Genomic DNA, 869,116 nt, shown 5'->3' with positions numbered 1-869,116 from the left:
GGAAGAGTGACGTCTACTCAAGAATGAGGAAGGATGTGGTCTTCTTCCCCTTCCCACTTCTCCTTTGATTATAAAACTGTAGCCCTCTAAGTTCTCGGGCACGTCACCCTCTTGCCCGCCCACTTGTAAGACTCACAAGCGTCCTATACTAATAAATCCCTTTTTAGCTCTCATTTTGCCTCTCGCTGAATTCTTTCTGTGCTGAGAACCAGAGTTCCTCAGAGCCCCTGGAGACACATTTCTGTGGTTCCATGAGCAGATAGGAGGATATTGTCTCCATTTCTCTGTGGCAGAGGGTATGTGTTCATCTGAGGGTGATTTCATATCATTAGAAAGGCAGTAACACAGAAAGGAGTGGAAGCTAACCTTGTTTTCTGTCACTGATGATTATTACCTGGTATCAGAAGCCTAATCTTGCCAATCCTTACTTTTGCAATGGCAGTAAAATTTGTGGTCTGTATTAGCACAAAAAAATAACACCCCTTTCCTGGTATGAGAGCCAAAAGAAAGCTGTCAAAAATTGCATTATCTTATGTTGTTCTTTTCACATTTCTCTAAAAATTGATAGAAAATGTAACAGTGACTAATAGGGCCTAGTTAATCTTAAAAAATTCTTGTTTCTCAAATAAAATATTGAACGGTTAAACCCAAACCTAAAGGTTTTTTTTTTTTGTAAAGCAAGTTAGCATAATAATCTGAAGAAATGTTAGGCCAAAATAATGGGCCATTAGTGTTGAGGGGATTATACATTAATGAATCCCAGTAACTGCTCTTTTCTCTTTGTCCTTGAAATGTTATCCCAGAAATGAGCCTCTTCCTCCCTACCGCAAATTCTCTTCCTTGTTGCATGCAGTCTGAAATTGTGATGATATTAAAGAAAGAAAGGGGGAAAAAAAAACCTTCTGGAGCCCTTCCTCTAGGTCTGGTCCTTGCCTGTGTCTGTGAATGAAACTCCTAAGACGTTCCCACTCTAACCCTTGCTCCCAAAACCTTCTGTAACTGATGCCAACCTCCTTCCTGTTCAGTGGTCCTGACCTCTGTTACATCTTGGGGATAATTTAAGGGAAACTGAAAGGATCTTAAGGGCCAGATAACATCAGACACTGCAACAGCTCAGGTCCACCTGAAAGAAGGAAACTTTCACAAAGATTTTACAGACAGCAGCCTTGTCCACATTATAATAGTACCCGCGGTTCCCTCTCAATCCATATCTTCTGGCCAAGAGCACATCTCTTTCCCAGTTACAGAGTGGGGGCCATTGTCAACAGAGGCAGAAGATGGGACTTCGATATTCATTTCAGCTCTCCCCTTGGGGTCCCCATCATCCACTCGTGGGCCCTTGCCATCTGGAGATCAGGACCACCACCCAGCAGAACTAAAGGTGCCACTCCTGCTGGGCACTGCTGACACCTCGGAGCTCAGTGTGCCCTTCAAGCTCATGCCTGCTCTTCCCTGACATGCAGGAACCACTCGTCACCATGAAAAAGCAGTGTGTCCATGTTACCTGCACCCTACCCAGCGGGTCATGGGAAAGGAGCCACCGTCTCGCTCTGCCCTGATCATACGTGAAGTCAATAAACAGGTCATGCCAAGGGTGTCAGAGAGCTCCCTGCTTAGATAAGGATAACTCAGGATGTGAGAGAAGTTGTACCCCATCGTGGGAGATTTTCCATTCTGTCTTTTATGAATAAATGTGACATAGAAAAGATTTTTTTTATCATAAAGGCTTGCACTCAGAGACTAGGAGGAAGAGAGGAGACCCCAGCCAGCGCTGGCTTTGAAATCACCTGCACCACGAGCTGGATGCCCGGTGTAGCTCCTCTCACTGCAGTTTAGTTCCAGGCCCACACCTGACCGTCCTCGAATGTGCGCTGCTCTCTCATGCTGCTGGGTCTCCGCGTCTGCGATGCCCTCTACTCAGAATGCTCTTCTCCCCCTGGCCGAATCCTACACCCTTGAAGGATTCAACTCTCCTGGGAGTCTTCTCTGCTCCTCCAGATTGGGACAGACATCCCTGTTCTTTTTCTCATCGTACTTAGTGGTTCTTTCCATCAGCTCTGTTCAGGCAGGTCATTGACCCTGGTCCCCAACAGTCTGGCATACAGGAAGGAGGCACTGAAGGGATGAAAGGAAAAGGGGGGAGGGAGGGGAGAGGGAGGGGGAGGGAGGGAGAGGGGAGGGGAAGGGGAGGGGAGGGAGGGAGGGAAAAAATGAAAGGCGAGAAGGAAAACATAAAGAGGGGGAAAGAAGGAAGGGCATGCTGGACACTAAGACTTGTTGTCTCTAAAGAGGTTTAATTTTGAATTCCAGCTCTAAAGAATGTCACCCAGGTGAACAGCCGGTGGGGAACGTTAATGGATGCATCTGTCCAGCAAACCCGTCTTCTTCGTGCGCGGTTCGTGGAGGTAAGCAATAACAGTCCCCTATTCAACCACTGTTCCTTTCTCTATCAAATACAGCCCTTCATTAAGACAGCATCGCGTTAAGCAGTAACTGCTATCTCGTTTAACTAACAACACTTAAAGAAAGACGCAGCTGAGAATTAGTTTCGTGCAAGGTAAATACCGTTTGGATTCTCAAGGCTGTGAAAGGGCAAAGCATTTAGACTTGACATGAATTGCTGTGGGCCTCTGCTTCCGCGCTGCCCAGCTCTGCTTCCACCAGCCCTCCCCAGCCCTCACCCGTTCTGACCATGGCATCAGAAGCTAGTGTGTCAACACAGGCATAGAAAACAAACTTATGGGGACTTCCCTGGTGGCACAGTGGTTAAGATTATCTGCTTGCCAATGCAGGGGACACGGGTTCTGGCCCTCGTCCGGGAAGATTCCACATGCCGCTGAGCAGCTAAGCCCGTGCGCCACAACTACGGAGCCTGCGCTCTAGAGCCCACGAGCCACAACTACTGAGCCTGCGTGCCACAACTACTGACTCCCGCGTGCCTAGAGCCTGTGCTCCGCAACAAGAGAAGCCACCGCAATGAGAAGCCCGCGCACTGCAACGAAGAGTAGCCCCCGCTTGCCGCAGCTAGAGAAAGACTGCGCGCAGCAGTGAAGACACAACGCAGCCAGAAATAAATAAATAAATAAGTAAGTAAATTTACTGAAAAAAGAACACAAACTTATGGTTACCAAAGGGGAAACGTGGGGGGGATTTGGTAAATTAGTAACTTGGGATTAACACATACGCACTACCATATATAAAATAGGTAACCAACAAGGACCTACTGTATAGCACAGGGAACGCTACTCAATATCTTGTAATAACCTATAAGGGAAAAGAATCTGACAAAGAATATATATATGTATACATATGTGTGTATAACTGAATCACTCTGCTGTACACATGAAACTAACACAACATTGTAAATCAACTGTACTTCAATAAAAAAACAAATATGCAGCAGCATAAGAACATCAATTTCCAAACGAAAACAATAATGTTGCCAAAAACAAAACAAAACAAAAGGGAGTGGCTTGAGACCCTGAGCCCGGGACCTGGTATCCGTCTCTAGGACCCAGAAATGAGCCTTGGGCCCACGTGTACCTGGTTTCTGATGCAGGTGAATCTCACTGTAACCTGTTTCGCTGAGGTTCTCAACAGTTTGCCTAATTCTTGCCAGCCTCCCGGCTCAGGCGTCTTAGTTCCGTTCCCTTAACCCAGGGCCACCAGCTGCCGTCCTGCTGTCATCAGATTTCTCTCTCAGAACCCTAAGAGTGCCGCCTGCCTGGCATGGCGAGCCATCCTTGCCCCGTGTGCTGCCCGGATCCTCCCTCTATCTTGAACCGCCTTAAATGCGGAGCCAGTCTAAGCAAGCCCAAATGCCCGTGCTTCAGGCACCGAGATCAGACTGACTCTGGGCTCAGGGACAAGGCCCGTGGCTGGATTGACTCTGCCATCAAGGCTGTGTCCTGGTGCTGTCTCCCTCCGTGTCTCTACCCACTCAGGTCTTTGAGGTCTCACCCTGACGTACAGCCAAGTTTGCCCAAGCTACGAAAATATCGTAGAAAATGGCGCAAGCGGGTATTACGCAATTTGTCAACATTTATGAAATAACACGTCCACACCATAGCAACGTCCCTCCCATTCATTCAGAAATAAGATGAGAAGAGTGAGCAGCTGGGGAGGGCTCTCTCTGCTTGGTTAAAAACTGAAACAGAATAAAATGGAATGAGAAGTGTAGGCAGAATGTTGTCAAGCGCAGAAGGCAGTAATCAAGGATTTAGCAAGATAATAGAGTATTCAGAACCTCCTCTCATTTTATATATCTGCAGCTATGTCTATAATTTGTTTCTCATAATGCTTAGCGTTAAAATGCTCAATGTGAAATACATTAAAATCAGCTTGATGTAGTCCTTGGTGCTGTGAGTGGAATATACATGCTAAAAGAACACAGATGCGCGGCTAAGGTTCAAAGTCACCCCACCCTCCCCCCTGATGTTCACTCCAGTGTGCCAGATTCCCACTGTCAACCTGCCCAGAGCCTTCTGCTCTGTCCCACGCTCTTAGCACTATCCTGCTTTAGAAGACCCCTTGGGCAGAGCTTTGCCTCCTGGTCTTGAGTTCTGCAGCCCACTGGGCACTCCCGTTGGCATTCCGTCCAGGGCAGAGCAGGAGAGCTTCCTCCGAGCTCCCCTCCCTCCCGACATCCTCAGACCCCGTGGAGGCTCAGCTCCCCTGAGACTGAGGCATCTCAGCTGGGAGCCTCCCACCTGCTTTATGGAGGCTTCATGGACACTGTCCAGCCAGATGCGGAAGGGACAGTTTGTTTTCTGTTAACACAGGTTGTTTCAGGAGGACAAGCCCTTTCCTCTGAACACTTTCAAACACGTTTGAACAAACACAACCGTTTTTAAACAAAGTTAGAGGAGGTCTCCTCACACCTTGGAAAAGCTGTTTGGCCTCGGGGTGACTCATTCAGCCCTCTGTGAAGTGGGGAGGTTTTAATGAACAGCACCTGCCTCCCGAGGCCCTGAGCGGCTGGGCTGGCTCTCCCACTGTTTCTGTTGCCATAGCATATGTGTATTCCACGCTTCAGTAAAGGGCAGATCTGCAAGTCTGAGTCACCCGTGTGCGTGCGTGTGCACGCTGATAAAATTATATGCAAACCACGTCTTCCCAGCTTGGCAGTTAGCTAATTCATTGAGAGCCAGGGTAAGCAGTTGAGACTAATGTCTAAACTGCCTTAATTACTGTTTATAGAACTCCATGGAAAGCCGACAGGGCAAGGTCGTTATTATTACTGTCCGGCTTCAGTTGTAGGGGGGCGTGGCAGGGAGGGCTCTGGAAGTTCACTCAGGGTTCCTGGGTTCCTGGCTCTGCCAGGCACCCATTTTGGTATTTTAAAGGAAGTCACTTTGTTTGTAAATCTAATCCAACGTGAAAAGTCATTAAAATACTTAAGAGTCTTTGAAACTGGATAGATGGGTAACTAGAAGCTAAAAGGGCATGAATAAGCCAGCGATGGGGTAACAGCACTCGTGGTATACAGATCGGCACGGTTTGCAACAAACATCCCGTAAATCAGGGTTCAGTCCAGGGCTGGCCCTTATAGCAATCACTCTGGAAGGCTTTGGTGATATCAGTTCAATCCGAGAAGTATTTATTGAACACTAACTGTGCTGGCCATTATGGGAATAAAATGATGAAAAAAATACCCATTTGCAGGGAGGCTGTGATCTCACCGTGGAGCTGAGACATGAACACAGACAACGAAGGTCCTGGGATTGCACTGGAAAGGGCTGGCAAGTTCGGAAAAGACACTAAGGTGGCCAAGGAAGGAGGTTAGTTACAAGTTTGCCTGGGACATCAGGGAAGGTTCGTGAAAGAGCCGTCATTTGATAAAAGCTTTGAAGGACAGTCATACTGGGGGGTTTTTTTGAGGTGGGGAAGTGGGCAGAGAGGTAACGGGAGGAGATGGAAAATGCATCTGAAACAGAGGAAACGGTAGATGCCAAAAAGGTCTGTCGGGGACCCTGGAAGCTTGTCCCCACTTCTCTTCCTCCCCCACATTCCCATCCATCCAAATCTTCCCCACTTTTGAAGGGATGACTAGAGCCCCACCACTCCCTTTGGCTGAAGACTAGGCTTATCCAGGGTGTAGACGGCAACGAAGGCAGGCAGGGCAGGTAGTTGGAGGGACTGAAAAGACTGACTTGTAGGAGGGTTTGGCAGAAGGTACAAGTGTCAGCAGGCAAAGGGTCGAGTCTGCACAAATTGATCCACTTATTTTTGTCATTCAACAGACATGTGTCTACCACGTTGTTGTGTTTTGTTTTTCTCCCATGTTTCTGGCATTGCGCTAGCTCTTGGGAATATAAGGAAACGGAATGAATGCTCCCTGACCTCAAAAAGCTGAGATAGGCAAAAGCAGGACATGGACACAAGCATGTGACAGCAGGCAACTGTAGGTTCTCTGAGGTGACACAAGCGAGTCACCACAGGGCCACACTGGACGGAGGCCAGAGATACGTGGGTGTCAGACGGGCAGGCCCGAGGGCTTTAAGTGGGGGGCAGGAATGGGCCGGCAGGATGGAGTTGGGCTCTGTAGCTCTGCCAGAGGTGGAGTTTCCTACTTGCAGGTGTGAACGGTGCTGAGACGTCAACCAGGGCATGTGGTTTGGAGCATGACGTTCTTAAAAGTCACGTTCAACATTCATGAGTGGGAAACAGGAAGAAACTCATTTTCCCTTAGTAAACATTTTTAGGGAATTCCCTGGCAGTCCGGTGTTTAGGACTCCACACTTCCACTGCAAGGGGCACGGGTTCAGTCCCTGGTCTGGGAACTAAGACCCCGCAAGCCACGTGCTGTGGCCAAAAAAAAAAAAAGAAAAAACATTTATGTAGAAACATGTTAGTTTAATCAATACTCTTTGAGTGCCCCAACCGAGTCAGCAATCTCAAAATGGCTGTCTTTTCCCACTTTTCTGAAAAATCTTTTCTCAGATTTCTTTTGATCTGAGTACTTTTGGGGAGACACAATGAATGAATGACTGAACATATAGACAGTCATTCCCCGTGACAGTACCAATGCCTGTTACATGGTTTCAGGGTTTCAGCTCACTGCGGAACTTAAGCTGATTTGTCCTGAATTCATCTCAAAATTCTTAGTAGCCATGGTAGCATCGGTAAGAGCTGTTTTAAAATTTTTCTTCCCTAAGGTTCTGTCAGACTTCAATTAGAAAGGACCAACTTCCATTTCACCAGCTAGAGAAGAAGCTGTGCAGAGAAACCCAAGTTAATAAGCACCGTCGTTTAAATTTATCTCAGTGATGCGCTCTCTCTCTTCCGATTTGCCCCTGGGGAGCTGCCCGGCTGGCCCGCCCTTTCACCTGGCCCTGCTTAAGAAGAATCCCTATCTCAGAAGAAAGCAGAAACAGAGATGCGAGGGCTGTCTGCCGCTTCACCCCTGGGTAACGGACGTGGAGTCCTTGGAGAGCTGGAGGTCTCTGAGACCTCACAGCACGTGGTCTGCCCACACCCTCCCCTTGGCCTGGAGAAAGCACCCTGGGGTCCCTCAGGGGTGTTGAGGCAGGAAAGTCACAGTTTTGGCCTCCCTCACACTTGCAGTTGGACAGAGCCCAAAGACAATAAGGACCTTAGGTACGAAGACTTCTTTCTTTTGAGACAGACACGCCCAAAATTTATATATCCAGACAAATACTGGGTCTCCCGAAAGAGTCACCTTGAGGAGTTCTCCAGTTAATCTCAAAATGCTGACCTTTTTCAAAACATAATTTGAAACTCCTCATGTGGAATGGCCATTAAAATCCATGTCACCTTATTTTGACCATTTATAATGGAGTTAGACTCTGACCCTAGGTTAATGAGTGGCAAAGTAACGTCGCTAGTAAACACAGTCCCTAGTGCTTATCTAGCCTGGGACACCTGAGTTACAGAAAGAAGAGCTACGACACTGCAGTAAGCGCCAAAACTCCCGAACGTGCTATAATCGAAGGTTAAAAGGAACTGAGATGGCACAGAAGGAGGTTGGTAATTAAGTCTGGCCAAAGGCATCAGAGATATTTTTAGGAAAAAGTTTCCCTTTGAAAAACGCTTTGAATGTTGGCAATGACTTTTACTTTGAGGAAGTGAGTTTTGCAAAGCAAAAATGAGGTTCTTGGGCACATGAAGATGGGAAGAAAATAGTTGGGGAGAAAATCCAGGAGGGTAAGTGCTTTCTTCCCTTTTCTTTCAGTAGTGGGGGAAAAACTTACCAAACAGAGCAGGTGGCTGTCTCAGTGTCATGAGGAAAATCATTTCTGCGGTTCTAGGGACATGCATCAATGTCAAAGGCACCCAGGGATGGAGCCTCGGTGTGGCCAGCAGGCTGCTCTCAAAGGTGAGGTTAGTTCTGAGCGAAAGCTGCAACCCCATAGATCCCAGACCTCTGCCCCAGAGCCTTCTTTTCTTCTACCTCAGCCCAACTCCACAGCTTTTCCTTTAAGAACTCACCTCAGGTCTAAGCTTGGAGATCAGTGGCCAAACTGAGTTGCCCTTTCTCCTGTCGTAGCAAGTCACAAATCGTTTTTGGTCGGTGTCCTTTCAGCCCAGACACAGCTGTAAGTGTCTCTCACTACCTGTGCGTCTAATAAGCATCAGTGCTATCTGCCTAGGGTACCACTCTCCATGGCGGACTTCGGGGATCAATGAATCTAGTGGGTCTTGGCATCTGTAGGCTGCCTAGAAGCTACGTTTGGAGAATATCCAGTCCTATGGACCCTCCTAAGGAAGATCATAAAAGCTCACCTGCTTCTTTGAAGCTAAGGTGTAGGTGTGACACCTATTCTTCACCCATCAGACCCACTTGTGTGAGACTTTATTGGACACCAGAGAAAGGATGCACTGTGGAGCCGTTTTATTAGTGTGTATGGAGGCAGAGACATCAGTTTTCAAAGTGAAATTATCTGTGAGATGGTGGCCCTCGTCAGAGTAGCATAGTGGGAAACAACGGTAATGTCCTCTAGCGTTCAGTGGGGTGGAAGCAGTAACGACTTCTCATCAAGCCTGTCCTGTAGCATAATTGTGGCCATTGTCCCTGGAATTTTAGCCAAGTCAGGTTGTCTGGCCTTCCCAGCAATTTTGTGAGAATCCTCTTATTAAACCCCTTTTGTTCTTGATCCGTGTGAGTTACCATCTGTTACCTGCAACCAACAATCCTGTCTGATACCTATATATGGAGCCAGTATTAACATAAGATCTCAATCTGAGAAACAAAAGCTTTGTGACAACCAAGATTTTATAAACCAATTCAATTCATTACTGAAGTTTCGCACCAAATATTAAAGGAAATTTCATTTGTTTTACTCAGGAAAACATCTAGCCATCTCCTTTCACCATCTCTCTCTATTTCTCACACAGACGGTAATGCCAACCAAAATCTCTCTGTCGTCTCTCACATTCCTCCCCAAATTCGCTGTCCACCCATCCAGTTTGCCCTGACTTTCTTCCTGCTCCCATCACCCTCCATTCAACTCTATCCAACTCTCTTCCACCGTAACCCTTTGACATTTTCAGTGTGTGTCACATCAAATCAGTCTGGATTCCTTTCATTCTCCCCTAACTTATTAGCTCCATTCTGCTGAGAAAAAGCCCCAGAAAAATGTCCTGTATAATTTTAGACAGACCATGAATCCAAGTTAAAAATATCTTATCTAATCCAACCGAGGTCGGTAAATTGCCCAAAGTTATGGTGAGGGGGTCAGAGACTGGACCAGAATCCAGGGGTGCAGATGGCAGTGGAGAGCATCTTCCACCAGGCCACCCTGCTCTGCAAGAACCCCAGGTGGCCGGAGCATCTTGTAGTTCTCCGAGCAAGCCTAAACCAGACCAACATGTGCTCAACTTCTAGGGACAGATCAGGTTGAAAACACTCAGGATGATGTGGTCATGCATATAGGAAATATTCAGAAAGAATAGAAGATAAGCTCCATGTTTTTCTCACTGATAGATTCCAAGTGTCTAGAACAGGACCGGGCACATAGGAGGTATTTAATATATATCTATTGAAGAATGGGGACTTCTCTGGCAGTCCAGTTGTTAGGACTCTGAGCTTGCACTGCAGGGAGAACAGTTCGATCCCTGGTTGGGGAACTAAAATCACGCATGCTGCGAGATGCGGCCACAAAAAAAAAAAAAAAAAAAAAATTCCAGAATGAAAGGATGGGCCGGGCTGATTGTGAAAAAGGTTAATTGGAAGGCTGGGGCAACTGCAAGCTGTATAAAAATATATAGGGAAAGGATACAGTTTCATATGTGTATGTCTGGTTGGCCTTGCCTCAAAGGAGATTCAACTTTACTTAGGAAGCTTTAATAGTTTGTTTTTGTTGTTTTTTTAAAGCCCAGAGAAGTGAGAAGGCAGTCTGTTCACCTATTCACTCATCTGCTCATTCATTCATTCAATTTTTTTTTTAGTGTTAGCTACAGAAATGGTACTAAATATTACGGCTCTTCATTTGAAAAAATAGGGTTAAGCACTATACTGGGAGAAGAGAAAGCCACTCAAAAATCTTTAAAATAATTGGCAAAAGTAGCTTCTGGGGCATAGGTAACTCTTTAGTTACATAACTAAACTTTAGTCACATAACCCTTTGCATACCAGATTCGGTGACTTTGGTGAAAGGGATTAAAGACCTAGGAGTTAATGTCATCCCTCAGCTGTCCAGTGAGAATCCACATCAGATATGACCAAATTAATGACGTCCATGTTTTTAAAAGTTTGTTACCTAAAGTTCTGTCTTTTGCTGTTAAGAGACCCTCATACAAAAAAGTATTTGTCCAGTTATTCATCAAAGAATATTGATCAAATGTCTGTTATGTGCTGATACCTGGAGGAGAAAAGGGGCTAAGGCACAGTCCTTGTCCGCAGGGGGCTCCCTGTGTGGGAGGGCACGGCACACGCACACATCTTTGTCAGTGTAAAAACCAGTGAAGGGCTTCCCTGGTGGCGCAGTGGTTGAGAGTCTGCCTGCCGATGCAGGGGACACGGGTTCGTGCCCCGGTCCGGAAAGATCCCACATGCCGCGAAGCGGCTTGGCCCGTGAGCCGTGGCCGCTGAGCCTGCGCGTCCGGAGCCTGTGCTCTACAACGGGAGAGGCCACAAGAGTGAGAGGCACGCGTACCGCAAGAAAAAAAAAAAAAAAAAAAAAAGCCAGTGAAGGAGATAGAGTGCCGTATCTCTTTCAGAGATTCGGAGCTGGGAAAAAGGTTTGCTTCTACTAATTCTAAGACTTGTTTCCAGTTGGGCAAACTGGATAGCTCCCCGCAAAAGAATGAAATTGGACCCTAATCTTACATCATACACAAATATCAACTCAAAATGGATTAAAGACTTAAACGTAAGAACTGAAACTATGAAACTCTTAGATGAAAACAGGGAAAAAAACGTTGGTCTTGACGTTGGTCTTGGCAATGATTTCATGAATATGACGCCAGAAGCGCAGACCACAAAACCAGTGATAAACAAGTGGAACTGCATTGAACTAAAAAGCTTCCACACAGCAAAGGAAATGATCAACAGATTGAAAAGGCAACGTAAGGAATGGGAGAGAACATTTGCAGATTATGTATCTGAGTAGGGGTTAATATCCAAAAAAATAAGAAGCCCCCACAATTCAATAGTAAAAATCTAATAAGCGAATTTAAAAGTGGGCTAAGGACTTGAATAGGCATGTCTCCAAAGAAGACATGCAAATGGCCAACAGGTATATGAAAAAAAGCTTCAACATCACTAATCCTCAGGGAAATGCAAATCAAAACCACAATGAGATATGACCTCACACCTGTCAGGATGGATATTATCAACAAAAGAAAAGACAGTAAATGTTGGTGAGAATGTGAAGAAATTGAAACCCGTGTACACTGTTGGTGGAATGCAAAATGGCGCAGTCACTATGGAAAATAGTACTGAAGTTCTTCAAAATATTAAAAATAGAACTGCCGTATGATCCAGCAATGCCACTTCTGGGTATTTATCCAAAAGAATTGCAATCAGGATATCAAAGAGATATCTTTACTCCATGTTCATTGCAGCACAACATAAATGTCTATTGACAGATAAATGGATAAAGAAAATGTGGTAAATACATACAATGGAATACTGTCAGACTTAAAAAAGAAGAAAACTCAGCAACACATGACAGCATGAATGAATCTTGAGGACCTTATGCTAAGTGAAATAAGCCAGTCTTAGAAAGACAAACCCTGCATGATTCCACTTGTGTGAGGTATTTAAATAGTCAAAATCATGGAATCAAAGAGGAAACTGATGATTGCCAGGGGCTGGAAGGAGGGGAAAACGTGGAGTTACTGATCAATGGGCATAAAGCTTCAGTTAAGTGAGATGAATAAGCTCTACAGATCTGCTGTACAACATAGTACCCGAGGTCAGCAATAATGGACTATGCATTAAAAAATTTGTTAGGAGGTGGAATACTACTCAGCCATAAAAAAGAATGAGATAATGCCATTTACAGCAACATGGATGGACGTAGAGATGATCATACTAAGTGAAGTAAGTCAGACAGAGAAAGACAGATACCATATGAGATCACTTATATGTGGAATCTAAAATAGGACACAAATGAGCTTATCTACCAAACAGAAACAGACTCACAGACGTAGAGAACAGACTTGTGGTTGCCAAGGGGGAGGGGGAGAGGGAGAGGGATGGAGTGGGAGGTTGGGATTAGCAGATGCAAACTATTATCTATAGGATAGGTAAACAACAAGGTCCGACTGTAGAGCACAGGGAACTCTATTCAGTATCCTGTGATAAACCACAATGGAAAAGAATTTTAAAAAGAATGTATATATGTATAACTGATTCACTTTGCTGTACAGCAGAAATTCACACAACATTGTAAATCAACTATACTTCAATAAAATACATTTAAAAAATTAGGAGGGTAGACCTCATGTTAAGCGTTCTTACCACAATAAAATTTTTTTAAATTAGTTAATTTTTAAAAAGCTCCTTTGTCTTATTTTTCTCTTGGCTGCCAGGAAGTTTGGAGTTAAGGTCTCTGCTCAATAGTTTTCTCTTAGTTCTCGATTTCTGGGATTCCCGTGCTCCCTACTCCATTACTCAGAGCTTAATCTACACATATCATTTAAAGCGTTTTATTGTACTTGGGCTTTTAACATTTTGGGAAGTTAGGCAGGGTATCAATGGATAACAAACGAGTGCTTCTCAAAGGCACAAGAGTGATGCCGGCGTTAGAACCCAGGCTGCCTATTTATCAAATTTGTGGCTCTCTTTGAACACTCTTGCAGGAAACTGAACTGCTCAGGACTTTAAAAAGTCATAGCTTTATTTCGGAGACTTCTAATGGTATTCACTTCAGGAATTGAAACTGGAGGTGGCGTTGGGCAGGTGGAAAATGCCAGGCATCTCCATGGTGCCACTGCGACCAAGGGCAGTGTGCAGAGAGGAAGCACGGGGAACACCGGGCCTCCTCTGGAAACCTCCCTGCCTCTCTTCCCTGCCCTGGACTTGACGCACTCCTCCGCTGGCCCCCAGCATCCTGTCTTGTGGGCCAGGAGCACACCTTTGATACCTGTAACCCTAGCACCTAACGCAGCGCTTGAGTCATAAGAGACACAGACAATTGAAAGGACAGACATGACACATTCCTTCTGAGCTCTGGCCCTGAGTCTCTAAAAGCATGGTGTCGGTGTTAGTTAAAACAGGGAAGGGACTTCCCTGGTGGTCCAGTGGTTAAGACTCCGCACTCCCAATGAAGGGGGCCCGGGTTCGATCCCTGGTCAGGGAACCAGATCCCACATGCATGCTGTAACTAAGAGTTTACATGCTGCACTAAGACCTGGGGCAGTCAAATAAATAAATAAATATTAAACAAACAAACACACAGGGAAACTTAGAGGAAGAGCAGGGGCGGGGGCAATGGTGAATTCAGCTTGTTGAGTGTGAGGGGCAGGCCCTCCAGGTAGTGACGTTTACCAGCACTTAGACATTTCACATGAGATCTGTGTGCCTCAGTGTTCTCATCCATACAATGGGGATAATCACGGATCCTGTCCCAGGGGGCTCTTGGGAAGGCCAGATAAGATGGGGTAAGTAAGGTGTCACGGCACTTGGTTCATTGCAAGCGCTCATGAGCATAACTGAAAGAAATAACTACCAGGCTAGATGTGGTCCCTTTCTCCCCTATATTTCCTCCTCACTCAGGAAGTATGAATTCTGAATTCTCCGTAATACATCTGACTTTGGCTGCTTCTTCGCTTGTCTCTCCTCTTTCCTCGAATCAGTCCCTCTTTCAGAAGAGTTCTCCCAGCCTCTCCACCTCCCTCAGACCCAGTGCCGCCAGGTGGCCTTCCTAGACCGCACGGTGACACCCACCACCCTGCCCCTACACTCACAACCCTCCGCAGCTTCCACCGATTGCTGGAGGAAGGCAAAAACAACCTGGTGCTCTCGGCCTAGCCTCATCTGCTTTTCCAACCGGATATTCTAATGCCCGTGATCTCTACCCTACCCCAAACGAGATGCGATGCTAGACTGGACCAGCAGCAGGTGCAGACCGGCAGGAAACAGTCTGTTCGGTCACCCAGGGCTCGCTCATTCATTTTCTCAGGGTATTTTCACTGACTCCCTTACTCACGGTGTGTGGAGCCCATCCCCAGCTCTGGGGCTTCACAGCTCTGCCTGACTCTGTGCAGGCGGCTAAGCCCCTCTGGCCTCAGCATTCTTAACTTTGATGTTCACATAAATAAGCGAAGCGAAGAAGGAGTCTGGCACATAGAAGGGGCTCAGTGAGCCTGTAAGGGGCTTCTTCATCTCCTAAGGAGCCGGCCCTCACCTGTCTGAAGCCTGCTGGGAACCCACAAGTCTCTCTTCATATAGGGAGAGGGCAGGGTCCTATCCAGACAGCTGAGATGACAGGAAACTTCAGTGTCGTCCCAGAGGGCTGGCATTAGAGGGAATGAAAAGGCCGTGTTGGCAGTAGACTCCCCAAGGGGCACGGGTAGGTCTCAAGAGATTAGAAGATCTGAAGTAGATCACCTAGCCCAGTCCCCTTATTTTGAAAAAGGAAAAAGCTGGGTCCTAATACCTGTAGTTTATCCTGGTCGCAGAGTGAATAATACCATGCTTCTCATTTTCTAAATGCAGCCCTGGTCATTATCATCAAATACCTTCCTCATTTTACTTTATTTCATTTTTAAAAAATTTTATTTTTGGCTGCGTTGGGACTTCGTTGCTGTGTGCGGGCTTTCTCTAGTTGCGGCGAGCGGGGGCTACTCTTCGTTGTGGTGCGCGGGCTTCTCATTGCAGTGGCTTCTCTTGTTGTGGAGCACGGGCTCTAGAGCTCAGGCTCAGTAGTTGTGGCTCGTGGGCTCAGTAGTTGTGGCTTGTGGGCTCTAGAGGCAGGCTCAGCAGTTGTGGCGCACGGGCTTAGTTGCTTCACAGCATGTGGGAATCTTCCTAGACCAGGGATCAAACCCATGTCCCCTGGATTGGCAGGCAGATTCTTAACTATTGCGCCACCAGGGAAGCCCACCTTCTTCATTTTAAAGGCTTTGGTCCCTTTTAATTTTTTAATTTTATTTGTTTATTTTTGGGGGCAGCGCCGTGTGGCATGTGGGATCCTCGTTTCGCGACCAGGGATTGAACCCGCACCCCCCTGTGTTGGAAGGGCGGAGTCTTAGCCACTGGACCACCAAGGAAGTCCGCTCCCTTTTTAAACTATACAGATGTAAGCTGTTTCAAGACAGACTATGTTCTATTTATCTTTGAGTTCTTACCACCCAGAACAGTGCCTGGCACACAGTAGGCACTTGCTAAATGTTTGTTGAGTGAATGAAGGAAGGAATTGGACACACCCGTTTCCGGGGAATTGGCTCTCCATGGGATTTCCAGGGCCCCCTCTAAGGAATTCCCCGACGTACTGGTAATAATGCCTAGAAGGTCTCCATCAGGTCCATGACCTGGAATCAACAGGTGAATGTGCATACAAGAGCTTCTAATCCATACGAGGTCATCAGGGCGCTGCTGAACACCAGGCATGGGAACACCAGGCCACTATGCCCCCAGATAGGACACCTGGTAAGCATTCATAAGAAAGAATTTGACTGACTTGGAAAACGGCTCTTTACATGAGACGTTCCAAAAGGGAGAGCTGTTTCTTGGGAGAGACATTACTCTAACTGCAGGGGACACCTAGTCACAGTGGGCATTTTCAAGATCCCAGAGTGGCAGCCAGATGTCCCTGCCCCATGCTGACTTTCCTGCCCTTCTTTCATTAACAAACTTTGGGGAAACCAAGTGTCCGTGTGGCCTGGTTGCAAGTCTTTTTGATGATCCTGTCTCTTGGTTACGCCATGACTGAAACACATTTCTAAGTAGGATGCAAACCCTCAGAAAAGCTGACCCCAGAGACCCAGCACACTTCTCCTGGCTGGCAGGCGGAGTGCTGAGTCTGGGGCCCCGTGTTCTCCTCTAAGCCTGACTTCCTTCCTCAAGAAGCCCCATGTGGCCCTTCCCAGGGAGCATCTCAGAACCGGGGCGGGCCGAGGCTGTACGTGAGCCCTGAAACACACACTCGGTAAAAGTCATCCGCACTCAGAGCAAAGAGGAAACTCACTTTCCAGGCCTCCCTGGGGGCCACGTGTCCCCGTCAGCTGCACGCTCCTTTTGAGTTAGGCTGGGACCTGGGACCCTTTGCCAGCAGCGCTTGCACCTGGACAAACGTCTCCTCCGGCAACAAAATACAAAGAAACTACAAGGGACTAAAAATAACTGCGTGCGTGCGTGGGCAGATTCTGGACAAACGATACAAAGAGACCAAAAAAACCCAACTGCCACTTCTGAAGAGCCCAGCGCAAAACCTGGGTGTCGGGAGCAAAAGCAGGGCACTGCGCACGCCCCCTGCACGCAACACCACCTAAGGGCTGGGCAAAACACCTAAGCCACGTCTCCGGCCCAACCCCTGGACGCACCGCGACCCTCACCCCCTGTAAGGAACAAGCTCGCGCCACGCCCCCTCAGAGGGAGCAAGGGACGCTTACTTGTTCTCACTCCCCCCTGTAGCAAATAAAGCTTTGGCTGAATTTCTTGTCTTCTGAATTTCTGAGGGGAGGGGGGAAGGCCAAGAACCCTGGTCCGTATCACCTTCAGGGCTGGGACTCAGCTCAGCAGTGGCCACAGTGGCTCAAAGGCAGCATTAGCTAAACTCATCATCACTTCCTCCCCGCCCTCCGAGCCTGTGGGCAGAGGCCCTGGCACGTGGCGCCTGTATGCGAGTGCTGGGGGCAGCAGACCTGTCCTGAGGCTTGCAGGGCTCCCACCGGCCAATGGGAAGGGCTCTCACCCCGTCAGATCTCTCCTACCCCAAAGTCACGTTCCTAAAGTCCCTTTATTATAATTCATCCTTTGAATTCTTCCTGCTGTCTTTCCAGACCAAATGCTGGTAGGAGGCTCTCCTATGTTGTGACATTGTTCACGTCTTTTCTACTTGGAGAGATGAGACCTGGGACAGACTGGGCTGGTCCTTCAAGGCCTCTGGCACCCTGGGGCAGGGTGAGGGAGGAAGGAATCCTTCTTAATTTCCCTCGGGACCCACCCTTCTTACCCTGAATAACGGCATTCGCTTTAACAAAATGACTCAGAGTCCAGGTGTGAAGGTCATTCTGGGGCCCCTGAAGGCAGCTTCTGACGCAGGCTCATTTGGGAGAGGGATTTGGCGTCGTCTGGCCAAGAGCTGGAGAGGTCTGAGAGGCTCATTCCCTCAACAGAGGCTGGGTCTGCTCTGTAATTGCACTATTTTCTCTTAGAGGAACATGCAGGTTTTTTCCAGAGCAGAGGAGGACACAGCCCAAGAGGTCACTCCTTGAGCCCTTCGCCCTGGTACTTCCCCAGGGGTGCCTGGAAGGTGCCTTAGAGAGACAGAGAGGGAAGAGCAGCCAGTTCCTTAGAGTCAAGACCAAGCCAGGAGCCCAGCTCATCCATCAGAATCATGCCAGAGGCTGCCTTCTCCTTCTCTTGTCTCTTCAACGCTACCCCAGCACCCCACGTGCTTGTCTCCTGTACCTCCTGGGTCTTAAGCCGTTTGTAACTTGGGATTCACTTCCAAGCTTTCCAAGTGTGCTCCCTCCCCCACTAGCTCTGAACTCCCAGTTAGATGCCTGGGAATGGACACGGCAGCCGCCTTTGTCTCAGGCTGGTTTGGTCAGTCTCCAGCGGTGTCCGGGTGCTAACCGCAGGACACACTCGTTTTCTGATTCCTGTACCCTCTGGAGGGCTGCCAAGCCAGCATCCTCTTCTTTCACATCTTAAAATCCTCCCCGGCTTCCGAGAGAAACACGAGGTCCACGTGTGACCTAGCGCCTCCCTCCTCCAGACCGGGGAGTGGTTTGTTTCTGTGACGTCACTCAGCCCTGCTTCTGCATAGTTACCTCGAGGTGTGGATCTCATTGAGAGCAAACGTTACGGGCTTCTTTTCCTCCAGTGGCTTCTCCTGTGTATGGGATCTGACTGCTGAGTCTGGGCAGCGTAATCCACTGAGCAGGAAAGTGAGAAACACACTCTGGTTTTCTCTTGTTTTATTATGGCTAGCTCAAAGAGAAAAAACTCTTACTTTCAGTGGAATGAGAATCCGATGTAGTAAGCTTAAAATCCCAGCTCTTGCTAATGGCCAGGATATTTAGGTCTTACTTTTCTCAGCCTGGAGTAGAGCATGTGTGTGAGTGTGTGTGTGTGTGCATGCACACTCGCGCGCATGCATGCCCGTGTATGTGTTTGCTCATTGTTTCCCACTATATAACGGTGATCTGAGAACATTTATATCTTTGGGCAGCGTCATTCCAATGAATATCATCTTGGAGTCTTACAGGACTCTACACTCCTCTGTTCAATCAGGATATACATTACCCTGCCTTTCTCCTTTTGGATTGAAATGAATGTTAATCAGTATAAAGGAAATCACTGCCTTTTGGGTTTCAAGATGTCTGTCATATGTCTCTACAGGCTGAAATCGTCCACAAAGAAAAATTACCGCTCAGTTGATAACTGCCAGGTTCACTCTCCCCATCCACAGGCCAAAACAACGAGTTGTTTCTATTTTATTTTATATACCTTATATAGTTTATATATTTATTTTATATCTCTTCCATGCAGAAATGATGTTGGTTTTATATCCCCTTAGCTCCAGCAAGTGGTGGTTAATTTGGTTAGAATTAGTGATGGGCTTTTGTCTCCCAAAGATTCTAGAAAGCTAGCAAATTTATTATTTTAAAGAGCTGACCATGCATTAACCGTCAGTAGACTGATGAATGACTTTTGTGCAATATTTCCCAACATGTGTTGTTATGTGAAAATTATTTTCAGAGAAAAAGCCTGCTGTCAAATAAATTTAGGAGATGCTAAGTATTGACTTCTCACCCTTGAAAAATCATAATGAAAAATATTAAATGTATATATTAAATTTATATAAAAGATTGAAACTTCCCAAGGAAAAGAAACTGAGTTGCGTTTGTTTAATCTGGTGCGTTTCCAAGTTTGATTAGCACAGATAATGTACTTTCATCTCAGGGAACCAGTTCGTCTTAAGCACATCTGTTGTGGGAAGTGTTGCCTTAGTGAATATCCTCTTGGAAGTTTGCACAACTCCACACCTCTCTCTTCAGTAGGCAAGGCGTGTCTATTACTACAATATAAGATAATAGCTCCTGACAGATAAGCCTCCTAAGAGCAGACAAATCGATTGGTTCATATTTGGGCTTTTTCTCAACTTCAAGAGGCCCAAGCCGTAAGCAGCGGCACTTACCCAATCTGCTTCCAATTTGCACATTCTAAACACGATCTGGCTTTCAGGTAAAGGCATGATAAAAAAAAAATCTTTTTTTCCGTAGAAATCTGCCTTTTATAAATGTCTTTAATTTTCTGGCTCCACATAAATCAGAACTATCCCAAGAATAACTGTCTTTTGAGTATTTTGGGTTTTTCACCATAGTCTCCAAGAAAATATCATACGATTTGACTCCCAAGTTGACAGAGATTCAAGTTGGCTGAATCCCATCTATTCAGTCCTAATTCCAGCCTGGGAAAGGAGAGTTACGGAGAATTGAGGTATTCTGCATCACATCTGGGCAGCAAAAGGAGACAGCAGAGGCAGGATTTAACCACGCCATCAAGGAATTTCTGTTACGGGCCTCGAAAGAGTAAGTCGTGCTTTGGGTCGTGCCTACTGGGCAGACTGGGCTGGGTCGGGGACTGGGGGTGGTACTGGCCGGCCCTCCTCTTAGCAGCAAAACGGTCAAGTAGAAGGAGCTTATCTGCAGCTTGCGTTTTCTTCTGACAACCCTTTACATCCTGTACCTTAACACTCCTCCTGTGATATCACCCCATCCAATGGCCAGCATCCTCTCACACTTGACGTCTCACCTGTAGAATGGATGGACAACAAGGCCTTACTGTGTAGCGCAGGGAACTATATTCAATGTCCTGGGATAAACCATAATGGACAACAATATAAAAAAGAATATATATATGTATAACTGAGTCATTTTGCTGTACAGCAGAAACTAACACAACACTGTAAATCAACTGTACTTCAATTAAAAAAAAAAAACAAAATACAAAAAGTCCAGCTGTCAGGACAAGTTCTTCCCAACCAACGTACAAAGCCGAGAATGTTATCCTTCCCAGGAGTCTTTGAATGCGAAGAAGTGTAAAACGTCTCCTGAAATTTCGTGGCTGACCCAGGCCTACCCCCATCTCAGCTGTTTCCAGTGAGAATCCAGCCTCTCCCCTGAAATGATACCTTCTAGTAAGAATGACCACGCATCACTTTTCTTTCTCTGTGGCAGGCACTACATTGAGTGCGTTCTGTTCCTTAATTCTCTCAACATGAGGTCAAATAGTTGCTCCATTTTAGAAATAATGAGGAAAACAGCGTGAGGAGTGGTTAACTCCCAACGGCTGGATGGCAGAGCTGCTTTGACAGAAGCTGAGAGCGTGTGCTTTTCGTGACTCCGCATGCTTTCTGCCGGGAGCCCAGCCTGGCTGGGTAGCAGCGGTTCTCCCCCGGCAGCTGGAGCAGGTGGGTGTTGCAGGAGCCCCTCTCAGCTGCCCACAGGGGTGAGCGCCTCTGACCCTCTTCTTCCAGGACCCTCTAAAAACACAGGATCGGTGTCAGCCCTCGCCATGTGTCTCTGGAATCTGGGGCGAGATTTAATGGCTTCGTTCTCCACGCGGAATTCCGTCCTTCCTGCTCTTCTTCCCAGCACGATGTCTCTGCTCCTGGGCACCCGTCTCCTGCCCCTTTACATCAGCCTCTCTTCCTCATAAGAACCACCCCTTGGCTACAGGGACGTAATAGGAAAATATATTTTTCTTAGAGGTTGTCTCGGTATTTCCTCAAAATCACATTATACATGTGTATATATCTGAATATATATATATGCACATAAATCTCTGCACACACACACAAATCTAAATAATACATATGCCACCTCGTGGTTAATGAGTAGAACTGTCCTCGTCATTTAAATGCCCTGACCAGGTGTTGCTTCCTGGAGAATGAGGAAATGTTGGCTGACATTAACATGACGATGTTCGCATGATTCTGTTTTATTTTTAGTTTTAATTTTTTTTAATTTTTATTTAAGTATAGTTTATTTACAATATTGTGTTAGTTTCAGGTATACAGCACAGTGATTCAGTTATATACATATGTATATATATATACCTATTCTTTTTCAGATTCTTTTCCATTACAGGTTATTACAAGATATTGAATATAGTTCCCTGTGCTATATAGTGCAGGTCCTTGTTGGTTATCTATTTTATGTATAGAAGTGTGTATCTGTTAATCCCAAACTCCTAATTTACCCCCCCCTCCCCTTTGGTAACTATAAGTTTGTTTTCTACATCTGTGACTCTACTTCTTTTTTTTTTTTTTTTTTGCGGTACGCGGGCCTCTCAGTGTTGTGGCCTCTCCCATTGCGGAGCACAGGCTCCGGACGCACAGGCTCAGCGGCCGTGGCTCACGGGCCCAGCCACTCCGCGGCATGTGGGATCTTCCCGGACCCAGGCACGAACCCGTGTCCCCTGCATCGGCAGGCGGACTCTCAACCACTGCACCACCAGGGAAGCCCTCTACTTCTATTTTGTAAATAGGTTCATTTGTACCATTTTTTTAGATTCCACAGTTAAGCGATATCATATGATATTTGTCCTTCTCTGTCTGACTTACTTCACTCAGTATGACAATTTCTAGGTCCATCCATGTGGCTGCAAATGGCATTATTTCATTCTTTTTTATGGCTGAGTAGTATTCCACTGTATATATGTACCACATCTTCTTTATCCATTCATCTGTCAATGAATATTTATTTTGCTTCCATGTCTTGGCTATTGTGAATAGTGCTGCTATGAACATTGGGGTGCATGTATATTCTCAAATTGTAGTTTTCTCCAGTTATATGCCCAGGAGTGGGCTCACAGGATCGTACGGTAGTTCTATTTTTAGATTTTTAAGGAACCTCCATACTGTTCTCCATAGTGGCTGTACCAATTTAGATTCCCACCAACAGTGTAGGAGGGTTCCCTTTTCTCCACACCCTCTCCAGCATTTGTTATTTGTAGACTTTTTTTTTAATTTATTATTTTTTTTGGCTGCATTGGGTCTTCGTTGCTGCACGTAAGCTTTCTTTAGCTGTGGAGAGCGGGGGCTACTCTTTGTTGTGATGCGCGGGCTTCTCATTGTGGTGGCTCCTCTTATTGTGGAGCACGGGCTCTACGTGTGTGGGCTTCAGAATTTGTGGTGTGTGGGCTCAGTAGTTGTGACGCACGGGCTTAGTTGGTCTGTGGCATGTGGGATCTTCCCAGACCAGGGATCAAACCCATGTCCCCTGCATTGGCAGGTGGGTTCTTCACCATTGCGCCACCAGGGAAGTCCCTGTAGACTATTTAATGATGGCCATTCTGACTGGCGTGAGGTGGTATCTGACTGTAGTTCTGATTTTCATTTCTCTAATAATTAGTGATATTAAACATCTTTTCAGGTGCCTACTGGCCATCCATATGTCTTCTTTGGAGAAATGTGTCACATGATTCTCTTTTATTAACAATGTGCAACAGACTTCTGAATCATCAGGTAACTGAATAGTGAAACTGACTGTCCCATGGCAGTCAATGTGAAGAAGGTGGACCCGCCACTTTAGCCCTCAACAAATTTAGCATCCGGTAGAACACCTCACAGTAACAGGCACCGTGATGAGCCCTGGGGATGTAAAATTGAAAAGATCTGGTTCCTAATCTCATAGAGAGAATCTTCAGACGAGACAGAGGAGCTAAGCCTTGCAGGGTAAGAGGAACATCGCCACCGTGGTCTTAGGGCAGCAAAAAGGGCAGTTGCCGCAGAGAAGATGGCCCACTTCCTTATGAGTTGAAATTGGTTCTGCATTTTTGTCTTTTTTAAATTTGTAAATGTTTGCTGTCTCAAGCTACATTTGAAGCCCTGGAATGGAAAAAATCTAGCCTGTGTTCTCTCGTGCCCCATGTTGGCATTGAGCAGAGTCATCTGCTTGCAGCCGAGCTGTAAGTCCAAAGGCAGGCTGCTTCTGTGCGCATAGGAGTGTTATGGAGAGACCCTGGAGGTGCTCTGGGGATGAGCTAACAGCAATGAGGCCAAAGCGTTGCGTAGGTAAAAAGAGATGGTAAGAGAGATGCAGGAATTCCTCATCACAACCTAATGAAGGAGAAAATTACAAGAGAGGGCCAGGCTTCCAGAATAGCTTTCAGATCCCAGTAGCACTCCAGGAAGGGGCTGAGAAAATATGAAAATCCACCATGTGACACTGACCACATCCAACAGTGGCCAGGGAGCCATGGGGTGGACACGGGGGAAAGCAGGGTGCAGGGTGATGCCCTGCCCTGGCCAGAGGCCCATGGGGCTCTGGTGCTCATGCAGGTGTTTTGGAGAACACACTGCCTGGCCAGGGATCACCTCGTTCCCAGCAGGCAAACGTGGACTCAAATATATGACCATCCCTAGTATTCAGCGTGCAAATGGAAATGACAGGAGAGTGGGGCTCGCATATCAGACAAAGCAGGCTTTAAAACAAAGACCATAAAGAAAGTAAAGAAGGACACGATATGATGATAAAAGGATCAATAAGAGAAGAGAATATTACACTTGTCAATCAACATATATGCACCTGATATAGGAGCACCCAAATATACAAAACAAATACTTACGGACATAAAGGGAGAAATTGATGGGAGTACAATAGTAGGAGATCTAACACCCCACTCGCATCAGTGGACAGATCTTCTAGACAGAAAAGCAATAAGGCAACAGAGGTCCTAAATGATACAGTAGAACAATTAGACTTAATTGATCTTTTCAGGCCATTACATCCCAAACACCAGAAGATGCATTCTTTTCAAGTGCACGTGGAACATTCTCTAGGATTGACCACAGAGTGGTTGGGATGTGTGTGGCCAGTCATCTTCCTCCCCCAGTTAAGGTTCCACTTCTGCTAAAATCCCCACTCAAGCTTCCTGCATGTTGTTACAGAGCCTTGGTCGGAGATGCCTGGGTGGGGCGGGATTGTTGAGCGTTGAGCAAATGGGAGGTGATGTCACAAGTAAGAAGCAGAGCACAACTCTGAACCTCAAACATGTGTTCTAGCATCTGCTTTTAAAACCTTGTTTTTATGAATATCTTAATAAATACATAAGTAATAATCCATGAAAAATAGATACCTTCAGGGATTCTTTAAACATTCTATGAGGGCTTCCCTGGTGGCGCAGTGGTTGAGAGTCCGCCTGCCGATGCAGGCGACACGGGTTCGTGTCCCGGTCCGGGAAGATCCCCCATGCCGCGGAGTGGCTGGGCCCGTGAGCCATGGCCACTGAGCCTGCGCGTCCGGAGCCTGTGCTCCGCAGTGGGAGAGGCCACAGCAGTGAGAGGCCCGCGTACCACAAAAAAAAAAAAAAAAAAGAAAGAAAAAAAAATTCTATGGATTCTTTGCCTCGGAACTTTTTAAATTATAAAAATGGGTTGTGTCATTTCCGACATCTCACAATTGCTGTGCTGTGGTCGATTGCCCATCATTTGGTTCTTATCTCGCTATGTTGTGATTTTCTATCCACCTTTCTCAATCGTCCATGAGAGTTCATTTCCTGGCAGGCCCCTGTTCTCAGCTTGGCACACATAAGTCAGTGCTAAAGTTTTGATTGAATGAATGAATAAATGGACACCATGTTTGGTATGGTAGTGACAGGGTCCTGGGCTTGTAATAAGGTTCTCAGCTAAGCCAAGTTGGTCTTAATCATTTTTCACCCAAGGGAGTCCATACCCTTCTAAGTTGTGTTCATAGTCACTGAACTTCTGTTCCCACCCTCAGAAATGCCCAGTATGCATGGCTGCTTTCATATTCTGGACAATTAATTTACAAACTGATGTAAATTCTCATCTTCTCTCATTTCCAAAGGATAGGGACAGGCTTAGTCCTGTTTTGCAGAATGAGATGCAAAAAACCAAGCTTTTTCCCCTTCTCCCTGTGCCATCAGCTCTGGGCTGAGTTCAGTGCCACCCACCTGGGTCCCGAGCTTCCAGCTTCCTCTGCCGGGATCAAGAGTGATCTAGGCTGCAGACTCTATTAGAAACTCAGCTGAGGAGGCTCAAGGCTTCTGAGAATCCTGCACACGTGCTAAATTATTTTCAGTTAAGTCCTGGCTCTCCAAACTGGCACACCAACAAACAGGGCTTCTGCTCCCTGTGGCACAAGAACACTTTAGAGAGTAGAATGCCAAGCATGTAAATGACGAGCCCCCAGATCTGGGAAATCAGAGGCTAGGGGATCCTAGGAACCGTGGCAAAGATAAAGAGATGAGAGGAGGTGCAAATGTCCTGGTCTCTGTGAAGCAGGTGGTGAGAATCAGGGAACGCTGGCTGGGTTGCAGGTGGCTGGAGAGAAGGCGTGCAATGTGATGTGACTTTTTCCAATGTCCTGCGACCTGACAGCCCAGGGAATCTGAGTAGAAGAGCACAGGAGGAAAAGAGAAAAGATGAGGAAAGCTTGTAGTTGAGTTACACATTGCCTTGAAGAGACTGCATATCATTTGAGCAAAATTTACTTCTAGTTAAATCAGATCCTCCTTTCCCAGCCACTCCCGGGAAGTTTCCAAACATGACCCAGCATTGGTGTTCAGGATTGCTTTTAGCCTGAGCAAAGAAAGAAGACATTCTCTGAGTGAATTCTTTAAATTCAGAAGACTTTCTGACCTAGAATCTTAACTCCCAAAAGAAAAGAAAGAAGCAAGATCTCAAGGGGGCCGGGAAGGCATATTGGAGGGCGGGTATCCATTTCCCCTGGACAGATGAGCAGTCCTCTTGGAGGCAGGGTAGAACCAGGAGAGATTTGGGAATGGGGAAGGAAGGGAGCACACACCCAAGCCAGCCCCATCCTTCTTGGGATAAGTTGGGGTGACCGATGCCATCGTTGGGAGCATGACAATGATGTCTCACTTGTGTCTTTACAATCTGCAAAGCACTTGTGTGCACAGCTCATTCCATGCCCTCGTCACACACCAGGGAGGTGAGACAGGTCGGAATCAGGCATCATCACCCCACAGTGAATGGTTTCCCCACCTCTACCTCCAAAGCACTGACCAGATAGCGTTCTGGCTACTTTCCCCAAAGCGCTCATGTGGTGTTGGGGCGTTTTTTTTTTTTAAGAGTGCAGATGTTAATTCCAAACTCCTAATTTATCTACCCCTCTGCCCCGCCCCGCCCTGCACTACCCGCTTTGGTGACCATAAGCTTGTTCTCTATGCCTGTGAGTCTATTTCTGTTTTGTAAATAAGTTCATTGGTATCATTTTTTTTAATTCCACATATAAGTGATATCATATGGGGTGTGTCTTTCTTTGTCTCACTGACTTAGCTTAGTATGATAATGTCTGGGTCCATCTATGTCACTACAAATGGTATTATTTCACTCTTTTCTGTGACTAATATTCCATTGTGTATAGGTACCACATCTTCTCTATCCATTCCCCTGTTGATGGACATTTAAGTGCTTCCATGTCTTCGCTATTGTAAATAGCGCTGCTCTGAACATCGGGGTGCATGCATCTTTTAGGATTAGAGTTTTCTCCAGATATATGCCCAGGAATGGGATCACAGGATCGTATGGTAGTTCTATTTTGAGTTTTATTAAGGAACCTCCATACTGTTCTCCATAGTGGCTGTACCGGTTTACATTCCCATCAGCAGCGTAGGAGGGTTCCCTTTTCTCCACACCCTCTCCAGCATTTATTACTTCCAGACTTTTAATGATGGTGGGCATTGTTGATACTTGGCTAGAGGACTCAGGAATACCTAAATTTGATCCGCCAAGCAAATCCCTTCCTCCCTCCTGACCCCCTCAGGGAGATGTACAGATAAGGGATAAGGGATGAGAGACCCCAGGCCTGCGCTATTTTTAGCTGGGCTTCTTTGGGGCTTCAACACAAGGATGAACCTCCAGGTCATGGTGGGGACTTCTCCCACTCCCCAAGCATAAATCCAGCCTTCAACTCCAAGCAAAAGCCCATCGATTTGTGAAGAAGAGAAAAGAGCAAGAGACTCCGTCCCAGCGGGGCGGGCTCTGCCTTTCTCTCTCTAGCCAGGAGAGCAGCAGGGTGGAGGGAGCCAGGAGCAGGAATAATCAGAGGATGGCCCAAATGGGACTTCTTAAAACCTGGTGGCCTCACCCACTGGCAAAGGAGACCCAGTCAGTGTCCTGGAAACCAGCTCTCTGGGATTAGAACTGGGGAGAGGGAGAAGGGGAGGTGTCTTCTCCTCTGTATTTGTACACTAACCCATGAGGGTGTTGAGGGTAGCCTCCAGCCTTAACCGTCCTTAAAGCTCTGTTTCCATCCTGATCGCTGTGTGTCACACAGTATGCTCAGAAGAGATTTCTCCTTTCTAAAAGGACGTGGGGCTCCGATTTCACGGCTAGTAAGTGGCAGTTCTGGAACTTGGACTCAGGGTTTTGAATTAGGTGTGATTTGCTTTACATGAAGCCACTCTCCCATGTGACATCTTTCTAGGACAGGGAGAAACGTGACACTTGGGTTCAGGAGTGCGTGAGTCTCCTGAAGATGAACGCACACTTTTTGTGTGTGCATTTGCTGGGGAAAAGCTCCCTGGGTTTCAAACGGGTCTCCTTCCCCCTTTTCTGAATGGATAGAATCCTCAAGACCGCCTTGTGTTCACATTTTCCCCTTTGGAAGGTGTCCAGCCTGTAGTTTCAAATCAGGAGAATTGACTCACATAGGAATGTATTTTTTCTAACTTGAAAAAAATAAAGCAAATAACTTTTCAGACCTAAAATATCTCTGTCAAGTGAGAATGACATGGGAATGTCATGAAGACGATTGAAAGACAGATGCTTTTGGACACTAATCCCCACCAGTAACTATATTACCTTAGAGGATCACCTAAATAGTTGCTTTAAAGGCTCAATACATTACCGAATCTGAGCTGGAAAACAAATAAAAGAACTAGTAATATTAGAATTATGCCCAAAAGGGTTTTTTCAGATTTTTTTTCAATTGCTTGTGGTAGTGGTTAGCGGAGAATTTGGAGATATGGGAGGAAGAGAAGAAAGCCTTCAGTGATTTAGTGAATTTTTCATATTTGTTACTTAACATGAGTATTTATCAGGATAAGGTTGATTGTGCTGCTGTAATGAATCATCCCCACATCGCAGGGGTTTAAAGCCACAAAAGTTTATTTCTGCTTATACTACAGTCGCCACGGGCTAGCAGGGACGTCTGCTCTTCAGAATTGCTAAGGGACCCAGGCCGACGGGGGCTCCCTCATTCTAGGACGCCACCAGCTTCACACAAGATTTCAGAGTTGACTGCAGCAAGGTCATTTCTGCTCATGGTCTTTTACCTACAGCAAGTCACATGGCCAAGCCCAGCATCAAGAGAGGCGGGGATGTGCACCCAGAAGTGAGCCCTGGGTGGTATTTAATCCCCAAATCCTGTCTCAGGCATCCTTTTCTATGGTGAGCTGACTTCCCAATTGCCATGTGGCATAGAAAAGAACAAACACAAGGGTTTATGCCCCTCATCTAAATAACCATTTTTTATCTGACCTGAAGTTGAACAACCATATTTACACTACAGACTTAAAACTTCCTCTACAAAGGATACAGGTCTAAAATCTGTGGAAAGAAAATGTTTGTTTGGGAAGAATTTATCTGTTTATTTATCGTATAGTTGATTTACAATGTCAGGTTAATTTCAGGCGTACAGCTCAGTGATTCAGTTATACATATATAACTGAATGTTATAACTTCAGTTATAACATATATAACTTCAGATTCTTTTCCCTTTTAGGTTATTACAAATTAGAGTAGAGTTCCCTGTGCTCTACAGTAGGTCCTTCTTGGTTATCTATTTTATATACAGTAGTGTGTATCGGTTAATCCCAAACTCCTGATTAATCCGCACCCCCCCTTACCCCTTTGGTAACCATAAGTTTGTTTTCTATGCCTGTGAGTCTGTTTCTGTTTTGTAAATAAGTTCATTCGTATCATTTTTTTAGATCCACATAAAAGTGATATGGTGGTATTGGCCTTTCTCTGTCTGGCTTACTTAGTATGATAATCTCTAGGTCCATCCATGTTGCTGCAAATGACATTATTTTGTTTGGGAAGAATTTATTAACCAGTGCCTCCAACTAGTTCAGGAATCTAATCTGTGAGAAAGCACATTGGTGGCAGCCCACCTCAAGAGGTTGAGTGAAAATTAAAATGTTCAAGCTACAGTTGTCTCTTAAAATGTGTGTCCACAGATTTCACAGTGCTGAGTTTCTGAAGAAGTGCATTACGTTTAAAGTGTAGATACTCTGTAAGGTGCTTTAACACACGTTGGTCACTTTCAGACCATCAATGAACCCCTTTAAAACACCATGGTGCTGCACTGGCTTGGGCAGCGGGGGATAATTGAAAAGGATGTGGAGAAAATTGGCTTTGCCCCTGCTCAAGAGTGACACCCAAACTTGAGAAGCGTTCCGTATTTTGGGGAGAAGATGAATAAAGTTTCGTGAACGGATGGTGACGATGGCTGCCCAACAATGAATGTACTTAATGCCACTGAATTGTACGCCTAGTGGTTAAAATGGTAAATGTTATGTGTATTTTACCATGATAAAAAATATCATGTTAAACTGATAATATTTTGGATATATTCAGTTAAATAAAATATATTATTAGTATTTAAAAAAAAAGTTGGTTAAACACAGCTGGGGCAGACGACTGCCTTGCAGTAACAGATTGTGCTATAAAAAGGCAGAGGATGACTGCCCAACAATTATAACACTTTATTTTGAGCACTTTATTTTGAGTAATGCATGACAAGTATGGGCCCACTCACTGCAGACGTAGTAACTCACTTGCCCCTTACAAGAACGCTGATGGAGTTATTATTCTTGCCATTGGACAGATGAAGAAACAGAACCTTAAAGAGGTTGACTCTGGTCCAAGGTCACATGGCTGCTAAGAGACGGGTGAGGATCAAAGCCAGGTCGGCTGGCTCCCAAGCTCTTGGCTTTGCCCAGCCCCAGTGCGCAAAGTTGAGGATGCCCATGAAAATGGCCAGTAGCAGCCACGAATCCAGGATGGTGTCGAGGCTAGCGTGGTGGCCTGGGTCGGCCAGGCAGGTAACAAAATCAAGGGTCATTAGACCTGCATCGCTGTGAGCCCTGCTTGGTTCCCAGGGCACGCATCTCAGCCGCGTCCTCGGGAATGGAGGTGGGTATAAAGTTCAGAGAAATGATCGGGCTCAGACCAAGGATAGAGGGACCCTCTTTTGTGGTGGGTTTACTTCTTTACTGGTGGAAGTCTACCGTCCACAGGATCCGTGAACACGTGCAGTGCTCTCACGTGAGTTCTGAGCAAGCCCATCCCTGGGGGCTGTAGGTTTCACTCTTCACACTGGCAGGAGGAGTCGGGAAGCAGCAGGTCAGTGCAGCCCACCATTGACTGGGCAGTGTGTCTGTGCGGGGCACAAGAGCCATTGGACTGGTCCATTGGGAGTTGCTCACCCAATGGACCAGGGCTACACCCTGACCCTCTGCTGATATCAGAGGTGAAAACAAAAGCTTTGGTGAGCAACCCAAGTCCCACTGGGAGGGCTGGGGTTAAGAGAACTCACGCCCACCTGCACTCCCCCACCGACCTGCTCCCTCCCATGCCCACCTGTACTCCCCAAGTCCCTGAGGCTGGAGTTCAGAGCCAGCCCAGGGGCGAGTGGACACCATCTGACCAATACCCATCCTTCCTCAGACAGCCACCACTTCCCTGTGTGCAGACACCCCCCCCCCCCCGCATGTTTCCTCATTTTATCCTCGCAGAGTTCCCGAGTCAGTGATGATGACACAACTATGCAAGTGTGAGTCTGAGGTCACAGTGTAAAATCCAGAGTTGTAGCTGTGACGGAAGGGATAGAAAGCATTTAAACACAAATTGCTATTTCTTTTCACAGCACGAGCACAACTTCTTTCTGTTATTATAGCTTCTCATTTAAAAGCTTTCAAGGAATTCCTGAAGGCTTCAGATGATAAAGAGGAACTAGGCTGGGTTTATCCTCCTGTGGAAATTGTCTGTCCTCTTGTCTGTCAGCCCAGCTGGACTGCAAGTCTTGTGAAAGCTGAGGCTGTGGCTTTTTCCTTTGATTTTCATTGCCTGTTCCCTGAGTTCCACAGCATTGCTCCTCCTGGAAACGTTCCCCAAGGAATACGCCCCCACCCCCTCACCACACTCAGGTCTTAGCCTTTTCAAAGATGCCTTTCCTAACCTCTGAGTTCACTATTGTTCTCCTATCCCCAGCCTCCTCCCCTATCTCTATCATTCCTATGTTTTGTTCTGACATACATTTTAACCATGTGTTTGTTTGTTGTCCTTCTCTCCCTACTAGAATATCAGCTCCACGAGGGCAGGGATTTTTTTTAATAGATTTATTTATTTTATTTATTTTTGGCTGTGTTGGGTGTTCGTTGCTGCACGCGGGCTTTCTCTAGTTGAGGTGAGCGGGGGCTTCTCATTGCGGTGGCTTCCCTTGTTGCAGAGCGTGGGCTCTAGGCACGCGGGCTTCAGTAGTTGCGGCACACGGGCTCAGTAGTTGTGGCTTGCGGGCTCTAGAGTGCAGGCTCAGCAGTTGTGGTGCACGGGCTTAGTTGCTCCATGGCATGTGGGATCTTCCCGGACCAGGGCTCAAACCCATGTCCCCTGCATTGGCAGGCGGATTCTCAACGACTGGGTCACCAGGGAAGCCCAAGGGCAGGGGTTTTTGTTTGTTTGGTTCACTGCTGTAATCCCAGTGCCTAGGACAGGGACGTTGAACGAATGAATGAATGAATGAATGATTATATAAATGTGTGTAGCACAGCTCTTGGCCCCAAACAATCTATGTACTGAGACGTTTCCATTTCTGATTTTTCCACTGAGCTGCAAACATACAGTAGCTTCAGTTGCCAATCTAACAGTCCCACTTGGCTGTCTAAGAAGAGTGACCAAACAACACGGCCTTAGAAACACTGACTGCCACCCACCGGTCTCCCCACACCGTCCTGACTCTGTCTTCCCCATCTCAGGTACAGGTACCATCATCCACCCAGATGCTCAAACAAAAATATCCTTAACACCTTCCCTTCCCCTACGCTCACGTCCAATCCATCAGCACAACCTGGTGGCTTTACGTCCAAGATGAATCCCCGCTGTGTTAAGTTCTCTCCATCCAGGCTACCGTTCTAGTCCAAGCCAAGCTACTAGAACTTCTTGCCTTGATTATACACAGTCTCCTAGCTATTCTCTTTGTACTCGTGTCCTTCTATAACCTCTACCTTCTAAAGCAGATAGAATGATCTTTGGAAAATGCAGATTGAATTACATCACTTCCCTGCAGAAAATTCTTCCCATGGCTCAGTCTATCACAGCAGGTAGACTGACCCCAGCTCCTTGCCAGGGCCTCCAAGGCCCCTCACTGCAGGCCCTGCCTCTACCCCACCTGCTGTCACACACCCTGTCCCATCCTCCCTGTCTCACCCCGTTCCCTGCACTCCACCCACAAGTTTCTGGAGCACGACAGCTCCTTCCCGCCTAAGGACCATCGTTCTTACTCTTCCCTCTGCCTCCAGACCTTCACAAAGCTGGCTTCTTTCCATGCTGTCTCACGGTAATGCTATCCACCCCCCCCAAAGTGGGACCTTCCCTGACCCCCCATCTAGATCACATCACCTTCAGCCCTGTCGCTCTCTCATATCACCCTCTGCTGCATTTCTTTGTTTCTTAGCACTTACCACTGTCTAAAATTATCATGTAAGTTTATTTATTTGCGTGTGTATTTCCTGTCTCTCCCCCCCCCGCCCTCCCCCCAAGACAACATGTAAATTCATTTCCATGCAAGTGTGAGCTTTGTCTGTAAAATGCCGAGAACAATGGCAGGCTCATCATAGGTGATGGAGAGGATGCATACGCAGCCAATCAGTGGCAGAGGGACTGGAGTTCATGGGCAGGAAGCCCAGTAGCTGGGAGACCCTGGTACCTGGGTCTTACACTAACATGTAAGACTGAGCTGGATGTTAGAAGAACCCATCAGTAAGGACCTGGGGTTTAGACAGGTGCTCAGTCCCTTACAGGCTGGAGCTTCGAGACCCAGACAGGGCAACCAGACATTTGGGGAGGGGGGTACCAAGGTAGGGGCAGAACTGGCCAGAAATCTAACTGACAGCGAAGCCCCACCACAGGGGAAGGTACAGATCAAGTAAACGTTGGTCCCCAGAGTGGGGATCCCAGGTTAGCGCTTCACGCTTTTAAAAGGCAGGGTCGCGATTTGTACTTCCCTGGCTGGCTTTGTGACTCTCTTTTCTTCTCCCTAACTGAAAGATGTCCTGTTCTGATCCTACCAGGCCATTTGTGATCAGCTAATTTACCAACTGCCATGGCCACCTATGTCTTGGCATGACCCTCAAAAGAGTCGATATGCACTAAAATAGCCCCGTTAGTAAATAGCTTCCTGTTTCAGGGGCCAAACGAAATCAAAACTAACTAGTATCAACTGTCTGCTTAGCACACGCATGTAACCGTATAATCTCACACGATGCTCAAACAGGGAGAGAGCGAAAGAAACATCAATCTACAGGAGTCTTGTTTGACTGTCCGTGGTGACCAACAGCTTCCTGGGTATAAACACTCATGTTGCTGGGTTCACGTCTCCAAAACAGTCAGCAGGCAGACGGTCTTGTCTGTTGAATAACAGTCCTGGGTCTGTCAGTTTGGCTGCCAACCTGGTTTGTAAATTCTCTCCTCTGAAGATTGCACAATTGTCCTCACTTTGTGACGATGTGGGCTGGCTCACGGCTGCTAATGGGTCGGCCTCTCGCTCAGTGACTCAGCACTGCTCCAGTAGCAGGGCAGACTTCCTCCTCCCTGAATCTGCTGGAGGAAAATGATGCCTTTCTCTGTGAGCTTGTCCCTTCTGGTGCCTGCTGAGAACTCGTGACCTCATGCACTGTGTAAAGCCTTCCATCTTCAAAGAACCCACTCCTGCTTTTTGCAACAGCACGGAGGGGTCTTGAGGATGTTGGGCTAAGTGAGATAAGTCAGACAGAAAAAGACAAATACTGTATGATCTCACTTGTATGTGGAAGCTACAAAAGCTGAACTTAAGGTGTAGGGAGAAGGATGGTGGTTGCCAGGGTCTTGGCAGGTGGGGGAAATGGGGAGAGGTTGGTTCATCTTCCAGCTAGAAGATGAATAAGCTCTGGGGACTTAATGGACAACATAGTGACTATAATTAACTGTATCCTATACTTTAAAGTTGTTAACAGAATAGATGTTAAATGTAATCACCACACACAAAAAATAACAATTACGTGAGGGATTGGTGGTGTTAACTAACATTATTTTGGTGATCATCTCACAATAAATATGTGTCTCAAATCCAGGGCTTCAAAATCATCCCTGGTGTCATTAGATGTCTTTCCATTATGATATATATACCACTTACGAGTAGGGATTGTGGCTTATGCCATTAACTAATTATGTTACTAATTACTTATTTATTAAATAATTTATTACCCCCAATTGATAAAAGATTTGCGGTAGCTCACACAAATGAATATAATCTAAGAAGATAAGATTAACAGTTGAAGTAGCTCAAGTGAAAGAGGAAGCAAGAAAAGCAGAGGTATTTTCTCATCCCTAACACCCCTGATGGTGTCTCACCGTAGACACTCATAGGTACTCTGATTCTGCTAATAGTCTATGGAGGACAAGACACTGTAAAGATATGGTTCCTTCCATCTGTATATCATTTTATAATGTTAAAGGTATCCACATGTATTACATCATGGGGACTAATGCATTCACAGGAATATATTTTTGATCTTTATTTTATAGATAAGGAAATCAAGACTCAGAGACGTGAAGTGACTTGGCCAGGTACACTGGCTGTAAGTGGGAAGCTGGCGCTTAAAATCCAACTTTCTTGATTCAAAATTGGGTGCCCCATCTGCTGGAAGAGCAAGGTTTATATGAAAAGGAAGAGACATGGAGAATGAGAACATTCCTGGAAACTGAGGTAAGGGTACCAACAAGCCAGGAAAAGAGGAAAGAATCAGTTATGGGTGAGGAACTAACACAGTAACCTCAAGTCCTTCCAAAAGAAGATGTCTACATAAGAGTGGAATGACCCCTACCGGGGATGGAACAGAATAAAAGAACCTGAGCTATGCTGAGGGGCTGCTGATGGTACCGGGGTGGGGGGGGGGAGCTGGAAAGCACTGCAACCTAGGGCCATCACAGATTTACGACGTTGATTATCACAAGTCTGTAGCCAATTGGCACTATTGGTACTTGCCTTCAATCAGACTGTGATTTGACAGTTCTAGAGCATGAAAAAGCAATGAAAATTCTGTTGATGGTCTAATTCCTCACACGTCTGCTCTGAATGATGCAAGTGGGAGGCAGAAAAGGTGAGCTGGATCGATGATCCATCCGCATGATGTCCTGTTGAAAGAATTATTAGTAGCACCATGATAAAGAAAAGCTTCCACTGGCATCTAAAAGGAAGTATTGCCAATATTTGGGACAAAGTTTTCACAGTTCGATTGAAACCTCTACTCTTTTCTGGGCATTCTCTCCCCCAGAGTCCTCTAGGTGAAGGGGGGTATCTACTAACCAGGCCAACTGTCAGGCAGAGCTTCCTCGGGGGCTCTTTCACTCCTGGTACCCTGGGAACGTTGTGAAGCTGGAGGTGTTGCACTCAGCACGCCAACCAGCACCGTGCCCCACCAGCATCCTCACATCTTGTCTGCTCGCAGAGAAACGGACCCCAGCGCCTTCTATGAGACCGCGGTCATCCTTCTTTCCTCAGAAAGCCCACCCGCATCTTGAATAGGATAAACATTTTTTAAATCGTTAATAAATTTACTCAAAATTAGAGTAATAATGGAATTTATTTAAATTTAGAGTAGCAGAGCAATGAGGATCATAATTAAAATCCAAATATGGAAACATCAATTGCACATGTTTTCACTCAGTATTGAGCTAGGCACTGCAGCGTACACCCAAGTAGAGTCTAGTGTCAGGGGACGGGTGGTCCTTGCCCTTGAGGGGATTAGAGTTCAGCTAGACAGTCACTCGTCCCCAGCCTGCTCCTGCTTTGGGACTTGGACCAGCTAATGCCTCAGACTACACGACTGCATTTAACTTAGGTTCTGGTTATGTCCTCAGACTCTGCCCTCCTTGACCCCCCGCCCCGGGGAAGGATGCGATAACCAAACTCGAACAAGGGAGAAAGCAGAGACAGCAGAGCACTGGAAGCTGCATCGGGTAGCGTGAGCCATAACTGTCTAGTAATTCAGAGGACCAAGGGATGATGCAGATGGAATCAGCGGGAAAGGTGGCTTAAAGGAGGAGCAGAGGCAGAGAGACCCGTGCTAGAATTCCAGCCCCTTTCCTTACTGTGTGTGTGACCTTGGAAACATCACTCGACCTTTTATGACTCAGTTTCTCCATTAAACACAAGTCAAGTTGTGATGGCAGCTTTAAAAGAGATGGCAGAGGGTTTCATATATAGAAAGCATTACAAGACAGGAAATTAAAACCAAGCTGGGGATTCGCTCCTTGTGACAACTCTGCACTGGGGAAGCATTTATTTTTAGACTTTCTAAACCTTTGCAATTTATGTCAGAGGATTCGGGGAAAGAGCATAGACTTTCCCTTTGGGATGAAATGAGCTCCAAAGCGTGAGTCATCCCTTGACCTGTGCGATCTGCTTCGTATGTTCGGATCAATGTTCCACAGGGCATTTCCCTGCTTCCTGGCCAAATTCACAGCTGGGGGAGTGGGAGAAACACTAGGGACCTCTTCCAGGAAGACCGCTGAGTAATTGTGACCAGGTGCATCCTGGGGTGATGGCGGCCCTGGGAGGAGCGGCCGCCTTAGTGCATCAGCTAAACCGTGAGGATGGGGGCGGTCAGATCAGGGGATGGGGCAGGGGGAGGAAGTAAGCAGACTGTCCTGGGCACAGAACAAGGAGTCTGGGGAATTGAGAGATGATTCTCAATCCTCTCCCTATTCTCAGGTCATCAGAGATTGGTACTCTGGGCTCTTCATGGAGTTTTGCACCCCCGGTCTAACTGTGTGACTGATTTCTCTGGGGCTAAAATGCAATCTGCTGGTCTAGCCTGATATGACATCCAGTGCCCACCCAGCTGCCCTAAGCGATGAGCCCACAAAACTGAACAGGTTCTTGTTAACCCATCAGGGCTTTACACATAGTCGTAAAACGATGGTTCAGACCAGGTTCACAGCAGCCCTACACTCCTCTTCACAGGGACTTAGACCCTGTTAGTATGAATTTGGTGTTGACTCCAATGACATATTTTTGTTCCTAGATTCTCTATACTACAGAGAAAAGCCAAAGTGCTACAACAGAAAAACAAAACAAAAACAATATTACAAAGCACTTCCCCAGTACTGCTTTTTCTTACTTAGATCACCGCTGCTTTATTTGTCCTGACTGCAAAGCTCATTGTTTTTCTTCATTCATTTCTGACTAGTCCCCTTTGGATAAACTGGTGGCCACTGTGGCCATATCTTTCAAAAGCTCTGTAATTTTAGTTATCCGTAAGAGACGTGCGTCCTATGATATTTAGATGTTTGAAGTTATCTAAATTTCTTTCTTGAAGTTTCTGTATTCCTGGATTGTATTATTGTCGCTTCATAAAGTCTTTAGCTAAGGAATTGTCAGATGCCTTTTTCTAATCTACATTACAAATGTCCTGGTATTTCAAACACATTTTACGTTCCTGGAGCCACATTCTGTGACCCTTTTTTGAGCCATCTGGCTACCCTGGCAATCTCTCTCACCCCCAAACCAGGACAGCTCTTGGGCAAACAAGTATTTTCCCAAGTTCTCAAGGCCTTCCAACACTACTTCCTCCCCACCCTGCTGTGCGGTTACATTTTTTTTTCCTTTTTAAAGTTTGCCATCTTGATTTATCAGTTATCAACCTTTCATTTTTTATCTCCAAATGTTACGGGGTTTTTTGTTTTTGTTTTTTTTGCGGTACGCAGGCCTCTCACTGTTGTGGCCTCTCCTGTTGCGGAGCACAGGCTCCAGACGCACAGGCTCAGCGGCCATGGCTCACGGGATCCTCCCGGACCGGGGCACGATCCCGTGTCCCATTGCGCCACCAGGGAAGCCCAAATGTTACGGTTTTAATGGTCTTTTCTGCTTTGCTGAAAGCCACATTTAACTCAACTTTTTAGTTAAGTAAAAAGCAGTGAAAAGATGTTTTCCAAGAATAACTCAAATATTAATGAAGATCCAGAATAAGATATCTACGGCAACAAACTACAAAAGTAACATCATAATGGGCAAGCATCCGTTTACAGCCTGTTTATCTTCAGCAAAAAGTCGGTACGTGAAAATCTCAAGGTACGGATAGACCACCCCGGCAGCTGTCCGTCGTGCCAGGACTTGATTTATGTCCCATTGCTTTGTGATGTTTGTGAAATTAAATATCAACACCCACAGACATGGTGATCCAGCCCCTCCATCCACTTACTTCCTAAAACTGGATCTGTGACTTGTAACCGTTGGTTTACCAACCTCAGGTTCCAGGGTTCTTATTCCTCTCTTAAAGTTCTCTCTCTGATTCCCCTTCCTCTTCTGTTGTTTAGTCGTTGGCTTTCTCCCTCCTTCCTTCCACGCAGACAGTTCTGTTTGACTTTACAGGATGTATTTTCATCCTTTCCCATTGTCTTTTCCTTGAGACCTACACATTAGGAATGTAAAAAGCAACACCATGTACATACCATCCTTTTTCAAAATGTATGAGAGTATCAGGTCAAACCAAGCTGCCCCAGAGACCCTGCCTGAGTGACTTGATATACTGACTGTTACATGTTACTTCATTTCCATGTGCTCATGTCATCCCCAGCAGATGGTTAAGTGACTTGAGAATGGGTACATTCATCTTCATAAGCACCTCCCCACCCAAAGTCCAGCACAGTGTTTTATACTTAGTTACCCCTTACGTTTTTATTGAATGAATAACTATCCCATTTAGCTACAACAGTTCTCTTCAAATCTGGGTGGAAAATTTCCAGTTTCAAACCCATACTCTGTATACGCTTTGCTCCACAGCCTTTGCCAATTTATCTCCTCATAAAATAGTGATAAATCAATGTTTCCTCAGCCAATATTTCTTTGGAACACAGGACATGCGTAACGGCTGGCTAGTCCCTGCGTGGGTGTGGAACACGGCAGAGTTGCCTAGCTGTTCTTTTTCAAGACCTAGTTCATCACTCTCCCGGAATATGTCACATATTACTTCACTGTTAAGGCTTATTTTATTTTCTTCATTCTAAAAGTTGGAAGCAATTTGGATAGATCTTTTAGGAGTATAACTATGATTCCTTATCGGCAATCCCACAATTTCATCTAATTGTAATTAAATTTTAATTTTTTATCAGAGTAACCCAGAAACAGCTTAGCAAGTCAACCAGTACCATAAGGCTTATCATAAAAGAGCAGTCCCCTCACCACACTTTTCTCTTTCCTAGTTACCGCTCCCCAGGTGGACTCAGTTTTAACTCTCTCAGCGGCTGCTTCTGGTTTATGCCTCGCTATTTCAAAATAGCATCCTGTAAGAAAAAGGTTTTTATTTTCAAATTTAGATATTGTCTATTAACCTTCTATAATAAAAAGGGGATTTGGGTCTCTCCCATGCCCCCCAAACACACACACACACACACACACACATACATACACACACACATACATACACACACACGAACACACACTCTACTGTCTCTGTACCCAATTATATTCTTACTTTGTTCAAATCAAGATAGAAGGTTTACATTCAGATGGCTAACATCCGATTACATCTTCATTATTTACAGCTGAATCTTGTAAAACGCTATTATGTCACTTCCTTTTTGAAGTGAAAGAAATTAATTTAATTAATTAATTAACTAAATTAATTTTTTTAAATTATTTTTCTATATTATACTAAATCATCCCCACATTTTCCCACAAATTTACATTTCCTCTCAAGGTATTCAAGCCATCAGATAATCTTTTCTCCTTCTGATATGTCAATTCATGATTATTACTGTTATTGTTTGACTACATCTCCCCCTGAGCGGTCTCTCGGTTCCTATCTGTCCTGCTCTTGTGCTAGGCCTGGTGGCTCATCTGATCTCCAGGGACTTTCCTTATCAACCATCGCATGAATTCCCTTTGCCCCTTCCTCTCCTGTGTTGGATCCCTGATTCCTAAACCACAAATCTCCTTCTTTCTTTGGTTTACTCCCTCAGTTTGGTGGAACTAATTTCTAGCTTCTTGGGCAATAATAGGAACAAATGGAGATAACTTTTCTTGAGAGCTTGAATGTTGAAAGATATTTGTGTTGTGTCCTAACACTTGATTGGTGGTTTGGCTAGGTACAGAATTATAGATTAGAAGGTATTTTCTCTTAGGATTTTGGAGGCATTACCAATTGTCTTCAAGTTCCCTGTGTTCTTTTTGAGAAACGATGCCATTCTGATTCTCAATAATTTATATACGACCTGGTTTTGATGCTTTGTTTTGTTCTGGAAGATTTTAGGATCTCTTTTATCACTAAATTCTAGCTGGTATGCCCTGGAGTAGTCCTTTGAAATTCCACTCATTATCCTGTATAATCAGCTTTCCATCGAGAAGCTCATTGCTCCCATTTGAGAACTTGAGTTATTTCTAAGATACTTCCTTCTCCTCCAGTTTCCATGTATTCTCTTTCTGGAATGTCTACTAGTTAGGTATGAGATCTCCTGGAGAAAGCCTGTGCTTTGCTTATCTTTTTTCTCTTCCTTTTTTCATGTTTTTGTCTTTTAGTTCTACTTTATGAGAGAATTCTTTACTTTTTCCTCTAATCTTTCTATTAATTGTTTTAAAAACACCATTAACGTAATTTTATTTTTCAAAAGCCAGTCTTGCTCTTAGAACAGAACGTCCTTTCTTGTTCGATGATTATGGTACGTTTTCTGTGTTCTCTGAGGGTTACAAATGTGTAAAAGGCTTCTTTTCTTTGAGTTTCTTTGTTTCCTATTATTCTGCTTGTTTTTGTCTTTCACAGTAAAGACTTCTCTCAAACGCCCAGTGAGCCTGGCCACCTTTTTATGGCTAAGAAGAAGGAATTAAAAGGCTAAAAGCAAGCTCTGTGTGTGTGGGGGGTGTCTGTTGACAGCTAGGTTTTACTATCAGATGAGAAAGCACCTATTGTTTTTTTGATATTTTAAATTCTTTCTGGCCTTCTTGTGGATTAATAAATTATATGTTACGATTCCATGATGATTACTCCACTATTGTCTCATTAGGTATGTTTTTTGTTTTACTTTTCTTAAGTTACTCTAGGTTTTGCAATATACATCTTTAATTTATTGTAGTCTATCTTCAAATAGTATTAAGCCTCTCTCTAAGCAGGAGCAGAATTGAATTCTGTTCTGAATTCTGAATTCTGTTCTGAATTCTGTGACACTTCTACTACTTCTGTTCTGTTCTTATCTTTAATAATATTTTCCTTTTCATTCTCTGTGTTTGTACTGGTATTCTTTTATGAAATTCCTGAGTTGAAGGTTGGCTTCACTTGCTTTTATTATTTTATTCCGATAAATGTATTAAAACTATAAAATTCTCCTCAAGTTCTCTCTAGGTATGTTTTCATTACATCCTCTTAGTTTTAACAAGTAAGTACCTTACAGTCATTCAGTTCTAAGTATTATGGCATTTTTTAAATGATTTATCTTTATCTCAGGAGATTTTGGTAGTATTTTATTTAGTTTGTATAATTTAGGTATTTAATTTAATTAACTTATTAGTTAAGTCATTTAGCTTTATTTAATTCCTTTTCATGTAGTTAGAATGTTCATTTAGTTTGTTAGTGTAGTTTAATTATTACTTCTTCGTTGGTTACTAATTATTTTTTATTTTATTCAGTTTTTTAATTATTTAGATTTTGTAATTATTTAGTGTAACTTTCAGTACTTTACTTAGATTTTAGATATTCTTTTGTATTTATTTATGATTTTTTTTTTTTTAGGAAACATCATCTATTTCTTTGAAATATTTCTTTGAAACTTTCATTATGACTTAACACATGCTCAGTTTTCGTGACTATTCCATTTTCACTCTCTATTCTATATCTGTTGGGTATGGATAGGTACACAGAGTAAGCTATATACACAGTACTTCAATCTTATAAATTGTGTTATTTGGATTCATTTATTTGTTGATTATTTCAGTGAATATTTATTCAACACCTATTATTTGCTGGACACTCTTCTAAGCATCAGAGATACAGTGCTAAACAAAAAAAAATCCCTCCCTTTCATGGAGCTTATATTCTAGTGGGGCTAATAATAAATACATAAACAATAACCACATATTATATGTTACACACATAGTAGTGATAAAAGCTTTGGAGAAAAATAAAGCAGAATAAGGGTGATAGAGAATTTAGGGTCTACATGGCAAGAGTTACTTCATAAAGAGTGGGTCAGGAAGACCTTTCTGAGAGAGTGGTATTTAAACATATCTTTAAACATTTGTTTATTTTTCTTTGTTTGATCTATTAGTTTGAAATGGGTATGTTAAAAGCCACCCAATACAACTGTTTTTCTTTTCACAAGTACGTGATGTCCCTTTTTGGTTAGTATGATATTATTTGTCTTGAATTCTGTTTTGTCAGATGTTAAAATTTGAACATCTGTTTTCTTTCAATCCATATTTGCGTAACTTTCTTGATCTTGTTCTACCACTGGGTTTGAATCCCAGCTGTGACACTGCTACTTCTTTCATCCTGGATCGATGATTTAACCTCTATGCTTTAATGTCCTCATCCATTAGGTGAGGATATTAATAGTAACTACCTCATCATATCATTATGAGGGCTAAATGAGTTAATTCTTGTAATGTGCATAGCACAGTGCCTGGCACAGAGTAAGTGCTTATAAAAGTAAGAAGCTGTAGAAAAAAATAAAGCTTTGTTTCAAATATTCATTTGCTTTTATTTCAAGTTTGTCCATTGCTAACAACATATTGGGTTTTTCCTTTATTTTTTAAAATCCAGGGTCAATTTTAATGGGTGTTTTAGATCCATTTACATTCACTCTAAGCATTTTAATTATATTAGAACATATTCCTGCCACCTTATTTAGCATTTTTCCATTTACTATACCTTTTTTTTAGTTTTTTAAAGATTTGTTTTGATGGGGACCATTTTTAAAGTCTTTACGGAATTTGCTACACCACTGCTTCCATTGTTTGTGCTTTGGTCTTTTGGCCTCGAGGCATGTGGGATCCCAGCTCCCTGACCAGGGATCAAACCCACTCCCCAACTTCCTTCCCCCCGCCCCCCCTCACATTGGAAGTCAAAGTCCCAACCACTGGACTGCCAGGGAAGTCCCGACTATACCTTTTATTTTTTCCCTTCATTTCCTATTTTACATTTGCTATATGGCATTTTCTCCCAACTAAAAATATAAACAGTGAATTGCACTGAACTTCTTATGAAACCATGTCCTTTTCTTTTTCCAATATTTCCACTATTTGTTCTTCATTCCCTTTTATACATATTTTGTATTATTGCTCATGAATGGTTATGTAGGTTTTGATTCCCACTCTGTAGTTTCCATATCACATACCCTCTTTTTTCATCTTCTGATATCATCTCTACTTCTACATGGTACCACCAACTTCACAGTTGCCCAGACCGGACTCTCTTCTTTCCTTCTTCCCCTACTTCCAATATAACGTCATGTCCTGTCAATTCTTCTTCCTAAATGTACCTTGAATGTCTGTGTTGTTTTCTTTCATCTGTGTCTGGATTATTGTACGCTCTTTCTACGTCTGGTCTTCTCCTCCATGCCCACCCTAGTACACTCTTCTACCCTATAACCTGTGATCTTCATATAATGAAAATCTGCTGATGTCACTACCTACTTAAAACTCTTTGGTGACATTTTACTGCCCTTTGGATTGAATGCTAATTCCTTATGGCTCGCAAGTCCACGCGTGATCTGATTCCTGCTGACTCGTAGCTCTTCCCTCCCAAACTCCTTGAGGAATTTCTTCGAGCTCCTCAAACACATCAGTTGTTCTCTTACCTTCACACATTTTCTCAAGTTGTTTCTTCTTCCTAGAACGTGTTTTCCTTCCTCTTGGCCTGGTTTAACTTTACTCAACATTCAGACCTCAGTTTAGATGTTTCCTCTGAGAAGTCTGCCTTGTTCAGGAAGCCCACAATCTCTTACGGTCCTCTGTGTTTCTTCCTCAGTATGGTGTTCTGTGAATGTTTGGGTTTTTATCTTCAATTTCAATATGCTCAGCAAAGACAGGGGCTGTTCTCGTGTCATGTGTCTAGGATGTGCCTGATGTAGGGAAAGTCCTCGGTGAAATGTACTGACTTGAGTTGCATGTCCTTGCCGTACTTCCTGTCCCTTGGGTTCTTTTAATTCTATAAATTTCTTTCAAATTCCATTGGCTTCTTAGAGACATCCTAAACATCCCCAACTCTTTACACTTTACTAACTTATATCTTACACTAAAATAATCCTAAATTGTTCACAACGTAATTTTCCATGGACTATCTCATTTAACTCTCTATGTTCCTGGGATATAAGTAGGAATAAATTAGGCTTCCCATTCTACAGTGAAGCAACTAAGTTCTGAAGAGGTTAGTGATATGCACAGTAAGACCAGAGTCATGACATCTATTTAGGTCTTTCGATTCAATTGGGTACCTTTTTAAGTTGTGGTAAAATATACATGACATAACATTTATCATTTTAACTGGTTTTTTTTTTTTTTTTGCGGTACGCGTGCCTCTCACTGTTGTGGCCTCTCCCGCTGCGTAGCACAGGCTCCGGACGCGCACGCTCAGCGGCCATGGCTCACGGGCCCAGCCGCTCCACGGCATGTGGGATCTTCCTGGACCGGGGCACGAACCCGTGTCCCCTGCATCGGCAGGCGGACTCTCAACCACTGTGCCACCAGGGAAGCCCCATTTTAACTGTTTTTTAAGTGTCAGTTCAGTTGCCTTAAGTACATTCACATTGTTGTGCAACCTACCCCCAGAACTCTTTTCACCTTACAAAACTGAAACTCTATACCAATTAAATGACTCTTCATTCCCTCTGTCCCCCAGCCCCTCACAACCACCATTCTACTTCCCATCTTAATGAACTCGACTACTCCAGGTATCTCATAAAAGTGGAATCAGGGGCTTCTCTGGTGGCGCAGTGGTTGAGAGTCTGCCTGCCAATGCAGGGAACATGGGTTCGAGCCCTGGTCTGGGAAGGTCCCACATGCCGCGGAGCAACTAGGCCCGTGAGCCACAACTACTGAGCCTGCGCGTCTGGAGCCTGTGCTCCGCAACAAGAGAGGCCGCGATAGTGAGAGGCCTGCGCATCGCGATGAAGAGTGGCCCCCGCTTGCCGCAACTAGAGAAAGCCCTCGCACAGAAACCAAGACCCAACACAGCAAAAATAAATTAATTAATTAATAAACTCCTACCCCTAACATCTTAAAAAAAAAAAGTGGAATCAGATGATTTTTTCTTCTTGCGACTTATTTCACTTAGCATAATGTCTTCAAGGTTCATCTATGTTGTAACATATGTCAGAATTTCCTTGCCTTTTAACGCTTCCCATTTGGTGTGTACATATTCAATCATATGTACATATTATTGATACAATCATATGTATATACCACATGTTGTTTATCCATTCATCTGTTGATGGACACTTGGGTTGCTTCCACTGTTTAGCTATTGTGAATAATAGTGCTGCTATGAACATGGGTATACAAATATCTCTGAGTCCCTGCTTTCAATTGTTTTGGGTACATACCCAGAAGTGGAACTGCTGAATCATATGGTGATTCTGCTTTCGATTTTGCAAAGAGCCCCCATATTTTTTCCACAGCAGCGTTACCATCTTACATTCCCAGCAACAGTGCACAAGGGTTCTAATTTCTCCATATCCTCATGAACACTTCTTATTTTCTGTGTCTTTGATAGTAGCCATCCCCATGGGTGTGAGTTAGAACTTCACTTAGTTTTGGTTTGCATTTCCCTAATGATTAGTAATATTAAACATCTTTTCATGTGCTTATCAGCCATTTTCATATCTTTTTTGGTTTTGTTTTCTGCTTGTTTTGTTGTTTTGGCCGTGCTACACTGCTTGCAGAATCTTAGTTCCCAGGCCAGGGATCGATCCTGGGGCCCAGAAGTGAAAGCGCTGAGCCCTAACCACTGGACCACCAGGGAATTCCCTATATCTGCCTTGGAGAAGTGTTTATCCAAGTCTTTGCCCACTTTCTAGTTGATTGTTTGCTTTTTGTTGTGAGGTTATATCCTCTGTATATTAACCTCTTAACAGATATATGATTTGCAAATATTTTCTCCCATTCCATAGGTTGCCTTTTCACTCTATTAATTGTGTCTTATGAGGCAATCAAGTATTCCTGACGTTAGTTTACATCGTCTTTTTAGAGGATTATTTACAGAAGTGGCACAAAGCATAGGTGGAGTCATGGCAACGGGACTGGAGCCCAGTTATCAGAGCAGACACACGAGGTCAAGAATTGTATCAAGGGGTGAATGCTGAGCGTCAGGGTATGGGAATGTTTTGGGAATGGAGGCACTCAATGTTCTCCTGCCTAAAGATTTGTCATAGAGACTGAGGTAGGCCTAGGCCAATAGATGGGGCCAAATGCTCCCAGGAGTGGTAGAAGAAGGGATGCCAGGGCTGAGACTTCTTTAAGCCCCTGGCCTTTTATTGAGTCATATATAGAAGACTAGAGATTAATGTCCTTTCATCTCTAAGAGGTTTGAACCACTATTTGAGTGGTAAGAAGTACCTGGGAGAGTCCCACTGGCTATTTGAGGAGGCACCTAAGAACGAGACAACTAAATACAGGTCTTGGAAGAACCAGGAACCCAGGTTAAGTTTATTATCTATCAATGAAACTCTTGCCTCTTAGTAAAGGAGGATCTGGAACCTCAGGCTAGATATCACCAACTCAGTTGAGGTTAGGATTTATTATTTGTCCACAAGAATGAAATCAGGAATTGTATGTAGCAATGTCAGGTTATCAGTGGCAAAGTCAGATTATCAGTAGCAGATTGGTGCCTTTCAGATAAAGGCTAAAGGTAAGTTGGGAATAAGACCCAGGTTACCAATGAGCCAGGACTGGCCGACCAAAGGTGGTTTAAAAGAGGCTTTAGGGGTGAACTGGTTTGTCATCTGAAATCCAGAGCTGTCATTTTCCCTCTATTTGTATGAAAAGGATCTGATTCCCAGAGGGACCAGATAGCCATATATAACATTACTATCCCCTTTAGCTATATGAGTGAATACAGAATCACCTCTCTTTACAACTTTTTTTTCTTTTTCTTTTTTCAGTACGCGGGCCTCTCACTGTTGTGGCCTCTTCCGTTGCGGAGCACAGGCTCCGGACGCACAGGCTCAGCGGCCATGGCTCACAGGCCCAGCCGCTCCATGGCATCTGGGATCTTCCCGGACCGGGGCACGAACCTGCATCCCCTGCATCGGCAGACGGACTCCCAACCACTGCGCCACCAGGGAAGCCCTCTTTACAAGTTTTTAACCAGTAAATTTCTACAGACGTAAGCAAAGCTTTCATCCAGAGCAAATTGTTTCAGGTCCCACTGCCACCAACAAATGACATTAGTGGTCTGCAAACTCATTTTAGACTCAGACACCACAAAGTTCAATAGTCTGTTTCTTATTGAGCTGTCTTAAGAACATCATTAAACCCATAATATCTTTAAAGCATTGCTGAGAAAATATCAAAAGGGTTCATAACAGAGGCTTACAATTACAAGGAAAACAGAGGAAGCGACTTTTAAAAATGGAAAGTGGGGCTTCTCTGGTGGCACAGTGGTTGGGAGCCCGCCTGCCGATGCAGGGGACACGGGTTCGTGCCCCGGTCCGGGAGGATCCCACATGCCGCGGAGCGGCTGGGCCCATGAGCAATGGCCGCTGAGCCTGCGCGTCCGGGGACTGTGCTCCGCAACGAGAGCGGCCACAGCAGTGAGAGGCCCGCGTACCGCAAAAAAAAAAAAAAAAAAACGGACTACCTCCCCGTGAATTTATGAGCAAATGGCTTTGCAAAATGCCTTTTACAACTGCATTGGTACATAGGAAGAGGAACTTCTGTGCATCTATTGAATTTGTTTTCCATTTTGTTCTATATCGGCTGCGAACTTGGATATAAATGCTTTCTCTGTCTTCATAAATATCATTGGTAAGATATCTTAGACATGACCGAGGACAATGCCTAAGGATGTGCAACTAGAAGAACATTTCCCAGAGTGTGCTTCATGGGCTCGGTAGGAAAAAACAAAAAGATTCCATCATCACATAGATTTGGAAAATAATAAAACAGTTAATAAAAGTTGAATGTATTTCTTAAAACCGAGTGTTGTTAGAATACCCCTAGCTGACCTCCAACTACAGAGAGCATAACTGACCGCGAATCCCCGCTGCCGCCTTCCAAAACCATGTTCACATTTGTGGGGAGGCCAGCTTTCCCTGAAGCTGCTCGCAGGTAAGGACCATGACCGAGAGAAAGGGTTCTAAAGTAGGCCCAGTACTGGAAGACACAAGACTCCCTGACCGACGACTTTGGCTCAGGGGTTTCCTGGCAGGCTTGCTGAGCTGATAACTCATTAGACTTGAGGGCAGTCTAAAGCTTCCTTCAGTCTCTCCTGTACTCAGGGTCAGACTTGCATGGTCTGATGCCCCTTCCGGCCTTTCCCAGCTCCCTTCCATTTTCTCTCACAGGCTTTCCCCTAATAGAATTCTTCCATATTTAATCCTATCTTGGCGTCTGCTTCTCAGATAACCCAGACAAGCTATTACAAAGTTTATAATAACTCATAAACCTCTGTGCACACACACAAAACTAGCAGCTAACTCTATGAAGCAAGACCTATTAGAAATAGAAGAGGAATTACATACACAGGTAACATTCATCAGAGATTTTAATACAACCCTTTTAAAATCAGTCATACGTAACAGACAAAAATTGAAAACATAAAGAAACTTATGAACCCATAACCCTCATATAGATAGTAAAAATTAGCTTCTAAGTTGATGGAACAAAGAAAGATTTGAAAATCCATATTTCTTATTATTCAATAGTGTTAGAATAAATAATACAAAATGATAAAATGAGTACCTAGAAATTAAGAAATATAGCCTTATACAAATTCTGGAACAACGAGGCAATCGACACTGAAAGGCAGCATAAGTTGTACTCAGAGGAAAATTTAGAAACTGAAATGTTTTATTTAAGAAAGAAAGATTACTAATAATGAAACTTTGTATTATAGAAAATTAGAAAAACCACAATAAAATCAACCAAAAGAAAATATGAAGAGGTTATTAGTAAAGATAAAAGTGGGAAAATAATAATAATAAACAAAAATTGGAATAACTAAATAATTAAAGAATAACTAAATCCGAAGGCTAGTTTTGTGAAAATATCAAACCCTTATGAATTTAATTATGATAACATTTTTTAAATGTTGAAATAAAAATGGGCAAAAGATATGCTTGATTAGGAATAAGGAAAAACACAACCACAGACAGAGAAGAAATTAAAAAAACAACAACCTTGCAATATCTCATACAACTTCTTGGTAACAAATTTGAAAATCTAGAGGAAATACTTTCTACGTACTATACATTACCAAAACTGACCCAAGATAAAGTAGAGAACAGCCACAGAGGAATGGACACAGAGGCTTGGAGAGGTGTTTGAAGAGCTATTGTTACTAACCTTTAGTAACATCATGTCCAGATGGTTTTACTCTTCCTTAAACTCTCAACTCGAAACCATAAGAAAAGATAGAAAGGCCCCCATGACTAAAGTTATGAAGCTGGCATGATTTTAGTACCAAATTCTGGTAAAGATAATTATTTTTAAATACACCAACTAATCTTTTAAAAATTTCATGCAATATTATGTATGACTATAGAAACAAAATTATAAACATAAAATATAGCAAATATACTTCAATATTTTTCATGTTTCCAAACATTAATACACTATGGCCAATTTGGATTTATACATGCATTGCATGGGTGCTTCAATACTACAAAATCTGTCAACATAATTCATAACATCAATAAATTAAGGGAAAATATGTTCATATCAATAAATCCTAAAAAGGCATTTAGGAAACCTAATAGTCATTCTTAATAAAACTATGAATAAATTAATAATAAGTGGTGACCACTTGATGATGATTTGAAAAATTGACCTATCAAAAACCAACAGAAAATATTTCAAATGATGAAACAAAATCATTTCAGTTAAAATCATAAATATCATAGAATTCCTTCTATCTGTGTTATTAACCAATATGATGTTGTAGATTCTAGTAAATGCAGTAACAAGGCAATAAAATAATTCACAAGAACATTGGAAAAGAAACAATAATAACATCTATATTCACTGAAAATGTAATTTTACACCTAGAAAACCCCAAAAGATTCTCTTTAAAAAGCAGTTTTGGGCTTCCCTGGTGGCGCAGTGGTTGAGAGTCCGCCTGCCGATGCAGGGGACACGGGTTCGTGCCCTGGTCTGGGAGGATCCCACATGCCACGGAGCGGCTGGGCCCGTGAGCCATGGCCGCTGGGCCTGCGCGTCCGGAGGCTGTGCTCCGCAACGGGAGAGGCCACAGCAGTGAGAGGCCCACGTACTGGAAAAAAAAAAAAAAAAAGCAGCTTTAATGAAAAAGAAAAATTGGACACATGTTAAAAATACAAAATTCAACAGTTTTTCTTTATATTAGCAATAAAGACCCACAAATGAAAATAGAAAAAAAAAGATTATTTTGTTTACAATATTTCCAAAAAATGAGCGAGAGCTGGGAATAAATGTGAAATGAAAGGTGGAGGTCTAAATAAAGGAAGTGGTAAAGTCATATCGAAGAAGGTAAAACAAATGCTGAATAATGAGACGGCATAAGCTTTTTGAATTAGAAAAATTTAATTTCATAAAATGTATATCTTTGCAACTTTATGTTACCGCTATACTGCATGGTTAATGCAATTCCAGTTAGAATCCCGTGGTAGAGAAGGATTCATCCTCCAGGGTCCATTCTCCTTCCTTTCTTAGTGAGAACCCGGGGCTGTTTGTAGTAACACTGTATTTTCCAGTGTTCTGGAAAAACCCACAGTTCTCCTCCTCTTTCTCCTTTACTTTCATATGGAACACTGCACTTCTGACACTTCTGGTCACCAAATGTGCAGGAAGTTTTCCCACACTAAGCAATTCTCGTGACACCAGCTGGGTGTGCTACAGTTTAAGTCAATTATGACACCATTTACCTGGAGATGGCGTCAGATCCTGCAGGTTAAGGACTCAGTCTCACGAGAGACTGCCCCCCACTTCCGAAGTCACCGCAAGTAGTAGATTCCCAGGTTACCCACAACTTCTGTGCAACCTGCTACAAATCAGAGGTTCCCATTCCTTCCTCCCCCTTGGATTTGATTATCTGCTAGAGCAGCTCACGGAACTCAGAAACACATTTACCAATTTACTAAAGGATACGCTGAAGGATACAGAGGACGGCCAGATAAAGAGCTACCTAGGGTGAGATCTGGGAGGATCCAGAGCACAGGGGCTTCTGTCCCCATGGAGTTGGGGTGCATCATCCTCCTGGTTAACGGCTGCGTTCACCCACCTGCAAGCTCCCCAAACCCCATACTGTTGGGATTTGTGAAGGCTTCCTCACGTAGTCATGAGCAATTATTAACTCCATTTCTAGTCCCTCTTCTCTCTCTAGAGAATTGGGGGCGGGGTTGAAAATTCCAGGCTTCTAATCATGGCTTGGTCTTGCTGTTGACCAGTCCCCAGTCAGGAGCCACCAGGAGCCCACCCAGGGTCACCTCAATAGAACAGAAGATGCTCCTGTCACTCTTATCACTTGGGAATTTACAAGGGTTTTAGAAGCCTTGTGTCAGGGATGGGGTCAAGGACCAAATGTATATTTCTTATCACAGATCACAGTATCACAGTATCCTTTGCTTCCCTTGCAATGGGGTGCAGTCATATGATCAAGTTCAGGCCAGTGAGATGCAGATAGAAGTTGAGCAGTAGTCCTCCCTTATCTGCGGTTTCACCTTCCGTGGTTTCAGTTACCCACAGTCAACCACGGTCTGAAAATAAATGGAAAGTTCCAGAAATAAACAAGTCATAAGTTTTAAATTTCTCATCGTTCTGGGCAGTGTGATGAAACCTCAAGCTATCCCACCTGGATGTGAACCATCCCTTTGTCCAGTGTACCTTGCCCATTAGTCTCTTAGTAGCCACCTGGTTGATCCAATCAACTGTCACCCTTATCGGAGTACTTGTGTTCAAGTGACCCTTACTTTACTTAATAGTAAGTAGGCCCCAAAACACAAGCATAGTCATGCTGGCGATTTGTATATGCCAAAGAGAAGCTATGAGGTGCTTCCTTTAAGTGAAAAGGGGCAAGTTCTTGACTTAATAAGGAATGAAAAAAATCATGTGCTGAGGTTGCTAAGATCTACAGTAAGAACAAATCTTCTATCCGTGAAATTGTGAAAAAGGAAGAAGACATTTGTGCTAATTTCTTTTTTTTTTTCTTTTGGCCGCACTGTGGCATGCAGGATCTTAGTTCCCCGACCAGGGATCGAACCCGAGCCCCCCTGCAGTGGAAGCTCGAAGTCTTAACCACTGGACTGCCAAGGAAGTCCCGAAAAATTTGTGCTAGTTTTGCTGTCACACCTCAAACCACAGAAGTTACGGTCACGGTGCATGATAAGTGCTTAGTTAAATGGAAAAGGCATTAAGTTGGTACAGTAAGATACTTTGAGACCACATTCACATACCTGTTATTATAGTATAGTGTTGTAATTCTATTTTATTATTAGTTATTGTTGTTAATCTCTTACAGTGCCTAATTTATGAATTAAATTTATCATAGGTATGTATGTATAGGAACAAGCATAGTATATTTAGGGTTTGGTACTATCCACAGTTTCAGGCATCCACTGGAGGTCTCGGAACGTACCCCCTCTGGATAACGGGGAACTGCTGTATGTGCAATTTCCATTCTTAAAAGGAGGTGGGGATGGGGTTGACCTCTCCTGGCCCATTTTCCCTTTTCTACTGGAATGTAGGTGAGTAGCACACCAACCTGTAGTATGCAAATGGTAAAAATGGAAGATGGAAAAAACCTTGGTCTCTTACGCTTAAATCTGACACACCGACCCTAGACTGCTTATATTTGGCATTTTTGGCAAGAAAAGTACAAACAAAACCAAAACTCCTGTCTTGTTCAAGTCACAGTTACTTTGGCTCTTACTTACAGCACCTGAAACTATATCCTAAGCGATGCAAATCCCAACAGTGTTTTTTAAAGTTATTACATAAAATCATATAAAAGTTTAAAGGGGAAAATAAATACCAATAGAAAAGTAGAAAAGTTTTTTGGTTTGTTTTGCTTTGCTTTTTAAAGAAGGGAAGGAACTACATAACTCTATAAGGCATCCAATCAAATAAATATGGCAATGGTTTGGGGATAGAAACATAGATCAGTGAAACAATGTCGTTAGTTAAGCTAGAAAAGCGCCCAAGTATATACAAGATGGTTTGGGGATAGAAACATAGATCAGTTAGTTAAGCTAGAAAAGCACCCAAGTATATACAAGAATGTAAGATAAACAAATGTGATTTTTTAATTCTGTGGGAAAATGGTCATCTAGACAATGTGCTATCACAGCTGCCCACCTGTATGAAAGAAAGTAAAATTGTGCCCCCATCTCAAATCACATGGACATCTAAATTCCAGATGGACCGAAGACTGAAATGTAAACATAGCCATTTCCTCTGGGAAAATAAATCTAAGAGATCACGTGCAAAATTAAGAGTACCTTCCTAACCAAACTTTAAAACTTTTATGTAGGAGACAATATAGGTAAATAGAAATTATATTTGAAATCTGATGGCAAAATAAAATTATACTATACAAAGAGCTCTTACAAATTGACAAAAAAAAAGACCTACAACTCAACAGAAAAGTGGGCAAAGGGTATGAACAAGCAATTCACAGGAAAGCGACTCCAAATATTTGACATATATAACGAAAGGACATTCAAATTCACGAGTAGTGTGAAAATTGCAAGTTAAATTAACAGTGACAAAATGACTTACATCCATAATGCCAGGTTTAAGGAAGAGCCTTAAAAAAAAAGGAAAAGCATTTTGCTGCAGGCATGAAGAAAAGAGCATGCTCTCTAATTTGCTGGTGGAAATGTGAATATTTATAGCCTTTTGGGGAAAGCAATGTGGCAATACCTATTAAAAATAAAATAAATTGCAATCCCTCCCATGAAAATATTTTCCACAGAAAAAGAGTATCAACATATCATAAGGCCAGATGTATAAAATGTTTATATAAGGTGTTATTTGTAGAGTTAAAAAATTCATAAACATTGTATACAACTATGAATAATGAAATTGTTCAATAATTTATGAGACATCCACTCCATGGAGTTTTAGAAAACCATCACAAACAACGAATTAGAGCTGTACTGAGCAGGAAAAAAAGATGCAAAGTAACATTCCAGTTTTGTAAAACAAAACCAGAGGACTATGTGTGTGTATGATTATATTTTATGAGCTTGGAGGAAAGCAGGGAAGAACTCACATGACGTTGGTAAGAAAGCTAAATTTGGGGCTAGTTCCTGGGTCAGCAGTTTGACAAGGACAGGAAAAGGAGGAGGGAAAAAGAGAAAGGAAAAGTAAGCTTCCAGAACACCCAACATGCGTGGCATTGTCCCATGATAGCAGAATGATATGGGAGTATACACAGGTGAATGTAAATGATATTAGAATTAAGAAATGACTATGAGGGACTTCCCTGGTGGTCCAGTGGCTAAGACTCCACGATCCTAATGCAGGGGGCCCGGGTGTGATCCCTGGTCAGGGACTAGATCCAGCATGCCATAACTAAGAGTTTGCATGCCGCATCTAAGAGCTGGCACAGACAAATAAACAAATAAATAGATAGATAGATAAATTTTTTTAAAAAACAGAAAGGACTATGAGGCAATATAGGACTTATAATTTGTTGTAATATTAAGTAAACAATAAATGATTACAAGGTCAGGCATAGCCTATGGTTGTGTCTAAATAAAATATGTGGAGAGGCAGACAAAGGTTGGAAATTGTAGAGCATGGCCAGTGGGGTTTTAGATTATTTCCCATCTTCTTTTCTTTTTTTAAAATTTTTATTTATTTTTTAATTTAATTTTTTTTTTTTTTTTTTTTTTTTTTTTTTTTTTTTTTGCGGTACGCGGGCCTCTCACTGTTGTGGCCTCTCCCGTTGCGGCGGAGCACAGGCCCCGGACGTGCAGGTTCAGCGGCCATGGCTCACGGGCCCAGCTGCTCCGCGGCATGTGGGATCTTCCCAGACCGGGGCACGAACCCGTGTCCCATGCATCAGCAGGCGGACTCTCAACCACTGCGCCACCAGGGAAACGCTAATTTTTATTTTATATGTGTGTATAGTTGATTTACAATGTTGTGTTAGTTTCAGGTGTACAGCAAAGTGATTCAGTTATACATATATCCATTCTTTTATTTTTTTTTGAATTTTTGAATTTTATTTAATTTATTTATTTATACAGCAGGTTCTTATTAGTTATCCATTTTATACATATTCGTGTATACATGTCAGTCCCAATCTCCCAGTTCATCCCACCACCACCTCCCACTCCCCGCCACTTTCCTCCCTTGATGTCCATACGTTGGTTCTCTACTTCAGTGTCTCTACTTCTGCCCTGAAAACCAGTTAATCTGTACCATTTTTCTAGGTTCCACATATATGCGTTAATATATGATATTTGTTTTTCTCTTTCTGACTTACTTCACTGTGTACAACAGTCTCCAGATCCATCCACATCTCTACAAATGACCCAATTTTGTTCCTTTTTACAGCTGAGTAATATTCCATTGTATATATGTGCCACATCTTCTTTATCCATTCACCTGTCAATGGGCATTTAGGTTGCTTCCATGACCTGGCTATTGTAAATAGTGCTGAAATGAACTTTGGGGTGCATGTGTCTTTTTGAATTATAGTTTTCTCTGGGTATATGCCCAGTAGTGGGATTGCTGGATCATATCATAGTTCTATTTTTAGTTCTTTAAGGAACCTCCATACTGTTCTCCATAGTGGCTGTATCAATTTACATTCCCACCAACAGTGAAAGAGGGCTCCCTTTTCTCTGCACCCCCTCCAGCATTTGTTGATTGTAGATTTTCTGATGATGCCCATTCTAACTGGTGTGAGGTGATACCTCATTGTAGTTTTGATTTGCATTTTTCTAATAATTAGTGATGTTCAGCAGATTTTCATGTGCTTCTTGGCCATCTGTATGTCTTCTTTAGAGAAATGTCTATTTAGGTCTTCTGCCCATGTTTTGATGTGGTTGTTTGTTTTTTTTAATATTGAGCTGCATGAGCAGGTTATATATTTTTGAAAATTAATCCTTTGTCCATTGATTCATTTGCAAATATTTTCTCCCATTCTGAGGGTTGTCTTTTAGGCTTGTTTGTAGTTGCCTTTCCTTTGCAAAAGCTTTTAAGTTTCATTAGGTCCCATTTGTTTAATTTTGTTTTTATTTCCATTACACTAGGAGGTGGATCAAAAACAATCTCACTGTGATTTATGTCAAAGAGTGTTCTTCCTATGTTTTCCTCTAAGAATTTTATACTGTCCAGTCTTACATTTAGGTCTCTAATCCATTTTGAGCTTATTTTTATGTATGGTGTTAGGAAGTGTTCTAATTTCATTCTTTTTTCATGTAGCTGTCCAGTTTTCCCTGCACCACTTATTGAAGAGACTATCTTTTCTCTATTGTATATCCTTGGTCATAGATTAGTTGACCATAGGTGCATGGGTTTATCTCTGGGCTTTCTATCCTGTTCCATTGATCTATATTTCTGTTTTTGTGCCAGTACCATATTGTCTTCATTACTGTAGCTTTGTAGTATAGTCGGAAGTCAGGGAGTCTGATTCCTCTACCTCCGTTTTTTTCCCTCAAGACTATTTTGGCTATTGGGGGTCTTTTTTGTCTCCATACAAATTTTAAAAATTTTTGTTCTAGTTCTGTAAAACATGCCATTGGTAATTTGATAGGAACTGCATTGAATCTGTAGATTGTTTTTGGTATTATAGTCATTTTCACAATATTGATTCTTCCAATCCAAGAACATGGTATATCTCTCCATCTGTCTGTATCATCTTTAATTTCTTTCATCAGTGTCTTATAGTTTTCTGCATACAGGGCTTTGTCTCCCTAGGTAGGTTTATTCCTAGATATTTTATTCTTTTTGTTGCAGTGGTAAATGGGAATGTTTCCTTAATATCTCTTTCAGATTTTTCATCAATAGTGTATAGGAATGCAAGAGATTTCTGTGCATTAATTTTGTATCCTGCAACTTTACCAAATTCATTGATTAACGCTAGTAGTTTTCTGGTAGCATCTTTAGGATTCTCTATGCATGGTATCAGGTCATCTGCAAACAGTGACAGTTGTACTTCTTCTTTGCCAATTTGTATTCCTTTCATTTCTTTTCTTCTCTGATTGCCGTGGCTAGGACTTCCAAAACTATGTTGAATAATAGTGGTGAGAGTGGACATCTTTGTCTTATTCCTGATCTTAGAGGAAATACTTTCAGTTTTTCACCACTGAGAATGATGTTTGCTGTGGGTTTGTCGTATATGGCCTTTATTATGTTGAAGTAGGTTCCCTCTATGCCCACTTTCTGGAGCGTTTTTATCATAAATTGGTGTTGAATTTTGTCAAAAGCTTTTTCTGCATCTATTGAGATGATCATCTGGTTTTTATTCTTCAGTTTGTTAATATGGTGTATCACATTGATTGATTTGCCTATATTGAGGAATCGTTGCCTCCCTGGGATAAATCCCACTTGATCATGGTGTAGGATCCTTTTAATGTGTCGTGGGATTCTGTTTGCTAGTATTTTGTTGAGGATTTTTGCATCTATATTCATTAGTGATATTGGTGTGTAATTTTCTTTTTTTGTAGTATCTTTGTCTGGTTTTGGTATCAGGGTGATGGTAGCCTCATAGAATGAGTTTGGGAGTGTTCCTTGCTCTGCAATTTTTTGGAAGAGTTTGAGAAGGATGGCTCTTCTCTAAATGTTTGATAGAATTCACTTGTGAAGCTATCTGGTCCTGAATTTTTGTTTGTTGGAAGATTTTTAATCACAGTTTCATTACTTGTGATTGGTCTGTTCATATTTTCTGTTTCTTCCTGGTTCAGTCCTGGAAGGTTATACCTTTCTAAGAATTTGTCCATTTCTTCCAGGTTGTCCATTTTATTGGTGTAAAGTTGCTTGTAGTAGTCTCTTAGGATGCTTTGTATTTCTGCCATGTCTGTTGTAATTTCTCCTTTTTCAATCCTAATTTTATTGATTTGAGTCCTCTCCCGCTTTTTCTTGATGAGTCTGGCTAATGGTTTATCAATTTTGTTTATATTCTCAAAGAACCACCTTTTAGTTTTATTGATCTTTGCTATTGTTTTCTTTGTTTCAATTTCATTTATTTCTGCTCTGGTCTTTATGATATCTTTCCTTCTACTAACTTTGGGTTTTGTATGTTCTTCTTTCTCTAGTTCCTTTAGGTGTAATGTTAGATTGTTTATTTGAGATTTTTCTTGTTTCTTGAGGTAGGCTTGTATTGCTACAAACTTTCCTCTTAGAACTGCTTTTACTGCATCCCATAGGTTTTGGATCATTGGTTTTCATTGTCATTTCTCCCTAGGAAGTTTTTGATTTCCTCAGCAGTCTCTTGGTTATTTAGTAACGTACTGTTTAGCTTCCATATGTTTGTGTTTTTTACGTTTTTTCCCCCTGTAATTGATTTCTAATCTCATAGCGTTGTGGTCAGAAAAAGATGCTTGATATGATTCCAATTTTCTAAAATTTACTGAGGCTTGATTTGTGACCCAAGATGTGATCTACCCTGGAGACTGTTCCATGTGCACTTGAGAAGAAAGTGTAATCTGCTGGTTTTGGGTGGAATGTCCTATAAATATCAATTAAATCTATCTGGTCTATTGTGTCATTTAAAGCTTGTGTTTCCTTATTAATTTTCTGTTTGGATGATCTGTCCATTGGTGTACGTGAGGTGTTAAAGTCCCACACTATTACTGTGTTACCATTGATATCCTCTTTTATAGCTGTTAGCAGTTGCCTAATGTATTGTGGTGCTCCTATGTTGGGTGCGTATATATTTGTAATTGTTATATCTTCTTCTTGGATTGATCCCTTGATCATTATGTAGTGTCTTCCTTGTATCTTGTAACATCCTTTATTTTAAAGTCTATTTTATCTGATATGAGTGTTGCTACTCCAGCTTTCTTTTGATTTCCGTTTGCATGGAATATCTTTTACCATCTGCTCACTTTCAGTCTGTATGTGTCCTTAGGTCTGAAGTGGGTCTCTTATAGACAGCATCTATATGGGTCTTCTTTTTGTATCCATTCAGCAAGACTGTGTCTTTTGGTTGAAGCATTTAATCCATTCACCTTTAAGGTAATTATCGATATGTATGTTCCTATTACAATTTTCTTAATTGTTTTGGGTTTATTTTTGTAGGTCCTTTTCTTGTCTTGTGTTTCCCACTTAGAGAAGTTCCTTTAGCATTTGTTGGAGAGTTGGTTTGGTGGTGCTGAATTCTCTTAGCTTTTGCTTGTCTGTAAAGCTTTTGATTTTTCCATGGAATCTGAACAAGATCCTTGCTGGGTAGAGTAATCTTGGCTGTAGGTTCTTTCCTTTCATCACTTTAAGTATATCATGCCACTCCCTTCTGGCTTGTAGAGTTTCTGCTGAGAAATCAGCTGTTAACATTATGGAAGTTCCCTTGTATATTATTTGTCATTTTTCCCTTGTTGCTTTCAGTAATTTTTCTTTGGCTTTAATTTTTGTCATTTTGATTACTATGTGTCTCAGCATGTTTCTCCTTGGGTTTATCCTGCGTGGGACTGTTGGTGCTTGGGTGTCTATTTCCTTTCCCATGTTAGGGAAGTTTTCGACTATAATCTCTTCAAATATATTCTTGGGTTCTTTCTCTCTCTCTTCTCCTTCTGGGACCCCTATAATGTGAATGTTGTTGTATTTAATGCTGTCCCAGAGGTCTCTTAGGCTGTCTTCATTTCTTTTCATTCTTTTTTCTTTATTCTGTTCCTCGGCAGTGAATTCCACCATTCTGTCTTCCAGGTCAATTATCCATTCTTCTGCCTCAGTTATTCTGCTATTGATTCCTTCTAGTGTATTTTTTGTTTCAGTTATTGTATTGCTCATCTCTGTTTGTTTGTTCTTTAATTCTTCTATGTGTTTGTTCTTTCATTCTTCTAGGTCTTTGTTAAACATTTCTTGCATCTTCTTGATCTTTGCCTCCATTCTTTTTCTGAGGTCCTGGATCATCTTTACTATCTTTATTTTGAATTCTTCTTCTGGAAGGTTGCCTATCTCCACTTCTTTTAGTTGTTTTTCTCTTCTTCCTTCATCTGGTATATAGCCCTCTGCCTTTACATCTTGTCTATCTTTCTGTGAATGTGGTTTTTGTTCCACAACCTGCAGGATTGTTGTTCTTCTTGGTTCTGCTGTCTGCACTCTGGTGGATGAGGCTATCTAGGAAGCTTGTGGAAGTTTCCTGACGGGAGGGACTGGTGGTGAGTATATATGGGTGTTAATGTGGTGGACAGAGCTTAGTAAAACTTTAATCTGCTTGTCTGCTGATGGGTGGGGCTGGGTTCCCTCCCTGTTGGTTGTTTGGCCTGAGGTGACCCAACACTGGAGCCTACCCGGCTCTTCGGTGGGGCTAATGGTGGACTCTGGGAGGGCTCACTCCAAGGATCACTTCCCAGAACTTCTGCTGCCAGTTTCCTTATCCTCATGGTGAGCCACAGCCACCCCCGCCTCTGCAGGAGACCCTTCAACACTGGCAAGTAGGTCTGGTTCCGTCTCCTATGGAGTCACTGCTCCTTTCCCTGGGTCCCGATGCGCACACTTCTTTTTGTGTTCTCTCCAAGAGTGAAGTCTCTGTTTCCCCCAGTCCTGTCTAAGTCCTGCAATCAAATAGCGCTAGCCTTCAAAGTCTGATTCTCTAGGAATTCCTCCTCCCATTGCCAGACCCCCAGGTTGGGAAGCCTGACGTGGGGCTCAGAACCTTCACTCCAGTGGGTGGACCTCCGTGGCATAAGTGTTCCCGTTTGTGAGTCACCCACCCAGCATTTATGGGATTTGATATTATTGTGATTGCGCCCCTCCTCTCATCTCGCTGAAGCTTCTCCCCTGTCCTTGGATGTGGGGTATCTTTTTTGGTGAGTTCCAGTGTCTTCCTGTTGATGATTGTTCAGCAGTTAGTTGTGATTCCAGTGCTCTCACAAGAGGGAGTCAATATATCCATTCTTTTTCAGGTTCTTTTCCATATAGGTTATTACAGAATATTGAGTAGAGTCCCCTGTGCTATACAGTAGGTCCTTGTTGATTATCTATTTATCTCATATTATTACATTGTCTTTAAAAAATATTTTAAAAAGTAAATAAAAATAATGATTAGTGATGAAAGACCACGTGTCATGCATTTCTTGAAATTATAGACCCTGTAATGATGTCAAAATATAATATGAACTGGGCAAATACTAGCAAGGTGAAGGTGGAGAATTCTGGTATCCTCCGTTTTCTCTCATTTTATGGTCATTTTTCCATTTTCTACCTTATGTCACTGGGCAAAAATGAGATCTTAAGATGATGTACTGATCTGCAAGAATAAACTTTACAAATGCTTAAAATAAATGTGTGTATTCAGTGAAATCCTCTTAAGAACCAGAGAGAACCTTGGATGACTTCTGAAGAAATCAGCAATTCCGTAACTTTTTTCACTCTCCCTTCTTCCGCTCAGCCAGCCCTGCTCACAGCTGACTGACTCTGACAACGGGTCAGGGAAGCCAGGTGTTGTGAGATGGTTGCAGGATATCCACAACAGTGTTGGGGACATGAAGACAGCCCCTTGGGGTGAGGGGGGTTGGGAAGCGGATTAAATGACCATCTAGGCAGCAAAGTGGAAAGGCAGCCAGGGAATCAAGTTCACCCGAGTCTGCAAGGTTCCCATTGTGTGCGTTTCCCTGAGGTCATTGGTCCTTTGAAGCCCATTATCAAAATGTTTGTGACACAGGGAGATCAGCTTGATTCTTTGTGACCACCTAGAGGGGTGGGATAGGGATGATGGGAGGGAGACACAAGAGGGAGGAGATATGGGGATATATGTATATGTATAGCTGATTCACTTAGTTATAAAGCAGAAACTAACACACCATTGTAAAGCAATTATACTCCAATAAAGATGTTTAAAAAAAAGTGTTTGTGACAAGCGTGCTTTGCCCTCCTGTTGAGGCTTCCCATTGTAATGGCTCAAGATGGCTCTCCATGGAACTATCTCAAGGGACAGTGGATGATCTTGGTCTCTGCCTTCCTCCAACCTTGAGCATTAGTTTTCTCCAATGTCAAAATAGCAGGGCTATAAAGAGCTGAGGCTGGTGGGAGAGGCAGCAGGTTAGCTATGTCCACAGGCCTCCTCGTGACCACTCAGGTGGTCTCACTGGACCACCAACTGCCCCTGCACTTGGCACGATGCCTCGTAGACACTCAACGTTGCTCCATTGAATGTGTGCGTGAACTTTATACAAATCTTGAGGAAGAACTAACGACAACTTGTTTTTTGTTGTTTTTTGTGATACGCGGGCCTCTCATTGTCGTGGCCTCTCCCGTTGCAGAGCACGGGCTCCAGATGCGCAGGCCCAGCGGCCATGGCTCATGGGCCCAGCCGCTCCACAGCATGTGGGATCTTCCCGGACTGGGGCACGAACCCGCGTCCCCTGCATCAGCAGGCAGACTCTCAACCACTGTGTCACCAGGGAAGCCCGTAAGACAACTTGTTTTGCTGGGGACACAGTAAAAATTCTCTGCTGTTTCTCCCTCACTGAGACCACAGTGGTTCCACAAAATGGTCATAAGCTCTCTTATCATTACGCCTTCCTTTCTCAGCTGCTGAAAGGAAGGCCTGAACTGTCACTAGCTCCCAGATTTGTACGAAGCGTGGGATCCACGTTAGCAGGTAACCTGGCTGTCTTTATTCTCACACTCACATGCTCATTGTTCTTGCCTCTAAACGTCTCCGGTCCTTAAGGGGAATCATACACACTCTGTGGGCCAACTTCCTAGCCTGGGGACACCATCCTCCAAGGGAGACAGTGTTCTACCTGGAAGCATTCCTAGGAAGGGGACGCTTGAGAACTCAGGTCCTGCACATCTCACTGCACATCACTTGGGGAAGCTCTTGCCTTGTAATTTGCAGGTGTGTGTTTGTAATTGCTCCCTGGGCAGCTCTAAATGACAAAGCATGTGTGTTGGCAGCACCCTCTGCTTCTCACCTGCTCCTCCAGGCCCCGGGTGAACACACTTCACAGGAACAACCCAGTTCCAGAATCACAGACCTGGCTCATTTTCTCAGGAAGGAGTCTCAACAGAGCAGTAAAAGAAAATGAAGCTTGGTTTTTTTCTGTTCGTTTCAACAACCCCAGCATTGCCTGTTGAACCCTACACTTTCAACCCTATTCTCTCCTGCTACTTATCCTGTCTCCAAAGCCGTGAATGGATTCCTCACATAATGTCTTCCTAACTTCCCTGGCCAAGAGGAGGAAGGGCTATTTTCAGTGTGCGTTTAGCCTGAAGGACTGGGCATAAGAAAGATGCTCCAGATGCATTTCACTAATAAATCAGAGTGAACAAAGGTCTTCCTGCATTCGTTTTACTCGTAGAGGCCAAACTGTGTGATCGTGTTGCATCCGTGCCGTAGATGCCACACACAAGCCGACTTCTCATTGCCCAGGGAAGTTAAGCTCGGAATCCCATTTCCAGTTGGGCCTGAGTTTCCATTCTCTCAGTTATCAAAGGCAGTGTGAACTATATTAAAAAATTAACTAGCTATCTTAAAGTGAAAGTTATCCTGTCTTGCATTTTATACTTGCATGACCCATGCTGCTTTGCGAAAATCCAGGTGATGTGTGCTATAGTACTGCAGGGTCCAAGGACTGAGGAACTGCAGAGAATGTGCACACTATCTGTAAATAGCTTGAACCTTTCTGGAATGCTCCTTCCTTGGGAAATGCGCAGAGGAAGTAGCGAGCAGGTTTACCTAGAATGTCAATCAGAAAGTCTGAAATGGTTTAACCATTCTTATGAGGCCATTCTTATTTCATTGGACCGTCTGTGAAAGGCTTTCGGAACTGATCCTTAGAAAGAGTTCACTTTCCTCTCTTTGGCATGAGGCTGCCAGTTTCCTGGCTTCACTTGGTGGGAAGGAAATACAATTCTGTTTCTCTTCTGTAAAAGTAGGCTTCGAGCTCCCTCCTGCAGCGTCTCGATAAAAGCCTCCTTTCTTCTGAACTGCATCCTCCTTCACTTGGGCTTGTATTTTGTATCTTGGTTCATTCCTATATGCTCAAGTCTGTCCTTCTGACTGCCAAGCCCAGCACATGACCATGGGCAGAAAACCACCATAATCCTTTACAGCTTCACTTTGGACTTTGCCAGCAGCATTTCCTAGGTCCCTGCAGCCTGTGTGCCGGGGGGTCTTGGCAAGTGCATCACTCAGGGCAAATTCTCAGATGGAGAGTGGTCCTATCGGAAACAAGAGAATTTACACAAAACCAGAGCCTGGATCCCTGCCGAGTGGGTACCCTCCTTATATCCAGCTGATGCTCAGCAACTGTGTAAGCAGCACCTGGCAGCTCACCTACTCTTCACACTCTTCCTTCTTTGCTCCTGGGGACCTTGAGGTTTTTAGTACAGGAAAAAGAAGGTGAGTTTGCTTCCTTCCCTACTATCTCCACCTGGGTGGATACATGTTGATTACTCTCTCCTGATGATCTTTGAGCTCCTGGAACAGCTCCATATGAGCAACCCTTCCTGGGATCCCATCCACGTTCAGGATATCCTGGAAGGTGATGCATGAAAGACGCTGTTTACCCTTAGACGGCCTCTTTCGCTAAAGCCCATCTTATATTACTTCCTGGACCCAAAAGTCTTGGTCAGGAATCCACTGATATTCCCCAATAGATGCATGAATAGCAGGGATTCTTCAAACTCCTGAAAATCGTATGTGAATTGTTCTGTATGTGGTTTTCATTTTCCACCGTGTCCATTATGTATTCAAAGAGTTCTGCAATACTAAAGAGATTAAAAGCAGATGTTTACTTGGACCACTTTTCTCATCCTGAAATTTTATGAGACTCTGATCATGTTTTTTCAGCTTTACCACCAAACCCAAACCTAAAAAAAATACTTACCCGGGAGTGTGACAGTGTCACAGTGGAATTTCTGGGCTACCTCAGCACATGCTGAAGAAAACACTAACAGTTCTGGAGAGGGTATGACACCCACCACCTTGATATGATTATGAGTTCCAGTAACTTTTGAGGCTTATTGGATGGTATCACAGATCATTTTCTACTTTTCACAATGATAAGAGTCCTCCTAGAGAAAGAGAAAATATTTGTTTTGTTCCTGGAGACTACCCAAAGACCTTACTAAACTCTGCGCCAATCCTGACCTTCTCCTGGCCCAGCCTTGTCTTGAAAGGTCAGGACCTTACAGGAAAAGCGAGATACATGTTAGACTCTTTTTCCAATTTTTAAAACACTGTTGGTTTCCTAGCATCTCTCAGCAGCAACCAATGGTGGTTTTTCTTTTCGGTATCATTTTGAATTCATGAATGAAAAGATATTTGATACCCTTACATTCTTTAAAATGATTATTCATTCTGAAAAGCAAACTGTCGCATCTTTAGTGCATGGGGATGGATCTTAAGCCCTGTAGACACAACCTCTGTGGTCGTAGATTCTCTTATTTTCTGGCGAGATAAGTTGTTCCAGGCTCATCTTGTCTATTTCGCGGACCAGATCTGAAGCAGCCATTTCTCCAAAGAGCCTCGTAACAGGAAAACTTAGAGATCACAACCAGCTCGTTGCTCCTGGGTGCATTTCTTTGGCTCTTTCAATAGACAGAGCTAGAAAATAAGTATTTTTTTTTTTTTTGAAAATAAGTATTTTTAAAGAAAAAAAATGTACCCCATGAGCATAATGATATAGCCATTGATATAGAAGTTAGGGAGTTTTTACTTCTTGATTTTATGTTTGTAACTCTGATCACTTACGATGAAAAATTTCGGTCCTAATAACGTTAATATAATTACTTATTTGTTCATCTTACGTGTTATCAGTTTCAGAAAAACAATGCTAAAGTTATTAGTAACAAAATAAGTACTCAATAGTTAACAATTTCTTTGGGGTTTCTTTTCACCATTAGTATATATCTAGCTAGGGATAGTCAGTCAAATTACTATATTTTAAAATCACTTGAAATAATTTACCTTCATATGGTTGAGTAGCTACTTATTTTTAACACTCCAAAAAGAAAAAAATTTTTTTATTTACATAGTCCTATGGTTTCAAATAACTACAAGAGTTTTTCATGAGCCTGACAGTAGTAACATTCCAAGAGTGTAAAGATGGGGGAAAAAGTAACATCCTTTTGTGTTTATAATGAAAAAAAGTATACTTAAGTGGGATGCTGTGTTGGATTAGACAGTAGAGATGGATCGTGATAACAGAGTAAGGCCCTTATGTTTGACTTCACTTCATTGGTCTGGTCAGCCTCCCAGCAGTGACTATAGCATACCCAGTGGCCGCAACTGTGGGAGATTATCAATGCACTAGCACTGATTTTTCTACCAAAATTCCCTGATGTACTAAAAAGTGGGTAACCGTTTTCCGCTGGCTTCCCTTCTAAATAGTCAACAAACATTGATCTTCTACCAGCCCACAGAATAACTTCATCCTTTTGCTCAAACTTTATTTTGTATATATGGTTAATACTGTCTTTATTTTACGACAGAGTTTGGTCATCGGATTTCATGATTTTGTCTGTAGGATGCATTTGCTCCATACCTTTTGGGAATCGTAAATGAGGTGTGCTATCCTTCTAGTGAAGTGGGGAGCATTCCACCTAATAGAGGTGCCTCTGCTTCTGTGTCTTCTAAGAGATGGCAACTGTAATTCATTGTTTTATATAGGGATCTCCAGAATATCATTTATGTAGCTTTTATACTCAAATGTTTTCTCAAGAGACAAACGAATGCAGTAAGCCATTTAGATACTAAACACTAGGAATATATATATTTTTAAGTACCTAGGCAGTGCTCTGCCCAACTTGATTTGTGTGTGTGTGTCAAATCTTCCCTTTCCATCTCTCAGCAATAAAAACGTACAATAATTGTACAGGGGCCGTGAGGGTAGGGACTCTGTACACATAGTCTCTGCATTTTAGTAGCATCACTCATGAAGTTGGCAATGTCATCTGGAGAGCTCCAGGCCCCCTAGGAGCTGCAGCATGACTCAATTAAATGATCAAAGTCTTTGAAATCACGGGGCTGAGAAGGCTTATCTTAGCTCTATGGCTAACTCATTGGGTTGTTTTGGGGAAAACACTTACCCTCTCTATGCTGACCCGACCATTCTACCTCCCGACCATTCTACCTGCTACGTAGCCTATAGGGGTGCTGTAAGCAGGTGTCCATAGCACTCTCCAGGGGAAATGATTACAGACATTCAGAGAGAAATACGCATGTTCCTCATTATACCTGCAGATCAAGTCTGCTTTCTCGGTCTATTTACTTTTTTTTTTAATGTTTATTTTTTATTTAATTATTTTTTTCTTATTAGTCATCCATTTTACATGCATCAGTAGACATGTCAATCCCAGTCGCCCAGCTCATCACACCACCTCCCCCTCGCCACTTTCCCCTCTTGGTGTCCATACGTTTTCTCTCTACTTGTGTGTTTCAATTTCTGCTCTGCAAACCGGTTCGTCTGTACCGTTTTCTAAGTTCCACATATATGTGTTAATATACGATATTTGTGTTTCTCTTTCTGACTTACTTCACTCTGAACGACAGTCTCTACATCCATCCACTTCTCTAAAAATGACCCAATTTTGTTCCTTTTTATGGCTGAGTAATCTTCCATTGTATATATGTGCCACATCTTCTTTATCCATTCACCTGTCAATGGACATTTAGGTTGCTTCCATGACCTGGCTATTGTAAATAGTGCTGAAATGAACTTTGGGGTGCATGTGTCTTTTTGAATTATAGTTTTCTCTGGGTATATGCCCAGTAGTCGGATTGCTGGATCATATCATAGTTCTATTTTTAGTTCTTTAAGGAACCTCCATACTGTTCTTCATAGTGGCTGTATCAATTTACATTCCCACCAACAGTGCAAGAGGGTTCCCTATTCTCCACACCCTCTCCAGCATTTGTTGTTTTTAGATTTTCTGATGATGCCCATTCTAACTGGTGTGAGGTGATACCTCATTGTAGTTTTGATTTGCATTTCTCTAATGATTAGTGATGTTGAGCAGCTTTTCATGTGCTTCTTGGCCATTTGTATGTCTTCTTTAGAGAAATGTCTATTTAGGTCTTCTGCCCATGTTTTGATTGGGTTGTTTGCTTTTTTAATATTGAGCTGCATATATATTTTGGAGATTAATCCTTTGTCAGTTGCTTCATTTGCAAATGTTTTCTCCCATTCTGAGGGTTATCCTTTAGGCTTGTTTATGGTTTCCTTTGCTGTGCAAAAGCTTTTAAGTTTCATTAGGTCCCATTTGTTTATTTTTGGTTTTATTTCCATTACTCTAGGAGGTGTACCATAAAAGTTCTTGCTGTGATTTATGTCAAAGAGTGTTCTTCCTATGTTTTCCTCTAAGAGTTTTGTAGTGCCTGGCATTACATTTAGGTCTCTAATCCATTTTGAGTTTATTTTTGTGTATGGTGTTAGGGAGTGCTCTAACTTCATTCTTTTCCATGTAGCTGTCCAGTTTTCCCTGCACCACTTTTGAAGAGACTGTCTTTTCTCCATTGTATATCTTTGACTCCTTTGTCATAGATTAGTTGACCATAGGTGCGTGGGCTTATCTCTGGGTTTTCTATCCTGTTCCATTGATCTATATTTCTGTTTTTGTGCCAGTACCATATTGTCTTCACTACTGTAGCTTTGTAGTATAGTTGGAAGTCAGGGAGTCTGATTCCTCCAGCTCTGTATTTTTCCCTCAAGACTGCTTTGGACATTCGGGGTCTTTTTTGTCTCCATACAAATTTAAAAATTTTTGTTCTAGTTCCGTAAAAAATGCCATTGGTAGTTTGATAGGGATTGCATTGAATCTGTAGATTGCTTCGGGTAGTATAGTTATTTTCACAATGTTGATTCTTCCAATCCAAGAACATGGTATATCTCTCCATCTGTCTGTATCATCTTTAATTTCTTTCATCAGTGTCTTATAGTTTTCTGCATACAGGTCTTTTGTCTCCTTAGGTAGGTTTATTCCTAGATATTTTATTCTTTCTGTTGCAATGGTAAATGGGAGTGTTTCCTTAATTTCTCTTTCAGATTTTTCATCATTAATGTATAGGAATGCAAGAGATTTCTGTGCATTAATTTTGTATCCTGCAACTTTACCAAATTCATTGATGAGCTCTAGTAGTTTTCTGGTGGCATCTTTAGGATTCCCTATGCATGGTATCATGTCACCTGCAAACAGTGACAGTGGTACTTCTTCTTTTCCAATTTGTATTCCTTTTATTTCTGTTCCTTCTCTGATTGCCAAGGCTAGAACTTCCAAAACTATGTTGAATAATAGTGGTGAGAGTGGACATCCTTGTCTTGCTCCTGATCTTATAGGAAATGCTTTCAGTTTTTCACTATTGAGAATGATGTTTGCTGAGGGTTTGTCATATATGGCCTTTATTATGTTGAAGTAGGTTCCCTCTATGCCCACTTTCTGGAGCGTTTTTATCATAAATCGATGTTGAATTTTGTCAAAAGCTTTTTCTGCATCTATTGAGATGATCATATGGTTTTTCTTCTTCAGTTTGTTAATATGATGTATCACATTGATTTGTGTATATTGAAGAATCCTTGCATCTCTGGGATAAATACCATTTGATCACAGTGTATGATCCTTTTAATGTGTTTTGGGATTCTGTTTGCTACTATTTTGTTGAGGATTTTTGCATCTATATGCATCAGTGATATTGGTCTGTAATTTTCTTTTTTTGTAGTATCTTTGTCTGGTTTTGGTGTCAGGGTGATGGTGGCCTCATAGAATGAGTTTGGGAGTGTTCCTTGCTCTGCAATTTTTTGGAAGAGTTTGAGAAGGATGGGTGTTAGCTCTTCTCTAAATGTTTGACAGAATTCACATGTGAAGCCATCTGGTCCTGGACTTTTGTTTGTTGGAAGATTTTTAATCACAGTTTCAGTTTCATTACTTGTGATTGGTCTGTTCATATTTTCTATTTTCTTCCTGGTTCAGTCTTGGAAGGTTATACCTTTTTAAGAATTTGTCCATTTCTTCCAGGTTGTCCATTTTATTGGCATAGAGTTGCTTGTAGTAGTCTTTTAGGATGTGTTTTATTTCTGCGGTGTCTGTTGTAACTTCTCCTTTTTCATTTCTAATTTTATTGATTTGAGTCCTCTCCCTCTTTTTCTTGATGAGTCTGGCTAATGGTTTATCAATTTTGTTTATCTTTTCAAAGAACCAGCTTTTAGTTTTATTGATCTTTGTTATTGTTTTCTTTGTTTCAATTTCATTTATTTCTTCTCTGATCTTTATGATTTCTTTCCTTCTACTAACTTTGGGTTTTGTTTGTTCTTCTTTCTCTAGTTCCTTTAGGTGAAACTTTAGGTTGTTTATTTGGGATTTTTCTTGTTTCTTGAGGTAGGCTTGTATAGCTATAAACATCCCTCTTGGAACTGCTTTTGCTGCATCCCATAGGTTTTGGATCATCATGTTTTCATTGTCATTTCTCTCTAGGTATTTTTTTCATTTCTGCTTTGATTTATTCAGTGATCTCTTGGTTATTTAGTAACGTACTGTTTAGCCTCCATGTGTTTGTGTTTTTTATGGTTTTTTTCCCCATAATTGATTTCTAATTTCATTGCATTGTGGTCAGAAAAATGCTTGATATGATTTCAGTTTTCTAAAATTTACTGAGGCTTGATTTGTGACCCAAAATGTGATCTATCCTGGAGAACATTCCGTGTGCACTTGAGAAGAAAGTGTAATCTGCTCTTTTCAGATGGAATGTCCTATAGATATCAATTAAATCTATCTGGTCTACTGTGTCATTTAAAGCTGTGCTTCCTTATTAATTTTCCGTTTGGATGATCTGTTCATTGATGTACGTGAGGTGTTAAAGTCCCCCACTATTATCGTATTATTGTCAGTTTCATATTTTATAGCTGTTAGCAGTTGCCTAATGTATTGTGGTGCTCCTATGTTGGGTGCATATATATTTGTAATTGTTATATCTTCTTCTTGGATTGATCCCTTGATCATTATGTAGTGTACTTCCTTGTGTCTTGTAACATTCTTTATTTTAAAGTCTATTTTCTCTGATATGAGCATGGCTACTCCAGCTTTCTTTTGATTTCCATTTGCTTGGAATATCTTTTTCCATCCCCTCACTTTCAGTCTGTATGTGTCCCTGGGTCTGAAGTGGGTCTCTTGTAGACAGCATATATATGGGTCTTGTTTTTGTATCCATTCAGCAAGACTGTGTCTTTTGGTTGAAGCATTTAATCCATTCACGTTTAAGGTAATTATCAATATGTATGTTCCTATTACCATTTTCTTAATTGTTTTGGGTTTATTTTTGTAGGTCCTTTTCTTGTCTTGTGTTTCCCACTTAGAGAAGTTCCTTTAGCATTTGTTGTAGAGCTGGTTAGATGGTGCTGAATTCTCTTAGCTTTTGCTTGTCTGTAAAGCTTTTGATTTCTCCATCGAATCTGAACGAGATCCTTGCTGGGTAGAGTAACCTTTCATCACTTTAAGTGTATCATGCCACTCCCTTCTGGCTTGTAGAGTTTCTGCTGAGAAATCAGCTGTTAACGTTATGGGAGTTCCTTGTATGTTATTTGTCATTTTTCCCTTGTTGCTTTCAGTAATTTTTCTTTGGCTTTAATTTTTGTCATTTTGATTACTATGTGTCTCAGCATGTTTCTCCTTGGGTTTATCCTGCGTGGGACTGTTGGTGCTTGGGTGTCTATTTCCTTTCCCATGTTGGGGAAGTTTTCGACTATAATCTCTTCAAATATTTTCTTGGGTTCTTTCTCTCTCTCTTCTCCTTCTGGGACCCCTATAATGTGAATGTTGTTGCATTTAATGTTGTCCCAGAGGTCTCTTAGGCTGTCTTCATTTCTTTTCATTCTTTTTTCTTTATTCTGTTCCACAGCAGTGAATTCCACCATTCTGTCTTCCAGGTCAATTATCCATTCTTCTGCCTCAGTTATTCTGCTATTGATTCCTTCTAGTGTATTTTTTGTTTCAGTTATTGTATTGTTCATCTCTGTTTGTTCTTTAATTCTTCTATGTGTTTGTTCTTTCATTCTTCTAGGTCCTTGTTAAACATTTCTTGCATCTTCCCGATCTTTGCCTCCATTCTTTTTCCGAGGTCCTGGATCATCTTCACTATCGTTATTCTGAATTATTTTTCTGGGAGGTTGCCTATGTCCATTTCATTTAGTTGTTTTTCTGGGGTTTTATCTTGTTCCTTTATCTTGTACATAGCCCTCTACCTTTTCATGTTGTCCATCTTTCTGTGAATGTGGTTTTTGTTCCACAGGCTGCAGGATTGTTGTTCTTCTTGCTTCTGCTGCCTGTCCTCTGGTGGATGAGGCTATCTAAGAGGCTTGTGCAAGCTTCCTGATGGGAAGGACTGGTGGTGGGTAGAGCTGGCTGTTGCTCTGGTGGGCAGAGCTCAGTAGAACTCTAATCTGCTTGTCTGCTGATGGGTGGGGTTGGGTTCCCTCCCTGTTGGTTGTTTGGCCTGCGGCAACCCAACACTGGAGCCTACCCGGGCTCTTTGGTGGGGCTAATGGCAGACTCGTGGTGGGCTCATGCCAAGGAGTACTTCCCAGAACTTCTGCTGCCAGTTTCCTTGTCTCTTGGTGAGCCACAGCTGCCCCCCACCTCTGCAGGAGACCCTCGCACACTAGCAGGTAGGTCTGGTTTAGTCTCCTATGGGGTCACATCTCCTTCCCCTGCGTCCCAATGTGCACACTGCTTTGTTTGTGCCCTCCAAGAGTGGAGTCTCTGTTTCCCCCAGTCTTGTCAGAGTCCTGCAATCAAGTCCCGCTAGCCTTCAAAGTCTGATTCTCTAGGAATTCCTCCTCCCGTTGCCAGACCCCCAAGTTGGGAAACCTGACTTGTGGCTCAGAATCTTCACTCCAGTGGGTGGACTTCTGTGGTATAAGTGTTCTCCCTCTCTCCATTTATAGTCGTTGTATTTGCAACTAATATTTATTTATTCTCTTCCTCTTAGATTCCTGATTTTTTGAAGGTTCTGTTCAAGAATCTATTCCTGACACTCTGTTCCTGAAGGCCTCTACCAGTCCAGATTGTCATTTTCCCCCTTCTCTTACTTTACAAATAAGCAATACAGGCGTAGAGATTTTTCTCACACTTGGAGGCCATCTGTGTGTCCTGCTGTGTTCTGTGCCAGGCAGACTGTTTCAAGCTGTGATGAGCATCATTTCCACGTGAGCCTGTAAGGTGTTTCAAGGCCTCTTTGCAAGTTTCCATGTTTTACTTTTTTTTCATTGTTCTTTGAATACGGTTCTGCTGAATTTATTCGACCCTCTCAAGCTTTCACAACAGAATACCATATTTGTGATAACCTGTAACCCTCCCTTCAATCAGTAAGGTCAAAACCCATTAGATGTAACGATTGTGAATTTACTAAGATCCCACACATGTCAAAACCTTCCTCCTGACCCCTAGTATTTGCTAAGGCCATATTAGTTAGTCAGTGGTGTAATTTCTTACATTTGATTTCTATACTAATTTTAAACACTGGAAAGCCAAGACCACAGAGTGGTTCTTTGTTTGTTTGTTTGTTTTTTACTTTAAAATCAATACCTTTATTTATGTTTTTTTATTATGTTTGTTTCAAGTGTACAGCACAGTGATTCAGTTATACATATATATGTGTATATGTATATACATATATATATCCTTCAGATTCTCTTGCATAATGTTGTTTTTGATGAATGATTTCATGTAATGCTCTCTTTTTTATTAGCAGCCAAAATATATATATATATTGGTTAAAGATTTTGCCCATCATCATTTATGCAAGGACTGCATAATTTGGTGAATTTTGTCTTCCAAGAAGTGTTTTGTCCCTGCAAATGAAATCCATTTCTATGCATGCTTTTATCATAAATTTTTAAATTTTATATATAAATATAAGTATGTATGTTATATCATATATAAATATAGATATGTATATACATATATATATATATTTTTTTTATACAAAAGAAAACTTTATCTCAAATTCACTACCAAATACTGTTTCCTTTAAAGAATGATGGAGGGCTTCCCTGGTGGCGCAGTGGTTGAGAGTCCGCCTGCCGATGCAGGGGACACGGGTTCGTGCCCCGGTCCGGGAAGATCCCACATGCTGTGGAGCGGCTAGGCCTGTGAGCCATGGCCTCTGGGCCTGCACGTCTGGAGCCTGTGCTCCACAACGGGAGAGGCCACAACAGTGAGAGGCCCGTGTACCACAAAAAAAAAAGAAAAAAGAATGATGGAAATTTTTATTTTAAGCATCGTAATTTGTTTTAATTCATAAGTGTTTCAAATCCTTTTGGAAGCAATCACAGCACAAATACTGATTTAATTTTTATTACAGAACATGAGGTCAGGGGAGTCACAGAGAGGTCATGATATAAACACCACCCTAGCACACTACTCTCTTCCTTCTTGGTTTTGGTAGATTTTACCTGAGTTCAACTTCTCTCTCTCTCTCTCTCTCTCTTTAAATTTTTTGTAGGTTTTCAGCCCTAACTTTCCTCTCTATTTCTTTATAATAATGTCTAATTCCATTGTTTCAATTCCTTTTCATAATAATCATGAAAGCTAAATAGGACAAGATTTTTTTTAATCCTTTTTTGTCTAAAATCCAAATGTCCAATTTGTCCAAAATCCAATCTATGCCAATTTTCTTGACTGCAAGTCATTTGGCCCATGTTTTTCATCATTAAACCACAGTGCATTTTAATTTTGCCTTTGTGTTTAGATTTTTTTCTCTCTAAGCAATCTAAGCAATCCTACTTTTAGGGTGAAGTGGTTCAGTATTTGATGCCCTTTATTTCCAGACATGGCTGGAGAGCAGAACTTCTGCCCCTCATGCTAGCCTAAGGTGAGAGCCCCTTTCAGTGTCAGTTTTTGTCTTTTACTCAGATCTATTGCCCACTCTGCCCCTGAAAACTACAATTTTGCAGCTGCCATGTCAACAGGCTTCTGACTTAGGTTCAGAGAAAGAGAGGCACTGGCCTGGCCGCTGGCCACAGGTGGATGGGAGGAAGGCGGACATCAGGGTATCTCTACTCCTCTTCCCCTGACCCCCAACTGCCAGCAAGGGCCCTCCCTCCAAGGTCCTGGCCTCTGCCTGGGGCCCTTCCTGGATCTATCCCCACCAGCTGGCTCTGCATTTGAGTTCTGAGCACAACTTTTGTATTAATTTCTTAAAGTTTTGCTAACATAACACCACACAACTGGGTGACTTAAAACAACAGAAATGCATTGTTTCACAGTTCTGAAGATTAGACATCTGAGATCAAGGTGTTGGTCATTAGAGCCACGCTCCCTCTGAGACTCTGCATAGAACCATTTTTTCCTAGCTTCTGGTGCTAGCCATAATCCTTGGCCTTCCTTTGTTTGCTGTGGCATCATTCCAATTTCTGTCACTGTCAGCATATGGCCTCTTCCTTCTGGGTGTGTCTCTGTGTCTCTCCTCCTCATCTTATAGGAACTCCAGATCCCTCCTCCAATATGACCTCATCTTAACTAATCACATCTGCAATAACCCTGTTTGCAAATAAAATCCCATTCTGAAGCACTGTGGGTTAGGGCTTCAACATATGGTTTTGAGGGGGACACAATTGAATCCATAACACCCTTCTTCCTTTGTGGTGGTAGCCAACTGCTGTTGCTAATTCTGTGTTCTTTTACTGCCCCTTGTTGGCCATTTCAGCTCTTCCAGCCCCTTCCTAACTATTTCCCTGTATTAAATTCTTTCCATTGAGCTCCCTGGGTTGGACACTGTGTTCCTGACTAGATCTTGATAGAAGAGGCATGCCTCCTTGTTTGTTCTTTTTTTTTTTTATATACTCCTATTCTTTGTAGATACTGATTTAAAGAGAAAAAGAAGGTGGTGTCAAGCCTTTCCAGCTGAAGAGTCAGAACAGGTGTCCCCCCATCCCAAACGAGAACTGCTAAAGGACATCCATTCACTTCAGAAAAATCCTTGGGCAGACTGATGTGGGGCAATAATCATTGTTAACTCTTCTTTTAAAATTCTAAGTGGGTAAGGTATCCACCTCAAGTCATAAAAAAGTGTTTAAAAGATACCAATCACTTGGCCTCATCAGATGAGAAATACATAAACAAACCAAAAGAGCAACTTGGACAATTTCTAATTTTCTCTTACATCTCCTACATACTATTATTTTTTTCAATGAATTGCTTTTATTTTCACTCAGCACAAATCTTTATTTTCTTACAGTAAAGTTCATGCCTGTGAAAGACAGAGACCCACAGAAGTCAAAACCACTTATGTGGCCACTGAAAGGCCGTGGCCTGGAAACATTGACCTCAGTCTCTCTAGGCATGATAGAGGTGTTCTCTCTGTGGGGTCACTCCACTGTTTTGGCTCCCAGTGGTCAATCAGTGGACTATGCAAACCTTTTTAATATAATGGAGGTAAAAACTTACTCTGACTACATTCATATAACAGTAAAGTCATGGGGGTGAAAAAGGGCTCTAGGTTTATCATTATGAAAGGTGTGCTGACATCAAAAGATAGGACCAAATGTGCAATGTGATCTGTTCATTCATTAAGTTGGTCATTTATTCATTCATTCATTCAGCAATAGTTACCCAGTGCCTGGTATGTGTCAGGCCAGCTTCTAAATGACTGTATAGCAGAAAACAAGAGAGTCAGAATGTTTGCTCTTACAGAGCTTAAACTCTAGTAAGAGAAAGACAGTTACTAAGTAACAAAGAAAATGACAGGGTGTGACTGCTTTAATAAAATTAAAACAGAGCCGTGTTACGGAGAGAGCTTAGGTTGTTGACTGGGAATTATCCTTGATTTCTCTCTTTGTCCTCGAGCAGGACAAGACTCTTCAATGAGGCCCCATTTGAGTTGGAGCAGAACGACCAGAGGCCAGCTTTGCAAACACCCAGGGAAAGAACATTTCAGGCAGAGAAAACATTAAGTGCAAATTCCACGAAGAGTAAACTCAAGAAGTTTGAGGAACATCAGAGGCCTGGACACCTGAGTGTGTCGAGCAGAGGAACATGAGATGAAATCGAAGCAGTAAGCAGGCCAGGTCAAGTAGCGTCTTGTTGGAAATTCAATTTTATTCAGTCATCGGTGGGAGTTTTTGGAGGGTTTTGTAGCATGGAAGAGAAATTATATAACCTTTTCTGTGTGTGGAATAGAATTTAGGGAGGAAAGCATGAAACCAAGGGGACCAGAGGACAGTCCAAGTGAGAGATGTTCCCTGGGCCTGGCGTGGTGGCCATGGCAATGGAGAGAGATGTGGAGCAAAGCAAGGGGCATTTTGGAGGTAGAGTTCACAAGATTGAGCAATAAACTGGGTGATGGGTGTGGTGGACAGACATTAGGATGGCTCCCAGTTACCCCTGCCTCCTGGTGTTCGCGCTGTTGTGTATTTGAGCCCTCCCCTTGAGCGTGGGCAGGGCCTGTGACTTGCTTCTAACCAACAGAACATGGCAACAGTAATGGGATGTCACTTCGAGGATTACTTTACTGCTTCAGTCTTGGTAGCAGACCCTCTAGTGGCTCTCACCCTGGCTGGTTTTGAGAAGGTGAGCCGCCACGTGGAGAGGCCCATGTGGCCAGGAATAACGTCTGGCAGATGGCCAGTAAGGAGCCAAGGCCCTCAGTCCAATAACCCACAGGGAACCGAATCCTGCCAATAACCACAGGAGAGGGACCTTCCCAGTTGAGCCTCAGATGAGACCCTGGCTGGGCTGACACCTTGAACGCAGCCTGTGCAAGACCCTGAAGCAGAGAAAGCTGCGCCTGCATTCCTGACCCACGGGAGCTCTGAGATAACAAGCGTCCTTCAGTCCACTCAGTTTGTCGTAATATTGTTACACAGTAATGGATAACAAATACATGGGTGGAGGGAAAGAGAGGGGTCAAGTAAGACTTCTAGGCTTAAACGATTGGATGGAAGGTGGAATGGTTTACTTAAACGGGGATGTTGGGGGAAGAACAGATTCAAGGAGAAATTAGAGTGGAGATTTCAAGGAAGTGGTTGGATGGGTGATTATGGAGTCTAGCAGAGCGTGGTAGTCATCAACCTATAAATGGTGTTTAATCTATCAGTGCGTGTGAAATCAACAGGATAACTACCAGATCTTCCTTTTTCAAGGGAGATCTGGGTTCCTCTCCTCTACTCCTCCCCACTTTGCTGGACTTTATTCTCTTACACAAAGGTTTGGGGCCTCTACTGTCATTGTGCTATTCTTTCCTTTGCCTTGCGTATCCCCGTGTGTGGGTCCTGCCTACTCAGAGTCCCTTACCAAGATTTGTCCCTTGCATTGGACACTTTCATCCTCTCCTCATTTTCTAGCCCAATCAAAATGTACATTCCTATGTCCATGCCCCCCAGAACACTCCTGTCTAATAGCAAACACAGTCTGAGAGACGATGCTCTCTAAGGAAAATGGGTTTGGAGACAGATGTGAATGTACTACTTACTGGCTGTATGAGACACAGAACGCCTTCATTTTCTCCTCTGTCAAGGATGATAATAATGCCTACATGCCCTCCTCCTAGCGTGGTGGTGAGGTGAAAGGAATAGAAATGGAAAATGCTGAGTACAGTGCACGACACGTAGCAGGTACAGTAAACGGTACCTATTATTACAATTAACTGACTGCTGCTAAGGTGAAAAAAATCTACTACTGAGCTAACACGACACCTATAGCTCTTGAATTCACGAATTTAAAAGGACCTTCAGGAACTTCTTAACTTCATGACTCCTGTTGAGGTCTGAGTCCTCACATCCAGCAGGCTCAAGTAAGGGTGTTTCTGTAATTGCGCTCATCGACCACACACACACACACACACACACACACACACACACACACACACTCCAACCCTGCAAGTTCACTCTACATCCGCACCTGGAACCTAGATCTCTCCTCTATCTAAGTTGAGTCTTTCCCCCATGCTCTGGATCTTCTCTTGACTATTTCCTCAACGATATCTTTACATCAATCGTCCCCCTCTTTTGCATGCTGCATTTCTCTCAGTAATCTGGTCTACTTTTATGAGTACTTAAATATGTTCCAGGCACACTTGTCTTAAAAAAAATTCAATCGCTTCACCCTCCTCGCGAGACACCCTCGTACCTCTCCCATGACCTTCACAATCATGCAGAGTTGTCTGCCCCCTGTCACCTTCGCTTCACCTCATGGACACTGCTGTACTCTGTCTTCTGTACCCACCAGGGCGCTGTTAGAGTTTTGTTTCCAACGTCACCGAAGACCTTGTTGGAATTCAGCCCAATACAGCCTTAGGTGTGTGATTGCATCAGTTCCAGCCTATCGATAGTGATGCTATCGGCTAGCAATGCCTGGGGCATTGTCGCTTGGCACTGTCCCCCAAGGAGACTAACAGTTGAGCCAAATCTCCTGCACGAGATGCCTTCCACTTTGAGTGAAGGGGGCAGTATTTTGTCCTTACTTTCATCTGTATCCCAGGTATGGGCCAGGCTTCCCTGCCTGCCCTGCTTTTTCCAGTACCATTAACTGAGGGTTACAGAGTCATTTCCCAACATGGGAATCTCAAGTAACATCACCTGGTACCCAAGGACCCACTTCACATTGAAGGAGGTTTGACAATGGGCACATCACCATGGGTTCCACCGGTTCTATCAAAACTCTATTACCCCAGAAGTTGTCTGCCTGATGGAATATTGGAATGGGCTCTGAGAGGCTCAGCTAAGGCACCAGCTGGGATGACCTTGGATGGGGTTGGGGCCCCCTCCTCCAAGATGTGGTATACTTTGAACCAACAGCAATCATAAGGTGCCGTGTCCCCAACAGCAAGAATCCTCAGTCCAGAAATCAAGGAGGATGGGGTCCTATCATCACTCTCAGGAACTCACTTGCAGACTTTGTGCATCTGCTCCCACAATTTTAAGGTCTATTGTATTAGAAATTGTGGCCCCCATAGATGGAATGCTTCCACCAGGCGAAACAGTTAGGGTCCCACTGAACCCAAAGCCATGCTGTGGCCTGATTAATTTGGACCTTTGTGCTAATAGACCAGAAGAAAAGAAAGCACTTACTTTCTGGTGTGAGTAACTGACTGTGGTTATCATGAAAAGCTAGAGATGCTGACAGATAAAGAAACAGGATGAGTGTGTCTGGAGCACAAGAGGTACACTGGGGTACTTCTTGGGGTTTCCATGTCTGCTGATAACAGTGGCAACGAGAATCTGACACAGGAGCAAGGTAACTGGGGGCTCAGACTCCGCAGGGATCAGGTCTGCGTCCCACTGGACAAGCCAACTTAGACCAGCAAAAGTCTGGAGGGTGAGAAGAATTCAACAGATGGGTGGGAGAAAAGGGGTTGATAAATATTAATTATGACTTCAAGCCCAACCGCTGCCTCGGGCCATTGGCTCATCCCATTAATCTTCTGTTGTAAGTCTTTTTGGGATTGCAACTGGCCACCAATTTGAAGAACCAGGGACAGAAGAGAATGGAATTATGATGGGATACGAGTGGCTCTGAGAGATGCATGGGTGGATTGTAACAGATACCAGTGCCCTTGTTATATGCTTCCATTCTGGCTACAGCGTCTGCTCTGTGCACATACAGAGAAGGCCTGGAATGATGGAGAATTGACCAGGAATGACACTCAACCAATAAGGAGTAGGAATTAGGGATAAATATCCCAGTTGTCCCTCTGCTCAGTAGGGGAGATTTTGAAGCATGACCCACAGAGTCTCTCAGGGTCCCCAGAAGACTGAGAACCAACAGCCTACAGCACAGTCATCTTCCAGTACATCCTTTATTGGCTTTCTCCTCTTCTCGCCCTGTTTCCCGCTCCCCCGCAGTGGCTCCTACTGTCACCTCCCAAATAATGCTTGCCTTCACAGCCTTGTCTCAGGGTCAGCTTCTGGGGAAACCCAAACTGGATTAGTTTCCAAAGGCTGATGTAACAAAAACCACAACCTGGGGGCTTAAAACAACAGAAAGCTCTTCCCTCTTGGTTCTGGAGAGTTTGAAATCAGTATGCCTGGGCTGAAATCAAGATGCCAGCAGGGTCATACTCCCTCCAGAGGCTCTCGGGGAGAATCTGTTTCTTGGCTTTTCCCGGTGGGGGCTGCTGGCGTTTGTCTCTTAGCTGCGTTACCCCACCCTCTCCATATCACCCTCTCCTCTGTGTCTGTGTGTCATCTCCCTCTGCTGCTCTCTTATAAGGATACCTGCGATGTCCTTTAGGGCCCACTCTAATAATACAGGACAATGTCCTCATTTTAAAATCCTTAATGAAATTACATGTGCAAAGATGCTTTTCCCACATAAAGTCCACATACATTTATAAGTTCCAGGGATTAGATCTGATATCTTTGGAGGGCTATTATTCTGCCTAACACAAAAACAGAAGGACAGAGGTAGATATAAAAGTTACACATGGTAGGACTTCCCTGGTGGCGCAGGTGTTAAGAATCCACCTGCCAACGCAGGAGACACAGGTTCGAGCCCTGGTCCAGGAAGATCCCACATGCTGCAGAGCAACTAAGGCCATGCACCACAACTACTGAGCCTGCGCTCTAGAGCCCGTAAGCCACAACTACTGAGCCCACGAGCCACAACTACTGAGCCTGTGTGCCACAACTACTGAAGCCCACGTGCCTAGAGCCCGTGCTCCACAACAAGAGAAGCCACCTCAATGAGAAGCCCACGCACTGCAAGGAAGAGTAGCCCCCGCTCGCCACAACTAGAGAAAGCCCGTGCGCAGCAACGAAGATCCAACGCAACAAAAAAAAATAAATAAATGTATTAAAAAATCCCCAAAAGTTATGCACGGTAGCGTGGCAGTAGCGAGTTTATATTGGGAGTGGTGGTAGATACATGGGTGCCAGAGCGAATAGGCCTTGTATGTCAGGTCAGGAAGATTGCACTGTATGCTTTGGACACGAGGTCACAGACTGGAGTGTACTGCAGTGATTTTTATTCTCCGAGATTTGTACTTGAGAAAATAGGTTAAAAGAGGTTAAGTACCGTGTCAAAGTTTACCAAATTCACATGTGATGGGGTTGAAGTCTAAACCAGGGTTAATTTGATTCCAAAGCAGTGCCCTATCTATTTTACACACTGCCTACCACAGTGGGCTTCAAGGGGACGAACACTCAAGATGCTACTTATTAACATGAGTCTGGCTCTAGAACACAGGAAGGATTAGAAGAGAGAAAAATTAGAGGCAGGAAACATACTGAATTGGACCCTTGCTGGGCATCACCTCCACCTGTCTGGCTGCCCCTAGGAAATGTCTCTGAGCGGTGGGGAAAGGATGGATTGGGAGTTTGGGATTAGCAGATGCAAACTAGTATATACAGGATGGATAAACAACAAGGTCCCACCGTATAGCACAGGGAACTAGATTCAGTATCCTGTGATAAATCATAACGGAAAAGAATATGGCAAAGAATGTATATATATGTATAACTGATCACTTTGCTGTATAGCAGAAACTAACACAACATTATAAATCAACTACACTTTAATAAAATAAAAAATTTTAAAACGTGTCTCTGGGGCTTCCCTGGTGGCGCAGTGGTTGAGAGTCCGCCTGCCGATGCAGGGGACACGGGTTCGTGCCCCGGTCCGGGAAGATCCCACATGCCGCGGAGCGGCTGGGCCCGTGAGCCATGGCTGCTGAGCCTGCGCGTCCGGAGCCTGTGCTCCGCAACGGGAGAGGCCATAACAGGGAGAGGCCCGCGTACCGCAAAAAAAAAAAAAAAGAAAACGCGTCTCTGAAAGAGAATCGATGTGCATATGCACACTGCTACACTTGTTATAAATGATTCTTATATAGATTCTATTAAAGGTAGTTAATCTGTAAAAAGAGACAAAACACAACATTAGGAGCACCTTCAAAAATTTTTATTAACATTATGCTTTAATGCTGGATGTTTAATGTTCCAGTCACTCATTCACACTTTATAAGTAGAGATTTAAGAGATTTCCACTAAATATGTAGAAAATAATTTTTTTTCTCTGCAGGTGGTTGCTTTAGCAAGAAGCAAGCTACTTTTTTTTGTTTGTGAGAGGATATGTATGTGTTTTTATATGATATATAGTATATATTATGTAAAATGTATTCAATATGTTACATAATATATAAAGTATGATCTTGTATATAGTTGACAATATTGTATATGTAAATATATGATACATAATTATTTGTGATATATACATAGAATACATACAGTGATAACTCTTTTTCTTCAATGACAAACCTATTTGCACAGAAATATCCCTGTTTGTAAAAGTCAGACTTCTAGTAAACACTTATCTACTGGGTGAAAAATCCTGGGTCTAGAAGTAAGCGAAAAGTTACTGCATGTCTGAAATCGTTTACAAAAAGCCACATTCTCTTTTCTTTAGCCCTCAGTCTCAACGGCCATGATCTACAGTATATGCTTTTGTACGATGCTTAGCTATGTGGTTTCCCATCCTGCAGAAAATTAGGAGTGGAGAGTTCAAAGAGAACAAAGGGTGCTGGCGGTTGTAAACAAAGAGCAGAAAACTGCTTGATGTGACCAAAGGAACCAAGGAATGAAAAGCGCCTAGGCCATTATTACCACCCAGAAAGTAGGATATGTTATCACGATGCTCTGTGTAAACACGTGGTTGGTTACGTGGAGGGTCCCCCATTTACCAAACCAGAGAAAGGAATGTGTGTTTGAGTGCAATTTACATCAATACAGTTAAATCATTAAAGCTTTTATTTTTGGATAACAAGGTTTAATTAGTTATAAAATTCTTTGATGGGAAATAGCTTATTTCATAAAACTGAAGAATAAAAGAGCTTACTCCATATAATGTTTTTTATCTGCGATGGTAGTGGAGTGGGTGAAAAGGGTTAGCTGCCCACACGTGTCCACCACCCCACACCTCTCCCCCACCAAATCCTTTTAAGTGACAGGATAAAGAAGTCTTTTAAAGACTGAATCCGTGACAGCACTGAGAGACCTAGGGGGTGACACGGCAGGGTCCTGAAATTGCGGGGAATTCCTAAAAGATAGAAAGCAGATGGATTAAATTGTCTAGAATTGAGGAAACCACAGCCCAACATATGCATAGAAAAAAAAAAAACTACTAGGAAGATAAGAGCAGATGTTGAGAAACCCCAAGCTCAGTGTCAACAATTAGAGCAGAGGGTCCTTCTACAATTGTCAGGGTAATTAAAGAACTACCTTCCGGTCAGTTACAGCTAAGTCCTCCTCTGCGGAAAAGCAAACACAGGCCAGCTACCCCAGGGCACTGATTCATCTAGTTCTTACTCACTGGGTATAAATGGACAAGAAAGAACACCAGACACTGGGGAAAACCATTAAAATAAAAAACAAGGAAGAGACAGAACCTTGACCCCAGAGAAAGTTCATGAAAGGGAAATAAACTTCTGAGCATTAAAATTAACGTGGTCAGAGAGATTCTGATGTTGCACAATTAACAAGAATATGCTTCTAGGAAAAAGAAGCAAAGAACAAGTAAGAGTTCTTGGGATTCTTAAATTACAAAAGCAAAAGATTTAATGGAAGGAGCAAATGGAAGAATGAACACAAAAATTAATGATCTAAAACAGAGGTTGGCAAACTTCTGTACACGGTCAGACTGAGAAAAGAGTTAAGAGTTAAAAGTTGAGTTAAAAGAGTTAAAAAAAAGTTTAAAAGAGTTAAAAGTTAAGAGTTGAAAGAGTTTTAAAAAGTTGAAACTCATTTCAAGAGTTCCAACATATCTGGGACATCCCTGGTGGTGCAGTGGTTAAGACTCCGTGCTCCCAATGCAGGGGGCTCAGGTTGGATCCTGGTCTGGGAACTAGATCCCACATGCATGCTGCAACTAAGAGTTCTCATGCCACAACTAAGACCCAACGCAACCAAATAAATAAATAAAATTTTTTTAAAAAAAGAGTTCCAACATATCTAATAAGAATTCCATAAACATAGAAGATTGGAGGAAAATATAAAGAAAAATAAATGAAAATTTATCATAGCTGAAGAAAGACAGATTTTCACATAGGAAGGGCCACTCGTACCATGTAGGAGAAATGTAACTTGACAAGATATATCTTGATATGTATTTATGAAGCCTCAGAGCTATAGAATAGAAATTGCTAAAAGCTTGTAGACATGCAAGCACTCAGAAACAAACCTGCTCTAGAGTTAAGATTTGTTCAAGTATGATTTACAGCAAAATGAAAATTCAACCTAAGTAAGAACCTATGTAAAATACAGGCTAAAGAGAAGTAAGAAAAGATCCCAGTAAAACGTATAACGTGAAATATATAGTAATTAATAAAGTTTACAAATCTAAAACTAAATTCTTAAGTGATATGACATACAAAATAATGAGAGAGAAGGGAGAAATAATAGTATGCTAAGATTTTGCCCTTTTGGTAAAGAAGGAGATAAAAATTAATTTAGAAGTTTATAGATTAATACATGTTTAAATGGGCATGCTAAAAATGTAAGAATAGTCACAAACCCAATGGAAAATAGACGGAATAACTTCTGAACCTACTACAGGAAAAAAAGAAAAAGGGACCGAAATTTAACTGTCTAACAAAAGAAGGAAAAGGGAAATAAAATAAATAAGAAATCATGGTACAAAGACTAATATAAAATAAGATGACATATTAAAAATTACAATAATTGTAAATAGGTTAAATGTCAAACATTTTCAAATTGTGTATGTGTGTTAAGCATTGAAAATTTCTGAGAAGATTGAATGGACTATTTTATAGAGATTACCTTTGGAGGTCAGAGGGCACAGGAATGAAAGGTAGGGGTTAAAAGTTGACAGGGACTTTTGATTGTTTTAGCTTTACACATGGGGACCTTGGTCATCAATTTTATAAATTTTTTTTAAATTGAGGAATGTTAGAATATATACGTTGGATAGGTTTATAAACAGCTTATTTCTCTCCACCCCTCTCTACCTCCACCCCCCATCTCCTGCATATTCCTTTAGCCTAGGCAAACGTAGAGTTCTTTCTGCTTCATCTCTAGTCAATTTACCATTTTCACTCATAAATTGAAGTTAGTATTATAACTGCTTGAAGTATGTTTTAAACATAATTTTTTAAATTATCAATTACTGCTATCACAAATATACTCACATTAATTGTGGTATATTATTATTAATATAATATTTATTATAATTTTATTTAATAGTTATTTAATAATACTATTTAAATATTATTTACTAAAAATATCTAAAATTTAAAATGAAAACATTTTAAGTGACAGGAATATAATTTTAAAGTTAAAATATGTTAAAATATTATTTACTTAATATTTTATAATCAATAATATTAATTAAATATTTATTTAATAATAATGAATATTTATTTCATTTTATTTAATATTTTTAATTAAAAATATTAAAATAAAAATATTTTTTGAAAGGGAAAAGAAACCCTCTCTAATTTCACCATCCAGAAATAACCAAAATAGAAAATTCTTCTTTTTTTTTTTTTTTAAAGTATGCTGAAATTCTAATTACAAAGACTAGGTAGCAACATTGGAGAACAGTTTTAGCACAGAAAAATAATGAAAGTGTGTATAATTAGAATTATTGCTATGTTAAAATATGTATAAGCATGAATAAAAACTAGAAGAGAAGACAGAGAAAAAAAGACATGATAGATTAGTGGGAATATGGAAGAATATTTCTTTCTCTGTTAATTCAATATTTAATGCAAAATAGAAAATTTTTAAATTGACATTTGAAAAGCCAGTTATGGTACTACCTGAAGAAATTTCCACCCTAGCACCTAAATCTGCCTCTCTCTAGCCCTGGCCACACCAAGGTGACCTGGGAGTGACCTTGGCTGGAATAAGTAAGGTTGGATGCCTGGGGCAGGCTGATAGTGGTTCCCAAAGCTATGTCCACATCCTAATCCCTGAACAGGTAAATGTTATCTTAGTTGGGGAAAGGGTCCGTGAAGACGTGATTAAGCTAAGGATCTAGAGACAAGGGAGATCATGGAAATTATCCGTATGAGAGAGTGGAGATTAGACACAGAAAGATTAGCCTGATAAGAAAGAGGGAGATTGGACCCTGAGAGACGCACGGAAGAGGCAGTGGCGTGAGGACGGAGGCAGAGGATGAAGAACACAGAGGAAGCCCAGGAACCGCGACCCCCAGAAGCTGGGAGAAGCAAGAGAGGGTCCTCCCCCAGGGCCCTGGAGGGAGCGTGGCCCGGAGGGCACCTCCATCTCAGACTTCTGACCTGCAGAACTACAAAAGAATACGTTTCTGTTTAAGCTACCAAGTTTATGGTAATTTGTTAAAGCAGACGCAGGAGTCTGATACAGTATCCCTTTACACCTACCATAGATGAAAACGCGCTGCATAAACACACGTAACTCCCTATGTCTGTGGCTGTGGTTCTCAGATTCTGGATTATACCTGAGTGAAATTTCAAAAAATAATCTGACAACGACCATTGGGTTGTTCAATTTTTATTCCCAAAATAACATGAAAGGAAGAGAAACTTGTCATCTATTATCATCATGAGCTCATAAAAAAGGACTTTTTAACACAAAAGTTATGGAAGAAGGACAGTGCTTTAACTCAAAAACATTTAAATGTATTAAAAACTCTCAGTAATATCCTTATTCTCATTTTGCAATGGTGCTGAGGGAATTTCACTACAGGTGGCATCTTGTCCATAGACGGGAATTTGGGACCCAAATCTATGTTATCTTAAACCACAATTTACCTGTTTACTTATCCATATTTACCCCCATTCAATTCACCATCCCAGCCGGTTCCTGAAGAAATTTTGTGGATATTCAAGAACTCTTCTCTTTTCATTTCCCTCTATGAATCAGATTCAGATCATGGACACTGCAGTCAAGGAGTGTCACTGTACGTGTTGGTTAGCAAGAAAATCAATGAGTATCCAAAAGAATAACTTCCGAATTTTTTAAATTGAAAAAAGACTTTCCATTAACTTTTAAAAGTATAACATTCACAAGTTTTAAAGACTTATTAATGAAGAGAGAGAAAAACAAATACATAGCATCAAGAATGAAAATTTTGATAAAAGAAATTTAAGAAGAAATAACACATTATGAAGAGGCTAAAAGATGGAGATGATCACACGGGATTTTCTTTGTTGCGATTTTCTTCTTGTCTCTGCCTGCCGATCCAGTAGCAGAGGCAAATATAGCTGAGAACAAAGAAATCATTCAAATATCTAAATAGATGCCATTTATATCAGCAACCTATAGAAGACCTAAATAGTCTTAGGAAATATGAAGGATCTACGTGGAGAAAACCACAAAACTTGACCAAGGCACATAACGTACAAACAAATCAGGCTCATTCCCTCCTGGTATCATCCATCTCAGATCAAATAACTCTGCTATTCCTAGGCTCCCAGTCTGGAACTGACCTCCTCATTTTGCCGGCAGAGATGAGATTAAAAAGCTAAATTATTAACTCCCTGAATAACTCCAGGCTAGAAGTCTATTCTCCTGAAGCCATCGGGTAGATTCAAAACTAACCCTCAACTGTAAGACTAAGTTCCCTGACAAAATTTTCCCTCGTTTCTTCTCTATAGGCTGTAGTGCCTCTTCTTGTTTTGCCAAGAAGCCAACAAGATATTTCTAGGAAAAAAATTTTAAAGCATTTACTCAGCTGCTCAAGTGAGAGTGATTTCTTAAACCACCATCTCCTAAGGTGAGGTCATTCTCAGCACAGCCTCTTTTTACCCCATGCTCCTTTAAAATCTCTTAGCTGATCCTGAAATCACAGGTTAGAACCTCTGCTCCTGAATCAAAGAGCAAAGTAGTCAAGTAAGGTGTGATTTGAGAAAGGAGAATTTAGGATGAGGAACTGGTTTCTGTCTGAGAACCTGCCTGTTTGCTTCTCCATCATTGTTTTTAAAGACAGTGCTTGGAGAAATTTACAAAAAGGACCGGAAAGGATTTAGATTGCCTCATCTAATTAATCCCTGTGAGGTTTTTTAAGATGGAAAAATTGCATTTCAGAGAGGCTATTTGCGTTATCAATAGACACAGAGCCAGTTAGAGGGGAAGCAGGGTCTTCAGAATCACAGACCTCTTTTCACATCGTGCTGTCCCTCCCCCATCTGTATTTTTCTGTTCTAGGAAGTTGGAAGGCAGAAGTTCAAGAACAGGGGAAGAACCTCTAACACTAACACTTTATATTGTTGCATAATTTAAGAAAAAAAAGTATTAAATTGGGGCTTCCCTGGTGGCCTGCCGATGCAGGGGACACGGGTTCGTGCCCCGGTCCGGGAGGATCCCACATGCCGCAGAGCGGCTGGGCCCGTGAGCCATGGCCGCTGAGCCTGCGCGTCCGGAGCCTGTGCTCCGCAACAGGAGAGGCCACAAGAGTGAGAGGCCCGCGTACCGCAAAAAAAAAAAAAAGCATTAAATTGCATTGTCATTTAATCTGCCTACCTTGTCCATTACTGTAAATGTCTAGTTCCCTTCTCCATACAGGCAAAGATAGAGTTACACCCCCAGACTGTCCTCTCTCTATTAGGTAATGAAGTATTTAACAATTATCCAGACTGTTCTTTGGTGAGCTGACTATTAAACATGTATTGCCAGTCTGCCAAATACCATCCTTGTATGTTTTTGCAACAATGTCAACCAAAACCAGGTAGAAAGTGTCTTTGTTAAAAGCTTGGCTTACCCTCACCAATCTTGCTTTTGAAAAAATTCTGGGGAGAATTGCCAGTTTGGGATGGGAACCGAGTACGGGGAAGTGTGTGTGTTCAGGGTTCTTCTTTGAGGTTTCTTTCTGCTTTTTAATTCTCCAGCAAAGGCAACTGGACATTGTTGACTTTGGGGCTTAGTCTGGCAATATCTGGGTGCAGAGTTCTTGTTCAACTTCCGTTTTATTAATTGTGGGTTTCCCAGTCTTCCCTCCAGCCCTCTTGGTAGTTGGAAGCCCTGAGACTGGGTTATTAGGATTGGAGCTTTCCCATCAGGCGCGAACCTCATGAACCTAGAGCATTTTTGTGGTGGGATGTTCTTCAGTCCTACTAGTTTCATAATTGGGAACATGTTGCTACAGTTAAAGTTAATGATCTAAAACCAACAGAAGGCACTTTGACAGACAAATGGGTTATCGTAATTGTTGCAGCGATGCCATATTGCCAGTTGGTGTTCATTCTGCCTTCACATCACCCAGCCTCAGCATCACCCACTGTGCCTTTCTGGGAGAAGCAATGCTGAAGCAGAAAGCATGAAACCCACAGTGCTTCCAATAGCTCCAAGATTGGGCATTTCCCCAGTGTGCAATTTAGACTCCCAGAAGTAAACTGACCTTTTGGGAAGCAGGACCTCCTCTTTCAGTTCTCTTAGTGGGCATTAATTTTCTGTCTTTTTCTTTTTTTTGGAGTATTAATTGGAGCTTTACAATGTTGTGTTAGTTTCTACTTTACAGCAAAGTGAATCAATTGTATGTATACATATATCCCCTCTTTTTTGGATTTCCTTTTCATTTAGGTCGCCACAGAGCACTGAGTAGAGTTTCCTGTGCTGTACAATAGGTTCTCATTAGTTATCTATTTTATACATAGTATCAATAGTGTATATATATCAATCCCCATCTCCCAATTCATCCCAGCCCCACCTTTCCCCCTTGGTATCATACGTTTATTCTCTACGTCTGTGTCTCTATTTCTGCTTTGTAAATAAGATCGTCTATAGCAATTTTTTCAGATTCCACATAGATGTGTTAATATACAATATTTGTGTTTCTCTTTCTGACTTACTTCACTCCGTATGACGATCTCTAGGTCTGTCCATGTTGCTGCAAATGGCATTATTTCATTCCTTTTTATGGCTGAGTAATATTCCATTGTATATATGTACCACATCTTCTTTATCCATTCCTCTGTCCATGGCCATTTAGGTTGCTTCCATGTCCTGGTTATTGTAAATAGTGCTGCAGTGAACATTGAGGTGCATGTGTCTTTTTTTTTTTTTTTTTTTGGTGGTACGCGGGCCTCTCACCGCTGTGGCCTCTCCCGTTGCAGAGCACAGGCTCCGGACGCGCAGGCTCAGCGGCCATGGCTCACGGGCCCAGCCGCTCCGCGGCATGTGGGATCCTCCCGGACCGGGGCACAAACCTGTGTCCCCTGCATCGGCAGGTGGACTCCCAACCACCACGCCACCAGGGAAGCCCCGCATGTGTCTTTTTGAATTATGGTTTTCTCTGGGTATATGCCCAGTAGTGGGATTGCTGGGGCATATGGTAGTTCTATTTTTAGTTTTCTAATGACTTAACTATTAACCTGCAGCAAATTAACTCATGCAAACAGGACGTTTTGACCTCAGCCACTGTGCAGCATTTGCAAGTAAGACATTAACTTAATGCTCCTAATGAATCACTAGAGCGACCTTCAGCCGGGGGAAGCACGCGGCAAATCTCATGCTGAAATTGGACTTTTTAGAGGCGTGTTTTCTCCCCACTAAGAGAGAATGAGAAGGATTTTCTCTAGAGTGCATTTCCTGTTTTCGAAAGCAATCAGGTTGCCAGGATGCCATTAAGTACTCTTAAGTAACTCACTAACAGGCACCCTGAAGTCTGGAAGAGCTCCTGTCCCTTTCACATAGAGCTGGAGGCCACCTTCTTACCTCTGTGACATTGGTAAACAGCAGATTTTACTAGTCCACTTCCTAGATGGGAAACTACACCCCGGATATAAAAAGTGGTCCAATCTACACCCTGAATCACAGATTATAATAAAATAGAACCTTGTTTTCATGAAGCGTCACTTCCAGAAACAAACAATAAGTGGGAGGAAGGGCCCAGAGGAGTGAGTCCGGGTGGAAGCAAATCTCAGGCTCCAGTCATAGCTTGAAGTCCCTTTTCCTTTTTTTTTTTTTTTGGTGATTTTTCACCCACTCCTTCCTATACAGATCTGTTCTGTCTTCTTGTTTGTGCCAAGTTCTTTTGTATTTACTGTTTGATGTGAAGTGATTTGAATGAAAAGGGCCTGTACTGGGGTCAATGTGGAAAAGGACTCTTGAGTTTTCTGGGGCTTCGTCATTTATAAGACATGGTGCCGGGCTTCCCTGGTGGCGCAGTGGTTGAGAGTCCGCCTGCCGATGCAGGGGACACGGGCTCGTGCCCCGGTCCAGGAAGATCCCACGTACCGCGGAGCGGCTGGGCCCGTGAGCCATGGCCGCTGGGCCTGCGCGTCCGGAGCCTGTGCTCCGCAACGGGAGAGGCCACAACAGTGAGAAGCCCGTGTATTGCAAAAAAAAAAAAAGACATGGTGCCAATGTTTCCTTTTTTTTTTTTTTTTGGCCACATAGCTTGCAGGGTCTTCGTTCCCAGACCAGGGATTGAACCCGGGCCCTGGAAGCGAAAACCCAGAATCCTAACCACTAGGCCACCAGGGAACTCCCATGGTGCTGATGTTTTTAAACAACATGAGTTTCTGGTTCATGTTTCCACTTTGAGTCCTAGAGTGTTATTGGACCGAAATCAGCACTCTCCTGTGTGGTTCGACTGGTGATCACGGCCTTTGGTGGGCACATCGCCCCCCATGGGGCAGGTGGCAGGTGTCTGGAAACGCACCTGTGACATTCCTCTGGGCTTGTCCCCCATCCTCCTCACCTGCTCTCAGCAGTAAGTCAACATCTAGTGGAGCTGTTGCTGCGGGAACCACACATATAACTTACCCAGGAAAGAAAACATACCCTGGCTCTTAAGCTGCAATAAATCTTCTAAACAAGAGAAAACAAAACATCCTCTGGGCAAATGGGGCCCCTGCTAGTGTGAGATCCTTTGTTTTTATTATTTTTTTAATTTAATTTAATTTATTTATTTTTGACTATGTTGGATCTTCATTGCTGCACGTGGGCTTTCTCTAGTTGCGGCGAGCGGGAGCTACTCTTCATTGTGGTGCACGGGCTTCTCATTGCGGTGGCTTCTCTTGTTGCAGAGCACAGGCTGTAGGCGCACAGGCTTCAGTAGTTGTGGCACACAGGCTCAGTAGTTGTGGCGCACGGGCTTAGTTGCTCCGTGGCGCGTGAGATCTTCCCGGACCGGGGCTCAAACCCATGTCCCCTGCATTGGTAGGCAGATTCTTAACCACTGCGCCACCAGGGAAGTCCCAGATGCTTTGTTTGTCATTTTGCTTTTCCCCAATAGTTTATTTTAAGGCCATCCACAAGAAGAATATCACAGGCATATTAATTTGCATAACAAATATTTCATGGTGCACTGGGAAACTGAGAAGGTACAAAATGAATCAAACAGAATCCAGACCAGAGCCTTAAGGAGTGAATCGTCTCCAAGGGAAGTTATGACAAACACTAATTCTAAAGCAAGACAGAAAGATCCAGCTAGAAAGCTGCTGGAATTCAAAGGACCAGTCAGGACTTCTAACTGGGAGAGCTGGGGATGGGGTGGCTGCCCAGCAAGTCTGGAAGGCCAGTCAGATTTGTGTGTGTCAAGGTGGGGAAGAGGGCAGAGGACCCAGACAGAGAAGCCAGAGGGGACAGAAAAGGAAGGTCCAGAGGGGTTTCATTTCCTCAGTGAGTAACACAGGTATTAGAAGGCAAAACAGTGGTCACAGCCAATGGGTCTGCAGTAGAGGTATCACTGTATCTTTTTCCTGACACATTTACTGAAGTTAGATTCTAGTCTTCTTTCCCAAAAGCTTCTGAAAAGTTCCCATACCTGTATCTGTAAAGAGGTCTACTGAAATTAAAGAAGCTTTTTGACTCTCTTATTCTTTGTTCAGTTTATTGTATGGTTTAAAGGGCTAATGGATAAGCAGACTGCAATAGCTGTTTGCAAAGCACCCTCAGCCCCAGGGCAAGAGGTGCAAGGTCCTGGGGATCTGTCCCTTTATAAAGGCGGATCTGTGGGGAGCAGTACCAACAGCAGGAAGTAAGAACACCCCAGGCCCGGCCCTAAGTCATAAGTCTTAAGAGACTTAGAAAGCTGTGAGCCGTAAGAAGTGTGCAGCAGGCTTTGGGGCAGAGGCTGGGGAGAACTTTCCAAAATCAGAAGCAAGAAAGCCGGATTTGAAGGGGAAAACCATCCGTAATTGCATTTAAGTTTAACATGCATCTTTTTTAAGAAAATGCCCATCCCACCTGAGGTTAGTAACCTTGCTTAAAGCACTGTTTATGTTTAACATGCAGAGTGTACATAGACTGAAATGTGCTCCCACCAGCATTTCTGGCACCAGATTGTCAATATTCGTCCACAGCCATAATGAGATGGGCTCTTCAGATTGGACTGGGCTCTTAGTATCTTTTCTTCAAATTCCTCTGATGGAGGGGAGCCTGGTTTTCTTCAGCCCCTTGGGTCTATATTTCTCCCAGGATGCTTTTCTCTTGAGTTTGGTTCTAATTGTCCTTTCTCCACAAAATCAGCCACAGATAACGAGGCAATGCGATCAAGAGCTGCTGTTTGTTAAGTGAACTTCGTCCCAGGTTGTATTCATTCTTCCGCAAAATATCACAGCTGCATAAGGTCAAAGGTGACCCTCAGAACGATTTGCTCCCTCCTCCATTGTGATGGGCAGTTATGTACTCTATGAGAAATCCCTCATCACATTTGGAATTGCATTTTGCTGTTGTCATGGCCAAGAATTTCTTCTTAATGCTTAACGTTGATGTTCTCTGCTGTAGTGAATCCCATAACTCCTTTCCCTATACTTACATGTGAATGGAGACCCACTGCTTGTGTAATTAACATCTTGTCTGTAAAGCTGGAATCCAGCGTCTGAAGAGCACGTACATCTGTCTCTGTTCCAGAGTCAGAGATCCTATCCCTCCACCTTATGGTAGGTGTAGAGTCATACAAGGTCCAGCTTGAAAGCATGTATATGAATTTGCACAAAACCATCATTGTGTTAATGTTTCTAACTAAACATCAAGTTAATAATCAAAATTACAGGTTTCATTATCAGTAATATTTGTTTGTGGAAATTATTAGACATCTTTTAAAACATTCTCTTTTCTAGATTAGATATCCCAAAGACTTTCAGCTTTGCTGCTTAGAATCAGCTTTCAATTTCTTTAGTCAGTTTTTGCCTCTCCCCTGGTTCACCTTTAAGTAGTTCCCTAAAACCCATAAGGGCTAAGGTTTAATTCCCCTCATCAGTACTTTTAGGGGACTGGCCAAAGTTACTTTCTTGGTCTCCCATTGTGGTGACCATATTTTTCTGAATCTCACATCAGGGAAAAAGGTTAAACAAGGAATTTGAGTACCATATTTGTATGTAAGAGGCAGCCTAAAGCAAACAGTCTAGATGCTGTTGTATTAGAATTTCTTGGACATTCTAAGAACTGGTGAGACCTCAGTATCCAAAACTGTAGTTGGAAACAGGACTTGCCTGGAAATTCTGTGACATATGCTACTCCAACTGTGTTTCTGTGGATCTTATTGCTACACTTTGTTATGTTGCATTTTGTTTTGAATCTTACTACCTAAGACAGAAAGAGGATTTTTTTTCAATGTACAGCTAAATAAGATCTTCCAAAGTCACACGGATAATCTTCAATTCAGAAAATATTTAGAAGCAAAACGCATTTTCTAAGTTGATTCCATTCTACTTCAGTTCTTTCGTTAGCAGATGAAAATAGTCTTAAGATTTAGGAATCCAGTTACCCAGACACGCAGGGGATTTACTGAACCTGAATACCACCCAGGAGCTATAATGGGACTTCCCAACCTCAGCACTCCATGGGTCAATTGGCAAACCAACTTTTTCCAGTGACTAAGGCACCACTACCTGCTGTTTTCAATTACTTTTTGCTTGATAAATACAGTGGAAGCTACTTGTGTAGTTTCTGTAAACTCTAAGAAGTGCGGAACGAAATCTACAGATGTCTCCCCACTGTGGTGAGACTTTCAAAAGTGTGCGTCATCACTGTAGGGGAGGGACGTTGGAGGATTCTGAGTGTTAATAAAGAGGTCTTACAAGGGGACCTGCGCTTAGGGCCCCCGACTCTCTTCAGAGTGGTTTCTATTTTTGGTTTTTCACTATTCTTTGTTAGAACCAAGAAAACCTACATCAAGGAACTCTGATAGGAAATTCATGCTTCCGAAAGCTTCTGCACCCTTGAAGGAAGGTAGTTTACTGGCCTCTTAGAAGTGTTTGTAAAAGTTGTTTGTTATTCTTGTATGTTTTTGTTTGTTTGTCTTGACTCCTTGTGTCTTAAATAGTGTGATCAAACATCTGTATTGCTCCTTCTGAGAAGGGACTGCTAAGTGGATAGAGAGTAAAATAAAAACTGAATCAAATGTCAAAGATATTGGCATTCTCCTGTATACACCGTCTTTTTTTTCTTTAGAGTCTGGAAACTTCTATGAGAGGATAAATATTCAATCTTGGTTACATGGTATCAAGCTTCATTTTAAAACATGTATATTATATATGTGTGTACACGTACACACACACATAGAAAGCTTGGGGGCACTCCACTCCTCTCCCACAGACTCTGAAGCCCCTGTCCTCTGCCAGGCAGAAGTGACACCAAGTGGCCTCACCGTATCCCCAGATGGAGCGGGCCTGACTCAGCACACCCCACGACGCCTCCTGAGTCTGCAGACAGCAAATACACAGTGAGTTTCCCCATTTAGAACCACAGAACCCCAGAGCTGGAAAGATACTTAGAGATCACATAAGGTAACCCTCTTGTTTTTTTTAATAAATCAGGAGCTGGTCCCAAGGAGATGAAGTCATTTGTCCAAGGATATCACCCGATTATTGGATGAGTTAAAGGTGGAGGTCAGACTTCCCTACCTTCAGTCTGGAAGCTTTCCCCTCACTGCAGGATGCTGCTTCTTTGTATTCCGGAGGAGCATGGGGACCCAAGTCCTGGCTTGGTCGTAGAGGGGAGTGCTAGGAAAGACAGGAAAATGAAATCAGCTGCTATCCCCACTGCCTACATCTCTAGGACTTCCTGGGCTGCCACAGGGACTAGACAGGGCCTCGATGAACCCACCTTCGAAATATGTCTTACCACCCTTCCTCCTGAATCTATTACCCCTGGCCCCTAGGAAACGAGATTGCTACACGGAGAGGAGAACCAGAACCGTCATCGATAAATGGTAATCAATTGGGAGATTGGGATTGACATATTCACACTACCATATATAAAATAGATAACTAATAAGGACCTACTGTACAGCACAGGGAACTCTACTCAATACTCTGTAATGACCTGTATGGGAAAAGAATCTAAAGAAGAGGGGATATATGTATAACTGATTCACTTTACTGTACAGCGGAAACTAACACAACATTGCAGGTCAACTATCCTCCAATAAAAATTAATTTTAAAAACTGGCAATAAACATTGTATTCATACTAACGGTGAAACAGTATTGGGTATTTGGAATGCATTTTGCACTGGGCCAATCACACACATTGTCTAATTTAACTTTCATAACAACGCCATGAAATGAATCCTTTTATTATTCCAATTTCAGATGAGGAAAATGAGATTCACAGAGATGAACACGCCTAAGCTTACACAGCTCGGCAGTGGCAGCCCAGGGATTTGAATAAAGACCATCGAGCTCCAAAACTAGCATCTTCTTAATTTTTACCCTATGAGACGGACAGAGAGAAGGTAGGTGAGACTTTCAGGTAGAAGAAACTGTGCGCGCAGAGACATACAGGATAGCAGAGCAAATCCTGTTTGAGGAGCTACAAGTATTCCATGAGCACACAACTAGTCCAGGTGAATTAAGTGTGGGCAACGTGACCGGCAAGAAGGGTGGAGGTGGATCACGAAGACTTGAATAGACAGCAGGCTCGGGAGTTTGATTTGACCTTGGGTACGAGAACTGGGGCAAAGAGAAAAGGACAAATACTGGGGAAATAAAAAATAAGTAAGACCTAGTGATTTCCTTTCTCTCCATCTAAATTGCCTTCCCAAGTGACATGATGAAGTTAATCTATCCCTTGTACACATTGAATATCTTTCTTTTACAAGATACCACAGTGGGCTTCCCTGGTGGCGCAGCGGTTGAGAGTCCGCCTGCCGATGCGGGGGACACGGGTTCGTGCCCCAGTCTGGGAAGATCCCACATGCCGCGGAGCGGCTGGGCCCGTGAGCCATGGCCGATGAGCCTGCGCGTCCGGAGCCTGTGCTCCGCAATGGGAGAGGCCACAATAGTGAGAGGCCCGCGTACCACAAAAAAAAAAAAAAAAAAAAAAAGATACCACAGTAAAAATTATCAATAAAGACAAATGAACTTATTTACAAAACAGAAGAAGACTCACAGACATAGAAAACAAACTTATGGTTACCAAAGGGGAAAGCGGCGGGGGGGGGAGGAAGGGAGATAAATTAGGAGTTTGGGAGTAACAGATACACACGACTATATATAAAATAGATAAACGACAGGGACCTACTGTATAGCATAGGGAACTATATTCAATATATTGTAATCACCTATAATGGGAAAGGATCTGAAAAAGAATAGATATATGTACAAATGAATCACTTTGCTGTACCCCTGAAACTAACACAACATTGTGAATTGACTATACTTCAATTAAAAAAAAATGTTCAAAAATAAAAGGAACTCTAGTTGATCCAAAGGGAAAAAAATGTTCAAAATGTTAAAAAAAATTATCAGTAAAGATATGTAACTATAGGAAATACAGAGAAATAATTTCTCAGTTTGTTTCTGTTTCGATCTTAGTCATATTATTCTACTTCAAACTTAACAAATCTTATTATGCGTTGTTCAATTAAAGTCATGTTTCACTTTAACATTGATTAGATTATGGGGGAGGAATTGTCTAAATAGAAAAACCAATGAGGCAGAGACAGTAAACTGTAGTAGTAAACTTCTAAACCCTGGAGCAGAAATACTGTGCCATCCAAGAGGTGTTTCATTCTAACAGGGAGATGGCATTTCCCATATTTTTCTTGGTTATTTTCTCTGCAGGATGGGCAAGAGCAATCAAAAGGGAAGCTGGAATTAGCATATTGAGGGCTGTTTATTATTCATGAGATGGAAATCAAACTCCTATATAACCAAACTCATTAAGGCTCACGTAAAGCTTTTCCCATCTTCTTCCACAGGCGCTGTTTCTGTAACAAGTAAATTGCACTGTCCCGAGCACATTCCAGTCTGAAATCTGAGTTTATTATCCAGGACTAGGTTGCTCTATTCTAACCCCAAACCTCTCTCCTCCCAACAGTCCTGGCCTGCAAACCTCCTCCAGGAAGCACGCGCATCTGAAGCTGGGCCCCGCCTACCACAAACTGTCTGTGCGCGCACAGTACAGACTCAACAGTCAGCGTCCACCCTTTCCTTGGCTCCCACCTGTCCCATTTTGCACGCTTCCCACTGTGTCCCCTGTTTTCCAATTCCCTCTGCCACCCTGCCTGTCGTGAACTGCCCCCTCGGCAGCCTCGAGGGACAAAGTCCACAAGATGTCCTCTACCCTCATCTGTAACGTGCCGAGGTTGAATCAGGGGGCATCCCTACTGCGTTCGCAGGGCACACGGCAGGCCCTGGGCTCGGCCATCCACGGCCTGTCAATCCCACATCGACCTGGGTTTGTTTTGTTGACCTTCATGTCCCCAGTACCTAGAACAGGGCCCGGAACATAATCAATGCTCAATAAGTATTTGTTACATGAGAAAAGCAGATGCACTGGTGTATGAAGTTTATACCAACAACAAGATTTACATTTAAAAATAATTACATCGATTACATAGTTGATTAGTAATATTAATCAAGAAATTCAAGAAAATGTATCCTTATTTCATCTACAAAAATAAAGAATTTTAATAATTAAATAAATAAATAAAATAATTACATCTATTCATCTTTTTCCCTAGGGTGTCTGCTTTGGTGTTATGATTATAAATTCATTATTAACTCCAAATTTATGAGGATATTTTCATAAATGCATATGTCTATTTGGAAATATTTACAGAATACATACATATTCATATGTCATGTATATAGTATATATATGCATGTGTGTAAAAAGAGAGATAATTAAATCTTACCAAATAAGTTCTATATGCCAGACACTGTTAAATATTTTGTGTACTTTCTCTTTTCATCTTTGCAACAAGGCTTTGTGGTAAATATTATTACCCTCGTTTTTTTCCAGATTAGGGAACCAAGGCTGGAGGTTTGGTACCTTATCTCCTTATTCACACACAGGCTATTCTTACGTTTAATTTTTAGATTTAAAGTTTCAATGCATCTGGAATTTATATTGGCATCTGATAGGGGTTCTTTTCAAGTTCATAGCTCCTTGGCTCTAAAATCCATCAGAACTGCATAGAACTGTGCATATATATACAACTATTTGTATATATGTGTGTGTGTTTGTGGTGTGTGTGTGTGTGAAAAGGATCAATGTCTCTCATCAGATTCTTTAAGTTGTTCATGAACTGAAAATGATTACGAATCATTGGTCTAAGAGTTAATTTTACTCTAAAGGAAATGCCAGTCTTCCTAACACTGTGCATTGAAAACCCACCCTTTTCTGTAGTAATGTAAAATGTTAACTTACCAACAGCGAGGGTTCTGATGTTAGAAAGACGTGGATTTGAATCACAATTCAACTATCCACTAGCTCTGTGATTTCAGGCAAGTTACTTAATCTCTCTGAGCCTATATGCACATCAGTAAAATGGGATACTATAGTAGTGTCTCATAGCCTGCTTTCAGAATTAGGTAATACGTGTAGAGTACATAGCAATAATCCTGGTTCATAGTAGACCTTCAATAAAAGTTAGCATTTATTAACATAATTCTCATGCATGGTTCTAGTTTTGAATTCTCTATATCATCCACTGATACAGATATGTTTGCCTATTCCTTCAAGGTATGAATATTTTAAGGGTCTTGGTTACATTGCTAAATTGCTTTCAAGGCAGTGTATCAGAGTGTCACATCTCACATTCACAAATAAACAGCATTATTATGTTAAAGAACCTTGGCTTACTTGATGCATGTTATCTCCTGTAAGTTTTAGTTTGTGCTTCTTTGGTTGGTAATGAGGCTCTCTGCTTTCCCCCATGCTTACTGACAAGGTGTATCCCTCCGTAGTGAATGCAGAGATTGCTGTTCTCCCCTGTCATCGGAACAGTGATGCTGGGCGCAAGGCCACACAGCTCAGCGCTGCAATTCCCCGTCTCCCTTGCTGAGTGTGCCGTTGTATCTAAATTCTCAGTGATACAATGTGTGCAACTCTCACCTCACAGGCAGAGGAGGAGATGTCCTTCTCTTCCTGCTCGCTAAACCGATACATCCACAGCCCCTCCAGCCACGCAGACTGGGAAAATGCCTCGTGATTGGGGAGGGACAGCAATCTGGAAGTAACCTTGGTCTCAGAGCCTCAACCTGCTGGACGACTAACTTCAGGGCTGTTATTCAAGAAAGAAACTTCTATTGTCTTTAAACTATTCTATTTTTGGATTTTTATATTAATAATACATATCCTTTTTCCAGCTACGTTTTGGAATATTAACACGTTTTTAATTGATTTCTGGGGCTTCTTGGCTCTGTTTGAGGCAAACATTTTCATGTAGTCAATTTCATTATGGTTTTTTCTTGGGTGGTGTCTTCCTTTGTCTTAGCTAATAAAAAACACTCCCTATACTATAGACATTATATTTTCTCCCTTTTATATGATTTTTACATTTCTCATTTAACTCATCGATCTAGCTCTTCTTATTTCAGTGAATGAATGGACAATAAAATATTTCAAAATTATTTTGCCAAATAATTCATTTTTCTTGCTTCTTAGGACCATTCATAAAACAATTCCTCCTTTTCCTGATGATTAGTGTTACTACCATCATCCTATTCTATACACTGGTTCCCTATTCTAGGATCTGTTTCAGAATTTTATATTTTTGTAACAGGGAAGAGCCAAACCTGACTCCATGTTGGATCTGTTTCTGTTACTTTAAGCTTTGCTTTCTGCTGCTTTGGTTCAGTAAAAGGATCCTGTCTGTACACAATGGCCCGCCTCAGGGAACCCTGCCCCTCTGCCTGAAGGTTAAACCAAAGTGCCTTTGTTCAGGGCAACCTCCGGCCCCTGTCCACCTGTGCATGGCTGCAAGAAAGAAGAAATGAACACACCCCCTGCCCGAGGCTGGCCATTCCAGGGGATATTGGCAAAACTTACGGCCTTTTTACTTTACTTCCTCACCCCCTCCCCCTCTCTGTGCTATAAAAGAAACTGGCATCCAGACCCCGATAAGCTGGTTTATCAGAGACACTAGTCCGCCGTCTTCTCGGTCTGCCAGCTGTCCGAATAAAGTCATATTCCCTACCTCAACGCCTCGTCTCCAATTCATCGGCCTGTTGTGCGGCGAGCAGAGCGAGCTTGGACTTGGTAACATTTTGATCCAGTCATCCGTCTATTCTAGCGCCCATCCGATATTGTTTTTAATAACTGTAGCCTTAAATTAGGGACGTCTCCTTTTATTACGGTGGCAAGGTGAGTGAGGGAAATTGCCACAATGTTGTGAAATTTAAGGAACAGGCTTTATGGGGGACCGTACAAGCCAAGGCTCAGTGGGGGGCCGCACGCGGCTCCCAGTGATGTCAGCACCCCAGAGATGTGCCCAGGGCACCGCTGGTCGCACAGCGAGGCTTTGACCTGAAAGGGGTCCTGCCTCCTCTTCCTTTAGCTTTTTAGAATACAAGCATGACGTCTGCTTTATACATGAATGTGCAGTTTTACTTCTCTACCCTTATATCATCAGGAAAAGAAAATCGTGTAACACAGAATCAACTTAATGTACCTTTTTTAAAAAGCAATCAAAAATTTAAACTTTCTTTTATTTAAAGAAAATTCTTTAACAAACGAATGGATAGTTTCTGGACACAGAATATTTTAAAACACTTTCCAGTCTCATACTTACCTGCTAAAATACATAACAAATAAAAGGAAAAGCTTGAGCATACCAGTTCCAATTAGAAACAAAACACTGCTACTCTTCTTCCCCATTATCCTCTAAGGTTGTTCTGGAATTTCTAGTCCATGCAATAAAACCTGATATAAAAATAAGAGCTATTGGAATGGTAGTGACAAAATAACATCAATATTTTCAGACTGTACTTAGCATTTTCCAAATATAAAACTAGGTTGTACAAAAAAAAAAACTAGGTTGTTTGAAGTTTATTGGGAAAGATAAACAGGTAAACATAGGTAGGTGATTCTGGAAAAGGAAAGTAATTCTGAGAAACGAGTAGGATTATCCATGAATGATGGCTGAAAGTTCAGGTTGTCTAGCTGGGAGCGCACCAGGACTGGAGATGTCTCTGCCACAGAGGGAGGGGCAGGGGCAGAACTCAAGTTCCCAAGGTCTGGGTGCTCTCTCCCCATGGCCTTAAACCGTAAAGTTCCAACAGTTGACGATTCCCAGAAGAGCTGGCGTCAAAACTTGGATAGATAGTTTGGTGCCTACCTCTGATGGTAAACATGCCCCTGTACAAGGCCATACGGGGCTGCTACTGTAAAAAGAGTAGTGGGTGGAGAGAGGGTGTCCTCGGTTTGTCATTTAGCTCCTTAGACGCGCAGCCTCGGTGTGGAATGCAGAACTTGTACAATCCTCGGGAGTCCTCCAACAAAGCCTGTCCCTAACAGTGATACTTCATGACATTTTGGTGTTTGCTCTCGCCCACACTTTCACCAGCTGGCACTGAGAACTAAAATACCGCCTGCCGTATCACTACACAAAGGATGCTGCAACCATTAAGCCATCACATCACAGCCTCCGAGGCTGAGTCCTGAGGGAATTCAGGATGGAAACAGGATGCCCACCACCAAGCCCTCAGCCGCTGCAGCCGCCCTGAGGGTGCACCTGAGGAGACTCGGGATGGTAAAGCACAGGATGCTGGCCCCAGATAGCTGAGGTGCATATCAAAGGCATGATTTCAGTGAGCCCAGACTCTGGCATCTTCCCCTACCTCGAAAAGCACCAAATTCCTTAACCTGAGATACTTGGTTTTCTTTTATTAACAGTAATCTGTTGATGTTCTGACTACCTGGTGTTTTGTTGCAAAAATTCCTATATATCCTGGCTCCCCTGCTTCCTCTTCTGAACGCTTTTCTCAGTGTTATCTGAGGTGCTGTGTTCTGGGCTTGAAGTCCTCAGAAAGTCTGCTGAATAAAACATAACTTTCAACTTTTAGGTTGTGCATTCTATTTTCAGTCGATAGCACCAAGTAGGCTCATCTCAGTTAAGGTTTTTGAATTGTCCCAGCGTCAGATAGGAGATAAGCCCTTGGGACAGGGGCAGTCACCTGGCTAAGTGTGACTGCTGGTGATTTTGTAGTTGTGGGACCTACATTCACACAAACAGGAGACTGAGAGAAATAAGGCTCCCGGGATTCAACCCCTTAGCACCTCTTTGTGAGCTACTAGTTGTTTTAAGAGTCAAGAGTGAACAAGGACCTACTGTATAGCACAGGGAACTCTGCTCAATATTATGTAACAACCTAAGTAGGAAAATAATTTGAAAAAGAATAAATACATGTATACGCATAAATGAATCACTTTGCTGTACACCTGAAATTATCACCATATTATTAATCAATTGTTAACCAATATAAAATAAAAATTTTTTAAAAAAAAGTGAAGGATGAGAGAAAGTCCCCAAATCACACTTCCATCCTTTCCCAACCCCCATGGGAGTCAATAGTATTCAATTTAGGACTCTTACACCTGTATTCATAAGTAAACTTGGTCCATGGTTTTCTTTTTTTTTTTTTTTTTTTTTTGGTACTGTGTCAAGTTTGTGTAACTGAGATCATTTAATTTAATAAAATTAATTCGAGAGATTTTCATCTGTCTAGGCTCCAGAAGTGCTGATGGAGAAGGGGTAATCAATGCTTTTAGTGTGGAAACTCGCCGATAAAATGCCTACAGCTCCCCTTTGGAAGTAATTATTTGGTAATTTTAACTATATTTTGCCATTATAAGTCTATTAATACTTCCTATTTCTTCTTGGGTCAATTTGAGCAATTCATATATTTCCAGAAAATATTTATTTAATGGAAAGTTTTGACAATGGTTTAGAGATGCATACATTGTTATGGTTTTAAGATCCCCTTCTCTGAGATGTATTGTTTTTCTAACATAAACTTTTTTTTTCTAACATAAACTTCTATTTTCTTTCCTCCAAATTAGGTTTATCAGAGATAAATCTAATATATTGAAAAAACAAAACAAAAAACTCTTGTGTATATTTATCAAGCTAATTTTTTCCTCATTATTAATTTCTCTACATTATTTTCTCTCTATTGGTTGCGTTTAAGTTTTCAGTTCTTCTTTTATCTTTTTTTTCCTAATTTTATGCAAGTATTTTATTTATTTGTGAATTAGTTAACTTAAACCAATAAAATCTTCCATGATTATGAATTTACCTAAGTATAGGTTTGAATTCATAGGTTTTTACAGAAAGTATTCGAATTTTTTTAACCCCTAAGTGACCAGTTATCTTTTTAAATCAAGTTATTATTGAGATGAATTTTTCTGCTTGTAAGTGCTGGACTCTTAAAGTTTAAATCTTGGCTAATTTGTCATTTTAACATAGAGTCGTTACAAAATGAAGCTCAGGGTTGTGAATGTGTATGTGTGTTATGTATGCATGTGTGTAAACTCTGAGATAATCAACTCTTGTAAATCTTCATACAGTTTTTTACAGGAATATTCTGTGTGTATAGAGCACATAATTCTGATTGTTCAGGGATGCTAATCCTCCCTGTGACACAGTGTGCATGGCTTTGTGTTGTGTCAGCTCAGCTGTATGAAGTATGTTTCCAGCACTTCCCAGTCCTGCATGGTCTAGCTCAGCACTGGCCACAGAAGAAATCAGCACAGGATTTGGAAGGCGGAAGTGAAACAGCAGCCGTGTGACACTCAGAAGGTTGATGTAAAGTTGGTACAAGGCTGGCTCGCATGCATTGCCGTGATTGGCTGACTCGCCTTACTGGTGTGGGGCAGCAGGTGTGCTCAGAGCTCCTGCAGCCCCCAGAAGACCTCCTCTGCCTCCTGAATCCTTGGTCAGGTTGGTGTACCTCTCCAGGGTGAAGCGTACTGATTTTATAGCCAGTAGACCTGCATCATTGAAATTGGAGCTGAGCGTGGTGAGAAGCCAACGTGGGTTCCAGCTCATCCTTCCTGGTTCCTGTTCCTCCTTCACTTTATGTCTATCTCCCCTTCCCAACTGTCTGTCTTTCCCTATAATAGAGCCTTTATTTTCTATATGGTCCATATTTTGTTTTTTCTAATTGAACTGTGACTGATACGTCCTTTGGTATTGAGTAGTTCCAAAACAATAGAACCTTAAGGATGAGTTCTCTGGTTTAATGGAACTAATTCTGGGTCCTGTTGAATTCATTTTCTGATCTGATTTAAAGTCATTAATGACCCTAGTTCCAGTGGTAAGGGGACTCTGAGAGCCATGGCATGCAGTGCCACAACATTTATGTGCGTTATTGACTCTTAGACACCGGCAATCAAGTGCCTAGAAAACACAAGACTCCAAGGGACCGAGTAATTGTTGCCGTAGAGCAGTTTGGTGAAAACAGGAGTAAAATGGCCTTGCTTGGTTGTTCCAAAGTATTCTGGAGAACTTAGGCAAAGGAAATAATAATGTCAGGGCTTTAAAGAGACCTTGAGGTCTCTGTGGGGAACCTGCAAGCTTTCACAACTGCCCTAAAGGAAACCCTTATTCTGTAGCCAGTGGGCTAAAATTTTGAAAACCACACCCGAAGTCTGATCTATCAGGTGGCTGAATTACAACACACACTGATTTCCTAATCTAGCAGGATCTCTTATTTTCAAGTTAGAGCATTGGTTGGGAAGATGTGGTACCCTGAATATTGGTTTGGGAGCATATGAACAATTTAATGAAGCTGGCGACCTTGAACCTAGGGCCATGCTGAGCCATTTTGGAGTCTGAACCAAAGGATAAAGTCAGTAATATTGATTCTGTCTTTATTAAAAATTTTGATATTTTGTTCATTATAGATTTTTTTGCGTGAACTTTGATTTTTTAAATATTACATTAAAATGTTATTTATTTTGATTACAGAATTTTTGGCGCCCTCTCAAATTTTGCACGCAAGGCAGGTGCTACACTCTAGTCACCACCCTTCTTGAACCCCTAAATTCTGCCAGGTCTCCTTGATGAATAAAAGCAGGAGGTTACACTCATCCTTTATAAAGAATTGAGTCTCTCCTTCCCTGAAGAACCCATAATGACCTCCTTTGAGGCAGGTGCCTTGACGAGAGGAGTGGTAATCTTCCTAAGGACGCTACCACCTTTCACTGTTTCTAGACCTATAACCAGACTCAAATCAGAACTCTGATTGACACACCTAGTGAGGATGTCCTGGCCAGCATTATTCTGATTGGACAGGCTTGTGTCCTGATTAGTCAATGTTCATCAGTCATTAAGTATTTGGGCTATCACTCCAAACATATAATGTCATATTAATATGTTAAAATATTCAACATCCTGTTTTTAAAAATCTACTTGATATCATTGATATGATGAATTCTTCCACAATAACTGTATTTCTATTTCTGCTTTAATTTGTGGCAGTCTGGGCTCCAGATAGATAGATAGAAGATGGAGGGGCGGGATTGGTTTTGTTTTTTGTGTTTTTATGAAATTCAGCTCAGATAATTTACAATAATCTCTTCAATGTCAACTACAGTTTTTTGTGTTTGGAAATAAACTGTCTATAAAACTGTCTGGGCCTGGTGATCGTAGAAAACATGGAAATAGGGAGCAGTAGACAAGGAAAAAGTAAAAATTCCCTATAATTCCACACCTGGAGATAGCTCTTATGAAAACTGTGTTGTATATTTTAAGAAAAGTAAGGTTACAAAGCATAGGTTATTTGGGGGCTTCCCTGGTGGTACAGTGGTTAAGAATCTCCTGCCAATGCAGGGGACACGGGTTCAAGCCCTGGTCCTGAAAGATCCCACATGCCATGGAGCAACTAAGCCCATGTGCCACAACTACTGAGCCTGCACTCTAGAGCCCGCGAGGCACAAATACTGAAGCCCGTGTGCCACAACTACTGAAGCCCGCGTGCCTAGAGCCCATGCCCCACAACAGGAGAAGCCACCGCAATGAGAAGCCTGTGCACTGCAACCAAGAGTAGCCCTGGCTTACCGCAACTAGAGAAAGCCCACGTGCAGCAGCGAAAACAGATGGATCAGAGGTGAGTTTGAAGGGACACTTTCTACCTGATTTTGCACCCTTCTGTCAAATTTTTACTTTTAGGATGTGTATATATTTCTTCTCAAATAACAAAAAAATGATAATACATTTTTAAGAAATGAAGAAAGATTTGAATATTAATTAAAAAGTCACAAGTCAAACATGGAGAAAAGTCTGGGTATGAAGATTTTGGACTTCAGGGTTCCCCATTTTTGCATTAATATATGACACTTTGGAATGTATCCCAGGAGCAAGTCCATGAATACTTCTTTTACTTTATTTACAAATTCATTCATTTTATTTTTAGTAACACGGTATCTAACTATAAAAGCCATACATATAATTGTAGAAAATGGGAAATACAGAGAAGTGTACAGAGAAAAGTAAAAATCCCCTGTAAACCCACATCTGGAGCCAGAACGTAGTAGCATTTTATTGCATATTTTATCAACACTAAGGTTACAAAGCATATATCACTTTGGATCACCCTTTTTCACTTTATAACAAATTGGGAACATTTTCCCAGTGTTCTCAATTATTCTTCTGCACTATCATTTGTCAGTGCCTTCCTAGTCATCCATTATTGGATGGGCCGTAATTCCTTTAAGGAAGCCCCTGTTTTGGTGGTCGTTTGTTGTTACAGCAGGCTCCTGAGATTCATGGTTTGGATTTGTACACTTACTACTGGTGCATTCTTGGCTCACTCACCTAACCTCTAAAACTAAGTGTTCTCCTGTCAAATGGAAATGATACAGAGTGCCTCATGAGGCTTTTACAAGGCTCAAATGAGACGATATGTATAAAGTTTACGGCACATGGTAAGCACTGAATGAACGGTAGCTAATTTTTTGAAATATTGGTATGAACGTACGTGTAGATAAATTTTTGTATGCATTTATGATGTGCTGGTTAAGTCAGAATTTTAGAGATGAAGTAGCTGAATCAAAGGTATATTCATAAAATTTTTGATAGGTATTTCCATAAGCTTTCATCAGGGGATATTAATGATATAGCAAAGACTCTTTTGCCTGAGGTATATGAGATGATTTTCATACCTTTCTTTACCAGCTTTGGATAATTCAGAGCTTTTTTAAATTGGTCATTTATATAGGCAAATATGGCAACATGTTTTAATTTTTATTTCTTTAATTACTAATGAGATTGAACATTTTCATATTTCATAAAATATCGCTTATTATTACTTCTTTGAGGAATTCTTTGTTTTGTATTTTGTCCATTTTCCCAATGGGCTTGTCAGAACATTAAGAAAAACGGCAAAATTCTTACGTAGTCAAACACGAGTACTTTTATGGCTTCACATTTAATCCATCTACAGTTTATTGGGTGTTTGGTGTAAGTCAACGTTTATTGGGTGTTTGGTGTAAGTCAACTTTATTTTTCTAAGTAGTCTGTTGTACGAGGGCTTCTTGCCATGTGGATAAAGGTACATATGCGAGTCTAGAGCACCAGGATTTTCAATTCAAGTTTAAAAGTTTTATAAGTGCAGGAAGTAGTAGAATTAAATCAGTTGCCAGAATTTATCAAAAACACAAAAGAGATGAATATATTTCCCTAAGCCTGGGCTTAACTAAAACCACAGGGGCAAACGTTTTATCACTTGGAAGCCATTTTCTCAAAATACTGACCCCAGGAAGGTCAGACATACGAAGAAGTTCTGGGTTTTAGTCTTTCACATGAGAAAGCATTTATCAAATATAATGCTGTTTTTTAATTTCAGTATCAACAGCTTCATCTAAAAGTTATCACATTTCTTATAAGCTACAAAATCATGAACTAAGTCAGTTTTTACTGGGGAGACCCATGATTGGGTGTGGACCATAAAGTAACCTCAGTTATGTAGTACATGATTTTCTTATGACCATAGAAACCCTGGTTTTCTTGCTAATTAAAAGAGTAGAATATATAAACGTATTTTATAAATATAATATATATAAATGACTATGTGTGTGTGTATTTCTTCCAAATATTAAGGACCCTAATGCAACACCTTTAATTTATGAAGGAAGAAACTGAGGCTAGAAGTATAGTCTCTAAATATTTTTTATTTCACAATCTTAATAAAAAGGGGTATTTATGTATATATATATTTCTGAATCATATTCGTGTACTATTTATTAAAGTTTAATGTACTTTGTAAAACACAACACACATACTAAACTTTTAAACGATGCGACGAAGATAGATGTAACTAGAGATTCTGATATCGTCCTTCCTCACCCCAATGGGTCACATCCCAAGGACATATTCCACCCCCTCATTTTGAAATAACCAACTTAAGAGTTTAAGTGACTTGTCCGCAGTTGTGTGTAGCAGAAGAGAACTATAATTGCGGTTTTCTAACTTCAAGATGCATTTATTGCTAGTTCATTGACCTTTTCCTTCCAAATATATCCTCAAGTTAGAACTGGGCCAGGATCGACTGGGTTAATAGCTTCCACTCCTGTAAACTCTATACTTAGAAATAGCTTATTTCCACAAATAACTGAACTTTAGATTCCAGGCTAATACTAAAGGCACACTGGTAATAGCTTAGAATCCCCCTAAATTGACTTGAAGGTTATATCAGAGGGAAAGCTTCAAATTATTAATTTCCTGCCAGTCTTGTCCAACCCTGGCTTAGAACTGTGGTATATTCTTGGAAAGCACTTCCCACCCCACCACAAGGCACTGAACCAACTCTTAACATCCTAACATTATAACACAGACATTTCTTTAGGAACATAACTTTGTCTTCTTGCCCTTGAAAAAAAAAAAAAAAAGATGTGTTTTCCTAAACCACATCTCCCCACAGCTGCAAATAACTTTACAATCTCATAAACTGAATTTCTGAAATCTATCTAGCTTGATACGACCAGAAGTCTCCTAAACCAAATGTTGTAAAGTAGGAGCGTTTATACTTTAGAAAGAGCTAAGAAAAAATTAAACAGCTACAAGGTGTAAGTTCACGGACAATTATTATCTTGACATTTGGGTGAGTGTCACTCAGTGTCTCCATCAGAACACCAGGCACAGCGTGTTCTGTTTCAGAATTTCTCAAACCAGGCATGTAGGGCTCTGAGCTCTCTAAGGATTTTGTGTGAACACGTATACGTGGATGTGTGCGCGTGCTTTCACGGGATGGTAATCTGAGTCATATTTGTGTGCGATGCATGTTCTGGACCATATGAAGGGTCATCTTAAACTTAAGTGTCACCACGCAACGTCCGTGCTTGGATTTCTCCTTGGGTTTATGACTGCAGCTAAGTAGAGGCGCTCGAGTTACTGTGGACTGACTCAGTCCATTCCATTGCCCATGTGGAAAACCCATTTCAAACCTGGCAGCCTTGTAAAAGAGATGTGGACACCATGGACCCCTACACCACAAGTCCCATGTCCATGTGGTTAACTGTGGACAGCCTTTCAAGTCAGAAGTAACAGAATCTACACAATCGCCCGAGCTCTCATCCCACCAAGAGACGTGCCTGGGTCAGGCAGTGCTGGACTTCTTAAAGCATGAGGTGTCCCACTAGGGAGGTGCCCCATTCCTATACTGCTCGACATCTTTATAAGGGGAGAGGCAGGGCACATCTATGTGGCTATGAAAACAGTGGAAGCTTCCTGCTCGGGAAACTGCAATTGTCAGGAAAGGAGAACCTTTGGGTCCCAGAGGCTAGTGTCAGCCTGTTCTTCTGTTAAGCCTACTCAGATCTTCAACGCCAGCTCTCTGCTAAGCTACTGACATGGCGTAAGAAATGAACCTCCAAGGCTACCTGGATTTGTCTGTTCTCACTAGTTTAAGCTAAAAGGCACTTTGTTGGCTCCCCTAACTTGGAAGGCCGCAGGTGGAGCTCACTCCAGAGACCTAATCCATGTCACGGAGATTGTCTGCCTCTCAGTTCTGTTGCTTGTTGTGTGAGGACCTCACTGAGAACAGACTTTCTCCAGCAAAGATGGGGGTAGGTCAAGGGAGAGGTGTGGTGATGATGGCCACATAAGAGCAGAAGGCTTAATAAGCACGTGAAAAGATGCTCAACATCACTAATCATTAGAGAAATGCAAATCTAAGCTACAATGAGCTATCACCTCACACCAGTCAAGAATGGCTATCATTAAAAAGTCTACAGATAACAAAAGCTGGACAGGGTGTGGAGAAAAGGGAACCCTCCTACACTGTTGGTGAGAATGTAAATTGGTGCAGCCACTATGGAAAACAGTATGGAGTTTCCTTAAAAAACTAAAAATAGAGTTACCATATGATCCAGCAATCCCACTCCTGGGCATATATCTGAACAAAACTATAATTCAAAAAGATCCATGCACCCCAATGTTCATAGCAGCACTACTTACAATAGCCAAGACATGGAAACAACTTAAGTGTCCATTGACAGATGAATGGACAAAGAAGATGTGATATATATATATGTGTGTGTGTGTGTATATATATATATATATGTATACACACACACAATGGAATATTACTCAGCCATAAAAATGACATTTGCAGCAACACGGATGGACCTAGAGATGACCATACTAAGTGAAGTAAGTCAGGAAGAGAAAGACAAATACCACAGATACCACTTATATGTGAATCTAAAATATGAAACAAATGAACCTATCTATGAAACAAAAACAGACTCACAGACATAGAGAACTGACTTGTGGTTGCCAAGGTGGAGGGGCGTGGGGGAGGGATGGATTGGGAGTTTGGGATTAGCGGATGCAAACTATTATCTATAAGATGGATAAACAACAAGGTCCTACTGTAGAGCGCAGGGAACTATATTCAATAGCCTGTGATAAAACTTAATGGAAAAGAATATGAAAAAGAATGTATATATATGTATAATGGAGTCACTTTACTGTACAGCTGAAACTAAACACAACATTGTAAATCAACTACACTTCAATAAAACTTAAAAGAAAAAGAGCAGAAGGCTTATCACAGCCACATGAAGCCACCCCAGAAGAAGAAAGAGCCCCGTCCTTGTAGTATCCATGTATAAAATACCAGGGTAGGGCTCTTACCTGCTTGGGTCATTTGTCCATCCATAGGGCCAGAGAGATGGATACTAGGATCCAAATCCAGGTCACATGGGCACTCCTTTGAAGGGTGGGTTAGTAAGCTTTGCTGCTTATCATCATGCAGGAGGTAGGGAAGGACGGTTACGTAAGAGAAGGGACATTAGGAAGAAGAGAATCAACTGACGCTCTGTACATAGGCAAAGGAGAACAGAGCAGACCAATCAGAAGTGATGCATTTGAGCTAAATGAATGCCCGATGGCATTGCAGCATGGCCTGTAATTAAAGGTTTCCCAGTAGTTTGAATAAAAAGAAGTGGTGGTAAAATTACGATCTCATGGCACCTGGTAGCACGCCAACTTTAAAAACGACAGCTTTACAGCATCAGTATCATGTTCACACTGCTAATGTGATTTAATAGTTCCACTAAAACTCTATCGGCACCACGTTAATGTTTGTTTGTTCATTTGTTTTCTACTGGATATTTCTGTATTTAATCAGTATATATTTTGTTTTATATTTGTTAGGTAATTGCACACCTGGCTTATGTATTTCGCTAACATTATAGTAAAAACAATGTTAGTCAATACTGTTTGACTCCTTCCTTTCTAAGAGATCCATGCTATACTTAACTCTGAGAAGCCTTGCTGGCATGTCCATTTCATCTGAGATCCACTCTTTCTTTTTCGAGGCTAAACACTAGAACTCCCTCAATCTTGTTTCATATGATTAGAGTTTTGAGTTCCTTTGGACTAAGGATTCCCGAATGAAGGGCGGTGTTCTTTGGGGGGGGGCGTATATTAGAATCATCTGACGGGCCCTGTCAAGCCCTGCAGGCACCCCTAGCACTCTGAAATGGTCCTTTAGGAGATGCAGTCTCTGTCGCTGAGAACCACTGCCACAGTAATCCGCTTTCACAATGGACTATCTGATGGGCCTCAAGAGTACCGTGGTGGATAACAGGGCAAAAATCATGGCTTTTGAATGCCAACCCCTTTAAGTATAGCACCCAGAACTAAACACAACAGTCTACATATGGTCTAGTTGCTAAAATGCAGAGAGAAGAACTTGAGTTGAATCTACAATTCTATTCATTGCATTCCTGGCTCTCAATTCCACCTCTCCGTTTACTTTGAATCTCCTGATACTAACCGTGGTAGACAGGGAGTGGGCGGCCCAGATCTTCCTCCAAGAAAGAACTTGCTGCCCAGCTGCCTGCTTCTGCAGGGTCTGCTTCGGTCACAGAGCCTGTCTGGCCTGAGGTCCATGGCTTTCCTGGAATATCCTGCCCCTGGTGACCATTTTGGCCAGCCAGGGACACTCTGAGGACCGATCCGTGATTTGGAACTCCCTGGCAAGTCAGCCCAGGGTTCCCTGGGACTGCATCACAGTTCACACCTTCTTCTGCTCATGCCTGCTTCCTCCTTATTAGGGACTGTGTGTCGCCCCCAAATTCATATGTTGAAGCCTAATCCCCAGAGTGATGGTCTTTGGAGGTGGGCCTTTGGGAGGTGATTGGGTCATGAGCGTAAAGCCCACAGGAATGGGATTCATGCTCTTATAAAAGAGACCCCGGAGAGCTCCCACACCTCTTCCACCACGTGAGGACGCAGGGAGAAGACGGCCATACATGAACCAGCCAGTGGGCTCTCATCAGACACCAAATCTGTCGGCGCCTTGACCTTGGACTTCCAGCCTCTAGAACTATGAGAAATGAATATTGTTTATAAGCCGCCCAGTCTGTGGTGTTCTGTTTTAGCAACTGTAAGGGACTAAAGCATACCCCCTTCCTCTCACATGTTTGATCTCTCATAAACACCTTGCACCCCTAACTCCACCTCAGCACCTGCGCCTGGAGACTGACTATGCTCTCCTGGCTGCCCTACTGTGTGCTAATCCTCCCAACACCTTGACATTCCTCCTACATCCTTCACAGCCAGATGTACTTCATTGTGACACTCTGCTCAAGGATTCCCAAATGCAGATCTCTGGGATACAGAGAGAGCAAAAAGCAGTTTTGCTCTATAAGTAGACTTATAAGCATTGTTTTTATCCTGAAAAATTCATAATACTCAGCATTGATGGAACCAGTGCTTATTATATGTCAGGCACTCTTTTAAAGCACTTTATGTGAATTAATTCATAACAACCCTATTGTTGATACAGTTATTACTCCAGTTATCTAGGTGAGGAAACCAGGGCATAGAACATAATCCAGGCAGTGAGTTGGCAGAGCTAGGGTTTATGTTTAGGCAGCCTCACTGCAGAGCCCACCACGCCAGTGGTCCTCAGCTTTGGGGTGCACCAGTATCACCTGGAGGACTGGCCCCCCTCCTGAATTTTCGGTGCAGCAGATCTTAGGTGGAAACAGAATATCTGCATCTCCAACAAGTTTCCAGGTGACGCTGATAATGCTGTTCAGGGACCACATCTGGCAACCACTGTGCTTCACGATACGGCCTCTTAAGTGAAGTAACAACTGCCGTCACTGGGGATGCAGTACATTTTTCCACATGATAAATAAGGGTTTCCAAATACAATAAGTTTGTGGAACACCAGCTAGATAATCTTGTCAAGGCTTCTCCAATATCATGCATTTCTCGTCTTCTGGGTGCCGGGCCTCACTCTGTTACTCATGAGTGGCTGAGTACCTATGGCAACAGCATCTTGATTACAAAACCCCGTGTTGCTTTCCTTGGGTATTGATAGGAGCCTAGAATTGATGCATAAAGGCTAATATGCTGAAGCGTGCATATTACTTAGATTTTTTAAAAAGTGAGAATGGTTATTTTTTTAACATCTTTATTGGAGTGTAATTGCTTTACAATGGTGTGTTAGTTTCTGCTTTATAACAAAGTGAATCAGCTATACATATACATATATCCCCATATCTCCTCCCTCTTGCATCTCCCTCCCACCCTCCCTATCCCACCCCTCTAGGTGGGCACAAAGCACCAAGCTCATCTCCTAGTGCTGTGCGGCTGCTTCCCACTAGCTATCTACCTTACGTTTGGTAGTGTATATATGTCCATGCCACTCTCTCTCTTCGTCCCAGCTTACCCTTCCCCCTCCCCGTGTCCTCAAGTCCATTCTCTACGTCTGCATCTTTATTCCTGTCCTGCCCCTAGGTTCATCAGAACCCTTTTTTCTTAGAGTCCATATATATGTGTTAGCATATGGTATTTGTTTTTCTCTTTCTGACTTACTTCACTCTGTATGACAGACTCTAGGTCCATCCACCTCACTACAAATAACTCAAATTAGTTTCTTTTTATGGCTGAGTAATATTCCATTGTATATATGTGCCACATCTTCTTTATCCATTCATCTGTCGATGGACATTTAGGTTGTTTTCATGTCCTGGCTATTGTAAATAGAGCTGCAGTGAACATTGTGGTACATGTCTCTTTTTGAATTATGGTTTTCTCAGGGTATATGCCCAGTAGTGGGATTGCTGGGTCGTATGGTAGTTCTGATTTTAGTTTTTTAAGGAATCTCCATACTGTTCTCCATAGTGGCTGTATGGGTCGTATGGTAGTTCTGATTTTAGTTTTTTAAGGAATCTCCATACTGTTCTCCATAGTGGCTGTATCAATTTACATTCCTACCAACAGTGCAAGAGGGTTCCCTTTTCTCCACACACTCTCCAGTATTTATTGTTTGTAGATTTTTTTTTTTTTTTTTTTTTTTTTTTTTTTTTTGTGGTACGCGGGCCTCTAACTGTTGTGGCCTCTCCCATTGCGGGCCACAGGCTCCGGACGCGCAGGCTCAGCGGCCATGGCTCACGGGCCCAGCTGCTCCGCGGCATGTGGGATCCTCCCAGACCGGGGCACGAACCCATGTCCCCTGCATCGGCAGGCGGACTCTCAACCACTGCACCACCAGGGAAGCCCCTGTTTGTAGATTTTTTGATGATGGCCATGCTGACTGGTGTGAGGTGATACCTCACTGTAGTTTTGATTTGCATTTCTCTAATGATTAGTGATGTTGAGCATCCTTTCATGTGTTTGTTGGCAATCTGTATATCTTCTTTGGAGAAATGTCTATTTAGGTCTTCTGCCCATTTTTGGATTGTGTTGTTTGGTTTTTTTTATATTGAACTGCATGAGTTGCTTGTAAATTTTGGAGATTAATCCTTTGTCAGTTGCTTCGTTTGCAAATAGTTTCTCCCATTCTGAGGGTTGTCTTCTCGTCTTGTTTATGGTTTCCTTTGCTGTGCAAAAGTTTTTAGTTTCATTAGGTCCCATTTGTTTATTTTTGTTTTTATTTCCACTTCTCTAGGAGGTGGGTCATAAAGGATCTTGCTGTGATTTATGTCACAGAGTGTTCTGCTTATGTTTTCCTCTAAGAGTTTTGTATAGTGTCTGGTCTTACATTTAATCTTTAATCCATTTTGAGTTTATTTTTGTATATGGTGTTAGGGACTGTTCTAATTTCATTCTTTTACATGTAGCTGGCCAGTTTTCCCAGCACCACTTATTGAAGAGGCTGTCTTTTCTCCATTGTATATTCTTGCCTCCTTTATCAAAAATAAGGTGACCATATGTGAATGGGATTATCTCTGAGATGTCTATCCTGTTCCATTGATCTGTATTTCTGTTTTTGTGCCAGTACCATATTGTCTTGATTACTGTAGCTTTGTATTATAGTCTGAAGTCAGGGAGCCTGATTCTTCCAGCTCCGTTTTTCTTTCTCAAGATTGCTCTGGCTATCCAGGGTCTTTTTTGTTCCCATACACGTTGTGAAACTCTTTGTTCTAGTTCTGTGAGAAATGCCATTGTTGGTTTGATAGGGATTGCATTGAATCTGTAGATTGCTTTGGGTAGTATAGTCATTTTCACAATGTTGATTCTTCCAACCCAAGAAGGTGGTATATCTCTCCACCTCTTTGTATCATCTTTAATTTCTTTCATCAGTGTCTTATAGTTTTCTGCATTCAGGTCTTTTGTCTCCTTACGTAGGTTTATTCCTAGGTGTTTTATTCTTTTTGTTGCAATGGTGTTTCCTTAATATCTCTTTCAGATTTTTCATCATTAGTGTATAGGAATGCAAGAGATTACTGTGCATTAATTTTGTATCCTGCTACTTTACCCTATTCATTGATTAGCTCTAGTAGTTTTCTGGTAGCATCTTCAGGATTCTCTATGTATAGTATCTATGTATAATACTATACTATAGTATAGTCATCTGCAAACAGTGAGAGCTTTACTTCTTCTTTTCCAATTTGGATTCCTTTCATTTCTTTTCCTTCTCTGATTGCTGTGGCTAAAACTTCCAAAACTATGTTGAATAACAGTGGTGAGAGTGGACAACTTTGTCTTGTTCCTGATCTTAGAGGAAATGGTTGCAGTTTTTCACCATTGAGAACGATGTTGGCTGTGGCTTTGTCATATATGGCCTTTATTATGTTGAGGTAGGTTCCCTCTATGCCTACTTCCTGGAGGGTTTTTATCATAAATGGGTGTTGAATTTTGTCAGAAGCTTTCTCTGCATCTATTGATATGATCACATGGTTTTTCTCCTTCAATTTGTTAATATGGTTTATCACATTGATTGATTTGCATATATTGAAGAATCCTTGCATTCCTGGGATAAACCCCACTTGATCATGGTGTATAATGTTCTGTTGGATTCTGTTTGCCAGCATTTTGTTGAGGATTTTTGCATCTATGTTCATCAATGATATTGGCCTGTAGTTTTCTTTCTTTGTGACATCTTTGTCTGGTTTTCATATGTGGGTGATGGTGGCCTCGTAAAATTAGTTTGGGAGTGTTCCTCCCACTGCTATATTTTGGAAGAATTTGAGAGGGATAGGTGTTAACTCTTCTCTAAATGTTTGATAGAATTCGCCTGTGAAGTCATCTGCTCCTGGGCTTCTGTTTGTTGGAAGATTTTTAATCAGAGTCTCAATTTCAGTGCTTGTGATTGATCTCTTTATATTTTCTATTTTTCCTGGTTCAGTCTCAGAACGTTGTGTTTTTCTAAGAATTTGTTCATTTCTTCCGGGTTGTCCATTTTATTGGCATATAGTTTTTTGTAGTAATCTCTCATGATCCTTTGAATTTCTGCAGTGTCAGTTGTTACTTCTCCTTTTTTATTTCTAATTTTATTGATTTGAGTCTTCACCCTTTTTTTCTTGATGAGTCTGACTAATGATTTGTCAATTTCGTTTATCTTCTCAAAGAACCAACTTTTAGTGTTATTGATCTTTGTTATTGTTTCCTTCCATTCTTTTTAATTTATTTCTGATCTGGTTTTTATGATTTCTTTCCTCCTGCTAACTTTGGGGGTTTTTTTGTTCTTCTTTCTCTAATTGCTCTAGGTGCGAGGTTAGGCTGTGTATTTGAGATGTTTCTTGTTTCTCAAGGTAGGATTGTATTGCTCTAAATGTCCCTCTTAGAACTGCTTTTGCTGCATCCCATAGTTTTTGGGTTCTCGTGTTTTCATTGCCATTTGTTTCTAGGTAGTTTTTGATTTCCTATTTGATTTCTTCAGTAAGCTCTTGGTTATTTCGCAGTGTATTGTTTAGCCTCCATGTGTTTGTATTTTTTACAGACTTTTTCCTGTAATTGATATCTAGTCTCATAGCCTTGTGGTCGGAAACTTGATTTGATTTCAATTTTCTTAAATTTACCAAGGCTTGATCTGTGACCCAAGATATGATCTATCCTGAAGAATGTTCAATGAGCACTTGAGAAGAAAGTATATTCTGTTGTTTTTGGATGGAATGTCCTATAAATATCAATTATGCCCATCTTGTTTAATGTGTCATTTAAAGCTTGGAAAAGAGCATGGCAGTGTTATATGGACTGACCTGTGTCCTCACAAAATTCATATGTGGCAGCCCTAACCCCCAAAGTCACTGCTTGGAGGTAGGGCTTTTAAGGGGTAATTAATGTTAAATGATGTCATTAAGGTAGAGCCAGAATCCAATAAGACTGCTGTCCTTATGAGAAAAAGAAGAGACACCAGGAGCGTGCACACACAGACAAAAGGCCATATGAGGACACTGAGAAGGTGGCCGTCTACAAGCCAAAGAGAGAGGCCTCACCAGAAACCAGTCCTGCCTGGACCTTGATCTTGAACTTCCAGCCTCCAGAACTGTGAGAAAATAAATGTCTGTTATTTAAGCTGCCCAGTCTTGGTATTTTGTTATGGCAGCCCTAGCTGACTGATACAAGTAGTTCCTCAAAAATTAAAATTAGAACTGCTTTATGATTTATCAATCCCACTTCTGGGCATATATTCAAAAGAATTGAAAGCAGATTATATATAATAAACAGAATCTATATCAAGAATTTTTGCATACCACAAAAAAAGTATTTATAATAGAAACAAATAGATAGGGTGTCTAGAAATAAATCTGAGAAAAGCTGTGTAAGACATTTGTGGAGAATTATTGAGACATTAAAGAAAGCCTACATAAATGGAGAGATATAGCATGTTATTATATGGAAAGATTCAATAATGTTGAGATGTCATGACTTCTTCCCAAACTGATGCAGATATTCCAACAAAAATCTCAACAGTGCTTTTCCAGGGATTTAAACCAACTCTGAAATACGTACCCAAGAGAAAAGCCCAAGATTAAAGAAGGCATTTCTAAGAAGAAGAAGAAAATGGGATTTTCCCTACTGGATAGGAAGTTTTTTTTTTTTTTTTTTTTGCGGTACACGGGCCTCTCACCATTGTGGCCTCTCCCGTTGCGGAGAACAGGCTCCAGACGCGCAGGCTCAGCGGCCATGGCTCACAGGCCCAGCCGCTCTGCGGCATGTGGGATCTTCCCGGACTGGGGCACAAGCCCGTGTACCCTGCATCAGCAGGCGGACTCTCAACCACTGCGCCACCAGGGAAGCCGAAGATTTTTTTTAAGGAAATTATAGTAATTAAGGCAGTATTGGTATTGACACAAGGACAGATAAAAATAAATTATGAATCAGAGTAGAAAATTAAGAAACAGAACTTTGAGTGCAATAAAATGATATATGACAGGGACAGCATTTACAGATTATCAGGGGAAAGAATGGACTTTTATTTTTACATTTCTTTTTTTGGGGGGCTGCGTTGGGTCTTCGTTGCTGCATGCAGGCTTTCTCTAGTTGCAGCGAGTGGGGGCTACTCTTTGTTGCGGGGCATGGGTTCTCCTTGCAGTGGCTTCTCTTGTTGCGGAGCATGGGCCCTAGGCACACGGGCTTCAGTAGTTGCAGCGTGTGGACTCAGTAGTTGCAGCATGCAGGCTTAGTTGCTCTGCAGCATGTGGGATCTTCCCCAACCAGGAATCGATCCCGTGTCCCCTGCATTGGCAGGCAGATTCTTACACTAGATACAAAAAAATCACTTCTAAGTATAATCATGTGTAAAAGGCAAAACATTTTAAAAGAAAATACACAAGACACAGAAATCACTAATAAAAACATAAGGAACGATAAAAGTGACTACACTTTAATTAAGAACAGCTGTCCATAAAAGTTTACTATAAAGAAAGTGAAGACATAATCCACAAACTGGAAATATTAAACACACACACACACACACACACACACACATACACATAAACACATATATGTTTGTAAAAAGCTCCTATAAATTAATAGGAAAAAGAAAACGATCCACGGGAAGAGAGTCAAAAGGATAGTGAGAGATAATAAATGTACTACAAGCTGTTAATTTCATTAAGTAATCAGAAAAATGCAAATTAGAAACAAATGAGATACCATTTTTTACCTACAACACTAACAAAAAAATAAAAATATTGACACTACCTGAAGCTGGTGAGAGTGTAAATTGATATGGTTCTTCTGGATACTAATTTTGGCGTATTTCTCAAAAAATGATACAAATGAACTTATTTACAAAACAGAAACAGACTCACAGACATAGCAAACAAATTTATGGTTACCAAAAGGAAAAGGTAGGGGAGGGATAAATTAGGAGTTTGGGATTAAGCGATACACACTACTGTATATAAAATAGACAAAGAGCAAGGTCCTACCGTATAGTTCCACAGGGAACTATATTCAATATGACCTGTTATGAAAATGAATCTGAAAAAGAACATATATGTATATACGTGTAACTGAATCACTTTGCTGTACACCTGAAACTAACACAGCATTGTAAATCAACTATACTTCAATAATTTTTTTTTAATTTTTTAAAGAAATTAAAATTTTTTGTTGTATTGTTATCAAAACTAAATATGTAAGTACCCTTTGACCCAGGTATTCTATTACTCAGAATCTATCCCACATATGTACAAAAACAAACTATTGTTATTAATTCTAACACTTCTACAAAATGATGATGGAAGCTCACCTCATTTCAGAATAAAAAATGGTCAAACTAGTGTCACTGGCTCTTATGTTGCACAGATCAGAAACCCACAGATTCTGATCAAAGGAAGATAATAGGAGGGACTTCCCTGGCGGTCCAGTGGTTAAGACTTCGCCTTCCAATGCAGGGGGTGCGGGTTTGATCCCTGGTCGGGAGCTAAAATCCCACATGCCTCCCCACCAAAAAACCAAAAACATACAACAGCAGCAATATTGTAACAAATTCAATAAAGACTTTTTAAAAAGTGGTCCACATCAAAAAAATCTTAAAAAACAAACAAACAGAAGATGATAGGAAAGGAACTGGGAATTTCAGATAAAGGAGAACAATTCAATTATAAAATGTGAGGTTCTTAACATGTTTACAACCCCCGAGTTTTGCAAATGTGTTCACTTTAGATTTTACCAGGGTGTCTTTTCAAAATACTAAATACTTGTTTTGCTTAATTTGCAGTGAATGCCAAGTTAAATGATTTTTGCTTTGATTGCCATTTATGTATGAAAACCTAATAGAGATACTATTTGGGGAAAGTCTTTGAGACAATTCCGTCTATCAATATACACTGAATTTTTGAGGGAAACAACAGTATGAAAGGACTCAGGCTTCCTGGTTTTTATACAAGTAAGCATGCATCAATAAAAACCCAGACTTTGTGATTTGTATTCAACTAAGCACTTGTTAGTTGAGTTGGTAATATTTAGGAAGAAAAATATCCCAGATTATACCTTTCCCCCTTTCCTCTAAGTATACATTAAGTTAGTGCTTTTTAGGTCATCAGGCTTTAGGAGTTAGTTGTGACGTAAATCTAAAATCATGAGAAATCTAAATTGCAATACAAATTTCGAGCAGATGTTTTCATGATGACATATATACAACAGACACCCACAAGATGGAGCATAAAGTGTTCCTTAGGAAAAATCATGAAATCATAAATCAAAGCAAAAGCGGCTAGATTGAGATTCATCCATGTTGTAGCAGGTGCCAGAATTTCCTTCCTTTTTAAGGCTGAATAATATTCCATTGTATGGATAGACCACCTTTTGTTCATCCATTCAACTATTGATGGATATTTGGGTTGATTCTACCTTTTGGTTATTGCGAATAGTGCTGCTATGAACACAGGTGTGCAAATATCTTTTCAAGACCCTGCTTTCAATTCTTTTGAATATATGCCCAGAAGTGGGATTGATAAATCATAAAGCAGCTCTAGTTTTAATTTTTGAGGAACTACTTGTATCAGTCAGCTAGGGCTGCCATAACAAAATACCAAGACTGGGCAGCTTAAATAACAGACATTTATTTTCTCACAGTTCTGGAGGCCGGAAGTTCAAGATCAAGGTCCAGGCAGGACTGGTTTCTGGTGAGGCCTCTCTCTTTGGCTTGTAGACGGCCACCTTCTCAGTGTCCTCATGTGGCCTTTTGTCTGTGTGTGCACGCTCCTGGTGTCTCTTCTTTTTCTCATAAGGACAGCAGTCTTATTGGATTCTGGCTCTACCTTAATGACATCATTTGACATTAATTACCCCTTAAAAGCCCTACCTCCAAGCAGTGACTTTGGGGGTTAGGGCTGCCACATATGAATTTTGTGAGGACACAGGTCAGTCCATATAACACTGCCATGCTCTCTTCCATAGCGGTTGCACCTTTTACAATCCCACCCACAGTGCACAGGGTTCTAATTTCTCCACATCCTGGCCAATACATGTTCTTTTCTTTTTTTTTTTTTGTGACAGTAGCCATGGGTGTGAAGTGTGATCTTTATGTGGGGCCTGGGCAACATGAGTTGAGTAGCCACCCTTATATATTGAATTCTTTGTCTTTATGGCAAGTAGTATTGCCCCAATAGGCCAGGCTTTGCAGGTGGGGAATGGAGAAACAAAGGAGAAGACTGACATTTCCAAGAAAGGGAGGAACGATTTAAGAAAATCTGAGTTAAGTGAACACAGAGTCTGTTTTTAGCTGGGCTGGATTACAGTTTCCTTCGGACATTGCATACATTAAGAGTAATCATTTCAAAGACAGCAGAGCTCACAATTGCCTGGTATCATTTACAGCCTCCGCTGTGGCAGCAGCAGGGGTCCTGGCCCTCTTACTCTCGGGTGGGCACCAACCAGTCTTCAGAGAATGTTCACACCCGGTGCCTCGACAGAAAGGAAACCTGCAGAGAAGCCCTCGTATCATAAAATTGGCATGAAGAGAAGAGCACTTTATCCTGTTTACTTTCGTCTAATACCTAGGGCCTTGGACTCAGTCAACGATGACTTCAAAATCTAAGGCAAACTGAATGCAGTAGGGTCTCTTTGAAAAGGCCCACACATTCTGTGAGGTTATCCTTGGTTTCTAGAAAACACTATTGTTTTTTTTGTTTTGCTTTGTTTTTTTGCAGTACGCGGGCCTCTCAGTGTTGTGGCCTCTCCCGTTGCGCAGCACAGGCTCCGGACGTGCAGGCTCAGCGGCCATGGCTCACGGGCCCAGCCACTCCGCGGCATGTGGGAGCTTCCCGGACCGGGGCACGAACCCACGTCCCCTGCATCGGCAGGCAGACTCTCAACCACTGCGCCACCAGGGAAGCCCTAGGAAACACTATTACACACAAAGAAGAACGCTGCAAATTGAGAGGAATCAGAGCTTTCCTTTAATTATTTGCTTTTTAAGTTTTTAGCTCAGGATATTTTCCAAACGTTGTGCTCTGCACAAGCAAGTCATATAAGGGATTATAGTCTTCACTTAGAAATATGTCAAATATATCCAAGTCCAATGTACAGAAATAGGGCTCTACTGAAAGAAAAAACATTATCAAGGAGCTTATGGGGAACGAGGGGCAGTAACTCATGTGTGTAAGAAGAATACTCCAAGACAGAAAAAGAGTTCGCAAAAGAGATTCAGCGCTTTGGGAAAAGAAAGATCACTTCCAGCCAGGACCACCAGAAAAGAATTTCAAAAAGGACATGGTCTTTGAGTTAGACTTTACAGACAGCTCAAGTTTGAGGCCTGTGGAGAAGGAGAGAGAGTATTCTAGGCAGAGGGAAAGCAGACCATAAATCTGGCACTGAGAATAGGAAACTATGTGTATAAAAGAGGAAAAGTAAACGGTTCAGTTTGGACGACAGAAATAAAGGCGAGCATGCAAAATGGTAGAGCCACTTTGGAAGACAGTTTGGCAACTTCTCACGAAACTAAATATACTCTTACCATACGATTCAGTGACCATGGTCCCCGGTATTTATCCAAACAAGGTGAAACTTATATACTCACAAAAATTTACACATAGATAATTATAGTGGCTTTATTCATAATTGCCAACGCCTGGAAGCAACCCAGACAGTCTTCAGTAGGTGAATGGCTAAATAAACTGTGGTCCATCCAGACAGTGGAAAATTATTCAGCACTAAGAAGAAATGAGCAATCAAACCATGAAAAGTCATGGAGGAAACTTACCTACATATTGCTAAGTGAAAGAAGCCAATCTGAAAAGGCTACACACCCTATAATTCCAACCTTATATTTTGGAAAAGGCACAACTGTGGTGACAGTAAAAAAGATCAGTGGTTGTCAAGGGTTAGGGGAGGTGGGGAAGGGAGGCATTCATAGGTGAAGAACATAGGAAAACAAGAAAATGAGTCACACTTATACCAAATTAAGGATGTTCAGTTATGTTAGTAATACATGCAACTTTAATTTTAACACTCTCTGCCAAAGTAAACTATATTCCCTATAACTTAAAACTTATATTTTAAGTTATATATATATAGTATATATATTAACTATATATAGTTAATTCCACTGTTTTGGCTGCAATAAAATTGATTTTGAAATTAAAGAATAAACAGAAATAAAGGTGAGAAAGTTGGTTGAGATCTGGTCTTAGAGGTTCCCGTGTTGCTATTTAAAATTTGGAAACGTCACTGTGTATTTAACATTTTATGATTGATACATAGACACCTACCTACAGAGCCAAATTTCCCTTTGAAAGTTCCAGTTCAAGACATGATAAACACACGCATATTTTCAGGAAAAATAAACTTTTAAATGTAAATTGTGCCTGTTATCTTAAAATAGCTGGTGGAAAGTTAAAGCAGTAATTAAGAGATAACATATACATACACAGGAAAGGCGGAGAGGGGGTTTCTCGCTGTAGATATGCAGCTGGCGTTGAGAAATGAGGCAAGGTCAGAAGGAATTCCAAACATGCTTGCCCTTTTAAGATCTATAAATAGGAGACCTGCTATTTATATGTAACCTACTTACAAATACTCCTTATTTTAAGTGGCTACTTGGGACAGCCATCAGAACTTAATTCTGAGCAGTCCAGAAGCTCACAACTCCAGCAAGGAAAAGAAGTTCCCCCCCAGAAACATCCTTATAGATCGTGGTTAATTTCTACAGTACTGAAGACCCAGAACTACACAGTTGTAAGTTCACAGATCACAGGGCTGATCTGACAAGAAACCTGGGAAACAAAACTCACTAATATTTTTTTTTTATTACAAATGGTTCAAAACATACATAAAAGTAGAGAAAATAACATAATGAACTCACACATACCCATCACATAGATTCAATAATTATCAAGATTGGCACATTTGCTTTACTTATTCCATTTTTTAGAAGAATCCTGAGGCATTATAAAGTGTTCCAGGCATTGTCCCTTCATTCCTACACTTCAGCGAGCATCTCTCATACACAGGAATATTTTCTTAAATAATCTTAACGAGATTCACACACTTAACGTTAACAATAACTCTTTTGTATCATCTAAAATGATAGGCATTTACATTCAAATGGCCCCATTGTCTCAAACATGCTGTTTCTTAGATACTTTGCATAAGAATCCAAAGAAGGTCCACACTTGACTTCGGTGGTTCTGTCTCTCACAGCTCAACTTGGAACAGCCTCCTTCTCTTCTTCCTCTTTCTCTGTGCCCTTGACTTGTTTAAACTGGGTCAGTTATCTCATAGAACATACCACACCCTGCATTTTCCTCTTAGCTTCCTTGTGGTATTATTTAACTGTTTCTCCGTATCAAAATACATTTCTGAATTGGACATTGTCAATTTTCTATATATTGATACTCCCTTTGAGCAGAGATGAATAAGCTAAGGGAATTTATTGGGATGAACGTAAGTTTTTTTTTCCCTCAGATAGGCAGAACTGAATTTTAATGCCAGCTTCTCCACTTACTTGTTGCGTAAATTCATACTTGTATACATTTTTTAACTTCTCCAAGTTAGTTTTATTATCAATAATTTCATGGGGTTGCTCTGAAGGTTAAATAGAGATAACTTGTAAAGGATCTAATCTAGTGGCAAGCACACAGAAGAAGCACTACAAAAATGGAAGTTTCTAGAGAGTTATTTTAGTGTACATCCAGCTTGTTTATGGTCAAAATCTCCTGGAGGACCTGTCTGCTTGATGAAGTTATCAAGACTTGGTTTATTTCCCAGATTTTAAAAGATAAATATCTTACTAATTATAGAAACAACAGCTGGTTATCTTTTGGTGGAGTCTAAATTATGTGGGTTGCCATTTAAAATAAACCCAATTTAAAACCCCATTCCATTAAAGAGAGCATCTACTTACGTTAGTCTTGACAAGATGGTCTAGGCCAAAAGGCCCAACAGTGTTGATTTGCATGGGAAAGAAAGAATTCGTAAGTTAAATTATATCTTTCAGCCCTCCCCCATAACTGAAGGCAGAAGGGTATCCAGGCCAAGGAACCTATAGGCAGTCTCCCCTGAACCAGGACAATGGCCTTGGTGTCTTGGCTGGCAGGATTCAGTCTATTGAGGGGGTTTCTTTTTTTTCTTTTTTTTTTTTTGCGGTACGCGGGCCTCTCACCGCTGTGGCCTCTATCGTTGCGGAGCCTAGGCTCCAGACGCGCAGGCTCAGCAGCCATGGCTCACGGGCCCAGCCGCTCCGCGGCATGTGGGATCTTCCCGGACTGGGGCACGAACCCGTGTCCCCTGCATCGGCAGGCGGACTCTCAACCACTGCGCCACCAGAGAAGCCCCTGGCCCATTTCTTATAGTTGGGTTGTTTGTTTTCTTACTGTTGCCTTTTAAGAGTTCTTCTTATATTTTGGATAACAGTTTTTGTATAAATATGACTTTTGCAAATATTTTCTCCCAGTCTGTGGCTTGTCTTTTCACTCTCTTGACAGTATCTTTCACTAAACAAAACTGTTTAATTTTAATAAAATCCAGCTTATCAATTCTTTCTTTCATAGATCACGCCTTTGGTGTTGTATTTAAAAAGTCATCACTAAAACCCAGGATCATCTAGATTTTTTCTTATTACCTTCTAGGAGTTTTATAGTTCTGTGTTTTGCATTTAGGTCTGTAATCCATTTGGAATTAACTTTTGTCACGGGTGTAAAGCCTTTGTCTTAATTTTTTTCCTTTTCTTTTTTTGCATGTGGATGTACAGTTGTTCCAGGACCATTTGTCAAAAAGACTATTTTTGCCCCATTGTGTTGCCTTCACTCCTTTGTCAAAGATCAGTTAACAGTAGGTATGTGGATCCATTTCTGGGCTCTTTATCTTGTTCCACTGATCTGTTTGCCTATTCTTTCGCAAATACCATACTGTCTTGATTACCATAGCTGTATAGTAAGTCTTGAAGTCCTGGAGTGTCAGTCCTCCAACTTTGTTCTTCAATGTTGTGTTGTCTATTCTGGGTCTTTTACCTCTCCATATAAACTGTAGAATCAGTTAGTTGATATCTGCAAAATAACTTGCCAGACTTTTGATTGTCATTGCATTAAATCTATAGATCAAGTTGGGAAGAAGTGACGTCTTGACAATATTGAATCTTCCTATCCATAAACACGGACTATCTCTCCATTTATTTAGTTTTTCTGGGATTTCCTTGGTTAAGAGTTTTCTAGTTTTCCTCATACAGATCTTGTACATATTTTGTTAGATTTATACCTAAGTATTTTATTTTGGGGGCTAATGTAAAGATACTATGTTTTTAATTTCAAATTCCACTTGTTAATTGCTGCTACATAGAAAAGCTATTGACTTTTGTATATTAAGCTGATATCCTGCAACCTTGCTATAGTCGTTGATTAATACTAAGAGTTTGTCAATTCTTCCAGATTTTCTACATAAGACAATCATGTCATCTGCAAAAACAATTTTATTCTTTCTTTCTCAATCTGTAGACCTTTTATTTCCTTCTCTTTTCTAATTGTGTTATTGCTAGGACTTCCAGCTCGATGTTGAAAAGAAGTGGTGAAAGGGGACATCCTTGCCTGGTTCCTCATCTTAGTGAGAAAGCTTCTATTTTCTTACCATTAAGTCTGCTGTTAGCTGTAAGCTTTTTGTAGGTTCTGTTCTTTTAGATGGGGAAAAGGAAGCACTGGTGTAAAGAATTTTACATATATATATATATATATATATATATATATGCACAGACACACACACACACAATTGGATATTACTCAGCCATGAAAAAGAATGAAATAATGCTGTTTGCAGCAACCTGGATGGACCTAAAGATTATCATTCTAAGTGAAGACAGAGAAAGACAAATATCATATGACATCACTTATATATGGAATCTAAAAAAAATGATACAAATCATTTACAAAACAGAAGTAACAGCCATAGAAAACAAACTTATGGTTACCAAAGGGATACAGGGTGAGGAGGATAAATTTGGAATTTGGGATTAACAGATACAGACTACTATATATAAAATAGATAAACAACAAGGACTTACTGTATAGCACAGGGAACTATGTTCAATATCTTGTAATAACCTATAATGGAAAAGAATCTGAAAGAGAATATGTATATATATATGTATAACTGAATCACTGTGCTGTACACCTGAAACTAACACAACATTGTGAATCAACTACACTTCAATTAAAAAAGTGTCTGCTATTCGGCAAATAATAAATAAAATAACATTTATTTTAACAAGTATTTACTATGTGCCAGGCACTTTTCTAAGAATTTTGTGACTATTAATTCACTTAATACTTATATTTATGAAGTTTATACTATAACTACCTCATTTTTTTGGATGAGGAAACAATTCACAAACTGTTGAGAAACTAGTATGTGGTCACAGAGCCAGGATTTGAACCAGGTAGTTTGCCTACAAAATTGAGGCTCTCATCCACTACTCTGTGCTATTTTTCCATGTTTTGCCTATGAACATAGAAAATTTTTAATTGTCATAGCTAAACATTTACTCACTACATTTAACATTATTTACAGTTATAAAATCTTATTCATGTACTGTAATACCAGTGATGTAGAGTGTCTGGGCAGAGAAATTATTAGCCCTGTAGAAACCTTATATATTATAGAAGTAATGTCCTTATAGAGGAGGTACATTGGTTTCCCTGTCCACATACAAAGTGCTAATATTCCACATTATTAACCTTACTCAAAACACTTACTGCAGGATGTCTTCAGTGAGGAATTTTACCTAGTGTGTTTGTCTGCACACATGGACTCAATACCTCATTGCTTTTTACTTGTAAACATGCTGTAATTTATTGCTCTATGTCATCCATCTATTAAGCATGTCACTTGATAGGTTTCCTCTGCAAGTAGATAGTAAGATTCTGAAGGCCAAAGGCAGTGTCTTCTACTTACATACTGCAATGAAAGCTCCCTCACGAGTTCACTCTAAAGCACCAAGCCCTTCCAATTGTGAATTTGCTTTTGAGCTTCTCAGTGCTGTTTTTGCATTCAATGTAATATAATTTAACTATAAATTATAAAGCTGCCTAAAGTGGAACATATTCACATAATGTCCCCCGGGCATCTCAAACTCTACATATCCCCAAAACCCAAAGCAACTTTGAAAAATCCAATCTATGCCTCCTCAATTTTTTCTCCCACAGAAGCAGAAAATTTTCACCCATAACTTCTCTCTCAGGGTCACCAAGCTCTAAACGCTGCTATCACAAATACCTCTTATATCCATCACTTCTTTTTCAACTCCACTGGCCCTAACCACGTTCAGGCCACAGTTCTCTCTCCTTAGACCACTGCAACAGCCTCCCAAAAAGACTGCTCTGAATTCAATTTCTTATTAGCAGAATCCTCCTTTGTATCTGTACTGCTACATTTCCGAACATAGGTATAATAACATTTAGTCACTCAAAACAACTTATATAGAATAAAGTCCAAATTCCTTGCTATGATATTCAAGGCCACTTATCAACCTTGGTTTCAACCTAGCTAGCTTATTGAGGGTAGAAGTATGTCTCCTTGAAAATCTGGGATAGGGCTGTAAGATCTCCTCCACCCCCGTGTTTATGTAAATATATTAGTTTTGTTGAATGGGAATCATTGACATCACTCTCCTACACGGTGATGGCTCGGTTGGAAATGTGGCCACTGTGCGTGTCCAGTGCCACCACGCTCAGACAAAGCTCCCAAGCCGCTTCAGAGCCATGTCCGCATCTTTTGAGTAGACCAGCAGCAGAGAAGGCCAGCTGCGGGCAGTTAGCTGGCTTTCTTTAGCCTGGAGATTGGAAAGGGAGCCCTGATTTGCTTTTAATATTCTTCTGATAGACCTGAACTGGCTCCAAACTTGCAGGCGACCTGCAGTGATAAAACGTGACCCAAACCAAAAAATAAGCCTTTTTTTTTTTTTTTTTCCATTCGTAGCCTCAGTATTATCATAAGTACTGTTTTAACACCAGTCTGGAAAGCAAAGACGCACTGAGCAGCGAAAATTCCCACGACTGCCGCAGCTCAGACTTGCCCTGGGGCCCTAGCAAGTCTCGCGAGAGAACAAAACAAGCGCCAGGCTCTCCCTGTTTCTCGCGAGAACCATGGACTTCCAGCCTCCAGCTCACAGCGTTCCCGGGGCAACAGAGATGGCGGCTTCGCTGTCCGAGCGGCTCTTCTTGCTGGACCTGATCGTAGACTGGGTGCGTCTTGAAGCCGGGCTGCCGCCGCCGCCCGTGGTCGCGGCGGCGGCGGCGGCGGCGCAGGAGGAGGAGTCGCCGCCGCGCGACCTGTGCCCCGCCGTGGCCTTCCGCCTGCTGGACTTCCCCACGCTGCTGGTTTACCCTCCCGGCGGCCCCGCTGCCCCCGCCCCGGAACTTCGGCCCGGCCTGGTCAACTTCGGTCGCGGCAAGTCCTGTCTCTTCCGCCTGCAGCCCGCCAGCCTGCACCGCCTGTTACTTCGGAGCCCGCTTTACACCTTGCTGCTGCAGCTGCCCCCCGGGCGCCCGACTCCTGCCCCGCAGCTCCTGGGGGCCTGCAGCATCTCTTTGGCCGCCGCGGCCCACAGGGTCCTGGGGCCTGCCGCCTCCGGCTGCTCCCAGGGTCATCGGGGAAGTTTCCCTCTGCAAAACCAAGAGGGGGAGCGGATTGGGCACATTGCCCTGGGCTACCGCCTGACTGACCTGGGAAGCAGCTTGCTGGGCCATCTGGAGAGGCCAGTGGCTTCCACAGGAGGTGGAGTGGAGGGTGTGGAAGTCAGTCCCCCAACCTTGCAGGAAAGCCAGCAGCTGCGGCAGCCAGACTCAGAGCCAAGCACAAGAGATGCAGATAAGCCTCTGGTGGATGTAAAAGTCTCAACAGCAGGGAAGGATTTGAAGGAGGGAGTCTGCCACAGCAGGGCCAACTCTGATTACACGGCTTCCGTGGAGAATGGCAAAACCAACTCCGTTATTTGTTCAAAGGGTAGCAGTGAGAGGAATGTTAGCCCCCCACATCGGGAAGTCACAGAGTTAGACATTGAAACCAACATAATTTGCCCTCCTCCTATGTATTACACTCATGTGACCCAAGAAAAGACACCTCCTAAACAGGGTGAAATCACTGTTGAGCCTCAAATGAATGCACCTGAGGAATCGGATGGTACTTTTCTGGAAGAAAAACTTGTAAATCCCCCAACACAAACGAATCCTCCACAACATACAAATTTTGCAACACATGAGAGGCCTCCAGTGCTTACACACCCTGCACATATTCAGGATGTAGGAGCAAGTAACCAAACTACCTACCATCCTCAAACTGAACAAAATAGGATCAATACCGTAAGGCAGCTGCCTTTGTTAAGTGCTTTGTTGGTTGAGTTGTCCTTGTTATACAACCAACCCATGGCAAGCCCTACTCATATACATCCTCATTTAGCCTGGTTATATAGAACTGAGGACAAGAAGTCACCAGAACCTTCTGCCAATTCCACATGTAAATCTGAATCTAAGGATACACTTTCTCGGGGGGAAAAGGAAAAATCAGTGAGTCTTCAGTATAAAAAGAACCAAACTGAAAATCTTAAGAAAGGTAAATATTTTGAAAAGAAAGGTGGTGTCCCCCCCAAAAGAGTTCCGAGGGGGAAGCTACTTTATGGCTTAACAAACACACTTAAGCTACGTTTAAAGCAAACAAATCCTGATATGTTGGTAGTACACGAAAAGAGAGAAGAGTACAGAAAATCGCAAGCACAAATGTTAGGTGCAAAACTCAGAATTCCATCATCCAAAGTTAAGATACTAAGTTTTGCAGAACAACATCAGAAGCCACATCAACTGCCTAAAGATGAGTTTTTAGACTCAGATGCATCTTTTGCTGAAAATAGCAATACCTCAAATTAGTGTGGTTTTTGATGACCCCAGCACAACTAAAGAAACTAAACTGAAATGTGCAACTGAAAAGACACTTGATGATTTACCGGAAGAAGTGGTGAGTCCTGCAAATTCCATTGTCTCAGAAAGGTTTATTCATACAAATATTTTGGGTGGAAGAGTGGAAGTGAAAGTCCAAAGTCCAGGTGATTTCCAACGGGTCACAGTAGTTGACAGAATTGTAGTAGAGAAAGAAATAGACGATAAACGGGTCAAAATCACTTCTAACGACATTCTTACTGCTGATATGAATGAAAATAATCCAAGTACAAGTAGTTGCTCTGAAAGCATCTCAGAACTAAAGTATTCAGATGACTTCACCAGTCCTTGCTGTTCTGAAGACACCAGCAGAAGTTTACAAGCTCGTGATAGCAGTCCGGGGACAGAAAATCCAAAACATAGTCAACAGACAAGTAAGTCCAGTGAAACAAGGTTGTCCATAAGGAAAAATAGCAGTGAATAGAGTTCTATTCTTAGCCCACCTTTTTCAGCTGGATCCCCAGTACTCTCATGTAAAAGATTTCATATTTCAAAGGCTCAAGATAAAAGTTTGGAGGAAGCGTCTAATATCTCTGCCAGTGATTTCTCTTCATCACGCTGGACTGAGGGAAAAGAAAACCAGAGAGACCCAAATAGTCTGCATAATTCTAAAGTTCTAAAGAGGAATCAAGACATCCCTACTAAACTTAAAACAAGAACAGGTTGCAAGTCCTCAGAAAAAAGCCAGTCACCTCGGACATCTCAAGTGAGTTCTCATCTGCCTTCTAATTTGTCAGAACTAGAACTTAATGTCCTGGATAGCAGTACATTAGATCACTTTGAAGAAGTCAGTGATGACCTTGGTTCACTAAACATTTCCAAGCAATGCAGAGTTATTTGCAAATTAGTAATAAATAAACTTCCAGGATATACAGTGTAAAAATATGTGCTTTTACATAACATTTAATTTGTTTTATAACCTGTGTGTAAGTGAAACAATTTTTAATAGCTGTACATTATTTTTAGTACATAAATTTATGTATATAATTTTTCAGAATATAAGTGTGTGTCATTCCTTTGCTGTTTAAATAGGATTCTACCATTAAATCTGACAAGATTGATCATGGGATCACCTTAAAACCCAGGTAAGAGTTCAGTTGTTTAATCTTCTAAGAATAAAAGTATCTTCCTAAACTGTCTCTATTGAAGTATCCTAAAGCTGACTTCATGCACACCATTGAAAAGGCTAGTTAATAAAGATAGCTTCAAGTTTTAATGGCAATAAATTGTTTACCGAATATAGAAGACTTACTGTATGAGATGCAGAAAGATACAAAAGAATTTAGGATATAGCGCCAGCAGTTATAAGAGCTTACTGTTCTATATAGATAGGAATTCTTCAGGGAAATCTTCTTGGACGCATACACATTCCATATCTCCAATAGGTGAAGACCTTTTTATACGCTGTCACAGTGCTCTATATGCTTTCTTTAAAACCACAATTTGTGTGTGTGATTACTTGGTTAATGTTTATCTTATGATAGGTTTAAGTTCTGTGGTGGAAGGGACTGTATCTGTTTTGCGCACCAGTGTGGTCTTAGTATCTGGCACAGTCTCTGGCATGTGGCTGGGATTCAAAAAGCATTTGTTGGACAAATAAATGATGGCCATGCATTGAAAATACCTAACGGGAGGATTAGAATTGAGCAGTAAAAACAAGCAGAAACCCTAAGAATATCCTTATTGGAGACGTGGTTATTTGACTATAGTATTTTTGTTTTGCTGGAACACCCTTAGGTGTTCTCTGAAGTATTTGGAGAAGGGAACTAAAAAAGTGTCTTCCTATGCAGTTTCTTGTATAGAAATTCAGTTTACTGTCATTTCAGCTTGTTCAAGTTATTTTTAATATAGGACAGTTTGTTTCTATGAAGTCTAGTGATCATTTCTTTATAATTTATTCCATTGATTTTATACTTAGACCTTATTTTGTGTTCAGATATTTACATATGTGTTCTTCTATGTAAATATTGTTATATTTTAATTTTTACCCTTAATTTTTTAATATAGCGAATATTTTTGGATGTATGAAGTGAGGCCCTAATTTTCCTTCCTTTGTAAGTAATTAAATAATTATGTAGGTGTTATCTTTTGAATGATCATAAAAGTAGAATTTCGATAGATGGTAAGAGATGAAGATGCTATATTTTGAGGAACAATATGAATAAAGAATGATGATGAGAATGAGCATGATGTATTCATGAGACTATGAAAATATTATCTTGATTAGAGCAGTAGAGTCATACTACAGAGGGGTCGAAAGAAAATTTGTTGAGTAAGAAAAGTCCCAGATTGTAGGGAGCTTCAAATGTCAAGCACAGTCATAGAAACAGTAGAGTATTTTAATTTATAAATGAGCGCCAGTAAGTAGTCATGACATTCTGAATATTTTAAATTACTGAAATAATTTCTTAGAGGTACAGAAATTATTACCAGTGGAAGTTTTGAAATATGTTTAATGGCTAATGGTTTATGGTCTTAATTTTTTGGTAAATACAAAGCATATAGTGTATCATCTCACAAAATTAAAATAATTTACTGGTGGGTGCTGTAGCTAGATAGCCAAATGATACCAATTTGGTCTGTAAATTGTCAGCAAGTTTTCATTATTATGGAGGAGACAAAATATAAGCAATATCAGAATCATGAGAGAAATAATTCTTTAAAAACTGTTTCATTTGATTGAGAGTAAGTCGTTGTCTATGATGAGAATAGGTGAGGGAAATGAATTCAGTGTGTTTAAGGTACAACAAAGACTAAAGAACTAATGTACTTTAAATTACAAATAGAGTAGTTGAATAAGCTTCTCTTTGAGTTATTCCATGAATACTTATTTCTAGAATTGTGGTGGTGGATTTTCTAGCTTAATTCTAGTGAAAATACCTGTTCTCGTGTATTTAGTACTTCCTCTTTGCGTCCTGTCTTCAAATTGTACTTCATGTTTTAATTCTAAAACCTGTAAACTTAGTTCTTTAAGAATACTATAATAGATACTACTTCTGAAGCCTTATTTATCTGCTTAATGCCTTAAAATCATTGAAACATGAAATAGTATTTCAGGGTCATAAATAAGGGAGACTGTCGTTTAGTTGTTGGTAAAACTAAGCTCCTGCAATCCAGCCTTTCTGAGCATCTTAGGTATCTAAACTGCTGTGGGCAGAGCTGAATGGGGGTGAGCCACAGAAATAAGGGTAGGGCCTACCCTGCAGCTTAGGAGGCAGCAGCCAGTGAGGACAAGTCCTTTGAACTGTTACTATAAGCAGATTTGAAGGGGCCTGTGCAGATGCGTACATCCAATGTGTTGTTTTTTTCTCCAGTCGTGTGCATGCTGTTGAGGATATCTTTAGATACAAAGACAATGGTACTGAACTCTCAAGCCCTTGTGGCTTTCTGGTGAGAGCCACCCGTTCACATCTCAGTTTAATTTTTTTGCCTGTACAAGCAGTGCATTTATTATGGAGACTTAGAAACCAGACTTTTATTTGTTGCAAACATATAGGTCAAGACTATAAATTTTAAAAAGTTTTAAATTATCACATTGTATTGTTGGCAAGGCAAAGAAATTTCATAACAAAGCAACATCTAAATAAGATAAATGTATTTATATGTCTATTAGATAAATAGTATTTATATTTGCCTACTCATAAACTGTCCTTGGGCCTAGATATATAGCCATCCTTCAGTCTATTTGTGTTTTAATTTGGGTTAAAGTATCTAGAGAGTTGTACAGAATGACAGTTTGTGAGCCAAGACTTGCTGGATTCTCCTCTTCTCATTTTTAACCTAAAACAGTACCAGGATAATTTACTTGGTTAAGGACCAAGGCATTTTTAATGTTTTTCTCCAGAGACCTAACTGTCATGCCAGGAAATAATAGACTTCAGGATGAACATTATTCGGTTGCAGTGCCAAGCCATAGTAGTAGAAATATTTCCTTATTTTCCAAATATTACTTATATCTCTGTTATACAAATAATATATGTAAATTCTAGAAAAAAATAGAAAATTCAGATAAGAATTTTGTTTTTGCTTTAAAATTGTGTATTAAGGGAAAGTTATGGTCCTTTCCTTTCAAAATCCCACTGAAATGAGAGAAGAGATGTAAAAATAAGAATGAACCCTCAGTAGCCCCAGAGATCTGGAAGATACAAAGCAGATGGGATTAGGTTGGCCAAAAATGGACTAGAAATCTACTCTTCAACATCGCCCAGTGAGGTGCTGCTGGAGAGATGAGAAGATGGTGTTTTTTAACAGAGCCCGAGATAAACGTCAAATTCAGTCAGCAGGCCTTGGGAAGGAGTAGGTCATGGGACACCAGCGGTAGAAACTGAACCCTGAGCGTGATGGAGAGGCTGGGCCTGGGCTAAAGGTTATCTACTAGAAAAGGCGCTGGGGCCACAGAGGAAAACGAATATTTTCGCTTTGGACAGCAAAACATGTTAACAGGGCCTTTCTGAATTTTATTGGAGAGACGACTAACCCTAGTGGCAAATTAAAGCGTTACAACCCTGGTCTTTGGAGGCAGATGGATGGTGTTTGCGTCTTTGATCATGTGTTATATGATTTTCTGAGATTATTTCTTCATTACAGGATTAGGTTGGGGATTGAATCAAATACCATTTATCTAGCATATATGACAGTGAATGTGCCTGGGAGTGTTGGTGTATTTAATAGTACAGAGAATGCACCACGGTATCTGTGTGCCTGCCCTAGGGGGATATATCTTCAATAAAACCTCAGTCAGGAAATCAACTCTTCCTTCCAAATGGTTAAAACAAACGTTCCATTTGACATTGTAACTGAGTGGGAGAACCCCTGGAAGCAGGAATCCTTGGAAAGGTTTGGGTTTTAATAAAGAATGTGTTTGTCCAGGAGCAGGCCAGGATGGGAGATTAGATAAGCTCCCAAGTAATGGTACAAGATAACAGCTGAAGGTCATAAGGTGAAAGAAAGCATGTGGAATGGAACAGGTCCATGAGTCAGTATATGAGTCACTTATTACAGGTTCAGAAACCTATACTTGCAAGCTTGACTATTTAGGATACCTTGTTTTATTCGTTTATTTTCTGTTTTCTTCTTGGTTTTAATATAGTTCTTTTTGAAGGATCTTATAGTTGAGCTGTGAGAGCAATTGGAAATGGATTTAATGTGACTCATAATTGAGCTGAAATCCTAAAGGAGGAGCAGTAAACCCCCAGGGTCTACATAGTGAAAGACTGAGAAAAAAAGACAACCCCTTTTCTACCCAGAGATTTCTCCTTCAGCTTTTATCTCCTAGAAACCTTGGAGGGTTTTGCTTTTTGTCTCATTAAGGGAAGCTGCTCAATTACAGAGAGTTTCACACCCAACAACTGCCTGGAGGAATGTATTTCATAACTTGTGATTTTGGTGTCAACGCTGTGGAGAGAATTGGGATGGAATTCTGGACTCAGAATGACATAAAAAAATAATGGATTGCTTTAGATGCGGAGGAACCTATTGTCAGAAGAGTTGGTCTGAAAATGATTGCTTGCATATCCAGAATTCTTGAGAGTATTTCCAAGTGCTTTGGGACAGTATTTGTTAACCTGGGGGAAGAGATCTTTTTAATCGTCTGGAAAAGTTCCAAGTGTGAATGCTGGCATCTTGTCAGCAAAGTTCTCCATATCCCTGACTCCCTCTGTAGTAGTCAGAAACCAGATATTTAGGGAGGCACATTTTTTTATTTTCAGATGGCACTGTCTTGCATTTAGAGCTCTAACTCAATTGTTTTTACTAAACCAAAGGTATGCTCTCCTGCATCAACAAAGAAATACCCGTCTCTATGCTGAGAATATGATTATACTGAATCCCAGTGTGGTATTAAAAAGCAGCTGAAATTTTTAGACAATTACAGTCAGAAAAGAAAGCTTGAATTCATAGGAATTTGGAGCTAGAAGATACTTTGGAAATCATTTAGTTCAGCTCCTTCATTTTATAAATAAGGAATGTGGCCCCAAATAATGAAGTTTGCTACTCTCTTGCTCCCCTCTTTCCATTAGAAGGTGCCACTTCATGTGTCAGACTGGGGTCACAGCAAACCCAAACTGTGTGTCTGGCAGACTTTCTATAACATTCATAGTGAAAACACTAACCAAAAAATGAACTGACTTAGAGATGTGGGAATTTATCCTCTGTGCCACAGGGAAGGCATCTGTGTTTGGTGTCAGGCAGACCTGTTAAGAGTCCTGGCTCCTCCACTCACCTGTTAATCTTAGGCAAGTCTCTCTGGGACTCAGTTTTCACACCTATAAAATGGAGAAATCAATCATCATGCCGAAAGTGCAGCAATAGTGACATCATCCAATATGACTTTCTTAATAATGTTCAGTATCAATGCAGCATCAGTGCAGGTCAAGTCCAGGTAGGGGATGTGTACCAGAAGATGTTCTCCTGATGGTGAGACACAATAATAGCAGCACTTCTGACACATGGGTACCACCCGTACTTGCCGGAAACCAGACGACTTGACACATGAGTCCTTCTAACTAAAGGACATCATGAACCCAGTGGCCTCCTGAATTTAACTGCCAATCTCCGTGTCAGTTCAGTGCTATACTTACCTCTCCTTGATGAACTTTGCCATTGAAACCCCACCTTTTGGACTTCCCTGGTGGTGCAGTGGTTAAGAATCCGACTGCCAATGCAGGGGACATGGGTTCAAGCCCTGGTCCGGGCAGATCCCACATACTGCGGAGCAACTAAGCCCGTGAGCCACAACTACTGAGCCTGCGCTCTAGAGCCCGTGAGCCGCAACTACTGAAGCCTGTGCACCTAGAGCCCGTGCTCCTCAACAAGAGAAGCCACTGCAGTGAGAAGCCTGCTCACCACAACAAAGAGTAGCCCCCGCTCGCCGCAGCCAGAGAAAGCCCGCGTGCAGCAACGAAGACCCAATCCAGCCAAAAATAAATAAATAAATTTATTTAAAAAAAGAAAAAGAAGCCCCACTTTCCATCCCATGCCCTATTGCCTGATCCTCAGCTAGAAGTGAGGAACCTGCTTATGTTATAGAAAAGAAGATAGATTCTCGACAACTGTGAAGGCAGCAACAGGTATGGCTCATCAGAAGTAGGGTAGGTCAGAGGAGCTGCCTCGTGAACTTCCACACTCTTAGACACGTACACGGATAGCCATGGATTAGCCTTCCTGGGGGGCAACCTAAAGAATGACCCAGCTGTACTTGATGTCCCCTTAAAAAGGAGGGGCTCAGAAACACGTTAGTAGGGCTGGTTTCACGGGAATGCAGCCTATGCAGTTGCATAAACCCTGCACTCAGAGGAGCCTCACACTGGGTTTAATGCTCTGCTGTTGTCATCTTGAAATTCTTAATAGTTTTCTCTTTGTGCTTGTGTTTTTGAGTGAAGTCTAATGAGACAGCAGTGCATCCACATCAGCAGGCGAGATGTGCACCATGTGTGTGTCCACCCCTGTTGCTTCCCACCCCACTCATAGATAGCTGTATGGCTTCTGTAGACAATTACCTTCTACTCAGAAGGGTACTGCATGTGGTTTAAGGTCCTGCTATCACTGTCTTGAAATTCTTAACAATTTTCTCTTTGTGTTGTGTAAACATAGAAATTCAAGTCTGATGGGACAGTGGCACATGTGCCAGAGTAAAGAGGCACAGCCTGTATTTGCTGCCCTGTTTGCATATAGTGTTCGTGGAACCCCGAAAGCACAAAATTCCATGGGACTCACTGCATGTGGGAGCTCAGTGAGACTTAACACAAATTAGGTGAGCGCATTCCATCTACAACTGGGCAGCCCCGGGAGGCAGGATCTCTGCGTGAGCCAGAGCTGGCTTCAAGCTCAGAAAGAAGGCAGTGATGTGCCAAGAAGCATGAATGACCAAGGAACCCCATCATATCTTTTCTCGCTCGTGTTACTTCCCTGTGTTAGCCGACCACTGATGTTGAAAATGATGACACAGAAGGACAGAGAAAGATAGAGCGACCCAGAGTTCCTTGTCCTTCCAGCTCTTCCTTAGTCATCAGAAAGCCAGTGGTGGAGGGTGTTGGTAGGATGTGCAGGTATCAAGACGTGAAATAGAATACTTGAGTTAGTTTAGTTGGGGCAGCATTTCCACTGTCTGTGTGCACGTCAACATTACAAGATGCCAATTGTGTAATTTTGATGATTCCACATACAAGTAAATGTCCTATTCATATTTAAAGCTGATGTTGCACAATATAAAGATGAACAGTAGAAGTTATGTTAATTGTGTAAGATTTTAATTTTTCTTTACTTTGAAAGACATTAAACAGGCAGAGTTCTAAAATGACCCCCCAGTGACCTATGCCCTTGTACAATCCCTCCCTGTGCATGTCGGCAGGACCTGTAGTTTGCTTCTAACTAATAGAATATGGCAGAGGTGAAAGAGTTTGGCACATGTAATGAAAGCCCCTAATCACACAGGGAGATCAGCTTGGTGCTTTGTGTCCACCTAGAGGGGTGGGAAGGAGACACAAGAGGGAGGGGATATGGGGATGTATGTATACATATAGCTGATTCACTTTGTTATACAGCAGAAACTAACACACCATTGTAAAGCAATTATACTCCAATAAAGATGTAAAAAAATAAAGACATGGAAAATTTTAAAAAGCCCCTCATCAGATAACTTTAAAGTAAATCAAAAATAAATAAATAAAATTAAAAAATAAAGTAAATCAAAGTGAGATTACCCTAGGTGGGCCATACCTAATCAGGCATACCCTTTAAAAGCAGTTAGAAGCGAGACACTCTTTCTTCTGCTGGCCTTGAAGAAACAGGCACCATGAGTCCTGCAGCTGAAAAAACAAAATACTTTGTGCCAACAACAGCATGAGCTTGAAAGAGGAGGACGCAAACCTCAGATGAGACTCCAGCCCTGGGCAACACCTAGACTGAAGCCTGTGAGACCCTGGGCAGAGGACACAGCTATACATGCCTGGACTCCTGACCCACAGATTCCATGGGGTAGTACACAGGTGTTGTTTGAAGTTGCTAAGTTTGGGGTAATTTGTCGTGCAGCCATAGAAAAATTAATGCAAATAGCCAATAGAAACACTGTGAAAAGTTGAGAGGGAGACCTTGGAAGAAAGGGAAAAGCTTTATATTTTAGGCACTCCCTGTTTTTTGAACAAGTCCTGCATCTTTACTTTTCACTGAGCCCCCCAGATTCTGCAGCTGGCCCTGGCTGTTACTCCAGGCTGGTAGCGGCACAGCCAATGGCCTACAGGCTTTCTGCTTGACTCTGCAGTGCACATAGGCTTTAGCACAGCCTTTCTGCACACGGCTGGTGGGTAGCATACTTGGGACTACCTTGTGGGGGCTATACATATTTCCTCTGTAGGATCTGAATATCGTCTTTAAATTTTGAAATTTACAGTCTGAACGAGAATGCGTACATTTCACGCTAGTGATAAACTTGGCTTCTGAAACTTTTATATGTAACTGCTCGTAGCAGTTCTTTGGAGGTAGAACTAATGTAATTCTGCATACAATATTTTTAGTGCATAACAAAAATGGTTGAACAATGCATAACCATTTATGAACTGTTTCCTATTTATTCTTGTCAGTTAAGATAATTTCTACGGCTTTTTTAAAGGACTGGCTCTCTCCATAATGTTTCTTTAGCGCCAGTTGCAAACTTCTGCAGTCGTGCCATTTCCTCAATATGGTTCGTTCTGCAGATGATCTGGGGGTATGTGTGTGTAACCACTATGGCCCACAGCTCTAGTTTGGAAAACAAATACAATGATTCTCCTATTATATTCCAGTAGACTGTGCCAGCTCCACATATTTATGTTAGCAGGAAATCCAGCATCAAACTTTTATGAACTCTGCCATCCCAAAGGCTCGGGGTCCTGAGATGCTTACTTGGTCTTATTTAAGTGGCCTCTCCCGCTTACAAATGCCAGGCCAACCTGCTAACTAGTTGGCCTCGGTTGTCAGCTGCCATGGTTCCTACTGCGGCGACAAAGTGTGGCATCCGAAGACCAGATGCTTCCGTGGTCCTGATTCCACCACAGTTTGCGAGGGTGCAAGTTACTTTGGTTTTTGCGCACAGGTTCGCATTCACAGAGTGGCTGGATCTGGAGTTGTCTTAAAGCCCTTCCCCCGATGATCTAGACACTCTGTGCAGAGCAAGGGCCACTAGGACAGGTTAAGAACCTTTTCTTGTTTGCTGTGGGGTCTTCAGGGTCCTTTCCTGCCAGGGAACTTTGACTGAACCAATCCTAAAACATCAGAGTTCCTAATTATTTCAGACATCTAAAGGGAAGGAGTCATGGGCTGGATTCTGTTCTTTGAAACCTACTGAACCCCGTGAAAATCTACTTCTTTTCTCTCAGTTTCCACCGAATCAAAAAACGGATCTGATTCTTAAGGCCTGTGGATGTGTATACTTATGTTTACATAACAGAGACCTCTGTAGTGTTGTGAGAAGAGTCCAAGAACTTTTCTGGAGAATGTTCTATGTCCCGTTACGGAAAAGCAATCGGCAGCCCTGGCTTAAAATAATTAATAAATAAAACTGACTTTCCCTGTGCCAGGCACCTTCTACATGTGTATGTGTTGAGAATGTCTTACTCAGTTTTGTTTTCCTCCCTCATACCCAGCGAGGAGCCTACTGCAGCCCCTTTCGTAAAGTATATGTTTAATGGATGTTGGTGGAATTGAATAGAAACAGTAATTAAAACTTGCATCTGTTCATAGTTTACAAATCAGGGTCTTGTATACTTTGTCTGCCTCACCACTTAGCTAAGAGTTCTGCCACCCGGAAATTTGGGGGCTGGGGCCCTGGGAACAGTGACCCATGAAACTAACTTACTTCATCCCCTGTGATCCTAAGTAATAAATCAGGATCAAAGCTTTTGGTTGATTCCTGCAACCAGTTCATTCGGCTGATAATCCTTAGGTCCGCCTTGGTTAAGAATGAGCTGACCACAGGCCAGGAAGATACCCTGCTCATCCTTGCTGTCAACCTTGTTCTCCAGTTTACTCTCAGATCGGTTATGCAAGCCGACTCCCCAGAGTCCGGGTGCATTTGTGTAGCGGATGCTTTTCTGGCTGACAGCTATTCCAACATATGGCGCCTCCTAAGAAGCACCAGAAGATTGAAGTATTCTGATCTCCGTGCTTCGACTGCATTTCTCGAAATAGCTTGGTTATAAAACTCACAACAAATAACACTTCCTTTGACACTCAAAGTGTTAGGAAGAGCTAGACTATGGTGTGTATCTAGACCACTTCGTACCTGAATTTAAATTTTTAACATTCTCTTTAGGGGCAGCCAGTTTCACCGTGTGCATTTTAAAGAACAAGAATGTGTTTGAATGAATGTGTCTGGTCTCCAATCTGTGGGCCCATTCACTTGTTTTTATTGTGTAATATTTTAAACATTGAGAAGAGTAAGTAATACAACCAGGTCCTGTGTACACATCACCCAGATTTAACCCCGTGCTGGCGTTGTGCCACGCTTGCTTGCCTGCACTGCGCTCTCGCGCGCTCTCTCTCTCTCTCTGTCTCTCTCTCTGTCTCTCTCTCTCTCGTAAACAAAACATACAGCTACCAATGAAAGCCCCTTTGCTTCCTCTCCATTTCTTTGCCCTCCTTTCCAAGGGGTACCCGTTACTCTGGGTTACTGTATACCCTTCCCATTCCCATGGGAGGGGGCATGTAGGTTGTTTCCAAATTTTTCTTATTACCAACAATGCTGCAATTAACATTCTTGTCCCTCTGTGCACATGTGCTCAAATTTCCTTAGGATTTTATACCTGGAATTGGAATTTCCAGGTTCTGTGGTGTACACGTCTTCAGCACTGCCAGATCACTCTCCAGGGTAGTGGAACCAGTGTACTGTGCCGCCACCAGCATGTGAGGACACCTCTTTCTTCATATTCTATCACGAAACTTGGTAAAGAGCAGACATTTTCATTTTCACTGCTATGTTTAACTGTTGTAACTTTACCATAGCTACTGAAATCTAGAAAGGCAAGTCCACTCCCTTCTTCTTTTTTTATGTCGTCTAAGCCAAGCAGTTCTAAACTTCTTGAAGCCTATAAACTCTCAGAAATGCTTGAGTACTCCAAAGAGCTTTTGTTTATGGGGATTATTTCTATCAACATTTCCTGGAAATTGAAAGTGTGAAGGTTTAAAATGTGTAGTGAATTCATTCAAAAGCAACATTAGTAAACCCGTTACATGTGAGCATGAACAACACTTTTTAAAAATTTTATTTATTTTTATACAGCATGTTCGTATTCCCTATTTTACACATATTAGTGTATACATGTCAATCCCAATCTCCCAATTCATCCCCCCACACCCCCACCCCCCCTCTTCCCACCTTGGTGTCCATACATTTGTTCTCTACTTCTGTGTGTCTGTTTCTGCCTTGCAAACTGGTTCATCTGCAGCATTTTTCTAGAATCTACATATATGCATCAATATATGATATTTATTTTTCTCTTTCTGACTTACTTCACTCTGTATGACAGTGTTTAGGTCCGTCCACGTCTTGACAAATGACCCAATTTCATTCCTTATTATGGCTAAGTAATATTCCATTGTATATATATACCACATCTTTATCCATTCATCTGTTGATGGGCATTTAGGTTGCTTCCATATCCTGGCTGTTGTAAATAGTGCTGCAATGAACACTGGGGTGCATGTGTCTTTTTGAATTATAGTTTTCTCTGGACATATACCCAGTAGTGGGATTGCTGGGTCGTATGGTAATTCTATTTTTAGTTTTCTAAGGAACCTCCATACTGTTCTCCATAGTGGCTGTATCAATTTACATTCTCACCAACAGTGCAAGAGGGTTCCCTTTTCTCCACACCCTCTCCAGCATTTGTTGTTTGTAGATTTTCTGATGATGCCCATTCTGACTGCTGTGAGGTGATACCTCATTGTAGTTGTGATTTGCATTTCTCTAATAATTAGTGATGTTGAGCAGCTTTTCATGTGCCTCTTGGTCATCTGTATGTCTTCTTTGGAGAGATGTCTATTCTGCCTATTTTTTGATTGGTTTGTTTGTTTTTTTGATATAGAGCTGCATAAGCCGTTTATATATTTTGGAGTTTAATCCTTTGTCCGTTGATTTGTTTGCAAATATTTTCTCCCATTCTGAGGGTTTTCGTATTGATTAGAGTTTCCTTTGTTTTTCAAAAGCTAAGTTTCATTGGGTTCCATTTGTTTATTTTTCTTTTTATTTCCATTACTCTAGGAGAAGGGTCAAAAAAGATCTTGCTCTGATTTATGTTGAAGAGTGTTCTTCCTATGTTTTCCTCTAAGAGTTTTATAGTGTCCAGTCTTACATTTAGGTCTTTAATCCACTTTGAGTTTATTTTTATGTGTGTTGTTAGGGAGTGTTCTAATTTCATTCTTTTCCATGTAGCTGTCCAGTTTTCCCAGCACCACTTACTGAAGAGACTGTCTTTTCTCCACTGTATATCCTCACCTCCTTCGTCATAGATTAGTTGACGCTAGGTGCATGGGTTTTCTCTGGACTTTCTATCCTGTTCCATTGATGTATTTGTTTTTGTGCAAGTACCATATTCTCTTGATTACTGTAGCTTCGTAGTGTAGTCTGAAGTCAGGGAATCTGATTCCTCCGGCTCTGTTTTTTTCCCTCAAGACTGCTTTGGCTATTCGGGGTCTTTTGTGTCTCCATACAAATTTTAAGATTTTTTGTTCATGTTCTGTAAAAAATGCCATTGGTAATTCGATAGGGATTGCACTGAATCTGTAGATTGCTTTGGGTAGTATAGTCATTTTCACAATATGGATTCTTCCAATCCAAGAACATGGTATATCTCTCCATCTGTTTGTGTCATCTTTGATTTCTTTCATCAGTGTCTTATAGTTTTCTGAGTACAGACCTTTTACCTCCTGAGGTAGGTTTATTCCTAGGTATTTTATTCTTTTTGTTGCAATGGTGAGTGGGATTGTTTCCTTCATTTCTCTTTCTGATCTTTCGTTGTTAGTGTATAGGAATGCAAGAGATTTTTGTGCATTAATTTTGAATCCTGCAACTTAATCAAATTCATTGATTAGCTCTAGTCATTTTCTGGTGGCATCTTTAGGATTATCTGTGTATAGTATCATGTCATCTGCAAACAGTGACAGTTTTACTTCTTTCACAATTTGGATTCCTTTTATTTCTTTTTCTTCTCCGATTGCCATGGCTAGGACTTCCAAAACTATGTTGAAGAATAATGGTGAAGGTGGACATCCTTGTCTTGTTCCTGATCTTAGAGGAAATGCTTTCAGTTTTTCACCATTGAGGATGATGTTGGCTGTGGGTTTTTGGTATATGGCCTTTATTATGTTGAGGTAGGTTCCCTCTGCCCTCTTTCTGGAGAATTTTTGTCATAAATGGATGTTGAATTTTGTCAGAAGCTTTTTCTGCATCAATTGAGATGATCATTTGATTTTTATTTCTCAATTTGTTAATATGGTGTATCACATTGATTGATTTGCATATATTGAAGAATCCTTACTTCCCTGGGATAAATCCCACTTGATCGTGGTGTATGATCCTTTTAATGTATTGTTGGATTCTGTTTCCTAGTATTTTGTTGATGATTTTTGCATCTATATTCATCAGTGATATTGGTCTGTAATTTTATTTTTTTTGTAGTATCTCTGTCTCGTTTTGGTATCAGGATGATCATGGCCTTGTAGAATGAGTTTGGGAGTGTTCCTTCCTCTGCAAAATTTTGGAAGAGTTTGAGAAAGATGGGTGTTAGCTCTTCTCTAAATGTTTGATAGAATTCTCCTGTGAAGCCATCTCATCCTGGATTTTTGTGTGTTGGAAGATTTTTTATCCCAGTTTCAATTTCATTACTTGTGATTGGTCTGATCATATTTTCTATTTCTTCCTGGTTCAGTCTTGGATGGTTATACCTTTCTAAGAATTTGTCCATTTCTTCCAGGTTGTCCATTTTATTGGCATAGAGTTGCTTGTAGTAGTCTCTTAGGATGCTTTGTATTTCTGTTGTGTCTGTTGTAACTTCTCCTTTTTCATTTCTAATTTTATTGATTTGAGTCCTCTCCCTCTTTTTCTTGATGAGTCTGGCTAATGGTTTATCAATTTTGTTTATCTCCTCAAAGAGCCAGCTTTTAGTTTTATTGATCTTTGCTATTGTTTTCTTTGTTTCTATTTCATTTATTTCTGTTCTGATCTTTATGATTTGTTTCCTTCTACTACCTTTGGGTTTTGTTTGTTCTTCTTTCTCTAATTCCTTTGGGTGTAGGGTAAGATTGTTTATTTGAGATTTTTCTTTCTTGAGGTATGATTGTACTGCTATAAACTTCCCTCTTAGAACTGCTTTTGCTGCATCCCACAGGTTTTGGATTGCCGTGTTTTCATTGTCATTTGTCTCTAGGTGTTTTTTGATTTCCTCTTTGATTTTTTCAGTGATCTCTTGGTTATTTAGTAATGTATTGTTTAGGCTCCATGTGTTCGTGTTTTTTACATTTTTTTCCCCTGTAATTTATTTCTAATCTCATAACATTGTGGTTGGAAAAGATGTTTGATATGATTTCAATTTTCTTAAATTTACCGAGGCTTGATTTGTGACCCAAGATATGATCTATCCTGGAGAATGTTCTGTGTGCACTTGAGAAGAAAGTGTAATCTGCTGTTTTCGGATGGAATGTTCTGTAAATATCAATTAAATCTATCTGGTCTATTGTGTCATTTAAAGCTTGTGTTTCCTTATTAATTTTCTGTCTGGATGATCTGTCCCCTGGTGTAAGTGAGGTGTTAAAATCCCCCACTATTATTTAGTTACTGTCGATTTCCTCTTTTGTAGCTGTTAGCATTTGCCTTACGTATGGAGGTGCTCTTATTTTGGGTGCATATAGATTTGTAATTGTTATATCTTCTTCTTGGATTGATCCCTTGATCATTGTGTAGTGTCCTTCTTTGTGTCTTGTAACATTCTTTATTCTAAAGTCTATTTTATCTGATATGAGTATTGCTACTCCAGCTTTATTTTGATTTCCATTTGCATGGAATATCTTTTTCCATCCCCTCACTTTCAGTCTGTATGTGTCCCTGGGTCTGAAGTGGGTCTCTTGTAGACAGCATATATATGGGTCTTGGTTTTGTATCCATTCAGCAAGCCTGTGTCTTTTGGTTGAAGCATTTAATCCTTTCATGTTGAAGGTAATTATCAATATGTATGTTCGTATTACCATTTTCTTAATTGTTTTGGGTTTATTTTTGTAGGTTCTTTTCTTGTCTTGTGTTTCCCACTTAGAAAAGTTCCTTTAGCATTTGTTGTAGAGCTGGTTTGGTGGTGCTGAATTCTCTTAGCTTTTTCTTGTCTGTAAAGCTTTTGATTTCTCCATCAAATCTGAATGAGATGTTTGCCTGGTAGAGTAATCTTGGTTGTAGGTTTTTGCTTTTCACCATTTTGAGTATATCATGCTACTCCCTTCTGGCTTGTAGAGTTTCTGCTGAGAAATCGGCTGTTAACCTAATGGGAGTTCTCTTGTATGTTATTTGTTGTTTTTCCCTTGTTGCTTTTAATAATTTTTCTTTGTCTTTAGTTTTTGTCAATTTGATTACTGTGTGTTCAGCGTGTTTCTCCTTGGGTTTATCCTGGCTGGGACTCTGTGCTTCCTGGACTTCGGTGACCATTTCCTTTCCCATGTTAGGGAAGTTTTCAACTATAATCTCTTCAAATATTTTCTCAGGTCCTTTCTCTCTCTCTTCTCCTTCTGGGACCCCTATAATGTGAATGTTGTTGCATTTAATGTTGTCCCAGAGGTCTCTTAGGCTGTCTTCATTCCTTTTCGTTCTTTTTTCTTTATTATGTTCCGTGGCAGTGAATTCCACCATTCTGTCTTCCAGGTCACTTATCCACTCTTCTGCCTCAGTTATTCTGGTATTGATTCCTTCTAGTGTATTTTTCATTTCAGGTATTGTATTTTTCATCTCTGTTTGTTTGTTCTTTAATTCTTCTAGGTCTTTGTTAAACATTTCTTGCATCTTCTCAATCTTTGCCTCCATTCTTGTTCCAAGGTCCTGGATTATCTTCACTATCATTATTCTGAATTCTTTCTCTGGAAGGTTTCCTATCTCCACTTCATTTAGTTGTTTTTCTGGGGTTTTATCTTGTTCCTTCATCTGGTACGTAGTCCTCTGCCTTTTCATTTTGTCTATCTTTCTGTGAATGTGGTTTTCGTTCCACAGGCTGCAGAATTGTAGTTCTTGTTTCTGCTGTCTGCCCTCTGGTGGATGAGGCTATCTAAGAGGCTTGGGCAAGCTTCCTGATGGGAGGGACTGGTGGTGGGTAGAGCTGGGTGTTGTTTTGGTGGGTAGAGCTCAGTAAAACATTAATCCACTTGTCTGCTGATGGGTGGGGCTGGGTTCCCTCCCTGTTGGTTGTTTGGCCTGAGGTGACCCAGCACTGGAGCCTACCTGGCTCTTTGGTGGGGCTAATGGACTCCGGGAGGGCTCACAGCAAGGAGTACTTCTTAGAACTTCTGCTGCCAGTGTCCTTGTCCCCATAGTGAGCTACAGCCACCCCCCGCTGCTGCATGAGACCCTCCAACACTAGTAGGTAGGTCTGGTTCCGTCTCCTGTGGGGTCCCTGATCCTTCCCCTGGGTCCTGCTGTGCACACTACTTTGTGTGTGCCCTCCAAGAATGGAGTCTCTGTTTCCCCCAGTCCTTTTGAAGTCCTGCAGTCACATCCCACTAGCCTTCAAAGTCTGATTCTCTAGGAATTCCTCCTCCTGTTGCTGAACCCCCAGGTTGGGAAGCCTAACGTGGGGCTTAGAACCTTCACTCCAGTGGGTGGACTTCTGTGGTATAATTTTTCTCCAGTTTGTGAGTCGCCCACCCACTGATTATGGGATTTGGTTTTATTGTGATTGTGCCCCTCCTCCCATCTCGTTGAAGCTTCTCCCCTGTCCTTGGATGTGGGGTATCTTTTTTGTTGAGTTCCAGTGTCTTCCTGTTGATGATTGTTCAGCAGTTAGTTGTGATTCCGGTGCTCTCGCAAGAGGGAGTGAGCGCACATCCTTCTACTCTGCCATCTTGAATGTGAATTTCATTCTTTTTTTTATCAAATAACACTTCCAAAACTACCTAGCTGGTGATGACATCCGGTCCCAGCCTCAGAAGAGTATCCCCAGCTTAACAGGTGCAAACCGTGACCTGACTCCTATCCCCCGACATAGTCCCAGGTTAGCTTTCTGTGTTGAACCTTCTATGTTTGCACCTTCACACACACTCCACCTCTCTCCTCTGGGTCTGCTGCCTTTGCGGACAAACCGGATTCGGCTCCTGTTTGGGGTCAGTCAGTGGCGGCACCGCAGCAGGTGTGAGAGCGGGAGGAAGAGGAAAGTTGCCACGCTGCCAGGTTCCCTGACTCTCTCTGGGCCAGCCTTTGGCAGGGGCGGTGGAGGCTGCGTTCCCGTGTAGAAAGGTCACGGTTTCCACGGGACATTCCTCTGCAGCCGTGGCTACCACTCTACGGTCTCTGAGTCCCAGGAACTGACCGCTCTGCTTGCCCTTTCCAGCCTACAGATGCTGATGGCTCCTCTGTTGTGTTGCAGGGTCCCTCACCATTGCTGTGGTCCCCCTGAAGCCGGCCACACCTTCCTAAGTAGCTCCTTCATTCAGCTTTCCTCACTCACCCTGTTCGAGTGCCCGGCCCCTGACTGATGGGACCGTCCAGCCTCAATCGCCACCGCCTCTCACCTCTCGGGGGGCTCCAGGCAGAAACCCACAGCATCCTCCCATCTGTCCCCCTTCCGCCCCCATCCACCCTGTGGATGCTGCTTCCTACACACATCCTGAAATGAGCCATTTCTCCCCTCCCCAGGACTAGGTAGCAGCCTCTTCCCTGGTCTCCCCAATTTTCTCTCACCTCTTTCAATCTATTCACTGCACAGATCTTTTAAAAACATAAGTCACGTCATATCTCTTCACAGCTTAAACCTCACTAACGGCGTTTTCTTAGATTTTGAGTAAAATACAAGTTTCTTGTCACGGGCCTAGAAGGCCTTGTGCGATTGGACCTCTGTCTCCCTCTCGGAATCCATCGCGCAGTGGCCCCAGCTTGCACACTGATGCTCCAGGCACACTGTCCTCCCGTTGTTCCATGAACACGGTGAACTCGTCCACACCTCAGGACCTTTGCTCATCCTTTTCGCTTTGGAAAGATCTCATGATCCCCTCTGTAGAACACGATTAGTCTACTCTGCACCCGTGCCTTCTTATCCTTCAGATTTCAGCTGACAGATCACTTCCTCAGAGAGGCCTTGTGACAGTCCCACCAAGTTAGCTTTCCCATCCCACATCGCCCACGCCCCATTGTTTCCCATCATTGCCCCCTGTTGATGCCTTTATTACAAGGTGTAAGTATGTAGGGTAGCAGTCTTTTCTGTTTGTCTAGGTTCTTTGCTTATTTATTTTCTGTCTTCTTCGCTCAACTGTAAACTTTGTGTGACAGACTTACGATTGTTTTGTTCACCACTATATACCTAGTTTTTAATACAGCCCTTTGTATTCTGGCACACAATTTCATTTGAGAAATATTTGTTCAATGAGTAGATATTTAAATATTCAAATGGGAAAAAAAAAGTAGTGTTTCCTTAAGAGGTTCATGATAAACGGCAATGGAAACCAAAGAGATAATTTTCTTAAAAAAGAAACAAAAAAAAAAAACAAAATGAGAGTGAGAGAGAGAGAGAGAGAGACTTTGTATATATATATTCCCCTTTTTCCCCCTGAGAGAATGATCAGCACTTAGATGTTCTTAGCCTATTGAGCATCCAGAAAAACCACTTAGCTGCAGAGGAAATGTCACGTACACAATGGAGATTAACGTTTCAGCACTTGGGGATAATCGCAAAGATGTTTTCTGTTACATATGCTCAAGAAAAAAGAAAAAAAAGGAAAGAAAGACATGAAAACCCAATGGAAAAGCATTTCAAATGGTAATCGAATTATTACTTTCATTGCAATCCTAGAAAAATTATTTCAAAGCCTCAGATCGTGAGTCTAAAGCCTGAAGACTAATCACTTAATAATGTGGTCAAAAAGTCAAGAATCAAAAAAAAAAAAACTTGGATTGGGCAAGAATATTTTATACCATCATGCTGTTACTAGAACTGTGAGATGAAGGGATGACATCTGGATAACTATCTAAACATGCAGCAATGTCTCCTCCTCTGAGACACATTTGTTATTCGTAAAACTAACTCACCACTGAGTATGGTCAGTCTTTAATTGCAATTATTTTTTCAAGTGTCTGTGGTTTATTCCTCACTGCCTTTGTGGTAACTTTTGTGGCTAAGGATGTGTTTTAAACTTCTTTTTATTGTCTAAATAATCTTCCAGAGGGCTATAGTGAACATCTATGAATCTCACTACCCAGAATCATTCACTTTTCTTCAGATAAAATATTTACCGCAATTTTCCTCTGGGGCAGCCCCTCAACCCCTGCTCTTGAGCAATGTGATTTGATGAGGTCAATCCCACTGCTAGTTTAAAACAAGCATATTTCCTCTCCCAGGCAACAATAATCGGATGGGCATACGATTCCACATCAGGAAATGTTTTAAAACTGTTCTGGGAGAAACACTCTCTTTTTCCCACTGGGTCTGAATGATGAAGTGTGTTGTAAGCCATCTTGGAAGCAATCAGGAGAGAGTCTTCCTAGAGATGGAGCCAGCACTCAGATAGAGAAATAAGGAATCTGGGTCCTGCTCACACATCTGCAAATAGTTAATTCAGGGACTCTTACAATACATAAGCAAGTAAATTCACTTCTAAAAAATCAGGACAGCTTTGAATTAGTAAGTCTGTCCATTGCAACCAAAACAACTCTTATACACTGTAGGTACTTTATTATTGCTTTTGATTAATTTTTTACCAGTTCCCTCTTCATTTCCAGGCCTCGTACAAAGATCTAAAAAAGTCCTCTCAATTTGATTAAGATGGAAAACTAAGTCTCTGCCGTGATGGGTGTTCTTTAGTTATGCTGGGGCAAACACCTCTGCCTGAAAACCAGAGACTTTCCAGGACAGTCCTGGTGTCTGAAAAACTGTCCCTCTGATACTTCTGGAAAAAAAAAAAAAGGTAAATCTCTGAATTTTATACCTGTTTACACTTAGGAGGTATTTATTAATTTTGAAGAATCTTTCAGAAAATTAGAAATACATTTCTTTGTTTTTGTCAACAACTGTGTTTGTAATCAGTCAGGTCAATGTAGTTTGATACTGTGCCTTATAAAAGTGTCTAAAGCTATTTAAAACTAGAATGAATTTTTCAGAATTGAAAAGCAATACATACTTTTGTTTAACAATAAGTGATTTAAATGTGTAAATGGAAAATGAAAAATCTCTTGTAATCCCATCCCCAGAGAGGATCACTGATATTTTGACATATATCTTTCTAGACAGTTTCTACATGTAGAGATTTTTTGTTAAATGAGAAAAATGAAGTCATCCCATTTATATTCTTTTTTCATTTAATAATAAAAATGTGATGGTATTTCCATGTCAACATATATAAATATTATAATTTTGAATGACTACTTAGTATTCATTGTATGGATAGACCATAATATATTTTTAAAACTCCCCCCTTGTTAAAGAACATCCCAATTGATTCCCTAACTTTAATATTATAAATGAGGTTGACAAATCATCACACATGTATGTAATTTTTTAAGAGTAAAATTTAAGAAGTGTAATAGCTGGCACATTTGAAAATCTGATCCGTATTGCCAAATCACCTTCCCCAAAGGTTGCATGATTCAGCTCTCTATATAAACAAATTTTACTTTGAAAAATATTCAGATTTTTTTCTCATTGTGAAGGGTAGTTTTATTTCTCTATTTCTTGGATTAGTAAAAGCATGAGTTTAATGTCTTCTATTAGCTGTATCCTTTTTCTGCCCTAACAGCTCTCATTTCAGATTAATTGAAGTGCAGGTTATCCAAATCAGTTTTTGCCTAGCTCACTAAAATCAATCCATTAGCTCTGAATGTCTTCCTATACACATTTTGAAAGTTAGAATTACTGAAGAAAAGTATTTTTTTTCCATTCAAATGTACTTTGCTTATTATTTTCTAAGTTCTGATAACAGTAGATATACTGCCCAGTGGGAAAAAGTTTCTCCTTCGATTGAATTTTCCTGGCACTATGTCTAGGAAATTTCCTTTAAAATTTTTCCCTGAACATTTTTCTAGTGCTGAGATCCTTGAGTTTAGAGTATTTTTATTTCATAGAGGTATGCCATGCTTAGTAAAGAGTCATTCAGAAAGAAAGAAAAAAAAACCCTAGATGTGAAAAATCCAAATATCCTATTTTGAATATGGGGACTCTTCTCATTGAAAGGACAATTTGAAGAGATACATAGTCACATGAATAAGCTACAAATTTTTTAGCTATCCTGATGTTTAAGCAACGTAGGGTAAATTGTGAGTTTTAAAATACTCCAGCTATCTCTAGGCAAGGTACCTACTCTCAGTACTGCTCATCATCACTAATTTGTTCAACAAATATAGAGTGTTTCCCACATATCAGATGCAGTGAAAGGCACTAGGGATACACAGGAAGCCAGTCAGACACCGTCCCTGCTTTCATGCGGTTTATATTCACTGTAAGATACAGGTAATTAAGCAAGCGATTAGAATAATATGCTCAGAGTATCCTTCACTGAAACTCAGCTTCTAGTGTTGGCTACTTTTGTAACATTAGAAAGTAACTACAGGGCTTCCCTCGTGGCGCAGTGGTTAAGAATCTGCCTGCCAATGCAGGGGACACAGGTTCCAGCCCTGTTCTGGGAGGATCCCACATGCTGCAGAGCAGCTAAGCCCATGCACCACAGCTACTGAGCCTGTGCTCTAGAGCCTGTGAGCCACAACTACTGAGCCCACATGCCATAACTACTGGGCCTGAGCTCTAGAGCCCGTGCTCTGCAACAAGAGAAGCCACCGCAATGGGAAGCCCGTGTACCATAACGAAGAGTAGCCCCCGCTCACCGCAATTAGAGAAAACCCATGCACAGGAACGAAGACCCAACGTAGCCAATAATTAATTAATTAATTTTTTAAAAAAGTAACTACAAGAAAGCATCTCAAGTTAGAAGAAGATATTTCTTTTAAGTCACTATTATTTTTTTGCCTAACTTTGGGGGAGTGTAGAGAGTGAAACATAATTTCACTTATAGGTAGTACGTGTCTGTGTTGCTCCATCGGGATCAGAGCGTTCTCTGGTGTGCAGGACCCACCTCGTTTATAAACACTGCGGCCTTCCTCCTGTGTCATGAGTGCTCGATTTTAATCTTGCAAAACCCTTACCAGGATAGAATGAATTAAGGGTCAACATGACCTTCTATCTTGTTTAATAGTTTGAAAAATCCATTTCAAGAAGCTAAGCACAAAACGGCCTTCCTCAAAGAGAGTTTTCTGTATTAGGGGGTTTAAATACATATTTTCTGAGAAGACAGTAAGTTTCTCTGAGTTCCATCTTCTAAAAGCTTAAATCATTTAATTTAATAGTTTAAAAATAAAACAACAACCTGCCTGAAGTCCTGTGGCCTACCTTTCCTAGATGCCGATTAATATGAAAGAAAGCTAATGTATACTATTCTTGTTCTAGGGGTTCTAGATGAAAGCCAGGTATACAATATTCTGTACAGCATTTGGTGGTATGATGCCCCAGCTACCAACTCTTATTTTTTGGAGGCAGGCATTGCAAGAATTCTTATCTTTTACCTTAGTTTTATTATTATTTTTTTAATCTTAGCTTTTAAAATTGAATTTTGCTCTGCCCTTTGGTTTCAAGCACCATGTGCTACTGGGTGCCCGGTATTCAACAACTGCAAATTCAGAATTGATTAATTTAGGTATGCAAAGGCGGACTTCGAGTTTAGAAATGAAAACAAATTATTTTAACCCAATTGGGAAACCAAGAAAACTAGTAAGGGAAATAAGTGAAAATTTATAATAAATCATTCAACAAAATCCAGACAATGTCGCCCGTACGTTTAGAGTCTAAATTCCTGAAGGGAAGAGTTGGGTGAGTGGGTATAAACAATCCTTGTGTTTGTCTGTGCTTCGTCAAATCCCCCTGTCGCGTGTCTCAGCGACGGCTCACCCTGTACCACAAGTGGTCCAATCCCATCACCCAATCACTGCTCAGCCTCTTTCCTCCCCCAGTACCAGCCAGGCCTCTGCAGGCGGTATTTGAAGTGAGATGTGGAAGGGCTTGTCTCTTTCACTCTGCCCTGCTCCTTCTCTTGGTTCTAACGCTTCTGGGTTGGGGTGGAGTGGGTGTATGGGAAAGCACAGCGTCCCTTATGTAGTTGCCGCCGCTGTAGTCCTCCTTCGGCTGTCCCTGCTTTCCTAGCCAGAGCTAGGTGGCCGCCAGGGCCCGTGCATAGTAGGTGTGCAAAGTTAGCTCCCCTTTGCGGGGCCTCATTGGATGAAGGGGACCTTCCCAGTGCGTACATCCCTGAGGTCAGTTCACCTTTCTCCAGGTACCCCCTACAGTCAGACACCCCACCTGCTCTTGCCAGAGGACAGACCCCTTGCCTTGGACCAGGATGGCTTCAAGCTCCACAGCCTTCCATCGTTCCACCTGGTCCGTGGGAAATGCTCCCATCCTTACCAGGCCAGGAAGTGACTCCTTGGCTGTACCTGTCAACCCTCTGCCATTTCCCTCGACTCCTCCTTTCCTCTGTTTAGACAGCGGCTTCAGCGGGCGTCCAACCTGAGTGGCGCCAGTCTCCCCTTTCCCAGCACCCGTACCCTCTGTAAGTAACTATCCTGGAGCAGGGGTCGGCAGCCTTCTTCTGTAAAGGGCCGGATGGTAAACACTTCAGCTTTGTGAGCCATCTAGTTTGTGCTTTGACTCTGCCGTTGTAGTGAGAAAGCCGCCATCAAAGATGTGAAAACGAGCGAGCATTGCTGTGTTCCAACAAGACTCCACCTACAACGAGTACGTGGAGTGGGCTGCACTTGGCCGTGGGCTGTGGTTTGCTGACCCCTGCCCCAGAGCATCCCCCGTTTGGTTTGCTGTGCCAACGTCCCACGCAGAGGAGAGCGGAAAGCCCATCTCCCTGCACCAAGTGGTGGACTCAGGACCAGACGCTCTTCTCTCTCCTGACACCACCCTCCCCGCTCATCCCACCCCAGGGTTTCTGCTTATATGACTGCAGAGGAGCAGAGAAGGAGGGAGTTTCAGTGAGGGGAGCAGAGCCGATGGAAGACCTCTCAGCAAGCCCTAGCACACGTGTCCAGAGCCCCCTGCTGGCAGTTCTCTTGAGAATGCAGCGCAGTCGAGGCTTCTCTGTCTCACTTTTACATCTGAGTCTTGAGAATGACGAGAGCCCCACTCAACCTCCCGTGACCCTCTCTATTTACCACCATGTTTTATTCTGTGGGCCGATGATTTTAAGAATGAAGACGATTCAGGAATGAAGAAATGCAGTTGTAGCTCATCAAGGACAATTGATTTAGTCCTAGTCTCAGCCTGTAACATTCTTGACAAAATCCTAGTATTTCCCACATCCTAGAGTACATTCTAGTGTTGCCCAAAATACTGATTTTTTAAAAATGTAGTTGAAGCTTCTCTTGCTTTTCTAGGATAGAGGGATTTTGGTTCTTGTTGTCTTTCGTTGACCTCAGCTTTGGCCCAGGGAGGTCAGTGTGGCCAATACCCAGAGCGACATTCTTGACCTTCCTCTCCTCTTACCCCCTCTCATCCTTAACGAGTAAACCTCTCTCTTAATCCTGTTCCATGTCAAATAATTTCCCTTTGTGGCCTCCCTAATAAGTCTTATTAGACTTTCTTTTGTGGTTTTACTTTGGCTAAATGCATATTTTCTCCTCAGCCTAAGAATAACATCTGTTGGAAATGAGCTTTTCCCATTTCCACAGCATGTCTTCTATCTCGTGTCCTCCTCTTCTGCCCCACGTCCCTGACTTGGCATCCCACGTGCTGCCCTGGTAGCTCTGATGAAATAAATTTAATAGGTCTTCAGCTCCTCCTCTGGGCCACACAGTTCTACACACAGGAGATACAATCATGAAGACCTAATTCCTGCCTTCAAGAAGCTCACAGTCCAGAGAAGCAAGAGGACAGACATCTAAACAGGACACTGATGCTGGGAACAATTGGTTCTCTTCTTGGCGGACTGTAGGCACCAGTGTCCATGAACTGGGCACACTCCAGGCTGGATGGGAGGGGTAGGCTGTGGTGAATTCTTGTACTCCAGGACGAGAACAGAAACAGGGGGCATAGCCACGGTCCATGAGCTGGTGACTCGGGGTACAGCCCACTTGCATCACGCTCATCAGATGTGCTCACCCCACCCCAGCCAGGAGAGCCAGGCCAGTGCCCCCGCCCTTTTACATTTCCCAGCACAGGCCCTGGAGGAAGTTTGGGGGCTCTTCTAGCCTTGTGCCCACTAAGATGTTGAATGGAAATGGAATTTTGATAGATATTGCAAGATAGTTTCCAATTGCTTCCTAAAAAGATTTAGACTCCGCACCCCCAGGAGTGTATAAGGGACCCATCTCACAGAAACTTAAACAGCATTAATAATTTTTTTTTTAATTCTCTGACATTGGTGAAAATACCTAACTTTTTCTTTGCACTTCCTTGACTACTAGTGAAGTAAACATTTTACCATACGTTTATTAGTCATTTTTGTATTCTCTTTACCTACCAGCTGTTTCTTTCAGTGTTTTTCTTTAAGGACCCTCCATAGATGAGTTAAAAAACAGCAAAACGATAACACCTAAACTGATATGCTGTGTGATTTTGTAACATTACACTGATCAGAGTTGAAAGGTATGGTTCTTAGGACAGATTGAGAAAGTGATGTTCAGTAAGATAGGAAAAATGATGGCCCCTCTGAGAAGACACAGTTCTGTAATAGGAGTGGGCTAGACGTCTACTAGAAACACAGTGAGGGGTACGAGCGTCAGCACACTGCCTGAGGTATGTTTGCATAATTATCCCCAAATATAGTCAAAACCCTTGATGTACAAAGGGGATTTTACTTTATAAGTTAATTTTAAGGACTAGCAGTATCAACAAAGTGCATTCTAGTATGAAGTGATACAAATTTGGTAAAACTCATCCTTACTCACCATCATTTAGTAAAGCTCATCTCAATTTGGGAAAAAAAATTTGGTATTATTGTTTTAGCTTCATAACACACCAACACTGGGTATATAGCTTTATAAACCTAGGTTTCTGCCAAATCTTAAAACAAGCCTAAATAATAGTGAAAGTTAATTTCTGCATATTTAGATTTTCCCATTCAAGACCTACAGATATTAGAAATTTTCACTTTTAATTTTATAAAAGTAAAGGAGAAAGATGTGGTGTTTGATCATCAGATTCCTGACACTTTTGTTTGCTTCTGTTGATTACTGAGCTATTTTTGTATACGTTTCAGTTCTTTTTTTTTCTAAAAGATGTTGCAGGTAGGAGTTTATTAATGAATTTATTTTTGCTGTGTTACGTCTTCGTTTCTGTACGAGGGTTTTCTCTAGTTGTGGCTAGTGGGGGCCACTCTTCATCGCGGTGCGCGGGCCTCTCACTATGGCGGCCTCTCTTGTTGCGGAGCACAGGCTCCAGACGCGCAGGCTCAGTAGTTGTGGCTCACGAGCCCAGCCGCTCCGTGGCATGTGGGATCCTCCCAGACCAGGGCTCGAACCCGTGTCCCCTGCATTAGCAGGCAGATTCTCAACCACTGCGCCACCAGGGAAGCCCACATTTCGGTTCTTTAAAGAGCATAGCTCGATGCATAAAAACTTGTCACAGTTCTGTTTTTTCTTTATTAATGCTTATTTTTTCTTTTCAATTTTTAAAATTGTAGCAGAATACACATAACATAAAAGTTACCATCTCAACCATTTTTGAGTGTACAGCTCAATGGTATTAAATACATTCATAATGTTGTACAACTATGTCCACTGTCTGTCTCAAGAACTCATTTCATCTTGTAAAACTCTATACCAATCAAGCAATAACTCCCCATTCTCCCCTCCTGCAGGCCCTGCAACCATTCTACTTTCTGTGTCTACAACGTTCACTCTTCTAAACACCTCAAATAAGCAGAATCATGCAGTATTTGTCCTTTTGTGGTTGGCTCATTTCACTTAGCCTAACGTCCTCAAGGTTCATCCATGTTGTAGCATATTGCACAATTTCCTTTCCTCTTAAAGCTGACTACCATACCCTTGTTTGTATACATACACCACATTTTACTTATCCGTTCATCCATGGATGGACACTTGGGTTGTTTCCGCATTTTAGCTGATGTGAATAATGCTCCTATGAACATAGGTATATAGATATCTCTTTAAGACCTTGCTTTCAACTCTTTTGGGTATATACCGAACATGGGAACTGCAGACGCCTATGGTAATTCTATTTTTGATTTTTTGAGGAACACCGTACTGTATTTCACAGCAGCAGTACCATTTTACCTTCTTCCCAAGCATGCATAAACTTCTAATTCTCTTTATACTCGTCAACACATTATTTTCTGTGTTTTGATAGTAGTCCTCCTAGTGGGCGTGAGATGGTATCTCATTGTGGTTTTGATTTGCATTTCCCTAAATAATCAGTGAGGTTGAGCATCGTTTCATGTGCTTATTGGCTATCTGTATATCTTCTTTCTTTCTGATTTGGATGCCTTTTATTTCGTTTTCTTGACTAATTGCTATGACTAGAACTTTCAGTACTATGTTTTGATTAGAAGTGCTGAAAGCAGCCATTCTTGCCTTTTTTTCTGATCTTGGAGGAAAACGTTTCAGTCTTTCACCACTGAGTATGATGCTACTGCAGGCTTTTCATATATGGCCTTTATTATGTTGTTGGGCAGTGAGTTTAGTTGCTTGGAGCAGGGGGGTCAGCTTACTCTTTTCCAGGCTTGTTTTTAATGCCTTGTTATTGTAATTCTAGCATAGTCCTTATTCTAGGAGTAGATTTGTCGTGCTACTAAGGTACGACCCGCTGGGTCTCTATTCAGTGCTCTAGTTTTCCAAGATCTCTTCACTGAGGCTGAGTGAAACTTACATTGCCACAGCATGAGAAGGTGCAGAACTGCGCTTCATTGCCATGTTCTTGGCATAATTTGGGGTAGAATGGGGGAATTTTTAGACTGGGTAATTTGTTTCTACATTTGGGGCTCTTCCAGAGCCCCACATGTCCTGCTAGCCTACACGGTTATCTAAGGCTCACGTGATTTCTCCTTGTCCTCCAAAACATTTTTATCTATGGCGGGCCTGCTTCTCTGTCTGCCACCCTCCGCAAAGGATGCTGCTCCAGCTTTTTGTCCTGCTGGCTATAAAGGGCTTGGTTTTCTTTGGAATTCCATTCATCCAGTATTACCCGTGTCCAACACTCTTTGTTACAGGGTGTTAGACAAGTATTATTTTTGCTTTTCTGGGGTTTTCTTGTCATCATGGGCCAAAGTTACATGATTTGCTACATCCTAATTAAACAGAGGTCTTCAAAATTCTCCTTGTAGGTTTTCACTTTAGTAATGGGTTTTAATCCCTGTTGTAGCTGAAAAAATTACTGCATGAATACAGATACATCCAAATGGAGGTAATGCCTTGTGGGCTATACTTAGAACATTATAATATTTTTAAATTATTTTTTATCCTACCTACCAATTTGTGTACAGTATTTGTCTTATAATTTAATCTATGCCCTCTGATATGAATCAGTTATGTTATAGACTGATCTGAAAGAGAGAGAGAGAGAAGTTTATATATGTTTTTGTATGTGTGTATTTCTTATTCAGTATGTGTGTAAACACATATATACATGCACAAGTGCACATATGCACACAAAGCTGTGTTTAAAACCCATTGCAATTCTTCAAATGGAACATCCTTAAATATGTTAGAAAATTTTATACCCAAAGAGAGTTGTTACAGGTGACACACTTTCTGTAATAAAATTACACAGCAATGGAAACATTTCAGAACATCGATTTTCAAGATGCTCTTCCCATGGAACAAATTTCTTTTGAAAAGAAGCAGTTACTTTCTCTTTTTTAAAAAATAACTTTTTTCCCCCGAAGGGTAGATTATGTGAGTTTTTTTCTTTATAAAATATTATCTTGCCTGCAGTACGGCAACAGTCTTTGAATTGATCCTGCTTGTATAAAACTCTCTCCAGTCTGCTCTCTATATGGCTTTCACAATGGCTTACCTAAAATAACCTGGACGAGCCCCCACTCTGTCTCCCTTAAAAAAAACTTCCACTGATTCGCAGTTGGCTTCAGAAGGGATGATAACCTCCTTAGCATGTGTCAAATCCTTCACAGAGGGGACTTCCCTGGTGGTCCAGTGGTTAAGACTCCACACTCCCAATGGAGGGGGCCCGGGTTCCATCCCTGGTCAGGGAACTAGATCCCGCATGCCGCAGCTAAAAGATCCTGCATGCCACAACTAAGACCCCGTGCAGCCAAATACATAAATATTTTTTAAAAAATCCTTCACAGGGCTTCCCTGGTGGCGCAGTGGTTGAGAGTCCGCCTGCCGATGCAGGGGATACTGGTTCGTGCCCCGGTCCGGGAAGATCCCACATGCTGTGGAGTAGCTGGGCCCGTGAGCCATGGCCGTTGAGCCTGCGCGTCCGGAGCCTGTGCTCCGCAAACGGGAGAGGCCACAACAGTGAGAGGCCCGCGTACCGCAAAAAAAAAAAAAAAAAAAAATCCTTCATAGATACTCAAGGTCATTTCCAAATGTACCTAGTTATGGACAGTAGGTTCCAGCCTTCTTTTTCACTACTCCCCGGGTATGGCGCAACTTTCAGGTCTCTTGCGCATTTGCATATGCTGTACTCCTTTGTCTGGAATATTCTTCTTCCTCTTTCTATCTAAGAAGTTTCTACTCATCCCTTCAAGACCCAGTGTGAATATCAACTTTCCTGGGAAAACTGTCATGACTGTCATAACTAGAGCTGATTTTTTCCCACCACCGCAACCATTCTTCTGATCCCATTTGAAGCTGTGTAATACAGGGCTGTAATGATCTGCTGGCCAGACAAATCTGTTTCCCCGATTAGACAGTGAGCAGCTTGAGTGCTCTAACTCAGCTTTGATCCCCTGCATTTGATAAAGGGCCTGGGACCAGGTAGAAACTCAATAAGTGTTACCAGATACAGAAAGGAAGCAGGCAGATGATGACATACAAATTAAAGACATCACAGCAAATTTTTAAATGTTTCACTTACATGTTTTTATTTCCTTTTATGATAAAGTGAGAAGGAAATCAAATGAGGCCCGGTCATCAAAGATTGTATAGTCCATTTTCATTCCTGGATTCTTCCAGAAAGAGAAAGATGACAGTTCTCATGTTAGACTGCAGCTGCTTTTAGCTTGAGTTGCCCTGTTTTCAGGATTATGTGTGATGATGAACTGCTAGAATTCAATAATGAGCAATGAAATTAACTGATGACTGAGGATTAATTTAAACACAGTCTTAAGTGAAGAAAAGAGATTTTATTTTTTAAAATTTTTTGTAAACTTAAAAAAAAATTATTTTTAATTTATTTATTTTGGGCTGCTGCACGCGGGCTTCCTCTAGCTGCGGCGAGCTGGAGCTACTCTTCGTTGCGGTGCACGGGCTTCTCGTTGTGATGGCTTCTCTTGTTATGGACCACGGGCTCTAGGCACGTGGGCTTCAGTAGTTGTGGCACGCAGGCTCAGTAGTTGTGACTCACGGGCTGTAGAGCGCAGGCTCAGTAGTTGTGGCACACGGGCTTAGTTGCTCCGCAGCATGTGGGATCTTCCCAGAACAGGGTTAGAACCCATGTCCCCTGCATTGGCAGGTGGATTCTCAACCACTGCACCACCAGGGGAGCCCACGAAAAGAGATTTTATTTTGCCAAAATCTGAAGTATTATTGATGGTGTCGTCGGTGGTATAACTAGGAATAATAGATTAAAATTTTAAAAAGACCAATTTCCAGAGGAAGATAAGAAAAATTCTCTATACTGTGAGACCTACTAGACTGTGAAATAGGCTTTCAAGTCAAGTGATAGAAACACAGTCCCCAGAGACATTCTAAATAAAGCGACAATGGACTCGAAAGTACTTTGCAGAGAAGAATTCTGCACTGACAGCTGGAGTAGGAAGGGGGTGGGAATTGGGATGATGACCAGATGTGGCCCATAGAGAGGCTGTGTGCTCGGAAGGGAGGAAGGTCCTGAAGAGGATTTGCTTAGGAGGAGAGAAGCAAAGACAGTGTCAGTGATGGAGGAGGAACACAAGAGTCAGAATTCACATGGTGTGCAGACAGGTATTTTCAGGTTTGTAGACAAGGTGAGCTCTCACCAGCATTGACAGTGGAAAAGAAGTTTGGATGGAGAGTGTAAATCTAGATCACAGAGGAGCCTGATAGATGAGAAGAGTTTAGTCTTGGTCTAAAAGGGAACGGGGAACGAGGGCCGATCCCTGCACTGGGAATTAGCCCTGATGCTCTGGCTGCAGTCTCCTTGGAAGGAAGTGGGGATGGAACAGTTGTGACTTGTTTCTGGTAGCCCAGGGTCTGGCAGAGAATGAATACTTGCTGAACATCTGCTGAATGAAGCAATGAATGAATGGATAAGAACTGCATAATCAACACATAGTTGTAAAGAAGATAAGTTTGACAGTAGGGTGCAGGACAAGTTAGGAGAGAGAAGCTAGAGTGATGGCAACCATCGAGAAGCCTTGCAGAGCACAACACAGAGCCCCAGCTTGGAGACACTTTTGTGTCCAGTGAGAAATATGTGCTATGCTGTGACTCAGCGTACACTCACACATACTCACACGCACACGTGTGCCACAAAGCAAGATACTAGATAACAGTAAGTATGATATGGTTTGAAATTACTGTTTGCAGTATTCTATTTCATTTTTTTTCAGTGCTGGCGGGGACTCACTAAACTGATTTCATGATTGGCCGATACTAATGGGTCACCGCCTGTAGTTTGAAAAGCACCAATCTGGAGATAAATAATCAATTAACTATAATCAAATGAGAAAAAATAAGCAGGATACATTCTAGAAGAACATAGTGAAGTACAGCTTTTCTTAAAGTGGGAAATTTCCAGCAGCTCACCAAATGGTCACACATAGAAATGCAATACATATGGAGGAAAGGTATTGTTACTTCAGACAAACTGTGAAAATGGTCCATTTAAACCTGCCAGGGCATTTGTGGTACTCATATATCAAAACACAGAACTCTGAACATTTTTTAGGAAATTTACTAGGGACTCTAGGTGTGGGAATCAGTTAAATATTATTTTGATAACTCAAAATAATGCCAGCATACTGCAGAAATCTCAAAAGAGTTTTTATTTTTGGCAGAAAGTATATTATGGGCCTTCTAATCTAGGACAGGGTTGAATTGAATTTGAGGGTAAACATTAATCACACCGAGCTTTTCATATTTCAGTTTTTTTTTTTTTTTTTGGATGGCAGTCTCTTCTTCCAATCTTTTACAGTTCCTTGCAGTCCAAATCTCTTGGATAAACATGTTTATAAATTGTTCTAGTTTTCTGTTGGTCTTCCCACTGGCAGACAACAAACCATTTTGCTGTCTTAGCTTCCAAATGGGCCCGTGGATCTAATTCTCCCTTTATTTCTTAATAGGTTTAGAATGATCCTCTCTGGCATTGGTTTCTCTCCTGGCACAAGAGTAAAAGGGCATCTTATTTCCCTTTATCCCTCTGGCTGGCAGCAATATCTCCTTTTCCTTTCTTGTCCTTAATTGATGTTGTTTATACTCCTAGGGACCCTTTATCCCTCTTCCTTCCTGGTAGTTTTATAAGAAAACCACCTATGTTCACACCTCATTTGTCTCAGGGCAGTTCCTTGGGAAGCCTTGCTGGCAGTCACTCCATCCTTTGGAAGCTTTTCTTCATTCTTGGCTTCCCTTTTGGGTCTTAATTATGTGTTTCCAAAAATCCTTCAGCTTTCTCGTAGACATATGGATAGCGGTGCAGTGGGGATGCAATTAATGGATCCTTTAGGAGAGAAGATGTTTATAATCCACTATGTTTGCATTTTTAAAAAGGCAAAACAAAATAATTGTTATAAGCTCTGGAAAGCAGTGTTGGTTTGCTTCACAGGCTCAGTGGGGAAAGGTTGCCCTTTACCACCTCTTTAAGAAGCGCATAGTGAAAGTGTTGCATCCTTGCGTGGTAGAACTGAAAGAGCATGGGTGTAGAGACGGACCCACTTGCATTTCCACACTACATCTGCCACTTATTCGCTCTGTGACTTTGTGCTGGCTACGTAGTCACTCTGAGCCTCAGTTTCTTTATCTGTAAAATAAGTGTAACACTATTTACTTTAGTAGAATAAAGGATTAAATGAGACCATGTTTATTAAGTGCCTAGCACAGTGGTTCTCAAACTTGATGTGTGTCATAATCACCTACAAATTAGTAAAGAATACAGAAGCCCATGTGCACTGAGGTAGGAGAAGACTCTTTGTCTTATTACCAAGAGTCCCATGTGATTCTGATACTCAACAAAGCTTGAGAACCATTGGTCTAGCATATGGTAGACATTCAATATACATTAGCCCTTTGCCCCATATTTACACTCAGAATAGCTGAAAACTAATCATAAACAATTTAAAGGAAATTGATTTTAACTTAACCTTGAGTTTCAAGGGCCAGAGATCTGGAGAGGAAAGAAGTTATTTATGAATATAAATCTATTTCATGTCTCCTAATCCATAGCCCTAGAACTGAGTTTGGGGCAGATGGCAGAGTAGAAGGACGTGGGCTCACTCCCTCTTGCGGGAGCAGTGGAATCACAATTAACTGCTGAACAGTCATGGACAGGATGACACTGGAACTCACCAAAAAAAGATGCCCCACATCCAAGGACAGGGGAGAAGCTTCAATGAGACGTTAGGAGGGGCGCAATCACAATAAAATCAAATCCCATGGCCGCTGGGGGAGTGACTCACAAACTGGAGAACACTTATACCACAGAGGTCCACCCACAATGGTGAAGCTTCTGAGCCCCATGTCAGGCTTCCCAACCTGGGGATCTGGAAACGGGAGGAGGAATTCCCAGAGAATCAGACTTTGAAGGCTGGCAGGATTTGATTGTGGGACTTCGGAAGGACAAGGGGAAGCGGAGACTCCACTATTGGAGGACACACACAAAGTAGTGTGCATATCAGGAACCAGGGGAGGGAGCGGTGAACCCATGGGAGACTGAACTGGACCTACCTGATAGTGTTGGAGGGTCTCCTGCAGAGGCAGGGTGCAGCTGTGGCTCACCATGGGGACAAGGACACTGGCAGCAGAAGTTCTGGGAAGCAGTCCTGGGTGTGAGCCCTCCCAGAGTCCACCATTACCCCACCAAAGAGCTGGGTAGGCTCCAATGCTGGGTGGCCTCAGGCCAAACAACCAACAGGGAGGGAACCCAGCCCCACCCATCAGCAAACAAGAGGATTAAAGTTTTGCTGAGCTCTGCCCACCAGAGCAACACCCAGCTCTACCCAGCACCAGTCCCTCCCACCAGGAAGCTTGCACAACCTTATTAGATAGCCTCATCCACCAGAGAGCAGACAGCAGAAGCAAGAAGAACTACAATTCTGCCACCTGTGGAACGAAAACCACATTCACAGAAGGACAGACAAAATGAAAAGACAGAGGACTATGTACCAGACAAAAGAACAAGATAAAACCCCATAAAAACAACTAAATGAAGTGGAGATAGGCAACCTTCCAGAAAAATAATTCAGAATAATGATAATGAAGATGATCCAGGACCTAGAAAAATAATGGAGGCAAAGATCGAGAAGATGCAAGAAATGTTTAACAAAGACCTAGAAGAATTAAAGAACAAACACCTAGAAGAAATAAAGAACAAACAAACAGAGATGAGCAATACAGTATCTGAAATGAAAAATACACTAGAAGGAATCAGTAGCAGAATAACTGAGGCAGAAGAACGGATAAGTGACCTGGAAGACAGAATGGTGGAATTCACTGCTGTGGAACAGAATAAAGAAAAAAGAATGAAAAGAAATGAAGACAGCCTAAGAGACCTCTGGGACAACATTAAATGCAACAACATTTACATTATGGGGGTCCCAGAAGGAGAAGAGAGAGAAAGGACCCGAGAAAATATTTGAACAGATTAGAGACAAAAACTTCCCTAATATGGGAAAGGAAATAGCCACCGAAGTCCAGGAAGTGCAGACAGTCCCAGGCAGGATAAACCCAAGGAGAAACACACTGAAACACATAGCAATCAAATTGACAAAAAGACAAAGAAAAATTATTAAAAGCAACAAGGGAAAAATGACAACATACAAGGAACTCCCATAAGGTTAACAGCTGATTTTTCAGCAGAAATTCTACAAGTCAGAAAGGAGTGGCATGATATATTTAAAGTGATGAGAGGGAAGAACCTACAACCAAGATTACCCAGCAAGGATCTCATTCAGATTCGACAGAGAAATCAGAACTTACAGACAAGCAAAAGGTAAGAAAATTCAGCACCACCAAACCAGCTCTACAACAAATGCTAAAGGAACTTCTCTAAGTGGGAAACACAAGAAAGAAAAGGACCTACAAAAACAAACCCAAAACAATTAAGAAAATGGTAATAGGAACACACATGTTCATAATCACCTTAAATGTGAATGGATTCGATGCTCCAACCAAAAGACACAGGCTCACTAATGGATTCAAAAACAGGACCCATATACTGTCTACAGGACACCCACTTCAGACTTAGGGACACATACAGACTGAAAGTGAGGGGATGGAAAAAGATATTCCATGCAAATGGAAGTCAAAAGAAGGCTGGAGTAGCAATACTCATATCAGATAAAATAGACTTTAAAATAAACACTGTTACAAAAGGAAAGGAAGGACACTACATAATGATCAAGGGATCAATCCAAGAAGAAGATATAACAGTTATAAATATATATACACCCAACATAGGAGCACCTCAATACATAAGGCAAATGCTAAGAGCTACGAAAGAGGAAATCAACAGTAACACAGTAATAGTGGGGGACTTTAACGCCTCACTTACACCAGTGGAGAGATCATCCAGACAGAAAATTAATAAGGAAACACAAGCTTTAAATGACACAATAGACCAGACAGATTTAATTGATTTTTATAGGACATTCCATCCAAAAACAGTAGATTACATTTTCTTCTCAAGTGCTCCTGGAACATTCTCCAGGATAGATCACATCTTGAGTCACAAATCAAGCCTCAGTAAATTTAAGAAAATTGAAATCGTGTCAAGCATCTTTTCCAACCATGTTATGAGATTAGAAATAAATTACAGGGAAAAAAACCTAAGAATCAAAGAGGAAATCAAAAAATACCTAGAGACAAATGACAATGAAAACACGATGATCCAAAGCCTATGGGTATGCAGCAAAAGCAGTTCTAAGAGGCACATTTATACCAATACAATTCTACCTCAAGACACTAGAAAAATCTCAAATAAACAATCTAACCTTGCACCTAAAGGAAGTAGTGAAAGAAGAACAAACAAAACCCAAAGTTAGTAGAAGGAAACAAATCATAAAGATCAGAACAGAAATAAATGAAATGGAAACAAGAAAGATAGTAGCAAAGATCAATACAACTAAAAGCTGGTTCTTTGAGGAGATAAACAAAATTGATAAACCTTTAGCCACACTCATCAAGAAAAAGAGGGAGAGGACTCAAATCAATAAAATTAGAAATGAAAAAGGAGAAGTTACAACAGACACCACAGAAATACAAAGCATCCTAAGAGACTACTACAAGCAACTCTATGCCAATAAAATGGACAACCTGGAAGAAATGGACAAATTCTTAGAAAGGTATAACCTTCCAAGACTGAACCAGGAAGAAGTAGAAAATATGAACAGACAAATCACAAGTAATGAAATTGAAACTGTGATTAAAAATCTTCCAGCAAACAAAAGTCCAGGCTTCACAGGTGAATTCTATTTAGAGAAGAGCTAACACGCATCCTTCTCAAACTCTTCTCAAAAAATTGTACAGAAAGGAACACTCCCAAACTCATTCTATGGGGCCCTGATACCAAAACCAGACAGAAATACCCCAAAAAAAGAAAGTTACAGAACAATATCGCTGATGAATGTAGATGCAAAAATCCTCAACAAAACACTAGCAAACAGAATCCAACAACACATTAAAAGAATCATACACCATGATCAAGTGGGATTTATCCCAGGGATGCTAGGATTCTTCAATATACGCAAATCAATCAATGTGATACAGCATATTAACAAATTGAAGAATAAAAACCATATGATCATCTCAAAAGATGCAGAAAAAGCTTTTGACAAAATTCAACAGCCATTTATGATAAAAACTCTCCTGAAAGTGGGCATAGAGGGAAACTACCTCAACATAATAAAGGCCATATATGACAAACTCACAGCAAACATCATTCTCAATGGTGAAAAACTGAAAGCATTTCCCCTAAGATCAGGAACAAGACAAGGATGTCCACCTTCACCAATATTCTTCAACATAGTTTTGGAAGTCTTAGCCACAGCAATCAAAGAAGAAAAAGAAATAAAAGAATCCAAATTGGAAAAGAAGAAGTAAAAATGTCACTGTTGAATAAAGACACAGACCTACTGGAGAACGGACTTGAGGATATGGGGAGGGGGAAGGGTGAGCTGTGACAGGGCGAGAGAGAGTCATGGACATATACACACTAACAAACGTAAGATAGATAGCTAGTGGGAAGCAGCCGCATGGCACAGGGATATCGGCTCGGTGCTTTGTGACTGCCTGGAGGGGTGGGATAGGGAGGGTGGGAGGGAGGGAGACGCAAGAGGGAAGAGATATGGGAACATATGTATGTGTATAACTGATTCACTTTGTTATAAAGCAGAAACTAACACACCATTGTAAAGCAATTATACCCCAATAAAGATGTTAAAAAAAATAATAAATTTCAAAAACAAAACACACACACGCACACAAAAAAAATGTCACTGTTTGCAGATGACATAATACTATACATAGATAATCCTAAAAATGCCACCAGAAAACTACTAGAGCTAACCAATGAATTTGGTAAAGTTGCAGGATACAGAATTAATGCACAGAAATCTCTTGGATTCCTATACACTAACAACAAAAGATCAGAAAGAGAAATGAAGGAAACAATCCCACTCACCACTGCAACAAAAAGAATAAAATACCTAGGAATAAACCTACCTCAGGAGGTAAAAGACCTGTACTCAGAAAACTATAAGACACTGATGAAAGAAACCAAAGATGACACAAACAGATGGAGAGATATACCATGTTCTTGGATTGGAAGAATCCATATTGTGAAAATGACTATACTACCCAAAGCAATCTACAGATTCAATGCAATCCCTATCAAATTACCAATGTCATTTTTTACAGAACCTGAACAAAAAATCTTAAAATTTGTATGGACACAAAAGAGCCCGAATAGCCAAAGCAATCTTGAGGGAAAAAAAACATGGAGCTGGGGAAATCAGATTCCCTGACTTCAGACTATACTATGAAGGTACAGTAATCAAGACAATATGGTACTGGCACAAAACAGAAATATAGATCAATGGAACGGGATAGAAAACCCAGAGATAAACCACACACCTATGGTCAACTAATCTATGACAAAGGAGGCAAGGATATACAGTGGAGAAACGACAGTCTCTTCAATAAGTGGTGCTGGGAAATCTGGACAGCTACATGGAAAAGAATGAAATTAGAATACTCCCTAACACCATACGCAAAAATAAACTCAAAATGGATTAGAGACCTAAATGTAAGACTGGGCACTATAAAACTCTTAGAGGAAAACATAGGAAGAACACTCTTCGACATTAATCACAGCAAGATCTTTTTTGACCCATCTTCTAGAGTAATGGAAATAAAAACAAAAATAAATAAGTGGGACCCAATGAAACTTAGCTTTTGCACAACGACGGAAACTATAAACAAGATGAAACCCCTCAGAATGGGAGAAAGTATTTGCAAACAAATCAATGGGCAAAGGATTAATCTCCAAAATATATAAACAGCTCATGCAGCTCAATATTAAAAAAACAAACAACCCAATCAAAAAATAGGCAGAAAAGACATCTCTCCAAGGAAGACATACAGATGACCAAGAGGCACATGAAAAGCTGCTCAACATCACTATTAGAGAAATGCAAATCAAAACTACAATGAGGTATCACCTCACACCAGTTAGAATGGGTATCATCAGAAAATCTACAAACAACAAATGCTGGAGAGGGTGTGGAGAAAAGGGAGCCCTCCTACACTGTTGGTGGTAATATAAATTGATACAGCCACTATGGAGAACAGTATGAACGTTTCTTAAAAAAAACAGAAATAGAACTACCATATGACCCAGCAATCCCACTACTGGGCATATACCCAGAGAAAACCATAATTCAAAAAGACACATGCACCCCAGTGTTCATTGCAGCACTATTTACAACAGCCAGGTCATGGAAGCAACCTAAATGCCAGTCGACAGATGAATGGATAAAGAAGATGTGGTACATATATACAATGGAATACTACCCAGCCATAAAAAGGAATGAAATTGGGTCATTTGTAGAGACATGGATGGACCTAGAGACTGTCATACAGAGTGAAGTAAGTCAGAAAGAGGAAAGTAAATATCGTATATTAACCCATATATGTGGAATCTAGAAAAATGATACAGAAGAACCAGTTTGCAAGGCAGAAATAGAGACACAGATGTAGAGAACAAACCTATGGACACCCAGTGGGGCAAGCGTAGAGGGGGTGGGGGGGTGGTGTGATGAATTGGGAGATTGGGATTGACATATATGCACTAATATGTATAAAGTGGATAACTAATAAGAACCTGCTGCATAAAAAAATAAATAAAATAAGATTTTTTTAAAAAAGCAAATTTCAGAAATAAAAGAGTTAACAGAGATGAAGAATACCTTGGATGGACTCATCTGTAAATCAACACACAGAAGGAAATCATCTGTGTATTGAAGGGCAAGCCAGTAGGAGCCACACCAACCAAAGGAGAAAAGAGGTTTAAAAAATGGTACATCCAAGGCCTGTAGGACAATATCAGACAATCTAATATATACATAACTAGAATCTCAGGAATAGAATAGAGAGAAGAAGAAGATACATTTGAAGAGACAGTAGGTGAGAATTTTCCAAATCAAATGAAAGATAAATACTAAATCCAAAAAGCTTAGAAAAGTCAAGCCTTATAAATACAGCGCGCACACACACACACACACACACACACACACACACACACAAACTAGAAATGACATATTCAAATTGCCAAAAAACAAAACTAAAGAGAAAATTGTGAAAGCAGCCAAAGAAAACAAAGACGTATTAATTACATACAGAAGAACAAAGACAAGAATTACCATAAATGTCTCATAAGAAACTGTAAAACAGAAGGCAATGGAATGATATTTTTAAAGTACTGAGAGGAACACTTGTCAACAAAGAAATAATGTATCCGGTAGAAAATACATTTTTTTTTTCATAAGCAAACCTGTTTTATTTTATTTTATTTTTTTTAACATCTTTATTGGTGTACAATTGCTTTACAATGGTGTGTTAGTTTCTGCTTTATAACAAAGTGAATCAGTTACACACACACGTATGTCCCCATATCTCTTCCCTCTTGCGTCTCCCTCCCTCCCACCCTCTCTATCCCACCCCTTCAGGCTGTCACAAAGCACCAAGCCAATATCCCTGTGCCATGCGGCTGCTTCCCACTAGCTATCTACCTTACTATGTTTGTTCGTGTGTATATGTCCATGACTCTCTCTCGCCCTGTCACGGCTCACCCTTCCCCCTCCCCATAACCTCAAGTCCGTTCTCTAGGAGGTCTGCGTCTTTATTCCTGCCTTACCCCTAGGTTCTTCATGACATTTTTTTTTTCTTAAATTCCATATATATGTGTTAGCATACGGTATTTGTCTTTTTCTTTCTGACTTACTTCACTCTGTATGACAGACTCTAGGTCTATCCACCTCATTACAAATAGCTCAATTTCGTTTCTTTTTATGACTGAGTAATATTCCATTGTATATATGTGCCACATCTTCTTTATCCATTCATCCGATGATGGGCACTTAGGTTGTTTCCATCTCCGGGCTATTGTAAATAGAGCTGCAATGAACATTTTGGTACATGACTCTTTTTGAATTTTGGTTTTCTCAGGGTATATGCCCAGTAGTGGGATTGCTGGGTCATATGGTAGTTCTATTTGTAGTTTTTTAAGGAAGAAAATACATATTAAAAATTAAGAAAAAATAGAGACGTGTTCAGACAAAACTTGAAAAAACTCATTAGGATCTCACCTTCCTTACATGAAATATTAAAGGAATTTCTTCAGGCAAAAGAAATATGGTACTATGCAGACACTTTGAGCTACACAAAGAAATGGGGAGAGCTGGAACTAATGAAAATGAAGACATAAGATTTATTTCTTTCTAGTTTAAATCACCCTAAAATATAGTTCACTGTATAAAGGAAAAATAGTGGCAGTGTCTTGTGTGTTTATAGCATACAGAAGATAAAAAGTATGACCACAATAGCAGAAAAGATAGAAGAGAGGAACTGAAGCTATATAGTTGTGAGGCATTAATACTGCATGGGAAAAGTACAAAATGCTTAAAGGTGGAGTGTAATTAATTAATGATGTGTATTGGAACCCTAAGGCAACCACTGAGAAGTATTTAAATAGTAAGAAAAAATTGAATAAAAAATGATTATCTTGGGACTTCCTTGGTGGCACAGTGGTTGAGAATCTGCCTTCCAATGCAGGGGACATGGGTTTGAGCCGTGGTCCAGGAAGATCCCACATGCCGCAGAGCAACTAAGCCTGTGCACAACAACTACTGAGCCTGCGTGCCACAACTACTGAAGCCCATACGCCTAGAGCCCATGCTCCGCAACAAGAGAAGCCACTGCAATGAGAAGCCCATGCACTGCAACAAAGAGTAGCCCCTGCTCACCGCAACTAGAGAAAGCCCACGCGCAGCAACGAAGACCCAACGCAGCCAAAAATAAAAATTAAATTAAATTAAAAAAAGATTATCTTTCTACTTCAAAAGCATGCAGAAAGAGGAAAAAGAGAAAAAAGAACAGATACAACAAAAAAGATACTAAGATAGTAGATTGTCAGTTTTCAAAACACAGCTTTTTCATTTACTTTATTGTTTCCCTGTTTTCATTAATTCATTTCTGATCTTACTTTCTTCTTTTGCTTGCTTCAGATTAAATTTTTTCTCCATTCTCTACTTTCTAATTTAGATTTAATCATTTAGATTAATGATTTAGAGGCTTAAATCATTGATCGTAGACTTTCCTGCTTTTCTAAAATAAGCATTGCTGCTATAAATTTCCCTAGAAGTCCTACTATAGCTACATCCCGAAAATTTGATACAGTGTGTTTTCACTCTTTTTCATTTCAAAATATTTTCTCATTTCCATTGTGACTTCCTTTTTGGCCATGAGAAGTGTGTTGTTTAATCCAGTTTTTCTCTTATATTCTTTCAACTGGACACAGACAAATGAAAATTGTCCTCAGAAATTTTATTTTGTAGTTATTGGTTTTGGTGGTTTTAAAATCATGGCAGCTAAAATGATTTATGAGAATTTTTGGTTTGTTTGCTTTTATTTTTTCTCACTATTATCCATTCTCTGCACAATAACCCCAGTGAACTGTTGAAAATGTAAATAAAGAGGTAGAACAGAGGCTAAAGAATATTTGTTAAGTGAATACGCAAATGAATGAATAAATCATTTTGCTTCCTAAAACTTTTCATTGACTTCACTACACTTAAAATAAAATCTAGACTTTTTATTTGGGCCTTTAAGTTTCTGCAGAATCTGTCCTTTTCTGATGGCATCTGTGCCCCTCCCCTTTCCAGCATCCTCTTACCCCTGCCCCACTTTGCTCACTCCTCCAGCAAAGGTTCTCGTGCCTTGGCACATGTAGACCCATAATATTTGTAGGGCATAGAGGGGTAAATAGAGTGTATTTACTTTAGCCCAGGCGTGTCCTCCAGCTCTTCAAATGGATATATGTCATCTTAATACTTCATGTCTCAACTTAAATGCGATCTCCTCAGAGAGGCCATCTATGGCCGTGTTATATAAGACACCTTTCCTATTCTCTATTATCTATCTTGTTGATTTCTCCCTAAATGATGAACAAAGGCAATAATTCTTTTACTTTCTGTGTTTACTTGTTTATTCTGTTCCCCCATACCAAAATGTTAACTCCAACAGAGCATGGGTCATGTCTTTCCTGCTGTGTAGGATTAAGTCGGTAATTTGGAACAGAAAGATTTATTATTATTGTTTTCTTTTCTTTTTTAACTTTATATTATGGAAATTCCAAACGTTCATGAAAATGGAGAACAATATAATTATTCTCCACACCCATTACCCAGCTTCAACATAATTGATATATGGCCCTTCATTATCAGTACCAACCTTCCCTTTCTCTCAAGTGAATAACTTTAAGGCAAATCCCAGACATCATATTATTTTACCTATAAATACATCAATACATAATGCTAGAGATAAGAACACATTTTTTAACATGACCATAATACCATTATAACACCTAAAAAATTAATAAAAAATTTCTTAATATCATGTCATTTTCTGTAATTAATAGTTGGTTTGCTCGAATAAAGATCAAAGTCCACCACTGCATTTGGGTAACAAATGACTGTTTCCCCTCCCCTTGTTGTTTTTTAACTGCTGTTCATTTGTCAGGAAAAAAAAAAAAAAACCCTGATCATCTATTTGATATACTTTTCTATGTACTGGATTTGAATGGCTGTATCATTTTAATTCCACATATTTTTAAAACTTGAAACATAATTCATATGTCATAAAATTCACACTTCCAGGGTATATAACTGAGTTTTAGTATATCCACTAAATTGTGTAAATGTCAACATTATCTAACTGCAAAACTTTTTAGAAAACCCAAATTGGGGCGTTCCCTGGTGTCTAGCGGATTTGGCGCTTTCACTACCATGGCCTGGGTTCAATCCCGGGTCGGGAAACTGAGATCCCGCAAGCTGCACGTAGCCTGGCCAAAAAAACAAAAACAAAACCAAAAAACTTTCCATCACCTCTCTCCCCAGTCGTGGGAACCACTAGCCTACTTTCTGCCTCTGTATTACATGTTCTGGACATTCATGTAAAAGAAATCATACAGTATGTTGTTCTTTGGGACGGACTTCTTTCACTGAACATAATTTTTCAAGATTTAGCTATGTTGCAGTACGTATCAGTACTTAATTCCTTGTTATAGCTGAATAATAATTAATTATAATTATATTTTTTAAAAATAAAACAATAGTTTCATTGTGTTATAATTCTTGGTAACTGTCAAGCCATTCCCTCATTTATTCATTTATTTATTTAGCAAATATTTATTGAATACTTACTCTGTGCCAGGCATTATGCTAAGTGCTGGGGACGTAGTGGTGACCAAGACAAGCACAGTCTCCTTCCCTCTTGGGAAGTAAAGGACAACTCACATCCAAGCAGGAAATGAAAAGGGAACCACCAGAGCACTCCATTCACAACCATTCTGGACAAGTAGAGGTGCACTGCAGTAATGTCTCTAGAATATCTTCTGCGGACAGCGAGCTCTTATGCGAGGTGGAAAATATTTCCAAATAATTTCCCTGTGTTTCTCTGCTTTTTCTTGGTCACTTGGTGCCTCATTTCTCTGAGAATTCCAGAGTGGACTTTCAGGACCTTCTGTAGACCCTTTTCACTTGTCCCACCTTTTCTGTTTACTCTGTTCTTCCCCTTTTCCTCCAAGAAGAGCATGATGGGTGTTTCCTTATTTAAGCGGTTTGTTTCTTGAATGTGGACAGCAGGGTAAGATGGAGGAATACATAAAGAAAGCCACCAAGGGGGTGTGGTACAATTTGGGAGACTCTGGGACTTCCCTTACTCATCAATTTCCGATATTTCGTACTTAGAGAGTCTTGTCTCGGAAAGGTGTGTACTCTGGCTAGAGTGTAAATACCCCTGGGGAAATCATTGTTTTGAGTCTTATAAGTCCTTTCTATATAGGGGTGAGTGAGTTTATTTAATTCTTTTCTGAGAATAAGTTTTGGGTGCGAAAGATAGAAAAACTGTGAGCAGGAGGTAACTGCAGTTATTGGGAGAGGAGGTAGAGAAGGGAGATGGATGTCACTGCCGTTACAAAGGAGAAAAAGTCAGCCTTTCAAGCTGAACTAAATTTACTTTACTTTCAGACTATATTGCTAAGTTCCTTTAAAACACCCTCTAAACATGACATTAACAATTAAAATTAGCCTAATCATAAGTACTCAAATTCCACTGACTATAACACTTGGGATAGGATGACACTGGGGTTACATGAAAATATTTGGAATTCCTCTGTGCATATTCAGGGCCCCTTATGTATTCCTTCCTGCAGACCCCTTTCCATCCCAATCTTAAGGGTGAGAATTCCTGGCATTCTGGATACAGAGTACTAAAGTCAGCAGACCCAAAATCAATATTTAAGAAGAACATAAAAAGATTTTGGAATGATCAAAGGAGAATTAAAATTTAGCGACAGATTACTTGTTAAAATATGATACACTCGGCATATACTCGGCCCTTCTGTGTCAATTCTGGCCTCACACACACGAACCTAGATGTCTCTGTACAGATATTCTCACTGTGCTCAATAATACAGCTCAGGTTTGAATCATTCATTATTATTTACTTTCAGTAGGACAGTTTTAATCATTTTTGTCAATTTCAACAGATTCATTTCAATGATAGATTTTACACTCATATTAAACAGTAAGGTTTTTAATATGAAAGAAATGCCTTAAATGAACCCAGCCTTTAAATGAATAGCAGTTGTGTGAAATTGTGTGTGATGCCATCCTATGTAAAATATGTGGACATAACAAGTACAGACCATCTGTTAAACTGGCATCTTGCTTGTACAGGAATGAAATTTCAATTAAGTTTTATTATGAGGAAGTGTAAATGACAGATCCCATACGGAAGTCCATAGCCAGTAAACTGTCTAAATAAAGAGTGGGATGTCATATAGTTAATGAGTTGGATCAGGTTCCCTGATTACAGACTTTGTAAATAATGTGTTTGTCCACCAGGTCTTGGAAACGAGCACTGCTGGTAACCATGGCCATTGTTTTTAAAGTGATACCCATATGGAGGGTAAATTAGAATGGCTGTGCGACACAGTCCAGAGCTGTCTGATGAATGTTGATTCACCACTTTAGCTGGAGAGACTGAATTAAATCATGCATTTGATAAAAGGATGATTTGCAAGGGGGGGAACACAAATCATATCTCAACAGCCTCTAATAAATTTTGATTTGCTGGGAGTCATGTATCCATTTCCTGAAGACCAGTTCACAGCTCTGAGGAAGTGATGTCATGATCCAACAGTGGTTTGACTGTGGTTGAATCGTTCCAGGAGGGCGAACATTGGACACTGTCAGCAAGTCTCAGGACCAGGGTCTGGATTATGAATGGGAGAGCAAATGGGCTTGTGGTTTTTAGTAATGAAATGTGTCTCATCACTCAACAAGCAAGGTCCTCATTTCCTAATCTGTCACCATTATTAATGTCTATTACTGTTGCAGATAGTCAAGAAAAAAGAAATCACACCAAAATTCTACTTGTTCAAGTAGTAACTTGGAGAGTTGTCAAAAAGAAGTCTAATTTTCATTCCCATAAAATAAGCTAAAAATAATCTCAAGCCATTTCTTTTCCATGCACTTCTGAAAAACATATAATTAAGTAGAGCGGTAATTCATCATAGAAGGCATAACCTACAGCTGGGACCCTTGGAAAGTTATTCGAACTCTTCCCGGACCTTTGTTGAGTAATGTCTGTGTGATTCAGTAGCCAGAATCCAGCGCTGGATGGGACATACCAGAGGCATCTGCAGCCTGGGTGACCTGTCCCCTCCGGGCCTAGGTTCCTCCACATTTCAAGGTTACTGAATGGATATCATATCCCAGAAAGTAAAGTCTCCACTGACTTTTACTGTTAATTCAGCTTTTCTAGCTCTTAATGAAGAGTGGCTTTTTCTTTTCTGTTTTGGTATTGCCTTTTAAAAAAGAGGCTTCTTGGTGGCGCAGTGGTTGAGAGTCTGCCTGCCTATGCAGGGGACACGGGTTTGTGTCCCGGTCCGGGAAGATCCCACATGCCGTGGAGCAGCTAGGCCCGTGAGCCATGGCCGTGGAGCAGCTAGGCCCGTGAGCCATGGCCGCTGAGCCTGCGCGTCCGGAGCCTGTGCTCTGCAACAGGAGAGGCCACAATGGTGAGAGGCCCGCGTAAGAATGGGCAGATGACAAGAACAAGGAAAGTAAACTTTTACTTGGATGGAGACTAAGTCTACATTTTTTTGGAGGTGAGGTAGAAAAAATAGTACACTATGTACATGGCCCTAAGGCCATGACTAGTATTGGGGTGCACCAGAGGCAGGTGTCAAGATTGCAGATGAGTTTTGACTAATTTTTAAGAATTTTTTTATGGTGATGTACTTTACAAAGAGTGAAATACACATATCTTAAGTCTACAGTTCAGTCATTTTTGACAAGTGATACCTCCATGTAATTCACACCCCTGTCAATATAGAGAATATTTCTATCACACCAGGACTTCTTGTGCCCTTTTCCAGTCACTCCCTCTGCTGCCCCCTCCCAGGCAACCACTGATCTGATTTTGACCAATGCAGATTCATTTTTCCTATTGTAGAATGTCATGTAAATGAAATCATACAGCTGTACTCTCTTGTGTGAGGCTTCTTCTTGAAGAAGGCTTTCCTTCTATGGAAGAGGTTTTAGGGGTTAATCCATGTTGCATGTAGCACGTAACAGTCATTCTCTCCTTTCTGTGGATGAGGAATATATTCTGCTCTGTGAAAATAAACCGATAGAGAGTTCATCTATTTTTCTATTAATGGACACTTGCTGTTTCTAGTTTGGAGCTATTATGAGTATAGAAGCTATGAGTAGCCTTTTATAAGATTTTTATGGATGTTTTATTTCTGCTGGATTAATATCTAGGAGTGGGATTACTGGGTTATGGGGTAGATGTATGTTTAACTTTCTAAGAAGTTTCCAGTGTTCAAATTGATTGTACCGTTTTACATACGCACAGTTTCTCCATATCCTCACCGTTTGATGTTTTTATTGTAGTCTCTCAAATGAGGAGGTAGACGTTGAGTTACTTTCAATGCACTAAACAACAGGGACAACTCAAGAGGTCTAAGGTCTAGAGACTGAAAATAAAGAACCTAGATTTGAAGTTTGCACCAGTCCTTTAGGAGTCAAGCCCTTGAAGGCCACCGCTGTGAAACAGTAAGACTTGGTTCATGAGAAGAGGTCTAGAGTGTCCAGCCACATAAGTCAGATGCCCAGAAGTCATCTCATACCCCTTTTCTTCACTTCCCTCTCCCGGCATCTCTCTGGACCCCAAGTCCTGTTAACTCTTCCTCCTTCGTGTCTCCATCTTCAGTTTCCAGTGATCCCTTCCCGGCTTTCGTGCGTTATTCTGGTTTCCTCATCACCTGACCTATGCCCTGAGAGTGAACTTTCTAAAAATGCACATCTCCTCATGACACTTTCCTGTTTGAAGTCCTTCGATGGCTTCTCATTTCCTTTAAGATTAGAATAACAACTGATACGTAATAAGGGATCATGATGTGCCAGGCACTGTATTTTTAATCTTTTATCATTTTACATTGCTGTGATAACTCTTTGAAACAAGGATTCATATTAGTCCTACGTACATATGATTAAACTAATGCTTAGAGAATGTAAGTATCTTTCCAGAGCCATGCATCAAATCCATGATGGGAATCCAAACCAGATGCGTTGGACTCCCAAGCCTGAGACCGTAACCCATGTGGCATATGATGAAATAAAACTTCCAGGCAGGGACTTCTGCTTCTGGAGGGCAGTGTGAGGAGCTCTATGGGCCCACCCCCCAGGGAAACAAGCCAAACTGGTGAACATCATTTTTTTAAAAAACCAAGCCATTTAAAGTTTCTGAAAACTTTCCTAAGAGCATACAGCAAGTAAACATTTATTCAAGAAAATCTACTAAAACTCGGTGAGAACAGCAAGAGTGTTCTCTTGTGGTGTTTGAACAACAGCCCACTTTTTCCCTCTCCCTCACCCGCACTCAGCTCAGTCTGATAGAATCTCCTCTCCAAGTAGCTCCAAGCAGCTCCCTCTCCCCTCAGCTCCCAGTCAAGGGTGACCTGCCACTGGGAGGGGCAGACTATGGTCATTCATCATCTCCTCCAACTGCATGTTGAAGAGGTTAAATTCCTGGTGAGTGTGGCTGAGAAGTTGGGGCTTACCTTCCTCCACTGAGGGTCCACACTCAGAGAATGGACGCTCTACCATAGGCAGGGCCGGCTGAAAATCCTGGGGCCCTGACTGTCTCACCCCACCTTGATAATAAAGATTCTGCATCAGGAGGGGAAAGTCAGGAAGACCAGAGAGCTCTCGCAGCCAGCATGCAGAGTAGTGGCTTAGATGTTTTGTCCATGGGGAGAAGCAAGCAGTAAGAAGAGAACTTTAAAGCCCTCCAAAGGAACTGACTTCATTTGTGGGGAGTTCACACCTGAGGGAGGTGTTGAAAACAATAATAGCTCCTCTTGATTAAGGGCAGCAAGCTAGGTCAGGCCGGCTGGTTCAGCAGAGCTGGCCTGAAATAAAATTTGCTTCAAGGTCTTGGGATGGGTTGTGGAGGTTAGGTTGGCCAGAATGGCAATGATTTCACCCCTCTCAAATCTCAGATTACCAAAAGAACAGAGTCTGACTGCCCTGGCCTAGTTTGTGTTCTATCCTTGGTCAGAATAGAGCAGAAATCCTTGGTCAACAGGACTGCATACAATGGCGTGGGTATTCTCTAGAGGAAAATCAGAAAGGAAAGGGACAGTGCATGGGAAAATCCAATACGTTCTCAAAGGATCTAAGTTGAAGTGACCGGGTTAAGAAAGGGGCAACCCTTGGAAGGATGTCTTTGAGCATCTAGAGGGTGGATTGGAAGAAATAGTGACGGTAAGATATAATCAGTTTTTTTTTCATTCAGAAACACTGAATATCTTTTATGTGCTATGCACTGGCTTGAAAATGTGAGTGTAGAATGATAGCCATTTCTGTTTTGAATTTACGCTCGTGTGGCAAAGACTGTGTGTAATGTGCTGGAATTTTAGCTTTTGGCTAATTCGTTGGAAGACCCATTACTTTTCTTAGTGAAACTGGTAGAGGTTTTTAATGTTTCAGATAAGGGACATTGATAATTCTAGGTGCCTCAACCCAAACACATTTCTGGAGAATGCTAAAATTCTAGGGATGGAATATAAGAAGTCATTAAAAACTGCATTTTATTTTTATTGTTTATTATTCATTTTCAGGTTTTGCTAAATAAATTTCTTTCCTCCTTCCTTTCCTTCCTTTCTTTATCCCTTTCTTTCTCTTTTTCTTTCTTTCTTTCTTTCTTCCTTTCTTTCTTTCTTCTTCCCTTCCTTCCTTCCTTCCTTTTCTTTCTCCTTCCTTCCTTCCTTCCTTCCTTTTCCTTCCAATATTTCCCCCATATTTGGTAAACAAAAACAGTATTATGCAGCAGTCAACTGCCCAGAAATCCTTCAGCCTCAGAAGCAGAAAGGAGTGGAGACATGTGCAGTGGATAGGACTGGGAACTTATTACTTGAATAATTGTATATAGAGGGGAGAAAGTCGTCCCTAATCATGGTTGGCAAGGAGACTCGAGGGAACAGCTGGGTTGAGAGCAGGTTATCTCCAGGAATTTTCTCCGCCTCTCTTTATGGGCAGGCAGAAGAATATTTCCGTAAGTGTTTGAGGCTGTTGAAAGTTATAAAAGAGCCCTGTGTGAAGAGAAGTGCTCCGTGGGTTAGATGAAGAGGTCAACGAGCCTGGGAAATCATGAATTAATTTTGGTGAACCAATTTGAAGAGCAATATTTTTAAATGGCAGAAAGTGAGCGAGACTGAAATAGAAAATAATATAGTACAATAGAGAACTGTGAATTGAGCTATAAAGATTTAATTTTAATATATAATTAGATACAATTTAGAATGTAATGATTACTATAGGATTAGGTATCTTATTTTCCGTTCTGTTTTGACAACGCAAGCTCAGTCTTGAATTGCAAGCGCAGATATGGAGTTTAGTCAATACCAAAAACTTGAACAAGTGTACCCAGATTGCACAGGATTTTACTGAAAAATGCTAAAGGATTGTAGTTCTATCATTTTCTGCTTTTGTTCTGTTGGGACGGATTTGAGGGTGTTTGCCAATATCATCAGAAATCACTTGTAATGGCATCGTGGGGGGAGTGATCGTGCTCAAATGGGAATGTGCCGGCTGTAACGTGCTGGATCAGCAGGCTGCCCCGACACCTTGACTGCAGGTGCACCTGGGAATCCTCATTCTGGAAAGATGACTTAAGGCAGGGTTTCCACATTCCACTGCATGTTGCAATCACCTGGGGAGCCTTTACACCTATCAGTGCCCGGGGCCCATTCTACACCAATTACATAGCATCTTTGGGGACCAGGCGTATCTCTTTTCTCAAACGTCTCTAGGTTATTGCGGCTTACAGAAAGAGTTCAGAACCATGGCCTTGGGAGAAGCAGGACAGCAAATAAAATTGCCTGTAGAACTGACAGTGACAAAAGAACAGAGATGAGACTGGTGGAAAAGGTGGCCAGAGAAAATCAACACAAGGGAGGACATGATGGGTTTCAGACTGAATAGCCAAAGATTGCTCACATTTTGTCCAAAGTGGGAAAGAGAGCTAGAACATTCCTTTTTCCAACACCCTGAAGCCCAGAGACACAACAAAGGAGCTGGAATATGGTTGGAATTCCTTGAGCAGAGGGGATTCCTAAGAAACGTCAAACCACAGTGGACAATGGTTCCTTCAGACAACGATCTTGAGAATCTTGTTAATTTCAAAGAGAACAAACAAATCCAAAAACAAGATAAGTTTTGAAGAACAAAGATTTCTTCCCCAGGGTAGCAATGGCTAACAGGCAGGCAGACCATGTTCTTCCTGCAGGAGGTTACGAGGAGGCCGGTGGAGAGGAGGCCGGTGGAGCCGAGTTCAACAAGAAAACGTTAGTAACAGGAGAGACTCCAGTGGTTGCCATCTTCAAAAGGCATTTATGAACTCAACCTGGCATTCCAACTATGGCTGCCAGATCAATAACCAGACACCCAGATAAATGTGGACTCTGCGTAAACGGTGAAGAACTTTTTAGAATCGCATAGGGCATATTTATACTAAAACTGTATGCATTGTTTGCCTGAAATTCAAATTTAACTGGGCCTCCTCTAATTTTATTTGCTAAATCTGGCAACTCTTATTCCCAGTGACTTTCTAGTAATATTTTCTAAAGTGCTAGTCTTGGAGGTGGGAAATGGCTGAGTAATGGAACCAGACTCGGCAGGGTGCCCAGATGAATGGAAGCAGCTGAGTATATGGTGGTCTGATGGGAAAGACAGACTGTCCACTAGGTACAGCCATCAGTGTCCACTGTGAGCACAAGGTTCAAATGGTTTCCAACAGAGATGCCAGTCTCCTAATAAGAAGTGCTCACGGGGGCGGAGTCAAGATGGCGTACGAGGAGGACACGGAATTCGTGTCTCCGCACAACTAGGGCACCTACCCAGCACTGGTGGGGGACCACGGACACCTAAGGGGACGGGAGGAACGCCCAGCGACCGGGTAGGACGCGGGGTGCAGAGAGAGTGAAGGGGGAAGAGAAGTGGAGGTGGGATGGGACTGGCACCCCTGAGGGGCAGCTGGGAGAAGAGAAAGGATCCCACTCCCGAAGGGGGAAATTGGGGGACCATTGGGAGGGCAGAGGATCAAAAGGGAGCGTGGCTAGGTTTCCCCTGCCCACTTGGGCCCCCAGGAACCTGCTGAGATGCCCGGGCCTGATCCTCTGCCCACCGAGGCCCCCTCCAGCCGCGCGGGTCCTGAGGGAGTGGGATGGACGGAAGGAAGGGGGAGCAACAGTAAAGACTGGATCTCCCGGACCGGCACCCATGAGGGGCAGCTGAGGGAGGGGAGGAGTTCCTACACCCAGCGGGACCCACCCACGCTTAGGGGTCCAGTGGCGACGGGGGAGGCCCTGGGGGAGAAGGTGGGGGAGGGGCGCAAAGGAACGGAGGGGAACGGGGCCAGCGCTTTCCCTGTCCACTTAGGCACCAGGGAACGTGTTGGGCCCCAGGGCCTAATCCTCTGCCCTCGGAGCCTCCCTCCTGCCGTGCAGAGCCCAAGCCCCACCCCATCCCCCCACCCAGGGCCCCACCTCTACACGCGGAGACCCCCGCTGAGACCCCCTCCAACGAGCTGGGCCTAAACCCCACCCACACACCCTCACCCAGGGCCCTGCCTCCAAACTCTGAAACTCCACACTCTGGAGGCCGTCCTTCCACGCGCTGCCTCTCCCCTTGCGCAGGTCCTAAGCAGAGGCCCCGCCCCACACTTGAACGTCGCCCCGCCTAGGCCCCGCCCCACGCTGAAACGTCACGCCCCCCACCCGCCTAGGTCCTGCTGCACCCTAAACCCCGCCCCTGCCTAAGTTCCACCCCTTGCCTAAACCCCACCCCTATAGCCAAGGCTTTTTTTTCTTTTTTCTTTTTTCCTCTTTTAGATTGGGGTTCTGTTTTACCTTGTTGATTCATTATTGTTGATTCTTTTTTATTTTTCCTAAGAAATCTTTTGTTTTTCTAATTTTATTTTATTCTTTATATTTTGTTAGTGATCTCTCCTTTTGGCTTGTTCACCCACCCCCTTTTTTTTTCTTTTTTCTGTTGTGGTTTTATTCTACCTTGTTGCAGTTGTTTCAATTATAGTTTTATTTTTCCTAATATATTTTTTATCTTTCTAATTTTATTTTGTTTTTAATTCTTTGATACTTTACTGCTCCTTTTTTCTTCCTTTCTTCCTTTTTATTTTTTTACCCTGCCACGAAGCTTGCAGGATCTTTGTGCCCAAGCCAGAGGTCGGGCCCGAGCTCCTGTGTTGGGAGTTCCGAGTCCAAACTGCTGGACTAACAGAGAACCTCAGACCCCAGGGAATATCAATCGGAGTGAGGCCACCCAGAGGTCCTCATCTCAGCACCAAAACCCAGCTCTGTCCAACTGCCTGCAAACTCCAGTGCTGGACGTCTCGGGCCAAACAACCGGTAAGACAGAATACAGCACCACACATCAAAAAAAATTAAACGACAAAAAAATATGTTACAGACCAAGGAGCAAGGTAAAAACCTACAAGACCAAACAAATGAAGACAAAATAGGCAACCTACCTGAAAAACAATTCAGAGTACTGATAGTAAAGATGATCCAAACCTCAGAAACAGAATGGAGAAAATACAAGAAACATTTAACAAGGATCTATGAGAACTAAAGAGCAAACAACCAGTGATGAACAACACAGTTACTGAAATTAAGAATACTCTAGGGCTTCCCTGGTGGTGCAGTGGTTGGGAGTCCGCCTGCCGATGCAGGGGACGCGGGTTCATGCCCTGGTCCGGGAAGATCCCACATGCCACAGAGCAGCTGGGCCCGTGAGCCATGGCCGCGGACCCTGTGCTCCGCAACGGGAGAGGTCACAACAGTGAGAGGCCCACGTACCGCCAAAAAAAAAGATCATACACCATGATCAAGTGGGGTTTATCCCAGGAATGCAAGGATTCTTCAATATATGCAAATCAATCACTGTGATACACCATATTAACAAACTGAAAGATAAAAACCATATGATAATCTCAATAGATGCAGAAAAAAGATTTTGACAAAATTCGACACCCATTTATGATAAAAACTTTCCAGATGGTAGGCATAGAGGGAACCTACCTCAATCTAATAAAGGCCATATATGACAAACCCATAGCGGACATCGTTCTCAATGGTTAAAAACTGAAACCATTTCCTCTAAGACCAGGAACAAGACAAGGTTGCTCCTCTCACCACTGTTGTTCAAAATAGTTTAGGAAGTTTTAGCCACAGCAATCACAGAAGAAAAAGAAATAAAAGGAATCCAAATCAGAAAAGAAGAAGCAAAACTGTCACTGTTTGCAGATGACATGATACTATACATAGAGAATCCTAAAGATGCTACCAGAAAACTACTAGAGCTAATCAATGAATTTGGTAGAGTAGCAGGATACAAAATTAATGCACAGAAATCTCTTGTATTCCTATACACTAAGGATGAAAAATCTGAAAGAGAAATTAAGGAAACACTCCCATTTACCATTGCAACAAAAAGAATAAAACACCTAGGAATAAACCTACCTAAGCAGACAAAAGACCTGAATGCAGAAAACTATATGACACTGATGAAAGAAATTAAAGATGATACAAACAGATGGAGAGATATACTGTGTTCTTGGATTGGAAGAATCAACATTGTGAAAATGACTATACTACCCAAAGCAATCTACAGATTCAGTGCAATCCCTATCAAACTGCCTATGGCATTTTTCACAGAACTAGAACAAAAAATTGCATAATTTGTATGGAAACACAAAAGACCCCGAATAGCCAAAACAATCTTGAGAAAGAAAAACAGAGCTGGAGGAATCAGGCTCCCAGACTTCAGACTATGCTACAAAGCTACAGTAATCAAGACAGTATGGTACTGGCACAAAAACAGAAATATAGATCAATGGAACAGGATAGAAAGCCCAGAGATAAACCCACACACATATGGTCACCTTATCTTTGATAAAGGAGGCAAGAGTATACAATGGAGAAAAGACAGCCTCTTCAATAAGTGGTGCTGGGAAAATTGGAGAGCTACATGTAAAAGAATGAAATTAGAACACTTCCTAACACCATACACAAAAATAAACTCAAAATGGATTAAAGACCTAAATGTAAGGCCAGACACTATATAAAACTCTTAGAGGAAAACATAGGCAGAACACTCTATGACATAAATCACAGCAACATCCTTTTTGACCCACCTCCTAGAGAAATGGAAATAAAAACAAAAATAAACAAATGGGACCTAATGAAACTTAAAAGGTTTTGCACAGCAAAGGAAACCATAAACAAGACGAGAAGACAACCCTCAGAATGGGAGAAAATATTTTCAAACGAAGCAACTGATCCAACAAAGGATTAGTCTCCAAAATATACAAGCAGCTCATGCAGCTCAATATTAAAAAAACAAACAACCCAATCCAAAATGTGCGGAAAACATAAATAGACATTTCTCCAAAGAAGATATACAGATTGCCAACAAAAACATGAAAAGATGCTCAACGTCACTTATCATTAGAGAAATGCAAATCAAAACTACAATGAGGTATCACCTCACACAAGTCAGAATGGCCATCATCAAAAAATCTACAAACAATAAATGCTGGAGAGGGTGTGGAGAAAACGGAACCCTCTTGCACTCTTGGTAGGAATGTAAGTTGGTACAGCCACTATGGAGAACAGTATAGAGGTTCCTTACAAAACTAAAAATAGAACTACCATATGACCCAGCAATCCCACTATTGGGCATATACCCTGAGAAAACCATAATTCAAAAAGAGACACGTACCACAATGTTCGTTGCAGCACTATTTACAATAGCCAGGACATGGAAGCAACCTAAGTTTCCATCAACAGATGAATGGATAAAGATGGTGTGGCACATATATACAATGGAATATTATTCAGCAATAAAAAAAATGAAATTGAGTTATTTGTAGTGAGGTGGATGGACCTAGAGTCTGTCATACAGAGTGAAGTAAGTCAGAAAGAGAAAAATACCATACACTAACACATATATATGGAATCTAAAAAAAAAAAAAAGCTTCTGATGAACCTAGGGGCAGGACAGGAATAAAGACACAGACGTAGAGAATGGACTTGAGGACACGGGAGGGGGAAGGGTAAGCTGGGATGAAGTGAGAGAGTAGCATTGACATATATACACTACCAAATGTAAAATAGATAGCTAGTGGGAAGCAGCTGCACAAGGAGATCAGCTTGGTGCTTTCCAACTACCTAGAAGGATGGGATAAGGAGTGTGAGAGGGAGACACAATAGGGATGGGATATGGGGTTATACGTATGCATATAGCTGGTTCACTTTGTTATACAGCAGAAACTAACACAGCACTGTAAAACAATTATACTCCAATAAAGATGTTAAAAAAAAAAAGTGCTCATGAAAGGAAGGTGCTCTGGTGTGCAATACTGGAAGTTTCCTGGTCAGTAGTCAGTACATAGGACAGTCAGCAGGCTGCAAGCTCTGGTCCTTGGAGAAGGCCTAATGAGATCCAAGTAGAGACCCAGAACTAGCAGGGCCCTGAGATCCTAGACGGGCACCTTAAAGTAAGGCTAAGAGAGAAGCTTGCTTAGTGTACCTGGGGTACCACAGCATCAGGGCAAACTAGCAGCAAGCAGCAAAATGTACGTACACACATATCCTCACCTTTCTACCTATGTCTGTCTGTCTATCTATCCATCTACCTATCTGTCCATCTGCCTTTCTATCTATCTACCTATCTATCCATCTACCTTTCTATCTATCTATCTTTCCATCTATCTGTCTATCTATCCATCATCTATCATTCATCTGGTATCTATCATCTATCCATCTACCTATCTATCTCTCCATCTACCTTTCTATCTATCTACCTATCTATCCATCTATCTATCCATCTATCTACCTATCTATCCATCATTATTGTTCATATGGTATCTGTCTATCTATCATCTATCTATCTATCCATCATCTGTCATTCATCTGGTATCTATCTATCATCTGTCTCTCTACCTATCTATCTATGTAGAACATCACCTTAGGAAACTGGCCTAATGCTTCCTACCTCACACTAAAATTGATTCTGAGGACGGAGCACATTGCTAAACCTGCTGGTGAGGATGGCCTGGCTCCAGCCATGAGGGGGAAGGAATAATTGCGGAGTCATGGGGTGGAGATCCAGGAGTAAGCTGGCAGTGTCTCTATAGGGTTTGCAGATATCTTCACCAAGCAGGCTGGATAAAATGTCACGACTCTTACTTGGCAGTTTATACAGCGGCAAATCAACGTTTTGTTTCTCCCGTCTATGCCTTGAAAGTGCAAAAGTGCCCAGTGGCAGAAAAACGTCTGAAATCCCTGACTACTAAGCCTCATTCTAGCAGTGACTGGTGAACCACTGGCCAGAGCTGGTGTCTGTGCACGATGGTGCATGGTTGATTTCACTCAAAGAAGCCAGAGAATATACTCAAATGTCCAATCAGAAAGTGTTCTATTAAGGAATGCCATTCTTCCAAAATCCTAATCCTCATTTAATTTATAGTTGTTTATTATGTAAGATTTCCAGTAGCCTGCGAATTCTATGTTCCCCTCATCGAATGCAGATTCTAGTCAGGCGCCACCTGTAGAGGTGTTGGAGGTTTGACCCTCAGAAATGCTGGAAAGTGGATTCTAGTAACTGTGTATAATCTTTTTAACTTCCAAACGCAGATATTTAAGCAGTAACTTCCTTCTTGGCTCTATGCAGCTAGGACGGAACCAAGGGTTCATGATTTGCTAAGTTCTGTATAAAATAAAGCAGGGTCATGATTATTTGGGAATCAACCCTGGATTCTCCAAAATCTCTCATACCCATTGATGGTTTTTAAGTTGTGCCAGCGTCACTCTCTGAAACTGGTCATTTCAATGCAGATGATCCTTTTGAAGGGCCAGCTAAGTCAATGGCTTGATACAAAGGTAGAATCAATGTAGTGATTAACGTTTTCTACTCAATGGAATGTATTGCAGAGGGCATTTGGCTTCCATCTAGGATTAACCGTTGAAATGGAATATAATAGTATTGATCACATTAGACCTCATCAGCAACCTTTGATACCTTGGACCTCTGATTAGATAGTTAAACATAAGAGGTCCACTGGAGGTATGCTCTAGAAGTGGACAGATTTGTTCTAAAGCAGTTCTTATCTTTAACAATGACACAGTTCTGTTCTTTTAATAATTAATAAGAATTAAATGATTGGTTTCTGAAGTTGAATGCTGGGTACAGCACCACTTCCTCGAGTAAGAGTAGCAGGAAGGCTGGGCAGCAAAAGGCAGATGAAAGGGTGACTTGTAATCAGGGCAAAGCTGACCTCAGAATTATGCGAGGACCTTTGAGTTCCCTTATTCTTTCTCTCCCTTTATAGTACACACCCAAAGACAAAGCTACAGAATATGTGTACCTCTTTTATAATTGAAGTACCAGAAAAGCAAGTTCTGGCAACACCAGAAAACCCCTTGTTAGTTTATTGTGAGTATCCATCATTGTATAAACCAATTTAATGGGGTACTATGGTTGCCAAGTTGTCTGATGTCCAGATTTTCTCAGCATTTCCCATCTGCTCACACAATAGCCAGAAGATGTTTGCTTTCCTGGATATAGAATAATGCTTTAAAACTGCATGAAGGAATCTACTCACCCAAGCTGTTTTAATAAGTTTAAATATATAAAATATTCACCTCACAGGATATATGCCCATATGCTATCAGATGATTAGTCACAAACACGGACGGTTAATTATCCTGGTCACTAAGCCCATCTTAGTGGGCTAAATGGCTAAATACGAGGGGCTCCATGAATCAGCCTGTCTTATTTGTCTCTGACAACATTTTTCACCGAGCGCACAGGGCTTTCTCCACGTTGTCATGACATTTTATTTGCCTATCCATCGTGTAAATGGTTATTCCTGGTTGTCAGCCATTGCAGCATATTTGGAGGCAGATGGCCTCCTGGCATTCTACGTAATACCCCGAACCATCTCCTTTGAGGCTCTCATATGTTCTTAAACACTCCTAGTGAACATTGAAATTCTGTTCTGTCTTCAGAGAGAGCCAGGAAGGAAGTTCCTGGAATAAAAATACCATAAACTGTTGATTGGAAGCCTACTTTCCACTATTTCTAGACTCAAAAATTCTAGCCCTACTACAGTCTGGCCAGTAAGAAGAAACCACATTCTATAAGGGGGAAAAAAGAACCCTTGGGCTACAGAAAGGACACATAGTAATTTTTCTCTGTTCTCTCCCTATTGAAAATCATTACTCAGATTTGGCACTTAATGGAGAGATAATAGGCGAACGTATCATTGAGGTTACATTTTCCCAAAAAGAATAGATATATGTATGTGTGGAACTGAATCACTTCGCTGTACACCTGAAACTAACACAACACTGTAAATCAACTGTACTCCAATATAAAATAAAAAATTTTTTAAAAGATTACATTTTCCCAGAGAAAGAATTTTTTGTACTTCCTGTTCAGTGTATTTTTAAGTCAGGATACATATCAAATAGTACATGTATAATTAGATTGCAGATATTATCATATACCAGTTTAGATACTATATTTCTATTTATACGTATGTATATCAGAGGATACCTACTTAATGTTAAAAGTAATTCTCTCTAGGTGGTATAATTATCGGTGAGTTTTACTTCATCCTGTTTTCTTTTTGATAGTTTAAAATTTTTATCCCAGAACAGGCTTTACTTGTGTAGTAATTTTAGAAATGTTAAAACAACTCTTTCTAAACTGAACGTGGGATCTGTATGTGAGTATAAATCATGCATGCCTACCCCAGTTATACAAGCTATGGGAATCGAAAGATAGCCTCGTGTCTGTCTCTCCCATGGGCGTACAGCTGAGCTGCGTCATGTGTCTGTTTTACCCGTCCCCACTGCCGCTGCCGCAGAGCCCTGGCAGGCACGGAGGAAGGGGTGCTCTGGGGATCGGACGAAGCCATCGCCATCTTACACTTTGATTTCCTGGGAAAATAGCGGTGGGCAGGAATGTACTATCAAAAAAAGAGAATAGGGCTTCCCTGGTGGCGCAGTGGTTCAGAGTCCGCCTGCCGATGCAGGGGACACGGGTTCGTGCCCCGGTCCGGGAAGATCCCACATGCCGCGGAGCGGCCGGGCCCGTGAGCCATGGCCGCTGAGCCTGCGCGTCCGGAGCCTGTGCTCCGCAACGGGAAAGGCCACAACAGTGAGAGACCCGCGTACCGCCAAAAAAAAAAAAAAAAAAGAGAATAGAGAGAAACTAATGTTTAGTAAGTGTCTCTTGATGGCTTGGGTAGTTGATGTGTGCACTGTCTCATTTTTCCTTCATTATCTAGTATCATTCCTATTTTGCAGATAAGGAAAGTGACAGGGAGTCTCTCATGGTGACTCACTGACCTATGACAGAGCCCGGGTTTGAACTGATCCTAAAAATTGCAGCTCTTTCCACTCTACCCCACTGCATTGTTTCCCAATTTCTAGAGAAAACTGGCAGACTGATGTGACACAGACAACCTGTCAGTCACCCGTAACTACTGTTTCTCTAGTGCTTTCCTATCATGATTTCTCTTGACATTGGGAAGTAAATGCCCTCCAAACTCTTTACAGGACTATCTTTGCGTTATCCTTTTAGTTGCAAACCCACCCAATTAATAAATTATTTTGGACCTTTGATTTAAAAAATCTCATATATAATATTCAGATTCTAACTTATACCATAGTACCGTATATGTTAACTAGCTTACCATCAGAGTGACAAGAACCGTCTGAGGCAAGTCAACAGACCTTGACGTGGAATGGATAAGTATGGGGTGACCTGCTTTCCAATCCAGTCTGTGACCAGCTTTCCAATCAGCCAGCTTATTTTGACTTGATTCACAGTGATGTGAAGATTGACTTGGAAGGTACCTTCCAAACCAGGCTTGTCCACCTCCCATGAAACAGCCTTGACAGGCCATCGCCATAGGAGCCCCGTTAGTGATGGGGATGGAGGCAAGGGTGGGAAGTTGCCGTAGGTTTGGAAATGCTTCCTTTTATGGACTTGCAACCTACTGTCCTGCAACCATACTCAAAGTGGACAGAAGATTCATCAGATGTTAGAAAACTGTGATTGGGTCTCTCTCTAATGTTCTCTCTCCTCCAGGTTAAAATTGTAGTTGCTTTGAACCAATTTAAATGAATCTTTATTGAGTGCTTACTATGTGTTCTCCTTGGGTTGTCTCTTTTCATTCTCACACATCCTTATGGGGAAAGTATAATGGTCTCCAGACCCCTCTCCACCCTTGTCACTGGTTTTCAATCATATTAAAAATATTTTTTAAACATCTTTATTGGAGTATAATTGCTTTACAGTGTTGTGTTAGTTTCTGCTGTATAACAAAGTGAATCTGCTATATGCATACATACATCCCCATATCCCCTCCCTCTTGCACCTCCCTCCCACCCTCCCTATCCCACCCCTCTAGGTGGTCACAAAGCACTGAGCTGATCTCCCTGTGCTATGCGGCTGCTTCCCACTAGCTATCTATTTCACATTTGGTAGTGTATATATGTCCATGCCACTCTCTCACTTCATCCCAGCTTACACTTTCCCCTCAGTGTGTCCTCAAGTCCATTCTCTACGTCTGTGTCTTTATTCCTATCCTGCCCCTATGTTCATCAGAACCTTTTTTTTTTTTTTTTAGATTCCATATATATGTGTTAGTGTATGGTATTTGTTTTTCTCTTTCTGACTTACTTCACTCTGTATGACAGACTCTAAGTCCATCCACCTCACTACAAATAACTCAATTTCATTTTTTTTATTGCTGAATAATATTCCATTGTATATATGTGCCACATCTTCTTTATCCATTCATATATTGATGGAAACTTAGGTTGCTTCCATGTCCTGGCTATTGTAAATAGTGCTGCAACGAACATTGTGGTACATGTCTCTTTTTGAATTGTGGTTTTCTCAGGGTATATGCCCAATAGTGGGATTGCTGGGTCATATGGTAGTTCTATTTTTAGTTTTGTAAGGAACCTCTGTACTGTTCTCCATAGTGGCTGTACCAACTTACATTCCCACCAACTCTGCAAGAGGGTTCCGTTTTCTCCACACCCTCTCCAGCATTTATTGTTTGTAGATTTTTTGATGATGGCCATTCTGACTTGTGTGAGGTGATACCTCATTGTAGTTTTGATTTGCATTTCTCTAATGATTAGTGATGTTGAGCATCCTTTCATGTGTTTGTTGGCAATCTATATATCTTCTTTGGAGAAATATCTATTTAGGTCTTCTGTCCATTTTTGGATTGGGTTGTTTGTTTTTTTGATACTGAGCTGCATGGGCTGCTTGTATATTTTGGAGATTAATCCTTTGTCAGTTGCTTTGTTTGAAAATACTTTCTCCCATTCTAACTTCAGACTATACTACAAAGCTACAGTAATCAAGACAGTATGGTACTGGCACAAAAACAGAAATATAGATCAATGGAACAGGATAGAAAGCCCAGAGATAAGCCCACGCACATATGGTCACCTTATCTTTGATAAAGGAGGCAAGAGTATACAATGGAGAAAAGACAGCCTCTTCAATAAGTGGTGCTGGGAATAACTGGACAGCTACATGTAAAAGAATGAATTTAGAACACTTCCTAACACCATACACAAAAATAAACTCAAAATGGATTAAAGACCTAAATGTAAGGCCAGACACTATAATACTCTTCGAGGAAAACATAGGCAGAATATTCTATGACATAAATCACAGTAAGATCCTCACCTCCTAGAGAAATGGAAATAAAAACAAAAATAAACAAATGCGACCTAATGAAACTTAAAAGCTTTTGCCCAGCAAAGGAAACCATAAACAAAGTGAAAAGACAACGCTCATATTAAAATTTGACAAGTCTCTTCATGCATGATGCCTAGAATCTAAAGCTAACCAAGAAGAAGGTTACTAATCTCATCTGTTTCTCCTTCAGTCTTATCTGAAGGTGCCACTTCGGAGTGCATGCTTTCATGACTCTATGTAAATCTCTCTCTCTGTCTCTGCTTCTCTCTCTTTGATGATTATAAAGTCTCCCGTCACACACAAGGTAAACCTCCCAGTTCCTTTTGGTTTTTGTTTTGCGTCTTTCAATAAGATTGTATAGCTTGCTTTCATGGGTCCTGTCCCTTTGCTGCCAAATGTTAAATTATCTTTAAAATTAGACACAGTCTTCCAGGATTATATTCAGTTCTAACATTCTCGACTGTCTATTCTTTAAACTAGTACTTCTCAAACCATCTTCATCTGAATCAAATGGTAAAATGCTTGTAAATGCAGATTCCAGGACTTCCCTGGCGGTCCAGTGGTTAAGCCTTCGCCTTCCAATGCAGGGGGTGCAGGTTCGATCCCTGGTCTGGGAGCTAAGATCCCACAGGACTCGTGGCCAAAACACCAAAAACATAAAGCAGAAGCAACATTGTAGCAAATTAAATAATGACTTTAAAAATGGTACACATCAAAAAAAAAGAACTTAAAAAAGAATGCAGAGTCCTGTGTCCCCCAAAACCGGATTCAGAATCTCTGAGGGTGCAGCAAAAATCCACATGTCAATGAATTCCTAGAGGTGGTGCCTGTATACACTATAAGGCTGACGACACTGCTTTGTACATTTGCTTAAATAGGACCAAACATGTAATCCCCCCCGGCTCCTCTGATTCAGGTGGAACAGGTCAGCTCCAGCACCTTCCCCCAACCTGTATTCTTCATCAAGCCCACACCACGGTCTCAGACCATGAGCAGTGACATGTGTAGGCCAGCATCTTTGAAGATCAATGAGCCGATAGGGCTAAGCCCCTCACTGTTTACTCTGCAAGGCTGAAAACAGCAACCAATATGTTGCCCTTCGTGTGGCTGCTTGCAGCGTTCCAGCTGTTGCTTCACCCAGAGAGAGTGCCAGGCCTAAGGGTAAACAGACACTTCATTAGGCTAGAGTGAGCTCCAAAAACTTGCAAGTGGGCAAACCAATAATGCCGCCATGCTTTCTCACCAAGGGTACTCCAAAGTGTGCTAAGAAATAATTATCCTGAGCTGGGAGAGCTGTGGTTTCTCCCCGCCTCTCCCTGTTTTGAGTGTTTTGTTTGAACTCTATGACCTGATAGAGGATTTAATCACGAGGAATGCAGTGGTACCATTTCCCTTCAACCTCGCCGCAGGAGTGGGTGTGTCCAAGGCCCGGGCATCCAGAGTTGGTCTTTGGATTCACGTTTCAGCAACAGACAAGTTTCAACAACCCTTGGTATCAACAGCAGGGGCCGATTAGCAGAAGAATAACACTCCATCCCTGGCCTGGCACAAAACTGAAGACAGACATGCTCCAACCAGGAAGAGATGCAGTTTGCTGAGAAAAATTCATGCTTGGTAGATCTCACCGTGCCCAGTGGAGCCGTTGTGGACATTTTCAATATGTTTCACTATATAGTTTATGACTGTTATTGTACAAAATGACAACCGTCTGCTCCCCGTCGGCAAGGATCCCAGATGGTCGAGCTGGAGTTCAGTGAGCCTGTTGCCTTCTGAGTGTGGCCAACACTGTGGCGCTTCCATCCCTCACGTCCGCCCGACCGAGGGGCCCCTGTTCCTTTAAGGACCAGAGGAAACTAGATCACAAACGGGACACGTCAGTGCGTACGCGCATCCACTTTAGACGCCGTTCATTTTGGTAGGCCCGTGGCCTTGAGCTATTTCCTGTCTTGTTTTGGGTGTTCATATTTTGTTTTCTGTTTTGTTAGACTATGGTCTTATGCTGGTTTTGTGGCGTGTCTGCTTGACCGGGCTAAATTACACACCCCAGAATTTCCTTTCAAGTTCGTGAGAAACTGGGCTGAAAGAGACTGTCTCCTGAGAGGGGGGAAGGGGAGCTGCAGGCTTTCTGTAGCGCACACACCCCTTCTCCCAGATGTTCATCAAACACACATCTAGGGCCGTGAAGGGATGAAGACTTCAGCTGGAACTGAAGTCTTCAATCATCTGACTGTTACGTTAGGGAAATTATCCTAGGTAGGCCTTAGGCAATCAGCTGGAGAGATCCCTCCCTTTGGACAACGGGTTCAGCCCGTGCCCGACGGCTCCCAGCTACTCCTGACCTTGCCATCCTGATGACCTGCCTTAACAGACTTCGGATCTGCTTCACTAGTCCCAACAATTGCATAAGCCAATTCCTTATAGTAGATCATGGATCCCTCTATCTGTCTGTCTGACCAATATCCATCATCTATCTGCCTACCTATCTATCTATCCATCCTACCGGTTCTGCCTCTGGTTAAACCCTGGCTGACACAGCCGCCAACTCCTTAAGGTCAAGAGCGATGCTTTTTGTTTGTTTGTTTTTGTTTTTGAATTCACCGTAGCACAGAGCACAGCGCTCTGTAAATAGCTGGCACGTTAAAGAATGGCTCTTGGGTTTTTTAATGAAGTGCAGTTACTGTGTGATTCAGTCATCAGATACATAACTGCTTGATAACTCTCGGAGATCCGTTCAATGTATCTGTATTTACTCAGCATCTGATAAAGGGAATAGTAGAGTGTGTGTGTGTGTGTGTGTGTGTGTGTGTGTGTGTGGTGTGTACATACATGCACACAAGATGAGAGAGAAAACCAGATTCAGCTTCGGGACCTATTCCAGACTAAAGGAGACCCCATGACTTCCTGGCTCTCTCTCTAGCTGCATTTCGTGAAGGTGACAGTAACACAGAATTGAGGTTGCTTGACCTGGTTTATTGTTATTCGTCTGATGTTAAATTTATCATTCACTCAATTTTCCAGTCATTGTGGCATAAAATGCAAACCTATCCATGCAGAAATATCCATTGAATTCAAATAAATCTTAAAATATTTGACCCACTCAGGCTATCACCTATCATTAGTCCAAACGATACATTAGGCTATTTGCAAGTGAGGGAATTATATCACATATTTAAAAATACCAAGAGAAGATCTTGTCTGTCAGGAATGCATTTGAAGTAGTAACAGAAAGAGGCTGATGTGTTCAAAGGAGATTGCAGGAGGAAGCCTAAATTTAAGGGGAAGGCTGACAAAATGGCCAAGTAGTCGTCCAATCTGATCTTGGGAGTTTGGGCACCGTGCCTGGAATGGCAGTCTGCAGGACTGAGTGGCCTTCAACCCTACAAGAAAATACCTGGGCTGCTGGACATGCCTGCTGGACCGGGACGCTGGGGGGAAAGTCTCTGGGTCTCGTTTCCCTACATACATCAAGGGAGGGCTGGCTTCAGTGACAGCTGACCGCACACAGGGACATTTTTCCTAGACCAGTAAGAGGATTTTGGCAGAAAGTTTTAGCCTCTTATGAACAAAGACAGTGCGCAGATCTGAGCATGGGTTAACAACCATGGGAGGTTGATCCTTGCTTTTTAGATCCGATTTGACTAACTCATTAAATATCATGACGTAACTACTGGCTCCCCGTTATAAGACGCAGATCCCAGTTAACACAGCATAATAAGCTAATTTCCTGTTATGATGTGATGTTTGAAATGAGTTTTTAATGATTATTTTTACAAAGCAGCCACGGATGTTTAGCCCATTACATTGGCCCATGAGCCAAGCAATCCCAGACTGGGATGATGATGGTGACGATAAGTACCATTTTGCTAGAGGACATAGTTCCTTCTGCCCCAGCCAGAGATCATTTCCACAAGAAACTCTCTTGACTGCATTTAAGTGCAAAGTCTCCTTTTTGCTCCCTTCTACCTTAAGCTAGAATATCCAGAGAAGATTGTCTCCTCCATGCCACCTTCCTAGCTGTATCCTCAAATCATTTCTCTCCAGACTGTTGAGCTGCTTACCCTGGAGGCATGACCCTCCCTGTTCAGTTGGAGGTGGGTGCTCTCACCGAGGAGCTGACGTCAGTTCTGCCGCATCTCTGCAGATAGTAGGGAGGGGGAGATGACTGGTGATGGGAACACCCCCATGAGATAAGACGGATCATTCATTTCTCATCCTTTTGTTCCTTTGATGACTCTTGAAGGAATGAATGGAGGGTCGAAAGAGCAGGTGTGCCCTGAGGCTGTGGGTGCATCCTCGGCTGTCCCTGGGGAAGGACAGCACAGTGGGAGAGCCCACGGTAGAGTGAGGGCTGAGGCTTTGCCTTCCGGGGCCATTGCAGTGACCATTTCTGAAAACTAGCAGATGTCTGCAAACAAGACTAAAACGTCAAGGTGCTAATGATGTCACAATCCAGGGATTGGGGAGAGAGGAAAATTGCAATAACTGCTCGGGGAGTTTAATCCATAGTGTGAAAACGGATAGCCTGTGGGCTAGACGTGACCCGTGGACGTGTTTTGGTTTCCCCCAACAAAGTTGGGTCACGCTGTGTTTTTAAAAATATCCAATTGTGCGTCCCTATTTCAAAACAGATTTCACGTAACATTTGCAAATTCCAGCTTCTCTTGAAGAATCGAGAAGCCTGGTCCCCCAGAACTGCCATTCCCACGTGCAGTAACCCACAGGCACCCCTTTCCACAGGGGCGTGCTTCAATCCCACTGTTCTCGGGTGTCTTCCCAACATGGAGCCCAAGGGCGATCCCGTGCGCCATGATACATGTTTAATATGCAGACAGTGCTGAAAGCACACAACTTAAGGAGCTTTTGTGAAACAAATTGGACATTTCTACCCCTGATAGCTAGTATAAATGATGATAAATGATGTACATGTCCCATTTGTATTATCTCCCTGACCTTGTTGGTATTGGCGTCGGTGAACCATACCTTTAATTAGTTTGAGGGACTCCTTGAGCTGCGAGGGGAAGGGCAAGTCTCTGGGCTCACAAAACAAAGGACTTCTGGAATAAAGGAGGAGGAGGTAGGGTGACCAACTGTCCCCGTTTCCCCAGATCTGAGGAGTTTCCTGAGATGTGAAACTTTCAGTACTAAAACCAGGGAAGTTCCAGGTCAACTGGAAGGTCAGTCACTCTAGAAAGAGGCTCAGCAGAGGTGGTCCAGGGATCACCAAATAAGCCCCACCTTCCTCACAGCCTCGCCAGAGACAACGCTGGGTGGCCGCCCCTGTCACTGTCTGCTGGCTCCCCGGGGGCCCCGCGATCTCACTGGGGACTGTACACAAGGGATACGGGTGGGCCTCCTTACCTCTGTGTTCCTGGAACAGACGTAGCTGTGGGGTTCCTTTGAGAAACTCCCAAATTGCCAGTCGATGTAGTCTGCCTTGAGCTGAGAGCCTCACCGCAGCCTCTCTCTGAGATGAAGAAAGAAGGGCTGAGAGCCATCTGATGGGCACCTAGGGGCCTGGAGAGGACAGCAGCGACACAAAAGAAAGTTGTTCGGCCTGGTATTCATCTGGTTTCCAGTTTAGATCACTCTGCTAGATTATCTCCTGAAGTCATCTCTAAGAGAAAATTACTAGTTCTCCCTGCCAGAAGGGGGCCTGTAACATTGCCTCTTTCGGGCCCTTTTCCTCCACAGGCTGGGTGTCCCCCAGCTTCCTCCTAACAATCCCTGACCTCCCCCATCTCAGCTCGGCACAGCACGCTCCTCCCTTGAGGAGCTCTCTTCTCGTCCAGCTCCCCCTGACTTGGTCACCACCGTGAGTTCTGCGTCCCCTGGGGCCCCTGCGTCCCCGTGACCCAGCTCTGTGTGTGCCTGTGATTCAGATTTCACTGGTTTGGAATTCCTAATAATTCCATCTGGGCCGAGCTGAGTTTTACTGTGGCTTCTATTTTATGAGGAAAAGTTTTCACAAAACAAATGAATACTGACAACAAAATTACAAGGATGTTTAGTTTAATAAAGAGATCGACTTGCCAAAATGCTATCCCTGCTTTGGGGTCTGGTTCCAGCCCCTTGACAGATGGAGTGTCTGGCCCACAAGTTATGCTGGGCCGCTTCCGTCTCCTCCTCTTAAAACCTTCCCTCGCCATCCCCAGGGCTCACCCCCTGCCCCCTCCCTCCTCTGATCCTCACGGCAGTTCTGTGCCTCCTTTACCCCACATCCATCACTTCTCTAGCAAATTCTCTTTAGAGAGCTCTGTGAGTCGCACAGCTCTTACATCCGACGTTTTGACCTCAGCCTCCTCTGGGGCCTCTGGCCACTGTTCTGACCAGTCACCAGGAGACACAGCACTGCACACGCCCTGACCAACTCCACGTGGTACAGTCCTCCGTGCCTCGCCTGTGCCCATGGCCTGCGTCCCTTTCAGTGCTGCTGCATGAGATGCTACATGACCCACCGGGTGCCCACACCTGCTCAGCCCAAAGTGTGGGAGGGTTAACACCTGTGGGGAAAGTTATGTCCCACAGGACCAGAGCCGAAGGATAATTCTTCTCCTCTGGAGCGGCTGCTCTGAAACGTGTTTATATTCACAGCCCCAGGGAGCATGGTCCCATGTGACAAGCGCTCAGTGGAGGTTGACGGGCCATGCATCCTGGTGTGGCTCTCCATCCTTCCCTGCCTCTCTTTCCTGCTCCCCTGGGAGTATAGTGCCTAATGAAACAGTGACCTATTAGCTTTGGCCTCAGGAGGTGTTTTCTGACGAACCCAGGCTAAGACACCGTATATCCGTCGTATTGCCCTCCCTGTCAGTTCCTACCTCCCCTGCCTTTGAGTGTCTTGGAGCCAAGCCAAGACGGAGACTTGGAGATAAGTCCCAGGGACCAGTCAGTGGGCAACAGGTAGGGTCCGGTGGCCCTTAGTTCAGGAGGAGAAATCATGAGAGCAGGGTAGAGAGCTCCAGAGCTGACTGTGGTGTTAGCGGTCTCTTCCAGAGGGTACTTGTTTTTGTTTTCTTTGTTGATGTTGAATGATTATCATTTTACATTGTATTGCATTGTTTTACATTGATGCCTCATGGTGTACATTTTTCATTGCTGCTGAGTAAATAGCGCACATAAATTTTATTTCCCAACGTGTGCATGGTTCATGCAGTTTTCCTTTTTCTGTAAGAGCTTAAAAAATGGCAAAGCGTAGGGTCGTGGGAGCATCAGCTGAGCGCCCGTCTCAAGAGGCAACTCCAGCCCGCCTTACCATCCAGCTTCCGAGTTACATGAGAAAACACACCGTCTTTTCTTTTCCTTAAGCCGAGAGGGCTCGTGGTTTTCTAGCACCTGCAGCAGAGAGTCCTAAGCGCTGCACAGAATCTGGGGCAGCGACTTGCTAGTAGTCAGTAAACTCAAAAGTAATAAAATGCTTCCCTTAAAATGCTTCCCCAAATTTAAAAATTTTGATTGTTCAAATAGGATATACCCCAACTAGTCTAAAAAAGGTTTTGTATTATTACTTTAAAAACTAGGAATAGAGTTACCATATGATCCAGCAATCCCACTCCTGGGCATATATCTGGAAAAGATGAAAGCTCTAATTCGAAAAGATACACGCACCCCAATGTTCATAGTAGCACTATTTGCAATAGCTAAGACATGGAAGCAACCTAAGTGTCCATGGACAGAAGAATGGATAAAGAAGATGTGGTACAATCTTCAATGTACAATGGACTATTACTCAGCCATAAAAAAGAATGAAATAATGCCATTTACAGCAACATGGATGGACCTAGAGATGATCATAGTGAGCAAATCAGACAGAGAAAGACAAATATCATATGATATCGCTTATATGTGAAATCTAAAATATGCTACAATTGAACATATTTACAAACTAGAGAAAGATTCACAGATGTGGAAAACAAACTTATGATTACCAAAGGCGGGAGGAGAGGAGGTGTAAATTAGGAGTTTGGGAGTAACATATACACACTACTATATATAAAATAGATAAACGACAAGGACCTACTGTGTAGCACAGGGAACTGTATTTAATACCTTGTAATAACTACAATGGAAAAGAGTCTAAGAAAAGAATATATATGTATAACTGAATCATTTTTCTGTACACCTGAAACATTGTAAATCAACTATACTTCAATAAAAAATTCCATTAAAAAAGGTTTTGTATTTTTTAGTACTTCTGGAGAATGATTTGTATGGTGTGCCATGTCCGGTTGCATGTAGCAGGTCTGTAGTTTAGGGACATGAGTTGTCAGCAGGCAGGGCTTGTCCCCCTCTGCCCAGGAAGCCCCCAAGCCTCAGTCTCCAGCTCTGTGTCCTGATCACGCAGGAGGCACTGCTGGCTTCTCGTGGGGAGACTTTAAAACGGGTCTAGGACAGTTGGGGTTCTAGACACGGGGTTCTACCTGCCACCTCTGGGTGTTGGGGGCTTACCAATCGAATGACAGCTAGAAACAGATGTTGATTTAATCCCAGGGAACCTTCTCCAAATCCAGCACAGAATTTGAGAAAAGCAATAGCAGAAGCAAGAGAAGGAACAGGGGGGGAAGGCTGACATTCTTTCCACATGTTACATGTGAGTGTAGTCTTCCCTCACATTCCTGGTAAATGTTTTATTTATATTTTATTTTATTCTATTTTTTTGTAAATGTTTTTAATGCCACTGAATTGTACACTTTAAAATGCGGAATTTTATGTTATGTGAATTCCACCTCAATAAAAAATAATTTCCGTAATATAAAATTCATCATTTAAACAATCTTAAAGTGTACAGTTCGGAAGCATATTCACGGTGTTGTACAACCATCACCACTATCTATTTGCAGAACGATTTCATCACCTTCTGAAAAAACCCTTGCCCATTAAAAGTAGTCATTTCCCATTTTTCCCTCCCCCAGCCTGCGGCAACCGATTTTAAAAAAAGAGAGAGAGAGAGAGAAGGAAGAGGGGCGATGGTGCCCTGTTTGTGTCGGTCTGAGCCTGGCCCCAGGCGTGGGCTGCACGGGGTGCATCACCTCTAGGTGGCGCTCGCCCCTCCTGCCCGGGTGCGGGTCCGCTGACAGCGCGGAGGACCCTCGCGCCCCTGCAGCCGGGCGGTGGGAAGCTTGAGAGGAGGCGGGCCCAGGGGTCATCTGTTTCAGTTCTGAAAATGTCACTGGAGGGGAGCTCTCAAGTGACATTGGAGTCGTCACTCCCTTATACTCTTCGCCAGCTCCCGTCCGCGGGTTTTGTTTTATTGGGGTAAAATAGAAATAACATACAATTTCCCATCCTCAGGTAATGTAGAGTTCCGCGGTATTCAGTACATTCACGTCGTTGGGCGACCGTCCTCAGCACCCTCCATCCCCAGAACCTTGTCATCTCCCCAGACTGAGATTGTCCCAAAGAAACAACCTCCCAGCCCCTGGCAACCACCCTCTTCTTCCTGTCTCTATGAAGTTGGCTCCTTTAGGGACCTAACCCAGGCGAGAATCATACAGTATTTGTCCTTTTGTGATTGGCTTATTTCACGGAGAGTAAGGGCTTCAAGCTTCATCCATGCTGTAGCAAGTAACCGAATTTCCATCCTTTTTAAGGCTGAATAAATCACAGAATACTGAAGCTCAAAATTCTAAAAATGTTGCTCCTTTTGCTAAGAGGAAAACCAGCTGAAAACCAGTGGGTTGTCAGCTGCGCTAAGGGCCGACCTAGACCCTCAGCAGCCGCTGCCGGGTGACCACAGGGGGTCGCGGGGGCAGGGGGCGGGGAGGAAGCAGAATCCTGTTACCTCACCCGGGGCAGCAGCCTTCATCAATCCTGTACTGCGCTTCTGTGCAAGCTTCACTGGGGGAAGGGAATTCTGCTGCTCAAAATAGCTTGAAAACCCCTGGAGTCACCCGTTGTTAATCCTCTTCCCTTCTCCCACATTCCTGCCCCCAACATTTCACTCCCCATCTAATCCTTCCTGAGTAGGTATCAAGGTTTCCACCTTATCCTGGCTCTATGAGAAGAGGCCAAGAATCCACTCCCTCCCTCCAGGTTCGCTGGCCCCAGGAGGGATTGAGTTCAGCTCTGAGCACACATTACCACTAAAGAAATTACTGTGGGATCTGTTATTATGAGATCTGTTCACTGGACTTGAAAACTAACTTCACAGGCTGAAATGCAACTTACTCCAGGCTTTTCCCTCCCCCTCCCTATCTGGATCACTCCCACACCGGGAAGAAAGCCAGAGGTTGTAATACTGATAAATAGAAAGGCCACACCCTGCATTCCAAGCTCTGTGAATCGTATCCAGACTCCTGTCTTCCTTCACAGACTTTGTGGCAACAGGACAAGGCTCCTTCCATTCTTCCAAACACACCCTAAGCCTCCCCACTTTTGTTCATTTGCTAAACACCTTTTCTCCAGCTGGAAAGGGCTTCATCTCTCAGCATCCACCTGCCGCCGCCTGCCTATTCTACCCATTCTGGGGTTTGCTGGTTTCCATACTGGCCTTTTGGTGCAGACTCATGGGAACTAGAACCCCTCCAACCCCCGTAGGAATGTGTGTCCTACCTGCTTTGAAACTGATGACGAGGGAAATGGAGGGTTTGGCCCCAACACCTAGATTCTGTTTGTAACTTTCCTTTATAGTCTAATTCTGACAAAACTTACTGCTGACAACTCCACCCTACTGTTCTGGGAAGTCACTGCCAGAAACTTTAATTAAAGGTCTGCAGTGTCTCCTATACTGAGGCTAAAGGTCTAGTGGAAGGTGACTCATCTGCCATCTTGGACCCGTTTGGTTCTAATCAGTTTATGTCGTGTCCTCAGCCTATGTCATTCTTTTAAAGGTTGTGCCCTGCCCCGTCCCCTCCTGTTTCACAATGATCTAGGTCATCAATAAACTTTCATCGTCTAACTTAATTTAGCAAAACTTTAAAGTTTTAAGTTACTAAAAATCTGGGGCAACTATTTTGAAGTAGACATGCCGTGAAACATAATTACTCCTAAAGAGTTCACCTAAAAAATCTCATTTATATTTAATTTACTTATAAAAATTTCATCATACCAATTTCATTTTCTTGCTGACAAATTTTGTAACAGAGATAGGCTCTTATTTGACTTCCAGTAAACCTAGGTACAATAAAAGTATTCTACTTAATGCTGATGACTCTAAAGACATGTCTGTATAAACTAATAAACTTAAACTAACTTTAATACCAAAAAAAAAAAAAAAAGTCTGCCTGTCTCAAGACCATTGTGCGATCTCAATTCCAAAGACGTAATTAACCAAGATGGTTCAGTTTGTCAATGTTTGTTTTTAAATGAAGTAATATGGGAGGCCTCAACTGCAGTCAAGATGGAAAACCCCCTTCATCAGGGAAGTACTCCAACCCCTGGACTGGCAGGGGACTCCAGCCAGTACTTTTGTGCCCAGGGTCTGATGACCCAAAACGAATATACCGAGTGAACAGGGAGTCACAAGGCGTCACAGCATTTCCCTGCATGGAAACCTGACGGCAGCCACAGCCCATGCGCATTTCACTGCAGACTCTCTAATCTCTAATACAGTTACCTGGGACTCCGTTTGTCAGTGCTTCCCTTGGCCACGTCGCCTGGTAATTGCAAGCAATACCTGCATGTTTGATCTCCAGGCTGCTTAGGTAGATCTGCAGGCCATCTTTGCTGGGTGCGTTGGCGAATGGCAGGCTGCAAGGAAGCTTCCTAATCATGCCCTAAGAAACCACCTGCCTTACCTCGCAGTTAGCCTCAGTCAGCCTCAGTCCAAGCCTCCCAGGTCCCCCACTGACACCTAGACTTACCTCACACTGCCCTCTTCAATCCCCCAGACCTCTCCCCTGGGCCCTGGGGAACTCAGGTGCGTCCTCAGTCAAGTCGTCTATATTTGTGACTGCTTCAGTGAAAGCGGTCTCCCTTCTTGCTTCAACGGATACATGGCTGCCCTCGGAAGACACGGCTTCCCCTGTAGGCCTCCTAAGTGATGCCTCTTAGTTTTTCCCACCTCCCATGTACTTGGGCCTTGGAGTATCATAAAAGCCCTCCTGGGTCTTCATTGCCACTTCCAGAGCATTGCTTCTCTGTCCTCCCAAACCAAAGCAAAGCAAACCAAACAAAAAAACAATCCAGCTCCTTCAGAGAACGTGCTATCTGGTTATTCCGTCGGCCACTGCTCCTCCTTTGTGCAGCCGACTTGTGGCCGTGCACCCTTATTCATGAATGATTTTACACCCGGCCCACTGATTCCCGTCTGCTTCTTAGCAAATTCAACATGCACGTTGGTAACTCCCCCATCCACCACCACCCTTCACCCACTCTGATCCGCCATCTCCTACTCCCACCCCAGACTCCCACCTCAAGGTCACGCTCTATCTCGTCATCACCAAAACGGCATCAGCTCTGAATTCTTGCTTTCCACCATCCGATTCTCTGATCACAGCCTCTCATCTTTGGGGCTCACCTGCCCTAGCTTCGCTCTCCAACACTTCTTTGCTAGGACCTTTGACGGAGCCCACCACTGTCCCCTTCTCCGTCCTTCCTTTCCCCTAATATCCTCACTTCCTTCCTACTTAACTTAGATTCTATGACCTGTTATTATTACCGCAGCTCCCTTACCATTCTCTTCCCCTATCCCACTGACCAGGAGAAACCCCAAATGTAGTTAAACCCAGCTCTCCACCTACCGCACACCTGTGTCTGAGCAGCTGAATATAGATACAGAGAAAAGACCCAGCCATGCCGAGGGGTCTTTCTTTGATATTATCACCACAGAGCTCGAGTGGGCCCTCAGCACGACCCCTGATCCTACAACACCCCACCGGCAGCGCGACCCCTCCTCTCACTGCAGCTCTATGTCATTGGGAAAGCAGAAGCTCACAGGAGATGTCTTCATCCACCCATCAGCAAATCCATCTGTATCCTCTGATCCCATCCTGTATCCTTTGGTCCCGTCTTCTCTCTTCCTCCTGTTACAACGGATCATAATGGTCAGAGGACAGAGAACTAACATTTATTGAGTGCTTACTATTCCAAGCACAGTTCTAAGTGCTTTACACCGTTGACTCACTTAACCCTCATCACAGTCGTGTGTGATGAATACATGATCATTTTTATTTCACAGATAAGGAAACAGAGGCACAGGAAGGGCAAACTGTATGCGTTTTTTTCTTTTTCTTTCTTTTTTCTTTTTTTTGGCCATGCCGTGTGGCTTGCGGGATCTCAGTTCCCCGACCAGGGATTGAAACCAGGCCACGGCACTGAAAGCCTGGGATCCTAACCACCAGGCCACCAGGGAACTCCGAGCACTCTGTGTGTGCTTTCATTTAAGAGACCATTTGTCCCCTAAATTTATGTACTCTCACCTCCTCAAGGACAATGCTCCTAACCCCAACCCTAACCCTTAACTCTTCCCTTCCCATCGCTTCCTCTCTGCTAGATTATTCCCATTAGCAGGCAAACCTGCTGAAGTACCCTACGTCTTAAGTAAACATATGCCCCTGTCTTGCAGTTATTGGTACGTTTCTCTGCTCCCTTGGATGGCTAGCTTCCTTTAGAAGTCCTCTTCTCTCCTGAACCTTCTCCAGTCAGACCTCCATACCCATCACGGAAGGAAACCCTCCCATCAAGACTGCCAATGACCAACATCGCCAAATCCTGTCTTTCTCACGTCTCAGCAGCCATTCCCTTCTAGCACCTTTAAGCCACGGGGACCGCTTTCTCTTGGTTCTCCCGCTTCTCTGGCTGCTACTTCTCAGACCCCTTTGTAAGCTCCTTCTCATCTCCCTGACCTAGAAATATTGGAGCGTCTTACAGCTTTCTGTCTTTTCTCGCTACACTCACCCACTAGATAATCTCTGTACTGTGTTTTCCTAACAGCACCCAAAGCAGCTTCACTGTCTTTCTCAAAGATGGCTAACCAGTGCCCTTCTGCTTTCAGCTCCCTCTGTGTTGAGGAGTCACCCTGCATTTTGCTGTTTCTTCCTGAGCTGCATCCACCCGCAACTTTGCCCAGTGGCAGCCTCACCAGTGTGATAACAATGATCAAAATGAAGCAAACCTTGGACCTCCCTGGTGGCGCAGTGGTCAAGAATCCACCTGCCAGTTCAGGGGCACGGGTTCGAGCCCTGTTCTGGGAAGATCCCACATGCCACAGAACAACTAAGCCCGTGCACCACAACTACTGAAGCCCGCGTGCCACAACTACTGAAGCCCGCGTGCCTAGAGCCCGTGCTCCACAACAAGAGAATCCACCGCAGTGAGAAGCCTACGCACCGCAACGAAGAGTAGCCCCTGCTCACCGCAACTAGAGAAAGCCCATACACAGCAACCAAGCCTCAACACGGCCAAAAATAAATAAATAAATACATAAATTTATTTCTGTAAAAAATGAAGCAAACCTTGAAGTCTGAGTCGTTCTAGAAGGCTCAGATGTCCAGGTCAACACGGAGCTCACGTTGCCTCACCAGGGGCTACATCTTGACCTCCTCCTGTCGACCTCACCTAGTTTTTGGAGAACTGTCCCTAAATAACCAATCATTCTGGTGCTAAGACCCTGGCTTGGATTTTGGTCTCACTTTAAAAAACTGCTTCTACATCTAGTTAGATGGTCAGCAAATGGCCCCTTTGTAGCTCTAGATCTTCACTCTAAAGCTCTGTATGGTCATTAAATCTGCTCTTCTGGCTCGACCAAGGACCCCCACAGTCCTCCACGTGAGCCCCCCATCTCTCCCTGTCTCTGCCCATCCTCCCTGGCCTGGCACCTGGCTGTGAGTAGGCACACTGTTCCTGGAGTCATGCCTTGTGCGTAGTAAACACTCAAGAAACGCCAGTTAAATTGAATTAACTAGAAGGATGTTTCAGTCACCATCCATAATTGCTGGGGGAAAAAACAACAGCAGCCCACTCCAAAGCAACAGTTGACCATTCCTCATGACTGTGGGTTGACCGGGCAGTTCTGCGTGATTCTGTACTCCTGCCGGAGTGCTGGGATGGCTGTCTGGGCAGGGCCACACCTGCACATTAACGTCTTGGGAGGCAAGCATGACCAGGGGCTATGGTTTTCCTCCACGTGGGCCTCTCCCCATGACTGCTGGGCTTCCTCATGCAGAATGGCTGAGTTCAGACTCTGCTTCCCTCAGGCTATCTGAGGTCCCATGGGCCAACGCTAGTCACTCAGCTAAGTCCAGAGTCTGTGCTGAGGAGACTCCACAAGATAAGTGGGAGGTCTGTACACTGGGGGCCCCCAAAATGGTGCCCCTCTAATCCCTGGGGAGGCTCTCCTCCTCCAACACGTCCCTCAGTCCAGGTCACTCGGCAGAGCGGTTATCAGGTTGCAGACACAATTCCTGTCAGCACACAGCTTGGCCCAGGCACTGCCCTCCGTCATAAACAGCATCGTGCGGGTGGCGCACACAGCCTCCATCCCTTTTTACCTCAGTAGCCACGACCCTTCACATTTCCATGGTCCTCTGAGGATCCCCAGGTCTCCACCTCCTTGCCTTCATTGTTTTTATGCCCATGGAGGTCACGAAGGAGGTGGTAACTCGCCCTGTTTTACAGGTGGGGCTTAGACCGTTGCCAGGGGTGATCTCTATTCTGTTAGGCAAAGAAGAGTTGTCATCTTCCTTAGACTCTCTTAGTATATGGACTGTAGGTTACTGGCAAACTGTCAGTAACAGTGGCAGTGTAAACTTAGAGGAAAAATCTAAAAGCCCATTGACGAGGAAGAGTACTTTGCAATTAAAAACATACAATCTAACATGAGCTGGGTCACCCAGCCAGGATGGCAGGTAGATGGCGTGCCATTTCACCTAACGTCTTCTTACTTAGCACTGAAGCCAGGTGCAGAAAAGACTCACGTGCTCTTTAGCCCTAATAATGCTGGGTTTTTATTTCACAAGGGGCAAGTTCCCATCCATGACAATGACAGAGATGTTCTTTTCCCAGAGCAAAACTAGACTGTGCTCTCTCCCAGAAAGGATGAATGCTGGCCTCTGTGTGCTTCTCCTTAGATTTGGGAGGAAAGTGGCCCCAGTCTTGCTGGTCAGGAAGCAGATGCAGAAGTGGTACCTTCCCTCCAGCTTCTGGGACTCCGTTGAGCCCTCTTCCTCGCCCCTTTCCCACTGCAGGATGCACTAGGGGAAAAGGGACTCGTTGGCATCAAACCAGAGGCTCGAGGAGGGTACTTCAGAATCTCCTCCTCCGGGAAAGAGAGGAATTTCCTGAGGGCAGGGAGGAGGACACCAGGCTGAGGGATGGAAGGACGGAGCTGTAGAAAAAGAAAGCGGTGTTGCAGAGAGAGAGACCTGAGAGGTACCCTCTTTTCCAAACCTGCAGGGTGTGGGTCCCTGCTCTCCTGGGGTGCAAGGGGATGACTACGTTGGACCAGGTTATAACATCAGCTTGGAGATCCGACCATCTCTTGAGTAGAGAACGTTGAGTTCCCACCACTCTGGTGGCCGGGTATGGAGATGGGGGTGTATTGGGGAAAACAGGACTGTACCTGGGAGATTGGGAAAGCCAGAGGCACCTGGGAAAAGAGGGGCAAAATCGTATTCCTCTCCCAGATAAGATTCCAGGGCGCTGGGGGCTACTTCATTCCAGGGCCATATAAATGCCATCATGCAAATTTAGAAAAAGATGCCCAAAACAGGGAGGTGACAGGCATCTGGGCTGACGACGCAGCTCTAGGAGTGGAGGGGGCGGCGGGAGCCTAACTCTTCCCCCTCAGTAAGCAATTTGCCATTTGTGTAACCGCCGCCTCCTGATTGCTCCCCATAAGTGACCAGGTAACCGCTAGAGTCAGAATATGAGGGACCCCGTCACATCCTGGATGTAAGAACCTTCATTACATTTTTGAGAGCTTCCTGCAGGCCGCGCACTGAGCTAGAACTTTCCTTTCACCGCCTCCTTCAGCCCCCCCCAGAAGCTGCTGTTCACAACACCTGCTCCTCTGCGAAGGAGGCTTCGGAGTCTTCTTGAGTTGAGTGGTCTGTCCCAGGACCCACAGCTAGTAGCCAGCTGAGCCCCGGGTCACCAGCTTCTCCCTCCGTCTCTACTCATGTTTGGAAGGCTGGCTCCTCTGACCGAATTGGTGCAAGAGGTTTTACCTGTTTTCCGTTCTTTTTATTTTATTTCACCGGTTCTCATCAAACTACCCGCAGATTCAGGTTAGGTCAGAGTCCTAGGAGGTGGTGGATCCGAAAAGGTCTGCCTTCCAAGCCCGGGTTCCCCCCACGGCATCACCCCCCCACCCCCAGTGCTGGGTTTGTCTCCTGCCCAAGTCTGATGACCTTAGCGAGCACCACCCATCTGCTGTGGCCCGGGGGACAGAGCATCTCTCTTCCCCAAGATGCCTCATGTCAGCTGTCCACTCAGGGCATCGTGGCTCCAGGGTCACTGCAGACAGACCCCATCAGCTTTTCTGCTTCTCAGTCTGAGTGGGAACTTGTGGTGACCGATCTCAAGCACAGCTGCTCCTTCCGTATCCTCCCCAGTGAAGAAATAGTCACTGAGCCCTTTCGTTTTGCAGTCTCTCATCTTCACCCTTAAGAATCCTCTGCGGGAGCTGTATATGTTTGGCTTCTTCAAGTTCTTGTTATTCATCTGTCTGTGGAATGGACCATCTCAGAAGGATGAAATACGTATGCAGATGGGTCTGTTGAGATATATGTGTGTAGCTTTTTATTCACAAATATTAGCAAATTGTTGACTGTTTATGTTCATGCCACTCTTAATGAATAGTTTATATAGACAGTAAATTGGTAAAAATAATGTTATGTCTCAATAATTCCTTCCCACTGAGGAAGCAAACTGCTGAGTCTGTCTTTCACGCGCCTGTCGAGACAGAAGTTAGGGACACGAGGGGCCCCTAGCAGGCGGTTCTCTCTTCCCATCTTGAGACTGTGCAGTCCGCTGCATCCTGGGCTATGTACAAACAGTCTTGGTGGTCGCCCAGGGTAGAGCAGAGAGCTGCTGGGTGAACCCTGTGACACAGCACAGCCACCAAGGGGAAGGGCACTGGGACAGAGATACCCTGTTCTTTAAAAGCTCAGATGCGTCTACATATGTGTGCTTTCAGATTCAGATTATTGACAAAAGAAACCAAAACAACAAATGATAAACAACAAATACTCTCTCGGTCTGAGTGTGTCCCAAGTATTTGGATCGTACTAATACTAAAAAACAAATTTACCCTCTATCGGAAATTCAGATTTAAGTTGATATATTTTGTCTAGCAACCCTACCAGGAAGGGCCTTCCCCCACCATCCCCTCACTCGCCCGCCCCCGCCCCGCCCCATCCTCCAGCCTATAATTGAGAGATTAAGAGACACAAGATTAGAAAGAGGTGAATAAGGAAGGAATGCAGGGAACTTGACGTCTGCTTCCTGGACAGCAGAAGGTAAGGAGTCAAAGAGGCTTTGACGTTAAAGCTCCCTTAGATAAAAATAAGACTCGGAACTGAGTCAAGCTGAGTCCAGTGGACTTTCCAGCATAAAATGTGGTTCTGATTAAATTGAAGGCTGCGTCCTTAAGATGATACCAGAATTCCATTAAATGGTGATCGGAAGCCATTACATTTAGGTGAGATGTTGCCCAGTTCCCTAAGTCCTCCCTTCTTCCCGCCCTGCCTCTCTCCCTCTTCCTTCCCTGCTCTTTGTTTCCTTTGTTCTCTCTTTCTTTCCTTTTCCCACTTTCTTTCATTGAATACATATGTATTTGTGACCAACTCTGCAAAGCAAGCCCTCAAAATGTTCATATTTTCACTCTTATCCAATTGCATCTTTCTTTGAATCCTTAAAAAAGAGAGGATAAATAAACTTCTGTGCATCCCATGGAACCAGGGGAAGAAGCGACTAGAAACAAAGAGGCCAGTTTTGTTGACTCGTGCCAACCTGGATCAAGCTATAAGCTACTGCTCGTGCAACAACCCACTGGCATTGCCAACCCAGAAAAGAGCAGATGCAATTAGCTTTAAAAGTAGAACTCCCACATGGGCTAAGCTGGAAACACCTCAACACAAATGAAAAGTGACAACTTGGGTCACAGAAGAGGCAAAACCCCAAAGACAGGGAAATATAGGTTGTCTCTCTAATTAATTCTGCTGATACACCTTCAGAGTTTCCAGTCAACTCCCTATCAGCGTTAACCATAAAAGAATTAGAAGGTGACGTGTAGAAGGAAGACCGTAAAATCTGCTTTGTTTCTCTATATTTCAAAATCTTGCTCCGAATATTGGGCAGGTCGCTTCCGATACCAGGACCTTCCCATGGGACACCCAGTGACAACCCAAAAGGGCTGATGCAATACATGGTCTGCAAATATTTCTCAGCTAGCATTTAATGGGCATCTCTATCAATAAAGAGCTCTGAATTCCCAAACTATTTAAGTCCCACGTTTATGACAACCTCCTCTGTAACTGTGGGTATCAGACACAGATTCTTCTTTCCATGAAGTTTGAGTTTGCTGGCTCTCCCATTAGTCCTTACACAAACGAACGTCGGCCGCCCTCCCTGGGCCCATCCTTCCTGCCCTTCCTGTTCTGTCACAGAGCTGTCACCGTGGGCAGCCTCTAATTCACAGCCCGTCTCTCTCGGCTGTTTCTGAGCTGGATCTGCCTAAGCTTTGTACTTGAGCCCATCACTCTGCATGAGAGGATGTTCCTGAGAGAGGGTACATTGTCACCTTCATCCCTTTCTTCAAATGGAAATGAGTTCTGTTATGCAATCATTGGCTGACGTATAATTTGTTCTTGCTGTGATCTGGTTGACAATTGTACATTAAAAGAAAGCCTTGAAGCCAACAGCACCCAAGCTGAAATCCTCCTGCTATTTCCCAAAGAGAAGGACAAAAAGCAAAATGTAGCAGAAAATACTGGAGACAAATGGAAGATTTTCATTAGTGTTGGATGGCCACCTCCAGACTGCTGGAATTCCAAGGGCTATAATTCAGCCAGTTGTATTAAATGCTTTCCTTTTGGTCCATTTTCGTGGCCAGAGTGACTGCCACCTCTGTGTTTTTTGTGAAACTTCTCTTCAAACCAGATGTCTGCCATTTTGTTCTAGTTCATGGTGCCTTTTGGCTTGAAGATACATTGTGTGTCCAAAGGAGACATTCAAAATGATGTGGTTGAATGACAGTTATGTTGTTTTCACGGTCCTGAGGTCAGTACTGGACATGATAACTTTGCATTCTTTTACACATACCTTTGGTGAAAATCCTATTTATTTCCTGGATTAGTCATACTTACCAATAGTCAGGAAATAGTCAGGAAAATTCCGGGCCTCAGCGCCTGAGAGGAAGAAGGGATTCTTAAAACAAGGGCATGGTTTGTCCAGTGTGGTAGGCAAAATAATGACCTCCAAAGCTGTCCATGTCTTGGAATCTGTGAATACATTAGGTTACATGGCAAAGGAGGATTAAGGTTGCAGACGGAGCTAAATTTACGAATCAGATGACCTTGCGATGGAGAGATTATTCTGGATTATTGGGGTGAGCCCCGTGAAGTCACAAGGGTTCTTATAAGTAGAAGAGGGAGGCAGAAGAGGAGAGTCAGATGTGATGCTGGAAGCAAGGTTGGAGTGAGGTTATGTGGGGACTCAATTTGCCACTGCTGGCTTTAAAGATGGAGGAAGACGCTGTGATCTAAGGAATGCGAGTAGCTTCTAGAGGCTGGAAAAGGCAGGGAAATGCATTCTCCCTCAGAGCTCCCAGAAGGAACACAGCCCTACTGAAACCTTGATTTTTTTAGGACTTAGGACCTCCAGACTGTAAGATAATAAATTTGTGCTTTTTGAAGCTCTAAGCTGTGGTATCAATAATTTGTTACAGCTGTAATAGGAAACTAATACATCCATAAACTCTAAAGACCAGAAGGCAGTGGGATGATGTATTCAAAGTGCTATAAACAAAACTAAACAAAACAAAACTGTCAACCAAGAATCCTACATCTGGTGAAATTATTCCTCAAGAGTGAGTGAGAAACTACGATGTCTCCAGATAAACAAAAGCTGAAGGAGTTCATTATCACTTTAGCTGACTTGTAGGAAACGTCTGAGGAGGTTCTAAAGGGTGAAGTAACGGACATGAGAGAGCAACTCAAAGCCATATAAAGAAATAAAGAACTCAGTCAAGGCAAATTCAAGTAAAAAATGCTAATATTGGGCTTCCCTGGTGGCACAGTGGTTGAGAGTCCGCCTGCCGATGCAGGGGACACAGGTTCGAGCCCTGATCCGGGAAGATCCCACGTGCCGCGGAGCAGCTGGGCCCGTGAGCCATGGCCGCTGAGCCTGCGCGTCCGGAGCCTGTGCTCCACAACGGGAGAGGCCACAACAGTGAGAGGCCTGTGTACTGAAAAAAAAAAAAATGCTAGTATTATTGTAACATTGGTTTGTAAAGGCACATTTTGTTTTCTACATGATTTAAAAGATTAATATAGTTAAAGAAAAATAATTATTAATCTAAAAGCTAGGATTATTATAACTTTGGTTTATAACTCCAAATCTTGTTTTCTACAGAATTTAAGAAACGAATAAATTTAGAAGAATTTTTAGTTTATGTTTGTGGCACACAGTGTATAATGATGTAATTTTGTTACATCAACAACCAAAGGGAGTGGGACAGAGCTGTAAAGGAGCAGAGTTTGTGTATGTCATTAAAGTTAACCTGATATTAATTCAAATTAGAGTGTTATAACCTTAGGATGTTAAATGTATAATCTCCATGGTAACCACAAAGAAAATAGCTATAGAATATACACAGAAGGACGTGAGAGAGGAGTTTAAATGTTCACTACAAAAAAATCAACTAAAACACAGAAAGAAGACAATAATGCAGGACGTGAAGGACAAAAATGCTACAATACATATAAAAAACAAACAGCACAATACAGAACTAAGTCCCTCCTCAGTAATTACTTTACGTGTAAATAGATTGACTGCTCCAATCAAAAGACAAAGATTGGCAGAATGGATAAAAACACATGATTCAACTATATGCTATCTAAAAGAGACTCACACAAATAGTTTGAAAGTGAAAGGATGGAAAAAAGATATTTCATGCAAATAGCAACCAAAAGAGAGCAGGAGTGGTTACACTAATATCACACAAAATAGACTTTAAGTAAAAAAAATTTACAAGAGACCAAGAACATTATATACTAATAAAAGGTTCAATACAGTAAGAAGATATAATGATTATAAACATTTATGCACCCAGTAGACCATCAAAATAATTGAAGCAGAAGATGACAGAATTGAAGGGAGAAATAGACTGTTCTACAATACTAGCTGTTGGCTTCAATACTCCACCCCACTCTCAATAATGGATAGAACAAGCAGACGGAGAAAAGCAAGGAAATAGAGGACTTAAACAACAATAAACCAGCTAGATTTCACAGACATATACCAAACGCCCTACCCAACAACAAAAGCATACACATTAATCTCAGGTGCACATGGGACAGGTTCCAGGATAGACCATATGTTAGTCCACAAATTGAGTCTCAATAGATTAAAAAAAGATAGATATTCTACAAAGTATCTCCTCCAACCACAAGGGGATAAAGTTAGAAATCCGTAACAAAAGGAAAACTGTATTAAAAATTAAACAACACATTCTTAAGAAGCCAACAGATAGAAAAAGAAATCACAAGGGAAATTAGAAAGTACTTGGAGACAATAAAAACAAAAATACATTATACCAGAACTTGTGGGACACAACTTTTATTAATAGCTATAAATGCTTACATTAAAAAAGAAGAAAGATCTCAAATCAATAATCTAACTTTACAACTTAAGGAACTGAAAAAGAAGAACCAAGTAAACCCAAAGCTAGAAGAAGGAAAGAAATAATAAAGATTCAAGCAGAGATAAACAAAATACAGAAGAGAAAAAGAATAGAGATGATCAACAAAACTCAAAACTGCATCTTAGAAAAGATCAACAAATTGACAAACTGTTATGTAGGACTAAGATAAAAAGAGAAGACTCAAATTACTAAAATCAGAATAAAAGTGGGGACATTACTACCAATTCTACACAAATAAAAAGGATTATAAGAGAGTACTATGAAAAACTATACACTATCAAATTGGAAAACCTGGGTGAAATGACGAACTTTTAGAAACATAAAACCTATCTAGACTAAATTATGAAGAAATATAAAATCTAAGTAAGCTTGAGAGATTGTATCAGTAACCAAAAATCTCCCAGCAAAGAAAAGCCATGAAACTGAGCTTCACTTGTGAATTCTACCAAACACTTAAAAAAATAGCACCAATTTTTCTCAGATTTTTACCAAAAATTGAAGAGGACAGAACACTTCCTAATTCATTCCATAGGCCAGCATTACTCTGATACAAAAGGCAAAGACACTACAAGAAAAGAAAGCTACAGACCAATATCCATATCCATTATGGACACTGATGAAAAAAAATCTCAATAAAATATGAGCAACTAAATTCAGCAGCATATTAAAAGGATTATACACCATGACCAAGTGAGTTTTATTCCTGGAATGCAAGGATGGTTCAGCATACAAATATCACTCAATATAATACACCACATTAGGGCTTCCCTGGTGGCGCAGTGGTTGAGAGTCCGCCTGCTGATGCAGGGGACACAGGTTCGTGCCCTGGTCTGGGAGGATCCCGCATGCCGCGGAGCGGCTGGGCCCGTGAGCCATGGCCACTGAGCCTGCGCATCCGGAGCCTGTGCTCCACAACAGGAGAGGCCACAACAGTGAGAGGCCCGCGTACCACACACACACACACAAAATACACCACATTAATAGAATGAAAGGGGAATAAACATATGATAATCTCGATGCCAAAGAAAGTATCTGACAAAATTCTACACCCATTCATTATAAAACCAATCAACAAACCAGGAGTAGAAGGAAACTACCTCAAAATAATCAAGGCCATATATGGAAAACTCACAGTGAACATCATTCTAATGGTGAAAGACTGACACTTTTCCTCCAAGATCAGGAAAAAGGTAAGGATGCCTGTTTTTGCCACTTCCATTCAACATAGTCCTGAAAGTCCTAGCCAGAGCAATTAGGCAAGAAAACGAAATAAAAGGCATCCAAATTGGAAAGGAAGAAATAAAATTATCTAAGTTCACAGATGTTATTATCTTATATGTAGAAAGCCCTAAAGATTACACATACACACACACACACACACACACACACACACACACACGAACAGAACTAATAAATGAACTCAGCAAAGTAGCAGGATGCAAAGTCAACATATAAAATCAGTCGCATTTCAATAGACTAACAATAAACAATCTGAAAAGGAAATCACAAAAACAATTCCATTTACAATACCATCAAAAAGAATAAAATACTTAGGAATTAACTAAGGAGGTGAAAACTTGTACAGTAAAGTCTACAAAACATTGCTGAAAGAAGTTTCGGAAGACATAAATAGATAGAAAATATCCATGTTCATGGACCGGAAGAATTAATATTGTTAGGATATCAAATTTACCAAAAGTGTTCTACAGATTCGAAGCAGTCTGTATCGAAACTCCAAATATGTTTTATTTTCAGAAATAGAAAACCCATCCTAAAATCCATATGACATGTCAAGAGACCCCAGATAGCGAAAACAATCTTTAAAAGGAAGATCAAAGCTGGAGGACTCACACTTCTTGATTTTAAAACTTATTACAAAGCTATAATAATCAAGACAGTATCAAAATAGACATATAGACCAATGGATTAGAATTGAAAGCCCAGAAATGAACCCTTGATTTTTGACAAGTGTGACAAGAACATTCATTGGGAGAAAAAACAGTCTTTTCAACAAACGGTGCTGGGAAAACTGGACATCCACATGAAAAAGAGTAAGCTGGGCCCTTATCTAATACCATATACAAACATTAGCTCAAAATGGGTTAAAAACCTAAATGTAAGACCTAAAACTATAAAACTCTTAAAAGAAAACATAGAACACAAGTTTCATGACATTGTATTTGGCAATGTTTTCTTGGATAGGATACCAAAGGACAGGGAACAAAAGAAATAACAGACAAACTGAATTTCATTAAAATGTAATCAAAAGACACCATCAAGGAAGTAAAAAGGCAACCCACAGAATGGAAAGAAATATTTGTAAATCACATATCTGATAAAACATATCTGATCAAAAAAAAAAAAGGATTACTATCCAGAATATATAGGGAACTCCTAAAACTCAACAACAGAAAAAGAAACAACCCAATTCAAAATGGAAAAAGAACTTGAATAACCATTTCTCAAAAGAATACATGCAAGTGGCCAATAAGCACATAAAAAGCTGCCCAGCATCATTAGGGAAATGCAAATCAAAACTACAATGAGGGGCTTCCCTGGTGGCGCAGTGGTTGAGAGTCCGCCTGCCGATGCAGGGGATACGGGTTCGTGCCCCGGTCCGGGATGATCCCACATACCGCGGAGCGGCTGGGCCCGTGAGCCATGGCCGCTGAGCCTGCGCATCCGGAGCCTGTGCTCCGCAATGGGAGAGGCCACAACAGTGAGAGGCCCGCGTACCGCAAAAAAAAAAAAACAAAAAAAAACTACAATGAGATACCACCTTACACCCATTAGAATGACTACTATCAAAACACACGCACACACACACACACAAGAAATAACAAGTGTTAGTGATGTGGAAAAATTAGAATTCTTGTACACTGTTGGTGGGAATGTAAAATGGTACATCTGATGTGGCAAATAGTATGGCATTTCCTCAAAAAATTAAAAACAGAATTACCATATGATCTAGCAGTTCCATTTCTGGGTATATACCCAGAGAAGTGAAAGCAGGTCTCAAAGAGATACTTGTACACTCATGTTCCTAGCAGCATTATTCACAATAGCTAAAACGTGGAAGCAACCCAAGGGTCCGTTTACAATGAATAGGTAAGCAGAATGTGGTATATACACACAATGGAACCTTAAAACCCTTAAAAAGGTTGCTACAACATGGATGAACCCAAAGACGGATACTGTATAATTCCACTTATAGGAGGTACAGTGTGCCCTCCTATCTGTGGGTTCCACATCCACGGATTCAACCAACTGCAGATCAAAAATATTTTTTAAAAAATTCAGAAAGTTCGAAAAAGCAAAACTTAAATTTGCTGCACACTGGCAACTATTTATATAGTGTTTGCATTATATTTACAACTGTTTACAGCACAGTTACATTGAATTAGGTACTATAAGTAATCTAGAGGCGATTTAAAGTATACGGGAGGATGTGTATAAAATACTACACCATTTTACATAAGGGACTTCAACATCCTTGGACTTTGTTATCCACAGGGCATCCTGGAACCCATCCCCCCTGGATACTGAGGGATGGCTGTACTTAAGTGTATTCAAAATCATGGAGACTAACGGTATAATGGTAGTTACCAGGGGCTGAGGGGAGGAGGGGTTGGAGAGTTATTAATAGGTATAGAATTTCAGTTTTATAGGATGAAAAGAATTCTAGAGATAGATAGTGGTGATGGCTGCACAACATTACGAATGTATTTAATACCATTGAACTGTACACTTAAAAATGGTTAAGATGGTAAATTTTATGTGTATTTTATCACAATATAAAAATGGAAAGAAAAAAAAAAACTCTTCTGAACCATTGTGCTATCAGATGAGCCTCTGATGACAAAGAGAAGAGATGCAATGATTTCAATCATGTTTTTAAATTACTCCTTTGTGCCAGACTCCAGACTAGACACTTTATATGCTTCAGTGAAGAGAGCCAGGGCATCCTTTAGCATGGGGTTAAAGAATTGATGCCGCAATTTTCTTTTCCAGGTGAGAGGGCTGCCAATTTGGGCTGGGTTCAGCTGGCTGGTTCTTCTCTGCTGGACTTGGCTGGGCTCACTCACATGTCTGTGGTCCATCCACTCCCATGCAGCTCGTAGTTTCCGTGCTGGGGCGGGAGGCGGGGGCTATTTAAGCTGGGCAATAGGAATGAAAGGTCGTATGTCCTATGTCTGTGACGTCCCTCATCATCCAGCAGGCCTCCTTGGGCTTACTCACTTGGGGCAGAAGGGTTCCAAGTACAGCGGCAGGGCAAGTGCTTTTCAAGTCTCTGATTGCATCACACTTGCTACTGTCCAAAGAAGGCTATGTGGTCAACCCAAACATGGGAGAAAGGAAGACCCCAGCTCTTTTTTTTTTTTTAAAACATCTTTATTGGGGGTATAATTGCTTTACAATGGTGTGTTAGTTTCTGCTTTATAACAAAGTGAGACCCCAGCTCTTGATGGAAGGAATTATGAAACCACATGCCAGGGTGTGAATTATAGGGGTTGGGGGCGAGGAAGACCTCATGACCATTCGTGCAATCTAGCCCAATTTTAAAAGTGAAACAGCCATGGCCCAAAGACAAGGACGTGTTCCTTGGCAATATTTGACATTGACGGTGAGTTTGATCAGTCTAACATGCAAAGAGCATCTTAAAATACTATCCAAAGCGTTCATGCTTAAATAACCCACCCCATGAAAGAGAGACACAGAATTCCTACAGTATCGTTTCACTGAAAGATACGTGGTCCCTTTTACAATGGAAAGCTGAGATGCTCTTGAAATAAAACAATGGATGATGGTGACTGGATCGAGACGTCTGTTCTTATTTCTCCCCTCTTTTTAGATCCACTTCTTAAAAGCCTAGGGTCTCAACCATACATTTTGAAGCCCACTTCGATGGCAGGGCTGGTTGGGGCAGGGCATGATTCCACGGGCCTCTCCTGGGCTCCGGCTGCCACCATCCTACTTGGCAAGACCCCTGACTCCATTTCTAATCCCCGAGCCCCAGTGGCTGGAGTTGCCAGGTGTCAGAGAGGCACTCCGCTGATAAGAGCAAGAATGCTTTACCCACGCACCGACTGCCAAGCTCTGAATGTTTAGGTGAGGCTGAATGAGAAAAACAATTGCCTGTCAGAACACTTCATTGCCTTGGAGAAACCTCGTGTCCATCTTTCTTTTTGACGGGTGCCCTCAGATTTCTTTTCCGAGATCCAGGACTCTCAGCCGATGCTGGCTTCCGTCTGCGTGAGCGAGGGAAAAGCTGTCACTGTCCGTCAGATTTTGGAAGGTGCCTAGGGACTCTCCTAGTTTTGAGGAAAGCTGGCGATGAAAAAGGAGCATCTGAGCTACAGTAGCAGCCAGTGAGGTCCTGGGGTGAGTGGCATTTTACTTTTGTACACACCGTGCTCCCAAAAGGGGGTTTCAGGTGGCCTCCAAAAATATAGGTATATCAGAATGTGAAGAGTAAATCAGAGTGAAGGGAAAAATAAGGGCAAAAAGAATTAGTGAAACACTAATTGGACACACTTTTAGGCAAGTCGCTCAGAAAAATACAACCAATTATATGAGTCCCAGTGTTCACGAAATAGAATTCAGTTCGTTCCTCAGGAGAAGAGCATTTCTTTCTACTCTTATGCTTTGAAACCCATTTCCCCCAAGGGTCCTTACAGCGAGGATGCCCTGCAATGCTGTGAACAGGGTCCTCGCCGACTTCCTGATACAAATACTGTGATGGCCAGCGTCATCGGGCTGCAAGGCAGGAACCCCTGAGGTCTGGTGTGACACCGATGGGCGTCCTCAGCCCAAATGCCTGAGACGGCCGAACAGGCAGACCTGGCTCGGTGGGTTTGAATATGCCAGTCTATTTCAAGGGCATAGAGAAACCATCAGCGAGGGTTCTAACCTGTGGACCCCTGCGGGATTTTTGACAAAGTACCAACAGTTCTTCAGAGGTCCCCCCAAACTGGGTTCCTCTCCTTAGAAAAGAGACACTTAACTAACTGACGGGAGAGATTTGTCCCACCAGTTCTGGGAAGGTTCTGGACCACATCTCGGTAGGGGGGTGGCAGGGAGAGCAGGGAAGCTAAAGCCACAGGACTACGTAGGGAACAGGGAGGGAAACGGTGAGGCTGTCGCAGAAAGGTCCCAAGCCCTGCATGACTCCAGATCCCTAGCTCGTAAGGAGGAAAGAGTACACTGGTCCAGCACAGGCGCTGGAGTTGGGCACACCTGGACCCAGCATCATCACTGGTGGCACTGGGCAGGGGACAATCTCTCGGACCCCAGACTCCTTCGGTGAAAATGACTTAACGTATTTGCTACTACTTAGCTGCAGCAAACAGAAAACTCAATTAATCCAACTTAAGCAGGACGGGTATTGTTCATCTCACACAGCTAGAAGGCCCAGGTGTGCAGTCCAGGGCTGGTATGCTCAGACGTGTCACCAGGGACTCAGGCTCTTTCTTTTGTTTAAATAATACTTGTTTATTGAGTAAATGATTATGATATACATATAACATGGAAAATCCTATTCATGTTTGCCCAGTGTCCAATAAAAAAGGTGGGTTTTTTCCCTTTTAAAAAAATTTTTTATTTTATATAGGAGTACAGTTGATTTACAAGGTTGTGTTAGTTTCTGCTGCACAGCAAAGTGAAATAGTTATACGTATACATATATTCACTCTTTTTTAGATTCTTTTCCCATATAGGCCATTAGAGTATTGAGCAGAGTTCCCTGTGCTCTACAGCAGGTCCTTGTTTGTTATCTATTTTGGGCTATTTCTCTTCCACCATCTTTGATTTGTAACTTTCATCCTCCTGAGGCCCGTCTAGGCTTCCTGTCTGTCCTGTCCTCCAACCGGGAGGAAGACAGACAATACAAAGCCTGCTGCTCTGAAGCTTTGTTATTTTCTCCAGAGGAGGAGAAATCTCAGCTTATCTCCCATTAGTCAAAAGTGTGTCACGTGGTCATCCCTAGCTGCAAGGAAGTCTGGGAAGATTGCTGTTGGCTGCCCTCCTTTAAATTACAGAAAGACAAGGGAAGGGTCCTACTTGGCATGCTGGTGCCATTTCACGTCACTTGTCCCCAGCCAGTAATGTGTTTCTGTCTTGAAAGCATTTCACCCACTGCCTGGAACTCGGAAAGCACACAGTAAATGTTACTGTTACTCACATGCCACAGAGCACAGTCCCCCCAAAACTCCGCCTTGTCTGGCTGGACCCAAGGGATTGTCAACCAAGTGTCCCAGGTTTTCCAGATCAGTCACAGTTTAAATTGTTTGTGGTCTAAACATGCATTAGATAACCATTTGGGATGCAGAAAATATGATCCCCATACCATGAAGAAGTTCTGGTGACAGGGGTTGAAGTAAAAATTAATTGATACGGTTTTCAGAGAATCAACAGATAAGCCCGGGGAATGGTAGAAATATATCCCTGAGGTATTTCTATATAGAAATATAGCCACGCAATCGCTGTGCTCTGAAAAATCAGAGACTTTAAATCTCTTAGGAAAATCTAAGCTGTAAGGAAAGAGTAGGGTGATTTTCTTCACCCCGTGAAAATTATGAAGGGGAAAAGGATTTTCTTATGGAACTTAATGCCAGTTTACCAGAGCAAGGAGTCAGAGCTCTGACCTTCAGCCCGCTTCCCAAGGAGACTGGATATAAGCCCTCGGGCTATACGTACTGAGGAGTCGCTTACAATGCAGGCCCTGAGGGGACAGGGTGGTGACCACGATTAGCCCCGGGGCCCTGATCTTTCTGCAGTTCCCTCCCCGGGGTCTAGTGGGACCCTGGAGGGAGCTCGACCCTCCCCACTCCGCCACTCTGTGGTTGGGAAGCTAGAAGGAATACAGGGATAGGGATGTTTCGATCACCCACATACAAGTAGTGGGAGCTGCCAGCTGTGCTCTCTGCGGTGCGTGAGCGTCTAATGAGGGACGACAGGCAGCTGAGTGTGGCACAGAGGTGCGGTGCTCCGGGCATCTCTAAGAAGGCGGGGTCGCTGTTGAACCTGGAAACATGATCTATTTCCTTGTTGGTGTGTAAGTGTTCTTTCCAGCTCTATATGGAATTCCAGGTTTGCCCTGCTAACTCTCCAAGGCAAGGGCATCCCTATAGTGTATGTATAAGGTGCACATGCTAATTAAAGAACAAAGTCACAAGAAATTGAGGGATGTTTGGTTGTTGGTTTGAACCAGCCCCTGTCACCATCCCACTATGGGGAGGAGATGGGACAGAACAGAGAGGGAAGGCGGGAGACCATTTCCTGGTCATAAGCAACTCAAGCTTTCACTTTAGAGCAAATCCTTGGGAGGAAAGCAAACCTTAAATGCCAAGCTTGCATCTCTAATACTTGACGCTGCTAATTTAGGAAGAGAAGTCACCAGACTCTGCCCTTTCTGGGGCCTCCAAGCCAGCTTAACCCTTCCAGGCACGACAACCTGCGTGCCTCTGACAGTGAGGCGAGGGCTGGAAAATGTCGCTTTAAAAAACGCCACACTCCTCTCTCTCTTGAAAATACTGGGAAATGTCATTCCAGGGCCCATGGCCATGGACACTGTTCCCCAGAGGATGCAGAGGAGAACCGCTGAGATACAGAACCAGGATGAGGAGAAATAGGAATGTGGAGGAGCCGGACTGCACTTTGTCACATCTTCCTAGAGGCCCCAGTGATTCCTTGTGAGAAGGGCAGGCAGAGCCTGCGAGCTGTCCCCTCTTCCTTTACTAATAGAGCCCCGGACTTTATGCTAGCCCATGTGGCTACCCAGAGTGAAAGATCACAGCCTCCAGCGTCCTTTGCTGCTCAGTGTGGCTATATGACTAAATTCTGGCTGATGGAAACTTCTGGAAAGGGTGCTTAAAATGCCGAGACATGCCCTTATTGTTCCCTTCCATGCTCCCGCTGTCTGGAATGAGTTTGTGATGTGATGGCTGGACCTCAAGCAGCCACAGTGGACCATGAAACCACTCTGGGATTGAGGACCACATTTGATAAAATGGCAAAATAGAAGGAATCTCGGTCACTTGGGTATTTTATGAAGTGGAGGAAACTTGCCGGATTTGGACCACCTACTTTCAGACTGAATGTGAGAGAGAAATAAGCTTCTACCTTATTTCAGTTATTCTTACTGGGGACTTTGCCATGCTTGCTGTTGAATCTGTTCTTAACTAGCATAGAAGGGAATAAGCTTTAGACCAAAATCTCATTGTATCTTATTTGTAGTATGGGTACTTATAGCTACCTATAGATATTTAACTAAGAATGCTTGAGAAGCTTCTTTAACTTAAACTTCGATAAACACAATACAATGAGTGACTGAACGCACCGTAGACGGTCTTATACCCTCACGTATGCACGTTGGCGTTAAGACTACAGAAAACTGCATTGGACCGGCAGGTTTGGATCACTTCAGGGCTCTGGGTGTAGGGACTTCCCTAGGTGTCTGGCATCTGGTCCTGGGTGACTAGGGCGGGGGAGGGGAGTGAGCACCCCATAGAGGAGGTGGTGGGGTGCCCGCTCTAGATGGGTTGGTTGGCAGGTGGAAGGTGAGCTCCCAGTTGCGTTGTTTACTGTCTGTAGGAACTGGCTGGCTCTGGGAGGGGCAGTCCCCTCTCAGGCCCCGGAGGCCAAAGCATCACATCTAGAAACCAGGAGATGTGGTTATCCAGAAGGGCACGATGTCATTCTCGAGCACCCGTGCTTGTCGAGGAGCCGCCGACAGCACCCGTCCTTACTCAGATCTCGCCTCGTCCGCTGGCCCTGTCAGAACCTCTCCTCCACCGCGCCTGTGTCTCCCAGGAAGCCCGTATCACCCTTGGTTTGTGGTCACGTATATACGTGGTGATCTTGCCATCTACTCCGGGAGCCCCTGAGAAACAGGGAGGTGTCAGTCAGCTCCATATTACCTCCCAACGTCCTCCCCAGGCCTGGCACAAAGCTGGCCCCGCAGGTGCGTGTGGAATTGATGAAAACCCAGTGCCGAGCGCAGGAGGTCTGTGGATGTACACTGACCTGTGTGTGATGCTTTCCCCGAGGGAGTGAATTCCCCAGTCACTTCTTACTAAGGCAGTGATGCGGAGGTGGGCAGAGCTACTCTGTTTCCTGTGTTTATTCCTCAAATGCCGTGCGCTCTTAGGGGAAGGCAATTTCACTAGATAATTTGGGGACCAGGATTACTCCTTCTTTCTTAACGTTGAGTTATTTGCATGACAGGAATCCGCATTTACAACGATGAAAACCACAACTGAATTTGGAATAAATCTGGGTGGGAGCAGCACGCTCGTAAAAAATCAGCAGGTTTGGGATAGAGGGAAGCAGAATCATTCCGTGGAAAATTTCAGCGCAAATTGAATTTTCTTTTTTCGAGTGCTTTAATTTGCTCCTTCCGTGCTTTTGTTACTTGACTTAAAAAAGCAACTTTACATAGTGCTCATAGTACCTACGAGTTAAATATTTCCTTTCTGCATACGTGATGGCAACCGCAGTGTAGCTATTTCATTACTAAATTAAATGATTTCTAATTATTCATGATGAGTCCACTTTCCAACAGCTATTTTATCATCTCCATATTTTTTCTCTGCATCTCTTCTAAACAGATTTTGCCCCTAATCAAACAGATCAACTTGTATTTTTTCCTTTCTCTCTCTCTCTCTTCATTACTCAAAAGAAACATTCTCAAGTGCCTTTAACTTCAGGTCTCAGTAATGAACAAAAGGATACATTATCAAGGATAGCCTTTTCCAAAACTGTAATTTTAAAACTGTTTCATGCTTTTGGATGGCAGCAGGCAGTTGTAAGTAGGTACAAAGCAACGTAAATCCAGTCCCCACTGTCTACTTTTTTTTTTTTGGTTGCATTGGGTCTTAGTTGTGGCTTGCCGGCTCCTTAGTTGTGGCACATGGGCTCCTTAGTTGCAGCTCAGGAGCTCCTTAGTTGCAGTTCGCTGGCTCCTTAGTTGTGTCATGCCAACTCTTAGTTGTGGCATGCATGTGGGATCTATTTCCCTGACCAAGGGTCGAACCAGGGCCCCCTGTATTGGGAGAGCGGAGCATTAACCACTGCACCACCAGGAAAGTCCCCACTGTCTACTTTTTTAAAGGGTGCTTTTTAAGTCTCTGACAAAATTTGTCATTGGGGCTTTAATATAGAGAGCAAATTGAATCTTTATTTCTCTTTAAGACAAAGTGAACAACCTGCTGTATAAAAAGATAAATAAAATAAAATTCAAAAAATAAAAAGAAAGACAAAGTGAAGTCCCGTACCCTCCAAAATAACCAGCCAGGAACAAAATGAGGAGAAGTCACCTAAGCTTATTTTCTTTCTTTCTTTCTCTTTTTCCCTCTGAGGCAAATGGCCCTCCAAATACAATGGGGAACTGCCATGACTGTTCCTATAGTCCAGGTGATCTGGGCCGGTGTTGGTTGAGCAGTAAAGTGCAGTAAAGAGCAGCAGTGACAGCTACTGCCATCAGGAGGCATTTAATTGTGTTACATAAAAGCCAGTGATGGCACTGTCCATGGGGACCAGCCGTAGCTCGGACACCTGGCTGGAAGTACGTGGCACACGGCACTCTCCCGAGAGAGGCTAAATTGAGTTGTTGTATTGAGTTGATTTTTCCTCTAAACAGGATTGAAAATATCATTCCCATCACAACAGCACAGAAAGAAATGGAGATCTGCCCACGAAAAATCCCATTAACTCATTAAATAGCAGCGTTTTCAAGAGTATATTAGAGAAGAAAATGGAAGTATCAGAAGAGAACTTCCACACAGCTCGCCATGCAGTCCTCCGCTTTGCCTGCCTTTGTCCCTACCCTGCACAGCCTGGATGTGATACCCAAGCCCTCCGTTTCCATCAGGCCCCTCTCCTGTCGTTCATTTCTCCCTCTATCGTGTAAACACGCCGTGCCAGCTCCCATCTCAATAATGGTAACCACAGCACTGCGATTCCAAGGAAACCCCCTGGATCCCACGTCCTTCCCCCAGGCTGCGTCTTTTCTTTGCTTCCCTTTCCAGCGACGTTCCTAAGAGTTAGTTCCAACGCCTGCCTCTTCCTCTTCCCCTTCTCCCATTGTCTCATGAACCTACCCTGGCCAGGCCTTCATTCCTCCCGTTCCTCGAGCTCTGCGCTCGTCCAGGTGACCTGTGTGTCGCTGAATCCAGCGGTCAGTGTCTCCGTCCTTTGATGACTCCTGCCTTCTCCATAGACTTCCTCCCTGGGGCTCTAGGACACCTCTTTTGTGGCCCCTATTCCTTCTCAGCCCCAGTCTCACCAGCAGTTTCTCCTCCTCTTCTCTACTTCCAAGAACTGGCTTTCCCCGGAATCCAGAGTTCTTTGTCGTTTGTTAAAGAGTCCTTTAAAATATGTCTTTTGTCCTTTCTCTGCTCACTCCCTGCTGCCCCACAGCTTTAAAGATATATATAGGAGGAAGATTTGCCTACTTATTTCTCCATCTTGGACCTGTCTTCTGAATTCCACACTCACATACTTGACATCTCCCCTGAGGTTCTATAAGCTTGTCAAATTTGACATGTGCAAAGCCGAACTATTTCTATCCAGAAACATGCCCCCCATAGTCCTTTCCCATCACAGTAAGTGGCAAATTCATTCTTTAAGTTTCTCAGGTAAAAAATTCTTGAATCTTCATCTCCCATACTCCACATCTGAACCATCAGCAAGTCCTGTCCACTCTGCTGCAAAGTGCACCCAGCATCTGATCTCTCCCACTACCTGTGCTCTCCTTTGCTGTGGCCTATTGCAGTAGCTCTCTAACTAGTCTCCCTGATCCTATCCTTGAACCTAACCCATCCCCCCAAAGCATGGCATTTGTTCTCAGCCAATGCCAGCCAGAGTCGAGATACCTTACAGCTAGATTTAATGAGAGTGACATATAGGAAAATTGAAAGGACACCAGCCCAGCTACTTCCTGGGGAAAAAAAGTCAACTTTTTGTTAACTTCAGAGTAATTGCATTTAGGAGCCCTTCTAATTATTCTTAAAATGACCACCTGAGCCATGAGTCCGCTCTGTGACCATGTCTGTTGTGATTCCAAGTCCCAGTAAGAACAAAACCAGGTGGGCAGCAGAGCTTGAAAAATATTGCTTTAACAAGATTTATTTCTATCAGGGTCTGCTACAGATGGTCAGGCCCAGTACTAATAAAAGTACATGGTTTCTGGTCCTCTGGGACAGACCTTTCCCAGCTTTCTGGAGGTTGCAACATCCTCTTGTTTATTTAATTCCCTAACTTCTTTTCCACTTCTCTCCACCCAAGTTAGGCATGTTTTATTTATGTAAAATTTAATGGATGGAAATTTAAATTGTTACTGTTCTGAACATTTTTAGAGACTTTGACATCATGGGAGTTATTACATAGCTGAGAATCACAGCTTCAAGGCAATATTTGAAAGAACGAATGGGACCCAAAGAGCCAAGAGAGGAAAAAATAAATCAACAGAGAAGGACATAGAGTTAGGAGGAGGAAGAATCAACAGAGAACTGAATCAATAAAAGACAATGGAACCCCTGAATGTTGCCCTCCACACGTCGGGGGAGGCAGTTATGTTTATGTGATTGCTACGGGGACTAAGTGCACTCAGTTCATTAATTCAAAAAGAAATATCTCTGAGCACTTGCTTGGTTATGGGCAATTTTGTAGGCATCAAAGAAAAAATAAAGATGAATAAAATAATATTTATTCCCTTGAGGAAGTCCAAACCTATAAGGGAAAATGAATGGTAACCTGAGTCAGAGAACAATTAACAGCTGTGTTCATTAAGACAGGGCCAGAAATGCAAGAGATTTCTGGGTATTAATTCTGTATCCTGCAATTCTACCAAATTCATTGATGAGCTATAAGAGTTTTCTGGTAGCATTTTCAGAATTCTCTATGTATAGTATCATGCCATCTGCAAACAGTGACAGTTTTACTTCCTTTCCAATTTGGATTCCTTTTATTTCTTTTTCTTCTCTGATTGCCGTGGCTAGGACTTCCAGAACCATGTTGAATAAAAGTGGCAAGAGTGGACATCCTTGTCTGAGAGGAAATGCTTTTTGCTTTTCACCGTTGAGTGTGATGTTAGCGCACGAAAAGATGCTCAACATCGCTAATTATTAGAGAAACGCAAATCAAAACTACAATGAAGTATCACCGCACACCGCTCAGAATGGCCATCATCAAAAAGTCTACAAACAATAAATGCTGGAGAGGGTGTGGAGAAAAGGGAACCCTCTTGCACTGTTGGTGGGAATGTAAATTGGTACAACCACTATGGAGAACAGTATGGAGGTTCCCTAAAAAACTAAACATAAAACTACCATATGACCCAGCAATCCCACTACTGGGCATATATCCTGAGAAAACCATAATTCAAAAGGACACATGCACCCCACTGTTCATTGCAACACTATTTACAATAGCCAAGGCATGGAAGCAACCTAAGTGTCCATCGACAGATGAATAGATAAAGAAGATGTGGTACATAGATACAGTGGAATATTACTCAGCCATAAAAGAGAACAAAATAATGCCATTTGCAGCAACGTGGATGGACCTTGAGATGATCATACTAAGTGAAGTAAGTCAGACAGAGAAACACAAACATCATATGATATCACCCGTATGTGCAATCTAAAAAGATGATACAAATGAACTTATTTACAAAACAGAAAGAGACTCACAGACATAGAAAACAAACATGGTTACCAAAGGGGAAAGGGGGGGGGATAAATCAGGAGTTTGGGATTAACATATACACACTACTCTACATAAAATAGGTCAACAACAAGGACCTACTGTATAGCACAGGGAACTCTGCTCATTACTCTGTAGTGACCTACATGGGAAAAGAATGTGAAAAAGAATGGATCTACGTATATGTATAACTGAATCACTTTACTGTACACCTGAAACTAACACAACATTGTAAATCAACTATACTCCAATAAATAATAAAAATTAAAAAAAAAAAAAAAGACAGGACCAGGACCAGAAACCAGACCCCCGTCTCACCTTCCGTCTCCTCTCTTGTTATCAATGTTCTTGGGTGACAGAAAGAACAACTGCTCTGTTAATTTACCTTGTCATACCAAACAGCTTGGGAATTGCTCGTGAAATACAGTCCTTCAAGGGATTAACAAAGAACACCCAGGGGAGGCCTGTTGATGTATCCACTTTCACCCGGGGCTCAACAATGTTGTGAGCCGGGACAGCTGCCTGGATGGGTGAGCGATGGGTGAGCCTGAGGGACTTGTGCTAGTTAGTTCACATGTGGGTTAGCAAGTGGATAGGCCACCTTCCCAGGAAGGGTTCTGTAGCCCGAGTCCTCCAGTGCCTACTGCAGTCGGGGCATACTGCCAGACAAGGTAAAGATTCCGTCAAAGAAAAGACCCTAACCTGACGCTCTCATGTGGACTCTCCTACCTGTGTCTTCAGCTTCTTGCTCCTTGTTGAGTCCATCGTTTTTAGCGATTCCTTCTGATAGAAAAGACCACTTCTGTCCTTTATGTGTATTCAAGCTTCCGCCCACTGGTGAGCAGAGTGGGTCCAGGCTTCCTCCCATCCCAGCTGCCTGTGTCTTTCTTGCTACAGCTTCTCCTGTAAGACTAAAGCAAAGCAACCTTCCCCAGCAGTCTCTCCAGGCTAGCACAGCCACGGACACTTTTGCGTATCCTCTTCCAGAGGCAAATGACTTACCTAAGTGCAATACAGTGCCTAGCTGCCTGTACCCAGCTGTTTGGCTTTTATAGGTTATAGGCTCCTGGCTTAGAATGTCAAATAGGTCTGTTACCGAATCCGGCCCAGCTGCTCACTGCTCAAAAATTAATACAAGAAAGCGACAGAGAGAGAGAGAGAGAGGGAGAAATGTTGGTAGAAAGGAAAGTTGCTTTTAATCAGAAGGCCAGCAATCTGGGGAGATGGTGGACTCAGTGTCTCCTAAAAACCGTCTCCGAAGATTCTGCTCAGCCATGAAAGCCTTTAAAAAGGGAAACAGGGAGGTCATCTCAGTGAATCATTGAGGTAGGGGGTCAGAGTCCTCGCCATACCCCACCGCGTGCAGGCGTGTGTGCAGGCTTGTTGATTCGTCGTGATCTCTCTTTAGATGCCGTCTTGTTCACACAGTTTGTTCACGGGATTACTGAAGGGGAAGCTGGGGTAGAGATCTGGTCATCTGTTAATTACTTATTCTTCATTGCTACTTCTTTGATCTGTGGAAAGAACCAACAGGTTAGGCAAGGTACCGTGTGGTCACAAGATGTGAAAGGTGTTCTAGGGCCGGAGGTGAGTAGAGCATGACGGGCACCTGGTGTAAGGGTAGTGACAAGACAAAGGGGGCCGCTGTAGAGAGCTCTTTCCTGCCGAAAGCTGCTTACAGTTCTGCAAAAGAAAACCAGAAGTCGTCTACTTTGCCCCTCCCCTCTCCAATTTTCACATCCTCCACGCAGCCATTGTAACCCTTTAGCTGGTGTTACACTGCCATTTCTTGATATTTTAATATCTTAGAAATGATCGCCATTTGCCATTTTGAAAGTCAGGGTCTCACTCTCTTCCCACACAACTCACACCTTTTCCCTCCCACACTTATATTCCCTTCCACTCAATTAAGTTACATAATAATTTTTAGATTTAGCATTTTCATTATGCCCCTGTAAACAGCAGCTTAGCTCTTTATTAAGCTCTGATCATACTTCCTTTCTTGAACAAATGATGGTTTCCCTGGACTTAGTAAATGACTCTGCTGGAGGTATAAGCCTGCCTCAATACTGTAACAGAGGTTGTCTGTCAGTTTCCTTCTTTTTCACGGAGCCCTTCCTCCTGGACCCCTCTGCCCTCCTGTCGAACGTGCAGATCATCTTATGGCCTCTCTTCGGCATCTCCTGGGGACCGCTTCCCTTCTCTCTTGTTGGATCCCTGGTTCCTGGAGCCGATATCTTTCTCTTTCTAGATGAATTTCTTTGTTTTCAAAGAGTACATACGTAGCTTCATAAGAAAGCGTGCCTGAGAGGCGTTTTTGTTTTGTTTCTGTCTTGTCTTTGTTTTTTGAGGTCTTGCATGTCTAAAAATGTCTTGACTGCCGCAGCTGGACCTCAGGGTCTGTGCCATCATGGAGACTCTCCACCCACGCTGGACCCACTCAGAGTTGTGGGAAGATGAGCTGGACTCAGAAGAAGTTTATCAAACTGGAGGAGCCCCGAGGGGTGCAGGACTTGGGGAAGGGGGCTCATGGCCTGTGCTGTGGCCCTGCTGGTGAGAGAGAAAGTACAAGGGGAGACCACTCAGAAGACAGGAGGTGTGGAGACATGAGGAAACTGAAGAACAGGGGCACAGAAGAGATCAATGAAGAGGAAGACCCCCTTTGAGCACGTCGCTCGTGCAGAAACCAACCAAAGGCATGAGGTCGCACACACGATGGAGAACTTTGAGACAGAGCTGCAGAAGAGGAAAGAGATGCAGAACACGAAAGCAGAAAGTCAAGCTGTAGAATGCGGTCTCTGTGAACCTGCAGCGAGCATCCTCAGCAAAGACCGTGGAGATGTCTCCCAACCAGACGCTGAGCGGCATCCCCAAGGTGGACCTCCAGCGTGATGCTGAAATAAAAAATATTTCCATGGAGGATGCTAACATCTGTTGGCAGGGCAGCAGAACAAGAAGAAAGACAATGAAACATCCTCTGTGTTCACCAGCAGTGTGTAGATTATGAGCAGCCCACTGATCTTATCACGAGGCGCTCAATGCCCCCAAATGGAGAACAAGGAAGAGCCCAACACTTGCCCTTTGAGAAGGGGTCCCCCCCCATCCCTAACCACAAGAGTCCTGCTAAGAACAATGCCACCAATTTCTATCACTATGAGAAGTTCAAGAAAAAAGAAGTGAGGGTGGTTGAAGGGGAGAAGGGCAGGGTGGGATGTAAACAGAACCTTCCTTCAAGCCCCCTCATAAGAAAAGGCTTCCTGGACAGAGACCTGCTTGTCTGCTGGCAGACAGCTCCGGAAACAGACTTTGCTAGTCCTGTTGCTTCCCTGCTGCATTTCTCAAGCACTGAATTTGTAACAAAACAATACACAGTTTTCCTATTTGGGAGCAAACTCTAGCCTAACTAGCCAAACTCTAGTGAGCATTCTGAAATCTTGTTTAAGGAATTCCCTGGTTGTCCAGTGGTTAGGACTCTGCACTTGCACCACTGAGGGCCAGGGTTCAATCCCAGGTCAGGGATCTAAGATCCCGCAAGCTTCGCGGTGCAGTCAAATCTTAAAAAAACTAAACAAAACAAAACAAAACAGTTTTTATTCTTCACTAACTGATAGTGTTGCTGGATATAGAATTCTACATTGAAAATTGTTTGCTCTGTAAATGTTGTAGGCTCTGCTCCTATATGGATGGGAGAAGTTGGATATTATTTCTTTTTGAAAGATTTTAGGATCTACTCTTTGCCCCAGTATTCTGAAATTTGTTTGTGATGTGCCTTAATGGATTAGGAGGCGACTTTGAATTTTAGTTCTAGGAAGTTCCACTGAAATATTTTGGATAATGTCTCCCTCCACTTTTCTTCTATAACCTTTTGTTCTGGAACTCTTAGTACTTGGATGTCGATCTCAAGATTAATCCTTTACCTTCCTTAGCTTTTTCTATTTTTAAAATTTCTTTGCCACTTTATTCTCTATTTCAGATTTCCTCAACTTTTTCTACCAAATCAGCTCAAGAATTTAAAAGTTCTTTTTTATTAAAGTGTGACATAAAATCCTAAGTATATAGCTTGACAAGTCACCTCCAGGTGATCACATCTTGTCTCTACCACCTTATCGAGACATAGAACCACATCCCCACCCAAGAAGTCTCCATGAGTCCTCTCTCTAGGGCGCTTTCCTTCCCTCTCCTCCAAAAGTAGCAGAAATTCTGACTGCTAACACCCGAGTTCAATTTTGCCTACTTTTGAACTTTATATAAATGGAGTTATATTGTATGAAGACTTTTGCTCCTGGTTTCTTTCACTCAGCATTAAGATTGTGAAATTCTTCCATGTTGTTGCATATAGTGGCAAATGTTCGTTTATTTTAATTGCTTTAGAGTGTTTTGTTATATCTATCTATTCTGTTGAGAGATATTTGGGTGTTGTTTTTAGTTTGGGACCATTATTAACAGCATTGCTATGATGATTCTTGTACAAGTCTTACAGACACACACACACACACACACACATACACACACAAGTATGTAAAACTGCTATCCTAGGTCATGAGTTTAGCAAACATGAGTAGATAGTGCTAAAACATTTTCCAAGGGTTATACTAACTTAGCCTCCTACTGACAGTGGATGAGAGTTTCATTTGTTCCTTATCTTTGCTAATACTTGGTATTGTCTGTCTTTTCCATTTTAAAATGTCTAAATGGCAGTGTGTAGAGGTATCTTACTACGGTTGTAATTTGCACATTCCTCATTACGAATGACGTTGAACGCTTTTTCATCTATTTATTAGCTACTTGGAGATCTCTTATGAAATGCTTGTTCAAATCTCTTGCCTATTTTTCTACTTGGTTGTCTTTTTTTTTTTCTTAATGACTCAATATCTTCTGGATAGGACCCCTTTGTTGATATAGGTTGTGGTTATATTTCCCACTCTGTGGCTGACCTTTTATTGTTTTGTGTTGTGTCTTTGATAAATAAAAATTCTTAATTTTAATGTACTCATTACAGTTTTTCAGTTTTCTCTTTATGATTAGTGGGTTTTGGTTTTGGTTTTGTATCCTGCTTAACACATCTTTTCCTCTCCCAAAGTCCTGATAATACTCTACCATATTACAGGAATAAAGACTCAGACGTAGAGAATGGACCTGAGGACACAAGGAGGGGGAAGGGTAAACTGGGATGAAGTGAGAGATTGGCATGGACATATACACTACCAAATGTAAAATACATAGCTAGTGGGAAGCAGCCGCATGGCACAGGGAGATCAGCTCGGTGCTTTGTGACCGCCTGGAGGGGTGGGATAGGGAGGGTGGGAGGGAGGGAGACGCAAGACGGAGGGGACATGGGGACATATGTATATGTATAGCTGATTCACTTTGTTATAAAGCAGAAACTAACACACCATTGTAAAGCAATTATACTCCAATAAAGATGTTTAAAAAATAAATAAATAAAACACCCTTTGTCAAAAGGGACAATTTTTTTTAAAAATCAAAAAAATAATACTCCACCGTATTAACTTGTTGAAGTTTAATTGTTCCAACTTTCACATTTAGTTCTAAAATCCGCTTGGAGTTGATTTTTTTTGCATAGCATGAGGTGGGAATCAAGTTTCATCTTTTTCCATATGGATATGCATTTGATCCTTCACCCTTTGTTGAAAGACCATCCTTTCCCCAGTGCTCTGCAATGTCATCTTGGTCATAAAGCAAGTGTCCATACATGAGTGGGTCTATTTTTAGATTTTTAGATTCTCCGTGTATTTGTCTCTCCTTGCTCAAATACCTCTCTCTTAATTTACCGTAGTTCTTAATAAACTCAAAACCCAGCAGTGAAAATAGCGCTTTGCTCCTCCCTGAGATGTCCTTGGCTGTTACTGGCCATTTGCGTTTTCACACAAATTTTCGAAGGAGCTTGTGAAATTTCACGAAATTCTATTGGCATGTTGATCCAGATTGCATCTAGATGTTGCTGTGAAGGTATTTTTGCAGATGAGATTAGCATTTATATCAGTGGACTCTGAGTAAAGCCAATTATTGTGGGTGGGCCTCATCCAATCTGTTGAAGGCTTAAAGAGAAAAGACTGAGGACCCCCAAGGAAGAAGGAATCTGCCTCCAGACTGTCTCTGGATTCAAGCTGCACTGTCAACTCTTCTCTGGGTCTGCGGCCTGCCAGGTGTGCCAGTGCCCACAGTCCTGCGAGCCAGTTCTCATGTACGTACATATATACACACACATAGATATCTTCTATTGGTTCTTTTTCCCTGGAGATTCTTGACTAATACATAGATCATGTCCCTGGCTGTCTATGCTGTCCATGAATAAGGCTGGGCCTATAATTGGTTATTGTCATCTTTTGCTCTGGTTAGTAATACTAATTCTGCTTTCTTTATTCTGTAAATAACTTTGAACACCTACTGTGTGCTGGGCAATCTACTAGAAGCTGCAGGACTTTTGCACAAACAAAAATAGCTGTCTGTGTGTTCGAGCCTCAATGTCATCTATTAGTGAAAAGAACATCTTAGTTACAGGGGTTTAATGAAACTTTTTGAAGATGAGCTATAAAATCAATTCATTTCCATTACTAGAAAGAGTTTTACATACACATATAGGGAAGGGATGACAAAGAGACTTGAATTCATAAGCCAACTCGGGTAAAGTGATGGTGGATGCCTGGAGCCCTCCTGTGTGAGAAGGGGTCTGAGAAGCACTTGGGTTCCAAGGGAAAGGGACCCTTTTGTGGCGTCCTCCTTGGGCATTGAGGGATAACAGGCATCACAGGTGCCCTGTTTTGCCATCCCTGGGATTCCTTTTGTCGCCTTAAGAACTCAGTGAGCTCGATTTTGAAAGCCGATACCTTGGCCACGCTAATGCTTACAGCTGGAGGTGTTGCAACTTTCTATAAATTACGTACCGAGAAACTGGTCATGGCCATTTGTGTTGCTCTAACGTCACGTTAGCATAAATTAAAGGAGGGATTGGATGCGGTTCACTGCAGTTATTCACAGTTGTTCCTATGATTTGTGTTTGGAGTTGGCCTGCTTACATCTTCTTGTGACTGATGGAGGCTACAAGCAATGTTGTCCCATTAGAGGAGGAAAAAAGAGAGAAAAATACTCATTATAAAGCATGATACGATGACTCACGTTCATGTACCCTAAAGGGCTTCCTGACATGAGGAAAGGGAGAGGAGATATGTTTCTGGTCACAATGCTTTTATTCCATTATTAAAGCTATTGCTCCTCTGAGAAAAAAAAGATTTATGATGTTTCCAATGAAGGTGCCAATTAGACCATGAAAAAGTTCTGCAAATTAAAGGCATTAAGTAACTAGCAAAGAGGAGAACTGTTACATACCCACAACGTTGAAGGAAAAGAGTTGTGTTGTAAAAATGTGACCTCATTTGCCACTTAATAACCTGCTCACCAATGTCACTTTTCTTACAATAAACTCCAGACTCAGAGTCCCTTCCTGGGTATAGAATATTGCGGTAAAATCTTGGGACAAAGCATTTAACTTTCCAGGAAGCAAAAAGCATTTTAAGACAATTTACTGCACACCTCACACCCTGCCAGAAGATGGAGAGATTAAAAACTAGGCAACACAGATGGGCTCTGAGTCCAAGAATTTCTAATTTTACTAGAGATATGGAGGTAGGAGGGATCAAATTCTCAGAGGAATCGTGTATGTATCTTCTCAGGAGTAGCAGTTTGATTGTCTTGAATGAATGTGCCCGACAACTCAGTCAAGTAAAAAGTTTAAGTGATGTTTTAATTTCCTGACTTGATTGGTTGTAGACTTAATAGTCCAAGGGAATTCGTATTTTGGCCCAAAGATGGCAAGTTCTGCCAACCCAATGATAGATCGCATATTCCTTTTGTATCTTAAGCAAGGTGGATAGCGGACGAAGAGTATGGGCTTTCCTTTCTTGAAAAATGGGTATCTTCCTCAGTATTAAGTGGATTCTGGGGGAACTTATTTTTTAACTATATTATGTGAAAGCACTTGACAAATCTTGGGTCAGACTCCCGTGGTATGGAAGGCTGAATCAGGAAGTCAAGTCAAGCCATGGTAGATGCCCATTGATTCTTCCAGTGGGTCTCTGGCCCCATCTGGTAAATGGCTACGTAGGTCCCTTGGGTCCCGGGGAGACCCTGATCACTCAGCTTTGATCGTCTGTCTGCTGAGCGTGAGCACACATGCCACCCCTGCAGTGGCAAAGGGAAACTTCCAGCCCCATTCCCCCACCCAAGGCTTCCTAGGCGGTACTAAACTGGTGCCTCTTTCTCTGTTGTGGCTGTGAAGTCAGGAAGGATGGCGTTTATGGTGAGGCTAAAGTAAAGGTGGAGGACTGCTCTTCCGCAAGAGGTGTGGCTCCTGATGACAGGATCAGATTCCATGACACTGATCAGTGTCACTCAAGTCAGGCACAGACATGGTGTTAGGGACCAATGAGGTTAGAGTTCACCAGAGACCGACCCAAAGGTCCGCCATCTTGCCCTCTTTTCTTCTCCCTTGTGGACTGGGTTCCAGCTACCATCTCAGCCTCTGGAAGCTGGTGGTGGTGAGCAAAACCGTCCTTTATTCTGTAGCCATTTGCTACATCAAAACACAGTTCAGAAAGGAGGGAAGTACCCTGAGAAAACCATAATTCAAAAAGAGTCATGTACCAAAATGTTCACTGCAGCTCTATTTACAATAGCCAGGAGTTGGAAACAACCTAGTGTCCATCATCGGATTAATGGATAAAGAAGATGTGGCACATATATACAATGGAATATTACTCAGCCATAAAAGAAACGAAATTGAGTTATTTGTAGTGAGGTGGATGGACCTAGAGTCTGTCATACAGAGTGAAGTAAGTCAGAAAGAGAAAGACAAATACCGTATGCTAACACATATATATGGAATTTAAGAAAAAAAAAAAGGTCATGAAGAACCTAGGGGCAAGATGGGAATAAAGACACAGACCTACTAGAGCATGGACCTGAGGATACAGGGAGGGGGATGGGTAAGCTGGGACAAAGTGAGAGTGGCATGGACATATATACACTACCAAACGTAAAATAGATAGCTAGTGGGAAGCAGCCGCATAGCACAGGGAGATCAGCTCGGTGCTTTGTGACCACCTAGAGGGGTGGGATAGGGAGGGAGACGCAAGAGGGAAGAGATATGGGAACATATGTATATGTATAACTGATTCACTTTGTTATACAGCAGAAACTAACACACCATTGTAAAGCAATTATACTCCAATAAAGATGTAATAAAAAGAAAGGAGGGAAGAACTGGGAGCTGTGTGGGCAGAGTTCCTCCTTGGCTGCCTGACTGCGCTCACAACTGCAAAGAAGACTTCGACTTGATGTGACCTTGAGGCCCCAGAGACTTTTCACAGGTGTCTATAAATTCAGACACTGTAGTTAGGGTCTCCCAAAGCAATAGCATTGGGCTGGGCCTTGGATTTTGTTGTCACAGAGTGAAAAATGACCACCAACCACCGTCTTCCATTTCAATCGGGGACGGCACTGCTTGAGCCATGAAAGGACTCCCGGGGATTAGGAAGAGGTTGAGACTTCAAGCATTTTCCCCTTGGTTCAGGACAAGACAACGTGGACATGCCTTTATCCCAGTGACATGGCTACCAAAAGTATCCAGGGTGGGGGGTCACAGAGTCGTCTCACTGGCTGGTCTGCACGAGCAAGGCATAGGGCGGTGGGTCTGAATTTCTTCTGCTTCCTCATTTCTGTACTTCTGGGTTGTGCCTCGTGCACGACTGCAAAGGCAAAAACTGCAGTGAGTCGGAATGACCTGACATTTCTGTGACATCTGCTTTTGTTGCACCTGAATTCTCCCAGAGACCATACCACACAAGGGCAATGCACATGGAAAATATCTCATGAATGTCTCTAAGACACACAATAAAAACGGACTACTCAGAGCTAGCCAAGATCCAGTCTGGGGCTTCCCTGGTGGCGCAGTGGTTGAGAGTCCACCTGCCGATGCAGGGGACACGGGTTCATGCCCCGGTCCGGGAAGATCCCACATGCCGCGGAGCGGCTAGGCCCGTGAGCCATGGCCGCTGAGCCTGCGCGTCCGGAGCCTGTGCTCCGCAACGGGAGAGGCCGCAACAGCGAGAGGCCCGCGTACCGGAAAAAAAAAAAAAAAAGTCCTGTCTGGAGCCTGATGAACCCTCTTTGGCAATTTATAATGAACTGAGGAAATCTTGCAGCTAATTGTTACATGCCTGTGTTACCTCTCGAGGGACAGATGCCATGTCAGGATGCTATGAGTTAGGCTGAAATTTGCCAACAATTCTCTAGCCCAGAGACATTCTCTAGAGAGATGTTAGAGCTGGAACGGGCCACAGAGACTGCTGGGTCCCACTCTTGATTTTTCCAGAGGCAATATCACATGCAGTCTGGGTAATGACCTACCCAGGAGCGCACAGCTAAATGTGGCAGTGCAGGCATTGGAGCCCAGGTCTGAACACCCGACTCTGTGCTTTATTTAAAGACTGCACTGTCCCTCTGGGAACGGTAGGTCTGCGTAAGCACAGGTAGCCAAACTGACGGTGTTCCACTAACCAACTGAAATAGACCAAGGCTTCCATGGTCAGTCAGGAAGCCAGAAGGGCAAGGGAAGGGTTTGGTCTTACAGGGTGGAGACGAAATGGCTGCTTTCAGTAGATTGCTAAGGAGCCAATGAACAAGTCCAGACCCCGAGCAGCTTACAAACAAAATTCTTCCTTCGCCCAGACATCTGTGCTTCCTCAGTGGAGGCTGTGGACTCTTAGGGCCATGTCACTGTGCTGGCAGTGATGACTCCCCTGTGACGTGGTTATTGTGTAATTCTCCCGTAAAGAGAGGTTAGCTCAAATTCAACAGGACGGCTTAAATTCAAACCAGGGTGCAGCGCCCGCTGTGCGTTGGTTACAGCGGCACATCAAAGCTCTGAGGAAAGGAGGGGAGATTTCCTCGCCGCCCCCCAAGGCCCTTGAAGCGCTGCCCCGTGGCAAGCGGGGGAGGCGGTGTCTCGTTCCCAGGCGCCGTCATGTCCGGTGATGCTGCAGGGTCCTCCGGCCTGGCGTGCGGTGCCTTTTGTTCCAAAGGCTGGACCTCGCTTTGACGCGAGCTGGCAGAACCCAAGGACAGAGGGCCACCAGGGCGGGCCCGTGACCGGAGCCTGGGGAGGAGTAAAAAAAGCTGAATCCTTCCGGCCTGATGGGTTTCCGCACTTCACACAAGCAAATGGGCTCATTTTAAGAAAGGGCTGTTAAACCAAACAGGAGATGAAAAGGGAGGCATGCAGGGCGAGACAGAGAGGAACGGAGGGAATTAGATCAGCTGGCTTTACTGAGCACCCGCCTCGGGCAGGAAGCCAAGGGCTGGGCGAGGTCTGCTCTCAGGGGTGACTGTCACTTTCCCCCCACTCCCTTATCACCTGGGTGGCTCGCTCAAACATGAAAGTGTCAGCAATGAAAGAATGAAGGCTGCAGTGTTTTTTCAGGAAGAGATCATCCAGTACAGGGATTCACTAAGCGACACGGTGCATCTGCTGTGGGCCCGGAGAGGGACAGACTGGTCAGACTGGGAACAGCTTTCCCAGTAGAGGTTGGCTTGGACTTTCCTGGGTAGTATTAGTTTCTAGGTAGCATCCTCTCCTGGGAACAAGTAAGGCTGTATTAGTCTCATTACGGAGTTAAGAGCCACCTGACTGTCACAGACAGCAATCCCTTTGTGATAGGATCCAGTACAAACAAAAGAAAACACAGGCTGAACAGTGGACTGGTCTTGCCCTTGGGTGGCAGCAAGGCCAACAGCCTTTCAGATTCACGTATGTGATCGCGTGGCTTTCCTGACTAACTGTCCCCGCCACACAGCAAAGCCTAGACTGTGGAGCTCAGCTCCCTCCGCCCTTGACTCAGAAGAATGCCCACATGCTTGCTTGGTTTGACGCTCATGCATGCTGTGATTCAGGCCCCTCCCCCCCCCACAACTCCTGCCCTGACCCTTCTCCTTGTCTCCCAGGTAATTCTCCAGGTTCACAAAAATGGACATATACAGAGCTCTTGTCTAGCTCTTGTCCTAAATAGACACTTATGGAGCTCTGGTCTGTCTCTCTTGGGAGAAGTGTCAATAACCCACATTTTTCCAAACTTACATTCATCCATTTATTCTTTCTTTCCTTCAATACTATTGAATGAGTACCGGCCACGTGTCAAGTAGTGGGCTAAGTGCAGGGGATTCAATAAAAAACACTGGAATCTATAGTTGGGTGGACGGGTCAGGGGATGCCCACGGAGGCTGGGCGGGTGGGCGCGTGGTGGGAGCTCCAATGCTGTTTCCCTGGAGAGGGAAGGATGAGGCCCCCGGGGTGGGCAGGGGTCGGTGGCTGAAGGCTTGTGACAATGCCGAGAGTCCCGCCTCTTCATCAGGTTGACTTACCCGTTGACACTCCTGGGGCACGTTCCTCTCTCTCAGCGTTCTAAAGAAATGCCTGCATTCCAGTGATGCCTTAGCAGAGGAGCAGAGGGTTTGCTCATTTTACAGGTGAAGAAACTCGAGATCCATGGGGGTGACAGGGCCGGCCAAGGTGACACAGGAGCCCAAAGTAGAAGTTGAACGGTCAGCGAGGTCCGTGACAGGAGAGGGAATTGCGAATCTGCTGCCCAAGGAGAACCCAGTTAATACATGGTATAAATTCTTTACATGGTATTTTAAAAACCAAACTCCCTGGTTGAAACTTAATCAGGAAGGTATTGTGCAAGCTGGGACACTGAAGGTCAAGGCTGTGGAATTGCACTCCATACATCTCTGATCCTGCCTCCTAAAGTACAGCCAGACCGAGGACGGTGTCACCGTGAAGAGGGAAGCCCATTCCTGCCTCGGGGGAAGAATGGGCTTCACTAACTTTCTCTATAATCAGTGTGGACCAACAACAGACTAAATGGTTTTAGTTCAAGGGGAGAAATAGAAAACAAGTGACCTTTGATATATGGAAATGCAGAAGGAAGAGCCCAGGATCGATCATTCAAAACCACAGGTAGATAGATAGTGACCTATTTTCTCTGTTCTAAGAGGAGCTGAGGACGGCACCCACCCCCTAAGCCTTTGGGATGAGGGCAGCATGACCTGATATACATCAAAGTGCTTAGGGCAGTGCTGGGCATGCGGTAAACGCTCAATTTGTTAGCTGTCCTTGTCCTTAGGTTCCCTTAAAGATGTGGGCACCCAGTTTGAGAAGCATGGTGGTAGAAAACTCTTCTGAAAGCACAAGGCTCCCCCAGGATCCAGCAGCACCATGATGGTACCTGTAGGAGAATGAGATCAAGCTAGACACGGGCCATGTCTTCCTGTAACACCCAGCACTTGATCGCATAAACAGCGCTCACCGTACAGCAGAGGAGGTTGAGTGATTCACAGGTGTTCATGTAAAATGGCACAGTGCTGGATGCTGGTGTGGGTCGTCAAGAAGAGGTGAGACCAGTATAAATAGACAGAATACATCCCATGGGAAGAGTGACGTAGCTAAAAGTGTGATGTTGCAAAATGATCACAGGTTTTTAATTTTATTTGTAACAATGTTATTTTAATTAAATATATAATTTATAAAAACTATAAATTATATAATCTGGGAGGCCAGATCTGAGTGATACATAAAAAGGAGAAGAAGGGCTTCCCTGGTGGCGCAGTGGTTGAGAGTCCGCCTGCCCATGCGGGGGACACGGGTTCGTGCCCCGGTCCGGGAAGATCCCACATGCCGCGGAGCGGCTGGGCCCGTGAGCCATGGCCGCTGAGCCTGCGCGTCCGGAGCCTGTGCTCCGCAACGGGAGAGGCCACAGCAGTGAGAGGCCTGCGTACCAAAAAAAAAAAAAAAAAAAAAAAGGAGAAGAAAATATACCGTTTTCCACGTGAGAGGCCGTCCTTTTCAATGCCTTACATCAGTTTAACAAACCCATGCTTCCTGTCCTCTATTTTCTGGCTGATCCTTCGTCCCAGTCTACGGACCAGAGATTCAGCGAGGAACGAAGAAACTCCACCCTTTTGTAAAAGCCCATAACCCTTAAAGTCGCAGTGTGAGGAGATAAATCCGCACAGTCAAAATCACCCTTAAAATTCTATTTAGTCTTTTGCTCAAACAAGAGAGCTACAGGCGTCCAGGGGAAGTCTAGGTTCAACAATATTTAAAGGCAATTATTTTCCTTAAAAGGGATCTAACCATTGGTAAATGGCTTCTAGAGTAGAAGAATGGGTAGTGCCTGCACCTTTCAATTTTGTCTCCACTACATTTAAGATTAAGCCATTTTATTATTATTTTATAATTTTTTACCGAATGACTCCCTTGTTGGTCCCCCATTGGTTATATGCACACAGGGGAGTGTTATGTGTGTACACAGGGTTGTTATATGAACACATGGGGTTGTTATGTGTGTACACAGGGTTGTTATATGCACACACGTGGTTGTGTGTACACAGGGTTGTTATATGCCACACGGGGTTGTTATGTGTGTGTGCAGGGTTGTTATATGCACACACGGGGTTGTTATGTGTGTATACACGGTTATATGCACACACGGGGCTGTTATGTGCACACACAGGGATGTTAGGTGTGTAGACAAGGGTTGTCATGTGCGTTGTTACGTGCACACACGGGGTTATCCCACTGCACCTTTGTTTCATTTGATGATCTCTCTCAGCTTAGTCTCTGAAGGATACAGATAGAAACTACCTACTCTCTGTGTGCTTTCCTACACAGCTACATGCTTTGACCTCCTGGAGGCAGCTTTTCCCCTTGCTCTAGATTTTTTTTTTTTAATTTATCTATTTTATTTATTTACTTTTGGCTGTGTTGGGTCTTTGTTGCTGCACGCAGGCTTTCTCTAGTTGTGGCGAGCGGGGTCTAATCTTTGTTGCGGTGCATGGGCTTCTCATTGCGGTGGCTTCTCTTGTTGCGGAGCATGGACTCTAGGTGCACGGGCTTCAGTAGTTGTGGCGCATGGGCTTAGTTGCTCTGAGGCATGTGGGACCTTCCGGGGCCAGGGCACGAACCCATGTCCCCTGCATTGGCAGGCGGATTCTTAACCACTGCATCACCAGGGAAGTCCCCCCCCTTGCTTTAGATTTAACCAGATTGTATTTGCATAATGATCTTTTGCTCATCTAACTTACATATGGCCATGGTGTGAGTCAGTACCTTTCACTTTAGCAGCAGTGGGCCCTGCCTGTGACCTCCTGTCTACCGAAAGCCCATAGCAGTCTGACTTGGTAAATCTGACTGCTGTCTAATACTCCTCCCACCTGCGATGTATAATCTTTGGTCTGTAAATGTTCCATTGATAATGATCTCAACATTTCCAATATGTCTATTTAATGCTTTGTTTAAATTCTAGCGCAGCTAAGTGCCAGTGCCAACATTGACTATTTATCTCACAAAGGATTTGTATCAAGAATATATAAAGAGGGCTTCCCTGGTGGCGCAGTGGTTAGGAGTCCGCCTGCTGATGCAGGGGGCACGGGTTCATGCCCCGGTCTGGGAGGATCCCGCGTGCCATGGAGCATCTGGGCCCGTGAGCCATGGCCACTGGGCCTGTGCGTCCAGAGCCTGTGCTCCACGGCAGGAGAGGCCACAGCAGTGAGAGGCCCAGGTACCAAAAAAAAAAAAAAAAGAATATACAAAGAAGTACTAAAACTCAGTTACAAGAAGACAGTCAAATAGAAAAAAATGGGGAAAAAATTAAATAGACATTTCTCAGAAGAAGATATATGAATGGCCAATTAGCATGTGAAAGATGCTGAACATCATCAGGGAATGCAAATTAAAAACACAAGATTTCAGGACTTCCCTGGTGGCACAGTGGTTAAGACTGTGTGCTCCCAACGCAGGGAACCCGGGTCCGATCCCTGGTCGGGGAACTAGGTCCCACATGCACACCACAGCGAAGAGTTCGTATGCCACAACTAAGGAGTCCACGTGACACAACTAAGACCCAGCACAACTAACTAAATAAATAAATATTAAAAACAAACAAACAACAAAAAACCCCACAAGATTTCATTTCATGGATAATATAAGTTTTTAAAGACCTGACAATACCAAGTGTTGGCAAGGATGTGGAGCAATTAGAAATTTCATACATTTCCAGTAGCAATGCAAAATTTTACAACTGCATCGGTTATCTGGCAGTTTCTTGCAAAGTTAACATACACCTATCACATGGCCCAGCCATTCCACTACTAGGTGTATATACCCAAGAGCAATGAAAATATATATCCACACAACGATAGGTGCACAAATGTTTATCACAGCTTTTTTTTTTTTTTTTTTTGCTAACAGCTTCAAATTAGCAACAGCTCAAATGTCCATCAACAGATGAACAAACTCCAGTATGCCCACACAACAGAACACTACTCAGCAATAAAAAGGAGCAAAACAGAATGAATAAAAATCTGCTGGAAATAAGTTAATTGAGCTATTTATTTCTGTACCTTGTGCAATGTCAGCCTCTGTTTCTTCTTCCTCTTTTTTTCCCAAAGATTTATTATTTATTTATTTAATTTATTTTTGTCCGTGTTGGGTCTTAGTTGCGGCACGCAGGATCTTCGTTGAGGCATGTGGGCTCTTCGTTGCAGCACGTGAGCTTCTCTCTAGTTGTGGTGTGCGGGTTTTCTCTCTCTAGTTGTGGCGCGCAGGCTCCAGGGCACGTGGGCTCTGTAGTTTGCAATACACAGGCCCTCTAGTTGAGGCCTGCAAGCTCAGTAGTTGTGGTGTGGGCTTAGTTGCCCCATGGCATGTGGGATCTTAGTTCCCTGACCAGGGATGGAACCCGCGTCCCCTGCATTGTAAGGCGGATTCTTTACCACTGGACCACCAGGGAAGTTCCCCTTCTTTCTCTTTTTGTTTTCTCTAGCTTTGCAGCTGAGTGTATATAGATGAGCCTATACAGAGTTTATATAGGTTGTAACTCATGGAATCAACAACATGAATATTATAAGTTAATAAAACCAAATACACACAAAAATACATACTACATAACATGCTAAGTAGGAAAAACTAAACTGTTTGCTGAAAGTCAGTGTATGTATTCTTTTTGTTTTTTTGCCCTAAGGGGTAGTGTTATTGATATCTGAAAAAACTAGGAATGATGGAATTCTTTATACTATGAGACACTTTTATATCTAAGTATATTACATGAAAAGAACAGTGAAGCTCTTTGAAGGCTTTAGGACAACAGAGAAAAAGGAAAGCAGCCTAATGTTTTTCTCCCCTCTCTAAAAGTTTCCTTCTTCATAGAAGCAGGTAGGAGTATCACATATTTTAGCACGTTAAGCTTCTAATCAGTACTCGGGTTTCAGGAACACCACCATTTAAGATTAGAAAATACAGGAAGAAAATACATATAAAATAGTTGATAATGGTAACATTCAAGCTGATCTCAAAGAAGAACTGATCCAATTTTCAATGAGCAGAAGAGCTCTAAGTAGATCAGTATGTGTGTGTATGGCAGTGGGATCTCTGGGATGGGGCAAAAGAGAACTATCTCAGGTGATGAAAATGTTCTCTCTCATGCATTTGTCAAAACTGATCGAAATGTGTGTATCCTTTATTTTTTTTAAGTGTCCATCTCAGTAGTGTGGTTATGTGGATTAAATGAGATGATGCCTATAGAACATTAAGCATAGAGCCCATGCATAATTGGTCTTATTTCTGAAGTAGTATTAGAAACTTCTGGTTTCAAAGTAGAAACGATAATGAGCTAGAGAAAAACATGTATTGTAAAAGTTATCTGTCCATTTAAAACTTCTCCCCAAATCCCAAAGACTTGGTGTATTATCAAAGCAAGTCTAAGAGCTTCAAGAGAAATGAATTAAGGGGAAGAAGGAAAATAGCTTCTCTTAAAGAGATAAGAAGAAAAGAAAGATGAATTTTCTTTCCAACTTAAAATAGTGTCTTTGTTTGTAGAATTAAACTACCAATTATCTGTAAGACCTAGTAGGCAGGCAAAATGTGCACGTTCCAAGTTTGCAATTTAACAAAACATGTTTTAAATAAAGCAAGACAGGCATTAATTAAAAGCTTGTTTGTCTGTTTGTTTGTTTAAATTACAATAGGAGACCATGAAGTAGCTTAGTAAAGCCCTTCAGTTTTCAAAACGAACTGCAGGCTTAAAGTTCCTGAGTAGCTTAAAAGTAATTTATATCCATATCAACGTGCATAGATGCTTCGATACTCTGAAATCCAGAGACCATTGGAACAAATCAAACCTGGCCCAGAGGAGAACTAAGTGAGCCTTTATAATGTGGAAAGGTGAATCTGAGAGTGGTTATCTCATCCAAAAAGGACTCAGAGATTTAGAGCAAAAATGCAGATTTTTGCCATATTCCTTGGTATAAAAATTGTTCTGAAAAGTTCTTTGAAATAAATTCATAGAGTTATTAATTTCTGAACCCTGTGCAAGGTCATCATGTGTTCCTTCCACCTCTTTTTTCTTTTCTCTAGCTTTTGTAGCTGGGTTTATACAGATGCGTCCCCCAGGATGCACCCAAGACCACCCCAGGGTCTGAGCCAACCAGGCCTTGGTATTTTGTTGTCTTGTCAACTAGTTCTGGGACAAAGCGTGCTGGGGATGAGCCCTGGGCGCCATCATGGGCAGTTGGTGTCCCCTAATCCAGCCAGGTGTGTTACCCTAAAACAAATAGACTGCCAGTTATTCCTCTAGCACAATTGGGTTTATTTGGAGATTTGCAAAGACTTACAATTGGGAGTCTGCAATCATGGTGAGCCATGTGCAAATCCCCCCACAAAAATGGAGGGGAGAACTCTTTTATAGAGGGGAAAAGGAAGTTGGGATGAGAGTGGAGTAAACGAAGAGTCCATGTTTTATCATTGGCTGAGCGTTAATAGTCCCTCATTGGCTGAGTCCTTGCCATGAAAGGACTGTTGGGTTCCGCTATCAGCATAGGGCATGAGAGCGCCCCCTTCTGGTCTCCCAACTCTATTTAATTGCGGTTTCTATGTGTTAATGTTTACAGAGGCCTGGGCTACTCGGAAAGGCTGAGCCCTTGCAAAGCAGTGCAATACTCGTAGGCAATGAGGCGGCGCTATACGTGTCAAGGGTCAATATGGCAATACTGCTGAGCTGCAAATTTAATATGTTGTGTGTGCAACAAAGCAAAGACTCATCTTTCCACTTACACAAAATGCAATGGTTTGTAGACCGTGCATCTGTACCATTTTAGACTTCTCCTATAGTAAGCTTATTAAATCACTATTTCTTGATGCCTGGTTTTTAGACAGAGAAATATAGTGGTGAAATTATCTTTAGGCCAGAAATGACAGTGGGAACAGTTGTCATTGAACTAGACTCCCTGCTTTCACCGGGGATTTCGGGATCCTGGGGTGTTGGTGTTAAGCAGAAACTTCGAGTCACAGATCAGGACATGTGGCAATGGACAGCAGAGCCAAAGCTATTCAGTCATCAAATGTGAAAAAACATAACTCAACCAAGTCAATTGTGAAGATCTAATTGACTTCATTGAACGATTCATGAACCAGGTATAATTCCATCTAGGAAGTAGAGGGGAGTTCCAGGGGCCACAGAAAGGGAAAGGTTTTTAAAGTCATTTCCCTTTGGGGAAAGGAAGGGAATAAGATTAGGTGGCTTACCTCGTCTTCCTCTGGGGGCTAGAAAGGGCCCATGTGACAGATGACCTCATTGGTACTGACCAGAAAATTCCTGACTGGTTAAGACTACATTTCTAGGGGAGGTTGAAGCTTCAGTTAGGTTCAGTATTAAGCCCTGGTTCGGAGGTGTGGCCTCGCATATATGGCTCTATTTTGGGCCTGTGGTTTTCATCTTAACACAGACCATGCAGTAATTAGAATAGTCTGACCTGCAGTGTCTTTGGTGTTGGTCACGGTGGCCCTAGAAGTGAGAGTTGGGAACTACCTAAAGTCTTATTTTGTGTCCATGGCAAAGCTCTACATCTGTTGGACAGAAGTGTGAGCTGAGTCACCATGAGAGACTGTTACGGCCTCTCAACCAGTTCCCAGACTTGAGTCATTCAAGTTCAGCCCAGGGCTGGGCCTTGAGGGCGGCAAGAAAGATCCCTAGAGTGCAATATCGGAGAAGGCACTACCTCCTGGATGATGAAAATGCAGGATCGCCCCCGCAGGACCTGAGAGCCTTTAATTCTGTGCCGGAGCCCCTTTTTTCCTCACCCGGGCCCCAGCCAACAGAGGCCCTTGCCTGAAAGGGAGGCCAAGCCCTCCAGAGGAAGGATCATGCTACACAGCAAATGTTTAGACTGTAAATCTTCCTCCAGAAGGCCCTGTGGCCATTTACCAGAGTGACTGTGTATTGAGGAAAGGTGAATAATCAGACTTCTCCAGGATTACAGGACAGTGGCTGTAAACTGAAACGAGTTTCTGGAGCCAAAACACCACTGTGCTCCACTTGCCAGGCAGAATGGGGGCTTATGAAGGGCAGGTGAGTAAGTTTTGTTTCCTTTTTTAATTTTTATTTATTTATTGGCTGCGTTGGGTCTTTGTTGCTGCACGTGGGCTTTCTCTAGTTGCGGCGAGCGGGGGCTACTCTTCGTGGTGGTGCACGGGCTTCTCATTGCAGTGGCTTCTCTTGTTGCAGAGCACAGGCTCTAGGCATGCAGGCTTCAGTAGTTGTGGCACGCGAGCTCAGTAGTTGTGGCTCATGGGCTCTAGAGCGCAGGCTCAGTAGTTGTGGCGCACGGGCTTAGTTGCTCTGCAGCATGTGGGATCCTCCCAGACCAGAGCTCGAACCCGTGTCCCCTGCATTGGCAGGCGGATTCTTAACCACTGCGCCACCAGGGAAGCCCCAGGTAAGTAAGTTTTGATAGAAATCCATTTCATAGTGGACTCAGTGGGTCCTGAACCCACCCTTTGGTGATTTCCCCAGTTTGGAAGGCACACTGGAAACAAGCCCTGAGGCAGGGTGGGCTCTGGGTGAGGGTGATTCACAGGTTCCTTACAGGGAATGGGTTCCTTGTTTCTCCGCTACAGCACCTGCAGTGCAGCTTCTGCACAGCAGCTTCTTCCTGGGCTCCACGTGTTTACGGGGGATCTCACGGGAGGGTGGACGCAGCAGGTCCAGGAACGACCCAGAGGAATCTTGCAGGATCCTGGGCCTGGCCCCGTCCCCAGGCTGCACGGAGCGCCCTGCCAGGACCAAGGCTGCAATCACCATGGCCTCCGGCTCCATGTGTCATCGCATCAGTAGCACCTAACTCAGGCCAAGGATGGAAGTATCTGGTAGGTGTAGCTTTGGGCCCTTGCCTTTTCCTTTCCTTAGCTGCAAAGGAGGCTGGAAACGAGATCTCTGGCATGCAAAGAGGTGACCCATTCCCCAAACACAGGAAAGGGTTTAGATGCTGGGCAGCTAGAATGAATGTCAAGCTGAACTATGCTGTTTCATAACATTGCTGTGAAAAACAGTGAGATAATGTGTGTAAGAGCTTAGGATGTGCCTGGCACATAGGAAGTGAGCTGAATGAAGCTTATGTTTCATGAGGAGGAAGAGGGGAAGAAGGAAAAGTTTCTACTTGACGAAGACTGAACTCTACAAATCTGCCTTATGTCTGGACACATCCAGAGGCATCCCAGGGGCAGGTTGTCAAATCAGGTCTCCTGATGGAATAGCAGAATAGAAGAAACACGGGCCACAGAAGGGCAGGCTCAGTCATACCTTGGGGAGGGGACACCTCAGCAAATCCCAGACTGTGAACAACTGGCTAAGACAAACCAGCAGTTTCTTTACCAAAGAAATTACCAGAGAGAGGGCTTCCCTGGTGGCGCAGTGGTTGAGAGTCCGCCTGCCGATGCAGGGGACACGGGTTCGTGCCCCGGTCCGAGAGGATCCCACATGCCGCGGAGCGGCTGGGCCCGTGAGCCATGGCCGCTGAGCCTGCACATCCGGAGCCTGTGCTCCGCAACGGGAGAGGTCACAGCAGTGAGAGGCCTGCGTACCGCAAAGAGGAAAAAAAAAAAGAAAAAAATAAAAGAAATAATATTTGAGGTGTGGCAATGGTATTGTGGTTACATTTTTAAAAGTATCCTAATATTTCAGAAAGGCGTATTAAAATAGTTATCAATGAAATGATATGATATCTGATATTTTGCTCGAAAGAAACCCAGTGTGGGTTTAAGATGGGGAGCTGCAGATGAAACAAGACCAGCCGTGAGCTGGTAATTGCTGAAGCTGGCTCTGTGTCCAGGGGGCTTATTATCCCATCCTATTCTCTGCACATTTGTACATGTTTGAAATTTTACATAATAAAAATGTAGAAAAAGAAGAAAAAGGAAAAAGCAAAACCCCTGAAGTAGAAAACAAGCTTAAGAAATGCTTCTAAGAGGAACGCAAGTGCTCAGAGAAGGTACAGTTACACATCTGGCAGGCTCCCCTTCCAGCCTCACAGGAGCTCTGGGAGATGGTAATACTGCCTGACGGGCTTTATACCGTTTAAGAGCCTCCCCATAAATAACCCCACTTCATACTTGCAGCACGCCTGAGGGTCCTGCAGGGCAGGAATTTCCTTTTTCTTTTTCAGTTGTGAACACTTGGGCCCAAAGCACGACTTGTCTAGGGTAACGTAACAAGCTGGTCTCAGCTCAGCGACTTGAATTCGCACTTTAATGCTCCTTTCATGGTTCCACGAATTTATGTCTACCCAAAGCGACCACGCTCAGCTGTCACTTGCGCTCCTGTGGCAGGAAGCCAGGCCAAAAGGCCCTGGTTTTGCTCATGCAGGTGTGGAGTGTCACACCCTCTCGGGTAAAGATGGGCAGGGTCCCTTCTACTAAGCCTCAGGTCTGTGGGATGGCAGGGGGGCTGCTTATCTGGGGTGGGGTGGTGGGCTGTACACGTACCCAGGGTTGGGTGCAATTATGTGAAACAGACCTGACGTTCGCGCAGCCCAGTTTTCCTTCCACCAACAAGCTCAAGCACCGTCACACCATTTGGTCCTATTCTTTCCTGCTTTCCCTTCCATCTTTGCTCCCCTGACTCCCCAGTCTGCATAATTGGGAGAGTGGTCCTCCAGGGCCATCTGTCAGCCACGTAGACAGAATCAGACTTGCGGCAGCTGCAGGAAAGGAGCAGAACGGGGCTCAGGACAATCCTGGGTCTTCCAGCTCTCAGCGTTGAAGTCTCTAGTTGGGGCTGTTTCCTAGGAACAGAGAGGGGACGGGCATCTCTTTATCCTAACCAGGCCTGTGGGACCATATTAGGAGCCCCGGGGCATCCGTCTCAAGAAGCTTCACCAGCCCTTAACTGCAGGTGTTGGTTTGCGAGGTTTCCAGCTCCAATGAAAGCCCTTGCTGGATGAGATCCACCCTGGGACACCAGAGTCATTCTGCAACAGCGAAGGTCCCCTCATCCTCTCCCAGTCAAGCGATGCATCCTCCAGGGCCCAGCTCAAAACACACTTTCTCCAAAACCCCTACTCTGACCACTCCAGCCTTTACTGATTTCTTTTCTTCTTCCTCATTTTCCATATGTTGATTTTTTTAAGTTTTTAATTGTGGTAAGATACGCATAACGTAAAATGTACCATCTTAACCATTTTTAAGCGTATGGTTCAGTGGCGTTAAGTACATTCACAGTGTTGTGCAACCGTCACCACCATCCGTCTCCAGAGCTCTTTTCATCTTGCAAAACTGAAACTCTGTCCCCATTAAACAATAATGCCCATTTCCCCTCTCTCCAGGCCCTGTCAACCACATTCTTCTTTCCATCTCTACGAATGTGACTATTCTAGGTACCTCGTATAAGTGGAATCAGTATTTGTCTTCTTGTGCTCTGAGAGAACTCGGTACATGGGAAACGCTAGGTAAATGTTCGCTATTATCTTTTGTTAAGTATGTCCAAGTATTACAAGGTTGGTGGCCAAAATGCAATGCCAGCTCTCTCAGTGGTAATTGTTATCCAGTAAGGTAGGTAATCTAAACGGGTGGGAAAGGAATTCTTCCCCCCAGGAGCTCAGATAAAGGTATTTCCATTTTGAATGAAAAAAAATAGCTCATGGATATTTAATAGTTTTAAAAATTTGGACCTTAGGTATAAGAGTCTGTTCACCAGTGATTTTTTTTGTTTCTTAAAAATTAATTAATTGATTAATTAATTTTATTTTTGGCTGCATTGGGTCTTTGTTGCTGCGCGCGGGCTTTCTCTAGTTGCAGAGAGTGGGGGCTACTCTTTGTTGCGGTGCGTGGGCTTCCCATTGCGGTGGCTTCTCTTGTTGTGGAGCATGGGCTCCAGGCGTGCGGGCTTCAGTAGTTGTGGCATGTGGGCTCAGTAGTTGTGGCTCATGGGCTCTAGAGCGCAAGCTCAGTAGTTGTGGCGCTCAGGCTTAGCTGCTCCACAGCATGTGGGATTTTCCTGGACCAGGGCTCGAACCCCTGTCCCCTGCACTGGCAGGCGGATTCTTAACCACTGCGCCACCAGGGAAGCCCTACTCACCAGTGTTTTTGATTGTCTTAGTCTTTTCAGGACAGAAGCTATTCAAATGTACCTTTGATCCCTACTGTGTATCACAGTGCATAGTCTCTGCAATAAAACAGAGGAAGGAAAGAAGGGACGGAGGGAGGGAGGGAAGGGGGGTGAACATATTAAATAACCAGCTCTATTTACATCAGGTGTTGAATATTCATTAGATACAGCAATTTTTTTTTTTTTGGTTCCTACACATCAGAGGTTGATTCAAACCAGAACAATTTTCATATTATTCTGCAAACAATAGATTCTCCACTGATGGGATCCAAGCAAAATGAATGAAAGTGAACCTGCACAAAACAAAGCTGTGCAGTGTTAGCGTTCCTGAGGAAACGACAAAGCCAAACAGAAGCTTTGCCCCTCTTCCCCGTGCCTCTCAGCTTGTCCTTGGCGGTTCACTCTCACAACCTTCCTCGTTTACTCCCATCATTTGTTAGGAGGCTAAACGCCCTGTTTCTGCTGGTTCACCATTCTTCCTGGAATCTTGCGGTGACCCAACTCTCACCTGCTTGGTTTTCCACGTTTACTGTGATCATAGCCACACTTTTCAAGAGCACACAGCACAGCCAATGGGTGTGCCAGGACTGCAGCCCAGGGCCAGGGACACGAACCACAGTCAGAGAGTCAGAAAGCTGTCCCCAATACCCAGTTCTCCCACTGCCCCTTCCTATGAGCCAGAGCTTCTGCAAAGCTCTGTTTTCCCCATCCCTACACCAGGACATGGTGCCCACAAGTGTACAGCATCTGGTCAAATGAGATGGGCTGTATACGAATATTCCCCAAACCCATAAACCTATACACGTGCAATGAGCATGCACACACGCACTATTGTTACTCCTAAGTGTATTTGTACAGTAATTTAAACTTGGGTTAAGTCCTGAGTACCAGAAAACAGAACCAAGAATATGGTTACTGGGGATGTGAAAATATATAAGAGGGGGAGAAGACAAATGTGAACGTGTTTTGCCAGCCTGGCATTCAGTCGCCCCTGTGGAAATAGCGCCTCAATTCCTCTTTGGGGAACATCCCTCCCTCAGGTCCTGACCCTGGGATTGAAAGGGGCGGATCCTCCAATGGAAAAAGAATATCCAACTTTGGAAGAATTTTCTTTTTGTTCTGAAACATCAGTTCTCTACATCTGGAGTCTAGATGTTCCTTGAGTTACCTAAACTGATGTCTGCTGGTAGCTACGAGAATTCCAGGCATAACATCAAAACAAAATAATCCATCATCTGGTGAGCCTTACAAACTGCTTCAGTGATGGAAATGTTACATAGTTAGCATTTTAAAATAAAATTTTTTTTAATAAAAAGAAGAGTGTACATTTGACTGTGTACATGTTTCTTTCTTTTGGAAACTACTATGGGTTTACTTGGCTACATCAGCTGTTCTTCATTCCAGTTTGCATGGAGGTGAAAGAAATCTGGGTGGAAGGCCCTACCTTACCAGTGATGCAGCCTTATAAATGTTGCAGAAATGATGGTGACAGCTCGACTGTACAAATCTGCCTTTTAGATGATTCCTTTTCAAGCAGCAAGAAACAGAGGCCATCTGACTGGTGTATATCCAGGCTAAAGGGAGCCGTGGAGGTCCTGGATGGGCGCACACCAATTAAGTTGAGCACTCACTGAAATTGCTTTCTCTGAACGGAGAATGATCGATCAGGAGACAAACTGTACACATATTAGACTGAAAGAGTTTACAGGTAACTCTGGCCCAAAGCCATTGCCACTTCATTTTATGGGCTGAAACCCCTCAAGTGGTGAAGTGAGGGGGGGGGGAAGCCACTTAATGCTTTGCACAGGGAGATCCAACAGCTGGGTCTTGGGTTGGTTTACATTTATGGGATGGTGACAAGAAGGGAAGATTAGTCTTCATGTGCACGGTTGAAGATGGGCCTTTAGAAACTGCCGAGGAGTTTCAACAATAACAACAACAGCCAGAAAGCTCGAGATGCTCAGGGCTCGCCCAAGATCAATCACTCCGAATGTCTGGAGTTGGAGCCCAGGCATCAGGCACTTTTAACCAGTTGATACTACTCTGCCGTCACGGCTGACAACACTGGGTAAATAGTTCCAATCGGTAGCAAAGCCTCCTCCTTTGCGGAAGGCTTCCAGGGACCAAGGCTCCTTCAGAAGGGCTGATCCCCGCAGCCCGGGGGAATTTCAGCTCGCAGGTCCCATCCCGGGAACAGAGCTCGGGCAACGGCGCCCACCTGGAGCAGGATTGGTTTAGTAACACGCTCTCACGCACATCTCCTCGCAAACACCCCACGTAAGTCCAACACCGAGGCTGGAATACAGGGACGCGCAGAAGACCGGACCACTATCCTCCCACCCTAGACGCGCGGACGCCGCTCGCGGGGACCGGGGCTGAGAGCGGAGGGCGCATGCGCGGGCCGAGGCTGAATGGGGAGAGCGCATGCGCGGCCGAGAGGGTGGTGCTTCCGGCCGGCGGAGGTGGGGACTGCGGCGTTGCGGGGTGGATTCTGGGTCGCGACCCCGACCCCTGCCCCGTTCGGCGACTTCGACCCCGACGCCCTCCCGGGCCGTGACCCCCACCCGGTCGTACCCGTATGGCCCGGCACGTGTTCCTGACGGGACCCCCAGGTAACCCCGCCCGGGTCTGCGCCTCCGGGAGGCCGAGGGGTGGACGTGAGGGGTGCCCGGGCTGGGGGCGGTCCGGTGCTTTGGGCAAGGGGCTCCGGCCGGTGGCCTCTAAAATTCCCCATGTAAGTTACACGCTTGGTGGGCTGAAGCCTGCGTGTTTTTCCCGGAAAACGTGACTGTGAGTCCATCAGATGAGTGAAATGAGGCCAACTACAGGAGAACAGGAACCAGCTTGTGATGGGGTCGCCCCCGGGCTTCGGTCTTAAATATTAAATAGCAGGGGCGGCGGCAGCAGTAATAACTCCCGCAGTTGTGAAGTTGTGATGGACACGAAAGGTATTTCAGAATCTCTGCCACCACCGCGGTGGAATCGAAGGTGTGTGGTTTCTGTCGATAGTTACACGTGCTCCTGCCCTGCACGCATCATGAAAGGAAGAGCGGGATTTCAGTTGCAGGGTAGTGAAACTGAACATGCAGCCGTGTTCCCCATCCACGTTCACCGACCCACTGAATTCCCTCCATGAGTGAGGCCGCAGGTTAAGAGCTTTGGTACCTACAGGGCACCGCCCACCCAGAGCCTGCGTCTGCGTCTGTCTCTTTTAATGCAGATCCTTCAGCCCTCGGGCTGTGAAGGTCTCACCTTTGATAGGAGATAGTGTGCTTTCAAATGAGAGTCTGGGAGAGGACATAGATGCCTTTTAAGCCAAGATGCCGCACGTGGATAACTCATTATTGAAAGAAGAGGCAGAGAAGTTGTAGCAGCATCAGATACATTAAGGGGGCAAAAAAAAAAAAAAAGATGGGCCTGAGCAGAAAGTGATTTCTTCAGCTTCTTTGCAGTTTTCAAGTTAGCTGTGGGTTCAGATATCAACCATTGTTACCCTGGGCCTGAAATTCTCTTTCACTTTATTGTAATGATTATCGTTTTTAGCCTTCAGGAGCAAAGGCTAACTTAATATTGCAGATTCTGGGATTTTATTTTTACCACGCAGTGGGGGAGTGCTGAGGAGGGAGGTGTTGTGAGAAATTTCTGATACCCAGAGGTAAAGGACCATCTTCTGAAAGTTGATTTGTCAGTCCTTTATTTGAAACTTGGAATGCAGTTTTCTCAGCAGGCTGGCCCCAAGACATCGATGTGTTTCATAACAGAGGTGGCTTGTTATTGTGATGGTACCTGGCTGCGTCCTGGAGGTGGGTGGGGACAGAGGCTCGCCTGGCCAATACTGGTTCTTCTTTCTGTTTCCTTCTTTATAAAAGTTTTATGTACATACACATAATTGGAAGACTCATTCCTACAGTATAGCTCTCTCAAGCCTGTCCTCAAACCCACTCGCCTTCTCTTCCTCCTAATCTTCGTAACGCAGTTATCCTGTAATTTTAATTAGCTCAGTGGTCAGTGTTTACAGTATTATTAGCAAAAGCTAATCACAGAAGAGCCTTGGAGTAATCTATCATTTTTTTTCCCTTTGTGAACAATTTTTTTTTCTCTTTGGAGATGTTGTCTAATGTTGTTTTTTCATTGACTTAGTTCCTTTATCTCACCAACCCAATCCCAAGCTCTGCCGGCTGTCTAAATCTCTACATGTTCACAAATGTAAAATTGATAGCTAGTGGGAAGCAGCCACATAGCACAGGGAGATCAGCTTGGTGCTTTGTGACCACCTAGAGGGGTGGGATAGGGAGGGTGGGAGGGAGACGCAAGAGGGAGGGGATATGGGGATATATGTATGCATAAGGCTCGTTCACTTTGTTGTACAACAGAAACTAACACAGCATTGTGAAGCAATTATACTCCAATAAAGTTGTATAAAAAATAAATAAATATAAATAAATCAATCAAGCTCTACACGTTCAGACCATCGGGTGAGGTATCTTCTCAAAGAGGTCACTTTTTGTTGTCTGCACTGTCAGGGCCTCACTCATGTGTCTTTGGCACTTAGCATTTTTTCCAGCTTCCAACTATAGAGCCTCTGACCCATCCTGGAGGGCTTTCTCTGGTCCCTGGAGCCCACTCTGCCTGCACAGGGCAGGCCTGAAGGGCCAGGGAATGCCTTCCCCCAGGAGCAGCCTTGACCCATGATAGATGGAAGTGAGCAGGTAAACTCCTTACTTCCTCACCCCTCAGACAGGAGAACTCGGAGCCTTGGGTCCAGAACTGTGTCCTAGGATTTCCCAGTGGGATTAAGCTACCCACAGTGGTAACTTATTTGATAATGCGATTATCTTCCTACCAGCATGTCGTCTTGGGGTGTTGCTTCCCAAATTAAACTGCCTGTATTTGAGTCTTTATTTCAGGGTCAGCTTTATGGGAGAACCAGCACCAACATAATTCTGGAGCTTTCTGACCTGTTCTTGTCTGTGCATGGTGTGGACCTTTCAGCTTGGGGTCTCCTTCTCACACAGGCCACTTCTTAGCCAGTGTAGACAACACTGGGGTAGTAGCTTAATTAACGGAGGTGAAAAATTCACCGGAAGGTTTCTAGAGCCGAGGAGGAAGAAAGGGACTTGAGCCCAAGGCCTCCTCTTGCTCTATAATGTTCTCCCTCACAGATCGGACCCACAGTGTCCCCTTTTGTTACAGCTGTTCCATTTTGTATTTTGCATAATGTAAATAGCTTTGTTTTTTCTTAAATTAATAGTAATAACCACTCACTATAAGACCAAAAAAAAAAAAAACAAACAATGAAATCAAGAAAAATTTTAAAGAAGTGAAAATCACATGGGTTTCCAACATACAGAAATAAATGCTGTAAACCTTTCTGTGTTCTCAACATTTTCTTCAATAAACATATGCATACTTCACTTTTTTTTTAAATTGAGGTATAGTTGATTTACAATATTATATAAGTTTCAGGTGTACAACATAGTTATTCACAGTTTTTAAAGATTATACTCCATTTATAGTTATTATAAAATATTGGCTATATTCTCTGCGTTGTACAGTGTATCCTTGCAGGTTATTTATTTTATACATAGTAGTTTTTAACTGTTTATTCCCTGTCTTGCCCCTCCTACCTTCCCTCTCCCCACTGGTAACCACTAGTTTGTTCTTTATATTTTTCTTTTTTGTTACATTCACTAGTTTGTTTTATTTTTTAGATTCCATATGTAAGTGATAGCATACAGTATTTGTGTTTCTCTGACTTATTTCAGTAAGCGTAATACCCTTCGGGTCCATCCATGTTGCTACAAATGGCAAAATTTCATTCTTTTTTATGACTAATATTCCATTGTATATATGTACCACATCTTCTTTATCCATTCATCTGTTGATGGAAATTTCCATATCTTGGCTGTTGTAAATAATTCTGCTATGAACATTGGGGTACATTTATCTTTTCAAATTAGTGTTTTTGTTTTCTTTGGGTATATACCCAGGAGTGGAATTGCTGGATAATATGGTAGTTCTGTTTTTAGTTTTTTGAGGAACCTCCGTACTGTTTTCCACAGTGGCTACATCAATTTACATTCACATCAATAGTGTCCAAGGGTTCCCTTTTCTCTACATCCTCACCAACATTTGTTATTTGTGGCCTTTAAAAAATATAATGGGGCTTCCCTGGTGGCGCAGTGGTTGAGAGTCCGCCTGCCGATGCAGGGGACATGGGTTCGTGCCCCAGTCCGGGAAGATCCCACATGCCATGGAGCTGCTGGGCCCGTGAGCCATGGCTGCTGAGCCTGCGCATCCGGAGCCTGTGCTTCGCAATGGGAGAGGCCACAACAGTGAGAGGCCCGCCTACCGCAAAAAAAAAAAAAAATATATATATATATATGTGTGTATATATATATATACATATATATGTAATAGAATACTACTATGTGTGTCTGCTGTTTCTTTTTTTATTTTTTTTAATTTATTTATTTTATTGTTTCTGGCTGCGTTGAGTCTTCATTGCTGCACAGGCTTTCTCTAGTTGCAGCAAACGGGGGCTACTCCTCGTTGCGGTGCACGGGCTTCTCATTGCGGTGGCTTCTTGTTGCGGAGCACAGGCCCTAGAGCTTGCGGGCTTCAGTAGTTGTGGCACACGGGCTCAGTAGTTGTGGCTCACGGGCTTAGTTGCTCCGTGGCATGTGGGATCTTCCCGGACCAGGGCTCGAACCCATGTCCCCTGCATTGGCAGGCGGATTCTCAACCACTGTGCCACCAGGGAAGCCCTATCTGCTGTTTCTTAACCTGCTTCTTCTCCATATATTATTTTCATACACTGTGGTCTGTTTTCCATGCTAACCAGTAAACTGTTTCCATAGGTAAAGAGTATTCTCTTTAATAATGGCTGCATGAGATTCCTGTGTGTTTGTGTCATTACACACATGATACCATAATTTAACAGTCAGCATTACAGATCAACATTAAATTGTTGCTGTGTTTTGCACAATTACGAAGAATGCTGACGTGAACATCCGGTTCCTTGTATCTCTGTACCGTTGTCAGATTCATTGCTGAGGATGAATTCCTAGCTGTGGCATTGCCGTGTACTGTGGTAGAAATGGCCCTTCGGGAAAGTCCCAGCTTACACATCCCCCAAGGCCGCTTGCCTGCGTTAAGCAGATTCTTCAGCGACTCCTAAAGCGGCAGTTACCAAAGGACAGAGCTGGGGTCACGACCCTGCGTAGTTCTTTCCTAGTCACGGGAGCGTGGGCTGCTGCTCGTGTTCCAGAAGGCCACGTGCCATTGTTTGCTGGTGTGAAGTCTGGAGGAGAGATGCTTTAAATGACAGATCGTATTTTATTTCAAGGAAGGTTAAAAGGCCCGTTGGGGATCCCTGATGGCTCTGGGCAGCCATAGAAATAATATGATTTGCAACCCTGTTGTATTTCAGAATAGCTCTGTTACAAACCTTTTTGTCCCCCTTTTTTGGTAATCTTGATGCCATTGACTTTAATCTGTGTGGGAGCAAGTCTCCTATAAACAAAGTCATGGTGGCAGACGAAGGCCCCTGTTAAAATGTATGGTCCTGGGGCTTCCCTGGTGGCGCAGTGGTTGAGAGTCTGCCTGCCAATTCAGGGGACAAGGGTTCGAGCCCTGGTCTGGGAAGATCCCACGTGCCGCGGAGCAACTGGGCCCGTGAGCCACAACTACTGAGCCTGCGCATCCGGAGCCTGTGCTCCGCAACGAGAGGCCGCAACAGTGAGAGGCCCGCGCACCGCGATGAAGAGTGGCCCCCGCTCGCCGCAACTAGAGGAAGCCCGTGCACAGAAACGAAGACCCAATGTGGCCCAAAAAAAAAAATGTATGGTCCTTCCTAGGTGTGTAACCGTGGCCAAGTTACCTAACCTCTCTGTGCCTCAGTTTCTTCATCTGTAAAATAGAGACAAGGATGGTAACTGCTTCAGAGGGTGGTTGTGAGAATTTAACCAACAAAATGCTTGCGAGGCATGCAAGACCAGGGCCTGGCTCCACGGTGTCAGTGATTAGTATCGTTATGTTACTTGTAAACACCCAAGAGTTAATCCGAGTAGTCCAGGGGCCAGGCCGGAAGGAAAGGAAGGGGTCCTGGGTGTGGAGGATCGGCAGGTGCAAGTGCACAGCCTATAATCTGGGAAGGGGTTGTGGGCAAGCAGAAGGAATGCCTAGTAACACTCCAAGGGGTGGCCACCCTGATGGGATTGCTCTTGTGGAAAAAGTTGAAAAACTGCCATTTCTAGTGGTGTTTGTGGTATTTGAGAGCCCTGCTTTCGGGACACATACAATGTAAGTTTGTGGAGGACTGAAGTGAGGTTCCCACTGTTAAATGGTGGTCCAGAGTGTCTTAAAATCCTAACTTAAAGCGTGCAGCCTTTGACCGAAGCTTGACCAGCTTTACTTTCTAGGGGAAAAAGTTTGCTCCCCCAAGGAGAGTAAACCTAGGAGAAAGTAGAAGCTTGTCTCCTAGGATGTAAATTGCACTTGAGATTTTTATCAGCAAACCACTCACCTGGTTCTGGGATGGTGTATGTGACAAAACCAATACTGTTTCAGAATTTAAAAATAAACTTCAAGATACCATTCATATTTTTATTATGCTTGTTTCTACTTGAAATTCAAGAGTTTTAACACCTGGAGCAGTCAAAATTAAGTGACATTAACATTCATAAAATCCATTTGCAGCCTGTTTCTCTCCTCCTGGTGATTCCTGTGCTCCAGCAAAGCAGTGGTTCCTAATGGGCTTTTTTTTTTTTTTTTTTTAGGGGTTGGAAAAACAACGTTGATCCAGAAAGTCAGTGAAGTTTTAAAGTCCTCTGGTGTGCCTGTCGACGGGTTCTATACAGAAGAAGTCAGACAGGGAGGAAGAAGAATAGGGTTCGATGTTGTCACGTTGTCTGGTGCCCGCGGACCTTTATCCAGGATTGGGTACTGCAGCTTCATTTCCGTGGTGTTTTATTCTCCCTGGGCCCAGGGCTGAGCCAGGTGATCTCTTCTATCTTGAAGAATCCTGAGCCTTTACGGATTTCTTGGAAAAAGAAAACAGAGGTTGAAATCATCACATAAAAAACAAAGTTGAAAATATCATATTCCACTTAGAACGTACTCCACTGAGTAGTAAGCTCTTCTCACTTGGTACTTCGTAGCCCTGTTTCTCACGTCACTCTTCTAAGATAGGTGACGTGCCAGCTCCCCGAAGGCAGCTGCCGGGCCGTGGGTGGTGGTGTGCCCACCGGTGTTAGCCCTGCTCTCAGGAAAGGGTGTGGAATCAGGTCAGCTTTGCTCACTGCCGCTTTCTGTTCGGGTGATTTTTAAGGATGCTTTAGCACACGCAGAAGGCCAGAGGCTCAGTGGAGTAGCTAAAACCCAGAAATCAGTAGAGGGGTCTTTCGACAAAGGATGTACTATCTTTTCTTTCAGGTCAGAGCTTCCGCCTGGAAAGCGTGAGTGCTGTGTTGGGCAGTATGTGGTGGATCTGACTTCCTTCGAGCAGCTGGTGCTTCCTGTCTTGAGGAATGTGAGTGCGTGTTTCTGGTTTTTTGAGCCCGTCTGTTCTCCATGCCTTGTGGGAATTGCTGGCTTTCGCTCTTATAGAGAGGCCAGTTTTGCATTTACAGCTTAAAAGTCTTCAATTGGTTGAGCCTTAGTAAGGATATGCCACATAATTTACTGTCACTCCGAACTACAAGTAAACTCCTTGTTACAGAAATTCAGCATATGTAAGTATTTTACATTGGGAGGGCTCTGATGCCTAGCTACCATGGTCCCCAAAGATGAGTCTTTCCGCTCCTTTCCCCTTGTGTATATCTTAACCCTGTTTTCACAGCACAGCACATAAACATTTAGGAAGGTAAAATGTCATATGAACATAATGGTAAGCATGTAACACATTATATCACTGTATTACCTGTATTTTTTTAAACAGCTTTATTGAGATATAATTCACATACCATACAGTTCACCCATTTAAAATACACAGTTCATTTTTTTCTCAGGTATTCATAGGATTGTGCAACCAATTAACACAGCCTAATTTTAGAACATTTTTGTCATCCCGAAAAGAAACCCCACACCCATGAAGCAGTCTCCATTCCTGTGTCCCCAGCCCCTGGCAGGCACTACCCTGCTTCTCTGTAGATTTGAGTGTTCTGGAGATTTCCTAGAAAGGGAGTGATACCATATGTGGTCTTTCTGTGACTAGCCTGTTTCACTTGGCATAATATTTACAGGGTTTATCCACATCACAGTGCATATCAGTGCTTCGTTCCTTTTCATGGCTGTGTAATATTCCATTATATGGATATACCTTATTTTATTTATCTATTCTTCAGCTGGTGAACATTTGGATGAGTTTCTACTTTTTGGCTATTATGAATAATGCTGCCCTGAACAATTGTGTCCAAGTTTTTGGGTAGACATCTGTTTTTAGGTCTCTTGAGTATATACCTACGAGTGGAAATGCTGGGTCATGAGGTAGTTCTATATATAACTTTTTGGGAAATGACTAGAGTGTTTTCCAAACTAGCTGTGCTGTTTTACATTCCTGCCAGCAATGGATGATGGTTTCAGTTTCTCCACATCCTTGCTAATCGTTACTGTCTTTGTAACTGTACCCCTTCTAGTAGGTGTGAAGCGTTGTCGCACTGTGTTTTCATTTGCATTTCCCTATTGACCTACTGATGTTGAGCATCGTGTCATGTACTTATTGGCCATCTGGATGTGATATGCAGGTATACAGTTGGCTCTCCGTGTCCATGGGTTCCATGGATATGGAGGACCATTGTGCCATTTTATCTGAGGGACTTGAGCATCCGTGGATTCGGTGTGTGGGGGAGGACCCTGGAACCAGTGCCCTGCGGATACCCAGGGACGACTGTATTCATCAACTCTGTAGTTGTCTTTACTTTCTCGATGTGATGACACAAATGTTTTTATTTATTTATTTTTTAAAAACTTTTTTGGCTGCATGGCGCAGCATGCAAAACTTCCCCGATCAGGGATTGAACCCGTGCCCCCTGCAGTAGCAGCACAGAGTCTTAACCACTGGACCACCAGGAAAGGCCACAAATGTTCTTATTTTTGAAAAGTCCAGTGTATCTATTTTTCTTAATGTTGTTTGTGCTTTTGGTGCTTTACTAACACAGTTTCAGGAAGATTAACTCCCATGTGTTCTTCCAAGAGTTTTACAGTTTTACTAATGCATTTAGGCCTGTGGTCTGTTCTGAATTGATTTTTGTATATGTTGTAAGGTGTGGATCGAAAGTCATTCTTTTGCATATAAATATCCAGTTGTTTCAGAACCATTTGTTGACAAGACTATTCTTTTTCCATTTAATTGTCTTGGCACTCTTTTAGAAATCAATTGACCATGAGTATAAGGATTGATTTTAGATTTTCAATTCTATTCTGTTTATCCTCATGTCAGTTCCATCTATTCTTATATCAGAAGCACACTGTTTGATTACTGAAGCTAGAATTTTGATAGAGATTGTATTGAATCTATAAATCAATTTGGGGAGTATTGCTATCTTAACAATATTAAATCTTTAGATCCATGAACATGAATGACATGTCTTTTTATTTACTTAGAGTGTCTTTAATTTCGTTCAGCCATGTTGTTTTGTAGTTTCCAGCATATAAGTCTTATGCTTCTTTTTAAAAAATTTATACCTTACTATTTTATACTTTTTGATGCTATTGTAAATAGAATTATTTTCCTAATTTTATTTTTGGAATGTTCATTACTAATGTCCAGAAATACTGTTGATTTTTGTGTATAGACCTTGTATCCTGCAAACTAATAGTTGTCAAACTAATAGTTCTTTAATGAATTCCTTAGAATTTTCTAGTTACAAAATGATATCATCTGCAAACGGGGATCATTTTACTTTTTCCTGTCCACTTTGGATGCCTTTTATTTTGTTTTCTTTCCTAACCGCCTCAGCCAGAAGCTCAGTTCAGTGATGAATAGAAGCGTCGCAAGTGGACCTCCTGGTCTCGTTCCTGATCTCAGGAAGAAAGCTCTCATTCCCCCGCCGTCACGTATGATGTTAGGGGTAGGTTGTTTGTGGACGGCTAACACCAGGTTGACGATGTTCCTTTCTGTTTCTAGCTTGTGGTTTAACATTTGTTTTTTAAAGTGAAGAAGTGTTGGGTTTTGTCAGATCCTTTTTCTGCATTTATAGCGGTGACTATGTGATTTTTATCCTATATTATATTAATATAGTATATTACATTCGTATTTGGATGTTAAACCTACTTTGTTTTCTTGAAATAAATCCCTCTTGGTCATGGCATATGTATATTTCTTTTATATGTTGCCGGATTCTGTTTGCTAGTATTTTGTTGAGGATTTCTGCATCTACATTCATAAGGGATGTGGACCGTAGCTCTCTTTTCTTGTAGTATCTTTGTCTAATTTTGATATCAGGGTAATTGTGGTCTTGTAGAATGAGCTAGGCAGTATTCCTTCCTCTTCTAATTTTTGGAAGAGTTTGTAAAAGACTGGTATTAATTTTTCTTGGAATGTTTGATAGAATTCACCAGTGAAACCATGTGGGCCTGGGTTTTTCTTCATAGGAATCTTTTAAATTATGAATTCAATTTCTTTATTTGTTATAGGTCTGCTGATTTTTTTATTTCACATTGAATCAGTTGTGGTAATTTGTGTCTTTTAGTAATTTATTGGACCGTTTCATTAGATAGTAAGTTATCTAATTCGTCGGCATACGGTTGTTTATATATTCCCCTGTAATCCTTTTTATTTTGTAAGGTCTGTGGTATTTTCCCTTCTTTCATGCATTTTAATTATTTAAGTCCTCTCTTTATGGACTTCAGTAATAGTTAAAGGTTTGTCAATTTAGTTGCTCTTTTCAAAGAACCAACTTTCGGTTTTGTTGACTATGTATTACTTGTTTTTTGCATTCATTCATCAAATATTTATCAAATCCCAGATATACAGTCAGGAAAAAAACATGTTTTCTACTCTCCCCAAACTCTCATTCTAGTGGGAAATGTAGACATTAAACAAATAAATGTATAATTGTCATTAATGCAGCCAAGAAGAAAAGCAGGGTGCTGTGAGAGAAGGAGGAGGAACTGACTTTAGACCTGGTGACCAGGAAAGAGCTCTGAGGAGGTGACATTTGGATGAAATGAAAAGATCAGAGGGCACCATCCCTTCCGGGAGGGAATCCTGGGGTGTTGTATGGGGGTGTCTGGGAGAACGTCACGGATGATAGAAGCAGAGACACCGAGGCCGGGGGCCCTGGGCAGGAGCAGGTGGGGGAGGTACGGTGGGTGAGCCGGGTAGAGTCCCATGATGCAGGGTTTTGTGGCGCATATTAAGGAATATGGGTTTTATATCATCTATTATAGACTCACACCATTGATTTATAATACTGTCGTGAAGATTGAAGAGTATGGACCTGTCTCAAGAGGCAATTCTTTATCAACTTTGCGGCGGTCTCCGTCGTACCAGCAGTCGAGTCCAAGGTCCTCCCCGGGGCCCGGAAGGCCGGCTCTGTCCGGGCCTCCTGCCCTCCGTCCTCCCCATCTCCCGCCTGCCGGCTCAGCCTGTTCCCCTCGTGCCCGGCCCCCAGCCTTCCGCCCTTGGCACTGCTGTTTCTGTGGTTGGCAGGCTCCTCATATCTTGGCCTCTCTGCTCATTCAGGGCTCAGCTAAAAGGGGCGGTGAGGGCTTTGGCAGGTGCCAAAGCTTTGGCTGCTGGAAAGGTCAGGTTTGCCTGCTGAGGGCAGCTTCTGACTCCCGGGGCCGGCGGGATGTTGCACTGTGTTGGTAGCGGCTGCTGCCCCTCCAAGCCCACCTGCTCCTCGGCTTCACCCCCCCTCGCCTGCTCCCCTCACCTTTCTTCCTGATTTCTTCCTCTAGGAACTTTCGTTCCCTGCACTGGGGACTCTCGTGCCTGTTGTCTTGTGCGGAAACAGTCAGGAAGCATGATATTTTTCTCTCTAGTTCTTTTCCCGTCAAATACCTACCTCTCTACTTAAATGCTCAAGAAGCAAGTGAAATACTTCAAATCAAATTCCAGATGATGACTCTGGCTTTGGGTACTGGATCCATATAAAGAATGATTTTTACTTACCTTGCTTAGAGCAGACAATCCTAGGAGAGCAGTGTGCACATACGGCCTTGACGTCTATCTGCAGGATTATATAAGAAATCGTGTACTGACCGGAATAAGAACTTGAATCTCTTTTTTTTCTTAGTTAAAAAAGAAAGAAAAGCAGACTCTTCCAATATTTTATACTTTGATTACCAAACCCAGACTTTCAACATTCTAGGTAGGAAAATTTCCCAGGCTGCAGGTTCCTATCCATGGGTTTCTTTTCTGAAGCAGAATTTTTTCTCCCATCTCATGTATTTTACTGGGGACAAAGAAAGGAAAAGGAATTAGTGTTTTGCCTTTATACTTAAAAAAGAAAGAAAGAAAGAAAAGAAAGTTTAAGTAACAGGCAACAAAAATAGGATATTATAGAGAGACAGGTTTCATTATTGGCAATTGGAATGACCGACTAAAGTAAGCTGAAAGTTTTAGAAACCACATTTAGGCCGGTGACAGCCTTTATTTTTTTGTTGCTTTTTTATTTTTTATTGAAATATAGTTGAGTTACAATGTTGCATTAATCTCTGCTGTACAGCAAAGTGACACCATTATACACATATAGACATTCTTTTTTACATTGTTTCCCATTATGTTTTATCCCAGGTTATTGAATATAGTACCCTGTTTTGTATAGTAGGACCTTGTTGTTTATCCATCCTTTATGTAATAGTTTACATCTGTTAACCCCAAACTCCCAATTCTTCCCTCCCCTCCCCCTTCCCCCTTGGCAACCACAAGTCTGTTCTCTATGTCTGTGAGTCTGTTTCTGTTGTGTAGCTAAGTTCATTCGTGCCGTATTTTAGATTCCACATATAAGTGATATCATATGGTATCTGTCTTTCAGACTCACTTCACTTAGTGTGCTAATCGCTAGGTCCATCCATGTTGCTGCAAGTGGCATTATTTCGTTCTTTTTTTTTATGGCTGAGTAATATTCCATTGTGTATATGTACCACATCTTCTTTATCCATTCATCTGTCAGTGGACATTCAGGTTGTTTCCATGTCTTGGCTATTATAAATAGTGCTGCTATGAACATAGGGGTGCATGTATCTTTTTTTTTTTTTTTTGCAGTACGCAGGCCTCTCACTGTTGTGGCCTCTCCCGTTGCGGAGCACAGGCTCCGGACGCGCAAGCTCAGCGGCCATGGCTCATGGGCCCAGCCGCTCCGCGGCATGTGGGATCTTCTCGGACTGGGGCACGAACCCGTGTCCCCTGCATCGGCAGGCGGACTCTCAACCACTGTGCCACCAGGGAAGCCCTGCATGTATCTTTTTGAATTATGGTTTTGTCCAGATATATGCCCAGGAGTGGAATTGCTGGATCATACAGTAACTCTATTTTTAGTTTTTTTTTTTTTTTAAAAGGAACAGACTGCCCTTAAATATAATAGTGTTTATTTATTTTTACTTGTTGACAGTTTGCTTTATTTATTTATTTATGGCTGTGTTGGGTCTTCGTTTCTGTGCGAGGGCTTTCTCTAGTTGCGGCGAGCGGGGGCCACTCTTCATCGCGGTGCGTGGGCCTCTCACTATCACTGCCTCTCTTGTTGCGGAGCACAGGCTCCAGACGCGCAGGCTCAGTAGTTGTGGCTCACGGGCCTAGTTGTTCCGCGGCATGTGGGATCTTCCCGGACCAGGGCTCGAACCCATGTCCCCTGCATTGGCAGGCAGATTCTCAACCACTGTGCCACCAGGGAAGCCCTATTTTTAGTTTTTTGAGGAACCTCCATTACTGTTTTCCGTAGTGGCTGCACCAACTTACATGCCCATCAACAGTGTTTCAGCATTCTCTTTTCTCCACACCCTTTCCGGCATTTATTATTTGCAGATTTTTTAATGATGGCCATTCTGACCAGTATGAGGTAGTACCTCACTGTAGTTTTGATTTGTATTTCTCTAATAGTTAGTGATGTTGAGCATCTTTTCCTGTGCCTATTGGCCATCTGTATGTCTTTGGAGAAGTGTCTATTTAGGTCTTCTGCCCATTTTTCGATTGGGTTGTTTGTTTTTTTTTTGTTGAGTTGTATGAGCTGTTTGTATATTTTGGAAATTAAGCCCTTGTCAGTCACATTGTTTGCAAATATTTTCTCCCATTCTGTAGGTTGTTTTTTTGTTTTGTTTATGGTTTCTTTTGCTGTGCAAAAGCTTGTAAGTTTGATTAGGTCCCATTTGTTTATTTTTGTGTTTATTTCTATTGCCTTGGGAGACTGACCTAAGAAAACATTGGTATGATTTATGTCATAGAATGTTTTGCCTGTGTTCTCCTCTAGGAGTTTTATGGTGTCTTGTTTTATATTTAAGTCTTTAAGCCATTTTGAGTCTATTTTTGTGCATGGTGTGAAGGTGCGTTCTAGCTTCATTGATTTACATGCAGCTGTCCAGTTTTCCCAGCACCACTTGCTGAAGAGACTTTTTCCCATTTTATTGATATATTCTTGCCTCCTTTGTTGAAGATTAATTAACCATAAGTGTGTAGGGTTTTTGTTTGTTTTTTTTTTTGGTGGTGGCTTATGGGATATTAGTTCCCGGATCAGGGATTGAACCCCGGCCCCTGTCAGGGAAAGCGAGGAGTCCTAACCACTCGACTGCCAGGGAATTAGGTAAGTGTGTAGATTTATTTCTGGGCTCTATTCTATTCCATTGATCCGTTTTCTGTTTTTGTGCCAACACAACGCTGTTTTGATGACTGTAGCTTTGTAGTATAGTCTGAGGTTTGGGAGGGTTATGCCTCCAGGCAGGTGAGAGCCTTTAAACAGACAGTGGGTTAGCTTCTAGCGCCCAGGGTATATGAAAACACGAACTCTGACAATAAGTTAAGGAATATCTATTAAGTGCTTCCTATGTGTGAGAAACTTCACTATTGTTGAAAAATATTTTGAGTTGTTTTTTTTAGGTACTGTGAAAAACATAAGAAAAATTATTCTTTGGGCCAGCAGGGCCATGCCTGTGGGTTGGGGAGTAAGAATGTGTCTGGGAGCCGAAAGGCAGCAGCCTGAGGCCAGGCAGAAGCCAGCCTGCTGTGGGGCTCTTGCTGCTCTTCCCCAGGCAGGAGTGGAGGCCAGCCCACCACCATGGGCACATGGGAAATCGACACAGAATAGATGGTAAACATTCTAGACTCAGTAAGGCTTTTAGAAAGCCCTGGTAGACTTTACTATTGTTGATTTTTCTTTTCATTCCATGGCTACGTCTTCCCTCATTTGACAACATTTACTGTTTTCTTGAGTATTAAAGTTCTACATACTTAAGGTAGAAAATGTGTAAAAAGTATAAAATAAGAAAAGAAAATATGGATAACTCAGTCTTATCACTGAGTTAACCACTTTTAGCATATTTTGTTTCTGCCCTTTTTCTATACCTCGTTTCTTTATTATAGTCATCCAAAATTGGGGAAAATGCCAAATATAGTTTTATAGGTTTGGGCTTTTTCATTTAATACGATTGAGTGACATGGGAATGGTCTCACAACATGATAATCTTCAAAACTGTGATACTTTGGGAATTCCCTGGCGGTCCAGTGGTTAGGACTCCGTGATTCCACTGCAGGAGGCATGGGTTCAATCCCCGGTCAGGGAACTAAGATCCCACAAGCGGTGCGGTATGGCAAAAAAACAACAACAACTGTGATACTTTAATGACTGCATAATATATGGTGGTATGGATTTCCATCTCTGATTTAACTGTTACTCCCTCAGTGTCGGACATTGAATTTATTTATCACTGTTGCAGGTAACTTTGCAGGAAGCCCTCTTTGTGGATCATCCTTAATCCAGCCATGACTGTCTCCCTGTGGGGGACCTACGGGTGGAATACGGGGTGGAGGGGTGTGAATTTCCAGGGTGTTGCTGTGTGTGTGTGACAGTTGTGTCACTTTGCACCCCCTGCCATGTGCATGTGTGCTTCTCTTGCTGCACTTCTGCCAACACTGAGCACTATACTGACTTTTGATACTAAAACACGTTGCTTTGCTTTGATTTATCTTTTTAAAGTACTAATGAGGTTAAAAGTTTTTCAGTTGTTTTATTGGGTATTTTTAAGAATCTAAGTTGTTTGTTCATTTCCGCATTTTTTTCTTTTAGCTTAAAGAGATCTTTTATAAGGTAAATAACTTTTTTTATTTTTATTGATTCTCTTTCTCAGTTTGTCGCTTTGGTGATTTCCTTTTTTTTTCTTTTTTAATATTGAGAAAGTCTGTTCCTATTCCAAGTTAATATAAAATTTTTTACCTATATGTTTCTTCTTCTGTGTGCTTTTTTTTTTGACATTTTTTTAATCCATCTGGATTTATCTGGAATGTAATATTCAATGAGACTCTCAATTGATTTTCTTCCAAATACTTAGCTGGTTTTCCAAAATCATCTGTTAATAACTCATTTCTCATTAGTTTATTATGCTGCATTTATTATATTAAAAAAATACCTGTGTGTGTATAATGTTTTAGGGTTGTCTGTTCTCTTTCGTTGATCTGTTTGATGCTTGCATCAGTACTCTGGTAATTACTTGTATTACTCTTCTTCAAAACAATGTCTTATCCGTTCTTGTTTGCTTGTTCTTCCAAATTGTGGCAATGTTAGTGATAATAGTAATGGTGGTGGTAAAGTTACTGAGTTCAAATTATGCTTCAGACACTAACTCATTTAATCCTCAGGACAACACTGTCACTGTTTTCCTGTTTTACAGATGAGGAAACTGAGGCATAGAATAGAAAGTAATTTGCCCAACGACAAACAGCTTATAAGCAGCAGTACTGGTATGAACTGTAATCTGTTACAAAAAGTCTTGTATGAAGTGACTGGAATTATACAAAAATGTAGTTATTATAATATAAAGAACATACTAATCTTCCAGACAGTCTTCATTCTCTACAGCCAAAACAGAATCTCTCTCTCTTTCCGTTTCTTTTTAAAAAATTTTTTGTAAGGTTATTCATGGATCTTTTGTATTTTCTGATGCTGCTATAATTAAGATTGCTTTTTCAGTTTTCTAATGATCAAGGCTGTTAGGATAACGCTGGCCTTTTGCATAATGGTCTTTTTGACAGCCACCTTGAATGCTTTATTAGAATTTGATGCAGTATAGGATTTAACATTTTGGTTGGTTCCCGGTGTATCTCCTACTCACACAAAACGGTAACAGCAGATTATAAGGTTGTGAAGAACAAGAGACGTCTACTCAAAGCCTTATTTTTTAGGCTGAGCAGTGTCATTTTTTATAAAGATCCATGGAAGGGATAATGAGCTAGAACCAGAATACCCACTGAAAACCCACACGCTTGGTTGCGTTTTTCTGTTTTGTTCAAAATATGGCTTTCAGTGCATATTCTTTCTGAGAGCAGGATCTGCTTTTGATTCTGAAAGAAGAGTCTGCTTCAGATCTTTGAAACTTCATTTGAAGGTGCGAGATCAACTGTCCAGGGAAAGGTTCTTTTTTTTAATACCTTGACCTGGAAAGGCCACTTAGTATTTCAGGCCACTGAGCTTTAGAAAGAATTTAGAAAAATCGAGTCAGGAGCCGTTCTTGAAAGGCTGACAAGAGCCCAAGCATGCTTTAGAATCTCCTTCGCTGTTAGCAAGCCTGGCATTCGCTTCTTGGTTCCGCCCCATGTTCTGATTCTGTACCTCACGATCACACGTACGTATTACAAGATCAGCAAGGGGAATTAGAAGCTATCTGGTGCAGACATGAAAAGTAAAAATTTTTCAGTAAAAGCATTCCTGCAGTGAATCAAAATAGGAAGAAGAACTGCAAGCATCGTATAAGGTTGGCTCCTTAGTTCACCGTGCAGGCTTTGTCGTGGCCGCCCTTCCGGTGATCTCCCGGGTTCCACCGGGCAGGTGGGCTGCTCATCACTTCCCACTGCCGGCCGGGGTGCAGTTCTGTGCAGTTAGATGCCAAGCCGGCTGCTGCCCTGGGTTTCCTCTCCTTCGCGTGACTCTTCTGCACCCCCTCCCAAGAAGCACGGGGAAGTCACGTGCTCCGGAAGTGTGCCTGGAGAAGGATGTGTGCGACTGGCCTTTCTTTCTCCCTCTGACCACCCGCTCTGTCCTTCCTCCTGGCCCTTGTCCTGTGCACATCGGTCTGAAGCCCTGTGCGCCGTCAGAAGGAAGCTCTCATGCCAGGAGTTGGTGCTTTTCTTGAACCAGATACTGAGAAAGTATGCATGTGAGTGTTTTCTTTTTTTGTATTGAGTCTTAACTTTTAAAAACTTTATTTGGATATAATTTTACTCCTAGAGAACCTTGTAAAGATAAGGATAGTGCAAGACCCCCTGTGGACTTGGTATCCAGAGTCACCTATTTTTAACATTTGCCCTGTTTATTCCCTCTCTCTTCTTGTGTGTGTGTGTGTCTGTATGTTTGTATAAACATATAAATTGGGGGAGGACCATTTGAGAGTATGTTGTAATCATCACAGTACGTAAGTCCTAAACGTGCAGTATTTTTCCTGAAGCGTAAGGATATGCTGTTACATAATTGGCGCAGTTGTCAACCTCAGTCAGTTTACTGAGAAAATCCTTTGATCTACCCTACCCCTCATATGCTGGTTTTAGAAGTTGACTTAACAGTGTTGTTCGTAGCATTTCTTTTCCTTCAGTCTAGAGCCAGGCATTACCTTTAGTTGTCGTGTCTTGATAGCCTCCTTTAACGTGGAACATTTCCACGGTCATGTTTTTTGTCCTTTGTGACAGTGACATTTTTGAAGAGTGCAGCTCTATTTTCATAGGATGTTCCTCTTTTGGGGCTTTCTGATGGTTCCTTGTGATTGGGTTCAGCTGGAATTCTGTAGTGTGTGGTGAGGCATCCTTCCTGGCCTCTCATCTGGAGGCATGTGATGGTTGGTGATGGTAATTTGATTACCCGATCAAGGAATTGACCAGTTTCTTCCCTGTACGTTTATTCTTTTTTTCCTTTGAACTAGTAGCTGTGAGTAGGGAGCTGTTTATGACCAAGCACATCCTCCTCAGCACAATTTCTCCCAGTTAATTTTTCTAATTTATTTATTTGCAGTACGCGGGCCTCCCACCTCTGTGGCCTCTCCCGTCACGGAGCACAGGCTCCAGACGCACAGGCTCAGCGGCCGTGGCTCACGGGCCCAGCCGCTCTGCAGCATGTGGGATCTTCCCGGACCAGGGCACGAACCTGTGTCCCCTGCATCGGCAGGCGGACCCTCAACCACTGCGCCACCAGGGAAGCCCTTTTCTAATACTTTATAAACTTTATTAGGTTATCTTAAGATAATAACTTTCTCTTGAGTCTTCAACTGGAAAGCAAATTTAGCTACCCCGTTTTGAAATACTTTCTATAGCAAGGTGAAACAAACATAAAATCACTGTACATTCAAAAACTGAACAAGACAAATCCATAAAGATTGATTTTTCCCTGATCTAAGCTGTACTCCTCTCCTCTCTTTGTATCCATTTACCTCATTAGTTAGAAAAAAAAAGTCGTCACCATTTCACTGTAGCAAAAATTATCAACTTTTATCTCCTTCAGAGAATTTCTAATAGAAGGTTATCAGGCATCAAAAATACCAAACTTTTATCAAAAGCTTAAGTAGTGATTAAAATTTTTACTAAGCAATTGAAATTTAAAAAAAAACAGTTATTGTAAACACCGTCAGCTGATAAGGAGGATTTAGAAGGTAGTACAGGCATACCTCGTTGTCTTGTGCTTTGCAGATACTGCCTTTTTTTTACAAACTGAAGGTTTGCGGCCTCCAAGCATTCAAGTGAAAGGAAGAGTTGCACGTCTTTTCACTTTTCAAAAGCTGGAAATGATTAAGCTCAGCGAGGAAGGTACGTTGAAAGCCGAGACAGGCAGAAAGCTATGCCTCCTGTGCCAGTTAGCCAAGCTGTGAGTGCAAAGGAAAAGTTCTTGAAGGAAATTAAAAGTGAACACACAAATGATAAGAAAGCAAAGCACCCTTACTGCTGATAGGAAGAAAGTTTTAGTGTTTGGAGAGAGGATCAAAACAGCGACAACATTCCATTAAGCCAGAGCGTAATCCAGAGCAAAGCCCTAACTCTCTTCAGTTCTTTGAGGGTTGAGAGAGGTGAGGAAACCGCAGAAGAAGAGCTTGAAGCCAGCAGAGGTTGGTTCATGAGGTTTGAGGAAAGAAGCTGTCTCCATAACATGAAAGTACAGGGTAAAGCCCCAGGTGCTGATGCCCAAGCTGCAGCAAGTTCTCCAGAAGGTCTAGCTGAGATATTCATGAAGGTGGCTACACCAAACAACAGATTTTCAATGTAGAAGAAACAGCCTTCTGTTGGAAGAAGATGCCACATAGGACCTTCATAGCTGGAGAGGAGAAGTCAATGCCTGGCTTCAAAGCTTCAAAGGACAGGCTGACTCTCTTGGTAGGGGCCAGTGCAGCTGGTGACTTGAAGTTGAAGCCAGTGTTTATTTACCATTCTGGAAATCCTAGAGCCCTTAAGAATTATGTGAAATCTACTCTTCCTGTGCTCTGTACGTGCAATAACAAAGCCTGGTGACAGCACATCTGTTGACAACATAGTTTGCTGAATATATGAAGCCCACTGCTGAGACCTACTGCTCAGAAAAAAAGATTCCTTTCAAAATTGACAATGCACCTGGTCACCCAAGAGCTCTGATGGAGAAGCTGGAGATTCATGTTTTCTTCATGCCTGCTCAGAAAACATCCATTCTACAGCCCATGGATCAAAGAGTAACTTCAACTTTTAGGTCTTATTATTTAAGGAATATATTTTGTAAGGCTATAGCTGCCAGAGATAGTGATTCTTCTGATGGATCTGGGCAAAGTCAATTGAAAACCTTCTGGAAAGGATTCACTGTTCTAGATGCCATTAAGAATGTTCATGATTCATGGGAAGAGGTCAGAATATCAACATTAACAGGAATTTGAAAGAAGTTGCTTCCAGTCCTCATGGGTGACTTTGAGGGGTTCAAGACCTCAGTGGATGATCCAGTGATTCCACTTTTGGAGGTTCATCCTAATGAGAGAGTCAAATGTGTGTATAAGGATATTCTGTGCAGCGTTTTAATAAAAGCCATAATATTGAAAAAAAAAGACCTCAGTGGAGGAAGTAACCACAGATGTGGTGGAAACAGCAAGAGAACTAGAAGTGGAGCCTGAAGATGGGACTGAACTGCTGCCATCTCAGGATACAGCTTTAATGGATGAGGAGTTGCTTCTTATGGACGAGCAAGAAAAGAGGTTTCTTGAGATGGAATCTACTCCTGGTGAAGATGCTGTGAGATTGTTGACATGACAACAAAGATTTAGGGTATTCCATAAACTTAGTTGATAAAGCAGTAGCAGGGTTTGAGAGGATTGACTCCAATTTTGAAAGAAGGTCTATGCTGTCAAACAGCATTGCCTGCTGCCGAGAAATCATTCGTAGGAGCCAATCAATGCGACAGACCTCATTGTTGTCTTATTTTAAGACATTGTCATGGCCACCCCACCCTTCAGCAACCACCGTCCGGATCGGTCAGCAGCCTTCAGCACTGAGGCAAGACCGTCCACCGGCAGAAAGATTACTCCTTGCTAAAAGCTCAGATGATGGTTAGCAGTTTTTAGTAATAAAGTATTTTTTAATTAAGGTACGTACATCGTTCTTTTAGACATAATGCGATTGCACACTTTTTAGATGCACCAAGAAACTAAAAAATTCATGCGACTCACCTTAGTGTGATACTGGCTTTATTCCGGGTGCCTGGAAGCGAGCTCCGCATCTCGCCGAGGCAAGCCTGTGCACATTGGGATGCCCGCTCCTGTCTTCTCTACTGTGTGCAAAGAGGTGAGCTCCTGGCAGAGGGTAGAGGCCCCTTCACCTGCAGGGCCATTCTCTGTACGTGAGAAAATGAGGTTGGTGATATTTTTGCTCTGGGACCCCAAATAGGTAGGGTTTTTTGAGTAATATAATTAATCCAAAAAAATAGCGTTTTTGTGGCTATACCTCTGTAGGGCCCTAGAAACTAAGGCACTCTTCCTTCTCTCATTGGCGAAAAAAGTGGTTTCTTCATGGTGAGATGACTTTCTGAGACTCAGTTCTTTCCTTAGTTCATGTGGAAACTGTGCAGATGGAATTGCCTACGGTGGGTGGCAGAGGCCATGGAGTTGGGTGATACTGGGTCAGCCTCCCCAGCCCTGTCCCTTGGGAGCTCGGGGACTGGATGAGTCACTTACCCCCTGGCTTCCCTTCCTTCGTTGTAGCGCAGAGATGTCGATGTCTGCTACGTGAAGTTATTAGGACTGAAGGCGGTCATGCTTGTAAAGTGTGTTAGTCCCGGCTGCCAGGAGGTGCAGAGCATAGGGATGGTTATGGTCACTTTTCTTGAGAAGTTGAGGGAGGTGATGGGCGCAGGACCTTGGGAGGACGTCACATCAACAGTCTGATTTGTGTTCGCTGGGAACCGGGGCCCGTCATGGGACCCACGAGCCCAAACATCTAGTCCGGTCCCACGGCGCTGGGATCACGAGGGGGACTGGGTTCTTGATCCCCCTGGGCTGACAGTCAGCCCCAGGGTCCTTCTCGTAGCTTGGAAGATGCCAAGGCGCTCTGCGGTCAGGTGCTGGTGTGGAGCCGGGGGAGGCCCGTGGGGACACCAGGAAGAGCCTCAGGACCAGCCTCCGGCACGTGGTGGGAGCAGCTCTGCCCCGCGCGTGCTCAGTGCTGCGGGGCGCACAGGGCCGCCTGAACGCCTCGTCCTGGCCGCCAGCCTGGCATCTTACTCCCCGGGGACACGCAGTCGACATGCCGCCAGACTGCTGAGGGATCCTAAAACTTTAAAGCTTGGAACAAACACACATAAAAGTCTAGCTGGAGCCCTGCCTTACAGCTAATGACTTAAGAGGGTCGAGGAACTTGCTCAGCCTTGGCCGCTGTTGGCACCATTTGCCTTTCCAGCTTCCCCAGAACTTGTGGCTATTCAGGGGGCAGGGCTCCAGTTCTGTTGCCTACCTTCTGGCCGACGGCCGCCTGGTTCCCTCCCGTCACTTCTGAGACTTGCTGTCCCAGACAGGCGAGCTCAGAAGCCAGTCTGTGTCTGATGTTTAAAAAAAAACAAATGGCAACCTTAATACCACTGGAAATATGTATTATTTAAATAATTCAGAATAAGGCAAAGGCAACTTTAATTAGCTTTTTCTTCGTTCAGTATTTTGGTTGAAGGAAATTGCTTATTTTATGTTTACATTTTCTTTGTATCCTTAAAAGTCCACATAAGGATGAAACAAAGGACCAAAAGAATCACACTGTTTTTCAGCTCTCCAGCAAAGCTGATACGGAGGTATTTCATTGTCGCTCTAAATTGATTTACTCTTTCTGGAAAGCAAGCTAGCTGGGTGTAACCAAAGCTATAACATTATTCGTAACTTCTCTCACTCCTGGCTTATCAACGTTAGGACTCTATCCCAAGAAAATATCTTCTCCCTCAGAACCAACATAGGGACTGAAATATGCTTTGCACAGAGAAGGTTTTCCCACTCTTTGTGACAGTGAAAATGTATAACGAGCTGAAATGCAAGCACAGGAGCAGAGCGTGGGGATTGGCACAGAGGACCGCAGTGATGCCGCCTGAGTTGTCTTCTGCGGGGAGGGGATGCCCGGAGAACGGCTGCTCCCATAGGGTGTGCTCAGTGCTTTTAACCACGTGGCCCAGAGCCACCCAGAGTCCTGCACGGGCTCCTTACTCCGTACCCACGGCTGGAACCCACGGCCGGAAACGGGGAAGCCGGAGCCAGGCTACTGATGGTTTTCAAACCTGGGCCCTAGTGCTGTACCCCTGTGTCTTCATCAACTCAGAAGAGCATTTAGAATAATGGAAAACAGGGTGAATGGTCACTGAGTTTTTTTTGTTTCCTTTTAAAATTGAAACAATTTCTTTCCATGTAGAAAGGAAACAATTCTGAACATAATTGTAGTTCTTTTATTAAGCTCATTCATATATGTTCATGTGTTATTCAGAAAAACAGGCTGACTGTTTACAGGTGTCTGAGTGGCTTAGCCTCTGACATCAGTCTCAACTGAGCGTGAATAACTCAATTTTTCATTAAAAATCCCAGCCTTTTTGAGATTCCTATAGTTTCTGGATAAAGAAAGTCCCTAATTCTGGACAGAATGGGGATTTTATATAAGCTAAGGTTTTAAAATGAGCATTTCCAGTTGGTAGAAAATAATGTCTACGTGTGTGTCCGGAAGTTTAAATGATGTAGGTGAGCTCTCATTGGTGCACGTCGCAGAGAAAGGCAGGCAGGGTGGCTGTGGAGCCGTGTGCTTTATCGTGGACCTGCTCACGTGTATCTGACCGCCCGCGTACGTGCACCCACTAAACACAGAGCCATGGGTGCTCACGCATGCTTTGATGCTGTTTGTCTCGGAACTAACCGCTTTCAAAACTGTCGTTCTGATGTGCTGGAGTGGAGTTCTGTTTGCTGTTTAGATTGTAGCCTCCGGAAAGACAGCGTCCACAGGTATTCATAGTCTCTGGGGGCAGCAAAATGCCCCAGACACTCCTTACTCAGAGGCAGGTCAGTTGGGATGGCTCGCTGTTGTGGGAGTGTCTGTTTTTATGCTGACACACGGGTGGCCGATAGCTGTTTTCTTTCTCCCCAGTTTGACTGCGTTGGGTCTTCGTTGCTGCGCGTGGGCTTTCTCTAGTTGCAGCGAGCGGGGGCTGCTCTTTGTCGCGGTGCACGGGCTTCTCATTGCAGTGGCTTCTCTTGTTGTGGAGCACGGGCTCTAGGCGAGCAGGCTCAGTAGTTGTGGCGCACGGTCTCTGTAGTGGTGGCTCACGGGCTCTACAGCGCAGGATCGGTAGTTGTGGTGCACGGGTTTAGTTGCTCCGCGGCATGTGGGATCTTCCCGGACCAGGGATCAAACCCGTGTCCCCTGCAGTGGCAGGCGGATTCTTAACCACTGCGCCACCAGGGAAGCCCTGGCATTCATTTTTTGAAGAAAATGTTGAAATAGGAACTGACCCCTCACTCTCCCTCGCTTAGCTGCCCTGCCAGCGCAGGGCCACATCAGCTGCCTCAGCCCAGCTTTGCGCTGTTCAACTCCATGGGAAGGAAAAAGATGAATACAGCGTCATCTCTGCCTCTAGCGGGGAGACGGGGCAGCTATGTGTATACAAACGCACGCAGGTCCACTCAGAGGTGAACGGGAAGTGACGAGCAACACAGAAGCCTGGGTGCTTGTTTAGACCTCTCTCGCACGACGACAGTGGGCCCCTTCCTGGTCTTTCTGCCAATAAAAGGAGTGGAAAAATATGTTATATGTATTTGATAATAAGCAGGAGAATTAAGAGTACCACTTACAGAAAAGTTTGAAAACCACTGCTCTAAGGCTTCCCTCCAATCCCATGCTGTCTGTTCCAAAAGAAGTCGCCCCTGTCTTCCTGAATCCACACAGTGAGCAGCCTTTCAAGCACAATGTGTGATCCTGACTTTGAGTCTCAGCCTTTGGACAGCATCCCACCCCTCTGTGCACCATACGAGGCTCCAGGATCTGCCCTCAGCCCCATCTGTCACTGGTCACCATATGCACGCCACCCATGGCCACACTGTGTAAGAGCTTTGGTATTTAGAACTGGAGCAAAATCTAGCTTAACTTAGCCATTCATTCTGAGAATGTATTGATGTTAGTATTTAAGGAATCTGAGAACTTACAGTGAAAAGTACTTTGTAAATCAGCTTTACATACCGTTTTCAAAATAATCATTTATATAAAGATATAGAAATGTATTTGTCACTCAGCATTCACTGAAGTGCTTATTGTATGTTCTATTGTGTCCCTGCTGTGGAAAAACTACTGAAAGTCCTATCAGCTTTCTCTGGGAAGGCTTTCTAGAGAGGACATGTGTATTAGTTCCCTGTTGCTGTGTAACAAATTACCCCAAGATCTAGCAGCTTAAAACAACGAACACTTATAATCTCACAGTTTCCCTGGATCAGGAATCCAGGAACGGCTTTGCTGAATGGTTCAGGCTCAGGGTCTCTCATGAAGCTACAGTGCCCTGAGGCTTCCAAGTTCACGGTCATGGTTGCTGGGAGGCCTGAGATCCTCCCTGGCTGTTGACATGAGGCCTCAGTTCCTTATCACCTGGACCTCACCGTCAGCTGCCTGCGTGTCCTCGCAACATAGCAGGCATCTTCCCTGTGAGCAGGTGATCCAGGATAGGTGGATGGATGGATGGATGGATGAATGGATAGAGATTGAGACCAAGACAGAAACAGCAGTCTCTTTTGCGTGCTGTCAGTCTCTGGTGATCACACAGACCCACCTTGGTACTGTGGGGAGGGGTCTGCACAGGGTGCACATCCCAGGAGCTGGGAATAATGAGGACTCTTGGAGGCTGGCTGCCCCACCTCTTCCTAGAGGGTTCTTCAAGGACATAGTGGAAGTGCATCGGTATAAAGACACTAGCAGGGGAAGCTGAGATTAAAGGGCACACAACGTGCTCACTTTTTTTTTTTTTTTTAACCAGGACTCCTTCTCTTTTCATTTTCATTCCTTTCCACCGACCCTCGTAGCGCAGATTGGGAAATACACAGGCATCTGGCCGCAGCGGTCACCTCCTCCTAGCAGACAGGCCATCATACAACTCAAAATCGAAACAACTGACAAGGGCTCCCAGGCCTGCTGCCTCAGTTCTTCTAAGCCTGCTTATTGCCTGGGTGTCTGTAAATATAAAGCTTGGTCGTTATCAGGACCATTCCAGAAGAGCGGAAATTGCCAGGGAAACTGGGTGCTCAGGGAACGGAGTTTTCTGGGTGCTGTGGTCTCCAGGGGAGCTCCCCTGGATTCTCCCGCCAGTTGATTGCTCTGGGTGGACGGAGAGACGGCCTCCTGCTTCCCGAAGTGGGGCTGCCTTCCCTGCTCTGACGGTCAGTTGGTGAGTGGTGGGGGAGGGGGACCCCTGGGCCCGTTGCCTCATGTGACCTGGTGTCCCAGTTAGTGTCTCTGTCATCCTCAGGCAGGTCCCAGAGGTGGCCCGGGGCAGAGCGTGTGTGTCATCGACGAGGTGGGGAAGATGGAGCTCTTCAGTCAGCCGTTCATCCAGGCCGTTCGCCAGGTGCTGTCCACCCTGGGGACTGTCGTCCTTGGCACCATCCCAGTACCCAAAGGAAAACCGCTGGCCCTCGTGGAAGAGATAAGAACCCGAAACGACATTAAGGTGTTCAGTGTGAGTACCCCCGGGCCTCTCTACCCGCAGGCGTGGAGCGGGTGCCCTGAAACAGCACATGGCTCTAGATATACCTTTGGCTTTGAGTTAGTGGTATTTTTTTCCTCTCGCGGCAGAATATAGGTGAGTTATAGAAGCGAAGTTACACCTCTGCTGGATGCCAAAGCAGACGTGCCTGCGGGGAGCCGCCCGAGGCGTCCGCCCCTCCTGCGGTGCCCTCCTCACCGGGCGCCGGGGCCTTGCCAGCATCAGCGGCAGGCAGCAGTGCTCTGGGCCTGAGCGCATCTCCCCCAGGGCGATGAGGGTGCAGAGGCAAGTGAGTGCCGTCTCCTTTTAAAGGTCTCCCTCTGAAACTGGCTGCCTCCTGCTGTGGGGAGAAGCTGCGGCTGCAGTTTGAAGCACAGTCTCCGATGCTGTAGAGTGGCACCGTCCAGAGAAGTGTCCACGAGGGTGGAAGCGTGCTCTCTGCAGCGTGTGGTGCCGTGGCCATCAGCCACACGGGACGATTTACATTTAAACTAAACGGAATTAAGTTAGAGAAATCTGTTCCTCAGTCACACTGGCCACGTGTCAGGTACCCAGCTGGTGAGACACCCTGCCCAGAACAGGTGAATCAGGCTCTGGGCGCGGCCCAGGAACTTGTCTTCGCCAGCCCTCGGGGGCTCTGGGGCCCCTGCAGTGGGAGAAGCCCTGGGGTGGAGCATGTGTGGAGGACGAGTATGTCAGGGGCAGCGTCTGGGCCGGTTGTCAGGGGCTCTGGTGGCACTGCCGGCGCTTTGCCCGCAGACTTGCCCGTCTCTCCCGCCGTCTCTCTGTGCCCCTCTTTGTCAGGCACTGTCCTCCCTGTGCCGCCTCGGTTGGTTTGCATCAGTGCGGCCACGTCGCTCTGCTGTCCCTCTCCGCCAGCCCTCTGCCGGCGCCAGGTGAAACAGTGGGGCTGGCAGGGCCACTTCTGTGGGAGGGCCGGGCGTGTGCTCTAGCTGCAGAGAGCCAGTGAGCGCCTCACACCGCTGGTTACTTGTCCCCAGGGCCGGCTGGCCCCAGGGGGACATCCCCACATTGTCACCCAGGTGTCCAGGGTACCTTTGGGCAGCAGACAGCCGCCAGGATGATTAGCCCAGCCAGACTTGGAGGAATCTGTTTGCGCTGCTGCGTTCGTTTATCCTCTCACTTGGTAGATACAGGTTGAGCATCTCCTGTGCGCTGGGCCTCACGCTACGTCTTGGTGGTGAACCAGACAGACCGCGTCTTTGTCCTCATGGAGCCGACATCCTCATGGAGGGGCTCGATGAGAGAAACGCAAGCAAGCATGTAGGCAATGGCAGAGGTGGATAAATGCAACACCAGGGCACGGTGGTCCCTGGGGACGGCGGTGGGGGAGGAGGTGGCGAACCGGGGAGGCCTGAGAGCCAGGCAGGGTCACTTCCTCGGTGGACATGGGCCTTGTCTGCGGAGTTGTATGTCACCTCCTCTATCCGTTATTTCACGTGGCTTCCGTATTAGAGTCTTTGGTTGTGATTGTCGAGTTTCTGTGGAAATAGAGACAATGGATAATGAGAGATCATGAAAGACAATTAGTCTTCAGGTCAGACAGCTTCCAGGCTGGAGGGCTGGGGAGGCGCTGATGCTAACGTCCAAGGCCTGGCTGTCTCTGCAGACTAATAACCCAGCAGTGGGACTGCGGTTGACTCTCACGTCCAGAAACCAGTGCTGTATATTAAGACAACACCACGTTTTCTCCTCTCTAAGCTAGGAGGTTATTCTCTAGACAAGGTAATCCCGGCTCCTAATGATGTAAAGTGATTAGCTTCTGGTTAATTCTGTAAGCGACCCCGTTATTCTTGTCTTTCTTGTGTTCCTCTGGGGCTCGTGTGATCTTTTGGTGCGTATTTTATAAATGAAGAATCGTATTTTCCTTATCTGCAAATTTAGGGGCTGGATTAGATGTTTCTTTGGTCCTTTCCCTTTCTAATAGGCAGCAAAGTTCCCTGAATTCATTTTTGAGAGCATCCTTTGCATCCGACGCTTAGTCCATGGTACAAGCACATGTGAGGTGTATTCCCTTCCCTCAAGAAAAACAGACCAAGGGACAGTCCAAATCTGGAGGTGGGAAGAGAGATTTGTGTGAACAGGAGTAGGGAGAGTTGTCCGGAAGGAAGTGGTTCTTGGCTGGGTTTTTGAAGGGGGAAGTGGGGAAACGAAGGAACATTCCAGATCAGGATTATGCTATGTAAAATGCGGAGGGCAGCTTCCCTGTGCTGACAGATGATGTGGAGATGGGACTGAGGTCATGATATTGGGAAAGTATTCACAATAACTCAGAAGTTATTCACATTATCTAGACTGATCTTCTTAACAGCGTCAGGTAAACAGAGCCTTACTTTTCAGAAAAACCCCTGAGGACACTTCCAGTCCTAGACAAAGTGGGATAGACACACTGCTCCCTGTCGCTCCTCCTAAGTCAGATAAAAACCTTGGACGTTGTACATAAAACAGACATAAGAAGACCTGAATGGTAGAGGGAAGAAGGCGCACTGGCCAGGGACCCCAGGGAGAGCACGAGAGACACGATTGGAAATCACTTGTCATTCCAAGAACCAGGAAAATCAGCCAGAGTGAGAGAAACAGCCGACATGCCAACAGCAAGACGTCATAGATGTTGGAGTTATAGGGCAGAGATTTTCAAACAGCCATCATAAAAATGCCTCAGTGAGCGATTACAAACCCACTGGAAACAGATGAAAAATAGAAACTCTCAGCCAAGAAATTGAAAGCTTCAGCAAAGGTACAGAAGCTGTAAGGAAGAATGAAGTGAGCATTTTAGAACGTAAAATAGCGTAACTGACGCCAGAGTCCGTGGGTAGACCCGCCAGCAGAATGGAGATGACAGAGGATGGAGTCAGTGAACCTGAGGGTGAAACGGTAGAAACTGCCCAGGAAAGAACAGACTGAAAAAATAAAATCCAGGGCCACAGGGACCTCTGGAATTCAGTAATATAGAAACTTCTATCCTGGTGCAGGTTCAGGCGTCGAAGCTTCTCTTCCCGAAAATTATGTTTCCCTCTCAGAAGTTTGGTTAAATGTTTTCCTAATTTCTTCTGTAGTTTAATGCCAAGTGTAGCCACTGCAAACTGTTATAAATTTATTTCAATATTAGGTTATGGGAGACCACATGTCAGAAAACATTTAATGGTAATGTCAGTGCTACAGAAACGAGAGGTGAAGACCTTCACGGGTCCAGATTCCAGCAGGAGCTCTCGTACTGCTTTCATCCTTCTCTGACTCACAACGTGAAAAAATATGTCTCTCCCTGCCTGTCACTTCTAACAAAAAAATGTGAGCTTGGTCATGCTGGTGGCATTTCCAAAGCATATTTCACTTGATTTCCTGCGAGATCTCTCCTTCATGAAGATGCTGGAGAATGCTGTCCCCTGAGGGGACAGGAGAGAGGAGAGACGCCCGGGGTCTCAGGAACGGGGGTTGAGCTGCCAGGGTGGCCACCAGTCCTGGGGCACCTGGGGGAGGCGCTGAGGTCCATCAGCGCGTCGGGGACGTCACGGCAGCCTGGTCATCAGTGAGAGCTGCGGGCCTTGTCCGAGGTTGTTCGCTTAGTAGGGGCACAGCCAGGATTCAGACCTCGGTCTGTTGACTCCCAAGCCTGAGCGTTACCGTAGCCCTGATGTGTGTTACCTTCGTGGGTAGGGGTGGTTCAGATGATTGGAAATCTAAGATCCCTGCAAAGTACTTGGTCTTCCTACTTTAGAAAAATGTTACTGTAACTAAAATCTGTTCTACTGTTCTGAATTCAGAGCCACTTAAACTTGTTTTAGTCCATAAAGCAGTTTTTCTTTTAGTTTTTGCCCGTGGATTGCAAGATCACAAGAAAAATGAGAACTACGTCCCAGCTTCCCTCCAATTTGGAAATTTTTAGACCTCCTCTTACTCTGCCTGGCCATGGGTTTTTTAACCAAGCAGGGTATAAACCATTTTCATCTCACCAGGAATTTGATGCTGTTTCTGGGTCACAGACTCCTGTAGGTACAGGAATGAGCATACACCTGCCGACCTTTAGGTCAAGAGTCAGTAGGCAGGGTTTTCTGTAGAAATTAACAAGGTAATCCTAAAATTCATATGGAAATTTAAAGGACCCAGCTCAAACAATCATAAAATGTTGGAAGACTCATACTTCCCGATTTCAAAACTTACTGCAAAGCTACAGGAATCAAGACAGTGTGGTGCTGGCACAGGGACAGACACGTAGATTGTCAGAATAGAGTTGAAAGTCCAAAAATAAACCCTTGCATCTGCGATCAACTGATTTTCAACAAGAGTGCCAGGACAAGTTAATGAAGAAAAAATTGTTTTTCAGCCAAAGGTGCTGGAAAACTGGACATCCACATCCAAAAGAATGAAGCCAGACCCTTACCTCACATCTGACACAAAAATTAACTCAAAACAGACCGTAGATCTACATGTAAGAATGAAACTATAGAACTCTTAGAAGAAAATATAGGAGTAATTCTCTGTAAACTTGGGTTAGGCAGAGTCTTATTTGTTCCAACACCAAAAGCACAAGTGACGAGAGAAAAGTAGATACAGTGAACTTCACCAAAATTTAAAATTTTTGTGCTTCAAAGGACACTGTCAAGAAAGTAAAAGGACAAGCCACAGGATGGGAAAAACTATTTAAGAATCATATATCTGATAAGGGACTTTGTGTATCCCAGAATACATAGAGAACTCTTACAACTCAATAATAAAACAACAAATAAACCAATTAAAAAAGGAGCAAAGAATCTGAAAAGACGTTTCTCCAAAGATAGGCAAATAGTTGATAAGCACATGAAAATGTAACACCATTAGTTTTTAGGGCAGTGCAAACCAAAACCACAGTGAGCTAGCACTGCACATTGCTGGGATGGCTATAATGAAATTAAAGGAAAGAAATGGAAAATAGTGTCAGTGAGGATGTGGAGAAATTGGAGGCCTCATACCCTGCTGCTGGGACTGTAAAAATGCAGCAGTTCGTCAGAAAGGTAGACGTGGGATCACCCTATAACTCAGCGATTCCACTTCTAAGTGTGTACCCAGAAGAATTGAAAACGTGTGTTCAAACAAAAACTCGTACACTGGTGTACATAGCAGCCAAAAAGTGACAACCCAAATGTCCATCAGCTGATGAACAAACAAACAGGATGTGGTACACACACGATGGGGCATCACTGGACAGTAAGAGGGAATGCCGTGGTGACGTGTGTTCAACGTGGAGGAGTTTACGTCACGTGACACCAAGGGAAGGAAGCCTGTCACAGAGGATTCCACACTGTACGATTCCATCTGCACGAAATGTCCAGAATAGGCAAATCTATAGACCAAAAAAATTGGTTAGTGGTTGCCAACACCTGGGGGGAAGGAGTGAGTGTAGTGGTTGAGAGTGAGGGTAATTGGGGGCGGGCGGGGAGGGCGTGATGAAAATACTCCAGATAGATAGTGCTGATGACTGCACGGCTGGGAATCTACTAAAAGCCACCGAATTCTGCCCGAGGTTGAATTTTTTGGTATATGAATTATAGCTCAGTAAAGCTACGCTGTACACTCAACGCAGAAGTCAGGACACCCAAACAAAGAACCATCACCTCTCCTTCCTCCTCCCGAGAGAAGTGGCGTTGCCATGGAAACAAAGAACCATTGCGCCCCTCCTGCCGCCTCCCGAGAGAAGCGGCGTTGCCATGGAAGCATAGTCCCATCCCACGGGCACTGGGTTCCCGAAACCCCACTGGCAAAATAATTCTTGGTTTAGAGCCTTTAAACTTCAAGGGAAAGTAGGGTTAGAGGGTTTGAATTCATGAATGAGCCTATTTTTAGGTTCAATAAAATGAAATGGAGACAATGTGAAACGGAGAGACTAGTAATCCTTTTGTTATGTGTTAATGTATAATAATGAGCATTGTCAAATTAATTTCTTTTTTCAATCCCCTGCTTATTTAAAACTTGTCAGGGTACTTCCCACACAGTTTCAAGGAAATGTATGTGGTTTTGTTTTGCTTTCTTGCACATAGTGTATACATGAAGAGGCATTTTTTTTCCCTGCCTGTTCCTCTGTCCATATGTTCACAGCCTTCCTGACGTTACCGCGCCCAAGTCATTGACTGGTAGGCCAGTCTTAGGCCCTTCCCTGGTCCCAGGAGGCTCAGAGCCACTCAGATGCCTAATAGGCCAGAGTCTTCATAATCTGTATTTAACCGCTCAGCTCTATTTCAAAGACCCTCCTCTGCTTAGAATATAAGAAGCATTGACGGAGCACCCACCCTGTGCTAGACGCAGGAGGAATGTGACGCAGCCCTGTCACCCTGGAACTCGCCGTCCAATTTTCTAGGGGCCCGAGGCCGGGCACCTCCTGCAGCCCTGGGCAGGTCATGGTGGGAGGAGAGGGCGAGGACGCCGGGGTCCTTTCTGCAGTCGTCCTCACCTCCTTTTCCCTCCCAGCCCCCAGTGCCCTCTTCTCGTTAGCCTCTCAGGAAGGGCTTTTCTGCCACCAAAAGTCTGGGGGTAGAATAAAAAGTAGACCAGAATTCTCCCGAAAGGGAAGCGTCCCTGAGTTGACAGACGATGCTGTGCTTGTTCTCGCATCTGAGGGTTTGTCTTGGCTGGAAAGGAACGTGGCAACTGAACGCTGTAAACGGCTTTGCATGAAGATCTTACTGCATAATCTTCAGAAGTCATCCTAGAAAAATCCAAGGGGGCGGCAGAATATTAGTATTCTGTTCACCAGTTTTTAGTGAGAAGTCATCAGAATGTGTCTTTTCTAGTTTTTATCCTTTGTTCTTTTTCTGTGCAAGGCTTGGAGACGTTCTCTGCGCGCTGGGGGCGGGTGGACCCTGTCCCTGCTGCAGCCCCGCAGCTCCCGGAGGACGGTGGGCGGGGCTCCAGCAGGACACCTGCGTGACCGCGGAACTGTGGCCCTGCAGCTTGGCGGTGCTCTCTGGGGCTCTTCTTTTATCATCTCTGAGCCTCCCGCCTGTTAAATCCTGCTTGTCTGCAGGCCTCCGCTGGGCCACTTGAACAGCCTGCCCCCAGGACCGGGGTCTTGGGTAGCGGGGTTTCCACCTCATCACCCTTCACTTCCCTTCATCCCCCCGCCCCAGCCATTCTTTCCGAGGGCTGAGGTCTTCAAAGACTGGAAGTGAAGCCTTAGTGATGACCCAGGGGAAGAAATCCTACCAGCAGCCTGCAGACCCTGTTTCTTCACGTGTCTCATCGCACCGGCTTCAGTTTACACTTGAACGACGTCAGAAGTGTCCAGTGCGGACCTGCTGACCTCCGGTGCCCGAGATCCACCAGCGGCGGCTCCTCTGGAGCTGGATGGCGGAGCCGGGGCCCCCTTGGGGATGTCCGAGGGAGCGGGGCGGTGCCTGGCCCCTCCTCCCCCACCCCCGCTGCCACCGTTGCCCCTGTTTTTCTTCCCTCTTTGGTCTGTCTCTCTCCTCCTCTCCCAGCTCAGCATCTCACCGTCTCTCTCACGTGTGTAAAGGGGGTGATGAAATGTCCCCATCAGAGGAGGTGGCCCTTCTGGGCCTGCAGTGAGTCCTCAGGGACCCTGATGGCAGAGCCTCGGGGACTCCTCGTGAGGCCAGGGCGGAGGCGGGGGCCGAGGGCCCGCGTGTCCTCCTGCCCTCCCTGCGTGCCGCTGCCACCCCGATCCTCCGTCCACGGCGGGGACTCCCTCGGATGCTCTCCGCAAGAACGGGCTCGGGCCAGTGTAAGCCAGAACGGCAACGAAGCCTCATGCGGATGGGCGGTTTGTCATCAAGGCGAAGACGGGGCGGATGGTCCTCCTTTCGGTGGAGCCAGGGCTGCCCGGGGTCCAGTGGGCGGCATCCTCGGACACCACCGTCAGGGGACCGGCCTCCGCCGCCTGGCTCTGTCCTTTCGGGACTCAGATGGTCAGGAGGTCCCCGGGGCCGTGGGCAGCTCTGGTGCGGCAGAGGCGCCGCGCTCTTGCAAGAAGGATGTGGGATGCAGGAGCCCCAGGCGGTGAGGTCCACTGCGCGTTTCCTCCAGAGCCGGGGCCCCTGCCCCCCGCGGCGGGGGGAGGGCCTGTAGCGGGACCAGGCCCGTCTCCTCTCGGGGACCTCGCACCCCGAACCCGCTCAAGGTCTTCCGGCCGCACGCACCTCCCCTCCGTGTGATTCTCTGCTCGGCCCTTCTCTCTGCCAGTGCCCTTCTCCCGGCGTCCACCTGTCAGATGCAACTCGGGCATAACCGCCTGCGGTTCCTCTGCAACCCTGCTCTCACTGCTGTCCACGTCTGCCCCCCGTCTGGTCTGCGGGCTCTGTGAGGTCAAGGTCCTGGTCTGAGTCTCGCCATCCCCAGCACCTTGCCCACCAGCAGAGCGTGCTGAATGTTGTGTGGGCCACCGAGGAAGGCACTGGTGATGGGAGGAGAGGCGGCTCTGCCCGTGTTCGGGGCGCAGCCCCCCACCCAGCTGCCTGGGGGCGTCTGGATGCTCGAGCTGTACTCCATGGGCCTGTGGTAGTGACAGAAAGAAAAATATAACACAGATCATCGGAGAGAGCTTGAATAAACTGTTAGTGTTGTTTGTTTTTGTAACTGTTGATCACAGAGGTAGCACACCGGGATGCAGGGGCCTGTGTCCTAGTCTGCACTGCGCCCGCGCTACCTCTGAGAGCTCAGGAAAAGCCCTGCCCTTCTCTGGGCTCCTGGTTTCTCGTCATTCACATTGACTGGTGTCGGAGGTTTCTTGCAACGTGCAAATTTGCTAAGCTCACGGAGAGGTGAGTAGATTACTGACCTTCAGAGCATCCCAGAACCCTGGGTGTGACCCAGCACCAGTGGGTCCACCTCCAGGGCCCACCTGGAGGGCCAGTGCCCACCTGAAGCACAGGTTCTCCTGGCTTCACTTCACTTCATCCTTCTTTCCAGGTCAGGCTGAGCTCAGGGGCCACGTCCCAGCCTGCATTCCCATCATCCCTCCCAGGGTTCAATTCGTAGCCCTTTTCCGGTTAAAAATCCTTCCATCATCAAAACCCACTGTCACTGTTTGAGCCGCAGCTTCACAGAAGCTGGTGGTGGGATTCGAGTCCACCGGCCCAGTTTTCAGAGCGCTCTGGAGGACCTGGGCTTCCTCCCTTGGTCGTACCTCCCCTGGGTCACACTTTCTAAAACACCCCTCACCTTTCAGGCTCTTCTTTTAGAATATTACCTGGCAGAGTAGGTAATTGAAGGAAAAGAAAGGGACTCTGAAGCGCGCTTTCTTGCTTCTTCCCACAGGTCACCAAGGAAAACAGAAACCACCTTCTGCCAGAGATTGTGACGTGTGTGCAGAGTGGCCGGAAGTGAAGACGACTTGTCACTGCTTTTCTGCACGTGAACACATCTCTTGGAGAGGAGCCTCAGTTCCCTGCCTGTCCAGGTTTTTGGCCTTCGGGTTTATGAAATCTTGGAGGCTTTTCCAAAGAAAGCCTGACAGCTGTTTTCCATAAAATGTTTAAAAGATCAAATTAGCCTTAATGCTGGATTGACTTGACAAGATTAACAATCCACTGTGGCTTATTCATGCTGAGAGATTTCTGTTTATTTCCTCTTGCAGTTGTGCATATGATTTGGGTAAATTATGAAATGAGAAATGGTTTTCGGAGTATTAGTTGGAATTTGCCCCATTGATTGAAGTTTATAGATGTGTTCAGGGAAAAGGGGGAGAAAAGCGTTCACTGCCTAATCAGTTTTGCATGTCAGGAAAATTCAATCCCTCTCCAGGAGCAGCTGAAGTCTCCCGCAACTTACAGTGATAACAGTTACTTGATTTTTTAAAAAATCAGTATTTCAAAAAAAGCCATTTTCGGTCCTCCCCCCTCCCCATCTCTTATTGTTTATCTGTTTGCTTATTGCTTAATAAAATAAAGGTAGATGTGATGATTGCACGCATGTGGGTCCCTGCGTGGGAGGGACGAGCAGTCTGTAGAAATGTTGGTAGCGCTGGGTACCCAGCAGGGCTTCAGATCAGAGCCGCACTTTGGCCCCGTTCATTTAGACAAGTTCGCAAACCTTCCTGGGCCCCGTTTCCCTCCCAGAAAAGAGGGAAGTGGGTACCATCAAAGGAAGGCGTCGCCACAGCCTGAAGGAAACCACCCTCAGGCGTCCTCGTGATCCCCTGGGGGGCGCCCGGGGCCGGGGCCCGGGCTGCGGGGAAGACGGTGCAGAGAGAGAAGGTGCAGCCTGGGCAGGGCCGCGTGGGACAGACCACTGAAGCCCCAGAGCTCACAGAGGATAACAGCTGCCCTCCCAGGGGTTGATGGGACACAATGACGATAACCAGTGCAGTGTCTTTAGGCCAGTTTTGGTGAAGAACTATGAATTACCAGGATTTCTTTAGCCTTAGCTACAAACCCAGCTGGTGCTAATGCCGGGTGTGCCCTTGAATATGACCTCTGACCGGTCCGGGCATCTGTGGAGCGAGGTGTCCCGTGAGCTGGGCCCTGGGGCAGCAGACAGTGCAGGAAGCAAGTCAGAAAGAGAAAAACAAATACCGTATGCTAAGACATATATATGGAATCTAAAAAAAAAAAAAAAAGGTTCTGAAGAACCTAGGGGCAGGACACACACAGTATTTTAAAACATGGGTTTTTTTTGGCCGAGGGGCATGTGGGATCTTAGTTCCCTGACCAGGGATCGAACCTGGGGCCCTAACCACTGGACCGCCAGGGAAGTCCCCCAAATGGTTTCTTTTCTTCTCTGAATTGGCACGTGTCAGGGAGATGGTCCTTTAAAGTCACGGCCTGTGAACTCTCTGACTGTGGTGGCTGAGGAAGAGGGGGCACCGTCAAGCCGTAAGTGGTCAGGTGCGGGGCGGGGCGCAGTGGTGGCCCAGGAAAGTGGGATGGGCCTCCCCCCTCCTCCTCCGTCTGTCTCGTGTTCGTAGAATGCTGTGTCTGGGAAGACCGCGTGGGAGTAGGGGCGCTGGGGGCAGCTGATGGCAGGTGCTTGTGACTTGGGACAAAGCAGTAGGAAAGTGGAGCAGGCTTGGGAGGAGGGCTTGGGGAACAGGCCTTGCGATGCCCGTTTCATGGGCCAGGAGAGGTCAGTGCACCAAAGCGGTTTTAGAAAACGACTTGCCAGGCAGGTGGCTTTAACACACAGGGCACAAATGAAAATCAGTAATGCCAGGTTAGCCCCGTGATTTATAGAAGGCCAAGCACTACAGTTTATATTATCTTTAGAGGAGAAGCAGTTTTGTTCAGTGTCCAAATGTAGAAAATAAATAACTCTTTAGCTGTGGCAGAACAGGTGAATAACTCCAGCAAGAAATGTCACCTTCGGAAAATCCCCTCTAAATGGGGGCTAATAATACAGTATTTTGCAAGGAATACGCTCTGATAAACAGTTGACTCGCTGAAGATCAGATTAACAAGCTCATGAGTTGTAAATACAGAAGTTGTTTGCAACACTTGAAAAAGTCACGTGGCCGCGTCGTTGACAGTCCGTTAAGAATCCTGGAGGGGATCCAGCCACGATCTCACCCGTGGGTCTGCGTGTGCACACGCTCAGAGCGCACACTCAGGTGGCTTTACGGCCATAGACAGCGCAGAGGGTGGCATCCCTGTCTGAGGAGTCTGGCCGCGATGTGGGTAAACTACACCTTCCCTTCTCCCGCGGCGCCCCAAAAGGCTGCCAGAGAAGCGGGATGAGCAGTAACCCAGCAGTCGGAAAAGCAGCTCTCGAATCTCCGGTGGCAGGAGTACCCGCGTCGTGTCTGCCTTCTCACCTGCATCGCGCTGTCCCTGCAGACTGCTCTCCCAGCTCTTTGAGCAGCTCTCACTGGCTGGGGAAGCGGTGACTCTGTGTTTCTTACCTGTGGAGGCCCGAGGAGTGCCCAGTCTGAATGCTGCTGGGCGTGGGTCATTGTCTTACCTAATTCAAGTGGCCACCCTATATGGGGAGGCCATGCTCACAGCTCAAGGCTGCCCTTTACCTGAGGGCTTGGCTGCAATGTTGCCCAAAAGAATTTCGGGAACTGCCAGCCAGGTTTGCTTGAGCCGACTTGGAGGACTGCGGTGAGGTTCTATCAGCTTCTCTTCAGACAGATGTCTGCAAATCCATCAGAAATAAGAAGGCGTGCACCTCCAGGGATTGCTGATTTGAGAATCATGCACTGTGTCTCCGATTATACAGAGTCTACCTATTGTTATTAATTTCTAATTCTTATTTTATAAAAAAAAGAATATTGCCATCTACTTCCAAGGGGTAAGGAATTCTCTGCAATACCCTCCCCTCTGCCTACACTTCCAAACTCCAGGTACCTTTAAGAAATTTGTGTGACTGTTTCCAAATTGCGTATCCCTAACTATTTAGGGCTTTCCAAAAGTGACGGTTTGCCAGGTCAGGGATGATATTCTCCATGGGCTGTGTTCTACGATCCCTTCTTCCTCCCTCGTGTCAGGAAGAAGCCAGGTTTCTGCTCTACCTGATAGGAATCTTAAGATGAGAAAAGCTGTCTCAGAATTTGCCTACAGCATTATAAATCAACTATACTTCAATTAAAAAAAAGAATCTGAAAAAGAATATATATGTGTATAACTGAATCACTTTGCTGTATACCTGAAACTAACAAACACAACATTGTAAATCAACTATACGTCAATAAAAAATAATTTTTTTAAAAAAAAAGAAGTTGCCTAAATGTCATTCTTACAGTGAAGGATGTGGTATTTCTTTTGTTGTTTTTTGGTTTTTTTTAGAAGTGACAACAGTTTCAGCAGAACTCAAACAACTGGACACAGCAATAACTGTAAACATTTTAATTCCAAAAACAAAGGTATGTGCAAATGTCCTGTGACGCGGTAAAGATTGCTTGGCTTGGAGACAGGCGTGCATTCCTGGGAAGCACACAGGAGCGCTGGGCGAGACGGGGCCTGGCTTCTTGCAGGACGTTGCTGTGACTGCAGTTAACATCATTCCTAGGCGGCCCTCCGTGACCTGCCTCAACTAGACTTCTGCACTCACGTTGCTGGGGATGGTTGGCTCCTTTCACAAGATGCTTTGGACGTGACTGCATGCACTATCACATTTTTTGCAGTAAAGCTGCCACTGGTTTATACTTACTTAACATCTGCATAAATATTATAAAGAAGTGAGATGTTTATATGTAGACTGGACATCAGCGCATTGGACCAGCTGGTGGTGTGATATGCACTGCTGTCCGCCTCTTTTCCACAGTAACAGTGACATACAGAATGCCAGTTGTTTAGCATGCAGCTGTCTTATTTTCATCAGGACCGGAAGGAGTTATTTATGTGCTCTATTTGAGTTGTCTTAAGATGTTAACATGGCTTTTATTTGAATTTTCCAGTTCTGGGAGGGGTGCTTCCCGCGTCCCGCCTCTCTGGGGCCGCGAGTGCCAGAGCAGGAGGGAGGCCTGGTGTCAAGGTTTGTGTTCATCATGTGAGATATTTTTCAAGAACCTGAGATCAAGTTATTCTGTTTTGTACACAGCACTTATCTTCCACAGGATGGGTCTCCCGGCTGTCATTCTTTGTGCTGTTTAGTTTGGGGAGCACAGGGGAGAAGCTGGGGGGGGGGGCTTGCGTCCCTCCCCAACGGCGTGGCTTCTCCAGCCCGAGCTCAGCTACTGCTCGTCGGAAGCGCTCTGCTGGGAGGCCGTGTCGTCCAGGCCCATGTCCTCCTGGCTTGCCCTTCTGCACATCACCCGCAGGTTCTCGGCCGCGTGGCGATCTCGAAGCAGCCCCTGCTCGGTGGCCTCCGTGGGTTCGCACGGCTCGGAAAAGTGCTTCCAAAGAGAAAACAGAAGCAACAAGTGATGGCTCAGCAAAGCTGATTGCTTCCCCTGATGACCACCCCACGGCTGTAGGTACCAGCCAGCAGTGTGGCAGGAACCTGGGGTCAGAGTCTAAAGTCAGGTCCAGTTACAGAGGACCAAAGCGGGGGGGGGGTCTTTGAGGACAGAGCATGCAGCCCGAGCCACGGGCAGAGGGAGCCGCCTCTGCACACAGGGCCCTCTTCTCGGGTAACCTGGAAAAACATGACCTTGGGCAAGAGGTCACTTGTGAGCCTGGATTTCCTGAGTTTGGGTCAATGTCACTTCATATACATTGAGTCCTGCACAGCTGCTCAGTCCTGCAGGTTTGACGCCAAACAGTATGACCGAGGCCTTTTTATTGTGGCTGCACGCGGTCCCAAGGACCCAGCCATCCCTGTGGGAGAGAGAATTGGCCAGAATCCCAGAGCTGCATCCACAGACTGTCTTAAACACACATTGGGGGTGGCAGAGAGCTGCGATACTTTGTGCACCGTTACTGAGGAAATGAAAAAAGGGAAGTTTGTTTATGCTTAGCTATCTAACTTAAACTCCTAAAGTAACCCGGGGCTCCGGGATGCTCATAACCCTGCCCTGAAGGCTAGCGCACCATCGCTGCAACGCCACGGCTCTACTAAGGGTGGTGCATGCCGGCCTGGTTTCAGGGTGGCTGCAGGTGCCACTGTATGGCTTCTCCTGCGGGCGGGGGCAGGCGCCAGCCTGTAGGGCTTCTCCCTTTGGGAAGAGGGTAAGGGCAGAGCCCCCATCATCCACCTCCAAAAAGCCACGCCCGGAACCAGAAGGCCAGCAGCCTGCGGCTCTGCCCCTTCGCGGGCAGGACGGCGTGTGACCGTTCAAACGGAGCGTGGAAGTCTCCAACCTGATGCCGGCTTTTGCCTTAACATCTCCGATTTCTCCCTCCCTACCACAGTACAGAAGAGAGCGGCTGGGTGTTTACTTACGTACTTAACTTGTGAAGCCCAGTTATTCATCCAGCGCCAGCCAGCTTGGGATTCTCGATAAGGAACCGTTTATTTGGGCAAAGTCCTCAAAACTCTCTAACATTTAACTGCGTAAAAGTAGAAAGCCATCTCGGGAGCCACCGTTAAATCTAGTGGCTCGGAACTGATGGTGAGCTGCCTGCAGTGCTGACGTGTGTCCTTTCCTCTCCCTCAGCCAGAGGAACGTGGAAAGAGAAGGTTCTGTCTGCACCCGTGGAGGACATGCCCCCCCCCCGCCCCCGACATCCTGGGTTCAGGGCGAAGGGGACTCTGACACCGGCTCCCTCCACCGCCTGCCTGGGCGTCGTCATTATGGTACACGTGCCATACATCCTGTCCGCTTCCGAGCGCGGCCAGTCCAGCTCCCGTCTCGTTGCCTGTCTGTTACTCTGGGAACCCTACAGGGCAGGTGATGGGAGCCTGCAGGCCCGGGGGACTGGGCTCATCGGCCAGGAGTGCCCCCCACCCCCCGAGCTCCTCACCCGTGCGGGCTGGCTGGTGGTCCTGGCCGAGGGGCCCAGGGTGATGTTGACACTGCTGGAGGACTGGGTGTCGCTGGTGTTACCCCCCTCGGCGGCAGACAGCCCAGAAATGACCAGGACGCTCGAGAAGCTCCTCTTGCCAAAGAGGAAGCTGAGGGTGGAGCTGGTGGACGAGCCCAGGCTGGACCTGATGAGGGCCTCGGCCCGCTCGCGGACGCTCAGGTGGCCGGCAGCGGGGGCGGGCGGGGGCTGGGAGCGCAGGGATGCCGCCGAGGTGCACGGGGACAGCCGGCTGCCCGAGAGCCGCCGGGCCAGCTCGTGGACCGACGTGGACGTCTGCAGGAAGGCCGGGTGGCTGTCCACGGTGGGGCCGGATGAGCGTGGGATGGGCGGCGTTTGGCTTAAGACCCTGGGGGCCTGGACGGACTGAGTCCTGCCTTTTCTCCTGCCTTTAAAGGAAAGCAGAGCAGAATAGGTAAACGACAAGGACCTACCGTAGAGCACAGGGAACTCTACTCAATAGTCTGTAATAACCCATGTGGGAAAAGAATCTGAAAAAGAACGGATATATCTGTATGGATAACTGAATCGCTTTGCCGTGCACCTGAAATTAACACGACATCGTAAACCCACCATAAATTAATTTAATAAAAACAACAACACATAAGTGTGGGAATTAAAGACAAAGAGGGAAAAGCAAGGGCATTCAAAAAGTCACTTATCTAGTCAACCAGAGCTTTCTAAAAAGGGGGATTTAAAAAAAAAAAAACAGCAGAGCAGACCGGCTTGCCGTGGCAGGCAGCTGCCCATGTCAGTGTCCGCGTGCTGAGGCAGGCGGGCTGCTCTGCGGGGCCCGAGGGACCCAGGCTGGCCTCCCACCTTCTGGGCTGGGATGGAGGGTTGGGAGCCCAGCTCGGGGCTCCACTGAGGCCTGAGAACTGAAGGATGGGGCAGGGGTGTTGGTGTGGGCCACAGGCCAGGGCGATGGACCCGTCTGGTTTGCCCAGGCCTGTCCTGGGTTCCGTACCGAAGTCCCTCGTCCCTGGGAGCCCTGTCCTGGGCAAACCCATAACGTGGCCTCATCAGGCAAATCCCATCATGTCCCTGCTTCGGGACTGGGTTCCCGGGCTCCTCTGATAAGCAGTGATGAAGGGAAAGCATGCAGGTTTGCATCATGTCTAGTTGCCTTCGAAAGAGGAAAAACGGGTTGAGCCACATGCTGTGGCCTTTTTTTTCTAGAAAAGTTTTCCCTTAAGATCAAGGTCTTTGAGAGGAAGCCCTCCCCGGCCCAACTCGGGCGTGCACGGCCCGGGTTCCCACGTCTGTCAGGGCTCCCAGCTCCCTTTGGCCAGTTGTCCCTCCCCTCAGGGGTCCTTCCTGGCCCAGCTCTTGCTGAGACTTGCTGAGACGAGGCCTTTATTTTATTTTTTACTGGAGTCTAGTTGATTTACAACGTTGTATTAGTTTCAGGTGTGCAGCAAAGTGAATCAGTTATACATACACATATATCCACCCTGGCCTAAATCTAAAAAAAAAGAGAGAGAAAAACAAGGCCATTTTGGACACAAGGGACCGGCCCGCCCGAGCCTTTGGTCCTGGCACAGCTCTGGAGGAAGGCGGGCTTAAAGCGCCTGTCCTGTGCCTGACTTACCTCTGCGGCTTTAGAGACGAGGCGGGTGACGAGCCTGGAATTGCTGGAACGCCGAGTTCCTTGACTTAAGCCTCAGTACTCACCAGGGTCTAATTCTAAAATATTATTTTAACCACAAGGTCCTACTGGGAAGCACAGAGAACTATATTCAGTAGCCTATGAGAAACCGTAACGGAAAAGAATATGAAAAAGAAGGTATATATACGTTTAATCGAATCACCTTGCTGTACAGAAATTAACACAACATTTGTAAATCAACTGTACTTCAGTTTAAAAAATAAACATCAATAAAATATTATTCTGAAGGGGGCAGCTGGTGACGTCACGGTGCTACCAGTTGCCCTACTGACGTGTCTCCAGGAGTGGGTACAGTTACATGCAATGGGTAAAAATAGAGGGGGCTGCAGGGTGGGTACCCCCAAGGAATGTCACCTCACCCCAAATGCCCAAGTGATTAACCGGGCACCCGGTGATTCTGAAATATTTACGTTTGTCTATGGGAACACGTCTTTTGCGAGGTAACTCCTTAGGGCACAGATGTTACTGTGGACATTCCCCGGGTCCTCTCTAGCCCTGCCCTTCCCACAGCGGCGGACTGGCTGAAAGGGCCCTCCTGCCTCACGTTGACCTTACTGCCATGTGCCCACTGTGGTGGTGGGGGCCCGTTTCCAGAGGGCACTGGGGCTCCCACCTGGCTCCCTCCTGCCCGTCTGCTGAGAAATCGGGGTGCCCCCCCCCGCAATGCTGCTCACAGAGTGGTACTGGGATCAGGCTCCCCGGGTGAGTGCAGGCAGCTCCCCGGCATGGGGCTCCCCCTCCCCCCGGGGATGGGCCCATCTGAACGGTCCCGCTGCAGAGCTGAGTATGTTACTCTTATAGAGGAAGAAAGAGGGAGAAAGGGACCCTGACGAATCAGAATGAAGAACAGAGATGGTGATTTGTTAGTTTATTCAGAGCTTGGCAAGGCCAAACATCTGCTTGTGATTTATACGGTAACGCTGATTGCTGCCCCAGAATAGTCCACATTCATCCGCAAGCCAGTGATTTTGATGTTGGAGAGACCACCCGTACTTAGTGGGGGAACTTAGCTCATTCCAGTAACAAAGGGGAATGGTCCGTGTTCCATGCAAGATGGAGTAACCCCTGCCCCGATTTCACTGCTTCACATTTTCTTGGGGTTTTTTTTTTTTTTTTGTCGCTCTTGATTTTTTAAAAGTTAATTTTGCAAATGGAACAAGTACGAAACCAAGCTAAATACATCTATGCTACTTATTATTCTGTAGTTTAACTTAGTTTGCCAGTTACTTCGTTATCAAATTAGGAGCGTTTCTAGGGAAAACCTCCTTAGGACCTGGGTTGAAATGCCATGTAAATTACCCGCCCCTGTTCATTATCCCAGCACTATTCCTTTGCCTTTGATTGTAATCTGAAAGGTGGTGGTGCAAATCCTTAGAATAGGATAGAAGAGAGAAATTATATGTATCAAATGTTAACTATTGAATCTAGATGAAATGTATGTAGGTATTCATTGCCTTATTCTTGAAGTTTTTCTGTAAAAAATTTCAAAATAAAACACTAAACTATTAAAAAAATAGGATAGAAGAGATAGCCTTCCTGTCCAATATGGGATTCAGATTAGTTACAAATTCCTAACTGCTCTCCTCAGCAAGCAGCCCACCAGCCTCCACCAGTGGGCTGAGTCCCCTTCCAGCAAGAAGTCTGCAGGTTGTCAGGCCGCACTTAGGGCTGCATAGTGAGTTCCTGGCCGTAGGGCGTGAGGGCCCGCGAGTCAGGCATGAGGTGCTGGGCGTCCACACACTATGCCCACCTGGGGTTGCAGTCCTCTGGGAGTCTGGCAAGGGCCAGGATGGGGATACTCGGCTGGGGACTGAAGCAGGGACCCAGGGAGCGAGGGAGCAGTTGGGACTCCAGTTATGGGCACTGAGCCTTGGGCACTGTGGGTAAAACAAGAGTCTGTTCTTAGAATTTCATTCACATTCCCCCTTGAGAGCGGCTCAATCATTGCTGCATAGCTAGGCTTCTCTGTCATGCCCTGCCCGGGAAGTCAGGTCCTTCACCTCGGCCCCAGGGACTCCCACAGGGCACAGCACACTGGTCATCACTGGTTGCCTACGTGGCATCACGCGGTGCTCTCCACCCTCCGCCCTTCCTCTCTGACTGCATCGGCGCATCGACAGGCTCGGCACGCGGCACACTGACCAGGAAACAACGACCCAACCTGCAAAACTCACCTCGCACGGAAACCCAGAGCTTCTTCAACCCCTGACTGGGAACAGAGCCAGCCCCAGGCGGTTTGGGTTTGGCCAAGGGCTTCTTAACCTTAGCCATTGGAACCATCTGGGAAGCTTCAAAAGTGCCTTGACCTAGACACTGAGACCCACCGCCCCCCCCCGACCCGTGTGCCCGTGCAGACTGGGCCCTGGGCCTCCCCTGTAGCCTGGGAGGCGAGCTACGGAACAGGAGCTGGGAAGGTGAGTCTTCCAGGTCGAGTACAAAGATACGGGATCAGGAATATCCCCCCCCAGGACTGGAGACCGACCTCTAACTTCCCTGCACCGGCTGAGCAGGCTCCTGGCTTGCTTTCTGGAAGCTGCGGGCACCATGGTTTGATTCAGTTGGAGGGAGGGCGAGGAGGCGGCCAGAGAAGCCAGAGGTTAGAAGGAAACCCAGCAACTGCACAGCAGAGGCCCCTTTGGCGATGCCGTCCTGCTGGGAATGGCAGCGGGTGGGGGGGGTGGCTTCCCAGGCCGCCCTCCCTCTTCCAGGGGCCTTCGGGCATCTCACCACTGGCTGCGTCATCTGGGAAGAGTCCTTGGTGGCGCCGGGCAGGGCCGTCCCCCTCCCCATGTGCGGCTCCTTCTGGGGCCGGTGTCCTTGGGGTCACGAGGGCTACTGCACTCGGGGCTTTGGTAACTGACAGCTTTGCGCCTGGCCCTGTCAGGGCACGGGAGTCCCCCTACCCCATCCCCACTCTGCACCGGCTCAGGGGCGGCGGCCTGTGGGTGGAGGCCTGAGCCGGGCGGGGGCAGCTCTCCTCTAGCCTGCAGCGTGGACGCGTGTGAGCACCTGTGTTTATCGGGCGCTGAGGGATGCAGCCTGGGATCCCACCAGAAGCTTACCCCCTCCTGGGCTTTGTTCTCCAAGCGTCGGGGTTCCGACACGGTGCTTACTCACAGGTGGGGCGTGTTTCTAGCTGCCGCCGAGGGACGTGGAGAGAAGGGACAGGGGTCCTGGCCTTGAACTTCCCCAGGGAGTGAGCGCGTGCAGTGAACCAAGCCAAAGGTGGCCATGTCCCCGTATGGCTTTAACCAGAGTGGTAGTAAAAAGAAGGGGACATTTCAGTTTTCCAGGGGCAGGAGGAGGTGTCTGTGTCCTGGGTGTGGGGAGTAAGGTTGTCCCTTTCTGATGCCAGCTTCGAGCTTTTCTAGATGTCTCTCAGGGGCCTGCTGTGCCCTGACGTCCCGAGATTTCCCTGCTGCCTTGAGGCGTGGCTGTGAGTCCCAGTGGCTGGTTTCAAGCCAACTGTCTCATGGTGTTTCATCCTTTTGAAGGCAAGTTTGGACTCCATCCCTGTCCAGCCCCGCAGAATGGGTGTCTGGCTTATGCCACCAGCTGTGATGCCCCCTGGTGAGTTTCAGGAAAGCCTCGCCCCGGGCAGCCACTGAGGCAGGGGGATGGTGAGGCTTCAGGGAGGGCTGGAGGGCAGAAGGGGCCATCTGTCATGTCATTCCCCCTCCAGGACTCACGCCCCACCAGCTTCTCTCAGCCCACTGGGGCCCCCTTGGGACTCTAAGCCAGATGGTCTGAAAGGTGGTCACTCTTGCTGGCCTTGGGAGAAGCGATTTTAAGAAGCAATGATGGAGGACTTCCCTGGTGGCGCAGTGGTTGAGAGTCCACCTGCCGATGCAGGGGACGCGGGTTCTTGCCCCGGTCCGGGAAGATCCCACGTGCCGTGGGGCGGCTGGGCCCGTGAGCCATGGCCGCTGAGCCTGCGCTTCCAGAGCCTGTGCTCCGCAACGGGAGAGGCCACGATGGTGAGAGGCCCGCGTACCGCAAAAAAAAAAAAAAAAAAAAAGCAACGATGGAAAATGCACAGCTGGTTTGGGCTCTGGAAGATGCAGCTCCGACATCTGCCACGAAAACCTGTGACTGCTCCCAGCCTCAGGCTCCGGCGGTGAATGGGGGGGTGTTCACAACCTATGGGGCCTGGATTTTAGGACAGGAAGCAGCGCTAGCCCCAAGCGCCGGCACAGCTTCACTTCTACGAAAGGGAAGAGGCAGCTCACTGAGTCAGAGCCCGTCCAGCACGCCCATCTTTGGCTCTTTAAAAGCCTGCGGCCCCGCCAGCCAGAAACCCCCAGACTCCAGCCTCCCTGTGGTTCCCACAGGTCACCTGGTTAGACGTGCCAAGCGCTGAGGAATTTCTCCATTTGGAACCCACCTTGCATTTTCCCACCTGGAAGATCCCTTTATGTGATTTTGAAACTTAAAATTCTCATGCGATAACAACTGTTAACTAAGCAATGAGAAACTCCTGGCCTGAGAGCCCAACACTGGAGGCCTCTGGCTGGGCGACCGCTCTGCTTGGGGTTGGGGCAGACGGCACGGGGCGGGGAAGGCGGCCTTCTTCCCCCTAAGCAGCTAATGGCAATCACTTTGCCCATCTACCTACCTATCTACCTCTCCCTCCCTTCCTTCCATCTCTCATCTATCTTCTATTACCTAGCTATCATCTATTGATTCATCTCTATCTATCATGTATCCATCCATCCATCTATCATCCATCATCTGTCTGCCTCTCTGTCTCCCGATCTATCTACCATCTTGCCCATCTTTGTATAAATCCTCACTATTTCAGTGGAATCCTCAGCCTTGCTTCCAGGAGACAGGAACCGTTCCTCATTACTCATTCGGTGCAGAGCTGGCAGGGGAACACGCACAAAAAGGCACTTAATGAACCCTTCTGGATGGTAAAAGCACTGAGGCCAAAAGGCGAAGCCACTAACAGGTTCTGAAGGGCAAAGCTGAGTGCCAGTGTGCCAGCAGGAACCAGGGCCAAGCATCTGTCTCTCCCGCATCCACCCGGGTGCGTCCTCTGCGGGCCCTCGGGGTCATCTTTTCTAAGCAGCCCCCTCCTCCCAGTGGACTGGGGTTTTGGGACTTCATCCATCTGGTTGAGCCTAACTGCTTTTAAACTTTAAACTCAGCCCAAACTTGAACAAAGCCACCCCCGCCATCCACACCTGCTGCCACCCTTCTTCCCTCTTTTCTTTTTTTGTGGTACGCGGGCCTCCCACCACTGCGGCCTCTCCCGCCGCGGAGCACAGGGTCCGGACGCGCAGGCTCAGTGGCCACGGCTCATGGGCCCAGCCGCTCCGCGGCACGTGGGATCTTCCCGGACCGGGGCACGAACCCGCGTCCCCTGCATCGGCAGGCGGACTCTCAACCACTGCGCCACCAGGGAAGCCCCCTTCCCTCTTTTCTTATGCTCTGAAATGTCAGGTGTAAGTGCAGGAAGGGGAGAGCTGTAGACAGTGGGCAACGGAGAGCAGGAGCCTGGCTCCCTCGCCACAGACTTGCAGACGGCGGCTCAACTCACAGAAAGACAGAGGCACCATCATAGATCAAGAGCTACAACACAGCCCGACACAAAGGCACGTGAGCCAATAGGCACTGAATGAGTGAGAGACGGGGTGGAAGGGAGTGACCACTGGGCCAACGGACAGACACATGGCTGGCTGGCTGGCTGGCTGAGGTGATGGATAGACAGATGGATAAAGGTTAAATGCTGAATCTAACACATGGAGAGTTGTTTTCTGAGTAGAACCTATAAGAGTCGTGGATATTTGGGGCATCTTTTGTCCCAACACTGATTTTTCCTGCAAAAAGGGGCTCTCAGAGGTTAGAACGACAACACAACCCACAGTGTTGGCCAGTGGGACGACAGGAGCCTTATCAGTAACACGAAGCCCCCGCTGCACCCACCTGTCGTCCTTGTCCCTTCAGGGGGTGACCGGTGGCGGGTCCCATCCTTTCTGGGCTGTTCCGAGCTGCTCTCCCGACTCTCACCACTGGGGGCGCTGCTGCCGCCTACGGGCGGGGCGCCCCCGCCGTCGGCATCCTGGCTGTTGCCAGCGCCAGGCTGGCCGGCGGCATCGCAGTCCTTCCGCACCCTGTGAGAGGGAGAAACGCTTCAAGGGTCTCACCAAAACATTTCTGATTGTCCCAAACGCCCCATCACATTCGTGTCCAAATCAGGGTGGCAGACCGGACTCTACAGGTGAGCAGCACACCTGGGACATCGGTGGAGAGAGGGGCTTCCGTTCCCCAAACCTCAGAGTCTGATAAACGAATACACCACGCCCGGATGAAGAAGCCGCAGGTCCCACCAGCCACAGGAACCCTCAGCTCTGGGGCCTGACATGGAGCTCTGCCAGATTCAGACAGAACATCTTAGAATTCGTTCCAACTCACCAGGGACACCGTTACAACGGGGTGAGAAGACTTAACGGGATGAGAGATGAGTGCCGGGTGGGAGGAGGGATTTCAAGCCCCGTTCTTTGAGACAGATGTGTAACAGCCACTCCCAAAGACCCATGACCTCGGCAGTACTGCAAGGACTCAAGCCCAAGTCTCAGCCCGTGGATGCAAGGGGGAGGGAGACAGACTCATCTGATGAAACAAAGGATGCGCTGCGGCGCACTTGGGCACGGCAGTTTTCATCTCAGGAGGAAAGAGCCCTGGACAGTGACATTCCAACCAGAAGCCCTGGAGTCGCAGCCCCGCCCCATCCAGCATCCGGGTAAATAATGGCCTTTGTTGTCAAGACCCACCTTAACCACTTGGCTCGGAACCACGCCCTGACGCTGTCCAAGGTGACGGGTCCGCTCCAGACGTTCTTCAGCTGCCTGTGGGTCCCTAGGTAGGAGGTGGTGAGCGGGGAGACATACATGGGGTAGCCCAGGGGCTGGTCGCAGGAGGAACTGATCAGGTTCCGGAGGACCTGCTTGTGGTTCTGAATGCTGCCGCGCTCGGGATTGCAGTTGCGGAGGAAGATGAGCTCTTGCTGCTGCCCCGCCCAAAGGCCACGGACACACTCTCTGTTCACCTGCAGGGCGGGGAAGATGCGGAGAGAAAAGCAGATGGCGGGGGCCGCCAGCATGTTGGTTCTGGGTCTGAGTACCTGGGACCGCAATACTTTGGCCTGAAGCTTTCATAGTCAAGCCCGAATGGCAGTCCCGTAAGGTGGATGTGATGCCACTTTCACGGGGCCACAGAGATCAAATTAAAAGGAAGGAAGGCTTTGTTTCAGCGCGGTGGTTTGAAGCTATAGGAAGAAGAGAATCTCTGGGAAGGGAGTTCTTGGGTTCAGGAACAGGTTATGAGAGGAAGGTCTGGAATTTTAGAGAATTGTAAAGTCTTTAAGAATAAGCTAGGGGCTTCCCTGGTGGCGCAGTGGTTAAGAATCTGCCTGCCAGTTCAGGGGACGTGGGTTCGAGCCCTGGTCCGGGAAGATCCCACATGCCGCGGAGCAACTAAGCCCGTGCGCCACAACTACTGAGCCTGCGCTCTAGAGCCCGCGAGCCACAACTACTGAGCCCACGTGCCACAACTACTGAAGTCCACGTGCCTAGAGCCCATGCTCCGCAACAAGAGAAGCCACCACAATGAGAAGCCCGTGCACCGCAACGAAGAGTAGCCCCCGCTCGCCGCAGCTAGAGAAAGCCCACGTGCAACAAAGACCCCACGCAGCCAAAAATAAATTAATTAATTAATTAAAAGAAAAAGAAGAAGCTAGATCCTGACCCTCAGCGACATGTGTGTCTAGCCTACCAGGACTTCTTGCCAAAGCTGTCACCTGGGCACCGGCTCTCTGGGTGGGAAAGGGCCCTGGAGGAGATGCACCGCCTGCCCCGGGGGTGCCCTGCATGCTGGGCAATGCTGCCCCCCCAACCCTGGGACCGTGGGTCTAGACAGAGGACGCTGGCCCAGGGCGAGGGCATCGGTGCCAATCCATCCTATTTCTTCTCACATTCCCCCCAGCTGGGAGGCTCGGGCCAGCTGGGAAGGAGGGGCCCCGTACCTTGATCACCTTGAAGCTCAGGAAGCTCCTGTGCAGCATGATGACCTTGTACTCGTCCGTGCCCTCGTCTACCACGTGCCGCAGGGTCAGCAGCTCCTCCTTGTTGGCCAGCACGGCGCCCCTCCAGGCCGGGTCGCCCTCATGGCAGATGACCACTTTCTTCTCAAAGGACTGTATGGCCTCGTAGAGGACCACGGGGTCCTCGTACTCGTCGGGGCAAGTGAACTGGTCCTGGGGAAGGAAGTCCAGCTTTGGGTCAGGAGGACCAGAGAGCTGGCCCCGGGTGGGTGCAAGGCCAAGCCCACCTGCACGTCTCACAGTGGCCCTGAGTGGATGGAGGACACCTTGCCAACCCAGCACCCTTGGCCTCGGGGCCGTGCTAGGCAAGGAGCTTGTGGCTTAGGTGCCTATGACTTTTTGAGACAGCGTGGGCACTTCTGATGTCATTTTCTCTGGCCAAGTCCCCTCTTCCATCCTAGTGGGAGATCGCCACCTCCTAGGGGTCTTGAGGACACACTGTCACGGACACCGTCAAGAATCTGCGATGCCTCAACGCTTAGTTACTAAACCAGAAGCCCACTCATCAATGTCATGCCGAGGAAGGGGACTGCGTTTTTGAAAGGTCATTTTTTCCCCCTGATGTTTCAGGCTTATACTTTTTTAAAAAAGGAATGTTTACCTGATGCAGCTTCAGGGACATCCTGAGAGCTGGGGCAACAACTTTGTGCAGCAGGTCGATGTCTGCAAACACCCACTCATCCTGGGCTGTTATTCTGAAGTCACCTTTGAAGAGGGTGTGGAGGCCGTACAGGAAAGAATCCAGGCTGCGAAACAAAGTCGAGTTTGTCCGTTCATACGGAGCAAAGGTGTTCAGGCTCCTGTCACCCTGAGCTGGCCTGAGTCTCCCTTGTGTCACCTCAGGAAGGATTTTACTGTCTTTAGGCTGATCCAGCAGAGGTCCCAGCGAACACCTGACACTGCAGGCCGTATTCGGACCCTCGTGACAACTGCTGCAATGGTCACCTTCAGGGATAGCCACTGATGCTCTGGGTCCCTGAGTGTGATGGTGGAGGTCCTGGTCAGAGCTGGCCTGCTATGTCCACAGGCAGAGTGAGTGCTGAGACAAGGGGCCGTCTGGTCCAGGAGCCCTGGGGCCTCCACTTCTTGGGAGGGAGGCAGGGAGGCCAGGGCAAGAACCCAGGCCCTTCCACTGGTCGTCTCTGTGTTTCTGGATAGCGCTTTCGGACTATGTCACTCATAATAAAAATTGGATTCTCCCACCATGTGGAGAGAAAACGACACCAAATCCAATCTCAAATTGGCCATTTAGATTCTCAGAGAACCTCCAGCTCCCAACCCCACCTTTTTTTTAATGACTAGAGGATGAGGCACGATAGAGGGGATTAAAATGAATGACGGAAGGATTTCTCGGGCTGTCCAGGTTTTTATGTTTCTAGGCTTTTGGGCTTTGCTTCCATTTCCTGCATGTAATTAAGCATCGCCTGGGTGGAGAGCAGAGAGGTGCCCGAGGGACATCTTTCACGGTCTGGGGCCTTTACCTTTTGGATCAACGCAGGGAGTGGGTCTGGGAAAGCGACTCACCCTGTATTATGAGGAGGGAAAGAATGGTGCTTCCCTCATTCGTCGCCTCGAGTACCAGTGATACACTCAGTCCCAGCGTCCTCTAAACACCCTGGCCTCTGACATCCCTGAGCGGGAGTGTGGGCAGCTGTACGAGGAACAGCATCCCCGACGGGGTTGAACTGGGACAGAGCGAGCAGGGAAGTGTGTGCGGAAGACACGCTCCGAGGATGGAACTGAGAAGGATCTAATGAGCTGGCTCGCCCAGCAAGACTTTGGATCCCATGCAGCACGCCAGACCCACACGTCAGGGAAATAGCTCCACTGTTGGCTGCTGGAGCACGTCGTTGCGAAACACCCCAGCATCATCAACCTCCTTCCAGAACTCCCTTGAGAGGGATGCCGGGGCTTGGAGTCAGAGCAGGCCGTGGGAAACGGGAGCAGCCAGGGTCTAGGCAGGTGGGGCAGATGCTGTGGCCTCGAGGAGCCCAGAACCTTCCAGAAAGAGTCCAGGAGGCAGCCCTCCTGAACAGGCTCCCCCGACACAGAACAGAGACTTCCTGGAGCTGCCTGCGGTCCTGGGAGGGGAGGGGTGGACCGCAGAACCAGGCTGGAGCAGTGCAGATGCAGGGAGGGAAGCTTTGAAACGGTGCTAACTGCTGTCACTGAAAATGGTCCCAAATGCCCCTGTCATCAGATAGGGGTGAAGTCCTGAAAAGAGGGGGTTAAACGTGGGTGGGTTTCTTTTCTGGAAAGGATTAGAAGCATGCCTCGCTGCTTGCACACAGGCGTAGAGAAGTCACTCCTCTTGATGTGGGGCTGGGGACAGTGGCAGAGGGAGATAGAGGGACCTGCGCAGATGCCCAGAGCGACATGGGCAGATGGAAGAGGAGACCCGGAGAGTCAGCCCATCCTTTGCTCGGTGCCGTGTGAAAGCAGCCATAGGCCCGACTGCCCGGTCGGGAAAAGGCCCTCCCACGGGACCTCCCTGAGTGAGTGTGAGCCCACCCCAGGTCCCCAGTGGTAGATGCTTTACTGGCCCTTTCTATTTTCAGAGGAAAATGACACTTCGTGACGCTTACTGCTCTTCCATTAAAATGAGCCTCAGTGCACAAATGAACGTATCTATGACACAGAAACAGAATCACGGGCACAGAGAACAGACCGCTGGTGGCCAAGGGGGAGGGGGAGGGGGAGGGAAGGACTGGGAGTCTGGGATTAGCAGATGCAAACTATTATCTATAGGATGGATAAACAACAAGGTCCTACTGTAGAGCACAGGGAACTATATTCAATATCCTGTGATGAACCATCATGGAAAAGAATATGAAAAAGGATGTATATGTGTGCATAACTGAAGCACTTTGCTGTACAGCAGAAATGAACACAACATTGGAAATCAACTATATTTCAATTTAAAAAAAAAAGTTTTTTTTAAATGAGTCTCCATGTAGAAAACAAAGCCTCGGGTAGAATTCCACTAGATGGATGGCATTACCCCTAGCACCTTAAAGGTACAGGCATCCTAAAAGTGAGGGTGTCTCATTACCTGCCTTTTAATCTCGGGAGGATGAGGAGGAGGAAAGCAGAGATGTGACGAGCTGGGAGGCTTTGGCGGGGAGAGCACAGGTCTCCAGGCCGCCTGCAGCACATTGCTGACTTGGAGAATTATCGGGCTTGGTCTTGTTAAAACTCTACTGAGAGATGACAGGCTCCCACCCCCAGGCCAACAGCTGGAGCGGGGAAACAGGGTTACATCTGAGTCGATCAAGGTTGGCCTTCGTGGGGACTAGAACAGCCACCGCCCGGCCCCCTAGCGCTGCCTTTATTTACTAAGTTTCTAGCACGTGTGCAGTGCCATGTAAGACCGGGCTTATCTCGGTGCTGCGGTCTGGCTCTCTACCTGTGGATGTAGAGACTGTCCCTGCGCTGAGGACTGCTTGGCGACAAACTATAAAGGGCCTTCTGTACCTCTTCTGCTGCACTCAACCCATGTTCCACGGAGTCAGGACTTGAATCATACGTCGCCTTCATAACTGTGTGTGCATGTGTGTATGTGTTTGTGTATGTGTGTACACGAGCATAGGTGCACATCTGTGTGTGCGTGTGCGTATGTGTGCATGCATGTATATTGTGCATGTACATAGGTGCACATTTGTGTGTGTGCCTGAGCATGGGTGCACATTTGTGTGTGCGTGTGTGTACATGTGTGCATTTACATGGGTGCACGTGTGTGTGCTCACGCGTGTGTTGGAAAGGATGATCCAGCCTCCACCTCAGAGTGACTCTGCACCCCCAGCAGACACCAACGACCACCAAGCCGGGTCTTCGCGACACTCTGCTTGTACCGCCTCCTATTCTTTCTGGTTCTGACCCCGCTTCCTGTTCTACGATGACATAACCCCTGGTGCTGCACAGATGGGAGGCTGGAGCCACCAGTACTGGAGCACAGTCACTCACAGCCTTCATGGAAATGGCCACGTTCCAGCTGGAGGCTCCGGCTGTTGCCTGCAGTGCCAGCGGAAACTCCAGCCCCAGGTTAGCCTAAGGCTTATGCTTTAACGGGTCCCGCCCAGTTCAGCATTCTCACCCATCACCTTTCACGGCAACGACAGCTTGAGGACGGCCAGTTGAAGCAAAGGTTGTTTTCACTCCTTGTATCGCATCTTTCTTTATCCACAGAGGAGTCCTCAGAGCTCTGTGCAGGCCAGATGCTCCTTAAGCCCCTCGAAGCCCTACTTTTGTTCAAAATCACTGACCAACTCAGCCCAGTTTCCACCTGCACCCTCTCACTGGTTCTTGGCCCAAGGACATTTTGGCCCCCGGGGGACATCTGAAAATATCTGGAGACATATTTTGGACGTCACAGCTGAAGAGGGTGATGCTCCTGGCCCCCAGTGGGTAGAGGCCAGGCAGCAACGTCCAGGACAGTCCCCCCCAACAAAGAACCACACAGCCTAAAGTGTGAATAGTGCCACTGCTGAGAAACCCTGCTCTCTCAGAAAAAAATAGTAGCCTTCAAGATAGAGATTTTAAGTTTTGGACAATGCGTCATTATCTTGGGTGCAGTGTCAGTGAACCTGAGGATTCAGGTGGAAACAAGTCTAATGCTGGGGCCTGGGGCCTATATTCTGACTCAGCTGCTCGGGCGATCCTGAGGCGCCAGGGGTGATTCTGGGGACCAGAACACCCAGACATTTCAGGGAGCCTGGGCAGGTTGGGCAAGGCTGGTCCAGGGCAGGGTGCACGGTGTTAGCTGGGTGATGGAGAGGGACAGAAATGATGCCCACCAGCACCTGGCCAGCGACGTGGAAAGAGAGGGGAGAAAAGGCACCTGGGGACTTCCCTGGTGGTCCAGTGGGTAAGACTCCGTGCTCCCAGTGCCAGCGGCCCGGGTTCGATCCCTGGCTGGGGAACTAAGATCCCGCACGCCGCAGCTAAGACCTGGTGCAGCCATAATAAATAAGTAAATATTTTTAAAAGAAAAAAAGGCGCCTGCCAGCGCTTCTGTCCCTTGAGAAAGTCCCGCCAGATCCCTGCCCCTCCGTCAAGTGCCTTAAGATTAATCGATGTACCTCCTTGTACAATCCAGGTGCCTTTCAATCCAGCGTGCTAGCGCTCGGAACAGGTGAGTTTGGGCACAAGCTCTTCAGAGCTGAGTCTCGGTTTCCCACAGCCCTCGGGCTCTCCTGGACCTGAGCCCCACTGGTTTCAAAGCCAGATTTTATGGGGCTTGTTTTTCTGCTTCAGGTCCCCCAGCTGGGGAGCCCAATGTGGGCCTCAGACCCCTCGCTCCTCAGGGGGGACCCCCTCGGTGGTGACTTCCCTCCCACTTGTGGGTCGTCATACTGGAGGTGCAGGTTCTGACTGGACCGTGTCTCCGCCCTTCCTACCCTTCTCGATCTGGCCTTTTCTGATATCCTTAGTTGCAGAAAATCTGTCCTGCTAGTCTTCTCAGGGACTGTTGTTCTATGTGACGTGGTAGGTTTGGTGTGATCGTGAGAACAGGTGACCTCAGAATCTTCCTACACCACCATCTTGACCTGAGCTGGACGACTTGATTTTAATCTCTGGTTCAGGACCGTGCGTCATGTTTACTCTATTTCTCTTCTAGATCCTGATTTCTGAGTTTCCTACCCCAGTCTGTCAGGCAGACCTCAGTCTTGTCTGCAAGAGGATTCACTATGACGTCTGGCCCTAGTCTGGGTCTCGTCTCCAGCAGAAGGTCGGCAGGGAAACTGAGATTATGTCCGGGATTCCTGAAGAACGCGATTTTCCTCAGCCCGCTGTGGGTGAGAGCAGGGTGGACATGGTAGACGTGACCCCAGACTAGGACAGTGACCCCCTGCCACAAGGTCATCTGTAAGGGCTCTCAGCCTCCAGCACAGGACATCTAGGGCTGGACTCTTTGTCATTTTTCAAGCTTACATTTATCTTGACATGTTCTATTCTCTTAGAAGCCTCGTTACTCCAAGAGTCAGTAAAATTTCTTCTTCAAGCAAACATGTTGCTGCTGTGGATACAGCCACCTTCTCACCTTTTATCTCTATAAATGGACCATCAGCTAGGATCTACTCGTCACCTCTCATGTACCTGAAGACAGTCACTAAGCCATCTTTTAGCCCCTGTGGTCAGTGAAACTGCCTTGATTTCCTCCTAAACATGCCTTTATATTTGTGTGCTCTTGTTCAGTAGGAGACACAGTTCTACGAAGGGGATAGGCCCCAAACTCCAAATTAAAACCATCATCAGGGTTTGCTTGTCACAACCCTATTAACTCATCCTATCTCCGTAACATATGGACGTCTTATTTGAAGACATTTTACGTACTTGTACTCCTTTGCTCACTTGCGTTCAGCTTATCATGTAAGCTGATTCTCAATTTGCTCATCCTCTCTAATTTTTCAGGCGTGTGTTTTTCTTCCTTGAGGATAGCCTATCAAAGCTATGTCACTGCTGTGAAGACAAAATATTTCCCCAAGAAACCCATCAAATGAAGCAGAGCTTGTGACTTACGCTAGGCTGCTATATAAGACTTATCTGTGGAGTAAGGGTTCAAAAATCATCTGTTAGTCTTTAATACTAAATATGTGAGAATGACTTGTTAGGTCTCAGAAAGTACACTTAAGGGCATGCTCCTGAGTTAAAATTATACGAGGATAAAGCGTATGTGCGCACACGTGTACACGCACACGCACGCGCGCGCACACACACACACACAGATCATAAGCCACTCCTACTTTGAACATGAATAAAATATTAGCAAAGTGAATCCATCATTGCATAGATAGAATGTATCGTGACCAAGAAGAGCTTATCTCAGAATTGTAAGGATGTTTTACTGAAGAAATCTATTCATATAACCTAGTACGTTAATAGATTTAAGAAGAATTTCATCTGAATGTGAGCCCTCAAACTTTGAAAGAATTCAGCATCGTTTCCTGATGAAAGCTTTAGCAATCTAGGAAGAGGAGGACACTCCTGACGATGAAAATGGTCTAATAGAATCCTAAAACAAACCTTATTTTTTAACGCTAAAATATGACACTTGTTCCCCATTAATGTCTGGATTAACGTGAGGATGCTGTGTTAGACCGAACGATGGCCCCCAACACGTCCATGTCCTAATCTCTGGAACCCGTGGTTATGTTACCTTACAGGGCACAAGGAATTTTGCAGATGTGATTAAATTGAGCATTTTGAGATGTGGACATTTTCCTGGATTATCTGGGAGGGCCCAATGTAAGCAAAAGGATCCTCGTAAGTAAAAGAAGGAAGCGGGTGAGGTAGAGCTTGTCAGAGAGAGACTGGAAAAGGCTACACGTTTGGCTGGGAAGATGGACGAAGGGGTCGCTGCGATGCAGGCGGCCTCTAGGACAGGGGGTGGATTCTCCCCTCAGAGCCTCCAGAAGGAATGTAGACACCTTGATTTTAGCCTAGTGAAACCCGTTTTCTACTTTTGATCTCCAGAGCTGTAAGACAACTAATGTATGCTACTGTAAGCCACCGACTTTGTGGTAAGTTGTTATAGCAGCAATTGGAAACTAACACAGACGCCCACCTCCAACTGGAGGTCAGAGCCAACGGAACAGGAAAAAGAACTGAGGTATAAATACAGGAAAGAAAAAGGCAAAATTGTCATTATTTGCAGATATGTCTTTTCAGCAGAAAATCAAATAGAACTAATTGAAATAATGTTTATAACAGAGTTCAGTAGAGGTGCCCAGGATGAAATCGGTATAAAAAACTAAATACACTAAGTCCCCTACATACAAACGAGTTCCATTCCAAGAGCACATTCGTTAAGTCCAATTGGTTCGTAAGCCCAACAAATTAGCCTAGGTACCCAACTAACACAATCGGCTATACGGTACTGTATTGTAATCGGTTTATAATACTTTCCACATAAATAATACATGAAAAACAAACACAGTACAGTAAAGTAAACAAAAGCACAACCACTTGTAGAGGATGCATGCGTGTAACAATGTACGCCAGACACGTGAACTAACTTACATGATTGGGCATGCAAACGCACGTTCGCATCTTTGAAAGTTTGAAACTTGAAGGTTCGTATGTAGGGGACTTACTGTAACCTTCCTGTATACCAGCAGTAGCCAATTAGAAAAGGTGACAGGAAAAAAAGGATTTTATTCATGATCACAATAAAGCTATAAAATACCTAGAGACAAGCCCATTAGGGATTACAAATCTCCAAAAAAGTGATAAAACTATTATGGAAAGACATTTAAAAAACGGAATGATTACGAAGATACACCATATTATTGACTGATGTCCGTTCTTTCCCCAAATTAATCTGTGAATTTAATATATTCTAAATCAAAATTCCAAATGAGGGTTTTTATAAGATATGAGTCTAAATTTCACCTGAGGAGAAAATGAGGAGTAGCAGGCCCACCATAAAAACAAGTGCACCTTGAAATACGGTACAGGACTGCTCAGTGAAGTGACTCAGTCCCAGATAATCAAATCTTTCCCTAGACTAGCAAGAGTATCATTCCCAGATTTATCTCATCACTATGTTGGCAACAAGCAGAGCCGACTTGGAGTATGAGAAGCTGTTTGAAACAAAAAAAAATCCCATCAAAACAAGGCTGACCAAAGCAGCTGCTAGGCATGGCGCTTATTCAAGGAAAAAATAAATAAAACCGACCAAGTTAGATACAGCTGGATCAGGAATATTGGAACAAGTAACACAAAGAACAAGATTGAAGAAATCTGAAAATATGTTGTACGGGAATGGAAAGAGTGAAATCGTTGAAGCATTTTTTTGCAGTTTGTAAAGAAAATTTGAAATTTATTAAAAAAAAAGAAAAATCTTCCCATTGATCCAACAAAAGATCATGTGCTTGGATGCTGTGAATATCTGAAGACTCATTTTGTGATGTAGAGTCCAGAATCTTCTGAGGCCCTTCTCAAAGAGTATTCCCTATGTACAGAATTATAGGGGACTGTTTCACAAAGCCCACGAAGGAGGCTTCTGCTAGACTTTCAATCATCAGATTCAGTCCCAGATGACCACAGAGGGAACTGCCTGGGTCTAGTATGAGGCTGAGTCAGGTAGGAGGGAAGAGAGGGGCTAGAAGCAGGTCAGCTCCTCCCCGGAGTATTTCCTAGAACACAGATCAACACAATACTTTAATTGGTGAGCATTTCTCATCTATGAAGAAAACCATAAAGTTCTGGGATGTGGGTGTTGAAAGACTAGCTGTCACGAATTCTAACCACCTTGGTTCTCACCTTTTCCTCTTAGTGACTCAAGGCTATAGCCTCCAGAGGGGGATGGAGGGACTGCCAACCACATCACGTCACCCCTTACCAATGCACACACGTCACGGAGGACGCCTGTCCAGGGCTCGCCAACAGGAATGACTCAGAGCCATCCCCTGCAGGAAGGGCATTCGGAAATACCTTTGACAAGTCTCCCTGGACTTGTTCACCCAAAGGCCAGGCACTGTGACGGCTGTTAAACAAGCACACATGTGGCTTTTGCCCTTAAGCAGCCTGTCATCCCACCTAATAACCCCCACACACACTCAAGTAGGGTATCAGAAGGACCGCTTTGCAGAGCACCGGATCAACGATACAACACAGACATCTTGAAGAAAGTCCAAGTGAAGGAGAAACCACTACCTAGAAGCTCTTTCTTTTTCAGCTCCCTGGGTCTGTATGATTCTCAGCCTCGGCTGCACGTCGATGCACCCGGGGAGCCCTAAAAAAGTCCCGACGCGTGGTCCACCCGCAGGGGCCGGGATGTAATCGCTCTGTCCTGGGCTAAGGCCTGGGCATCGGGATATGTACAAGCCCCTTGGGAGATTTTCATGTGCGCCAATCAAGAGGCCTCTGACGGACAGGCAGAATCTAGAACATCTGGTGCACAGTGCTAACTACCAAAGGGGCAGCGTGTGACACGGCCACCAGCCGGGGCCATGAGCAGGTGACTGTGAAATTCACAAGGGCGGTTTCCCTGGAGAAGGAGGAGGTCGGGGCAAAGAGCACAGCTCCATCTGCGATGCCAGTTCAGGGGCTTGTGTGTGAAGGCAAGACCTCAGGGACCAAGGGTGAAGGAGGGTGGAAGGGGCCAGGAGAGAGTTTAAGGCTAAACACAAAATTGTTTTGTTCTTTAAGAAGAGAAACTTGCAGAAAGAGAGTTTGAAAAAAAACAGGAGAAGCAGTATCCAGTCATCAAAGCCCCACAGAGTCAGTGCGGGGCAGGGGCTGGCGTTAAAGCACAGAAGTGACAATTTTCTTTTGTGAAGAAAAACGGGGGAAGGGAACTAACGTTCTTTTGAGCATTAATTCCGCTAAATACCAGGCTAGGCGCTTTGCATGCATGATTTCATTTAATCTTCCCAGAAAATTTGCAAGGAACCTTGTAACATAGAACAACGCCCTAGACCCAGAATTCTGGGGTTTTGACTGTTCTGTGTTACGGCTGTTTCCACATCTAATTCTCCAGATCACTGTGGTTAAAAAGTCTTCTCAGAGGCCCAACGTGATTTATTAGGGAGAAAACACTCCGGAAGAAGTAGGAGCAGTCTACTTTAAAATAAAGAAAACGATGGACAAAAATCTGCCCAACGTATAAAATGCCAACTGGTGTCTGTGACAACTGCTTCCCCAGGTACCTGAGGGCCATGTTGTGAGCCGCAGTCCCCAGAGCTCTCCTGCCCAGGATGCAGAGTGCGAACGACAAAGTCACCAGAGGAGAGTCCTCGTCACTGTCCAGGTGCTTCGAGGGCTGGAAGAACAAGGATGTTAATTCAGCTTTCACGTGGGTTCTGGACCAACAGACAACTATAAATGCAGAGGCTTTCCCTGTGTCACCCACGGTGGTCACCCGGGCCCCATTAAAGTGACCTGACAGATGGGAAACTCTGCTTCCTGAGTTTCTCTTGAGGTTGGACGTGGAAAAAAAATTTAAATGGGGGGCTTCCCTGGTGGCGCAGTGGTTGAGAGTCCGCCTGCCAATTGGGGGGATGCGGGTTCGTGCCCCGGTCCGGGAAGATCCCACATGCTGCGGAGTGGCTGGGCCCGTGAGCCATGGCCGCTGAGCCTGCGCGTCCGGAGCCTGTGCTCCGCAGCGGGAGAGGCCACAGCAGTGAGAGGCCCGCATACCGCAAAAAAAAAAAGAAAAAGAAAAATTTCAATAGGGAAACTACCTTAGGAAAGTAAAGGGACTAACACGAGGCTGGCTGGACTGCTTCCCTGGAATTGTGGATATGGTACCCCGAGGTCAGGAAGATGGTGAGAGCTTGCAGTCAAATGAACCGCCACCTGACCCTGTGCAACGCCCACCTTAACCCTGTGCAAGCCCACCTTAACCCTGTCCAAGCCCATCTTAACCCTATTCAATGCCCACCTTAACCCTGTCCAATGCCCACCTTAACCCTGTCCAAGCCCATCTTAACCCTATTCAATGCCCACCTTAACCCTATTCAACGCCCACCTTAACCCTGTCCAAGCCCATCTTAACCCTATTCAATGCCCACTTTAACCCTATTCAATGCCCACCTTAACCCTATTCAATGCCCACCTTAACCCTATTCAACGCCCACCTTAACCCTGTCCAATGCCCACCTTAACCGTGTCCAACGCAGGGCACAGGCACACCAGCAGGGAGAGAAGTATGGGAATCAAGTGCAAATGAGGGTTTTCTGTTACCTCCACAACAAGAAGCCCACGGAGCTGACCATAACTCCAACAATTAAATGAAGGGGGGTCATTCATAGCTTAAAAAGAGGGGCATGGGGAGATGCAGAAGGAATTTAAACTTAAAGTCTCTTTTGCAAGAAAAGAGAAATAATTTCATTTTTATGAGCCAGCTGAGCAAAGAGGAGTGCCGCCATTGTGGGGATAGCCAGGAAAATCAGTAGATTCGTTGACCATTTCAGCCACCAGGAGAGGCTCAGCGTGGGTTAGGATCTCAACACACATTCTTCTGGCTGCATCTGGAGGAAGCAGACTCTGCCACCTACTCTTTCTCCCACCTGTTTTCCATCACTCATGCAAAGGTCAAGGACCTGGGCTAGTGTCATACTTTGGTTTACCCTCTACAGGTCACACGACACACCCCATCAGCTGCTGAGAAGGCCATTTCAACTGGATCTACCACTTCCTTCAAAAACACATTGCGAGAAGCTTGCCAAATCCAGAGAAGCAGAGGTGACCGACCCCCTCCACTTGCCTACCTCCCCTTTCTCCTCCTTGTCTGCTTCCTTGTCTTCCTTTCTAAGATGTCATTGTCCTTGGTTTCATTTCTAAGAGGCTGCTTTCATCCCCAGAAGTGTCCTCAGCACGTGAGCAACGATGTGCGCACACACACACACACAAACCTACGGGAGTAGCTTGGACTGTCTGATTGCTAAACAGAGTGTGCTGGTCCACGATTCAACACGTTCAGCAAATCCTCTGCATTTCAGCACAGATGTACTCTGTACGGAAATCTCAAAAAGTAACTCTAAACAAAGAATTGTCCAGAGTTTTGAAACCGTGAAGGAGGCTTAACACTGCACTGACGCTGAACACAGTAAAGAGGAAAACGTACCTTCAAGGCCCCTTCACTGGAGACGTGGTATATGAATTCTTCCATTTCATTTGGCTTAATTGTTAAACAAACACTTATCCAAATACTAGTGTCCTGGGACTTCCCTGGTGGCGCAGTGGTTAAGAATCCACCTGCCAATGCAGGCGACACGGGTTCAAGCCCTGGTCCGGGAAGATCCCCCGTGTCGCGGAGCAACTAAGCCCGTGCGCCACAACTACTGAGCCTGCGCTCTAGAGCCCATGTGCCACAACTACTGAGCCTGTGCTCTAGAGCCCGTGTGCCACAACTAGTGAGCCTGCGTGCCACAACTACTGAAGCCTGCGCACCTAGAGCCCATACTCCACAAGAGAGGCCACCGCAATGAGAAGCCTGTGCACTGCAACAAAGAGTAGCCCCCGCTCGCCAAAACTAGAGAAAGTCCACACGCAGCAACGAAGACCCAATGCAGCCAAAAATAAATAAAATAAATAAATTTATATATATTAAAAAAAGCAAATACTAGTATCCTTCCTTGCATCTATTTCATTATAGTCTATAGTATAAGAAAGAGATTATTAGAGAAATGAAAATTTAAACTACAGTGAGGTATCACCTCACACCAGTTAGAATGGGCATCATCAGAAAATCTACAAACAACAAATGCTGGAGAGGGTGTGGAGAAAAGGGAACCTTCTTGCACTGTTGGTGGGAATGTAAGTTGATACAGCCACTGTGGAAAAGAGTATGGAGGTTCCTTAAAGAACTAAAAATAGAACTATCATATGACCCAGCAATCCCACTACTGGGCATATACCCAGAGAAAACCATAATTCAAAAAGACACATGCACCCCAATGTTCATTGCAGCACTATTTACAATAGCCAGGACATGGAAGCAACCTAAATGCCTATCGACAGACGAATGGATGAAGAAGATGTGGCACATATATACAATGGAATATTAGTCAGCCATAAAAAGGAACGAAATTGGGTCATTTGTAGAGACGTGGATGAATCTAGAGACTGTCATACACAGTGAAGTAAATCAGAAAGAGAAAAACAAATATCGTATATTAACGCATATATGTGGAATCTAGAAAAATGGTACAGATGAACCCGTTTGCAGGGCAGAAATTGAGACACAGATGTAGAGAACAAACGTATGGACACCAAGGGGGGAAAGCGGCAGCGGGAGGTGGTGGGATGAACTGGGAGACTGGGATTAACATGTATGCACTAATATGTATACAATGGATAACTAATAAGAACCTGCCGTGTAAAAAATAAATTAAATTAAACTTTAAAAAAAGAAAAGAAAGAGATGGTCTTTACATGGCTCCTTCCTTTTTAAACTCACACTCGACTCCTCAGCCCCACCTCCCCTGCCTACCTCTTGCCTCTTCCGTGCACAGTACTGAATCCACTCCAGATACACGTTGCAGTAGCTGGCTCGAGTGATCCCCTGGAGACACGGGACATAGTCGTCATCGATGTTCATGTTGAACATTGCAAGGTCGCGCTCAATGTAATGCCACTTGGCAAAGGGCTGCAGGGACTTGAGAAGGGATTCGTTTTTGATCCAGGAAAACAGTTTGGGGGACGTCACCATATAGTATATTATACTCTGCCAAGAGAAAGCAAAATTTTGAGCCCTCATAGCCATTCCAAAGCCAGAAAGACTTTTCCAACGATACTTCATAGAGTAAATCAACATCAGGGAGGTATGAGACATGAGATCCCCACAGGTGGTATCATTTGTTTTTCCTGCTAGACTTTCTTTTTTTTTTTTTTTTTGCTGTACGGGGGCCTCTCACTGTTGTGGCCTCTCCCGTTGCGGAGCAATGGCTCCGGACGCGCAGGCTCAGCGGCCATGGCTCACGGGCCCAGCCGCTCCACGGCACGTGGGATCCTCCCGGACCGGGGCACGAACCCGGCGGGACTCCTAACCACTGAGCCACCAGGGAAGCCCCCTGCTAGATTTAATGCACAGAACCCACTGGAGATGTTTTAAAATGTTCTCTCTTGAGAGTCAGTGGAGGGAAGAGGGACGTGAGAAGAGGAGCATGCTAGCAGAATGTACTAGAACAGAATCTCCTTGGTGTGAAAGAATGACAGCCAGCGCCATCCTTTCTGAGAGATGCACACAAAAGCATCGTGGTTTCTTTAGGCTTCCTGGAGGCCAGGCTGGGCTGATGCTGCTCGGAGAGATCAGGGCACGTCCTCCTCCAGGGCCTCAGACAGAGTGTGTCATGAGCTAAGGCAACAAGGTACTTATGGAAAGTACTTATGATGTAAAATTGTTCACACACACACACACACACACACACACACACACACACACACACACGTATACATAATCCTGGGTACCCAGACAGTGGGCATCTGTGATGTCTTCAAAAATAACCCATGTGTCCTCCTTCATCAGACATTCCACTTATGAATCCAAATGGGGAAAATGCCACCTTCGGGCTTTATGATTCTGAGTTACAGATTTATTGAAAGCCATCTCACAGTTTTTGAATGAGTTCATCCTTCAAGAAGGCTAGCATCCAGCCTGGAGAAGTAAACATGTGACAGAGAAAAAGAAAAATCCAAGTCTGCTGTGGACACATCAGGAACAGACGGTAGCATCTACGGACAAGTCCCTTGCAACCCCACTCCACTTGCGTTATCACAGGAAAAGGGAAGTGGCTGGTGCCACCGGGGCTGAGATGGGTCCGGGAACACAGCTTGCATCCTGTATGCAAACGGAGAGTGACGGGAGGGGCAGGGGCGGCGTTTGATGCAAAGAAGGCAGTGGCTCGTGCTCCCAGAGAATCCAACCCTTCCCTGATGCCTTCTCCGATTCTAAAAGGCATTCTGGCCAGGCGAGAAGACAGAAAGTAATGCACACGGGATGAACGTGAGCAGGGCTTAGGCGACGGAGGTGAGTGGGCAGAGGGGCCCTTTGCTAGGCAGCACCCCCCAGCTCCCCTTCTCTTCCTCCCTTTAGCTGGGACGGGAAATCCAGAGCACCAAGGTCAGAGGTTGCCGAGGTGCCTGATTTCAGGTTCCTGCAGGAGTCTGAATGCTGACCCGACAGACACAAGCGGTCTCTGGATTTGGGCAAAACCACGGCAAATGCCTGACTCAGCCTCTCTCTGCTGTTAGGACCGAGCGCAGCCTGCATGTTGGAGAAGGCTCATCTGTGGCTCGCGACGTGTGGTCTTCCTTCTTTGGGGCATAATCTCTGTTAGGCTCCACCATCCACCTGACCCCCAAGCGGGGGAGCGGAAGCATGGAGTCCGCAGACAGCAAAATTCAGTAGCTCACGTGTTTCCCCAACCTCTGCAGCTTTGCGTCCAAGCAGCACTGCTGGCCTTAGGAAACCCCTTCAGGGGAGGGAGGGAGGGAGAGAAGGAGGGAAGGAAAGAGGAAAGGAGGAAGAGGCCAGGGGAAGCTGAAAGCAGAGGGGCAAAAGACAGAGGCACTAATCACGGCCACTCTTCATCACTGTTTTGAGGTTTAAAATGAGATCATGCATACGAAGCAGGTAGCACCTGGCCTGGCACATGGGACGTGTGCAAAAATCATAATCATCATCCTATCTTTGGCATCTATGACTTACCTACCCCGCAAGCTTGAGGCCCAGGGCGGGCAGCAGTAGCAGAGCTCAGGAGAGGTTTCGAGCAGGGCATTCGGAAAAGAGGAGACAGCTGAATCTCCCATGGTCACCAGAGTGCACATCTAATATTCAAATACGTAAATCAAGACTCTGGAGGGTGTTCTATTTTCTACCAGCTGGCGGGGTAACTTAAAGCTTCTATGAGGTAGACGGTCTAAGTGCTCGGTCCAAAGTCACGAGCCAAAGAGGAAACGTGACCGTGATCAAAGGCACGGCTTCTCAGCTGACAATTACAAAAGCAAGACAGAAATCTGGTCTGTCTAAACACCTGGCTCGAGCAAACATCTGGTCGAGTTCTTCCTCGATATGTGCTAATCACGTGTACCAGACAGAAATAACAAACAAAAATGGAAAGCTGAGCGCTAACCTTTTCACTCGTTTCTAGGGAGGAATGAAAATAACCCCTCCGCCGACGAAATCAGAATAGTTAACAAGGACTTTGAATCCCAGAGGCTCAAACTCCCTCCTCTAGTTCTGGCAAACTCTTGCAGCGCTGGCTTCTGAGTGGAACGCTTGGCTCTCCCTCGGAGTCAGTACCAACTCCTCTCACTGGGAGGAAACAGAACCACTCCAACTGGCTGCAAACCGTACCCCATTTCCCCTTTATTTAGGCAGAAATTCTGTCAATGAACGGTGTGAAATCCTTCAGAATCTGTCAGGATGAAACGGATCTCACACTAAGTCAAACTGCTAAGTCAGGATGGTGACACGAGTTGACTGCATGGAACCTGATCCGTGTTGAAAGCAGGGCCTCTTCTGAATTAATTCACCATATCTGGCTCCTCTAGCGGGGATCCTCCTGGCCTCTCATTTTCATCGTAGATCAGCATATTCTCCCAGACAGCGCATTCTAAGAGGGGGACCTGGCAGGCAGGCCCACATCCCCGGGTACTTTCCACCGTATCCTGCAGGGCAGGTGATAAGCGTATCTCCTTTCTAAGAGCTGTGCAGAAACCATGCTGGCTGGGAAAGCAGGCCCTCACAGAAAGCTGATTTCTTGATGGCTAGAGGGTTTTAATCACTAATGAATGGAGGAGAGATGGACGAGGCACCAGGGAAAACCTCCAGTCGTCAGAAAGGAAATGATTTCAAATATATTCATAGAGGGTGGTGAGAACTGACCCAGTTTATTACAGGATAAAAAAAAATCCTTTTGTGCAAAGGAATTATTCCAAGCTTTTCTTTCTGTCCAATAAAAATAATAAAAAGAATGAAACCAAACCCCTGAAACTTGAAGCAGTTCAGGGCTACAAAGGCAATTTCGTTCACTGAGTAGCCTAGGCCAAAGAAGAAAAACAATTTTTTTTATTGGAGTATAATTGCTTTACAATGTTGCATTAGTTTCTGCTGTACAACGAAGTGAATCAGCTGTATGTACACGTATATCCCTTCCCTCCCACCACCCCGATCCCACCTATCTAGGTCTTCACAGAGCACCGAGAGCACACTCCCTGCGCTATACAGTGGACTGACATATATTCATTTGGTTTTACCTTAAAGTGCTGTTTTTTCAGTCGTCACAGGCACTCAGCACTCCTGAAATTTCCTTGAACTAACTGTATCAGGGAGATGAGCAGACTTTCTGAGCTGCCGGTCCCCGAAGGGTAGGAAGGCACTGAGCGTGATGTTTACAGAAAGTCTCGTGTGAACAGGCCTTACTGGTGCTGATGTGAATTACCAGGAGGTACCATGAGATCTATCTGCCCCCAAATCTCAGCCTCTCCTGAGCACTGATTCTGTCTCCATTGAGCACAAATGTCTATAGGGGTCCCCAAGCCTAGTTGCATACCAAATCACCTAGGGAACTTAGTTCAAAATATAGGTGTTCGGGGCACTCCCCAGGTGCAGAGAATGGGAATTTCTGGGTAGGACGTGGCAATCTGTAATGATCTGGCTGGCTGGGGGATCCTGATGCCGCAGGTCTGTCCCCTGGCTCCTGGGAATCACCCGATGGGTCACAAACCATCGCCCTGTGAGCCTCTCCTGCCTGCCCGCCCCCCCCGCCAAGCTCTCACGTCGGCATCACTGCCCGCTCGTAGAAAACAAGGTCAATGGCCAGTCTTCCCACAAGCCCACTGTCTCCCGGCGGATTCTGGGGGCCTCCCTCAGCCCTCCACCACTCACACGTTATCCTGGGTTTGTTTATCAGATTGCAAACTGTCATTTTAGAAAACGTATAGGGAATCAGGAGGCATGTTGCCAGGAGTTAGCATTACCGAGTCCAAGCTCACTCTGCCCGCCGCACGACAGGCCAATAAATCGGGAGACGAGGTGCTGAGGCAGGGAAGACGACTTCATTCGGAAAGCTGACAGACTGAGAAGACGGCAGACTAAAGTCTCGAAAGAACCATCTTATCGGGGTCTGGATGCCAGTTTCTTTTATAGCACAGAGAGGGGGAGGGGTGAGGAAGTAAAGTAAAAAGGCCGTAAGTTTTGCCAATATCCCCTGGAACGGCCAGCCTCGGGCAGGGGGTGTGTTAACTTCTTCTTTCTTGCAGCCATGCACAGTGGACAGGGGCCGGAGGTTGCCCTGAACAAAGGCACTTTGGTTTAACCTTCAGGCAGAGGGGCAGGGTTCCCTGAGGCGGGCCATTGTGTACAGACAGGATCCTTTCAGTGAACCAAAGCAGCGGAAAGCAAAGGTTAAAGTAACAGAAACAGATCCAACGTGGAGTCAGATTTAGCTCTTCCCTGTAACATTAGGACAGGAGGACTGTGAAGAGAGGGTGAGAGACATCAAAAGGGAAGTCCTGGCATGGAGCACCCCCAGGCTTCCAGAAAAGCCAAGCAGGTGGCCCCAGAGGGGGCACCTCAGCTCTTCGTTCTCCCCTCTCACCCACTCGGCGACCTGCTGGCCCCATCGTGTGAGGCCTGTCTGTCCACACGTCTGGCCCATGGAAAAGCCGTCTACGGGGAGCTCCAGCTTCACAGGGACGTGGCTCAATCTTGAACTCCATCCTCACCACTAACGCCTGGAGCAGATCCTGCAGACTCTTGCCTACACCGGGATCTCGTCCGTCCAGACTGGATGGCTCAGATTCTGCGTTACCTGGAACCTTCGTTCATCTAAAAACTACGGGCACCTCCACAGGTAAGTCATCACACTCAGGTCTGGGGACCCACAGAGGGAGCAGCGAGTTGCCAGAAGGGAAAGAGAGAAGGTTTCAGAGGACGGGGAGGCACACGGCAGCCCGGACCCCAGGGAGAATGTGAGGGGGAGCTGCCCTGGGAGCTCAGGTTGAAAGAGCAGCGCAGGAAGAGGGGGCTGGGATGCAGCCACGCATGCGTAGGAAAGCCCAACAGAGATAGCCGCAGAGGGCTCTGGCGGCACACACAGCCTTGTCCTGTCCTTCCAGTCTTTTTTATCGATAGCTGTTCAGCACTTGCTTGTGTTTTCGGTGTTTTCACGAGAGGAGCTGAGCTCAAGGTCCTTCTCCTCCGCCATCTTGAATTGCCCCTTCTGTTCTGCCCTGTTCTTGGGGCACCAAGGAGACACGTGGCTCCGGGGCTCATCCATCTGGCCCATCTAGACTGTCCCCAGCTGCCACCTCGGAGTAAGCTCCCAGCCCTGGCACGGCTGCTGTCGGCCCCTGGATCTAGCCCCCCTGCAATGACCCCATCCTGTCGCCCCCTAGAACTAAAGCGGGTCCTCAAGGGACCCTCTCCTTTGGGAGGGAGGCACCAGAGAGAGCTGGTTGCCATTTAACATCTGTTTTCCCCTTTTTCCATGACACACAGTTTCTGTCTGGGTTCATGGCTGCCCAGAATACCCTTTCTAGATCCCCCTCGAAGCTGGCATATGACAGTCTCTTCTGGCCAATGGGACACAGCTACAGTGTACTGTGGTACCTTTCAGGAACCTCCTTTTCTTTAAGAAAAAAGAAAAAATCTATTATTTATTTACTTATTTAGGCTGCGCCGGGTCTTAGTTGTGGCATGCAGGATTTTCATTGCTGCGTGCGGGCTCTTAGTTGCGGCACGCATGCGGGATCTAGTTCCCTGACCAGGGATCGAACTGGGGCCCCCTGCATTGGGAGTGCGGACTCTTAACCACTGGACCACCAGGGAAGTCCCTCAGGAAACTTCTTAAGGAATAGCTTGTGCATGCCCTTGGCCTTCACTTTCTGTGTCCCTCTCTTCAACCACTTAAGCCTTAAGATGGGGGAGACACTAAAAATGGTGGAGCTGGGAGCTGGAAGGGACCTTGATCCCTGAAGACTTGGAGAAGAGCTTCTTTTACGTGTGAGAGGAACACACTTCCTGCGTGTGCCACTGGCATTTCACGGCCCACTGCCAAGTCAATACCAGCTGATAGACCCAACTTCCCAAGAGCTGACTCTATGAAAAACTTCTTGGGTCTCAGATATAACGGCCAAGGGAACAAACATGGAGTCGCGCAGCAAAAGATCACAACTTCCTGCTTCACTTCCCAAATCTTCCCCAATTTGTGTGAGGTTGGGCAAACATTTATCATTTTGTGTGAGGTCTGGATGTAAAGTTTTGCATCCCTCTAGCACACACGAAGGTGGTGAGCACGAACTGCTCGAGCTGTTTTAAATATTCTGCCACAGAACATCTCTGTCGCACCAACATCTCTTGTTGCAATGACCTTGGGGTGTAGTCATTAGGAGTTCTTTAACCTTCTGATTTTCATCGTCTGAATGCTACTTCCTGAACAATTTCGCAGCTATTGCTGCAGACGCTGGGGCTCCCCCCGGGAGTTATTTCCAATTTCTAAACGTCCTCCTTTTTAGTTGATGGAAATTGCTGAAACTTCAGGCGCCCGTGTTACCTTTCCATTTTGTTCTTTCCTTATTTCTGCTGGACCACCTGTCTCAGCCTCAGCTGGCAGAGAGTTTGGGGTGTCAGGTGGATGAGCTTGGGAACGGCATTAAAATGTGGACCCCTCTGAGGACCACCCAGGGCTTTCACCATGCAAAGTAGTCCCTCAGAATAGGAACCATCACAGACACCCTCAGCCACAGACACCCTCGCCCGTCCCGTCCCCCTCAGAAAACACTTTCGCCCCTATTATCACGCTGCATCCTTGGTCAAGTCTCACGTAAGTCTCCTCTAGGAGACTTATTCAAAACCAGCACATGTTCTCAGGCTGAATACAGGTTGAGCAGATGTAGGTACCGAGCAACTGAAAAATGTACCAGTCCCCGTACGAGTAAGTAAGAAAAGGCTGTCATAGCTAATCCTGATTGGATCATTTAACTCTATTTTTGCATTTGTATCATGAGCTTAAAAAATTAACTCTGGTTCTAAAAGGTAAAAATTTGCAGAGCCTCTAAACTGATCCTTATAACTCGTAAAAATTGAGGTCTGGTCATATTTCCAGGATGTTTCCATTTGTCAAGCAACTCATGGGATGTTAAAAGTGGAGAAGAAGGTCCAGGCAAGAAAACAGACTACCTCTTCGTGCCCAGGCTTAGGACAGGACTTGGGGCATGCACGTCAGGCCAACCCAAAGCCCTCGAGGCTTTTTCACGAAACCGGTGGCCCCGAAACCTAGCTAAGCCTCTGATGCACAAGCTGTGGAGAAGCTTCCTAAGCTCTTTCCAAAGCTTTCCAGGAGCCTCTGGAGCCAGCCCAGCATCATTACTCAGACAAGGGTCTGGGACCCGGAGCAGTACCTTGATGTAGTATCGGATGAGGATCCTTCGGAGGTCAAAAACCTGCAGCATGGTGGCCGCGTTGTTGTCCATGATGCTGTAGCCCTCCAGGATGTACTGCGCTCGCGTGATCTCCCAGGTGAGCCAGCGGAGGTTAAAGGCGGCATTGCAGGACAACAGGTGGAGCAGGTGACCTGGTTTGCAGCAGCAGCAACCTCTGTCATCCTCGTCGCCCTCTGTGATGGCTTCCACCTCCCTCTGCTGGCAGTAGGTTCCTGGCAGAGTGACAAACACGATGGCAGTTGTAAAGCGGTCGTAGATAATCTCCGTTTCGAATGGATTTTCCCTTTGCCCTTATTCAGGGAAAGATGCTGAAGAGAGTTTAGAAAGCAGGAGATTTGTGTAGTTCTTAGTTCAAACAAGTACCCCCAAATAAGTCACCCATCTTACAATCATTAATGCTTTTTTCTTTTGCTTTTTTTGTTTTGGCCACGCGGCATGTGGGATCTTAGTTCCTGGACCAGGGCTCCAACCCACACCCCCCTGCACTGGAAGCACAGAGTCTTAACCACTGGACCGCCAGGGAAGTCCCATAATCATTAATTCTTTTATTCATCCATATCCCTTCTGATTCTCATCTCCTTAGAAGAGACACATTCTCATGGTGGTTGTGGACGAGAATGGCCAAAATGCAGGATGGTTATATCCTTGAGTTCCCCTTTCCAGAAACCTGCAGGTCATGGCTAAGCAGATAGGAGGCTAAAGAAAGTGCCAGGTGGAAAGGTCTGAGAGCAGCTAGGTGCATGTTGAAGTGTTACCAGGAGGGGTGTCCTGGAAGAGCTTCACAGCCAAAGCGCACCACCTCATCTCCCATGTCTGTGAGCACTGGGTGAGCCGAACACGTTTCCAAAGGAGATAGTTCTAAAAACATAGGATAACGGGTGTCAATGATCTTTGCTGAATGAGACACCATATCTTCTTTAATATTTTTGTTAATGATTTGAGGGGAAACATATACAGTATGCTAATGACGTGAGATTACTGGTACCTCCTGGAATGCAGAGTTACAATCTAAGGACGTCTCGCCAAACGGCTTTGGCAGACTGAAACTAATACATCGAAAATTAGTAGAGGGCTTCCCTGGTGGCGCAGTGGTTGAGAGTCCGCCTGCCGATGCAGGGGACACGGGTTCGTGCCCCGGTCCGGGAAGATCCCACATGCCGCGGAGCGGCTGGGCCCGTGAGCCATGGCCGCTGAGCCTGCACGTCCAGAGGCTGTGCTCCGCAACGGGAGAGGCCACAGCAGTGAGAGGCCCACGTACCGCAAAAAAAAAAAGAAAGAAAGAAAGAAAGAAAATTAGTAGAAAGAAACGGAATGTCCTCCATCTTGGTTCAAAAAACCAGGCACACAGTTCATTAATATATAGTAGCATACTTAACAAATACTTTGGTAATTTCTTTGAACATATGAACCCGAACTAGGATAACACTTGAGAACTGAACGTGATCTTGATGCGACCAAAACAAAGGGACAGCAAGAGGCAGAACAGACCTCGCGTTATTCCTTAGGATGCTACACATAAAGGGTTACTGATAAAACGAAATAAAACTAGATGATTTGGCCAAGTTACACTTTCTCCATTAAAAAATAATAATAATACTGATTTGAACAAGATCATACAGATTGTTAGTTACATGTCAAGAAAGCTACAGGGTTGTAAAATAACTCAAATTATGTTACTGAAGAATGACTAGAAGATCCAGGGACTTTGACTTTGCATAAAAGAAGACTTCGGGGGAGACAATGGTCCTCTTCAACAACTATCTGAAGGGCTGTGTGGTGGAAATGTGAACTTGATCTTCTCTGTAGTCCCAGAGGGCATCATTATGACCAATGGGGAAAAGCTTCAGGGTATAGCGTTTACTATAACAAAGGTCATTTTATGAGTTCAACAGTGAGACGGGCTGCCCTAGGAGGATAAGAGGATAAGGAACGAATTAGTGATGACAGGACAGTGGTAACAGGTGCTAATAACCATAAGTACAAACCACTTAAACCAAAGTCATGGTGAAGAGAAGAAAAGAAATAAGAGAGAAGATAGGAAGGACAGCCAATCAACTGGGGTAGTTGTTATTGGCTGTGGTGGTGGTGGTTTGTATCTTTATCAAGATAATTGAGCCCTTAGTTATTGACAGAAGGAAAAAGGAAGCACACAAAAAAAGTAAGTTTTTCTCTATGAATTGCTTTAGTTGTACTCCATCAATTTTTTTATATTGTGTTTAAAATTTTCATTCAGGTAAATTGTGTTGTAACTCACCTACTCAGTTTTTATTCCTTACAGCTCTGTTATTAGGTGTATGCATATTTGGGACTGTTTTGTCTTCTTGGTGAATTGACTCTGCAGTCATGATGAAATATCTGTACTTTGGTAATATACCTCGTCTTGAACCTGATATTAATACAGCTATTTTAGTTTTCTCGTAATTAGTGTTTGTAAGGGATAAAACTTTCTGTCCTTTTGGGACTTCCCTGGTGGTCCAATGGTAGAGAATTCACCTTGCAATGCAAGGGATGCGGGTTCCATCCCTGGCTGGGGAACTGAGATCCCCCACGCCGCAGGGCAACTAAGCCTACGCGCCACAACTACTGACCTTGAGCACCTCAACTAGAGCCCACGTGCCCTGGAGCCTGCGCGCCACAACTAGAGAGAGAAAACCTGCATGCCACAACTAGAGAGAAGCCTGCACTCCGCAATGAAGAGCCCCCGTGCCCCAACAAAAGATCCCGCATGCTGCAACTAAGAGCCGACGCAGCCAAAAATAAATAAAATTGAATTAAAAAATAATAAATAAATCTTAAAAAAAACCTTTCTATCATTCTACTTTGAGTCTATCCATGTCTTTGTATTTAAAACATATCTCCTGTAAACTGCACGTAGTTAGGATTTGCTTTTTTATCAGTTTGATAAGTCTCCACCTTTTAATTACAGTGATTAGTCCATTTACATGAACGTGCTTATTTATATGACTGGGTATAAATCAACCATCTTGTAGTTTTTTTAATTCGTCCATTTTTTTCCTTTGCATTCTTTCCGATATTTGGGCGTGGGGGGAGCGCGCTGAATAACTTTTAGTGATTTACTGTGTATCAGCTTTTAAATCAGTTAGCTATAACTGTTTTATTTTTTGCAGTTTCTCTAGGAACTATAATGTGCATTTTTACCCTATCACATGGGTAAAATTCATACTACTCTTCCTGTAACGTAGGACTGTTACAATGGCATATTTAATCCTTCATGTCCTTTGTGCTATTCAAGCATTTTACTTTAATGTATATTAACATTTAAACCCCACAATAGTTTGTTATTATTTGCTTTAAGCAATCAATTCCGTAAAGGCTTACAAAGATAAAAGATCTTTGCTTACATATTTACCATTTCTAGCAATCTTCATTCTTTCATGTAGAATCAATTTTCCATCCGCTATCATTTTCTTTCAGCCGAAAGAGTTTCCTTCAATATTTCTTGCAGCGCAGGCTATCTGGTGATTACGTCAACTTTTCTTTATCTGTAAAAACTTAAATTTTGCCTTCATTTTCCTAGATGTAGAATTCTGGGTTGACAGTTTTATTTTCCTTCCAGCACTTAAAAAATACCATTGCGTTATTTTCTGGCTTGCATTATTTTTTAATGAGATGTTAGTGATTAACTCACATAGTTGTTTCCCAGTATATTATGTGTTTTTAAATTTTTCTCACGGTCCTGATAAAATGACAATAAAATATCTCAGATGCTCTTATAATTATTCTTTAATTTTCAGCAATTTGATGATCGTGCACTTAGGTTTGGTTTTCTTTGTGTTTATCCTGCTTGGGGTGTGCTGAGCTCCTGGGATTTATGAATTGATATTCTTCATCAAATTTTTAAAATGTTTGAATAATAGTTCTTCAATTTTTTCTGCCCCTATTTATTGTTTCTCCTTTTGGGATTCCACTTATACATATGTCAGGATGCTTGATACTGTCTCACACATCACTGAATCTCTATTTTCTTTAATCTTTTCATTATTTGCACATCAGTTTGAATGGTCTCTATTGCCTTGTCTTCAAGTTCATTGATCCTTTTTATTCCTGTTAAGCCTATCCTCTAAGTTTTTCATTTCAGACACTGTGTTTTATTCATTCCCAGAATTTCAGTTTTTTTCCTGTCAATTGATAGTCTCAATTCATTCATTCATTATGATAATTTTCCTTTGAATTCCTAAACATATTAATATCTGTTTGAAACTTCTTTTCTGTTAACTCCAACATCTTTGGGTGTGTTTCTATTTTGTTTTGTTTTGCTGGTTGTGGGTCACTTTTTTCTGCTTATTTACATATTTACACACTTTTATTACATGCTGGGTATTGTTGATGTTATAGTATTGACAGTCGGGACTGTCTCTTTTTCTTCCTTTAGAGAGAGTTATGTTCTGTTAAGGAGTCAATTTATCTGCACGTCAGCGTGATCCTTTTGAAACTTGCTTTTAATCTTGGTTTGGAAATGTCTACAGTAGCCCTTATTCTAGGGTGAGAATGTCTTTACTCCTAAAGCTTGGTCTTTCTGGACCTCAGGTGAATTCCTGGGATGTTCAGCCAGGTCTCTCCACTGGCTAATTGGAGTTTCTACATCTCTCAGCACGGTGTGGCCTCTGTCATCTCTATTTAGCTCACCTCACCAGTTACTGTTCTCTGTCAGGTCTTGATGATACAGGCTCTTGCTATACAAAGCAGGTTAATATTCATTCAGTCACGAAAGGGGATCCCTATACTGATTTCTGTAGCTCCTCATCTGTGAAGTTCACTCCTGCCTAGTACTCTGACCCCCAGATTCTGATTCTGCCTCCCTAGCTAAACAAGACCACTGTGCTCTCTTTGGGCTCCACCTCCCTGCTGCTACAGATACGAAAGGGCCTCTGGGAAGAAAGCAGGGACAATTGTGGGAGCTCACTTTGTATGCTTCCCCTCTTTCAATGATCAGAGCCTTGCACTGTCTATTGTCCAATATCTGAAAACAGTTGATTAATATGTTTTTTCTAGCTTTACCATTGTTTGTGGCAGGAAGGATATTCCAACACTGGCTACTCGGTCTTGGCCAAAAAAGCAAGTCTCTGAATCCTTTTACGTGTCTTTTGAAACTTAATGCAAACATGAGACCCATCCCTACACCCACTTCCACACCATTCATTTTTCCTGGGACCCCATCTCATTATTCACCATGCCTGGTATTTAGTAGGTGATAACAAGGTGGTTGGCGGAATGATCGAAGGACTAGCTGGATGAACAAATGAAAGAATTCTTATCCAGATCACTATATTACAGGCAACAGACACCCTATTCAGAAAATACATAGCAGATGCAACAGACTCTTGTTACATTACAGGAGGAAGATAAAGAAAAGCAATGCTTAAACTAAGCCTCTCTATAAGAGGAACCCATGCGTGAGATGATCGTAATACATCAGAGATGAGAAACTGCAACTTTCAAATAAAAATGTACACGCAGAACTCTTAGGATAACAGTCTATGAACTAGGAGTCAAGACCAGGAAGGGGAGAGCAAGCAGGTTGTTGTAACATAAAGTGAAATAGTGAAGAACTGATCCCAGGTCTTAGGATTCCATTCGTCTTTCTCCAAGACCTCACTGCTTTGGATCTTAGCTGAAAGCACTCTTTTTTATACATTTCAGGGATCTCTTTGCTCATTCTGTAACATAAAACTCTTATTCCCTCTGGGAAAGATGTGCAGAAATACACAGGTGAAACACAAGCAGTGAGTAATTCGGTCGCGAACTGTGGGGCGAACTACCGCTGCGTCCTAACGAGTGAGTAACGAACTACCGCTGCGTCCTAACTGAGCCACCTACTGGGACCCCCGGGCGTTAGACTCCAGGGGTGGGGGAGGTCTCATCCCACCCCAATGGCACAATAAACAACACTGGTTTACTGCTAGTTAATAATATGATTTGGGAAGAAACGCTCTTCCAGTGAAAGAAGTAATAGATCTCACAAAGGAGAAGCATAAAGGGGGACCTTCACCTCAAATAGATTAGCAAAACTGTTTAAATGACATGCCGCGAGGGTTTTTTTTCCCTCCTTCCTTTTTCTCCATCCAGGTCAATCATTTTATCGTATTGGGCTGATGCCAGCATTGTCTGTTTGTTTTACATCAAACTGGAAGGAGTGTGTGTGTATTTATGAGTACATGAGATGACGCAGAATTGGGATTTCTACCATCTGAAGGAAACAAGTTAGCACCGTCCTTTGTGAGAAGCAGGGGCTCATTTCTACACTGATAGGAGGACCACTGAGGCAGGGGTTTGCTGTGAAGGACTGCTAGGCTTGGTAGAGACACTGTAACTGCCTGAGGTTTTTAATAAATATTCAGTTCAGGTAGGTCTTGGTGTCTTTTCTTAGGAACAAAAGATTCATAGTTGGGTTCACATTGTAAAAGAATATGAAAATAATGAAACCCAGTCATGTCTGCAAAGGCGCTAATTTTGCTGTTCGCATGCAAATCAGGCCCATATCCTTCTCAGAGAGCCTCCCTGGGTTTAGAGCACATTCCCTCCAAAGGGAAGACCAGAGGTCTGCTGCCCCTACACTGTGACCTTTCCCGGATGGCTGTCTCTGGAGTTTCCATGGAACCGAACTCTTGGCACCTTTCACGTTGCTGTGTTCTCATGGCCTAAGTCAGTGGGACATAGAAGGCATTCAATAACCATTTTTTTTCTAACATTTTTTTATTGGGGTATAATTGCTTTACAATGGTGTGTTAGTTTCTGCTTTATAACAAAGTGAATCAGTTATACATATTAACCATTTTTAAAATGAATTTTGAGGGACTTCCCTGGTGGTCCAGTGGTTAAGAATCTGCCTTCCCATGCGGGGGACGTGGGTTCGATCCCTGGTCAGGGAAGTAAGATCCCACATGTCATGGGGGCAACTCAGCCCGCACACCGCAACTAGAGAGCCCGTGCGCCACAACTAGAGAGAAGCCTGTATGCCACAACGAAGAGCCTGTGCACCACAACAAAGATCCCGTGTCTTGCAACTAAGACCTGACTCAGCCAAATAAATAAATAAATATTTAAAATGAATTTTAAGAGTATCTTGGAGTCTCTTCATCCTAATAGATGAGCGTGCCTCATGAAAGCTGTGAAAATTGAACTGACAGTGTGTCTAGTAGATCCCAGATACTTTGCACACAGGATATGCATCAATTTCCAGAGTGCAGCCATTGCGGCTGTGCGAGGTAACCCTCTCCTGGCTACCTGACCCTTTCCTCCTCCCTTTCCCTGTTGCCGAAGGGGCAAGACTGCCCCCCTTTAAGCACCACTGGGCATCCTTACCAGTGACTGGCCAGGTCTGGCTTATTTATTCATACTAAATTCCAAAAAGGAATGAAGTCCATTCTAAAAGGCAGACACAGAGGCTTCCCTGCTGGAGCAGTGGTTAAGAATCCACCTGCCAATGCAGGGGACACGGGTTTGAGCCCTGGTCCGGGAAGATCCCACATGCCGCGGAGCAACTAAGCCCGTGTGCCACAACTACTGAGCCTGCGCTCTAGAGCCCACGAGCCACAACTACTGAGCCCGCGAGCCACAACTACTGAAGCCCGCACGCCTAGAGCCCGTGCTCCGCAACGAGAAGCCACCATGATGAGAAGCCCATGCACCGCAATGAAGAGTAACCCCACATCACCGCAACTAGAGAAAGCCCGTGCGCAGCAAGGGAGACCCAACACAGCCAAAAGTAATAAATAAATAAAAAATAAATTTATAAAATAAATAAATAATAAAAAGGCATACACAGTACAAAAGCAAATGATAAAATTTAAGTGGCAATGGGAACAGGAAAAATATAATGAAGCCAGAAGGATGTCAAGAGACCTTCACTTCATTCTATGATGTCCTATATATTTGCTAAAGGTGGGTCACTGATTTCACTCAGGCTTTCTAGCAAGCACTGTAGAAAGATAACTTGAGTTTCTCATGTCCTTAAGACCAAAACAAGATAATTGCTTGGAAGGACCATAGCTATTTCTGGCTAAGACACCAGAGAGATGACATCCCCAGGACCTTCATAAGAGAGAACATTGTACAGCATGGAGACTATCATCCTTCTCGGCACTGCATGGCAGGTACAGTCACGATGTTCCAGAGCTGTTCTAATATGGCCAAAGTACAATTAAAAAAATTTCTATAGGTGGCCAAAATAATTCAGCTCTAGGTATACGGTTCTCCAGAGGTCTGGTGTCACCCGAGGGTAGACGGTGGGGATGCAGGAGGACTGGGACAACGTCACACCTTTCAGGAAATCCTTGATATGGACCATTTCTCTCCACCTAGTTTTTTATTGTTGTTGTTGTTTTTTAATTCTTTGGCTGCGCTGTGCGGCATGCGGGATCTTAGTTCCCAGACCAGGGATCGAACCTGTGCCCCTTGCAATGGAAGCACGGAGTCTTAACCACTGGACCGCCGGGAAGGTCCAATCTCCAGCTAGTTTTGACAGTTACTGTGCATTGAGGGGCAGTGAATTTCAACGTCCTCTCTGACAAGCACAGGAGTGTAGCTATTCTGCGCGCTGGTTAGCGTAGGCACGCCTGCTTCAGTGGTCCACCAAGCTGGAGGTAGAGGTGACATTCTCCTGGGAAAGCTGGGAAGCCAAAGGAGAACGTCTGTGCGATGTGAGAAACGGAGGGCTGGCAAACAAAAGTCGGGGAGGTGCCCTCCTGGCTGGGAAGCCTGGGCCAGGATCCTTGAAGGGGGGAGGGGAGGCTCAGGGCAGTCCGGCTGGAGTGGGAAGTTGAGTCCTACGGAGACATTTGAACTTCATTCTCTTGGTGACAGGTAGGCCACAGGGGTTTTGAAATCCCAAGGAAACAGGAAGAAAGTTGCACTTAAGAAACCTTCCCCTACAGCCTTGGGGGAGTAAAGAGGAGAGACTGGAGATAGGGCAATCAGCCACCCACAGTCCCATTTCAGGTGAAAAGCGCTGGGGACTGAAACCAGGGTCCAGGCTGTTTACCAAGAGGTCGGAGAAAATGATGGAGAGGGGGAGCCATTACGTGACGGAGACTTCAAAGGGATGCATTGAAAATGGTCCCCTGAAGCGGCAAGGCTGCGCTCAAAGAATGTCAGCTTGTTTACAACCTTCCAGCAAGAGCAGGCACCTTAAAGCCCAAACGCACGAAATATTTTAAAGACTGGGCCTCCCAGCCCTACAGTTTTTCTCCTTAGCTGATGTACGTTGTCCCAAAGACTCTGGCAACTGGATTCCACAGAAAACCCCAAATATCACCAACATTGTTACGTTTAGTTTTATCCACTAATAATGGTTTAAAACAACTGTACTAGAGATTTGTTTGAGCTGAGTTTTCAAATGGCCACGGCCTTCATCAGCCCAACGTACCAGGCTGGTGTTTTCCGTGTGCCAAGCAATGAGGTCACCAGGAGGGGCTGACAGAGAGCGGTTCCGATTGTCCTGCAAGGACAACCAGTCCCTGCTCGTGGAGTGGAAGAGAAGTAGGCATAGATGCGGTTAAGCCAATGCTTTTCAAGCTTCGGGTGGGATTTACAGACACACACTTTGGGATGTGTGTTGGACTATTATTGAATAAAACGTATTTCCTTCTGAGGCCACAGGGCCACAGAAGGAGGAGGCCATCAGTTATAGTCACTGCTAAGTACAAAATAGTCCACTTCCCTGAACACTGGGACCTCACACAGCCCAGCGTGCGTTGCACGTTGGAAACACAAGATGTGAGAGACAGGGCTTAGCCCTGCAAGCGCTTGTTGGAGACGCATTCTTAGTGCCCCTTATAATACCGTAATACATGTAATACATGTCATAACGAGGACTTCCAGAACATTTTTCTTCAGGCTGGAACTCTATCGTTACTTCTTGCTAGTTGGTTAGATCAAGGGCCATTTTGTGACCAAATGAAATAATGTCAGAGAAAGCTGTTTAAAAATTTTTGAAGGATTGACATTTCTAGAAGGTCACGGTGGAATTTTTTCCCCAAAATTTCTCCTGCAGCTTCAATGTCATGGAGGTGGCTTTCTCAGCCCTTCCTCCACCCCATGCTAGTTCTCTGGGACAGAATCTTAGAACATGAGGCTACAGGAACATGCAGGTCATCTATCCCCAGCGACCTGCCCTGGGAGATGACCCTGTATCTGCTAGACATCACCAGATTTAATTTCTGGAAAGAAATACTTATTATAACAATAGTCTGTTTATATGTAAATCTGTCCCATTACACTTCCTACTTGCTAGTTGCTAAACATCCATTTGATAATCACCCGCTTTAAATTAATCTAACCTTAAAGATGGAGAAATGGCCACAGAGCAGAACTAAAACAAGGAACAGGGTTGGCCTGTCGAGACACCGATGAGTTTAGTTTTTTATTCTTTTACTGGACAATTTCTCCCCAGTCCCAATTTCCATTCCTTCGGCCACATCCGACCCGAGTGTCTTTTAAGTGTCACACTGAGAACCTAGGAGAAGTGTATTTGCTCAGTGTGCAGTGGAAGAAAGGTATGTTAAAATAGTTTATAGCATGTGTGATTTTGTGGGGATAGCAGAGGTTTTTTATTATAACAATTTTCTCTCCCAAGGACCCTCAATTTGCTTTAAGATCTGTCCATAGGAATACAGCTTCTTTCATGAGCTGTTTGGCAGGATAGATTTTGAATGTGGTCTAACAGTTTTTCTCAGAGAATTTTTATGTCAATACCTCATCTTTTTACAGGATACGTACCAACTTAAAAAGTGACTTCTCTGATAGCATCTCACGGATGGCACACATCAACCTGGTTACGCAGACGTAATTTTTTCTACTAAACATAAGGACACTGAGTCTTAAAAGCAACTTGTCCAGTAGAAGGGTCTGGTCTTTTGAATTTAAAAATCAGTATTTTCCCCTTATCACACAGTGTCTCATGAGCCTTGACCAATGACAAGCAAAAGTTCCCTGAATTTACTTTTTTCTACCAGCCCACAGGAGAAAATGAAATAAACAAAATCACGCAGTGCACGGGGAGGCTTACACGGGGCAGGTAGGAAGCGGAAGAAAAGTTGAAATATACCTAATAATGATGCCTGTGAATGACATGTTTCCCTCCACGCCTGGTCCATTTCCGTGAGAAAACCAATGCACTCAACCTTACTGAGTTGGTCCCTTTCTGATTAATGTTTCATTCAAAGTTGTATTATCTGGCTCTTCTCCCACGGACTCTGTGTTTTGAGTGTTGAAAGCTACAGCACGCAGACTCTGTAATGCTCACCAGGAAAGCGCCTCCCCTTTCCCAGCCTCGCCGTCTGGGCGAGCAGCGCTTTGCCTCCTTTACTGACATGTCACACAATTTGAAATGAAGGGAAATACGCGTTGAGGAATTCTGAGTGGAGAACCTATGATTTCCTGGGTGAAGTTTGGAACCTAGGGACCTAACAGCTTCCTCAAGCTGGGTAGACAAAAGAAGTAAAGACTTGCTAATGACCTAGATGTTGCCCTAGAGAAGACAGAATTCTAGCTAGTTCCAAGATTAGTGAGAGCTATGGCTCTACGTGGGTTAGCCGGTTAGGATAAGCGTTTGGGTTGGATTAATTTGAGATAAGATTAGGTTACCCAGATATGTTTAAAATGTCCCCGCAGCTGGTGATTATGGGGTGTTAGCCTAACTATGAAAGGGCTGATAACATTGCACACAGACAGGAACATATATCTCATTTTTTTTGGATATTTTCCAGACCCAGTGGTAATGTGGGGTTACGTCCTGATAACTAACTATGCCTTCGCTTTCCACGTTCCTTCTGCAGGAGCCGTCCAGCTTTCACGCTTGCTAAGGCAGTTGGCAGTTCAAGAAACTGAGCTGCTAAGAGAGGCGATGCCATATTAACACTTAGCCGCACATTCAGGTAAAAGTTTTAATTTTGAATTTCAACAACCAAAAAATGGTTACTTGTTCTCTTTTCCCCATATCGTCTCCTTATTTATCTTTCCTTTCTTCCTTCCTTCGTTCTTTCCTTCCTTCCCTCCTCCCTCCTCCCTCCAAGGCAGAGGGGTTTACTGCAAAGGTCATGGACTTTGGAGTCTGCCACATCTAGGCGTTTACCCCCCCGCCACCACTGGCGACTCTGTGGCCTTGGGCAACTTACTAAACCTCATTCACCCAATTATGTCATGTCTAAAAGAGAGATAATAATACCTACTTGCTGTATAGACTGCTTACGAAGAATATTCTGATAATATATGCAAAGGGCTTACTATGGTACCTGGCACATAACTGGTGCTCAAGAAACTTCGGACTGTCTCTCCTTCCTCCCTCCACCAACCTCTACCTGGCATCCCTCCATGAGCCCGTCAGTGCACGGGGAGAAAGGCAGGAGGCCCAGCCTTCGAGGGTCCCACAACCTGTTAGAACCTGGCTTAGTCAATTTTTCCTAGCCTGTAGGAATAAAAAACTGAATGTACAAACTGTGCGAGAACACTGAAAGTAAACTGGCTTTGGTTGTCAAGTGATTACTTATTGTTTTGTTATCAACAAACACTGACTGACTGCCCACCATGTGTGGCCACATGCTCAGCATCTCGTCCTGATGGCAAAGATTCACAATCTACACATACAAACACCTAAGAGCAAACGTCGTTTTCACCACCGCCCCTCTGTTTTAAATAAAAGGACAGAGTAATCTGCATTGGTTATGTTTTCTCGTTTGAACTAGGATATGAACAAAAACTGGAAATATTTGATCACATGGGAACGTAGAAAATATATACAAATGCAGTATCATTCATTGCAAGGAAATAGTGAGAAATGAATAAATCAGCAGAGAAAAATGTAGTTCCACAAATAATAGAAGAGGTAAACGTCCACACAACATACTGCATTTCTGATATCATTTTTCTTGAGTGTTCCAAAAACCCACTTTATCAAATGACTCTTAAATATATATTTATTATATGTAATACAATAAATACATATGTGATATATATGTCTGTGTATGTAAACACACAATTTCCTAATATCTCCCCTAAGATGATTTTTGGAAAACAGATCTTACTGTGATAAAACGTAGCAGTCCTATACTAACAAGGATATTGAAGGCTGCAGGCATACCCACACGCGTAAATAAATTTCATTTCAGCAGCCTCGAAACTTGCCACGCACGTGACGCAGCCTCAGATGACAGACTCCGCTTCATCGTCCCATGAGAAAATATTGTTTCACTGCAGCTCAAGCCATTTGCCCAGGGAGCCCTGCAGTCGAATTCCCACACTGTTCTAGAAGTTACATTTTCTGACCCCAGCGTAATCATCACCTCCTCCGCACCCAGGCCACAGACCCTTGAAATTCTTTCTCTGTGCCCCCCTGGGGCTCATGATATATTTCCCAGCTTTTCTGAATGTACTCCCCTCTCTTCTAGGCGCTCGGCTGGAAGGACGGCCCCTCCTGTTGCCCAGTGGGTCTGCAGTGCTCCCCAGTGGGACGGACTGCTTTGAACACGCCTCCCAGGAGTACTTCCAGCTGATGCTTTCAGGGGACACACTGGACCTGCCGAACCCTCTCTTGCTGACATCCTCTACAGCCCCTCTAGGTTACGTCCAGTCCTTCCGTGGAGATGCTGGCTCTGGCTCGCGGTCACTCTGCAACGTACCTCCTGCCATCACTCTTGGGACTTCAGTATCCACCGAGATGCTCCTTCCGACATCCTGACCTGACGTCCACCCTCCGATGATCTCACCTTCCACCCGACCGTAACCCTGGACCCGGATTACCCCAAAGTGCTTCCCCTCTGTAAGTATCTGTTCCAAACCTCGTCATCTCCAGCAACCATTTCCTTTGCACTTTCAACTTCAACCATCCTGGTACCCTCCCCAGATCCAGGAAGTCCTCTCTCCAGGTGGTATTTCCACCTCTCTCACACCCTCCCTGCCCTTCTTTCTCAGCTTACATTCCACGGCCAGGCATCAAAATCACTATCACACCCTTGTCCTTGCCTTCACGACATTCATCTGCCTCAACCCCAGCCTTGATTAACTCCACCTCTGCCCTTCACACCTGCACCCATGAAGCTGGATGTGGCTTAGGGAAAATTACGAGCAATCTTAACGGGTCTTCTTTTAAAGTCATGATCACTGATCTCAAGTGCACTCTTCATGCTGGGGATGGACTACTTCCCTACCCCATACTCCTCCCACGCTCACGCCTTTTCTTTAACGCCTCACCGTGGGTTCCATCCTCCCAGCCCTTCGGATTCCATCACCTGCCACATAGCAAGTCCTCCTCTTCCCTTGGCCTGAAATTCCTCCATACCACTTCGTCGTCATGGAAATGCTTCTGATGCCCGATCTAATCCTCAGCTGGTGGGCTAACGCTTAGGCATGTCCACCTTGCCTTTGGTGACCCTGTCCCAGCAGGAAGCCAGCAGCTACTGAACGTCCCCCCTTGACACCAGCCGTGGTTCCAAGCACTGGGCTATCTACCAGCAACACCCTTTCCCTGGGAGGAAATTATAACAAACTCCAGCAGGGAGAAGTTCAACTTTCCCCCAGTCATGATATGGTGGAAGCATTTTATATCTCCTGGACTGATGGGCCGTCAGAGCTGGAAAGAACTTATAATCACACCGAGGCTTTGATGAAGGAACTGACACTCTGAGAAGCCAAGTCGCGTGCGTGCCCAGTTGAACATCCTGACCTAAAGTGGCGTTTTCTGTGCAACTGGGAAAATGATATGGAACTTTTGCAAGGCTGTACAAGTGATTGAAGGCATTATACCCCAGTTACTTAGTGTTTAGTAAACCGAATGAACACCATAGCACAAATTTCAAACAAATACCCGAAAGGTAGAATGTAAAAACAGGAAACGGTCAGGTAGAAAGAGAAGTTAAGAGAGGCGTGTGGGTTTGCCCAACTCTACCACTAGGTAGCTGTGAGCCTCGGATAAGAATTCATCTCCGGGAGCCTGGATTTCCCCATTAGTTAAAGGGGAGGAAGCGCTGGGATTATGGCCGTTCTGAGGGTAGAGGTCACCTGCACAGGTGAGAGGGCGCTTTGGATGTCATAAAGGATTCCCTGCAATGCGCTTATTTTTGCTCCTATGCTTGGTTCTTCTCTTCTTCGTTTCTAAAGACAGTATTCAAGTTGCCTGACTGCTCTTAATGGCAGCTCTCTCCTCCTCATTCATGTTTCTCCTCTTTTAGAGAAATAAGCCATCCACCTAGGTCACCTGGGTGACTAACAGAGAACAGACATGGACTGAACAGATAATCAGTTCTCACTTTCCCTTCTTTCTGTGCCTACCTACTCGGATTATGGTTAAATGCGTTTTCCAATCCAACGGATTCCGCTTCTTTTGCAAAGGCTTGAACTTGGTGCCCCTCACACTGTGGACCTTCTAAAGTGCATTATCCGTTTCCTCGACTTAGATTTAAAGCCAACTCTTGAATGGTTTCCTTCAAGGCTCTCTGGTTGGGTAAACGCGAGGGATACCCATAAGCCCAAGAGCAGCTGTGCAGTCCTGTTTCATTACACGCTCAGCAACAAAAAATTGTATTTGTATTCTGGGATGCACAGGCCAAAAGGAGGAGAAGAGGACGTGGCTTCTTTGCTTGTATTCTCGATTTGAACTGGTATCAATCATTCACTATAGCACCATCCAGTGGAAATAGGATGTACCGTGAACCCTGATCAATCTTTTGGGCTACCCAGGATCTGAACCCCTATTCTGTTTGGAAACTACCCACAGTGCCGGAGACCAGCTAACTGTTCACCAAACTTTTTTATTTCTTCTCCTGGGTACTCAGCTAGACAACATTTCTCTTACATTGGGTTGGCCGAAAAGTGCGTTCGGGTTTTTCCATAAGATGTTATGGAAATTTTCGGCCAACGCAATAGTCATGTCAATTCTGGACAACAGAATTTAAGAGCGAATGATGCATCCCAGGTTCAGAACTGGCCCGTAACAATCTTTCACGCAATCCTCCACTCTCTGCCAGCTTGACACTGAAGCCCAGGGTGACCCCAAAAGCAGTGCGCTAGGGAACAGGCAGAACTTCTACTGCCCAAGATCCCTGGCAGCGTGGAATGGTACCAGCCCCTCACCCCACCACCTCCTCTCACTGATCGGACTCTATGTGAATGCAAAATAAACATCTATTGTGTCAGCCCCTGAGATCTGGGACTCAACTATTACAGCAACTAGCAGGACAGCAACGAATGTACCCATGTTATAAGTCTCGGCGAGAGGGAGTCGTCACCTCCTGCTACAGGAACTGAAAAGTCAGACCCTCTCTGTCCTCCTCTCCTTTGCATCTAGAGCACATGCGTGCGACCTCAGCGTCTTATCCGTCAGACACACCCACACCAGATGCGGACGCATGAGCTAGTGACACAAAGAAGCAGGGCTCGCGTGGAAAGCGTTCTGGAAGGGAAGGGAGGTGGTGGCAGAGGCCATTCATTCTGTTTTGGGGGCAGAAGTGATAACAGCAGTAGCATCCAATATCCAGGGTCATGACGTCAGTGACGTGAGGGCAGTGCTGGGTCCACCAGCCGACGTGCAACCCCTTCACAGGCTCAGCGCCGCCGTGTGATTTCAGGCTCTCGCGTGATAGCCACCAAGCCTGCTTCCCCAGCCATCTCGGCGAGTCTGTGCCCCGTGTAATAGCTTCCAATAAACCCTTCTCTTGCTTCAGTTAGCCAGAGATGATTTCTGTCATTTGCAACTAAAAATTCCTAGGGATACAAATGCATCCCTTTCAGTGAGAGAAAGACGGATGCACGTTCTTGCCCCCCGGCCTTGCGGACGCTTCCTCTAGGGTGTACTGTTCACTTCCTGAGTCAGAGCTGACGTGTGCTGGGAGCAGCTCATCTGTTCACTGGTGGCTTTGGTACGCTTCGGGAGAGAGGCCTAACGCATCTGTATTTTGACTGCCCCAGGCTGTGCTGAAGGAGGCGAAAATTTGACCAAAATAAAGCCTGCTATTTGGGAAGATGGGAAAACGGAAAGAAAAGTGAAGTTCTAAAAATATATCTTGCAGAAATACCCAAAGAGGAAAAAGAAAATAAGATCTTCCCTGGGAATACGGTACTGGATGGTGCAAAGAGATAGAAAACAGAACGGGCTTTTTAGGTCAACTGGTTTCTTCCTGCAACAAAAGCATAATTTAGATTTCATCAAGGTATATGACCTCTCAATAGCCCTGTGTTCCAAACTCCAGCAGAACTAGATCAAGGAAGAGGTATTGTACAGGAGTGAGGGGCGTCGGGGAAGGCTAGCTGGCTTTTTTTCTCAAGACATCATTCCTGGGCAATCACTTTACACGATCACTGCCTCTGTCTTGCGCCCAACACATCTATGTTGGTCCCCAGCTTCCTTCCATATTTCACCCAGTGACGTTTCTGGAGTCTGGTATGTTGTTATAAGATTGGCCCCCAGTGATTCGTGCAGTGTGACAGGGCCCCTTTTCTACCACTTGAATCTGAGCTGTATTTGGGATTGGCTGGGGTCGATGAAAGATGGTAGGGGTGACTTGGTGCCTGTCCTGGAGGCTGGGCCATAAGAGGCCTTGCAGTGTTTGTGTTCCCCCCTTTGGAGCCCGGAGACCACCTAGCTGTGAAGATGCCTCATCCCGCCCATTGGAGGCTGAGCGCATGAAGGGGCCAGGGCTGGTAGCCAGCCCTAGACATGAATGGTTAAGTCAAAAAAGAAAACAATTCGTATGAGGTGAGACCAAAACATTCACTGTGGTAGATTAAAAACCCCTACTCTATTGGTGGGAATATAAATTGGTACAGCCACTATGGAAAACTGTATGGAGATTTTTTAAAAAACTAAAAGTAGAGTTACCATATGATCCAGCAATCTCACTCCTGGGCATGTATCCGGACAAAACTATAATTCAAAAATACTTAAGCACCCCAATGTCCACAGCAGCACTGTTCACAACAGCCAAGACATGGAAACAACCTAAATGTCCATCGACAGACGAACGGATAAAGAAGATGTGGTACATATGTACAGTGGAATACTACTCAGCCATAAAAAGGAATGAAATAATGCCTTTGCAGTGACATGGATGCAACTAGAGGTTATCATACTAAGTGAAGTAAGTCAGACAGAGAAAGACAAATACCATATGATATCACTTATATGTGGAATCTAAAATATGGCACGAGTGAACTTACCTATCAAACAGAAACAGACTCACAGACATAGAGAACAGACTTGTGGTTGCCAAGGGGGAGGGGGCAGGGAGAGGGGCAGATTAGGAGTTTGGGGTTAGTAGATGCAAACTATTACATAGAGAATGGATGGACAACAAGGTCCTGCTGTTGGACAACAAGGTTCCCTGCAGAGGGAACTATATTCAATCTCCTGGGATAAAGCATAATGGAAAAGAATATAAAAAAGAATGTATATATGTGTATTACTTAGTCATTTTACTGTACAGAAGAAATTAGCATAACATTGTAAATCAACTACACATCAATAAAAAATTTTTTTAAAAAGAACCCCTGTTGGGCTTCCCTGGTGGCGCAGTGGTTGAGAGTCCGCCTGCCGGTGCAGGGGACACGGGTTCATGCCCCGGTCCGGGAAGATCCCACATGCCGCGGAGTGGACGGGCCCGTGAGCCATGGCCGCTGAGCCTGCGCGTCCGGAGCCTGTGCTCCGCAACGGGAGAAGCCACAACAGTGAGAGGCCCGTGTACCGCAAAAAAAAAAAAAAAAAAAAAAAGAACCCCTGTTGGTGATGAGGGGCTGGCCGACTTCTAGAATCTAATTAACTTTGAGCCCCTTCAATTCAAAGATGGGTTAACTTGCGAAAAAAGCTGTAAGCCACATAGAACTTGTGCTACAACAAAAACTCAGATTTAACTCAGCAAACCTTAAAAGTTCTTCCTTTGAATTTCGGGAAAAACAGGAAGCTGTCAAAATAGGCAATTCTATTGCATTATTGTACCAGAGACACAATTTCCACCACCTTCCGTGGCATTTTCTGGTATTTGTGCAAAATGCCAGGGAAACATTGCCTCTCTTTTCTGTACAATCTGATCATTACTCCCTCAGCCCAAAAACCTTTTCCAAAATAATCTCCCTAAATTAGATTCCTAGAATTTCTAAGGATGCACAAGAATCCTCTTCAGGTAATAGTTTTTAAAAAGTGAAGAAATGGCCAATTGTTCTTGGGTGAAAGGTGTCCTTTAGTCACTGTGAGGTTCTGGATGGCCATGACCTGACTCCTGTTTACCCTTCTAGCATTTTCTGTGACCCCTTCTTCCCAAACCACCTGGAAACCACATCTGGCTCCTTCGTGCCTCTTTGTCATCACACCAGCTGTTCCCTCCTCTGTCGAGCTGACCAGACTCCAGTCCGATTGCAGTGCCCCTTCTCTGGCCCCCAAGCATCCCATGTACAGTCCACCTTCACGCTCACCTCGCTGAGCCGTAATTGCCCATCGCGTGTCTGCCTTGCGACGAGGCTCCAAGCTCCTTAAGGCGGGGCCTTCACTTCTGTACTCGAAGCACCTAAGCCAGTGCTTGACACACTAGCAGTGCTGAATAAATGTCTCCCAAGTGAATATTAGACTCATACGCCCAACTAGCTACCTCATGTATTCACTTGGATGAATCAAGCGCATTTGAAAGTACCCAAAATGGAGCTGTTGGTTGCATCCTCAAATGCAAAAGTGTTGCTCCTCGTTCAGGCTTCCCAGCTTCAGTAAACGCACCCCTGTCCACCAGGCACTCAACCTAGAAAGCGGGGAGCAGCCTGAGCACTCCGGCTTCCCTCACCCCAACACGTGGGCCCGTCCACCTCCGAGCCTCCTAGCACGTCTGTGCCTCCAGCATCTTCTCCTGCTGGGGTGACTACAGGACATTCCTAAGCGGTCCCCCCTTTTTTGCTTTTGTTCCCTCTGGCACCCTCTCCGCACAGCTACCAGAACGAGCTCTTCAGGTGCAAACTAGGTCAGTCATCCCCCTTTCCAGAACCCTCCATGGCTCCCCACTGTGCACAGAAGAAAAATGCAGCCCTTTCCCCTGGCCAGGAGGCCCCCATGACCCGGCCTCCCACCATCTCTGGTCAGGTCATTCCTCCCCAGTTGCTCCCGACTCAGACATTCAGCAGTTCCCAGTTCTGGGCCTAGAACGTTCTTCTTCCTATTCTCCTCAGGATCCTTCCCTGACGATCCCATCTCATGTACCACCTCCTCACCCTCTGCAGTGATTTCGGTCACAGACCCTTATTCACCTCCTTATACCTCTTCTGCAAGCTGTGACTGCCTTGCTCATTTGTCTACTTGTTCATTTTCCACGTCATGAGGGTAACACTCAAGGTCACGTGCCCACTGCATCCCCAGCATTAGAACATTGCCTGACACAGAGGGAGGGCTGTATTGGAGAAAGGCGTGTATGAATCAAGGATAAACAAAGAACCCAGGAGACGGGCCCATGAGTACATCTGTGACGCTGATCCCTGCGTGATCGCGACACAACTGCAGCGTCTGATTCATGGAAAAAACAGAGTCACACTTCCAAGATTCAGGCCAACTCTGTCACCACAGGGCAGTAAGCATTCGTGTAGTGCCTGCTCGTACGTGATCTCATTTAAATCACACAACGACTTTATGAGGCAGCCATTCTTATTATCATTTTACAGATGATAAAAAAAAAAAAAAAAGCTAAGAGACACTAAATGACTCACCCACAATAGACCATGACACTCATAACCCAAGGAACCAGGTTCCATATGGTCCACACCCGCTTATTGCTGCTGAGTTTTTCCCAGAAGGAATGAAACCAAAACCCTGACTTGCGCCTCTGAAGGTTTACACCAGACGTTTCACCTTATTATTACCTCAGATGACTGGGGTTTAGTTATATCCAAATACATGGAACAAAGTGATTGTAGCAAGTTCCCTAACTCTCATCCCGTAGGACAGGCGTTCCACTCTTCCTTTTTAAGGGTGATTTCTTATTAAGCTTCGCATGGTAATTAACTCAAATGACTGACTGCCGACAACTTCGACAATAAAGAGATTCTTACCTCGGAATTCCAGTCCCCGAAGTTGAAAGGTGACAAGGCCATTGCCAATTTCAATCAGGTGAACGAAAGCATTGAGGTAGTCTGAAGCCAATATAAAGCAATCTCCAGAGCTGTAGTTACCCCATCGGCCAAGGACGAGGTCTCCACAGAGGGACTCCTGGAGGGCCCTTGTCAAGTGTTCGTAAAAGATGGAATTGAGGTTGTTGCCATCGCTCCCTGAAGACAGGACGAGAAATAACAGACCCAGTGAGTCCGACTCCAACGTGCTTGACCTGGGAGACAGGGAGCTGTCTGTTGATTAGGGGTGAATCAGATCTTCAGACACTTCGCCCGTCAGGGTGGTGACACCCTCCTATTTCTTCCCGCTATACTCTTTCTGGTCAATGTCATCTGCACAAATGGATTGAGTTCCTGTCTAAACGAGACACCTGACAAATTCCTACCTCCAGCTGAGATCTCTGGCCTGGGCCCTCGACCCGTCTACTTCCTCGTGGACCTAACATCTCTTGTATGTTTCAGATGCTTCCCCCTGCAGTGGTCCAGGTCAGGTCCCCACGTCCGCTCTCCACCTCGGCCAACGGCACCACCATCCCGTCGGCCACAACCCAGGGATCTTTCTTCCCTCTCCTTCCCACCCAAGCCTCTCAATTTTACTTTCTTCAAGTATTCTTTTGCATCTTCCTACTTTTCTCCATTCCCATGACCCCTACCCTATTCCAAGCTCCATGATTTCTCAAGGAGGTGACCACAGTGGTCATGTGACTCACCTACGCATCTCCACTGGGACCTGCTCGCTCACCGATTCTCTACCTCAAAGCCAGAACAAGCTTTCCAGACGGAAAAGGGGAAGGTGCCGTCCAGGAACCCCCAGCCCAGGATTCAAAGTGGTTTCTCAGGGCTCTTAAGATAGAGACGACTTTATAACATCGCCTGTAATAGGGTCCCATAAGTTATCCTTCATAGGAAGAAGCTAGGACAGCCCTGATCAACCCAGCGTGGACGGTCACACCAGGGGCGCCGTGCGGTCTGCTCCCCACTTCACTCTCCATCCTCACCTCCCACTAACCCCTTCCTCATCCTTCATGCTCAGCAACACAGAACTTCTCTCGGTTGAGTGACTCACAGGCCCCCACCCACCCCAGGCCTTTGCAGACACTGATCTTTCTGCCTGGGTTTTCCTTCCATTCCTCTCTGGCTTATTACCGCTACGATTCTTCAGACCTCCACTCGACGGCCACCTCAGGGAAGCCTTCACTGACCACCTCGCCAGGCCAAGTCCCCTGTTACAGGCTGCCAGGACTGTGACCCTCTGCTTTGAAGCACTTGTCACAGTTGGAATTTGACTTCTGTTTTTTCGTGTGTATATGTATGTATGGTTATTTGATTAACATTCGATTTCTCCAATGCACCCAACAGTGAAGGAAGACTGAATATGCTTATTTTTGTATCCCAACACTGGCAGAATTCCTAACACGTAGTAGAGAATCCCTAACTATCTGTTGAATAATAGATAACACCATAGATGATACAGCTTCATTAAGAGAAATTTTGCCTCTGAGAACATTCCCATCGAGTGACTCCAGGGTTTCATTGAGATATAATTTACAGATAATAAACTCTGTGTGTGTGTGTGTGTGTGTGTGTATACACACACACACATATATATATACATACATATATTCTACAATATAAATAATTATTGCTAGTATTATATATTATATACAGAAAATAAACAGTATATATATACATACATTCAACAATATTCATAACCATTTCTAGTATTATATATTATATACAAATCTATATATAATATTATATATTATACACAAATCTATATATATTATATATAAACCTATATTTTATATATTATATACATAGATATAAATTATTATGTATTGAGGCAATTTATTGTTTTTAAGTTATATATGTATATCAAACTCAGACTTATTGAGGAATAACTTATAGAGCGTAAAATTCACACTTTTTCGTGTCCAATCCTATGAGTCTTGACATATGCTTCTAGTCACGTAACCCCCACTTAGAACGATGCATTTGTGTTTCATCCATACTGTGGTACACAGCAGCAGTCTGTTCTGTTTCTTCTGTATGCAGCTACTACAGTTTGCTTATCCATTCAACGGCTCAAGGACCTTTGGGTTGTTTCCAGTGTTGGTGATGATGAGTAAAGCCACTCACAACACTCATGAAGAGAAGTTTATGTGAACACGTTTTCACTGCGCTTGAGTCAACCCCTAGGAGTGGCACTGCTGTTCTCCAAAGTGGCTGGACTGTTCTGCAGCCCCGTCACAGGGACTGAGAATTCTAGCTGTTCCGCATCCTGGCCAGGACTTGGTATTGTCAACTGTTGCTTGTTTGTTTAACCTTAGCCATTCGAATCGGGTGGGTCAGGACCGCAAGAAGGAGGAAGGATACAGCAAAGGAGATGGAGTGACGGATTGCCCTGCTTCCCAGTGGAAGGCTAGTGTGTTTCAGGGGTGTGAAACTGGGGCTTTGTAGTGCATTTCTTGTCATCTCCTTGCTGGGCCCAGACTCCTTTTATTTCCTCTGTCAGATCTCTCACAATGAAGGATAGAACGTTTTCTGAGAAGAATGGGTAAACTGGGAAGTCCTCCTGGTCTGTGGTCTCGGGGGTGTTAGAAGTGCTGGGAAAGGGCTAGGAGGAAAGTTTGCCATCAGTGCTTTTATTTTAAGAGCATCTTTTCTTTGGGGAGTAAGTTCTGGCTCTGGAAAGTCAGAGGAGCATGGAGTTGCCCCAAAGAGAAAAGGCCTAAAGCAAAGCTCAAGGACCCCTTCCAGCTATTGGAGTAGCGACAGAAGTTCAGGGAAGTTCGAGATAAAGCCTAGAGATCTGAACGGAGCTTCCCTGCTCTGTACCCTTGGGAACCAGAGCATGACTGGAGGTGCAGGAAGGTGCAGAGTGGCCCCAAGTGCATCCGCATAAGGAAGATCACTGATCCACCGCTAAGAAATCTACAAAATAACACTAGCAAACTATGGATATCATTGCTAGGCATTCATGCCAGTTAAAAGCTGAATTGAAATTAGTGCATTTATAACCTAATCATGATGAACGGAAATAAATGAACTGTCCTATGGACTGAGTCAGGTCATGTTGTCTAATAAAGTATCAGTATGCTTAACTTTCTATGCAGATGAAGCCTTCCTGACCTGCCATGCTTTTCATTTTCTATGATGAACCAGCATGCATCCTGAGACACTAATTAGAGATTACTTTGAGTCTCTATCACTTTTAAAGGAAAGGCCTGAATGAGAGAATTAACTTTTGCTTAATTGTTCAAACTGTTTGACATTCGAATAAAACAAAAGAATTTACACCACTAAAAGTGGAGAGCTTAGAACACCATGACCACGCATCTGTATAATTAGATGAAAATGAGACAAAATTATGAACAACTAAAGGTGCAACACACTATGAAACTGTCCGTATGCCTAATATCAATGGCCCTGCAAAGTTACAGAGTCCCACAGATCCACATTAGAGATACTTATACCCCAAGCCATGCCCCCTGAAAGTTGGGCTGACGTAAAGTTAAACAAAAAATAAACCTGTCTCTTCAGGTATTTTCAAGTTCCAAATTATGATTTCAAACTAATTATGTATATGCAATTCAAACATAGCTAATAAGCATGACACAATTCTTCCTAGACAACATTTTTGGCCCAAGGGAGAGAGAGTGAGGTGGATAAAAATACAGAATAGTTCAAATTTGCATACTGATATGAGGAAAAAAGAGGTCGGATGGTTAAAAGTGAAATAGATTGCCGGGAGAAAAAAGTACTTTTCTGGCAGGTAAATCTTTCCATAGCTTAATGTGGTACAAAGTTTCTGAAGACTTCTGGATCCTGGATCCTGGAATTGCTTGCCTTTAAGGACATCATAACACTGACATTTTTCAAAAAAAATTTTTGCCGGAAGACTAATACCAAGGTTTATTGTCCATATTCGACGTTTAGCATACACAAACTAAAATGCATTAACAGGGTCATTCAATACTGAAAAGGTATCTAATCATTTCTAAATAATGGAGGAATGCATTTCTAAACCAAATCAGGAGACTTGATCAGTTCTATCTGCACAGTTTTATTTTTACCGTCAGCATGCATTGTCTCCACAATGATTAAAAAATAGTGAGTACTTAATTCCCCTTTTTGGATTGAAGGAATCCACCTACGCAACAAAATAAATAAATCAAAAGAGAGAAGGAAGATATCCTCTTACCTGGATCCTTTTCAATCTGGACCACCAGTCTTGTGTTGGAATTATCCACGCGTCTTGTACTAGAAGGGGGCCACAAAAGGGGAAGAGGTCCTGATTAGATCCCTCCAAATGACAGTTGGCTCACAGAATCAGCTGTGTGAGTGGGAAATGCAGGGGAGATGGAGCTCACATATTAGGGTGTTTGCTCCACTTCGACAAGGCTGTCGGGAGAAGGAGGGGTTGGAAGGGAGGGAAAAATACAGAAAACACACAGAGGGAAGAGATAACTAGCACTTAGGATATGGGAGATTGGCCTTCAATCTTATCAGTTTTGAGCACCCGGTCCACAAAATGAAAGCAAGCATTTGAACGGCCAATGGACTGTCACTCACCTTCAGAACTTCAGAGCAGTGCACACATAGCTACCTTTCTTTTCAAATTGATTCCAGAAAATTCGTGATTAGTAGTCTATGTCTCCACCACTTGCTTTCAAGAGTTGGGCCCATTCTTACAGACCCTTCTTAGGCTGAACCACAAGAATAAAAACAGCTCTCACAAGCTTAGGAAAAGCTGGATGGTCTGTAGCCATGGTAACCAGTGGCCGCCAGGACCAGTTTTAAACCTTTTCAGTTATGACAACCCACCTCAACTTACAGCTTTGGTAAGCAAGCCAGCCAGCCCATGGTGGCCCCTTGCTTTTGAAAGTCAGCTGGTGAGGGACAGACTCAGTCCAGACCTCTCAGGGGTCAACAGTCACTCCCCAAGTGACTGCCCTGCAGAGGGTATCAGCCCATGTATGTCTGTAAAATTCACCGGCCCTTGACCTTCAGATGTCCTGAAAACCCTTTATCAGTGCAACAGTCTGCTCTGCTCGGAGGGACTGTGCCGGACCAGCTTTGACTTATTTTAGACATTGAGTGGTGGTCTCGTCATCCTTTGAAGGACGAAATGTGAAACTGACGTCAACCACATGAAGTTGATGATATTCAACTGTTTATGACCTGCAAAAACTGCCATTTCATATGGCTAAACCATACAAGTTTGAACATAATGAGGGTCCGATCTTTACCACGTCTGGCCCCTGACTTTGCCATCCCTCTGCCCTTTGCTTTCTGTGCTCCAGCCACCCTGGCTTTCTTTTTCCGCACCTTCAACATGCCCTGACCTCCTTCTCCCTCCCTCCCTCCCTCCCCTGCATCCTTTACACTGTCGTGTCCTCTGTGTGGAAGACTTCCTTTCCAGCTCCACCCACTTTTCCTTGTTGACTCCTCTAAACTTTCCCGTCCAGCTAAGAATCACCTTCTCAGGGAAGCCTTCCTGGCACCCGCTTTGGGTGAGATTCACGTGTGGTGTGCACTTTCATACCTCTCCTTTGGAGCACGTGTCACAGTTACTATAACTACTAAAGCTGACCGTTACCACTTATGTAGCACTTACTCATGTAAGCACTTCACGTGTATGAACTCACTGCATCTTCACAACCACCTTCTTAGGTGAATATACCTGTTCTCACAGAGCAAGAACCTGAGGCACCGTGGATTAAATGTCCAAAGTCACAGAGCTCGTGAGTGGTCTAGCCGAGATCTGGACCCAGGTGGGCGGCCTCTGGAGCCTTCACTCTACGTCATACTCATCTTTGCGTGTGTCAACTAAAAAAATATATATATTCACAACCTAAAAGTTGAAAGTTATGTTTTATTTGGGGGGAATTTCTAGGAATTCAAGCCAGGGAGGCAGCATCTCAAGTAAACCTGATAGACTGCTCCGAGGAGGCGAGGGGGTAGCCAGGATATATAGAAGTTTTGCAACAAAGGGCAGGGAGTCTGAACGTCATATTGCTAATTAAAGAAAACCAGATACCTCAAGTTAAGGAATTTAGCGCTTTTCTGTGTATGGGCAGATGCTAGAGTCTGGGCTCACTGAAATCATTCCTTTGATGTGTACCTCAGCTATCTCGGGCCAGTATCCTGTGTTTTCACATCCTGAGTTTCCTCAGGGCTCACTGTAGGGAAAGGCTGCAGTCTGATGGCTGCTAGGTGGCAGGTATTCTTTTCCTTCCTGAGTTCCCTCAGGGCTCACCAGCTCACCATCAATTGCTGATGACTGTGAGTGACATCCTTTGTTTACTGACATGGCAGGAAATATTCCATTTCCTTTTCTTTCTTTTTTTTTTAAGAATATTGCATTTATTAATTTGAAAAGTAGACCCAAATACGCAGCAATATTCCATTTCTCACATGATAATTCGATTACATCTGCCTCTTACATCAGACCCTAAGGACAGTGAGGTACCATTTTGCTGACATCTGGCACGCAGCAGTCACTCCATTTGTTGACAAAATAAATGAATAGTCAAAGATAATACTGCTTCTGAAGTGTTTTTCTCTGATGACACCTGCTAAGAAAAACGGAGACTGCTTCTAGATAACATTTCAATGTGATTGTTGACATACTGAGTGTGATTAACTAAATGAGGAGCACTTTTTAGTGCTTAGTCGTGAACTTGTCTCTTGGGAATCAGAGCAGATTAAAAAGATGCTTAGATGCATCTGTATTTTAAATAAATAAGAAAGTTTGTCTTCAGAAAAAAAAAAAGTATTCTCATTTCCTCCTATGTCTCAGATATTTGAGAACCATCTAGGCAGGATCCTATTTGAGTTTTGTAAAACAGACTCTACAGATGGGTTGGAAAGGAGGAATATTCTGTTACAGCTCAAAAAGGACATTAACCCCAGCACCATGTTCTATTACTGCTTCAGTTTCCTTGCAAATACCCTCAGACGGGCTTTGAAAATAAAAGAGCCTGGGGTGGCAGAAAATAAAGCAAACAACAAAATTCTTTCTAATGAAGGCTGGAATCCCATGTCGGCATAGTTAGTCCCTAAATGGAATTTTAATTTCTCCTTAAGACCCAGGACAAATGGAATTTTCAGCAGCAGAATAAACAATTTTTAAAGAGGGACTGCGCCAAAAGAAAGCCATTTACCAAACTCCTTACGGAATTAAAACACCTTCTAAAGCTATGTTAACTGGAAGGCTATCTTTGCAAAAGGCTTTGGCTGCAGAGTGCTAAATTCTGATCAGCGGTAACTAAGCTATGCTGCCTGTGTGCCCCAGGGCCTCTGGCTCGCCACCAGACTCTCTAAGAAGGCCAACTGTCAACTATACTGGGTATTCTGAGCTTATCTCCAGTGCTTTCCTCCTGTAAATTTGGTGCTTACCACTCAAAGGTGCTAATTAGCTCAGTAATTGGATTTCTGCCTTCACGCTCCTATTGCATGAACATCAGTTCTGCTGCTCAGGGAGAAGAAGCGGGCTCCCAACTCATTCCACAATCTCAGGGGAAGTACAGAATGCTGGTGTGGCCCGGTGGGCGTCTGCGGTGTGTGCTCTCAGCCCCTGCCTGGCAAAGCCAAGGCTCATTGCTAGGTCACGCTGTCCTGAGCGCCACAGGCCGAGAGTCTAGTAATATCATTGGTCTTCCCAGAGAAACTGACTTACTCAAAGCATCCCTTTCTTGTGATAATACGGCAGGGCTGGTTCCCTCCCTTCAAGCTTTGCCTCCCTAGTCTAAATCCAGCACCTTCTCTCTTATGTGGCCTCATCTGAGGAGCTTAAATAATTCAACAGGAATTTACTTAATTCTACTGCTTCAGGTTCCAGTGTGTCAGCACAGACACAGACAATTTATGGGAGAAGTATTCCCATTTCGGATGGGGAAGTGTGACTGGCTGGAATGCCTGTTGATACGGCAAAGCCAGGATGGATGGACTGTAGTTCTGGGAGGGGGACCAGAGACTGAACCCGCCCGCCCTGGCCAGGCACCAGAGTAGCCACTGGCATGAGTTCTCTTACAACAGGAAGTCCTGGTAAGGAACTCGGAACTAACAAGCCACCACCAACCAGGAGAATTCAGGAAAGGTCAAAAGGAGAGAGGAGACGCCAGTCCATATGTCCTACCAACCTCCCAGAATCCTCCTCGCTGGAATCCATCTTGGCTGAGCGATGCACGGGCCACCAGGAAGGACCCTGAGTCAGAATGATTGGCCAGAGACAACCCGGAAACTAACCCCATCACCATAAAGCCCGAGACTGCGAGCCACGTGGCAGAGCAGTCCTCCTGGGTTCCCTTGCGCTGCTGCTCTGTGCCCGGGCGCCCCTTCCCAATAAGGTCTCTTGCTTTGTCAGCATGTCTGTCTCCTCAGACACATTTCTGAGTGTTAGACAAGAGCCCACTCGCTGGCCCTGGAAGGGGTCCCCCTTCCTGAAGCAGTTCTCTTCATGCTGCAGGCAGCATTAGAGAAATCTGGACATCGAGAAGGCAGCCAGACACTAAAGAAGGACACTGTCACCTTTTAAGTTGAATATATACACAAGTTTCATCCGGGTTGGTATTTTTTTGATGATTTTTCCATCTATATTCATAAGGGATATTGGTCTAAGGTTTTCTTTGCTTGTGATGACTCTGTCTGCCTTTGGTATCAGGGTAATACTGGACCCACAGAATGATTTAGGAACTATTCCTTCCTCTACTCTTTTTTGGGAGATTTGAGAAGGACTGATGTGAATTCTTCTTTAAACATTTTACAGGCTTCCCTGCTGGCGCAGTGGTTGAGAGTCCGCCTGCCGATGCAGGGGACACGGGTTCGTGCCCCGGTCCGGGAGGATCCCACACGCCGCGGAGCGGCTGGGCCCGTGAGCCATGGCCGCTGAGCCTGCGCGTCCGGAGCCTGTGCTCCGCAACGGGAGAGGCCACAACAGTGAGAGGCCCACGTAACGCAATAAATAAATAAATAAATAAATAAAATAAACATTTTACAGAATTCCAGAGGGAAGCCAACTCATCCTGGGCTTTTCTTTGTTAGGAGTTTTTTGATTACCAATTAATTCCCTTTACTTGTTATAGGTCTATTCAGATTTTCCATTTCTTTTTCAGTCAGTTTTGGTAGGGTGTGTGTTTCTATGAATTCCTCCAGTTCAGCTAGGTTATCTAATTTGTTGGTACACGGTAGTTCATAGAATTCTCTTTCAATTACGTAATGTTGGTAGTAATGTCCCCACTTCCGTGATTTTAGTAATTTGAGTCTTCTTTTTTTCTTGGTCATTCTTGGTAAAGGCCTGTCAATTTTGTCAATCTTTTCAAAGAATCAACTTTTGGTGTAATTTATTATTTCTATTGATTTTCTATTATCTATTTCATTTCTCTCCATTTTAATCTTTACTATTTCCATCTGTCTGCTTGCTTTGGTTTAGTTTGCTCTTCTTTTTCTAGTTCCTTAACATGGAAGACTAATTTATTGATGTGAGATTTTTCTTATTTTTTAATTTAGGCATTTACAGCTATGAATTTCCCTCTGAGCACTGCTTTAGCTACATACCGTAAGTTTTAATATATTATGTTTTCATTTTCATTCATCACAAAATATTTTTTATTTTCTCTTGTGATTTGTTTTTTGCCCATTGGTTAAGTAGCTTTACTTTACACTTCTCTGGGAACTTTCCAGATTTCATCTTGCTGTTCATTTCCGATTTCATTCCATTGTAGCTGAAGAACATATGTGGCATGATTTCAATCCTTTTAAATTTATTGAGGTTTGTTTTATGGCCTAACACATGGTTTATTCTGGAGAATTGTCCATGTGCATTTGACAAGAACGTCTTTTTAAAAACGTTTGCTTTGTAAAATACTCTGTTAAAAGGATGAAAAGACCAGGTACAGACTGAGAGAAAATATTTGCAAACCGCATATCCAACAAAGTGCTAGTATCTAGAATATATAAAAAACCCTCAAAACTCAGCAGTAAGAAAACCAAACCAAAACAAACAAAAAACCCACAAAGAATCCAATTAGAAAGTGAGCAAAGATGTGAACAAACAATTCCCTGAGGAGGACATACTGATGGCAAATAAGCTCAGAAAAAGACGTTCAATGTCATAAGTCATTAGGGAGATGAAGATTAAAACCACAGTGAGATATCACTATACACCCATTAGAATGGCTAAAGTATAAAATAGTGAAAACATCAATATACTTGCAAGGATATGGAGAGACTAGACCCTTACGCGTTGCTGGTGGGGATGTAAAATGGTGTCGCTCCTCTGAAAAAAGTTTGGCAGTTTCTTTAAAAAAACTACCATGGGACCCAGCAATTATATTCCTGGGCAATTATGCCACAGAAGTGAAGACTTATGTTCACCCAAAACCCACAGACAAATGTCCCTGCCAGCTTTATTCATAATAGCCCCAAAACTGGAAGCAACCCAGATGTCCCTTAGTGGGCGAGTTGTTAAACAGACTGTGGTTTCCATACTATGGGATACTGCTTAGCAATTAGAAGGGGCAAACTGCCGACATACAACAACCTGGAAGAATCTTCACTGAACTACAGTGAGTGAAAACAGCCAATCCCACGAGGTTTAAACACTATATGATTCCGTTTATATAAAACTCTTGCAATGACAAAATTATAGAGTTGGAGAACCGATTAGTGGTTGACAGGAGGTAAGAAGGAGGGAGGGGCAGAAAGGAAGAGTGTGTAACTATCTAAGGGCAGCAGGAGAGGTCTCTGTGGGGATGGACTTGGTCTGTATCTTGACTGGACCAACATCAATATCCTGGTGATCGTTTTACAAGACGTTAACACATGTAAATTGGATAAAGAGTACATGGGGAGATCTCTTTTTATTCTTTCTTTCAACTCCATGTGAATCTATACTTAGCTTTTAAAAAAAAAGTTTAATTAAGAAAATCTCCATAGCTAATAGCAGGCCTGAATTCCGTGACTACAATGCATTCGTGTGAGATTCTCATCTCTCACCCTAACTTGCTTGCGTCACAAATTAGGATCACTTCTCCCGTTTCAGTCAGAAAAATCCAAGACTCTCCAGCACTCCAAATACAGGAGAAGAAGTCCAACTATTCATTCACTGGGAAGTCATAAATATTTAGGGGGTGAAAAGTGTTTCTTCTCTTTCTGCAAATGCAACTAATAAAAACAGTAATAAAAAAATCTAGCTGCATGTGGTTGGGCAAAGAGTCAGCCAGATGGGGAACTGAAAAGATGGAGATGCAGAGGACTGTAGCAGATTCGTAAGGATTAAATGACCAGGGTGCTGCTGGGTTTTTCCCCAGGATTAACGTGAATGATTTAAGGTTTTGACTTCTGGGTGCTATAGCCTCCTGGTAAAAAGAGGCCCAATATCACGGATTTGACAGTGTTTTATTTAGAGTTCCGGGTGTTATTTCTCCTGGGGATGAAGACACATTTATTTTTTCATTAGTTACCACTGGTACACACAGCATTTGGATCAAGGTGAGCACACAGCAAAAAGAAACGTCAACCCTTGGCAATGGGACTGCAGGATTTTGCAGTGACATGCGCAGCCCTGATGAGTTACATCTAGATCCTTCCGTTTTCACAGCCACTTGTGTCAGGAGAGACACAACTCGAGAAGACACGTTCTCCGAACATGAAGCCTGTTAAGACACGGTGCTGTTAGTCCTCAAGGGACGTGGCACTTATTAAAATCACACCAGCTCTGCTTTCCGCTGAGATGGACTACACTCTTCCTTTGCTATTTTATTCACTCCTAAAGTATAACATTGTACCTCACCCGCACTCGGTCTTCAGATCTGTTACAAAATCAAGTTCAACTAAAAGGATGCTCCTAATTCTACCATCACCATGTGGCACCTGGTCAAATCAGTTACACTGACTAAAATTATAAATAAAGGTATTTATGCAGGTTTGACATCTCATGTTTGCATTTTTTTTTTTCCTTTTTTGCAGTACGCGGGCCTCTCACTGCTGTGGCCTCTCCCGTTGCGGAGCGCAGGCTCCGGACGCGCAGGCCCAGTGGCCATGGCTCACGGGCCCAGCCGCTCCACGGCATGCGGGATCCTCCCGGACCGGGGCACGAACCCGTGTCCCCTGCATCGGCAGGCGGACTCTCAACCACTGCACCACCGGGGAAGCCCTCATGTTTGCATTTTTAATGATGGTGTACCCTATGCAAAATAATTCGGCCTGGAAACAATACACAAACAATAAGGCAGGGGAACCCCAAGAATAAGACCGCTTTACGTTGATAAATCTGATTTCTGTTTCTCACTTGCTTTATGACTTATTAAATTATTGAGGGATGTAAAGGAGAGAATCACATAATCCTTCTGATCCTCAGTTTTCTGAGTGCATAAAATCGCAACTAAAACATAGCACTTTTGGTAGGAAATTAAAATACAGAGTCCTTTCTATGGCAGTCTACTACAAAACTAAACTAAGAATCACTTTAACCTTGTAAAAGGCCTGTTACCCAGGGTCATCATGATTGACAACGGGTGAACAGAAAATAGTTTTGATACCACCACATCAGTACTTTTTAATGGGGAAAAAGAAATAGTATTTTTTTTATCCTGACAGTGTTTTTCAAATTTGATTTTAAATATTAAAATTGTGTTGAATCTTGGCTCTGGGAGCACAGGGACCAGAGTCAACAGAAAATGAGTTCATTCACCTCCTCCAAGTGTCTGCCACCTGCCCCAGCTTTTCCCCCAGACAGTGTGACAATGACAAGAAAACCTCCTCGGAAGGCTTCCCAAGTGGCTCTCCTTTGCTCATGATAACTTTAGCTAGAAAGCTAGCGTTCTATTATGTTTGGATGGCTCTTAAAATGAATCCTTTTTAAAATTTCATTTTCTATGCAATTTTCTTTAAAATCCACTAAGAACTTTCTCTCCTTTCTCTCAAACCTCAAAGTACGCCTCTCTCCAAAGCCTTCCCTGTCTCTAGGAAATTAAGCTCCAACCACACAACCTCCAAAACAAATAATTTTTTAAAATGTAACTCAGTAAGACATTACAAATCAGAAAAAGAATATAATACATTAAATTGCTGTTATTCTTATCGGGTAATATTTTTTCTAATTCTCATGTATGCGATTATTTTTCCATTATTGGTCATTTTTCATTTAAACAAGCCTGATAGGGAGCATCTGTCTACTTAATTGCCTTTACAGAGAGAGGCAAACACAGTAATCCAGACACGAAAGAGCATTCTAAACCCTATGGAGTGATGATAGCAGAATGTTTCCAAAGCGACAAGGAAAAAAGAGCACGGCTTCCTATGTTCACATAACGCATTAATTTCATTCATCAGCCAATAGTACCATGAACCAAACAGCAACCACATGCAAAGCCTGGGTCAGGTCTTGGCTTTCAATAGTGAGGGACTGAAGCCAGCCTTGGAAATACGCTCAGGGTTTTGTGAATGAAAAGTGGCACCTGCCATACCAGTAGACAAAGGATGTGGCAGCCACCGAGCCATCACATCACAGCCGCCCCGACGGTGCGCCCGGAGGGAACTCAGGATGGAAGCAGGACGCCCACCACCAAGCCCTCAGCCGCTGCAGCCACCCCCAACCCTATGCCCTGAGAGGACTCAGGATGGGGAAGCACAGGACGCTGGCCCCAGATAGCTGAGGTGCATATCCAAGGGATGATTTCTGTGAGCACAGACTCTCTCATCTGCCCATATAGAGAAAAGCGCTCTATTCCTTCACTTGAGATGTCTGCTTTGCTTTAATTAACAGTAACCCTTTGATGTTCCGACTACCTGGTTTTTCTTGCAAAAACTCCTCTATATCCTGGCTCCCCCCTTACCTCTTTGGAGCCATCTGAGAGGCTGACTTCAGGGCTCTGGGCTAGGGGCATTGCATGGAAGAACAGTAGGGCCCCTTGGGGAATGAACTCTGAGGAGAAGGCAAAAAAAGGAACAATAAAACCAAATACCAAGAACCTTCAAAAAGGATTGTATGACCTATAGTGACAGGTGATATCACTAATACTGAAAGCTTCCTACATTAATTTTTCTGGCAAAATATTCTTTTACAATATACTATATGCTTCCTAGGTGTAGGGGTGGTAAGGGAATGAGGCCAAAACGATCCTGTCCCAACACTAATATCTTCTAAGGGTGCATTAGCAAGAAACACAGAAGTCCTCAGAAAGTCCTCAGAATAAAACATAATTCTCAGCTTTTCAGTTGTGCCTGTTTTCAGTCGACAGTAACAAGATTAAAGAGCGCCCCCTACCCCATGACTGCAATGGTAAGGAGTGAGTCTTAAGCTAGAGCCTGAAATGCATTGGTCCCCCAGGACTCAGAGGGGTCACCCCACAGCCCATATGGGTCCTCCCATGTCTCTGTCGGCAACGGGGACGGCGTGGCCAGTCACGTGCACTTAGCGTGCTGGCTGGTCACAAGCAAGGCCTTGGAAAGGGCTCAGGGCTCTTGGTGCTGGGGAGTGAACCCTCACTGTGCAGATACCTCCATCTGCCCAGAAAATCTCCTGCGCCAGGACCGTGTGAGCCCTGCGGTAAAAGGGCTTGAGGCAACGCAGATTGAAAAGCTGAAGCCTTCTGCCTTCCTTTGTTTAGAATCAATCAATCCCATCTCCAACACATCCTTAAAAGCTGAAAAAGCTGCCAGGCCTGAGAAGGGCTCTGCCCTTGTGCTGTGCTAGGCTGATACTCCCTGCGACCACCCATCAGCCGGACTCTGCCACACAGCCTCACTCCTGGGTGACCTTGACTCCCGGGTGACCTTGACATGTCCAGTCAACAGCACCAGACGGCCGGAAGCAGGTGGGCAGGTGCAGCCCTTCCGGCAGGCGCCTGGTCAACTTCCCTACTCTGCACTTTCTAGATTCCGTAACTGCTCAGCAGGATGGCACAGGACTCTGAGTAAAATTATGTACTGCAGCATAATGAATAATAAGCTCAAACCAGCGCTATCTGAGAAATTCCACACACTGGAGTTCCTCAAAAGCGGCATGCTTCTGGAATACATTTGCATAATCGCTCATCACCACACCCAAAGTGCCAACCCTTACCCCTGGGTACGTGTGTGTGAGCTTTCTCATCCATCAGCAAAACAGCAGGATGGGGCCAAGTTCATCATTTAGTGTTGCAGACATAACAGCATTCAGACATAGACCTGGGTTTCCAGTTGAGCAGATCCAAGGCAGAGAAGGGAGGTGGAAGGACTGATGAAGACACAGGGTGTATCAGCCAGAGAGCGAGGGAGGCTCAGACTCCTGTCTGCCACTCCACCCTTCTCTGGAATTCTAGACTATTTAGACTCACAGAATTACGGTGCTAAAGGTCTTACCTTCGTGCTGTCATCCCTCCAAATAGAATTATGAAGGAAGGATCTGTTCGATAAAAGCCATCACTTGCTCTTATTACAAGTCTCTCAATTTCAAGTGACAGAAAACCCAACTGGAAACGGTTGAAGCAAAATCTGGAACTCACTGGTTCACACAGCTGAAAGGTCAATGGAGCCCAGCTGGACTCAGGGGCTAGGATGCATGGTGTCATCAGGAATCATCCTCCACGTCCCTCGGCCCTGCCCATTTGCTGTGTTCTCAGGCCAGTTCACACCTCATGGGGACAAAAAGGCTGCCAGCAGCATTAGGCTTGCATCTCACACTACGAAGCCCGGTGGGAAAGATGATTCTCCTCCCCTGCAGGCCTGCCACATCCCAAGTCCCAGGCAGAAACAATCCTTCTCTGGAACTCTGGGTTTCACACCTTGCCTTTCTCTTGCCTTTTTGGCCACGGTCTCACCTGCTCGTCTGTTTCTTGCTTACCTGTGGCCTGAAGTCCAGGAAAATGTTTATGCAGGGCTCAGTTTTACTAGAGTGGAATGAAACGTGAGGCAGGCTGCCGGCTGTACATCACAGACTCAGCCCACGTGTCCCCAGCCGCCTGGCTGAGATCTACTGACACTAAGCTCTGAGCTTCTGTGGCTCTTCAGTCTGCCTGGTATCTCCACTTCGTGCTGCATAACTAAGAATGTTTCTTGCTGGCTTCTCTTCACCTCTATCGCTTTTGGAAAGTTCGAGACTTGGTCCGATTTTCCACCCTGGCTGTGCTTGTAAGTCCCGGAATGCACTGCCTCCTCACACGTGTCCTAAACCGTGTCAATCCCGAAACACGCCTCGTGGATCAATAGACACACATGTGGAACCTCAAAGTGACTCCCAGGCATTTTTAAATTGCTCAGAACTCCCAGATTCATATACGCATCAGCCTCGGAGTCCCTTCCGGGGGGAGGATTCCCTAAGACCTTCCATCAGCCCCCAGGAAAAGTGAGGGCGTTTCCCGATCCATCTCACAGGCCTATCAAGTTACTTAACAGCCCCGCAAGGTCTGGAACCTGGGCACCCTGGTGCCTCACGTCATTGGTGGTCCTGGGTCTCCCAGTGAGAGAGGCTCCCAGTTCCCACTCTGGAAATACCAGAGGCAGCAGGCCACACCAAGGGGCCGCCCCTCTGCCTCCCTGCTCAGGGTCCGGGGCTGCGGAGAAGCAGGCGGGGCTGCAGCTCCCGGCCGACCGGGACCTCGGGGAGAAGCACCTCGGCACCACGCTCAGGAATGCGGGAGCATCGCAAGGTCCGAGCAGAATCAGCAAAAGACAAACTCGCCGGCGACGGTCCACACCTGGCCAGGTGGCCCCTCACCACCTCCTGCCGAGCCTGCGGAGGGGCTGCAAGGCTCCTGTGGTCTAGTCATCAGTGAGACAGCTCAGCAGATGAACTGGAGAGTGGCCTTGGGAGAGTCGTGTTGGTTTTGACTTGGGTCACTTTGGACCTGCCTGAGGGCGGAGGAGAGGTTTGGGACCAACGTCTGCTTCTGAGGAGGCGACAGGGCGCATGGCCACCTCTGCCACACCTGCCGCTGCCCCCCACAGACAGAGGCTGCGCAGATCTCCTCTAGGGACCCAGAGAAGGCCTTTCTGGAGTGAGGCACACAGGGACCCCGGGCCCCGGGCTGCAGCCGCCTTCCCTTCCAGACGGGCTCTCGAGTCAAGAGCAAATGCTTTCACTGACAGTCACTGGTTTTTTTGTTTTATGGGTTTTTGGTTTGTTTTTTTTTTTTTTTTTTGCTGTGGGAGATATTTTGAGAGGCTTCGGGACACAATGGAGAGGGCTTGAAATAAGGCCAGACCTGGTTAATATCTTGGATCGGCCGCTGCCTTATTCTGTGACTTTGGGCAGGTTACTGAACTTCCCTGAGTCTCCTTTTTCTGATCTGCGAAATGAGAAAAATGAAATTGTACTTCCAAAGTGGGTGTCAGGATGGGAATGAGTATGTCTGAGCAGGTGAGCAGGTGTTCACTAAATACAAAAAGACGACGATCACTCCTGTTACTGCTGCATCGTTCCTACTGCCTTTATTACATTTAATAGTAACATATCCAGGGTCCAACACACCCCTACGTGTGCATCCGAGAGCTCTAACAGCCCTATGACATCTGATAAGGGAGCTTCATGACTTTCTCTCCACAGTAAATTTGTCCAGGTGCTTTGAAAACATATCCATATAAATTGGGGGGTAGCTTAATCGCGAGTTGAAATATATAAATCCCTCCCAGCATAACTGCAAATTTGAATTACGGTGCTGCATTTTACTATTAACACACAAGCCATATAAGCTTCCTGCTTTATACTTAAAAAAGAATGCCTTTTGAGATGCTCAATGCTTTGCACAAAGATCTACAAACTATGCTTAAAACAGCTCACTGGGAAGAGAATATCCAGCAAAATCCTCCCCATTCTGAAAAAGGCAGAAAATAAAGCGTGAAGTTGAGAATTCCTTTTTCTGACTGCCTGAACCAAGTCAGGCATCCATGGCTCTGTACAGCTCATCATCATTAGCAAATCATGAACGAAGACCCAGATGGTGACAGGCAAGCCCACGTGCACACAGCACAAGTGAGGGGGCTGGAGAGATGATGAAGGACAGCGGTGACATCGACCTCTAAGGACTGGAATGTTGAGTTAAAGCCAAGAAGTTGAGAATTGATAGAGGAAATGTAACTTTTGGCTTTTCAGTAAAACACACATGCATGAGAGTGGGATGATGAAGACTTGGCTTGGTAATACCTGAGTAAAATAATTGCGAGGGTTGCAATTTTAAGAGGCATAAATGAGAGCAGAACACAGGACTCAGAGGAAGTAACAGGTCCCCCTACCATGAGCTGAGTAGGTGACACCTGGAGCAGTCTAAGGAGGGCACAGCCAGGGTCAACCCAGGAAACAACTGGATGAGGACGGCTGAGATGCTCAAGGTCTGGACCATTTCACACAAAACACAGATAGGACTGTTAAGCCTGAAGCAGAGACCTGAGAAGGGAAGGAGAGCTGCCTTCAAACTGGTAAAGGATGGAATGTACAGGAGGCCCCAGGATGCGGGTTGCTCCAGGATCAGCAGGTGTATCCAGGTGACTGGGGTATCCGGGTCATGCCACAAGGAGCAGATTCAGAGCAACCAGAGCCCCAGCTGTGACTGACAAATACCACACGGGCTGCCCAGTGAGACACAAGTCCTGCTCCACCCCGAGTAGGAGGAGGTCGCCCTTCTGTGGACGGTCCAGAGGGGATTCTGTAATTCCAAGGGTCCATGCTAGTCTCTCTTCTATATTACAGACCCAGGAAGGGGCTGGGAAGTAGCACAGTAAGACCCATGAGAGCTCAGAGACTGGCTGAAGTATTCTGACCATCTCTTTTGTTGTTTGATAAACCACAAAAGAGTGGCACTCTGAAGATCTTGTTTTTTCCACTAAGGCAGCTGTGATGCTCAAAGGACAGGACCTGGGCTCTGGGACTGGCTAAGGCCTCAGAATAAACACAGCACCTGATGGTGAAGACTAGTATTTATGGGGCATCTCACGGCACGCTGGTTGTGGATGTGATGCTCCGTGGTCTACACGTGTATTCTTTCATGGGTTGACTGTGTTCTGCCATTTCAGAAATGATTTCAGGTAGGTTGCAAGGATACATAACATATGTCTAGACTTAACGGAATTAAAAGTTGAAATGATAGCACCCAGAAATATAGGGAAGGAAAACAAAATGGGCACAGGGTTAATTTGGTGTTCATGACTTCTGGGAGGCACATAGAGACCGTCATCCCATTTTACACGAGTCCACTGAGGCTCACAGGCTGAATAATTTCCGAAAGTCAAACACCTAACCGAGCATACGGGCTGGGATTTTATTCAAGGTCTGACTGACCGCAAAGCTGGTGCTTTCTGAGGGAACGTCATTGCCTCAGGGAGAGCTGAGGATGAAGTGACACGGATTATCTTCTTGCTGACTAGGCTGAGACCAAGGGCATGGAATGCAGAGTCGAGTTTTTTGCAGACCAATCACATAGAATGATTCCTATCTTAAAGCCCAGCACGGTGGCCCACATACATGCTTACCGTATACTTGTTGACAAGGATAATGCCCAGAACAATTGAACATTTTAAAACCAACCCAGAGGATATAATAGAAATGTAACAGCCAGGAAGCTCTATTTGCCCTTCAGGTAGCTGCTATGTGTGTCTCCTCATAGCTATGGTATTTAACATTTTATAGAAGACTTTTGATGTATGAAAGCAAAGTCATTGTTAATGGGATTTTTCCTTCTTTAGGGCTGAAGACAGTTGACTCCTTTAGGAGTGAGACACTGGCTAAGATAACCAGGGCCATGAGTCACATATATACTTTCCAGCCTAAACATCTGTTTCACGTTAATAACAAAGTTTGGTTATTTAGCAATTGTTTATATGTAAAGAGAAGGATGATGAATCACAATATCACAATGTGTTTCTAAAGCCTCCTTTCTAAAGGAGGCACCGCAAGCTGGTGGAGGAGTAAGACGTGAAGATCACCTTCCTCCCCACAAATACATCAAAACTACATCTACATGTGGAACAGCTCCTACAGAACACCTGCTGAACGCTGGCAGAAGACCTCAGACCTCCCAAAAGGCAAGAAACTGTCCCCACGTGATCCAGGGACAACTTCCCCGGGAGAACGCACGGCACGCCTCAGGCTGCTGCAACATCACGCCGGCCTCTGCCGCCGCAGGCCCGCCCGGCACGCCGTGCCCCTCCCTCCCCGCCCCCGGCCTGAGTGAGCCAGAGCCCCCGAAGCAGCTGCTCCTTTAACCCCGTCCTGTCTGAGTGAAGAACAGACGCCCTCCCGAGACCTACATGCAGAGGCCGGGCCAAATCCAAAGCTGAACCCCAGGAGCTGTGAGAACAAAGAAGAGAAAGGGAAATCTCTCCCAGCAGCCTCAGAAGCAGCAGATTAAAGCTCCACAATCAACCTGATGTACCTGCATCTGTGGAATACATGAATAGACAACCAATCATCCTAAATTGAGGCGGTGGACTCTGGGAGCAACTGTAGACTTGGGGTTTGCTTTCTGCATCTAATTTGTTTCTGGTTTTATGTTTAGCTTAGTTTAATATTTAGAGCTTATTACCACTGATAGATTTGTTAACTGATTTGGTTGCTCTCTTCCTTTATTTTAACATATATGTATATTTTTTTCCTTTTCCTCTTTTTGTGAGTGTGTATGTGTATGCTTCTTTGTGTGATTTTGTCTCTATAGCTTTGCTTTTGCCATTATTCCTAGGGTTCTGATTGTCTGTTTTTTGTTTTTTTAGGGGTTTTAAGTATAGTTTTTAGAACTTGTTACCATTGGTGGATTTGTTTTTTGGTGTGGTTGCTCTCTCTTTCTGTTTTTATTTATTACTTTTTAATTTTTAATATTTTTTACTTTAATAACTTTATTTTATTTACTTTTTTCCTTTCTTTCTTTTTTTTTTTTCCTCCCTTTTCCTCTGAGCCATGAGGCTGACAGGGTCTTGGTGCTCTGGCCTGGTAACAGGCCCGAGTCTCTGAGGTGGGAGAGCCGAGTTCAGGACATTGGTCCACCAGAGACATCCTGGCCCCATGTAATATCAAACGGCAAAAGCTCTCCCAGAGATCTCCATCTCAATGCCAAGACCCAGGTCCACTCAACGACCAGCAAGCTACAGTGCTTTGATACCCTATGCCAAACAACTAGCAAGATAGGAACACAACCCCACCCATTAGCACAGAGGCTGCCTAAAATCATAATAAGGTCACAGACACCCCAAAACACACCACCGGACATGGTCCTGCCCACCAGAAAGACAAGATCCAGCCCCATCCACCAGAACACAAGCACCAGTCCCCTCCATCAGGTAGCCTACACAAACCATTGAACCAACCTTAGCCACTGGGGACAGACACCAAAAACAATGGGAACTACGAACCTGCAGCCTGCAAAAAAGGAGACCACAAACACAGTAAGTTAAGCAAAATGAGAAGACTGAGAAACACACGGCAGATGAAGGAGCAAGGTAAAAACCCACAGGAACAAACAAATGAAGAGAAAATAGGTGGGGCTTCCCTGGTGGCACGGTGGTTAAGAATCTGCCTGCCAATGCAGGGGACACGGGTTTGAGCCCTGGTCTGGGAAGATCCCACATGCCACGGAGCAACTAAGCCTGTGCGCCACAACTACTGAGCCTGTGCTTTAGAGCCCGTGCACTGCAACTACTGAAGCCCGTGAGCCACAACTGCTGAGCCCACAAGCCACAACTACTGAAGCCCATGTGCCTAGAGCCCGTGCTCCACAACAAGAGAAGCCACCGCAATGAGAAGCCCGCGCACTGCAACTAAGAGTAGACCCCACTCGCTGCAACTACAGAAAGCCTGTGCGCAGCAACGAAGACCCAATGCAGCCAAAACTAAATAAATAAATAAATTTATTAAAAAAAAAAAGAAGAAACTAATACTTTAAAAAAAGAGGAAATAGGCAGTCTACCTGAAAAAGAATTCAGAGTAATGATAGTAAAGATGATCCAAAATCTTGGAAACAGAATGGAGAAAATACAAGAAATGTTTGACAAGGACCTAGAAGAACTAAAGAGCAAACAAACAGTGATGAACAACACAATAAATGAAATTAAAAATTCTTTAGAAGCAATCAATAGCAGAATAATGAGGCAGAAGAACGGACAAGTGACCTGGAAGATAAAATAGCGGAAATAACTACCGCAGAGCAAAATAAAGAAAAAAGAATGAAAAGAATTGAGGACAATCTCAGAGACCTCTGGGACAACATTAAACTCACCAACATTCGAATTATAGGGGTCCCAGAAGAAGAGAAAAAGAAAGGGACTGAGAAAATATTTGAAGAGATTATAGTTGAAAACTTCCCTAACATGGGAAAGGAAATAGTCAATCAAGCCCAGGAAGCACAGAGATTCCCATACAGGATAAATCCAAGGAGAAACATGCCAAGACACATATTAATCAAACTATCAAAAATTAAATACAAAGAAAAAATATTAAAACCAGCAAGGGAAAAGCAACAATTAACATACAAGGGAATCCCAATAAGGTTAACAGCTGATCTTTCAGCAGAAACTCTGCAAGTCAGAAGGGTGTGGCAGGACATATGTAAAGTGATGAAAGGGAAAAACCTACAACCAAGATTACTCTACCCATCAAGGATCTCATTCAGATTCCATGGAGAAATTAAAACCTTTACAAACAAACAAAAGCTAAGAGAATTCAGCACCACCAAACCAGCTTTACAACAAATGCTAAAGGAACTTCTCTAGGCAGGAAACACAAGAAGGAAAAGACTTACAATAACAAACCCAAAACGATTAAGAAAATAGTAATAGAAACATACATATCGATAACTACCTTAAATGTAAATGGATTAAATGCTCCAACCAAAAGACAGAGACTGGCTGAATGGATACAAAAACAAGACCCATATATATGTTGTCTACAAGACCCACTTCAGACCTAGGGACACATACAGACTGAAAGTGAGGGGATGGAAAAAGATATTCCACACAAATGGAAATCAAAAGAAAGCTGGAGTAGCAATTCTCATACCAGACAAAATAGACTTTAAAATAAAGACTATTACAAGAGACAAAGAAGGACACTACATAATGATCAAGGGATCAATCCAAGAAGAAGATATAACAATTGCAAATATTTATGCACCCAACATAACAGCACCTCAATACATAAGGCAAATGATAACAGCCATAAAAGGGGAAATCGACAGTGACACAATAATAGTGTGGGACTTTAACACCCCACTTTCACCAATGGAAAGATCATCCAAAATGAAAATAAATAAGGAAACACAAGCTTTAAATGATACATTAAACAAGATGGACTTAACTGATATTTATAGGACATTCCATCTATTACAAATGGAATTACATTCCATTTGTAATCCCAAAACAGCAGATTACACTTTCTTCTCAATTGCTCATGGAACATTCTCCAGGATAGATCATATCTTGGATCACAAATGAAGCCTTGGTAAATTTAAGAAAATTGAAATTGTATCAAGTATCTTTTCCAACCACAGCGCTATGAGACTAGATATCAATTACAGGAAAAAATCTGTAAAAAATACAAACACATGGAAGCTAAACAATATACTACTAAATAACCAAGAGATCACTGAAGAAATCAGAGGAAATCAAAAAATACCTAGAGACAAATGACAATGAAAACACGGCAACCCAAAACCTATGGGAGGCAGCAAAAGCAGTTCTAAGACGGAAGTTTATAGCAATACAATCCTACCTCAAGTAACAATAAACATCTAACATAAACAACCTAACATTATGCCTAAAGCAATTAGAGAAAGAAGATCAAAAAACCCCCAAAGTTAGCGAAGGAAAGAAATCATAAAGATCAGATCAGTAATAAAAGAAATGAAGGAAATGATAGCAAAGATCAATAAAACTAAAAGCTGGTTCTTTGAGAAGACAAACAAAATTGATAAACCATTAGCCAGACTTATCAAGAAAAAAAGGAAGAAGACTCAAATCAATAGAATTAGAAATGAAAAAGGAGAAGTAATAACTGACACTTCAGAAATACAGAGGATCATGAGACATTACTACAAGCAACTATATGCCAATAAAATGCAAAACCTGGAGGAAATGGACAAATTCTTAGAAAAGCACAACCTTCTGAGACTGAACCAGGAAGAAATAGAAAATAGAAACAGACCAATCACAAGCACTGAAATTGAAACTGTTATTAAAAGTCTTTCAACAAACAAAAGCCCAGGACCAGATGGCTTCACAGGCGAATTCTATCAAACATTTAGAGAAGAGCTAACACCTATCCTTCTCAATCTCTTCCAAAATATAGCAGAGGGAGGAACACTCCCAAACTCATTCTACGAGGCCACCATCACCCTGATACCAAAACCAGACAAGGATGTCACAAAAAAAGAAAACTACAGGCCAATATCACTGATGAATATAGATGCAAAAATCCTCAACAAAATACTAGCAAACAGAATCCAACAGCACATTAAAGAATCATACACCATGATTAAGCAGGGTTTATCTGAGGGATGCTAGGATTCTTCAATAATGCAAATCAATCAATGTGATACACCATACTAATAAATTGAAGGAGAAAGACCATATGATCATCTCAATAGATGCAGAAAAAGCTTTCGACAAAATTCAACACCAATTTATGATAAAAAATCCTCAGAATGTAGGCATAGAGCTAACTTACCTCAACATAATAAAGGCCATATATGACAAACCCACAGCCAACATTGTTCTCAATGGTGAAAAACAAACAATTTCCACTAAGATCAAGAAAAAGAAAAGGTTGCCCACTCTCACCACTATTATTCAACATAGTTTTAGAAGTTTTAGCCACAGCAATCAGAGAAGAAAAAGAAATAAAAGGAATCCAAATCAGAAAAGAAGAAGTAAAGCTGTCACTGTTTGCAGATGATGTGATACTATACATACAGAATCCTAAAGATGCTACCAGAAAACTACTAGAGCTAATCAATGAATTTGGTAAAGTACCAGGATACAAAATTAATGCACAGAGATCTCTGGCATTCCTATACACTAATGATGAAAAATCTAAAAGAGAAATTAAGGAAACACTCCCATTTACCATTGCAACAAAAAGAATAAAACACCTAGGAATAAACCTACCTAAGGAGACAAAAGACCTGCATGCAGAAAACTATAAGACACTGATGAAAGAAATTAAAGATGATACAAACAGATGGAGAGATATACCACATTCTTGGATTGGAAGAATCAACATTGTGAAAATGACTATACTACCCAAAGCAATCTACAGATTCAATGCAATCCCTATCAAACTACCAATGGCATTTTTCACAGAACTAGAGCAAAAAATTTCACAATTTGTATGGAAACACAAAAGACCCCAACAGCCAAAACAATCTTGAGAAAGAGAAACAGAGCTGGAGGAATCAGGCTCCCAGACTTCAGACTATACTACGAAGCTACAGTAATCAAGACAGTATGGTACTGGCACAAAAACAGAAATACAGATCAGTGGAACAGGATAGAAAGCCCAGAGATAAACCCATGCACATATGGTCACCTTATCTCTGATAAAGGAAGTAAGAATATACAGTGGAGAAAAGACAGCCTCTTCAATAGTGGTGCTGGGAAACCTGGACAGCTACATGTAAAAGAATGAAATTAGAACACTCCCTAACACCGTACACAAAAATAACCTCAAAATGGATTAAAGACCTAAATGTAAGGCCAGACACTATAAATCTCTTAGAGGAAGAGATAGGCAGAACACTCCATGACATAAATCACAGCAAGATCTTTTTTGACCCACCTCCTAGAGAAATGGAAATAAAAACAAAAATAAACAAATGAGACCTATTGAAACTTAAAAGCTTTTGCACAGCAAAGGGAACCATAAACAGGACGAAAAGACAACCCTCAGAATGGGAGAAAATATTTGCAAACGAAGCAACTGACAAAAGATTAATCTCCAAAATATACAAGCAGCTCATGCAGCTCAATATCAGAAAAACAAACAACCCAATCCAAAAATGGGCAGAAGACCTAAATAGACATTTCTCCAAAGAAGATATACAGATTGCCAACAAACACATGAAAGAATGCTCAACATCACTAATCATTAGAGAAATGCAAATCAAAACTACAATGAGGTATCACCTCACACCGGTCAGAATGGCCATCATCAAAAAATCTACAAACAATAAATGCTGGAGAGGGTGTGGAGAAAAGGGAACCCTCTTGCACTGTTGGTGGGAATGTAAATTGATATAGTCACTATGGAGAACAGTATGGAGGTTCCTTTAAAAACTAAATATAGAACTACCATACGACCCAGCAATCACACTACTGGGCATATACCCTGAGAAAACCATAATTCAAAAAGAGTCATGTACCAAAATGTTCATTGCAGCTCTATTTACAATAGCCAGGACATGGAAGCAACCTAAGTGTCCATCAACAGATGAATGGACAAAGAAGATGTGGCACACATATACAATGGAGTATTACTCAGCCATAAAAAGAAACAAAAGTGAGCTATTTGTAGTGAGGTGGATGGACCTAGAGTCTGTCACACAGAGTGAAGTAAGTCAGAAAGAGAAAAACAAATGCCGTATGCTAACACATATATATGGAGTCTAAAATGGTTGTGAAGCACCTAGAGGCAGGACAGGAATAAAGACACAGACAGAGAGAATGGACCTGAGGACACGGCGGACAGGAAGGGTAAACCGGGACGAAGTTGAGAGAGTGGCATGGACACATATACACTACCAAGTGTAAAATAGCTAGCTAGTGGGAAGCAGCCGCATAGCACAGGGAGATCAGCTCGGTGCTTTGTGACCACCTAGAGGGGTGGGGTAGGGAGGGTGGGAGGGAGATGCAAGAGGGAGGGGATATGGGGCTAGAGGTACACGTATAGCTGATTCAGTTTGTTATAGAGCAGAAACTAACACTACCATGTAAAGCAGTTATACTCCAATAAAGATGCTAAAAAAAATACTCTGACATAAGGGGATTTACAAACACCAGGCACTGTTATTATAGTGCATTCGCTATTGCTGCCTGTAAGTTAAATGGAGACAGCAGGCAGGACTCATCAAGACCAATTTTAAAGACCTTCTTAGTAAGAACAGTTTAATAGTGCACAGCCTGACGGTAGTGAATGAAATCCAGATTACGATTTCCTTTCCCTTTTACATAATATTGTTGGATTTAATTCATTTAAGAAATAGTTACAGAACATTTTCTGTGTGCGTGACCCCGTAGGGACACAAAGATGAATAAAAACAAGTCCAGGCTTGGAGGTAGAGTCAGTCCACACCAATCCTTGGTACAATGTACTGATGGTCACAGAGCAAATTTATCTTCCAAAGGTGACCACTACAGTACCTCTCATCCGACAAGTGCTTCCTGAACCTTCCATTCATCCATCAGGAGGTGGAATATGATACCCCTCTTTGTGAGTCTGTGTGTGGGTGGGTGGAAGTGGAGGGAGTGGGGGAGGGAAGGGCACTCGGTGAGAAGGGCACAGCCGAGGGCGGGCTGGGAATGAAAACTGCACAATATGCGATGTATGAAATAGTACTGTGGGAGATTAGGACTCAGGTGAGGTGGGTCTATATTTGTGCTCCTATATGATAGCCTCGAGTCACATGCGGCTACTTAAATGTAAGTGAATTAAAATTCAATAGAATTAAAACCTCAGCCACACTAGCCCTGTTCCAAGCGCTGGGAGGGCTCCCATATTGGACAAGGTAGATAGAGCATTTACATCAGTGCTGGGCTCTGAGGTACGTCTCCTTGTCGCCCAGGCAGCAGTGTCCCACCGCGGGCTTCTGAGACAGTGGGACCTGGTGCTGTGTCTGGGGAATCAACCAGGGAGCAGGTTAGTTAGGTGGGCAGAGGATACGTTTGTCACCAGCCCCCAGTGAGGAGTGGCGTTGGAGGACAAAAAGTCTGCAGATTTCAAGACAGCCCAGGCTGGGGAAAACAGACGGGCCAGAGTCACCAGGTAGCTGGTGATTTACTTATCGGTTCCATAGAGTATGAAAACGGTTCCGTTACGGTACAGGGCTCGCTGGAGACTTGCAAAAACCAAAGGCAGCTTAGGAGGTTTGGAAGAAAAATCAAAGGACTGGAAAGTGAAGGAGCAGGGGTGGAAAGGAAGAGGAGGCCAGGAGAGGGGATGGCAAGTGCCCCCTCATCACACCCCCAGGGTGGGGCTGGCGACCATGGCACCCACTGGCAGATCGTGGTCACTGTCGTGAGAGGGGAGAATATCTCTCAGTCAGTGGTGGGACGGCGAGTAAACACTCAATTACCCTAACAACTGCTTCTCTGTATCGGACTGAAAAGAAATGGTAGGAGCAGCTACAGAGACACTCACAAATAAGAACAGGAAAAGTCATTAGTGTTTGAAATAAAAACCAACAGTTTCAGATACAGAGAATGGGCTTTCCAGAGGGCTTGCAGGGATCCAGATGAGATTTCCTGCCATTTCCTTTCCTGGTACCCACCACTCTTACTGTCCTGAATTCCATCACTGATCTTTTTTTTTTTTTTTTTTTTGCGGTACGTGGGCCTCTCACTGTTGTGGCCTCTTCCGTTGCGGAGCACAGGCTCCGGACGCGCAGGCTCAGCGGCCATGGCTCACGGGCCCAGCCGCTCCGCGGCATGTGGGATCCTCCCGGACCGGGGCACGAACCCGTGTCCCCTGCATCAGCAGGCAGACTCTCAACCACTGCGCCACCAGGGAAGCCCCATCACTGATCGTTTAAGCAGATGATCACAGGGCTCTGTATTCTGAGCTTAAACACAAGTTGACAAGAGGCTTCCAGCTGGCTGCGTTCGGCATCAGCGTCTCTCCCCACCCCTCAGTGGGACTGAACATTTTCCCCACCTTGGCTCCTTCAGAGAGACCTAGGAAAGGCAGGATGTCCTTATGCGTTGCCACAGCCTCTGCTGTCCCCTTCTCAGCCTAGCACAGCCGACCAAAGCCCCGACATGCAACGGAGTGCTACACTGGGGGAAAGAATGGATCACAACATCACCAATTCTTTGTGAGGCTGAATAAGGAAACACTCCAGTAGCCCAGACTTATAAGTAACCCACGTAAACTGACGGTTCAGACCTCGGGGTACGGTGCCGAGCAGGTAACTGAATCTTGGCGGGGAGGAGGCTAAATAAGAAAATCCCAAACTTGCGTTGCACAGGCGTTAGGGTGCCTCCCCTCAGTAAAAGCGTCTCACAAAGATTTCTCCATTCCCCTTTCTACTGGGGAAGCTTCACACCCCCTCCAGCTCAAAGGGGATGCGATTTGCTTATCAACTCCTCCCCCCCCGCCCGCCAAGAAAACTGGTTCCTAACTTCTCTGAGAACAGGAGACAAAAAGAAATCTTTTGTGTTACAGAGCACGTTTAAAATATCTTGCACTTTCTTGCATAGTTAAAAGCACACGAGATTGCCACACTTCTTATTCACAAGCGTTTGCACTTTCCAGAAGTGCGATTTTTAAGAGCTCCACAAAGGTTCCCCCAAATTGTTTTCTCCTTAAAAAGCATAAAGACAAGCCAGCGCTGGTGGTTTTCTTTTCCTTCTGACACTGTAAATACGCACCGCATCTCTTTAGACAAATGCCAAAGAGGACTCTTGTTTACGTGCATATTTCAAGACGGCTTCACTCGTAGAGCAAAAAGCCCACCTCTCTTAAAAGATGAGGAACCCGTGGGACACACAAGGGGCCTTCCCCACCTCTTGGTGGTCTCCCAGCACTGGCTTACCTTGGGGTGCTCCGGTTTGGTTGGATTTCCCCAGGACCCATAAATGTGAGGTCCTGGGGATGGGATACCTGTTAGCATGGGTCAGGTGGGGACAGGGTTTCCAGGCAGGGCAGTCAGAGAAGAATCCCACCAGCGCAGGCCAGCATGATGCTTACTTTGTTCTAGGTGCTTTAGGTCTATTAACTCGTATTCTCCCCACAAGGCTGTGAAGTAGGCCTTATTCCTTTGCCCCCATTTTACAGAAGAGGAGAGAGGCCTTGAGGTCACCAGCATCGAGGGGGGAGGCGAGGTGTGAGCCCAGGCAGGCTGGCGGCCCAGGCTGTGTTTTCATCACGACGCCCTACCACCTGCCCCAGAAGGACGTGCATCTTCCGTGCACATAAACCATCTAACCACACAGATCTCCTAACTTAACGCTGGCCTCTGTGAGACGTGAAGGGCGCATTGTAAAGGGGCAGAGCAGCAGAAAAGGTAGACACGTTACAGAAGATGGATTAGGGCTTGGACACAATAGCCCAGATATGGCTAGTAAATTAGGGCAGATGAGATCTGCAACGGAAGACGACCCCAGCTGGAGACAGGCTGGCCCGCCCCACCTCCTCCTCTGGCTGTTCTCAGGCCCTCCCCCGACAAATCATTAACAACTCTTGAAAGTTACTCAGTTACCCATCACTCCTCCCTCCCCACCACTCCTGAAAAAATCACTGCCCTCGCTCCATCACTGTTTGCTTGAGGAAATTCAGGACTGACTGGTCTAAACAGTCAAGACAGAGTGCAGAAATCATCTTCTACAAGTTTAATGATGCTCAGAAAAAATGGTATGCTCTCCTGTGTTGAGCTGTGACGCAGGTACACTTGTACATGACATGTATATTTCAAAGGCCCACAGAAGGGAGCCGTGCCCCCCAGGGGTAATCTCACCTCGGCTCCTGAGACAACCTCTCTGAGGGCAACTGCTGAGAGTGGGTGGTGATATCTCACTTTCCTTCACAACTGGTGAAACCTAGACTAGTACCTGACTGCAAATTTGCCATCGGTCAGGCTTGGTCCAGAGCCTGGAAGCCCCCGTGCTGAGTGGATAACTGGGTGGGTGGAGGGAGTTTGCTAGGGCTGCCCCACAGGAGGGCAAAGCATGAAGCCTGGACTTTTCATAGAAAAGGTCAAGGAGCATCCTGAACATGAATCCTAGGAAAGCAAGTCAGCAACGATTTTAGGATCTTACTTGTAGTTTTTCTCCCAGAATTTCACTGGCCTGACATACGATGTGATAAAAATGACACTCCCAAGAAACGGGCTCAGTGGAGTAGAAAAGATCGACGTGGCAAACGCCTGAAAGAAAAGCATGGCAGAATCTGAGAATTTTGAGTTAAGGAAAAAAAAGAAGTGTTCATGATTATTCTTCCACATAGTATTTGCGATTTTGACTAGTTTATATGAAAGCCATTTTCTCACCAAGGAAAGAAAGAAGGGCCTACCCGTGATCTCTCTATGTACATATTTGGAAATATAAAACTTTCAATAATATCCTGCTAGGTCTCATTTCACCCCCATGAAAACCAAATGATTCTCATAAAAATCCCAGCAGTCTCAGCATGATTCGTGGCAAAGATTTAATATCTAAGATTTGAAAAGAACAGTTTCTTTTTACTGAGATATTGTTAGCTGAACCAAACACACTGTGGTACATTCACTAAGGTATCAAGCAGCTTTATAAATAATTAAAATTAAATTACACTTGGAAAGTAAATAAATAGCATTGTTTGGGAAGATAGCATCTCTATTCCTCAAAGAATCTTTTCCCACTATTCAAAAATATGTATCTTTTTTATCATACACTGAACACCAATGGCTCGATTCAACTCATGTCTGGTTTATAAGCTAAAAATGTGTACTCACGTCCCAGCATGCCGTAGGCTAAGCCACCACCCTGGCACTCGGTACGGGTTTCCCACTTCTTGGCATGCCTCAGTTTCACACACTCTGATCAGAAATGTAATTGTTCAATATTAAAATTAGTATGGCCCTCACTTTGGGCTTAAGCCCAACTAATTGATCTCTGGAAATCTGGGGGAGGTGCCAGAAGGGCTGGTCCCTCCCCAGGCTCACTCCATCATTGGAGAGCTTCTCCCGGCTGTCAATCACGGGGCCTTTGATTTGTTAAAGCCAGAGGTGGCAGAGGTCAGCGGGGGGGCCAGACAGCCCAGGTTTTACATATGCACATGGTTCCTTGTCCTTCAGGGTGAGGGCTGGGAGGGTTCTGCTGCAGGTCTGACCTGATCTCCTACAAGGCTGATTTTCCCACCTGGAAGGGGACGTGGCTGCACAAATGGAGGTCTTGTTTTTTAGCCCATGTTTAAAAAGTTCTGGCAGAAAGTAAGAAATGCCTAAATGTCTGTCACAGATAGGAAGATTCTGTGTTTCATTACCTACCAGAGCACGGAAGGGCTTTCCCATATTATCAGTGGAAGGGCTTAGTTATGTGATAGGGACCCTCACAGCCCCACTTACATGTAACCGCAAAGAAGGGAGGGATCCTTGCTTGTCTACAGGCACTTCCCAGTGCACTTGCATAGATTTAAGCTCAGCGTTTTCCTTCAGGGGCAGCTGTGTCATTCTTTTTTCCAATTGCTATTTATTTCCAAACATCTTCAGAAGTGAAATAACACATCCTCCATTAATAGTGTTGAACTGTCTGGGTATCAAAACGATCTCGATTGTGCTACCATTTCAATCCGATTCCTTTTATTTTGACCTGGGTTCAGATGCAGAACTCCAGAATAAGGAGCTACTGTGACATCTATCATCACCCAACAGTTTCTTCTTCATCGGGAAGCTGGAAGGATCTAAATACCTCTGCCACAGAACATACCAATGTAACTATTCCCCTTGTCACAGGAAGAAAAAAAGAACTTCATGGGAGATGCCATCGAAGGAAGGTACTGAAAACACCTGAGAAAGCAGAGCGGGGTCACAGGGGAGATTCCTGAGGAGGGTGTTGGGTGAGGGGAAGGTGACAGGGGGCACTGTGGGGTTTGCAGAAGATCCAGGACAAAGTTAAGTGGAACTGGGGCTGGGTAGGAGGCTGCGTGGGCCGGCACTGCCGTTCTTTTGGGTTCTAAGCGTTTCCCCAAAGATTATGTTATCCGTTTTTTAAATGCCAGAAACAGTTATCCAGAAATTAAGAAACGAGGAAAATACTGCTAGCCTGTAAATGAAGTTCAAATTTGGGAGGAAAGGAAATGAAGCTTAACAGGTCAGAGGTAGGGCAGAAGTGAATAGATGGCCTCAAAGGTTAGTTTATTTAGGGGAGATCAGAAAAGGAATATAGCGCTCTTGGGGAAATACGCAAGATCGTGACTGTAATGGCTAAGGCAGTCCCGAGAAATATGCAGCCTTCTTTATTTTTTGAGAGCCAAGAGGTGGGCCAAAGGGCTAGACGGTGACTCCTTAAAAAGCTTCAAGTTTACCTGAGTACACTTAAAATGAAAATATCAACGTTAATACTTAAAAAAAAATAACTGGAAGCTCGAAAGGATATACCAAATAGAGAGCGGCCTTTCCAATACGCACATTTAACAGAGCTAATACAGCTAAGTCTGTCTAATTATTAGAAAACAATGGTGTTGCATGGTCTCTACACATATTAAAAGGGTGGGCATGCCTATCTTTCCCTGGAGGTTACAAGCTCAGAAACTGACAGAGGCTACCGAGGGAGAAAACATGCTAGGACTGGAAAAAGCAATTTAATAAACAGGGCCCCGCTGGCCTGAAAGTTAATTCAATTCCAAAATGGAGCAAATTAGCCCCTTCTCAAAGCCAGGATGGAACCCACAGCTTCTTAATAGAGTGATAAACTCATTAACATTTCAAAATTAGTCAAGATCCAGGGCTGGCATTTAGGAACCTGATGGCCTTGTCTTGATGGCATATATATCTGGTTTCTTTTTTTTTTTTTTTTTTTGTGGTACGCGGGCCTCTCACTGTTGTGGCCTCTCCCGTTGCAGAGCACAGGCTCCGGACGCGCAGGCTCAGCGGCCATGGCTCACGGGCCCAGCCGCTCCGCGGCATGTGGGATCTTCCCGGACCGGGGCACGAACCCGTGTCCCCTGCATCGGCAGGCGGACTCTCAACCACTGCGCCACCAGGGAAGCCTCTATATCTGGTTTCTTAAACGAGCTCATTACATTCTGCACGGTATGCTGTTGGGCCCCACATAGCAAATAGCTACCTTCACAACTGATGCAGGATGGGGAAGTGTCTCTGGGTGATGGGGTAGGGGCGCTGGAAGCCCTGGAAGCCATCACACAACTGCAGTGGTCAGGCTCCACAGCCAGCTCGAAGGGTCTATAACTTAGCAGAGGCAGGAGGTGGGTTTCACTGACGGGAACAGTTTTAGGCACAAAGCGCTGGGATCGACTGTATTCTAAAACTAAATGCCCAATAAAGCCTGCATCTCAGATGTGTTCAATTTCTCACGAGAACCAGTCCGTCCATCGCGAAAGTGCTTAGATTTAACGCCCGCTGTGTTCAGTCTGAGATGGACCCCAGTGCTGCCTTTATCCTTAGCGGAGATATTAAGCGCCAGATACTATGTGCTTGTGTGTGACCCCTCGACGCACATAAAGGTCAGGTAATTGAAAGTTACAGCTTCCAGAACAGTTTTAATTCGGCTACGGAACTACAGGAGTAATTAGTATTACCGGACTCATCCAACAAGGCATAAAGGGGCCACAAGAAACGCTACAGATCTATGTGAGACCAAAGTTAGAATAAAATTGGGAACCACCACTTCAAGTTTTAAGTTCTTAGTGCAACTCCTCAACTGCAAATTTACACCCATCTCATCATTTTCATCTAATAAACAGGCTTTAAATTCTAGACAGGATACCCGAGACACACACCAGAAATAAATAAAAATCCCCTCACTCTTTCATCTCGCTCTGTTTTAAGGGATTCCGTTTAGAAAAACTAAAATGACTGGCATTCTAGAAAACGTTATAGGAAAGGGGTGATACGCAAGCTCACGCTTTTGTGATCATTTTTCCTGATCCTGTTCCTCCACATAACCGTGAAACACTTTACAAATATCAGTGCAGGTCTAAGAATAGGAACACGGAACAATGCATTGTGAGGACAGCTCTGGGTATGCTTAATAATTTAAAAAAAAATAAGTTGGAAGGACAGCATTTTAAAAAAATCTAGAATGTATTATCACAATGAATATCCCATGTCTGTTTCTATCCCTGTACCCAAAGTTGAGACCCAGGGGTTCCTTAAGAACTGTCTTCAGGAGCCTTATGCAACCTTCAGGAAAGAAAGCTCTGTTTGGCCATTAAAATCGGCTCACAGCACCCCCAGTGGATGCCAGCCAAGAACTGCGCTTCACACACATCAGTGGATGAGAATCCCAGAAAGGCTTGTGCAGATGGACATTCCAGGGTCCTCCCCGCGAAATGTGATTTTAAAAGTATGTGCTGACCCCAGGAATCTACTTTTTTAAACAAGCTCCTCCAGGGATTCTGATCTAAGGAGTCCCTGAACCACATCTCGGGAAATACAAATTCAGAAAGTATAAATTCACTGGGGGGACTTCCCTGGCGGCGCAGTGGTTAAGAATCCGCCTGCCAATGCAGGGCACACAGGTTCGAGCCCTGGTCCGGGAAGATCCCACATGCCGCAGAGCAACTAAGCCCGTGCACCACAACTACTGAGCCTGTGCTCTAGAGCCTGCAAGCCATAGCTACTGAGCCCACGTGCCACAACTACTGAAGCCCGCGTGCCTAGAGCCCGGGCTCCGCAACAAGAGAAGCCACCGCAATGAGAAGCCCGCGCACCGCAACGAAGAGTAGCTCCCGCTCGCCACAACTAGAGAAAGCCCGCGCGCAGCAACCAAGACCCAATGCGGCCAAAAATTAAAAAAGAAAAAAAAAGAATATTTCTGTTTAATCTCTCTCTCTTCAAAAGTATTCTTGATTTTTCTCTTTCTCCCTCTCTCCAAACACATCATGCAGACACACACGCACATACAATTTAGCTATCTGTGTCAAAGTGATCTTTAGAAGGAGGATGTCAAGTTGTTTTGAAGTAAATTAAAACTAATTATCATTATGGAAACACTTCAAAATAGACAAAGAAACCAAACAAAACTACAAATGATAAAATTAGGCTCCTTGGCTAATGATAACAAAACCATAAATTTTTTTTTTTGTCTTCAAAAATATTTGCGTAATTCTGTTTGTGCCCAATTCTGGGTTTTTAAACATTCCTTAAGTATAAGATAACCAAACTATATTATAATATAATGTTATATGATCGATAATAATATATCAATCCTATCCACAAAGTCTGATAACAGCAAATCAGTTTGCACTATTTTGCACAAGTCAACCAAATCATTTAAGCGGTGACTTTCCATTTAAAAGACATGATATCTTAACGGAGATCTGGTCATGGGAAACGGAAAAATCAGAAATCAAGCCATGCCTGAATATGCATTAAGAAACAGGAAGAGTTCCGAATTAAGAAATGTCTTTGAAGGCTAAGTACCTAAAGGGAATCCACAGTGCCTCCCCGGGTCCCCATTAAGATGTGATCTTAAAGACTTTAAAACCCTTTTACTGCCAGAGTTCAGTGAAAAGCTTGCATCGGTAAAATGTGAATCTCAGCTCGGAGGTGAAAACAGAAGCAGAAAGGATACGAGGAATTGCAAAGAGCTGAGCAAACACGTGAAATGAGGAACCCCAAGCCATCTGCCAGGGAGCCATGTAGGTCATGACGAACTGTAGCTTGTGAAGCAGGTCCCCGAGCTGAAAGCAAAAGAAGAGACAGAGATTCATCAGTGATGACCACCACAGTGACAGCTGGGTCACAGTCAAAGTGCCTGCATTAAAGTTAGGAAGGGGCAATGAGACTATTGCTTGTGCTCTTACTCGTACCTTCCTTCGTCCCATAAGCAAGGCAGCTGTTTAAGGATATTTTCAAACAGCAACAAGATGATCAGAAGTAATGTTGTGTGGTTAATTTCACCAGGTTAATGATTTCAGCCCATAAATATGGTGTTTCTTAGAGGAACACTCACAGCTTGGTCCTTCCTTCTTTATATTGGGTCTTTCAGGAGATTCATACAAAACCCCATCGCGATGGACATCGTTCAAGTTTTTGTGTATGGATTTCAGTTTTCCTCTTCAGCCACTCTTGCTGGAGAAAATCGCCCCATACCGCTTTGTAACATTGCAAGTTACAAAGCGCTTTAGAAGCCAAGATAGGATATGGGAGTCGTTGCATTTGCTAGACAAGCCTGCACAGGAGAAAGCTGAGTTCTGGAGAGAAGTAGTGCGTGGAGAGAAGAGACCTTATGTGGCCTAAGGATGAACATGAGGGGAAACATGCTCAGTGGTTTGCGCTGGAGATCCAGACTATGAATGTGCCAAGGAGGATGGAGAGGGTCCCCGGCTGTAGACCCCTGCTTTGTGGAGAGAAGTGACTGATGGACCCCAGATGTGAAATTCTACAGCTGTCACTGCTAGACGCAGTCAGGAAGTATCCTACCAACAAGCTTTCGGAACTTGACATTCACTCTTCATCCATAATGGAGACTTCTTTTTTTTTTTTTATTGAAACATAGTTGTTTTACAAAGTTGTGTTAGTTTCAGGTGTACAGTTTAAAGTGATTCAGTTATACATATATCCACTCTTTTTCAGATTCTTTTCCTATATAGGTTATTACAAAATATTGAGTAGAGTTCCCTGTGCTATACATTAGGTCCTTATTAGTTATCTATTTTATATATAGTAGTGTGTATATGTTAATCCCAATCTCCTACCTGTTATCCCTTCACCTTTCCTTTGGTAAACACAAGTTTGTTTTCTATGTCTGTGAGTCTGTTTCTGTTTTGTAAATAAGTTCATTTGTATCATTTTTGTTTTAGATTCCACATATAAGCGATACCATATAATATTTGTCTTTCTCTGTCTGACTTACTTCACTTAGTATGATAATCTCTAGGTCCATCCATGTTGCTGCAAATGGTGTTATTTCATTCTTTTTTATGGCTGAGTAATATTTCATAATAACGGAAACTTCAAATGGCATGATATGTTTGTTCCTAGGCTGGTTAGCATACGAGACAGTGAAATACATTCACCAGAGCCATGATGTGAAAAGAGAAAAAGATAGAATTCTTAATTAGGCTCAGTAGGTGTTACACAGAACATCAGAAGACCACAATGAAAAAAGACAAAGGCTGGAAAACGGGACCACTGAGGAACGGTTCAAGGAACCAAGGTAACTTAGCCTTTCAGTGAAAGGTCAGTCTTGTAAGTTTGGAACAAAAGGTGAGGTTATCCTGAACTGTTTCATGAAAGTGTCATGAGGGGAAAATGAGGCTGATTAGGATCCGCTCCAAGTCTTCCTCTCACTATTCTTGTCTCACCACACTCTCATCCATATCCTGGGTTTGGAGAATAACTGTAAACATCCTTGGACTGGCTACAGAAGATGAACCAAGGATAAATGTTCTCTCAAAGGCACAGCAAACTTGGAGTTCTTTTTTTTTTTTTTTAACTTGGAGTTCTTAAGAAGTGACTGGCATCTGGTTGTGTATAGAAGCCTGGGGTCTAGATGTGTCCTCTGGGGACCCTAGTCACAAACCTAGCAGGGAAGAATCGGAGGCAGAGAGAAGGGAAGGGAAGGGGGACAGAGAAAAAGAGAAAGAGGAGAGAGCGAGAGGGAGAGGAAAGAAATAGAGACAGTAGGGAGGATGAAGGGAGTATAAAAAAAAAAAAAAAAAAAAAGAGGGGGTGAAATGGAGGAAGATGATGTGATCGGACCAGAAGAACTGCAAAGGAATGTGAATTCTGGGAAAGAAAAACAAATGGTTTTTTTCCCAGTACCTTTTCACTTTCTTCCCTCTATCTCACTGACACCCACCAGAGACCTGATTTCAACTGGCTTCTGAGTTCTTTCAAAAAGGCCACTTCAGTTTTAATCCTGCGGTTGGTTTAAGCTTCTTGAACCCTGGATCTGGATGGGACTCCACAGCTGCCAGTGCTTTTGAGATGCTGACAGTTGAGAGAAGAGCAGTTTACTCTCTTATGTCAGCTTGAGGCTGTATCTCTTAGGTTCACATAAAGATTAGTCCTCTCCCAAACCATGGTTTGAAAGGATACAGGTACCCCAATGTTCATAGCAGCACTGTTTACAACAGCCAAGACATGGAAGCAACCTAAATGTCCATGGACAGATGAATGGATAAAGGTGTGGGGGGTGTGTGTGTGTGTGTGTGTGTGTATATATATATATATATATATATATGTAAAAAATATTACTCAGCCATAAAAAAGAGTGAAATAATGTCATTTGCAGCAACACAGATGGACCTAGAGATGTTCATACTACATGAAGTAAGTCAGACAGGGAAACAAATATCATATAATATCTCTTATATGTAGAATTTTAAAAAATGATACAAATGAACTTATTTACAAAACAGAAACAGGCTCACAGACTTAGAAAACAAACTTATGGTTACCAAAGGGGAAAGTTGTGGGGGAGGGATAAATTGGGAGTTTGGGACTGACATATACACACCACTATATATGAAATAGATAACCAACAAGGACCTACTGTAGAGCACAGGGAACTCTGCCCAATATTCTGTAATAACCTAAATGGGAAAAGAATCTGAAAAAGAATAGATACATGTATCTGTATAACTGAATAATTTTGCTGTACACCTGAAACTAACACAACATTGTTAATCAACTCTACTCCAATATAAAATAAAAATTTAGAAAAATCACTCCCTACCACCTTATTTCCCACCAGTCCATAGGTGACTTGGGCAGACAGGCCTAACACAGACTCAAACTCTTTTTTTTTTTTTTTTGCAGTACGCGGGCCTCTCACTATCGCGGCCTCTCCCGTTGCGGAGCACAGGCTCCGGACGCGCAGGCCCAGCGGCCATGGCTCACAGGCCCAGCCACTCCGCGGCATGTGGGATCTTCCCGGACCGGGGCACGAACCCGCGTCCCCTGGATCGGCAGGCGGACTCTCAACCACTGCGCCACCAGGGAAGCCCTGGACTCAAACTCTTGACTCACTTCTCTTAAAAGATATGATTTCCTTTAAAGGCCAATATCATTTCCATTCATTCGCACCATTAATTCAACCAGAGGAGCAGCAAGCTAATTACAAAACAGAAGACGTTCAAACACGTGACTCTAGATTCCATGGAAAGCAGAAGTCCTGAGAAGTGGGGGTGGACTCTTTTGTATTAACTTGCTCCTTTATGCCCTAACCCAACTCCATCAGGCAAATGCCTCTGGATTTGAAATATTCTAGTCACAACACTGCTAAGAATTCTTAGTCTGCTTATTAAGAATTAGTCCTGTGACTCATGCCTAGGTGAAAATTGCCAAGCATAAGCAAGATGATCTTATGTGATTTATGACCCCTTAGTTGCCCTGAAAATGAATCATGGGTTGTGGAAAGTTACTCCTGTTGGGTTTTCAGTGTATGACTATATCCTAGGAGGCTTTTAAGCCGCCTCCTGGAAAAGCTGATAAGTCGGTCCAGGCATTGCAACTACAGTCAGACAGGCAGCCCCAGGGAAAGCCTCATCTGAAAGTTTAGAGCACTAACAAGTTCAACTTTGCTGCATTATGAGTAAATGAATATATTACAATTATTTTTTGCTTAGCACAGCGACTTGTATTTACACATAAGCAAAACCAGTAATCAGACACATGTGCTCTCATGCTCTAATTGCAGCCAAGGCCCCCGGTATCTTTGCTCTTTTCCTATGTCTCTCTTGGCCTCCTTTTTTGTTTGTTTATGAACATTGTGAAGAATAAGATACAAGCTTTGTAAAAGATGTTCAATATGTAGCTCGTCAAATAGACTCTGCTGTTCTTAATCACTGAAGCCAGATCTCCCAAATGCTAGTTCTTTACATACCAATGATTCCTCCACAACTCAGTAATTTAGTGATCCTCCAGGAAGCCCACCAGAAAAAGGATGTGCTGGGGATGTGTCAGATGTCAACACAGCACAGAGCATGGGTCTGAGGGCACGCTGCCTGGGTTTCAATCCCAGCTGGCACCTATCACGGGGCTGATGATAGATCCTCCCCACACTGTCATTTTGAGGATTAAGTGACTTCATCTTTGTCAAGTGCGGAGTTTCATAAATACATGTTAGGGCAGGTGGATATCTTATTTTGAGGATGTATTTGCTCGCAATCAGGAAATTCTAGGGCCCCTCCTCTAAGCAACTGAAACTTAACTAAATCCAGGACCTCTTATTTTTCAGAGGAGGAAACCAGACTCAGAGAGGCTAAGTGGGCTGCTTAGGGCACACCGTGAGTCACTGGCCCCTAAACCCAGAGGTTGAAATTCCTGGTTCTCTGCCTGGTGATAGACATTTCTACCTCCCAACCTTACCATGTCTCCTTGAGGTCAGGAGCCTTCCTGGAAGGACAGCAGCAGGAAGCAGCTGAGGAAAGGCCTCCTCTACCTACACCTTCCTGCTGACACTAACGGGGCAGGGTCACAAGTGAGAAGGTGACAAATCGGAGCTGCCGGATGTCACTATCGGGGACCTCTTCTCCAGGTACACAGTGATGGAGGGCTATGACCTGTCCCTGAATGCCCTTTTCAGTACAAACGCCCAACGAATGAAAGATGGCACCGCCCAACAAGCCCAGTGACATTCAAGTTGTCTCAACAAGGCAGGCTGCTGGGTTACCTGTGCTTCTTAAGAATGGATGCCTCCAAGAAGATTGACATGGCTGACCTATTTTATTCCTAAAAGTGGGGGGAGGTGTGCGCCACGTTAAAAGACTCAACTTCAGATTTTCCCTTTACACGTCTTCCTTCTCTTCTATGGCTAAGTCAGATGAAAAAAAAAATGAAAAATTTGTGGGTATCCAAAAATTGATGTCTAAGCACAAAAGGAAGCTTAAATATTGATCATTAATGAGAAGCATTACAGGAGGCGCTTTCTGTACCATGTTAGGCCATTGTGTGTAAATTAATAACACATTTAAGATGAGTGAATGGAAACAACACTAACATTGCCACGTGCAGCACAGCACTGCACTGAAGTACTTTTAATTTTTATTTTATATTGGAGTAGAATTGATTAACAATGTTGTAACAGTTTCAGGTGTACAGCAAAGTGAATCAGCTATACAGATACATGTATCTATTCTTTTTCAAATTCTTTTCCCATTTAGGTTATTACAGAGTACTGTGCAGAGTTCCCTGTGCTATACAGTAGGTCCTTGTAGGTTATCTGTTTTATATATAGCAGTGTGTGAGATTGGGATTGACATGTACACATTGAAGTACTTTAAATAGAAATTCATTTCCATTAGCTATGAACTTGCATCTCCTTAGACAGTTCGAGGTCTCTGTTTTTTTGAAGCTTAACTCATTCCTAATGTTCTGCTGCTAAGATCTTAAATCTCAGCACTTTATGCTTTAATATGCCTATTAAAGCATAAAAAACTTCCCCAACTACCCAAGTATGACTATATGAGAAAAGAAAATCATTGGGGTCTTTTTCACTGAAAACACTCAGAAAAGACGACAGGAACTCACAGTGGAATAATTCTGGCTGTTTCCCAAAGGAAGACAACATAAATACTCTCACTTCAAATAACCCTTTTTAGAAATATCTTTTCAATCAGGCCTAGACATGCTGTTGTATCTCTGCTCTAGGTAGGAAATGCAATTTGCATAAATTCACAAACTATCTTAACAGAAGTGTCACCCAATAAGGATGACCCTAACACATTTCCTTGCTAATATTGATACATTCTGAAAGAAAGCACAGGCCAGCTTTTCTCTGGGGACTTCCTCCCTCCTGCTCCAATGAAATAACTCACCATTTATTGAATGCTCTTATATTGGGCATTATCTTAGGGAGCTGCCCATATGCTATTCCATTTGATTAAATTGTAATTTCCCCCCCCCCAATCCCAATCACTACCTTTTATCCTATTGCTCCAGCCTCAATAGTCTCCCAGATTAGCTCTATCATTTGCCACTTTTTTTTTTTTTTTTTTGCATTTTGTTGTCAAAGTCAGTGAGTTTTTTTTTTTTTTTTTCTCGGAAAAATATGCAACTTGTGATTATCAGTGTTCGAACTTGAAGAGGCAGGCAAGGCTGAAAGGAGTCCCAGAGACTGGCTGTTGGATTAAAGGTAAATTGAGTTCAAAACGAGAGAGAACGCTGAGGGAGCAGGGACCAGAGTGCTTGGAAAGGAGGTAAACAGATGCGAAGACGTTTGCAGGTTCAAGGGGGAACAAGACGATGAATTCAGGTGGGAGCCCAGCTGAGGGATTGAAAGGTAGGAACAACAGAATTGGGGAAAACTATCAGACATTTCGATGCACAGCTAGGGATTTGGGGAGTAAAAAAAATGTTCAAGAAGGAATGGAAAAAGTAAAGCTAGTGACATTTCAAAAGTGGGATACCACTTTTTAGGGAAGGGAGAGCACTACTTTCATAGAATAACTGGCTGATAACAGCAAAGCTGATAAATTTGGGGATATTAGCTTTAAAACATAAATATTCTCAAATGGGGCTGACAATATGAGTTAGAATTGTATAAGTTAAATAAACGTATTCAGACAGTGGTTACACAATCGTATTTCAGGTGAGAAATGGATTCTAGCTCAATACACAATGTGTGTTGGGAGCCTGTTATATAACACACTGTTTAGCAAAGTATTGATGGGCTTCAGGGAGCATGGTAATGCAGAAAGGCTACCATCCCACTGTAAAAATAACATAAATAATCTAAAAAATTGTAAGAAAATATAATTAATACTTGAATTCCAAAGAAGGGAAAATCTCTAACAGTCAAAACCAAAGAGGGAATTTTAAATGAGAATGCTAAGTCTGAACTGACACCATGATGACCCCAAGAGGACATAGGCATGAATATGGGCTGCAGGAGCTGAGGACTTGGATTTTAATGGACTTGAAGGGCAGCGATGCCCACCAAAGTGTGAATTAGAAAAGGCCCACCTACCAGAGCTGGGAGAAAGCACAAAAGTTTTCCTTCTGCCTGGTGTAGAGTAGATAAAAATCTATCATCCACAACGTGCCAAAGCCATTGTAACGTAGGGGAGTGGAGTTTAAATGTAGACTATTCCAAAAGAGCAGGAACACAAAATTGAGAGACTAATATTAAAAGTAGTGAAGGATGACAAAACTTTCTTGTATAAATCATCTTCAGGGACACTTCCACAACCAGAATATGTAGACCTCCCATTAAACGCCGAAAAGAAAAGAACAAAACTGCATTTAAAGAACTTCATATGCTAATCAAATGTGCTTATTAATAATTTGAGTAACCACTAAATCACTAAAGTTTTCAAACTTTAATGTGCATCAGAATCACCTGGAGAGCTTGTAAAGAAAAGATTCTGGTTCCTACCTGCGGAGGTTCTGATTCAGTAAGTTTAGGATGGAGGCCAGGAATAACCTCCCAGGTGATGCTGACGACGCTTCCTCTGGGGACCACACGTTGAGATTCATTGCACTAAAGGACTAGAAATACAATACTCGATTTCCAAAGTACGAGAGGGAAAGAAGAGATCAAATAAAATGTATTCAATTCAATAGAAGGCAAAAAAGAAGGGGTGGGGGGACAAAGAAAAAGCATTGTAAATAGAAAGCAAAATACAATGATAGAAAAAGGTATAAACATATCAGTAATCAGAGTAACGCAAATGGATACAGTTTGTCTATTAAAATGTAGAGATTCTCAGTCTGTATTAAAAAGAAAAATTGTGCTAAATGCTTTTATAAGAAATATTAAAATGACTTAGGAAGTGTTAGGTAACAGAATGAAAAGAATATATAGCAGATAAATCTTAATCAAAAGAAAGCTTGCTTACCTATATTAATATTAGACAAAATAGAATTTTACCAAAAAAGGATAAAAAGCAGTACCTAATGATGAAAGTAAAGAGTCACCAGAAGATAAAATAATTGGAATGTATGTACTTGACCATAAGTCTCAAAATATCTAAAGTAAAAATGGACAGAATTACAAGGGAAGATTAACAAATCGACATCATAGGGGGAGATTTTAAGACAGGCATCTCAGAAAAATGATGGTTTGGTTAGACTATAGATTAATAAAGATATAAAATATTTGACCAACAGAATTAACAAGCTTTATCTAAGAGATATGTGTATTAGAACCTTGTAGCCAACCAAAAGAGAAAGAATGTAACTTTCAAGCATATGGACATTTACAAGAATTGATGACTTAGTAAACTAAAAAGAAGTCTTAACTGATGCTAAGAATTGATATCATGCAAATTGCTTTGCAATTAAGTTAGAAGACAATAATAAAAAGACAGCAAAATAACAATAGCAGCAGCAACCACAAACTTTGCACTCAGATATAATAACAACAAAAACGACACTGAATTAACTAAGAATAAATGATAATCAAAATTAGGAAATGCTTTAAAACGAAAGATAATGAAAAGCAAGTAATACCAATCACAACCTGTGGGACTCAGCTAAAGCAATTTGTAGAGTAAAAGACATAGCCTTAAAATGTGCATCTTAGAAAACCTTCACAGTTTATATTGGCAGTCAATTTTTTATTACAAAAAATGAATATTGTCAGAAAAGAAAATATAGACATTCTGATCTATTAATGTAAGTGCAGAACTCCTCAATAAAATATTTATGAAATGGATCTACAAATATATAAAAATATATCATGACCAAATGTGGTTCATCATATAATGGTTTATTAGAAAAAATGTCAATGCAATTCACAAAAATAAGAAAGTAAAAAAAAGGAAGACCATATGATGCTCAACTGATGCAGGAATGAGGCACTCACTCATAAAATTCAGCACTCACTCATAAAAATCCCTCGCGACCTAGTAATATAAAAGCTCTTCTTACACTGCTAAAAGGTAGCAGTGCTATATTGAAGTAAACACCATATTTAATAGTAAAATGTAAAATTTCAGGATTATTCAGGCAAGATGTATCAAGCAAGATGAATCTGATTAACCTACAACAGAAAAGTGAAAATAGAACCATTAAGGGAGACTAAAATCTAAGGAAAGAGAAAGGAACCTGGGATAATAAGGTATCACCTGTGAAGTGCAATTTGGATAATTGCACTTAATAACTAAGAAGAGAAACAGGGATGAGTGTACTCAGCAGGTATAGGCTACTCAGGCAGATGAACGCACAGCTAATAAAGGGAAAAGCAACAGGCCTGATTCTTTGATTAGCCAGCTTTACGCAACAAAACAAATTCAGACCCCGAGGAGAACATGACAGAAAATATTAGTTAGGTTCATATTTCATAACCACTAATGAGGGTATCCATAAATGCAAATGAAGTCACCAATGCACATTTAAACTTTACAATCTACCAAGAGGTAGAAATGCACAAAAGTAAAAATCTTGTCAAGACCCCTGAGAATTGGGAATTAAATTTAATGCTGCATCTGTGTGTGTGTTTCTGCTTGTGGTAGACAGAGGGGTACTGGCTCAGGTGTGTTGGGAGGCGGGTCACTGGGGAAGGAGGCAAGGGTGGACTTCAACACAGAAGAAACAGGAGATGATAAAAGTAACCAGGGAGAGAGGGTTACCTTTTGTTCAAGTATCTTGCTCAAATGGAGCCTGGAGTGAAGTGGTAGAAACAATACAGTTAATATACACATTCTGCCTTCCTTTTCAGCTCCCTAGTCCCCTCTAAATTCCTTATGTTACCTTTCATCCAATTACTGTATGTAGGATAGTCTCCCATCTTTGTTTTGGCTTTTGTTTAGCTTTCTCTTCCCTATGGGGAAAAGGCAGCTTTCTAGATTCTGTTTTTGGGGGCTTCTTCCCTCTCGAAGATTCATTATAACCGTAAGGGTGACAAATGCAGTTTTTAGGAAAAGCATATGACAGCCAAGTTCATAAGCCTCCTATCATGCTGCTGCTTTTACCCATGTAGCATTTTAGTAAGAGAAACATATCATGCTGATATCTGTAGCTACGAAGCAGCTTTTTCTCCATCTTCTCTGAAGGTCCTCCTGATCGGATATCCCATCCCTCCCACACCTCCTGGATATCTACCTCATGTACTCTCCTGAGACTTTATACTTGCAAAAACATTTCATCCATCTAATACACATAGAAATAAGGTGGTTCATACAGTGGTGTTCCAAGTAACAGTAGCTCTCTGCTTTAAGCACCTGAACTTTTTAAATTTATTGATTTTTATACGAATATAATAATACAAACTCACTTTAAAAACACCAAATACTTCAGAATTGCTTAAATTGTAAAGTGAAAGTTCTTGTAACTCACCTCATTCTGACCTAACTTCCAGGACCTGGAATTTTCTGCACATGCACCTGTGCGATACATGCATGCGAGTGTGTGTGTGTCTTTTTTATTTAAATTGAATTAGCAATATATAGTGTTCTGAAACTTGATTTTTCTATTTCATAGATCATGGGCATTGTTCAGTGTTGGTATAAATTGCTCTCCCTCACATCTAATTAACTGCATAATATTCCATTGTTTGGTCAATCTATTGAATCATTATACTACTGATAGACATCTAGGCTGCAAAAATTAATTTAAAACCATTGCTGAAGAAAACTCCACACACTTATCTAAGAGATCATAGAAAGCCAGTGCAGTGGCTGTTAACACAGTGTACGCCCCTGACTTTGATCACTGGGTGGGCACATGGTCTACACTGGGACGGTGACGACATCTCCCTCTGTCCATGATAACCGATGCAGGGGTAAGCACAGTTCGTGATACAGACAACAGGTACAGGATGTTAATTCCATCAGCATTGCTATATGAAGGTGGGGCTCCTGGGAGCTATCTTGTTCCTTGTATGGAGAATGACCCCAAGCAAAATCAGGCAAAAATAAGTAGGAAAGAGAGAGTACGAAAAGGTAGTTTGCTCTGGGTATGGCCCCATCTCAAATGAGATCTACTCTCAGGCATCCCAGTTACGTAAAGCAACGTAGTCCAACTTTAAGTTGAGCTTTTGTCACTTGCCATCAAAACGTTCTAATATACCAAATTTACCAAAATTTCATGTAAAATTTAAAAGTAGTTCAAAGAGCTTCTGGTTTCTCCTCTTGGACACAGAAAGCTGAAAAGAGCATTCTTCCCACTCTTACAATGAGAAAAAGCCAGACAAACTTCAAATTCATGACTGCTTTTTTAACCCATTGGAGAACTGGGCTGTAGAGAAACCAGCTGGCCCACAATCTAAGGACAGACAAGCACCTTCAGGGAGAAAGGAGGTAAGCACTCCCTCACCTGGGGCAGACGTCACCAGAAACTGGTAGGAAGAGTTTGTCCAAAAGAGCTGATGAATTTTGGTGATTGTCAAGTGTGGGCTCGTAGGACACCAGGAAGCCCCCTGGGGGCTATAGAAATTGCAGGCTCTTTCTCCCCATGCACTCCCCTGGGTGCTCACAGAAAAGGTCGGAGGGAACCCTAAGGAAGTGTCTGATGTGGTACAGACCTGAAGGAAGCAAACAGCAGACACACGGAGGAGCACAAAACTCTGCTACACCCTTTCCCCAGACCTCTCTTACGGGACACATATTTCAGTCTACAGAGGAAAGGTCAGCAAACACTGTCATCTCCCGGGCACTGGTGAAGACTCACTGCAGCTGGGGAAAGGGAACGACACAACAGCAACAAAAACCCCACTCCTGAGGAAGGGGCAGGAGTACCTGCTGGACCCAGCTGCAGCTGGAGGGGGATGAGGAGAACTGAGAAGGACACAGGGACAGGGTGAAGACCTAAGACTGAGGTTTAATTAGAAAACAGAGAACGTCCTCCCCTTCCACCTTCTCCCCCTGCCACAAAGCTAACAAGTTTCAAGTGAAAAGTAAAACCAGATGCTGATAGGAGAGGGACAGGAAAGGCACAAGCACATGTGAAGAGACACAGTGAGGAGCAGCATGGGCGTAGAGCTGAGCACTGAGCAGACATTGCTCTGGAAACCAACTCCCAACCTAAACACAAGGTATCCCTTCAGAAGTTTTGAAGTCTGTGGTACCCTGAGGGTAACCATGGCAATAACAAACCCCCAACCTGACCCATCTCCTAACTATGTTAACGCAAACCCTGCACTGAAAATCTAGCAGAAGGAAAGGCATGCCTGGTTCCAGGCATAAATGCTATTTGCTTTATACTCTATGGCCCTCCACAAGAAGTCCAGCTTTCAACAAAACATTATGAGGCATATGAAAAGGCAAGGAAAAAAAGACTCCTAAAAGACAAAGCAACAATCAGAGCTAGACTCAGATATGAAACACATGTCGGAACTATCTGACAGAAATTAAAATAACTTTGATTCATATGTTATGGGCTCTAATGGAACAGGTACACAATATGAAAGATCAGATGGAAAATTTCAGCAGAGAGGTGGAAAGTATAAAAGAAAGACTCAAATGGAAATGATAGAAATGGAAAACACACAAGTTAGATACAGAATGTTTTCAGCAGGCTTGTCATACTAACACAGTTGAGGAAAGGATTAATGAACTTGAAGACAGATCAAGAAAAATGACCTAAACTGAAACACAAAGATAAAACTGAGTGAATTTTAAAAAGAAAACATTATTGAGTATCCAAGAGATATATAACAATATCAAACTAACGTATGTATATTTTGAACCTTAGAAAGAGAGGACAGGACAAAGAAGTGTTTGAAGATAAAATGGGCAAGAAATTTCCAAAATAATGACAGACACCAAGCCACAGACTCAAGAAGGTCAGTTAACACCAAGGAAGATAAATACCCCAACAAACAACTGAATAAACAAACAAACAACAAGAACAAAACCTACCCATCACTAGGCATATAATAATCAGATTACTAAAGACAAAGAGAAAATCTTGAAGGCAGCCCCCCAAAAGGCACATTACACAGAGAAGAACAAAAGTAAAATTACAGAAGACTTTCTGTAAGCCAGAAGGTGATGGAGAGACATTTTTAAAGTTTTAAAAGGGGGAGGGGGCAGGAACTGTCAATATAGAATTCTAGACCCAGTGAAAATATCTTTCAAAAATGAGAGAGAAATACTTTCTTGGGCAAACAAAACTGACAGAATTCATTGACAGTACACCTATACTACAGAAATTGTTCAGGAAGTTCAGGCAGAAGAAAGACGATACAGGTTGGAAATTTGGATCTACACAAAGAAATAGAGCATCAGAAAGGAAAGGTGACAATAAATCATTTTGTCTTATTTTCAAATGCCCTAGAAGAGCAATTCTGCTCTAAAGCAAAAATAGTAACAGCGTATTATGTGTTTTTAGCATATGTTAAAATAACGTATATGACAATAACACCAAGGATGCCAGGGAGGAAACTGCTGAAATTCCTTACACTAGACAAGCAATGGTATAATATAATTTGAAGGTAGATTCTACCGAATTTAAGTTTTATATTCTTAATATAATTGCAATGACTTTAAAAAAAAAGAGGCATAAATAATACGTCAGTAGAAGAAATAAAATGGAATTAAAAAGTAGTTCAAAGTTTTTCCTGCTACTCTTCCCTTTACTGCCCTAATTAGTTGCTCCTTCTGGAGAACCCATAATATTTGGCTTATAACTTCCTACCGCATGGAAAGTAGTACAGCATCCTGGTTATAAGACTAAGCTTTGGAGTTAGACCTAGGTTCTCATCCCAGCTCTGCCTCTCACTACTTGTGTGATCTTGGACAAGTTCTACTCCTGTGAGCCTTAGTTCTCTCATAGGCAGAGTAACTATGGTAATGGTACCTATCTCAGAAATGGATTGTGAAGAATCAATGAAATAATCCATGTTAGGTTTTTAGCTCAGGACCAAACATATAATAAGTGCTCGATAAATATAGATTATTTTATTTATTGCCCTTATGACATTGTTTCAAAAGTAGTTTTTATGTTTTTCTCTCCCACATCTTCCGTTGAAGCATATGCTCATTGTTAGCGATAATCTATTATAGTTGTACAGTTATCTTCTAGCAGGTAAGTAATATAGGCACGTAGTGGATGTAAGTGCAGGAAGTGTTCTTCAGAAAGTGAAACAATGAGTAAAAGAAAGCCTCAAGTGTCTTACTAACTCAACTCATAGGCTATAGTGGACATGGGGTCAATGGAATTTTTCTTATTACTTCCTGATTCTCATTTACATGCCAGATCTTTGCAACTGCCACTGATTTTCCTGACAAAGGTGGTATTTCCCCTTTTTCTCTCGATGTATATTTTAAGATAGTAACCATCTCAGTGTCACTGACTGCCTTTCTGCAACGGAGGCAGAAGCACCATGGTTTGGTCCACTCAGAGTACTTCCACAACTGGTAGCAAAAGGAAAGAAGGAATGAGAAAGTCTGTGACCTCGAAGACCTTGTCTGAAATATGAACCCCTGGTAAAGGACACTTTGGAATCTCCAGGTTCGTGTCTGTAAATCCTGCAGAACCGGAAGCCTCCAATCAGTAGAGGAGAGCAAACGCCAGTTGTTAGCCTTGTCAGGAAGATGTTGCCCTGGCTTGTAACCCAATCGAGCTCTATCTTCAGGAAGTACTTTAAGGAGGGTTTCCTCATTGCTGAGAAAGGAAAGTTTTCAAATTCCTTCAGTGAAGAGGGTCTAGATTTATCACTTCTACTAAATTCCCTGAAGCCACTCATGTAGCGCTTTTTTTTTTTTTTGCGGTACGCGGGCCTCTCACTGTTGTGGCCTCTCCCGTTGCGGAGCACAGGCTCCGGACGCGCAGGCTCAGCGGCCATGGCTCACGGGCCCAGCCGCTTCATGGCATGTGGGATCTTCCCGGACCGGGGCACGAACCCGTGTCCCCTGCATCGGCAGGCGGACTCTCAACCACTGCGCCACCAGGGAAGCCCTCATGCAGCTTTTGTGTGCCTCAAAACACACCACTGCCCCCTTCTCTGCAGATTCATCAGCAGTGGCCCTTCGAGTCTACAGAGAAAGCTGTAGAAAAACTTCTTTGACATATTAGCAGGGACACACGGGACTATGCTGCTGTCTGAACAACATGACTAAATCCATGTATTTAGTATAGTCTACTTTGGCATGAGAAAAAAGGAAAAATGAAGAAAAGAAAAAAAAGATATAACTCTTGCACACCAGCCTTGATGTCCTAAATGGGAAGGAAAAACAGATCCTTACTTTGAAGGCCGAGATGCAGAGAAGCTGCTAGCATTCACTTCGGGCCTCCGTCCCTTCCCAGGAGATGAATTACAGTAACTTGCATGGTTTGAATTAAGGGAAACCCATGGCCCTGGTATGTGGGTGTTGTCCTGGGGAGTGGAAGACAAGGAAGTTGATGAGTGAGGCTATAAATCTTGACTAAAGGATGTTTGGGGCTGTTCAGGCACTTCTCAGCTGTTACATGACACAGTTAAAAGTGGCGTCACAGCGGTGGCTACGTGCCGTGAGCTGGCCAATTAGACGACATCAGCTTGTCACCACCGGGGTAGATCTGCAGCTAGAAGCAGATTGTGTTTTCCCCTCTGGTTTTGCAAAAGGGGCTCGGCTGATGACAGAGCACAGAGCAACACGCTCACAGCGGAAGAGCCAGCTCTGCTGGCCACGTGTTAAGTCCTCCACTGTGAACGGGACAGCAGTGAGGCAGCCAAACGAGATTTATGAGAAGCCAAGAAAATCAAAACACACACCATGGAAAGCCCAAGGAGGGAACTCTAAGTGACCCGTATGCTCAAGCTAAAACCACCCCTCCTCCCACGTGCTCCCCTGTCCCTGCTGTGAATCATCATCTCTCTAGGATAATAAAACATCATCCAACCACACGTCCAAGCTCAGACTTCATTTCTCACAAACCAGTTTTTCCATCTTTCAACTGAATTTAATGACTATGAATTGAATTAGGGTGACCTAATCCCAACCCTAACCCTAACCAGGACCCTGCATTTTGTTGGATGTTGCAGCAGGTGGGAAATAAATAAGCACACCCGTGGTCCCACCATTCGAGGAGTTTCCAATCTTCTCGGCAACACAGACACACTGGAATCTATTCTTCATTTCTGGACAGAGTACAGAGCCTGTGAAATGTTTCTCCTGCACCATCCTCGTGGCAGCTACAAGTGAACATGGGTCCCTGAGAGCCTGGAAGGTGTGCTAGGCTTCTGCAGTGGTTTTGTGAACCTTCTGCAAGCCAGTTTTTACGCCTGGGCTTGGGAAGCCTGGGAATAGGGTCAAGTTCGAGTACGGCTCTGTGAGTGAGTGACTTTGGGTAAGTTTCTAACCTGTGCATGCAAAACAGCACGACTGAACATTCCACAGAGGCTTGTTGTTTTCCTACCGTGTGCCTGGTTCTGTTCTGGAAATTAGGATGTATCAGTAAACAGACAAAGATCTCTGTCCTCGTGGAACTCAGTCTGGTGGGAGAGACAATCAAATGAAAAACAAGTCAAGGAGAGAGTATGTTAGAAGGTGATGACGGCACAGCAGAAAGGTAATACAGCGCAAGGTGAAAAGATGGGGAAGCTGGGCAGAGGGCAGAGAAGGGGCAAGTTGTAATATGAAAACCGGGTGGTCAGGGTAGGTCTGACTGAGAAGGTCATATCTGAGCAAAGCCTTGAAAGAGCTGATGGAGTGAGGGAGTGAGTTTTATCTAGTAGAGAGAAAACTGTGAGACAACCTTACTGAAAGGTCCAGAATTATGCAAAAGGTCAATAAACTTGATAAGTCCATTCTTCAACTCAGTGAGGGAAAGGGACCTACAAATAAACTGAAAATGGAAAATGGAGCCTCTGTCAACATTAGTGAACCAAAAAGATAATGGAGAGATGTTACATCCACCACTTAATTTCAGGATAGCAAGAACTATCCCATATCACGACCCCGTGGAGGAGGTGGGCGCAGATGTCACCCTCCGAAAACTCAGAGGGGGCAGAGGGAAGCCATGCTAAGGTGAATGGCCCCATAGAAAATAACTTTTGCTGTCCATAATTTCCTGGCTGGAGATGCCTAAGAGCTCAATTCTTGTACTAAGTGTCAAGCCCTGCGTTTCAAACCTAGAGATGGTGGCATTAAGTAAACACTGTACTGTGGCCCTTCACATCACACATATATGGCATGTTTATTCCTGGCAAGGGCAGTGGACTAAACCTTTTAAACATAACGAGAATGGCATGTCTAAAGCCATTCACCTCTTCTAAGCTGATAAAACATTAACAGCCTGAACGTGGTTGTGACTGCAGAATTTTTCCCTTAAATACAGCTCCACTGAAGAGCGTACTGTAAAGCTCCCCCAAATACCCACATTTAAATACACTGACCTGTGGTCAATGAATATACCTGGGCGTTTACAAACAGACACGGAGGGCCCCCTCTATCAAGGGCACTGTGACCTCTGTGAAGCTGCCAATATTGCTGACCACTCCCTCCTTCTTGAAGCCATTTCTTTTCTTTCTTCCTATTTCACTGTACTTTACCTTGTCTCATGAGTCACTTTTCCTCCTCCTCTACCTGGGTCTTAAATGCTGGCCATCCTTGTTGGAAGCAATATGTCTTTTGGAAGGATTCTCTATGGAGACCCTATCATGTACATCTTGTCCACCCAACAATTCCTATCACAGGAATCTGTGTTCCTGAAACACTCATGTGCACCAGCGTCTGACACTTCTGGTCTGCCCGCCCTTTCTTCCCTCTCTGACCCGCTGTCCCTATAGTGTGGTTAGACAAGAGCCAGGCCTCATTGACTAGAGGGCTTGCGTCCCTCTTGCCTAGTTCCTCAATGGACACATGACACAAAAGGAGTCAATGAGATGCTCCCCAGGACTTCGGCTAAAACCATCAGGAAAGATACTTTCTCTTCTTTCTGGGATTACTAGCTGGAGGGAGTCTATACATATAGAACCAATCTAAGAATGAAGCCAGCATAGGAGAGAAGGAGAAATAAACACAATTTCGATGCCATCGTTTAAGCCGCTGAATCATCCCATCAGTTATATGAACCGTTAAATCCCCCTTTTTCATTAAGCCAGTTTCATTTGGGTTTCTGGAGTTTGTGAACACAGAAATCCCAGCTACCACAGGAAAAAAAAATTGGAAACAAACTAAATGTCTATCAGTAGGGGAATGGCTAGTCACATTATTACTATGGAATACTATGCAGGTGTTAAAAGGAAGAGGCAATACTACACATACTGTCGTGGAAATTCTCTAAGACATATTTTTAAGCAAAAAAGGAAGTAAACATGTGTAAAGAATGACCTATTAATAGTTTACGTTTTGTGTGTGTATAGGGTGTGTGTGTGTGTTTGAGTGTGTGTGTGAATACATAGGGAAAGAGAGTAGAAGGAATTACCCTGTAAGAGTTACAATGGCTATCATTAGGGAGAGAAAGGGGTTAAGGAGTGAGGGGTGTGTATAAAGATGGACTTCCTCTGTATTTTCCATTATGTTTCTAACTTTATTAAACTGATCCTACATTTATAGCACTTATGTAAAGTAAAATATTTAAATGGGAAAACGTCCTGTCCCTAGGTCTTTACTTTGGTCCCTGTCACGTCTCATTCCACAATTCAACACATCTAAAACCGACATTTTTTTTCCCCAAAATGTCTTTTTTTCCTGGCCCTCATTAATGACAACACCGAGTCCCTGGAGGACGCGACGTGAGAGCTCTCCCAGACGTGGCTCTTCCTCCTAGACTCCACTTCCCCCCAGCACCCTCACAGTCACTAAATGCTATCAGCTCTACCTCCTAGATTTGTCCCTTCTCATCGTGGCTCTGGGGCCATCATTCACACGGCTTTATGTAAAAACCACCTCACTCATTAATTTTAATTTCATAAATGGTAAAAGTGCTAGCTCCCACGTTGAACTAACGGCCTGGAGAATTTCACATGTAACACATTCTGGAAATGCTGGCAGAATGACCCTCTGGCAGGATTCTTTCAAGTCCTGCTTCTCCAACTAAAAATTACTAAAAATTTCAAGAAAAGATGGTTTCTGATAACTTTTTCAGGACCAGTGGAAGAGCATGAAACCTTTGTCACCTCCTGTCAACGACCACATATTCTTACGTGGAGCATATCTTCCTGTCCCCCAAAGACCCAGGCATATCAGAAATGTTACAAGTTCACTACATTAGTTGGTTCTTAAAAGAGAAGAATGACTGATGGTGATGGCTAGGACCTGGGACCTGGGACCCTCTGCTGCAGGGTTTGCACCTGGACAAACATCCCCTCGAACAACAAAATACAAAGAAACTATGAGAGACTAAAAATAACTGCGTGCATAGGCAGTTGGGGCAAATTCTGTACAACAAGATATGAAGAGACCAAAAAGCCCAACTGCCACTTCTGAAGAGCCGGGAGCAAAATCAAGGCACTGTGTGTGATCCCTGCACACAGCACCACCAAAGGGGTGGGCAAATCACCTAAGCCAGCCCTCCTGCCCGACCCCTGGACCTGCCCCTACCCTCACCCCGTATAAGGAACAAGCTCGCCCCACCCCCCTGAGGGAGCGAACAAGCAAGGGAACCTGTTGTTTGTTCTCGCTCCTCCCTGCTGTAGCAGAGGCCCCAGTAAAGTCTTGCCTGAATTTCCTGCCTGGCCTCGGATCAATTTCTATTGACTAAGGAGGCCAAGAACCCTGGTCCATAACAATGGGGCAGAAGAGAGAGAGGAAAGGGATTGAGAGGCTGAGGGAGAGAGGACGGATGGGCCTGACTCCTTAAAGGTGCTGAGTCGCGTGGGGTGTGGTTGCAGCATCGCGCGTCTCAGGATGGGATCTGCAGGGATGCTTCTTTCCCTCTGCCTCCCCTCAGCCCCCAGCCTATCCACTAGGAATGTCCCACCCTTTGTGTCAATGCATGGGCTGCACTAAATCCTTCCTGTTGTGCTCTGGCCCAGAACTCATGATGTCCCATTTTTCACTAGATCTGGCAGACTGAGAAGACCAGCCAACATTCATCTTCCAGACCTCGGGGGGGATTCACGGATTCGGGGAGGGAGAGAATAACACACAGGCAAGCCTTCTGGAAGTCATCTATTTCATCCTCCGGACCTCGGTGCTTTGATCTCACTCCACAGATCATCTCTCTGTAATCTCATCCTGTCTTTCTTTCCACCCATAAAGCCTGAAGGATTAGGGGCAACTGACATAACAATAATAATGAGTCCACTATTCACGCAGCTCCTTTCTCCCAAGGAAGCTGGAGCCCTTCCAAGGTCTCTGCATTCATCTTGCAGCCCTTCTGTGACGTGGGCTGCCAGGATAACAATGGTTTTGCTATTTAGCAGAACAGGAGCCAGGCTGGGGAAGGAGCTTAGGGAGTTGGCAACAATAAATGAGAGGACATGTCAAAAGTAGGACTCTGATGAATCTACTGAACAAACAAAATTTCATATCATGCAATGAACACCCCTAAAGAGCAGTATTCCCTCAAAAACAATATTGGAGGTTTCTACGCACGTCAATCAACATGATACACCATATTAACAAACTGAAGGAGAAAAACTACATGATCATCTCAATAGATGCAGAAAAAGCTTTTGACAAAATTCAACACCCATTTATAATAAAAACCCTCCAGAAAGTAGGCACAGAGGGAACTTACCTCAACATAATAAAGGCCATATATGACAAACCCACAGCCAACATCACTCTCAATGGTGAAAAATTGAAACCATTTCCTCAAACACCAGGAAAAAGACAAGGTTGTCCACTCTCACCACTCTTATTCAACATAGTTTTGGAAGTTTTAGCCACAGCAATCAGAGAAGAAAAAGAAATAAAAGGAATCCAAATCAGAAAAGAAGTAAAGCTGTCACTGTTTGCAGATGATGTGATACTATACATACAGAATCCTAAAGATGCTACCAGAAAACTACTAGAGCTAATCAATGAATTTGGTAAAGTAGCAGGATACAAAATTAATGCACAGAGATCTCTGGCATTCCTATACACTAATGATGAAAAATCTGAAAGAGAAATTAAGGAAACACTCCCATTTACCATTGCAACAAAAAGAATAAAACATCTAGGAATAAACCTACCTAAGGAGACAAAAGACCTTTATGCAGAAAACTATAAGACACTGATGAAAGAAATTAAAGATGATACAAAGAGGTGGAGAGATATACCACCTTCTTGGGTGGGAAGAATCAACATTGTGAAAATGACTATACTACCCAAAGCAATCTACAGATTCAATGCAATCCCTGTCAAACTACCAATGGCATTTTTCACAGAACTAGAAGAAAAAATTTCACAATTTGTATGGAAACACAAAAGACCCCAGTAACCAAAGCAATCTGGAGAAAAAAAAATGGAGCTGGAGGAATCAGGCTCCCGGACTTCAGATTATACTACAAAGCTACAGTAGTCAAGACAGTATGGTACTGGCACAAAAACAGAAATATAGATAGTGGAACAGGATAGAAAGCCCAGAGGTAAACCCATGCACATATGGTCACCTTATTTTTGATAAAGGAGACAAGAATATACAATGGAGAAAAGACAGCCTCTTCAATAAGTGGTGCTGGGAAAACTGGACAGCTACATGTAAAAGAAAGAAATTAGAACACTCCCTAATACCATACACAAAAGTAAACTCAAAATGGATTAAAGACCTAAATGTATGGCCAGACACTATAAAACTCTTAGAGGAAAACATAGGCAGAACACTCTGTGACATCAATCACAGCAAGATCCTTTTTGACCCACCTCCTAGAGAAATGGAAATGAAAACAAAAATAAACAAATGGGACCTAATGAAATTTAAAAGCTTTTGCACAGCAAAGGAAAGCATAAACAAGACAAAAAGACAACCCTCAGAATGGGAGAAAATATTTGAAAATGAAGCAACTGACAAAGAATTAATCCCCAAAATACACATGCAGCTCAATATCAAAAAAACAAAGAACCCAATCCAAAAATGGGCAGAAGATCTAAATAGACATTTCTCCAAAGAAGATATACTTTGCCAACAAACACATGAAAGGATGCTCAACATCACTGATCATTAGAGAAATGCAAATCAAAACTACAATGAGGTATCACCTCACACCGGTCAGAATGGCCATCATCAAAAAATCTACAAACAATAAATGCTGGAGAGGGTGTGGAGAAAAGGGAACCCTCTTGCACTGTTGGTGGGAATGTAAATTGATACAGCCACTATGGAGAACAGTATGGAGATTCCTTTAAAAACTAAATATAGAACTACCATATGACCCAGCAATCCCACTACTGGGTATATACCCTGAGAAAACCATAATTCAAAAAGAGTCATGTACCACAATGTTCACTGCAGCTCTATTTACAATAGCCAGGACATGGAAGCAACCTAAGTGTCCATCGACAGATGAATGGACAAAGAAGATGTGGCACATATATACAATGGCGTATTACTCAGCCATAAAACGAAATGAAATTGAGCTATTTGTAGTGAAGTGGATGGATCTAGAGTCTGTCACACAGAGTGAAGTAAGTCAGAAAGAGAAAAACAAATACCGTATGCTAACACATATATATGGAATCTAATAAAAAAGGGGTTCTGAAGAACCTAGGGGCAGAACAGGAATAAAGATGCAGACATAGAGAGTGGACTTGAGAACACTGGGAGGGAGAAGGGTAAGCTGGGACAAAGTGAGAGAGTGGCATGGACATACATACACTACCAAATGTAAAATAGCTAGTGGGAAGCAGCCGCATAGCACAGGGAGATCAGCTCGGTGCTTTGTGACCACCTAGAGGGGTGGGATGGGAGGGTGGGAGGGAGGGAGATGCAAGAGGGAGGAGATATGGGGATATATGTATACATATAGCTGATTCACTTCGTTATAAAGTAGAAACTAACACACCACTGTAAAGCAATTATACCCCAATAAAGATGTTAAAAATACTGGAGGTCTAGAAAGCCTCTAGGAAATACGTTAATAGAGACAATTTTTTAAAAGATGTCTTAAAATGAGGAGAATGAACAGGAAGCAGCAGTTGGGGTAAGCAGGCAGGATCTTTACAAGGAACATTAACTGTCACCTCCCTCATTGCCACCATTTACTGTCACTAATTTCTACTGGCTTTTCTTTCCCGGAAGACCTCAAATGCTGTCTCTTTCCTTAACTGTATTTTTTGTCGGAATCAGATCCGGTTTCTCATTCCAGAAAATGCCCTGCTACCAGCTCTGTCAAGATAAAGCGTGAGTAGCCATAGACGGAGTCAGGGGTGTGTCAGGACTGACTTGCTATAGGCTGATTTTTTTTAGTTTTTGTCTCACTTGTTTTTTTTTCTTTTAGACTCAGCTATTTTTCCCAGCCTAAAAGCCGACTGTTCAAATTACACGTGCTCATGCTCTCTCAATTAGGGGAAACAGGAACACTGTCACACTGGTTCTGCCTGAAATTTTCAGTGTTTTCACTGGTGCTTTAAAAAGATGATGACAACTGAAACTCAAGTGTCTGTAGCACTGAGTTTTTACGGATTCAGTTTCAGACTATGTCCCATCGGGTCCCACCCTACTCATTACGCTCAGGACGGTACAAAGTGCCCTCGTGGACAGGAAGAATGAACAATAGCTCTGCATAAATCCTTCCTCTGCGTCCAGCAAGCCTCTTGACCTGGACACCTGCACCTACCAGACGTCTCGGCAGTAGCTGGCTCCCAGCTGACCAGCAGGCAGCTCAGCGGGGAGGCTGCCTGCCCTCCAGCAAGTGAAAATCCCTGTTCTATTGCAATGTGGAATCACTTAGAAGACTCATTTCAGTCACCCCTCTCTGCTCTGCTTTTGTTTACCTGGCACTTTTCACTTACACAGGAAGCTACTGAAAACAGACAGTTCACTGCAGAGAAGCAGCCGCACTCCTTCACGTCCTAAACAGGGTGTAACTTCTCTTCTTCTACTTAACATGGCTTTAAAAGTCCTGCCTCATATTTGGAAAGCACACGCTACTTAAAAACCTCTTTCCTACTTACGTTAATCAATCCTCCTGACGCCTAAGTGAGACGGGCATCATTATTTTCAACTTTACAGGAGACAACGTTTCAGAAAGGAATATCAATATTGCCAGGTCAACATGTAAATAATGCCAGAGTTAGGAATTCAACCTGTTCCAGTCCATTTTGCATCTGAGAATGAGCTTTTACCACTGTGAGTAGTAAAATAATTTATAACTTCATCAATGCTTTCAAGCTCATAGGAGACAATTTTACATTTATTATGTGAGATCACGGACATTCAGACATAATGAAGGAAAACAGATTATGGAAGCCTGTGATCTGAATCACCAGAAAAATGGGATAAACTTATCAAGACCAAACAGAACTCAGGCAAACAGAAAACAGATCTTTGTGGGTAAAAGACCAAAGCCAGAGCTTGGTCATAAGATGGGAAAACAGGGGAGGGCTGCTGAAGTAATATGACAATTATAATATTTGAATTTTTGTCACTTAAAACAAGTAAAGAGGAAGCCAGGTGAAGGACAGGTAATAAAGAGAGGAATTCACAGAAATGATCGATAGGGGTGAGAAAATGAAGTTCAGGAAAAAAAAAAAAAAAAACCTTAGAATTTAAAAATTATTAACCAAAAGGGGGAACAGTTAAGTCAATCCGAGGGCAGAAAACCCATGGCTGCTGTATTCAACGGAGAGCATGAGGAAGGAGTTTCCCAAATTCTTTTTCCAATTTCTGTTTACACACCCCAGCTTTGTCACGGTGCTCAGAACACGTACACTCAGACCAGTATCCCAAGGACCTTATCTCCCTCATGGTAAACGTTAGATGCCATTCCCACATATTTGCCTGAACTGTGATTAGGGTTTCTCACTGCCCATGGATGGATTTACAACTGATGAAATCTTGACCTGAGACAAGCCAAGGGAAAGAAAATACTCAAAGGGACCTGGCCCTCGGGTCCCACAGCTCAAACTTTACCTCGAGAGGCAAAATGCTAAATTAAAAAAAAAAAAAAAAATTAGTCTGGTGACTAATCTTTAATTTAGAGCATTTGGAGATCGAGGAAGTTCCGTAATGAGATTGTTAACAGAGACAAAGGTCATAAAATTTCAAGCAACACAAATGGCTAATTCATCTTAATTAGTGATTTTTGGCAAATTACATGGCATATTTCTATTCCATGGGGAATGTTCCTCAAATGGCAGCAGGAGTGTGACACGCATACGCAATTCAATTCATGCCTTAATTGTTTTTAAAAGAAAATGTTTCAAACTCTTAAAGCATTTGATGAGAAATGCACCTTTTACATACTGAAATGAAGAAAAGAGCTAATCTACTTGCCTTGCTGAATAAAATGGACACCATGAAGAAATCCAGTAAGAAACTCTCTGAAATGTCTTTGTAGTCGAAATGGAAAAAGATGACGGTGAAGCCCAAGTGAGTAAACTGGTGGACTGGGTTACAGAAGGAGGTCCGCAGCAGCTTCATGCCCGCTATGACCATCAGGAAAATGTCCCAGCTGTTGAAAAGGAAAGAAAGGAAGTGATCACTTCACAGCCCGTACCTTACTAGGTGAGTGACAATGGCTCACGTTTCTTGAGCGTTTACTGTGCGTTACGCCCTTTACAAAAAGCCAAGATGCTGGGCCCTTTATTATCCTCGTTGTACAGAGGAGTAAACTGCGTCTCAGAGTTTGAGTGTACGTTCACACAGAGTGGAGCTAGGAGTGAAACTCCATCCCGAGGGACTCGCCAGCACAGACTCTGCCACTAGAGTCAGCGTCACCATCGTCCCCAGGACTTTGCAATGCAGGACACAGAGCTCCCTTGGAGCTTATCTGAAGGACTACTGCACTGCCAGCTTCCACGGGGAGCTTGGTGGCAAGTGAGAAAACAGAGCAGGCTGTCCCTGTTAGCATCTGCTCAGTGTAAGCCTTTCTATTACAAAAGAATCTCACCGAATCAATGATGTAGCAATAGCTAATATTAAATTCTGAAAAGAGGAAAAAGATCCCACTATCTCAATAATGCCATTTTCACTTTACATATTCACTTCTAATGTTTTCCACCATATTTGCTGTCTTTGTAAACGTAAGCTTTCCGATCTCCCTTTTTTTTTCCCACTGAAAATTACATCATCAACATGACACAGGCCCCCATGACATAGGCCTTTTGAGTTAAGGAGCACGACAGAGGCAGCCCGGCAGAGAAACAGCAGGACTCTGCTGTGAGGACTGAACTCCTGAATGCTCCTGTCTAGGGAGTCGGGTTACTAACACGTGTCAGAAGCATGTGCAGTCCCAGCAGACAGTGAGGCCAATGATCTTCCCACCTTGAGATGGGAAGGCAACTGATTAGTGCTCAGAAGAGCTGGACACAGCAAGCCACTACCACCCTGAGGGGGTCTTCCTGAAAGAAGGCCTTGCACATTTTAGCCAGAGTCCCCTCAATTAGAACATCCTATTTGGGAACTCAAAAGAAAGACAAAAGTGGCAATACTTTCCAGGGAACAGTTGCACTTGAAAGAGAGGTTTCCTTTTTCCTTTTTAATTTTACTGAAGTACAGTTGATTTACAATGTTGTGTTAGTTTCTGCTGTACAGCAAAGTGATTCAGCGATACATATATGTATTCTTTTTCACATTCTTTTCCTTTATGGTTTATCACAGGATAGTGAATACAGTTCCCTGTGCTGTACAGTAGGACCCTGTTGTTCATCACAAAGAGAGGTTTTCTTTTTCTAAGTACAGAAAATGGGGGTGAGGGGGCAGGCCTGAATTTCCCTAACCCTAGCGGGATCCTGAGCTCTAGACCCTTATCAGCATTAATAATATCCTGTCTCAGGACTGGGGCATTCAAAACGTGTTTGCCAAGTCTTGGCATCTATCGAATACAAAACTGTCATTTTTGTCATCAGGAAGATCTAATGTTAGCACTTCCATTGGCCTCAATTTGATATTTTATATGCCTTCAGACCTAGTGTAGCAATTGATCCCACCCTGTCCCAGGATGCATCTGAGGAGGTCTGGTCAAAGCCCTTGTGTGACGGGCTTAGATTTGGCTTCTGAGAAAAAGTAGCCCTTGATTACATGCGGGTCTGGGGAGAGTGGTAAGACCTTCAGTAAACTCTGTTCCTGCAGCAAGGCCGAGCACCGCTCCGTGACCCTTTCCTTCTCCAGTGGACAACTAACGCCTGTGATGAAAAATCAGTACGAAAACATGACTGCAGGTCCACTCACCTCTGACAACAGCCCCGGGTCCAAGAATCTCTGCGGCATAGCCAAAGCCCTTGGGGGGATCCCAAGGATAAGGTGTCCCAAGACCAGGGATATTCTGGTTTTCAAAGGAGATCAGTGCCTTTCCAGGTTATTCAGGCCAAAGCTAGATGAGGCTCAACTCTAAAGTTTGTTTTCTGTGACTATGACTAAAATGGACAGCATTCACTTTATGTTTATTAATGATGACTGGTGAAGATTAAGAGAGCTCTTAAGGAGTGATGTTTATGGCTCTCGTAACATTGCAACTGTAATGGTTACATTCAACGATTCACAGATTGTTGTAGGTTTAGCTAAAGGTCTTATAAAGGATTAGGTAGCAATCCGGGAACAATGGCCTGGGACAGGTGCAAAGCATCCTTTTAGATCAGGCTGGGAAATATAAATACCTAACCAGTTATCATGATGCACCCACTCACCATGTACCAGCCCCCCACTCAATCATCCATCCATCCATCCATCCATCCATCCATTCATCCTTCTACCACTTACTGGACCGATGGTACTGAAAGCTGAAAAAGAAACAGTGCCTGTCATTGAAGAGTTCACTATCTGGTCCCATGGTTCTCAATGACGGCAGGGTGTGGGCTGGGCTTACACAGTTTGCAACAGGTCTCTAGGTGATGCTGACATATGGCCTCCTGTCATCCTGTCTGAGAACAGCTGGTCTAGTGGGGTGCTTGAAATCCTGAGAGATTTTTTTTAAGTTGTCAGATGGATGCCTCAAGAATATAAAGGAGTTATCAACTTAGGGCTCCAAGCAAAAGAATTCTGTTCGTATCATCAAATCAAGATTATTTGGAGGTACACGGGTGAGGTGCTACTTTCTGACTTTAGTGTCTGGAAAAAAATGACAGGGGATAGAGATTAATTTTACTTCAAAGTAGACTCTCTCTGAACTGTTTATCTGACTCTGCATAATTCCCAACCCATGCATCCGTCCTCTGCCAACAGCCAGAGCTGCCTGGCCTCAACTGGCAGTCTTAGCTTGAAGCCCTAGTCCTAATGTTAGGAAACGAGGACTTTCAATCCTTTAGCTCGCTATCCCTGGGCAGCACCGGTACATGTGTGACTGCTGTGGTTCTGACTGTGAGTTCTTGTTCTGAAAACTGGGGATCTGCCTTGTTTCAGAATGTCGTCACGGGGTCAGCCAAGATGGTACCACACTGGAAACACCTGCTTACTAGAAAAGCACTCAGTGTTCTAGAGGTAGGGTTAGCTCAGGGATGGGGCCCTACTCAAACTATACAAGAGGTCTGTAACCTCATCACCTGCCTTCTTCATCCAGTGAGACTAATTCTCATCCCTGGATCCGAAGTCTAGGGTTTTAAATACCAAAGGGCATGGACTTCCGGCCCTGGTCTGACTGACACAGTTCTAGACTGGAAGGAAGGCAGAGTCTGATAAAGACAGGAAGGTCGTAGGGCCGTTTCATTTAGTGTCTGCTTCGTGCGGCTAGGAATCCACTCAAGGTCCAGCCGAGAATTCGCGTGCCTTCTACCTGAGTTTGCTCCGTCTTGGGCAAACATTAATTCTTTTGTCCTCATCACAGCCCAAAAGGAAGAGGAGGCATGCTTGGGATTATGAATCAGCGTTGACTTGGGCATGTAACGTTTAAGCAAAGTGACTCATATGCAAATCTGGGAAGGAATCTCTTTCACATCATCCTCCTTTATGAACTTATTTGAACAGAAATGTCAACCTTTTGTCAGAACGACACATCCACAAATTATCAAGTAGGTTTCCGTTTGTAATTTCAGAGTTCCTTTTAAAACACGAAACCACTAACTCAGCTATACGCTGTTAATGCTTTACAAAAACGGGCATCTTGAGGATATGAAGTCTCTCTGTGGTCCATTTTTTTTAATTATGAGGCTTTTCCTGAGAAATGCAAAGAGAGCAGTAAGAGCGATTAAGTTCCCCCTCCCTCAGACACAAAATGCTCGAGTCTTTGCTGCGTGAAGTGCTAGAGGTACTTCATAACAAAGCTCTAAGCACGACGGTTGGAATGCCAGGAACCCTGGCATCACACTGCACTTCGGTCATCTTCTTAACGCTCCTGACTAAGCGTTTGCAGGGTGATTTTCAAATCTACTGATGTCTATGCACAAGATCACTCCAAGCAGATCTAACTTCGTTTGCCCCCCAGTCCCTCTACAATAACCACCTAGCTCCAGCGAGTTTGAGACCACCACGGCTTACTGTTACGTGTCCCATCATTGGTAGACAGAAGTTGGCTTCTGCTGCAGCCTGTTCAGAGGAAACCCACTCGCTTTTGAAAACGTGGTGATCCAAATCATGATGAGAATAAACGGTTATCCACTTACTGGGTACCAAGTCTCCGGTAATTGCTTATTGAAAATGCATCCGTAGTAAGGGCATTCAAAATGATTGCTGGGTACAAGATGTATTTTTCAAAACACTGAAGCCAAACATAGAGTCTTTCAAACCACATTAAATGGGCGACATCTGAAAGATACACAAAAACCACTTAGAACGGCCACTGATCAAATTATTTTTCTTTAAGTATATGTGGTAATAAGTAAGACCCACCCCCTCCCCTTCATTCAAGAGCTGCAGAACTCCAGATACCAGACAAGAGGGACCAATTTTCTTCCCAGGCAGGCACTTTTAGCTTTGTTTCTACATCGTTCCTAAATAATAGTATACGGTATAGACCAGTTTCCCAATTTTTCAAGTCAATTGCTTTTTTCCATATTAATTATTACTGGGACCCATGAAATGAGCTGTCACATCACATCAAGGCATCTCAGAGTGAGTGAGGCTAGAAAGCGAAGGATGGAGAACTGGGAAACAATCTCACGGGCTCATCCCCTCTTAAGCTTGGGGTTGCTTCTGAGTCTGGGGCTACTTTCCAGGCTCTCCTCTGCCTGTTTTTAGTCTATGAATCCACAGTCCAATTCCTGGCCATCTACATACATAAGAGAAGGCTGACCCACACCCCCTATCACTAGAAATGTATTACATTCCAGTGAGTCTTCACAAGGAAGGAGGCATCGTGGAAGTGAGGTCCATTCCCACACAGGCTAAGGTTTAAAGTCACACCAATCTGGGTTTGTATTCAGACTCTACCATCCACTAGTGTGTGGTCACGAATGACTGCTTTCATCTTTCCGGTCCTCGGCTTTGTGTGTCCCGCCCATCCTTCCTACTACTCATGGCGGAGAAGCCAGCTCTCCTCCCCATGATGGGGTAACACTGTGCCTCTCACCCATCTCTTACCACTTCTCTCTCTGGGGAGGAGAGGCTGGTCCTATCGGTCAGAGCACAGACTCCCTAGGCCATCGTATCAGGGGATGGGAAACACTGCATCCCTGCTCTCCTATGCTTCCCACCTCCGTGGGGAGAACACACCAGGTTCAGGTCCTCAGGTGGGTCCATCTCACTCCCCACCAGATCTCTGTCTGCTAGTAACTGAGAGGCTGCAGTGGACCCCAACTCACCATCAGAGACCTGGGCAAATGGACCAGATATGGCAGGACTCAAAGCCTAAATCTGCCAGGAGGGAACGGGACTCCATCAAACTTCTGGAATCATACTCTTCAACAATTTATCATTTAAAAAACTTCCACCCCCAATAATCTATAGTGAAAAACCAAGAGAGCCAGGTAGGTTTTATGCTGTTTGGATGACACAAGGACCAACTCATGAAAGAGAAACTGTTGACACACACCGTGCAGAGAGACATGGCAGTGACATAAAATTGGCCATCCCCTCCAGGTTTCCTCTCCAGGATTAGGAGACAAATTACCGCTTTCCAACCTACTTTGACTGGGACTTTATGTCAAGGGTCACAGAAAGCAACACAAACATACGCACCCACACACACACAATTGGGAACTGACGTTTTACTTCCTCCTTTATGTGGTTTACATTTCTATATAGGAATGTATTATAACTCAAAAACATAAAGCCTATCTTCATGTCACTGAGATTACAAGGAGAGGTCTGGCATTCAGAAATCTCGCTTGAAAAGAATTAATTTGAATGAGACGGGAATGGTGAGAACAGAGAGAGTAGAAACACTTCATCACGTGGGAAACAGCAAGAACAAACACCCCAATGATTAACTTAACAAGCAGAAGAGAGATACAACGAGAAATTATCAGAAAAAAAAACAACTAATTTTAGTTATAAGTGAAACAGGGAGGAAGTGCTGGAGGAAAATTAAGGTTGAAAATAAGGATATCAGGTAGGAATTCATCTTTGGGTGTTCTTAATAGTAATCTTTCCTGGTCAGTGTTTGGAAATGGGTTATTTCATAAGGAACGAAGTTTATGATACATAATTTTTAAAATCTAGGTATATGATATATTTTACATATAGATAGGAGTTTTTATCTTTTGTGAAAGTACATGAAAATTTAAAAAATAAATCTCCAAGATCCCCCCCAACTCTTTCCAAGCAAATGACTTTGACCCCTACTTCCTAGAGAAAATTGAAGCTATTAAACGGAAATTTTCCCACTTCCCAACCCCTCAACTACAAATTTATCTATATTCATACCCATCTCCTTGCTCCTACTGAGGCTGACCCCACGGATGCCCTGGCTTCCATTCTTCCCGACATCTTGATTCAGTAGTTTCCCCCTTGACTAACCAATGGCTCTTTCCTAACGGCCAGTGGCAAGATTCCGGTCTTGGCCAAGTTGAAAACTTGCTTTCCACTGACATCTTCTAGCACTCACTCTGTCCTTTTCAGCACAGCCAAGCTTCTTGGAACGGTCGTCCATGTCTGACAATCCCACTTCCTTGTCTCCTGTTTCCTGCTAAAACTTCTGCCCCACAGCTTTGCAGCTACCCCTGCCCAGAACTGTGCATGGCAAGGCCACTTGTGATTTCCCAAATGATAGATAACTGATATTTTTCAGTCTATATTACTGGAACTTTCTTTTTTATTTTTTTAATAAATCTATTTGTTTGTTTGTTTGTTTATTTATTTATTTATGTTTGGCTGCATTGGGTCTTCGTTGCTGTGCGTGGGCTTTCTCTAGTTGCAGTGAGCGGGGTCTACTCTTTGTTGCGGTGTACAGGCTTCTCATTGCAGTGGCTTCTCTTGTTGCAGAGCACGGGCTCTAGGTGTGTGGGCTTCAGTAGCTGCAGCATGCAGGCTCAGTAGTTGTGGCTCACAGGCTCAGTAGTTGTGGCACACGGGCTCAGCAGTTGTGGCACACGGGCTCAGTAGTTGTGGCGTGCGGGCTTTAGTAGCTGTGGCACATGGGCTTACTTGCTCCGTGGCACATGGGATCTTCTCAGACCAGGGCTAGAACCTGTGTTCCCTGCACTGGCAGGAGGATTCTCAACCACTGTGCCACCAGGGAAGCCTTACTGGAACTTTCTGAGACAGAAAACATCACTGATTCTTCCTTCTGTCTACAACCCTCACTTCAGCTTCTGCGTCCTGCCAACTCCTGCCTGTGCTCACACCTTTCACACTGCTCTTCCCACTGCCTCTGCAGGGTTCTCTTCTACCCTGGCTCATGTGCCTTCCTTGGACCTCTTTGCCAGTTTTCTCATTTTCTTGAGCTGAGGTCCTCAACACCCCTAATGTGAATTATTACTTCCATGCTGATGACGCTCAGATCTGTCATTGAGTGAGATTGATCTTCCATCCCTCTCCCAGCTTCAAGATCTAAATACTCAACTGATGTCCCAAAGGAATCTTCAAATACAGCGTGTCAAAAGCTGCACTCTGTCAACCTCCACACACCTGCTCCTCCTTATGAATCTTTTATCTTATTTGATGACCCTTCACATTCACCTAGTCACGCAGGCAATATACCTTGGGGTCACCCTGAGTCAGCTGTTCTCAATCATAGCTGCATGTTGGAATCACCTGGGGACAAGGCTGAACAACACTATCCTAGAACGGTGATTCTCGAACTTCATCATGCAAATAAATCACTTGTTAAAAGACAGAATCTGATCGGATGGGTCTGGAGTGGAGCTGGACATTCTGCATTTCTAATAACTCCTGGGGGATACTGATGTTGCTGGACTCCACATGGTACTTTGAGAGAGAGGCACCGGCAACTCGTTAAAAATGCGAATTCTCAGATACAATCCTGGACCTGCTGTATCAGAACTCTGTGGGCTGGGCCCAGTAATCCGTGTGTCATAAATCCTACAAGTGATTCTGATACGTGCTCATGTTTGAGAACCACTGTTCTAGAAGTTCTTCCTCCATACAGGACTGGAATATGTTGATTCAATGTGCTTACTTCTTACATATCTATCCCCTCCTTTCTAGTTTCACTGTTCAGATCCTCAATCTCTTATCTTAAAAAAATTGTAATTGTCTTTTATCCAAATAAACTCACTCTTCCCTAATCCCATCATTTGTGTGCACTGTATAACATTACTTCTTACTCCTTAAGGGTCTTTTGTGGTTCTCCCCCATTCTCCTGAATAATCTGTTTTTTCTCTCTTTATTGGATCATCCTCATCACAATGTAAACACACTGTAATATCTTTTGTCCTAAAAAAAGACATACCCCCCTTGACCCTTTTCCTTCCAGATGCTGGATATTTTCCAGATATCACCCTATTTCTTTGCACCCCTTGGTAATAATTTCTCAAAAGAATTTTGGCTACACTCGCTTTCTCCACAACTTAAACTCCCTTTGTCTTCTGAGTTCACTCCAATCAGAGTCTCATCCCAACCACTCCATGAAACTGTTTTGCTAAGAACCTCACGTTGCTATCCAATGGTCAGTCTCAGTCCTCAACTTAACCTCCCAGCAGTGTCTGACCCAGTTAATGCTCCAGACTTCTCATAATTCCCTACATGATCTTATCCAGTTCCATGGCCTTAAGAATCTATTGTCAATATGCTTTTGACTACTAAAAATACATCTCCAGGGCTTCCCTGGTGGCGCAGTGGTCGAGAGTCCGCCTGTCGATGCAGGGGACACGGGTTCGTGCCCTGGTCCGGGAGGATCCCACGTGCTGCGGAGCAACTGGGCCCGTGAGCCACGGCCACTGAGCCTGAGCGTCCGGAGCCTGAGAGTCCGGAGCCTGTGCTCTGCAACGGGAGAGGCCACAACTGTGAGAGGCCCACGTACCACACACACACACAAAAATACATCTCCATGCACGACCTTTTTTCTGGACTCCAAACCAGTATATCCAACTATCCAACATATTTTGAATGTCTAATAAGCATCTCGAGCAAAGGCCTTCATTCCATGCTCTCACCTATACCTACTCCTCCCGTGTCCACCATTCATTCATTCCACACATGAGCCAGACGACTCTGCCAGACACTTTTTTTAGGCACGTGGGAAAATGAGCGCCCAGAACATTATAAAACTCTGCCCTGATGGAACTTACCCTCCAGTACGAACAATCAACAATCAACAATGATAAATATGTAAATTACACAGTATATTATGAAGGATGGGTGATGAGTAAAAGAACAGAGTAAAGAGAAGAGCTCCTGGTGTTCACGTGGGCTACAGTGTAAAACAGGGTGGCCTGGGAGGCATAATTAAGAAGATGACATTTGAGAAGCAAGATGCCATTTGGGCATCATCTCATTAAAGGGCACCTCCCAGTCACCTAGTTTTCCAGGCCAAAATCCTTTCCTTAGTCTCTTTCATATCTTACATATCCAACCTATAGGCAAATCTTACTGGCTCCACCTTCAAAATCTATCCCAAATTCAACCACATTTTTCCTCCTGTGCTGCTATCACCCTGGTCCAAGTCACCATCATGTCTAACCTAAAGAAACTTCCTTACAACTGGTCTCCTTGCTTCTTTAATGTCCCCACAGCCACAGATTATAATCCAACCGGCAGCCAGGAGGATTTTCAAGACTTCGTTACTACCCTATTAGTGCATCTCCAATGGCTTTTCATCCTCATTATGATAAAACCTGCAACAAAGAAATTTCATTTAGCTGATCTCCAAAGAGTCACACTCCCCTTTTTTTATGGAGCTGATATCGGGAAGTGGCTGCCCAGCTGGGGATTCCATTTCCTGGTTATTCCTTGCGTACAGGAGGACCATGTGACTTGTTCTTGCCAAGAGAATGCGAGCAGAATTGTGTCACTTCCAGGTCAGCTGGTTAAGTACTGGGTGCATGGTACTCCATGCTTCTTCTCCCTTCTACCTGCTGGCTCAAGAATGTTAGGATTCCATGGTGACCTTGAGAGCATAAGGTGATGGATTCCTAATATTGAAGAAGCCTGGTCCCCAAGTGACCATGACGCTCCACTATGCAAAGGACAGTGACTAGGAAAAATCTTTTGACCACATCCCACTGGACTTTGCATGAACAAAAAATAAACTTTTGCTTTGCTAATAAGCCACCACGATTTGGGGGTATTTGCTATGATACTTAGCCTCCTCCTATCTCTTGAGTAATAGAAAATCTAATGTCCTTACCATGTTTTAGAAGACCCTTATGATTTGGCACCTTGTTACCTTTTTGATCTTATTTCCAACCGCTTTCTCCATTATGCACTCTCCTCCTCAGTGATGTTCCTTGAATATTAAATACACCAAGTTTTTTCCCTTTCAGAAGCTTTGTGTTTGCTGTCCCTTCTGCCTGGGACTCTCCTCTCTGGATATTTTTATGACTCACTCCCTCATCCTGTTCAGGTCTTTGCTCAAGTGCCACATCCTTAATGGGTCCTCTCCTGACCACCATATCTAAAACAGCCTCCTCCTTTCACGATTTCTTTACTGTAATAAATTTTTCTTTATAAAACATCTCAATTTGATATCTTATTGGTGTCTTTATTTGTGTGTTATTTATCATCTGCTTTCCCAATTACCAGGTAAGCTCCATGAGGGCAAGGACTTTGTCTTGTTCACTGCCATATCCCCCATGTTGACACCGATGCAATAAATATCGGTTGAGTAAATGAATGATCTCCTTGGCTCCAGTTTCTTTATAGACCATCTGTTTTTCTGTCCTGTTGCCACCAAAGATCTGTTTCAAATGCACATCTAGCCATGGTATAGCTCATAGCCTTCATTGTTCTCCACTGTGTCTGTCCATACACCAAGTACAATACCTTAATATGGCATATAGGCTTTCCATATTCTGCTGCTTTGTAACTCTACGTAATCATCTTCTATCAGTTTTCCACCTACATTCTATACTGAACTGGTTACCTAAATTATCGATGCTGGATTTTTAAAAACCTTTTCGTTTAACTCTTTTATACAAAGACACATGCATAAAATACACACACATAGAGCTGTGTCCCTAGCACTTGGCTTAAGAAACAGCCTCAAACCACCCCCATGCCTGCTTACAGTCACTGCCCCACAAGGTAACCACTGTCAAATCCCTGAACACCATTACTTACTTTTGCCTACTATTCTTCTTTTTTTATAACATAAAACATTGGCTGTATTCCCTGCGTTGTACAATATATTCTTGTATCTTATTTTTTTTCATTTTTTTATATAGCAGGTTCTTATTAGTCATCAATTTTATACACATCAGTATATACATGTCAATCCCAATCTCCCAATTGATCCCACCACCACCACCCCCCACCACTTTACCCCCTTGGTGTCCATACGTTTGTTCTCTACATCTGTGTCTCAATTCCTGCCCTGCAAACTGGTTCATCTCTACCATTTATCTAGGTTCCACATATATGAGTTAATATACAATATGTTTTTCTCTTTCTGACTTACTTCACTCTGTATGACAGTCCCTAGATCCATCCACGTCTCAACAAATGACCCAATTTTGTTCCTTTTTATGGCTGAGTAATATTCCATTGTATATATGTGCCACATCTTCTTTATCCATTCGTCTGTCGATGGGCATTTAGGTTGGTTCCATGACCTGGCTATTGTAAACAGTTCTTCAATGAACATTGGGGTGCATGGGTCTTTTGGAATTGTGGTTTTCTCTGGGTATATGCCCAGTACTGGGATAGCTGGAAACCTTTAGTTTTTTAAGAAACCTTTAGTTTTTTAAGAAACCTCCTTTAGTTTTTTAAGAAACCTCCATACTGTTCTCCATGGTGGCTGTATCAGTTTACATTCCCACCAACAGTGTAAGAGGATTCCCTTTTCTCCACACCCTCTCCAGCATTTGTTGTTTGTAGATTTTCTGATGATGCCCATTCTACCTGGTGAGAGGTGATACCTCATTGTAGTTTTCTTTTTCTTTTTTTTTATTTATTTATTTTTGCAGTACACGGGCCTCTCACTGTTGTGGCCTCTCCTGTTGCGGAGCACAGGCTCTGGACACGCAGGCTCAGCGGCCATGGCTCACGGTCCAGCCGCTCCGCGGCACGTGGGATCTTCCTGGACCAGGGCACAAACCCGTGTCCCCTGCATCAGCAGGTAGACTCTCAACCACTGCGCCACCAGTGAAGCCACTCATTGTAGTTTTGATTTGCATTTCTCTAATAATTAGTGATGTTGAAGAACTTTTCATGTGCTTCTTGGTCATTTGTATGTCTTCTTTGGAGAAATGTCTATTTAGGCCTTCTGCCCATTTTTGGATTGGGTTCTTGTTTTTTTAATATCGAGTTGTATGAGCTATTTATATATTTTGGAGATTAATCCTTTGTCCGTTGATTCATTTGCAAATATTTTCTACCATTCTGAGGGTTGTCTTTTCATCTTGCTTATGGTTCCCTTTGCTGTGCAAAAGCTTTTAAGTTTCATTAGGTCCCATTTGTTTATTTTTGTTTTTATTTCCATTAATCTAGGAGTGGAACAAAAAGGATCTTGCTGTGATTTATGTCAAAGAGTGTTCTTCCTATGTTTTCCTCTAAGAGTTTTATAGTGTCCTGTCTTACATTTAGGTCTCTAATCTATTTTTAGTTTATTTTTGTGTACGGTGTTAGGGAGTGTTCCACTTTCATTCTTTTACATGTAGCAGTCCAGTTTTCCCAGCACCACTTATTGAAGAGGCTGTCTTTTCTCCACTGTATATCCTTGCCTCCTTTGTCATAGATTAATTGACCATACGTGCGTGGGTTTACCTCTGGGCTTTCTATATTGTTCCATTGATCTATGTTTCTGTTTTTGTGCCAGTACCATATTGTCTTGATTACTGTAGCTTTGTAGTATATAGTCGGAAGTCAGGGAGTCTGATTTCTCCAGCTCCGTTTTTTCCCCTCAAGACTGCTTTGACTATTCGAGGTCTTTGTGTCTTCATACAAATTTTAAGATTTTTTGTTCTAGTTCCGTAAAAAATGCCATTGGTAATTTGATAGGGATTGCATTGAATCTGTAGATTGCTTTGGGTAGTAGAGTCATTTTCACAATATTGATTCTTCCAATCCAAGAACATGGTATATCTCTCCATCTGTTGGTATCATCTTTAATCTCTTTCATCAGTGTCTTACAGTTTTCTGCATGCAGGTCTTTTGTCTCCCTAGGTAGGTTTATTCCTAGGTATTTTATTCTTTTTGTTGCAATGGTAAATGGGAGTGTTTCCTTAATTTCTCCTTCAGATTTTTCATCATTACTGTATAGGAATGCAAGTGATTTCTGTGCATTAATTTTGTATCCTGCAACTTTATCAAATTCATTGATTAGCTCTCGTAGTTTTCTGGTGGCATCTTTAGGATTCTCCATGTATAGTATCATGTCATCTGTAAACAGTGACAGTTTTACTTCTTCTTTCCAATTGGTATTCCTTTTATTACTGTTTCTTCTCTGATTGCCGTGGCTAGGACTTCCAAAACTGTGTTGAATAATAGTGGTGAGAGTGTACAACCTTGTCTTCTTCCTGATCTTAGAGGAAATGCTTTCAGGTTTTCACCACTGAGAATGATGTTTGCTGTGAGTTTGTTGTATATGGCCTTTATTATGTTGAGGTAGGTTCCCTCCATGCACACTTTCTGGAGAGTTTTTATCATAAATGGGTGTTGAATTTTGTCAAAAACTTTTTCTGCATCTATTGAGATGATCATATGGTTTTTCCCCTTCAGTTTGTTAATACGGTGTATCACATTGATTGATTTGCGTATATTGAAGAATCCTCGCATCCCTGGGATAAATCCCACTTGATCGTGGTGTATGATCCTTTTAATGTGTTGTTGGATTCCATTTGCAAGTATTTTGTTGAGGATTTTTGCATCTATATTCATCAGTGATATTGGTCTGTAATTTTCTTTTTTTGTAGTATCTTTGTCTGGTTTTGGTATCAGGGTGATGGTGCCCTCAGAGAATGACTTTGGGAGTGTTCCTTCCTCTGCAGTTTTTTGGAAGAGTTTGAGAAGGATGGGTGTTAGCTCTTCTCTAAATGTTTGATAGAATTCACCTGTGAAGCCATCTGGTCCTGGACTTTTGTTTGTTGGAAGATTTTTAATCACAGTTTCTATTTCATTACTTGTGATTGGTCTTTTCATATTTTCTATTTCTTCCTGGTCCAGTCTTGGAAGGTTATACCTTTCTAAGAATTTGTCCATGTCTTCCAGGTTGTCCATTTTATTGGCGTAGCACTGCTTGTAGTAGTCACTCAGGATGCTTTGTATTTCTGTGGTGTCTGTTGTAACTTCTCCTTTTTCGTTTCTAATTTTATTGATTTGAGTCCTCTCCCTCTTTTTCTTGATGAGTCTGGCTAATGGTTTATCAATTTTGTTTATCTTCTCAAAGAACCAGCTTTTAGTTATTTTGATCTTTGCTATTGCTTTCTTTGTTTCTATTTCATTTATTTCTGCTCGGATCTTTATAACTTCTTTCCTTCTGCTAACTTTGGGTTTTGTTTGTTATTCTTTCTCTAGTTCCTTTAGGTGTAAGGTTGGATTATTTATTTGAGATTTTTCTTGTCTCTTGAGGTAGGCTTGTATAGCTATAAACTTCCCTCTTAAAATTGCTTTTGCTGCATCCCATAGGTTTTGGATTGTTGTGTTTTCATTGTCATTTGTCTCTAGGTATGTTTTGATTTCCTCTTTGATTTCTTCAGTGATCTCTTGGTTATTTAGTAGCGTATTGTTTAGCCTCCATGTGTTTGTGTTTTTTATGTTTTTTCCCCTGTAATTCATTTCTAATCTCATAGCATTGTGGTCAGAAAAGATGCTTGATATGATTTCGATTTTCTTAAATTTACTGAGGCTTGATTTGTGACCCAGGATGTGATCTATCCTGGAGAGTGTTCTGTGGGCAGTTGAGAAGAAAGTGTAATCTGCTGTTTTTGGATGGAATGTCCTATAAATATCAATTAAATCTATCTGCTCTATTGTGTCATTTAAAGCTTCTGTTTCCTTATTTATTTTCATTTTGGATGATCTGTCCATTGGTGTAAGTGAGGTGTTCAAGTCCCCCACTATTATTGTGTTTCTGTCGATTTCCTCTTTTAGAGCTGTTAGCAGTTGCCTTATGTATTGAGGTGCTCCTATGTTGGGTGCATATATATTCATAATTGTTGTATCTTCTTCTTGGATTGATCCCTTGATGATTATGTAGTGGCCTTCCTTGTCTCTTGTAACATTCTTTATTTTAAAGTCTGTTTTATCTGGTATGAGTATTGCTACTCCAGCTGTCTTTTGATTTCCATTTGCATGGAATACCTTTTTCCATCCCCTCACTTTCAGTTCGTATGTGTCCCTAGGTCTGAAGTGGGTCTCTTGTAGACAGCACATATATGGGTCTTGTTTCTGTATCCATTCAGCAAGCCTGTGTCTTTTGGTTGGAGCATTTAATCCATTCACGTTTAAGGTGATTATCAAAATGTGTGTTCCTATGACCATTTTCTTAAATTGTTTTGGGTTTGTTTTTGTAGGTCCTTTTCTTCTCTTGTGTTTCCCACTTAGAGAAGTTCCTTTAGCATTTGTTGTAGAGTTGGTTTGGTGGTGCTGAATTCTCTTTTGCTTGCTGTAAAGCTTTTGATTTCTCCATCGAATCTGAACGAGATCCTTGCGGAGTAGATTAATCTTGGTTGTAGGTTCTTCCCTTTCATCACTTTAAGTATATCATGCCACTCCCTTCTGGCTTGTAGAGTTTCTGCTGAGAAATCTGCTGTTAACCTTATGGGAGTTCCCTTGTATGTTATCTGTCGTTTTTCCCTTGCTGCTTTCAATAATTTTTCTTTGTCTTTAATTTTTGCCAATTTGATTACTATGTGTCTTGAAGTGTTTCTCCTTGGGTTTATCCTGTATGGGACTTGCTGCACTTTCTGGACTTGGGTGGCTATTTCCTTTCCCATGTTAGGGAAGTTTTTGACTATAATCTCTTCAAATATTTTCTTGGATCCTTTCTCTCTCTCTTCTCCTTCTGGGACCCCTATAATACAAATGCTGTTGCATTTAATGTTGTCCCAGAGGTCTCTTAGGCTGTCTTCATTTCTTTTCATTCCTTTTTCTTTAATCTGTTCTACAGCAGTGACTTCCACCATTCTGTCTTCCAGGTCACTTATCCATTCTTCTGCCTCAGTTATTCTGCTATTGATTCCTTCTAGTGTAGTTTTCATTTCAGTTATTGTATTGTTCATCTCTGTTGGTTTGTTCTTTAATTCTTCTGTCTTTGTTAAACATTCTTGCATCGTCTCTATCTTTGCCTCCATTGTTTTTCCAAGGTCCTGGATCATCTTCACTTTATTATTCTAAATTCTAAATTCTTTTTCTAGAAGGTTGCCTATCTCCACTTCATTTGGTTGTTTTTTCTAGGGTTTTATCTTGTTCCTTCATCTGGGACATAGTCCTCTGCCTTTTCATTTTGTCTATCTTTCTGTGAACGTGGTTTTTGTTCCACAGGCTGCAGGATTGTAGTTCTTCTTGCTTCTGCTGTCTGCCCTCTGGTGGATGAGGCTATCTAAGAGGCTTGTCTTGACTACTATTCTTGTGTGTCTTTTGCTCAGCATTGTTTGTAAGATTCCTCCACATTTTTGTGTGCAGTTGTCATTTGTTCATTCTCACTGCCATATAGTCATCTACTACATGAATATACAGAGAATTTTTCCAGTCTACTGTTCATGGGCATTTGGTTAGTTTCCAGTATCTACTGTGAAGAGTGCTGCTATGAACATTCTTTATATGTCCTTTGGTAAACACGGGACATTTCTGTGGAGTATATATCTAGGTGTGGAAACACCAGGTTATTAATTGTGCATATAGGAAGGCCCAGGAGGTGCCGCCAAACAATTTTCCAACGTTCTTGTGCCAATTTACACGCCCACAAACAGCGCGAAACTTTCCTTCCATGTGCTCCGCATCCTTGCCAAAACATTTTCCCCCTCCTTCATTTTGGCTGCGCTGGTGGGTGTACAGTGGTATCATGTTATGGTTTTATTTTGCATTTTCCTAATGACTAATGCAGCTGAGTGCCTTTTCATGTGTTTACTGGCCATTTGGATATACACTCTTGTAAAGTGGTTCTTCATGTCTATTGCCTGGTTCTTTTTCCTATTGAATTATATGTCTTTCCTTCCTGATTTTAAGAGTTCTTTATACATGCTAGGTATGAGTCTTTAGTCACATATATGCATTGGGAAAATCTTTTCCCATTTTGTGGGATGCTTTTTAACTCTCCTAATAGTATCTTTTGTAAAAAAGAAATAATTTTAATATGCTCCAAGTTCTCATTTATCTTTCCTTTTAGAGACTTTTGTGTTCTGTTTAAAAGACAAAGATCATGACCACCTCCTACTTTCCTCTAAACTTTAATTGTTTTACATTTCACATTGAGATCTGCAAGCTACCTAGAATTGATTATGGTGTAGAATACACTTACAAGATAGGAGTTGAGACTGATGGCTTTTCCATATGGATAGCTAATGGATCATCACCATCTATTGAAAATAACTTCGATTTCCCCCTGCACTGTAGTCAAGTATGCTGTTTAATATGCCTTTATATATGTGCCGGGGGCCTTCCTGGAATGCCCTTCCATATTTCCTACTTGAGAAACTCCTCATCTTTTTCCAGAATTTGTCATCCTGCCATCTGGAGCTTTCCTTGGCCAACTCCCCACCCCCTCGCTGCTCCCAATACAATCACCACCAATGGTTGCCAGGGGCAGGGCATTCGAAGTCCATCTCAGTGGGAGGAGGGTTTAACACTGACACTGTTTAGAACTGTCAGCATATGATGGTAATAAAAAGGAGTCCAACTTTTAATTGGATTTATTATTGTTTTTAAATTATTTATAAACCATGCACCCCACTTCCTGCCTGCATTCTGTATATATCACCTTTAGTTTTGAGGCAAAATGTGTTATTCCTTTGAGCCATTACTGTACACTGTGAATTCTACAATTATAATACCTGTCACACCAGAGCAAGTATTCATTTAAATACTAATCTTCCTGCTAGATTGTGAGTTTGTCAAGAGTAGGTGCTGTGTCTTAATCAGTTTAGTATTTCAAGCACCTAACAGAATGCCTGGCTTAGAGTTAGGGTTCAATAAATGTTCATTTATCATCTTATCATTTTTAGTGGTTGGGGGGAACTCTGAATAATTAAAATAAACAGAGGGACTTTAAGAAAAGCAGCCTCTTGGAATTACTTTTTTGATTACAAAACAAAAAGCTTTTTAACTATAACATATTAAACAACATTTCCTATTTTAATCTCTCATAAAGTACAGTCAGTCAGAGCTCGGTTTCCTTCTATACAAAATTATTTTTTCTGATTTCTCAATTTATAAGATATCAACAGTGTCAGACTGAGGCCATCAAATCAAATGCAATTCAGCCTGCTTATAAAAATACTTTCATAGAGTTCTATCAACATTCGTCACCAATTCAGAGAAACGTGACAACCTTAGCTAGATTCCTGCAAAAATATGTAAATTAAGAGAAATATAAGCTAACCTCATCCTGCAGGACTATTAGGAAAACATCTGAATTAAAAGAAACATTTCAGTGGCTCATCACCGAAGGATGACCTGGGCGCCATCTGGGTGGGGGAGTGCAATCCAGACTTTCAAATGCTTGTCACATTTAATTTCAGCAGATGATACTTTCCAGTAAGCGGGGATAACACTGATGGAGTGCAGGCAGACGATCCCATTGCAGAGCACAAGGATTTACTGCAGACAGCGATAACAAATATGGGTTTGCCATAGAATTTCAGTTTATCCATTCCAGAAACACACAAAGCAATGAACATCAAATAACACAGAAATCACTAATAAGCTCTGCATTCATCATCCATGTCCTTCCAAATCCTGGAGAGCGAAAGTGCTTATTCAGTGAGATGTTAACCCTCTGTGTGCATGTGTGACACTGTGTCATAGACACAACTGTAAGGCGTGTCAATAAGATGTTTAGTCTTGGATTGTAAGCAGTAGTCTGCTGCCAGCCTTTGGAACAGCGAGTTTGTAGGACTTGTGTTCAGTATGGCTGAAATAACACATATGGACAGGTAAGGCCCTAGATCTTATATAACCGGTTCTCTAGTTAGAAGCAAACAACATGATAGCTACAAAGGAGCTCTCTGTCGGAGTGTGGAAGGACAAAAAGGACTTCAGGAGAACTAGAAATCAATTCTTTCGTAAGTCGCAAAAACCTTTACTACTTAATAGCAACCCTAGAGTCATACACACACACAAAAAAGACTGGTTGCACTGCATAATTCAGCTCTAGCTTACTACCTGAGGTGCTGCCAGGGAAATGAAAGTGACAACAGCTGACATCTCAATGTGACACAGAAGCTCCACATGCCTCCCGCTGATTAATTCTGAACCTCTAGATGCAGGGACTGTGAATACACTTTACACTGTCTGCATACACCAGCAAGCACCAGTATACATACTGTATGTTAAGGGGAAAACATTTTAGGTAAAGATTCACCCCAAGGCACAGTTTCCCTGGCTGGTGTTCAGTACAACATCTAGCCAAAGTGGGAATGGAAAAGGATGTGGAAAGGGAGTTAAAAATCAATATTTAGGAAGGACACAGTAGAGAGAAAATCCCAGAGGTCACCAACTCCACACTCCCGACTTCAAGTTCTGCTACTCTTGCACACTGAAAGAAAATCAATTCCATGTTCATGCTTATATATCTCTAGAATCCTTCTACTAAGTTCAGTCATTTATTCCAAAGAAATGCTACAATCTCTAGACTGTAGAAAACGTGTAACGGTAAATGTACTGGATGTTTATATTTGAATAATAATGTAGCAGGAAGCTAAAACGGAAGTGCAATCCCGAATCCTGAATTCTAAAAGACTAAACTTAATCTTTCCCTATGGGGGTGGCCATGGAAAGCTAATAAAACAAAAAGCTTACAAAGGCAGTAACATGATAAATATGTTTCTTAAGTCTCCAAATTGTCACAGTATTCATACAAAGTCAATTTAAAAAGAAAATCTTTGCAACGATAGTTTATAACTGCCTTTCTGTAATGTCCCGTATATGCAAATAGACCATAAAAAGACATTTCTTTAGCATTATTATTTCTCTTGTCCCTGGAATATTAGGCCCTTGAGAAAAAGAATGCAAACCAACCCTGCCGTTTACAAGTTTACATATGGTTTATCACTACTGAATGCTTTAAATTTTCTCAAAGGCTTTTCAGGTTGTGTTTTATTTAGATGCTTACGTTGCTAAAACAAGACCCTCTCAATAATTAAAAGTTAATCAAAAATCCTCGGGATGCTTCTATCTTTAGGAAGATAATTTGCTCCAATTCAAACCTTGAAATACGACTGACTTAAGCTTCGAAGACATGAGGCTTCCTGCTTCGCAGGGGCCAGACTGTTTATAAGCATTTCTATAGGGGCTCATCTCGGTTCAGCTGGCCCAGTCACCCTGAGGCAGCTAAGGCAAAGAGACCCTGCAAAATGGAATTACCACGTCCAAGGTGATTGTGCCCTCTTATTATAGGCAACTGCTTTTCCTATGAGCATTTCTCACTCTCATCTTTCTTCCTGGGCAAAATCTCAGATTGCAAAGTCCTTAGCACAAACATGTACACATGTCATGGTTTATTTTCTTAAAAAACAGACTTCACTTCCCAAACCAGTAGCGTGAATTGAGTCATCATTCTTAAATGTAAAGCAAATCACACCACCCCTCCACTCAAAGCCGATAATTCTGCTTAAGATGAACCCAAGGTCCTCACGACCTTCCCATTCCCAAAAAAGCCAATTCAGGGTGAGCCTGTGGCTTCTTCTCTCCCACTTTGAAGGCTAACCCCCTCTTTATCTTTCAGGCCTCAATTAGTTGTCACTTCCTCAAAGAAGCCTTTCTTTTTCCCTCAAATCTAAATAAGGATCTCTTTATAACTCTCTCCTAGCCCCCTATACTTTTCCTTCATTGGACTTCAAACACTTTATGAATATATTAATCTGTGTGATGAATTTTCATTTCTCTACTAAAGCCAGGGGTCCAGGGTTGCCTTTCCCCATTATATTCAGTATTTAGCACTGTACTCTGTCATAGAAGCCACTCAGTAGATTCAGGTAACATCACTGACCATTGGCTGATCATTAACATAATTAACTAAAGCAGACACCTAATACAACAAAGTTTGAGAAGCTGGGGCTTCCATGGTGGGGTACTGCCTGCCTTGTAGGAGTTCGGGATCTCCTCTAGCCAAAGTGCTCTCACTTTCTCAGTTGGTTTGCCCCTGGGGTGAGGTCATGCTGGCCTTGCTCCCCAGTGCTTCCCCAGCATACTGCATGGTCCCTGGCATGTGATAGGTTCCATAAACACTTCTGAATGACTTAATAACTATTATCAGGTTCAACATTATGGTAAACCTCTCAGAGAAAGACAAGGTGGGAACATTCAGGAATCAGAATATTAAAGTTCATATTTTTCAAGGAATAAAATTTTTTAGTTGTTTCTTTAGTGGTTTTTGACTTTGGGATCATGCTTGAAAAATTCTTTTTCTCTTCTCCTAACCGAGATTACATAACTTGACCTATATTTTCTTGCAGTGCTATTCTGGTTCTTTCTTTCTTCTTTTTCCTTTAAAACAATTTACATCTTTAATCCATCTGGATTTTCATGTGATACAAAGTCTAAGTCAATTTTTTAAAATGTTTAGCTCATTTCCCCAAAACTATCCCACTGATTTTTTTAAACATCTTTATTGGCGTATAATTTCTTTACAATGTTGTGTTAGTTTCTGGTTTATAACAAAGTGAATCAGCTACACATATACATATATCCCCATATCTCCTCCCTCTTGCATCTCCCTCCCTCCCACCCTCCCTATTCCACCCCCCTAGGTGGTCACAAAACACTGAGCTGATCTCCCTGTGCTATGTGGCTGCTTCCCACTAGCTATCTATTTTACGTTTGGTAGTGTATATATGTCCATGCCATTCGCTCACTTTGTCACAGCTTACCCTTCCCCCTCCCTGTGTCCTCAAGTCCATTCTCTACATCTGCATCTTTATTCCTGTCCTGCCCCTAGGTTCTTCATAACAATTTTTTTTTTTTAGATTCCACATGTATGTGTTAGCATACGGTATTTGTTTTTCTCTTTCTGACTTACTTCACTCTGTATGACAGACTCTATGTCCATCCACCTCACTACAAATAACTTAATTTCGTTTCTTTTTATGGCTGAGTAATATTCCATTGTATATATGTGCCACATCTTCTTTATCCATTCATCTCTTGATGGACACTTAGGTTGCTTCCATGTCCTGGCTATTGTAAATAGAGCTGCAGTGAACATTGTGGTACATGACTCTTTCTGAATTATGGTTTTCTCAGGATACATGCCCAGTAGTGGGATTGCTGGGTCATATGGCAGTTCTATTTTTAGTTTTTTGAGGAACCTCCATTTTGTTTTCCATAGTGGCTGTACCAATTTACATTCCCACCAACAGTGCAAGAGGGTTCCCTTTTCTCCACACCCTCTCCAGCATTTATTGTTGGTAGATTTTTTGATGATGGCCATTCTGACTGGTGTGAGGTGATACCTCATATCTCACTGATTGTTTTCATTAACTCAGTGGAGAGTAAAAATGTATTCTTCACATCTCCTCAAAGGGATGGAGAAATTCTTAGGCGACTCAGGCAATAATGTACTCTCTCTTCTTGGTAGAAAGGTCCTCTACTAATATCAAACCATAGTTTTTAAAACTAAAAATACTAGTGAAGTCATTTATCAATTTTTCACATGAAGCTGGTTAGGTCAAAATGTTCACAAGAAAACGGTTAAGAGAAACTTTCAGATGTTCTCACCATGGGCACATGAAGGAAGACACTTCTTGTGAGAACAACCATCTTGCCAAGAGCAAGGATTCTCCTCTCACTCATTTTTGTATCCTCAACACCCAGCACGGAGCCTAGTACAGAGCAGGGGCTTGAGGAATGGCAAATTTACAAAATCAGAATTCCTCCCCCGAGTAAAGTGTGATTTGTATGTTATTTACATGACAAGATTACTTAAAAACACCATTTCCATTTCTCCACTGGCATCTATGTGTATTATCCTATCATAAAGTACCATGAGGGTTAAGCTATTTCAGACAAGATCCCAACAGATGCAGGTCAGGGAGACTGAGTCAGGCCTCATCACAGGGGCCTCATCTACTGCACCTGGGAACCAGCATTGTTCCTCCAAACGGCCTCCTTCGTTCAGCCCTTCCCATGCATGCTGGGCCCACGGAGCCCAAAGCTGCTGGGGTGCCGTCCCGCATACGTCGTGTCTTGCGTATGAAGACTTCCTGATTTTCAGTGTTAGTTTTTTTCTCCTTCTGCAATTATTTTATTTCTGCATTGTTTTAGATTTATCAGCAGTCTAGGAGAACCCCAGTGGGCAGCTGGTAAAAACCCCGTGGCTTGCTGGAGAGAGAGCTGCAGTGTGAGGTTGGCCCCTGACCTCTGAGCCCTGTCCCCAAACCCTTTCCCTCTTAATGCTGCCCCAGGTTGGCCTGTGCTTCTCTAGGCCTCCCTCAGCCCCGCTACCCTTCAAGCAGAGGACGCTGGATTCTACTTGTCTGTTTTCCCGCCGCCACGTAAGCCTGGTTTCACTGCCGGTCCCCTGCAGCCCCCTCCAGGCTTGTGGAGACTGTGACACAGAAAGATAAGTTCCCCAGTGGAGTAGGAGGGCAGAGGCTGGCAGGCAGGGAAAGAAAAGGAGAGGACGAGAAGGCGCATGAAAATAATAACAGTGCCAATAAATAAGGCAGCCTGCCAACTGGCAGGCTATTTTCTGACACATCAGCTCTAAGCCACTTCTTCGGCATTTGGAACACTCTCCTATAGAAGCATCGTAGCAAATGAGACTGTTACTCAGCTAGCACTGGTTCAGTTCATGCTTCAAACGGTTTGAGTCACATCGAAATAAAGAGACGTTGGAGGGTTTTCTAGGTCTCTAACTATGTCCCGATGCTGGCATCTTTTTATGTGGGGAGACAAAAGGAGTAAGGAATACATCCTTCTTCCCAGAACTATGGCATCTCCCCATCACACACACAAATGAGACCTTCCCAAAGACCCCGGCTCAGCCATTAGCTTCTAAATTCAGACAATGCCTGTTATGCCGCATTCTTTTCCCTAGTGCTATATACATTTCAAAGGATTTTTACACGTATCATCAGGTTGGAGTTCATCTCCATGGAAATTCTGTGAACTAAGTCATTCAGGGAGTCCTATCACCTGCCAACAAAAGTTTCAAAACACGTCCATCCAGAGTATAAAGGGCCACCTACTGCTTAGCACAATGGGTGAAACAAGACACAAAGGGAGGTGCAAAGTGATTGAACTTCAGAACCCCGGGGAAGAGAAGGAACAGGATGTGCTTACGGAGTATACTCTGCCTGCCAAGGACTCTGCCAAATGCTCTACATGTATTATCTTGATTAATTTCATTCCGCAACAAATCTGTGTGGTAGGAACCCCCAGTTATAGATGATTCACAATAGTTAAGCACAACTAGCGTGGGACAGAGGCGCTAGCCCTGCGTCTCTTTGGAAACAAAGCTAGCCCTGCTTTGTTCCAGAGCCTGTTCTCTGGGCCATGACATTTGAATTCCCTCCTGAACTTTCCAAAAGCTTCCTGCAGGGGAACATCTGGTCCCATGTAAAGGACCAGGAGCTGTGGAGACATCAGACTTTTCACCAGCAGCAGTGGGAGCTAGAGAACAATGGGACGTTAGTTTAGAATTCTGAAAGAACTGTTGACACCCTGACAAGCTACCCACTGCAAACTCCCCACTAAGTGCGAAGTAGAACGAAAACACTTTGAGATACATGAAGTCTCAAAACGTTTCCTTCCCACTCACCCTTTCCCTGGAGTTACTGGAGAATATGCTTCATTCAAGAAGAGGGAATAAACAAAGAACAATTGGAGCAGGTTCCAGAGGGAGTTGGGGAAGGGATGGAACAAGATATAGTATCTGACAAGTCTGCCTGGGTGGAAAATTGAACTGAGAGGTATTTTACATAGCGATTGGAAAGGCTAGCAGATGCAAAAACAGAAATCTGAACAAGAAAGGAAATGCAGTCACGGCACATTACTGGACTAGACGTGAACAACTGTTAGACTTTCTGTACGACGTTCTTTCTATAGGACATACACACACATGAACAGGAAAAAACTGAGTATGTGTTCAACAAAAGTTATATTGGGAGGGAGGAGAAGGGGAAAATGTAATGTATGAGGGAAGGTAAGCGACATAAATCTTTATTACTCGTAACAGGAAGCCAGCAGACAGGAAAATTTGAAATATCAAGAAATAGACGAATAGGCACATTATTTAGAAGAATTATGGTAAATGCCAGAAGAAATACCTAAAGCAGAAAGTAATTTTTCCTGGAGAGGGGGAATCAGACGGGAAAAAGTTGACCAGGGTCTGCTGCTTTTCATTACAACTTGTTCTCTTTGGTTCTTAACACTATGTATTACTTTGATATAAATGTAAAACACATTAGAAAAAGCAATATCTGTCAGAACCATGTCTCTCCCATGCAGAAACCAGTCTATCTGCAAATCAACAGGCAGGATTTGCTAAAATGCAAAGTAAATTTCATTTAAGAATGACAAATTCAGGACTCATTTGTGAATTAGTTTTATAACAGTGAATATGGTTAAATTACAGTTTAAATGAGATTTTTCAGTTGATATGTTCAGTAATTTCTATCATCTTTTATCCACTTATTCTAATGTAACCAAAAATTATAGCTTAAGCTTTTTCAGCAACCATTTTTTGCAGAGGGATGAGACTCTGTGTATCTTAACACACACATAGACTGGAGTCCTTCAAATAAGCCTTTGCCTCCAGGCTTTTCCTGTCTACAGGGAACGCTTTCTTCAGGAAATTTACAAGGCACTAATCAGTCATTCATTCATCAATATTATTAAACAGCTACTATGCAGCAGACACTAATTCAACATTTAGTTATCAAATCCCATTTACTTCCATTTTATGTGCACAACCAACCATTTGGAAATGCTTGACCAATGAACATGAAGTTAACTGTAACCTCTTCACTGGGCCTTCTACTTCTTTGTATTTGCTGCATGGCTGAACGCAGTGCTGACCCTTCATCACTCTGTGTGTAGCAATCATGGGTCTTCTTTTCGAGCACAGCCCTAGCTTCGTTCACTAGGTCAGAAACTCTTTGGTGACAGAAACCACATCTTAGTCAACCTATCTCACTGGATCACTGGTTTGGCATCATGTAGGAACTCAATAATTATTTTCTTTCTTTTTTTATATTTTTACTTTACATTGGCGTATAGTTGATTTACAATGCTGTGTTAGTTTCAAGTGTACAGTAAAGTGATTCGGTTATACATATACATATATCTATTCTTTTTCAGATTCTTTTCCCATGTACGTTATTACAGAATACTGAGTAGAGCTCCCTGTGCTACATAGTAGATCTTTGTTGGTTACCTATTTTATATGCAGTAGTGTGTATATGTTAATCCCAAACTCCTAATTTATCCCTCCCCCCTACACCTTTCCCCTTTGGTAACCCTAAGTTTGTTTTCTAAGTCTGTGAGTCTGTTTCTATCTTGTAAATAAGTTCCTTTCTGTCATTATCTTCTCAATGAATAGTATCTTCACAAGCATTTTCTGAGCGAATAAATAAGTAAACCAGTGAATGCCGATAATGAACTTATTCTATATCTCAATCTCTTTTAACCCCATTAAGACCCACTTTTATGGTAAGAGTATGGCCATCGAATCAGATCATTTCAACTTTTCTTAAATTCTCAGGAGCCAAGAATGATAATATTACAGAAATTACTTCCTGGGGGACTATGTGAAAATGGGACCCAACTCCATTATTCCCTTTCGAAATAACATAATGCCTTTGGAAAGTTCTTAGAAAAAAAAATTTTTCAAACAGACCCAACTTCTTATTCTTTTACAACAGGTGCCAATAAATGAAGTCATTTTTCTAGAATCATCATCGTAATTCAGGATAACAGATTTGCTCTATTTTCTAAAAACCCAGCGCTCCTTAAACAGCGAGGCTCAAAAGTTGCCTCCTTGACTAATATGGTGCCATTTGTAGTGGTGTCTACTCTGCTATTTTCAGCACGATTTGCTTAGATTGGTGGGGAACAGAACAATGAAAAAAGCAACTTCACGCATACCCATTAGTATAACTCAGTTACACCCACATCACCACCATGGTTCATTTGACTGCTGAACTGTACTATGATTCCTACAATTTTATTCTTTCAGCTTAAATATTGATGAAACACCTTGCTGGGGCTAAGATGGGATAAGGTTTACTTAAATTCGTCTCAAAAGTAAAGAAATGAACTGGCTCAAAAAGATATTTCCATTTACAGTCTTTCGAGTTGCAACACAGTTCCATTTCATCGTAGTCTGAATTTTATATCAAAATTAATTTTGTATCTCCAAGTAATTTTACATATCAAGTAAAATTGTATATCAGAGGCATGCAGACAGGAAAGTAAACTGAAAGAAAGTATACGTCCCAAGTTTAAAGTCTGTTCTCGCAAATGTAGGGCTGATGAGACTTAAGTTAAGTACAAACACTGGGGGTCCAGCGTGAGCAAGCAGATGTATTGCTCAGAGTCACTGTAGAGAACATGTTGGAAAAGGAGGCTCAGGGGAGCAGCTGGGAAGTTACTCTGGTCTAGGTGGTCAGGGAAGGACCTCGGCGGGGGGATTGATTTTTGAACAGAGACCTGAAAGATGAGTTGCCTGGCCTGAGTCTAGGGAAACTTAAGAAAAGCATCCCAGGCACAGGGAACAGCAAAGAGAAGGTAGTGGGAGAATGTGGTGTGTTTGAGAAACCACAGGAATGTTCAGAATTTATGGTGGTGAGTCTGTTTCAAACCAGGGATTAAAGCTTTGTAGCGTTAGCACTGGACTATGGCGTGTTTAACTCTACGGGACCCAGTGCAGTGATGTGGTTCTTTGGGGTAACAATGGCAAGAGCAGTCTGAGGGCCACGTGCAAGTTGCACGCGATCTTCCCACCGCACTGAGGGCAGCGTGGGGAGGAGGACGAGCATCCTACCGGAGGGAGTGAGGTCACCTGGGTTCTGGTCGCTCATTGGTCACCAACTTAGTGGAACCCTAGTTAACATCCCTTGATATCTCTGGGCGTCAGTTTCCTCCTACGTAAAGTGGTGGGATAGGATTCTATGAACTCTGAGACAGAGACACAGCACACATGCCTCATCTGATACACCAATTCCAATGGGTAGCGATGTCTGCCTCTGGCCCAGGGATCACAGTGGTATCCACAGACCTGCCGGCCCTGCTCTGCTCTTCTTTTCCAAAATATTGTGTGATCATATGAGAAAGAAGATTTGGCGTATGTTCACATTAAAGGTATATGACCGGCTTGAATTTCCTGTGCATGTTTTCTTGCTAGTAGAAGAAAGAAAGAGTGAAATAGCTAAAAAGGCAGAAAGGTGGGCAGGAAGAGGAGGAAAGGAAACTTAGGCTGTGGGTGATACCAAAATGGGTAAGGGGTCGTCAACAAGTTCATACTAACACATTGTAAGTACTTGGATTTTCCTTCCAACACACATAATTTTGAAATGCAATCTGTTTTTCATTACGGGCCTAATTTGTCAAATCTATTACCGTTGGCTAGATTTCAGGTAGCTTATAAACAGCTAATGTAGGCAAGTGAGAAACACCCACCAAGCCTCTGCTGGAGCCTGTGGTACCAGGGGTGAACGTCTCCCACCCACCCTACAGGACAGAGGCCCAGAGCTGCCCTCTCACTCGCTCCTCCAAGAGGGGAAGTCAACATACAAACACACTCTCCTTGTTCTTGAATCTTGTACTGAAAGGTCATTCAGAATTTCAATATCTAAATGATTCTATGTTAGACTGGGTTCTGTTAGATTCAGGGAAAAAAAACAATCGTGCTCACACACACACACAAATCCCAACTGCCCACTCTTATCTTTCAGTGTTGAATTCCACACTCTGAATTGCCACCATAAGGAGAGCCCACGCCTGGTGTGTCTTATTTTCCTTTCTCTTAATTTGACAACTTCTCTGTCCTCACCCCAAGGCACTTAAATATCCAGGCACAGATACAGATGCTAGAGATACAGATATGCCGTTTCCTGAGTCAGCATCTTACCTCAAATCCCCATCAGCTGCTTACCAATGATGCCAAAACAATACTCCACTAACTTCACTGCAACTTAGCCTTTCTAAATGTTAAGACAATGAAAGGGAAATGTGACCCCAACATTGCAGAAGTTCTACATAAACCGGTCTTTTCTTCTGGTTGCTCTACTGACCCACAAGAATGGACCTTTCCCTTTAAGTGGGCTGAAAAATGAACTGACTAATATCAACTGCGCCTGCTCTGAGTCTATCTTCCTTCCGTTTTTATAATACTGATAATAATTTGCATTTAAGTGGCACCCAACATTGAACACAGCATTTACAAACCATATTATGGGGGCTTCCCTGGTGGCGCAGTGGTTGAGAATCTGCCTGCCAATGCAAGGGACACGGGTTCGAGCCCTGGTCTGGGAAGATCCCACATGCCGTGGAGCAACTGGGCCCGTGAGCCACAACTACTGAGCCTGCGCGTCTGGAGCCTGTGCTCCGCAACAAGAGAGGCCACCATAGTGAGAGGCCCGCGCACCACGATGAAGAGGGGCCCCCGCTTGCCGCAACTAGAGAAAGCCCTCGCACAGAAACTAAGACCCAACACAGCAAAAAATAAATAAATAAATTTAAAAATAAATAAATACTCCTATTCTCTGTTTAAAAAAAAAATTAAAAACAGGAAAATTTAAAAAAAAGAACCATATTATGCAGCTTGATCTTTGGCGAGCACCTGGTGTCGTAAGTGGGAAAAGCAAGCCTCTGAGGGTAGAGCAATCTCAGCTGCCCTCTGCCACCTTCTAAACCCTATGCTGGCAGCAGGTCCATCAGGCCATGTCTGTCCTCTAAGCAAAACCCCACTTTACTGATTTGGCTGTTTCAAATTAAGGCAGCTCCTGGTAGCCACCCAGACATGTTCCTTGAAGAAGCCCTCTCTATTTCTGACAGCATCATAAGTGACTCTTTTGCTTCTTTGTTTTGTTTTGTTTTTAATTAATTCCCCTCTGCCCTTTTACTTTGGTCACACTAGTCTACTGAAGTTACTGATGACAAACCTGGCGGAGCCCAGTACATTCCTGTGAGTCAGCAAACCGTGGTGCTACTCACATCCCCTCATTCCTGGAGGTAGAGATGACACCTCGTTTAACATGAGCTAGTTATCAACTACAGCCATCAACTGTGACTGATACGCCTGAAAATGGCGATATATCAATCCTTCCGTCATCTGTTCAATCACAGAGGCTGGGGAGACCTAGCAAGAGAAATTCCTGAGTTTTTTTAATTTAGAAGCTCAAACACTGTCGGGGTTACCAGGCTACTACTTGACGGTGGCCTGACTCAGCCCAGGGAACTGCTAAGTCAATCAAGTACAGGTCTGTGTGTGGGTCTAGTTCTACGTGAACAAAGCAAGTGCAACAAAATTCAAGGGTTCAGTGAGCAAAATTCCAAGGTCAGCCTCTGCTACATCCCTGCCCTGGTTTTGTGGAGGGTGAAAGGGCAGTCAAGTGATGGCTATTCTTGGTCCCCAGTCAGCTGAAGCTGGAACAACATAAACTTCAGGTCTTGAAATGGAGCAGGACCCTATGGTCTTTCCTCCCCCAGCCCATGTCCTCTGCCTGCCTTCTGTCTGTGGAAAAACTTAGCCAACGAATAAGTTTATTCAGAGAAGTGAGACAATGCAGAAGCAAAGGAAAACGAGACTAAGTAATAATAGTTCAGTCATTAAGCAAAGTTAAGGACCTTTAGTCCCTCCTCAAGGGCTAAAGATCATACTCTGAGCCATATCCTGTGCGCTGTCTTGTAGATACTGAAACCCTCACCAGGTGGAAGAAGTTAACTTCAAGATGCCATGACATAAGCAGCCACAATTCCGAGAGCTGGCCTCAAAGAAATAGAAACAAACCGACCCCGGAACTGCAGACTAACTGCACCTGAAACAATCAAGATGACGCTGGTCAGACCACCGACGACCAATTTCAAGATGACGGCCAGAGCTGACTGTGCTGTTTCTGCATGTAGCCCCCTCCCTCCATCTATAGAGGCTCCTGACCCCTGGTTGTCAGTGCAGGGGAGCTGAGCTGGCCTTTGGACGGGCATCCACCCCCACATCCAAAATAAAGCAAACTTTCCTCTCCACCAGCCTGGCCTCTTTATTGGCTTTTGAGCAGCGAGCAGCCAGGCCCCACTTTCGGTTACAGCCTGAGGGACGTAAATTAATTTTTCCTCAATAATAATAACCAATCATTTTTAGAAAATATACTTCTAATTCACCCCACTTCAACTTTCTTGTTCTGGGAACACTATGTACACTCCAAGGTACACACACTCTCCTTTTTTTATTGTGGTGAAATATACATAACATGTACCGTTGTCACGTTTAAGGGTACAGTTCCGTGGCATGAAGTGCATTCACACCGCTGTGCCCACCCTCCCTGTAAAGGATGCCACCCGCTTACATCACATTTGTATGAGAGAGATTTTACTAACCTCTCACTTCCCGTTGCTGATACTCTTTGTTTTTAAGGACAGGGTGTGAAATCCACATCCACGGGTGATGCTTGCGGAGCTGTGGGAGCAGGTAGTGGGTTACAAACCCCACAGTGCCGGCCAGGGCAAACAGCACGATGCTAAGAAACGGCTGCGACAGAAGAGGGTAAGAGTCAGTGTGCAGCCTGAAGGACAGGGAGGGGTGCCCGCAAAGAACACAGAACACTGTCCTCCCTCTCTGCTCCCCCTAAGGCATACACAGCCAAACCGGGTTCCTGCTTCAGGCCTCTGAAAATTTCTCCCATATCGCAGGAAGTTGATCTCTGTGTTGAGAACCACCGAGACGGGGTGGAGAAGAGGTTGAGACATTCTGCCCATGAGAAAACGTTCTCTTGTTTTTTTTTGTTTTTTTTTTTAAAGAAGGGATGGAGAATAACAGATTTAGCTAACAGACTTTTCCTCATTGAAAGGCAAGTGAGACAGCAACTGTCTGCAAGCACCTTCAGCCAGAAGTCCCATCTGGAGCGCTCTAATTTTGTTTCTCCAACTGAAAAGTATGTTCCGATAATCTTTTTGGCTCTGTGACCTCCGTCTCACTCCTGACGGTGAGTCCTCCCTTCTCTGCTCGTAGTAGTGAGTCGGGAGCCTGTCTTACTACTGCTGACTGTCCTCACGGTGGATTCCACGAAATGCGCAAACAAAACAACTCCCCAGGTGGGGAAACAGAAAGGGTACGAATGCACTCTGTGATGTGGATCAAAGCTCCTCTTGGACATAACTCGTAACACATCTGGATATATCCCTTCAAGCCCTCAACTGGCCTTTTCTGTACCTCCCCTGGCTCCGCCATCCCGTCAATAGTCTGGAGCTGCACAGTGGGCTTCGTTTATTACAGAGAATAAGGAGGGGGTAAGAGTGCAGAGCCACATGGATACATACCCGCAAGGACAGGAACACAGTGCTGGCACTGACCGCAAAGGACAGAATGGCAGCCACCGAGCAGATGATGAGATCCGATTTTAAGATATCCTTCTGTAAACAGAAAACAAGGGTATAGTTTGCTCTTCTGTGCTTCTCTCAGCTATTCCGGGTGACCAGGTAAATCAGGGGACAGGATCTTGACCCTGGATAAACTACACCTGCAGCCCATCACTTTCCTGATCAATTCCCAATGGCACACACTGGATGGACTGTTTGCCACCTCCTGTTTGGGGAACATCAGGGAAACTAAGGCAGAGGGTGAGGGAGAGGAAATGCGGACTGCAATGCCTCCATCCGCTAGCCAGGGAGAGAAGAAAGGTTTTCTAACCCGTGGACGAGGCATACGTTTCTTCTCTACGAGCAGATCAGGTGCAACATGCCCAGGTGTGCTAAAGGAGGGTAAAGCGCAAATCATCTCTACCTGCCTTTGGCATGGCTTACGTTTTAACATGCGCACAGCCTGGGTAGGCCGAACAGAGGCCTCTTACACGTTTACCTATTTTTTCGGCCCAGAATAGATTTTACATTTTAATTCACCAGTCAAATTGGGTAAAGGCTATTTCCAAATAATTTAAGTATATTTATATTATGTACACATATACAGAAAATGAAATGTCGGTAACTTGCTAATAATTTTCCATCATGCAAAATCGTGGTGTGAGCAGGCAGTAGGGAAACAAAGCAAAGTTAGACCAAAGAATGTTATTAATACTGCAGATATATGAAGGAAGGCGTGTTAGCTCAAACAGGGTACAATATTGCTGACTGACAGAGCTAAAAGGAACCTTAAGGGATCATCAAATTTTTCCTCTCTTCAGAGACCAATTAGCTGCAGTACACAATTATTGAACATTTTAAGCTATCACACACTGTTATTTGAAAACTCTGAAATCATTAAATATACCAATGTATCATACTGAAAAGGAATTATGCCTCTTAAATAACAGTTTTGAATGTTATCTACCAGAAAATCAGACAGAATATACAACTCTGTTTCCCTACAGCCTCCCTTTTTTTCTTTTCGTACAAACCGTATTTCTGTTTACCTACATTTCCTCCCTGACCTTTTTCTTTTCTTGTCTTTCTAAAATTAAAATGTGGAGTTCCTTGCAAGTCATACTGCTGGCTTTCTGACTGAGCTGATATCCAAAGTGATGGAAAGAAATCAGGAAGGCAGCTTAAATGGAATAAAAACCACCCGAACCATGTGATGAAAAATCCACACGGCTTGGCTGGGATAATCGATAATACAGTGAAGAGATACATTCTCAACATCAATTACCAATTAGCTGCTAAAGTTGTTTTGGATTTCCAACCTCAAACGTTTACGATTCACATACAGGTGTTGAATAGATGAGGAATCGTAGTGATAAACCAAATTCTAGATTTATTCTTAGTAATGGTAATCTGATTTTTGAGCAGGGAAAATCATTGGTTTTTAATTCTGAATCTATAAAATTTTTGTGATCAGAAGTGTTCCTGAATATTTACTACTAGTAAATGGCAAAAATTTGTTCTCTCCTTTCATCCCAAATGCTTACAAAAGGCCAAACCTTTCTGGAGGAAAGTTCTGTAATCCACTGCATCTTTAGGCTGTGGAGATATGTTAATTTTTATTTCCTATTTTTCACTGACATGGTTTATGTCACTTAAAAATTGCTGAATGGAAAAAAAAAAATTGCTGAATGCTGGGCTTCCCTGGTGGCGCAGTGGTTGAGAGTCCGCCTGCCAATGCAGGGGACACGGGTTCGTGCCCCGGTCCGGGAAGATCCCCCATGCTGCGGTGTGGCTAGGCCCGTGAGCCATGGCCGCTGAGCCTGCGCGTCCGGAGCCTGTGCTCCGCAACGGGAGAGGCTGCAACAGTGAGAGGCCGTGTACCGCCAAAAAAAAAAAAAAAAAAAAAAAATTGCTGAATGCTTATCCAAAAGGGAGATACATATTTTCCCAAATACTCTAATTTAAAATTGGGTCATCTTTAATTGACCACTCATCCCTGTTTAAAGGCAAAACAGTGGGCCACCAGGGCAAGTGTTGGGGGAAGAAGGGTTGCATCTGCACGTTTCTTAAAGCAATAGGGAGAATGACCTCAGATTATTTTTAATTTTTTTTCCAAAGTTGGTCAATATACAGGAAGCTCACTGATTTTTGTCAGTGTCATCAGTATCCTTGTAAATGCAAACCTTTATACAGCCTCTATTTATTATCTTTCTGTCCATTTCTTTTCTTTGTTGTAATTTTTAAATAGCTCTATTGCGATATAATTGACATACAAAAACCCTGTGTGTGTGTGTGTGTGTGTGTGTGCGCGCGCATATATAGAGAGAAATGGTGTACAATTTGATGACTTTTGACCTAGGTATATCCCCATGAAACCATCACCATAATTAAGATAATTAGCATATTCATCACACACACCCCAAATTTCCTCTCCTGACCTTTTCTAATCTATCTCTCTCTTCTCTCCTCACCTATCCTCAGATAAACTGCCCTGCTCCATCACTATAATTTGCTTTCATTTCCTAGAATGTTATATAAATAGAACTGTAGACAATGTATTCTTTTCTGGTCTGGCTTCTCTCACTAGTATAATTATTCTGAGATTAATCCATGTGTTATCTGTATCAACAGTCCATTCCTTTTCGGTGCTGTATAATATTCCTCTGTGTGGATGTACCCCACACTGTGTTGAACCATTCACTCATGGATAGACATCTGAGTTGTTCCCAGTTTGGGGCTATTATAAATAAAACTGCTATGAATGTTCACAGACCTGTTTCTGGACACATGCTTTTGTTTATCTTGGGTAAATACCTAACAGTAGAATGTCTGGATCATATGGTAGGTTTAGGCTTAACATTTTAAGAAACTGCCACATGATTTTCCAAAGTTGTTGTAACCATTTTACATTCTCACTGGCAGTCTGGAGGGTTCCAGTTGCTTTGTATCCTTGACAAGGATACACGCTTGGTGCAGTCAGCATTTTTTATTTTAGCCATTCCAGTGGTTGTGTGGTACAGTGGTTCTCGACCACTGCCTTCTCAACAATTGTCTCAATTGGGGACAATCTGACCTCCCAAGGGACATTTGGAAAGAGACATTTTTGTTACATTTTGCGTAGAGGAAGAGTGTTACCGGCATCAGGTGGGTAGAGGCCCGGGATGCAGCTAAACATCCTACAATGCTCAGGATAACCCCTGACAACAGAGGATTATCCGGCTCAGTGTCAATAGTGTGAGGTCAAGAAAGCTGGATATAGCAGTATCTAATTACGGTTTTAATTTGCATTTTCCAATGGCTAACAATGTCGAGCATTTTTCATGTACTTAATTTTTTAAAGGTCATTTACAATAGCATCAAAAATAGGAAATATTTAGGGATAAATAGGACAAAAAATATGCAAGACCTGTACATTGAAAGCTATGAAACATTGCTGAGAGAAACTAAAGAAATAAATGGAGAGATATACCATGTTCTTGGATCTGAAGATTCAATATTGTTAAGGAGTCAGTTCTTACCAAGTTGATTTACAGAGTCAATGCAATCCTGATCAAAATTCTAACAGGATTTTTCTGTACAAATTGGCAAGCTCATTCAAAAATTTATTTGGAAATGCAATGGACCTAGACTAAGTAAGACTTTGAAACTTTGAAAAAGAAGAACAAAGTTGGAGGACATTCAATATCTGGTTTCAGAACTTGTATGTGCAAAACTACAGTAATCAGGTATTGATGGTATTGGCACAAAATATACATCAAGGTTAACTGAACAGAATAAAGCATCCATAAATAAACCAACATGTAAATAGCCAATTGATTTTAAACAAAGAGGTCGGGACTTCCCTGGTGGCGCAGTGGTTAAGAATCCACCTACCGATGCAGGGGATACGGGTTCAATCCCCGGTCCAGGAAGATCCCACATGCCGTGGAGCAACTAAGCCTGTGCACCACAACTACTGAGCGTGCGCTCTAGAGCCCAAAAGCCACAACTACTGAGCCCATGTGCCACAACTACTGAAGCCACGCGCCTAGAGTCCACACTCCACCACAAGAGAAGCCACCGCAATGAGAATCCCGCACGCTGCAACGAAGAGTAGTCCCCACTTGCCACAGCTAGAGAAAGCCCGCGCAGCAATGAAGACCCAACACAGCCAAAGATAAATAAATAAAATTAATTATTTAAAAAAATACAAAGAGGTCAAGGTAAAATGGCACCTTTCCCCAAAATAAGGTGGAGGATAAATCTTTTTAACGAATGGTTCTGGAGCAGTTGAATAGGCATCTACAAAAACAAAACAACAAAAAGCTCCTTTACACTTACCTCACATCACGTACAAAAATTAACTCAACCTGCCTCATAAATCTAAGTTACACTATCGAATTTTTCAAAGAAAACATAAGAGGAAATCTTAGTGACCTTGGGTTTGGCAAAGCTTTCTTAAATAGGACACTAAAAGCTAGAATTATAAAAGAAAAAAATGTCGTAAATTGAATTTTATGAAAATTTAAAACATCTGTTCTTCAAAAGACTTTGTTATAGAATGAAAAGGCAAGGCAAAGCTTGGGAAAAAAACATTTGCAAAACATACATCCAACAAAAGACTTTTATCTATAATATATAAAGAACTTTACTGATCAATAAGAAGTCCAACAACTCTTCCCTACCCCATTCCTAGCTGCACATGGGCAAAAGTTTTGAACAGACTCACCAAAGGAGATGGTAGATGGTAATTACTGAGTTTTTTCCTCGTGGTGCCAATGAATAAAAATATAGATGACTCTCTTAATATTGGTGAAAGTAACATCAGCAAAATAAAAAGGAAATGACTCCCTCTTTTCCTACGGCCACCAAAGAGCAGATATTATTTTGCTCCAAAAATTGTATTCTTGAAAATATTTTTTAAAAGGAAACTTGAAAGAGATTGGACCTCAGAGATTGTTGGACCTCAGAGATTGTTGGTGTGTTTTCTGGGCCAGTATTTTTGCCTGTGGATGCTGAATCATAGTTCTAGCTGTAAACACAAATGTATATGGTTTTTCTGTGAATGTTTCACAAAGGTCTAATCTTAGTGTACATATAATTTTCTACCTTTTTCAACAGTAGTTTCTTTTGTAACCATTATAAATATTATTGTATAGACTTACTAACAGTATCTTACTGGCTAAATAATTTTCCATCTTGTGATGCCATACACGTACATACCCATACATACACAAAACAGTGTCATAGTGGACACTCAAAGTATTAATTTAGTGAATGAAACTGAATGCAAACTTTTCCTAACTGCTAGATATTAGGTTGCCTTCCATTTTTTACCCTAATGAAGTATGCTGCAATCATTATCTTTTTGCACCTAATTCTTTTTTCATATTTTGAATTAATTCTCTAGAAAACCTATGACAGAGATTTACTATATCATAGGTTATGAATATTTCACAATTCTTGATAAATTATGCCTTACCAGATGATTGTAATAATTTACACAAATACAATGTCTAAGAGATCTCATCTTGTCACAATTGGCAATATCATTCATTTATCCTGTGCTAATCAAGTGGAACAAAAACTGCCATCTTATTTTAACTTGCATTTCTTTATTTATAATAAGTGTAAATATACTTCATACATTTACCTACTAAATACTGTTCCTAAATAAAATGTATATATTAATATCATTTGCTTATAGAGTTTAAAAAATCAAATTGTAAAAGGAGTTGGTACAAGAAACTTAACTTTTATCAAATTCGTAACAAATATTTTTACCAAATTATTTGCATTTTATTGCCCTTTTTTACATATAGAAATTTAAAATTTTTATGCACTCAAATCTGTGTGTGTGTGTGCATGCACGCACGTGTGTGTTATTTTTATCTTATAGATTCCATGGTCTGGAAAATCATTTGCTTTCTTGAATTTTAATAAATGTTTGATGTTATTTCATGCTCTTTATTGAAAATTTCTTTTACATTTTTAAAAACGCAAGCCATGCATACAGAAAAATGTATAAAATAAGTATGTACAATTTCAGAATAATTGTAAAGTGAATGCCTCAGTGACCACCTCCTGGTTGAAGGAAATCTAGCATTCCCAGCCCCCAAAAAGCCCCTTGTATGTGGTTCCCTGATCATAAATCCTTCTTTCCCCTCTTGGGGTTCCCTATCAACTATCCTGATTGATGAAAATCATTTTCTTGCTTTAAAAAAATGAATGTTTGCTACTTATGTTCGTAACTGTAAGCAGCTTAGTTTGCGTACTTCTCCCCAACAGATGGTACCATACTGTACGTATCTGTTTGCGTCTTGCTTCCTTTGCTCAACATTGTGTGGTTAAAATTCACCATATATAGCTCTAGTAAGGTCTTTTCCTCTGCTGAAGGGGACATTCTACTGTGGGTGGAATTTCCAGTGGCTTCAGTGTGGGGCTCTTGTGAACAAATGCTATGATGAGCAATCTTATATGTGTATTTTGGTACAGATGTGCAAGATTTGCTCCAGGGTAAATATGTATTTAGAAGTAGAATTGCTGGCTGTAGTGTATATGTAGCTTCAATTTTATAATACCAGACTGCTTCCAAAACAGATGTACGAATTTACACTACCACCAGCAGTGCATGAGAGTTCCCTTGTGCCACACTTTTGTCAACACTTAGTATTGTGAGAACTTTAATTTTTTGTCTGGTTGGTGTGAAATGGTAACTCAGTGTGGTTTTAGGTTGGAGTTTCCTGATTAGTAATTAGATTGCATATATAGTCATGTTTTAGCCATTTATATTTACCCACTTTTAATTGAGATATATGGCTTTCTTACTGATTTATAGGAATTTTATGTTTCATCATGACACTAGTGCTTTATCAACTATATATATTTTAAAAATTGTTTCCCATTCTGTGGCTTGTTTTTTTAAGTCTTTTTTCTGTATTATTTGATAAATCAAAGGTCATAATTTTAATGAGTTTGAATTTTTGTGTTATTTAAAAAATTTTTCCTACGCTGATATAAAGATAATTTCCTTCATTATGATTCTAAGTGCTTTCAGGATTTGTCCTCTCATGTTTAGGTGTGTGATCCATCTGGAATTGACTTTTAAGTATAGTGTAACAGAGGAGTCCTATTATATTTTGTTACTTAGAAGAACTTCTATTTTTTTTCATTCCTTTTTTCCTTCTATACAGGGTTGGAACTTACATGCTTTGTTTCTATTCCTTTAGTAGTTATCCTAGACAATCCAACATGCAGGCTTAACTTATCACAGTCTAAATTTAATCAATATTTTAATTCATCTTCTGGACATGACTAAGAACTTTCAAGTCTTGGAGTCCATTTCTCCTCCCATCCAAACTTGTATGTTATTGTACTCACATATTTCAATTCTACTTTACATTTTTTAAGCCAACCATACACTCACTACGGTTTTATACAGTTAAACTTTATTTAGATTTACTAATGTATTTGCCACTTTCTCTTCTCTTTGTGCTTTCTTGCAAATTAGACCATCTGAGATCACTTTCTGTTGAACACTGTCCTTCAGAATTACATTCAGTGAGAATCTCTCAGCATTTTTCTAAAATATTTTTATTTTGTCCTCATTCTTGAAAGATATTTTCACTGGGTACAGAATTCTAGCTTGGCAGTTACTTGCTTTACAGAACTTCAAATCTATCAAGCTGTCTTCTGGTTTCTACTATTGCTTTTGATAATGGAGCACTGAGGCTGTCATTCATTTGCATGTAATCTGTTCCTTCTGTTTAACCAATTTAAGATGGTCTGTATCTTTGGTGTACTGCAGTTTCACTATGCTTTGTTCATTGTGGATTCTTCTTTAATTTATCCTGCTTATGATTCACCAGAACTCTTTTTGTTTGTTTGGTTTTTTGCGGTACGCGGGCCTCTCAGTGTTGTGGCCTCTCCCGTCACGGAGCACAGGCTCCGGACGCGCAGGTTCAGCGGCCATGGCTCACAGGTGCAGCTGCTCTGCGGCACGTGGGATCTTCCCGGACCTGGGCACGAACCCGTGTCCCCTGCATCGGCAGGCGGACTCTCAACCACTGCGCCACCAGGGAAGCCCCTACCAGAATTCTTAAATCTCTGATCAGTGTCTTTCATCAGTTATGGTAAATAGTCAAATATTATCTCATCAAATATTCATTATATGCTTCAGTCTCTCTCCCTTTTTTCTGGAATTCTGATTAGATATATAGTATATCTTCTTACTCCATCCTTCATGCCTCTGCATCTCTGTTTCATATTTCCTAATTTTTTGTCTATCAGTGTTGCATTCTGGATACTTTCTTCTGTCTTGATCTTTCAGTTCACTAATTCTCTCTTCAGAGATATCTAATCTCCCGTGTGTGTGTGTGTGTGTGTGTGTGTGTGTGTGTGTGTGTGTATGTGTGTTTACTTTAATTGCTTCATTTTGTTTGTTTAGGAAGGACTCTCTGGTTCTCTTTCAAACATTCTGGATCATTTGATATATTTTCTGTTGTCTATAAATTTTAAGGCTTTTATTTCTATAAACACAGTAAGTAGAGTTGTTTCAAATCTACATCTGATCCTTCCAATATCTGAAGTGTTTGCAAACCTATTTCTGCTGGTTCTTTGTTTTTCTGTGTAGTTTTAAACTTTATTGAAAGCTGCTCATATCCCTTAGAAAATTGGTTTTGGGAATGCTTGGAGACCTAGGAGGAAGGAATCCTTTAGAGAGGATTCATGTTTTTGTTTTTGTTTTTCTGTCGTGAGGTATTTCCAGTTGGGGGCCACTTTAAGCTACATTCATAAATTGAGGGGGTTTGTACCATCCAGATATTAGCACTTGTACTGCAAATCAATGGAAATGATTCTTTCGTTCGACCCTGGAGTGAGTTTGCTTGCATTCCCCTGGCACTGTGGAGGGTGGAATGGATTCCTTCTGGTTCATTCTTCCACTGAGAGTGGGCCCTTAGTGTCCCAGGTTGATGAGCAGATGGTCTCCCCTTGGACACCCACTTTGGCAGGCTTGGGCTTTCATTTCTCTTCCCCACAGTTGGAGGGCTGAAAACCAAGGCTCAAGGTCCCCTGGTTAGGCAGATGTGAAGGTTCCCTTTTTCACTTAAATTCTGACTTGATAATTCCTTATTATTTTGTCAGTTTTTTGTCACATTTAAGAAAGATTTTTTCATTTCATTTTATTTTATTGAACTATAGTTGACTTACAATGTCATGTTAATCTCAGGTGTACAGCAAAGTGATTCATATATGTATATATGTATTTTTTTCAGATTTTTTCACTTATAGATTATTATAAAGTATTGAGTATAGTTCCCTGTGCTCTACAGTAGGTCCTTGTTCATTATCTATTTTATATATAGTAGTGTGTATGTGTTAATCCCATCCTCCTAAGAAAGACTTTTTTGTATTTTATTCAGAATTTTCAGTATTAATCAGCAGAGTTTGGTTATAATAACAATATACCAGAGATGGAAAATACCAGAGATGGAAAAGTATCATTTGATCTTTCCTTCCCTCTCTCTAACTTGGTGTCTGGGGAGGGATTAACACATGAAATTCTTTTTCACATCCCGCTACTAAAGAACTACTTCAGCACCATACACTGAATAATCAATTCCTGATTGTGACATTAAATTTTCACATAATCCATTCATATAAATAATTTGTCTCTTTTCTGTGTTTTACTGACCTCACTAACCCCATTCTCTAATCTTGGATGAGTCTCATATTTTTTCCTGATTACTCAATCTTTATAATCTACTTTAAACCTCAAAGTGCTAAGTTCCTCTTTCTTATTCTTCTTTTTCAGATTTTTTAAGCTATTATTAACTGCTATACTTCTAAATGAACCTTAGAATTATTTCCCCAAGTTGTGAATATAATTCCTTCAGAACTGTCTTGAACTACAGTAAACCTATAAATTTATTAGAAAGAATTGGCATTTAAGAAATTTCAGCCTTCCCATACAAAATCAGGTCTGTTTATCACCACTTATTCAGAACTTCATTTACATTTTAATAGACTGCTGTAGCTTTCTTTATTTCTGACACTACTTGTTAAAATCATTCTATTATCAACTCATAGATTTTGTTGCTATCGTGAGTTCAACCATGTTTTCGTTATATCGTCTATGGTTATTTCTGATATGTTAGAATGCTCTTGTTTTCTATCGTGAGTTCAACCATGTTTTCGTTATATCGTCTATGTTATTTCTGATACGTTAGAATGCTCTTGTTTTTCTGATTTTTTTGTTTCTGGTGGTATTTATGAATTCTCTTATTAATCACAGTCGACTTCAATAAACTTTTCTATGCATTCTTTACGTATGTAATAATGTAATCCACACTTCTTTCTCTTTCAGGACTTAACACTAGCCAGAATTTCTAAAACACTATTCAATAAAACTAATGTTTTGTTGCCTATTTTAATGATAAATCCATGCATGATTAGCTAATAACTCTATTAGCTCTTAGTACACAGAATGTTTTAAATCCACTGTGGCATTTTATGTAACACTTCATGCTCCAACCCTAAAAAGAAGTTTAAGAAGCCCTGATCCAACACTACACACCCAGCAGATTTAGACAGCATGGGGGCTGGAAAAATCTATGTGATACAACCAATTGTTTAAAAGAAGCTGTCTGAATAATACAGATAAAAATTAATTTTGTTTGTTTGTCTCTAGATACAATGAAAGTAACAAATCTGAATGCGATAGTTAGCTAGTGGGAAGCAACAGCATAGCACAGGGAGATCAGCTCGGTGCTTTGTGACCACCTAGAGGGGTGGGCTAGGGACGGTGGGAGGGAGGCTCAAGAGGGAGGGGATATGGGGACATGTGTATGCCTATGGCTGACTCACTTTGTTGTGCAACAGAAACTAACACGGTATTGTGAAGCAATTATACTCCAATAAAGATCTATTAAAAAAAAAACCATTGAAAGTGATGAAAATGGGTAAGGGTACAAACGGAAAGACCGTGCTAATAAGGCATATGGAAAACGACTAACCTGGCAAACCACTAGTGGAAAGTTTATATTTTTATTAACCATTGAACTGTGGTAATAAACTTTGTGTGCATAACCTGTGTTGCTCATATAGAATAAACCCACTGACAGAGCTCTGGTTATCTCCATTTCTAGATCAATGCCCCTTAAAGCACAGTCTGTGGGTCCCCTGAACAGAATCACCTGGGTGAACAGTCTCATTAATATGCAGATCCCCAGGCCCTGCCCCAGGCCAAGTGGATCACAATAGAAGGAAGGGCTGGAAAACAGATCAAATGAGGCTCCCTAGGGGTTTCTCATATAAACTAAAATGTAAGGGAAGAGAGACAGAGACAGGGAGAGAGAGAGACAAAGAGAGAATAAGAGAGCCAGAGAGAGACATAAAGAAACAAAATCAGAAACAAGGAGGGAAATTTCATCCCTGCACGATGACATGAAAGGTGTTATACATCAAGATGTAAAAGACGAACCTGAGAGCCTCGTGAAAATGTTATAATTAGATGAGAAGACTTTTCAGAGAGATGAACACACACATCATATTAAATCCCCTACAAGGTATGTGCTCGACATGGTACAAAGCATTTCAAAGTATATTAAAACCAAGTAAGGCAACACCTAACCCATCACGGCTAATCATGCTAATGAAATGTCTGCTAGGCAAATTTCTTGTCAGATTTCATTGTAATTTATACATTATTTTTACCGCAATAAATGAGAAAGCATCCTCATCATTCATGAAATCAAGGAACATCTGTGGGGATAGTTTTTTCAAATATCCATGGGAAACTCTTGGGTAGACTTCGGGCCCCCAGGACTTTCACAGAAATCGATCTGGGAATGTGAGTTTGATCTCGTCCCTCTAAGTTTCCTGGTATAAATATTAGAGGTCAGGTTGTTGATGCTACTTTTGAATGTCAAATGTCTTCTCTGTTATCTGCCATCTCATCAGCTCTGGAAGCTTCACCTCACACCTTGCTTTCAAGTGTATCTCAGCCTTTATGACACAATTACACAGTGCTGGATGTCAATTATACCTCAATAAAACTAGAAGGAAAAAATTAATTCAGCAATTAACGAACCCTTATTCCTAGTGATTTGTGTTTTCATTCCCTTTGGTGACAGACAAGTCTCAATGCTTTAGCTAGAATTGTAACCACACTCAAAGGCACAGAGGTCTGAGTATGAATTCTTTTAAATGCTGTCATGTTGCTATGAGTCTTGCATATTGTCTCGAAATGGTGGATTGCAATTTAACTCATCTAAATTCAACGGAATGTACTGGGTATCCATGAGGCACAGATACTGTGGAGACCAGGACAAATGAGACATGGCTCCTAGAGGTGCTTGCAATCAATAGCCCATTAACTGCTTTTCCTTTGATCTGTCATTCTTAAAAATTCAGAAAAAGCATGGCTGGGAGGCAGCTGACTGCTCCAAGCTCAGTACTCGAATGGGAGATTATGTGACCAATGAGCATTGCTTTTCAAACTATTAAGGTTTGGACGTTGATACCGAAGAGATACACCTGCTCCAAGCCATTTCCCTGGTGAACAGAGAAAGCATCATTCTTTCACAACTTTTTCTTTCTTTCTTTCTTCCTTCTTTTCCTCCTTCCTTTCCCTCTCCTGTGCTCCAACCAATACGGTGGCTCCTTCTGCAACATCCCAGACATAAGTCTAAAGCCCAAGCGCCCCTCCCAAGGGATTTACAGATGTCAGCCTTGAACCCAAAGACCCAGGAAAGAGTTCCCTGAGCTCAGCACGAGGCTCAGGCAAGGATGTGGAGAGGAGAGTGGTAGTGGGGTGGGCAGGGCACATCCAGAATGCAGTTTGGCTGAATGTTTAATTGACAAGCTTTTCTTCACGCCCATCCCACCTGCTGCTTGGGGCCAGCAGTGGGCGGAATTGTCTGAACAGGGCTCATTTGAATATCCAGGCAAACTGCATCAGTTGAGGACCAAGTGAGCACCTGTGGCAGGTGTGCACCGCATCCACCCTCCAGAGACTCAAAGGGTCCACACGGGGCAGGCAGCTCATGGTCTATTCCACACCAAGTCACGTGGTGGTCCTGCATACATTATACAACACAAATGTCTCACCACAGAATCTTTCATCTTCTTGGGGAGAGGGTCTGCAGCCAACTCTTCCAGATTTTGATGTAAAAACTTATGAAGCAATCTGCACTGAATAAAGGACCTGAAAATGGAAAAACACACACAGGTTTTACTTTTTAAAATATGTGCCTATTCCAAGGTTTGAGGTAAGCAGCTTCACCTTAGACCTCACACTCACAAATGACAAAAGCCAGCGCTCTCTCCTTTAGATAATTCGTAATAAAGAAAAAGAGGTGCGTGTTCAAGTGACCACAAAGACAACGGTTGAACTTCAAATTCCATCCTGATTACAGTAAGTCCCCTACATATGAACGAGTTCCGTTCCAAGAGGGTATTCCTAAGTCCAACAAAGTTAGCCTAAGTACCCAACTAACACAATCAGCTATCTAGGACTGTACTGTAATAGGTTTATAATAATTTTCACACAAATAATACATAAAAAACAGAAAAAAATAAAGAAAACATTTTTAATCTTACAGTACAGTCCCTTGAAAAGTACAGTAGTCCAGTACAACACCTGGCATACTGGGGCGGGTATCGAGTGAACAGGCAAGAAAAGGTACTGACTGGGGTAGGGAGAGGAGGTGGGAGATGGCAGAGCTGAAGGATCGTCCATCAGCAACAGGAGACGGAGGGCAAGCTGCAATTTCACGCACGCCTGACGTGATTGGAAATGCGAACACACGTTTGCATCTTTGAAAGTTCGCAACTTGAAGGTTCCTGTGTAGGGGACTTACTGCGAAGCTGTTGAGGACCACAGGAGGTATCGGTACCCCCGACTGCCAACTGCTAGCTAAGCTCATGGAGATCCTCTATTTCGGTCAGACCAAAATACAGAACAATATTTGATAAGAAAATTTGTGCTATCAACATTTAACCTTTCCCCATTTTCCACGCCTTTCATCTTGCTGTACCTGACGGCCTAAAATTATAATTTTTCAGCCCCCCAAACAGTTATGGTTATCTTAAGTCAATATCTCCCGTTAAGTGTGGAGAAGTTACATGAGATGACTGATTGACTGACTGGATTGACTGACTGGTCCCTGAAACTATGGCATCACATGAAGGGTTTTCAGTTCCAAAGTGCATATTTATCAAAAACTTGAAAGATAACAAATAAAGGGAAGACTGGAAAGTATATTCTCAAGGGACTAAGCGTTATTAGTAAATGCCTTTTAAAACTTTGGCACACACTTCACTTTAAATCCAGAGGGCACTGCCACACTAAGAGCAAAACACAACAGAACAAAACTTTTCCTTTCAGAGATGCCAGTCTAGTCTCCCCAGGGCAGCTGCCTGGCATAAAGGCAGCGATGCCACTTTGTGGACCCAGAGAGGGTACTTGCGAAGGTTGGTGCTTCTCGTATGACTCACGAGGGAAAGTCAAAGACAGGGCTCGGGTGCAAGAGGCCATCTGTTCCTGGCCTTGCGAATTTCACTCCAAAAGCACCAGAGCAAAGCTTATATGTGCCCTAGAACTTGACCCCTGATTTTCATTCATTTCCGGTCGGTCCTGCATTTCTCCCACCATCGCCCAGGACCCAGCTGGTTTAACGGGAAAGAGTCCAAGCACCATGAGCTCTGGATGAGAGAGCAAGGCTGCAGGACCAGGGGACGGCTGTGTGTGTGGGGGGGGGGGTGTATGTGTGTGTATGTGTGGTGTGTGTGTGTGTCTGTGTCTGTGTGTGTGGTGTGTGTGTGTGTGTGTGTCTGTGTGTGTCTGTGTGTCTCTGTGTGTGTGTCTGTGTGGTGTCTGTGTGTGTGTCTGTGTGTGGTGTGTGGTGTCTGTGTGTGTGGTGTGGTGTGTGTGTGTGTGTGTGTGGTGTGTGTGTCTGTGTGTGTGTGTGGTGTGTGTGTGGTGTGTGTGTCTGTGTGTGTATGGTGTGTGTGTGGTGTGTATGTGTCTGTGTGTGTGGGTGTGTGTGGTGTGTGTGGTGTGTGTGTGTCTGTGTGTGTGTGGTGTGTGTGTCTGTGTATGTGTGTGGTGTGTGTGTGTGTGTGTGTCTGTGTGTGTGGTGTGTGTGGTGTGTGTGTGTGTCTGTGTGTGTGTGTGTGTGTGTCTGTGTGTCTGTGTGTCTGTGTGGTGTCTGTGTGTGTCTCTGTGTCTGTGTGTGTGTGTGTGTGTGGTGCGTCTGTGCGTGTGGTGTGTGCGTGGTGTGTGTGTCTGTGTGTGTGTGTGGTGTGTGTGTGGTGTGTGTGTCTGTGTGTGTCTGTGTATGTGTGTGGTGTGTGTGTGGTGTGTGTGTCTGTGTGTGTATGGTGTGTATGTGTCTGTGTGTGTGGTGTGTGTGGTGTGTCTGTGTGTCTGTGTGGTGTCTGTGTGTGTCTGTGTGTCTGTGTGTGTGTGTGTGTGTGGTGCGTCTGTGCGTGTGGTGTGTGTGTCTGTGTCTGTGTGTGGTGTGTGTGTCGGTGTGTGGTGTGTGTGTCTGCGTTACTCACAGGAGCACAGAGGGGTCGCTGCTCTGTCTGCTCAGATGGTAGGAAAGCGCAACCAGGAGGCCACAGAAGGCAGAGAACAGTGCTGGGATGTGCTGCGTGCTCCAGGGTTCCTGAGCAAAAGATCAGAGAGCCAAGTCACTCCACGCCTGGGTGCAGAAAACGCTTAGCAGGTGTCCCTGAGGTCCAGCTGGCGGACGCAGTGTCCTGTGATCACTCCTGCCAACGGGCATCCAAGCACCTGACGGCTCCCCAGACACCTAGCCTGTGAAAGTACAAGCATGGATTTTGACAAGGGACTGGCTATAGGGGGCGGGGGTACATTTGAAACAAATGGTGCATATTTATGAAAACACATTAACATCACCTTTTCTGAAATTCAGTTTAGGATTTTTATAAGATGTAGCATTAAACATGTGTTGCCTCTTTTGAATTAAATATAATAATAATCACATAAAAACTGTATTTCTTAATGTTTATTTAATGTTTATTTATTCAAAAGGTAGTAGACAGGGCTCCCCTGGTGGCGCAGTGGTTGAGAGTCCGCCTGCCGATGCAGGGGACACGGGTTCGCGCCCCGGTCCGGGAAGATCCCACATGCCGCGGAGCGGCTGGGCCCGTGAGCCATGGCCGCTGAGCCTGCGCGTCCGGAGCCTGTGCTCTGCAACGGGAGAGGCCACAGCAGTGAGAGGCCCACGTGCCACAAAAAAAATAAATCGATAAATAAGTAAAATCTAAAAAATTAAATGCAAAGGCCCCCTCCCCCCCGTTACCCTGGAAAGCCATGGCGCTCTCTTCTCTCCTTCGGTGCCCACCAGCCTTGCAAGAGGCTCCTCACCGGCCAGTGCATCTGTCACGTGGGGCAGCCCCTCCCCCACGGGTACAGCACCTCCTCACAGCATGGGCTTCAAGCTGGGCAGACCTGGATTTGAATCCTGGTCCTGCCAGGGATGAGCTGTGTGGCCTTGGCTAAGTTACTTAACATCTCTGAGCATCGTGTTAGTTTCCTCTTCTTTAGAAAGAGAAAATAACACATAGGCAGGGGTTGCTGCAAGGGTACTTTTCTGTATGCTGGGCCATTTTTTTAAGCTTTTGGTATGAGACGGTTCAACACAGCCCCTTCTTGGTGACTGGTACCCAGGGCTCTGAGCCAGACTGTCCTGGGCTGTTCCCTGTCCATCATCCCCACAGTCAGCTGGTCCTAATGTGTTCCTGATGCATCTTTCAATGCATCTCCAATTTGCCCTTCCTTTCATTGCATCGTACTGGGTCAGGCATCCACTGCCTTGTTCCGGGGCTACTGTTAATAGCTTCATAGTGGGAAGATCTTGCAATCTCCATATCCCTCCCCACTCCACCGACTCCACGATTCACCCTCCACAACACAAAAGAGTGGTCCTCTTCCCATAAAAGGCAAATCAATCACGACTGCCCTTCACTCAGTATTTTTCAGCGATTCCTCATTGCCTACCGAAAAAATCTGCTCCCCAGGAAGCTAGCGAAGCCAGTTAGGATCCAGCCCTAGTTCAACTTTTCAGCCTCCTTCTGCACATGTAGTAGAAGCACAGCAGCAAAACCATAAAGATGTGTTGCTTCCTGGCCCCCCTGCCTTCGCACACAAAGCTGCATCTGCCCAGAGAGCTCTTCCACTCTGACCCTAGTCCACTCTCCTCTGCCTGGTGAACTCCTACCCATGCTTCAGTGCCCAGTATAAGAAGTCCCACCTGCCTGGTGCTGTCTCCCTCATTTCCCAGGCAGATAAAAGCTCTCCCCTTGCATCAGAACCATCGTTAAACACGTTTTCTTCAGCATTTAAGATATCTCACTCCTGTTATGGGCATGGGTAGGACTTGCCCCCTCCGGATTCCCTGCAGAGGGGCAGTTTGCATCTCTTCCCTGTACTTGGCACCAATGTTAGCACATCAACCTGTCCTTGAGAGAATAAGGTTTCAGTTTTCATGATTACACCAGTCCGTCTTCTATGACCTGTGCGGAAAAAAATGTTTCAGCAAGAAAAGAGGGTGAAGACATTAAGTAGCTTAGAGCAAATGTGTGTCAGGCAGTGAAATGTCACAGAAATGATTAGACTATTAGAGGGAAGGCATCTCATGACCGGAAAACTAATTTTTTTCATTCAAACAGCACCCCCAGTAACAGACAATTTATTCTGGAACTTGGGAATTTTATTGTTTCTTGAAAGTTCATTCATGAAACATTTATGGGCCACTTGCTATGTGTCAGGCACCAAGCAGCACACCTCGGAGGAGGGCAGCACAGGTGTCTGGGGAGGGAAGAACATGAGTAACTGTAATAAAGTGTGACAGGTGATGGACGGTGAGGTGCCTGCTGCTGGGTGCTCACCAGGCAAGCAGCAGAGGCTCCAGTGAGTCCAGGGATTGGCGTTTAAGTGGAGCCCCGCACAGAAGAAACGTGGAGAACACAGTCCTTCCCCTGCAGGGGCTTCTCGAGGACCAAGCTGGGCTCTGGGGTGCCGTGGGTGGATGGAGCTGACCCCAGCCATCCTCACGTCTGTTCCTCCTCTCCCTGCCCCGGACGCCCACCTGCAGCTTCTCCCCTTTTATTTCATACTTGGCTGTTACAAAAACACAGCCAAAAAGTTTTCCGAAAGAGAAAAACCTGCTAAATGCTATTTCCTCCCACTGTTTCCTCTGCGTTTGCCTCTGCTGCATGTTTTATACACAATTTCGTGAAGACGGAGGGCTTCCTTTCACATGCAGCCCATAAAAAAATGCAAACACTAGAAAAAAATCACTCTGAGAAGGATTTAGTAACCATGACCATGGAAATAATGGTCCCTGCATGGAACAAAGGAAAAGTCAGGGGAATACGCATCGGCGGAAGTGAATTCCAGGCTCATCACTTCCTGGAATGAATGATTCTGTGGAAGGGACTTAACTTCGCATTGGCTCAGCTTCTGCTTCTGTAAAAAAGGTGACAATGACACTCTTCTTGAAATATTGCTGCAATGCCTTGATGAGATTTGAAACAGCCTTGCACACTGCAAAGCAGTATGTCGATGTTAGTTTTTTATTAATTGGAAAAGAGAGAGCGCCCATGATGGATGGTCTTTGCAGAGAATAAATTAAAGCCAAACTAAATATATTTAAATAATTAAGTTTACCTACTTTGATTCACCCAATACCCCTTATCTAATTCTTCTCTCATTTATTCTCTACTTAATTAAATCTCTGCAGTACAAGCGTGAAAGGGCAGCTACCCCTCCTAGCTCTGAGGGACCCTCCCTCTTTACCTACTAAAATAGCAGTTGGTAGAAAAGGGAAGAGGAGGTAAAAATATCTAATGGGAAACATATTTTCCCATTGGGGTTAGAGGAGAGGGACGTTGTCCCCCTTCTACTTCCCAGCATTTATCTCTGCTTGTGACTACAGATCTGTATAAAGATTGTGTGATTAACCCATGATCCTTCCACTGGTCAAGCCCGTTGACAGCAGGGACTCGTCTGTTTCACCCCAGTGTATTCTGAGCACCCTGTGCAGGGTCCAGGCCCTGAAAGGCCCTTACTGAATATGTATGGAACTGATGCTCTGGATATGAGCACCCATCACTGCCTTACTCTATGACGCAGACCTAAGAAGGGAACCGCACGCATCATTTTATTTAGGTATCTTCAGGACACAGAAGGTTGGTCTTGCCCAGTGCAGAGCAGTAGTTCAAAGCATGGGCTCTGGCTAGGGCTGCCAGCTTCAATCCCAACTCTGCTGATTATTAGCACAAAGAAACTACGCAAGCTTTTAAGCCTCAGTTTCCTTATCTTAGATAATACCGCTTAGGGTTGGTGTAAATGTTATATGAAATATTGTGTGTAAAATACTTAGTAGCCAGTCTAAAATGCTCAATGAATGTTTGCTATGACTATATGCTTTACTAAGATACTGTCTCAGTAGATTCAGGCTGCTATAACAAATATCATAGACATAAGATATCATAAACAGCAGAAATGTACTGCTCACAGCTCTGGAGGCTGGGAAGGCCAAGATAAGGTGCCAGCAAATTTGGTGTCTGGTGAGAATCCACCTTCTGGTTCACAGCTGGCATATCTTCATATAATGGAAGGGGCGAGGGCGTTTTTCTGGCCTGTTTCAGAAGGGCACTAATACCAAGCACAAGGGTGTCATCCTCATGACCCAATCACCTTCCAAAGGCCCCACCTCTTAATGCCATCATCTTTGGAGTTAGGATTTCAACATATGAATTTAGGGGAACACAAACATTCAGACCAGAGAAGATACATAAGAGGACTGAGGACTGCAACAAAATCACATTTCCTGAAAAGAATTAGAATTGGCCTTTAGTAGGGTCCTTCTCTGAGAGTCCAGGAGAAAAACAATGATTTCTGTAGATCCCTTATATCCTTCTGTTTGTGTACTACAGACAGAAAATAAGAAAACAGGAAGTCTTCTACAAAATGCAAATCTGACCTTGCCAAGATATGATATTATTATGTCAAGGTGCACAGTCTGAACTGACAGACCTTATTAGGGGTAGTTCTCATTTGTTATTTTAATCTGTTGCATTCCTTCTGGTGTCTGTCCTGTATTAGTAAAAGTCTACATTCATCCTTCCATACATGTGATTTCTTTGAGCATAACCAATAGCTTCAAGATAAATTGTTAGACATGAATGAACAGCACTGTGGCCGCAGGGACAGGACAGAAGGAATGAATATTTTCTTCAACAATGTAAAAGTGAGGTGACGCCAGAATGGCGAACTTCTTCTTCCAAGAAGAAGCATGGGGTGAAGGATCGCAAGGAATCCATATTCCAGGTGTGGCTTTGTGTGTTTTCTCCCTCAACCTCAGATCTTCACACAACTCTTTCTTAGAAAGAACGGGGGCTCACCTGAGCTTGGGCAGATTGTAAAAAGGCAGACCACCAGGATCTTCTTAGGCTTACTACTGGAAATCCCCTCAAGCTCCAAGTCCTTAACGTTGTTCATTTTTTCAACAGATACAGTTACATAATACATAAAATAGGAGGCAAATTTCTCAGGGAAGCAAGGATAGGAAGGACTATTTGGATAGATACATGAGTTATTTTTTCGTGTTTAGAATGCCAAAGTTTGCAAAACCATGCTATCTTCAGGAAAGATTATTTTAGATTTGGAAGAGATCTCATAACTGAGCCAACCTCACCCCTGGACCAAATTATTGGTCAAGTAAGAAGACAGGGAGAATGGAAAAGACTTACCAAAGGTGGCAAGACCGACCAAGCCCTGGTTCAGTGCACTGTACCTTACACCACCCTAAATACTTGTACAGCTCACTGTGCACAGTATGTGGACATCTCATGACTTTCCATTTAAAAGGCTTGGCGCAGTGGTTAAGAATCCGCCTGCCAATGCAGGGGACACGGGTTCAATCCCTAGTCCAGGAAGATCCCACATGCTGCAGAGCAACTAAGCCTGTGCACTGCAACTACTGAGCCTGAACTCTAGAGCCTGTGAGCCACAACTACTGAACCCATGTGCCCCAACTACTAAGCCCGTGTGCTGCAACTACGGAAGCTCGTGCACCTAGAGCCCATGCTCCGCAACAAGAGAAGCCACTGCAATGAGAAGCCCGTGCACCACAATGAAGAGTAGCCCCTGCTCGCCGCAACTAGTGAAAGCCCTCATGCAGCCACGAAGACCCAACACAGCCAAAATAAATAAATAAATAATAAATAAAAAGGCTTGGGATCACTATAAATTAGAAGTTTCCAGCTTTCCAGGCTGTTTCATTCATGTATCATCCCCCATTCAACAGTGCTGGACATCTTTTCAGTTAACTGCCTGTGTTGGGGTTTGTTGTAACACATGGTAGGGTGATAGCCCAGAGGAAGAAGTCATCTGAGAGGAGCTCAGAGGAAGCTCCATGAAGGACTGAGTAAGGAGCTGGATTGTAAAAGTGATTGGGAATGAACCTGGGAAGACCATATTCCAAGTCATGCAAGGGTACAATGCTTCGATGCTGCACGACCCTGCATTCAAGCATGGCCTGGATATGCTTCAGGATGGGTACGGCTGGGTGCAATTCTAAAGGTACCACTGTTAAGCATACAGATATATAGATAAAAGAATGGGAAATAGTTAAGCATGAAGAAACACTGAAAGGAAATGACCTTTATGGTTTATCAACCCGTAATTTTCTGCACTGGGAAGAGAGGTGGCTGGGCGCCATCGACTCTGAAGATAAAACTAAAGGAAATAAGCTTCAACCTCAGCAAGGGACTCTGGATGTAATTTAAGGAAGAACTTCCTGACATTGATGATTCAATAAGGTACAATTAGGAAAACATTAGCATTTCCTTTTCCCAAATTATTTCAAAACACAGATATTTTCCATGGAGAGGTAAGAGACAAGCTCACCTGAGAAAGAAGGAAGGAAGAGAAACTTGATGAAAGCTTTTCTCCTTACGCTTTCATTGTGTAGGAACATATTACTGTTTTAACATCTCTGCAATTTAACACACACACAACTAAATAAACTGAGAACAAGAAGGAACTCTTCAGAATCATTTTACAGAATTAAGATTTGGGGTGGGGGGAACACAGCAAGATAAAATAGCTTTGCCCCTTTTCTTTTCCTTTTCTTTTCCTTTCTCCTTAATCTCCCGATCCCTCTCCAGGCTGTTCAGTCCTAAGTCACCCCACCTGCGTTCAAGCCCTGGTCCGGGAAGATCCCACATGCCACAGAGCAACTAAACCCGTGTGCCACAACTACTGAGCTTGTGCTCTAGAGCCCGGGAGCCACAACTACTGAGCCCGTGTGCCACAACCACTGAGCCCGTGAGCCACAACTACTGAGCTCGCGAGCCACAACTACTGAGCCCGCGTGCCACAACCAATGAGCCCGTGAGCCACAACTACTGAGTCCACATGCCATAACTACTGAGCCCATGTGCCACAACTACTTAGCCCACGAGCCGCAACTACTGAGCCCGCATGCCACAACTACCGAGCCTGCACTCTAGAGACTGCAAGCCACAACCACTGAGCCCACATGCCACAATCACTGAGCCCGCGAGCCACAACTACTGAGTCCGCATACCATAACTACTGAGCCCGTATGCTGCAACTACTTAGCCCATGAGCCGCAACTACTGAGCCCACGTGCCACAACTACTGAGCCCATGTGCTGCAACTACTGAGCCCGCCAGCTGCAACTACTGAAGCCCGCGAGCCTAGAACCTGCACTCTGCAACAAGAGAAGGCATTGCAATGAGAAGCCTGTGCACTGAAACGAAGAGCAGCCCCTGCTTGCAACAACTAGAGAAAGCCCACGCACAGCAACAAGGACCCAACACAGCCAAAAAGAAATAAAATTAAATATTAAAAAAAAAAAAAAGACCAACAGGGAAGTTGATGGGACTTTCCACAGCTGCAGGAGCACCTAGGAACCAAACTTCTAGCAGGAGTTGAGCTTGTTGAGTCAGAAATACAGTAAAAAAAATGCATTTGAGGATGTTTTTATTTTAATTTTTATTTGGGGATAAAGAAGAAAATGTTGACACTTGAGGAAGAAGAGAACCACTGACGTGAAGAGAGATTTTGAAACAAAATGATCAAATGCACTGGGTGTCTATCTGAAAGGTTTAGTTCAGTGGTGAGTCTCATTTCTGCAGAGAGAAGCAGAAAGGAAGAGAGGAAGTACTGACTGACATTTCTAGTGGATTTTTTTAAAAGAACTTTCATATTTTAAACATCCATGTATTGACAATAGTCTTGAATTTTATTATATACATATAATTTATTTACTCAGACACATATGCACACAAATACATATTTTATTTTTGGAGAGAGATAAGGTTTTAAACAATCTGTCACCCACTGATAATGAAGTGTATACCATGTGACAGTTTGCTTAAAATTAACATCTCTAATTGCTCTGAGAGGTGTCTCATGGTCCCTGAGTTGGGAATGATATGGATAGATGAGTGCTGGCCTCATAAAACTCCCCCAGGTTTTGAAATATTTTTATGAGGTAGAAATAAAACTGTCTAATAGTCCTACAATTCTGTGGTAGATTTCATATGCATTTGGGAATTCTTTTGATGAAAATACACAGGGAAGTTCAGCTTTGTATAAAAGTACTTTCTGAAGAGAATCCTAGTTTCAGCATTTTTTTCCTTCGAAAGTTTAGACATCTCTATGATGGAATTTACAGGGCAAACTAATTGAGGTTTGGTTATACAGGGAACGCCAATGGACCAAGTTCTCACTTTGCTATGCCCTTCATATCAGATTCACACACTTTCTTCTAAGGGAAGAGCACTGGATTTTTCTGAGCCCATTAAATATCCAGGCATTTCTGAACCCAGGTTTCCACACATCCTAGAATAAGCTCTAGATCATATCACTTTCTCTCTGATGTAAGTCCTACTTCTAGGACTATTTGGACAGGAATCTTATACTTAAGTGAAAGGAGATCTGTGCCCTTGAAGCTCCAGAACTCAGCAAGATCAGATGTGCCTCCCAGTCTTGTACTCTGCACTCTGTTCACAGTTCACGGCCACGGGTCACCATGCGGCCGGCCGGCACTTGCAAACATGCACTGGGCACCCTCCCCAGCGTCCAGTGCTCAGCCCGTAGCAGCCCCAGTTGACATTCCTGGTAGACCCTAGACACCCAGAGGGGCAGCCCCATGGCCTATCACTGAGCCTGATTCACAGCAGTCAGTCAATATGTGTTCAGTAAATAAACGAATGATCAGGGTAACAGATACGATGAATAAGACTTCACTGTCTACTAAAAGTAGGTTTTCCTCACCTCATACTCTTCTTTCATTTTGGTGAAAAAGCAACATATGCTTATGATTCAAGACTATTTTACTAGGAATTCCCTGGTGGTCCAGTGGTTAGGACACCACGCTTCCACTACAGGGGGCACGGGTTCGATTCCTGGTCGGGGAACTAAGACCCCTCGTGCCGTATGGTGCGGCCAGTGAAATAAAATAAAATAAAATAACTAAAATGCTAGATTAAAAAAAGACTGTTTTACTTTTTGGAATAGGTATCAGGGGGAAATCAGCTCATTCACTAGCAAGAAAGACTGACAGGTACCATCCGAACCTACGTGATAGACACCATCCAACATAGATAAATATAGATAAATACGCGTGCACACACACACACACACACACACACACACGAACTTTTTGGAAAATACTGACATTTACTTTCCTTCTCATAGCCTTCTTCTCAGTTATCTGCATTTACTCAATCCACAGTATATAGAGCATCTATTATGTAACACCGGACTTTTAGCAGAATATGAAAAGAAGCATATATAAACCGCAGTCATGACCTTCACGAGTTCATGATGAAACTGGGGGTGAAGAAAAGCACACACAAAGAGCAACAACAGTAATAGCACCGACGTATTGAGCAACGGCTTCACTGGCCACTTCACATGCACTGCCACATTCAGATTATAGCAAACCTTAAAGGCAGGGATCGCTCATTTTAAACATGAGGAAACAGAGGCCTTTTCTGTACTAGTTATCGTGGGAGTATCTATTTCCCACAGAACAGATTATATTCAGGATAAACAAGTGTTGGCATGAACACCAAAAGGACAATATTGCCCACGGACTTTGGAAGGAAGGTAGACTTCTGCTGGCATGGCTACAGCACAAGCATATTCCTCCATCTGTACTGGGGCCACCGCTGCTCGTACTGAATTCTCTTGTCCACCCAACTTCCCCACTCCAAACTGGACAGCCACTGAATCCTACCAATATTGATTTCACTACATTTCTTGGATTGGACCCTTTCAAACTCTCTGCTTCCTACCCAAACCTGACTCCAGATCTTACTTTACTCAGCAATTGCAAGTCCATTTTGAACAACTGAGGTATCATTCTTCTTCCTGTTTTTCCCCCAAATCAGTGTCCAGTGCCACTGTCAGAGGCATCCAACTCCAGCTTGAGGATCCCGACAATCCGGTGTTAACTGGGCTTGGAGATCAATGACACGCGTTTAACTTTCTAGGAAGGGAATGTGACAGGAAGTACTCACCGCCCATCTAGCGTCCATCTGCCCTTCCTCCCCACCAGTCATCGCTTCCTTACTAGCTGTTCAGGCAGCTGAAAGACTTGTAATTCCCATCCCCTTGCAGCTAGAAGTGACACGGTTCTAGCCATAAAATATAATCTGGAGTCTAGTGTAATAAAAGTGAATTAAAACTTGGATTTCGTTTGCAGGCGTATTACTATTAGCGTCACCACCATTATGTTCATCAACATCATCACCATCAACTAAGAATGCTCATAATAATTTCCACTTGTATTTGTTTTCTACTGCAGTGTAACAAATCCCCACAAACAGTGGCTTAAACAACACAAAGTATGATCTCACGGTGTCCTGCCTCAGCCACCTGGGCGTGACCGCCTCCTCTGCTCGGGGTCGCAGCAGGCTGAATTCACAGTGTTGCCCAGGGCTGCAGTCTTACCTGAGCCTTGAGTCCTCTTCCAACCTCACTTCTGGCTGGCAGAATTCAGTTTCTTGCAGCTATAGGACTGAATTTTCTTGCTGGCTTTGCTGGGATCTGCTCCAAATCTGAGAGGCCATCCTTATGACGTGGGGTCCTCTGCATAGGCTATTTGCAGCACAGCTGTTTACTTCTTCGAGGCCACGGGGACGGTGTCTGCTGTTTCTTCTGTCTCTGACCTCTAGTCCTTCTTTTAAAGGGCTTGTCTGATTCGGTCAGACCCATCCAGATAATCTCCCTTTTGATTGACTTAAAGCTAGGTACCTTAATTACACCTCAAAATCCTTCCACCTTTGCCAGATGAGGTAACCTAATTACAAGAGGGACACCCTATCATACTCACGGGTCCTGCCCACGCTCAAGGGGCAGAAATTACACAGGGGGCTGGAGTCTTGGGGCAATCTCAGAACCTTGCGCACCACACCATTTAATGAAAACCCCTGAGCTATAGACACTTTATATATAGTATCAATTTAATTTCATTCACCTCTGACAACATTCATATGAAGGAGGTATTACTGATCCATTCTACAATTGAAAAAATAAAACAACGTGAATTAGCCACGTGCCCTTAGGCAGACAACGTCAGCACTCTGTGCTCACACTCACCACTGGAACACAGAAATGCTATGATCTTCCTTATGTATGACATGGAGCTATAATAACGGGCAAATGAGAAAACACTTGGGAAATTATTCCGAAAATTAAAGTACCATCGATCTGCAAGGTATCCTATATGCCTGCGAACGGTTCTTTTGCCTAGAAAAATATATTTAGACTTCGAATGTGCTAGGGAGGATGGCACAGAAGTCAGATATTTTAAAAGATACAAGATCTGGGATCCGCGATGTGTGATGTTAAGTCACTTAATCGCTCTCTGGACCTCCATTTCCTCATTTTAAGTAATAAAATGAAGGGTTTGGGACAGGGGATATGTAAGGTCTATTTCAGAACTAAAACTATTCTAGAACTATGAGTTTGTTTTATATTTATATTAGATTTTAAGACCTGAATCCATGGGAAATGCCATTGTTTTAGCTGCAACCCTGTAGTACCTGAAAGGATACGGGGAAAACTCTCCCACAGCAGTTGTTAACGATGCCTGGGAAACATTAAATTATAATAACTTACCTCAATCCCTGGACGCCCTTGCCATCAATAAAATAGAATCTCTTTATAAGGGATAATAAGCCATAGAAATCATGGCTTATCCAGACATATAGAAAGCCCAGCTAATTAACTACTGAGCCATCTCTCTAGGGAGCAAATATTCCGGTTGTTTCTGTACGTCACTTGACAGTGATGTAGTAGTTAAGTAGTTAAGTCAATGAGGAAGTCCGTTTACATGTTACTTGCTACCATCTTGGATGAGTCAAAAAGAATATGAAATTAAAAGAGGAATAAAATGTCTTCCCCTAATTAATATTCCAGAGAGCAAAATTAAATGCCATTCCCTCAATCTGCTTCTATCAAGTGAGAATAATAAAAATCAAGGATGTAAATACATATCAAGACCCAGATAGAGGAACGCATCTCTGGGAAGGCAGCTGACACGCTGAAATGGTTCACAAGGGCCCATCAATCCATCACGGCACAGCAGAGATAAAAGGGGAAAAAAAGTCAATTCTAGGAGCGAAAAGTGTAAGCATAAAAGTCATAAACAAAAGCGTCGTTAAACAAGAAGTGGAATCACAGCTCTGGATAAGTATGTTGAGTTGCCGGTGGGTGAGCTTCTTTTTTTCCTAAGGATGCCCTTGCCAATTTGTTAAACACATTCGTGCAATGCACACCATTTAATAGGCGCTGTTTTTAAAGGGGAGAGTCTATCTGAGACCTTTAGAAAACTCAGGACCTACAAATGAGAAGGGAGAAATGCACACTGCTCTATTCGTAACTAAAAGGTGTTGCAAAATACAGATAGAACATTAAGATTCTCTAACAACAGATCCAACTATTTACCACAAGTGATGCTTGTTCGGTGCTGAGCAAGGAAGTCAGTACCTCTTTGAGATTAAATAAATCTTTCAAAGTACCCCCGTTTCACCTGGTAAAAAGCCTGTTTCAACACATAAGTAAACCCCAGAGCCTCTGAAGTGTTCAGTCCCATCACAAAGTTGGCAGCGTGCTTTCAAAGTGGAATCTATTAACTTTGATCCAACAGTGACTTACGCCGATGGCAGGCCATAAACAGAAAGAAAAACAGAAAGAGAAGTCTCAGCCCAGGAGAGCAAATAGATCTTATCTCTTGGACCAGCTCTGATCAGTTAGTACTGGCTGCCTGTACTACTGTCTGGGCACCGCGGAGCCCTGCTGACCTCAGTGAGAAGAAATGCTGTGATCAATGAGCAACGTCTGCTATGAGGAGGGAGTCGGACTTGGGGAGGTGAGGGAATGACAGCATCTGTCCCACAGCTAGGTAAAAACCCAAAAAACTTCTTCTTGAATACCAGATTCTTCAACAGCTTCCAAAACCCTCTAAGACTTTTGCAAGAAAAAGTCATTTAACAATCCCAGGAGCGTACATTACTTTTGATAATGAGCCTTCAACACTTGTCAACGGAACTCCCTGGTGGTCCAGTGGTTAGGACTTGGTGCTTTCACTGAGGGGGGTGCCCCGGGTTCGATCCCTGGTGGGGGAACTAAGATCCTGCAAGCCGCGCAGCGTGGCAAAAAAACAAACAAACAAAAAAAAACACTTGTTATAAGAAATGGGTTTTTCAGAGCATACACCTTCTCCTTTAGGAATTAATCTAAGAAGTCCCATGAGCTGTTCTTTTGTGGAAAGCATCTGAGTATGGAAGAATATTCTGTCTTCTATAGATTCAACCATGATTCTATTACCAATGAATTATTTTTTACTATCAAATGAGGCTTACCTGCTCAAAAGCATGAAGCATGACACAAAGGTTCATCATAAATCAAAGATTTAGAGTAAACAGTTATGATTTAGCGGTGAGACAGCTGACGGAGAATCCAGAAGCAACGTTTTTGGTCTGACCACTCATGGAGTGACTTGGGACGTCAACTGGGAACTTTTTAACACCTTGTTTCCATCACAGCGGAGGCCATCAGCTCATCTATGGCATTCAACAACCTTAGAGCTGATGACCTCTTTTTGCTATAGTTCCTTTCAGGCAACCAGTATTCTTGTGACGCACATCATACCCAATGGACCAAAAACATACACTTTTAGCCTCGCATGAAAGATTGTCCGTAACTTTGATATATCCTGCTGACATATCCAGTCATCCCTATCCTTCACCATCAGTAGGTTAATATCCTTACCATCTCCTCCATCTGCCATGATCATTCATTCCTAACTCTGACGAAACTGTTTCACATGCCTGACTGCATAGTCTATGGCAAAGTTCTCAGCCCAACTGCAAAACGTTTGAAGGCTGCACAAAACAACCACCTCCTCTGATGGGTTTTCTCTTTTCTGATCATCTACAGCATGTCATCAGCTTTGATGAATGTTAAACTCCTGAGAAAGAACTGACTGTTTCTACTCTCATATCACTGTAGTACCTGGCAAAGTCATTTCTTTTTTAATTTATTCATTTATTTTTGGCTGCGTTGGGTCTTCATTGCTGCGCACGGGCTTTCTCTAGTTGCGGCGAGCAGGGGCTACTCTTCATTGCAGTGCTCGGGCGTCTCATTGCGGTGGCTTCTCTTGTTGTGGAACACGGGCTCTAGGTGCGAAGGCTTCAGCAGTTGCGGCACGCGGGCTCAGTAGTTGTGGCGCACGGGCTTAGCTGCTCCGCGGCATGTGGGATCTTCCCGGAGCAGGGCTCGAACCTATGTCCCCTGCATTGGCAGGCGGATTCTTAACCACTGTGCCACCAGGGAAGTCCCTGGAAAAGTCCTTTCTAAACAAAGAAATATATGTTGCAGTGAATATGAACTGTTCAGCTCCTGCTTCAGTTACAGAGAGCTTGCATGTTCCCATTTCCATTAACCAAAGAAAAGAATATTTCCATCAGATACCATTTGCTGCTCAAGGTTGCAAAAAAGGATGAAGTATTGGGTCCTGGTCAAAATGGCATGAAGAATACAGGGAACACTTACTATATATATAACAGATAATGAATAAGGACTTACTATATAGCACAGGGAATTCTTCTAAGTACTTTGTAATGACCTATATGGGAAAAGCATCTTAAAAAGAGTGGATATATGTATATGTATAACTGATTCACTTTGCTGTGCAGCAGAAACTAACACAACATTGTAAATCAACTATACTCCAATAAAATTTTTTTTAAAAAAAAAGAACACAGAAAACTAGCTTTCCTCCTCCCATTAAATGTCCAATAAATATTCAAAAAGAAAAAAGCATCAATCTATACTGGGAACTAGAGAAAGTACTTGTGCGTAAGCCATAGGCTTTGAGGAATTTATGCTGGATCTTATCTTACAGACGAGACTAGGCTGAAAGAAGATTTTGACATCTGATACATGACTGAAATTCCCACTCTCTATTTCAGAGAGAGAGAGAAGTGTATTGAGGAAGTAAGCAGGACAGGATCTCACTAAATCCCTGCTGACATCAACTAAATCAGAGGTGGAAGGGCTGGAGTTAAGGCAGGCCAGGGGGTTGGCAGACAACATCATGCCTGGACTCAGACATCTGTGGATGGCAGCGTTTGGACCCCTCGGCTGTATTGGAGGCAACAGGTTTTATCTGGTCAGTTCAAGGGTCGGGATGTTGGAGCAAAGAGGACGAAGTAAAGACAAGCACTGTCCCAGGTATCTCATTCGTATCCCTGGGATGAAGATTCCTGATAGAACCACCTAAAAGCCCATGAATAACATATTTTTCCAGGGGAAAGATATATCTGAACTGGTGGTATGTTGCTGAAACACTCTTTGTTTCACTTTCTTCTCTTCCTGTATTTTAAACCTGAGGTACCTCTAGAAAGATGTGATCAGGGAGCCTTAAATTTTTCTGACAGAAGTCAGCTCAATTTCTGCTTGACTCCCAGACAGGGGGCACAATTCAAATGTCTACCTGCACAGACAGGTGATATAAACACATGTAATCATGGGTCAGGTAGAAGAGATGATAGGGTATGATGAGACCTGTGTGTTTGGGGCAGCTGTGACTCACTATTCAGTTTCAGTAGGCTGTTATGAAATGGAAGGTTCCTGGTACATCATAATTTCCCAACAAATATTTGTTGTTGTTTTTCTTCTTGTTCTTGTTGAAATAAGAAACTCTAGATACCATACGAGAACACGAAGGAACAATATAAAGAGAAGTAGACCATGAAAACAGGAATGAGAGACGTGAACGGCAAACATACACAACAAAAAAAAGATTATAAAAAAATTTAAAACAGACCATGTAAACAAAATCAATAATATCATTAATCAAAAAATAAGAGGGAGAGGGCTTCCCTGGTGGTGCAGTGGTTGAGAGTCCGCCTGCCGATGCAGGGGACACGGGTTCGTGCCCCGGTCTGGGAAGATCCCACATGCCGCGGAGCGGCTGGGCCCGTGAGCCATGGCCACTGAGCCCGTGTGTCCAGAGCCTGTGCTCCACAACGGGAGAGGCCACAGCAGTGAGAGTCCCGCGTACCGCAAAAAAAAAAAAAAAGAACATAGTATCCGAAAGACATGGAACACTATTAAAACAGTCTAACATATGCATATAATTGAACGCCCAAGTAGAAAAGAAAAACAGGCCAAGGCAGAACACATATTTGAAGAGATAATGGCTGAGGATTTGGAACTATCAATTGAAAAAAGTTCACAGACAGCTCAGAGAACTTTAAGTAAAATAAAAATAAACACCACACACTTAGTCACATCACTTTCAGATTGCTGAAAACAAAAGATGAAGAGAAAAATCTGGAAGGTAGCCAAAGAAAAAAGTACATTACTGACAGAGGAACAAATATTAGAATAACAGCAGATCTTGATCAGAAATTATACAATCCAGGAAAATGTGCCAACATATCTACAGTATTGAAAGGGAAAAAAACAAAGCTGTCCACCCAGAATTCTACACCAGTGAACATACCTTCAAAAATGAAGGCAAAAATGAGGAATTTTTCAGGCAAAAGCTGCAAGAATTCACTACCAGTAGACCTGCACGACAAGTTTTGTTAAAGAAAGTTCTTCAGACAGGAGTATGATACCAAATGGAAAGATGGGTCTACACAAAGCAATGTACATTAATGGCGAGGTAAATAAAACAGATACTTTTCTCCTTATATTTTTAATGCCTTTATAAGATAATTGATTGTTTAATGAGAGTATAAAATAATGTATGTTCCTTCTTAAAAAAATCAGGACAAAAAGAACTAATTATAACAAAAGTGAACAAGAAGAAGGAAATAATAAAGAGCAGAAATCAATGGAAATAAAAAATAAAAACAATAAACTCAAATCTTATTATATAAAAAGTTCAAAAAGATTAATAAGCCCCTAGCCAAACTGATCACGAAAAAAAAGAGAGGGTACAAATTACCAATGTTAGCAATCAAAGAGGAGACATCACTACAAACACTGTGGACCTTGAAAGTATAATATATATGCCAATAATTAGAAAATGTAGAGAAAATAGACAAATTCCATGAAGGAAATAACTATTTCAATATTAGATAATCTGAATAACTTGATATTTATTGAATTCATAGTTTAAAACCTTCCCCTGAAGAAAATTCCAGGCCCAGATGGCTTCACTTATGAATTCTATCAAACACTTATAAAATATATAATACCGATTTTATACAAACTCTTTTAGAATTTAGAAGGAAATACCTTCCATCACATTTTATGAGCCCATTACCTTATAACAAAATAAGACAAAGCATTACTAGAAAAGGAAACCAGAGAACTAGAAACCTCATGATCATAGACACAGTATTCCTCAACAAAATATTAGTAAACAAAATTGAGCAATCTATAAAAAAGATAATACATCATGACCAGCTGGGGTTCATCTTTCAAGTGCAACATTGATTCAACACTTAAAAGTGAACCAATGTAATTCACCCTGTCAACAGACTAAAAAAAGATCGGTATGATCTTCTCAGTAGATGCAGAAAAGTTTTATCTTTTCTAGAATGTCATATAGCTGGAATCTTACAATATGCAGCCTTTTTATATTAGCTTCTTTAACTTAGAAATATGCATTTGAGACTCCTCCAAGTCTTTTCATGGCGTGATACCTTATTTGGGGATGTGTGTCTGAGGGGGGCATGTTGAATAGTATTCCATTGTCTGAATGCCCCACAGTTTATTTATCTGTTCACCTGCTATAGGACATCTTGATTGTTCTCAAGTTTTTGGCAATTATTAAATAAAGCCGCTATAAACATTTGTGTGCAGGTTTTTGTGTGAACCTAAGTTTTCAAAGAGGGTCAAGGAGCACAACTGCTGGATTGTATGGTAAGAGTATGTTTACTTTGTAAGAAATTGTCAAACTGTTTTCCAAAATGGCTGTATCACTTTGCATCCCCACCAGCAACGTGAGAGTTCCTGTTGCTCCACATGCCTGTCAGCATTTGTTGTTGTCAGGGTTCTGAACTTTGGCCATTCTAATAGGTGTGTATTAGTATCTTATTGTCATTTTAATTTGCAGTTCCCTAATGGCATATGATGTTGAGCATATTTTCATATGCCTATTTGCCATCTGCACATCTTCATTGGTGAGGTGCCTATTCAGGTTTTTGTCCACTTTTAATTAAGTTCTTCTTATTGTTGAGTTTTTAAAGTTTTTTGTATATTTTTTGGATAACAGTACTTTATCAGATATGTCTTTTGCAAATATTTTCTCCCCAGGCAGGTCTAGTCACAAGAAAATTCCTCAATTTTTATTTGTCCAAGAAAGTCTACACTTATCTTTCACTTTTGAAAGATAATTTTGCAAGGTACAGAATTCTAGATGTGTGTGTGTATGTGTGTGTGTGTGTGTGTGTGTGTGTGTGTGTGTGTGTGCGTGTTACTTTCAACAACTTATTTTATTCCACTCTTGTCTTGCTTGCATTGTTTCTGTCTTACTCAGTTCAGGTTACCATAAAAAAGTACAATAAATAGACCGGGCGGCTTAAACAACATTTATTTTGCACAGTTCTGAAGGCTGCAAGTCAGAGATTATGTTGCCAGCATGGCCAGGTGCTAGTGAAGGTTCCCTGGCTTGCAGACGGCTGCATTTCCTCTCTCTTCACATGGCAGAGAGACTTCTGGTGTCTCTTCTCTTCTTATAAGGGCACTAATCCCATCATGAGGACCCCACCCTCATGACCTCATCTAAACCTATTTCCCAAAGGCCCCATCTTCAAATATCATCACATTGGAGGTTAGGGTTTTCAACAGGAATTTTGGGGAGACACAGTTCAGTCTATAGCAGCTCCTGAGGAGAAGTCAGATGCAATTCTTACCTTCCTCCTCTGTAGGCAAGGTGTTCTTATCCTCTGGTATCTTTCAAGATTTTTTTCTTTATCTTTGATTTTTAGCAACAGGAATATAATATGCATGGGTGTAGTTTTTTGGCATTTATCATGCTTGGTGTTCTCTGAGATTCCTGGATATGTGATTTGGTGTCTGATATTAATTTGGGGAAATTCTCAGTCATATTCTGTACCATTCTTTCTTCTCCTCTGGTATTCCCACTACACATGTTATACATTTTATAGTTGTCCCACAGTTCTTGGATATTCTGGGGGTTTTTTCAGTCGTTTTTCTCTCTGATTTTCCATTTTGGAAGTTTCTATCGACCTATCCTTAAGCTCAGAAATTCTTTTCTCAGCCATGTACAGCCTACTTATAAGCCCTTCGAGGGCACTCTTCATTTCTGTTAGAGTGTTTTTGATCGCCAGCATTTCTTCTCGATTCTTTCTTGGAATTTCGACCTCTCTACTTGCATTGAACATCTGCTCTTGCCTGCTGAACACTTTATCCATTAGAGCCCTTAGCATGCTAATCACAGCTGTTTTGAATTCCCAGTCTGATAATTCCAACATCCTGCCATATCTAGGTCTGGTTCTGATGCTTGTTATTTCTCTTCAAACTGTGTTTTTTGCTTCTTAGTATGCCTTGTAATTTTTTCCTTGGTAGCCAGACATGATGTAACAGGTAAAAGGAACTATGGTAAACAGACCTTTAGTCATGCGGTATTAGCGTGTGAGGGGAGAGGTATTCTACAGTCCTGGGATTAGTTCTCTGTCTTTGGGTGACCCTGTGTCTCTGGACTGTGAACTTCACAAGTGTTCTGAGTCCCACCCTCACCTTAGGTGGAACAGAATGGCTTGAAAGGACTAGGCTGGAGTTGGGTATTTCCCTTCCCTCACATGGAAGGCTGTGGCCAAACTGGACTTTGGTATTTCCCCTCCTCCAGGTAAGTTAGGCTCCGAAAAAAATCCCAATAGTTTAGGCTCCAGTAAAATCTTGAGGCAGGCTTAGTTAAGAAGAACAGAATGCTCTGGTATATTTCAAAATGGTTAGTCTCCCCTCTACCTGCGGAAGGCAGGAAGGGGTTTTCCTCCAATATTCACTGTTGACAACCTGGTTGAGCTAGTGGGGGTGAAACTCACAAAAGTGTGGGGCTCCCTGATGACTGGATTCACCTGGAGTTATTAACCCTCAGACTTGTCTACACTGAGCCTCCAGCAATTTGTCAATCGCTGTTCAGGTTTTCCTACCCCTGGTACTGGTTCCCATAGAGGTTTCTGCTCCTGGGTTCCTGTTCCTCTGTATTCACCTGTCTGTCTCTCCAGTTTTGGAAGCAGGAATTTGCCCTGCTGCCTCTCTTCTCTGATGGATCTAAGAAGAGCTTTCTGTTTTTTTCAGTTTGTTCAGCTTTTCACTTATTCTTAGGATGGTGTAATAACTCCCCAACTCCTTACCTGCTGGACCATAAACCAGTAGCCAGTAACCGATCTTTTACAACGTTTCCAAGGTAATTCAATGGGGAAAGGTTAGACTTTTCAACAGCTGTGCTAGTGAACCTCAATCTTTACCTCATCTCATACACACGAGTCAACTCAAAACGGATCATAGATCTAAATGTAAGAGCTACGGCTACAAAACTTTTAGGAAAAAAAATTTGTAACCTTGCGTTAGTAAATATTTTTAGATAGAACATAAAAAGTACAAACCATAAAATAAATAACTTATAAATTTAACTTCACTATAATTTAAAACTTCTGTTCTTTGAAAAATAATGTTAATGAAATGGAAATACAAGCCACGAACTGGAAAAAAATATATGAGCAATATATATTTGATCGAGAACTTATATGCAGAATATGTAAAAAACTCCTATCTTAATAATAAGAGCATACGATGCAATTTTAAAATGAGTAAAAGATTTTAACAGATTTTTCACCAATGATCTTTCACAAATGGCAAGCAAGCATATGAAAACAGACTCGACAATAATCGTTATTAGAGAAATACGAATTAAAACCACAGTTAGATACTAGCACACGCTGGAATGGTTACTACTTTTAAAAACTGACAACATTAAGTGCTAGAAAGAATTTGGAACACTTGGAAATCTCAAAGATTATAAGGGGAATGGAAACCAGTACTGACACTTTGGACAACAGTTTGGCAGTTATTATAAAGTTATATGCATATATATATATATATATATATAATTCATAATTTTCAGTAACTGGAAATAACCACAGAAATGCTACTCAGCAATAAAAAAAAAAAAACAACTACTGACACATTGTTGGATCTCAGAAGCACTGCACTAATTGAAAGAAGTACTTCAAAAGCTACATATTGCATAATTCCATTTATGTGAAGTTCTAGAAAAAACGAACTACAATGACAGAGAGCAGATCAGTGGCTGCAGGAACCTGCGTCTGGGGAGGGGAATGAAGAAAAACTTGGTGGTGGTAGAATTGTTCTACATCATGACTGTGATGGTGACACATTCATCAAAACTCATCTAATTGTACATTTAAAACCAGTGCATTTTATTGTATAAAGTTGATTTTTTAAAGTTATAAGCATAAAAATCATATAATTGGTGGTCAAAGGTTGACATAGGGAGAAGAGACAGACCACAAAGGGATACAATAGGACCTTTGAGTTGGTAATATTCTATAACTTGATTGTGGCATTGGTTCCGTGACTCTCTACATGTATCAAAACTTACCAAATTATATATATTAAAAACTTGAATTTTGCAGCATACAAATTATATCTCAATGAACCAGACTTTCAAACAGTTAATAAAAAATAAATATATAAACAAAAAGAGACTGGAACACAACAGAGCAAATTATAAAGGGTCCTGTAAGGGAAAAGTTTGTGCCCCCGAATTTTATAGGCAGTCATGTGTCCTTTAACAAAGGGCAGTGGAAAGAGGTTTTCAGAAAACACCTAAGGAGTTTCCTGAATGAAATCCCTGGGGTCTTGGGACAGAATAAAGGAATGTAGTTCAAAAGAAAGAACCCAGAAACACTGCTTAATTATATAATTGTTGTTCTACATGACAGTATAAATGTGGTAACAAACAGAGCCACCACAAGCATGTACATTACCATTGTGTACTAGAAAAAAGATCCTTCCCCTCTCTCTTTTTTTAATGTAAGAAAAGAACAGCCACATGAAAAGGATGGAAGGAGTGAGGGAGGGAATTATGCCATTGATTACCCCAGAGAAATTCAAATGTGATACAGCAGAAGATAATGTTATTGAATTCCTCTCTTCCACAAAGGGGAATAAACAATTATCTTTCTGCCACTGACACTGATGAGTTTAATATGATTTTAAGCTAATCTTTAAAAAAGTTAATTAGTAAATGTCATATAATATATATTTAAAACCCTTTGGAACATATATTATTTACTATTTTACATTTAATTTTTATTTTATCAAAGAGGTACTTGTGGTGTAACACATTCAAGGCAGGGTGTCCATAAAGTCAAGAAATATGTATACTATAAATTAATTACCTTTTTACTGATTGAAGATGCCCCTTAACACGTTATATGTGCTATTGATTTCAGACTTCATAGCCCTTCTGCAGTTCTACATGCCTAGATGAACAGCAGTGGTCCCCTGCCCACACCATCCATCTCCTTGCTCCAACTCCTGCTTCCCAAAGGCAGGGACTTTCACCTGTTTCATCGTCTATTTACTTCCATATTTCCAGATAACATGCTTGTTTTGTTATTTCTTGATTTTTTTTCAACTTCAGATATTATTTGCTGACTTTCTAATGTGGAAGACAAGATTAAGACCTCCCCAAGACTTCTGATGATGGATGACTTTGTTTTTTGCTTCTTGTGTTCTTTGTTTTCCTATTACGCACATGTTAACTTTTAAGAAATAAATGGTAATTTAAAAACCTTAAAAAAAAGAAATAAAAGACCTCCCCAAGAGGAAGGACAGGAATAAAGACACAGATGTAGAGAATGGACTTGAGGACATGGGGAGGGGGAATGGTAAGCTGGGACGAAGTGAGAGAGAGGCATGGACATATATACACTACCAAATGTAAAGCAGATAGCTAGTGGGAAGCAGCCGCATAGCACAGGAGATCAGCTGGTGCTTTGTGACCACGTAGAGGGGTGGGATAGGGAGGGAGGGAGGGAGACGCAAGAGGGAGGGGATATGGGGCTATACGTATACATATGGCTGATTCACTTTGTTATACAGCAGAAACTAACACAACATTGTAAAGCAATTATACTCCAATAAAGATGTTAAAAAAAAAAAAGACCTCCCCAAGAGGGGCACATGCATGCGCGCGCGCGCACGCACACACACACACACACACACACACACACACACACACATTCATCTCCCCCATTCTGCCATTACAGTTATAACTCTTATTCAGATCGCCATAGATACAAAATATTCACAGCTGAGCTACGCATGTACCATTTGCTTTTCTGATACCTCTTGCTGTTTTCCTAAAGTTAAAGTTTATCTTGTTTTTTCATCATCGTATGTTTCCCTTGCTGCCAGCCTGGGTTTTAACTTTCTCCATCTGGATAAATCTATGGTCCATCTGTTTCCTGGATTCTAAAATTTTTTTACTGTCATAGCCATTCCCGTTCTCTGTCCATAAAGCTTGATGCAACTGTATCCCTTTACCATGTTAAGCAGAAGCCCCGCCCAGTGTCAGTAACTGACCAAGCCAGGCAGACACCTGGAGGGGGCAGGGGGTCAGACCAGGTGGGCTTTGTGCTCCGTGGCAAATTGGGTATCTTAATGCATCTTCTAAACCACTGAGGCTTCATCCGCCAGGCCCTGTTATTGCTAATGTGCTCAGATCCCATTTCTCTTGAAATTGGAAGAGACATTTGTTTACTTAAAATACAGTTAATTCAGTGGATGTGAGAAGAAGGCCCTGGGCCTCACACCTACCTTCACGGCGCTGAAGCAGAACACGTGCAGCACAGCTGCAGCGGAAGCACTCCGGGCCACGCTGTAAACGGCCGACAGCATCCCCGAAACAGCTGGAACACAAACGTCAAGAGTTCCCTTCTAGCCTGGCAAGTCTCACGGTCAGTAAATGTTGTAAGACATGAAGTTTGTACGTAAATCAACTATACTCCAGTAAAAATTAAAAAAAAAAAGAAGAAGAAATGAAGTTTGTAGCTTTCAAATGCAAAATGCCTGTGAAAGGGGCAAAAAATCAATCTACGGGGCAGTCAAAAAGCCCTGAGCGACTCTTAGTACAAGAAAGACACTGACCGTTACCTAACAACTCAGGAGGACCACAGATAGAAAGAACTTTTGATAACATTCTTGGAAGGCTGTGTGAACCAGTCAGTGTGGAGGTGGGGAGACCTTGTTGCTTACAGTTGGAAGCTGCTGGCCCCGGAATGCTCAGGGATGGCAATTTCACCCGAAGAAAGGAGAGAGATGGAGATGGGGATGGAGATGGGGATGGAGATAGAGATGGGGATGGAGACGGAGATGGGGATGGAGACGGAGATGGGGATGGAGATGGAGACGGAGATAAGGACAGAGGGAGATGGATGATAGATAGATAGATAAAAAGAACAAGAAAGCACTCCTGTGTGTGTGAGTGTGTATCTGTGTGTCTGTGTGGGTACAAGGAGGTGGCAGCAGTAATTAATTGGCCTCTACGGTCTTGCGCTCTATGTACAGATTTCATGGAATCCTTACAGCAACACTATGAGATCAGCACGTTAGTCTCCATTTAGAGAAGAGTAACCTTTAAAGGTAAGCAATCCGATTAAAGTCTCCAAGTAAGCATTAGATGAAGCTTTACCCACCTTGGTTGGAAGCTAAAGCACACACCAAATGGAAGGACACAGGTCGCCTGTCTGTACAGGCCCGCACGCCACACACACTCACAATGTCACACGCACACGCTCCCAGACTAACTCAGACGTGTACATGCTCAAATACACACACGGCGCACACACTCACCTCCACTCACCCACATTCACACACAGTCACACATACGGCTTTTCCAAAGAACACTTAGAAGAGCCTTACACCTAGTGCAAAGCTCATGGAATTCTACGCTTCCCTGTTTTCCGCTTGTGTCAAGCTGGGTGGACCACTTTCAGTTTGGATGAAGGAATCTAGAAGGGCCCACCATCAACCTGACGGACCAGAGCTGAGGTCCTACAAAGGCTCAGAACAACCTAACTGTCCAGACCTCATTCCATGCCTGAGGCTACCTAGCCCTTATCTGAACTTCAGACTTTTTTACAGGACGAACAGAATGAACAAGACTTACCAGAACCTCCAAAAAACAGCATGTCAATTTGCTCCAGAAGATAGATGCAGAAAGTGTTGATCTGCGGGAAGAGCCCAAGGAGGGAGATTGCAGGGAAGCAATATAGAAATACTGGAAGTGAACAGACAAAATTGATGGTAAGCGTGCGGGAAAGGTGGCCGAGGTTCCCGCTGCAGTCCCACCTCCCTCCCCCTTTCAGCCCAGCCCACCCCGCCCAGGTCCTGGAGGCAATACGGCCTCCTCTCCCCTACCCGCTGGAGGAGGCTGGAGGTTGAGCCGCACAGGCCCGTGGAAATAATAAAGGCGCTGCTTTTGAGGAAGAGGCGGGCCTGGGGCTGAGCAGACACATGGGGATGGTGGGCAGAGAGCAGATCCGCCTTCAGCTTGCAACGACAGACTTGGACTCAGGGGAAATGAGATGGGAAGAGAGGACCAGGAAAATCACATGATCATGCAAGACCCAAGCACAGTTGTTAGAGGGGCTCTTCCTGCAAGGCTCCTTGCTTTGTGCTTCTATCACCTCCAGGGCTTGAGTTGCTGTGTGTGTTCTGTTCTAAATACCCGATGGCGACTCAGGTTTCAGTCAGAACCTCAGACCCACAGAGCAGCAAGGGAGAGTGGTGATGAGCTAAGAAACCCCACAGCCATGACGGTGCGACACGGAAGGGCCTGCTCCTCAGGTGGCGCACGTCGCCTGGGAGGTGAAAGGGACCCTGCCTGGCGAGAGAACTGGCAGCTCCCCAAACCGTAACAGCGCAATAGGATGAAACAGCCATATGCTGTAGCTCAGTGTCTCACAGAGATCATTTGTTCAGGGGGACAGCGCGTCGTTCAGCTGCACTTTACAGCGATTTCCCCATCCTTCTCCTTCTCGATCCTATTTGAGTTGGGTCTCAGAGAGACACAGAAACTCCCATTAGTGGTACCACGGTACATCTGTCTACCTTCCCGTCTCAGTTTATTGGGCGGAAAGTCAATGAAGTTTGATACGGGTAAACCCTAATAAAACTAAGGAAATTTGATTTGAAATCTAAGACGCCTAAACATGGAACTATGTCCAAACCCCATGTATAAACTGCAGTGAAAAGGGCAGGTAGGGAGGATGGGGACCGCGTTTCAGCTATTTCTGAAAAACTGGAAACGCAAACTTTCCACAGTGAAATTGCAGGGATGAGAGTTTTTATGTGTCCCGTTCTCTGGCTAATCGTGGGTTAACCCCACTACAGTAAAATGGGGCAAACCCAACTACAACAATACCGAGAAACTGTTCCAACAATGTGTGGAAATAAAATTTTATGTAATGAACATGGCTATGATAAACGGGCCTTTGTTTGGGATTGGAGCCATATTTTGACACACATGGTGATTTTGTTGTAATGTTGTCTGTGGCAAGATTTTAACTATATGGTGAAAACCCAAAGCAGCTGTGAGTAATACGTTTCTCAATCAAAGCCGGCAATAACAAGGGGGGGTCGGGGGAAGGAATGGGAGTTTGGGATTAGCAGATGCAAACTATTACATATAGGACGGATAAACAACAAGGTCCTACTGTAGAGCACAGGGAACTGTACTCAGTATCCTGTGATAAACCATAATGGAAAAGAATAGAAAAAGAATATACTGATATATATATGTTTAACTGAGTCACTTTGCTGTACAGAAGAAATTAACATTGTAAATCAACTGTACTTCACTAAAGTTTAAAAAAAAACAAAGTCAGCAATAAGACACAAATACGGATCTGCTAGTCATAACTATATGACAATTTCTTTTTTCAGTTTTTATATGAAAGGAAAGATATAAGAAATAAACAGACACTTAATAGCAGGACATACAGTTTTGAGCATGAACATTTTAATTCATATGATTTTAAGCAAACTGACTAGTTCTCTTCTTAAGTTTGGGACTCAAAACCCAGCAATGAAGATTCGATGGTACGCTGCATTCGTCACGGGCGTTAGTCCACATTCTCAAGTGTCGTGTGCAATGAAAACTACCAAAAACGAAGAACTACAGAGAAAAGTATGGGTGTGAAATAATGTAACAATGGTAGACAAATAGTGGAAACTGCAGCAAAACGTGGGTAAAGAAGTATTCTCTATAAGAAATACATTAGGCAATAAAACCCAAACTAATAAGGTGCAAAGAACTGGAACACGACGGATGATGCTGGGGGGAAATAAAATGGTACGAGACATGAGGAAGTCCTAACTGAAGACTCTCTGGTTGTGCCTGCAGAGCAGGAGCTAGACGACACAGCACAGGACGGACAGCAGTTGACGGGGAGCCCAGGGTCTAGGTCTTCCCCAGGATGAAGTACAGAGGAAACCCCTCGTCTTTAGAGTCAGAGCTGCGCAGGTGGAATTAGAAGAAGGTGGAGGCCGCGTGAATGTCGGGGTGCAGCGCACGTGAATGAAGAAGCATCAGGAGGACGGCTAGAAAATTCCACTTGAAGTTGCCGAAATGATTTTGTCCTTTTTTCCATAAGTAAAAAATCAAAAAGTCCCCGTGGTTGTTGGCAACTTTCCCTGTGAACAAAGACCTTTTTTCTCAGCGTACTGCTGAGAGGGTCTGTAATTTTCTCTCACATCTTCCCTACTCCTCATGTTTCCTAATAATTACCCTAAATGCAGAAACTTCTGGTACAGCTCCATTTCTTTCCAAGCACAATGCATAAATAAAAACATTGGAACTTGCTTCTTTCTTCCATTATGTGAAGAGTAATATTCATTACTATATTTGCTATAGGTTGGGGCTTGGGGGAGGTAAGCAGAATTAAAATAACATGGAAGTAAAACCAAGACTATGAACTTGGTATGACTGTACACGTTGTGTGTCTCCTTCATGCCATATCTGTGTATTAGCACACTGTGCTGACACGGATTCCTGGGGCCAAGAGACAAGTCTTTACACAAGACACGGAAATGTGAGTCTCGGAGTGCAGGTGAGGGTGGGTCCATCTCAGTCGCTGGTTACAAAACCTCCACCATCTCCAAGGGTTCCATCCTTGAAGCTGCATTAGCGTAGGTAAGGGATTATGGTCCTAAAGACTAAAATAAAACATCAAACTCTCACATCTGAAAAAGGACCCATCACATCTGATAAAGAACCCATACAGGGCATGGAACCCTTCTACAAGTGATGGTTGTCTCATCTTGCCTGAGTTCTTCCCACGTCAGGGAACTTCTCGCATCACTAGGCAACCCACGGCCCTATTGGACAGCTCTACACCAAACCACAACAACAGTCTTCCAGTGAGCCGAAATCCACCCACCAGCCACTGGGACTAGTTACTACGGCTACACCAACAGAGAGCAACAGAGAACAAAATCCCTCCCACTTTGGCCTGGCAGCCTTTCAACCACCTACAGCCATCACATGTGCCTCTAGGACTCAAGCATTTCTCCTCTAGGCTGGACGCCCCCATTCCCTCGCCCCATGAGCAGACCCAGTGTAGCCCATGTGGCCACATTCCGCAGGGCACACTCTAGCTTTGCTACTGCTCCTCTTGAAATACGGTTCTAAGAACTGAAGACCTCTCGGCTTTCTCATCCGAAGGATGATTACAAAGCCAGTCTCGCTCATAGGCTTTTGCTGAAGTTACCCAAATGGAAAATAATAAAAAATTCAGCGCAGAGGTCAGCAAAGGAAATGAGCACTGACTAAGAAGGCCCTTCACTTTCCTCCTGGAGGAAAAAAAAAATTTTTTTTCCTTATAATGAAAGAGAAGTGATATTCTGAACATATATGAAAGATCATAAAAGGAAAATAAATTATGTAAGAATATCACCCTGAGTGTTTCTATTTCCTTAATTCACCCCTCAGCCTACAAAAGCGACTAGTCCCACCACTGACTTTGTCTTTCTTCTTGTGCCAATTTTATCCCCCAGATTCCTTGTCTCTTGTCACTGTGCTTTCTCCTCCTTCTATTGTTCTGTTATCTGGTGTTCTCTTCTTGGATTACATAGGACAAAGAGCTTCTCCATCCTTCCCACCTGCTCAATGGCCACTGGACTCATCTCCTACCCTTGGTTCGCATTCAACCCCTTCCTCCCTGGGAGCAGAATAAGGCAGCAGACACCAGATCTTCCTGTCTCCCTTGCCCCTCCTCTTCCTCTGGTGCCTCTCTCCACTGTGGTACATTGGTGGTCTGAGCAGAAACCAAGAGTGGCGGTGGGGAACAGAGATTATCACCCATAAGGCACAACTCCAGCCGCTATTCCACATGCCCCAGCACCAGCCAGAGGAGAACCACTTCCTCTGCGAGACAGGCACAAGAGCGTCTTCAGACACATGATGGTAAACAACCTCACACGTACTCAGTTCCTGTTTCTCTCTTGTGCTGGTCCTAATGATGGCTTTGACAATCTCCTCTTGAGTAAAATTTCTGGCAGGCAAGTAGCAGATCTAGGGGGTGGTGTCTTTGGTAACTGTCCTTTATCAACTCATCTGGTCAATGGGATCAGATAATCACAAGTTAGCAGGCGTGGAAACCTCTGGATGTCATCACAAGAATTCTCAGAGCTTTGTCAGTCAAGTCTTCGGAGCTGCGGGCCCACAGTGGGGCAGCCTCTTCGCATGATAAAGATGATAATAGCTAATACCTGGTTAAAGGCGCGTTTCTATGTGTTTAAATGTACCAACTCATCTAAAATCTGCAACAATCTCCGTGGTGTGTACTATTTTCGTCCCCATATCGCAGTTGAACTCTGCTCAGGGCCACACAACTAGTAAAGAAGCAGAGATGGAATTCAAAGAGCCAGCCACCTGCCCCCGAAGCTGGGGCTCTGCCGCTACATTACGCAGGCCACTTGTGCACATGGAGCATTTTATATCAAACACTGCCTAGACCTTAAGGCAAGTGAAGTGCACCAATGGAAGGCTGCGCGACGGCACACCCAGGACTCCATCTGGACTGAGGGCCACGTCCATTCACATGTCACCAGAGCGTCTGTGCCGTGCAGATGGGGCTGTGGCTGCCACCCTAATGGCAAAATCGCCTCCACCCTGGGGAGCCCCACTGACGCCACACATCAGGCACCTCAGCCACCAGTCTTCAGATGTTATGGTGCTGCAGCTCCCTGCTCAGGGATACCAACATCCTTTAGAATAAGTCCCTCGTTGGATGCCTGGGGCTCTGCCTCCCAGGCCGTCTTCTGAGAGTGTGCAAGCCAAGAGAAAAAATGCACATCTCTTGATCCAATAATAAAGTAAGAAAATGTATCCAACGAGGGATTCAAAAAATAACGGGGAGAAATACCCTCCCACCTCTATATTCTTCCCCACAACCCCCAAATGAACTCACCTATTAAGAAGTCCCTAGCCGACTGGAGAGAGCCTGGAGAGAAGAGCTTCAGGCCGTACACAATGTAAGTGGGAGGGTACCTGGCTTTGGCCCCAGTATCAAGCAGCAAGATAAGGCCACACAGCACACAAAAATAGATTGGTCTGCTGTATGTTATGATTTGGTTGTGTCCCTAGAAAACAAACACAATTTCTGAATGGTACCTTTAATTTTGATTAAATAACAAAAGCCTCACAGTCAATCATTTATACCATATTATACAACTTACACCATATAACAATTCACCCCTCCCCCACCATAATTCATACACACAAAACACCAAGGGAAAAAAAAAAATACCCTGATGTTTACTCTGTCAAAGAAGAATACCAAAAAGAATGTTATGTCTCTCAGACTCAGCAAGATTTACCTGAAAATGTAATTACCAGCCTTGGATAAAATCTCGATCTAATTCAATGCTTCCCCCACAGTGAAACTTCCATTTGTGTTGTTCATTTCAAGTGCCAAACGAATTTAAACCACTATTTGCTCTGCATGCTCTAAGTTGAGCTCCATTATTAACAAGAAATAGAATTACAAGTTGTAGGCTCCAATTTCCTTCTGTCTTAGAAAGCAAGACAATACAGGTGCCAAATTATACCTGCAGAGACTGCACAAAATGTCTCAGGGCAGCACAGTGGAATAATCAATTTTTAAACATTTGCTATTTATCTGCATTGTCCTCTGAGGAGGACCAAAAACTTAACTGATTTCATCTTAACCTTCAAAATACTCTTAAGAGGCGAGCGGACACACTGTTTTATTCGTCTTCTGGAATGGATAGAAAAATTAAGGAAAAGCTATAACATCAACTTTCCAGGGCAAAAGTCAATGAAGAATTAATTTACATCTCACAAATCAATGCAAAATTCATAAGGTTCAGAAAAACCAACAAAAATGAATTAGGGAGAGAATATTATTTGCAATTCATGAACTACTTTGAGTATAAAAAGTCAAGATGAAAGTGATACAAGTTTGATCACCTCACACCAGTCAGAATGGCCATCATCAAAAAACCTACAAACAACAAATGCTGGAGAGGGTGTGGAGAAAAGGGAACCCTCTTGCACTGTTGGTGGGAATGTAAATTGATACAGTCACTATGGAGAACAGTATGGAGGTTCCTTAAAAAACTAGAAATAGAACTATCATACGGCCCAGCAATCCCACTACTGGGCATATATCCTGAGAAAACCATAATTCAGAAAGAGTCATGTACCACAATGTTCATTGCAGCTCTATTTACAGTAGCCAGGACATGGAAGCAACCTAAGTGTCCATCAAGAGATGAATGGATAAAGAAGATGTGGCACATATATACAATGGAATATTACTCAGCCATAAAAAGAAACGAAATTGAGTTATTTGTAGTGAGGTGGATGGACCCAGAGTCTGTCATACAGAGTGAAGTAAGTCAGAAAGAGAAAATCAAATACCGTATGCTAACACATATATATATGGAATCTAAAAAAAAAGAAAAAGGGTTCTGAAGAACCTAAGGGCAGGACAGGAATAAACACGCAGATGTAGAGAATGGACTTGAGGACACGGGGAGTGGGAAGGGTAAGCTGGGACAAAGAGAGAGGCGTGGACATATATACACTACCAAGTGTAAAATAGCTAGCTAGTGGGAAGCGGCTGCATAGCACAGGGAGATCAGCTCGTTGCTTTGTGACCACCTAGAGGGGTGGGATAGGGAGGGTGGGAGGGAGAGGCAAGAGGGAGGAGATATAGGGATATATGTATACGTATAGCTGATTCACTTTGTTATAAAGCAGAAACTAACACACCATTGTAAAGCAATTATACTCTCATAAAGATATTAGGGCTTCCCTGGTGGCGCGGTGGTTGCGAGTCCGCCTGCCGATGCAGGGGACGCGGGTTCGCGCCCCGGTCTGGGAGGATCCCACATGCCGCATAGCGGCTAGGCCCGCGAGCCATGGCCGCTGAGCCTGCGCGTCCGGAGCCTGTGCTCCGCAGCGGGAGAGGCCACAACAGTGAGAGGCCCGCGTACCGCAAAAAAAAAAAAAAAAAAAAAAAAAAAGATGTTAAAAAAATAAAATAAAAAGACTAGGAAATAAGTCAAAAAAAAGACAGGGATACAAGCTTGGATATGAATTCTTAACGTCACTGCCGTGAACATATTTAGAAGTGCCATTTAACCCGCCACTGCTTCTGTAATAGAAGTGGTCTTCTTCTGAGACCACCTTTTAATAGGAAGGAAAACACAGGCTGTCCATGGGGGCTGGCTATGTTTGGCCCTGAGTCCAGACCCAGTCTTAAAGGAATAGTTTGTACTCTTATGAAATTTCCTTTTGAATCCAACTAGGTCACAGATTAATGGGTAAGGGGATACTTCCTCTGCATTAAAAAAAAAAATTGAAACTAAAGCATAAGTGAAATCTTAATGCATTTCTTATCAAGTGAATAGCAAAATAAATTGCTTGGTATAGATAGCCACTTAGTATACAAATACACAAGCATATGAGATCTTTCCTCAAACTGATACCATTTCAGAAATATAATTAAATAGCTACTTCCCACTTGCCCTGATCCTTTCTGTTACTAAAAGGTTAAAAATAACTTTTTCCAGGCATTGAAAGTCTATGGCTTTGAACAAATTTAAGATATCATCTTGGATCGTCCAAGTCAAACTTTATTTATTGGGCACGGGAATGCTTTCTTTTTATTTGTAATTTCTGAGACAAACCTTAAGGCTCCCTTAGAAACAGGCTGCCCTCACCATCATGCTATCTCTGGGGTCCCCACACCATTCTAAGCATATCGCTAATACATGGCATGTGAGGCACTTTTATCTGTCTTGATTCCTAAGAACACCCACTAATAAAATTTCCCTCTTCTCCAGTTCCTTCTTTCACGTAGGATTCAATCATAAAACCTCCCAAGGATTCTTTTTTTTTTTTCAATAGAAAAATTCCACTCGCTCCTCCAGGTGAAGTCTGATCACAACCTTCTAAAACTTGTCCAAGTGTTTCCCACCTGTTTTTTCACCTTCAAATGCCCTGGGGAAGCACTGCTGATGTCTGCTCCGGGGCACCTTGCAGGCTGTTTTACAAAAGCTGGTCTACACATGCATTTGGGTCTCCCATTAACCCCACCTACATATACAATGTCACAGGCGGTGCTCTGGTCGCAGGGCAAGGAAAGGGTAAGGTGAGAGAATCTATCCAAACCTACAGGTCCCCACCCGGAGAGCAGTGGTGCTTGTGGCTAGGGGACCAGGCCATTCTAACTGTCCTCTTACCAAGAGAGTGGGCTGGTCAGATGCTTCAAACTTGCTGCTGATAGATAAGTAGATAGATGGATGGATGGATAGATAGATAGATTGACAGACAGATAGATAGGTAGATAGATAGATACAGATGGATAGATAGACAGGGAGACAGAGCGATAAAAGGGTTTTGTTCTAAGGAAGATGGGGTGTCTGAACCCAGGGGCACTGAACCGAGGCCGTCAGCAACCAGGACGTGCCAGCCCCATCCCATCTCTGCCGTTTCCCGTGCCAGCGCCAGGCTTCGTGCAGATCCGAACTCTCTGCTTCTCAGCCCAGAGGGCAGAAAAGAGCTGCCTCACCCCTGCTGAGTCTGCGCAAGTTCCCGTCTGGCCGCACTCAGAGGTCAGCTGTTTCTGACAAGCTGATGTAAGACAGCAAAGGCTAACATTTGTCCTGCTTTCCTGTGCCTCAGGCACTCTTCTGCCCACTTGAAATATTCCACTCGCAGAAGTCCTACCATTACTCTCATTTTGCCGGGAGTAAACCGAGGCACACAGGCTTTGCAGTGCGGCCGAGCCAGGACTTCGATTCTACCCACTGGCTACTACCCACTGGCTCCCCAAACTGACCCAGACGGTGACTGCATTGGCCACTGGATCCTTCTAGGCCCAACACTCATCCTCACTCGGATCAAGTTCATTCGCAATCCTCATTCTTCAGACACGTGACGTGAATGTCACTCGTGTGAAGTAAAGACAGAGTGGGGGGGAATCATTCATAATAGCTTCTCCTGGAAGGTGGAAGAGGGCTCCTACCAGGAGAGGGTGTAGAAAAATAACTACCTGCTGCTCTGTCCAGCCCCTCTGAGACACTATGTCTACCTACGTGGAACTCTCCTCACTCTAATAAGGATTTGCTGTTTGCTTTAGCAATTCACCTGTTTATATTTAGAGTCACACTTTTTTAATTGAAGTATAGCTGATTTACAATATTGTGTTAGCTTCAGATATACAGCATAGTGATTTGTTTTCGGGTTTTTTTTAATGCAGATTATATTCCATTATAGGTTATTGCAAGATATTCAATATAGTTCCCTGGGCTATACAGTAAATCTTTGTGGCTTATCTATTGTATGTACAGTTGTTTGTATCTGTTAACCCCATAATTTATCCTTCCCCCTCTCTCCCTTTTGGTAACTGTAAGTTTGCTTTCTGTCTGTGAGTCTGTTTCTGATTTTTCTATAGATTCATTTGTATTATTTTTTAGATTCCACACATAAGTGATATCATACAGTACTTGTCTTTCTCTGTCTGACTTATCTCACTAAGCATAATATTCTCTAGGCCCATCCAAGTTGCTGCAAATGGCAATACTTCAGTCTCTTTTTTTTTGCTGAGTATTATTCCATTGTTTATATACACCACCTCTTCTTTATCTAATCATCTGTTGACGGGTACTTGGGCTGCTTCCATGTCTTGGCTATTATAATAGTACTGCTATGAACACTGGGGTGCGTGTAGCTTTTCTAATTAAAGTTTTCATTTTTTCTGGATGTATACCAAAAATTTTTAACTATACACTTCAGCTCCCCTTGTGTGTGGAGCAAAAGAAGGAGATCTGGGGATGGGAGCCCACTGCCCTAAGGAAGCTGAACCCCAGTAAAACCCTAGCCAGCAAGTATTCTGTGACCCACACCTGGTGGCATATATATACAGTGGACTATTACTCAACCACAGAAAAGAATGAAATAATGCCATTTGCAGCAACATGGATGGACTTAAGACATTATCATACAAAGTGAAGTAAGACAAACATTGTATGATATTACTTATACCTGGAATCTAAAAAAATGATACAAATGAACTTATTTACAAAACAGAAACAGACTTACAGACAGAAAAACAAATGTATGGTTACCAAAGAGGAAAGGTGGGGAAAGGATAAATTAGGAGTTTGGGATTAACAGATACATACCACTCTATATAAAACAGATAACCAACAAGGACCTACTGTAGAGCACAGGGAACTATACTTAATATCTTGTAACAACCTATAATGGGAAAGAATCTGAAAAACAATAGATATGTATATGTATAACCAAATCACTTTGCTGCACACCAGAAACTAACCCAACGCTGTAAATCAACTATACTTCAATTTCTAAAAATTTTTAGTGAAATTTAAAAAAAACCATTTCTCCGATAAACAGCACCTTAACCAGGTGTTCGAGGTCAACATCAAAAGTGGTTCAGTCACGTTGATTGTCCGTAACCTCGAGAGGACATAAGGAAAATGGCGCTTTACTTCTGTGGTTCTCCTCCCCCATAACCCAGTTAAGTCATCAGATGAGCCCCAGCTAAACGCCAACTGAGGGACAGTCTGCAAAATCCCTGGCCAATGCTCCTCAAAGCTGTCCAGGTTATCAAAACCAAGGAAAACCTGAGGAACTGTCACAGCCAGGAGGAGCCTTAGGAGAGAGAATGGCTAAATGTCAGGCAATGTCCTAGATGGAATCCTCAAAAAAAAAAAAAAAAGGGATATTACGTAAAAACGAAGGAAATCTGAGTGAAGTACGGACTTCAGTTAATAATAATGCATCCACGTTGCTTCTGTAGTTGTGACAACTGTAACATACTGATGGAAGAGGTTAATAATTGGGGACCTAGGGGTGGGCTTTGCGGAAACTGTACACTCAGTCCTCTGGATCCGCAGAGCAGAAGGAGAAAGGAAAGAAACCTTTACAGAGGACTGAATATTCCAGGTCCTGCACTGGGCACATTATATAGATTGTCCAACTCACTCACGACCAAATACAGCTGAGGCTGTTATTATTATCCCCACTTTACTCACACAAAAATTACCAGCATTTGTCAAGTGCTCCTGCGGTGCCAGACTCTAGGCTGAGCCCTGGACGTACATTATCTTGCTTAATCCCCTTACAATCCTATTTTATTATTTCCTCTTTACAGAGGAAAAACCTGAGATTCAGAGAAGTCACTTGACCAAGATGCCGTAGTTTGTACGTGGCGAGGCTGGATTCGAATCCCGAAACCCACACGCTTCCAGTTACCCCAGCGTTTCTCAGGTGTGATCTGAGATCACCTCCGCCATCAGCACGGGGTGGGGGAGTGTTAAAATGCAGGTTCCCAAGTGCTGCCCCAGCTGTCCTAACTCAGAATCCCTGCAGGTGCTGGGAAAGGCGCCGACGCTGCCTCTGTGCCAGTGATCCTACTGGATTTTGCTTTCTGGGTTATCATTAGTGGATACTGTTGGTTAGACCAGTGTATAAATCTGTGTAAGCCATGGAAGAGCCTCACTGCCTGTGACTAAGTTGCCAGTCTCTGATCCTCAGATTCCTTCCAGGAGCTACCCCCCATTCTCATTTTTTTAAGCTCTCCTAGACCTCTTTTCTTTTCCAATCAGAGGCGTTTCTTTCAGGCCCAGGGTCAATGGTACCATAACTATTAGCAGGCCAGTATTAATCTGCAACTCTATCTGAAGCACAAAGAATGTTATGAAGAAAAAAAATTTTTTTTCATTGTGCTATCTTCGGGTTTTAACAACTTGCTCAAAATTTGCCACCTCTGTGCTCCTGGAAGGAAACAAAGGAGAAAGTCGGTCAATCACTCCAAGAACTGACTGCGTTAACGGCCCTCCCTGGGAACGAACAAAGTAACGCAGTTTTGAAAAGCACTGATTCATCTGACAGCCCCTGATGAATGCAACTTAGCCAGGGCTGGTGGCAGGCTTGAGCACCAACTCTCTACCAGACTGGGTTCATTCTCTTGACCATCTTCTTTCTGAGGTTTTCTCATCTCTAAACAGTAAATCAGCCTCTAAACGCCTACATGGCTCAGCCACACTGCAGGAGGAGCTATTTTATAGCTACCATATTTTCTTGCCTCATCAGAAGAGTTAGAGAAATGCCAGCTCAAATCTGGGACTCGTTCTACTCAGAAATCTGTGTAAGCAAATTAAGCACTGCCATAAACATAGTTTGATGTCTGACTGTGGCTTCTGTTGACAGTAAGAGAAGTCATTTCTTCCTATCTCACTACGACATGCTTGCTCAGATAAAGGAAGGGCAGCTGCATTTAGTCCTCCAGGAACTGGATCAATAGAGACAATAGGACTCCGACTTAGAGCAGGACCCAAGGGTCCTGCGAACAGTCATTACAGATCTACAGGGATTATGCAGCTGGACTTGCCATCCTCCTTGCCTAGCATTATTCCTGAAAGTACATGCAGGAAATGAATGTTTAACAGCACACAACACCCCTCCCCCAGGTCACCCAGAAAGACAGTGAGCCAAGCGCTGTCACTAGGAAGCGGGGCGTATTTACCACAGCAGGAGGACGCCCGTGTCGCATCTAGGGTGGGCTGGGACAGCACACCCCAGGGCTGTACGTCTCTGCGCTCACCACCTAACCCAGATTCCTGACAACAATCACAACGACACACCCGTGATAGCCTAATTATGCTGCTTCTGCTTATCTTGACATTCAGACTCTGGGATGAAAGAAGATGTATTAAACCAATTATGGGGAACAGAGGAATTTAACAAGATAGTAATGTATGCCAGGTGAGTGTCCAATGACAAGCTTTTCTTAATTACTATGAGCTAAGCATGAGCTATCGCAGATTTAAAAGCAGTCCTAAATCATGGATATGAAGTTTTTAAAGGCACAGTAGCGGGAAGGTCAAGTTTTCTTTCTTTGGAAGTGGTTTTCGCAGACCCACAGGAGCTCACCAGGACAGAGGAAAGAAGGTTTCCCAAGGAGCTGGGACATCCACCAGGCAGTGGTCTCGGCGCACAGGCACGTGGCCAGGGTCCCAGTAGGGAGAGCGCCAGACCTGGAGCCGCAGCACCACAGGGGAAGGTGCAGCCGGGTCAGTGGATGCTACGTGTGCTTCCGAGCTCGTGGAAGACCGCCCAGGCACCAAGAGATCAGTGCTGGGGAGCCCAGAGTGTCAGATATGAAGGAGCCCCAGATGATGAGGAAAAAGGTAACAGTACACTTGAAAATGTGGACGAGAAAGAGATCAGCTTCAGGTAAAAAGAATAATGATGCATGCTTACATACTGAGGTTTCTACCATCTATTAAGCGATTTCTCCATGCCAGGCGCTGTTTTAAGCCCGTTACTTGGATTACTGAATCCCCATAGGCATTTTTATTATCCTTATTTACACACAGGGAAGCTGAGGCATGGAGAGTACACATTTTGTTCAGGGTCCAATAATCAGACACAGGAACCAGAAAACGAACGCAGGCAGCCTGACTGCAGAGTCTGGGCTCACCGTCTTTCCCGACATGAGTCCAGGGCAGGTAGAAAAGGCCCTGCACACATCCTTGGTCCCCATCCTGTTCCGTCCCTGCCACCATCCCCACCACGCTCTCCGATCTAGCCTGAACTTGGCCACCATGCATTAATATTTCTATTTATATATTCAATATACATGGATATTGATATGCACGTCGCCTTTTGAATCTAGTTTGCCCATTCCCCTAGCTTCAACGCAAGCAGAGCGAACAAGCTACTTGCCCGTGGTTGGACACTTACGTGGATTGGCGAGGCGGGGTCAGGCTGAACGCTCTAGAACACAAATGAGAAGTGTCTGTGTCATCATCTCATGATTTCAAGGCTACATTAGTGATGGTAAGAATTAGATGTGCTCTTGCCTTTAACAGGGAGTACTGGCAGCTGGCCATGACGAGGCAGAAGAGAAGCACCCACATGTCTTTGCAAAAGCCTCGGTTCAGTGTCAGAAATCCGAGCAGGGAAACCAGGACAATCAGTAAAACTGCCAACACGTTTTCCTTGACATCTTCAGTTCTGGGCAAAGTAAACAAATTAAAAACGGAGGGAATAAAAGGTAAGGCTGTCTGTTTTTAAACAGAGAATACCTGCATGCTTCTAAAAAGACTGGCCACAAGGGAGTACTTATCCCAAGCACGCCTTTTATATTTGGTAACAAGATTTTAAGGTTTCCTTCTTTCTTTCCTTCGTCCTGTGTTTTATATTTTTAGAAATCCATATTTAACTCCCACTTTCTGTTATTGAAGTAAATGAAATATAATCCAATTGGGTGGTGTCCTTGGTCATTCAACTGGGTTACTGGGAGAAGACCGTTAATTCCTCCATCCACAACAGTGAAATGTGAAGGAGCTTCACTGACTCTGCTAAATGGGGGAAGGGTTGCGTGGCAATCCCTTCCAGATACAGTCTCCATGGCCGGAATTTCCTGCTCAGTTACAGAAGCCAGGAGAGCTCCAGCCGGAGGGCTGACGTGCAGAGGGTGCAACTGAAAGTATGTCGTGACCACAGCCTCACGGGATGGTTTTCTCTTGGGGGGCTCCACTTGAGAGGTGCAGGGTAGAGAGGTGAGCTCATCAGCTGTGGGCTGTTATCAGTGGATGTGCAAAGGGACAAGAAAGGGAGTTTTAAGATGCTGATGCAAAGGGGCTAAAGCTGGATCATGGGGCGGCAATAAGGGCTGCTAGTGGGAGGAAGTGGATGCATCAAAGTGCAAAAGAGGACGGGGTAACACTGGAGGGAGGTGGAGGGGCCGGGAAGGTTGAACGGAGGCTGGGATGATGATGTCAGGGGTGGAAGCCTTCTGTGGGGGGACGAGATGCAGGGTGGGGTTATGGCAAGGAGCAGCTGAAATGAAGTTAAGGAAGGATGGCGTGGACCACAAGGTAGAGAGTTCAGATGAGTCACTCACAAGAATTCTGAGTACATTTCTTACCTCACCAATGTTTGCACATGCACATATTGTTTTGGGGTTGTTTTTTTTTCTGGCCGTGTCGCATGTGGGAGTCTTAGGTCCCCAACCAAGGATTGAACCCACGTCCCCTGCAGTGGAAGCGTGGAGTCCTAACCACTGGACGACCAGGGAAGTCCCCATATTAGTCTTTCCCATTCAATTATGATCATTTTTAGACAGGGACAACTGGCTACTTCATCCCTGGGATGTTCAGGCATTCCTGAACATTCTATTTTTAATTAATAGACATTATTTTTTAGAGCAGTTTTAGATTTCAAAAAAAATTGAGGGGACAGTACGAAGAGTTCCCACATAGCCCCTCCCCCCAAACACATCCACCCTCCCCCTCCATCAACATCCCCGACTAGGGTGCTACATGTGTTATAACTGAGGAACCGACACGGACAAATCATTATCAAGTAAAGCCCATAGTCTACATTATGGTTCATTCTTGGTGGTGGACATTCTGTGGGGTTAGACAATGGTATAATGATATGTATCTGCCATTACAGTATCTTACAGAGTATTTTCACTGCCCTAAAAATCCTCTGCGCTCTGCCTATTCATCCATCCTTCCTCTCTAACCCCTGGTAACCACTCATCTTTTTACCGTCTCCATAGTTCTGCCCTTTCCAGATTCCACGGTGGAATCATACAGAATGTAGCCTTTTCAGATTAGCTTCTTTCACTTAGTAATACACACTGAAGGTCCCTCCATGTCTTTTCATGGTTTGATAGCACCTTTCTTTCTATTGCTGAATAATATTGCACTGTATGGACATACCACAGTTTCTTTATCCATTCACCTATCAAAGACATCTTGGTTGCTTCCAAGTGTTGGCAATTATGAATAAAGCAGACTTCCCTGGTGGTGCAGTGGTTAAGAATCCACCTGCCGGGGCTTCCCTGGTGGCGCAGTGGTTGAGAGTCCGCCTGCCAATGCAGGGGACACGGGTTCGTGCCCTGGTCCGGGAAGATCCCACATGCCGCGGAGCGGCTGGGCCCGTGAGCCATGGCCACTGAGCCTGCGCATCTGGAGCCTGTGCTCCACAACGGGAGAGGCCACAACAGTGAGAGGCCCGCGTACCGCAAAAAAAAAAAAAAGAATCCACCTGCCAATGCAGGGGACACGGGTTCGAGCCCTGGTCCGGGAAGATTCCACATGCCTCAGAGCTACTAAGCCCGTGCGCCACAACTACGGAGCCTGCGCTCTAGAGGCCGAGAGCCACAACTACTGAGCCCGTGTGCCGCAACTACTGAAGCCCACGTGCCTAGAGCCGGTGCTCCGCAACAAGAGAAGCCACTGCAACGAGAAGCCTGCACACCGCAATGAAGAATAGCCCCCGCTTGCTGCAACTAGAGAACGCCCGCAGCAATGAAGACCCAACACAGCCATAAATAAATAAATAAATATCAAACTTATGAAAAAAATTATGAATAAAGTATCCATAAACATTTGTGTGCAGGTTTTTGTGTGGACGTAAGGAGCGTGATTGCTGGGTCAAATGGTACTAGTATGTTTAGTCTGGAAGAAAGTGCCAAGCTGTCTTCCAAAGTGGCTGAACCATTTTGCAATCCCACCAGCAATGAAATGAGAGTCCCTATTGCTCCACACCCTGTGGTGTTATCAGTGTTTTGGATTTGGCCATTCTAACAGGCGTGTAGTGGCATCTCATCATTGTTTTAGTTCATAATTCCCTAATGATATACGATGTGGAGCATTTTTTCATGTTTATTTGCCATCTGTATATCTTCTTGGGTGAGGTATCTGTTCATATCTTTTGCCCATTTTTTAATCAGACAATCATATAGAACTGAGAAGTATAGAAATGTGAAGAACTCAGATATTAAGATGCTCATGTGGAATATTTTTTAAAATATGGGGGGGCAATACATATTTGGTGAAAAGGGAAATTTATGTGTTTTTTTTATTTTCTACTATGCACTTTTTATAGAGCTAAATGTATTTGTTAGCTCAGGTCCATAAAATACATTATGTATTCTTCAGTGTGCTCATAACATTTTGATGTGTCTACCTAAAACAATATAAAGACTTAGGAAATAAAACAAAACAAAAATTTCAATTAGAAAAACCAAACCTCTGGGACTTCGCTGGTGGCCTAGTGGTTAAGACTCTGCAATCCCACGCAGGGGGCCCGGGTTCAATCCCTGGTCAGAGAACTAGATCCCGCATGCCGCAACAAAGATCCTGGCGTGGCCAAATAAATTAAAAAAAAAAAAAAAAAAAAATTTCTTTCCTATTTAAAGGGAAAGAATAAAGCTCCTGAAAAGTATTTTTTTCCCAGATTCTCCTCCACCAGGACTCCATTCCTCTGCCCTCAGCCTCTCCACCATCACTCCCCACCACGCACATTCCCTTGTATATCAATATGAAATATTGGGTTAAGAAGTTTGCTCACTGGACAAGGAGTGTCATGATTAGGGCTTTACTTTAGAAAGATTTATGTTGCAGAGGTTAACAAGATGCACTGAAGGGGAAAGGATAAATAATACTCCCAGAGAGAAGTAAGGAAGGCCTGGGAAAGTGACACAGCTGGAGAACTGGAAAGGACACGTGACTTTCAGACACAATACAGAACGAGGCAGAAAGGACCCTGTGACTGAATGGATTATCTACAGTGAAAGACTGGTTGAAAGAATAAAGACGATTCCAAGATTTCAATCTGGGGGAAGAGGATCTTAATGGCAGAAATGGGGAAGGGGAGCTGCTTTGCTAAGGGAAGTCGAGTCATTTGTTCACGTAATAAAAGGGCTCGGCACTGCTCTGGGTGCTGGGAATACATCAGTGAATGAAAATCATGAAGTTTCCTTTCCAGTGGGCAGTGACATAAAATAAGTAATACACACAAAATGAGTACATGATATAGTACCTGAAGATGATTAGTGCAATAGAAAAACGAATAGAACAAGGTGAGAGGAGCTACGACTGTCCGGGCAGGGAGCTGATGAAATTTTAAACAGGAACGTCAGGCTAAGACTCACTGAGAAAAGACACTTAAAAGACCAAAGGGTTGGTCGTGCAGGTATCTAAGGAGAGAGCACTCCAGGTGGAGGGAACAGCCAGTGCAAAGGTCTTCAGGCTGGAAGAGGGCTTGGCGTGGTGCAGAATAGGAAGGCCAGCCTCACTCTGTTGTGTTAAGAAGAGTGTACAGGGAGATGCTGGTGGGAATGTGAATTGGTGCAGCCATTATGGAGAACAGTTCCCTATGGAGGTTTCTCAAAAAAACTAAAAATAGAGTTACTATAGATCGAGCAAACCCACTCCTGGGCATTTACCCAGACAAAACTCTAATTCAGAAATATACATGCACCGAAATGTTCATTGCAGCACTAGTTACAATAGCCAAGACATGGAAGCAACCTAAATGAACATCGACAGATGAATGGATAAATAAGATGTGGTACATATATGCATTGGAGTACTACTCAGTCATAAAAAAGAATGAAATAATGCCATGTGCAGCAACATGGATGGACCTAGAGATTATCATACTAAGTGAAGTAAGTCAGATAGAGAAAGATAAATATCACATGATATCACTTATATGTGGAATCTCAAAAAAATGATACAAATAAACTCATAGACAGAAAAAACAAACTTATGGCTACGAAAGAGGAAGAGGGGAATAAATTGAGTATGAGATTAACAGATACATACTACTATATATAAAATAAACAACAAGGACCTACTGTATAGCACAGGGAACTATATTCAATACCCTGTGATAAACCATAATGGAAAAGAATCTGAAAAAATAGATATATGTATAACTGAGTCACTTTGCAGTATAGCAGAAATTAACACAACATTGTGAATCAACTATACTTCGATAAAATTTTTTTAAAAAAGAATAGCGTACAGGGAGAATGGGTTTGAGCAGGAGATGCTCTTGCAGTAACTCAGATGGGAGATGAAAGCAGCTCAGACAAGGGTGGTTACATTGAAGGTGGAAGGTGCAGCAGACACATCTGAAGGAGCAGGAAACATAATTTCCTATGAGAAGCTGAATGTGGGTGTGAAAGGATGACACCAAGATTTTTAACCTGAGAACCTGGAAGGATAGGTCTGTCAGCAGCTGAGGTGGGGGAGACTGAAGATGGAGCAAACTTGGGATAAGGCAGAGATGAAGAGCTGTTTCGACTCTGAAACATGATCTCCGATCATGAGATGTCAATCCCGTAGTTAGAGACACAAGTCGAGAATTGGGGCAATAGGTCCAAGTTGGAGACAGAAATCTGACAGTCACTGGCGGATCGATGGGATTTAAAAGCCATGAGACTAAACGCGATCACTAAAGAAAAGAGGGTAGAAAAAGCAAGAGCTGTGCAGCTCCTAAAGACACCAACGGGAAGTGGTTACCTGCAAAGGTGACCAGGAAGGAGCGACCCAACAAGGCAGAAGGGAAACCAGGAGAGGGCTGAGCCCTGGGAGCCCAGGCAAGAAAGTAAACCAAGACGGAGGGTCTAGCGACCTGAACGACAGGGTCAACAGTGACCTGGACCAGGGCAGGCTCCACGGAGTCCTGGGATCAGAGGAGGCTGAATGCAATGGGTTTATGAGAAAATGGGAGAAGAGAAACTGGAAAAAGCATAGGTAACGCTCCAAGGAGCTCTGCTGCAAGGGAGCCTGGACAGCAGCTGGGGGGAAAGTGGTCGAGAGGATTTGTAAGGATGGGAAATACGAGAGCACGTCCTCGCCATGACAGTGATGATAGTGAGTTTCCCCCTACTTGTCACGTGGCTAGCTCCCTGCCGTATTTCATATCTGTTTATCCTCAGATAAGCCTTCTGCAGCCACCTGTCCTGACATCCGTGCCTCTCCTCCCCCAGGTTCCGTGTCTTCCATGGCACCCAGTACCATTTGCTGTCTCAAATCCCACCTCCCCCAGTGGAGTCGGGCTCCCTTAGTGCAGAGACCGTGTCTGTTTCATTCACTGCCCTATACACAGGGTTCTGTATAGAGCCTAGCATGGAGTAGGTGCTTCAATTTTTGCTTTATTTTTAAAATGTGTTGAATGAATGAATACATGAAATGAAATGATGCTCAGACAGGCAGCTTTTTGATTTTAGATGCCAACCTGATAAACTAATTAAATGAAAAGGAAACCTAGGTGTTTTGCAAGATGGGGTAATGGCAGAAGAGAAAAGAAGAGAAAATGAGAAAGGAAAACAAAGACAAGTCTGAAAATATCTGAACAGAATGGATGGCAAACTGAAGGCAAACAGAAGAGGCTGCAATCACAGAAACCCGTGACGCCACTACGATCAGAGGATATGGAGACCCGTTCAAGGCAGATCAGCCTGAATTCCAGCGGAAAGCTGAGAAACATCGAGCAGAAGGCCTTAACCTGTGGGAGTTCAGAGCAGTGACTAGTCCGATTTCAGTGCCTGTTATTCACCAATTTCTTCCACTTCCTGCCAACCCTCGCAGTTTGTTTTTTATTATGCATACGTTTTCTTTCTAAGCTTTCATTTGGCAAATTCAACTTCTCTCATCCACCTGTGATTTTAAATACCCGCGATGAATATCTAATGTAATTTATGTATGCCTTTTCAAATAACGATATAGCTTTCATTGTCAAAAATGTAAAATCTATCGTGTGAATCCCTGTTTTTTTTCAATTTATTTATTTATTTATTTTTGGCTGTGTTGGGTCTTCGTTGCTGCGCGCGGGCTTTCTCTAGTTGCGGCGAGAGGGGGCTACTCTTCATTGTGGTGCACGGGCTTCTCATTGCGGTGGCTTCTCTTGTTGTGGAGCTCGGGCTCTAGGTGTGTGGGCTTCAGTAGTTGTGGTTCACAGGCTCAGTAGCTGTGGCTCATGAGTTCTAGAGTGCAGGCTCAGTAGTTGTGGCGCACGGGCTTAGTTGCTCCGCGGCATGTGGGATCCTCCTGGACCAGGTCTGGAACCCGTGTCCCCTGCATTGGCAGGTGGATTCTTAACCACTGCGCCACCAGGGAAGCCCAGTAATTTCTTTTTAAATGAGTATTTCCAAAAAACTGCCTCATTTAACAGACTGTATTATCCTGAATTATTTTAGTTAAATACGAAGTCTTTGTCTTAAGTGTGTGCCCCTTGGGTAACACAGTGTTGTTAGAAAAACCATTATAACTCCATTCCCTGACTCGTAGGTCCTGAAATTTACTGTTGTAATTGTGCATGACTATAGTTTTTCAGTATGTGATCATACCATTTAAGACATTACTATAACAAGTAGTCCCTGGGGGACCAACTACAGCAAAGCAGACAGCCAGTCCTCCCACTGCCCCGCTGGCTGGCTTTTTTTTTTAACATCCTTATTGGAGTATAGCCAGGACATGGAAGCAACCTAAGTGTCCATCGAAAGATGAATGGATAAAGAAGATGTGGCACATATATACAATGGAATATTACTCGGCCATAAAAAGAAACGAAATCGAGTTATGTGTAGTGAGGTGGATGGACCTAGAGTCTGTCATACAGAGTGAAGTAAGTCAGAAAGAGAAAAACAAACACCGTATGCTAACACATATATATGGAATCTAAAAAAAAAAACAAAAAACAAAGATGGTTCTGAAGAACCTAGGGGCAGGACGGGAATAAAGATGCAGACGTAGAGAATGCACTGGCTGGCATTTAACAGTGAAACTCAGCATTTGCTGATGACACCGTTAGTAACGGCATCACACTTTTCCAAACCCACAGCCTCTGAAGGCCACAGTGCGGTCCTCTGTGTATCTTGAGGTGGGGATAAGTCCCCTACCTGGCCCCAACTCCATCACGCCTTAGCCAACCTGACCTCCCCAGCCTCTGCTTCCACCTCCCCACCCAGTACCCTCAGCTCCCACAGCGTTACATCTTGAGGAGCAGTGGTGGGGAAGAGTAACGGGGTTTAAAGGAAAGATCAGGATATCCTGAAATTACAGGATAGAGAGAAGAAGAACCCAAGTCATGAAAGGAAAGGGCCAGACATCACCACCCCAGCCACCTGGTGTTCCTCCTCTCCTCCCCACACCACAGCCAGGCACCCAGGCCCTGTCCTGCGTACAGGAGCCGCAGGTCCTCCTACAAAAATTGGCAGGCCGTGAGCAGACCAAGGCATAATACGGACCCCAAAGCTAACCTTAAGGCTAAACCCTTTTACCCAGTTCTCCTAGCTCCCATTGTAATCGCTCAATGACAATTTCTTCAGTTGTCAAGATCTCACTGCTTTGACTCTGGGTGTGCAGCACAAAGGGTGGACACCTTGAAAATGCCCCCAGAGAACCTCAGCCTGCAGCCAAATTCCTTGCTATCAGCACGTGAGCGCAAGCCGCCACACGCCCCTCGTGTCTTTCACCCGTACGCGTGCGTGCCCAGCAGCTTACCGATCAAGTAACGCCAGCAAGGTAAGGCGATCATACCAGACCTTAATCCACTTGCCAGGGAAGATGATAAACTTGTAGAACTGCTCTCGGTTAAATTTTCCTTGTGTGGAAGAACAGGAAGAGTCTTCTAGATCCTGACTCAGATGCTTTTAGAGGCCGAAAGAAAAAACAGAGAGAGGGTCTCACATTGACATGTTATTGTCATAAATAAACCTCCTGATTTAAAAGTACTAAAAGCAGATGTTCAAATTCTGAAATGGAAACCAACACAGTTCATAAAAAATGAGTACCCTAAGAAAAGGATGATAATCTACAGAAAAGGTCGTTTTTTTCAGTTCTTTTTTTGTACCAAAGTACACTTGATTTACAATGTTGTGTTAGTTTCAGGTGTACAGCAAAGTGATTCAGTTATATATATATATATTCTTTTTCAGATTCTTTTCCCTTATAGGTTATTACAAAATATTGAGTATAGTTCCCTGTGCTATTCAGTAGATCCTTGTTGGAGAAAAGGTCTTTTTTACCAACTTACTTCAATCTCATTATAATGTAACATTAAAATTATGCTACACATATCAAAATACTGCTGTCAGGCCAAGAAACTGCCATGAAAATAATTCTTACGAAAGATCAGAATTCAGCAAAAGACCTTAAATGACTTAATTTTTGAAAGGTATGTTATTTAATGTAATGCTGAGATAAATATTTAAATTTTACTATAAGTAAAAATATTTTCACTGACGATATGTAAGTCCTCAGTGAAGCTCAATACAAGAAAAAATAAAATATTTATAGAAAAAGTATAAGCCAATAAAACAGAAACAAATGGGGGAATTTAATCTCAGATTGAAAACATTTTCACCCCAAATTCATCTCTGATTGGCTCTAATCCAATGGAGAGGAACTCAGTTTTGAAAAATATTAGTCTTCATTCACTTGCTGAACAAATACTTAATGAGCCCCAGCCCCCTGTACATCTTCTATTTCTGTCTCTTTTTTTTGATAATTGTGGTTAAAAAAATATATAATGTAAAATTCACCATCTTGACCATTTTGTAAGTATACATTTCAGTAGTGACAATAATCATATTGCAATAATCATATTGCAAGAGATCTCAGGAACTTTTTCATCTTGCAAAACCGAAACTGTCCACATCGAACACTGACACCCCCACTCTCTCCTCCCCCAGCCTGACAACCATCCTTCTATTTTCTGTCTCCAGGAATCTGATTCCTCAAGGGACCTCCTGTAAGTGGAATTATACAGTATTTGTCCTTTTCTGACTGGCTTACTTCATTTAGCATAGTGACCTCAAGATTCATCCACATAGCAAGTCTCAGAATTTCCTTCCTTTTTAAAGCTGAATACAATTCTGGTGTATGGCTAGACCGCATATTGTTTATTCATTCATCTGCTGACAGACGCTGAGGTTGCTTCCCCTACCCCCTCGGTGGAATATTCGCTGTTCACAATCGTGAATGATGCTGCTGTGAACACGCACGTGCAAATATCCGTTCAAGTCCCTGCTGTAGGCTCTTTGGGATAAACATCTAAAAGTAGAATGGGTGGATTATTCTAGTTTGTATTTTTACTTGTTTGCTTTTGCCCTCCATTTTTCCCAGAAAGATTTTCGGTAGGCTCTGATTTCCTGTAGGCTGACTGACATAAAACACAGGAGACTGATAAGAAGGACCAAAGTAAGAAAAGGGAGGAAGACAGCACAGAAGAGCAGCCGTGGAGGGGATGCTGACTTGTAAAGGTCTCACACACTTCTCTCTGACTTGCAAAGTAGAAGGCTATACTTGGGCAGACTACATAACTTTTCCTTAATTCAGTGAAAGTCGCTGATGTAAAAATGCATGGCATGCATGAGGGCAGCACACCTGCTTCACTGGAGGCCACGTGGTACCCTCCAAGGAGGCTGACTTTACCATCTCTCTGTTCCCAGATGCTAATTCCCTGACTCAGCTATAGAGCACAGAGTTATTCAGACTACAAACGCAAAAGGCATTTCAAGGGAAAGTCGATCCATCGTGAAGGCAATATACAGGTTAGCAATATACAGGATGGATTGGGCTGTGTTATTACAGGAAAGTTGAGATTTTAAGTGCTGTTTGTGTCTGGAATGCGACTCCAACAGAAAAGAGAGCTTCGTGGAAACTGCCTGCTGTCATGTCAGCAAGAACGGCATCTTCTTTTAATGACAATGAATTTGTGGTTTAGAGTAAACCTTCCCCCCAAAAGAGATCCTTTTCCCTCATGCTCCGTGGATAAAGAGAGCAAGTAAGAAATACGTGTACAAGCTGAGCATGGTTCACCGTTCTGTGATGTGGGAATTCAGGTATGATGTGTAAACAGGTCAAGGATAAGCAACAGTGAAGGTGACAGCATTCTTTTGAATAGTAAGAAAAATACTCTCCTTCAGTGAGAGCAGTTTTAGGGAAGGTTGGTATAAAAAAATCACGGGAAGACTACGTCTACATTTTCTGCAAAACTTATTAAAGATTCTGGCATATTGTGCTATTTATTGCTGTTTAAATGGAAATCCTTGTTTAAGAAACATCTCAGAATTTAATGCCAAGAAAAAACGGTTTGATTTCTGTGTTAGTTTACTAGGGTTGCTACAACGAAGTACCACAGATGGGGCGGCTTAGACAGGAGAACTGTATATCCCCCAAGCTCCCTGAAACATTCAAGAGCTCCGCATACCTAATAAAAATTTTGATGATATTAATAATTGACACTGATTATTAAAGGCATAATTTTGCCATCTTTAAACCTCACAGTAACTCTTCCACGTAGGTGTTATTATTCTGGAGGCCGAAAGCCCAAGATCAAGGTGTTGGCAGGAGTGGTTTCTTCTGAGGCCTCTCTCCTTGGCTGGCAGACGGCCGTCTTCTCCCTGTGTCTTCACATGGTTTCCCTCTATGTGTATCTGTGTCCTGATCTCCGCTTCTTCAAAGGACATCAGCCATACTGGATTAGGTTCTACCCTAATGACCTCATTTTAACTTAATCTCCTCTTTAAAGGTCCTATTCCAAATACAGTCACATTCTGAAGTCATGGGGGTTACGATGGCAGCATATGAATTTTGAGGGAGCCCAAATCAGCCCATAACAACTTCCTTTATCAGAAAATGAGGTTCATCGAATTTCATTATTTGCTTTAAATAGCAAGGAAGCACAGGGCTCGATGTTTCAGTGAATCACAGCAATTATACTTAGCCTGTTTTCTGGTATAAATTTCAAATTCAAATTTTCTTTTCCCCCTGCACTGCGTGGCATGCAGGATCTTAGTTCCCTGACCAGGGATCAAACCCGAACCCCCTACAGTGGAAGCGCAGAGTCTTAACCACTGGACCACCAGGTAAGTCTCTCAAATTCAAAATTTTCTCATCGTTTTAATCATTCATTTATTCACTCATCCAACAAATATTTATTATGCAGGTTACATAAGCCAGATATGATATGTAATATAAGCTGAAAATCCAAAGAATAACAAGACAGAGTTTCTACCTTAAAGGGGTTTAGGAACTCCTGGGGAGTAGACAAGCCAACCAGCCTGTGTAACACGGTGACACACACATACACACAAGTATAAACATGTCTATATCTGCATCTATATACCCAGAAAGAGAGAGAGAAGTGAGCCATGGGAGCGAACAAGGTGATTACCCCCAGAAAGGAATAAAGGGGTCTAACGCAGAGCTCCTGGCAACCATCAGTGATGAAGGAGCTGGCAGGGGTGAGGACCCACAGTGGCGACTAAGGGGGGTTCCATATCTATGACTTAGGTAAACACAGAGACACACTAACCAAGAGGCCGGGTCTGTCTCTGATTCATTAATTAAGCCTCACCCAAAAACAATCACATCACGCTGCCTGCAAGTCAGGCCTGCAAGTTTTATTCTATGATCAGAAGAAAGAGATTAGTAAAAGTAGGGGGACGGGGTGTAAACTGAACACAAGTCCTTTTTAAGAAACAAGATAATTGCATTTGCTCACCACCCCCCATATGGATCTGTACTGACAGCACAATACCAAGGTCCGTTTCGTGAACCTGAATTATCAAGAACAGCTTAAATAATGATCAGCACGTTCAGTTTAAGAAGGTACAGAGGGCTTCCCTGGTGGCACAGTGGTTGAGAGTCCACCTGCCGATGCAGGGGACTCGGGTTCGTGCCCTGGTCCGGGAGGATCCCGCATGCCGCGGAGCGGCTGGGCCCGTGAGCCATGGCCGCTGAGCCTGCGCGTCCGGAGCCTGTGCTCCGCAACGGGAGAGGCCACAACAGTGAGAGGCCCGCATACCGCAAAAAAAAAAAAAAAAAAAAAAAAAGAAGGTACAGAAGTATATAGTACATTTCAGAAATAATCTTTGGTAGAATTAAAACATTAAGAATGTAAAGGGGACTTCCCTGGCAATTCAGTGGTTAAGACTTCGCCTTCCAGTGCAGGGGGTGCGGGGGTCGATTCCTGGTCGGGGAGCTAAGATTCCACATGCGTGTGCCAAAAACACCAAAACAGAAAACAGAAGCAATATTGTAACAAATTCAATGAAGATTTTAAAAAAAAAAAAAGTGGTCTGCATCAAAAAAAAAATCTTTAAAAATAAAAAAATTTTTTAAAAAGAATGTAAAGGTCCATGCCCCTCCCCCAAGCTACCTGAAAAGATCTACTGTTCAAAATAATGGTACCCTTGCAGCAACATGGATGGACCTAGAGATGATCACACTAAGCGAAGTAAGTCAGAAGGAGAAAGACGAATACCATATGAGATCACTTCCATGTAGAATCTAAAATACAACACAAATGGACTTACCTACAAAACTGAAGTAGTGGTGAGGGTGTCCCAGGTGACACATGCTGCACTCGAGCAGCCGTGAAGAAGGGAGGGGGGAGGGAGGGAGGAGGGGGGACGGGAAGTCTGCAGAGCCCTAAGGGATAGGGCTGGGTTTCGCTGGACTATCTAAGAATCAGCTCCTCCTGTTGTGGCTATCCCTGTGCCTCCACTCTCCAGGCAGTGAGCTCACCTGCAGGCCACACCCAGGTTATTTCTCTGCCACCTTCAACTCATCCTCCGCGTTTCGGCTGAGATCTCTCCTCACCGGGGAAGCCTTCCTGATCCCCTGCGTCCTGCCTGGGGCCTCCTGTGCGTCCCACAGCACCTGAGCCTGTCCTTATCACAGGCTGCATCCTACAGAACTGAACCGGTTGACCAGTTATTACAGACTGCCTGAAGGCAGAGGCTCAGGCTCTTTCCCACTGTTTACCTCGCCCTTAGCACAGGGCTGAAGGTACAGTAAATCTTTACCAAATGTGTGTGGGATCATGACCAGGAAACCAACTTAATTTTTATTTCGTGGCCAAAACCTAACTGAATTCCCTGGTGACATCAATTAAACTTGGAAAACTAAATAGTAGAACTAAAGAATTCTTTTCGATATGAGACCTTTGTAAATATTTAGGGTCTATATAGGAGCCCGGATAGCAATCTTCATTTTCCCTCCTCTATACCTACCTAGAGTAAAACTTAAATTGTTTACAAATTCTACTTAAAATGAAGAAAGTTTAAAAAGTTGAAGTTCATCAATGAATTTGGTTAAGTGTTAAAGGGGAAACAATACATACATAAATTCAGGTTTTTTATATACTCATTTACATAATCATGCCACTTAACAGAATTTTAAATGTAAAATAAGGAGTAGTGTAACTCTTTCTGTTTTATCCATGCAATATTTACTTATCTCTGAGTTTCTGTTCTACCTGGGATGTTTTTCAGACGCTAAGTCAATGGATTTGCATCTCTGACAATCCGAAATTCCTAGTTTCCCTAGGATTCTGCCACCCACAGGATCTGAGACATTTGCATCTTCCCAAACTATCTGAATATTTTTATATAACCTTCCCCTCCTTGTGGGTTCAGTACTGATGTTCTGGAGACGGGGAAGGGTGGTAGGGAGCTGAAGCTTACCCAGGCCTGTCTCAGGAGAAGGCAAGTTTCTCAGAGAAAACCCACATTCTGCAGGGCCGCCCCTGCACTAAGGCTTGTGGTGGGAACTAGTACTGGCCGCCGTGGTGGGAACTAGTACTGGCCGCCGTGGTGGGGCTGGACACAGGGCACGGAGTGCAGAGGGCGCAGCTGGGGTCTGAGCCCAGGGGAGCATACACAGACATAGAAAAGACTGGTGAACCGAAAGATACTGAGGGAGAGGGGGAGGCCGCAGAATGCAGGGTCCTCAGAGCTGGAGGCTAAGGGAGGGTGGGAGACCCCAGCGCTGTACCCTAACTGGGCAGGACCACCCAGCATGCCCAGGGACCAGGCATCTGCTGGACCAGCCCTGCTCAGCCATCAGAGGCTCCCTCTCACCTCCACTCGCCTCCCGGGGTGTTGGAAAGCTGAGGATGTCTTCAAAGGGAGGAGAGGTAGGAGAGACCCAATACACGAAAGGGAAGACAGCCCTGAAGACTGACCCTTTGAGTTAACTGAATGCTTATTCCTACCGAAGCTCCTTCAAGCCTGAGAGCACCGATTACCCTTCACTGGCTTTTTCAAGTCCTCCCTATGCAGCCCTCCCAACTCGTACCCAGTCAGCAAGAATAAAGGCTCCAGAAAAACATGTGGTCAGTTAGAAGATAGCCCAACATTTTTTCTGCACATCTGAAAAACAGTGTAAAGATTCCTATCAAGCATCTTTTGGAAAAATTTGGTTAAGCACTCATGAAAACGTATATAAAACTATTATTTCTTTTTATAGGTGAGAGATTCTCTAGAAGAAATCAAAACATTGTCAGGAGGAAGGTAAACACAGCAATAAAGAAACTTCACACTAACTTGACAGTATCCCATCTATCACCCTCTTCCTTCAATCTGTACTTACTGAAATCCACCTTCCTTCAAGGTCTAGCCCAATGTCTCTTCTCCTAAGGAGCCTTCTCCATCCTCATTCTCCGAAAGCCCTGATGGAATCTGGAGCTCTAAATTCATAACTGGTTGTATGTCTTTGCTCCCATGTTATCTTTTCTTTGAATTCTTTGCTCTGTGTCCCACAGAGTCTCATTAAAGGTGTAGTGAATAAGTGAACGGACATCAGTAAGTTATCTCTTAGTAAAACAGTGCAAGGCTTCATCTTTTAAGCCCCTTGATGATCATGTCATTTGCTCCAAGAATAAAGTCTCTCTTCAAGCCAAGATTCTCTTTAAAAATCTCTGCATGCTTAAAATATAAGGCTATAATAAATTAACAAAAATCCAGATATTTTCCAAACCATGGGGGGAAAAAATGCCATCCTAACCAAGTGAGCTCTCGTGGGATTTGTGCCTCCCGGCAACCAAAGATCAATGTAAATGAATTTCTAATGCTTTTGGAAGAGCAATTAAGACAGTAATAATCCCGTTAGCATGAACGGAAGGGTACCTGTTATCTAAGAGGTTTCTTTTCACATTTGTTCAGTAGACTACCACAAAGTGATATAGCCACAACCCAGCTGACGTAAAATTCAGGACAAGACTGGGCTAATTCTATTAGGGAATCCAACCTGGAGACGGGTTTCAGGATCCCTGCTTCTGGAACATTCACAAACATTCACAAAATGCTGGGACGTACCCGTGGGGTTTCTGACTGGGTCCTCCGAGCCACCATCAGCAACAGCTGTTGTTGCAAGGCACTGACCACAGGGTCCCCTGAAGAAGGATCTTGACTCTCGGAAGTTGTGGTACTGGACGAGCTGCTCTGTATGTCTCTGAGGATGGGCAAAACAAATGCTTCGGTTACCTGGAAGTACCAGAAGTCATCTACTTATTACATGCAAACACAAGAGCAGCAGGGATCCTTAACGCAGGTCACGGGTAAGCCTCTGCCACCTTGCGTGAGCCGTTCAGAGTCGAAAATTACGTGTGCCATGCCACCTTCAGGCAGAAGGGCTATCATCTTGCACACATTCGACACGGAACTCCAGTTTTATTCAATCATCCAAGACGGTGTGCTTCAGTAGAGATGAGGTCCCTCCCTGGCCTCTGGGGTAAATCCTGGTCATCCCACACCCATCATGGGAACGCCAACCACCCCGGCCAGCCCTGGCACAGGAGCGTAATGCTGTCCTAAGAGGCTGCCGCAGAGCAAAGGGGAGGCAGCTGTGGATAAGGATGCTCACGAGCAAGTGTTTCTATTTCTTCTTTTTTTTTCAGTGTTTTTACCTGTAAAATTTTTTTTAATTTATTTATTTTTTATTGAAGTAGAGTTGATTTACAATGTTATGTTAGTTTCAGGTGTACAGCAACATGATTCAGTTGTATTACAGACATATATGTATATGTATCTATTCTTTTTCAGATTCTTTTCCCATATAGGTTACTGCAAAATACTGAGGAGAGCTCCCTGTGCTCTACAGTAGGTCCTTGCTGATTATCTATTTCATATATCGTAGTATGTATATGTTACTCCCAAATTTCTAATTTATCCCTCCCCCCATCTTTCCCCTTTGGTAAACATAAGTCTGTTTCCTAAGTCTGTGAGTCTGTTTCTGTTTTGTAAATAAGTGCATTTGTATCATTTTTAGATTCCACATATAAGTGATGTCATATGATATTTGTCTTTCTCTTTCTGATTTACTTCACTTAGTATGATCATCTCTAGGTCCATCCACGTTGCTGCAAATGGCATTATTTCCTTCTTTTCTATAGCTGAGTAATACTCCATTGTATATATGTACCGAATCTTCTTTATCCATTCATCTGTTAATGGACATCCAGATTGCTTCCACGTCCTGACTATTGTAAATAGTGCTGCAATGAACACTGGGGTGCATGCACCTTTTCGGATTATGGTTTTCTCTGGATATATGCCCAAGAGTGGGATTGCTAGATCATAGGGTAGCTCTATTTTTAGTTTTTTAAGGAACTTCCATACTGTTTTTCCATAATGGCTGTACCAATTTACATTCCCACCAACAGTGTAGGAGGGTTCTACTTCTTAAAAGGTAACAAAAGTAAGAGACCATCTCTCTCCTGACCTTTATACGCTATGTTTATCAAAAACCCTTGGAGCTGCAGCAGCGATACTGCCATCGTGAGGGACAAGCCCGAGGACAGCAGAGCTGAAAGACAGAAGGAAACTAGTTTCTTGATGACCAATCAACCCTGCACTGATCAAGCCTTTGGACTTCCTGTTTCTGAAATAACACATCTTATTATTGTTTCCAGCATTTTTCTTTTTTCTTTTAATATTTATTTAGTTAGTTAGTTGCACCAGGTCTTAGTTGCAGCACGCGGGCTCCTTAGTTGTGTTGCTGCGCTAGCCACCTCAAGAATGCAGACGTTGCACTAATGTCATCACCTTCCTTTTTTTATTTATTTTTTTACTGAAGTATAGTTGATTCGCAATGTTGTGTTAGTTCCTGATGTACAGCAAAGTGATTCAGTTATACATGATAAACATATTCTTTTTCACATTCTTTTCCAGTACAGTTTATTACAGGATTTTGAATATACAACCCTGTGCTATATAGTAGGACCTTGCTGTTTATCTGTTTCATATATAGTAGTTTGCATCTGCTAATCCCAAACTCCCACTCCATCCCTCCCCCACCCCCTCTCCCCCTTGGCAACCACAAGTCTGTTCTCTGTGTCTGTGAGTCTGTTTCTGTTTCATACATAGGTTCACTTGTGTCATATTTTAGATTCCACATATAAGTGATATCATATGGTATTTGTCTTTCTCTGTCTTTGACTTACTTCACTTAATATGATAAACTCTAGGTCCATCCATGTTGCTGCAAACGGCATTATTTTGTTCTTTTTCTTAAGGCTGAGTAGTAATGCCTTCTGATTTCTAATCTCACGTTTCATTACAAAGTTTCTAACAAGTTTTTAGACCCTTCTTTTTCCCAACTCCCTTCTACTGTATTCACAAATACACAAATGCTTATTCTACAGGAACAGTGTTTAAAATACGTCCACTATTCTCACATACGTGCTCACAAACACACAGATTTCTCTACATTTTTGAGACATTTATGGCTATTTGATGATACATTCAATAAAGGCCTCCTTCAATAACCGTTCAATAATGGTTTCTAAGTAAAGAACCACTTAGGAAACATCGTACATTAATACCAGGGTTTGAGAAATGAGTCAGGTGGGATAAGCACATGGATTTTGAAAACTTAAAAATCCTATCCTTCCATTATTTGTATGATTGTTCCATAAAGGGTGCTTTTGCTTCCTGACCATACTAGTGGTGTAATGTGTGTCACTAATAGAGAAAAAAATTTAGATTTATAAAGACAGTGTTCATTCAAGCTTTTGTACTTTGTACAGAAACCTCTGAGGACTGTAATTCTGTCATTTCATAGCTAAATACAATAGGATCGAAAACATCTTGTTAATACAAATTTAGAGAAACCTAAAACTCAGCAAATGCCAGAACTTCACTAAAACCAAAAGACTGATCTGACTTCACTGTAGGTAATGCAGGTGATGACTATAAATAGGCAGGAGCAGTAAGGAAATGTGAGAAAATCTAGACAGTGTACAGCGCCCTCTACTGCCAACTGAAATAAACTAAGAACAGACTACTGTGGAAGGTGTAACAAAGTTATTTCAGAGCAACCTTCCTCCTGCCAGGGCCTCCTGGCAGGAAAAATGGTCCAAAAGGAAGTGTCAATACAGCTGAATTTTTTTGCATGTTTGTTTTTGTTTTGTTTTGGTTTGGTTTTTGCGGTACGTGGGCCTCTCACTGTTGTGGCCTCTCCCGCTGCGGAGCACAGGCTCCGGACGCGCAGGCTCAGCGGCCATGGCTCACGGGCCCAGCCGCTCCACAGTATGTGGGATCTTCCCGGACCAGGGCACGAACCCATGTCCGCTGCATTGGCAGGCGGATTCTTAACCACTGCACCACCAGGGAAGTCCCAGAAAGATTCTTTCCTGAGCTTTATGACTGGTATGTCCTCACCAGAAAACCTGTCTTGTCACGTGTATATGGGCTTCCCATTTGGCCAGGAGGAGACGTGTAACGCTGCTTCCAGAGGATAAAGAGATTTATCTTCTTCGTGTGGCATAGTTTTCTGGGGTCCTAATGTTGAAGTTGTAATCCACGGGCGCCAGCTTGTCCACTCAGGAACCAAAGAGGCTATGATGTCACAAAAAATCACTCCGTGGACAGAGCTCTTCCTATACCTACCCCCCAAGAATTCCCGCCCATCTTCCTTTTCTTGTATCTCTCTCAGACTATCTGCTACTTATTCTCCTGAGAGAACAGTAGTTATCCTATGGGCTGTGAGCTCAAGGATCATCCAGAAAGCCTCTGTTGGGGGAAGGGATACATTAGGAGTTTGGGAGTAACAGATACACACTACTGTATATAAAACAGATAAGCAGGGCTTCCCTGGTGGCGCAGTGGTTGAGAGTCCGCCTGCCGATGCAGGGGACGTGGGTTCGTGCCCCGGTCCGGGAAGATCCCACATGACACGGAGTGGCTGGGCCCGTGAGCCATGGCCGCTGAGCCTGCGCGTCCGGAGCCTGTGCCCCGCAACGGGAGAGGCCGCAACAGTGAGAGGCCCGCGTACCGCAAAAAAAAAAAAAAAACACAGATAAGCAACAAGGACCTACCACATAGCACAGGGAACTCTACTCAAAAAAAACACAGATAAGCAACAAGGACCTACCACATAGCACAGGGAACTCTACTCAATATTTTATAATAACCTATATGGGAAAAGAATCTGGAAAAGAATATATATGTATAACTGAATCACTTTGCTGTCCACCTGAAATTAGCACAACCTTGTAAATCAACCATACTTCAATTAAAAAAAAAAATCTCAAAAAATAGTCTCTGTTTCACTAACTTAAGGCTGGAGATTTCCCCCCATATTAATAAATATAATGTGAAAGTGCTAAGTTTCAAGAGACATTTCTTCCTCTAAAATACCGATGGAAATGGAAATATTCCAACCCTGTAGTAATCACACTCTGACTACAATAGAGCAGCAGTTGCACATCTGGCCTTGGTTTTCTTGCTCTCTGGTTTATCTCTGGACAACTAGTTTGGTTCAGAGCTAGAGCAGAGATAAATTTATTTAAATGAGATCGAATCCAGAGCAACAGCAGAAATAGTGATTAATGGTGGAAACTACAAAAAGAGCAGCCACTAGAAGGAAATAAAGATGGACCAGGGGCCAGAATGGTGCACTTTCTTATGGACAGAGCTGGGTCTCAAAGTCACAGTGACCCCATTGTGCTACACTGCTCTCCCCAGGTCTTCACTCATCTAAGCTTCTGTAAGCACCAAATAACTGAAATGCATGTGCTGCTGCGTTTTCCCATTGATGTGGAAAGAAATCCTTGAAATTCTTCATCTTCCCCGGATCTCAAAACTTACAATCCACCCTCCCGAGGAAGAGGGCCTCTCTTTTTCTGCCTGTCCTTCCTGGTTTCCCAGGCTTACTCGGGGGCCATGGAAACAAGCCACCCAGAGGAGCAAGCCTAGAGATGAAAGTCCAGCCATGTGTTCAATATGTGGGATATTTAAATAAAGCAGCACTGTTTTGGAAACTATAACCTGTTATTTAGAATTTGAACAGGGATTCTTGTTTTAAAGCCTGCAAACAATTCTTCTTTTATAGGACAGCAAGATTCGTCTGTGCCTTTGAGAAAAAGGGAACACCAGCCTGGGAGCTTGTGAGGGCCTCCAGCACGGGATCTGACTGCCATCATGTGGCAGCCAGGGCTGTGACCACAGGGACAGAATCCCACCATGCGGCAGGCCTCTTCCCAGGGATTCAGAGAACGTGCCTCGGAGAACAGAAGTCTTTCTAGAGTCAACCTCATAAACTCTCCATCCTTATGACTCTGTGCCTGGATGAAAGTTTAATCTCTCTAGTGTGTGTAAGAAAACAAAGCAGGACTACAGTGAAAGGATCTGATAGTAACAACTGGAAAACAAGAGAGAGGACACAGGCACATGGACAGCAGGAACTCTGCAGAGGAACATCCCTGCATGGTCACCTGCTTTTTTCCAGATACTTCCACCTCTATGTGGGTGACCAAAGGCACCAAGAATCCCCAGAAGTTTTTAATTAACTCAGTAACACACAACTCTATCATGCAAATCAACAGAGTGAGACAGCTACATACATATTCTCAAATATTTATCATTGGAGTTGACGTTTTCAACTCACGCTTGAACGGTACACAGAACTGGGCATATCTGATACTGGGAGAATTCACAACATTTTATATTTTGCACACCTAATTGACTAACATCCATGCCCCACGTTCTGGCTGAGCTAATGCAAACCAGGAATCACTATTTCTTCTGACTTACGTTAAGAAGAAGGTCTAAGAGAGGTAATTATTTTTTACAATTTTCTGCCTGCTTACCTTCTTTGAGATCCAGGTACACACGTAAGCACGGTGGCTTTAAAGGGCTTTCCTGAGAGCTGATCCCAGTAAGTAACAGAGGCTTTACCGAGACCAGGGTCAGAGAGGCTACTAATAATAATGTCAACAAAAATGTCAGAACTCTGAGAAGGCCATAAAGATTAAGTCCACCTCAGTCCACCTCTGGAATATAGTACCTAATGGGTTTAGAGGTTAGAGTAGCTTTCAAAAATAAGCCTAATTTAGGGCTTCCCTGGTGGCGCAGTGGTTGAGAGTCCGCCTGTCGATGCAGGGGACACGGGTTCGTGCCCCGGTCCGGGAAGATCCCACATGCCGCGGAGCGGCTGGGCCCGTGAGCCATGGCCGCTGAGCCTGCGCGTCCGGAGCCTGTGCTCCGCAACGGGAGAGGCCGCAACAGTGAGAGGCCCGCGTACCGCAAAAAAAAAAAAAAAAAAAATAAGCCTAATTTATAACCATAACAATATCTGTTTCGATATGTACTATAACGATTCATAAACAAAGAGAAGCCCAAAATAAGTGAATCCGGACAAATAAGTAGATGATTACCCATGTAATCTACTCTACTCTTTAAATAGAAACAATTGAGGTACAAAAATCCCCCAATAAAAACCCTGCAAACTAAACTTGCTCCAGAATGAGTCTTTCCTTTCAGTAGCCTACCAAACCTATTTTATGAGGAACAGATACTCAAAATGAATATCAATACTATGTCTTTCCATAGGATTTCACTGGAGAGCAGACAATACGCATTTTAAAAAAATCTTTATGTGCATCTTCATGAGATTGCTTATGACACTAGAAAAGGTTTTCTAACACTAAAGCATGGTTATATATCTTTTACGAGAGAAAGCTCTTCTATGTTACTTGGAAGAATTTATAGACGAAAGACACGTAAATCGTTGCTGAACAAAGAACAGAAACTATCAAGCTTTCGTTGCAAGACCTCCAGGGGAAATAACAAAAGTCCACTCTGCAGTGAACCCTTCAGACACAAAACGCACTTCAACTTCTAGGCAGCTTCACCTTCAACCTCCTAGGCAGACGGCCTACTTCAACTTTGATTTTCTAGGTAGATGAGCTCATCGTAGGCTCTGAGCTGCTGAATCAGTCCTGTGTCCTGGGTAGTGAATTTATCCTCCGAAATTTTTTTAAGTAGCAATTCTACATTCTGCAACTCAAGCCATCATTCCCTTATTCTAGTTTCTGAGGAAAGCAGAACTAGATGAGATAGTGTTACCAAAGGTACCTGCTTTCTGGACAGTTATTGTACAACCGGAAAATACTGCCTATATTTCTTCAGCAGTCAATGAGAAATGTATTGGTTCCCACAACGACAGAGAGGCCAAGGAGGGAAATTCGTTTCCTCTCCTGGTTTCCTCCAGGAATCCCCAAAGAGACATGGAAGTTACACTGCAAACCATTCCCTATTCATACTTGGGAGTTAGGGATATAAAACTGTCACATGGCAACTGGGCTTAACAATGGCGAAGAGGAATGGCGTTCTTGCCAATAGTAAGAATCAGTGGTTTAATGGCTAGTTAGAGGCAATCCTAGCCACTGAAGTCGCCTCAGAGGGAAAAGGCTGCTTTTCTAATATCTTCCATGGCCAAAGGGCTTAGAAACTGCCCCAACTAGGAATGCTTCCAAGTTCAAAATCAAAGTTTATGTTTACTACTGTAGAAGAACTCTAAATGTAATGGCATTAAAAGCCAGAAATAAAATAGTAAACTACCTTCTGTAAACCTGCCACAGAGGCCAAAATGTTCTAACACAACAGGCTGACAAGGAGAATACAAAGTACTGAACCACCTTAAATTCTCGTAAAGTGACTCATAAAAGCGCCAGAGGAAAGGCTTCCCTTGGCCTTTTGCTCTTTTGCTGTATGAAGTCATGGCGAACTTCAGCCACTGTCCTACTGCTTCTGTTTGGAGGCAGTTTAACAATAGCTAACATCTTCTCAGCGCCCCCTATGAGAGGTACTGTGCTAAGCGCCGCGTATACTATTACATTTCGCTTTCAAGGCCGCCCACGGAACTTATTACTAGTATTATTTCCATCTATGCATTAGAAAACCGGTGCTTAAGGTGGTTAAGTAAACCTGCTCAACGTCAAACCGAAAGTTACTCTTCGTGCAGGAACGGGAACCTGGGCCAGTCCAAGGCGAAAGCTCAAGTTCCCGCCACAGGACACGACCCCTCTGATGTCAGGGAAGTGTGGACCCCAATGTCAGCTCTCCCATCACAGTTGCCTCCCATGTGGACAGAGAGAATTGCTTCCTCCTCATTGAATGGAACACGGGACTGGAGAACCTAACTGGAGACTCAACCTTGATTTCGACGGTGAGGGGTTAAACAAGTCATTTTGCAGGGGTTTCTTCCCATTTTTAAAAGGAGAAGATAACATTCTGTGTTCAAATATGTAGAGCAGGCAAACTGCTATTGCTTCTGGCTCTTCCCCTCCAAAAGCCGCAAGGTGAGAGCGTTGTCTGTGGATGTCCTTTTGCTAATCCCACCTTCACTGGGCTGTTTCTCTCTGCAAAGAGGTCCTATTTCTCCTGCGGCAAGTAGGACAAAGCGCGAGTGCCCTCACGGACCGCCTCTGCCCCTCCTGTCTGCCTCTTACCTGCTATCCCTAAATGCCCAGCTGTCCAGAACTCGGATCGGACCGCCTTTGTCATCTCCAACGATTAACTTGATTCAATGCACTATTCACTGAACACCTACCTACAGAGGGCTAAGTGGGGGCTATCAAGGCCCCCTAGCCATGACCACTTTTCTTTAGAAAAGAACAGTCTGGAAGAAGAGCTGGGAGTGTCCTGCATCTGGGAGAATGTGGTAAGCACTCCTCTGATGACAGCATGGAGGGATGGATTTATTGCCAGGGTAGGGGCAAGGGAAAGACAGATAAAAGAGGCAGATGGTAATGTGTGCTTTGAAGGAAGAGAACTCCAGAAGGTAGATGTGAGTGGAGAAGGGCGTTCTAGGCAAAGAAGGGCAGACACCAGGAAGAGGAAGGGCTGAAGGTCGGTTCCACGGGCCTCAGGGGGAGGAGAGGTGAGGCAGGGGCTGCGAAGGGGGCCTGGAGGAGCGGGGGGCCGCATAAGGGCACCCTGAGATCACATGTGTTAGCAAGGGGGCTGCTCCACCCTGGTCTCAGAGTACCAGGTGAGGGCCCGGGCTTAGGGAGCCCACAGGCCGCGGTCAGCCACAAACATGCCATCTGTGGCCTGTGGCATTTCAAAAAAAATTAAAATCAACAACATCAAACAAAATAGATTTTTACAGATACATAGGCATTTCTAGCTCCTTGTGGAAAGACCTGGAAAATCTGCTCACCCAGGCCTCCCAAGCTGGCATAAGCACCCTGAAGATAAGAAGCAGCAGCCCTCTGAGGGCAGGACAAATACCCTCCAAAGGACTCAGCACCCAACACCCCTAGCATTCAACCCTGGGCCCACTTCACCTGACTGGGCGCCAGGGAACTGAGGCTGCAGCCCCTGCTGGGGGGACAGTGCAGGGGGTGGGATTTAAGTGTCCCCTGTTCACTTACTTAGGTACTGAGGTTGGGCCTGTTTCTTCATCAGTCTTAGTTTCCTTTTCTGTCAAATGGAGTGAATATCACCTACCTCTGTTTTGTCGGGCGGATGAAATGGGGTAATTTAACAGTTAGCACAGTGCTTAGTGCAAAATACATCTTTAGTAAGCGATGGCTGCTGCCACCGTAACTATGACAGGAAAACACTTCCTTCAGGGCCAGGAACTGCCGGGACGTTGCTTCCCACAGAAAGGCGCCCTGGAACGCAGGTGTAAGGTGTTGAGTGCCCTGGCCCTTCCAAGTTACAAATTCCTGACCCGCTGTCACTGCACTTGATCAGCTGTGTGCTGCTCTGATGTGTCTTTACCTCTAGCATTAAAGAAACAGATGGGGCTTCCCTGGTGGCTCAGTGGTTAAGAATCCACCTGCCAATGCAGGGGACACAGGTTCGAGCCCGGGTCCGGGAAGATCCCACATGCCGTGGAGCAACTAGGCCCCTGCGCCACAACTACTGAGCCTGCGCTCTAGAGCCCGTGAGCCACAACTACTGAGCCCACGAGCCACAACTACTGAAGCCTGCGTGCCTAGAGCCCGTGCTCCACAACAAGACAAGCCACTGCAGTAAGGAGCCCGTGCACAGCAACAAAGATTAGCCTCCGCTCGCCGCAACTAGAGAAAGCCTGCGCATGGCAACAAAGACCCAATGCAGCCAAAAATAAAATAAAATTAAAAAAAAAAAGTAACAGATGACACACGCACACAGGTATGTTAATGCAGGGATTAATATATTCAAATTCAACCAGCTCGCTTGCTGTCATCCTATTTTAGCACAAGTTTTCTTTCATACAACCAATTCGAAAATACCCAAACCGTCACTACAACACACGCTCCCATGGAAGCCAAGGCTTACTACAAATCCAAAGAAATTAGCCTCCCGTGCATGGGTGGCATGGCTTTCAACATCTCTGAGTCTGGAGGAGTGTGAGGCTGTTGGAATATCTACCATAAGCCTGTCAGACAGCAGCTGAAATCCAGAAGATCATCTGACTCTACCGAGGACTGAGCCATTTTTTCTGAGCATGAATTAAACAGATGGCGTCCCCGTAAGTGCTTTTCCAGAACCGCCCCGGGAACAGCTTCAACGCTATAATTTTGCTAAGTGAAGTGACTCGAGTTTTGTGCTCGAGCATCAAACAGGAAGCACCATACATCTCCTATGACCAAATGTGCCACTGAAAGGCCACGGTACTCCAGAACAAAGTCCCCTCGAAAGGACTAACTTATTTCAAAGAGTAATAGAACAGAGGACATGTATATCCTCAAGTAATAGTCTAGACATATAATAGCAGACGGGTATATTATTTTTTTATCTTTAGGCACAAGAAAGAGATGTGCGTGGCTATGGGCCATTCTTTCCTAGAACTCTTAACGCCAATGCCCTGTCAAACTACCTTGGGGAAAGAGCAGGGAGTCAGGCACTTAGAACTTAGCACGTGGTGCTGGTGGGCCACGACCCTGTCCATCGGAACGCTCACATACAAGAAATGCAAGAGACAGACAGGGACATTTATAAAAGAAAGCTGCTTTTATAAAATTTGATCGTTATTCTCTTTAAAGAAGCACAGTCATTAATTCAATTGTCATTTAACCAGAAGGAGGGCCCCAGGTGTCATCTGCCGATGTTTGTCGCCCGGCATCCATCCACCCAACTCCAAATTTCCCACTGAAGAGCTGCCCCCGTGCATTCTCAGAGGGAACCTGTCCAGCTCTGTGTATGAACACAGACGCCAGCCAAGTACGTGCCTTGGTAATCGGGCTCAGGGTTCCAGGTGGCCCAGTCAGAACGAAGGAGATACAGAGTGAGACTTAAATTGGGGTTTATGGGAAAGAAGCATCTTATCCCCAGTGGACATGAGTGAGAGAAGACGTAAGTGGGGCTGCTGCAGACATCTTTTGACTGTCAGGGTGAACTGTTTGAGAGTGATGTCAAAACAGAGCAACGGGAGGGGTGACGGAGAAAGAGAAAGACATCTACCCAAGACGTCTCCGTTACCTGGCCTCCAAATTCCCATTTCGGTGAAGCCTGTTGGACTTGGATTTCTCTCATGTGTAACAGAAAGGGTCTAACTGTTCTATGTACATGAAGAGGCAGATCTAGGGACGTAATGGCATTCTGGGACTCCTCTAAGCCACAGGGCTTGACAGGAAAACTCGGCACAAACACATTCGGTGTCGTCCAGCAGTGCCCAAACCTACCCTGGGCAACAGCTCTTTCACCAGAGTGAATGCACCGTGGCAAAGCCAAGCCCCGGCAGGTCTCGAAATGGAGGGCAAGTTAAACGAAAGAGAGCTCTAACGTGGGAAAGAAATGCAGAGGAAACCAAAGAAAGCAGAGTTGGAGGAAAACTAATAAAGAGAGAGCAATTAAGGGGAGAAAGTGAGTTAATGGTGTCTCTTGGTGAGGCACGGTCTAAGGAAGCGGGACTTATTGAAAACCCTACAGGCACTCTCTTTCATTCTTATCTGCACACTGTGTATTTTTCGTTTTTTAAGGCTCTGGATATGTGGTCTTATTCTAACTGGCATTACCGGCAAAAGCAGTTCAAGTATTTTCCTCGGGGAAAAGCGTAGTCCATTTATCTGGGAAAATAAACATGAAAAAGCCATGTAAATTTATTTGGGGATAAAAGAGGAGGCGTGTTTTTGTTCCAAATTTAGTTTAAAAACACTACAGCTTTCAGCTGAGGATTGTAGAATAACAGGACAGCGTTTCAAGCTGTGCTCTCATGTCATTATTTTGTCTGAAGAAAGCTGCCACCTTAGATGACTGAACTCATCAAACCACTGTAACAAAATGTCTCAGAGGCTGGAACTAAGATGGGGGTGGCAGCCTGCTCTCTCCTCTTGGGTCTCCGTTGGCATGAGTGCTTTGCATGCTTTCTGGCTGGAGAAGGAGAATTTTGTTGTGTCTGTTTTGATTGGAACTTGGGTACCTGAGGGAGACAGAGGAAGAGTGGAAGGCATGTGGGTGATGGAGGCGGTGCCCGTCTCCCCCCAGGACTGATTCTGGACCTGAGCAGGCTGCTTCAGGGTTGGCGCCCAGGTGGGGTGGTGAGGCCAGGAGAGCTATCACCTAGGGCACCCATCAGATCTACCGTGACGGCTGACACCAGCATTCCCGAGAAGGTGAGAAGCAGCAGGGGTGACCAGAGGACACCCTAAAAGGTTGCCACATGCCAGAATCCCACCTGGAGGCCAGATTGCAGGGGCAAGAACAGACTCTGTTCTAGGCACACTGGAACAGGCATACCTGGTAAGGAAACTTTGACCTTAGGAAGGAACACTGCACCCCAGAATCTGGAAGTAGGGTTCCTGTAACTCCCTTGGGTTACACGCCTCCCTTCTCCAGATGTGAAGCCTAAGGCATCCCCGTGACATGACACAAGTCTTCCGTACATCCTCAAATAGGCGTACACCTCTCGAGAAATGTACATGAAAAGTCTCCTCCCTTACTCAGAGCAAGCCACTGAGGCACGGCCCTGTGGGTTATCCTCAAAGAATCCTGAAGTCCAGGACGAAGGATGAATTCGGTCCACCAGTGATGAGATTTAGAGCTTGCCCAACGCCACCATGAATCCACGTACGTTCTGGATACGCAAGCGGATTCAACATCAACTTAATTAACGTGATCAGGAAAGTTACTCAACACACGCTAAAGGAGAAGAGAAAGGATGTTTAGATCATCTATCTACAAAAGAGCTTGTCGGCGCAGACGAGAACTAACCACATCTCTAGTCCGTTCCTTGAGACGAGTTTAATAACGTGTTCTTGAGCTGCATCACCACCTTTCCTATAATTGTTTGCACAGGTCTCCCCTCTATTTATGCCTACGTGTTATATTCATTTTTGGAAGTGGCTACTATGAAAGTGGTTCTGTTTATTTTCAATTATTCTACAATATCTGATTTTCTTTTTCTTTCACGTGAAACCCACATGCTTTGCCGCCTACAGACGGATTATCACCTTCATTCTACACCAGGATCTTCACTTCATTTACACTCAGTCAGTTGCGTGTAAGTTGCTGGGGGCAGCAACGCGACACCTTCCCCAACCTGAGAACAAGCCCCACTTACCCAGCGTGAGAGAAGCCGTCATAATTTGATGGCTGATGCTGGAAAGGGCCTTCTTTCTGATTTCCAGACTTTAAGTAACAGGATTTAATTTCCCCTGCAAAATTTCGGCAAAGAAGATTACACAGTTATTCGTATATGATCATTTCCGCGTATACTTTTTCCAAGTTAGAGAGAACTCATTTTGGACTATTTTAATGATAATTGTTGGTAGACTAGGTCCATTCTTTGTATTTCTCCATAGAATGTGTAACTTAGCTAAGAAAATCGTGACGTACCTCTCCGATAATATGCTTAGACAAGTTTGACTCAGTTACTTACTTTTCATTGAAGTATAGTTGATTCACGGTGTTGTGTTAGTTTCAGGTGTACAGCAAAGGGAATCAGTTACATATATATATATATATATATATATACATTCTTTTTCAGATTCTTTTCCATTATAGCTTATTACAAGATATTGAATATAGTTCCCTGTGCTATACAGTAGGTCCTTGTTGTCTATCTATTTTATGTATAATAGTGTGAATCTGTTAATCCCAAACTCCCAATTTATCCCTCCCCGCTTTCCCACTTTGGTAACCATAAGTTTGTTTTCTATGTCTGTGAGTTTGTTTCTGTTCATTTGTGCCATTTTTTAAGATTCCACATATAAGTGATATCACATGACTCAGTTACTTACTACTTAATTGCTTTTCATCGATTCATTTGTACCATTTCTAATCCCCTTCTGCGTATTCTTTTCAATGCATTTCTTCTGTATATTCTCTTCACGTGTCAGGATGATCTGTGTATGCTGTAACTGGGTTTGGTTTTGTTTTGTTTGTATCATGTGCAGAAGAGGCTTATTAAGGGTGTGGTTTTGATCGGTGGACCACAAGGGGCCATCCCAACCTTTGAATTTGCAGATGAGCATTGGCACAGCTGCTGACTGGTATGTCAGCCTGGTAATGAGGAAAAGCAAGAGATGGAATTAATTTGTGGAGCTAAATTAGCCTGCGAAAGTGGTTCAGGGTACTGAGGTGTGAAAAGCAGTTCACTTTGTAAATGTAAACGGTCTCTCCCCAGAAGAGGTTTTGGGTGACAGGGAAGCATAATTAACCTTGTCTGTTATGAGCAGCTGCAATGTAGGCTGCAGTGCTGGACCTCAACTTCAAGGTTGTACCCCCAAAAGAAACATTCACAGTGACAACCAACGGCCCCTCTGGAGGCTTGGATAGAAGTGCTACTGTCGTTCTTCATAATGTAAAAGTCTCTTTGTATTTCTGCAGATGCAGAAGCACTTCAAACTATAAACCGCTGATCTATGTAGAGAGGGTAATATATCATTTATTATCCAAACCAGGATCCTTGTGAGAGTAGAATAATAAGTTTACATTGATCCATAAGGGACTTAACCCAAGACCCGACCTACAAAAACTAAGACCTATATCCCTTATCTAAGGAACCTTGAATTTGCCTTTTAATGGTTCTTCCTTCCTTTCCTTCTTTCTCTTTCTTTCTTTCTTGTTCTTTCTTCCTTCCGTCCTTCCTTTCTATTACTTTTTAAAATCTTTTTTATAACAAGGTATTAAAAATATATCAGGGTCAGATTTTCAACATATATCCAATGAATATTTCTTAGGTACTGGGCATTACCTTCCCAAAGTTTACAACTGTGAGGGAGAAAATGTCACTAATCAAATTATTATAAGTCAATAAACAATTAGAAGCTGTAACAGTCTCAAAGAAGGAAAAGGATAGGGTGTTAGGAAAGCAAAAGAGCAGAAGAACCTGATTAAACCTGGGAAATCCAGGAAAGGTTTTCCTGAAGAACTTTCTTTAGAACTGAGATCCGAAGGATAAATGGCACAATGTGGGCACAGGGACACGGTTATGTGCAAAGGCCCTGAGGCAGGAGGGCGCACACTCTGTTCTAAGAACATTATGTGTGAGCAAGCAGAACTAAGCCTTCCTCTTCCAGTCTAGAACAGGTATCCCCCGCTTTTTTAAGTTCGCTTCACGCCACCTCATTTTTTATGAAAGACCTACCTTAGTACATGTTTTTGCTAACTGAAAGAAATCCGAAAATTTTTTCTGCTTCTAAAGGGCTAAAAGTGAAAAGAGCTTTCAGCGTTTGTTTTGGAGTGAGTTATACAGCCAGCGCACACCCCAAGCAGTGAGAGTAGCATCACCAAGCTCCCTCCCCAGGTACTATACCCAGTATCTCAGCATCAAGCTGCCATAGCTTTGAATTAGGACCATCTGTGTCTTATACTGATGTATTTTTTGCATCCTTAGGTAACTGCCTCTTTGCTTCATACCCTTTCAGTTTAGGAAAGATCTCGTAGGACCACTCTACTTTCAGATAGAGGGGAAACCTGTCCTCAGGCTAAGAGACCACATGGGACCTTGAGAAAGCTGCCAGCCTTCCCCCTTCTACGTCATGAGTAAAGAGCTCTAAAGACTTACCATGTTCATCGATAAAGACATGCATCGCATCCACAGACATCTCATCTTGCACAGATGTTTCAGGTCCACTGATGACTTGCAACACAGAACTATCTTGTTGGGAAGTTACCCTGTAGATTATCTGCCTCTGTCTACTGCCCTGGAAACTTAACATACATAAAAATTTCAGAAGCAATGTGGAACGCCTCCTTACCCTTAAGAAAGCATTAAAAGAAGCAGCCAGTAAGTGAGGCTGCACCAGCATGAAGCTATAGACGTAAGTTATCCTTACAGGGTCGGGATCTTGGCAGGTTCAGTGAGCCCGGGGCTGGTGCTGGTGTGCTCTTGACTTTGCACGTCTGGTTTTCCTTGCTTGGCGTTGGGTCCACTGGGCTTCTCACTTTCTAGGATTTCCTCCTTTTTCTCCTGGGAATGGTTATCTGAAAAACATTGCTTTATGTGTTAACATCATATTAAATAAGAAATTAATGGGAAGATACTTGGAAACAAGTTACCAAAACTGAAGCAAGAATAGATAGAAAATCTAAATAGCTCCTATGAATTCAGAATAAATACATTTAAAATAAATTAAATACATTTTATTTAGATAAATTTTCATTTTACTAATTACGAAAGTACCTAAATATTTTTGAAAAACAGAAGTGTGTATGTGTCAGAGACATGTTATTGAGACATCTACAAATACCATCACCTTACATATGGATTCAAGGACTCCCCTGTAATACTCCAGTGACCACTGGCTTACCCAGTTGAAAATCACCCTTTTGGTTAACTTAGTCCTGAAAGGTTCATAACTCATATATGAATAGCATCGAGGAAAATAATGGCGATTTTGGAGTAAAGTCTCATTTTGCATTTTAAAACCTTATCAGTCTTTCCTTCTCACTCATTCTCAAAATCTAAATTTTCAAGCTGAAGGTAGAATTGGCCTCTTCATAAAGTAGGTGCTCATTAAGTAGAGCTGACCTTGAACCACACCTTGGCACTGTGGAGGACTCAGTGAGATACTATGCCTACGCCTTACCCTGAGAATATTTTAAGATGAATTAGAATTCCAAGATCAATAGGTATATATCGGGTTTTTGAATTTTTAGAATCCTCTTTAAATAATGGACCAGAACAAGGGTCTTAGTTTACACCATTATGCAAAGTGGAATGACCCCTGAGGGTCAGCCGTCCTTATCTAAAGACACACCCAATGGCCACTTTTAAGGTCACAATGTCCTCTGTATTCCCATGACCAAAGATACCAATAGCTATCTTCTGCATAAATTTTTGCCTGAGAGAAGAACACGATTGAGTGGTTTGAACCTACAGGCTCTTTCAAGACATGGCATTCAGAAAGTCCACCAAGATCTGTCTCAAAAGGTGAAGTGGGGTCTAAATCACATCATCATGTATACAACAAAGTTTTTCATCCTTGGACTTGAAGTACTTAGAGAAACACTGCTGACTTCCAAGTGAGTCCTGAAGATAAATATTCCCAGTGCATCTGTGAAACGATCAGAATTTCTTTGGTACAAAAATGTTTGCCTTTCATTTGACAGCTTGTCAGGATAGAAGTTTTCACAGTTTTCAAGAAACACATTTGTGAGAAAGTGCTATCATAACAAACAGCTTTAGCCAGTGATCACGTCACGTAAAAACTGCAGGGAGGCATGTTTAGACAGCTCTACCTTCTGACACTACATGTATGTGGACCCATCCATTTGCTTCGCTTTTAATACCTTAGTCTCTCCTTCCCTTAAATGGGCACATTACATATGTCAACCTATGGGTTATTTTTTTCTTTTTCCCTTTAAAAATACACGTTTATAGGAATTCTCTGTTTCTAAAAATAATACACATGAATGCCATGTAATTTAAAACTAGAGAAAAGGAAAAAAAATCTTAAATTACTCTTAACCCCACCATGCTGTTACAGGAGCCAATATGAGACATACCACACCGGTATTTTTTTCTAGGCATCATTTTTTTTTTCAAAATTTAAGTCATAATCCCGATGTTGATTTAGAACTGTTCTACTTGACTTAAAGTATTGTAAATATTTAATGACATGAGACATTCTCCTACATCATCTACGTCATCTAAAAATGGAAGTTATATACTATTACATTAATATAATTTACTAAACTAAATAGAACAGTTAGAAAACAAATGTTGTTTTATAGCTGTTCTATTTATCTTAAAGTATTATAAATATTTAATTACGTGAGATATTCTTCTACATTATCCAAAAATTGAAGTATATACAACATTTAAAAGTATAATTTATTAAACTAGACCCCTACTGTTATAAATTTAGGGTCTGTCAATTTTTCTATACTCCAGATAATTCTTCAATAATCATCTTCACATGCATCATGATTATTTTCTTAGAAAGTCTAGAAGAAACTGAGTATACAAATGGATAATAGCCAGACAATATATATAAATACAGAACTCTGACCTACAGTCTACAGCAACCAGCCCAGAAAACCAACCCATAACCTACAGTAACCAGCCAAGAAACCAATACACGATACAAGTCAGACTTGCAGGAACTCAGACCACTGCTTCTAGCAAATAGCTCAGAAAGCCAAATAATAACCCCTATAACAATCAGTCCCAAATGGCCAGGACTTGAACAATAACAGAGCTTCCCTAATTTTTGCCCCTGCTTCCAACCAGAGAAACCCAACCAATCAGAAGGAGCCAAATACGCTCCCCTAACCAATCGCATAGGGTGCTCTAATTACCCCACCTCCAGCTTCCCCAGGCCAACAGCCTGCAATCACACCCAAAGCCTTCCTTTCTTCCACTACAAAGCTTTCCCACTCCTCTGCCTGCCTTGGAGTCGCTGCCAAAATGCTGGTGGCTGACTCTCGCTGTAGCAAGCTCTGAATGATAGCCTTAGTTCTTCTCATTTGAGCAGTCTTTGTTTATTTCCACAAAGTAAAATAAAGCTGTATCAAAAGAAAACAAAAACATGGTTTTAAAGGCTGTTGATAAGGGTGTGGTTTTCCATAACCTCAAATTCTAGAATATCCCCAAGACCTAAAGATAATTTAAAGGCCTTTGTGGAGATGACCTGGGTTGGAAATAAGAGCACCATAGAGGGCTTCCCTGGTGGCACAGTGGTTAAGAATCCACCTGCCAACACAGGGGACACGGGTTCGAGCCCAGGCCCGGGAAGATCCCACATGCCGCGGAGCAACTAAGCCCATGCGCCACGACTACTGAGCCTGCGCTCTAGAGCCCGTGAGCCACAACTACTGAGCCCACGTGCCACAACTACTGAGCCCATGCACCTAGAGCCCATGCTCCGCAACAAGAGAAGCCACTGCAATGAGAAGCCCGCACACCAAAGCCAAGAGTAGCCCCCGCTCACCGTAACTAGAGAAAGCCCGCACGCAGCAACAAAGACCCAATGTAGCCAAAAATAAATAAATTTATTTAAAAAAAAAAAAAAGAGTACCATAGAGATACCTGGACAACCACATGTAAAAGAAAAAGATTAGAACATTTCTTCACACCGTATGCAAAAATAAGCTCAAAATGGATTAAAGACCTAAATGTAAGATCAAAAACCAAAATACTCCCAGAAGAAAACATAGGCAGAACACTCTTTGACATAAATCGTAGTATTATTGTTTGCATCTGTTTCCTAAGGCAAAGGAAACAAAAGCAAAAACAAACAAATGGGACTAATTAAACTTAAAAGCTTTTGTACAGCAAAGGACACCACTGTCAAAACAAACAGACAACCTAATGATTGGGAGAAAATATTTGCAAATAATATGACCAATAAGGAGCTAATATCCAAAATATATAAACATTTCATACAAATCAATATCAAGAAAACAAATCAACCCGATTCAAAAAATGGGCAGAAGACATGAATAGACATTTTCCTAAAGAAGACATAAAGATGGCCAACAGGCACATGAAAAGACGCTCAACATTGCTAATCATCAGAGAAATGCAAATCAAAACCACAATGAGACGTTACCTCACACCTGTCAGAAGGGCTATCATCAAAAAGTCTACAGATAATACATGTTGTTGAGAATATGGAGAAAAGGGAACCCTAGTAATTGTTGGTGGTAATGTAAACTGGTACGGCCACTATGGAGAACAGTATGGAAATTCCTCAAAAATCTGAAAATAGAACCACCATATGATCCAGCAATCCCACTCCTGGGTATATATCTGAAGAAAACGAAAACACTAATTTGAAAAGGTATTCACAGCAACAGTGTCTACAACAGCCAAGATATGTAAGCAACCTAAGTGTCCATCAACAGGTGAATGGATAAAGAAGATGTGGTGCAACTATTTCCAATGGAATACTACTCAGCCATAAAAAGGAATGAACTTTTGCCATTTGCAACAAAATGGATGGACTTGTAGTTATTATGCTTAGTGAAATAAGTCAGACAGAGAAAGACAAATACTGTATGTTATCACATATATGTGGAATCTAAAAAATAAAACTAGTGAATATAACAAAACAGAAACAGACTCAGAGATATAGAGAACAAACTAGTGGTTACCAGTGGGGAGAGGGAAGGGGGGAGGGGCAAGACAGGGGTAGGGGGTTAAGAGGTACAAACCACTATGTTTAAAATAAATAAGCTACAAGGATACATTGTAAAGCACCGGGAATAGAGCCAATATTTTATAAGAACTTTAAATGAAGTACAATCTTTAAAAATTGTAAATCACTGTTAGATACCGGAAATAAATATAATATTGTAAATCAACTATATTTCAATAAAAAAAAAATAGGAGGCAGGAGAGTAATTCCCAGGATAATAAGAAGAGCAAATGTTTGGTAATTTTAAAAAATTAAATTAAAAAAAAAACCCTGTCCCTGCCTGGAATAGGTATACGATCCAGTCCAACTCCTCCCTCCCTGTTGTACCTGCAAGTTCCCGACAACCAAGCCTGTTCCTTTCCATAGAAAACCTCATAGCATCCACATCTCTTTGCACAGCCCCTAGGTTTCCAACTCAACCCTGTTCTGATTGCATGTGGCTGGCTGAAAAGTTTAAGAGCAGAAACTTAAGTAGACAGACCAAATAAACCTCACATACAGCCTGAGGGGAACCTCAGAAGAGAAGTCTGAAATTGATCAAGTACAAGACTTTTCACATATTTTCTTACTTGAATCATCACAGTAAATCTGTAACGTATTATTATTCCTGCTTTACTGAAGCTACTGTGACTCAGATGGATATGGTGAGTTGTCCAAGCTCACCCCGCTGGACGGCAAAACCAAAATTTGGCCCTGGGCTGTCAAGTTCCAAACCCAGAGCTCTGTCCTCCCCACACACAGCTTCCCGGAAAGAAACACATCACCCAGATCAGCATTACCTAATACAGTAGCCAGTGGCCACATGTGGCTACTTAAATGAAGTAACATTCAATAAAATTAAAAATTCCATTTCTCAGCTGCACAATCCCCATTTCAAGTATTTAATAGCTACACGTGGCCAGTGCCTGCTGTCCTGGATGGCAGATACGGGATAATTCCATCACTGCAGAAAGTTCTATTAGACAGTGCTGGTCAAGATACGTGAACCTGTATATGAATTAGATGGTGAGAATCCAAATCTTGTATCAGAAAGTGTCTAGTATCTCAAAGTAACCAATGCTTTCTTGTACTGCATGTGTCTGTTATAAAGTTTAGCTGAATCCTTCCTGTTCTTGTTACTCCATATGCAAAATCTTGGATACACAGACATAGTAACACGGAGAATGCATTCACTTTACATAACTTCAATATTCAGACTTAATGAATTTTTAGGCAAGATTGGACTGACCCACAAGCAGGGCAAGCCTTCTGGCAGAGCACCAGAAAGACAAAAGAAAAAAGAGCAAATCGCTGGGAGCTGCCTACATAGAGCCAAAGGGTCCCCCTGACTGGCCCAAAGAGCAGGGAACAGGCGGTAGCAAAGGGACAATCATAGCATGAAGATATGCTACTGCCATGTGAACCACAACTTCCTGCAAGCAATCCTACCATATAGATACGCTCTCAGAGACCTAGGCAGAAATGATGTACTCAAAAATCAAAGAAGTATGGACATTTAAAGTTAAAAGACTTTGGGACTTCCCTGGTGGCATAGTGGTTAAGAATCCGCCTGCCAATGCAGGGGACACGGGTTCGAGCCCTGGTCCAGGAAGATCCCACATGCTGTGGAACAACTAAGCCTGCGCACCACAACTAGTGAGCCCAAGTGCCACAACTACTGAAGCCCGCGCGCCTACAGCCCGTGCTCCACAACAAGAGAAGCCACCGCAGTAAGAAGCCCGTGCACTGTAATGAAGAGTAGTCCCCGCTTGCTGCAACTAGAGAAAGCCCGCATGCAGCAACAAAGACCCAACGCAGCCAAAAATAAAATTAATTAATTTAAAATAAATAAATAAAGTTAAAAGACTTTGTAAAAACTCTAGTCCATGGGACTTCCCTGGCGGTCCAGTGGTTAGGACTCAGCGCTTTCACTGCCTTGGCCCCAGGTTCAATCCCTGGTCGGGGAACTAAGATTCCACAACCCATGTGGAGTGGCCACAAAAAAAAAAAAAAAAAAAAAACTCTAGTCCAGTAATATCCTTTGCCTGGGAGGAAACTGAGCCCAGAGATATTAAGAGAATGAATCTTCTATTCATACAGGAAATATAGTTTATTATTTATGAGTGTTGACTCTGTAGCCAGACTGCCTGGAATCAAAGCTGAGTTGTAGACTTACTAGGCTAACTTGGGAAAGGTAGTGAAAACCAGCTGCAAAAAAGGAATGATAACAGGACCCATAACACAAGGTTACATGAAGACTAAATGACTGAAAGTGAGACTAACTGTATAATATATTGCTCAAACTGGGAACCCTTTTGAGAGTGAAAGGCAGCGTTATTAATAATTATGTTGGCAAAACACACGTTAATGAGGGTCTTTTCGGACAAACCACCATGGATGGTCACCCGTGTTAATATCTGTAAAGTCCTTAGGATGGTGCCGGCGTGAATTAAGAGCTGTGTGTTTGTTATAATTATGTTTACAACTTGGGATAATTAGAGAATTCAGCACAGATTATATAATGGAATTCAACAGAAAAGTGGATTCCTTTCACAGAAATTTGCTTTACAATCAGCATTCCCAGAATGAATCTATTCTATTATTTTTCATACCTTTACTTTTTAATTTATTTTTTTAAAAGTCTCATTGAATTTGTTACAATATTGCTTCTGTTTTATGTTTTGTTTTTTTTGGCCACGAGTCACGTGGGATCTTAGCTCCCTGACCAGGGATTGAACGTGCACCCCCTGCATTGGGAGGTGAAGTCTCAACCACTGGACCGCCAGGGAAGTTCCGCATCTATTCTATTAAGGAAGAGCTACCTTCAGGGGTCTTGTCACCATGGTAAAATATAACTGCTCATTTCCTTAGAAGTAAACGTTCTTGCCTAGGGAAGCCAAATCTTCATTACTATGCCTTAAATTTCCTGGTGGAATAAGCCAGGTTTAATCCATGCTCATCACACAGCTTAGTTTTGATACACTCAGCAAATATCAGTGACGACACCAAGCACCCAACAATTACACAACAGTTATCCCGCTGTTTGCAAAATCAAATCACAGAAGCCCGCACCTCCAGGAAGCCCGCTGTCTTTGCTCTGCTCTGCCGGCTCATTCTTTTGGTTGGATACCACCACCTTGGAAGTATTAATTGATTCTAACAGGGAGACAAATTCCAGGAAGTTGGATTCATTTGGTATTTGTCCTTCCTTGGCCTCCAGGTCAGATTTGGAAGTTGGCATTGTTTGCTCTTTATCGTTAATAACTTCTGCGGAACTTTTGCTCAAGAAGACGTCTGTCCCGCTGTCTACGCTGAGGACTTGGGAGTGTCTCTTTTCCTGGCTGGTTCTACAAGATGATGGGTCAAGGTTAGCCTGGACTTCCATGCCCCCCTCAGACTCGGAGACCACATCAGGCGTGGGTGGCGGGGTTGTACAGGGGTCTCCTGGGGAAGGACTGTGGTCCTGTGTGGCATCGCCCCCGTCCCCAGATTCATAGCCAGAACATGGATTGGAAGACGCCTCCACCATCAATCTCTCTGGCGTCCTGTCACTTCCATTGCCTTCAGGACACACCATGCCTCCTCCTCCACCCTCAGACAGCTCAAGGGTGATGATGGGAATTCTCATCTGTTTCTCAGGACCAGCGGCCCCTGGGGGAACTGGCTCGGCATCACACGTGAAGCCGGTTGCCTCAGTACCAACCACCTTCAGGTGAAGAGAACTTTCCAAGTCTGTCATGGAGTTGGGGGTACTGCTCATGGTGATGACAATCTTAATGGGCTCGTGCAGACTCAGCAGGTCTCCAGGTTGAGAAGTATCTATAAGAGTGACAGCGACCTCATTATCTGAGTCATCCACCTCCTGGTTCAAGGGTGGGTCCACCTGCTGGGAAACCTGCTCCCGCCCAGGTTTGGCAATGACGGTGTTACACTGAGGGCAGCTACTGCTCAGGCTGTCCTGAGGCGACTTGCTTTGCAACTGTTCCCTGATGGAGGCAAAATTCCCAGGTTCTGGGATCGGGACGGAATTCTCACTCCCCCAAGGCTGGAAAGAAACATCTGTCTCCAGTAAGTCGTATTGAGACAAAGACAGGTAGGGCACCTTCTTCACAGCTTCTTTGTCCACCAAGCCACCCTCGGATCTGTGGCAGAAGGGGGACTGCCCCTGGCCCCCTTTTTCCTTCCCTTTATCACTGATGCAAGTTTCTGCCACGACTGGTTTCACTGGTATTGCTGACGTGGTCATGGTTTCCGGCACATGCCCTTTAGAAGCAGGTAAGCGTTCCGTTTTCATCCCAGGTGATGTAGATGACACTGGTGCTACGGGCTGGTCATCTGACACAATGACACCTGAAATCAACAACAACAGCAACTCGATTCACATCCAGAATGGATGAATAATGTCATGGAGCAAGACCGAATAATAACAAACTAAAAATAACACCAGCAACAAATGTGATTAGATGCTTAGTCTAAAAATAGCTCCTCCGCTGTGAAATTGTTCTTGAAATCTCTATATTTAAAAAATAATTCAGGCTTGTAGCTTTCCCTCTTTTGTGGGCTTGGGAGGCAGGCTAGTATGATTTAAACAACATATTTGCAATCAGAAAGGACCTGGCTCTGCTATTCACTAGCTACGTTATATTGGGCAAGTTATTTAATCCTTCTAAACCAAGGCAGGGAGGGTCCAAAATATTGATATATAAGGCTTGACAAGCAAAAGCAGCTTGGATTTTATGCTAAGAATAATGTGAACTCAGCAGAAGTTTTTCAACGCAGGGAAAGGAAGGGGTTCATTCTGGCCTCCAAAAGTTCTTTTCTAAGCCTTCTGAAGACAATCAAAAGACAATAAAATGGGAGGAGGAACCAAGATGGCGGAGTAGAAGGACGTGCTCTCACTCCCTCTTACGAGAGCACCAGAATCACAACTAGCTGCTGGACAATCATCGACAGGAAGACACTGGAACTCACCAAAAAAGATACCCGACATCCAAAGACAAAGGAGAAGCCACAATGAGACGGTAGGAGGGGCGAAATCACAATAAAATCAAATCCAATAACTGCTGGGTGGGTGACTCACAAACTGGCTCACAAACACTCACAAACACTTATACCAAAGAAGTCCACCCACTGGAGTGAAGGTTCTGAGCCCCACGTCAGGCTTCACAACCTGGGGGCCCGGCAACGGGAGGAGGAATTCCTAGAGAATCAGACTTTGAAGGCTAGAGGGATGTGATTGCAGGACTTCGACAGGACTGGGGGAAACAGAGACCCCATTCTTGGAGGGAACACACAAAGTAGTGTGTGCATCAGGACCCAGGGGAAGGAGCAGTGACCCCATAGGAGACTGAACCAGACCTACCTGCTAGTGCTGGAGGGTCTCCTGCAGAGGCGGGGGGTGGCTCTGTTTCACCATGGGGACAAGGACAGTGGCAGCAGAACTTCTGGGAGGTACTCCTTGGCGAGAGCCCTCCCAGAGTCTGTCATTAGCCCCACCAAAGAGCTCAGGTAGGTTCCAGTGTTGGGTTGCCTCAGGCAAAACAACCAATAGGGAGGGAACCCAGCCCCACCCATCAACAGTCAAGTGGATTAAAGTTTTACTGAGCTCTGCCCACCACAGCAACAGTCAGCTCTACCCACCACCAGAGCCTCTTAGATAGCCTCATCCACCAGAGGGTAGACAGCAGAAGCAAGAAAAACTACAGTCCTGCAGCCTGTGGAACAAAAACCACATTCACAGAAAGATAGACAAGATGAAAGGCAGAGGGCTATGTACCAGATGAAGGAACAAGATAAAACCCCAGAGAAACAACTAAATGAAGTGGAGATAGGCAACCTTCCAGAAAAAGAATTCAGAATAATGATAGTGAAGATGATCCAGGACCTCGGAAAAACAATGGAGGCAAAGATCGAGAAGATGCAAGAAACGTTTAACAAAGACCTAGAAGAATTAAAGAACAAACACCTAGAAGAATTAAAGAACAAACAAACAGAGATGAACAATACAATAACTGAAATGAAAAATACACTAGAAGGAATCAATAGCAGAATAACTGAGGCAGAAGAACGGATAAGTGACCTGGAAGACAGAATGGTGGAATTCACTGCTGCAGAACAGAATAAAGAAAAAAGAATGAAAAGAAATGAAGACAGCCTAAGAGACCTCTGGGACAACATTAAATGCAACAACATTTGCATTATAGGGGTCCCAGAAGGAGAAGAGAGAGAGAAAGGACCTGAGAAAATATTTGAAGAGATTATAGTAAAAAATTCCCTAACATGGGAAAGGAAATAGCCACCCAAGTCCAGGAAGAGCAGAGAGTCCCATACAGGATAAAACCAAGGAGAAACACGCCAAGACACATATTAATAAGATTGGCAAAAATTAAAGACAAAGAAATTACTGAAAGCAGCAAGGGAAAAACGACAAATAACATACAAGGAACTCCCATAAGGTTAACAGCTGATTTCCCAGCAGAAACTCTACAAGCCAGAAGGGAGTGGCATGATATACTTAAAGTGATGAAAGGGAAGAACCTACAACCAAGATTACTCTACCCAGCAAGGATCTCATTCAGATTCGATGGTGAAATCAAAAGCTTTACAGACAAGCAAAAGCTAAGAGAATTCAGCACCACCAAACCAGCTCTACAACAAATGTTAAAGGAACTTCTCTAAGTGCAAAACACAAGAGAAGAAACGAACCTACAAAAACAAACCCAAAACAATTAAGAAAATGGTAACAGGAACATACATATCGATAATTACCTTAAACGTGAATGGATTAAATGCTCCAACCAAAAGACACATGCTTGCTGAATGGATACAAAAACAAGACCCATATAGATGCTGTCTACAAGAGATCCATTTCAGACCTAGGGACACATACAGACTGAAAGTAAGGGGATGGAAAAAGATATTCCATGCAAATGGAAATCAAAAGGAAGCTGGAGTAGCTATACTCATATCAGATAAAATAGACTTTAAAATAAAGAATGTTACAAGAGACAAGGAAGGACACTACATAATGATTAAGGGATCAATCCAAGAAGAAGATATAACTATTATAAATATATATGCACTCAACATAGGAGCACCTCAATACATAAGGCAACTGCTAATAGCTATAAAGGAGGAAATCGACAGTAACACAATAATAGTGGGGGACTTGAACACCTCACTTACACCAATGGACAGATCATCCAAAATGAAAATAAATAAGGAAACAAGTTTTAAAAGACACAATAGACCAGATAGATTTAATTGATATTTGTAGGACATTCCATCCAAAAACAGCAGATTACACTTTCTTCTCAAATGCGCACGGAACATTCTCCAGGATATATCACATCTTGGGTCACAAATCAAGCCTCAGTAAATTTAAGAAAATCGAAATCATATCAAGCATCTTTTCTGACCACAGCACTATGAGAGTAGAAATGAATTACAGGGAAAAAAACGTAAAAAACACAAACACATGGAGGCTAAACAATACGCTACTAAATAACCAAGAGAACACTGAAGAAATCAAAGAGGAAATCAAAAAATACCTAGAGAAAAATGACAATGAAAACACGATGATCCAAAACCTATGGGATGCAGCAAAAGCAGTTTTAAGAGGGAAGTTTATAGCTATACAAGCCTATCTAAAGAAACAAGAAAAATCTCAAGTAATCAATCTAACCCTACACCTAAAGGAAAGAGAAAGAAGAACAAACACCCAAAGTTAGCAGAAGAAAAGAAATCATAAAGATCAGAGCAGAAATAAATGAAATAGAAACAAAGAAAACAATAGCAAAGATCAATACAACTAAAAACTGGTTCTTTGAGAAGATAAACAAAATTGATAAACCATTAGGCAGACTCATCAAGAAAAAGAGGGAGAGGACTCAAATCAATAAAATTAGAAACGAAAAAGAAGTTACAACAGACACCGCAGAAATACAAAGCATCCTAAGAGACAACTACAAGCAGCTCTATGGCAATAAAATGGACAACCTGGAAGACATGGACAAATTCTTAGAAAGGTATAACCTTCCAAGACTGAACCAGGAAGAAATAGAAAATATGAAAAGACCAATCACAAGTACTGAAATAGAAACTGTGATTAAATATCTTCCAACAAACAAAAGGCCAGGACCAGATGGCTTCACAGGTGAATTCTATCAAACATTTAGAGAAGAGCTATCACCTATCCTTCTCAAACTCTTCCAAAAAATTGCAGAGGAGAGAACACTCCCAAACTCATTCTCTGAGGGCACCATCACCCTGATAACAAAACCAGACAAAGATACTACAAAAAAAGAAAACTACAAACCAATATCACTGATAAATATAGATTCAAAAATCCTCAACAAAATACTAGCAAACAGAATCCAACAACACGTTAAAAGGATCATACACCACAATCAAGTGGGATTTATCCCAGGGATGCAAGGATTCTTCAATATATGCAAATCAATCAATGTGATACACCATATTAACAAATTGAAGAATAAAAACCATATATGATCATCTCAATAGATGCAGAAAAAGCTTTTGACAAAATTCATCACCCATTTAATGATAAAAACTCTCCAGAAAGTGGGCACAGAGGGAACCTACCTCAACATAATAAAGGCCATATACGACAAACCCACAGCAAACATCATTCTCAACAGTGAAAAACTGAAAGCATTTCCTCTAAGAGCAGGAATAAGACAAAGATGTCCACTCTCGCCACTCTTATTCAACATAATTTTGGAAGTCCTAGCCACGGCAATCAGAGAAGAAAAAAAAAGGAATACAAATTGGAAAAGAAGAAGTAAAACTGTCACTGTTTGCAGATGATGTGATACTATACATAGAGAATCCTAAAAATGCCACCAGAAAACTACTAGAGCTAATCAATGAATTTGGTAAAGTAGCAGGATACAAAATTAATGCACATTCCTATACACTAATGATGAAAAATCTGAAAGAGAAATTATGGAAACACTCCCATTTACCATTGCAACAAAAAGAATAAAATACTTAGGAATAAACCTACCTAGGGAGACAAAAGACCTGTGTGCAGAAAACTATAAGACACTGATGAAAGAAATTAAAGATGATACCAACAGATGGACTGATATACCATGTTCTTGGACTGGAAGAATCAATATTGTGAAAATGACTATACTACCCAAAGCAATCTACAGATTCAAAGCAATTCCTATCAAATTACCAATTGCATTTTTTACGGAACTAGAACAAATCATCTTAAAATTTGTATGGAGACACAAAAGACCCCGAATAGCCAAAGCAGTCTTGAGGGAAAAAAACGGAGCTGGAGGAATCAGACTCCCTGACTTCCGACTATACTACAAAGCTACAGTAATCAAGACAATATGGTACTGGCACAAAAACAGAAACACAGATCAATGGAACAAGATAGAAAACCCAGAGATAAACCCACGCACCTATGGTCAACTAATCTATGACAAAGGAGACAAAGATATACAATGGAGAAAGGACAGCCTCTTCAATAAGTGGTGCTGGGTAAACTGGACAGCTACATGTAAAAGAATGAAATTAGAACACTTCCTAACACCATACACAAAAATAAACTCAAAATGGATTAAAGACCTAAATGTAAGACCAGACACTATAAAACTCTTAGAGGAAAACATAGGAAGAACACTCTGACATAAATCACAGCAAGATCTTTTTTGATCCACTTCCTAGAGTAATGGAAATAAAAACAAAAATAAACAAATGGGACCTAATGAAATTTCAAAGCTTTTGCACAGCAAAGGAAACCATAAACAAGCCTAAAAGACAACCCTCAGAATGGGAGAAAATATTTGCAAACGAATCAATGGAAAAAGGATTAATCTCCAAAATATATAAATAGCTCATGCAGCTCAATATTAAAAAAACAAAGAACCCAATCCAAAAATGGGCAGAAGACCTAAATAGACATTTCTCCAAAGAAGACATACAGATGGCCAAGAAGCACATGAAAAGATGCTCAACATCACTAATTATTAGAGAAATGCAAATCAAAACTACAATGAGGTATCACCTCACACCAGTTAGAATGGGCATCAGCAGAAAATCTACAAACAACAAATGCTGGAGAGGGTGTGGAGGAAAGGGAACCCTCTTGTACTGTTGGTGGGAATGTAAATTGATACAGCCACTATGGAGAACAGTATGGAGGTTCCTTAGAAAACTAAAAATAGAACTACCATACGATCCAGCAATCCCACTACTGGGCATATACCCAGAGAAAACCGTAATTCAAAAAGACACATGCACCCCAATGTTCGTTGCAGCACTATTTACAATAGCCAGGTCATGGAAGCAGCCTAAATGCCCATCGAAAGACGAATGGATAAAGAAGTTGTGGTACATATATACAATGGAATATTACTCAGCCATAAAAAGGAACGAAATTGAGTCAGTTATAGAGACATGGACAGATCTAGAGACTGTCATACAGAGTGAAGTGAAGTAAGTCAGAAAGAGAGAAACAAATATCGTATATTAACGCATGTATTTGGAACCTAGAAAAATGGTACAGATGAGCCGGTTTGCGGGGCAGAAGTTGAGACACAGATGTAGAGAACAAACGTATGGACACCAAGGGGAGAAAACCGCAGTGGGGTGGGGATGGTGGTGTGCTGAATTGGGCGATTGGGATTGACATGTATACACTGATGTGTATAAAACTGATGACTGATAAGAACCTGCAGTACAAACAAACAAACAAAAACTAATACTAAACTTTCTTTGTATTATTTGTACGGAAATATGTTAATATAAATGTTTCAGACATTACATGAAATTTCTAAAAATCTTGTATGTTCTGGTATAATGTTATAAGTCATAATTCTAGTTATTACTTTAAAATGTATCTCAGAAATAACTAAAAAAAAAAGACAATAAAATGAAATCTTAGTAAAAAAGTAGAACAAATATTTGTGGTGAGAGGGTTAAAAGAAAATTTCAGGAACAAAATTTGTAACTTGACAGAAATGCATATACACAGAATGCAATGTCATTTCCTCTGTCATTTTTCAGTGTAAGTACTATAATAAAAAGTATACTGTGTCGATGATGAATTTATCCTATTTTATATCTGCTATTATGAGCTGTATGAAAGGAGTCACAGACTGCAGAAAGGACAATGAAATATAATCAATACAATATCACAGTCTGAACGTAGACATGATATACAAGTTCTGATAAGAAATAATGAAAATGAAGAGCTAAAGGAATGAAGGTAAAACATAACTGCAATCTTGGGTACAGTTCTAATTCTGAATGAATTCACTGGCATTCTGCTCTATGAAAATTATTTTTCGTTTCACTGAAGATAATGCTGTGAAAAAATATTAAACGATGAGAATAAGCACTCTACCTTTGAGATCTTCCACTGTTTCCTGTTCTGGCAGCTCCTAAATAAAGAACAAAAATCAATCAATATAAAAAAAAAATCAATCAATATGACTCAGCTCCCTGCCCACTTCCAGGCAGTCAGCAGCCACTGTTTCTCTCAATGGCCCATGGGAAAGACACAACAGAGTGTCCACTTAGAAAACGGGTAGCAAAGATGGACACAAAAATATCTAGAGTGTAGACATCCAACCAAGCCCACGGTGCTGTGAGAAAAGGGAGTTTGGTAATTAAGAAAGTAAGGAGAAAAAATAATGGGCTACTTCAGACTATAGTGAATAGAGCCCAAGAAAGTGAATCTAGAATAAAGGTGATTTAAGTATGATTTCATGTGGAGTGGTGGAGTGGATTCCAGGGGAAGGCATTGCAAATACGATGATTGAGATGAATGACAGACAGGACCAGGGAGAGGGCAGTGAAGGTGAGCTTATGGGTTCTTCTGGCCGTGGTGCAGTCTCGGCAGGGCAGGCAGACTGCAGAGAAGGCCGGTGGGTGTGCTTGGAACGGGTGACTGGGTGCTTATCTCATGGTCCATGTGCTCCCCTCAGGTCATTGCCACCAAGAGGCCAGTATTTACAACCAGTGCACGTAAGTTGCAGTCACCACCATTGCACACTTCCATGATCAACACTCCAGCAGCACGAGGAGAGTGAAACAGAAAACAGACCACTAACCAGGAGCCCAGATGAATGATGAGAGTTTATGCTCTGTCCTCTGGAGCTGCCGTGGACGGGAGGCGTGGAGAGGGTTCGACTGGCCTCTTCCGTTTTGCCGTTGTTAATCCGCCCATTATTGCTAAGCCACCATGAGAAACACAGGGGCAGTGATATTATCAAATAAAACTATGGCTCTTTTGACCTTAGTCCTTAAACAATTTTTTTTCCTTGATTCCACTTTGTCCAATTCATGGTATACACAATGGACTATTACTCAGCCATAAAAAAAGAAAGAAAGAATGCCATTTGCAGCAACATGGATGGACCTGGAGATTATCATACTAAGTAAGTCAGAGAAAGACAAATACCATATGGTATCACTTATATGTGGAATCTATGATATGACACAAATGAACTCATATACAAAACAGAAACAGACTTAGAAAACAAACTTATGGTTACCAAAGGGGAAAAGGATGGGGAGGGATAAATTAGGAATTTGGGAGTCACATATACACACTACTATGTATAAAAGAGATAGACAACAGGGACCTACTGGATAGCACAGGGAATTATACTCAATATTTTGTAATAACCTATATGGGAAAAGAATCTGAAAAAGTATATATATATATATATATATATACACACACACACACACATACATATACACACATACATATACACACACACACACACATAACTGAATCACTTTGTTGTACACCTGAAACTAACACAACATTGTAAGTCAACTATATTTCAATAAAAAAATATATATGTATAAAAAAGGGGAAGAGTTCACGGTATACAAATTTTATTTTTAAAAGCTAATAAACATTACTTTAAAATAAGACATGCTCTCTTAAGGAACTATCAGAAATAAGACCAAGAATAGTGATGAATGCTCACTTGAGAATTACTCTTAATATTTTAGTTCTATGCAATGTATTACTTTTATATTAACAAACACAAATGTTCTTTCTGAAAATACTCTGGCGTGCACTAAGCATTGAGATGATGAGATAAAAATACTGAAGTGAAATATTTTGCTATGCTAAGCCTAATGCAAATAAATTTCAGAGCATGGTATAAGGTCATATTAAATAGTCAGTTAAACCGTCTGGATTATCAACGGTAAGGCAATTATCATAAAATGCCTATCAACTTAGGCATTATTTTTATGCCTAAGTGTATGTTTAAATATAAGAAAAATGTACATATTTGTGTCTGCCTCTCCTGGCATATTTTCACAAACAACTCATACATGAGAAAAATTATTTTAATCAAAATTAAAACCTTTAAATTATGAACTAATGCATTAATGAGAAATGTTACCCTGTATTTTTATGATTGGTTATGTGGTCACTGATGGCCTCTTTGTCTTTATTTGGCTTTTCCTTCTTTCTGGAGGGCCTTTGCTGAATCACTTCTCCTTTATCAAACATGAGGTGTAGGCGATAACTGATCAATTTGATTATTGTGAAGAATATCGTCACTGAGCTGCAGTAAAAAAATACAGTGATGGCATTTGGAGGAAAAGCCTAGAGAAGAGAAAAGAAAGGAAAAAATGTATTTGCTTGTAGGATTACCTCCGGTCTTAAATCTGAAAGTATTTTAAAACTATTTATTGAGCATAAATTGGGCAAGATTTCAAATTTTATTAGTTTTGTAACTTTTCCTGTTCGTAATACCTGAAGAGAAAGAGCTACTACCTTTTTATTTTTTTTTAAAGTCTTTCTTATTTTTCAGGTGCTGGTACTAGCTGCAATGACCAACATGTGATTTGCAGACAGGAACCCCATGGAACAAAAGATACGTTATAGTGAGTCTCCAATTTCTACCAGCTCTTTTCTACAGGCTAGTCTGGTCTTCCGTGCATACGGTCTTCAAGGCCAGAGGAGGGCCTTTGAGATGCTGTTTTCTTCAACAAAACACAAACGGCCTTGCAGAGAACAAAGGGAAGGAGAAAGGTTAGTGTAACGCCCCCTTGCTTTCCTCCCTGATTTCCCATTGGGTTAATATCATCAAGCCATGGACTTCTCTAGTGACATGACGTAGGCAGGGGCCATAAGAGGGTGTACTGCCTCTCAAAGGCAGAGGGACATTTCCAAAAGTGGCAAAGGATCTTTGCATGGAGATCATGGTGAAGGTCAGCTCAATTCTGTCCAATCCCCTCAAGAAACAAAATGAATCACTGGGATCCACATAATTGTCCCACTCTGTAGGATACTCCACATCCCTTCCTATTTCTCTCACAGACCGTGGACCATGGCAGGTTCTCTGGTCCTTCCTAAATGAAATTCTTATCTTCTGGGATAGAAATGAATTCCTGAGGGTCCCAAGATGATACTAAGGACAACCTCAATAAACAGTGAGACCCTTTTAGCAATGCATCTCCCAGAAGGATCTCATAAGTCCAGTAATGATTCCAGTCAGTGCTGCAACCTGGAACACAGCGAGGCTCAGAGGCCACATGGCCCGGCCCCCTTCTGCTCCCATGCAGCCCCGGCACAACCTGCCCTGGTCCTATCTAACAATTTACCATCTGGGTAAGACCGTTCCTAAAACAGAATAACCAAGCCAAAGGAACAACCAAGAAAGAGGAAACGATCACCTACAGTAAAAGCGGAAGTGAAGAATTTTCACCATCACTGACTTGTTTTCATTTCATGCGGATAAAAGTCCACAAATAAATATGAACTCATAAATAAGTGAATGACAGAATGATTAAATAAGATAAATATCAGATGGATAGAAATATATAAAGTCAGTTCCCCTCCCTGGAAGCAGATAAGTTCCACATTTACACATGTACCTCCTCATGAGAAGTTGTGAAGAACCTCAAGGAATATATAGCCAAGTTGAAGAGAGACAGAGAGGAGAGGCCATTAATAGCCCCCATCACTTTTCCTTAACATGTATGTATATTTCAGGTCTAAAAAAGTGTAGGCTAATAAAAAAGAATGAAATAATGCCATTTACAGCAAAATGGATGGACCTAGAGATTACCATACTAAGCGAAGTAAGTCAGAAAGAGAAACACAAATACCATATGACATCACTTATATGTGGGATCTAAAATAAAAACTGACACAAATGAACTTATTTACAAAACAGACTCACAGATATAGAGAACAGATTTGTGGCTGCCGGGGAGGAGGGGAGAGGGGGCTGGGGGAGGGAAGGATTGGGAGTTTGGGGTTAGCAGATGCAAACTATTATGTATAGGATGGATAAACAACAAGGTCCTACTGCAGAGCACAGGAAACTATATTCAGTATCCTGTGATAAACCATACTGGCAAAGAATATAAAAAAGAATGTATGTATATATAACTGAATCACTTTGCTGTACACCAGAAATTAACACAACATTGTAAATCAACCGTGCTTCAATAAAATATAAATTTAAAAAATAATAATATCAATAAATGTAGGCTAAAGCTAGAGAGTAAGTTTGAAGAAACTGATAAAGAAGCAATAAAACCCAGCAAATGCTAAAACCAACATGATGCTGAGTGAAGTAAGTCAGAGAAAGACAAGACAAATACTGTATGATCTCACTTACATGAAATTTATTTAAATATAAGTGAAATACAAATTTATATTAGTTTAAAACAAAAAGAAAAACACCAAACTTATAGAAAAAGAGATCAGATTTGTAGTTACCAGAGATGGGGGGGTGGGAGGAGGGAAACTGAAGGAAGGTGGTGAAAAGGTCTAAACTTACGAGAGTAATAAGTACTAAGGATGCCATGTATATGATGACTATAATTAACATTGCTGTATGATATACAGGAAAGTTGTTAAGAGGGTAGACCCTAATTCATCGCAAGAATTTTTTTCTTCTCTTTGCACTGTATCTATATGAGATGATGGATGTTAACTAAGCCCACGCTTAGCTGTGATAATCATTTCACAATATATGTAAACCAAACCATCAGGATGTCTACCTTAAACTTATACAGTGTCGTGTGCCAATTACTTCTTAGTGAAAGTGGGGAGAAAAAGAAGGCAGATAAAAAAGTTTTTAATAAAAAATAAACCCCAGCAAATGTCTATGAGAATAGATTAGCAAACTGTCATATACAACTTATTTTTGAAAGGAGAATTATTTTATATTATTTTATTTTATTTATTTTCTTATTTTTTGGCTGTGCTAGTGGGATCTCAGTTCCCCGACTAGGGATGGAACCCATTGCCCTTGCACCATAAGCATGGAGTCCTAACCACTGGACCACCAAGGAATTCCCTGTCATATACAAATTATATTCATAAGTTGTTTGAATTATAATGTAGCTTGGGTCTCATAGTATTCCAGTTAGTAGGGGTAGCAGGGAAAGTGCTCACTCAATATCCCACGGGCTCTCCGACATTTCCCAGCCTCCCCTGCAGTCAGGCTGGGCCCATGTGCCTACTTTTGGCCAATGGGCCATGAGCAGAAGTGGCCAGTGTCACTACTAAGCCTGAACAATTATGAGCTGGTGCCTCTTCCATGCCACTCTCCTCCTCTTTAGTTGATAATCTCAGAGGCCACGTTTTCCAGATCCATCTACAAGACAATAGAGCTTCCTTCAGCCTGGGCTCCTGGGTGACTCTATGGGACAAGGCCCTTACAGACCCAAGATGGACATGTAATAGAAGCGAGAAATAAACCTTTGATTCACTGAGCCACTGAGATTTGGGGCATGGCAGCTAGCATGGTTTCACCTAAATTAATATTGGGGGGTACCATTTTATGGGGAAGCTTCCATTCAAGATTAGAGATAAAAACCCTAAGGCATTGGGAAAAGAAGGTTAGGGATGAAGGGGGAGAGAGAAAAGATTATATATGGATACTGGGGAAATTCATTTGGAAAAAAACTGACTTGCCACTATTCTCATAAATATGGGCTACAGCATAAGCTTAGTAATGTTGGAATTAAGAGAAGGCAAGAAGCTTGAAGTTGAAGTTGACATGAACATTAGTAACTAGTTTGCAACCCAGGTGAGAAGAGGTCCTGTCTCATCCTCGACGAAGGACCACTTAGCACTTTGTCGCACCACTGAAAAGCCCCTACACCGCACCAGACCCTAGTAAGAGATAGACATTTTACTGAAAATTTCCTTGGCGAGAGGAATGGTTTCACAGCACGTGACTCATGGCACATTATTCCTCCCCAAATTCTCTGCTCTCATGATTCCTTTAAAAACCTCTCCCCCTTCAGCAGACCCTCCAAATGGAATCTAGCATCCTCTAAATGTCCCCTTTTTATGCCATATAATTAGAGCTCTGCCCATATTCCCCCAATTCTACATTCCCAGGAACATCACTGAAAATTCCTATCAAGGCCATTTTTCTGCTGACCTCATTATGCTCAGTCAACAAAAGATCTCCAGCTTCTAGAATTTTCTCTCCTATAAGTATGCATGCAAGGAAAGGAAGAGGGTTTAGGAGAAATCTGTCATGAATGAGCAGTTTTAAATTTGTATTTAATTTCGATCCCAGATTTTTCCCCCATATAAGGTATATTCAGATCTTGAATAGAGGTTTACTTGTTCTAAGGTAAATCACAATTTTTTCTTGTTTACATGAACTTAGCATTTTAACACAACCTTATTAACCATAGGAGGCAACCTTTCTCAGAATTATATTCTGAAAAGGATGATGGATGTTAACAGCAATCTGGCTGTTACTCCCCAACACTCCACTGAAAATGTTCTTGTCAACGTCTCTAAAGACAACAATTTAATCCAATTTTCTCAGCAGCCCTCAACACAGTTCCTCGCTTCTTGAAATGCTCACCTCTTTCTGCTTCTAAGAGGCCACACTCTCCTAGCTTTGTCCCTGCCTCACTCACAGCTCCTCTTTGCCTTACGTCTGAGTCTAGAGCTCCTGGGGCCTCAGCCCTCTTCTCTCTTCCTACACGTTCTCACTCAGTCCCTTGGCAGTCAATGGAATCCCTATATTGATGATTTTCCAATCCATATCTCTGGCTTAGACAGCTTATCTAAGCTCCCCACACCTATATCCAACTACCTAGTCAACATCTCCACTTTCACATCTAAAAGGAAACTCCAAGCTAACATGTCTAAAATTAGGTATTTAGTTTCATGTCCTTTGTCACCAACTGTCCTCTCCTACATACCCTTTCCCACCTCAGTCAACGGTACCCCAAACACTTGCTGCTCAAACCAGGTAACTGGGCATAACCCTTGATTTCATCCTTACTTCTCCACCCCAAAAATGAACATATCACTAAATCTTATCAAACTAGATCCACATTTCTCCATCTTTACTGCCAACATCACCTCTGGGCTGGACCAACAAAATAGCCTCTGAACCTCCCACTTCTATCCTGCTCTTTCTCGAATCTACTCTCCGCCCAGCAGCCAGAGACATTTTTTGACAAAGTAAACTGGCATATCTTTTTAATGTGTTTTTTAACCTGTTTTATACCTCCCAAAATTATTAAATAAACAAAGATGGAGGGAAAAAAACTAAAATTAAACACCCACAGATGAACCTAACCATATAGCAAATGGATAGCATAACAACAAAGACAAATCAAAAATTAGATATAAAAAATTATTAGGGACTTCCCTGGTGGTCCAGTGGGTAAGACTCTGCGCTCCCAATGCAGAGGACCCGGGTTGGATCCCTGGTGAGGGAACTGGAACCCGCATGCATGCCACAACTAAGAGTTTGCATGCCGCAACTAAGAAGTCCGCATGCTGCAACTAAAGATCCCACGTGCCGCAACTAAGAAGTCCACATGCCGCAACGATGATACTGAAACCAAGACCCAGTGCAGCCAAAATTAATAAATAAATAAAATAAGTATTTTTTAAAAAGGACTTAATCCTATACAAATATTGAATCATTACATCATAAACCATAATCTAATATGATGTTATATGTCAATTATATCTCAATAAAAAAAATTTTTAATAATTAATCCAAGTAACTTTAGAAAACAATACTCTCACAGCACATTATTGCTATATTCTTAAAATAATAATAATAACAAAAACACAAAACAATCTTGGACTTAACCAAAAGATTTTCTTTTGGTAGAGGTATGGGAGTAGTAATTCCTGTGTATATTTTAGGATTGAAAAAATGATATTGTTGGCAACCAGAGTTCTCACTGTGGGAAAAAAGGAGATACAAATGTGGAGCAGGTGAAGGAAAAGAAAAATCCTTTAACTTGGATCAGATTTTAAAGGTTTCAGAACAACTCTCAGTAGGCGACTGCTAGATAGATAGGTAGATATGCTCCCCTAGCTCTGTCTACTGAAAGGACCTAGAAGCAAAGACAACCCCAAAGCAATAAATATAACTACAGCTTCCCCAAATCTTGGATTCCAAATGCCACTTCCCACCAAAAGGATCAGGGCTCCTTAGAGTAATGACTGGTTTTTCCAGGGCTGGAGCAGAAAATGTATAAGCTAAGTGTGGACTAACTTGTTGGGCTAGAAAGCAAGAAAGTGCTCAAAAGCTGATGAGGACATATCCAAAGGACTCAAAAACTGCTGGAAAAAGGTACCACTTGCCAAATTTTGGGTAAACTTAATATCAAAAAGACTGAGGAGAGTTGCAGGATACAAGATGAATGTACAGAAATCTGTTGCTTTTCTATACACTAATAATGAACTATCACAAAGAGAAATTAAGGAAACAATCCCCTTTACAATCACATCAAAAAGAATAAAATACCTAAGAATAAACTTAACCAAGGAGGTGAAAGACCTAGACCCTGGATACTATAAAATATTGATGAAGGAATCTGAAAATGATAAAAAGAAATGGAAAGATATTCTGTGTTCTTGAATTGGAAGAATTCATATTATGAAAATGTCCATACTACCCAAAGCAATCAACAGATTTCATGCAATTCCTATCAAAATACCCATGACATTTTTCACAGAACTAGAACAGATAATCCTAAAATTCATATGGAACCATGAAAACCCCAAATTGCCAAAGCAATCTTGAGAAAAAAGAGCAAAGCTGGAGGTATCACACTCCCTGACTTTAGACTATACTACAAAACTGCAGTAATCAAAACAGCATGGCACTGGCACAAAAACAGACACATAGATCAATGGAACAGAATAGACAGCCCAGAAGTAAACCTACACACTTGAACTATGACAAAACAGGAAAGAATACACAATGGAGAAAAGACAGTCTCTTCTGCTGAGAAAACTGGACAGCTAAATGTTCTAAGAATGAGATTAGAACATTTCCTCACACCATATGTGAAAATAAACCCCAAATGGGGAGTTCCCTGGTGGGCTAGTGGTTAGGATGCCGGGCTTTCACTGATGTGGCCCAGTTCCATCCTTGGCAGGGGAACTGAGATCCCAAAAGCCACATGGTGCAGCCAAAAAATAACAAAACAAAAACAAACAAAAAACTCAAAGTGGATTAAAAACCTAAGTGTAAGACCTGAAACCATAAAATTCCTGGAAGAAAACATATGCAGACCACTCTTTGACATAAATAGTGGCAATATTTTGGGGGTCTGTCTCCTAAGGCAAAAGAAATAAAAGCAAAAATAAACAAATGGGACCAAATTAAACTTAAAGGCTTTTGCACAGCAAAAGAAACCACTGTCAAAACAAAAAGACAACCTACAGGATGGGAGAAAATATTTGCAAACAATGTGACCGACAAGGGGTTAATATCCAAAATATACAAACAGCTCATACAATTCAATATCAAAAAACAAACAAACAATCCAATCAAAAAATGGGCAGAAGACCTAAATAGACACTTTTCCAAAGAAGATATACAGATGGCCAACAGGCACATGAAAAGATGCTCGTCATTGCTACTTATTGGAGAAACACAAATTAAAACCATAAAGAGATTATCACCTCACACCTGTCAGAATGACCATCATAAAAAGTCCACAAATAACAAATGCTGGAGAGGATGTGGACAAAAAGGGAACTGTTGTACACTGTTGGTGAAAATGTAAATTCATGCATCCACTATGGGAAACAGTATGGAGGTTCCTCAAAAAACTAAAAACAGAACTACCATATGATCCAGCAATTCAATTCCTGGGTATATATCTGAAAAAAACAACTCAAAAAGATACATGCAGTCTAATGTTCATGTCAGCACTGTTTAGAACAGCCAAGATATGGAAGCAATCTAAATGTCCATCGACAGATAAATGAATAAAGAAGATGTGGGGTGTGTGTGTGTGTGTGTGTGTGTGTGTGTGTGTGTATAATGGAATATTAGCCATAAAAAAATGAAATTCTGCCATTTGCAATAAGGTAGATGGACCTAGTGTGCACTATGCTTAGTGAAATAAGTCAGACAAAGAAAGACAAATACTGTATATCATTTTATGTGGAATCTGAAAAATAAAACAATGAATGTATAAAGCAAAGCAGAAACAAACTCACAGACATAGAGAACAAACTAGTGGCTACCAGTGGGGAGAGGGAAGGGAAGGAGCAAGTTAAGGGTAGGGGATTAAGAGATACAAACAACTATGTGTAAAATAGATAAGTAACAAGGATATATTGTACGGCATAGGGAATTACAGCCATTATTTTGTAGTAACTTTTAATGGAATATAATCTGTAAAAATACTGAATCACTACGCTGTACACCTGAAACTAAAATAAAATTTTAAATCAGCTATACTTCTATTTTTAAAAATCTGGTTTGGAGATAAATTAAATATTTAAATTAAAAAAAAAGAATGATGATAGGAATGAATAATATCCATTGAATTAAAAAAAAAAAAAAAGAATCTGTGAGACCACACTAACAAACACAACAAAACTACAAGGCGGGGGAAAAGGATAGCTTTTCTTCACAGAAGAATACCTATGAATAAATAGAAAATCACCATTTTTCAGCCATCATTTTGGTAATTATTTTAGGTAAGCATCATCAATTTTTGGTACAACCACGAGTAAAAATGTTGGGGGAATACAATAACATGTACAGTCTCCAGGTTTCTCCTCCCAGATTATTTGTTAAATACAAGAGGAAATTAGGTACCTTTACAACAGAGAAATCTGGCCAACACCATCTTGACCAATGACCAAACTTATTGGCACTACCAAAGGGGCAATGACATTGGGTGCCTCTGATGTGATACAGGACAAGGACACATCACTTAGGTAGTATTCATGCCAAAAAATGCATAATCAGACACCTAATCTCAAGGATACAATTAAAAATCCAAATTGTGGGACATTTCTGCAAAACAACTTTTATTGCCACAAAAGAAAAAAATAAAACTTGAAGAACGTGTTCTAGAATAAAGGACAATTCAGAGACTTGACAACTAAAAGCAATGCATGATCCTCGATTGAATCTTAGATCCAGAAAAACAAAACAAAAAGCTCAGCTACACTGGACATCATTAGCATAACTGGGGAAATCTACATGAGAACTATGTATTAGACAATAGCATTACATCAACATTCATTTTTTGAGTGTGATGATTATGTGGGAGAATGTCCTTCTCCTTAAGAGACACATGATGAAGCTTCTAGGGGGAAAGTGTCTTGATGTTTGCAATTTATTCTCAAATGATTCAGCAAAATTTTAAATGTATAAATATATAAGACAGTGATGTGGCAAATGTGGCAAAACATTAAGAACTGGTGAATCGAAGTGAAGGGTATATGGTATTCATTGTGTTATATTTGCAACTTCTCTGTAGACTAGAAATTTTTGAAAAATAAAAATTGGGGGGCTTCCCTGGTGGCGCAGTGGTTGAGAGTCCACCTGCCGATGCAGGGGACACAGGTTCGTGCCCAGTCTGGGAAGATCCCACATGCCGCGGAGTGGCTGGGCCCGTGAGCCATGGCCGCTGAGCCTGCACGTCGAGAGCCTGTGCTCCGCAGCGGAAGAGGCCACAACAATGAGAGGCTCGCATACCGCAAAAAAAAAAAAAAATGGGATATAAAAAATAATATCCTACTTCAAACTTGACCAAAAAAGAATTCATCAATGTGTCTTACCATACTGAGACTGAAACTCAAACTCCTTCTCTTGGTCTACCATCTTTGCTTGACAAGCTACTAATCATTCATCAGGTTCCAGATTAGAAGTTATTTCCTTTGTTAAGCCTTCCTAAACACCAAAGCCAGGATAAGGTCTTTACTGTATAGCACCTTGTACTTCCCTTGTAATAACAGTAATCATTGTGTTATTCACGCCTGTTTACCTTTACCTGTTAACTTAATAAGGAGAGATACCAATCTATCTTTTGCCTGTTGTTTTCCCAACATCCAGCCAAACACCTGGCACTCAGTCTGTTGTTGTAGACATAAGTGTTGTCCAACGAATAGGTCCAGTTCTTCCCTGGACACACAGTAGGACTGTACTTCCCCCTCCCCTTGGGTAGATGTGACCACGCAACTTGGCCTAACAAAGATGTCTGAGTGCAAGAGGTATCTGCCGTTTCCAGGTGGGAGCTTCAAGAGCTAGTCCATGCTCTTCACCCTCTCTCTCCATCCACCGTGGTGACTGGCAATGGTCAGGGTAATGGGGTGAGGATGGTGGGGAGCAGAGCCCCTAACTACCCAAACTGGGGGTCCTATCAGCCTAGATACCTACATGCCTGTGAGGAGCAGGATCCCCTGCTAACCATGCTCCCCTTCCCCTCTAACCATGTTGGACACATAATATGAATACAAAAAAAATAAACTTGGTGAAACCAAGGAGATTTTGAGGCTATTTGTTATATCAGCACAAATCAGCATATCCTGACTGATATATAAGTGTTCAAATACTGAATGAAACAATTCAAATAGCCAAATATTAGCATTAGGTTTAAAATCATCTGAAAAACGTAAATATTCTTCAAGGGGACGGGTCAAATAAATCACCCTTTACTCACACAGTGGAATACCATGCTGACCTTAAAAATAACGAAGAAGGGGCTTCCCTGGTGGCGCAGTGGTTGAGCATCTGCCTGCCGATGCAGGGGACACGGGTTCGAGCCCTGGTCTGGGAAGATTCCACATGCCGCGGAGCAACTAGGCCCGTGCGCCACAACGACTGAGCCTGCGCGTCTGGAGCCTGTGCTCCGCAACAAGAGAGGCCGGCGCACCGCGATGAAGAGGGGCCCCCGCTCGCCGCAACTAGAGAAAGCCCTCGCACAGAAACGAAGACCCAACACAGCCAAAAATAAATAAATAAATAAATAATTTTTTAAAAAAAATAAATAAATAATGAAGAAAACCTTTATGTAATGCTCTCCAAGAAAAGGTAGAAAAGGTAAAGTGGAAAAAAACAAGGATACGTACAGATACGTGGTTGCATACGTATACAACAAAATAGTCAACCGAAAGTTTTGACCAAAGAGCCCATGTGGGATAGATATTAGATTTCAGTGCGACTTCCGGGACAAACCACATCCAGAAACTTCTACACGGGTTATGACAATGAGTGCGATGACCCTAAAATCCCTCACCAAAAGCGAGGATGTAATAGAGTCCAGAATGAGAGGACCTGTGAAAACTGTTGGAGGGGACCATGGCGTTCAGTGAGCCCTGTGTCTCTCTCCCCCATAGTCGAGAGGAAGGCGTCAGTGGGGCCACTCAAAGACTTACTATGGGTCCCCGACAATTTGGGCAGGGAGTCTGATGTCTGGTTCTTCCCAGAAGAGCTAAAAGATAAGAGACTGGCTGGCTAGCTGCTCGGATGGAGGGTTGAAGGAGAAGTTGCTATGTTGGGGTTGACCTGCTCTCCCAGAGTCTGTTCGGGCACAGGATATGTGAGTGTTTGCATGGACCCAGGAGTTCGCTGGAGCAGAGGAAAGCTGGGGTGGACCACCACATGCCAAGGAACTATGAAAAGAATAAGCAACCAGGCGGGATAAAGAGGCAGCAGCCCTCCTCCAAGAAACTGTGGGCGGGAGAGCCCTGGAAAAGAGAACTGGGTCTCTGCAGGACACGTGGAAGGACCTCGCCAGAGTGAGTCAGCTGGGACCGTGAGCCACGCTTCAAGGGCCGGGAGCCAGCTTACCACCGTGCCTGTCAACAGAGCACCTTCCTGTTCTTCTATGCCAAAGGCATCAGAACATTAGCCAGTGTGTGAGGGAAAAGAGTGAAAAAAGACCTTGCCATCCTCATACCCCTTCCTGCTTGGATCACCATATGGAAACAGACATTCTGAAATCCCCAGCAAGTCTGTGCTTTGTTACTTAAAGCAACTTAGAAGACTTTGTATTACCTGTGACCTGAAGTCCTGGGGCTTGCACCTTTTTATCTAAGAGTAGAGAAAGAACTCCTCTACAGAGCAAATTGAATGGGACAGTGGATGACAAAGAAGGCTGCTTTGGGATTAAACCTAGCAGCCCCACATCACACTTCCATTCACATGTGTATAAAATGTCACTGGAAGAACACACAAGAGACTGTGTGTGGTGGTTGCCTCTTGAATGAGGTACTAGAGACAAGTGTGAGAGGAAAGTTAACTTTTCCTACATACTTCTTTGCACCTGTTCAGTTTCTGGATCTCCTCAAGCCCATGTGCAAAAAATAGATGGTCCTGTTGTGAAATTACCTGTATTCAATATGGAATGGCCAAGGGGTACCAGCTCCAACTGCCTGGCCTCTAATTCTGGTTAGGTCACGACTAGCCATGGATCCTGCAGCTTCTTACCCAACCTCTCCACGCCAGTTTCATCAACTGTAAAATGGGAATAATGACAGTGCCTCTCTGGGTTACTGTGAGGAAGATATGTTTTAGTTCATGATAAGCTCTTTTTTTTCTTTTTTTTTTTTGCGGTACGCAGGCCTCTCACTGTTGTGGCCTCTCCTGTTGTGAAGCACAGGCTCCGGACGCACAGGCTCAGCAGCCATGGCTCACGGGCCCAGCCGCTCCGCGGCATGTGGGATCTTCCCGGACCGGGGCACGAACCCGTGTCCCCTGCATCGGCAGGTGGACTCTCAACCACTGCGCCACCAGGGAAGCCCCTATGCCAAGCTCTTTTAACAGTGCCAGTCTATCTGTGCTCAGTGAGTGTTGGCTGTTATTATTACCTGTAGTAATAATAATGATGATGATGTTAAAGGGGAAAGTCCATCAGAAGAAAAGGAAAAAAATCTGAATACCATTAAGAGCTAGTCCAGTTTTTACTTTCATGGGACGTAGAAAAGAGATTTAGAGTAGATAAAATGGGAATAAAGTTGGGTGGCTCGTAAAAGGAATCATCTGAGAGACCAAATGCTTAAAATCAGAAAACAATAATCACCTGATAAGTATCACCTTCCATATAAAATAAATCCCACCATCCAGCAATCCCACTCCTGGGAATATACCCAGACAAAACTATAATTCAAAAAGACACAGGCACCCCTATGTTCACAGCAGCACTGTTCACAACAGCCAAAACATGAAACAACTATATTTCCGTTTTTTAAAAAAATTTAAGTAAATACATAAATCACACCAAGCCTATTAAATAAAGCATTAGACATTACGATTGGAAAAATAACAGTATATCTAAGGACAGCCGCATCAAAATAAAACTAGTCACTCACTGGGAGAAATTAAGGGAAGAGCCAGTGAGGTCAGAGACATAAATTTAACCACCAGAAAATGAGTCATGAACTTGCAATACTAGAACGGAAAGGAAAGGGGGACAGGGTCCTCTTTTTGGAGAGTGCTGGGGAGGCCGACATCCTCGAACAAGGCAGGTACCCGTTCTTTTGTCACAGACACAAAACACAACTGGCTGGCAGACAACCATGTGTCTAAATGGCAGAAGATGAGGAGAGGCAGAAGGAATTTTGCAGGAAGGTGGCGACATCACTCAAGAAAGGCCATATTGAGAAGACTGAAGACGACTGCCCTAGGATGCCCTAGGGAGGGGGACATCCCTGGTACAAGTGCCTCCGCCAGGAAAGCAAAGTCCCCACGGAGCCAAGCCCTTCGTACACACAGTCCAAACAACCAACTGCAGCAGGAAAAATTTAAGACAACCGCATGGGATGGCATTCAGCCCGAGTCTGGAAGCCCACGGCCCGGGGAAGAATGCCTTCAAGCATCCCTAAGCTGCAGCCCTTGCACTGCGAACCCACTCTGTGTCAGACAGATGAGGGAAGGAGGAAGGAAATTCAGACATTCAAGTGGATTATGGGAAAGTGGGGAGCATCGTGCATCTCAATGTGAGAATAACTAAGGTCCCCACAAGTAGAAGGACCAGACAATAAGCTTCTAGGAATCAAAGGAGACAAAGTACAGACCACGTGATTCACCAGCAGAAAAAGCCTGTCTTAGGAAGAAGCTGAATATGAATGCTAGGATTGACCAGGGTGAGAGATACGCTTTGGGGACCAGCAATGTACCAAGCAGTCCAACAAAGCAACAACAATCAAACGGACCAGCCAGGCCCGCTGTGTCAGGTTGTGCAGGTTGCATCCTGCACACGGGCCTCCAGCTGACAGGGTCAAATGGTGGCTGAACTCTAGTCCCCAGGTCCTGAGCCAGGAAAGGGTGTCTTTTTGGACAGACCACCTTTCCATAATTCACATAAACTCATCTTCTATGTTAGAAGCAGGAGTGAAAAAAGGGGTGGCCAAAGACATACAAGACCAAAAAAAAAATAGTTAGGTACCCAAATGGTGAGTGGCCACAGACCGTGACAAAGTCACCGACTAGGTGTGACAATGACAGCTAGTGCGTGCAGAGCACCCACCGTGTATCTATCTGGTGCTACGCGGCCCCATGACAGATAATCCCATTTTATTATAATTATAGCAATTAGAAAGGATGTGGTTCTTATCAAAAGAGTCTCCAAGGCTAAATTAAGAAGCAGAACTGGAAACACAGCAAGTCTGGCTAACAGACAAGAAAATCAGAGGAAGCAAAAAGCTACAGCCGTAAAATAAAGGACAGGTTTTCTGTGTGAAAATCATAGATAACGTTGCCCCACACGGGGCCTTGAATGTGAAGGCTCCACCTCATTTTTTCCACTACTCAGATTGACCTTACTACCACCAGTATGATCAGAACTTCCCTTGATGAGGGGTCACTGTTTCAGGGAGTTCAGATGCCCTCGTGCACAGCAGGTCAGCAGCGCAGTGCTCTGACAAAGCCACAGACTTGGAGACGACAGGATCTCAGCTAAAATTCTGAATATCACTACTCTTACTTAGATGGCCTTGAGCAAGTAACCCACTCCCTCTGGATCTCAGTTGCTTAAATCTATAAAGCGAAACTCGCTATCCCCATTTTGCAGATGAGAAAACTGAGGCCCGGAGAAGTGAAGAGACTTGCACAAGATCACACAATTGATAGGTAGTAGAGCAGGGACATCTTTTGACACTAGCCTGGTGCTGTCAGAACTTCTTAAGGGTCAGAATCATGCCTGTCCTAAAGCTCTACATGAATCTCTGTTGGTTATCTCAAAATAATAAGTACATGAACATGTGTAATAAATGAAAGGTTAAACATCTCTAATGACAAACGCATCTTTCAGTTGGTCCAAATTAAAAGTAGGCTGATATAGGACTTCCCCCCTGGTGGCACAGTGGTTAAGACTCTGCGCTCCCAATGCAGGGGGCCCAGGTTCGATCCCTGGTCCGGGAACTAGATCCCACATGCATGCTGCAACTAAGAGTTCACATGCCACAACTATGAAGCCAGTGAGCCACAACTAAGGAGCCCGCCTGCCACAACTAAGCAGCCTGCCTGCTGCAACTAAGACCCAGTGCAACCAAGTAAATAAATAAAATTTTTTTTAAGTAGGCTGATAATAAAACAAAGTAAAACTCTTTCCAAATTATCTAAATAGACCTAATGTTTTTAGGTACGTACTTTTGAGCATTTCTCAAAAACACATAGCTTATAAATGCTAATAAATAACTTATTTTCCAAACAGACCTGAGTAAATGCTGGGGCTTAGAGGTCAGTTTGCCTCAGTAATTAATAATAAAATTTTAATTTACATTTCAAGGTCCCCATTAAGTAAAAGGGTGGATTCTCCCTGCAGTGGAACTGTCTTGACTAAACATGTTTAATCGAATTGTGCAAAACCCAGAAAAGTTCAGGGCCCCTTAAATAACAGAGCTTCAGCAAGCAGCCAGGGATCTTTTTGGACCAAGTTCTCATAAGTGGAACAAACTGAGAAAGATGTTAAAAATCACAGGCAGCACTGAAGTGCAGAAAAATATATTTAGGCATCAAAACCCAGAGAACAGAACCCTGCCTTGGGGAAGAAGGGTCTTTTATTTCTAAAGTTATTTTCAGAGACCGGAAGACCAGAGCAAGAAAAGGACTACCTGCATTTTTTCCAATAAGATAGGCTATATATTAAAAAGCAGCCGTGTAATAAATGCATTCACATAAAATGACTCTGTAATCGTTAAAAGCACACTGGCATAAAAATATAGAAATTTTAGTATAACTGGTTTGATGTAAGAATTAAAGTATTTAAGGTGTCAGCTTTTTGCTTTCTAAACTCTTGAGATTTAGCCAAAAATTATTTTGAAATATCATTAAAGAGGACCTTAACTAAGGACAATTTCCTATTTACAAATATAAAGTAGAAATCAAGCGACTCAGTGAATCATAATTAGGCAGAAATTAAGGGTTCCGAGCATACGCCTACATCCGATCTTAAAAGGAGTTATGTAAAAATGAGCCCGTACTCATAAAAAAACATCTGCAGGGATATACATTAAATGTTACTCAGGTTGTTGCTAAGGAGTGGGATTAGATCATTATCGGGAAATACTCAAAGTATGTTGTGAGGTAGACAACCTAATGCTGGTTGGAAGAGAAAGAGAGGCAGGTTGATTTTATTTCTACCAGGTTATTATGTGTGAGATCATTGCGAGGCAAATACAGGGCACTTTGCTAGGTACGACAAGGAAGACCAAGATGAATCAACAAAATCAAAAACCATGTCCTCAAAAACTCAAGAAAGCTCACGACCCAGGAGCAGAGGTAAATACATGTTCCAACAACGAAGTACAGAATTCAAAATGTGCCACAGTACTGCCATGAAATACAGAATGGTGTCAGGGCAAGAGAGAAGAGAGATTAATTCTAGATAAGTGGGATCAGGGAAGCCTAGACAGAGATGGCCTTTCCAGCGGGCTTTCGATTTGGGCAAGTGAATGATGGGGAAAAAATAAAGTCAGTACTGAGAAGTACTTTCATGCATTCATTCAATCAACGGTTCATCAATTCATTCAGTTCTCTATTCATTCATTCATTCAATCCTCCTAGGCACCCTATAAGGCAGGTACTCTTAGCCCTGCTTTACACGCCAGAAATCTCAACCTTGCTTGAGCTCACACAACCAGTAAGCAGAAGAACCAGGACTGAACCCAAGCTTGTGTTCCTCCTCTCTCTGCTGCGCTGCCCCTCTAGACAAAGAGAAAACAACTGGGCCCTATAGGCTAAGGAAACAGGATGAACAAGGTCACAGAAGAGGAAACTTACATTTATTAAAAAGAAACCATTTATTAAAGGGTCTCCATGGATTAGCCGCTGTATGAAGTGCTTTTTACATGGAATTTACTTATTTTTCCCATGAAACGGTCATTATCACATCTATTTTAAGGATGACAAAACGAAGATTTAGATAGGTCAACTATCAGGTCAAACAGCTCATAAGTAGCAAAACGGAAATTTACACCAGGTCTGAGTCCAATCCCAGGTCAAGCCAGAAAGATGGATAGCTTTAGGTGCTTATTTAATCCCTAAAACAACACTTCACAGCTGGTCCTAGTGTTTTTCTCATTTCACAGGTAAGAAAATTTAAAAAATCAGATAAGGTAAAAGTAACTTGCCCAAGGTCAGAGAACTGGTAAGAGGTGAACCCAAAATTTCACGTAGGCAGCCTGACTTCAGAGCCAGAATTCTGATCCTGTGACTAAACCACCAGAAAAACAATGAACGAAGCCAAATCACAGACAACTTCTAATGTCAGACTGGGACTCTGTCAGCTATGCAAACTCACTGAAGATTTTTGCCGTGGAGAACATGATCAAATGATGTTTTAGGAATAAAGACCTTCAGTAGACATATCAAAATTAGATTCTTAACATTCAATATGACATGGAACACCCTGCTTGTAGAGCTTTTCAAATAAGGTTAAACATTGTTTCAATAAGGTTTGTTTACCTAAGAAGGTCATCTGTGTAGTTACTCAGCAAGCACTCAACTGTGTAACCTCCCTAAAGGGTCAAGTAAATTACATTAGATTTATCCATCATTACATTTTTCTACAGATTTCTTTACACAGTGATGTGGAAATTGCAAATTGAGCAACTAATCATAGAACCTGCCTTCCCAAAGCAAAACAAGAAAGGAGGAAAGGGGGGGGGCTTCCCTGGTGGCGAAGTGGTTGAGAGTCCGCCTGCCGATGTAGGGGACGCGGGTTCGTGCCCCGGTCCGGGAAGATCCCACATGCCGCGGAGCGGTTGGGTCCGTGAGCCATGGCCGCTGAGCCTCCGCGTCCGGAGCCTGTGCTCCGCAGCGGGAGGGGCCACGACAGTGAGAGGCCCGTGCACCGCAAAAAAAAAAAAAAAAAGAAAGAAAAGAAAGGAGGAAAGAGGGTAAAAGATCAACAACGGAAACAGGTTTGCTTTTAACATTTCATTTTTGCCTTTTGGCTATCATGCACAGCAGCTTCTACCAAACATTACCACAAGGTACCCAGCTGAGAGGCCTGGGACTGTTCACAGACAAAACAGGTTCAACCTTCCACAGCAACACGCAGAGTCTGACTCATCGGAACAGCTGGCATCAATTCTTAATGAGTCCCAGAGCCCCCAAAGTCCTTCCTACTTCTTTTTCCTGCCGGAGAGCCCCTTCTCCTTTCCCTTTACTTTCTCTGTCCCAAATTCCTGAAGACCTTCCCCATACCGCCTCTTAGGGAATCACTGCCAATCCTTTCCATCCCGAGGCCGACTCGGAGGTTTCCCCAGGGCTTGAACGCCGCCACTCACCAGGTGCAGGGCCAGGGGCAGCAGCAGCAAGAACAGCCACAGGTAGAGGTGGCAGCTGTTAGTGAACTTGCTCTGGTCCGGGTCGTGGTACCAGCCTCCGGTGAGCGCGGCCCACACGCCCTGCCGAAGCAGCAGCAGCACCCGGGACGCCATGCCTGCGCCCCGGGGCCGGCGCGCGCCGCGCGGCCCGCTGCCAGCCGTCCACCGCCCGGACGCTCTCAGCTTTAACACGCGGGCCCTCGCGCGGCGTCACGGACGCCGCCGCCGCCACCGTCGCCGCCGCCGCCCCCTCCAGCTCCTTCCGCCCCACGACCGAAGTTCCAACTGCTCTTCTGCCCGCACCCGCGAACCGCGGCGCCGGAGCCGGCTGCTGCCGCCGGGCAGGTGGGCGCCATGTCCGAGGGAGGAAGGATTTTCCCAAGGTGCTCAGAGGCGGCTGCTGGGAGGATGCTCCAGAGGCTCCTCCCAGGGCCCGCCTAGAGTCACTCCGTCGGCCTTCCTTTGGGGAGGGCGGCGACGGGGGCGCGAGGGTGAGAAGAATTTCTGAGGCCCTCCAGCCTCTTCTCTTACCTCTGGCAGCTCCCCTCTACCTCTTCACCTCATCTTCCTATAAGGGAGCGTGGAAAGCTTAAAAATCAAAGATGTTCTCGTGCAGAAGAGACAAACCAGGACATGGTCCTTTGCCTTTTCCTTTTTTTGCAGCCTGCACCAAAATAGTTATGTAACTCCAGCTCCTGTCACACATTCCTCAATGTAATTTCTTGCCCTGAGCACTGCCTGCCCAGCTTCATTCTCCTTAACTGACCACTCACCCCAGACGTTCTACTAGCTAAGCTCTACCTGCACCCTTGACCCTGATCTCTTTTCCTCCCTGACCTTTTCTCCTCCTCCCTTGCTGTTGTCCACCCTGGCAGATAACGAAAATAACCACCTTTGGGGAATAATTTCAGGAGCTTCAGTTAGGCTACCTGCCTTTTTATATATTTCCGAGAACATAATCCCAGGCATCAATCGGGTATACTGTTTAGATAGGAAGACCCACTAGAAGGTATCACTGAACTAATAATGTTTAAGCTTTTATAGTAGAGAAATTTCAGATTCTCTTCTGAAAGCAGGTTTTCGACAGGGAAGAAATAAAGAGGAACTTGCTTTCTTAGAATGAGGAGAGGAAGCTCTCATTATTAGTCACTGATAACCTAAAGTAAATGAGCTTCACGTTGCAGCGAGCAGGCTTTGGGACGCGTGGAGATAAAAGGGAACACGACTTCCTTACGTGTGAGCAGCATTAGGCTTGTGTGAGTTAGGGCCTTTGGGGAAGAAGGAGGATGAGAAAGACGCTCTGATCCCCAAACATGTCTTTTCTGCATCATGCTTACCTCACCTGATATGTGCACCTGTATATGCCCCGGCCACGCTCTGGTCTGCAGCAGCTTTTGCTCTTGGCCACCTTAGGCAGGCCCAGTAAAGGCATACGCCTCCTTATGCGGAAATGAAACAAGGGGAGGGCCATCCTGAGGAGCAGGTCTGGGACGTGGAAGTCCAATGTCACACTGGTGTGTAAGCCTTCAGCTTTAACCGCTCTTTAATCACTCAGCATTCATCTGTAGGAATGACTAACCAAAATATAATAACACTGCTTTCTGTACTGAAAGAATCATTTTCTCAAAGGTACAGAGGATGCTTGTTTTATATGGACTCATCGCTTGCAACCTACCAGGCACTCTATACATGTTTAATGAATCAATCGATCGATCGATCAACTCCACAGAAAAGACCCACATTAAAGGATTACTCTCATGTGCTTGGGTCCAGAAGAAATAGGTCCATTCTTGCACTGAAGGAGTGCCTTTATTCATTCTGATTATTCATCCTTTATTCATGCCTGATTCATCGGAATATTTATTGAGCACCTTCTGTGTGCCGGGCATTTTGTTGAAGGAGAGAAAGCGAATATAAAAAATATATAGTCCCTACCATGAAGGAGTTCACAGACTACTAGGGGAGACAGGCAAATCAACAAAGACTTGCAATTAAATGTGCTGTATGCTACAATGGAATTGAATATATGTCTCCTCCTGGAGATGCCCATATGGAAGGCATACTGCTGGAAGGTACGTCCTGCCCACCATCCCTATGCTAGGAGCCACTTCAAGGATGCAGCCTTGAGAGAGTAATGTGTGGTTGAGACCATACGGACTGTATACCTGACTGAACCCCATTAAGGCCTCTATATAAACTCTTTAAGTTTCTGGCGGGCAGGCGTGGAGATCTACCTGTCTTGCGGCCACCCAAGACAAGCCTCGTATGTAAGTTCTCTTGCTTCTTAAACCTGCCACCTACCAATCAGGAGGGGCTGCCTCTTTCTTCATCTCTTTCTTGGCTTCTTTTGGATGGATTATGTTTTATTATTGAAACTTTTTATATTACCTTGAAAGTCATAAACCTGTAAAGCTTTTTTTTAAAGAGGTCAGAAATATAAAGTAAGGTATTTCTTTTTTTTTAATTAATTTATTTATTTTTGGCTGCGTTGGGTCTTTGTTGCTGCGTGTGGGCTCTCTCTAGTTGCGATGAGCCGGGGCTTCTCTTCGTTGCAGTGCGCGGGCTTCTCATATGCGGTGGCTTCTCTTGCTGTGGAGCACAGGCTCCAGGCACATGGGCTTCAGTAGTTGTGGTGTGTGGGCTCAGTAGTTGTGGCTCACAGGCTCTAGAGTGCAGGCTCAGTAGTTGTGGTGAATGGGCTTAGTTGCTCTACGGCATGTGGGATCTTCCTGGACCAGGGCTCGAACCCGTGTCTCCTGCATTGGCAGGTGGATTCTTAACCACTGCGCCACCAGGGAAGTCCTAAAGTAAGGTATTTCTAATGGAGGTAGAATTATACAGTAGAGAGGATAACGTCAGGACGTGGAGGACACACGTGGAGAAGGAGTACAGAGGAGTGCAGGCGTAGGGTAGGTCCTTCGTGTAGGAGTCGGAGGTGAAGCAGAGATTATTTATAATGATGCAGGGCTTTCATGGAGCATCCATAAAGAATTTGGAGAGAGCAGAGGAAAGATAGGCTCATCCTCAGTCAGTAGGCATAAAGAAGATGGAAATAAGGACAAGAAGACTGCATTTAGGAAAAATTCCTAATGAATAGAATGCTAACCCTTCACTCCAAGATCATTTGAGATTTTCCCAAATATGCCTCATTCTGCCTAAGAGTAAGCATATAATGTAAAACACATTTTTGGTTCTTTTAACTGCATATTATAACTCAAACAGTCAAGTTTGAAGTAGAAAACACCAGTTATTATTATTGTTGTTATTGTTGAAAAAAGTGAAGGAAAAAAGCAGAGTGGCCTTTACTCATTTGTAGCACTAGGTGGCACCAGAGCGCTGCATCCGAAGCAGTAAAATTGAGCCCGTGGCTGACACAGCAAAGCAAGAAAAGACTTTAAACGAGGAGGAATTCAATACTCTGGAAAGCTTGCCTCCGAAAGGACACTTCTTCTTTCACCTGATTAGTTTATGCATGTCTTCTGAAGGCCACTGTGGCCTTTATTTATCTAAAACAATTTTTTTACCTTATATACAAATGAGTGTCCCTGAAGAACAGAATAGAAATAGGACCCAAAGTATATTCTAAAATCTAATTTTAAAACTTTTCAGAAATAAAAGAGGACTTTACCTAAACATTAAAAGGGTGCATCATGCCCCTACCCCCAAAATGACAAAAAAAAAAATGAACATTAAGATAGATCCTAGGGCAACTGACATCTCCAATCAGAGCAGGACCTTGGTGAACTCACTCTCCCACAAAAGCAATGAAAATACAGGCAGAGCAACTAAGAACAATCATTTCAGAACCCTAAAAATTAACCAAAGCCATAGATTGAACTGCAAATCATCCATCCAAGAGGAACTATTGAACTTAGGTAAGACAGTAGGGTCTGTGACATTTTAACAGGGGCTATTCTCACCCCTCCTCCATCCCAAGCTCAGTGACTCACCCTACAGAACCCTATGAAAAGATAAAAGGGCGTCTTTAGGCTGAACTTAAACGATACTAGACAATAACTCCAATCCACACAGAGCAATAACAAGCACCCGTAAAGGTAACTACGCAAGTACATATAAAAAAAGTACAAATACATTTTTGTTTATAACCCCTCTATTCTTATATCTGCTTGTAAACACAACTGCATAAAGCAAGAATTCCTGTCCAGTTATTCTTTTAATAAGCAAGATATACATTTTTATTCTGTGAAGGGACTAAATTTTGGGAGTTTACTTGTTACTGCAGCACAACCTACCCTGATACAGAAATTATTACCTTGAAATAGTGTACAAATGTAATAAAACCTAAAATAGTTGTCATTGGCTTAGTGGCTGTGGAGCAAGTGAGGAGCAAGGGAACATCTTGCAGGCTGGAAAGATGGAGACCCAAGTTATGCAGCATTAAATTATCTGGTAAAAGTGTCCTCTTCAGGGACTCAGATGACCTACCGACAGCTACTGAGCCTATGACTCTGGAGAAAAAACTCGGGAAAGAAAAAAAGAAAGAATGTGTGTGCACATTGACTGTTCCCGGTTGCATTTAGCAAAAAATAATTGAATGATTTCAAAGCAGAACACCAGGGCCCTGAATGGCCTCAGCATGGCGTAGCTGATTCACCAGCCTAAATGCCTGCTTCTTACTTGGAAATAAATTGCAATAGAAATAAATTAATTTCGATTGCGTTGTTACTAAAATGGGGGATCCATTTGCTACTGCGGCTTAGCCTACCCTAGTTAACACAAGAAACAATGAAAATAAATTAAGCATTGAGCTCAAGGAAAAGAATAACAACTACAAACCCAAGGAAAGCAGATGGAAAATAGTAATGAGTATAAATGCAGAGATGAATCATTAGGAAAAAGAAAAACAATAGAACTAATAAATAAATACAAAACCACAAAAGTTTTGTTAGGGGAAGGGCAATAAAATAGATAAATCAGTAGCTCATCTGAACAGAAGCAAAGGTAGAAAGCATACATAGGCAAAAAGAGATGAAAAGGAGAAAACAATAGAAAAGAAAGAAATTTAAATAATCATAAGGGAATACTTTGCTACAGAGTAGGTAAATAAATGTGGGAACCTAGGTGAAATGGGTAATTATCTAGAAAAGTTAAATTACCAAATCTCACCCCAGAAGAGAGAACATCTAAAGCAAACAATGACCTTATGGAAGAAATAGAGAATATTATAAAAATGGTACACACTCAAGAAGCACTAGAGCCAAACTCTTGCAAAGCAGATTTGTACATAAACTTTTATAATTCCAGTGTAATTTAAACTGTTTCAGAACACTGAAAAAGAAGAAAGGCATTTCCAAATCCTTTACATGAAGATAACATAACATACATTCCAAAAATCAAATAAAACGTCATAACTATACCCAATCATGAGTATGAATATTCATGCAAAAATCCAAATTAAGTATTAGCAAAGTGAATGCAGCAACACATAAAAACCAAAGGGAGATTCCTTCCAGGAATACAAAGATGATTCATCACCGAAAGGGTACCCATTAAAGGAGGTAAATTTAGGATGTCCATTATCAAAATCCTTATTTCATGTGGTCTGGGAACACTGGTCAAAGTATTAGAGAAGATATCCACATGACGAAAACCTTAAAGAGCTATCAAAGGACACAAGCAAACGAAAATACTAAACAAATGGAAGGGCACAGAAAGTTGTGTGCCTGGAAGAGTCAATGTTACAAAGCCTTGGTGAATTAGTTTGCAACACCTAACATAATCCCAATTTAGGAAACCCAAAAGAACAAACTAAAAATACACGCCACAACAGGGATGAATCTTAACGAATACAAGCTTATTGAGCACCATAAACTCAGAAGAGTGCATACAATATGATTCCATTTCTATAAAATTTGAAGAGAGGGAAACCTAATTTATGATGTCAGGACAGTCCTGGAAGGAAGAGCAAGGAGTTCCCGGGTTTCTACTGGTGCTCTGTTTCTGGATCTGGGAGCTGCTTACACATATGATGTTAGTTTGTGTCCCGTAGAGATAAATAAGAAGAATTGCCAGGAAAATTCTGGAAACGAATATTAGTGAGGAAGATTAGCCCTAACCAATACTATAATATTGTGTTCCTAGGGCACAAGTAGACAGAAATGTCAGTGAGCTAGAAGGATGGAGGGGGGTTGGGGGGGAACACTAAACAAAAACTTATGGAAAATCATTTTTAAGAATTAAGGGAATCTTTTCTACTATGACCTGGAATCCATAAAGGAAAAGATTCAACTACATAGAAGTGAAAAGAAAAAGAAAAGGAAACATCTTCATTAAAAAAAAAAATCACAGATAAACCATAATGGAAAAGAATATTAAAAAATTGCATGTATATGTATAACTGAATCACTTTTCTGTACAACAGAAATGAACACAACATTGTAAATCAACTATACTTCAGTTAAATAAATAAATAAAAATAAAGTGTTCAACAACAGCAAAAAAAAAAAAAATCACACAAAGAGAAAAAATCTAGACACACCAGTAAAAATATGTGCACCTCATATTTAAGTCATATAGACAAGTCATTTAATACACACAGACCTCCTGAAAATCAACAAGAAATAAGACAAGACCAACCAAAAATGGACAAAGGGAAAGAACAGACAGTTCACAGAAAAGTTAATTCAAATGACTCAAATGTCTGAAAAGATGTCAGTCTCAGTCACAGTAAGAAAATATTTTTTAAAATATGGCTGCAAAAATAATTAGAACACACACACATAGCAGATTTTCTAGCTTCTTTCTAGATGGATTCTAAACATGGAAAATATTAAAAGATGGCGACAACTAGTCAAGGGAATAATAAACTGCTAAAAGAATATAGTTTCACTTGAAAAAGCAGACTTAGAATCCATCAAAGAAGGAAAACTAAGGTGTCCAGTACCAAACCTAATATTAAGGAAAATCAACATCCAGTATAAGTGGAAGCTGGGGCTCAGATTCTACCTGTTGAATATACCATAATTGTTAATATTTTTTTAAGATGTTAAATTTCTAATCTTTGAGAGGCTGCATTTGTTGTTGTTGTTTTTTTAGTGGTATTCTTACTGTTATTATAGAAAACCAGTTTGCCCAAGAGCATTATTAGAAAAGAAAATCCTCCCTGAAATAGATACTCCCTGGAGGATTTCCCTCACTGAACCCTCAACTCTATCAAGTGACTTGAGAAAAGATTAGGAAGACTTCAAATAATCCTGTGCGTAGCAACCACAAAACAATACTTGACAGTTACAGGACACATTTCAGTTTTCAAAGTACTTCACATTCATCAGCTCCTTCAGGTTAATAAAACCAACCTAAAAGGTAACAAAAACACCCAGAAAATCAGGAAGTTCACATGATGACGCAGATGCTGTGGCTTTGGGCCCTGGAAATTCTTGCAGAAATTAAAACTAACACTGATGCAGGAGAAATCGTGGCAGCAGGAATGGATGGAAGCAGGGTGCTTATAACTGGTATGTTCCACCTTTATGTTTAAAGGAAGAAAAGGTCAGCTGGGTTGATTTAAGATTTCTGAAGAAATTTCAGCAGAGATTTAAAAAGACTTAGAGAAAGAGATTACTTCATCAAAGAACCTTGAACCATGTAGATCAGTGCTGAATTAGCATATGCTGAAAGCAGTAGTTAAGAAAAAAAATTCTTGGATTTATTTAGTGTTTTTCTTCTAAGAATTTCAAAAGAGCTGTTTAATTTTGTTGTCATTAATTCTCATGGTACTCCTCGTATTCTTAAGTGAGTATGTTAATATTCCTCTAATTTTATATGTAGATTTAAAAATTGGGCTGTTGAAACCAAAGCTCAAGGTCTCTAAAAAGGTCAGTGGTGTAAATTTGTTATGTGTCTCAGTCTATTTTAGGAAGGTTAGACCCCCAAGATAGATCTGATGTGCAGGAAACCATCATTTCCATAGAATGAATACCATAAAAGAGCACAACAGAGTAAATTTGTTCAGAGTAGAAAAGTCAGCTCACAAAAACAGACCCATGAGTCTGTGAGCCATGAGTCCAAGAATTAGACATTCTGATCAAGAACATGAACTTACTGTACGTTTTGTAATGTAACTAGCAAGCTGATGGCACTAAATAAAAATGAAACATAGCAAGTATAAACCCATTAGCCTATGGTTTATTCACTACAATCTTAGGAGGATGAGTTGCTCTTTTTTTTTTAATCATCTTTGTCCTCTGTTTAACATTTCTAGCAGTTTATGAAGAATTAGTCATTATATTTGAAGAGTCTAGTAAATTACAAATAAAAGAAAGCTAATTCTGATAGGACAGAATGTACAAAAATGGCAACTCAGAGCGGAATGGCAACCTTCCTATCTCAGGTCCAAGGTCATGAGCTTTGTAGCTTTCCTTTAGAAGGGGTATCGTAAAGAGTTTTAAAAAGACCTTGGCTTTCTGAAACCACTCAGGTTTTTACATTGTTATATTATTCAGTGAAGTAGTTCATTGTGCATCTGAGTAGCCCTGACTGGAATCTGTAACTTTAAGCGTGGACAGGCAAGGGGCCAGTCCTGTCCAGTGATTAAAGTTACAGAAATTCTAAAAATCATGATGACTCTGTCCAAAGCTGAAAGCCAGCTGAAACTTTGGGAATAAACAGCAACCGGACACACAGACTGAATTCAAAGCTTCAGCACTTAGAGAACATGCCAATAAGTGTTAACTTATTATAATTGATGAATCATCATCATCATTGTCATCATTATTATTATTCATTTAACCCCACATCTTTAAACTCATGAAAAGGAAGCCAGAGAACCGGATTATAGCACAGGGAACCATGTGCAATATCCTGTGATAAACCATAACGAAAAAGAATATATATAACTGAATCACTTTGCTGTACAGTAGAAATTAACACAACATTGTAAATCAACTGTACTTCAATAAAAAATAAAGTAGTCTAAGTAAAAAACAAAACAACAGCAACAAAAAGTACTCCATGCTGCCTTTTGCTCACCGCACCCACTTATAACTCCGCAGCTACAACATTGAGGTAATGAGCTGGGCCTTACCCTAACAACGGGAAAGTCAAAGTACATTGTGACCTCCTTTGTGGTATTTGCTCACTTAATCTTTCTCCAGATAATTGCTTGTCCAATCCTTTCTCTCCTTCAAGTCTTTGCTCAAATCTCTCCTTCTCAACGAGGCCATCCTGTCTACTCTGTTGACCACCACAAAATGCCCCAGTTCACTCCACCTTCGCCCCCATTCCTGATGCATATTTTCTTGCTTTCCTTTTTATTTTTACACAGTATTTATCAAATTCTAATATGCAATGTAATTTGCATATTTATTCTATTTCCCACCTACTGCCTTTAAAATACAAGTTCCATGATAAAAGAGAACTTTCTTTGTTTTGTTCACCTTAATATCCCAAGTACCTAGATTACTGCCTGACATTCAAAAAACAAAAAAAAAGATGAACCTAGTTTTTGTATATATTCTGTTCTATTACCTTTGCAAACTATCTCTATTATTACTTGGCTTTCTTGTGGCATGGTCCATGATGAATGAATATCAAGTTGGGCTTCCCTGGTGGTGCAGTGGTTGAGAGTCCGCCTGCTGATGCAGGGGATGCGGGTTCGTGCCCTGGTCCGGGAGGATCCCACATGCCGCGGAGCGGCCAGGCCCATGGGCCATGGCCACTGAGCCCGCGCCTCTGGAGCCTGTGCTCCGCAATGGGAGAGGCCACAACAGTGAGAGGCCCGCGTACCGCCAAAAAAAAAAAAAAAGCATTATGTTTTATGATGTCATATGCCCAAGACCCTTGGAAATTACCATCCCAACTTTTAATTCTGAACACCCTGTGAAAATTTTAGAATTTTTCTGGCAGGTGAAGTTGATCTTGGATGGGAAAATATACCAAATGGAAGCCAAAAAAAAAGGATAAACATGCTTTCTGTTGAATTTTCCATTCGAATGGCTCCTCTATGAATAGTAATGAATATTAAAATAACACAAGCTAACATTTATTAGCATTAATTCAGTGCTATGCTTTAATATACTAGCTCAATGAATCTTCAGAACAATACCATGGGGCAGATACTGTTCTACCATTTTGCAGAGACAGTGGAAAAACATTTAAAGTCATGTAACAAGTAATGACAAAGTCAAGATTGGAACCCAGGGCTGTCTGCAGACTCTTGCGGTTATACCAAATTATACCACATTGGTGAAACACCACACACACACACACACACACACACACACACACACACACACACTCGATTTCCCAAATATAATCCAAGGTAAATAATTCATGATGGCTGGCATTTCCAAAGTTCCAGGGCAACAATCAAAATGCTTTTTGTCTTAAAAAGTTTGAGCAATTCCATTGAACTGTTAATCTTCCTAATATACTGTTTTACACCTAGAAGTATGAAGGTCTGATAAAAGTAACTAAAAATTCGAGAACCATCTTTTTAGCCGGAAGATTGTTCCATGTCTTAAAGAATTTACACATAGCTCTTGAGGGAATATTTTTCCTCACCCCTCTCTCTCACCCCTCCAGGGTTTCTCATCTCTCCTCATGTCCAGACACCCCGCTCATTTTTTAAGTCCTTTCTAATCCAGCTTCCTTTCTCAGCTTTTCTCCAGAAAATATTCTTTCCTGTCGTTGAGTCATGACAATAGCCTGTGAACACCAAAATCCTTGTCCTTTCTTCCTTATGCTTTCTTCTTCATCCTCTTACGATCCTGTCTTTACCATCCACTTGTTTACCCCACCAACCCTGAAAGTTCTCTCTCCTCTGTTACACCATCTCACCGTGAGGGTGACCATCCTGGGATTTTAGCCCTGAGTGGCCTGTGTCGGGAACCTGGGACAGTTGGTCACTTTGTACGTCACCCTCTTTCTCACAGGTCCCCACTGCCTTTCAACTGCTCTACTGTTCCACACAGTCCAAGCAGTATGTCCCTCTCACATTGCTATTTCGTCCTATTTGTTAATCTTGACTCTCTAAGATCCTGGATGGCAAGGGCAGCTCTAGATTAATTTTCCCCATCTCCACTTTCTTACTCTTTATTTTTTTCACTATAAATTGTCTCCCTGCGCACAACTAAAGCTGATTTTTTAAAAAACTTTATTTTTATTTATTTATTTTTGGCTGCATTGGGTCTTCATTGCTGCACGCGGGCTTTCTCTAGTTGCGGGGAGCGGGGGCTACTCTTCGTTGCGGTGCGTGGGCTTCTCATTGCAGTGGCTTCTCTTGTTGGGGAGCACGGGCTCTAGGTGCTTGGGCTTCATTAGTTGTGGCATGCAGGCTCAGTAGTTGTAGCACACGGGCTTAGTTGCTCCGTGGCGTATGGGATCTCCCCAGACCAGGGCTCGAACCGGTGTTCCCTACATTGGCAGGCGGATTCTTAACCACTGCGTCACCAGGGAAGTCCCCACAACTTTTTTCTTTGAAGAGAGCAAATCCATATGGCCATTCCCTCTGTTTTCACTAACACCAACCTGTTACCCTCTTTGTCTGATTCTTCAAAGTCTTCCCCCTTGGTTCTTATTTTTATCAACTTCTATTTAAATGTATTTGTCACTCCAGTTCTGTCTTCACACTCTGTTCTTCTTTTGTGACGATCTTCCTGGTGGAATGAGCAGGGCCAGACAGAGTGGGCGTGGCTACAGCGCTCACCTCTGAGTAGCACAGGACACCTATGCTACTTCCCCAGCTGTAAGATTCAGACGGTTAAAAAAAACAGATGTGAAAGTAACAAATGATGAATTTTAGGAAGGATCAAGCACAGACAGACTCCCTGCCAGGACAGTTTCCTGCTCAGAGGTCCCAAATGGGGAAAAGGTCTCAGGGGATCGTACTGCTGGAGGTTCAAGGGGGGTCCACAGGATGAGTCTCTGAATCGTGGTGTGGAGAGTGATAACCACTTGGTACCCCTCTTTGTATCAGGTGTGTGAGTCAAGCAAGGGGTCAAGTTTAGCTAATTTAGAAGGCCCTGAGGACGGATCCCTCTGGAACTTGAGAGGCTTGAGGTCCTGGAAGGCAGCAGAGAGTCCGTGAAGGGCAGGAAGAGTCTGCCAGGGTAGATGTCTGCCAGGTGTGGACAGGGCTTCTAACACAGAAGCACACACTGGGTCCCCCTGCTCTCTATGTGGCCCGAATAGTTCATGTCAAGTGTTTGACATTGGCTTAGAGAATTACTTCCAAAACTCCGTTCCCACCATAAATGCTCTCCTTTCTGATCTCCTGATTCTCTGACATTCCTACTCTATAACTAGTTGTCCCCAAATCATCCCAAATACAACATGACCAAAAAAAAAGCCTTCTCCCTAAACTATTCCCTGGGTCATTTAACATCATTACCATCCACCTAATTGCTTAAGCTAGAAACCTAGGTGGGGTTATCTTGAACATTTCCCACAAACCCTTATCCACAATTCTAGAACCCAAAAAGCTCTGAAAACCAAAACTCATCTCGTAAGGTGGCCCCAAAACTCATGTGGTAACAAAACTTGCAACCTGGGGCTATCTGTGGCCAACCATACATGTAAATACTAGAAAAACAAAATAATTAGAAACTAGGTTTGCTAAAGGGGCTGATCCGAGGAACTGCTTGCTCTCTTCATTGGAAAGGGTATTAATAATAAGAGCTAATATTTGTTTCTCAGTGTAATTATCCATTCCCAGCCTCATTCCCCAAATGATCTGAGGGGGGCTTAAAAAGTTAAATGCACAGCATCTGCACCAAAGATACCCTGATAAATAACACCTAGTTTACTGCCTTAATGGCCTGTCACTGACACCCTGATGTGGAGATACTGTTAGATCATTACACACAGGGTGACCAGCTCATCCTGGCAGCTTTTTTTTTTAAACTGAAGTATGATTTACAATGATGTGTTAGTTTCAGGTGTGCAGCCAAGTGAGCTATATATATATATGTTTTCATATATATATATATATGTATACATTCCCTTTCAGACTCTCTTACAGGCAATCACAAAATACTGAGTACAGTTCTCTGTGCTACACAGTAGGTCCCTGCTGGTTATCTACTTCACATATAGCAATGTGTATATACCAATCCCAAGCTCCCAGTCTATCCCTCCTCCCTACCACCACCCCAGGCAACCACAAGTTTGTCTTCTATGTCTATGTGTCTATTTCTGTTTTATATATTAATTCATTTGTATCTCTTTTTTTTTTTAAGATTCCACTTACAAGTGATATCATGTGGTATTTGTCTTTCTCTCTCTGGCTTGCTTCACGTAATATGATGTTTCCTAGGTCCATCCATGTTGCTGCATATGGTATTATTGCATTCTTTTTTGTGGCTAATATCCCATTGTATATATATACCACAATAAGAGCTAATATTTATTGAGAACTTACTACGTGCGAAGCACCTTCGCAAGCCTTTCCATCTATTAATTTATTTAGTCTTCCCAGCCAGCCTATGAGGTAGGTACTATTTCATATAATTCCCATTTTACAGATGAGAAAACTGAGCCACAGAGAAGTAACTTGTTCAAGGTCACACAGCCAATAAATGGTACAATTTGAAAGACTGAAAGAAAACTGCAAAGGCAATGACTTTCTTATCATGCAATTCAATGTTATTATATGTCCTATCTTTATAAAAGTGAAATAGTGTCTCTGTTCTCTGGTAGTAAAGGACCCACACTTAAGGAAACGCTGGCCTCCTACAGGACACTCTCATTTCTTTAGGATTTTTACAGTTGCACTCTCTTCTACCTTTGTAGCCTCACCTCCTGCCACAGGAAACTCTCGACCTCTAGCAGTTCACTGAGCCCACTGTTTATTTGTACTCACATGCCTTTGCTCACACTGCCTGGAATTCCCTTCTTCTTTTTTTCTATTAATCCTAGTCATACGCAGCTCAAATGACACTCAGCAAAGCATCCCCCAGAGAACCCAGGCATAATGGATCGTTCCTTTGCCTTGAGCCCAGGACACTTGGCTTATTCTTTTGTCCTGGCACTTACTTATTCTCTCTTACTCTCTAGATCTGGGGCTTTGTAACCTCCAATCCTTAGCCTAGTCTCTTACACCTAGAGACTAGGCTAGAGTAAGTGCTAAATAAATATCAATTAAATTAGATGTATTCACACCTGGAAGGTTTTGTCCAACATCTCCATCAATATAGAGAAGAGATCCACGGGTGTGTGGATATCGTGGCCTGTCGTGATTGTAGCAGGAACTGTAAATAGGGGTAGCATGGAGGGATAACAGGGTGGAGAGGGAAAGGCCCTGTGACACTGGGCTGTGCACTGCTGCTTTCGGCCGCAGAGGAAGAGAGGCTGGCTACATCTCACAGTGCAGTCTGTTTCAGAACTAATTATGGTACTCCCTTCCACTGACCTCATCACCAGTAAACCCTCAAAGATGAAGGTTTTTCTAAATTAATGAATGCAAAAATTACAGAGAAGAAAACATGTTCATACAAGAAAATCCCAAAGTTCCTTCCTATCCCTAGACCTGGAACTGTCCTAGCCTCCAAGCATAAAAGCTTCACTTTCTGACACTGTCAGAAGGCGATCGATCGCTACCCAGAGCAAATGGAGGAGGGTGGAGGCCCTGCTTCCCAGGATGTTGACGTACACCCGGTAAACGAAGAGTCAGCACATCGGCGAGGACTTAACTTTCTGTGAACAGATTCTCTTGCTTTATTCGCCTTCCCTAGGGAATATGTAACGCCAGGGGCTCGAGCACTCAGTGGTTGCCAGTGCCTTCTACACCCGAACCTATGGGTTCACAGGTCCTTTCCCTTTTGAGCAGACAGTAAAGACAAACGCGGGATTATCTGTCACCAAGGATGAGCTCCCCGCCGACCCGCGGCTCACTGGCCGGTGCTCCGTCACCCCTCAGTCCTGGGCTGCACGCCGCCGAGTGAGCGGTCCGCAGCCGCTCTCCATCTGTTCTGGACCTGTCCCGGGGCGCACCGCGACGCTCAGCCCACTCTCCGTCCCGCCTAAGACACCAGATCCTCTTCACCCGCTGCCACCGTCTTCCAGAGAAGAGTGGAGAATAGTAGTCTCCGAGCCTGACCTTGGGCTTAATTTCAATTTCCCCGAAACCTCTCGCAGCCCTGGGCTGACTCCGCCTCCCGGGACACAAGGGCGCGGCACACCCAAAGCCGCATAGCGCGAGCCTCGAGGGCTGCCTGAGGCCCTGGGGGCGGGGCGGGCCGGGTGCGGTGGGCGGGCCCTGGGGGCGGAGTGGGCGCAGGTGAGGTGGGCTGTCCCTGGAGGCGGGGCGGCCCCTGGGGGAGGGGCGATGCGGGGCGGGCCCAGAGGGGGCGAGCGCAGGCGGTGTCTGGCCCAGGGGGCGGGCGGGCCCAGGGGACGGGCGGGCCCAGGGGGAGGGGCGAGGCGGAGCGGACCCGGAGGGGACGGGCGCAGACTGTGTCTGGCCCAGGGGGCGGGGCCGGGGCGGACCCTGGGGGCGGGCTCAGGCGGCGGCTAGGCCGAGCGTACTGCAGGCCGTCCGTAGGCCCAGCGCGCCACCATGGAGCGACAGCTCCGGCGGTCGCTGGGACCGCTGCAGCAGCAGAGGCATCCGAGGAGGAACGGGGGCTGAAGCCGTGGCCTCCGGGTAGTGGGCCCGTGAACACCCGCCGTCCCCGAGCCCCGACTCCTCCTCCCTGCCTTCCCGGGCGCAGGCGGTGACCCTGCCGGACGATGCGCGTCCCCGGCCGCCCCCGGGGCTGAGCCCGCCGCCCCGCGCTCGGCCCTCGCCCTCGCCGTCGCCCTCCATGGCCTTGCCGGGTGCCGAGGTCGCGGCTGACAGGCCGGGGTCGCCGGCGCCGGGCGCCCCCGCCGGCTCCGCGTCGTCGTCGTCCGCCTCCTCCGGCGGCTCGGGCTCGGCCTCGGCCTCGGCGGGAGCAGGGCTGTGGGCCGCGCTGTACGACTACGAGGCGCGCGGCGAGGACGAGCTGAGCCTGCGACGCGGCCAGCTGGTGGAGGTGCTGTCCCAGGACGCCGCCGTGTCGGGCGACGAGGGCTGGTGGGCCGGCCAGGTGCAGCGGCGCCTCGGCATCTTCCCCGCCAACTACGTGGCGCCGTGCCGCCCGGCCACCCGCCCCGCGCCGCCGCCCGCCCGGCCGCCGCCGCCGCGGCCCGGCTCGCCTGTGCACGTCGACTTCGAGAGGCTGGAGCTCCAGGAGCTCATCGGCGCTGGGGGCTTTGGGCAGGTGTACCGCGCCACCTGGCAGGGCCAGGAGGTGGCGGTGAAGGCGGCGCGCCGGGACCCGGACCAGGACGCAGCGGCGGCGGCCGAGAGCGTGCGGCGCGAGGCCCGGCTCTTCGCCATGCTGCGGCACCCCAATATCATCGAGCTGCGCGGCGTGTGCCTGCGGCAGCCGCACCTCTGCCTGGTGCTCGAGTTCGCCCGCGGCGGAGCGCTCAACCGCGCGCTGGCCGCCGCCAACGCCGCCCCGGACCCCCGCGCGCCCGGGCCGCGCCGCGCGCGCCGCATCCCCCCGCACGTGCTGGTCAACTGGGCGGTGCAGATCGCGCGGGGCATGCTCTACCTGCACGAGGAGGCCGTCGTGCCCATCCTGCACCGGGACCTCAAGTCCAGCAACAGTAAGTAAGGGCGGGTGGGGTGGGGGGAGTGGAGGGGGAGCGGAGGACGCAACCGCGCCCAGCGCAGCCCACCTCGGTGCGGGCGCTGGGCGGGCTCCGCGGGGCCAGGTGCTCGGGGGAAGGAGGCGGGGCTCGGCCTCCCGACGCCGGCAGCCCCTCCTAAGCCGGCCTTCCGGGGCTCAGAGGGCCCTCTGGACCCTGGTTACCTGCTTTGGGGCAGGTGATACACTTACCTTGCCGGGTTTCTTTCAGGTGCCTTTTTTAGAAAGGCAGATCAGACTTGCTTGCCGAAGACACAGTTGTAAAATATCGGGGCTTTCTGGAAACCTCACGGTGCTGTTTGGCCTTTGGGTACAATAAGTGGTTCATTTGCATAGAACTTTGCAAACCGAGGCCGTCCTCGGGAACCCATGGCCCCCCGTCTTGCCTAGTGGCCTACATCAAACTGCCCTTCGCTTCAGCTTAACAAGCACTGTGTTGAGGTCTCTCCTTTCCCGCTTTAAATATGGCTTCGTGTCCTTTGACGTTAACAAAGAGTTTTCATTCAAATGTCTCTGCCCATGAAGTAGGTTTTCATTATTGGTTCGGTGGCTTGAGTGTTGGTGAATAGTCTTCAGACCCAGAAACACCATTTGTGCCATCATGCACTTTGGGGTGGATTTCAGAGCAAGTTCATTGTCCTTGTGCAGGTACTTGAAATCCTGAAGACCTGGCCTGTATCATTCACTTTGTTTATAAATCAGGGTGCATTTTCCAGATGTCAGTAAGGAACTGACAAATGAACTAAACGCAAATCCTATTAAGTTTCATCGTATAAAAGATATAATAGCGTTAGCTGCTTAAAGTTTGTTCTTCAGTATTGCAGATCACTTCACATTCTGAGTGTCCTGCCCATGGATCCCATAAGCCTCTCTCCCCAGTGAAGTCCTGTGAGCCTTTGTCTGCCGGAAGCTTGCTGTAGAACCGGGTATTTTAAGGACAGCAGGAGCATTCCGCTTGCTCTGGTTGTTCGCAGTTGCCACAGTTCTGTGATAGACATGGAACCCGGCCTTTTACAGACCTACTCTGTTTCAGGACATCGAATCACCAACACAGGGACTTCTCTGGTGGTGTAGTGGTTAAGACTCCAAGCTTCCACTGCAGGGGGCACGGGTTCAATCCCTGGTCCTGGTCCAGGAACTAAGATCCCACATGACCTGGGGCGCAGCCAAAACAAAAACAAAAAAAATCACCAACACAGGCAAACTCTTTGGGTTGGACTCGTCCTTAGATGGAAGAATTAAAGGGTCTGTAACTATTACTTTTGCATTATGCTTAGGCTGTTTCATAGTAATGCTTGAGGTCCATGTGACCTGTTCACAAAGAAGAGCAAGTTTGCTAGTGTTTGTAAAAGCATAAGGAGGCTAGATTAATCCATGTTCCAACGTAGAAGTGAAAAACTTTAAAAGGACTAATACTGTTAAATAGTGAAAAGAAATAATATGACCCTGGAATAATAACGTGGTTAAATAGTTTTTATTGACACCAGAAAAACTTGTAGGGCGGAACGAGTAGACTACTGTGTCTCTGGGAGATATTATGTAATCTGAAGGTGATTATATGCTGCAACTTCGTTTTCGAAAGACTTTTCACCCTCAGAATAAGTTGCCAAACTTCCTGGAGCATTTTAATTTCTGTAATTGTCAGGCAGGGTTGCCTTTGCACTTGAAGTATCGTACTTTTTAAAAAGACTTAATTGGCTAGGTCACTCCCCTAGCCAAATGTTTGTTACGATATGACCACTTTTATAGTTTTTTGATTTCTACAACATAGCATTTTGAATGGGGCCTAAAAGGTGCAGATCACAGCATCTAGACATTGCCTTATCTTGGATCTGGCGTTATTTATTCAGTGAATAAATGCAGATACTTTGGGACCCTCTTATGATATATGAAGCCATAACTTCTTTTATTTTAATTTTTTAAAATTAATTAATTTGTTTAGTTAGTTTTGGCGTCGGGTCTTCGTTGCTGCGCGCGGGCTTTCTCTAGTTACAGCGGGCAAGAGCCACTCTTCGTTGTGGTGCGCGGGCTTCTGATTGTGGTGGCTTCTCTTGTTGTGGAGCACAGGCTCTAGGCGTGCGGGCTTCAGTAGTTGTGGCACAGCGGGCTCAATAGTTGTGGCTCGCGGGCTCTAGAGCGCAGGCTCAGTAGTTGTGGCACACGGGCTTAGATGCTCTGCGGCATGTGGGATCTTCCCAGACCAGGTCTCGAACCCGTGTCCCCTGCATTGGCAGGTGGATTATTAACCACGGTGCCACCAGGGAAGACCTGAAGCCATAACTTCTTGTTCAGACTGTTTGAGTACAGCCGAGACTCTATTACAGTGTATTTTGTTTGACTTCATTGGTTATTTGCTAATGGTGGTAGTGAGTTAATGATAATGTAAACAAGGTTTTAAAAATCAATATTGAATTTTAGTTTTATTCTTTAGTCTACTCCTGTAACAAAGAGCCAGTATAGGACTACTTGGACCCGAGCTAGTAGAAATTATTGTTTAAAGCAAATGTTTAAAGTTATCAAAGTAAGATATGGCTCTCAATATGTTTTCTTTTATCTTTTCTCGTTGGTCTTTTTTTTTCTGTCATATAGTCTGAGACAGTGTTTATGTTGAAATAAAAGCTGATCTTGTGATGGTACAAACAACTTTGTCCCTTCTCTAACAGCAAAAGATTGAAAGTTGAGCCACATTAGCAAGTTTTAAGCATCATTTATGCCGTTTAAATATGCTAGGCCCTGTCACTCCCAGATGCAAAGTAAATAGAAAACGCTTTGCTAAATCTGTATATCACAACTAGAGAGCCAGACAGAGCAACCTTGAGTTACTGTGAAAAGGGCCAGTTTTATATGCACTCAGAGCAGAGAAAAATCATCATGAGCTGGAACTCATTTATTCAACAGATTTTGAGGGCCCACCCTGTACCAGGCACTTCTGGGCCCCGGGACACAAGTGGCAAAGCAGATGGCAAACAGTGTCCCCTCCAGCACAGGGCTTAGTCTGATAGGGAAGCTGGATGGCAGTCATGAAAATATCAGGAAGTGCTGTAGAGAAAAGAAAGCATGGTGACGGGTGGAGAGCGAAGGGCAGAAGGATGATGTCTGTGTCTCCAAGATTACCCTGGCCGCTCTGGTGAATGAACTAGTAATTGGCCTGAGTGAAGGCTGGGGAGGTTCTCCAGGCCAGAGAAGACACTGACTTGACTGAGGGCGGTAGCAATGGAAGTGGTTTTCAGGGAAGTTACCAGGACGGAGTGAAAAGAAAATGGTACAGTATGTGAATTGCTGAGGGGGTTTGAATTATTAGAATTTAGTCCTAAGTGTTTTGTTTATTCTGGTGTAGTTCAGGACTGAAAGAAAATTGCATGGCATGATTTATGGTTCCTTTCTTACTAATGTTGCTTACTGTGTTCTACCTTTTTTTTTTTTTTAAAGCAGAAAATAAACGTTCCATGACAAACTGAGCCAGAGACTTTGGTAGCTGCTTATTTGTGTACTTTTTATTTGTGATTAAGCATCTTTTTATCCCGATTTTTTTTTTAGCCCTCTGAGAGTAATTATTATCTATATAATTATCTACAAGGACATCTACAGTCTATAATAGACATAGTTATACTTATTATGAAATGCAGTTTAGAGCTTTTGCTAGAACAAACTACAAAAGGAATCTAAATTCTGTTTTAGCTTCTCTCATTAGGACAGTGTTAATAAAGGAGCTATTTGAGAAAATTATAGCCAACGTGATCTCCAGATAAGGTGCTTAAAAAGCTCCTAAGAGTGATCCGGAGGAGCTATTAATTACGCTACTATCAGTTAAGAGAAATGCGTCTTCTCCCTTCTCCTGTCTGTGCAGCTTCATACCACAGCCTCTTCCTATTCCAAGGGTCCAGGGAGATCAGTCCAGAGAGCGCAGTGGTGACAGAGAGCTAATCAGCTTGTGAAACAGAATTGGCTAAAGATGTATTCTTGAAAGAAGAGCAAGCAGAGCAGGTCACCGCATCTTCCCCTACCATTTTTATGCTTGCATATTAAAAAATAAATAGTCCACTTTTTATTTCTTATAGTTGAAAGGAGGGGCAATAATTTAGTGCTGGGTTATGCTCACTTTCACTGTGCATCTCTGATCACTTTGTAGTCACTGTCAAGTGCATTAAAGTATGGGAATGGAAAGAGGAGAGGGGAAATCTCCATCATTTCAGAAGGCCGTCTGTAATTCCTGCTTTCCCACGCTAGCCTGTGAGGGTTGAACTTTTCCAGAATAGAGCAGCACCGGAAGGAGCCTTGGCTTTGAAGTCAGACCTGGGTTTGAATATTGGTGTCTTCCTCTACAAGCTGTGTGACCTTGGGCAAGTGATACAACCTCCTTGAGCCTGAAAGTCTTGACTGCTGATACTGCAGGGAAAATCTGTTTAATATTTTTTTATCCCTTCCTAGGCAATTGGGTAGATTCCGCATGAAAGTAGGTGGCTTTTTTAGGGGACAGTTAGGAGTCAGGTGTGGCTAGAAAGAAAGCAAGACGGGCTTTTGTTGGGAAGGAGACAGGCGTTTAACAAGTGGCCAGACAACATGGCCTTGAATGCCACACTGAGAGGTGTGGAGTGTCTCACAGCAAAAGCGAGCCATTGACAGTTCTGAGGAGGAAAGTGCTCTGATCTGCTCTAAGACAAACATCTACAAAGAAAAACATATAAGCTTGGGATACTTTGCTTTATGACTGTATCTATCATAGGTTATCAGGGCAGAAATAGAAAATAAAATACTTGGACATTGGTTTGGCATAAATTATTTCTCATTTATGACCAGAGCCTAGTTTTTATAATCACTGTTTGTTTAATGAACGAATTTAGGGCACCAGAGTTAGAAGATAATGACCAGATTTACTATTAACTCCGAATTTCAGTGTGACTGTCTCCAAACCCTCTGTGGTACTTGAAGGGCTCCCAAAAGGTGGAATGAAGGAGTTTTAGGGGCCAGAAGAAGGGTTCCTGGTGAGGCTGGGCCAACTGTGCTGGTTTTATTTTGGAGACTGAAACAAATTTGTACAACTGACTCTGAATCAGTATGAATTTAGTTATTTTAAAAAATTCATCTTCTTCAAGTATTGCTTTATCTTTAAGTAAATAATAGTAGTAACAGAAACAATGGCTGACATTTGTTTAATGCTTACTAGATGCTGGGTATTGTCCAAACTTTATCCTCATTTATTCCTCACAGCGACCTTTTGAGGTAGGTACTTTAAGTATCCCCATTTTACAGATGAAGAAAATGAGGCCAGGGATTAATTGACTTGATCAGGGTCACTCCACTTGTCAGAGAATTGAATCCAGGGCCTCTAATCCCAGAACTTGGTTACCAGTTCTCAGATGCTTGTTCTCAGAACCCCAAAGAGCTTTTGTTGATGTGGGTTCTAGCTATTGATATTTACCATATTAGAAATTTAAAATGATAAATCTAAAGGTATTTAATATAAAAGTAACGATAGATCCGTTACATGTTAATGTAGGGGGAAACCCTTATTTTCCAAAACAAATTTAGTGAGGAGAGTGGCATTGCTTTACTCTTTTGAAGCTCACTTTGATGACGTAAAGGAAGACAGATGAACATTCACATCTGCTTCTGCATTTAATCTGTCGCCACCTTAGGGCTGCTCCGGGTCCCAGGACCATACTTTGAGAACCCCTAGGCCAGATGGCCCGTTCTGCTGATGGAGAATGGTACTCCAGAGTAGTTGCTCCCACACCTAATGTAGCATCAGAAGCTCCCCATAAACTTCTAAAAATAAAAGTCTCTGTCTCACTTTCGGATATTCTGATTTGGTTGCCTTAGTTGGGAACAAGCAATGAATTTTTTTCTAACATTTTATTTTCAAAATCTTGGACTATACAGAGTTGAAGGAGCTTTTAAGTAAACACTTGTGTACTCACCACCTAGATTCTACCATTAACGTTTTACTAAGTTGCTTTAATACAAACCTCACCCTGTGCTTCCATCAATCCATCCTGAGCTTGGGATGCAGCAAGATATTTTTTTAAAAAGCTTTTGGGTGATTCAGGTGCAGAGCCAAGTTTGGAAGCTGCTGTCCAAGGGACCAGATGTGTGGGTCTGTTCTCATGGTTCTCTGGGTTGGTATAGAAATTCCACCATGGCCACACACTGTATCCCACATCCAGTGAACTGTCTGGTGGCATTGGATGGCTGGGTCACAGTAGGCACTAAGTGAGGGTACGGGTGGCTTATTCGGGGCTTGTGTCTCTGGGGAAAGGATTATCCAAGCATTTGTCCCACTGACCTGGGGGGACAAATGGTGCTATTGTGGCATCTAAGATTTGGGCTCTGACTCTACTACTCTCCAGCCATGGGCTCATGGGCCCCGACTTTCTGAATAGGGTGATGTGAGGATCAGTGAGAGAGTATATGCCTGGCATCACCACACTTTCCCCTGCAGGTCCAGATGATAAATGATAAATATGATTGCTTTGCAGACCATCTAGTCTCTTTTGCAACTCTTTAAGTCTCCTATTTGGCCCATAAGATATAGTTTGCTGACCCCTGGTATTTGTCAAAGTATTTAATAAACTGTAAGATGCAACCTAAATGTAAGCTGGGGACTATACTCATTTTTACATATGGTTTGGAAGCTCTCTGAGGGCTTTAAATGTTTCCTGATTTGTGTGTGTGTGAACTCCTTGGTACCTGAAAGTTTTCTACAATTCTTTGTAACCCAAGGACTTTATTATTATTCATTCTGCAAAATATAGTGCCACGTGGTCACGCATCTGTTCATCTTGGTTGGGTGTGAGGGTCTTTTAGTTCATCTGGCTCACTTGATCCAGGCCAGCCAGTGGCACAAGGAAACAGGCCTGAGCTTTGTTCCTTTAGGGAGTACTGCCATCTGCACGCTTTGGCAGGTCTACTTGTAACTTGGGTTGATAAATTGAGGGTCAGGGAGAAGGCAGGAGGTACTGAGTTACCAGTTGTAACTGTTTCACTACCAGAGTTCACTACTAGGACATTTTTTTACGCTCTTTGAAAAAGAGCAAATCACTTGCCGTTTGGGGGAAGTATCTTGATTGTATATAGGATGTTTGAGTGATTGTTGGCTTAATTGACTTTCAGGAGTTATTTTGTTTCAGGTTTTCTGCAGATACTGACTCTAACATCAACTACATTACTTTCCGTTTACTAATATGTTAATGGAGCATGTTATGGAAGATTCCTCCCTCATCAGTTTACTTTGTTCCATACCTTGACAAAATATTGAAAATACTCCGCTGACAGAAATAGAGAGCTAGATTTTCACGCAATGAAATGTAGGAAGTTTTCTCATTAAAACTGTGTGTTGTGTGTGTCCATGAAAAGGTTTGTACCGCGGCGTTTGCTTTTGGTGTTAAGAGCAACGTGAAGCTGTGTTTTAGCTGGCCGCGTCTCTCTGGACTTTGCAGAAGTCTCTCTCCTTGTGTTTAGCGAGCTGACTCATTCATTCACATCACAGTTATTTGGTGACCGTGTACTACGTGCCAGGGACGCTCCAGGCTCTGGGTGGTCAGTGGTGAGCAAAGCAGAAGCAAATTCCTCCCCTCGTGGAATTTACATGCCAGCGGGCAACGTGGACATTAAAGCGTAAATGGTGAAAGATGCAGTATGGTGGAGGGTGGTAAGTGCTCAGTAGAAAAACTAAAAGTTGAAAGGAGGGTGAAAATGTTGGGGTGAGGCGTTGACGGCTTAGAGTGTATGGCTAAGGAAGGCCTTCCAGAAAAGGAAGCAACACCTGAAGAAGTGGGAAAGTGGGTCCTCTGGGGAGACAAACCTTCGTAGAGGGAACGGAAATTGCTCCCCAGAGCAGGAGGCCGGTGTGACAGGAGAATCATGAAAGGGGGTCACAGGGCACCAGGGAGTCAGAAGGGGGTCAGACCACGCAGGGTCTCGTCAGCCACTGGAGAGGTTTGGGCTGAGGCCCAGGCTCTGAGTGCCATTGTAGCAGATCACACGGCTGCAGTTTTGAGAACAGACGGAGAACCAGGGTGGAGGCGATCACTTGGGAGTTGGCAGCATGTCTGTGGCGTGAAAGCCCTGAGATTGGCTGAGATTATCTGGGGACTGAGTGCTCATAGGAAAGACCAGAGGTCAGGGACTGAGTCCTGGAGGGTCACCATCAATTAGAGGCCCCGGAGACAGGAAGGAACCAGAAGAAGGAGCAACTAGAAAAGGAGTGAAAACGGGGGAATGTTGTGATGCTGGGGAGCCAGAGAAGGATGTGATTCAGGGAAGAATGATCAGCTGTGTCAGTCACTGCTGATGGATCAATATCCAAATAACTGCTTTGTTGTCATTATTTCTAAAACAGTCTGCACTGTTGAGGGCACAGGTGAGTCGGTTTTCTATAATCAGTAGCTGACTTGACATGGAAAGGCTTATACTAATTCATCTTCTTCCTGCTCATTCTTCTCCTTCCAGTAGTCACTCACTCATGTAACAACTATTTATTGAGTGTATAAAAATGGTAGATGGGGCTTCCCTGGTGGTGCAGTGGTTGAGAGCCCGCCTGCCGATGCAGGGGATGTGGGTTCGTGCCCCGGTCCGGGAAGATCCCACATGCCGCGGAGTGGCTGGGCCCATGAGCCATGGCCGCTGAGCCTCCGCGTCCGGAGCCTGTGCTCCGCAACAGGAGAGGCCACAACAGTGAGAGGCCTGCGTACCGCAAAAAAAAAAAGCAAAAAAAAAACCAAAAGGTAGATGCTGTGCAGTAGAAATAAACCAATATTAAACAAATATTAATCGGGTGCAAATTCTTTCCTCCAGTTGCTTACAATTTAGTTAGAGAGGTGAGACCCACAAGTGAGATAAGGCAGTGTTTAAGTGTAGTGATGGGAGTGGCACAGGTTTAAGTGCGTTAGAAATGCAGAGAACTTCTAGTGAGGTTATGAGGAAGGCACCCAGGGGGACATGGTGTTGATATCTACAGGCTCATGTAATATTGGAACAGGGAGACAGTGACAAAGCTGCACATTTTGTTTTCTGTTGTTTGTTTTGTTTTGTTTTTACTAGAAGGAGAAAATGAGATTCCAAAGGCCAATGGACTTGAAGGCAGTCTCACAGTTAGTGCTGCAGTGCAGCGAATCCAGGGCTGGTGCCTGGTTGCTTCCGTGGGAAATGAGGCCAGGTATGGTTTTGCGGAGGATGCAAGGGGAAGGCAGTCCATGCAGCAGGCACCAGGAGCTCAGAGACACTGACACAATGCTGTGTTTCTTAGAAGTGGCTTTTAATACACAGAATCGTAGAGTGTAGGGTTTTTTTCGGAGAGTCCAGGAAGAGCTGAAAAGATCATGGAGACCGAGGTTGAGAAGGGACTTGAAGATCAGGATGAAGGCCTCCAGAGACTGGTGAGCAGATGAGTGGTGTAGGTGCGGGAACAGACGGAAGAAATGTGAGGAAAATCGGTGCTATTTGGTACACTTAGAAAGTTATCATTTTTTTTCCCTGTAAATGAATGGTTGATTGTTTTCAGAGTTGAAATTCACAGGGTAACCTTCCTGTCTTAGACTGAGACACAGGTGTTTTGTTAGTATACTCTTTCACATTGTTGCTTTTCTCAACTGATTTCTTTCTTATAACCTTTTTTTTTTTTGATAACATATTCCTAGTTAAAGGTTAATTAAAATGAACCTATTTGACTCAAGTGGAATTTGGACCAGCACTCCCATAAATGTTGAGGAAATAGAATGGACACATTGTAATTGCTTTTTAAAATATACATTATATACTATAATTCGGAAAATTCCACAGTGAAACTTCAAAGGAACCGGAAAAATCGAGTGCCTCATGGTTGAATAAGTAGACAGAACACAAGCTGTAGAGGCTGATTGTTACAGAATGGGGCTGACGGGGGTCAAAAATCTTTACGGACGTGGCACAAGCCGGGGGCTGAAACACTGGTCGCTAGGTCGCTGAGGAGAATTGACCATTTCTGTGGCCCAGAAGGTGGATGTGCCCCTCTGAGCATGGTCATTCCCGGAGGTCCTCTTCCTGGTGAGGTCAGGAGGCGGAAGCACTGCCAGCCTGTCCTCGGCTGAAACCTGGCCAGGTGCCCGGTCACGTGACCTGTCAGGACACTGGCTATTTCTGGTTTCGGTCACTTTGCCCCAAAGATAAGGAATTTGAGGAATTCTGCTGAACACCTCTGAAATAGAATCCAGAACAATGGGCCTTTCATGGAACTCTAAACTTTTGACGTTCAGAGTGTTATTTTAACTTGTTTTCTGTTAGTTGAAAGCTCCCGTGGAAACTTTGGACTCCGGGTGAGGGCAGGTGTTTTAAAGACCACGACGCAAAGGCTGCTAATACCGCATTCTGCCGCGGCATTGCTTGAGAAATGCGATCAATTTAAAATATTTAGCTTTTAGTTCTCGCTGGGAGTTCCGTTTGTATTTATTTTAGAATTGCCTTTCTGAGCTTTTTGTTCCTTAAGGGCTGCCAGGCCTTACTTGGGGCCTGGGGACACAGCGTGGTTTTAATGCCCATTTTAATCAGTGCTTCCTCATGCCTTCCTAATTTGGGTGTTTTTCAGAAGGAGGAGATCATGTATGTGAAAGTGTCTTGGAAAACAAAGTTTTATAGAACTGCAAGCCATCTTGATCATTAATTTGGAGTCTTTTTTGGTGGTAAGGATATCATTGTTTAAAAGTGAAATTAGTATGTATTATAAGGGGGAAAAATGTAATACAGCTGATGAAGTAGCTAATCTATCTGTTATTTTTTGTTTCTGTGGCTTAAGTATATAGGGTTTTAAAGGATTAAATATTTATTTTTCTCGATATTCATGAGGCATCAGGACTGAGAAATAAATATTCCTTAAACTGAATGGAAGGAAGGAAAATTCAAAAATTAACAAAATGAAATTTCTGGTTGTTCTGCCCCCTTTTCATAACTGGTAGCTTTATATGTAGCACGAAGACTGGAAAGATAGTCATGCAGGTGGGATCTGAAGCGTGGCCCTGTATTGTAGCCGTATGATCTGGGATAACATTTCTGAACTGTGAACTGGAGACTGTAATTTCCATTTCATAGAATGGCATGAGGATCCAATGAGATATTATGTGAGTGGAAACAGCTCTACATAGAAGAGGATTAATAAATGGTAGGCAATAATCTTCTTAGAACTGGTGATAATTATTAATAGAAACTATTCCATTGGCCATTTGATGTAGAAGATGCTGCGTTAGGTGATTGGGGGATAGAAGGAGGTGCTTGCTCTCCAAGTCTTACAGTTAGAAGATCGCTTGGGGAAAGGAATATCACAACACAGCAGTATTTATTCAGTATTGGCGACTTATAAGAAGTCCCCACTTAGCTGTCTCCTGTTGGTTCTCTCCAGTTGCATTAACTCTGTGACTTCTGTGACTGTCTAAATTGATGATACGAATGTGAATCTATTGCAAAGTGAAATTTCAGGCCTTGCAAAGTGATAGGATTTCCTGACATCCGTGAAAGTGATTTTGAAGGTTTGCTAAACACACTTTCAAACCCATCAATAAAGGGTGTGTGTAGGTATACGTATGTGTCATCCTTACAAAATGCTTACTGCATCTCAGACCTTGTTCTGAGCACTTTACATGTATTCATTTCCTCCTCTCTACAACGTTATGATGTATGTCCTGTCATAATTCCCATGACAGGCAAGGAAGCAGAAGCACAGAGTCCAAACCGAGCAGTCTGGCCCTGGAGTGCATGCTTCCATCACTATGCCACAGCGCCTCCACTTAGATCAGATATCCAGTGGCAGGAAATCAGAAAGGAAGAGCATGGGCAGCTGCATACAGAGAGCTTTCCAAAGGATAAAGAAATCGCTTGTGAAAAATTGATAAAACTGTCACCTGAGCAATGCAGGCAGTAGTTAGGACCACGGACCCAGGGGTCAGACTGCTTGAGTGGCACTGCGCCTCAGCTGCGTGACCTTGGATGGATTACTCAACATCTCTGTGTCTCAGTTTCCTCATCTGTCAAGTACAGATGATTAATAATATCCACCTATAGCACTGTGGTGGGGATTATCTGATTAAAATACCTGTAAGTGTACCTGACAGACAGAATGTGCTCAGTCAACGCTCATTATTCCTATAACATTTGGGCAAGTGGTCCCCCTTAAGATCACATTCCACAGATCAAACATGAAGTGTCTTATGCTAGTCTCCAATTTTGTCTGGATAATTTAGTCTAAGAAACCTCCCACACTTGTTCGTTTTTGTCCTTCTAAGAGTTAGTGCATAGTTGCAACGATGACAAAAATGTTGTTAAATAAAGAATAAAATAAACTGATTTTTATGTTATTTTTCAAGGTGAAACCCGAATAACAACTCTCCCCCGCCCCATAGACATATATTCTGTTAACTGAAGTTTGGATTACTGTTCAATTGGATTCAGTGTTGCTGAATTTTTTTCAGTACGAATTATCTATCCTCTGATAATGAAGACCTGTCTCTTGGGATTTTTGTGAGGCTTGAATGAAATCGCACTTGTGAAGTACAAGGAATATAGTGGATACTGACGATGGCTGGTGACTCTTAGGACTTGGTTCTTACTTCTATTAGGTAGGAAGTGGCATGGGCAAAGGACAGACATAAGAATGGGCCCATTTTGTTAATTTCACCTGCAAACACTAAGCACCTGCGCTGAATCAGACGCGACACAGAGTGGGTGCGCGTGGGTGAGCGTGAATTGCACGCCTCTCTCACCATTGTCTTCCTCTCCCTGCCATCTCACCGCCTACACACACACACTCTCTCTCCCTCACTTGTACGCCCCCTGTTTCACACTTAACATACTCACTGTCTCAGAGCTAACAGCAGTGGAGGAGTCTGATGAAAGCACACAGTCTGGTACCTGGTGCCTCGTAGAACTGTCACAGAAACACAGAGCTCACGGGAGGGTGGAGGAGGTGATGGTTCCCGGCTTGGGGGTATTTGTAAGGTGTCGCTGAGCAGGTATCGTTTGGGCTGGATGAGCAGCCGGCCTGCCTTCAGCAGAGCAAGCTTGTCCGTAGAGGCACGGGGCGTAGTTTGAAGTGTAGGTTGCTGTGCGAATCTAGGGGCTGTGATTGCCCAGGTTTTGGAGTGTGTGAACCTTCTCCCTGAGTTATGGGGAACCATGGAATTTTTTTTTTAATGCAGGTTTATTGAGGTATAATTTATATAAAAATTCACCCCCCCCCGAGGGCGTTCAGTTTGATGAGCTTTGACAAATGCATATAATCCTGTAACCACCACCACCAAGAGAGAATTCGCATCACCCGGAAAAACTCTCCCGTGTAGCGCTGCCGTCAGACCTTTCCCCTCAGCCTCCAGAAACCGCTGGTCTGATTTCTGTCCCTCTTCCAGGATGTCATACGGGATCATAGTACATAACCTTTCATGTGTGGCTTCTTTCTCTTAGCGGAATGGTTTTCAGATTCATCCCTGTTGTGACATGTATCGGTAGTTTATTCATGAGAGGTTTAAAAAAATAAAAGGATGCCACGACACTATAGGAAGATGAATCTGCTCGGGGTGGCATGTGGGCGAGAGAGGAGAGAGGGACAGCACCCAGTCCAGTGAGAACGATTGGAATTCAGGTTTGGGACAGTGAAGCCAGAAGTCACATGGTGGCAGGGAAGTGGAGACGGGCCATCTGCGGGGCATTCGGTTGAACTAGAACAACTGCGCTGCAGGTTGGAAGGCTGGGTTTTAAGGAAGGAGTGAGGAGATAAGTTAGAAAAAAACAGTAGGTTTAAACCATTCCTTCTGTAGCAAATGGGAAGGAGTAGCGTGGATATGGAGCTGCATTAGAGCCTCATGGAAAACCGGGGAGACATTTCTGCTTCGTTATAGGCAGAGAAGTCAACCAGTGGAGAGAGGAACCCAAGGCCCCGGGAAGGGCGGGGCAGGCGGGTGCAGGTGGGCAGTGATGGGAAGCTCCGTTGTTTTAGCTCCTGCTGCACAGAGAGCTCAGGGCAGTCCCGGCATCAGCTCGGTTCCTGAAAGCTGCTCTTGGGCGTTCTGTATTTTGTCAGGAGGCTGGGGGCTGGGGAAACCAGCAACTGGATAATGTTTCTCTGAAGTTTTAACTTTTTGCTGCATTTCAATCTTTGGTAAAGCAATCATATCTCATAAAATACCTTCATGAGTTAACATATCTATAAGCAATTTAACATAAGATAATCTTCAATAATAATGATTTATGGTAATATGCCATCTATTTGCAGTACTCTCGGAAGCATTCAGTAGAAAAGACTGCATTTAGATCAGGACCTAATTTCTTGGAAGAAAAACAATGTAAATATTTTCTTCCTATCAGGTAAACTTTCACAGACTTCTGATTCTACCTGTGATATCTCAGTAAATGTTTATTGCCCCTAGAAATCATTTAATTTCTCATAAAGAGTGCTAAAGCTGTACTGTGTCTGTGGATTTTTTTTTTTGCGGTACGCGGGCCTCTCACTATTGTGGCCTCTCCCGTTGCGGAGCACAGGCTCCAGACGTGCAGGCTCAGCGGCCGTGGCTCACGGGCCCAGCCGCTCCGCGGCATGTGGGATCTTCCCGGACCGGGGCACGAACCCACGTCCCCTGCATCGGCAGGCGGACTCTCAACCACTGCGCCACCAGGGGGGCCCTGTGGATTTTTTTTAAACTTGTAACTTTAGGCACAAACGACCCACTAAAGGTTATGAAAAACAAGATGTAAGTAAGATAAAATGGTAAAATGTAGGTTCGTTCTCAGTACTCTGCCAACTGCAGTGAAGATTGTGTTTTAAAAGCCAAAGAAGAATTGTAACTGAAAAATTATAAAAATATGAAAGTATTGCACCTTTGATTTTCTTCTTCAGTATTGCTGCTGGAGAAGATAGAGCATGATGACGTCTGCAATAAGACGTTGAAGATTACAGATTTTGGGTTAGCGAGAGAGTGGCACAGGACCACCAGGATGAGCGCAGCAGGCACCTATGCCTGGATGGCCCCGGAAGTCATCAAGTCCTCTTTGTTCTCCAAGGGAAGTGACATCTGGAGGTGAGTAAGCACCACACATTTTGTTTTGGCAGGTGTCTGCAGAAGCTGGTTGCTACGCATCCTTTACATGAGTCCCCAGATATTCAGTAATTCTGAGCATAACCATACAGATAGTCCCCAGTCTGCAGTGGGTTGACTTAACAGGTTTTTTTGATGTTACAATGGCACAGAAGCAATGTGCATTCTCTAGAAACCGTGCTTGGGATTGGGCACTGGGATCTTTCCCAGGCTAGTGATACGTGGTCCAGTCCTCTCTCGTGAGGCTGGGCAGAGGCACTGAGCTGCAGCTCCCGGTCAGCCCCGCCATCACGAGGGGAAACAACTGATACACTTAAAACCATTTTGGACCCAGACAGCCATTCTGTTTTTCACTTTTGGTATTGTATGCAATCAATTCCATGAGATATTCAGCACTTTATTATAAAATAGGCTTTGTGTTAGATGATTTTGCCCAACTGTAGGCTAATGTAAGTGTTCTGAGCACTTTTAAGAAAGACCAGGCTAAGGGTTCAAGTAGTTTAGGTGCATCAAATGCGTTTTCAGCTTATGATATTTTCAACTTACGAAGGATTTATCCAGACGTAACCCCATTGTAAGTTGAGGAAGATCCGTATGGGCCTTTTTGAAGAAGGTTTTGTGGTTTGGATCAAGATTGTTGTAATCACAACAGAATGGGTAACTTGAGATTTTGATTGTCCTATGACTTCCCTTTGGTAAGAGAAACTTGTTAAATCTGAGGTTTGATTAAAACTGGTCATAACTTGAGTAAACAGTAATGCTGTTTTGTAAGGCCTGTTGGTAAATAAACATAAATTTCACTTTAAGCAAAAATTTTGATTCCTCATGACTCACAGACAGAATATTAGCATGGAAGGAGTTTGAGAAAAAAATTTAGATAACCTCCTTCATTTTATGGCTTGCATTATCTAAAGATTAAAGCTTCTGGTTTGAGGATGGAGAACTGAACCAAAATGGAATCCCAGGTTAGCTGGATTTTCCATTCGGCTGTGTCTCATCAGGGGGTAAAGACACCATCCCTACCAGAACAACAGAGAAAAGTCACTCTGTTTATAGTTACAATGCACCAGGAGCTTACTTGCCTTCATTTAATGCTCATAAAATGCTGTGTGACTAGTATTAAAGTTCCAGGATTTTTCTGTTGTTTTTTTAACGGCTTTATTGAGATACAGTTCACACATCATACAGTTCACCCATTTAAACTCTACAATTCCATGGCCTTTACCTTCATCAGCACAGTCAGTTTAGGACATTTTCATAATCCAAAGAAGAAACCATGTACCCCTTGGCCATCACCCCAACACTCCATCCCTCCCAGCCAAGGCAAGCACTAATCTACATTTTGTATCTTTAGATTTGCTTATTCTGGACATTTCCTATAAATGGAATCAAATAATATGCGGTCCTCTGCCACTGGCTTTTCAATTAGCGTATTTTCAAGGTTCATGTCATAGAACGTATCAGAATTTCATTCTTATTTATTGCGGAATAATATTCCATTGGGTGGATGATACCACATTTTGCTTATTCGTTTATCAGTCGATGGCACGTGGGTTGTTTCCACATTTTGGCTAATTCTGAATAATGCTGCTCTGAACATTTATGAAGAAGTTTTTGTGAGGACATGAGTTTTCATTTCTCTTGGGTTTCCACCTGGGAGTGAAATTGCTGGGCCGCATGGTAATTATATGGTTAATCATTTGAGGAACTGCCAGACTGTTTTCCACCAGTTCTCGTTCCCACCAGCAGTGTATAAATACAGGCTTCTAATTTAATTGTTCTGCTTATGACTGTTAAGAAATTTTTCACCTGTGCCAGGGGTTCTATAGTGTCTTAGGGCCGTTTTGAAAAACACAGAAGCTTGTGCCTCACCCCTGACTTAATGACTTACACTCTGCTGGTGGAGACTGAGCCACATGTGTCTTTATAAAATATTCCATGTGTTTTCCTTGACTTAATCACAATAATTTTCTGACCACGTAATGCCAAAATACTTCAGTCAAATAGGTGATTATTTTAAGAAATTATACATCAAGACTCTGAAAACTAATAAAATATAAATCAGTTTTACATTTGGAATAATTAAGACTGTAACCATTTTACTATGTGTGCCTTTTAAAATAAACTCTGTAACTATAAGCTATACGAACGCTGTACAATCTATATAAATGCTTTAGAGCGACCTCACCTGCTGTAAACATAGAATCAAAAGTAAGAAAAAACAGATTTCTAAAATCAGCCAGAATATGGGTCTTGAAGTCCAGACACTCATGGAGAGAGGCCTTCCCTCAAAATCTGTTCATTTCTATTTCTCAATTATATGAGCTCGGTTATCTGATTTTCAGTAGAAGCATCTAAGCAGAAGAGGGGAGAGGGGTGCCAAGCTGGTAAAAAAAAAAAAAAAAGGCCGCTGAGAACAGAGTGGGCGCTAGGAGCAAACGAAAGCATGAAACGCTATGAAAAGGACTGGAATCTGCTGGCTTCCAGAACCACCTGGTTGTGGAGCCAACGTCCACACACATCTTCAGAACGCATGCATATATTAAAGCCCAGCAGAGTCCTAGATGTCAGGATGCAGAAGGCAGGGAAGGCTGTCCCTCTGAACTGCACAGACCTTTGCTTTAGAACCTCCTTCATAATATTCCCATAGAAATAATTGCATTCAAGAAGCATGGCTCTGGTCTGTGGTGCTGGGGGCTGCTATATATACTGGTGTATTTAGTGATCATCCTCTCTCGCCCCACTTCCTCCTTACCAGTTACTACCCTACGAGGTAACTTTGATAGATGCTATCATTGAACTTTTGCAATGTCTCCCGTGATTACCCCAGTTTCACAGAGTACATACCCAAGGCACTGAGAGGTTTAGAAATTTCCTCAGGGTTGTAAAACTAGTGAGTGAGTAGCAGACTCTGGTCCCTGGCCTAAGAGCCATGTTCCTGCTACCACAGCCCTTAATCATTAGGCTACTTGTATGCTCAGAAGAGGGCTTTTTTTTTTTTTTTAATAAATTTATTTATTTATTATTGGCTGCGTTGGGTCTTCGTTGCTGCACACAGGCGCTCTCTAGTTGCGGCAAGCGGGGGCTACTCTTCGTTGTGGTGCGTGGGCTTCTCATTGTGGTGGCTTCTCTTGTTGGGGAGCACGGGCTCTAGGCATATGGGCTTCAGTAGTTATGGCTCATGGGCTCTAGAGCTCAGGCTTAGTAGCTGGGGCACGCGGGCTTAGTTGCTCTGTGGCATGTGGGATCTTCCCGGACCAGGGCTCGAACCCATGTGCCCTGCATTGGCAGGCGGATTCTTAACCACTGCGCCACCAGGGAAGTCCCCAGGAGAGGGCTTTTTATACTATATCCCACCCAGTTTCAGAGAGCAGAAAAATATGCATTACACTTTAAAAATTGTCCCATCAGAATAGCTCCCTTCTTTTTCACATTGGCTTTTACCAGAATACCTCTCTCTGGAAAAATGACCTATCCTGAATTATTCATTCTCTGAAACTTCCAAGAGGCAAAGTTATGTTGTTATTGTTGGTTTTAATTTTGTTATTTGCTAAGGAGAATAGCAAGAAAGCTTCTTTGAATTTATTCAGTTTTCAGTTATTCTAATAATTTTTGTCCCCTGCACTGAGATGAGTTTTGTTGATCTATGAGTTCAGTTGACTTACTCTTGAAATTAAGAATGTGTCTCGCTAATGCACCATACCATAGATAATTTTCAAGATACTAAGCAGGTAGCCTTTGAAAAATCCTGGTTGCACCTTAATTGCTAATAGTTATAGCATTATATAATTTACAGGTTCTGCATTATGTATTCCTTTTTTAACAGAACATAAAGCAGTGCTTTTGAGATGGCAGAGGAAATGTCGCTGATACTTTATCAATGATTCAAGATCGGCTTCAGGGCCGTGTGAGTGGAGACATAGGCAACAGGTAGTAGTGGTCCCACAGCTCAGCCTCAGGTGTGCCGCTTCTAGGTCCAGTTGTCTTTCAGTGATGCCCTGCTGCGCCCCCTGCTGGAGAGGGAGCCCTGGGCTCAGGGACCTCGGGATGGAAGCGCCCCTGCTTTTAGGGCCGTGGAACATCAGCGGGAGGATCCCTGAGGCCCCTTTGAATTCAGGGCACGTTCTGTTGTTTCTGCCTTCCTTTTCTGAATGTTTTCAGTATGTAGTGCAGAGTCCACTGGGCACTAGTGGAGAGGTCTGAAAATGAAGTGATGATGGCCAGGGTGACCACCTGGGCTCCAGAGACGCCTGTTGCAGGCCAGGTCTTCTTCACAGAGGGCTTATTGTATCTGTGATGCTGTGAATCCCCACATCTCTTAAGATCGGGAGATAATCAAATGAGACTCAGAAATCAGTTCCAAAGCAAATTTAAATGATGTGGGTTTTTTGGGGTTATTCTGAGCTGTTTTGCCTTTCCTTAGGCATATGAAATGAGAATTAAGTTACTTCTTTAAATTTCAAGCTCTTTTTTTAACTTAAAGCGAATGAAGTTTTAAAAGATCAGAAAAGTAAAAAGGACCATACTAGTTATGTTAACAGAACTTAAAAATAAAGCAAATATAACTGTTCCTTATATGCTTATGTGTTTTAATTTAAAGTCAAGTGAGTGTCAGGAGTGGCCGATGTTTTACGTCAAAAGATAATTGGAGTGCACTTTGTGTTTTGAAGAAGATAAAGGAAAGCCAAGGTTCTGACTGGTTTTGTAGAAGAGAATAAATGTATATGATGTACAAGGCTTTTTTCTGTGCTCCTCTGTATTGCCTTGAACTGGGGTGTCTGAGACTGTCTAGTATAGGCATATACTGAAATTTGGTCTTCTAGCTTCATTTTAAAAGTTCACTTAGAGATCCTTTTATACTGTGTGTTTTCTCGTTCTTGTGTGTGATCGCATTTGCCCTTAAACTGAAGCAGCAGTGAACCTGCATCGCATCTGCTGATGCTTTGGAGAGCATGGCAGCTGCAGTTGTTCTTTGTTTATTCTCCTTTCACTTCACCTTCCTCCATTTCAAAGAAGACCTGTTATGTCCTCCCAGCAGGCTCAGGAAAACCCACAGGATTTCTTTGTCCATTACTATTAGGCATTAGGTGGAAACATTAGTAACACATCTCCTAAATAGAAAGGGAGGGGCAGAAAGAAACAATTTCAAAAACCTATTTTAAAACAGTTAGCATGGGACTTCCCTGGCGGTCCAGTGGTTAAGACTCGGCCTTCCAATGCAGGAGGTGCGGGTTCGATCCCTGGTTGTGGAGCTAAGATTCCCACATGCCTCGAGGCCAAAAAACCAAAACATAAAACAGAAGCAATACTGTAACAAACTCAATAAAGACTTTAAAAATGGTCCACATCAAAAAAATCTTAAAAAAAAAAAAAGTAGCATGATTCGATTTCAGTCCTGTGGTGAGTCATATGGGGCTGGAATCTTCAGTGTCCTGAAGATCCTCAATAGGTGTGGAAAAATTGAGATAGAAAGACAGATGTCGGAACAACCACATTGCTCTTCAAGTGTGTCCTGCTTCTGGACCCTGTTTAATTCAACCGTGTACTGCTCCTAAGCTTTCCTATCCGTTGAGTAGTTTCATTTCCTGTAATGAAGGCATAACCGATTTCGGGAAGGAGTGTATTTGCACGTGTCTGGAATGTTAACTGGAAGAACCCGCCCCTCGTGTTGGGATAAGGGTCCATATGGGCTTTGTTGGAAGAGAAGGTTCTCGTTAGGGGCTGGATGAAGGCTCTGATACGTTTCTCCCGCCAACTGTGTCATGAGGAAAAGACCCCGTTTAACTTTATGAAAACTCTGCTTTCCAGCTATGGAGTGGTGCTGTGGGAACTGCTCACGGGAGAGGTCCCCTATCGTGGCATTGACGGTCTTGCTGTGGCCTACGGGGTGGCAGTCAATAAGCTCACTTTGCCCATTCCTTCCACCTGCCCTGAGCCGTTTGCCAAGCTCATGAAAGGTATTTGGGCATCTCTGTTTTTGTGTGTCTGTGGGGGTGAGGGGAATTGCTCATTAGAATATCTGTATATTTTTTAAACCAAAAAGGTATCTTCTGTGATTCTAATTTTCAGTCGATTTTAGATTATACTATTTTAAGAATTAGAAGCCATGTCTTTGATCTAAGATGTCAGGTAAAGTTTTGATGAACTAAGTAACTTAAAAACAATCTAGTGACTCATTTATACAAAATTCAGTTGAATGGTAATAAACTTTTCATCAAATACACTAGCAGAGTTCAAAGACAATATTGAACTGGCTCCATATGTGCTATTTTTAATTCTACCTAATGATCAGAAATGTTTTACAGTCTTAACTGGCATGGTTTTGCCATGACCTTATCTATTTTGATCTTATTTTTAAAAAATTGTTAAGTAACTCTTTTTGTAAGCAGCAAGTTACCTTACTTATTAGACTATTTCTTAGAACCTCTCTTGTGACTGTACCATTTTAGAGACTTTGGTTTTCTTGGGTTGAGTTATAGAACTCTGTATCTGTAAGTCATGTGGCCAGGGCAGCTTAGGTGGACAGAGTTCATGGTACATGGTAAGGCAGAGAAAACACACATCCACATACTAATGTCAAATAATGCAGAATACAAGAGCCTCGTCTAATAGTAATTATTACACAGGCTGCCGACACAGACACTGTATAAAATAAAATTTGCAAAATCATTATCAATTGATGTTTAAAATCTTCAGCAGACACAGTCAACATGGGCTGATAATCTGAACTACGCTGAGAAATGGACTTACTGTGGTTCTTGTTTATTTTAGAATGCTGGCAACAGGACCCTCATATTCGTCCATCATTTGCCTTAATTCTTGAACAATTGACTGCAATTGAAAAGGCAGTTATGACTGAAATGCCTCAAGAATCTTTTCATTCCATGCAAGATGACTGGAAGCTGGAAATTCAACAGATGTTTGATGAGTTGAGAACAAAGGAAAAGGTGAGTGATATATATTAATTGCATAATGTGCTCACGCTTACGGAGATTGTGGAAAACCTGAGTCAAGAACCACTGTCAGCATTATGTTAAAATATTTTCGGACTTGTTGATTCTTCCCTTCCAGGCAAAACAAAACGAAACAGAACTGTACTCAAAACATATAATTGGAAAACAATAGAGGAATTTTCAAACGTAAAAAAATTTTTTAAAAAGGAGAGAGAGTGGCATACTAAACACTTAGTATACATTAACCAGCTTCAATAATTGTCAGTATTTTGTCACTTTGTTCATTTCTTTTTCCCATTATCATTTTTTTTAACTGCAGTATTTTAACTTAAAACCTAGACTCTCGTCATTTTACCTTTAAATGCTTCAGTATGCATCTCTAACTGGTAGGAATTTTTAAAATATCTTTCTTGCCATTATTATCTTAAAAAAATAAGTAATTCCTGGATACCGTGTGATACTCCATACCCAAATGTCACAGTTTGCCTCAAAGATGTCTTCTTCCAGTTGGTTGGTGCCAATCAGGATTTAAATGAGGGCTTCATGTTTTCAGTTAGGTCTTTTAAAGCTTCTTTTATACCAGTCCCTCCTCCTTTCCCCCCACCCTTTTATCTCCAAGGCGTTGCTTTGTTGGAGAAGCTGGGAAATTGTGTAATTTTTGAATTTCTTAATATGATGAGTGAAGCTCTGTTTGGTTTATGTATTTTAAGAAGAAGAAAGACAATAAACCTGAATGTTAAATGTGCTGAAGCTACATATATATTAACCACATACAAAGTGTGAAGTAGGAGAAGCAGAAGCACACCTGATTGGAAGGCAGGTAGTTGTACAGTGAGCTCCTGGTGACAGCTGACTGTCAGCAGTCACTGAAGCCCCCAAGGTCAGGGCATGGTACTACGCTTCACGCATAGTAAGTATTAGGCAGTATTTACTTCTTAGAAGATAGTTTTGTAGTACTTGAGCATTCTGATGACTCAAGGTTTATTCCGGTTGTCTGAGGTGTATAATTGTTCAGTAGGTTAACTTCTTGTACTTGGCAACAAATGTCTGGGCTAAAGTACAACATTGCAGGTTATTGATAACCTTTACAAAGCCATGTAATTGTCCAGAAAGGAACTTTTATACCTCATATATTTGTGATTCTAAAATAGAATTCTTTTTCAGTAGGCAGTAATGCTTTGCTAAATAAAGAGTCCATTTGCTTATTCCAGTGTACGTCATGGAAACATGGGATTATGACATAGCTGAGTCCTTCTCCCATGTTAAATTACCTTGACTTATGTAGTATGGCTCTCCTTTATGTCACTAGACTCTCACATTGACAGTAATACTGAAGGCCTATAGCCAACCTAAGGGCAGAGGAAAGGGCAAAAGAGGGCATGAAGAGATGTGGTTTGAATACATATGTATAAACATTTCTTGAGCTAGTGTCTATACTTCTGTGCGTGAAGCCAAGATATCATATGCCCAGATTCTATCCGTGAGCAACTTGCTTCTGTTATCAGGCTGAATTGGGAACGAATACAATGTATGTCATAGGTATTCCCCAAAGGGCAAATTGTTCACTGGAAAAAAAATACAGTTTAAGAGCTTGTCTTTGGGGACATTTTTCTGAGTTCCAGCGTTAGAATTTCCTTCCAGCAAACGTATTAAATGTCTGCTGTGTGCTGGGAAGCGTGTTAGAGCGCTGGGATACGCAGATGGACGTGGCAGCCTGTGTATCCTTGCGTGGTCCTTGCCGGCCAGGCTCGGGATTTGGATCTTGTTGACGGGTTTTAAAAGGGGGCTTGATGTACTGGCAACACTTTCCAACCAACCTCTGCCTTCCCTCCGTCTGCTTCCTTTGTGTAGTAATGAGATTACTGTTCTCTTAGGTACCCAGTCTCAAAGGTCTTGAAGATGTGGTCTTCTCTGTGACAGAGACCTTCAGTGGTAATTCACTCCCCTGACCCCTGTTGTCCCCACTCATCACCTGCAGTACTGCAGCAGCATCCTACCCGGGTGCCTCGCATCCAGCCTTGCTCCCCTAACTGAGCCCCTCGCCGCCACCAGTGAGCCTTCTAAAACGCAAATCAGGCCCACCTCACTTCAGTGGCCAATCCCTTTTCCTCATTAACTTCCTTGTCCTTCCATGTTGAACCTCACTTTTTCTCCAGCCAGACTGAATTCCTTCAAGTTCCCTTAACGCCACGCTCCTGACTTCCAGCCTTCATGTATATTCTTTCCTCCGACCCCGCCCTGGCTTTTATCCCCTCCTCACAGGTGCTGCTTCTTCATTCTCAGGCTCCCAGAGCTCCCTTCCCTTATCCTCTCGTACCACGTAAAGTGTGTCACAGTGTCCTGCGCCTCCCTTATCATGCCCACACTGAGTCATACTTTATTATTATCTGCGTCTTTATGTGTCTTTGGTCTGCCTTTTCTGCTGGTTAAGTTCAGGAACTATACTGTTTCATTCTTGGTCGTGTTCATCCACAGCACTGAACAAAGTACTTGGCCCATGGTAGACATTCAGTAAATACAATAAATACCTAAGTAAAGTTTCTTAACATGTTCCTAATATGTATTTTAATAGGTAAGAGATATTAGCAATTATTATTTTATTGTCATATTTTTAAGTGAAAAGGGAATTTAAAAGTGGATAAATGCCATGAGTCCTTCTTTGAATCTTATGCTATGAAAGAGGCAGACGACTCAGCTGTTTAACTTCTGGTTATATAATCTTGAGAAACTCCCACACGTTATGCACAAGGAGGTTAAGGTCATTCACTCTGAAGTATTGTTTGTAATAGTGAAAAACTGGAAACAACCCCAATATCCATTAATAGGGGAATAGGTGCCTAAACGACTGTATATTCATATAGTGGAAATCTGTACAGTACTTAAGATAAGTAAACTCCAGCTGTATGTTTCAACATGAGTAAGTCTCAGGCATAATACTGGGCAGAAAAAGCAGTTGCAGAAGGATAATCACATTATGTAAATTTATAAAACCACATAAAACAATACTATTCAGGGACTTCCCTGGTGGCGCAGTGGTTGAGAGTCCGCCTGCCAATGCAGGCGACACGGGTTCGTGCCCTGGTCCGGGAAGATCCCACATGCCGCGGAGCGGCTGGGCCCGTGAGCCATGGCCGCTGAGCCTGCGCGTCCGGAGCCTGTGCTCCGCAACGGGAGGGGCCGCAGCAGTGAGAGGCCCGCGTACCGCAAAAAAAAAAGAATCCGCCTGCCAACCTAGGGGACACGGGTTCGAGCCCTAGTCCGGGAAGATCCCATATGCCGCAGAGCAACTAGGCCTGTGCTCCATGACATCCCGCGAGCCACAATTGCTGAAGCCCGCGCACCTAGAGCCCATGCTCTGCAACAAGAGAAGCCACCGCGATGAGAAGCCCGCGCACCACGACGAAGAGTAGCCCCCGCTCGCCGCAACTAGAGAAGGCCCACGCGCAGCAACGAAGACCCAACGCAGCCTAAATAAATAAATAAGTTAATTAATTAAAAACAAAAAGAAAATGGTAGTGATGGATCAAGTACTTTAAAAAAAAACAATAATATTATTCAAATGTACAAAAAGACTGAAAGTATAGACAGGGGAAGGATACAGACCAACTTAAGGACAGCAGATCTGAAGAGGGAGGGGATGGGATTAGATATGATGCGCCTAGGACTTTAACAGACCTGAAACAGATATGGTAAAAATTTCGCATCTATTAGGTGTTGATAGTAAGTGCATGGGTATTTGCTATTCTCTCTAATCGTAGTATATTTTAAATATTTCATAATTTTAACTAAGTTAAAATTAAAAATAAAGGTTAGGGAGAAATCTGTGAGCTGTTAAAATCCTTTTTTTCTTTCTTTTTTTTTGGTAAGCCATATTTTTCAAATAGCAGACTTATAGGTAATTCACTCTCTTCCTTAGATTTTTCAGTATTTTGTGGGTTTAAAAATTCAAAACTGGCAAATGCAACCTTAGACCCTGACCCCACTGATAAGTACATAGAGTTCATATAATAAAAAATAGTCAGTCCCGTTTGAGTCTCTTCAGATCTTATCCTGAGCATCACGTTTGATTATAGGCACCATGTTTTAAAGAGCTTCCCCAGGTGGACGGCCAGGAAGGCGGGAGAGGAGCCTGCACATCTGAGCCTACAGAGAAGAGAAGTGAACACAGAAAGGGGCGGGGAGCGCAGGGCTGTCCTCGGTGCTGGAAGGACCTTGGAGGGAGGAACTGTGTTTCAGGTTGTTTTCAGAAGAACCAGAAGTAGGAGGACCTCTCGGCTGAATGCTCCAGGGATGAAGATCTATCTGGTCTCTGAGTCAACAACTTGCCAGCACTTGGAGCTGAGCTGGTGGTCCACAGCACAGTGGACTCTGCTTCAGCTGTTCTGCTCCCTGCCCTCCAGGAGTTCAGGCAGACCGCAGGGGTGACTGTATGGACGTCTACAAACCTATGGCCGGCCCTGCCCCCTCGTTATATTCCGTCTTTAGCGGAATGCCGGAATCTCCAGCAGTCTAGAGAAGTGGTTCAGACCGAGGGCTCCAGCCAGGCTGTCTCGTTGGGCTTGGGGCTCTGCCACTTGCTGACCAAGACCGTTCTGCCAGCGCCTCCCACAGTGAAGTGTCACAGAGATGCTGTCTCGGTCCCTCGGGGTGGTGTGGGCTTGCACGAGTGAGGCCCCCCCCCGGGGCTCAGAGCCTGTGCGCCACTTCACAGGCGCTAACAGTGCTAGCCTGACAGCAGAGGAAGCTGTGGCTTTGCTGGAAGCCGGGCAGGCTCCCAACAGCACCGCCCTCCCCATCCCCGGCCCAGGCGTTTGGGAAACGGGGCTCTGAGCCGTAGTCATACTGGAAAAGGACTGAGCGCGTTACTTTTTAAATCCTGCAGTTCTTTGAAGGATTACTGTCAGTGATATTGTTCATATGTCTTTTAGATACTTTAATACATTTCGTTGACTTAAAATGACAGAGGAAAGAGTCTGTTTTTTGTTTTGTTTTGTTTTTATACACCTCCCCAAATGGTTTTCGGGAATTCTAAAATTAGATGTTTAATAACCAAAGTAAAAACATTTGGGAGTGGGAGAGGACTTGGAGGAAGGATAAGACTTGAAATCACAGAATTTTAAGTGTGGAAGCAATGTTATTAATAACTATTATTATTTTAAACTCTTATTTTTAATTCTTGATAATTATTTATGAAACTGTAGGATAGAGGCACATTCAGTGAGTTCATTCTTAACATGTGCGGTGTAAAAATCAAAAAAAGCATGCTTCAAGAATGGATGACTCGGGAACATATGTATCTGTACAGCTGATTCGCTTTGTTGTACAGCAGAAACTAACACGCCATTGTAAAGCAATTATACTCCAATAAGGATGTTAAAAAAAAAAGAAAAGAATGGATGGCTCCTCTTTCTCCATTTTGAAGTCTTAAAAGTAGTTTCTTTGTTGTTCTTTGGATTCATTTTCGTTCTAGTGGTATCTTTTCTTTTTCTTTTTACGTGATTTCTGTGCAGTGCTTTTTGAAGTACAGCATTTATGGTATCTTGTGAGCCTTTGATTTACAATTAAAGAATATATAGTCCTTTATTTTTTCCCCCAAGGTTTCTAATTGCATCTTTTTTGATGGAGTCAAAAGCACTAAAGTAGACGTGCTCTATCTCCCTTTCTTGTTCACTGATTGCTTAAGGTAGGAGGCGTCAGACTTGGAATTAATGGTCAGTGACTTGGCCGTGCTCTGTGTTATTCAGTAAACTGTAGCCTCCATAGATACCGGTTCCTCCCCAGATTCCTGGCTTCTTATCTCTGTGTGTCTGTCTCTGTGCACTGGGTGCGTGCACCTGTCTTTGAACCACTGTACGAAGGCCTGTCACTGTTAATGATTAACACCTACTGCCAGGAATTTGGATTTTCCATTATTAAGTGGCCTGTGCCGAGCAATTAAACACGTAGTACTTGAGGAGTGATCTCAGCGACCAAAAGAATGTTTTTGTGTGCTTCATAATTTCAAAGTATCCAAAGGGCTTCTAACACCCCAGACTTTTTTTTTTTTACACACTTTTGCATGTTTTAAAATTCATTCAGAAGGAAGAGTCCTTTGGCTGCTTTCTCTTTGATGATAGTTTTTTCTCTTACGAAGTCTTAGGCAAGTGATTTTTTTTTTTTTTTTAATTTATAAAGTCATTGCAAGGAGATTCACATTTTGGTTTGGGACCTGGAATTTAAAATGGTTTCTTATGCAATTACTGTAGCAGTAACACAAAAAGCCTAAGTGAAGTTACTGCCTTTATCTCTTCCTCATGCCATTTCATTTCACAATAGCTAATTGGATTGTTATCTACACGACTGAAAAGTAATATCTTAACAAAAGGGCAGACGGTAATGAGTTAGAAATTAGAAGCTGACTGGAAATGAGCCTCTGTCCCCAAATACACTACAGTAAAATCTCCAATTTGGACAAACTGGTTGAAGAAAGCCACCAGTTAAATAATGGATTCCAGAATTTTTTTTCACAGGTAACATTTTCTTTTTTTTCCTTTCAAGTAATAAATAGTCATTTATATCTGGCACAATGTAATGAAGAAATACTGTTCTATAAAAATCAGCTGATGCTTATTAGCAGAAGTAATTTGAATATCAGTTGGTCTTAAGAAAATCATTTCTCCTGCCATTTCGTTTATGAAGGTTGTTTAGAAAAAATAAAGAATGTTTCAGAGGTGACTTTCGGTCCACTTTGGTAGAATTACCGTAAGTTCAGAATTGGTTTGATCTGAATAAAGAACCTTTATTTTTAGGGCTCTCCTTTTCTTCTTGATGTTATCACATTTGTCTGTGGGAGGATGGCCCTCCACGTTTATTTTCCTTTATGACTCCAGTCCCGTGGCCCAGCTCTCGTTCCTTCCGTGAGCCTCTGTCTTGCACTGTCTCTTCACACGTCAGTACTCTTGAGGTGGCCTCTGGAAAGCGGCCTGCTTGTAATAGAGTGTGACATGTTCACACCATACTCATAGCTCTCAAAGCTCACAGCCCAGAGCTCCACCTGAGAAGGCGGAGTTTCTCACAAAGTGTTTGGCATTAGGATATCCTAAGATTAGCTTTGTCTGGAGCGGTGGAACTAAAAGTTTGCAGATGCCTTGCTTTCTATGGGAGTGCTTGATTTATGGCAGGCTAGTCGGGAAGAGAAAGCAGTTCAGCACAGAAAGGAATATTTATGTCTCTGGTACAGGACGGAACACTTTACAGAAATGAAACAAGAATGCGGATGTAGATTAAAAACAATAGAGTTCTCAGTTTTACTACTGAATAAATTAATAGGAATAAAAGTATTCTTCATAGATTTTCTATTTCTTACAAGTGCAATCATTCTAAAACCAAAACCGAGAGGAAGTTACATTTTAATCAGTCAGTATCACAACAGAGGGACTTTTGTTAGCTAATTCATGATATCTGTGTATAAAGTGACGGTTTCCACCCATCCGTGGGATCCTGATAAGTTCTCTGTGTACTGACTGTATTTTCCAGCAGCTTATCGTTTTAGCGATGTTGCGTGTTCATTTCTCATGGGCCTTCACCTGACCCCTGTCACGTTCGCCTTGTTTTTCCCCTTAACCTCTCCACCACGGTGTGTTAATTCCCTAAGCAGATTCTTAAATACCCTAAGGAAAGACATCGGAACCGCCACAGTCTTTGCGACGAGAAGAACTATCCTTTCATTAGTCAAGCTTTCCCTTTTGGCTTTCATTTTAAATGGGACTTTAACATCGGTACTTGGTCGCTGTGTGTTGATGCCCGTCTTACGTGTCAGGTGATTGTACAAGCCAGAGACGATAACAGAGTGTGATGACCCTTTTCGGGCCATAAAACCAGAAGGGCCACAGACAGATGGGCCCTGGGGCCCACAGCTTGGCGCTCTTCACACCTGACGCTGTGGCCAGGTGTCCTGTGTGCGTCCCTGTGGATGAGGTGCAGCCTGCCCGTGTCCCGGGATTAGCCCGCTGGGCCTCGGCCTCAGGGGTGCTTATCTGCCTTCTTTTGAGTTGGGCTTGGAAAAAGGTGGGTAAAAATCTCATAAAGAACCTTCCATGGGCTTCCCTGGCGGCGCAGTGGTTGACAGTCCGCCTGCCGATGAAGGGGACACGGGTTCGCGCCCCGGTCCGGGAAGATCCCACGTGCCGCGGAGCGGCTGGGCCCGTGAGCCATGGCCACTGAGCCTGCGCGTCCGGAGCCGGTGCTCCGCAACGGGAGAGGCCACAACAGTGAGAGGCCCGCGTACCACCAAAAAAAACCCAAAAAATTTCGTAAAGAGCCTTCCATGAAGAAGGGCAAATCTGAGCAACCACATGGTAAGGCTCAAAACCTGCCACTTAATGATGCTTACGGCCCCTAATAAAGCAGGATGCCCCCCCGCCCCGCCCCCCTAAAAAACACCCCCAAAACCATGAAACATAAAAACCCTAGAAGGGCCAGAGGGAGCCTTGTGCGCGTGCGAGTCCCTGATGTGCTGAGGTCCAGCGCGGCCCGTCTTGGCTGCAGGGGGCGTGGTCCGGGGGACCTGCAGCGGGCGGGCGGCGGAGCTGCGCGGGACGCGGCAGCCCGAGGTGACGCTGACGCTGTCCCCTGCGGCAGGAGCTGCGGTCCCGGGAGGAAGAGCTGACGCGGGCCGCCCTGCAGCAGAAGTCACAGGAGGAGCTGCTCAGGCGGCGGGAGCAGCAGCTGGCCGCGCGGGAGATCGACGTGCTGGAGCGCGAGCTCAACATCCTCATCTTCCAGCTGAGCCAGGAGAGGCCCAACGTCAAGAAGAGGAAGGGCAAGTTTAAGAGGAGCCGCCTGAAGCTCAAAGACGGGCGTCGGATCAGTTTACCTTCAGGTACGATCTTGTCCCCATGTTCCCTAAGACCCGGGTGGTCATCCCTCCCGCGCGCTTCTTTGTTTCATCAGAACTGGGGGAGTGAGCTTTTAAAGCATCGAACGAATGAGATCTTCATCTCTTGCTTCAGTTCGTGGTCATAGTAACGACCTAATGAGTTTTCACGGGTGAAACAGCCTAGGGAGGGAGTGCACCGCAGGCCACTGTGTGCTGGGAATCCCACCCCAAGCATCCTCTCCTGTTAGTGGAGACACTGATTTACTCCTTTGGAAATCAAAGCAGAACTAATTGCTCTTTAGCTGATTGCACTGAACCGGCATCACTCGGCATGGTGAAAATCCAGCCCAGAACTATCTTACTCAAAACGTGTAAACAATTAAGAAACATGAAAACAGTGAAGAAATGATTTCTTTCACCCTACCCAGGGCGAACTTCTTGTTTCTAATCGTAATAGCAAGAAAAGTGGAATAAATTAAAAGGTACAAGTGCAAGGTCAATTAGCAGCAAAGAGCTGATTATTTGTCTATGTATTTAACATTATACAACAGTTAGGATTTCATTTTATTTGGGGGAGAAAAAGTCCAATTGAACATTTAACTTAAAACAATCTTAGTACCTAATTTTTTAACCAGATCAAAGTTGTGAACCTAAAGAACAGACGTATATTTTAAAATTGTAATTTAAGCCAACTTTTCATTAGTCATCACAACTGTCTGGCTGCAATTACCTTTTAAAATCTGAACATACTTAGGTTTTGTCACTAAGTTATTGCTTCCACAAGGATCGCGGGGCTGTGATCTGGGGCACTAAGGTTGCTATTCACACCCTCAGCAAAGTGTATCTAGTGCCTCGGTTACACGCCCACTTTCATCTGAGGGTTCAAAATCGTTGAGGTATGAGAACGAACCAGTAATTCTAGGGAAACTTTTAAAAATATTTCTGAACCATTGTGACAATAACATAGAAGGAATACGTGTTAGGAGACACTAAACAGAATGCAAAAGAGCAAACATATGTTAGTTCACGAAATCAAGTTCTTTGATGTTATGTGTTACACTTTGCTTAAGGGGACACCAGATGTCTGCCTGTGTTTTGCAGCTCTTTCTACCAGGGAAGGACTGTGACAGAACTCAGAGCTGGCTGCACCTGTATAGAATGTGCAGTAAGGTCTATATATCTGTTTCTACCTCTCTCTGTGTCTCTCTCTGTATGTATTACATCTTAGATTGCTCCTCGTGGATTCTAGTGTTTTCCTGAGGTGTTTGATAATGGTGTGGAAATTTGACTTAAATAACAGTAACAACAGTTTTGTTTTATATAAAGTATGTATAAATTGTCTTGTAAAAATACTTACTGCAAAATCCTAGAAGCCTTGCAGCATACTGTGATCTTTTAGGTTATGGCAGAAGTCCTCAACTGATCAGAAAATTGCTGGAATGGGGTAGCCAGGAGTACACAGTATACATTATTGATTATGTGTTTTGATGAGGTGAGAACAGGCAATGGGTCCTTAATTCATTTTACCTTCGCCCTCTCTGGGAACAAAAAAGGTACTTTTCCAGGTTCTTTTCTAATATTTGCTTTTAGCCAAAGTGTAACTCGAAGGACCATTCACTGGACGGTCTGATATGTCAGACATAATTTAAAATATTTTCTGTATGACGAGGCTTCTGCTTTCAATATAGATGATAGAAAAATTCAGAGCGGCGCTCAGTGTGAGTTTTCTTCTCCAGTCCTGAGCTGTATCAGCATTCTTCTATCTGTGCTGTGACTATGTTACCATAATTAATATTTATTGATTGCCTTGCAAAACTTTGGATGGGGGAGCTAATTAGAAACTGATGGAAAATAAACTTGGGGGAAACAATGAAATCATTCCAGTGATTCTTTAGTCTTCCTGGGAGAGTGATTCAATAAAATATCTCAGGATTCCCGAGGTTCTTCTTCTCAAATGTTGCTTGGCCTAATGCCTTGCATTTATTCAGCGCAAATTGAATATATTTTACCGTTTTTGCTAGATTTATATTATTCCTGGATTGTACTATTTGCCTTTTCTATTTCTGAGAATAGAGGGGTCCTTTTAGTTACACATTACTTTACCTTGTGCCGCTTAATAAAAGATTCTAGTTAAAACATAACGCATAAAATCTACTAATCCTGATCCATTTTGAAGGAATGAAATGCAACTTCTATAATTTAGGATGGCAGTTACCTCTTCTGCCCACAAGATGGTGCTACATTGTTGTGACACTGGTACCACTAGGGAAACTCTTTTTCTCATTTGAATCCCCCAGCTCTACACTCCCCTCTCCACACACACACATACACACACATACACACCCAGGGATTACTTGCCCAACATCCCAAAGTAGGACACACATCCAAAGATCCAAAGAAAAGAATGATAACTAAAAAAATAATTATTTTTCTCCTTCAGGAATCTTGCTGAGTAGAGAAAGCAATTATTTGTACCTTATTAAGTTCATGGGAGTTAGCTGATTCTGATATTATCATCTGCTAGAAAATTCTTTGAGGTACCAGATTTTAGTACTATTTAATGGTACATTTTTAAGGAAGAAGCGGCTGATAGGTGATAGATTGAGGGGTGGCGATACTTTCCTTTCAGCATACCAAATTACTTGAACCCCTTTTGCAGGCTTTTTTCCATGTGTAACTAGCTTAAAGAATTTCTCAGAAACATATTTGAGACTCCTACAAACTGGTTCTTAATATTTATGCCTGTGGATCTTTCAAAAATTTGTTATTAAATGTGAATAATTATCTAAGTATTGTAATTTTGTCCTTCAGAATCACTGATGGTAGCTTTGACTCTCATGGCTACTTATAGCTATGGTGACTTACTGCCGGAAAACTCAAATGTAATTATTCCTGCTGGCAATCCTGCATAGCTAGCGAATAAGGAAGAGAAATGCTTATAAAACGAGACAGCATAATCTAAGAGTTTGTAAATGATATTTTGTGCATCCTTGGAATTTGTAGAACGAAAAAGAACGCTCGTGGCAGATATTTTTATATTGTTACCTCTTTGTATCACTCCTGCTGTATTATGTTCATTCTGAACCAAAGTTGTGTTTTTAGAACATATAAAACCGGTCAAAGAGGTTCTGAAGCTTTCAGAAGCCGGCGTGTCTCTAAAGCCTGGTATTCTCACTTGAGCCATTTCAGAAGTGCCCGAGTCCCGCCTGGGATGCGTGAGTGTGAGTGAGTGTGTGCACAGCCATAGGGAGGGAAGACAAAAGCTCCACCAGGACTCTTCAAAGAACACTGCAGCTTCCGCTGCAGAAGCGACGGCTCCCTCCGAGCCGCGTCAGTGTCCATAAATATTGCCAGGGGAAACGCAAGTACAGGTTTACTCAGAAGCCTGTGGCCCACACGATAACCTGCCATGAGCAGATACCTTGAGAACACGTCTAGCAAGCGGTCCAGAGAAAAACTGGACATTGGCCAGGGCCCCTTCACAGTTCAGCCCAAGTTTTCCTAAATGTGTAACTAGGACAGAATCAAGCTTTCCCCGTTTCATAGGGACAAGGGTGTTTATCATAAAGAATATTCTATTTATGTCTAAAGCACAGAGCGCCTTTTTTTCCCCCTGACTGAAAGTCTTTAGATTTTTTCAGAAGGTCGGAAGCACCCCAGATCTTAGGGATTGTGGAAGTCCAGTCTTGTGCCTTTGTAACTCGCCCTTGGCCTTAAAACCTTCCGTGCTGTTTGCCTGAGCTGTGCCTGGCGTCTCTCTTCCCATCATTTGTTCCCCATGGTTTGCCATCCAGATGCCGTGGCCTGATTCTGTGTTCTAGTGCGGAGGCCTGCAAGAGCAGCCCTCCTTCTGCTCTGGGCCGGAGGTTCATCCCCAGCGTACAGACAAACCACGGGGCCAGTTGAACCTTTATCACGCGCTTCGGTCTAAGCTGTTTCATATCTTTGGATAAGAATATTTCTTTCTTTTCCTACCTGCTTCCCCTCCCCCCAGTTCAGTTCGTCATCTGCCCTGATGAGCTGCTTTCTTGCATCCATTCTTTCCTTTCCTTAACTGCTCTGCCCAGTCAAGTCTTTCTTGCTCACGTAGATGGTAGATGGACAGAGCCTCCCATCTGGCACGTCATTTCCATTCACTTTGTCTTCACAACATGATCTCTGCCCCTGTGTGACTTGTAATCTTTTCTTTTAATTGGAGTACAGTTGCTTTACAATGTTGTGTTAGTTTCTGCTGTGCAGCAAAGTGAATCAGCTATACGTATACACATATCCCCTCTTTTTTGGATTTCCTTCCATTTAGGTCACCACAGAGCATTGAATAGAGTTCCCTGTGCTATACAGTAGGTTCTCATTAGTTATCTATTTTATACATGGTATCAATAGTGTATATATGTCAATCCCCATCTCTCAATTCATCCCACCCCTCCCCCCTTGGTATCCATACATTTGTTTTCTATGTCTGTGTCTCTATTTCTGCTTTGCAAATAGGATCACCTATACCATTTTTTTAGATTCCACATATATGGGCATATACCCAGAGAAAACCATAATTCAAAAAGACACATGCACCCCAGTGTTCATAGCAGCACTATTTACAATAGCCAGGACATGGAAACAACCTAAGCGTCTCTCAACAGAGGAATGGATAAAGAAGATGTGGCACGTGTATATACAATGGAATATTACTCAGCCATAAAAAGGAACAAAATTGGGTCATTTGCAGAGATTTGTAGAGATGTGGAGGGACCTAGAGTCCGTTGTACAGAGTGAAATAAGTCAGAAAGAGAAAAACAAATACCGTATACTAACGCATATGTGTTACTTGTAATCTTAAACAGAGAAGACATTGATTCAGCAAAGATTTGCCACGTACCTTTCCTGTGCACATTTGGGGGTGGTCACAGTGATGGCAGCTGACTCCTTCCCCCCAACATAGAGAGCTGACATTGTATTGGGGGCAGCCTTAAGCTAATAATTAAACAAATGCTTATTTTTTTTGCTGTAATTATGAACTACTGTGAAGGAAAAGTCCTGTGACAGTGATTAGTAGAGAGATGTCTCCTGGTCTAAGGAGATCACAGACAGCTTCCTCACAAAGAAACATTTAAATGGAGACTCGAAGTAGGAATTTACCAAACACGAGGGGAACAGGCAGGGAACACCTGCGAAGAAACTTGGTTTCTTCCAGGAATTGAAAAAAGACCAGTGTGGCTTGACTCTGCCCCCTGGGCCAAATCCAGCCTCCCACCTGTTTTGTATAGCTCACAAGCTAAGAACATTTAAATACTAGAAAAAACGACTTTCTGACACATGAACATTGCAGGAAAGGTAAACTGCAGCATCCATAATAGAGTCGCATTGGAGCACACACATTTATGTGTTTGTGGGAATGCTTTCTCGCTCCGTCAGACCATATGGCTCATAGAAACTCAAATATTTACTGTGTGGCACTGCTTAGGAAAAGTTTGCTGAGCCCTGGTGTAGACCACGGCGAGTGATGGGAGAGCAGGGCACAGTGAGGCTAGCGTGGCACAAGGAGCCCAGACTCTGATTTGCAGGGGACTGAAGAGGATGTTATGATTTTGACCTGTAACTTTAAGAATGATGAAAAGCCTTTGAGGGATTTTAAGCAGGGGAATGATAGTCAGCCGTGCATTTTTAAAAAGACATCTGCCTGCTATGAGGTAGACCAGAGGGGCCAAACAGAGACGCTGAAAGATCGAGCAAGGGATTGTAGCAGCCTCGGCGTGAAATGATGGTGGCAGCGGAAATGGAGAGAACAGAAAGCATCACTCATGTGTGTTGAGCATTTATTATGTCCTGAGCCCTGTGCTTAAGTGTTTTCTGTATTTATTTGTATTTAATTTTTCCTAACTGTCCTGTGAAATAGGAATAATTATTTTTTCCATTTTTGTCAGTGAAGGTGCTGTGACTTCAAAGAGATTAAGTCACTTTCCCAAAATTCATGTGGCTAGTAAGTGATAAGCTGGGATTCATTCACATCTGGAGTTTGCTGGTTCCAGAACCTAGAATATAAATTTCTCAGCTATAACTCTGAGAAGGATATATAACGAGTTTTACAAGATATTTTGTGTTTGACTGGATATGGTGGGTCAGGGAGAACACAATATCAAGAAAAGTTTCAAATTCCTAGCATGAGCAATTGGATAGATGTCTTGCCTACCAAATTCGAACTCCTCATTTCAAATACCAGGTGGTTCTTTAAAGTTCTTGAATTTTCAAAAAGGCAAATTATAGCTGTCTTGCCTATGTGAAATGAACATGTGTCAAGGATTTTATTCAACTTATTAATTAATGAGGGAACCACTTAAAATCGGTTCACATGAGAATTTGAGGACCTAAGTGTTTATGGTCAATTTAGTAAAGAAATGTTAGGATTAGATTGCTAGGCTAAATACAAACCCAATATGGCAGTAAATCATAACCTTTGGGATTTTCTTTTACACCAGACAGCAGTTATTTGCATCATCACCAGACAAAATCTACAAGTTAACCTCTGCTCCTACTGAGTTGTAAAAATAGCCCAGTCAATAGAACATCAGTCAGAGGTTAAGCTCGGCACTGCACTGAAAGAACATCCAGTAATTTCTTTTACCTGCTTCCAAGTTTCTGATAATTTTTCTGGCAGTTAACAGAGTTTTCCCAGACACCCTCCTCTTTCCTCTGATAATATGACTTTTCTTCCGTATGTTCCCATAGTTCTTGGCATATCTCTGGCATGAGAGCTACCCTATATTACAGTTAGGTAATAGTAACCATCGTATGTACGTACCGTGACCACAAAACGCTTTCAGCTGCAGGCAAGGGGGAGTTTCTCTTGGCCCTGGCTGGTTCTGAAAATTAAACCAACACAAGCCCGATCCACAGGGGAAGAGCATAAAAATGTACTTAATGTAAGTTTCTGTGACGTGGGGGCCTGCATCAGGAAAGGAAGACCCAAAGAAACAGACCTGAATGTTGAGGAAGGTTGATGAAGAGTGGATGGTCACGTGGAAATGTGACAGGCTAAGTAGTAAACGTTGGGGTGGCATGTCAGGAGCCCCGCATAACGTCCGCTTTCCGTTCTAATCACCACGGCAACCCTGGGAGGTGTCTGCTGTTCTAGCCAACAACCACAGAGACCAGCGCCGAGAGGCTCCTGACTAGTTTGGGGTCTGTAGTCCGTTAGTGACAGAACCAGGACTCATGTAAACCCAGGGTGTCTCCCATCTCGATTTCGTTTTCAACTCTATCAGACTGAACGAAGGTAACTCTCTCTCCCCGGAAAACAGTGAGTTCTGCAATACGCAGTAATAGTTTCTTTCCTTGTGAGCATGTGTCTCTCACCGTGCCTCATGCGTCATGACTCTGAGTCATTGTTTACAGACATGAGCCCTGAATGGAAGATAAGTAAGAAACTAGGAACAGACTCTGAGATACACCATATGCTTACTGTCTGGCCGTTCCTGCTTTTATTGCCATGTGCGAAACCTGGGGCTACAGGAATAACCGAAAACCATGGGCTCTCAGATCTCTTTTTTTTTTTCCCCGTATCTGACAGATTTCCAGCACAAAATAACCGTGCAGGCCTCCCCCAACTTGGACAAACGGAGGAGCCTGAACAGCAGCAGCTTCAGTACACCGAGCAGCCCCACGGTGATCCCCCGACTCCGGGCCATACAGCGTGAGCTTTCTCCCCCACGGGGGGGCTTCTGGGCGGTTTTCTGTCACTAACTGACTGGGATCCAACTGAAGCAGACATTCGTAGCCGGTTCTAACCCTGTGATATTTAGGAGGTGTCAGGACTATTTGGTCTTATCTTCCTTAGTCTCATTTTCTCGTTCTCACAATCAATGATTTTTAGATTCCACGCAATCGGTGATGTGACCAGGCCACAGAGTAGAAAGTGAAATAGTATCGTGGGACATTTTGTTAAACGCCTGCCTGCGTGACCTCGTTATATCAGTAGCCTCTTTATGGATATTTTGAAAGCTGAAATCAGGAATTCAAGGTTACTTCCATTTGTTTCATTGTTTTTTAAGGAAAAAAATATTTTGCTTTTTGAAATTTTGCTTGAATTTGGTCTGTGTTGACCAACCTGATGCAAACAGCCCTCCACTTAGGGTGGCTCGACTTAGGGTTTCTTGACTGTATGATGGTGCAGAGTGATTCACATTCAGTGGAAACCGTACTTCGAATTTTGAATTTTTATTTTATTTTATTTTAATTTTTTTTGCGGTACGCGGGCCTCTCACTGCTGTGGCCTCTCCCGTTGCGGAGCACAGGCTCTGGACGCGCAGGCTCAGCGGCCATGGCTCACGGGCCCAGCCACTCTGCGGCATGTAGGATCTTCCCGGACCGTGGCACGAACCCGTGTCCCCTGCATCGGCAGGCAGACTCTCAACCACTGCGCCACCAGGGAAGCCCTCGAATTTTGAATTTTGATCTTTTCCTGGGCAGTGATACTGGGTACCATCCTCTCTTGTGATGCTGGGCAGTGCACCATCACGAGGGTGAACAACCCATACACTCACAACCACTGTGTACCCACATAAGCAGTCTGTTTTTCACTTTCAGTACAGCGTTCAGTAGGTCACATGAGACATTTGACTTTATTATAAAATAGGCTTTGCATTAGATGATTTTGCCCAACTATAGACTAGTGTAAGTGTTCTGAGCACATTCAAGGTGGGCAGGGGCTAAGCCATGATGTTTCGTAGGTGAGGTGTATCAAACACGTTTTCACCTTATGATACTTTTAACTTAGGATAGATTATTGGACGAAACCCCATCATAAGTCGGGGAAGATCTGTCCTTCAAAATACCACTTAGTATTTTGATTTTAGAGTGTTCAGCCTAGTGGAAAAAATAAATAGACTAATTCATCTGGCATCCTCGCACTGTGAGAGTTTCAGTTAGACCCAAAGGGGATATTTTTACCCCCTGTGGAGGTATGTCATAATGTTTTCAGCTGTGTTTTTAGAACCTCTGGTGTGTGACGGGGTTGTTTTCTAAGTGGGTAGTAATAGCCACTCTCCCAGTGACTCCCAAGCCAACTGTCAGTGCACAGAGAGGCTGGGGGTTGGCATATGTGTGTGTCAGCAACATGTGGGCGTTAGACGTGAGTGTAAACCGCCCAAGAGGGGGTGAAATAAGGCAAGACGTGGGGAAACTTACATACATTCAGGTTTTTAAAGGTAATTGAAGCCAGACAGTTGTGATGACTCATGAAAGATTGGCTTAAATTACAATTTTAAAATATACCTTTGTTCCTTAGGTTCAGAACTTTGATTTGGTTAAAAAATTAAGTATTAAGTTTGTTTTCAGTTAACTGTTCAATTTGACCTTTTTTCCCCCAAATAAAATGAAATCCTAACTGTTGCATAATGTTAAATACATAGATAGATAAATAACTCTTTATGGCTAATTTACCTCAAATTTGTATCTTTTAATTTAGTTCACTCTTCTTGCTGTTATTAGAGATAGAACTTTGCCAGCAGTAGGGTGAAAGAAATAATTTCTTCGTTGTTTTCATGTTTCTCAATTGTTTACACGTTTCGACTAAGATAGTTTTACAACTGATTTGATTCATTTTAACTTAACAATTTTTTAATTGGTTAATGAGTGATGATGTTCTCTGTTTAGTGACCTCAGATGAAAGCAATAAAACTTGGGGCAGGAACACGGTCTGTCGACAAGAAGAATTTGAAGATGTAAAGAGGAATTTCAAGAAAAAGGGTTGTACCTGGGGTCCAAATTCCATTCAAATGAAAGAAAGAACTGACTGCAAAGAAAGGTACTTGTGTGACATCTGGTGGCATTCCAGTGTGTACTGTGATAAATAGCAGTGTGTTTTAAATATTGCACTGGCCAGACCTAACTTTTATTTATTTATTTTTAATTAATTAATTTATTTTTTGCGGTATGTGGGCCTCTCACTGTTGTGGCCTCTCCCGTTGTGGAGCACAGGCTCCGGACGCGCAGGCTCTGGGGCCACGGCTCACGGGCCCAGCCGCTCCGCGGCACGTGGGATCTTCCCAGACCAGGGCACGAACCCATGTCCCCTGCATCGGCAGACGGACTCTCAACCACTGCGCCACCAGGGAAGCCCAGGCCAGATCTAACTTTTAAAAAGCAATTAGAGTAATACAGAGATACCTGAATATAATTTCATTTCTAGGATGGGTTTATCCTACTAAATCAATTATTATTTAGTTAAGCAATTAAAAAGATTCTCTGTCTCTTGTTAAGGTTTTATCTGTACTTTGTTAGCTCTTTAAAACATAGAGGCCAATATGTTCTCTTTACTACCTAAAAATATTGTTAGCGTGTATCCACCAAAACCTAATTTGTGTGTCATATGGTTCTATTATATCAAAATAAACATTTTTCTCTTGCAGAATAAGACCTCTCTCAGATGGCAACAGTCCTTGGTCAACCATCTTAATAAAAAATCAGAAAACCATGCCGTTGGCTTCATTATTTGTGGACCAGTCAGGTAAATGTGCTTCAGGAAATAGAATTTGCTTGAGTTAGACTGAGCCTCTGAGAGTTCTAGAAGTGACATGGGAAAGGTTAGCAGCATCACATATACTGAGTCGCAGTGGCTACACTAAGCTCAAAAGTTATCTTCTGTCCTGTCAGTCTTCGTGGCGGAAAGTAATTAGGCTCCACATTGTTTATTAGGAATTTGTAACTCTTATTCTTCATCAGAAAAATTAGTATAATTTATTATATAGAACCAACTTACTGTAGTATAGGAAATACTAAATATGAAAATGTAGGCGCCCTGAAATTCTGCTGAGGTTATATTCCCACCCCACGACCTGATGAAATATTGTCAGGCGGGTTAGTTGTGGGAGACTACTGCTGGAGAGAATTACACTGGAATCCCTACTTTATACGAACCATCATCGCTTTCAGTGTTCATTATTCCTGTTCAATATTCAGATATTAAAAGGTTGAAGAGATTTGGAAGTTGCTGGAAATTTTCAATGATGGGTAACTCTGAAGAAAAGCAAATTGGTCTTTATCCTTGACAATTTAAGGCAGCCCTTTGGTACTGTGGTCAAATTAGAGATGTCTTAGCAAAACACGGTATAAACTTCTTGAACTTACGATCGGTGCTATGCTCAGTTTTACAAGCACCTTATCACCTACTGCCCATGTTTAGTTTTCTTCTTCTGTGTTCATCACAAGCGTGTGGTTTCAGCATAAATATCTCCGTAAGTACTTTCAGGTAGACACAAGGCGGGTGCTGTGTAATCCCTGGGTAGATGCTTTCTGATGTCACATTCATTACTGTATTCTGACTCTTTCTCGCCTGTAAAGGCATGAGGGTCTCTCATTATACACTACGATTCATCATCAGATGGTGTTTGAGGACTAATGAAGAACAATTAATAGTAATAAAACGGTTAATTCTATAGTACGAGTTTCATTATTTGTGACTGTTGAAAAAAAGTCGTCTTGCTTTTTTTCCCTGAATTATTTTTATTCTTTCTTAGAATATTTGGATCCTATGAATAACTCTTCCACAGGACAGTTGGAGGAAATAAAAGGATGTATTTGGCTGACTCAGCTGGGTCTCCATTAAGTTAACCCTGTAGTTCATTGGAAGGGTCACTGAGCAAAAGGTTTACACAGTCTGTCCTGCTTGAAGGTCCCCCTCCCACCTTCCATCTGTGGGGGCCTCATCCTTCGAAGTGTTTCTGTCTCAGCCCAAGCGTTTCCTGAAAACCTCCCCTGACCGCCTCAGCTGCAGTGGTGCCTCACCCCATCCCTGCATCTTAGTTCCCAGTTTTACTTATGCATCGCTCTTCCCTGAAATCCTTATTGGTCTGCATGGGCACCAGTAATGTGTGTGTTCTCTGTCACCCCAAATTAGAATGTCAGCCCCTCGAAGGCAAAGATTTTATCTGGTTTGTTCACCACTCTGCTCCCAGGGCCTGGTGCATAGCAAGTCTTCAGTGTCTCCTGAATGCCTAAGAGAATCCTAAAAGGACAGTTGGATCTGACGTAGATATTGATTACATTCACCTTGGTTTGGGGGCTGCGAATCATGCCATCAGTCGTAGAAAGACTGGGAAAGATGCTGATGGATCCGTGTAGATTCATGACCGCTCAGGAGGAAAGTGTGGGAAAGGAAGTGCTCAGGATGCTTCGACACCTACGGCTTTTACTTGCCAACAGCATTTACCCTCTTTTTTAAAAAAATGACGGCTTAATAATTCGTTATTCGTTACATGTACCGCGCATTCAACCCATCAAAGCGCAGTTCGTGCCTGCTTGATGAAGGCACTATTTGGGGAAGACCCCCCACAAGATGAAACCTGCAGGGATGCTCACAGCCGCTGTGACCTGAAAGTAGAAAACGGAGGAGACCGAACGACACCAGAGAGGCTTCAGCGGAAGCCAAGATCACATGTGGGAAGAAGGGCAGTGTCAGGCCTTCTTAGGGCCAGGCAGGATTTTGAGATAGAATTGTCTGAGGGAAATGGGACAGTGGGAGGAGGACACGGGGAGAAAGATAGCAGAGGAAGATACTGGGCTTGAAGGGAGAAAAGCTGGGAAGAGCACGGGCTTGTTGGGAGAAAAGCTGGCATCCGGCTGGTCTAGCGAACCGAGCACATTTTAGGTGCAGTGGACGCAAGGCTGCAGAAATCACGGGTGTCTCTGTCGGGGATGCTCTGGACACCAGATGAGGGAGTTCGTCGTTTCAGTCGTTCCTGGTTAAGCCCTAAGTGATAAGAATTATAGCTTCCTCTCCAGTAGCAGAATATGTTACCCTTTGGGGCTCTGACCTCTGGAGAATCTTCTCCTGATGCGAGGCTCCTACACTTTAATGGCAGCTTGTTGAAACAGGCTGCTGGGCACCACCATAGTCTGAAGTGTGCCAAGAATTCACTGCTCTACGCAGGATGGTTCCTGTAGCAACAGGGCGTGGCCCAGTTATCTAGGTCACGCGCAAGGGCACCTTTTGTCTGACGTGTCCTCCTGCTGCTGTCTGTGCATGTGCACTTCTGTATCTTGATGACTTTGTTTCTATAGAAGTTTCTGTTTTCTATGCCAGTGAAGATCCACTTCCTGAAGGACAGGAAACAGCAGAGGACTTGCCTGTTCCTGTGCAGGGAGCTGAGTCATTGCACCCTGGACGCCCCTTCCTTAGGGTCCTCCTGGACGAACCATTTGCTGAACTGCAAAGGACTCCATGTGTTTTGATTTAGAATATGTATTTATTAGATTTCAGCCTCGTTTTACAGTATAGCTTGCATGGTTTTTACGGTAAAATGGTCCTAGCCTGTGTGTATCTGTACTTCTCCGTAGGGGCATGTGAAGAGCCACAACTTGCCCCAGACGGATTGGAACACAGGAAACCAAAGCAGATAAAATCACCGAGTCAAGCCTACATCGATCTCCCTCTTTGGAAAGATGGCCAGAGAGAGAATCTGGTGGAACCCGAAAGCTGGGAGGAGAGAACCCCGGTGAGCCCTGCCACCAGCATTCCTCAGGGGACCCCTCCGAACAGTCTGAGCAGATCCCCCCAGAGGAAGAAGACAGAGTCTGCTCTGTACGGCTGCACCGTGCTGCTGGCGTCGGTGGCTCTGGGCCTGGACATCAGAGAGCTCGCGAAAGCACAGGCTGCTGAAGACCCGTTGCCCAAGGAAGAAAGGAAGAAACGCGAGGGCATCTTCCAGCGGGCGCCTAAGTCCCGGAGCAGTGCCAGCTCCGCCACTAGGCTGCCAGCCGCAGGCGAGGGGACCAGCAGCCCATCCCCGCTCCCTCCGTCCAGCGCCGCGAACCTCCTGTCCATGCCTTCTCTCTCCACCAAGTGCCTGCTGCAGACTGATGGCGAAGATTCCTTCGAGAGCAGCACACACGTCCCTTGTGACCCCAAGGTGCCCATTCCGGATCCTTGCCCTGCCTTTGGAAGGAGGGATCAGGAGTCAACCGCCGTGCCAGGACTGGAGACCCATCGTGGTGTGTGGGGAAACCTGTCTCCCTTCACGGTTCCAGCACGTGCGGACGCATCTTACGCTGCTTCTTCAAAAGAAAGAGCAGCACATCACCGACGGACCATGTCTGATGGAAGTGCTTCTCAGCCCCCAGGTAGGCTGCATTCGTGGGTGAAAGTACCAAACACCACTGTAGAGGATAGACTGTAAAATTGTATGGCTCTCTGATTTTATCTTCTCCAAGTGATTACATTTACAAATTTGTTTTCACATAAATCTTTGAATTTTACCCTGCTCTTTTGTTTGACTTTATCATTTGGATCCTTGGAGGAGTATAATTAAGTTTCAGTAACTTAAATACATAACAGAATATTAAAACAGAAAGAGGGGCTTCCCTGGTGGTGCAGTGGTTGAGAGTCCGCCTGCCAATGCAGGGGACGCAGGTTTGTGCCCCGGTCCGGGAAGATCCCACGTGCCGCGGAGCGGCTGGGCCCGTGAGCCATGGCCGCTGAGGCTGCACGTCCGGAGCCTGTGCTCCGCAACGGGGGAGGCCACAGCAGTGAGAGGCCCACGTACCGCAAAAAAAAAACAAAAACAGAAAAAGCACATGGAGAATAACTGCCCCAAGCCCCTTGTGGTAGGAAGGAGAGTCATTTGCCAAAATCTGAACCAAATAATTAGTGGGAGAGTTGACAGTAAAACTAGTCGTTTGACACAGTGTCACCTGGCTTTGCTGCCCAGGTTTATGTTGAGATTGAGTTTAGGGGGTGTAAAAGTCGAATGGACAGTAGGTGCTGTGTGGGGAATGACTAGTATTCCTTTTTTATATAAAGATAATTACAACTACCTCAGATATAGATCATGAGGATTAAATGAGATAATGTATATGAAAAATGCTTTTTAGTTTGTAAAATGTTATGCTAGGATCGGTTATAAAGTATATTAAAACTGAAACTGCTTTCATTTGTGTTATCTTTTCATTTATCTCTTTAAGTGCTACGCCTAGACAAGATTTTTTTTCATATTATTGTTCATTGTCTTTAGATAAATTGGTTTATTGCCCTTTTATGATGCAATAAAGTATTAGTAATTTATAATTGCACACAGTGAAACCCTAGCACAAGAATCCCATAAAAAAGCATTCTTTTTTCTTAGTTTGAAGCCAATGATTATTTGCTACAGTGGTAGTAAGTCAGTTCTTCAGAACAAAAAAGGGAGGCTGTAACATGTAAAACAGTATCTGCTTTCTTATTTTCATTAATTTTTTCAAATCATCACCTGAGAGTGAATTCAGTCATATTCACCGTCATTTTTAAGTCTTAACTTTAGTCCAGTCTAACCCATTGTGAAATCTATCCTGTTAATAAAACACTTCTAATAATCATTGTCCTAAGTGTATGATGATGACTTAGCTCTTTATAGGTGTCGTTTCCATAGCTTCAAGCAGTCTTTCCAACCTTGTAGTACTTTTCCATAAAAACAAACATTCTCTCCTAACAATTTTAAAGGTAAGGTTTGTGTTCATGTTCTTTTGTGAAAGCTCACTTTAAGGTGGTCACCTAAGGGAAGTTATCCTGGTTATTTTCCTTGCTATCCATTGATTTCGACATCACTGTCTTTCTAATCACACACTGTCTTTGCCTCTTCAACCAGCTGGTGCAGCTCTCATCTCAGCCCCCGGAGCCTCTCAGCTGCCCCCTGAGTGGGTTTGGGGGACGTCCCCCTCGCCGCATGGACCCCATAGTGACCTGCCAAGTGAGGTCCCACCCGAAAAACAGAGAGCTGTCCATATGATGCCTCTGCCCCGTCCTCCCCACCTAAGAAGCCAGGTAGGTGCCCCAAAGGCCTTCCCGCAGAGAACAGAGTCTCAGCCCGCACAGGCCTGCCCTGTGGCGGGCGGTCCAGAACCAGCCCCTGACTGTCCCCTCGGTGCCAAGGAGAGAACTAAGCCCCACGTGCCTTCCTTACTGGATGCCGACGTGGAAGGCCAGAGCAGGGACTGCACGGTGCCTCTGTGCAGGCTAAGAAGCAGAATGAGCCGACCATCCCTGTACGAACTGGAGAAAGAATTTCTGTCTTAAGTGCCTTATATTGTTCAAGCATTTTTTTTTTTAAGGTGAACAAATGAAAACTGTGTGTCTACCTTTGAATTGTTTTATGCTGCTGTGTTTTCAAAGCTGTGGCCATGTTACTAAACTAGTAATGGATGTCTAACTTCTCCAAAAATATATGTGATTGCGGTTGGCTGACTGTATTGTTATTCCACTGGATTCTTACCTAGCAACTTGAAACACTACACACGTGTAAAACAAATGTGCAACAGTGTACATCTGTGTTTAAGCACAATTTTAAATGCTTTGTTCGCTCCCATTTATATCCTTGTCTATTAGTACACACAGAAATTGTAATGAGTGCGCCATTTTTGTTTCCTTCCTTCCTGTTTCCTTCCTTTTGTTTTCTATTTTCCTTTACCTTCTTCCATTTCTTTCCTTTTTTTTTTTTTTGTTATTTGTGCAACAAGAAGCCAAGAGTAATGTGATGTTAGCAAGTAAAGATGTTTATGTAAAAAAAAATTGATGACTAGAACAGATGGAGAGTCCTATGTGAACTATCTAACGAACTCGGCAGTAGGCTTACAATGCATAAGTATGTCCAGATCTCACCTAAAATATGCACTATTTCTCTCTTTGAGAAAATTTTACTGAATGTAACTCGTAAAAGTTTTAATGAATGTAACTTCTAAAAATTTTATCCATTAGAACTCCAAAGTAGATTTTTCAAAAAGCCAGTCATTGACATTTGACTCAGACCATACTGTATACAGTTGAAAGGTGCTAACCTGTGTGTTCTCCCTGTAGAAAGGATCTTCCTTCTTCCTTCATCAGTAGCCATTGATTTGGTATCCAGAAGCGTAAAGCGTTTCCTTTTGTCGTAGAGTTTTTAAAAATCAATCGATGCGTGCGTTACGTGCCGAAGAAAATTCATGTCATTTAATATTATTTTTCTCTGTTTAAATGCATAATCATCCTAATAATCTCAAATACAGTTAGAAACACTGCAAAGTCAAGAAACAGCAGTACGGTTAGAATTTAAGTGTTTTAGAATAGTAGTTATTCACTTAATTGTAGATACATGTTAGATATCTGTTGGGTGGGACAAGCTGATGTGATAGAATGGAGAAATTAAGTTATTTTCAGATGTGGGTTTATACAGCTAATCTTTGGATAGCAGATCAGGTTGATTTTAAATTATTTTATGAGTCACTTTTATAAATCATAGAGTTACGATACAAATAAACTACTGAGTTATTAAGCTACTGAAATGGCTATCCAGGAGCTTGGTAAACTTGCCTGGGTTCTTTTGTTAAATCTATTATGCTTCTCTCCCTAGAATATGGTTATTCAGATGACACATAATAAGCATTTTAAATTTTCCCTACAGTAAAAAACTGTAATTGCAAACATTACTTGATATTTCATTTAAAATTTTACCTTGCTTATTAAGGTTTACTGAATAACTGGAAGGTCAGTGATTTAATCCGGTGTGATAAAGTATCTACCTATAGTAGGAAAAAAAAAAGGAGGAAAATTATATTATTTGGCCACTTTAGAAGCTCTTAGTCATCTAACAAGTATGCCACTGCAAGTGATGAACAGGGCATGACAGGATTATTTTAATATAAGCGCATTTTGCCTTAAGGAAATTCTTGAAGCACAATCTCAGGTCCTTAATTACATTCTGTGGTGTTATGGTCCATTCTATGATTTGGCTTCACTTTTGGGTGGTCGTTGAATTACATAACAGAGATTTGGTTTCCTCAAAATTGTATCACATTTGAAACTGTGGTTGGCTACTTCATACTCAGTCATATGAGGGCATATAACTTCCAGGTAAAAGTAAGCGAAATACACGCCTACGGTAATACATGAAACACGAAATATAGAAACTGTGTTTTCAGTTTTGCTTCTACCAAAACATCGTGTGTGTGTGTGTGGGTGTGTGGCACTCTGTGTGAGGGTAGGGGAGTGATGGATGTCCGTCTGTGTGGTCCCTCTACTCTGTTCCTGTTTAGCTTTATTTTAGTCAACTCTACATTATGATGACTTTAGAAATGAAGTTACATTAAAAAGATAATTGTCATATAAGGACTCGATCTCACATGTTACTGCAGATAGTTATTTTTTGCTGAGATCTGTTGTACATTTGCGATTTTCTATGTGTATAGGTATACTTAGCGGAATCTGGTTATTTATTTTCACATAGACTTAATAGCTCACTGAAAGATAAATTAAGCTGATTACTATTAGTCAACAGTTAAGGTGCTCCCGCTGCAGAGATTTGAGGCCTGGGCCTGATACGCTGTATTACGAAGCTTTGTGACTGAAAAAGATGTTTACATATGTTGTCTATTTTTTTAATAAAGTTTTTTTTATAGCTTGTCTACTTGCTCAGTGGCTTTGATCTCCTGATGATTGTGGCTGTAGTTTGTAACGGTTCACTTTGTATTCAATAAGGAAAATGTGTTAATGAAGATTATTAGTAAGTCAGGTATTAACCTGCTAAATTCATTAAACTGAAGGATCATGATATGAATCACGGGATTAAATGAAATACTTTATTTAAAATGTTGTTTGGTTACGTTGAAACGTTGCATTTCGTCGTGAGAATTTTGCAACTCCAGCTTTTCAGAACGCACCTTTTCGCAGAGTGAATTACTGTATGAAGTAAATCTCAGTTGATGCTAGAGCACTGTGATTAATGAGACATGTTGATTATTAGCATGTTTAAATCAGAAGAATTTCAAAACCCACCTAACATCTGGTGATTCTTGGTAAGCAAGAAAAACTTCGGTGAATTAGAAAAGTAGATGGTAGCATTTCGTGCAGATCCAGGCAGCACCCTATCGTGTAAGAGGGAGAAAAATTTAACGTCTGTTGTGTATCTGCTGAGTGTTAAGGACTCTCCTAGGTGCCCATATAAGGCACTTCCTATAATTCTCTTTAGTGAAGTTTGTGAGGTAGGTAGTAGTATCCCTGTTTCATCAGATGTGAAACGGGCACAGAGAAGTTCGATAAAGTTCCAAAGACGCACCACCATTTACCTGTTCACACCTGTTGTAACCATACATATAGCATAGAAGATGGAGGCTTCTATGGAATCCGAAGCTAAGATAGTGTTTCACACATCAAAAAGTTCAAAATTCTGGAACGGCTGAGTACTTACTTAAAAACGAAGCTAACTGGTTGATACGGCGGGATACTTCCTCAGTAACTGTGAAATGAAATAGAAGGTACTAAAACCTGCATATCCAACAGATCAACTCAGAGAAAAAGCAGTGTTCTGTTCAGTGGGTTTATAAATATGATGAAATTATTTAAGAACTGCAATATAAATATAAAATAATTGGGCTTAAGCTGTATGTACTCTTTACTTCTGAAAAGGTCAACATGCTAAAACACAGTGAAAGATGAGGCTTTTGTGAATGAAACAATGTAATAAGTACCACATACAGTGGAGCAAAAACTAGTTGTTCTTGTTGTTTAGCAAGAAATAAGTAATTTGAATATGCTGCAGACTCATTAAGTGCCTACTGTGATAGCCACTGGGAAAGACTAAAGGAGTTCAGTGATGAGCAAGAGAGACACCACCTGGGTACTTGGCTGCATGGCTCTTAAGATCTAGTAAGAAAGACATTGAGAAGCTAAGCGTGGCCAGCTTCATGGGTTCGGATTGGGCTTCACACTCAGGATGTCCCTGAGCTTGAGTTTAATGCTTTGCTAACACTGTCTTGAAATCCTTAAGAAATTTTGGACCGGGGCCCCTCATTTTTATTTTGCACTGGGCCCTACAAATTATGTGGCCAAGCCTGACTACAAGTGAAATGCGGGTTATAAAAGGTGAAGTAGTTGCTGTTCTGGTAGCGCTGGCAGAGCAGATCTAACCTGGGGGGTTCAGAGGAGGCAGCTGGAGGAAGTCAGGACCTCTGCTGGGTGAGAAGTGCTCCCTGCAGAGTCACTAGCTTGTGACTTGTTTCTCTTGGAACTTACCAGATTTCCTCTTTGCCTTTCAGCATTTTTACCATGGTCTGTGTTGGTGTGGATCTCTGCATATATCGTACTTGGAGTTTGTTTAATTTCTTGGATGTGTAGATGTTTTCCAGCAAAGGTAGGCTTTTCAGCCATTATTTCTTCAAGTATTTTTTCTGCTTCTTTTCCTCTCTCCTGGGACTCTCATTACACGTATATTGGTGTACTCAGTAGTGCCCCACATTTCTCTGAGGCTCCATTCATTTTTATTCATTCTTTTCTCTCTTTTTTTTTTTTCCAGATTACATATGCTATATTGATTTCTCATCAGGTTCCTTTATCTTTCTTCAGTTCCAATCTGCTGTCAAGCCCCCCTAGTAACATTTTTCATTTTAGTTATTGTATTTTCAACTCCATAATTTCCATTTCATTCTTTTTTAAAACTTTTCTCTCTTTATTGACATTTTCTTTTTGACCAGACATTGTCATCATACCTTCCTCCTTCAAGCGTATTTTTCTCTGGTTCATTGAACTAAGGTACAGTGGCAGCTTTCAAGGTATGAAATCTGAGATCCGTACCCTGTCACAGGCCATCTCTGTTGCCTCCGTTTCTCCCAGTGTATGGGTCACACTTCCCTGTCTCTTTGTATGCCTCACTTTTTGTTGAAAAGTGGTCATTTTAGGTAATACATTGTGGCAACTGTGTATCATGATTCCCCTCACCTTCTCTCCAGGTCTTGTTTTTGTTGTTGTTTGCTTGTTCGTTTAGTGATCTGGCTGGACTACTTCAGTGAAATCTCTTCCCCCACAGTATGAAGTCTTTGGTGTCACTCCTCAGAAGATGCAGCCTTGACGTGCACACAGCTACCTTGGGATGACACAGTTTTAGCACAGCTCTCTTGGACTGTCTCTTCCTGTGATCTCTCTGTGAAGCTGTCTGGCTTCACTTGGTATTACAGCAAGCTGTCAGACTTCCATAATTGCTGGCTGATTACTCTTTTTTTTTATTATTCCCTGGGACACAAATTCCTCCACAGCCTATTCCAATTAATTTCAAGCAGGGGCAGTTTGGGGGCCGGTCTTTAAGGCTTGTTCTGACCCCAGGTGGGCTCTTTTTAGCTGGCTCTTTGCCTGATTCTATCTGGTAGACTAGCTAGACTATGATTTAGCTTGTTGCTCTTAATTAAGAGCTGTGGGTTTTTTTTGAGAGTTCCCTTAGGCTTGAACTTCCCCACACTCTGTTTCAGATAAAGTCAGTTCCTTTGATGAAAGCTTGGTAGTTCTGTTCTTGTGTAATGCGTCTTGCTCTGGGCAGTGTATCTGGGCCATACTCTGGGCCCTGGGTGGAGTGGTAACTTGTAGTCTCCTTGGCTTGCTTCTCGCAGGGTAGATAGAACCTCTGCTCTCCAGGTGCACTGGTGTGAGGGCATGTAAGAAGCCAGCATTCTCACTGGTGGAGAGCCTCCACCCTGTGTGGGGTGGCTGGATGGAGAATGGAGCCCTTGACCTCTTAGGCACACTCCCAGGAATTTAGCCTCTTAAATACAGAGTTGGAGGGGATGAGAAATGCTGCTGTCCTGTGCCTGCCAGTGAAATAGCTTTTCCCTTGATTGGGAGCTGATGGGGGGGCAGGGGGGAGGAGGGGAGTCCTATGTTTCTAGCCAAACCTGATTGGAATGGAGCTTCTGTCAAGCTGAGCTCGTCAGGGTGGAAGAGTAGGCGGGAGGGAGCAGGTCATAGCTCAGATGCCAGGTTCAACTGTTCTTAGCAAGATTTAGTGTTTTGTTTTGTTTTGTTTTTTCCCAGTACGCGGGCCTCTCACTGTTGGCGGCCTCTCCCGTTGTGGAGCACAGGCTCCGGACACGCAGGCTCAGCGGCCATGGCTCACGGGCCCAGCCGCTCCGTGGCATGTGGGATCTTCCCGGACCGGGGCACGAACCCACGTTCCCTGCATCAGCAGGCGGACTCTCAACCACTGCGCCACCAGGGAAGCCCTAGCGTATTCTTTTTGAACAAATATTTTGTTATTTGCTGTATGCCCTTAAGACAATTTCCAGAGACTTAAAAAGAAAAAAAATTTTAAGATAGCTGTCAGCAGTTGTGCTTGTTTCCTTGCGGAGTGGGTCCTCAGAGCTCCTCAAGCAGCCATCCCATAATGGAACCTCTTCAATATTTTGCACAGCTGCTGACTAACTCCTGAAGCATTTTCTCCCGTTGGCTCATCTAAATTCATGTCGTTTATCTCATGGCTCTAAATGCATTTCAAGGCAAATCACTCTCAATTTTCCATCTCTAGCCCCGTTCTAATCTTACAGCTCCATTTGTACGTATCCTGCTGCTTACTTATCATCTCCTCTTGGATATTTAAGAGGGATTTCATCCTGAACACAGTCCAAATAAAACTCGTGATTCATCTCCTTCCCTAAATTTGCTCTTCTCTAGTCCTCTTCTTAGTAAACAGCACCAGCACCTGGGAGGTGGACGCGTCCGCTGACTAGTCTTTAAAGTAGCAGCATCATGGAGGATTCCCTGGTGGTGCAGTGGTTAAGAGTCCACCTGCCAATGCAGGGGACACGGGTTCAAGTCCCGGTCCGGGAAGATTCCACACCCGCACGCAGCAACAAAGACCCAAAGCAGCCAAAAATAAATAAATATTTTTTTAAATAAATAATTTTAAAAAATAGAAAGCTTTAAAAAAAAATGTAGCAACACCATGAATGCATTTGTGTCACCCGTAGTTGTTCAATAACTAGTTACAGAATAATCGGATGAATTATTCCCGTTTTACAGATAAAGAAACTGAACCTTAGAGAAATCAAGTAAATTGCTGGATTTGAATCCAGTCTGAGTCCAGTCTATGCATTTAGACCACAGGAAAAAATGTTTCTTAAATGTTAAATAGTTGGTTTTTCAATAAATGTTATTGTTAGCAGGTTGATCAAAGGATAATTGAAAGAAAGTAACATAAACTATAGTTGGAATGGGACTTTGGGAATATTATTGTGAAGAACTTGGATTACTAGTCTAAAGATCTGGCACTGAATCTGGCATTAAAAAAAACAATTATAGGTTTTAATTTGTAGTGTGTACTAGTCAATGTTCTCCAGAGGACCAAAACAAATAGGATGTGCATACACGTATTTTAGAGAGAGGGGTGTTGATTTTAAGGAATTGTTTCACACGACCATAGGGGCTGACAAGTTCTAATTCTGCAGGGTGGGCTGGCAGGCTGCAGACCCAGGGAAGAGTTGATGCTGCAGCTGAAGGCTGTCGAGAGGCAGAATCCTGAGACCCAGGTGTTGGCAGGGTCGGGCTCTTCTGAGGCCTCACCCCTTGGCTTGTAGCTCTTCCTGTGTCTTCCTGTAGCCTTCCCTGTGTACATGTCTGTTTTCCCAATTTCCTCTTCTAGTAAGGACACAATCATATTGGATTAGAGCCCACTCCAATGACTCAGGTTAACTGGATTACCTCTGGAAGGACTGTCTCCAAACACAGTCACATTCTGAGATACTGGCTATTAGGCTTCTGCACCCGTTGGCCTGCAAGCCTGTACTTGCCCAGCCTCGAGACTGAAGAAAGAGCCCGGAAGTCAGAGACAGAGACATCCGTGGCTTAATGGATGTGGGGCATCTTACACGTCTGAAGGAAGGTCCTGGAGCGATGCCACACCATGTGCAGCAGCTGGCGGGCAGGACACTGCAGCAGCCTTGCCCCCCCGGGGGGGAGGGGGAGATTGCCAGTTACAGGGGGAGTTGATGTCAGCTTGGTTCATCGGTTACCAGGGAAACCAGCAGGGGGCACATCCCTCATCGCCCCTCGGGCTAACAACCTTCATGGGGCAGATGACTTCCCTTTGATAAACTATCATTATCTAATTATAGCAGCGGGCAGGTGTGTAGGCATTCACTGATCAGGCTCTGTGATGAAGAGGGAAGGTCAGTCCGGTGTGTAGGTGTGGGTGAGGCAGGGACTGGTCGCGCAGGAGATGGACAGATAGCAAGAGTACAGCCATCTTGGGGGCCTGATCATATGGCCTCCAACATACAAATCTAGGCAGGGGGTGGAGGCAACGCAATTTGTTCCGTAACAGACTGGAAAATGCTTCCAAATATTGAATATGACGGTGATGTGTAAAATAGAGAGGGGACTAGAGGCACTGATGTTATCATCAGGTCTTACAGAAAGAATAATGAGGAAAGGAAGCCCAAGAAATGAAGATTACAATCTCCAAATCAGGGGCAACTGGCAAAAAAGAGCTAGAGGTCAGTTAGGACAGAAGAGTTAGCCGATTGGGAAGCTGTGGGTCAATCAGAAATAAAACACTGAGAGGAAAATTGGTGCTTAGATAACATGAGGGTTTGGTGGCGGGGGGGGGGGGGGAGGCAAAGTTTGCAGTTCTGAGTGATGGAAAATTCTAGAGACATTCAGCGGTCGAGTGGAGGTGAAATTTGAGGCAGAGGTTGGAGTTGGACAGAGATTCTGTGGTCATTCAAATTCTGGTGATAGTTAAGGATGCTGGATGGGTCAGATGAGGAAGGCAAAGAGGAGAAACCTGAAGAAGGCTTTCCGGGAAAGAGTGAGAAATGCAGAAGGTGATGGAAAGAGGACGGATGGCTCACCTAGGTAAGAAACACCCAGAAGATTACAAGGCAGTGGAAGATAACATAAACTCCCCAAATATCTTCCCTTAATCCATAACAATTTTTTTAAATTTATTTATTTAATTTATTTATGTTTGGCTATGTTGGGTCTTCGTTGCTGTGTGTGGGCTTTCTCTAGTTGCGGCGAGCGGAGACTACTCTTCTTTGTGGTGCATGGGCTTCTCATTGTGGTGGCTTCTCTTGTTGCGGAGCATGGGCTCTTGGTGCGCGGGCTTCAGTAGTTGTGGCACACAGGCTCAGTAATTGTGGCACGCAGGCTCAGTAGTTGTGGCACACGGGTTTAGTTGCTCCACAGCATGTGAGATCCTCCCGGACCAGGGCTCGAACCCACGTCCCCTGCGTTGGCAGGTGGATTCTTAACCACTGCACCACCAGGGAAGCCCAATAACAACTTTTAAAGAACTAAATACTAAAAACTTTTTTAAGAACATAAAGCTAAACTTTTCAGGCTAATATTGTCTCAGAATTACTGCATTCCCTAGAGCTATCAGCACTTCTTTCCCTCCTAACTGGAAGTGGATGCTCAACAATTTTATTCAAAGGAGCAGCCCTACTGAGTTCTGCCTCCCTGGGAAATCCCAAGGGCGCCAAAGGAGTCAAAGGAATGAGCATGACCATGACCCAGAGCACGCCCCTACTCATTACTCTTCCTCCTTTCTGTGCTTTGCTACAGTGTGAAGGAAGATACAGCATAAAGGCACAAACCAGACATGGTTCTGCATATGCCTAAAACCAGAGGACAGGGAACTAATATTATATTTTGCCATTATCTGATCTTAGACATTCTGGTTAATTTTCTAACCTCAGTGGCCATCTAGCCTCTTGCCACTCCCTTACCAGTGGCGTGTGGACCCGTGTCTACAATGTCATTTCCCTCCTGGTGTCAGTTCATCCTGGCACTGTTCGTTTAGTGGCAGGAGAAAGCCCCAGAGCACATCTGTAGAGATAGCCAGAAACAGATCGCTGATGAGGACATGTACGTAGGAGGTAGTTTTCTCCTTCTGGAGCACTGTCTCTCCAGGAAGTTTTAACTTAGTCTATTAAGGAATGTTTTCCACAGGAAATACATACCCAATGTTATTACATAAGTCTGTAGGAAAACATGTTATTTGAAAAAGAGGGCTTCCCTGGTGGCGCAGTGGTTAAGAATCCACCTGCCAATGCAGGGGACTTGGGTTCGAGCCCTGGTCCAGGAGGATCCCACATGCCGTGGAGCAACTAAGCCCGTGAGCCACAACTACTGAGCCCGTGTGCCACAACTACAGAAGCCCGCATGCCTGGAGCCCGTGCTCCGCAATAAGAGAAGTCACTGCAATGAGAAGCCCGGGCACCGCAAAGAAGAGTAGCCCGCTCACCACAACTAGAGAAATCCCTCGCGCAGCAACGAGGACCCAATGCAGCCAAAAATAAAGAAAAGAAAAGAAAAAAGAAAAACAGATTCCCCTACAAGAATACATTTTTTTTAAGTAAGTTTGATCATGTGACTTGGTTGTGGGACAGCTCTAAAACTAGAAAAATGCCTACATTTTCTGGTTTAATAAGTATTGAATTTTTCAATAAACCAGGCCTTTTTCTCTGAAACAGGTCATTATTTCTAGAGGTATAAACATGAGTCAAATCAATGGAGTTGGTCATAATTTTTCCTCCAATCTGTATTTTGCCCAAACTCAGCTGTTTCAAAAATTGAAGCATCCTGTTTGCCTTGCTTGCTTTGGGCTTTCTGCTTTCTGGACACTAGATGGTACTATATACATATTATTTCACAAGACAAGGACCACCAACCTAGCTTGGTTATTTGAAGAATTACAGCCAAATATATACCCTTAGGAGAAAAAGGAAAAATAATGGATGTGATTTGAGAAAGTATTAGAAAGATGAGGAGAGGGGAGGAAAATGATTTTCCAGCAACAGTTACAGAGAAACAAGACGATGATCTTCACTTTTTTTTATTTTATTGAAGTGCAGTTGATTTACAATGTTATGTTAATTTCTTCTGTAGAGCAAAGTGACTCCGTTATACATATATATTATTATATCTCTATTATATATTTTTTCATATTCTTTTCCATTATGGTTTGTCACAGGACATTGACTATAGCTCCCTGTGCTATACAAGGATGATCTTTATAAAGGGATCTTTTTTTATACATCTGTTCCAAAGAGGGAGACAAGCAAGGAGCTTCAGAGCCGTAAGCTAGGTCAAATCTCCAAATGTGAATCTCCAGCATAGGCAGGATTGAATCAAATGTCTCGAGTACTAGGTGTCCCACCATCGTTAGACACTGAAAACAGAATTCTGTTTTCAGTGTTCTGTTTCAGAATTCTGAAAGCAGAATTCTGCACTCAGTGTAAGCAGAGCCAAGGTATCAACATAACACAGTCCTGCGTTGGAGGTCTGAATCTAACCATGTCCGAAGTTAGCCCTACAGCAAGAATTTTCAGTTGTGTGATCCAATGTGTTCCCTTTTCACTTAAGCCAGCTTGAGTGTGTTTTACTCTGCAACTGCAAGCCCATTTGCAAGGCTATATCTGATGAACTGGGATGAACAGAGAACAAACTGGACAGAGTAAACAGGCAACATACACATGCAGGAGTGAGTTATGCTTATGTTTATAACTTGGGTCAAGTGTTCAAATGTGACAAAATTATTCTCTTCAGAAAAATAGATGCTCAGGATATCCCATTAGCTGCAGCAGGAGTCTTAAAGTGATGCTAGATATTTATAGGCTAGTAGATAGTAAGACGAATTGCTAAAGAGATTCTGCAGGTTTGGCACAAAATGCTCAGCTATATTCTATGTGGATAATTTGATAGGATTCTATAAGATCATCTTGCTGATGAACTTTCTCTCTTGCATAGGAATGCTTCAGAGTTACTCCGCCCAAATAAAGGATTTTCTCATCTTTGAAGATTCTTTGTAGGTGTTAACTTTCCCCGTGGTAGCAATAGTCACGAAGCTGGAGTCATAATTTGGGAACTCTGGGTCTGCTCTAGAGATGAATTTCAACAGAACACTCAGGCTTCTTTAAATGATATTTAATTAGATAAATACATTGAATTAAAATAAAATTTAATGAAAATGACAATCTAAGACAGCCTCAAGGAAACAGATAATTCATTTCTTCTTCTTTCGCATTTTCAGAGACTGAATACAGTTAAGAAATGTAACAGTTAATTTGTGGTTGTGATAGCCGATTTGCAAATGAATCGTTAAAAAAATCACTTCTTTCATACTTAATAGAAATGAATTTAGTGAGTTCACATCCCTAAAGATAAGGACACTTTTTGGGACTGCCCTGGTGGTGCAGTGGTTAAGAATCCGCCTGCCAGTGCAGGGGACACGGGTTCGAGCCCTGGTCCGGGAAGATCCCACATGCCGCAGAGCAACTAAGCCCGTGCACCACAACTACTGAGCCTGCGCTCTAGAGCCCATGAGCCACAACTACTGAGCCTGCGTGCCACAACTGCTGAAGCCCGTGTACCTAGAGCCTGTGTTCTGCAGCAAGAGAAGCCACCTCAATGAGAAGCCCGCACACCGCAATGAAGAGTAGCCCCCGCTTGCCTCAACTAGAGAAAGCCCGTGCGCAACGAAGACCCAATGTGGCCAAAAATAAATAAATAAATTTATTTAAAAAAATAATAATAAGGACATTTTTCATTCTGAAGCTTGAAAACTCCTTATTTTCCTTGAAGGTGCCCTAGCTTGCCTCTCTGTGCTCTGTTTATCTCTGTGAAGACCTCCTCTGAACAGTCTCACCCTCACTTCTCACCCTGTGATTCCCCTTCCCTCTCAGGACTTTGCTCCATCAGTCAGGTTCTTCCCTTTCACATTTAGTTTCTTTCTATCTGTTGAGTCTGCAATGGTTAATGTTATATGCATCAGCCTGATTGGGTCACAAGTGCCCAGATATTTGGTCAAACATTATCCTGGGTGTTTCTCTCAATAGATAGATGATAGATAGATAGATAGCTAGATAGATAGCTAGCTAGCTAGCTAGATAGATAGATAGAATATATACATATATATTCTACTGGCTCTGTTTCTCTGAAGAATCTTGACTAATATAGGATCCTTCTCTATCTTAAAAAACAAGAAAAAGAAAGAAAAAGAAAGATGAGTGAATCTTGTTGCCTCTTAGAAAGATAAAATTTGTCATCTTATTGGACCCCAACACCATCTCTGGCAGTCATCTTCCTTTTCCCCATTTCAACTTCTCTCTTAGGTATCTGTGGTCTGTGGTCGCTCTCCCACTTCTTAATTGCTGGCTTTTGGATCCCTTACAAATCTGGCTTCTCCCCTCTCCACACAAACTGCAGCCTTGAAGGAAATCAGTGACCTCTGGATTGCAAAGGTCTGTATCCCTTTTCAGTCCTTATTCTTTTGGCCTCTTCTGTGCTAACATGGCCAATAAAAGGTTCCTTTAAAATTGCAAAAGTTTCCTTTCAGGAAATTTGAAAAGTTCTGAAAAGTGCAGAGGAGGAAAAACCTCACCTGTAATCACAATACTCAGAGATAACTACTTGTTGGTGTTTTTGGTTCATCTTCTTCCTATATTTTTTTTCCCATAGTATACATACTGTTTTAGATCAAATTTGTGATCATACTACATGTCCTTTGAACATCTGTTTTCCTTTTACGTTGAATATATTATGGATATTTCTCCATGCCAATAAATATTCTTCTGCAATAATTTTTTTCATGCCAGCGAATCTGATCATCATATTGATACATTAAAACTTATTTTTGGGCTTCCCTGGTGGCGCAGTGGTTGAGAGTCCGCCTGCCGATGCAGGAGACACGGGTTCGTGTCCCGGTCCGGAAAGATCCCACATGCCGCGGAGCGGCTGGGCCCGTGAGCCATGGCCGCTGAGCCTGCACGTCCGGAGCCTGTGCTCCACAACGGGAGAGGCCACAACAGTGAGAGGCCCGCGTACCGCAAAAAAACAAAACAAACAAAAAACTTATTTTTATCTCTTTCCCACTCTTAGGTGTTTAAGTTGTTTCCATTAAATATATATATGTGTGTATATATATATATATATATATATATATATATAGTCAAGAAGGGTGAAACTCAAGCAGGAGCAATGTTAGCTAATGAGTTCTTACAGATTTCCTTGGAGAAGGAACAGCAAGGTCTGAATTGGGCATGGTGAGCTTTCAGAACTAACACACATTCTCTGTCATTCTGTCCTGAGGTGAGAGGTGTATTTAACCCAAAGAGTATGGAGAACCTCCTTCTCAAAGCTGGATTAATCTTGAGTTGAGATGTGTTGGGAGCATAAATGATCTTGGGAGGTCCCAAGTGGACTTGGCATTGAGTAGAATATTTCTTCCATCTTTGGTTAAGTCTTCTATTGAGGAACATTCTATCTTGGAATAGATGAGAGCTTTTATAAGTCCTGCGAATGCTATCAGATAGAATTTTAGCAATCTTGAAATAGATAGCTCTGGGGGAGTACATTTCCCTCTCTGGGCTTCAGTTTCCTCATACCTAGGGGGAATGTATGTTTAGACATTCTCTAGGATTCCCTCCTGTAATTCCATGATCCTGTACACAGAAATGAATGAAGAAGTTCTCCTTCTGTCTTGTCCACGTGGATTACCACGACAGCTGCCCACGCCCAATTAGCACATCACAGCGAAACATGCAGTCACGGGCCATGGAATACCTGGTGGGAACTAGGTCTCCACAAGAGGAAAGGCTAAGTGGATAAGGAACAGACTTTGTGGGAATCAGAGGGAGCCAAAGTGCCGAGTTTTATCAGATGCAAAGCAAGAAGGAAATGAGTCATTTGGAGGGTACAGTAAAAAATCAATGGAAGAGTCCTAGCTTAGAATCAATAGGCGTAAAATTGCAGGAAGTTGTCCTTTGTTTAAACTAGGATTTTTCAGCTTCAGTACAATTAACATTCTGGGTCTGAGAAGTCTTTGCTGGGGGTCGTCCTGTGCATTGTAGGATGTTTAGCAGTACCGTTAAACGCCAATAGCACACTCTCCCACAATATGACAACCAAAAATGTCTCCAGGTATCTCCTGGTGGGGTGGGGCGGAGTGGGGGCGGTGACAAAATCTCCCTTCCCCTTTTGGGAATCACTGCTTTAAACTTAATCATCCTTAACAAATAGGGATCCGACCAGTCAGAAAGGAATTCTTGGAGAATTTAATTCTCTAATGAACCACGAAGTTAAAGTAAAATGATAGAAAAGGGCTTAATTTTTGTAAGTAAAACGTCTAGTTTATAAGAGCAAATAGCATGAAATTATTTCCAAACAATTTAGATTGTCTTTTAATAATGTATGACAAATATTCTTTTTTTTTAATTTTTAAAATAAATTTATTTATTATTGGCTGTGTTGGGTCTTCGTTGCAGCGCGCGGGCTTTCTCTAGCTGTGGTGAGCGGGGTCTACTCTTCATTGTGGTGCGTGGGCTTCTCATTGCGGTGGCTTCTCTTGTTGTGGGGCACGGACTCTAGGCACGTGTGCTTCAGTAGTTGTGGCATGTGGGCTCAGTAGTTGTGGCACATGGGCTTAATTGCTCCACAGCATGTGGGATCTTCCCGGACCAGGACTCAAACCCGTGTCCCCTGCATTGGCAGGCAGATTCTTAACCACTGCACCACCAGGGAAGTCCCAATAATGTATGATAAATAATCTTTAAAAGAGGGGCTAACATTTGACCCTTGAAAATAATTTAAATAAGATCTCTTGCAGGATGAGGGAGGAACATAAATGACTATAAGTGTTTCAAGTAGAAAGGGATTTAATATAGGGAATTAGGTTCTTACAAAACTGTTGGAAGGACAGGAGGAGTAAAAGTTGGGGATCTACACAATCTTTCAGGTCCACCATTGCAGGCTTGGTTACAGCCAGGGCATAGCTTCTGTCACCTTTCGGTCAGAAATCTGCAGAAAGCCTCTGCCCATGTCCAAGAGACAGAGTTGATCAGGTATCTCGAAGACACTGATCTTATGCAGAACCCGTATTTCCACAGCTTCTGATGGACAGAGTGGAATGGGTTCTAACTCCCTTCTCATTCTTAAACCTAGCGTGAGTCTATCTCATTGGTAAAATTATATTTAAAACCTTCCTATCAAGAAGCCTAGAGAATACAATTCCCAGGCATCCAGCTGCTATAAGACAGGAGAGACTATAGGAAGGAGTGGGAATGCTGCTGGCTGCAACAGATAATATCCAACACAGAATTCTTTCTCAACTGTTTTGTTTACTGAATTGCTCAAACAGTATATTTCCCAGTCTTTCCTGCTCCTTGACTCTTGGGCCAAAAATTTTCCCAATCTTCTATCCATTCACGACACTATTCAAGCATATGAACTCAAGTAGTTCAAATGAATTACCTGGAGAAAAGAATAATAATGGAAAAGTTCTCTAGTGATGACTAATTGTGCGCAACTACAATTAGATCTTTAGTTGAAGGCGTTTTGAAATTGCCTTAAGCATGTAGTTAAAGGCATGAACAAAAGTGGTTATTTTTCTTTAAATTTCAAAATCTAATTAGTCATCTGAAAATTGCCATGACGTATGAAAGCTTTCTGTTGATCTTCTTCATACTAGTAAGTTACCACAGGAGGCATTTTCCTAGCATTTCCTTAAAACAGCATCACCAAAAATATCTCTTTCCAGAGCCTCATTAGGTGCTGTCGTTTGTGGAAGAATCATCTCTGGGTGTTTATCAGGCTATTACCCATAATGTTAGAGAATCTGGTTGTGTCTTTGCTGGCAATGAAGAGCCTGTTGAGGAGGCTGGGGAAGATAATCATATGCAAGGTTGAGAGATACAAGAAGATCACTCACACAAAGAAATGTCACTCACACAAAGAAATGTCCCTAGGCTCCAATTGGCTCAAGTGATGGGATAGAATTCACAAAATAGTTTCAGAATGAAGATTTATTCCAATTTAAATACAGAAAGGAAGAGAGAGAGAGAACATAATATTTTTAAATGGGAAAAGACTTCTTTTCCTCAAAGAAGATGTAAGAACTCCTGAAAGCCTTCAAGTGTGCAGAGTCCTTGATCAGTATAACCCTGGTCTCTATACTCTTGTCTGTATTGCCTATGGTCTTTAACATAGGCAATTTAAAGAGTTAGCAGAGGCTAATGAGAGCAATAATCCACAAGACTGTTGCTACTAAAACAAATTTCTATATTACTGGGTACCTCTAGGTACTTAGAAATTTCCATTTACAATGGACAGATCATCCAGACAGAAAATTCAGAAGGAAAATTTGGTCTTAGTAACACATTAGACCAAATGTGTGTGTGTGTATATATATATAGAGAGAGAGAGAGACATTCCATCTAAAAGCAACAACAGAATACACATTTTTTCAAGTGCACATGGAACATTCTCCAGGGTAGATCACATGCTGGGCCACAAAATAACTCTTGACAAATTTAAGAGGATAGAAACTACATCAAGCATTTTTCCCCAGCCACAGTGGTATGAAACTAGAAATCAGTTACAGAAAGAAAAATAGGAAACAAACACATGGACACTAAACAACATGCTGCTGAAAAAACAATGGGTCAATGAAGAAATCAAAGAGGAAATCAGAAAATGCCTCAAGACAGATGAAAATGGAAACACAACTTTCCAAAATCTGTAAGATGCAGCAAAAGCAGTTCTAAAAGGGAAGTTTATAGCAATAGAGACCTACCTCAAGAAACAAGAAAAATTTCAAAAAACAACTTAACGAAATTCCTTTCTAACAAAGGAATTAGAAAAAATAAATAAATAAATAAAGCTCAACATCAACAGAAGGAAGGAAATGATAAATATCAGAGAGGAAATAAATAAAATAGAGACCAAAAAATATAATAGAAAAGATCAGTGAAACCAAGAGCTGGCTTTTTTGAAAAAGTAAACAAGACTGATAAACATCTAGCCAGGCTCATCAAGAATAAAAGAGAGAGGACCCAAATAAAATCAGAAGTAAAAGAAGAGAAATAACAACTGATATCACATAAAAGCAAAAAGTCATAAGAGACTACTCCAAACAGTTATATGCCAACAAATTGGACAACCTAGAAGAAATGGACAAATTTCTAGAAACATTACAACCTTCCAAGACTGAATCAGGAAGAAATAGACAATCTGAATGGACCTATCACGAGTAGTGAAATTGAATTTGTAATTAAAAAAAAACAATCCCAGCAAGCAAAAGTCCAGAACCTGATGGTTTCATAGAGGAATTCTACCAAACAGATGAAGAAAAAAGCTAATAGCTATCCCTCTCAAACTATTCCCCAAAATTGAAGAGATGGGAACACTCTCAACTTCATTCTGTGAGGCCACCTGATATCAAAACAAGACAAGGACAATACAGAAAAGGAAAATTAAAAGCCAATATCTCTGATGAATATAGATGCAAAACTTCTCAACAAAATATTAGCAAACTGAATTCAACAAAATATAAAAAGTATCATACACCGTGATCAAGTGGGATTTATTCCAGGGATACAAGGATAGTTCAGTATTCACAAATCACTCAGTGTGATACCCCACATTAACAAAAGAAGGAATAAAAATCACATGATCATCTCAGTAGATGCAGAAAAATGTATTTGACAAAATTCAATATCCATTCATGATAAAAACTCTCATCAAAGTTGGTAGAGAGGGTATATGTTGGTATATCTCAAAATAATAAAGGCCATTTATGATAAACCCACTGCTGACATCATAGTGGTGAAAAGCTGAAAACCTTTCCTCTAAAATCACGAACAAGACAAGCATGCCCACTCTCACCACTTTTATCCAACATAGTTTTGGAAGTCCTAGCCACAGAAATCAGGCAAGAAAAAGAAATAAAAGGCATCCAAATTGGAAGAGAAGTAAAACCGTCACTATTTGCAGATGGCATGACAATGTATATATAAAACCCTAAAGTCCCCACCAAAAAACTATTACAACTAATAAATGAATTCAGCAAAGTTTCAGGATACAAGATTAATATACAGAAATCTGTTGCTTTTGTATACACTAATAATAAACTATACAAAACCTAGAAAACAATCCTGTTTAAAATCACGCCAAAAACAAAACAAAACCCTATGAATAAACTTACCAAGGAGGTGAAAGACCTATATTCTGAAAACTATAAAACATTGATGAAGGAAATTGAAGATGATACAAAGAAATGGAATGATATCCCATATTCATGGATTAGAAGAATTAATATTGTTAAAATGTTCATATGGCCCAAGGTAATCCTAAAATGTATATGGACCCACAAAAGACCCTGAATTGCCAAAGTAATCTTGAGAAAAAAGAACAATCTGGAGGTATTACACGCCCTGATTTGAGATTATGCTACAAAGCTACAGTAATCAAAACAGCATGGTACTGGCACAAAAACATAGATCAACAGAACAGAATAGAAAGCCCAGAAATAAGCCCACACACTTATGGTCAATTAGTCTATGACAAAGGAGTAAAGAATATATAATGGAGAAAAGACAGTCTCTTCAATAAATGATGCAAGGAAAACTGAACAGCTACATGTAAAAGATGGATTTGTGATATAACTTTCCCTCTTTTAAAAAAAATCCTCTTATATTAGAAAAAACTCAGTTATTGGGGTATTATATTTATTCCAATAATTTAATTTATTTTTATCACTGTGATATTAAAGGTACTACCTCAGTCACCCTTGGAGTTGAGTATAAAAGTTGGCATCATGTTGGCTTCTCAATTGCTTGATTAATACAGAATATTTATCAAAATAAAATACCAAAAAGCCTGGCTTTGTCTCAAACTTGATTTTCTTATACCAGAAGCACTATTTAATGAGCCACTTAGAATTCCATAACACCCACCATGGTGCTGTCACAAATGATGCCACTGTTAGAGAAGATGAAAAAGATGAAGTAGAAGAAAGCCAAGTGAGAAACACTCTCCTCAAAGGAATGCAGAGGAAGAACTTGAAAAGAAGGATGGAATTGACCAAGAAAGCACAGAGGGAGGGAAAGGGGAAGGGCAGTCGGTGCTCTTGTTAATCTGTTGGTGAATTCCAAATGTTTAGAGTGTGCTTTGTACACCAGGGCTATCTATGGAATTTCATCGTCTAGGAATACTTTGGGGTAGGAGTCTTCTCATGCTCGATAGTATATCAAGACAAATTTTAGCTGAGAACTGAGGCAGTATGGTACTTCCTTGACTTGTTTTGCAGTATTTCCTTTCTCTAATTACCTAATTATAGTACGTTCTTTCACCATTAGCAAAAGACACTCAACCCAAATACTGATTCCTGGCAATCTGTGCTCTCAGCGAGCACCAATGAGCATCTACTAGGCACAGGCTCATGAGGGCTCCTTCTGAAATGAGAATGGCCCTTGTTTGTCAGTGCTGAGCACAATCTCCCCAGATGTCTGCAAAATCTTTTATCAGATCATTTAAAATTGCCTGAAATCTGGATAAGTAAGGCACGTTTTATTAGTTGCCAAGATCCACTTATTTGGGAATCACTGAGCTTTTGAAAGAAAAACAAATGTAGTAAATAGGCATGACCCAGCCTAAGTTTCAGTATCTTAGAAACTAAACCCACCAGAGTGAGACAGACTGAACAATTTCATTTATCAATCTGGACTAATACCTTTATCCAAAAGAGATCCTTCAAGTTATACCACTTAAGATAAAGATTATGTCTATTCACTAAAAGCATGCAATACAGTAAGTCTGCTCAGTGGTTTAGGGCAGAAGCACTGATTTTTACATGTATAATTTCCTTTTGAAACCAGAAAACACGCCTTCACTGTTTTTTAGTTCACATCCCCCCCCAAATCAAAATTCATAAGATGGATAAAAATCAAGTGGGTGGCTCTTTGCCTTACAAAAACATTAAGCCTCAGAGTTATTTTCAATAGTGAAATTCGCTCTTTTGTTCCGGCTTCCCTTAAAGGTGTTTACCACTTGAGAGGAAAACACAGGCCACTCCGGTTTAGGGGGGTTGGGAGTTGGAGAAGTTACTGCCAAAGGGAAATTAATCAACGGGAAGACAGAGCAGGTCTGGACAGCTAGAACAATGAACTGCCGTATACACGTGCAACGAAATGTTAATACTGCTCTAGTAATACAATGAACCTTCCTAAAGCATAATGTTATCCTGTTTAAAATCTTTGGTTCAAAATCTCAGTGACTCCCTCAGGTCCAGAATTTGGTAGATGTTCCCTTAGCAGCAGGGGCTCCTTCAGTACCAGCAGCAGCTGATGCTTTGAGCATGTCTCCACGTCTCTCTCACTCCCAGAACTCAGGGACATGTGTCTCCCTCAACCTGCTCTGTGGTTACATGGCTCTGGCCATCATGCAGCCTCTTACCTCTGCCTGGACTGTCTTTCCTACTTTCCCTCCAACCCCGGCCTCAGTCTCCTCCCTCTCCTGCTGCCAAAGTACACCTTGTCCGCCTGATAAACTCCTACACATCCCTCAAGAGCCAGCTTAAGGATTCACTTTTCTGCAAAGCTTTCACTCACTTCCCAGATCTGATCCATCATTGTAGCCAGGGACTGAGGGTCCCTGAAGAGAGTGTAAAGTGGGATGATGACTTTCCAGTAGTTTCAAACTGAGCTGAATCAAGAAGAATGTTGCTCTGTTCATGACCTTGCTGCCTATGGAGAATTCATGGTAAGCTGTGTTGATGAGGACCCAAGGCTGTTTGGAATCCAATGTCTTGAAGAATGGGCCTTGAACAATGAGTGTATCAGGGCTTTCTCACAAAAGGAGGTGAATAGTATTGAGAACAAAAGTGATTTCATTTATAACGGAAGAGGGAGAAAAATGAAGATATACAGGTGGAGATGCTATAGATATTACTATTTACCTAAGTTTATGTTCTAAAAGTAGCCAGATAAGTGGTGGAATCCTGTACTTGACTAAACAAGCAAAGAGATCGTTTCATATTTGTAACTTCAAAGTATATTGATTAACTCATGTTTGGACCAGATGATGGTAGAGGTACATTTCTCTCTATTATCTATCTCTTTGGTGTTTCCAGAGCACTCTTACATTATCATTGTTGTCCTTTCATTAGTCTGCTGAGCTGTCAACGTGATGAGGTCAGAGTTTTGCTCATTCTGGTGTCTCCAGCGACTAGCAGAGTTTTTGACATATGGTAGGTATTTGATAAGTATTTGTGGAATAAATTGATGTGTATATAATGTCATAGTTTGGTTCCTCTCATTTACTGTTGTGTCTCTGGAACCTAAAACAACATCAGCATGTTGTTGGATGCTCTCAGGAAATATTTCTTTTTTTTTTTTTGCTTTATCTTTTTTTCTTTTTTTTTTTAACACCTTTATTAGAGTATAATTGCTTTACAATGGTGTGTTAGTTTCTGTTTTATAACAAAGTGAATCAGCTATACGTATACATATACCCCCATATCTCCCCCCTCTTGCGTCTCCCTCCCTCCCACCCTCCCTATCCCACCTCTCTAGGTGGTCACAAAGCACCGAGCTGATCTCCCTGTGCTATGCAGCTGCTTCCCACTAGCTATCTATTTTACATTTGGTAGTGTATATATGTCCATGCCACTCTCTCACTTCGTCCCAGCTTACCCTTCCCCCTCCCCATGTCCTCAAGTCCATTCTCTACGTCTGCGTCTTTATTCCTGTCCTGCCCCTACATTCTTCAAAACCATTTTTTTTCTTTAGATTCCATATATATGTGTTAGCATACGGTATTTGTTTTTCTCTTTCTGACTTACTTCACTCTGTAGGACAGACTCTAGGTCCATCCGCCTCACTACAAATAATTCAATTTTGTTTCTTTTTAAGGTTGAGTAATATTCCATTGTAGATATGTGGCACATCTTCTTTATCCATTCATCTGTCAATGGGCACTTAGGTTGATTCCATGTCCTGGCTATTGTAAATAGAGCTACAATGAACATTGGGGTGCATGTGTCTTTTTGAATTATGGTTTTCTCAGGGTATATGCCCAGTAGTGGGATTGCTGGGTCATATGGTAGTTCTGTTTTTCGTTTTTTAAGGAACCTCCACACTGTTCCCATAGTGGCTGTATCAATTTACATTCCCACCAGGAAATAGTTCTTAAACAAGTGAATATAGTAGAGCTGATCATCTCTAGCCCTCACCTTTGACGTGAGGACATACTGCATGTCATGAGCCTAATACAGTGCCTGGTATGCATTAGCTACTCATTGTGTGTGCTTTTTCTTCTTGTCAGCTTGGAGAAGCAAGCTGAGGTGTTCTGGGAGAGGAAAAAACCCTCCTAGCTAGCATACAATGGATCCTCAGAGGGAATATGGCTACCATCAAGCCAACAGGACATTCATCACCTGATAGACGTATGCTTATCAGACCCTTAAAATGCTGTTTGATAATTGATGTTTATGATGGTAGAATGGTCCAGCTGAAAAGACGCTGCGAGTTCATCTAATCCATCCCTCAAATTATACAGGTGACAAAATGGGGCCTCATGAGCATCTAAGCAACGGGCCGTGAGTCCAGAGGTGTGTTGGTGCCGAGCAGAGGACAGAACTCAGGCCTCTTGTCTCCTAATCTGGAGCTCTTTCCATTCTACCAGGTTGTTGTAACAATAATTTGTATCAATTAGAAGGAAGATATTAGGCTTTTTTTTAAAAAAAGAGAGAGAGAGGAAAAGCCATTACTTCTAAATTTTTAAAAGAATGTTCTTTGGTTTGGGGAAGGCTGGAAAAGGACACAGCTGTGGGATCAACAACATACATTGAATTTTAGAATTCCTCACGTGTTTACAGATTTCACCATGAACCAAAAGTGGAGCGATTACCAGTTAAAGGTACTGAAGCCCTAAGTCCAGGAAATTCTGAGGTGCTGGGTGTCTGATGGGCTTCCAGAATTGGTACCTTTCTTGACCATCCACAGCAGGATCTGAGGTGTGAGCACTATTTGAGAGCAGAGGGCCTCGTTTGGTGTAGGAAGGGAGACGATCCACAAAGGATCTCCTGATCCCCCTGGCGGTGGAGGGCTGGCCCCAAAGGCAGACGAAGGATGTCTGAAGTTCTCCTTGTTGAGGGGCAGAGCAGAGAGGTTACACAGGTGGTTTCTGGAACAAAAGCCTGGAGTCTGAATTCCATTTGTACCACTCACTCATTTATCTTGGGCAACTTTAAAATTTCCAAAGCTTTGATTTCCTCATGTCGGAGAAGGGGACATTTCCCCCTCTACCCCTCTTGAGTTCTTGTGGCTGGACTAATAATAAAATTGACACAAGACAGATGAACAGGAGAAAAAGAAATGAATTTTAATTCAGGCACATGGAGGTCTCAGAGAAATGCGACCTAAGAAGCGGCCAAAGAGGACAGCTTTTATACTTTTTAGACAAAGAAACAATAAATTTGTGAGGAACTGAGGGGACAAAAAAACTGAGGTTTGGGGTGCCCAAGGAGTGAAGAATCCAAACAGAGTCTGGGCTTGGGGTCAATTGAAGAAGGTCACAAGTTTCGTTTATAGAGGCTTCTCGGCCATCTCTGGTGATAAGGGTGTCCTTCCATCTCCAGATGCAGGGAGTACACCTTTCACCTGAGATATTTATTTCCTGCTTTCAGGGAGACAAAAAGGAGGGTCAGAGTGTCCCTCTTGCACTGGCCACTTCTTAAGTCACTTTAATTCAAGATAATCAGTATGCCACGAGGCACATTTTGGGGTGTCCTACCTGGGGCCCCAGCGCTAACTTGTAACATGGGTATGATAATAGTAATGTTTGGGGAGTAATTTATCACAGCGCCTGGCGCTTAGGATAAAGTATTGAAAACTTGCAGTTGCAAAATACTTCATATGCAGAGACGCTTCTGGAAAAGATCTAGTCAGGAAAGCCAGGCGCCACTCAGCAGGGACTGCTTGTCAGGGTTGTGCCTGACCCGCTGGAGAGGAAAGGGCCTGGAAACTCACTTCCTATGATTGGACGGCTCAGCAGGCAACTCAGGGACAGTTACTAATGCCACACTTTCCTCTTCTTTGCCTTCAACAAAACACTGCCGTTCGTCTCCCCCACCTGGAGGGCAAAGCTCAGCTCCCTGGTTTGCCATCCTGGCTGGTCTCTAATGCCCTGGGAGAGCTTAATGGGCAAACACCCAATCTCCCTGGAGTTCGCCTTCACCCAACAAGAAATAAGAAGGTGTCATTCCTTCCTGGAATCCCAGCGTTTCTGGATCTGCATTTTCCACGTGCCCTCCAGGCTGGAAAGCAGGGCTGTCTTTGAAGCACGGTCCATTTTATAATAGATAACATCTCTTTTTTTTTTTTTTTTCCCCCCCGGTACGCGGGCCTCTCACTGTTGTGGCCCCTCCCATTGCGGAACACAGGCTCCGGACGCGCAGGCTCAGCGGCCATGGCTCACGGGCCCAGCCGCTTCACGGCATGTGGGATGTTCCCCGACCGGGGCACAAACCCGTGTCCCCTGCATCAGCAGGCGGACTCTCAACCACTGTGCCACCAGGGAAGCCCTAACATCTCTTTTTTAAACGCCTGTATTCTCTCTCTTGCATGCCAGGCCTGGTGGGAAGCAAAGGGCCTCTCCGAAGGAGACAAGCCCATTCTCCAGTTCACGTGCCCCCAGAACATCACAGAGCCCTGCCTGTCCCTCCTGAGCACCGGTTCCCCAGAGACACAGGAGTAAAAAGGGAAGTCACTTGGTGTCCTATTTCTTAGAAGTCTGAACAATAGAAAGATTTCCTGTGAAACCAGCTGAGAGCTAAATATTCTTGGAAAGGGCCTACATGAGTCATATTTGCAGCATCTGGAGAAGAACACTTCCGTGAACCCCAAGAAGGCACAGGTGCTTCAGAGGGCGGGGGGAAACAAGTATCAAAGTCGTCATAGGGGTGTGTCACAGGGACACTCTCAACATTGGCTCTGGGCACAGAGTAGAGTATGTGAAGTTTGTTGTGTGTGTGTTTTACTTGCTAACTTTCCACCTCTGTCCCAGAGAGCCTGTGAAACCACCTAGCAAATCTCTTCATTCCTGGAGGAAAGCAGTTAATAAATGAGTCTTAACTCAGTCTCTTGATGTAAAATGAAATCAAGCTTAGCTTTATCATTTTCCAGGGAGATTCTGGATTTTAAAAAGTAATTTTTAGGGGACTTCCCTGGTGGCGCAGTGGATAAGAATCCGTCTGCCAATTCAGGGGACGCGGGTTCGAGCCCTGGTCCGGGAAGATCCCAAGTGCAGCGGAGCCACTAAGCCCGTGCGCCACAACTACTGAGCCTGTGCTCTGGAGCCCGTGAGCCACAACTACTGAACCCGCGTGCTACAACTACTGAAGCCCACGAGCCACAACTACTGAAGCCCGTGCACCTAGAGCCCGAGCTCCACAACAAGAGAAGCCACCGCAGTGAGAAGCCCACGCACCGCAACGAAGAGGAGCCCCCACTGGCCGCAACTAGAGAAGCCCATGCGCAGCAACGAAGACCCAGCGCAGCCAAAAATAAATAAAATAAATTTATTTTTTTTAAAAAAGTAATTATTAGGGGGAACATGCATAATTCAAATGGAAGGACTCATAAACGTGGCACTTCCAGCCACAGTCAGGAAGGCATGTGGCAGCGCCCCCCAGGAGCCCCATCCTTTCCGCACACACGGTTGCTGGATGTCCAGTCTCAGAGACCAGGGCTGTGGACAAAGGCGGCTCTCCCCCTCTCTCCTTCTCTCTTTCTCTGTAAAGTAGCTAAACTTCCTCAGTACTGATTACTCAACAAAGAAGATAGAAACTGCATTTTTTGAAGACCAAAACCTGGCCCATAGGTGTCCCTGTTGGGTTTGATCTTGTTTCCCTTCTTAAATGTAAGATTTCCCTTGAAGGAAGGAGGGCGTTTGGCCTCCAAGGCTAAGCTAAGGAAGAAATCTTCAGCAAACAAGCCCTCAGCCACTGCAGCCAGCCCCAACGGTGCACCCCGAGAGCTCTCAGGATGGGACAGAACAGGATACCTGTCCTAGGCAGCTGAGGTACATATCAAAGAAAGGATCTCAATGAGCCCAGACTCTTGCATCTGCCCATACAGAGAAAAGCACTACATTCATGAACTTGAGATGTCTGGTTTTCTTTAATTAACTGTAATTAACAGACGTTCTGACTCCCTGGTCTTTGTTGCAAAAACCCCTATATATCCTGGCTCCGCCCTGACCTCTTTGGAGCTATCCCTCCAGCTATCTGAGAGGGTGTCTCCCAGGCCTAAGTTCTCAGCAAGTCCACCAAATAAAACATAATTCTCACCTTTTAGGTTGTGCAGTTTCTACCTGTGGACACTTCCTTTTTCTCAGAGTTTCTGCAGAATGTTTTCTCCAGGAGACTTCACAGGAGACTGGTGTGAGCCGGCGTTGAAGGTAGGACCGAGATTTCTCTCTGTCTCTGCTCCCTTCATTTAAAACAAGCTTGGCCCCTGAATTGCTGGACTTTCTGGCCTCTCACCCTTACCTCCCCCAAATCCTGTGCAGCTGTTCTACTGTGGAGGCCCTTCTGGCTCTGCCCAGACTTCTCTCTGTGGGATGCCCTCCTCCCTCTCCCCTGAATAACTCCTAATCGTCCTTTGCTACAGTGCTCAGAATATGTGCCACACAGGGACTTCCCTGGTGGTCCAGTGGTAAAGAATCCGTCTTCCGATGTAGGGGACACGAGTTCGATCCCTGGTCAGGGAACTAAGATCCCCCATGCCGCGGGGCAACTGAGCCCGCATTCCACAACTACTGAGCTCGCGTGCCTCCCCTAGAGCCTGCGTGCCACAAACTACAGAGCCCATGCGCCCCAATAAAAAAAAAAAAGTGCCACACACCAGCTGCTGGTCTAGGACAATCCGTTAGTGGCTTGTGACGAGACAAGAATGTTAAATGACTGACTCACTGAGCACACTGTTTAGTTCAGTTCTTGCTCTTTCTCAACGAAGGAAGCAGTGTGTGGATTTACCTTCTGACGCAAGCTCCCTTTCTGGTCACAGGCTGACCTGCCCGAGTCCAGGATTGATCCGTTCTCCTCTGGGAAACCCCCAGCAGCCCCTCCATGCCCACCTCATCTCTCCCTTATAGGGGAGCAGAATTTGCCACCCCAAAATGTGTCTCTTTGGCATAAGGATTAATTTAGGCTGATTATTTTTTAAATTATTAATTAATTAATTAATTAATTTATGGCTGCATTGGGTCTTCGTTGCCATGCGCGGGCTTCTCATTGCGGTGGCTTCTCTTGTTGCGGAGCACGGGCTCTAGGCGCACGGGCTTCAGTACTTGTGGCGTGTGGGCTTCAGTAGCTGTGGCTCGCGGGCTCTACAGCACAGGCTCAGTAGCTGTGGCACATGGACTTAGTTGTTCCGCAGCATGGGGAATCCTCCCGGACCAGGGCTCGAACCCGTGTCCCCTGCATTGGCAGGTGGATTCTTAACCACTGCACCACCAGGGAAGTCCCTAGGCTGATTATTTTTAAGAGACAGAAGACTCAGGAAGTCTCTCTTTTTCCCTCCCTCTTAGCTGACTAAAGAATTTGGATAAAGGGTCAGTTCTCAGAATAGAGCTATCTCCAGAGGTATCTGCAGAGAACATGGCCTAGGTGTGGTGGGGAAACGCAGCAGGGCTTAGAGATCAGAGTTCACTCCGTGTCCCATTGTCTCTGCCTGGCCCAGCAAACATTTGTTTGCGGAACATTTGCTTTTTCATCTCCATGTCAATTGCCTTCCTCCCCTTTCAAGTCCCAAATCCCTGCTCTTTTGTCTTTAGCTGAAGGTGGTGTTTAAGGTGAGGGCTTGGAGCATTTTGGTGAGTTACTCAGTTCTCCTGGGTCTCTGCCGTACATACGTCTTATTAAACTTCTGCTTGATTTTCTCCTGTTCATCTGTCTCATGCCAGTTAATTCTTAGGCCAACCAGGAGAACCTAGAAGGGCAGAAGAAAATGTCTTCCTTCCTGACACCCCACCTCACCCCACCAGTGTCAAAACACCTAGCAAACTCTATTGGAATCATCTATTTTCCCCAGGTTGTTTATAAGCATTTTTAAAATATCTGGGACTTGACACCTAATGGATGCTGAGGAAATATCTGTTGAATGAGTCAATAAATGACTTTTCAGTGTTTTCAGTACTGAGCATTCATTCCTTTTGTACGGTTAACAACCTGGACGAGAATTTCTTTTTTTTTTGGACACATCACATGGCTTGTGGGATTTTAGTTCCCTGACCAGGGATCGACTCGGGGCCCTCAGCAGTGAAAGTGCAGAGTCGTAACCACTGGACCACCAGGGAATTCCTTGGTGAGAATTTTTAATTAACTTTTTATGCAGTTTGGGGTATTGTACTTTCTGTTTTCCTAATATTTTAAGCCTTAACTAGGATTTCAAAGACAGAATAGATTTAGCCTTTCAGATAAATTTACCCTTTCCACAAATATCACACAGGAACCAGAAATGGGTTAAATTATGTTCACTTGAACCCCCTTTGATTACCATCAGCTTAAGTTGTAAATATGGTAGCATGGAAGGCAGGACGTTTAGCTCTCACTAAACATGGTAAATATGTAAATGTAAATATGGTAGTGTGGGACTCGAGGGACATTGTTCCAGCTAATGATTAAGAACTCTCCAGACAATAGGGGCTTCTTAGACAATGGGTGAATTTCCAGGATGTCCGGCCCCCTTCCGAGAAGGAGGGAGATAACAAAATGTAAAAAAGGTGTCTGTCAAAGACCAATCAGACAGCTGGGGAGAAGGAGGGAGATAACAAAATGTAAAAAAGGTGTCTGTCAAAGACCAATCAGGCAGCTGGGGACAAGTTCCCTCTCTGGTCCGAGCCTAAGCCGGGACCAATCAGCAGGAGAACACAACCAAATCTATAATTTACATACGGGGAAGTGGGAACCTATAAAACTGACATATTCGCGCCCAAAAGGGTTCCTTCTTCGACCTCCTGCGTGAGGACCAAGGAACCCCGGTGCACCGGCCTTCAATAAACCTCTTGCGTTTTGCATCGGCTTCCGACTCTTGTTGTTTCCTGGGCGAGTCGAAACTCCTAGGAGACCGCGCAGGTCTAACAGTAGCATGGAAGGCAGGACGTTTAGCTCTCACACCCAGGTTGCTGGCTCTGTCTCTGCCCATCTCCACTCTGGAATCTGCTTGGGGTCTTGGTTATGCCTTCTCTCCACTCAGTGGTTCCTTGCTCAGGCCGTAGAGGAGCGACAGTGATGCAAAGATTTATCCTATCTTAGTGCTCCCAGGACACTCCTTATTTCCTGCTGAAGCCTCGGTTTCCTTAAACAAACCTCTGGAGCTTTGGGCGCTGTGAGACACAGCTGCAGCTTGGCTGAAGCTGCCATTTCAATAGTGTGTTTGTTTTCTCATGCTCTGCTTCCTTTGCTCATGAAAAGCCTTCCCTCTGATAAACAATAGGTCACCTGGACCCCTAAGTTTAAGAATAACATACACTCTACCCACAGTGCGTCTCCACCAAAAATACAGTGGTTGACAGAAATAGAAAACTCCCCAAGAGAAAAATAAAATGGATATGAGGACGAGCTAGTTAACCAAATTCCTGAGCCTCTGCCTTTCAACACAAATCTATCTGCTCATGTCTTTCTCCACACGGTGCACATTCGTCCCAGTGTATCGGGGGTGTGTGTGTGTGCACGCACGTGTTTTAAGTAAATACTCCAGGTGCATTTATAGACTTGTAAAAATAAATTTATTTATTTATTTATTTTTGGCTGTGTTGGGTCTTCGTTTCTGTGCGAGGGCTTTCTCTAGTTGCGGCAAGCGGGGCCACTCTTCATCACGGTGCGCGGGCCTCTCACTGTCGCGGCCTCTCTTGCTGCGGAGCACAGGCTCCGGACGTGCAGGCTCAGCGGCCATGGCTCACGGGCCCAGCCGCTCCGCGGCATGTGGGATCTTCCTGGACCGGGGCACGAACCCGTGTCCCCTGCATTGGCAGGCGGACTCCCAACCGCTGCGCCACCAGGGAAGCCCCTAGTCTTTTTTGTAACTTAACTCCCCCCAACCCCTAACCCTGACTGACACCTACGCATTTGAGACTAAAACACCCAGAAGAAATCTTGAGCTGAGCACCCTAATGAGACAGGGGCTGCCTGGGTGGTATTGGACTCCATATTATAAGACTAATTCGATAAACTTAAATTTCTACAACCTGTTTCAGGGAGGAAACTAGCTTTCCTTTGGAATTGGCCTTCGAGCCAGAAGGTTATTACTTGGCTGTTGGCAGCCTTTAAACTGTTGGCAAAGGATGTTTTCCTTAGCAACAATTATACAAATCTGACATGCACAGGGTGTTTTTAAACTGTATAAAGTACTTTCATTTTCATTATCTCTTTGAATCCTTCCCAACTATAGACACTTCAGTCGTTTTAAGGGTGAAGCGTTTGGGGACTTCTCTGGTGGCGCAGTGGATAAGAATCCGCCTGCCAATGCAGGGGACACGGGTTCGAGCCCTGGTCTGGGAAGATCCCACATGCCACGGAGCAACTAAGCCCGTGCACCACAGCTACTGAGCCTGCTCTCTAGAGCCCACGAGCCACAACTACTGAGCCTGTGTGCCACAACTACTGAAGCCCATGCGCCTAGAGCCCGTGCTCCACAACAAGAGAAGCCACCGCAATGAGAAGCCCGTGCACCTCAACAAAGAGTACCTCCAACTCGCCGCAACAAGAGAAAGCCCTTGCGCAGCAACAAAGACCCAAAGCAGTCAAAAAAAAAAAAAGGATGAAGTGTTTGAGACTGAGAGATTTTAGGTATTTTGCCCCAAATCACACAGAGAGTAAATGGCAAACCTGGACTCCATGCCCCATATTCTGACCCCTGTTCTGGCATCTTCCTCCCTGCCTTCTGTGGGCTGAGGAATAGCAAATACATATTCATGACATTATCACCACTCTTTTTGTTTTTCCCCAGTCTGGCTGGATTGAGAAAAAATCTGCAAGGGCAGCAGCTGTTACATCACACTGGGGCGGCGTTGGTGGGGGCCAGTGGATGCCCGCTGGTCTTCAACATGCCTGCTCCTCCCAGGGCCTGATCAGCTCTCTGGGTGTAGGTCTTGAAACTGAGCAGGACCCTGTGGGGCTCCTGGACATGGAAGCCTTTCTGTGTCCCCCATTTCTTGTTTGTAGGGAACAGACTCCAGCCTCCGTGACCTTCCCTGAGTCCCAAGGGCACATTCAAACAGTTGCTAATCAGGGAAGGGAGGGGTTGCAGAGACAAGGGAGAAGCAGTCAAGAAACAATAGCGCAGCCTTGGGGCAGGTCCTGGTTCCCCCTCAAGGGATACACATAAGAGTATCTGTGCACTCTTCTGCAGAACTAAAACCCCCAACAAATGGAAGATGTTAACTACTTGATGAAGCGTTCTTTATTCCTCGAGAACCAGAGAAGCTCATCCGGAGACCACCTGAGGCCAGATTTTAAAAATGCAGGCCCTGGGGCTTCCCTGGTGGCGCAGTGGTTGAGAGTCCGCCTGCTGATGCAGGGGACGTGGGTTCGTGCCCTGGTCCGGGAGGATCCCACATGCCGCGGAGCGGCTGGGCCCGTGAGCCATGGCCGCTGGGCCTGCGCGTCTGGAGCCGGTGCTCCGCAACGGGAGAGGCCACAGCAGGGAGAGGCCCGCGTACCGCAAAAAAAAAAAAAAAAAAAAAAATGCAGGCCCTGCACACACCCGGATCCTTAGTAGCAGCTCCGCCTTTGAAACATTGCTATAAAACTCCTCACCAAATCCTCCAAGTTTGGGACACAGAGGTACTGTGGGGCACGAGCCCACTGTATCCCGCTTTGCCTAGCAAAGCAGTAAGGCTGTTCTTTTCTGCTTCACCCAAAACTCTGTCTCCGAGATGTGATTCAGCACTGGTGCACAGAGGCCGAGTTTTTAGCATCAGTCTGAGAACATGGACCAGGTAAGGCCAAGTCCATGGCAGTCCTATCTGTCCTTCCTTTCCCTCCAACATGCAAGGGAATGAAACGTGACAATCAGTTTCTTCCAACAGTCCTTTGCCTCCAGGGTAAATGGTGAGTTGAAGGGTTTGGGTAAGGATGAGGATTGTGGCCATGGAGACTTCATTACACTGAAAGAAACCTGTACTTTCCTATACAAACGATACCCCTTTGTTATCATTGCCTTTGGAGCTCAGTATTAGCAGCTGAAATTGTCTTAGAATTAAATGAACAGATCCTGAACTGTCCATTGACCTTGTCAGTGAGAGGTAATTATCTCACTGGAGCTTTAACGCAAGCTGAAAATCATTATGCTTTTCAACATGACAAAATTGGCTGGAAAAGTCTACTGAAAATTCCATCTGATCTCACAGAATTTGCTTGTGAGAGTTTCAGTGAAAAGGAAACATAATTAACATCCGAAAATGTCTTATCACTGGGCTTGCCTGAGCTCTGCCGATGTGTGTCTGAAAAGCTGAATATTTACTAATGCGCTTACTGAAAATGGATTAAGATAAAACCTTCTGTCTCACTTTGTGTTTAGATTACTCAGACCCCCAACCCTGGGAAGATTTCAAATTCAGTTTTAGGTGGAGGCTAGATCAGCTGCGCACTCAAAAAATAAAACTCTCCGTGGGCCACTGAGCCTCAGGATTTGGGAAGGAGTTCGCAGGGCCTGTGGGGAGCAGGGGCCAAACTAAGAAACGAAAATAACTGGAAGTAGGAAACAAGTAAAAAGTGCGGATGACAAGGCCCCTGAACTATGAATTCATTGATCTGCAGTCACCGAGGGCAGACGGTTGCCCCTGTCAGCTGGAAACAGCACACCATGACCCAGGCTTCTGGGCCAGCAGGCCACCCTTGAACTCATAACTGTGAGCACACAGGGTAGGGGGTCCCTGGAGAAAAGGAACCCGACATGGCTTTCTTGACATAAGAGAAGCCATTTTGGGCCTAAGCCATTCTGTGATCTAAGCCTGGCCACAATGCTTGTCCTTGAACAGGTCTCGGTAATTAATGATCTTAAGGAAACAAAAGAATGTCGGAACAAAAGGCTATTACCAGGCAAGAGCAGTAACAATAGCAAGGATAATATAGCAGGTGTAAATACACCCAGTCCTGTTTCAATGGTAAGGATTAGCCTGAAGCTCAACCACCCGATCAACTGGAACCTAAGGGGTGATGAGCTTGACCTTTTCTGACCCTGGTGACTTCAATCAGCTAAAGCTTGGCCTCCGTCTAGGCCTCAGCCCCTTCATGAACATGCATGGACCCTTAGCTGAAAACTTCCCCAATTTTGCTGTTGGCGGGAGACACCGCCTTAGATAAGATTCCCCGTGTTCTCTTTCCTTGCTGCCAGTAATCAATCCTTTATTCTCCCGATCTTTGGCTTGGTCGTGTGTTTTGGCTTGACACCCACCAAGAGGTGAACCCAGGTCTGGGGGTAACAAAACCTACAGCCAAAGCCTCAGATGCCTATCAGCACACGTGGGCCTCTGACCCTGTGATATTCCTACATTCAGGCAGCGTGATCAACGATAAAGGAAGGGGAAGCAGAGCTCCGGACAGGAGAGACCACTGTGCCTACAGCCAAGGACCCCAAGCCCCCTGAATGCCGCGCTGCCATTGGAAGAATGACCTGCTATCTTTGTCCTGACGGGGGAGGATATTCACAGGAGACAGGTGAGCACAGCGACCGTGGTTAGACGTTTCCTATTGTTTAATGCGTGCGTGGTAATCACATGTTATTCAACTTTTTAAAAATACACACATAAGTGGAGTTCCCAAACTGCGAGAACAACAACAAAAAGCCGTGGGTATCTTTCTTCCCGTATTACACTTGACCGTGTGACGCTTCTGTCTGGATGCTACGGAACGGGGCCGTGGCTACTGCCTTCTAAGCTCAGCTCCTCTTATCAGCCCATCATCAACATCCCAGCTCCACCACTTAACTGAGATAAACTCTGAGCTGAGCACACAGGAAGTGCTCCATAAAAGGCCGGTGTTGATGGAGGACCAAAGCCACCAGAGCCACAGACCGAAGGTCCTCTTTGCTGTTGTCTGCATCTGCCAGGCCACGTGAACACTGCATTTCTCGGGTCAGAACAACTAGAAACACAAAACTTGGTCTCCAGTGAACAGTCATTCCCCCTCAGTGAGAATTCAAGCTCGTATCTTGCACTCAACATTGTGCAAAGATCTACAAGATCCATTAGGGCCGATTACTGCCTGTGGGGAATCTGCGCTGCGGACGGAACAACGTGCACCTGTAAACAGACAGCATAAGCATGCGGAAGAATTTAAACTGCTCTCCTGCATCTGTCCTTGAAGCCGTGTCCCGAAGACCGGCTGGTGCTTCCCCACAGACCTCACGCGGAGGCCCTCCGCAGCTCAGCGCTCTGCCAGGCCCTGCCTTCCGCCCGCAGGCTTGGATATTTAATTTCGCCACTTGTCTCTTAGAAGCGGGTATATATTAACTAAGCTCAGAAGATTGATCCGAAAGGCGGAAAGCCAATTTATTAATTATGAAGGAACCAGAACACTCACATTTGTGTGACCAGTGGACTTTCCGACTGTCGAGGGACTGCAGTGGGAAGCGTGCTGGGGATGAGAAGGCTGAGGATGTGGGTGAAGTCAGAACAGCGGCATCTGAGGAAACCAAGATTCCGTGGCTCCCGGTGAGACAGGCTGAGGATCCACCTCCTGCTGGGGAAGGCAAGGTCTGGCCAACGGAGGACGAGGAACTCATGCCGAGTGGAACTAGTGAATTGGGTCCTGCTCTTGTTGGCGTCCCAGAGGAATATAGACTCAGGGGATAGAGCTCTTGGTGGAAAAAGAGAAACTATTGGGTTTTTTTTTTTTGTTTTTTGGTTGTTTTTTTTTGCGGTACGCGGGCCTCTCACTGTTGTGGCCTCTCCCGTTGCAGAGCACAGGCTTTGGACGCACAGGCTCAGCGGCCATGGCTCACGGGCCCAGCCGCTCCGCGGCACGTGGGATCTTCCCGGACCGGGGCACGAACCCGTGTCCCCTGCATCGGCAGGCAGACTCTCAACCACTGCACCACCAGGGAAGCCCGAGAAACTGTTTTTATATTTATTTACTTATTTATTATCTCAGAGAACATTTTTTTTCATGATCCATATAATATTAGCATACTAAGTATTGCCATTTATAATATAACTATTACACCCAGACCAATTCATCTAAATACAGATGGCCAATGTAATTTTTTAAAAAATAATTTCCACAAGATACACTGAGAAATTGTTTTTATAACCTTCTTTTGCAAATGTTCTTTCAAATATCTGACTGAATTCTGTTCCCGATTTTGCCAGTTAATACCACGTCCATGGCTAAGCCCCTCGGGTGGCGATGCCTTACTTCCTCCATCTCGGGATGAGACTCAGGCACTATTTAGCTCCTTCTTGTGGCTCAAGTGAGCGGGATAGAAAGAGAAGTGGCTTATACTGTAATTTACCTTAATTTCAGAGAGAGGATAGAGGAGCACCACATAGGGTCTAGGCCTCAGTCTTCAGGAGACCTGTTCTCTCTAAGCCCACAAGAAAAAAATGAAATAAATAAATATTATTTCTTTATTATAAATAAAGGGAAGGAGCTGGGGGAGACAGCTGAGCAATAAAATAATCACCCCCCAGAATTTTTTTGAAAGGCCCATGCATTTCCCTCAACAGAAGAGTAGCCCCCACTCGCCGCAACTAGAGAAAGCCCACGCGCAGCAACGAAGACCCAACGCAGCCAAAAATAAATAAATTTATTAAAAGAACAAAAACAAAAAACTGGCTTTCTTTTCTCTTTTTTTTTTTTTTTGAAGTATACTAGATTTACAATGTTGTGTTCATTTCTGGCATAGAAAAAGTGATTCAGTTATACATATGTGTAAGTATTCTCTTTCATATTCTTCTCCATTATGGTTTATACAGGATATTGAATATAGTCCCTGTACTATACAATAGGACCTTGTTGTTTATCTATTTTATATATAGTGGTTTGTACCTGCTAATCCCAAACTCCTAATTTGTCTCTCCCCGCCTTTCCCCTTTGGTAACCATAAGTTTGTTTTCTGTGTCTGTGGGTCTGTTTCTGTAAAATGGGCTTTCCTTATAGCATCTGTATCAAGTCAGCAAGTTCCTTCATCTTCAGACTGTTCTCTGTGGCTTGTCAATCAGCAATAGATACCTGAGAAGCTAAATATCTAAACAGCTTTTTCAATTTGTCCCCTGGTTGCTGTCACAAGCTCTGCTAGTTTTGCGCCCTTCATGTGTTTTAAATCTCCCCAGAGCCACTGCCGCAGCTGAGGCTCTCCTGGTCTCCCACCTGCATCACTGCGACAGACTCACAACAGGCCTTCCAGCTCCAGAGTCCCCTTTGCCAGTTCTGAGTCTATTTGTAAAATGCTAGGAGATAGAAACGTGGTCCTGCCACTGTCACTTGTGCTCCGCTAGCATATCCTTTTAACAGTGGAAGTGGCTGTGTGTAAAGCGGGGCAAGAAGACACCTTCGGGAGTAAATCCTAGCTCTCCTGGGGCAGCAGCGAGCTGCTGGTTGTTCAATTTCATGGCCAGACACGCTGGGGTCAGCAGCTGCCCCCCGACTGCCCTGGGCCTGTGTTGTGTGAGAACAGTTCATGTCCAGGAACTTAGTGGGACAAGTACCAGGAGGGCATCTGCCAGCAGGCCAGACAGCTGTTTCCATTAAATGCCAGGTGAAAAATGGAAAGAAAAATCCATCTGTGGGACTTCCCTGGTGGCACAGTGGTTAAGAATCTGCCTGCCAATGCAGGGGACACGGGTTCGAGCCCTGGTCTGGGAAGATCGTTCAGAGCAACTAAGCCCATGCGCCACAACTACTGAGCTTGCGCTCTAGAGCCCACATGCCACAACTACTGAAGCCTGTGTGCAGCAACGAAGACCCAAAGCACCCAAAAATAAATAAATACATTAATTAAAAAAAATAAAATCCATCTCTAGCCCCATGAGACCTGGCTTCTGTTATCAAATAAGTTTGTGTGTGCCTGTTGGTATGTGTGTGGAATTTCTCATAAATTTTTGCTTCACTTTCCAAATGGTATACATCTTTCTTCGGCCTTTTGCGTTTCCTCTTCTCTCTCTGTCTCTCCCCCAACCCCTATCTCTGTCCCTCTCTCGAACTCTCCACTCTGCTTCTGCCATTTCTTCCCTTTCTCCTCAATGAGCACTGGACAGGGAACAGAATTTACTTAAAGAAAATAAATAAATAAATAAATAATAAACCCCAAAATGATTAATTGATAAAAAGAAATATTTTCAGTCATTCATTTTTTACCCCCTTATAACTTTTATGCTGTTTTCCTCAAATAATTTATGCTTTAGTAGCTTTGTGCAAATTTTGGAATTTTCTAGGGGCTTATTGCTAATTTGCGGGAGATTCATCACGGAGTATTTTGCTGCTTTCGGCATCGTCTTGTTTCAGATGTGTCCTGGTGTGCCTCTGGCAATGTTTTTATGAATTTTAATTTTATCTTTGGAGCAAGGTAAATGGGCCCAAAATAAATTGGTTGAAATGCATGTTTCTAGCCACTAGTTCAAGCACTGGTAACTCATGCGGCCTCTGAGTGATTTTGTGACAACTGAGTGAATTTGTCTGCTTTCAAACTAATTTTGTTGTTTAAAATTTTTTTAATTCATTTTATTTGTTTATTTATTTATTTATTTTGGCTGCATTGGGTTTTTGTTGCCGGGCTTTCTCTAGTTGGGGCGAGCAGGGGCTACTCCTTGTTGTGGTGTGCGGGCTTCTCATTGCAGTGGCTTCTCTTGCTGTGGAGCATGGGCTCTGGGTGCATGGGCTTCAGTAATTGTGGCTTGTGGGCTCAGTAGTTGTGGCACAGGGGCTTAGTTGCTCCGCAGCATGTGGGATCTTCCTGGACCAGAGCTTGAACCCGTGTCCCCTGCATTGGCAGGTGGATTCTTAACCACTGCACCACCAGGGAAGCCCCATTAATTTGCTAAGTGTTTTCTTAAAGAGATGTCCCAAATGATACGAACCGCAGGCCCACACTACGTAGATTCATTGCTGTGCTGAACTCAGTAGGGAAAATATAACTGGCTAATGTTTTTGTTCTCATCCCACTCATCAAAGAATGGAAGCCACAGGAGTTCTGAGGTCTATTAACATTCCACCTGCTACACTTGCCCTCTGGACACAAAATAACATTTGAATCGCACCCAAGGAATACCCTGTTTTTCTCCCCTTCCTGTCATCATTCCCCTCCACCGGGGGGTCCACACTTCCCACTGTGCCTGTCTTCATTCCCATAGTGGTGCTACTTAGCACTCTTTACCCCAATAACACAGGCTACGTTTATAAGATTATTCCTGAATGCTCTAGGGCCACAGTTAGCTATTTTCCAGGGAGAAGGGACTTCAAACCCTTCATGTTTAGAAAATCCAAAATCCTTTGCTAGAACAACCTAAGACATTCAATACATTTCTAAAAAATGACAGGAAGTGCTGAAAGCAGAACTATGGCCTTCACGGGGGGTAAATAATGACTTTGTTAAGCAATGAGTCAACCATTTGGGACCTGCTGGACTTGAAAAACAAGATCTGTCAAAGAGAAAGTGGCGGAGCTGGAAGGCTGGCCACCCCAGAGGGCAGGGGCGAAGTGGGTGTGGGGAATTTCAAGAACAGTCCGCAAATCTGTTGGGTCCAATATTTGAGATACAGACACATATCAGTTTTGATCCTTTTAGGTCTGTCTGCTTGTGGCAAAATATCGCTGGCGGCTGGTCAGAGGACCTCCGCTCTGGTGAGGAAAAGTGGTGGGAAGTGAGCGTGGCCAGCGGGGCCCCAGTCAAAAAATTCATATATCAAGATGAGGTACTAACCCAGCCAAGGAGGAGAAGGACGCCTAGAAGGGCACCTGCATAGAACCAACTAGAATGTGAGCAGGTGGGTAAGGGGTCCTCCAGGTCCAGGCCATTTTGTTCTGTTTTGTTTGTTCTTGTGTATTTGTTTATTTGACTTTAGACATTATCTATTGACTTCCTACTACAAAATATTAGAATTTAGCTCTCTTTGCTCACCGCCCCAAACCTCTGCTACACACAAACACTGCCCTTCTGCCCGTCCTGCCAATATAGATTTTTGGTTGAATCCATATATCGTGTATTTATCCATTATTACAACTGTGTAATTATTGTTCACAGCCAAGCTAGGTCCAGATGACAGGGAGTGTCCTATGATTACATTTTCTTTTTAATATAAGTTTTTACTTTTCATGAAATTAATAATGCAGATTTTTGGTTTGTTTCGTTTTGTTTTTTTTTTTCCATTGCTTTATTAAGGAATAAATTACATGTGGTGAAACGTTATCTTAAGCACCCAGCTTAATGACTTTTACATAGGATATGCCTGTGACGCCGGGACATATCTGTCACCCTAGAAGGTTCCCTTGTGTCCCTTTCAGTTAGTACCCTCTGTCCCGGTCCCCCCAGTCCAGGCCACCTTGGATGGAGAGAAGCAGAGGCAGGCACAGCTGTGATAAGAGCAATCAATTGCTGGGGACACAGAAGTCTGGTTCTCAGGAGGATCCTAGCAGGTGGAACGGAGCCCCAGTGTTCCCAGTCTGTGAGAGTGACATCATTCCAAATCCCACGGGCTGGCCCTAGATGACTCAGAAGTTAGGATGGTCAGAGACTCTTGGAGAGAAACTTGTGGATCCATCTGGGAAAGGCTGTGGAACACAATGGCTGGGGAACGAACATGAGTGCTGGCAGAGGGTGAAAAAGGCGACTTATAACTGGTTTAGAATTTTGGTGGCTAAAATCGGCACATGGAAAGATGCTCAGTATCGCTAATTATTAGAGAAACGCAAATCAAAACTACAGTGAGGTATCACCTCACACCGGTCAGAATGGCCAGCAACAAACAGTCTACAAATAATGAATGCTAGAGAGGGTGTGGAAGAAAGGGAGCCCTCCTACTCTGTTGGTGGGAATATATATTGGTGTAGCCACTATGGAGAACAGTATGGAGGTTCCTTAAAAAACTAAAAATAGAATTACCGTATGATCCATCAATCCCACTCCTGGGCATATATCAGGAGAAAACTATAATTTGAAAAGATACATGCACCCCATTGTTCATTGAAGCACTATTTACAATAGCCAAGACATGGAAACAACCTAAATGTCCACTGACACATGAAAGGAGATGTGGTATATGTATACCATGGAATATTAGCCATAAAAAAGAACAATACCATTTGCAGCAACATGGATGAACCTAGAGATGATCATATTAAATGAAGTAAGTCAGAAAGAGAAAGACAATTATCATATGATATCACTTATATGTGGAATCTAAATAAGATACAAATGAACGAAACAGAAATAGACTTGCAAACACAGAAGACAAACTTATGGTTACCAATGGGGGAAGGTGGGAAAGGATAAATTAGGAGTTTGGGATTAACAGATACAAAGTATTGTATATAAAATAGATAAACAACAAGGTCCTACTGTATAGCACTGAGAACTATATTCAGTATCCTGTAATAAACCATAATGGAAAAGAATATATATATAACTGAATCACTTTGCTGTACACCAGAAACTAGCACAACATTGTAAATCAACTATACTTCAATAAAAAAGAAAAATTGGGACTTCCCTGGTGGTCCAGTGGTTAAGACTCCACGCTCCCAATGCAGGGGGCACGGGTTCAAACCCTGGTCAGTGAACTAAGATTCCACATGCTGCGTAGTGTGGTAAAAAATAAATAAATAAATAAATCATTAAAAAAGAAAGAAAAGGGGCTTCCCTCGTGGTGCAGTGGTTGAGAGTAAGCCTGCTGATGCAGGGGACGCAGGTTCGTGCCCTGGTCTGGGAGGATCCCACATGCCGTGGAGCGGCTGGGCCCGTGAGCCATGGCCGCTGAGCCTGCGCGTCCGGAGTCCGTGCTCCGCAACGGGAGAGGCCACAGCAGTGAGAGGCCCAAGTACCGCAAAAAAAAAAAAAAAAGAAAAAAAAAGAAAAGTTGTTTTCTAATATTATAGAATTAAATTCGTTGGCTTTGGTTCACATATATTGCAAAAGGTACATATATGGCAGAAGAGAAACCACAGGTGATGCATTGATGAAAGTTAAGTTGGTCTAGAATAATCACACTTTAAACAAAGCAAAATGACACAGATGTCTCAGGAACCTGAAATTCAGTAGTCTAGGACCTGTAAGTTCCTAATATTTCCAAAGACAGAGAGAGGGACAGAGAAAGACAGGCAGACACAAAGAGATAGACTCACACACAGGGAGAAAATCTCTTTAGCACTGAGGTAGATTGAATAATTAGTCCCAACTTTCCAGTTACCTGTAGTAATATTATCCATTGGCAAACTCACCCTGGCTTCCAGGTTAGCAGAGTGCACTTCTCTGTTCCTTAACTTTGAGTTTTGCCATGTGACTTGCTTTGGTCAATGAGATGTTAGTGAACATGGCTCAAACAGAGGGTTAAAATATGGCTGTGTCTTTGGGCTGGCATTCCTGCACTCGGGTTGACCCACCATGAGCAGAATACGCCTCAAGTACCCACCTGCCCTCAGCCTGGGTCTGAGAATGAGACAATAAAACAGACCACATGCCCTGGGTAGCTGTTAGTCTGAGAGTGATGAGAGCTGCATGGAGTCCACGTCAACCCTTGGAACCTGGAGCCTGGAGTCCCGCCAAGATCAGCAGAGTTGCCGCCAACTCGCAGACCTGGAACTATAAAAACAGATTATTGTTTTTTCAGCCAGTGAGTTTTGAGATTTTTTAAAAATGCATCCTTATTGTGGTCATTGCCAACTCATATGAAAATTGGGGTGTTGCCCTAACATGAACCTAAAAGTTTGTGGAATGAGTTTTGGTAGTGAGGGGCAGAAATCCAGGAAACGGTTCCAGGAGGCTGAATAAATGGTCATGCCCATTGCATTGTGGGAAAGCATTTGATAAAACTACTTGGTGGAGATTTGGAAAAAAGAAAACGTACCTGTGGAACCTTTAGTCTTGGGTGAGGAAGTTTGAAGGGAGAATATAGGAACAGGACTTGGTTGCTCCTAGGTGCACATGGTAAAGTACCATAGGTAAGAGGAAAATGTTCAGGGAAGAACTGGTTAGTTGCAAATAGAACAGAGAAGAATTTTAGGGAGTCCAGAAGTTGTGAGGCAGAGTTACAAAATGAGAAATTTCTCACAAAGTCAAGGCTTGGGATCATTATAACAGAGCCTCTGGGCAAAGACAAAATCTACTAGTTCTTCCTACTAATATGACACAGCCTTGGAGTAAAAAGACATCAAGGGTCTGCCTGAAACACTCTTGGTTAAGACATCTGAAAGGATTAACATGGCACCTATAGGTCCGTTCAGCTGGACAGAAGGGCTCTTAGAAAGATTATGGACATGGTTCCGCAGAAGCCTGATTTCTCAAACGTACCCATAATTAAGGCTAGAAAGAGGCATATCTTGAAAGGTATATGGCTGTGCCTTTTGCCACAGGCAAGTTTACTGAAATGACTTTCATAGAGAACCCACATTTTGAGAGATGTGTATCGGCAAAAACCCTGCCAGCCTAGAGGAAAAGAGACTGACACTGTTAAAGACATAAAAAGACCTCTTGACCCCCAACTTTCTATAGGCAGTATGATGGTTAATTTTATGTGTCAACTTGACTGGGCCACGAGGCATTCAGACATTTGATCAGACATTATTCTGGGTGAGTCTGTGATCCTGTTTTTTGATAAGATTAACATTTGAACGGGTAGACAGTAAAGCAGATGTGGGTGGGCCTCATCCAATCAGTTGAAGGCCTGAATAGAACAAAAGGGCCGACCCTCGATGAGTAAGAGTGAAGGTCTCCTGCCTGACTGCCTTCAAGCTGGGACATCTGAACATCAGGGCTTTTTTTTTTTTTTCCTGCCTTCCAACTAGAACTGAAACACTGGCCTTTCCTGGGTCTCAAGCCTGCCAACGTTCAGAGTGGAACTTACGCCATCGGCTCTCCTGGGCCTCCAGCTTGCCAGCTGCAGGTCTCGGGACTTGTCAGCCCCCATAACTGTGTGAGCCAGTTCCTTATACAAAATCAATCCCTTCTCTCTCCACTCACCACAGCCCCTCTGCATGGTTTCAATTATAAGAGGCCAAGAAAATGATCTCACGGTGCTTGCCAAATGGCCGGCCCTTGGGGTGCCAGACCCCTTCTGGCTTCTGTGTAGGGAGAAATGCCATCTCAGTGCCATACTTTATGTTACATAGACCCCCGAGCATCTCTGTGTATGCCCACAGTCTTCAATAAACTATATAAAAAACAGCTCCTTCAATCTCTGTTACTGTTTTCTGAAAATTTCCAAAAATCTCCCATGAAAACAGTTGGCTTGCCTTTGTGGCTCATCCTTCCTGATTATAGTTTCTGAAGCTCAGTGCAAAGGGAGAGGCCAGCAGGTGCCATGATCTTGGCTCCTGCATCGTCCTCTTTCCTCTCCCCCTCCCTGAGGTTTGCTGTTCACTAAACTCTTCCTTCTTCCCAGGTGCAAACAAAACCTTTTGCACATGGATACCACGGAGACAGTCATTAGCAAGGAGGTTGTTTATAGCAGCAGAGCTAAGCCTCCAATCAGCCAGCCACAAAGCCTTGAGGAATGTGTCTGTGTGGGTGTGTGGATGTGTGGGTGTGTGTGCACGAGCATGCGTGCATAAGCACAAATGTTTCTTTTCAAGTCACTGTATGCTTGGAACTGGGGGATTAAACAGATGAAGGCTTACTTTTGTCCTTCCTTTTGAGCAATCCTCTTAGAGATTGGATAGTATGGTAGGTATCCTAGATAAACCTTTCATTCCTTAACTAAAATTTTCCCAGAAGGGTCAAGAAGATGACATTGTAACCAAAGCAAGTACATATGACTTTATCGGAGATTAAGAACCGACATGCTGTTTGAATTGACCTACCACGCTGTGGTTCCGCTCTGTGCACGTGGTTCTCTTTCGTGATGACATAGTAGAAACTGTAAGAAAGCTAGCTATTGTAATTCTTCCAAAACCTTATATCAAATTGAAGGAGAAATAAGAAAACAGAGGATACATAGGTATAATTTTCAGCGGACTGAAAGAATCTAGCAAGCGAATATTGATTTCAGTGCCTGGCACACAAATGAGTATATCGATGGTGTTCTTTTTGTTGAAGGTGCCAACTTTCATTTCCCACTCAATTGAAGACTACAGGGTAGGAGTAGGCAGTCTGATTGAGTGAGCCAGCGCAAGGCTAATGACTTACTTTTAAGATCCCACAGTGTGCTCTGACTTGGAAAATCTCAATATACTTTAGACTCCAGAAGGAAAAGGACACTTTGTTGATTCTTTCAACTGTAACATATTATAATATTACCAGCAATCAAAATGGACTTCCTTAGGGGAAAATTTAAATGAAGCCACATCCTTGGGAGGTATTCTGTACTGGAAATCGCCTAGCTTCTTTCTGCTGCTTCCAACTGCCAGGGCTCTGATATTCCAGAGAGGGAAATGAGAAAAGTTGCTCAAACCATGTCAGGTTGGCCTTTCTTGATATATTGCAACAGCTGTGGGGATAAAGTGTCCCTGGAAACAGCCACGTAGCAGGAAACTAGTCTATGCTAGGCATTCAGTAAACAAGGTTTCAATATTTAGGGCGCGAAGAGCATGTGAAATGAATAAGCAATCATTTGGGTATTTCATCGCTCTTTTTCATGGTTGCAAAAGCATCACTTACAGATCAGTAGCGATTACATTTCAGAAAACAGGGTCATGCGTGAACTTGTGGCCTCATTTGATGGTGGGAGGTGACACTGCAGAAAGAATACTGATCAGTTTCAGATGCAAGTGAGAATTTCCGACGGCCTTCACTTCGAGGACAACTCCCAACTAGGCAGTGACCAGGATCTTCCCCTGAAGTCTTTATGGAGACAGAGCTTTTCTTTGCATAGCAGGTGGTCTTCTCTTGGCTACCGCTTGGTGCCAGAATCCCAGCCCCCCCGAGGGTGGCGCTCACTCCCGCTTCCTGTGAGCAGATGAACAGCATATGGCCCTGTGTTTCTCAAGGACAGAGCCTGTGGCTTTCCCCAGCCAGTTAGGAAAATGAATCTGGATGAAAAAGGGAAGGTTTCAGGATAAAACCAAAAAGATTAAGTTCTTATACCCAGGCAACACGCTTTCCTAAACAGAGAGGGAAACACTGAGCTGAACATAAAAATGATGGTGATGGTCATGGCAGGAAGATCAAAGTGGCCTTTAAATCCCAAAGTGCCCAGAAGTAAGGGAGCAAAAAAGAGAGGTTTATTTTCCCTGATATGTTTCTTATTCTTTAAGCACACCACAAAAACAATAAAACTTTTAAATGGAATACCTCGTCAGCCTTCTAAAATAAAATTTCCAAGAAGATCCACAAATTAAAATGGATCGTTAGATCAAAAATAATGGTAAAGGGCTTCCCTGATGGCACAGTGGTTGAGGGTCCGCCTGCCGATGCAGGGGACACAGGTTCGTGCCCCGGTCCGGGAAGATCCCACATGCCGCGGAGCGGCTGGGCCCGTGGGCCATGGCCGCTGAGCCTGCACGTCCGGAGCCTGTGCTCCGCAACGGGAGAGGCCGCAACAGTGAGAGGCCCGTGTACCGCAAAAGAAAAATTAAAAAAAATAATGATAATAAAATAATAATAATGGTAAAGAGGATAAATGCTCTTCGGGGAGAGAATATAAAGCAGCAAAGGGAACTGTATCCAGAATTTAGCACTGCTAAAGGTAGAGAGCTTCCTCGTGCACCGACAGCTAATAAAGTGGCCCAAGCTGATTACAGTGAGTGAGGTTCATCTCAAAAAGACACCGCCATTTGTAAAACATCCTACCATTTGGGAAAACATGGATAGACCTTGAAGGCATTATGGCAAGTGAAATAAGTTCGACAGAGAGACAAGCACCGTATGATCTCACTTTTATGTGGAATCCAAGAAAACGAAGAACAACAAACTCATACATACAAAGAACAGATTGGGGGTTGCAGAGGTGGAGGTAGTCAGTGGGCTGACATGGGTAAAGGGAGTCAAAATGTACACACTTCCAACTGCAAAGTCAGTCAGTCCTGGGGACGCAACGTACAGCAGGGCGACTGGAGTTAATAACACTGTATCACGTATTTGAAAGTGGCTGAGAGAGTAGGTCTTAAAAGTTCTCAACATAAGAAGAATAGTTTGTAACTATGGATGGTGGTGGATGTTAACTAGACTGACTGTGATGATCATTCCACAAGTTACTGATATTAAATCATTATGCTGTACACCTGAAACTAATATATATGTCAATTACATGCTAATAAAAGCACATCATCCTTTATATTGTTTAAAACTTTTAAATACAATTAATGCGATTTATTCCTCTTTGGAGTTCAGTGCCCAAAATTAAAATGTCTGTCTATCCTGAAAAATGAATGTGCTCATTAAAATGATAATAGCATCTATACAATCTATGGATTTTCCTTTTGCCATGGTTGTTAGGAAACCCAGAGAAAATGAAGAGAGTGAAATATGCTTAATATTGGTTTCCTTTTTCACTCTCTCTTACATAATTCTAGAATTTTTAATATTATTTTGTATTTAAATTTTATTTTTATATATCATATATTTATATTATATAGCAATCAAGCTTTTAAGTGCATTTTATTGTGAATTTACCAAAACATATTGACTAAGACTAGAGTAGATATTATACATAATGCTCAGTAAACTACCTTAGAGAAGTTCCTTGTAAAATTGTGGAAATTACAAGGACACAGTGACAGTAAAAATGAAAAAATAATAATAAAGAGACCTTGAAATTGAGTTCTTAAGAGAACCACTGATCAAGTCCTATGTGGTCACGATGACTTAAATTCGAAAATTATATAATAAGAAGCACAGCTGTATGTAGGATAAAGGATCCCACCCCATCCTCACCCCTGTTGAACTGTAAGCTCCCTGGGTGCTTACAGGGACCACTCAGAGAGTTTACAGTTTATATGGTGCTTAAGATTATACTGATCTATAATCTTACTTTCTGTCCTTGGGACACAGACCAAAATAATGTTACCTTTTGGGGCAGAGGGAGGGAGAATAACTGCCTCATAAATTTTAAACTCATTTTAAAATTGTGGTCAACAAACAAGTGTCAGATTTCTCTTAATTTTTTAAAATAAATTTATTATTTACTTTTGGCTGCATTGGGTCTTCATTGCTGCACGGGGGCTTTCTCTAGTTGCGGCGAGCGGGGGCTACTCTTTGTTGTATTACGCGGGCTTCTCATTGCGGTGGCTTCTCTTGTTGTGCAGCATGGGCTCTAGGCTCGTGGGCTTCAGTAGTTGTGGCTCACAGGCTCAGTAGTTGTGGCTCGAGGGCTTAGTGGCTCCACGGCATGTGAGATCTTCCTGGACCAGGGTTCGAACCTGTATCCTCTGCATTGGCAGGCAGATTTTTAACCACTGCGCCACCAGGGAAGTCCTGAAGTAATTGTTTTTAATCCCAATAAGTTTATTTATAGTTCAGTTACACGGAAGATAATTAGCAGTAAGAACTATCATTATCTTCTGTCCCTGCCATATTTTATTACCTCTCACAATAATCTAAGCCTTCTCACATTTGGGATGAATAATAAAACAATCTGACAGTAACAGTGATCTGATCCTTTTTTTTACATTGAAGGCAAGAAAACAGAACACAGGAAGATTTCCTCTTAGATCAAACAGAGTCAAATGTTAGCCTTATTGCAAATCTGTTTCAACTCAATTACTTGGATACCTTGCTCTTCCTTGAGTTTCCTGGGTGGTAAATATGAAGTATCCTTGTCTCCTCTTCTAGGCAGAGAAATTGATGTACAAGTGGAGCCGAAAATAAACAAGCTGGGCAGTGACACAAGGATGAAAGGCACCTCTGGTTCTGGACAGAAGGTGATGGAAGAGAAGGGAGGTGAGTAGGGCCAGGGGCCAGCTCTCCTGTGCCATCACTTTCTAGAGCAAAATTCCACGAGTCTGAGAATTCTAAATTTGAGCCTGGCCTCCTGGGTCTAATGAAGGTATATAGATCAAGGTAGCACTTTTAACTTTCAAGTATTTAGGCATCTTATGTGCAGGTCTTCATTTCTACTCCTGGTCTCAGCCACCCTCCTGTCCTACAGAAATCATCATCAATATACATATTTTGAAAACTTAGATTGTTATATGAGATCTTTCTGGAAGCAGCATTTAGCTCAATGTAAGTAGCGCACATAGATTCGCATCTGAAACTTTCTCTGAACGGCACCTCGTCTCCGTGACTGGAATAGGGTATGCATGTGAACTGTTTTCCCTGCCTGTGACAAGGGGTAATTTGAAGGTGATGAACCATACATAGCACATGAAACATCTTTCTTCAAAGAAACCTGCAGAGCTTGTCGTAAAATCCCACTGTTTTCTGTCCCAACACATCTCCCATCTTTTAAATCCTGTTTGGAAAGTATTCCTTTCAATTTCTTGAGAGAATGTCCGTGAATAAATTATTTTGCCCATTTCCTAGGTAACTTGAGCCCCAAAGGAAGCACAAAGCATTTCTCTGTCCCTGACAGCCTTGTGTCCTGGGCCATGAAGCCAGTGCTGGGAGATGAAGTAGGAAGTAGGTACACGATACCTGGCTTTCTGTGTGCAGGTGGGGCTTCCCGGAGCTCTGGCTTGCATGTCTTCTGCATTCCGGAGCTATCTACACTCAGTGCCACTTCAGGTCAAAGCCTGCTTCAACAACACATAGTGCCAGGGTTCCAAGTGGGACACGTCCAGTTTGGAAGCAGTGTTTGCTAAAATGGATCAGTTTTCTCTAATAACATTTTGACCAAGCATGTATAAATGAATTTAATCCCCTTGGCATGCACATCACTTTTGCCTGTCAGTACCATATTCTCAAAACTGGCATAGCTGGGGCTTCCCTGGTGGAACAGTGGTTAGCAATCCACCTGCCAATGCAGAAGACACGGTTTCGAACCCTGGTGTGGGCAGATCCCACATGCCGTGGAGCAGCTAAGCCCATGCGCCACAACTACTGAGCCTCAGCTCTAGAGCCCGCAAGCCACAGCTACTGAAGCCCGTGCACCTAGAGCCCGTGCTCCGCCACAAGAGAAGCCACCGCAATAAGCCCGGGCACCACAACAAAGAGTAGCCCCCCCTGCTCGCCGTAACTAAAAAAAGCCCTCACGTAGCAACGAAGATCCAATGCAGCCATAAATAAATAAATAAATAAATTAATTAATTAAGAACTAGCTGCCCTGTGACTAAGCATGACCCTCAGGCTTTCCAGACTTTAGACCACTCTGGTGGTCATTATATGAACTGTATTTTGGAGAATATTCATAACCATTGAACCATTGCCATTGTTCATCCGATGCTTTGGCAGCTCACCATGGAGTCCAAGCCAAAGGGAAGGTGCTTGTCTGTGAACACGGCAGGTGCTTTTTTTTTTTTTTGCGGTACGCGGGCCTCTCACTGTTGTGGCCTCTCCCGTTGCGGAGCACAGGCTCCGGACGCGCAGGCTCAGCGGCCATGGCTCACGGGCCCAGCCGCTCTGTGGCATGTGGGATCTTCCCGGACCGGGGCACGAACCCGTGTCCCCTGCATCGGCAGGCGGACTCTCAACCACTGCGCCACCAGGGAAGCCCGGCAGGTGCTTTTAATACATGAGCATGTGTGTGTATTTTAACTGCTCACCAAAGCCTGTTAGATTATCCACTATTTTGAATTAGTTACACAATCTCCCTCCCATTAACTGAAAATGTAAGAAGCTCAGCGAAGTAATAATTAAAGTCTTGGATCTTTATTTCTGTTATCCACCGTGATTTTCAGTTATGTACGTTGTATCAATATGGAAGCCATGTTTTCCCTAAGAGTTGTAATGAAATCAGCTTTTTTTTTTTTTTTTTTTTTTTGCGGTACGCGGGGCTCTCACTGTTGTGGTCTCTGCCGTTGCGGAGCACAGGCTCCGGACGCGCAGGCTCAGCGGCCATGGCTCACGGGCCCAGCCGCTCCGCGGCACGTGGGATCTTCCCGGACCGGGGCACGAACCCGTGTCCCCTGCATCGGCAGGCGGACTCTCAACCACTGCGCCACCAGGGAAGCCCCGAAATCAGCTTTGAGAATCTGCACTTATATTTGTGGGGCTTACCCCTTCCGATCACTCTGACTTCCATACCACCCTCAAGAGGCCCTTCCTGACCGTCCACTTTAAATTACCCTTTTCTCCAGTCAGTCCCATCACATTGCCTGGTTCTGTTATGTCAATGGCACTTATCACTAACAGAAATCACTAGGTACATTTATTTGTTTGTTTGTTATTTTTTCTGTTGGAATTTTGATAGGGATTAAGCTGAAACCGCAGATTGCTTTGGGTAGTATTGACATCTTAACAATATTAAGTCTTCCTACCCATGAACATGGGATGTCTTTCCATTTATTTAGGTTTTCTTTAATTACATTCAGCAGTGTTTTGGAGTTTTCAGGTTATAAGTGAAAACTGAAATAAATTCAAAGGAAATAAATTTAAATAAAATAATTTAAATGAAATAAATTTCAGTTAAATTTATTCCTGAGTATATTATTCTTCTAGATGCTATTATGAATGGAATTGCTTTTTAAATTCTCTTTTCAGATTGTTAGTTGCAGGTGTCTAGAAACAAAACTGACTTTGGTGTGTGAATTTTGTACCTTGCAGCTTTGCTAAATTTGTTCATTGTTATTGTTCTAGTAGCTTCCTTGTGGATTATTTGGGATCTTTTAATATGGGATCATATCATATGTGAATAGAGATAGTTTCCTTCTTCCTTTCCTATTATTTCTTTTTCTTGTCTAATTGCTCTCGCTAGAACTTCCACTACAATGTTGAACAGCAGTGATGAGTGCAGGCATCCTTGGCTTCTTCCTGATCTTAGGGGAAAAGCTTTCAGTTTTTCACCGTTTACTGTGATGTTAGGTGTGAGTTTTTTATAAACACTCTTTATCATCTTGAGGAAGTCCCCTCCTACTTCTAGCTTTCTGAATGTTTTTATCATGAAAATGCGTTGGATTTTGTCACATGCTTTTTCTGTGTTAATTGAGATGATCACACGTTTTATTACTCTATTCTATTAATGTGGCCTATGACATGATTGATTTTCTATTTTGAACCACCATTGTATTCATGGTGCAGTGAATCCAACTTGGTTCCTGTGTATAATCCTTTTAATATGATATTGGATTCAGTTTGCTAGTATTTTCTTGAGAAATTTTTCATCCGTATTCGTAAGGGATATTGGTCAATAATTTCTTTTCTTGTGATACCTCTATCTGGTTTTGGTATTAGGGTAATACTGGCCTCATAGAATGAGTTAGGAAAGAACTCTCCTCTTCTATTTTTTGGAGGAGTTTGGAGAGATTGTGATTAATTCTTTTCAAAATGTTTGGTAGAATTCACCAATGAAGCCATCTCATCCTGGTCTATTCTTTGTTGGGAAGGTTTCGATTACTGATTCCATCTCTCATTTTAGGTCTGTGAGGTTTTTTATTTTTTCTTAAGTCAATTTATGTAATTTGTGTGATTGGCTCCTTTTCCTTCTTTCAGGCTGACAGACTGTTTTTTGTTTGTTTTGTTTTTTATTTACTTTAGGCTGTGTTGGGTCTTCGTTGCTGTACGTGGGCTTTCTCTAGTTGCGGCGAGCAGGGGCTACTCTTCGTTGTGGTGCACGGGCTTCTCATTGCGGTGGCTTCTCTTGCTGTGGAGCACGGGCTCTAGGCGCACAGGCTTCGGTCGTTGTGGCACGCGGGCTCAGTAGTTGTGGCTCGTGGGCTGTAGAGCGAAGGCTCAGTAGTTGTGGCGCACGGGCTTAGTTGCTCTGTGGCATGTGGGATCTTCCCGGACCAGGGCTCGAACCCGTGTCCTCTGCATTGGCAGGTGGATTCTTAACCACTGCGCCACCAGGGAAATCCCTGACAGACTGTTTTAAGGTATTATATCTTTCCTTCTATTATTATCATTTTTTTCAAAGCCAGCGTATATTCAGAATTAACTCAGTTTCTCTTCTAAGTAAAATCAAGTTCCATACATTTTTGTTAAAAACTTAACTTCTTCCTTGGGACTAGCTGAAGCCCAGTTCATTTACAACAAGAATTTCTGTAATGACAAGAATCTCTGTTTCATTGGATCATTAATTACTCATTTACATTTCAGAGTAACAAGGTTTCAGAAGGAAAATAACAACTGGTAGTTATTTAAAGAGCACTTCCACAACTAACTGGCTGTTTGGAGCCATTATCTTTTTCATGACAACATGGGGACACTTGCTCTTACTACCAGGATCTATTTTATTTTACTGACTATGGTGGTAGTTGTAAACTGAAACATCTTTCACAGTGTCTTCTCTAATTAAAAGCATCATAAAATGCTGTTGAATTCCCTGATCCAAAATATTTGAGTCATTACGAGTTTTCTCACATGCGTTAATGATTTAATTAACTAAACTCCTTAAATCGAACCCTTTATCAGCATTATATCTTGGCAAAGATACAACATTCTCATCCTTACATCTTACAAAAGTTCATATTCTAACACAAAGAGAACACATCTCTGCAAGTGTTAAAGAATACATTTCTAAAGAAATTTCAACTTCCACTTAAAGATCTGGGCAGCCAGGGGAGGAGAGATTACCCACGAATCACTAGCTTCTCTTAAAGTCCTCCTGTCAATGGCCTAAATGCCTGTCAACAATTAGTAAATTGTAAAAGAGTACCAGAAATATCAACCCTGTTTGCAGCCCCACTATTTATTTGAATACTTCTTCTGTTTAGGATGTTCTAGAACAAATTGAGCAGTGAACTGTTCCTCAACTCCAAACCAAAAGGTCTCAGGTTGAGGGTGGGGCATATGTTGGGGTAGTAGTAAGTTTAATAGTAATAGTCCATCTCTTTTCCAATTAAAAAACCCCATATATTTATATCTATATCTATATCTCACAATACATACAAATGAGGATGACATTAAAAATTGACCACTGGCACTTCAAGGATATTGTCAATCAGAACAGACATCAGCCACAAGCAGCCACTCCTAGACCAGTGCAGACTGGATTAGACAAGTGTCAGCCATGATGTGTGTGTGTGTGTTACGCTTGTGTGTGTGAATGCACCAACTATATATGTGTTGCTTATATAATGTGACAAAGAAATGAAAGTGCCTTGGCCAGGAGGAGAGAGGAAAGAGATGGAGAAAGAGGAGGGAGATAGTGTTCACCCAAGTAGTAGGGTGCTGCCCCACTACACTAGTTAGTGACTTATTTATAAAGATTTCTTATTTTTTAAAAGCATTCAGCTTTTCAAAGTGCTTTCACCCTCTCTCATTTTATCCCCATTATCAAAAATAGAGAAATAGTCTTGCTTCATAGCTTCAGTAGAGAACTAGAAAGACGAGATTAGGAAATCATCTTCTAACTCTTAGGTCAGAGAGTTATAGAGTTCTTCCTCTACAAGTTGGCTTGGAAGTAAACCTGTTTCAGCTCAGATTCTGGGTTGACCTTGCACCCTGTGAGGGACTCTAATGTGACCCTGCTACAGTAAATTTGTCTGGAGAAGTGAGGACTTCACTTCTTCTGCCAGCCCCGGCCAGCTCTGTCCTCGGATCATTCCTCATGGTCTGACTGTTCTGCTCCCTCTAGATGTTGACTCTTCTCCTGACCTTGAACCCAGCTCAGTGTTTGACAAGCCTCCCAAGGACACAAGCTTAGCACCTGTTTCTAGCTTTATCGTTCTCATGTCAATTCTGGTAGCTCCGTGAGTCTTATATCTCCACATGATTCAAGATGAGCACATTGCTCTCATATTTAGCATGGACATCATCATCATTATTATTATTATTATTATTATTTTGCCAGTTGGGAAAGTGAAGCTTTGTGTAACTCATTTTTCCCAGAACTTTTCAGTCCGAGAGTAAAAGCAGGGTCACATTTACAGCTATGACCGCCACAAATGCTGTTGCCCTTAAATGACCTGCTCCCATCTGTTTCTCCGAGGCCTCAGAAGTTTTCTCACTTAAGCTTTCACATGGGGTCTGATCATTTTCTCCTCTTCTCTTTTGAAACCTGCCCATCCCCCTCTTAGTGACGTGTCTATAGCTGGGTACGTCAGTGATTATCAACTTGTGAGGATGAGTGTGACTGGTGAAAGTCAGGAGTCCTGCCATGTGTGCCGAAGACACGATACCGCTCACTTCCTCCGAAGTTTCCTGCACCCTTTCTAACCACTTACGTTGCTTCTTGATGCTGCTGACACTGTTTCTACAGTTGCCAATTCTCAAGCACGGGTCTCTCCCCGTAGAGTTCTTCCGGGTGCATCCCTCTGAGTTTGCTGTTGATGTGTTGCAGCACTTGTACTAGAGCTTGGCCACATCCTGGAGAGGCCCCATAGGGCCAAATACTTCTGTTGTTACAGGAACATCCCTTTCCTCTACTTTTATGTTAATCTCTGTTAAACAGCTCTCTGAATTTTAGAAAATGGGAATGTATGAGATCGTATATAACCAGGAAATCTACAATATGGTTTTAGCGTGTTCAAAGGCTTTACGATATTAGAATCAATCTCTCTCCACCCACCCACCCCCCGCTTCTCTCCCTCTTTCTCTCCCTCTCCCTCTTACTCTCTCCCTTCTTCCTTAGTCTCCATCTCTTACCATTTCAAAGCCCTCCATTTCTCTCTCTGTCGGCCTCATTCCCTCCTACTGTGGAGAGATTTCCTTCCTGGGCAAGTGGGATGGGTTTGATGAGAAATGGTCTCCAACTGACCCAGGCTTACATCATTCCAGCTTAGCAGGAAAGACACTGCTTCTCTCTTTCAACAGCCCTATATAACAACTCATCAAGGACACGATATCGTTCAGTTCGGGTCAGGTACCCTTCCTTGGGTCAATCACTGCATTTGAAGGACAAGATACTGAGACTCGGAGCACCATTCAGTTCTCACAAAAGATAGGCAATTCCACAAAGAAGAGAAAGTATTACTATCTGAATAGGGGAATAAGGAACGCGGGGCAGAAAAAAAAATGCAATAAATGCTCAGTTGATAAGACAAATGTCTTAGAGAGTTTGGAGTGAGGAAGTGTTAAGTTTTATTTGCCATACACCTCTCTCTAGAACTCAGAGATGAACCCATGGAGAACAGCCTAGTGGCAGACTATAGTTTTCAGTCTCCCATCCTCTACTATGAACAAGGCTGTAATACTGGGCAGAGCTGTGCCAACTCTCCCTCTTTTTTTTTTTTGTGGTACGCAGGCCTCTCACTGCCGCGGCCTCTCCCGTTGCAGAGCACAGGCTCTGGACGCGCAGGCTCAGCAGCCATGGCTCACAGGCCCAGCCGCTCCGCGGCATGTGAGATCTTCCCGGACCGGGGCTCGAACCTGTGTCCCCTGCATCGGCAGGCAGACTCTTAACCACTGCGCCACCAGGGAAGCCCTGTTTGTTTGTTTGTTTTTTTGTTATAATGGACCTATATAATATTTGGCATCCAACAATTAGGAAACATGTTTTTTTCCCAAGTGTAAATGGAACATTCATAAAATTTAATCATAAAATTTCCCTACATATTTTGAAGTGTAAGCATTATAATAGACTCTCTGTTTACAAAACAATTCACAATTAGAAGTTTATAACAAAAGGATGATTTAAAACATTTTCTATATATTAAAAAAAAACCTTCTAAATGTCTCATGAATCAAGAAGAAAGTATAGCATTAAATTTAAAAGTACTTGAAACTGAATGATAATGGAAATACTACATATAAAAGCTTGTAGAATGCAGCAAAAATATTTCAAGGAAAATTTATGGTCTTATTTTTTTTAATACTTTATTGGAGTATCGTTGATTTACAATGTTGTGTGAGTCTCAAGTGTACGGTAAAGCGATTCAGTTATACATATATGTATTCACTCTTTTTCAGATTCTTTTCTCATATAGGTTATCACAGAATACTGAGTAGACAGATGACTGGGGTTTTTTTCTGGGTTTTAGCTGCCCTGCGTAGCACCTGTAGCCTGCCATCAGGCTAAAAGCCATAAAAAATGGGAAACGAACTCCATGCCATTTCTTTCTTCCAAGTGTTGGCTTTACTCCGAAAGCTGCCTGTTCTGTTTACTGTCCACAGCATTCAGGTGGCTGTTTTTATGTTATACCCAGTGTTGACAGTTGTCGTCTCTGGGAGCTGGGGGTGACTCGGCCGTATCATCAGTGGAACTGATTACTTTGGTTTGGTTGTAATCTCACTTTGTCACTTACTACCTGTGTACATTTAGGCAAGTTACTTAATTCATCTGTGTCTTAGTTTCCTTGTCTGTAAAACAGGGAAAATAATATTATTCCATGTTTAGAATTGTTGAGAGATTATATGACAAAATACATCTGAAATGCTCGGGGATATTATGCTGATGATGATTATATAGCTGAGAGTGTTCCTTTTGCATCATTTTGAGATTTCTACCAATGCATTTAGCCATTTCCTCAATGAATAATTATTGTGATTCCTTTCAAATTTTCAGGCATTTTATCATTTGGGATAGCACTAGATGAAGCTCACTGATAAATTTTCATAAATGTGTTAAATTCTCAATTACAAACTACCATTCTCATTTCAGGCGATGTTTCCCTAGTTATTCATATATTATATTTCATTGTATTTTATTTCGCAGCGTCTCGGAGATCATGATTTATAACTACCTCGTGACTAGTTAGAATTGAATTTAGCTTTTCACAAGTCACCCTTAAACATGCATTAAAATTCCCTATAATTAAGCAAAAAAACAATGTTAGAGTTGGCCTTCTCACCCTTGACGCTGTTGACAGATGGAGAAATATTTACTGACCTCCTACTCTTTCGAGGAACAAAAGTTACAAAGATGTGATGCCTACAAAAACCTTGTGATGTTTTGATTGGTGTTCAAAACATTTATTTTATAAATGTATCTTATTTTGATCAGAAAAATGAACACCTATAATAATGTGTAAATATGATTGTACTAGCATTCCCTACAGCAATTCCCTAAAGCAAAAAGCTTTGAGGCCAGAAAATGAAATCATGTATCGCCCCAGGTGAGTAAGAGAAGGGTCCTTTGTTCCAGTTAGGATTTGAGGCCAGGAAATAAAAAACCTGACAACAAAGGCTTAGACAAGTAGGGCTTATTTTTCTCATGCAGTGAAATCTAGATGTAGGCAGCATGGGTCTGGAGCAGCTCCCAAGGTTGTCAACCCAGATCCAGGCTCTGTCCATTAATCCGTTCCCCTTTATGAACACGTGGCTTTGTTCTGCTGGTTATAAGATGGCTGCTACACCTCCAAAGGGTGTGTCTGCTTTCCAAAAAGATAAAGGAGGGGGAAAGTGAAAGACCAGGGGGTATGCCAGCTGAGTTGGTCCCATTTTATCGGAAAAACAATTGCTCCAGAGACAAGGCCAACCCCTGGCCGCCCCAGCTTAGATTTCATCAGCAAAAATGGGTCATAATGCAAGGCACTTTGGCCAGGTGAATATTTTAGCTGTGTACAATGCCACCCCAAGGGAAATTGGGATTCTGTTAGTAATAACGAAGAAAAGAATAGATATTAAGAGGGGCAGTACTTTCCAACCGCGGCAAGGTGCGATTGCAGGGACTCATGGAGACTTTCCAGGGGAGTCATGGAAATCATTTTCCAGTGTGACTTCCATTTATACAGTCCATCTAAAAGTGATCTGCTTTGGAAAGCATAGTACCAGTCTTCTTTAACCACCCCTGCTTTTAAAACTGCCCTCTGCCCACTTTGCAATAGAGAACCACACGCCCATAACCAACCCTGAAATTTACTATGGTGCATTGCCCAGGGGATCTAAAAACCTCTAGGGTAGGGACTTCTCTGGTGGTCCAGTGGTTAAGACTCTGCACTTCCAGTTCAGGGGGATGCGGGTTTGATCCCTGGTCGGGGAACTAGGATCCCACATAAAATTTAAAACAATAAATAAAAATAAAAACCCTCTGGGATATAATCAAAGGGACAAGTCAAAATAATGGTATCACACAGCCTCTTTTATTTTTATTTTATTTAATTTATTTATTTATTTATTTATTTTAACATCTTTATTGGGGTATAATTGACACAGCCTCTTTTATTAAAGCAGAACCATCCTGGTGGGGATTCTAGTCTTTTCGTATATATGCATATTTACCTTAAGAGCAAAGCATGGTACTAGAAGTGATTGATTTGGGCCAATGTCATAAATATTTTGAATACAGCTACGTTGTTGAGTGGAGCCATAGAGATTTTGGGGTTTTTTTTTTCCCCTTTATTTTTATTTATTTATTTATTTTTAACATCTTTATTGGAGTATAATTGCTTTACAGTGGTGTTAGTTTCTGCTTTATAACAAAGTGAATCAGCTATACATATACATATTTGACTATTTTTATCTGCATGCCCTTATCTCTTCCGTCCTCTGGTCTTTGTGGAAGAATTTATTGCTTTTAAAGAAGAATCTTTGAGAGCAAAGCAAAGAGGACGTCCTAAGGAATAACGAAGGCAGGGAGAGGTATTGTACTCTCCCAGCAACAGAGGTATGTGTCTTTATCTCTTATCTGTCTGTCTGTCTCTCTCTTAGAGTTGGATTCAGAAGTAAGAGGGGGGACGTAGAAATGCATATAAGTAAAGTTTAATTGAATTGGAAAATCAAGGACAATTTTTCTGGCACAAGTTATTCTGGTTTTGCTGATTTGTTTGATAACAGGGATTGGATTTGGCATTTAGGTGACACAGGGAAAATTTTCCATAGTTTCCATAAGGTAAATCTTAAACAGTGTTCTGAGGAAAATTTTTTTAAAACACATAATGAGTATTTCTTTTTCAAAAAAATGACAACGATGTTTTGAAATGAACAAAATTTCAAGTTTCTTAACCTCTCCACTAGACTGGGTTAAATAAGTGTCTCCAAGGGAAAGAATGCCAGGTGTAATTAGTAGGTATTGAATAACTTAAGGTTAATCCTTTTTGGTTATAGTCCCAGAGACTAAGAAAGGAAATGACACCAAAGACTAGAAATAAATGCTTTTGCAAGTCAGATGGTCTCCAATACTTTGTTTTCAAGAATATTAAAGCCGCAACGAATCACTTTGTCAGCTGATCATCAAAAAAGAAATAAAAAGATTGATCACTGTTACGTTAGGTATTCAAGTCAGAAGAAGAACATTTAAAAAAGTAATGTTGTTATAATGAAACTCCTTCTATCCCCATCTACTTGCATATGTGTTTCTTAATTTTTGTCTATAAAACATGAAAATAGGAATAAAACTGATGATGAACACTGCCTTACAATAGCAATTTATAATATTCACCCATGGAAATATAAACTAATCTTTTTTTTTGGAAACATAAACTAATCTAAAAAAAACCTTTACCCAACTTATTAAAAAGGCATTTCTAATAAAAATTTGTATTTTCCACTTAGTAGTTATCAAAACATATAACTGTTTTATTTTGATTGATATCCTATTAATATTTATAAACATAATTGAATTCAGAAGAAATTATTTTTATCAGATCTTGGGGTCACCAATTTTTTGTAAAAAAATACATATATACATACTTATGTATGTTGGAGGATATCAAATTGCTCTGGTATTTATTAGAATTCAGTGGATATATGGTATTTATACTCCTTCAGAAATAATTAAATGAATTATTTTTTACTATTTTAAATTTATATATATCCAGTATAACACTATCTAATATAATAATAATTTATTATAATTTCTATAAATATTTAAAAATTATATTTAAAACTCTAATATACTTTGCAACTATTTAAATTTAAAATAAAAGTTTTCTGATGTCAACTTAAAAATACTTGTTTTTCCAAAAAATTTTAGGAGACACGTGGGCAAAAATGTTTAAAGATTATAGGAAAGGACAGCTACCAGCGTCATTGACACCGCTCCTTTCTTAAACCTATTGTCACCAAGCTGTCACTGTATGACTAGGTTTTCAAGTGTATCTCGTAAATCGAGCTAGGGAACTCTTCAAAGCAGCTCCTGAACTTCAAGGCTAAGGCCAGCAGGTGGAGAGATGTGAGCAGCTAGTTAAACCATTAAGTAGCCAATGCCTCTTAAGCACCCATTCAGCTTATGTGCGCCCCCTACAGGTTTCAATACAAATGAGATGGGACCTGCTCTCAAGGAGTTCATAGATTGGCATGTAAATAATGCATTATAATACAAAATTGTAATGCAATATTTTTTCCTCTAAAAATGGAACTAAGTCCAACTTGTGCAAATCAGTTTAAATAGAATACAGTATTTCTACAGTCGTGTGCGTGAGGGGTTGTGGGAACATAGGGCGCTGGATTTGAGAGGAGTGGGCCTCGGGGAAAACTCCACCGTTCCAGAATATTTAGGTACATGCCCATTCCCACAGATTTATAATCACTCAGTTTTCTCCTTATTTTTTGCATAGATAGACAGATACAACTTATAGTAGTGAACATTTTCCATTTCTCCATGTTCTTTAATGGTTTTTATCTATGTGGTTACCTTGTTTTCACATGTTATCATTATAGATAAGTACAATTTTATATTCGGGTTTCTTCCCCTCTGAGCATTAACGTACCCATTTTCACAAATGGACATCATAAGTACTATGCAACAAGCATTGAAAGTAACCCAAGCCAAGAGTCTTACTAGATGTGTTTGGTCCCTAGTAACAGTGGATGCCAACCAGAGTCCTATGTAGAGCTGTGACTGACATATTCCTTTAGCACTCAACCTGGTTCTTAAATTGAATTAGCTGCACGATAGGAGCCTCTGAGGAAGGAATTTCTTCTAAGGGAGAAGAGTAACGGCGTCAAAGGAAAATGGCTATAAAGGTAATGCTCACAGCACCTCCTGATCCCTTCACAAAGATGAAATGTGAGAGATGTGTTTGGAAATCCTGTACTATTGCAGACTGTGGCAGGTTAACATCTTTATTTACATATTCTATTCTATCTTATTCTCTCCTATAGACAGTGATTTGTCAGGTAATGTGGAAATAGTGTGGGAAATACAGAGATAGGTAAAATCCTATCATGGTAGATAATATTTTCCTCGCTTTTGCCATGATGTACCAAGATGAGGCGTGTCTAATCATCATCAGACAATGCCTACCTTAATACCCTGTGTGATTTGATACTTAATAAGGATGAGTCGTAGAAACGACCGTGAGAATTTGGTGGCTCGACCACAGTAAAGGCTCCATCCTGTGGGAGGGATGATGGCTCCTGGGAAGTGGTACCCATGGGGGTGACCGCAGTGGCAGATGGAGAGCGGGTGAAGTGTGTCTCTGTCTACCAGTCATGGTAGCATGTCTGGGGAGACAGGCATATACATCCCAGACTACATGGAGAGATATATAGCATTAGCTGTATTCTGTACTAAAAACTTATATTTTAAGAAAGAAAAAAAAGCAGCTCTGGTAGCTGGTAGCTGGTCTGGCACTCTGAGCCAGACCAAGGTTGTCACCTGCTAACTATAAAAAATTTCAGAGCAGTAACATCAGGTGAGGTCACTCTGTGTCTGTGATGTGGTGGGATAGAACAAGACTCCTCCATAAAAACAAGAAGATAGGGCTCCCCTGGTGGCGCAGTGGTTGAGAGTCCGCCTGCCGATACAGGGGACGCGGGTTCGTGCCCCGGTCCGGGAGGATCCCACATGCCGCGGAGCGGCTGGGCCCGTGAGCCATGGCCGCTGAGCCTGTGCGTCCGGAGCCTGTGCTCCGCAACGGGAGAGGCTGCAACAGTGAGAGGCCCGCGTACCGCAAAAAAAAAAAAAAAATTCCTTGGCAGTTTCTTATAAAGTTGACATACACCTACACTCTAACATCATTTCAACTCCTTCCCAAGAGCAATGAATATGTATGTCCACAAAAAACTTGTATATGAATGTTCATAGCATCTCTGTAGCCAAAAGGAGAGAATGCACATTTGTACTTCACCAGAATGGATAAATAATTATGATACATCCACACAATGAAATACTACTCAGCAATAAAAAGGAATAGGGACTTCCCTGGTGGCACAGTGGATAAGACTCCCTGCTCCCAATGTAGGGGGCCCAGGTTTGATCCCTGGCCAGGGAACTAGATCCCACATGCCACAACTAAGAGTTCACATGCCACAACTAAGCAGCCCTCCTGCTGCAACTAAAGGAGTCCACCTGCTGCAACTAAGACCGGCGGAACCAAATAAATAAATAAATAGTAAAAAATAAATAAATAAAAAGGAATAAATCACTGATAGGTGCAATAACATGAAGCAATGTAAAAAAATTTAATGAAAGTAGTCTTACACAAAAGGGTACACACTATTTCCAGCCAAAAATAAAATAAATTAATTTTTTAAAAAATTGGTGCAGTGGTTAAGAATCTTCCTGCCAGTTCAGGGGACATGGGTTCGAGCCCTGTTCTGGGAAGATCCCACATTGCCACAGAGCACCTAAGCCCGTGTGCCACAACTACTGAGCCTGTGCTCTAGAGCCCGCGAACCACAACTACTGAGCCAGTGTGCCACAACTACTGAAGCCCATGTGGCTAGAGCCCATGCTCCACAAGAGAAGCCACCGCAATGAGAAGCCCACACACCGCAACGAAGAGTAGCCCCCGCTCACCGCAACTAGAGAAAGCCCGCATGCAGTAACGAGGACCCAACGCAGCCAAAAACAAAAGAAAACAGAAAGGAAAAGAAATTTAATTTTAAAAAAAGGGTACACACTATTTCATTTTATTTATATGAAGTTCTCGAACAAGCGAAATGAAACTATGGTGACGCAAATCAGAATAGAAGTTGCCTCTGTGTGAAGGGTGAGGGAGGAGCTATTGTAAAGAGTGATGGAAATATTCTACACCTTGGTTTACACTGTGGTTACATAGGTCAAAATTAATCAAAATGTACACTTAAATGTATATTTTATGGTGCGTAAATCTGTCTCAAACATTGGCTTAATTTCTTGCTTTATGGTAAACAAAATGCAGTACGTGAACTAGCGAACCACAGTGTCCCATTTCTCCCCTCATCTTTTTCATCTGAATTGAGAAATCTACCGTCTCGTGGTGACTCTGGCACATCAGGGAATGCCAAATTGAGATCAATTTCAGAAGATGCAGTAAACTGCCAGAGAGGAATAATGAAGAAGGCTTCAGGATTTATGGCTGGTCATGGGATTAAGATTCTTGAAGCAAGAGTAAGGACCCAGGGGATTGCTGATCATTCTTAGACTGTCTTAGGTCAGAAACTCACCCTAATGGACAAGAGATTGAATTCTGTCATTAAGTGACTAGTGACAAAAAGGGTCTTTTTGGATGCTGTGTGTTGCCCAAGGGAATATGTCACATATTCATAAAGAAAAGGCAACAAAACCTTAGCAGAAGTTAAATGACAGCCCAGATTCTTTGAGCCACTCAGTTTTCTTTGCCAGGTAGAAAGGGTATTTGGGGTCCCAGCCATTTTACTGACTGGTATTCAGGATCAAAATCTATTTCCATATAATTGCAGTTGTTACCCTTACAAGTTCCTGGAACGATAGTAAAACACCGGAGTGCTGAACACTGGAGAAATACAACCAAATATCAGGTGGGTTTTTACTGAGGTAGTGGCTTTGGTGAATGCGGCTCGGTTCTTCAGGCAAGCGGACTTCCTGATACTCAGCTCCAGAAGTGGACATTGTTTCCCCTTCCAGTTAGAGGCACTTCACGCCGCCCTCCACCACTGGGCAAAGCTGCGGCTGAGCTGCTCGCAGGACTCATGGAAAGAAAGATGTGCTCTCTGAAGTCAGCCACCCACCTGAGAGGGAAAGGATGAAAATAAGGCCCAGTTTTCTTCCAAATTCCCAACAGACAAGTCATTTACTTTCCCTGGGTGAGGCCAGGAGTATTATGCCAGTGGAGATGGGGATGAATCATGCCTTTTATTTCCTGTACTTCTGATGGTTTGACATCTGGGGCCAGGCTGACCCTGGAGGGACTCCCCCTCACAGGGTTAGCTAATTCCTAGAGATGGCAAATAACTAGCCCTTGAGCACACCTTTCAAATACAAACCAAGCCATCCAGAGCTCACACCCCAGCCATCTCCTGTGCTGGGCTCTCACTCTGGCTCACTCTCCCCCCGCCCTAATCCCCCCAGGCCCAGGTACCAGACAACCAGGGGCAGTCCCCATGCCTCAGAGCCCTGGAATGATTCAAACTAGCCAGACCTGAGCCTGCTGGCCCTGTCTTGCCTATTCCTGCTTAAAGAGACCACGATAAAAGCTCCTGTCTCAGTTCCCTCTCTCCCTCTGCCTGTGACTGACCCTGGTGCTCTCCCAAGTGCCCCCCACCCCTGCCCATGGCATAGTGTGCCCCTCCTCTTGGGAACTGTGAGTAAACCTACCTTTTCAATGTCAGCTGTCTCCTAATCCATCGGCTTATCACACCCAAATAATAATAAACCTGTATTTTAAAACAAGGTCTGTCCACTTGGGAGCAGGGAGGAAGCACCCCATAGGGACATCACCTGTGACCATGACTGTTCATGCTGGGGCTTCTCGAGCCTCTGGAAGCTGAAATTGTATACATGTTGTTCTAGTCACCCCTGTTCCTTCCTGTTGCAAATTCTGTCTAATGGAATAAACCTGGTTCAGTCAACTTGGTAGGACTGGGAGGCAAGGTCATGTGACACTGGAGGCTCTGGGGTCAGACCAGGGGTGAGTGTCATCCTCCCCCCACCACCTATCACCATAAGCTGGGGGGAGGAGCTTAACGCCCCCCGTGTGCTTAAGTGTTCTCATTGGTAAAAACAGGTTGTTCCGGAATATCAATCCTCAGTAAACGTGGTCCTCCCCAAACAAACTCCAGTCCCATATAAGGAAAACAGTTCAGCAGAATTCATTGGATCCTTCTAGTAGCTGTCTCCGTGTTGCTATTTCCATCTTCCCAGCCCCGAACTCCTTGATAGCTTTGGTTTCTCTATATTTATGTCCTTCTGGGGACTGTGGCTTTCAGCATCTCACCCTTTCTGCTCTCGGCATCACCTAGCAGCTCCCAGTGTCCTCTGTCCTCCTAAAACCCTGCAACGGACTCTTGGGCCACAGACTCGAACCTGGCTGCTAATTATTTCTTTTCAGGACTGACCTTGTGTGCTCTCGGGTTTTATTTCTGTTCTAGTTTGCTCAGCAAGAGATTTGTCTCTTTGTTTCTAGGCAAGAGGTGCTGGCGTCTGACCTTGGCTGCAGACTGCTTCCCCACCCTGCTCCCCGACCCCATGTCCTCCAATATTCTGGGCAGACAGCTTCCTTCTCTCAGTGTTGCTGCTTCTGGGTCTACATTTCCTCCCTCTGTCACCTTCTTCCCTCAGCCATTAAGGAGCCTAACACCGCCCACCCATTAAAGATGATGGTGCCTCGGTGGGTTAAGAATCCGCCTGCCGATGCAGGGGACACGGGTTCGAGCCCTGGTCCGGGAAGATCCCACATGCTGCGGAGCAATTAAGCCCGCGTGCCACAACTACTGAGCCCACATGCCACAACTACTGAAGCGCACGTGCCTAGAGTCCGTGCTCTGCAACAAGAGAAGCCACCGCCATGAGAAGCCTGCGCACCGCAACGAGGAGTAGCCCCCACTGGCTGCAACTAGAGGAAGCCCGCGCGCAGCAACGAAGACCCAGCGCAGCCAAAAAAAAACATGATGGCGCCTCCTGCGTGCCTCTCCCCCCATCCCCACTCTACTCCTCTTCCCCTCCATTGACAAGATGCTGAAAATACTTGTCCACACTTGTGTCTCCTGCTACGTCCCACTCACTCTCAGCTCACATCAGCACGACTACTCTCCCACCTCTGCTTCTGGTTCTACTAAAAACGATTCATCGTGACCTTGAACCAGACCCTTCTCTCCAGGTATCAGATGCTCTACGACATGAGGAAATGCGGGACCAATAAGTCTTCGAGACCTTCTTCACTCATTGTCCAAGACAATGGTAAGGATTTGTTGTAAATCTCATATTGCTGCATTGATAGTAATTTCCACTTAGACTAAAATTTATTATTATTTATTTTTATTTTTTGCGGTACATGGGCCTCTCACTGTTTTGGCATCTCCCGTTGCGGAGCACAGGCTCCGGACGCGCAGGCTCAGCGGCCATGGCTCACGGGCCCAGCTGCTCCGCTGGCATGTGGGATCTTCCCGGACCGGGGCACGAACCCGTGTCCCCTGCATCGGCAGGCGGACTCTCAATCACTGCGCCACCAGGGAAGCCCTAGACTAAAATTTAAAAGCAAAGGGTCGTTCTAAAGAAAATTGCTGCAAGGAAAAGGGATGACGAGGACCTTAATTATTTCTTGTAATAGAACATGATATTGTCACATCTGGCTGTGATAGTACTGGGGGCTTCGTGCTATGAAATTCAGGGCATTCTTGTGCCTGGAGGCTGAAACCTGTACTCATTTTGTGATTGTATCCAAATGAGAAAATGACATTTATTGAGCTATGGACCTATCCTATCTGAATATGAAACGATAAAAAGAAAATTAAAGTGGAATATATTGTCCTATAGAGCAAATATGAGAGGCTGATGGGCTATCTTACTATCCTCACTTAAGTCTAAAATGATACCGTATTTTTCTAATCCAGCTCATAATTATATAAATATTGCTGGCAATGAATCGCCAGAAAATAATGGTTCTTAGTGACAATAACGCATTACATTTGGGTTTGGGAAGGTACATAGTTTCTGTGTGATGTGGGACAGTGAGGGTTTTGGTTCTACAGAAACAAGTCTAATAGTATTTATTTCCTCTTCTCCCCATCTCGCCCCACTGACTCAATAGCTCTGTCTTCTAGTCAGGCCACGAGGATGCTCTTCTTCTCATCCCCTCCCCCCGTCCTTGGACAGAAGAGCCTTTGACTAAGCACGTTCCCCTATTTTATATATATACATACATATATGTATATATATAAATTTATCTATTTATTTATTTATTTTTACTTATTTATTTTTGGCTGCATTGGGTCTTTGTCGGAGTGCACAGGCTTCTCATTGACGTGGCTTCTCTTGTTGTGGAGCACGGGCTCTAGGTGCACGGGCTTCAGTAGTTGCAGCACATGGTCTCAGTAGTTGTGGCACACGGGCTTAGTTGCTCCGCAGCATGTGGGATCTTCCTGGACCAGAGATCGAACCCGTGTGCCCTGCACTGGCAGGTGGATTCTTAGCCACTGTCACACCAGGGAAGTCCCATTCCCTTAACTCTTACATACATTACCCTAGTTTGTGAATAAGAAGAGGACTCCTAGAGACCTGGCACCTGGAGTGGGCACAGTGGACCTTTCCTGTACGTGGTCTGTTTCAGAGCTGGGCCAGTGCAGGACTCCTCTCTATAAAAGACTTCAGGACCAACCGTGCGTGGGGACAGAGGAGCGATACTGGAAGTGTTTGACATTGACGTAGCGCCTTGTAATCGTACGTGTCATGGTCACTGCCGGTTGTTATTCGATCAGTACAGGCAGTCACCCACACAAGGCGAAGTTTTGTTATTTTGTGTGGATGGTTGATTTAAGCTTTTTTAAAAACAAGATTAAAACTGAATACAGTAGCATTGTTTAAAAACAAAATGCCGAGCAGTTGGGACAACACAGAGAAGGTAAAGGTCCGTCTGCTCTCACTTGGCCGCCTCCCGCTCCTGTCCAGTCTGATGTGCCCCAGACTGCAATTTGAGAACGTAACAAATGGCCCCCATCCCGCAGTATCTTCCCCGAGCCTTGTCACTATACAGGACCCCTTGCTAAGGTGGAGATGATCATTTATTAACAATGTGGCTTCAATTGTTCCGTCCATGGACATTGTTCACTTTCTGTTTTTGCTCAATTTGGTCCTTCTAGAGTGACTTCCCCCATCTTATTTACCCATCCTTCAAATTTTAACTCAAACACTTCCAGCCACCCCTTCTCCCCACCATTGTGAGGAATCCCATCTCCTCCTGGAAAGATGTTTGATATCCTAGTGGGCATGAGTCATGTCTCAGGCATCTCCACAGCCCCCATTATGGCAGTCTTTCGAATACATACAAGCTCAACATGTGTTTTTTTTCTTTCTTTTTTTATAGGTTTGTTGGGTTTTTACATTTTTATTTATTTATTTAAATTTATTTGTTTTATTTTTGGCTGTGTTGGGTCTTCGTTGCGGTGCACGGGCTTCTCATTACGGTAGCTTCTCTTGTTGCGGAGCACAGGCTCTATGTGCACAGGCTTCAGTAGTTGTGGCTCGCAGGTTCTAGAGCGCAGGCTCAGTAGTTGTGGTGCACAGGCTTAGCTGCTCCGTAGCATGTGGGATCTTCCCGGACCAGGGCTGGAACCCGTGTTCCCTGAATTGGCAGGCGGATTCTCAACCACTGCGCCACCAGGGAAGCCCTTCAACACATGTTTCTGAACTGGATATTTTTAAGACAAAAAGATTAATTACCCCTCCAGGGTGCTGGCTACCAGGATGAGGTACTCCTGCAACGTAGTGATTAGCAAAGTCAACGATAGATTGCCTACAGGGAAAAACATTGAGAACTATTGCTTACATTATACAGAATAAACTTGGAAGCAAAGACGAAATACAATCTATCGAGGAGGGTGCATTGTTTTCGATTTAAAGTGGCAATGTTAACTTATTTTTAAACCGCATTTTCTGTACCAGCAGCCATCCAAATGGCTCCCACTTCTGTTTAGCTTCGCCTTTAAGGAGAAATAATGACAGTATTTTCATTTCCAGCCTCCCCACTTTCTGCACCCACACAGAAGCATTCACAGTGGGCAACAGTCACCTCCTACACCCACAGTCTTCTTTTCCAGACGTGGAACCAGCAAAGCAAGATCCTTCTTTAAAGAAATCACATTGCGGTCAGTGATTAAGTTGTATTATAGTTTTTTCCTCTATTGACAACAATCATGTAGGTAATTCACTGTCGATCCGTTACTTCTGGGTTTTTCTAATAATCCACTTCCTGAAAATTATAAATACAGAAAAGTGCTTTTGCAATAACAGTTGTAAGACCCTGAATCACTTTTAACTCTCCCCTTTCTTCTCTGGGCTGTGACAGTCACTCCCATGATGTCATCCCCGAGGGAAACTAAACCCTTTGTCTACTCAACCAAAAAGAGCACAAGAGGACATCTTGCCACAGCTTAGGGAATTGTTTAATCATTTAATTTACTTCCTTACTTTCCTGGAAATGAACCATTGGTTCAAATCGGGCATTTGTTAGTTGTTCCCATAGGTGTTGGGATGCGCAAATCAACACAGGAATTCTGCACGGTGGGCATTGTTCACCCCTAGGTTCAGGGAAATTGAGCGACTATTCAGAACCTGTAAGTGGAAGGAGTAGGATTCCAACTGTGGACCAAGAATGTCACCTGCCATATCAGTAAACAGAGAATGTGGGTCCATCAAGCCGTCAGCCACTGAAGATCCCCCCTTTCCACACGCGAGGATGCACCCTGAGGGTATTCAGGATGGAGAAGACAAGCTACTTGTCCTAGATGGTTTAGGTACATATCAAAGGAATGGTTTTAATGAGCCCAGACTCTTGCATCTTCCCGTACATAGAAAAGCGCTAAATCCCTTAACTTGAGATATCTGGTTTTCTTTCGTTAGCTATAACCCTTTGAAGTTCCGACTACCTGGTCTTTGCTGCAAAAACTCCTCTATATCCTTACCTCTTTGGAGCCGTCCCTCAGAGTTATCTAAGAGGCTGCCTACTAGACTTAAGTCCTTAACAAGTCTGCTGAATAAAATATAACTCTGAACTTTCAGGTTGTGCCTTTTTTTTTTTTCAGTCAACACACCTAGGTCTGACTTCAGATGAATTAGCTGTACCACCGTGAATGCGGATCCTTTACACTGGAGAAAGATAAGCCCACGATTTCCTCTGTCACACAGACCTTTGATTGCATCCTATTACATTCCTCAGCTACTTTCCCTCCCCTTCCCCCATCCCCCATTCTGGAAACTTCCATTTTCTTCCTCTTCTCATGCTGTCAGTATGAAACAGGACGGAAGGAGAACTCTCAGTGCCATTGTTTTCCCATCCATCCTTGGTCTGATGTTGGTAAATCGATTCTAGCACAGTCTGTTAGCAAAATGAGAAAAATCCACCCAGTCATGTAGGTTACACGTTAGTCACGTTAGAACGTGACAGTTTTTCTGGATCCGTAAAGGTTTACTAAGGGTTTTCACACAAAAGGTTTCTAATGTCCTCTAAATTGTATGCAGAGTCCACGTATGTGAGATTTTATTCTCAATTAACAGATATGGAAAGACAAGGTGAAGAAGGAAACAATTTAAGTGATTGTTTCTGTAGTAAAGGCCATTCCGTCAAGTGAAAATGAAGCCTCTTTAAAAATGAGATAGGGGGCTTCCCTGGTGGCGCAGTGGTTGAGAGTCCGCCTGCCGATGCAGGGGACGTGGGTTCGTGCCCCGGTCCGGGAAGATCCCACATGCCGCGGAGCGGCTGGGCCCGTGAGCCATGGCCGCTGAGCCTGCGCGTCCGGAGCCTGTGCTCCGCAACGGGAGAGGCCACAACAGTGAGGGGCCCGCGTACCGCAAAAAAAAAAAAAAAAAAAAAAGATAAGACGGCACTGAGTCTTCTGCTTGCAAATACATTTTTCCTTTGGTCATCAGGACTGTCTGCTGGGGAAATGGCTTGTGGAGAGGTTCCACCTCGGTGCTGCTGGCAATGGTCACCTCCAGTTGTTGACATAACAAATAGAGGAATTCACCATGTGTTATAGATTGAACTGTGTTCCCCCCAAATCCATACGTTGAATCCTAACTGCCAGAACCTCAGAATATGATCTTATTTGGAGATAGGGTCTTTACAGAGATAATCAAGTTAAAGTGAGGTCATTAGGGTGGACCCTAATCCAACACTACTGAAGGAAATTTGGACACAGACAGTCATACAGGACTGGGATGCATTGTGGACATCAAGATCTACATGCCAAGGAGAGAGATCCTTCTGGAACACACCCTTCCTTCACAGTCCTCAAAGGGAATTAGCCCTGCCAACACCTTGGTTTCAGACTTCTGACCTCCAGAACTGTGAAACAACCAATTTCTGTGGTTTAAGCCCCCCAGTTTGTGGTACTTTGCTGTGGCAGCCCTAGCAAACTAATCCACCACGTGCTTTACTGTTGTCAGGAAGGAAAAAATGTTCCTCTGCCTTTCCAAGCTCTTCAAGCTGGTCTAAGAATTAATTTGACATGAGGCAGGTTAACAGAAGGAAATGAAACAAAGCTTAGTAACATGTATAGATGGGAGAGACCCAGGAAGACTGAGTAACTTGCCGAAATGGCCCAAGCCCTCCCCTTAAATACCATCTTCAGGGGGCTTCCCTGGTGGCGCAGTGGTTGAGAGTCTGCCTGCCAATGTAGGGGACACGGGTTCGTGCCCCAGTCCGGGAGGATCCCACATGTCGCGGAGCGGCTGGGCCCGTGGGCCATGGCCGCTGAGCCTGCGCGTCCAGAGCCTGTGCTCCGCAACGGGAGAGGCCACAGCAGTGAGAGGCCCGCGTACCGCAAAAAACAAAAAACAAAAAAACCATCTTCAGCTCAACACAAAAGAGGTTTGGGACTTCAAAGGGAAGGAAGGCAATTCACATGGTGATGGAGGAGCAAATACAGAACATCGGCCCATCAATTAACACATCAGAAACACAGAAATAAACAAAATGCAAAACCAGCTTGGAACATATAATTGTTGGGAAAAAAATTAAGAGTAAAATCTCCAGTCTATTCTGGAAATGTGCACAGATGTACAAAATAAAGAAACCAGTTTTATTACTGAATTCACATTAAAACAGACTGCCAGGCACATCACAGGTAATATGCTAATGAGATTAAAAAGACAGAAAGAAACCCCACCTTTGTGTATAACCTAGAAGATGCAACCCATCATACATGGGTTTTCAGGATTCACAGTAATTTTCCCTCTTGTAAGAGGACTTGACCCCACCATTTGTTAAATATACCCACGGTAACTGAGGTAGCCATCTCTGATAGTTAATTGCCTTTATTTGAAGGAAAAATAAAACATCTCCTTGTATCTCCGTGACAATCAGGAGATTTAGAGCAAGGAGTCCAGGTCAACCTCCCACAGTGACTTGGAGTTAGAGGCACTCTCTTCATTAATGTGTGCACTTCAAAAAGAGAACCCCAGGCTCTAAAGAGAAACTGCAGAGTTGTGAGGCTGGCAAGAGGCTTGTTTAGCCTCTGAAAAGATTCACATACATGTCAAATTCATAGAGGAAGGTTTTAAAAATAGTAGTTATTTCCAAGGAAATGTTCCTTGAAAAGAGGGGGGAAGTCTTTTGCCCCCGTTAGCAACAGAGAAAATTCAGGGGTTTTGTTTGTTTGTTTGTTTTTACCTTATACAGACAAATAACTTCCTTCATATGTAAAGAACTCTTAAAATCAATCAGAAAAAAGATAAGCACACCAATAGAAAAAAATAGGCAAATGATTTCAAGACATGATTCATGAAAGGAGACATGTAAATGGTCATTAAATATATGAAGAGAGGGGTATTTCACGAATTATCAAAGAAATGCAAATTCAGGTGAGATGTCACATTCACATGTCAATTAGACAAAAGCACAGAGAAAAAAAGATAATACTCGGGACTTCCCTGGTGGTCCAGTGCGTAAGACTCTGCACTCCCAGTGCAGGGGGTCCAGGTTCGATCCCTGGTTGGGGAACTAAGATCCCACATGCCGCAACTATGCCGCAACAAAGACACAGTGCAGCCAAAATAAATAAATTAATTAATTTTAAAAAAAGGTAATACTCAATGTTGACTTGGGTGTAAGGAAACGGGGTGCCTTTATAGTCTCTTCTGGTGAGACCGTAAATAGACACAACTTTTGGGGGGAGTGGCAGTTTAGCAGTGGGTGTCAAACCCATGAATGTTCAAACTTCAGCTTTCAGTGGCTCATACGAAAGAAGTATCAGAGATGTACATAAAGATATGGTAAACTGGGCTTCCCTGGTGGCGCAGTGGTTGGGAGTCCGCCTGCTGATGCAGGGGACGCGGGTTCGTGCCCCGGTCCGGGAGGATCCCACATGCCGCGGAGCGGCTGGGCCCGTGAGCCATGGCCGCTGGGCCTGCACGTCCGGAGCCTGTGCTCCGCAACGGGAGAGGCCACAGCAGTGAGAGGCCTGCATACCACAAAAAAAAAAAAAAAAGATATGGTAAACTAACCCATCCTGTACACTTAGTATATTTTTTAAAATAATTACCACTCATCTTTTATTTATTTATCTTGGTCGCACCAGGTCTTAATTGCGGCAGGCGGGCTCCTTAGTTGTGGCACGTGGGACCTTAGCTCCCCTACTATGGATTGAACCCTGGCCCCCTGCATTGGGAGCTCGGAGTCTTATCCACTGTGCTACCAGGGAAGTCCCTACACTTAGTATGAAAACTCGCAAAATTCTGTCTTCTGAAAATGACCTTTAGAAATAAAATTGTAAAACCATGCACACACATAAAAGAGAATCTACTATAGAAAAATTTTCGAAGAGGCTCACTATTGCTTATATTTTCTTTCCATTTTATTACACTTTATTGTGTAATATTTAGCATACTAAAGAATTATAACTCTCTGAAATAGATATTTTTCTTTACAAAAAAGATTTACATATAAGTATATTCTTTGGGGCATTATTTAAATCATTGAGAAATGAGGCAACTTCAATAAGAGAATTAATTCCATTTTGGTATATCCACATGACATAATGCTGTGTAGCTATGAACATCTAATTTCCATAAAACATTTCACGGCAAAAATGTTCATGATGAAAAGAGCACGAAGAGGAGAGAGATACTTGAATTTATTAACGATTGCTGTCTCTAGATAGTAGGAGTGATTACGATGTTATTTTTCTCATCTTACATCTCCTTGCAATAAATATGTATTTATCGTTGAAAAACACCCACGTTTTTAGAAAAAACTCTTTATGCAGAGACAGCAACACAAAAGGACTGAACTAGCTGACACCCACAGTACACTCCAGCTGACCTTCTGTCAAATGTAGGATCAGGTGGAGGTCTGGGCAGCCAGGAATAAAAACTCCAGACGGTTGACCTGTCTTTCTTTCATATTCTTAGAGCATTGCTGTGTCAACCATCCATTTGGTCCCAGTGCTATCTCGTGTCAAAATAAAAGTTGCAGCAGAAGAGACCTTTGTCGATGACCCGGCACAATCCCAAATGTTGCAGCTGAGATAAGTGAGCCAGAGAGACTAAGTCAGCATTTATTTCTGAATTTGCCTTTTATTAGGAGGCAAGGGGGTGGTGAGGTACTTAGGTTACTTCACGGTGGGAGTCCGTGGGTCACCTCAGGGTAAGGACACTTGGGGAGTGAGAATATAGCGGGCACTGGGTCGTTAGGTCATTTAGGAGGCAAGCTGGTGAGAAGGTTATCTTTCCAACCACAGACAGTCTCTACTCACAACTTAATGCTTTATCATTACGGTGACTCAAGCACGCTACCGCGTGTAATCATACTCCCCTCCGTCCTTGTCCTTCCCTCTGCTGATTTCTACTTCTCCTAGTTTCTGATGCTCTTTGCCTTCCACCGTCTTTCCAGGTATCCCTCAGCATCTGTCCGCACTATGGTTATGTTCTTTCTCTACATCACCTCCTCTTCACCCACCCAACAAAGATCTGATTGATTCAGAAAGTTAACGCAACGTGTGGATGCCCCTTCTCTTCCTATCCAAGGATGCCAGCACAGGTAAATCCACTTTTCCAGGGTAGTAGGGCATTTGGTATACAGAATCTTGACCAAAGTGTAAGAAATTCCTCAGAAAGGGGCTGAGGCCCACAGGGATCTCCACAGAAGGCAATACAAGGTGCAGATTCCTTGTTTGACCTTTCCAATACTAGAGCCAACTTTTTCCAGCATACACTCAAGGGTATTCCAGACAAGCTGTGGTCCCATTCAATTGTATTGGAAATGCAAAGGCGAGGCGGATGGACAACTCCTCTCTTTTACTAATAAAAGCAATATGCATGCAAACTCTTGACAGTTCAACTATTACTGGTGTGGTGGTGAAATTTTTTGTGTCAGCTTGGCTAGACCAAGGTACCCAAATATTTTGGATTAGATGTCTGCGTAGGCATTCTTTTATAAGAGATTAACATTTTTTTCTGATTCTTTTTTTTAATTGAAGTATAATAGATTTACAATGTTGTGTTAGTTTCAGGTGTACAGAAAAGTGATTCCGTTTTATATATATATATATATATATATATATATATACACACACACACACATAATGTATACATATACATATATATATATATACACACATATTCTTTTTCAGATTCTTTTCCCTTATAGGTTATTACAAAATATTGAGTATAGTTCCCTGTGCTCTACAGTAGGTCCTTGTTGGTTATCTATTTTATATACTGTGGTGTGTGTATGTTAATCCCAAACTCCTAATTTATCCCCCCCTTTTCCCTTTTAGTAACCATGTTTGTTTTCTATGTCTGTGAGTCTATTTCTGTTTTGTAAATAAGTTCATGTGTATCTTTTTTTTTTAGATTCCACATATAATCAATATCATATGGTATTTGTCTTTCTCCGTCTGACTTGCTTCACTTAGTATGATAATCTCTAGGTCCATCCATGTTGCTGCAAATGGCATCATTTCATTCTTTTTTATGGCTGAGTAATATTCCATTGTATACATACCACATTAACATTTAAATCAGTAGACTTTTGCTAAAGCAGATTTCCCTCTGTAATGTGTATGGGCCACATTCAATCAGCTGAAGGACTTAAAAGAAAACAGACTGAGGTCTCCCAAAGAAGAGGAAATGCTACCAGAAGACTCCCTCTGCACTCAAGTCACAACAGCAACTGTTCTCCGGGTCTCCAGCCTGCCAGCCTACCCTGCAGATTTTGGACTTGCCCACTGGTGCAATCACGTGAGCAAATTCCCTAAAATAAGTCTCTCTCTCTCTCATTATATATAATTATATATACTCATTATTATATATTATATTGTTACATATAACATATTATATATACTCTTATTACATACTAGATATACTCTATTTTATATAATATTATGTATTATGTATTTCTCTGGAGAACCTCTGACTAATATAATCAGTAACAAATTATTTGGAACCCTATTAAAAATAATTTTTTGTCCATGATTATAAATCAGTAAATTAATAATTTTTCCCGGGCTTCCCTGGTGGCGCAGTGGTTGAGAGTCCGCCTGCCGATGCAGGGGACGCGGGTTCGTGCCCCGGTCCGGGAAGATCCCACATGCTGCGGAGCGGCTGCACCCGTGAGCCATGGCCGCTGAGCCTGTGCGTCCAGAGCCTGCGCGTCCAGAGCCTGTGCTCCACAGCCTGTGCTCCGCAACGGGAGAGGCCGCAACAGTGAGAGGCCCGCGTACCGCAAAAAAAAAAAAAAAAAAAAAAATTTTCCCCAAGTCCCCTGGTTTGTGAGTGGCAGAACCAGAAGCCCTTTCTTGTGATGCATCTCATGGCACATCCTCAACGATACAACAGAGGATTTCCAAAATAACACACATCTCATCATGTCCTTCACCTTCTTAAAACCTCTCAAGGGCACTCGCACTCTTCCCAGTAAAGGCTCATTTTATACGATGTCCAAGGCCACCTTCTCTACATTGCCTTTCTCTTCTTCTGCCCTGACCTTACATCCATCCTTAGTCATGCCCTGTCCCTATGTCCATCCTTAGCTCCAGCCCCATGGAACTACTTGCAATCCCTCAAAATCACTCTGTGTTTGTACCCCTGGGCCTTGGCATATGCTGGTACCTCTGCTCGGTGCCTTTCCTGTCCTTTGGATGGAGAACCACCACCTCACTGCAGACCTTTGGTTTTTCAATACACTCGAATGCTCGAGAAAACCACACAACAGATTTGTACGGAAGAGAAAGGGACCGTCCCCCACATTCCTGACCCATAAGAACTGAATCCCGCATGAGGACTTCCTGGATACAGCAAAATGATGAGGCCCCTTCATCATTCCGGTAAATTCCCGGCAAAGCAGGCATAAGACCAATGACTATGCTTTAGAATATTCTGAACCATGGACCACAGCAGCAGTGGGGTGGGGTGAGGTGGGTGGAGCAGAGGGCTGGGGTAATGCGAGAGGTGTGGAGGGGCTGAGTGCTCTCCCATCCCTTACTTGCAATTCCAAAGCCCCAAATTATATGAAATCTCAAAGTTTTTCACAATTCATCTGGAGACAAAATCTGGCCCGAAATAGCATGAGGCTACTTGTAATCTTTATTCCACTTAGTGCAAATGCTCATGCATTTCAGTGAAGAAGAAATATTCATGTGTCTGATTGCTGGGTTCTGCCTCAGGTCCTGTCGGGGATGTTATATAACATAAAATCCAAAAAAGGACAGACTGAATTGTAGTCCCAAGGGCATTAGCTAAGGGATTGTGGAACTGTTTCATTCCTCAACAATTAATTAAGTTAAAACAAAATTTCATGTCTGTCCTTGAGAGAAGTATATGGACCCCTTTCAAAAGAGCCCAGTGGGAGTACGAAATCAGAAATTAACAGGAGGATTCGGTAGCCACCCTTGACTGTGTGATCTGCAGTCAGTATCCCCCGGGATACCTTTGTCTTTCTCCCCCCAGACTGGGTTTGCCAAACAGAGCAATGCGAACATGTTGAGAGGTGAACCTCATTCCCTGAGATCCTCGGTGTCTCAGTCCCTGGGGGCCAACTGTCAGCTCCAACTCATTCCATCTTTCCTAAGTCCCCACCCCCTGCCTGCTTCTGGTGAAAGATGCTCAGGCATCAGCAGGCAGACATGGGGGGTTGCAACTCACATAAAGCTTTGCTTACCTTCTGAGACATCACCCACACCCGTAAAGAGGAAACACGTCTTTCTACATAGTCATTTGGTTCCTCTTGCAGGCTCCATTAAATTCATGGAAAAAAGTGGTAACCGTGTTAAAGGTAACAATTCTACCTTTAAACAATCAATATCAGTTCTGTACAGGCCATGGAAGCAGAAAATCTTTTTATAGATTTACCCATGTTCAGAAACTTGGTGTATATTTTCCTGAACCTGGCAGTATGTGACCAAAGCAAACCAGATTTTCATACTATTAAGCGATCAGAGGACAGACAGGAGATTAAATTAGAATTGGAATCATATTTCTTCTGGTTTCTATAATTTCCAGACTTAAAAACGTTTCTAAGAAAACGAGGCATTTTAGGTAATAAATAATGGTGACCACAGTCAGATATTTGCTAACATTTGGTAATAGGTATTCTAATTTTTTATCAAGAGTAGTTACGTCAAAAGCCAGAGAAGACTTTCAACTCTGCATAATACTGGAAGAGTGCCTGGGAAATGAGATGTTCGCCAGACGTAGCCTTGGATTTTTGAAAAAATGTGTTTCTTCTTTCAACATACCTTTACTGAATCTCTACCATGTGTCAGACACAGTGTTAGGTATCGAAAAAATAAAGTGAATGAGATACCATCTCTTCCCTTGAGGTGAGATGGATTTGGGAACCTTGAATGGAAAGAGCAAAAAACCTCTAGGACTTAATGATATAATATCCCAGACTATATTCTAATTTTCTCTCACAGGTAGAGACTGGGTCCTACTTCTGTTCTTTGAATTCCCAGCACAGCTGTGGGCTTACAGAGTATAGTTGGGCTAATTAATTGAAATGGAAAACTGCAAAGAAATTAATACATTCATCATTAAGTGAACTACAGGGCAAGTCCCTGAAGACATGGAGGTTTTCTCTTTTTATTCTATTTTTTCTAATGCATCGTCTCACTGCAAGCTTGCCCTTACCACAAAGAGCTCTCAAAAAAAGTACTGAGTGAGTGAATAAGCCCGAGTTTTTCTGGTATACTTCCTAGAGCTAGATAGCTAAAACCTATCTTAATGTATAAAGGATGCTGTGGTGGTGCTACATACTATGTTTTCCCCATATGCACTCTTCTGGGCTACTCTTCTTCTGGTGATTATAACATATCACTGCCTTCCAGTTTTTTTTTTTCTAGTTGCAACATAACTACTGCTGTGTTCCATATGTGCAAAAAGAACTGGGAATACAAAAATAACATTCAAATTTGAGAGCCATTTAAAAACCAAGAAATAACATTTTAAATTGAGGCATCAGGTCCTTATAATGGAACCTTAAACTGTCCTTTTCATCCCCAATGCTAGTTTCCAACTATAGTTTCAAGTACCTAGAAATATATTTAAAATCTAGAAAATAATACAAATTATACCATTGGCAGAAGAAGAAAAACTCTTCTATTGCACCTCCAATCATTAGGTTGATTTTATTTATTTACTTATTTATTTAGTGATTCACATAATTCTTTTTTTTTATTATTTAATTTTAATTTTTTTCTTTTGGCTGTGTTGGATCTTCACTGCGGTGTGCGGGCTTCTCGTTGCAGTGGCTTCTCTTGTTGCAGAGCACCGGCTCTAGGCGCGAGGGCTTCAGTAGGTGCAGCACACAGGCTCAGTAGTTGTGGCGCACAGGCTTAGTTGCTCTGTGGCACGTGGGATCTTCCCGGACCAGGGCTCGAAGTCACGTGGGATCTTCCCGGACCAGGGCTCGAACCTAAGTCCCCTGCATTGGCAGGCCGATTCTTAACCACTGCGCCACCAGGGAAGTCCCCATTAGGTTGATTTTAAAGCCCTAAAATAAAAGCACGTTGGGATCATAGTATGTGAGGAGGAGGGTTTTCTCATAAAGGAGAGCAAATACATTACGTGTTCTGTTTGAATTGTAGCCGGTAGGAAACTAAGATGAAATGAAACGCCTTAATATAAATACATCCAGATTTGCAAACCTTGGAAAGAAAAGCAACTTCCTCTGTAGTCAAATGTGGCCATGTTTGAAGTAGACTACTCATTTTTCCACAGTTACGAATAAGGAAAATAATGTCAAGCATTATTCTTCAAGTTGTTATTTTTAACAACTTCAAAGTTTAATTTCCTGGTTATAACATCAGACTCACTAAATGTGCTTTCAATATTACCTTTGTAGAGGTCCCTAATTTCCCAGCTTCAATATAGGGAACAATTTAGCACAGATTTAAGAGATTATAATCAAAGAAATGCAAAAGGGGAGATGAGACAGGGGAGGAAAGAGGGTAAATGGGGCACAGAGATGGAGGAGAAGAAATAAAAGAATGAGGAATGAAGGAATTTATAGGTCAAATCACTCCGCTCAATGACTTCCATGAATAGTGAACTTTGATTGATATTTGTTGTTCTGTGGCTTCAACACAACCAGAAATCAAAAAAATATTTGATATAAATACACGCTGAAACTCCCTGCAAGCCCTCTTGCCTAGCCTAGGAACATAGAGCGACGTGATAAATATTTCAGTTCATTGGAGTAGAGATTTTCAAATTGTTCCATTGGATATTACAGTTTCCAGAAATAGTAATAATAATAGCTAGTATTTATATAAGTGTCAGTCCTCCATAAGTACTTTACATATACTGTGTCAGTTAATCCTCAAAAGAATCTTCAAAACAACCCTAATGGTTGTGCCATTTTTGTTCCCATTTTACAGATAAAGCAAAAAAGGCACAGAGAGATGAAGGTCAAGAAGTTCGTAAGGAGCAGAACTGGGGTCTTGCTCCAATATTCTGGCTCTGAACCATTACACAATACTGTCTCTCAAGAAGGCTTGGGCTTCCCTGGTGGCGCAGTGGTTGGGAATCCGCCTGCCAATGCTAGAGGACACCGGTTCGTGCCCCGGTCCGGAAGGATCCCACATGCCGCGGAGCGGCTGGGCCCGTGAGCCATGGCCGCTGAGCCTGTGCGTCCGGAGCCTGTGCTCCGCAGCGGGAGAGGCCACAGCAGTGAGAGGCCCGCGTACCGCAAAAAAACCAAACTAAGAACAGAAAGTAAAAAGTCCTCTAGATGAACACGATCAATAAGAATATACCGTAGCTTCATACTATAGCCTGTAAAAGAGAAAGATCAGATAGGAAAGAAAGAGGAAAGGAAAAAATATGTTGGAGAAGAATTAAGTTGGAAATGTTAATGGAAAAGACACTAAGGGAAAAAAATCTATGTGTGTGGCTACGAATAGTTCTTAAATGAGCTCATATATATATATATGTGAATTAGAAGTAGCAGGAAATAGAAACATATAAAGTCACCAGTTCATAGAAAGAGAAATATTTTATTTTATAAAATTTCTGCTAAAGACTTAAATCTGTTACATTTTGAAAGAATAAGCATATTTACAGATTTCTACAATTATAGATATAGAGAATGGGATGAAATTATAGATAAATAGAAGGCATTGTGTTCAATAACTTGTCTTTTTAAAATAAATTTATTTATTTATTAAGCAGTATGAGGACTTTTTAAAAATAAATTTATTTTTGGCTGCGTTGGGTCTTCGTTGCTGCGTGTGGGCTTTCTCTAGTTGCGGTGAGCGGGGGCTACTCTTCATTGCGGTGCGCGGGCTTCTCATTGCAGTGGCTTCTCTTGTTGCAGAGCACAGGCTCTAGGCACGTGGGCTTCAGTAGTTGTGGCTCGTGGGCCTCAGTAGTTTTGGCACACAGGCTCAGTAGCTATAAAGCCCGGGCTTAGTTTCACCGTGGCATGTGGGATTCTCCTGAACCAGGGGTTGAACCCGTGTCCCTGCATTGGCAGGCGGATTCTTAACCACTGCGCCACCAGGGAAGTCCCCAATAACTTGTCTTAATCCCAATTCTGCCACTGGGAGCTGTTTAGCCTCAGGCAAGTTACTTAATTTCCCTAAGTCTCTGTTTCCTCATGCTTATCACAGGGACAACTGCTACTGCTTGATGGACTTGTTGGAGCTTTAAATGAAATAAAATATAAATCACTTAGCCCAGCGTTTATCTCTATATAAGTAATAGGGTTTATTATTATTATTCTTAGTTTATTTTAATCCTGCTAGTTGTCTTGCTGGACAATTAAATTAAGGTTTAGATTTCAGCCAAGAGGCCTAAGTCTCCTCTTGATTTCATAGAATGTACCACATTCTCAACGCTTACAGTAAATCTAAAACAAATTAGGGACTTCCCTGGTGGTCCAGTGGGTAAGACCCCATGCTCCCAATGCAGGGGACCTGGGTTTGATCCCTTGTTGAGGAGCTAGATCTCACATGCATGCTGCAACTAAAAGATTCCATGTGCCGCAACTAAGACTTGGCACAGCTTAAATAAATAAATAAAATATTTTTTAAAAAGTTAAAAAAATAAAACAAATTATACTTTGCTTTCATGTCTGTGGTGAATTGAGTACAGCTGGTTACAGTCCAGATACATATTACCTGAGAAGTCTCTGCATTAAAAAAAATTTGCAGGGCTTCCCTGGTGGCACAGTGGTTGAGAGTCCGCCTGCCGATGTAGGGGACGTGGGTTCGTGCCCCGGTCCGGGAAGATTCCACATGCCGCGGAGCGGCTGGGCCCGTGAGCCATGGCCGCTGAGACTGCGCGTCCGGAGCCTGTGCTCCGCAACGGGAGAGGCCACAACAGTGAGAGGCCCGCGTACCGCAAAAAAAAAAAAAAAAAAAATTTGCAGAGGCAGGAAGGTTGAGAAACAAAGGGACTTCTCACCTCCTTGATCATTTTTAGGTAATTATGGGGGGACAGAGTAACAAATTTTTCCTTAGTGATAACTAACATCTTTATAGAATTGTTATTTCTTTATTTATTGAAGTATAGTTGACTTAAAATATGGTGCTAATTTTAGGTGTACAGCAAAGTGATTCAGTTATATGTTTATATATATGTATTCTTTTTTGCATTCTTTTCCATTATAAGTTATTATAAGATATTGAATATAGTTCCCTGTGTTATTCAGTAGGTTCTTGCTGTTTATCTATTTTATATATAGTAGTATGTATCTGTTAATCCCATATTCCTAATTTATCCCTCTGCCCCCCGTTCCCCTTTGGTAACCATAAGTTTTTTTCTATGTCTGTGTGTCTGTTTCTGTTTTGTAAATAAGTTCATTTGCATCTCATTTTTTAGATTCTGCATATAAGCAATATCATATGATATTTGTCTTTCTCTGTCTGACTTACTTAGTATGATGATCTCTATGTCTATCCATGTTGCTTCAAATGACAATATTTCATTCTCTTTTATGGCTGAGTAATACTCCATTGTATATATGTACCACAATAAGAGCTAATATTTATTGAGAACTTACTATGTGCTAAGCACCTTCCCAAACCTTTACATCTATTAATTCATTTAGTCTTCGCAACCAGCCTATGAGGTAGGTACTATTTCTTATCATTCCCATTTTACAGTTGAGAAAACTGAGCCACAGAGAAGTAAAGTAACTTGTTGAAGGTCACACAGCCAATAAATGACATAATTTGAAAGACTGAAAGAAAACTGAAAAGGCAATGACTTCCAGGTTAATCTCTCTATTTCCAGGTCAGCTGATTAGTAACCTTAATTCCATCTGCAAAGTCCCTTTACTGCAGCACCTAGATTAGCATTTAATTGAATAGCCAGAGACCAGAACTTTCTGGGGATCTTCTTTAGAACCCCACCTACCACTCTGCTCTATCGTGCTGACGCAACACTGCAAGTGGCCACAGGTCAGTGGGGAGGGACCACTACTGCAGTAGGTTTGCTTTAAAAGCAAGTACAGGACAAGCATAGAAAATACTAGAGCAAAACTCTGAATTCTTTTGGGGACTAAAATGTACCATGTCCATCCTACTAATTTTGCATCTTGTGGGAACAACTCAGATACCACAAGGAAGAAATGAAAAGCCCTTTTTTGTTTGTTTTGTTGTTGTTGTTTTGGCCACCCTGCATGGCTTGTGGGATCTTAGTTCCACAACCAGGGATCGAACCCATGCCCCCTGCAGTGGAAGCTCGGAGTCCTAACCACTGGACTGCCAGGGAAGTCCCCAAAAAGCCTTTTAATTTGGGGTGCCTTAGTGAATTAGGGCCTCCAAAGATAGCTAGTTATGGAATATGTTTTCACCAAAATCCAAAGCGTCTGATGCGGGGCAGAGTTTCGGGAGGTCTGGGCAGGGTGCTGCACGGTATTTTAGCTCCTCATACTGTCTTCTTAGTCTGTGCTGTACACACATGTGCTACAAACTCCCTTCCTATTACTTTGACACATTGATATTTACACTTATATCCTCCTTTCCTGAATAAAATAGATTTACCATCTGCTTTATACTGAAAAGAATAGCTAAATGTTTTCTGTACTTCGGAGAATATAACCATGTTGGATCATTTATTAAAAAAAAAAAAAGCAGGGCTTCCCTGGTGGCGCAGTGGTTGAGAGTCCGCCTGCCGATGCAGAGGACGTGGGTTCGTGCCCCGGTCTGGGAAGATCCCACATGCCGCGGAGCGGCTGGGACCGTGAGCCATGGCCGCTGAGCCTGTGCTCCGCAACGGGAGAGGCCACGGCAGTGAGAGGCCCGCGTACCGCAAAAAAAAAAAAAAAAAAAAAAAAAAAAAAAAAAGAAGCAGTAGCCCATCTATAGCTTTTATTTAGACTTTATTTATTACACTCTGCCTTCAATTAAATTTTTACTTTAGAGTCAATCTGTGACTTGCTAATTCTTGTCTCAAATATTTTCCTTTTTTTTTTTTTTAATACAGGTCCCTATCCACCACCTGCTATTTCAAGTCCTAGTTCAAGGATGACTTCCCTCAGGAAGATGGTGTGGATAACCCGACCAAGTTCACAGCGTGTCTTTTATCTTCCAAATACTTGGGGCTTTTATTAGAGTCCCTCTGTGAAAACTAATTGCACCCCTGCTTTACTATTCAATAGTGCTCAATTATATATGTATGTAAAAATGATTTTCCTCGATTCTCACTATTATATAGAGACAGGTGATGGGTTAATAACATTCCTCTTTGTTCTTTTTTTTGTTAAGCACACAAAGAAAAAGAGGCTTCAGGACGTTAAGCGACTTGCTCAAGCTGCATAGCTAGTAGGAGATGGAGCCCAAGTCTTCCAGAACCCAACCTAGCGCCCTGCTCTTTACCCATGGGTCTTTGTGGCCCTAGGGACCATTTCTCCGCCTGTTTCCTTCGTTTTCTCCATCACTCATCAGGTCCCTGAGGATGTTGGCACATGGCCGATGCTGTTTCTCACACCTCAACTCCCATCATCTCCCTGGGAAATAATTAACATCCACGTGGGTGTCCCATCCAGCAACCAACACCCCTGTGTTCTTGAACTTCTTTATTCCAATAATCTTATACCTTTACTATACTTCTACCGCAAAGCCAAACGGAGTCATTTCCTAGAGGTATTCGTATATGAATAGTAAATTAGATAACACCATTTTGATTTCTATCTCTACCAAGAATTCTCTGAGCTCCAAGCTCGTATATACAACTGCCCAGTGGGACATGTTCTCTTGGATATCTGAAAAGTATCTCAAACTCAGCTTGTCCTAAACTGAAATTGTGAGATTTCCCTGCAAACCTTATACTCCTGCAGTGTTCCCAACTTCAATTAATGACACCACTATCGTCAAAATGGTTAAGAATCCGCCTGCCGATGCAGGGGACACAGGTTCGATCCCTGGTCCGGGAAGATCCCTCATGCCGCGGAGCAGCTAAGCCCGTGCACCACAACTACTGAAGCCCGCGTGCCTAGTGCCCATGCTCCAAAACAAAGAGAAGCCACTGCAATGAGAAGCCTGCATGCAGCAACGAAGACCCAAAGCAGCCCAAAATAGAAAGAAAGAAAGAAAACAAACAAACAAACTCGAGCAAGTTTTTCTTAAAAGCCCGAAAAAAAATAAATTAAAATAATATTAAAATTTAAAAAAAAAACAAAAAAACTGGTACACAGGCCAGAAACCTGATGCCTTTCTTACCACCTAGACCCACCTATTCTCACTCAGTCCAGCCCTAAATCCTGGAACTTTCTCAACTCTATGCCCTTGTGCACACATTCATTCATTCATTTTCATTCCACAGCCATTTATTGAGCCCCACTATGTGCTAGGTCCAGTAGCTGAGGCTACAACCATGGACAGAGCAGACAGTGATCCTTGCCCTTATCGTATTGCCATGCACTGAAGTAAGCTGCCATCATTCTCCTCCTGGGACACCTCTCCCAACCCAGTGGTTCCGTCAGTATCCACTGCTGCTCTACTCAGACCAATTCTTCACACTGCAAAGAGGCCATTTGGAAATGTAAATTCTTGTGCTGAAAACTCTTCCCTGGATTCCTAGGAAATTCCTAGGACCTTACAATTTCCTGCATGGTCTGACCCCACCTGATTTTCTTTTCTTTTAAAATTTATTTTATTTTATTTATTTTTATTTTTGGCTGCGTTGAGTCTTCGTTGCTGCGTGCGGGCTTTCTCTAGTTGCGGCGAGCGGGGACTATTCCTCGTTGCGGTGCGCGGGCTTCTCATTGCGGTGGCTTCTCTTGTTGCCGAGCATGGGCTCTTGGTGCACGGGCTTCAGTAGTTGTGGCACACGGGCTCAGTAGTTGTGGCTCACGGGCTCTAGAGTGCAGGCTCAGTGGTTGTGGCACACGGGCTTAGTTGCTCCACGGCATGTGGGATCTTCCCGGACCAGGGCTTGAACCCGTGTCCTCTGCATTGGCAGGTGGATTCTTAACCATTGTGCCACCAGGGAAGTCCCTCCACCTGCTTTTCTAGCTGTTTTTCCCACCAGTTCCAACCCCTCCCTGGGTCCCATCTCCTTTTTTAGTAGTTAACTCCTGTCATCTTTCAGCTTGACTCAGTGTGTACTCAGGGAAGCCTTTCTGATCTCCATATTCAGGCAGACTTCCCTGGTCCCTGCCTTAGAGTTCCCTACACCATACTCTTCATATTTAGTTAGTGTTTGACTCTCACTTGAATATGTTGAGCAATCATTTTGCTCACTGTTATATTCTCTGAGCCTAGCACAATTCTTGTCACATGGCAAACATCAATCTCTGTTAAATGAAGCAATAGATCAATGAGTCAACAGCCCGGCACTCACGTTTCTTCCTTCCTTTGCCTATTGCTTCTGTGCTACTGATCGCAGTCATGCCTACTTCCTCTGGAACCATTCTTCTTCTTCTTCTTCTTCTTTTTTTTTTTAAACATTTATTTATTTATTTGGCCACGCTGGGTCTTAGCATTGGGGATCTAGTTCCCTGACCAGGGATCAAAGCCAGGTGCCCTGCACTGGGAGCGTGGCGTCTTAGCCACTGGACCACCAGGGAAGTCCCCTGGAACCACTCTTTATCAATTGTCTTCTCTCTTCTCTTGCTTCTAATTCAACTTCTCCACTGGCTCCTTCCCTGCGATACACAATCACGTTCAAGTCTCTCCTGTCTTAAACACACATGTCCACACACACAACCACACACACACCTTCTATCCTATAGTCCCATTAGTGGGCTTCCTTTCTTTCCATGGAGTAACTTGAATTAACATTCTAGGTTTATGGATTTCACTTCTCTGCCTCTTTCTCCTTAACTGCAACAATTCTTGTCCCCCCTAAAACTCCACAAGGTAAGTTTCTCAACAGCTCCTTTGTTAAAATTTTTTTTAATTTTTAATTTTTATTTTTATTGAAGTATAGTTGATTATAATGTTTCAGGTGTACAGCAAAGTGATTCAGTTATATATATATACACACACACACACATATATATACACATACATATATGTGTGTATATATATATATATATATATTCTTTTTCAGATTCTTTTCCATTAGCACGGTCTTGCTTTTTCTAGAATATGTAAGAGGGTGTTTGGTTTTGTTTTTAAAGGTGATGGGAACAGGGAACTCTACTCAATATTCTGTAATAACCTATACGGGAGAAGAATCTGAAAAAGAATGGATATATGTATAATTGAATCACTTTGCTGTACACCTGAAACTAACACAACATTGTAAATCAACTATAACCCAATATAAAATTTAAAAATTAAATTAAACTTAAAAAAATAAAGGTGATGGGCAGGGCAGACATTCAAAATTAAAAGTCTATTAGAGGATCTTTGCCTTCCATTGTAAAAAAGCACCTGAAAAGTCTTCTTTATATATGGAAAATCCTAGAATCCAATAGAACAAAATTACCCCCAAATAAATCATTTCCTGTCTAGGGTCCCTTGGGCAGTCCTTGTGCTAAGAACCAGTTCCCTCACATTGAAAGCAATAACAGATATTTATTGCATAAATACAGGGTGGTTGACCATCGTTCTAAAAATATTTCCCACAAAACAATATGCTGCTGCCTGGGGAAAGTGTAATCGTGATTATTTATTAATCAAACAATCTAAGATATTTACTGTACATATGTCATGTGAAAGAATTGTGCTGAGTGCTATCAAGGGTACAAAGAACTGAGAGACACGGGAATTCCTCCGAAGAGCGTACGGCACTTTGGGAGGACAGAGCGTGTACTCATAAAATGAATGATACAAGGAGATGCGTGTTAGGAACCCAGTGATTTGCACAGGTAATGTCTGTAGCATGAATTCAGAGAGAGAGAGAGAGAGAGAGAGAGAGAGATGAGGTTTTGTGTGTTTTGATAGTTAAAGAAAGAGACCTGATAGGAAGATTTGAATGGGGTGTTGAAATACAGGAAAGTTTATGTGGAAGTGGCCTGTGATATGGAGGGAATTAAAGATTCTAGGATCTAGAGGACGTCCTGATACAGCAAACTGAGCCGTGTATGGGGTGAGGGTTTACAGACTTCACTTGGAGTCCTGGCCCTAGAGTTCAGTGGGAGTAGGCAGGGAATCTCAGTGTGCCCAGATCTGAAATTTGTCTCTCTGAGTAGATGGGTTCTTGAAAAGGTAAAAACACGGACCTTCAGCATGAAGCCCGTCTGTGCTGGAAAGCTTCATGGATGCCAGCTGGCACCCGTGTCCCCTCTGCTGACCTGTGTCACATGCAAACAATAGTTTATGAAGGACATTGTCCTAGGCTGTCAAGGAGCTTGCAGCTTGCGCGTATCACCTCGGTAGGAGTGGGACACAGCAGCCCTGATGATTGCCAGCAGCCTGGGTTGGACACTCCAGGAGACAAAAGAGATATTGTCCTGCTCTTTTTTTTTTTCTTTCTTTTTTCTAACATTAGGGCCATAAACCCCACACTGTGTAATGGTCTGAAATCATAGACAAACCAAGCCTGGGGAGAAGCCATTCCAAGCTGCTGAGACATATGACCTGGTTTTGGAAAGAGTGATGAGATGGCCTCAGGCTGCTGCTCTCAACGCACCGCGCCCGAGCGCTCTGGGGCCCGAGGGGAGGGAGGGGCGCTACTGGGGGGTGGAGCTACCTTCCCAAGGCGCTTGGCAGCCAGAGCCCTGGATGTCGTTAGACTCTTACAGCTCCTCTAATTTTTTTAAACTTCACCTTCTCCGTTTTTCATTTCTGGTCCTTTCCCTCCTTATCTCTTGTACCCCTGGAGGGAATGTTAAATAACGATTGAATAAGAGGTGAGGGGGATGGATTATGTTTTAACATCCACAGGGAAAGTGAGATTGGGAGGCATGGTTAAGAGACCGAGATGAGGGCAGGGAAACTACCAGCATCCCTTGCGCCAAGGGTGGACAGTCTCTCACAGGCTTGTGTGGCCACAAGGACCCTAAAGGGAGTCATCTGTCACTTGCTGCCCTCCCAGCGGATGCTGAGCCTGTCTAGAGGCTGAGCCTGATCTGCCCTCCTCCCAGGATGGACCCCTCCCATCACGATAAGGGATGCGGGGAGGCAGCAACAAGCTTTGCCAAAGATGACAGAGAAGTTGGGGGTCTGCTCGGTCGGGGTTCCCTGGCACTGGGCATGACTCCACCTGGGAGTTAGGGGCTCCAGGGCTGGAGCATCTTGGCAGTCTCTGGTTAGACATCCAGCAATTTTCAGAAGCACCTCAGGGCAACTTTACTTCACTCTTTTCTCCCCATACCCTTGCCCTTATAAATGGTGCAACCGTGACATCTCAGATTCGGAAAGCACCTTAAATGACAAAAGGCTCTCCATTTTGCCTTTCGAATCTGTGATTGTTTGTCTTCTGCTTGAACAGTCATGGCAGGGAGCTTTCTAGAGACAGCTCATTCCATTGAAGTAAAGTCATGTGATAAGAATGTTCTCTCTTGCTGTGGTTTTTAAATCTTACACCCTATATCTTCCACCCATTAGTCCTAGCTCTGCCCTGTGAAGATTTACAAGATAAACTCACACATTTTTTTTTTCTATCAGCTATCAGATCGTACTAAATTTTCTTTCGTCAGGGCAAATGCCTGGGAATACTCCTGCCATTTCTCCAAGCTGGGCCTCCAGACCCATCACTAGCCAGGCCTATCTCATCTGGGTGTGTGCCAGGTCACTGAGGCCCCTTGTGCTGTGTCCCACCTGGACTGTCCAACACCCTCAGGAAGTGAAGGATGTCTACTTCTTCAAGGGCCCTCATCATGGATACAGCCTGGAGCTAGCTGGAGGATGGGGAAACTTCAGCCCACTCGTAACGCCTGTATCCTACTGTCAGCTCAAAACGCTGACTTTTAAAAAAATTGTGGTAAAATACACATAACACAAAACCGAACATCTTAGCCGTTTTTAGTGTACAGTTCAGTGGCATCAAGTACAATGGTATTGTTATGCCACCATCACCACCATCCGTCTCCAGTACTTTTGCATCTTGCAACACTGAAACTCTGAACCCATTAAACAATAACTCCCCATCCCCTCCCCCCTCTCCAGCCCTTGGCAACCACAATTCTTTCTACCTTCTGTCTCTGTGAATCTGACTACCCTCGGTACCCCATGTAAGTAGAATTATACAGTGTTTGTCCTTGAGTGATTGGTTTATTTCACGTAGTATAGCATCTCCAAAGTTCTTTCAGATGGTAGCATGTGTCAGAATTTCATCCCTTTTTAAGGCTGAAAAAATTCTGTTGTCAGTATATACTACCTTTGGTTTATCGTTCATCCGTTGATGGACACTTGCGTTGCTTCCACCTCTTAGCTATTGTGAATAATGCTGCTATGAACACGGGTGTACAAATACCTCTTTGAATTCCTGTTTTCAGTTCTTTTGGGTATACATCCCCAAATGGAATTACAAACACTAACTTTATTTTTGCTGCTGGTTGACCTGATTTCACCAACCCGGTGTTTGTGAATTTTACTTTTTGATCCCAAGGGAAAGACTTTCCTGTGGAACTCCCATCTCTACGAATTGTTCCATCATCTCAACCTGTTGAGGTAATTAAACCCATTTACATGAACTGTTTGCCATTTATGCCTAATTATCATACAGCACAACAGCGATGAACGCTTACATCATGCACTTCATGTCAGATTAACTTGCCAGTTCTGTGCCAAGGGCAAGGTTTGTTTCTCACAAAGCTTGGTCACCTGTTTCCAAATTATGTTGATTAACATAATTTAATGTTAATGTAGGATATAGGAAGCAGCCCCAGCCTGGTGACATACTGTCTCTCCCACTTATTTCAACCCCCTCCCTTCCCACCTTTGCCTAATTCTTGGGAATCTCCGCACTCTTCTCTGAGCTTTCTTCCACATTCTCATTTTTTTTTCTTGAGAAATGCTTGGGATGGCCTCTGGCACACTGGCGTGGGGTAGCTCCAGCTTGTATGGTCCCCAGGAGGAGGCCGGAACGGAAGTAGCTTCTCAACAGTGTGGTACGTAGAAACCATGCGGGGTAAAGGTTTTAACAGAAGGAAAAAAATCCTACCATCGCTAAGATTGCTAACTGTCCAGCAAAGGGGGCTGGGAAGAGGAAGGAGGCAGCCAACTTCTATCACGGTGATACCCATCAACTCCAAGAGCCAGAAATACAGGAATTTTGCATCCCTCAGCCCAGCCCCGCCTCCTGGCTCTACTCAACAGATCTCACCCTGCAGGGAAGGACCTGTCAGACCACGCATATGATAATTTTGTTTCTATCTGTAGTCTGAAGTAACAGGTGATTTCATTTTATTTTGTTTGTTTTGCTTTTTAAAATTTAATTCTTATTTTATTTCAGAGTATAGTTGATTTACAATGTTGTGTAAGTTTCAGGTGTACAGCAAAGTGATTCAGTTTTACATATACATATAGCCATTCTTTTTCAGATTCTTTTCCCATATAGGTTATTACATAATATTGAGTAGAGTTTCCTGTGCTATACAGTAAGTCCTTGTTGTTTATCTATTTTGTATATAGTAGTGTGTATCTGTTAACCCTGAACTCTGGAGAAAACCATAATTCGAAAAGATAAATGCATCCCAATGTTCACTGCAGCATTATTTACAGTAGCCAGCACATGGAAGCAACCTAAATGTCCATCGACAGAGGAATGGATAAAGAAGATGTGGCACATGTATACAATGGAATATTACTCAGCCATAAAGCAGGTGATTTTAAAGTATTTGGTATCCCTGGTCTGGCTGTTATATGGAACTGAGCAGGACCTTCAGCCAGAGAAGTGAAATATGGGAAGGAACAGCAGACACATTGGAAGAAAACATCTAATGGTGAGTTTTAAAGTTAGGCATAGTCCAGATGCATGCTGTCCTGGGTTCTCTATTTTTTTTTACTTAAAAAGCTCCCCCCAAACTTCATGGCTGAAAACGACACCTACTTTATTAGAGCTCGTGATTCAAGCCAAGTTCAGCCAGGAGATTCTTCTGTTGCAGGGGACATTGACAGAGGTCCCTGAGTGGCGTTCAGCAGGTGGATGGCCGGATCTGGGGGGGTTGAACCTGGCATGTCCTGGGCCTCAGTGGGGATGGTGTGTGTGTGGGGGGCTGGTTCCACCGGAACGGTCACCTGGAACTCCTACACGTGGCCTCTCCAGCATGGCAGTTTACCTTGATGAACCTCAAGGTAATCAGAGATCTTAAGTTATGGCTGGGGGCTCCAAGAGAGGGGTGTTCCAGTGAGTGATGTCTGAAGCTGCTGGCCTTCTATGACCCAACCTTGAAATCACCTAGTGTCACCTCTGTTGGATGAAAGAGTCACAAGCCCACAGAGTTTCGGGAGCAGGAAACACAAAACCCTACCTTTTGTTGAGAAAAGGGTCAAAGAATTTGCAACCATGTGTTAAAGCTGCCATATATGTATATGTATATTTGAGTGCATGATGATAAAACCACACTGGTGTATGCAGTTGTTAACCACATGTACCCCACAAAATGCAGTGTTCAAAGGGTTCAGGGGTTTGAGAAGAGGAAGGAATCACATCCCCCCGGGGCATCGAGGTGCTGCGGACAAGCTACGGCATTTAAGCAGGCCCTGAAGCACAGGTACACGCGGTACATCACAGACAGAGATTGGGGCAGGGACTGTCCGAAACACATGAGCAGAGACACTGAGGCCGAACAAAAACCGAAAAAACAGTGACACTGGGAGAAAAGGCACCACAAGAGGCGGAAGGACAATGAGAGCGTGCTGCAGGCGGAGGTGACCTCGGGAGCATGGTGGTCCCCCGACATGTCACGCTGGTGAAGATCAAGAAGGATACGGTAGGAGGGGCAAGGGTTACAGAGCACGGGGCAGAGAACGTGCTACAGGATGGTGTAGACGCGAGGTGATTTTTTGAAGCGGAGAGAAAAGAGCTAGCAGAGCAGCAGTATTCAAGTTATAAAAGAGTAGGGGACTGGCTGGGGGGGGGTCAAGATTCCTGGAGACTGAAGGGCTGGGAGTGGTGGCTTAAAGACTTCACCTTGAAAATAAGCAGGAGCTGTTTTCCTCAGGGTAACAGGGAAGGAAAGAAGTAGATTACTGATTAACAGATGTTGAAGTGAAGTAAAGGAGATGGATGACTTCAATCCTCCGAGTAAAGCAGGAGGTAAGTTCATTGACTGAAAGTAAAAAAAAAACACTGATGAGGATGTTAAAGATTTCCATGAAAATTTCTAAATAAATGAACACAAAATGGTTTTCATTTGGTTGGGTTTGTTTTTGTTTTTTTTGAATTTCTTAAAGTAGGCAGATAGGAATTGTACTAAATAATTGTACTAAAGAATTCAGGTTTGTTTATTTTTAATATTTCTCTGGAATACAAAAATAGGTCCACTGTAGGGAATTCCCTGGCAGTCCAGTGGTTAGGACTCTGCGCTTTCACTGCTGAGGTCACGGGTTCAATCCCTGGTCAGGGAACTAAGATCCCACAAGCTTCACAGCACTGCCCAAAAAAAAAAAAAAGGTCCACTTTAGAAAATTTGAAAAATATAAAAATGTCAAAGAAATAAATGTCCCCTATATACTCTACTATCATCCAAAGACAACTCTTAGGCGCTGGTTTGATTTGCAGTAGATCTATTATGCAGATAGTTCTGTTTTACAATACAAAATGCAAATATTTTACATATTTGAGATTCTATACATAAGACCATATATACTCTATACATGAGATCGTTTAGCTTCAGTAGTCTTTAAACACACCTTTAATATGGTAACCATGCTGTAGAGACACCATAATTTATTTATTTAATTTACAATATTTTATTGAAGTATAGTTGATTTACAATGTTGTGTTAGTTTCTGGTGTACAGCAAAGGGATTCAGTCATACATATATACATTCTTTTTCATATTCTTTTCCATTATGGTTTATCACAGGATTCTGAATATGGTTCCCTGTGCTATACAGTAGGACCTTGTTGTTTATCCATCCTATATGTAATAGTTTGCATCTGCTAGTCCCAAACTCTGAATCCATCCCTCCCTCACACCCCCTCCCGCTTGGCAACCACAAGTCTATTCTCTATGTCTGTGAATCTGTTTCATAGAAGAGTTCATTTGTGTCATATTTTAGATTCCACATAAAAATATCATCTGGTATTTGTCTTTCTTTATCTCACCGACTTCACTCAGTATGATAATCTCTAGGTCCATCCACGTTGCTGCAGATGGCATTATTTCATTCTTTTTTAGAGATATCATAATTTATTTAACCATTCCTCTATTTTGGAATAGTTAGATTGTTCCTGACTCTTCATTATTTCGTATATAATATAGATATATATTGTTTATGAACAGCCTTCTCTGTAAGTCTTTGTCTCCCTGATTATTTTTTCTTAGGACACATCACGGTGTCAGAGCACATAAACTCTTTCAAGGCTCTTGAAACCTACCCTCAAATCGCCTTTGCAAAAAGGGTGCACCAACTAGACTCTGGCCCACAGCAAGGTCGTCCCCTTAAAAAGAAATGCCACTCGGGAAAGCTCAGTTGCTTCTGGTAGTTGACATATTGGGACCTTTCTTCACTCTTCACGTTCTAAAGAATTAGGGTTCAGAAATGTGGCTTTTCCGAAACTCTGCCTTCCTCTCCAGGTTCCAGGTGCCTTCCAGCCCTGAGATTCCGGTCTTTTCACCATCATCACTCGCACCAGATTGCTCAACCCGCTCCGCCCAGTAAGAGAAGATGGAAAGTATTCCAGCGCTCTCTTTGTTGTAATAGTGGCTTTAAGAAGAAATAGGTGGGAAACGGTGTAGCTGGGACTGGGGTCTTGGAGCGGCAGCGAACAGCACAGAAGTGTGTATACACACACGCACACACACGCACACGCACGCAAGCACACACTCCCTCCCACCCCGCCTGCCGGGCGCTCGGGCGGGCTGGTAGGGGGAACCCGGGCGGGGAGCCGGAGGCGCCGCGAGGCGAGGCCGGGGCGGGGGGGCGGGGGCCAGGCGGCCCGGGGGGCGGAGTCAAGGGCGGGGGCCCCCCGGCCGCGCGCCCAGCGCCCCGCGCAGCCTTTAAGTTTGCTCCGCGATCTCGGGCGACTCTCGGGCTACCTGAACCGGCCACCACGTCAGCGCCACATCATCTGGGTTTTTTCTATTTGCAAGGAAACAGGAAAAGAAGGGCGAAGAAGCTCTCCGGAGCGGGCGGGCGGCGGGCCGGTCTGCGGCGCGGGCCTCGCGGCCGGGCGGCGGAGAAGATGCTGCAGTCCCTGGCCGGCAGCTCGTGCGTGCGCCTGGTGGAGCGGCACCGCTCGGCCTGGTGCTTCGGCTTCCTGGTGCTCGGCTACCTGCTCTACCTGGTCTTCGGCGCCGTGGTCTTCTCGTCGGTGGAGCTGCCCTACGAGGACCTGCTGCGCCAGGAGCTGCGCAAGCTGAAGCGGCGCTTCCTGGAGGAGCACGAGTGCCTGTCCGAGCCGCAGCTCGAGCAGTTCCTGGGCCGGGTGCTGGAGGCCAGCAACTATGGCGTGTCGGTGCTCAGCAACGCCTCGGGCAACTGGAACTGGGACTTCACCTCCGCGCTCTTCTTCGCCAGCACCGTGCTCTCCACCACAGGTAGGAGGCCCGCCCCGCGCCCCCGGCCCCGATCGGCCCCCTGATCCGCCCCCCGCCCCCGCCTTCCTCCTTCCATCCCCGTGCCCCTCCGGCTCTGATCACTGGGGACCGGCTCCGCGGCGCCGGAAGCCGGCGAGGTGGCCTCGGAGCGCGACTCGGGGGTGGCCTCCCGGAACTCTTAGATCGTGGTCCCTAACCCTTCGGCCTGGGCGGCTGCAGGGGTCCCTCGGGCTGCGGTTATTAGTTCGCGACATCCTACACCTGACCGTCCTCTTGGAGTCGGTACCGTCCTGGCCAGCGCGCGGCGAGGCCGGGGCTGGTGGAAACTCTCCGGTGCTCCGAGGGCGCTCACCTCCCTCCCTCCCCCATCCCGTCCGGCCGAGGCTGCGGAACCGAAGGATAGCGCGTTAAAGGGTCACCTTCCGGAGGGGGCCTCTCTTCGGATGATGCAGTGGTGTTTTCGGCTCTTTTCTGTCGTGGGGGCTATTTTAGGGTTAGCCGAGTGACAGCGCTCTGCTCATCGCAGGTGACCTTTGAGCACACAGGCCGATCCGGTTTCTTTTCGGAGCGGGAGGAGGTTTGAGGGAAGGGAGCATCCGATTGCCCGTGAACCGGCAAAATGGGGGCACCCTGATTCAGCATTTTTTTTTTTTCAACTTTCCGTGTGCGAGGCCACCCTTCAACTCCTAGGCGCCACTTCGCTCGCACCGCTCACCCGGCCACCCGGCAGGACGTTCACGGATGGAGGATGTCCTGGGGGCGGGAGGAGGCCGGCCCCACGCCCCAGGGCGCAGAAACTATGCCAGATTGGACGGAGCAGGCTAAGTTGTCCCAGCAGCGGCCAAGTGAGGCACGTATACACCTGAGGGGCAGGTATTATCCATTGGGCTCTGGACCCTGGCAAGTGGTCTCAGAGAGCATCCGGCGCGCCGTCCCGCCTCTATCCATGAGGTCAGTTCTTAGAACAGCCCATCTTGGCTTCCACAAGGTCACACGCTTCCTGGTTGCCGGTGTCGTCCTGGAACCTGGGCCTCGTGATTTCCCTGCCAGGACGTGCAGTACACCATCCCCCCACCTTTACAGGTGAATCAATTTGTGTTTCTCGGATTCTGCCTTCTCCCCGTCGCCTCCCAGGGATTATTTCTTTATAATCCCCTTGGGTTAAACCCAGTTCTGCTAATTATTTGGTAATGAGTAATGGTATACTATCCAGGTTTCATGTAATACGGTGACTCAAGTGTGGGGTGAATTACTAAACTGACAGGAGTCTGCCCTGCAATAAACAGAAGTAGAATTCTACTTTGTATTGTGACGTTTTTTAAAAGTAGCCTTAAGACAGACCTGTTGTCTTACTTTTTAACTTTTCCAGCGCTGCTCTTTCGTTTTTGTTCTCCTGACCAGTCCCGCCTTCACTGTGTTTACCTCACTCCGTTCCTTAGATCCTTTAGAACTCACCTTGTCTTTCCTTTGGAGTATGTTTGTGCTAAATCGGGAATCATTTCTTCTCTGCAGAAGTAAGTGGTTTCACTGAGCTGCAGAAGGTCTACAGCTAGGTCACAATGTTGGGTAAATATTATGGAGAATGATGATAAGTTTTAGTACTTTCTAAATAACGGTACTTCAAAGATGGAACAGGAGTAAGAACTGTATTATGAGGAAAAGAACAGGTTTGCTGCTCCTGGGTGGGATTTTCCATCACTGATGCAGCTCTTGTATAATCTCAACATCAGATGCACCTAATTAAATGTCAAAAATACTAGTTTACATCTTGAACAGACAGTTCTTTCCCAGATTCCCTCCCTCCCTTTTTGCAACTAGAAAAATCTGCAGTTCTTGTTAAAAAAAAAAAAAAAAAGGTGGGGAAAGATGTCTTATTATTGGTATTCGGATTGCATTGTAGTTCCTAAGAAAGTGTGCATTCAGGCAAAACGAGTTCATTTAGGAAATCAGTGCAAGGGAGCACTTAAGGATAAACTAGATGAAAAACATTTGCTTCTTGGTTTGTAAAATTAGCAAATCAGTGAATTCTTGTCATTGATAGAATAGAATTTATTGATTCAAATAGAATGTTAATAAAAATGTAGAATTTTATTCTAAATCATAGATACTCTTTTTTCGGTATTATATTGACCCATCCTGTGACATGTTTGATGTTCCATGTGTTACTGGTTTTGTGGCAGAGGGTCAGGTAATTTTAGGGTCAATCTAGTGTACTTCATTCCTAGAAAAATATTTTCTGGAAAAGTGCCAGACAACTCAAATGAATTGGAATCGGGGTTTATGCTTCTCTTCAGGTAGATATTAGACACGCTGTAATTTTTTTTCTTTTTGAATTTTATTTATTTTTGTACACAGCAGGTTCTTATTAGTTATCCATTTTTATACATATTAGTGTATATATGTCAATCCCAATCTCCCAATTCATCACCCCCCCACCCCCCGCCAGCTGTAATTTTTTAAAAACTCTTCTACCACGGATGATGGCAACTCACTGAGATAATTGTCACCCTGTCAATCAGTGCAGTCAACCCCTGGCTTGGCCAGAATGGTAACAATGGGGGTTACAAAGTTGCGGTTCTTGGTAGTCACCATCGTAACACAGGAACACGAACTCACCGATGGCAGAATCTTCTCCCAGAAAGTACAAGCTTCCATTTCTGGAACGAACTGGGTAAAGTCTTCCTTCATGGTCTGTTTGGAAGAAGCCTTAAGTTGGTAATTCAGCAATGTTCTCTTCATTCTTTGCTCTGCCAAGGACTCTGAATTATTTCCAGCAAATAATTGAACATCTCTTTACTTCTTGATTATAAAAAGATCTAGAGCAACATCTACATGGAAATCGTGAGCATGGAAGAAATTGCAGTCCACTTTTTTTTTTTTTTTTTGCGGTACGCGGGCCTCTCACCGATGCAGCCTCTCCCGTCATGGAGCACAGGCTCCGGACGCGCAGTCTCAGCGGCCAATAGCCCACGGGCCCAGCCGCCCCGCGGCATGCGGGATCCTCCCGGACCGGAGCACGACCCCGCGTCCCCTGCCTCGGCAGGCGGACTCCCAACCACTACGCCACCAGGGAAGCCCTGCAGTCCACTTTTACCTTTTCAGAGGGCAGGGCTGTATAAAAATAAAAGGAGGTTATTATACATGTGGGTATTTCCCACATAACTGTGATTTTTTTTTTTCAAGGATTAAAGAAATAATATCTAGGTGACACTTGGAGAGTAAGAAATAATTTTTCTTCAGTAGCCCTATAAAATGGTGAGCAATCTCATTCATTTTTAAGAACAGTTTGTCCAAAAACGGGTATGAATTTCATGTACAATATTCTGAGCAAAAGCCAAATACAAAAAAGTATTTGTCTGTAATTCCATTTACGTGACGTTCTAGAATAAACAAAATTAACATCTAGTGAAATATACAGTGGAAGAGAGGTAAGGACTAGGGGATAATTCTGAATGAGGAATGAGCACAAAAGTAATTTCTGGGGTGATGGAAGTAACCTGCTTATTGGTAGGACTGTAGTTGACACCGGTGTATGAATTTATCCAGATACATTGAACTTTGAACTTTGGATTTGTACATTTGACCATGCGTAAATTTTACCTAAAATAAGGGAACCATAAACAACAACAATATGATATGTGTAAAAATGATTACTACAGGGCTTCCCTGGTGGCGCAGTGGTTGAGAGTCCGCCTGCCGATGCAGGGGGCACGGGTTCGTGCCCCGGTCCGGGAAGATCCCACATGTCGCGGAGCGGCTGGGCCCGTGAGCCATGGCCGCTGAGCCTGCGCATCCGGAGCCTGTGCTCCGCAACGGGAGAGGCCACAACAGTGAGAGGCCCGCGTACCGCAAAAAAAAAAAAAAAAAAAAAGATTACTACAGACATCTAGAGGGTAGTTACTAATAAAATGGCAGGACGGAGTGTTATTCTGGAAGGTCTCATATGTGTCTTCTCAGTTACTAGTGTGTTACATTTTGTAATTTAGATGGTGTTTAGATAGTTGTCTTTATAATAATTTTTAAATATACAAATATGTTTGATATGCTATTCTGTACATAAATTTCAGTACTTAACACAAGGTTAAAAGTTTATATGGAGTGAAAAGGTTTTGCTGATAGCCATGCTAATTTTTATTTTATTTTATTTTATTTATTTATTTATTTATTTATTTTGCGGTACGCGGGCCTCTCACTGCTGTGGCCTCTCCCGTTGCGGAGCACAGGCTCCGGACGCGCAGGCTCAGCGGCCATGGCTTACGGGCCCAGCCGCTCCGCGGCATGTGGGATCTTCCCGGACCGGGGCACGAATCCTTGTCGCCTGCATCGGCAGGCGGACTCTCAACCACTGGGCCACCAGGGAAGCCCTATGCTAGTTTTTGAAAAAGAAGAACCGAGGGGTATGTTCAACCCAGGCTCCTGATTTGTCCCTCCCGCCAGTGTCTCCCCTTTGGTAGCCATGGGTTTGTTTTCAGGATCTGTGAGTCTGTTTCTGCTTTGTAAATAAGTTCATTTGTGTCGTTCTTTAAATGGGATTCCACATATGAGTGATATCGAGTGACGTTTGTCTTTGTCTGACTTGCTTCACATAGTATGATGATCTCCAGGTCCGTCCGTGTTGCTGCAAATGGCAAGATTTGCTGCTTTTTAATGGCCAACTAATATTCCATTTGTAAGCAAGACTTAAACACAGACTTAGAACTGTAAAACTCCTCAAAAAACATAAGGAAAACTTCTTGGACGTTGGTCGTGGCAATATTTTTTGGATTTCACCTGAAAATCACAGGTAGCAAAGCCCAAAGTACAAAAGTGGGACTACATCAAACTCAAAAGCTTCTACACAAAGGAAATAATCAACATATATTCTCTTTATCAGGGTGAAATCCTCTTCTATTAAGTGTTTATTGAGCATTTTTACTATGAAAGAGTTTTGCTTGTTGACAAATGCTTTTTCTCTAATGACATAATTTTGTGATTTTTAACTTTCTACCTTTAATATGCTATAATATATTACTTAATTATATTAATTAAACTAATTTTGTATTTCTGGGATTAATAATAATAAAAAAAGAACAGTTTGTCATGTCAGTTTACTGCATATTTGCTTCATATTCATCTCCCTGAGCAAGGCTCTATCATGATGGTGGATGGGGAAAATATACAGTTTTTGTATGTATATGTGATTAAAGCTGCCACGACCTTTGCTGCTTTACGAGTATGGGGTCCACACGATTGCTCAGTCCCCGTTCCATGCTGCCTTGTCCCTCGTTATGAAGAGCTGTTTTAAGACTCTTATTTAAAGTGCCCGGAAAAGGAACTTAATTTGGCTTATTTTCTAATGGCCTTTGTGTTAGTCAGGTCGGCAGCATTGGCAGTTTTCAAAAAAAGAGGGTGGGAAAAGGTAATGGGAGGTGCCTGATGGATCCTTAGTTTTCAGATTATTTTCAGAAGGAGAAGTGTATTTTCACCAACAACAGATATTTATTGAGCTCTTAGAATAGAATAGGGGTGGGTGAACTATGGCTTCAGGGTCAAATCTGACCCACCACCTATTTTTGTGTGTCCCAAGCTAAGAATGTTTTTTATATCTTCAAATAGCTGAAAAGAAGTCAAAAGGAAAACAGTACTTTCTGACACATTAAAGTTTTTTGGAAATCACATTTCAGCGTCCATGAACGAATTTTATTGCTGTACAGCCGCACACCCATCTGCTTCTGTATCATGGTTGCTTTCCACGTCCAATGGCAGAGCTGAGAGTTGTGACAGAAACTAGAGGCCCATGTGCCCTAAAATATTAACTGTCTGGCCTTTTGTAGAAGAAGTTTGCCAACCCCTCCTTAAAATGATGTTTGGAAGGAACTCTAAGTCAGAGGAGTTCTAAGTGCCTTACTTCCTTTTGGAAAACTTTCTAGAAGACAGTTTAGCTCCCTCAGGTTTCTTTGTGCTGTTTTTTTAAGTGGTTTGCAACATTTAAATTATGCACTGCCACCCATAGCCTCTTCCAGAACAAATGATTGTTTATTATAGGATGTGTCACTAGTTTTTGGTCAAATCTGTGACGCACTGCTTTTTTTCTTTTCTTTTTAATGGTGACAGAGCTACACTTCATGTTGGGATTACCTTATCTAAAATGTGCAGTAAATAACTATATTATATCTGGAGCAGAAATGACAACAAGGAAGGAAATTCCACCAGAAGCAAACAAGCAAACTCTATCAGCCAGAAGATAGATCTGACATCCCACGTGCAGAAGTTTGCGCTATTTATTCACAGGAGAGCCTTTGGTCTCGATTTTGAGCCTTTACATTTAATTCTAACAAATTCAATGATCTGGTTTTCAAGCCCCTAAAAAATGACAAAAGGAAAGGTGCAGCTCCAGGCAAACGTTAAGAGAAAGGTCGTGAAAAGACACATACCTTAAAAACCAGGGAAATAAAGTGGTACTGTGTGCCGGCAGTATTTCCATATATTACCTTCTGTGTATTGCCAGGAAGTGATGAGGTGTAGGTGTCATATCCTAACTTTACAGAGGCTGGGACGGAAGTTTTGCTTGAGTGACTTCTCTAACTAGGTCACAGAGCTAGAAGTGACTGGCCTTGATTTAAATCCAGACGTGTCTGAATTAAGAACTTGAGTTTTACCTAGTGTCTGGGCATAGGGGGTTGTTTTGGGATGACTCCTGTCCCCCCAGATTCAGATGTTGAAGTCCTCACCCCAGTACTTCAACATGTGACTATATACTTGGAGGTAGGACCTTTGAAGAGGTGATTAAGTTAAAATGAGGACCCAGTGAGAATGTGGCCATCTGCAAGCCAAGGAGAGAGGCCTCGGAAGAAACCAACGCTGCAGACACCTTGATCTTGGACTTCCAGCCTCCAGAACTGGGAGAAAATAAATTTCTTTGTTCAAGCCACCCAGTCACTTTGTAATGGCAGCCCCAGCAAACTAATACAGAATTACTCAGGTAATTATTTTTTAGTTGTACAAATAACCCCTCCACCCCTCCCCCAAAAATATAGGAGCACAAACATAATTTTTAAGGTCTTTACTGTTGCAGCCAACAATTTCGTTTGCCTGGGTTGGGTTGGACATCCTTGTTTTAGAACACAGTCTAGTAATTGATATAATTGAAATATATTGAAGTGATCATTGAAATACCGAGAACAATACTTCAACATGCTTCTGTTTAAGAAAACACAGATGTGTGTGATAAATTCTAGAAACATTTCCATCCAATAATGATCAAAGAGTAGACATCAGTGTTTAATGTGTAAACCCGTACCTGTGTATAGAACATCAGTTCTTTAGTATTTTGAATGTTTTTTTTTTTTCCCAAGACTATAAATATGCTGTTATCTGTGCCTGTTTTATGGCACCTGGGACATACTGTACTGTTATAAATGAATGTATCTTGAAAGAAAGTATGTGTTGCTTTTGTGATACAACTGTACGTCTTGTCACGAATACAATCTCCAATTATCCCAGTAGCGTAGGGGGAAGTCTGGTGCCTTTCAGGACAAGTTTTTACGGCATTGCTGGTCGTTGGGGCAGAGCACCAACGTGGAGGAGTAGAGTGCTGGAAGTTTGGAGCAAGTGGAATTGCTAATGCTCAACCCTTGTAACCCATACCAATGTCCAACTCACGTGGGTCAACTTACTACAAGCTGGCTTCAGGCACAGGGACGGTGTCTACACCGTACACTCTCCTTGGCGTAGTTAGAGTGCCCTGTGCCAGATTTTATTCTTAAGAGATGTCATCATTCGATCCCAACTGTGGCCAAATCTATGAACGACTGAGATGCTTTGCTTCTCCGTTAACTGGTGTGTGATCATACCGCCTCTTACCGGCACGAGACAAAGGCTGTCTCTCTATTGAAAAGTGGGCAACTTCAGAGGCGTCGTCTTCACCGCCATGATGTTTCTTTCTCTCTCCTTCACTCAGTTGGTGCTCTGACTTGCTTTGTTCCTTCTGGGTAGATTCCTTGTCCTCAGAGTTTGTGGCCACTCTCTGTCGGGGCAGGGCTGTGCCCCTGATCAGAGGTCAAAATGAAGAAAGTGGGGTGGGGAGTTGCTGGCTTTCTTATTCCACACTTTCAACAAATAAAAACTATATTCTGTAGTTTTCAAGGAATATGCCGTACTTTTGCTTGACTCTTATGGGTTTCTCTGCTCTTTTCCAATAAGTTTCTTTGTTTTGATTGTTCATTTTAAATCTGGATGATGGAGGTGTAATTTCGTACGGGAAAATATATCCTTTTTAAGGATACAGCTGTATGAATTTTCCCATCCGCATCATCAAGATAGAGAATATATCCATCACCCTACACGGTTTCTTCATGCTCTTTTCTTGTCACTTTCTTCTACCCAAAGTCAGAAACGACTACTTTGCTGTAGCTTTTCTAGAATGTCATATAAGTGAAATGATATGGTATGCAAAAAAAAAAAAAAGAAGGGGGGTTGGAGGTATAGAGGGGCTGTATCTGAAAGGGCTGTGTGATTCTCTCCCTGAGCATGAATCAGACCAGCAGGGGTTGTCTGTTATTTTCTAGCCGTGTTCATGTTTCTCCTCTTGAACTGGTAAAACAGTATCAATTCTTATATTAAAGAGATTAATTGGGTTATGTTAGACATGGGCAGTGTTTTGTTTTGTTTTGTTTTTGCGATACGCGGGCCTCTCACTGTTGTGGCCTCTCGCGTTGCGGAGCACAGGTTCCGGCCGCGCAGTCTCAGCGGCCATGGCTCACGGGCCCACGGGCCCAGCCGCTCCGCGGCATGTGGGATCTTCCCAGATCGGGGCACGAACCCGTGTCCCCTGCATTGGCAGGCGGATTCTCAATCACTGCGCCGCCAGGGAAGCTCCGGGCAGTGTTTTTTAATTGGCTCCCATATGCTCAATCCCAGATCAGAGTCTAACTGTTTGCATTGGCTCCTCGGGCTCAGGTCGACTTGCTCCGTGAAATCAAAGCCTGCTCTCTGAAGCCTGGGCGGATTGATACCTGGTGATGAGCTTTAGGCAGGAAGCTCCCGGGGAACCAGAGACCCAGTTCATGCAGTGTCCGTATAACCCTGGCTAATGGGTGCAGAGCAGAGACAGCAAAAGCACACAGAATAAAAAACGCTAGTTTTCATTTGCCTTGAATGTGGTCCATAGATTGCACGTGAGAATAAGAGTTGGCGGCTCTGATGATAATGTCCGGCCCTTGTTACTGCTTTGGTGGCACCGTGACCCGGGTTAAGCTGTTTAATCAAGTCGATGCCTCAGTCCCCTTTCCACTCAGCTTTATGGAAGCCTCCTGCGGTTTATTCAGACCCTGGTTTTCATTGTTTGGTCTGCAGCACAGTCTGATCAGTGAGCCTTCTGCCTGATGGCTCCCATAAGGCCTTGTGTACTCCCTTATGTTGGAACAGTCCATTCTAATGTTACAGCACTTACCGCCTTGTACTGACATCATTTGTTTCCCTATCTGACCTCTCCCAAGAGCGGCCCTGAGTCTGAGCACATTCTCAGCCTCCCTTCCCATCCCCAGCACCCAGTAGGTCCTCATTAAGTGCAATTTAAGGCACGTATCTTCACACTTGGGAATCTGTTTCCTCTTCTGGAAAATGAGGAAGGTTCTAAAGATGTTCTTCATTTTCAGGAGGCCTTTAGATATAATTCCATTGCCTTGATGAAGAGACAGAGGCCCAAATTGCTTTAATAACTTTTGAAGTTATTCATGTTGTCCACTGAAAAATTTTGCACAACCTAAAAGTTGAGAATTTTGTTTTATTCGGCGGACATTCTGAGGACTTCAAGCTTGAGACACAGCATCTCAGATAACTCTGAGGGACTGCTCCGAAAAGGCATAGGGGGAGCCAGGATATAGAGGAGTTTCTGCAACAGAGACCAGGTAGTCAAAACATCAAGAGGTTACTGTTAATTAAGGAAAACCGGACCTCTCAAGTTAAGGAATTTAGTGCTTTTCTCTGTAGGGGAAGATGCAAGGTCTGGGCTCACTGAATTCGTGCCTTTGATATGCACGTCAGCTATGTGAGGCCAGTGTCCTGTGCTTGTAATCCTGAGTCTCAGGATGCGCGATCAGGCGGCTGTAATGTGAAGGCTCGAAGGCTGCAGCATTGTTTACTGATGTATAGCCGGCAATGTTTTTTATTCGCAGTATAAAAGCAGTTGTAGCTGAGTGCCTCCTGTCCACTCAGTGCCCAGTGAAGGGTCCTAGGGGATCTAAAGGAAGGACGAAGGGATTCTTAAGCCAGTGTTGATTGGGCCCTTGGGGATCTTGCCTTCCTGGATGTGTCCATCTAGGAGGGGGAGAGATGCAGGAAACAAGATAACTAAGTTAAGTGCATAGTACGTACCATGGGGATAAATCTCCTAAGGAGAAACGTCCTGCAGCGAAGGGAACCAAGGAGCTAGGGAGCAGGTATTAGTGTGTGCTCGGGGCAGGGTGGGGTCCAGGAGGGGGGTGGTCTTTGATGAGGAAGCCAAAAGAGGCCTTCCTGAGGAGATGGCATTTGAGTAAAGAGCTGAAGGAGGTGGGAGGCCATTATATAGCCATCTGGGGAACTGTGTTCCAGGACCGGGCCCCCATATTGGAGGGGCAGCTGGAAAGCCACTGTGGCTGGATCGCAGTGGAGGGGGAGTGATGGGGCCTGTGGTGGAGGATGTCATAGGCCACTGCAGAGCTTCTTGCTGTTCTCTCAGCAAGGTGGAGAGTACTGGGAGATTTTTAGTAAAGGGCGGTGGAAATAGGTATGAGAGTGGTCAGATTTCAGGTATGTATTGATGATAGAACCCACAGGGTTTGCTGATGGATTGGATGTGACTTGTGAGACAGAGTGGTCAAGAGGGAACCCCCCCAACCTAGGTTTTTGGTCAGAGCCCCTGGCCGTGTGGAGACGGAGGGAAAGCTGGGGAAGGATGGGGTGTTGGGTGGAGCTCAGATGTGGGCCTGCTGAACTTGAGATCCCTACTGGGTGTCCAGGGGTCTCCACAAAGCATACACTCGCCCCAGTGTGGTGGCCTGGGGAGACTGTAACTGCTTCCATTTGTTCAGCGGGCCTTGATTTCAGGTAACATCACCTGCATCATTTATCTGACTGCAGAGGTTAAAGGCTTTTGAGGGGTGATATCTGAACTTGTCCTTGAAGGAGAAAGAGAGTGTCCTTAAATAGAAAAGAGGGAAGGGTGCTCAGCTTGAAAATGTGAATTCTCTGGGCTGAGTTGCCCTTTGAGGAATGCATGTAACCATAGTTTAAACTCTGTGCTTCAACCTCCAAGCTAAGAAAGAGCATCTAAACTGTCGTATTGTTTTCTACTTTCGTATTATGTAAGGCTGCGTGGGAAACTGGGGGGGAAGGGCAGAAGGGTTTGCTTCATATTTTCTTAAGTTTAACAATCGTATATTTAGCATTTGATACAGTTCAATGTAAAATTTACATTATATTTTGTCCAAAGAAAAACAATAAATAAATATCTTTGGTATACCTTTTTTAGGAGCAGCTAACATTTAAGTTACCAAGGAATCAATCTAGGTCGCTTCTCTTTTTAGGAAGTAAATAAGAAAAACATGAGTTTTTTGTTTTTCCCACAAGGGATCTAGACATTTTCAGAGTCTGTCAGTTTCAAATAAACACATTTACAGTTTGTAACAAATGGGAAAATTATCATGTGACTCAGAAAACCACCTGAGTAATTTTCATTTCCTCAGAGTATTTTGTTTTATTAAGTTTGCCAAATTGCCACGTGAAATGATCCCATTTGTATAGCTCCCTGCTCATGGCCATCCATGGTCTAAGCATCCTCTTCTTTTTCTCAAATGTTGTTTTTTTGATGTCGTCTCTGCTTGTGCGTAACAGGAAGGAAAGCAGTGTTTGAAACTAGAATTAAAAGGTTAAAACCTTATTGTAACTAAAATTCTTCAAATGTTTGAACACCAGTTGCCAAGCGCTCAATTATTTAAAGACTGGTGTTAGGTGGATTAAGTTAATTAAAGCAGCCGGAGAGGCTGTTCTGCAGCTGCCTGGGTGTCAGATGCCCCACTGAGAAGTTATGAGTGGGGAGAGAAGCCTCCACATCACGACCTACCTGCCACCAGTGCTGGGACTTGAGCCATGGCAGCAAAACAGCCACTGGCCAGTGATGCAGATGCAGTGCCCCAGCAGGGGGAGCGGAGCCCCGGCCTCACCCCCGCCAAGGGGACCAGCAATCTTCCACCTTGTGCGCCCTGCCTCCCCGATGCATCTTATATTTAAAGATGGAAAGGACAAACTGAAATTGACAACGACAGCGACAAAAATGCAAACTTCTGTTAGTAGTTTATGGAACACGATCTAAGCCCGCATTCGTTCTCCTAGCAGCTCTGGCTGAACATCTACTATTTAAAAAGATCATCTGGGGCTTCCCTGGTGGCGCAGTGGTTGAGAGTCCGCCTGCCGATGCAGGTGACGCAGGTTCGAGCCCCGGTCCGGGAAGATCCCACATGCCGTGGAGTGGCTGGGCCCGTGAGCCATGGCCGCTGGGCCTGCGCGTCCGGAGCCTGTGCTCCGCAACGGAAGAGGCCACAACAGTGAGAGGCCCGCGTACCGCAAAAAAAAAAAAAAAAAAAATGGCTGAAAGAGATAACCACTGACTTCAAAAAGCCTGCAGTCCAGGGACTTCCCAGGTGGGCCAGTGGTTAAGAGTCCACCATCTAGGACTTCCCTGGTGGCACAATGGTTAGGAATCCGCCTGCTAATGCAGGGGACGCGGGTTCGAGCCCTGGTCCGGGAAGATCTCACATGCCACGGAGCAACTAAGCCCGTGTGCCACAACTACTGGGCATGCGAGCTACAACTACTGAAGCCCGCGTGCCTAGAGCCCTAGCTCCACAACGAGAGAAGCCACCGCAATGAGACACCTGCGCACCGCAATGAACAGTAGCCCCCACTCGCCGCACCTAGAGAAAGCCTGCATGCAGCAACGAAGACCCAACACAGCCAAAAATAAAGGAATTTATATATATAAAAAAAGAATCCACCATCTAATTCAGGGGATGCCGTTTCGATCCCTGGTCAGGGAACTAAGATCCCACATGCTGCGGGGCAACTAAGTCTTTGGGCCAAAACTAGAGAAGCTAGCGTGCCGCAACTACTGAGCCCACGCACTCTGGAGCCTGATCGCCACAACCAGAGAAGGCTACGCGCTGCAATGAAGACCCAGCACAGCCAAAAAAAAAAAGAAGGCTGCAGTCCAGCTGCGGAGGGTAAACTAATACATAAACAGCCATACAGAGTATAGATAGATACCCATGTGCTGAATTGTGTGAGGCCCTGGGGGCAGCTGTAGGAGTTTGCAGGGGAGACCAGGGTGGGCTGAGGTGCTCAGAGAAGCCTCACGTATGCTCAGCACTGGTACCCAAAGAGGAATTGAGCCTGGCCTTCGAGAGAGCATGGGATGCCAGCCTCACCCAGCCCAGAGCCACCTGTGGGTGAGCCGCTGAAGAGATGTACATGTCGAGGCGAGGGCCTCGAACGTGGGAAGCAGAGTTTGCGCGTGACTCTGTGGGTAATAGGGTGCCACTGCAGGTTCCCAAGCCTGCGCTGTGATGAACAGTCCGGCCTGCAGACTGGCTTAAGAGGAGGGAAGCTAGAGGTAGGGACCATGGCTCTGAGGCTTTTGCAGTCAGTCAAACACAGGTAGCTTGCACTGAAGAAGAGACAGAAGTGCCCAGGTGCAGGTGACGCAGAGTATGGAGAGTTGCAGGATGGGGTGGGGAAGGGCCCCAGGAAGAGCTCACACAGAGCTCATACGTGGACATAAATGGGGACTTCTAGGCCCTGGGGCAGTGGGATAAGGGAGATCACCGTGGCCTGGCATACCGAGAATTTCACAGCCCACACCCCCATGAGGTTAACGTGGATCACCATGTTGCTCAAGTTCTTGCCGGGTGTGTATGTGGCCGGAAACAACCCCAGGCCTGTTCTCCTTCACCTCCTCACCCGTCTGTGGGCTGCCCAGCCCCCAGACTGTGTTTCTGGGGGACGCAGGGAGGCTATGGCGAGCTGGGTCCCTCCCCGCAAGTTCTCGTGGCTTCAGCCACAGGATGATGAACAAGCTCTCCAGGCTGTGGCAATCAGTGTTTCTTGTAGTTATTAGTATGTCATTTAGTTACAAAGGAGCATTTCTAAATAGTGTGGAAAAATTCAAAGTCGGTAGAATAGCCATTCCCCAGATCATGTGTGTACTTCTACTTGGCTCTAAGTTAGTTCTCTTTGGACAGACTAAAGTCTCAACTTCAGCCCCGTTCCTGAGTGACCAAACTCCTGACTTTAAAAGAAACACGCATATTATACATGTGGTTCTTTGCATGCAAGAGGATTCCCTAGTGCGCAGACTCAGCATAAGGACGTCTGGCTTCGCTCTAATCTGCTAGTCTTCATTTTTGCTTCAGGGGCAGCCAGTATTACAAATCCTTTCTTCACGAGGAAGCTGGGATGGCAGAACAGCTGTATGAAAACTCATAAATGCTTTGAGGCAAAGGCACCCCTTAGTATATACATCTTTAAATTCACGGTCTTATTCTGTTTCCTTCCTCATCAGATGTGACTTTTATTTTTAACCACACACGTGATCACACTAGCAAAGTCTCCTTTTCCTTCTTGCTACCTCATTGGAAAGCCGTGAACTCAAGAAGTGTGTTGCGTGTTGAACCCACATGTGCACAGTTGTTTTCGTAGCCAAGGTATTTCCACAGCTCCTTGGTGAGTCTGAGAGATTCCCATATTTGGAAATGTTGAAAAGCAAAGCAAAGTTGATCAGGTTTTTAATTCTCTTAAAAATCTGCCCAAGGGACTTCCCTGGTGGTGCAGTGGTTAAGAATCCACCATCTAGGACTTCCCTGGTGGTGCAGTGGTTAAGAATCCACCATCTAGGACTTCCCTGGTGGCACAGTGGTTAGGAATCCGCCTGCCAATGCAGGGGACATGGGTTCAAGCCCTGGTCCGGGAAGAACCCACATGCCATGGAGCAACTAAGCCCATGAGCCACAACTCCTGAAGCCCGCGCATCTAGAGCCTGTGCTCCACAACAAGAGAAGCCACCGCAGTGAGAAGCCCACACGCCGCAACGAAGACCCAATGCAGCCAAAAATAAATAAATAAAGATCTGCCCAAACAAACTTATGGTTGCCAAGGGGGAAAGGGGTCGGGGGAGGGATAAATTGGGAGATTGGGATTGACATATTCACACTACTATATATAAAATAGATAACTAATAAGGACCTGCCGTATAGCACAGGGAACTCTACTCAATACTCTGTAATGACCTGTATGGGGAAAGAATCTAAAGAAGACTTGGATGTATGTCTGTATAACTGATCCACTTTGCTGTACACCTGAAACACAACGTTGTAAATCAACTATACTCCAATAAAAATTAATTTTAAAAATGAATCTGTCATCTCACCTCTGAGAATCCACCCTGGTGAATTTCAGTGTTAGACCCTACCCCTGCCCCAAGGTCTCCTTGGTCAGAGGTACTCTCAGGGCAGTAAGAGCCCAGCAGAAAAGTGATACAGAGCTCCCCTGAAGCAGGTGAGAGGCAGCGCTCGGGCATTTCCAAAAGACTAAATTAGAATAGGTTAAATGTTATTCTTATAATAATGTCACCCTTACTTCCATTCTAATAAGCTTTCTCGAATAGGAAAAAAAAAGGCATTACCTCTGGCTGGGAGAGTTTTGCACCATCCACGGTCTGTTTTATTTCTACCAGTGTTGGGAATTCGTAATTCTAAAAGGCGTGATGGTTACTGATTATCATAGTGTTTCTTTCCCTTTCCAACCAACCGGATACCACACCAGGGTATATGCCCACGAGAGCGTGTCACACGCTGGCTAGCTGATGTCTGTGTAGCTATTGGGTAAGAGGAGGAGAGTCGTTGCTCGAAGACACAAAGTTTAATTAGGCCCACCTCATTATTATGTTTCTCCTTAATGAGTAGGGTTTTAAGCCCAACAGTTATCAGCTCAAAAGCAGAAAAAAATTAGCCTGTGCCCCGGTACATTGAAGAGAGTATGCAGCGCGTTAACTCAGCGTGAATTTAATTGAATTCCTCCTTGCTCATATACATGATGGTTTTGAAAGCCACTCTCCCTTCTATCTAAAAGTGCAAAAAAGCCACTCAATTTCATCTGTCCACTTCGCATGTTTTAAAAGGTGTGTGCATGCAGGAACCCAGTGAGATGATTCCTTTGCTTCTGAGTTTTTCCAGCCTCCCGTTTTTTCCCCTCACCTGTGCAGTGAGGCTGGGCTAGAATCTTAGCGATATGTTCCCAGAGAAGCACCCTCACACTTCTCACACAGCGTGGTCGTTCCTGTGTGTGCACTCGTTAAAGGCCGATGGGTTCAGCCTTTTCCCCAGCAGGTAACTCTCCATTTCTCATTAAATGCAGAGGTAGAGAGAGTGTGTCATCCAGAAGCTTTAGTGACTGAGCCTGTCTTCTGGTTCGATCCCCTCTGATGCGGGCAGAGCCCTATCCTAGTCCCTGGAGAGGGATCATAGCTCAACCTGGCCCTGGACCTGAAAACCAACTCTAACCTCCAGCCCCACAAACCAGACAGTGTCTGCCCGAGATGCCATGACCCTGGTACCCTGGTTCTGTCAATACATGTGTGCTGCTGTGCTCATTGGAAGAGGAAAGCATAGCTTTGTGTCCTAAGTGGGAGCGGGACGTTTGCTGACGGGCTCAGCAGCAGTTAATATGTGCTCTGTCTGCTTACTTCAGGCAATGTTCCATTCATTCCCCTCAAGCCTGCTGCCAAAGTTAATAATTCCTCTCATGTTATGTTCTGCATGAATTCACTTTTACCTGGACATGCTTGCCCTGTTACCTACATTTTTTCCCTAAAAATTTCAGCTCTAACTTGAAGCTGATAAGTTGTGACGTGCAAACCACCTGATTATATCAAGGAGAATGTTTTGTTTGTACTATTGACCAGGTAGAATGAGAACGTCAGTTCATGGACGAGAAGCCTCAAGGGTCCATTTTTTTCATAGTCTTACAATACTGGAGCTCACGCTTTTTTTAACTGCCTGCAGTCCCTGTCAAGATCCAGTGGAGACACTGCTGCAGGCTCTCCTGGCAATGATTTGTCCTCTGTTTGCTGCTTAGACTTCACCAGGGGATCTGGTTCAGTGGTTCCGGTAATTACTATGGCTTGCTGACCACATCCAGCAGGCCACGCGCAGGATGTGGTCTCTCTGTCTTGCACTTAATTGGGTGCTTCTGCTGTACACACACTAATCTTGGTGGTCTCAGTCACCCTTTCTCATTATCCTGGGTTTGTACCTCTTCCCAGAAGCAATTCACTGTTGCAGTGTCCCAACCTGGCAACTTCTTTCTTTGTCCTCCAGTTTTTCTTCCGTATCAGGTTCCTTTGCAGTTCAGCTCTCAGAACTTAGCTTCTGGAAGCTTCTCATCTTCTAAACAGCCTTTGCCTTTGAAGATATGAACTGAGTGGTCATATTCTCTATTCTCAGAAATGTTTTGAAACCTGTCTTCCCAGTGTCTACCTGTAGCTGTGCGTCAGAGCTGCCTCCTGGGCCCATACAAAGGCTAGGTTATTGTTAACTTTGGTTTGATTCCACGTGTCTTTTCAATGAAAATTGTATCCATTGCCAATGAGTGAATTGTATGAAAATAGCTGTGGGATCCTTGAGAAGCATGGGGTGGAGAGGAGGTTACAAGCAATACAGGTTCATTCTGTGACCCTTAGAAATCTACCGTACAGTAGATGCACTTATCATTTGCACCTGTGCGGTCAGGTATGAGACAGTAAAAGTATGTAACAAAAATTAACATTTTAAGAGGAAAACTCCATTAGAGTATGTATTTTAGGGCTCTTCCCCAGGGCATTCTCATGTAGGTCAGTACATTTTAAAAAGCCGGATTAACATAATATACTTGGGAAATGTTGATGGCTCATTAAACCTAATATTTGATTTTCTGAGGAATTAAGAAATATTCTTGAATCTGAGAATATTTACTTTACTGCATTCCTTAAACTGCTAATTTTGTAAGATAGAATTTGGAGGCCCATTTGATCCTTCTCTGTAGAAGAACAAAATTGTGGTGCTGATTTATCTAAAATCTTGAATAATACCCTGTAAAAAATTAAATTTACTTAGTGTTTAAGGTCAGTCTGAAAAGGAGACACATTTTGGTAGTTTCCAGTGTCTAAAATTCCATGTTTTGTTTTTTGGGGGATATATTTTTTGTTTGTTTTTGTTTGAGGGTGGGGAAACAATTTGAAATGAGGTGATGCTAGAAGCATATGATTTACGAAGAAAACACCCAACCTCATTAATGGTAGAGAAAACCAGTTCGCTTTTAATGAACTAATTAATGGGAAAACCAGTTTAGCTTTTAGTACTGTGAAGGGGGAGTTAGAATAGACCAGTACACAACAAAACGATAGTTCCATTCATTCATTTACTGCGTATTTGCTTGGGTACAAGAAATTGTAAAGACCAGTGTTCAGCAGTGACAATGAATGAGATCAGGATACAATAGGAAATATAAGCACTCAGTAAGGATATTATTACATTTTGAATAATAAGAAGTAAGAATAATATTACATTTTGATATTGCTTTTTCAGTTCAAACTGCTCTCACTAATGTTGCTTCCTTCGATCATTAAACTGTGGATAGCAGGGCGGCCCTTAGTTTCCCCTATAGCCTTAAAGATGTGAATGTAAATGTCCTGTTTAACCAGAAGCAGTTGGGAGTGGAGTGTGGGACTCAAACTCCAGTGCTCTGACAGTCCCGGTTTTGTTTTTTTTTTGCGGTACGCGGGCCTCTCACTGTTGTGGCCTCTCCCGTTGCGGAGCACAGGCTCCGGACGCACGGGCCCAGGGACATCAGGGAACAACGTAGACCAAAATTCCTGCCATGGTATATACATTCAAGAAAGGACAAATGATAATAATCAATATAAGTGACTTACAAATTTATATAATACTTTACATAAACTAAGTGCTAAGGAAAAATAAAGTAAAACAGGGAAGGGTGATACGAGGTTTGCACTGAGGTTGATGTTTTATATAAGGGGGCTTGCTGAGGCTTCTCTGAGTAGGCCACTTTTGAATAAAGACCTGAAGTGGGTGAGTAAGCCAGGCAAATGGATATTGAGGAAAGACCATTCCAGGCAGCAGGGACAGCACGTGCAAAGGCCCTGAGTCAGGACTGAGCCTGTCATGGAGCTAGGAGGCTGGTGTGACTAGAGCTGAGTAAAAGCAGGGTGTGGTAGCAGATGAAATTAGAGAGGTATGGGGGTCACATCAGGTAGGGCCATATGGGCCATAATAAGGACTTGGGTTTTATTGTGAGAGAATGAGGCAGAGCACCACTGGAGGATTTGAAGCAGAGGAGAAACACCATCTGACTTGTTTTCGCAGGGTCACTGTGCTACTGTTTGGAGAGTAGAGTGTATGAGTCTGGGCAGATCAGGGAGACCAGTTGGAGGACCATTACTGTGATCGGCAGGGAGATTTTGGTGGCTTGGACCACAGTAGTAGAGCGGGGGATGGTGAGAATTGGTCCAATACGGACGTTCTTTAATGGCAGAACCATTTGTAGGGTTTGCTGATGGATTGGATGTAGGTGAAAGGGACCAAGAAGAGATGAGCATGACTGTAGAGCTTTTGGCTTCGGTCACAGTGAGGTGGAGGTGCAGGTGCCACTAGCTGAGGGGATAAACCCAGGTAGAAGCAGGTTGGGAGCTCAGCTACGGACGTGTTAAGTTTAGATGCCTGTGTGATGGCCAAGTGGAGATACTGAGTAGCTGTTGGGATGTGTGAGTCTGGGCTGTCCCACATTAGAGGTCAGAAAGAGGAGGAAACAGATGAGAGAGCCTCAGAGGTGATCAGTGATGTCATAGGAAAAGCAGGTGACCTCCGTGGCCTGGAGGTCAGGTGATCAGAGCTAGCGCTGTTGCAAGGAGGCATGAATAGGTGAAGGCTGAGACTGCCACTGGATTTAGCAAGGGCAAGGTCGGCGAGTTGGTGAGGGTAAAAACCCAACCTGAGTAAGATTCAGAAGACAGTGAGAGAGTGTCCTTCAGTGGGTAAATGGGTAGATAAACTGTGAAACCTCCAGACAATGGAACATTATTCAGCACTAAAAAGAAATGAGCTATCAAGCCATGAAAACATATGGAAGAAGCTTAAATACATATTGCTAAGTGAAAGAAGCCAATCTGAAAAGGCTACATACTGTATGATTCCAACTATAGGACATTCTGGAAAAGACAAAACTATAGAGACAGCCAAAAGTAGCGTCCAGGGGATGGGGGGAAAGGTGAATGGGTGGAACACAGGATTTTTAGGACAAGGAGAAACTATTCTGTATGGTACTATAATAATGGATACATGTCATTATATATTTGTCAAAACCCATAGAATGTACAACACCGAGAGTGAACCTTAAGGTAAACTCTGGACTTTGGGCCGTAATGATGCGTCAGTGTAGGTCCATCCGTTGTAACAAATGGACCACTCTGATGGGGGATGCTGGTTACGGGGCAGGCTGTGGCTGTGTAGAGCCAGGGAGTTTATGGGACTCTCTGTACCTTCTACTCAATGTTGCTGTGAACCGTTCTGCTCTAAAAAGTAAAGTCTATTAAAAAGAGAGAGGAGGGCTTCCCTGGTGGCTCAGTGGTTAAGAGTCCTCCTGCCGGTGCAGGGGATGCGGGTTCGTGCCCCGGTCCGGGAGGATCCCGCGTGCTGCAGAGTGGCTGGGCCTGTGAGCCATGGCCGCTGAGCCTGTGCTTCCGGAGCCTGTGCTCCGCAACGGGAGAGGCCACAACAGTGAGAGGCCCACGTACCGCCAAAAAAAAAAAAAAAAAAAAAAAAAGAGGAGAGGAATTAGAGGTAAGAGGTGGATAATGGTTTACAGTTTTGCTACACAGAGGAGCAGGAAAATGGTCCGTAGCTGGCAGGGAAGTGGAGGGTCAGGAGAAGGGTTAGCTTCTTCGTTTAAGATGGGAGAGTCACATTGCTTGTGGAAAGAAGGTAGACCTGCTGGGCTGAGTATTTGGTAGGTGAGTGGGGCTGGGACCTCCTGGCCGGGTGGAAAGCTGGCCCCAGGAACAGAAGAGAAAGGCTGGTGGTAATTTTCACGGGTGCGGAGATGTGCTGCTGGGTTCTTGTGGGAAGTCTTTTCTGTTGGCTTCTGTTTGCTCAGTGGGATGAAAATGTAAGGAGAATTTGAAACAAAAGGGCTTAAAAACTCACCGATACACTTAACCAGTTTTTCTGCCCATCTCTCAGTTTTCACCATCATCTCTTTCAAGCTAGCCCCTCAGCTCACTCATATTAAAATTTCCATTTGCCAGTGCTTGTTTATCTTTTCATAAACACAGAATTACCAAGCTTTCAGTGGAATCTTTCTGATTGTGGTGTATTTCCCAGGGCTGACCAGTGATGAGATTTCACCTGTACAAAACTTGTACAATGGAAAGTCTGCTTTTTTGGTACAGTGGAATGGTTAGAATGTAATATTGTTTTGGGAAACTCTGGATTAAAAGTAAATACAATTTGGTCATTTGAGGAGCAGGAAGTTCATTTTACATTTTATTTTATTTATTTATCTATTTATGTACGTATGTATGTATTTGGCTGTGTCGGGGCTTAGTTGCGGCACGCGGGATCTTCATTGCGGCATGTGGGAACTTTCGCTGTGGTGCGCAGGCTTCTCTCTAGTTGTGGCGCGGGCTCTCTAGTTGCAGCACGCGGGCTCTAGAGTGTGCGGGCTCAGTAGTTGCGGTATGTGGGCTTAGTTGCCTTGCGGCATGTGGGCTCTTAGTTCCCTGGCCAGGGATCAAACCTGCATCCCCTGCACAGGAAGGCAGGTTCTTAATCACTGGACCACCAGGTAAGTCCCTCATTTTATATTTTAAATGGTTCCATTTATTGGACTGATTAGAAACAGCAATTAAGGCCTTTCAGAGCAGAGATTCTCAATGGCTATGTGGGGAGAGGGATATGTAGTTTGAGTACTAAGTATTATATTTTATATTTATTATTTACCATGCTGTTACTGAGTCCAAGCTCAGACTGCTTGCTGCACGAAAGGCCAATAAATTGAGAGACTAGTTGCTGGGGCAATGAATAGCCACTTTATTGGAATCTCCAGCAGATGGATAAGAAGGTGGACTAATGTCCCAAAGAACCATCTTACCTGAATTAGAATTCAGGCTTCTTTTATGCTAAGGGGGGGAGGGGGTGTGGCTGGTTGTTGCAGACTCCTTGGTGTTGGAATCCTTTGTTATTGCATCTGTCCACGTAGGTCAGGCCATGGTGTTCCTATAAACCTCCAACAAGACAAATGTTATTCTCTGTTCTGCAACTTTTTATCTCTATATGAATGGAAAAGTGCTATACCTTTAAAGGTCACAGCCTTGAGAATGGGCTATATTTCAGGCTACAGGCAACATTCTTAACTTGTAGCAAAAGCAATAGAATACAAACGTTAAAGTAAAAGAAACAGATCCAATATGGAGTCAGATTTGTTCTTCTCTATTACAGTGCCAATTACAGAAAATAACATTTGAGAGAATGTTCTGGGCTGTGGAAAAACATAAAGGGTTATCCCTCCCCTCCCCTGCCAGTGAGAAGCGGGACCCCACCCCATGATGGATTTCTTGTCCTTGTTTCATTTATCCAAAAGGAGCGTTGACTTTTAAAGTTAATAAAACGCTGGTTTGGATAGTCACTCTTTCTGTCTTAAACGGTAGAACAAAGCCAAGTTAGTGTCCGATCTGAGATGCTTAAAAGTGGGGGGGACCCCATGTGCCTCTACTTCCCCTGACTCTACAATGTGCCCTCCCTAAACAGGGGGCTCACTGCTTCTCTTTAATGATGTCATACAAAGACGTGGGTTAGGAAAAGAAGAAACAGTGGCTGTTTTCTCTTTTTGTGTTTTTATTTAATGATGTTTCCAAAAAAGAAATCCGCTCAGGAAATGATGGTTTTGTAGAAGTGAGAATGTTTCCTAAGACAGATGGACTGAAGCACTGCAGAAGGAGCTCTGCTGTGCAGCGTTGTGAAGTGGTGACAGATCCTGGAGGCTGCAGCGCAGCAGGGCGTGGAGACCGCCAGCCTCCCAGCCTCTTCTCTGGGACACACTGAGCTCTTTGTGGCTGAGCCGCCCTACTGCGCAGGTGCGAGCTCTGGGGACCCAGCTGGTGGGAAGCAGGACGTGCTGAATATCCCAGCTCTGCATCGCTGGGCTGTGTGATAAGTTGAGCCACACTCGGGAAAGTGTTTTATGCCAGAAAGTAATATTTTTAGAAAGGGAAGAATTCATGTGGTTCTACTAAGCAGCTTGTCCTTCCTACGTCTGGCTCTGTGGGGTAGCACGTGGGTCCACAGAAGCGGCAGATACGTTTTCCTGCTCCCTAAGGGTAACTGCCCACAAAACAAATGATACCAGTCACTTTTTGGGGAAACAAAACATAAGGCCAGTGATGATTAGTTTCCACTGACCAAAGTCTTCAAACAAAAGTCTTCATGTTTTTGCACCCATGTGTATATTCACCCACGACTGTTGGCTTGCGGTTAGGCTCTCGTCCGGAAGCACCAAAAGAAGAGGTGAATGTATAGGATTTGAGTTTTTCATCCGTGTGACCCTAAATCAGGACCCAGATCAAAGAAAGGGCTGACACTGACTTCGCATCGTGCTTGCCCACCTCTTTTTTTATATAGAGCATTTCTAACCACGCACTTAGCCCCTAATAATACACTGTTCTGCCTTTTTAAGAATGTTCTCTTTTTGTTTCCACAACTATATTTTTCATAAGACGAGAGGAGCATGGAGCTGGTTCTATGTTTCTTTGAAGAACCTGCAGCATCTCTAAGTGTTTGATCCATAATAGGTGTGTCATATAGACCCGAACATCACAACCAAAGCACATTCCTGATTTTCTGAGCTATCAACATTTATGAGAGGGGTTGATTTTCCAACTTTTATGTTGCCTGGTTGAATCTCTCTCTCTCCCATAAGAGATACCGCCCTTTTCACCACCAAGCTTCCTTCTCGTTTATTTGCCTAGGATATTTAAAATAGAAGAATCTGACAAAGCATTGAACATTCCCTGTGTGTTTGTGTCAAATACTCGATCCTTTCCCCGTTAATATCCTGGGGGCAGAATCAGTGCTCTTTAGGCTGTCAGGTGTTTATAGAAACAGCCTGGAGGCAATCAGTCATCTCATGAACTTGGCATTGTGGTCTTATTACCGACCAGGGTTCTTGGCCTTCCTTAATCAATAGAAACTGATAAGAAGCCAGACAAGAAATTCAGGCAAGGCTTTATTGGGGCCCTTGCTGCAGCAGCTGGGGAGTGAAAACAAGTAACAGTTTCTGTTGCTTGCTTCCCTCAGGGTGGGGGACCTTGTCCCTTATATGGGGTGAGGGTAGGGGCAGGTCCAAAGGTCGGCCGGAGGGGTAGCTTAGGTGGTTTGCCCACTGCTTAGGTGGTGTTGTGTGCACGGTGCATGAACAGTACCCCGCTTTTGCCCCTGACCCCCTTGCTTTTGCTCCCGGCTCTTCAGAAGTGGCAGTTGGGTTTTTGGTCTTTTTGTATCTTGTTGTCCCTAATTTGTCCCAATTGCTTGTGCATGCAGTTATTTTTAGTCCCTTAAAGTTTCTTTGTATTCTGTTGCTGGAGGAGAGACCTTTAGCCAGCTACAAGCGCTGCAGCAAAGGGCGCCAGGTCCCAGGTCCCAGCCTGTCTCAGTTTGTTCACGTATGTACTTGGCTGTGGTCTCGGTTTTAGTTTTGTACTCCTGACTTTTATCCTGAAAACTCCTTCCTCAAAAGTACTGAATGCTTGTTCCTTTCTCCAGGTCACACTCACCGGATGAGATCCTCTGGGGCTCTCCCCCTGCCTCATTCTGGCTCTCTGCATCTGCTAACCTGGGGCTTTGGGGTGAACAGGAGAGAAACTGATTAGCAATTGAGCACGGTGTGGGTAGGGAGTGGGTCCTGCGATGACTTCACTATTCTCATTTTTTCAATGAGGATTTGCAAAGGGGACTATAACCTTTATATCCAAAAAGAGATCTGAGATGAGAATTCTATTGTCCAAATAGAAAGACATACCCCAGGTGCATAGGAAGCAACAGGGAGAAGAAAATATATGATACTGGTTTGAAGAGTTAAACATTTTTGGTAACATTTGAATACATTGGAAGTGTACTCCTCTGATAAAAAAGAACTTTTTTGGCACCATGAGTAGTTTTGAAAAGGCAAGGAAACATAAGAAATAGTCATTGTGCGATATTGCTGTCAGTGTGGGCTTAACTCTGAGCCTGATTTACTGCAGGAGGCAGGTGAGTAATAAAGGGGCAGTTGGAATTCTCAGTGCTGAACTCTCAGGAACTGTCTGGAAGCCCAGCCTGGCTTTTGACCCTGGTGATGAGCTTGAATTCAGCAGACTCATTATATTTCTCATTTCATCTCCGTTGAAAAACAAAACAGACTTGAAGGTAATTAATTACAGTTGGGTGTCAATGGTAAAATACATTGGCTTCAAAAGTTGTTTTCTTATCAAGTGAACTAATATCCCTGTGGTGGAAATCTGGCAACAGTTTACATTTGTGTTTTTTTTTTTAATTTACTTTATTGAAGTGTAGTTGATTTACAAAGTTGTGTTAATTTCTGCTGTGCGGCAAAGTGATTCAGTTATACATATATATGTATACATTCTTTTTCAGATTCTTTTCCATTACGGTTTATCACAGGATATTGAATTGTTCCCTGTGCTCTACAGTAGGACCTTGTTTATCCAGCCTATGTATAATAGTTTGCCTCTGCTAATCCCAGACTCCCATTCCATCCCTCGCCCATCCACCTTCCACCTCGGCGATCACAAGTCTGTTCTCTACATATGTATTTTCAGTCTCTTAAAGTACCCTTGTAAATTGTTCCAAAAGAGGTGGTTTTCTGGGAAGATGTGGAGCATAAATGTCAGGTACGTCTCGTGGCTGCCTGGATAGCCTCTTAGGGCTGCTTTCCTCACAGGCAACACTTTCTGGGTTTTGTTTTGTTTTTTTGACAGTACGCAGGCCTCTCACCGTTGTGGCCTCTCCCGTTGCGGAGCGCAGGCTCCGGACGCGCAGGCTCAGCGGCCGTGGCTCACGGGCCCAGCCGCTCCGCGGCATGTGGGATCTTCCCGGACCGGGGCACGAACCCGCGTCCCCTACATCGGCAGGCGGACTCTCAACCACTGCGCCACCAGGGAAGCCCCCACTTTCTGGGTTTTATAGCCTTCATCAGCTCGCCATATGCAAGGCCCTGTGCTAGGGTCTCAGAGTTAGAAGAATCAAACGTATCTTAGAGAAGCATGTAAATGATCACCGTAATACAAGTGACTGTACCAATGAACATCGCTTTCAGCTGCGGTAAAGAAAAATCCCAATTTATAGTGGCTTAAACTGGTGCGGGGGGTTGATTCTTCTCCAGTTATATCGTCCGCTGGGGAGCGATTGCAGGCGTTGGTCTAGCTGGCAGCTGTGTTTGGTGCAGCGTCTTGCCTGCCGCCCCCTCCCCTCGGGCCAGGCCCTCAGCATCACAGGATGGCCCCTCTGCTCCCCGCATGCTGTTGGTGATAAAGTGGGAAGAAACAAAGGTTCCCCAGACCAGCTCCCCTCCAGGCCATTTCCAGGGACAGCTGATTATCCCGCGCTATGCACGTGTGGTCACTCCTGGCTTGCGGGTTGACGAGGGCAGGAACCGGGTGGCTGTGCCCGCCTCTGGTAGCGACAGGCGAGGGGGAAGGGGGCTACGTGCCTTGGGAGCTGTCACGGCGATGCTGCGGGGGCTCGGGGACAGGCCAGAAAGACGAAAGGGAGCAGTGCGTGTGAAATCGTGTAAGCGTGAAGGGCAGGGTGTGTTCTTCCGGCAGCATCTCCCGGTTCTCTCTGATCAGCCCTGAGCAGGCCGTGAGGCCGACCCGACGGGCACTAAGCGTTCACCTGGGGGTCTGAATCTTAACCTTTTGCAGTGAGAAATGGTGGCGCGGGGGATGGGCAGAGTGGGAGAAGAGCGGGTAGCTCCTCTGGGTACAGAGGAGGGATGATAACATCCTCAACCGTAACAGCGCAGCGATGACGGAGAAAAAGGAGGCGGCAGGGGCGATTCTACCGCAGTCAGGGGCTCGCGGTGCGCCCTTGCACGGTGGTGGTGAGGCAGGGCGAGTTGGGGATCCTTCCCAGGCAGCCGGCGGGTGGACAGGGGAGCCAGTGTCCCATCTGGTTTGAGGGGTGAGCTTTCGGTTTCCTTCGTAGATTTGCTGGGTTAGAGCTGGTTATGGTACATTCGCCTCTAGGTGGTTGGGAACGGAGGACGGGGTTTGATGGGAGAACTGGGCGGTTGGGGTATATATAAATTAGGGGATTCTTGGGGGAGCATTGTAGGTACCAGTTGAAATAAAATGTCTGGGTGGAGTCCAGGGTAAGAGGGTGGCCCACTCTAACTCACTGCATGGTGATGGAATTCATGGCAACTTAGGACTTTATAGTTTGACATTTCCTTCTAGAGGATAAGATTTTCTCTGATGAGCTATTAGTAGACACTTGCCCCAGAGTGAGTCCCCTTCAGCTACTGCACTTCCGCCCTTGCTGTGGTTCTCTTTCCTTATCGAGTCCTCGGACTGTGATACCCTGTCATTCCCTGTTTACAGAGGTCAGAGGAGGAGGTGTGAAGACCTGAACTTCTCAGCTGGGTGTGGGCTGTCCATGGGGCCTTTGGCCGCTTCTGCTTGTCCCCACGTCACCCCCCTTATGGCATGGCGTGATGTGGCTGAATCCGTATACACCACAGCTCACACCATCTCCGGACCCGGCGTCATCTGAGTTCACCTCTCCCCCGTGCCACGCTCAGTGTAGACCATTTGGACTCTGGAGGGAAAGTGTAAATAAGACAGAATCAGCTGTGCTGCCACAATCCCAAAGGAGTTTTCGAAGTTCACGTGTCTTGACAATAAAACTGCCACCCATCTCAGGGGCATTCACGGTGCTTCTTAAACAGATACCCTACTAATCCATATAGTCCACAAACAGTTATTCAGTGCACCCTACTGACCAGGCGGCTCTTCTGGGCACTTGGGCATGGAACAGTCAACAAGACATCTTAGTATGTAACTAAGTAAGGCGGTGTTTGGTGCGAGACAGGAAACTGAGATGGGGTAGTGGCTTCAGAGTGATGGAGGGGATGGGACCACTTTTGAGAGGGTGCCCTGGAGCCCTCTCTCAGGCAGTGATATTGTTCTGAGACCTGAATGAAGAAAAGGAGCCACTCCTGTGACGGAGCTCAAACTTTTGGAAGAAGAGACAAGAGGCCGGTGTTTTCCAGAGAGTAGTATATGAGGGGGGTAGTAGTAGGAAGTTTGGGCAGAGAAGTAGCCAGGGGCCAGATCTTCAGAGTCCAATAAGCTATAGCAAGGAATTAAAGATTGTGTTCTATTTCCGGTACTTGCAGTGAAAAGTCATTAGAGGATTCTAATCCAAGGGGTGATGTGATATGATTTTCATTATTCAAACATGACGTTAGGGACTCCCCTGGTGGCGCAGTGGTTAAGAATCTGCCTGCCATAGAGAACAAATGTATGGCCACCAAGGGGGGAAAGTGGCGGGGTGAGATAAATTGGGAGATTGGGGTTGACATATATACACCAATATGTATAAAATAGATAACTAATAAGAACCTGCTGGGTAAAAAATAAAATTCAAAAAAAATAAAATTCATATTAAGAAAAAGAGAATTCGCCTGCCAATGCAGGGGACACGGGTTCGAGCCCTGGTCCAGGAAGATCCCACATGCCACAGAGCAACTAAGCCCGTGCACCACAACTACTGAGCCTGCACTCTAGAGCCCGTGAGCCACAACTACTGAGCCTGTGTGCCACAACTACTGAAGCCCGTGCGCCTACAGGCCGTGCTCCGCAACAAGAGAAGCTACCACAATGAGAAGCCCGCGCACCGCAACGAAGAGTAGCCTCCACTCACCTCACTAGAGAAAGCCCACACGCAGCAATGGAGACCCAACGCAGCCAAAAACATAAATTAATTTATTAATTAATTTAAAAAAGAAAAAAAAAAGGAAGTGCTCCCTGTAATCTGTCAGCCTTCTGTACCGCTGTTGGGTTTAGCAGAGCTGTCTGAGAAGTAGTTTTGTTTTTTTAAAAAAAGCAGGGCTTCCCTGGTGGCGCAGCGGTTGAGAGTCCGCCTACCGATGCAGGGGACACGGGTTCGTGCCCCGGTCCGGGAAGATCCCACATGCCGCAGAGTGGCTGGGCCCATGAGCCATGGCCGCTGAGCCTGCGTGTCTGGAGCATGTGTTCCACAACGGGAGAGGCCACAACAGTGAGAGGCCCACGTACCACAAAAAAAAAAAAAAAACAAAAGCTAACCTTAAAGTATTGAAGTGGGTGGAATGGTGCCCCCCGCACGCCCCCAGTTTATGTTCAGGTCCTAACCCTGGATCCTGTGATGTTATTTGTAAAGAGGGTCCTTGCAGATGTAGCTGAGTTAAAGATCTCGAGGTGAGGTCGTCCGTATGGGCCCTGAATGCTGTAACAGATGTCGTGATACGAGACAGAAAAGGAGACGATGCAGAGGGAAGGCCAGGTGGAGGTGGAGTTAGACATGGAGTGATGCGGCCACAAGCCAGGAAAACCACCTTCCTGGAGGCCTGGAGCCACCAGAAGCTGGGAGAGCACGGAGGATCCTCCCCCAGAGCCTTTGCAGGCAGTGCGGCCCCGCCAACATCTTGATTTCAGACCCCTGGCCCCCAGAACCGGGAGAAGATACACTTCTGCCGTTTTAAGCCGCCACGTCGGCTTCTCAAGGCAGCTACAGGGCGCTAACGCACGTGTCTTATAGCTTTGGCACACATCAGCGCCTGGGGGAGTGGAATCGTGAGGGGAAGTGGGAGACTGATAAAGTGATGCAGGAGAAAAACCATGGGCCATGGATCCAGCAGCAGGGAGAATGATGAAAAGCGATCTGCTTTAGAACATATTTGGGAAGTGAAACCAATAGGATTTGCTGATCGATCAGAGGTTGCGGAGAAGGGAAAGAAGAATTTTTTAAAAATCGCCTTGGTGTTTGGCCTGAAGAATGAACCAGATGCCAGTACTGTTTCCTGAAACGAGGAGGACAAGGCTAGGGAAGGGGCAGATTTGGGCTGAGGCTTTCCGGGTGAGGGGTGATGATGAGGGCAGAGGTGGTCCATCCACTAAGTATGTCATAATCGAGACATCTTTTGTGGACACATTAATTTTGAGATGACTGTATCACATCCAAGACAGGATTTTGAATAGGATGTTAGGCATAAATTGAAAGCTCAGAAAACAAGACAAGTAAATTTGGGAGCCATCACTGTAGTATATAGATCAGTGGTCCTCAATCCTAGCTGTATGTTGGAGTCTCTTGGGGAGCTTAAAAATATATACCAGGGCTTCCCTGGTGGCGCAGTGGTTGAGAGTCCGCCTGCCGATGCAGGGGACACGGGTTCGAGCCCTGGTCCGGGAAGATCCCACATGCCGCGGAGCAACTAGGCCCATGAGCAACAACTACTGAGCCTGCGCACCTGGAGCCTGTGCTCTGCAACAAGAGAGGCCGCGATAGTGAGAGGCCCGCGCACCGCGATGAAGAGTGGCCCCCTGCTTGCCGCAACTAGAGAAAGCCCTCGCACAGAAACAAAGACCCAACACAACTAAAATAAATAAATTAATTAATAAACTCCTATCCCCAACATCTTCTAAAATATATATATATATATGTACCAGCATCTGCCCTTCATCCCGGACCAGTTGAAGTGACATCTCTAAGGTGTTTAAGAGCCCCCAGGTGAAGCTGATGCGTAGCCAGGTTGAAGAACCACAGGCGTAAAATGGTACTTAAAGCCTCGAGTCTGGATGCGATCATCCAAGGCAGAGCGGCCTCAAAGATGTGACGCTGCTGTTGGGTCACAAGCAGGCTCGACTCTGATCCCCCTCTGCTTCCAGGTGGCTGTCGTCTGGGGTTGGCAGTGAGTGTAGACAGGGTATGAGGGGGGAGTCCTGGAGGGCTCGAGTCTGGTACGCTCACCACGGAGGAAGGACCAGTGAAGGACCCTGAGAAGGGCCTGTGAGCCGGGAGACAGCGAATGAGAGGGAGAAGCCAAGGGAAGAAACTGTTTCAAGGGGGCCGTCAGCTTGGTCAAATGGCGCTTAGAAGTTGAGAAGCGTGAGAATAGAACTATTGGGGGGATTTCACGAGATGGAAGCCATTGGTGACCTGGAGGAGACAGACCTGTTTCAACACAGTGGTTTAGATGGAGGTCATATTGAACCAGTAGAAGGAAGTGCGTTTGGGTCCACAGATCTTCCCAGCAAACCTGGACCAGTGAGGGAGGCCTCTGATGGACCTGTTCCTTCTCCTTTCCCCGCTTAAAATTCAGCATATCTGTGAGCTAGAAAATTCTATTCAAAGTGACTCTTTTGAGCCCAGTGTTTCATCTTTGGGAATGTGGTACCCGAATCCCCTTATTAAGGTGTCAGCTTTATAAGTGGGTGTGTCATCTGCGCCTCTGTTTCCATTCACGTAAATCTTTTTCTTTTCAGTCTGCCTCTGCTACAGAGGGATCCTCTCCCCAGGCTGGGGGATCAGTGAGTTTTATGTGGTTTCTCTTGAGCAAGGTGGTTCTAGTTGAATGACTTCGTACCTGAATGTAAATGAGGTTGTCAAACCCCGCTGCCTGGAACACATTCAGGGCTCAGCAGACATCAGTTGGAACTTAGGGCTGAAATCACCTTAAGGCAGACACAGCTTCCCGCCGGGGAGAGCCAGGTCCACATCTGGGGGTCTCTTGGGAGGAGGGCACCTGAGCCACCGGGGTGGCTGGGAGAGCTTGGCCCTTTACACGCCCCCGACAGTCCCGCCACCCGGACCGCCCTCACCCCCCTGCCTCTGCCCTGCTCTGTCCTCAGGGCTCCCCCTCCCCCGATGCCGAGCCGGGAGGGCTGCCTTGCCTTTGGGTTCCGGCTGCAAATCCTCTGTTCTGCTCTCGTGCTTGCCCCCCGCCCCGCCCCAAGAATCCTGTCCCCCTGCCCCGGGAGTTTCACAGGAGAATGAAGTCAGGCCCAGCATTTGTGGGGAGCCGTGTTGGAGTGGATTGCACTTCCTTCAGCCTTAGAGAAATAGCATTTTCTGGAACGCTGCTCATCAGTGATGGGTTGCCAGGACAGGAGGTGCTCCCTGGACCGCACCGCTGCAACTCCCCCCCCGCCACCGCCCCAAGGCTGGCAGATGGACCTGAGAACTGTGTCCCCCATCTAGGAGCAGACAGCAGGTGTGCATGGGCCCCATGGCAGTTCTCCTGAGGAAGCTGCAGAATTGACATCCCCCCATCCATCCGGCCCACACACGTCTGAGCTGCCTACAGCCTGGGAGTTTGTGCTCTCAAAGCACAACGGGAGGTGTTAAGCCATCTGTTCAAGGAGATTATGGAATTGTTACAGACTTGTAACAATTTATTTTTTTAAATATATAATTCCAGCACCGTTACTCATTCATTCATTCGTTTATTTGGCTGCACTGGGTCTTAGTTGTGGCACGCAGGATCTTTAGTTGCAGCATGCGGACTCTTAGTTGCAGCATGTGGACTCTTAGTTGTGGCATGCATGTGGGATCTAGTCCCCTGATCAGGGATCGAACCCGGGCCCCCTGCATTGGGAGCGCAGAGTCTTAGCCACTGGGCCACCAGGGAAGTCCCTGTAACAGTTTAAAAAGCACATTTGTATCTTCATGTCTCTGAGTGCCACACCTCTGTGTCCTAATTGATCTTCTGTTCATGTGCTAACTTCCAGCACTGCCCTGTACCAAAGCAGGATTTCAAGGAGTAAAGAAAAATCTAGAATGTCCTCCTCGCTGTTACGTAGATGGAAAACTGTTCTTACATCCACACATCAAAGCCTTAACTTTTAAGTCTGTCCTTCTAGGTTATTTTCAAATATAGACAGAATTAGAGAGAGTTGCATAACGGATCCTCCGTGTACCCACAAGCCAGCTGTCAACACGCTGAATCTTCCCATTCTTATCTCCTCCATCCCACACACCTCCCCCACCCGCTTTTGAGTTTTCCCTGGCATATTGGGTTAGTAAGTTTCGGCTAAGCGATGCTGCGGTGATGTGGCCCTGACCTCAGTGGCTTCCGGTAACCAAGGCACGTGTCCTTGACGGATGCATGTGGCTTTGCCCTGGGACCAAGGCAGCAAGGCGAGCCTCACCCTGTGGAAGACCCACTCACGGGTGTTCCTGAAGGAGGTCCTGTGCCGACTGGGCCTTGACCCAGAGCCGAGAGAAGTGAGATTTGCTAGAAGGAAAAGTCAAGTCACGTCAGGCCCTAAGAGGAGTACAGAGGTGTTGTGTGTTCCCATATCGATGGTGTGATGGCGTTCCTATCAATTCGTCTGTAGTCCAGAGGCAGGGAGTTAGCATGTGAAGTTCCCTGATTAGGAACATGTACTCCAGGGGAAGTTAGTTAGCATTTGAGAGACCGTAACTAGGAATCCGCTCTCCCGAGCTCTCAGCAAGGCCTAAGTATAGACTAGAGTCCATGAATTAGCATAAGGATTACTACAAGTATTTTCATGGGTAACGTGGATGGCTTTTCATTCAAGTTACGTAGGTTGACTAGAGGTGTTTTTCATCTCCTCTTGCACGAGGGGGTATAAAACCTTTAGAACCCAGCAAATGGATATCCTTCACCATGGCATTCCGGCTCGAGGACTCGGCCGTCTTCAATACTCTGCCACTTCACCAAGCATCCTGAGGATTCTGTCACCTGATTGGACCAGAAGGTGGTAGAAATCTGGCTTCTAGAGAGTGTGGTATCCGCCTCCGCCCAGCCTTTCAAGTAACTGCTTGTTGCAGTACCTAAAGGAGAGAGAACTTTAACCATAGGTTAACCATATGTTGTGCTAACCATAGGTTGTGTGGCTAACCATAGGTTGTGTGGCTATGTAGTGCCTCTCTTCTTTGTAGAACATACCACCTAGTAGAGAACCTTTGTGGGAGGGGTCTCACCTACCTTTAATCATTGGAATTTCCTGGGGTCTACCCATAGGAACGTGGTTGTGGTGAATGGGGCCTTACTGGGCCGTTGACAGTGAAGGGAGTGAGAAGTTGAGAGGGAACCTTTGGATTTTTCTGTTGGAATGGGGGTCGTTAGTGTTGTCCCCAGCTACAGAGAGGCCACAAAGTCCTGTGTGTCAGATTGTCCCTGAGTGCTGTTGTTAGGTGTTTCGCTGTCACCAGGGACTGCTTTACCCATCAGTGTGGTAGAGGGGTGTTGAAGGATGGAGGGAAAATGAAAATGTGAGCAGATGACAGGAGAGAATACGGACGTCTTCTCACTAGCACGCCTAGTGGCCAGTCTGGAAGAGCGTACATATTGTCGAGAGAATTCAGGTAGTGTTTTCAGCATCCACAGAAGAGTTTACTTGCTCTGAACTTCCTGGGTACCAGCATCTGTGCATGGATGCTTTGGTGTCATCCTAATCACGCCTCCAAGAGGTAGGAGGTATTGTTCATATTTGACAGATGAGGAAATGAAGGCATAAAGTTTTCCAGGGTCACGCAGCTAGTCAGAAGCAAAGCCGGGATTCAAATTTAGGATGTCAGATTCCTCGGCCCGTTTCCCTAAGCACCACCTTTGGTTTACACGTGTGGTATTGCAAAGGACTTTTTTTTTTTTTTTAATTGATTTATTTTTATGCGGTACGCGGGCCTCTCACTGTTGTGGCCTCTCCCGCTGCGAAGCACAGGCTCCGGACGCGCAGGCTCAGCGGCCATGGCTCACGGGCCCAGCCGCTCCGCGGCATGTGGGATCCTCCCGGACCGGGGCACGAACCCGTGTCCCCTGCATCGGCAGGCGGACTCTCAACCACTGCGCCACCAGGGAAGCCTGCAAAGGACTTTTTTGTTTGCACTTTCCTCCCTGTTTTCTCAATGTTCAAGAGCATCAGTGTCTTTAAGGTCCAATGGAAGAGAAAGAGAAAGTTTATTCCAGGAACCTCTGCCTTTCAAAGGTAGAGACTTTTCCACCAAGGTGAAGTAGACACCTGTGTTTTCCTGCCAGAAAACCTTGGGACGTCACTGCTTTGAGTCTCTGTAAAGCGAGGGGTGGTTTGGTCCAGCAGGCATCCAGGGCTTCTCCACCCCTTTACACCAGACAAGAGTTTAGGACCACTACTAGCCTGGATTTAGGCTTGGGGCCAGACAGGAGCTATGCTGCTTATCTGCATGGCAGGGCTTGGAAATTCAAGGTCAAGTAAATGGTGTGTCTTCTTCTTGTCCTCCAGCACTTTTTCCTTTACCTTTACCCTGTCTTCCACAGGGCAAGGTGCCTGCTGTTCCTAGGGGAAAATAAGTTGGAATTGTCTGCACAGCATCCATGCCCCGGGGGAAAATGCCTACCAGCATGAATTTTCAAACCCTGTTCTAAAAGTGCACGACTGGGAAGCCTTTACAGTCTAAGAACTTTAGACCTCAGGGAAGTAGTGGCTGCAGGATAATTATGTCAAACCCAAAGGCACACCTGAGGGAAGTGGCAGGTGGAGGAAATACAACGAGAAAGGCTTGTTTAAAATACTGGCGCTTTCGGAAGGACTAGACCCTTGTTCTGTTGCTTCCTTCAGTTTTTCTTCTCATTGTTTTCCTGTTGTCAGAAATTTCTAAGACGTGGTCAGGAATGGGTGAGAGAGGAAACGAAAAAGAAATCACAAAAAGACAGACTAGAATATGACGTGTGATTCCTCAGCTGCGCTGTTTTGCACAACAGTCAGGCTCTAGATCAGGATTCCAACTCTTTCGTCAGAGGTCCCGGGGTGGAAGGTAGGTCTGTGTGTGACAGACACACGGGGGGAGCGGGGGCCTGCACAGGTATGCTGACCCCTACACAAGGAGCGGGGACGGGGTGCTGCCACACGCACGGCAGCAGCAGCCGGGGTGAGAATGCCGGGCCCGTGGGTGTAGAGCATCCTCTGTAACAGGCTGTAACGTCTGCAAGAGGTTGGTGTGGAGGGCACTCATCAGGAGGGGGTATGAACCCTCTCATCCGTGTTCTCGTGGAATTGGGACCAGGTAGACCAGGGGTGACCTAAACATTTCTTCTGCAGTAGCTCAAAGGGGAACAGAGGTGGAAAGAAATACTGAGAGTAACCCCAAAGCAAAGGCAGCAGTGAACTAGAAACAGGGACTTCCCTGGTGGCACAGTGGATAATAAGACTGTGCGCTCCCAATGCAGGGGCCCGGGTTCTATCCCTGGTCAGGGAACTAGATCCCACATGTGTGCCACACCTAAGGAGCCCGCGTGCCACACCTAAGGAGCCCGCGTGCCGCACCTAAGGAGCCCGCGAGCCGCACCTAAGGGGCCCGCGTGCCACACCTAAGGAGCCCGTGTGCCTCACCTAAGGAGCCCGCGTGCCACATCTAAGACCTGGCACAACCAAATAAATAAATATTTTAAAAACAAAACAAAAAAAAAAAACCCCAGAAAAACAGTGAATTAGACTGGACCAAGCAGAAGTCTCAGGTCCAGGGGAAAATCAGGACAGGCCAGTGTGCTGCCTAGATAGCTGTCGATGAAAAAAAATCAATAAACAATCAATAATAAGAATAGAAAAGAGTGTTACCTGAGCCATCTGAGGACTATAGCCCGGGAGCCAGCTTCGCATATGACTCTGAGAAACTGCTCCAGAGAAGCATGGTTTTCGACACAGTTTTATATCTTGTCAGAACAAAGAACGTCAAACAAGTCAGGGATCCATTCCTTCAAGGTTTAAAAGAAACAGACCAGCACATGCACAGCGAGTCAGCACAGCCTTAGCACCTGCGAAGGCAGGCTTGTCATCAAAGGAATCCCAGCCTTGGTATCCCAGGAAGGGAGGCATTTAATCTTTGTGTTTCACGTGGACATTCTTTACTTCTGGTCAGTGTGCCCTTTTCTTTAAAAATTAAAGCAGATGTACAATGTAGATTTGACAGGCCACAAACAGGTTGGGTTTTTTTTAAGTTTATTTATTTATTTTATTTTATTTATTTTATTTTTGGCTGTGTTGAGTCTTCGTTACTGTGCGCGGGCTTTCTCCAGTTGCAGCAAGCGGGGGCTACTCTTCGTTGCAGCGCGTGGGCTTCTCATTGCGGTGGCTTCTCTTGTTGCAGAGCACGAGCTCTAGGCTCGCGGGCTTCAGTAGTTGTGGCACACGGGCTCAGTAGCTGTGGCTCGTGGGCTCTAGAGCACAGGCTCAGTAGTTGTGGCGCACGAGCTTAGTTGCTCCGCATCATGTGGGATATTTTTGGATGAGGGCTCCAACCTGTGTCCCCTGCATTGGCAGGCGGATTCTTAACCACTGTGCCACCAGAGAAGCCCAAACAGGCTATTTTTAGTTAGCATAAAATTCAAGTTATCTCTTGTAGTAGCCAGAACGACCTCCCTAAATCTCAATATGTGAAAATTTCTTTTATCACAGCCTAGCTCTCACCCAGGGCCCCGGACCCTCAGGGCAGGGTGAGTTTCTGGGAGCTCCCAGCACAGGTTAGCCATGCCCTGTGGTCATTGCGTTAGGTCTGATCTGTCTCCGAGTATTCCGTGATTTGAGAACACACAGGGATTTCTCCAGCTTTCATCGCCCACGTCGTCAGCCATCATCGCTCCTCTGTGTTTCCCTGTTACCCCTCATCACAGCCCCTATGGCCTGATTTAAAAGATTGGTAAACACACGGTTCAAATCCTGCCTCTGCCACGAGCTTGCTCTTAGAACTTCGGTAAACGGTCTAATCTCAGTGTCTCTTTTTCCGTAAAATAGGGACTTGGCATGCTTATCTCAAAGAGCTGATGTGAAGATTAAAGGAGATGACATTTATAAAGCAAATGCCTGGGTCATAACGTACCAAATGCTTTACATTCATTTTCTCTTTGGAACACTCTTCCCAGGTCTGCAGGGGAGACCAGACTTAACAAGGACCAAATATGAGGTTTTTTTTTTTTTTTTTGGCCGTACCACGCGGCACGTGGGATCTTAGTTCCCCGACCAGGGGTGGAACCCACGTCCCCTGCATTGGAGGTGCGGAGTCGTAACCACTGGACCGCCAGGGAGGTCGCGAGGATACTTTGAAGGTTCTAGGAATTTGAAGTATCATGAAGTGTCATTGTAATTACGTATTGACCTTATTCCCTGACTTTTTCTAAATGCTCCAAGCTCATCTCCCCATTCCCATATCCACTACGCTGGATTCTTCCTGGTTTGGTTGCTAGACTAAGCTCAGGCTTGGCACTGCTTCTGGGCCAGCCCGACGGGCGTGCCTCCCTAGAGGTAGGCTCTGGTTTCGCTCTCCTTCTGTATGACGTGTCTCTTTATTGTGATGCTCTGGAATCTTGGGGCCTTGTTGATCCTGCAGGAACTGCCCCTCCCAGGCTTAGCCAATCCCGAGATGGTAAAGGGCCCACCTGTGAGTGTGCTTTTCCTATCCAAACCAGCCAGTCCAGAGCCCTCACCCCAGCACCTCCTTTATCAGGCTGTCTCTCTGAGATACTCTCCCGCCGCCCTCGTACCAGGGGACTACCCCAGGGCCGGGTACCAGACAACTAGGGCCAGCCCCTGCATGCCAGAGCCCCCTGAAATGACTCCAACTAGGCAGCCCTAAGCCTGTTTACCCTGCCTCGTCTGTTCCCTTCTGGGGGACCACAATACATGGGGCTGCGTGGAATCCTGGGAAAGCTATACTGAAAACCGGAACTAATCTGGTGATGATCTCATATTGGCTATTGGGTCACGTGCTACCCTCTTGCGCCTCTGGTAACCTAACAAGGGGATTAAGTGACAGTGCTCAGTAGGTGGCCACTTGAGCAAGCTGGTGCTGGGGAAGGTACAGAGAGATTAAGAGCTGATTCTCTTTCAGAGGGAACAGGTCTCTACCTGTCTCTACCACTGCGCCACCAGGGAAGCCCAAGTTTCTGCAACTTTCATTTACGCCTCTGATAATTTCGATTTCATGAAGCAGGGCTTCATAAGGTGATCTTGGCTTGTGAGGATAGGGAGAGGCTGGTGGGAGAAGACATTATAGGGATACATGTCTTAAAAATAGATTGAGGGGCTTTCCTGGTGGCGCAGTGGTTGAGAGTCCGCCTGCCGATGCAGGGGACGCGGGTTCGTGTCCCGGTCCGGGAAGATCCCACATGCCGCGGAGCGGCTGGGCCCGTGAGCCATGGCCGCTGAGCCTGCACGTCCGGAGCCTGTGCTCCGCAACGGGAGAGGCCACGACAGTGAGAGGCCCGTGCACCGCAAAAAAAAAAAAAAAAAAAAAAAAATAGATTGAAGATTGTCTAAAAATAGGAAAAAGGGAAAGATCATTGTAATTTGAACTCCAGAGCTAAAAAACATCATTCAAGAGATTAAAAAATTAAAATAAACAGTGCGAGGGAAAAGAAAACATATAGAAATGAAACAGTTGGGATCACTTAGCACTAGATAGTATTCATAGGACTAGTGTAAGCGGTAAAATGAATAAACACATATTTTATTTTTTATTTATTTAAAAATTTTATTGGAGTCTAGTTGATTTACAATGTTGTGTTAGTTTCAGGTGTACAACGAAAGTGATTCGTTTATACATATATGCATTCTTTTTCAGATTCTTTTCTCACATGGGTTATCACAGAATATTGAGTAGAGTTCCCTGTGCTCTACAGTAGGTCCTTGTTGGTTATCTGTCTTATATACAGTAGTGTATGTATGTTAATCCTAAGCTCCTGATTTATTCCCCCCCCCACCACGTTTCCTCTTTGGTAACCATAAGTTTGTTTTCGATATCCGTAAATAAGTTCATTTCTGTTTTGTAAATAAGTTCATTTGTAAGCACGTGGTTTTAGAGTGACAGGTAATGAACCCTGAAAGTTGTTAATGCTTAGAAAAGAAAGCATTCGTAATAGGAATCCCAAAGTTGGCCAGGTTGCTCGCTGAAAAATTTAAATTAGAAAATTAAATCTTTTTGATTGGATAATGTAGAACAAACGGTCAATAAGCAGGTAGCAAACGGTGAAAAACTACATGTTGAAGCAGAATCATCAGAAAGAAAACAGTAGCAGAACAGCCATACATGCGGTATACTATTCATGATAGAAACAAACTAAAACTGTGTTTTTCTGGAAATCTATGTATATGGAGCTAAATGCTTTGAAAAATTTCAGGAACTATTGGCTATAGTCTCATAACAGTCACCTCTGGAGACCTGGAGTTGAAGAGGAGGTGGGTGGTCAAGGAGACGTTTTCATCAGTATTCTGTGAAGTTTTCCAATGAAAATGTACTTTCCATATTGAAGAATGAATCATTTTTTTACAACATACAGTTTTGATGGAAACTTTCAGCTGATGTTTATGTGAGCCTCTTTGGAATATAACTCATCCTCTGGGCCACAGGGCATCCTATCACATTTGACTGGTGCCTCTGCAGTTGTGTATTTATTTGTAGGCAAGGATTCCAGATGGAGTGTGCATACATTGTACCATGTTATATTAAATAATAGGAATAAATGAGAGGTTGGTTTGTGTTTTTTTTTGGCCGTGCCACACGTCTTGTGGGATTTTAGTTCCCCAAACAGGGATTGAACCCGGACCCTCAGCAGTGAGAGCTCGGACTGCTAACCACTGGACTACCAGGGAATTCCCAAGAGTATTTTTTTATACGGGCAGGGTCACCACAAGAGGTAGTGGTGAGCGGCACTTCTCTCAAAAGCATCAGGTACATGTGAAGAAATTGCACGTTTGTGACTTGCTGTAATGGACGGAATAGGAGCCCACAGAGGTTCTCTTGGATCTCATTCAGGAGGATGTAAATACAAGAAAAACTAGAAGGCCCATGTCCAGCATGGCGTGGCTCCAAATTGGATGTTAGCTAGCCTCGTGTCAGGGCTGTTTAGTTAGAGTGACAGATGGCGAAGCCAGATTTCTTGGGAGACTGTCATCGGTGTGATGCGCCCCCTACGCCCTCACCGCATGATACATGTCCTCCTACCTGCCCTACAGGTGCAGAATCAGAACAGAAAACCCAGCAATCGTGGGATAGGAGGCTACTCTATTAGAACATTTGTACATCCTAGTTTCGTCTCTGTATCCTAAGTTTTTGTTTTTTAAATATATATATATAATATTATATTATTATATTATATTATTTATTTATTTATGTTTGGCTGCGTTGGGTCTTTGTTGCTGTGCGCGGACTTTCTCTAGTTGCAGCGAGCGGGAGCTACTCTTTGTTGTGGTGTGTGGGCTTCTCATTGCGGTGGCTTCTCTTGTTGCGGAGCATGGGCTCTAGGCACGTGGGCTCAGTAGTGTGGCTCGCGGGCTCAGTAGTTGTGGCACGCGGACTTCAGTAGTTGTGGCATGCAGGCTCAGTAGTTGTGGCTCACGGGCTGTAAAGCGCAGGTTCAGTAGTTGTGGCGCATGGGCTTTGTTGCTCCGCGGCATGTGGGATCTTACTGGACCAGGAATTGAACCCGTGTCCCCTTCATTGGCAGGCGGATTCTTAACCACTGCGCCACCAGGGACGTCCCTGGATCTTAAGTTTTTGAAGTTCGTTTTTCCAGTAGACTTTGCCATTCTCAATCTTTTGGGCCCCAAAATTATATACATAGCCTTAGAAAAATTTAAGGAACACCAAATAAGTAAGGTATTAACATTCTGCTAAATCCTTCCTAGTTTGTAAAGGATGTTAATGTGGTTCTGAGATAAAAATATGAGCTTTGCTTTGCGATTTATCTGGGGAGTCAGTTGACTGAACTTGAGTAAATTATTCACTGCTTCATTATAATTCACTAGGACTGAAGGTTTCTGTCTGGTGCATTCAACTGTCCATTGCAAAAGAATTGCTGTGTACTCAGTAAAGCACTGAAAGTGTAGAGACTGCAGATGAGATATAAATTTTACAGTGTACTTTCCACTACCAAAAATTATTTATGCAAACATCAGAAGGAGAAACTGGCTTTCAAGAGGCACCTACACTTTAGTGATTTTTAATCTCTTAGTGGGAACACATTACTGACCGAAAAAAAAAAAAAGCATTACTGCAGACAGCCATCCTAGAGTCTTGTAATGATTATCTCTATGGCTTGGAGATAACATTTTAGTAAATGGAAGTTTAGTTAAGATTCTAATAAAAAGAGCTATTATCATTGGAGAGTAAAAACTGTAGCCTAAAGTATTTTAAAACTAGAAATTAATTTTTTTTTCTACTAGTACTGAAATCGTGTAGTTTATTGGAACAGATGCTACAGAAGAGGTGGGCTATGTGAAATAGGTGTGTTACACTTTTAGTGAAGATACTTCATAGCAATGCTACCAAACAGTAATAAAATCATGGCTTCAAGACTTTTACGTAGTCTAACAAATTCAGCTAATCTTATGTTTTCTCTACACAATTCCTGCCAAAGTCAATCCATCCCTTACAGTCTCTGCTTGCTCCCCTGTTGTCTCCTGATACTTTTGGTCAGAGGCTCATTACCAAATTTGTGAATCACTTTCCAGTCAGCTTTGTTGTGTTAAATAAGATTCCATGATCAGATTCTGTTTCCAGATCTCTGACCATTAAAATATCCTTCCTCCTTAATGCCTGGCATGGCTCTGATTGGCCCCTGTCTTCTGTGATATGGGCTGCTTTACTTATAAAGTCTGATTCCTCTGTAATGTGTTTTTCCTCAAAAGTGAGGCATTCACATTTCTGCTGCTTCCTTTTTTTGCATAAACAGAATTCGACAAGCTTTCTCCATCCTTCATGTTACCCTCTGGAAACCCTAACTGACTCATCTCCCTCTTTAACCACGCCCGGAATCAGCTGAAGCATTCCAGGAGCAGCCAGGTGTGCGAGGACCAGATGGGTTCAGGACCCGATGCTCAGCACAGTGGTTCTCAATCCTCTGAGCGTCTGAGCTCTGGCATCTCTTTACAGAAAATGCACGGGTGTGGAGATATGTTCAAGTGGATACAATTTCAGTAGATTGCTGGGACTCCCTATTCGTTCATAACCTTCTGGGATAAACCACCTTGACTGTCGTGCTGAGGCCAGGCACAGGAGTAACCGGGGCAGCTTCTTGGTGGCCACATAGACCTGGGCCGCCCCCCGTACCCCTGGAAACTGGTATAAAGCAGAGAATCCGGAGATCTGAAGCTGAAGGTTTTTCAGAGTTATTTCTAAGCAGGATATATTTTAGAAATCAGGTTTTGAAGCCACTTTTCAATAATAACCCCATGAGTGAGGGTTTTTTTTCAGAAGCTGATTTCACCCGAAAAAATGCATTTAGTTGGCTTTTTCCTGGACAGACTTGTTCAGACATGGGCATCCTTTCAGGATGAAGGGATTGTGAGATTTATTTTTTATTTTTTTCCGGTATGCGGGCCTCTCACTGTTGTGGCCTCTCCCGTTGCGGAGCACAGGCTCCGGACGCGCAGGCTCAGCGGCCATGGCTCACGGGCCCAGCCGCTCCGCGACATGTGGGATCTTCCCAGACCGGGGCACGAACCCGTGTCCCCTGCATCGACAGGCGGACTCTCAACCACTGCGCCACCAGGGAAGCCCCAGGGCTTGTGAGATTTTAAAAACAGTCCGTTGGCTTCTCTCTTGCAGCCATTTGTCAGATGAAGTCTCTTGACTAGCTTGATTTGGGAATGACTGAAACCTAGTGGAAAATCAGAGACATAGGTTTTGACCACTGACCCTAACGGGTGGGGCTTTTTTATGTCTGTTTTGTGGACTATATGGCATCTTGGAACCTACAGAAATGACAAGGCGGAAAAAATGTTAACAGTTTGTGGATGTGCCGTTTAACCAGATCATCGAACAAAGTATTTGAAAAGAAGCACTCAGCCCTGTGACTCGGTGTGCTTTCATCTTCGTTTATCTTCCTGTTTCTTCATGTCTGTATCCTCACTGAGTCTTCCCCCATCTTCCCACTGTACCGTCATCTGCCTGGTTCTAGTGTTTCGGAGCAAGCCTGTACTGGCTTTGGATCCTAATGAGGCTCCTGGGGAAGGTTGGGGGGAGCGGAGTGGGGAGGGGTACACCCTCCTGGCACAGAGGCATCCTATCATGCATTTTCCCTGATGGCTAAGACGACGAAGCGTTAGCTCCGCCGCACACAGAGCTTCTATTTCAGCCTAACAATGACCTCAACGCCAGGCTTGGATGTGTCGGGAAGAGCCGGGTGGATCTGACCCAGGGGGATGGACTTCCCAAATGTATGGCGTCCGCTGCTGAATCTTACTGCAGTAACGGGATACAGCCTTTGAAGCACCAACGTAAATTTCGTCTGGCTCATCTCCTGGGTGGGAGGGGAGGACGGCTGGACGGCAGGCGTGTGTTATTTATACGGTGTTTTCCACCTCTTCCCCTTTCAGGTTATGGCCACACTGTGCCCCTGTCCGACGGGGGCAAGGCCTTCTGCATCATCTACTCGGTCATCGGCATCCCTTTCACCCTCCTGTTCCTGACGGCAGTGGTCCAGCGTGTCACCATCCACGTCACCCGCAGGCCAGTCCTCTACTTCCACGTCCGCTGGGGCTTCTCCAAGCAGGCGGTGGCCATCGTCCACGCTGTCCTTCTCGGTGTGATCACTGTGTCCTGCTTCTTCTTCATCCCGGCCGCGGTGTTCTCCCTCCTGGAGGATGACTGGAACTTCCTGGAATCCTTTTACTTCTGCTTCATTTCCCTGAGCACCATTGGCCTCGGGGATTATGTTCCCGGAGAGGGCTATAATCAAAAATTCAGGGAGCTCTACAAGATTGGGATCACGTGTGAGTATTGGGGTTCATGGACTCTGCCCCCGCCGGGGCTCTGTTGGCAATTCCAAGCTCCACTCACCCACTCGTGGAGAGCCGCTCATCAGAGCCCTGACTGCTTTCCATGGATAAGTTTTCCATTTTGCCACCTTCCCATAACTTTCATTTCATCATGATTCCTTTCAAAATGCTTTAAGCAAAAGCCTTATTACTGAGAATTATTGTTTCCCAGGCACCTTAAAAGTACCCATCAATTTCTTACTAGTAATGTAAGAGACACTATAAATGACAGCACAAGAATGCACCACACAGAATAACTTGATAATCAACTTTTTAAAAATTTTTTTCTCGGTACGCGGGCCTCTCACAGTTGTGGCCTCTCCCGTTGTGGAGCACAGGCTCCGGACGCGCAGGCCCAGCGGCCACGGCCCACGGGCCCAGCCGCTCCACGGCATGTGGGATCCTCCCGGACCGGGGCACGAACCCGTGTCCCCTGCATCGGCAGGCGGACTCCCAACCACTGCGCCACCAGGGAAGCCCGATAATCAACTTTTGATTTAAAAAAATTGCTCTACTTTATTAACTATTTTAAGCTCAAGAAAACCAGGACTAGGATGTAGCCTGTTAACAATCCATCATGTTCTTTCATTTACCAGGAAAATCGTAAACCAGTTGCTCATCTCATTTGTCCATCTGGTTCTTTTTTGAAGAAGTTAGACCATGTTTGCCGCTTTCAGAATTTTATATGTGGAAAATAGGCATAAAATTCAGATGGCCAGTGACTTATAACTTAAACAATGTTTGAAAAATTCAATATAATGTCATGGAAAACTTAGAAATCCATTGGCAAGAAACTATTTATTTTTGTGTGTCTGTTTCCTGTCTGTTCACAATGTATAGAATTACATCATACTGTATGTACAGTTTTGTTTTTGAATTTAATTGAATTGAATGTTTTTATCCAGCAGGTTCTTATTGGTTCTCTATTTTATACATATTAGTGTATATATGTCAATCCCAGTCTCCCAGTTCATCTCACCACCACCATCCCCTGTACGTATAGTTTTCATTTCTGCCTTCTCAGGAATTTTTCAAGACTCAGCTCATGCCATGTCTTCTAGGAAATCACAGTACATACTCAGGCAGCCAGATGTTCTGGCCTGGCCCTATCCTGTAGTCTTAACATGACAGAAGGATTAGTTGAATATGTATTTTCGCTTTTCTATGAAACCGTGCTCACTCAGGACAAAGGCTTCACTAATAAACACCCAGTGCTTTCAGCAGTGCCTGGCTACCACACAGGTTCCATAAACACTTACCAAATGGTTACAGGAAGGATTGCACGTTTCCTCTACCTACCATATTTATCTTTAATATCCGCATAATATCTTATCGGGTGCCTATACCATCATCTAGTCCTGCTTCGATCAAATATTTGTTTGTTTATTTATTTATTATTTTTAAAAATAAATTTATTTATTTATTTTTGGCTGTGTTGGGTCTTCGTTGCTGCGCGTGGGCTTTCTCTAGTTGCGGTGAGCGGGGGCTACTGTTCGCTGCGGTGCACGGGCTTCTCATTGCGGTGGCTTCTCTTGTTGCGGAGCACGGGCTCTAGGCACACAGGCTTCAGTAGTTGTGACACGCGGGCTCAGTAGTTGTGGCTTGCGGGCTCTAGAGCTCAGGCTCAGTAGTTGTGGTGCACCGGCTTAGTTGCTCTGCGGCATGTGGGATCTTCCCGGGCCTGGGCTCGAACCCGTGTCCCTTGCATTGGCAGGCAGATTCTTAACCACTGTGCCACCAGGGAAGCCCTCCATCAAATATTTAGATTGCTTCCAGTTGGGGGGCATTATAAATAATACTGCAGTAAATACTTTTGTATGTTTACATGTTTTTATACTTTGTTATCTTTCCAGGAAGTGGGCTGGCTGACCCAAAGTGAACATGCCCTTTGGTGACTCATAGATCATGTTGACCCAGTGCTTTCCAAATGGCCTATGAGTTTACAGTACCACCAGAATTACCTAATGCAAGACTTTCTTGTCTTGCATTAGGGTAAAATGTTTACCTCCTTCTCTGAATTTAATTTTTTCATGACTTAAGAGATGTTGAATTCGTTTCTTTAATTAATTATGGTGGCTAGCTCTACTTTTCTCTTGTGCTAATTGTTTGCTCATAAATTTTGCCCAACGGTTTAATGTCCTCAATGTTTCATGTAATACTAAATCCTTACAGAACGTTTTAAGGCTTGTTTCCATGTGAATTGTAGTTTTCTTAGGCTCTCTGAATAGTGCGTGTGCCAGGTGGAGCAAATGAACGTTCCAAAGGTATATTAGTTTGTGGATAGGCTAAAGTCCCGCAGCTTTTGTCTGAAACATCATGGCTCTTTTTGTCAGCCCTCAAGAGTTCGACTACATAGTGCATAAAGGAAAAGGAGGAGATTAGCCATTAGTCTACTAACAATGTCATTGCTATTTCTAAAATATGCTATCTTATTACCAAACCCTAATAACCAAATTCTAAAGATACTAGAAAACTGTCACTTTGCATTCTTGATGTAATCAGCCTCCTTGTTCCAGTTATGCTACCGATTCTGACTTCCCTGGTTCATTTATTTTCTGAAAATAGTCCTCAAACGTTTTACCATTTGGGGTCATGAAACTGGGATTTTTGTTACTCTTTGAGTTTTCATTTTCGTGTTTTTGTTCCTTTCCCTGATGAAAACCATTTTTTTTTCTGAAAACCGATTTTAAATGCCTTGGAATCGACTTAAAATTACCATTTTCCTATCACGGATTCCAAGGAATAGCACTTTACCTGAAGCAACAGGTTATCTTTCATTTTGGAGTCAGAAACATAGTATTTGAGGAATGGTCCATGTGCCCCAGAAATGACTGGTCACATAATGGAAAGCTTAGTCTGCTAGCGGGGCCCCGGTGAAAGTGTAAATAACCACACCCAAAGACCTTGTAAATATCCACATCTGTTCCTTTTTTTTTTTTTTTTTAATATTTATTTATTTATTTGGTCACACTCGGTCTTAGTTGCAGCAGGCGGGCTCCTTAGTTGTGGCATGCGGGCTCCTTAGTTGTGGCATGCATGTGGGATCTAGTTCACTACCAGGAATCGAACCTGGGCCCCCTGCATTGGGAGTACAGAATCTTATCCACTGCACCACCAGGGAAGTCCCTCCACGTCCATTCTTAAGGGAATTTTCATCTAGCTTAAACTGTAATGTCTACTGCTAAAAGCATTGAGTGCTGAAAAGGGTGGCAAGGTTTGTGCCAAGCACTCCTGATACTTCATCAGAAACTCTTCCGAAATGTCACTGGCTTTTTGAGAAGCACTGATTATACAGTGGAGGGGAGGTTGCCCTTGGGCGAGTACAGTGTGTTATCTCTCTTTAACAATGCCTTATCAGCCCCAACTTCTTTTTTTCCCAGAATCACACCATGTGATTCTGAATCATCCAGGGTTGTAGAAGGTTAAGTCATTCTTTTTTTTAATTTATTTATTTTATTGAAGTATAGTTGATTTACAATGTTGTGTTAATTTCTGCTGTGTAGCAAAGTGAGTCAGCTATACAGATATACATTCTTTTTCATATTCTTTCCCATTATGGTTTAACACAGGATGTTGACTATAGTTCCCTGTGCTGTACAGTAGGACCTTGTTGTTTATCCATCTTATATATAATAGTTTGCATCTGCTAACCCCAAACTCCTAATCCATCCCTCCCCCTTGGCAACCAGAAGTCTTTCCTCTGTGTCTGAGTCTGTCTCTGTTTCATTGATAAGTTTATTTGTGTCATATTTTAGATTCCACATATAAGTGACATCATATGGTATTTGCCTTTCTCTTTCTGACTTACTTCACTTAGTTTGATAATCTCTGGGTCTATCCTTGTCGCTGCAAATGGCATTATTTCATTCTTTTTTATAGCTGAGTAATATTCCATTGTATATATGTACCACATCTTTATCCATTCACCTGTCGATGGACACTTAGGTTACTTCCATGTCTTGGCTATTGTAAATAGTTCTGCTATAAACATTGGGGTGCATGCATCTTTTCAAATTAGAGTTTTCTCTGGATATATGCCCAGCAGTGGGATAGCAGGATCGTATGGTAGCTCTATTTTTAGTTTTTTTGAGGAACCTCCATACTGTTTTCCGTAGTGGCTGTATCAATTTACATTCCCACCGACAGTGTAAGAGGCTCCCTTTTCTCCACACCCTCTCCAGCATTGTTATCTGTAGATTTTTCAATCATGGCCATCTGACTGGTGTGAGGTGATACCACACTGTAGTGTTGACTTGCATTTCTCTAATAATTAGCGATATTGAGCATCTTTTCATGTGCCTGTTGGCCATCTGTATGCCTTCTCTGGAGAAACGTCTATTTAGGTCTAGGAGGTTAAGTCATTCTCCATTTTTCTCTGGGTCGTCCCTCTTTGACCGGTGGAATTCAACACATCCCTAGAAATTATAGAAGTGGCAATGGATTTATTCATCAGCAGATGGGTTGCGTCTTGCGTGGCTTGATCGCACTGAGACGCTGTCATTTCTCTCACACAGGTTACCTGCTTCTGGGTCTTATTGCCATGTTGGTGGTTCTGGAAACCTTCTGTGAGCTCCACGAGCTGAAGAAGTTCAGAAAAATGTTCTATGTGAAGAAAGACAAGGAGGAGGATCAAGTGCACATCATAGAGCACGACCAGATGTCCTTCTCCTCCATCACGGACCAAGCGGCCAGCGTGAAGGAGGACCAGAAGCAGGATGAGCCTTTTGTGCCCCCCCAGTCACCGGCCTTTGCCGACGGTGCCGCGAACCAGTAGGCTTAGGGCTTTGCCGCGCTGTCCCAGAGCGCAGGCTCCGGGCAGTGGGCGGAGGCTTCACTTTGCTCATTTTGATGAGTATGTAAAAGCCAAGGTGACATTTGAACAAATATCTACTGTCTGCAAGATTTTTCGTATAATGGAGCAAAGGAAGCTCTTACTCTGGAGGACTGTCTTAAATCCGAGAAAATGGGGTCTGTACCCGTCATTCATATGTGACAAAATTATCTCGACTTTACTAATAGGTGAACAACACTTGAAGCAGGGTGCCTCTGTGGAGAGAAGCAGATTTTATATTTTTCGTTGGGGACTTTGGGATTTGCATTTAAATCATTTAGCTGATGGTTAAATGGCGATATTTATATTTAAAAGCAAAAAAGAAAAGCATAGAGATGTGTTTTACAAATAAGTTTATGTGTACTGGTTTGCATGTGCCCATCTAAAATCATTATTTTTGTAGACTCTAAGTTAAACCTACTATTTATAATGACTAGATAACCATTAACTGTGTACATATAAAGTATAAATATGTTTATATCCTGTACATACGGTTTAGGTCACCGGATCCCAGCACACTTCTTAACCCAAGACTGTAGAGATTTTCCCTTTTGATTTCTCTTTATACTGAAGAATCAAAAGTTGCTGCAATAAAATAAGGGGAATAACACACTTATGAGTGAATTACTTTAGTATTCTGCTACGATAAATGTTTCTACCCTCTCGCAGTAGTACGGTCTCAAATGTCTAAAATGTTTGTAAGCATTTCTCTGGAGGTGAACAAGTAACAAAGAATATGATTTTGTAAAGAACGAAAAAAAAGAAAGAAAAAGTTAAGATATTTTGTTTTGGACGTGAATTATGATTTGCTATCACCTCGTACTAAAGCACAGAACCGGAACACAGACGCTCCAAACGAACAGATTCTGTCAAATTAGTCCGAGAGTTTTTTTAAGTTATAAGTTGAATAAATAAAAATGTTAGTTGGTTGCAGTCGTATGCTTCAATATATCAAGAAAAGTTTTCCTCCACGTAGATAATAGGTATGCACTCTTTGGTAGCAACCATAAAGGCAACACTTAAATGCCGTACACAGGACGCTATTAGGAATTTTAGAAGAGAAAATTAGACCCTGTGTGATGACGCATGCTCAGTGACCCACTAGCCAAGTCCCAATCTCCCGTGCCCAGTCGATGATGCTTGACATGTTGGTAAAAGTCAGCATCCTGCTGGTGAGCCAGCTGAGCAGAGTGTCCTCTCCTTGGGGCTCCACGGAAGCCTCTTCACCTCCTTCACTGTGTGCCCTGGGCACACCGTTACCAGCTCTGTCCTGCTCGCTGCTGTTAGCCTTCAAACATTGTATCCCCTGACTTAGAACAGGGCCCTTCTTTATTGTATAAAATCCCATCTTGTCTGAGAGTGGCAAAACCATGAGAAGGAATGACATCCACTCTGTAGCCCCAGTGCCTCGCTCCATAGCTCCTGTAATGGGGAACCGTCCTCGGCGGATCCTTTCCAGGGTTTAATTCCAAACGTGTCCGCCTGTCCCTGCGTTCTGGGTTATCCTGCCCCGTAAGCACATTTTTGTCTGCATTCCAGGCTGACTGTGTCTCCATGGTGGGAGACGGCTCACCCTGGGTCGGTAATTGAGTAAAGGGCTGGACTAGAGACCCCTAGGAGGATACATGCCTCCTGGACAGGACTGGGTTTGGAAGGTTCACGGTGATCACAGTTCTTGGCATGGTGCTAAGACGCTGAAGAATGTAAATTGGAGAAAAGGTGGATTATACCCGCGGAGTGTCATTGCATTTTATTCAGTGCAGGAAACAATGATATGCCACCACTGCTCGACTCTAATGTGAGAGGAGTGCAAAATACAGAAAGCGAGCAAGAGCCTAAAGGGAAAATTCTGAATCAGGATGTCATTCATAAGCATTTGTACGAACCACAAAGGCAACATTTAAATGCTGTACATAGGACGCCATTAGGAATCTTAGAAGAGAACGTAATACTTCACTTGCAAAGCTTTTGTGAATCTGCAGAGAATACCCTTAACTAAATGCTAAATCTTAATACCCTTCACATTGTTTTTGTTCTTTTTCATATGAAGGATGAGGTTCAAGAATTGGAGCAGGTTTTGCCTCCCTGTCAGAAATGAAATGTAAGGGAGTGTCTTCTCCAGACTTTCTTTTTGTCACTGGCCAAGGGACAGATGCTGCCCTGGAGTCCTGAGGAAGGGGGAGCTGTGTCAGCCAGAGAACAGAGGCAGGGTCCCCTGGGGGCGGGATGAGGAAGTGAGAGGCTGGGCCAGAAGTGTCATTGGAACCCTCTAGTTGGAGGTGAGCAAGTGTGAAGTTGAAGTCAAAGTGAACACTAAAGAAGAGGATTCTGGGGAAAAAAAAAAGAGGATTTGGAGTGAGCAGAGTATAAGCTGAAGGATGGAAGTCCTGGGCAGGAGTCTTCCAGGCTGAGTTCTTAAGAATCCCACAGAACACCCGCAGGATAGAGAATCAGCGGAAAGCATTGTCCTTCATTGTGAATTTAAAGTCAGGCGTGTCCAGTAGGTATGTTGATTTTGGAGCAGGAGATATACTCAACGAACGGTAGCTCAGAGTAAGAATTAGCCTCCCCCAAATCAAAGGGACTACAGACCAAGGCATTGGAGCCGTCTCCCAAAGAATCTTAAAAAGAAACCCATGGGACAGATAAAGTTTGGCCCAAATAACTCCATTTATGAGTGGCTTCAGGAAAAAATGTTTAGGAATGTCTGGAAAACAGTCAGTCACGCTCATACTTCCTACAGACCAGCCTTACGTGCCTTTTAGGAAATGAATAAGGAGATATTGCAAATCTTGAGATGTCACGGTAACTGAAATGGTCAATGCAAAATGTTTTTAACCCTTTAAAATTATCAGTAGCACACTGGCTTCTTACTAAAAGCAGCTAATATTTGCTCCAGAAAAGAGTTCATTTTAAATTGACACAAGCATGCATTGGAGGGCGATCATGGGATTATCTATCTCTCACGCAGAATTCAGTGAGCGGAATTTCCCAATTGCATGGCACAGCGCATCCATTTGGTGATTTGCTGTTAAATCTTCCATGCTGAGGAGAGCTGTGATGAATCCCGATATCCTCAATTCAGCAAGGCAGTCAGTCCTTCTGGGATGTAGTTTCAGAAATGCACACATGGTCAACCAGATCCTGGGCAAAATTAGAAATAACCCTTCCTTAGAAAGCTGAAGTTGAAATAATACAGTATTTACCATTTACTTTATTCAACTGTGCCCAGTAAGATTTCAGATATGTGTCTTTAATACATTTAAAGTTTTCCATGTACTGATGTATTATTTCCCAAGAGTTTTACTTTATGAAAATTTAGTACATCCAAGCTTTCTGTATGAGGCAAAACATGAGATTGTTTGCTGAAGACAATATTCCAAACATCTCACTTATCTAATAATGTGCTGTCAGATAACCTCAGCTTTCTTTTCTTTTTTTTTTTTTTGCGGTACGCGGACCTCTCACTGTTGTGGTCTCTCCCGCCTCGGAGCACAGGCTCCGGACGCGCAGGCTCAGCGGCCATGGCTCACGGGCCCAGCCGCTCTGCGGCATGTGGGATCTTTCCGGACCGGGGCACGAACCCGTGTCCCCTGCACCGGCAGGCGGACTCTCAACCACTGCGCCACCGGGAAGCCCCAACCTCAGCTTTCTAAAGTGCAATAATGAACCCAGAAGTAAATAAAAATGATTTTAAGTATTTTTCCCAGCCTGACAGCCAAGTACGTTTAATAAATAAGCCCCCTCTTGGCTTCCCTCAGAGCTTATACTTACTTTGCACACAGGTCTCAAAAAATTACTGCTCTGATTTCCCAACCCACAGAAAATAAACGCGCGTGCTGCTTCCCAACAGTTCCTAGACTTTCCATGTTATAATTTTTGGTGGCAGAGTACAAAAAAAAAAAATTGTCTCAAGACGCAAGTTGGAAGTAATGACCATGTAGTTGCTCGGGCAGCTTTAAATGAGCAGTTTCTCTGTTCCGGTAGAAGCATCCGCGGTGCCTGCACCATCCCCTTGGCCTCCTGTGCTCCGCATCGGGGAAGAAGAGTTTACTTCCTGACCCCTCTAGCGTACTCAGGAGGAAAATCGTGAGATGCTCCAGGAATGCAACAACTCTGTTACTCACAGCAAGTTGGATCCATTCTTAGCCAAACGGCAGGACATGCTCAGGTCGATATGATTGTAAAAGTATAAATTTGTGGCAAAAATGGACTTTCCACGTGGATAAAAATTTGCTTGGCCGCCTGTGTGTGGTTTGTGGATCTGAGTGTATTGCCACCCCGGCTGAGAACCTTGTGTTAACCGCTGGTAAGTCCACCAAGGAGAGCAGGCTTCTGGGAGCCTGACGTGAGGGACAGACCCAGATGAAGAAGAAAAGACCTGCCCTCTGAAACCTTCACAGGCTGAGGCAAATAGTTCCCGGGATGGCACGGTATTTTTATTGATGTGATTTCGGTTACACAATTTTCATAACAATGTTAAACTCTGTTTGATATGCTCTGTTTAAGGAGATAAAAGAAAATGTATTTCCATACAAAATGATTAGAATCCATTTTTAAGAGCCTTGCTTTTGAAGTGATCATTTCCACTGTCTAGGAAATGCCCTTAGACTAAGCATCTCACTTTCCAACAGGAGGTAGCGTGGTAACGAATGTATAGCCTCGCTGCCATTGACATGTGAAGATGAGACCACTGCTTACATCTTCTGTAAATAAATTATGTATCTATATTATTTGTTTTTAGTTGAAGAAACTGAGTTTTGAGGGTTTTTATATATAACTATATGTACATCTATCATATAACTCAGCACTTAATTTCCATTTCTAAGCAGTGGCTAGAAACCCAGAGCCCATCAGCCATGAGGTATTTAACCTTCTGATGAAGGTTAAATAGATGCTCAAAGACATCAGCATCATTTACCTGGAACTCCTGTGTTACTTTGTTCGTGCTCTGTGTAAACACTGTTCCCTCAAATTGCTGCATTCTTGGGAAAAGTGTCCTTTTATTCATGTGCTCGCTGCATAATGAACGCTTCCTCTGTGCAGGTGTTCCCAACTTGGCACATGGTGTAATGACTGCAGTTTAGGACAGTGTGACCTTAAAACTGGGACTAAGCTTATTTCCAGCCATTAAGCAGTGACCAAGCTAGATTTTAAGGGTCACTGTAATTATTTTTTTTATTGGAGTATAGTTGATTTACAATGTTGTGTTAATTTCTGCTGTACAGCAAAGTGATTCAGTTGTACACATTCTTTTTCATATTCTTTTCCATTATGGTTTATCACAGGTTATTGACTATAGTTCTCTGTGCTGTACAGTAGGACCTTGTTGTTTATCCACTCTATATATAATAGTTTGCATCTGCTCATCCCAAACTCCCACTCCTTCCCTCCCCAACCCCCTTCCCTTTGGCAACCACAAGTCTGTTCTCTATGTCTGTGAATCTGTTTCGGTTTCATAGATGAGTTCATTTGTGTCCTATTTTAGATCCCACATATAAGTGATATCGTATGCTATTTGTCTTTCTCTGTCTGACTTACTTCACTTAGCATGATAATTTCTAGGTCTATCCATGTTGCTGCAAATGGCATTATTTCGTTCTTTTTTATGGCTGAGTAATAGTCCATTGTATATATGTACCACATCTTTTTTTTTTTTTTTTTTGCGGTACGCGGGCCTCTCACTGTTGTGGCCTCTCCCGTTGCGGAGCCCAGGCTCCGGACGCGCAGGCTCAGCGGCCATGGCTCACGGGCCCAGCCGCTCCGCGCCATGTGGGATCTTCCCAGACCGGGGCACGAACCCGTGTCCCCTGCATCGGCAGGTGGACTCTCAACCACTGCGCCACCAGGGAAGCCCAGCCCTCTGTCAGCTTTTAAAACCACATCGTTTCCTTTCTAGAGCAAGAACTTGGAATGGCTGTGGCATCTGCCAAAGGGTGTTTGATAAGGTCAGCCTGTAACCTCCACTCCTCGTGCTTCTGGAGACCTGGGGGCTAATCCTGGACGCTGTGAACCCACTTTGTTGGCCAACGGAGGGGACTCCAAACACTGCCTGGTCACTGCAGATAATTTCTGCAGCTCAGAGATGTAGAAATGGGGCTGTCAGACCACCTTCCCTTAACTCTGCTCCTGACTCAAGCCAAAGGGGCCTAAAGTGGGGGGCAAATCTCATCAAAATTATCAAAACCCAGAGAGGCCTTTTAGGACCAATGGGCAGACAAAGCCTGGGTGGAAGATATGCTTGTGCTGTGGATATAAGTAAGCTGAAAGGTTAGATGTAAGGGAGATGCTAAAGGCAGTCGGAGGGCTTTGAGATGCTGAATTGCTCCCCTCATGACCTGTCCTCAGTGTTGGCTTCTGATTAAATAGAGCATTAACCGTAAGTTGGATTTCTTCAACATGGATGGAATCCATTTAGCAGCTCGGCTTCCTCAAAACCTTTGATGTGACTTTCTCTCCTCAAATTTAGGCTGTCTCACCACCTACTGAGAAGGTCTGACACTTTCACAATGACAAGAGTGACTTAATTCAAAATGAGGCAGAATCCTAAGACAATGTGAATTCTTGGCAGGCTCCACAGGGGCCTTGGGCAATCAGTCTCACTATTTAAGTTTCATTTCCCTCATTGCCAGCTTTGCCTTCCCTTCTCCACCTTTTTTTTTAAATTGAAATATGTTTGACATATAACATTGTGTAAGTTTAAGGTGTGCAGCGTGTTGATCTGATACATTTATAGGTTGCAATTTGATTGCAATTGTAGCGATAGTTGGAACTTCTATCACATCACATAATTATCATTTCTTTTTTTGTGGTGGGAATAATTAAGATCTAGCCTCTTCACATATCCAGACAAAACTATAATTCAAAAAGATACATGCAACCCTATGTTCATAGCAGCACTATTTACAATAGCCAAGACATGGAAGCAACCTAAATGTCCATTGACAGAGGAATGGATAAAGAAGATGTGGTACATATATGCAATGGAATATTACTCAGCCATAAAAAGAATGAAATAATGCCATTTGCAGCAACATGGTTGGACCTAGAGATGATCATACTAAGTGAAGTAAATCAGAAAGAGAAAGAAAAATACCATATGACATCACTTATATGTGGAATCTAAAATAGAACACAAATGAACTGATCTACAAAACAGACCTCACAGACATAGAGAACAGACCTGTGGTTGCCAAGGGGGTGGGGGGATGGGGAAGGAAGGAGTGGGAGTTTGGGATTAGCAGATGCTAGTATATATAGGATGGATAAATGACAAGGTCCTATTGTATAGCACAGAGAACTATATTCAATATCCTGTGATAAACCATAATGGAAAAGAATATGAAAAAGAATATATATATACATATATATATATATGAATCACTTTGCTGTACAGCAGAAATTAACACAACATTGTAAATCAACTATACTTCAATAAAATTAAAAATAAAAAAGATCTAGCCTCTTGGTAAGTCAAAGTAATTAGAATTCTGCATCTTGAAAGATGGAGTAGGGGTACTTTCCCTACTCCTCCCGTTAATTCAACCCTGCACATTATGTGTAAGATAAACACGAGAAGAGTGAAAAGTGGAACCATGAAAGCCTACCAGCTATGGAACTCAGGGTCCAAGAAAGACACACCACAGAAAAAACTCGTCCCACCACATTCATGGCAGCAAAGACAGAGTGAGGAGCATAGACTTCTACCCTTGCTAGGCTATAACAAGGCACCCCAATGCCCCGACTCAGGTGGTGTCAGAAAAAGCCAAGCAGGGGCTATGGACTGTCCGTCAAACAGAGATAAGCCTCCACTTGTGCCCACTCACCCCGCCATACACACAGCATCAGCAGAACTAAGACACATCAGTTCTTCGGTGTGGGGAAAAAACTCTCCGTGGGCATTTTCATATCCATACACAGAGACTTCTGAGCAAAGCTTACTGGCAACCTGGGTTAAAGGATGATTGAATGGCAAACATGCTTTGGAACTGAGATCCTGTTTATTGCTGTGGAGGAATTTGAAGTCTTATCTCATCTGGAGATATTTGCTTACATTCAAAAGAGTGAAAAAAAAAAAAAAGCAGGGCGGGGGCAACTTCCTCTCCCTAGAGAGTATCTGTTTACAATGCAAAGCAAAGGCCTTTCTCTCTCTCCTCCCAACCCTCTTACCCTCACCCATGCTGCCCAGAGAGAAAAGGCAGGGCAGATGCGCCAGCCAACTATATAAACTCCGAGTTTCATAGCTTGGAGGGTCCTCTCCTGTGGTACAACCCTGCACGTGCAGGTGTATCACTCCACGGGAAGCCGGTCCTGCTGCAGCGCTCTGTGAGAGCAAAGGTCTATTCTGTGATCCAGAGACCTCGTGTTTCCTGTCCAAATAAATTAATATATATATAAAAACTTGACAGACAGGTTCTCTTGCAAGGCAAGTCTTACCTTCCGAGAGCAAGGCTTTTTAAATTTTTTTTAAATTTTTTTCCAAAGTTGAGGGTTAGCAATGAAATTCCCTACCAAGTGGCACGTTCCCATTCATCATGCATTGCAGATTTCCTACCCTCCTCCCGTTTCTTTGAAGCTTTGACACACTTGTCTGTGATTCATCTCACACAACAGATCTGCCCCTAGAGAGCCCTGTTACCCATACAGAGCCATCCTATTACAGGGTTCTGCTGTTCCTATAGAAACTGCTTCGTGTCTGGCATCCCCAAAAGAACCGTCGTTTCATCTTTTGTTTACTCCTTCTAGGTATTTAGGGGAAGTATGTGCCTGATGATGCGGCAGGAAGAACAGGCCATGTAAACCCTTCAGCTCTATGTCTTATCAACAAAGTTCCGGGTCCCCTGCCTAGCTCAGTCCCTGCCACATAGGGAGGACTTGCTGCCACGTTACTATCGAATGCTTAGCTGCATGAATGAATGGGTCTAGGCTACATGTTCATCCTTCTAACTCTACTTCTACTGCCACTTCCGTTTCCTCTTGCTTCCCGTTTTATTTGCTGCCATCGCTGGCTCCAGCTCGGTGCCCATTTGTCCTGACCGCAATCCGCTGGTGTTCTAATAGCCTCATCCTGCACTACTGCCAGCCTTCACCTCAGTGTCTGTGCTGGTGCCAGTTATAGCTCTGTCCCTGCAGTTTCTAATTTTCTCTTCCTCCTCTTTTCTACTTCACCCCCTGCTATGTACCAATATGGCATTCATTTCTAGATTCTTCTGTTGTTGTTTCAAAACTGTTCCCGTGAGCCATGCTGTTCAGTCCCAATATTTTCTCTTAGCCCCTTCCCCTCCATGGTTTGGCGACATGTCGCACTCTATCTTCTTTTTTCTCCCAGATGGATTAAGTGATTTTGTCAGGCCATTGGACAGGAGCCATGGCTAATTCTGCCTTATTTCTAGTGTCTTGCAGGCAAGCTACGTGGGGAGCAGAAACTTCTTAATGCTTCGTTTATAGTGAGTAAAAAAGTGGAAGTGAGGATAGGGAACTGACATTTATTTTATCAACACTTATGTCTTCAGTTCTTACAATGCAGCAGGCACAGTTCTAGGTACTCGGGACACATCAAGGAACAGAAGACAAAAATATTGCCCCTCAAATACTTGCCCTTAAAAGAGCTAATATATAAGAAGTCACTTACTCTGCACCAGGCCCCATTGAGAGAATTACATATATTATTTCATTTTATTCTCACAGTGACCCCGTAAGCCAGGTACCGTGCCCAAAATGGCACTGGGAATGTTCTTTTGAATGTCTTTGTTCTCTCATCTGTGAAAAGTGGTGCATGCCCGTCTCATAAGGTAAATGTTAGGCGAGGACACTAATAATTGTTGAGCGCCTACTGTGTGCTTGGCATTTTTTTCTAGTTACTTTGTAAGCTTTTCCTCACCAGCTCTATGAAATGAATAGTCATGTCTCAATTTCCAGATTAAAAAATCTCAATTTCCAGAATAATAGAACAATTTGTTTATGAAAAAGAATATATATACATATATGTGTATAACTGAATCACTTAGCTGTACACCAGAAACTAACACAACATTGTAAATCAACTACACTTCTATACTATCCTTCTATACAACTATAAAAAGAAAAAAAAGGAGCTCAGGAGGAAGTTATTGTTTATTGAGTATCTTTTACGTAAAAAGTAATAATACAGTGCCAAGCTAGGTTAAAACTGCAGAAATAATGTTCCTGCCATAAATAACTTTACAACCTATTGAGGAGATGTTTCATCCAGCTGTTACAATTAAAGCAATTTATGAGACTACGGGAAGGTACGATAGAACCAGATAAGTTGATTTAGGACATGGGGAGATCTGTCTTCCATTCTGGGCCTGATGCGTCTTGGTTTTAGGGATCCTCGGGACATTTACTAGTTGATGGCCAAAAGGCAATTAGGCATGCGGTTGTAGGTCTCAGACAGGAGATCTAGGCAGAGCTGTAGCTACGGGCATTGGAGCTGTGAAGTGGATGGAATTGTCGTGGACAAGACAGTACAGTAGTGAGAAAAGAGGCTGGGCCAGACTGGAGAACCCAAGGGACGCCTGCATTCAGGGCAGTGGTCCTCAAACTTGACGATGCATACAGATTACTTTGGGCGCTGCTTCCCACTTCTGTCCCCTCTTGGCATCCACAGAAATGATTCTATTGATAAGAAACCTGGGATAAACGAATGAAGCCATTCATGTAGGAGGACAACCAGCCCAGAGCCTATGCCTTCCTTTGCCACCAGCCCCTAGAAAGCTGCGGGCAGAGGCAGCACCTACATCTTGTTTAATTCATTTGTGGCTCACTGGTTGGGAAGTTCAGACTTACAATGCATGCTAAAATTTGAGATTCTCAACCCATCTCCCCTGCGATTCTGGTTTAGTAGGTCCGGCACTCTAGATTTTTCATTAGCACCTGCCATGATTCTGATCCAGGTAGGCTGACGATCTTTCTTTAAGAAACATGATTCTCAGGGTCACACGGACGGGGGATGGCCAATTCTCTGGAAACCATGTCCAGAAAAGGAAAAAAAAAAAAAAAAAAGAAACAACTAGAGGGATGTGCTATCATAAGAGCCAAGCAAAGAGTGTTCCAAAATGGAAGGAGAGGCCAAGAGTTGTGATGCTGCCAGGAAGCCCAGGAAGGTATGAGCTGGAAAGGTGCACTCAGTTAAAAGCCAAGGGTAGGGATGGTGAGTTTGGAGATCTCAAGGGGGCAGTGAGCCAAACGTAGAATAGAGAAGAAGGGACAGTGGAGGGAGGTGTAAGGTTGAGGAGACAGTTTTTTAATTGTCTTTAAAGATGGAAGACACTTGAACACATTAAATGCTTGAGAAGGAACCAGTAAAGGGGAAGAGGTTATCATTTATGAGAACGATGGGATAATTTGATCTCTACCAGTCTCCTAGGGGGATGAGAGATGGAGGCAGGTAAAGGGCCTTAATCTCTGAGAACAGCTATAATCATTTCAGGAGCGCTGTGTTCAAAGTTGGACTTTTCCCCAAATGCATAATCACCAGAATTACTAGGGAATGTAAAAAAGATCAAAGTTCTCCCCTTCTCCCCACCTCTGGAGAGCCTAATTTAATAAATATGGAGATTTCAGTATAACAAAAAACACAATAACTTATATTTTTTAAAAGCCCTCCAAGGAAATCTGATAATTAGCCAGGCTTTAAAACTACTGGCTTTTAATGTTCATTAGCTCATGAAAAATCGCTTTCCCTTAGTCCTCCCCAGAAAATAAAGACTGGAACACTTCACTGAGGTAAAAACAAAATATTCTGGGTTTGAGTATTTGAAGGTTGAGAGCAGGTTCAGTTAACCATTCAAGCAACATGCAAAGACCAAGGTTAACCTCTTTCCAAAATATAGTAACAGCTTTTCATTATTTGGAGCGCCAAGGACCATGAGCATGTTTTTATTTGGTCATTTACAGCGGTAGGAGTGCAAGAGATTAGAAAACTCAGTCTCAGAAATTACAGCATGGGGATAGGTTTACCCTTAATTTCACTTTAGAAACACAAATGGGGCCTAGGGATTGGACAGTGACAATAGGGAAATCAAACAGCCAAGGGCTTGAGCATTTGGGGCAAAGGACCAGGGCTGCCACTGTAGAGAGCTGGTTCCATTGCCAGTTCTATCAGTATCTGCATGTGTCATTAGGTGCCACACATCAGTTTTCTGATCTACGAAACTGTGGGTAATAGTTCCAGCCCCTAACTGCCTTTTGGGAAGGTCCTAGCGTTAAAATGACATAATCGATGTAGTGGCATTTGGCATAAACATGCCGTATAGACACAGCTATTGTGCTGGTCAATGGTCTCATTGAAAAATGTGTCACTCTAAATAGTTTGTCTGAGAAACTGGGCTATAAATTGTGAAGGAACTTGGCTTTCTACATGACACACTAATTCCATCTACTTCCTACCAGAATGAAAATAAGGTAGAATTTTCTGACACTTTAACAGTTTACTGATTATGGTGACATGATATACGTATGACATAAAAATATGTATAAAATTGCAATGTTAACCTTATTCAATTTTTTTGAAGCTATCAATTTCAGAGATCCCTGGTTCCCCGATAGACATGGAACAAAAGCCTTTTTATGTCTTGAGTTTTAAATGAGTATTAAATCCCCTTTTAACCCTCCTCCTCTTAGCTGCCACTTCAAATGTACGATAGGTCTAAAATGGACGTCTTGGCAACCCCAGAGCCTCTCCTATCTCAGTTCCAAAGCATGTTTGCCACTCAATCATCCTTTAATCCAGGTTGCCAGTAAGTCTTGCTCAGAAGGCTCTGACTGTGTATGGATGTAAAAATGCCCACGGAGAGTTATTTCCCAACACTGAAGAACTGATGGTCTCAATTCTGCCCGTACTCTGTGTTTGGCGGGTGAGTGGGCAGAAACGGAGGTTTATTTCCATATTGGATCTATTCCTTTAGCTCTAACTTTTGTTGCTGTTTTGTGCTCTGTTGTGCTGAGTCATGCTGGCTCTGCAGCTTTTATAAAAGAATGTTGCCTATAGCATGAAATATACATAATAGCCCTTTCTTAATGTTCTCCCTCCCAGGCTTGACCTTTAAAGGTAGTGAAATACTTTTCCATTCAACAGAGATAAAAAGCTGTAGAACAGAAAATAGCAACTGTCTTGAAGGTTTACAGGAACCTCGTGACCAGACATATAGGGACAGCTGCAAGAACAAAGGATTCAGGCACCAGGGAGTCTGCACCGACCAGTCACACCGCTCCTCCGACCCCTTTTAGTATAAAAGAAGCCTGAATCCTAATTCAGGTAAGATGGTTCTTTGGGACACGAGTCCACCTTCTTCTCAGTCTGCTGGCTTTCTGAATAAAGTCGCTATTCCTTGTCCCAACACCTCATCTCTCCATGTGTTTGCCTGTTGTACAGCAAGCAGTATGAGCTTGAACTCAGACTCAGTAACAGTGTGTTAGTGTAAAGAAAAAATATCACCCACCATTCCAGTTCTACAAGGATCAAGTCATTAGCCATTGCAACTGCCCACTGACACTGCACCCTGAGGGGAATTCAGTATAGAAAAGACAGGAAACATTCTGTGCTTTGGATAAATGGGCCCCTGGATGGTTAAGATGCTTATCTAAGGAAGAATTTCAATGACCTTAGATCCTTGCATCTTCCCATACGTAGAAGAGCACTAAAATCATTAACTTGACATATCTGTTCTTTGTGATTATCAGTAATCTTTTTATGCTTGACTACATGTATTTCCCAGCCCCAAAACTCATATATATACTGGTTTTTCCCTTACTTCTGCAGAACAGTTCCTCAGAGCTATCTAAGAGACTGTCTCCCAGGCTATAATCCTCAGTAAGGTCCCCAAATAAAACTGAATCTCACTGCTCTTACATATGTTTTTAAATTCAGTAACAGTTTTGGTGACCATGAAGGGACGCAGGGCATCTTCCCCACCACCTGAACTCTACAAAGGTCTGGAGCCTTGGTACCAACAAGGGACCTCATGCCTGTTCACCTTCTCAGCAAGCCCTGACGAATTTGTTTGAGTCTCTCCCGGTCTCGGGTCACCCATCACTGGGTGACAATCTTGAGTTTTATTCAGTGGTGGATAAACTCCTCTCTGTGAGGATTAGGTTTTCTTTGAGATTACGTTCAAAAAGGGGTACCTGTATTCCTCAACTGGGAGACACTGGGAGATTTTTCTCAGTTGAGAGACACTGAGCTGGTTGGATTGGGTGATTAGGTAGGAGGCTGACCTGACATCTTTCCTCGGTTTGGATACCTTAACAGAGTTTGTCAGAATAAAAGTAAAGGTACCAGAGGAGACCTCTTAACTCCGAAGATAAGGGACACAGCTTTTCCCAGCTGGTAACGGCTTTCTCCGGCAACTAAGAAATTTACAAGAGTGGTGGAGGCGAGTTCTCATAACCGTGCAGTGGCCCCATAGGGAAAACCACTTATTGCTTTAAAGAAACTCATCCACCTGTGGACACACACACACACACACACACACACACACACACACACACACACACACAGAGAGAGGTTTGGCCATCCAGGGCTCCGAGTGCCCTTGGCGGTGTCAGACTGCGTGAGGGAGAAACACAAAAGAGAGCTGAAATGACTCTATGGTGACACCTAGAGGAATTAAGCTCAAAAACAGTACACTGGCTCACCACACAATTTCATTAGCAATTTTACTCTGACAAGCCAACTTTTAAATGGGTAACAGAGTTTCCCAAACAGAGAAACAAGGGATGTCAGCTAACCTCTGACAACACCCCAGATGGGTTTATGGAATTTACACTTGCAAGTACTTACTTGATTTGGAATTAAAGAAATCTCACCCTAAAAATGGCCAAGATGAGGGTCTTTGACATTCCAAAATTGGTTTTTGTGTATGCAGTTAGAGAAAACCAGATTGATAAAACATCTTTTCAAAATTCTGACCCTAAGGGAACAAAAGCCCTTCTGGAAGCAACTTGCATTTTTTTCCCTGTGCCTTTGAGATGTAAATGTTCTAACAGGGCTCTCAGGAACTCTTATCTTACTCTTATCTAGACCAGCTCCAATTCCTGAGACTGAGAAGAAAAAAAAGAGAAAAGAGGTCTTTTTAAATTCAAATGAGTAAGCTTAATTTATTCCAACTGTTCTTTTTAAACTAGCAAGTTTTGTATTGTAATACCTGATTCATGACTAAATTTTAAAATGAAACTGAAAGATTTCTGGCTGTGTCTGTTTATAGTCCATGTGTATGTTTTAGATACCTCTGGATGGCATTTCCAAAATTAATTTGTAAAAGAGATCTATTTGGTTGGCTTAAAGAAAAATTAAGTGCTTACATAACTTCTCAGAAATAAAAATAAATAAATAAAAATTTTCAAAAACTAACCCAAATGAATTTCAGATTCCTGTAATCTGGGAAATATTCAGTATTAAATTAATATTTGGTATTAAAGTTAGCTTAAATGTGTTGGTTTAGTTAATACAGACATGTCTTTAGAGTCATCAGCATTAAGTAGAATACTTTTATTGTACCTAGGTTTACTGGAAGTCAAATAAGAGCCTATCTCTGTTACAAAATTTGTCAGCAAGAAAATGAAATTGGTATGATGGAATTTTTATAAGTAAATTAAATATAAATGAGATTTTTTAGGTGAACTCTTTAGGAGTAATTATGTTTCACGGCATGTCTACTTCAAAATAGTTGCCCCAGATTTTTAGTAACTTAAAACTTTAAAGTTTTGCTAAATTAAGTTAGACAATGAAAGTTTATTGATGATCTAGATCATTCTGAAACAGGAGGGAACGGGGCAGGGCACAACCTTTAAAAGAATGACATAGGCTGAGGACACGACATAAACTGATTAGAACCAAATGGGTCCAAGATGGCGGACGAGTCGACTTCCACTAGACCTTGAGCCTCAGTATATGCTCACAGTAACACATCAGCAAGCTAAATGACACACCCACAGGCGCCATGACAGTTCCAAGAGCGACCACAAGGGTCAAAAAGAGGGCGGTGGCCCAGTTCCTGGAAATCCCCGCCCCTTCCCCCAAACAGCTGGAATACTCCTACCACTCATTAGCCTGTGAAATGACCCACCCCTATAAAAACGGACAACCCCAGACCCTGGTGCCACTCTCGCCTTCTGAGATGGCCAATGCTCTGTGGGTGGAGTGTGTGTCTCTCTGAATAAATCTACTTCTTACATATCACTTTGTCTCTCACTGAGTTCTTTCTGTGATGAGACATCCAGAACCTGTGCTTCGTTAAGTCCTGAGACCACATGTGCGCTCTCGATTAAAAGACCATGGGTTCGGGCTTCCCTGGTGGCGCAGTGGTTGAGGGTCCGCCTGCCGATGCGGGGGACGTGGGTTCGTGCCCCGGTCTGGGAGGATTCCACATGCCGCGGAGCGGCTGGGCCCGTGAGCCATGGCCGCTGAGCCTGCGCGTCCGGAGCCTGTGCTCTGCAACGGGAGAGACCACAACAGTGAGAGGCCCGCGTACCGCAAAAAGAAAAGAAAGAAAAAAAAAAAGACCGTGGGTTCAAGTCCCAACCTGAGCTGCATGGCTTCAATTCCCAGCCAAACACATCCAGAATTCCTGAGAAGCAGGGTCCCAGCTACAAGGTGAAGTGTCGAGAAACTGGGAAGCAGGACCAGCCCTTGTGCAGACCGGCATTAAATGACTGGACTGGGGCTGAAGACGGAAGATCCAGGAAGGAAAGGAACATTCCTCGCTGTCTGAGGTAGGGAAGCCGAGAGGGGTGGAAATAAGGCCTCCTTATAAACCAGCAAAACGTGATGGCACAAGTGTCCTTCCTGCAAGGTTCATGAAGATGTCTCTTCCTCAAAAGAAAACTCAGTTTCCAAATTCCTTAGAGTGAGCGCTCCATGGAGACAAGGTTGCAGGCCTCTCATCCTTGCGGCTTTAACCCATGGTGTGGAGTCAGCCCTCCCCAGTTCCCTGTGTTCCACCAGCCACATGGACAGCTGCGAGCATCCCAGGACCCCCAGGCTGCAGCGGCTGCTGCCAGCCGAGAGATGCATGTTTCTTGCCTTGCTGACCTGTTTCTCTCTGAGTCATTTTGAGTCCTATGAAATGTGAACATATGTCACATTTGAAAGGAAAATGCCCTGGGAATCTTGCCACGTGTGAAGACCAGCAAATGGTGCCGAGCCTGTGTGAACCACCTGAGAACGCAGACCGTTGGCAGGTTACACCCCGGGTTTACTCACTGTCCATTTGCACCCCAACCCACCAAAGCCTGCCACCGAGAAGTGCTGATTCTCACCCCCTAGGTCCCCTGCTTCAAGGGCTTCCAGCTCTTGGAGGTTTTCCTAACAAAACCACATGCCAAGAAGATGTAGCACATATATACAATGGAATATTACTCAGCCATTAAAAGAAACGAAATTGAGCTATTTGTAATGAGGTGGATGGACCTAGAGTCTGTCATACAGAGTGAAGTAAGTCAGAAAGAGAAAGACAAATACCGTATGCTAACACATATATATGGAATTTAAGAAAAAAAATGTCATGAAGAACCTAGGGGTAAGACAGGACTAAAGACACAGACCTACTAGAGAATGGACTTGAGGATATGGAGAGGGGGAAGGGTAAGCTGGGACAAAGCGAGAGAGAGGCATGGACATATATACACTACCAAACGTAAGGTAGATAGCTAGTGGGAAGCAGCCGCATAGCACAGGGAGATCAGCTCAGTGCTTTGCGACCGCCTGGAGGGGTGGGATAGGGAGGGTGGGAGGGAGGGAGACGCAAGAGGGAAGAGATATGGGAACATATGTATATGTATAACTGATTTACTTTGTTACAAAGCAGAAACTAACACACCATTGTAAAGCAATTATACCCCAATAAAGATGTTAAAAAAACAACAAAAAACCCCCCAAAAAAACACATGCCAATGTTGCCCTCTCTAAGTAGAGGAAAGCAACTCAAGCCTCATTTTTTTTTTCAGGTGATGACATTTCTTCACACCCCATGAGCTATTCTGACTCAGTCTTTCACTCTCCTGTTTTACTCTGACATTTAAAGTAAAATGCTGTCATACTCACAGATGTGGAGAACAGGCTTGTGGTTGCCAAGGGGGAAGGGTTTGGGGGAGGGATAGACTGGGAGTTTGGGATTAGCAGCTGCAAACTATTACATAAAGGATGGATAAACAACAAGGTCCTACAGTATAGCACAGGGAACTGTATTCACTATCTTATGACAAACCATAATGGAAAAGAATATTAAAAAAAAAGACTGTATATATATATATATATACATATATGTATAACTGAATCACTTTGCTGTACAGCAGAAATTAACACAACACTGTAAATCAACTATACTTCAATTAAAAAATAAATACGAATTTGTAAATGGAAAAAAAAATTTTTTAAATAAAGTGAAAAATAAATTGCTGTGAAAACAAGTGGAGGCCCAGAATGGAGAAGGGAACAGTCATCTTGGCCAGAAGTTTCACCCGAGGGTTGGCAGGGATGCAACAGCTGCTCCAGGCTCTGGCTACGGAGGATGTGTTTTTACATAAAATTGAACGGAGAACCTGCTCCTTGTAGCTGAAGGAAGCAGATGGAGCCCAGCGGTGCTGGGAGAAGCTCTGGCTCCTGTGGGATCCTTCACTTGGCCCTTAGCTCTGCCCTGCACGCAGCCCAAATGGGACCTCGCCCGGTTACAGTGGTGCTAGCACTGCTGCGGCCCCAGCAAGATCTTTCATTACGTGGAATATAAAAACCTCGTGCTCCTGACTTCCTTGCCACGGCACTCCTGGTACCCAGGAGCCACTGGGCAGGACACCCTAAAGCCTGGATCCTGCACTGCTCTCCAGGCAGAGTGGCCCCTTAAAGGCAGGCTCTGACCAGCCTAGGTCCTGGATACTCATTAATAAATTGTACAGTTACTGTTTCGAATAAGTCATATGTGAATGAGTCATTTCTCTACAAAACTCATCACTCCCCTGTATCAGCAAGGCAGACGGCAGGAGGAGGGCTGGCCAAGGGCACAGAGCACTGGCTGATACGGGGCCTTTTGCTTAATGAAGAAGGTGGCCCAGGTGAGTCACGAGCGTAATAGTCTGCACTCCTGGCCTGGCTGCGTAACAAGAGGCTTCGCCAGGCACCAGTGACCGGCCAGGGGGACCGGGTGAGTGCACTGCTCTTCCGGCAGCCACTCTGCAGCCGTGAACCAAGGTCACACCGCACAACCTAGATGTCCTGTGTAATTGTGAAAGGAAGTAGGAAGGCTGGGCAGATGCATCAGCCACCTGCACCTCCTGGTTTGTTTCCTGCTGCGTCTTCGATAGACTAAGATCACGAGAATGAGGAGGTTGGAGGTGTGTAAAGGGAAGGGTCTTGCTCTTGACAAAGAAGTGGAGTTGATTCCAGGACCAGACAGACAGCCTGTGAGGCCAGACAGAGTGCAGGGAGCACCTGGCCGTCCTGCCCTGGGACAACAGGCTGGCATTTTGGTGGCTTGTCACACACTGGCGGACCTATGCTCTAGATCACAAAGCTAACGGCCTCACAGGTGTGCCCACCTGGAGTCCTGTTGAACAGGTAACCCCCCTGCCCACGGGAGGGCTAGCTGCTCCTCTGGACGTGGTCCCGTCTTCAGCCAGATGAAGACCCCAGAATTGTCCTCAGAAACTTCTCATGAGTCTGCAATTACTCTGGCTGTTGTTCTCCAGACCAGACAATGCCTTCGGCAGGTCTTTTCTCGGAGTCCTGTCCCTCCTCATTCCCCAACCTTAAAATGCAAATTTTAAGATGTTACCCTCCAGCTCAGAAGACCTCTGGGCTCGGGACTTTCCTGGTGACACAGTGGTTAAGAATCCACCTGCCAATGAAGGGGACATGGGTTCGAGCCCTGGTCCGGGAAGATCCCACATGCCGTGGAGCAACTAAGCCCGTGTGCCATAACTACTGAGCCTGTGCTCTAGAGCCCGAGAGCCACAACTACTGAGCCCACGTGCCACAACTACTGAGCCCGCGAGCCTAGAGCCCCTGCTCCACAACAATAGAAGCCACCGCGATGAGAAGCCCGCGCACCGAAATGAAGAGTAGCCCCTGCTCGCTGCAACTAGAGAAAGCCCGTGCACAGCACCGAAGACCCAACGCAGCCAAAAAATAAATATATTTTTAAAAATTAAAATTAAATTAATTAATTTAAAAAAAAAAGAAAAAGAAAACCTCTGGGCTCCGCAGGCCCTGGTGCAAAAGCCTGCTGAGAGCTCAGACCACCTAGCCTCACCTCCTCAGGTCTGCTGCCCACCCACCATAACCAACGACAGCAGGCGTCCAGGCACAGCAAAGGACAGACCTGTCCCTCCACGTCGGTTCTCGAACCTGGATGACGAGGCCTCTGATGGAGCTGAATCTGTGGTTGTGCTCTGGTAAACTGGGAACCAGGAAGATGCCCAAAGATCTCTTCTCTCCCTGACACACAGGAAACATGTACTGTCTCCAGTGTCGACGGCTTCGTTTGTGTAACAAACCCAGTCTCCTTTTTTGAGCCCTGAGCTCCTGAATTGTTTTTCCCCTACTGTCCAAAGAGCGGGAAAAATCCTTCCAGGGACTTCCACATTGAAACCCAACATGAGGTGACCAGTTCTCTCAGTCATGAAGAAATGGCTTTCTACTGCTCGGAAACAAATTATTGGAAGTCTCCCAGTAATGAGGTATCAATGGAATGATACTATTTTTGGAAACAGAAGTTTGCTGTAACAATACCACTCTTACTTAAACCTGGTTCAGATGGAAAATCCATCCCTGAAACGGATTATATAAGTACAGAAAAAATTAGTTGATACGGAAATGAAATATACTTTTGAATATATATATATATATATATATATATATAATGGTTTCAACCAAGTTGCTAAGTAGGAAACTTTCCTCATGATGCGTTCTTATTCTAATTCCTTCTTTAAAATCTTAAATTCTTCAAAATTTTAAATTTCAATTTAATTATTTTCCAAAAGATCCCAAATGTTTGTGGCTTGAGGTGTTCTGTGCTTGCTGTTTTTACAATGCTTCAAAATTAAAACTTAAAAAGTAATATCCTAGCGTTGAAAACCCCCAAATGGATGTGTCTTGATATTACAAGGTGGGATTCTCAAAGCTCATTCATCTAGAAATTCCTGGAATGTAGATTTGAAAATGCAAAACCATTTAAGTGAAGCCCCAGAGAAATGGTAGTTTCCTTATAAACATTAATCATTTCCTGTACAAGATGTAAACCTGGAGCGGAGTTCAGCAGAAGGAACACAGCAGGGCAAGAGGCGTCCGCTTGGCTGCGGTCATCCTGGGAGCCCTGTGGAGCTTCCTGATCTGTCCAGAGACTGAAGCCAGGGCGGTGGGATTCTGAAGTCACTCGTTAGAGCTTTGGCTTCCTGATTCCCCAGCTTCCTGGCTGTGGCAGAGTTAGCAATTATCTGGGGTGTTGTTCTGAGGGTCCTGCCAGCAATTCTGTAAGCACTTTGCTACTTGTATTAAACCCCTTTTGATTAAAATACCTGGAGTGGTTTGGAATTGCCTTGTGGCTAACACAATGCTAATCCTTCCCTTTATATCATAAGGTAGATATTATTTCCCTTTTTTTTTTTTTTTTTTTTTTTTGCGGTACGCGGGCCTCTCACTGTTGTGGCCTCTCCCGTTGCGGAGCACAGGCTCCGGACGCGCAGGCTCAGCGGCCATGGCTCACGGGCCCAGCCGCTCCGTGGCATGCGGGATCTTCCCGGACCGGGGCACGAACCCGTGTCCCCTGCATCGGCAGGCGGACTCTCAACCACTGTGCCCCCAGGGAAGCCCTATGTCCCCTATTTTATAGGTGAGGAATGTGAGGTTTCCTGATCATTTGTTTCAAAGTGTTATTCTTGCTTCTCTTACCCTCTTACCTTAAGGAAAAGTACTCATGGTTATATGAGAAATTATGGCTTATCACTGTGGGAAGTATACTTAATCACGGTTAAGAAAATATGTGAGATGCTTATTAAATAAATTGAAGAAAGCAGCCTTGGACTTCAAAAAAGATTGGCAACAGAAGGCATAAACTACTCCAAAGAAGGTAAATTAGAGACATTCCAAGGGCCAGGCTCAGATACAGTCATTAAAATAACAAGATTAGAGTGTGAATCTAAATACTAATGGTGTTCCTAAGAAATGCATCTCCTTTATTAAGCTTAAGATCTACATATTTGTAAGATAATCATACCTGCCAAAGCCATGATGCAGGAATTGTTTTTGCTATATGTTGAGGCAGAGCAATTGTACATAGCACGGGCCATGAGAATACATGTCACAGATCTCCAATCACAGGGAGTTTAATTGAGCAAAGGCTCTGGCTGTGGTGCTCTGAAATCTATCACTGCATTTGCCCTGAAGCCATGATGAAGTCAATGAGTGAGAGCAACAGGGTCCATAAAGCGGGCCATTCCCAGGAGCCCCTGGACTTCCTGACATCTGATTTGGCTTGAGGGCCTCCTGATGGTCCAGCAGAACCTTCCTCACATGGCACCCGGCACCTGTGATGGACGCTTCCATTAACCATGCCCTTCTCTCTCCTTCTCTTGTTCTTGACTGTCCTAGGCCTGCAGCGGCTTGAAGCAGGATTTCAGGTCCCCATCCATAGACTGACGTCAGGCCCTGGCAGTGAGAGCACCGAATCCTAGTCACTAGACCACCAGGGACCAGCGGCCAGTGCCAAGAGCCCTGGCCCGTCGACTTTGTAGAAATGAATTCCCACAAAGAGGCGAAAGAAGTGAAACAAGTAAAGTGTTTCTTAGGAGGAAAAAGGGTTCATGTGAATAGACTTACACGGGCAGACGCAGAGAAAGAGTCGTGCCCCCGTGGTAGTTTGAGTCACTTATGTGGGACATGTCTTCCGGGTATCCTCTGGCCAATCATCTTGCTTTGCCTGGCTCTGAGTCTGTATTTGGTTTGTCTCAGGGTCCTCCCCTGGGTGTGCACACATCTCGTAGCCAAGATGGATTCTAGCGAAGAGGCCTGTGGGTAGGTTGACATCACCTCCTATGGAGTGGCGCGCCCTCTCGAGAATGAGAAACATGTGGTCTCTCTCTCTTATCTGGGCAGAGCTCAGCTTCTCCTCCCTCCTGCTTTTCTGGAGTATCCGTCCACAGGGGACGAACTCCAGCAGCTCAGCCCGGGGCCCATCTATCTCCTGCCTCGTACTCAGCGTCAGCTTTGCATCAAGGTCCAGCAGCCTTCCTGGACCTCCCCATTTACTCTTTATTAGAAGCTATAGCAGAGGTATAGCTTCTAATAAAGTCATTGGTGTTTAATCCCACCCTGGCATCAGCTTCCCAAAGGACCTGGATTAACACATACGCGAAGTACCAAAGGAATACAATCTCATTCTCTGCAGTTGAGCCCGGGGAGTAAGGACACACTCCTACAATGAACTATATTTCATGGGCCGTACATACTCGTGGGAGGCACCTTAAAATGCCTTATACTTGGCACCAGGCACCGAGATAAAACGTTTTTTGATATTTGTAGTGAGGTCATAGTTTCACTAAGGCTGAAATTCAGATAGGCAGAATCCCTCTACTATTTTAGTCTTTCTATTGAGCCCTACATACCAAGCATAAATAAATTTAACTTTCTTCATGTTTTAAAGCTTAGACTGATCTGACAACTAGTATAGTCCCATAAGTGCCTAATTTTTCTTGCATTAAAAGAATGTTCTTTCTCTAATAGCGTGTCCCGTTCCCTGCCTCCGGTCCTGAAATGGTGGCCAGGCACACGGAAGGGATGTCGTAAGGGAGCCTGTGGAGGAGGCATAGACTATGGGTTCTCAGCTGTCTGATCTCTCCCTGCTTGTTCAGAATCCCACGGTGCCAGCAGTGGCCGGTTTGTCCTCATCTTGGTTTCTGCAGTGCTGGTTCCGAAGTCTCTGTCACATCCTCCATCCAGCCCCTGAGCCTGACAGTCCGTTGCCCGTGTCTGCCATGGGGTCCCCGGGCTCCGCCACCGCTGGCATCACGGTCAGACATCTGGCTCTCATCTCACTGTCTGTACTCTGTGGGGACTGAGAGTGGCTGCAGCAGGTAATACTCCCACGGTGACGTGGTCATGCCCCAGCGGGTGAAGAGGCACTTTGAGAGATGATGATTTAGCAGAGCTTGAGTGGGGACAGAGGCATCAATACCTCCATTCCCACCCTCTGCGTAAGTTTCACCTCCCTGAAACCCCCCACCCTCACACACACACACACACAGTTTCCCAAAGCCCCGAGGGGGAATGTCTACCTTTCCTCCTCCTTTGCTCCCTTCTTTCACTATCTCCCCAAGCTTTCTCTCACATTATATCCTTTTCAGACCTCACTGAAGTTCCACTAAGCCTTAATGGAGAGCAGGGAACCCCGACTTCAGAATGTACATGCTGGGGAAGCAGGGTGCAGGGTGTCCATTCTGCTGTGCAGGTCAGGGCAGAGGTAGAGTGTTTATGGAACCAGCAACTGCTAATTCCTCAATTCCTCAGACAGCCTCCTGGTTCTTACAGCTCCCTACTATGTCAGGGGACACTCTTCACAGAAGCTCAGGTAGAGTCAGTTCTTCCACCAGTGATTTTGTAAACCACGTAACGCCCTGAAATAAGTCTCCTCCCACTTAAGGTAGCAGTAGTGGATTCTGTTATCTGCTGCCGAACACTGACCAGAGCAGCACCACACGGAAATTGCTTACTTGTCTGTCTTCCTCACTTCGCTGTGGAGTTCCTTGAAGACAAGGACAGTGCTGGCATTTCTGTAGCCCCAGGGATGAGCACCACACCTGGGCCCTAGTAGGAACAAGAAACAATTCTTCCTAAGGGGGCGATACCATGCGGATGTGGAGTGCAGTCAACTAGCAACTTTGCATCAGTCTTGAACTTTTCATTCTTCATTCCAGGCCACCGGGATCACTGGGCATCCTGTTCATACTTTTCCTTTAGCACTTTATCATTAACTGTCTTTGTTCTGGCCATCGTCTTGTGGGTAAAAAATCTAATAAACTGTGTTATTTGCATGCGATGTATTTTGCCTATCATATCTCCTTAGTTTTGTGAATGTATGGTGCTTGTAAATAGATACTTCATGTCTTTATATGAACTCATTTTGTCTTCTTTCATGTCTTTTGTGGATTTGTTCAACTTGTCTGAAAAAAAAAGATTTTATTACAGTTGTATCAAATATTGATCATTCTCCCAAGAAACGTCAAACTCAGATGAACAAACATGGTAAGAATTTCATATGATGTAGATTTTTACAGAAACAGTCTGATACATTCTGAATTGTTATTAGTATCAAATGAAGTTGTTCTCAAGTTTTCTTGGAGCGAGAGAGTTGCTTTCCTAGAGATTTTCTCTTTCTTAGTGAAGGATACAAAGGTCAGTCTTCTAAGGGGTGGTCTAGTGTAATGTTTTCAAAACATTCAGTCTTGAAGAAGAACGTTTATTTGTTCTAAAGCTCTATAACAATAATCTTATAACTTTAATCCTAAATCACTAGCTTTTAATCAAGAAAAAATTCTCTGCCCAGAGGGCAATATTAAACCACCTTTCATGCTGCAATTTCAGATTTCTCCATTGTCTTGGGATTAAATCCGTGTTACTGTGCTAATGGATTTAAAGGTTTTAGAAGAGGGAGAGAAAAAGGAAAACGTATTATAAAATTATTAATAACTTCTTGGTCTCCTTGACCACACAATTCATGGTGCTAATCCCCTGACTACAAGCATAGTGGTCGCTAGAATGGTCTTATTGATACCTGCCTAATGTCAAGGAGGATAACTGAGTTTGCTGTGTTTCTGTAGAGGAATTGATGATACTTGTGTCAGATTACACACAATATGTTTACACACTCAGTCACGGAACATCCACAGCCCTCTCCCCTCCTTCCCTCCCCCTTCTCTGCCCACCTCCTCTTCCTTGCTTTCTTTTTTCTTTCTAGCCTATTTTTATTACAAAATACGATTTTACTAAACCCTCTTAGGTCCTCAAACTCAGCAAGTTAAATTTTGTCATCTTCATAATTTTGCTTACTCTCTGCCATTGATCAACAAAAAACTTTATAAAAAGGCATATTTGCATATATATTAAAAACTAAACCCATAAAAGAGTGTTCAGTGAAAACAACCCCAAGTCTTTCTCCATGCTTCCTGGCTCTCTCCATATCACTTACCAGAAGTACCATTATTCACTTAAAAAAATATATTGTATATATATATGTATAGATTAGATATATATTTGTGTGTTTGTATATGTATATGTAGGTAAGGATAGATTTCAATTGTGTGTGTGTGTATATAGATAGGTACAGATATAGATGTAGATCTACCATGTGTATGTTAAGGATAGATGTATATTTTAAAGTTAGTCATGATTGTTATTATATAGCCTTGATGTTTTCATCTAGCACTACATTTTGGACTCCTTTTAATTCTTCATAATTGCTACATAGTATCATTGTATAAATATACCATAATATGGGCTTCTCTTTTTTTTTTAATTAAGTGTTTTTTCCTGTTTTCAAAAGTCATTTAAGTTTATTATTGAAAATTATTAATAATTTTTAGCTATCAAAGACATTTTCTTCAAACTCTCAAAATTATGCTTGATTGCATTCATTATTAATTCATTGCAGAGGTTATAGCCCAGTTAATGATCTATTATTCTGAGTGCTGCAGGGGTTATACTTTGTTCTTTTCATGCAGTGGACTGTATCGAACAGAAATTCTATCACCTGCTTAGTAAGTAACCTGTATGCTACTAGTGAAATCAAATCTATAAATCCTGTAACTATGTTATTTTAGAACTTACTCTTGATTTGTGAAGGATATTATCCAGGCTGAAATGGTACAACATCATGATTTTTTGGCTTGTGTGTCAATGTGTTTTCAAATTAATAGACCAATTTTGAGAGTGCCTTATATTTTCTGCAGGCTGGCTGAACACACAGTATGCGGAAGAGAAGAGCTACAGGAGACCCACGTCCACACACATCATGCCTGAGTTATTTTACAACAGTGTCATATGAGACAATAGACTCCTCTTCTTCTTTCCTGGCCCACCGTCCTTCCCAACCCAATTATCAGATGTGGGAAAGAGGAGGAGGAAGTTGTTAAGCTTAAGAAGACGAGGGACTTCCTCGGTGGTCTGGTGGTTAAGACTCCACGTTTCCAATGCAGGTAGTGCAGGTTCTATCCCTGGTCAGGGAACTAAGATCCCACATGCTGCGTGGCGTGGCCAAATAAATAAATTAATTTTAAAAAAAGAAGATGGGGGCTTCTGGGGGCTTCCCTGGTGGCGCAGTGGTTGAGAGTCCGCCTGCCGATGCAGGGGACGCAGGTTCGTGCCCCGGTCCGGGAGGATCCCACATGCCGCGGAGCGGCTGGGCCCGTGAGCCATGGCCGCTGAGCCTGCGCGTCCGGAGCCTGTGCTCTGCAACGGGAGAGGCCACAACAGTGAGAGGCCCGCGTACCGCAAAAAAAAAAAAAAAAAAAAAAAAAAATGCAGCAGAACTGATATCCCAGCTCCAAGTTAGATCTCAAAAGGCCTCGTGTGCTCTGTTCTCTCTCTCACAACTCTGCCGGCTGCCACGTGAGCCAGTTTGGGTGGACCTGCTGGAGGATGAGAGTACATGGACCACAGATGAGCCTTTCCAACTGAGGCCCACCTTGACCGGTCATCTCTAGCTGAGCCACCAGCTGATCAGAGATACAGGAGTGAGTCCAGCCAAGACCAGCTGAGCCCAGCCCAGATCACCAGAACTGCCCAGTTGCCACACAGACCCATGAACTCAGTATGCTTGGTCCTTCACCCACTAATTTTGGTGGTGGTTTGTTACGCAGAAATAACTAGCTGATACAAAAACTGGTACCTAGAAGTAAGGTGCTGCCGTGATAAAAATCTAGATTGGCTTGGCTACTGAGGGACAGGCCAGTGATCACATTGTAACTCTTGGTATGTGGCAGTAGAAGAGGCTGGGCCCTGGAAATTGGAAAAATAAGTTACTGCCTCTGCATCCCTAACTGTCCTCAACAAAATCTTCTTCTAGAACTTATTATGATCACCGATAACTCATACTTCAAAGGAATCAGGAGTTGGGAGGATGAATTAAAAAAAAAAAAAACCTTTGGAGTCACAAAGTTTAAAAGCAGCTACCTTTGAGACTTCCCTGGTGGTCCAGTGGCTAAGACTCTGTGCTCCCAACGCAGGGAGCCCAGATTCAATTTCTGGTCAGGGAACTAGATCCCACCTGCCGCAACTCAAGATCTCACGTGCCACAGTGAAGATCCCATGTGCTGCAACTAAGACCCGGTGCAGCCAAATAAATAAATAAATATGTTAACAAATGAATAAAAGCAACTACTTTTTCAGGATACTGTAACAATGGATTTTGATTACATTATTTTCCTAACATATAATATAAAGATGCAGTGTGGCTAGGTCAGACCTGGACGGGACGCGGCAGTGAAAGGAGGAAGAGGTTGAACAGCCAGAGAGCGACGGTACTGCACCAGCGGTAAGTAAGGAGGAGTGTATTGAGGTGACCAGGAAACGGGGAACTCCGGAATGGCACACTTGCACGTGTGTACACACGTGCACACGCCCTTGGGGGGACATGCCATAGATTCAGGCATTTTTCGCATCCCACCTGCTCTCCCTGAACCATCTAGCCCTGCTTATTCCATCTGGACCGGTGAGATGCCCATATGGGGACTACGGACCGTCCTTGGAGAGCTGTCGACGTGATGCTATTTAACCGGAAGCCAGACTGGTAGACAAAGAGAAACCATGAGCCCAGGAATTCTTCGTGCAACTCTGCACACTATAGGTTGGCAGAACTTGTGCTTAGAGGAATTTACTTTAAAATGAGGTCATCAGAAATAAATTTTCTCTGATAGCAAGAATTGCTTTGCTCTCCTAAAAGTGTTATCATGGGAATCACCCTCTAAGCTGCTTATTTGCTCTTCCTTGAGGTTTTCATTAAAAAATTTTAGATTCATCTCTGTAATCTACAAAAAAGTATGACTCAATTTTGTCAAATGTGCGTCTGTGGAATCTATCCTTTGAGGAGAGTCCTGAACGACTGGCAGCTAACTTTGTCCATGTGCCCCGAAGCCCTTCAAGATAGGAAAGGAATTAAGACCTTCCACTGAAACAGCATCAGCTAGGGAATAAAACTGTTCGATTCCAATCACGTATTTCTTGTGTCTGGCCTCTGGGCACGTCTTGCAGCAATCTCTGCTATGACTTCATGCTTCACTTACTTGAATGAAATTGGCCATTTCCAAGAGAGAGCTAAGCCCAAGGCTGGCTCAGAGCTTTAAGAATGAACCTGCAATGACATACCAGGCAAAACTCAGCAAAAATGAAGCATCCTGCTGGTCTGTTTTTCACTGACTGCATTTTTAATTACTTCCATTTTGCATCTGGTCCAAGTGGAGAGGAGATGAAAATAAAATATAAATCACACGAGCGTAGTTTCAGGAATTAGAAGAAATAGCAGCAGTAGACCTCTGCGTCTGTAAGAAGAGCAAATTCTCCCACACCAGAGACATTGTGATGGCTTTGACGCTGTCAAATGATAAATGATAATGACCTAGAGAAAAATTTGAGTGAAGCTCAGTTATGCTGTTCTTGCTAGAGGATCAATGTGTCAGAGTAAAACTATTAAATGGATTTAAAATGATAAAAATCTATGTGAAAAAACTTAGTTCGGTGTTGTTATTTTAAATGTAATACTTCTTTGAATTCCTATCAATTCAAATGGACAAATCCACAAACCAGCCAAAGTCCAAATTTGTGTTTAAAAATCTACCCTCATTCTAATGACGGCTGGTTTCTGAAGGTTTTTGTTTTTGTTTTTGTTTTTGTTTTTGTTTTTATGCGGTACGCGGGCCTCTCACTGTTGTGGCCTCTCCCATTGCGGAGCACAGGCTCCGGACGCGCAGGCTCAGCGGCCATGGCTCACGGGCCCAGCCGCTCCGCGACATGTGGGATCTTCCCGGACCGGGGCACGAACCCGTGTCCCCTGCATCGGCAGGCGGACTCTCAACCACTGCGCCACCAGGGAAGGGAAGCCCCTGTGAAGGTTTTTAAACATGGAATGCTTGACGTATTTACCCCTAATACTTTGTTCCTAATAATGGGAATAAATACAAGTTACATTTATTATGTTAATATTCTCAGACAGTACTATCTTAATACTTAACAGCTTTACTGAGATATAATTCACATACCGTACAATTCACCCATCTGAAGTACGTCAGTCAATGATTTTTAGTATGGTCACAGCTTTGCGACCATCGCTGCAATCTAATTTTAGAATGTTTTTATCAGCCAGAAAGAAACTCAGTACCCAGGAGCAGCCAGTCCACGGCGTCATCTCCAATCCTCCCCACTTCTGGTCCTAGGCAGTCGCTAATCTGCTTTCTGTCGCTATAGATTTGCCTGTTCTGGACATTTCGTGTAAAAGGAATCATATAACATGTAGTCTTTTGTGACTTGTTTCTTTCACATAGCATCATTTATTGAAGGTTCATCCATGTTGTAGCGTAAATCAGTGCTTGATTCCATTGTCTGGCTGAATAATCTTCTGTTGTTTTGATGTACCATATTTTATTTATCCATTCATCAGCTGATGGACATTTGGGTTGTTTCCAGTTTTTGGCTATTAGGAATAAATGTGCCATGAACATTATCATTTGAACATGCTTTTTATCTTTTGGGTATACGCCTAGGAGTGGAACTGCTGGATCATACGGTCCCTCCATGTTTCACATTGCGAGGACCTGCCAAAATGTTTTTCACAACAGCTGCACCATTTTACAGTTCCACCAACAGTGTATGAAGGTTCTGATTTCTCCATAGCCTGGCCAACACTATTGTCTGTCTTTTAATTATAGGCCTTCTAAAGGGAGCAAAATGATATCTAATTATGCTTTTGATTTGTGGTTCCCTAATGTCTAATGATGCTAAGTATTTTTTCATGTGTTTATTGGCCATTTGTCTATCTTCTTTGAAGAAATGTCTGTTGATACACTTTACCCACTTTTTTGTATACTAGTCTTTTTTATAATTTATTAATTTTTTAATTGAAGTATAGGTGATATGCAATGCTGGGTTAATTTCTATTGCACAGCAAATTGGGTTATCCTTTTGTTATTGAGTTTTATAAGTTTTTTACGTATTCTGGATACAAATCCCTTATCAGAAACATAGTTAGCAAATATTTTCCCTCATTCTGTGAGCTGTCCTTTCACTTTCTTGATGATATCATTTGCAGAAAAGTTTTTAATTTTTATAAAGTCTAACTTGTCTATTTTTTTCTTTCATTACTTCTGTTTTTGTTTACTTGTGCCTGTTTCAAGTTCATGAAGGTTTACTTCTATATTTTTGTCAGTTTTAAGTTTTAACTCTTACATGATGTCTGTGATCCATTTTGAGTTAATTTTTGTGTACGGTGTGAGGAAAGTGTCCAATGTTATTCTTTCGCATGTAGATACCCACTTGTCCCAGAATAACTTGCTTGAATGACTATTCTTTCCCCATTGAATTGTCTTGGCATCCTTGTCAAAAATCAATTGACCACAAATGTAAGGGTATATTTCTGGACTGTCAATTCTATTACAATGGTCTATGTTTCTATTCTTAGGCCATACCATGTAATCTTGGTAACTGTAGTTTTGTAGTAAGTTTTGAAATCCGGAAGTGTGAGTCCTCCAAATTTGTTCTTTTTAAAGGTAGTTTTGGCTTTTCTGGGTCCCTTAAATTTCTACATGAAATTGAGGATCCTATATGAAACTTAGGATCAGCTTGTGTCCATCAACAGGATGGACACAATTTTAGAAATTCTTATTTGATTTCACTGTATTATGGAATTCACATTCCTGCTAGAGTTAAGATATCGACAGAATAGACAGGATTATGTAGAATGTATCTATAGGATGTTGAGCTAGTTTTCTAAAATTATGGAAATTTTCTATCCATGCTGACAGCTTGTGGAATATCACTGTAGTCAAAATATTACCTAAGAGTGCATTTCGCACACTAAATTTATTGTCACTGCTAGATCTATTAACATATTACAATATAAAGTCGTTGAGGACCTTGCCGTTGATTTCCTGAAAAAATCTAACAAGATGGTTTTTTGCACCTATATAAATTGTGACTTAATTGGTTCTCTTTTAAGTGGTACTTGTGGACGTGTATTAGTATACAATTGATATTACTCTCTAAAGGGCTCTAATGGTGGAAAATTTTGAGAGCTTTTCTTTTGGGTTTAGATCAGAAATTTAGTTGAATAAATCTAGCCCTTTGAGCCTATTCACAAAACAAAAAACAGGAGATTTGTTGTAAATTCACACTGTGGAACACTGCTTACCATAAATTGGAAGGGACTGCTACGTGCAACAATAGGATGAATGTCAGAAACTTTCTGAGCGAAACAGTGCTTCCTGTATGATTCTATTTGTATGAATTTCTAGAATAGGCAAAACTATTGTATGAAAAAAATCAGAACTTTGAGGGAATGGAGACGTTGAGTTACTTGGAAGGGGTACAAATGACCTTTCCGAGGTGAAGATAATGCACTGTATCTTACAGGGGTTTGAATTTCAAGTGATATATTTAAAAGATTTGTACATTTTATTTACTTCAGTTTAACTCGAAAGAAAAAATCTATCAGCAAATACGGAATTCTAATTGTATACAGCATGCATGCTGGAGTTTTTTCAGGTGTGTCTGATGTCTTCAACTTACTTTGAAATGCATAAAAATAAGAAGGATGATGGTTGGATAGACTGATAGAGAGATGGATACACATGTAATAAGTCAAGTACAGAAACTGTAATGGTTCAGTCTAGGCGGTAGGTATATGGGTGTTCAATGTAAAGTTATTTCACCTTTTCTGTATGTTTAAATTTTTTATAATACAATAGAAGACATTGGGTGAGGGTATCACACCACTCTGGTATTTAATATAAAAGGTAAATGTAACTGTTTTGTCTTAAAATGACAATATGTACAATACTCAGAAATTATCATCTTTGCAACCGTATAAACTTAAGATAAAAAATTTTGTCGTCAACCTCACAATATGCTAGGTGATAGATTTTACATATCTTTCGGGAGCCCACAGGCAAAAGAACTTTGAAGACAGGTGCACTAATATTCCCCGAGGCTAACAGTCTGTGTAGCATTGCACCTGGACCTGCTTCTTCTCTGCGGGCTTTCATGTTGGGGTGTCTCTCACTTCCTCCCCATTCCCACCTCAGATCTGACCATTTCTGCCCAATTTCTATTACGTCAGGGATGCGTGCTCTAATATAGCAATGAATTCGTGCCAAGCTGTTCGTTCTCCGTCATTTCCAGGTAACGTGTCAGTTTTGCAGTGATGCTCTGAAGAAAGTATATTAACTCAAGCTAGTGATTCTAAGGGTGGACAGTTAAGGTCTCTTGGAATCCAGTTGGGGAGATCCTTTGGGCCAGATGGAGCCCAGAGAAGGCTGGCTCTGTCAGTGTGTTTTGGAAATTTGTGCAAGCATTTCCTGTTTGTCATGATTATTGGGGAGTCAGGTGGATGTTGGCATTTAGATATGGGCCAGAAATGCTAAATCTCCTTGGGCAAGAGTCACACCCCATAAGGAACTGTCCACACATCCTGCATGATTTTCAGGTATCCCACTGGACCTTTATGTCAGGAAAACCCGATTTATGTGTATCTAAGTCCATTTTATATGTAAAACTTTCTTTTACGTAGAAGCTCAAAGTATTGTCCCATGACTTAAATTTTCCCAGAATGTTACTGTAAGATTGTATTTTGTTTGTCTAGAACACAAACAGGAGTAATTTCTGGTTTCATAAAATTCCATTGCTTCTGTCGTTGCTCTCTCGACACTAATATAATATACCCCACGATGTTTTTGTTTGTAGCTGTTGCATCCTGGTGATTCCATGTACAGTTGGTACAAACATCCAACTACTCCACCCACGATGTCCTGTAGTGTGGGCAGACCTGAGCATTTCCATATGGAAAGACACAGCATTTTATTACAAGCGTCTTTCCTATGGGTTTAATTTATACTGCAATTAGAATGATTTGTTTTCTTGAAATTCTACGTGTAGGTGGTAATGTTTATAAATTTCATTTCAGAATAATGAGGAGGATGTTACAATGTATTTGTGTTAAAAAGGAACATCGGTTGGATAGTATCGAGAAACTCTGGCCTAGAACACCCCTGGAACTCCTTAGCACACCACACTTTTTGACCCTCCAGGCCATCACCTCACCAGTTTACACGCTCAAAGTAACCGCTGCGTCACCTGTGATCTTTCTCTGAAGATTCCTTTGAGCCCCCTGCTGGGCTGGTGGGTGAGTGTCATGAACTGCATGTTTGCGTCCCCTACAAATTCATAGTTTGAAACCCTGACCCCTGAATGGGATGGTATTAGGAGGTGGGGCCTTTGTAAGGTGATTAGGTCATGAGGATGGAGCCCTTAGTATGGGATTAGTGCTCTTGTATAAGAGACAGGAGAGCTTGTTTCCCCTCTCTCTGCTACGTGAGGACACAGCATCTTGGATCTGCCAGCTCCCTGATGTTGAACGGCCAGCCTCCAAAGCTGTCGGACATGAATTGGTGGCCAAGCAGCCCAGTCTATGGTAATTTCTTACAGCAGCCAGAAAGACTGAGACAGTGGGCACCTCTGGGACAGCCTCCGCAGATGCTCTTCATCTAAAAAGAAGCCCAGTCAGGTACATGTCAGCACCATCATGTGTCCCTTTGAGAACTAGGGCCCAAGATGACAATCCTTCACAAAGTAAGGCAGCAACGTGTGCTGTCCACACGACAGGCACACAATTTCCAGACGGCCTAATGAGAGCAGGTGTGAGGAAAACAAATACGTGCAAAGGCAGAGCCGGAGTAAACAAAAACACATCTGGTTATGGGACTCACCAGTGTATCTCTGCAAACGTACCCAACAGGCTAGTGTCTGCATGTAGAGAGGGAACACAGGGTAAGGAAATGGGGAAAATGATTGATCTTATGCCAACCAGCTGGCCACCTGCTAAGGAAAGGAAAACAGGTTGCCCCTGCCTCTGGGCTGTGACCCAGCGTGATGAGACAGAAGTGGATCTCAGCATCGAACCACACAAGCATTATGGTGTCATCTAGGGGTGGAGGCTGAACTGTCCCTGGTGCCAGGCAGCCTGTCCCACAAGTTTGTCCAGGATCTTAGGTGCAGGATTTTGCTTTGCAAGCACTATTATCAGGTTCTACTCCCATTGATTATTAGGTTTAACAATTTTGTATATTGCACACATTTTCCAGTTTTTTTTATTGGAGTATAGTTGCTTTACACTGTTCTGTCAGTTTCTGCTGTACAGCAAAGTGAATCAGCCATATGTAGACATATATCCTCTCTTTCTTGGATTTCCTTCCAGTTTTTTTATCAACAATATTTGGATAGGTAATAGTTGTACATGTCATGAGATTGAAGAAGTACAAAAAAGTATTAGCCATAAAAAAGGATGAAATAATGCCATTTGCAGCAACAGGGATGGACCTAGAGATACTAAGTGAAGTAAGTCAAACAGAGAAAGACAAATATTATATGATATCACTTATATGTGGAATCTAAAAAAAGATACAAATGAACTTATTTACAAAAGAGAAGCAAACTCACAGACTTCGAAAACAAACTTACGGTTACCAAAGGGGAAGGAGGTGGGGAGGGATAAATTAGGAGTTTGAGATTAACATATACGCACTACTATATATAAAATAGATAATCAACAAGGACCTACTGTATAGCACAGTATACTCCATATTCTGTAATAACCTACATGAGAAAAGAATCTGAAAAAGAATGGATATATGTATATGTATAACTGAATCACTTTGCTGTGCACCTGAAACTAGCACAACGTTTTAAATCCACTATAGTCAAATATAAAATAAAAAATAAATTAAAAAAAGATATTTATTGAGTCATGAGATTATCCATCAGTTTATCCACTATTTTTTCAAATAATTAACTTAAAAAAAATTTATTAGCGCTAGTTTTATTGTTTTTAAAATATTATATAATATAAAAATAAATACTTATTTTTCCTATTAATTAAAAAAAAAAAGTATTGGAAGAAGATAAGACGCCCTCAGCTCTCTGGTCCTCCAGCCACGTGATTCTCCTCTCCAGGGGCACCTGTGAATCTTTCCAGAGGTGTTGTCTGCACACACATGTAATTGTTTTTAGACAAATGACTGCAAACTGTACATACTGTTCTGCATCTGGCTTTGTTTTCATTTATCAATGTATTTCAAAGATGACTCTGTGTCATGATAGATGGTGTTGATTTGCTCTTCCCCCAATTGCATGGAATTGCACCGAACTGTGACTCCTTTAACGTATTCTCTTTTGATGGCTGTTTAGGTTGTTTCAGTATTTTTCTAGCATAAATAACATGGTTAATATTCCCATCTTTTGTGTGTGTGTGTGTGTGTGTGTGTGTGTGTGTGTGCGTGTGTGTGTGTAGGTATTTTGCACGTGAATGAAGTATCTCAGAGAACACATTCTTGTGAGTGGAATTGCTAGGCTAAAGGGCATGTGTCTGTAATTTTGAAAGCTTTTTGCCAAATGTCCCTTCAGGGAAGTGACAACAATTTACATTGCCATTGGCAACATATGAGAGCTCCTGTTTCCCCATCCTCACCTGTACAGCGTATTATCAGACATTTCTATATTTGCTAACCTGACAGGAGAAAAATGCTCTCTCGCTAGGTTTAATTCGCATTTACAAGATGCTGTCATCATCACCCATCTCTCTTCATCCGCATCACAACCCTGTTAGATAGATATCATTTTGTTAATCTTGCCCATTTCACCGGAGTGTAGAGAGGTTGAATGATTTGCAGAAGGTCACACAGCTGGAATTAGAACATAAACCCAGATGTTCTGTGTCCAACACGGTTCTCTTTCTCCAAGAGCATAGTTGCCTCCACTGGGTAAAGTAGCTATGGCCCAGGGAGCAGGAGATTTGGGTTTTTGCTGAAAGAAAAGCCTAGATGCCTCGGTGGAAAGATAACAGCGATACAAGAGAGGAACTGGTCACAGGAAACAGTCTTCTGAGATCTGGGGACCACAGCCCAGGCAACCTCAGACACGCTGTGCATTGACCTGAGCCAAAGGCAGAGCCAGCAGCACCCAGGGAACATTGACTTCTTCCTGGGCAGCCAACCCTCTCAGGAAAGGACATCTCCGAGGGGGCAAAGAGACCAAAAGGGACCGCACTTCCCAGAAGTCAGGGTGTAGGAGGAGTCTGGACGCCGATGCTCTTCACAATTTAGGGACCTCTCAGGAAAACAAATCTGCCTCAGTACCTTCTTGTTGGAGGCTTAGCTGCCCCTCTGCACCTGTTGAGACCTCTGGAAACTCTTTTTGTTTTTTTAATTGAAATATAGTTGATTTACAATGTTGTGTTAATTTTGGGTGTACAGCAAAGTGATTCAGTTATACATACATACATATATATTCTTTTTAATATTCTTTTCCATTATGGTTTATTACAGGAAATTGAATACAGTTCCCGTGTGCTATAAGTAGGTCCTTGCTGTTTATCTATTTTATATATAGTAGTTTGTATCTGCTAATGGAAACTCTTGCAGGAAATTCTTTCTTTGAGAAGACTGTTACTAGTGCTGAGAGACTGAGGTCAGGGCTTGGCTGGCTTTGGTCCAGTTTTCCCCACAAGTGAACCCGTGTGACTAGGGTTCAAGTGCAAGTAGTTTTCTTGGGAGATGCGGAGAAGACCACTAGGAGAGCGGAGAGGTGACACAGGGGTGAGAAGATGGCCCATGTGTGTGCATTATTAAACCAGCTTCCACAGTGGCCTTTAGGGGCTTAATCCCATGCTGTGTGTGTGGGACTCTGGGAAATGGTATAAAACACACATCTCAGGATTATCCCAACTGAGCGGTAGGTGAGCTGGAGTATTTATACACCAGCTCCAAGAGTCGCTGGTCCAGGGCTGCTCTCAGGGGAGGTGAAGTCTCCAGCGCGTCGGGCTTACCGTGAAGGAGGGAGAGCAGCGTCCTGTGAGCCAGAAAAGGGCCCAGACAAGCCCATGGTGGCAGTCACAGCTGGCTGGAGCGCATGGACATGGAACCGTGTGAAGGACAAACGCAGGGCACAGACAGGGCTGCGATGGCTGTGCTCCTCAGCGTGGTGACCGGGAGGTGCCCAAGGCTTCAGGTAGGGACCGCAAGGTCAGGGAAACTCACTGCACTCTGCACCTCTGTCCCGACCACAGCTGAACGGAACCTCTGCTTACACAGTCCCCTGCCCCCTCCTCTACTCCAGACTTGACCATTCCTATCGGTATCATATTTGAATATCCAGAAGTAAATGAATCCCTTGAAAGTTTGATAGAAGTTAAGCTTCTCACAGAGATATGCCATTTTGAATATAATGGCAGAGGTTTCCCCAGAAGGTCATCTGTGCACCCCTGGAAGGTCATGTGGAGCCCCAGATCTAAACTTCCCTTCCATCTGAGTGTGGCTGCCTGCCTATCAAATACACATGCGGGGCTTCCCTGATGGCACAGTGGTTGAGAGGCTGCCTGCCGATGCAGGGGACGCGGGTTCGTGCCCCGGTCCGGGAGGATCCCACATGCCACGGAGCGGCTGGGCCCGTGAGCCATGGCCGCTGAGCCTGCACGTCCGGAGTCTGTGCTCCGCAACGGGAGAGGCCACAACAGTGAGAGGCCCGCGTACCGCAAAACAAAACAAAACAAAGCAAAACGAAACAAGAAATACACATGCGAACAATTACTGTTCCCCAAGTGTCAAATCCTCCTGATTATCTTGACCCTAAAACTGATCACCAGATGGATTGAATTGCAAGGTTTTATTTTTGAAGGTTTTATAATAATAATAATTTATTATTATTATATATTTTATTTATTTATATTTGTTTAATATTATTATATTTATCCTTATTTAATTATTATGCTTATTTAATGCTATTATATTTATTATTATTTAGTTATTCTATTGTTTAATGTTATATTTATTTAATATATATTTATTATTATTTTATTTATTATTATTAATTATTTATTTTATTTTTGAAGGTTTTGTTTTTGCCATTTCACACTATGATTCTCTATTTCCACAGGTTCATTAGGGGAAATTAAGAGTAATTATGCAGAAGTTCAGCCCGGAAATACACGACAGCTTGTAATCAGATGTAGTCCTAGCAGTCAGAGCCTTGAACTTAATAACCGTTCTCTTATTATGAATTTTTATAATGTGCATTTGGACATCCTTTTAAAAACACCTATGCTCTAAGGTTATATGTGTTTTTACCCTTTCTTCAGCAATAGTATATCTCAGGATTGATCTCAAAGGCATATTGATAAAAACTGCTAAAGATGTCACAAGTCTATTCATTGCAGCTGTATCTGTAATAGCAAGAGTAGGTACAACCAAAGTGTCCACCAACAGAAGATTAGTTGACTAAATGGTGGCACATCCACACAATGGTGTACTCTGTAGCTATTGAAAGGAGTGAGAGATATCTCTAGAAAGCCCTATGGAGTGATCTCAAGGGTACTGTTTTTTCAGCTTTTTTGAAGTATAATTTGTATACAAAACCTTCATGTATTAATGTATACAATGTGATGAGTTTGGACAAGTGCGTACATCCATGTTACCATCTCCACAATCAAGGTAATAAACATATCCAACACCTCCAAATAAAAATAATAAAAATAAATAAAAAATAATAACATCTACGCTTTACTTTTGTGCTACTTGTATTGAGTTGGGTTTTTCTTTACTGCATCTGTCACTAGTATTAGTAACCAGGGCACATGAACTACTGATCTTCTAAGAATTTATTTACTGCAATAACATACTAACGTAACTGTGTTACTGTACCTGAATAATGATCACATTGCCAAAATGCATGCTAAAGGCAGGCTGCTCCTCAATTTCTCTATTTGTACCTCTAGACAAACAAGGTTGACTCAACTCTCAGGAGAATTGATTAAATCACGGTTTAACGTCCAGACTTCACTTTCTGGCCAAATCAAGGAAAGTCTAATTTACAGAAACGAACTAATTATGATAAAGTAAAACCTTAATCATTTTCCATGTTATACATCTGTCTCGAAAGTTGAAAGTTATACATCTCTCTTGAAAGTTTTTCTCTATGAGCACATTGGGAACTGCAGAGAAACAAGAGACTAAATGAATTCATTTTCCATGTTATACATCTCTCTTGAAAGTTGAGAGTTATACATCTCTCTTGAAAATTTTTCTCTGTGAGCACATTGGGAACTGCAGAGAAACAAGAGACTAAATGAATTCTGTCTGAACATTGTAAAGCAACGCAGAGCCAGATGGTGTTCAGACTTCAATATGGGGTTTACCTTAGGAACAGAGGCAGAACAAAGACTCTACCGTTTACTGACCAGCCTTCTAAGGTGATTACGTAAAGTTGGGGAGGAGCAGGGACAGGTGTGGGAGTGGATGCTACCGTGATTGGTGCTATGGAAGGTTCAACGTTTTTCCTTCTGTCCTCCCTCTCTTTGGAAATACAAGAATTTCAAGAGTCACAGTAATAATATGCTTTGAAGGATACGGAATAGATAACGATAACCTTTCTAGAACTGAAATGTGTCTTTCACATGAAAAAGGAAGAGGGGACTTCCCTAGCGGTCCAGTGGTTAGGACTCTGCGCTTCCGCTGCAGGGGGCACGGGTTCGATCCCTGGTTGGGTAACTGAGATCTCACATGCTGTGCCCCCCTTGTAGACTACACAATGTGCTATGTGCAGAGAAAAAGTGTAATTGTTGTCAATGGTCTCTTAAAACATACCTCACAGGATGTATTCCTGGAGCGTCTAGAGAAAAGCTTTGGTTCTTTTTCACTTTCAAAACAACAAAACTACTCTCCTTGTATAATATGAGTCACCACAAAATTGTTAGACGAGGAAAAACTTTAGCTTCAGGTCATGAATACCAATGAGTACGTGCTTTACATGCTGAAATCTAGAGGAAATAACAGTAGATTAAGTTTTGGCCTTCATACAAGCGCTTGGTCCATGCACTGACTGTTCTAAGACCTATCAAGTGTTTGCCTTGTTAATATTTTTTAGGTGCAAAAATGACATTGTGGTTAGGTTCTCTTTTTTGAAAAAACCTTATCTTTTAGAGGTATACACTGAAATGTTGAAAGATGAACTAATACAACATCTAGGCTTTGGTTCCAAATACTCTGAAGGGGAGGGCAGACAGAGTTGATGGGGGACACTTTGGCCATGAGTTGATAACTGTCAAAGCAGAGTGATGTGCACATGGGATTCATTATACTGTTTTCTCTACTTCTGCTTATATTTGAAATTTTCCATAATCAAAAGGTTTTCTTTAAAGTATTTTCTTGGAGACCTATAACTAGTAACAACTAACTCATAAAGCACATATGGAATGTCAAGCATTGTTCTAAGCACATCACCTATTTAATATTTACAGGGACCCCAGTGAGATAAATACTGTTATTAGGCCCATGTTATATCTGGGGAACTGTAGGCGCAGAAAGCTATATAATTTGCCAAGGGCAGCATAGTTATTAAGTGGAAGAGCAGAGGTTGGAATCTTGGCCGTCCAGCTCCAGAGTCTGAGGGCTTTAGCCACTTGGTAAAGAAACACGTCTTATTTGGACCCATGATGGAGCGGCAAAGAGCCCAGCTGTAGACATTACAGTCTGTCAGGCAACTCCATGCCCGAAGTTTCCCCCTGAGGTTTTCCACTCCCGAATCCCTCCTTGTGATAAACTTCTAGTTTAAGAAAACATTTTGAAATGCTCATTTCCAAGGATTTTGTATTTTTATGGTTTTTCTGCTTATTTTCTTTACTATGAATTTTTTGATAAATAAATCTTCTATAGCCTTGGGTTTGTGTTTGGGTTGGTACATTCTATACTTATCCAACTTTACCATATATCTTTCTCATCTTCATGATTCCTAATTTTAAAAAATTTTGCCTTTTTGGTTATCATGTTCTGCCTTTGCCCTTTTAAAGTTTATTTGTAAAGTTTAAATTTCTTCTTTTATTTCATTATTATTTTTTCTTATTCTGCTTAGGAGGTTTTGCCATTCTTCTCCTTTATTTTTAAATTCTAGGGAATTCCCTAGCGGTCCAGTGGTTAGACTCTGGGCTTCCATAGCAGGGCGCCCAAGTTTGATCCTAGGTTGCGGAGCTAAGACCCCACAAGCTGCGGTGTGGCCAAAAAAAAAAAAAATCTATTTATAGAAATAATACTGACTTTGAATTTCTTTATGTAAAATAATATTTATTTTAAATTTTATTCATTTTGAAAATTTCGAAGACTCCGTTTTTTAAACTTTTATTTATTATTCTACTTTCTTAATCGTTTTATTGTTCTGGACATCATGGGAAACTAAGTTTGCTGACTTTCCTGGATCTAAACCCTGAAGATGACAGAAACAACAGGCATGTAAATACAGACCTGAGAAATGGATGCAGAGACTGGGAGAAACCCCGGGGGCACAGGAGGTGGCCGGTGAGAACTTTGTCCACAAAGCCCTTACTCTCTCTCTGACTCTGCATGAGGAGGTGCACGGTCACCCCGCTGTTACTGAAATACAGCATCTACACCAGCGGGCAGAGGGATGCGTGAGACCAACCCCTGTGCTTTTCTGTGATAAGCAGAAAATCATTGCCATAGGCAGCCGAGTGCTGGTTTGGGGAAAAGATGAGTCACCCAGTTAGACCTAAATTTTCCTTTTTTGTGGAGTCTGTTGAGTATCTGAGGTGTAACTCTTTTAGGTCACGGCTGGCTAAGCTCTTAAAACAAACATCTCAATTGTTGGCCTTTTAGATGTGAAGGGTGATAAGAAGTTGTCAAAGACAGTTCTGAAGTCCGAAGTCTGGATGATTAAAGGAAATGAAGAAAGAGTCCTACAAGAGCCTAGGGTTTTGTTTTGTTTTGTCTTGTTTTTGAGGGTGGGAGATGTCGTGTATGAGCTCAGTATTGAATTTGAGGAGATGCTGGCCATCAGGTGTGGTCCCGAGGGGGCAAGGCAAATCTGGGACTCAGGGGAGACAGTGCCAGGCTGCAGATGCAGAGGAGGAGGGATGGCGGGCAGAGGTAGAAAAAGGATACCTTACAGCCCAAAGATGGGGAAAAGGCACCGTGATGAGGACGAAATGGAGAAGACAGGGCAAAGGTTAGGTTCAAGGAGAAGTCCAGAGTGTTTATTACAGAGAGAGAGGCTGATGGACCACAGACCACAAAGGGAGCCTGCGTCAGGTGACCTTAGTGATTTAGGAAATTCCATGTGGAAATTGTCAGCTTAGAGGCAGAGTTGATACTGGGGACTTAAAGGGTGAGGGGCTCGTGTACAGCAGCCCCTGTGACAGCTTCAGTAGAAACAAGCAATAAATTGAAGAGAATCAAATGGAAGCAAAGGCAACAAGATCAACAGAGAAAGGACTTCTTGCGTGTCCATCACAGCAGTGGCCACACTTCCTCTGCCCTTTGGATGTGTCTCATCTTTGGCTCTCCTGGTCCCGTGAAGCATCTGATGAGATTTCACTGATGTCTGCCTCCAGCGTTTCTTTCTTCCTTTATGCCCCGCGGTTTGAGCCATTTCAGAATCTCTTGTCCGATGATCTAGCCTCCGTTGTAGGCAGAATAATCACAGCCTCTGCTCCCTCTTCCTCCACACAATCGCCTCCAGCCAGCATTTCTTCTTCTGATGACTCTCCGCCCTCACTTGCAGCCATCCTCAACTGTCCTAGCATCCTCCAACATCTGACGGATGTGGAGCAACCTCACAGGTGCAGTTTGGAGAGATGCTGTTAGTTAGGATGATACAAAGGGAGTGAAAAGCCCCATCATGTCCTGTGTGGTTCCACAGCCATTACCTGCCCTGATCCACAAATTAGTAGAAAGAAGTGATACTGCTGTAAACGAAAAAACGATATCTCCCAAAGCCCAAGTCACATAACCACTTAGCAATAGATCAGAACCTAGAAACACCAGGTAGCCTGGCTCCTTGTGTTACGTCTTTGTTTTTATTTTATATTTTATTTTGTTGTCACACAAAAAGGACCATTTGAATTTGAGGTAGAGTAATCATGTTCACAAAAATCATTGCTCCCAGAGCCAAAATTTAACGTTTTTGAGTGTGAGCTGGATAGGAACGGTTAGATCCTATCCCGACTGGAAGCATGAGCTTCCGTTTGCTTTCCTCCAAGCTGCTAAAAATTATAATACACGACACAGCGCTGATTTGCATTTACACAGCTCCCCCGTCCTCTGGGGACCTCAGAGTTCGTTGCAAACACTCAGTTACCTATTTCCATGTCGAGACAGACAATGCCCCTCTTCTGAGGTGCCCAACGCAGGTGGCATATATTCATCTGTCCAGCCAACTCTGTAGCAGGTTTGGGAGTTAGGGAATTCGATCCCAAGCCTGCTCACGGGTAGGGGTCATCTGATCCTATAACATAAGCAGACTCTCAAGCCAAACATGGGGTAGATTTTTATAAATGGGGTTACCCAGGACCCAAGATTGTCATCCAGCTCCGTGTCACTCAAAGTGGGCTCAGGGAACCACCCAGCCGAGAACTACTTGGGTGCTTCGTAAAAATGCAGTTTCTTTGTCTCCAGCTCAGACGTACTGCATCAGGATCTCTCTAACTTGTAACAAGCTCGTCCTCGAGCTACTTCAACGAGAATGCATCCGGTTCATGATTCTACTCTGAAGGTGATAAAAACACTGCCCAGGGAGGTGAAAAGACCCACCTAAGGTCACACAGCCAGCTCACGGCAGAGCCGGGGCTGAATCTCAGGACCCTAAGCCAGCCAAACACTGTTTTCTTGCAAAATCCCCCACGAGCTTCAGAGCCGTGTCTTTGCGATCCCCCAGCTGTCATCTGACAGTCCTCGGTGGACATCCTCCACCCGACAAACAGGTGCGCTCTATTCTACAACTGTGCTCACATCTCAGGCGTTGAGCCTCTCTACACTCTGGATGAGAAAAGGTTGGCAATCGAGGTTTATTTCAACCACGGGTAATTATTATGACTTAGTATTGAGAGCTGTCTCCACTGTGGTCTCCACTGAGCTTCCTCACTTTGTGTGTCTGATCCCACTTAAGGTTCACAAGAATTCATAAATCCCTTAATGAGGCAGGGAGAGGTTCATGGATTTACCCCAGGACATGTGACTGCTCAGGGAGCAGCTGGGGTTCCCATGCAGAAGGGAACCTCTGTACCTCTCAGGCTCAACATCACCCCGTAGGAGACCGGATCTGCCCACGAACCTGACAACTCCATTAGCAGGATCTCTCATCGGTGGTCACTGAGCACTTTGACTTTGTCACTGAGGTCATTCCTGATCCTCTAGCTAAAGCAGCCACCCCTACACACACACACACACACACGCACACACGCACGCGCACACGCACACACGCACACGCACACACACGCACACGCACACGCACACACACACACACACGTACACACACACACACCCCAGCCCTCCTCATTTGCTTTTGTCTCCCTGTCTCATTTTCTTCCGGGAATCGGCCGCTAACAGGAATGCATTGGCTTATTCCCGTGCCCTCGTCTGTCTCCCACTGGAATTCAGGTACCAGGATGCAGGGATCTCGCAGTTCTTCCTCACCTAGGTATCGTCTACACCCAGGACAGTGCCAGGCACACACAAGGGCCTTGGTGAACATCTCTCACATCAACCCATGAAAGAATGCTTCCCCTTTGGTCTCAGCATCTGCCCAGCGTTTGTAGAAAAACTTCGTCGTGCTGGACTCCACCTGCTACTTCTAAAAAGGTGTCTTTGGACCCACTTTTCATCCCTGATCCTCTGGGAGAAGTGTCGTGCGGCAGCTAAGAAAGCCCGTGTGCATATGATCGTTACCAGCCCTTACTTCTGACTTCTAGTCTTCTGCCTCCTGGAACCCTTTGGTGAACTAGGTACAACTCCCTCTTCGTCCCTTGTCCCTGTGTTTACCAGGTCTACATAGGCTAGATGGCAGCATCCTTGTTGGGCTCTGGGACCACCTTTAGGTCTAGGTAAGAGGATTCTCTAGCTTAGGCCTCAAGGTAGAGAGGCCCTTTCACTCTGTCTCCTCTGGCTATGCCGCTCCCATGGAATGAGGAGTCTGCAGGGCCAGTGGGGCATGCCCTCTGGGACCCCCATGCCATCCCCCCTAGACTATGCTCCATGTATTTAAAACCTGGGAATTCCCCGCCCAAATGTCCCAACCCCACAGGGGTGATGGGACCTGCATAGGCCTCTACCCTGGGTCCACTCCACTGCTGCTGCATATACCCCCATGTGCACCCAGGCCCCAAGGTCAAGTCCCTGCCAGAGGGTGTGAACGGAACATGGCTGTGTTACCGAGGCAGGGGGTCCGCACGCACATGTAAGGACCTTGCAGGGCAGATCGGAACCAAAGGTGGGAAGAAAAAGGGGTGGGTTTTCCCTGCCCCATCAGCTTCCAGCTGTGGGCGTTGAACATCCTCAGGACCAGCCTGGTCTTCAGATCACCATGAAGGTATATGTGGTGACTAGGATGAGAAAACGTATGTCAGGTAAGTTTGCTGACCTGGTTCTAAATGGTAGGTGGCCTCTACTGGTGCCCTTGCCTGGGTCCTGCCAAGTGTTGGTGAGTGCCCTGAGCAATATTCAAGTGTTCCATGTGTATATCTCGCCTCTCAGCTTAACTTTCAGGGTTTTTTTTTTTACGTCTCTTCTTGCCTTAGTTATGCCTAACACCTTCATACTTACGAACACTTCGGCAAAAAGAGCAGATCAATGTCCGGATAAACAAGAGGGTCAAACCCATGGTGATCTGGTGATCTGGAAACTGGCGTTCTCCTTTCCAGACTCCCAGCCCAGGGTGGACGTGCTCCACTAGCGTGAATTTTTACACAACTTAAGGCAGAGCCTGCAAGAATCCAACAGTTCGCACGCCCAATGCACAGTGAGGCCAAACAATACCAAATATCAGAGTTTGGAGCAGAGAAAGGTTTACTGCAGGGCTCAGCAAGGAGAATGGGTGGCTCGTGCCCCAGAAGCTCCAAACTCCTCAAAGGGTTTCAGCAAAGCATTTTTAAAGGCCAGGTGAGGGATGGGGGTCGCAGGGTATGTGATCAGCTCATGCACAATTCTCTGATTTGTTGATGGTGAGGTAACAGGGTGGTGTCACGGGGGTCCTCAGGTGCCAGTAGGTCTGGGGGCTCCTGATCATCGAGTAGTGAATTTCTTCCATTTGGTGGTGTTTTTAGTATCTGTAAAACTACTCAGGAAATGTGCATCAAATACTGTCATCTAGGTACTTCAGAGAGAAGCTAAAGCAGAGGATATGGGGGACGGTCTGTCCCAGGGAGACCTCGTAGGGTCCCACTTGGTTACACAACCATGTTTGTGTGCTGCCTTTACTTACACCTGCTTAGACACCTGTGTCATTTGCAGCAAATTTCTTGTCCTAAACTTTTCAATCATTCTCATTATGTAGATGGAAGTGATTTCAAGAATTCATGTCCTAACTGCATATGCAGCCCTCTCAACACAGATACATTTGTTTTTTTTTGTTTGTTTGTTTGTTTGGCCATGCTGTGCAGCTTGTGAGATTTTTAGTTCCCTGATCAGGGATCGAATCTGGGCCCTCAGCAGGGAAAGCATGGAATTCTAACCACTGGACTGTCAGGGAATTCCCTCTACTTATTTTTAAATGTTTTAAAGGGTATTTTTGCGTTGACAAATCAAGCAGTTTAAGGAGCATCATGTAGGTGTCTATTTTTTTTTTTTTTTTTTTTTTTTGTGGTACGCGGGCCTCTCACTGCTGTGGCCTCTCCCATTGCGGAGCACAGGCTCCGGACGCGCAGGCTCAGCGGCCATGGCTCACGGGCCCAGCCGCTCCGCGGCATGTGGGATCTTCCCGGACCGGGGCACGAACCCGCGTCCCCTGCATCCGCAGGCGGACTCTCAACCACTGCGCCACCAGGGAAGCCCTAGGTGTCTATTTACAACCCCTCGGGTGCTGCTATACAGCAATGCTGTTTGGAAGAAAAAGGTGGTTATCTAGGAGGAGCCGTATCACCTCTAACTGAACCAAGTTTGCTTTAAAAGTTTATGTGTCAGTGACCGATAGAGATCAAAACATAAATAGTCCGCCCCCCTCTGGGAATGTGCTGATGCCTTATTTACCACTGAAATAGCTTTTGGGGATGGAAAAATGTTCCATTAACCTTTAGATTTATAATATCGTAAAGACATTATAATCTTTTAAATTTATTATTCAGAAAAGTGAGATAAAACCAAACTGAATCCTTAGATACAGAGAACAGATGAGTGGTTGCCAGAGGCGGGGGCGAGGGTATGAAATGGATCTAGGGGATCAAAAGGAACAAACTCCCAGTTATAAAATAAATAAGTCCTGAGGATGTAATGTACAGCCCGGTGACTATAGTTAACAATTCTCTATTGCATATTTGAAAGTTGTTAAGAGAGTTGATCTTAAAAGTTCTCATCACAAGACAAAAAAACCTGTAACAATGATGATGGATGTTAACTAGACTTACTGCGGTGATCCTTTTGCTACGTACAAATATTGAATCATTATGTTATACACCTGAAACTAATACAATGTTATACGTCAATAATATCTCAATAAAAAAAAGAAAAGGAAAGAGATATGAAAAGAGGGTTAAACAGTCTCAAACACAAAGAGGCTGCTTTCTCTGGGATTTATAATTTATGTCATTTCTGGCCCAGCCGGACCTGTGACTGGTTCCTTCTCAACCTCTCAGAAATAACTTGTTATTTCCCATATAAGTTTCCTAAAGCGGTGGAAATATAAGTGATTCCTTAGTGAATATCCCAGAATACAAAACAATAATTGTTACACCTTTAAATATGTGAAATCTCATCGACAGGAGTTTGAAAGCAGTGACCAGAACTGAGGTGACCAACATTTACTGAGGACCTACAAAATCGCTAAAATTCTGCCTCATTGCCCTCTGCTACGTTTTGTCTGGATTTGGAGAAACGAGGCCCGGACACAGGCCTGTGAGTCCTGACCATGGAAGACACACATGCAGTTAATTGACTGATCTGATGCTCTCTAGCCACCGAGACAAGCTCTCTGCGATACTCGAATCTCTGGAGCAGTCCAAGCTTTCTCTGCTTTTATTTTTAGCAGCTTTATTGAGATATAATTTACATACAGTAAAATTCACATACTTTAAGCGTTAAGTTTGATGAATTTAGAAAATATATAGAGTCATGTTATCACCACCATAATCCAAATACACAATGTTTCTGTCACCCCTAAAATTTGCCCTGGGCCCCTTGCTTTCCTCTGTTGAAGGACAAGATAACCATTCAGCCTTAATCAGTGTTAAGGTTCAAATGAAGCCACAGACCACCATTGCTGGTTATTTGCACATCTTGCCAGCGAGAAAGGAGAAATCACTTCTTTACACTCAAAATTTCTTTCTTTTCTTTGAGAAAATAAACATTAAAATCCCAGAAAGCTAACATTTGGTTGTTGTGTGTGGATATCAAAGTTCACTTGCAGCGCCTGAAACTGAACATTCCCGAGGTGATCTGAAGCCACGTGTGTGCAGTAGGCCCACGGGACTCTTTATTGCTCGAAGCAGAGTTATTTACTTCAGCTCGGCCCCTCCAGAGCACACTGCGGATGAGGTTTAGAGGCGGCAGACCGAGCACAGACCTCTGGAGTCGGACAGATCTGGATTTCAATCCAAGGCGTCCAGTTTCCTCTCTCTGTGACCTTGAGAAACATACTTAACCCCTCGGTTTTCTCCTCTGTAAAGCAGTAATAAAAACGTCATCTCATGGGAATACTGAGGGTTAAAAACAATTGATGTGGGGTTTCCCTGGTAGTGCAGTGGTTAAGAATCCACCTGCCAATGCAGGGGACACGGGTTCGAGCCCTGGTCCAGGAAGATCTCACATGCCACGGAGCAACTAAGCCTGTGTGCCACAATTACTGAGCCCGCGAGCCACAACTACTGAAGCCTGCTCGCCTAGAGCCTGTGCTCTGCAACAAGAGAAGCCACTGCAATGAGAAGCCCGCACAGTGCAACGAAGAGTAGCCCCTGTTCGCCGCAAATGGAGAAAGCCCGTGCAGCAACGAAGACCCAACGCAGCCAAAAATAAATATAAATAAAATAAATAAATGTATAAAAAAGGAAGAAGAGTGTGACAGTTCTGGGGGCAGTTTTGCAACATGGCAGTTACTTTATTAACAGAGTCACCTGAAGATGTGCTATGTTCACCTCATCAACTGGCGATGTCAGAAGAGACATTCCAAAAAACACTTTGATCCAGAGCAATTACTGTGAGCACGTTTGTACATGAAGGATATTATCCTGTGGACAGAGCACGCATAAGAAATCACAGCTTGGTATTCACACCGCTGTGTAATTAATGGGTAAAACATCATAGAGGCAGACAGAAAGTGCATGTTACGGGCAGGTCAGAGGGGAGGTCCATGTTCACATGAGAACTAGTAATAAAACAGAACTCCATGTGGTGACGACAGCATTCTACCCTCACCTGTGTCTCCTATTCTGTATTTTTTTGACATTCTTTTTTTATATTGTTTTCTGTTATGGTTTATCACAAGATATTGAATATAGTTCCCTGTGCTCTACAGTAGGACCTTGTTGTTTATCCATCCTATATATCATAGTTTGCATCTGCTAATCCCAAACTCCCAATCCATCCCCTCTCCCCCCTCTCCCTTGGCAACCACTACTCTGTTCTCTATGTCTGTGAGTCTGTTTCTGTTTCCTAGATATGGTCATTTGTGTCCTATTTTAGATTCTACATATAAGTGATATTATATGGTATTTGTCTTTCTCTTTCTGACTTACTTCACTTAGTATGATAATGTCTAGTTGCATCCATGTTGCTGCAAATGGCATTATTTCATTCTTTTTTACGGCTGAGCAATATTCCATTGTATATATGTACCACATCTTCTTTATCCATTCATCTGTCGATGGACATTTAGGTTGTTTCCATGTCTGGGCTATTGTGAATAGTGCTGCTATGAACGTGGGGTGCATTACAGTTTTGTCCATCTCCTATCCTGCATTTTTTAACGTCCCATTGCCTGACAGTTATGACTATACTACATCTCCAAGCGTGTCACGTAGCCTTCATTGTTTTCTTCTCTCATCTTATTATCCTATTACAGTGTTTCTCAGCCTTTTTCCATTATTGCTCCAACTAAAGGGAAAAAAATTCATTGAACTTAAATTTTCATGACATATTTATTGATTATATTTATTTAAATTTAATTTCCTTGTAATGAGAGAAATTAAATACTAAAGAATAAGACTCTGTTGGGTAGAGGGGAGCTTTGGAGGGCCACAGACTATTATACTATTTAAGACCTTCTAACCCTCCAAGCACCAGTTTTCATCCCGTTGGTGGTGATGTCATCCCCAATGAGAATGCATATTCTCTTGAGTGTATGTGGGTATAAATAAATGCATGCATATTTTGTCATAAGCCATCCTGAATCTGTCTAGAAGTAACTTCAGTATAAATTGTAAACACCGTTTATGACACAGATGCAGTAAAGCTTTCATAAAGTAGAAGCTAATAGGAGACACTAAACCTAGCCTAGGGGCTCATTTAAAAGGGGAACATCAGTCTGTGAATGATTGATTACCCCAGGGGGAATGTGGACCTTTATTTTTTAATTGCTCCTATACAAAATGTTCTGGGCCTTCCAAAGTGCATCACATAAAAATTTTAAATGGCAATGCCATTTAATAGAGAAACCTGGAATGATGTGTACAAGCCATAGGGCAACAGGAGCTGCTGATTCCAGGCGTTGGCCTGAAATTTAGTAAACAGTAAGAAGAGAAATAATGACTTAATGAGAAATTCCAAGGCGTTATAATTGATGAAATTTGAGTTGAGATTATTCAACTCCAAGAAAAAAACAAATGAAGCTTCTCTGCCATATGAGATCCAAGACATAATTTAGTCCCAAAGTCCCTGGACATGATACTTGGGGACTTTAACCAAACAGCCTCAGTGAAGAGATTTTTCTCTGAGACTAAAGGAAGTCTGCTTCGCTTATTTTCCTTTTCTTTTTTTCATAATTAGCCTTCAGTTTTCTTTGAAAATTAAAAAAAAAAAGCACACAGCCTCTGTAGTTTTGTGAAAAAAGAATATTATATGTATAGAAGAAACTTAAACATAATTTTGAATTGGCCTCTTATAGACAACTACTACAAACATCTTGTTAGATTTGCTTCCCTCTTTTCTTATATTTAAATGTATAGATTTTTAAAATAAAACTGGGATAATACTGGTAGAGTTTTGAACTCTATTTTAAACAATCATGTTGTCAGCATTTCCTCATGGATTTAAATAATGTTTAATCAAGATTTTCAGTGGTTGCATAGTAATCTGTCATCTAGAGGTACAATATTTTACGTTTGTACATTTATTTTGTTTCTAGTTTTTTATTAGGATAGATAACACTAAAATAAATATCCTTGCAATAAATATTCGTTTGCATGCCTGATTAATTTCCTTAGAAATGCAATTTCATGTCAAAAAGATGTGGATGAACTTTTTAAAATGTCTTTGATATGAGATAGAAATCAAACTTGATGCTTTCCAATCTTTCTTCCTCATTCTCTTACATTTACACACACACACACACACACACACACACACACACACACGGAACTATCGACATTGTATTTCCAACATTTTATATAGCATTTACAATGTATTACATTGTATTAGTAATCTAGATATAAAGTATTCGGAGAATGGCGAATACTATGCCATTTTATATAAGGGATTTAGGGACTTGAACATCTTCAGATTTTGGTATCCCCAGGGGGTGGGTCCTGGATCCTTCCATATTTTAGTGTAAATATTTTAAATATTCCAAATTTTCCTTCAAAAATTTTAAACCAATTTGCTATCTTACTAATGAAGTATTAAAGCAGCTGTTTCACAGGGTAACTTGTTGCGGATCACAGGCTCCGGACGCGCAGGCTCAGCGGCCATGGCTCACAGGCCCAGCCGCTCCACAGCATGTGGGATCTTCCCAGACCGGGGCACGAACCCGTGTCCCCTGCATCGGCAGGCTTACTCTCAACCACTGCGCCACCAGGGAAGCCCGGGGTAACATATTTTAATTGGAGCTTCTTTTATTCCTAGTGAGTTTATTCTTTCAGATCATTAATTCCTTATATTACTCTTTTTTTTTAAAAAAAAATGCTCTATTCTTGTTTTAGCCCTATTTCTTTTTGCATCTGGATGTAATTTCTTATTAATTTTTAAAATGTCAAACAGGTTGCAAATGTTCTTTCTCGGTTTTTTGCACACATATAAAGTTTGACCAATTTTTTCTTATTGTGGTAAAATATGCATAACATGACATTTACCATCGTAACCATTTTAAAGAGTACAGTTCAGTGATACTAAGCATATCCATATTGTGCAGCCATCACCACCATCCATCCCAGAGCTCTTTCCATCTTGCAAAACTGAAACTTTGTCCCCGTTAAACAATAATTCCCCTTCCCCCTTTCCCTCAGCCCCTGGAAACCACCGTTCTACTCTGTTACTATGAGTTCATGGTGTATGTAGATTTCACATATAAATGAGGTCACCCAGGATTTGTCTTCTGTATCCAGCTTATTTCACTTAGAGTATAATGTCCAGGTCAATCCATGTTGTCACAAGTAGCAAGATTTTCTTCTTTTTTAAGGCTGAATAGTATTCCACTGTGTGTATATATAACTCATTCATCTGCCTAGAGACATTTAGTTTATCATTTCCATAAATTGGTTATTGTGAATAACACTGCAATGAACATGGGGGTGCAGATGTCTCTTCAAGATAGTGATTTTATTTCCTTTTCATATATATCCAGAAGTGGGATTGCTGATTTTTTGAGGAAATGTTTTCCATAGTGGCTGCACCAATGGACATTCACACCAACAGTGCACAAGGGTTCCCTTTTCTTTGCATCCTCACCAACACTTGTTATTTCTGGTCTTTTTTATAATAGCCGTCCTAATAGCGTGAGGTGATATCTCATTGTGGTTTTGATTTGCATTTCCCCGATGATGAGTGACGTTGAGCATATTTTCACGTATTTATTGGTCATCTCTATGTCGGCTTGGAAATATGAACTTTTTTTTAACATAGAAAATTTAGATACTTTTCATTAATTTTATTAATCTTTACCTCTATGCTTTCTTTCCCCTAAGATAATATATATATATACTTTTTCTGCATATTTTCATTTTTTAATGTTAAATACTGACTTATTTGGAAATTTATTTTTTTTAATTATGTGAGCTGGACTCTAATTTTATATTATATTAATGCAAATACTTTCTGTAAAAAGTAAGCATTTCCCCTAAATCTAACTATTCTCTTTCCCAACTCTGCTCTTTCAACTGTCAAGATTTTTAGTTCTGTTACTTTTCGAATTTGCTATTAGTATTTGTAATTGAGTAAATTAAGTTATATGTAATGTTATACCTCCCCCATTTAAGATTCGAGCTCCAGATAATGGTTTAACCTATGATGTAGATGTCTTCTTTGTTTGAAATGACTTGTATTATTTTTCTCCAGGTAAATATCAAGAAAACCAGACTTGGCCAAACCAGTGGTCCATTCACTTCATCCTTGAAAATCTTTCCAAGGGGTAGCTTTGAAAGACTATAGCCTTTAAAGTTTGTATGATTAAAAAGTATAGTCTTTATCACATAGTCCTTCTAAGTTGTTGGGTTTCTGGAAAGAAATTTCAGTACCTCCTAATAACACATTAGATCCGTGTGACTTGGCGCATGTTTCTTAAATACTCTGCACCTCAGTTTTTTCACCTGCAAAATGGGGATAATAAGAAATAAGAATACCTACCTTATACTGTTGTGACGACTAAGTGTGTTAACATGCAGAAAGCATTTAGTACTGGGTCTGGTTGTTAGCCATTATTATTATTAATGCTTATCAAATTTCAAAATTACCTATAAATTAATCTTTATGCTTAATTAAGGTCTTTGTAATCTCTATGTTCCCATGATACTAAGCTACCTGCAATTTCTCCAATGTATTTATTCTTTCACATCTCACTCAGCATCTTTGGACATGCTCCTCCCTTTGCCTACAATGTTCCATCCTACTGCCACCTCATCTTCCCTAATCCCCTGCCTTCCAGCCATCCTTCAGGCCTCCTCCTCCCCAAATCCCCCCAACACCTCCTCTCTCCACCCCTCCTTTCATGATTCTTCAGCAGCCTGTACTTTCTTCTATCATAACATTCATTCACTCACTCACTCTTTCATTTATTCATTTATTAAACATTTGTTGAGTGGTTACCACACACCAAAAACTTCCTACACTACTGAATTATCAGGGCATGGTTTCCAACTGGCATATAGTAAAAACTCAATAAATAATGATTAAATTAAGAAATGCCTTCCAATGTGTGTGCTGCCCTTAACCTTTATTTTCTGGGCTCCTTTCTCAAGCCTCAAAATCCTTTTGGGGAATTCTAAAGTAGTCAGCAGTATAATCTGAGCCTAAGGAAGGAAGGATCCTCCTTACTAGAAGACAGATCAGAAAGTGATAATGTAACTTGGACATTCTCTTTTCTTCCTGGGAGAAATAAATTACTTACCAATTTTACCACATGAGTGTGGACAGTATTTTCTATGAGCTGAGTTAAAATAAAATAAAAAAGGCTTTCCTGCTGCTACCCTCACTGGAAAACACTTTCTGGTTATTAGGATTCAGATGTTTCCCAGCTCCTGATCTAGTAGGATACCTTGGAAAGATTTTGCACAGAGAATCTGCCTATGGCCCTACACACACACACACACACACACACACACACACACACACACACACACACACACACACACACACACACCTCTCTATACCACCCCTCTCTCCATGGGGGCTTGCCTGGATTCCACGTCAGAGAACCCACACCCCGACCCCACCCAAGGAAGGCAAGTTGGAAACTGACTGAGGCCTTCTTGCGGTCTGTGCATTCCTGAATGCCCTTGTCCTAAAGCTCTTTAACCAGGATCAAGATGCTCTCTCCTGTCTGCTCTTGGTGTTCCTGGAGTTTCCAGGAACAAAGGACACTCGGACAGTGAAACGCTGCTCTCCCGTATTATGATTTTGTTTCCAGTTCATTCAGTATTTTTGCAGAACAGATACCAAGATGGAAGCATGGATATCGTGTCCTAGATCCCGCTGCAAGCGTCCTCAAAGGTGCCAGAGTTCTGGGGACCAGGCACGTTCGTTAGCTTGTGCGCCCTCTAGTGGCTGTGCAGGAGCACAACACAGAAATTCAGATAGAGCCATAGGTGACAGGCTTCAGGGTTCCGCACTTTGTTTTCCTTAAGAGTTAGGGGTGGGCCTCTTTTAAATTGTCATTTATTTCAAATATTAGGGACAATAGTCGGAAAACCCTACTTTGCAATTTAACCTGAAAGAATAGTCAAATTTGGTGTTTAATCTTCCTTCTTGTATTTTAAAGTGTATTTCACTTGAAAAAAAAAAGTTGTAGTTGGAACATAATGCAAACGGGAATGCAAAACTCGAATTCATACCCTTATCTTTGAATTTCCAGTTGATCCAAACTAGAGTAGAATATAACAGGCTTACGTTTTAAGCTTCTGAATAAAACATGACAAGCGGGGCGGCGGCTGCCCTTTTGTGCCTTGGTTGGTGCTGTAATTTTCAGCGCGGCCGGCAGAACGAGAGCACATCACATACGGACAGTGAAGTTTCAATCTGTGCTTGGCCAGAGCTGCGCTAATGCTCTGCAGAGTCCGGCAGCATGTTTTGTGTTTCTCCACACATCACATGCTGCAGAATCTATATTGCCTTAAAGGCAGCCTGGCCACGTGTCCTGGAGGCCTCCTGGCACGGACGGTTATCAGCCAGCAAGGCCAGCAACGGCGCCACACCATGAGGTGGCTTATGTTACAGGCTCAGCCCTCCTCGCTGCAGTGTGATTCCTTCAGCTCCATGCACTGTGGAGTGGCTTGCGCCTTTGTTACTTAGCAGAGGTTTGAAAATGATCTCTGCCCCAAGCCGTTTGCCACTGCACAGATGGCTAAGCCAATCGTGTGTCTTTTGGCAGGGTTTAAGCCGTGCTCACACCACCTATGGGAGGGCTAATTTTATGTGTCAACTGGACTGGGTTGGGATTCCCAGATAGCTGGTGAAACCTGATTGCTGGGTATGACTGCGAGGGGGTTTCCAGAGGAGATTAGCGTTTGAATGGGTAGATTGAGTAAAGAAGATCGCCCTCACCAATGTGAGGGAGCATCACTCCAATCCATTGAGGCCCCAGTAGAACAAGAAGGCAGAGGAAGGGTGAATTACAATAAGTCCCCTACATACGAACCTTCAAGTTGCGCACTCTCAAAGATGCGAACGTGTGTTCGCATGTCCAATCACGTAAGTTAGTTCACGTGTCTGGTGTACATTGTCACGTGTGTGCAGCCTCTACAAGTGGCTGTGCTTTTGTGTACTTTACTGTACAGTACTGTGGAGAGTACGGCAGTACAGTATCTTTATTTCTTGCTTGTTCACTCGGTGCCAGCCCCTGTATGCCAGCTGTTGTCCTGGACTACTGCACTTTTCACGGTACTGTACTGTAAGATTAAAAACGTTTTCTTTATTTTTTTGTGTTTGTTTTTTAATATATTATTTGTGTGAAAAGTATTATAAACCTATTACAGTACAGTCCTGGATAGCCGATTGTGTCATTGGGTACCTAGGCTAACTTGGTTGGACTTACAAACAAATTGGACTTACGAAAGCGCTCTTGTAACAGAACTCATTCGTATATAGGGGACTTACTGTATCTCTCTTGCTTCTTGAGCTGAGATGACTGTTTTCTCCTGTCCTCAGATATCAGGGCTCCTGGCTCTTGGGCCTTGGGGCTCAGACTGGGACTCACACCATTGCCCCCCCCTTGTTCTCAGGACTTCAGACTCAAACTGAATTACACCACAGCTTTTCTGGGTCTCCCACTTTCGGACGGTAGATGGTGGGACGTCTCAGTCCTTATAATCATGTGAGCCAATTCTTGTAATCCATCTCATTTTATCTGGATCTCTCTGTACCTTATTGGTTCTGTTCCTCTGGAGGATCCTGGCTGATACACCCCACAACATCCATATTTTCCGGGTGTCCTGAGTCCTTCCTTAAATGTCTTGTGTTGGGGTCCCTCTTTAAGGTACTTTCTAAAGAAATAGATCAGGTAATTGAGCAAAGACATCAGGCAATGGGACCAGTTTGCCAAAAAGCATCTATTGAAATCCAGTCAAAAACAACAAAAACTGGGGAAACTGGGGTTTTGAGAAATTGGACGTAAGAGAGTTGGGTCAGGGAAGGCCCGTTCAGGGCAGCTAAAAGGACACAGGTGACAGAGATAAAGGGACCTGTCTCATGAGTTCTGAGATGCTAGAGCAATGCCCACTTCCTCACCTGCTTCCTCTCATACCCTCAGCCTCTTTCTGAATCACAAACTGAAATTAGGCCTGAATGGAAGACAGTGAGAGTTGTTTTATTTAATTATTCATCATCATCATTGTTTTGTTCTCAGCCAGCTTCCCCTCTCCTCTAGCACTCACGTCCAACATAGCTGTTTCTTCTTCTGTGGACTTAGTGGGATACCAGGGGCTGAGAGAGCCCAGCCAACAGTTTAGAGTGTCCTAAAAAGTATGGAAATATTATCAGATATAAAATATGAAAGTATTATAATATTCATTAAAAACTTTTCTTTACAAAGCAGCAGTGACTTTGGTAATTTAGCCTAAGCTCTTTGAAAAAGGTGAGTGTCACTTTGTAGAATAGAATGTCTTAGACACACTGGGTTGTCTTCTAAGACTTGCTGGGATTGGTGGTGTTGTAACTAGACAGGACCCTATGGGGTCTTCCCAGAACAAACCACACCCCCCCCCATGTCCTCTGCCTGCCTCTTGTCTGTAGAGAAACTTTAGCCTCTGAGGCCTTCCCCCTAGTTCCAAAGGTAAATTTAATCAGAGAAGTGAGAAAATGCAGAAAGAAAGGAAAACAGTCAAGTAATACAAAATAATAAGAGTTCAGCCATTAAACAAAATCAAGGACCTTTCATTCCTCCTCAAGGGATACAGATAATATTCTGAGCCACGTCCTTTGAGGTCTTTGGCAGATACTGAAACCCTCACCAGGTGGAAGAAGTTAACTGTGTGCTGCTCACAAGCACCTAGACCCCAGACCGGTTAGAACTAGAAGGATGATGAGGCTGACCTCCGATTACCTCACCACCAACCAATCAGAAGAATGTCCACGAGCTGATCACACACCCCACAAGCCCTCTCCCTCCCCCTGTCTTTATAAACCTTCCCCTGAAAGCCTCGGGGGGGGGGGGTTCAGTCCTTTTAAGCGCTAGGCTACCTCAACTCCTTGCTTGGCGCCTGCAATAGATGCTGCACTTCCCTTCACCACCACCAGGTGTCAGTAGACTGGCTTTACTTCTTGGGCAAGCGGACCCAAGCCTGGTTTGGGAACAGTGTCGGTGGCCTCTTATTCAAATCCCTGTGTGAAAGATAGGGTCAGTTAGAACGAAAGCCCGTGTTGGTAGTAGCAGTATTAGCAGCACTTGCTGAGAGCTTACGCTCTGCCTGACGCTGCTTTCAGTGCGTTAACCAATGTAGTTAACAGGCCCACAAGCTGGGGACTGTTACTGGCCTCATTTCACAGGAGGAACCTGAGGCTCGGAGGCGTTGGCCTCAAGGTCACACGGGGGCAGATCCTGAGTTGTTGTTGTTTTTTTAGTATATATATATTTTAAATTTATTTATTTATTTATATATTTATTTTTGGCTGTGTTGGGTCTTCGTTTCTGTGCGAGGGCTTTCTCCAGTTGCAGCGAGCGGGGGCCACTCTTCATCGCGGTGCACGGGCCTCTCACTATCGCGGCCTCTCGTTGCGGAGCACAGGCTCCAGACGCGCAGGCTGAGTAGTTGTGGCTCACGGGCCTAGTTGCTCCACGGCATGTGGGATCCTCCCGGACCGGGGCACGAACCCGCGTCCCCTGCATCGGCAGGCGGACTCTCAACCACTGTGCCACCAGGGAAGCCCAGATTCTGAGTTTTGAATACAGGCTGTCTGATCCCAGATCCTGTGCTCTGAACCACAGCCCGCCTCTCCACCACCGTGTGCCCTCTCACAGGACAGGGCGGAAATCACCGGACTGGGTGCGGTGAGGGCATGCAGTCCACTTTCTCAGAGACCAGGGCAAGAATTATTTTCAGTTTACTCCCCAATATCGTCAGGTCTTGGTTTGTGAGCCCCACTGTCTGGGCTTCTGCAGTTTTTCTTCTTGATGTTGGTACTAGGAAAATCTTAAAGCATTTTCTAACTCAATCATGGCTCTTTTCTCATGTGTGGCCAAGAGCAATAGATGGGTAATGGTACATGCAGGTATCTGCAGGCTTGTCCAGGTTGCATCGTCCAGGGGACTGAGACATCGTGACTGCCAGGTGAGTGTAGACTTCATCCAGCAGACGTGGCACAGAATAAGATGTGTCCGGGCTTGGTCCATTTCATTCCTCTGTGAAGAAAAGAGCTATAGCAGATGTGTTCTCAGAGCAAGACGTAGCCTGAGAGAGTGAAAAGGACTTTGAAGTTAGTCAGTCTTTGGTCCACATTTCAACCCTTCCATCTGCAGGACTAGGCGACACCAGCAAAAGTGTTAGCCTCTGTGAGCCCAAGTTCCTCAGAACCGGGTATTACCGTGGCCCTGGTTGCTCCATATGGGCCTGGGCCTCACACATGGGAGGTGCTCAGTGAATATTTGCAGAAGGAAGGAAGGGAGGGGGGCACGGAGGAAGGACATGGTCAGTATAAGATGCTTGGCAGGAACAGGGGGCAGTCAGTAGACCTTCCGTCCTCCCCCTCTCTGGTGTCGCCTTCCCCGGGCACCTGAGGCCACCTGCCCCTGTCGGGGGTTGGTAGCGGCTGCACAGACATTCAGAGGTGCTCATTCCTACTGAAAGGGTGGGTCAGGCACAGGGACCCACCATCCTAGCTGAGGAGCTACAGAGAGGCCAAAGACAGGCGCTACCATCCCTGTCCTTCAGCAGGTCACCCAGGCTCCTGGTTTGGGCAAGGATTTGTCTGCCGAGAAGATGAAAACCATCCCTGAGTCCCTGCTAGGCAGCTCTCCCAACAAGGACACCGAAAGCTGTGTTTTCCACCCCACAGAAGAAGTGGCCTGGGAGGGCCATGCTTGCAGGGTGTCCAGTGAAGGGGCGGGAGTGAGGTCTCTGCTGGGCAGCTTTCATGCCCTCCAGCACCCCCCCAGCAGCACCTGGACTGGCTCCGAAGGCTGCTGCTGCCTTTGGAGAGCGCACGTCTGCTCTGACTTCCTTCCAAGCTGGTGCATCGTCCCAAGAAGACAGAGCACGGCGAGGCCCGTGGTTGGTGTGGAGGAAACACTGTGAGCAGTTGTGGGATGAATGGCGGGTGAGTCAGGATCCCCGATGCCCCATCTCCACCCTCCATCAATGCCACTGGTCACAATATGCACAGTGAAGAAAGGAAAAGAGCCATGCTCGCCCAGATAGCTCCTCTGTGTCTCCAGGAATGTCAGAGACACGCCTTACAAAATACTCAGGGCTGCTTTAGGGAAATGCGCCCGGGGCTCTTTCCACATAACTGTAGGATTTGGGAGAATTTATTTCAGCCATGCAAATTTCAACATCTCACGCCCACCCTGGCTCCAGGGCCAATAAGTTAGAAGAGCCTCAGACGGAATCATTGAAATCCGAAATAAAACACCTCCTGGGTTTTTCTCAGACTTCTGCTGCCCTTCCTGCCACATCTGTCTTCTGTACATCACTCTTTAGGGCCACCATCGCAGTGGCTGCTCCCAGAGGTGGGGTGACGCCCATGGCAGCATCTGAAATCACCTGTACGTTTCCGCAGCTCAATCCTGAGTCCCTCCTTGACCTTTTTTTCCTTCTTCCTTTCAAGTCTTCCTGTCACACGTAGCATCAAAGAAAAGGTACCTTCACTTCCTCAGCTTTGAAAATGCTTCTCTCTCTAATGTGTTCTCTCCTGCCCTTTTTCTCCCCTTTTCCAGGTTCTTTAATCATCCCAAAGGGCAAGACTGGCCGTATGTAGCTTTGCCAGGGTTGGTGCCTTTCATACAAGGGAAGAAGCTAAAGGTCTAAGAGGGGGATTTTGCGCTGCTAGAGTGATCACGAGACGGGCTGGGAGATGGACAGGTCCCATCATGGGGGCAATTCCTGCGTCTTCTAAGGCTGGAGGACTTCCCAGGAATGGGGAAAGCTGGTTCAGGGCTCCACAACTGTTCTCGCTCTCCATGTGTTTCCCTGTACCAACCGCAGGTACATGGGCTCTTCAGAACCTGTGATGTTGGACACCAACCCCATACTCTGGTTCATAATACTTCCCGTTATCTGCAGTGACATCATAAAACCACAACTGCCAGAGTAATTCTCTCAGCGAATTAGAGCAGTGGTTGGTAAATGGGCTCCAGGTCTTAGACAAAAGGGACCACAGTTTGGCAAATCTGAGAGTCAGCCCATTTTCGGGGAGCAACCCTGAGTTCACTCAAAGCTCTGCGTGGTCACGGGAGCGAAGTGGGATGTGATTGCCCTGTGACTGGGATCAAGACAGATTTATTAGTCCACTGAGTTTTAGAACATTAAGAATACTAGGCCTTCCTCTGAATTACATAATATATTTGGTTCCTTGTGGGAGTAAGGAGCATATAATAAATTCCACAGTAAGATGGGTTGTTTAGGGGAAGTTTTCATGCAAAATTGCTATTTTCTTCTTTCTTAGGTAAATAAGGCAAAAGAATATCAGAACGGGTTGATTTGCCTTGTAACAGTGATATCAAGATAGTGAAAGGCCCCCTTCCCGATATCCCTACCTCTGCAGGAGTACAGCTTACATTAGAAAGTGTTCATGTTTTAGAAACAGGCACATACTTACGGTTTGTGCAGAAACCAAACTTATGGTTACCAAAAGGGAAAGGGGGGCTTCCCTGGTGGCGCAGTGTTTGAGAGTCCGCCTGCCGATGCAGGGGACACGGGTTCGTGCCCCGGTCCGGGAGGATCCCACATGCCACGGAGCGGCTGGGCCCGTGAGCCATGGCCACTGAGCCTGCGCATCCGGAGCCTGTGCTCCGCAACGGGAGAGGAGGGATAAATTAGGAGTTTGGGATTAGCAGATACAAACTACTATATATAAAATAAACAGCAGGGACCTACTGTATAGCACAGGGAACTATACTCAATATCCTGTAAGAAACCATGAAAAAGAATGTATAGATATGTTTAACTGAATCACTTTGCTGTACACCCGAAACTAACATTATAAATCAACTGTACCTCAGTTAAAAAAAGAAAGTGTTAAAAAAAGACACGATCAGTACAATTGTTGAGTGAGAACCTTGTCAGCGTTTCTGGCATCTTCCCCAAAGCATCTGTCAGAAGCACATGTATTGACTCATACTAGCTTTTCAGTCTCAAAGCCAAGTCTTAATTACCTGCTTCAAGGGGCAAGATGGATTATCGAGAGGGTTGGTACATAATCCAGCGTTCCTCTTTTTTTTTTTTTTAATTCTCCTTAAGGAAATCCCTACCTACCCTTCAATATGCAGTTCAACTGTCACTTTCTCTGTGAAACCCTCTCAGATCTCAAGGCAAAGAATTTTTTTTTTGCACATCTATTCTCAAGTGCAACTTTGTCCTCGCACTTTTAATATTCCATTGAAATTATTTGTGTTCAGGTTGCCCCCCATCAAAGGCAAAGATGCTGCATTATTCATATCTATGGCTCTACCAGCTTGGCACGAGTAGAAACTGACTTAAATTAATGAGTAAAACAGTACAAATTATTATGAGGGCCTAGGTAACAGATTTTATCCTTATCTGACCATTCTCTTCTCTTTACGCCTCAGTTACAAACTATGCCTCTGTCCCTCCTCACATGCTTAAGCTTAGCAAGTGTCCAATAGGCAAGTCATCCTTCGTAAGAGACTGAGGACATTTCACTTGAGAATCTGTCATCGCTGCTAAAAAGCATCACAACAGACAGACAACAACGATAACCACAAAACCCAATAACAACAGCAACCACAAAAATGCCAAGGGAATGTCCTCTAATGACAGATCCACCGTCCCCTCCTTATAGAAGCAGAAGAGGTTGTATTATTTATTTAAACGGTCAAGTATTATCTCCTCAGTCTGAGTGATCCTGGGTTTTTCGGGATCCCCGCCTGTGCATAAATTATTCATTGACATTTGACTACCTTCTGCCTGACTCACACACCTGGACAGCCCTCTTCTTAAAGTCCCACGAGGCAGGAATTGAGGTCTCTAAACGCATCTCCCCCTTCAGGCCCCTTGCTTAGGTCCACATAGGTAGAGACCCTGAGAGCCATCTACAGGCTGCACTGCTGCAGGGCTATTCGTGGGGTGGGTGCTGACTCTCCAGCCAAGGGCTGGTCCTCTGAGGCCACCAGCGGCAAACCCAGTGTCCAGGCAAGGCCACGCTCACCGTGGGGGGGCCGCACCCAACGGAGAGTCTTCCCCCGTGCTGCATGAAGCATCCCACCTTGGTCCCTGTGACCTTGACTGCCTGCTCCCCTCTCCCCACGGGGCGCATGAAAGAGTTCGCGGAGGGGATTAGCACATGCAGAGAGAGGTACGTTTCCTCCCCAGGTCTCACCTCTGCCAATGGGACTCACATCCAACCCTCGTTTTGACAAGACTTCTAATGCCAAAAAATAAACAGATTTCTCTGGGCTGCTGCCATGTCTGAATCCCAGTGTTGTCTCTATAAAAACTTCCATGACAGACAGAAAGCTTACTGAGTGTTTCCATTTGAACATATGGATCTGATAGTCTTAATTATCATAACCCATACGGAAGCAGCTTAGAGCTGGTCCAGCCTGGAGACAAGTGTCTCCACGTGAAGCACCTAGAAAAAACCCCACAAAACAGACTTGAGAAGATCACCGAGGACGGACCCTCACCCGCGATACTTCCTGAGGAGCAAAGAGAGCGTTTCTGTTGCAGGTCACCCAACAAGACTTCCAGGGAATCCTCCTGAGACCTCTCCCCGTCCCCCAACGTTCTCTTCCAAGCAGAAGCAGTTTTCTTCCCCGAAGTTTCCAGTCACTTGGTGAGGTTGCGGGGGGGAGGGGGGGTTAGGGGGGTGGGGAGCGACACCCAGCGCAGACTGGCTCTTTCAGCAGGCTCATGTGCTTTGACATCAGCAAATGAGGGGAACCAAATTCCCCTTTCCAAAGAAATCTTGGTAAGACAATCCGTCTCTTAAAACGATTCATTTGTTCTCGTAAACTCCACCACTGAAGTGGAAAGCTGGTGAATTTTTTTTAATCCTAAATTTCAGTAACACAAAGTATGGTGTGACTACTCTATATAAAATAGGTAATCCAGGGCTTCCCTAGTGGCGCAGTGGTTGAGAGTCCACCTGCCGATGCAGGGGACACAGGTTCGTGCCCCGGTCCGGGAAGATCCCACATGCCGCGGAGCGGCTGGGCCCGTGAGCCATGGCCGCTGAGCCTGCGCGTCCGGAGCCTGTGCCCCGCAACGGGAGAGGCCACAACAGTGAGAGGCCCCCGTACCGCAAAAAAAAAAAGGTAATCCACAAGGACCTACTATATAGCACAGGGAACTCTACCCAATACTTTGTAAAAAGCTATATGGGAAAAGAATATGGAAAAAGAATAGATATATGTATATGTATAACTAAATCACTTTGCTGTACACCTGAAACTAACACAACATTGTAAGTCAACCATACTCCAATACAAACTTTAAAAAATGTTTACAAATAATAATTAAAAAAGGTATGGAGTATGCCATCCCTATCCAAGATATCCAAACAATGTTCACATATAACGAATATGAACTAATACAAGTTTACATACCAACGCTGGATGGCTGTCTTGGGAATAAAACACCGTGGAAGTTTCCACGGGGTACTGTGGGTGTCTCTCCCAGGTCCCAGGGTCTAATGTTTCTGTTAGAGGAGAAAGATGGGGTTTTCACAGAGTTCTCTCCTCATGGGCACAGACTGCCACCAGGTGTTTCTCATCATCAAAACCCTGCCCAGTGCAAGGATATATGGATTGTTTCAAGTCCTAAGTGGTGTTCAGGTTTTCTAACCACTTCCATCACCTGAAAGCAAATCAGAGGCATCCTATATGATCCAAACCAGATGACTGGGGGGCAGGATACAGGTGGGGGGAGGCCCTGATGAGGGTTAGGAAACATATTTATGACCACTTACTGGGTCCCTACTTGCAGCAGACTGAGTCACATATACGGCGCTTCCCGCCCCCTCCCACGTCTCCAATGCCAATTTTGGTCCTGGCGTTATTTGGTCTTGTTTTCTGAGCACAGGCATCGCCACATCCTTCTAAATTAGTTTTGCTAGTTTCTAGAATTCATATGGCTTTTGGAGAAGTTTAAGTTTTTAAAGTAACTCCCGGCTACAAATTCCTCCTACAGTGACGCAATGGAGCCACATAGGTTCTACACCCGCGTGAGCCTATGACACCAGGGCAGCGCCGCAATTGTCCCGTAGGGACATCTCTCCCCTTCCTACAGAACTGTGTCTCCCCAGAATTCGAGCCAAACACTCATTCCCAGCCTGCAAACTTGTGAGAAACTTTCTCAGGCTTTCCCTCTCAGAGAGGGGGAGATCCATGCAAAGGTTGGGTTTCTATGGGATATATACAGACTCCCAGGGCTTTCTCCCCAAAATCGTAATCCTGAACTCAAGAGTCATTTCCTTCACTTCTGTTCATCACAGATGGTGCTTGTTACACCCTGAGCCCCTCACAGCACCGGTCCAGTACCTTGGCAGTTGTGGTGAAATCACTCTGATGACCCAGTTCTAGGCTGGGATTTCAACCAAGGTATGGTTGGGTACATTGGCCTCCATTCCCAGTTGGCAGTCCACCAGACAAACAAAACCATGAAACAGGCCCCTTTGCTCCTACCTTGAATAGCACAGCACCCAGAAGACGCAAAACCCAGCACCACAAAAGCGCTGCAAAGCAATGCAGGTCTTTTCTGAAAGTTTACTGGGGACCTGTAGAGAGCGTGAGGGAGAGGTGGGCGTTTACATCCTACAGCACATGGAGAGACTTATGAAAACCTGTTTTGGACATCTCTCTTTCCCAAAGCATCACTTGTCCCCAGGACTGTCCCCAAGTCCTGCTGCCTGCTGCCTCCAGACATTCCCAAGTCACGTCACTGTCTTCTCACTGCCCTTCTACTTTGGCCAAGTTCTCTCAGCCCTCCACACCTTTCAAGTTGTTGTTGTTGTTGTTGTTGTTGTTATTTGCTCCAGGAATCTGTCTTGATGACCTTCCTCTTACAGACCATTCAGCCTTCCTCATTTTCTCCAGATCTGTGTCTCCACATCTAACACTATTCAGGGAAAACTGTTCACCCACCCTAGTTGGGGAACGGGGAAACCATGGGTTCTCCTTTGAAAGACTGGTTGGGGATGGGGTAGAAGCCACCAACAACCAGCATTTCTGTTCCTGTTACACTGAGTTAAGTGTTGAAGACCCAGTGGAAGGTTTATAAAAAACACTCACTGGGGCTTTCCTGGTGGCGCAGTGGTTAAGAATCCGCCTGCCAATACAGGGGACGCGGGTTCGAGCCCTGGTCCGGGAAGATCCCACATGCCGCGGAGCAACTAAGCCCGTGCACCACAACTACTGAAGCCCGTGTGCCTAGAGCCCGTGCACCGCAACAAAGAGTGGCCCCCGCTCGCCGCAACTAGAGAAAATCCTGTGCACAGCAACGAAGACCCAACACAGCCAAAAAAAAAAAGTAGACATGTCAATCTAACTTGAAAAAAACAAAACAAAACGCTCGCAAGCTTTTCGTTCCTGGGCTGCTGAGTCTCTCTGGCTCTGTTTAGCAGATGAGAAGTACCATCTTTCCCACACTAATGAGAGAAACTTGCCGAAACACAGGCACACTTAGCAGCTCCCAGCTTGCTTCCCGCTGCACACAGTACCTGTCGATGAAGGACATAATTAAGTGTTTTGGTTGAGAGATGGATTGTGGAAACGCCTTCCTCTCTCTTTTCCACAGGGATGGAAACATCGTGCTCCTTGAGAAGCGGGGTTGGTAAAGTCACATGGGAGCTGAGGACAGAGGCGAGGGAAGAAACTGTAGGAGTGGAGAGTTGCATATTCCAGTCAGTGCAGCTGGGAGGCTGGAGGGATCCCTTTAATGAGGGCTCATTGGGTATTCGTTTGGGACGTCTTCATGGAAGAGCGTTTTGATCAGTATTTCAAAGAAAGCAAGGTCGTGTTTTTAAAGAAAGAGGTAGAAAACAAGTTTCCAGGATACATGCACCCCCCTACCCCCAGGAATACTCTGTGTGAAAGCTCCCCACCTCACAGAATGACTGACACACAGCAGATGCAAGGGGGCGATCATAAAGGGAAATGATGCAGTACCTGAGATTACATGTGGCTTCCTGAGCGTTCAAAGCTGCTTCTGGAGCTGACAGGGTCACACGAGGGAAAGAAGAGCAACCTGGTACAGGGACAAATGAAGAGGTGTTTGTGGAGGGACTTCTGATAACCGTTATTGGGTCCAATCCTGTGTCAGGGAGCTTCTAAATTAAACACGGGACCTGTTTGTTTCACCTCAGAGGAATATGGACACTTCCTTGCTCTTGTCTGTAACTACTGAATTCTTAATTTTCTAGGTTTCAAGACAAATTTTTTTTAAAGGAATACTGTTTAAGGGATACATAACAGGGGCTTCCCTGGTGGCGCAGTGGTTGAGAGTCCGCCTGCCGATGCAGGGCACACGGCTTCGTGCCCCGGTCTGGGAGGATCCCACATGCCACGGAGCGGCTGGGCCCGTGAGCCATGGCCGCTGAGCCTGCACGTCTGTAGCCTGTGCTCCGCAGCGGGAGAGGCCACAACAGTGAGAGGCCCGTGTACCGCAAACAACAACAACAACAAAACAAAACAAAACAAAAAAGAGGTACATAACAGAGATGGGGGTTCGTGCCCCGGTCCGGGAAGATCCCACATGCCGCGTTGCGGCTGGGCCCGTGAGCCATGGCCGCTGAGCCTGCGCGTCCGGAGCCTGTGCTCCGCAAAGGGAGAGGCCACAACAGTGACAGGCCCGCGTACCGCAAAAAAAAAAACAGAGATGGAAATGAGTGAAAGATCGTTGGGAGGGGGTGGGGTTGGGTGGGAGCAGAGCATAGGGGGAGTTAGGTAAGAAAGACCATATGGTTGTCTCATGTAGAAACTCAAAATTATAAGCTACTTGTCTGTTTCCTCCTGACTCCCTCTGGAATTTTAGTGTAAGCGCTGTGTGAATACAGCTACGACTTTATAAAGAGCATTAAGAAGAGAGTGTTGGTTTAGACCAATTTTGTTTGTCTTCGTTTCCTTTGCTGCGCTCTAACATCTAGAATATTTCAAGTATTGATAAGGTGATTGATAATGTTACACTTCCGTGCATATAATAATTTTAGAGGCAATTATAAAGGATCATAAGATTGCCTATGGGTAAGGGAGAAGAAAAGTGAAAGATGTATTGCTAGACGTTAAACTAGAATCTGTGTGTGTGCGTGTGCGTGCGTGTGTGTGCGTGTGTGTGTGTGTGCGTGCGTGCGTGTGTGCGTGCGTGTGTGTGCGTGCGTGCGTGTGTGCGTGTGTGTGTGTGCGTGTGTGTGTGTACTTTATAAATGCACACGCATGTCAGCTGACGTGTGGCTGATTTTCAAGGAGAAATATTATTCCTGTGCTTAGAGTGGTCAGTGACTGGTTTTCCTTTTCTTTCCACTTTCTTATTCACTTATTGCTTAACAGGGGATAAAATTTTTTCCCCTTCACCTCATCCTTTATACCAAATAGAGAACAAAAATCTACGTCTATACCTATACTACCTACATCTATACCTATACTACCTATACCTTGCTGCTATGCCTCACAAGAAAAACTTTTTTTCAAAGATGAGAATGCTATCTTGTCTTCTCCTATTTCTAAAGAGTTATCCAAAACCAATCGTCTTGCCCTAACTCAGTCCTTTTAAACAAATTAAGCTATTTATTGTTCACTCTCAAGACCATGCCAAGAGAAGAGCTAAGAAGACAAAATCGAGCTGAGCGCTTGAGGCCGCGGATTGAAGCTGGTGGGTCTGAACAGCAGGGTGGCCGTGAATGGAGACCCACCGGATGGAAAAGTGAAGGCTGTTTGTCATTCAGAGCTTGCTGGAGCAAAGGAGTCAGACACCATCACTGGGAGACGCTGAAGGGCCGACAGAGGAGAGGGAAAGCTTCACAGCGGGACAAAGGAAGGTTCCAGGTGTGACTGGAGGCTCTTGGCCTGGAGAAGCTGGAGGCGGGGTAACTAGAGCATCCGATGTGATTGGTTAGGGGAGCATATCTAGCTTCTTCTGATTGGTTAGATTTCTCTGGTTGGAAACAGGGACAAAAATTAGGGAAGCTGTTTTTTTGTTGTTGTTGTTTTGGTTTGGGGTTGTTTTTTTTTTGCGGTACGTGGGCCTCTCACTGTTGTGGCCTCTCCTGTTGCGGAGCACAGGCTCCGGACGCGCAGGCTCAGCGGCCATGGCTCACGGGCCCAGCCGCTCCGTGGCATGTGGCTTTCTCCCGGACCGGGGCACGAACCCGCGTCCCCCGCACCGGCAGGCGGACTCTCAACCACTGCGCCACCAGAGAAGCCCCAAATTAACTTTTTAAAAAACTGCTAGATCATTTCCACCAGCCTCACAGTTAGAATGCTCTTTATTTCATGATTGCTTGATAAGGCTTTGGATCATAAAAGAGAGGCAGTTTTAGAGTTAGAAACGTGATCAGTTGTAAATAGGGACATAGTAACTGTGTGATGACTTCCCAGATACTTCTGAATTTTCCCCGAATTTGTAGTCTTCAACATGGTTTTGTATAAATACATGTGTATGCACACGTGTCAGTGTGTAGTACTGAACACAGCCCATGATGTAATTCTGACCCCCAAACTTCCCCACTGACAACCACTATTACGAAATGTATAACCAAAAAAAATCCTAAGATGTATATTTTGAATATATATATGTATGAGTGACATGTGTAAAGTCCCTCAATAAGTGGTAATTGAGTAAATTGCAGTGTGAAATGCAGCATCATAGAAAATAATGTCAATGTTCATGAAAACATTCGTTTTTATAGCTCCTCCTACTGGAGGAGCTACTGGAGGTCCCATCATGCTCATCACCAGCTTGACACTTTGTTAGCTCTGTGATGCAAGGGACCAGGTCTCTACTGACAAGTATGTACCCAGAGCCTAGCCCTGCATCTGGCCTGTCCAGCATGACTCCCAGGTTTCTGGTTTGGGAGTCTCATTGGATGGTGATGACAAATAAGAATAGAAAGTGTACTCTAGGGACGGAAAGAGTGAGGAAAAAGCCATGAATCTGAGACAACTATGGGAATATAAAGAATGGAGTATGCCACAGAGTTGAATGCCGTCAAGAGAGCAAATATGAAAGGGCTGCAGAGTGAAGGTCATCACTCTGGTGATCTTCATCAGAAGAGATTGTTGGTTACCATGGCAGGAACAATTTCAGAGGAGTGATGAAACGGAATCCAGCTCCACACTGTCCCCCGAGATTCAGGCACAACCTAAATGTTCTCCCAAGATGTACTTTCCCCCACAGTGCTTATCACCTTCTAGCCCACTATATGCCTTTTTTTCTATTTTGTTTATTGCTTGTCCCTCAATGGAGTCCAGCGGAACTGTGAATGGCTATGTGAGCTAGCTCTTCGTTGCCTGGAAACAAGCCAGCTGGGACCAGAGGCTACTCATTCCCCCAGCTGGAGGGACTACACATGAACTCATCTCCTTAGGGGACCAGGGATCCCAAGGTCTTGAAGTGCAGAGCAGCAGGCGTTTTCCAGTCCTCACCTAAGTAGCTGGTAGCTAAGCTCAGATGCTTATTCTCTTGTGCAAGGTTACTCTCATTTCTACCTGATAAAAAGGAGATCAACGAGGGTTGGGGTGTCTCTGTTGGAACACAGTCCCATATCACATCAGCTGTGACCTGTCTAGGAATACCTGTCTGTAGATGCTGTGAGGATGAGGGAGGGGTGACTATGGCCCTTCTGCCTGTGAGTTCCAGATGGTACCAAGCGGTAGCTCAAGTCACAGTATGACAGAGGGGCTGCTGAAGGGGGGCAGAAGCCACTGTGCCCCCAGAGCCTGGCAGAAGACTGACTAGACCGCCTCAAGATGCTTTCATCACACACATCCCATTGGTGGCAAGGGGAGGTCGCTGGGAAGGTCAGCTGTTGGCAGGGGAGATCTCATTGACTACGTCTGCAGGCTCTCCTGGCTAAGCTTGGTGATGTGGCTAAGCTCTCCTGGCTAAGCTTGGAGAAAGCCTGCGCAGCAAAGAAGACCCAACGTGACCAAAAATAAATAAATAAATTTATTTTTAGAAATTTAAAAATAAAAATTAAAAAAAATCACAAGCCATCACTGTGGACATTCCCAAGGCTCCCTCGCCCCAGTTCTAAATGTTACAGGAGTCTAAGGGATACTGCAGAGAAAAGGGAAGGGTGGGTCTCAAAAGTCAGAGAAAAACTCAGAAAATCAAGCAAGTACTGACGCTGACCATCAGATTCTGCCCACGAAGCCTTATTTGCTCCTCTTTCCACGAGCTTTATTTTCCTCTTGTGGGTATAATAGGATGTGCTTCCTTTCCAAGTGGTGAAATATTCTGCCAAAAGAAAGTGCTCTGGGAATGCTAATGAAGTTTTATGAGAGCAGATTTGGGGGTAGAGGCTGGACAGAGAAGAGAGAATTTACAGGCAGCCCAGGGCAGAGCTTAGCTGGAGCCCGAGACATTTTTTCAAACAGCATTTCTGTGTCCAGGTTATTGAATGCTTTGCTACTTCAAATATGAAAGGCTCATCAGCTACAGAAGTTTCCTTTCTTGTTTTCTTCACTCAGTGCATTTTCAGGAGCTAGAATTCTGTTCCTCAAAGCTGGATCCACATGCCAATTTCCTGGGAAGCTTCTAAACGATACTGATGCAAAGCCCTTGTTCCTAGGGGTTGTGATTTGATTGATGCGAGGTGAGGTCTAGGCGTTAGGTTGTTTTTTAAGCTTCCAGGTTCTTCTAATGTGCAGCTCCAACTGAGGACCACCTAGGATGTGTGCAGATCTATCCTGGTGCGGAGGAGGAACTGCCAACCTGCTCCATGTGCCCCATGGGTGCCATGCACTCACACTTCCCTCCTGAGATGGAGGAGAATGACCTCCGCTCAGCACCAAGGCCAGTTGCAACAGTGTGCAGTGGGTTCCATCCCTCCCTCCTTTACAGCATCATACTTTCTCCCCTGGCCGTTCCATCTACATGCGAGCATGCTGATACCAGCCCCCATCAGCATGAGGTTGATTCCACGTCCCACGATGGACCAGTTGATCCCACATCCAAGTTTAACTGCTGCCCAAGTTCCCTGCAGTCTCTTAGATTCAAGTTTAAGAGTTCTCTCAACTTGAGATTATATATCTTTACCTCCCAGTCCTTTTTTTCATTTTTCTTATGATATATGTCATACCCAAAAAGAACAAATGCAACGTATGTGTAATTTATGAAACCTCGTAAGACGAATACTTGTGATCCTACCGTCAAATTAAAGATTATGATATTACAACACAATTACAGTGTTTGCTTACCATTCACTGGTTTTTATTTTTAAATTATTTTGAAAGAAGTTGAGTAGGGACAAAAGATTGTCTATAATATTGTGCCAGGTAAAGAGATATAAAGAATAACAAGAAAGTGAGCATTCATGAACCTGCTCTTCTCTGAGCTCCAATATGAGTATCCAACAGCCTCTTTGATATCTCACTTTGATATCTAATTTAATATTAGCATATAATTCTTTGTTTTTCTTACCCAACTGCTTCTCTCCAAGTCTCTTCTATCTCAGGAAATGGCAACAGCATTCTGCCAGTTACTTAAGCCAAAATTCCTGAAGTCATTCTCAAATCCTCTTTTTCTCTCAAATATCACATCTATGGCGGACCCTGCGAGCTCGGTCTTTGGAATCCATCCTGAGTCCGCCCACTTCTCACTTCCTTCACCATCATCCTAGTGAGAGCACCTTTCGTGTCTTGCCTGGATCCTGCAAGAGCAGCCCATCTGGTCTCTTTTTTCCCCATCTCGCTTGTCCTCTGCCCACTCCCACCCCAGTTAATTCTCTACACCCCAAGTAGAATGATCACTTAAAAGCATCTATCAGACGAGGCTCTCTCCTACTCTAAGCCCTGCATGGCTTCCCATCACCCTACAATCCGAATCCAGGCCCTATGGGACATGGCACCAGGTTTCCTTACCAACCCCACTGCCACCTCACTTTTCCTTGCTTACTCCAGAGTGAGGAAGGGCTCACTCCCAGACACTCTGGGTTCACTCCCAGCCACTCTGGCTTCTGTTCCTCACACGCCAAACACGTTCCCATCTCAGAAACTTTGCCTTTATCATTCTTTTGCCTTCGGCATCAATGTCTACTCCCTAACCTCTGTCAGGTTTCTATTTAAATATCTTCTTCTCAGAGAGCCCTTCCCTGACCATCCTGTCTATTGTAGCACATCCTGATATAAGCATTTTCAATATCGTGTTCACTATTGTGTTCTAGGCTCCTACACCAGTGTTTGGTACATAGTAGGTGCTTATTAAATATTAGTTGAATGAATGAATGAATGAAATAAAGTGACATATTTCTTACTGTTAAGGTCTTGCAATGGAGTTGGGGGAAGGAGCCATGCCTTCATTCTACTTATTAGGAATTCTGTTTCAAAGCTACATAAACATATTAGAGCCAATTTACACAGAAAAGGGGAGCTCATTACAGATGTAGGACTATATCTTTGAAGCCAGTGTTTTGAAATATCTCGATAAATAGGGTATACCTGGACTTTGTTTGATTTTTAAGCCAATTTTAATATGAAATTTTAGTTTCTTCACATATAGTTTCATTGATAAGCTTTAACTTATTCCTCTCATTTTATTTTTTCTATTTTCTTACCTATTATCTTTTTTTGTTTGTTTGTTTATTTTTTGCGGTATGCGGGCCTCTCACTGTTGTGGCCTCTCCCGTTGCGGAGCACAGGCTGCGGACGCGCAGGCTCAGCGGCCATGGCTCACGGGCCCAGCCGCTCTGCGGCATGTGGGATCTTCCCGGACCGGGGCACGAACCCGTGTCCCCTGCATCGGCAGGCGGACTCTCAACCACTGCGCCACCAGGGAAGCCCAGCATTTTTTTTTTTTTTTGTAGATCTCTTTTGTCATTTAAAAAATTTTCAGATGGTACCAGTGACATGTGCAAATCTAAATGCTCGTTTTATCCAATCTTACATCTATTTTATGAAAAAAAATGTATCCTTGACTCGGGCAGAACACTTGGAATATGATTTAGTAAGATATCAACTATTTCTTAATAATTAACATGTATTTTAGTGGAAAATTCAGTTGATTTTCCATAAGAGTTCAGGGTTTTGTATACGGTTATTCTTTGATATTTTCTTTGATACTCTTAAACTACCTCATTTCATGAACTGCTTTAAACTCTCTGCTTCTTATAGGGATGAACTGTAGTCACATTTCCCCTAAATGCTCATTTCAGGATTACTCATGCTTTTTTTTCCCTTTAAACACACATCCTAATTCCAAAATAATTGGTCACAACTATTTTTCCTCTCTCCATACGCCTGTGTATAATGTGGTCTTCAAAGGGAAATAACCATGTACATAAAATGTTTATTGTCATTGTTTTCATATTATAGCTGTTCAATAAATATTTGTTGCCTAAAAAAGTACAACTCTCTGCTTTTGTCTAAACCCCTGCTTTACAAGGTTAAAATATATATACAGTTGATTCTCGAACAATACAGGTTTGAACTACGTGGGTCCACTTATATGCAGATTTTTAAATACTACAGTACTGTACAACCTGCGGTTGGTTGAATCCATGGATGAAGAACTGCTGATACAGAGGAACTTCATAGAGGGCTGACTCTACACAGATTTTCAACTGCACAAAGGGTCAGCACCCCTAACCTCTGCGTTGTTCAAGGGCACAAAGATTTGAGGTTTTCATAACACAATAAAAGCATTTTCCTGGGAGACACGCATGAGCATTAAGCTGTGTTGCTGTCCCACTCTCATGGAGATCACCATGGTAAGAAAGAAGAGAAACAGGACTTCCCTGGCGGTTCAGTGGCTAAGACTCCACACTCCCAACGCAGGGGGCCCGGGTTTGATCCCCGGTCAGGGAACTAGATCCCGCACGCGTGACAACGAAGATCCCGCAAGCCACAGCTAAGACCTGATGCAGCCAAGTAAATAAATATTTTTAAAAAAAGAAGAAAGAAGAGAAAGGATTTCCCAATTCTCATCCAAGGAAGCGGAAATCATTTTGTTATTTTTCTTTCTCAGGCAGTCAGCAGAAGGATGTTTGGCTATAGTTAACAACTGAGCATAGAGTTATAGCAGATAGATCATTGGAACAATGAATTTGTCGAGCAAGTGTGTTTAAACCTGGTGAGGATGTGTGATGCTGTGTATACCTGTAGTAATGTCTGCTGAACAGGAAAAACATGGCCTTCACTTATCATTGGAACCACACTGAAGAGGCATGGTGACGTGCGTGTGGGTCACAGCCTTTGCACCCAGATTGCCCTCCGTAATGTGGGTGGGCCTTGTCTAATCAGTTGAAGGCCTGTGTAAAACAAAAGGTTGACCCTACCCCTAGTTAGGGAGAATTCTTCAGCCTGCCAGCTTTCAGACTCAAACTGGAAGTCGGCCCTGCAGATTCTGGAGTTACCAGCCTCCTGAATTTCATGAGCCTTTTCCCTTTTTTTTTTTTTAACATCTTTATTGGAGTATAATGGCTTTACAATGTGGTGTTAGTTTCTTCTGTACAACAAAGCGAGTCAGCCACGTATATACATACATCCCCATATCTCCTCCCTCTTGGTAGGGAGGGTGGGAGGAAGCCTATTTCTTTTAATGTGACTTTCACAAACTCTTGAGGAAATGCCCAGAGATGAAGCAAAGGATTTTTGGTTTATTATTTTGAATATGATCTGAAAACTAAAATTAAGTTAACAACAGAAAAATGACAATGTCTTAGAGAGTCCAGAAAACATATGTGGCAAAATTGTTAAATGTTCATTTGTTTCTTTGACGTAATGCATTGTTTACGTAGATTTTACTGTTTACCATCAAATAGTCCAGGAGAATCATCATGTAAAAACTGAAGCATCTGAGAGATTTTTGTGCAAAAGGAAAAGACTGTGTTATGGCCCACTGATTGGCTTCTGTCTCCTGACAATTCTCCAAACATGTGAATATCTGGCCAAAAAAAAAAATCCCCCCCCAAAAAACCCTAAATTGATTTCACTTTAGCTCCATCAACCACATTTTAATCAGAGTTTGATCCAAATGACTTTTGACTATTTTCCAAATCCAAAGCCACCTACATGATTAAAGATCATTACCACAGAACATATTGAAAAGTTTGTGCTATAGAATCTACAAACAATTTCAAAAAATTTTTTTGAGCAATAGCAATAGGATTGAATTGAAGGAGTCTCTCATGGGGCTTCCCTGGTGGCGCAGTGGTTGAGAGTCCACCTGCCAATGCAGGGGACACGGGTTCGTGCCCCGATCTGTGAAGATCCCACATGCCGCGGAGCGGCTGGGCCCGTGAGCCATGGCCGCTGAGCCTGCGTGTCCGGAGCCTGTGCTCTGCAACGGGAGAGGCCACAACAGTGAGAGACCCGCGTACCGCAAAAAAAAAAAAAAAAAAAAAAAGTCATAAATGAAGGAGTCTCTCATGGGTGGCACTGAAGAAAATAACACTTATTTGGGTCTATATGCTATATATACGTATAGGCTCTCTCTATATGACCTTAAGTCATTACGCTTTCATGTCTGTTTTGTGGTGAAATCAGACTTGAGGCTCCAGGGCAGTGGGTAACAATAATGAAGATAGGATGTCTGTACAACTTTCCTCCTAGTGGGCATGAAACAGCGGCGCCCCAGGGAAGCAGTATGTGAAGAGCCGTCCCAGTGTAACCAAGCAGGATGCCATGGGGCCTTCTCGGGACAGACCCTTGCCCCCCATGCCCTTCCTCTTGTCTGTAGAGAAACTTCCGCCTCTTAGGCCTTCCCCAGTTGCAAAGAATAAACTTAATCATAGAGGTGAAAAAATAAAGAAAGAAAGGAAAACTGTTAAGCAAGACAAAATAATAATAGTTTAGCCATTAAACAAAGTCAAGGACCTTTAGTTCTTCCCCAAGGGCTATAGATAATATTCTGAGCCATGTCCTTTGAGCTGTTTTGCAGAGACTGAAACCTTCACCAGGTGGAAGAAATTAACTGCCCACAAGCATGTAGGCCCCAAGCCAGTTGGAACCAGAAAGTTGATGATGCTGACTTCCATTTACCTCACCACCAACCAATCAGAAGAAGGTCCACGAGCTGATCACACACCCCACAAGCCCCCTCCCTCACCCCGTCTTTATAAACCTTTCCCTGAAAACCATCAGGGAGTTTTGGCCTTTTGAGCAGTAGCTGCCTGGACTCTTTGCTTGATACCTGCAATGAACACTGCATTTTCCTTCACCACGACTGGGTGTCAGTAGATTGGCTTTACCGGGCGTGGGCAAGTAGACCCAAACTTTGTTCCATAGCACCAGTGTCCCAGTGCCCCAGGATGGGGCATTTAGTCTTGCAATGAGAGTATAAATAGCTTTTAATTGATGGAGGACGTTGTTCAGGTGTCACCCATAAGCTCTTCCTCTTCCGCTATCGGCCATGGGACTTCTTGACTGCTTCCCGTATAGAGAAAGAGAGAGGCTTGTTGCAGAAAATTGGGTCAGATATAGGAACAGAAAAGATGGGGATCTCGCAATGCAATTAACCATAGACTTGGTACTGGAAAGTCTAAACGTTCGGTCATTGCACAAATTCTCCCAGAAATCTCTGTAATTAATTAGCATACGGGCAATGACACCAGAGTGACCAGACAGAGGTGGACTCGTGAGGATTAGCAGGAAACGTGGACTGGAGTAGGGTTCAGAAAAGGATTCTGGAAGCACGTGCAAAGAGGGAGAGGCGTGGGCGGCATCATTTTTCTGGACACTCTTGGCTGCAGGTTTCATCAGTGCCTGGTAACATATGATACAGAGTTATAACTTAAAATATTTTAATTCGATGCACAGGTATAAATATATATTAATGTATGTTTATATCCTTAAATTAACAGTTACGTTATGCCATTCTCAAGTTATCCTTCTTTTCCTTGCCTCTATGACGTCTAGAATAACAAGAACCCCTTTTGCTGTTATTAGATGTTCCAAATCCGAGTGGGCTCAGGAGACAATGGCAGGAGGGCGGAGGTGGTTGAGTGAGCAGCGCCCCTTGTGGCGAAGTGCTGGAGCACATGAAGAGGACTGAAGGCTGCACTAGTATGGTCCTCCAGCTGCGACCTCAGGACTGTCACAGGTGATAAAGCTGCTTGAGCTGGTGGGACCCAGACAGGAAGACGAAGTTGCCTTCTTTGAAATTCCCTTTTTTTGAAATATTCATTTTATTTACTTATTTATTCATTTCTTTATTTTGGCTGTGTTGGTTCTTCATTGCTGCGCATGGGCTTTCTCTAGTTACAGCGAGCGGGGCTGCTCTTCATTGCAGTGCACGGGCTTCTCATTGCAGTGGCTTCTCTTGTTGTGGAGCACAGGCTCTAGGTGCACGGACTTCAGTAGTTGTGGCACGTGGGCTCAGTAGTTGTGGAGCACGGGCTTAGTTGCTCTGTGGCATGTGGGAATCTTCCCGGACCAGGGCTCGAACCCGTGTCACCTGCATTGGCAGGCGGATTCTTAACCATTGCGCCACCCTGAAATTCCCTTTTATCTATTCCTTTTACAGAAGTCAGAGTCAAGAATGACAGGACCTCTGTGGCCTTGAATAGATGCTACCCTGGGGGATGCTTCCGCTTGTGAAGCAACTTTAAGAAAATTCTCTGGGATAATTCTAATTGTAAATCCTTCTCAAGGTTATCTTCCTTTCCAGAACCTGACCCTCTTCTCCACGCTCTTGGTATTTGCATTCTAAGAGTGTGATGTGCAGAGATCTTTCTCTACAGCTACCCTCGGGCAGGATGAATCATTACTATTGCCAATTCTGTGCAACTCCCAGCAACTTTACCAAGGTTCCCCGACCTTCTGTCAACTTTGAAAATGAGATCGACTCACAGTGTTAGCTCTATAGCCTGAGTCACCCAAACGTCATGCCATTGTAAGAGGAAAGCTACTCTGAGAAATACCGTTGAGCCCTGGTTCCATAGAGCGGAGGGTCTACGACCCAGTGTGAAACGCAAACCCAGCAGTACGTTCTCCTACCTTTTGACTGGTGCCAGTTCGTATCATTCACGTCAGTTGTTTACTGATCCTCAGCCTTTCCATCCAGACCATGGACATGAAGACACATTACATAAAAATCAGTTAATGTGTGTGAAGATATTTAATGAGATTAAAGATTGGGCTCAATGTTTGTGAATTCTAACCCGAGCTCTGCAGTTAAGGTGTGACTGTCTCCAGGCAACTTGTTTATCCTCTGGAAATGAGTCTTTTTCTTTATAAGGGTAATGGATGTTCTGTTCATCGAAAGGTCTTAATTATTCAGAAGCTAATTATTCTGCCTCTGCACTGTCTTGGTTATTCTTCCTCTTCGCTGACTGTCTCTGGCAGTCTTTTCTCTCATGATTAGTAGAGTTTTCCATTCTGCCCTCAGTGGTGCAAAGAAAATTGGCTTTTGCAATTATCT

The 869,116-nt window shown here is 43.6% G+C and overlaps 5 protein-coding genes, 4 long non-coding RNA genes, 1 other non-coding gene and 1 pseudogene across 21 annotated transcripts; 8 read left to right on the top strand and 3 right to left on the bottom strand.

Annotated features, from left to right (window-relative positions):
• The first annotated feature begins 29,937 nt into the window (after positions 1 to 29,937).
• Positions 29,938 to 30,044, top strand: LOC137209546 (U6 spliceosomal RNA). The gene has a single exon (XR_010936092.1). It is a non-coding gene; the product is annotated as a U6 spliceosomal RNA (small nuclear RNA).
• A 4,318-nt stretch (positions 30,045 to 34,362) lies between these two features.
• Positions 34,363 to 38,266, top strand: LOC137208562 (uncharacterized). Its single transcript, XR_010935664.1, has 3 exons — positions 34,363 to 34,482; positions 35,421 to 35,601; positions 36,756 to 38,266. It is a non-coding gene; the product is annotated as an uncharacterized lncRNA (long non-coding RNA).
• Positions 38,267 to 133,543: 95,277 nt separating this feature from the next.
• On the top strand, positions 133,544 to 136,343 carry MAP10 (microtubule associated protein 10). The gene is given in 2 exon segments (XM_067711088.1): positions 133,544 to 135,270; positions 135,272 to 136,343. Coding segments are annotated over 2 exon segments (2,679 nt in total). The 5' UTR covers positions 133,544 to 133,549; the 3' UTR covers positions 136,230 to 136,343.
• A 103,609-nt stretch (positions 136,344 to 239,952) lies between these two features.
• Positions 239,953 to 242,790, top strand: LOC137208485 (splicing factor C9orf78 pseudogene; annotated as a pseudogene).
• A 21,688-nt stretch (positions 242,791 to 264,478) lies between these two features.
• Positions 264,479 to 301,304, top strand: NTPCR (nucleoside-triphosphatase, cancer-related). Of its 2 annotated transcripts, none has more exons than XM_067711087.1 (5): positions 264,479 to 264,663; positions 270,832 to 270,994; positions 271,487 to 271,583; positions 291,158 to 291,363; positions 300,655 to 301,304. In XM_067711087.1, exons 1-4 carry the CDS (start codon positions 264,630 to 264,632, stop codon positions 291,332 to 291,334), a joined length of 471 nt encoding a protein of 156 aa, XP_067567188.1. In that variant the 5' UTR covers positions 264,479 to 264,629; the 3' UTR covers positions 291,335 to 291,363; positions 300,655 to 301,304. The 2 variants fall into 2 exon arrangements, with proteins under 2 accessions (XP_067567188.1, XP_067567187.1); XM_067711086.1 differs by having other exon boundaries at positions 264,481 to 264,663; positions 291,154 to 291,363.
• Positions 276,342 to 300,279, bottom strand: LOC137209415 (uncharacterized). Its single transcript, XR_010936052.1, has 5 exons — positions 297,672 to 300,279; positions 290,104 to 292,892; positions 285,860 to 289,408; positions 283,850 to 284,044; positions 276,342 to 276,453 (listed from the first exon to the last, which is right to left on the bottom strand). It is a non-coding gene; the product is annotated as an uncharacterized lncRNA (long non-coding RNA).
• Positions 301,305 to 303,009: 1,705 nt separating the features above from the next.
• LOC137209416 (uncharacterized) lies at positions 303,010 to 729,975 on the bottom strand. Its single transcript, XR_010936053.1, has 2 exons — positions 729,943 to 729,975; positions 303,010 to 303,978 (listed from the first exon to the last, which is right to left on the bottom strand). It is a non-coding gene; the product is annotated as an uncharacterized lncRNA (long non-coding RNA).
• PCNX2 (pecanex 2) lies at positions 304,164 to 578,278 on the bottom strand. Of its 5 annotated transcripts, none has more exons than XM_067711081.1 (34): positions 577,870 to 578,278; positions 559,268 to 559,473; positions 557,951 to 558,071; positions 557,242 to 557,278; positions 548,928 to 550,205; positions 541,569 to 541,716; positions 541,298 to 541,443; positions 538,850 to 538,943; positions 525,388 to 525,523; positions 517,784 to 517,929; positions 509,330 to 509,483; positions 509,211 to 509,243; positions 500,374 to 500,545; positions 495,069 to 495,179; positions 493,718 to 493,809; positions 469,864 to 469,973; positions 467,410 to 467,506; positions 454,282 to 454,374; positions 453,343 to 453,493; positions 425,757 to 425,898; positions 421,498 to 421,675; positions 395,891 to 395,999; positions 390,416 to 390,545; positions 363,690 to 363,748; positions 359,429 to 359,644; positions 338,363 to 338,616; positions 330,450 to 330,683; positions 327,163 to 327,275; positions 317,112 to 317,256; positions 316,433 to 316,663; positions 315,183 to 315,457; positions 314,335 to 314,522; positions 306,678 to 307,126; positions 304,164 to 305,167 (listed from the first exon to the last, which is right to left on the bottom strand). In XM_067711081.1, the coding sequence occupies exons 1-34, from the start codon at positions 578,020 to 578,022 to the stop codon at positions 305,006 to 305,008; spliced, it is 6,363 nt and encodes a 2,120-aa protein (XP_067567182.1). In that variant the 5' UTR covers positions 578,023 to 578,278; the 3' UTR covers positions 304,164 to 305,005. The 5 variants fall into 5 exon arrangements, 4 of the variants coding, with proteins under 4 accessions (XP_067567182.1, XP_067567183.1, XP_067567185.1 ...); XM_067711082.1 differs by having other exon boundaries at positions 316,442 to 316,663; XR_010936051.1 differs by lacking the exon at positions 304,164 to 305,167 and adding an exon at positions 308,329 to 308,453 and having other exon boundaries at positions 307,001 to 307,126.
• On the top strand, positions 593,358 to 666,265 carry MAP3K21 (mitogen-activated protein kinase kinase kinase 21). 6 transcript variants are annotated; one of them, XR_010936048.1, is made up of 13 exons: positions 593,358 to 594,501; positions 609,391 to 609,571; positions 615,398 to 615,546; positions 616,361 to 616,536; positions 625,162 to 625,402; positions 632,961 to 633,083; positions 635,045 to 635,195; positions 635,800 to 635,897; positions 638,726 to 639,508; positions 641,008 to 641,183; positions 645,425 to 645,519; positions 663,094 to 663,174; positions 664,251 to 666,265. XR_010936048.1 is itself a non-coding variant. In XM_067711078.1 (12 exons), exons 1-11 carry the CDS (start codon positions 593,670 to 593,672, stop codon positions 645,485 to 645,487), a joined length of 2,973 nt encoding a protein of 990 aa, XP_067567179.1. In that variant the 5' UTR covers positions 593,358 to 593,669; the 3' UTR covers positions 645,488 to 645,519; positions 663,094 to 663,190. The 6 variants fall into 6 exon arrangements, 5 of the variants coding, with proteins under 5 accessions (XP_067567179.1, XP_067567178.1, XP_067567177.1 ...); XM_067711078.1 differs by lacking the exon at positions 664,251 to 666,265 and having other exon boundaries at positions 663,094 to 663,190; XM_067711077.1 differs by lacking the exons at positions 663,094 to 663,174; positions 664,251 to 666,265 and adding an exon at positions 646,192 to 646,980.
• Positions 667,920 to 723,961, top strand: LOC137209410 (uncharacterized). Of its 2 annotated transcripts, XR_010936049.1 has the most exons (9): positions 672,026 to 673,928; positions 675,489 to 675,648; positions 689,846 to 689,953; positions 700,494 to 700,595; positions 705,557 to 705,634; positions 707,239 to 708,011; positions 716,659 to 716,805; positions 717,621 to 718,007; positions 722,645 to 723,961. It is a non-coding gene; the product is annotated as an uncharacterized lncRNA (long non-coding RNA). The 2 variants fall into 2 exon arrangements; XR_010936050.1 differs by lacking the exons at positions 672,026 to 673,928; positions 705,557 to 705,634; positions 707,239 to 708,011 and adding an exon at positions 667,920 to 668,387.
• A 7,748-nt stretch (positions 729,976 to 737,723) lies between the features above and the next one.
• Positions 737,724 to 788,722, top strand: KCNK1 (potassium two pore domain channel subfamily K member 1). The gene is made up of 3 exons (XM_067711085.1): positions 737,724 to 738,315; positions 782,780 to 783,175; positions 787,735 to 788,722. The coding sequence occupies exons 1-3, from the start codon at positions 737,961 to 737,963 to the stop codon at positions 787,992 to 787,994; spliced, it is 1,011 nt and encodes a 336-aa protein (XP_067567186.1). The 5' UTR covers positions 737,724 to 737,960; the 3' UTR covers positions 787,995 to 788,722.
• Positions 788,723 to 869,116: the final 80,394 nt, after the last annotated feature.

The sequence above is a fragment of the Pseudorca crassidens genome, chromosome 16 (assembly GCF_039906515.1).
Source record: "Pseudorca crassidens isolate mPseCra1 chromosome 16, mPseCra1.hap1, whole genome shotgun sequence".
NCBI classification, from domain to species: Eukaryota; Metazoa; Chordata; class Mammalia; order Artiodactyla; family Delphinidae; genus Pseudorca; species Pseudorca crassidens.
This window is presented reverse-complemented; position numbering and strand designations above follow the sequence as displayed.

Coding starts and splice junctions, on each gene's coding strand:
- NTPCR (XM_067711086.1), top strand. CDS start 264,630: ATGGCCCGGCACGTGTTCCTGACGGGACCCCCAG. Junction 264,664..270,831: donor GTTCCTGACGGGACCCCCAG/GTAACCCCGCCC, acceptor TTTTTTTTTTAG/GGGTTGGAAAAACAACGTTG. Junction 270,995..271,486: donor GGACCTTTATCCAGGATTGG/GTACTGCAGCTT, acceptor CTTTTCTTTCAG/GTCAGAGCTTCCGCCTGGAA.
- PCNX2 (XM_067711081.1), bottom strand. CDS start 578,022: ATGGCGTCCCGGGTGCTGCTGCTGCTTCGGCAGGGCGTGTGGGCCGCG. Junction 558,072..559,267: donor ACCAATCATAAAAATACAGG/GTAACATTTCTC, acceptor ATGGTGGCTTAG/CAATAATGGGCGGATTAACA. Junction 330,684..338,362: donor TCATCCGATACTACATCAAG/GTACTGCTCCGG, acceptor TTCTCTTGGCAG/AGTATAATATACTATATGGT.
- MAP3K21 (XM_067711076.1), top strand. CDS start 593,670: ATGGCCTTGCCGGGTGCCGAGGTCGCGGCTGACAGGCCGGGGTCGCCG. Junction 625,403..632,960: donor TCGGATCAGTTTACCTTCAG/GTACGATCTTGT, acceptor CGTATCTGACAG/ATTTCCAGCACAAAATAACC. Junction 635,196..635,799: donor AGAACTGACTGCAAAGAAAG/GTACTTGTGTGA, acceptor TTTCTCTTGCAG/AATAAGACCTCTCTCAGATG.
- KCNK1 (XM_067711085.1), top strand. CDS start 737,961: ATGCTGCAGTCCCTGGCCGGCAGCTCGTGCGTGCGCCTGGTGGAGCGG. Junction 738,316..782,779: donor CACCGTGCTCTCCACCACAG/GTAGGAGGCCCG, acceptor TTCCCCTTTCAG/GTTATGGCCACACTGTGCCC. Junction 783,176..787,734: donor CTACAAGATTGGGATCACGT/GTGAGTATTGGG, acceptor TCTCTCACACAG/GTTACCTGCTTCTGGGTCTT.